At 37.9% G+C, this 925058-nt stretch overlaps 9 protein-coding genes, 1 long non-coding RNA gene and 2 pseudogenes across 27 annotated transcripts; 5 read left to right on the forward strand and 7 right to left on the reverse strand.

The window, feature by feature from the left end:
* Positions 1-3937: 3937 nt before the first annotated feature.
* ERBIN (erbb2 interacting protein) lies at positions 3938-133253 on the reverse strand. Of its 8 annotated transcripts, none has more exons than XM_027520286.1 (27): positions 132858-133253; positions 87217-87264; positions 80051-80248; positions 76430-76547; positions 65843-65921; positions 63326-63415; positions 61146-61202; positions 56420-56483; positions 54225-54299; positions 52279-52423; positions 50924-50996; positions 50488-50617; positions 50063-50178; positions 48535-48604; positions 38654-38753; positions 34899-35020; positions 33107-33280; positions 31864-32049; positions 28264-28378; positions 25466-25649; positions 22227-23772; positions 18170-18313; positions 15498-15617; positions 12924-13052; positions 11750-11842; positions 11187-11261; positions 3938-6026 (listed from the first exon to the last, which is right to left on the reverse strand). In XM_027520286.1, the coding sequence occupies exons 3-27, from the start codon at positions 80237-80239 to the stop codon at positions 5919-5921; spliced, it is 4302 nt and encodes a 1433-aa protein (XP_027376087.1). In that variant the 5' UTR covers positions 80240-80248; positions 87217-87264; positions 132858-133253; the 3' UTR covers positions 3938-5918. The 8 variants fall into 8 exon arrangements, with proteins under 8 accessions (XP_027376087.1, XP_027376086.1, XP_027376089.1 ...); XM_027520285.1 differs by having other exon boundaries at positions 12924-13133; positions 132858-133252; XM_027520288.1 differs by lacking the exon at positions 18170-18313 and having other exon boundaries at positions 12924-13133; positions 132858-133252.
* Positions 133254-227218: 93965 nt separating this feature from the next.
* On the reverse strand, positions 227219-325446 carry NLN (neurolysin). The gene is made up of 12 exons (XM_027519946.1): positions 325384-325446; positions 276440-276790; positions 274111-274218; positions 272570-272672; positions 271561-271721; positions 267255-267390; positions 264607-264973; positions 255304-255505; positions 242970-243156; positions 242317-242445; positions 240998-241134; positions 227219-229140 (listed from the first exon to the last, which is right to left on the reverse strand). Exons 1-12 carry the CDS (start codon positions 325444-325446, stop codon positions 229006-229008), a joined length of 2079 nt encoding a protein of 692 aa, XP_027375747.1. The 3' UTR covers positions 227219-229005.
* Positions 325447-326456: 1010 nt separating this feature from the next.
* SGTB (small glutamine rich tetratricopeptide repeat containing beta) lies at positions 326457-375189 on the forward strand. 2 transcript variants are annotated; one of them, XM_027520600.1, is made up of 11 exons: positions 326457-326658; positions 327816-327935; positions 335510-335613; positions 338593-338662; positions 343034-343133; positions 363812-363916; positions 368678-368816; positions 368912-368974; positions 369651-369688; positions 370545-370628; positions 371668-375189. In XM_027520600.1, exons 2-11 carry the CDS (start codon positions 327836-327838, stop codon positions 371777-371779), a joined length of 915 nt encoding a protein of 304 aa, XP_027376401.1. In that variant the 5' UTR covers positions 326457-326658; positions 327816-327835; the 3' UTR covers positions 371780-375189. The 2 variants fall into 2 exon arrangements, with proteins under 2 accessions (XP_027376401.1, XP_027376402.1); XM_027520601.1 differs by having other exon boundaries at positions 326482-326658; positions 368678-368804; positions 371668-374084.
* LOC113879270 lies at positions 345941-346774 on the reverse strand (annotated as a pseudogene).
* A 54-nt stretch (positions 375190-375243) lies between the features above and the next one.
* On the reverse strand, positions 375244-410903 carry TRAPPC13 (trafficking protein particle complex 13). 6 transcript variants are annotated; one of them, XM_027520594.1, is made up of 13 exons: positions 410531-410898; positions 400700-400768; positions 400045-400144; positions 398329-398413; positions 393746-393873; positions 390731-390803; positions 388567-388611; positions 385044-385061; positions 383075-383208; positions 381649-381847; positions 380396-380496; positions 376788-376938; positions 375244-376662 (listed from the first exon to the last, which is right to left on the reverse strand). In XM_027520594.1, the coding sequence occupies exons 1-13, from the start codon at positions 410574-410576 to the stop codon at positions 376555-376557; spliced, it is 1257 nt and encodes a 418-aa protein (XP_027376395.1). In that variant the 5' UTR covers positions 410577-410898; the 3' UTR covers positions 375244-376554. The 6 variants fall into 6 exon arrangements, with proteins under 6 accessions (XP_027376395.1, XP_027376397.1, XP_027376398.1 ...); XM_027520595.1 differs by having other exon boundaries at positions 376403-376662; positions 376788-376935; positions 410531-410842; XM_027520596.1 differs by lacking the exon at positions 385044-385061 and having other exon boundaries at positions 410531-410868.
* LOC113879269 (shieldin complex subunit 3-like) lies at positions 405399-410617 on the reverse strand. The gene is made up of 2 exons (XM_027520602.1): positions 410531-410617; positions 405399-406881 (listed from the first exon to the last, which is right to left on the reverse strand). The coding sequence occupies exon 2, from the start codon at positions 406760-406762 to the stop codon at positions 406004-406006; it is 759 nt and encodes a 252-aa protein (XP_027376403.1). The 5' UTR covers positions 406763-406881; positions 410531-410617; the 3' UTR covers positions 405399-406003.
* Positions 410904-411251: 348 nt separating the features above from the next.
* On the forward strand, positions 411252-447513 carry TRIM23 (tripartite motif containing 23). Of its 3 annotated transcripts, XM_027520593.1 has the most exons (12): positions 411292-411403; positions 417594-417756; positions 422475-422596; positions 424661-424939; positions 425498-425680; positions 426483-426597; positions 428524-428739; positions 435291-435425; positions 439791-439920; positions 440427-440537; positions 441799-441923; positions 444938-447513. In XM_027520593.1, the coding sequence occupies exons 7-12, from the start codon at positions 428608-428610 to the stop codon at positions 445115-445117; spliced, it is 813 nt and encodes a 270-aa protein (XP_027376394.1). In that variant the 5' UTR covers positions 411292-411403; positions 417594-417756; positions 422475-422596; positions 424661-424939; positions 425498-425680; positions 426483-426597; positions 428524-428607; the 3' UTR covers positions 445118-447513. The 3 variants fall into 3 exon arrangements, with proteins under 3 accessions (XP_027376392.1, XP_027376393.1, XP_027376394.1); XM_027520591.1 differs by lacking the exon at positions 426483-426597 and having other exon boundaries at positions 411252-411403; XM_027520592.1 differs by lacking the exon at positions 426483-426597 and having other exon boundaries at positions 411277-411403; positions 425498-426444.
* Positions 447514-449535: 2022 nt separating this feature from the next.
* Positions 449536-471683, reverse strand: PPWD1 (peptidylprolyl isomerase domain and WD repeat containing 1). 2 transcript variants are annotated; one of them, XM_027520429.1, is made up of 11 exons: positions 471467-471683; positions 468184-468286; positions 466145-466245; positions 465883-466003; positions 462240-462687; positions 458004-458194; positions 456979-457168; positions 453844-454025; positions 452569-452650; positions 451441-451623; positions 449536-449837 (listed from the first exon to the last, which is right to left on the reverse strand). In XM_027520429.1, exons 1-11 carry the CDS (start codon positions 471654-471656, stop codon positions 449694-449696), a joined length of 1935 nt encoding a protein of 644 aa, XP_027376230.1. In that variant the 5' UTR covers positions 471657-471683; the 3' UTR covers positions 449536-449693. The 2 variants fall into 2 exon arrangements, with proteins under 2 accessions (XP_027376230.1, XP_027376231.1); XM_027520430.1 differs by lacking the exon at positions 471467-471683 and having other exon boundaries at positions 465883-465929; positions 466223-466245; positions 468184-468235.
* A 92-nt stretch (positions 471684-471775) lies between these two features.
* CENPK (centromere protein K) lies at positions 471776-527696 on the forward strand. 2 transcript variants are annotated; one of them, XM_027520433.1, is made up of 11 exons: positions 471776-471871; positions 481401-481553; positions 483892-483948; positions 488674-488746; positions 492760-492806; positions 498007-498089; positions 498187-498285; positions 498619-498745; positions 504352-504405; positions 514116-514161; positions 527618-527696. In XM_027520433.1, the coding sequence occupies exons 2-11, from the start codon at positions 481437-481439 to the stop codon at positions 527620-527622; spliced, it is 708 nt and encodes a 235-aa protein (XP_027376234.1). In that variant the 5' UTR covers positions 471776-471871; positions 481401-481436; the 3' UTR covers positions 527623-527696. The 2 variants fall into 2 exon arrangements, with proteins under 2 accessions (XP_027376234.1, XP_027376233.1); XM_027520432.1 differs by lacking the exons at positions 514116-514161; positions 527618-527696 and adding an exon at positions 507730-508600.
* Positions 527697-527870: 174 nt separating this feature from the next.
* On the forward strand, positions 527871-805934 carry ADAMTS6 (ADAM metallopeptidase with thrombospondin type 1 motif 6). The gene is made up of 24 exons (XM_027520428.1): positions 527871-527990; positions 530785-531149; positions 544449-544617; positions 551064-551275; positions 551710-551793; positions 552297-552442; positions 632087-632130; positions 636219-636324; positions 658419-658565; positions 667372-667513; positions 690089-690196; positions 701293-701438; positions 703546-703609; positions 722741-722843; positions 729141-729274; positions 730873-730996; positions 731501-731581; positions 743054-743217; positions 743635-743773; positions 763248-763377; positions 773138-773342; positions 782684-782860; positions 785756-785912; positions 802777-805934. Exons 1-24 carry the CDS (start codon positions 527894-527896, stop codon positions 802884-802886), a joined length of 3354 nt encoding a protein of 1117 aa, XP_027376229.1. The 5' UTR covers positions 527871-527893; the 3' UTR covers positions 802887-805934.
* A 16434-nt stretch (positions 805935-822368) lies between these two features.
* LOC113879168 lies at positions 822369-825832 on the forward strand. The gene is made up of 2 exons (XR_003507221.1): positions 822369-822506; positions 824145-825832. It is a non-coding gene; the product is annotated as an uncharacterized LOC113879168 (long non-coding RNA).
* A 45940-nt stretch (positions 825833-871772) lies between these two features.
* On the reverse strand, positions 871773-871921 carry LOC113879286 (annotated as a pseudogene).
* Between the last annotated feature and the right edge of the window lie 53137 nt (positions 871922-925058).

The raw sequence follows: 925058 nt of genomic DNA on the forward strand, positions 1-925058 counted from the left end.
TCTTTAACATTTTGGAACTTTGCATGGTGTCCTTTATACCTGCTCTGAATGTCATGAAGATGTATTTAGAAGTGTATTCAAGTTACAGTTTTTGTTGAGTTATGAATGGACCAAATTTGATCTGCGGACCTATGTTGTGCTTCAGAACTTGGAAACTTTTGAATAATTTCAAGTGAGAATGATTTCTCATTCTGTATCTATCGCCTCTCTTTCCTATTGGATCCAAGTTGGAGCATGAAGACTTCTCATCTCACATCACACTATTTAATTATTTTGCCTCCTATTCTATGGGATCCAAATCTAGACGGGGTGATTTGCTCTTTAGATGTATACTTCCTACTTCTCAGCACAACTGTTGAATTTGTGGTAAATTCTACTTTACATATAAAGATATTTAAATGTTCCTAAGCTTGTTTTGTAAATTCAACATACTCACTTACCCATCAGAAGACACTGCTTTCAAATATTTTCTTTGCTTTCTTCACGATGTTGTTTTTCAATTGTTTGCTAACTATTGTTGTCATCATAGTATCTGACTGCAATAAGTGAATAACCTTCTCAAAATACCCACACTGATGGTGGGTGACGGGGACATTAAACTGCCACTTCAAAATGACCGCACTTGTTTCTTTCTAATCTATGCACCCACACTTGCTGCTGCTGTCCTGAGTCAGACATCTCCTGCACACTGCTTGCCATAAAAATGGTTGTTATCCTAAACAGTCTCATGATACAGCACCCAATCGTTACAAGAAATCTTTCACTGTCCTTCTCTACTTTTTAGGTTTCCTTGAAGTCAAATTCACCTTCCGTGGTAGTCTTCTGTCCCTATCTGTCCTAGGTCTTCCAACAACTCTTCAAAGTTTATCTGTCCACTGCACTCCTGTTTCCCCAAACTTTGGAAATTTAAATACCTTCACCTATCAGAGTATTAATAATGTTTGTGACTTCTAGGGGTGTGCATGGGAGGGGAAGCAAAAGCATGAATCAATATGCAACCTTGAACAATTTCCTTTGGGAGATAAACGTGCACATGGTTCTAGGGGAAACCAACGCTCTTTTGAAGGATGATCCTAATGTGAAAGAAATGTTTTATCATCCATTCCAGGATGGCATTAGTTCTGAGCATTAGGTTTTGCCCTTCATGAAGAAGGGGAGCCCTACAATTATCCATCCTAAAAACTCATGCTCCACATACTAATTTTTCTTTGACTTTAATTTTTATTTGATTTCTTCACTTTAGTTTATTTTTCTTAGTGTTCTGTCAAGGAAATTAGTTGGGATGAACACGTAAAAAGATTCTTCTAAAGCTCTTTCTTGGAGGAACAAAATTGGTTTGATTAGATTTAAGGAAGGTAGTTAGTGGAAAACTATTTGTCAACAATCTTCTTCATAGAAAATAAAAATAGCTCTATTAAGTCACAGGGTGGTGGGGAAGAAAGCATAATTTTATAGCTTATACTTTTTAATTCACCAGTGATACATGAGCTTCTCATACTTCATTCTGAAATTATACTGAGGACGGTTTTAGAAGTTATATTGGCCAGATGAAAGCCCACGAGATATTGTAATTGTCCCTCCTTGTTTTAATTGAAGTGGGAATGGTATCAGTAATACCATTTTTCAGCCTCTTTCTTAAGACTCCCACAGAAAGGTTCAGGAGTACCTTAATCGTTCTCTAAAATAAAACCTGAGTAGATTCTACTGAGGTATTTTTCCCAAATAAACTTTCACAGTTGAGAATTCTGCTTAAATTTTAGGACTGTACCTTTTTGAAAGTGAAAGCATTAATCAGTCATGTCTAACTCTTTGTGACCCTATGGACTGTAGCATGTTAGGCTCCTCTTGTCCATGGAATTCTCCAGGCAAGAATACTGGAGTGCGTAGTCATTCCCTTCTCCAGGGGATCGTCCCAACCCAGAGACCAAACGCAGGTCTCCCATGTTGCAGGCAGATTCTTTACCATCTGAGCCACCAGTGAACATTTTTGGGGACTATAAATTTTAATTTTGCAAACTGCTTCACAAAGAGAATGCAAAGTCCTAAAAAGAAGATAGCATTCTCTTACACATTTTCTAAAGCTATAAATGACTGTGCTTGCTATCCCCTGGGCTTAAAATTTCTGCAGAGGTAAAGAAACTATAGCTTTAGATGTTAAGATGGTCAACTTTGTCTAAATTCTCTTTTAGAATCAAAGGGATTACCTAAAGGTTTGAGCTGGCTGTTTATATAATCTAGTGTATCTTTTAAAAGTAGTTTCTTGTTCTCTGTACATCATCAACTATGTGTATTTATTAATGCTTTTGACAAAACAAAATTAATTTTAACTTTAATCTCTTTCATAAGAAATCTATTTATTATACATTAGATAAGGATAGCTAATAAGAACTTCAAATAATGAAAAAAAAATCTTTTCAAATAGATATGACTGATTGATCACCAACCTTGAACTAAGTAAAAAACACTCCAGTTCTACCTACGGCTTCCTTCAGAAGTTAACAACAGTAAGGTAAATCTGTATTTCCTTCAAACCCAGGGATACATGGGACTAAATGGTTAAAGAAAATAGCTGTCTTTTTATGACAATTTTTCTCACCCTGAAATTTCTAAATTACACTTTAAATAGCATTAGTTTATTTATCTATTCACTGTGCTATTTCTAACAATCTAGATGTATAACAAAAGTTATAGGATTTTCTTTTAAGCACAGCAAATATCTAAAACTTTACTTCTGTTCATGGTGATGTTTGTGTTTGAAGAATTTTTCAAGTATATATACAACTTTAAGTCCAAAGAGATAAGAAAAATATTTACAAAATAAGTATGTAGGGAATTTTAGAATTTCATGGACTCAGAGGAACCAATGATTCTTTAATCAGCATAAAACTGTAGTTTGTGTAAACAATTCTATTATGGACATATAATAATTTTTAATTGTTTCAAATTTTAGGGTGGTCAATTTTAAACACTCTTACTAAAAATAAGATAGTTTTGGTTTTAATGACTTGCTACATAATACTTATTAAAAATAAGTATGTCAATTATGGGCATGGGCTTTAACTACAAATTACTCATCCTATTTCTTCAGAAGATTTAAATTTTTACTTTTATTCAAATATTTAAATTTTATCACTATCAAAACAGAAATTCTAATGAAGCGTTATTATTTAATTCTAATTTTCCAGTAGTTTAGAAAAAACTTTGGCTATCCATTTAAGTATAAAACTATTTTCAGTTTTTTATATGTCATGTTACTTATCTTGGTAACAAACTTTCTTCTTTGACTTAGTGTTATGAGAACATTAAAAAAATTTTTTTAATTAACTAGAATACTAGTGCATATAATACTTGTTGCACTTGTAATATTTCAGTATAATATACAGAGAACTAACTGAAGTTTGATCACTGATAAATCAATTGTTCTTTGTGGTCTATTTCCCTTTCCAAAATCATAGCCTGTGTATCTGATTCAAGGTAAAGAAGTAAAAAAATATCATAATTATACTTATTTTTATGAAAAGCACAAGTCGCTCAGCTGGGTCCAACTCTTTGCAGCCCCATGGACCACACAGTCCATGGAATTCTCCAGGCCAGAATACTGGAGTGGGTAGCCAGTCCCTTCTCCAGGGGATCTTTCCAATCCAAGGATCGAACCCAGGTCTACCAAATTGCTGGCAGATTCTTTACCAGCTGAGCCACCAGGGAAGTCCAAGAATACTAGAGTCGGTAGCCTGTCCCTTCTCCAGTGGATCTTCCCAACCCAGGAATTGAACTGGGGTCTCTTGCATTGCAGGCAGATTCTTTACCAGCTGAGTTACCAGGAAACAGAATAAGACTGTGAAAAATCGACTGAAACCAAAACAAGATGGGAATAATTTTAGAATGCCAAAATTAGTATTTTAAAATAAACTATGAATAAAGGGGACACCGAGGCTTGTCTTAAAGAAGCTGTTTGTCATTTTTTTAGAGATTACAACACACATACAATAAATGAATTTTATCAAAATACAGCACATTTTTCTACTATATTCATAAAAATCAATTCCTATGCAAATAGTACTGAAAATCAACTAAAATGAGTTAAAATTTACAAAGAGCTGTTAAAGGGTTTCAATCAATATTATTAAAACTATACAGTACAATAATCAATTGATAACATCTTGAAAGAAGTGCAGTATTGGAGTTCACATCTTTTAAAAAGTACTGCCTATTTACGATGACTAGCAAGAAACAAACGAATTCAACTCACTTTTGCAAAAATAATGTAGATTACTATTTTTGCTAGTCCTATAAAAGACTTTACCTTCAAACAAGGTTGAAGAACAAAGCATAACAGATTAAAAATTCCAAAATTATATTCTTAGTAATTAAAAATGGATTGTAATAACTGAATATTGCTCTAAAGAAAGGCTCCAGACTAGCCTCGACTAAAACAGTTCTTGGTCTTCTATGGCACTTTTTTCTGGTCCAAATAACTATGCGTTAATTCTCACCATTGCATGTTATCCACATTTTATTTGATTACATAGAACAAAAAGAAATAAAAGTAATGGTCTGAACAAAATTCATAAACTCTATCAAATATTTGTTACACTTAACGAGGAACAAAGGCAGTTGGTGGTAAAACACTATTACACATACATTTAGAAACCCTTTAAAGACTCTGAAGTGTTGAGTTCACATTTAATGTTACCTGTAGGAACAGCCCTTTTTTTGAACACCATTACACACTGGTAGGCCTCAGGGGCCCACCCCTTTGCTCTCAATTCTCCACAGCAGTTCTCTATCACTATGCCAGTTTCACAGACTCGCTTTGGTTTCCTAGCTCCATGCACACTCTTTCCTTCTACTTTACCAAGGCAATGTGAGGCCAAACAACATCAAGAGGCCTTCCAAAATCTTCTCACATTTTCTGTTACAGCAACACAATCTCAAAACTGGCCATTTTAGTTTCATTTGTTGCTTAAAGTAAAAATTATAAATTAACTTTAAAATGGAGTACTAATTATAAAACAGATTGCAAGTACCACCATTTGCAAAAAAAAAAAAAAAAAATCAAGAGATTTCTGCAACACAGAAAATGTATGGACCAAAAATAAAGAAAGAAAGAGAATGCATGGACATGCATCTACAGTAGAGTTAAAAATTTCCTTTGACTAAAAAATTGAAAATTGATTCACTAGTAGCAACTGTATAGTCAAAGGCTATGACAAGAACAAATCCTATAGAGCTCATAAAACACAATTTATTGTCTTTTTTCTTTAAAAAGACATCACATTTTATTGCATTATTCTATTAATAAGAACACATTAACAACTGTTTTTGCATTCTTTGCTTCCAGATTTTTAAAGAAAATCACTGTTTTAATCTGGCCTTGGAAAGGGAACCCACCTCGCCACCTTCACCTACTCACTCTTCAGTTCAATATGCACATTGCAAAAGCCAACACTTCGAATCTCTTGCCCACATTAAAAGAAAAGTTTCAGCAGAAAAACATTAATACAAGTTGAATAAAAATAAGGGCATAAAAGCTATGAGATAGACAGCTCTGCCATCTGTCTCTGGGCTACAATCAAGGCTAACTAGAGCCTTGCACAGAGTTCAATCATGAGTATGAAATCCAAAAATAAACCTACACTCTATACAAAAACAACATACATCTGTTTTTGTAGCCTTGATTGCTATGTTTAAAAACCTAACGAGAAGTTTTATATGGTATGAATTCAATAGTCTCCCCCATATACTGTACAGTGGTTCTTTCCCTCTAATCACAAGTTCCATTATTTCATTAATGTACAAATTTGAACATAATATTTTTGAGTTCTTCTTTATATATAAAAATAGTCAAAATATTAATTTCCCCTGCAAGTATCTTCCAATAAATCTTGCTCTCTCTCTGTTTTTTAAGTCCACGGCTCTTATGAGGAAACCTCTCTTAAGATGATGAGTTCTACTGTGTTCTGGAAAGTTTTTAGCAAGGACACTGCTTGTCCATGTTCAATATTGATAAAACTGTAGCCGTTAGCCTAGAAGAGAGAAGAAAAAGACTTAAAATTTTTTTTCATAATAATTTGTGTTTGCACATTTAAATTCCTGCCAGATAGTCCACAAATCTGGCAGAAAATAAGAATCATTTTGGCAATTTAAAACAACATCTACACTCCTGGGCTCCACCCCATCTCTATGGAAATAAAAGCTCAAAAGGCAGGACCGAGGAACCTGGATCTTGTCCACTTTTCCAGATGATTCTTATGTAGCAATCCTGATATTAGACAGCACTTGTCTAAGACATAGTATCAGACATAGCGTTGAGTGTATACACTACGGTGAAACTGAGGTTGCCAAGTTACAAGGGTGGTAGAAGAGGCACAATAAAGGACAGAAGTGGCATGGATCTAACGGAAGCAGAAGCTATTAAGAAGAGGTGGCAAGAATACACAGAAGAACTATACAAAAAAGATCTTTACGACCCAGATAATCACGATGGTGTGATCACCAACCTATAGCCTGACATTCTGGAATGTGAAGTCAAGTGGGCTTTGGGAAGCATCACTACGAACAAAACTAGTGGAGGTGATGGAATTCCAGATGAACTATTTCAAATCCTAAAAGATGATGCTGTGAAAGAGCTGCACTCAATATGCCAGCAAATTTGGACAACTCAGCAGTGGCCACAGGACTGGAAAAGTTATTTTTATTCCAATCCCAAAGAAAGGTAATGCCAAAGAATGCTCAAACTGCCACACAATTGCACTCATCTCACACACTAGTGAAGTAATGCTCAAAATTCTCCAAGCCAGGCTTCAACAGTACGTGAACTGTGAACTTCCAGATGTTCAAGCTGGATTTAGAAAAGGCAGAGGAATCAGAGGTCAAATTGCCAAAATCTGCTGGATCATAGAAAAAGCAGGAGAGTTACAGGACAATATCTACTTTTGCTTCACTGACTATGCCAAAGCCTTTGATTGTGTGGACCACAACAAACTCTGGAAAAATCTTCAAGAGATGGGAATACCAGGCCACCTGACCTGCCTCTTGAGAAATCTGTATGCAGGTCAGGAAGCAACAGTTAGAACTAGACACGGAACAACAGACCAGTTCCAAACAGGGAAAGGAGTATGTTAAGGCTGTATACCGTCACCCTGCTTATTTAAACTTATATGCAAAGCACATCATGAGAAACGCTGGGCTGGATGAAGCACAAGCTGGAATCAAGATTGCCGGGAGAAATATCAATGACCTCAGACATGCAGATGACACCACCCTTATGGCAGAAAACGAAGACGAACTAAAGAGCCTCTTGATGAAAGTGAAAGAGGAGACTGAAAAAGCTGGCTTAAAACTCAACATTCACCAGGTGGTCAACACCGAAATCAGACTGATTATATTCTTTGCAGCCAAAGATGGAGAAGCTCTATATAGTCAGCAAAAACAAGACCGGGAGCTGACTGTGGCTCAGATCATGAACTCCGTATTGCCAAATTCAGACTTAAATTGAAGAAAGTAGGGAAAACCACTAGACCATTCAGGTATGATCGAAATCAAATCCCTTATGATTATACAGTGGAAGTGAGAAATAGATTTAAGGGACTAGATCTGACAAGAGTGTTTGATGAACTATGGACAGAGGTTCATGATATTGTACAGGAGGCAGTGATCAAGATCATCCTCAAGAAAAAGAAAAGCAAAAAGGCAAAATGATTGTCTGAGGAGGCCTTACAAAGAGCTGGGAAAAGAAGAGAAGCGAAAGGCAAAGGAGAAAAGTAAAGATATACCCATTTGAATGCAGAGTTCCAAAGAATAGCAAGGAAAGATAAGAAAGCCTTCCTCATTGATCAGTGCAAAGAAATAGAGGAAAACAACAGAATGGGACAGACTAGAGATCTCTTCAAGAAAATTAGAGATACCAAGCGAACATTTCATGCAAAGATGGGCTCAATAAAGCACAGAAATGGTAAGGATCTAATAGAAGCAGAAGATATTAAGATGTGGCAAGAATGCACAGAACTGTACAAAAAAGATCTTCACAACGCAGATAATCACAATGGTGTGATCACTCACCTAGAGACAGACATCCTGAAACGTGAAGTCAAGTGAGCCTTGCTGCTGCTGCTGCTGCTAAGTCACTTCAGTCGTGTCCAACTCTGTGCGACCCCAGAGTCAGCAGCCCACCAGGCTTCCCCGTCCCTGGGATTCTCCAGGCAAGAACACTGGAGTGGGTTGCCATTTCCTTCTCCAATGCATGAAAAGCGAAAAGTGAAAGTGAAAGTGAAGTCGTGTCCGACTCTAGCGACCCCATGGACTGCAGCCTACCATGCTCCTCTGTCCATGGGATTTTCCAGGCAAAAGTACTGGAGTGGGGTGCCATTGCCTTCTCCACAAGTGAGCCTTAGGAAACTACAAACAAAGCTAGTGGAGGTGATGGAATTCCAGTTGAGCTCTTTCAAATCCTAAAAGATGATGCTGTGAAAGTGCTGCACTCTATATGCCAGCAAATTTGGAAAACTCAGCAGTGGCCACAGGACTGGAAAAGGTCAGTTTTCATTCCAATCCGAAAGAAAGGCAATGCCAAAGTGCTCAAATGCTCAAACTACTGCACAATTACATTCATCTCACATGCTAGTAAATAATGCTCAAAATTCTCAAAGCCAGGCTTCAGAAATACATGAATTGTGAATTTCCAGATGTTGAAGCTGGATTTAGAAAAGGCAGAGGAACCAGAGATCAAATTGTCAACATCCGCTGGATCATGGAAAAAACAAGAGAATTCCAGAAAAACATATATTTCTGCTTTATTCACTATGCCAAAGCCTTTGACTGTTTGGATCACAATAAACTGTGGAAAATTCTTCAAGAGATGGGAATACCAGACCACCTGATCTGCCTCTTGAGAAATCTGTATGCAGGTCAGGAAGCAACAGAACTGGACATGGAACAACAGACTGGTTCCAAATAGGATAAGGAGTATGTCAAGGCTGTATACTGTCGCCCTGCTCATTTAACTTATATGCAGAGTACATCATGAGAAAGCTGGGCTGGATGAAGCACAAGCTGGAATCAAGATTGCCGGGAGAAATATCAATAACCTCCGATATGCAGATGATACCCCCCTTATGGCAGAAAGTGAAGAGGAACTAAAGAGCCTCTTGATGGAAGTAAAAGAATAGAGTGAAAAAGTTGGCTTAAAGCTCAACATTCAGAAAACTAAGACCATGGCATCTGGTCCCATCACTTCATGGGAAATAGATGGGAAAACAGTGGAAATAGTGGCAGATTTTATTTTTTGGGGCTCCAGATGGTAGAGATGCAGCCATCACTGCAGTTGGTGACTGTAGCCATGAAATTAAAAGACGCTTACTCCTTGGAAGGAATGTTATGACCAACCTAGACAGCACATTAAAAAGCAGAGACACTACTTTGCCAACAAAGGTCCGTCTAGTCAAGGCATTGGTTTTTCCAGTAGTTATGTATGGATGTGAGAGTTGGACTATAAAGAAAGCTGAACACCAAAGAACTGATGCTTTTGAACTGTGGTGTTGGAGAAGACTCTTGAGAGTCCCTTGGACTGCAAGGAGATCACACCAGTCCATCCTAAAGGAGATCAGTCTTGAGTGTTCATTGGAAGGACTGATGTTGAAGCTGAAACTCCAATACTTTGGCCACCTGATGCGAAGAATTGACTCACTTGAAAAGACCCTGATGTTGGGAAATGTTGAAGGCAGGAGGATAAGGGGATAACAGTGAATGAGATGATTGGATGGCATCTCTGACGCAATGGACGTTGAGTTTGAGTAAACTCCGGGAGTTCATAATGGACAGGGAGGCTTGATGTGCTGCAGTCCATGGGGTTACAGAGTCACAGACAACTGAGTGACTGAACTGAACAGAAGATTATGGCATCTGGTTCCATCACTTCATGGCAAATAGATGGGGAAACAGTGGAACCAGTGACAGACTTTATTTTCTTGGGCTCCAAAATACTGCAGATGGTGACTGCAGCTTGAAATTCAAAGACACTTACTCCTTGGAAGAAAAGTTATGACCAACCTAGACAGTATTAAAAAACAGAGACATTACTTTGCCACCAAAGGTCTGTCTAATCAAAGCTACTGGTTTTCCAGTGGTCATGTATGGATGTGAGAGTTGGACTATAAAGAAAGCTGAACGCCGAAGAATTGATGCTTTTTGAAGTGTGGTGTTGGAGAAGACTCTTGAGAGACCCTTGGACTGCAAGGAGATCCAACCAGTCAATCCTAAAGGAAATCAGTCCTAAATATTCTTTGGAAGGACTGATGCTGAAGCTGAAACCCAATACTCTGGCCACCTGATTTGAAGAACTGACACATTTGAAAAGACCCTGGTGCTGGGAAAAGTTGAAGGCAGGAGAAGGGGACAACAGAGGATGAGATGTTTGGATGGCATCACTGATCAATGGACATGAGTCTGAGTAAACTCCAGGAGTTAGTGATTGACAGGGAGGCCTGGCGTGCTGCAGTCCATGGGGTCTCGAAGAGTCAGACATGACTGACTGAACTGACTGAACTGAGAAGAGGTTGAGGTCCAGTCTTCCCACTTGCCTAGGAGCCATCAAAGCAAGAACACTATACTTCTTGTGATAGGTTAAACATTTAATGAGGTCTTACTGTACACCAGATACACAGTTCTAAATGCCTCTCAATACTTCTTAAATTAAATCTTTTAATTCTCATAACCCACAAAAGGGATTCTTTCTCATCTTATTTTAGAACAAGCAAACATTCATAACTTGCGCAACTTGTTCGTGCCATTAATGGTTGGATGGCATCACCGACTCAATGGACATGAGTGTGAGCAAGCTCCAGGAGATGGTGAAGGACAGGGAAGCCTGTTGTGCTGCAGTCTATGGATTCCCAAAGAGTCTGACACGACTGAACTACAACATTCATAAACTTAATCAAAAGGCTAGGAAATATTTCAAAACTGCTAAGGTGTATTTAAAATGATTAGTATGATTTTCCAAGGTATAAGGCAGAAGTATTTTAAGCTATGAAAGCACTAGGGAGCAGCCTATGAAAAATGCCTCTGTTCAATCACAAATATCTAAAGATAACTTCATAAAATGCTTACTTTCTACTCTGGCATTTGATGAGTTCAGATATTATAAAGAAAAAAAAAAAGAATATAATGAGAGATGTGTCTTAAGTTACCTGAATAATTTTATCACCTGGCTGCAGTAATTTTGATGCTGGTCCTTCAGGCTGTACCCTTGTTACAAATATACCCTTTAATAACAACAAAAAAGATAATTATTTATTGGAAAGAAGTATGCATAAAAAGAAGAGTAACAAGGAGCAATCTTTTTTATAGTATGCAAATATTTGAATTGTGGTACAAGGTTTCTCCCTGTCTTCTCCAATACTGTGATAATGCTATGTTATTTGTGCTTCTGGTGATTCTTACAGTAGTACAGTGATTTTTTGTTAAAGTGATAAAAAAAAAGTACATATATAGATGTGTAGAAAAGTATTAACAATTAAAATGTCACTTCAAAATATAAAGAAGATTAATATTTTGGAGTTAAATTTGTATTCCTCAAACAATTAATTTGTATTGATCACACTTCAAAACTAAAAGCTGAACAGGGAAATCATATGGTGACATCTATCTAGATTTAAATAAATATCTGTTAGATTTTTACTTATGCATAAAAGGCATTAATTTAGTGAATAAAAATTAATGGGCATTTCAAGGATATATAAACAAAACTCACATCGTCATCAGGTCTGAATGGGTTTCCTCTTCCCCCAACCCCTCCTGATATGCTAAATCCAAGTTCTGGATCCTTTTCAACTCTTACTCGAATCTGAGTTAACACAAAAATAAACTTATTGCTGTATCAGGAAAAGTTACAATGATATTCATATGGTAAATTAAGTTCAAGAAAACATATATATGTAGGAATTCACCAAAAATAAATATTTGGGCAGATGAAATGAAACTACAATGTGAAATAATATGTTAATGAGTTAGTGAGTTAAAGGCACAGCTAAGATTATAAAGCATAGCTCCTAAATCAATCTATTGCTATCTTATGAGGATTATGCAACCAATTAATGTTGACTTTATATATTTTGGACATCACAGACTCTAATGACATAGAGCATACACACAAAACATGTACTTTATTATCAATTTCCATTTGCAAACATCTAAATTACACAATATTTCTGACTATGTTTCATAAGACATATAAAAGATCCCTGGGTGGTTGTTAGGAGGCTAACTTCTTTCCTGAATCTGTTTATACCCTTCAAAGGAGCTAGGATTGATGATCAATTAGTATTATTTTTTACAACCAAGCTATAGAAAAAGAGGCAAGAGCTAAATTTTGTTGTAAAACACTCTTTCTCCAGAAACTAAAACAAAATGAATGACACATTTCTCTAAGTTTCTAATGATATTATTTTATTAATAAACTATCAAAATACATGAATATATGACTGTTGACTTTGAAAGCAGTTTCTAAGATTTAATTCTCAAAGCTCTTTGGAGACTATAGTCCAGTTTCAGAAACCAAGTATCAAATAACAATCAGCAGATATAATACACCTTTAAAGTTTAAAGGTCTACTATTTATATTCCTGAAGAACATTTGATTATTGGAACATCATCAACCAGTTTGGAAAAACAACCACCTTAGGGAAAATAAATCATGCCGTCAACGCTATATCCCATGTCAATTTATCAGAATGGGCGGGGGAATCATACAGTCAAGTTAAACCACAAAGTTTAATACCTTATAAACTTAACATGAAACCAAACTATTAAACAAAATGGTAAAAACTATGTTAAAATTCTATATGGATTTATTGCTATAATTAAATAGCCTATAAAATACATTAAAAGCTTAGTCTCATAATCCAAACAGTCTTGATCATTCTTACCTCTTGCCTTGCCAGTTCATGGCCTTGTCTAGGAGAACAATGGGGCTGTGTGTATGGAGGCTGGTGGGCCACTTTCAGCATCAAGTAATCAATTAGTTGTTCTCTAGAGGGATGCCTTGCCACAGATGCCTGAGGAAGGGGGTGATGTATTTGACTATAATTTGCCTGAGGCCTGAGAGGCTGGCCCATCTGTCCATTACTCAAAGGCATCTAAGAAAAACATGAAGTGTCTTAAAATGACTAATAATAATGTCTTATAACAAATATTTGGATTTTCTTCTTGGAGCATTACAAAAGCACTTGAGTTTAACATTCTAAATCACATTATCATGCCATGTATGCCATTTTTTGTTCTGATTTTACACTTTTAAAAGGAAAAGAAAAACCCTGTTAATGTCTTAATTCTAAGTCTGCCTGATGCTTGCTGATAGATTCACTCTTTTAAAGCTTCAAATTAATCACATCTACATTTAAAATTGTTTGCTTTTCTGTAACCGTAACCCAGTGTTAAAATGATAAAACAGTATGCCAAAATTTTAGAATTTAAGTAAGCCCATTAAAAGGGAATCTTTTCCTATACTTAGTCTCTCACATATACTCAAAAGATGCATTTGCTGTTTTTTTGTGGTAGAATTTTTTCATAATCTGAGTATATTCTTCTACTTCTATTCTTTCCTTTCCAGAATTAAAAAGCCAATCCAGCAATGCAATAGAAAACCGATTTATTCCTTTTGTGTGTGTGTGTGTGTCTCAAGTTATGAAATTTTAAACTCTCTAAATACTAATTCCATAGAGCGTGAGCCACAAAAGTTAAACCTTGACATTTTACTTTTCACAGACTAAACAAAAAAGTCCAGATTATTTTGTTGCTGTTAAAGAATTATCTTTGTTTTAAAGACTCTTGTCTTTTAGACTTAAAAATAATCTTTGTGGAAATGTGATAATAGCTTATTCTGTTAGTGTAAGGAATCTATCCGAAAAAAAAAGGTTATATTTACATTATAAATATATGCATATAAAGAGATTTTTGTGTAGAAGAGAAAATAAATACATTTAAGCTATTCAATCATTTAAAACTTCACTGTTAACTATTAACCCATAAGGAAATTACAGAAAAACTGCGAGGGAAATTATCTGAGTCCTGTTTCCCTAAAATTGCCCCAAGTAGAAAAGTTTGGGAAAAGATTAAGACAACAATTTCACAACTATTTATCTTATGTGCATCTTGCTGAGGAACACAAAGTTTGGTTTTGGTGAAGAATATTTTTACTTAAACAGAAAGTTCTCTTTTTCACTGTATTATACTTGAGAACTTGGTAAAATATGAAGTCTGGGTATTTTATGACAGGGCACAAAGATAACCCTCTATCACAAATCTTATATTGGTTAGAGAGGAGAAAGAAGTGCTGTATTCTCTGTTTTTTAAACTGTGCTTGTTTACCACATGGTCACTAGACCTGAAGCAATTAATCTGTCCAGGAGCACTTAAATACTGTGTGTGTGTGTTCAGTTGTATTTGCCTCTTTGCAACCTCACATACTATAGCCCTCCAGGCTCCTCTGTCCATGAGATTGCAGCTATTTTTTTATGCACACTCTGTAGATAGCACTTGCTTTTCTCCATGCTAATACAATTTACTCCTATGGGCAGATTCAATACCTTTCTCCTAGGGAGAATACTCTAGACAATAACTGCTTCTGACTCATTCTTAAGACTCCCTGACACATAGAACTCAGGCATACTTGACATTCTACATCAGTGTTAAACACTGCCAAGGAACATACTAAACTGTGATTAGCAGATTACTCGGGAGAATAAAACACATAAAACAAACTCGGTAACCAAAACTACAAAATGGATATTAAAAAGCAACTGGATAGGAGAGCTCAATTAAAAGAAAAGCAACCAAAAAGGGTAAAATAAATAAATATGTGCAAACTTAAATGGCTGGGTTCCTACTCTCAAGGACAATGCCAAAGTTTATATAATATATAACTGTGCTTCACAATTATATCTGGTTATACTAGGGATATAGGCTTAGTTAAGATAAAAGAACAACTGAGGAAAATACTAAAGAAAAGAATTACGTATCCAGCACTGGAGACAAAAAAGTACTCTCTAAATGAGTGACGCTTTAGTTTAAAAGTAATAAGACTACAACCATCATCTATTCTATCATATATAAAAGTCTTTCAAGGTGACTTCCAGTTGCATTAGAAGTATTATCTGTTAAAACGCCTTCACCATCCAATGACGAGCTTAAGACAGGTTCATGTTTAACTCTCCAAACAGTTTACTATCAGGAATGCCCAAAAGCCTTTGATTCAAAAGACAAGATGATACTACAGAAATCCAACATTAACAAAATGATTCTTCAGTGTGGACAAAATCATGGAATAAACTAACAGCAGAGTGAAATTTTATATATTATTTCTCAATTATTAAAAAAAAAACTTACTAATCAAGAGGGAAAGGTCCTCACAAAAGCATTTTCACTGTTAAAGCATATTTCTAGTTCAAAAGCTGTAAAACACAGTAAGCTCACAGATACTACTTCATTCCCTGAGCACCTACTTTCATCAGGCTGTCTGGAAGAACATCTTTGTGACTAAGTGTAGCTGATGGGTAGTTCTGCTGTCCTGAAATGAATATATCATCTTGACAAGGATCTCCTGGACAAGATGTCTGGGGATGCTTCAAATGAGGGGGAAATAAAAAATAAACAAATAATGATCTTTAAGATGTGAAACCAAAACAGTGATGACACTTAAGAGGAGATACTGATAGACAATGGAAAGATGAAGAACTTAATCAAACATTACCATCATAACTGCACCTTTACAAGGGCTGTTAACTAGATTTATCGTGGTAATCACTGTACAATACATACATGCATCAAACCATCATCATGTATACCTTGAACTAACACAAGGTTATATGTCAGTTATATCTCTAAAACTGGAAAAAAATTAGTACTTTTAACAGTCTTTCAAAGTTACGTGGCAAAATGTTTATTCTTATAATGTGTAAAAAGTACACCTGAATATATAGTTAAGATATTCATGATGCTTTTATGATTTTATTTACAGTAATACCTAGCTTTTAACATTTGCAGCAGTAAGTTTAGTTATTAATCCAAATTAAGACGCCCAAATTTTAAGAGCAGCTAAAATATATGTACTCCTGTTGAGTACAGAAAAAAGTTTTAGTTAAAAAGAAAAAAATTAACTGCTGTTCTTTTAACAGCATAGTATCATGCAGGATTTACTTCTTAATGATGAGCAATATCAATAAATATACAGTCTTACGTGTCTATTTTTCACTTTAATTTAATTCTAAACACACAAAGCTATATTTTAGAAAACTAAACAGATTCTGATAAATAGCAGTATTGTTACCTTTAAAAAAGTGTTATGGCTGTCAACACAGATATGCAAACTTCTACAAAAGGCGTTATGTAAAAACCCAAACAAACTTTCTGGCCAACTCAATATATCAGCATTTTGAAAAATAATGTGAAATCTACTTCATTATTATATGCCACAGGATACATACGAATCTAAGTGTTTGTAATTTAGTCTTAGGAACCATATCTGTGACAAAGCTATCATGTGCAGTCTGTTACTAGTTCAAATTATGGCTTAGTGGGTTTTTGTTTGTTTTTTGTTGTTTTGTTTTTCTTTTGGCTGTGCTGTACAGCATGTGGATCTTAGTTCCCTGGAGTCTTAACCACAGGACCACCAGGGAAGTCCTGGCTTAGTATTTTTAGATGTAGTTTGATCTGATTTTGCGTATTTATACAGTGAATACTTTATTTGCCTTTTCTATTTTTGAGATGTGTTTTCAGAAATGTGTAATCATCAACTTAACTCACAGCTTGAAGTTTAAACTCAAGTGTGAATGTACAACTATATCTTTAAATGAACAAGTACATTATGGATAGAAAGTTAAAGTGCAACAGACTCAAAGACTCTGAATTTAATAATAACAAGCAAAAGATATTACTGATCAAGAATTTGTAAAAAACAATTGCTCTAGATGACTATAAAGATTATCCCTGAGTTAATAACCCCATGGCTTCAGCTGCAAAGAGCACCAGAAATGCAGGGCTTACTAGCCATCATCTCCTCTCTCCCTGTTTCAAGCTGCTAAGTTACAAAATGATTGCTGCCACTAACATGTAACACAGAAACCAAGTGGCAGCAGGTGACAGAGGACAGCAAGCTGAGTGAGGTGCAGGCAGAGCAAAGTGAACCCAGGATACTGCCCCTATCCGAGAAAACAACAGACTAAAGCCAGGAGTGTATGAAAAAGTAGTAGGGGACTGGGGGTGGTGAGAATGGGGACGCTCAAGTAAAAAGCAAAGGACCCAGAAGCAGGGTCAGTATGGAAATAAAACTGTGTGGGAGAGAGTAAGCATTACAAAGGGAGAAAGGTCTTTTCAGGATGGAAGAAGGGCAGAGGAAGTATTTACTCAGAGGTCATGCTACCACCTCAAGTTGTTATGGAAAGACATATAAAGTTTTATAACAGCCAGAGTTGTTCTGTTCTTTCTCCTTTTCTGTCCTTCTTATCTGCTACCCTTAACTTTCATTAAGAATAAACCTTCCTTCTTCCCACAATGATTAGGTGGGTGTTAATGGATTTGGGTTTTGCCTTTTCACTGGTACTTATTGCAACTTCTCCAGCCTCACATTTAATCATATTCTGCAAATTATGATTAAACTTAGTTCCAGGTATTTATTTGCCAACTCTCAGTCACTAAAGTGAAAATTATTCTTTCCTACAACCCCTCTAGGTATTATGCATGGCACAGCATTAAAACGCTGAGTTAGGGAAAGCAAGCTAATTTTAAGAGAGCGCTGCAAAGAAAAAGAATTTTTAAAAAACCTCTTCAACTCCTATTGCTCACCCCTTTTTACATAAATAAGAGCTGACTACACCTTTAGTTATGACCACAGAAACTTAAGAGGTAAAGCCTAAATCAGCTTTGCAGAGCTTTACAACTAAGCCATGGAAGAACTGGGAGGTAATCAAGGTATTTATTAACCCACAGTACAGATTTATTTTCTAGAACTGTTAAACATTATTGACCCAGGGATTTTTGCAGAAACTAATGCCAGTGGCAGGTGATTTGTTATGTAAGTGGATATTCAAACACTCTGGTCAACAACACTTGGGTAACATGAAATGTGGGCTTCTTTCTCATTTATGTACTGAAGTACTGATCTACTGCAGGTACTCACTCGAAAAGTGTGCCCACCAGAACCTCTTCCGTCTGCAACACTCAAGGCGAGACTGCCCTGGCTGCCATGCAGATCCCTAGAGCTGCCATAGTGAAAGTTGCTTACAGCAGTAAAATTGGAATTAAAGGACCTTGACAGCATGCTCTGAATAAAGAGGGGATAGATTTAACAGAGATTAGTGTAGCATGCAAAATTCACAAGACACGTTATACACATAGACATATATAAGTAACCCCCAGATCACGCAGGAATACCATGCAACACTGAATTTTCAGAGACACTGAAAGAAATTGGAACTATTTACCATATATTTACATGAAAACATATATGTATACACACATAAATTATATGTAAACCCAACCATTTACATGTTTAAACACCAAAAAAGAAAGTGCAAACATACAGCTGCTCTTAGGCTATTATGTTCTACTCCTAACCTATCTTATTAGAAGTTCATCAGAAAATAGGAATTGATGTCACATCCAGATGTATTTGTATGTATATGGTTACACACAGAACACAAACTAATTTCTTTGTAAAGACAAACTTTACCAACACTCAGTTATTTCTAAGTCAAAATGGTTTTATAGAAAGAATGCTTCATTCTATAGAAATTGTCTTAAGTAAATACATAATAAAGCACAAAATGTATTTGCAAAAAAATACTTGGCTCTTGTAATTTCTAATAAAAATTACCTTCCACACTTAAAAAATGTCTTAAAGCAAAGTTTAACACACACACAGACTTTTAGGGTATAATATTTAAAAGGCTCCTCCTACTGCTCTGCAATTATCAGGAAAAAAATTCCAATAAATCTAGAAAATGTACATGTAAAACTCTTTTCCCATTCAAATAGATATTAAAGGTGATTGTATTTTTTGAAGTCAGTAGTGGCTCTGCTGTTTAACCTTCAAGAAGCCTTCAAGTTTCACTGACAGACGCCTTCCATGACTGAGTTTATATAAATGCCTAATCACCAATCCCAGAGTTGCCTGAACAATGTACTTCAATAAAAGCACTGCCTGATTCTCCCTGTTCTTGCTTGGTTATTCCCAGAGTTCACTACTGTACTTTCACATGTGGATGCTTTCAGTCATGTCCCTAAACACTGAAGGTCTGATTGTCAAACCAAGAGAAACCTCATTTTGAACATGGCTTCTTAGTAAGAAATACACAAATGCTTGTTATGGCCATAATAAAGGAAGAAAGGAAGAATTTACTTTCTCCAGATTATGAAGTTGATCTCTTATACAAAGAAGCAATATGACATTTCAGAATGAAAAGAATCTATAAAACTACACGAACAAATTTAGGTGTTTTGTGAATTCTAAAGTAAAGACCAAGGGAAAAGCTGAATAGGCCAGGCTCGTACTTTCTCAAAGCATTTCACAAAGAATAAGGATTTGGCAGAGGCAAGTCATAGGTTCCCCAAACATCTGATTAAAAAGTAAAAATAAATTATACACATAATCGCACACAGAAACATGAAAAAAACACACGTTCGTGCATTATAACTCAGTTTTACATGTTAACTTGAGTGGTCTGATTAACTCTCTTTAATAATATGTTAATCTTGGAACAAAGTCTTTGCTGTCATCTTTGAACATATATGAGGTTTTTGTAAATATTTCACTGAGTAAGAAGGCTAAAAGTTTGGAATAGGTCTGACTTTGAATTTAGGCCTGTAGAGAGAGACGCCCACATAAAACTGCACCCTATCAAAACAGATCAACACATTGTGCAACGTTCAATTAAGTGCTGAACGTATGTCCTGGACGTTGTTTGCTACATGTTAATAGTTGTATAACAGCAAGTAAAAATGGAAATTATCATGTTGTTAATCATATGGAGTGCTTCTTATCAGTTTTTAATATAATAAGGAATACTGACAAATATTGACATTAGAAATAATTTTACAAATTTTTATTCCTTTGCACTATCTGTTGATAAGTTTAACTCAGTCAGTCTTGAGGTTTCTGAGGTAAGATCTATTTTCTATGTTTGTGTTCCAGGTACAGTTTTTGGGGAAGTTGGGAAGGAGGGGTTACTACTTAAAAAAGCCAAGTGAGCTTCAATAACTAATTGCTTTCTGTTTTACTATTAAACTCCCAGCTGGGCAGAGCAGCACCTTTTCCTCTTGAGGTAGGGCAGGCATTGTGAAATCCCCTGAGAAAAATTTTCAAATGCCCACCGTGCCATTAGAATTATGTTTAAGGAAGAGAGGGGGGGATGCAGAGGAACAAATAGAGATCTCCCATCACCATCCACCATTTTCAGCCAATGCTTTCAAGTCTGGGGTCTAAATTATGTTGCCCTGTGTCCTCTAAAGCTTTTTCCTAATTTCAATGAGTTAATTCTCATCTCTAAATTACCAGTGGGCAAACTGGGAAACAATTGCCATGTATTCTCCAAGCAATCATACAGTAAATTCTAAACATAAAAAGCAGAAAAGTACAAGAACAATGAGATGGCTAATCCTTGCTTCCTAATTACTAAAGTCCAGACAAATCTCTGACAGGAAAATAGTGGAGAATAGCCATCTGAGATGTCAACTAACAACAACATTAAGATAACCAAACTCATCTAGTCCTCCAAATCTGCTATTCCTCATCAATATCTAGTTAATGGCATTCCCCAAAAATCAATTCCCCAAAAAACAATTATTCAAGGTACCAACCTCAAGTGTAATCCATTTTCCTCAATGAATGATTACAGGAATATTCCCATCAGAGAAAACCCTTATAAAGTCTATCCCAGAACTGCCTCTTGAATTTATTTTGTCTCAATTCCACTGATACATTTCTCATTCTACTTATTCTCAGGACTGTAAGACAGTCTCATAACTCAATCAACTTAACTATAACTATAGCTTCTTCCTCCGCAAATCCAGTTACACACCATCACCAGAAGTTTATTTATAAAACAGCTATGTTACTCCTTTACTTAAGAAACTTCCAAATTCCTCAGATAAAGTACACAAATTCAAGAGCCTCAACAGAATGTACAGAATTACAGCTGAAACAAAATGGATATATGACAATGAAGCTGCCTAATGCTATAGATGCTCAGCTATTTAAAGCTACAGAATTTAAAAGAGCTAATTATTAGAAACAAAGGTTCAATGTGAATTGATATAAGGTATTAATCCTAATTTTAGGCATTGATTTCCAAACATTTTGACTTCAAGAATTTACTGAGGTTCTATACACTAGCTCCTATTAAAATATCTTATATCAATAAACAAAGCTGAAATAATTCTTGAGTAAAATCCGCTGAGAGATATGAAGCTGAATCTTGCAGAATGAATATGCCATATATATTTGGGCCACAGAACTGTCCTAATATATCAGTTTTAAGGTTAATTTTTTTTTTAAACATTTCTCTCTTTTCAAAAGAGTAATATCTACATATAAAGTTACAAAAGCTCATCTACATGAGCTTAAGTTACTTAACAACAATCTCCTAACTATATTAGAGCCACAGACACCTGAGTTCAAACAGGCCAGAAATGCAATATAGGAGAGTCAATAGTAAATGCCATGCCAGAAGCCATCTGAGTCAGTGACAGTGTTAGTTATACAACATGAACTGGGAAAAAAAATCTTAGGGGAAAGATATACATTTATAATACATTTCTTGTTATTCTGTTAACTATATAGTGAATTGCTGTTTTTATACACATATTTACATAATTAATTATTAATAGATGAGCAGGAAGTCAGGAAATACTGAACAGAGGTAAACATGTATATACATGTATTATTTGTAGTATGTGCGGCGCAATCTAAGATACACAAAAGAATGTAAGCCCATTAGAAAACATTAAGGAGTAACAGGAAAGAAGTTCCTATCACTATCGCAACTATTTTGAGCCTGGGTCTCAACTTGGACCTCTAATCTCACTACCAAGGAAAAACTTCTAGAATATAATAAGTATGTATTCAATAATTCAGAGTATCTTATTTCATCTTGCTTAAAAAACAAAGTACGCCAAAAATTTTAAAGGAAAATTAGTAAATTCATGAAGAGGCAAATGAAAAATTCATGTTTAATTACCTTTTCTAATTTTTTGGCCTCAATGTGTCGTAGTACTTGTTCTCGCCAATCATGAGGAACTTTACTTTTTCCCGGAGGATCTAGTAACGAATGCTCAGAACCAACCCTTGTATTTGGTCTTTTTGAAGGACTAGTCCGTGAGTAACTGAAGTCACTAACTGACATAGTTCTCTCTGGTATCTCACTAACAGAGGGTCGAGCACTCTGAGGCCTTGAGGCATGTGGACCATCAACGCTGTAGGTTCGTGCAGAAAGAGGTCTCTGTGATCCTGACATCATTGGAGGAGTTCGTCCCACTGAATGTAATTCTCTGTATGACAAATAATCTCCTTCAGGAACTTGGGTCCGCCTCGTGGAACCTGGCTCACCAAGATTTACAGAGGCTGCTGAGGACACACTGCTCTGTCGCTGAATTGTAGTTCGAGTTGCTCCAGGAATGAGTCGGTCATTTGGTGAGATGGCCCACATGTCCCCATGTCTTCCTGGACCAAGTCTCTGGTGTAAATGATACCCAGTATTAGCTCGAACATTGTTATGATTAGAGAAATTCATATTGGCAGAATGTTTAGCGTAACTGTGACTTTCTGTACTCTCTGATCTAGGAAAGCGCTGTGAGGGAAAACTGACAGGATCTACTTGGGGATTTTGTTTGGAGTGCCACAAAGTGTCCTTGACTGCAGCACTGCCACTGTACTGAATATTATACTGCGGAGGACCATACATCTGAGGCACAGACTGGGGGCCACTTGTTGTGGGACCTCTTATGTGTGGTTCTTCAGGATTGTGATTTGAATCAAACTTGAAAATTGCCTTTGCACCCGATATTAAATCAGAAGATGAAGAAGAACCAGTAAATACTTGCAATGGTTGATCATATAAAAGTGTAGCTGACTTGCTCCTGACTATATTTTTTCCATCAATAGTAGATGTTACTTTAGCTGTGGCACTTGGCTGCTGAGGTCCATTATCACTCAGAATGTCATAGATTTTTAGCCCTCCAGTTTCCATATTAGTTATGCTATGAGATTTCACAACAGGTCCAATTGGCCCACTTTTCTGAGGGGAGAGGTCTTCAGTGCTTTTGGAATGACCCACATCAACAGAAGAATCAGTGTCATGTGGCTCGGTCCTCCTAGGAGACTGGGGAGTTTCCTCAGAATGTCCATTTACCTTATTTATGCATTCAACATTAGGAAACTTGTTTCCATTTTCCAAGTGCTCAGCTTCTCCTTTAGCATTATTGCTTAAAAAGCCCATTCCAAGCGCTGTATCTTGTGTCTTTGATCTTTCCACTATCTCTGGTTGAAATGTATCATTAGTTACAAGTTTATTTAGATTCATATTGATATGGTCTAATTTGTGAGATTCATCAGATGTGGCTGTTGAGTCAACACCTTTTTCAATAAGAACTAACCTCTCTTCAATATTCAAATCATACTCAGGTAAGTTAAAATCTTTTTTATCAGGAACTTTGATTTTTTCCTCTGTTGAATGATTTAAAATATCTCCATTTTGTAAAAGACTGTTAAAATTTTCATCTTCTTGCCTAAAAGAAAGATAATTTTATCACAAACATCATAAAGCCCAGTTTTTAGTCATGGGGAATATTAACAACAAGCTACTGTGTAAATACACAGAGATAAGAGTGTTGATGGGAGTCACAGATAAAAGACATTTAGTATCAAGCATGTAATTTTAAAATACTATTGTAACAGTCAAATAATAAGAGATTTATATTAAATAGAGACAAGTAAAACATACTAATCAAAGTGCAGATAAGATTAATTATTGCCACTACCATAATCACTGTAACACAATACAGTTTAATAGAGCTAAACAATGAAGAAAAATGTGCATATTTTATAATGAAATAATTCCCTTCTACTGCTGCACCTTTGCATGAATGTTCTAAAATACGAAATGCTTGAAAGATAGGTACATACATGGAGATAAGAGCAGTAAGTTGAATAGCTGAGTAAGAGCACAGAATATTTTTATGAATAATTCAAAACCTCACAATATTGATCAATTATATTAAGTATTATTAGATCCAAATATATATAAGGAAATTATACAAAGAACTAAACAATCACTCAAAGATCTACAAAGTATGAAGATCAAAAAGAAACTAAATATAATTATTTTCTTAAGTGACTACATTGTGTTTAGCAAATATTTATAAAACATGCCATTCCAAAATTATAGAAGATATTTTATTTCTATTTGATAATAATAAAACCTATTTGTATTCTTTTGTGTAAATATGTAAGTTACATTTCAACAAATATTTTTTAATACTGACCTTCTGATTAGATAACAGAAAATATTATTAGAAATACAACCAAAGAAGGTATGGCTATATCCCTTTCTTAGCCTTTATTTCATTACAAAACACATGATTTAGAAAATACTTAACTACTTGCCAACTATATCAAATTTTACTTTTCAACAAATTAACCATTATTTTAACATCCAAGAGGTTATAAAAGTAATATTTTACCACACAAGATTTTAGCCTCAAATTCAGAGGAAGGGTGTAAGTGATTAATCTTAAATATAACTACATAAGAGTTAAAACTCAATGTGAGACATAAAATTCATCTTCCTTTTAAAGTAATGCAAATCAATATATAGAAAAATCTGACTTAAATATACCCAGAATTTAAGTACTCTATAACTCTAAAATTCAGTTAATAATATCCATACAATAAGGTTTGGATTCAGCAGTAATCCAAATCCTTCTATCAAGCATAACCCTTTAACTTGAATTATTCTAAACAGGCTATATTAAAAAACATTATAAAACTGTTCAACCTTTTAATGAAGAGAATTAGAATATATTTTAAGTCTTTTCATTTAAAAGACTAAGATGAAAATGTATGTGCTGTGCTCTGCTTAGTCACTCAGTCTTGTCCAACTCTTTGCAACCTCATGGACTGTAGCCCGCCAGGCTCCTCCATTCATGGACAATCCCCAGGCAACAATACTGAAGTGGGTTGCCATGCCCTCTACCAGCCGATCTTCCCAATCCAGGGAAATGTATAAAAGCTAAGCAATTAGTAAATAAACTGGGGAAGAAATTATATACTGTCTGAACCACTTCTATAATATTAATTTGTAAAGTCTTTTATGTTTTAATAATATATATTTAATAATATAATATAAATAGTATATATTTATTTGCCTTGCCATCTCTATGTATTATACAAATAAATTATCTCGTTAAGATGGTCACAAACCTGATTTTGGAATTAATACCAATATGTGTTTGTTTCACTGGAGAGCAGAGTGAGGTATCTTGACTGCTATCAGTATTAAGAGAAACTGAATCAGACATCCGAGATGGAGAAGAACAGTTGCTGTTATTCTGATTGCTATTGTGTGTGACTTCATCTGATAAAGAATCTGTATCCTTTGTATCATCTGTAAGAAAAAAAATAAAGCTACTGATAAAGCCACATAGAATTTCCAGTAATGAAAAATGGCATTTATATTGTCTTGGCTCAATATATAAGATAAGGAATTATATGGATAGAAGATAACCAGAGGCTCACCTCAGAAAATTCAGTCCTAATACATACAAAGATTCAAGAATTTAAAAACAGTGATACCTTCAGTTAGTTTTTAGTGATACCTATAGTTTCTTTTTTAAATATGAACAACGATAGAGTTACCCAGAATCTGATTTAAACTACTGACACAAATGTTATTACATAATGTTTTTAAGGCCATTTTAGGCCGTTTTAGTGAATATTGTTTTCCATGAATTTAGTTTTAAAAAGTTGTAATAGTAAGAAATATATACTATAGTTCATAATCTCAATAAACTTATTATCTGGGGTATAAATGATTTCATACATGTATGGAATTGTTTTTACCTATTCTGATAATAAAAATGAGCAGCATAGTTAACCAAAAAAGAAACACCACACAAATCCAGAAATTTTCCCAAGGTCAGCTTTCCCCTTTCTAATATCATTTCAAAGAACTATATATGAATAGTAAATTCTCAATATGTGAGATGGTTTTGCAACAACTATATAAACAAACAGAAAATATTCATATTCCACTTTAGGCAGGTAGTAATAAAAAGTACCATTTTTTAAAAGTAGTGATAAGAAGATAGTAACTTAGTATGTTTACAACCCTATAGGCATGGTAGCACATGGGTCTCTATAACTTCTGCTTTAAGGTGTTTGGGTCTGAGAATCTGAATTTTGAATATACTGTTAAACTACATGGCACTTAAGTTCTCTCCTATTTACATTCTCCTACTTCTTTCTCCTCTTGATGAAAGTGAAAGAGGAGAGTGAAAAAGCTGGCGTAAAGCTCAACATTCAGAAAACGAAGATCACGGTACCTGGTCCCATCACTTCATGGGAAATAAATGGGGAAACACTGGAAATAGTGTCAGACTTTATTTTTGGGGGGCTCCAAAATCACTACAGATGGTGACTGCAACCATGAAATTAAAAGACGCTTACTCCTTGGAAGGAAAGTTATGACTAACCTAGATAGCATATTGAAAAGCAGAGACATTACTTTGCCAACAAGGTCCGTCTAGTCAAGGCTATGGTTTTTCCTGTGGTCATGTATGGATGTGAGAGTTGGACTGTGAAGAAAGCTGAGCGCCAAAGAATTGATGGTTTTGAAGTGTGGTGTTGGAGAAGACTCTTGAGAGTCCCTTGGACTGCAAGGAGATCCAACCAGTCCATCCTAAAGGAGACCAGTCCTGGGTGTTTGTTGGAAGGACTGATGCTGAGGCTGAAACTCCAATACTTTGGCCACCTCATGCGAACAGCTGACTAATATTGGAAAAGACCCTGATGCTGGGAAAGATTGAGGGCAGGAGGAGAAGGGGATGACAGAGGATGAGATGGCTGGATGGCATCACCGACTCGATGGACGTGAGTCTGGGTGAACTCTGGGAGCTGGTGATGGACAGGGAGGCCTGGAGTGCTGTGATTCATGGGGTCGCAAAGAGTCGGACACGACTGAGCGACTGAACTGAACTGAACTGACTTCCTTCTCATGGGATAACTGTGACAATTAGATAATAATATGTAAACTATTTAGCATAGTAACAATTAGTAACAAATATCACTACCATTATTATGAAACCCCAAGCTATCCTTTAAAGGGCCACCTTGCCAGTAAGTTTCATCAATGACATAAAGGTACAGACTGGATAAATCTTTGGTGGAGATAATGTAGACATTTTCAGACATTTGGTGGAGAAGAGTGAGGGAAGGATAAAAGGAAGGGATAGCTACTCTCCGAGTTGTCTTTCATTTCTGAGAGTCTGAGATTCTATGTTCGATAGAGGTGAGGGGGTATATTAAAAAAAAAAAGTTCCTTAACAGATAAATAACAACAAGCATCTGTTATACATAAGGTACTTTGCTAGATCTGAGTACACTAACCCAATATATTTGAAATTCTCAAAATCTTTCATTAGCTAAATTGTATGTCTAGTTAGATGTATGCGTGCTAAATCACTTCAGTCATGTCTGACTCTTTGCAGCCCAATGGACTTGTAGCCCGCCAGACTCCTCTGTCCATGGGATTCCCCAGACAAAAATACTGGAGTGGGTTGCTGTGTCCTCCTCTAGAGGATCTTCTCGACCCAGGGATCAAATCCACATCTCTTATGTCTCCTGCCTTGCCAGGTGGGTTCTTAACCACTAGCACCATCTGGGAAGCCCAGTTAGATGTATACACATGGAAAAAATTAAGGAGCTCAAAGATCATACAGCAAACAAGTGGTAGAGATGGAATCATAATCCAGGCTTATCTGCCTAAAAAATCCATGTCATGTTAGTAAACTTGCATGAAGGAAGGAAGAGATCCACCAAGATTTTTCTTTAAAAACGAGAGATAAGGAATAGACCCTTTACAAAGACATGTTTTAAAAATTGCTTCTGAAAAGTATTTTAAATAACATAGTAAAATTTAGTGAAAATTTATTTGAAAAAAAAATTTATAAATTTTATTCAGTCCATTTCTGTTCCTAGAGAGCTATCTTTTGACATCTAACCTTTTTTGTTACTACTAAGTGCTACCACTTTGGGCTGGTTAATAGAGGTTTCAATTAATGGTGGTCGCATCTCTGCCATTTTCATCTCTTCATCAGAAGAAAGTTCTTCAGATTCCTAATTTGGAGAAAAAAGAGAAAAATATTAACAAAAATAAATTTTGGTTTCTTTAAATGAATAAATATTAAGTTATATGAACTTCAAAGAGAAAATACTTGACACAGGCATAAAAGCTTTTTACGGTAACTGAATAAAACTAGTATGTGACTTAAATTTTTCAAGACATGGCAATAAAACTATGGAAATTATTAACACTACACCAAAGTGTCTAAGGTATAATTTTCTGTGTGGTCCTTAATTCAACTGTATTAATGATTAGTATGTACCTGGTACTATTATCAAGTGCCAGAGAAACAAAAATGAGTAAAACACAATCCCTGCTGGTGAAAAACTAGTGAAAATGCTAGTTTTAGCATTTGTTAGAGCAGTTTAGTGAAAATGCTCTAACAAAAAGTGTATTCCTAGTTCTTAAATTTATTCCTTCAAGGATCACCAGGTTCCAAGGAATCAGAAGGACTGAGATGCTCTTCCACCAAGATAAATTAATGGCAATTTCTGTCCAATTTGAAGACAGAATCTTTTATTACACTCCATGATTTTTTTCTCTGATATTTGGCAATTGTCCCATGCAATTTACCACTGAGTGCTGTTAGCACATACAAAGAGACTCTGCGGTCAACAAGTATTAATAGAAAGATTTTAACATTGTATATAATAGACATAAAATCAGATCTTCTGCAGTTTATTTTTAGCTAATATAATGAAAATAAATAAAAGGTCTTAAAACAGTATTCTATTAAAAATACTAAGATTTCTAAGTGCTTTAAGTGTCATAATAAAATATGAACTGAAATCAGAAAACTATTTCAATAAAAAGGCCAGATAATAAATATTTTATACTTTGCAAGCCACACATTCTGTTTCAACCAACCAATTCTCCTGCTCTGGCATAAAAGTAGCCACAGACAATATGTAAGCAAATTACCATGGCTGTGTGCCAGTGAAACTAAATGTCATCTAATTTTTCATATTTCACAAAATATGCTTTTTCTTTTGACCTTTATTCAATGTTCAATAATGTAAAGCTGTTCTTAGCTTGCAAGCCATATGAAAATAGGCAGTGGGCCAGCTTGGGGCAACAGGCCATAGTCTGCCAACCCTGTTCCAGACTCTACTACAATGGATTTAGACTGCTAAGTAGTTAAGGGTGAGAAATGTAAATTGGGTTTAGTCTTCAAGGGTAAGTTAAGAGGTAAATAGCATTCTGAGTAGAGGGAAACATGGAAATAAGAAAATGTATGGCAAGTCAGCTCCATGAAGCTGAAATTTAGGAAAAGGGGCAGGAGAAACAGAAAAGGCAGACTGGATTGCATAGTAAAAGGTTATGCTCTGAGTATGAACTCAATTAAGTACATGCTTAAAGTACATTACTGAAAGTACAATTACTGAAAGTACATTACTGAAAGTTGCCAAGCTAGAAACTCACAAGGCAGATTATCTTTTAAAATAATAACTCTGATATTAAAGGTTTATAGAAAGAGAGACTGGCAGAAAGAAAACTGGGTATAGCAATAGTCTTGAACAAAAAAGACTACACCTGTCCTGCAATGGCAGTAATAGCTAGTACAGAAAAAAAAAAGAACTGGGCAGAAATTTTATTATCATTAACAGAACTTGACTGGTACAATGAATACAAACAATGAGATAATAGGATGAGGAGGTTTGTCTCAGCCTTTTGATATCTGCAGCATCTAAACTGCTGACCAGACCTTCTTCTCCATGAGACTATATTATACCTGGGCTTCTGCGAACTCTAGTCTCCTAAACCTCCCACCACCTTTCTGTTTCCTTTGCTCATGTCAATTAATTTTCCTGCAGTTTGCTCATATTCTTTCCTTTCTTACTCTTTCCCCCATAGCTACTGCATTTTTTTCCCCAATGATTATGTTTATTTTAATTAAAACTTTTTATTTATTTTGACCATGCCCCACAGCATGTGGGGTCTTAGTTCCGCAACCAATGAGCAAACCTGTGTCCCTTGAATTGGAAGCATGGAGTCTTAACCACTAGGCCACCAGGGAAGTTACAATGATTATGTTTAATGTAGATAATTCCGCTAAAAAATGTTCAGTGGCTCCCCAAAGACTATAGTATAGAACATTAAGTCCAGATTTCTCAGCATAGCTATCAGGAAACAATCTACTCTACTAATTTTATTTCATTAACTATATCCCCTGATACATTTGGTCAGATGGTCTGACCAATGCTCTTTCCTACATTTTCTAAAGGCGGTTCTTTTGCTCTCATATTCTTTTCACATTTCATTCAATTCTCCTATTTCTATTAACTGAAATACTTCAAAATACAAGTTAAACGTTTCCTTCACCTCAAAGCATCTGTGGTTCTTTATAGCCAGAAAATACCTCTTTCTAAATTTCTATAAAACTTAATACCTCCAGCAGTTTATGAGGCGAATGTAGAATGGTGCAATCACTTTTGGAAAACTGGCAGTTTCTCAAACAGTTAAACATAGAGTTACCATACAATCTAGCAAATCAACTCTAGAAGAAAGAGGATGTATTTTCTTTGGGTATAAACTATACCCAAGAGAAAAGAAAATATATATCCACACAAAAACTTGTATACAAATATTCAAAGGAACCTCACTCATCATTAGAGACAAAATGTGGAAATAACTCAAATGTTCATAATGGACAATGACAATGAAATATACAGACATTAAAAAAAAATGGATGAAGTACTGACCCGTGCTACAATATGAATAATCTTGATGATATTGTGTTAAATGAAACAAAGACTACAAACTGTATGATTACATTTATATGAAATGCCAAGAACAGACAAATCTAGAGGCGAAGACTACTAGTTGCTCAGGACTGGGGAGGAGGATATAGACATTGTAGGGAGACAACTAAGAAGTACGGGCTTTCTTTTAGGGTAATCAAAATGTTCCAAAAGTGTTTGTGGTGAGGATTGCACAACTTTCAGTACACTAAAAGCCACTGAACTGCACCCTTTATTTAAATGAGTGAGTTGTATAGTATATGAGTCACACCTCAATAAAGCTGCTTTAAAAAAAAAAAAAAAAAAAAAAGCTTTTATTGATCCAAGGGAAAAATCTCTTTTAAAAGTCTCAGATATTCAAGGAAAAAAAAAAAACTTTACAATCAATGATAAACGCCTAAATAAGTCAAATAACTGACTTATTATTTGGTAAACCAACAGCAACTTTTTCATTTTTAAGTTACTGAGATTAAAGCAATTGCTATTATAAATTTTACAGAATTAGAACTGCCACAATCTAATTTAAATAGTAAAAATTTTTATAACCTCTGTACTCCAATGTTGAAGCTTAAGTGATAAATGAGTGGTAAACAAATACGATGAAATTTCTCAATGGCAAAACTGTATTAGTGTATTTTCTGCTATTGGTATCAGGTTTCCCCTACCTTTAGTTAGCAACAATGAAATGTTAAATTCTTATCATTTAACATTACTCCAGAATAATCATAAAGCCATACCTCAAAAACATCATCATGATTAACAATATGCTTCAAGTTCTCAGAGGCTTTCACATTTGCAGTCACTGGCAGATTTCCAGAACTGACCTCAGCTTCAGGTTCACTGGTCTTCTGTACAGAGTTTCCTATCATATACTTTTCTCTTTCATCAGCTTTGCTTCTTACTGGAGTGATACTTTCAGAAGTCTAAGCAAAAGAAAAGATAAAAGAACTCACATTCTTTACACCTATTACTGTATTAAAGTTCAGATGAAAATTTAAAAGTATATTCCTATTATGGGTAAACTGAAGAAGTTTTAAACACGGAAATCTGTAGCACTGAGAGAGAAAACGCTCACTGTGGAAACAGGCAGTCACAAAGGTCCATAAGCCACATTAAACTTGACAATTTAGCTAAGGTTCCATTTCATCCTAGAAGGTGCAAAGCTGCTATTTATGAGTGAGTCACTTGGCATGTGCAAACTCAGGAAGGTTCGATTTTTTCCTGCTCTTTGTGGAACAAATAGAAACTTCAGTGACAGGATAAAACTTCTGTTTCTGTGATACAGATGCAGAGGGAAAGTTCATTAAAGGAACACACAATTTAGGGATCTGTGTAGGTTTCGGAAACATCCTAGGGAAACGTCAATGATCTGTCACAGTAATTACATTTAAAATGAAAACTGGGTAGAATGGATCAATATTACCAGGGGAAAAAGCATTCCTATAACCATGAACTTTCTGACATTCATTATCTTATTCTTTGTTCAGGCAATGTTAGTTCAAAAGCTATGCTGACACTCTCCTGCCCATCTGGACAGTCTGTAACCACAACTGAAGTGGTAATAATAGCATTTCAGTTTGCTCACTATGATAGCTTTTAGTTCAGGTATGTGAAAACTCTGGTCACCTGATGTGAAGAGCCAAGTCACTGGAAAAGACCCTGATGCTGGGAAAGATTGAGGGTAGGAGGAGATAGGGGCAGCAGAGGATGAGATGGTTAGATAGCATCACTGACTCAATGGACATGAGTCTGAGCAAACTCTGGGAGATAGTGAAGGACACGGAAGCCTGGCATGCTGCCATCCATGGGGATGCAAACAGTTGGAGATGACTGAACAACAACAACAATCTGAGAATACTCCCTAAGTCTGGGAGTGTATTTTGGTGTATACAAAAAGGATCATTGTATCAATTATCATTTAAAAATTTTAAAGAACTGGAAATAGACTTTAGTCAATGTTTTTAAATTGAGCTTTCTAACCTTCACACCCACATCATTATTTACAACTTGCTGATCTTCATGTGGTTTCAAATCTTTTCCAGAGTCTTCATTAGTCTCTTCATCTTTTAATCTATGTACAATGGTTTGAACAGTTTTGACCATATTCTTAAGCTCATCCGGATATGGTGTTGGATATCTCTTCAAATTTCCCTCCTACAGAAATAAAATAAGTGATAAATTAAATTATCTCACAATTCAAAATACAGGTATTTCTTTAAAAAAACGTTTATTGGAGTATAGTTGATTTACAATGTTGTGTTATTTTCTGCTGTAGAGCTAACTGAATCAGCTACGCCTATACACAGATGGACTCTTTTTCAGGTTTCCCATATAGGCCATTACAGAGTATTGAGTAGAGGTCCCTCTCTATACAGAAGGTTCCTATTAGTTATCTACAGATAAATATTTCTAACACCAATCTCAAAATTTAATCTATAGTCCATCTTAATTATACTACATACCTAGCTCATAACGTAACTGTGAAGACAGATGATAGGCCTTTGAAAGCATTTTAGATCAATAAATGTATGGTTTTATTGATAGTAAAAAAAAAAAAAACTTCACAGTTACAGATTTCAATGTTTTAAAAGCTTTTTTTAGTAGACTTAAATATATTCCATTTGGAGATATATGGTATGGATATTGCCAACACTGCACTTGGCTTTGAAACAGATACATGTTTTCCAGCTAGATAATTATGCAAACAGACATAAAATTCCTACATTATGATGACTTATGTGCCAGAAACCAAACAACTCTAAGATCAGCCTAATCATCATTTTCTAGAATTCAGCCAGCTTTATTATACAAGGGAAAAATAATCACGTCCGTAACTAACTTGGAAATGTGTATTTGCTACTTCTATTACTACAACACAGTCTCATAAAGAAACAAAATGTTCCCCTCAAAGAGTTGTTCATCCCTTTAATATATAAATAAATAATTAAAGAAAGGAAAGGGGGAAACAATAATCTGTTTTGCTCTTTTATTTATGTACACTATGAAATTTGTTTTTTATTCACACTATTTTATATTATTCTCAAATACTTTCACATCATAAATGTAGTGGATCAATAAAATTTCAAGCGCCTTGAGGGTAAGGAATGAAACAAATACTTCTTTGTATCTCTGAAAGTAGCACAGATGAGCTATATGCTGCTGCTGAGTCACTTCAGTCGTGTCTGACTCTGTGCGACTCCATAGATGGCAGCCCACCAGGATGCCCGGTCCCTGGGATTCTCCAGGCAAGAACACTGGAGTGGGTTGCCATTTCCTTCTCCAATGCATGAAAGTGAAAAGTGAAAGTGAAGTCGCTCAGTCGTGTCCGACCCTCAGCGACCCCATGGACTGCAGCCCTCCAGGCTCCTCCATCCATGGGATTTTCCAGGCAAGAGTACTGGAGTGGGGTGCCACTGCCTTCTCTGAAAATAGCACAGATGAGCTATATAGTACCTAATAAATGCAGGCTTCCCAGGTGGTGCTAGTGGTAAAGAGCCCGCCTGCCAATGCAGGATACAGTAGGAGACACAGGGTTGAGAGGATCCCTGGAGGAGGGGTCCCCTGGAGGTGGGGTCCCCTGGAGGAGGGATCCCCCTGGCAACCCACTCCAGGATTCTTGCTGGGAGGATCCCATGGACAGAGGAGCCTGGTAGGCTTATGGTCCACGGGGTCGCAAAGAGTCAGACAGGACTGAAACGATTTAGCATACATGCAACTTATTTAAAATTTAAGAGACCTGTTTAAAATTTGAAGGAAAAAAGAACAGACTCACTCTGGGAGGTGCCTCCCTTTCATCTTTGTCTTCATCACATTCAAACGCCACTTGAGCTCGCTGTTTTCTCTGTTCCTCCCACAATGAAGGATTAAAACTTTCATTATCTGATATAAACATAACTAGAGAAAAACAGAAACAAACAAAACCCCACTATATTTTACTATAATTATGAAAAACTGTTACTTGCTCATAATTTTATAAGATGTTCATTATAATAAATCAAGACTGTCGATGTCAGCAGCTATAAATGCTACACTAACAACTAGGCTGTATTTCTAACATTTCTTCACAACAGCAATCACACATCTTTTCTTTCTTAAAGCTGATTTGTCTTGTTTTTTTATGAGAAAGATTTCTGAAGAGAATACAATATAATTAGCACATTATAGATACGTAATTGTGTGTAGTTCCCTACAAAAAATAACACGGTAATACACAAATCATTTCATTCAAGTTTTGGCATTCAGAAATCTTAATTCCAATATTGTTTATTATGTACTAGAGGAAGGGAGTTAACACAAAAAAATGGAAATATTTTGGTAAAAAATGACTACCCTGATGGCCCCTACTTGCATTAAACATTATACATAGTTTGACTATGTAAACAAAGTGATTGCAAGATATTCTTTATATCAAAACTAAGGAAAATTTAAAATTTAACAAACTCAACACTTACATATCCTGCCTGCTATCTGATACAATATTAAATACTTAACAGCTGTCAAAGTTTTTTGCTTCCTCTTAGGCAACGAAAACAAAAGGTAAGGCTTAAAAAATCGATCCATTTGACCAACAGATTAATATATATCATTATACATTAATCCATTGCACAAATCCATTTAATTGCACAAAGTCATTATGGATTAATATATATCACCTTAAAGAAGTTTGTGCAATTAAAAAAAAAATCACAACTTATTTTCTGCCCATTAAAAGAAAACAAAAGAGATTAAAAGCAACTTTTTAGTTAATAGAAAAACAGATAATCCAAATACAGTCAGTTTGATTATTTCCACAAAACCGGCATAATTATCATTTATTTTTAGTCCTTCTTTTGGGCTTCCTACCCTTCTTTAAGCTCATATCCACAGGAAAAATACCATGAAACCAAATACTAACAACAGGAATAAAACTTTATTTACCTTTTTATTTGTTTTAATTACTCAGTTCAAAATTTTTTACTTGCTTTATGTTGTTGCTTAATATTAAATGAATTACAGTGTTTGTTTGTGCAACGAGGTTCAAATTCCTGGGAAGCCTTCCTGACATACTTTTTGTGGTATACTCGGAAAAGCAAGCAGAGCCAAGCAGTTTCCAACAAAGTCTACTTCCAGGATTGAGAGAGAGGATTTCCCCTCCCATCTTAGGGTTGTTCTGCTACCAGAAGCATTCTTGAAGAGAATCTAATAAAACACTACAGATGTGTGACTTTGTGCAATTCCCTACAAAAAGTAACATGGTAATTATATAAATATTTCATTCAAGGTTTGGCACTCAGAACTTGTCTTCCTAATTCCAATACTGTTCGTTATGTACTAGAGGTGAGGATGAGGGTTAAGACTCCCAATCCTCAGCCCAGCCCAAAGATCTCTAAGAGTTTTAGATTATATCAAAGCAATTTTACATCAGAATTTTTTCAGAACCCCAAGGAAAGTAACTTTTACCATTCCTCTCACTACTGTCAACTTCTGGTCACCTATACTTTCTACCCTTTAGTATAAATCTCACATCTTTTGAGATTCAGGGCATCAGGCAGTAACATTACTTTTTCTGCATTTTAGAGGCCACTAGATCTGATCACACTGGCATATTCATTCGGGATTCTAGCATTTGCATAGCATGTTTCTCTCTACCTATATGTCATAAGTGAAAGTCACTCGGTTGTGTCTGACTCTTTGCAATCCCATGGACTATACACAGTCCATGGAATTCTCTAGGCCAGAATACTGGAGTGGGTAGCCTTTCCCTTCTCCAGGGGATCTTCCCAACCCAGGGATTGAACCCAGGTTTCCCACACTGCAGGCAGATTCTTTACCAAATAAGGCACCAGGGAAGCCCAAGAATACTGGAGTGGGTAGCCTATCCCTTCTCCAGCAATTTTCCTGACCCAGGAATCGATCCGGGGTCTCCTGCATTGCAGGCGGATTCTTTACCAACTGAGCTATCAGGAAAGCCCTATCTACCTAAGACCTGCCAAAATCCTGAATGATGACAAATGTGTGATGACCCCAATAACACAATACAATACAATTTCATAATTTCTTGATGTCCTCTATTTCAGTGTCCATTTGCATCTCACCCATGTGATTCAAAATCATGGTACTCCTCAAGACCTTAGCTTGTGTAATACCTGACCACTCCATTTGTCCTTCTAAATCATTCACTTATTATTGCTGGTAAGTGTTGAGTTCCTTAACCTCATTTCCTTTCCTTCCTGTAAAAGAATTCTTTTACTCCCTTCTCTATTTACCTTAGATTTCATGACATATTATTTGTACCACTCTCATCTTTTTTCCCCCTTTCCTTAAGTCATACCTACCCAGTAAATCCTGTAACATGGTATTTCAATCACCTACCTTCTGAGCCTTGGAATTCAACCAGAGAAAAATGATATAACCTTGTGGTTTAGAACCACTACAAATTTATGGTATTCCTTACTCTTTGTTCCATCTTCAACACTGCTCAGGAATTCATTCCAAGTCAGCCTGCTCTCCCACACAAAATCACCACCACTTACCTCAAATGCCCTTCCCCCAACCTTTTCAGGCAATTTTCTCTTTGACTTCACTGAGAAAGTAAATATAATAAAAACCCTCAGACTGATGCTGCTCCCCAATATCCTGTTAGTTATAAATTCATTGTTATATGGATCCATTCTTTCCGTTTTTCCTGTTTAAGACTGATTCCTCTAACCAGGCTCAAGATACCACACCTTCTCTTTCAAATTTACCCATCATTATCCCCCTGTCACATCATGAGCTTCTTGAAATTAAGTATTTAAGATCTTAAATACTTAGATCTGGGACTTCTCTGGCGATCCAGTTGTTACAAGACTCTGTGCTTGCAATGCACAGGACATGGGTTCAATACCTGGTTGGGGAACAAACACCCCACATGCCTCAAGCAGCAGCCAGGGGTGGGGCAGAGATCTTAAATACTTAGATCTAACACAATTCCTGGCACATGTGTGGTAATAAAAATAGAATGAATTAAATGTGAAGTGTCTACTCTCAAAGTATGAAAAATTCCACCTTAAGCACATTATGTTTTCTGACTTATTTCTCAGACACTGTGATAAAGGAAAATGCTTCTCTTTCAGTTAAAAAGAAATTCAGCTGCCTGACCATTCAAAATGTAGTTTCTGATTCAGTACTGTGAGTATACTAGTTATAGTGCTCTCATTATACCCATAGTGAAATACTTTACACATGAACTCTAAGGGAACTCAGAATATTATGAACTTATCTCATACTTTTCTGTTGAAGTCTCCCCACACTAAAATGCATCTAACAAAATCAAAGGATCATTTAAGGAAACATGGTATAGATATACCTCTAAATTCAACTATATATAACTCTGAGATGCTGCCTTATTTTCCCATTTTCAGAGAACTTCATTAACCAATTCTCTAAATTTTCTTCAAACTAGTAAAAGTCTTTGAGACTTAAAATTCAATTCACATCTTTGCTACACTTTATCAGTTATTAGTTTTTTTTTTTTTTTTTAAAGAAAAGAGATTGTTAAATTCCTACCATCCTCAGTTCTTGGCTGCTGAGGGAACATGTAGTTAGTAAGCACCATTTTCTGGGTCTCTGAATCAGTCTCTTTTTGAAGAGGTATCAGGGGTTTGGACTAGGAAAAGAAAATAAATATTTAATTTTCAATAATCCTATAACAAATACATGTTGAGCAATACTTCTGAATAAGTACTCATCATTTTTTCTAGGTTACAAAAAATTTTAATATACATAATAAAACTTTAAACATTGATTTGAAACCTTTTACAAAACTAAAAAATAAAATTTAGCTTTTAATACAAAGCAAACTCATACTGTATTGCAATTATCACTATCAATAGTTTTAAAAGTTCTCATATATTAAGTACATTACATATATCCACAGTCCAATAATTACTTATCACAGTGATTTTAATAACACCAAAAACTAAGCCTCTTCATTTTATGTTATTTTGCCCCTACTAGCATTCCCCTTGGAGAAGATGCTTTTGCAGAAACGAGTTAAGAGGTTTAGTCTAGTTATTTGCAGGTTTATTTTAGCTGAAAACAGAGTACAAACAGTAGGCTGTAACCTTTTCTATTCTCTCTTATCCCTGTGTCTCCTTTCTCCATTGATTCAACACCAAATTACTCACGGGCAGAGCTAGAAACTCCAATTATTTCAGATCTCATTTTTCCTTACGACTTTCCCCCTAACTAGTTATTAAGTGTTCTCAATTTACTTCTTAAAATAACTAATATTTTTGCCAGCCTATTGACCTAACATTCTACCAATCTAAGCCTTGGCTAACTCCAGACAAGCAGGAACAATCCAATTCTCCCCTCAACCTGCCACTCCACCAATTAAGTCTTTGGACTTACTCTTGTGAAAACTGTGCCACTAGCTAATGTCATCCTATAATCTTACTTCCATTCAGTTATTTCCTCTGTGCCCCTATCCTTGTTTCACAGTAAAGATACTGCCCTGTGTCTCAAACATCATCAGTGAGAACTTTCTTGGCCTTCTCAGATAATAGCAATGGTAGACGTACTCCCTTCCCAAAGACAGCACTGCCCTATAGCCTTTTCAGATACAAGTTGCTGCTTCTCCCACACTGCATAAATCCTAGTTCAGTAGGTGGAGATAGTTTACAAATGCTACAAGATCATTACTTCTCTTTCAAGTATAAACACCCCTTCTTTTGAGAAAGATTAAGCCCTGCTTCACTCAAGCTCCTTTCCTAATATATGTCTCTCAATGACCTTCTAGTAGTATCCAACTTCTTCTGACTCTTTTATGCCAAATCCTTCAATAGTAATGTGTAATTCTATAGATATAAAAATGACACAGCCATACTGTTAGCCCAATGATTTCTCAGTAGATGAGAAGTGGGTTGGAAGAAGCAAAGAAATCTACTTAGGTGGAAATATCAAAATTATCTGGGAGGGACTTCCCTGGTGGCCATGTAGTTAGGATGTTGGGCTTTCACTGCTATGGTTCAATCCCAGGTTGGAGAACTGAGATCATGCAAGCTGTGTGGCATGGCAAAAAAAAAAAGAACACAACTAAATTTAATTACACAGGTAGTTACATAAAAGACAAAGTTAAAAAAAATTATCTGGGATGGGAATTCTCCAGCAGTCCAGTGGTCAGGGTTCTGGGTTTGATCCTTGGTTGGGGAATATCACATGTTATGTGATGTGACTAAATAAATAAATAAATTTTTAAAGGTAAAATTTATGTTAAAAAATTATCTGAGAGGCTTCTAAAAAACTAATCACACTCCTAAAAAAGTTCAAAATTAACTGTGGCAACGGTTGTACAATTCTATGAATATATTAAAACCTCAGAATTATGCACTTTAGGTGAGCTGTACAGTACGTGATTTTTATTTCAATAAATGCACTATAAGAAAACAAATCATCTTTTATTGAGAGCAGACAGAAAGAGATTGAGAACTATTTATTCCCTAAATACTTAACTCTCCATTCCCTAAATACTTAACTCCAATGATCTATTTCCAATTATCCAGTTATCCAGTTATATCCTTCTACTCCTTTGTCGTAATTTCTCTAATATAGCCTGTTAAATGTTCCTGCTCTGAAATCTAAAATTACTTGTTCAACAAGTATTTTCTAAGTGCCTCCTATATGCAAAGCACTATGACAGGCACTAGGTATAGAGTGGTGAGCAAACCGTCTTTACTGATTCTGTAGAGCTTACAGTATATGAGAGGAGGGACAGAGACAACAAAATAAACTACAATACAATGTAAGAGCTAGGTAGAGAGGGTACAGGGTGCTAAGAAAACACAAAGAAGGAGGTATTTGCTTACCAATCTTGAGTGATGAGGAAAGCATTCCTGAAAGAAAGCTCTCCTCGATGAGGATGAATAGACGTTAACAGGTAAGAAGAAGAAGGAAGAATGCTCCAGGAGCACAGAACTCATTTGGGGAAATGAGAATAAAGATGTGAGGGGAGGAGATAAAACTAGACAATAACAAGACTCAAAGATCAGTTGAGTTATAGTGTGGTTCTGAATGAACTAGGGTGATAGAAGATTAGGCGCTGTGGCAACACTGGAGGAAGAGACCTCTCAGGAAGCTATCTCAATGATTAAGTCAACACTCTCCAACAGAAATATAATATGAGATAAAAAATGAGAACCATAGATAATTTACAGTGTTCTGGTAGCCACGTTTCTAAAAAGAGATTAAATTAATTTTGACAATGTATTTAATCTAAACTTATTCAAAATACTGTCATTTTAATGTGTAATCAATAATAAAAATTGTGATTGATTTTACACTCTGTTCATACTAAGTGTAGAAAATTTAATGTGTATTTTACACTGATAGCACATCTCAATTTGGACTAGTCACAATGACTATTGTTTTGGACAGTGCAGGTCTAACCGAAAGATGATGGTGGACTCTATTTAAGGGAAGGAGGAGCAGGGATAAAGCAAAGCACAGAAACATCTGATATATTAATATTTAATGGTTAAGCCTAGACAGTTTGGTGATTCACTGCACTGAAGTATAGGGAGAATCAGTAGTTAAAAATTACATTCTCAGATCTCTGTCTCCAGCAAGTACTTTTTACTGACCTAGGGAACCCTGGAAAAGAAAAAGATCTGAAGCAGAAGATGAAATGTTCAGTTTTAGGTTGCTTGAATTTGAGACATCTAAGGCGCAGTGTTAAGCAGCGAGTGTGAAGTTAAGGAAAGAGAACTGGGCTGAAGACAATTATTAAAAATAATGATGATATAGTCAGTAACTGGTAACTGTAGCTCAAATGGTAAAGAATCTGCCTGCAATGCAGGAGACCTGGGTTCGATCCCTGGGCTGGGAAGATCCTTTGGAGAAGGGAATGGCTACCTACTCCAGTGTTCTTGCCTGGAGAATCCCATGGACAGAGGAGCCTGGTGGGCTACTGTCCGTGGGATCACAGAGTCAAACACGACAGAGCCACTAACACTACTAAGAGAGTCAGTAACTGGTATAGAGAAAGTAAATAAACCAGAGCCTAGAGCACCATGAGGGGCTTCAACATAAAAGATACTGGCAGAAAAAAATTCCTGAAAAGGAAACTAAGGAGTGCTCAGTCAAAAGACAACCAGCAGAGCATGTAACACAGACTTCATGCAGACTCCTCATTTCATTGCTCCTACCTACTTGCTCATCAATCCCACCAAGACTGTCCCTCTCTTCAACTTTCAACTTTATCACTATCATTCTTTCCTGTCTTGGCTTCTCTTTCCATACCTCACCTTATCTCTTTATAACCAATTTCCTGCCAATTACCAAGACCTCCTTGTTGCATTGGCCTTCTCTTGCACCTGGGTTGACAAAGTACAACCCAGAATTATTCCAACTGCATGCTTTCTCTATATCACACGGTTGAGCACATTCGTATTAACAAGGTTGTGGTAAAAACTTTAAGACTCCCAATGCTGCTTGAAAATTCTTCCACACTTCCTAAATTGAATTTTGAAGAAGACAGTATCTTTGAAAACAATTTTTAATGAAAATAGGATTCAAGAACTGCTAAGAGTTTGGAAAATGTTACAGTCTAAGAATTTTACCACGTACATTTTTAGCCCTTCCTCTCACAAACTTCACACCCAAGATCCCTTCAAGAATGTACGAATACTTGCCAGAGCTTTTGATTCCATCAGCTTCCACTCCAGTTATCCATCACTCTCTAATATCCTTAATCCCAATCTCCATAGAGCCTCTTTCCAACAACTAATAAACATGCTCTCTTACCTTGCCCCTAGTTACCAATTTCTTTCTGTTCTATTCCTTTTCTTTCTTATCCAACCTTCTTAAAAGACTAATCAATAACCATAGATTTCCATTCAGTCATTTATTTATTCCTTAAACTACTTCAATCTGGTATTTGACATATACTTCTAAAACTGCATTAGCTATAGCCAAGGTAAGTTGGCAAGATAGGTATGACTTGCCAAAATATAACTGATGTTTTTCAGACTTCATTTGAACTAACCTCTCATTAGCATTTATCCCGTTGCAACTCCTTTCTTCAGGCCAGCTGTTTCATCCTTATCTTAAAAAACACTGTCATATAGTTCTCTTTCTACTTCTATAGCCACTACTTCAAAGCCTAGTAACCTGTTTGCCACTTAAATGTTAGTATTCCACAGGATTAATCCATCCCTAACATTAAAAAGAGAAAGAAACGGCAACCCACTCCAGTATTTTTGCCTGGAGAATCCCAGGGACAGAGGAGCCTGGTGGACTGCCGTCTATGGGGTCTCACAGAGTCGGACACGACTGAAGTGACTTAGCAGCAGCAGCAACATTAAAAAAATAATTTGACAACAATCCCCTTTGAGAAAATAATAAAAAGCTATGAAACCACTCCCAAGAAAAAGTGATTAAGATGATGGGCTGATATCTCTTCTTATGCTACAAGTCTTCTATAAATCTTACAAATAAAAGGAATAAATATATAGCAGTACTGTGAAAAAAGAAATTAGGTCTTCAAGAGCAATTTTAAGAAATCCTTGGAGGTTAAAAATCAAAAGAATGGAGAAACCAAGAGCACAGAAACCTTAGTTTAAAACAAGGTGGTGGTCATGGTAGTGGTTCAAGGTCACTCGAATTGTTCTGAGTGTCAACTCAATATACCAAAGGTACTTCAAACCCAATAAACCTAACTAGAACTTAATACCTTTATATAAACATATTTCCTTCTCTTGTGGTTCTCCGTTATGGAATCAGTATCCACCTAGTCACTCAGGGTATACCTCTGAGGCTGATGTTTGCCTTTACTCCTTTTCTTCTCACATACATGCATTTTCCACACATTCTATTGATGTGATGTTTAAAGTTATGTCCTAAATACAGTCTTTTCACTGGCTCTGTCATCACCGCTTTACTTCAGCCAACATTTTCTGTTGACCTGAGTATGGCAATGGCCTTCAGTAGGCCTTCCCACTGGCATAACCCCTGCTAAATCCATCTTCCATAATGCAGACCCCAAAGCCTTTCTAATAGATCCATCTGACCATGCCACTTGCCTGCCTGTATGTTACACAGGTTCCTTATCTCCTATAGTAGGGCTGCCGTGTATCCCAGGATCACTTCTCTTAAACTGATTACATATATGAATAATTGATTTTAACTATAATGATCAAACATTCAATTTGCCTGGGACATTCCTATTTTTACACTTACTATTCATTCTGACAATTATCATAGAGGACCTTTTCACTATCAAGTGTCCTAGTAAAGCCAATAAATTACACTGAACCTAAGCACAACAATTTTCCTCTGAGCCTAAATATGGCTTTAGAATCCTTTTAAAAATTATAATTTATCAAAGTTGACACGTAAAATTTAAAAAATCTGTTTGTCATCCTTGATACATAATGCAAGTTCCTTTGTATGGCATATAAGATCCTCCATGACCTGGTCTGTGTCTACCTCTGGGGCCTCATGTCCAACTCTTCCACCTTACAGGTTATGCTCTAGTCATAAAACCACTTGTAGAGACACTGATCACACTGCTTTACTAATAAGTGCTTAGGCTGCTGATATCCCTTCTAACCAGAACACTCTTCCTCTTTCGTCGTTTAATACTATTACTCTCTTGAGAAGATTTATTCCTCTTTTAGGCACAGCAGGCATTTCCTCCTCTGGGAAACTGGCCTTTATATCCCCAAGTGACATGCCCCTTCTCTGATCCTGAAGCCTATCAAGTCTTTTACCATACTGTATTAAAACAATTTTCTTAATACCCTTATTTGGCCCATCTTAGTTTGCCTGGCACAGAGTAGTTGTTCAATAAATGGTTCCTGAATAAGAATGACAAAATGAATGAGGGATGAATGATCAACTGTTTTGTTTGGACCTTCTAGAGACTTATGACGGAGAAGGCAATGGCACCCCACTCCAGTACTCTTGCCTGGAAAATCCCATGGATGGAGGAGCCTGGAAGGCTGCAGTCCATGGGGTCGCTGAGGTCGGACACAACTGAGCAACTTCACTTTCACGCATTGGGGACGGAAATGGCAACCCACTCCAGTGTTCTTGCCTGGAGAATCCCAGGGACGGGGGAGCCTGGTGGGTTGCTGTCTATGGGGTCGCACAGAGTCGGACACGACTGAAGCAACTTAGCAGCAGCAGCAGCAGCAGAGACTTATGAAAGATTATGTTACTGCATGTACTGCCTATAGGTTTATTTTCTTCATGGTCAGTGAAATGTCCAGAAGCAATTTATTTTCATAATTTATAATCAAACAACTTTCACATATTTTTCTCCCCTACATTTCAACCTCTTACATGGAAATGACTACCTCATACTGTAAGGGAGGTTTTATAGCCACATCACATATGTTTTACTATTTATTACTTTGCTAGACTAAGGAAAACAAAGCCCCATATCATAATTTTAAAAGTAATTTACAAATGAGGTGCAAGAAGAGGTGAATGAGAGAACACTGTACACACGCTATGCGATTAATTTCACCTTAATAAGTCATCTGGCACAATTCATCCATAGCAGTTCTAATATACTAACAGTTCAGAGTCCTCAAGACCAAGAGCCATGTCTCATTCATATTGTTGTAATAGGTACTTGAGCCAGAGCCCAGCAGATGTTTAAACATTTTGTGAGTCCAGCAGCTAAACTTCATATCAGACTTAAAATGTAAATATTCAAGTAAAAGAGATATACATATATACACACACATGTATATATACATGAACTGACACATTTAATAGATGTAGTAATCACTTGTGTTCAAGTTCTAATGAAAACAAAAGTATCATTTTAATACTTCTTTTTCTAATTCATAGAACAAATAGATATACAGACTGATTCATAAATGTGGAGCAATATCAACTTAAGGTTTTTAAGATATTATTAAGAATTGGGGGAAAGGGTTTCTTAGTTAGGAAGTTTAGAGAATTCTGAAATATAGACAAGAGGGTTTCTTTACTATGGGAACACATCAGGGTTGCTAACATAATCCAAAAGAGGGATATAACATGTCTCCCAAGCAAATTTGATGATGGAATTTAGGACTATCATATGAGACTTGTGTATCTAAGCCTTCCATGGGAAAACACAGCTTTAGATAAATCATAAAGTATTGCTCAGACACTAAGCATTAACTTATTAAATGGATCAGTAAATTTTATATTCTGTTTTGTTTAAAAACATTTACTAGTAAGAAATACTTGAGAATAGATACAGAAAAAATGGTTTCCTCATAATTACAGATGAGGTAGTCCTTATTCTTTTCTTTTTGTTGAGGACCTACAATCCATTATTATGGTGACATTATACAGGAGATTTCTTATCCATTAAAACAAGCTTAACAACAGTCTACACAATGAAACTTAGCTAGGCTACTAAGATATGTTCATTGCCCCAGCCTTCTTTCTTTCCATGCACTATAATACACTTAAATCAAACTTTAACCCTCACCATTCCACTAAAACTATTACTCTTCAACATCAATAACTACATCTATCTTAATAAACCCAATGGCCAATTAGCAGTCCTCATATACCTAATTCATCAAAAACACCTGACTTAGTTCATCTTTCCTGAAGTACTTTCTTCATATGTCTCTCTAGATAACACATTCTCTTGTTGGCTGCTGCTTTTTATTTTCTTTCTGGGATCCCTTTTCATTCCTGAGTTCAATGTTTGACCTTCTTCTCTATCTTTTCTAGTAACTGAATGTACTTCCATGGTATAAAATTCCCTTTGCACAATGCTGACTCCCAAATTTTATCTCCAGCCAATATCTGAGTTGCAATTATAGATACTCAACTAATGACTTGACGTTCATAAAATCAAACTATTAACTTTATCCCCAAACTTACTCCTCTCCCATCTTTCCTATCTCAGAAAATGGCAACTCCAATATTGTACTTCCTGAGGTTAAAAACCTAAAAGTCATACTTGTTTCAGTTCTTTCTCTGAAGTTCCATATTTAGTCCATCAGTAGTCCCTGTGGCGATAGCTTTCTTAAAAATGCATCCCAAATCGAAGCTCTCCTCACAATCTCCACTCCTATCGTATTAGGTGAAATCCAGCAACATGTCCTTCTAAACTAACTGCAACAGCTTTCTTACTTAACTTTTGCTTCCAATACAGAATATCCCACCCTCACCCTCAGCACCCACAGTCCATTCTTCACAAAGCAGCCAGAATGATCTTTTAAAAATGTAAATCATATCTCATTATTTCCTGGAATGAAATACTTCAACAGATTTCTTTCTGCTGCTGCTGCTGCTAAGTCGCTTCAGTCATGTCCGACTCTGTGCGACCCCAGAGATGGCAGCCCACCAGGCTCCCCCGTCCCTGGGATTCTCCAGGCAAGAACATTGGAGTGGGTTGCCATTTCCTTCTCCAATGCATAAAAGTGAAAAGTGAAAGTGAAGTCGCTCAGTCGTGTCTGATTCCTAGCGACCACATGGACTGCAGCCTACCAGGCTCCTCCGTCCATGGGATTTTCCAGGCAAGAGTACTGGAGTGGTTTGCCATTGCCTTCTCCAATATTTCTTTCTACCTCAGAGTAAAACCCCAAGGGATTAGCATGGCCTACAAGGTCCTAGGTGATCTACTCTCAGTTTTCCTCTCCGGATCTAATTGTGTATGTTTTCTCCCTTGCTTATTACATTCCAGTCCTCTGGGCTTTCATCTGTTCCTCAGTCACGCTGAGCTCATTCCAATACTGGGATCTTTATTCTTAGTATTCTTTAAATGCACCCCTCACCCAACTCACATCATGGCTCGCTCTTAATTTCATTTGAGAAACCGCTCTACTGTTCCCTTCTTCAGACAGGTATTTCCTAAATCACTCAATTTAAAATAGTATATTTACTCCAACCCTGCTACTGTTCCGATGCCTAGCAAACTCTTTCTCTGTAGTTCTGAAACATTATTACTTAGTTATTAATTTATCTCAGGTGTCTCCCATGAGAATGTGAACTCAATGAGAACCTAAGAAGATTCTATCTGCTTCATCAGTCTAACTGGCTCCCAGAGTCGTTCACATCCTACTATAAGCTTTTAATAAATGTCTGCCAAAGAAAATTTCAAGGAACAACTCTTAATTCCTTAGAAATACCTCTCTAAGGTTTGTCAAAGTGTTTGATTAGAAACATAATTTAAATTATCAAATGTATACAAATATAAACCACAGAGAGTCTCTATGAAAACATTAAAAACTTAGGGAAGATTTTGTCCTAATGTATTCTTTTACAAATTTAGGAAAAGTCAGGCCAAAAAGGACTTCATGAATCTACACATATTTCACAAAAATGATCTGTATCTGTATGTTTTTACATGTGTATCAGATTAGAACTACTCTTAAATAGTCCTAAATAAATTAGAATGCATAATCAATTTACAAAATCAGAATGCCTACCTGATTATCTGAGAGCCACATAGCAGTCAATTGCTGTAGCTTTGTAAAGCTAAAGGGCAAATTTTTTAATCTGTGGGAAAAAAATGCAAACGAAAATTAAACTTTAAAAATGAGAAATGTTAAAATGAGAACTGGATCTAATGGTCTTCTAAATAATGTTATGTTATTGCATATGAAAATAGGAGAAAAATATTTAATTCAGGAGAAAATCAATTATAGGTCTTTGAACAGGACATAAGACATAATACTATCCAGTTTATAAGAATTAATTTTAAAAATACAAATCTTCTGTTGAATCAATTTGGTTGGGGGGAAAAGTGGATAATTTAATAACCTCAAAAAAATTACCTAGGGAAATCTAGCAACTATCCATACTTTAATGCAAAGGCAAGGACAAATTAAACAAACAATATTTCATAAAATTGCTTTGGATGTTTTATTTGCTAGAGAGAACAAATTGTTATAGGAACCACTCTTAATAAGAGTTTGTTGTTATAAATATTGTACTCTTTTTATTTCTCTGTGAGCCAGCACTTTCATACTCAAGACTATTTTAACATTATAATGAGTGAAAATTAAGTAACAGAGATACTTAGTACAATGCTAACTTGAAACAGGACCCTATTTAAAACAAAATGACTATTTAAATTTTCCATCTTATGTTTATTCTTCTATGCCTAATTTCAAAGGAACCTAGGGAATCTAGGTCTCTGAAACTCAAGGTGTTGGAACTTAGGGCTCTAGTTTTAGGGTATAAAGTATGAGCTGAAAGAATTTAATTTTAAAAGGGATTTAGTTTGAAACCACACTGCATAGCTATAATTAACAATTTAAAAGGAGGAAGGTGTGAACAGTCTGAATACCCTAGTCAGAAAACCAAATTTACACTAAAAGCTCTATTTTATAAGCAATGTGAATCACCTTAAATCTGAGTCTTAATTTTTTTCCCTCCATAAAATGGGAATACCTGTTTTATTATTAGGATTATTTTGAATACTTTTAAGATACAACAAAAACAAAATGTAAAAATGCTCTACAAATATTCTTTTATCACTATTAGTCTCTTTACACCAGAAAAAATTATAGACATTTGTTCTTAACCATTGCTTCAGTTTAGCATCCCTAGTGATCTATTTGCTTTGTACCTTGGCTGTGTTGTCCAAATTATTTGAGTGGGTGTCTAATCACACGTCTGCCCAGATTAATACAAGGAGTAGGTAAGATTAAAAGCTGCTTTGTTCAACAGCTGTATTAGAGCAAAAATCTGACTTTAGGAATAAAAATGGCTATCATAAGAAGATAATTAAGACTATACAGCAAAAGTCAACATAAAATAAACCAAAACAACCACTGTATCATAATTAATATCAGGTAAAATTATTCTTTCAAATAAAAATTCTACACAAAACCCAAGACTATATATGCAAAGAAAAACATGTATTAGATTTTCTATCACATATAATGGAACTTTAATTTCATCCAATAGATGTCTTCTATAAGCCAAATGGTGAATTACACTGTTACAAACCTATTGTCACTCAAATTGATGACTTTTAATTTTTGCATATCACCCATTTCCTCTGGAAGTGTCTCAAGTTTATTAGAATGGAGAAATAGCACAGTTATATTTTTCCAACTTCCAATCTGAAAGAGAAACAGAATTATGGATTAAAACTTTAGCCTACTGCTTAATAAATGTAACTGAAGTATCATTTTCAAAAGTAATAAAAATACTCTTCTCATGTATAAAAGTAATTACATTTTTCCTTTTCAATTATTAACTTTCACATATGAACAAAAGTATTAGCAAATCAATATAACTAATTATTATCCAGAAAATACATAACTTAGTTACATAATTATCTCTGAAAGAAACTAAAGAAAACCACACTGGACACCTATAATTAATAATTAGAAAAAATAAAAATTCAAAATAAAATTTAAATACAGTACCTCTGGGGGTAACTGTTGTAAGTAATTATGATCCGCAGCAAAGGTTCTTATATTAGTAAGCTGCCCAATAGATGAAGGCAAAGCTTCAAGTTCATTGAAGCTACAATCCAGTTCTTCTATTGATACTAATCTTTAATTAAAAAAGAAAACACATAATTTAACAAAAAATTTCCTGTATATAATCCAAAACTCAAGAACATATGACCATTTGAACTTGACTTTAACAAACCTAGAAAAAAATCTATTTCTACTAAGCTAAAGTTCACCTGTAGAAAAACTGGCCTATCTTGATTATAAATAAATCCAACCTGCAGCCAATTGCTTATTTAAATGTTTTTAGAATCTCCTATTGACGTTAATAATTATCTGAAAAATTATATAGGATGCTGAACTGAAAGAAAAATCTTCTAGTTCTTTTAATACACAAAAATCTTACCCTCCTATAGAGTCTGGTAGATACATTAACTGATTTTCATCTATTTTAAGAGTTGTTACATTCTTCAATGAACCTATTAAGGGAAGAAATAATAAACAATTTTTCATCTTGAACTAGAAGTCAATCAACAGTCAAGTGAGCACATATTACATTTGACATGTATCATAAAGAACTTTTAAAAAGCCAAGCTATCTCATAGAGACACCACCCCAACCCTACCATCTCTCCATGCCCTTACCCTGTATTTACAAGTTTCACATACATATTACCTCTTAACATTAGTATATATTTATCCATTTAGGCCTCACTAAAATGTAAGCTTCATAAGAGTATGTCCTTTTTGTCTCCTTTGCTCACTGTTGTAGCCATGCTCCTTGAAGCAATTCTGTGCCATCACAGTGAAGATACACAGCACAAACTTATGGTATCAAAGGATTAAAGAAGTGGTAGTCCAAAGGTAGTTTTTTCCTAAGAGTATAACAAGCTATTCTACATACTGTAAGTATACTAAATACTAAAACAATAAAAATGAGGTTTAATTTAAAATAAAAAGCATTGGAAAAATTATAGGAGAATTTGCAAAACACAACCTGAGCTATAACAATTATGTAATTCAATTGAAAAATATGTAAAAATATTTCTGATTTTTATATTCAAACATCATGGAGATGCCAATATGTAAGTTTTGGGGTTTTGATAAGATAATTCAACTCCCTTGATGCACCACCAGATAAGTAACTATATAAATACAGTTGACCCTTGAACAACACAGGTTTGAAGTGTATGGATCCACTTACATGTATGTGAACTTTTCAATTTACTACTAGAGTACTGCATGACCCACAGTTGGTTGAATACACAGAGGCAGAACCATGGATAGGGAGGAAATAAATGTGAATACAAAAGTACATCTATAAATTATATGAGATTTTCCCACTGCAGAAGGTTGGCCCCCTAACCACCATCATTGCTGAAGGGTCAACCGTATAATTTTCAAAGGATTTTGCTCATACAGCTGTCTTCTTGTAAGTCTAAAATGAAGTTAAGATAGGAAAAAGTTACTAGGTAAGGGCCATGATCAAGAGTTAAAGCGAATTTGGGTAATCTTTTAAAGGATTCAAACTTTATTACAGTGACAAAAATGACATTTCCTTAAAGAAAAACAGTAATGTCAACAAAAGAGTAAACTGAGTAACTGATCACAACAGGAAAAATTCAAATAGGATCTGTGACTTCAGAAACTATCTTATAAATAAAATTTGATATACGGAAGCTTTGAATCAAGCAATGGCAATAAGTTTCTCAGATTGTATACTAGCAAATTTTAATCACATGAATTAGAAATCAGTACAAACCAATAGTCTCCGGCAGTTGTTGAAGTGAATTGCTTGATAACAGGAGATCTTGAAGGTTTTCACATCCTGAAATTCCTTCTTCAACCATCTCAATATTATTTTTAGAAATATCCAAATATGTGAGCTGTTTCAAACTACCAATAAACTGTAAGTTTAAAAAAAAGGAAATTTAAGGACTCTGTCAATAGCAGTTTGTGAAAAGTTTAGATAAGAAACTTAGTCACAAATTATAATTTATAATTAAATGTTTATATGATAGGTTCATAATTTTTAATGCCATTAGTGATACAATCAGTAAAAGCTAAAAGCTCCTACTATTTTAGCCTAGCAGAGTGACAAGTACATAATTTTCTTTGGGAATTTAGCTGCCCATCATTTGCAAGGGAGTTAGTACATATGGGGATTCATATGGCTTTAGGTCTGAGAATAAACACAATGTCAGCTGCTAAGAAACTACATGGAAAATAGCCTATTTCAACAATTCCCTGGGCAAAATGAAACAGGATACAAAGTCAACTGCAACCCCTGGGAAGGACATACTCCATGACATTAGAAAGAGACTTAAAGTTGACCCTTGAACAACACAGAATTTCACAGACCCATTTACACATGGATTTTTTTCAACAGTAAATACTACAGTACTTCATTGTAGTTGGTTCAATCTGTGGATGCAGAACATCAGACCCTGAGGACGAATCCTTGTTACGAAGGAATTTCAAATAGGGAAAGCTGACTATAAATTACACAGATTTTTTCCACTGTGTAAAGGGTTGGTGCTCCTAATCCCTGAGTTGTACACAAGTCAACTGTGTTTTACAAAAATTTATTATAGAAATATAAAAATTTTAATCAAGAAATGTGTTGACAAACCGAATCGAAAAATGCGTGGAAGATTTAAATAGACATTCCTCCAAAGAAGTCATACAGATGGTTATAAGGCATATGAAAAGATGCTTGACATCATTAATTATCAGAGAAATGAAAATGAAAATTACAATGAGGTATCACTTCACATATAGTCAGAATGGCCATCATTAAAAATCTATAAATAAAAAATCTATATATAATATATGCTGGAAAAGGCATGGAAAAAAGGGAGACCTCATACACTGCTGATGGAAATGTAAATTGGTACAACCATTATGGAGAACACTAAGGAGGTTCCTTCAAAAACTAAATATAGAACTACAATATGATCCAGCAATCCCACTCCTGGGCATATATCTGGAGAAAACCACAATTCAAAAAGATACATACACCCCAAACTTTACTGCACTATTTACGATGGCCAAGACATGGAAGCAACCTAAATGTCTACCGACAGAGCAATGGATAAAGACGTTGTACATATATACAATGGAATATTACTCAGCAATCAAAAAGAAATAATGTCATTTGCAGCAACGTGGGTGAACCTAGATATTGTCACAATGAGTGAAGTAAGTTAGACAGAGAAAGACATGTATCATATGATATCACTAGTATGTGGTATCTAAAAAAAAGGATGGTACTAATGAGCCTATTTACAGAACAGAAATAGAGTTACACATGTAGAAAACAAACTTATGGTTACCGGGGGAAAGGGGTCAAGGGATAAATCTGGAGATGTGGATTGACATATACACACTACTATATATAAAACATGTAACTAATAAGGACCTACTGTATAGCACAGGCAACTCTACTCAATAATGATCTATGTGGGAAATGAGTCTAAAAAAGAGTGGATATATGAATATGTATAACTGATTCACTTTACTGTACACCTAAAACACAACATTGTTAAAAAAAAAAAGTATTGACAATAAAAAAATGTAATTTGCTTCTATTTAACAGTATTAAGAATAATCATTTTAAACTCATTAAACGTACTTAAAAAGTATAATTCGTAAAAATGCAAAGGACAGACAGCAATAAGCAAAGTCTTTAAAATTTGATATACACACCCCTGGAATAAAAGTCAGTCTATTACCATCCATCCAAAATTCTTTCAATCCACTTAGCTGCTCAAGTACTTCAGGCTGTTTAAATGGAAGTGGAGGAGGAGATACATTAATTTATTTGAATATATTTATTTGGCAAAAGAAGCTCCCCTGGGTATTTCTAATAATAACTTTCAGTTTTAAAGACATTTTTTTAAATTACGAGGGGGAAAAAAGCAGAGCCAAAACTCAAGTCTTTCCACTGTGTTATAGTTATTACACAAATATTACTAAAGACATTCCATAATAGCAGATTGTATAAATTAAGCTTTTGATTACATAACAGGTTAAAGTATTTACACAATTAATAAGATCCATTACTTTCAAGAATACAATAAAAGTATACTCTCAATCATTATCCACAAAAAGATGTAGAATTTTAGGAAATCTTAAAGAAAAGCTATTCCCTGATGACTAAGAGGGAGGAAAAAAGAAGGCAAGCTACATCTTAAAAACCCAATCCTAAGGAAAAGTATGTAAACCAAGGCATAACAAACCTACTGTGTTATTTTAAGCTTCTAGTAATTACATAGAATACTGTTTTGTGTTGAGGACCAAAAAATTAAAGTGACTTAATGGACTTGGTATTCAGGCAAAATTTACCCTTAGGTTATTCACCCTTGGAGGCTCTTCTGAATGAATCCTTTAAAGATATTTCCATTAACCCACAAACCTGTGTCCAATCATTGACATTATGATGGCATTGAGGTGTCATCATATCTCATCACTATAACACGAGTAACACATACAAGGCATGTCACTCAGATTTACTATTAACATATAAGTAAGAATTCTAGGTGTAACTTGGATTAAAAAAGTCTTTTTGTGCTTTGCATGTGTATGCTCAGTTGTATCTGACTCTTTGCGACCCTATGGACTGTAGCCTGCCACGCTCCTCTGTCCATGGGTTTCCCGGGCAAGAATACTGGAGTGGGTTGCCATTTACTTCTCCAGGGGATGTTCCCACCCCAGGAATTGAACTCGCGTCTCCGGCACTGGCAGATTCTTTACTACTGAGCCACCTAGGAAGCCCCTTTTGTGCATTACCTGTTACAACTGTAAAGTAATTTTTTTTAAAATGTGTAATACTGGAAGAAGGAAATGGTCCAAAATTTAATGATTTTGAATTCTGCTCTGATTTATAAAATTAACAGCAATTTAGAAACTTAAAATAGTTAATATGGCAATAGATTCATACATGTAAAGACAAATACTGAGAAAATATGTAACAGATAATTTACGAAGCACAGAATATGCATTTTTTTAAAAAGAGTAAAACATCTACAAAACACAGTAAGATTCATCATATACCAGCTTCAATTAAAATACAGAATATGAAAGACTATTTTAGAAAAAATATGAGATACCCAAAACCACCATGCTCCTCCAGTGACTTCAGCTGAAAAGCTATTTAGTGAGCTAATACAATTTCCACAGGACAATTATGCAGCAACAGTGCTGAGAAACTCTTGTTTGTGACTATCACTTGAAACTTGCAACAATTAAAAAAAAAAAAGACTTGTAAACACAGTGTAAAAATTTCAATGATGATTTTTCAAGTTAAGGAGCTTCTCTTCAAAAAACAAATATCTAGCTTATTATCTGAGTTCTCTTGGAGCAATGACTGAAGACAACAAATTGCTTATATTCTTTTCGATTCAGCATCATACTACTTTGAAAACAAAGCAAAAACGCAATCCAGAGGTCTCATTACCAACTCGAAAATAACAGCTGTTTCATTCAATGTTTTTTCTTTTAGCTATTAAGTAAAATTATAGAGAAGTATGCTACTACTGAATAAATTCCTAAGCAATATTCCCATGAAGTTATTTTTGACTCAAGTTATTTTCCTGATGCATTCTAGTCTGATGAAAGCTTTTCCCTTATAATCTTTCAGAATTTCTACTTTCTGTGCCCAAAACTATTAATTACCTTTTCCATGGGCTTCTCATTAATTTTACATTTTTACCCTCACTCCTATTAGATGTTATCTGTTCAATTATCCTGTCAAAAATTTTTATATCTTGTCTCTCCAAAATATGTGTGTATCTTTATCTGATTTTATACTTTAAAAATGCAAAGAAATAAATACCTTAATTTTCACATTTTTTCTTGATCAAATGAATGACTTACGGATAGTAAGGTTGGTGAGAACTTACCACTTCTGTGAATTCATTACTTCCCAAGTCCAGTCTTTCCAGCTGGGTCAGTCTATTCATTGTTCTATGCACAATGGAGTAATAAGGTATTAAGTATACAAAAAAAAAAAAAATTAAAAGGAAACTTGTAAAATATTCTTATGTATTACTTAATAACATATAGACTTTCAAATGTTGACAAAACAAAAATAATGATTTTCTAAGAAACAAGTCACATTTAATTTCTAAATAAAAATGAAATAAGTTATTAATTATTCTCTGATTTTGGCTTCTCTCCAGGTTATTTCTATTCTTTTTTATTTTACTTTTTGGCCATGCCACACAGTATGTGGGATCTTAGTTCCCCAACCAGAGATTGAGCCTGCGCCCCCTGTATTGGACGTGTGGAGTCTTAAAACACTGAGCCATCAGGGAAATCCCAGGTTATTTATATTCTTAAGATGTAATTGCAGTAATTACACAGACCAGAATACCAGTAATTCACTTTGCATTTTTTGTCTTTTTCACAGAATAACTTCTTAGATGGTATAAATCAACTAATGATTAGATTGTTAGGTAGCTTCATATTAATTACTACCATTTTTCAAGACTGATGGTGTATTTGTAAAAAACTTTAAGATAATTAACTGAAAATTCCAAGAACAGTAAATATTACATTGTTCTCCACACTTTCAAATTAAATTCAATACAATTCACAACAACGTTTTGCATGAATCAAAAATATAATTAGGAGACTGTATTTATTTTAAATTAAAGCTACAATATACCATTTTTAAACTTTCAACTCAATACCAACAGTTCTCTGCCATTACAGAAACTTGAATATACAAACTGATTTCATGATGAAATAAACTAAGTTGTATTTTATATTCCTTCAATAAAGGCGCTTCTTAAAGTGAACTATTAATTAATTCAAATATATTTATACTCTAAAATTATTATTTTTAGAAAAACCTATTATTTAATAGATTGCTACCAGGTACCCAGATAAGGAACTACATTAAATTAAAAAAAAATCGGAGGGCACACCATCCCACGTGGCCTGGGGGAGGTTCCCCAACTAGTGACTGAACCCTGAACACAGCAGTAAAAGTGCTGAATCCTAACCAACAGACCACACTAGAGAACTCCTTAGGAACTATATTAAATCTTTTTTGCATATGGCAAAATAGAATCATCATATCATCAATATTATCAACGTGTTAACTGGAAAATTAACATCATTAAAAACCAAGAGGCTCCTTAAATTATGACATAAGAACACATATTATTTCTATCTTCTCTTGACATTCAACAAATTAGTAATAGAAAGTAAAATAAAATCAGCTTAAATCTCCCTGGTTTTTTAGTGAAAAAAAAAGCATATAATAATTGTAAAGTAATTTATTATGTTGTGCATGTGTGCTAAGTCGCTTCAGTCGTGTCCCACTCTGTGCGACCCCATGGACTGCAGCCCACCAGGCTCCTCTGTCCATGGGATTCTCCAGGCAAGAATATTGGAATGGGTTGCCATTTCCTTCTTCAGGGTATCTTCCCGGCCCAGGGATCGAACCTGGGTCTCTTATGTCTACCTGCATGGCAGGCAGGTTCTTTACCACTAGCGCCACCTGGGAAGCCCAATTATTATGTTACTCACCTAATATTACAGAAAGCTAATTTTCCCAAACCCTTTCATTTTAAATATGCCATTTCATCAACACTCCTTTAATTTAATTCATCTCCCAGTACCAATTTTTCTCAAAGTTGCTTTAACTTTGATTCTCTGAGTGCCTATTTTCAGGTTCTATGAAATATAAAAATTTGACTTCCTTTACTCATATCTGTCTTTGTCCAGAAAACCTGTAATTCAGTTCCAATTTGCTTTACTACAAAGTGAAAAGGTGTTTCCAGGATCTTTCTCAAGAAAGATTAGATACTAATTCCTACATCCATAATACTACACCAGGTTCATATGTGAGAAAGGTAAAGAGAGCTGTGAGGAGGGAGTAAGACTGAAAAAAGAAAATATGGTCTTATTTTTCTTAATTCAATATTGTTATATGATAACACAGAAAATTCACATGTAGCAATTCACTTTATATCAACAAGGGTAATTTTTATTTTTTTAAGGGTATAAAAACCTTTACACTGGAAAACTCAATTATAAACAACATCCTTAAAAATCTAAGTTTTAAAACTCATTTAGGAAAACATAAATGACAGATATGTAATAAAAAAGATGAAATACATTGTAAAATTTTAAAAGCATCTCCATCTCAACTTGCTGTAGCTAACATGGGCATATTTGGTCCTACTTCATTTAAGATCCAGCTTCCTACTTCAAGGAGAAAGTAAAAGCAACCATCCCTCAAATTTCCTTCTGCTTATCTCTAAACTTTCTTCGTATTTAACTCATTTTTACCTTCTCTTCTCCTGTCTCAGAGGGGAAATATACATCATTTGTGTTTTTGGTACTGGGCCCTCCAGGATTAACATGGTATTAAATTTCACTGAACTATATATTTAAAATAGCTTTTTCACTGTTCAAATCTTTGATCATAAAAAGATCTACTCACATAACCTGATGCACATGACTTTCCTGACACATAAAACCATGGCCTCTTTTTAATCTGTGAGGCCTCAAATATTGTAATCATGTCTTTAAAAAAGCAATAAAGAATTACATTTGCAAATACATGAGAGAGTCCAATCTGAGGTTAAAATTAAAATATAAGGAGATAAAATAAGTGAATTACCTATGATATCAAAGACACCATATTAACTGCAGGCTTAGCTATTTCAGTAAACAATTTATACCCAGATTATTCAAATCTCTTAACAGTCAAATTCTGAGCTAAGGATTCATCAATGCCAATACCAAATCTCCAAAAAGTCAAACCTTTTTGAATTTTAATGAGGATAATTCTCATTTTAATTTATACTAACAACTAACAACATACACTGTAATCATCTCAGTCTTTTGGGAATCAAAACCATGTGCGCTTCTTGCCCTCAGAGATTTATACTCACGGGCTGGAGTGGGGAAGAAGAAGGACCAAGTACATGTGCACATGAGAATATGCTAGCCAGGTAGAAAGAGAGGAAAATGTATTTTAAAAATTAGACTAATGTGGTAAATATCTTAACTGATATAAATAAGATGCTACAAAAGTTGAGTACACAGAACAACGAAATCCTGGAAAATGGGAGATGCTTCTATCAAGAGGTGACAACACTTGACAAATAAATTGCAACAGGAGACTGGGAAGTTTTCTGTAAGGGTCAGATATTTTAAGCTCTGCATATAGTCTCTGTCACAGCTACTTGACTCTACCACAGTAGAGCAAAAGCAGCTATAAACAACATGTGAGTGACTGAATGAATGCGACTCTAATGAAATTTATTTAGGAAAAAATAGGCACTGGGCCAAACTTAACCAGTCTGTAGTTTGCCACTGCCTAAACTATAAAATGGAGAAGGAAATGGCAACCCACTCCAGTACTCTTGCCTGGAAAATCCCACGGACAGAGGAGCCTGGTTGGCTGCAGTCCATAGGGTCGCAAAGAGTCAAAGAGTCGGGCACGACTGAGCAACTTCACTTTCACTTTTCACTTTCGTGCACTGGAGAAGGAAATGGCAACCCACTCCAATGTTCTTGCCTGGAGAATCCCAGGGACAGGGGAGCCTGGTGGGCTTCCGTCTATGGGGTCACACAGAGTCGGACAAGACTGAAGTGACTTAGCAGCAAACTATAAAAGTGGTCGTGTATGGATGTGAGAGTTGGACTGTGAAGAAGGCTGAGCGCTGAAGAATTGATGCTTTTGAACTGTGGTGTTGGAGAAGACTCTTGAGAGTCCCTTGGACTGCAAGGAGATCCAACCAGTCCATTCTGAAGGAGATCAGCCCTGGGATTTCTTTGGAAGGAATGAAGCTGAAACTCCAGTACTTTGGCCACTTCATGCAAAGAGCTGACTCATTGGAAAAGACTCTGATGCTGGGAGGGATTGGGGGCAGGAGGAGAAGAGAACGACAGAGGATGAGATGGCTGGATGGCATCAGTGACTCAATGGACCTGAGTCTGAGTGAACTCCGGGAGTTGGTGATGGACAGGGAGGCCTGGCATGCTGCAATTCATGGGGTCGCAAAGAGTTGGACACAACTGAGAGACTGAACTGAACTGAACTGAAACTATAAAAACACAGTAGTGAATCAGGATGTTTTAAGACATATCTTCAATAAAGGATGTAGACCAGTGCATTTTGAGTCTGTAGATCTATTTTCATTTTATTTTTTGCTCTTGGACTGTCATCTCCTCCTGATGTTAGCTTACCAGTAGGGGGCCTTCCATTCCATTTCTAATTTACAACTGACTAAAACCATACAAGTTCTGAGAACTAGAGTTAATCAGACTTCACATAGAAGACTTTATGGATCTCTTTAAGGAGTACTAAGAAAGAACTCTAGTATAGAAATGGGGACCTTTATTTGGGACTCAGGTGAGCTTTACATACTTATTATTTTGACTTTTGTTGCATAAGACTGAGTTCTAGAAAGCTATGAAATCACTAAGAAATACTGAGAGATGTATAGATTGTTATATTGAACACCACTAATTAAAATACAATGACCACAAATGTAAGTCTTTTAAAATAATTTGTACTCATATTTTAGATAATAGAGAATTAATATTTCTCTAAGAATTTAAAATGCCAAACTAAATTTTGGAAAAGATAACACCTTTACTTACTTTGGCAACATTTTCAACTGGTTTTCTCTAAGTTCTAATATTTGGAGTTTAGTTAATCTGCAAAATAAATAAAATAAATCAAGCATCTATGACAAAGATGAAGAATTTAATTAATGAATTAATGTCATCCTCTAAAGATTTAAAGCAACCAATATTCATTGTGTAATTACAATGTGTAGAATTTAGTGTTAAAAATTACACAAAAATACAAAGACAGAAAATACTATTTTTGCTCCTCAGAATTAATGGGGGAGAAGCTGCAATAAATATTTCTAAACATAGCCAAAGTAACTGTCCCCTAATGTCAATCCTAATAAACTTTGTGCATTTTAATGAAATCCTCCCCCAAATTATTAGTCATTAGTAGATTAGAGAACAATAATTTAAGTCTATAGTTTAGGTCTGAGAGAGAAAAATAAAGAAACAAAACAGGACATGGATAGGGAGAAATCCTCTGGCACTTCAGTGATGCACGTTCCAATAAAATTAGAGGATAAATGAGCAGAAGAACTGGTCCAGAAGTGCTTGCTAATGCTGCAAGTGGCAACCATATTAAAATATACAACATATCAGGTCAGCAGGGTGTATACTTTAAACTTACAGAGTGTTACATGCCAAATATATTTCAATTTAAAAAAGTGGTCCAAATGCCAGACACAGAAATCTAACAAGTACATGAAATGTATGTATGTATACACATATGTGTATGTGTATGCCAGCATACACATATGTGTATGTGTATATATGTGTGTACATAGATCCATATATATGTGTATGTATATAAAAATATAAAGCATTATAATGTGGGTCCCACAGTTCACTGGGCTACAACAATGCCCCAAATTCTTTTTACTTTATTCAAGTACAATTAACAAATAACATTTTGTTGGTTTCAGGTATATAACATAATGATTTGATGTCTGTATATACATCGTTGAACATGGCATCAGAAGATGGAGTAACCACTTGAGCTAAAGTTAACCCACAGTTAACCCTTGAAAAACATGGGTTTCAACTGTGTGAATCCACTCATATACAGATTTTTTTCCCAACAGTAAATACTATGGTACCACACAATCTGTGGTTGGTTGAATCTAATGGATTTGGAACCCTGGATACTAAGGAACTATAGCTGTGGAGGGCCAACTGTAAATTATATGCAGAGTTCTACGGTGTTGGGAGGATCGGCACCCCTAACCCCTGCATTGTTCCAGGGTCAACTACATTGTGAAATGGTTACCAAAACAAGTCTAGTTAACATTTGTCACTATACTTAATTATATAAAAAAAAAAATGTTTCTTCTTAAGATGACTTTTAAGATGTATTCTCTGAAGAAACTTTCAAATACACAATATAGTATGGTTAATGATAATCACCAGGACTTTGCATCCCCATGATTTATTTTATAAACTGGAGGTTTGTATCATTTGACTACCTTCACTCATTCTGCCCATCTCTACCCACCACTCCACTTCTGGCAAACACCAATCTTTTCTCTGTATTTATGAGGTTGGGGTTTCGGTGGTTATTTTAGATTTCACATCTAAGTGAGACCATATGATATATCTCTCTTTAAGAAGAAAAAAGAACATTGCCATATTAACACATATTTGGATAGCACTTTCTCTAGTAATTAATTTGAACACAATAATAATTTAATACCTACTGTTCATTTACTGATTCATCTTTTCATTAGAAAAATTACTCAGGGAATATAATACAGCAAGAAGCACAAATTTAAGGAGGGAGCAACGGGCTGGATCCCAGAAACACATTTTTCTTTTCTCTAGAACTTCGATTCCAGTGAAGAAGACAGATAAACCAGTAATTAGATCATTTTAAAAATATGTAAGTGCTGAGAATAAAGCATTCTATCTCAAATATACAAAAATTATTCCAATTTAAACTCCTTATTTTTATGTACTTTAAAACCAAGTCTTAAACTACTTTTTTCTTTTAAACTTTCACTGCTTATTTTTATTTGGGAAAATAAATTTAAAGTCAAAATAACAAGTGCTGAAGAAACTATAAAAACTACAATGATTGGAAATAATTACAAAAGAAGAGCCCACGAAACTGTAATTAACAGTATTGCTAAAGCAACCTGTAGTCTGGTAAACTTTGCAAAAGTTTTGTTAACAGCTAACAAGAGAAGGTTTTAGAAGAAACTATAACTTACCTGCCAAAATTAGCTGGCAAGAACTCAAGGAAAGCATCATTCAGATATAACTGGGTTAAGTTTAACAGCTGAGAAAATCCATCAGGAAGCCTATATAAAATAAACCAGGATTTAAATTTAATTCATATGCAGAATTTTAGCTATTAAAATCTAAGAAACAGTCTAACCAACACATGTTCTTAACAGATAACAGCTATCTCTTTTATGAGTGATCCTCAAATTGAGATTTACCTTTTATAATAACTTACAGCTTCAATGTTTGTTTCTTTATCATTTTGTAAAAAGGAAGTAAAGCAGTATTTGTCTCAGTAAGATAAAATCTGCACATAACAGTCAACTATGAATGAACCTCAACACAGAGAAATGTATTTAGGACATGACTATGACATCACCAGGCACTCTTGAAACTCACCTTATCTAACATAAATTGAAAGGACTAGATAAAGAATTCTAAACTTTGACAGTATTGACTTTTGTTGTTGTTGCTTAGTTGCTAAGTCGTGTTCAATTCTTGTAATCCCATGGACTGCAGCCCGCCAGGCTCCTCTGTCCATGGGATTTTCCCAGGCAAGAAAACTGGAATGAGCTGCTATATCCATCTCCAGGGGATCTTCCCCACCCAGGGACTGAACCTGCAACTCCCACACTGGCAGGTGAATTCTTTACCACTGAGCTGCCTGGTAAGCCAGCTGACTTTTGCTGCTGCTGCTAAGTCGCTTCAGTTGTGTCGGACTCTGTACGACCCCATAGATGGCAGCCCAGCAGGCTCCCCCGTCCCTGGGATTCTCCAGGCAAGAACACTGGAGTGGGTTGCCATTTCCTTCTCCAATGCATGAAAATGAAGTTGCTCAGTCGTGTCTGACCCTCAGCGACCCCATGGACTGCAGCCTTCCAGGCTCCTCCGTCCATGGGATTTGCCAGGCAAGAGTACTGGAGTAGGGTGCCATTGCCTTCTCCAGCTGACTTTTAGGGCCGGATAGTTTTGTGTTGCCAGGAGGCTGTCTTCTGCATTAGCACCTTAGCCTCTAAATCACCTGAAGCTAGCACTTTCCACCACCGTAAGTTGTGTAAACCTCTAAATCGCTTGAAGCTAGCTAGCACTGCCCACCACAAGTTGTGTAAACCAAAAAATGTCTTCAGAATTTACCAAATGACTGTTAACAGCAAAACTGTCCCCATTTGAGAACTACTGGTTTCAATTATTTTCCATTTCAATATGTGGTCCCTAAATAATCAAATAAAGATCATATAATTTTATAATGACCAAATGAGAACTAATATTAATAGCTGAATGACATTTAGGGTCATATAAGAACCTATAAATAACTTTGCTTTTATTTCCTCTGGCTAACAAAATAAATTACAGATCTAGAACTTGATGCTAGAATAGTATTTTCAGGTAAAGGTAAAACATCATCTTTACATGTTTGCCTTTACATGTTTGTCTATGTTTGGAAAAACCTTTTAAGTTTGTACATACAAACCTTGAAGTTGTGAGCTTTCAAAGATGTGAACATGCATCTGCAGGTTCAAACCTAAGAGTTCACGTGTCTGGAATACACTGTCATAAGCATGCGTCCTCTACAACTGGTATGGTTCTGTGTACTTTACTGAAGAGTATGATATTTAGTACAGAAGTAGTATGGTATCTTTATTTCAAGCCCAGGATGTGCAGAAGCAAGCATAAAAGCAGCAGTGACGGAGCTGGTAGGACTGTATTTTTCTAGGTACTATACTGTAAGATTAAAAATGTTATCTGTATATTTTGTTTGTTTTTTATGTATTTATGTGTGGAAAGTATTATAAACCTATTACAGTATAGTACTGTATAGTTGATTGTGTTAATTGGGTATCTAGGCTAACTTATGAATAAACTAGCCTTATGAATGTGCTCTCAGAAGCAACTCGTTCATATGTAGGGGATTTACTGTAATTATGAGAAAGCTGGTTTCAACTTTCATTTTAGCTATACTAAGCTATGCTTTACAATATTCATCTTTTGCTTTGTCATTCTATTTTTTCAAAATTTAACAGCTCTGTTACTAGGAAAGCATTCTGCTTCAAGCCATTATGATCACAAAAGAATATGTGTGACCTTTGGTATATAATACAACCAATCACCTAGCTTTTTCCTTTTTTGTTTTTAGCTTTTTCCTTTTCAGTTTCTCTTATTTTCAAAATTTTGAGTGTGCCACACATTGGATGTGCAAGTGAAGACATTCTTATATTGCACAAGTAACACTGAGCTAAGGAGGCCTAGATCCTAGTCTCATTTTTGACATTAACTAACCATAGGACTTGGAGAACACCACTTGCATTATCTGTATGGATGTCAAATTTACCTTTGTAATATACGAGGTTGGGAAGAGTATTAAAAAGGCTCCTTTTTAATCTAAAACTAAAATTTTGTATAGATTTAAGACTGATATTAACTGTTGATTAAAATGTAGAAAGTAGTGTTCTACTTTATCATAGTTGCTTTATTGACATACTATAATTCAACAGAGAAGAACTTACTTGGAAATAGGATTTACACTGGCCTCCACAACTGTCAAAACTTTACAATTTTTTATATTTTCTGGAAACTCTTGTATTCCTAGAAAATGAACAAATAATCATTAACTGTAAAGAATCTATTAATTACAAAGGAGAAAATCATAACAATATTAATAATTAATGTACACTTTACAGATTCAAAATTTATCAACAGAGTAGAATCTCGATAAACTGGCAACACCAATGTCAACCAAACAGAATCACCTCCACAACAATTTCTCTCTTCTGTTTCGCCTCTTTATGACTACTGCTCATTATCAGACATGACTAAGAAACTGAACAACAAACTATCTCGTTTAGTTTTACCCTCCTTTCCTTCTCGCTGTTCATCAGAAAATCAGTGCCTTCTCTGTGTGGTGTTAGGGACACAAAATTCAGAATAATCAGCATTCTTTCTGTGTTTTCACATAAAAAGAGGCACTACTTTAAAAAAATTTTCATTGGAGTATAGTTGATTTATAATGTGTTAATTTCTGCCGTACAATAAAAGTGAATCAGTTAAACATATACATATATTCATTTTTTAAAGACTCTTTTCCTATATAGGTCATTACAGAATATTAAGAAGAGTTCCTTGTGCTATACAGGAGGTCCTTATGGTCCTTATTATTTATCAAATTTTTATATAGTAGTGTATAAAAGAGGCATTACTTTTTAAATCCTGGGTTCCAGATTGAGCTGGCCTCCAATACATATAGGGTAACAAAGCTGAAGGCAAAGCTGAAGATAGAAGAGGTATGATAGAGAATATGCATCAGATATGCCAATGGACATGCCTGAGGCAGTTATACATCAATACTTCTGCAAAATACAACACGAACGTGACAAGTCAAATTATGATAGAAGTTTCTAGGCACTTAATCTTACCTCAACTTGTCTCAGCAAAAATATAGCAACAATAGTTGAGTTAGCAACAATCCACAGACCAACTTTAAGTAGTACTGTTGTAATCCAGACTAGAGGAATGCAAATTAATAACTTAAAAAAAGAATGTTCCCAAAATTCTATTAATAGAAAACTCATTCCTTCACTAACACATGATTACTCCAAAGGGCTGACACTGGAGGATCACTTAAGGCTCTGTCAACCTCATGAATGTACTATTCTAAGCAAGTTTATTACAGAGCCAACCACAGAATTTCAGATGATGAAAAATGAAATGATACAAAATCATCAACTGGCAAATACTACAGCAATAACTGATCAGTCAAAACTTAGCAATGGATGCTAAAATTAGTGGGTAAAAGAATGAAGAAAAACAATATATCGATATCGTTTCAAAGCTTCTCCCCCAAAACACATATTTTTTAAGAGGGGAAAGAGTAAAGAACTCTCACAGGCACCAACCACTTCAACGATTTAAAAGGCAGCAGTTACCAGTATCATCACAGAGCAACTCATCTTCAGATGCACTGAGAAGGGGCGCAACACCTATGTCACATTCCTTCCCCAGACACCAACCTGAATTTAACCATCAGCAAATATCAAACAAATCCACATGAAGAGCAGTCCTATAGAACTGGCCAGTAATCATCAAAACTATCCAGGTTAAAAAAGTTAAAGAAAAACTGAATAACCACCCAGATAAGAGGAGACCAAAGAGAACTGCCTATGGTCAACATCTAAACCTACTACTACCATCACTACTACACACAGACATGCAGGCACACAAACGGAAGACAGCTGAGTAAGACTGGGAGGCCATACCATTATCAGTCAATATCACTGCTGTTCTATATAACTGCAATTATTACCAATGGGGGAAACTAGGTGGTAAGTACAAGAGTACCAATTTGTACTGTTTCTTAAAAATGCATGTAACTCTACAATCATCTCAATAACAACTTCAAAAATCTGGGCTCAATGGTTAAGGAAAGATTTTTATCATTGTTGTTGTTATTAAAAGTCAATTTCCCTAAAAGTTTCAAGATGGTTCATTTTAAAGAACTTTTGCTAGAATTTACAGAGTTCATGTAAAGATTCAAATCAGAAAATGTTAACACTGATGGATATCTAACAATATTAAGGAATTACTGTTAGCTGTCTTTCTATAAATTGTGGTTAATAGTAGAGTGGCTTCATCTTGAAATATTTATGTATGAGAGAGATTGTTTGGCAAAGTATGAGGTATACATGTAACATACTGATTGGTATATTACAGTTCTGGTTGATAGGCACATCAGGTTTACTGTATTATTCTCTACTTAGATAACAAGATTTTTAAAAAATGACTTTAAAACAGCTATGGTACTTAAAGGGAAAAAATGAACAAAATGATGGGGAGGAAAAGGTTAAATGTAAGAAATGGAAACTTTACAAATGATAAAAACAATACATCTAAATGAAAAAACCACAGGATAGGATTTAAAGAAGATTAGTCACTGCAGGAGAAAATGTCAATGAGACAGAACACACAGTAACAGAAACTAGCCATTATGAAACACAGAGGGCAAAAAGTAAAGAAACCCAGTGATACCTGGGACAATGCAGGCAGATTAACGTATTTATCTTTAGAAGTACTTGTTGTGTGAGGGGAGAATCTTTGCCTCTCTTGTGCACTACTGGAATAGGACATGGTACATAGTTATCAGTGTCACTCAATAGCTTCCAAATTCTTTACCAGGGTGGCAATACCAATTTTCATACTATAATACCTATTCATATCTTGTCAACTTTTGATGATATCTTTACTTTTTCCCAATAAACACTTTCTGAGAGGGTTGAACCTCACAGATATAAACAAGACATTAACTAAAACTAGATACTTTACTGATCTTTCCTAGAAAGTGAAAGTGAAAGTCTCTCAGTCATGTTCGACTCTTTGCGACCCCATGGACTATGCAGTCCCTGGAATTCTCCAGCCCAAAATATTGGAGGGGGTAGCCTTTCCCTTCTCCAAGGGATCTTCCCAACCCAGGGATCAAACCCAGGTTTGATCAAATCCCAGGTCTCCTGCATTACAGGTGGATTCTTTACCAGCTGAGCCACAAGGGAGACCCAAGAATACTGGAGTGGGTAGTCTATCCCTTCTCCATTCGATCTGCCTGACCCAGGAATCGAATCAGGGTCTCCTGCATTGCAGGCAGATTCTTTGCCAACTGAGCTATTTTCCTAGAGATGAACACATTTTCACATTTATTGATCTATCTAAACTTAAGTATAGCTGACTTACTGTATTACATCTTAGGTGGACAGAATAGTGATTCAGTATTTTTTTTACAGATTATACTCCATTAAAAGTTATTACAAGATAAAGGCTATAATTCCCTGTAATATAAAATATACCCTTGATGCTTATCTGTTTTATACATGTGTGTGCCACGCTACGTCACTTCAGTCATGTCCGACTCTGTGCAACCCTATCCACTACAGCCTGCCAGGCTCCTGTGTCCATGGGATTCTCCAGGCAAGAATACTGGAGTATGTTGCCATGCCCTCCTCCAGGGAACCTTACTAACGCAGGCACTGAACCTACATCTCTTATGTCTCCTGAAAGGGCAGGCAGGTTCTTTACCACTAGCACCACCACACAGTAGATTATATTTCTTACTCTCATGCCCCTAATTGGTCCCTCTCCCCTCCATGGAGGAAAATCAATCGCCCTGACTTCAGACTATACTACACAGCTACGTTAATAAAAACAGTATGGTATTGGCACAAAAACAGAAATACAGATCAATGGAACAGTACAGGAAGTCCAGAAATAAACCCACAGACCTATGATCAATTCATCTACAACAAAAGAGGTGAGAATAAACAATCGAGAAAAGACAGTCTCTTCAATAAACAGCTCTGGGAAAACTGTACAGCTACATGTAAAATAATGAAATTAGAACATTCTCTAACACCATACACAAAAATAAATTCAAAATGGATTAAAGATCTAAATGTAAGACCAAACTATAAAACTCCCAGAGGAAAACATAGGCAAAACTCTCTCCAACATAAATCACAGCAGGATCCTCTATGGCCCACCTCCCAGAGTAATGGAAATAAAAGCAAAAATAAACAAATGGGACCTAATTAAAAGCTTTTGCACAACAAAGGAAACTATAAACAAAGTGAAAAGACAGCCTTCAGAATGGGAGAAAATAATAGCAAATGAAGCAACTGACAAAGAATTAATCTCTAAAATACACAAGCAACTCCTACAGCTCAATTCCAGAAAAATAAACGACCCAATCAAAAAATGGGCCAAATAACTAAACAGATATTTCTCCAAAGAAGACATACAGATGGCTAACAAACGCATGAAAAGATGCTCAACATCACTCATTATCAGAGAAATGCAAATCAAAACCACTATGAGGTACCATCTCACGCCAATCAGAATGGCTGCGATCCAAAAGTCTACAAGCAAGAAATGCTGGAGAGAGTGTGGAGAAAAGGGAACCCTCTTACACTGTTGGTGGGAATGCAAACTAGTACAGCCACTATGGAGAACAGTGTGGAGATTCCTTAAAAAAACTGGTAATAGAACTGCCATAGGACTCAGCAATCCCACTGCTGGGCATATACACTGAGGAAACCAGAATTGAAAGAGACACGTGTACCCCAATGTTCATCGCAGCACTGTTTATAATAGCCAGGACATGGAAGCAACCTAGATGTCCATTGGCAGACGAACGGATAAGAAAGCTGTGGTACATATACACAATAGAATATTACTCAGCCATTAAAAAAAATACGTCTGAATCAGTTCTAATGAGGTGGATGAAACTGGAGCCTATTATACAGAGTGAAGTAAGTCAGAAATAAAAACACCAATACAGTATACTAACACATATATACGGAGTTCAGAAAGATGATAAGGATAACCCTATATGCAAGACAGCAAAAGAGACATAGAACAGTCTTTTGGACTCTGTGGGAGAGGGCAAGGGATGATCTGAGAGAACAGCATTGAAACATGTATATTATCATATGTGAAACAGCTCGCCAGTCCAGGTTTAATGCATGAGACAGGGTGCTCAGGGCTGGTGCAGTGGGATGACACAGAGGGATGGGATGGGAAGGGAGGTGGAAGGGGGGTTCAGGATGCGGAACACATAAATCCATGGCTGATTCATGTCAATGTATGGCAAAAAACACTACAATACTGTAAAGTAAATAGCTTCCAATTAAAATAAATTTTTAAAAAACATAAAAAAATAAAAATAAAATGCAAGTCAGATTATGCTCTGAATGACCTGACTCAAACCCTTCCAAGTGATTCCACTTGAATGAGAGTAAATGTCAAAGCTACGGCTCTACATTGTCTTTTTGCTCCAAATCCCTACCTTTCTGACCTCTATTCCTATCACTCCCATCTTGCTCACTATGTTTTAGCTACTATAGTCTTCTGTTTCTCATACATGCCATGGACACTCTCACCTTACAAACTGTACACTGGCTGTTTCTTCTTTCTGGTACATTCTTACCTTAGATATCTGCATCACTAACTTCCTCACTTCCACCAAATCCTTGTTCTCACTTTCTCAATGAGGCCTAAGCTCAATGCTTGTGTTAGCTTGTCTCCAAAGACGGCTCTTTCATCCTCATAGATAAAGTATGCATAACCTGAATTTTATCATGAATTACTTAATTCTTTAGCAATTTCAACTACCTGTTCCTTTTTCATTCTCACTTGACTTCAACAGTATTCTTTCTTTGTCATATACTCTTGTCATAAAAATTTGACTCTGTGGCTGAAATTTAATAAAATGAAGATACTATTAAACATGGCTATCCTGCTCAGATTAATCTATTTTGGTTATACATTAGAGTTCTCTTTTTACTGCTGAGAAAGAGAAAATACCTCCTGAAATCTAATCGAAGAACTAGCCTGGTACCATCAGCTAGTCCTTGGTCTTTCTATGAACAAGATGCAATCAAAGGGAGACCTTGGTATTTCCCTGTTGAACTAAGCAATTTCACATAATACCAATATTAAAGGAGGCCACTCTTTAACCACAAGAGATCAAGACAAAAGTGTATTTGTAATCACAACTTAACAAAGACAAAATGTGAATCTTGTCCAAGCCATCCCTTCTTCTAACGTGTGACTGCTGCTGCTTTAGTGCTTATAGCTTTAGCTTTGCTCTAATCTGCCCTCCCTATAGATAACATTTATTAATATTCTCAGTCACAGAATTATACTTCTTGACAGCATTGCATCCATAGCAAACGCTCATATTCTTAAATCCTCTTCCAATCATCAAGTACAAGCCCAAATCCTGTAATAGTCTTTTAGCACCCGCTGCGACTCGCCTTCCATCCCCATGGCTCAATCACAGGTAATCCTGGGGATCTTTGTTTGGAGGGCATCAATATCCCTCCAATGACCCAAATGTACAATGTAAGTTAATAGTGGTTCTTTACTGTTTCTGTGTTTTAAAGACTATGGTAACAAATAGTACAGAATGTAACACTGATTTCCAGTCAAGAGTCTGAACCAGAAACTGCAAACTTAAATGACTATACTGGCTAGGGGATAACAGATGTATGGTTAGCACCAGGTCAGTGACTGTACACCCCACTTATGGTCTACATTAACAACACACTTAGCAGTGACCAGTGATCACCAGACTACGTTTTTTAAGTTCCATGTCAGTTTAACACATGATTTTTCTTCTTTCGTTATCTTAAATAATCTGATTTATTAAAACAGCTGAATTTAAGCAACATTAACTATTAAGCAAATCAACAACTTTAGAAATTTTAAAACAGAAAAAAGTAAGTGACTTCCCCAGTAATCAATAATCCCTTGTAATCAATATAACTTCTTTGAACTTAAAAGTGAAGAGCCTTTTCCAGTACTTTGTCCCCAATCATCAGATTTTCTCAGATTCAAGGAACTGCTTCCTGTTTTGACCCATAAACGTTCAACCCATTCTTTCTGAATGTTTTGACTCAGTTTTAAAAAGGCATAATTAACCTCTCCAGCATTCCCGTATCAGACAGAAAGATCTGAACTACTCTTTCTGGTTTCTCTGCATTAAAATTCCTAGTTTCTATTCAGTGTGCTTTTATAGAGAGAACTGATAGCTAGATAGTCTTCGTTTCTTTTCTCCCTCCATCAGCTTTCTCTATCAACCCCTTCTGCAAATTATTTTAATCATCATCTCTAATAGTCTGCTCAAGAAAACAGGCCAGGACTTCGCTGGCAGTCTAGTGGCTAAGAATTCATCTTGCTATGCAGGAGATGTGGGGGTTCAACCCCTTAGGGAACTAAGATCCCACATGCTACACAGTGCAGCAAAAAAGAAAAAAAAAAAAAAAAAGAAGCCACATGAACACAATGGATGTTAAATGTTAATTTCTCTAACACCAGTTGCTATTTGCAGTGACTTGGCATAGTAGCCTGGTGAGATTTTCCTTTCTTTAAAAAGCTAACAATACCAAAACTTTAGACAAGAAAAAGGACAAATTAACACTCGTAAATTAAGACTTTAGTTTTATTATCAAATGATAAAAAGTGAATTCCTTACAAAATGAAGACAAATATCAACACCTTAAATTTATATACTTCCTGTATACACACTGGTCCACAATGTGGTTAGCAGTCTCATGAGGCAGAACGGGAAGTGGTAATATTGATGAAAGTATGTATAGTCTAACTGAGAATGAGATTAATTTCCAAATATAGCAACATGGCAAATAAAGAAATAATGATCAGAATACAATTCAATTTTTCTCTTTCTAAACAAATGTTTTAATCACTAAGCCATATTACTTGCCAGTGAGAAACACTGGAAGAAATATTAGAATATCAGAAACTAAGAAAATATGAAAGTAAAGAATCCTAAAACAAGTGCTTTTAAATAAATACAGCTTGCTGAAACACTAATAAAGCATGCCACAATGTTTCCTGCCTCCTTCCAAGCAGGGGTCATATAGATAGTAAACATGAAAAAAATATGTTATATTAAGATAGAATATCATTAGATTGAACTGATAAAAACACCTAAAAGGATAAGAATACTAGAACTTGGATACAAGATTAAAGAATCTTATGCAACATTTAACATAATGAGATGTTGTAACAGAGAAAATATTTAGGGGTATGCTGCTGCTGCTAAATCGCTTCAGTCGTGTCCGACTCTGTGCGACCCCATAGATGGCAGCCCACTAGGCTCCCCTGTCCCTGGGATTCTCCAGGCAAGAACACTGGAGTATATTTAGGGGTAATTCAATTTTCTCATTCAGAATAAAAGATGAAACTCATCCATCTCTAACATAATGGCCATCTTAATACTAAATAAAAGTAATTCCAAAATTTGATAAACACTGCTTTCATTTAACGTGCTATCCTTTCTTTTAAGCAAGCTGTTAACTTAAATGTACAAATAATGAAACTCAAAATTCTCATAATCAACCACATCATGCTGTAATATGTGTAATATATTCCTGTTTTCAATAATGTAGACTTGGAGTTCTCTGGTGGCCTAGTGGTTAGGATTCTGGGCTTTCACTGCTGTGGCCTGGGTTCAGTCTGTAGTCAGAAAACTGATATCCCACAAGCCATAAGGCACAGCCAAAAAGTAATAATAATGTAGACTCGTATAAGCATATACTTGAGGCTTACACAAGTTAATTAAAATACTCTCAACTCTATAAAAGTAAAATGGGTTAATTACATCAGTCGTAATGATGACTATTAGATTAGGAATTAGAAGTACTAGAATTTTTGTCAGTCAAGGAATGGTTCTGACATAATCATAGTTTCTTGTCTCTCTTCACTTACTTTGTTCATCATCAATGAAATGCAGTTGCATTTAGACATAAGTTTAAGACTAAGAAGAGAAGAAAACAAATAAAAGGCAAGGGACTGATTCTGCCATTTAAAAAATAGATGCGATCACATAGAAAGACAAGAAAAGAATAGACAAAATCAGCTTAATTTTTAATGAAATAAATTGTAAGATTTTACTGATAACAATAACTAATGCCATTCTCTTTCAGAGAAGAATACTTAAGTGCTTATCCTAAATCTTTTGGTCACATAGAAATTCTAACTCTTCAAAAAACACTCACAAGCTGACAGAATTGTACAAAGCAGGTTTTCAATAATCCACAAAGAACTGCTGAAGCTAGAATGAAAAAAAAAGAAACACTACAGTCCAATGGGTTGTCATAACTCAAACACGTTATTCTTTGCATGAAAGTCTAAGATACTGATTGAATGATGTTGTAGGGCGTAACTGCACAATTCTCAAGTTTAGAGAAGTCTGGAATTACTGCATTTTCAGGAGGAGAATAAAGCATGTACATTATTGAGCCAAGGAACAGTTTCATACTATGAAGACTATTAACATTGGTTACTAGCCTTTGTGTATGTGATTTTACCCTTAACACCAAAAAGTAGAAGAGATAACCCTTCAGAGTGGAAGGTTACACTTAATGACTTCTAATGTCACAGTTCCAAATTTCTACAATGCTACTTAACTGTCAGTGTATGTACAGCTACAATGGTAATGGATCAAGTTCATTTTCTTTGGAATTTACACAATACTTGCCACTCTATTAAGCATGAGGAATGGAGACAAATTTCAAACTGCCCTTGAAGAAGCTGAGGAAATTAATTAACCTAAAATAAAATCATGAGAAGAAAACTCTTAACAACTAAAAGTCAGCTGATCTGAACTCTACAAAAACAACATCACAAAAAGATGGACAAGCTGGTTTTAAAAGATCAAAGAGACACAACTGAAAGCTACATGTGATCTTTAACTTGGTGTAGGTTGGGCAAATAGCTAAAAAGGGCATTACTAGGCAACAGGGGAAAATATGGTGTCAAATTTCTTGAGTGATAATGATATTGTGGTTATGTATAAGGATTTCCTTGGTCTTGGGAAATGCTTATTCTAATATTATTCCAATATATTGTAATATGCTCACTCTAAAATTTTTAAGTGTTACTTCTCTCTCACTTCAAGGTAAGGAATTAACAATTTGGAACATCTCTTCCACACTTTAATGTTCAAACTAAGCACACAAAACCAAGACAATGTACCCCAAGAGAACAGTGACTATGTCCTTTTACTTTTCATCATTAATTTGTAATCCAAGCTCCTAATAAAGTATTTGGCACAGAGTAGTCTCTCAATAAGTATTTGCTGATGTTCAATTCATTAATGTAGCACAACTTTTTTTTAAACTTTAACATTACACTGTAAATATTTTACGTCAGTATCATTAGGAGCTACATTACAGTCCATGCTTACAGATGATTCAAAATGTGTTATTAACAATCGACATTACAGCTACTTGTTACTAGTTTCTCATCATCACAAACATGGCAGTAAATATATATATGAAAAAAGATTTAAGGACACAGATGTGCATGCACATATCCACAGCATTTCAATTAAAGCTATTTAAAAATGTTTATACTTATTCTTCATTTTGCTTTAAATTCTCATAGATTTATACATATATATAAAAAAACTAATATAACAGACTGCAATCTGACTTTTAAAATTCTTTTTTATCTGGTAAAATACAAAAGAAATTTTATTTATTTAACATGTTCCCCAAGCACAAAAATTTAGAAAGAAAGAATCTTACCATTCTTGCTGACATCCAGTTCCCTGAGATTGATGAGATTTGCAATAGATGCTGGTAATGCTGTTAAATCATTATCTGGCAAACTCAGTTTGTGTAGAGACTGACAGTTAAAAAGTTGCTGTTGAAACAAGGTAGAGAAGGATGTTGATTATTCCTTCAGTTTCCTTAAATATTTCATTTATTAACCGTTAGAAAGACAAATATTATTAACATCATTAAAACTGAATGAATTATACCTACACACATACCAGAGAAGACCTCTTATTATTTTATGCTATTATATATTTGAATACAATTGGACTACTCAGAATGATTTATATCCTCACACTTCTACCCTGGGCAAAATGCACTTAACAAAATCTAGCATATGGTGTATTTTCTGTTAGGGTCATAAGAAATAAGTGGCTGCTAAATCTAGTAAACTAAAAGGGCTTCCCCAATGGCTCAGATGGTAAAGAATCTGCTTGCAATTCAGGAGACCCAGGTTCAATCCCTGGGTCAGGAAGATTCCCTGGAGAAGGGAATGGCTACCCACTCCAGTATTATTGACTGGAGAGCTGCATGGACAGAGGAGCCTGGTGGGCTATGGTCCATGGGATAGCAAAGAGTCAGACACAACTGAGCAACTAACCCTTTCACTTTCACTTTGGATCTTATGTTTCAAGTATCCTTATTCCAAAATGTAAGTTTATAAGCTGAATTTATATAAATTCAAATATGTAAAATTGGTTTTAAATTAATTAAAATATAGAACTCTGATTTGAGAGAAAAATAAAATAAGGGAGCAAACATACTGTTATGCTAAAATCACAATAATGAAAATGGGACTTAAATATATTTAACCAAAGGCAGTAAGTACCAGAGAAGGTAATGGCAACCCACTCCAGTACTCTTGCCTGTGCCTGCAAAATCCCATGGACGAAGGAGCCTGGTAGGCTACAGTCCATGGGATCTCGAAGAGTCGTACGCGACTGAGCGACCTCACTTTCACTTTTCACTTTCATGCACTGGAGAAGGAAATGGCAACCCACTCCAGTACTCTTGCCCGGAGAATCCCAGGGATGGGAGCCTGGTGGGCCACCATCTATGGGGTCGCACAGAGTCGGACACGACTGATGTGACTTAGCAGCAGCAGCAGCAGCAGTAAGTACATGGGCTACTTCTAAGCTTCATATTAAAAAAAAAAAAAAAAAAAAAACCTTTGCAGAGTACAGAGGATTTTTAGGTACTGAAAATACTATGTTTGATTGCATAATGATGAATACATGTCATTATATGCATTGTGCTATCCACAGACTGCACTACACCAAGAGCAAACCATAATGTCAACTATGGACTTTGGGTGATTATGATTTTTCAACACAGGTTCATCAGTTCTAAGTACTATGGTGGTTTAATCACTCTGGTACCAAAGCGGGGATGCTGGTAACGGTGGAAGCCATGCATGTGTGGGGACAGGTTACATATTTGGTAAATCTATGTGCATGTGTTAGTCACCTAGTCATGTCTAACTCTTTGTGACCCCACGGACTGTAGCTGGCCAGGCTCCTCTGTCCATGGAATTCTCCAGGCAAGAATACTAGTGGGTTGCCATTCCCTTCTCCAGAAGATATTCCCAATGACCCAAGGATTGAACCTGGGTCTCCTGCACTGCACACAGATTCGTTACCATCTGAGCCATTATGTGGCCTTGGGAAATCTCTATACTTGCCTCTTAGTTTTGCTGTTGATCTAGAATTGCTTTAAAAAGTAAAATCTTTAGGAAAAAACAAAACTGTGTGCAGGATGGCACTGAATAAATCCTATTTAAGGAGAGCATTCTTCCAAAAATGGAAAATTGCTAGGCATGATAAGTGATTCAGTTATTTGCACTATCATAGCATCCCTCTCTCTTTTCAACACAGTTCCCAAAATGAGACCTCACTGGTGGTGATTAGAAAATGGGACTAATTTTGGTCTTCCATTTTCTCTAGGAGACCTAGCTAAGGAAGATAAATTCCCTGCTGAAAAATAACACGCAAGCAAACAGTCAATTACAAAGCACCCTATCACAACCTAGGGAAGAAATTCATGATCACGCAACCCACAACTTCTAATATTTTATCCACAGCTATATAAAGATTTCTTTATAAGACAATCTCAGATGGTGCTGGCTTTCAGAATGATTTTACTACTATACTAGCCACCCAAACAGCAACTCTTTCAAAACAATGCTGCCATCCGGGATATATATAAATACACACATAAATCTAAAACAAATATTTTATGTTATAATAGATACAGGCAACATTCCCTATTTTTTACTCTATGATAGTTAGGGTTACCAAATAAAATACAGGATGCCTGGTTAAACTTGAAGTTCAGATAAACAATAATTTTTTTAGTGAGAGAGGTGTCCTATACACTGCATGAAACACACTTACACTAAAAAATTACTATTTATTTGAAATTTGTAATTTAATTGGATGTCTTATATTTTTTGTCTTCTAAATCTGCCAGTCCAAATAAGAGTTTATTTTTTGGAAATGCCCCATATATTAAATTGATTTTTATGAGCCACTAATGAGTCTACACCCACAGCTTAAAAAACACTGTTGTTTGGGTGGTAAAACTATTGCAACTTTCTCTGCAAAAATAAGAAACTGAGTAGGGGATGAAGTCAGGTTAGAATTTAAGGGAAAAAAAGAAGTAACAACTAAAATATCTTAGCAAGCAAGTTGTTAATGGGAGAGGATGTTTCATGGCAACAAACCAACTTTCTCCTGCTAGTTGTTCCTATATTTCAGAAACATTAGGTCCTCCAAAGCCCTTCCAAACAAAACTGAAATGGGGAAAACAGAATAGTACCTCTGCAAAGCTGTTAAAAAAACAAAATTCTGATGTGATAACTAAAAGGACAATTTATCCTCAATTACTAGATCAAAAACTCATGAAAACTAGAAAAACATTAATTTCAATTCTTTGTCTAGGTAAATCTGTTGGCTGCAGAAACTATAGAGTCTTATTATCTACTTTGGGCTTCCCTGGTAGCTCAGCTGGTAAAGAATCCGCCTGCAATGTAGGAAACTCCAGTTCAATTCCTGGGTCGGGAAGATCCCCTGGAGAAGGGAACTGCTACCCACTCCAGTATTCTTGGGCTTCCCTGGTGGCTCATTTGGTAAAGAATCCGCCTGCAATGCAGGAGACCTGGGTTCGATCCCTGGGTTGGAATGATCCCTGGAGAAGGGAACTGCTACCCACTCCAGTATTCTGGCCTTGAGAATTTCATGGATTGTATAGTCCATGAGGTCCCAAAGAGCTGGACATGACTGAGTGACTTTCACTTCACTTTACTATCTACCTTAGTGGCTCTAACAAGCCTGGAATTAAATATAAAATTTTAAATTATTTGCATAAATAAGCCATTAACTTGAAAAGATAAAGCAATTAACTTCAAGAGATAAAGGTTAAAAATTCAATTTAAAAAACCTGAATTGTGTTACGTATTCTAAAGATGAAATTAAACCAAAACAGGGGCAATAATATATACATATGTATCAGCATTATGGCAACACTAGGAATATCATATTTCTAGGCATAAAAATAACCAAAGGCAATTCTTGAAAGATCAGATTAACATACCTTTGGAAGCTCTTCAATCTGATTAGCATCTAAGTAGAGCTCCTCCAAAGTTTTCTCAAAAGTAAAAATCTCTTTGGGAACCTGTTCCAAACTGCAATGAGAATAATCAAGAGTAGTGACAGTCTCCTCTTCTCCTCGAAGACAACGACATGGTACCAACCGCACAAATAAACTTCGTTTTGTAGTCATTTTTAGACACTGAAATATGCAAACAAAAATAAGTTTAGTAAAAGCATTATAACAATTTTTCAAAACAAACTATTCCAGTTCAATTCTCAGAGTTTATACCTCACAGATAAATATTCCCTTCTGTAAACACACTCAACAGAATGCATTTACACTGCTTTCCTATCAAATTTTTTATATTTGTCGTTGTTGTTCAGTCACTAAGTCCTATCTGATTCTTTGTGATCCCATGGACTATAGGATGCCAGGCTCTCCTGTCCTTCACCATCTCCTGGAGTTTACTCAGAACCATTCATGTCCATTGAGTCAGTGATGCTATCCGCACATCTCAACCTCTGCCGCCCCCTTCTCCTTCTGCCCAGCAACAGGGTCTTTCCCAGTGAGCTGGGTCTTTCCCAGTGAGCTGGCTCTTTGCATCAAGTGACCAAAGTATTGGAGCTTCAGCTTCAGCATCAGTCCTTCCAATGAATACTCAGGGCTGATTTCCTGTAGGATTGACTGGTTTGATCTTGCAGTCCAGGAGACTCTCAAGAGTATTCTCCAACATCACACTTCAAAAGCATCAATTCTTCAGTGCTCAGTTTTCTTTATGGTCCAATTCTCACATGACCACTGGAAAAACCATAGCTTTGACTGTCCACGCCTTTGTTGGCAAAGTGATGTCTCTGCTTTTTAATATGCTGTTTAGGTTGGTCACAGCTTTCCGTCCAAGGAGCAAGCGTCTTTTTCATGGTTACAGTCACTGTCCACAGTGAATCTGGAACTCAAGGAAAAAAATGTCTGTCACTGCTTCCACATTTCCCCCTTCTATTTGTCATGAAGTGATGGGACCGGATACCATGATCTTAGCTTTTTTAATGTTGAAGTTTTAAGCCAGCTTTTTCACTCTCTTCTCTCACATTCATCAAGAGGCTCTTTAGTTTCTCTTCACTCTCTGCCATTACGATGGTATTATTTGCATACGATGAGGTTGTTGATATTTCTCCCGGCAATCGAGCTTGATATTCTAGCTTGATATTCATCCAGCCCAGCATTTTGCATAATGTACTCTGCAGAGAAGTTAAATAAGCAGGGTAACAATATATAGTCTTGTCTCACTACTTTCCCAATTTTGAACCAGTCTGTTGTTCCATGTCCGGTTCTAGCTATTGCTTCTTGACCTGCATACAGGTTTCTCAGGAGGCAGGTAAGGTAGTCTGGTATTTTCATCTCTTTAAGAATTTTCCACAGTTTGCTGTGATTCACAGTCAAAGGCTTTAGCATAGTCAATAAAGCAGAAATAGATGTTTTTCTGGAATTTCCTTGCTTTCTCTATGATCCAATGAATGTTGACAATTTGATCTCTGGTTCCTCTGCCTTTTCTAAATTCAGCTTGTACATCTGGAAGCTCTTAGTTCACGTACTGCTGCTGAGGCCTAGCTTGAAGGACTTAGAGCATAATCTTCCTAGCATGTGAAATGGGCACAATTACACTGTAATTTGAATGTTGTTTGGGATTGGAATGAAAACATATTTTCCAGTCTGGTGGCCCCTGCTGAGTTTTCCAAACTTGCTGACATATTGAGTGCAGCACTTTAACATCATCATCTTTTAGGATTTGAAATAACTCAGCTGGAATTCCATCCCCTCCATTATCTTTATTCGTAGTAATGCTTTTTAAGGCCCATTTCACTTCACACTCAAATTTATAGTGAATTTAAAAATAAACTCAAGCACTTTTGTACTTCACAAAATGATCCTAAAAGTAACCATTTGTTGTTGTTGTTTGTTCAGTTGCACAGTTGTGTCCGAATGTTTTCAATCCCGTGGACTGCAGTACACCAGGCCTCCCTGTCCATCACCACCTCCTGGAGCTTACTCAAACTCATGTCCATTGAGTTGGTGATGCCATCCAACCATCTCATCCTCTGTCGTTTTCTCCTCCATCAATCTTTCCCAGCATCAGGATCTTTTCTAATGAGTTGGCTCTTCACATCATGTGGCCAAAGTATTGAAGCTTCAGTTTCACCATCAGTCCCTCTAATGAATATTCAGGGTTGATTTCCTTTAGGATTGACTGGTTTGATCTCTGTGCTGTCCAAAGGACTCTCAAGAGTCTTCTCCAACACCACAGTTCAAAGTAACCATTTATATGCTTCTAAAAGAACCATTTCAGAATGACACCTCCCTTATGGCAGAAAGCCAAGAAGAACTGAGGAGCCTCTTGATGAAAGTGAAAGAGGAGAGTAAAAAAGCTGGCTTAAAACTCAACATTCAGAAAACTAAGATCATGGCATCCGATCCCATCATTTCATGACAAACAGATGGGGAAACAATGGAAACAGTGAGAGACTTTATTTTCTTGGGCTCCAAAATCACTGAAGATGGTGACTGCAGCCATGAAATTAAAAGACGCTTGCTCCTTGGAAGAAAAGTTATGACAAACATAGACAGCATATTAAAAAGCAAAGACATTACTGTGCTGACAAAGGTCCGTCTAGTCAAAGCTATGGTTTTTCCAGTAGTCACGTATGGATGTGAGAGTTGGACCATAAAGAAAGCTGAGCACTGAAGAATTGATGCTTTTGAACTGTGGTGTTGGAGAAGACTCTTGAGAGTCCCTTGGACTGCAAGGTCATCCAATCAGTCAATCCTAAAGGGAATCAACCCTGAATATTCATTGGCAGGACTGATGCTGAAGATGAAACTCCAATACTTCGGCCACCTTGGAAGAACTGACTCATTGGAAAAGATGCTGTTGCTGGGAAAGATTGAAGGCAGGAGGAGAAGGGATGACAGAGGATGATGGTTGGATGGCATCACTGACTTGATGGACATGAGTTTAAGCAAGCTCCGGGAGTTGGCGATGGACAGGGAAGCCTGGAGTGCTGCTGTCCATGGGATCGCAAAGAGTCGGACAGGACGGAGCTACTGAACTGAACTGAAAAGAACTAGGCTTTATAAGTCTGCTCATCAACAAGAAAAACCCTAATATAACAAAGAAATTTATTTAACTTCTGATTAAGAGCTGCTTCTTAATTAAGAACTTGACTATATGCAATTCTGAGTAGAAAAGTGGGAGTGCAAAGGTATTTTCAGGTCTCCCTAACCAGCCATTTAACTTTCCTGTAACTCTCCCACATCAGAATTCCTATCTATGCGAAGTATATTTTGTTTCAATTAATGCTGTTCTTTTAATTTTTCTGAAGTGTACAGATTTTATATTTGCTTAAGGTTACACACTAGAGAAGAAACTTGCTTCAATAAAGTGCTGCTGCTGCTGCTAAGTCGCTTAAGTCGTGTCCGACTCTGTGCAACTCCATAGACGGCAGCCCACCAGTGCAGACTTCATTTCAATCTAACTGGGGGAAAGATTCAATTCTGAATTAGTGAAAATTTTCAAGGCTAGTTTTATTAAGAACACATACATACATACAGAGGTTAATTCCAACTAGGAGGTTAACATTAATTTACTAAAAGAAAAAGCCCATCTCAATAAAATAAGAATGACTTCTAATTAATGTTATCAATTCTTTGCAAAATAATAATAAATTCTTGCCCTAGGCAGAAGACTCCATTAAAGTATTAGATTACTTCTACCCAGAGCCAAGACTAGGTTAAAGCCAGTGAGGCAAATGCCTCAGACACAGTAAAACCCTTCAGTAATCAAACTAAGTATTTTAATGCAACATTTTTGTAAAAAATCAAACTCTTGGAAAAATAATTCATTAATCCACGGTTAATTTAAAAGTAAAGACAGAATCAGTATGACTAATTTTTCTCTTTTGCCTCAGGCTCCAACATGAATCTGCAAGGCATTGATTCTAACTCTTCAAATTATATCATATTCTTAAAGTGTTTGACAGTAAGGGTTAAGTATTTCCCTAGCAAGTAAAGAAAAAAAAATCTGACTATTCTTACTTAATCACCATGTGCACCAGGCACTGTGCTAAATTCTTCATATAAACTATATGTTTATTCTCATTTCATCCTCATGTATCTTAAGGCATGTACTATTATCATCCCCATTTTCCATAAAGAAACTGATTCTGTACTCATACTGCACTATACTATTTCTCAATATATTAGGATATACTCATCTCAGAAATCAAACATCAATTGGTCTTTACTACATACTTCTCCTTTAGGGTTTATAGAGACAAACAACTGATGGGAGTTCAGGACAAAATACGGTACTCAGGGAATACTTAGTATCTTAACCTAAAGGAATTTGAGAAAATAGCAGAAGCAGGAAGGTCACTCTGATCTCTGTGCCTTTCCCCCCGAAACAGGTCATAAAAATGTTTCTGTTAAAGGGGTCTTCTTTATACTAGAAGGTATCTCTAAAGATGAAGGGAGAGAAATTCTAATGAACAGGGCCTGCTAAATCTCCCCGTTTACTACATTTACTCTTTGACCTATTGTATTTCTACACAACAGTCCACTTTATCAAACATCACATAAAAATACTTGTTTAACTGTTTCTTTGGGTCTTCCTTTCCTTACAAAGGCTCCCTGTGTCCTTTAAAACTTACATTAAACAAATGAATACATTTTTCTCCTGTTAATCTGTCTTTGTCAGTTAAATTTTCAGACCCAGCCAGGAACCCTAACAGGGGGAAGGGAAAATTTTTCCTTCCTTACACTAATAATGTCAAACATCAAATGTTTCTATCTAAAATTTCTGTGTCATGGGGATGTAATGTACAGCATGGTGACTACAGCTAATAATACTGTACTGCATATCTGCAAGTTGCTAAGACAGTAGATTGAAAGCTCTCATCACACACACACACAAATTGCTTCTATGTATGGTGATGGATGGTTGCTAGACATATTATAAGGATCATTTTCCAACATATGCTAAGTCGCTTCAGTTGTGGCCGACTCTGTGCGACCCCATAGACGGCAGCCCACCAGGCTCCCCCGTCCCTGGGATTCTCCAGGCAAGAACACTGGAGTGGGTTGCCATTTCCTTCTCCAGTGCATGAAAGTGAAAAGCCAAAGTGAAGTCGCTCAATAGCGTCAGACCCTCAGCGACCCCATGGACTGCAGCCTATCAGGCTCCTCCATCCATGGAATTTTCCAGGCAAGAGTAGTGGAGTGGGGTGCCATTGCCTTCTTTGTCCAACATATACAAATACTAATCATTATGTCATATACTTCAAACTAATGTAATGTTATATATAAACTATACCTCAATAAAAAAAAAGTTACTTTGTCAATAAAGTTTACTGAATATCCTTCAGTTCAGTTCAGTTCAGTCACTCAGTCCTGTCCAACTCTTTGCGACCCCATGAATCACACCACGCCAGGCCTCCCTGTCCATCACAAACTCCCGGAGTTCACTCAGACTCATGTCCATCGAGTCGGTGATGCCATCCAGCCATCTCATCCTCTGTCGTCCCCTTCTCCTCCTGCCCCCAATCCCTCCCAGCATCAGTCTTTTCCAATAAGTCAACTCTTCGCATGAGGTGGCCAAAGTACTGGAGTTTCAGCTTTAGCATCATTCCTTCCAAAGAACATCCAGGGCTGATCTTGCAGTCCAAGGGACTCTCAAGAGTTTTCTCCCACACCACAGTTTTATGAAGGTGCATTTTACTCAGAAAAAGCAGTTTTATTGACCTAATAAGAATTTAATCATTAAAGGGGAATTTAGCTTATACTTGTATGTTTAATGAGATAATGAAAAAAAGATTCTAAAAATGAATATACACTTTCTTTTTCAACTGATAATGACTTAGGGGGGACATTTAAGAAAAGTGGGGAAAAAACTATCTGCTTTGTCCAATATGGTAGACAGAGTGGCATTTTAACCTGAAAATTCAAGTTAAATCAAATGAAATTTTAAATCTAGTTTCTTAGTCACACTGACTATATTGTAAATGCTCAATACTCACAGGTGGCTAATGGATACCATACTGAATAAAAAAAGATAAGGAACATTTCTATTACTGTAGAGACAGCACTAATATAATACTTCAAACTATTACTCTGGTTCATATTATAACTACTATATGCTTATACTTATATATCATAGTATTCAATAATTTGCAAAATATGTCCTAAAAAAATCCATTTTCCAGAAATCATAATGGATGTGAAAGCGTAACTCCCAGCTGAGAATAATGGAACATGACACACTGTTACCAAATACAATGATTTAAGAGTGGGGGATTTCCCTGGTGGTCCAGTGCTTAAGACTCCACACTCCTTATAAAGACAGCATGGCTTCAATCCCTGGTCTGGAAATTAAGATCTCCTGTGCTACACAGAGTGGTCAGTAAAAAAGAAGAGTATATTTATTTTAGTATATTATTTAGTATATTAAATCGTATGTGCAGGGCACTTGAGGTAGAAGGCAATTTACAGGGCAGAATAATTGCTAATGGAAGTAAAATGACCTCTAAGACGTTTCTGTAGTCCTAATAATACTGCAGAACTTCTCAGAAAAGAATGTGAATTCAGAAAAAAAAAACTAGATACTTAGCTTTAGGAAACCACAAAGAGTTTATATTTCAAATGAAAACTTTGAGAATTAAAAAACAAAACAAAACAGAACTTCCTGTGGACAGAGGCAGTGAAAAGGACAATTGAGACCTCAGAATAAATTCAGTGGTCCTTGAACAAATACAAAAATGGATCCTAATTTAGCAGACTAAAACTGCTAATTGATAAGAAAGGAGGGGGACCTTAATTATTGACGTCAGAGGAGGAAAGCACCACATGAGAGAGAAATGAGTAACCAAATTCAAAGAGATCCTCCCTTATACAATACTGCAAGGAAGTAAAGCACAGGGAGAAAGACTGACTTGATCTGAACAGGAAGTGATCCACATGGGGACTGTTCATTAAACTTTTAGTGCTGTGATTTAAGAGCCACTTTATAAATCAGGCTTAAAATGGCAGATACAAAAACAGTGGAGGAAGAGGCGCCAACCAAATAAAAGGCATAGTAATAATGCAAACACTTTCTAACAAAAGAAATTAAAACTACTTACCACTGGGTTGAATTTATCTCCCTGATGTTTCTTAATTGAGCCAACATTCTATGAAAACAAAAAAAAGAAACAAAATTAACAATAAAAATAATCTTTATGATTTTAAGGAACATCTCTTCCAATTTCTTATTTATCCCAAAATCTAAATTAAAATCCTGTATAATTCAGTCACATAAACTCACACACACAAAATTGCTAATTTCTCAATAGTAACTGGATTTATTGTTCATAATATTTTTAGACTATTGAGAGCCCTCACCTATATTAACAGATACCACTCTACCTACCATTAAAATCCCATTTATTTGAGCTTACTGGGAAACAATAAAAGTTTTCCCAAGCAAATACACTCTAATCACCAATTATACTTAAAATTTAGTAGTTTTTGGTGGTTCTTTGTGGCAAACACTGTTAACTGCTTATCAGTCTTTTCCCTCTTTTCAGAAGTTTCTTTTATTCAAGGTGGTAATGGACCTAGCTAAATACCCACTTTTAGCTTTCCAAGAAGGGTGGACAAGTGACAGATGACACAGTTAAGCTCAATGACACGTACTTAGAAGTCTACTTTGGGGGTAGAATGGTAGTGGATTCTGGAAAAACATCTGTTTCCTTATCTAGGGACGGGTGTGAACATGATGACTATGAATCAACAAGCATGAGGATTAAAAGCCTACCAATAAGGCTGATAAAATAGAAAGACAAAGCAAGCTGGGGTCTCTTAACAGCACTGCTGAGCAGCTGAGCCAATGCCAACCACAGAAATACCTGGATTTCTTGATGTGTAAGAAAATGAAATCCTCTATTTGCTTAAACCATTGCTAGGTTTTCTGTACCTGAAAACAACACATTCCAAAACAGGACAGCCCCAAACCCAAAACAGCAGCATTAATTAAAAGTACATACATCATGAATAATCTTTTTCTGAAAAGCTCAGTGATATTAATAAATACGTGTTTCAGAATTTTAAAGGGTCACTCTAAATATATTAGACTATTTGTCCTTATAAAAAATTGTTTAGGACTGCTGAGTTAACTTTCTCCACAAATTCTACACATAGCACATACCACAAAAAACACCTCTGTGTATATCAAGCAAAGATGGCCACTTATTTTGTCACGCAACATACTCCTACAAACATGGTAGTCTGATAAAATGGGACTAACAACGAATTGAGATGGAATATGGCTACAGAAGGAGGTTAGTGAGAAGAAAAGTTTGTGTTTAGAGACTTGAGTTTGAAATACCTGAAAGCTGTCCTAGTGGGATCTTATGTAGACAGTTGCATGAATATCCAGAGATGTGGAAAGAAATCCAAACTGAGACTATAAATTTGGAAGTTATCTGTTTAGAGATATTTAAAGTAATGAAATTAGGGACTTCCTTGGTGGTGCAATGTTAAGAATCTGCCTTTCAATGCAGGGGACAGAGATTCAATCCCTGGTCAGGGAACTAAGATCCCACATGCCACTGAGCAACTAAGCCCACATGCTCTGGGACCCACAGATCCTGAGTGCTGCAACTAAGACCTGACACAGCCAAATAACTAAATAAATATTAAAAAATTAACAAAGTTATAAATTACATGAAAGAATCAAGGGCATCAACGTGGATAGAAGAGTACAAGTTCAAAAAGAAAGGAATGAAGGAAGAAAACAAATTCAATGGTTGAGCCCTGAGATACTATAAAAATAGAGGTCATAAAGAAGAGAAGAGAACCAGCAAAGGACACTGAAAAGAGGCAGTGAGTCAAGAGAAAGCACCCCTCATTCACCCAAAGTATATTCTAAAAGCTAAATGGAAAAAATTATTTCAAGGAGGAAGTTATCAACTATGTTAGTAAGAACTTTAATTGCCACTGTTTAATAAGGTAAAGGTCACTGATTATCTTACTGAGGAGTAATAGAGACAAAATGCTGTTTGTAGGGGATTCAAGAAATAGGAGAAGGATAACATCATAGCAAATATAGACAACCCAGGTAGTTCAGTTATTAAGGACACTGAAAAATACAGGAAGAGTGAGAATAGATGGCAAGTCAAGACTCACAATAGTGGATGTGTAGGGAATAATCTAGTAAGAGAAAGATACATTTTTATAAACAGATTTGGAAAACCATTCATAGACCATCCCAACAAAGTTTCCAGCCAGTTGAAAGAAAAAAGTTGCTCATGGACCCAAAAAAAACCTTGGGTGCCATGGTACACCTTAGGGTTATTTTTCAAAACTACAGATTACTGTAGCTTCTCCCTTAGAGATTCAGATTTAGAAGAGTAGCTATAATTCAAGATTCTTTATCATAAAGAAAATGATGTGATTCTTTTCCCCCCTAACAGTTTCAACAATAATCCACAGTCGTATATCTATATTCAAATTACCATCTTTTCCCCTTCCCATTCTTTTTTGATAAACTCTCATTTGGGAAATATTTGTAACTGAAAAGTGAAATCACTGTAAAAGTTTTAAAAAATATAGTATGTATACTTCCCTATGGATCTGAAGAGATCACAAGTTATACTTGGCTAGATTTAAGAGAAATCTTATGTTGGAATGATCTTTTTAAATAAGAGTTCAGAAGTTAAAATGCACAACAAAGGCTCCTCAGGCATGCCCATAGCTATCAGATGATGTTTAGTTGTTCTGAAAGATTTTAGTTTAATTATGGCTATCATATTTACTAATCTGTATTTGATACAACCTGTGCTTACTTCTGAGGAACTTTATGAACATTATTAACCCATTACCTATAAGTACATGCTAGTAAACAATGAAAATAGTTATATGTAAAAGAACAAGAATAAAAAGGTAAGAAACTTATGTAATGAAAAAAACAAATACTGTAAAGGAGCACTTGATCCTGAAGGATAAAAATAATTATATGTATAAAATGTGCTATGCCTTACAGCACATACAGCAAGAGGTGAGGAAAGAAGGCTGATGAAATAGCTACATGTCTCTTAAGGTCAGCATTGCTGTCTGACCCCTGCTCAGTTCAGTTCAGTTCAGTCACTCAGTCGTGTCCGACTCTTTGCGACCCCATGAATCACAGCATGCCAGGCCTCCCTGTCCATCACCAACTCCTGGAGTTTACACACACTCATGTCCATCGAGTCAGTGATGCCATCCAGCCATCTCATCCTCTGTCATCCCCTTCTCCTCCTGCCCTCAATCCCTCCCAGCATCAGGGTCTTTTCCAATGAGTCAACTCTTCTCATCAGGTGGCAGAGTATTGGAGTTTCAGCTTCAGCATCAGTCCTTCCAATGAACACACAGGACTGATCTCCTTCAGAATGGACTGGTTGGATCTCTTTGAAGTCCAGGGGACTCTCAAGAGTCTTCTCCAACACCACAGTTCAAAAGCATCAATTCTTCGGCGCTCAGCCTTCTTCACAGTCCAACTCTCACATCCATACATGACCACAGGAAAAACCATAGCCTTGACTAGACGGACTTTTGTTGGCAAAGTAATGTCTCTGCTTTTGAATTATGCTATCTAGGTTGGTCATAACTTTCCTTCCAAGGAGTAAGCGTCTTTTAATTTCATGGCTGCAAACATCATCTGAAGTGATTTTGGAGCCCCCCAAAATAAAGTCTGACACTGTTTCCACTGTTTCCCATCTATTTCCCATGAAGTGATGGGACCAGATGCCATGACCTTAGTTTTCTGAATGCTGATAGAAAGTTTCGTCAATGCCAGCAACGTTAACCAAACAAACTTTTATATCAAACAATGGTTACATATATATGTTAAAAAAACTTAAGGTCGAATAAAGCAATTGACATACATATTGAAGTTATAAGGAGTTCCCACAGCTGCAGAAATTTCCACTTTTGTATTTTTACATAATTTACATAATAAAATAGACCTTTAAAGTATAGGTTGGCAAATGCATACATCCATATAACCAACAGCAATCAAGATATAAAATCTTTCCTCACCCAAGAAAAATTCCTATGTGCCACTTTCCAGTCAATACCCTCACCAAGACAACCTGTCCTAGATAAGAGTGCTATGACATTTGTGTGCAAGTATTAATGAGAATGTAGGCTTCAGTTCTTGCAGGTAAATAAAGGGGAGTGAAATTGCTAGATCACAGTTCATAAAGAAAGCTAAGTGTCAAAGAACTGATGCTTTTGAACTGTGGTGTTGGAAAAGACTCTTGAGAATCCCTTGGACTGCAACCAGTCAATCCTAAAGGAAATCAACCCTGAATATTCATTGGAAGGACTGACACTAAAGCTGAAGTTCCAATACTTTGGCCACCTGATGTGAAGAACTGACTCTGGAAAAGACCCTGATGCTGGGAAAGATTGAAGGCAGGAGGAGTAGGGGATGGCAGAGGATCAGATGGTTGGATGGCATCACCGACTTGATGGACATGACTTTGAGCAAGCTCCAGGAGTTGGTGATGGACAGGGAAGCCTGGCATGCTACGGTCCATGGGGTCGCAAAGAGTGGGATACAACTGAGTGACTGAACTGAACTGAGTCTACAGGCATGTTTAATTTTATTCTTAAAAAATAAACAAATCATTTTAGAAAGTAGTTTTACCACTTACCACTCCCAGAGTTCCAATTAAATTTTCACCAACACTTGATATTCTCAGTCTTTCTTAATCTATGTAGTAGGTGAAGATCAGTATCTCACTGTATTTTTGTTTTGCATTTCTCTAATTACAAAATGGCATAGCAGAGCCTTATCTGTATTTGGACCTTGGTTAGATGATAAAGATACTGGACTCAAGTCTGACATGACACTCTAGTGAGAAGAGTGATAAGATTTTGTATATGGGAAGAATGCATATTATTGTGCAAGCAGATACACTATATAAGAAAATAATTCTCCATGAGCATCTCACATTTCTGCATAGCCTGGGTTCTCTGAACAATGTCATTTACAGCCAATTTAAGATGTTTATATAAGGATACATTCCAGATAATAACATTTAGCAACACTGAGGCAGTTCAATGTCTTCTCTCCAGAGATCGTTGTTCACTGTTTAGTCGCTAAATCATGGCCAACACTTTGTGACCCTGTGGACTGCAGTACACCAGCACACCTTCCCTGTCCTTCACCGTCTCCTGGAGTTTGCCCAAATTCATGTCCATTGAGTTGGTGATGCTATCTAATCATCTCATCCCCTGCCGCCAGAGAAGATTTGTTTAAATTCCAGAGTAAAGGTAAGGTTTCTCTCTCTCACTCTCCTGAGGACAGGACAAGTCATGAGTGGTCCTATGTGTGGTCAGGTTTCCCAATTCAGGGTTCCCTTCTTCAGTGCACACTACTACCTGTGCAGATCCAATCTGACCTTCACTGTGAAGCCCTATGAAGATTCAGGCTCAAGTAACCAACACAAGTACTGCCCTGGTGGCTGCTTGCTTTCCAGGGAGTAATAAACCCTTTGTCTCTGGTTTGTGTTTTCTGGCAAGTTAACACAGTACCTTGTAAATAGGGTAAAATCCCAGACCTCTGACCTGAGATTTAACCACTATGAATCAAGAAACAGGGCCACAATGCCTTTCACCACCAAGATTAAGAGATCCAGAGTCTATTCCCCACTGCTTGAAATTGGGCTGACTGGAGGAGGAGATGGCAACCCACTCCAGTATTTCTGCCTGGGAAATCCCATGGACAGAGGAGCCTTGGCAGGCTACAGCCCCATGGGGTCACAAGAGAGTTAGAAGTGACTTGGTGACTAAACAACAATGACTTGCTTATGTCAACTCAGTGTGGCAGAAGTTAAGCAAACAACAGTGCCTCTGCCTCCAGAAGATTTACTACTACTGCTTTACCTTCCTTGAATGCAGCCCTGAGGACATGATGCCATAAAGAAGCCAGGGATAAAAGACCACATGCTGATTCACAAGTTCAAGAGTTATATAAATTGCTCTAAACATTAAGTTTACCAATTATACTGATTTTTTTCCAATGAGAAAATTTTACAATTTGTTCATTTACATGGGACATTTTCCATTTCGCTCATTTTCTCTATATTTTCTGCCTTTTTATTTGTTTTGAATTTGTCTTTTTCTCTTAGGCTAAAACTTATTAAGTAATGATTCTAATATTTTCTTCTTCTTCAAGATTTAAAGCTATGAATTCTGAAGTTCACTTCATAAATGTTGATATGTTGTCTTTCCATTTGTTTAAAATGTTCATTTTCCATTTGATTTATTCTTTTAACCATGAGTTATTCAGAATCACCTTAATTTTAAAACATTCAGACTGGGAATTCTCTAAGAGTTCAGTGGTTAGGACTCTGAGCTTCCACTGCCAAGTGCCTGGGGTTCAATCCCTGGCCAGGAAACTAAGATCCCACAAGCTTCATGGTATGGCTAAAAAAAAACAAAAAACACCACCATTCAGGGATCTCCTAATTCCATTACTTCATGGCAAATAGATGGGGAAACAATGGAAAAAATGAGAGACAATTTTGGGGGGCTTCAAAATCACCACAGATGGTGACTGCAGCCATGAAATTAAGAGACTCTTCTTGCTCCCTGGAAGAAAAGCTATGACCGACCTAGACAGAATATTAAAAAGCAGAGCTATTGCTTTGCCAACAAAGGTCTGTCAAGTTAAAGCTATGGTTTTTCCAGTAGTCATGTATGGATATGAGAGCTGGACTATAAAGAAAAAGAAAGCTGAGTGCCAAAGAATTGATGCTTTTGAACTATGCCACTGGAGAAGACTCTTGAGAGTCACTTGGACAGCAAGGAGATCAAACCAGTCAATCCTAAAGGAAGTCAGTCCTGAATATTCTTTGGACGGACTGATGGTGAAGCTGAAAACACCAATACTTTGGCCACTTGATGCAAAGAACTGACTCTTTGGAAAAGACCCTGAAAGAAAGACTGAAGCCGTGAGGAGAAGGGGACAACAGAGGATGAGATGGTTGGACAGCATCACCGACTTCATTGACATGAGTTTGAGTAAGCTCCAAGAGTTGGTGATGGACATGGAGGCCTGGCGTGCTGCAGTCCATGGGGTCACAAAGAGTTGGACAGAACTGAGCAACTGAACTGAATTCTCATTTGTTATTGATTTCTAACTTAATTTCACTGTAGACAAAGAAAATATTATAATTTCAAGTCTTCCACAGTATGTTGAAGTTCTGACATCCTCACATGAGATCTACCTTGGTGTTTCATATATATTTAAATGTCACATTCTGCATCTCTTGGGCTTAGTATTCAAAAAATGTCATGTGAAACTGATTGACAGTGGTGTTCAAATCTTCCATACCCTTCCTAATTTATGGTTTCTTTTTCTACTAATTACTGAAAAGTACTGAAATCTCTAAGTATAAATGTCCATTTCTCCTTTTATTTCTATCAAATTTTATTTCATGTATTCTGAATATTTTGTAAATATACATTTAGGGTTCTTATATCTTCTTGATAAATGGATCCTTTTATCATTATAAAATGTCCTTTTACTCTAATAATCCTTAAAGTATATTTTGCTATAACAACTTTCTTTTGATAAGTGTTAGTATACCTTTTCCCACTATTGCTTTTAACCAAATTTGTTTTTAAATTGCCCATTTGTACAAAGCATATAGTTGGTTCTTGCTATTTTATCCAACCTGACCATTTCTATGTTTCAATGCTTGGCTTAGACCATTTGTATTTAATATAATTACTTGTATAATTTAAGTTTATTGCATTACTATTTATTTTTAACTTGTTCTTTGTTCCTGTTTTCCTGCCTCCAAATATATTTATTTCCCTATATAATCTCATTGTGCGGACTTTTAAGTCATACACACACAACACAAGTATTTTGGCTGCTCTAGGAATGTACAGCACATATTCTTAATTCATCATAGTCCACCTTCAAATAATATTATACTATTCTAATTACATACATAATTTTATATATAACAAATGCAAAAGAGTATAATGTGTTTGTTTATACTCTCATGTTTCATGCTATGGTCATAAACTTTACTTCCATATATTATAAATCCCAGGGCTTCCCAGGTGGTGCGGGGGTAAAGAATGTGCCTGCCAACACGGGAGGTGTCGAGTAGGAAATGGCAACCGACTCCAGTATTGCTGCCTGGAAAATTTCATGTCAGATAAGTCTGTCAGGTCACTTGGACAGCAAGGAGATCAAACCAGTCAATCCTAAACGAAGTCAGTCCTGAATATTCTTTGGAAGGACTGATGGTGACGCAGTGCATGGGGTCTCAAAGAGTTGGAAACACCTGAGTGTGCACGCATGCACACACACACACACACACACACACACACACATTCACTGTCACTTATATAAATTTAAAGACCAGAAAACAGACTTCTGTATTTATTCACACACTCACCATTTCTTATGGTCTATTTCTTATAACAGATTTGCTATCAAGGCCATTTGAGCAGTGTTTTTAAAGATACTGCATTTTTTAGTTCTAGAATATGCATTTGGTATTTTTCCAAAGTTTCCATCACTCTCCTGAAATACTCAATCCCTCACATGCTATCCTGCTTTAAAATAACTGTCTCCTAACTCACTGACTCCTAACTCTGGGTCATCTAAGAAGTCTGTTCACTGTTTTCTCTTAATTATATAATCATATTTTCCTGTTTTATGTTTCATATTTTTTCATAGTATTCTAAATCCTTTTTATGAGGGTTGAGAAATGAGCGTAAAACTGTTAAGTTTTCTTTATTTCTCAGAGAATTATGCTCTTCCCTCAGTTAGGATGTATGCATGCATGCTCAATCAGTCGCTCAGTCATGTCAGACTCTTTATAACCCCATGGACTGCAGCCCGCCACGCTCCTCTGCCCATGGAATTTTCCAGGCAAGAATGCTAGAGTGCCTTGCCATTTCCTACCCTTGTGTCTCCTGTATTGGCAGGCAGATTCTTTACCATTGAGCTACATGGGAAACCCCTAGTTAGAATGAGTCACGGATAATTCAGATTTCTAGCAGATTCAATTTGAGCTGAAACTGGCTGCAGCTTTCAGTTCTGCAGCTTTCAGACTGCAGCTTCAGTTGCTCAGTCGTGTCTGATTCTTTGCAACCCATGGACTGCAGCACACCAGGCTTCCCAGTCCATCACCAACTCCCAGAGCTCACTCACTCAAAATCAACTCACTCAAAATCATGTCCATTGAGTTGGTGATACCATCCAACCATCTCATCCTCTATCGTCCCCTTCTCCTCCTGCCTTCAATCAGAGTGAATTTTTCTGTGATCAATTCAATCCCCAACTTCTCATCCTCAACCACAGTCATATCTTTTTGATCTTGTCAAAATCTGAGATAGGAAGAAATTGGGCTACAGTTCTGCATATTCTGGGTTTGGTTTACCTTTAGATTCAACTCCAGCAGTGTCCCATAATTCAAGAACCATTAGAATTTGCAGAACTATACATTTCTTTAGGTTTTTCAACCCCTCCTGTACTCCTCTTTAAGCAAAATTCAAGGTAGATAAAATTATTAGGCTCAATGATTTAATTTTGCTTTGGGGCTTTGTCAGATACCCACCCTTTCCCCAAAAGCCCACAGTGTCTCTTGAAGATTGGATGATTTATCTTCAGCCCTTCAGTCTTTCCATTTAGTGCTGCATCCTATACTGAAACCAGGCTGGGAAGCTGCCACACTCTTGACTCACCTATAAGAAGTTCATGTATCTCTGGAAATCAGTTCACCAAGGCTTCCTTGATTCCACTGATTTTTTGCTACCTCTAATTTTTTTTAATGCGATTTTTGTTTTTCTTATTCTCACCAGGGGACCAGAAAGTTTTTGTGCGCTCCCATATGCTAACTCGCATGCACTTTCATGGGGTCGCAAAGACTCAGACCAAGAGACTGAACAACAAACACGCTAACTAGAAGCAGGAAAGGAGATGCCCAGTGTAGATACATAGTTCTGTTTATAGATAAGACACTCCCATGGAAGAGATTCAGTCTGTTTCACCCTTCTGTGAAACAAATTTGGTAAAGGTAGAAGAAAAATCTTCAAAATTCTCCTCTATCTCAGTTTAGAAGGAATTACAATTTACAAAACAGAAAGAGGGCCTAATTATTCTTACAAAAAGATCTTCATTCCACAATTAGAAATAAGACTACAAATGCAAACATCCCAGACAGAATTGATTTATTTAACTCTGAAAACCTAACATCAGATCATTTTAAAATCAGAGGGAGGAAGTAGAGGGAGGTTTTAGTATGGCTCAGAACCAAACTTAGAGAAGGTGAAAACTGTGCCAAAAATAGGAATACTGAAGGTCTGTGAGGAGATTTCAACTTTTTGTAACACACAGTTGGTTCTTTCAACAACAGGTCAATAAAAGCTGTGCACAGAGACACTGTAGAAATATGCACCACAAACATATTCACAATGATGTTGCACTTAATGTAATAAATTAAATCTTGGCATTATTTCAAACCTAGAAGTACTTTCTCATATAGCCTTGACCAGATTCTAAACTATTCCCAAACACAATCCTGTGGCAGGACTAACTTCCTTGTACGTATTCCCTTATTTCTCTTTACTTCCTGGTATTCATCTCTATGCCAGAGTAAATCCCAATCTTCTTAGATTCTGCTAATGACTTATAACAATTTCCTTTGCAGACTCTTGACACATGGTTTGTAAGTCTTGACGGGTACAGAACAAGATGGTCAAATAAACCAAAGAGAATGTTAATTCTCTAACATATCCTAAGAATCAACTGATTTTGACCACACACAGCAATATGAGACACTGAGTAGGTGTATTTTCCCTCTCATCTTAAAAAGGATCTCTTCTGAAGGTATCTCTCCAGTTATCAACCCATTTCTCTGCTCTCCTTTACAACAAAATTCCAAACAAGTTGTCTATACACACTCTAACCAACTATTTCATCAATTTTTCTCAAACTCACTGGAATCACACTTTTGTCCCCCATCACTTCAATGGAAACTGTTCTTCCTAGGTCATTAATGGCCTCAGTTCAGTTCAGTTGCTCAGTCATGTCCAACTCTTTGCAACCCCATGAACTGCAGCACACCAGGCCTCCCTGTCCATCACCAACTCCCAGAGTCCATCCAAACCCATGTCCATTGAGTTGGTGATGCCATCCAACCATCTCATCCTCTGTCATTCCCTTCTCCTCCTGCCCTAAATCTTTCCCAGCATCAGGGTCTTTTCCAATGAGTCAGCTCTTCGCATGAGGTGGCCAAAGTTTTGGGAGTTTCAGCTTCAGCATCAGTCTTTCCAATGAATACCCAGGACTGATCTCCTTTAGGATGGACTGGTTGGATCTCCTTGCAGTCCAAGGGACTCTCAAGAGTCTTCTCCAACACCACACTTCAAAAGCATCAATTCTTTGGCACTCAGCTTTCTTTAGAGTCTAACTCTCACATCCATACATGGCCACTGAAAAAACCATAGCCTTGACTAGATGGACCTTTGTTGGCAAAGTAATGGCTCTGCTTTTGAATATGCTATCTAGGTTGGTCATAACACTCCTTCTAAGGAGTAAGCGTCTTTTAATTTCATGGCTGCAGTCACCATCTGCAGTGATTTTGGAGCCCCAAAAAATAAAGTCTGACACTGTTTCCACTGTTTCCCCATCTATTTCCCATGAAGCGATCAGACCAGATGCCATGATCTTTGTTTTCTGAATGTTGAGCTTTAAGCCAATTTTTGCACTCTCCTCTTTCACTTTCATCAAGAGGCTCTTTAGTTCTTCTTCACTTTCTGCCAGAAGGGTGGTGTCATCTGCATATCTGAAGTTACTGATATTTCTCCCGGCAATCTTGATTCCAGCTTGTGCTTCCTCCAGCCCAGCATTTCTCATGATGTACTCTGCATATAAGTTAAATAAGCAGGGTAACAATGTACAGCCTTGACGTACTCTTTTTCCTATTTGGAACCAGTCTGTTGTTCCATGTACAGTTCTAACTGTTGCTTCCTGACCTGCATACAGGTTTCTCAAGAGGCAGGTAAGGTGGTCTGGTATTCCCATCTGTTTCTGAATTTTCCACAGTTTATTGTGATCCACACAGTCAAAGGCTTTGGCACAGTCAATAAAGCAGAAATAGATGTTTTTCTGTAGATGTGTTTATTGTTTTGTCTGTGCAATAAACATTAATGGCTTACCTATTGCCAAATCCAACAGACAACTCTAAGCTCCTCTCTCCCTTGACTTAGTAGTAGCATTACTTCCCACTACTTCAGGTATTTTCTTCACTTAGCTTCCAAGACATGACATCCTCCTGATTTTGTTCCTACACCACTGGCCACATCACAGTATCCTTTGATAATTACTCCACTTTATATCAACGTCAACACATTAGAGTGATGAAGAATGCAGATATTCACCCTCTTCTCTATCTATACTCACGCTCTTGTTGATGATCCAGTTTCAAATGTTGAAATATTACCAAGTCTTTCAATACTAAGCACTCTAATGATACCTGTCTTAGTTTGGGTTCTCTCAAAAACAAAGGTTAAGATAAGGATTTGAATGCAGATAGTCCATCTAAGAAACGACCTAAACAGCAGTTAGAGTATGTGATGGGGAGGAAAAGCCAATATAAGAAACGGTATATTACTGAAGTCATCCCTAACCTAGGGATAACTGGGGTTCATTCTCTTTAAATTCTGAGAAGTACATGGGGGTCTCAAAATTGTCTGTCCATAAGATGAGAGGCAAGCTGTTATACATCTGCTCCTGTTTCCTACTGGTTAAGCACTGCTTCTATGGGCGTTAACTTTCCCAAACTACTAGCTCTTGCTTGCTTTCTGGTCCAGCTGGCCTCCCACAGCACAGAAATCACTGTTGTTCACATTCACTAAAAATACAAACAACAAAACTTAACAATGAGCAAAGGATTTGAAGAAACATGTCTCCAAAGATATGTTAATGGCCAATATGCACGTAGAAAGATGATCCACACCCTTAGTTATTAGGGAAACAGAAATTAAAACCGCAAAGAGGTTAAAATTTTACACCAACTAGGGATAGCTTAATAAAAAAGCCAGGTATCAGGACCGATGTGGAGAAATTAAAACCCTCATACATCACTGATGTAAATGTAAATTACTGCAGTCACTTCTGAAAAACAATTTGGCAATTCTTCCAAAAAGTTAAACATAGTTACCATATAACCCAGCAATTCTATTCCTGGGTATTTAATCAAGAGGACTGAAAACATCTGCTTTCAGAAAACCTTGTAACTAATGTTCATAACAGCATTATCCATGAAAGAAAGAAAGAAGTCGCTCAGTCGTGTCCGACTCTTTGCGACCCCATGGACTGCAGCCTACCAGGCTCCTCTGTCCATGGGATTTTTATCCATAGTGGACAAAAAAGGGGAAATAATCTAATACACATAAGCAATGAATGGATAAGCAAAATGTTTTATATTCATACAATGAAATATGTATTATTCAGCTATTATATAAAGAGATGAACTACTGATACATGATACAACATGGATGAACCTTGGAAACATTATGCCAGGGTAAAGAAGCCAGATACAAAAGGCCATATATTTTATAATACCATTTTTATGAACTGTTCAAACAGGCAAATTAATAGAAACAGAAAGCAGATTTGTGGTTCCAGGGTCTAGGGGCAAAGGAAAACGGGAGTGACTGCTAACATGTATGGGGCTTGGGGCAGTGATGAGATTTTTTGGAATTACATGATGATGGCTGTAGGACCTTGCAAATGTACTAAAAATTACTGGAGTGTACACTTTATAAACAGGTAAACTTTATCATTTATTATTTGGGCTTCCCCAGTGGCTCAGACGGTCAAGAATCTGCCTGCAGTGTGGGAGACCTAGGTTTGATCCCTGGGTCTGAAACGGATCTTTCTTTCCACAGAAATTTATTTTCCTACCTTCCTTCTCCCTTTAAAAACTTAAGTTACTTCTGTGCAACCCCCTAACCGAATCCCAATTTATAACTTTACTGAGTCAAAGCTTTGCTCAGTACTTTTACCTTACTACTGACTCCTCTTTTCCACCTAATACTTCACTATGCTAATTACTTCTCTGGTTCTTTAAGTGGTGTTTTAAATAAGGTGAATCGCTCAGTCGTGTCTGACTCTTTGCGACCCCATGGACTGTAGTCTACTACGCTCCTCCGTCCATGGGATTTTCCAGGCAAGAGTCCTCGAGTGGGTTGCCATTTCCTTCACCAGAGGATTTACCTGACCCAGGGATCGAACCCAAGTCTCCCGCACTGTAGGCAGACACTTTACTGTCTGAGCCACCAGGGAAGTCCATTTTAAATAAAGCTGTCTATAAATAAAATGCTTTTGTGCAATGTGTACACTGCCCTAGAAACAGAGTCAAATCTGTTGAAAAGCGTGACCTGATTTGTGAATCCTGGCACACAAGTGCCACAGTGCTTGAAAGTCCACCATTAGTTATTTATTATATTTTGGACTTTCTCCAAACAATCTCTATTAGAATGCAACCTACTTAGTGAAGACAAGGCCCTAACTTCTTAAGGTAATTTCTTTATATTCTTTCTTAAGTTCAAGAGAAAAGAAGCTTTAGAGAAGGAACCATGAGCAAAGAGCAGAAAAAGATAGAAATCAGCAAATACACACACCTATAAACACACGAGGCCAGAATGAAATCATTATTTTTCTGTAAAGCTAATGTGTTTAACTTAGCCTGATTATTATTATAACCACCACAAACCTTTCAAAGAAAATCAGATCAGTCTTAACACCTTGTAACAGAGGATTTTAAGTTTAATTATTAATATGGTGGCACTAGTGGTAAAGAATCTGCCTGCCAATGCAGGAGACCTAAGGTCTTACTTACTTTTGAAAGTACTGTGCTACCTATACCTAAATCCTCTTGGGCTTATCTAATATATAATGTGTGAAATTAGCCTTAGGTTTTCAAACATTACTTTTGAAAATACTGTTTTGTTTTGTCTTTTAAATATTTGTTTATTTGGCTGTACCAGGTCTTAGCTGCAGCATGTGGCATCTTTTTCGACCAGGGATGGAACCTGGGACCCCCTGCACTGGGAGTGCAGAGTCTCAGCCACTGGACAACCAGGCAAGTTCTGAAAATACTGTTTTAAGTAACAAACTTCTTTAAAATTTTCTGTAGAAAAGAAAGTGGGAAAATATTGTTAGAACAGCTAAGGACTACCAGGTGCTTTGTGCCAAGTTCATTCACATACTGAACTCTGACATCCCTCCAAATTAGGTATTATATACACATTTAAATATAAACAAAGGTTACAGGACAAATAAGAGGCAAATCTGAAAGCTCCAAGTGTAATCGTGTTCCATTTCATCAATGATTCTCAATGAATGTAAGGACACCTTCGGTCCAAAACTGTCAAGGACAGACATAAGAATCACACTTTCAATATTCTTAAGAAAATACTTACAGGCATATGAGTTTGGGAGTCTTTTGCAATAAAACCCCATGGCCTAAGGGTAGAAACAATTCTAAAATTTCAATAGAAATATTCTCTATCAAAATGGATGATGGAAGAAATGTCACAGCAGACGCCAGTCGAATAACCTCACAGTTCACAATGACCCTTCCTTTCTCTAAAAAAAGGCAACCACAAATCCATAAAATATTACCTTCATGCAATTTAAATAATATGGCCCTTAAGGTGATACAAAGGCACCAGTCTTGTCAACAAATGGTACCAGAACGATCAATCACATGCAAAGGAGTGAACCTCAACACAGACCTTAGAACTGTCACAAAAATTAACCCCAAATGGATCACAGGCCTAAATGTAAAATATGAAACTATAAAACTCCTAGAAGATAACATAGAAGAAAACCTATATGACCACCTAGGGTATGGTGATGATTTTTTTCAAGACAACATCAGAGGCACAATCCATGAAAGAAATAATTGATAAGGTGGACTTCCTTAAAATTACAAATCTGCTCTGCAAAAGACAATGTGAAGAGAATGAATGACAAGCAAAACACTGGCAGAAAATAGAGCTAATCCTTCATATTCACAGTTTCTGTACTCTGAGATTCAACCAACCTTGGATATTTGAAAAAAGAAAAGTCCAGAAAATTTCAAAAAGCAAAACCTGAATTTGCCACAAGTTGGCAACAATTTACATTACATTTACATTGTACTTACTACTATTTACACAGTTTTTACATTGTATTAGGCTTATAAGTAACCCAAGATGATTTAAAGTATACAGGGAGGATATGCCATGGTTACATGCAAATACTGTGCTATTTTACATAAGCGACCTTCATATTTTGGTATCTTGGGGCAAGGGAGGGTTCTGGAACCAAGCCACAGCATATGTGAGTGGGAGGACTGTATTTGCAAAAGACACACCTGATAAAGGACTGTCATCCAAAATACACAAAGAACTCTGAAAATCAAACAGAGAAAACAAACAACCCGATTAAAAATTGCCAAAGATCCTAACATTCTCACATCACCAAAGAAGATATACAGATGAAAAATAAGCATATGAAAAGATGCTCCACATCATAAGTCATCACGGAAATACAAATTAAAACGAGAAACCACTGTAAACCTATTTAGAATAGCCAAAATCTGCAACACTGACAATACCAAATGCTGGTGAGGATGTGAAACTCTCATTCAATACTGGTGGAAGTGAAAAACAGTACAGCCATTGTAGAAGAGTGTGGTAGTTTCTTATGAAACTTAACATACTCTTACCATACAGTGCAGCAATCATGCTCTTTGGTATTTATCCAAAGGTACTGGAATCTTATGACCACAAAGAAAAAAAAAACCTGCACAGAGACGCTTATAGCAGCTTTCTTCGTAACTGCCACCACTTGAAAGCAACCAAGATGTCCTTCAACAGGTGAATGGTACACAAAGACAATGGATTATTCAGAGGTTAAGAAGAAATGTTCTATCAAGCCATGGAGGAACCTTAAGAGGTGTACTGCAAAGAACTCTGAAAAGACCATACACATACATGTGATTCCAAACACATGATATTCCAGAAAAGGGAAAACTACGGAGACAGTAAATAAATTAGAGGTTTCCAAGGATGGGGCATGGGAGACGGATGAAAAGGCAGAACACAGAGGATTTTTAGGGCAGTGAAACTACCCTGCATAGTACCATACTGATGAATATATGCCATTATGCTGCTGCTGCTGCTGCTGCTAAGTCGCTTCAGTCGTGTCCGACTCTGTGCGACCCCATAGATGGCAGCCCACCAGGCTCCCCCGTCCCTGGGATTCTCCAGGCAAGAACACTGGAGTGGGTTGCCATTTCCTTCTCCAACGCATGAAAGTGAAAAGTGAAAGTGAAGTCGCTCAGTCGTGTCCAACTCTTTGTGACCCCGTGGACTGCAGCCTACCGGGCTCCTCTGTCCATGGGATTTTCCAGGCAAGAGTACTGGAGTGGGGTGCCATTGCCTTCTCCATATGCCATTATACATTTGACCAAATGCCTAGAATGCACGATACACGAACAGTGAACTCAGATGTAAATTAAGAACTGTGGGTGATAATTATGTGTCACTGTAGGTTCACTAACCATAACAAAGTACCACGCTGGTGGGGGATGGTGATAATAGGGGAGGTTATGCAAGTGTGGGAACATGGAGTACATAGGAAATCTCTGCACCTTATGCTCAATTTGGCTGTGAACATAAAACTGCTCTTAAAAAAAAAAGTCTATCTTAAAAAAGAACAACTAGTCCTGATGTTTTACTTACTATGGAAAAAAGAATGGAAATACATTAACTAGAACAATTACAATCTCCGTCAGTGGTCCTCATTCCAACATGCAACCACTTAAATACCACCCAACTCTCAGTTCAGTCGCTCAGTCGTGTCTGACTCTTTGTGACCCCATGGACTGCAGCATGCCAGGCCTCCCTGTCCATCACCAACTCCTGGAGCTTACCCAAACTCATGTCCAGCAAGTTGGTGATGCCATCCAACCATCTCATCCTCTGTTGTCCCCTTCTCCCGCCTTCAATCTTTCTCAGCATCAGGGTCTTTTCCAATAAGTCAATTTTTTGTATCAGGTGGTCAAAGAATTGGGAGTTTCCACTTCAGCATCAGTCCTTCCAATGAATATTCAGGACTGATTTCCTTTAGGATGGACTGGTTGGGTCTCTTTGCAGTCCAAGGGATTCTCAAGAGTCTTCTCCAATACCACAGTTGAAAAGTATCAATTCTTCGGCGCTCAGCTTTCTTCACCGTCTAACTCTCACATCCATACATGACTACTGGAAAAACCATAGCCTTGACTAGATGGACCTTTGTTGCAAAAGTAGTATCTCTGCTTTTTAATATTCTGTCTAGGTTGGTCACAGCTTTTCTTCCAAGGAGCACGTGCCTTTTAATTTCATGGCTGCAGTCAACATCTGTAGTGATTTTGGAGCCCCCAAAAATAAAGTCTTTCACTGTTTCCATTGTTTACCCATCTATTTGCAATGAAACGATGGGATCAGATGCCATGATTTTAGTTTTCTGAATGTTGAGTTTTAAGCCAACTCTTGCTCTCTCCTCTTTCACTTTCATCAACAGGCTCTTTAGTTCTTCCCTTCCTGCCATAAGGGTGGTGTCATCTGCATATCTGAGGTTATCGCTATTTCTCCCAGCAATTTTTTTTAACCATAGTGTTTTCTTTTTTAATCAATTTATTTTTTATTGAAGGATAATTGCTTTACAGAATTTTACTGTTTTCTGTCAAACCTCAAAATGAATCAGCCATCAGTTCAGTTCAGTTACTCAGTCGTGTCCAGCTCTTTGCAATCCCATGAACCGCAGCACGCCAGGCCTCCCTGTCCATCACCAACTCTGTGGTCCACTCAAACCCATGTCCATTGAGTCGGTGATGCCATCCAACCATCTCATACTCTGTCGTCCCCTTCTCTCCCTGCCCTCAATCTTTCCCAGCATCAGGGTGTTTTCAAATAAGTCAGCTCTTCACATGAGATGGCCAAAGTACTGGAGTTTCAGCTTCAACATCAGTCCTTCCAGTGAACACCCAGGACTGATCTCCTTTAGGATGGACTGGATCTCCTTGCAGTCCAAGGGACTCTCAAGAGTCTTCTCCAACATCACAGTTCAAAAGCATCAATTCCCATAGGTATACATATATTCCCCTCCCTTTTGAAACTCCCTCCCACCTCCCTCCGCATCTCACCCCTCCAGGTTGAAACACAGCCCGTTTTAGTTTCCTGAGCCTTACAGCAAATTCCCATTGGCTATGTATTTTACATATGGTAATCTAAGTTTCCATGTTACTCTTTCCATACATCTCACCCTCTCCTCCTCTCTCCCCATGTCCATAAGTCTATTTTCTATGTCTGTTTCTCCATTGCTGCCCTGTAAGTAAATTCTTCAGGATGAGTTCTCTAGATTCTGTATATATGTATTAGAATATGGTATTTATCTTTCTCTTTCTGACTCACTTCACTCTAAGAGGTTCTAGGTTCATCCCCCTCATTACAACTGACTCAAATGTGTTCCTTTTTACGGCTGAGTGATATTCCATTGTGTATATTTCCCACAACTTCTTTATCCATTCATCTGTTGATGGACATCTAGGTTTCTTCCATGTTCTAGCTATTGTAAATAGTGCAATGAACAATGGGATACATGTATCTCCTTCAATTTTGGTTTCCTCAGGGTATATGCCTAGGAGTGGGATTGCTGGGTCATATGGTGGTTTTATTTCTAGTTTTTTAAGGAATTTCCATATTGTCTTCCATAGTGGCTATATCAATTTAGATTCCACCAACAGTGCAAGAGTGTTCCCTTTTCTCTACACCCTTTCCAGCATTTATTCTATGTAGACTTTTTGATGAGGGCCATTCTGACTGATGTGAGGTGTTATCTCATTGTAGTTTTGATTTGCCTAATGAGTGGAAACAGTGTCAGACTTTATTTTGGGGGGCTCAAAAATCACTGCAGATGGTGACTGCAGCCATGAAATTAAAAGACGCTTACTCCTTGGAAGGAAAGTTATGACCAACCTAGATAGCATATTCAAAAGCAGAGACATTACTTTGCCAACAAAGGTCCGTCTAGTCAAGGCTATGGTTTTTCCTGTGGTCGTGTATGGATGTGAGAGTTGGACTGTGAAGAAAGCTGAGCACCGAAGAATTGATGCTTTTGAACTGTGATGCTGGAGAGGACTCTTGAGTCCCTTGGACTGCAAGGAGATCTAACCAATCCATCCTAAAGGAGATCAGTCCTGGGTGTTCATTGGAAGGACTGATGCTGAAGCTGAAACTCCAATACTTTGGCCATCTCATGCGAAGAGCCGACTCATTGGAAAAGACCCTGATGCCGGGAGGGATTGGGGGCAGGAGGAGAAGGGGACGACAGAGAATGAGATGGCTGGATGGCATCACCAACTTGATGGACATGAGTCTGAGTGAACTCTGGGCGTTGGTGATGGACAGGGAGGCGTGGCATGCTGCGATTCACTGGGTCGCAAAGAGTCGGATACGACTGGGCAACTAAACTGAACTGAACTGAATAATGAGCGATGTATCCCAGCAATCTTGATTCCAGCTTGTGCTTCATCCAGCCCAGCATTTCACATGAGGTACTCCACATATAAGTTAAATAAGTGGGTGACAACATATAGCCTTGACTTACACCTTTCCTGATTTGGAAACAGTCTGTTGTTCCACATCCAGTTCTAACTGTTGCTTCTTGACCTGCATACAGATTTCTCAGGAAGCAGGTCAGGTGGTCCCATCTCTTTAAGAACGTTCCACACTTTGTTGTGATCCACAGTCAAAGGTTTTAGTGTAGTCAATAAAGCCATCATAGTAATGCCACCTGACTCTAAGTCACCTCTTTCAACTACCTGAAAAATCTGTCCCTTTTTTAAAGACAACTCAAACAAACAAGACACCATGCTGCCCCAAATCTGACATTCCCTGAGACTATAAGGATTTTTTTTTTTTTACAGTAGACACGTGATTGTTTATACTCAGGAATCTTGAAAATCCGTTAGTCAAAATCATCTGTACCATACTGTTTGGTATTTTAGTGGTTTCAGTAAAGCACCTGCATTAGATGCCAGTAACAGCTCTAAACCTGCCTCCTGAGGAAACTACAAGCTTTATAATAGCAAGTACCCCTTGTAAAGAAGGAACACTGGCCAGTCAGATATAAATGCTTACCAACTTTCTTAATCTGACAATAAACATACCACTTTCTCAATGATTTCGGAAGCTAAATAAATAAGAATATAGAATTCTGATATACCATTCATCAGAAAGAAAAATCCTGAAATTGTCTGCTACTCAACCAGCAAAACTACAAATTAGAACAATGATGGTAAGAAGAGTATAAGAAATACTGTCTGCACCTATGTATATTTTGACCTTATCAAATAAGAGTAGCAAAAATATACGTATGTATAAATACATATGTATGTATATGCTCTGTGTGTTTGTGTACATATGCACACATAAAATCTTGAAGCACATTAGCCCACTCTCATATATGATCCATCTTTACTAAGATTTTTTGGTATATTATCCTATTTTTATTAAAATATATATTTAATAAAAGAGTCTGAGAGCTATAGAATATGTGCTATTAAATTACTGTCAATGATACTGTACAGTCATTGCTCAATAGCTCTTACTCAAGAGAATTCACATTTTAAAAATCATTTAGAATTTAAATTTAATGCAAAGAAAATCTTCCAATCATCTGGATAATTTGTGATGTGTTGGGTTGTGATAGGCTGGCCAGAAGTTGCCTTTGGTTTTTTCCCATAAGATGGCTCTCGTAGTGCTTAGTTGTCTAAAACTTCATTCAAAACAACTTTATTAAGACTGTATTGTGACAGCTGTCACAGCAGTGTACATTTTTTAAAAAAAACTTATCAACTTGGTGAATTTTTTGTATAGCCATTTTAATATTGAAGATGGAATGGGAAAAAGCAATATTTCAGCATATTATGCTTTATTATTTCAAGAAAGGTAAAAACACAAGTGAAATGCAAAAAAAAATAAAAGATTTGTGAAATGTATGGAGAAGGTGCTGTTACTGACTATACAAGTCACAAGTGTTTTGCCAAATTTCTTGGGAGATTTCTCACTGGACAATTCTCCATGGTTGGGTAGGCGAGCTGAAGTTAATAGTGATCAAATTGAGAGATTAACTGAGAACAATCAACGTTATACCATGCAGGGAGATAACCAACACACTCAAAATATCCATATCAAGCACTGAAAATCATTTGCACCAGCTTGATTATGTTACTCACTTTGATGGTTGGGTTCCATGTAAGGGAAGTGGAAAAGACCTTCTTGACTGTGTTTCCACATGCGATTCTCTAGTGAAACGTAATGAAAACTCTCCATTAACAAAAAAAACAAAAAACCGTGATGGATGATGAAAAGTGGGCACAATAATGTGGACTGCAAAAGATCATGGGAAAAATGAAATGAACCACCAACAACCACACCAAAGGCCAGTTTTCATTCAAAGATGATGATGTATAGTGGGATTGGAAGGGAGTCCTTTATTATGAGTTCCTTCTAGAAAACCAATTAAGTCCAACAAGTACTGCTTTCAATTAGATCAACTGAAGGCAGTATGTGATGAAAGCATCCAGGAGTAGTCAACAGAAAACACATAATATTCCATTACCATACTGCAAGACCTTTGATTTGACAACCAGGCAAAAACTGTTACACCTTGGCTGGAAGTTCTGATTCATCCGCCATATTCACCAGACATTGCACCTTCAGATATGCATTTACTTTGGTCTTTACAAAATTCTCTTAATGGAATAAATTTCAATTCCCAGAAGACTCTAAAATTTGACACCTGGAAGCGTTCTTTGCTCAAAATGATAAAAAGTTTTGGGAAGAAGGAATTATAAAGTTGTCTGAAAAATGGGAGAATGTAGAACAAAATGCTGAATATATTATTCAATAAAGTTCTTGATGAAAATGAACAATGTATCTTTTATTTATACTTAAAACACCAAAAGTTTTTTTGCCAATCCAATATTTATTTAGGATAATGAGAACCTTGGCTCCCAGGAAGCTTAGCTAAACCTGATGTTCTATCACAGCTAAATTACCTAAAAGTTATATAAGGTATATATAACTCACTCCTTTCTTTGTATCTGATTTTTTTATTTCTATTAACTAGTATTCACATGCTATTAAAAGTCACCTCAAATCTTATTTTTAAGAAGAAACAGTAAAAAAAGAAAAACGAAAAGAAAGGTTAAACTAAACAGACAGGGATCTTAATAAATAATTATATCATACAGTGAAAAAAATAAAAGAAAAAATGTTAAGGCTGCCTTTGAATTATCATTTGACAAGATCCCCAAACAGATCCACAAAATGCTAGAAAGTCACAAAGAAAACTAACGGCCTACGTACAGAAGCTGATGACGTAACAATCAGGCCAAAGAATGCCTATGTGCTCAGCTCACTTGTTTACCAGATCAAAGGCAGGGCTACTTACAGACTAGGAAAGTAGGACCTCAAATATCTGTTCTTTGTCCTCTCCTGAGCTTACAACAGTTCTTATTCTTAGCACAAAGTAGATGCTCATGTGTGTAGTTATATCTAATATCTGAAGCTAGAAGAAAATATAATCTAGACTTTATATTATCGACCAAAAATCTACCTCAAATTCTTGCTCCTACATGGTGAGCAGACTCTATAGGAGAAGCAGTATAGTGCAGACAAAAACTGTACGCCATAAAGTGATACATTGGAACCTTTTCACCTTGTATACAATTCAAAGAATAAACACTATTCTGAAGAAAGGGCTCAATACTATTTTATAATCCAATGCATGGCATAAGACAGTAACTTAAAAAGTAGAACTTTGTTTTGTCTTTTTAAGGTATGATGAGTAGGGCTAAATTAATTTATCAAGTATATGCTGAGAATCTATTATGTCTTAAATAGTATGCTATGAAAATAACAGATGGAAACACTATAAAATCCAATCAGTGATACACTACACCAGAGTCACATAAAAGAAAATTATACAATCATTAAAATGGTGTCTTTTTATGCAGAAATGGAAAACAACTCATAATTAAAAGAGAACAAAGTTAGGAACAATTTTTTTTTTTAAACGGAAAGTATAACATATACACAGGCTTAAGAACAGACTAGAAACACACACATAAAAATATTAGCAGTAATTATCTCTGCGGTGAAACTGCATATGATTTTTATTATCTATTTCATACCTCTCCTTATGTCACACACATATATTCCCAAGCAATTCAAGAGAGGAAGAATACAGCCTTTTCAAGAGATGGTGCTATAGCAGTTAGACACCAAGAGGCCAAAAAAATATCCTTGACTTAAATCTCATACCTTATAAAAAAAAAAACTGAGTCAAAATGGATTACAGATTTAAATGTAAAATGATAAACCTTTCAGAAAAACACATGAGAAAATTTTCAGAATATAAGGATAGGCAAAGTGTATTAAGCACAAACTATAAAGAGTGATAAATTGGACCTCGTGAAACTAAAACCTGCTCTGCAAAAGGCTTGGTTATAAAAAAAAAGAAAAGACAAGCTATAGAAAGGGGGAAAAAATATTTGCAAACCACATATTAAGAAAGGATCAGTTCTAGAATTATAAAGAACTCTCAAAATTCAACAGTAAAAAAAAAAAAAAAAACCCAATTAGTAAGTGGACAAAAATCATGGACACTGCACTGAAGAAATACACAGATGATGAATAATCACACGGAAAATATTCAACATCATTTGCTATTAGGCTAAAAGTAAGATATGATGAGATACCACTATGTACCAAAAAAGAATGGCTAAGACAAAAACAGTAAGAAAGGAAGAAACAGTAACACCATCAAATACTGGTTTTAAAAAAAGTGGAAAAAAATTGGATCTCTCATACACTGCTGGTGAGAATAATGCAAACCAGTATGGCCACTCTGGAAAACACGCTGACAGCTTCTTATAAAATTAAAACAACACATTAATTACACTTTTTGACATTTATCCCAGAAAATGAGAACTTACCTTCACAGAAAAAACCATACACGAATACTCATAGCAACTTTATTCATAATAGCCCAAAACTGGAAACAACCTAGATGTCCTTCAACATGAAATGGTTAAACAAACTGGTAGTGCTTTCAAACTGAGGTGCTGAGAGTCTTCTCTCAAGAGAAAGAGAAGGACGCAAGGACATCAAACCAGTCAATCCTGAAGGAAATCAACCTTGAATATTCATTGGAAGGACAGATGCTGAAGCTTCAATACTTTGGCCACCTGATGCGAAGAACCCACTCACTGGAAAAGACACTGATGCTGAGAAAGACTGAGGACAGGAGGAGAAAGGGATGACACAGGATGAGATGGTTGGACGGCATCACTGACTCAATGGACATGAGTTTGAACAAACTCTGGGAGACAGTAAAGGACAAAGAAGCCTGGCGTGCTACAGTCCATGGGGTCGCAAAGAATCGTTCAAGACTGAACAACTGATCAACAACAGGGCATCCATACTGTGGAATACCACTCAGCAATAAAAATCAATGAGTTGTTGCTATAAGCAACAAGTCTGATGAATTCTCCAGGGAATTAGGCAATCAGCCAATCCCAAAAGTTACATATGATTCCACTTACACAGTTTTGAAAAGACAAAAATGGAGGGAGAGGAATGGGAGGAGGAAGTCATAGTAATAATAAAAGGGTGACAACAACAGGGATTCCTGTGACAATGGATCTATTTTGTATCCTATCAATTTCAAAATCCTAGTTGTGATACCATAGTTATAAATTCTTGAAGATACTGTCTCAAGGGGAAAATCTCACTATATTATTTTGTAAAACTGCAGGTGAATTTACAATTATTTCAAAATAAAAGGCTTAATTCAAAGAGAAACCTGAAATGCACTATCTATAAACTAGGGGAAGAGAGAAGAATGCTAGCATTTTTACTTTGATTTTAAAAAGAGACAATTTAGTTAAGCAAACCAAAATATCCAAAAATAAATAGAAAACAATACAAAACAGTCCATGTTATTTAAGCTAAACCCTTGTTAAATGTTACAAATCCAAACTACACTCTCGAAAGAAAAAATGGGGCAAAACTTCCCAACACTGGATTTGGCAATGAGTTACTGGCTATGACACCAAAAGCGGAGGCAATAAAGAAAAAACCAGACAACTGGATTTCACAAAAGTTAAAAAAATGTTTGTGCCTCAAGCCACTATCAACAGAAAAAAAAGGCAACAAAATGAGACAAAGTATCTGCAAATCATGCATCTGGATAAGGGATTAACATCCAGAATACAGAGCACTCAAAGTTCAACAGAACAACATGATTCAAAAATGGACAAAGACATTTCTCCGAAGAAAACATAAATAAGCATTTGGAACTATGTTCAATATTGCTGTCATTAAGGAAATGTAAATCAAAAAGATGAGATACCATCTTCACACACATTAGGATGGCTACTATCCAAAAAATAAAACAGAAAGTAAGTGCTGACAAGGATGAACTGAAATTAAACCTCTTATTAGACCACTTGGGCTCTGCTGGCTGAAATGTAAAATAGTACAGCCAACTGTGTAAAATATGGCAGTTCATCAAAAAACTAAAAATGAAATTATTATATGTTTCAACAATTCTGTTTCTGGGTATACACCCAGAAGAACTGAAAGCAGGGTCTCTCAGGAGCGGGTGGGGTTAGTGAGTAGGAAGGATTTAGTTTGGGGCAATCTAATGCACAGCGCTGTGACTGATTATAACTGACAAACACTACATACTTGAAAATTGCTAAGAGTGGGTCTTAAATACACAAAAAGGAAAAAGTAATTACATGAGGTGATGGAGGTATTAGCTAACTCCAAGATGGTAGTCATATTGCAATATATGTGTATCAAATCAAAACGCTTACATGTTAACTATATCTCACTAAAGCTGAGGAAGGGACAGGGAAGATGAGAACTGAAAGAAGGCAAAAATAAACATTTGGCAAATTTTTTAAAAATAGTGTTCTTCTAAAGTGACTATTTCAGAACACATCTAGGAAAATTCTGATATAAGGGAAAGCCACAGAGTCAGGGAACCTGGATTCTTTTTTTTTTTTTTTGGTGCCAAGTAGTCTGTGGGATCTTAGTTTCCTAACCCGGGGCTGAACCTGGGCGCACACCGAAAGCACCACTGGACTGCCAGGGATTTCCCTAGATTTATTTTTTGAATCTCATTATTATGTCAGTTATAAACTACATGACCTCTAGGATTTTATCCCCCTCTTTGGACCAAAAGTTTCCTCTTCTGTTAAAGATAAAAGAATGGTTACTTAGATTAGACTATTAGTAAGCAATGGCACCCCACTCCAGTACTCTTGACTGAAAAATCCCATGGACGGAGGAGCCTGGTAGGCTGCAGTCCATGGGGTCGCTACGAGTCGGACATGACTGAGCAACTTCACTTTCAGTTTTCACTTTGGTGCACTGGAGAAGGAAATGGCAACCCACTCCAGTGTTCTTGCCTGGAGAATCCCAGGGACGAGGGAGCCTGGTGGGCTGCCGTGCACAGAGTCGGACACGACTGAAGCGACTTAGCAGAAGCAGCAAGCCACTTTCAGTGATAAAATCCACTGAATCTAAGGAAAATATCACCATTCTGGGGACATCTTTTATTTACACCAAATTACCTATTCAGTTCAGTTCAGTCACTCAGTTGTGTCTGACTCTTTGCCACCCCATGAATTGCAGCACCCCAAGCCTCCCTGTCTATCACCAACTCCCAGAGTTCACTCAGACTCACATCCATCGAGTCAGTGATGCCATCCAGCCATCTCATCCTCTGTCATCCCCTTCTCCTCCAGCCCCCAATCCCTCCCAGCATCAGAGTCTTTTCCACTGAGTCAACTCTTCACATGAGGTGGCCAAAGTACTGGAGTTTCAGCTTCAGCATCATTCCCTCCAAAGAAATCCCAGGGCTGATCTCCTTCAGAATGGACTGGTTGGATCTCCTTGCAGTCCAAGGGACTCTCAAGAGTCTTCTCCAACACCACACTTCAAAAGCATCAATTCTTCAGCGCTCAGCCTTCTTCACAGTCCAACTCTCACATCCATACACGACCACTGGAAAAACCAAAGCCTTGACTAGCCGGACCTTTGTTGGCAAAGTAATGTCTCTGCTTTTGAATATGCTGTCTAGGTTGGTCATAACTTTCCTTCCAAGGAATAAGGGTCTTTTAATTTCATGGCTGCAGTCACCATCTGCAGTGATTTTGGAGCCCAGAAAAATAAAGTCTGACACTGTTTCCAGTTTCCCCATCTATTTCCCATGAAGTGATGGGACCGGATGCCATGATCTTCATTTTCTGAATGTTGAGTTTTAAGCCAACTTTTTCACTCTCCACTTTCACTTTCATCAAGAGGCTTAGTTCCTCTTCACTTTCTGCCATAAGGATGGTGTCATCGGCATATCTGAGGTTATTGATATTTCTCCCGGCAATCTTGATTCCAGCTTGTGTTTCTTCCAGTCCAGTGTTTCTCATGATGTACTCGGCATATAAGTTAAATAAGCAGGGTGACAATATACAGCCTTGACGAACTCCTCTTCCTATTTGGAACCAGTCTGTTGCTCATGTCCAGTTCTAACTGTTGCTTCCTGACCTGCATACAGATTTCTTAAGAGGCAGGTCAGGTGGTCTTGTATTCCTATCTCTTTCAGAATTTTCCACATTAGATCAAGGTCACTGATACACAAAACTAACAAAAATAAACCCAACAGCAAGGGTCCCCAACCCCTGGGCATGACTGGTACTGGTCTGTGGCCCATTAAGAATCAGGCCACCCAGCACGAGGTGAGCTGCAGGCTGCTCCCCATCACTCCAATTATCACATGAGCTCTGCCTCCTATCAGATCAGTGGCAGCCTTAGATTCTCACAGGACCACAAACCCTACTCTAAACTATGCGTTCAAGGGGTCTATGTTGCATGCTCCTTTTGAGGAGCCAATGCCTGATGATCTGAGGTGGAGTTGAGGTGGAGGTGAGTCACTGTGGGGAGCACCTGCAAATATGGATTATCATCAGCAGAGAGGTTTGACTGCACAGAGACCATAATAAATCAATTGCTTGCAGACTCCTACCAAAATCTTATCCACGAATGGCAAGTCATAACTGAGCTGCATCTGGTGGCAGACTTTATAGTGGCAAGTAAGTTGACGTACTTCAATTATACAGCTACATCTGGTGGCAAGCTTTAAGTCAGAATCCAACACTTACTTTAGTCCACATGTGGCCTGCCAATTATTTACCATTTCTGTCCATGCCTCTCTCCTGCACTGCATACTTATCTCAGTCACAGTTTCTGTAAGCCCACAAGCTAACTCTAGCCAAAATGAGCAAAACACAAACAAAGCTTCTTTGAAAAGAAGGAAAGATCTGATGATGAGACAGCAAAAGACTCTAAGACTGCCAACAAAAAGAAAGTTGGAAAATACCAAGAGTCCTACTTAATTGTGGGTTCACTGCAACAGGTGATTCACATTCTCCAAGCCTCTTTGACTAATATGTGGTGACCAGCTATCCAACAAAGCCATGAAACCTTCAAAACTGCTTTGCCACATGGAGACCAAGCACTCTACATTAAAAGACAAGCCTTTGGAATTTTTCAAAAGTAAAAAATTACGAAGAACTTCTCAAAATAAAGAAACATGAACATGATGAACAGAAGCAATTACTGAAGTCCACCACTTCATTACTTGCGTCTACACTGAGAGCATCATTCTTACTGCCTAACCACCTTATCAAAGCAAAGAAGCTTTTACTATTAGCGAAGAGAACTTTTTAGGAGAGGCTGCAATTCAAAAGGTGGCATGCGTTCCTCTTTTGGCTAGCACCGTTAACTAGATGAACTGATGAAATAGCAGGGGATGCTGAGGCACAACTGTTAGAGAGGATTAATGAGTCACTGTAGTAAGCAATCCAGGTTGACAAGGCAACAACACTTGTTTCTGTGAGCTGTATTTTCAGGAGGATGTGCACGAGGATATGTTATATGCACTTTTGTTGCCAACACCACCACAGTTGCAGTCTTTGAATGATTAGATATCATGAAAACTGAATAGGTCATTCTGTGTCAGCATATGCACAGACTGACCAGCTGCCATGACTAGACAGTTACTCAGGTCAAAGACGTAGCTTCAGAATGAGAGTCTATGCACTGTGTCATCCATAAAGAAATGCTGGCTAGCCAAAAAATGTCACCTGAACTTAACATTTTGCAAGATGTGATTAAAATTGTCAACCACCTTAAAGTATATGCCCTTAACTCACGTCTGTTCATGCAGCTCTGAGAGGACATGGATGCAGGGCACACACATCTTCTCTTATACACAGAAGTGAAACGGCATTCTAAAGGTGGCTCACTGGCCAGAGCTTCTAAATTACGAGAGCCACTCCAGAGATTTGTTTTAGAAAAACAGTCACCACTGCAGCACATTTCAGTGACACAAAATGGGTCGCAAAACTTGCTTGTGTGACATTTTCAACCTGCTCAATGAACTCTATCTGTCACTTTAGGGAGAACAACTGTGTTCCAGTTGGCAGACAAAGTGGCTGTACTCAAAGCTAAACTAGAATTATCGGGCGATGAGTGGACATTGGGATTTTTCACGTTTCAAACATTAGTAGAGATTGTGAAAGAGACTGAGCCTGGGCCTTCTTTCTCCCAAGCCATGTTATCACCTATGTCAGCTTTCAAAAGAGTTTGACCATTACTTCTCAACCACAACCCCAATACTGGAAAAGAATGGATCCACAACCCATTTGTGAATGAGTCAGGTGAACTTACTTTGTCCAAGCTAGAAAAGATCAACTGCTGGAGACCGCAAACAACAGTGGTCCTAAAAGTATGCTGCTGCTGCGAAGTCGCTTCAGTCGTGTCCGACTCTGTGCGACCCCACAGACGACAGCCCACCCGGCTCCCCCGTCCCTGGGATTCTCCAGGCAAGAATACTGGAGTGGGTTGCCATTTCCTTCTCCAATGCATGACAGTGAAAAGTGAAAGGGAAGTGGCTCAGTCGTCTGACTCTTCGCGACCCCATGGACTGCAGCCTACCAGGCTCCTCTGTCCATGGGATTCTCCAGGTAAGAGTACTGGAGTGGGGTGCCATTGCCTTCTCCCCTAAAAGTATGAGACGACTTCAAATCTCCATCCACTCTAAAGTCAAGGCAGAATACCTTAGATTTCCACAAAAGCACAGAAAAGCCTGCTTCCACTTTCAACATCCTATCTTTGTGAAGCAGGGTTTTCTGCAGTGAAGCAACCACAACAAGATTACAGAGTAGACTGGACAAAGACTGGACACACTTTTGTTTCACTGTCTCCCATCACCCCCAGATGGGACCGTCTAGTTGCAGTAAAACAACTTCAGGGATCCCAATGACTCTGCATTATGGTGACTTGTATAATAATTTCATTATATAGCATAACTTAATAGTAATAGAAATGAAGTGCACGATAAATGTGATGCCTTGAATCACCCTGAAACCACCCTGCCCCGGCCTCCAGTCTATAGAAAAATTGTGTTCCACGAAACTGGTCCCTGGTGCCAAAAAGGTTGGGGGCTGCTGCCCTAGGGTGCAGTAAGCAGTGGCAAAGATCTCTTGGGAAACATTTACTATGTGTATAAACTACAAAGCTGGAGTTTAATATTACAATCAAATAAAGGACCAAAATAACTATCATTAAAAGATATACATAATTACTACTGTGCATCACAGTAACATACTAAGAGTTCAAGGGAAATGTTTGTAAGTAGTAGCATTTTTCTCAGAAATAAATCAAAAAGCAGTCAAGGAAAAACAATATTCAAGAAGCCATTCTCATACCACTGAAGTTACTGTCAACAGGCAGTTAAAGGGCAGAACAGTGATAGAAGGAACCAACTTCTACTAATCAACCTCAAGAGTTTAGCAAGTTTTCTTGTTCCCTTTCCCATTCACTCAGTCAGACAATGCTAGAGGAAGAAAGTGTAGTATGATTAAATGGAAACTCCTGGGCAATAATAAAAATCCCCCTTTCGAAGATTAATCAGACTGTTATCCTAATCTTGGAGGATGATCTCAAGCAATGAAAGAAAACAAGGGAAGAATTTTTCAGTTAAAAAAGACAGGTTATTAAATACTTGTGAGTATCCATATTAACTTATGAAACATGAGAATATACAATTTAATAATTTATTATTCAATTTTTTAAAAGGTGCTATTACTGGTTCATTTATAATTATATACCTAGAAGATCCAAGCATACCATCTAAAAACGTATTAGTGATTTTTTAAAGTCTTCAGTAGAATGCAGTAGGTAATAAACATGAGAAATCAATCTCCTCCTTCTATTTAAGTATCCAGATAAGAATACAATTAAAGAAATAGCCCCATTCACAGCAACAGCAGCTCTCACCTTCCCCTCCATTAAGTTTTTTGGAAATAAGCTTAACAACAAAAACCAACATAATTCCTCACAGTATTACACATACTAAAAAAAAAAAAAAAAAAAACAAACCACTGGATATAACAAGAAGAAAATCGTAAAATCAACTGAAGAGCATAAAGTGTTAAATAAATGGAAAATTTACTTTCCTAGAAAGAGCTATGCTATTCTAATGGTATCAATTACTTCTTAAACTAATGTATAAATTCAAGCATTCTCAATCAAGATGAACACAAGAAGTATTTTTAGAACTTAATGATTCAAGTCCACCTGGCAAATTTTTTCAAAAGTAGAGTAATAAACTGACACTTCCAGATATTAAGAATATTATAATGGGGGAGGGGAGAATCAAGATAGCATAATATTAAAAAATAAAAAAGAAAACCTTGTTAAAGATTAAGTGTATTTGGGAATTTACTATTGATAAAGATAGAATTTTTAGAAGTAAAAAGATGATTTATTCAACAAATGGTGTTTCACCTGGTTAGAAATGTGGAGAGAATCAATCTCGATAATTACTTCACTCCTTAAGCCAAAGTAAGAAAACAAGTTATTATTTTTATAATCCTGGCATTAATCCTTCCTAGAATACCATTAAACCCAAAAATGCATAAAAACTGACAAACTTGACTATATTAAAATTTAAACTACTATATAGCAAACAACACAACCAAAGTATATAAGCAACAAATCAACTAAATTCATGTACAACACAAATGACATACAAATATGTAATATTTCTAAAATAATTTTTACATTTAACTTGGCAGTCACAATCAGTAAGTAGCAATCTGACTCCGAAGCCTAAATTATATATAAGCCATACTACACTGCCTGTCTCAGATTTATACAAATATTTTAGGATAGCTAATATTCAATTTGTTCAAGAATACTTATCATGAGGTACTCTCATATACTATTGGTGAAGTATCAGTTCAGTTCAGTTCAGTCACTCAGTCGTATCCGACTCTTTGTGACCCCATGAATCGCAGCATGCCAGGCCTCCCTGTCCATCACCAACTCCCAGAGTTCACTCAGACTCACGTCCATTGAGTCAGTGATGCCATCCAGCCATCTCATCCTCTGTCATCCCCTTCTCCTCCTGCCCCCAATCCCTCCCAGCATCAGAGTCTTTTCCAATGAATCAACTCTTCGCATGAGGTGGTCAAAGTACTGGAGTTTCAGCTTTAGCATCATTCCTTCCAAAGAAATCCCAGGGCTGATCTCCTTCAGAATGGACTGGTTGGATCTCCTTGCAGTCCAAGGGACTCTCAATAGTCTTCTCCAACACCACAGTTCAAAAGCATCAATTCTTCGGCGCTCAGCCTTCTTCACAGTCCAACTCTCGCATCCATACATGACCACAGGAAAAACCATAGCCTTGACTAGACGAACCTTTGTTGGCAAGGTAATGTCTCTGCTTTTGAATATGCTATCTAGGTTGGTCCTAACATTCCTTCCAAGGAGTAAGCGTCTTTTAATTTCATGGCTGCAGTCAGCATCTGCAGTGATTTTGGAGCCCCCAAAAATAAAGTCTGACACTGTTTCCACTGTTTCCCCATCTATCTGCCATGAAGTGATGGGACCAGATGCCGTGATCTTCATTTTCTGAATGTTGAGATTTAAGCCAACTTTTTCACTCTCCTCTTTCACTTTCATCAAGAGGCTTTTTAGTTCCTCTTCACTTTCTGCCATAAGGATGGTGTCATCTGCATCTGAGGTTATTGATATTTCTCCTTGCAATCTTGATTCCAGCTTGTGTTTCTTCCAGTCCAGCGTTTCTCATGATGTACTCTGCATATAAGTTAAATAAGCAGGGTGACAATATACAGCCTTGATGTGCTCCTTTTCCTATTTGGAACCAGTCTGTTGTTCATGTCCAGTTCTAACTCTTGCTTCCTGACCTGCATACAGATTTCTCAAGAGGCAGGTCAGGTGAAGTATAAACGGATACAAACTCTTCAGAGAGAATCTATCAATCAATTTCAACTATACATACAGCAAATGCACTTTTGGTATTTATCCACCAAAAAAAAAAAATCTATATGACAGTGTAAAAACTTACATACAAGGAATACAAGAATAGGGGCTTCTCTGAGGGCTCAGGGGTAAAGAATCTACCTGCCAATGCAGGAGACATGGGTTCAATCCCGGATCTCAGAAGATCCCACATGCTGCGGAACCACTAAGCCCATGTGCCCCAACTACTGAGCCGGTGCTCTGAAGGCCAGGAGCAGCAAATACTGAGCCCATGTGCTGCAAGTACTGAAGCTTGTGTGCCTAGAGCCTATGCTCCACAATAAGGAAAGCCACCACACTGAGAAGCCCATGCACCTCAATTAGAGAGTAGTCCCTGCTTGCCTCAACCACAGAAAAGCCTGCGCAATGACGAAGACCCAGGACAGCCAAAAGTAAGTGTAATTATTTTTAAAAAGAGTATAAGAATAAACCTATATTTTGTACAGCACTGTCATGAATATAAAATAAAATTCATATTTATGCCAAGAAAAATTTAAACATAAACATTTTCTCTACCCTTTAGTCTCTGTACGTTGTGTATCCTCATTTTGCATTTTGACCAAACCTCCCCTATCAACAGGCATACCTGCTCAACCATAAACAGCAACATTCTCCTGGATGCCCAGTGGTTAAGAATCAGCCTGACAATGCAGGTTTGATTCCTGGTCCAGGAAGATTCCACATGCCACGGGGCAACTAAACCCATGGGCTGCAACTACTGAAGCCTGCGAGCCCGAGAGACTGTGCTGGCAACCAGACAAGCCACCGCCACGAGCAGCCTGTGCACTGCAACCAGAGAGCAGCCTCCACTCACCACAATTAGAGAAAGCCCATGCACAGCAATGAAGGCCCAGCGTAGCCAAAAAAACCACCATTCTCCCAACAACAGGACAACTCAAAGGGTAATATTCCTTCTTGATCTTATAAAGGGTCACATGACCCACCACGATGGTGCTTAACTTTGGATTATGTAAACTGCCAATAATACTTCATTTAATGTACAGCCCGCTGTCTCAAAAAAGCTTATATAAACCATGTGTTGACTTCTAATGGGCGGGACAGTTCTCAGAGCTTTCTGAGATGCTCTTTCTGGGTTATAGTCCTTAAATTTGGCACGAATAAAATTTTCCAATTCTTAGACCAACTGATTAATTTTTCATCGACATGTGTAACAACCTAGAAATATTAATGCTAATTAACGTATACATACATACCTACTATAATCTCTTACATTGAAATATTTCATCTTCCATTTTTATCTAAAGATACTTAAACATGTACATATATGTACACTTACATGTTAGAATACATATAGAAGTCTCCAGAAGAACACACAACACACTGGGAATCTCTGGGAGATAGAAGTATATGGAATTTTCATCTTCTATATTATAAATTTCTGTATTTTATAAACAATAAAAAAAAATTAAGGTAACTGTTTTAGTGCTTTACCTAACAAAAGTCTCTCACTGCTTGTACCTTGTCCAGCCCTCCAAGCCTGAAAGTGCTAATTGCTCGGTTGTGTCCAACTCTTTTGAGACCTCACGGACTGTAGTCCACCAGGCTCCTCTATGGAATTTTCCAGGCATGAATACTGGAATGGGCTGTCATTTCCTTCTCCAGGGATCTTCCTGACCCAGGGATCAAACCTGGGTCTCCTGCATTGCAGGTAGATTCGTTACCATCTGAGCCACTAGGGAAGCCCTACCCTGAAGTATTTCACTCTACACATACCTAAAAGACAGAACTGATAGAAATGGTACTCATTTCGGTAATCAAGTTCAAAGAGATAAAGAAGACAGACTCCCAGACTGTTTCTGGTTTAGGAACAGTTTTCAAAAGAAAGAGCAGACAGGACATTATGTTGCTATCAGGTATCTCTGATGGGTTGAACTGCATCTGCTATACACACGCTAATATTCTGCAGTTAGCCCCAGGACAATCAACTAAATCTTTTGAAGTCTCCAGAAATTAACAGGGCACCCAAAGAATCCATTTGTTGCTGCCAGGATTCTTATCTTTTCCTAGAAGACTGAGAATAAATCTATTCTAGTCACAAAATAATATCCCAATATACCTCTAAAATCACTTCCATAATCTTCAGAGATGGGGCAAGTCAAACTAAGTTATTCTAGACTAGGTGACAGCCTTGGTAAGGAGATTCATTTTGAGATTACAGGTTTCTTGTGTTAGCCCTAATACAAATGACACAACTTTCTCTCACCCCACCGCACAGGATTCTAGAATCGGTCTACTGGTCTACAGATTGAAATTCCAAGGACACAATTATCAAGAAGGTAAGGTAAGGTAAGTCCAAACTTTGGAATTATGTAAAAATAAAACTTTCATATGGAAAAACACAGTTGCACCAAAATCACTGCATTCATACTAAAATCAAGCCCCAACATTATCTCCACAAGTAACCTATTCAATCTACACTATAAAAGTACTGATTCATTCCATCCCCCTTTCATACAGTAACCTGGAATTACTATGGAATGAAATATTTTGCCCAAGTGTATTTTACAATGTGCTACATTTTAGAATTTTATCCCTTTATAAATACTTCAAAAATTAACTGAACTACAGGGCCTTGTAGCTAAAAATGTCTGTCTTATCAAATGCTTACCTCATCTCACTCACCAAAAAAAAAAGTACAGAAACAAAACTAGTTCTCACTAGCAGAGAAAGGTTACAAATATGGAAAGGGAAAACACTAGAGTGAACTCTGCGGTGCTAGACTAGAATTGGCAGTATCATTGTGAAATCATTCTGTATTTACAGAAATATATATATGAATGTCTGTGCACATAAAAATATTCCCTAGTTCTATACACTAAGAAGGCCAGGAGCAGCAACACCCCAAGAGCAGCAAGTACAAGAAGTGCCCTGATTTTGGCTTCTAAGTACCACTTTCCACCAAAAATAACTGAAGCAGCAGGTTAGAAGGTAAGTCTGGAACAGCATATTGCGCTAGATACAAAAAAAGTGCTCAAAGAAGGAAGAAAGAAAATAAAAGTTAAGTCAAAAAGAAAATAAACCAGCTGGAAGGGGTTCTCACCAGCAAAATCAACAATTTGAGCATCACAATAAATGATAATGGATTATAAATCAGTGAATATAACAGGTAATCATGAATAGACAGATGTAAATAAATAAATTAAAAATCTGATGAGGAACAAAATATTTACATAGTTTCAATACTCAGTCCCAAAATATTTAATAATTACAAATGAGATATTTGGCAAAACTAATACAATTATGTAAAGTTTAAAAATAAAATAAAATTTAAAAAAAAATCAAATACATTAAATTAAAAAAAAATAAAAATAAAAATAATTACAAATGAAGAAGGAGTACCTTGACATAGATGTCTAGCAGTTACAATCTTAGTTACATAACCAATTCCTATCAGTAATGGGACAACTGAAACTGCTTGCCACCTAATAAGATACAAGAATCCAAAATCACTTCCATGATAATCCTGCCATGAAACTCTAATCAAAATCTAATTAAATGTCAGAAAAAATGCAAATTAAGGTTTATTTTTAAAAAAGATCTATAATCTTTAAAGTATCAAATCCCCTGAAAGTAAAGATCAATTAAAATTGTTCCAGATTAAAGAAGACTAAAGAATATAACTAAATGTAATGTATGATTACATTATATGTATGTATGATTCTAAACTGGATACTTTTAATCTAAAAGACATTAGAGTGACTTGTCAAATTGAGATGTTAGTAATGGATTATTAACTTCCTAATTTTGATAGTTATGATGTTATTATGTAGGAGAATGCCCTTATTTGTAGGAAATAAGCATTAAAGTATTTAGAGGTGATGAGGCATCAGGTAGACAGGAACAAAAAAGTCATTTGCACTATGCTTCCAACTTTTCTGTGTATCTGTCATTGTTCCAAATTTTAAAATATGAAAAAAATTACCAAAAAAATCCCTGGATAGGAGGGTGGTTGGGGGAGAATGGAAACATGTACACGTATGGCTGAGTCTCTTCCCTGTTCACCTAAACTACAACCACACTGCTTATCAGCTGTACTCCAACATAAAATAAAAAGTTTCAAGTATGGAGGAAAAAAATAAAGAAAATGCTTTCCAAGAGTCTGCCAATTCCCAAAGCATGGACAGCAATAAACAAACTTATTTCTCACTGGCAAAAATATGTTGATTGCAATGGTTCCTATTTTGATTAATAAAGACGTGTTTAAAATTTTTTAAAAGCTTAAAAATGTCTATCAGTTCAGTCGCTCAGTTGTGTCCGACTCTTTGCAACCCCACGAATTGCAGCACGCCAGGCCTCCCTGTCCATCACCAACTCCCAGAGTTCACTCAAACTCATATCCATCGAGTCGGTGATGCCATCCAGCCATCTCATCCTCTGTCGTCCCCTTCTCCTCCTGCCCCCAATCCCTCCCAGCATCAGGGTCTTTTCCAATGAGTCAACTCTTCGCATGAGGTGGCCAAAGTACTGGAGTTTCAGCTTTAGAATCAGTCCTTCCAATGAATACCCAGGACTGATCACCTTTAGGATGGACTGGCTGGATCTCCTTGCAGTCCAAGGGACTCTCAAGAGTCTTCTCCAACACCACAGTTCAAAAGCATCAATTCTTCGGCACTCAGCTTTCTTCACAGTCCAACTCTCACGTCTATACATGACCACAGGAAAAACCATAGCCTTGACTAGATGGACCTTTGTTGGCAAAGTAAAAACCTAAGAGCGGTACATCTTCAGAAAAGAACAGAAAGGAATTTGCACAAAAGAAAAAGTGGATTGGGACATGGAGTTGGTGGGAGGGTAGGGTAGACAACAAGCACATTTGAAGAACCAGATACACAAAACAAGCATAAAGTGGGATCTCCAAAAAGGGTAAGTTTTTCTTAGCAAGAAGAATTGGGAGAAGTGTGTCCTGGGCAGTGAGCCAGGTAATAAAACCATAGTAGAACAGCTGCATGGCTAAGGCCTCCAGCCATGGAGCTCTCTCTATACTGTGGGTTTACGACACTTGGACAGTTTAACTGTGAAAATAGGGGAATATAATTTCCCAAGGGACAGGAAATACGTGTAAGAGGACAAGCTACCCTAAGGAGAAACCCATTAGCTAACCAGACCAAAGACAGAAGAACAGGGACTCACTTGGCCTGGGGAAATACTTAAATGACCAATACAGTATAGACTGCACCGTAATATAAAACTTTGAAAAATCTAACATCTGAGGAAAGACCAAAAGCATGATATAAATTCCAAGCACAATAGGAACAAACTTCCTATTTTTTAATAGAGCAAAAACAAGATAATGTAAAAGTAATATATATCTTGACTGGGTTCAATCCCTGGGTCAGGAAGATCCCCTGGCAGAGGAAACGGCAACCCACTCTAGTACTCTTGCCTGGAAAATTCCAAGGACAGAGGAGCCTTGCAGGCTACAGTCCATGGGGTCACAAAGAGACCGACACAGATGAGTGCGCGCGCGCGTGCGCGCACACACACACAATATACGTAGCAGCGATTCAAATACATGTCGACCAAAAATAAACTAAAAAATAAAAATCAATTCCTATTTAAAAAAAAAAAAGGCAAGAGTTCTTAGAAACTCTACTTTTCTTCCCCAAAAGTAATGTAATAATTAAAAAGAACTGAAGACCAAATTAATGAACTAAACAATCACGCCAGAGGAGTCTCCCAGAATGGGGGGATGGGGAAACATCAAATAACAAGAGCTCCACAGTCCCAACATCCACCTAAGTTCTCAAAGTGTGAGCAATGGGCCAGGGAAGTCCTGAGACACTTTCAAGGAATTTTCAAGGTCTAAACTATTTCATCCTAATATTAAAATATCATTTACCCTTTCCCACTATACTGACACAATGGTAGGTAAAATCTCTAGTACCTTAGCACACAGGCAGTGAAATTAAGCTAGACTAGCAGCATTATATACTCACAGATTTCTTTTCAAACACTCAAGGATATCTTTAATGAAGCAATAAAAAAATAACTTTTTCGGCATGGATCAAATTTGGACCATCAGCAGTAAAAGCATGGAGTCCTAACCACTGGACTGCCACAGAATTTCCCCTCCAAAAAAAATACTAATTTTATTCTCAACTCTTCAATATATGTCTTCTTCATATTCTGTAGAGAATTGGCAATCTTGAGGAAAAGGACTTAGACTTATAAAGTAAACTAGCCTTTTTTTTTTTTTTAAATGGAACAACATTTTGACCTTAAAGAGAATGAGAAACTATGGTTATACAGATTTAAGAATTTGGCAGACATTTTCTCAAAAATAAACCAAGTAAGCCTGTAACTTCAAGGGGAAAACACTGACAGTATTTGTTACCAATGATTAGTATTTGAGCTTCCAAGTGAAAATTCAGAATTGTGGAAAACTTGTATCTGCCACCCTGAGCTTGACAGCTTCATATTAATGAGATCACTTGTGACATTAACAAGTTTTCTGATTTTATTACTGCAAAATGAAATGTGTCAACTTTTGGGGAAAAATGTACTAACTCAACGAACCAATATTTCCCAAACAACCAATACATGGTGTTACAAAATCGTAAACAGGTAAAAGATTCATTCTAAGTGCAAGCTACACCATGGACTTTCAGGAAACAAGAAATGGAAATTCATTAACATGATTTCAGATTCAACACTGCAGGTTGAACCAACTACCACTTGCCAAGTTTTGGCTAAAATATCTCTCCCTTTTCCAACCATATGTCTGTATGATACTGGATTTTCTTCATATACTTCAACCAAAACGGTATACTGCAAGATTGAATGCTGAAGCAGATATGAGAATCAAACTGTTTTCTATTCAACCAGACACAAGAGCCTTACAAATACATAATAATGCCACTATTTGTTTTGGGAAACAGTTATATTTTTGTTAAAAGTGTTACACTAACACACAATGGTTTATTTAATTTGTTAAACTCTGTAATACAGGAAATAAAATAAATATAACCCATGTAAACTAAAGCTCTGTGCGGTTCTCAGCAAATTTTAAGAGTAAAGGAATCCTAAGAATAAAAAGTTTGAAAACAGCTGCTTTAGGGCTAATTACTATTACTTGTAATTTTACTATGCTATAATTGAGTGAATCCTCCTAACGACAAATAAAATGTATACAGCACTCTAGGCAAGCTGAGATTATTTAAATTTTTTTTTATACAATTTTTAAAGGTTACTTTCCATTTAGTTATTACAAAACATAGGCTATATTCCTTGCAATGTGAGACTACTCTGTTTTCTAAGTTAATCTTTTTTCCACTTTTCTATTCTCTCATTGTAGCATAGTCCCTAGCTTCATGATGTTGTCAATGTGCTTTCTCACCTCTTCTAGTACATGAAAGGCAAGAAACAGCTCAGTATAATCAAAAACAAATGCGCTGTGAATAAGGATGCCCCTAGGAATGAAGCCCCCAGATTTTATTACATCTATTTTGATTACTTAAATATCTTTGTTATTTTCAATTTTTTATACCACATTCTACAAGTAAATAATCTCCAGATAAGTAGAATCTTCTTTTATTAACTTAATTTTTAGATATTCTATTCTTTTTTTTTCTATACACTGTCAATTATAAAGCCTGGCATGGCATTCATCCAATGGTACCTGGAAAAATTTGAAGTGAGAAGAATAAAGTAAGTGACAGAATTTCATGCTATTTCATAACAAGATAAAAGAAGGCAATTTCAAAAATGTAGACACTGACAAATATGACACCTAATCTGAGAAGAAGGAAAGGAATAGAGAAGGGAGATACAGTAGTATAAGCTTTAGTGCTCTAAGAGGCCAAAAGCATAATAAAGCAAGAAGGTAAAGGGGGTTAATTAACGTAAGAATACCTAATAACATGATATTATCTTAACAGAGGTAATTTTAGGGATATTGAAGAGAAAAAAGAAATGAAGAAACAAAGTAAAATTAAAATATACTGAGGAGTATTAGGTTAAATATTGGCATGTAAATTGAGTGGGAATGAAAAGGGATGTTGAAAGTTCAGTGGAACTGACCAAATAAATGTCTTCTACTCATCTTTTAAACAATTTTTGAAGCGGTCAGCATAAACTGGTAAAGTTCAGAAATGGGAGACGAGCAAAGTATAATTAAAAAAACAGAAGCTGAACATGGAGTGAATAGGGGAAGTAAATGAAGCTAACTATAAAAATAGGAAGATAAAGGAATTACAGAAGAATGCTGAGTAAAGCTAGATTTCTCCTTTACAATTAGGAAACAAGACAGAAAAAATTAAAAGTTAAATCTGATGGGCGTACTACCATTCAAGTGATTACAGGCACAAAGAAATAAAAAATAATAGGGAGTAAAATTACAGAAAAAGTGGAAAGCAGAAATGTTGAGCTTATTTCCTTAGACAATTCGAAAGTAGGTATTATAGAGCATAATTCACACACAGATTTTTTCGTGGTAAATAGTGTGCATTCAAAAACTGAATAATTTCTTATGAAGAACTAAACACAGGTACAATATATGTTATCAGGAAAGGAAAAGAGAAAGGCTTCTTTAGGAATTTATAACATATGTGTTCCCCGCCCCCCAAAAAAACACGACCTGATAGAGAAATGGATGAGCAAGGGTAAGAGTCAAAATAAAAATGCAGTCAACAAAGTCTGTTTAAAGACAATCTAGATAAGTAGCAATTACAAAAGGAAAAATTACTTTCCTACCCACCATTACTAAAATCTGCATTAGCCCAAATACTTAATAAACACTGCCATAATCTATTTCTAAACCAAAAACAACTTAAACTCTAAACTGTGTCATCTATAAGCAATTATTTAAAATAAATGGCCAAATATGCACCTAATGTTCTGAAATTTTCATGTCTGTCTTATAGTAAGGTGTTGTTTCTACCAAGAGCTCAATACCAATATCACTAAAATAGCTGAATTTTAGAGATTTACCAACAATACATAATGAAATATCACTAATTATAGTTACCACTTTATTAAGAAAAAACATGCAATAAAAAATTTGCTTTCTATATCTAAACCTCTGTAAGCTTTTTAGACATGAAAAATTTGCAATAGCTTGTTCTCAAACAATAGGCAGACTTCATAATATAATATTTGAATCAATTAGTTGAAAGATTAAGTTTATCAACATGGAAAACTCTTGAGTGCCTTCAATAAACAGTGCCACTCACTGTGCATTTTGTACAGACACCTTGGAAGTACTCTAGACTTGCCAATTTAATCAAGAAAACTCTTAGATTATTAAGAATATCCAAATTTTGAAGCCATTTTAAAATATTTTAATTATCATTTTTTAATCTTTTTAAACCACTGTCACATTTTAAACAAGATTTTGAAAAATATAGTTTGATAATATATTAAAACCTAAAATTCCTTTAAGTTAATTCAATACCAAACTCAGTCTGCATTTAAACATACTATTGGTCCCCCAAGGGAAAAAGAAAAATCAAGAACTATATCTAAAAACAGGGATTTAAGTAGGTATTTTCCAGGGCTATAACTCTTTCTATAAGTAAAATTTACTAATGCAGAGAAACATTTTTGCAAAGTGATAGCTCTCTATAAAAGACTTGCTCTATTATGGCTTTGTTGCTCTGAAGCCAAGTATAAACCATATAAGGAGACTGAAGTTCAATGCCATTTATTTTGTTCCCCTCTTTCAGATGCCCAAGAATAACCTCTTTCGTTGCCTAATGATATGTTCCAAAATCATAAAGTAGATCAGTTAACTACTTTAAATTTCCTGATAAAGTTACTTTGACTTAACAGGAATTACCTGATGGTTCACAAATCTTAGCAACAATTTTAAAAAATTTTAAAGGCGTTCTAGAGATTAAGCTTTAGGGAAAAATTCAAAACAGAGGTGAAAGATTCCCATTTTGAAATGTATTTGTGAAATAATTTGATCCAGTCCTTTATGACCTAACTTTTCTCTCCTTTGAACTAAAGAAAGCCAACTATTCTTTCCTGAGGTAGCATGGGCAATTAAACATCCGTTTATATTTAAGATATGCCTACCAACCAAATACCATACTTATTTAATATTTATTCAAAAGCATAGTATAATCTTTCACCTCCCTTTACCACAAAAGTACAAACGGAAAAAAACCAACCTTAAAAAGACACATTAAAACACCACTGAAGAAACCGTTTTGTGTTTGCTGCGACCAAAACTGGTTTGATCTATAAAGACTACCGATTGGTTCAGAAGTGTTTGTATTTATGACTGACTGGTGGAATGTCTCCCATGCTTCAATAACCCCTGCCCCACCGTAGATACTCATCAGCTCTTAGGCGGCCAAAACATTCGGGCCAACACAAAAATGTAAATACTGTACTATTCCAAAAGCACAGATGTTTATCACAATCACTGTGATGCCCATGAAAATTGTTGTAAGCGTTTTACTTTCCTTCCTCTGTGTCCTCTTCTGAATTGCACCTAAGTCCCAACAAACCAAACTATTTCACAGGTGTTTACGTGTGTTTTTAATTGTTAACACTCTTTATCGACAATACTTCCTCCCTCCTTTTTCTTTCTACTCGCAGTTAACAAGAAAAATCTAGCCGACCGTTGTTTTCAATTGATTAACCAAATATGATCAAGTTCTAAATGTCTGAAAGGAACAAGTTATTGAAGAAATCTACTTATTACCCACCTAGAAAAACGACTAAGAATGGCAAAGGTTTCTGTTTCATAAAACTCAATGAAATATATCCATAAAGACTGCTACTAAAAACAAATCTATATAGATACAATTAAACGCGAAGGCCAACTAATCGGTAACAGTATAAACAAATGTGGCAGCCATCTCAGCAGCAGCAAATCGCTCCCCGCAGGGACCTAACTTTCTTCCAAAACAAAAGTTGCCAGGTTCACAAACTTAATGAATCAGAAATATACACAGTGTATATGTTCCAGGAATCTAAGACTTCTGGACCTTGTGCCAAACAAAGGCACTCTTCCTTCGGATTGCTTAAAACTTTTCGTCCCACCTCATTCTTACAACCTCTTCTAAAATAACCAAAGAGGGAGTAACATCTTACTACTCAGCACCTAAAACACTTTCCCGTTCGACATGAGAAAAGAATTTAGGGGAACTTGAGAAAAAAACGAAAAACACTAAAGTTTCCTCTCTTTTCTGGCCCGGGAGCTTTGTGGCTCGTAGACACTTCTCGTGAAATTTACCTTTCGGTCGGGCAGTGTCTCAAGGCAGCTTTTTCAAGGCTTCGCCTGACATGATTTCCTTCCCTTCATTAGTCACTTCGGATCCAGCCCAATTTCTCTCTCCGGTGAGAGCGGATGTGGAGTGGCCTCCCGCAGTAGGAAGAGTAGGTGGCTTTGGTGGGGGCTGGGACGCGCGGGCTGGTTTCCCGGTCTCGAGTTTTGCAGGAGTTTCCCAGCCCCAACTAGGATCCCCGCCGAAAAAAAAACTTTTCACTCGTGACACGGCCCGGAATTACCGTGCGAAACTCACTTCCTGCCTTGGCGAACAGCAGGATCCAGCTCGGTCCAGGGGAACCCGGAAAACCAGCTCCACGCGCGCCGGGGAGGGCGAGGGGAGGGGGCGTCCGCCCCGAGCCTGGGACTCCGGGCGACCCGCGCGCCCCGATACCCGACGGCGGCCGAACCCGGCCGGCGGGGGCGAAGACGTCGCCGCGGCGCTGGGAGAGCCGCGGTCGCGCTAGGCCGCCACCTCCTCCTCGCCGCCGCCCCCGGAGCCGGGCGGCGGGGTTATTGTCTCGATAGAGCCTGCCGCGCCCTTCGCCTGCGCCGCCGCCGCCGCGGCCGCCCCGAGCCGGAGCCGAGGGGCCGGGCTGGCTCGATGGCGGCCCCCTCCCCGGGCCGTCCGTCGGGCTGTCCGTCCTTCCGTCCGTCCCTCCCCGCCTTCCCTCCTCGCCCTCAAGCCCTCTTCTCCTCCTCCTCCCGTTTTCCCGCCGCCGTCCCCTCGCGCCCCTCCTCGTTCTTCTTCCCAGGCGGCGGTGGCTCCCCCGGGAAGCGCAAAGGCTGAGGGCAGGCGGCTGCTTCGTCTCCTCAGGAGCTCGCGGGGCCGCGGCAGGGGCCGAGGCTGCGTCCCGCGCCGCCGCGCCACATTCACTCGAGCGAGAGACTGCGAGGGGCGGGGAGGGGAGGGAGGGAGCGGAGAGAAAGGAGGAGGAAGGGGGCTGGGGCGCCGGGGAGTCACTGCCTCACAGGCCGCGGCGGCAACAGCGCCACCGCCCCGGCGGCGAGGGGGGAAGAGCAGCGCGCGGCGGCGGCTCCGCGGCGGGGGCGGGGCGGCCTCCCGCGGGCTTCGCCCCAACCGCCAACAGCCAGGCTGGAGGCCGGCGCGAGCCAGTCACCGCGCGCGGGGGCGGTGCGGGCCGACGTCGGCGGCTGGGGGCGGCGGGCCGGGGACCGGGGGGCGGGGCTGGTGGCGGCCGGGGGTTCGCTGGTGAGGCCCGCTGCAGCCCAGGCCCCAGAGGCCTGCCTGCCGCTCCCCGGCTCCTCAGGGTGGGGGACTCCGACGAAGTGGAGCCCGGCTTGCCCGGTGCCTAGCTTGGGAGACCGAGAGTCTCCAGGCCTCCGCCACCCCGGCCGATTGAGTTTCTTTGTACGACAGTGATCGGTTCAAGTCCAACCCCGATTTCAAGGCTGCAGGTATCTCTTTCAACTGCAGCACTCCAACTTCCTCTAATGGCACGCTCGGTTTGCAGGAAACCACAGCGGCAGCTCGGAGAAGCTTCCCACGCCGGCCCTTGCTCCGAGCTTGCTCGCTCAGCAACGCAGCTCCTCCGAGTCTCAGCCTCACACGGGTGGGGAGACAAAGCTAGCCCTGGGAGGGGGAAAATGGCCCTCGAAATTGCCTCAAGATAATGCCTTTGTTAGAGGAAATATTGGATACACTCCGATACGCGACGTAGGCTTCCAACCCTGGAGGTTTCGGTGGTGCAGTCGTTGAATTTCGCTGGCTCTAGTGATTCAGCCTGGCAGCGTTTGCGTTTATTGCGGAGAGAGCTGCTTAGGCATTCTATCAACACATATGGCATAAAACGCCTCAACCATAACATTGCACAGTTTTTGCAGTTACTGCCTTACATATGTTAACAGACAAGACGGCCTTGTTTTACCCCGAGAAGGAACGCAATAGATACGAAACAAACCATTCCCCGCCCCCAGTCTCTGCTGTACTTAACAGCGTACAAGGATGGTAATTAGTCTAACTCTGTGTCCCTGAAGTCATTGCTTCAGTTCTTCCTTCTGTGTTCCAGAGATAATTATTTATAACCAAGTTTGAATAAAGAGCTGTATGCCCTACAGATGATTTTGGCTTGGATCCAAAGGAAGGAGTTGATGAAGTCCATCAAAGAATTATTTACCAAAGTGAGGTATACTCTAGTGACAAACACTTGAAATAACCTGGGAGACGTTCAAGACATTCTATGAGGGTGGGGAGCTATTAACTACTTAAGGACTGCAAGAATTAACAGACCTAGGGCTTTAGCCTAAGAGCAGAAGTAGAAGGTTCACAGATAGTGCCAAAGTGTTCGGGCTTATTCAGTGCTGAACTGAAGGTAAAAGCATTAAACTGGAAGTTAGGAAGAGAAACGGCAGCCGGGTATACTAGTAATACCAAGCTAGTTATCCATTTTGGCCATTGTATAAAAGTAAGCGTATTATATAAGCTAATTTTAATCATCACAGGAAAAATCTCCTACCCCACTTTCAAAAACTGCTTTGAGTTTGCCCAGACTGTGGTAGAGCTCTCTCTCCTAAAGCAAGCCAGGATGGAGAGTCTCCCAGATCAGAGCGAGACCGGATGGCTTCTGGGATTCGAGTGTTGCATCTGGTCTGAGGTTGGTTCAAGACTCCTTTGAATGTGGCCTCATAGATTCAGGTAGACCTAACTTCCCCTTCCTGGTCCCAATCCTCAACCTAAATAAAGAGGACCAGACCAGTCTGTGGGCTAGAACCTGCCCTGTCCCCCTAGCCTCTTTTTTTTTTTTTAACCTTAGACTCCTACTGGTTCCAATAGGTTCCAATCTGGACCTATCTGGGTGATTACTATGAGGCTTAGAAAAGTACCTATAACCCAAAACCCCTTCTCCAATTCACCTGAAGTTTTGCCACTAGAGTTTAATCCCTTTGAGTCGTTTATTTCTCTAGCACAAAGACATAATCCGGGGGAAAGGTAATATTTTAAGCCTTATTAGTCATTTATACCAATTCATCAGATTGTTTCCCCAAAGCAGCTTTTGATGGAAGGGAATATAGAGATAGCATATGCTGATGCTGAGTAGACAGGAGAGGGAAATGTGGTTTCATTCTTTGGGGCCATCCACAGAGAGTAGAGTGGTAGAGACAATAAAGTGCCCCCCTCCCAAATGATTGTTAAATAAGTCCTACTTACTCATACTGCTAGAATGAGCCCCAAAACACCGGCCTTAACAGAATGGAAGCCAGGACGCACTTATCGATGTCACCCATTTGGGGCAGTTCCCTAGCAGTCCAGTAATTAGCATTTGGCACTTGCACTGCAGGGATCTGAGTTCCATCCCTGGTGGGGGAACTAAGATCCCACAAACCATGTGGTACAGACAAATTAAAAAAAAAAAAAAACCAATTTTGACATATTTAATAGCCCCTTTGCAAAGTTTCTTCAGCAGAAATTCACACAGAAAGGTGAAAAGACAGTCTTATGATCAGGGTACTCAATAATCAAAAATAATGATTCATCTTTATTATTCATCAATGACTACTTAGTTCTAACTCATATAAGCAGCACATACAGATAGAGCTAAATCTTCCATTTGTTCTTTTTATACAAGGCATTTCTGTTCTGTGCTATACAGATTAGTTTGTTTTGAAAATCCTACTATAGTTGACCTAAGATGGACTTAACATTTCAATTTATGCTTAAAAGGAGAACTTAAACCCCACTTTAAATAAGAGTGCCTGTGACTCGGTAATAATTAACTGAACTCCAGGACCGCCTTAGAGAGTAAACTAATAAATATTTGTTGATAGTATAGCTCAATCTTCCCCATTGTGATTCTCTAAATAATTCTCTGTGAAAGCAGGAATTCCTTCTTAGAGATTCCTCTTCCCAATGGCTGGGCTCAGGAAAGGTCTATTAGAGATAAGCCACCTATCTGAAGGACAGCTGTAAGACCTTAAATCTTCCAGGGAATGCACATAGCCTGCATGTGGTGGCCGGGTAGGGGTTTGGGGGAGATGCAGAGAGCCTACCCACTGTTTTAAAAAGAATTCCCCTGTCATTTCCCCCATGCCTGGCCAGCAGCTGTGCAAAAGCACTGTGGGCACAAAGTTAGCAGAAGGTGAGGAAAAGTTTAGGGTGCTCGTTCTTCTTTTCTCCTGTTCTCAACAACTGTAAATAATTGGTTACCTAAAAACCAAAGTTTTTATCATAGCAGTTTCGGGAAAAATTAATTTTTGAGCTAGAATGGTGTTATACTTGGGGAAAAAAATGTCTAGAAGCTTTAGATGAAGTAGATCAAAATGCATTATAACATGTATTTTTAGTAGGAACTGACTTTCCTATTTTCACTTCCATCTTAGTGCCTAGATAGAGGGGGCAAGAGGTTAAGGTGGCAAGCGTGTGAGAAAGGACTTTGGGCTCAAAAGAGGAAGTACATACAGGAAGCAAAATTAAGGATTTTATAATATACAGGGAATGGAATCATCCCTCCAATAGCATATTTCTTTCTTTCACACCTATTTTCAATAATATTTTATGAATCACAGGGAAGTCTGCCTCAACTTATGAAAAGGTTTTGAAGTATTCCCCCCAATATGTGCTTGATAATTTTTTTCTATCTTATACATTTGGTAGCCTATTTTTTCAGACATCTAAATTTTCAGATGTCTTATGAAATTTTTAAAAGTATGGAGAAAATAAATGGTGCATGGTGATTATTCTTGTGACCTCTGAAACAAGACTGCTTGAATTAAGAATGGCTACTGTATAACCTTGGCCAAGTTACTGAATATCTATAAACATAAGCTTGAGCTCCCTCATCTCTAGAATGGGGACTATAATACTAACTGTCTCATAGACTATTGGAAGGACTATGTAAGACAGTGCTCATAAATTGCTAGGCAGACTCAAATGTGTTAGGTGTTATTAGTAGTGCAATAAAAATGCACTGATAATATTTACCATGCTGCCCCCACTTCTAAGGTGACCATACAGTGTATCATCCAACAAAGAACACTTTTGAGAGTGAAAACAGACAATAATAATTACACGGGGACAAGAAATGTAAAACCAGGACTGTTCTGGGCCAACTGAGGCAAATAGTCACCTTAATAATTTCCAACTTTATTACCATATTCTGATACACTTCCCCTCTCAGGTCTTCCCTGATATGAATCACAATCTGTTTTAATTATATCACAATATGCACACTTCTTTCTAAATGCTAACAGTGTAAGTGTTAACGGTGTCAACAAAAGAAAAGATTAACTACTGCTGCTTATTGTCCTTCCATGCAGGCTTTCACTTAGTATTTCCTTTGGGTAATGAAATTGCTGTTCTCCTGCTCCTTTAAGGCCACTTATAACTTTACATTTTTTTCTATGCATGTGTGCATGCTGTTGCTTCAGTCGTGTCTGACTCTTTGCAACCCCATGGACTGTAGCCTGCCAGGCTCCTCTGTACATCCTCCAGGCAAGAATACTGGAGTGGGTTGCCATTTCCTACTCCAGGGGATCTTTCCCACCCAGGAATCAAAGCTCTGTCTCCTGCTACTCCTACATTGCAGGCAGATTCCTTACCGCTGAGCCACTGGGGAAGCCCTTTTTTTCTATAGTACTTAAAAAAAAACTGTTTAACATCAAATATGCCAAAAAAAAAAATAGCCAGTACATGGGTATTAAGTATAACTTGAGATGTAGGATAAGGCTAAATGCCCTGCTCTGAAATGCCAACTGTGTTTCATAAAACCTTGTTTTCATTTGTTTTTCAGTTAAGCAGCAAATTATTCCTATATCAAAGTAAAATATCATCTCTCTTTGTTGATGATGGCCATATAATCAGAATACTGAATAAATCTCACCTAAATCTAGCTTAATCAGTATTTGGAAAATAATGTATCTCAATTGAATTTTCTATAATAATTCTGAATATACTTTAACATACTTTCTTCCTTTGGAAAGAAATTTATTTTCTGGGAATTGACTGCAACTATCCTTCAAAAATGCTGATCTGGATAGCATATTTTAAAATGTTTCTTCTCTGTTTTCCTTGTCCAATCTCTGTTTTTATGCCATTAAATTTATGTCAACCGTCAGATCATAGAGTATTCTAGTGCTCTTAGTTTTTAATTACTTTTAATTTTCTTGTTCTTCCATTTTTTCCTTTAAAACAGATGCTATATTTCTCTTCCTTCTATCTTGGGGAACCTCCCTTTGAGGGTTTTTGTTTTCCTATATAAAACTTTATATAGTACATTTTTCATATTTCCTGCTATACCACATACCAAACTACTAATAAAAATGTCATTTCTTTTTAAAAGGTTTGCACTTTTTTATGAAGAAGTAAATATATTGAGAAGAAATAGCCTTCAAATATTTTATAATTTTCAATGTAATTTTTCTTTTTCATTCTTGACATTTTCTTTCATTTACCTGATTTCTAGCCACCCTTAGTCATAGACAACTGATATTTCTATTTTGTCTTCCTGAATAATGAAACCTAGACTATAGATTCTTTCTTGTCAATATTGTCATCTTTCAGAAAAGTTCTGGCAGAGGCGTTAGCATTTACTAGCTGGTGACCTTGGAAAAATCATTTAATCATGTGCATATCAATGGATCTATCAAATGGAAAATAAAGCTCTGTCTTATCTACCTCATAGGGTTACTGTGGGCACCAAATGAGATGATGGACTTGAAAGCGTACTATATAAACAAAAGCTGTTTTTTTCTCTTACATCTATAGTGCTACATTTCATCGTTATCATCAAATAAAATATCATAAGCCATATTCAGTGTCCATTGACTTAGTAGCTCTATGATATGCATATTTTAGATTACATATTAAATGCAGTGTCTATTCTCTATAAAAAGTTCACCTGCAATGCAGGAGACACAGGAGATGCAAGTTCAATCCTTCGGTCAAGAAGATCCTCTGGAGAAGGAAACAGCAACCCACTCCAGTGTTCTTGCCTGAAAAATCCCGTGGACAGAGGAGCCTGGCAGGCTACAGTACAAAGGGTCACAAAAAGTCAGACATGACTGAGCGACTAAACACACATTCTCTTTAAAAGTCTATATCGTGTAAGAGCAGGTAGATATAAACTCATCAAATTTTATATAAAAATTTAAGACATTAATTCGGATGCCAAAAATTCAGTTTTAATAGTTTAAACACTGGCTAGATTTTACACTATGAAAATGTCGCTAGACAAATTAGAAGTGATAGTTTCAGGGAGAATGTTTGGCCTACTTAAAGAAAATAAGCTTTTGAAACTTTAGAATCTAAGAACTTTCAGTAGTGTTTGAATATGCAGGAAGTAGACCTTAGAACTGCACTCATCTCACACACTAGTAAAGTAATGCTCAAAATTCTCCAAGCCAGGCTTCAGCAATACGTGAACCATGAACTTCCAGTTGTTCAAGCTGATTTTAGAAAAGGCAGAGCAACCAGAGACCAAATTGCCAACATCCGCTGGATCATCAAAGAAGCAAGAGAGTTCCAGAAAAACATCTATTTCTGCTTTATTGACTATGCCAAAGCCTTTGACTGTGTGGATCACAATAAACTGTGGAAATCTGAAAGAGACAGGAATACCAGACCACCTGACCTGCCTCTTAAGAAATCTGTATGCAGGTCAGGAAGCAACAGTTAGAACTGGACATGAACAACAGACTGGTTCCAAATAGGAAAAGGAGCACATCAAGGCTGTATATTGTCACCCTGCTTATTTAACTTCTATGCAGAGTACATCATGAGAAATGCTGGGCTGGAAGAAGCACAAGCTGGAATCAAGATTGCTGGGAGAAATATCAGTAACCTCAGATATGCAGATGACACCACCCTTATGGCAGAAAGTGAAGAGGAACTAAAAAGCCTCTTGATGAAGGTGAAAGAGGAGAGTGAAAAAGTTGACTTAAAACTCAACATTCAGGAAATGAAGATCATGGCATCTGGTCCCATCACTTCATGGGAAATAGACGGGGAAACAGTGGAAACAGTGTCAGACTTTATTTTTTTGGACTCCGAAATCACTGCAGATGGTGACTGCAGCCATGAAATTAAAAGACACTTACTTCTTGGAAGAAAAGTTATGACCAACCTAGATAGCATATTCAAAAGCAGAGACATTACTTTGCCAACAAAGGTCCATCTAGTCAAGGCTATGGTTTTTCCAGTGGTCATGTATGGATGTGAGAGGTGGACTGTGAAGAAAGCTGAGCGCCAAAGAATTGATGCTTTTGAACTGTGGTATTGGAGAAGACTCTTGCGAGTCCTTTGGACTGCAAGGAGATCCAACCAGTCCATTCTGAAGGAGATCAGCCCCAGGTGTACTTTGGAAGGAACGATGCTAAAGCTGAAACTCCAGTACTTTGGCCACCTCATGCGAAGAGTTGACTCATTGGAAAAGTCTCTGATGCTGGGAGGGATTGGGGGCAGGAGGAGAAGGGGACGACAGAGGATGAGATGGCTGGATGGCATCACTGACTCGATGGATGTGAGTCTGAGTGAACTCCGGGAGTTGGTGATGGACAGGGAGGCCTGGTGTGCTGTGATTCATGGGGTCGCAAAGAGTCGGACACGACTGAGCGACTGAACTGAACTGAACTGAGATCTTAGAAGGCAATGGCACCCCACTCCAGTACTCTTGCCTGGAAAATCCCATGGACGGAGGAGCCTGGTGGGCTGCAGTCCATGGGGTCACTAAGAGTCCGACACGACTGAGCAACTTCACTTTCACTTTTCGCTTTCATGCATTGGAGAAGGAAATGGCAACCCACTCCAGTGTTCTTGCCTGGAGAATCCCAGGGACGGGGGAGCCTGGTGGGCTGCCGTCTATGGGGTCTCGAAGAGTCGGTCACAACTGAAGTGACTTAGCAGCAGCAGCAGCAGCAGCAGCAGAACCATAATTAGAGCCCGGTTCTCTTCCTGCCAGTATGTGTTTAGTGTGTATCACTTTGGCAGCACATAGAAACTGCAACATGAAAAGACACAGTAAACAAAGTTAAAAGACAAATGGCAGTTTGAGAGAAAATATATACATAAGAAAGAATAACTAATATCCATAATATGTAAAGAGTTCTTACAATTCTAGAAGAAGGTAACAATCCAATATAGAAGTATTTACAAAATATATAAACCCACCAATACACATACACACAAAATACAAAAAGGAATAAACTTTTGAAACATGTAAGGGCCCTGAAAAGCAGGTGAAGAGAAACTCCAATTAAAAACCAGCATAACTGAAACCCTAGCTAGGTCTTGCTGTTGTTACTGTAGTTGGGGTGATAGCTCATTTTCAGTGAGCTAAAGGAACTCCAGTTTGATGCATCAAAGGGTGCTCCTGTGACCTTGACCTTGAACCAATCTGCTGCTGCTGCTGCTAAGTCGCTTCAGTGGTGTCCGACTCTGTGTGACCCCGTAGACGGCAGCCCACCAGGCTCCCCCATCCCTGGGATTCTCCAGGCAAGAACAGTGGAGTGGGTTGCCATTTCCTTCTCCAATGCGTGAAAGTGAAAAGTGAAAGGGAAGTCGCTCAGTCGTGTCTGACTCTTAGCGACCCCATGGACTGCAGCACACCAGGCTCCTCTGTCCATGGGGTTTTCCAGGCAAGAGTACTGGAGTGGGGTGCCATTGCCTTCTAATGACAAGTAAATGGGCATTAAACTCAGTGAAACATGGTCCCAGAAGCTAGACACAATATTTCTGGCATCCCTGTCCATGAACGTGTGCAGAGAAGCCCAGCATCACCACACCAAAAGGGTCAGGCCTCGGGTCACACTCGCAAGCCCCTCTTGCAGCATATTCCCCTAGGCCAGACCACCAGACTTCTGGATATGTATCTGCCACAGTTTGCCAAATTTCAAAGATTATATACTTTAGAAGCCATGGATTTTAAGATTTTAGTTTCTGCAAATACGGGCTGAACATGGTGAAAGTGAAGTCGCTCAGTCGTGTCCGACTCTTTGCGACCCCATGGACTGCAGCACACCAGGCTCCTCTGTCCAAGGGATTCTCCAGGCAAGAATACTGGAGTGGGTTGCCATTTCCTTCTCCAAGGGATCTTCCTGACCCAGGGATTGAACTCAGGTCTCCCACATTGCAGGCAGATGCTTTAACCTCTGAGCCACCAGGGAACATGGTGAGATGGTAGCAAATTGTCCTAGCAAATTGAAAGTGCTGTTTGGGTGAGTGGTAATAAATTAGAAGCTTGGGATTAACAGGCTTCCCAGGTGGCTCAAGTGGTAAAGAATCTGTCTGCAATGCAGGAGACGCAGGAGACGTGAGTTTGTTCACTGGGTCAGGAAGATCCCCTGGAGGAGGAAATGGCAACCCATTCCAGTATTCTTGCCTGAAATATCCCATGGACAGAGGAGCCTGGTGGACTGCAGTCCATAGGGTTGCAAAGAGCTGGACATGACTGAGCACACACACATACACACACAAACACACGGGATTAACATATACACACCGCTATGTATAAAACAGATAATCAACAAGGACCTCATGCAGAGCACAAGGAACTATACTCAGTATCTTGTAATAAGCTATAATGGAAAAGAATTTGAAAAGGGAAAAAGAATATATGTGCATATCCATATCCGAATTACTTTGCTGTTCATCTGAAACTAACACAATATTGTAAGTCAACTATACTTCAATTAAAAAAAAAATTCAAATGCTGTTTGTGTAGTGAGTTTAAGGCCCTGAAAGAAATTAATCCCCAGTTCCCCTAGGTCCCTGGAATACGGTTCTGTTGGGGCTGGAGAACCCTGTGAAGGATCAAGGGCAAAAATAGCACAGGAGAGAGGAAAGGAACAAAAGGAAGCCTCTCTTCTGCTCTGTAAGGGGGACTCTCAACCATTCACACTTCTTGAACTTGCTTCCTGCCAACAATTATAAAGACAAGTAATAGAGACAAAATATGGAATCAGGTAGGAGTAATTGAGAAAAAAGTAGGCTTAAAATAATTTCTTAAAAAAGACTGATGCAGGGGCTTCCCTGGTGGCTCAGTGGTAAAGAATCTGTCTGCCAATGCAGGAGATTTGGGTTCCATCCCTGGTCCCGGAAGATCCCACATGCTGCTGAGCAACTAAGCCCGTGCACCAACTCCTGAGCCTGTGTTCTAGAGCCCGGGAGCTGTAACCACTGAGTGCACGTTTGACAACAAGAGAAACCCCTGCAATGAGAAGCCTGCACATTGCAACTAGATGTAGCCCCCGCTCGCCACAACTAAAGAAAAGCTTAAGTAATGAAGACCCAGCACAGCCATAAATAAATAGATAATTTAAAAAAAAAGACAAATGCACACCTAAAACTAGGAATACTAGGAATAAGTAAAATATTTTTAAAAGATTGAAATGTTTGTATGAAACACAACAGATTAAGGGAGAAGAAAAATGAGAGTTAAAAACCACTAGAAAGAACAAGTAGAGAAAAAAAATTTTGTTTAAACTCTCCTAAAAGCCAGAAAATCAGATTCATTTCAATATATTATATATGGGGGGGGGTAGTTAAAAAAAGATCACACGGATAGTAAGAGAAGTGTGGATAAACTAAAATAGAGTCTAGGGAATCCCTGGCGGTCCAGGATTCTGAGCTTCCACTGCAGGGGGCAGGGCTTCAATCCCTGGTGGTGGAAATAAGATCCCACAAGCAATCCACTGGTGTGGCCAAAAGAATTAAAAAAAAAAAAAACTATAATATATCCCTTTATCTGTCTATCAATCAACAGTTGTGAATTGGTTAAAAAAGAACAAAAACTTATAGAGACCATTCCGTTTCTGAGTGAGTCTGATATTCCCAGGAAATGGGGTCCTACCGCACCAGGAGCGCCCCGGGTAGAAAAGTCCTGGAACCAAGGGATACTCTGAAACTGCCTTGGGACACCTGGAGGCTTATGGCTCCCAAGTGTCCTTCTCAGCTACTTGTGGAAGCAAGTACAGTGTCATCCGTGGTTCCACATCTGTGGGTAGGGAGAACTGACTCTCCTGTGCCATTTTATATAAGGGACTTGAGCATCCGCAGATTTGAGTATCTGCAGGCAGCCTGGAACCAACCACCCCCGCCTCCCGCTCCTGGCAGACACCGAGGGGTGACTATTACTGACTCCTACAGCTGGTCCAGGCAGCACAGCCTGGCCTCCGAAACCTTCTCCCAAGCTCTCCACTCCCTCCTCTTCTTGAATACACCCTTATCAGAATAATAAATTATGTATCTAGTTAGTAGATAACCTTATGCAAGATAACATAGGAAGTTGTAGAGCTGGAATATGAACCCTGCAATCTGAGACTAAAGTGTTAAGTGCCAACTATTCAGTTCTATGCAGTACTGTAAGTACTTTTAATACCTGTACCAATAGATTTTCCACATCATATAAAAGCCAACATTTTCACTTTTAGTCATGGGGGATTTTTTTTCTCTTGTAATTCACAACCTTCTGTAAAATAAAAACAAAAGCAGCTTTAATTTCATCTCGAAATACTTCCTGTTTCTTTGTCTTCCTCTTCCTCTGCTCCTTTAAAACAAAAGTTGGTCTCTTGCTTTTCTTCTCTTCTTTCTCTTATAAAGGCAATGTGTACGTATTGCTGAAAAGCATACAAAATAAGTGGAAAATATCCTATCAAGTACAGACTACTAGAAATAAGAACCTGATAATGGTGTTATTCAACTGCCTGGGTATAACTCTGGAGGCTACTGCTGCTGCTGCTGCTAAGTCGCTTCAGTCATGTCCGACTGTGTGCAACCCCATAGACGGCAGCCCAACAGGCTCCCCCGTCCCTGGGATTCCCCAGGCAAGAATACTGGAGTGGGTTGCCGTTTCCTTCTCCAATGCATGAAAATGAAAAGTGAAAGTGAAGTGGCCCAGTTGTGTCCGACCCTTAGCAACCCATGGACTGCAGCCTACCAGGCTCCTCCATCCATGGGATTTGCCAAGTGGGTTGTCATTGCCTTCTCCACTCTAAAGGCTAGGTGATTTCAAAGACTTTTCTCCAGAACATAATGCTCATTATTTTGTAGCATCAATAAATGAGTGTGCTAGACCCATAACTAGAGTTGTCACACATTCTTTATTTGTGAGACTGAGTTAAAAATGAGCCATTCCAATTTGATACTACAGTAATTTACCTTGATGTGTTTATCAGACTGTGTTTTCTCTTGACCTCATCTATAATTATTCCATCTCATATTACCAAAAACATTTGCATTGGAATCTTACTGATAATCATTCTTTACATATGTCTAATGGAATAAAACAAAGAGTAAGCATGGCTTCAATATTGATATGCTAAGTGGTGTCCAGCATCTTGGTGTTCTCTTTTTCGGCAGTGTATATATGACTCATTGATGCTTCTGATTCAGTAGTAGAGAAGATAGTTTAAAAATCATTATCAATGTAAATTTTCATCTACAGACTCTACCTTTTACTTTCTCACATCACTTCATTTAAAGTCTTTTGTGTTGAAAAGTTCGTAATAGTCCTAAAAGAAGGTATTATGTGTTTCATCTGTTGTTCCAAAAGAAGCGAAAAACTAGACTATTAACCCGCTGTGTAATCCCTGCACAGTCTACAAGGCTTTTCAGTGGGAAGCCAGGCTCTGCCAAGAGTAGGGAGGATTGCAGTTTAAACATTACAGGGTCAAGTTCAACATTTGTTCCATTCACAGAACTCCCACTGACATCAATGAGCGTTTTGTGCAGAGTAGAATTTCTGCCTCAGTTAAATGATTTCTGTAGTGCTTTCTATTTTGCCAGAACATATCCTACAAAGAATGTAATAAAGAAAATATATGTAGCACTCCTCCTTTTTTTTTTTAGGTCTACCCTTTATTTCAATAAAATGTCATCTACAAAAATGCATTTTTCTCATAGAACATGATTTAAAAGGTAAATAAGACATTTTGGAGAGAATGAGAGACTTTTAGATCATTTTAAACTCATCTGCTTGCAATTATATATATACATGTATATATATGTACATGGGCTTCCCTGGTGGCTCAGTGATAAAGAATCTGCTTGCAACGTAGGAGCTGCAGGAGACTTGGGTTCGATCCCTAAAGCAGGAAGATAGCGCGGAGGAGGGCATGGCAACTCACTCCAGTATTCTGACCTGGAGAATCCCATGGATAGAGGAGCCTGGTGGGCTACAGTTCATAGGGTCACAAACAGTTGGACACAACTGAAGTGACTTAGCATGCATGCTGCTGCTGCTGCTAAGTCGCTTCAGTCGTGTCCGACTCTGTGCGACCCCAGAGACAGCAGCCCACCAGGCTCCTCTGTCCATGGAATTCTCCAGGCAAGAACACTGGAGTGGGTTGCCATTTCCTCCTCCAATGCATGAAAGTGAAAAGTCAAAGTGAAGTCGCTCAGTTGTGTCTGACACATATAGGTATATACATATATATATAGAGAGAGAGTTTTGCGTGCAATATAAAAATCACAACTGAATTCAGTCAGAAGGCTTTGACCCTCTGAAATTTTATGCCGTATGATACATCATTGATTGGAAGCATGGAGTTCTTAAACTTATCAGACCAAGATATGTGGAACTAAATATCAATTACACAAATATTTCTAGGTAAATAAAATTGTCTAAATAGGAAAAGTGAAGGCATTGAATTTTATATAATGGTTGAAAGGCTAGGCAGTCTATATCAATGAAGAGTATGAACACACAATGTAATTGTTAAGTAAAACAGTAATGTCAATGAAAATTAACAAAGTATTTTAATAAATGTATAGTCATAACTTACAATTAGCCCATTTCTTATGTGACTTATAATTTTAAAGGCACTTTAAGGGGAAAGAAAATATTAGAATATTAAATTTTAAGGGAAAGAGAATATTAGATTTTCTTTCCTTGCATAGCTATAAAAATTATCTGTATTACTTCTATCAATTTGGGAAATTGTACATTAATTTATATTATGAATGAATTTCATAATAATTTAAAGTCATCTTTGACTTTTAAAATTTAAAAAGAAAATCTGAAGCTTCTTATAGACACAGAAATCTGGCATATGTTTTGCTTAATGTTCAGAAATATTTTAAAACAGACTGCATTCCAAACATCATTAGTATTCTATAAAAAGCGTGGGCGTGACACATTCATACTTCGCATAAGGGAGATGCTCCTATTTTTCTGTAGCTTGGGAAAGTTTATAAAAAGGCAATCAGGGAAAGGAGAAAACTGATAAAAAGTAAAAACAAAATGGAAAAGAAAATAGGCACTCTGGCCTGTGCAACAGCTCACTTCTTGTTATCTCCAACTATCACCCAACTGCAACATTTTAGAATGAATTTTAGTTTCTACACAGGTTCCATTTCTCCTACAAACTGTAAGAATGACAAGCCTTTCAGAGAATCACGAGGTCACCCCAACTATAACTTATTGATGGTATGCTCACCATTAAGAAATTCAGTAAAAACTTCCAAGTAATTTAAACATGTATCAGATGTGACCGGCATCTGTGGACCCAGTAGTGGGCTGAACATTTCACGTGTGGTACCTCATAAGGTAATTTAAAAGATACCAAGTTATGAAGTTTTAAGATTACTCTGACAGCTATATGGGAATTTCAGAAGGAATCAGTTGTTCCATGGTCTCAGGAATCAGAAAAAGTCCCTATTTATGAATAACCATGATAAAGAGACTGTCAATTCTTTTGTGGTCTTTTGCTTTGAGGACTGTTCACCAGATGTGTGGGATGATGTGGCAGTTTTTAAATGCGTCTACAAATTCTTTGACATTCCTCTCACCAAAAAATGCAATCTATGAACTTTCTCCTTAAAAATGGGCTAGCTTTTTCTTCTGCTTCAACCACTGGAATACAGAGGAAATGACACTCCTGAGACTTCCCAGGTGAGGGCGTAAAAGGAAGTGTGCTTCCACGGTGCTCACTGAAATACTGGCTTTTGAAAACATCAGCTACCAAGTAAATACTCTATCTGCCCTCACACTTAATGAAGTGTGAGAAAGGTCAAATTCGCCTACATGGAGAGACCGCATGGAGAGGCCCTATGGTGACATATAGGAATTGAGAAAGAGGGAGAGCTGCCTGGCCAGTCTCTAGCTATTCCAGCCTCTCTTACTACTCTGCCCTGCACTGCCCCTGTCTCCCACCCCAATTCTGGTGCAGTTCCAGCCATCAACACATGAGAAACTGTAGAGCCAGGACTGCCCAGACAGCTCTTCCCAAACTTCCGACTCAGAGGATGATATATTACATAGCAACAGTAACCAAAACATATAAAAACTTTTTAGTTAAAAACTTTGGCCGGGGGTATTGAAAATTTTCAAATACATTCTAGAGGTCATATAATGAACTTTCATGTATAATTACCCAGATTCAACACATTAAAATTTTTCCCACACTTGCTTCACTTGTTCTCCCCATTTTTTCCTTTGCTGAAATATTTTAAACTTAATCACAGATATTGTGTCATGTCAAGTGTCATATGATGCTTCAGTGTGTGTGCGCGTGTGTTCAGTTACCCCGTTGTATCCAGCTCTTTGCAGACACATGGACTGTGGCCCAGCAGGCTTCTCTGTCCATGGGATTTCCCAGGCAAGAATACTGGAGTGAGTAGTTATTTCCTCCTCCAGGGGATCTTCCCAACCCAGGATCAAACCCGCTTCTCCAGCGTCTCCTGCATTGCAAGTGGATTCTTTTAGCACTGAGCCATTGGGGAAGCCTGATGCTTCAGTAAGAATATCTTTAAAAACAGACATTTTCTTACATAACCAATATGTCATTATCATACTTAACAAAATTAACAATAATTTTCTGGGATCATTTAAAATCTAGAGCATAATCAAATGTGATGATTGCCTCAAAAACATGATTTTACATGATTTCTTAGAATAATGATACAAATAATGTCTACACACAGTGTTTGGTTGCTGTGCCTCTTTGCCTCTTTTTGTCTAAACAGTCACTCCCACTCCTCCCCTTTCCCTTCTGCCATTAACTAGTTGCAGAAATTAGATAAGCAGTCTCAGGAATGTTTGTTTCCTTGCAGCGTCATTTAACTGGCTCCTTTATCCCCTGTAGTCCTATAAATGAAAGTTAGATCAAAGACTGATTAGATTCTGAGTCAATTTTTTGCCCTCCACAGGGATACTTGATAAGTATTGTATTGTTAGCAATGTATCACTTCAGGAGGCATGCAATATCTGGTTGTTCCACCTTTTTTACTCTTGGCCATGCCACCAGGCTTATGGAATCTTAGTTCCCTGACCAAGGATCAAACCTGTGCCTCCTACAATGGAAGCATAGCATTCTAACCACTGGATCACCAGGGAATTCTCTGGTTGTTTCACTTTTAGTGATGCTAAGATTGATCCCAGCTGAGCTATTAAAAATCCTAAAAGATGATGCTGTTAAAATGCTGTACTCAATATGTCAGTAAATTTGGAAAACTCAGCAGTGGACACAGAACAGGTAAAGGTCAGTTTTCATTCCAGTCCCAAAGAATAACAATGCCAAAGAATGCCCAAACTACTGTATAATTGTGCTCATTTCACATGCTAGCAAGGCAATGCTCAAAAGCCTTCAAGATAGGCTTCAACAATACATGAACCCAGAACTTCCTGATGTACAACCTGGATTTAGAAAAGGCAGAGGAACCAGAGATCAAATTGCCGACATTCGTTGGAACATAGAAGAAGCAAGGGGATTTCAAAAAAACATCTGTTTCTGCTTCATTCACTCTGCTAAAGCCTTTAACTGGGATACAAGACCACCTTACCTGCCTCCTGATAAACCTCTTTGCAGGTCAAGAAGTAACAGAACTGAATATGGAACAATGGATTGGTTCAAAATTGAGAAAGGAGTACAACAAGGCTGTATTGTCACCCTGCTTATTTAACTTCTATGCAGAGTACATCATGAGAAATGCCAGACTGGACGAAGTAAAAGCTGGAATGAAGATTGCCAGGAGAAATATCAGCAACCTCAGATGTGCAGATTATACCATTCTAAGGTAGAAAGCGAAGAGGAACTAAAGAGCCTTTTGATGAGGGTGAAAGAGGAATGAAAAGCTGGCTTAAAACTCAACATTCAAAAAACTAAGATCATGGCATCTGGTCCCATCACTTCATGGGAAATAGATGGGGAAACAGTGGAAACAGTGTCAGACTTTATTTTGGGGGGCTCAAAAATCACTAGGGATGGTGACTGCAGCCATGAAATTAAAAGACGCTTACTCCTTGGGAGGAAAGTTATGACCAACCTAGATAGCATATTCAAAAGCAGAGACATTACTTTGCCAACAAAGGTCCGTCTAGTCAAGGCTATGGTTTTTCCAGTGGTCATGTATGGATGTGAGAGTTGGACTGTGAAGAAAGCTGAGCACCTAAGAATTGATGCTTTTGAACTGTGGTGTTGGAGAAGACTCTTGAGTCCCTTGGACTGCAAGGAGATCCACCCAGTCCATTCTAAAGGAGATCAGCCCTGGGTGTTCTTTGGAAGGAATGATGCTAAAGCTGAAACTCCAGTACTTTGGCCACCTCATGCGAAGAGTTGACTCAATGGAAAAGACTCTGATGCTGGGAGGGATTTGGGGCAGGAGGAGAAGAGGACGACAGAGGATGAGATGGCTGGATGGCATCACCGACTCGATGGATGTGATCATCATCATTTTGAGTGAACTCTGGGAGTTGGTGATGGACAGGGAGGCCTGGCGTGCTGCGATTCATGGGGTCACAAAGAGTCGGACACGACTGAGCGACTGAACTGAACTGATAGTATATTTTAAATAGTTTCAATATAATAATAACAATTTTGCATCTAACAAGTAAATGCATAATGCAGTTTGTGTTTTCTTTGTACCTTTATTTGTTCTTAGAACATGTTCTGTTAAGGTATACTGTTGAAATAATTATTTTTCTTGTATCTTTTTAGTTGTTACTTTGTGTTACTGATTTGATATTGAGTTTATTTGTTTTGATTCATTAATTTACTTCATGTGAGTTTGGTTTGTTTATTTCAGTCTGTTTTTAATTTTTATAGATCGATTTAAATTTTCTTTTTCAAATATGTTAAATATTTATGTACATTACATGGCTAAACTATATAACAAGATACTTTCAGAGAAGTAATTTCATTTCTTTTCCCACCACCCTGTTCATTCCTTTTTGAGATAATCATTATTAGGTAGGGTTTGAATGTTAGGTTTTTAAAAGATTTTCATTTATTTACTTGCTTTGAAACACTAGGAGAGATGGCAATTAGACTTCAGGCTGATTTACTACAGGAATTCTTAGGATCACAACAGCTGTAGATTGAGGAATAATTAGTCTCTAAATGAAGCAGTCTTCATAAAAACAAGTCATTTTTGCCTTTGTCTCATTGCTTCCCTGTCAGTCTTTTTTGAAGTGGAAAAGTAATTCTCTGCTTCTCTTCTCAGTGGTCATTTGCCCCAGGTGCTGTGTATCATGAAGCCAAAAGATTTTTTTTAATGGTTAGAAAATAGAATTCATAATAGCATTCCATTATATATATGCTTGCAAGAGGAAAATTTGTGATATGATATAGTAAAATATTAATGTTATGTGTTTGTGAAGAATGAAATTTCCAATGATTTTTTTCATTTTTACCTATATTTCCTAACTTTCTATAGTGATGACATACATACACAGTATGTATGTATGTATGGTTAGTTAGTATATATGTATGTATGGTTAGTTAGAATGTATGTATGTATGTATGGTTAGTATGAGATGGTTGGATGGCATCACCGATTCAATGGACATGAGTTTGGGTAAACTCCGGGAGTTGGTGATGAACAGGGAGGCCTGGCGTGCTGCAGTTCAGGGGGTCGCAAAGAGTCAGACATGACTGAGTGACTGAACTGAACTGAACATACACAGTAGTAAAGAAAATGTGATTACCATTATATAAAATATTTTAAAAATCACTTTAAAATGAATACATAAATTATTGCCATTGTTGTGTTAGTCACTCAGTTGTGTCTGACTCTTTTAGCCCACCAGGCTCCTCTGTCCATGGAATTCTCCAGGCAAGAATACTGGAGTGGGTAGGCATTCCATTCTCCAGGGGATCCTCGAGACACAGGGATCTTACTTGAGTTTCCTGCATTGCAGGTGGATTCTTTACTGTCTGAGCCACTAGGGAATCCCCAAATTATTGTCATCAGTATAGAATTTTTGTTTTGGATGATGAAACATTTCTATAAATGGATTGTGGTGATGGTTGCACAACATTGTGAATGTAATTAATGTCAGTGAATTGTAATCTTAAAAATAGTTAAAATAGGAAGTTTTATGTATATTTTACTACAATAAATAAATAAATGGGGTAAAAAAAATATTACTCCAGATTATCTCTAGTCATTAAGTTAAACTTACTAAATACCATGATCTTATCATACTTATGTTCTGTTAACAGGTATCCAAAGCATGATTACTTGCTTGGTATCTAGGAGAAATAAATATAAACTAATACTAAGGGACTGAATAGGATTTTATACACAATAAGTCATTTAATATTCTCAAAAGTCCCTGAGATAGTACCGTTATTGTCTCCATTTTGAATGTGAAGTTAAGGCTCAGAAAGCTGAAGTCATTTATAAAAGATCACTCAGATAGTAAGTAACAAAATCAAGGCTTGATCCAAGGTCTATTTGACACCCAATCACTGCCCTTCATACCACGTGATAACAGTTTGACTCTACTAGCTCTGCATTGCCATATGGAACTTACAACACAGCATCTCTGTGGTTATAAAAAGTCTTTCAAAACTTTCCAGCTATAAGTTTACTTAAGAAGTCTCCCACGTTTACTTTATTAAGCTTTTGTGTTTCTGCTATGTTTAAAATTGGTTAATTGAGCTTTCATGGAAATCATTGCCGTGATTATAATTATTTTTATAGTCATGTCAAATAATGATAATCATGGTACACTTACTCTATTTCTGTTAGAGAAAATGTCGACAAGAAGGTACAATTTAGGATTCTGAACACATTTTTTCCAAGGTGGAGTCAGCAGTTTTCTGGAAATGTTGGAGAAAAAAAATCACGTCATTATTTTTCTATACCCAGTACCTTCTGCGTCTCCAGGGTCTAGGGAGAGGACCAGGGTTCAGGTTAGGCCTGAGTTTAAGAAACATAGCGCGGATGGACCTGGAGATTACTAAGAAAAGAAAATCAGAAGGATAAATACCATACGATATCACTTGTATGTGAAATCTAAAATGTGACACCAATGAACATATCTATGAAACAAAACAGATTTATAGACATAGAGATTAGATTTGTGGTTGCCAAGTGGGAGGTGGGATGGGAGAGGGAAGGACTGGAAGTTTGGAATTAGCAGATACAAACTTTTATATATAGGATGGATAAACAACAAGGTCCTATTTAGCACATGGAACTCTATTACAATATCCTGTGATAAAACTTAATGGAAAACAATATGAAAAACATATTAACATATGTATAACTGAGTCACTTTGCTGTACAGCAGAAACAAAACATTTTAAATCAACTATATATACATCAATAAATTAAACAAACAAACAAAGTCAACTCACATATTCTCCTTCCAACTTAGAAGCTTAAATTGAGGTTTGTTAGCATATTCCCAGGGCAACACGCTGGCTCTAAAACCTACTCCCTACTTCTTGCTCCTACTCCAAAATCATCAGGTGTGAGTTCCGGTTAAGAGTTTGTAAAATGTGGGCCCCCTCTTTTTTTTTTTTTTTTCCAGGCATGGCTTAGTGCTCCTGAGATGGGGATTCAATGAGTCGGGAAGATCCCCTGGAATAGGAAATAGCTACCTACTCCAGTATTCTTTCCTGGAACATCCCATAGACAGAGGAGCCTGGTGGGCTGCAGTCCATATGGTCACAAAGAGTTGGACATGACTGAGCACACACACCACCTCAAGAATCCTAGAACCAATCCCTTCCTTTAGATGGCGTTATAAATGTCAAATCTGAACCAGTCCTGCGGGGACTATTAATAGCAGCACATTTCTTTGGGACTTTTCACTGACCTTGAGACACTGAAGACTCAACTTTGCAATGCAGTAAGCTACTTAGGGTTTGAAGTGCAAACAGCCACAAATGAAAAAAAATGTCTCTACAAGGAGCCCGCTTATACTTTTACATTGTATTGACTTAATTTTCCCAAATAAAATTTGATGTATTCATTTAAAAGAAGAAATGCTCTTTCTAGAACCGTTGAGATAAATGTCAATTTAAGAGCACTACAAGCTCACTTCTGAAAGAAATGTGAAAAGTCATTAAAAATTATTCAATATTAACAACACTTTTAGAAGGAGGATGAGAAGGTTAGGTTCATTTCAGGAATTTGTCCAGTCATGCAGAACTGAAGTCTGAGCATGCAAGAAACTCAGTTAATCGGGTCAAAAGAGGAAGGAGACTGAAACAGGTCTTTGGGGGTGTAGAACGAACACATAAAAATTGGATGAGTGTTCAGAAACCAAAATATCCAATAATTGAACTTTTTGAAGTCCAAAAGACTTAATGTTGAGAATATTTTCCACACTCTTGGTTAAGGCTCTATGAAATGTTCACATGAATTTCCACTGCCCATAAATATGCCTCAGCCATCGTGCAAATGCCCAGCATTAGACATTCTCATTTGAAAAGAAGGGGTATCTCCCACTAAAAGGTGTGCACAAGGAATGATGAACATATAGTCAGTATTCATTTTCCTTGTTCATAGAGGAAAGCAATGGAATAGAGAATCGAACACAGAGGATAACTCCTGTTACTCATACTTCAGTTTGACATGTATTTGTTAATTGTAATCACTTCCCTATTTTATCCTTATTTATCAGAATTTCTCAGCTTTAAGGCTATTGACCTTTTGAAACTGATAATTCTTTATGGGTACTCTGTGCATTATATGATATTAGCAGCATCCCTGGCTTCTATCACCAGATGTTAGCTGTGACAACCAAAAATGTCCCCCAGGGGGACAAAGTCAGTCCCAATTAAAAAGCACTGATTTACAGCAATATCAAAATTAGTGTGTTATTTCTGCTGGCACATACTAGCAAGATGGGAGGGAGAGTGACCTAAGAGACTACAACAAGAAGCTGGCCCAGGAAAAAGAAAATTTATTGCCGTTAATTTGCAGTGGAGACAACAAGTAATTTACAGAAATTAAATATAGGGCTGGGACCAACTTATTAGAACCAAGGTTCTCAACTGGTACACAGTGAGTTATTAAGGTTGATATAAATACCAGACATAGTTACAATCACCATCCTGCCACCAGACCCCAGCTACTGAAGATCAAATCAGTATTCCTTTTATAGAACGGAATGACTTGATACACATTGTGCAATGAGAGCTTGCTTGTTTTTCGTTCATTGACAGCTGGTCTACCAGAAAGGCTGCCAGATGCTTTGGTCATGCAACCAAATCTCAAAAAGCAGATTGGGCCTGAGAAGATGCATTGATGACGAGAAAGGATTTTTAAAAAGAAGCGATCATCACATCTAACTTAAACATAAATTGGGTGGTATTGCTGACTTATTTAGGCAAAATATGGTTTAGTCTTCTTTACATTTCTTGAATATATTTTGTGGAAAAACATCTTATTTCGATCTGAAAGTCTTAAGCAGGGTGGTATACGAATCAGTACTCTAAAGACCTGTACCACAAAATATAGGCTAAACCTCCCATGGCTCCTTTCAGTCACGACCTCCTCCAAGGATACTACTGGACTGATTTCCATCCTACAGATAACTTTTGCCTGTTTTTATGCTCTAAGTGGAAAAATTTAATGGGTGTTATTTTGTGTCTGGGGCTTCCCAAGACACTAGTGGTAATGAACCCATCTGCCAATGCAAGAGTTGTAAGAGACGAGAGTTTGATCCCTGGGTTGGGAGATCACCTGGAGAAGGGCATGGCAACCCACTCCAGTATTCTTGGCTGGAGAATCCCATGGACAGAGGAGCCTGGCTGCCTACAGCCCAGAGTGTCGCGAAGAATCAGATATGACTGAAGTGACTTAGCATGCATGCACACTTTGTGTCTGGCTTCTCTCACTCAACATTATTTTGTGAAATTCATCCAAGTTGTTGTGCGTAACTGTAATTTGTTATTTTCATTGTTATGTATTATTTCAATGAGTTAATATATCTCAATTAATTTCTCTACTGTTCAGTTGTTTCAAGTTTAAGGCTATTAAAAACAATGATTCTCTGAACACAACACAGGCTAGAAAATACACATTCTTTAGGAGAATACATATGTTAATGCATTTCTTCTCGTTCTTCCATTAATCACACTGACTGGTCCTAAACTCTGTTATGTGTAAAACATTTAACAAAATGTTGTATAGATGTGGACTGGGAAAATGTTTACTCAGTTGTATTTATATCAGATCCAGCAATCATACTCTTTGCATGTTCAGTAACAGATTTCTATCTACTTACCCACCTAGAGAAAAAGTTGAGGTTAAGAGATATGTCTTACCATATCAAGAGGTTGATCCTTGAATTTAAGTGTGAATTAATGAAGACCTCTGGAAAGGGCATCTATTGCACACCTAACAGTACCTGGTGCAAGGAAAGTGCACATTTGTTGAATGTATGAGTAAATTAATGGATGGATGGCAAAACGGAACAAAGTCAGTACCATTAGTAAGAAATAAATGTTATTTAAGAAAATAATATTAGCAACGTAAAGTATTTTGCCCAAGAAAGAGAGCCAGATAATGGATGAGCTGAGTTCTGAGTTCAGGCTGTTTAATTTCAAAGCACTTTACTTCTAAACCAGGTAGAATGATTAGAAAAGAAATGCTAATAAGGATGAATATAATTTCCTGAATTTAAGAGGAAAAAGAAATTGCAAAACTGCAGGATTGTGTACTGCTGATAGCCACAGTTCATACAAGAGACCTGAGAGCTTTGGCTGACCACAATCTCGGCTGAGCCCGTTGTGTGATGTACTACTAAAAAGTGACCACCATCTGAGGCTACATTAATCAACGTAGAATATCTTGCTTGAAGTAGTAAAAGTCCTGTTCAAACCAGCTCAGCACCTTTCATTTTTCACTCCCTGACCAATGTCTTGGACAGGATGTTGTAAAAAAGATTCAGCTCCTTGTCCCTGTGTTTCTGTGTTTTATTGTCACTGGAAACCTATAGGGTTCACTTCATACAGACAAGAAGTGAACAGATTAAGGACCTCCCATTTAACCATTCAGAATTACTAATCTTTTATTTCAGGTCCAATTCTCGCCCTCTGACTATTCCCCTTCCTTGACATTTTGGATTGTCTCTTACTTCTGTTCATACTTACATGGGAAGTGGCCATTGAATGTCTGATTGTAACTCAGAGACACAAGCCAGCAAGGTTCACTCCCACAGCCAACCTAAAAATCCTGGCCTGGATCCAGCCCTGGGTACTACTAGTGAGGAAAGGGGATTTACTCTGTGATGGAACATTGTATTTGGTTATGGGAGTCCTGCTAGGCCAGATATTGATAAGCAAAAATATAAGATAATCAAGACGATGAATTATCTAGAAACACCTGAACACAACTGATCTCAGCCGAAAGACTAAAAAAGAATGTATTATCCAAGAAAAAGGTGAAGAAACTAGAAGAGTTTTACCTGGACGTGAATAGGCAATAATGTGTGTGGGGCATGACTGTGGGCTGCACGTGAACAGCTGTTATACAGAAAAAGGAATTATTCATTCTGTAAAGAAGACATGCAAATGCGTGGAAACTTGTAGGGGGCACTTTGGGTTACTGAGAGGAAGAACTCAACCATTAGGAGGTATCTATTGCAGTGGTGTTTACACACTGAAGAGAAGGTACTCTTCAAAAAATTCAGAGTTCTTGGACTTGAGAAGAAAACGGAGCAAAAATACAACAAAGATAAGGAATCCACAATATCCATGAGTCACTTTAAATGATCTCCAAAGGTTGGGGTGCTTTAGGGTCAATTTCTTGAAAGAGTTTTTTTTTTTTTGTAAGTACTTTGAAGAAAAGAACAGAGATGATTTTGGGGGAAAAAATGGCAGACTGTTTCACACAACACGGCTGGGGTTGAGAGAAGAGAATATTGGGTGTAGTGAGGGGTCCTCTGTTTGACTAGACTTGAACAAGAAGTGTACAGAATAGTGAAAGAATAGGAAATTCGAGACAGTGGCAGGACAACTGATAAGTATGTCTTATTCTAGCTCTCAAGGTATTTATGAAACATTTTAGGTCATAGACTCCTAAAAGCTCCTAAACATTTATTTAAATGTAAAATAAGATCTGCTTATCTGGAAAAGAATTATATTGTTGTCAAAAATATACTGATATGTTATGAAAATTTCACATATCATTGAATAATTTGCCAAAAATTTTATGAGGATATTCATAGACCTGAAATTTCTAAAGAAAATACTAAACATCAAGATACTATGCTATAATATATGTCTCTTTATGTACAACATATCTTTGGGAAAAGATACAAGAAATTAGTAGTAATTGCCTAGGAGGGAGACCTAAAGGGCAGGTGTTGGGGTGGAAAAGAGAATTTTCATTTTATACCTTTTGAAACTACTTGAAATTCTATAACATGTGTATGCATTACTTACTCAAAATTATTAATAAAATGGTAATCTTTTATTCCTGTTTAAATCAATATCAAAAGTTTGAAAGGCTGTATATACATCTTCCCATCCATCTGACTGTTTTAATTTCCCTCCTTTCCCACATAATTTGGATCCTGTTTTAACATGTTCCTTTTGACAAGGCTTTTCTGGTGGCTCAGATGGTAAAGCATCTGCCTGTAATGCAGGAGATGCGAGTTTGACCCCTGGGTTGGGAAGATCTCCTGGAGAAGGGAATGGCAACTCACTCAGTATTCTTATTTAAAAAAAGAAAAAAAACAACTTTTTTTTCAGATCATTTATTAGGCTGTGCTGGGTTTTACTTGTGGCATGTGGGATCTAGTTCCCCAACCAGGGATCGAACCCACGCCCCCTGCCGCGTGGGGAGTGCAGAGCCCTAGCCACTGGACCACGAGGGAAGTCCCCACTCCAGTATTCTTGCCTGGAGATTTCCACAGACAGAGGAGCCTGGTGGGGTCACAGAGTCAGGCACGACTGAGTGACTAACAATGTAAATGAAGACCTCTCAATGTGTCCAGTTTTCTCCATTCCCATTGCGACTACCTTAACCTGGGGTATCAGATAACCTCTCGTGGTTACCTCCCCAGACTCCTCAATGGTCTACCTTCAGTCTCCTTTCTCTCCAATTTATTCTCCACGTTGTGGCCAGTGATGTAATCATGTCACCATTGTCCTTAGGAAGAAGTCCAGACCCAAGTCTTTCAGGATGCATGTCCTACCTCTTCATCATCATCTCTTGCCACCCTCACTTCTGTGCTCCAATCTTCCTATCCTTGGCCCTCTCTTTCTCCTGGAAGGGTCTGTTATACCATTTTGCCTGGCTTATTCCTATTCTTGAGCTCCTATAGATATCACCTCCCCTGGAAAGCCTCTCAACCCCCAAACTCTGGGCTGAGAAGCCCTCCCAGGTATCTCCAGAGTCCTCTGTACTTCCTTTCGTTGTCTATTTTTCATTACCCTGGACTTATTTTACTTTTCTTGTTTCCCACACAAGACTATCACCTCCATGAAGACAGGGGCTGTATGCTTGTGCTCACAGTTATACCCCCAGACCTTAGCACAAATCTCAGAATGGATAAACACTTAAGTCAATTAGAGGACTATTCGGGAGAGAGGAACTATTCTTTCTTATGTGTAGAAAAATAAGATTGTCATATTTGGTAACGGAGATTTGCCTGACAGGAACATCAGATAAGAGGGATCTTATCAGTTTAATTTATTAAATTGTGTTAATATAGTTTTGTTCATGAATATTGTCTTTGGTGAATTCCTGGAAGGAAAGCATTAGAATGCTTCCTCCCTGCTGAGAATAGATTTGTGTCCAGGACATGTATTAATAAGGCTGGCTCTGCTGTTAGAGAATTCTATGGTATAAGAATACCTGGACATCTAATTGTATTTGATTAGAACTTCATGAAATTTTCCTGAAATTACCTTTTACTCTCCACCATTCTTTTTCTTTCTTTTGAAAAAAAAATTTTTTACAGTAGGTCCTTATTATTTATTTTAAATTTAGCAGTGTGTTCATGTCAAGCCCAAACTCCCAGTCTAGCCCTGCCCATCACTCTTTTTCTTACAGTTCCTACTTCTCCCCAAAATACTCCAAAATAAACTTTTTCCAATTTATCATATTTTGTCCTAATATGAGCACATACTTTTACCTCTGAATAAAATAGTTGAAACTCAATTCCTATAAAATCATAAGTTTGTAGTTTCTCAATTTTAAGATGACAAAGATTATCTTTTCTTTACAAGGCAGAAGCAAACATGAAAATATAATAGCCAACAATTTGAAAACATCATAATTTTGGATACATTATAATATGGAAGAAGCTGTGTCTTAAGTACATGCATACACACAAAAACATGCATTTGTTTGAAGGAAAAAAAATGAAAGAAAATACTGTAAAATGTTAATGTTGCTGGGATGTGGAATTATGATTAATTTTTCTTTTCTTCTTTCACTTTTCCCCAGTGTTTCTACAAGAGGGAGGGCTATATTTTTTATATCATCAACAAAAATTAATAATCTTTAAAAAGTAAGTATGTTGTGGGGCTTCCCTTGTAGCTCAGTGGTTAGGCATCTGCCTGACAACGCAGGAGACACGTGTTTGGACCCTGATCCGGGAAGATCCCATATACCATGGAGTAGCTAAGCCTGTGAGCCACAACAGCTGAGCCTGTGCTCTAGAGCCCTGGAGGTGCAACTTCTGAGCCCACGCACTAAATTACTGAAGCCCGCGCACCTAGAGCTGGTGTTCTGCAACAAGAGAAGCCACCGCAATGAGAAGCCCGTGCATTGCAACTAGGAAATATCCCCCCCACCCCCCGCCTCCCAACTAGAGAAAACTGAGGCGGCACAGCCATAAATAAACACATTTTTAAAAAAATATGCTGTATTGAACACATTTTTGCTTCTCTGCTAGATGCTTGCAGTCTCTGAGTTCTCAATTTATGAAATGCGTCAACACATTCTTGTCTTAACTTTGGGGCCCATCCTCTATCTCTTTGAGCCTAGTATTAATGACTCCGCTTCTAGTCTTTGCACAATATCGCCAGTCTTCCTTCCAGATGAAATTCCATAGAAACCTTTGGAAGGCTATATTCCTTAGGAATATATAGAGGCTATATTCCTTTTGTTTTCACCTGTCCTTATGTGTTTTCGTATAATCAGAAAATGAATTAGCGTCTCTGACATAACTGCCCTTTCTAACACAAATAGAACATTACAGAAATCACTTTCCGAGAGTCGGCAGATGGTACTAGATTTGGTGACTAATTAAATTTATTTGTTAATGGTGGGAAACTTGCTTAGGGGGTGTTCAGTAAATGTTCTTTCCTTGTCAGGCTCATGGTGCCCGAGAAAAAACAAAACGACCCAAGAATAGATTTTTCCTTATGTTTCTTTTGTCTGTAACATTTCTTGTGCAAACAAAATTCTCCAGATCTTATGGATCCCTTTTCTTTATAAACACATAGACAAGCATCTTGGAAAATGGCACTTTGAGTAAAGCTAAGTTAACTTCAGTTCTTGACAGTTTTGCCTCAGAGCTGCCTTACTGGTTCAGAGGAGCACTTAATTCCCTGAAGGGACAGGACAGAGGTTATACCTTGGGGAGAAAGAGCCAATACAATCAACATTCGAACATCTCAAAGCACTTTTAGAAAAGCTAATTAAGTAGAAGAAACATGGACTCCCTCCTTTAGTAATGTATCGTATGATGTATGAGGAGTTGCTTAGTTGTGTCCATCTCTGCGACCCCATGGACTGTAGCCCACCATGCTCCTCTGAACATGGGATTCTCTAGGCAAGAATACCGGAGTGGTTAGCCATTTGTTTCTCCAGGGAATCTTCCTGACCCAGGGATCGAACTCAAGTCTCTCACGTTGCAGGCAGATTCTTTACCATCTGAGCCACCAGAGAAGCCCCAATTAGTAGTATGTATGTGTGTGCCAGTCGCTCAGTCGTGTCCAACTCTGCGACCCCATGGAGTATAACCCACCAGGCTCCTCTGTCCAAGGGATTCTCCAGGCAAGAGTACTGGAGTGGGTTGCCATATAGAGCTCTTCAAAAAGAAAAAACTGTTTTTTTGTTGTTTAATGATTTTTTAAAAATTTTATTGAAGTATAGTTGATTTACAATGTTATATCAATTTCTTCTATACAACAAAGTGACTCAGCTAATCATATATATTTACTCTTTTTCATGTTATTCTCCATTATGGTTTGTCACATGATAGTGAATATAGTCCCCAGTGCTATACAGACGGACTTTGTTGTTTATCCATCCTGTATATAATTGTTGGCATCTGCTAATCTCAAACTCCACTCCTTTCCTCCCCCACCTCCCACTCCCTTGGCAACCACTAGGCTGTTATCTACGTCTTTAAGTCTGATTCTGTTTTGTATATATTTTCATTTGTATCCTATTTTAGATTCCACATATAAGTGATATAATATGGTATTTGTCTTTCTCTTTCTGACTTACTTCATTTAGTAGGATAATCTTTAGTTCCACCCATGTTGCTGCAAATGGCATTATTTCATTCTTTTTGATGGCCAACATTCCACTTTATATATATATACACACATATATGTATATATATACACACACACCACATCTTCTTCTTTATCCATTCACCTGTCAATGCATATTTAGGCTGAACATAGGGGTGTATGTGTCTTTTTGAAGTGCACTTTTATTGATTTCTTTTATTGAGGTATAATTGACATATAATATTGTATAAGTTTCTGATGTACAACAGAGAGATTCATAATTTTTAAACATTATACTCCATTTATAGTTATCATAAAATATTGGCTATATTCTCTGTGCAAGAAAATATTCTTACCTACTTGCCACATGGTCATTTTATACTTGCTGAATCTTGGGTACTTAGCCTTGAACTTAAAAGACTGTAAATTCTGATAGCAATAATGGTACACTGCTTCAGTGTTGTCTTTTTGATAACACATTTATATTGTTAGCCATTTTCATGAAAGAGAGTGGTATTTAAAAAATTAACCAGTTCCTTTTTCCAACATGCCTCCATGAAGAACAGTAACTCTTATCCACTTCAATGGCTCCAGCCACCATCTCTATGCCAGGGGCTCCTGATCTACATCTCTTCTAAGCCCAAGATGACCAACTGCTGGCTAGACATCTCAATTTGGATATGCCAACACACCTCACACACCAGATTATAAAATTTTCATAATCTGGTCCCCACTTATGTCTGAGCTTCATCCCTTCTTACCTCTCCTCCTCTCAGGCCTTGCTATATAGCTAGTGGGTTTCTTTTTCGCTGGCTCTATACTTTCCTGGTCTTTGTATATACTACACTTGCCACTTGGAACACTCTGGCTCTTCTGTATCATCTAATATTGGTTATCAACTACACTCAGTCTCAGAGCTTGGTGTAAGTGCCATGTTCCCCAGGAAGCCTTTTTAGTATTACACCCCTCTAGACTTAGTCTAGGGGGGTGTAATGGCACCCCACTCCAGTACTCTTGCCTGGAAAATCCCATGGATGGAGGAGCCTGGTAGGCTGCAGTCCATGGGGTCACTACAAATCGGACAGGACTGAGTGACTTCACCTTCACTTTTCACTTTCATGCATTGGAGAAGGAAATGTCAACCCACTCCAGTGTTCTTGCCTGGAGAATCCCAGGGATGGGGGAGCCTGGTGGGCTGCCCTCTATGGGGTCGAACAGAGTCGGACACGACTGAAGTGACTTAGCAGCAGCAGCAGCAGCAGACTTAGTCAGGGGCCCCTTCTTACTCCTGACGCTCCATACTTACTCCATACTTACATATATATATATTTTTTTACTTCTCTGTGTTCCCCTACTAGATTTTTAGCCCTCTAAGGACAAATACAGTATCTTTTACCTTTTTATTTCTTGTAAAGTGATCTTGTCTTACAAAGAAACCAGTAAAGTTCTGCAACCAGTAAGATCTCAATTAACATTTGCTGTTAAAGTATTGCACTCAATATGCCAGCAAACTTGGAAAACTCAGCAATGGCCACAGGATTGGAAAAGGTCAGTTTTCATTCTAATCCCAAAGAAGGGCAATGCCAAAGAATGCTCAAACTACTGTACAATTGCACTCATCTCACATGGTAGCAAAGTAATGCTCAAAATTCTCCAAGTGAGGTTTCAATAGTACATGAACTGAGAACTTCCAGATGTTCAAGCTGGTTTTAGAAAAGGCAGAGAAACCAGAGATCAAATTGCCAACATCTGTTGGATCATAGAAAAAGCAAGAGAGTTCCAGAAAAACATCTACTTCTGCTTTGTTGACTATGCCAAAGCCTTAACAGTTTCCCTGGATCACAACAAACTATGGAAAAGAGATGGAAATACCAGACCACTTTACCTGTCTCCTGAGAAATCTGTATGCAGGTCAAGAAGCAACAGTTAGAACTGGACATGGAACAATGGACTGGTTCCAAATTTGGAAAGGAGTACGTCAAGGCTGTATATTGTTACACTGTTTATTTAACGTCTATGCAGAGTACCTCATGGGAAATGCTGGGCTGGATGAAGCACAAGCTGGAATCAAGACTGCCAGGAGAAATACCAATAACCTCAGATATGCAGATGACATCACCCTTATGGCAGAAAGTGAAGAAGAACTAAAGAGTCTCTTGATGAAAGTGAAAGAGGAGAATGAAAAAGCTGGCTTAGAACTCAACATTCAAAAAACAAAGATCGTGGCATCCGGTCCCATCACTTCATGGCAGATAGATGGGGAAACAGTGGAAACATTGACAGACTTTATTTTCTTGGGCTCCAAAATCACTGAAGATGGTGACTGCAGCCATGAAATTAAAAGATGCTTGCTTCTTGGAAGAAAAGCTATGACCAACATAGACAGTGTATTTTACTTTACTGACAAAGGTCCGTCTAGTCAAAGCTATGGTTTTTTCAATAGTCATGTATGCATGTGAGAGTTGGACCATACACAAAGCTGAGTGCCAAAGAAATGATGCTTTTGAACTGTGGTGTTGGAGAAGACTCTTGAGAGTCCCTTGGACTCCAAGGAGCTCCAACCAGTCAATCCTAAAGGAAATCAGTCCTGAGTATTCATTGCAAGGACTCATGCTGAAGCTGAAACTCCCAATACTTTGGCCATCTGATGTGAAGAACTGACTCACTGGGAAAGACCCTGATGCTGGGAAAGATTGAAGGCAGGAGAAGGGGACAACAGAGGACAAGATGGTTGGATGGCATCACCGACTCGATGGACGTGAGTATGAGCAAGCTCTGGGAGTTGGTGATGGACAGGGAGGCCTGGCGTGCTGCAGTCCATGGGGTCGCAAAGAGTCAGACACGACTGAGCGACTGAACTGAACTGAGCTGAACATTTGTTGAGCTAATGAATAAAGTAGGAGTAACAGTTTCCCTGGCTACTAGAACATTTGTAAATAAAGCTTGTCATGGAGAAGGAAATGGCAACCCACTCCAGTATCCTTGCCTGGAAAATCTCATGGACAGAGGAGCCTGGTGGGCTGCAGTCCATGGGGTCACAAAGGGTCAGGCACGACTGAGCAACTACACACTTACTCCGACTACTTACATTAGCAAGTAAACCTTCAGACGTAGTCCAGATTGGGGAAAATCAGGACTCTGACTTTTGATGGAGGGCCTAATCTAGATTAAGTTCCCGTATCAGTCTGAAACATGTTACTTTCCCTTAATTCCTGATTCTGACAGAAGAAACTTCATCTTTAAAATGACTTAGTAACTAGGTAAAGTGAGTTTCCTAATGTTCTCTTCTTTGGAGCATTCTTCTAGGGATTAGATGGTTTCAACCTTAGATTCCACAAAAACAGATAGGTCAGAAGAGATAAAGATTACTGGTAGAGAACAATGCAGTGACTGAGTTGTTGAATGCACAGATTGAATAGTTAGAATATTTTTACAGGAACATATCAGAAACAGAGGTGAAGAAGAGACAATGCCCCTACTGAATAAAAGAGAAGGGTCAGATGACAAACACATAAATCAATAAAATAAAATCAGAAATGATCAATGCTATGATGTCTGAGTATGGCGATGTGCTAGGAGGTAGGGGTGGGAAGTGGCTGCTGACAATAAGGGGTCAGCTAAGGCCTCTGAACTAAGGTGACATCTGAACTGAGAACTGAATGGTGAAAAGAAGATGGGCATGTAAAGAAAGGAAGGAAGAATAATCCTGTTGGAAGGAATAGCAAGTAAAAGGCTGAATCTGCAAGTTCAAGGGACAGAAGAAAGAACAATGGGAACAAGGGGGATAGGTACAGATGAGAGCAAGGAGGTGGCAGGGGCTGGCTATGTAAGGCCTATGGCCAGTGCCAGGGAGTTTGGGTTTAATCATCAGCGCTCCGGGAAGACAATGGAGGGTTCTCACATGTAATTGACTTTACCTAAATATCCTTCAACTTATAGACTGAGGAGGAAGGAGTTAAAAGTGGGAAAAAAAGACAAAGGTTTTTAACTTCTTTTCCTTAAATTAAAACCATTCATCTGTGCTTTGCAGCATTTCAATACTCACAATGAATTGCTGACTTATTAAAATGCATTTATTATACATTTTATTTCCTTAATTGAAGGAAACTTAAAAACATCCCCTGCATTAGTGAGTCTAGCCAAAGAATCAATATTCCCCGCACACTTTTATTTTTTCACTGTTCCTACCCAATGGGAGATTAGAAAGTAATTTTGTTTAAGAACTAAAGTTAATTACAAATTTTAACCTATTCTGCTCCCAGGTGGTTATCACAATTAACATCAGAATTTATAACAATCACATCCAACCAGAACTCAGGTTTTAAAACCTTTCACTCTAGACCTTTAGGTGAACATCTGAAATCTTGCAAATCTTCTCTGTTTAATTACAATTTATACAGCCTTTCTAGTGAAACTGTGAGGTTTAAAAGTGAATTGAATCTGAGTGCAATTAAAGTTATTTGGACAGCATTCCTTGCTAGGAAATGTTATCAACACAGCGTTTGTTGATGATTATAAAACTTGATTTGTTATCTATAATTTAGAAACTTTGTATGGTTCTGTCAAAATAAAAATGTAATATACTGATGTACTGAAAAAATGTTTTTTTTCCTGAGGAGCTCAAAGCACTTCACTGGTGTTTTCTCATTAGTCCTCATCATTTCCCCAAGGTAGGTAGATGGAAAGTGTTACGCACATTCAAAAATGGGGGAACAAGGCCAAGAGAAATGAATGAACATGCCCAAGGTCATAGAATACGTCAGAGGCATGGGAGGGATGAATCTCAGGTCTTCTAATTCCCAGGGATCTGGCATTTTGTAATGTAGGGCAAGGTACCAAACCAGTTGTTCGGTTTGGTACATTTACATTTCCACGTATACAATTATAGCGAACTAATAATAAGACATCTGTTCTGGGATATATCTCTATATTTGTTTGGTGTTTACACTGGCAAGGACTGAGTTATTTTTAAATGACTACATTTGAGGGATCTTAAAAAATGCAGTAAGATTAAAATATTTATTTCATATACTGCATGTGGGCTGTCTGCTAGGAACCTATCTGGTTATATGATCGTTATCATTTTGCTGAAGACTGCATTTGTTGCCTGCTATTTAAGGACTTAGAGATATAAAAATATACACATACACACAAATTTCATTGTATCATTTTCTCATGGAATGCTTTTCCTCCATAATAGAATATTTGGAACTTGCGAGCTCCTGGAAAAAATTAAAGTTGTCTAAGCTTAGGTTTTCAGTTTTCAAAGTTTATATGCTCTTTCATATTAGTATATATTCATACTTTGTCTTTTTCTCTCTCTTCCACATCTGAACCTTTATTGTAAAAAAGTTCCAAACACAGAGAAGCATAGCAATATAGTACAATAAACCTCCATTTACACCTTGATTACAGTTATATGTAATTATAATTATAAAAACTTTGTGATCTTTTTTGTGTCTGCCAAACTTTCATAAAGTAAGTCTCACTCCTGTGTGCTTTACCTATGAAACTCTAAAAATAAAAGTTTAAAATCATAATCATAACCAAAAACTTAAAAATTGCACCTTCATATTATCTAAAATCCATTCCTTAATAAAATTCCCAGACACGTGGCATTTGTTTATTGTTCTAGCTGTTCCTCTTTATCTTCATCCATTGCTGTTAACTACAGTGGGCCCTCCATATCTGTGGGTTCTGCATTCTTGGATTTAACCATGGATCAAGATTATCTAGGAAAAAAATCCAGAAAGTTCCAGAAAGCAAAACTTGAATTTTCCATGCACTGGCAACTATTTTCATAGCATTTACAACTATTCACATAGCATTTGTCTTGGCCTTGGTATTTACCTTGCGCTAGAAATGAATTAAACTATACAGGAGGATATAAGTTGGTTATATGCTAATTCTTTACTATATTATATAAGGGATTTGAGCTTTCTTAAATTTTGGTGTCTGCAGGGATCTTTGAACCAATCCCCTGAAGATACCAAGAGACTGTAATTTCAGAAATGAGTTAAGTTGCTGTGAAGAATATTGCACATTCTGAAATTATGTGTTTGCTCCTTTGTGATATTATTCAACTTATTTCTCTGTCTCCCATATTTCCTAACTTGTAGAGCTTTGTTTATATCCAACTTCGATAAAAAAAGTGTTGCTGCACGAACACGACATGGGAGATACTGGGAGTCTTCTATTACGTCATACGAGGAGGCCCACAATGTCTGATTGTTCCACTCTTAATAATGCCTCTTAAGATTACTAAAGGGTTCATGCGGTGACAGCCTGATTCCTCCGTGGTAAAGTTCTCCATCAGCTTTTCAACTAATGGTAGTAACCACAGATGATCTTTGCCTGAACTAGTTTTTCATGGGTTTCAAATAATTATTTCTTATTATTCCTTCTACATTTATTAATAGAAATTCCTCTGTGAAGAAGAACCTTTCTTCATCAACTAAGCCTACTGCTGCTGCAGCTAAGTCGCTTCAGTCGTGTCCGACTCTGTGCAACCCATAGATGGCAGCCCACCAGGCTTCCCCGTCCCTGGGATTCTCCAGGCAAGAACACTGGAGTGGGTTGCCATTTCCTTCTCCAATGCATGAAAGTGAAAAGTGAAAGTGAAGTCGCTCAGTCGTGTCCGACTCTGTGCGACCCCATGGACAGCAGCCTACCAGGCTCCTCCATCCATGGGATTCTCCAGGCAAGAGTACTAGAGTGGGGTGCCATTGCCTTCTCCAACTAAGCCTACTGGGTTAAAGAAAATTAATTCTTAATTTTTTCTTTTTTTTATAAGCGATTGGTATCCTAGATACATTCATTGGTGTCCAACTAGGTTAAATTTCAATGAAGCGCATTCATGATTTTTCTTGATGCTGAAATTCATGCACTGAATTTTTATTTCTAACAACAGCAAATAGTGAAAGAGAATAATACAGGTGGAATAGTAGGGGATATCAGTGAAACAGCACATAGACCTCTGTCTCTAGTACAAAGTATTTCACCATTTCAACTGAACCTTTTCTTTTGCTTTCTTGGGCTTTCTTCAACTTAGGGGTATGAATGGGATATAGAAACCAAAGAGGAGAGAAAAACAGAAAAAAAAGTCAGGTAGAAACAAGAGGGGGAGTATTGTGATTAATGGTCCAAAACCAAGACAAAAGAAATACAATTAAACAAGCATTTCAGAAAATACTTCTATACTACCCAGGATCTCTTGAAGGAAATAAACAGCTACAGAAAGTTCTTTATACCTCTGTTCAAGGCATATATAATGAGCTTTATCAGTATTTTGCTTTAATAATTATAGAATTAATTGGTGAAAGTAGCTAAAATGGGGAGATGCTGATCATCAAGACTTCTGACAATGGCGAAATCTTTCATTTTATACATCAAAACAAGATTACTAGGGAGACTATCCTTATAAATCCATGAGCCAAGGTGGATTGTACTTTTGGTTTCCCCATGAGCGACAGGGTTTGTAGGATCCTGACATTAAAAGGGAACATGGTCCTGTTTATGCAACCACCACAGGCCTAACTGGTTAGATAACTTCTTTCTAATAAACAACCTTTTATTCTACAAGAATATATTTTTTATTGTAAGTGTCACAGATAGTTTTATCTTTTGTTCAAGTACAAAATGAGATGGGAGACTAGTTTTCAGAAATGAAATTTATAACATTTTAATAGTTTTAATATTAGAGATATTTACATAATATGAGATATCTACAAAAACATAAAAGGTAAGGTTGATTCACAGTATTTTTTGAATGGCCAAAAAATTCAGGTTGAAAATCTTCCCTCAGAATAAGAACACCCCCATTCCCATGGGATAGTTCTGCTGGAAGTTTTCACCGAAGGGCCAGGTCCCTAGTCCCCCCCCCCCCCCCAAAAAAAAAAGAATAAGAACACTTGGTTTTTCACTCACCTTCCTGTAATGGATATTAATCTAAGGTGTAATACTTTTGTCTGCCCTGCCAAGTTACACATTCTTAAAATCAAATACAGTTTGACATTCCTCAAAGATAAACAACATTAGGGACAAAGGTTTTAGAATATTTGAAGACAAAGTAGAAGTAGTAAATTACTGACCTTTTATACAGAACAGGCTTAAACAGTGTTTTTTCTAAAAACAGTTGAAAAGAATCTTGACATCAATTTTGCTATCCTGACACTCAATTCTGCTATTCTAGCCCTGGTGGAGAAAGTTATCCAAAGGTTTGTTGTTGTTGTTCAGTCACTAAGTCATGTCCAGCTCTTTGCGACCCCATGGACTGCAGCGCACTAGGCTTCTGCGTCCTTCACTATCTCCTGGAGTTTGCTCAAACTCATATCCATTGAGTCAGTGACACTATCCAATCATCTCATCCTCTGTCACCCACATCCTCGCTTCCTGCCCTCAAACTTTCCCAGCATCAGGATCTTTTCCAATGAGTCGGCTCTTTGCATTAGGTGGTCAAAGTATTAGAGCTAATTAGAGCTTCAGCATCAATCCTTCCAAAGAATATTCAGGGTTGATTTCCTTTAGGATTGATTGGTTTGATCTCCCTGCTATCCAAGTCTTCTCAAGCACAATTCGAAAGTATCCAAAGGTTAGACTGGGAAAGTTTGAATAATGAGTTTCCAGAGGTTAAAGTGGAAATAATTGATTTGGGGTGTCTTTGCCAACAAAGGTCCGTCTAGTCAAGGCTATGGTTTTTCCAGTGGTCATGTATGGATGTGAGAGTTGGACTGTGAAGAAAGCTGAGCACAAAGAATTGATGCTTTTGAACTGTGGTGTTGGAGAAGACTCTTGAGAGTCCCTTGGGCTGCAAGGAGATCCAACCAGTCCATTCTGAAGGAGATCAGCCCTGGGATTTCTTTGGAGGGAATGATGCTGAAGCTGAAACTGCAGTTCTTTGGCCACCTCATGTGAAAAGTTGACTCATTGGAAAAGACTCTGATGCTGGGAGGGATTGGGGGCAGGAGGAGAAGGGGACGACAGAGGATGAGATGGCTGGATGGCATCACCGACTCTATGGATGTGAGTTTGAGTGACCTCTGGGAGTTGGTGATGGACAGGGAGGCCTGGTGTGCTGCAATTCATGGGGTCGAAAAGAGTCAGACACCACTGAGCAAATGAATTGAACTGAACTGACAGTATTTCTCATCCATACATAATGGACAGATGAGAATGGGCATGAATGTAAAGATCTTTGTACCACACATTAATGCCCACTGGGGACAATTCACCATGCAAGAGATTCTAAGCAACCAAAGAGATAAGATGCTTTGCTGGTTGATGTCAGTCTGTCTACTTCATCTGCCAAACCAGTGCTGATGTAACGGGCACATGAACACAGAGTCATGGGGGAACCCAATCTCATGGGCTGCCACTTGCCAGATCTGATCTAAGTGTCACTGACAAATGGGCAACATGTCAGCAACAGAAGCCAACAGGGTCACCAGGGCAAGACTATCCCCAAAGAGACCGAAGAGCCACTCAGTGAGAAGTTGAATACGTTGGGCCCCTTCTACTCAATATTTTCCTGTTAATAAGAGGCAAATATTCTGGATATATGTTAACTTTTCCTACTTACACAGCCTCTGTCAGCATAACTCTCCAAGAGTTTCTGGAGCGTTTGCTCCACCAACACGAGATCCCCCGTAACAGTTGTGAGATCAGGGGAACCCACTTACAGCAAAGGAAATGCGAGAGTAGGCCCATGACCATGGAATTCTCCAAACTACTTGTCACTTACAACACCAACCAGAAGGTGCTGACCAGAAAGAGAATTGGAATGGTTTGTAAAGATATGCTTGAGTGCCAATTCAGAGTCAACACTTTATAAGAGAGGGGCATTTTCCTCCAGGGTTCAACATCTCTACTAGGAAAATTCATGGCACTGGGAACCAAGGAATCAAAGCAGGAATGACCCTAGTCACCATCACTCACAATAACCCACCTAGGGAATTCATGCTGTTCAGTCTCATTACATTTGGCTCTGCAGGGTCAGAGCTTCTGATCCCCAAAGGAGGAACAGTTCCCCTAGGAAACACAGTGAGAGTCCCATTGAACCAGACAGAGGCTATGCCTGAGCATTTTAAGCTCCTTGTGCAGAGAGACCAGCAAGTAAGAAGAAGAGTCCCTATTTAGGAAGCGTAATGAACACTGGAGACCTACTCCAGTATTCTTGCCTGGAGAATCCCATGCACTGTAGCCTGCTAGGCTTCTCTGCCCACGGGGTCGCAAGTGTTGGACATAACTTAGCGACTAAACCACCAATTAACTCTGATGGTCAAGAGGAGACAAGGCCGCTCCTATACAACCAGGGCATGGAGGAACATATTGTGGAGCTTAGGTGATCTCCTTGAGCACCTCTTGTTATACTCTCACCAAAGTATGATGAAAATAGACGAGAGAAGTATCCTTAGCCAGAGAAGGGCGTAGAGATGAAGGTCTCACTCTCCTCAGGAATGAGAACTGGATCATGCCACCATGAAAGTCACCCAAACCATCAGAGATGCTAGCTGAGATCCAGGGTTTTCTATAAAGGTTAGTGGAGGAGAAATTAAAATAAAATATCAGCGACAGGACCAAGACCAGTCTTAGCAGCAAGGGGTATTGTTTGTTCCACCAGCTTTCCCCTTTTAAGGGAGAGAGGCCCACTGGACACACAGGATGCGGTGGATCCAAGTAGCACAAGGGGTAGTCTGGGCATGCAACCGTCAGATCTTGTAGGGGTTGTGTCGGCTGCAGAGATCCACTTTCCCCCATCCTTCTGGGGTACCCGTATCCAGTAACTGATGGAGGGGAGATCAAGGCCTGGCTAATGTGGCCCAGTGTGGGACAACTTGGGGAAATGGTTTCTGCTCCAGAGCTCCCCAAGGAATGGGCTAAAGCTGCCAGACTTGCATCACAGCTTGACCTTCCCTCTGTGCCCAGTCTTCCTTTCTCTCTGCTAGTGAACATCCCTAGCACTAAGCTCTGTCCCAGAGTGCACCTCCCAGTGTTCCCAAACTGTGAATACTGGTTATAGGGAATCCTGCTTTCTTGAGTCTTCCTCGGTCTACAAACCTCTTTTTACTTTTTAAAAAATATTTATTTTTATTTATTTGGTTGTGCTGGGTCTTAGTTGCAGCATGCACGATCTTCAGTCTCCGCTGCAGGATGCAGAATCCTTAGCTGCGGCATGTGAACTCTTAGGTGCAACACGTGGAATCTAGTTCCCTGACCAGCAATCAAACCCAAGCCCCCTGCGTTGGGAGAGTGGAGTCTTAGCCACTGGACCACCAGGGAAGTCCCTGCCAACTTCTTTTTTTTTTTAATTTATTTATTTATCTGGCTGTGCCAGGCCTTAGTTTTGGCATGTGCAATCTAGTTCCCTGACCAGGGATCGAACTTGGGCCCCCTGCATTGGGAGCTCGGAATCTTACCACTGGACCATCAGAGAAGCCCCTGCCAACTTCTTTTGCTAGTTGTGTCCACGTGTGTCCATAGATGGCCCAGGCAGAGTTGGCCCTTGGCCTCTCTGAGTCACCATAGCTCTGAGTTTATTCGTTTCACTATAGCACTCACTACGTCGTACTGAATTGTCAATTATGTCAGCATGTCAGTCTGCCTCTCCAGACTGTCAGTCTCCCTCTTGAAACCAAGGATCCTTTCCTCACTAACCTTTGTCTTCCCAGTGCCCAGCGCATAATCAGCTCTCAGACAATGTGGCTGAATAGTAATGAATGAAGGGAAGAGCCTTATCGTTCAACAAGGCTTTTATTTCACTCCTTCTGGGAGTCCTAAGCTCTTTATGAAACAGTGACCAAAAAAAAAAAAAAAAAAAATTCATTAGAACATCCTGTCTATTTGATTCTGTGTCAAGGAAAGTTATACTGAATTTATTTTCCCTTCGTGTTGGGTATGAATCAAGTGACAAATGGCTACTGGCAGCAGAGCAGCCATAGATTTTCCAAGCCAGGGTAAAGGGTAAATGAGCTCTGTCTGCTCCTCTGGTCCATGTCCTGGAAGTCTCTGCATTTCTGCTGACACAAGAAGCTGTCTTGTACTGAGAAGCTGATTTTTCACCAAGTACACGGCTAGGTCAGGAGTCAGACAGGAAAGACAGTCCTATTCTAGGAAGGCTAATGAGGAAGACAGATGAATAAATATTGTACAACTTGGGTGTAGATTAGCCAAGTTCTTCTTAAATCACCTGTGACAACATCAGTACCAGAATGAAAGTGAAACATGAAGGTTTCTTCAAAATGAAATAAAAAAAGCCAACAATAACTAGAGTTCCATTGGAGACACACACATACCCACAACCATCCCCCACCTCCTCAACACATATACATTTTTCTCCATAAGTAAGTAGCTAAGGAGTCACCTTTCCAGAAGAAATAGTTGTAGAAAAGGTTGGTTACTTACTGGGAAAAGAAATTCAATGAAGAAGTGACAATGAGGGATTTGTGCAACAGAAGCTCTAGGAAGATTGAACCAAAGATGAACTAAAGGCTGAATAGAAGATGCCAGAAGGCCTCTGTTCTTTTTTTCTCTGCTCCACTTTGAGGGGGATGTGCAATCAGGGGATAGATAGAGAAAAGACTGGAATCGTAGTTCCATCTTATAAAATGAGAAGCTATCAAAATAGTTTTATCTAACAGTGTTTAAATGCATAGGATAGGAGGAATAAAAAGCTTTTTACCAGGATCTGAATTAATTACTTACGCATGGAGAAAGAACAAAGTGGCAGAAAGCTAATGCATCTTCTGGAAAACTAGCACAAGAGCTGACATCAAGATAATAAATTTTTTGCTAAATTAGTGTGCTGCCTTTTGTCCACAATAAGGATGCTATGCACCACTCCCCTTCAGTAGGACTTGCTTTTGGATGAATAATAGGGGATTTTATCTAAGTCAGTTATCCTGTTTGATTTCTTGGTCAGGAATGAGAACAGTAAATAGGTTAGGAATTAGCAGGATCTATAGTTAGACATTCACAGAAAATCACATGCTCTGGGGAGAACCATGAGCATGTGTCACATTCAGAGGAATGCAATAAGGGAAGATAAGTGAAACAGTCTAATCAAGGCAAGATGGAAAATGTGCTTACCATCCATGCACCTTCTCCAACACTCCAGGAAAATCACTATCAAGCCTTGGTCCTAAAGTCTACATTGGAACCACAAGTCCTACAGCTGGGTAAATGGTGGGGAGCCAGAGACCACTTCTCTTCTGACCTAAAGTCTTACCCTGAAAGCATGCTCTCTCCTCTGGTTTCAGAGATGAATCTTGGTTTCACCACCCCAGTGGGGAAATGAGCCAAGGGGAGATAAGCCCAAGGAAAATTAACCGATTAAAATAATATAGACTAACAACATGGATCTCAACAGACATACAGTGAGCAAGAGAAGCCAGACATAAAAAGAGCATATTGTGTGACTCCATTTATATCAAGTTCAAGAACAGCAGAACTAACATACGGTGATAAAAGTCAGAATAGCAGTCATCTCTGAGTCCAGGCCGGTGGGGGTGTTAGACACTGCCTGGGAAGGAATTCAGGACATCCTTCTGGGGTGTGGGAAGGATTCCACATCTTGATCTGCGTAGGGATTACCTGGGTGTCTCCAATATGCAAAAACTCATTAAACCAAGCATTTAAACTTGTATGCTTTATGTATGCATGCATGCGTGTTTGGTCATTCAGTCATGTCTGACTCTTTGTGACCCTATGTACTGTAGCCTACCAGGTTCCTCTGTTCATGGGATTCTCCAGGCAGGAATGCTGGAGTGGGTTGCCATTTCCTTCTCTAGGGTTCTTCCTGACTTAAGGATCAAACCTATTCTTGGTGGATTCTTTATCACTGTGCCATACTTTATGTATGTGTTGTGCTGTGCTTAGTTGCTCAGTCATGTCCAGCTCTTTGCGACCCCATGGACTGTAGCCATGGGGATTCTCCTGGCAAGAATACCGGAGTGGGTTGCCATGCCCTCTTCCAGGGGATCTTCCTGGCCCAGGAATCCAACTGGGGTCTCCTGCATTGCAGACAGATTCTTTACCAGCTGAGCTACCAGAGAAGCCCCTTATATATGAGACACTTCAAAAAGAAGTAGAAAAAGAATCTACTTATTTTTAACCCCATTTCTTTTATACACACACACACACACACACACATGTACACTCATAGCACACAAGTTATACAGCCCAAACACCCTGGCCAGATTATGTCTGCACTCCTCTTCCTCAGGCAACAGTGTAGGGAGCGGCAATCTTGTCTTTGCCACCGTGTCTGGTGCCAGGGATGCAGCGGCACATAAGACAGTCCCAGGCAAGGGGGCTGGGTATAGACGGAACTCCATTTCCTGAAATTTGGGAGTGAGAGGGGCATATCTGGAGCCCAAAAGCAAAGGGTTATCTACAGAGACAAGACTAGGTACTTATAGAGACTAAAGAGACTTGGCCACAAAAAGCTAGACCAGAGTTCTTTCTTGCCTGGAAGTTGCCAGAACAAAAAAGGATCAGAAACAGCAATAATTTTTGTGGAATACCATGAAGCTAATTGGCCAGGTTCTGTGATTCCCCTGGTCTAAAAACAGAATTAGCTCCAGAATCTTCAGTGGAATTAGACTACAGCTAAGAATTGTTCTGTGGCCCCATTTTTATGAAAGGAGCCAGAGTAGTCATTAGAAATACCATCTGCAGCCACAGAGACCAAAGCAAACTAACTCTCACCAAGGGATTAACCTGAAACCCTAGACCCATTACATTGTATTTTAATCAAGTGTCTTCCAAAGAGGTAATAGGCACTCAAAACAAAAGCAATATTGAACCTTTTTAGGATCTGAGACTTTGTTCATTACCTTCATAGCTTTTAGCTTTGAGAAAAACATGTGTCACTGGCATAGGAGGGCTGGATGGACCCTCACGGCAATCGGTAGACACATGAATGTAAGCAAGGCTTGTCTCAGATCAGACATAGATGCTATTATAACCAGAAGGACAGAGTGGCTCTCATTTAAGTGCAGTCATTTAAGGACAACGTTAACCATTTTAGCAAGCAGAGAGAACAATGCTGTCGGAAACAGCAGCTGCCTCAGAGACCACACTACTCAGCAGAGACCAGCACCAAACTGGGCAAGCAAATAGAAGTCCAGTAATTAATTTAGAAATTACCCCAAGCTACCTACTGGTCTTATTCGTCAATGCCATTTATTGGGAAGCATTTTTCTTTTTAGCCTGTCCAAGAGTACCTGTTTATGAAGGTGAAAATACTTTGCCTAGGGACGCCAGGAACTGCTGCTGGATTTCCCTTCCTGAAATACCGTTTCCAGGAAGTTCCTCCTCTGCTCACAATTGTTCAAGGCTCATCTTTCTGACATATCAAGTCTGCATCGTTTTAAATGTTTTTTGGGATACTCCATTTCCGGCCTTATTCTCTGTAGCAATATTCTAACTGCTTACTTGACTCCTCTGCTTTGGCCAGTGTTTAGAAAGCCTTTGCTGTTGCCATTTCCTCACTTGGACCAACCTCTCGGCTTCCTTCTCACTCACCCGTTCAACCCCTGAGCAGGCTGCAGAACCCACTGCTAGGTTCCCCTTCTATGGACGTGCAACTATTCTTGATTCAATCAGCATTCATTGAATTCATCAAATCTCTCAGCCCTTAGCCTTCCCAGACAAGTTAACCCTTCATTTTATGGGAACAATCTTTGGGTTTTGTTCTTGTTTGAGGTAGTCTTTTCCAGGACCTGAGAAACCCCATATGGCTATCTCTTTCCGCTAAGAAAAACCCTGTAGTAAAATTTTGTGGAAGAGTTTCTCTAGAGTATATACCTAGGAATGGAATAAATTGTAAAGCATATGCAACTGCAGCTTTATCAATTAACTTCAAACGATTTTATAAAATACTGGTATAAATGTACATCCTACCAGGGAAGTAGAGATTTTGTGTGGAAAGTTTCTTAGGGAGTACTCTTAGGATCAGCACGTGTGGAAGGGAAAGGAATGAGGTGGGATAGGATAGAGGGAGAAGCTGGACTGTGATACAATCTCAAGAAAAGCCTCAGCTCACCAGGCAAGGAACTGGAAAGCTGAGACGCTTCAGAGTTGACCCATTTGGACTAGAGGGCCAGATCTTTATAATCCCACTTGATCAGGGAGAGTACATAACTCAGAGCAAGACAAGTTTTTTTAGCTGTTTTATGACATTTTATCATAATGTGTAGTTTTGTTTCCGGGCTCTCCAGGCTGTTCCACTGGTCTGTAATTTGTCTATCTACCAACACCGTGTTGTCATAATAGTATTCCTGCACTGTAGCTACAAGTCAATTTTATGAGAATATTCTTAATATATTGAGTCTTTCTACCTAAGAAGATGGTTTATCTCTCTGGATATTGAAATCTTCCTTAATGTCGCTCAGTAAGTTTATAATCACCTCTGTACAGGTATTTTATAATTTTTACTGCTATTGTGAATGGTGTTTTGCAACAGCTTGCTGCTGGTGTTTACAAATACAACATATTTTGATTTTTCTCTAGCAATCTTACTAAATTATTTTATTAATTCTAATAACTTTCCTGTAGATTCTTTTTAGTATTCTAGTAATGAAATCTATCTATTCCATATTGTCAAACTGACAATATGTTTCAATAATAATTCATTATAATAGTGCATGTTTAGTCATTCAGTTGTGTTGACTCTTTGCGACCCCATGGACTGTAGCCCACAAGGCTCCTCTGCCCATAGGATTCTCCAGGCAAGAATACTGGAGTGGGTTGCCATTTCCTCCTCCAGGGGATCTACCTGACCCAGGGATTGACCCCGAATCTCCTTGTCCCCTTCATCACAGTTAGATTCTTTATCAACTGTTCTGTCAGGAAAGCCCATTATAATACAAAAATACCTAAAAAAAAAACACCTGATTATTTTCATCCTCCCTTGCCATACTCCATATTCTTCATCTTCTTGAGTTTCCAGCCTTCTGTGCTTGTCTCCCTGTTTATTCACTATGTGTACCAGTAGGCAGGGGTAGGTCTGTGGGTTGTTGGCCTTTACTGGAATAGACTATAACAAACATTATTCTGCAAACTTTTTTTTTAACCCACCAATTAAGAGTTTCCCTAACTCTGCCTTTTTTCCTAGTATATACATTTTACATAAATTATCTCAAATCCTATATGCTGGCTGGGGTTTTGGTTTCCTGATTATTTTATTGGTTGGTTGGAGTACCTCACTTCTTAAAGAAACAAAAAAATGATTGTGAATAATCAGCAGACCAACTATGAAGACTTTGACTCTCAATCAAAAGGTTGCTGAACTAGTTACAAATGTTAAGTTTCAAGTTATTTTTTCAATTTTTATTGGAGTGTAGCAGATTTACAATGGTGTGTTAGTGTCAAGTGTACAGCAAAGTGAATCAGTTTTAATGATATATATACCCACCCACATGTGTGTGTGTGTATTCACAGTCCATATATACAGTCCAGACTACAGTCCATGGGGTCACAAAGGGCTGGACATGACTGAAGCGACTCTTTTTTAGATTCAATTCCCATTTAGATTATTACAGAGTATTGAGCAGAGTTCCCTGTGCTATATAGTAGGTCCTCTTTAGTTATCCATTTTATATATGTGTGTGTTAGTCACTCAGTCGTGTCTGACTCTTTGAGACCCCATGGACTGTAGTCTGCCAGGCTCCTCTGTCCTTGAGATTCTCTAGGCAAGAATACTGGAGTGGGCTGCCATTCCCTTCTCCAGGGGATCTTTCTGACCCAGGAATTGAACCCAGGTCTCTTGAATTACAGGCAGGTCCTTCACCATCTGAGCCACCGGGGAAGCCCCCTTTTACATATAGCAGTGTGTAAACGTCAATCCCAATTTCCCAATTTATCCCTCTCCTCAAGTTAAAGAATCCACTTGCCAAGATAGGAGATGCAGGAGATGTGGGTTTGATCGGTGGGTTGGAAAGATCCCCTGGAGTAGGAAATGGAAACTCACTCCAGTATTGTTGCCTGGAAAATTCCATGGACAGGGAAGCCTGGAAGGCTACAGTCCATGAGGTCGCAAAGAGTCATACACGACTTGAGCACACACACATACATGTCCAAGACTGAAGTTTAAACAAAATATTTAAGGCTTCTTTGTATCCTTTTTCCACAGTTTGATTGACTTTCTAGATTACTGGACACAATTGGAGTTACACACTGCTGAGGGACAAAGTCCGTTTAACTATAAAGTACTGAGCAAACACACAAACCAAATAAGAAGCCGTGCTCAGAAAAATATTTTTTAGGCCTCCAAAGAGAAAATAACAATCTGACTTTATTTGCTCTAGGCTAATGTACTGTATCAGGTGACTCCAGTTGTTTCAATGGCACTGTGCCGCGCCACGCAGATCATATCTGTCCGGTGGGATTAAGTGGGAACAGAAACTGTTCCAATCAAGCTGCCAGTACCTTGACTGAAATTTGAAGGCTGTAATCTAGCAGTGATTTTGAAGTGGACAATGTGAGGAACTAAACATAGCAAGACTTGGTCATTCCTGCTGTGTCTCTGCACTAGAGCATTCTATTTCTATGACAGTGTATAAAGTCCCATTATGTTAAAATTCTAGAACACATGGAGCCTTCTGCAGAAGCACAATGTGCTATCTGCCAACAAGAGACTAAATAAACCAAATTCATCTGGTGTTTTCTGTAAATAATTCACTAGTATTGTCTAGCATCTTGTGTGTATTGACTATGTTTGTGAAAATAGAGTTCAAAGAATGATCTATCTCTATTTTCTGTGATTTCACTGAAGAAAGAATATATTGTTTTATTTGTATATTTCATCTCAGTAATGTTTTACTGTGATAATTCCATGTTACCATGTTATTCTTGGTGCCTTGAAGTCATAGTATTTTCCAAACTAAGAGATTTATTTCTTTGAAGGTTAGAAGGTTATGTATATTTCATAATCTTCTTTGTCACTATTAACAGTAAATATGAAGTGTGTTTCATATGGAGCTCTACTACACAGAGTTTGGAGAAGGAAGCTAGTATACATGATATGCAGTTTCTGCCATCCGGGATTTGACCATCTAGATGGAGAGAGGACATGTCAGTAGATGAAAAAAAGATAATCATAATGACAGTTTTTGAACTATGAATTACTATGTTCTGGTGTTGTCTTAAGAACTTTTCATAATTATCATAATCCTCACAATAATCTAATATAATGGGTAGTATGTACCCATGTTACAAATGAGAAAACTAAACAGAAACTTGGCTGTGAAGATCCATTTGTTCATTCAATAACAATTTTGTTGAGTATCAGATATTGCATAATATAGGAATTCATAGGAGGGGGAGTTCTACTTGATCTGAGCTTCATTTTCAGTTGGATTTTAGTGAATGGAGAGTAAGAGCGAGAGAGCATTCCAAGCAAAGAAAGGGGCACTCCCAAAGGTTGAAAACATGAATGCCAGTTTGGTGAGAATAGCTGGGCTTAAGTGAGTATAAGCAGGAGAGGGAAGGTGAAACTCAATTCTACCCACAAACTTTCTTAAAGATTGGCAAAAGTGGTTCGGAGACAAATTGTTGAGTGTTTATAAAGCTAAGGAGTTTAGACTTATTTTACAGAAAATGGTGAGTCATAAATGATTTAACACGTTTAAATTATTTAAATTATGATAAACATGTACATTAAAACAAACTTAAGCAATACAGAAGTGTAGAAAGAAGAGGCATAAGTTCTCCTCCCTCGCATCAGACCATAATTTTACTTATCAGAAATAATCACTGTTACTAGTTAGGGTATTACCTTCCAACCTTTAAAAATTAATAAAAATGTAGATTTACTTTGAACATTAGTGGATTACACTATACACACTTTTTGGTTACTTGCTTTTTTTTTTCACTGAGTAATATATCATGAATACTTTTGCATGTTAATACATGCCATGAAGACCTTTGTACACCTTCAAGCTTTTCAAAACTTGGATGCAGTTAAATGAAAAAAAATCTAGAAAATATACATTAACATAGCCAATGTTGTGATAAATATCTTTAATTATCTTCTTACACTTACCAATTTACTCCTTTAGGCTAAATTCCTAAAAGTGGAATTGCTGAATATACTCATATTAAAACTTGATATAAAGTTTCAAATTTTCTTCTGAGGAAATTGTATCAATTCATGCTTTCAAAAAAGATGTTTAAATGCTTTTTTTCTCTGTACCTTCACCAATACCAGATCTTATCAACAAAGAAACTTTTTGAGTTAGAATGTGACATGATCATAGCTGTGGTATGTGAAGTAGCTGGCTAATTCTAGATCATTCTTTGTAATGCATGATTCATTGTCTATTTAAAGTCTTAAAGCCAACAACTGGGTAATCAGACACTAAGGAAATAAAGGTTTCTCGTGTATTAGGAAGGTGACTAAACAGAACAAATCTCACCTGGCAGAAAACTAATCTTATTGCTTTAGGTCAATGGTTCTCAAACCTTGGTGCACATATAAATCATCTAGACAGCTTTAAAAACTATCAATGTCTGAGTCCCATGCCCCAAATTCTCATTTTAATTGGTCTGAGCCTGAGATTTCTTTTCTAAAGCCCTCTTACATGATTCTAATGTGAATCACAATCAAGAATTCCTACTTTAACTGACAAGGGCATAATCTCCAAAATATATGAAAGGCTCATTCAACTCAGTAACAAAGAACAACCCAATCAGAATATGGGCAGAAGACCTAAATAGACATTTCTCTAAAGAAATACAAATGGCCAATAAGCACATGAAAAGTTGCTCAACATTGCTAGTTATTCAGTTCAGTTCAGTTCAGTCGCTCAGTCGTGTCCGACTCTTTGGGACCCCATGAATCGCAGCACGCCAGGCCTCCCTGTCCATCACCAACTCCCGGAGTTCACTCAGACTCACATCCATCGAGTCAGTGATGCCATCCAGCCATCTCATCCTCTGTCGTCCCCTTCTCTTCCTGCCCTCATCCCTCCCAGCATCAGAGTCTTTTCCAATGAGTCAACTCTTTGCATGAGGTGGCCAAAGTACCGGAGTTTCAGCTTTAGCATCATTCTTTCCAAAGAAATCCCAGGGCTGATCTCCTTCAGAATGGACTGGCTAGTTATTAGAGAAACTCAAATCAAAACTACAATGAGGTACTACCTCTCACTGTTCAGAATGGCTATCCTTGGTGGGATGGCATGGGAGGTGGGAAGGAGGGTAAAGAGGGAAGGGACATATGTATACCTATGGCTGATTCATATTGATGTGTGGCAGAAACCAACACAATATTGTAAAGCAATTATCCATCAGTTAAAAATAAATAAAATATATTTTTAAAAAACCTCTACAAATAACAAATGCTAGAGAGGATATGGAGAAAAGGGAACCCTCTTGCACTATTGGTGGGAATGTAAATTAGTGTAACCACTCTGGCAAACAGTATGGAAGTACCTCAAAAAACTAAAACTAAAGTTGCCATATGATCCAGCAATCCCACTCCCGGGAATATATCTGGACAAAACTATAATCCAAAAAGATACATGCACCTTATGTTCATAGCAGCACTATTCACGATAGTCGTGACGGGGAGACAACCTGAATGTCACTGACAGATGAATGGATAAAGAAGATGTGGTCCATACGCAGGAGGGAAGGCCACTCTGCCCAAAAAGAAAAAACTAGCGTCATCTGCAGCAACATGCATGGACCCAGAGATTATCATCCTAAGTGAAGTAAGCCAGAAGGAGAAAGACAAACACCATGTGACATCACTTACATGTGGAATCTGAAATATGACACAAACGAACCTAACTGTGAATCAGAAACAGACTCACAGAGACAGAGAACAGGCTTGTGGTTGCTAAGGCGAGAGGGCTGGGGAAGGGACAGACTGCGAGTTTGGGGTTAGGAGATGTAAGCCATTATATAGAAAATGGATAAACAACAAGGTCCTATCGTATAGCACAGAGGACTATATTCAATATACTATGATAAACCATGATGGGGAGGAATATTTTTTAAATGTATATATTTTTATGTATAACTGAATCACTTTGCAGTACAGCAGAAATTGACACAACATTGTATGTAAATCAACTATACTTCAAAAACAAAACCCCAAAACCCAGACCAAACCAACAGAAAAACTTAGCTCAAATAAGAATATCTATGTCACTGTGGAGGAGAAAGAGTTCCTGCTTTAAATGTTAATTTTTAAAAGCTCCTGAACTCCATGCCCATCCATCTCATAAAGATGCCTGAGGTAGCTTGCTTTTCTGAGGCTCCTTGAAAGCATGATATGGATTCTATGTTTGGGGGATGTCTCACTAGTGTTATAGTACTAGTCTGAAAGAATTTTTACTTCTTTTCTTGGCAAAGACACTGGATTGTATTCCAGGGCTTAATTTCACTTCTATACCTTAAACCACAAAGACAAAGAAACATAAGTATTCATGGACTTGAGTCAAACAGTAGGTAAGCCTGAAGTGAATTAAATAGAGGCCTGGTAAGTCTGCAGAAAACAAATAAAATAAACATCATTCTTAGAACATTCTCTGGAAGATGAAATGTGCAAGTTAGAGCAGCTTTGGCCTGGCTGATACACAGAGAAGGCAGGATTTACATGAGGCAGTATTAGCAGAATAATGACTAACCCAGTCCAGTGGAGAATTGTTCTTCAGTTATTTCAGTTGCATGAGGTCTAATTTCTCCCGTCTTAGTAAAACATAATCTTTAAACATATTCATTGTGATTAATAATACTGGAAGGAAAATCCCATAATACTTTGAGGGATGAATGTCTCCTCACTTTGCTGACCAGGGGAATGAGTCATTCACTTCCCATAGACCTTGGGATATTTTAGTGTTCCATGTCAGCCAGCACTGCCAAGCTGCAGCTGACACTTTAAAGTGAACTTCTGCCTTTCAGAGATGAAAACTGAGCTTTCAATATTGGTGTTCTGAGTTTCACATTTACCTGGGTTGCTAATTTTCTAGGTATGATGAAAAGCAGGTTGCTGATAAATGGCAACAGAACATCAGGTCTGGGGTTGGTTTCCTGACATTTCACTGGACACAGGATGGCTCGACCCAAGGTGTGAAGGCAAACCAGAACTTTGGGGTGGAAACCAGTTGTAAGGGGGTGAATCTGCAGTGTTTGCCAACTTCTGTGGTGTAAATACTCCCATTGTGGCTAATTTTAGGCTGCTGCTGCTGCTAAGTCGCTTCAGTGTGTCCGACTCTGTGCGACCCCATAGACGGCAGCTCAGCAGGCTCCCCCATCCCTGGGATTCTCCCGGCAAGAACACTGGAGTGGGTTGCCATTTCCTTCTCCAATGCACGAAAGTGAAAAGTGAAAGTGAAGTCGCTCAGTCGTGTCTGACCCTTAGCGACCCCATGGACTGTAGCCTATCAGGCTCCTCTGTCCATGGGATTTTCCAGGCAAGAGTACTGGAGTGGGGTGCCATTGCCTTCTCCGCTACCAAGTTGTAAAATTCTGCACTCAAACTGCTGAATATTTAACAATTGTCTCTCTTCAGCTGCTCAAGCCTGCTACTGGTTCTACCTCGTTAAAAACTAACAGTCTTGGTTTTCTGGTGGGTAATTATAGATTGACAGCTAAAATATAGTATAGTTATTAGATTTGAGATTGTTTGTTGTTCAAAACTCAGCCTAAGCGAGCAGCAAAGCTCAGTACCCACCTAGATCACAAGTTTCACAGCATCTGCTTCCAAAGACTCTAAGAGTCTAGCAGTGTGAAAGCTCAGTCATTAGCACTTTGGAATATTTTATTTATAAGAGTATAAGAGTTACAGTCTAAGGACTCCCCTAGTGGTCCAGTGGTTAAGACTCTGCTTCCAGAGCTGGGGTTCTGGTTCAATCCCTAGTCAGGGAACAAAGATCACACATCTGAGGGTTGGGGGTCAGAAAGTAAAAAAAAAAAAAGAAGAGGAAGAATTATAGTCTAAACCAAAATAGTTATTTTGGGCTGGCACCATGAGATGGATTGAAAATTAAAAGATATTTAACATAATAACTAAATCAATTTTCTCAACAGTAATGAGAAAGTTGCCACATGCTTGACCATGCTCCACCTTTTCTCATGAGATTTAAATGCCCAGTTAGGAGTGAGTAGCTCTTCCAGACTCCATTTTATTTGACCCAAATAAGAGTGGTAATCTCCTTGGAAGAAAGGGCTCCTCTGTTTCTCCTGTGAAAGTCTATGTCCATCAAATGGATGGCTTCTAGACTAGATACAAGAGCCACTGGTTGACATGGATTCTGTTTGGAAAAGGAGTCAGTCCCATGTTTTCCTAGAAAATGATCATTTTTATACACACATGTGTAGGAGGTAGTCATTATTTTTATTTAGTACTGTTCCCTTAAAAATATCAGAAATGAATATGTAAAACATGTCAGTCAATAACTTTGAAGTAATTACACAGATATTCTTTCTATATCACCATGTCATTAAACTCACTTATGCTATTAACATACAAAATAATAATAATACATTGCATGTGCAAAGACATTAAGAGCAATCTGGAGTCTGAACAGATGTTAATTTGTATCCTCACTTGCATCCTCAATTTGTAAATCAGTACCCACATTTGTGGGCTTCCACAGGTAGCTCAGCGGTAAAGAATCTGACTGCAATGCAGGAGACCCGAGTTCCATCCCTGGGTCAGGAAGATCCCCCAGAGAAGGAAATGGCAACCCACTCCAGTATACTTGCCTGGAAAACCCCATAGAGAGAGGAGCCTGGTGGGCTACAGTCCATGGAGTCACAAAAGGGTCAGACACGACTTAGTGACTAAACAACAGCATGTTTCGTACACTGCTCAGCCAAGCAAGTTATTGTATCCTAAGAATTCCAAAGAACTTTATTCTAACAACACATCTTGGCTTTACACATCAGGTATGCATATCAGCTTTGCAGGCAACTATCAACTTTCATCCTTGTTTGTAAAATAAAAATAAAAATAGTAACTACTTCATGGGATTATTGTGAGGATTAAATGAGATAATGTAAATGAAGCACTTAACATAGGTTTAATGTTTAGTAGACGCACAATAATCAAGAAATTATTATTTTTATATAGTTATTCTTCTGACCTTTTGCAAAGTTCATTAATTAACCCAATGTTACACGATCTTTTACAATAGTTTCATGCTAAGTATGTAATGTAAGCATTATGATCAGTTCAGTTCAGTTCAGTCGCTCAGTCATGTCCGACTCTTTGCGACCCCATGAATCGCAGCACCCCAGGCCTCCCTGTCCATCACCAACTCCTGGAGTTCACTCAGACTCACATCCCTTGAGTCAGTGATGCCATCCAGCCATCTTATCCTCTGTCGTCCCCTTCTCCTCCTGCCCCCAATCCCTCCCAGCATCAGAGTCTTTTCCAATGAGCCAACTCTTCGCATGGGGTGGCCAAAGTACTGGAGTTTCAGCTTTAGCATCATTCTTTCCAAAGAACACCCAGGGTTGATCTCCTTCAGAATGGACTGGTTGGATCTCCTTGCAGTCCAAGGGACTTTCAAGGGTCTTCTCCAACACCACAGTTCAAAAGCATCATAGCCCCTTTTAAAGATAAGAAATTGAATTAAGAATTTTCTTAGCAGCTACATGGCAGAGTTTGGGTGTGTTTTTCATTGTGTTATTTATAATAAATAGATCAAAACTGATATTCTAGTCAGAAGATTTTTTTCATTCATGAACAGGGTAAATATTGCTAGCTACTGATTTGGGCAACACTATTACACCTTGAAAACAACCACAGACTTATTAGTAGCAGCAGCAGAAACTATTTCCAAGTGTTTTCTGTGTACCAAGCACTGTGTTAAGCACTTTATATGTTCCATCCTTTTTGAACTTTAGAACAACCCTCTATGGTAGGTTTTATATTCCCTTCACAGATAATCACAAGAGCTAGCATTTATGACCACTTGGTCTGTGACAGATACTGTGCCAAGTATTTTATATCCATTAATCTCATTTATGACTTAGTGACTAAACAACAACAAAAACTTCATTTTACCCAACCCAACAAACTTCTGAGACAGGGAGCCACTATTGTTATTAGTATTGTAGTTTGTCAATAAAGATAATAAATAGACAAATTTGCTGTTAGAATTTTAGAGCAGGAAACTTTTTATGAGACATCATCTCTGTGTATTATAGAGTTTAAAGGTCCTGCCAGAATTATCTTGCTAGACCCAGTTCCATTAAAAATAATCATTGAGGTAGAGATAGGAAAGAAACAGTTGTTGGTTAAAATTATGTTTCAAGCGTGTTTGCACATTCGTTTGATACAATCCCCCCTCCCAGAGTTGTAAATTAAAAGACAGTTTGTGGAAAACTTGAATTTGGGGGAGTCATTGTATTAGTCACGCCCTATCCAGTTTGAGTAGAAATAAATTCAGTTTGGCAACTGCACTCTGAAGAATAAACTATTCTTAACACCTGGTAACACTTTATAGCCTGTCTGAAGATAAAAACGGTGATGGGGTCAAAGAAGGATGTTATTTCAGGGCATGTGTTGCTAATAATAAAGCAGTCTCTTTGCAGGAAGTATACACAGACAGCTCACAAAAACAGGAAAGTCACTCAGGAACCTGCTATAAAACTCCTGGTCTAAACTCGTGAAACTGCCCTAAAGTCACAAGGAAGAGGTACCCCGCATTAGAAGTCAAAGAGAGGAACACAGTTTTTCTCATACTATAACCTCAACAACACTGTGTTTTCAATCCTGTGAAGACTGATCTAGACAGATGAAGGAATAGACCCTTCGACACCAAACCCCTAAGCATGCACACACCCATCATTTTTCAGATAAAGAAACTAAGACCCCAGTTGGATATGATGGACATCTAGTGTTTTCTTCTACCCAGAATCAATTTCCCCTTCTGGTAATAATCCACCCCATGGAATTTTCTTTGGTGCACCTCCTTGACTCATGATCTTTGGGTTTGGAGAGGGGTGATCACACCCCTAGTTCCAGGGGTGGACACAGAGCAGGGGTGGACAAACGGGGTGATACCAGAGCATGCAGGGACAGCACAAGGCAGAATCTGACCTGATTTAACACAGAGGTTAAAGTAAACCCCAGACCACACAGGTGATGCCAAAGCTAGGACTGTACCCCAAGGCCAATGCTCTTTTCATATTATGATACCACATAACTTATACAAGTTAAAAAAAATCTTACTAACTTAAAAAAACTGTTGTAGGTTCCATTTCAGTGCTAATAAGCCTAGCTGTCTCAGGGACTACGCTACTTCCTGTTTATATATTAGTTAACTGCAACTGTACCCACATTTTCTTCTGTTTCCTTAAAGAGAGTAACACTTTATACCAGGTTAAGGAGAGGACAATTATAATTTACTTTATATTCAATTTCCTCTAAGGCCTTTAAAATATTATCTTATGCCACTAGGATACCACTATATATTTTATTCTATTAATGATTACAGTATGGTTTATAGTTATGTCAAAAGGGGGCTAGGAAAGAAATTGATAGAATATAGTATTTCATGATGTTTGCAGTGGTTGCACTGAAGTGACTAGGTTATAATACCCCTCATGCCTTAATTTTTCCATTTTGGGGTAAAATTATATTTCAGAAATAAATAAGCTTATTTTTTCTAATAATCTAATTATTCTAAGGTCAATTATGTGTGCTTCAAATTATTTTTTACTCTCTTACAGCTGTTTCTATTTTGACCATTAATCTCCTCCTTAATTCTGCTGGGAGAAAAAGATATGAGAATCAAATTAGACAATAATCTGCCTATCCTGGATGGAATTTTCCTATGAACATCCATGTGAAAGTGTGGCTGGATCAGAGCTGGTGCAACAGGGCTCCCAGGAAATCAGTGAACATCGAAGAGAAGGTTTAGAAATTACCCAAATCAGTTTTAATTAACTATATCAATATGGTTTGTCATTACTTCAGGAAAATTAAAATCAGCATCTCTGAAAATCATATTTGGGAGTCACACACAAAATGTCTGAGCTGAATTCCTTATTTTCCCCTTTCCAAAACAGTTGTATACTCAATACACCCATATCTCTCAATTCTTCCTTACCACCCACCTTTACTAGTAATCAAGTCTTAACATGTTTTTGTCACCATTCTCATACTGTGAAATGGCAACCCCACTCCAGTACTTTTGCCTGGAAAATCCCATGGATAAAGGAGTCTGGTGGGCTACTGTCCATGGGGTTGTAAGAATCAGACATGACTTAGGGACTAAACCACCATAACAAGTGATGTTTGGACTATCATTTCATAGTCAGCAGTCTCCTCTTCCTCCCTTTAATCCTCCACAAAGATCTTTAAAATCACAAATCCAATTCTTCCATCCCCCTGTCCCATCTCCCTCCACTCAAAATCATTCCCTGGTTCCTTATTTTCTTCAGGATAACACCCATACTTCTTAGAACGGCATTCAAAGCCTTTTAGGATCCGGCATATAGTCACCATTTCAGCATCCTCTGTCGGCAGCCCCTGAACATTGCCTGACTTCACCTCAGTCAGTCCACCGAGCTACCTGAATTATCTAGCTGCAGATTTATAGTCCACTCTGAACAAATTACTGCCTGAAATACCTTGACCATTTTTTCTGGGGTTGATTAATTCACAGTTGTTGACCAAAGAGTTAGTATGGTGTTGTGGTTTTGGTGTAACTGCTAAGTCACTTCAGTCGTGTCCGACTCTCTGCGACCCCATAGATGGCAGCCCACCAGGCTCTGCCGTCCCTGGGATTCTCCAGGCAAGAACACTGGAGTTGGTTGCCATTTTTTGGTGTAAACAGGAGACTATATATATATATATATATATATATGTTTCTATACACAAAGTGTATTTCTGGAGGAATACACAATAAACTGGTAATATTGGTTGCCTCTGGAAAAGAGAACTTTGAAACTGAGATAGGGATGGGAGAGATAATTTTCACTGGATAATCTTTTGTGCCTTTTCAATTTTTTTGCTATTTAAACACACCAACAATTTGACTAAAGCTGAAGATATGTCCACTCTGTGACCAAGCAATTCCACTCCTTACTATATGCCCAAGAGAAATGAATGCATATGTCCACCAAAAAATATGTATAGGGATATTCATGGCCACTTTTTTCATAATAGACAAAAACTGAAAACAACCTCAATGAGAGAAAGCATATTTAAGCTAAAGTATATTTATTTAATGAAATAACCACATAGCAATAAAGAGAACAAACTATGATATAATCCTTCAGGGACAGAGTGTTGAGCTAAAAGATCCAACATAAAAAAGTAAATAATGAATGATTCTAGTTATTTCAAGTTCAAAGACAGGCAAAACTAATCAATTGTAATAGAAACCAGAAAAGTGATTACCTCAGGCAAAGGTGGGGCATAGGGAGCTAGGTAAAAAATAACTGAGCTCTACACTGTAGATTAGCATATTTTATACTGTATATTGATAACATTTTCAAAGTTTTAAAAAAGCATAAGTATACATAAACAATTTGAAAAAAGTAAATAAAATAATTTAAAAAAAAATCTCACCCAAATGTCAAATGAATTCTCCCTTTGCCTTGATAAAAGTCAATGCAACTTCCATGCTGCTGCTGCTGCTAAGTCACCTCAGTCGTGTCCGACCCTGTGCGACCCCATAGACGGCAGCCCTCCAGGCTCCCCTGTCCCTGGGATTCTCCAGGCAAGAACATTGGAGTGGGTTGCCATTTCCTTCTCCAATGCATGAAAGTGAAAAGTGAAAGTGAAGTCGCTCAGTCGTGTCTGACCCAACTCTTCACGACCCCATGGACTGCAGCCTACCAGGCTCCTCCATCCATGGGATTTTCCAGGCAAGAGTTCTGCAGTGGGGTGCCACAACTTCCATAGTGGGGGTCAATTTAAGCGAAAACAAAAAAAAGAATAGGGAAAAGAGTAAAAATTTCTTCAAACTAAGAGAAAAGAGAAAGGTTTGAAGCAATAATTGATTTTAAGAATAAAATTTTGATTGTGTGCTGTGCTTAGTCCCTCAATCATGTCCGACTCTTTGCAACCCAATGGCTTCCCTGGTGGCTCAGGCAGTAAAGAATCTGCTTGAAATGCAAGAGACCTAGGTTCGATCCCTGGGTTGGGAAGATCCCCTGGAGGAAAGCGAGGCAACCCACTCCAGTATTCTTGCCTGGAGAATCCCTGTGGACAGAGGAGCCTGGCGGGCTACAGTCCACGGGGTCTCAAAGAGTCAGACACCACTGAGGGACTCAGCAGAGCCAGCACAGACTCCTCTCTCCATGGGGATTCTCCAGGCAACAATACTGGAGTGGGTTGCCATTCCCTCCTCCAGGGGATCTTCCCAACACAGGATCAAACCCAGGTCTCCTTAATTGCAAGCTGATTCTTTACCAGCTGAACTACCAGGGGAGCAATTGTAAAACAAACAAAAAGACTCCAGAATTTTCTCTGATGACCGTATGGCCTCAAAGTCTATAACAGAATGCTTCAGCCCACCAGGGGCAAAAGGTTCTTTTACAAATTTATTAAGCAGCTTTTATAAACATAAGCGATATGATTCAATTTAGACTGGCATTTTATCAGGAAATGCCATGGTAACTCAGAGTGAAGAGTTCAATTTAAGGGAAAGTGGAAGCTAGAAATGGAAGTGACAGGGGCAATACTGAGTAAATAAGGTTTATCTGGTCTGCCGAGAGGCAGAACAGCGGTGATCTCTGTAGGTAAAAGGACAGAAGAACCAGGTAGATAAGACAAAGGGAAAGAAGCAAGGAAGAGATAGATCTCTAGGCATTCTAAATATTTACAAAGGAATTTTAAAAGGTATGTGAAGCTGTAAAAGAGGCTGCTTTAGAATATTTCAGGTGGGCTCAAGAATAAGAGATGGGAGGGGGAGAGTCTCCCAAAGTGAAAGCAACATTGCTGCTTTTTTAAGAGTCTTTTTCAGTTCAGGAGAGGCAGTAAGGTGCCCAGAGAAGGTGTTTAGGTCAGCCTCCCCCTGCCAAGATTTAATAATCTGAACATCTAATTTGTCAGGTTTTTTTCTCCTTTAATAAGGATTTTTTTTTTTTTTTTTTTAATTAAAAAGAGCCTCAGACTTCCCTGGTGGTACAGTGTATAAGAATCTGCCCGCCAATGCAAGGGACACAGGTTTGATCCCTGGTCTGGGAAGATTCCACATGCTTTGGAGCAACTAAGGCCACGGGCAAGCCACAACCACTGAACCTGCTCTCTAGAGCCTTCGAGCCACAACTACTGAAGCTGGAGTGCCACACCTATTGGAGCCCATGCACCTAGAGCCTGTGCTCCCCAACAATGAGAAGCCAACACAATGCAAGAAAGAGAAGACCCCACTTACCTCAATTAGAGAAAAGCCCACGCACAGCAATCAGGACCCAGTGCAGCCAATAAATAAAAAGCCTCATTGTCATATATTTAGAAAATACAAAAAAATTTTAAGGAGAAACCAAAAATTACTCAAGAGATGATCACTGTAACATTTCAGTGTGGGACAATTTCTAATTGGCAGAGAGATGCAAAAAAAGAGCAGACTGGAGGTCCTCCTGCCCTAGGAACCCAGATGAGTTTATTACTGGAGCTTTGTCACTGTTATTTTACTGGTGCATTTTTTCACTAGAAGCTTTGTGAGGGCAGAGATTTTTGTCTGTGTTGTTCATGGCTGTAGCCTGGTGCCTCACACTCCAGAAATATTTGTCGAATTAGATATTTTTTTCCACATTTACTTATGAAGAGTAGCTGCTACTTATTTTTTCCCCTTAATTATTAAAGCAGTTAAAATCCTTTTCATGTTCTGTCATGACTTTATCAGAACAAGCCAGTTATTAAATGAAAATGTCTTTTGAAGTTTAGGAAAATGTAAGCAAAACTTCATTATTCATATTAATATCACATTACATTTCTTCTGTGATGCCTTAACGTGCACTCTCCCTGAATACTCATGAAACAATTCCTTCTGTTCCTTAGGTTAATCTATTGCCCACAAAACTTATTAAAAACCAATTTAACATTTGGGGCTTTGTCGCTGCATTTTTCTTGAAAACCAGGGTTTCTTTTCCAAAATTTGAGTTGGAATATTATATTCCAAACCCTCCTCCCATATTTAGGACTTGTCTTTGAAGAGTGAAAAATGATGGCGAAGATGATGCTTAGAAGTCTAGTAAAGGATGTTAAGAATATTGAATATTCTTGTAGGAAAAGTTTTTAGAGAGGGCAGATGGAATTACTCAAGTTTGAAATGTAGCCAGAATTCTGTAGTCAACATTCCCTCGCTTGGAATTAAAATGAGACCCTTGCAATTTTTCATAATAAGAGGTAGGCAGGGCCTTTCAACCATTCCAAGGCAACCAAGGTCTCCAGAGGCTACAGTGCAGTTATTTTGGGGAAAAAAATGCTACATAGTTAAGCAAAAGGGGGTTTTATTGGTTCACATAACTGGGAAGACTGAAGGAGGAACTAAACTGGACTCTGGGTACAGGGGCTTTCATAACGTCAGGGTTCTCTCAACTTCCATGTGATCAAGTCTAGGAGACCCATGGTCTTGCTTGGATCATGTACTCTATGCTGGATCATTGATGCTGTTGTTGTTCAGTTAAGTCCTGTCCAACTCTTTGCAACCCCATGGACTGTAGCATGCCAGGCTTCCCTGTCCTTAACTCTCTCCCAGAGTTTGCTCAAATTTATGTCCACTGAATCAGTGATGCTATCTAACCACCTCATTCTCTGTCACCTCTTCTACCTTCAACCTTTCCCAGCATCAGGGTCTTTTCCAATGAGTCTTCTCTTCACATCAGGTGGCCAAAGTATGGAGCTTCAGTTTCGGGATCAGTCCTTGCAATGAATATTCAGGGTTGATTGCCTTTAGCACTGACTGGTTAGATCTCCTTGCAGTCCAAGGAACTCTCAAGAGTCTTCTGCAACACCACAATTTGAAAGCGTCAATTTTTTTGGTGCTCAGCTTACTTTATGGTTCAACTCTTGCACCCATACATGACTACTGGAAAAACCTTAGCTTTGAATATATGGACCTTTGTTGCAAAAGTAATGTCTTTTTTTTTTTTTTTTAATATTCTGTCTAAGTTTGTCTAGGTTTGAGTAAACTCTAGGAGTTGGTGATGGACAGGGAGGCCTTGCGTGCTGCTGTCCATAGGGTCACAAAGAGTCAAACACGACTGAGCGACTAAACTGCACTGAACTAGGTTTGTCAAAGCTTTCCCTCCAAGGAGCAAGTATCTTTTGATTTCATGGTTGCAGTCACTGTCTGCAGTGATTTTTGGACCCCAAGAAAGCAAAGTCTGTCATTGTTTCCATTTTTCCCCCAACTATTTGCCATGAAGTGATGGGACCAAATGTCATGATCTTAGTTTTTTGAATGTTGAGTTTTAAGCCAGCTTTTTCATTCTCCTCTTCCACCTTCATGAAGATGCTCTTTAGTTCCTCTTCACTCTCTGCCTTTAAAGTGATATCATCTGCATGTCTGAGGTTTTGATATTTTTCCCCACAATCTTGATTCCAGCTTGTGATTCATCCAGCTCAGCATTTTGCATGCTGTACTCTGCATATAAGCTAAATAAACAAGGTGACAATATTGCAGCCTTGATGTATTCCTTTCCCAATAGTGAACCAGTCAGTTGTTCCATGTCAGGTTCTAACTGTTGCTTCGTGACCACATACAGATTTCTCAGGAGACAGGTAAGGTGGTCTGGTATTTCCATCTCTTCAGGAATTTTCCATCATTTTTTGTAGTCCATGTAGTCAAAGGCTTTATCATATTCAATGAAGCAGAAGTAAATGTTTTTCTGAAACTCCCTTGCTTTCTCTGTAATCCATTGAATGTTGACAATTTGATCTCTTGTTCCTCTGCCCTTTCTAAATTCAGCTTGTACATCTCAAAGTTTTCGGTTCATGTACTGCTAAAGCCTAGCTTGAAGGATTTTGAGCATAACCTTGGTACCATGGGAAATGAGCCCAACTGTACTGTGGTTTGAACATTCTTTGGTACTGTCCTTAGGAACTGGAATGAAAACTGACCTTTTCCAGTCCTGTGGCCACTGCTGAGTTTTCCTGATTTGCTGGCATATTGACTACAGCATTTTAACAGCATCATCTTTCAGGATTTGAAATAGCTCATCTGGAATTCCATCACCTCCACTGGCTTTGTGGATCACTGATGGTAACCAAAAAATAACATACTTGAATTGGCAGGGCATGGGTAAAGCCTGGGCTGGACACCCTTCCATATAAGGAACCAAGTGGGATCCACTTCACTCAAACCAAATGAAGAAGTGGATTCACCACAAGGGATGTTCTGTTACCATATGCAGTGGCCAAGAGTATTGTGACAGTGTTGAAATCACCTAAGCCCCTTGCTCTTGGAACACTATCTCCTCATACACACACCCACTCACCTTTGTGTTGCAGGGAACGTTTTACGGCAAAGAACCCTTACCCACGTGACTTAGACAGGACTCAGGACCCCCTTGTCTACCTCTGACAAGGCCAGACACAGACTCTCTAACTTCCTATTCTTTGTCTCAAACTGATTAGCTAAGCTGTTAGTTCCCAGCTAAGCTGGGCAAAATACCTGCTAACTCAACTTGAATAGACTTTAGTCAAGTTTATCTTCTTCTCCTTGAACTTGGTCCCAGAACTCCACCTACCACTGAGCATGAGAACAGGGAATAACCCTTCCTTAACTGCCCCCTCTGACAATCAGCTGATCTCTGGGGAAAAATCCCTGACCTACTAACTGTCTGATAACTCCATCTACAATCCCAGTCTCCCACACCTGATTCTTTCCATCCTCATTTACTCCTTGCACAGGGAACTCTGCTCAGTGCTCTGTGGTGACCTATATGGGAGGGAAATCCAAAAAAGAGGGTATATTGGTATAGCTGATTCACTTTGCTTACAGAAGAAATTAACACAACATTAGTAAAGCAACTACAATTAAAAAGAAACCAAAAAGGACCGATCAGAGAGACCTTTGAGATGATTGCAGACCTGACAGCCTATGATCAAAGTACTCTCCCTACTGCAATAGTCCTCCACCCCGTGTTGCAATAATCCTTTTGAATAAAGTCTCTCCTCACCTCAGTTCATACTTGTGCTTTATTTGACACGGGCCAGACAAAAGAAGGAGACACGGGAGATGTGGGTTTGATCCCTGGGTTGGGAAGATCCCCTGGAAGAGAAGGAAATCGCAACCCACTCCAGTATTGTTACCTGAAAAAACCTCAGGGACAAAGGAGCCTGGTGGGCTACAGTCCATGGGGTCACAGAGCAGCAGACACGACTGGGTTACCATTTCCTTCTCCGTTATTATTTAATCCTAAAAAGGATGGTAAAGTTAACACGTGCTACAGTATGGATGAACCTTGAGGACATTATGCTGAGTGAAATGAGCCAGTTACAAAAGGACAATACTATATGATTCCACTTATCTGAGCTATCTAGAGTAACCCGGTTAACAGAAACAGAAAGTATAATGGTGGGTTGTCTGAGCTTGGAGAAGGCGGAAATGAGGAGCTGTTGATTAATGGGTAGAGAATTTCAGTTCTAAGAGACAAAATAATTTCTGGAGACTGCACAACAATGTAAATATAATTAAAAGTCACTCAGAAATGGTTAAGATGAAAAATTTTGTTATGGACTTTTTTATCACAATAAATTTTTTAAAAAGTCAGCTTCATTACTAATAAAGCTAGTCGGAGTATGTGACATAGATCTGTGTAGTTATATGGGCTCACTAATACTTCATTGAATTAAAATAGATTTCCTTAAACATCAGGCCTTTTCAAAGGACGTGGCTTACTGTAGTAAGCTTATCACAAAGTCCTCAAGGACAGGTCACTCTGTAAGAAAGAAGGACTGAGTAACACAATAATTCCTTCCCTTAGTTTTACCAAAGAAAGTGTTTTATTTTCCCTCAAGGAGCAAGAGAGTAAAGGGGGAGAGGCCCAAGGGGCTGTCTTGGGGAATAGATAAATGTGAAAGTGAAAGTCGCTCAGTCAGTCAAATTGTTTGTGACCTCATGGACTGTAGTCCATGGATTTCTCCAGGCCAGAATACCTTCTTCCAGGGATCTCCCCAAACCAGGGATCAAACCCAGGTATCCTACACTGCAGGTAGATTCTTTACCAGCTCAGCCATCAGGGAAGCCCAGATAGATCTGCTGCTACTGCTAAGTCACTTCAGTCATGTCCGACTCTGTGTGACCCCATAGATGGCAGCCCACCAGGCTCCCCTGTCCCTGGGATTCTTCAGACAAGAACACTGGAGTGGGTTGCCATTTCCTTCTCCAATGCATGAAAATGAAAAGTGAAAGTGAAGTCGCTCATTCGTCTCTGACTCTTAGCGACCCCATGGACTGCAGCCCACCAGGCTCCTCCGCCCATGGGATTTTCCAGGCAAGAGTACTGGAGTGGGGTGCCATTGCCTTCTCCGAGATAGATCTGAGTGGGACACAAATTCACTCCTAACCAGTACAATGCAGGAAAAATACAGTAGAATAGAGACTAGGAGGGAATATACAAAACTGTAACGTTTTTGTAGTTTTGTTACTACGATAACAGAATTTGGAATGATCTTTTTCTTTTCTCAAAACAGTATAATTGGTATGGCTTTAAAAAAAATTAATTTAGTTTTTATTGAAGGATAATTGCTTTACAGGATTTTGCTGTTCTATGTCAAACCTCAACATGAATCAGCCATAGGTATACATGGTATGCCTTTTAAAAAAAAAAACAAACATAATTTGCTAACATCTAGAGTATCACATTTATAATTATCTAATACACTCAATTTATTAAGTGGCTGAAAAGGAAAAAATAAAAGGGATTATTAATATACAGTTTGCATTTTATAATTATCTTAACTATTTTCTGGCTTTTTATCATGTCATATTCAATAAAGCTGTCAGTGAAGCTGAACAATTTCAAAATGCTTTTAATTGATATTCATGCCAAAACAAGAGGACAATTTTACATAGTAAAGCATTCATCTGACTTGTATGTTTTCATTTGAAAAAGACCCTCCCTTGGGCACCAAAACTTCAAGGTCAGACATAAGTAAGTTCAATATATTTGACTGGATACATATTTATTTAAATGTATAATCCAAATCACTAGAGTACTGAGGCATCCCCCTCTTTTCAACATCTCTCTGGAGAAGGCTGAACAGATTTCATATTTCTAGGTTATCAGATGAGGAAACAGCATATCATGTTATGTGCTTGAGATCTTATATTCAGGATGTGAAATAGCTGAATTCAAAGCTCTATCCTTTTTTTGTGTGCTTTCTCAAAGAGAGCATGTTTAAATATATATTCCTCTCTCCTTAATTTGTGGTGAAAGGGCTATCTTAAAATGTTGCAGTTGTTTACAATCAGATTTTAAAGAGAAAAATTTATTCACATTGAGTATAAATTATGCCTCAACTTACAATTTTTAAAATCATAAAACCAGGTTAGGAGAAAATTCCCCTGTAGTAATTTCCATCAAATGAGTACATTCAGAATAGGCTATAGTATGACACTTTGGATAGTATAAAAACACTTCACATCTTTTAAAGAAAGATGGATACTGTTACATAGAAAAAAATGTATCTCCTCTATCAACCCAAAGCACATTTGGTTTGAGTAATTTCTACATCCTCAGAGACATTCTCTAAGGAATCAATCCACTTAGGAAATTACTTCCTAGAACTTATACTAAAAAATGAGAGGGCTTATCTATCACATTTGCTTTGAGGGGAAAATGGTGTGCTTCAGATAAAAGAGTAGAGTGACCAAAATACTTCCCATCTGTCAACTTTATATTCCTCTCATTTAGTTTCACATCATGCACGTTGGCAAGATTCGCAGGAGAAAAATAGACAAGAACAAATTTTTACCATTGTTGAAAGTATGCCAGTTTGGCAAGAGTGTGGAACAACGGGCATTCTCAGACACAGTCAGAACGTCAGCTAGTTCAGCCTTTCTGGAAGGTAGACTGGCAATGTACAGGCTACCAAAATTTTAAATATGCATATCCTTTGGCCCAGAAATTCAACTTCTGGGAATTTATCCCAAGTGAACAAACTGGACAAAGATGCAAGACCTACATAAAAGGTTTTCATAAAGCACTGTTCACAACAATGATGAGTTAGGAGCCATCTAAATCTCTTCTCACTGGTGGACTGATTAAATACTTTATGATACATCTATTCAATGGAGAACTTTGTAGTGCGTTAGAATAATATGAATATCTGTGTGTATTGTTAAGGAAAAGTTATACAATAGAGTTGTAATCTGTGTTGTAAAAAAATGTTCCACATGCTTAGGATAAAATCTGGAAGGATATATACACCAAAGTATGCTTTTATCTCTGAGTTGTGGGGTTTTGAGCAATTATTACTTTTTTATTCCTTTGGTTTTTTGAGAAGTTTTCTGAAACGACACCTTGAGCATGTGTCACTTATTTAGTCATACAATATACATGTTCTGGCTTGCAAAAAAAATTAAAACACGTCAACTTAATTGTTTTTCAGGAGAAAATATTTGCAACTCATATCTGAAAAGAAATTAATATCTACAATACATTAAAAAACTCCTACAATTCAACAACAAAAAAATCCCCAAATCACCCAATTTAAAAATGGGTGAAGAACCTAAATAGACATTTCCTCAAATAAGATGTATATAAACGGACAATAAGTACATGAAGAGATGCTCAACATCACTACTTGTTAGGGAAACGCAAATCAAACCCACAGTGAGGTATCACTTCACACCCGTTAAGATGGCCATTACTAACAACCAAACAAAATATCAAGTGTGGGTAAGGATGTGGAGAAATTGGAATCCTGCATGACTGATGGGAAATGCTGCTCTGGGAAACAATACGGTAGTTAAAAAAAAAAAAAGACGCATGAAATTAACACATGATCTAGCAATTCCATTTCTGGATGTATAACCAAAAGAACTGAAACCAGGAACCTGGGCAAATTTTCACCCATTAAAGTTCATAGGAGTATTACTCACAATAGATAAAAGGTGAAAACAATCCAAATGTCCATCAACAAAATGAATGGATAAATGAAACGTGGTATAGTTATACTATGGGATATTATTCAGCTTTAAAAAGGAAGGAAATTCTTATACATGCTATGACATGGATGACATTTGAGGACATTATGCTAAGTAAAATAAGCCAGACACTAAAAAATACATACTGTATGATCTCACTTAAATGAGTTACAGAAAGTGGTTAAATCCTTAGAGTCAGAAGTAGGGTGGTAGCTGCCAGGGGCTGAGGGAGGGCAGAATGAGGAGTTGCTGTTTAGTTTGTACAGTGGGGACAGTTGCCCAACAATGTGAATATACTGAACACATTGGACTGTTTACTTAAAAATCGCTCCAGTGCTGAAGTTTATGTTCTATATTATTTCACCACAACTTAGAAAGAAGGGAACTATATTCAATATTTTGTAATAACCTATAAGGGAAAAGAATCTGAAAAAGAATATATATATATATATATATATATATATATATATATATATATAGTTGTTCTTGTTCATTTGCTCAGTCATGTCTGACTCTTTGTGACCACACATACCAGAGCACAGTAGGCTTCCCTGTCCTTCACTATCTCTAGGAGTTTGCTCAAACTTGTGTCCATTGAGTCAAAGATGCCACCCAACCGTCTCATCCTCTGTCACCCCCTTTTCTTCATCCCCTCAATCTTTCCCAGTATCCAGGTCTTTTCTAATGAGTCAGTTCTTCGCATCAGGTGGCCAAAGTATTGTAAGTTTCAGCTTCAGCATCAGTCCTTCCAATGAATATTCAGGGTTGATTTCCTTTAGGATAGACTGGTTTGATCTTCTTGCTGTCCAAGAGACTCTCGAGCATTTTTTTCAATACCACAGTTTGAAAGCATCGATTCTTCAGTGCTCAGCCTTCTTTATAGTCCATCTCTCACATCCATACATGACTACTGGGAAAACCATAGCTTTGACAATATGCACCTTTATCAGCAAAGTGATGTCTCTGCTTTCTAATATGCTGTCCAGGTTTGTCATAGCTTTTCTTGCAAAGAGCAAGCGTCTTTCAATTTCATTGCTGCAGTCACCATCCACAGTGATTCTGGAGCCCAAGAAAATAGAGTCTATCACTGTTTCCATTTTTTCCCCTTCTATTTGCCATGAAGTGATGGGATGGGGTGTCATGATCTTTGTTTTTTGAATGCTGAGTTTTAAGCCAGGTTTTTCACTCTCCTCTTTCACCTTCATCAAGATGCTCTCTTGATGAAGAGAAGTTCCTTTTCACTCTCTGCCGTTAGAATGGTGTCATCTGCATTTCTGAGATTACTGATATTTCTCCTGGCAATCTTAATTCCAGCTTGGGATTCATCCACCCTGGCATTTCACATGATGTACTCTGAATTTAAGTTAAATAAGCAGGGTGACAATATACAGCCTTTATGTACTCCTTTCTCAATTTTGAATCAGTCCGTGGTTCCATGTCCAGTTCTAAATGTTGTTTCTTGACCTGCATACAGGTTTCTATGTACATACCTATATACAGTTATACACATATATTCATATGTTTATATATAACTGAATCACTGTGCTATATACCTGAAACACAATATTGTAAATCAACCATACTTCAAAAAAAAAAAAAAAGGAAAAAACTCAGGACTTCCTCCATGGTCCAGTGGTTGAGAATCCACCTTGCAATGCAGGGGACACCAGCTTGATCCCTGGTCTGGGAAGATGTCACATGCCTCAGAGCAACTGAGCCTGTGCTCTGGAGCCTGCGAGTCATAACTACTGAGCCCACGTGCTGTAATTGCTGAAAGCTCCCGCATCCTGAAACCCACGAGCTGCAACAAGAAAGGCGATAAGCCCGTGCACCACAACTGGAGAGCGGCCCCTGCTTTCTGAAACTAGAGAAAAGCCCGCATGCAGCAATGAAGACTCAGCGCAGCCAAAAATAATGAACAAATATTTTTAAAAGTTGTTTTCTACATAGAGGTATTTATTTCTATCATGACTAAGGAAGATCTAACTCGTCAGAAAAGTATCTATAGACTTTAAAAACAGAAAACATATTCCTTTCGATTCATATTCCCTTTCACACTGGCCTACATTGGAAGACATGTGACATTAATCCAAATCAATAGGAACTGAGTTAATCCTCTTTATTTGCCTCAATCCAATTAGGTTTATTTATATGTGACCCTTATTTTTCCAGACTGCACCAGATATACCTGAAAGACGAGGAGAGACTGTGGGGTAATGACAGGCAGAGATGTATTCCAATTATGTCAGCTCTTGCAGCCCACCCGATGTAGTCCGTCTTGTAAGTGATTACAACTCTTGGAGTTCTCAGAATCTGACGTGGGGCTTCCTACATTTTGCTGAGCCTGACTCAGAGGTTCTCAATTTGATCCAGTTCTTCCCTGTGTGAAGGCAGACTCCAGATGAGTGGCCTGTTGATTATTCTTGTCCCCTTTTCTCCTGAACATGGTCCCTGCCCCTAAGAACTTAGAAGGCAATTTCAAGTTGAAATATAGGCATTCCTAAATTCCTTCTACCTTTTGCAGTTTCTTTTGTATGTTGGGGGCGTTCTGACCAATACAAGTCATACTAACCATCTTTAAATTCTCTGGGGCCTCAGGATCTATATCTGTATGTTGCCTATACGCTTATACCTATCCTGTAGGCTTTAAAAACCCTTTCTAGAAATTCTGAAGAATCCTCATTCTGTTACTGCTATACCTCCTGTGCTTTATTAAGGCTTCTTTATTTTGGCATCCCTTTTCGCAATCCTGCAAGAATGCAATTTTGATAATGCTCAAGGTTTGGCCTATCCCCAGCATTCACATCTCAATGAGGATCAGCTGTCGTATAGCTCCGCTTGCTGCAGCTCCCATGGGGTTGCCAGGGGTTTCTGAACATAGCCAATCTGCCTCCTCCTGGCTTTATCCAGCACTATTCTACATTCTTCTGAAGTGAGGGTATTTAATAAATTTTAAAAATCTGCCCAGGTCCAGTTGTGGGTTGCAAAAATCAATGAAAAAAGATTTTCCATTCTCTTTGAATCATCTCTAAAAGTTAGCATAGTGGTCTCCTAATTAAATAAACCTGACATTGAAAAGGGCACGTGGGACCCAGATCGACCCTATTGGCCTCCCGGTCTCAGCATTCACTCCCCCACTGGGGACTTGCCTGAATGGATATTGTGCTCCATGAGCTTGGGTAACTCCCTGACCATATGGAGTGCCCTGGTGGGTATAAGAGAAGGAGACCATTTCTGTTTTTCTGAGCCTCAGATCCTGAGGTGGGAGTAGGAGGGGAGCCTGAGGCTGTGGCTTAGGCGCTGCAGTCAAGGAGCAGCAGCACAATCGCCATCGCATGGGGGTGCAGGAGGAGTGGTCTGAGTGTTTGAATGAACCACAAGCCCTCTTTCTTCTCACTAGAATCAAGCACAACAGGAAAACAACTCAATCTTCTCTGCACAGGTTTATTCTGACACAGCAACATAAAAGACTGTTCACAATGTATTTCATCCCATTTTTCTTCCCTTTATGAAATAAATCTAGTTGCAAAAGTTGTATTGTAATTTATGGATCCATTTTCAGGCTATTTTCCTCCGGAGTCTCAATGGTATGCAGGGTTAACAAAAAATACCATCATTTTCTTTTCTATGGGCTTGTAGCTGAAAGCCATTCAGTTCTGGAGAAGGAAGCCTAGAGGGCTACAAGAGAGAACTGAATTAACTTTTCCCATTTTGAAAGGGTTTGCTTATAGGTGGATGATGCAAAGCAATCTCTCTATAGGTCCTTGCTACTGACATCAAGAAGTTCAATCACCAGCAGCCCATTCTTAGCAATTAAGACAATCAGAAATAGATGGACATAGACAAATGAGACTGAAAACGAAACAAAACAAAACACAAATAAGACCCAAAACCAAAGCCCGGGGGTCTCTAACCCAAGTATGGAATATCTTGGCGGGGTAACCTTTTATATTTTCTGCCATACATACCAAAATCCCACCAGATGGTACTCAGTTGGAGGATCAGTGGTTCTATCTAGTATGAGCTCCGCTCAAACTAGACACAGCTGACTTCAAGTTCTTGGAAAACAGCAACTTCTTATATCTCATTGCTTAGGTTATGTGCCCTAGGAGGTTATGTGCCATGTTAGGAGGACATGCAAATCGTAAAATGACCTTGATTACTGAAAGCAGGTGAAATAGAGTTGTCTAATCATTACCCACAGTTTCAACGCTCCCATTCTCACTGATATTTGAGTTTACGGAATTTAGCATATACTTAAAATTAGCTTCTATGATTAAGTACTATGGGTTATTCAGCAAAATAGCCAGTTGAAAAATAATCTAATTTCTGAAAATAAAGTCACAAAGTTAGGTGTGTACACACACAGAGAATTTTCAGTCTCATCATTGGAAAACTGGGTCCTACTTGCTTCTGGATAAGGCCTTATTCTCTATGATTGCGCCATTCATGGTTAACTGAAATTGGTCTTTTATAGTGTTTGCCATGAAAATTGGAAGCTTGGTGCTTTGCTGTGGCTGCATGGAACTGGTAAGGTGAGAAAGGTTTAAGATCTGCCTGTCATGGTTGAACAGAAAAATGGACCTGGCTGCAAAAATTGACTCCAGAAGCTTAGGCAGCTGGGACAGGGAAAGCTACTTGTGCCATGTCCAAAGGACACAGTCATGTTAATTCCAGATGTGGTGACCACTGGCTTCCTGATAAAGGAGGCTGAGTACAGTAGTAGGAAATTCAGATGGTACTCACTACTCAGGATTTAGACTAAAGGGTGAAACAGTGGAAAGGGTTAGAAGGATAGGGAAGGGCTTAAGTCTGGTATAGTTTGGGTACAGTGATCAACACAAAGCCCGTCATAGGCATGGAGAGGGAAGAGATGGTAATATATCCATAATCACTCATGTAGACACCCTAAGTCCAGCTAACAATATGAATACCCAGGGAATAATTAGCCCCAGAAATTATCATTAGAACACTAACAGTTGGAAGAATTCACATTCTTTCAGCACTCCTGCATGCTTTTTGTAAATCACACACAAACTTTCTCTCTCTCTCTTTCTCTCTCTCTCTCTCTCTCTCTCTCACACACACACACACACACACACAGGCAAAGAGAGATTTATTGCAAGGAACTGGTTTATGTAACTTGGGGGGCTATGTAGGCAAGTCTGGAATCCGCAGAGCAGACCATCAGAAAGGGTAGGCTAGAAACTCTCAGGAAGGAGTTCACACTTTAGTCCACTGGCAGAATTTCTTCTCTTTCAGAAAAATTCAGTTTTGTCCTTAGGCCTTTCAACTGATTGGATCACAGGGATCACATCACTACACCCAGATTATGGAGTATAATCCTTCCTTAAAGCCCACTGATTGAGTCAATCATATCTACAAAATATCTTCATAACAACACCTAGATTAGTATTTGATTTAAAAATTAGGCATAGCCTAGCCAAGTTGACAAATAAAATTGGACCATTACACCAGTTAAATATCATTAAGTAGCTGTCAAGTGTCTGATTTTTGATTTGGATCTGAGCCTCTGAAAGGTAGTGACTGTGGGGTTTTTTTGTGTGTGTTATACTATGTCTTCCAGAGGGGAACAAATACATTTTAATCATCTATATGATTAATGTTCCTAAGATCTTAAAAGTGTGGGAGAGACGGAACCATAGATGTATTGCATACCTCAGAGATGTATAAATCTGAAAACAACTGAGACTAAGCTTCCTGGTTGAGAACTCAGTGGGGCCAGTTGTGGAAACTAGGTGGGGCAGAGATGATGGGATGTAGCATAATTTCTTAAAAAGATGACAGACTTTGGAATCAGACACACCAGACATACTTTGAGTTATAGCTTTACTACTTTGCAAATACCGAGACCTTAAGCAAATCGCTGTCAGTTCAGTTGCTCAGTCTTGTCCGACTCTGCGACCCCATGGACAGCAGCACACCAGGCTTCCCCGTCCATCACCAACTCCCGGCACTTGCTCAAACTCATGTCCATTGAGTCGGTGATGCCATCCAACCATCGCATCCTCTGTCGTCCCCTTCTCTGCTGCCTTCAATCTTTCCCAGCGTGAAGGTCTTTTCCAATGAGTCAGTTCTTCTCATCGGGTGTCCAAAGTATTGGAACTTCAGCATCAGTCCTTCCAATGGATGTTCAGGACTTCCTTTGGGATTGACTGGTTTTAAAAAATTGCTAGTTTTAAAAGATTCCCTTTATTAAGGTATAGTTTACATGTAGTAGTAATGTACCTATTTAAGTGTATATGTCAATGAGTTTTAACAAATTTCTACACCTGCATAATCATATCCATAATTCTAATATACTTATGTAGAAATATACATATTTCTACACTTGCATAATCTATATACATAATGTAGAACAAGTTGCTTGTGTTCCTTCCCAATCAAATCCTCCTACTCACTGATCTGCTTTCTGTCCCTATTTATTAAAGTATTCATTTTATTGAGCACCCATTATGTGTAGGTGTTGGTGCTGGGATATAGTAGTGAATAAAACAGAAAAAAATGGCTGCCATTATGTAGAGGGAAACAAAAAGCAAACTAAGTATGTAAAAAGTGTATGGTAGGTCACATGATGGTAACTTCTACAGAATTATGGGAAGTAATTGCAGAGAGTCAGAGTGCAGGGGACACATGTGGCTGTTTTCAAAGGGCAGTCAGGGATCACATCACTACTGTTTTTTTCAGCTTGAGATGGATTTGGTTTTCTTCTTACAAAAACAAATAAATGAATACATTGGCTTGAATGTTCTTTTCTCTCTCGCAATTTCCCCCTTCCAAAAAAGCAATCACGGTGAGAACCCTTAAGATGGAAAGGCAGAGAGTGTGTCACTGGGACCCACATTAAAGGGAAAAGATGCTCCACACACAAGAGGTCAGAGAAGGGCCCTGAGGGTGGCACGGCTTGTACAGTCTCGGCCGCTGTGAGGGGAAGAATCCTTCTTCAGCATGGACTGGACATAAGGTGTGCTGGAACAATGATCTGATGGAAGTGAGGCGTGAGTAATGTGGATATTAAGACCAAAATGTTCCAGGTAGAGAGAACAGCAAGGGCAATGCCCCAGAGGTGAGTGTTGTTGGAATGTTTGAGAAACTGCAAAGAATCCAGTATGGTTGGAATGAAGGGACCGAGACAGATAACAGAAAAGATAAGAGAAGAAAAGGGGTCCAGGTATGAGATGGTTTTGTAGTCTACTGTGAAAACTTTGATGCTTAATCTTAGTGTAAAAAGGAGCCACTGCAGAGTTTTAAGAAAAGTTGTGACATTATTTGATATATTTAAAAAGATCACTCTGACTGCTGTGTTGGAATTGACTGTAGGGGTGAAGTTCATAATTAACATAAAGTACCTGATAGCTTTATCAGAGTACATCATGAGAAACGCTGGACTGGAAGAAGCACAAGCTGGAATCAAGATTGCCGGGAGAAATCTCCATAACCTCAGATATGCAGATGACACCACCCTTATGGTAGAAAGTGAAGAGGAACTAAAAAGCCTCTTGAAAGTAAAAGAGGAGAGTGAAAAAGTTGGCTTATAGTTCAACATTCAGAAAATGAAGATCATGGCATCTGGTCCCATCACTTCATGGGAAATAGATGGGGAAACAGTGGAAACAGTGTCAGACTTTATTTTTTTGGGCTCCAAAATTACTGCAGATGGTGATTGCAGCCATGAAATTAAAAGACACTTATTCCTTGGAAGGAAAGTTATGACCAACCTAGATAGCATATTCAAAAGCAGAGACATTACTTTGCCAACAAAGGTTCATCTAGTCAAGGCTATGGTTTTTCCAGTGGTCATGTATGGATGTGAGAGTTGGACTGTGAAGAAGGCTGAGTGCCGAAGAATTGATGCTTTTTATTTTTTTTTATTTTTAAACTTTACATAATTGTATTAGTTTTGCCAAATATCAAAATGAATCCATCACAGGTATACACGTGCTCCACATCCTGAACCCTCCTCCCTCCTCCCTCCCCATACCATCCCTCTGGGTTGTCCCAGTGAATTGATGCTTTTGAACTGTGGTGTTGGAGAAGACTCTTGAGAGTCCCTTGGACTGCAAGGAGATCCAACCAGTCCATTCTGAAGGAGATCAGCCCTGGGATTTCTTTGGAAGGAATGATGCTAAAGCTGAAACTCTAGTACTTTGGCCACCTCATGTGAAGAGTTGACTCATTGGAAAAGACTCTGATGCTGGGAGGGATTGGGGGCAGGAGGAGAAGGGGACGACAGAGGATGAGATGGCTGGATGGCATCACTGACTCGATGGATGTGAGTCTGGGTGAACTCTGGGAGTTGGTGATGGACAGGGAGGCCTGGCGTGCTGCGATTCATGGGGTTGCAAAGAGTCGAACATGACTGAGTGACTGAACTGAACTGACCTGACCTGATAGCTAGTAAATGTTCAAAAAAATTTTATCTATTTGGAGGTTACTGATTTCCTAATACAAATGATACTGTGACCTCTCTTTTTTTATTTGTTTTTGTATAGTGCAAATATGGATTCATTTATTTACTCACCAAGTATGAATATAGTAAGTGCTGAGTAATAAAAGTTGAGGTATGAAAGATAAGATTGCTGCAAATTCATAGAAAGTAGAATGGTACCAGGGATGGTGGAAGGAGAAAATGAAAAGTAGTTGTTTAATGGGTGGAGAGTTTCAGTTTTGCAAGATGAAAAAGTTCTGTACATCTATTGCACAACAATATGAGTATACTTTACTGAATTGTTAATTAAGACCAGTAAAAAAAAGAACATATGGCCCTGTGTATATAATGATGTATTTAGGTGTCTGCTGCCTGTCCAGACTCTACTCACTTATAAGCAATATCCCAAAGAATATGAAAAAGTCTTACCTCTTTTATCCCCTAGGATGTAGAACTGGCTATACAGTTTTAAAAATAATGCTATTTTTTTCTTTCTGTCTTTCTAAAAAAAAGTGCACATATGTGTAAGTGACGTACATGTACGTGTACGTACATATACGGGCCTCCCAGGTGGCACTAGTGGTAAAGAACACAGTGGAACACAGTGAAAGTCACTCAGTCCTGTCTGACTCCTGGCGACCCCATGGACTATACAGTCCACGGAATTCTCCAGGCCAGAATGCTGGAATACTATACAGTCCACAGAATTCTCCAGGCCAGGATACTGTAGTAGCTACGTAGCAATCCCCTTCTCCAGGGGATCTTCCCAACCCAGCGATTGAACCCAGGTCTCTCACATTGCAGGCAGACTCTTTACCAGCTGAGCCACAAGGGAAGCCCAGTGGGGAAGAACCTGCCCCCCGTGCAGGAGATGAAAAAGACTCCAGTTAAACCCATGGATTGGGAAGATCCCCTGGAGGAGGGTATAGCGACCTACTCCAGTCTTCTTGCCTGGAAAATCCCACAGACAGAGGAGCCTGGAGGGCTACAGTTCATGGGGTCGCAAAGAGCTGGACATGACTGAAGCGACTAAGCATACACACACACATACATATACACACACATATACATATACATACACACATATGCTCCTGTACATGAATGTGTACATATGTGTACATTCCGTATTAAACAGAGAAGTGTCTAGTAACTTATCCAGCATCCAAGTAATAATATGCAATTTTTGGTGACTTTTGTTACATTTTGTACTTTTCTGTATTGTTTGAATTTTTTGAATTTATAGGAATATGATTTTTTTAATAGTAAATTTATTTTAAAAATTAAAACTACCACAGTGCAGCAATAGAGTTCTGCTGTATGAACTGATGAATGTGAAGAGCCTGGAACATGTCTGGAACATAGTAAGTGCTAAGTAACTATTGGCTGCTATTCTGTTTGTTGCTATGTGGCAGGTCCTGATCTAAGTTTGTTACAGGTATTTTCTCCCTTAACCCTTACAGTTACTATACATACTGAGACACAGATAGGTTATGACAAAGATCACATAGTTTTTAAGCAAGGAGACCATATTTTATAGACAACTGTCTTTTAAATCCTTTAACATAAATAGCTATTGTACTTGTGTAAAAACTCATTGCTGAAGATGTTCTCAACTGATACTGTAAAAGTGTAACTATTTTATATGATATAAAAGAGTGATGTGTAAATTCTCATAAAGTTTCTGGAAGTATCTGTCAAGTTAAAATAAGTTGAATAGTTATATATTCTCAGACATACATAATTCTTATAGTGAACAAATAATTTGTACCTTACACTTCTTAGCAAAGTTATTTTTTCTTTTCCATTATGTTTTATAACAGGATATTATTGTGCTATACAATAGGACTCTGTTATCCATTGTACATATAACAGTGTATATCTGCTAATTCCAAACTCCCAATTCGTCTCTCCTCCACTCCCCTCGCCCTTGGCAACCACAGGTCTCTGAGTTTGTCTCTGTTGTGTAGATAAATTCATTTTGTCTTATTTTAGATTACATGTATAAGTGATATCATATGGTGTTTATCTTCTCCCTTCTGACTAACTTTGCTTAGTGTCATAATCTCTAGGTCCATCCATGTAGCTGCAAGTGGCATTATTTCATTCTTTTTTATGCATAACAAAATCATTATTGATACTACCAGTTTGTCCTTGAACAATAATTTATAGTTTACAAAGCACATTCACGTCCTCATCTTGATCTCCAAAACCACTGCGTGAAGTAGGAGGGCAGGGCAGGCATTAATATCCCTGCTCACAGTTGAGGAAGCTGAATCATATATGTGTGCTTCATTCAGGAACAATGTCTTTGGCCACAAGTAACAAAAACCCAACTCTAACTGGTTTACACAACACAGAAATAGATTGACTCGCTTACTTGGATGCCCAGAGGTGAGGTATTCTTCCGGGTTGACATAATCTAGCTGCACTGACTCTGTTCACTTTAGCTCTCTTGGTTCTGTTCTTTACTCAGTGTTGGTAGTTTTCAGCTTGATAGGTAGGTGGCTGGTACAGTTCTGGGTCTCAAATCTATATACAACAGTGACAGAGGAAAAGCCCCTTTCTTTCTGTAGCTTTATCCTGAGAAGTAGGGAAGTGTCCTTGGAGGTCCTTAGTAAAGTTCTCCTTACTTTTTATTGGTGCAGATTAATTTATATAACCATCTCCAAATCAGTTATTGGCAAGAGTCTTGTGATAACCCTTAGATAAATCAAGATACTTGATGAAAATCTGGGCTGTGTTAAGAAGAAGGAGAAAGGGGGCTGCTGATGAATATGGTTCAAGCACTACAACCTGGGAAGGAGCAGTAAGGGATCTAACCCAACTCCTGTAGATTAAGTCTTGGGGCCAAGGCTACCACTGAGGCCAAGATGGCAGGACTCAGGCGTGCTAACTCCCATGCTTTTCATATAACAACCTCAACTGTTTCAGATTTTTATTAGAGTAGGGTGCTCATTTTGGGCTTTTATGGAGGCAAGGGACATTCTTAAACAAAAAGTTTGACTGTGGGAATTCTATATGAATGAGTTTGCAAAACCGAAGTTGGATGGACTGGCAGAAATTTGCTTTGAAAGCTACATTCTTACAAATTCTGCATAAGTATTATTTTTTATTTATAAAATATTTCAAGCAATAAACAACAAAACTTTGAAAATCTTATATCACACAATATTTGCACTGAATTTTTTAAGAAAAAATTGCACTTACAGTTGAAGTTCCCTGAATATGTTTTGCAGATCCCCTTCTCCTTTATACTTTACCACAGGAAAACACAGTTCTGAATTTATGTTTGAATTTGTGTTTGAAACACAGTTATGAATTTGGTTTCCATTTTCATGTGGATTTTTTTTTTTAACCTAAAATTTTTTTTTTATTTTGGCCTGCCATGTGGCATGTGGTTCTTAGTTCCCCTACCAGGGCTTGAATCCTCACCCCCTGCAGTGGGAGCACGGAATCTTAACCAATGTACAACTAGGGAAATCCCCACATGGGTGTTTTATGCTTTTCTACTAAGAATAGATCCAAGATACATAGTATTGGTTTGAATATGTATATAAATAAAGTTTTATATATATACACATATGTATATATATTTGGTACCCCCAAACATATCCTTCTGCAATGACACTTTTTGCTCAACATTGCTCTTGTATTACATATATATTGATATATATAGTTTAGCTCACTCATCCTAAATGCAATATAGTCCATTGTTCAAATATACACAATGCATTATTCACTCTTATGTAGATGGATATTTTGGTGATTTTCGCTGTTACACAATTCCCAACAAAGATATTGTGAATGCTCCAGAAGACCCTCATGGTACACATGCTGGAGAGTTTCTGGTGGCACATATGTTGGAGTGGAATTACTGGATGTGTGCAACTTCAATCTTAATAGATAGTGTCAGGTTGCTGCCAGTCTGATGGTGTGAATGGAAATAATTTCTTTTTTCTGTGATATTTCATATGCATTTAAAACTCATCAGTTTCTAACATTTAATCCCATTTTCCATATTGGAAATTTGTTTTCTTTATCATGGGCAATTGTAAAGGCTATTATGAATCTCTTCATTTTGTTATATAAGTTACCCTGTTTTGTCCTTTGAAATATATTTTATTGCTTATTGGACATAAAGAAATGACAGTGAGAGAAAAGAAATAAACACACAAATTCAGACACTTGTCTGTTTCTCTCCACACTGTTATTTGAGACAGATAATTTTTTCTTGATAATTTCCTGCTCACTTGACTAAGTGTATAATGTGATCAGACTTTTTGTATTTTGTATGGGGAATGGAAAATAGCCCCCTTTCTCACTGGAAAAATCCCAAGATCAGAAGATTTAAGAAGAGCATTGATAATAAATTAGTTTGATTCATATTTGGCAATCATGTCTGGTAGAATGCTTGAACTTGCACCTGGAGTGTGGCAGTGACTGTACTGAATGATGTCGCTTTAGCACCTTGAAGCATCACTATTTTTATACATTGTCTACCTTGGCGATTCAGCTGCTCTTGGAGACGCTCACAGCAAGCTCCCTGAAGAGTTTCCCTGTGTTGGGGGGACGAAGTAACATCAATAAATCAAAATTTACCCTGTATTGCATTGGCCTATGAGATAGAAAGGCAACACAATAAACAAACATGAGATCATATTTCCATTTTGGTTGAGCACAAGGGGAACATTTAATCCTGAGCAGAATGAGAGAGAGACAGGAGGGAACAAATGCACACTGACTGAGAATGGATTGTTTTCTCTTGCAGTTTGCTTTGCAAAATCCAGTTGGGAAAGGAATAAACATTTACTTCTCTCATTTTTCTATACTTACCTTTAAAGTGTCTTAGCATCAAAGGAAACTCCCAACCTGAAACTGTATTTTCTGTCCTCAAAGAATGTGGTGTGAGTGAGAAAGTGTAGGACAGGGTGGAGGGGCAGAACGAGTTTTGTGGGCACAAAGAAGTGTTCAAGATCAAAGTCAGGATAAAAATGATAATTTCCAATTTTTGTATGTTGATTCTAGGTTCCTAGAGGATGGAGCAATACCGTTTTCCCCCTTTTATTATTGATTAGGCTGTTTAGGAATGTTATAAACTTTTGTTAAGTTTGCCAAACAGCTCCTATTATGCTTCCTCTAGAGTCTCAAGGTGACAGCTAGGTTTCTCTGGCACGCGCAGTAAAGGTCACCTTTGGTAATGTTCCATTAAAACATGAGTACAAAACTTTGACTACATAGCAGGTAATAAGGAAGTATCTAGGAGTTTCCTTCTAATTTCATACCTTTTATTATGAAAGCTTAGCAAGACCTGAAAAAATTCTGGAAGTGGTTAGGTATCTGCTATATTGTTTTTGAAAAGTAAAACTTCTCCTACACCTCTTGAATTAAAGTAATCATTTGTTAATCAAGTAGGTCCTTGAAAGACAACATTTTCTTCTCTTGAATGTTAGTTCTGCTCCCCCTCTGTTTCCCAAAATTGCCCCAGTTCGTAGACAGCCCTTCGAGCTGTCGAGTTCTCAGCCCTCCATTCTAGCCTGACCTCTCAGCGTTCACCTTCTGATAGACACATTTAAACTTCAGTGTCTGCAGCAACCACTGTCATTACCCTCTCGAATATCGTAAACCTCAATGCTCCTAAAGTAACATTTCTGTCTCACTCTCTCCTGGGTACTAGAACTCGTCCAGCTGATGGATTAATGACCTTAAACTGGGAGAGGCTGTGTGTTCAGGGTGAGACGTGTACCTGGACCCATGACTCATTTTCTAATGTAGTGACTTCATTTCTTTTATCCCAGAGGAATGCAGCAGGCACATTGACATTTGTCTCCTGGCACCATAGACAACAGTGTGTTGTTGAACTAACACGCCCTGCCTGGATTCTGATAGGGCTCGGAGAAACTGACCAGGTAGTCAGAGCAACTAATAAGATTGTTATAGACTTGAACACAATTGCACACCACCCTTATAACACAGGTTATTTTTAACTAGGGAAAAGTTAAACTAGGGCTTAAAAAGTTTAACCAGGGCTTAGCAATTTCCCCCACCCCCTTCATCCGAATTTCAGCAGATAAAGGTCAACCAGGTAGCTGTCTGGCTTTCCTAGAACAACTTTATAATCTTATTTAAAATTTAGTTGATGAGTTATGAAAGAAGCCAAAGCTTTATGCGCTGTCACAGATTCTGTACAGCCATCGAGGGAACTTCCCCAATCAGGGCCCCACTCCCTAAAGGAGGCAATATACTGGGGTGCATAAAGGCTTGATGAAGTGTGAGAAATTTCTCTCTTGCCACCTGATCCCAGTTGGAAATTCACTGGCTCGCTGTGCTGCTGACAGAACAAAACAGAGGATAATAGCCTCTGGCTGAAGATTTTATAATTGAAGCTGAGACAGAGTGGGCCATGTGCATGTTTAGAACAGTGATTGCATTGTGAATTATAACAGAAGTCCCACTTGTCAGTCACACAAACATTTAAGACCACAGAAAGGCATCTGATTTGAGACAGGGGATGACAAAATGGATCTTTTGGTTTTCTCTACTTTGCCCAGAATACAAAGGGACTGATGACGGCTTTGTTCTGGGATAAAGTCTTACATTCCTTTGGGGACCTACCCTAGAGAAAGAAAATTCCTGTCTGGACTCACTCCTTCCATTTTCTAAAAGAAGTAACCTTTAGTCCTCATCAGCAATGGACAAAGAAAGCAATATAAATGATGTCACGCCAGATATTTTGCTTTGTTTGCTGATCACTTTTCCTCATTTATCTCTAGTGACTGCCTCAATGTTAAACAATTGTTGTAAACATTATGAAACATGGCTACTTGACGATATATCTCAACAATATTAACATGTCTCTACCCTCTGAACCAGGAATTAGACTTTTAAGAATTTAAGAGCTAAACTAACGGATGTGGAAAATTACATATTTACAGAGATAATCCTGGAAGCATTGTTTGTAACGTCCAAACAGTGAAAATGACCGAAAAGTTCATAGTCAGGGAAATGATTAAACAAATGAATGTACATTTACACAAGGAAATGAGTGTAAGTTGAAAGTCCAGTTCCAGTCCTCCTCGTGAACCTGAAACTCTGATGCTGTTATAGTCATTCATTGATCTAATGCTTAATTAGTTGTCATCATATAAGGAGGTTACAAATATTGATGAAGGACTGAAGAGTTGGGTGCTTTTCCTTTGGCTTCTATTGGTAGTAAACGAACATTAACAACACTCATGGAAGAAGGAAGGAAGGAATCTTGACTACTTTTGGACCTTCTGTAAATAGCTCAAAGGTCATCTTAGCCTGTCTTCTAGATTTATAGGCTGTACCACTGCCTCTTTGGCATATAATATTTATCAGGTCAAGAAAAATCCCACACCATTCCTCTAATGGCTAGAGGTTTGATCACAATATGTAAAAATAGTTAAAGTGAACATTTTCATCCATTGCTTATGAGTCCTTTAGACACAGAGTCTTAAAAACTCCTGGGTTTAACAGATAGTCACTCAGTTGTGTCTGACTCTTTGTGACCCCAGAGTTGTGTCTGACTCTTTGTGACCCCAGGGACTGTAGCCCACCAGGCTCCTCTGTCCATGAAATTCTCCAGGCAAGAATACTGGAGTGGGTTGCCATTTCCTACTCCAGGGGATCTTCCAGACCCAGGGATCAAGCCTGGATCTCCTGCATTGCAGGCAGTTTCTTTACTGTCTGAACCACCCAAGGTGAGAACACCATTTAATCCCACTGGTGACAGGCTGAAAAGAGAAAGTCAATCATTATGTTAGAAAGAAGTTTCTGGTGGTAGGTGGCATTGTTGTTCAGTAGTTAAGTCATGACCAACTCTTTTTGCAACCCCATATACTGTAGCCACCAGACTTCTGTCCATGGGATTTCCCAGGCAAGAATACTGGATGGTTGCCATTTCCTTCTTCAGGGGATTTTCCCCACCAGGGATCAAACCTGTGTCTTCTGCTTTGGCAGGCAGTTCTTTACCACGGATCCACCTGGGATTTTGTGGCACAAGGGTCTAACTGTACAATGGAATCAACCAGAGTTGGAGAAAAACAGCAGAAAGGCTTTTAAACAGATCTTTCTTTTATAATTTCTCAACATGTGATGAACTTAACTGCTGTCCTCATACATTGTGAGCAAATTGAGTTCAAGGTTGTCTGTCATTTTTGTATCCTCAGTACCAGGCACAGCACCTGATACATAATGGGTACTTTGTAGCCTTCAAATTGAATTATAAAAACAAAAGTCTGAAAAAAAGTTAAGATAGTAGTTCTTAAAATTTTCTGATTACTGGTAGGGACACTTCCACCAGAAAGTCTGCACTTATTCATGTATACAAAAATGTCAACATGATTTTAGGGCAGTTGTGGACATGTGTTCTCCTCCTCGTTTTGTAGATCTTCTAGTGAACTGGGGATTCTAGATTAAGATATCCTGAGGTTTAGAACATAATCTAAAATGGAGGAAGTGGAGGAATCTTCATAAACGTTCTCCACTCCCTAAGTTTTCTTTTTTCAAAAAGCATGTTTCTCCCGTCTACTTCACACAGAAAATCTTCAGGACACTATGGAAAAGGGCCTTTTCTTGTGGAAGATGTAAAAAAATTGATCTATGTCATTTTAGATTAATTTATAAATTAGATATTATATTTAGATATCTAGATATAAATTAGATAATTTATAAATTAGATATCTAATTAATATCTAATAGTAGAAAAAATGCTATAAGGATTTATAGCAAAAAGTAATCTCAAAGAAGATGTTTTTATTTAACAAGTGTTTATGGACTATTCCCTATGAATCAAGAACTGTGGAAGACAGAGATAGAAACAAGGACTCAAAGAGATGGCAATGAGGTGAAGTGCATGCATAATAAGCTTGAGTATTTGAGTTAGATTTTTGCCTCTTTGTATGTTTGATGAAGACAGCGGTGGGCGGAACGGACAGAGAGCAACTGTTAACTCTCTAAAGGAAGAAAAATAACTTTTATTCATTCTGTAAGAGGCTTTGGCTTTCTTACGGTCATATACGGCTCTTAACCTCCCATTCTCAGTTAACAGATTACCCACCAGGAAACAATAATGTCTAGATAAACATGGGCTGATCATGAATGAGGAGGAAGACAATGCTTCAACTATATCCCTCCAGTATAATGGAGCTGCAGTTATCTAAATGCCATTTCTAAGATCCAGCATTGTAAACGTTTCTTTCATCTGAGTGATGTTTTTCTGATGATTATTTGTTGCATCTTAAACTTTATGGAGGAGACCTCAAAGTTGATCTGGCATGACTCTCTACTCAAAGGAGCAATTCTCTCTTTAACAGTCTTGGTAAGCACAGGATTTGTTTGAACACTCATTAACAGCAGTAGCATAATGTATTTGTAGTCAACAACAATCATTAGAAACTCATTCCTCATACTGAACTAAAGTCTCATGAAAATTTTCAACTATTTCTCTAAAGCTTTGGCTTCTGAAGCAATGAAGAGTAACCTTATTCTCTCTTCCATACCCTTCAAGTATTTGTAAACAGGTATCACTTGTATGTGTGAATTCAACTCCAGACTGAACTTCCCTAATTCTTTTACGTATTCTTCTTGAGAAGTCAAATCATCACCCTCCTGTTATTTATCCTTCCAAATGCTGTAATAGGCACCCCAAATCTGCTTAAAATGTGACACCTTGATTGGAACGCGATATTCTAACCGTGACTGATCTTAACATGTTGGAGTACAGTGGGACTATTCTTTTGACCTGGACACATCCTTCCATCGACACACTTTTACAAAGCTTTAGTTCTCGCCTCCTGTTCCCTCCCCAGGTGTGCAGGACTGTGGGCTTATACTGGGATTTGGTCACATAAAAATTCCAGGACATTTTCTCCTGAGTATACCACTATCAAGTCAAGTTTGACATAGGCATGAAATGTGCCCAAATTTATCTTAAATTTGTCTCGGCAGTGAAACAGCTCTAAATCTTAATAATATCATCGTATTTAACCACTCTAGCTCTGTTATCTGTAAATTTGATTGTACCTTTTATAGAATACAGAAGCTTCCCTAGTGGCTCAGATGGTAAAGAGTCTGCCTGGAGTGCAGGATATTCAGGTTCAATCCCTGGGTCGGGAAGATCCCCTGGAGAAAGAAATGGCAACCCACTCCAGTATTCTTGGCTGGAAAATCCCATGGATAGAGGAGCCTTGCTGGCTACAGTCCGTGGGATCACACAGAGTTAGACTCGACTGAACAACTTCACTTTTCAATAGAATATAGAATACTTTCTATAGAATTCCTCATGTCTTCATCCAAAATTTCCCTCAGTTCAGTTCAGCTCAGTTGCTCAGTTGTGTCCAACTCTTTGAGACCCCCATGGACTGCAGCACACTAGGCCTCCCTGTCCATTACCAACTTCTGGAGCTTGCTCAAACTCATGTCCATTGAGTCGGTGATGCTATCCAACCATCTCATCCTGTTGTCCCCTTCTCCTGCGTTCAATCTGTCCCAGCATCACGGTCTTTTCAAATGAATCAGTTCTCCACATCAGGTGGCCAAAGTATTGGAGTTTCAGCTTCAGCATCAGTCCTTCCAATGAATAATCAGGACTGATTTCCTTTAGGATGGACTGGTTGGATCTCCTTGCAGTCCAAGGGACTCTCAAGAGTCTTCTTCAACACCACAGTTCAAAAGCATCAATTCTTTGGCACTCAGCTTTCTTTATAGTCCAACTCTCTCACATCCATACAAGACTACTGAAAAAACCATAGCCTTGATTAGATGGACCTTTGTTGGCAAAGTAATGTCTCTGTTTTTTGACATGCTGTCTAGGTTGGTCATAACTTTTCTTCCAAGGAGCAAGTGTCTTTGAATTTCATGGCTGCAGTCATCATCTGCTGTGATTTTGGAGCCTAAAAAGATAAGGTCTGTCAATGTTTCCATTGTTTCCCCATTCATTTGCCATGATTTCCCTCAATGTAACATAAATTATTATTCAACTCATTCAGTTTGTTTCAATAGCTAGGAATCCACCTGGTTAACAATTATCCTGTCATATCCTCCATTTTAGCCTTAAAGACTTCAATAAACGTGTCAAGTATCTTGTTGGATTCAAGGAACACGCACCTTTAAAACATTCTAAGCCATACAGTTTCTCTGACAACAAATGCTAATGACATTTTATCATGGCAGTAAAATTTTAGGTGAGCCTTTAAGCTCTATGAAATAAGCAGCTAGAATGTCAACTCATATGGGCAGGAACAAAATAGCTTGTAATTTTCCCTTTTCCTTTTTCTTGTGCACACACAGTGGACCTGATGCATTGGGCCTATATTTTATCAGGAAGGGAAACTACAGGGTGAATGCAGTGAAATAAACACTCAAGAATCAGTCATTGGAGTGAGTGTTTGAAGGGCTGTTGTGTTCATTACCCCTACTTTTCCAAAAAAGTTTTTCTACAATATATCCATTAATATAGTTATTGTGGCTCAGTTAACAAAGAATCTGCCTGCAATGCAGGAGACCTGCCTGAGTGCAGGAGACCCGGGTTCAATCCCTGGGGGGAGAAGATCCCTTGGAAAAGGATATGGCAACCCACTCTAGCATTCTTGTCTGAGAAATCCCATGGACAGAGGAGCCTGGATGGGCTACAGTCCATGGGGTCACAAGAGTCAGACACTACTGAGCGATTAAACCACCACTGTGGGTATGTTGGAAGAGGCTACATTAACCTGGGATTTAGATTATATAACCTTTACTTTGATACAGTCAGTACTAGATAAACACTTAGGTGGATTTGTTTCTAGTGGAAATTTCTCCTTTAAAAATAATCTGATCACTCGCCTTCTGAGATGGCCTACATCCATTCTTGAGATATCAAGAAGCTGAGCTTCACCAGGTCCTAAACACAGGGCTCCCTTCCCAGCCCCCACCCGTGGATGTGATGTACGCTCTGGCTCTGTCCTGCTGTCTGTCCTTCCTCATCCTTCTCTTGTCCCTGGCCATCCCTCGGGCATCTACATCAGTGATGCTTCCAACATCAGTTCAGTTCAGTTTAGTCCCTCAGTCATGTCCGACTCTTTGCAACCCCATGAATTGCAGCACGCCAGGCCTCCCTGTCCATCACCAATTCCGGTAGTTCACTCAAACTCATGTCCATCAAGTCAGTGATGCCATCCAGCCATCTCATCCTCTGTCGTCCCCTTCTCCTCCAGCCCTCAATCTTTCCCAACATCAGGGTCTTTTCCAATGAGTCAGCTCTTCGCATCAGGTGGCCAAAGTATTGGAGTTTCAGCTTCAGCATCAGTCCTTCCAATACTCAGGACTGATTTCCTTTAGGGTAGACTGGTTGGATCTCCTTGCAGTCCAAGGGACTCTTAAGAGTTTTCTCCAACACCACAGTTCAAAAGTATTAATTCTCCTGGGCTGAGTTTTCTTTATAGTCCAACTCTCACATCCATACATGACTACTGAAAAAATCATAGCCTTGACTAGATGGACCTTTGTTGGCAAAGTAATGTCTCTGCTTTTTAATGTGCTGTCTAGGTTGGTCATAACTTTCCTTCCAAGGAGTAAGCATCTTTTAATTTCATGGCTGCAATCACCATCTGCAATGATTTTGGAGCCCAGAAAAATAAAGTCAGCCACTGTTTCCACTGTTTCCCCATCTATTTGCCATGAAGTGATGGGACCAGATGCCATGATCTTAGTTTTCTGAATGTTAAGCGTTAAGCCAACTTTTTCACTCTCATCTTTCACTTTCATCAAGAGACTTTTTAGTTCCTCTTCACTTTCTGCCAGAAGGGTGGTGTCATCTGCATATCTTACTTTATTGATATTTCTCCCGGCAATCTTGATTCCAGCTTGTGCTTCTTCCAGCCCAGCATTTCTCATGATGTACTCTGCATATAAGTTAAATAAGCAGGGTGATAATATACAGCCTTGATGTACTCCTTTTCCTATTTGGAACCAGTCTGTTGTTCCATGTCCAGTTCTAACTGTTGCTTCCTGACCTGCATACAGGTTTCTCAAGAGGCAGGTCAGGTGGTCTGATATTCCCATCTCTTTTAGAATTTTTCACAGTGTATTGTGATCCACACAGTCAAAGGCTTTTGCATAGTCAGTAAAGCAGAAATAGATGTTTTTCTGGAACTCTCTTGCTTTCTCGATGATCCAACAGATGTTGGCCATTTGATCTCTGGTTCCTCTGCCTTTTCTAAAACCAGCTTGAACACCTGGAAGTTCACAGTTCACGTATTGCTGAAGCCTGGTTTGGAGAATTTTGAGCGTTACTTTACTAGTGTGTGAGATGAGTGCAATTGTTGCATAGTTTGAGCAATCTTTGGCATTGCCTTTCTTTGGGATTGGAATGAAAACTGACCTTTTCCAGTCCTGTGGCCCTGCTGAGTTTTCCAAATTTGCTGACATATTGAATGCAGCACATTAACAGCATCATCTTTTAGGATTTGAAATAGCTCAACTGGAACTCCATCACCTCCACTAGCTTTGTTCATAGTGATGCTTTCTAAGGCCCACTTGACTTCACATTCCAGGAAGTCTGGCTCCTGGTGAGTGATCACACTATCGTGATTATCTGGGTCATGAAGATCTTTTTTGTACAGTTCTTCTGTGTAGTCTTGCCACCTATTCTTAATATCTTCTGCTTCTGTTAGGTCCATACCATTTCTGTCCTCTATTGAGCCCATCTTTGCATGAAATGTTCCCTTGGTATCTCTAATTTTCTTGAAGAGATCTCTAGCCTTTCCCATTTTATTGTTTTCCTCTCTTTCTTTGCACTAATCACTAAAGAAGGCTTTCTTATCACTCCTTGCTATTCTTTGGAACTCTGCATTCAAATGGGTATATCTTTCCTTTTCTCCTTTGCTTTTCACTTCTCTTCTTTCACAGCCTCCTGTAAGGCCTTTGTAAGGCCTCCTCAGACAGCCATTTTGCTTTTTTGCATTTCTTTTTCTTGGGGATGGTCTTGTTCCCTGTCTCCTATAGAATGTCACGAACCTCATTCCATAGTTCATCAGGCACTCTGTCTATCAGATCTAGTCCCTTAAATCTATTTGTTTCTTCCACTGTATAATGGTAAGGGATTTGATTTAGGTCATACCTGAATGGTCTAGTGGTTTTCCCTACTTTCATCACATGCTTCTATAACTTGAGAACCAATGTCTCCTGCATCCGGAGCCACAATGAGGGCCTATGAGCCACCACCTGCTACTTGCAGAACCCTCAGCCTATGAGAGAGGTGCTTTTTCATACAAAACAATGGAACCACACCTGTGAGCTACAACCAGTGAAGCCGGGCTCCTGGGCATGCAAGCTGGTCCTAGGACATTCTCCAGAAGCTCAGAAATTGACCGCAGTGGATGTCATGAAACTGATGGTGATGTGCTACGAAGGCAGGGAGTGCAGAATGATGACCCAGGATATCAAGCCCTTCGATTACATTCCTCTGATTCTGCCCCACTCCCTCCAAGTCGTCCACATAGAGACCCACAGGTGAAACACAACCTGGACCGTCTCCCGGGTATCCCACTACATTCAAAATGACATGGAGTTCAAGGTCCGGTTAAGGTGCGAGGACCACATCTAGGAGGACGCCCTGCTGCTGACGCTCAGGCACAACCAGGGATGGATCTCCCTGGAGAATCTCACTCCAGACAGAATATGAGCTTCAGGTGTGGGCCAAGCCCCAGCTAGGCAGCCGTGAGGTTTGGAGCAACTTGAGCCAGCCCCTGGAGAAGGCAATGCCAACCCACTCCAGTGTTCTTGCCTGGAATAATCCCATGGATAGAGGAGCCTGGTAGCAGTCCATGGGGTCGCGAAGAGTCGGACACGACTGAGCGACTTCACTTTCACTTTTCACTTTCATGCATTGGAGAAGAAAATGGCAACTCACTCCAGTGTTCTTGCCTGGAGAATCCCAGGGACGGGGGAGCCTGGTGGGCTGCCATCTATGGGTCGCACAGAGTCGGACACGACTGAAGCGACTTAGCAGCAGCAGCATACATATGTATATGTATATAATTTTTTTCTATTCTTTCCAATATGTTTATCATGGGATATTGAATATGGTTCTCTGTGCTGTATAGCAGGACCTTGTTGTTTATCCATTCTGTATAGAAGAGTTGACATCTGCTAACCCCCATCTCCCACTCTGTCCCCCCCGAACCTCTATCCTCCCACCCCTGGCAGCCACCAGCCTGTTCTCTATACCCATGATTCTGTTTCATAGATAGACTCGCTTGCATTATACTTTAGATTTCACAACCTAAAAGTGATTAAGTGATATTATTCCCTTGGACTGCAAGGAGATCCAATCAGTCCATCCTAAAGGAGATCAGTCCTGGGTGTTCACTGGAAGGACTGATGTTGAAGCTGAAACTCCAATATTTTGGCCACCTGATGCGAAGAGTTGACTCATTTGAAAAGACTCTGATGCTGGGAAAGGTTGAAGGCAGGAGGAGAAGGGGATGACAGAGGATGAGATGGTTGGATAGCATCACCAACTCAATGGACATGAGTTTGCGTAAACTCTGGGAGCTGGTGATGGACAGGGAGGCCTGGAGTGCTGTGGTCCATGGGGTTGCAAAGAGTTGGACACGATTGAGTGACTGAATTGAATTGAACTGATATTATTTGGTATTTGTCTTTCTCTTCTTGACTTATTTTGCTTAGTATAATAATCTCTAGCTGCATTCATGCTGATGCAAATGGCATTATTTTTTCTTATTTATAGCTGAATAGTATTCCTGTGCACCCCACTCCAGTACTTTTGCCTGGAAAATCCCATGGACGGAGGAGCCTGGTAGGCTGCAGTCCATGGGGTCTCGAAGAGTTGGACACGACTGAGCGACTTCATTTTCACTTTCATGCATTGGAGAAGGAAACGGCAACCTACTCCAGTGTTCTTGCCTGGAGAATCCCAGGGACGGGGGAGCCTGGTGGGCTGCCGTCTATGGGGTCGCACAGAGTCGGACACGACTGAAGTGACTTAGCAGCAGCAGCAGCAGTATTTCTGTGTGTGTGTGACATCTTCTTTTCCCATTCATCTGTTGGTAGACATTATGTTCTTTGATAGATTTTAAATACCAGATGTGAACCCTAAATAAAAAGAATACCACAGTACTTCCATTTTCTTATACATTTCAGTTTTAACATTAAAGTATAAAAAAAATGTGAATTCATTCTCTTGGATAATAATGTAATTTTATTGTGTGTAGAATATTAGTTTTTCCACATGAAATAAGATTTAAAATGATAAAAGTTATTGTTGTTAAGGAGACACACTGGGCAATAGAAAAAGCTGAAGAGAGTTTTTGCTTGAAACTGGAAAACACAACAGTCTGGGGAAAAAAAAGATATGAAAAAAGTACCATACGTTGCTAAGACCAAAAAAAAAAAAGAACCAAAACAAAACAAAAACAACAGCTTTAAGGACCGGAGATGATGACACGGGATGAATATGGGGGCGAGAGGGCCAGGCAATTGTCTCAGAAGGGAGGCTGGGATTTCCTGTGATGTTTAGGGTATTTTGCTTGACAATAATAATCTGAATTTTCTTCTGTGTCACTACAGCTCTTGATTTTTCCTGCTGTCTATAATTTGACTATGCAGCATAATATCTTTTTATTTAGCACAAAGTCCATTTGGATTAGAGAATGGAAAGGTTCTAATTTTGTCCCTGGCCGGCAGAGTCATACCTCAGTACATACTGGGAAACAATTAGAAGTCCTATGCAGATGCATACATTCCAAGTTAGTTTTTAATTAAAAAAATTTTTTTATTATCCTATTTTGCTTTCCTCATTGAGTAGACTCCTAGAGGAAAAGTAAGTATATAAGTTTCCTGGTTTGCAAATTCGAATTTAGGCCCACAGGAAAGAGAGCTAAAGAGCTCCAAAGGCTCGCTTAAAATCACCAGATGAAACAAGTCGCAGAGGGGCCTCCTCCCCATGGCTGGGCTGAAGCACACGTAACACTGGAGCGGCCGTCCTCACAGACTCCTGCGCAGAATCCACTCACTTCCGGGGGCTTCTGGACTTTTTATGCTTCAGTTCAGCTCTCTTCCTGCAGCACTTGAGACAGGCCTTTGTGACAATTTACCTGCCACTTCAGGTGAGGAGCAGAGTAAAGGAGGCAAAGACCTTGCTGTTTACTAGAAACCCGAGAAGGGAAAAATAATCTTAGATTTGCTTAGTGTTCTAACTGGTAAACATGACAATCTTATATGCTGAAGTGGAAATGAACCTCTAAGCCAAGATCTCAAATACTCTAACATGAGATTAAAACTCGTAATATATATACATTAGGCCATTTCAGCTAAAACTCATTTTTTGGTACTCTCTGACTGGACATCAGACAGGAAAGACTAAACCAATTTGAAGAACATTAATCAAGTGTGGCGGAAAGCTGGAAATCATGAGGCCTGAAATACAAAGATACATGCATTACTGAGGCATAGTCCCCTGGCCCGGAGGTATGCAGGCAAAGAGGTCACATTTTACTGGGAGACAGAGAGTTAAAGTGGATGCAAGGCTCTGAGAGAATATTTATCAGAGGAACGTGATGATTCATTTATCAGCTGAGAAATCCCAAGTATAAAACTTCGAGATATAAGAAGGATCAAAGTAGATAATGTGTATGATTCAATTAAAAAATTCTTAGCCCTCTTACATTATATTATCTAGATTATAATTGTAAAAAAATCAAATTGGATTCATATGAAACTTTTATAAAAAGAAATCACATCCATTTTTATGAAAGTTTATAGTACAATTATTTTCTAACACATCTTTTCTTAAGTCACAGTATTTAGAATTCCATTTACATCTGTATAATTTTTCAAATTAAAAAACAAAAGGAAGTTAATAGAAATCTACATTTTCATCTGCAAAACTCCCTTCAGTTTCCAGGCCAGTAACACGTGGTAATGTCGCTTGTCCTCCAGACATGGATGGCTCCCAAAGAGCCCCAGTTCACGGAGCAGGCAGGCCTCGGCTCATTAGAAACGCTTTTTGGTTTGGCTCACGTGTCAAGAAATTTTGGAGCATGTCCATGCCGTCCAGAGATCCCCCAGGTTTCAGGATCAGGTTTCTGTATTTCATTCCAACCTAATAAAATAAAGCATGCCTAATAATTCATGGTTATAGCAATTTTCCAAATCTCTAGATGCAAAAGAGAGGAAAAAAAGGGACTTTAGCTTTACTCTGGATGTTCTCCTTCCCCTAGACTACAGCTTTGTAGTATTTATTTACTTTGGTAGCTAAGAGATCTGGAGCTTAGACCTCCGGTCTTCCACACTTCCCTTTATTACTGTCTTGTCTCCTTAGATCCTCAGCAGCATGCTGACAATATGAGCAAACAGACAAACAAAAAATAGCCAAATGGAAGCTTGAACAGTCTTCTATTTGCTACCCCATCTAAAATATGATTTCGAAAGAGTTAGCAAAACAGGAGTTCAATTAGGCTACAAACAGGGATTGTGTGTACCTGGAAACAGTAGCCCAGCTGCTGCTGTCAAAACAGTTTCTGCTATATCTTTATGAAGGCCTCATAAAAAAAACTCTTCTTCCTTATGGGTGGGGGTAAGGCCACAACCCATGTCCCGTGGTGGAAGGTAGATACTTTTGTGGGCTCAACACGAGGAAGGAGGACCTTTGTAAATTTGCTGGGGACAAGGTCTAGAAGTTTAAAGCATACAACAGTTCCTCTGCCTTTATTTACACAAATACACAAGCAGATAAAGTGAAAGAAAACAACTGAAATTCAGTATCGGCATTATTCAATATTTTCACTTCCTTTTCACTGTCCTTTTGAAAGGCAAGACAATTCAATGAAGCTTAAGTCTAAATCTACCTATAAAATAGTTCAGGGTTAATTTGCAAATTTATATCCATTAAATCATTTGAACAGCTACTAATAGCCTCCCTGAGTACATAAATAGCTTGAGAATTTCCAGAAACAAAAGTAACCTCATTTTTGACTTATGACAATGATTCTGCTTGGTACAACCATCAGAGATGTCTAGTCAAACTGTTAAAGAAAATAAAATGTTGATGAAGGAAATCTACCAAGTTAGATACAAAACTACTTAAAGTCCTACAAGGGTCACACACACAAAAAACAACTTTTCAGGTTTTGATTATAAACAGAAATCATCTGAAACTTATTAATGATCTATAAGCACACAGCTAACCTCATAGATGAGTCTTAATCAGGAGTAAACAATTAGTGAAATGAAGTTACTTTCCATAAACTCTAGAGAGCACTGTCCAGTAGAAATATAATGTGAGCCACATGTATAACTTAAAAATTTCTAGAAATCATGTTTAAAAAGAGAAGAAAATAGGTAAAATTAATTTTAATATTTTATTTAAACCAGGAGGTCTATAATATTATCCTTTCAACAAGTATCAATTATTCGGATTTATTTTTTGTGGTATGTCTTCAAAATCTAGTGTGTTTTTTACATTTACAGCAGATCTCAATTCTTCAATAGCACCTGGCCACATTTCAAGAGCTCAGTAGCTACCTGTGGCTACTCTACAGGTCTGAGGCCTAGAATGTAAGAGATCAACACGAGAGGGGCTTGTTGAACAATGTTCTAGTATGACACTGAAGAAGCGGTAGCAACCTTGATGCCTTATTTACAGGTTTTGAATAAATTCTCTTAAAAAGGAGGCACCTGCAATCACTGATAACGGACTTCCTGAAAACCCTGGTAGTGACAGGTTAGAGCTAGGTTTAATTTTCTTGAGAAAGAAAAAAAAAAGATGTGTCATTTCTTGTTTGTTCTGGAGCAATTAATTACTGTTTCAATAGTGATCTAGATCCTAAAACATGAGTGTAACTAACTAAACCTTACCTAATCCACTGATTTAACACTGGTAAAATTTAGAGACGTTGGGCAATGAAAGAAAGGGAAGGGGTAAGCTGTACTGGGCTCAAGATCTCTGATCTGCTACTTTTTAGAATAATAAAGTCTGTAATAAGAATAGCCATCATTCGCATTTTAGGTTCTAGATCACTATTAAAACAGTAATTAATTGCTGCAACCAAGCATGAAATGACATATCTTTTAAACTGTCATTACCAGGATTTTCAGGAAGTCCATTATTAGTGATTACAGGCCCCTCCTTTTTAAGAAAATTTATTCAAAACTTATAAATAAGGCCAGAAGGTTTCTACCACTTCTTCAGTGTCATACTAGAACACTGTCTAACAAGCCCCTCTAAGGGTCACCTGATGTTCTAGGCCCCATACCTATAGAGTAGCCAACAACACAAGGCAACTCTGCACATGGACATCACCAGATGGTTAATAGTGAAATCAGACTGATTATATTCTTTGTAGCCAAAGATGGAGAAGCTCTATACAGTCAGCTAAAACAAGACTGGGAGCTGACTGTGGCTCAGATCATGAACTCCTTATTGCAAAATTCAGATGTAAATTGAAGAACGTAGGGAAAACCACTAGGCCATTCAGGTATGACCTAAATCAAATCCCTTATGATTATACAGTGGAAGTGAAATAGGTTCATGGGACTAGATCTGATAAACAGAGTGCCTGAAGAACTATGGACGGAGGTTCATAACACTATACAAGAGGCAGTGATCAAAACCATCCCCAAGAAACAGAAATGCAAAAAGGCAAAATGGTTGTCTGAAGAGGCCTTCCACATAGCTGAGGAAAGAAGAGAAGCAAAAGGCAAAGGAGAAAAGGAAAGATATACCCATCTGAATGCAGAGCTCCAGAGAATAGCAAGGAGAGATAAGAGAGCCTTTTAAAGTGAACGAGGCAAAGAAATAGAGGAAAACAATAGAATGGGAAAGACTAGAGATCTCTTCAAGAAAATAAAAGATACCAAAGGAACATTTCATGCAAATAAAGGACAGAAATGGTATGGACCTAACAGAAAGAGAAGATATTAGGAAAATGTGGGAAAAATACACAGAAGAACTATACAAAAAAGATCTTAACGAACTGGATAACCATGATGGTGCGATCACACACCTAGAGCCAGCCTCCTGGTGTGAGGTCAAGTGGGCCTTGGAAGCATCAGTACAAACAAAGCTAGTGGAAGTGATGGAATTCCAGCTGAACTAATTCAAACCCTAAAAGACGATGACGTTAAACTACTGCACTCAATATGCCAGCAAATTGGGAAAACTCAGCAGTTGCCACAAGACTGGAAAAGGTCAGTTTTCATTGCCCCAACCAAGGGCAATGCCAAAGAATCTTTAAACTACCACAAGTGCATTCATTTCACATGCTAGCAAAGTAATGCTCAAAATCCTTCAAGCTAGGCATCAAAAGTATGTGAACCGATAATTTTCAGATGTACAAGTTGGATTTAGAAAAGGCAGAGGAACCAGAGATCAAATTGCCAACATCCGTTGGATTAAGAAAAAGCTAGAGAATTCCAGAAAAACATCTACTTCTGCTTCTTTGACTATGATAAAGCCTTTGACTGTGCAGATCACAACAAACTGTGTAAAATTCTTAGAGATAGGAAAACCAGATCACCTTACCTGCCTCCTGGGAAACCTGTATGCAAGTCAAGAAGTAACAGTTAGAACTGGACATGGAACAACAGACTGGTTCCAAATTGGGAAAGGAGTAGGTCAAGCCTGTGTATTGTCACCCTGCTTATTTAACGTCTATGCAGAGTACACCATGCGAAATGCTGGGCTGGATGAAGCACAAGCTGGAATCAAGACTATTATATTATATTAATAACCTCAGATATGCAGATGATACCACACTTATAGAAGAAAGCAAAGAGGAATTAAAGAGCTTCTTAATGAAGGTGAAATAGGAGAATGAAAAAAACAACATTCAAAAAACAAGGATCATGGCATCCGATCCCATCACTTCATGGCAAATAGATGGGGAAACAATGCAAATGGTGACAGACTATTTTCTTGGGCTCCAAAATCACTTCAGATGGTGACTGCAATCATGAAATTAAAAGATGTTTGCTCCTTGGAAGAAAAGAAATGATCAACCTAGACAGTGTATTAAAAAGGAGAGACATTACTTTGCCTATAAATGCCTGTATGGTCAAAGCTATGGTTTTCCAGTAGTCATGTACAGATGTGAGAGCTGAAAAATAAAAAAGGCTGAGTACCAAAGAATTGATGCCTTTGAACTGTGGTACTAGAGAAGACTCCTGAGAGTCCCCTGGACAGCAAAGAGATCAAACCAATCAATCCTAAAGGAAATCAACCCTGAATATTCACTGGAAGAACTGATGATGAAGCTGAAGCTCCAAAACTTTGGCCACCTGATGCGAGGAACTGACTCACTGGAAAAGAACCAGATGCTGGGAAAGACTGAAGGCAGGAGGAGAAGGGAACGACAGAGGATGAGGTGGTTGGATGGCATCACCAACTCAAAGGATGTGAGTCTGAGCAAACTCTGGGAGACAGTGAAGGACAGGGAAGCCTGGTGTGCTGCAGTCCATGGGGTCACAAAGCGTTGGACACAACTGAGCAACTGAACAACAGCAAATCAGTAGGTGGGGTGGTGTGGGGGAAGGAAGGGCTGTTCTCCCTGGGTGAAGCAGTATAGGAACTTAGAAAATGTTAATTAAATTGATCTGAACATAAAAATAATTTAAGCCATTTATTATGGAAAAATTTTCAATACATACTAATAGTTGAGACCAGAGTACAGTCAACCCTCTTGAACCTATCATGCAGCCTCAATTATTAGTATTTACCTGCAGAAATTCTTCATGCTCAAGATCTGAGAGTCTTTTAAAAAGGCGTATTTTATTGCACAACTATAGGAAAAATAATGAAAATTTGAAGTTAAAAAAATCGCCAAAATGTGGACATCTGCCAGAATATTCTCGTTTTGCACCGAGAACTGTAACTATGGACAGTGAAGAACAGCGAGGTTTAGAGGGGCTGCGCGCTGCTCTGAAGAGCCGGTTCTCATCTCCCTTGCTGGTAAAGTCACTGTACAGCTGGGCACTGTTTATAGTCTCACAGTACGTGGCTCAGAACAGCACAGGTCCTCCCCTGCTTACAGCTCCACACAACTTGATTCAATTTCCTGAATTACAGAGCAATGGTCTCTTAATAGTTTCATTTCCCTGGCAATGAAGTTTGGAGAAGAGTTTAAGAGTCATTTTGGTAATAGGATCTTGCTTTTCTTTAAAAAAAACAAAACAAAACAAAACAAAAAAACAGTTAAGTGAATTTGTGTGTTAGGAAGGTATTGGTTCCCTGGGTGAGAGAAGGCTGTCTGGGAGACAAATGCTACAGGTGGACAGAGTCTGTGGTGTGAGTGGTTGTCCTCTGTTTATATAATGGAGGAACCATAACTGTGAGCAAAGCAGGAAGAGAAACTCTAAGACAACCACTAGAAACGTCCATGCTTGAAAACCCCTGCAGGAGGGTCTGTATAGAGTAAGCGCTCCTGTTAGTCATTCAGGGAAGGGAAAATTATCATCGGTCACACCTCTGTGGTTTTGCTTCTGGAAGGTTAACATGTATCTTTTGGCAACTGTGTAAATCCTCTGTAATACTGATGGTTTCTTTCTTTTTTAAAAAATATGTTCAGATTTCTTTATTTTTGTCTGCTCCCCACAGCATGCAGGATCTTAGTTTCCCAAGCAGGGATCGAACCTGTGTCCCCTGCAGTAGAAGCACAGAGTCTTAACCACTGGACCACCAGGCAAATCCTCAACACTGATGTTTTTTAAAGCAAGATCAGGAATTTGGAATCAGGCCCAGGTTAAAATCTTGGCTTCATCCTCAGCTATGTGGCCTTGGGCCTTAGTTCCCTTATCTGTAAGGTGGGAATATGCCTACCTCCCTCAGTATATGAGGAATCTGAGTGATGGTTTTAGCACCTTTCCTGCTCCCTAGAATCCTTCCTGCTAGATCGTGGTATTCAACAAACCTGAGTCGTCATCTACATCTCCTTTCATTTTCTTTCTCATACTATCCCTAAGTTCAGTTACTCATATATAGTCAGGGAAACAGATGTGTTCCTGTTTCAGCATTTCCTTAAAATTAGTTCTGTCTCCTAATAAAGCTAGAAAAAAGCACAAGAGACTTCATTTCCACTATTAGTATAAAATACTATACTAAGTATACTAGTATTCTATAGTGTATACTTAGTATACAACAGTATACTAAGTGGACTTCCCAGGTGATGCAGTGGTAAAGAATCTGCCTGCCAATGCAGGAGACACAAGAGAGGGGTTTCAATTCCTGGGTCAGGAAGGCCCCTTGGAGTAGGAAATGGGAATTCATTCCAGTATTCTTACTCGAAAAATTCCATGGACAGAGGAGCCTGGGGGGTTACAGTCCATGGGGTCACAAAGAGTCAGACATGACTGAGTCTGACTCAGGAATACTAAGTAGGAGAGACAAGGCACTTACTTTATGCAATAATCTTGAATTAGCTGCTCAACCATGTCTGACTCTTTGTGACCCCGTGGACTGTGGCCTGCCAGGCTCCTCTGTCCATGGAATTCTCCAGACAAGAATACTGGAGTGGGAAGCTATTCCCTTCTCCAGGGGATCTTCCTGACCCAAGGATGGAACCCGGATCTCCTTCATTGTAGGCAGATTCTTTACCATCTGAGCCACCAAGGGAAGCCCTTATGTGTGTGTTAGTCGCTCAGTTGTGTCCGACTCCTTGTGACCCCATGGACTGTAGCCCGCCAGGTTCCTCTGTCCGTGGGATTCTCCAGGCAAGAATACTGCAGTGGGTTGCCATGCCCTTTCCCTTTCTTTGAGTACTCATAATTATCTGAGTGAAGGACACCCATCGTTTACGAGAACACATAAATGGGAAGCAGTCTGGGTCTCGTGCCACCTCTGGCTTCTCTGCAGGAGCACACGCAAGCTCCCCCGGCCTTCCAACCCTCCCTTCCTCCTGCTTCCTGTGACTGTGTCTAGGCAGTAGAGCCCGGTGTCCCCTCCTGCTCTGAGTAGCAGGCATCAGGCAGACAGCATCTGCCCAAGGACAAGCGATGACAGCCAGGCGCCTAACAGGCTCACCAGTCCGCTTTACACTGGATATTGAAACCTGTCCTTCCATAGCTCATCTGTATACTTCTTCCCCACAGCACTTCCTTTGTTATCTATGAGTGAGGGTGCGGAGGTTATGAGTGGGAAAAAGAATACCTTTGACGACAAACAGGAAGGAGGGAGAAGGTGAAAGACTGGTGTTGCTAGTCAGAGAGAACAGCGTCGGAATCGCCCCTTGACTCCAAGAGGTCATCAGGAAAACTTCAGCGAAGTTTCAATTTGTGAGGAGGGATGAGTAAATATTTATGGGGAGGGAGGAGATCTGGAGAAAAAAAGGGCAGCCTGGCCAGTCCCGTGTATTAGGGGAACAGATGAGAGGAAGCAGGTCGGGGAGCTGCCAGTTGGGTCCAGCAATGTAAGTATTTCGGTACAGAGGATGAACACCAAGATGAATAAAACAGTTCCTATTACAAAAGCCTCATAATCCAGAAGGTGAGATAAAGAAATAGACAATTAGCAAGGCAGATTACTAGAGTTCTAACAGAAACACAAAGAAGGGCTGGAGGAACACAAAAAGGAAGAAAAACTGCTTCCAGCTGGTTGGAATTCAAGGCTTAGAAGGTCTGGCGTTGTAAATATTCAAGAAGTAGGTTGGACATCAACCCCATTTCCTTCCTTTTTCCCTTAAATCAGGCAGAATTTAATGCTGTTAGAAAAAGTTGAAGTGTAAGAAAAATTAGCTTTGGGGTGGTAGGTCAGAGAAGCTGAAATTTAATCCATTTGTAAGGCCCATCAGGAGAGGAAATTTCATGTTCTCTCTTAGCAACGCATTTAAGCAGAAATTGGGCCTAGGCCCTGGAATCCTTAGTTTTATAATACACTTTATCACGTAATTTTCCTCTTTAGTTTTTTAGCTGTATCACACGGCATGTGGGATCTCAGTTCCCATCTGATCAGGGACCAAATCTGTGCCCCCTGCAGTGGAAGCATGGAGTCTTAACCACTGGACCACCAGGCAAGTCCCCGTCACGTAATTCTTCTTCCTGTTTAGCCAAGATTCTTTATATGTTTCTCTGTCCATTATTGTATGTAAGATCTAGGTGCTTCCTTATGGCACTGTGGACAGTTATACTTCACTATCTTTGACTTTCTCAGTATTCATTTCTGCATGTGATACTTGGCTGTAATCTTCTTCACTAATGGAAAAAAACAAAGCTTAGCAATTACTCTAAATGCAGAAGAGGAGGAACATAATTCTAGCTTAACAATGTAATTGCCTTTGAATCTGCATGTCTATTACTTTTTAGGAAATTTTCCCACAATGAAGTTGCATTATAAAAAGAAATGGCCCTTGTTAAAATGCCCTCATTCTTTCAACCCTACGATTAGCTGCTGGATTTTGAAACCACGTTTCGGAACCTTAAAGGGATCCTGAAAGAGCTCCTAGAGTTTGCTGGGAAACTGTTACTCCCAAGTAGCTCCCTTCCATAGTTATTTAAGAGATGAGTTGAAAAAGTAAAAGCTAAAGATACTGTTATATTTAACAAACTATACAGTTAAGATGAAGATCATAGAAAATTAGAGATAAAACCAGAGGTAGCGAACTTTCAGGCTATTTCAGCTAAGGAGCCAGTTCTAAACCTTTGATAGAGGCTATCAAACAACAGTACTATAAAATATTTTGCTGCTAACACGTAGGGCACAGAAGACTGCAGGCTTATATTCGACCCCTCCTACTACTGTTTTCCCAGTAAGTTGCACACTTTCTGCGGTTCTGCTTGTTGAAATCTAAAATGGTTCTCAGACCCCAGGCTTTGCAGGATGCTAAGAGGTTACAGAGGTGAGGCCTGGAGATGTTCTTCTGTTGATACTAATGACCATGAACAATAATGTCAACAATACGTGATCTTTCAGCTCCCAGCCTCTCTAGAGCTTGGGGACTAAGAAAAGCAGGTACTGACTCCTTGAAGCATTTCTCAAAATGCTCCAAATATATGTACTGGGGAGGGTGAGGGGTCTTGAGACAACAGGACTGTATGATATATTGTGCCTGCTCTGATTCCCACAGCTTCAAATTCAGTACTTCTTCATAACACAAAAATTCTTTCCCTTCAATGACATAGTTGTAATAATGACAGAAGCTTCTGTAGAACAGGATTGTTATTCCAAAGTGTTAGTTTTTAAATAAATGGATATCTGAATTGAAGAGTGTGAGGGTGCGTGCAGTGGATTCTTCTTGGCCTCTGGAGCCGGACTCACTATTGCTGTGACAGCAGAGGAGCAGGAAACGACATGATGTTCCAGAGTATTTAACAGGAAGGAGAAAAGAAGGGATTAAGGCCAACTTCCTGGCATAAGACGAGTAATAATACATTGCACAGCGGAATCTAGAATTTCAGTCCAACTTAAAACAGGTTTTGACACCACAAGGCAACTCCAGGTTGTATGGGATCTTGCTTCCTCCACGTTCAACCCTGCCCTTTTGTCTGAATTAAGAGCAGTCAGGCTGCCTGCCAAGCAGTGAAGCCTGAGAAGAAAGGAGGCACACAGACGCATGATGGCAGGGATCCCTCCTGCCGGAACTGCGAGTTCCTTGGGATCCACTGGAATCAGTACTTTGGCTGTTACTGTGACAGCTGGAAGAGGAGAGGAGGCAGTGGAGGCTCCTGAAGGTGTGGTCAAGTGAGTGGAGCAGAGATGAAAGAGGTGATGTAGTACTTGCGCCAGGAAGCCTCGCCAATGACTTAGGAGCCAGTGGAGGTCACAATTGTACGCTTACATACCTGGACCTTGTGTCTCTTTAAACACGGTTTTCTGATTTCTACAATAATCCATGCTCTATGTAAAAATAAGGAAAGCTCTACAGAAAGTACAGGAAAATACTGAACAATCATAAACTTACCAAAGATAATAACTGACAATATTTTGATGTACTTTTTTCTAAATGCATATTTTAAAATCAGAATTCACATTCTATGGTACAAAATAGTTTATAACCTGATCTTGTTATTCTGTAAGATAATTATATTAAACATTCCAGACACAAGAAAAAGCTTATTGAGACTGTTTATTCCATGCCCAAGTTCACTCTTCTGTTCAGAGGATGGAAAGATCACTTCTGGTTTCAGTGATCTGGAAGACTTCATAAATGAGTGGCCGTTTGAATAGGGCCTTTATGAACGGCAGAGTTCTGGAGAGGCACAGACAAGGAAGGCATAGATTTTAGGTGGAAGAAGTAGAATGAATAAATTTGTGAAGGAGGAAAGACCCAAGGGAATACAGAAATCTGGCTGCCAGGCTGAGAGTTCTGGGAAGTACAGACGGGATCTGTTTGCTTAGCTAAGGGCTGTGACAAAGACAGGAATACCGAGAAGCAGGAATAAAACAAGACAAAAGGTAGATGAGGGCCTTTGAGAGTTGGCGACTGGATCATCAGTGGTTACTCTGGAGGGCAGGGTAACAACTTTCCAATTCAGTTGGTGGAGGCAAAAGCCTGGAAGCAGAGGTGTGCAGAAACTGTTTCTTACACCAAGACAGTAGGCTGTGAAAGCAAGAACGACTGAGTGGTAGCACTGAGATTATCAGTCAGTGGTAAGTTTTTTTCCTGAGATGGTAAACCAGTGAGTCTTAGTATCACAGACCCATCTTCTGAGACTGGAGGGAAGAAGTTAAATATTGAAGATGAAGGTACTCACTTTCAATGCTCTTAATGTCCTTAGTAGTGAGGACAGAGCATCTGCTGAAAGGGAGACAGGTGGTGGGGACCCCAATTAGGGAAGTGAGCAGGACTGTGAAGTTACACTGGGGGTCCAGACACCTGGACTCTGCAGCGGGGCATCATATGGAGCCTCAGGATATTCTGCAGAAGGGGAATCTGAACCCCAAGGGTACCATCTCTAAATGAGATGGTAGAGGAATCCAGGGCTGGACACTGGCTGAAGGTCATGCAGAAGTCAGGGTATTTATGAGAACAAGCCAGTGACTGATTGTTCTTTAAGTGGAGTTGCCAGGGGATGGAAGGAGACTTGCAGGGACCTAATAGCCTGGGTAGGATGGATGGACGATGAAGGGATTGGAAAGGCTAGGGAATAGGATGTAGGTACTCTGGAGGTGGTGTGTTGGGAGTGAAAGCTGGCGAGAAGGGATGGTGGTCTACATCACACCTGTTATTCAGTGCTCATGTGTAAGGTAGTATGCAATCCAGAAACACAAAGTTTTGAGAATAAGTCAGTTGAAATACACACAGAGAATCTGATTTTGACACTTTGCTCTTCTAATTTCTGCATCAAACAGAATGAAAAACACACTGGAATATTATCAGGCCTGGAAATAACCTGACAGCTGAGTCTTCAACAAGAACGGAGACAGAGGGACTGTAACTCAGGAAGGTTTGGCTGGCAGCCACCTGGCAGTCAAGTCGCTGCAAACGGGAAGGAACGGCTCAGGTTAATGAGGCAGCTTAAATTACTCAAAGGCATTTAGGTTACAAACTCTGTGTTGTAGGTGGCGTGTACCAATCACAGAAAAAAGGCTGACTTCCACAGAAAATGTATAATGAAAGTATGTAGAGTGTATCAAAATGTAGGCAGATCATTTATATCAGGAAGGAGTTTACTTTCTTTCCCAACCTATAAAACGAAAACACTGTACAGCACATGTCAAAACTAGCAGCTATAAATGCTCAGATGCATAAACAAAGCTTTGAATTTTAATTATGCAATATAATGGAATGCTAGTAAGCAAGAAAATACAGTAGGCTTTTTTCCCCCAAACTTACAGAATTAATCACCTACAGAAAGCAAATGTATGATGTGTGATGATGTGAGAAGATGCTAGACTTTTAAAGTTAAAAGTTGTTCCCAGATCTCTTACTCTCAAAATCTAGGTGTAAAAAATATTTTACACTAGGAGTTAAGGGGGACAGGACAAGTACAGAAGTAATAAAAGGAGGGAAAAAAAAAACACAATACAATACCTCAGGATTCATTATCCCTTCTTTTTTAAAACAGCTGTAAAACATGTCCATGGAAAACACTTCACTCCAAAGATATCCATAATATTGGCCATCATACCCCCCAGCCAAATGTCCAAAAGTTGCTGGCATATTTGTGCCTTTAAAAAAAAGATACATTTCAAACAATGTGATGTCAGATGTTAAATACCAGGTTCTCAGCTAGCTACGGCTTCCCTATGGGGAGTCCAGCTGTGGGAGGGGACAGTGCCAGGTCCTTGATCTAGTCACCTCTGGCACTCCCAGGGCTTATGGGTGTCCTTGGCCAAGATGTTTACAAACTTCTCTCCTATGACAGCTCCACCTCAGAGCTGGTTTCGGCCCTACGCTCTGGAATGCCTAACGATAGTTTCAGAGGCTTCGTCCACACCCAACAGACAACTCAGTCCTTTCTTGTCCCTTAGACACATATGTCTCTTATATATATTCTAATAATATTGAGCCTTCTCTTTGTCACACCCATTTATATCTGAAATGGGTCAGAATGGTACTTGAGGTTCATAATTACTGAAAAAGAACTCTTTACCTGAAAAGCTATAAAAAGGTCTTGCCAATTCAATCTACCTCCAGGGCTACTTTACAGAAAGGATTCTGTCAAAGAGGCCTGAGGCCCAAAGTTGCTGTTCATGTACTAGATCACAAAAGGAAGAGAGGGGCCTGGGCCTTTATTATCACTAGAAATGTGACTGACTCCATTAGACAACAGTTTCTTTGATTGAAAAAAGTCACCTTTCCAGCTGTGTTTACATGCACAGCTACATGGTTGCTTGAAGTCAATAAATACAAATGTAACGTGTTTGTCTGACCATCTCTCACCCACTCACACGATTCTCATAAATCATATCAGGTTAGAGAGTCAAACTGCCTGAACTGACCTCGGAAGCAGAATCAGACACAAGGTAGAAGTTTGTGCCCTTCTCTAAATGTCCCTCCTGCCAGTGTCTGACTGCAATCCTACAGAAGTCTCAGGGCACACAGGGAGGGCGGGGCCAGGCCATGTTGCCAAACTGAATGGCTTTCTCTGCTCTGGGTGGAGGCCAATTGCTCACGCCTGATTACACTAAAATGCTGCAGAGCTGGAGCCGCCTTCCCTTCAAGCACATTTGGATAGGATAACTCATAAGGACAAAAGTATGCTTATCTGAAAGTCATGGCCTGGTTTCAGAAATCAGAAATAAATTACATTAGGTACTCTGCCTGACACCCTCTGCCTTCTCTAGCAGTGTGAAGTATGCCCTGTGCTTCCCAGGAAGGAGGAGCCTGCGATAAGTATACGTACATACCTGGAGTGGCTGCAACACCTAAGATTTCTGTGCAGTATTTGGCATATTCACTTGCAGCATCCAGCGCAGTGTTGGTGTGGAGAGACTGATCAACTTTGCTCAAAACAATCTGGCGTAAGGTCAGGAGACCTAATAACATAAGAATGTTTGTGCATGTTTGGGAGAAGAGAGAACTACATGTTCTAATATCACAAGATCAGAGATTTCATAAACGGATTCTAACAGTGTTCATTATAAGGTCGGAGCAAGACACCTCATTCTATTTAAGATTTAAAAGGAGATGCATCTTTTTTTCTTGGATAGAATTCCAGTGTTCAGTATTCCAACATGCTTAGTGGCTTTCCCACCTCATGTTAACACTCTGGGGTGCTATCATTACAAAAGAGGAAATAAGTTCTATAGAAGAAGATGCCAGCAGGCCCCTTGCCTTCTGGGATGGCCTACACTCTGTCTGTGGAGTGTGTTTTTCTCTCGGCTTTTCTCACTTTCTGACATGACCCTAGGCCCCGGAGCCGCTCTTGCTTTTTCAAACGGTCCACATTCTGTCTATGGAAACTGTATTTCTCTAAATAAATCCACTTCTTACCTAAAAAAGATGCCACCAATTCTCCATGAAGCAATTCTAATTTATTTTCTAAAATGGTAAGTCATACCTGTGTTGACTAGTCTAGAAGCAACAAGCTTTTCAAGCAGATCATCTGTAATAGGGCTTCCATGTCTATAATGCTTCGACAGCCTTCGGAGGGAATCAGCGTCCCACACCCAGTTCTCAAGCATTTGTGATGGCACCTCTACGAAGTCAGTTTCCACGTTTGTTCCGCTGAATCGTGCAAAGTCGGTCTAGAAAGTAAACATAAAAATCTTTTTTAAAAAGCAGTGAATGAAAATTACATATATGATGATTTATAATCGACTCACTAAAACTTAAGTTAGAATCAAGAGTCAACTGCCTCTTTGAATGAAGGTTAAGATAACCTCAAATTTAAATGAAAGTAAAACAAGTAGCCAAGCAGCCTGAAAAACAGTCCCCAAATATCTACATTAAAATAATATTTCATTCTTCTGAATCACAGACACACTTGAAATAATCATCTGGAAATCATAACTGAAAAAAATTAGTTTAAGTTAAAAGAAACCTTAAGCTTTGAAAGTAAAAATATTTTAAAAGAATTTCCCAGGAACATCCCTGGTAGTCCAGTCATTTAGGACTCAATGCTTTTACCACCAAGGGCGAAGGTTTAATCTCTGGTTGGGGAAACAAAGATTATGCAAACTGAGCAGTGTGGCCAGAAAAAAAAGCGTTTCCCATTAAAACTGAAGAGATTCATAATCTAAGACAATCTCTCCCTAGTTCCCCTTGCTTTTTGCATATTTTTGTTTACTCAGTACACGCCTTTCTGGAGTATTTATCAATCTAACTACTCAAGTTTTCATCAAAATCACTTAAGGAGTGAAATTACAACATTATAGACTGATATCCCTTTCAGGTGTATGATATCTTGTGCTTTAAGCTTTAAACAAGTGTTTCTAAAACAACCATATTGTAGAAAGCCCGAGCTGTAGCTCTCAGATTGGGTAGAAGACGTTACCTTAAAACAAGAAGCCTCTACAGTAGGAGTTAGCATTGTATAATAATTGGTAAGTGAGGTGAGTTTAATGTAGCTATAAGAAAAGAGAAACAAAGGATATACTCAGAAGTTAAAGTACCCCTTGTAAAAATAAAGGACTTATTCTGAGTTAAGTGTTAAAAAAAAAAGTTTTCTTTAAAAAAGGAAAGTTTAGTAAATTGTTGAATCAGATGTCAGGAAAGCTCTTAACCAGAAAGATGGGAATTCACTAGACAGGCTGGTGTTTTTCAGCCTTGACATCATCCAGAGAACTCACGTAAAATTGCTGTTGGCAGAGGAATACTTAGCATTTACCCAGCTGGGTCAGCTGCAGAATGGGGGTGATTCTGCTGCCTTCCCCTGAACGTCTGTCCTGCTTCCCTCTTTAGATGCTTCGCATCCCAGTCTTCTCTCCCTGACTTCATCATCCCCAGGGCTCTAAATGGAAGGAAGGGAGAGGATGGGGCGTCACCAGTGGAGGAGGCAGCAGATGGGCCATTCTGCTTTTGGCCCAGGGCAGAGGCACAGATGTCAATGCCATCTCACATTCGGCCTCCCTCTCTTTATGCAAAAAAATGTTTTGCTTGACTTCCTATTATGGCTGTGCTGATTCTAGATATGAAGAGCCACAAATACTGACGTGCCAAGGGAAACTAAACTCACTGGGCGATGGAACTGGGTAACCTCTGTGTGAGGACATTCTAGTAAAAATTCTTACAGGGAAAAAGTCAAGGGCTCTAGAAAAACTGAATGTGTTTGCCTCTTTCTTGTATATAATCTTCTAAAAATAACTACAGCCTACACTATAGAGAAAATAATTGTATACAATAATTATAATAGCCAACATCTATTGAGACTTTACTATGTTAGGTATTTTGCTAGGTTTTTTCATGGATTATCTGATTTAACTTCCAAAACGATTGTATAATAATCGCAATCTCCATTTATGGGATGAGGAAATTGAGGCATACTGAGATTAATGGTAGAACCTGGATATTAAATCAGGTGGTCTGAGTCAGAACCCCAACTTCAATCATGGATACTATAATACCTCTCTCTGTTACAGAAAAAAAAGTTAAATTTATGATTTTACAAAATGGTGAAATCATTTTGGATCTAGTCTTATATCAAACTTGCCTTTATGTGAAGAGTAAAAGTGAAGTGTTAGTGTACTTGCTTAAAAACCTGATTTCCTCTAAGTACTGGAAGATTTTCCAAAGATCAAACGTGACATTGAAGTGTAAAGGCCAGCCTTTGTAACCATCTATCCTGGATTTGGGATTCTGTAATACTAACCGCATAACTTTCTAAAGATGGTATCTATACCTGCAAAATAAGTACTAACAGAAAATTAGGACAAAATTACACCATCAACTATTACTATACAGTATTTTGACTAAAAAATAAATAAATTTTGTACAGCCTGCATGTGTGAACATTTTTTGGTTAGTATTTGCTGGGGAGAGGGCAAATCCACCCCAAACAACAATAAAATGTATGTGTTAGTGGCAGTGCTCCAGAATGCAGAAAAACATGAACAAATGAGTAAGTCATGAGTTAAAATTGAAGAGAAGTAACACTAGCTCCGTCACGCAGAGTAGAAAAGAGAGGGCTTATTCTCTCTGAAGCCATCCTGTAGCTGGGGAAAGACCACAGCCCATGAATGAACAGATCAACAATGTCTTCTAAAGAACAAAAGGAAATGTTTGCTAGGAGTAAAAGCTAAAAATAACTCTACTGCTTACTAATTTCCTGAAAGTCATGCCGTTTCTCTGTGTGCCCTTTGGGCAAGATCATTTAAATATTTTTCAAATGAGGAGGACAAAGAACTTATAACATTCAAAAGCTCAATTTCCCTACAAATAGCTAAATTTGAAAAGGAAAGGAATCCACAGTCAGTCACTGTGTCCATTCACAAAGAAACCGTGGGTAAGCCTAAGGAATCGGCAGCCTGACGGGGGCCTGGTGAGCAAAACAGCCTGGCTTTGAATGATATCACTTTCTGATGACCAACAAATGTCACTCCCACCCTAGTTTTCAACTATGAGTTCCAAAGAGCCCAAGAAGTGTTTTCTAGTTTTCAACACGAATAATTCAATGGTGTTGAATATAGATCTCAGGAGCCTTATTGCTACAGGAAATACTTTGACAATAAAAGCCTAGAAAACAACATAAACTTAGATTCCTGTTTGGTTAGAAGTTTTTGAGGGGAAGAAAGCTGTCTAAAACTATGAGATGCTACAGACAGTCGTTTCTCAATGGATATAACACAGTGAGACCTGGAGCAAAATGATATAAACTAAAGCTCAACAAGTTACGTGAACCTTTGTTATATTTAAGGACCAAATCTTATATAGGCTATTATTCTAATTAAGAGACTCACTTGTTGTTTTTAGCATTTACAACTAAAGTGTTATTTTCATGAAAGCAAATCTCAACTCAAAAAAAAAGGCAGTTGCTGAAATCAATAGGTGTACTCTGTTTAGGGAAAAGAACAGGGCTCAGGAGAGTGGACTCTGGCTGTCTGAGGTGATCCCCTAATGATTTCCTAGCAGTCAGTCCATGTCCTGACCTGTCTGATCCAACCCTAAATCCAGGGATGATGAAGTTTAAGAAATAAGGCATTAAAAAAAGAAAAGTACCACTGTCTCCTAGGCTTTTCCATAAACAGAGGGTTAAAGGTCATACTTTTAACTTTGCATATACCTAGCAATCATTGGCAATAATAATAGTAATAAAGAGAACCTGAATAACATGTTGTTAACTTTCACAACAGCCTTACCGTTCCCCCCGTCAGTATTACCATCATCATTTAAGACATATAAAACAACACATTGTCTACAGAAGTCTTTTTTTTGGCTGTGTTGTGCAGCTTGTGAGATCTTAGTTCCCTGACTGGGGATAGAGCTCAGGTCCCAGCAGTGAGAGCGCCAAGTACTAACCACTGCACCACCAGGAAATTCCCTACAGAAGTCCTGAATACTGCAACTTAAATTCACATGTTTATCCTCAAACTGGCTATGTCTTCCTGACTACTATTTCTTTTACATAAAGTACTTCTTTGGTGGCACTAGTGGTAAAGGATCTGCCTGCCAATGGAGGAGACATGGGTTCGATCCCTGGGTTGGGATGAACCTCTGGAGAAGGGAATGGCTACCCACTCCAATATTCTTGCTTGGAAAATTCCATGGATAGAGGAGCCTGGTGAGCCACAGTCCACGGGGTCTCAAAGAGTCGGACATGACTGAGCGGCTGAGCACTCCACTCCATTCAAACTCAAATGCTGAGAACAACCTTATATGTATGAATCCCTTATTAACAACTGTACCTCCAAAATCCAGCACATGCTCAGAAACTTGTGGATAGTCAATTAATCTTTGTGAAATAAATGAAGGTGTGAGGAGAACTCAAATGCTGAGAACAACCTTATATGTATGAATCCCTTATTAACAACTGTACCTCCAAAATCCAGCACATGCTCAGAAACTTGTGGATAGTCAATTAATCTTTGTGAAATAAATGAAGGTGTGAGGAGACTGTTTCTGTAGGAAGCCCAAGCCGTAAACAACCCTAAGAGATTTCTCTTGGTCTTATACTTGACCTGACCTCTTAGCTCCCAACCCAACATCATCTCTCTACTTTGTCTTCTCTCAATACTCAATCAGTAAATCAGTATATAATTTATATCATTTTACTTAATAATATTCTGATTTTAATTTTTTAATTCTTACATTTCATACCCTCACACTTTAGGCATTCCAGTATCTTTTGAATCCCATTCTATCGTATCTAGTACAACATGTCAGACCCAATAGATAACTGTTTCTAAGGAGTCAATAAAACATTTCTCTTTTATTTATTTTTCACATTTCTCTTTTAAACATATTTTTCTAATTATTTTTCAGAAATCACACACAGAAAACACAGTAAGGAAATAAAAAGAAATAAGTCTCCAAAGAAAATAGACGATGTTGTATGGCATCTCCTTTGGTTCATGACTTCAGCATTTATTCTATGTACATATGTCTATGTGCTCATATATGTATAAACACACAAATATTCAAATAACAAAAATGGATCCTGAAAGAAATTGCTTCCAACACTGACATTGGAAACTATAACAGGCTGCAGCATTGGGAGCAGGGAGCAGAGGCTACAAGGTTGTTGATAGGTGTTCAGTGGACTTCAGGACTGAGACCTAAAAGGTCAACTTACACAAAGGGAAATGTGGAACTACATAATCTCATCATTCCACACACATTTACAGGAGATTGATTTAGATGGAATTCGATAGAAGAAACTCAGAAAGAAGTCCATCCAACAGGAATCCATGCCTGGGAGCCCAAATTCAGACCCCATGACATAATGCTGTCTCCATCACAAGGATGGGGGTGCAAAGAATAGTTACAAGCAATCAAATAGAGGGGTAAGGAGCAGGGTGGTTAGATCCGGGGTGAACATTTAACTTTCCTAAGTCTTAGTTTTTTTCCACTTGAAAATGGGGGCAATACAGCCCATTCCAGTATTCTTGCCTGGAAAAATCCCTGGACAGAGAAGCCTGGTAGACTGCAATCCATGGGGTTACATGACTGAGCACGCATGCATGATGGGGGTGGAGGGAGGTGGGTTGGTAGCAATAAACTAGTAGAACCAAAAAAAAAAAAAAGAAAGAAAATGGGGGCAATAAGAGTATAGTAATAGAAGTAGACTGGTCAACCCACTTCTGAGCACACTGTATGTATAAAATTAAAGAATGAATGTAAGGCACTGACTACAATGTCTGGCACATGGTCAGTTCTCAGTAAATCTTGGCTGCCATCATTCTTCCTGGCCTGCCCAGTATAGTCTTGGCTGGTCTGATCAAGCCTCTCCTTAGCTTCCTCCAAGTACCTATTCCTTGGTGTTAATGCTGAAGATAAATGGACCCAGATTTCCTTTCCACCTCTGCCAATACTCTAAATTGCTCAAACTGGGGAACTCCCTGCTGGTCCAGTGGTTAAGACTCTACCCTCTCACTGCCAAGGGCCTGGGTTCAATCCCTGGTCAGGGAACTAAGATCCTGAAAGCTGTACGGCACAACCAAAAAAAAAAGATACTTTTAAAAAACAAATAAATGAATAAACAAAGTGCTCATTCTGCTCTAGCTCTAGGAATCAAACTTCTAAGTAGGCAGGAATCATTAAAACAAAACAAAAATACAAATGCGATGGTTTCCAATCACCTTCCATAGATCTTCACCCAATACCCATGGAGGGTAGGCATTTGTGAACTCTCTTAAATCTGAAGTGACAGTGCTTTTCTTCATGGCAATCTTTATAACCTTCTTAAATTATGACCTGTGCGCTACTTATTGATTTCAAAAGAGTTGAATTATATATAAGCATAGTTACAAGAACACTTCTGATATGTATGGCACTTTATTCTTTTCCAAGTACCTTTTCACACATTATTTAATCACATCAGCACTCCAGGGAAGTATATATGAGAACTGTTGTTGTTCCCATTTTATGAGTAAGAAAAAAAGAGACGGCTCAAGGAGGTTGAAAGTGAAAATTGCTTAGTTGTGTCTGACTCTTTGTGACCCCATGGACTATACAGTCCATGGAATTCTCCAGGCCAGAATAATGGAGTGAGTAACCTTTCCCTTCTCCAGGGGATGTTCCCAACCCAGGGATCGAACGCAGGTCTCCCGCATTGCAGGTGGATTCTTTACCAGCTGAGCCACAAGGGAAGCCCAAGAATATTGGAGTGGGTTGCCTGAAAAACGTGCCAAAAGTCAAACAGCCAGGCCCACAAATACATGAATGATTTTTTAATCCAGTACTCTTTTTATAACACTAGGGTGCTTCCTAACTGATATAGACCATGTTTATTTAAAATAGTGTGTAATCCAAAATATTTAAAGCAGAAAAAATATTAGTTTTTAGATGAAGTTGACAGATTATTTGAAATGTGAAGTTTTTCTTTCACTTTAATAAGGCTTTATTGGATTCTTATGTGTTGCTTTAAAATAATGATCTCTAACAGTCCAAAATTCACTATTGCTCTTAATGCACAACCAATACAGACAGCACAATGGAAGCTGTTAAGAAGCATTAATCTCTTCTACAGAAGTTCAAAAGGCCAGCAATTACTGACAGCCCAAACCACAATAAAGCCATGAAACAGGAACAGATACTAGAGATGCCACCTCCTGACTGCTATTGTCAAAATTATCTACCCTGTAGTGTAAACACAAAGACATGAGTGAAACTCATCTCCTGAATGATGAGATAGTAGACACCTTGAACTAGTTCATCTACATGTTTGAAAACTGGATGTTCCTGCTGACCTATTTAAATATTACTATGACAAGCTCTAGCAAGCTCTTTTGGTCATCAAACTTGCAAACTGCCAGCCTGGAGAACTGAAACATTTGGCTGCCATATCTTAAAAACAATCTACTGAATATATATGGCAAATTAATAAATTCACTATATATTTCTCAGATAAGTCAGAAGTATTACTGCACATAGAAACTATTATACTCCTTTTTCATTTCCATCTATTTTAGGTCGGTACAAAAGGTTTTAAAATCATTATAAAGCTGCAAATATGTGGATCTCTGTCTGTGATTTTTAAGACAAAAGCAATGATCACTGGTTTCAAATACATTACTTTAAAAGATCTTAACATATTATAGGACATTTGAAAGGATTAACAAACAAGAGATTTTTCAAAGAAAATCTCATTAGGAGATGACCGAACAAGGGATTGTACTAATACACTATTCATCTGTATGACACATTTTATGTTCATGAAGGAGGTTAGGCAAAGTCTTTGAATATAGTCTACTGTTTCAAGAGATATCATTCACCATCAGTATATCAGTATATATACTGATTCATATATATTTATTGTTGTTCAGTTGCTAAGTTGTGTCTGACTCTTTGCGACTCCATGGACGGCAGAATACCAAGCTCCTCCGTCCTCCTCTACCTCTGAGAGTTTGCTCAAATACATGTCCATTGAGTCAATGATGCTATCTAACTATTTCATCCTCTGCCGCCCCCTCCTCCTTTTGCCTTCAATCTTTCTCAGCATCAGAGTCTTTTCCAATGAGTCGGCTATTTACCAATTCATATATAGATAGATAGTTGTCACATATAATTATATACATGCATACATAGTTCATTCATATATATGTATGTATATATATGAACGGAGAAGGCGATGGCACCCCACTCCAGTGTTCTTGCCTGGAGAATCCCAGGGATGGGGGAGCCTGGTGGGCTGCCGTCTGTGGGGTCACACAGAGTCGGACATGACTGAAGTGACTTAGCATAGCATATATATGAAACATACACATATTTCATTCATCAGTATATATATACATACTGATTCATATATATTCATAAGCATGTTGAGTCGCATATATAATTATATATTTATATATAGCTCACCCATAGACGTGTATATATATTTCAGTCATGAGTCACAGAACTTTAAAATGAAATAGAATCAAGAAATTTATTTTCCAGTACTAAAGTGGGTATTTCAAAGGATCAAAATTAACATAAGAAACAGTGAGAATAACAGAGTAGTAGAGAACTGCTTTGTGAATATATGATAAGCATATGATATTAAGGTTAAATGAGGGTCGTGTTTCAAAATAAGAGCATGCATCAAAAGCACAGAAAACCCTATTTGACAATCAGTATTATTTTAATAAATGTGATTAAGACACCAAACGACTTCCTCATGAGATCATTAGCTGATAATTAACATCCAAACAAAGGAGGAAATAGTTGTTAGCTTGGAATTCAGTATGACCTAGGCTTTAGGGGGTTAGCAGACCTTTGAAATTCCATTTAAAAATTTGGTTGCGTAAATTTATGTCTATTTTTCTTGAAGAGATTTCTATAGCTTAAATCAGATTTTCATAGGTTCTCAGATCCAAAGAAGATCTACTGTTTATCTAGGTACAAGTACATACCTGGATCTTAGATAATCTAAGTCACATAAGTCTGAAATTAAGAAAAATATTTGACTTTTCCAAATTATTCATAAAAATGTTTTAGAAAAATGGAATCTAGTTTTATTCTACTTAAAGGAAATGCTGGTCATAGAATGGACACTGATGGAAAATAAATATTTCAGGAACCCTATTGCTGTGAAAATAGACTTTAACATTATCTAAGGAAAAAATTTATGTTATTCTGAAAGCTTTATTTTCTTTGGATTAAATAGAGAGTAGAAATGGCTGTATTAGTATAGCAGGATTTATTTATCTGAATAGATTCATATCCTATTCCCCTCTGCTTTTTAAAAATAGAACATGGAAGTACCAGGAAGTAAAGACAAAATGTTGAAAGAACTAAATAGTTTTTTTTTTTTTTCTTTTAACAAAAGTGATAGTAGTTTTCTCGAAAAGAATGGGTACATTTTTGATTATTACAATGATTAGGGGCTACTCTGGAGAAGGAAATGGCAACCCACTCCAGTATTCTTGCCTGGAGAATCCCAGGGACAGAGGAGCCTGGTGGGCTGCTGTTTATGGGGTCGCACAGAGTTGGACATGACTGAGATGATTCAGCAGCAGCAGCAGTAGGGGCTACTCTAGGTGTGGGATGCTGAATGTCCAGCATTGAACTGCCATCAGGACAACGTGCTATTTATAAGCTACCCAATCTATGGTATTGTGCTATATTAATAGCACTCTTAAGACAAGTGGCTATACTACTCTTGGTCTTGAATTGACAAAACCACTTACATATCAGTCTGCAGTTTTTGCTGCAAGGTTCAGGTTTATTCACATGTAACCTGAATTCTGAAAGAGATGGGAATACCAGAGCACCTGACCTGCTTCTTGAGCAACCTATATGCAGGTCAGGAAGCAACAGTTAGAACTGGACATGGAACAACAGACTGGTTCCAAATAGGAAAAGGAGTACGTCAAGGCTGTATATTGTCACCCTGCTTATTTAACTTCTATGCAGAGTACATCATGAGAAACGCTGGGCTGGAAGAAGCATAAGCTGGAATCAAGACTGCCGGGAGAAATCTCAATAACCTCAGATATGCAGATGACACCACCCTTATGGCAGAAAGTGAAGAGGAACTAAAAAGCCTCTTGATGAAATTGAAAGAGGAGAGTAAAAAAGTTGGCTTAAAGCTCAACATTCAGAAAACGAAGATTATGGCATCTGATCCCATCAGTTTATGGGAAATACATGGGGAAACAGTGTCAGACTTTATTTTTGGGGGGCTCCAAAATCACTGCAGATGGTGACTGCAGCTGTGAAATTAAAATACGCTTACTCCTTGGAAGGAAAGTTATGACCAACCTAGATAGCATATTCAAAAGGAGAGACATTACTTTGCCAACAAGGTCCGTCTAGTCAAGGCTATGGTTTTTCCAGTGGTCATGTATGGATGTGAGAGTTGGACTGTGAAGGAAGCTGAGCACCGAAGAATTGATCCTTTTGAACTGTGGTGTTGGAGAAGACTCTTGAGAGTCCCTTGGACTGCAAGGAGATCCAACCAGTCCATTCTGAAGGAGATCAGCCCTGGGATTCCTTTGGAGGGAATGATGCTGAAGCTGAAACTCCAGTACTTTGGCCATCTCCTGCGAAGAGTTGACTCATTGGAAAAGACTCTGATGCTGGAAGGGATTGGGGGCAGGGGGAGAAGGGGACAACGGAGGATGAGATGGCTGGATGGCATCACTGACTCGATGGACGTGAGTCTGAGTGAACTCCAGGAGTTGGTGATGGACAGGGAGGCCTGGCGTGCTGCGATTCATGGGATCGCAAAGAGTCGGACATGACTGAGCAACTGAACTGAACTGAACTGAACCTGAATTCTTCATTATGTCATTCTACACAACCATGCCTAGGACTTGAAAAACATAAACAAAATGTTTTCTTTTATGTTCAGTGAGGATATTAAGGAGTTTTCCTGATGGCTCAGTGGGTAAAGAATCTGCCTTCAATGCAGGAGACACAGGAGACAGGGTTCGATCCTTGTTTGATCTAGGTAGTGAAGATCCCCTGGAGAAGGAAATGGCAACCAACTCTGGTAGTTTTGCCTGAAAATCCCATGGAAAGAAGAGCCTGGCGGGCCCATAATTTGAAAAATATAAAGAAAATGCCTTTGTTTATGTTTAGTGAGGATATTACCTAGATTTGAAAAAAAAAATCTGTACAGAAAAGACCGTTTGGGTAAAACTGGAAAAATCCAAGTAAAGTGTTGAGTTTAGTTAGAAGTACCATAAATTAGCTTCCTAGTTTTGGCAAATGTACTGTAAGATGTTAATAGTAAGGGCAACAAGGTGAGGAGCTCTATCTTTGCAATTTTTCTGTAAATCTAAAACTATTCTAATAAAGAGGTTATTTCTAAAAAGTTCACCTTTAGAGATGGATGGAGATTTACAATTTGGAAAACTGTCCCTCCACCCTCCATTTATGTAAATATCAATTTAAAAAACTGTTAAGTTGAACAACTGGACTAGATGTTTTCAGGTCAGTAGTGGTTAAATATTAGCAAGTTCACATGGTTCATCCTAGAACAGTCTGGGCCTAGTTTACTGGACTGTGTTATGAAGTTGAGAATAAATATACTTTCCATTTTTAGAAATAAAGAGAAATTAGTTGTAATCTATTGCACACATACATCTCTTTCTTGGTAAATTCCCCCCATGGTTATACCATGTTATCTGTGATTTTCATTGACGCCTAGTAAAGGATGGTCTAAGAAATTATTTATTATTTAAAAAGGAGTATAAAGTCTGGATGACTGAAAACCATTGAACTAAACAAAGCATTAATAAGCATAAGAGACAGATTACAGCACAGTTTATCTCTGAAGCTTACACCAAATTCCTCTGAGGAAAAGATTTAAAAGGGAAAAACAAATATTTGACACCCTTCCTTAACAATAGTTTTCTTTCTTTTACAGTCTGGGGCTTCCAGGTGGCTCAGTGGTAAAGAATCCACCTGATAATGCAGGAAACACAGGAGACGCAGGGTTTGAACCTGGGTCGGGAAGATCCCCTGGAGAAGGAAATGGCAAGGAAAACTCCACAGACAAAGCCTGGCAGGCTGCAGTCCACAGGGCCACAAGAGTCTGACATGACTGAGCACACATGCACTCACGCCATAGGATGGTATTCAGTGAAGTTCCTTCATCAGTGGATTGATCTTGGAGTAAAAATATGTTGTGAAAGAGGACACAATAAGAAAACTTTGTGGTTTTGTAGAAGCCCTATGACATTTTTGAACACGTTCAGCTTCTGAGAAAAACATGCTAAGAAACATGTTGAGAAATCTGACATCAGTGGGAAGAAAATTCTGGAAAAGCAATTAATAGGTTTACCATTAAAGAAAAAAAAATCACTCACCTGTGCACAAATCTGATGCATGACATGACCGAATTCATGGAAGTAAGTCCTCACCTCATCGTGTCTCAGGAGAGAGGGACGACCTGCTAATGGCTGTGAGAAGTTCACCACGAGGGCGGCCACGGACATCATGCGGCTCCCGTCTGGCAGGAGGCATCCAGGCTGGAGACCAAAGCAGGCTGCGTGGTTGTACTTCCCTTCCCTGAGGGACCAGAAGCACAACTGGTGAGACACAGACACTCTTCTGTAGCAACAGCATTGGCTTGGCCTCTCTCACTCACTGGATAACGGAAGATGCTTTGAAACATTTAACTCACCTTTCATGAAGTAGGTCAGCGTTCTGTCAAAATGAAACAATGAAAATTAAAAAAAAAAAAAACCCACAAAAACCCCACTATCACTTGATATGAGGTGTATTTCCAAGGTTTCTAGTCCACTCTAAAGGAGATCAGCCCTGGGATTTCTTTGGAAGGAATGATGCTAAAGCTGAAACTCCAGTACTTTGGCCACCTCATGCGAAGAGTTGACTCATTGGAAAAGACTCTGATGCTGGGAGGGATTAGGGGCAGGAGGAGAAGGGGACGACAGATGATGAGATGGCTGGATGGCCATCCAGACTCGATGGATGTGAGTCTGAGTGAACTCTGGGAGTTGGTGATGGACAGGGAGGCCTGGGGTGCTGCGATTCATGGGGTCGCAAAGAGTTGGACACGACTGAGAGACTGAACTGAACTGAACTTGTGTTGAAATCTTAATGTAAGAATTAATATATACCTCAAATAGGGTATAGTTGAATGTCCAATTTATTTTAACCAGCTCCTGCTTTTTGACTTCAAAGATGGAATCATTAAACACTAAATAGTGTTGAGGCAAATATGAGATACAGAGTTTGACTTACTAGGCACTTTTTCCTTAAAATTAAAATTGATTAAAAAAAACTGATAAAAACTAAAATCCAGAGAGTAAAGTTGTTCTTTTATTCAATAAGGGGAGAATCAGTACTCATAATTAAATGAGCTCCTTTTATAAACCAGAGAGGCCTTTTTGGAAACAGAATGGTTTTAGTTAGCCTGGGAAAATAAGCATAAATTATACTATAAAGTCATCTATGCTAGGACAATGTGATATCTGTGATGGTCTCTCCAGAAGCTAAGGGCTGTTAGACTTTATTGTAGGAATAGGTTTCCTCCTCTTTTCTTTGCTCAGAGCACTAAAATACATTTAAGTTTAGTTTGATGTTTTGATTTGTAAATCTTTTACTGTATTATTATTTCTTGATGACTCAACTGTTTTTTACCTGCTGAAGTTATTCAGGTAAAACAAAAACAAACCAGTCTTTTTACAGCTTCCCATTAAGAAACGGCTTGATTAAGAATCAAGCTGAACAGGGCATTGATCCTATTCTTACAGCAACATGATGGACAATCTGCAAATCACAGCTTTTCTTCAAAGTGAAAGTTGAGTTGCTCAGTTGTGTCTGACTGTTTGTGATCCCGTAGACTGTAGCACACCAAGCTCCTCTGTCCATGGGATTCTCCAGGCAAGAATACTGGAGTGGGTTGTCATTTCCTTCTCCAGTGGATCTTCCCGATCCAGGGATCAAACCCAGGTCTCCCGCATTGCAGGCAGGTGCTTTAACCTCTGAGCCACCAGGGAAGCCCATCATAAATTGAAAGTTGAAGTGCAATCTACAATCTAAGACAGATGCCTCCAAGGATAGAGAGAAAGGAAGCAAGCACTTTTTTTTTTGGCTTGTGTGTATGTGTGTTTTTTTAACCTGCAGACACCAGTAAGAGAATTTTTAACAAATTGATAAAGATTGATGGTGGACCAGCAAAAGTAGGGAACCACTAGGAGTTATTACACAAGGGAAATTTTGCATCCATTTGTAAGGTTTTCTCCACAGATCTTACTGGGTACACACAAAAAAGTCAGGGGCAGGATGAGAGCCCTGAGAAAGAATCAGTGCTGATGCAGGCCTGGGGGAAGGGAGCCCTGCCCAGGTCTGTTTCATCTCTCTCCTAGAGAACACGAGCCTGGACCTTAAAGGCAAAAAACACCGTTGCCTTAAGAGCACTGGAAAACCTCACTGCTAGTGGGGGATGGCAACAGAAAAGCAAACAAACAAACAAAAAAACTCTACTCTGAAGGTGGGTCAGGAAAACATCCTTGGCCCAGACCTACAGCTGAGGATGGGGCAGATTCACTGAACAGGCCCACTCCTAACACCCAGGGACTCAGAGCCTTCCTAAGACTGACCTTTAATCTGAACAACAGAAATGACACTCCCCTAACAAGGCTAATAGGAATCTAGTAATAAATAATAGCAGTCTACTACAAGGAGAGGAACAAAGCATGAAAAGAGACCTCTTTAAAGCACAGAACAAATGGACACACTCACATTGAGCGGGGAACAGAGACTAATAAAAAACTGGCAAATAAGCTCTCATTCTAAACACATACAGGAATCTGAGCTGAAGCTTTGGGTTCACTGAGGTTAACCATAGCAATAACAAGGCCCAAATCCAGCTCAAGTACTAAATAGAATGAATCAGACACTCACATGAATGGTCCAGCAAGTATGTGCCCACTGCTAGGCATAAAGACTGTCTTAGTCTTGACTGTTTTATATAAGATGTCTGACTTTAAAAAATAATTGTAAGGCATATGAAGACACATGGAAAAAACACAATGTCAAGAGGCAAAAAGACCAAGAAAAAGAGATTCAGATGACAAAAATGTTGGTGCTATTAGAGTATTTAAAATAAATTGTTAAATGTTAAACATTCTTGAGGAAAAGATAGACAGTTTGCACAGTCAGATGGATAATTTTGGAAGAGAGCTGGAAACTATGAGAATACAATGAAAATGCTAGACGTGAAAAGCACAGTAATAAGGATGAAGAATGCCTGTGATAGTCTCATCGATGGACTTCTTACAGCCAAGCAAAGAATCACTGAACCCAAAGATAGGTCAAGAGAAATTACCTAACATACACACACACACACAGAACAGAGAATCAAGATTTACAGGGCAATATCAAATGACCTACTAAATATGTAACTGGAATTTCAGAAGGAGAATAGAGGACAGAAGAAATATTTGAAGAATAGCTGAGAATTTTCCAAAATTAGGGGACTTCCTGGCAGTTCAGTGGTTAGGGCTCCATGCTTTCACTGCCAAGGGCTTGGGTTCAATTCCTGGCTGGGGAACTGAGAGCCTGCAAGCTGCGCAGTGCAGGCCAAAAAATCCAAACAAAACAAAAGAATAGCTGAAAATTTTCCAAAATTAATGACACTAAGTCACAAATCCAATAAGTTCAGAGAACACCAAGGAAGACAAACACAAAACAAAGAACTAGAAAAAAAATTATCCCATATTCCTAAGTGTACAGAACTGCTAAAAATGATGAACAAAGAGAAAATCTTGAAGGCGGTCAGAGGAAAAGAACACATTGCATGTTACAGCCATCTCTTGTCTGAAACTATGCAAGCCAGAAGACAATGGAATGCCATCTTTAAAGTGCTAAAAGAAAATACCTGTAAACTCAGAATATTACTACAGATAATAAGGAACATTATATAATGATAAATGGGACAGTTCTCTAAGTAGATGTAACAATTCTAAATATGTATATATCTAAAAGCAGAACTTCAAAATATACTAAGCAATTCAATATCCCATGATAAACTATAATAGAAAAGAAAGCACACATATAAAGAATATATCTATATATCTATATATAATTGAATCACATTGTTGCAGCAGAAATTAACACAGCATTGTAAATCAACTATACTTCAATTTAAAAAAATACACAAAGCAAAAACTGATAGAACTGAAAGAAGAAATAGACAAATCATTTAGAGGCTTCCTTTCTCAGAAATTAATTGAACAGGCCGAGAGAAAATCAGCTGAGATACAAAAAACCTGAACAACATTATCGTTTATCTTCACCTGACATTTATAGAACCCTCAACTCAACAACAGAAAACAATACTTGAGTACACATGGAATATTCACCAAGACTAATTATACGCTGGACATAAATCAAAACCGTTTAAAAGAACTGAAAAGATATAAAGTACACTCTCCAACAATAACAGAACCAAACTAGAAATAGCAGAAGGCTATCTGGAAAATATCCAAATATTTGGAAATTAAAAATATACTTCTATAAATATAGACAACTTCTTTTTGACAAAAGGGCAAAGGCTATATAACAGAGCCCAGACAATTTTTTTCAACAAATGGTGCTGGAACACCTAGACATCCACATGCAAAAAAATGAGTCTAGACACAGACCTTACACCCTTCACAAAAAATAACTCAAAAAATGGATCACAGACCTAAATGTAAAATGCAAAACTATGAAATTCCTAGAATACAACACAGAAGGAAATCTAGATGACCCTGGGTTTGGCAATGACTTTTTAGATACACCAAAGGCACAATCCATAAAAGAAAAAGAACTTAATAAGCTGGATTTCATTGCAATGAAAATTTTCTGCTCTGAGAAAAACACTGTAAAGAAAATGGTAAGACAGGTCATAGGCTAGGAGGAAATATTTACAAAAGAGACATTTGATAAAAGACTGTTATCAAAAATATACAAAGAACTCTTAAAACTCATCAATAAGAAAATAAACAATATGATTAAAAAACATACCAAAGACCTTAACAAACACCCCATCAAAGGAGATAGAGATGATAATTAAGTATATGAAAAGTTGTTCCACATCATATGTCATCAGGGAAATGCAAACTAAAACAAGATACCACTACACACCTATTAAAATGACCAAAATCCAGAAAACCAACACCACCAAATGCTACCAGGATGTAGAACAATAGAAACTCTCATTCACAGCTGGTGGTAATGCACACTAGTACATCCATTCTGGCAGACAGTTTGGTAGTTTCTTACAAAACCAAACATACTCTTACCAAACAATATAGAAACTGCGCTCTTTGGTATCTACCCAGAGGGACTGAAAGTGTATGTCCACACAAAAACCTGCACAAGGATGCTTAGATTAGAATTAGAAAGTCACTCAGTCATGTCCGACTGTTTGAGACCCCATGGACCATATAGTCCACGGGATTCTCCAGGCCAGAATACTGGAGTGGGTAGCTGTTCCCTTCTCTAGGGGATCTTCCTAACCCAGAGATCGAACCCAGGTCTCCCATATTGCAGCCAGATTCTTTACCAGCTGAGCCATCAGTGAAGCCTAAGAATGCTGGAGTGGGTAGCCTATCCCTTCTCCAGCAGATCTTCCTGACCCAGGAATTGAACCGGGGTCTCCTGCATTGCAGGTGGATTCTTTCCCCACTGAGCCACCAGGGAAGCCCCTTATGTCACAAGGATGCTTATGACAGCTTCGTTCATAATTGCGAAAACTTGGAAGCAATCAAGATGCCGTTTAGTAGATGAATGAATAAACTGTGGCACATCCAGACAATGAAATATTATTTAGTGCTAAAAAGAAAAGAAATGAGCTATTAAGTCATGAAACACATGGAGGAACCTGAAATGCATAATGTTAAATGAAAGACGCCATATGATTCCATCTGTATGATATTCCTGGCAACCCACTCCATTATTCTTGCCTGGAAAATGTCATGGACAGAGGAGCTTGATGGACTACTGTCCATGGGTTTGCAAAAATCAGACACTAATGAGTGACTAAGCACATATGACATTATTTCAGAAAAGGCAAAACTTTGGAGAAAGTAAAAAGAGCAGTAGCTTCCAGGGACTGGTGTGGCAGGAGAAGAAATGGATACATAGAGCACAGAGGATTTTTAAGGCAGTGAAACTGCGCTGTATGATGCTCTAATGGTTTATAGACATTATATGTTTTTTCAAATCCAAAGAAAGTATAACATCAAGAGTGAACCCAAATATAATTTAGGTGATAATGATGTGTCAATGTAGGTTAATCAGTTGTTAGCAGATGTACCACTCTGGTGGGGGATGTTGATAATGGGGGAACTGTACATGTGTCGGGGCAGGGAATATATGGGAAATGTCTGTCCTTTCTGGTCAGTTTTGTTGTGAATCTAGAAGGGCACTAAAAGATAAAGTCTATTTGAAATAAATAAGTAGAAATAAATCAACAACAACAACAAGAACTTGGTCAAGCCTGAGCTAGGAGTGAGCAGGGCAATGGGAAGGGAAGGCAGACAGAGAAGGGGAGAGGAAGGAAGAGAACCCACGGACAAATACACCAGAAACCGTGCACTGAATTTCATAACATTTTCAGCCAGCTAGTCTCTGGATGTTCAAAGGGCACATCAGTGGTTCTACAATGATTTCATGTAGTTAGACTGAGTTGTTTAAACAGGTAAACAGATCTATAAATGTTATTTTTAACAGGGGAAAATGAACTAAAGTAATCTGGAAAGTATTTATCCTGGTATATTTTATATCTCTTGGTTCATTATGAAAAGCCATAAAGACTGCTACCAATTTAAAAATCAGTGCCACTGAGGGGCTTTTAATCTTTCCTTTTAAAAAATAAACTTGATTTACTTAATTTCAGAGGTTTCCTTACTCCGAGATGACATCTTTACATTTTGTTTATAAAAGGATGGTGATTTAAAAAGATGCCATTACCTGGCAATCTTTACATTGGAACTATTTGAGTTTTTGTTTCTTCTATTGTTTGAGAATCTCAGGGTTTGATGAATTAAAATTGATATGTGATTTTAAAAAGAAGGAAACTGGTCTTTCCTTTCCTACTACAAATATCCTCTTTTTTGAGTCATGTAGACAAAGAAAACAAGAAGCAAGCATGTCAGTTGACAGAAAGTGACTATTAACTAGGTCATTACCCTCACGAAACATCACTCTCTGGTCCCCATACGAGTGCTGGTAGCGATAACCAGATCTCTGAGTACAGAAGACAGCAGTTATATCTTGGCAAAGGAACAGCAGGATGGGGCAGTGAGAACTGCTATCTTTGACCACGGAAAGAGAATCGAGGCACAGTTATATCGAGGCTCCAATGTTGAAGGGTTTCCCCTGAAAGAATTCTTGGCCTCAAACTATATCCTGACATTATTCATTATTCAGACTTATCCACTTCTGGCATGGGTTTATCTTTAGATCATACCAGAAGTGAAAGAAAGTCCATAAAGCAGTGGGATAAGACAACTCTGCCTCCTATCTGGCTGATGGAGTTATCCAGAACCTTCTTGAAGTCACCCCAAGTCAGAAGATTATGAACTTGTATGTGTTGCTGATCTAAAGTGATGCTATTATTTACTATGGTCTAGTTAGTAAAATTGCAACAGGGTGGCTTTTGTTGCAGAAAACAGCCCACAGAGAGTAACCTAAATCCTTTTATATCTGATGAAATACAGTTACTACATGCTATAGAGATAAAAATATTCTTAATTCTTGCCATTGATTGAATAATTGAATGTACAGAACAGTCCTGAAAAGGGAACATCATTCCTGTATTACAGAGGTGGATATAGAGACCCACAAAGGTTATTTCACTCAAGCACTGCAGCTCAAGTTTGAATGATTGCCAAGATCTTGCTATTCCTTAATACTGTGCTGCCTTTCAGCCAGACTGAAGGGAGTGGTCACAGATTTAAGAGTATTGGCAGACAGAGTACCTGAATAATAAACATTCTTAATTTTAAATTAAGAAATGCAGAGACTTCCCTGTCAGTCCAGTGATTAGGACTCTGTGCTTCCACTATCAAGGGCCTGGGTTTGATCTGTGGTCAGAGAAAACATCTACTTTTGCTTTATTGACTATGCCAAAGCCTTTGACTGTGTGGATCACAACAAAATGTGGAAAATTCTTCAAGAGATGGGAATACCAGACCACTTGACCTGCCTCCTAAGAAATCTGTATGCAGATCAAGAAGCAACAGTTAGAACTGGACATGGAACAACAGACTGGTTCCAAATAACAAAAGGAGTATGTCAAGGCTGTATATTGTTACCCTGCTTATTTAACTTATATGCAGAGAACATCATGTGAAATGCCGGGCTGGATGAAGCACAACCTGGAATCAAGATTGCCAGGAGAAATATCAATAACTTCAGATATACAGATGACACCATCCTTATGGCAGAAAACGAAGAAGAACTAAAGAGCCTCTTGATGAAAATGAAAGAGGAGAGTGGAAAAGTTGGCTTAAAACTCAACATTCAGAAAACTAAGATCATGGCATCTGTTCCCATCACTTTGAGGCAAATAGATGGGGAATCAATGGAAACAGTGACAGACTTTATTTTCTTAGGCTCCAAAATCACTGTAGATGGTGACTGTAGCCATGAAATTAAAAGACACTTGCTCCTTGGAAGAAAAACTATGACAAAACTAGACAGCATAAGCAGAGACACTACTTTACCAACAAAGGTCTGTCTAGTCAAAGCTATGGTTTTTCCAGTAGTCATGTATGGATGTGAGAGTTGGACTACAAAGGAAGCTGAGCACTGAAGAATTGATGCTTTTGAACTGTTGTGTTGGAGAAGACTCTGGAAAGTCCCTTGGACTGCAAGGAGATCCAGTCAATTCTAAAGGAAATCAGTCCTGAATATTCATTGGAAGGACTGATGCTGAAGCTGAAGCTCCAATCCTTTGGCCACCTGATGCGAAGAGCCAACTCATTGGAAAAGACTTTGATGCTGGGAAAGATTGAAGGTAGGAGGAAAAGGGGATGACAGAGGATGAGATGGTTGGATGGCATCACCGACATGACGGACATGAGTCTGAGTAGGCTCTGGGAGTTGGTGATGGACAGGGAAGCCTGGCGTGCTGCAGTCCATGGCATCGCAAAGAGTGTCAGACACGACTGAGCGACTGAACTGAACTGAACAGAGAACTAAGATCCCGCAAGCCATGTGGCACAGTGAAAAAACAAAAACCAGAGTCTAATTATAAAAGTAAATAAGTAACTTAAGAAACGCAGCACACAAACTAGATGATCATGATGGTGATGATGAAAGCTCACACCTATCAAGCACTTGTGTTCTGAGCAGTCTTCTAAAATCTTTGCATGTGATTAACCATTTCAGTCCTAACAACGATACAAAGCAGGTATGATTGGTATTCCCATCCCATTCCCATAGGACCCATAATATATATAAGGAAACTGAGGCAGAGAAAAATTAAGTAACTTGCCTAGTAAGTGATGGAGCTAGACATTCTGGCTTCAGAGCCCACATTTTTAATCCCTTTACTAGGAATCACATATGAGAGTTATAAAAGACAAGAGTCTCAATCTGGGTAGGAGATGAATCTCTAAGGTCCCTTTCACCACTGTGATCCTCAGTACCTTGGATAGAGGTCCAAGTAGAACTGTCCTAATACTTCTCCTGTAGCTTTATCCTTCACAGTGTAAAGTGTAACACTTTTATTCCAAACGTGAGCATCTGTCACTTGCTCAAAGGAAAGTCCCAACAACTCCTGGTAGATGTTCAGTAAGCCTTCAGTGACCACTTCAATTGGGAAGTATTCCTTGAGGGTCTCCTGGTCTACAGAGTACTTGAGTTCTTCGGTCTGAGTCATGTAGTAGTGGAGATCCCAGGCATTGATCTTCCCATCGTATTCAAAACCTCTCTCTTCACATTCCTTTTTCTTCAAGTTCAAAATGAACTCTCGTTCCGCTTCACCCAAGGGTTTTAATTTCTGGCTTAAATCATCTGTGAGGAAGAGGGGAAAGTTAGCAATCCATCGCTCTCGGGAGCAGGCATGAGCATACACAGCAGCAGTAGTTCAGCATGGTGCTTCCTCCTCTGTGACAATAAATCAGCAGGAAGGAAGGAGAGGGAAAAAGAGGGAGGGAGAGAGGAAAGCAGGCTTTATTATGACAGCACCGCTGTTCTCTTCAGGGTAATTTATTTTATGGCTCCCTGTTCTTTTTTTTTCCTTTGGGCACCACCCAAATCAGGCCACAACTTCCTCACAGTATCAACAAAGCTGAAATTTATCTCACAGAACTCAACGAAGTGATAGTGAAACTGAATTACTCTTCATGTACATGATTATTTTTCAGTGAGGTTAGGCTCCTCTGTTCTTTTCCATGTGCCCAGCTGTGTCAACTCTGTGTGACCCCATGGACTGTAGCCTGCAAGGCTCCTCTGTCTATGGAATTTTCTAGGAAAGAATATTGAAGTGGGTTGCCATGTCCTACTCCAGGGGATCTTCCCGACCCAGGGATCGAACCTGACTCTCTTGTGTCTCCTGCACTGCTGGCTCCTCAGAGCTAGGGAAGACAAATCAGATGTGACTTATGATCAGAATCATCAGAATCAGATCTCAATTCCTTTGACAGCCATGGATTCAGTTAATAACTACTCCATTCCTATGAAGAAGGTCTATTTGGACACAGTATTTCTACTTTTTAGGTGGACAGTGCAATTTAATATGTGGTCGGTTTTTGACTATTTCACTGTATTTAGCTAAAGCAGTATGCTTTTATTGTGTGTTTGGTCTCCACAATTCGTTACATATGTAAGGTAAAAAATGCTGGCTCTGTAAGGGACGTTGATGTCTGGGAAGCATACCCATAAAGAGGTGAATGCAGAGGCTCGAGGAGGGCTGTGAGGTGAAAAGAGGAAACTCATGGAAGATACAGAGAGATGTCGTTCTGATTAGGCCTGTGAGAGAACAGGTAAGTATAGGTAGCAAGAGGACAATTCAGATAGGAATATGCCAATTTTAAAAAAGAGGGGAAACTGCTTTCAAAAATTAAGTTAATTAAGGAAAATGTTCAGTATGTGCAGTCACCACTAAGGGAAACATTCTCGCCAAACCTGTTAACTCCCCAAGCCATTTTCTTGCATAAAATACATCAGAACTTATGGCAATTACCAGTTCACATTTCTATATTTTCCACTCAGCGGAAAATTCATTGAGAAAAGAACCTCGTCTTAGTCTTTTCTATCGTCCAACCATTAGGGGCAGTTATTTTATAAATGTCTCATGAATGAATAACATAATAATGAATAGCTACCATTTATGGCACAGCTGCTACATGTTATATACGATGCCAGCATATACATTAGTAATTCAAGGTATTGCCATTGAGAACAGAGAGGTCTGAATTTCAGGCTGAATGCTGATCTTGATGCATTATTCATCGTCTCCAAATTAACTAAGCTAATAAAATTATACACTAGTAGTTAGAAGTAAATAAAGCCTGAATGGGGTCAATGAGAAAGTTAAAAAATAAATCATACTCTGGTAAACTGACTAGAGACGATAAAAACAAAAATTAGTATCTTTACAATGGTTATGTTATTCAACCATTTTCACTAAAACGAAAGAGAATATCAGAGTGCCTGCCGGAATAGTGACACTGAGATTAAGAGGAGTAAGTACGACAGAGTACCAGAGACGAAATGTCAAGGACATAAGAACTGTGGTTTTAAAAAGACAAATGAAAAAGTGACTTTAAATGAATGTGAAGACAGTTACTAAATAACAGGTTTTGATGCCTATTCTTATATTCTTTTATATATTAACAAGTGGCTTCTGGAACATAAAATATTCTTGTTCCTGTATGTTGTACTTATCATTTTTGTCCTCTTTGTCAGCTTATTTCACACAAATTCATCAGCAGCCATGCTGTAACTAACAAACACCTACTGACACTGAGCAAAGCCAAACGCTAATCTCCTTGTAGGTCTCTACGTATCTTGTTAGGAATTAACACAGAAATCCCCATCAAGATACAGAGAGAATGAAGCAAGGACAAGGACTATAACCGAAATACAAACAATGAGCAACCCTTAGAACTAAGTACAGTATCTAATGCATAACAGGTGATCAATACATTTCTCTTGCATGAGTGAAAAATAATATTCTCAAGGGCATGTTAGGTTTTGAGGCCCTCTGTCAAGCTAGTGCCATGCAGCAAAACAGTCATTAAAAAAAAAAAAAAAAGAATAGCAACACATGAGAAATTAAGAAAAGACTAACCGAGAAAGGCTGTTACATGCCTCGTACTCTTGGCAGTGTTCATCTCAAGGACAAAGTCAGCGTGTGTGCTATAGCCGAGCAGTCTGGCTACTTCGGCCCGCAGTGGGAGTAGCTGCTGCAGGATTACAGTGTTCTCCTAGTAATAAACAACAATAAGAAAAACCAAAATAAAGGTTAATAATTAACTGGATCCAAAGCACTAAAAAGAAGAGCTATTACATTACTTTCAGGTTGGTAAGACTCTCAAATATTTTTAGACATCTCAACTAGTAAGTTATTCCATTTCAGTGTTATAGACTTTTTTTGGATTCATGATCCAGTTTTATTTCTGAAATTATAATTGATTTTTTTAAATCTCAGGAGATAGCAATGAGGGTCCTAACAAAATTTTAGGTACTGTTAAATTTATTTCCCTTTAAAAAAAGGGAAATAATAAGCATTGATGATGATGTAGAAAATCTGGAACCTTTGTATATTGCTAATGAAAATGGCAAAGCTGCTATAAAAAACAGTATTATGATTTTTCAAAAAATTAAACAAAGAATTCCAATATGATTCAGTGATTCCACTTCTGGGTATACATCCCAAAGAAATGGAAACAGAGACTCAGATATTTGTATACCTGTGTTCACTGTGGCATTATCCATAATAGCCAAATGGCAGAAGCATCCTAAATGTCCATCAATGGCTGAATGGATAAAAAAAATGTAGTGCATATTACATATTATTCAGCCTTAAAAGGGAAAGAAATTTTGACACATGACAAATTATGGATAGATCTAGAAGACATTGTGCTATGTGAAGTAAGTTAGTCACAAAAGGATAATTACTGTATGAGTCTACTTATATGCAGTTCCTAGAGCAGTTAAATTTATAGAGACTGGGAGTCAAATGATGTATGCCAGGGGCTTGGTGGGTGGGGAGAGAGGGAAGTTTATGTTCAATGGGTATAGAGTTTCAGTCGGGAAAGATGAAAAAGTTCTGGAGATACATGGTGATGTATAACCATGTATACATATATATATGGTTATATACATAACCATGATAACAATATGAATATACTTAATGCCACAGAACTCTATGCTTAAAAATGGTTTTGGGATTTTCTCAAATTATTACACACATTTTAAACATTTTATTTGTATTAAAATGCAAATAGTGATACTGCTTTATTGTTTCCTTAACAATAAAGGGAAAAATAATCTCCCAGAGAAAGTAAAGAAATGTTGAGGTCAAAGAAAAATTGCTATTAAATCATCAAATTATTTATACACATGCTTCTAAGGAAGATCACACTACCAAAATCTGGCTCCACCATTTACTAGTTGTCAAAATGTTGCCAAGTCCCTCAATCTTCCTAAGCCTCAGTTTTCTCATCTGGAAGACGTACATAATAAAAGCAGCTACATTATAGAGTGATCATGAAGATTCACGTGAGAATATAAGTAAAGCACAGAGAAAAACGCCTGGTACAAGAGCAAACACCACATAATTATGCATTATAATTATTATCATTTTAAAACTAGAATGGAAACATGGATATAAGAAACACATAAGTTCTAAAGTTACCTAGTTTGAATCTCTTTCACCTTTTCCAGTCTCCTTAGACTGCCAATTTTCCCCCAATATCTATTCCCCTGTTCTTCCTCTTAATAGTAGAGTTCTCTGAGCTTTTGCTGGGTACACGGTCATCTGCCTCCCTTTCCCAGCCCCTCTTAAAACTAGCTGTGGCCACGTGATATACAATGGGACAACAGAACATAAACGAGGTGATGAGTGAAATTTCTGGGTCATTATAGATCTCTGTCTTGCTAGCTGTGGACTGAAAGTGAGAACAGTGACCTTGGAGCCACATACCAAGGACAGCAGAGCTATCTTCCAGTTCCGGACCACTCACCTCTGTGCTGTTAGTTGCAAGAGATATAAACCTTAAAAAAAAATGTAGTAAAATACACCCAACACAAAATATACCATTTTAGCCAATTTTTCAAGTGTACAATTCATGGCACCAATTACATTTATACTGTAGTGCAACCATTACCACTGTTTCTAAGACATTTCTAAACAGAAACTTGTTAACAATAATTTCCCAGTCTCCCTGGCCCCTGGTATCCACTAATCCTTTCTGAAGAAAAATAATTTTTATCTTATTTGAGTCACTGTGCTTTCAGTTGACTTTGTACATTGGTTTAACCTGTACCCTAACACCCACAGAGACTAAACACAGGAATAGAGTGCTGCTATAAGAGAAATGAAGAACCTACAGGAATGGAAGGTGAGGACACAGATGTAGGAAGCTGGTAATACTCAGTATACCATAGATAACATTTGTTAAAAAATTGTTGCTCACCATAACTTGGAAGGCAAGCCAGTCACCTATCAAGTCTTAGCTCTGAGGGGATTGTTTGGGAAAACTAAGAATGTTGGTATATGTTTGTTGGTATGTGCTGCTTTTGGAAAGATTATACAAGAGAGATGAGCTCAAGTGAGAACTGGTCAGTTTGCAAAGATGGAGAGAAAAGAGTTCTGCTAAGAGAATTGTGCCCGTGGCCCCTGATCTGAGGCATTAGATGACTGGAAAGGCAGTTGTTCTGTCCTCCTGACACCAGTAGAGAAGACTGACGCTCAGCGCTCCTGAACTATGATTAGCGTTGAGGGTGCTGCCTTCCTCCTCACGTCTATGGTGTCAGAAGGCCCTGAAGCAGACGCTGTTAAAGTGAGGACCAGAGGGTGGGCACCATACAGAGGTCCACATATGAAAAAAATTTGGCAGGTTTGGATATTATTTTAACACAAATCTGGTTGTGAGCAAACAGAAAAGAAACCTATTAAGTTTCTGAGGGCATTTTATTACCAAAGATAAGTAAGCCTGGCCTACCAAAATACCCCTCAGACTTCAAACTGGCATCAGTAGGAATGTATACCAGTAGCTGTCTAGGATACGGTCATGGAGGATAATGGACAAGAAAGAATTCCCTGCAGGCAAAACCAGGGGCCACCGCATACAACTGCTAAAGGAATTCTTGCTAGAAAGGAGACCCAAGTAAGTCCAACGGGCGATCTCGGGAAACTTCACAGAGCTCGGAATCCCTACGGTTTCTGCCAGACTGCTCCTGAGAATTGGTATGGGCCTGCTATGTTTCCCATGCTTTCCTTTTTCAAATGGGAGTCTTTAGTGTGGTTTTCCGTTCCTGTTCTACCACTGGGGGTGTGTGTGTGTTGGAGGTGAGCGGGCCAGGCAAGTGTTCCACCCTTTCACAGGTGGCCATGTCACGAGAAGCTCTAATTGGGGAGGACTATGTGCTGCTCCGGAGAAGGCAATGGCACCCCACTCCAGTACTCTTGCCTGGAAAATCCCATGGACAGAGGAGCCTGGTAGGCTGCAGTCCATGGGGTCACTGAGGGTCGGACACACTTCACTTTCACTTTTCACTTTCATGCATTGGAGAAGGAAATGGCAACCCACTCCAGTGTTCTTGCCTGGAGAATCCCAGGGATGGGGGAGTCTGGTGGGCTGCTGTCTATGGGGTTGCACAGAGTCGGACACGACTGAAGTGACTTAGCAGCAGCATGTGCTGCTCAGAGATTCTGGTCTTTGAGCTAAAGGCAGTTAACTGGTTGGGATCTGACATATGGTCGATAGCTTCTGTGTGGGGGGAAAGAAAAAGGGTACTCATGATTATTTGGATAGCCAGAGAGGCAGACTATGGTGGAGCTGGCTAGCTGACTCTTAGAATTCATTTCTAATTCTTCCTCTTTTCCTTTCAGTAATAGAGTGCCCTTAGCTGACCAAATGGCTATCAACTGAAGATTCTATTTCCCAGCCTCCCCTGCAGTTGGATACAGTTGTATGATGGAATTTAGGTCTATGGAATGTGAATAGAGTTGACATATGTCATTTCCAGGTCTTCTTCTTAAAGATGATTGCTCTGTATTTTATTTTCCCACTTCCCAACAGGCTTGAAAATGGTGACAAACTCGCCTTAGAAGTCACTTACTGAAGAGAGTTATTCCACCAGCCCTGGACTGTTGACTTGGAAGAAGAATACGACCATTGGTTTCTCTAACCCATTCAATCTGCATTAGAACAGCTGAACCTATGGCCGCACTAAGAAGGTTGCCAAAAAACAAGCCAAAAGCTAAGTCTTGTAAGTCTGAGGATTTAGGAGGCATGACCTTCACAGAAACACGTTTACATGGAGAAATCGGAATCCACTTCTGAGCTAACTTCAACACTGGCGAACAGAGCAAACCCTTTTCTTAACATCTTCTGTAAAAACAAAAGAAAGGCAAACATTTATAATACCTCTTTGCATCTTGTATTAAAAGCCATTTCCATCTTCCTTCTGGTTTCAGGTACACAACATTTCTTCATGACAGGAAAATAGTGTGGATATTTTAAAGTAATTTTATACTTGTCACCATCTGTCTTTTCTAAACTGTTAATGAAATCATCAGGAAGAGCACCTGCAAAAAATCATTTTCTCACACATCAATTTTTCCACTCATGATTGGTTTATTTAGCACTGGCATGGTGCCTTTAAGAAGCTCCAGGGATTTTGGTGGAGTAATTGAAATTCAAGTAAAATAATGACAATCCTTATAATATTGCTTTGATGTTACTGGAATGGGGTGGTGGTTAGAGGTCAGGTGGCCTGGGAGATGGTAATTCAAAATACGACCAGGCCTCAATGCACTTGTACAGATGGCATTTTGATGAGGAACAGGCAAAATTAAGCTCCCCTCACCCTGCCCCCCGTGCAAATCCATAACAAATAAGAAAAGGCTAGTTTAAATTACAGGGGCTTCCCTGGTGCCTCAGTGATAAAGAATCCGCCTGCCAATGCAGGAGATGTGGGTTTGATTCCTGGGTTGGGGAGATCCACTGGAGAAGGAAATGGCAACCCACTCTAGTATTCTTGCCTGGGAAATCCTATGGACAGAGCAGCCTGGTAGGCTATAGTACGTGGAGTTGCAAAAGACTCAGACACGACTCAGCAACTAAACGCCAGTTGAAGTTACAATGTAGAGGGTACTGTGAGGCAAAAAATTTTCAAAGCACCAAAGGCTATTAAACACCAGCATGAGTTGTCAAGCAAGATTATAAAATTTCTTCTAGACTGTCTCTACAAACGTATATATTCTTATAAGCCTAAAAGTGAGGTGTGGTTTGCTTGTGCTTTTTCTACAAGGGGTGGTGGGTTCTTCAGAAGATACACTTTTTAAAGAATTCTTTTAACTTTGATTTGATAAATTGTGGGGTGACATTATTTGTCTAAATTATAGACTTCTTTAAAAAAACAACAAAGGTTTACCAAGTTCAGCCTTGGAAAATACAAGGAAGGTATCATCCTCATTGAGGTTTTTGTTAAAGTCAATACATAGCTCACTCATTCTCTTCTTCATTGCTTTAATTTCCTGAAACAAAGATACAAATACAGGATGGTAACAATAAAATGCAACATTCATTCTTATCTCCATCAGTCAAGGAAGCTTCACTTTTATATGAAGACTAGGTTCTGTACCCAACTCTCTCTACTTTCTTAGAGATGTGCTTGATAACACAGTTTTCTGCAATTTTCTACATTGTGTCCATGAGAACCTGTATGCAATATGTACAGAAAGGGAATCCTGGTAATGTGTTAGAAATCAGGCATAAATTTGTAAGAACTAAATATATTTAGGAGGTATAGTGAAAGCAGAGTCTGGACACGGTACATAGACAGTAAGTAGCTGCTGAGTAAATGAATCAATCTGGTAGCCTATTGATAATGAACACTTTTAATTTTTTCCAATACAAAATTTTAATTTAGTAAATCAGTATTGGGTACTGAAGTAAATGAAGCGGTAAGAACCGAGTAATTAATTCCATGGTTCCTTAGGAAAACAGGCTATGTTTTTAGTTTTATACAGCATTTGCAAATAAAGGTGATTTATGGGCCCTAACATTTGTTTAAGAAGTACTAGATGAGGGGGAAAAAAGTACTAGGTGGGAGATCAAAGAAAGCAATAGGAGGGAAATCACAAGAAAACACATGAGAGAATTTATTAACCTGTCCCACTCTTCTAAAAATTCTAGATTATAAAACTTACATAGACCACACAATTTCTCAAAGCGTGCTTCTCACAGGTAGCATCAACATCACCTGGGAACTTGTTAGAAATGCCCACTCTGGAGACCCACACCATACCTGCTGAAGAACAAGCTCTCAAGAGGCGGGGTCCTGTATAATCAGAGCTTTAACAAGCCCTCTGGGTGATTCGGAGGCACACTAAATTTGAGACTGCTGACTTAACACATACTGTGCAGTGTCGTCCTGTCTTGAAGAATGAGTTAATTCTGTAGCTGAGCTTCTGAACCTGGAAGATCTCATTGGGTATTAGGCAAAGGAGAACGTTTGAGAAGCTAATCTCTCCATTTTTAAGGTCCGTATATTACTCATAGAGGGTTTCATTCCAAAATGCTGGTTTTAAAACTTTCCGTCATAAGGATTTTATTACCAGTGCCCTATCTCTGTATGCATAAAGGAATGCAGTACAAGTTGACTATTAAGATCTGAACTAGCTATCAGAGGATGTACAGCGGAATGGGGGGAGATAAACCCGGCACACACAAAACAAATAAAATCCACACAGAATTAAAGAACAATTAACTTATCAGCTGTTTGACAGTCAACACGAGGTTAATAGGAGTTGTGGAATTTAAAATTATTGGCTACCAAATACATTGTAAATTGATTTGTACTATAAGTTATTTCCCACGTTACAAACACTTGTTTCCCAATTTCCTGTCTTTTCATTGTATTTTTTAAAATTTATTCTTTTATTTTCTAATAAGAAAAAGAAACAAACTCACATTTTGTACTTGTTCTGGAAGATGGAGCCCATTCCTTTTGCCCATTTTAACTGATTTTTCCAAGTATCGTCTGGCTTCAGGCTTTATCTTTTCCAGATCACAGGTTTCCTGAAATTAAACAGTGTGACAACCTCTTTCATTTCTGTTACAACAATGCATGGCTAAATTATAAACTACGAGGCCAAAGTGAAATTTATTCATCATCTCTGGTGGGCTGTGAAAGCACACAGGTGATTATGAGGCAACCCTTTTGGAAAACCTAAGTTCTTTTATGCTTTAGTGAGCTTCTGCTCATTTAAAACAGAAAAAATGAAATAGAAAGCTAACCAGAATTTCCCTGCCTTTCATCAGAATCAAGTGTGCTGTACCACTTGAAAAATGTGATAATAGGAATATTTGCATAATCTCATTCTGAGCGTTCTTTATGACTGAGTGGTCTTTTTCACAAAACATCTTTCTTATCACAAAGCATCTGGATTTAATTTTCTATCATTTGTTAACCTGGTTCCACTTGAGAGGCAAGAACAGAAATAATGGGCAAATTCCACAGAAATGGAAGGTAGGACTCTTTTGCCAACATACCAAACAGGGACAGCTGGATACAGCACCAGCAAAAGGCTCCAGAGCTTCAAAAATGCCTTTCTATTGCTCGGCAAGAAAGATCAAGGGACCACGACAAGCTGCATATGAACAAGTATCTGGGGGAAATGAGCTAGCATATCACAAAGAGGAGGAGAGCTAGACAAATCCTGTGAACCTGCATGCAGCAATGCACACAACACTCAGTAAAAAGCACCAAGGGCCTGGAGAAAGAGCAGAAAACTCCCCTGGCCACAGCCAGGTAATAAACACACCACATGTTTCTTTAAAACAGGTGGCAGAATATACATGGCACATCTGGGTGGCTGGTTAGTTTCTGGTCCCTGGGAGGAAAGAGGCTCCAGACAGATTCGGCAGGTGCAAAGGCTCCAGTGTGGCTGAGAGCTGATGAGGGACTTCGGCCTGTAGAGCCTTAGCACCCTCTCAGCTTCCGAGACCGAAGAGGGCTGCATTTGCTTTCCCTGCAGACTTGGGCTGTTCCCCTCAAGCTTTGTATCTTCGCACCTAATCACGTCTTGAAAATGCTCAGCTTTAGAGCTTGCGTGTTAGACTGTTGGTAAAGAGTTCTTGCTGCAACACGTCTGCAATTTCTTACATTCTGTTGCAGCAGGTAAACAGAGTTGTACTCCAACTGAGGGTATGATTGCGGGTGGCCAAAAAGTTCGTTCAGGTTTTCCTGCGAGATGGTATGAATCCAATCCAATCTAATACTTAATACAGCGATTTGTATCTCACTTTACCTACCAAAAAGTACTTTGTGCCATTGTACTAAAGTACTTATTGTGCATACATTACTCACAGTTTCCTCTGAGTTTATTCTCAGTGGAGGCAGAACAGTTAGACTTCTTTTTCCACAATAATCCTTTCTGTGTCCCTGGAGAATTTCTGAGCATGTTGGCATGAGTGGAGGTGGAACCCTCTCAACTGGTATTGGTACACACTGGGATGCCAGCAGCAGGTGGCTCAGGGGCAAGACACCCGGAACGGCTAGGGAGATAGCTGAGCTGGGGGCTGATTCCCTCAGAGACGGCCAGTAGTTCAAATTACAGTGTTCATACGGATTTTTGATGAACGTGGGCTGGCTGAGGCTGGCTTTAACAGCGCCAGGAAGTCTGTCCTGAGATGTGGGGCATGGCAACAAGAGTCCCCAGACAGGATGACACTACAGGTTCTAAGGCTGGGGAGAATCTAGGCGGTAGCTGTGTGCAGTGGAAGAGAGGAAAAAACAATCCCTGGTGAGAAGGGCCTGGCAAGGGCCAGGTACACTGTGAAGAACCCAAGGGGGAGGCTGAGATCCAGGGCAGAGGGCCTTCCCATCTGGGCAGTGGCCAAGACAGAAGCGAGGCACAGAGCTGGGCAGCCACGTGGCTTCTCAGGTTCCTGGCATTCACCTGGTCACAGGTGGCCCTGAGCTTAGGACAGAGGCTCATCAGAGGCCTCACCAGCGGACGTAAGCAGAATTCTTCCTCTCCTCCTATGCTTGATCAGCAGGTGCCCTCACACTCAGAGGGCTGGACTGGACATATCTGGTGGTTGCAGGGTGCTGTCTCAGAGAGCCTGGAAGGGCACTTGGCACAGTAAACTCAAAACTCCAGGTCTAAATTAGGTAACTGCTTATTCTCCCCAAATAGGTAACCCACGTGTCAACAGGATGTTCTGAGAAAAATCAGTTCTGAATTAGGTATAATCAAAAATGACCAAACTACACGTACTGAAATATTTGACTTACCACAAAAACGACATTTAACAAAAGTCTGATTCGATTATAACCAGACACCCTTTGCCTTTCAGACTCGAGGTCCTGGGAAATTTCCGGACATCTCTGGTAGGAGTAAAGCACGTCTAAAATGTGCTTTGAAAGCACATTCCTGTCCCAAAGCTGATCATAAGAATATTCTCCCTTATAATCTCCAGGCAAGGTCAGAACTACTGCCCAAGGATTTTCTAAGAGGGAATCAGCCAACACTTCTAGACGGCTCTGATCCAATTGTATCTTCCTTCCTGAAAAAGAATTTAATCTCCTTGAACTTGAACCAGGTCTCAGGCCTCTTTGGTGTGGGCAGGCAGGGGCTAAAGTTCTCTGAAGCCATTTTCAAATTTATATAATCTGACAGCAGGAGATCTTGCTTTATTATTTAAAAACTTTTTTATTTTATACAGGAGTATAGCCAATTAACAATGTTGTAATAGTTTCAGGTGGTCAGCAAAGGGAGTCAGTCATACATACACATGTATCCATTCTCAGGGGATCTTATTTTAAACTCTGTGGTAACAAGATTTAGTTTTCCCCAATGTCCTCCTGTAACTAAGAACTTTTATATACAAGTATGAGCACATAAACACATATACTCTTACATGTACACTTTTGAGCTTCCTTGGTGGCTCTGTGGTAAAGAATCTGCCTGCCAATGTAGGAGACACGGGTTTGATCCCTTGGTCAGGAAGATCTCCTGGAAAAGGAAATGAAAACCCACTCCAGTATTCTTGCCTGTGAAATCCCACGGACAGAGGAGCTGGGTGGGCTACAGTCCATGGGGTTGCAAAAGAGTCAGATAAGACTTAACTAAATAACAAAAGACTCACTTCACAGATAAGAAAACTGAGGTTAAATGACTTCCTCAATATACCACAGCTGATTAGCTGTAAAAGTGGGGATAGAAATAAATTCTTCTGTATTTGCAATGCCTTTCCCTTTCTTCTGCTTCTCATTTTGGTTTCTTTTTTCAATCACTTTTACTTGCTGTATTGGGGAAGCAATGGAAACAGTGAGAGACTTTATTTATATGGGCTCCAAAATCACTGGAGATCGTGATTGCAGCCATGAAATTAAAGGACACTTGCTCCTTGGAAGGGAAGCTATGACCAACCTAGACAGCATATTAAAAAGGAGAGACTAATGTCTCTTTTGCCAACAAAGATCTGTATGTCAAAAGTCAAAGCTGTGGTTTTTCCAGTAGTCATGTATGGATGAGAAAGTTGGACCATAAAGAAAGCTGAGTGCCAAAGACTTGATGCTTTTGAACTGTGGTGTTGGAGAAGACTCTTGAGAGTCCCTTGGACTGCAAGGAGCTCCAACCAGTCCATCCTAAAGGAAATCAGTCCTAAATATTCATTGGAAGGACTGATGCTGAAGCTGAAGCTCCAGTTCTTTGGCTACCTGATACAAAGAACTGACTCATTGGAAAAGACCCTGATGCTGGGAAAGATTGAAGGCAGGAGGAGAAGGGGACAACAGAGATGGTTAGATGGCATCACAGACTGATGGACATGAGTTTGAGCAAGCTCCGGAAGTTGGTGACGGACAGGGAAGCCTGGCATATTGCAGTCCATGGGTCGCAAAGAGGTCGCTCGGACAGGATGGAGCCACTGAACTGAACTGGTACTTCCTGTCAGGTTTTTGTGCTACTGTGGGGAGGAGGGCGTTCTCAGGCCGCTGCCTGCACTCTGGACAGGAGGGCTGCAGAAAGGCCTGCTTGCAGACTCCTATACGCTGTCACAAGAGTCTGCTTTTGTGTAGGCCACAGGGAGAGTGAGAAACCGCACTACATGAGAACACATTTAGACTGGGAGCTCCAGTTAAGGTCAGGCACTAGGGAGACAAGACAGACTATCTCCTTGAAGTGCTTTAAGTCCCACAGAGGAAGAAAAGATACATTAGCAAACTGTTAATCTGCAGTGAGTGAAAAGAGAGGGGAGTACTTGGGAAGCACAAGAGGACATTGGGCTGACGTGGAAACTAAGGCAAGGAAGTTGATGCTTTATATTGGATCTATTGACTTTTAAGCGTCTGACAAAGGTACAAGTTTCAATAGTATTATGACCAATGACTAGACTTGTACATTTCAAAATCAAGAAGGCATGGTAAGCAGAGGGAATTACCATTGCCATGTTGAATTTTGGGCTGAGTTTTTCCTCTTTAGTATGTGTGCTCTTTTATTTTATTTTTTTTAAATCATGGTTTTTAGATACTGGTTCTTGTATTTTAATTTGGAACCAAGTTTCCACAGCTGGTAGATCACATAATGCTTAAAAACATATACTTAATCCCGTGACCTATTCATTTACACTGTAACATTAAAACTTTCCTGTTGAAATCATTAATTGTCCAAAATGAACTGGCAAGATCAAGCCCACAGCTCTGAAAAAAATATAAATAATATTACAATAGATAATTGCATTTCTCAACTTAGCTTGCATAATTCACTTAATTGCACTAAAGAATTCTTTTCTTGTACTTCTTACTCAGCAGGCCACTATAATAAAATGTTATACACCTAGAGACATTGCACATTTTTCTCACCAATGTGGCTTTTTTTGATCTCTGCAGGCTTCTTAGCCAATGACTGAGAAGCCTTTGTCAGGACAGGGAAACACTAGGACTTGAGACCATAGTCGCTGGCTTTTGATATTTGGACATTTTGTAGCTAAAGGGATGTGTTCATCTTTTTTTTCTTCTGATCGATATAAGGATACATTAAATGTTATATTTCAATGTAATATCTGAACTTTACAAATGACTATAACTACATATATATATTATGCTGCTGCTGCTAAGTCACTTCAGTCATGTCTGACTCTGTGCAACCCCATAGACGGCAGCCCACCAGGCTCCCCTGTCCCTGGGATTCTCCAGGCAAGAACACTGGAGTGGGTTGCCATTTCCTTCTCCAATGCATGAAAGTGAAAAGTGAAAGTGAAGTTGCTCAGTTGTGTCTGACCCTCAGTGACCCATGGACTGCAGCCTACCAGGCTCCTCCGTCCATGGGATTTTCCAGGATAGAGTACTGGAGTGGGTTGCCATTGCCTTCTCCGATATATATTTTGAAAACAAATTAAATCCATCCTTAAACTTATGAAACAGAATATTAAAACACTGTTGCCTTTATCTATGTAATAGGTAACCACTCCCTTGAATTTTGTGTGAAATATTTTCTTCTAGTTTTACCACTTACATTTACATTGTTTGGATCTGCCCCAGTGGCTCAGCAGTAAAGAATCTTCCTGCAGTGCTGGAGACTTGGGTTTGATTCCTGGGTCAGGAAGATCCCCTTGAGAAGGAAATGGCAACCCACTCCAGTATTCTTGCCTGGGAAATCCCATGGATAGAGGAGCCTGGCAGGCTACAGTCCATGGGGTCACAAAAGTGTCAGACATGACTTAGGGACTACACACTAAAATCCCACTAAATACATTGTTTACTTTTGCTCCTTTTGGCCTTTTAAAATGATACCTTTTTGTATGCAGTGCTATGTAGTTTCTTTTTTTCACTTGTTGTTACTATGATTTTCCTCTGCCTAAAGGCAGAGGAACCAGAGATCAAATTGCCAACATCTGCTGGATCATCAAAAAAGCAAGAGAGTTCCAGAAAAACATCTATTTCTGCTTTATTGACTATGCCAAAGCCTTTGACTGTGTGGACCACAGCAAACTCTGGAAAATTCTTAAAGAGATGGGAATACCAGACCACCTGACCTGCCTCCTGAGGAATCTGTATGCAGGTCAGGAAGCAACAGTTAGGAAGGTCAGGAAGCAACAGTTAGAACTGGACATGGAACAACAGACTGGTTCCAAAAAGGAAAAGGAGTATGTCAAGGCTGTATATTGTCACCCAGCTTATTTAACTTATATGCAGAGTACATCATGAGAAACGCTGGGCTACATGAAGCACAAGCTGGAATCAAGACTGCCGGGAGAAATATCAATAACCTCAGATACGCAGATGACACCTCCCTTATGGCTGAAAATAAAAAACTAAAGAGCCTCTTGATGAAAGTGAAAGAGGAGAGTGAAAAAGTTGGTTTAAAACTCAACATTCAGAAAACTCAGATCATGGCATCCGGTCCCATCACTTCATGGGAAATAAATGGGGAAACAGTGGCAGACTTTATTTTCTTGGGCTCCAAAATCACTCCAGATGGTGACTGCAGCCATGAAATTAAAAGACACTTGCTTCTTGGAAGAAAGTTATAACTAACCTAGGCAGCATATTGAAAAGCACAGCCATTACTTATCAACAAAGGTCTGTCTAGTCAAGGTTATGGTTTTTCTAGTAGTCATGTATGGATGTGAGAGTTGGACTATAAAGAAAGCTGAGCACTGAAGAACTGATGCTTTTGAACTGTGGTGTTGTAGAAGACTCTTGAGAGTCCCTTGGACTGCAAGGAGATCCAACCAGTCCATCCTAAAGGAAATCAGTCCTGAATATTCATTGGAAGGACTGATGGTGAAGCCGAAACTCCAATACTTTGGCCACCTGATTTGAAGAACTGATCCATTTGAAAAGACCCTGATGTTGGGAAAGATTGAAGGCGGGAGGAGAAGGGGATGACAGAGGATGAGATGGTTGGATGCCATCACTGACTTGATGGACATGAGTTTGAGTAAACTCCAAGAGTTGGTGATGGACAGGAAGGCCTGATGTGCTGCAGTCCATGAGGTCACAAAGAGTCAGACACGACTGAGTGACTGAACTGACTGAAATGAAGATTTAGTCATGCTGTTGCATGTTGCTGTAGTTTATTTTCTTCACTACTACAAAACATTCTATTGTAAATATATTACAGTGTATTGACCCATTTTCCTTTTGATGGAAATCTGAGTTGTTTCAATGTTTTGCTATTATAGATAATGTTATGAATACATGTTCAATTTCACCTGTGGACAAATGCAAACATATTTTTAGGTAAATGCTGAAGTGGGGGTGGGGTGGGTGTGCTACGTTTAGAGAATATAAGATCCAACTTCATAGGATTAGATTTTTTCTGAATTAGTTATTACTATTATTTTAAAATCAATTTACACATGTACTAGCAGTGCACGAATATTCCATTGATTCCTATCTGCAGAGATACTTGGCACTGTCAGACTTTCATTTTTGTCAATCAGTCAGTGAAGAATCTTACTGCAGTCTTTATTTGAACTTCCCTGACTTAATTAGGTTAAACATCTTTTTCATGTTTAATTGCCATTTGTGTTTTATCTGAACTACCTTTCATGTCATCTGCTCATTTTTCTATTGTGATGCTTGTCTTTTTAAGTGATTAAAGTATTACTTTATATATCCTAGGTACTAATGCTTTGCTAGTTTCACGTTTTGCAAATTTCTTTTTTTAGTATTTGAGTTTTTTTTTTTTTTGTATTAGTGTCTTTTCACTTTATTAATAGAAGTTCTTTATTTTAATGTAGTCATGTTTATCAGACTTACAGTTAGCACTTTTGGTGTCTTTTTTTAAGAAATACTTCCTGGCTCAGATGTCATGAAGGTTTACTTCTATATAAACTGCCAGAAAGCTTTAAAGTTTAGCTTTTTAAGACTTTAATCCATTAGAGATTGTTTTTCATTTGGTTGTGAGGAAGCCAATACGATATTTTTTGCCCCACATGGACAGCCCATGTCCTTGCATCAATTACTGAAGGCTTGTTTTTTTAATTTGTCACCATTTCTCACTTCAGTTTGAGGAACATTTACTAAATATTTACTGTACTTTGTACCAGGCACTCTGCCAAAGATGCAAAATAAAATCAAATGTGACACCTTTTTCCCTTGAGGGCTTTAACATAAAGTCTACATGACTTCTGGCAAGTATTTACCAACCACTTCCATGACTTGGAGAAGGAATGGCAACCCACGCCAGTATTCTTGCCTGGGAAATCCCATGGAAGAGGAGTCTGGTGGGCTACAGTCCATGGGATCGCAGAGTCGGACATGACTGAAAGACTAACACTTTCACTTTTTTTCCATGACTCTTGGAAAGTTAGGGCTTCCCTAGTGGCTCAGACAGTAAAGCGTCTGTCTGCAATGCAGGAGACCCAGGTTCGATACCTGGGTTGGGAAGATCCCATGGAGAAGGAAATGGCAGCCCACTCCAGTATTCTTGCCTGGAAAATCCCATGGACCGAAGAGCCTGGTAGGTTACCGTTCATGGGGTCGCAAAGAGTCGGACACGACCTGAGCGACTTCACTTTCACTTGGAAAGTTACCATTTCTGAGCCTTAGTTTCTCTACTTATAAAAGGGATACTTCACAAGATTGGGATGAGAGTTAAACTAGATAACTCTATTGCTGTATAACTGTAAAGCAGCATCACTAGCCACGCCTGGGAAGGAAGTAGAAAGACGGGTTAGTCTCATGCCCTACTACGATTTCATCCATCCATTTAGTCAACAACTTGCTTATTTTAAAGGTTGTGAATCAGATGATATTCCCTAGGCTGTAATGTGGTGTCCCTTGAATCTGGGAGATTGTCGTGACTAGTCAGTCAACATGGTGTTGCAGAAGTGATGCTATGTGACTTCTGAGACAGGTCATAAAATGCAATGCAGCTTCTGTGTAGAACATGCTGTAACATCCGTGTTGAAGCCCTCAGTCTCCAGGAAAAGAAGTCCTACTGCCTGATGCTGCCATGCTGGGAGGAAGTCCAAATTAGTCCACAGAAAGACGCTACATGGAAGTGCCCTGAGGGGATAAGAAAATAGAGACATCTGGCTGGTCTACCTGCTCCAGTCACCACGGCCTGAAATCACACGCAAGACTCCAAGCCAGAGCTGCTCAACTGACACTTTCCTGAATTCCTGACCTATACAAACTATGAGAGAAGATAAAATGACTTACTATTTTCAGTCACTAAGTTTTAGAGTTACATGTTGTACATCCACAGATAACTAGAATGCCTACTGGGCACACAGTTTGCATTAAGGAACTGTGAAAAAAAGTAATTTCATGCTTCTATGCATCAATTTTAAGTGAAAATTAACAGGAGCTAAAATAACGTTTTATATCTAGCTAAGATAATACATTTGATTATTGGCTACATTGGGGGCCAATGTAGAGATTATTATTTAGATCACCCTTGTTCAGGTAGAGCAAGCCCGAAATTGATGACTCTACATAAATTTAAAATCCTATCACTCAGTCTAATGAAAGCTTTATGTATTGTATCATGGTTGCTCTATTTTTACTTAGAGGAAAGTTAAAGGAAAAATTAAACAGAAGATTTAGATACATCTAACTTTGTTAGGTATGAATGGTGTGAGATTTACCATCTATTCAAGCATCCAACTCTAGCAAAGAGCTGAAACTGATAGTTCTAGATTTTTAAAAATACCAACTGAAAAATATTACTATTTGTCAAGGTAGGTATTTAAATTCACCAAATAAAGTCCAGTACATAAACAAGCACAATAGTTATTTAGTGGGATCAGAGGCCAATACATACAATATAAAAGTTTAACAAAGAAATCTAAAGGGACAAACCTCCCAGATTTGATATTTATAAGAAATCAGAGGTGGTGGAAAAGTAACAAAACAGTAGACTCAATTAATAACATTAAGATTGCAATACCTTTTTGAAGCTAGAAAATCCCAAATGAGAACTCACAAGTCAGGATAAAAAAACACTTAATCAAAGAAAAACTAGAAATATTAGGGAAAATTTCTATGGCACATATATAATATCCAGATAGAAAAAAATTAGATTATTCTGGGATGAGATAAAAAATCGGAAACTATAAGGGCCATGATTTGAATTGTATAGAATAACACTGGAGTCAAAAGTTGAAACGAGGACAATTTAGTAAAAAATAGTCATAGAGTTATTTTATGCTATTTTTAAAGTGCCAAAGATGAACAATTATGAGTCAGCATAGATGAACACAAATTAAGGGTGAAAAAATGTCTGACATGAAAAAATAGCACATATGTCTTACATGTCTAAATAAATTTTTGATTACACATGCCACAGTGAATTACAAATAAAACATTTGAAATAAAACAGCTTTTTATTTCAATTCTTGTCATAATTTGCTAAAAAGAAAACAATCTTAGAGATTTTGCTATGCAACATGCAAAATTAACAAAAATGCCTAGGATTGTAAAACCTTGGTTGTTTTCCAAACAAATTGCTGAGAACCATGAAAATAAAAAATTCAAAGCAAAGAAATGATGAAAATGCTAGGAAGCAAATCAACATTGGTGATGAAAAGAGTCAAAACACTCCAAGGCAGACCCACCTAGAGATTTCATAATCCATAATTTCTGTGAGTCTGAGAAATGTAAGAATGACAGAGAAGAATGTCTCCGGCATGCAGAATCAAACAGTAAGTCATCAGGTTTACAGCCAAAACCACATGATTATTTATAGACAACTCAACTCCATTTGAGCTTGCAATTTTTTTAAAATTCAAAGAATATTTTTCATTAAACTATTAAAATCCATGATAGTTAAAAAGTTTTAGATTTATAGATGTACACTCTTTTATTATACTTGGTCTTAAAAATTTTAAATGAATATATTAGTAGCTCAACATAAACCTAAGTGGCATAATATAACACTACGCTGTGCCCTCTATTATAATAATTAAGACACAAATCTAGGCACATTCAAATACTTTTTATCATTGGTCAAAGGCTTTTATGTTTTTATTGTTGTTTTTTTTTTTTCCTCTTAAAGGAATTATAAGATCATTTACCTTTAAATGAACAATTCTCAGAAAAGATATCTTGTCTCATGCTCATCTCAATATCAAAACGAGAAAGTCTTTTGTCTGCTTCTTTACTTGCAGCTCGTACTTCTTTGTCAGCAGGAGACGTGCTGGGGAAAGTCTAGCATGGGTTCGTTCCACTGTTAATAGAGGAAAAAAACCACAAGGACTCATCAAGTTGGTATTAAGAAAAATACCTCATACACGATGATGACACGGATTATCCCAATAGGGTGGAAAAGGCATATGAAATTGCCTGCTGAGAAAGCTCTGCTGAATGGGGATCAACTCCCTTTATTTGACTAACTACAGCCGCATCAGATCTTTTTTATTGAAGATTTTAAGTTCAAGGCTTGTCGCAAAATTTAGTGGTCATTAATCAGAGTGGAAAAAAAAAAGTCACTGAGTCATGATTCTGTGTGAGCGCATGGACTGTAGCCCAAACAGACTCCTCTGTCTGTGGAATTCAGGCAAGAATACTGGAGTGGGTAGTCATTCCCTTCTCCAGGGTATCTTTCTGACCAGGGATGGAACCCTGTATTGCACGCAGATTCTTACCGTCTAAACCCACCAGGGAGAAGAGGGTGGTAGAAGGTGAGAGGTTAGATAGCATCACCAACTCAATGCATATGAATTCGAGCAAACTCCAGGAGATAGTGAAGGACAGGGAAGCCTGTTGTGCTGCAGTCCATGGTCGCAAAGAGTAAGAAACGACTTAGTGACTGAACAAAATGGGAGTGGAAGAAGCTGGTAGTAAATGGCAGAAACTGAGATAGAACGCAGAGGGAAGAGAAAGCAGTCAAGTCCCTGTGTCATGGTAGGATACAGGGTAGGGAGCTCTTGGTATGGGTAAGAGAGATGATTTGGTCACTGGGGCTGCTTAAGATTTTGGGACAACCTTCCAAACTTCCAGAATTCATACAAATGTTTATGATATTCAGTTATAGCCTATGTTCTTAGACGCCCAGTTACCACCCAGCCAAGATTGTTTAGGCATAAATTATCCTACAAAATTCTTTGAGATAACTAGCATGATTCTTCTTCCTTATAATTCAAAGGGTCTAATAGTTATTTGGGGGTTTCCAGGTTGGGCAGTGGTTAAAGAGTCCGCCAGCAATGCAGGAGATGCAAGAGGTGGGTTCGATCCCTGGGTCAAGAAGATCCCCTGGAGCAGGAAATGGCAACTTTTTCCAGTATTCTTGTCTGGAAAATTCCAGGGACAGAGGAGACTGGTGGGCTGCAGTCCATGGGGCTGCAAAGAGTCGGACATAACTGAACACACAATAGTTAGATTATAAAAATAATATATTTTAAGTGTAGGAAATATGGAAAATAGAGAAAAGTATAAAGAGTAAATTAAAATCAACTTACAAACTTAGTACCCAAGACCATGGACATTATTAAAATTTGTTTTCTTTCTCTGTCCCTTTTAATGTTACTAAATACTACTCCTAAACATGATTTTAATGCCTGCATACTGTTACAGAGGGTGAATATACCATAATTTATTAAGCTATTCTACTAGTTGACACTTAGCAGTTGTTTCCAAGCTTCTGCTATGATAGATACCTGTTTATACATTAATTTATACATGATTTTTCCTATATCTGATTATTTCTTAGATTATACCTAAATGGGGAATTAATTATCGGGCTAGGGTATGCACTTGTTAGGGCTTCCCTGATAGCTCAGTTGGTAAAGAATCTGCTTGCAATGCAGGAGACCCCAGTTCAATTCCTGGGTCAGGAAGATCCACTGGAGAAGGGATAGGCTACCCACTCCAGTATTCTTGGGCTTCCTTTGTGGCTCAGCTGGTAAAGAATCTGCCTGCATGTCTTAAAAAGTTTTGATAGATATTGTTCTCACAGAACGCAGCTGTAACAAGAGTGTATGTTTTATAGCACCTCAGGCACATAGTAAAATTTTTTACCTTAGGTAATATAATTCTAAGCAATTATGACCATTAATCATTAAGCAATTACAAATCATTATGTAAAATCAATGTCTTGTAAATTGGAAAATGAATTGTTGATCGGGAAGCATAAAATGTTTATGATGCCACAAAATGAAATATTGATATGTTTTTTGCATCCTACTCACCTATATATTTCACTTCTATGTCTGCGAGTGCCTGCAAACAGTTCTCGTAAGTACCTCCTTAATGTAAGCATTCCAATAGCATCGTACACCTGTTTGGTCTGCGAGATGAGCTCCTCAGTTCTTGTTTTGATTTGCCTGGGTGAAAGATCCCATCTTAAAACTTCCTACCAGCTGCATATAGGAAGAATTGCCTGAAGGGGAGACATCTCTTCTCTTCGCTAAAGTCATTCTGAATAAAATTCTGGAACCACCAACTCTAAAAGAACAGAAAAGGATAAAATTAGGCACTTTTTGGTCCAAAGTCAACAGACAAATGTGTATTATTTAATTAATTTTAAATTAGAAAGAACTTTTTTACTCAAATTGAGCAAATTTCTTTCCGGTGAATACATACTCATGAAACTAAAATGCTCTTGTATTTACTTGTTTTCTTGACTAGTTACAGAGTTAATGGAATTTGGACTTCCCAAACACTGGAATTACTTATGTAACTAAATCAGAGAAATAAAGTTAGGTGTCAAAGATATATTATTGATAATTGTCCTTTATAAATTAAACAGTAATCTTTCTTATGTTAATGTTTACATTTTTCTCTTGCTAATATTTACCTACTATGTATGTAAATTCAATATTTTTGATATTCAGGAAGGATTTCAAAATTATTTTTATATTGACAATTAAAATGTATTACTAAAATTTCATGTTAATCACTATGTTGACTTGAATTTATGACTTAAAAATAAAACCTGGTATGGTATTATCCTAAAGTAAAGGGGAAAAAATTAAAATTATACCAATCCTTAACCCCTTAAAATACTGAACTAAAAATTGATGGCATAGTTTGCATATATAGTTATATATATGCGAATTCTAGAGCTTTAAATTAAAATATTATAATAGCTAACATTTATTGTGTTTAGGTACTGTACTGAATGCTTTCAGTTAAAACTCACAATAACCCTATGAAGTAGATATTGTGGTTATTTTTCTTTAGCCAAGGGGGTCACTAAAACACAGAAAAGTTAACTAACTTGCCCAAGGTCACACAGCTGGCGATACAGTGAGAGCTAGGATTAAAAACCAAGAAGTAGAGAGCAGGAACCTACTCTCTTAACTAGAATACTCAACTTAATTCCTATTATCTTACAAGACCCTAAAACGACCTTATGATGTGGGCAAGACAATATTCCCCTTTAACGATGATGCAATTGAGGCTCAGAAAGGCTAAGTGACTGCTTTAATGTCGTTTGTTCAACAAATACTTACAAGCATGCGCTATGTCTACTCCTTGTTACAGGCACCAAAGACACACAGGCAATTGACTGGGACCCTCCTATTTATAACATCATATAATTTATAATACAGGGAAGACAAATCGATTAATAGGCAATTGTGCTACACTGAGATGAGTTTTATAGGGTAAACAGGGAGAACTCTGAAATATACACAGAAGGAGCTTTCTCTAGAAAGATTTTCTAAAAGGAAACATAAAGCAAGCCAAGATCTGAACAATGTATAGAAGTTATCCAAAGGTAAAGACTGTAAGGAATGAAAAATCTGAAAAGCTTAAGTACGGACTCGAGAATGAAGAGCCTGGGAATCACTTAAGAGGCTCAAGACCTACTCTAAGGGTCATGACAAAGTCACTGAAGGGTTTCAATCAGGTGAGAGACGAGAAAGGTATGTGTTTTAAAACTAATCACTCAAATTATAATGAGTTGGAAATGTTTAGAAAAGAGGGCTCATTCCAGAGGAAAGCTGTGATGGGAACTGGGGCACAATATTATGGAATACTCACTAGGAAATGGGGAACTGGAGTGACTTAGAAGATATTCAGGAAATAAAATCACTATGACTTGGTACTGACGTATTTTAGGAAGAGGTGAGGTGGTGTCTAACCTTCTCTCTTGGAACTACAGGGACAGACAGAGGCACCATTGCTAAACTAGGGAAGTTAGACAAAGGAGGAGGCTCTCTGGTGGGACACAGAGACATTCAGTTTTGGATGTGCCAAGTCTGAAGCGGCGGTGGTGCAAGTCAGCAAAATTCACCACTGTTGAATGTAACTGGAGTGACATGGGTGTTGAGCTGGCCCAGGGGAATCTGCGGAGGGAGAACAGACCACCGGACTCTAACTCCAGTCTAATCATTGAAGCGGAAGGAAAGAGAATCAAGTAGGAAGGGTTCAAGGAATTGTGAAAAGTGAACACTGAAAAAGGGAGGAGTGAAGGACAGTGTGATGTATGAATTTCAAGAAGACAGAAAGTCTCTGTCGAATTCAGCAATAGGAATGTCACGGATGACTCTGGCAAGAGCAGTGTCAGCCAGGTGGTAGGGGTGGAAGTCAGATTACTATGCCTGAGGGTATGGAGGTGAAGAACCGGAGAAGAGTGCACCTCAGCAACTCTCCACGGAGCTGGCTGTGAGAACAAGGAGACTGAGGGGTTGTAAGGGGCTGAGACACAGAAAGGTACATTATTAACAGAGGAGAAGCCTTAGCCGTCTGACCCCTTAACCATCTCTCCTAATAACTGAGGTCTCCTACGTGAAACATACTGGTTGACGGTTATACTTCAAGACTGGCAGACTATTTTCCAATGTATTTCCACATTTCTCCTTCAACCAGCTGAGTTGTATATTCACCAAGAGTCAAGTTTATTTGTTACAAAACTGTTGATACTTATTATACTCATTTTCATGTAACTGAAGTATTTAACTGATTAAATGTGTGCCAAAAGAATGATCTGTTGTTTAGGTCAATACCTTGGGAATACTTTAAACAGGACAGTTACTAAAAGGCCAACCAAAAAACTACTGTTAGAGAAGATTTAAAACAGAATTACAAAGATTCAGCAGGTTTCTTAACTTAGATTACTTATGTGTGTCTGGAGTGTTCTTGCTTCACTTTAAAGAGACTGAAACTGGAAATGAAAATAATGCATTTTTGGGTAGAGTTTACTCAAGGACAGTGAGGAATGCGGATCAAGTGATTCACATTTAACAAAAAGGCCTTGCTCTTAACATAAAAATATTTTAAAATACTCATTTATGTTCTGTTTGAATATATTATTTGAACAATTTGTCATTTTTAATGATTCCGTGTGAAACCAGTTTTTTAAATTACTTATTAAATGACATCTGGGTTTGGTTTGGGAAGATCCCGTGGAGAAGGGAATGGCAACCCACTCCAGTATTCTTGCCTGGAGAATCCCATGGACAGAGAAGAGCCTGGTGGGCTACAGTTCATGGGGTCACAAAGAGCTGGACACGACTGAGATGGTGACTGCAGCCATTAAATTAAAAGACGCTTGCTCCTTGGAAGGAAAGTTATGACCAACCTAGATAGCATATTCAAAAGCAGAGACGTTACTTTGCCAACAAAGGTCCATCTAGTCAAGGCTATGGTTTTTCCAGTGGTCGTGTATGGATGTGAGAGTTGGACTGTGAAGAAGGCTGAGCGCTGAAGAATTGATGCTTTTGAACTGTGGTGTTGGAGAAGACTCTTGAGAGTCCCTTGGACTGCAAGGAGATCCAACCAGTCCATTCTGAAGGAGATTAGCCCTGGGATTTCTTTGGAAGGAATGATGCTAAAGCTGAAACTCCAGTACTTTGGCCACCTCATGCGAAGAGTTGACTCATTGGAAAAGACTCTGATGCTGGGAGGGATGAGGGCAGGAAGAGAAGGGGACGACAGAGGATGAGATGGCTGGATGGCATCACTGACTCGATGGACGTGAGTCTGAGTGAACTCCGGGAGTTGGTGATGGACAGGGAGGCCTGGCGTGCTGCCATTCCTGGGGTCGCAAAGAGTCGGACACGACTGAGCGACTGATCTGATCTGATCTGAGCGGCTTTCACGTACTCACTCACTATTAAATGACATACGAAAGTGGAACTTCCCTGGCGGTCCCATGGGTAAGACTGTACCTCCACTGCAAGGAGCATGGGTTTAATCCCTGGTTGGGGAACTAAGATCCCACGTGCTGCATGGCTGGCCAAAAAAAAGGGGACATATGGAGCAAGGTGCTAATGGAGGTAGGAAGAAGTGGCATATGTCCCTGGGCAGAGCAAATTGTATGAGATAGGAAGAGAGACTGTAATTTCAGCAAAATCAATGAAACAGGTAACAATGTAACAAGTAGTTAAGTTCAGATCAGTTGCTCAGTCGTGTCTGACTCTTTGCGACCCCATGAATCGCAGCACCCCAGGCCTCCCTGTCCATCACCAACTCCCGGAGTTCACTCAGACTCACATCCATCGAGTCAGTGATGCCATCCAGCCATCTCATCCTCTGTTGTCCCCTTCTCCTCCTGCCCCCAATCCCTCCCAGCATCAGAGTCTTTTCCAATGAATCAACTCTTCTCATGAGGTGGTCAAAGTACTGGAGTTTCAGCTTTAGCATCATTCCTTCCAAAGAAATCCCAGGGCTAATATCCTTCAGAATGGACTGGTTGGATCTCCTTGCAGTCCAAGGGACTCTCAAGAGTCTTCTCCAACACCACAGTTCAAAAGCATCAATTCTTCAGCGCTCAGCCTGCTTCACAGTCCAACTCTCACATCCATACATGACCACTGGAAAAACCATAGCCTTGACTAGACGAACCTTTGTTGGCAAGGTAATGTCTCTGCTTTTGAATATGCTATCTAGGTTGGTCCTAACTTTCCTTCCAAGGAGTAAGCGTCTTTTAATTTCATGGCTGCAGTCAGCATCTGCAGTGGTTTTGGAGCCCCCAAAATAAAGTCTGACACTATTTCCACTGTTTCCCCATCTATTTCCCATGAAGTGATGGGACCAGATGCCGTGATCTTAGTTTTCTGAATGTTGAGCTTTAAGCCAACTTTTTCACTCTCCTCTTTCACTTTCATCAAGAGGCTTTTTAGTTCCTCTTCACTTTCTGCCAGAAGGGTGGTGTCATCTGCATCTGAGGTTATTGATATTTCTCCCGGCAATCTTGATTCCAGCCTGTGCTTCCTCCAGCCCAGCGTTTCTCATGACGTACTCTGCATATAAATTAAATAAGCAGGGTGACAATATACAGCCTTGACGTACTCCTTTTCCTATTTGGAACCAGTCTGTTGTTCCATGTCCAGTTCTAACTGTTGCTTCCTGACCTGCATACAGATTTCTCAAGAGGCAGGTCAGCTGGTCTGGTATTCCCATCTCTTGAAGAATTTTCCACAATTTATTGTGATCCACACAGTCAAAAGGCTTTGGCATAGTCAATGAAGCAGAAATAGATGTTTTTCTGGAACTCTCTTGCTTTTTCCATGATCCAGCGGATGTTGGCAATTTGATCTCTGGTTCCTCTGCCTTTTCTAAAACCAGCTTGAACATCAGGAAGTTCACAGTTCACGTATTGCTGAAGCCTGGCTTGGAGAATTTTGAGCATTACTTTACTAGCATGTGAGATGAGTGCAATTGTGTGGTAGTTTGAGCATTCTTTGGCATTGCCTTTCTTTGGGATTGGAATGAAAACAGCTTTTTCAGTCCTGTGGCCACTGCTGAGTTTTCCAAATTTGCTCTAGTAAAAACAATAGATGTCTGAATTTAAGAAACCAAAGATTAACCCTGATAAGAACCAGGATATTTTCCTGGAAGTGGATGGCTGATATAAATGAGTTGAAGAGTGCAGAGAACCGATAGCCCAGTACTGGACAGACGGTCTTCGGGAACACTGGAGTCAGCAGTCTGATGGCTGGGCCTGGGAGCAGAAAAGAAGACTGAACCAGAAATTAAAATCATCAAAGAACTGGGGGGACCAGCCTGGTGGGTGGGAGAGGACATCATAAGCAGGGTACTGTGAGCCTCAAAGGCATTTTTATGCCGTGGTGAAGAGGTACTGGCCTGTGAGCAGAGCTGGAAGATATCAACCTTTCCTCCTTACTTTGTGATATGCCATGTAGAAGAAAGAGGGATATGCGGAAATACTTTCCTCAGAGCTGAATGGATTACAATAAAGGTTAGGAGGAGAAAAGAGGATCCAGAGAAAATGAAAAAATGGAGGAGTCTGTTTCCCATGGGACAAGGGCTCTGGCAATAACAAAGGATGAGTCCAAGTACGACCAATAGCTAAGCATGTGTTTTTTTTTGTCCAGCTATTCACCTCTTCCCCTATGTGATCATATACATGCTTTCTTCCCAGGGCCCATGCATCCCCGACCCTCAGCACTGCTGTGAGAGAAAGGGGTCTCATTCCTCCTGAGTCTAACTGAGCAGGCTGTTGTCCTTGACCACAGCTGGCATCCATCTTAGAGAATGAGTGGAACCTGACTTAAATGATGAAATAAACACTGCGACTAGAAGAATAAAGGAAGGAAACCAAATATTTACTGACATCACTGATCCCTTAGATCAACTAATTCTGAAGCCTGACCTAGAGCTAGACTTTCCAGTTATGCGAGTCTACTGTTGAAAGCCAGTTTGAATGTGGTTTTATGCTATTTGCCTCAAACAGGATCCTGGCTGAAAAGGGAATGAAAACTGATAAAGAAATGAGCAGAGAAAAAAACAAGAAATGAGCAGAGAAAAAAACAAGATATACAGAGGTCAGAGTATAAGACCTTCCAAGCCCAGAGGGTCTCCCAGGCTTGGTGGTGGCCTAAAATAACAAGAGATGTGAAATGTAGTGTGTTGGCTGAAAATTTCCAAAATACATATTCCCACAATCCCTCATGGATACACAGAACTGAGGCCTTGAAGGAGCGAGCCATGGCCCTGATTGGTTGGACTTCCAAGGAAGCTGCAGGACAGATGAAGAGGCTGGCCATGGGATCACTGAGGTAAGGAATAGTAAGAGGGACAGTGATGAGTAAAACGTAAGATTTCTACATCCCAATGCCCTGCTCCTTTCACCACTCGTCTTAGTACAAACCAACTACTACTGGACACGCTTCATTAACGTTAAATAGCTTTAAAAGAAAATTGTGTCAAACATCTCACCGATATGATGACTTCCTCTGGTTTTCATTCGTTTCCTAACATTTATCGAAAGATGGAGTGTTTGGTCACAGCACACCTGATCTTAACTTGGTTAAACTGATGAAGATGTCAGCAGCTCTGTCTTGGCTGAATGGCTGTACCCATGATCACCCCTGTATGGCTTCCATGGCAACTAACAAGAAGCTACTTTAAAGTGCAATGATTTCCTAAATGTAGATGTGGTAAGAAGAAAGGAACAGAAGTTAGAGATCATGATTTCATGGTCAACAGAACACATGAAAATTTTAATTTTATACCTTCTTTTCTTACCGTCTGGGATTCTGTCGTAGTTCCATTCAGGATTTATAATTCTTGTTACTGAAGAAAAGGGATGGAGACAGAAGGATTCCCTAATACTTCTAACTAAAACATTCTGATCTATTGAGAATTTTTTTCCCTTCATTGTCTCTGCTCTCTCTCGTCCACTGTTTTTTCGCTGAGTATCCCTTCTTTGCTCCTTTATTATGATTTCAATCTCATTCAGTGCTTTGGATGCTGGTACCTTGATCCCTTCCCTTCAGTGTCTCCGCAGCCCCGGGGAACTGCACCTGGGGAGGAAACCAGTGTGCCCGCCGTCATTCTAGCAACTGCGCTTGTACCCTTGAGGATCTACTGAGGATTTTTTATTGACTTTTTGCAACTGAGAGCTACAAAATTTGAAAGCAGGCAACACACCGTGATCTTGTCTTTCCCTACAGGAGTTATTACATGCAGTTATGTGAACACGAAAATCTAGATTAAATCCAAGATTCCCACAGTCTAATTAAACTCTAGCTTTCCCGCCTGCTCTCCACAAACTCCCAGGCTATTATTTCAGTCCCAACCACATCTTCATTTTCTCCTCTGTCTTTGAAGCACTTTCAACACACAGCTCTGAATTTCTAACCAAGAAATAATATAAAATACCATAATAGAATTGACAGGAAGATGCATTTACTGGGACTCTGGTCTCCTGTGTCCAAACACCAAATATTTAGGTGAAGAAAGCAAGCGGCACAGATTTTGACTGAGATTACCAGGCTTAAGAGTTTTGTTTTGACAAATGAGCGTGCCATTGTTACTGTGAGTTAATAATTGTCTGAAAAATTTAGGAAAATATTTTATGGAATGTATTTTCCGAAATGTTCTGATTGGGACTTCCCTGGTGGTCCAGAGGTTAAGAATCCACCTGTCAATGCAGGGAACACGGGTCCCATCCCTGGTCCAGGAAGATCCCACGTGCCACAGAGCAACTAAGTCCTCACACCACAGCTAGAGAGAAAGGTCCATGCACTGTGAAGAAAGATTGCGTGTGTTGCAACTAAGACCCAACAGAGCCAAAAATGAAGAAATATTTTAAAGAAAGAAATATTCTAATTTACTGGGTTCATTTTCTTTTGAAGCAAAAAGGCCTCCACGTCCTTCCACAGGGTGTCTTTGACTGTGTCAGTTCATACAGATCTGAGCTTGTATCACCTTTTAGCTGTGGCATCTATTTTAGACACAGAACTAACTGTCATCTACTTGTTCAATTGGCTGGTGTTGTATGCCAAATCAGACTAGGACTCTTCTAGCACAATAACCATTGTACTCATCTGGTGTCACAACCCTAGCATCTTGCTGAGCACACTGTAGATGCTTTATGTGTTTGAGACAAGATGGTACCGACACGGCTGAAACATCATCACAACACTATCTCCCTTCATTATCACAAATAAACATCCATACAGGAACGTGTGTTTTATTAGGGCCAGGACTAGTGTGAAACTCCATGACGTAAAATGTCACAACTTCCACAGAATTTATATTTAATCCATGCTCCCATCCTTTTCCTATAGTGTTCTAGTTAACAGTTTGCATGGCATTTCCTGAAATTTGTCCCAATTCTTTAAAATACTTGGCAAATATTCCCAGTATTTACTTTGGAATTAATGTTTCTCTTCAAGCTATGAGGGCTGCATTTCACCAACCTCTCAAATGGAATTTCTGTGTCTCTTTTAGTTAGTTCCTTCTCTGGTTATTTTGTCAGAACCATGCCTTTTCAGTCTTGATTCCCACTAGTCACAAAGTTGTCTTTTTCAGCCATTGATCTAACTAAATCACCCCCGCCTTACAACTTAGAAGCCACAGCTCAAGGCCAGGCTCCTTTCAGCAGAGCATACGGGACTCCTTAATTTTGGATTTCATCAATGCCAAATCCCAGCCGTGGAACTCCTCAAGGATCGCCTGTTCCTTTAGGCACCTAGCGTTCTTCTACCTTGAAGCCTCGAGCCAGGCAGCACGTTGTCCCTTACATCTATCCTTTCTAACACAGTAGCCACATGTGGTTATTTAAAGTAAACAAAATAAAAACGTAGTTCTTTACTTGCACTAGGCACATTGCAAATGCTCAGTAGCCACCATGGCAAGTGGCAACCATACTGAACAGACAGAGTATATCACCATCAGAGCAGAAAGGTCTAAACGACAGTGCTGCGCTAGGTGATCTCCTTTCAGGAATGAGAGTATGCCTGTATCCTCCTGTTGGTATCCTTTCTCTTTTCGACTCGTAAAGCAGTTCCCTGGTGTCTTCTTTGGAGCGAAGAAAGAACAGAGACAGTGAGGGAAGGAGGAGTCATTTACCGAGCAGTTTCTATGTGTCCGACTCTTTGCGACACCATGGACTGTATGGTTCATGAAATTCTCCTGCCAGAATACTGGAGTGGGTAGCCTCTCCCTCCTCCAGGGGATCTTCCCAACCCAGGGATTGAACCCAGGTCTTCCACATTGCAGGCAGATTCCAGCTTCCCCAGTGGCTCAGCTGGTAAAGAATCCACCTGCAATGCAGGAGACCTGGGTTCGATCCCTGGGTTGGGAAAATCCCCTGGAGAAGGGAAAGGCTACCCACTCCAGTATTCTGGCCTGGAGAATTCCATGGACTGTATAGTTCATGGGGTCGCAAAGAGTCGGACACAACTGAGTGACTTTCACTTCCTATGTGTCAGGCAATGTTAAAAACACTTATTTAATCCTAACAACATTCTGAGAAATACATCTGAGGAAGCACTATTTTGAAGAGCATCAGTGCAGTAAAAAAGACTTTATAGTTCTTTCCACAAGAAGCAGGCAGGGCCAAAAGACACCAACAATACAATTAAAATATAAAAAACACTTCTTATGAGATTGTTTGTGTATGTGTTACTCACACAGTTGTGTCCAACTCTTTGTGTCCCCATGGACTGTAGCCCACCAGTCTCCTCTGTTCATGGAATTCTCCAGGCAAGAATACTGGAATAGGTTGCCATTTCCTTCTCCAGGGGATCTTCTAGACCCAGGGATTGAACCCAGGTCTTCTGCATTGACAGGAGGGTTATTTACCACTGAGCCACCAGAGAAGACCTTAGACCCATATATCTAATACCTGCTGGTTCACTCCACTTGGATGTCAATGGTCACCTCGAATCCAATTATGTCTAAAATTAAAGAGACCAATCTTCCTTAGGTCCCAGAACCAAACTTGTCTTCCTCTTGTACTCCTAACTAGTAAAAGGGGTATACTCAATGAAGATCACCAGTGTGCATTCAGTTGCCCAAGTCCAAAACCTCAGACTCTACAGATGTCTTCTGATCTACTTTTCAGACTCTCTGCAGATAATCTTAAAAGGTAAGTCTGATCATGGTGCTCCTTCAGTGGCATGGTTCAGGATCAAGTTCTGACTCCACAGGCTTCAGGATCAAGTTCAAGCTGCTTAGCGTACAAGGACCCCTGGATCTGTCCCCTTTCCATGGCTTCCTTAACCGTCTTTCTGCCCTTAAATCTCTGCTCCAGGCCTAAGTAACTACTTTCACATGTCCTGAAATTGTTAGGCTCTCTTCAGGCCTCTGCAGTGTTTTCCCTCTGCTTGGAACAAATTTCTTCTTCCTTACCTGAGAAACAACACCTCTTCCACATCTCATTTATCTTTCAGAACTCGGTTCAGACTTCTTCTCAGGAAGGCTTCTTTGATCACCTCCAGCTGTTTTAGAAATTCCTTCTCTGTGCTCTTAATCTATTCTACATGTCCAGTGAACAAAAGCACTCATCACACTGGAGACTACTCACCTACACATCCAGCTCTGTCGTCCATAGACTGAGCAGAGACTGGGTTCTAGTGATATTTGTAGACCCCGAACCTATCATAGTTTGTGGTACATGTACATTTTAACTGTGACAAAAACCCAAAATTTTTCTCTTAAAGTTATTTGGTTAGTATTTTCCTTCTATCTACATGTTTAATATAAAAGTAGTTCCATCCGAGAGTGTTTAACTTCCATGGAGCATTATACAGGTCCCTATTTTGCATGTAGGGGATATAGACCAGATAGAAGGGCTTCCCAGGTGGTATGAGTGGGAAAGAACCACCTGCCAGTGCAGGAGACACAAGAAATGCAGGTTTGATCCCTGAATTGGGAAGATCCTCTGGAGGAGGGCATGGCAACCAACTCCAGTATTCTTGCCTGGAGAATCCCATGGACAGAAGAACCCGGTAGGCTACAGTTTCATGGGGTTGCTAAGTGTTGGACATGACTGAAGTGACTTAGTGTGCACACACTCATGTAGACTAGACAGAATGGCAAACATTTGATACTCAAGTATCCTGAATACTGCTAATAATTTTTCTTCTGAATGAACTGTTGCCACTGGGGAATCAGATTCAGGAGTAGTATTCACCAGCTAGTTATTGAGCCTCCCAGTTTGCATACTTACATCAGGATTGCCAGAAGAAAACATCAACAACCTCATATATGTAGATGATACCATTTTAATGGCTGTAAGCAAAGACAAACTAAAGAGCCTCTTGATGAAGGTGAAAGACGAGAGTAAAAAAGCTGGCTTGAAACTCAACATTCTAAAAACTAAGATCATGGCATCTGATCCATCACTTCATAGAAGGGGAAAAACTGGAAGCAGTGAGAGACTTTATTTTGTTGGGCTCCAAAATCACGATGGACAATGACTGCAGCCATGAAAGACCCTTGCTCTTTGGAATGAAAGCTATGACAAACCTAGACAGCATATTATAAAGCAGACACATCACTCTGCCAACCAAGGTCTGTATAGTCAAAGTTATGGTTTTTCCAGTAGTCACATATGGATGTGAGAGTTGGACCATAAAGAAGGCTGAGTGCTCAAGAATTGATGCTTTCAAACTATGGTGCTGGTGAAAACTCTTTAGAGTCCCTTGGACAGCAAGAAGATCAAACCAGTCAATCCTCAAGGAAATCAACCCTGAATATTCATTCGAAGGGCTAAAGCTCCAATACTGTGGCCACCTGACGCAAAGAGCTGACTCATTGGAAAAGATCCTGATGATGGGAAAGACTGAAGACAAAACGAGAAAGGAGCAGCAGAGGTTGAGATGTTTAGACAGCATCACTGACTCAATGGACATGAGTCCGAGCAAACTCTGGGAGATAGTGAAGGACAGGGAAGCCTGGCGTGCTACAGTCTGTGGGGTTGGAAGGAGTCAGACATGACTTAGCGACTGAACAACAACAATAGCCCCTAATGAAGTTAAGCATCTGGTATTTGAGCCACTAGTGTTCCAGACAACAGCTTTTTCATTTGCAGACCTTTTAATTTGACTTAGGATCAAATTGTTTTATGAACAGAATGTTCTGGAATTAAATGCCTTAGAATAAGTCAACTTTAAAAGCAAACAGAGAATCACATTCTTGGCCAAGATCGTTTCTTCTGATGTTTTTTAGTGGAATTAATGTCCAGAAAGACCATTCCAGCTTGGTTTTTAAGTTTACAAAAAATATAATTACAATACAAAAAATGGCACTTATATCTCTACTTAGTCCCACTTTCTTTCTCTGAATTTTAAAGAAAGATGTGTCCCCTAACCCATGGTCTTCAGCTTTTGAGTCCTGTAATTTTCTCATGTTCTGACTACACTGCCTTGTTTATCACTGATTCTTCTATCAAAAGCACTCTGGCAATGTCGCTTTTCTGCTTTCCTAGTCCTTCAATTTTTCTGACCATTTCTTCTTAGTCTCTTTTGCTGGCTTCTCTTCCTGTAACCATTCAAAATAGTTGGGTGTTTTCCCATGAGTCCATCCAGATGTCAAGATGGGGCTCCAGACCCATATATATCTCAAATGCGACACGTTCAAAACTTGATCTTTCTCCTGGATTCTCAGCCTCAGTTTACCACTCTTCACCTATGCTCCTAAGCTAGCAACTGGTCACACATGTAAATGATGAGCATCATCATCACCCCTAATATTTAGTGAAAGTCTATTAATATGCCAGGCACTATACCAAGAACTTACATGCATTTTCTTATTCAATCCTCCCAACCAGCCAAGAGGTAGGCATTATTAATACAATTTTCCTGGGCAGAGAGAAATAGCATGCTCAAGGTCATACAGCTGGTATGGAGCTGGAATTTAAACCCTAATTACAAAGCCCATATTCTTAACTACCATGCTATATTCATGTTGCACCTGAATCTTAGAAAAAAAAAATCAGATTTGTCACCATCTGCATCTTCCTGATTTTTCCACCCTGATTGTAATGAGGAGAGAAGGTAGGCAGCTAAAGCATATACACTGACATCACTTGTCTGATCTCTCTGTACCACTCTCTGAAGGGCTGCTGCCAGGACTGTGGAAGGGTGCTCCACTTCAGCTTTCATCCATCTCTGAGAAACAGACCAAGCAGGCATGAGCACCTTTTTGTTACCTATGTCTAAAGAACTGTTGTTGTTGTTCTGTCGCCCAGTCACGTCAGACTCTTTGTGACCCCATGTACTGAAGCATGCCGGGCCTCCCTGTCCCTCATCATCTCCCAGAGTTTGCCCAAGTTCAAGTTCATTGCATTGGTGATACCATCCAGCCATCTCATCCTCTGATGCCCTCTTCTCCTTCTGCCTTCAACCTTTCCCAGCATCAGGGACTTTTCCAATGACTTGTCTGTTTGCATCAGATGACAAAAATACTGGAGCTTCACCTTCAGCATCAGTCCTTCCAGTGAATATTCGGGGTTGATCTCCCTTAAGACTGACTGGTTTGATCTCCTTGCTGTCTACGGTACTTTCAGGAGTCCTCCAGCACCACAGTTTGAAGGCAACAAAAGAGTAAAACAACTCAAACTGGGACAAGCTGATGGTGACACTTTGCACTCAGGCCTCACTTTTTCCAGAGTCCTTTGATTATTCTTAGGTAAGCAAGTGTACCACTTGATGAAGTGTATGCCTAGGAAGTTCCAAATGCTTTCTTAAGGTACTCAGGCAAACCAATAATATACATTTCTTGTAAACAAGGCTCAGCTGAGGCATCCTATGCAACGAGTGCTAGTTCTTTATTGCCTGGTGATTTCTCAGGTAAAAATACTGATTTGTTACCATCCTCTGTGATTATGCCTCCATTGCAGATTATATCTCCCACTCTCAAAAGGGCTCGTTACAAAGGGCTTTCCCATGAAATAAATTAGTTGATTCGCTCATTCCTTTAGTAAATACTGAGATTATGAAGATGAATAAGATCACAGTTTCTGCCTTTCAGCTTACAGACTTGTGAAGAAGAGACACAGAGATAGATGAGAACATCAGGCAGCAAATTTTATACAAATAAAGTGATGGGGAAATTTGTAAGACAGAACAAGTAACTCTACCTTGGGGAGATTCTTATATTTCTAAGCATGCACACACACAACCGTAGAACTTGGTTTTCCTCTTTCTTTTATATTCTTTGTATAAAATACTTTATTATTATTATTAGCTGTCAGTAAACAGCTAATAGAATTTATACAGAATAGCTTGTGCTCAGTCGCTTCAGTCGTGTCTGACTCTTTGTGATCTGATAGACTGTAGCTCAACAAGCTTCTCTGTCCATGGGATTTTCCAGGCAAGAATACTGGAGTGGGCTGCCATATCCTCCTCCAGGGGATCTTCCCATTCCAGGGATCAAACCAGTGTCTCCTGCATTGCCAGTGGATTCTTTACCACTGAGCCTCTGGGGAAACCCCTAGAATAGCTTACTTTTATTTTTATTTTGATTAGTATTTGTGGAAGGTCTTCTAAGTATATTCTAGGAAATGTTACTCACAGTAGTTACTTATAACTTCTAAATCCTAAGTTTAATGTTTTAGGGTCTATATGTCAACTGCATCTGTAAAATCTGAATTGAAAATTTTAAAAATAAATGATACTTCTCCTGAAGAGTGTTTTGGTCTTTTTTTTTTTTTTTTAGTTCTGTTAGGAAAAAAGCACAAGTTTATAAATTAAGCTCCTCTACAGTACCTAGTACTTGGTAAATATTCATTGAATGAATTAAAATCTGTGTGAATACTGAATGCCAGCCATAGGTTAGTTGGAAATCCACTAGGATGGCTGAGTGATCTGTTCTTCCCAGGCCAGGCCAAGAATGAAGACAACATCTTTCTCATTCGACTAGAAAGTAAGCTCTTTGAGAATGAAGACCGTATCTTAGTTGTCTTTTTACTTTTCGGCAACTGCGGAAGAATGTATCGGCACACAGCATATATGTTGCAACTGTTAAATCAAGTATAAGAAAGCAATAAAAAAAATCTAAATTAGCCTGCCTTAGAATGATTAGTAAATTCAGCCCCAACACTAAGTAAATACGGTGATAAAGCAATCAAGAGAAAGAGCTAGGATAATAAAGTTGCTGAAGAAAAGTAATTAAAATAAGGGATGTATCATAAAGATACTTTGAGTCATGGACAGATTATCTACAGGACATGCCAGTATACTTAGAAAGCAGTCTTATGATTCAACTGCTCTTGCTTCCACCTGCTGGCATAGGAAAGTAATTTTTAGATTGGGCAGAATATGTTAAGCAGCTCTAGAAAGAAACTGTATGAAAAGTTTGAACTTTCAAAGTACTCTTGAAAAGGTAACACTACACGTCCCATAAACAGCCATTTACAAAAAGGTACACTATGAACTCAGCTACAAACATACTGAATACAGAGCAGAATTATCCTAAAAATGGAGATATTCCAGTGGTCTTTATTCTGAGTACTTCTAGTAGCTGATAAAGTCAAAAGCATTATTCATTTTCTCTCATTATGTCATCCCATTTTTATATTCACAAACATAGCACTTAAATTTGATGACTGAAGTGACCAGGGAAACAATAATGGTTCAATCTCCGTCTTACACAGTGAAAACATACTATTTGGAAACAGCACCACATATAATCTCAGTGTGTACAATTTCCTCTATCAACAAGGGTTAAGAGTAGACCCAGTTATATTATATGAAGGCTCCCCTGGGAATGAAGGACCCACTTTCAACTCTTTCTTAAAATGTTAGGGACCCATTTAAAAAAAATGAAAAAAGGTAATTTTATTTTAGATTTTGGAATGTAATGGAAGTAAGTTCTTGTTTCCAAATTTCATTGCAAATAAATGAAAAAAGGACTCTTCAAAGTCATCTTTTCCAAGAAACAGGAATAAAAATGAAAAAACGTTTGAAAGAAATGGCTTAAGGTCTTATGAAGCACTGTGATACTAGAGATGTTTGTAATATTTCTACTTTTAATAAACACAACTTTAAGAAAAGGTTCCTATCACTCAGTTTATACAGGATGAAATAGAAAAGTGGCAGATTCTGAAAAATAAGAAAAAGAATAGAATAATAGTCAAATTGACTTTCTTCTAGTTTTGTGTGTAGGACAGTGGTTTCCTCATTATAAATTTTAAATAAAGTTATTATAAATGGACACTCAAAGACTTCTTTTCTTAAATCTTTTAATTGGCTTAAGAAAAGCCACCTGAGACTGTGAAGCATCTAGAATAGAGTGCTGTGTCACAAATGAAATCAAGACTTCTTCAATAATTCATTAGTAAAGGGTCTACCACATACAAGGAAAACCACAACTCAAAAAGACATTCCATCTTTATTTTTCTCTAGGAGGATGAATAAATTGCTTCTGGCACATTTTATTGGTGTTTGGGGCATACTTTTCAGAATTGAAATCCTTAATAAATTACTCAGCAGAGAGATTTCTCTCCTCAGTACATTATTTAATACTTAGTCTTTTTTTGGGGTCATCTACGCATGGGTTTTGTTGAGTGAACAATGATGTCTAAATCCTCTTCCTAGGCCTGGGTAATAACTAGCTTGCTTTTCTTTTTAAAGACTGGTTCAACCACAAATGAGTGTTCATTATTTTCACATGTGACAATGGTATTGTGGTTATATATTTTTGAAAAAAATTTATCTCAGAGCTATATGAAATACTTACTATTAAAGTGACAGTGGGCATATGTTTCAAAATAATTGGAGGAGGAAGAGGTACATGAAAAGAGTTTGGCCATGAGCTGACATTTAAAATTTTTTTTAATTGGAGGATAATTGTTTTACAATGTTGTGCTGGTTTCTGCTGTACAACATGAATCAGCTATAAGTGTACATATATCCCCTCCCTCTTAGACCTCCCTCCCACCCCTTCAGGTCATCTCAGAACACCAAGCTGAGTTCCCTGTGTTATATAGCAGCTTCCCAATACCGATCTATTTTGCACATGGTAGTATATATATTTCAATGCCACTCTCAATTTACCCCCTTCTTCTTCCCCCACTGTGTCCACAAGTACGTTCTCTACGTCTGTGTCTGTATTCCTGCCCTGCAAATGGGTTCATCACTACCATTTCTCTATCTAGATTCTACATACAATGAGCTGACAATTTTAAAGCTAGCCTAATTTCATGACTTTTAGTTATGACTGAAAATTTACACACTAAAAAGTAAAAAAAAAAAAAAATAGCTCTAGTTGCTATTCTAAACTCAGACACGTGATTTGAAAAACATGATAACTTAACATTTAAAAACCCACACAAGCTGAGATTAAAAGGGATAATAAAAGGAGTAAACCCCGAGAGAAAATTAAAGCACACATAAGAAGAAACTAGAGGGACTTCCCAGGTGGCACAATGGTAAAGAGTCTGCCTGCCAATGTGGGAGATGCAAGAAATGCAGCTATAATGCTTGGGTGGGGAAGATTCCCTGGAGAAGGAAATGCCAACCCGCTTCAGTATTCTTGCTTGGACAATTCCATGGACAGAGGAACTTGGTGGGATATAGAGGGTCCCATGGGACCACAGAGGGTCAGACAGGACTGAGTGCACATACACTCACGCAAGAAGAAACTAGAGCACAAAATATATTTGACCAGTAAATAAAGATTCATAAATTCACAGTTGGAAGGGGCCTAAAAAATCAGGTGGTTTAAATTCTTGAATTCAGAACAAAGCTCAGTGATATGAAGTCAGAAGTAATCACTGCAGATACAGTGAATGTTACATTATAAATGGATTATTAGAGAAGCTTCAAAGGGATACCACTTTCTAGTGTATCTACAACTTCAGGCTGACAACCTGGAGCACGAGTATTAAGACGGCTGGCTTGCTACATCATCAAATTAATGAATAAGCCTCTAGTTGCTGTTTGGCCACTACCATCAATAAAAACTACAACGTCAAACGTTTACACAGCAGTTGCTGCTTTACATATATGAACTTATTTAATCTTTGAACAACACTGTGACAGAGATTCTATTATCTTCATCTTTAGAAATGAAACTGAGGCACAGAGAGGTCAAATCACTTATCTAAGATCACTCATCCAAGGTAACTCCAGTGTCAATGCTGTTAAATACATATCAGCAATCACACCAACCACTCCGGCAATTTGGCCATTCTCTTCAAGTTACCCATAGTTTTTAACCTAATACTCATTACTTTTCTTGATATCCCCCTGTCCTAATTGAGATAGGCAGAGACACAGTCAGAGGACAGGGGCCACGTGGCTCTGTGTTGGCCCACGCCATGTTCCAATTATCCCGCTGGTCTGGTCCTTCTTCTAGGGGGAACTCAAATGTCATTTACTTTTGTGAACTTGAAAGTTGCTCAGTTGTGTCTGACTCGTTCCAACCCTGTGGACTATGCAGTCCACGGAATTCTCCAGGCCAGAATACTGGAGTGGGTAGACTTTCCCTTCTCCAGGGGATCTTCCCAACCCTTTAAAGCTACTCTTTAAAGCAGAGAAGCGAGTTTCCTCACCAATAAAATATAAAAATATATTTTACATTTTATAAAATATAAAAAAAATGTTCTTAAAACATTTCCTAACAAAGATAAAAGATGAATTGCCAACCTTAGGTTCTTGAGACTTGGAAGTCACACTGAAAGCAAAGGAAAGCACCTACTTGAATATAATATAAAGTCATTTATGTACTTATGAAGCCTCTAATTGTATCCATGCACGGTGCTGTTTTTTTAATCCATTATCTCATTTAGTCATTATTCTACAGACGAAGAAACCAAGGCAGAGAAAGGTTGAGTTAGTCCTACCAGAGTCACACAGCAAAGTAAGCAGCAGATCTGGGATGTGAACCAAGTAATCTCATTCTAGATTCTGAAATCTTAACCATCAATATTTACTAAGCTGCCTCATTTGACCTATATTATTTTGTGTAAGCCAAACTGCTGCTTACTGATAGAATAATAGAGTTTCAGAACTGGAGGTCACCTAGACTCAATCTTTCTACAGCAGCCCCACAAGCCTTGGTGAAATGAGGGTGAGGGGAGAGAGAGAGTCTAAGATGACCATGTTGGTTTTGCCTGGATGTGAGTGATAGCTAGAGAGTTTGGGAAAAGTAGAGTTTCTTTCCTTTTCTTTTTTTGGGGGAGAGTGAGAAGGTTGGGGATGTGGGAGGTTCACTGACATTCAATTTTAGACATCCTAAGTTAGTAATGTGGGTGAGATATCCATATAGAGATGTGGGGTATGCATTTGAGCTCAGGGGAAAGTGACCACAGAGCTAGCTGCTGAAGATAAAACATGAAGAAGGCCTCAAGGACCTTACTGGCTAATCTGGCAGAAAAACATATTAGAATGAATGTAGCATATATTCATTGATCAGATGTGTATCAGGCACAGATAACAACAATATAGTAAAAAGCAAATTATAGAATTACATACAAGATGGACAGAAAACCAATACTCAACTCAGACTGGGGAATCAGAGTAAGCTTCTTGGGGAGGGGGCATGAGTAGGAATTATCCAGAAAAGGATGGGAAGGCGTGTGTGAAGAAACATAGAATAGAGAATAGAGCAAGCCTAGAATAGAGAATAGGATCAGCAAAGGCCCATTTTCAATCACTGGTTTAGCATACTACAAGAATTACAATCCATCTAGAAGTTAGAAATGGGAATTAGAAATGAGGTGGAGAGGCTGATAGGCAAGATTCCATGGGTTTATTTATGTCATACTGGAGACCTCAAACTTTGTATCCAACGCAATGGGAAGCCTTGAGTGGGAAGGTAAGATCTTTTTTTATTTTTTATTAAAGTATAGTTGATTTGCAATTATGTGTTAGTTTCTGGTATATAGTAACATTATTCAGTTGCATATATATTCTTTTTCATTATGGTGTATTACAGAATATTGAAGATATTAATAGTTCCCTATGCTATACAACAGGATCTTGTTGGTTATCCATTCTACATAAGAGCTTGCATCTGCTGACCCCACACTCCCATTCCTTCCCTCTCCCAAGCCCCTCCCTCTTGGCAATCACAAGTGTGTTCTCCATGTCTGCGAGTGTGTCTCTGTTTTGTTCATTTGTGTCATATTCTAGATTTCACATATAAGTGATACCATTGGGATTTGTCTCTTTCTGACTGACTTCACTTAGTATGAAGGTTGGACCTTCATCCATGTAGCTGCATATGGCATTATTTCATTCTTTTTATGGCTGAGGAATGTTCCACCGTATATATGTAACACATCTTTTTTTAAATCCGTTCATCTGTTGATGGACATTTATAGATGAATGGATAAAAAAAGATGTGTACATACACAAAAAGATGTGTATATACAATGGAATTATCACTCAGGTTGTTTCCATGTCTTGGTTATTGTAAACAGTGCTGCTATGAGCACAAGTGTGCATGTGTAAGACCTATATTTTAGCTAGGTACTCTATCAGCTGTGGGAACTGTGAAAGGTCCATTTTAGGAGGCAAAGGACAACCAGTTAGGAGGCGTCAATCCAGATAAACAACTAAGTTAAAGTGGTAGTAGCAGTAGAGACGGGAACAGTGGGTTCAGGAAATATCCAAGAGGTAAACCTGGCAGGACTTTGTGAAAGACAGGATGTTACAGTTCCTAGTTTAGGTGGGTTTGGTGGGGACAGTAGCAAACGAACATAGCAAATGTATCCTTGAAAGCAGAAAATACAAGGTCAGGTTTGGGGAAACATAACTAGGTAAGCTTCAGAAATGTTGATTCTTAAGGGCCTATGAGATACGCCAGGGTGTTAAACCGTGGTGATCTGGCAATTGGAAATACGAACCTAAAGGCAAGGAGAGGAGTTCAGGTGGGAGACACAGCTACAGATGTCTTCAGATGTACAAATCTTCGAATGGACTGGGACCTCTCAGGACACTATGTAGATAAGAACACTGGGGAAGTCTGGAAAATGTAGGGTAAGGAAAAGTGCATACCTAGTGGGTTGAGGGAATGTTTCAGATGGAAGTGTGTGTGGGAGAGACTCCAGCATGTATGTCTGCTCAAGGAAAGGTGTCCGAAAAGAGATTTACAGCAGAGAAAAACTAGAGTTTGAGAGGCAAGTGTCAGGAAAATAAAGCTTGAAAGAAATTTGAAGAATGTTCATAACAGAATAAAATTAGGAATTTGTTTCTCTCCAAATCAAGAAAGAATGTGTGGCCAACGGTGTGAATATTACATGGAGACTGAGCAAGGCAGGACTGAAAAGTCTGCACTGCACTTGGCAACTAACACCCCAGACCTAGAGTGTCATCTGATTAGCAGTTCCTTCCTCTCTTGTTCTTCGGCAGCCACATCAAGCGGCTGATTCACACTGAAACTGAAAAACAAGTCAAGGTTCTAAGTTTTTCCCATGGGCTGCTCTTACATCATCCTGTTCTCATACAGGTGATGTGTTTAGCTTACATATAAGATTTCATCTTGGGATACTATTAAGATTCTCCTCTTTAGAATGGTGTCCCCGGGAGTGGAGATCCTCAGGAATTCTAAGTTTTCACTACTAAGGTTTCACTGGTAGGTCTTTATATCCTGTTCCCAGTCACTGATAAAGCATCTGTAACTTTCAATATCCATGAATATACACAGCCCTTGAATTACAATGGCTAGATTTAAGATTTTTTGACTTATGATGGTGTGAAAAGCATTCCATAGAAACCATTCTTCAAACTATGAATATTTACCTTTTCTCAGGCTAGTGCTACACGGATGATACTCTGTCATGGAGCTGGGCAGTAGGCTGCAGCCTCCAGTCAGCCATGTGATCATAAGTGTAAACAACCGGTACACTTACAATCATTCTATACCCACACATTTCTGTTTCTCACCTTCAGTATTCAGTAAATTACACGAGACATTCAACACTTGATTATAAAATAGGCTTGTGCTAATGTAAGTGCTCTGAGAATGTTTAAGGTAGGCTAGGATGACGTGACAATGTTTGGTAGATTAGGTGTATTAAAAGGATTCTGACTTTTCAACTTACTATGCATTCATCACGACGTGACCCTGCCATGAGATGAAGAAGATCATAGTCAGTTCTTAATTATCCAGGTCCTTAGAACTACTTTTTTCTACCTTGAATGGCAGGGAGAAAATTATAAGTTACTATGTACCCATGGTATCAACCACTGTGCCAGATGCTCTCATCTACATTAGTTCCTGCACGCCTTACAAAAATTATGAGAGGTAGTAAATGTTATCTTTATTTTAGGACTGAAGAAACTGAGGCTTTGTGAGATTATTTAAGCATCTAAAACCAGGTCAGCCTCCAAAGTCATGCTGTTTGCACATTCTCTTTTCTCTCTTTTTTTTTTTTTTTGAGGGGTGTAAATCTCTATACACTGAACTTTGTTCTTTTTCCAGCTTTACTGAGCTATAATTCCCATATAACACAGTATAAGTTTAAGGTGTAGCAACATTCTTTTTCTTGGAGTCATTTCATTAGTTTTTAGCATGTTTGCCTTGGATACTCAACTTACTTCCATGTGCCTGTTCCTAAATTCTGGCAGATAGTCTTAGGGGAAGGGAACTCCCTCTCCCGGGCTCCCTATGTCCAGGTCCTACCTTCAAGGACCAATTATGACTTTGCCACTTTCTTTTATCCTGAAAGAAATCTCTCCTTCCAATGAACTCCCATATCAACTTCTCTATTACTCTCCAGGGCACTTATCACCCTCTATCTTGGATTCTAATTATTTATGTATGTGCCTTATCACCCTTACTAGCCTGTATTGCCTTGGCCTTTTCAGTTCAGTTTGGTTCAGTCACTCAGCTGTGTCTGACTCTTTGCCACCCCATGGACTGCAGCATGCCAGGCCTCCAGGTCCATCACGAACTCCTGGAGTTTACTCAAGCTCATGTCCATTGAGTCGATGATGACATCCAGCCATCTCATCCTCTGTCGTCCCCTTCTCCTCCCACCTTCAGTCTTTCCCAGAATCAGGGTCTTTTCAAATAAGTCAGTTCTTCAAATCAGGTGGCAAAATTATTGGAGTTTCAGCTTCAGCATCAGTCCTTCCAATGAATATTCAGGACTGATCTCCTTTAGGATGGACTGGTTGGATCTCCTTGCAGTCCAAGGGACTCTCAAGAGTCTTCTCCAACACCACAGTTCAAAAGTATCAATTCTTTGGCGCTCAGCTTTCTTTATGGTCCAACTCTCACATCCACACATGACCACTGGAAAAACCATAGCCTTGACTATACGGACCTTTGTTGGCAAAGTAATGTCTCTGCTTTTTAATATGCTGTCTAGGTTGATCATAACTTGGCCTTTTAAGAAAGATCAGAATAAGAAATAGCCCATAAAAATCTACTTATACACATATATAATACATATACTATGTAAGTATTCACTGCATTTACACAATTTCCCCTATATCATGCACATTTCACCACATGAAAATTGTATCTCACAAACAGTACCAGGAAAAACTCTGTTCCTGATCATTTTTAATGATATGTTTGTTTTCCCTTTGTCTTTATTGCCAGAAAGCTCACATTACAATTCTGAACCCAGTTAGAAGAACTAGACTGATCCTAATGTTTAATTTTTTTTTGCCTAGTATTCTTTTCCCTTTATGAATCTTAAGGTGTATTTTTTAGGCAAGCGATCATGAATTAAATATGATAAAGAGAGGGGTACATAGTAAATTTGAACAAGCAAATACAATCTAAGTCCATTGCAAATAGAACCTAAGTTTGTTACATCTACATTCCTCGTGGTATGTAGCACAGTTCAGTTCAGTTGCTCAGTCGTGTCTGACTCTTTGCGACCCCATGAATCCCAGCACGCCAGGCCTCCCTGTCCCTCACCAACTCCCAGAGTTCACCCAGACTCACGTCCATTGAGTCAGTGATGCCATCCAGCCATCTCATCCTCTGTCATTCCCTTTTCCTCCTGCCCCCAATCCCTCCCAGCATCAGAGTCTTTTCCAATGAGTCAACTCTTCACATGAGGTGGCCAAAATACTGGAGTTTCAGCTTTAGCATCATTCCTTCCAAAGAAATCCCAGGGCTGATCTCCTTCAGAATGGACTGGTTGGATCTCCTTGCAGTCCAAAGGACTCTCAAGAGTCTTCTCCAACATTACAGTTCAAAAGCATCAATTCTTCGGCGCTCAGCCTTCTTCACAGTCCAACTCTCACATCCATACATGACCACTGGAAAAACCATAGCCTTGACTAGACGAACCTTTATTGGCAAGGTAATGTCTCTGCTTTTGAATATGCTATCTAGGTTGGTCATAACTTTTCTTCCAAGGAGTAAGCATCTTTTAATTTCATGGTTGCAGTCACCATCTGCAGTGATTGTGGAGCCCAGAAAAATAAAGTCTGACACTGTTTCCACTGTTTCCCCATCTATTTCTCATGAAGTGATGGGACCGGATGCCATGATCTTCGTTTTCTGAATGTTGAGCTTTAAGCCAACTATTTCACTCTCCACTTTCACTTTCATCAAGAGGCTTTTGAGTTCCTCTTCACTTTCTGCCATAAGGGTGGTGTCATCTGCATATCTGAGGTTATTGATATTTCTCCCAGCAATCTTTTTTTTTTTTTTTTCTGGCTGAACCAGTTTTTTTTTTTTTTTTAATTTTTAAACTTTACAATATTGTATTAGTTTTGCCAAATATCGAAATGAATCCGCCACAGGTTTACCCGCGTTCCCCATCCTGAACCCACCTCTCTCCTCCCTCTCCTACCCTCCCTCTGGGTCGTCCCAGTGCACCAGCCCCAAGCATCCAGTACCGTGCATCGAACCTGGACTGGCGACTTATTTCATACATGATATTATACATGTTTCAATGCTATTCTCCCAAATCTCCCCACCCTCTCCCTCTCCCACAGAGTCCATAAGACTGATCTATACATCGGTGTCTCTTTTGCTGTCTCGTACACAGGGTTATTGTTACCATCTTCCTAAATTCCATATATATGTGTTAGTATACTGTATTGGTGTTTTTCTTTCTGGCTTACTTCACTCTGTATAATAGGTTCCAGTTTCATCCATCTCATTAGAACTGATTCAAATGTATTCTTTTTAATGGCTGAGTAATGCTGCATTGTGTATATGTACCATAGCTTTCTTATCCATTCATCTGCTGATGGGCATCTAGGCTGCTTCCATGTCCCGGCTATTATAAACAGTGCTGTGATGAACATTGGGGTACACATGTCTCTTTCCCTTCTGGTTTCCTCAGTGTGTATGCCCAGCAGTGGGATTGCTGGATCATAAGGCAGTTCTATTTCCAGTTTTTAAAGGAATCTCCACACTGTTCTCCATAGTGGCTGTACTAGTTTGCATTCCCACCAACAGTGTAAGAGAGTTCCCTTTTCTCCACACTCTCTCCAGCATTTATTGCTTGTCGACTTTTGGATCGCAGCCATTCTGACTGGCGTGAAATGGTACCTCATAGTGGTTTTGATTTGCATTTCTCTGATAATGAGTGATGTTGAGCATCTTTTCATGTGTTTGTTAGCCATCTGTATGTCTTCTTTGGAGAAATGTCTATTTAGTTCTTTGGCCCATTTTTTTGATTGGGTCATTTATTTTTCTGGAATTGAGCTGTAGGAGTTGCTTGTATATTTTTGAGATTAGTTGTTTGTCCGTTGCTTCATTTGCTATTATTTTTTCCCATTCTGAAGGCTGCCTTTTCACCTTGCTAATAGTTTCCTTTGTTGTACAGAAGCTTTTAAGTTTAATTAGGTCCCATTTGTTTATTTTTGCTTTTATTTCCAATATTCTGGGAGGTGGGTCATAGAGGATCCTGCTGTGATGTATGTCGGAGAGTGTTTTGCCTATGTTCTCCTCTAGGAGTTTTATAGTTTCTGGTCTTACGTTGAGATCTTTAATCCATTTTGAGTTTATTTCTCCCAGCAATCTTGATTCCAGCTTGTGCTTCTTCCAGTCCAGCGTTTCTCATGACGTACTCTGCATATAAGTTAAATAAGCAGGTGACAATATACAGCCTTGACGTACTCCTTTTCCTATTTGGAACCAGTCTGGTTTTCCATGTCCAGTTCTAACTGTTGCTTCCTGACCTGCATACAGATTTCTCAAGAGGCAGGTCAGGTGGTCTGGTATTCCCATCTCTTTCAGAATTTCCCACAGTTGATTGTGATCCACAGAGTCAAAGGCTTTGGCATAGTCAATAAAGCAGAAATAGATGTTTTTCTGGAACTCTCTTGCCTTTTCCATGATCCAGTGGATGTTGGCAATTTGATCTCTGGTTCCTCTGCCTTTTCTAAAACCAGCTTGAACAGCAGGAAGTTCACGGTTCACATATTGCTGAAGCCTGGCTTGGAGAATTTTGAGCATTACTTTACTAGCGTGTGAGATGAGTGCAATTGTGTGGTAGTTTTAGCATTCTTTGGCATTGCCTTTCTTTGGGATTGGAATGAAAACTGACCTTTTCCAGTCCTGAGGCCACTGCGGAGTTCTCCAGATTTGCTGGCATATTGACTGCAGCACTTCCACAGCATCATCTTTCAGGATTTGGAATAGCTCAAATGGAATTCCATCACCTCCACTAGCTTAGTTTGTAGTGATGCTGTCTAAAGCCCACTTGACTTCACATTCCAGGATGTCTGGCTCTAGGTCAGTGATCACACCATCGTGATTATCTGGGTTGTGAAGATCTTTTTTGTACAGTTCTTCTGTGTATTCTTGCCACCTCTTCTTGATATCTTCTGCTTCTGTTAGGTCCATACCATTTCTGTCCTTTATTGAGCCCATCTTTGCATGAAATGTTCCCTTGGTATCTCTAATTTTCTTGAAGAGATCTCTAGTCTTTTCCATTCTGTTGTTTTCCTCTATTTTCTTTCCATTGATTGCTGAGGAAGCCTTTCTTATGTCTCCTTGCTATTCTTTGGAACTCTGCATTCAGATGCTTATGGCATATAGTAACTGCATTCAGTTAATATTTGTGGCAAGAGGGAATGAAGTTTTAAAAGTTATATATAGGTTTCAATCGACCACATTCTACTATGTGTCTCTTCTGTAACTTTATAATTTTTCAATGTCATTAAAAACATTTTTGATGAGCTGCTAAACCCCTTACTGAGTAGCCTTGGGTCGTTTTTGCTGTTCCAAGAAGGTCTGTTCTGTTCTTACTTCCCTTCGGCTACGTCTGTGCAGTTATGGGAGTAGAGCATTGGGTGCACAGGGTCTAGACCAGTAGAGCAGGAACGAGACGGGTTCCGGGATATGAATCCACATCATGTCTTCTCTGCATTCTTCTGGGTACTTATTCCACCAGCTAGGGCAAGCTGCATGTTATTACCTACTTGGTCTGAACAACAAGTAAGTATTTTGGCTTTTCTCAGGATTATGCTCTGCTTACTGTCATGAGTTTCCCCAGGCCCAAGCAGCTCCCAGGTCATACAAGTCCAGAGAGTCTGGCTTCCCTGCCCTGGGCCAGTCCAGACCCACATAGGAGAAGTTCACTTTCTGTTCCTTCTCAGGTAGGTTGCTTCTGATCCAGTACTTCAGAGCCTGGCTCTGTCTTCAACTTCTTCCACATCCAGGTTGACATATGTAGAATAAGCTTTGCTATTAATGTATTAATGTATATTAACATATATTGTGTGCTCAGTCACTCAGCGGTGTCTGATTCTTTGTGACCCTATGAACTATAGCCCACCAGGCTCCTCCATTCATGGGATTTTCCAGGAAAGAATACTGGAGTGGGTTGCCATTTCTTCCTCCAGGGGATCTTCCTAGCCCAGGGACCAAACCTGTTTCTCCCGCATCTCCTGTACTGGCAGGCAGATTCTCTACCATTAAGCCACCTGGGAAGCCCATATTAATATATATGCTGCTGCTGCTAAGTCACTTCAGTCGTGTCCGACTCCGTGTGATCCCATGCACCGTAGCCCACCAGGCTCCCCTGTCCTTGGGATTCTCTAGGCGAGAACACTGGAGTGGGCTGCCATTTCCTTCTCCAATATTTATTCCTTAATTAGACTATTACTGTACAGATCCACCAACTGGGTTTGTAAGGCACCAAGTCACTATTTGAATGTCCCCTGTGGTGACAAGGGAATATGACAAAGATCATCTCTTTTAATGTGTAGCTTCTTTTCTGCCTCATAGTCAACTGGTATACACTCAACATTCCTATGAGTCTGTTGGTCAGGTTAGCTTCCTGCTGCATATTACTCTACACTGTAATTTTTTATTACATAACTAGATAATAGAAATTTCCTCTGGAAACTTTTTTTTTTTGCATAAGGAAATTCACAATGAGCTATTTCATAAAGAGTTTGAAATATTTACTTTCTAGTGGAAGTTATAACTGTCATTGTCCATATAAAAATGCCAAATCTAGGCCTATATTTCTTAGGTATCAGGAATGAATGCTGAATTTTAAGTCATTATCACTGATGACATATTTTCATCCATCCATTCACTAAATATATTTTTTTAAGCAACTACTCTGGGAACACCATGAATTCTCTGGCTAAAACCCTGAGTAGAAGCCAGGAGAGCTAAGTCATGGTCAGACTGTATAGGGCTTTATAAACCATATGAATGAGGTTTGATTTTATCTTAAGATTCATGGCAATCAAAAGAAGAATTTTAAGAGTGTGATGCACCACATTCGCATTTCATAAAGATCTTGGTTTACTTATATACTTACTTATATACATAAGGAAAGTATATAAGCAGGAAGCAAAAACTGTGGCTAAGACTGATGATGAAGATTTGGATTATAGTGGTGACACCTCAAATAAAGAAGAGAAAGAATTTGAAGACTTGGGAGTTGATAGGAAAGTTAGAGGAAAAAAGGCGAGGAACAAGTCTTTTGACTTGGGTAACTGGTGACAGTCATTGAGACAGAGGATCCTCCAAAGGGAGGATTTATAGGAATGTTGTAAATATAGTTTAGGATAAGGTGGCATTGAGATTAAATAATAACATAACAGATACTCAATAAATATTTGTAAAATGAAAAAATGACTGTATATGAGACCTCCAAAAGAGCTGTCCAATTTGTAGTTGGAATCTAATATCATTCATCTTCTCTTTTACTTAAATAGTTAAGAGTTACTTTATGTTGCGCCTTGGCAGAAAATTCCTATTAGGATCTGAATGCTGTATAAATGTATAATTTTCAGTGTTAGAATGTAAGATCTGACAATGGAGCTTTATAGTATATATGTCATCCATTGCGGCAAGCAGGTGTTACCTGGAGGCTATGATTATTTCAGTCCCCATAGCTCTGCCTACAATGTGAGGCAGAAAAAGAATTTTCTCTTGGTCTTCATGACAAATAAGATTAGATATCAAAGATACCAGCTACATGTAGAAAGAAATATGAGACTATCCTTTTGAATGCTAAGCAGGAGGTATAGAAAATCTCAGAGTAGGTGGAAAAGGACAGTGTCTTTGAAAGTAAGCTATGGTAGATCTGAAACTCATGTTTAGTAAGCTGGCCTTTCTCTTATAATTACTATAGTTTCTGTGTTGATTTCCTTTTTGGTCCACTTAATAATTAGAAAAAAGTCTTTCCAAAAAAAAATGTCAGTCTTCATGACAGAGAAAGGGTTTAACTGTGAAAAATAAAACATAAGAGTACTATAAGAAATGTAGGTGACCTAAAAAACTTACAGTCTTGGAGTAGGACAGGGCTTTCTAGGCATGAGACCAAGGCAGAAGTCATAAAGGAAAAAAGACTGATATGTCTTATTACAGTAAAAATGTAAACTTCTATAGGGCAAAAAAGCAATAACAATCCACCCCAAAATTCAAAGACAAAAAAACTGCGACATCTAGAAGGGCTCTTACAAATTAATAATCTCAATTTAAAACCCCCAAAATACAACTAGGCAACTTACAAATATAAAAATAATATTTAATATTTATTGAGCTTTTGTGTGCCAATGTGGTAGACTAATTGCTAAAATGGCCCCATCCCTCTACATATTTATGCCTTCCTATAATTTGAATCTGCTGTTCCCTCCCATTAAAAGTCAGGATCTGTTTTCCCATTTCTTGAATCTGAGATGGCCTCATGACTTTCTTTGGCCAGTCCAGTAACTGTGGCAGCTGACAGAATTCCAGTTCTAAGCCTAGGCCTCAGGAGGTCTTCAAAGCCTTTGACTGTATGGATCACAATAAACTGTGGAAAATTATGAAAGAGACAGGAATACCAGACCACCCAACCTGCCTCTTGAGAAATCTGTATGCAAGTCAGGAAGCAATAGTTAGAACTGGACATGGAACAACAGACTGGTTCCAAATAGGAAAAGGAGTACGTCAAGGCTGTATATTGTCACCCTGCTTATTACATGTGGAGTACATCATGAGAAACTCTGGGCTGGAGGAAGCACAAGCTGGAATCAAGATTGCTGGGAGAAATATCAATAATCTCAGATATGCAGATGACACCACCCTTTATGGCAGAAAGTGAAGAGGAACTAAAGAGCCTCTTGATGAAAGTAAAAGAGGAGAGTGAAAAAGTTGGCTTAAAGCTCAAAATCCAGAAAACGAAGATCATGGCATCCGGTCCCATCACTTCATGGCAAATACATGGGGAAACAGTGGAAACAGTGTCAGACTTCCTTTTTTTGGGCTCCAAAATCACTGCAGATGGTGACTGCAGCCATGAAATTAAAAGACGCTCACTCCTTGGAAGGAAAGCTATGACCAATCTAGACAGCACATTAAAAAGCAGAGACATTACTTTGTCAATAAAGGTCCGTTTAGTCAAGGCTATGGTTTTTCCTGTGGTCATGTATGGATGTGAGAGTTGGACTGTGAAGAAAGCTGAGCACTGAAGAATTGATGCTTTTGAACTGTGGTGTTGGAGAAGACTTTTGAGAGTCCCTTGGACTGCAAGGAGATCCAACCAGTCCATCCTAAAGGAGATCAGTCCTGGGTGTTCATTGGAAGGACTGATGTTGAAGCTGAAACTCCAATACTTTGGCCACCTGATACGAAGATCTGACTCATTGGAAAGGACCCTGATGCTGGGAAAGATTGAGGGCAGGAGGAGACGGGGAGGACAGAGGTTAAGATGGTTGGATGGCATCACCGACTCGATGGACATGGGTTTGGATGGACTCCGGGAGTTGGCGATGGACAGGGAGGCCTGGTGTGCTGCGGTTCATGCGGTCGCAAAGAGTCAGACACAACTGAGTGACTGAACTGAACTGAACTGGTGCTCATGGAAGCCTACCCTGACATGACAGCAAGCCAGTTAGCCTCCTGGAGGATGAGAGATAATGTGGCAGAGAGCCAAGTGGCCTCAGCTTTGGCCACCCTAGATCCCCAAACATGTTAGAGAGCTCGGCCAAGATCAGCAGAACTGCCTACACAACCCATGGCTGACTCGAGGTGCAGAATGAGCCCAGTCAGGGCCAGAAAAACTGCCCAACAAACATATAGATTTGTCAGAAAAGGAAAGATTTATCCTTGTACTCCACTGAGATTTAATTTGTTATATGCATTATTGGGGCCATAGTAATGGATTTAGCCGGACAATGCTCAAAGCGCTCTACATGTATTATCTCTCAATCTAAAAAGGTGATGTGAGTTAACAGAAAATAGATGCATATTGTTCTCTGGCCCTGGTTCCTGACACAGAGCTCCTAAAACACTTGTAAATCCCTAAGCTGCTAAGAGCTTCTTTTGTTCTAATATTCCATCTCTGACCCTGGTTCCTGATACAAGGCTCCTGAAGCCCTGGAGTCTTTTGTTCTGATGAGGGGACTCTGGGTGGGCTCTGGGATGAGCCTTGGTCACTAGAAAGACCAAGCCATGATTTAAAGCTTAGAATTTTCAGCTCCAGCCCCCATTCTCTTGAGAAGGGAGAAGGAGTGAAAAATGGAGTTAGTGATTGATCAGCCTACCTGAAGAAGATGCCATAAAACCCCTTCGGAGAGCTTCCACAAGTGAACACACTCACACCCGGAGGGGAACACACCCAAACTCCAAAGGGATGGAACCTCTTGTGCTTGGGAGACCTTGCTCTATGCATCTCCTTCTCTAGTTGCTCATCTGTATTCTGAAAATATCCTTTCATAAAGTGGTAAATGTGTTTTCCTGAATTCTGTGAAATGCTATAGCGAATTAATAAACCCCAAGGAGAAGGTTGCGGGAACCTCAGATTTACAGCCCATGGGTCAGAAGAAGAGGTGACAAATGGACGTGCAGCTACCTTCTGAGGAGGGTGGGAGCAGTCTTGTGGGACTGAGAACTTGAGCTGTGGAATCTGATGCCATCTCCAGGTAGAAAGGGGCAGAACTGAGTTAAATTACTGGATACCTAGTTGGTATAAGAGAATTGCTTGTTGTGGTAAAACACCTCCACACACATCGTGACCAGAAATGTTGGGAGTGAACTGTTCTGTGTGAGTAGTAAAGGAGACTCTCAGCAGAAGGGAGAACTAGGTCTTCTAGTCCAGGTGAGGACAATTTCCCCCTCTTGTCTCATCCCCCACCCTCCTATCTGAAATGTATTCCATTCTAGTCACAATGGCCTCCTTACTTTTCAAACATAATATTTGAGACACAAAATCACCTTCTCAGTGAGCCCTTTTCAGTCATCTCTGTAATTTTGGGGTGCCCTGTTTCTGGCTTTACTCTTGCTCTTTAAGAAAAAAAAAATTTATTTATTTATTTATTCATTCATTCATTGTTGCACATCGGCTTTCTCTGGTCGTGGCCAGCGAGGGCTACCCTTTGTTGCAGTGTGCAGGCTTCTCACTGCAGTGGCTTCTGGCTTCTCTTGTGGAGCACAGGCTCTAGAGCGTGGGCTCAGCAGTTGTGGCACACGGGCTTAGTTGCTCCATGGCACGAGGGCTCTTTCCGGACCAGGGATTGAACCCATGTCCCCTGCATTGGCAGGCAGACTCCCAAGCACTGGACCACCAGGGAAGTCCCTACTCTTGTTCTTGGCACAATTCCCCATCTAACACACTCTGTATTTTCCTTAGTAGTCTCTTCTGCAAAGGTAAGCTCCATGAACACAAGGTATTTTGTGTTCATTGTTGTATCCTTAGACTGGAATCCTATCTGGCACATATTAGATGCTCAGTAAATATGTGGTGAGTGAAGAAACCAGCCAATCAATTCCCAATTAAGAGATGAGGAAATAAACACAGAGAAGTTAAGCAACTTTGCCTGAGATCACAGTGCTAGTGAGTGGCAGAGCCAGCATACAAATCGAAGCAAACTGGCTCCAGATTACTATAGCCTGTATAATCTAGTCTAGAATGCCTGGCCATAGGCATTTCTAATGCAGAGGCTTATGGATATATTGTACAATATGTACTCAATAAACACCAATTTCTTTGGTTCTTCAGATTTTAATCTAGGTGCTTCTCCCTATGGAAGCTCTGTGTGTTGTGCATTAGTTGCTCAGTCATGTCCGACTCTCTGCAACCCCACGGACTGCCAGGCTCCTCTGTCCATGAGATTCTCCAGGCAGGAATACTGGAGTGGGTTGCCATTTCCTTCTCCAGGAAGTTCTGTGCTTTGTCTTAACCAAAGAGGTGACCGAACAAAAACAACAAAGATCAAAATAAATCTTCCAACTTTAAAAAATCCATTTCTATAAATAATCTCAGTCTAGCCTTTCGTAATTGTTAACTACTAACCTTTCCTTTTATTAGTCAATTTTTCTTTTTCTAGCACCATTGCTCTAAAAATTTGCTGCTAAGTCGCTTCAGTCATGTCTGACTCTGTGCGACCCCATAGACAGCAGCCCACGAGGCTCCCCCATCCCTGGGATTCTCCAGGCAAGAACACTGGAGTGGGTTGCCATTTCCTTCTCTAAAAATTTGGGGCATATATATACTGGATTTGGGGGGAGAACCTCAATTTTATTTAATTATAGTCAGATACATAAATATTGTTTAAGTTATGGATGGCTGTAATTTAATTTGTTTGACTTTCTAAGATTTCCCATATGAATAAATTCTCACATCAGAAAGCAAACAACTTTTATAATGTTTCCACTTATCAAATTGGTAAGGATAAAAAATACTAAAATGCTCAGTGTTAGTAAAGGTGTAGGAAACAAACATTGCACATTCTGCTGATAAAAGCATACTTTGGTAGAAATATTTTGGAGGAGAATATGTAGCAAGCAACAAAAGCCTGAAGGATATGTATACCGTTTGATGTTCAAATTCCATCATTAAGAACTCTGGCTATGGAAATAATTAAGGACTTAAAAATTTGATAGCTAGAATGTTGATCTTAGCACTTTTACTCATAGTAGAAAGTTGGAAATAGTTGGTATGTCCAAAAAATAGGGTTTAGTGGATTACCAAACCTCCCACAAATGAACTACATTATAGGTATTTGTATTATGGAATGATGTTTATATTACAGAAAGATTATAGAATAAGTATTATATAATCTCATATTTGTAAAAATATGTCTCTCTACAAAAAATATTTTAGAAGCTATTAATGACTTCTTCTGGATAGGTGAATTGTGTATATTTTCTTTTGCTTATCAATAGATGATTAGGTTAGATAGCATCACCGACTCAACAGACCTGATTTAAACAAACTCCAGGAGATGGTGAAGGACAGGGGAGCCTGGTATGCTACAAAGAGTCAGATATGACTTAGTGACTGAACAACAACTACTACAGGGAATATGTGTTGCTATCATAATTTTACAAATCAAGGTTCTTTAACGGAAAGATGAAATTAGCGCTGTCATAGCTATAATTTGGACTAAGCACTGTTGAATCATTTCTCTCATTTCTCTGACCATCCCAACCATCCCTTACTTTATAATATACATCAGATTTTGCGTGGCTCACATGCTCTGTCTGCAATCTGGCCTCCATTAGGGGAAATTCTCCTGGTTTAACTGCAATGACAACAAGAGCTGAAAGAAATCTTAGACATCATTTTACCTACTCCTTTTCATTTTACAAAATAAGAAATTCAAGAGAAATCCGAGAACTTGGGTGATTTAATTAAGGTCACAAGGTTAGATGAACAGCAACTACAATTCAATCTCCAGATTCCCAGTCTACTTATTCCCAAGAAATTGGCTAAATACCCCAATCAATGATCCTGGCTGCCACGCTGGCTTCGGGAAGGGGGTCTATAGTAACTCTGCCTTCAGGAAAACCCAAAAGATATCATAAGCCAGTTACCTAGTTACTCATGTAACACTAAAATGAATTCCCAAGTGTCAGAGGGAACAGGAAGATGATCAGGAGTACACAGAGGGCCTTCCATGTGGTCAAGTACTTACTCTTTAAGGAAGATACAGGTTTTGAAACAGAGATTCTGTTACTAAGTCTTTCTTAAGAGCCTGGGGTTGATGACTACTGGATCATTATAGAGTACACTGATTAACTGCAATATAGAAGGTGATGGCACCCCACTCCAGTACTCTTGCCTGGCAAATCCCATGGGCGGAGGAGCCTGGTAGGCTGCAGGTCATGGGGTCACTAAGAGTCGGACACGACTGAGCGACTTCACTTTCACTTTTCACTTTCATGCATTGGAGAAGGAAATGGCAACTCACTCCAGTGTTCTTGCCTGGAGAATCCCAGGGACGGGGGAGCCTGATGGGCTGCCCTCTATGGGGTCGCACAGAGTCGGACACGACTGAAGCGACTTAGCAGCAGCAGCAGCATGCCCTTGAGTAACAAAAACATTGATATATTCATGGTAGATTGGTAACTCCTAAAAAAGTAACAACTGTATGGTTTTTTATGTTTATTTCCTTCCACGCATAAACAAAGAATCTGGATAACACGTATCAGTAGTTCTCAAAATGTGGTCTGCATTCCTGGATGAGCATATGGGCAGTAGTTCTGGAGACCATTTTAAGAAGTACATGAGGTTGATAGAATTTCATAAAAATACTAAGACATTATCTACCTTTTTCACTTGGTTGACATCTGCACTGATGGTGAAAAGCAATGGTAGATAAAACTCTAGGCACCTTAGAACACTAGAAAGATATGTGTAACACAGTGAGCCACAATTTTCCAAATGATAAGTGTCTGATATTACAAAATCATGCATAGGTTAAAGATTCATTCAAATTGTAAGACAGACCCATGGATTTTAATGTAACAGTAAAAAAAGTACATTGATAGTTTCATGTTTCACATTGTAACCATCCTACCACTTGTCAAACTCTGATGTAATATCAAAGAATATCCATGATTATCTAAAAAAGTCTATTAAAATACTTCTCTTTTTACAACTACATATGATGGGTGGGATTTTCTCAATTTTCTTAAACCAAAAAAACCAGTACAACAGAAAAAATGTGGAAGGAAGCAGATGTAAGAATCCAGCTATCTTCTATTAAGTCATACATTTGTTTTGCAAAAGTACAAAACAGTGCCACTCCTAGGATGGTTCTTTTTTTTTTAAAAAAGCAAAACAGAAAATAAGTGTTGATGAAGATGCGAAGAAACTAGAACTCTTATGCTTTGCCAAAGGAGTGTAAAATGGTATAGCTGCTGTGGAAAATAGTACGCTGGTTCCTCAAAAATTAAACATAAAATTACCATATGATTCAGTAATCCCCCTTCTAGGCACACATTCTGGAGAACTGAAAGTAGACACTGTACAGATGTGTGCACACCAACGATCACGGCAGCATTATTCCAAATAGCCGAAAAGTAGAAACAACCCAATGTCCATGGATGGACAACTGGACAAATAAAACGTGGTATATCCGTACTACAGAATGTATTCTGCCTTAAAAAAGGATATTCTGACACATGCTACGACATGGATGAAGGTTAAAGACACATTGCTGAGAGAAATAAGCCAGTCCCAGAAGAACACATATTCTAAGATTCCACTAGTATGAAGAACCTAAAATAGTCACATTCAAAGAGGGAGAGAGAATAGTGATTACCAGAGACTGGAAGAGGGGATAATGAAAAGTTATTGTTTAATCCCCATGCAGAGTTTCAGTTTGGAATAATAAAAAAGTTCTGGAGATGAACAGTGGCGATGGTTACATAACAATGTGAATGCACTCAATGCCCCTGAATTATGCACCTAAAGATGATTAAAATGGTAAATTTTATCTATATTTTACCACACACACACACACAAACCCAAGGAAAAAAATCCATAATGTCACCCTTCTCACTGATTTTTTTAGGAACATTTTGGAAAATGGTCATTTTTCATTAAAAATCTTAGGCATGTAACAAATGTAATACTGTTTAAAAAGAAACAAATAAATACTTTTAAATCTCCCTGGTTTCATTTCTAATACAGTAAAGATGGAAAGATATAACCCATATAAACAGAAGTTCTTAGGTCCTCAGTAATTTTTGAGTGGTAAAGAGATCCTGAGACTAAAAAGTTTGAGAATTACTGTCTTATATGAAATTTATTCTTTCTTCTTACACCTGTATTACATTTCCTCATTTGCTGGTATAGCTTAATTTGACAGCTCTACCACCTACAGCCTGCAGACTAAAAGGACAGATTGAAATATGGCCAAAATAATCACATGAACTCTTTATGTTTATTTTATGGTTCCCAATGCACCAAAACTATAAAGACTCATCAGCATGAGTGGCAACGTACAACAGAAAACTGTTAAAAAGCTTACATGCTGATTGCTACGTTCTAAAGTGGTTTTATAAGGATCTACCTTTTTCTGTTGGTTCTTCATTCGGATTTTCAGTTGAAAGCTAGATTTGGGAATGCGGGTGATAATCTCATTGTTTCTGAAAATCACTCCATCCGTCGCAGCGGGGAAAAGAATTTCATTCTCTCACTCACCATCTTGCTACTAGTCTATTGCAGAGGGGTGTGGTTAGGCGCTAAGTAATCTATCCAAAACAGCGCTGAAGCTGCCCCAAACCGTGTCCAAGCAATCTTTTCCTCCATTTTGGGCCATGTCAAGTAGCCCCGGCAAGAAGCACAATGTGTTATACGGAAGAAGTAAATGAAAAGGAAATTAGAAAGCATGGACAGAAATAAGCAGCAAAATTATAGCGATTCCATTCTGCGTGGATGTTAAACGATCTGTGTGCCAACGATGCACACGAGGAGTAAATGAGAATTGTTATCTGAGTCTACAGCTGCCCTCACTTTTAACGACAGGTCTGCAGTTCCGGATGGGGGTCAAAGTCCAACGATTTTATTCCCATCATCTTTCTGCACTCCTTCGGGCCGGGCCTCTGACCAGTCTGACTGCTTGCAGTCAAGGCAGTCCCAAACAAAGGGAAAGGAAAGGTGGCCCCACGTTCCCGCGCCAGGTGTCCCTTGGGGTAGACCAAGAGGGCGATGGGGAGGGAAGGTTCCAGGAGCGTCGTAGGGGTGCCGCTGGGAAAGGCTGGGCCCGGGGCGCCTGGCACTGACCAGGCAGAAGACCCCCGCCCACGGTCAAGGTTAGCCCGCGCACGGGAGGTACCTGTGGAGGCCTCGCACAGCCAAAAGACACTGAACGATCATGGGAGAGCCGGGAGGCGAAGGGCTGCGGGCGCGTTGTCCTCCGGTCTGGGGGTGAGGGTGGCCGGGCGCCGGGAAGCGGTGCAGTGGCCTAGCGCAGGAGGCAACCGTGGCTGCGGCTGCCAGCTGGGCCTGAACCCTCCCACGTGCGGCAGCCCCACGCTGGCGCCCAATTCAGCCCCGCCCCGGCTCCGCCCCATGCGTCTCGCACCGCCCCGGGGGCGGTTCTGGCTAGACGGCGGCCCGGAGCCAAGCGCAGCGAAAGGTGGGCTGAGGGGCGGCGGCGGTCTGGGAGCCGGGGAAGTTTGGGCCACCTCTGGCGGCGGTGCTGCGCTCCCGAGCCAGGCTGAAGCCCGGAGAACCAGGGGGCAGGCGGACACACTTACGGACGCCCTCGGGCCGCTGCCACCGTTTCGCATCCTCTTCCCTGGTAAGGGGCTTCTGTGTGGGAAGGGTGCGTCTCCCGTCGCCCCAGTCCGGGCCTGCACGGCTCACCCGCAGCAATCGCTGTTGAGGCTAAGGCGAGGCCTGGGTAACGAAGGGAGGGAGAAGGAGGTCGATGTGCTCCGGGGAGAGGAATGGGGGCTCCGGGGAGAGGAATGGGGAGAAGCCTGGAGGAGGTTGGACTTCATTTTGCCTCGCGTCCCCTCTCCCCCTCCCCATTCTTTTTGCACCCTTCTGCCCTGGGTCCTTATTTAGGATTTGTAATCCCGTGGCCTATAAGCTGGGCTCTCTTTTAAAATAAGCACCGAGTAGTAAACGTCCTCGCGGTGGGTACCACACCCTGGCTTTGAATTAGGGAACCTGGGGAACAGATGGATGATGCGATTTAGTGGAAATAAGCCATTAATGCCATCTGGCCCTGCGCCACTGTTTGGATGCGATAGTATTCCATGTGAATGAACATGACCCGGAGCTTCCAGTCTGTCCACGAGAGCACAGCTACTGCAGAGAGCATTGGTCGGCTTGTAGTATCCATCGACTCGGGCAATAATTATCTGACATGTCTGTTGATTGAATAGAAATGCCATTTTTATTAAAAATGACCCTCAATGGTTGAACAACCTTTCACTAATAAATTTCCTCATCCGGTAACTGTCTCCACCTACAAAAGTAGGTGGACTGTAAATTATGCATTCATTTGAAAAAAAAATCTCATGAAATAAAGGAAGATGCCCTGGGTGGATCAGCTTCTGAGTCAGCAGTATGAAATCTCCCTCAAAATAGTACTAAAGCCTTTTGGGGATTTCTGTATCTGTACCCCTATGCTTATCTAGATACCTACCATATAAACTGTTAAGATATAGTGAGCTGTTCAGTGAGAATCTAAGCTTATGTTGTACATGTTTTGAGAAAAAATTTACTTTTGCAAGTTTTAACATAACCTAATATTCCTAGGTGTAAATGAAAATGTCATACATTACCATATCAATATTTTGTGCTCTCTTGACTTTAAAAGAAAGGAGTGAAAGTAATACAGGCTTTTGCTTTTTACCTTTAGTGTAATTTATGACCTTTGTGATTTATAATCTTCTTCACTGCTTCTTTAAAATTACTTAGTTCAGTGTTTTCCTTTTTCTTATCAAGGAAAAGTTTAAGCTTTAAACATGTCATCCATCAAGCACCTAGTTTATGCAGTTATTCGTTTCTTACGGGAACAAAGTCAGATGGATGCTTATACCTCAGATGAGCAAGAAAGTTTGGAAGGTAGGCACCTGTTCTCTGTGTTCATTTGTGTTATGATTATAAAGACTAAAAATACTATAAGTCTGACTTTATGATCTGTTGTTTCAAAATCAGAATATCTTGATTTTTCAAGAAGAGAGACCTTATGGTGTAATGTTTTTATCCTCTGAGGCTTTTTTTTTTTTTCTAGTTAACAACAAGATAAGAGGACTTTTGTTTCTTTATTGAACAACTATTATGTGTCAGAACTATGCTATTCATCTTATAGAGAAATTTTTATCCATGGTAACTGTTAAGTTCGTTATTATCCCCATTCAACAGAGAAGTAAGTGAAACACGATAGATTAATCTAACACAGCTAATATGTGACAAAGCTGAGATTTAAATCCTGGTTCTTACTCTGAAGATCCTCTCTTTTAATAGAAAAGCATCCAGTTTAGAATCAATATCTGAAAACACCTTAGTCATTATTAAAGTACTATGCAAAAGTCTAATAACTATTAATCTCTGATAACTTCCTACTGGGGGACTTGAAATAAGAGGATATCACCCTTGTTTTATGTTAGCTTTAAATATTAGATTTGGTAATCTGTAAAGTTGAGCAGGACTTGGACGATATCACATGTTTCCTTGACACCATCTTTCTGCTTCATGCTTATGCATTAGAAAATTTAAATTCAGTATAACTGTAAGAAGATAGAATTCTGCAGATGGGTTCGTGGAGGTTCAGTGAGCCAGCTTCCTTGTGGCCTAAAGACTTAATTATTTCAATAAGATAGTGCATTGGGGAGAATTTAATACATAACAGTACAATTTGAATTTTCCATCTTGAGCTGTTTCTCCTATAAAGAGGGACACATCTATTAATTTCAACAAGTACTTCCCCTGTGAATATGCTTTAGGAAGTGGGGATGAAAATTGAGCATTTGCTCTAAATCTGCTTGCAGTCTGGTGAGATAATCTTTCCAGGTGGCAGTGAGAGGAGCTTGTGACTCGCAGTTGGAGATTGCAATCAGTCCATTAAGGTCTTTTTGTCCTCCTTGGTTGTTAGACCATGTGAAGATAAAGGCGACTGGTTATCTAAGGAAAATGTTGTTTATAGTTCCTCTGTAGCAAACAGATAATGGAATCATTTAATTAAAGATGTTTGTTTTCTCATCAAAGGCAGTATAATACTTTTAAGGGCCTGAAAGAAAATTTAAAAAAAAAAGTAAATTTTTTTTAAAACCAAGATGTTGTGTCCTATTTTGAGGATAGTATTCAGCCAAAAATATGTGTCTTCAGCTGTGTGTTATATATGGCAGTCAGAAATGGTGCCAATTGTTTTTGACCGACCCCTATTTTTGACTCAGTGAGTCTAATTTAATTGAACATAAAATCATGTGCTAATGTCTGCCCACCTTCTAGGCATTTAAAAAAGCTCTCGGAGAGGAGCCTGAGTTCTCATAGTAGCTTTACCACTACAGGGAAGCTAGTGTATTATCATCAGCTTTGAACTTTGTCATCTGATTGTGTCACCCAGTCCTGTTAATTGTCATCTGCTGACATCTGCTTCGTGTTTTGACTGTTGTGGCTCCTGCTCACTGCCTCTCTAACACTATCCTGTCTTGATTCTTGACGATTGTAATACATTCATTCATAATGCTTCCAGTTCTCTCCCACTAAGTTCCTTGACCTTCTCTACTTCAGTGATCTCACCACTCACTTGCTTGGTCATAACCTAGACCAGTGGTTCTCAGTTTGGTGTGATTGTATAGTATCTAGAGAGCTTGGGGTGATTTTGTAGTATCTAGAGATATTTTGCGGAGAAGGCGATGGCACCCCACTCCAGTACTCTTGCCTGGAAAATCCCATGGGCGGAGGTGCCTGGTAGGCTGCAGTCCATGGGGTCGCGAAGAGTTGGACACGACTGAAGCGACTTAGCAGCAGCAGCAGAGATATTTTGATTGATATGATGGGAGTGGGGCTGGTACTACTGACATCTAGTTGGTAACGGTCACAAATAAAGATACCACAGATGCTCAAGATGGACCCTAACAATAAAGAGTTGTCTAGTCTAAAATATCAGTTGCCAAGGTTGAGAAACTCTTCCCTAGGCCATGTTGTTGTTATTCTCCATAAACTCTGTCTTAAACATTTCACTTCCACTGCCTGTTTTTCCAACTCACTCACAGAATTCATACTCCATCAGTTCTTTGACCCTACCAATACCTCCACGCTGTTGATCCCTTATCTTTCCACACCCCTCTTCTTCTTTTTTTTTGCTTTATTTTTTTATTGGAATATAATTGCTTTACAATGTTGTGTTAATTTCTGCTGTACAGCAATGTGAGTCAGCCATATGTATATATATATCTCCACTCTCTCTTGAGCCTCCCTCCCACCCCCACCCCCGCCATCTAGGTCATCACAGAGCACTGAGCTGAGCTCCCTGTGCTATATAGGTTCTTACTAGCTATTTATTTTACACATGGTAGTGTGTATATTGGAGAAGGCACTGACAACCCACTCTGGTACTCTTGCCTGGAGAATCCCATGGACAGAGGAGCCTGGTGGGTTGCAGTCCATGGGGTCGCGAAGAGTCGGACACGACTGAGCGACTTCACCTTCACTTTTCACTTTCATGCATTGGAGAAGGAAATGGCAACCCACTCCAGTGTTCTTGCCTAGAGAATCCCAGGGACAGGGGAGCCTGGTGGGCTGCCGTCTATGGGGTCACACAGAGTCAGACACGACTGAGGCGACTCAGCAGCAGCAGCAGCAGTGTGTGTATGTCACTGCTACTCTCTCAGTTTGTTCCAACTTCTCCTTCTCCACCCCAGGTCACAAGTCCATTCTCTATATCTATGTCTCTGTTCCTGCCCTGCAAATAGGTTCATCAGTAACATTTTTTCTAGATTTCATATATGTGTGTTAATGTACAATATTTGTTTTTCTCTTTCTGACTTACTTCACTCCCCCAGCTTAAAGTCCATGGTTGATCATTATAATCACGCTGGTGTATATGGTTCCCTTTCTTGCAAAACCCTACCTTGTTTAAATCCAACCCTCCACCTACTCCATGCCCCTATCTCTGTGACTGTGTATAGATGGGATGACGCACAACCTTACTGACTAGTCCTACTTTGAATTCATGACCACAAGCCTCAAGTGAACCTTTAATGCTGCCCTCTGTTCCAAGTGCATTCACATTTGTGCTCTCCTAGATGACCACTTTAACACTTTTTCATGCCTTCTCAAAACTGCAAATCTTCTCCCTTGTACTCATTTTTTGTTGATGTCCTTGCTTCTTATTCCATCAAGAAATTGAAGTAATAAGAACATTCCATAGACTCCCTCTGCTCCGTCTACCTGCCACCCGCATTGATACACACATACTCTGTCTGCCTATTACCATATACTGTGGAGTAAATATTTGTGTTGAGACCTAATGCCCAGTGTGATGGTATTAAGTGGGCTCCTCGTGACTGGGGTTAGTGCCGCCAGAGAATTCCCTCACTCTTTCTACCATGTAAGGGCAAAGGAAGAAGGTGCTGTCTGTGAACCAGGAAGCAGGTCCTCACCAGACATCGAATCTCCTGGCATCTTGATCTTGAACGTCCCAATCTCCAGACCTTCTGTCACAGAAGCCCAGGACACCACAGATGAACTATCCATTGTCCTTTCTAAATGAAACCCCTCTACCTGCAGACCTGATCTCATCCTGTCTGTCCCACTCCAGGCTCTCACTGTAGTTATTTTACCCTCCTTGACTTACATGAGCAAATTTTCAGTCTCTTCTAGATCATTTCCATCAGAATATAAACTTTCTCCCTTCTTAAAAAATCAAAACCAGTAACTAATTACTCTTGGCATACTACTACCCACCCCTTTCCCCACTGAACTAGTGCCTACGTTTTTTGTCTCCCTTTTGCTGGAAAAACTTTTGAAAGAATTGTCTGTACTTGCTTTCTGCAATTCCTCTCCTGTCCTTTCTTAAACTCACCTCAGATAGGCCTTTGCCTCCATCTGTCCACTCATACGGTTCTCATCAATGTCGTCAGTGATTTCTGTGGTATGTAGTTCAAGTGGTCAGTTTTCAGTCTTCATCTCCCTTAGCAGTCTCTGATAAAATTGATGATGGCTCCCTCATTCCCTCTCCCTCCTTATGCTTTATTCTCTTGGCTTCCAGGATACCTCATACTCTTCTTGGTGTTCTTCTGATCTCATTGTATGCTCTTTTTCTGTCTCCTTTGCTGATTCTTCTTCTTTCCCCTGACCTGGAATATACTAGTATACCAGTATATGGAATATACTGGTAGCTCAGCTGGTAAAGAATCTGCCTGCAATGCAGGAGACCCTGGTTTGATCCTGGGTTGGGAAGATCCCCTGGAGAAGGAATAGGCTACCCATTCCAGTATCCTTGGTCTTCCCTGGTGGCTCAGCTGGTAAAGAATCGGGCTGCAGTGCGGGAGACCTGGGTTTGATCCCTGGATATATCCAGGGCCCAGTGCTTGATCTTCTTCTCTTCATTATCTGCACTCACTTTGCTGGTGTTATAGTTCAGCCTCTTGGCTTTAAGTATCCTTTTTTAATATGTTGATATCTGTCAAATGTATACCCTCAGCCCAGACCTTTCTTCTGAACTCCAGGCTTCTACATCCAGCTGCCTACTAGCTATCTTCATTTGTATGTCTAACAGGCATCTCAAGTTGAATATTTCCAAAACTGAACTCCTCCCACCCAAAATCTGTTTTATTTCACAACTTCCCTAACTCAGTTCCCTAATTCCATCTTTTCAGTTGCTTAGGCTAAAAGTTTTCTTATCATTGTGAACTCTTCTCTCTTAGACGCTGCATCTAATTATTCAGTAAATCCTGTTGGCTGTCCCTTCCAAATATATCTTGACATTTTCCCACCTCCACCAATATTACCTATGGATAGAACTAAGTACTTATTTACAGTGATGGCCTCTAACTAGTCTCTCTGCTTCTATATTTGCTGCTTCATTGACTCTTCTTAATGCAGCCACCAGTGATCCTTTAAAACAGACTATGTCAGATCTATGTCAGTTCGTAGACTCCTTCTCTTTCTCACTTGGCTTTAGTCAAATTAGCTTTCTCACTCTGAATGCACCAAATCCTCTTTCCTAAAGGCTTTTGCAGGGACTTCTCTGGTGGTACAGTGGTTAAGACTTTACCTTCCACTGCAGGGGGTGTGGGTTGATCCCGGATTTGGAAGCTGGGATCCCCACATATCTCGGGGCCAAAAAACCAAAACATAAAATGGAAGCAATGTTGTAACTAATTCAACAAAGACTTTAAAATGGTCCATATCAAATAAATAAATAAAGACTTTTGTTACATCTGTTTTCTCTGCCTAGCATGTTCTTCCCCTGGATAATGGTAATATCCCCATCTCCAGGTCCTCTTTTCTGAATGAGGCCTTCGCTGAGCACTCCATTAAACCTGGAGCCCACTTCCCTCCTCTGCCTTCTGCATTCCCATCCTTTTTGCCCTGCTCTACTTTTTTATCGTTTTTTGTTTACAGTCTTTTTCTCCATGTCCCAGTAGAATGACAGCCCTGAGAGGTCAGGAGTTTTTTCTGTTCACTGTTATATAAAAAGGGCCTGAGACATGATAGGTGCTCAATAAATATTTGCTGAATTGAACTGATGAATGAAATCCAGTGATCCTGGGCATCCTAGTTAGTCTGTATCTTAATTTCTAATAGGTGGAGTTCTTTTCCCCTTCATCTAATAGATGTGTCAAAAGAATTAGAAGTGGTGATGGCAGGTGTTTGGCATATGGAAGCTTTAGTATAAGGTGCTTTATAGATGGGATGTGGTATCATTGAATAGAATTCTTTGCTTGTCCTTATCATCATCAGTCTCAGACTCTTACTGTTTGGTGTAAGAGTGGAGCAAACTTGTATACAGAGTCTCTCTAGATTTTTATGATTTATTCCTGAAAGGAGGACCATATGTAATAATTCCTGTTTCATAAATGAGAATCGAGGTAAAAGTGAGATAAATCGTTGTACCCAGGTTATTAGATTTTTATTTTCTGGATTAATAATGATGAGAGTCCTGAGTTCCAAGGCTGTGGTGGCTTTTTTTTTTTTACTAAACCATATGTCTCTCTAAATATGTGTTAGTGTTGAACACTAAACATTTTGGCAGCAAATTTACTTATTAAAACAACTGTGCTTACTTTAATGTGGAATCTAAAACAGTCAAATGCGTAAAAATAGAGGGCACGGTGGTGGTTGCCAGTGCTGGGGTATGAGCAAATGGGGAAGTAATGGTCAAAGGGTACAGTGTTTCAGCTATACTAAATAAATACGTTCTGGAGATCTATTCAGCAGAGGGCTAACTGGATTGTACTTAAAATTTGGTAAGAGAGTCAGCCATAAAAAGGAACAACTTTGAGTCACTTCTAGTGAGGTGGATGAACCCTGTTGTACAGAGTGAAGTAAGTCAGAAAGAGGAAAACAAATGTTGCATATATATGGAGCCTAGAGAATTGGTACTGATGAATCTATTTGCAGGGCAGGAATAGAGACACAGACATGAACAGACTTGTGGACACAGCAGAGGAAGGAGAGGGTGGGACAAATTGAGAGAGTAGCATTGAAACATGTATATTTCCATATGTAAAATAGACAGCTAGTGGAAAGTTGCTATATAACACAGGGAGCTCAACCTGGTGCTCTGTGACAATATACGGGGGTGGGCTGGGATCGGGGGTGGGAGGGAGGTTCCAGAGGGAGGGGACATGTGAATGCTTTTGGCTGATTCATGTTGTTGTGTGGCAAAAACCAACACAATATTGTAAATCAATTATCTTCTAATTAGAAATAAATTTTAAAAATTTGATAAGAGGGTAGATCTTGTGTTAAGTGTTCTTAACACACACAAACACACCAGTAAAGGGGACAAGCTCATTAAAATGTGCACTTTCTTATATGTCAATCATGCTTCAGTAGAGTGGTTTAAAAACAAACAGTTGTGTTTGTCCGCCTCCTTCTATTAAGGGTAAGCTTCATCATGTGGGTTGTGATTTTTGTGCTAACTGTTGTATCTCTGCCACCTTATAAGAGCACCTTGCACATAGCAGGTGCTTGGTAAATTTGCATACCTGAATGAGTTTTTAAAAGCCAAACTATCTTCACCTAAGTAAGTACATCAGGATAATATTTAGCAGTTCCTACATGCCAGAGACTATGTCTCTTACTATTTTTAATCAGATTGAGAATTCTATTTTTCACATTAAAAAATAGTTTTTTTAAGTTTTATTTAAGATATTGGTAATGGGGAATATGTTGTTAATGACTTGCTTTAAAAAGAATATGATGTAATACACATATTGAGAAATTATATTCTAGGTAACATTCTTCTTAAAGTGAAGAAAAAGAAGCCAAGTTGTCTTCCCTCAGTAGCTGGTTTATAAACAGAAATCTCTATGCAGCTGAACCGTTTAGTTTTCCTTATGTTCTGTGATCAAAATGCTGAATTACCACAGATTGCAGAGTGCAGATTTCTACCAGAAAAAAAAAAAAAAAAGTTTCTTTTTTTAGATTGCTAATTTTTTTTCACTATTAAAATTTATTTCAAGTTGCAATTCAGTGTTTGGAGACAGTTTTTAAAATCAGTGCAGAAGACACACATCTCGCAGTTTCACAGCCTTTGACAGAAATGTTCACAAATTCCTTCTGTAAGGTAAGCGTGCATCCTTTTCTCATCAGTATGGGATTATCTAAGTGTGACTACAGTATTATGTTGGATTGTTAATATTTGAGGGGCCAGGCTTAGGTAACTAACTTCTTCCTGGGTATAAATAAGATAGTTGGTCCACATGGATATGATTTGGGACCTAAAAATGTAACTTTTAATGTGCATTAGATTTTCATGTTAGTAACTCTACTCATCGTCTCACCTTCTTTTATATTTAATGATATATCTTAATTGACTTCTTAAGTCTTTTATAGTATTTGGGTGTTTTTAAATTTCTGACATCTGAATTAATGTTCCCCTAAAATGTGAAATACAAATTAAAAATAAAAATCTTAATGTTTAGGAAGAAACTGTATAAAAGAGGCATCATCATTTTGAGACAGATTTTTTAGCAAATTTGGCCATTAATGGGGCTCTTTAAACAGGGAAAGGGTCTGTGGTCAGTGTGCAAAGCCAAGACTGAAATCCAAGGATGCCGATCCCTGCTCCCTGGGACTGTTTACATGCTCTCTGGTTTCTGACCTTTTCAGGAAATATGGATGAAAAGATTGAAAAACCTTAAGGTTGGTGAGTTTAGGGCCCCAGCAGGACCTCCCATGTGATTTTTCATTACATTTTGGTGCCACGTGAATCTCATTTAGTATTCTCACTGTGTATTCAAGCTTCAGTACAGATTGAGGAACTCAGGAGAGGAGCTGAAACATTCAGGGTATCTTCAGCCTGGCAGGGACATTGCTGAGAATACCACACACACTGTTTGTAGAATTCACTGGGAAGAGGTCCTTAGAGTTGCATTGAAAATGGTGATTTGGCAGTAAGCTGCTTCCTCCTTTTATACTTGGAAAAAGGATAATACAGTTACACATTAATTCATCAAATAGATGAATTCCAATCATCTGAGAAGATGTAAGGAGCTAGTGGCATGTCTCTGTGGTGCTTTTCTTCTCTTTGGTTTCTGTGGTTCTTTCGCTGTCTGGGCTCACGGCCTCTTCTGGGAGCCCTATTTCAGAGGCTGGGCATGGCAGCGGCAGGGCTGACCTTTACTCCAACGTGCAGAAGAGGCTTGTGCTTGAGACAGAGCTTGGATTTGCTCACTCTTTTTGCTCCTGTCATCACTGAAGAGATGTACTGAAGAGATCAAAACTATTTTTCTTCCCAGGAAACTCAGATTGATTTTTACATTCTGTTTGAATAGAGCTTTTTTTTTTTTCTATTTCTGATTGGATTTACTTGTAAAAATTTGTTGCTTACTATTTTAAATATATAGTTTCTTAAAACCGGCTCCATAGTATATCTACATGGGGTTATTTGTGGTATCAGTCCTTTCACAGTCCTATTAACAGGTGTGACTTCCTTGTGTAGGTGTCTGTTAGCAGGGTGTGGCAGAGAAAGTCTAAAACTTCTTTGAAGCAGCAGCAAGACTGTTACAATTAGAGAAATCACTGCGGTTCCAATTGTACTTGGTTGTTATGTTGGACAGTTTATTTTTAGGATACTGCTTTCCTCCCCAATTAAGTTTATATACTAAATGGATTCTTTCCTTCTATATAAAGTAGATAATACGTGTCCTCACATTGTTTACTGCTCAAATGTTTTCATGAATATGAGAATTAATTTTCAAAGTTGTGGAACTGTGGCAATTTCATTAATATCATTCAGAAGGATTTAGAAGACAGAATGGACTATAACCCATTTTTCAATATGCCATTTTTTGACCCCCCAGAGTCACTTTTTCACACATAAACTGCCTAGGCTTGTTAGGAGATCTGAAATGGAAGGAACTCTAAAAGCAAGTACTGCAGGGCAACAATGCATCTTTGAACTACACTTACATCCTGAGGAGCTGAAACAGTCAATTTTAAGTAGTGATCTCTACTTATTAATGTTCCTATTTGATTCTGTACTTTTTTATGTTAAAACTTTACTTAGAAAAACTGATTGATAAAGATTAAAAAAAATAAGAACAACTTATATACCTTATAGTGATTTTGTACCTGTGAAGATTTGTGTATAATTAACAAAGTGTATTTCTAGTGTTAAGTTTATTGCCATTTTAGTCAAAACAAAGGTAATGGTGAATGTATTTTAAATATGAATCATAGGTATATTGACTCCAAATTATGCCTTTTTGAAAATTATAAACATTTATTAACTTCAGAGTCAAGTTTAAAAACAACACAATTTAAAAAGAATCTTTCAAAAATGGAAAAATACATTGTGTTTCCATTACCACTCAAGACATTTCTAAATTTTTATTTAGTTTTCATAAGCACTTTGGTTTGAACGTTATTATTGCAAAAGAGGTTTGAGGATGATAGTAGGTGCTAAAAGCAGGAATCTTATACTGTTTTTTATCTTATGAGGATTTTATGACCATTGTTTTAAAAAGTTTAAACAGTATGGAATGATGTAAAGAAGAGACTGAAAAATCTTACTTCCAAATATTCCTACTGTTAACTTTTTGTGTGTACCTTACTGTTGTTTGATTTTCAGCCAGCATGTGTATGAATATTTGTGTATATATTTAAATAACAGGATCATATTATAAATGTTTTATTGGTACCTGTGAATTTGATTTAGTAGGTTTTCTCTTAGAATATTAGCACTATGTTTCTGAATTTTCACTAAACAATCCCTTGAACATATTTTTATTACTATTCTTTGTATATCAATTCCATTCTTTGTTCATGAAGTAGGATTTCTAGATATAGTGAAAGCAAGTAAAAAAAATTAATTCATAGTTCACTTTTTTTCTGGAAAAATTCCACATATTCATTTTTCTAATAAACATATGTGAGGGGAGTTTTCCCCTATTTCTTGTTAACACTGTTAGTTAGATGATAGATTTCATGACATGAAATTATAGTTGATGTACTAAATAATGGTTAAGTCATAATTACTGTAACTTATAGTTCTCTGGGATGACTCTATGAATGAAATGCATTGTATTTTATTTAATTGCAGAATGACATTCTGCCTCTCTCAAACTCAGTGCCTGAAGATATGGGAAAAGCTGACCAGTTGAAAGATGAAGGTAAATGTTTCATAGAAAAATTATTTATTTAGTAAAAGTTTCTGCAGTGCTAGGGAAAGTGACTATGAACTGGTCAGATTCTGGTTTATACTGCCAAGACCGGATTGTCATACGTCCTTGTGGCATTTGTGAAACAGAAGTGAATGTGATAGGGAAGAAGCCTGGAAATACAGATAGCTTGTGAACGATACAAGTATGGCTTGTTTCAAGAGAAGCAGATCTGTTGTGAGGAAAACTAGCAAAACAAATCACTTAAGGGGTGATTCTTGTACCTGCGTTTGCTATGTGTACTCTAGGATCCCAAATTCTTTATGCTAAATAAAAGACATGAAAATGGTTTTCAGTATTGTTTTTAACTCTCCTGTATTTAGTGTTTTTGAATTCTTTGACATGTGTTAATGTATGTATATGGCACTTAAGAGTTTATTAGCTAGCATGTTTGATTACTGTGTTATTAAAGTTTCTAATAGTGGCTATAGAAAGCTTCAACGTGAAAGTGTTAGTTCCTCAGTCATATTTGACTCTTTGTCACCCCATGGATTGTAGCCTGCCAGGCTCCTTTGTCCATGGAATTCTCCAGGCAAGAATACTGGAGTGGGTAACCACTTCCTTCTCCAGAGGATCTTCCTGACCCAGGGATTGAACCAGTGTTTCCCACATTGCAGGCAGATTCTTAACCATCTGAGCCACGAGGGAAGCTATTGAAGCATACTTGATTTTTATAAATAAGTCAGCATTGAGACTCTGGGTTCAATTTTTCCATCATGGTCAGTTATGTTAAGCTATAGAGGCAAGCCTGGTCAGGCCTATAAGATTTCTAGTAAGGAGCTATAGGGCAGAGTCCTGATCTTCACCAGTGAATGAGAGTCGGAAAAGACCCTGCGCAATGGGCAGAGAGTTATTAGGGAATTTGTGATGTTCAGAAGCTGTACAAAAATGTTTTTATTTTCTGGTCTTTTTTTTTTTTTTTTTAGTTCATACTCTGAATAGGACAGTTGAGTTTTTGTTTAAAAAATCAGTTGGTGTCTAAAAAGTAGATACGAAAAAGAATATGCTTTTCCCATTTTTCAAGCATGGTTCTCTCTATTAGGTCTATAAATTACACTAAATCAGTGTTTTTAATCAGAGAAGGCAATGGCACCCACTCCAGTACTCCTGCCTGGAACATCCCATGGATGGAGGAGCCTGGTAGGCTGCAGTCCATGGGGTCGCTGAGGGTCGGACACGACTTGAGCGACTTCACTTTCACTTTTCACTTTCATGCATTGGAGAAGGAAATGGCAACCCACTCCAGTGTTCTTGCCTGGAAAATCCCAGGGACAGGGGAGCCTAGTGGGCTGCCGTCTATGGGGTCACACAGAGTCGGACACGACTGAAGTGACTTAGCAGTAGCAGTAGCAGTGTTTTTAATGGCTGCATAAGTGTTCCATGATACTGTGTGACCATGATTTACTTACCTAGACAGATAATTTTTTTAATCCTAAGTAACACTGTCTTTGTATCTTTGTTTATATTTAATTTCACTATTGTGTGATTATCTTCTTTGGATTACATTAGAAAGTGCTGTGTTCAGTTTTCAATTTTTTATTTTCTCTAAGAAATCTTATTACTACAGTGACTTAAAATTTTAGAATTAGGACTTTCATAAATTACCCATAGAATAAAGTAATAGATCCTCATTGCTGTTTGAATTACAGTGTTCCCCAATGACTGAATTTAAACTATCTAGATACAAATGCATTTTCATATATTATTCTAATTGAAGCAATTTAATCTAATTTTTTTTCCTTCCACTTAGACTTTTGTAGTGTGTGAAATCCTCGGTGATGTATAATATTATATGCTTCGCTAAACATTTTGCTTTTGCAGCTCTCTTGCTTTAGCTCTAGTACTAAATGGCAAACTGAAGTTTTATTTTTTGTCCCTCACATTTACTCCATCTGCATGGCAGAACACTGGGAGGCTGCATTTCCTTGAGTTTGTTTTGATAGAATGAATGTTAGTAAGTTGAGGGTTGGAAGGAGCTGCAGAGTGAGGCTTATTTACCATAGCAGCATGGGTGGACTGAATTACTTAACTGGTTTCACCTCTAACCAAAAGCTCCTATCCTTTGCTTTTCCCTAGGACATGTCACATCTAAGACACGTTACCTCTAAAGTTAAAGCAGCTGTCATACAGATTTTGCTATTCATGTGAAAACAGATGACTGTGGTAGATGGTCAAGCATAGTTATTCCAGGCTGCATGTTATACTTACCTGTGTTAATCAAGGTTTCTAGCTAGCTAGTACCTTCCCAGAAGGTTGTTTTCAAATATTTTTGTGTGCTTTGCTTCTGAAAAGCTGCAAAAAGATCAGACAAAACCAGTAAGTGTTCATTGCTGTCATTCCCTGCCTTGTTATAGAAGTAAAGACATATCTCAAAGGGCTGTCTTGAGGAATAAAGGAGACAGGAGAGCACTGTGTCTAAGTGTGCTGTGCAGTGCCTAGTTATAGGCATCTTCACAAATATCTGTGTCCTGAGTTTTTGTATATTGAATATTTTTTGACTTGAATCTTTTTATCGTTAATATCACTATCTGTCTATATAGGTATATAGATACATTTTAGTATCTATACACTTGATGTGGCTTATGGGAAAAGACATACTATAGGTTTTAATACAACCCAAGATAGGTCATGCCAAGACACAAAGATCCAAAAGAAAATCCACAAAACCCAGAAAATTTAAATCTTTTACACAGAACAAGCTAATCTATTTAAGTACTGAGTAGTTAAAGTACTAATGTTGTTAATTTCTTACTATCATGAAAACTATGTAATCCTTTTCTCTTCCTTAAAGGCTTTATACTCATTTCTTATGGAAGGTGGGATTTAAATTAATTTTTTGACTTTTAAAGAAAAGCTTTAATGAGCTGTAATTAACATACCACATGATACACTGTGACATGTATGAATTCATTGGTTCTAGTAGATTAACAGAGTTGTGTAGCCATCACCACAACTAAAGAACATTTTTCTCATCCCGAAGAGAAATCAGGTAGAAATCACTTTATATCCATTTAGCAATCATTCTTTATATCCATTTCCGCTTCTAAATTTGCAGTAACTTTTGTATGATTTTAGATGTCTTTCCTTTAATCTTCCTGTTCTCTGCAAATTTACATTCTTCTCCCATTAAGTATGTAATGATCTGTTAAAAAAAAAAAAGGCTAATAGGAGAGCTTCTAGTTTAGAGATAACTGGAAGAAATAATAGAGGCTTTTGTTATATAAATTGTTCCTTCTAATCCCAGTGTTTTAAAAATTTCCATTTTTGAGCATTGGTTATTATAAGTGAGCATACCGCTTTTTTTCTGTTTAATGGAGTACAGAAGATAGCCACAGGTAATCCCTTATTTTGCTGAGCAGTTATTAACGTAGCTAAATTGTTGCCAGATGTATCTGCAGATGCCCTTCCTGAAGATCAGTATCCTGTGGGTTTAGCTGTGGTATCTGAAATGCTGTCTTTCTAGAAATTAATCTCCCGTAATCCTCTTTAAAAAAGAATCTATCTCTGGAAAGGATACATAAAAAAAATATTATCTGCCAATAACATATTGACACAGTTAGTTTTTCTAGCTTACCCCCACAGCATGTTTGGAGGGCTTGCTCATTAGCAGGTATATGTTTTGACAGGGAAGGAATGGAGAACCAGGTCCAGACTGAGATAGAGATTGTAGAGGGTGGTCCACCTGGAAGAGGGTTGGGCAGCTCTAAAAGGGAAGAGGGAGATGAAGATAAGGAAAGTGAGAAGAGATTAGATTTTGCCAAGAGATAATCATTACTGTAGCATTTACTCATTTACTGAAGTCTGGTTTTATAAGATATTCAAACATTAATATTTTTGAAAGACTCTGCACTTCAAAATCATTCAAACACATTGAAGGCTAAGGAGTATCAGCTCTGCTGCTGCTGCTAAGTCCCTTCAGTCGTGTCCGACTCTGTGTGACCCCATAGACGGCAGCCCACTAGGCTCCGCTGTCCCTGGGATTCTCCAGGCAAGAACAGTGGAGTGGGTTGCCATTTCCTCCTCCAATGCATGAAAGTGAAAAGTGAAAGTGAAGTCGCTCAGTCATGTCCGACCCCATGGACTGCAGCCCACCAGGCTCCTCCATCCATGGGATTTTCCAGGCAAGAGTACTGGAGTGGGTTGTCATTGCCTTCTCCGAATCAGCTCTACAGTACTATATAAAATTTATCTCCAGTGTGACTGAAAAATCATGTTATTGTCCTTCGTATTACTGTAATTTTTTATGATTAAAATTTATCTTCCAGACTTTACATTTTTTCCTGTATCTTGCACTTACTGTGCCTGTTGATTACTTTGTTTTAGGCAATAATCACATGAAAGAAGAAAATTATGCTGCTGCAGTGGATTGTTACACACAGGCGATAGAATTGGATTCAAATAATGCAGTTTATTATTGTAACAGGTAAACTAGCATGATTGCGGCAGGTTTACAGTTCCTAAACATTTACATTAATACCTCTGAAGGAGTCTTTTATAGCTCTGTAAAATTTGTTTCTTTAGAAAACTTTGAAAGTTTAGAAACGTATAAAGAAGGGAGAAAATAAACTCATGAATTTACCACTTACAGGCAACTGCTGTTACTAATAACCTGTTGGCATATGTTGTTTGATGTAAGTGTAATCAATTTCAGGTTCATCTTTTATTCACTGGGCATATCACAAACATGTCCTTAGTTTATTTAAATTCTTCATAAACATTATTTAAATAGATATGAATTTGTCTCCTATTACTTCCTAATCTTTTTTATATTTCCAGTACTTTTCATTGTGGCTGGCAAACGAACAGGACTATTTTTTAATAAATGGATGAATGTACCTTACTTTGCTTAACTCTTGACCTACTGATGGACATTGAAGTTGTCCATTTTTTCCCAATACTATACAGCTGCAATGAACATCTTTATTTCTAAAATTATTTTCTGGACTTAAGATTTTCTAGACTTTGGATCTATCCTTGGAAATGTACTCAGTTGGTCTAACAGTATATAAAAGTATGGAAAATGTTAAAAAATTTGTTGATGCTAATTTCAAAATTATTTCAGCTTCTTTGAAAATATTTGAAAATTCTTTTCCTCCCCTAGGATATATGAATGTATCTGTTTTTACCACACCCTTATCAGTGCTGTGTATTTGAATTAGTATTTATTATTACTAATTTAATATTACTCTTGTTTTAAGAGTGTTGTCATTTACATTTTATTACTGGTGAGGCTGGACATTTTTCAAATGTTGGCCATTTGTGGGATCCCCACCTCTAAATTATCTATTTGTATCTGTGGCAGGCTTCAGGCTGTTTGACCTCAGATTTGTTTCTTTCCTTCCCTGTTCTTTCCTTTTTCACAAGGGTTTGACCACTATGGTCTGCATTTCCTAGGTGCCTTTCACACCTCTGTGTTCAGTCATGCAGGTACTGGCAGGAAATGGAGAGCAGAAGGAAGGGAGAAGGGAAAAAGAAGTCCCCTCTTTTTCCATCAGGGTCTTCATCCAGCAGAGGCTGCTTCTCTTCCTGTCTCCTGCTCCCACCTAAGATATCTGCTATGGTCCCAGCTTGTGCCAGGTGACATTAGGTTTTGGGCTGTGCACTCTGTTCTGTCTTAGGGATGGTAGTGGCTTTCTGCTGTTGCTAATCTCTGGATTCCTGCACAACATCCTGTTAGGTATCTCAGCTCTTCTATTAGCTATGTAATGAATTCCCTGCACTAAATTATTCTGTGTTAGATACTAAAATTCCAATAGAACTTTCTGCAGTGATGGAAATGTTCTGTATCTGCATTGTCCAGTAGAGTAGCCACTAATTGCAGTAGATGTTGAGCACTGGGAATGTGGCTAGTGCAATAGAGAAACTAAAATTTTAATGGTTGATTAATTTAAGACCAAGAGTCGGACACGACTGAGTGACTGAACTGAACTGAACTGAATTTAAGATGAGTTTAAATTAATTTAAATTTAAATAGGCATATGTGACTGGTAGTTTGCCTTTTGTTGTCTGGGCTTCCCTGGTGGCTCAGATGGTAAAAGAATCTGCCTGCAATGCAGAAGAACCAGATTCGAACCCTGAATTTAATTCAGATGACCATTATATCTACTACTGTGGGCAAGAATCCTTGAGAAGAAATGGAGTAGCCCTCACAGTCAACAAAAGAGTCCAAAATGCAGTTCTTGGGTGCAGTCTCAAAAACAACAGAATGATCATGGCTCATTTCCAAGGCAAACTATTCAACATCAAAGTAATCCAAGTCTATGACCCAACCACTAATGCTGAAGAAGCTGAAGTTGAACAGTTCTGTGAAGACTGACAAGACCTTCTAGAAGTAACACCAAAAAAAAAAAGATGTCCTTTCATCATAGGGGGCTGGGGTGCAAAAGTAAGAAGTCAAGAGATACCTGGAGTAATAGGCAACTTTGGTCTTGGAGTACAAAATGAAGCAGGGCAAAGACTAACAGAATTTTGCCAAGAGAACACACTGGTCATAGCAAACACCCTCTTCCAAAAACACAAGAGACAGCTCTACACATGGTCAATACCAAAGGGTCAGTACCAAAATCAGATTGATTATATTTGTAGCCGAAGATGGAGAAGTTCTATACAGTCAGCCAAAACAAGACCTGGAGCTGGCTGTGGCTCAGTTCATGAGCTCCTTGTTGCGAAATTCAGACTTAAATTGAAGATAGTATGGAAAACCACTAGGCCTTTCAGGTATGACCTAAATCAAATCCCTTATGATTATACAGTGGAGGTGACAAATAGATTCAAGGGATTATATCTGATACACAGAGTGCCTAAAGAACTACGAACAGAGGTTCATAACATTGTACAGGAGGGGGTAACCAAAACCATCCATAAGAAGAAGAAATGCAAGAAGGCAAAGTGGCTGTCTGAGGAGGCCTTACAAATAGCTGAAAAAAGAAGTGAAAGGCAAAGGAGAAAGGGAAAAACATACCCAACTGAAAGCAGAGTTCCAGAGAATAGCAAGGAGAGATGAGAAGCCTTCTTAAGTTAACAATGCAAAGAACAATGCTTTTCCTCATTCTAGAGGAAAGCAATAGAATGAGAAGGACTAGAGATCTATTCAAGAAAATTGGAGATATCAAGGGAACATTTCATGCAAAGATGGGCACAATAAAGGACAGAAATGGCAAGGACCTAACAGAAACAAACATATTAAGAAGAGGTGGCAAGAATACACAGAAGAACTATACTAAAAAGTTCTTTTTTTTTTTTTTGATGTCTGATCTTATTTATTTGTTACTCTTAGAACATCTCATTTTTGACTGGACTCAGAAGTAGAAGCTCTCAGAGAGGACAGCCTCCGTCTCTTGGCAATCTGTTCCTGCCGTTTTTCTTTGGCCTCCTTCATTCTCTTGGCCAAAAGTTTAGCATATTCTGCAGCCTCTTCTTTATTTTTCTTAGTATCTGTTTCTTCAGAGCAATACGCGGGCGTTTGTGCTGCAGAACTCATGGAGTCACAAGACGCTGAATCTTGGGTGCTTTAGTCCTAGGTTTCTTACCGTCTTTGTTTAGCGGCTTTTGCACAACATATTGGCAGACATCATCCTCTTTAGAGAGATTGAGAAGTTTGCGGATTCTGCTGGCTCTTTTGGGACCCAGGCGACGAGGCACTGTAGTATCAGTGAGTCCAGGAATATCCTTCTCCCCTTTTTTCACGATGACCAAATTGAGAACACTCAGACTGGCATCCACAGTGCAACCCCGTACAGATTTGCGCTTTCGCTCTCCAGTCCTCCTTGGTCTGTAACAGGAATGCCCCTTACTCAGTAGCAGGCGAACTCGGCCATGGGTCAACACACCCTGCTTCATGGGGAAACCGTGCTTGTTGTTCCCACCACTGATTCGGACCACATAACCCTTCCATTCTCCACCCAGAGCATCAACAAGCAACTTCTGTGGCCATATGCTTCTCGTAGAAGGTACGAAGTTTTCGTTCATCATCTACTTCAATGAGCTTCTGGCAGCCAGTGGCCGGGAAAGAGATGTTCAGCTTCATTCTGAAGCAGCCGACAGCCTCCGAGGTGCCAAGAAAAAAAGAGCTAAAAAGTTCTTAATGACCCAGATAACCACGATGGTGTGGTCACTCACCTAGAGCCAGACATCCTGAAATGTGAAGTCAAGCATTACTATGAACAAAGCTAGTGGAGGTGATAGAATTCCAGTTGAGCTATTTCAAATCCTAAAAGATGATGCTGTGAAAGTGTTGCACTCAGAATACCAGCAAATATGGAAAACTCAGCTGTGGCCACAGGACTGGAAAAGGTCAGTTTTCATTCCAATCCCAAAGAAGGGCAATGCCAAAGAATGTGCAAACTGCTGTACAGTTGCACTTATTTCACATGCTAGCAAGGTTATGCTCAAAATCCTATAAGCTAGGCTTCAGCAGTATGTTAACCCAGAGTTTCCAGATGTTCAATCTGGATTTAGAAAAGGCAGAGGAACCAGAGATCAAATTGCCAACATCAATTGGAACATAGAAAAAGCAAGGGAATTCCAGAAAAACATCTGCTTCATTCGTATGCTAAAGCTTTTGCACGAATCACAACAAACTGTGGAAAATTCTTCAAGGGATGGGAGTACCAGACCACCTTACTTGTCTCCTGAGAAACCTGTATGTGGGTCAAGAAGCAGCAGTTAGAACCAGACATGAAACAACAGACTGGCTCAAAACTGGAAAATGAGTATGTCAAGGCTGTATATTGTCACCCTGCTTATTTAACTTGTATGCAGAGTACATCCTGAGAAAAGCCAGTCTGCATGAATTACAGGCTGGGATCAAGATTGCTGGGAGAAATATCAATAACCTCAGATATGCAAATGACACCACTCTAATGGCAGAAAGCAGAGAGGAATTAAAGAGTCTCTTGATGAGGGTAAAAAAAGAGTGTTTAAAAGCTGACTTAAAACTCAACATTCAAAAAATTAAGATCATGGCACATCCGTTCCCATCACTTCATGGCAAGTAGATGGGGAAAAAGTGAAAACAGTGGCAAATTTTATTTTCTTGGGCTCAAAAAACACTGCAGACAGTGACTGCAGCCATGAAATTAAAGGATACTTGCTCCTTGGAAGAAAGGCTATGACAAACCTAGTCAGGATATTAAAAAGCAGAGACATCACTTTGCCAACAAAGGTCCGATTATCAAAGCAACTATTGGTTTTCCAGTAGTCGTGTACAGATGTGAGAATTGGAGTATAAAGAAGGCTAACACCAAAGAATTGATGCTTTCCAATTGTGGTGCTGGAGAAGACTCCTGGGACAAACCATTCCATCCTAAAGGAAATCAACCCTGAATATTCACTGGCAGGACTGATGCTGAAGCTGAAGCTCCAGTACTTTGGCCACCTGATATGAAGAGCCGACTCATTGGACAAGACCTTGATGCAGGGAAAGATTGGAGGCAAAAGGAGAAGTAGGCAGCAGATGGTTAGATAGCATCACCAATGGTCATGAATTTGAGCAAACTCTGGAAAATAGTGAAAGTCAGGGAAGCCTGACATTCCGTAGTCCATGGGGTCGCAGAGTCGTTCACGGCCCAGTGACTGGACAACAGCAACAGCAACACTGTGACTTCTGGCTGCCGTATTGGACACTGTAGCTGTGTATTAAGGCTGAACCTCTGTATCCTAATTGCGTAGCTTATTGTTTGCCTTTTAATGTTTTTCATGTGTGAAAGTTTTAAATATTTATATAGTTCAGTTCAGTCGCTCAGTCGTGTCCGACTCTTTGCGACCCCATGAACCGCAGCACACCAGGCCTCCCTGTCCATCACCAACTCCCAGAGTTCACCCAAACCCACGTCCATCGAGCTGGTGATGTCATCCAGCCATCTCACCCTCTGTCATCCCCTTCTTCTCCTGCCTTCAATCTTTCCCAGCATCAGGGTCTTTTCCAATGAGTCAGCTCTTCACATGAGGTGGCCAAAGTACTGGAGTTTCAGCTTCAACATTAGTCCTTCCAATGAACACCCAGAACTAATCTCCTTTAGGATGGACTGCTTGGATCTTAGGATGGACTGGTTGGATCTCCTCACAGTCCAAGGGACTCTCAAGAGTCTTCTCCAGCACCACAGTTCAAAAGCATCGATTCTTTGGCACTCAGCTTTCTTTATAATCCAATTCTCACATCCATACATGACCACTGGAAACATATTTGTTTTTCTTTTCTTTTGTATTTTATTACAGTGTTTTTAGGCTGACAGCTCTGTTTACAGACTTGGCAGATAACTTGTAGTTTCTTATTTTTCCTTTACATTTAAATTTTATCATGCCAAGTCTATTTTGGTTACTGGTATAACCATTTGAATCAATCTGAAGCTTTTCATGACTGAGATGTATAAAAATTACCTTTTATTATCTAAATATTGGACTTGAAAGCAATCTTTATGTTAATTTGGTCCAATCTTTCATTGAGGTTTTTTTTTTAATCATACTTAGGGTATTCATAGTCTTCTGAGATGTCTATTCTCCCCTACCTTTTCTTTTGTGGTTATGTCTGTTGGGAAATTCTTCCTTGTTGATGCTGATTTTGTTTTCCCTGTAGCTTCTGTAGCTTCTCTCAGTTGACTTTATTTTTATTCTAATGGCGGTTAAAGAATAACTGATTCTTCTTTTTCATGACAGTACCCTTACATTTTTGAACTTTGTTACTATCCTCATTTGAGTTCTTTTCTCCACATCAAATGTTCACAGCTTCCTCAATTTTACCTCACATAGCTCACTTTAAATCCTGTACTTCTGCTCTAAATTTTTCCAGTTTACCTGTATCTATTACTCTGTACTTCCCAGAAGTTAACATATCTGGCATTGGCTTGAGTAAAACAGTCTTCTAGGGTTCTCATTTAATCTACCTCTATAAAACCCTATATATTAGTGTTTTGTAGCATTCTTTACTAAATTTATATTTTGCTTTTGGCTTATTGAATCCTGTCCTCCTTTTTCACACACTCTATCCTGCCACTTAGTTGTATGTTCATTTGACTGGTTCTTGCCCAACACCTGCTGTGCACCAGTGTTGTCTCAGGAGATAAAGTTGGTTGTTTGGACTCAAATACAGGATCTTATATTTTATCCCTATAGAATTTTATCTCGTTCTAGTCTTCTATTTATATGTTCCTTAATCGTTTGGGATAATTTGTAATGTATTTGCTTTTGGTCCTAGCTTCATGTCACCCACAAATTTGAGAAGAGCACCATATATTACATTGTATGAGTTACAGAGCCAGCTAGGGGAGCAGCCATGGGGAAGTAGTTAAGAACCGGGGTTCTAACCCACAATCTTTGAATTCTACTTTCTGGCTCTTCCACTTACATGTATGTGACCTTGAGCAAATTACCCTAACATCTTAGTTTCCCCATTGGTAAAATTGTGGATAATAGTATTTATCTTATCATATTGTTGTAGAGATTAAATAGTTAGTACATATGAAGTGCTAGAATAGTGTCTAGTAAAGAGTGTTGTACACAGCAATAGCTATTATCATTATTGTTTATGTAATCTGGGGGTTTGCTTTAATCAGAATATGAAGAGAGATCCAAATTTATTGGGATCCAAATATCTTGTCAGTTATTTTTCTCTGAGTTACCAGTCTGGTAGTAATCCTGTTAAAATAGAAAAGAAATGATGTTAGTCTTATAGGACTTGTTCTGAATTAATCTAGTGGGTTTTTTTCCATTTTGGGGGATCTCAAACATTTTTAGTGAAGACATATGAAATTGAAAGTTTATAGTGAATATGCATATGTCCAACCAAGATTTTGCCACTAATTTTTTAGTTTACTTGCTATATCCCATTTATTCATCTATTTGTGCCTCTCTTATTTTTGATAGGAGAAGGCAATGGCACCCCACTCCAGTACTCTTGCCTGGAAAATCCCATGGATGGAGGAGCCTGGTAGGCTGTAGTCCATGGGGTCACTGAGGGTGGGACACGACTGAGCGACTTCACTTTCACTTTTCACTTTCACACACTGGAGAAGGAAATGGCAACCCATTCCAGTGTTCTTGCCTGGAGAATCCCAGGGACGGGGGAGCCTGGTGGGCTGCTGTCTGTGGGGTCACACAGAGTCGGACACGACTGAAGTGACTTAGCAATAGCAATAGCAATATTTTTGATACATTTCAAGGTAAACTGCAGCTATTGGTATACTTTCCCCTTAAATATTTTAGTATGCATATCATTAAGTAGAGTTCAGTATTTTACATTCTTTTCTTTTGAGGTAAAATTTACACGCAATAAAAAGCACAGATCTTAACTGTATGTTCACTGAGTATCGACAAGTGCATACACCTATATAACTCCACATCCCTGTCACAATAGTGAAAATTGCCACCAGCCCAGAAAGTTCCACCTTCCCTTCAGAGTCAGGTGCCTAAAACACTCACTGGAGAAAACTATTGTTTTTCCATAGACAATATTTGTCTCTGTTAGAATCTCATAAAAAAGGAATCATACCATACATATCCTTGTGTATGAGACTTTTTTGGATCAAATAATGGTTTTGGCATTCAGCCTGATTGTTGCGTGGTTCTTTCTTTTTAACTACTGAGTATTGGTTCTTTGACTGCATCACAGTTTGTCTAGGCATTTTCCTATTCATAGGCACCTGGGCCACCTTAATTGTTGTTGTTTTTGTGTTGTCCAACATTTATAGTTGTTACCTTTGGGAGAGTTGGATCCATAAGGAATTTCATCTGGCCATACTGAAAGCCTACATTTTCTCTCTCCACAAAAAATTGCTTTACTGACCTGTTCTAATAATTCAGGTCAGAAAAATAGAAAATCCAAATAATTTGTGGAGAATTAATTCTGCAAACTCTGCTCTTATTTGAATTTTATTCTTTGTAATCAGATGACTGGACAGGTTTTCATTTAGCATATGAAATCTTCAAATAAATACATTTAATACTGTCACAGAACGTTGTGACCAGATATAAATGTTAACGGAAAATAGGTTATTTATAGAGCTCAGTAAGGCATATACTCTTAACCATAAATATGATGAATTGGAGGCAAAATAAATTATTTTTAATGAGATTACCATTTGTTAATAGTCGTATATTCACTAGTTCTGTAATAGGAGAAATTCTTGACAATTCCCATCTTGTATTTCATTTAATTATTGTTAAATTGAAATGAATAATTATGCTTCTTTTTTTGCATTTGAGTAGTATCTTCTTCCTTGAGAAGTTCAGTAATAGTGTATGAAATTTAATATTAAATAATTAGAAAACTTTATTTGTATTTTTATTACAAATATGAAAGCTTTAGGATTTTTTTAGACTCTGGTGGCTATAAATATCTCAGTAGCTTGTAGTCTTGCCAACTACTTCTTGCCATTTTTCTCAGCCAGCTGGCTGCCAGAAGTTCGAAGTTCAGAATAGCAGATCTAAATCTTTTGATACTCATTTTCACAGTTCATTATTAATCAAAATATTGTTTACATGTTAAACTTGCTAGAATGAACCAAAGTTTACTTTTTAATAAGTGATTTTTTATATGTTAGAAAACGATCATTTGGTAAATTTCTTAAGCATGTCTTTGTTTTCTAGACTTAATTGTCTATTTGGGGCCTTTTAAGATTCTATTGATGCTTAAGGCTCAGCTCGGATACCAGGAAAACATGAATCCTTTCTTGAAAACTTATGATTTAGTTTTACTTTTTTGTCTATGTTCCTTGCACTTACCATGATGTATAACACTTACATAAGTTTACCATATATGTTCTGCCTTGTAATTATATGCATAGATGCATGTTCAGTCGCTTCAGTTGTGTCCAGCTCTTTGCGATCCTATGGACTGTAGCCCACAAGGCCCCTCTGTCCATGGTATTCTCCAGGCAAGAATAATGGCGTGGATTGCCATGCTCTCCTCCAGAGGACTTTCCCAGCCCAGGGATCGAACTAGCATCTCCTCTGTCTCCTGCATTGCAGGCGGATTCTTTACCACTGAGCCACCAGGGACGCCCCAATTATATGCATGCGTGTTTACTTCAGCTGAGGGGCAGATATTGTATCTTGTATCTATCTGTATTCCCTATAGTACTCAGCGCTGTACCTCACCAGAGTGTAGCCAGTTTTTGTCGGATGCATGGAAGACATAGAAGAAATATAAGGAATTTCCAGTGATGTTGTAGTGACCAGACACTTACATTAACACTTGTATACATAAAACAGCAAATGATTTACAGGTCTAAAACATTTCCAAGTACTTTATAATATGAAATGGTATTTCATATGAAAATGGCTAGTTTTCTGTTTTCCATCCCTGAAGAGTACAGATCTTTCTCAACTTGTGATATCATATCCCAATAAACTTGGAAATGTCGTACGTTGAAGATGCATTTAATACACCTAATTTACTGACCCATTTTAGCCTGGCCTACCTTAAACATGCTCATAACACTTGTATCAGTCTCACAGTTGGGTAGACTCATCTAAGACAAAGCCTATTTTATAGTAAAAGTGTTGAATGTTGTGTGATTTATTGAATACTGTACTGAAAGTGAAAAGTAGAATGGCTGCATGGGTACAGAATGGTTGTAAGTTTATCAGCTGTTTACCCTCATGATCACAGGCTTGACTGGGAGCTGAAGCTCGCTGTCACTGCCTAGGGTCACCAGGGAGTTTCATATCACATATCACTAGCCCAGGAAAGGATCAAAATTCAGAATTTGAAGTATGGCTTCTACTGTATGGGTATTGCTTTTGCCCCATTGTAAAGTCAAAAATTGTAATTTAAACCATGGTAAGTCAGGGGCCATCTGTATTCTTACAGGTCTTTTTGTTTGTACAGCCTCAGGGCTAAGTACATTACCTTACCCAGAGTCGTGTCATGTTTTGGGGATGGATACCTGGTTGAATGACTGAAGCAATAAATGAAATTAAAATACTGGTAAAGAAAAGGAGCATGACGGAAAAAAATTATCGGGAAGGCCTCTCACGTGATGGGAATTTGAGTTGAAGGTGGATTTGATGAACAGGTAGAACAAAGGTAAACAGAGGAGAGGGGAATGTATTTTATGTCAGAGAGCATAATTTAACAGGAAAATTAGAAAGCATCAGGTTGTTGTACCAAGGAACGCTTAGAGACAGCATGAGCTCCCAGAAAGATGGAAACGGAGACCACATTGTTACACGTTTTGTTTTCTTCCACCTCCGTAAGCAGCATGTAGTCATTAGGTTCCCTGGGACTTGGAATTAAAAATATCAGGAAGGAGAAGGAGCATGATGGAGAAAATTTATCTGGAAGGCCTCTCACTTGATGGGAATTTGAGTTGAAGGTGGATTTGATGGTTTGTTGAACTTGGAGTTGAATCTCAGTTAAGCCTTGGAGAAGGAAATGGCAACCCACTCCAGTATTCTTGCCTAGAGAATCCTGTGGATGGAGGAGCCTGGTGGGCTGCTGTCCATAGGGTCGCACAGAGTCGGACACGACTGGAGCGACTTAGCAGCAGCAGCAGCTTTGTGACCTTGGGTAGCCTTACTAAACTGTTTTGAGCCTCAATATCCTCACTTGTAAAATAGAGGTGATACTAACCATTTCATAGAGTAGTTGTAAGGAGTAAATATATACACACACATACATATATAGTTATAGGCTTTCAATATTTGTTTCTTCCAAAAACAGTGTAATTTCTAGCTGTAGGTAGAATACTACAGAATAGGTTTTTGCTATAACGTGTATATATATATATATATATAAATATATAATATACAGTATGTGAAATGTTAGATACCTGTAAATTTTTTTCTGCCTATTTTTTCCTATAAAAGAGCACAAGTTATATTCATGCTCTTGCTCTAACAAGGTAATGAAAGTGAGCGTGTCTGAAAACGTGATGATGCCAGCTGCTTTGTTCTGCTGGAGTTTCTTTAGTTATGCCCTGATAATCAGACAGCAGGTCCAGAGAGAGCAGACCACATTGTTATTCAGTTCAGACACTGATGTGTTTGGCTGCATCTCACAGAAGATTCAAATATAGCCTGATTTCTGTTTCCTTTCCTAGTTGCAGATTCAGACACCTCTCTTCTTTCTTTGGTGAACTGCACAAATCTTTGATCTCAGCTTGCAGTTTGTGATCTAAAGCTCAAGCTATCAGGATTAAAAACAGTCACACCCTTTCTTTCTGCCCATTCTTTCTTTCTGGGTCTGATTCTCTGTGCTTTATTCCCTGTTACCAGTATCTGAAGGTAAGTATCAGGGAATCTTCCTCTTTGTTTTCTTTTATGATATGTCTCCAAAGTAGCTCATTCGCTCCTTCCTTCATTTGCATCCAGAGTCTTAACTTTTGCTGAACTAGTACACTAATAACTGCAGTTGTCTTCCCATTTCCATTCTCTACTCCAGTCTTCTGCCAAAAGGATTGTTCTAAAATATGAAATTAATCATCCAACTCTTGCTTTGTGTTCACTAGTTCCAAATTACCAACATGATCAAATTTGAGCTTCTCTGAATGACACTTCAGATCTTTTATAGTATAGGCTCTCTCTTTTCTTTTATTATCCTCACTTTTCTTACCCCATCCTTCTTCTTTATTCTCTATGCACATGTAATGTGAAATTTACTGACCTCCTAAAAATGCTATGTTGGGATATCTCTGCATGCTTTTATGTGCTCCTTCCTCTGCATAGACTATTTCCTGCCTTATGTAGTTGGTCAAATGCTAGTCATCCTTCAAGACCCTGTTAGATGTTGCATATTTTGGGAAGATTTTTCTTAGTTTCTTCTCTCCTCAACCTCCCCTTCTTTGCCATGGCCTATGGAGTGGTGCTGTCCAATATGGTAGCTCCTAGCCACATTTGGCTATTCAAATATAAATTAATTACAATTAGTAAAATAAAATATACAGTTCCTTAATTGCACTAATATGTTAGAATGTTCTTTAGTCATACGTGGCTAGGGACTTCTGTATTGGGCAGCACTTGTCTATTACAGAAAGTTCTATCAGACAGAAAGAACTTGTCTATTACAGAAAGTTCTGTTAGACCGCTCTGCCTAGGGTTAACCATACCTTACTCTATGTTACCTCTTCTCTTGATATTTCCTCTGTTGCATTTACTGTATTGTTTATTTATTTACATATCTATTTCCCTATTAGAGAGCAAATGTTTAGAGGGCAAAGATATATCCTCTTCATTTCTGTATATTTGATTTTGAGCTGTGTTAACGTATTGTAGGTATACATCAAAATTTTGAGTTGAATTGATTCAGTGAATTTTAGAAGGCAGAATTGCTTCTAGTTGAAGACTTCTAATGGTGAGACAGTCACATGGCAGCATATTGCATATATATTCATAAAAAAATTTATTATATATAGTATTTTTATTTATTAATTTAGGTAAATGAATGTAAACCAATTTAAACTTACTTCTAGTTAATGAACATCTGTATATATCTACCCTAGACAACAGTAGCTAACGTTTTGCCGTGTTTCCTTCCTCTCTCTTTCTTTGTCTTTTTTTCTCTATAGATGTATGTACACACACAGAAATTTCTTGCTGATCATAAATTCTTCAGTTGTATTTCCTAAGAATAAGATATACTCTGTATAACTGTCATGTCATTCACATGTAAGAAAATTAGCATAAATATTGAAATTTCTTCAGTTGTTCCCCAAATACCATCTATAGCTATGTTTTTGATTCAGATCCAATCAAGAATTAGGCATTGCTTTTTTTTTAATGTCACTTCAGTCTCTTTTAATCCGGAAAGTATCCCTGTCTTTTTTGATTGTGTTTCATGACAGTTTTTTTTCAAGGAGTTAAGCCAGTGATCTTACAGAATGTGCCATGTTCTCGATATGTGTGATTGCTTCCTCATGATTAAATTTAGCTCACATTTTGACATCAAGCCTACATAAATAATTATGTATACCATTTATTATATTATATTAGGAGGCCCATAATTTCAAACAGCCCTGTTGATAGTGATTCTGAGTTTGATATCTTAAAGTGGTGACTACCATGCCTTTCTATTACTCTTTTTTTTAAAAAATTTTGACTGTGCCGGATCTTAGCTGTGGCATGTGGGATCTAGTTCCTTGACCAGGGATCAAACATGGGTGCCCTGCATTGAAAGTGCAGAGTCTTAGCCACTTGACTACCAGAGAATTACCTCTATTACTCTTTTATAATTAAAAATATGGGGTGCTTCCTCAAGATAGCTGAGTACAGAGACTCTGAACTCACCTCCTCCCAGTGGCATACGAAAATTAGAACTACTAACAGAGCGAATATATAAGAGGATGACCTGAAGATTAGCAGAAAAGATATAAAGTAAAGATATAAAGAAGGAGGGGTGGAAATGTGGTATAGGCAGGATCTACAATCCTAGGTCAGTGACCCACAAGCAGGAAAGATACTGTAATTGCAGAGGTCCTCCACAAGGAGTGAGGGGTCCAAGTCCCACCTTGGGCTGCTCAGCCCAGAGGTCCTGCACAAGCAAGGTGAGTCACCGGAAAGTCCGGCTTTGAAAACTAGCAAGGATTACATTCAGGAGAGCCGGAGCACTCTAGGAAACAGAGGCTCTACTTTTAATGGGTGCAGGTAAAATCTAACAGTCTCCAAGTCCCAGTGCAGAGGCTGTAGTTTGAAGGGAGCTGGGTTAGATCCACTTGAATGATCTTGAAGAGCCTCTCAAAACTGAACTAGGTAGAAGTAGAAAATATGAACAGACCAATTACTAGCAATGGAATTGAATCAATAATTAAACAGCAACAACAAAACACCTCCCGACAAACAAAAGCCCAGGACCAGGTGACTTTTCAGGTGAGTTTTCATTCCAATCCCAAAGAAAGGCAATGCCAAAGAATGCTCAAACTACCGCACAATTGCACTCATCTCACACACTAGTTAAGTAATGCTCAAAATTCTCCAAGCCAGGCTTCAGCAATATGTGAACCGTGAACTTCCTGATGTTCAAGCTGGTTTTAGAAAAGGCAGGGGAACCAGCAATCAAATTGCCAACATCCACTGGATCATGGAAAAAGCAAGAGTTCCAAAAAAACATCTATTTCTGCTTCATTGACTATGCCAAAGCCTTTGACTGTGTGGATCACAATAAACTGTGGGAAATTCTGAAAGAGATGGGAATACCAGATCACCTGATCTGCCTCTTGAGAAACCTGTATGCAGGTCAGGAAGCAACAGTTAGAACTGGACATGGAACAACAGACTGGTTCCAGATAGGAAAAGGAGTTCGTCAAGGCTACATATTGTCACCCTGTTTATTTAACTTATATGCAGAGTACATCATGAGAAATGCTGGACTGGAAGAAACACAAGCTGGAATCAGGATTGCCGGAAGAAATCTCAATAACCTCAGATATGCAGATGACACCACCCTTATGGCAGAAAGTGAAGAGGAACTCAAAAGCCTCTTGATGAAAGTGAAAGTGGAGAGTGAAAAAGTTGGCTTAAAGCTCAACATTCAGAAAACGAAGATCATGGCATCTGGTCCCATCACTTCATGAGAAATAGATGGGGAAACAGTGGAAACAGTGTCAGACTTTATTTTTCTGGGCTCCAAAATCACTACAGATGGTGACTGCAGCCATGAAATTAAAAGACGTTTACTCCTTAGAAGGAAAGTTATGACCAACCTAGATAGCATATTCAAAAGCAGAGACATTCCTTTGCCAACAAAGGTTCGTCTAGTCAAGGCTATGGTTTTTCCAGTGGTCATGTATGGATGTGAGAGTTGGACTGTGAAGAAGGCCGAGCGCCGAAGAATTGATGCTTTTGAACTGTGGTGTTGGAGAAGACTCTTGTGAGTCCCTTGGACTGCAAGGAGATCCAGCCAGTCCATTCTGAAGGAGATCAGCCCTGGGATTTCTTTGGAAGGAATGATGCTAAAGCTGAAACTCCGATACTTTGGCCACCTCATGTGAAGAGTTGATTCATTGGAAAAGACTGATGCTGGGAGGGGTTGGGGGCAAGAGGAAAAGGGGACGACAGAGGATGAGATGGCTGGATGGCATCACTGACTCGATGGATGTGAGTCTGAGTGAACTCCGGGAGTTGGTGATGGACAGGGAGGCCTGGCGTGCTGCGATTCATGGGGTCGCAGAGAGTCGGACACGACTGAGTGACTGATCTGATCTGATAAAATATTTAAAGAAGAGTTGACACCTATCCTCAAAAATTTGAACAGGAAGAAATACCTCTGAACTTATTCTATGAGGCCAGCATCGCCGTGATACCAAAACCAGACAAAGATGCTATAGAAAAAGAAAATTATAGAGCAGTCTCATTGATGATATTAAACACAGCACAGCACACCACTGATGAACATCAGATCAGATCAGATCAGTCGCTCAGTCGTGTCCGACTCTTTGCGACCCCATGAATCACAGCACGCCAGGCCTCCCTGTCTATCACCAACTCCCGGAGTTCACTCAGACTCAGGTCCATCGAGTCAGTGATGCCATCCAGCCATCTCATCCTTTGTCGTCCCCTTTTCCTCCTGCCCCCAATCCCTCCCAGCATCAGAGTCTTTTCCAATGAGTCAACTCTTCACATGAGGTGGCCAAAATACTGGAGTTTCAGCTTTAGCATCATTCCTTCCAAAGAAATCCCAGGGCTGATCTTCAGAATGGACTGGCTGGATCTCCTTGCAGTCTAAGGGACTCTCAAGAGTCTTCTCCAACACCACACTTCAAAAGCATCAATTCTTTGGTGCTCAGCCTTCTTCACAGTCCAACTCTCACATCCATACATGACCACAGGAAAAACCATAACCTTGACTAGACGGACCTTTGTTGGCAAAGTAATGTCTCTGCTTTTGAATATGCTATCTAGGTTGGTCATAACTTTCCTTCCAAGGAGTAAGTGTCTTTTAATTTCATGGCTGCAGTTACCATCTGTAGTGATTTTGGAGCCCAGAAAAATAAAGTCTGACACTGTTTCCACTGTTTCCCCGTCTATTTTTCATGAAGTGATGGGACCGGATGCCATGATCTTCGTTTTCTGAATGTTGAGCTTTAAGCCAACTTTTTCACTTTCCTCTTTCACTTTCATCAAGAGGCTTTTGAGTTCCTCTTCACTTTCTGCCATAAGGGTGGTGTCATCTGCATATCTGAGGTTATTGAGATTTCTCCCGGCAGTCTTGATTCCAGCTTGTGTTTCTTCCAGTCCAGCATTTCTCATGATGTACTCTGCATATAAGTTAAATAAACAGGGTGACAATATATAGCCTTGGTGAACTCCTTTTCCTATCTGGAACCAGTCTGTTGTTCCATGTCCAGTTCTAACTGTTGCTTCCTGACCTGCATACAAATTTCTCAAGAGGCAGATCAGGTGGTCTGGTATTCCCATCTCTTTCAGAATTTCCCACAGATTATTGTGATCCACACAGTCAAAGGCTTTGGCATAGTCAATAAAGCAGAAATAGATGTTAGATGCAAAAATTCTCAGCAAAATATTAGCTATTTGAATTCAGCAATACATTAATAGAATCATACATCACAATCAAGTGGGATTTATCCCAGTGCAAGGATGGTTAAATATTTGCAAATCAATCAATGTGATATACCACTGAAGATAAAACTCAACAAATTGAAGAATAAAAGTCATATGGCCATCTCAACAGATGCAGAAAGAGCTTTTGACAAAATTCAACATCCATTTATGATAAAAGCTTTGAACAAAGTGCGTATAGAGGGAACGTACCTCAACATAATTAAGGCCATCTGTGGCAAACCCATAGCTAGCATCATCTTCAATGGTGAAAAGCTGAAAGCATTTCTTCTAAAATCAGGAACAAGACAGGACCTGTTTATCTTACCACTTTTATTCAACATAGTTTTGGAAGTCCTAGTTAGAGCAATCAGTCAAGAAAAGGAAATAATGGAAATCTGAATTGGAAAATAACAAGTAACACTGTTAGTGTTTACAGATGACATGATACTGTCAAGACACCACTAAAATCTACTGTAACTAATGAATTCATTAAAGTTGCAGAATATAAAATTAATATATAGGAATTGGTTGCTTTTCTATACACTACAGACAGACTAATAAAAAGAGAAATTAAGAAAACAATCCCATTTACAGTTGCATAAAAAAAAAGTAAAGTAAAGAAGCCACCTGCAATGCAGGAGACCCAGGTTCAAGAAGATCCCCTGGAGAAAGGAATAGCAACCCACTCCAGTATTTTTCCCTGAAGAATCCCATGGACAGAGGAGCCTAATAGGCTATAGTTCACAGGGTCGCAAAGAGTCAGACACAACTGAAGTGACTTAGCATGCAAAAAAGAATAAAATACTTAGGAATATTTCTATAAAGAAGAGTTTTCTTTCCTTTCCACCTTTTTCAGCTTCTCTCTTCCTTTGTCTCCCCCCCCCCCATAAAAAATCCACTATTCAATGTGTTCTAATAAATTACCTACTTATCATTTTGACCCTTAAATTATCCTATATTTGTCTAGTGGGAGCCTTTTAAACTCGTTGTCCTTTTGTATACCTTCATTTATTTTTGAACACTTTCTTGCTTTCTGGAAGAACAAAGTATTCCAGAAATGCCTTGTACTGTCTCTGCCCTTAAACCTGGGCTAAACTATTTCTGCAAGGAACTTCTTTTAGTGGAAAATCATATTTAGAAACCAAGATCTGATTGCAAGGCATGATAGCTTCTACTGAAATGTTACTGCTTCAGGTCCTTTCAAAGGACAGAGCTAGAAAATAATTTTTTTGGAAAAGTTATCATTTTATCCAGATGTTCTCAGTTCACATCTAGTGTCACAGAGATTTTCCTTACCTTCTCTCATTTTGTATTTGTATCTCTCTCCAGAAGAGCGCTCTGCTTTCCAACAGCACCAGTGTATTTACTGATAAGCTCTATTCTTCAACTGGTATTGGGTTTCCCAGGTGGTTCTGTGGTAAAGAATCTGCCTGCCAATGCAGGAGATGCAGGAGACGTAGGTTCCATCCCTGGGTCAGAAAGATCCCCTGGAGGAGGAAATGGCAACCTACTGCATTCTAGTATTCTTGCCTAGAAAGTCCCATGGGCAGAGGAGCCTGGCGGGCTACGGTCCATGTGTTGCAAAGAGCTGGACACGACTGAGCGACTGAGCACACACATGCTGTCAACATGCTCTAGCAGGCTTGCCAAGGAAACTTGAGAATTTCTTTTCAGTTTACCTTTTGTTCTTAGAATGCATCTTACTAAGGCCGTATACTCAGAATACTGTGTTTGAGTTACTTGAATTCTTGCTTTTGATACAGAGTTAGGGTTATTTGTTTCTGTTTTATTCTGTTTGAAGGTTTACTTTTTCATCCTCTTTGAAGTGTCATTCTCATTTCTCTCCCATCTACCCCATTGCCAAGCATCCTCTAGGAGACGAGCATGAGGCTTTTAATATATGTCTGACTTCTGAGTCATGTAAACATTTTTCGTAAAATTAAACTAAAAAAGAATGTTAATAAATGATGACTTTGTAGCCTTAATAATGTCCTTTGCATTATGTCTATTATTAAGCTTCTGTAACAGCTTTCTTTTGCTTGGTTTTTAGTTCACCTCATTGTCTTTTTCTATCCCTTTAACTTCAATTTGTGTGTGCTTATTTTGTAAGTGACATGTATACAGTTTGAGAAATTGATGTTTAGGCAATTTTGTCATTACTTACATATTTGAATTTTTTCTGCTAGCTTATATTTTGTTTTGTTCTCCTTCGCCCTGTTTTCTCTTTTGCTTTCTATTATATTGATTGTTATTTCTACTTGATTTTTTCTAATCATTTGGAAGTGATAGCATCCTATATCTCTTCTTTTAATTTTTTTTTTAAACAGCGGCAGGTTTTTTTTTTTTTTTCAATTTTTATTAATTTATTTTTGGCTGTGCCGGGCCTTCATTACTGCGAGGGCTTTTCTCTAACTGGGGAGAGCAGGGGCTAATCTTCAGCTGTGGTGCAGGAGCTTCTCATGCAGCTTCAGTAGTTGTGGCTCTGGGGCTCTAGAGCTCAGGCTCAGAAGTTGTGGTGCACGGGTTTAGTTTTCCGTGGCATGTGGGATCTTCCTGGACCAGGGATTGAACTTGCATCTCCTGCACTGGCAGGCAAATTCTTTACCACTGAGCCATCAGGGAAGCCCTTAATGGTCATTTTTAATGGACATTCTTGTCATCATGTTAGTTTTGCAGTGAGTATTCAGTCAGATGAACTCATACTGCTTTTTTACATGAACCACCAAAACAGGTTTGTTGAATCCTCTACTTTCATATTTATATTTTTTAACTCAAGCGAACAAGACTATGTTTATTTTTTCAAATTTTATAATCTTAGTTTGAGAAGTAGTCTCATTCATGAACAAAGGTTGATGGAAATCTGAACTCATCACAGCCTTTCTTTTATAGTCTGCTAGCCCTCAGCCTCCCTTCCCCACCAGAATATAATTATGATTACTGTTCTGTCCGTTATGTCTAGAAAAGGACATATGCATTAGCTTGCCCTTGACAGATAGATTAGTTGAGTGAATAAAGTAGAAATACTTAGTCTGGAGGAGAAGACATGGGGTAATGGTTGGGACGGAAGGTAGGAGACATTATGGAACCGTTCAGTCGAAAGGACTTGCAGTCCTTAATCGCTCTGAGATTCTATGCTAAGTAGATTGAATACATGGCCATACTCAATTTACAGTCAGATTTAGGCACATAGATTAAGTTTCATTTTTCATCTTTGACTTGTAGATGATCTTAACCTTATGTGCTCATTTAACAGCACAACACTCTGGGTGGCCATTCATAGCCATCACTCTGTATGCCTCCCAAGTAATCCCAGGTGTCCTGGTGTTTTCAGTTTTCTGTTTGGGCAAATTAGAAAGCAGGTGAACCAGTTGTAGGGTTCTCGTATTTTATCTTAGAATAGCAAAGCAAACTGGGGGAAGCAAAGTACATATTTTCTCTGAATTTTGTTTCTGAATTTTCACTTGATTATAGAATTATCTTAGTTTGGTGTAGATATTTACTGGGAGTGATACGCAAATTGGGACAAGGAAAATATAATTTTATTAGCGCCTGGAAATCTAAATTAGTGCCTTGAATGCTTCTTATAATAAAAATCTCTTCTCTTTTTCTTAGGGCTGCTGCTCAGAGTAAATTAGGTCACTACACAGACGCAATAAAGGATTGTGAAAAAGCAATAGCGATTGATTCCAAGTACAGCAAGGCCTATGGGAGAATGGGGTAAGTTTTGGGAGAATGTTCAAAGTACTACCAAGTAGTATCAGACATGCTGTTCTGAATGGCTTGGTTTTGAATTTCCTGCTTCATATTGCACCCTCTGGACTAATAAGATAAATATAACATTGAGGGAGGAAATGATTGCAATTCTGTCTTGGAAGGGAGATGATTGGTGTATGATGAATGGGTGGTTGTTGGAGAAAACCATAACAACCATACTGAGTAGACCTACTTCGCATTCAAGGCTACAAATCTCAAGCACACAGTATTTTGGCAGCTAATCCTACTACACTTCTAAATTCACCTTACCCCTCTGAGTTGACTGTTTGATACATAACTCTTTTCAAATTTCCACTGCATTTTCCATGGTCCTCTGAACCTTTTACTAAACTGATAAAATAGATGCATTTAGAAAAAAATTCATCTTCTTACTTGCAAATCCACCAATTTACCCACATGTGTATTTGCACAGATAGCCTTTTTTCCTATTCAGATGGAAGGGGTCTTATCTAAGACTGATGCTGTAGATCTCTCATGCTGTAGATCTCATGCCTGTGTACCAAGAACTTTACATTTGTAATCCTCTCCTGCATCTTCTACAAAACCAGTTTTCCCATCTCTAACAGTGGTAATGACTACATATGAAAAGATCGTAAAAAATCATCTGGTAGAACCATCGTACCCAGCTACATCATTCTTCTGTTCCTCTTTCTCTGCTGCTGCTGCTAAGTCGCTTCTGTCGTGTCCGATTCTGTGCGACCCCATAGACGGCGGCCCACCAGGCTCCCCCATCCCTGGGATTCTCCAGGCAGGAACAGTGGAGTGGGTTGCCATTTCCTTCTCCAGTGCATGAAAGTGGAAAGTGAAAGTGAAGTCGCTCAGTCGTATCCGACTCTCAGCGACCCCATGGACTGCAGCCCACCAGGCTCCTCCGTCCATGGATTTTCCAGGCAGAGCCCCTCATAGTTGTCTGTACTTGCTGTCTGGTCTTCATCATCTCTTACTCTTTCAGCTCACTCCAGTAGCACATTTATCTGTATCACTCTGTTGAGAACTCTATTCAAGGTCACCAGTTGTCCATATTTTTCCAAGGTCAGTATTCAGTTCTGTAGTCTCATCCTACCCCATCTTTTAGTATGTGGCATGATTAACTTTTTTTTTTCCTGCACTGCACAGCTTGTGGGATCTTAGTTTGCCCACCAGGGATTGAACCCAGGCCAAGGCAGTGAAAATGTTTAGCCCTAACCACTGGTTAACCAGGGAATTCCCAGGATTAACTTCTTTTTGAAATACTTCATTCTCTAGGCCTCTGGGACACCATGCTTCCTGGTTTTCCTTCTCCTTCACGGATGTTCTAAACGTCGCTAATACTGGTTCTTCCTCCTCTGCCACCTCTAAATAATGATACGCTGCGGGGCTCTTTCCTCTGCTGCTGCTTTCTGTCTACATTTTGTCTCTGATTTCATCCTGTCCCATGTTTTTAAATTTCATGTGTTGTCAATACTCTGTATTAATGGCCTCAGTATGCTTTGTGGGCATCTGCAGAATGGCGAAAATCTTCAGTCACCTGATGTACAAGATCTCAGTTGAGGTCAGATAAGGCAGTGGTCAATCTTTTTTGTTTCAGCTCTCATGCTGTAAAATGAGTGTTCTTTCCCCAGTCTATTCAGTGCTATATTTTTTGCATTTTTGGGTGTTTATTTACAGTGGCTGCCCAAAGACAGGCTGAAGTGTTGTCTAGTGTTTCTGTGTGCAAGGAGGCTGTAAAGTGCCTCACCAAGAAAATGCCTGAGTTAGATAAGCTTTGTTCAGGCATGAGTTAGTACAATTGACTGTGAATCAATTAGATAAGGTTTCTTTAAACAGAAACACATGTAAAAACAAGTTGTGTATTGATTGGTTGATGAAAATGTTGTGACCAGAGGCTCACAGGAACAAAACATTATATTTCCCCTAGGAGCAGTTGTTCAGTGTTTGCTAATTTAGTGTTTGCAGTGTCCTTGTAGCACATAATTACTATAGATAATGAAAATCAACTGTATATGTTTATGGAACTCTTAAGTTATATGTCTAAACTCCATACTCACATAATCAGCTCTTTTTCATCTCCACCTAGATTTTTAATAAGCATTTAAACTTAACATGTCCCAAACAGAACTCCTGTTCCCTTAAATCCTTCTCCTCTCAGTAAATATACTGTCATTCTACCTACCCTGAACTTCATTCAAAAGCCTAGGAATCATCCTTCACTCCTATTATACCTGACACATCTAACCCATCAGGACGTCCTACCAGTTCTAGTTTCCACATGTTTTTTGAATTCAAGCGTTGACTGCTCTCTTGTTTACAATCTAGTCCAAATTACCATCTCTTATCTAGGCTACTGCAGTAGCCTTCTATCTCATTTCCCTGCCTTCACTCTGCTCTCTTCACCCATGTTGATCCTCTGCAGAGAAGCCAGAGTGAGCTTTTTAAAGCATAAATCAAATTATGTCATTCTGTTGCGACCAGGATAAAATCCAGACTCCACACTGTGGCCCCATACTGCTCCATGACATCACCTCTTCCCGCACTTTGTTCTCTGTGCTCCCGCCCCAGCCTTTGTCCTCTTCCTTAAGCATGCTAAACTTGCAGCATTCTCAGGGCCGTGGTGTTCATTGCTGCTTCTATTTAAAATGTTGCTCCTCTAATTTGCTTATGACTGCTTTTCTTCTCATTGCTTAGTGCCCCTATTCATTCTCTTTAATATTATGTTTTTTTTATTTGCATGTTTATTGCTTGTCCTCCCCGATAGAATAAAATTTTCTCAAACCCAAGAACTTTACCTTTTTCACTGAGGAGTCTAAAATAGTGCCTGGTACATAGTATGACTCCAATAAACATGTATTGACTTAATTAATTGAGGATTGTGATAAAGTATCTCTCGTGATTGGGAGAAAACTAATTAGGTTCTGAGATTTTTCTCTGTGATTAGGCATTATATTTTATCTAGATCAGAAGTCTATGAGGTAAGTGAGTCAAGAAAGAATTGGAGGTAGTTTGTTAAAAAATAAACTTAGAAAAAATAAAACTTTCAATGCTGTCTCCATATACACCATTAGTTTTTAGTTCTGAAATAATTTTCCAGTAAGTAAATCCTAACTAGGTAGAGGAAAACATTAAATTTAGTAACTTACTCTTTGACCTGTGCCTGGGATACTGTGTGTTATTTGAGGCATAAGGATTGACAGTTTTATCTATTTAAAAACTAACATGTCTTATTCAAGAGTAATTAGCTGACACCTCACAGCTTACTTTTTTTTACTTTTTATGGTAGAGTGATATTTATTGTGGTTCAGTGTCTCTGTTAAGAAGGAAGAAAGTGGGCCGTAGTGAAGGACAAATTTAGTTTGGAGTTCTTAAAGCAGTTTTAGCATCATGGAGTTACATGACCACAGAACTGTTAGTCAGCTCACATTTTTATGGAGCTTAATCATTCATAAAACAAATTAGTTCACATAGTAAGCTTAAAAATGGAAGGGTATATAAGATTCATTTCTAATCATTAAGTTTTTAAAAAATTTATTTTCAGTTGAAGGATGATTGCTTTCCAGTGTTGTGCTGGTTTCTGTCACACATCAACATGGATCAGCCATAGGTATACATGTATCCCCTCCCTCTGGAACCTCCCTCCCATCTCCCAGCCCATCCAGTCTTCTCGATTGTCATGGAGCCCTGCTTTGGGTTCCCTGAGTCATACAGCAGACTCCCACTGGCTGGCTGTTTCGCGTATGGTGGTGTGTGTGTTTCCACGCCACTCTCTCCATCCGTCCCACCCTCCGCTCCCCCAACCCTGCCATCTTCACAAGTCTGCTCTCTAGGCCTGTGTCTCCACTGCTCCTCTGCAGATAGGTTCATAAGTACCATCTTTGTAGATTCCTTATATATGTGTGAATATATCTGTTTTTCTGACTTACATCACTCTAATAATTTCTTTTTAAAAAATAATTATTTTTATTGACGTACAGTTGAGTCAGACATGACTTAGCAACTAAACAGTAATAGTTGATTTACAACATTGTGTTAGTTTCAGGCGTACAGCAAAGTGATTCAGTTATACGTACGTAAATATTTATTTTTTGTTGTTGCTGTATTTTGGTTTTTTGTTTTGGCCATGCCACACAGCTTGCAGGATCTTAGTTCCCTGACCAGGGATTGAACCCAGGGCCCTCAGCAGTGAAACCACTTGACCACTAGGGGATTCCTCATATTTATCTACTTTTTTTTCAGTTTGTTTTCCCTTTCTAATCATTAAGTTCTTGATTCATGTAGGACAACCGAGGCTGGCACCAAGCAGAATGGAGAGAATCCAAACTTACAGAATCTTGGAGTTAAAAGGAAGTGATATTCCTGTGAACCATACTATAGTTGATTCTTGAACAATGTGGGTGTTAGGAGTACTGACCCTCTGCATTCAAGAATGTGTGTGTAACTTACAGTCAGCCGTTGTATCCACACTTCCTCCGTATCTATGGTTCCTCTGTGTCTGCAGATTTAACCAACCTCAGATTGTATAGTACTGTAGTATTTACTGTTGCAAAAAATTCACATATAAGTGGATTTTTGCTATTCAGATCCATGCTGTTCAGGGATCAACTGTACAATGAATAAATAAAGTGTAATCTGGATTCAAACTGAATACCAAGATAGACTTTTGATGACATTTGTGGTGTCCTAATGTTCTTCAGTCATACAGCTTATACTCTCAAAATGCATTCTTTTCAGGCTGGCCCTCACTGCCATGAATAAATTTCAAGAAGCAGTTACAAGTTATCAGAAGGCATTAGATCTTGACCCTGAAAATGATTCCTATAAATCAAATCTGAAAATAGCAGAACAGAAGTTAAGAGAGGTATCTAGTCCTGTAAGTTACTAATGACAAATAAGTGAAATATGTTATCATTCACAATTATCAAATTGTAGTGTTTAGAGTAATTCTCAGATGTAATTGTTTTACAGACAGGAACTGGACTGAGCTTTGACATGGCTAGCTTAATAAATAATCCAGCCTTCATTAGTATGGTGAGTATATTTCCTTTTCTGCTTTGCTGGCTCTATTTCCCATTAGAACTATATAGTTCCAAAGTTTTAGAAACAAGTAAGAGAGCTTTTGCGATGGCAGTGGTAGCAGTGGTGGTATGATGTTATCACTGAGGTTTTTAACCTACTCATGTACTGTTTTGTGAAAAAACCATGGATGAACTTCAGGAAGCCCATGATTCCTTGCAACTGTAGATGAAACTTTGTATACATATGGATATATGCATTTTTCTAGGGAGAGAATCGTATTTTTATGAGATTGGCAAAGGGATCTTCAAATCTACAGAAGGCTAAAATCTACCCTCTTAGGTGAAAGTAACCCTAGGAAGGTATCTAGTATTTGAAGTCTGAGGATTTTGGCTATTGTGGTTTCCTAAGCTCTTTTGGCTTTATTTGTCTGATCAATAGGAGGAAGTAAACTGCTGCCAGTATCCTTAGTGTTTGTAATCTCTTTATTGTGAAATGTATTGTTAATACCATTTTTCCTAGTACCTCTTTTTTACATTCCCACTCACTTTGTATAGCACACCAAAACTCTGTAAAATGTTAGTATATACATGATCTAGCTTCTCTCTGCTTGAAAAAAAAAAACTTCAAAACCAAAAAGATCTCTAAATATTAACTGCCTTTGATGAGAAATACCATGTTTCAATTCCAGGCAGCAAGTTTAATGCAGAATCCTCAAGTTCAACAGCTGTAAGTATACAGAAAGAGTATATTACATTTCTTCTTTCCACTTGTCAGGCTCCTAATTTGAGCACATTAGCTCCAAAATGATAACCTAAATGTCAGTCAATTGGAACTTAAAGTCACAGTCATTTGGCCTACCCAATGTGGGTATATCTACCTGCTTTCCTTGGCTGGTATTCTGCCTGTTAAAAATATATGCTAATTCATTGAAAAAGACACATGTACCCCAATGTCTGTTGCAGCACTATTTACAATAGCTAGGACATGGAAGCAACGTAGATGTCCATCGACATATGAATGGATGAAGAAGCTGTGGTACATATACAATGGAATATTAGTCAGGCATAAAAAGGATGCATTTGAGTCATTTCTAATGTTGTGGATGTACGTGGAGCGTGTTATACACAGGGAAGTTAGAAAGAGGAAAAAACCAAATGTTGTGTATTAACATGTATATACGGAATCTAGAGAAATGGTACTGATGAACCTGTTCGCAGGGGAGCAAGAGAGGCAGACACAGAGAAGAGGCTTGTGCACACAGTGGAAGAGAGAGAGAGTGGGATGAACGGAGGGAACAGCACGGGAACATAAACATTCCCATATGTAAAATAGATAGCCAGTGGGAATTTGCTGTATGATGCAAGGAGCTCAAACTCGGGTGCTCTGTGACAACCTGGAGAGATGGGATGGGGTGGGAGATGGAGGGAGGTTCAGGAGGGAGGGGACATACATATACCCATGGCTGGTTTCATGTTGATGTATGGCAGAAGCCAACACAACATTGTAAAGCAATTATCCGCCAATTAAAAATATTAAAAAAAAAGAATATATGCCAATTTGATTTATCTCTTGTCTACTCTAGAATGTCAGGAATGATGACAAATGCTATTGGGGGGCCTGCTGCTGGTGTTGGGGGCCTAACTGACCTGTCTAGCCTCATCCAAGCGTAAGTTTTATTTAAAATAGAAATAGTCAAAAAAACAAAAAAGGTATTTTATGTTTTACAGTTTGAGTACTTTATGTTTTACCATTTGTCTCTAAGGTAAGGGGACCAAGGCTTTCTTTTTAAATTTTTATCTTTTACTGTTAGTTATCAGTGACCTCATTAGTTATTAAATTTAAAAGTGGTTCATAAATTGAAATTTTCTGCCTGAAAGGCAGGAGTCCAGAAGATTGGATCCAAGAAAAACTAGATGACAAATATCTACTTAATGAGTTTTATGTACACATATGTATTTAAAAATCATATATTGCATAGGATTTCGGATACTTTAATTCAAACTTCTGCAGTACATGTCATTGCTACAGGAACTCATTATATCTTCTCTTTACTTGAACACATTACCTCTACCTCCATCCAAGTTGCTTAGGCTACTGTGCTTTTTGAATCTGTGTGATGCTGTTACTGGAAATGTTAGTGACAAATATAATTTTTTGTTTGTGATCCACTTGCAATATGGCATTTTTAGAGTGATCTTTAAGTGGCATGATTTTAGTGATACCTAACACTTGCAATTGGGAGGTACACACTCAGTAGCTTGGATTAAATCTCTGCCTTTCAAAAACTCAGTTCTGTTAGGTAACTTCATAAGCATTCCCAAATAGGTGTGACACCTGCCATATGAGAGACTGACTTGATTACAAGAACAATTTACCTTGTATTATATTTGCACACATATAATAAAAAGCATATTCTTTTTAGGCCTTTGCTTATCTGTGGTTAAGCACTGGGTGGGGGAGGGGTGGATTTCACTCAATTCAGGAACTCACTTGTTAGCTTGGGTGTTTGATTTCTCATAAAGAACACTGCACTGTATTAATGGTATATGGAGGTGCTGGTACACTTGCAGATAAGTTGAATCTAAAACTTGTTTTTATAGAAAAAGTTTCCTTGGGTAGTATCCACATTGTTTGCAGTTCTTTTTGTGTTGGTATTGTGTGGTTGGAAATTCCCTAATTCATACTACTTTGCCTCTTTACTACAGGGGACAGCAGTTTGCTCAGCAGATACAGCAGCAGAATCCTGAACTCATAGAGCAACTTAGAAATCACATCCGGAGCAGGTCATTCAGCAGCAGCGCTGAAGAACATTCCTGACTTGACTGGGGCCCCTCACCCAGAATGCAGTTGGTGATGGCTCTCAAGTGTCTGCTGTAGATAGTGGCCAAAACAAAAACAAATCTAAAAAATAAATCTGTCTAGACAATAGGTTTATCACAAACAGATAACATAACATGATTATGTTATGTTGACTTGACCATAACATGATTCCTTTGTAAGCAGGTGATCAGTAGCCTTGTTAAGTGCCAGTATAGCACTTAACTGGACATGGTTCCATTTTCAAATCTTCATTGTATTTGTATACTAGACTTAATAGCAGAGTATATTTATTGAACAGTAGGGCTGTTTACTGGTGAGTTCTCTAGCACCAAATTCCCATAAGCAAACTTTTTTGAAAGGGGAGATAACTAAGAGGAAAGGATTCTCATGCTGATTTAGGAGAAATATACTTGCCACTGAGTAGCATCTTTGGAGAGAAGAAATTCGTTTCTGGGTTTAGCTTTGATAGTGCTATCAGTAGTGAAGATATGACAGAGGGGCCAGTACTGTCTTTAATGCTGCTTATTTTGTTGGGTGACAAAAATCTTAAGAGATGGTGGAAAGCAGTATTCGGTGTTGTTTAGAAAAGAAAAAGATAGATGCTGTGAATGTATAGAAAGTGAATGTAGGGTGCTCAGGTTTTTTGCATAGGTCTTAACTAATCTTGCCTACAGTTTGGTATAGATAACATTAGCATGGCCACTTATGCTAAGTACATAATAAAATACATTTAGAAATCCTTAATAATATTGGTTACGTCAGTTGTATAACTATTCAATTTCACTAGCACAATTTTTCTAGTGACCTTACCATGGAAACTTTCAAATATATCTACATTTAAATAAGCCAATAGCTTGGCCCTTAAGGATTTCCTAAGTGGCATTTAATTATGTGCCTGCAGACACTGATTTTTTAAACTCGTAATTATTTGATGGGTTACAAAAAGTATCTGTTATTAACACTTCTTGTTCATGTTCATCCTCTGCTGTAATTTGGCTTGGCATGTCACTTTTATGCTTCTTAATTTGATGCAGCTTAAACAGGGGACTTGAAATATTGTACTGAAATTAGAATACATATTAGTTAGTGAAGAGAAGTGGCATTAAGTGTTGGAATGGCTTTAACTAGAGTGATGGATGAGACTGTTCTAATTCCAGCTGGAATTTCTTTGGTTTGTTAATTATAAAATTGGTAAAGCTGGTGGACACATAATGAATTTCACAAGTGTTGTGAAAGAAAACTGAAACAGTAATACAAAATTAAATCAGTAATACTGATGACTGATTTAATTTTGTATTACTATAACTCTTTATCTCAAAAGGCTATTTGGTATCTTAAAATTTAAAAACCAACTTTCCCTTCTTTCCCTTTGTTGGATTAGAACAGTTCGTTTCACTATAATGAATAATTTCACCTTGGAATTTGTTAAAAATCCAGATTCAGGGGCATACTTTTCAACTTTATCAGGTCCTGTAATAAGGTCTGGGAATCACCATTCCACATAGCACACAAAGTGGTTCTGATGTAGGTCCCAAGGGCTCAATTTAAAAGCAACACTAGGTTAGAGATTTCTCCTCTTTTAGGTCAGCAAATATCTAAAATGCCTGGGCTCAGGATACAAGGAAGAGCTACATGAACCTACAGTTCTTTTCCAGAGAAAAGTAGGACTTAAGTCTAAGATAAGCCTTCTGAATTGTCTCCTATATTGCACTTAAATCAACTTGGGTGGTGATCTAGTGGTTAAGACGCCATACTTCCAAAGATTCTACCAGCCTACGGCGAGGGAAAAAAAAAAAAAGTCAATTCTTGCTGGTGTTGCATAAGAAAAGGTTCCTAGCATAATTATCTTGAATGCATTACAGATGCTTTCAAATTGGTAAAACTGGTAAGCCTCTGAGTAGGGAAATAGAATATTAATCAACAGTATCAGAAGCAAAAGAAGGGATATCACTGCAGACCATGTAGACATTAAAAAGATAATTAGAAAATACTGTGATCAACTGTAGGTCCACATCCATGAAACAGATAAATTCTTTATAAGATACAAACTACCATAACTCACTGAAGAAATAAGGTACCTCCAGAAAAGAAAACCACAGGCCCAATTTCAATGGTGAATTCTACCAAACACTTAATATTAAATCTACACAATTTCTTCCAGCAGAAGAGGAAACACTTCCCAACTTCATTTTATTTTGCCAACTTTGATCCAAAATCAAAGACATTATAAGCAAAACTACTTTAAAACAATGTCTTTACTAATATCTGTAGTTAAAGTAGCCGTTCTTTTTACATGAAGTAATGTGAATTGGTGTATTTCTTCCATTTCATTTTTCTAGTTTGTTTCTTTTCTAATGTATCTCCCATAACACATCTAGATAATCTATCCACTTACCTGGATTTCCATTCTATTCAAGCCACTTTTGCTTTTTAAGTACTTTCATCACTTTGAAATTACTCCATTGCACGCTATTTCAAGAAGGTTTTGTGTAGCTGTATTATGTTAGCTACTCTTAAAATTATAAAGAATGCTCCAAATGTTATTTTGCTTGTCTGAAACAAGAGGGCGTTAAAGTAAATCTTTATATACATTCTACTTAGGAATGATTGGTTTCCATTAACCACTTTTCATTATAGTAGCTGTAACTGTTATGATGCTATGTAAAATTTTTTATTGTTGTTCATTCGCTAAGTTGTGTCTGACTCTTTGTGAACCCATGGACTGTAACACGCCAGGTTCCTCTGTCCTTCACTGTCTCCTGGAGTTTGCTCAACTTCATGTCCATTGAGTTGGTGATGCTATCTAACCATCTCATCCTTTGCTGCCCCCTTCGCCTTTTGCCTTCAATCTTTCCCAGCATCAGGGTCTTTTCCATTGTAAATGTAAAATTTACAATGTCCTTTGTATGCAAATGACATTTCTACTTAATGTACCAAATTGGTTATCTAATTTTTATAATATGGTTTAAACAGATCCTTTCTAAGATGACATTATGTAACCTTTACTTAACGAAGGAACAATATGTGTCTAGGTTATTGCTTATAAAAAAAGGAGGCTTTGTAACTAAGTCAAATTATATAGCAGAATCCCAAGTGACCATCATGTCACTTTTAAAATTTGAATGGAGTGAAACAGAAGGTTCAGTCATGAGAAGACACCTTGAAAGCTACTGAAGTATCCAGTGCAGGGCTATAAAGTCTTATTTCATCATTTAATCAATTGTACTCATTTTGGAGAAAAGACTGTCTTTGGACAAAGACAATTTTACACTGCTTGCACTTTATTTTGCACGGACGTTTCATTAATTACCTCTTCAATTTAAGGGCAAATCTCATTCAGAATACAGCTTTCATTTTGGACCAAACAATTTGTCATGGCAATAAATAATTAAGCATTTAAGAAAAAACAATTTTTGTATTTGACTTAATGCATTTACATTTAAGCAGTTATATACACACGCTTGAATTTCAACTTAAGTTTTTATTTAACAGCATTAGTTTTTGTTTCAAAGTATTGAAACTTTTATTACATCCATGTTGCAAAGTTGTTTATAGTCTTAATTTCCTCACTGTTTTGTATATGACGTAAGTAAATTAATGTGATTACATGCAGAAACAGTTTTGTAATAATAATACATGATGTAGAGTTCAAAATCAAGTATCAGAAGCTGGAAATCCTTTAAGTATGCCTTAAAAAAAAGTGGTTTATTTTTCAATGGGAAAAAACAGGACTTTCTTGGCTTAGAATTAGAAAATGATCAGGCTTCTTAGCTTAGAGTTATCTGAGTAATTGACAGTTTAAGAAATAAAACCAATTCTTATCTGCTTTTAGTAACTGAAAGTTAAACATTTCTGTTTGTATGCACACAAAAATACAGATGTCAATATGATAATTTTGAAAACAACTAGAAAAATTCATACCGTTAGCAAATACAAGATTATATGAGGACCACCACAGTTGTTTTAAACTTTTTTTGTTGACTGAGGAAAAAGCTGGTGTTAACGAAAATACTCCTAAATAAAGTAAGATGAGAATTCTCAAGTTTTAAAAAACAACTGTATCTTCTAGATTGAGGTCAGCAAACTGTGGCCTGCAGGTCAAGTCCGGCCAGCTGCTTGTTTTTGCAAATGCTGTGGTACAATTTTTGCCTAAAGTGAAAGTTGCTCGGTTGTTTCTGACCCTTTGCAACCCCATGGACTATAGCCTACCAGGCCCCTCTGTCCACTGAATTCTCCAGGAAAGAATACGGGAGTGGGTAGCCATTCCCTTCTCCAGGGGATCTTCCTGCCCAGGGATTGAACCTGGGTCGCCTCCACTGCAGGCAGATTCTTTACTGTCTGAGTCACTAGAGCCTACTGGCTGCTTTTGTATTACAACCGCAGAGTAGTTTCAGCAGAAACCTCGGGGCCTGCAAGGTCTAACATATGCAGTACCTGGCCCTTTACATGAAAAGTTTACTGACCATTGTTCAAGATACCTGCTAGGGACACATGGCCTCAAATGTAGAGCTTTTGGGGAATAAAGTCCAATCGTCATTTAAAGTGAAACAAAATCACATGTGCAGAAAATATACAAATGTTCATTTGGAATATAACTCACAAGATAAAATCAGTAGATGGTTCTTTTCAAAACAAATATTTAATATTTTAACTTTTATAGGAAAGAAATTTAAATAACATACTTATTTTTACTGTTGATCATTTTACAAAGGTGACAAAAATACAGAAAATTCTGGGCAACTCAATGAAAAGTGTAACATTGGACATTTTCTTCAACTTTCCACTTTAATGGCCGAAGATACCACACAGACTTGTGCGATGTCATCGTATTCATATGTTCTCTTTAAGAATGTGTCTGTTAGTCTTAAGCCGGAGACGCTCTATTGAGAGAAAAACACAGACCCAAGTTTTCATTCATTGGTAATGACCAGAGAAAGAATGGATATAATAAATGACTATGGGTTAATAGCCCCTAAATACTGAAATTACTGAAGAGATAGCATACTTGCAGTCCTTGTACTGAAGACAGTAGTGTGAGGGCAAGGCAGAGAGAGGAACTTGGATGGAGCTTTCCAAGTTGTCTTCCTGAAATGCCACACCAGTGGATAGAATTGGTATTGCACATTTCCAAAACAAGATCCATTGTTCTTTCACTGCTGGAGGAATCAGAAAAATAGGAATAAATCTTGTTCCTTTCACAAAGGGATACCGCAATATTTCTAAATCACACTTTGAAAACAAGATCCATCGTTCTTTCACTGCTGGAGGAATCAGAAAAACAGGAATAAATCTTGTTCTTTTCACAAAGGGGATACTGCAATGTTTCTAAATCACTATTGCCAGTGAATTTCTTTTCATGTATCCAGCTGCAAACCAGGAACAGAAATGAAAATCTATCATATCGTTTTTATTTCACTTAGAATCAGGAAAATCAAAGGACACGGTTTTGTTCTGGAGTTTACAGTGGCACTGAGACTAATCTGCCTGTCTGGATGGAGGCCTTCTGGTTCTGTATTGAACACTGGCTCCCTGATGCTGATCTGTTAAAAAGAGTTTTGCCATTTCTCTGGGAGACTTCCAGATATCTGTGTCTAATCTTGTTGCTATGCATCCTTCCTGTTTCTGTTAGATACTCTGTAGGAAACAGAATCGGAGAAGGCAATGGCACCCCACTCCAGTACTCTTGCCTGGAAAATCCCATGGATGGAGGAGCCTGGAGGGCTGCAGTCCATGGGATTGCTGAGGGTCGGACACAACTGAGCGACTTCACTTTCACTTTTCACTTTCATGCACTGGAGAAGGAAATGGCAACCCACTCCAGTGTTCTTGCCTGGAGAGTCCCAGGGACGGGGGAGCCTGGTGGGCTGCCGTCTATGGGGTCGCACAGAGTTGGGTACGACGGACGTGACTTAGCATAGCATAGGAAAGAGAATGAAAAACTGAGGCTGGTCCAGTGCTTTTTCTATTTAATCTACGTTCCTTTACCATGCAGTGTGTGCTCAGTCGCTTCAGTTGTGTCCGACTCTTTGTGACCCTATAGACTGTAGCCTGCCAAGCTTCTCTGTCCATGGGATTCTCCAGGCAAAAATACTGGAGTGGGTTGCTGTGCCCTCCTCCAGGAGATCTTCCTGACATAGGGATCAAACCTGTGTCTCCTGCACTGCAGGCAGATTCTTTACCCACTGAGGCACCTTGGAAGCCCTTACCACGCAGATAACATAGCAAATGACGGGCAAGATTTACAAGTAAAACTATTCAGGTATTCACTTGACATGAAAAAGACTACTTCTCCTTATAATTTATACCACCAGTTCAATTAAACTTGTTAAGTTAAAAAAACACTTTTAGTGAAAGTATGTGCATTGTTCTTAAAACCAAAAGTTTCATAATGAAAAATGGTCTGCTACTCTACCACCATGCTTGACTTACTTTCAACTCTTTCAACTCTTTTTCTCTCCTTAGTTGGCTCCACATTTTAAAATACTCATTTAAAATTTAAATTTAAACTTGAACTTTAGATGTATTGATTTAACGATACTTAGCTTTTATGTGTCTCTGTCTCCCTGCTAAAATTTGAAATGTTCAGTGTGCACCACAGCCCAGTTTAGGTGCAATGCATGACTTTCCTCATTACATTCCACAAAGATCCAGTAAGAGCAGATCCCAGGTATGTGTCTGTGTGTGTTGTGGGTTGGTAGTAATCCCATTTTTATAGATGAAGAAACTGAAGATCTAAGAAATAAATGCTTTTTAGAAAACTTTTTTGAATTACCAAAAGGTAAAGTGAATACTCAAACTGTTATTTCTTTATTTGTTACAGCATTTTGTCATTTGGTGAATAACTGATTTTTTATAACTCAAAAAACACAAAACAAATAATCCAAAAGCAGACCCATAAAGGGTACATGTAGCACAAACTCTTTATCCTGTGTGTGTTTTTTACTGAGCTCCTATGATGTGGCAGGCACTGCACTTATAATGCTGGTAAGACATGATCTCTTCCCTTAAATTATTTGCAATCCAATACAGAAGAGACTAGTGATTAACTATAGAAATATATCAGTATCACAAAAAAACTATATTACAATTTGCTATGATTATGTGTGAGAAGGTCTAGGAAGCATCACAGGGTAAGTACGTATTTTGTAATTTTGAAGGATAAATGCTTATCTTCCTAATACCATAAAGTTGTAAAGGGATATAGAATTAAAAAGGATTATACATTCAGACTATGATGATTTGGATTCATTACTGTGATATCAAAATGCCCCAATGGCAACCCACTCCAGTATTCTTGCCTGGAGAATCCCATGGACAGAAGAGCCTGGCGGGCTAAGGTCCATAGGGCTGCAAAGAGCCAGATACAACTGAAACGACTTAGCGTGAACGCACCAAATAGTACTACAAGGAGCAGCAGTGATAGGACTGGGATTTAATCCTAGGTTTTTCTGGCCTCAAAACCCTATGCTCTTTGCTTCCCAATAGCTAGATTATACTCTATTATCAAAGTCCTGTTTTCCAGTCTATGGCTATCCCTTATATTAAATTCATAAGTACTTTTTAGTTTCTTAATACTAAAGATACGGCTCAGGTATAAATATGGCTCAGAAAAATCTATCTTATTACAGTAAATCTATAATGTATTATTCCGTAAGAACCTACTAGTTCATGTTTAGTAATCTGAAGTATGAAAGGAGTGTAAACAATGAAATGAACACGGACCTTGAAGTCAAATACACTGGTTTCAAACTCTGATCCCATCTTTTCTAGCTCTCTGAGACTGAATAAGCCACAAGCTCTGAGTTAGCTTGCTCTTGCAAAGAATGTGAATAATTAATACCTACCTCACAGGTACAGAAATAAATAGGGTAGGACCTAATAGGGTAGGACCTCTAATATATGTAATGTTAGCTACCAGATGAAGAACTTTATAGTATTCAATGGCAATATCAGAGAAGACTACGTGGCAAGAGGAAACTTACAAGAAGATAGCATATTTAAAAGAAAGCTGTGGTACATACACACTATGGAGTATTACTCAGCCATTAAAAAGAATACATTTGAATCAGTTCTAATGAGATGTTTGAAACTGGAGCCTATTATACAGAGTGAAGTAAGCCAGAAAGAAAAACACCAATACAGTATACTAACGCATATATATGGAATTTAGAAAGATGGTAACGAAAACCCTGTATGTGAGATAGCAAAAGAGACACAGATGTATAGAACAGTCTTTTGGACTTTGTGGGAGAGGGAGGCGGGGATGATTAGGGAGAATGGCATTAAAACATGTATAATATCATATAAGAAGTGAATCACCAGTCCAGGTTTGATACAGGAAGCTTGGGGCTGGTGCACTGGGATGACCCAGAGGGATGGTATGGGGAGGGAGGTGGGAGGGGGGTTCAGCATGGGGAACACGTGTACACCCGTGGCGGATGCATGTTGATGTATGGCAAAACCAATACAATATTGTAAAGTAAAAAAAAAACAAAAAACCATTTGGCAACTCAAAAAAATAATAATAAAACAATGTGCTTGTAAAAAAAAAAAGCTTTAAGAAGTCTCTTAGGTAAAAATGAAAGGATATCCATCCACAAATATTGGCATTACCTGCAGTTTGTTATTTTACAAGTAATATGAAAAGGTTCTTCAAGGTTTACAGTATCTGGGATTGCCTCCAAAGACAACCTAACATCTCCATAACCTGGAGCCTATGAGAAAAGAAATATAGTTAATATACATCTATTATATCTATTATAAAAACCTTTCCATTTTAAAAGAGTACCACAGTCCTACTGTTATCCATTCTAACTTCTTTTGCTGCTACTATTGAAAAATAGCACTAGAGACTCTGACTGTTTTTGTTATAATTACTCCATGTTTAGTAAAGTTGAAATGAGTCTCATAGGCAAATAGTAAAGCAATTTCAGGGAGTCTGATCTAAGGGGAAGCTGTTCCAAAGATACTTACTGTAGCTTAAAGAAACATAACTCTGCATAGGTGAGGTTATTGCCTAAACAGGTAGAGGAAGACACTGAAATAAATGGAAGACACTGAAGAAGCAAATCATGTCTGTTCTACAAGATTCACTGATATGGACAGACAGTAGAATCAAAATGCCATGACAGCATGATAGCTAATGGCTATGTTTTAAACTAGGCCCAGTGGTAATCTCTTTTTTCAATTTTTACCTCAAATAGTAAAAGTAAATTTTAGAACGTATCTCAGCAGGTAATATTCAGTATAAATAGAGGATTCTGTAGCATATTTTCACTAGCACAAGAAAAAGAAGGCTGGTCGCTATCCATACTCTCAGAGTAGAAATTAGATAAAGTATCCAACCAGTGTTTACAAGATAATTTGAGTGGGACTCACATGAGTTTCAGATAACTGACATTTTAAACATCTTTAAAAAAAGAATGAACTGAGTAGGTAAATACAGTATAAATCCAAGAGTTCCAAAACATTGCAAAAAGAAAGAGATAACTCTAATATAGTGGAAGTCAGATAACAATGAGCATGAAAAAAAATGAAGAAAAAAAAACAAACAATGAGCATGAATTACCATATGAGGAAACAACTGATATATAGTTATTTTAATTTGTTTGGTAAAGTAAAAAAGTTCTTTACATGGTAGAAAGCCATGTACGATGGATAAATTAACATCTGAACATTTCCTATTCATATCAATACCAATTTTCTACCTAGGTATCAGTGAAATTATTTGTCTTTTATTCTCTGGTAATATTAATGCCTTTTATAGTGCTCTGATTTTAGTGACAGACCTAGGGGAATTTAACTTGTTCTAACTATCTGAATCTCCAACATGCCAAAACCCCCTTCAGTGTTTTCTCTAGACTCACCATTCTTTGAAGTTGGCTGGTCTGTAATCTTCCCCTTTCACCTAGATTTGTTTTCCATACTATATCCAATTTTCCAATTACCGTTACTCCCTTAATGATGCCTGCTTTTTCTGCAAACTCCTTCTTGGGTTTTAGGCAGTATAAGTACTGGCGTGTATCCATCGGCTGCAAATATGCTCTTGACCCAAATGTAGTTACACTGAGGGGTGAAGACAGAGATGGAAAAATTCTCTAGAATCTTTTAAAAGAAAAACCATGGCTGTGATGGTTCCTTTGGATAGGACCTGAATGATCTACCATCCAAAGATCTAGAATACAACAGGTCAGTGGTTTCAATACAAATGAAAAGAACTTGAACTGAGAGGACTTATTTTTCTTTAATTTTTTTCAGTTGATAGGAAAATCTTCAGATTCTTTATAATAGAATGCAATATATTATCTAAAGTATTGGACGTATATCAGTTAACTGAAAAAATGCAATAGAAATCAGAACCTTCAGTATCTTGTCCCTTTTCTCTAAAATTATGAACAAAAATAAACAAACATACCCTAAACTAAGGAATCATTTTCAAATGAATAAAAGGATCAGGCAAAGAGGGGAAAAATATTGTTTTCCTCTGTGGGGGTATGAGAGGCTACACACTTTACTGTATTCTAACATAATAAAAGTAAAATTTCCATTCTTGATTAATAAAATCAGGTATTTCTCCAGCTATTACCTTCTTATATATATTAATGTTGATCTTACATTTATTTATTCTTTTTATAAATTACTCATAGATGTGTATTTCATTTTTGTAAAAAATTAAATCATCTATTCCTATGCTCGCTCCTTTTGATGTTGAGGGAATACACCATCTTGAAACTTACTGTTCACTCTAACTTTTCCATCGTTCCTTCCCATGTCTCAATTCTATCATTTGCAGAATAAAGGATGAAATGTTCCATATTTATCTGAGTTACTATGAAAATTGAAAGAATAAGTGCTCCAGGTACAAATGGTAAAGATCTTATTTTTATGTGAAGGGAGAGCTGATGGACCATGAGAGAATTTAAGGGCAGTGAAATTATTTTAAAAGGTAAAGTCATGATGGCTATGTCATTACATTTGTCAAAACTCATAGAATGCACAACACAGAAAGTGAACACGAATGTAAACTGGATTTTAGTTAATAGTAAGTTATCAATACTGATTCGCTGATTGTAAAAAATGCACCAAGTTAAAATATAAACAGTATGGGGCCCTGTAAGTGGGGAGGGCGCATGAGAACGCTGCACTTTCTGATAAATTTTTCTATAAATTTAAAAATTCTCTTCTAAAATAAAGTCTGTTAATTAAAAAAATCATAAATCACCCAAGAGTAACAATGATAGAAAAGTTCATGTCTTTTAAAATAAAAACAAATAGTTCACAATTCATATTTACCATTCTCCAGCTTGGTTGACTGAATTTAATTCTGCTACATTGTACATTATAGATGGCTCCAATGAAACTTTCTCCATAAACATAGGTGAGGTTGTAATATTCTGAATCTGGGCTTCAAGAAATACTTCATCAGTCTGAAAAAAAAAATCCACCAAAGTATGATGGTGTTTAAAGTATTTACCTCAACAACAATATCTAATTTATTTGAAGAAAAAACATTAACCATAAATGTGATTAGTTCATGCCTGCAAATCAAAGTTATCATAATTAATGCAAGAAAAGAAATCTTTATCCTAACATAATTAACAGGGGCAAAGTCAAGTGTTAGTCAACTGATAAGTTATCAAACAATGGATGGGGGATAACTATAATATTTTTTTGAATTGACATCCAAAAATGTTTAACTGGAATTTCATTCACATATATCTTAAAATTTCTGGTAAGTTATTCAAATGTGAAAATGCAATCTAGGATAATGAATACACCTGTGCACTTAGCATTTCAGAAATGTGTTAAGATAATTAGGTCTTTGTTATACTATTTCAGCATAATTTAACTTAATTTTCATTATTATTTCAAATTAGATAGTATAGTGAATAATCTATTTTATAATCTTATAGGATTTAACTTTATAAAGCAATTATTTTAGTGTTCATTAGTGATTCCCCAGTTTATTGTTAAGTGTATATTCAGGGCAAAAAAAAAAGTGAGTTATACTTGAAATCTTTGAGTTTTTAAATCAAAAGGTACTTTGTAGTCTTACTGACAGATACAGCAGTATTTCAGTCATGGGGTAATTACATATGTACTTTTACATAATTTTTAAAATTCCCTAATTATGCTAAACATTCTTTTATGCTATTTTGTTATTTTGGGGGGTATATAATCGCAGGATAACAGACAACTTGCCTCTTTTTTGATACAAACATATATAAAATGGTATACTAAGGATATTCTAGAATTACTTTATTCAAAAAGTTTCATAGTAATATATATACAGAAATAAAATAAACTATGACCAAAAAATGTTGGCACTTGGCTTTTTTAACACTAAATCCATAAAAATGGAAATTATTTGCAAATTATAATGATGGAATTATAATTTAATATATTATTATTTTGTCCTGGGTACATGTGCCCTAATAAAATAGAAATACAATGATTTATCAGTTTAAAAGAAAGTACACATTCAACAGCATTTTATTTTTTCTCAAAAAAACAAAAAGTAAATATATCCCATCAATCCATTGCTTAAAAAAAATAACCATAGACCCACATTTCAAATTTAAAAATTCAATTTCTGCATAAGTTTAGAAGAGCTTAGATAAAATGAAAGGAAAAACAAGCAGCATAATGGAAAATTAAGTTAGTTTGAACAGTTAGTATAAAGTTACTTGACACTTAAAAAATTAAGAATTCAGTGCTAAGACAGTTTTTATTGTGTATATAATTTATAAGCAAATGTTGCTTATATTAGAAATTTGAAAATATGATTTTAACCAACTTGGGAAAATTTAATTTTCTTCAGTTTACTGTTAAAGGGCCATCTTTACCTGACCCAGAATTAAGACTAAAACCACTGTGCATTTGAAGATGAATTTCAACTACACAGTTCATTCAAAGATGTGAAGGATCACAGGATATTTTATGTTAAGACGTTGAAAATTCGAAGGCTATTTAAACAAGGCTAACAAGGCCTCTTTTAAAAAATACTACAGAAAACACACTAATATAAGAATATAATTGTTTCAATATGACAATTTAGTCTTTGACGTATACTTTCTCATATAATAAGACAATCAATATAATATAAAAAGTACAAATTATATACATATTTTCAAAGTCACATAAGTATATTCACAACTAACTTTGTTTTTCCACTATGTTTTGTATGGAGAGATTAATTAGGCAAAGTCAAAAAGTGGTAAGTAAGAAAAGCATATAAATTTATAATAAAAAATCAAATTACCACAGAACTGAGGTCACTCTAATGGAAAAATAAAAAGAAAAATTAGAAAAATCAGATTAAATGTTAAAGGAAAAGAATAACTTTAAAATTAAATGCATTTCTGCATTTTTTAAATTTACTAAACAAGACAGCATTAGTAAAACAAGGACGTAAACAGAAAGTAACACAAAGAAATATGACAAATCATTTTTCTAAAAAGGTGAAAATGCTAAGGTTAAATGAATAGAAAGAACACTGCAGGTGAACACTTAAACAGGAGCAAATACTCAAGGGCATACTTTAGGGGAGAGAGGCATATCCCGTGCCTTTATAATTCTTTAAATTCTTACCACTTTGTAATTCTTCATAGATTACTTAGGATGGGTATACAAATATCTGCCACATTCAGGACAGATACTATATAGCTTCTTCTAAATTTATCTAATAATGGGATGTTACACTTCAGGGAATGCTGAACTAGACCACTTCAAACAATTGAGAGTTAACAGATTTCATAGTTCGTCTTCTTTTCATATATATATATATATATATATATAGCTAAAGTTGGAGAAGGCAATGGCACCCTATTCCAGTACTCTTGCCTGGAAAATCCCAAGGATGGAGGAGCCTGGTAGGCTGCAGTACATGGGGTTGCTAAGAGTTGGACACGACTGAGCAACTTCACATTCATTTTTCACTTTCATGCATTGGAGAAGGAAATGGCAACCCACTCCAGTTGGGTTGCCTGGAGAATCCCAGGGACGGGGGAGCCTGGTGGGCTGCCGTCTATGGGGTCGCACAGAGTTGGACACAACTGAAGCGACTTAGCAGCAGCAGCTAAAGTTGCTTATTTCCCATGGGCCATCTCAAATGTCAGCTCTTTCATCAAACATCAAGCTGGAAATCATTTTTCACCTATGTTCCCAGAGTATAAGTACACTTCATGATCAGGGTGGGTGGGGGTGCTTACACTGTGATATCAAGTCATATCAAGTGCTAAGTCACTTCAGTCATGTCCGACTCTTTGTGACCCCATGGATTGTAGCCCACCAGGCTCCTCTGTCCATGAGATTTTCCAGGCAAGAATACTGGAATGGGTTGCCATTTCCTTCTCCAGGGGATCTTCCCTGCCCAGGTGATTGAACCTGGGCCTCCCGTACTGCAGGCAAACTCTACCGCCTGAGCCACCAGGGAAGCACTGTTATGTCTCCTCCACTAAATCTAAGTGCTATGAGGATAGGGAAGATTTCAGTTTATATTTATTTCTCTTCAGTACCTTGCATAGAGCACTATACTCAGCAGGTAACCAAAGGTTTGAAGCCTAGCTTCTTATATCATTTTTTTTCCCTAGCAAAGCTTTCTTAAACTTGTTTTCCTTTTGGTAATTCACATAGTATTTTTAGATGCAGCATAAAAAAACATGTTTGCGACAAATGTGGGGCTAACAATAGTTGTCAGGTAAGGTCTATGGAATAGTGTAATAAACTATTGAAACTAGTATGCTTAACTAACTCCCAAATTTCCTAGTTGGGGTTAAAAGAATCTGCTTTATGCCACAGGCAGGACAGTATTAGTTTGCCTAATAGGTAATACCTAATGTATTAGAAAGATCCTAAATGCTATTTGCTCACTCCTCATTTTTAAAGAAATGTCACTTTCAAAATTCAGAATTTTATGAAAATTTTTTAGCTGAAGTTTGTTGGCAAAGTCTACATTAAAGATCATGTCTATATGTAATGTTAATTGAAAAAGCAAAATTGTTACTATGATTGTAAGAACAGAATATTATATACAAATGAGTAAAGACTGAAAGAGAAAACTGGTTAATGAAGAACCAATTACTTTTTTGCTGTGGTAAACTTGTGGGTTTCTTCCTTTTTTCTTGGGGAGTATGTTACTTTTATGTTATTTATGAAATTATTAGCAATTAAAAAAATTTGCAATTCACCCTTAATATTGGTGTGATGAAACTACTTGACAAGTACCCTCATGTACCACCATATTTCAACAAAGGAAACTTAAAATAGTTTAGTATGTGCTTTCCTAGGAGTCAGTTACAGGAAAAAAAAGACCCACCTACATATTTGTTTTTAATTTTCCAAACTATTTTTTCTAATAGAATAGTTACCAATCTCCCCTCATACTATGAATGAAATCTTTTCCAGCGAAATAATAAATTAAGACTATTTAAGTACATATATTACTAATAACAAAAAAAGGTAGAACAAATATGTATTATCCCAATTCTCCTATCCCTCCCCACAAAGAAACATCAACTCTTTAAACATCTAATAATCTCCTTGATGAGACTGAATCCTGCCATCAAATAGTGATATGTATACTCTTCACTACATACTCAATGTTCCACTTGCACCTCTGCTTGGAATGCCTTCACTGCTCTGACACTACATTTCCAGCACCTATTCCTTCTGGACTCTGAGGCAGTTCTCTTTCTTTACCATGAAGCTTTCTTAGACTACTCCAGAATCTCATTCCCAGAGTTCCTGTAGCACATTTTTTTGTACCAGTCTTTCTAGTCTCACTATATACTATACTAGTGACTTTTTTATTTTATGCACTTTTTTCTTTTCTCCTGATAGGTTTTTACTTCAGGGTTAGGTTCCTTATCTTAGATGTTTTGGTATGCCCAGCTGTAGCACAAACTTTATAGTGAATAAAAACTCTGAGATGCTGATGGTAAAAATAATATTATCAAATTTGACATGTGACTACAAATTTCTTATCACCTGGTTTTGGAGTAACAGACATAATTTGCATTTCAAAATGCTATATTTGAATATCTCTGAGTTTATCATTATGATCTGAAACACATGACTTTTCGGGAGTAAGAGGCCCAATAGGAAATCTGTTTTTTCTGGAATTCTAGATACCAGGATAAAATAGAATTTTGTAAAAGAAATTCAAGAATTAAACCTTTTCCTTATAACAAATTATATTCTATATCTTTTGTTAGAACAGAAGATAATCTTCTATTCTAAAAGTTACTCTTTTCTATATTTTTGCCAAATTTGTTTCTCCTAAGGAGAAATTCAAATCATTCACTAAACTTAGCAATCTCACACTGACTTTTCAGGACAAAGAATTTAATGTATTGAGTTCTACTTAATATTTTTCTATATAAATATTAAATATTTTTTGCAGGTTTAGATCTACTACTTCAATTTTTGCAATATCACAACAACATTTATAAATATTTAACAGATTGCTAATGTTTTTAGACAGGAACAACAACTATTAAATGGAAGCATAGGGTCATCATTTAATGAAAGGAGGTGAAAGCCTCAAAGTTAATGAGAATAATAATCAAGGCATATTGATTCCATGTAAATTGAAAACAGCAGATTAAAAGAGATCTGCAGTGAAATTAATCACTTGTGATTTAACTTTATGCTCATTTTTCACAAGTAATTTGTAGTCATATCAGCAATTTACTCTGATATGAAAAGAAATATAATACATGAGAATTTTAGTCAGATAAGATCTTAATGTTGAACATGAAATCCCATTAGGTGCTCACACTTACCTCTGCATTGTAAAATTTGGTTTTCACATCCAATGGTTTGAGAACCTAGTTGAATAAAGCATACCAATCAAAGAAGATTATTATCATTTGGCCATTTGTTTATTTATTTTTAATTAAATTTATTTATTTTAATTGGAGGTTAATTACTTTACAATATTGTATTGGTTTTGCCATACATCAACATGAATCCGTCATGGGTGTACACATGCTCCCCATCCTGAACCCCCCTCCATCCTTCCTCCCCGTACCATCCCTCTGGGTCATCCCAGTGCACCAGCCCCAAGCATCCTGTATCCTACATCGAACCTAGACTGGTGATTTGTTTCTTATATGATATTATACATGTTTCAATGCCATTATCCCAAATCATCCCACCCTCTCCCTCTCCCATAGAGTCCAAAAGACTGTTCTATACATCTGTGTCTCTTTTGCTGTCTCGCATACAGGGTTATCATTACCATATTTCTAAATTCCATATATAAGCATTAGTATACTGTATTGGTGTTTTTCTTTCTGGCTTACTAGAGACAATCTCTTTAATAAGTGGTGCTGGGAAAACTGGTCAACCACTTGCAAAAGAATGAAACTAGAACACTTTCTAACACCATACACCAAAATAAACTCAAAATGGATTAAAGATCTAAACTTAAGACCAGAAACTATAAAATTCCTAGAGGAGAACATAGGCAAAACACTCTCCGACATAAATCACAGCAGGATCCTCTAAGACCCACCACCCAGAATATTGGAAATAAAAGCAAAAATAAACAAATGGGACCTAATTAAAATTAAAAGCTTCTGCACAACAAAGGAAACTATAAGCAAGGTGAAAAGACAGCCTTCAGAATGGGAGAAAATAGTAGCAAATGAAGCAACTGACAAACAACTAATCTCAAAAATATACAAGCAACTCCTTGCAGCTCAATTCCAGAAAAATAAACGACCCAATCAAAAAATGGGCCAAAGAACTAAATAGACATTTCCCAAAGAAGACATACAGATGGCTAACACATGAAAAGATGCTCAACATCACTCATTATCAGAGAAATGCAAATCAAAACCACAATGAGGTACCATTTCACGCCAGTCAGAATGGCTGTGATCCAAAAGTCTACAAGCAATAAATGCTGGAGAGGGTGTGGAGAAAAGGGAACCCTCTTACACTGCTGGTTGGCCATTTATTTTGCTTATTTTTTTTAAATCTTGGGTTTATGCTTGTCAAAGGCATTTTCCAATTTTAATTGTAATAGACTTTTCAAATGGATATGCAATATTCTTGTAAAAACAAAAACAAACAAAAACAATCCCAAAGGCATTTTAAAAGAAGCTACCATAATTTCTTTACTGGGTGACAATTACATGAGTTATATGGATTTACACTTCACAGTATTTTGTTAAACTGAACACATATATGTTTGTGTATTTTTCTCTACATATTTCACTAAGTATATTTATCAAAATAAACAATCAAACCTTTTATTTTCTTTTAAAAGACATGCAAAATCTTAAACAGATGAGTGATAACAAAAGCAATAACAACAAAGCAATAATAATTTTTTTCTTCCTATCGATAGTACTTTTTCTTCCACGTACAGAGGAGTAAAAAATATATATAGTGTCATATCTAAATCTACATAACTGTATATGGTCATCTCATTTCCCTATCCATACACACAGATGCGTTAAAACAGTGGTTTTAAATTATTCTTTGATTATGGACTTTGAAAACTGTGTATTAATAAAAACTTCTAACTGCAATTTCAGTGACTCATGATTTCTCTGAAGGAAGCTTGGTCCACTTAACCCAAATCAATAATCCTTCATTTAAATATTTCTTTAGAAATCTGATATTATTGACACTTATTTTGTCTGGACTTTATAGTCATTTTATCCATCTTCTGGATTCTTGCATGTTTTGTCAAGGCATGAAAACCAAACAATTTTTTTTAAAAATAAAAACATTATACTGCCAATGATAATTTCTGTTTTTATTTAACTTAGTCTGACTTTAGATTGCTAGTAACATGACAAATTCAAAAACATTAAGAGTATTTGCTTTATTTGGAGTCTGTTTTTATTGCAGATAAATAGCTGTAATTTCCTGGGGGCTGAGGTGGTAGGGGGAAGGCACCTAAACACCATTTCCCACCATCAGATTTGATACCTGAAACTTGAAGAATTTTCTAAAATACATTTTTTCTCCACTCTGAGTCGTGTAACTCACTGCACACACCAAGCTGAAACAGAAAGATGTCTTAATGATTTCTGAATCTTTTCAATTTTGTTTTTTAATACCTAATCTACTACATTTCAACTCTATCAACAAATTTGAAAATATACCAATGATGTGAAAGTGTAGTCAAATGAGCCTAGAGCAGGAAAAAAAGTTTCAGTAGATATAGATATATTTCCATGAACAAGAAAGCTATGATTAGTAAAATAAGATATACCATTTTTAAAGACAGAGTCAGAAACTTTTTCTTCAAAAAGTGAAGCATGATCCAAAATAAACACCAGGATAACTAAACAGTTGAATATTAAAAATAAGTTCACATAAACTAGAAGAAAATAACAAATTAAAAAAAAAAATTCCAAGATGAGGAAAGGCTTTTTAATATAAATCCAATGGAAAGGATGACCTCTACAAATTTACAAACTGGATAAATCAAAGACACTAAAACAAAATTTAAAAAAGGACAACATATTGGGATAAAAGGCTTCTAACAATATCAAGCTTTGTAGGCATAACATTAGTATCTCACTCAAAATAGGAGAAAAGAATATAAATCACAGTACCATGATATACTAACAAAAATATGAAAATGTTCACCCTTACAAGTAGTTGAAAAAACAAATTACAAATTACAATAATGAGGTAAGATTTTTCCCCATCTTAAGATCTGGCAAAAATTCCTTCCAAGAAATAACAGGGTTGTTGAGGGTTTAGAGAAACTGAATCTCTTTATACTGCTACTGGTTATAAAAATTGAGAAAACAATCCTTCAGGAAAGGAGTCTTAAAAATGCTTATATGCTCCTATAGTAAACCCATTTCAAGTAATCTATCACAGGAAATATTAAGGTGTTCATCACTGTGTTATTTATAACTGAACAAGTGGAAAGTTTAACATCAGAGTAAACAAATTACAGTACATGGTCCAACTGTGTAGATAAAATCATTTTAAGAATCTTTTCAAAGAATACTGACTCAAGTGGGAAAATGTTCTTGGTGCATTAAAAAAGATAAAGCCATGGGGTAATTTTATCACAATTTTACAAAATATTATTTATTTATACATATCTGTTATATATACACATAAAAAGACTGAAGTATACCAATATCTTAATAGTGGTTATGCTAGGAGGTGACATTATAGGTAATTTAATTTCTTTTTTATATTTGTACCTGGTACTAAACTAGGTGCTAGGGATTTAGAGTTGATCAAAACTCAACACCTGCTCTCCTAGTATTCACGGTTGGAAACAAAGTACAGATTTTGAAGCTAGATTTGAGCTCCATGCCATTATTTACTGGCTATTTAATTCTACAAAAGTCTCATTTTCTGTAAAATGGGGATTTTACACATTTATTATCATTTCAATAAACTCAATTTCAACAAATATTGACCACTATTTCTCTGCTAAATTCTGAGGATACAGCCAACTTTGTGGAATTCATACTTTAATGGGAACAGCAGGCACTCAGTGAATAATTTCAAGTACAAAAGACATAGAAAAATATTTGAAGAAGTAAAATTAAACTAAACAAAATGACATAGGCATTCCTTTATAAGAGAAGAATACATTTCAAGTTGTGGAGGAATTCAGAGGTAAAACAGTCCAATATAACCGCAGTGTAAAGTGGGAGCGAAGTATGATGAAAGGTGGAACGAGACTATTTGTTAAGGATTAGGTATGGAGAGCTCTGCAAAAACTATATAAAGTCAGAATTTCCTAAGGGTAATGGGAGATCACTGAAGTGTTAGGTGACTTATTCAAGACCACATAGTTAAATAAATGATTGAGCTAACATCTGAATTCCAGAAAATCTGACACCAAAGCTTATACCAACCACAGAATATGTATTAGTGTTAGTTGCTCAGTCATGTCTAACTTTATGGGATCCCATGGATTGCCTCCTCTGCTCATGAGATTCTCCAGGCAAGCAAACTGGAGTGAGTTGTCACTCTCTTCTCCAGAGGATCTTTCAGACCCAGGAATCGAACCTGGGTCTCCTGCATTGCAGGCAGACTCTTTACGATCTGAGCCACCAAGGAAGCCCAGAATATACATTAAAAAGTGCCTAAACAGAGGCACTTTTATAATAAATATTATTATATTATAAAATAAATATATATTTATTATATATATAATTATATATAAAATATATAAATAAATTATAATTATAATAAATATATAAATTTATATATATATAAATAAAAATTATTATTTTATTATTAAATGATAGATAATATTATATGTACTTCTTTAAGACAAGAAAGAGAAACAGAAATGGTGATGTAAGAAGAGATGAAGAGAAGCTACTGAGAGATAATTAACAAGAATAGGACTTTGAGAATCAACTATATGTGGGAGTGGTAAGGCAGATAGAGAAATCTAAAATTACTTTAGGTGGCTCTGAATTGTTCATTTTTGCCTCTCAGACAAAGAAAAACAGAGCATTCACATTCAAATACCTACACAGGCCAGGGATACAGAATTTGACATTTCTTTTTCCTCTCATAGTTTGTTTTATTTTGGTTCTCTACTTTTGAACTCTCAGGATAGAGTGTATTTATATAGTTAAACCCAGAACTGAAAAGCTGTGAATTTAAAAATAAATGTTATTAACATCAGTTGTTAGCATTTCAAAAGAATAAACATACTGTAAAAGTATTTTTAGAGTACCACCTGGGTTTTAAAGGTTTGCAGCATGGATTTTTATTTTTCAGTCAGACTGCAGATGCAAAAATAAAACTAGAGATAAATGAACATTTTTTTCCCCTTACACAATAAACATTTTGTTTAAAGTCTGTTTCTGGCAAACATGTAAACATGGCACATAAAACTCCTTCTGAAGTAATTTTTCAGGCTTGATAATGAGTGGAAATAAAGCAAAAATTTCAGATAAAGGCTGTTATAAGTAAAAGCCTTTGACATGTAGTAAAACTAATTCTTACATGTGTGTTCCAATTTCCTTTACTTCATGGTGTATGACATCATCAATACAACAATCGGGTTTAAGTTCAGCCACTGCAGCATTAGAGGCTGAAAGATTCAAACGCTGAGAACTTGTCTGAAGATCAGCCTTGAAAGAAAGAGAGAATAAAATACAAGTGAACTTGGTTACCTACAGGTTGTGGGTGAGTATGGGTAGAAGGAATAGGGGAACAGGAGCAAGCAAGGCAGTAGGGATGAAAGGAGAGTGACACTTCTCTGTACACATCTCTCTGTAGAGATGTCACATTTCTCTGATGCTTAGAAAAGAGTAATGGTTCATACAAACGCACATCTGAAAATAAATAAATCAGCCATGAAGTAGGGGGAATCCAAAATGGAATCCATACAGCATCGAATGAACCTAACTACTGCAAATGAACACAACCATACCAAGGGCAAAGGAAAAGTAAGAACCAATTTACGTTTGGCAAACAAAAGCTAAAAACAAAAAGAATGGCATACAAATGTTTTACTCTTGAACATCTGCTTTTTGGCAAGGGTACAGATTAGCAATTTTAAAACTTCTATGTGTATACCAGGATTAAACAAAAAACATATACATTATGGGTAGCAAGAGACAGGTTTCTGACCTTTGGGGACAAAAAAGTACAAATAAGAAAAGTGAGAAGGCTACAATGAAACCTTTGGTACTGGACTGGAATTTGGGGCATCCATATGAACCTATGGTTTTAAAATTTATATATAGACAGATGGATATTACAGAAACATATACAGATGTGTACACGTGTTAGTATATAGCACTAAAAGGTAAACAATCATTCAAAACAACATTAGAAGTCAGAAACCAACTGATTTGCAGAAGTAGAGATCAACATTAAAGTCATCAACTAAGAAAGAACCAGTTTCTCTAACTTAGCAACCTGCCCCCACTAAGTTACTTTCTACCACATTCCCTGCTAATTTCTTTTGTAACATTTATTACCACCTGTAATTACCTTATGATTTTTTGCCCACCTGTTTCTTTCCATCTCCCCTACCAAAAATGGTCTATTGAGAAGGCAATGGCATCCCACTCCAGTACTCTTGCCTGGCAAATCCCATGGATGGAGGAGCCTGGTAGGCTGCAGTCCATGGGGTCGCTAAGAGTTGGACACGACTGAGCGACTTCACTTTCACTTTTTACTTTCATGCATCGGAGGAAGAAATGGCAACCCACTCCAGTGTTCTTGCCTGGAGAATCCCAGGGACGGGGGAGCCTGATGGGCTGCAGTCTGTGGGGGTCGCACAGAGTCGGACACGACTGGCGCGACTTAGCAGCAGCAGCAGCATTGAAGTAGGAACCTCTTGTGTTCTCTTCTTCACTGCTATAACATGGTGCCTGGCACACAGTAAGTAATTAATAAAGGTTTGTCAAATAATGAAATTATGATAAAACTTCAAGGCAAGTGTCAAGAAAAATACAGATAAAGCAAAGATCACATTAAGTCACAGGGAGTGGAAGCGGTTTTGCCTGTAAGAGCTAAGACTTTTAAAAAGATTTTGTTTAAAAAAATTCAGTTTTTAGCAGTAAATTCTAACCTAACATTCTTAATGCAGGCACTTCAAAGTGGATATTTATTAGTGCCCTCTCTTTTGTTATTATATTCAGTTACTAAACAGTAGTAGTAGCTCACACTGGGCCCCTACCATGCGCAAGGCCCTGTTCTAAGCACTTTACTCACCTGATGCCTGCGACAAGCTTCAACAGTACAGGAACTGAGACCTTTCAGATGTACAAGCTGGATTCAGAAATGGCGGAGGAAACAGAGATCAAATCGCCAACATCCGTTGGACATAGAAACAGCAAGGGAATTCCAGAAAAATATTTACTAAGGCTTCACTGACTATACTAAAGCCTTGACCATGTGGATCACAACAAACTGTGGAAAATTCTTAAAGAGATGGGAATACCAGACCACCTGATCTGTGTCCTGAGAAATCTATATGCATGTCAAGAAGCATAAGTTAGAACTAGACATGGAACAACAGACTGGTTCAAAATTGGGAAAGGAGTACATCAAGGGTGTATATTGTCACCCTGTTTATTTAACTTATATGCAGAGTACATCATGTGAAATGCCAGGCTAGAGCAATCACAAGCTGGAATCAAGATTGCTGTGAGAAACATCAACAATATGAGATATGCAGATGATACTATCCTAATGGGAGAAAGTGAAGAGAAACTAAAGAGCCTCTTGCTTAAGGTGAAAGAAGAGAGTGAAAAAGCTGGCTTAAAAATCAACATTCTAAAAACTAAGATCATGGCATCTGGTCCCATTACTTCATGGCAAATAGATGGGGAAAAGGGGAAAAAGTTGCAGATTTTATTTTCTTGGGCTCCAAAATCACTGCAGATGGTGACTATAGCCATGGAATTAAAAAGATGCTTACTTCTTGGAAGAAAAGCTATGACAAACCTAGACAGAGTATTAAAAAAGCAGAGACATCACTTTGTCGACAAAGGTCTGTACAGTCAAAGCTATGGTTTTTCTAGTAGTCATGTACAGATGTGAGAGTTGGACCATGAAGGCGGCTGAATGCAGAAGAATTGATGCTTTCAAGCTGTGGTACTGGAAAAGACTCTTGAGAGTCCCTTGGACAGCAAGATCAAACCAATCAATCCTTAAGGAAATGAACCCTGAATATTCATTTTGGAAGAACTGATGGTTGAAGCTGAAGCACCAACACTTTGGCCTGATGCAAAGAGCTGACTCACTAGAAAAGACCCTGCTGCTGGGAAAGATCGTGGGCAGGAGGAGAAGGTGGCGACAGAGAATGAGATGTTTGGATCCCATCACTGAATCAACGGACATGAGTTTGAGCAAATTCCAAGAGGGAGGGAAGGACACGGAAGTCTGGCATCCTGCAGTCCATGGGTTGCAAATAGTGGGACACGACTTAGTGACTGAATAAATCCTGAAGCAGGTAATTGTACCATCCCTGTTTTACATACAAGTGAGAGAACACAGAAAGAACAACTCTCCATAGGTTATACAACTAATAAGCAACGAAACTAAAATTCAAAATTCTTTAACATTTTAGACATTAGAGAAGGAGGAGGGGAAGAAAAGAAAACAGTCAAACCCATGGGCTTTCTGTCCAGTTTGTTTCCCTATGTGTTACCTGTTAAACATCAATCATAACTACAGTATGTATTATATATATAGCTAAACACTTATACCTTTTTCCTTTTTCATGTTATAACTGCTGCACTTAACATTTACTTCCTAATTACCACCAGGACTTTTCCAGGAATTGGAGATAAAGCAGTGAAAAAAAGAGACCAAAATCTCTGTCCCTATGGAATTTAAATGTTTTGGGAAGATAATACAGAGTAAAAGAGGGATGGCTGGCTGGCTTGAGGAAGGGGAATACAATTACAGGGTAGGTTTCATGCTCCAAATTGGTTTTTGGATGAGCAGGATTTAAAAAGGGATGTCTTCTCTTCTTCACCACTGTAACACAGAGCCTGGCACACAGTAGGCAATTAATAAATGTTTGTCAAATAATGAAATCAATGAAATTGTGATAAAACTTCAAAGCAAATGTCAAGAAAAATACAGAGAAAGCAAAGATCACATTAAGTCATGAGGAGTGGCAGTGGTTTTGTCTGTAAGAACTAAAACTTTTAAAAAGATTTTATTTAAAAAAGAAATCAGTTAACAAGCTTTCTGCAGTAAATTCTAACCTAATATTTCCTAACGCAAAGACTTCAAAGTAGGATATTTATTAGTATTGTCTCATTTGTTATTATAAATGCCACGTGAATACAGATTTGACAATGAATTTTTTTCTTTTTCAAGCTCTTTTTCTTTGTGAATATATCCAAGGTGTTTAAATGAGCTAGCATATTCTATCTCTTGATTCTCAAAACTGTAAGAATCTTCTAACTGGCTTATTTCCTACAAACCATCCCATACAATGCTTTTGTGTTAGCCTTCCAACACGAACCTCTGCTCAAAATTCTCCACTGATTGCACACTGTCTTAAAATAACCTCAGACTTAGTCTGGCTTTCAAGATGCTCACTTACTGTGTGGTTACTACCTATCTATACAACCTTACTTGCTTTTACTAAGTGAATTCTGTTCACTGCTACAAGAACACACTACATATTCCTATGTTCCTGCTTCCAATCGCCACGCCCCTCTTTCGTCTTTCCTTCTAAACCCTGCCATTCTTTCAAGACCTTTCTGTGTTCCCTCTCCTTCAACAGCCCTTCCTGAATGATGCAATCCCCAGTGATGATCTCTCCTCTGAAATTCAGCCTTTATTGTGTTAATCATAAATCATTAACAGAAATTTAAGTGCTATTTACCTTTGGTATATTTTCTCATCCAAGCTATCACAAACTTTGAGGATAAGGAACAATGATTCTGTTCAAAGCATATCTTATAACTTAGGGTGTTCAATTAATACTTGCTAATAATAACAATTAAAAAGTCAGTATCGAACATGTATTTTAATGAAGTCTCAAAACATTAAGAATAGAAATTATAAAGTAAAAAAAAAAAAAAATTATCCCCGAAAAGAATGCCACTTACTTTAACCAATATATCTTTTACAACTTGATTGCTATCATTATGGACACTGATATAACTGGAAAAGGTCTCTCCCAAAAATATATTCCTGTGAAATAAAATAAATTTTTAGACAGAAATCCATTCAAGTTTTATCACAAATATTCTATTTATGCACCATTGAGAATATCAAATAGAGAAGTTACTAAAGGATAGTAATCCCTTCATGGATTACAGCCTTGTCATGGCAGAGTGGCTTCCGTAACTCAGGTGAAATACTATTTCAGTATTTCTTTGTTTACACTAGGCTGCTCACTCATTATCTAGTGCAATTCAAAATACAGATTTAATCTATAAAGCATGCTATATAACTTGACCCTCAACTACTGGCAAAACTAACAGCCCTCCTAAAAATAAGTCATTGAAATCAGATCCACGTTAAAAGTCTTAATAAGGAGGCTACAAAAGGCAATATTTGAAATAACTTATGCCCTGAATCTAGAAGGGATCAAGTTATTGATTTCAGAGTATTTTTACCAATTTATTTTACTTTTCTAACTTATTCTAATCAAAATGACTAGTGGCATTACTTTATAAGTAGTGGCTCAGTCATGTCCTACTCTTTGCGACCCCATGGCCTACACAGTCCATGGAATTCTCCAGGCCAAAATATTGGAGTGGGTAGTTGTTCCCTTCTCCAGGGGATCTTCCCAATCCAGGGATCAAACCCAGGTCTCCAGCATTGTAGGTGGATACTTTACCAGCTGAGCCACCAGGGAAGCCCAAGAGTACTGGAGTGGATAGCCTATCCCTTCTTAGCGGATCTTTCCGACCCAGGAATTGAACAGGGGTCTCCTGCATTGCAGGCAGATTCTTTACCAGCTGAGCTACCAGGGAAGCCTAGTATATATTATATATAATGCATATTAACATATAAATGTATGTAGGTTTATATAAATATATTTTAATATGAACATTTTTTACATGAATATATTTCTAAGCTCTCAAGACACTAATCAATGACCACATTCTATAAACCTTTAAAAATTATCTTGGTTGCAAACAGAGTGGGACCAGGGGCTTTTACCTCAGTAATAATCTAGAATAAGAGAATAACTAAGAGCAAGAGAGGAATAAAACATTTAGAGTTCCTAATAAGCTGACAAGTCCAATAACTTATGATGGTAAAGGGCTGTGAAGGTGAAGAAAAGAGCTGATTCTGAAAGACGCTGAGACTGAATCCTTTAAAATAAAGGAATACACAGGCATTTAAAAAGATCTATAGGCTTGTCTGCTGGCTCAGTTGGTAAAGAATCTGCCTGCAATGTAGGAGATGCAGGCTTGATCCCTGGGTAGGGAAGATATCCTGGAGAAGGAAATGGCAACCCACTCCAATATTTTGCATGGAAAATCCTATGGACAGAGGAGCCTGGAGCCACAGTCCATGGGGTCACAAAGAATTAGACATGACTTAGCAACTAAACCACAACCACCAAAGAAGAAAGTTAAAATTCTACCACCCTAGGAACCACTATTAACACTTGGTATGCATTTATTTAAACAACAACAACAACAACAACAACAACCAGAATCAAAGAGTACAATTTCTGTTAAATTTTTTTTTTCAACCACTTAAATGTATCATGAGCATTTTTCCATCCTATAGTTATCTTTTGAAAACATGATCTGTAATGGCTTCAGAGTGCTATTGTGTTTCAAACGTGAGCATACGATTCTTACCCAAAATTCTGTGGTAAGGTCAACATTTCTCCCAACATTAAAATTTCTGCACCATTTACAGTTGAAGGATCATCTCTCATAAGTTGGTTAAAGAGATCTCCTGTAGAAAGAGAAAAACATCAAATTCTAACATTGATCTTGTAAATAACTTTTATTTATGTGAAGAAATAGTTTTGAGAGATATTTAAAAAAAATAATCTCAGAGCAAAAATTATATTTTAAAAAAATCTAATTTCTAATCTTCATTACAACAATGCACACCAAAAAATTCTGTTTCTACAGAAAATGAACACTTTAGGGACAAAGGAAAATGTAGGTCATGAGATATAAAATATAGAAGCTCCAATAATTTTTAATAAAGGGAATGCTAACATACATTGATGGAACATGTGAGGATAAACAAAATTTTAATAGTATTATTACAAGGAATGTGTTTTTACTAAAACTAAAAGTCTCTGTTGCCATGGGATATCAATAGTGTCTTGATTTATAGATTATGAGTGAGACTTACTGCTCAGATGGCCATATTTACATGTACAAAAACAAACAATGAAGGATACAGCAAATAGTTAGTGTAAGATTGGCAAGGCTAGGCTTATCCCCAAGGTAATACAACTCTTTCCTAGGTACAAGAAGAATAAAGCATGTGTCATACCAGGTAAGTCTTTCTCTTCACATGTTACTGGAATATTGGTGAATAAAGTAGGTTTGGTCAACCGCATTACTGTCATTTAGAAAAGTAGGGAAAAAAAGAAAGAAGATATTAATATTTTATGCCAGTGTTCCCAAGTTCAATGTATGAGGTTAATCAATTTTATACTACGGTAAAATATAATCTAAATATGACCTAAATTAGTATAATATTAAGTATTTCCCAAGAATACTATACAGCAATAATTTACTAAAAATGTTAATATGTAACAATAAGAATTTTATATATGACAAAGAGAACAATTTTGCTTTTACTTACAATCCAAGGAATTATAAAAATCATACACAAATGTAATATGTCTCATTATACAAAAAGTAGAAAATAAAATTTGAAAACTTAAGGTATAGTAGCAGATTAGACTTTAAAAAGATCTTGAGTAACTTCATTGTAAACAATACCAACAAATTATTATTAACCAATATTAGTCTGACAGGGGAAAAAAGTTAGGATGTGCTATTTTGAATATGAAACAATGCTTTTATGCAAAAAGGATTTTTGTAAACTTTATCCATGTGTTATAATCATGGATCACTGAAGTTCAGTAAGTAGCCCTTTAAGTAATATTAATTCTCCGTAAACATTATGAAAATACCAGTAAATGTGTAGGTTTATAGAATTCCAACCAAAACTAGTTAGTATTTGTTCATGGAAAATGACAAAATGTATCTAAAGTTTATCTAGAAAAACAAAAATAAGCTATAGAAATTCATAGGAAACAATGAGAAAAAACTGGACATAACAGACAGCAAAACATGTAAGTCAATAATCAACTAATAGGCTTATTAATATAAAACCATACAGATATGTTAGAGAATTTTAAGAAGCCAAACCAATCAACACTATAAGGTATTAGGAAACTGGCTCACTATCTGGGAAAAATGAAATTTAGTTTATCTTTCAAATATCAAATACTTTATGTATCAAATAATAGACAAAAATTAAGTAATAGAGAACCAGAAAAACTGAAAATTTATTACACCTAATCTAGCAAGAATAGGACATTCTAATTAAAAAATCTTTTTCAATTATTTCCAAAGATTGACTTTTCACCACATCAAAATAAAGACAAACATATAGAAGTAAAAATCATACAAACTCTATTACAGAAAATGAATCCTAGAACTTTTATTAAAATGTTCATTCAAATCTAAAACCCAAAACTTTAATGACGTAGGAGCTTCCCTGGTGGCTCAGTGGTAAAGAATTCACCTGCCAATGCAGGAAACATCGGTTCAATCCCTGATCTGGGAAGATCCCATATTCCACGAGCAACTAAGCCTGTGTGCCACAACCACTGAGCCTGTGCTCGACAGAACTGAAGCCGCCACTACTGAAGCCTCTGCACGCCTCTCATAGCACCTTATATTTATCACAAAATATGTTTATTCACTTCTTAGTTTATAGCACTCCTATTCAAACTCCTTGTAGTTTAAGCTCTTATGTATCATGTTCAGTTTTGTAGCCTTGCCACTTGAGACAGGTTCCGGCAGAATTAGCACCTCATCCTAATCCTCAAGTGTGGTATTTTTGAAGATTTAACTTTCATGAACTGAGGCCATTAAACGATGTTATAGTGAATAGATGGCTGCTGAGATAGTCAAAAAAAGCTAACCTTAAAATTTCTAAAGTCACTTGTGTAGTTGATATTTACTGAACATTTACTAGTGCCAGACTTTATGCTAAATACAAGTACTGACACAGTTAATTCTCAAAACTATAAGGTTGAAATTATCATTACCCTCCTCATTATCCTCTAATGATAATAGATAATTATCATTATCTATTATAACAGATAAGGATGGTGCCTTGAGAAGGTAATTTATATATAAAAGATTATAAAGCAGATAGATGCCAGAACTAGACTCTGATGACTTCATTCTGCTCAAAAATAATTTTCCCTATTATTTATTATAAGCCCAGGGTCGTAAACCTGGAATGTCAAGCTTTATTAGAAACATCTCATGGGAATTCAAAGTCCATCTCTCTCTCAGAACATTAACCAGTTGCACATCAGTGACGTGGAAAAGAAGTGAATGGGGAAGTGTTTCAAACCTCTTTCACTCTTACTTTTAACTAGGAAAACAGAGTAAAACCTTAAGAGGATACAGGCATTTGATTTACACTTGATTGTGAAATTCAGATTTCACCTAAAATTTTGTAAAAAAAAAAAAAAAAAACTTTTTAAAGTCTTCAATAAATTAAAATATTAAAAAAGGTAGGCTTGATGTTATTAATTAATGAATGAGGCTAGTTCAACTTGCACATACATTTATCTTGGCCAGAACATTAAAAAAAATTATGTCGAATCCTTAAGAGTTCTTACCATATTTAGTTTTACCTGTCTAGTTCCTTAAGGCATTCAATTTTGTGAACTGTGGAATAATCTGGGATATTTTGAGCAGATTAAATAAGTGAATCATTATGCAGGAACTCATCTGAGAAATTCATGTGATGCCCTTCACATCTGTTTTCTTGGAATGGATTAACATTTATAACATTGACAGAGAAAAATAAAATTATGGTATTGTTGCCTCTTTCCTAGAGTAAATGCTTTGGGATTCTCCGGGCCAGAATACTGGAGTGGGTAGCCACTCCCTTCTCCAAGGGATTTTCCCAACCCAGGAATCGAACCAGGGTCTCCTGCATTGTAGGTGGATTCTTTACCAGCTGAGCTACCAGGGAAGCCCTAAATGCTTTGGCATTTCACCAAATGCCCTCAGATTCACCTTCCTGTACATGTTTTTTTTTTCCCTCAATTTATTCACATTGATGACTTAACAGTGGAACCTACAAATATTGCTGAGCCCTACTATTAGTGCTAGAATCATCAGTCGTAAGGTTTTAAATACTCTTAAGAAGGCTTCAAAGATGTGGCAGTGGACTCTCAATTCTTTAAGTACTGTCTAGGAAGATGAGACATGAATTGCTTCTTCCTTTAAGATCATGACACTATTTGCAGTAAAATTCATTTTCCCAGTTCTGATTCACCTTTTCATTGTTTCTAAAGGGGAAGAAAGCCATTTATATAGAGTAAATTAGAGAAATTTACATCTGCCACATATGAAGACAAAGAAGCTCTTTTTAATGTGATTCTTGAATTAAAGAGCTGCTCATAAGAAGCTCATAAGAAAATATTCCTAAGAATATTTTCAGTTCTGTGTATCGTCATTTTAAAATAAGAATGTATTAGAAAAGAAACACTGTGGGCTATGTAAGTGACCCTGTCTTATGATTACTTAACTTTTAACCCTTGATTAACAACCTAATGCTGTGTAAGACCTGAACAACAACAAAAAAATTGTTTATGATTGCCTGCTTTTGAACTGTGGTGTTGGAGAAGACTCTTGAGAGTCCCTTGGACTGCAAGGAGATCCAACCAGTCCATCCTAAAGGAGATCAGTCCTGGGTGTTCATTGGAAGGACTGATGCTGAAGATGAAACTCCAATACTTTGGCCACCTTATGTGAAGAGTTGACTCATTGGAAAAGACCCTGATGCTGGAGGGATTAGGGCAGGAGAAGGGGATGACAGAGGATGAGATGGCTGGATGGCATCACCAACTCGATGGACATGAGTTTGAGTGAACTCCGGGAGTTGGTGATGGACAGGGAGGCCTGTCGTGTTGCGATTTATGGGGTCTCAAAGAGTCGACACAACTGGCTGAACTGAACTGAACTGAACAACATTGTTGCTGTTGTTTAGACAGTAGGTCAGGTCCGGCCCTTTTGTGACTCCATGGACTGTAGCCCACCAGGCTCCTCTAACCATGGGATTTCCCAGGCAAGAATACTAGAGTGCGTTGCCATTTCCTTCTCCAGGGGATCTTCCCCACCCAGGGATCAAACCCTGTTCTCCTGACTGAAGGCAGTTTCTCTCCCACTGAGCCACCTGCAAAGTTCACTGGTAAAAATGAATAATTTCTGACTTTTCACCAGCAGTTTTGACTGCAAAGATGACTAATGAATGAAAGAGGAAGTAATTACTGAAGAAGTTATCTTGGAAACTCCCTCTATACCTGGTGATTTTTTTAATTAAAGATTTTTGGAAGCATTCATGTACATGGTGATTATTTTCTACAGAGCAGTCTCATTTGAGACAATAAAAAAGGTGCTAATAGTTGAAAACAAAAACGTATTTGAACAGCGTGAAACCTAATTAGAAAAGATAACCTCTTCAGGTAAAAACTGGTAGACTCCTCAGGTTTTAAGGAGCCTCAAGAGGAATGGGTTATGAGAAACCCTCCAAAGGGCACATTCATCTTGCCAGGCACTGTGCCACAAGGCAAGCATGTTTTTGCCTTCCTAATGAATATAGTCTTACTGATTTTTTTACGGATAGTTTAAATATTAATAATAGTGTCTCTATGTTAGCTCTGAGGGCAGGGTCCACATTTGTCCCTTCTCCACTTTACTCTAGCACCTATTTCATGGTAGGCATTCAAATTTGTTAAATGTACTTTCTAACAAAACTTTTATTATATAACAACTTTGGACATTTTTATAAAATGATGTGTAAACCCATTAACATTTTGCTATGGGAAACCCACAGTGAATCCAAGAACCAGAGAACTAGTGATTAGCATTACCAATATCAGACTGAATTATCTGTATTAAACAAAGAATAAATCGATCTCTTATCCATATTTGATACTTCACTTCAAAAAATGTTTATTGCCTTAAAGATATATTACGGTCTTAGACAAATTATACATTTTGTACTTCTGTTTCAAAACAACAAATAAGCTATCGTCTATTACATATCTTTGGTCATAATAAGCAGAATATGGGCTGGTCTTTCAATTTGAATTACATTATGTCACATGAGTATCATTCCCAACAGAATTGGTTTTAGTTTTATTAAAAAAAAATCATTACACTTCAGGTGAGTTAAGAAAAAATCCTGTATAATTAGATTCTGTGAATTTATCAAAATCCAAACTATTCACTATAATTCACAGGAATATCTAATAGAACTAGTGGAAAAGCAGTAACACAACAAAAAGAGTAGAACATTTTACCTTTAAATTCAGTTTGAGTAATAATCCATCACAATTCATTTAAAGGAAAGCTGCTCAAAGCAGAACCCAGAAAGTTCCTGACTTAATTGGAAAACCTAGGAATGCACCTGATATTTACTTCTGGGACACAAATTGTATACATAACCACACACTTAAAAACTTATTCATCTGTTTCACTTATTACTCAGTTCATTCAGAATATTCTTTTTTTTGACAATCACTGTAATTCATTACATACTAAAAATAACACCATATTTATGCACAAATAAATTAATTTTCCCAGTAAGAGCTAATCTTCCTTTAAGAAGATTCCCCACATATTCACAGTACATAATATCACAGAACACCCATATCTGGCCTAAATGTCTCTGAATTGTAGCATTACAAGATGGAAGTTCGTTGTTCCTGATAATTCGATTGAGTTTTGCCCAAATGTCTTCCAGAGTCTGGTTGTTACAAATAGTGTGTTCTATTGTCCATCTTGCTCTATAAAATGAGTGCAAATTTAGTGCCTTTAGATTATCTTGCAGTTTTTTAGACAAAGGAGAAACATTTTCAGTACAGTTACTGCTGGGAAGTGATGATACACTCCAAGACCTTTTTTTGTGCCGTTTTTCTTTTTCTGCATGTTTCTCCAGACTTTCAGAATTAGCCTGTTCATTCAGCGTGTGTGATTGGATTAAGTGCTTCTTTCTTTTCAAATTAGGCTGAAACTCCAACAGATCTACTGTGCAATCATAACTCTGTGATTTAATACTACATTCTGAAATGGCTAAGTACTGTCTCACATCTTCAGCTGCCTCTTCAGAAATCCCAGGCGGTGACCTTTTAGGTTTGAGTGGAAGTCTGGACTCATCACGTGGAAACCAAGGAATAAATCTCAATAGCGGACGTGTAGGAAAGTCTTGAATTGCTTTCTCTGCAATTTTTGGCAGTTGTGTGGGATCACTCTCATATGGTCGATAATGTAATATTACTTCTGTAGTCATTCTGCAGTAATCCTTCTATTCTTAATGAAGAGAAAATTTCTTAGCTGAGCTCCTCAGAGCTAGAATGTAATTTATAATTACAAGACTCTCTCTCTTTCCAAATCAGAGGTAAACAGGACCTAAAGTAGAAGTATTACAAAGAATAAGATATGGTAGGGAGAGCCTATATACAGATAGGCAGGGAAAAAAAGAAAAAAAACAAACCAATTCTAATATGATATTTATCAGAGTGCTACTGATAAATGTGAATGCAGTCCACAAAACTGGAAGTCCTTTCTCTCAAGAAAATAAGGAATCTGGATTACATACCCTTAACATCCTTTTAGCCTAAAAGTTCTAACAATCAACATATTTAACTGAACAGATGTAACAGATTTGGAAGTACTGATATTAACATATTAATATATAATCAACACTATAGCAAAAACAAAAAGTAAATTAAGATTTTTAAAATACTTGAGTCATATGAGGAGAAGGCAATGGCACCCCACTCCAGTACTACTGCCTGGAAAATCCCACGGAGGAGAAGCCTGGTAGGCTGCAGTCCATGGGGTCGCTAAGAGTCGCACACGACTGAGCGACCACGACTGAGCGACTTCACTTTCACTTTTCACTTTCATGCTTTGGAGAAGGAAATGGCAACCCACTCCAGTGTTCTTGCCTGGAGAATCCCATGGACAGGGGAGCCTGGCGGGCTGCCGTCTATGGGGTCACACAGAGTTGGACACGACTGAAGCGACTTAGCAGCAGCAGCAGCAGAGTCATATGAAGATAATGAACAAAAATGCAATAGTACTTAAAAATCTGAGATGTGAATTGAGGACAATGAAAATCACTGTAATTTTTAATCTACCTTGAAGAAAATGGATCCTCTCATACTTTAAAATTACATGAATTCTACCAAATATAATACTTAAATGATTTTATTTCATTCTCAGAAGTAAACACTTGAAGTGCAAATGAAAACATGAAAATGGTTTAACCTTTTATTTTAATCAGACTAGGTAGGAACTGGTTTCATGACAAAGTCTCATCTATATAATTGGGGCATTTAAGCAGTGTCAAAACCTTAGTAGCTTGGCTCCTGAATTCCAATTGGGAGGATGAACAAGAAGGCTAGAGCTTTACTTTTTTCCTCTTAGAACACAGAAGTCTTCAAGTTACACCAAATTAAGTCATCAAAAGTAAGTGCCAGTACACAACACACAGGTTCAATAATGCAGCAAGAATACTGGAGGGGGTTGCCATTTCCTCCTCCAGGGAATCTTCCCCACCCAGGAACTGAACCCAGGTCTCTTGCATTGCAGGCAGACTCTTTACTGACTGAGCTATGAGGGAAGCCCTAGCACAGCCATAAATAAATAAAATTTTAAAAACAAACAAAAAAGAGGTTGAATCATTTCTTCCAAAAATCATCAGAGAACTACTTGATGACGTTCTCCCGTTGCCACGATGACTGTGAGTGGAGGCTCCATGTCATGATGTCACAACACTCATTTGACCAATGTTCTGAAAAGTCAAAAGTAACCAATCTCATAATGATTCTTTTCTCTACTGTTAATGTTCACTAACAGATTTGACAACTGTTAAATTCAAAATGACTGTGATTCTTAACATCCATTTTCAACATGGTTCTAAATATAGATAGCATATTCTTTTATTACTTAATAATGCTTTTAGTTTTTCTTCTTTCCATTTTTACATTTCAAGATATGACATTGAGAATTCTTTCACTGTTGTCTGAACTTACTCAGTGTTGTATTCCAGGGACACTGAAGTTGTGAGAATGCCTTAATATTTTACATATTAAACTGATATATTTGGCATTCAATGATTAGAACTTGTGAAAATTCTTGGATAAATAGGACAATGGAGAAAATGGGTCCAAAGAGCTTTAAGAAAGCTGAAACTGACGTGACTTTCAAATAACTTGTCCTTTTAGGTTGCCAAAATACTCCTTCCCAGGAACCTTCTGTTTTTGAAAATAAAAAATACCTGGGAAAGACCACTGTAGCAGCCTGAAAAGACAATGGCAGTTAGCCTCCACATCACTGGAATTTATCCTTGAATGTGTATAAAATGACATCTAGTAGCTAACAGAACTTCTCCAAATTTCCATCAAAATACTAAGGGAATAGGAGCATTTGAAAATGCTCTTTTCTTCATTTGGAGACAACACGGAGTCTTGGAAAGATGAAGGCCCTATGTTGAAATACCACCTCAATCACTTACTAGCTTTGTGATCTGGAAAAAGTTTAACTGAGAGTTAAGCAATATAGTACTTTGGCCACCTCATGCGAAGAGTTGACTCACTGAAAAGACTCTGATGCTGGGAGGGATTAGGGGCAGGAGCAGAAGGGGACGACAGAGGATGAGATGGCTGGATGGCATCATTGACTCGATGGACGTGAGTCTTAGTGAACTCCGGGAGCTGGTGATGGACAGGGAGGCCTGGCGTGCTGCGATTCATGGGGTCGCGGAGAGTCGGACACGACTGAGCGACTGAACTGAACTGAAGCAATATATATTCTACATATCTGATATACTGAGCTAAAAAACGTGACAATCTCTCTTCTTTCTTTCTTTCAGAAATAAGCCATTTTAGTCCAGGCCATTTGCTCAGGCTAAGCTCACATGTCTTACTGCTATTAGTTAACATTTCAAATTCTTAGTTCCATAGTCAGAGACAGTTCTGATAACCCCAACTATCAGTACATGCTTTTCGTATAAATGAAACCGGTGAGCTTCTGGAATGTCTGATGCTTACAGCATAAGTTAGGGGGTAAGAATCCCTCAAAATGAATACCACAAGAAAGGTTAAATGCAGTTCAGCTGAATTCACATGTCTACCAAGCATCTTCTCAGTTCAGTCCAAGAAGATAATGGTAACCACAAAGTAGTGCGCCCAAGAAATAAGTGCATATGTGGTAGTAGAAAACAGATAAAATAAAGCTAAAGGCATTCCAAATAAAAGATCTCAGAGAACAATCTAAGATCTCAGGAATTTTGGAGAAAGTATACCCTGCTGGTTCTCTTAAATAATAATCCAATCAAATCATCAAACTTACTCAAAACTGTATGCTGTATACAGAAAATGAAAATTGATACGAATTTTCCCATACACAATACTCTGAAGTAAACTGCAGTGAGTTTTAACAAACCTAAATTATATGTTGTAGTACTACGCATTTCTAAATGCTTGGCACAATACTAGTCTAATTTCACAGGTAAAGCTGAAGCCTGGTAAATTTGTCACTGCCGAATGAAGAGACGAGACAGGAGGAAAAACCACTTTAGATTAATCATCTCGGTTCACAAAGGGCTCTCCCCGGGTAGAGTGGGAACTTCAGCATCTGCGGCTAAAATCTGTTTGGTGGCTTCAGCAACATTTACCAGGTATCTATTTCATTCCAAGTGGAGGAGGAAATGGCAACCCACTCCAGGATTCTTGCCTGGAAAATCCCATGGATAAAGAGCCTGGCGGGCTATAGTCTATGGAGTTGCAAAGAGTCGGACATGACTGGCTGACTGAGCACGCATATTCCATCCAGTCGCAGGGAGGAGAGGGGGTCTCAAACCTAAAAAGCGAAGAAGAAAATAGCTTCCTCTCGCTCCACGGCAAGAAACTGAACAGGAGGGCGAGCACTGACTGTTTAAGAAGGACGAGGTCTACATCCCAGGGGTCATGTCTACGTACCAAAAGCTGCAAGAACTAGTGAGAAAAGGGGAGAACACAGTGTAGAGAGAACCGGGTTCGCAAAAATTTACCTTTCAGGGCCAGCAGGTGCTCCTGCTTGGGGGGATTCACCTCCATTTTGACCGGCACTTTGAACCCACTGCCTACGGAGGCTGAAGAGGTTCACTTAGCTCGGAAGAAAACAGAAAGCGCACGTTCCGGAAGACAGGGCATCACATTCCCAATCGTTTGTTCTCTGCCGGTGGTACCTTAAATTCTCTTCTTACCACGTCCTTTAGCGACTCAATGGCTTCTTTTTACCAAAGCCATCTCTTGCCTCTTAGCGACTTATACATAAAATACTTCTCTATTTTCCAGCCACAATCACAAACCGCGACTTCAAGAAATCACTCCTCGGAGACAATACAGGCCCTGCAAATACCTTCATCGCTCAGTAAATGCTGTAGATGGGGCATGCTGGGATTTGTAGTTCAAAAGCCGCATGGCATGCAGGGAGATGCAGTCCCCTTTCGTCCAGTCCATTTTCCAAATGGGGAGAAAAGGTCGTAAGTGGAGCAAGAATTTCACCCCAAAACCTTACTTCTGTTTTAGCCCCTTATTTTTTGCTTTAATTTTACTCCTCCCATCAATCTGATGGAAGTCTGAGGGAGAAAATCTCCAGACTCTTCAATAAAAATAACAAAGCTCCCACTCGCAAGCCTGTGCTGGCGTGAAGAGGTGCGAGGAAGCCGCCTCCGCGACGCCCGGCGTCGTAGTGCGCCTGTGCGCCAGCGGCAAGCGCCGAGGCTTCTGGGTAGGTGGCTTTACCCCGCCCCTCATGTGAAGGCCTTCTCGGCTGCTTCAGTGGCGAGGCTCCTTCTAGGATGGCTGCTCTGGTTGTAAACAAGCCTGGAGCGGGACTAGACAGTGGTCGTCAGGGCAGCCGGGGGACGGCCGTGGTGAAGGTGAGGGACCTTGCGTGCTCTGTTCTCCGCCATCGGCCTCCCTTCGGTTCATCCCGGAGATCTGGCTTTTTTTTGGGCGGGTTGCGCGGACTCGGGTCCCTCTCGGCTTTACAAGCCTATGCTTCCCCTCCGGATCTTTATCCCTGCAGGCCTGAGGTTACCGGGTCTCCTGGTCATTCTAGTCCTTTGTAGTCGCCAACGGGGACTTTTGTGAAAAGGAGCCTATGGGCCTGTGAGAGTGACCTGGGCTGATCTTTCCCCAGGCCTTCTGTTTTTAGCTAAACCCAGCAGACATTAATAAGCTTATTTTTATGAAATTGATCCATTATAATTGACAGATACTATTTTAGATATTTCACCTCTTCAATATCTATTTATAAAGTAATTGTTGATTCTAGTTTTACAAGTGAGGAAACTCAGGTTTCGGTTAACACTGTAGCTGAGCCAGAGTTGACTGCTCTAAAGTATTCTTTTCGTTACTGCACTACATCTTTTTAATCAGACCTCTGTTATTGGTTGACCTGCCCTCTCCTCTTTTGCTAGTACGGGTGTTCAACAACCCCGTTAATGCTCGGGAATATGAATTACCCTATGTTTGAAGTTTCAAATTCTGCCATGTTTAAATGCTCCAAAATGGGTTTACCAAAAATTCAGCTGAAATAACTGTAGAATCCACTTTTCCGTATATAGATAGATCTGGAAGGGAGAACTGATCTTAATAACCTTCAGAATCCCCTGTAATCTCGGATAGTGGTTGGTAATTCTTATTCCTGGCTACATATTACTGAGGACTTAAAAAAAAACAACACACAAACGATTTAATCCCCCAGTTACGCTTAAGTTGATATCAGTATATTTTTTTGCATTCCCAGAATGCTTTTAATGTGCAACTAGGGTTCAAAACCGTTGGAGGAGATATCTGAAATTCTTTTAAGATCTTGAGTAATAGGCACCTGTGGTTTTTCATCTAATGTTGGTTTCACATGACAACGAATGATACATTTTTGCCTTCAACTGTGTTATCAATCAGTATTGGTGGTTGTTGATTCGTCTTTAAATATTAATAAAGTTATTTTGAAGATACATAGCATGTCTGAGATGTGAAGGTGCCCTCATTATTTGGCTTGTATGGTTGAGATTTTATTTATTGAATTGTGCTTTTTCTAAGTAGAGAATACCTGAAGATTATTTTGTGAAATAACTTGAAATAAGAAGTAATAGGAATGTATGTTACTACTGTCTCTGCTTTTGTTACCTTGTTTGTCTTAAAATCTGAAAAATATGCCAAAACCTGATGTAACTCCAGTTTATTAAAGCATAGAGTTTGGTAAATTAGAGGCTCTTTTTGTTAATTTTCATTTTTATATGTAAACGTGACTGAGGTGTGCAGTAGGATAGTCCTTTTTGGCAAGATCCTCATGCTATAATTTGTAACATAAATTACAAATTAAATTAAAAAAAAATCTCATGGCCATTGTTATAGATGAAAGTAAGAAGTGTTTATTGGAAGGTAAAAGTTGAAGTATATAATGCTAATGTTTGCATATATAAAATGACTTCCTGCTTTATGAACGAGTTGATATTGATAGTTTTCTTGTTAGGAAAAACAGACAGAAATTGGATATAAAATTATTTATGTTCACAAAAGAATAGTGAGCTGCCTTCAGTTCAGTTCAGTTCAGTCGCTCAGTCGTGTCTGACTGTTTGCGACCCCATGAATCGCAGCACGCCAGGCCTCCCTGTCCATCACCAACTCCTGGAGTTTACCCAAACTCACGTCCATTGAGTTGGTGATGCCATCCAACCATCTCATCCTCTGTTGTTCCCTTCTCCTCCTGCCCCCAATCCCTCCCAGCATCAGAGTCTTTTCCAATGAGTCAACTCTTTGCATGAGTGGCCAAAGTATTGGAGTTTCAGCTTCAACATCAGTCCTTCCAATGAACACCCAGGACTGATCTCCTTTAGGATGGACTGGTTGGATCTCCTTACAGTTCAAGGGATTCTCAAGAGTCTTCTCCAACACCACAGTTCAAAAGCATCAATTCTTTGGCGCTCAGCCTTCTTCACAGTCCAACTCTCACATCTGTACATGACCACAGGAAAAACCATAGCCTTGACTAGACAAACCTTTGTTGGCAAAGTAATGTCTCTGCTTTTGAATTATGCTATCTAGGTTGGTCATAACTTTCCTTCCAAGGAGTAAGCGTCTTTTAATTTCATGGCTGCAATCACCATCTGCAGTGATTTGGAGCCCAGAAAAATAAAGTCTGACACTGTTTCCACTGTTTCCCCATCTATTTCCCATGAAGGGACCAGATGCCATGATCTTTGTTTTCTGAATGTTGAGCTTTCAGCCAACTTTTTCACTCCCATCTTTGACTTTCATCAAGAGGCTTTTTAGTTCCTCTTCACTTTCTGCCATAAGGGTGGTGTCATCTGCATATCTGAGGTTATTGATATTTCTCCAGGCTGTCTTGATTCTTGTGTTTCTTCCAGTCCAGCGTTTTTCATGATGTACTCTGCACATAAGTTAAATAAGCAGAGTGACAATATACAGCCTTGACGTACTCCTTTTCCTATTTGGAACCAGTCTGTTGTTCCATGTCCAGTTCTAACTGTTGCTTCCTGACCTTAGTCCTTTGAAAATATGGCCTTCTTTATTAAAATTTAATTTACATGTGGTAAGTTTGAAGCCCTCTTTGGCATATTGTGAAGTTTGTAAAACTAAGAGCTTTTTTCCTATCTAGAACTTAATTTCTTATGCTGTTAGCCACAATTCCTATTCATAAATACTGAAGAAAAAAATTTCTTACTCTATTATTTACTGAGATGATGCAAAATAGTCTAGTAACTTGGTTTACTAGAATTTTTACTAAAATTCAATGGAATTTTGCTAGTGCTTTTTGAAAAAAAACTATGGTAGTAACATGAATAATGATGCTGTTAAAGATACAGGATCTGAATGAAAAAAGTAAAATTTTAATTTGGTTCTTTGGAGTTTTGTCATCTATAATGGTAATATATTATGGTGTCTCTATAGTGAGAACATTTATTTAAAATGTTGCACTTACTTTGTAATATCTAATTTCTATTGTGAATATCTTTTCTGTAATTTGATATGGAAGATTTTTTTCTTTTGTTCTTTTTAAGTGAAGATATTTAACTGATGCTTTTTTACTGACTTTTAAAAAAAATGCAGGATAATATGAAGTATATTGTATATATGTGTGTAAATGTACATATATATATGATTTATGTGTAGTTATTCCCCAGCTGTTTCCATTCTTCAAAGAGAACTACAGTTCCAATGTAATGTTTCCTGTGTATCATGCCAGAAAGAAAGTAGGCTTGTAAAACAATATATATATAAATATATATAAAGGAGAGTGAAAAAGTTGGCTTAAAGCTCATCATTTAGAAAAATAATATCATGGCATCTGGTCCCATCACTTCATGGCAAGTAGATGGGGAAACAGTGGAAACAGTGTCAGACTTTATTTTTCTGAGCTCCAACCAGTCCGTTCTAAAGGAGATCAGTCCTGGGTGTTTTTTGGAAGGAATGATGCTAACGCTGAAACTGCAATACTTTGGCCACCTCATGTGAAGAGTTGACTCATTGGAAAAGACTCTGATGCTGGGAGGGATTGGGGGCAGGAAGAGAAGGGGATGACAGAGGATGAGATGGCTGGATGGCATTACCGACTTGATGGACGTGAGTTTGAGTGAACTCTGGGAGTTGGTGATGGACAGGGAGGCCTGGCGTGCTGCAGTTCATGGGGTTGCAAAGAATTGGACATGACTGAGGGACTGAACTACTAATATTCTCTTTAGCTCCCCAAAGATATATACTTGCAAAACAGTGTATGTAAAAATATATGCCTCCTTTATATCTTCTCCATTATGCAAAAGTTAAATATTCTATATGTCATTTTTCACTTTGCTTTATTGATACGGAATCTTACTGTGTATACATAAAAAGTTTCCTGACTCTTCCTCCCTAGATTGCATGTGTGCATATGTGCTCAGTCATGTCTGACCCTTTGTGACCCTGTGGACTGGAGCCTGTCAGGCTCCTCCTCCATGGGTTTCTCCAGGCAAGAATACTAGGGTGGGTTGCTGTTTCCTCCTCCAGGGGATCTTTCCAACCCAGGAATCAAACCTCCTCTCCTTCATCTCCTGCATTGCAAGTGGATTCTTTACTCATGAGCCATCTGGGAATTAACCCACTAGACTGCATAGTTTTGCAGTACATGAATATTGCTTAATTTATTTTCTGTGTATATTTACTTTGTTTCTAATATTTTGCTAATGCAAAAGATGCTTGAAGGGATAATATATAGATATTCTTATACATATGTGATACACTTAGAGGATAAATTCCTGAAAGTAGAATTATTAAGCTATTCACATTGTTGGTAGGTCAAATTGCCTTCCATGGGGGCTATATCAGTCAATAAACAGTTCACAGCAACCAGCAGTTTATCTACTCTCCCACACTTTCATCAGTAGAAAGTGTTATCAGCTTTTTAAAATATAATCCGAAAAAAGTATATTGATATAGCTTCAACTGATTTCAAAATGCTTTGAGTGAGATTGGACATCTTTTCATATAATTAAAGATCTGTTTTCATTGCCTTTTCTGTGAACTATGTGTTACATTTAAGCTTCTTTTGGACCATACTGGGATGCAAGCCAGTCATAAATTATCAGTTTATTTTCAGTGAAAAACATTAACATTTCATGTGCTGACTCCAACTTGATTGTAGAGTTAATATTAAAGTTTTACTGGATTAAGTCTGATTTTCACTCTGGGTTTTCAGTGTGTGGTTTTTTATTTAACCTTGTAGTATGTATTTGTTGGGGGGTGGTGGTTAGCTGAACTGTTTTAAAATTTTTATTTTGTTGGACTTTATTAACCTAAGCACATAGGTGCTTGGTATTTGGAATACCTTGTTCCTGAAGGCTTTGGTCTAACAGGGTAAGGCAGGCTGGAAAGGCAATTAAAGTATTAAAAGTGTTTTGGGTATTGAGATCAACACTTATCCATGGAACATGGGAAGCCTAAGGATAGTGTGTTCACTTAGGAATTTGTTAGTTTATTAATGTTAAAAAAGAATCCCTAGGAAAATGTCTCTTTAGCTGTTTCTTCAGTGTTAACGTAAAGAAAGAGGCAAAAACAGTTTGGTGTGTGCTGTGAACTGCAGGTTATTTGATACAGTTTGAGAATAGAATTTGAAAGAAGAGAAGCAGTAGAACAGGAGCCATACTGCGGCAGGTCACAGATGGTGGTTCTGGAATTTGGGTTACAATCAAACAGTTCAGTGTAGGTATGTTTAAAAAAATTATTAAATTGTGGAAAACTTCAAATATATAAGAAATAACCTTCATTGATATAAACATAGTTTGTTGGCTAATTATAAAACAAACTCATGGGCTGAAGAATTAGAATATGCCAATTCTTGTCACCCTTCTTTCTTTTTAATTGAAGTATGCCTTTTTTTTTTTTTTTTACTTGAAGTATAGTTGATTAGTCATCTTTCCTATGACTGACTCCGTGTACTTTCACAAGTCAGGTACCTGTGATTGGAACTAGATAAACAACAAGCTCTCTAACCCAGGGGCATTATTATTAATTGAGAACATGGAATTGAAATGTAAGTCTAACTGCATTCTTACCTTTACATTGTATGATGTAAATGTATGTTAGAAGATACTTGAAAATTACTTATATTCTTGTCTTAACAACTTCTTTATCATTTACCAGGTAAGTTGTCATTCTAGCACATTTATCAAATTATTTTTGTCCAAATTAATGATGGGTGTTCTGAGGGTTAGTTAATTGCAGAGAAATTGTTTATGAACCCAGCTTCAGTAGAGTTATATACTGTTAGGTATTCACAAATAACGAATCATGTCATAATTTTCAAAACTTAAGATGTTAACTTACAACATTGTTTTGGTCCTTGACACTTATCCTTCCAAGGAGATTTCACGGTGATGTAATTTTTGTGAGATCTGTCAGATGAAGTGATAAAAGATGATTTAAGATTTTACACCTAGACAGTTTTTTTTCATGGAGGAATAAAGTAACAAGATCGATTCATTAAATAAGATCAGACTTTTTTTTTAGCCTAAAATATTTATGCTTTAAAGTCATTTAAGGAGCACATATGTTCTTTCCAATTATTAGGTGCTGGAATGTGGAGTTTGTGAAGATGTCTTTTCTTTGCAAGGAGACAAAGTGCCTCGCCTTCTGCTTTGTGGTCATACAGTCTGCCATGACTGTCTCACTCGGCTGCCTCTTCATGGAAGAGCAATCCGTTGCCCTTTTGATCGGCAAGTAACAGAACTAGGTAGGAAAAAAAAATACATATAAAATTGTTCTTGTAATACAAATGTCATGGTAGACAGTTTCTTTTTGTTTGATTTTAAAAATTATAAAATTCTGGGAGTTCCCTGGCAGTCCAGTGGTTAGGACTCTGTGCTTCTGCTGCAGGACGAATGGGATCTTTTCCTGATCGGAAAACATGCCAAGGTGTGGCCAAAAAAATAAAAAGAAACAAAATTCCAAGGAGGTTTCATTTTCTTTTAAAAGCAGTAGTCCTGAAGCTATAAACTAGCCCATTCTTAGGGACTAACTTTATTTCATCTTTTAGGATTTTTATATTCAGTACTTATAGATCAATAGTTTTAAGACACCTGAGAAAGATATGCTAATCTTTTCCACTTTCCTGTAAAACAGGGTTTACCTTAGACATGAATAGCCATTAAGGAAAATACAGTTAAGTACTTGGAGTTTCAACATGGTATTTATTGATATCAAAGACAGAAGAATTTTTAGCATTTGATAACTACTAACTATTCTTGTTCTCTGTTAAAATGTGTTTAAAGGTCTGGTGGATTTTTTTCAGTTTTTTGCATACTTTTCAGACTTTGCTTTATAGTTTTCAAAATGAGTTATTACTATTGGATACCAGATTTGGAAATGACATTTATTAACATTTGAACAGTTATCTTACAACCATAAATTCTGTGTTTATTCTTTTTAATGGTGGAATTTTCTCCAAAATTAATAGTTTAAGGTTGTCATTTATTTTTAGTTTAGTAGTACTGTTTAAGACTGTTCAGACTATATATCATGTGGAACACATTTGAAATTAAACCACCAGGAAAACAAGCATGAGTACCCAGATTTTTAGACCAGAAAGCTTTAAAATGCTAAGAAACATTGTTGTAAAATGTTTTCTTATAAGGGTAGGATAGAATGGGTTTTTTAAGATTTTGGTAGTCTTTGATTTAACTAAGTAGTATGCTCATTTGCCAGAAAGCTAATATAAGACAGTGTTAGCATTATTATGGATAGCATTAACTTACCATTACTCAAGAAATAATAAGGTTCGGGGGGAGATGTCTTTATTTTTACATTGTTTTTATTGTCCTTTTATTCTGTAATTTATATATATCATACCATCTTCTTTATATAAAACTGTATAGAAGTAGTAATACTTTGTGAATGTAAGATGGACCCTTTCTTCCTTTTGAAGGGCACTGTATCTTCTCTACATAAATACCACAGTGTGGGTTGTTACTACCCTCACTGTGATAACCTAGGAATTCGTGACAGGTAATGGTTAGTGATATCCTAGCTGAAATCAATCAAACCAGTAATTTTGCCTTGAATATAGGTTGTAATTTCTATGTTCTTGTTCAGTGATTAAGTCATGTCCAGTTCTTTGTGACCCCATGGACTGCAGCACACCAGGCTTCCTTGTCTTTCACTATCTCCTAGAGTTTGCTCAAACTAATGCCCATTGAGTTGGTGATGCCATCCAATCATCTCATCCTCTGTTGAGGATCTATCTCATCCTCCTCTTCATCTTATCTCATCTTTTTCTGCCTCCGCTCAATCTTTCCCAGCATCAGGGTCTTTTCTGGTGAGTTGGCTATTCACTTCAGCTGGACAAACTACTGGGGCTTTGGTTTCAGCATCAATCCTTCCAGTGAATATTCAGGGTTGATTTCCTTTAGGATTGACTGGTTTAATCTCCTTGCTGTCCAATGGACTCTCGAGAGTCTTCTCCAGCACCACAGTTTGAAAGCATTAGTTCTTTAGCGCTCAGCCTTCTTTATGGTCCAGCTCTCACATCTGAAAAACCATAGCTTTAACTGTATGAACCTTTGCGGGCAAAGTGATGTCTCTGCTTTTTGATACACTGTATAGGTTCATCATCGCTTTTCTTCCAAGGAGCCACTGTCTTTTAATTTCATGGCTGCAGTCATTGTCTGCAGTGATTTTGGAGCCTGAGAAAATAAAATATGTCACTGTTTCCTTTTTTCTCCATCTGTATGCCATGAAGTGATGGGACCGGATGCCATTATCTTAGTTTTTTGAATGTAGAGTTTAAGCTAGTGTTTTCTCTCTCCTCTTTCACCCTCAAGAGGCTCTTTAGTTCCTTCTCGTTTTCTGCCATTAGAATGTTGTCATCCACATATCTGAGGTTGTTAATATTTCTCCCAGCAATCTTGATCCCAGCTTGTGATTCATCTAGCCTGGCATTTTGCATGTTGTGTGGTAATTACTATACCTTTTAGCTTAGAATTTTACTCTAATTCGAGCCTATGGAATATGTGTTAATGACTCTTGATATAGTTTGATGTCATTATTTTTAAATTTGTGTTTAAAATCTATTATAGAAATTATATATATATATATAAATTGCAGAAAACTTGGAAAATCTATTAAAAAATATAACAAAATCATTTGTATTTCCTGCTTATAAAATCAAGTTACTGTTTTTTTTTTCTTTTCCATTATGACTTATTACAGGATATTGAATAGAGTTCTCTGTGCTATACAGTAGGACCTTGTCATTTATCCATTCTATATATAATAGTTTACACCTACTAATCCCAAACTCCCAACCCATCCCTCCCTTCTACCACCCCAGTCCCCATGAACTGCTGTTAATATGAAAGAATCAAAATTAGAATTCTTCTTTAGTATCAGTAATTGTTTATCATAGTTATTAGTACTGGTTAGTATTATTTGTGGTTCTTCTCTTCTTTCCTCATGGTAAAATTATACCTCCCTGCTCTCTTATGATTAGGTAGGCAGAGCTGTGTGATTTTCCTGTAACTAGTGAAATTATGAGTAGAAGTGAAGAGTTAACTTCCAGGTAGAAGCTGTTAAGGATAGATTTATGATAGTTTGTAGTAAATTGTTTTCTCTGCTATAGTGAGGTGATACAGGTGGTTGGAGCCTCAGTGGCCTGTGTCCTTGATCATGGACAGTAGGGAACAGAATCTCTCTTGTCTTCACCAACCCCTGAGATGTTATATGAGCAAAAAGCAAATCTTTGTTGTTTTAAGTCATTGAGATGTTGATTTATTTTGATAGTCACAGAAAGATTAAGTGATACCTTAGGCAGTTGATAGATACTGTTTAAATACTACTAGGAGTTTATGAGGAGAAGGCGATGGCACCCTACTCCAGTACTCTTGTCCGTGGAGAAGCCCAGGGACGGGGGAGCCTGGTGGGCTGCCGTCTGTGGGGTCGCACAGAGTCGGACACGACTGAAGCGACTTAGCCCCAGCAGCAGCAGGAGTTTATGTGTTTGTGTTTAATATATAATTAAAGTATTTGGATACTGTCAAGATAATATTTTTAAATAAAAGACTTAGTGTACTTCTTAATCTTTTATAAACAAAGTGGATAGAACTCAGTTTGATGTAGAATGTGTGTGAAAAATTAAATCCGTTGAGAAAGCCTTGCTAGGATGGCAAGACAGGGGGAAATGCTGGGTAGGGGCTGCATAAAGATACTTGGGAAGGGAGGTCACAGAAATCAGACAGGAGGGTAAAGATATTTAGCCTAGTTAAAAAAATTTTGGGGGGGAACCATAACTAGAAATGGCTTTTTTCCTTACCTTTTCTTCCAACTTTCCTTCTTCCTTTCTTTTTTCTTCCTTCCCTTCCTCCCTTAGTAAAGAGGGGCCAAGAAGGACGGAAGCCTTGTAACCATTGACTTCATTATTCTTTTGTTTTTCAATGAGTGTGTATTAGATGGCAGCTTTGTGTTAGATGGTATTTGTTGTATAGAAGCTCCGCGTAACAGATACTCCTTCTAATTTCCAGAGGATCTATCTTTTATTTATAGTCTTAGGAAGAGTTTGTGTTGTGTGTGCTCATGTGTGTGGCCACGTATGCATGCACGTATGTTTGTTCGCGTGGCCTTTTATGGTCAGTTCTGGGGAAAAGAGGCATTGGTCCTCACTCACATGCGCCCTAAAGTCTTACCTACCAAAAAGGGAGTATCGTCAGACTTTAGTGTGAAACTCTGTGTATGTATGTGAGAAGGAGTTTATGTATTTATTGATTGCCCTTAGGGTTCTAGGTTAGATGAGATATGGGGAAAATGTCTGTAGCTGCTCTAGTTCCAGTTTAGAGATGGATTTATTTTAGGTTAACTGTATCTTTCATACTGTGGTTTTCTAACATGCATCATATTTTATGACCATATTTGTGGTCATAAAATCAGTTTAATTGTCTGTGAATAAGATTTTTTAAAAAGAAATAGGATAAAACCAATCAGTGTGTTGCACACTGTGAGGGTGAATTTTGGTTTGTAAATCTTCTGTTTCAGTGGTGTGTGTGTGTGTGTGTGTGTGTGTCTTATACTGGGTTGCAATGTAAAATGTATTTCTTACTGTAGGTTGCTGTTAAAAATATTTAAAGCACTTGTTTTAGTATATACACTAAAAGTCAGTGAGGAAATAGGATTTATAAATTATATTGAAGTTAAATTATAGAAAAAGAAAAAAAAATAAATTATAGAAAAAGAATAAGAGTTTTAAAAAATGTTTCTACTTAGAGTGCTAAGGAGTTCTGTGTTTTAAAGAGAATATTTAATATTGCTGTTATAGCATTAACAGGAAATGGAGAAATTTTGAATTTTCAAAATGTAAACATTATTAATGATTGAACTGTGAGACATTGAAATTACTATCAGGATATGGGGTAAAATAAATAATATTCCATTTTGTTATATTTAGTTTATATGTTTATATTCTAGGAGATTCAGGTGTCTGGGGATTGAAAAAAAATTTTGCTTTATTGGAGCTGTTGGAAAGACTACAGAATGGACATAGTGGTCAGTATGGAGCTGCAGAAGAAGCCATTGGGATATCTGGAGAGGTATCGATTGAACTGTTGAAATATTTGTTGTGACCATGAATTTTTTTTTTAATTTAAAATATTTGCCATTATATGCACAATGTTACCTCACTTACCCTATAAAGTAGGGTTCCAGAGACACAACTTGTCATTACATTATAGTTCTGAAGTCACCAGAATCCCCAGCTGAACAAAAGCAAAACTGAAGCTTGAATTCTCTGAAAATACTATACGCAAACTATATTTTTGGTATGAACTTGTTTCCTTATCATCATTAGTTCTACATAAGGGTAAAGTGAAAGAGTAAGATTATGGGTGAACACAAAGGCTATGTAGCCTACTTTAAAGCAGAGGATGCAAAAGTAATCATTCAACAGTTAAAGCGCAGAGAAAGAGAGAGGAACTCCATGAAAGGGACCTTTTAGCGTAGAGACGAAATGCCTTACAGGTAGCCATAGCTCCTGAGGGAATTACTATTAAATATCCTCATGAAAAGTTAAATTGTATGTAGATGTGCTCTCTTTATCCAGACAGGTTGGTGTCCAATAATTATTAGAAAGAAGGCCATTAACACAAGTTAAAATACATTTTGAGGATAAAATTTGTCTACATAACTCATAGACTGTTCTGAATATAGGAATAGTTGTTTAGTAAATAGTTAATAATTTTGACGAACACCTTGAAAACCACATATTTAGTATCAAGGAAAATGTCAGATTGACTTTTTACTTATCTTTTATTTAAACATGATTTCCTATATAAAGTGAATCAGTGAAAGTAATCTCAAACTGAAGCACTGTTTTCTAAAAATTTTGCAGTTCTTTTCCATGATTTATCTTTTACCTTTATTTTGAAAGATATCGAGGATTATCTAACGTTGATCCTACAAATTTGTCAGCTCTAGAAAGCAGAAGACATGACTTTTTAATTTTATACATATGCATTTTTCATAGTTGCAAACAAAATTGTTTAACTTTGGGTTCATTTTTTATTTACTGTGATACTGAATGATACCATTGATATATTTTCTAATTTTTATTTCTGCAGAAATTTATACCAAATCTTTTCCTTTCCAGTTATGGCCTTTTAGTATTCAGAAAAAGTTTTCGAAGCATTCTTGATTATCTGTCATGTGAAATTGACCACTCAGAATGCTTTTTACTAATTCATAAAAATAATAAACATTTATAAGGTTACATGTAACATAGGGTTTTATTTTATTTCTTTCTTAAATTTAATGATTTTCAACCAGAATAGTGCAGTGGACTCAACTATGGAGTCTTAGAAAAAATACACAGCCTGGACTTCATCTACACCTATTGAGCAATGAGTATTTCTCAGGTTGGAGTCCAAGCATCTATGTTTTTAAAAGCTTCACTTGGTTATCTAAATAATAAGATTTGTGCTTCTCTTTTCCTATACATTATGCTGACAAGTATATTTAAAGCAGGGGGGAGTATTTACTATCAGTTCTTTCAGTCTTAAAAAAAACAGACTTCTATTCTCTGTTGTTCGTTTCTTGTGTGTAAAGTGAGGGGTTTTTGCAGTAGATAACTTTGCACTGACAGTGAATCTAAAACAATGGTTGTATTTTTGGCCTCAAATTCATAGCATATTTTGATGATCAGTTTTGGAAATAGCTTTCACTTACCTATAGAAGTGAGTAGTGAATGACCTTTGTATTTAATGATCAGTTTATTTTTATATATACAAAGATTATGGGCTTTTATATTTCAAAATTTGGCATGTTATAATGATTGGGGTTTAGTTAAAAAAATTTTTTTAATCAAATTACAGTTACTTTATAATATGTTCGTTTCAAGCATACATCAACATGGTTTGGTTATACACACACACACATTCTTTTTCAGATTCTTTTCCATTATAAATTGTTATAAGATACTGAGTATAGTTCCCTGTGTTGTACAGTTCCCTTGTTATTTTCCTATTTTATATATAGTAGTTTGTAATTTATTTCTCCTCCCTCTCCCTTGGTATCTGCTTTGGTAACGGTAAGTTTGTTTTCTGGGTCTCAGTCAGTTTCTGTTTAATAAAGTTTTACTACATTACTTTTTTGTTTATCAGAGCATCATTCGTTGTGATGAAGATGAAGCTCATGTTGCATCTGTCTATTGCACTGTATGTGCAACTCACTTGTGCTCAGAATGTTCCCAAGTTACTCATTCTACGAAGACACTAGCAAAGCACAGGAGAGTGCCTCTAGCTGATAAACCTCATGAGAAGACCATGTGCTCTCAGCATCAAGTGCATGCCATTGAGTTTGTTTGCTTGGAAGATGGCTGTCAAACTAGCCCGCTCATGTGTTGTGTCTGCAAAGAATATGGGAAACACCAAGGTCACAAGGTATGAGTATAGTTAAAGTTGATAACTGTGCCTGCTTTGCCAGCCTACTGTTTATTTTCACTGACTTGGTTCTTTATACTAAAAGTAGAAACTGAAGAAGAGCTAAATGATAAATGAGTTGAGCTTGGTAGCATGAAAGGAAAAGAGAGGTTTATAATGACTTATCAAAAATTTCGGAGTCCTCATGATTCATTCTTTATTGAAAGTGGCTTTCCAGCAGGAAACAAAAAGTCCTTTTCTTTCTGTGCATGTTTTTGTAAAGCACTGGATTGTATTGATAATATATCAGTTGATGAACTAATGCTTATGATCAAATTTTAGAGATTTCTTGGTTTCTTAGCAGTATATGAAATTCCAAATTTTAAATTATTTCTTTGAAGGATCAATAATTTTGGAATGAAGGCAAATTAGTATTTCTTAATGCTGTGATTTTGTAAATATGTTATAAAACCCACTTGCAGCTAATGCTTTTTTTATTAATAGGAGCCAGTTAAATAGCATTTTATATCATTAGTCAATACTATGAGTTCTTTTCTATAATTATGTTGCATCTTATAGCATTCAGTATTGGAACCAGAAGCTAACCAGATCCGAGCATCAATTTTAGATATGGCTCATTGCATACGGACCTTCACTGAGGAAATTTCAGATTATTCCAGAAAATTAGTTGGAATCGTTCAGCACATTGAAGGAGGAGAACAAATAGTCGAAGATGGAATTGGAATGGCCCACACAGAACATGTATGGATTTTTTTCCTCCTTATCCTTTTTTCCCTCTTACTTTTTCACCTTATAGGATTTATTGAGCAATTCCATTGTATGAGTACTGCATTAGTCAGTGGAAATAAGTTTTTTGAAAAGTCTCTGTCTTTAAGGAAATTTATTATCCATCGTGAAGAGTTTCAAGTGTGGTAACTGTTTACTTTGTGGGGGAAATGCAGGATGCCCTGGCAGTGTGCATATAAACAGCATTAACTTAGGTAAGTCTTGGAAGGCTTTCTAGAAGATGTGATGTCTAAACTGAGATTTAAGGGAATTTAGTCAGGGAGAAGAGTAAGATGGGGAGAGAGTTGTTCCAGAGAGGGAAGCATATGTTAAAATACCTGGAAGTGAGACTTGGACATATTGTAGAAACTTAACTAAGTTCACTGTGGTTGAAGCTTTGAGTATTGGGGTGGCAGATGGTAAGAAAAGATGTTGGAAAATTAAGGGCCAAATTGTGCAACATCTTGTTAGCTATGTTAAAGAGTTTGGACTTTTATCTCACAGGCAGTGATGAGCCATTGAAGAATTGTCATAGGAATAACTTAATCAGATTTGCATTAAGAAAGGTTGCTGTTTAATATAAAAAATGAATTGGAGGAACAACAAGATTGGAAGCAAGGAGACGACCTCTTGTGAGGTTGCTGAAATTATCTACTTGAGAATTGTTTGTGCCCCATAATACTGCAGTATTGAGGATGGAGAGAAGCACATGGCTTTGAGATGTTAAAGAAGTAGAATAGGTAGGTCATAGTGATTGATTGATAATATTGATTGATAGGTAACTTGGAGGGTCAAGCATGATGCCTAGGTTTCCACCTTGCCCAGCCTGGCGGATGGTTGTGCTCTAAACGGGGAGGAAGAAGAATTTGGGAGGGGATGATGAGACCAAGGTGGTAAGTTTAATTTGGATGTTGAATTTGTTATGTCTGTGAAATAAATGGAAATACCCCCCCCAACCAACCCCCAGTAAGGTGCAGAGTAAGTGGGTATTAGGAGGTGAGTGTGTCTAACTTCTAAGAGTTTGGCTATGAAGAGAAGGAAGGAACTTAGGCAGTAGTGGTAGTTGCTTTTAAAAATTGAATTGTAGAGGAGAAGCATTTGAGCCTCCCAGGTGGCACTAGTGGTAAAAACCTGCTTGCTAGTGCAGGAGTCTTAAGAGATGTGGGCTCAATCCCTGGGTCAGGAAGATCCCCTGGAAGAGGGCATGGCAACCCACTCCATTATTCTTGCCTGGAGAACTCCATGGACAGAGGAGCCTGGAAAGCTACAGTCCATACAGTCACAAAGAGTCGGACATAACTGAAGCGACTTAGCACACATGCATAGAGAAGAAAGGGATATTTTCAGACAGGAATATAAAACACAGGGACAGACAAAGTATAGTGGGTTTTTTTGGTAATCAAAATTAAAGCCAAGTCATTGGGAATAATGGCTAGAATAATGCTCTGTCAAACGTAGCCAGTAGCCTCATGTGGCTATTTAAGTTTAAATTATTTATCAATCCCAAGTAATAAAAAATTTACTTCCCCAGTCTCACTAGCTACATTTGAAGTACATTTTATATGTGTGTAGCTAGTGGCTACCATATTGGGCAGCACAGATATAGAACATGTCTGTCACCACATAAAATTCTATTGGATCTTGTTGTACTATGATGGAAATATTTATGCCCTCAATAAATATTTATTGAACATATCTCAAGTGCTAAACACTATTCTAGCTAAGGAGACAGCACTCTACAAGTCAAAAATACCACCTATGCAGAGTTTGCGTTCTGTTGTGGGAAGAGAGACAATATACAAGTAAAATATGGCGGAAGTATTTTATTAGCTGCTTTGGAGAAAAATCCAGAGAAGGTGGTATTTTGGACAGGCTCCCTGAGAAGAGGCATTGAGCAAAGACCTAAAGGAGGTGAGAAAAGGGAACCATGCTACTATTGGGGGAAAGAACATTCTAGATCAAGTACAGAGGCCCTGCAGTTGGAGTGTGCTTTGTTTTCTTAAGAAACTTCGAGGAGGCTCAGTGTAGCTAAAACAGAATGATTAATGGAAAGCATAGCTGGAATTGATGTCAGAAAGGGCCTTATAGGCACTTGCTTTACTTTATTTCAGGAACGCTTTTCTTCAAAATGTTCATGTGGTTCCCTCTCCTACCTCCTTCAGGTCTCAGCTCAGATGGCTCTTTCTCAGGGATTCTGTCATTGAACATCCCATATAAAGGATTTTGGCGTTTACTCTGTGTGGGAAACCACGGGAGTGTTTTGAGCATAGTAATAATTAACATTCTGACTTAACATTTAAAATGATCAGTCTGGCTTCTGGATGGAGCATACGTTATAGGGAGCAGGGGTAGATCTAGTGAACCAAGTTAGAAGGCTATTACAATAATTAAGTGAGAGATGATAATGGCTTTGATTAGGTTGGTAGAGGTAGAGATGGTGAGGCATGATCAGATTCTAGATATATTTTGAAGTCACCAGAATTCAGTAAGAAATTAGTTGAGAGATAAAAAAGAGAAGTGTTAAGGGTGACTCCAGTTTTTTTAGCTTGAACAACCTGGAAGTTGTAGTTGCCATTTATTGAGATGGAGAAAACTAGGTTTGCGGCTGAGGGAGACTGTAGGTTAGGTATTCCTTGTTTTTTTGAAATGTCATTTACACGGTTGGATATCCAAAGGCTGTATTTAAGGGGAAAAGTCCTGTGTGGAGATATACATTTTGGGATTTTTAAGGTTATAGATGGTATTGAAATTTTCATTATTTCACATAAAAAATCTTTTTTAAGGTTACAGTTGTTGAAAACTTATTTTTATTGCCCAAGGTACCAGGTACTGCAGAGAATGCCCGATCGTGTGTCCGAGCTTATTTTTCTGATCTGCATGAAACTCTGTGTCGTCAAGAAGAAATGGCTCTAAGTGTTGTTGATGCTCATGTTCGAGAAAAATTGATTTGGCTTAGGCAGCAACAAGAAGATATGACTATTTTGTTATCTCAGGTTTCAACAGCCTGTCTCCATTGTGAAAAGACTTTGCAACAGGTACATGGTTTAAAACATGGTTAGGACATAGTTTAAGAAGGAGAATTTGTAAGCTTAATCAAATCATTACCAGAAGTACATACTAGTTATTAATTTAATAAATAGTTTTATATTATTACTCTATGTTATTGTGGGCTTTAATGTGGGCTGTGCTTAGGACATGATCTCTAACCTCGAATTGCTCCAGTCAATCATATCAATGCCCTTTCTTTTTTGTGTCCTCCCCACCGTAAAACCATAGGTTCTAGAACCTCTTTAACTTCTTGTCATTCTTTATTCATCCCAAGCCCTTTAACCCTTTTTTGCCAAATGTATATACTATTCTTTCTGCTTGGTGGGCTTATGTCTCCCTTTTTTAATATTGGAAATCCTTCTTCAAATTTTTACTGTTGTTTGAAGTTCCTTTTCCTTGCTCTTTTTTGTTCATTGGTTTTTGGTGGGGGGAGGTGGGGAGTGCATCCGTAGCATGAACTACCCATCTCTGCTCTAAGTTATTGGTTCTTTTGTGTCACAGAAAATCCATGTTTTTTTTGATGCATGAGGTATCATAAGCAATTTGTTACCCATATTGCAGATAATATGCTTTTAAAATGATTTAGATTTAAGATTATTCTAACAAAAATATCAGTCTTTCTCATTACTGTTTTGGATCTGTCTTCATAAATGTGCAATTTAAGACTAATTGTTGCCCTAGGAATCCTAATATGCTGCAGACACTCTCATTTTTTGATATATTGCTTATGATTGTGTTGATACAAATCATTAGAGAGCTAAACTTTCTACCATTGTAAAGCTTTTTCTCTTAAAAATCTGATAGGCTAGGCTGTAACCACATCAGTCTTGCGTCCTTTAGTCCTTGTCACATTGAATTGTAGTAATTGATGTTTTTGCCATTTATTAAGTTGTCTTCTTTATCCAGTCCTATTCTGACCTCTGCTTTGTGATGCTGAGATTGGAACGCTGAAAACCTGCTCTGCCAGCTGGTTCCATGTTATTTTATGCTTTGCCAGTAGGGGGCAGTAGAGGGAGGCTGAAAGGCGGACTGGTTTCCTGTGGGTTCCCGATTGCTTGGGGTTCATGTCAATGTCACTGCTCACACGAGGAGACAGCTTTCCTTAGAGATCTGAGTTTCAGCTCCATGGTATCCCTCCTATAAGTGTCTAAGTTTTAATAATTCTAGCATCTCTCCTTTATTCCCCCAGCCCTGAGAGTGGTAGCTATTTCTTACAGTTGTTTCCTGCATGAGACCTCCGAGCTCTTTTTACACTTTCAGTTGCCTTGTTAATAACTACACCTAGTTAACAGTTCTTGGTATTAGTTTTTCTGTTCACATGATTGTTGGGGTTTTTGTCTCCTGATTGGAGTCTAATGATACATTATGCACATTTGTCCTTCTGAATGTTGGCTGAATGCATCTTTGTATCTAAATTCTTTGTATCTGATTAGAAAGAGCTTAATAAACACTTGTTTAGCTCAAGCTACACAGCAAAATTGGAAACGGAGCATGTCCTAAATCATACTTGTGACTACTTTAAAATATTTTTATATTTATTCAGTTAAAAGTATGCTCATGGCTACTGAAATATTTGGAAGTATTTTAGAGTTTCTGAAGCATTTTGTCAGTGACTGATAAATGTTAATGACATGGTATTATCTCACTGTTTTAATGCAAATGAAATTGGAGCCTTGGATTCATTCTTCATATGGACTTATTAGTTTTATTCTGATTTATGGCCACAGAACCCTAATCTCAGCCAGTAGTCTTAAAAGTTCCTGCCGCAGAGATACCTGAACGAGGAATGGATGGAATAGCACATATTTATTACCAATTTTGAGGATAAAATTTAATCATCCCTCCCTTCCAAAACAATTGATGCATCGTCTAAGTTCAAGGCGTGATGCTGCTTGGTTAGGATTTATTTATGAGTCAGACATTTTTTTGTGTGCCTGCTATGTGCCACGTAAATTCTAGGTACATGGAATACATCAATAAGCAAAATAGGCCAAAAGCCATAATCTTGTGGAGTTAGCAACTTAGCAAGAGACAGACAATAAACCATAACCATTTCTAATAAGTAAATTATATAGTATGTTAAAAAGTGATTAAGAGCTAAGGGAAAAAGAAAAAATGTGAAGATATAGCACATTGCATTTTGAAATAGGGTAAGCATCATTGATGAACTATGGAGTGAGGTTCGTGACATTATACAGGAGACAGGGATCAAGACCATCCCCATGGAAAAGAAATGCAAAAAAGCGAAATGGCTGTCTGGGGAGGCCTTACAAATAGCTGTGAAAAGAAGAGAAGCGAAAAGCAAAGGAGAAAAGGAAAGATATAAGCATCTGAATGCAGAGTTCCAAAGAATAGCAAGAAGAGATAAGAAAGCCTTCTTCAGCGATCTGTGCAAAGAAATAGAGGAAAACAACAGAATGGGAAAGACTAGAGATCTCTTCAAGGATATTAGAGATACCAAGGGAACATTTCATGCAAAGATGGGCTCGATAAAGGACAGAAATGGTATGGACCTAACAGAAGCAGAAGATATCAAGAAGAGGTGGCAAGAATACACAGAAGAACTGTACAAAAAAAGTACTGTACAAAAAAAGATCTTCATGTCCCAGATAATCACGATGGTGTGATCACTGACCTAGAGCCAGACATCCTGGAATGTGAAGTCAAGTGGGCCTTAGAAAGCATCACTACGAACAAAGCTAGTGGAAGTGATGGAATTCCAGTTGAGCTATTTCAAGTCCTTAAAATTGATGGTGTGAAAGTGCTGCACTCAATATGCCAGCAAATTTGGAAAACTGAGCAGTGGCCACAGGACTGGAAAAGGTCAGTTTTCATTCCAATCCCAAAGAAAGGCAATGCCAAAGAATGCTCAAACTACTGTACAATTGCACTCATCTCACATGCTAGTAAAGTCATGCTCAAAATTCTCCAAGCCAGGCTTCAGCAATATGTGAACCGTGAACTTCCTGATGTTCAAGCTGGTTTTAGAAAAGGCAGAGGAACCAGAGATCAAATTGCCAACATCCTCTGGATCATGGAAAAAGCAAGAGTGTTCCAGAAAAACATCTATTTCTGCTTTATTGACTATGCCAAAGCCTTTGACTGTGTGGATCACAATCAACGGTGGGAAATTCTGAAAGAGATGGGAATACCAGACCACCTGACCTGCCTCTTGAGAAATCTGTATGCAGGTCAGGAAGCAACAGTTAGAACTGGACATGGAATAACAGACTGGTTCCAAATAGGGAAAGTAGTACGTCAAGGCTGTATATTGTCACCCTGCTTATTTAACTTCTATGCAGAGTACATCATGAGAAATGCTGGACTGGAAGAAACACAAGCTGGAATCAAGATTGCTGGGAGAAATACCAATAACCTCAGATATGCAGATGACACCACTCTTATGGCAGAAAGTGAAGAGGAACTAAAAAGCCTCTTGGTGAAAGTGAAAGTGGAGAGTGAAAAAGTTGGCTTAAAGCTTAACATTCAGAAAACGAAGATCATGGCATCCGGTCCCATCACTTCATGGGAAATAGATGGGGAAACAGTGGAAACAGTGTCAGACTTTATTTTTTTTGGCTCCAGAATCACTGCAGATGGTGACTGCAGCCATGAAATTAAAAGATGTTTACTCCTTGGAAGGAAAGTTATGACCAACCTAGATAGCATATTCAAAAGCAGAGACATTACTTTGCCAACAAAGGTCCGTCTGGTCAAGGCTATGGTTTTTCCTGTGGTCATGTGTAGATATGAGAGTTGGACTGTGAAGAAGGCTGAGCGCCGAAGAATTGATGCTTTTGAACTGTGGTGTTGGAGAAGACTCTTGAGGGTCCCTTGGATTGCAAGGAGATCCAGCCAGTCCCTTCTGAAGGAGATCAGCCCTGGGATTTCTTTGGAAGGAATGATGCTAAAGCTGAAACTCCAGTACTTTGGCCACCTCATGTGAAGAGTTGACTCATTGGAAAAGACTCTGATGCTGGGAGGGATTGGGGGCAGGAGGAGAAGGGGACGACAGAGGATGAGATGGCTGGATGGCATCACTGACTTGATGGATGTGAGTTTGAGTGAACTCCGGGAGTTGGTGATGGACAGGGAGGTCTGGTGTGCTGCGATTCATGGGGTCGCAAAGAATCGGGCATGACTGAGCGACTGAACTGAACTGAACTGAACTGAAGCATCATTGAGAGAAGGTGAGATTTACTCAGACTCAAATGGGAAGAAGGTGAAGGGAACTATCTCTTCTTAATGAAGAAGATTTCAGTTGAGGAAATGGTTAGTGCAAAAACCCTAAGGTGACATGCCTTGTGTATTTGAGGAACAGCAAAAGAGGGCAGTATGGCCGTAATGGATAGTAATAAGTGATGGAGAGAGTAATAGGAGCTGAAATGCGAGGAAATCGGGAATTATATATAAGGAGAGCCTTTGGGCCGTTGGAAGAACTTGAACTTTTACTAATTGAATTGGAGAAGCCATTGTGAGGTTTTGAGCACAAGAATGATTTAATCTTACTTGAAAGGATCTGGCTGATATGACAAATGGCAAAGAGAAGGAAGGAGTTCAATAGTTAGGGACTATTGTGGCATTCCAAGTGAGAGAGAATAGTAGCTTGGATAGTAGGGGCTAGAAGTACCCAGATTTTGGGTATCTAGTAGGATTTGTTAACAAGTACATGTGAGAATGAGGAAGGAGAAGACAAGAAGGACTTCAAATTTTTTTTCTGGGGATTGGAACAACCAGATTGCTATCACCTCATATGAATATGGCTTCCCTCGTAGCTCAGTTAGTAAAGAATCCACCTGCAATGCGGGAGACCCCAGTTTGATTCCTGGGTTTGGAAGATCCCCTGGAGAAGGGATAGGCTGCCCACTCGTGTTCTTGGGCTTTCCGACTCAAGGGAAGCCCTTGAGTCAGCTGTTCTTGGCTCAGGTATAAAGAATCCACCTGCAATGCAGGAGACCTGGGTTCGATCCCTGGGTTTGGAAGATCCCCTGGAAAAGGGGGAGGGTACCCACTCCAGTATTCTGGCCTGGAGAAGTCCATGGACTGCATAGTCCATGGGGTCACAAAGAGTCGGACACTACTGAGCAACTTTCACTTTCTTTCTTTTCATACGAATATACAGTAGTGAGCAAAAACTGACAATGCTATTTCTTTCATGGAGCTTATATATTGTTGGAAAATCTGTATCTTATGAAGAATACATTGGCATATGTATAGAATATTTCTGGAATAATATTTAATCAACAGGAAGGAAAGAGCCTGGGACTCGAGAGTGAGACAGAGACATCACAGTTTGACCTTTAGTCCTTTGTTTTTGGAACCAATTTGTGTATATCTTTCATTATTGTGAAAAACTTTTATAGGAGTACTATACAAACACATAGAACTATGTGCATATGCATTCAACTTGCTGCATTTTAGGACTGGACATTGCTATGTAACCAGCATCCAGATCCAGTAACAGGGCATTACCAGGACCCCAGAAGCCCCTCAGACTCTCTTCTAGTAACTACCTGCCTTTCCTCCTAAGGATGAACCACTATCCTGATTTCTAATGTATACTTTGTTTTTGCCTGTTTTGGTAATTAATAAAAGTGGGCAATTATTATTATTACCCACTTTTATAATAACAATTCTTATTACAATTATTGTATATAATAATTATATATATAATTATTATTAATATTAATACATTATCAATAATATATACAATATTATTGTATAATAATACTTATTACAATTATTATTGTATATAATTATCTATACAATTATTAATATTATTACAATATTAATATATACAATATTATTGTATAATAATAATTCTTATTACAATTTTATTGTAATTAATACAATTAGAACTCTTCATGTCATGTCTACTCTTATTTCATGTGAAATTCATTTTGTCAAAATGTAATTGTAGTTCATTTTTATTGTGATAGTGTTGCATTTGTGAGTATAAAATTATTTATCTATTCTTATGCTGATGGGCTCTTAAATTATTTATTAATGTCTGACTATTGTTATCTTAGTCAGATTTACACATAAATTAACTTTTTTGTTGTTAAATGTCCAACTCTTGCGACCCCATGAATTACAGCATGCCAAGATCCTCTGTCCTCCACTGTCTCCCGGAGTTTGCTCAGATTCGTGTCTGTTGAGTCAGTGATGCTGTCTAACCATCTCATCCTCTGCTGTCCTCTTCTCCTTTTGCATTCAGTCTTTCCCAGCATCAGGGCCTTTTCCTGTGAGTTAACTTTTTGCATCAGGTGGCCCAAGTATTGGAGCTTCAGCTTCAGCATGAGTCCTTCCAGTGAATATTCACAGTTGATTTCATTTAGGATTGATTGGTTTGATCTGTTTTCAGTCCAAGGGGCTGTAAAGAGTCTTCTCCTCGAGCACCACAATTCAAAAGCATCGAGTCTTCAGCAGCTAACTTTGAATACTATACTGTTAAATGAGCTTTTCTTGAGTTTTAGTGATATCTCTTTTCCTCGTTTCTTTAAAAGGTTTATAAGAAATATCATCTTCTCCTTTCTAGGATGATTGTAGAGTTGTCTTGGCAAAACAAGAAATTACAAGGTTACTGGAAACATTGCAAAAGCAGCAGCAGCAGTTTACAGAAATTGCAGATCACATTCAGTTGGATGCCAGCATCCCTGTCACTTTTACAAAGGTAATGCATTCTGTACTTCATTTTTAGGTGTGTTTTTGAACACATAATTGTTCACAATTAAATCATAATTGTTTTACCTTCCATGGTAATTAGCTTGAAGAGACAACTAAGAAATTAATGAACCATAGGATTAAAAAAGAAAACTTTATCAGTGGAAAATAGAAGGTGGTGTAATGAATCTTCCTGTACTCATCACCACCTACTTGAACAGTTAAAAACTTTTTATTTCACCTACACTTCTCCCAGTCTCTTTCTACCTACAGTCTCCCAGGTTATTTTGAAACAAATCTCAACATATTTCATCCCAACATCAAATAATTTTTAAAACACGATCAAAATACCATTACCACACCTAAGAAATTAAATACATCTTTAATATTACCCACTATCAAATTAGTATTCAAATTTCCTAGATTGTTAAATAAATTTTTTTAGGTCTGAGACTGTATTTGGCATTTTTTGATATGTTTTGGTCTCTTTTCAAATGGATACCCCTAATTTCAAAAGGTACATGTGTTTCATTTTGCTTTTTTTGAGTGCCTTTAAAATTGTTTTTAATCTTGTTTTATAATTATGTGAAGCATTCACATGGTCTGGAGTCATATCTACAAAGCAAAGTGCATTCAGTGAAGTCTAACTTAAATTCCTGACCCCTCCATCCTTTTCTTCCCTTCTCCATAGAAACCTATTAAGAATTTTTCTTAGTTTTTTCATCATTTAAAAAAATAAGAGAAATATGTTTGCATGTACGCTCCAGCCATTTAAAGGTAGAGTACTGTACTCACTTCTCCACCTTGCATTTTAATTTGAGGGTACATCCTAAAGGTCACTCCTTAGCACTATATAGTGACCTTTTTCATTCCCTTTTACATCTACAAGGTACTTGATTGTGAGTATGTCCATTTTTTTATTCTGGTAAAAAACAAAATTTTTTACCATCTTAACCATTTTTTAAGTGTATAGTTCAGTATTGTTAAGTATATTCACATTGTGTGAAACATTTTCAGAAATTTTTCATCTTGAAAAACTTAAACTATACCTTATAAACGACCACTCCCCTATTCCCTGCTTCTCCTCATATGCTGGTATCCAGTGTTCTACTTTCTGTTGCTTTAAATTTGAGTACTCTAAATTTAGTGTATACGTGGATAGTATTTGTCTTTTTGTGATTGGGTTTATTTAACTTAGTTTTATGTCCTCAGAGTTCACCTATGATGTAGTATATGACAGAATATCCTTTTAAGTCTAAATATTTCATTGTTTGTATATGCCACATTTTGTGTATACATTCATCTATCAGTGGATATTTGGGTTACTTTACCTCTTGGTTACTGTGAAGAGTGCTGCTGTGAACATGATTGTATAGACATCTCTTTCAGGCTTTGTTTCCAATTCTTTTGGATAAATACCAGAAATGGGACTAATGGTTCATATAGTAGTTCTGTTTTTAATTTTCTGAGGAAATGTCATACTCTTTGCTTAGTATTGCATCACATGATCTAAATCCCACCAAAAGTGCATGAGGATTCCAGTTTCTCCACATTTTCACTTATTCTTATCTGTTTTGTTTTTGATAGTAGCCATCCTGATTGGTGTAAAGTGATATCTTATTGTGGTATTGATTTGCATTTCTCTGATGATCAGTGATGTTAAGCATCTTTTCATGTGCTTCTTGATCAGTTCTGTGGAGAATTTTTTACAAGTCCTTTTGCCTGTTTTTCTGTTTCTATCTGACTTTTTGTTGTTGAGTTGTAGGAGTCCTTTATATATTCCGTATATGAATCCATTATCAGACACATGATTTGCAAGTATCTTCTCCCATAGTTTTCTTCTTCACTCTATTGATTGTGTCCTCTGATTCACAAAAGCTTTTAACATTGATCTAGTCCCATTTATCTATTTTTGCTTCTGTTGATTGTTTTTTATGTCATATCCAAGAAAATCATTGCTAAATCCAATGTCATGAAGCTTTTCTGCTGTTCTATGAGTTTTATAGCTTTGGTTCTCATGTTTAGGGCTTTACTCTACTTATTTATAATCCAGATATTTAGAATTATTATATATTCTTTATAAACCTTCCATTTTTCCATTATATAATGAACTTGTCTCTGACAGTTTCTGACTTAAAAATCTATTTTGTCTGATACTAGGATAGCCAGCCCTGCTTTCTTTTGGGTATGATTTGCATCCCAAAGAAATTAGCATTTTTACCATCCTTTCACTTTCAAACGTATGTTTCCTTAGATATAAAGTGAACCTCTTTTGTAAACAGAATATTTTTAGATCTTGGTTTTTCACCCATTAGGTCACACTATGTCTTTTGAGTGGAGAGTTAAGTCTATTTATATTTAAAGTAATTATTGTTAGGTGACCCTTACTATTGTCATTTTGTTCATTTTCTGCCTAACTTGATACTTTTTTTTGTTTTACCTTTCCTCTTTCATTGCCTTTTATGTTTTATTGATTTTTTTTTTTTAGTGTCATGGTTTGAGTTCCTTCTCATTTCCTTTTGTTTATATTCTATAGATTTTTGTGTGTGTGTTTAAAGTTACCGTTACAATTACATAAAATATCTTAGTTGTAACATTCTGTTTTAAATTGATAACAATTTAACTTCAACTGCATACAAAAATTCTATTTCTCCACAGCTCCACCCCCTGTACTTTATGTTATTGATGTCACAAATTATATCTTTATATACTATACACTTATTAGCATAGGCTTATAGTTTCTTTTAATGTGTTTGTTATTTCATTTCCATGAAGAATTAAATTTATTCACCCAAATTATAATAATGCAGGTTACTATTTGTCCCTGTAGTTATTGTTACCATTTTAGATTTTCATATGACTTCATATTGCTGACAACCTTTCATTTCAGTTTGAAGGACTCCTTTAGCTTTTCTTTTTGAGCAGGTCTAGTGATAATGACTTCCTCAGCTTTTGTTTTTCTAGGAAAATCTTGATTTTTTTTTCCCATCATTTTTGAAGGACAGTTTTGCTGTATATAGCATTCCTAGTTGAAGCCTTTTTCTTTCAACACTTTGACTATATCATCCCATTCCTTCTGGCCTGCAGTGTTTTTGCTGAGAAATTTGTTGATAGTCTTATGGAAGCTCCCTTTCTGTGATTAGTCATTTCTTCTTGTTGCTTTCAAGATTATCTGTTTTTGAATTTTGACAGTTGGGTTATAATGTATCTTAATGTGGGTCTCTTTGCATTTATCCTAGTTGGAATGCATTGAGCTAGGATTTTTATGTCCATTTCTTTCCTCAGATTAGGAAGTTTTCAGCCATTATATCTTCAAGTAAGATCTCTTTGCCCCTTTATTTCTGTATTCTCCTTCTGAGACTCCCAGTCCGATGTGTCTCTTAGGGTCTTTTCACTTTTCTTCATTGTTGTTTTCTCTCCCAAATCCATGAGTCCAAATTACCCATGTTTTAAAAATTAATTCTTGCAAAAATCCTATGTAAGTTTGGTCTATTTAAAAAAATTAATTGAAGGATAATTGCTTTGCAATATTGTATTGGTTTATTCCATATATCAACATGAATCACTCATAGGTATGCATGTGTCCCCTCCCTCTTGAACTTCCTTTCCACATTGCTACCCCATCCCACCCCTCTAGGACTTTAGTCTATTTTTAATGCCCATTTTATACATGGGTGAAGTGAGGCAGAGCAGTCATGCAGCTAGAAATTGAACAAGTATGTTCATTGCAGTATTATTTATAATATAAAAAAATCAGAGATGATCAAATATTTGTCAATGAGGATTGGTCAAATGGTAAATGGAATATAATAAAGCAATTGAAAGAAAAAAAGTAGTTTTATATGTTTGAAATGAAAGGATTCCGTAAGGTACTATTGAGTGTAAAAAGTGAGTTGCAGTGTGTATTTTTTTTTTAAGTGTGTCTGCCTTGTGTATGTCAACCAGTGTATGATGCACAGGAAGATGTCTGGAGGGATACATGTGAAATTGTTAACAGTGAATATTTATAGGAAGTAAGCATCACTTTTTATTTTTAATTAATATATTTAGCACAGCATGAAAAATCTTATTTAAAGAAGATTCAGTTGAGCTAGAAAATCTGGGAAAAATAAGTGTGTGTGTGTGTATTTTTTAGCTTACATAGTATGTAATAAGTTTTATTAAGCCAAGATTTAATAAAGCAGTGAGGATACATTTCCTCTTTGTAAATATCAGAATCAGGGTATTTTAATATGGGAATAGAACTGATTTTAATGGATTGAGGAATGAGTAGGAGACAAAGTAATTAACAAAGGTATTTTATAAATAAAAGTGTAAGTGCTAGTACTTTTACTCCATATCAAAATTAAAAGATTTATTTTTAAAAAAATTTTAGGACAATAGAGTTCACATTGGACCCAAAATGGAAATTCGAGTTGTTACATTAGGATTAGATGGTGCTGGAAAAACTACTATTTTGTTTAAATTAAAACAGGATGAGTTCATGCAGCCTATTCCAACAATTGGTAAGTATGCGTATTGCTTTTACCTTAGTGAATATTTTATAGGAAAAAACCCTAACTTACAGATGAGTTCTCAGGGCCTTACTTTATGCCCGTCTGATGTGGAGATTGGCTGTAAGACATTAGCATTTCAGAGGAAAAATGCGAGGTTCAGTGACTGTGGGATTGAAATGTGGATTGAGGGGGGATAGTAAGAAATAATAGAATATTGGTGGGACAGTTGGAAGGAATAAAATATTGATGACTCTGGCTGAAAATTAGGGATGAGGAGGTGGTAGTGTTGCAGAGCTGGTACTCAGCTGTCAAGGTCTTAAGGACTCTACTGGATTAGAGGGCTAGCCCTGGTTAAAAGTATACATTTCCCCCTGTATGTTTATTACAAGTGGAGTTGGTTAGATAGTACTGTATGAAGATGATTTGTAAGTCACAGGTACAAATGGGGTTGCCTGTTTTTGGCGTGTCACTCATAAGTCAGTATTAAAGTAAGTTTGTTTTTTTTTTTTTAACAGGTTTTAATGTGGAAACGGTAGAATATAAAAATCTAAAGTTCACCATTTGGGATGTAGGTGGAAAACACAAATTAAGACCATTGTGGAAACATTATTACCTTAATACTCAAGGTAAGAGTATAAAAATTACATCTTAATTTTTCAAATTTTTAGAATATCAGTCCAGTTTTCAGTGCATTTATTTAGCTAATAAAGCTGATATTTTAGCGTTGATTAAATACATGACCATATTATTACATATTGGTAGCACACCCTACACTATTAAGAAAATTAAGCTAGATAGACTGGGATATATACTCTGATATATTTCATGAAAAACCATAACTTAATATTTATCTTATACATGTAAGCAATTAAGGGTACTTTCCTCTTGGTATTCTTAACAAAGAGTATTATTAGTGTTCATATGAGTATAATCATTGGGAATACTGTGGTATAGGGTAGAATTTGTGGTGTATAGTTCTGTTGCTGTATTCAATTCAATTCAACTCAACATTTATCCCATTATAATCTCTCAATAGCTCTACTCCTTTACTTCCATTCACAATTAGTTATCAGCAGCAGAAGAACCCATAGTGGTTTGATTTTAACCAAACTGTGTTATGTGACATACATTCCACTTAGCATTTATTCACATAAATGAATTGTACATTTTGTCTCCTATACCCCAGCATAAAGCTTATGTTCATACTCTCTGTCCATATATCATCCTGTTTTCCACCTAGAAGAAAGACGAGATAATTTTTACTTTGAAATTTTTGATATTAGGTTAGTATGAGCCAGTGATTAAGGGGAAGAAATGGAATTTTGAACATGAGGAATGGTTGAAAGCCTAGGATGTTTAGCTGCCATTAGATAACTGGAAAGATTTCAAAAGACAGTTAATTCAGTAGATATTCATGAAGTTTCTGCTGTGTATTTTGAGAAAAATTATGGAAAGTGCTGTGCCGGGCACCTAAAGAGAATACCTTGGAGAGATAAAGTTGGTGATTTATTTATTTTTAAAAGACTATCTTTTGGTAAAGGAAGTAGAGTAATCAAAGTAAAGTAATCAAAGAAGTAGCATCAGTACGTAGATCATGAGAGGTACATTTTCATTCATTAAGAGAAAAATATTAAATGATATGCAAAGCAATATGTGTTTGATAGTGCAAATGTTGTAAATCCTGTTATAGATGGGGAAAAAATAGACCACAAGTTAGGTGAACTGCTTGAGATCATATCATTAATTATTGCCGGGTGCTCCTATAATAGGCAGCCTTCCTGTGAAAATAATGATGGTAGACTCACCATAATATAACATTAAAATATTTAGCCCACTTACTGAAATTAAACAAGTGACTAAATGTATATTTTTGTTTTTTTTTGATAGCTGTTGTATTTGTTGTTGATAGCAGTCATAGAGACAGAGTTAGTGAAGCACACAGTGAACTTGCAAAGTTGTTAACAGAAAAAGAACTCCGAGATGCTTTACTCCTGATTTTTGCTAACAAACAGGTAATACATTTGTATTTCAGAATATTTATTTTAGCATTCCTCATTATAAGGTAACTGTTAAGATTTTGAGAGAAATAACTCAGTAGATAAAAAGTTTCTGCTGTATTTTGAATGCAGTCTATATGGAAGGTGCCATACTTGGTACCTTGGAGTATACAGAAAGAAATAAGGTAGAAACTCATATGTATTTAGGTTTGCATGTTAAGTGTTTATTTCTAATACTGACTGCTAAGTGCAGATTAATAAGAAGACGGCTAAGTGACTTCAGTGATATTAATATAAAGTATTATGGAAAATTATAGAGTAGTTCTAAAGGTTGTATTCTCTAAGATTTATAAAAAGTAGGATTTGAATTGAAATTATAGATAATACTTTGAGTTAGTATGTGAAGGGAAGAACACTACAGACAGAAAAAATAAAAACATGAGTATTTTTAGAGAGCATCATGGAGACCAGTATGCCAGCAAATTTGAAAAATTCAGCAGTGGCCACAGGACTGGAAAGGTCAGTTTTCATTCCAGTCCCAAAGAAAGGTTATGCCAAAGAATGGTCAAACTACTGTATGGTTGCACTCATTTCACAGGCTAGCAAGGTAATGCTCAAAATCCTTCAGGCCAGGCTTCAACAGGACGTGAATCGAGAACTTCCACATGTACAAGTAGGATTTAGAAAAGGCAGAGGAACCAGAGATCAAATTGCCAACATCCATTTGATCATAGAAAAAAGCAAAAGAATTCCAGAAAAATATCTACTTCTGCTTCACTGACTATGCTAAAGCCTTTGCTGTGTGAATCACAGCAAACTGTGAAAATTCTTAAAGAGCTGGGAATACCAGACCACCTTACCTGTCTCCTGAGAAACCTGTATCAGGACAAGAAGCGACAGTTAGAACTAGACAGGGAACAACAGACTGGTTCCAGATTGAGAAAGGAGTACGCCAAGCTGTATGTTGTTGTCACATCATGCGAAACGCCAGGCTGGATGACTCACAAACTGGAATCAAGGTTGATGGGAGAAATATCAACAACCTCAGATATGCAGATGACACCACTCTAATGGCAGAAAGCAAAGAGGAACTAAAGAGCTTTTGATGAGGGTGAAAGAGAAGAGTGAAAAAGCTGGTTTAAAACTCAACATTCAAAAAACTGAGAACATCACTTCATGGCAAATAGGGAAAAACAGGAAGACAAAATAGACAGGAAACAGTGACAAATTTTATTTTCTTGGGCTCCAGAATTACTGCGGACAATAACTGCAGCCACAAAATTAAAAGATGCTTGCTCCTTGGAAGAAAAGCTATGAAAATCTAGATGACTTATTAAGAAGCAGGGATAGCACTTTCCTAACAAAGGTCCATCTAGTCAGAGCTATGATTTTTTCAGTGCTGCTGCTGCTGCTAAGTCGCTTCAGTCGTGTCCAACTCTGTGCGACCCCATAGATGGCAGCCCACCAGGCTCCCCTGTCCCTGGGATTCTCCAGGCAAGAACACTGGAGTGGGTTGCCATGTACAGATGTGAAAGTTGGACCATAAAGAATGCTGAGCGCTGAAGAACTGATACTTTCGAACTGTGGCAGCTGAAGATTCTTTACAGCTTCTAGGAGGATAAGAATGCTTTTTTTTAGTGCAATAAAGTGGCTTAGATGTCATACGCAGGAAGAGTTGGATAGACAGTAAGGATTTTCCCCTTAATTTGAAAAAAAGGCAAGCTATTAAGAACTGAAATACTTCACATTATGATTAAAGATATGCAAATAAGGCAGAGTGAAATACCATTTTCCACTTATCATCTTGTTAAAGATGAAAATGTTTGATAATCCTCAGGCATGGATATACTGCTGGTGTGGTTATTAATGTGAGATTTTCTTGGAGGGCAATATGGCAGTACTTTGTCAAAGGTTTAGATGCATATACCCTTTTACCCTGTAAATCTCTAGTAGTGTATTCTGTAGACAGGTATCCTAAGGTTGTCTTAGAGATAATTTTGCAAGTGTATGTATTTAAAAATATGTTTACTTCCATGTGTATGTATATGTAATAGCACATAAGCACATATTTTCAGTTTAAATATTCAGTATAAGACTGGTTAAGAAAATTATGTTACACCTACAGTAGAATGCAATACAGAAGTTAAAAATACTGGTGGAAATTTTTTTCTGCTTGTTCTAATAATGGAAATGTATCTTTATTTTCAATATATGTATTAAGAAAAAAAACTAGAGTGTGTACTGTTCATTTACATGAGTGTGCATGGAAGTTTTCTGGAAAAATATGAAAGCAGTTGTTACTGTTGGTTGCTTCTGGGAAGAAGGGTATTCAGGGCTGTTTGGAGAGTTTTTTGTTGTTGTTGGCCTTGCTGCACATCTTGCAGGATCTTAGTTCCCTGACTAGGGACTGAACCTGGGTCCCTGGCAGTGAAAGCATTGAGTCCTAACCACTGGACGGTCAGAGAATTCCCTGGGAGAGTTTAATAAACTCTTTATAAACCCTACGTAAGAGCCATTTCTTACAATATACCTGTATTAATTTCCTTTTAAGTAGATGCCTTATAATGACATGGGCAGTATCTTCAGTATCTTTCATTCAGGGGGCACAGCCTTCATTGATTTCATTGCAAGACTATTGCCTGGTGGTCCAGTGGTTAAGAATCTGGCTTGCAGTGCAGGGGATGCTGGTTTGATCCCTGGGTGGGGAACTAAGATCCCCCATGCTGTGGAGCAGCTGAAACTGTGTGCCACAGCTAGAGTCCATGTGCTACAACGAAGGATCCCACGTGACACAGTGACGATCCTGTGAGCTCATGCAGCCAAATATTTTTTTTACAAGACTGTTCTTACAAACTGTTATAACCAAAACAATTCTTTTTCTATTCTCATTAATCTTTGAATAATTACTGAAAGTTGAATTTAGGCTTCTGTTAAAATGATACCAGCAGAATTGTATATAACAATAATTACAAAAATGCTAATTTTCATAGACTTATGAAAATTTTTTTTTATGTGTATATATCTTTTAGGATGTTGCTGGAGCTCTGTCAGTAGACGAAATCACTGAGCTTCTTAGTCTCCATAAATTGTGCTGTGGCCGAAGCTGGTATATTCAGGGCTGTGATGCTCGAAGTGGTATGGGACTGTATGAAGGACTGGACTGGCTCTCACGCCAACTTGTGGCTGCTGGGGTGTTGGACGTTGCCTGATTTTAGATGTAGCAGTTGTTTAAAGTTTTGTGGTTAAGAGTTATTTTGCACATAATATGATGTAAGAAATTCTACATCTGAAAGATAGTTAATTTACAATGTATATATTAATATAAAAGGAATCTTGGATTGGGAATTGAGTACAATATTGCTTTTAAAAACCAGTAAAATATAAATAGCTGATTGAGCAGATTAAATTGGATTAAACAGGGACTTACTGGGTATACATTTTTTAGACATACATTTGTTAAGTTTTTCAGATTACATGTGTACACACAGATAATCTAGCACACACACATGCACGTTCTACTTACTGTAGGTACTACTGTTATGAAAAACTGGGATCCACTAGTATTCGATCCAGCATTGGGAAGTAAGTAGTCGCAGTGAAAAAGCAGGTGAAGGTTTATTCACTCAAAGGAAGAATAGCCAACCAAGTGTCTAATGAACCAGCGGTTTCATTGAACCTTTTTATGAAGCAAGTGGAGCATGGCTTTCTTAATGTGCCTTTTGACTGGATTTTGGCAGTATTCAGTAGCAAAAAAGGCAGTGACTTAATGAAATAAAATCCGAACTGCATCTTTGGGTAATAGGATTAATGTTCAGTATAACAGACATCTTTAATGCTAAGAACTATAAGCTAGAGAAGATTAATATTTTATACAGTATTTTATTAAAGCTCTCTTAAAGCCTTTTGTATAAAACCCAGTGAGTTAGAATGAAATGTAATCCTACCAGGCCTGAAGTCAGATCAGTACTACACTGAAGAACAATTAATAAAAAAACTGTGAAAGTCAGTTATATTCTAGTTGATCTGCACTTATGAAAAGACTGATTTGCAGAGCTGTACCTGGATATATTATTTCCAAGGTCAGAGTTCTAAATTCGTCCTTCTATTTTTCAATATAATGTACCTAGTAGTGTTTTCTAAAAATAATATTGCATCTTAAGGAGAATGACTATAGGTAAAATGTAGTAAGTTACATACAGAAGCCAGTGTTGGTCTTACATAAAAGGTAGAGATCTAAGTAGAAATTACCTCTACCTCAAGAGAAGTTATTTAAGCAGTGGAAGTGATTACTTTAAAATGTCTTCCCAAAATAAGTGCATTTATTTAAACAATAAAATGTGATCAACGATTTTCATGACAAGGCCTTAAGAGGTTGTTTGAGAGAAACATGTCTACAAAAGGAAAAGAAGAAATGTGAAAAAAATTTATATCACATTTATTACAGGTCTGTGAGTAAAAAATTTAAAGTGTGTGCTCTTTACTGTTTTTCTTTTTTTAAGGAAACTCCCTTATTATGGCAGTCTAATTTTATATTTAAAAATACCTAGATTGGGTTTTATAGTTTTTTTTTTTTAATGCTCTTTATACTTTAGATGAAGTGCTTCCCAGGGGGCTCTTTGATAAAGATTCTACATGCCATCGTAGGAGACACGGGTTCAGTCCCTGGGTTGGGAAGATCCCCTGGAGATGGGAATGGCAGCCCACTCCAGTATTCTTGCCTGGAGAATCCCATGGACAAAGGAGCCTGGTGGGCTACTGTCCATGGGGTCACAAAGAGTCAGGCACGACTGAGCACATACTTTAGGATGAAGTTAAATCCTTATGATGGCTGATGACAAGATGTGACTTCTGGGTGGCACTGTTTTGGTTCAGTCTCTTCAAATATATTTCGTTTAAAACAATAAAACTTTTAGAAAACAAAGCATTAAAAAAAAGGCTGTCAGTTATGGGCAGTGTGTAAATAAGTAAATAATATTTCATCCTTTATTTTTCAAGTAAAAGGTCATGCTGTTACAAGTGTAGTTTGTGCATATAATACTTCTGAATTAAATTAATATTTGATTGCAGTAACTGTGAAAAATAAAGTGTTACATTTGCCTGTGAGCCCTTGAACTGTTTTGTCTACTAGGTAATTCAAAAACAGTCTAACACTAATGTGTAAACATGCTTTCTTCTGTAAATTTATTTTACCCGTTTTGCTTGACTTTTAAATCACATTCCTACGTATGTCTACAACACAATTTAAAAATTGTGCTTAGACCTGATTGTGTCTAGTAGTAGTATTTTATTATTTTTTTAAAAAGTTTTTTTCAGGCTCTTATTTTCTATCTCTGGCTGTACTTTCACTAATTATTAGCAAGACTGCGCTAGTTCCCTCTGGGAAATGTCACACTTCAGAGGTTTTAAATAGTCTACTTGGATTTGCCTCCTGGCACTGAATTTCTGTATTAAGCTAAATACTATTGTATAGTTTATGTAAAGCAGGTTTTTCAAGTGTATAGTCTTGGTCTGTAATTCTGGAATGCTTTATAATCACCACAAGCCATTATTTGCATTATATAAATCATCAGTATGGATAGCAATAAAATGTTAAGATCACTTTAAAGAAATCCTATCATCTTTCTAAAAATTCTTGAATCATCCTGAATCATCTGTATAGTAGTATTGCTAGTAACCAATTAAAGTATTTGTGCTGTGGTTAAGAGAAACAAAACAAATTGGGATAGGGATTGACTTGAATGTCAAATTGAGATAGTTTATTAAAAATTTAGAAATGTTATTATTTGCAACTTAAGTCACATTTAAATGTGTATTAAAACTGTAGTGTTTTTTAAAGGAGAGCTAAAATTCTGCACTGACTAAAGTGAAATAGTTGCTTTTAAAATTTTAAATTTAACTTGTTTCACACAGAATATCATATTTTAAATAGCTGTTTTCAGAGAAGGCCTTGGAAAACCTCATTATATCCTGAGCTAATATTGCTAAAGAAAGACTTTTTATGTAACACTGAGATACTTCTCAATTTGCAAGGTGGTAATAAGGAAGAAAATAGCTATACTTTTCCCTATAAAGAGTAATAAATGAAAAGGACTAGTGAGTATCAGTATCTTGCTAATAGTTTAAAACATGCTTTAAAATAGACGTGTGGCAATGTATGTTTTTTGGGTCTACTGATTATGGTAAATTTGTGACATGGAATGGAAAAATTGATTAATCAAACATGATTTCCTCTCAAAGCAAAAATAATTGAATTTTGGGGAGGATGAGGCATCACCACCACCACTTGGTGGCAGTTATTACCCGAAATTTAGGATTAAGCTTTTATGAATGAATTGACAGATAAGTCTAAACACCAAAAATTAGGGAAAAAAAGTAAATGTCATAGTGAAAAGTGTTATTTTGTATCCTGGTTTTAGTAAAGGAGGACACAACATTACAGTTAAGGCATGTTCTTCCATCAGTTTGTGGTACAAAATGGGTAAAGGAAATATTCCTGCTGATCAGTAGAAGGAAAAGTATAGACTTAGATATAAAGCATGAGAATGTGAATTTCCTAAACAGGTCTGTTGAACATGTTCCTCCTGTAAGTTCTTAAAAGAGTTTGTTTGGAAAGTAGAAGCAGTGATTCTGAATAGTTATGAAGTAATTTATGAGGGTGAATGAAGAAATCAGTTTAAGACTTAAACTCATATTGCTCTAATTTCTACTAATCTCTTCCTTGTTAAGCAGATATTAACATTTTTACTCAATATATAGTTTTTTTGATGATATATTTTGTAAAATGAGATATTATAACCTAAAGACAAAAATTGTTTAGCTACATTAGAAAAACGATGTGAATAGTAAATGAACTATTATACAAAACCATGGACTCAGGTATTCATTTATTCTTATTATTTGAATAATATTTCATAATTATTCAGGAATTTAACACTTTTGACCAGAGGAACTTCCTATTTATTGAAGTTTTGCTTACCACTTACTTAGACTCTTGAGAGTCCCTTGGACTGCAAGGAGATCAAACCTGTTAGTCCTAAAGGAAATCAGTACTGAATATTCATTAGAAGGACTGATGCTGAAGCTGAAGCTCCAATCCTTTGGCCACCTGATGCGAAGAACTGACTCATTGGAAAAGACCCCGATGCCGGGAAAGATTGAAGGCAGGAGGAGAAGGGGACGACAGAGGATGAGATGGTTGAATGGTATCACCAACTCGATGGACATGAGTTTGAGCAATCTCCAGGAGTTCGTGCTGGACAGGGAAGCCTGCCGCGCTGCAGTCCATGGGATCGGAAAGAGTTGGACACAACTGAGCGACTGAACTGACTGAGTGCTCAAAACTATTTGGCTTGAAAGACAAACCTTGTAAAAAAGGAAATGGTACATCACCAAAGTTGCCCTTTATTAAGAGCTAAGAAAACATGTTTCTTAAAAGAAACATTTGAGGGCAGACTATTTGGCATATTTTTAAAAAGCTGAGGAACAAATGCATACCATTCTCATTATTTAATATGGTTTTTAAGACTCTTGAGAAATTATGTATAAAGAGTGCTATTTGCCTGAGTTTTAGTCCATTTGAGTTTATCACCTCTTATGATGAGAAATACTGCAAGAAAACTCAAAGGCAGAGCTTTTAAAAAATAGCCTTTAATGAAAAATACACAAATACTGAATTCCTGAAACATGATTTGTACATTCAGCAAATCTTGAGCTTCCTTATGTAAAATAATCCTGTGTTTAATGTATGTGTATTTTTATTTATACAGACAATGAGACAGATCTATTTTACTTGACAGTAATATTTATGATGCTGACATCTTCATAGGGCTTATCTGTTTTGGGATTGACTTTGACGTTGGAGATCCTTTGTACGACTTCCATTCCTTTAGTCACTCGTCCAAACACTGTGTGCTTATTATCAAGCCAAGGCTGTATTGGAGGACAAATAGAAAATCTTGGTAAATCCTAAATTCTTAAATCACACCCACTGGATGAGCAAATTAAAAAGAATTAAACTTTGGCTTCATTTAAAAATATAATTAAGATTATTTTCACTTAGCTTTTAAGAGTAGTTTCCATGTCATAATAAAAATAAAAAAGCATAGTTAAATATTTAATATCTGCATCTTTTAGATCAAAGGGAGCTGGGAGATGTTTGCTAAAGCTAAGTTTCTTTGCAGTAACGTTACCTGCTCAAGAAGCAGTCTGGAATACTTTAGGCAGCATGTGCTCTGGCATCAGAGATAGGAGTTCAGACTCTGGCTTTGCTACTTACTTGACCTTTGGCAAGTTCATCAGGTCTCACTGTTTCCTCATCTATTTTTTTAAAACTAGCTTCCCTGGTGGCTCAGAAGGTAAAGAATCTGCCTGCAATGCAGGAGACTGAGGCTTGATCCCTGAGTGGGGAAGATCCCCTGGAGAAGGAAATGGCAACCCACTCCAGTATTCCTGCCTGGAGATTCCCATGGATAGAGGAGCCTGATGGGCTACAGTCCATGGGTTGCAAAGAGTTGGACATGACTGAGGGACTAACACTTTCACTTTCATAATGATACTAGAAGTATTGTGAATATTACATGAGATCATGTACCTGGAAGACAGACAGTAGTTATAAATTGTTTTCTTTATTTAATTCTAAAAAATAAAAGTTTTTGTAATTTTGTAGAACTGCATAGCAGCAGAGCTAGATATTCTTACATGTATTTCATCAAAGCTACAGTGTCATTGATTAAAAAGAAACTTTGGCGTCATTTTAAAATATAATTTAAAAGATATATTTTCACTTAGAAGCTTTTAAGAGTCGTTCCATGTTATAATAAAAAATAAAAAAGCTGAATGTTTAATATCTCCATCTTTTAGATCAATGGGAGCTGGAAAATGCATTCTGATTTCAGAGATAGAAAAATGTGGGAAAAACTGTATTAAAATCAGGAATTCTTATACTCTCATCCTACTATTCTAAAGATGAGGAAACAAGCCCAGAGGTAGAATAATTTGTTTTGGATTGTCCAACAAATAGTGCAAAGCTGACTTAAACTCAGCTTTATTACAAACTCAGCTTTGTATTTATTATAAATAAGTTATTTAATTTATTATTATTTATTGGCCTGAATTACAAAAGTACTGATTATAAAGTGAAGTCTTGTTAGGTAATTTTACATTTTCCTTTCTAAATTGTTTTCATTTTTATATCCTAGAATATATAAATAATAGAGAATAATAAAGCTCTCTTTTCCACTGAATTCACTCTCTTAGATCAAAGCCCATGAATCTTTGGCTTAAATTCACCTGGAAAATGCCTCCAGGTGGCTCAAGTAGAAAAGAAACTGCCTGTCAATGCAGGAGAGATAAGAGACATGGGTTCGATCCCTGAGTTGGGACGATCCCCTGGAGGAAGCATGGCAACTCACTCCAGTACTCTTGACTGGAGAATCCCATGGACAGAGGAGCCTGGCAGGCTATAGTCCTATAGCTGCAAAGAGTCGAACATGACTGAAGCGACTTGGCACACACACATGCATGTTCTACTTACTGTTGGTACTACTGTTATGAAAAACTGGGATCCATTAGTATTCGATCCAGCATTGGCCATGCTGAGTGTATATGGTCTGTCATGTCGTAACGTTGAATGAAATTCATCTTCAAATTCTCCTCCCCATATACTTTCTCCTCCCATACCAGTACCTGTTGGATCTCCTGTCTGAATCATGAAGCCCTTAACAGAAAGTAGACAAAGTAGTATTACACATATTACATATATGTATGCTTTGGAGTCGTATATTTGTCAAGAGTTCTTTATATTCAATAAAATCTTAATATGTCATTCTATAAACTGGTTTTAAAGTAAACCCTTGGTTATACTTTAGATTATGTATTTTCATTGCATAACTGCCACCTTATCTCGATGATGGAAACAAAAATGTAAAGGTCTTTCCATTTATAGACAGGCACTATCTCACTCAGTAACTAAAGCCAATTAATAGTGTAGATATGTTTTAGGATCTTGTTTAATGTGTTAGGTCTTACATAATTGGCCCACTCTTTTCTCTCCCCTTTCCCTAGACACTCTGAATGTCCTAGTCAGTCACTTCACTAATTCCTTCAGAACTCTGAAATCTAATTTTTCCTTCTGATATTTCTTCTGCCATTTCTGACCTGCCAGTAATCAAGAACTACCTCACTGCTCCTTACATTTCATGGAATGTCGCTCAACAAAATCCTGGGCTGAATTCATTCTGTTCATCAGGTATTAGTGGTAGTTTTCACAGATAAAAGTGGCAACATAGCTCTTCTAATACTTAATCTTCTAGATCTAGACCTTATCTAGCTACTAGAAACAGGTTACCTTGGCTACTGATTTTATCTCAGCAAGACCCTTTACTCATTACCTGATCCTTCGTTTTAACTGCTGACAAAAGACTGCTGCAGTGTTTCTAAAAAGGCTACCCTGCTAGCTACCTTTTTAGAAAATCAAGGATACCTGTTCCTATCCTTGATTTTATATCTGATTTTCATGATCACCCATTATTCTTTTGACTTCCATAGTCCATTTTTCCTATTCCTAATAAATTGCTAAGTGTGAATGAGATTCCTTAGGTTCTAAACCTCGTTATACAATAACATACTTTTCCTTAAATCATATAAAATTTGCATAACTTACCTTAATTATGCGGTGAAATGTGTGTCCATTATAATAACCATTTCTGCTGTGAACACAGAAATTTTCCACGGTCTTAGGGCACCTAGTGAGATATATATTAAAAATATGAAAATTTAATGGAGCATCTTCGGAAAGTTTTCTTTGTAGTTTGGCTTCCCAATGGTATTTTCAGAATCTTCTGAATGTTTCAGGACAGTCTTTTTTTCCATAATTTCTTCTGATCTCAGCAGAAGCAAGAGTTGACAGGGTATATAGGCAGTAGCCTGTTCTTATAGTTTATATAATACACCATCTTTCTATCACAACTGCTTATTTTACTTGAATTTGAGAGTATTTAGGTTCCAAAGTCATTTAGTATTTTTAAAAAATATAACCATAGCACCATAACCCATTGTATATAGTTCCTGGGAAAGGTAATTTTCTTATAAAAACAATGTTATAGTATGGTGACATTTCCTGACCAAGGACTTATTCACTGCTATGACAGCTACTAAATTTAATAAACTTTAAATGATAGTCACACACTCAGATACGCTTTCTAAATAATATTAACTAATCTCATGAGATGATTTAATACTGTATATTATCATATAATAGCTCCCAATGCTGAGAATGGCAGAGAGAATCAAGAGAATCTTGTACCAACCACATCAGGGAATAGGCTTAGTGGATGCATGGGTTCTGAATACTTAAAATGAGATAGTCCAAGTGTCTAGAATTGCCTAGTTTTTTGTCTGGTGTCAAGATATGGTAAAATATTGGACATAAAACATTCATATCAAAATAACAAAGTACTTTTAAATCAAGGCACTGTACAAGATGTCTTCTTTTGGATCAAGAATAACCAGTCGTATTGCATTGTATTTGGTATTGTTTGTGCATTCTGCAAACTCAAATGTCAGGAAGGAAAAGTAATTATCCACCCCTTAAAGATTTGAGAGGAAAGCCAGTTATAACAAGTGAGCCACAAAACCTATAGTTGGCATGTGTAGTGGATGGTAGCGGTAATATACATTTGTGTGTCAATCTATAGTTTACATTTAGCACTGTCATATCTACTATTTGTCATAATAATAAACCTGTGAAATATGTTTATGTATATATAAAATTTTCACATTTCCTAATGTAACAATTATCAGAGAGCTTAGGAAAGATGCTTTATCTAACAGTTCAATTTTTCAAAATATCTTAAGTCAAAATAACAAGAAGTTGCAGTTTCTTCAAATATATACATTTACACTGGTATTTATTTATGACAACAGAAACAGTACATACTCAACAGGAAAGAGTTTGATGTGAATGTCTCCCATGCTTGTGTGGATAATGGCACTATCTGACACTCGTTTAGGTCCCTCAGCTTGAGTAGCTGCCATGACTTCTTCTTTAGAAGGTTTCTCATTAAAAACATCTCGGTCAGAATCTGCACTTTTTGTATCTTCTGGTTCTCGTTTAGTAAACTCAAGGAGGAAAATAAAAAGTGAGTAAATCAATTAAATTTTTCATCTGGTTAAAGTTTATGAACAAGAAAATTGCATTTCTAATGAAGTATTTGAGGAAACTAAGAATTTACATCAGAATAAATGCTTATTTATGGAATTGCTTCCAATCATAGGACGTGCAAGGCAGCTAAATTTCTACATTTGCCTAATGAGAAAATTCATATGATGAAGACGAATGATTTCAAATGGAATTTAATTTCTTTTTTGGTGAAATTTTTTGAGTACCCATTTAAAAACAGGCAGTTTTGAGGTAGCTCTCTGCTCTGCCTTCTAGTATGTCCTACCTAACCTGCCATCTATTGCTTACTTTTCACTATTTAGATTGCCTGAATTTGAACTATAGTTTGCCACTTAACTAGTTACATGACTTTGGGGAAGTAAATTCATTACTTTCATTTCCTTACTCATAAAAGAGGATGATAATAAAAACTACCTCAAAATGACACCTGATATGAAGATTAAATGAAGGATATAAAGTGTTTAGAGATAGTGCCTGACACATAAGGCAATATATACATATTAATAATTGTTATTACTGTGAACAGGACCTGGTGCTGGCAGGATGAGGATTCAAAGATCAATCAGCAGTGGACCTTGACCTCCTCTTTTGTTTTTTTTTGACGGAGTCCCATCTGATCTATCTAAACCTTGAAGCTTGGAAGAAAGGATGTATAGTACATTTTGAGTGAAGCAGAAATCTCAGGATCCTCAAGGTCTACAGAGAATTGAGAAAAAACTTTCAGTTGTAAAATTCTGGACTTCTAAAGGCCTATTTCTTTTATTTGACTCTCAGTAAGCAGAAATCTGGAGAAGGCGATGGCACCCCACTCCAGTACTCTTGCCTGGAAAATCCCATGGATGGAGGAGCCCTGTAGGCTGCAGTACATGTGGTTGCTCAGAGTCGGACACGACCCACTCCAGTATTCTTGCCTGGAGAATCCCAGGGACAGGGGAGCCTGGTGGGCTGCTGTCTACGGGGTCGCACAGAGTCGGACACGACTGAAGCGACTTAGCAGCAGCAGCAGCAACAAGCAGAAATCTTCTCTCCCTAAGAAAGGTGGATATTAACTGAGCTCCAGAAAGGTAAATCTAGTGCCCAGACTCTGTTTTGCCTAACGTCAGTCCTTGGTCTACTTGGATCGATTCCAGACTAAGAATCAACTAAGCCAGGTTGTCACTGCTTTAGCATATTATTCTCCAGTTACCAAAGAATGACATGTCTGTTTCACTACTTAATTATATGAATTTTTAAAATTATCTTGATTTAGTTCACATATAGAACTATTAAAGTTCAAATTTAATACAATTTTACTTTTATTTTATGGTACTGGATTTGCAAAAAGGGATATAACATTTGCATATATGAATACCATTTTAGTTTTATTTAAGAATATGTACATCTAATAATCCATGAAAATGTTAGCAGTATAAATACTCAGTGAGTGACTTAATTTTTTATTTTTCTATTTCTTCAGAGCTTCTAAGGAACGTGTGGTTTAATCAACAAACATAAACTCTGGGGAAAGACAATTTTTAAATAAAATGGATGGAAAATTAAATTTAGTGTATATTAAGAATTATCTTTTATGATTTTTTTTTACCTTCAAAACAGTTAAATTATAGGTAATAACAAGAAAAAGTATTTTTCTTTAACATATATATTAATAAATCTTCAGCAGTGAATTTGAAAGTTTACAAGCAAAATTCTTATCTTAAAAGAATATATCCATTTTAGGCTAAAAGCTTGGCTGGAGTAGATAAACTGCTATTTCCCACATTTACCAAATGCTGATAACCTTTAGAGCATCACAGCTGTTTGTAAATTGTCAGATGAATGAATGAGTATCCTATAATGGGTCAGACAATTCACCAAACTCTGGAGTTTGGTATGTGAAGAAAACATAGTGCTCTGTATTTATGGATTTTATATTATCTTGAGGAAGAGAGGACAGTGTCAGGGACCCCTCCCCACCCCCCCAAAATCACTAAATTATTCCAAAAAGTGTGACATGTACACATGCAGGCACACCTATTCCAGACTTGATGTCAGGAGAGGGCTTCCAAGTTGGGATCTGAAATATGAAGAGGAACTGGGGAGAGGTTTGTGGCTGACAGAAGGAATAACCTGTGCAAACACCATCAAGTAAAAATAACATCAAGTCCTGCAAATGGGATCAAGTTCAGTATAGCCAATGAACTAAAAATGAAGAAAGATAAACTAGGAGAGTGGTTAATATATTAGACAGCTGGGGAGTCATTTAAGGATTTTAGGCAAAAAAATAATCACACCTGGGTTTTGGAAAGTCTCTAAGCATGAAAGACAGATACAGACGCAGAGGTCTCTACACTTTAGATTTTTCTGCTTGACTGAACAAAATTAGAACAGTGTTACTCCTAGATAGCTTAGTAGTTTGATTTTGAGCCCAATCATACTTAACATGCAAAGTACTTTTAATTTTTCAGAAAAAAAATATCTCTCAGGAATGTACACCACAGTAGCATCATTACAATGGAATCAAAAGGTGAAAAAAGATTTGTATCTAGAGAAGGAAATGTGCAAGTCATGTTGAAGAGTAAAAGATGAATAATACTAAAACAGAAGAATTTTTAAAAGTCCACAGGAAAATCAATTTTGGATGCAATTGTTACCACAGCCACTTACTTCCTATTGTCTTAGACAGCACAAGTTGTAGAAGCTAGGTTGAAAACTTGTTCAAAACCGGATATAAAACAGTACAGAAATACTTAAACAAACCCTAGTTAAAGATTCTACAATACTAATGTTATAAGATGGAGTTGTTTAGAAAGTCTATTATGGCCAACATTCTCTTCAGTTGAAAGCACAAGTTAAAAAAATAAAACTCCAATCAAACTGGAAGAAACATCTCTTGGTATTGATACTTCCACATACCATATAAAATCTATTCTTTTTGAAGGATGTACAGACTATTGTTGGGTCAGCTTGAATATTCTGAAGAACGGGGTTTTCAGAAGCTTTCATTTCTATAGTAGTTGCAGCACGATGTTTTTTGGCTATTCCCTGGAACAAAGCCAATTGCATCACTCTAATATTTTCTTGCTTGCCTAAGATCCGCACACACCTGGAAAATACATATAATAAAATTATCAGGATTAACTCCAATTATACCAACTTTGCAGATAAAAGCTAGGAATCAACTCTCTTTTATTTTTGTACAAAATAACCAGTAAAAGGTTTTTAAAAAGTATTTTTCTGCCTCTCCCACTCCCCCAAAAAAGTTATTTTAAATTGGTAGGTATTTATAATTTTCAGATTAAAAAAAATAATTCAGTTAAACAGTTTTAACCTATCCCTATCGTTTTAATCTTTCTTCAAGCCTTCAAAGATTCTGTATTGCCAAGAACTACAATATAAATTTGTTTATATGTGAAAATGTACAGTACAAGACTTTTTTCCTTTAAATATACTTTAAGTTCTTTTCATTTACATTCAGTGATAGTATCTGATTATAGCAATTTTGTTCTAAGACCAAATGGGCTGTTTGCACAAAAGGCTTATTGTGGTTTCATGCATTTTAACTTCTGATTTTATGTCTAGCAGGATGTAATGCTGAATTCTGTGGTTAAAATATTTGGCAACATTTAACATGAAACGGGCTAATTTAAATCAATAAGCAAAAGACAGACTGAAACTTGTTAAAAAAAAAACAACAACAACTTGAAACTATGCATATCTTTCTTCCATTTCTTTAACAAACATGAGTGGAAACTTTTTACATAAGATTATAAACAACCAAAAGACCACAGAAAAATCCAGTCAAAACATTTGGTTAAGTTTAGACATCTGGGACCATTCCACTTGTCTTGGAACAAACAAAACTCCCATTGTTTCCCCAAAGGAGGAAATGGTCCTTTAGAAGTAAATTTTTTAAAAGCATATGTGATATTAAAGCTTACCGGTTTGTTTCTACGTTTATAACTTTAATGCCCAGCATTGTTCCATACAGCACGAAGTGTCCAGTTTCATCAAAAACTATATTAATTAATCTTACTGCATCCACCTTCTCCAATTCACGTTCTACAGCCATCCGTCGACCAAATTCCATGTCTGGTAGCTGTTGCCTCATCTGCTGCAGTTCAGTAAACATCTAGGAAACAAACCGTTATTAACAAAAATAATGTTACATGATAAAGGGAAGGAGAATTTAAATAAAAGCAGAGTGTCCATTAATAGCCACTGACAGTTTATGTGCTTATACATCTTCTTAAGGAGTACTCTATAAACACTACAAGCAGGAATTGCATTAGAAAATTCAATCATAAAAATAGTATTTATACTAACTGGTTATTCTAATTAAAAAAAATAAGAGTTAATATAACTACTGCTTTTTCTGCAGAAACAATATATATGCTGCATTTTATATGCCACAGACAGCACTTTCCAATATAAACCATATATGTAATTTTAAATTTTTTAGTAGCTATGTTAAATGAAATAAAAATGAACATGAAATTAATCTTTTATTCAACCCAATGTATCTAAAATATTATCAAAAGACATTAAGCAAAATCAATAATACTAAAAAGCAACATAAAGACATTAAAATATTAAGCAATATTTAAAAATTGAGATTTTTTTTCCTTCTTATAGTAAGTCTTTGAAGTCCAGTGTGTATTTTATACTTTTAGTCCAGCTCAACTTGGACTAGTCACATGCCAAGTATTCAGCAACCCTATGTGGCTAGTGGCTATTAAGCCGCACAATGCAGATATGGACTGTGAGACCGTGTTCCAGGATCATGGACCTGCCATTTAACAAGCACTTGATCTTATTTTGTATGATTTCACTAATTTATAACAATTTCATATTTCAGAAAATGTTTCAAGTTGTTTTGGAGCATCACTATGTATTTAATTATCATTAGGTAAATGTAATTTAGGATGGATGAATTTTATGAGTGCCCTTTAGTTTGGGTATTTGGTTTACTTTTCTTTAGATATTTAATACACAACTTTCAAGATAAGGGTCATATCTTAGTTACTATGTACAGTCACACTACCAGCCTCCCCAAAGATGTGATCTTTACATTCAGTTTCCCCAACATTTAGGGCATAAAACTGCAGAAATCAAAAGTGGCTCTCTATAGTGAATGAAAAAAGGTCAGTCAGGCTTATGTCCCATCTACTACTTTTTAATCATGCTTGCATTAATAAAATCTCTGGTTTTTCTAGATGTGGAAAGAACAACAATATACGTAACTCCAGAAATGAAAAGGAGATATACATGTTAGGGAACAACATTAGGGTTTCTTGTTGCCAGTCTCTGAACTATTATTGCTTTACTCATTTGCCAGAAATAGCCTAGATGCTAGACTACATTTTTGTAGTATGGGAGCCTTGATTATTTTGCTAGAAAGAAGATTCATTTTCGAGAAATAAAGTTTATAGATGGTCATCTGCCCATGTAAAAGTAATAAATGCTAATCTAACCTTTTAAGCACATTAGTATCTTTAAAAAAATTATTTTAATTGGAGAATAATTACTTTACAATATTGTGGTGGTTTTTGTCATATATTGACATCAATCAGCCACAGGTGTACATGTGTCCCCCCTATCCTGAACCCCCTCTCCCACCTTCCCATCCCATCCCTCTGGGTTGTCCCAGAGCACCAGCTTTGAGTGCCTTGCTTCATGCATCAAACTTGGACTGGTTATCTATTTCACATTTGGTAATATACATGTTTCAATGCTATTCTCTCAAATCATCCCACCCTTGCCTTCTCCCTCATAGTTCAAGTCTATTCTTTACATCTGTGTCTCTTCTGCTGCCTTGCATATGGGATCATTGTTACCGTCTTTCTAAATTCCATATATATGCATTAATACACTGTATTGATGGTTTTTTTTTACAATATTCTTTAATATTGCATCTCTTTAATAGCTGCATCTCTTATCATCTATCTCATCATCTCTGTATGGCCAATATGCAGTACTCCTGATTAATAAAATACCAAAAGATACAACTTCACACCATCCAATTAAATTTGTCTATTAAACTAGGACTCTTAACTAGTTAGAACCCTTAACATGGAACTATGAGATACCAGTCATTAACTAACTAGTCACTAGCATTATTACTAAATTAATTGTCATTTGCACCCCCTTTTTTGGGCAAACTCCCTCATCCTGAATCTCAACTTCTGTCCTATACTTTGCTACTGATCTTACCACAATAATCCTATAATTTCAACAAATATTAAAGACAACAATGAAATAGAGTGAATTCAACAGCTCAGAGTATATGTGTTAAATGATTTGTATCCAGAGAATAGATTTGTTTTCTTAAGGAATCTAGGAATAGTTGCAAATTGTGAAGAGTTTTAAAATTATAGTTAAGTTGAAGCCACCATTAAAGAAAACATCACAAGGTTTCTCCTTTTCCCAAAAGCATAATGGAAAGTGATATTTTTCCAATAAGAAAATGAGTTATGAGGATAATTTGACTAGCATACAACCTTCCATTTTGTTTGGATTCATATTCTTTCAGGCAGCTAATTCACCCAACTTATTACCACATCGCTAATAAGGTGACAGCATTTTTGAAGTACTTAATGCAAGGAATCTATTATAAACTGGTAGCTACAAAGACTGTAGAATTGACACTGTTGTACAATAAACACTATTGTTACAAAGATTTGACCCACAGACTTTTGGAATATTCAACATAGCCATAGCAGTTAGAGAACCACAAGACGGAAACATGATGAGACTCAAATATCCACAAAACCAATTATCTTTGCATGGATAAAAACTCATTCTAGAGCTACATGCTCTAATAAATACTTCTTTTCTTCCCCCTGTTTTTTGGCTATGCCAAAAGGCATTCAGGATCTTCATTCTCCAACCAGGGATTGAACCCATGTCCCCCTGCAATGGAAGTGCTGTGTCTTAAACACTGGACCACTAGCAAAGTCCCAATAAATTCTTGTTAACAGTTTTGTGTCAGGTATCATTCTTAGTGCTGGAGATTCAATCACAAGCAAAACATACAGGACCATAAATGACACACAGTTTAATCTACTGGGGGGAGGGGTGATACACATTAATCAAATAATAAGACCAAATGTTCTAAAAGAAAATAAATAGTGATACACTACCACATTAAAAAAAGACTGGAAGAATAGTGGAAGATCACTGGGGAAATGATTCTTTGAGATTTGAAGGATGAGTTCAATAGGTAAGGGGAGGAATAAGGATTAATGGGACTAGGGGTCACTCCAAGCAGGAGGGACAGCATATGCAAAGGCGCTGTGGTGGGAGACGTAGTCAAGAAACTGAAAGAAGGCCTGACTGGGTACAGCAGAGGCAGGGAGGGAGGTGAATTACAGCAGGTTGAAGTGGAAGGGAGGGGTACAATATGGTAGGCCATGATTTTGGTCTCCCTCCTAAAAACAACAGGTAGTCACTGAAAGAGTCAAAGGATGACATGATAAGATAATGTGTTTTGAAAAGATTCCTCTGGGTGGAGCATGGAGAACAGTTCAGGAAGAAGTTAGAATAGATATAGGGAGTAGGTCATGCAATAGGCCAGGCAACAGATTATGAGCTATGGTAGTCACAGCTGTGCTAAAAGGAAATGTATGTATTTAAAGTATATGTAGAAAGTAAAATTGATAGGACTCATGATGAATTAAATAGATGGGTAAGGAAAAACAGTTAAAGATGACTCAGATTTCTGGCTTGTGCTAGCAGATACATATTGGTGCCATTCATGAAGACAGCAAAAATAAAAAAATAAAAGGATAGGGCCAGGTCTGTTTATAATAGAAGGCTGGAGAAATAAATTTTTAAGTAGTCATATAGAAGGCAGGAGTGAAAAGAATGAGAAGAGAAGGAAGCCTAGCATGGGTTTTGAGGATCTCAAAAGAATGTGCTTTCAAACAACAAAACTACAAAAACAGCCACGTAAGTGTAAGAAAAACTGGCTCAGAAAATATCACATCATAAACCTATAGAAGAGAGTTTTAAAGAGTAAAAATGCAAGACAGCAGACAAACAGTATCTTTAATGTGATAAGTAAATTAATCATCAATCTAAATGTCCATGTCCAGAAAAAAAATCTTTTAAGAAATAGCACAAACTAAAGACATTTTCAGAAAAGTAAAATATGATCAAATTTATATGGCACTTACACTTAGTGATTCATCAAAAACTCTCATGAGTTTTCCAGTTAAGAATCTGAAAATTCTAACTTTTCTGTCAGAACCAATAGTGGCTAATTTCTTCCCATCAGGTGAAAAACATATGCTGGTTGGATAGGCCTTGCACTTGGCAAATTCATATAAATCTGTGTCAGTTTTATATTCCCAGTTCACATTTTTGGGGAATTTATACTCATAAGGAGGACCGGTCCAGTATTCAATCATTCCAGATTTGTCAGAAGACACTACTGCTTTGTAAACAGGGTTTAGCCGTATCTGAGTAAGAGGTGATGTATGGAGTTTGTCAAAGATATGCAGTGGCTGGTTATCTCCTCGACCATCATAAATGAAAATTTTTCCTGTACTTTTCTCAGAAGCAGCAACTGAAGATATGGCATCCCCCGGGCAATAGATCCACTCACACTGTCCAGGGAAATACCTAAAATAGTAAAGAATTGAGGGGGATAAGAAGAGGCCAAAGCAAGTCATAAGCATCCTTACTCATTCCCATCACCAAAAAACGTCCCCGCCAGCGATTCAGCCAGTTTTAGATTCTTTGATCAAACGTAGCAGCAAGATACAGAACAGGGAAGAATAGGAAAAGTTACTAATTTTTCTCCTTCTGATCTCATAAATGAATGATAATAACTTCTGAGGACTGATCAAACCACAGGAAGAGAACTCACACAGCAAGTATTTACAAGCAAACTGAAACAGACCTGGTTCTTAAAATATTCTGAGGCTTTTTTTTTTTTGGATCTCGATGTCTCTGTCTATGTATGTGCTATTCTAAGTCACTTCAGTAGTGTCCGACTGTTTGGGACCCAATGGACTGTAGCGTGCCAGGCTCCTCTGTCCATGGGATTCTCCAGGCAAGAATACTGGAGTTGGCTGCCATGCCCAGGTCCTCCAGGGGATCTCCCCTACCCAGGGATCGGACATGCATCTCTTATGTCTCCTGCATTGGCAGGCAGGTTCTTTACCATTAGCTCCACCTGGGAAGCCCCTGTCTATATATACCTTACTTTTAAATAGGTTAGCGTGTTAGTATACTTTACAAATCCACTCTTGAAATATTTAAGGTCAAAATATTTTAGTCATGGCTTTGCTCAAAAGAAAAATGTTCAGATATCACTCTCTCATTATCAGTAGCTTGATCTTAATACTATGAGCTTTGAACACGTTACCTGATAAAGTGTAAAAGAATTGGACAAATGTAAGGCAATGGCACCCCACTCCAGTACTCTTGTCTGGAAAATCCCGGGGACGGAGGAGCCTGGAAGGCTACAGTCCATGGGGTCGCTGGGAGTCGGGACACGACTGAGTGACTTCACTTTCACTTTTCACTTTCATGCATTGGAGAAGGAAATGGCAACCCACTCCAGTGTTCTTGCCTGGAGAATCCAAGGGACGGGGGAGCCTGGTGGGCTGCCGTCTATGGGGTCGCACAGAGTCGGACACGACTTAAGTGACTTAGTAGTAGTAGTAATCAACATACTAAACTTATATATTCAATTGTGTGTTTTCTCCTTCAAAATCATCAGTCTGAGAAGTTACAGTTACTCCAATGACAGAGCTGATGCTTAAAACTTTTTGAGGACTCTCAGAATTTCTATAAAATCTTAAAAGACACAGGCATAGCTTGGAGATGTTGCAGGTTTGGTTCCAGATCACAAAAATTGAAAATTGCAATAATGTGAGCCATATGGATTTTCTTTGGTTTCCCAGTGCACAATAAAAGTTTGTTTACACTACCTGTATTTCTATTGAAGTGTGCAATCACATTATGTCTAAAAAATTACATGTATATATACATATCTTAATTTAAAAATACTTTATTGCTTAAAAAATGCTAATTATCATGTGAGGCTTCAGCCAGTTGTAATCTTTTGTAACAGTAACATCAAAGATCACTGATCACTATAACAAATATAATAATAATGAAAAATGAAATATGAGAATTACTAAATGTGAAATGATAACAGAAACTGAGCAAATGCCGTTGGAAAAATTGGTGAGTACAGACTTGCTCCATCCAGGGTTGCCACAAACTTGTTATTTGTCCAAAAAAAAAACCAAAAAAACAAAACACAGTGTGTGCAAAGTGCAATAAAACAAGATATGCCTGTTCTCTTTCAATACCCTGAAAGATGGCAAATGTTCAATATATATTTGATTAAAAAAACAAACAGCTAAAGTCTGGGGGAAACAAAGCTGGGAATATGACATATCAATAGGTATTTCTTTTTTCTATTTTTTTTTAAATTTTATTTTATTTTTAAACTTTACATAATTGTATTAGTTTTGCCAAATATCAAAGTGAATCTGCCACAGGTATACATGTGTTCCCCATCCTGAACCCTCCTCCCTCCTCCCTCCCCATACCATCCTTCTGGGTCGTCCCAGTGCACTAGCCCCAAGCATCCAGTATGGTGCATCGAACCTGGACTGGCATCTCGTTTCATACATGATATTTTACATGTATTTCTATTTGTAGTCAAAAAATAAGTTCTTATCATAAATAATGAGACTGACTTCTTTTAGTGGTTCATAAACTGGTTTTGAAGCAAATTCCCAAAAAGTACTGTCACATACTGAATTGTGTAGTTCTAATCCCTACCTCCCTCCAATTCACACGGTGAAGCCCTCATCCCCAAAGTTACTGTATCTGGAGAAAGGCTTTTAAAGAGGTAATTAAAGAGGTGAGAAAGGTGGGGCCCTAATCCAACAGGCCTTGGCCTTCTTAGAAGTGGAAGAGCAAAATATTCCCCTCTTTCCCCTGTACTTAACGAGGACAAAGTGTGAAACCCGGAAGAGTCCTCACCAGAAAACACACACTATTGGAACATTGATTTTGGACTTTCCACCTCCAAAAGTTTTGTACTTTCCAGTCTCCTCATTGGAAAAGACTCAGATGCTGGGAAAGGTTGAAGGCAGGAGGAGAAGGGGACAACAGAGGAGAGATAGTTGGATGGCATCACTGACTCGGTGGACATGAGTTTGAGTGGGCTCCGGGAGTTGGTGATGGATAGGGAAGCCTGGCGTGCTGCAGTCAATGGGGTCGCAAAGAGTTGGACACAACTGAGCAACTGAACTGAACTGAACCTCCGGAAGTGTGAGAAAATATATTTCTGTTGCTTAAGCTACACATCCCATGGTATTCAGTTTAATTTCGTTACTGTACAGTCTAACCACATAGTTTGGGTATCAATATACTTTAAAGTTTAAAATCACCAAGAATTCCAAAAATGCGCGTAAGCCTTATAAAAACACAATGCTATATTACTGAAATAAGCATTACTAGGAAGTTAATTTAAATGCCAGTAAATCAGACATGATGGATGCTCATTAAATTATTAAGTAGTGTAAAATGGATATAATTAATCCTTGTTATGGTGCTACTTGGACATTTCTGTTGTAATTAATGACAAAACTCACAGCAGAAGCCCACAAACAACATCCTAACAAAGATTCATAATACTTAATTTTCCCAAACAAAATCTAAAGGCACATTTTTAATGGAATGGTAATATATTCTGTTTAGAAATACCTATGAAATGGTGAAGTTTAGTTCAAGAATTCTTTCATTAGGTTAAAAATATATATATATAAACACACTTTAAAAAAGACTCACCCAAGCTTCAGCATATTGATCATGTCAAAGTTCACTACATCAAACACCTTCATTGCTTTATCATCACCCACGGAACAGAATAAAGCTCCCTCAGAGCTAACCGCAATACTTTCAATAACTCCTATTTAAAGAAACCAAATCAAAACATTCTAGTAAACATAAAAGAAATGGATATAATTAACAGGAAACAAAAATTTTAAAAGAAACTTTAATCAATACAGTTGAAATGAGAGCCAAAAAACAAAAGAAGTGAAATTCTTACCTAGGTGACTACGGAAATGTTTAACAAATTCAATTCCCTCTTCTATTTTTTTCCAGAATTTAACATGTCCATCGTGACTAGCAGTAATAATAAAGTCTGTCCTGCATAAAAAATTGTAGAAGTTACTTTCTAAAACAGATGCAAAAAATCACTTTGTGCCCCAAAGCCAAATATTTACTGAGAATCTTGGACTCTTAAATAACAGATTACAAAAAAAATCTTCCTTTATACATACCACTGTATCACTGTATTAGGGTAGACATAACATTGCAAAATTTGAAGCTCTTTTCTGGATATCATAACAGCTACTGCTGCACTAATCTTATTTATTTTTTACTGGTGTATAATTGCTGTATGCCAGTTGTGTTGTGTTAGTTTCTGCTGTACAGCAAAGTGAATTAGGTATATGTAAACATGTTCAATATATCCCCTCTTTGTCACCACAGAGCACTAAAAAGTTCCGTGCTGCACTAATTTTAAATTTAAGAGCTAGGATCAGGATTGAGGTAATCTTGACATTAAAAAAGTCTCACAAGGAATCACTAGATCATAGAGTCCTTTAATGCTAAAATTACCCCACAGGCAGTCTTCTCACAGGGAAAATGTACTACCTTTCAGAAGGTGATAAATAATTAAATCCCAAGATACTACTCACATATAAAGCAAAACTCAATGTAAGTTTGTTTCAGATATTATCCAAGGTATTTTGGTTAAGTACCAACATTTTGTACAGTATAGCCTCTCATCAGTTATATAAAAATAGAAACCATTTGTTGAAAGCTATTAAATGTTGAGTACTCTACATACATTATCTTAGTTATAACCATCTTTACAACAACTCTATAAGGTGAATATTTTTCACCATCTTTTTAAAAAATAGGAAATAGTTTAAAAATTTTAAATGTATTTGCCCCAGGTCTGTAGCTGGAGAAGAGCATTCAATATTGGGTTTGCCTAACTTTAAAACACTAGGTTTCTATAAAATCTTCAAAAATCTTTCCATTATAGTCTGCTGCCTTAGGTTAAACAAAGAAACCTGGAGTGATAGAAAGCTAGTCCTATATGCTGACTTATTAACTGACAACTTTCTACTAGGAAAAGAGCTAAGATTTGGTCAAAATTATCCCATATAAGGAATATAAAGATATTTAAATCTTTTAATTGTCTCCAAGAGATCAAGAATAAACTGATCCAAACAGCAAAGTAAATCATCTACTTCTTTCCATACTCACTGCCAATATCATCTCAGCCACCATCCTAATTCATCTATGATTACTGTATTAGCCTCCTAATTGCTTTCTCTGTATCCATTCTTGCTGTGTTTGAATCCATTCATTTCACCACAACCACAGTGATCTTGAAGTCTACACACACACAGACACATGTATACACATATGTGATGTTATTCTCCCAATCAGGTTCAAAATCTATACAAGAAATAGAACACTGTGGGATTTCTTGCCTTTTTTTCTCCAGCCTCAACTACCACTTAAACCCCTCTAAACCTGTTTCCTTATCTAGAAAATGTAGATGGATACTTAAGACTGTTAAGATAAATGGGACAATTAATGAAAAAGCCTTGATACAGGACCTAGACATAATATGAGCTCAACAAAGAGCAGAGTATTACTATTCCTTCTACAAAACCCTATTCAGGTATTTTAAAGATTCTCTGACATTTCCAGAATGTCTTGGATCTCATCATTTTCCCTATTTGTACTGAAAAGGCCAGCTACCAATTACTCCCAAATTAACTAATATACTCTCCTTCACGGAAGCTCTGACACTACCTGGATTATCCCCTATTGGCATCTGTCTCCAAAACACATGTACACAAACTAGGGAATTTGGTCTTAGAGAATGCATCTTTGTATGATAGAGGAAAGAGCATGTAGGTCTTTATTTAACAAATTATTTCAAAACCTATGGAATGAAATAGAAATCCTCAATATCCTAAAGCTACTTCTACAATTCACCTCAAAACTGAAGTATTTAAAAAAAACAATAAACTTTTCAGAAAAAAATACAGACAGACTTACTTGGTGCACACCACATGGGTGATAACATCTCTATGCATGTAACTGCGCTCATACATGGATGCACTGGGGAGATTATCAAGATAGACTTTTTCAAACTCTAGAACTAAGGGAAAAAAATAAAGAAAAATATTTTTAACAACTGGAACTAGATAATATTTTGTATTTCCTTTTAGATTTTAATTTCTCTCAATTCACACGTAATGAAAAAATATCCAGTGTCTGTTATGTCAGTTGTAACTTATTATTTCATAGTACTGAATAGCACCGTTGTTTATTTGGTCATGAATCATTCTCAGGTTTTATACATATGCTTAACTGTGTCCCAGAACTTAAGAATTGAGTGGCTCTGGCTTAATATACAAGTTCCATTAAAAGAGAAAAACCGTAAGTTTCATGAAAATATTGCAACCAACTTTCCAACCATATAGATCCAATTATTACTGCTAATTTAAATAAGTAGTAAGAGGTAAGAGGCCATCCAGAACATCTCAGTTTATCTTGAAGGCAATGATCCTCTTTGAAGTCACTGATACTAGGTTTGAGTAAATGTAATAAATGCTTAGATTTCTGGAGCTGAGAAAATCCTAGAGAATGTCCAGTTGAGTGCTTCTCAAACTTTTTCCAAGGGCAAAACATTTTTAAGAGTGGTAATCTGAGGAAATATTTCATGATATGAGCTATAAAAAATTTTACTAGTAAAAAAATGACATACCTAAAAACAACCCAATGATGGCCAAACATGCCCATAAAAAGTTCGTAAATTAAGCATGATCGTTTCATGGTTTTTCATCACTGCTATTTAGCAAGCTAAAAGTTGTGTCCAACAGATTATGTCTCTCTTCATTTTCAGTTAACAGAACTTCCATTTTTATATGGGAATATTAACATCCAGCTATAGTATCTTCTTCACCTTCTCTGCAGTTAGGAGTGACTAAGTACCAATGAAATAAAAGTGGAAGTGTTGTGTAACAGTCAAGAAATCTCCCTTAAGAGTTGTGCCGTTCTTTCTTTGCCCCATCTGACAGTTTAAAACTTGGAGATAACCATCAAGGACATAACCATCAAGGACAAACATGAGGTCCATATCCTAGTGATGTTGGGGCACTAAACTAGGAAGGAAGAACCTTTGGAGCCTCCATACCAATCCCAGACTGTCTACTTTAGGACTTTTATCTTTATTGTCATTTTGGATTTTTTTTTTATTTATTGTCATTTGGATTTTTCTGTAATATACAGCTAAATTTAATCCTGATGGATATTCCTTTTGCTGTTAGTTCACTTGTTGAACAGATATTTACTGAGAACAAACTAGGTTCCAAGGAACATGGACACGAAGAGTTAACACTGTCTTGAGAAAACCATCATTGATTGGTAGAGCCATATAGTATATGATATATATAGAGAGAGCGCCATATAAGGTAGAGCCATATAACCATTTATAGTATCTTTCTGAAAATGTGTACAAAAGCCCAATGTCCAAAGAACATGTTAAAGGGGATGGTTTCATTTCTACTAAGTTTTAAACCCTATCCTTTTAGATAAAATCTTCAGTGACATTTTCTAACATTTCATACATGTTTTTGAATTTCAACTTCTTCTTTAAACTGAATACACTACTGATTAATTTGAATAAGCATCTGTCTCAACTGTATTGTTTATAAGCTCTTTGTTTCCTAACGCTAATATCAGCACCTTGATATTTTTGGACTTTTCCATTTCCACTCATTTCCACAAAAAGGGACCTGATATCTAGTGCAAGAAAATAATTGTGAACATACACATAGTAATATTCATTCATTCAATACTTACTGAGTACCTGCTATATGGAAAGCACTGTACCCAGCACTGGAGCAAAATAGGCATGGTCTTTGCTCTTATATGCTTACAGTCTTAACAGTGAAGAGAAACATTCATCAGACAATCACATGAATAAACATACAATTTTAAAATGTAGCAAGTGCAATGAGGAAACAATTGCTATGGAAACATTTAACTTAAAAGACTTAGCAGTAAAAAAGGTAATTGCACTTTAAGGGTGTTAAGGAACAATATTCAAAAAAGTAGCTTCTTCAAAATTTGGATACATAAAATTTTGCTGTATCTGTATCCAAATTGTATTCAAAATTTAGAACCATAAAAATGTCACTCTGATAAATACATCTCATACTTATGATCAATGTGCTTTAGAAACTCAGCCCAGACTGGAAAAGTCATAGGTTTTCCAGAGAAGGTAATAGCTGAGCTAAAGGTTGAACGACAGTAGGTTAAGTGAAGTGGGTGAGGAAAATTATTCCACCTTGTGACACCCACGTAGACATTCGCAGTTGTAAAAGGGCATGCCCCATTCTCTAGTGTTATATAGTATGGCTTGGACAAAGAGTAAGGAGGATCAAAGATTTGGGAGAGGAAGTAATGGAAATGTGCTGAAGGAGGAATCAAATCAAGGGCCTTACATGCTATACTAGGGAGTTTGGACATTGTTCTAAAAATAATGAGAAATCACTTAAAATTTTTAAGTTGGAAGAGTAATTAAAGATTTGAGCTTTCAGAAAGATCACATTTTAATGGTCTTATACGTTTAAGGAAAACATTCCAAAGAACCTGAAAAATAAGAAAATTTAATGTGACCCTTTTACCAACATCTCCCCCCTTTTTTGGACCACCCTTTTTATTTGATAAAATTTTGTCACTATTACACGCTAGTCGCAAAATGCTTCCGGCCATGATATCTCAAGAGTATGGTGTGAAAACCACAGATCTTGGTTTTTGGATGAAAAACTTGTAATCCAGGAAAGTTTTGTAATTGTCAGAAAACTCATTAGTGGTGGACTCAGGAATTAAATTATCCTTATCTATTCCTTAAGACTCTAAATAGGCACCACCTTCCCGGGTGGCCAAATACACTACCACCACTCTTCAACTAAAAACCTGAAATAGAAACGGTTTTCTTTCCCACATCTGCTAAACGGGGTTATTAAGACTTCCAACCTCATACGGCAGCTGTACGGATTAAATGAGCGGTGCCAAACACGTAAGTAATGGCAAGTTAGCTTTAGCCTCTATTGTAACAAACCAGAGATTGTTAGATACTATTAAAAAGACGCTTTACTCTGTCCAAATCACTATTTCGGAGTAGAGAACGGCCAGAAGTGAGAACACGACCCTCTGTTCCGACGACACAAATCCCCACAATCACACACCCTCCGTTTTGGGGTCTGGTTTGAACTCTCCCACTCGGGGGACACAGTATTTCGTCTCGCCCTGTGCCTGTCTCTGTAGCTACCTTTCCTCTTCTTCGCCAATGTTGCCTCTACAGGTAAAGGCCCAACCCAGCGCTCTTCATTTTCTTCTTCGTTCTCTTGAGGCACTGCCACTACCGGCTCTCGAGCGCTGAGTTCCGTTTTTTCCGGTTCCTCCGGGTCCCGGCGCCTTCTTCTTCTCAGCTGTGAATCACTACCACACTCGGCCGCCATGTTGTTCCGAACCGTCAGAAAGTGCGCGACACTCACAGCTCGGCTACCAATCCCGAAGCCGCAGCGCGGCCTTCTCGTCAGCGGCCGAGCATGTTCCAGGATTGGCTGGAATGGGTGGAAGCAGATCCAATCAGCAATCAGCGCGCGCGGGTTCTGGGCCGTAGAGCCACATCTGGAGTAGGCTGAGGCGATCTGAGGTCTGTGGTGCGGAGGAGGTAAGCGTTTGGCCGGGAGAGCGTCTTAACGGGTGAAACTTACTCCCGCGGTTGACAACTCCTAGGATATGGAGCTGCAGACCCCTATGGTGGGATCCTTACCTCCGAGAAACTGGATACCTGTCGTCCCACCAGGCCTGAGTCTCGTTCTTCTCCGGCTCTAGAATCCCACCGGTTAGGAGAGAAAGACATAGGGGTGGGGAATTTGAAAGAACGAGTTAACTGTCGGGCCTCCCTTGAGATTTGCCAAACCTCTTTTTTCCTGAGCTTCTTGATTCTTTCACACACAGTCTGAAGAAGATAATGAGCGCTTGTTACTGTTGGGGTTGAGCGGTGGGGCTGGGGAGTGGGGAGGGAGGGACTGGGCAGAAATCCAGTCACGCCTAAGTGGCCCAGGCCTTCTGGTCTAGGTTTCCATCTCTTAGTGGATTTCTGGACTTAAGCTCTCTTATTTGAAAAGAATTTTTTTTATTGTGGTTAAAAAAAAAACATATATACAAAATTTACCATAAAAATTGAGATATAATTGAGGTATATTAGTTTCAGGTGTACAGTGTAATGATTTAATGTTTGTATGTTGTATGTATTGGGAAATGATCACCACAGTAAGTCTAACATCCATTACTATACATAGTTACAAAATGTTTTTTACCCCCTGTGGTGAGAATTTTTAAGTCTTCTCTTAGCAACTTTCATATATGTTTTCATATAGTATTATTTTCTGTAGTCACCACGCTGTACATTATATTCCCATGACTTACTTATTTTGTAACTAAGTTTGTGCCTTTCAACCCTCTCCACCCATTTGCGTGCCCACCCCTGCCCATCTTTGGCAACCACCAATCTGGGTGTTTTTTTTTTTTTTTTAATCTGTGAGCTTGTCTTTTTTATTATTATTTTTAGATACCACATGTAAGTGAGATCATATGGTATGTCTTTCTCTGACCGACTTATTTCACATTGCATAATGCTCTCAAGGTCCATTGGTGTTGCCAGTGAGGAGATTTCATTCTTCTTTATGGCTGAATAAAATGTACTTATATATGTCTGTCTATTTTGTATTGGATTATCTTTATTCATCAGTCGGTACACATTTAGGTTGTCCTTGCTGTTGTAAGTCATGCTGCCATGAACATAAGGCTGCATATATATTTTTAAATTAATGTTTTCGTTTTGTTTGGATAAACACCCAGAAGTGGAATTGCTGGATCATATGGTAGTTCTGTCTTTACCTTTTTGAAGAACCTTTATAATATTTCCCATAGTGGCCACACCAATTTATGTTTTCACCAACAGTGAACAAGGAAATTCCTTTTTCCCCACATCCTGGCCAACACTGGTTTCATAATTGCCACTCTAACATCTCATTGTGTTTTTTTTTTAATTAATTAATTTATTTTAATTGGAGGCTAATTACTTTATTGTAGTGGTTTTTGCCATACATCAACGTGAATCAGCCACAGGCGCACATGTGTTCCCCATCCAGAACCCCCCTCCCAGCTCCCTCCCCATCCCATCCCCCAGGGTCATCCCAGGGCACCAGCCCTGAGCACCCTGTCTCATGCATCAAACTTAGACCTGCGATCTGCTTCACTTATGATAATATACATGTTTCAACGCTACCCTCTCAAATCATCCCACCCTCACCTTCTCCCACAGAGTCCAAAAGACTGTTCTTTATAGGGTCATAGTTACCATCTTTCTAAATTGCACATATATGCGTTAGTATACTGTATTGGTGTTTTTCTTTCTGACTTACTTCACTCTGTATAATAGGCTCCAGTTTCATCCACCTCATTAGAACTGATTCAAATGCATTATTTTTAATGGCTGAGTAATATTCCATTGTGTATATGTACCACAGCTTTCTTATCCATTCGTCTGCCGATGGGCATCTAGGTTGCTTCCATGGCCTGGCTATTGTAAACAGTGCTGCAATGAACATTGGGGTACACGTGTCTCTTTCAATTCTGGTTTCCTCAGTGTGTATGCCCAGCAGTGGGATTGCGGGCTCATATGGCAATTCTATTTCCAGTTTTTTAAGGAATCTCCACACTGTTCTTCATGTGGCTGTACTAGTTTGCATTCCCACCAAGGCTGTAAGAGGGTTCCTTTTTCTGCTCACCCTCTCCAGCATTTATTGTTTGTAGACTTTTTGATAGCAGCCATTCTGACTGGTGTGAGATGGTACCTCATTGTGGTTTTGATTTGCATTTACTTGATAATGTTTAGTACTTTTTCATGTAACTGTTGGTCATCTGTATGTCTTCTTTGGAACATTTTCATTTTTAAGTCATATTACTTTTTGGTATTGACTTGTCTGAGTTTTTCATGTATTTTGGATAGTAACCACATATCAGATATATGATTTGCAAATATTTTCCCCCATTCAGTTAGTAGTTGCCTTTTCATTCTGTTAATGGTTTCCTTTGCTGTGCAGAGGCTTTATAGTTTAATATAGTCCTACTTGTATATTTTTGTTTTTTACCAAACTCCCCAAATCACCAAGACCGATGACAAGAAAGTTGCCACTTATGTCTTCTTCTAGGAGTCTTAGAGTTTTAAGTCTTACATTCGAGTCTTTTAACCATTTGGAGTTAATTTTTGGGTATGGTTTCATTCTTTTGTGTGTGGCTGTCCAGATTTTCCAACACCATTATTGAGAAGACTCTCCCTGTCATATATTCTTGGCTCATTTGTCATAAAATTAATTGACCTTATATGTGTGGGTTTACCTCAGGGCTCTTTATTCTGTTTTGTTGACCTATGTGTAAAATTTGCCATCTTAATCTTTTTTATCCAATAAATCAGATCAGATCAGTCGCTCAGTCGTGTCCGACTCTTTGCGACCCCATGAATCACAGCATGCCAGGCCTCCCTGTCCATCACCAACTCCCGGAGTTCACCCAGACTCACGTCCATTGAGTCAGTGATGCCATCCAGCCATCTCATCCTCTGTCGTCCCCTTCTCCACTTGCCCCCAATCCCTCCCAGCATCAGAGTCTTTTCCAATGAGTCAACTCTTCACATGAGGTGGCCAAAGTACTGGAGTTTCAGCTTTAGCATCATTCCTTCCAAAGAAATCCCAGGGCTGATCTCCTTTAGGATGGACTGGTTGGATCTCCGTGCAGTCCAAGGGACTCTCAAGAGTCTTCTCCAACACCACAGTTCAAAAGCATCAATTCTTTGGCGCTCAGCTTTCTTCACAGTCCAACTCTCACATCCATACATGACCACAGGAAAAACCATAGCCTTGACTAGACGGACCTTTGTTGGCAAAGTAATGTCTCTGCTTTTGCATATGCTATCTAGGTAGGTCATAACTTTCCTTCCAAGGAGTAAGCGTCTTTTAATTTCATGGCTGCAGTCACCATCTGTAGTGATTTTGGAGCCCAGAAAAATAAAGTCTGACACTGTTTCCACTGTTTCCCCATCTATTTCCCATGAAGTGGTGGGAACAGATGCCATGATCTTTGTTTTCTGAATGTTGAGCTTTAAACCAACTTTTTCACTCTCCACTTTCACTTTCATCAAGAGGCTTTTTAGTTCCTCTTCACTTTCTGCCATAAGGGTGGTGTCATCTGCATATCTGAGGTTATTGATATTTCTCCCGGCAATCTTGATTCCAGTTTGTGTTTCTTCCAGTCCAGCGTTTCTCATGATGTACTCTGCATGTAAGTTAAATAAGCAGGGTGACAATATACAGCTTTGATGAACTCCTTTTCCTATTTGGAACCAGTCTGTTGTTCCATGTCCAGTTCTAACTGTTGCTTCCTGACCTGCATACAAATTTGTCAAGAGGCAGGTCAGGTGGTCTGGTATTCCCATCTCTTTCAGAATTTTCCACAGTTTATTCTTGTCAAATGGTCTCCCTAAAACACTTCCTCCAGAAGCCCACTCAGAAGGCATCTTGTTGCCTGTTTCAAACCAGATAAATTGCTTCTTTGCTTTTGCTTTGTCGTAGACCCCAGATGGGCTTTCCTGGTAGCTCAGCAGTAAAGAATCCACCTGTAATGAAGGAGTCACAGTAGACATGGGTTTGATTCCTGGGTGGGAGAAGATCCCCTGGAGGAGGGCATGGCAGCCCACTCCAGTATTCTTGGCTGGAGAATCCCATGGACAGAGGAGCCTGGCAGACTACAGTCCAAAGGGTTGCAAAGAGTCAGGCACGACTGAGGCAACTTAGCACGCACACACGCACAGACCCGAAATACAGTGAGGTAACTGCCCATAGGAAATACTTGTTAAAGGTTCCCCTCGCCCCTAAATTTTAAATTCCCCCTGACTTCCCCGGTGGCTCAGTGGTAAAGAGTTTACCTGCCAATGCAGGAGATGTGGGTTCCATCCCTGGGTGGGGAAGATACCCTGGAGAAGGAAATGGCAACCCATTCCAGTATTCTTGCCTGGGAAATCCCACAGCTAGAGGAGCCTGGTGGGCTACAGTCCATGGGGTCGCAAAAGAGTTGGACAGGGCATAGTGACTAAACAACAGCAACAGCAAATTTTAAAGGCTCCCATTATTTGACATGTCCTAACTAGAAATTCTCATTTCTTCTCTGCCTTCTGATCTAATCACACCAGTTTCTTCTGTGTCTCACAAATTTTTCATGTTCATACTTGGTCTAATCTTGCTTTTAATTCTTTGAGAGAGTATCTCTATAGCAAATCTAACCTTCATCTTTACAGTTTCTCATAATCGTTGTCATTCTAGGGAGCTAGCACTGTGTACTGAGCACTGTACTAAGCCATTTGTTCTTCTCAGTAGATTTCTCTGATCTTCGATATAGTTAATTCTGAAAGCACTTGCAGTCTTTATTGTATAATTTACTACCTTATAGCACTTGCAACTACCTGGAGAAATTTCAGATATTTAGTTGTCCATTTATTTATATTGTCTCTCTTCATTGAAAATGTATGCTGCATGAGGACAGACTTCATCTACACAGTTAGAACCACAGTGTCTGACAAATGGCCCACATTAAGATAATGTGTCAGATAAATAAATATAGCTTAGAATTACATGGGTACTTCCTATTAATTTATTTCATGTATATTATTCTTCCAATGATAGTATGAGGTTCTTTAATATTAAATCTTGGTTTTAGATTTTTTAAGTTTGTATGGCATAGTATCTCTAAATATAGCACTACTGTTCTTCAGTAAGTGACTCCAGATTGTAATACTGAGGACTTCAAAATATCTGAGGACGTGTTCTCTTTATAGAAAGGTAGATTTAAGGGTATATGTTTGGGGAATGATAAATTTAAACCCTTGTGTTAGTCACTCAGTCGTGTCCGACTCTTTGCGACCCATGGACTGTAGCCCACCAGGCTCCTCGGTCCATGGAATTCCTCAGGCAAGAATACTAGAGTGAATTGCCATTTCCTTCTCCAAAATTTAAATCCTTAAGTATTCTTATTTATTTGTTACATTGAGTTGTACATTCAGCTAGCTTGTTGAATATCTATACATATACATGCATGCAGAATTTTACATTAATTTTTCTCACTGATAATGTATTTTATTGGCTAGTATTCTGCAAGATGGGGAAGGATCAATTTGCACTTAATTTCTAAATTAAGGTATATTTAAAACATATATAATGTTTGATTTTTTGCTTAAAAATTTTCTAAAATTGTTAATGACTGTTTATAGCTTTGTGAACTTAACTATCTTTTGTGTATAGCAAGGAAGATTTTTAGTGTAAACACATTTGGATATGGCATAAATTGTTTAACCAACCTTCTACCAGTTAACATTCATTTTGTTAATGTTAGTAGCCAATACTGATACAATTCTTTATATGCCAGGGACATTTCTAAGAACTTTGCATATATTAACTCAGTTAATTGTCATAACAATCCTATAAAGTAAGTAATACCGTCTTCGTTTTACAGATTAGGAAACTGAGGCATCGGCAATGTAAGCGACTTGCCGAAGGTCATCAGGCTTGTAAATTCTGAAGCGAGAATTTAAACCAGGACAGTCTAATTGGAGAGTTCACTCACATGAGTGTTATTATTGATAATGTTGCAGAAAGCATACCAATGTAGACTTATGCAAATATATCTGTAGGATTATTCCTGGGAGTAGAATTTCTGATTCAAAAGATAAATACATTTAAAGTTGTAATGGATATTGCTACTATCCTACAAAGGGATTGATCTTCAGACAATGCATGCCTGTTGTTTTACACTCTTGCCAATATTGTTTTTTTTAAATTAATTTTTCATTATTGCTTGTCTGAATGAAAAAATAATTTTAATTTGCATTTTTATGACATGGGTAAGGATAATGCATTTTTCTATATAAAATGTAATTCTTTTTTTTTTAATTCCTCATTTGTTTTCTTTACTCATTTCTATTTTAGTGTTTTTATTGTTTGCCTTCTTATTGCAAAATAAATACAGATACGAAAAACCTCACACAAAATAAATATAAAATTTATAAATTATTATAAGATGAATACCCTTATTACAATGCAGATCAAGAAATGAAATGTTGGTAATCATTGCAGAAGTCTCTCCATTTGGCTCATCTCAATCACAGCCTCCCATCTTCTTTTACCTCCTCTTTCTCACTATCCAAAAGTAATTAATATCCTGACTTTTATAGTGGTCATTTTTAAAATTTTTTCTGATTTGTTGTTACTTTTTTCTATTAATTTGTGAGCATTCATTATTCATTAAGAAATTAGTTCTTGGATGCCAAGTATATTACAAATTTCTTTATTAAGTTTTTGGGTTTTAACTTTTAACTTTTTAATGATATCTTTGTCCATTCAGAATTCTAAAAATTTTATATAGTGATTTTACTTAGTTTTGTCTAGAAAGGCCTTTCCTCATCTAAGATCTAAAAAAATATTTTTTCCCTGTTCTTTATGGTTTGGATTTTTTGAGGGATGGAGGAGTACTATAAAGATTGAGGCATATATCTGTGCTCATTTTTCCTCACAAAAATTGCACATTTGTTAAAAAGAATGAGGAAAGTGTGTATGGGCCAAAATATATCTGGAAAAAAAAGCAATATATATCATAGGTCCCTGAATGTGTGACTCTGGAAAGGTTTTGTGTTCCACTGTTCAGTTGCCTATCTATGTGCTAATTGAACACTATCATAATTAATATAATTTTTTAAAAATAAGTTTGACAACTGGTAAAACAAGTCTTCCCGTCTTAATCTTTGTGAGGATCTTGACTGTATTGACCATCTGCACTTCCATATAAATTTTAGAATTAGCTTGTCAGATGCCACAAAAAGAAATGAAAACTTTTGAAATTTTGAAATAATATTGAATAGATCAACTTGGAAAGAATTTTATATCCTTAAAACATTGAGTCCTCCAATCTGTGACATAACTTTACGTATCTTTAAAACTCTCTATTGATAAATAATAGATCTTCCAAATCACCTGGCCTCTCTATTTCTTGACCTCCTTTCCTCCAGTGATTATATTCTCTACCTTAGCTTAGCTACTCACTCCTCTGGTCATACTAATTTAGACTTTGTCTTTCTTTCATTTTGTCTCTGTTTTTACCTGTCCTGCTACACTATAGACGAAAACGCACAAACACGTTCTACTTTCACTTTAAATTCATGCCTACTAACTTCAAGTGGGCTTTAATGTTACCCAGTTATCCTACTATTTCACCCTCTTCCACTCTTTTATATATGTATTTTATATATTTTTTTCCCTTTCTTAAATCTCCACTGCATTTTTCCCATCTTCTTTCATAGCTGATGACCTTAGTTACCACTTCACTAATGAAAGAGAAGCAATCCAGACAGAACTTACATAAGCTTACATATTTATTCATCTTCCTGTATCTTTGCCCCTAATATTCTGCCTACCTTTCCATTAAAATGGATGAACTGCATGTACATCTGTCTTAAGCCAATCCCTCTACTTGTGCATTAGATCTTTTTTTTTATATTATTATTATTTTATCTATTTATTCTGTACATTAGATCTAGTTATTCTTTTTTCCTCTCCTTTCTCTTTTGCATTAGAATGTTTGCTTCTCTTACTATGTCATATAAAGATGCTATATTTCATCCTACTTTAAAAAAAATTATAACTTTCTTGACCTTGTATCTTACTGCAGCTGGGACCTCGTTTCTTCCCTTTAGAGAAAAAATTCTTAAAAGTGTTTTATATACTGGATATGTTCAATTCTTTGCCTGCTGTCTCTTGAATCTACTTCAGTCAGGCTTTCACTTCCATGATTCTCTTGAAGCTACTTTTATGAAGGTTAACAGTGACCTCCATTTTTGTTATTTACTTCAATGAAATTGTGTGACACATTATTCCAAAACTTATGTAATAGGGGCCGGGCAGGTGCACAACTGTTAGGGCGTGGCCATTAGCACGGTGCTTAGAAGTTGTGCTCCAACACTGGTCAGTCTTTCAGTGGTCTTCACAACAGAAAGTGCAGTGAAGTGGATCTTGGGCTTCTCTGCGGCTTCTCTCCAGCTTCTCCAGGCCCTCCGGTTTCAGGCTGGTGGGTGAGCTGAGGGGCCAGAGTACAGGCTAAGGGCTGTGTCCTGTAGAGATATAGAGCCCTCACCTTGAAGCATCAGGGAACATATCCCCTATCCCCGCCTCTGTGATCAAATGACCTTGGCAGTATCCATGGGTCACAGTGTGTGGGACCTGGCCCTAATTTGGGTGGACTGAGGGCAGGCTGGGTCTTGGGCACCTTGTTCCCTCAGTGATAATGACTGGGCAGAGTCTGGGAACCTGGCCCTGAGGGCCCTACCAGCTGAGAGCTGTCTCTTCAGCCAGGCCCGGGCACTGGCTGGAAGACCCAGGCTGAGTGCTGGATGGCTGCTCCCAGGCAAGGGAAATCGCTCATGTAGAGACCCCCCTTCTCTTAGCCTGGACCTTGGGGGGCAAAAGTTGAGCTTTGGGACTTTTCCCTCTCTTGTCAGAACAGGGAATAACATTTGCTTTGGTGGCGGTTTATAGAGACATCAACCTGTGACCTGACCTCAAGAACCAAGGACCTCTGACCTCATCTTGTTTTCTCTGCCTTACTCTGCTCTAATCACAGTGGCTTCTTTACTGCTTTAGGACACAGCAGTCATGTTACTTCCCCAGGACCTTTGTACTTACAGTTCCCCCTGCCTAGAGCCTCTTCTCCTAAATATCCATGTGTCTTACTTCCTTCTGTCTTTCGTATTTTTGCTAAGTTGTCTCATTGACCTTACATGACCACCTTGTGAAAAATGATGTTGCCCCTGTCTGAGCACTCCATATGTTTCTTCCTTGTCTTGCTTTTCTTCATAGTTCTTTAAACTGTTTGATATATAACACATATGTATAGTTAATCTTTTATTTTATTTATAGTTTATTTATATTTGTTTTAATCTTTTGAGTTTATATTGTTTTCCTCAAGTGAAATGTAACCTCCTTGGTTGGAGGAATATTTGCCTGTTTTCTTCACTGTTACATCTTTAGCTTCTAGGTGAGTATCTGGCAGGTAGTGGGTATCAATGAATATTGTTAAATGAATATTTTTTACTTTAGTTTTTCTTAACAAGGTTAACAAAAATCATAAGGCACATGTCATTGAATCAGCAAGATCTAGATCCAGATAGTACTACAGATGTGGAAGATGTTGCTGATGCTGAAGAAGAACTTGTTAAAAAATGTGAAGAAATGTGGAAAGATATGGAAGAAGTAAGTATCAAGACATAAAAGTGATATACTAATTAATTACTGTGAGGTTGAATTCCATTTCAGTAATAGATGTAAGAAAGAATTACACTGATTTCTGAAAGCAGTTATGCACATGTGCAGTTGTGTCGGACTCTCTGTGACCCTATGGACTGTAGCCATATGTGACCCTATGGACCGTAGCCATATGTGACCCTATGGACCTGCCAGGCTCCTCTGTCCATGAGATTTTCCAGGCAAGAATACTGGAGTGGGTTGCCATGCCCTCCTCCACGGGATCTTCATGACCCAGGGATCAAACCTGCATCTCCTGTGTCTTCTGGATTGGCAGGCGGATTCTTTACTGCTGAGCCACCAGGGAACCCTGAAAGCCATTATATTATATGATAAATACTTACATATTTTTTAGATTTATAAGCATTCATTTTAGAAATTTTATACTAGGTGAGCTGTAGAAAGAGAAGAAATTAGCAGTCCCTGTCCTCAAGGAGATTATCATCTAATTCAGGCAATCACAAATTATAATATGGTGGTAAAGTTTAAAGACTACACTTAAAAGGAGTACTAAGCCTAGCCCGAAGGTATCAAAGGTAGCTTTCTTAAAGAGGAAATAATACTGAATTCATTTCAAAAGGATAAATAGGAGTTAGCCTGTGAAAGTGGGAGAGGTATACAAAGTAGAAAGAACAAAATACATAAATGTTGGGAGAATTTAGAGAACTCTTAGTAGAATAGTATGACATTTAAATTAGGAGAAGAAGGATTTGTAGAGTGAGACTGGAGAGGTAATTAGGGGCAAGACATGAAGGATTTTGTTGAATGAATATTATGGGGAACTATTAAAGGATTATAAACATGAAGTGGCATTATGAGATACCTTGTTTGAGGAAATAACTCTGGTAGTTTTGAAGAGGATGGAATGTAGAAAAATGAGACTACAGAAAGAAAGAAAGAATATTCAGGAGGCTCTAGTAGTGGTCCTGTAAGAAGTACTAAAGCCAGATGTCATTGCAATAGAAGAATGGATTTAAGAGATACTAAGAAGATTGGACTAAAAGGACCTGGAGGTTAATTGTTGTGAAATGGTTATGGGGAATTACAGATAGTTTTAGGAGAAGGCAATGGCACCCCACTCCAGTACTCTTGCCTGGAAAATCTCATGGGCGGAGGAGCCTGGTAGGCTGCAGTCCATAGGGTCGCTAAGAGTTGGACATGATTGAGTGACTTCACTTTCACTTTTCACTTTCATGCATTGGAGAAGGAAATGGCAACCCACTCCAGTGTTCTTGCCTGGAGAGTCCCAGGGACGGGGGAGCCTGGTGGGCTGCCGTCTATGGGGTCGCACAGAGTTGGACACGACTGAAGTGACTTAGCAGTTAGATTACTAGCTTGGGCCATTGAGTGGTTAGTGGTTTTATTTTCCAAGACAGAGAATATAAAGAGTAAGAACACTTTATACTTAATGGGGTTTGAGTGAAAATATGAATTAATTTAGAAAATTTGATTGAATTATATGTACATTTTCTGAGTTAATGAGATAGAATCACTCTGGTGCACTATAGTATGCTGGTAAAAATTTGTTATACTCAAAATTGTGTAATATATGATACAGGCCATAGACATTTTTTTACATCTTATTCCCAGTAAAATTTTACATTAAGGCAGGTTAATGGTTTTTTTATTTTTTCCTTTTTAAAAAAATTATTATTTTTTGAACATATATCCTTGGTACTCTGTGATTACTGAAATTTTAAGATACTCTGTGTTGCTTTTGAAATATTTTCAATATAGAATTTTGAATTTAAAAAATAACAAAAAAATTTTTATGGAAAAGTATTGCAACTAGAAATAAGCACAATTAACATTTAAGTTGCCCATATTTTTACTTAGATATAATCACTATTAACAATTGTGAATTCTTTTTCAATAGCATAGTAGCAATGTCTGCTGATGATTTTATTTTCATATGATTTTAACTGTCTTCTTACCTTTTTTGTTATCTTTCTGTACTGCTTTCCTCCTTGTTCTATTATTTCCCATTTTTCCATTATTTACTTTCTAATTCACCCTAGCTATTAGTTTTTATTTTTCTTATGCTCATTTTTTCATTCTGTGTTGAGTCAAGAGTCCACTTGTACTTTTGTTGTGTTCATGTTGGGACCTGTTTGGCTTCCTTCTTGATCCTCTTGCTTAGGAAGTAAGGATTTTAAAGATTGTTCTCATACATAAGATATTTGTATATTGTTTTAGAGGAATATTACATTGGTATAAAAGGATAGAGGAAAGAAATTGTCTATGGTATATAGTGTGTGATTTGTTTTTCTTTTCTTTTTAAATCAAGTGTCAAAACAAATTATCACTTACTGGAACTGAGACGCTCACTGATTCAAATGCTCAGGTATGATTCCTTTTGTTCTTCCTAAAAGTAGAATACATTGTGTTTTAGGTACAAAATGTGTTTGTATTTATGCCAAGTATAACATTTTTGTTACTACCTATATTCTTAATGATTTGGAAAGTTTTCTCCTCTTTCTGATTTAAGAGAAATATTCTAAAAACTTTTTGAATAATCTGTTATAAGTAAATTCTTTATTATTTATGTTTTAACAACTACACGTGCATTCAGCACAGAGTGAATTGCTCATTGGCTGCTATCGTGATACCTTGTTAAAAATTAGAACAAAGACTGTCCTATGTTGTGTTAGGTGCAGTAGCCACAGTTATTTACTTTCTGTGTGGAATTTTGACTAATTTTACCCTAAGCTTCATAAAAGGATTAAACTATTCATCTGAATAATCAAAGACCTGTAGAATTAGCTTAGAAATATACCAGTGGTTCAGTGCAACAGGTTAAGAATTTAAAGTGTGACAGAGATGACAGCACAATCTTTGGGAAAGAGATGAATTAGTTAATAAATAATAGTGGTACAACTAGATATTCATCTGGAGAAAATAAAATTGGACTTCTGTCTTTTATTGTAGAAACATAAGTTTTAGATGAATTGCTATGAAAACCTAAGAAAAGCTGGAGACTGTGCAGTCTTGGTAGAGACAGAAGAAAATGGCTTGGCTAATAATAGAAATCTAGACATGGTAAAAGAATTTAGATGCATTTGACCATATAAAAAGCTAAAAATGTTTTTAAAATAAAAATTCTAAGAACAGAGTTAAATATGCAAATAATTCCAATGAAAGTTCTCCAGAAATACTGGGAGCATGTCAAAAGACATTGGAACCTATTGAAGGCACTCAGCTGTCCATATTTGGTATCATGTGAGCATCAAAAAAAATAATGGCTTCAGTTGATTATAACAATATGAAAACATTAAAATCTATGAGCATAATACTCCTCAGTGATAAATGAGAATGAATGAGAAAGAGACAAGAAAAATGCTTATTTGTCACTTTGAAAAGTGCCTATTATAGCAGAGCTTTGAAAACTGGTCATAAAAAATTAAATCATCTTTTGTAAAAGGTTTGTATCCATCAATAAGTAAATAATGTTCTTTTGTACAGGGTAAAACTGAATATTATATTTGGGAAATCATTGTACAATAAATAAATTATCTGGTTTCCTTGGGAAACATGATTCTTTTTTTGTAGAAATTGAGACCTTCTGAATCAGAATCACTAGTGATGAAGCCTGTAAGATTCCTGAATGATTTTCGGGCAATAAGCCAAACATCAGTTTTGAGGGAAGTGCTCAGGTAGTGGTAAATAATCAGTATCCTGAGATAGTCAGTAATAGCATTATCCAAAGAATCCACAAAATGTCTTTTCCTATTGTGTTGGGGGTCTCCCACATTCCTCCCAGGTTTGATGCTGCTGCTAAGTTGCTGCAGTCATGTCCGACTCTGTGTGACCGCATAGACGGCAGCCCACCAGGCTCCCCTGTCCCTGGGATTCTCCAGGCAAGAACACTGGAGTGGGTTGCCATTTCCTTCTCCAATGCATGAAAGTGAAAAGTGAAAGTGATGTTGCTCAGTCGTGTCCGACTCATAGCGACCCCATGGACTGCAGCCTACCAGGCTCCTCCATCCATGAGATTTTCCAGGCAAGAGTACTGGAGTGGGGTGCCATTGCCTTCTCCGGCAGATTTGATGGTTCTCTACAGTTATTCAGAGGACTCAATCTATAGTCATCATATTCATCACTGAGATTTATTGCATTGAAATGATACAGAATAAAATTAGCAAAGGGAAAAGAAACATGGGTTGAAGTCTAGAGGAAACCAGGCATGAGCTTTCAGGACCCTTTCCCAGTGGAGTCACAAAAGACATACTTAATTACCCCATTGAGTTGTGAAGAGTGTGAAACATTGTCTACCAGGGAAGCTTATTGGAGACTCAGAGTCCAAAGTTTTTTGTGGGAGGTAGTTACATAGGCACCCTTTTGCCTGTCAGTTATCAAAACACCAGACTCTTAGGAGGAAAGCAGGTGTTCAGTATAAATTGTATTTTCTCACAGTTTAGGCACAGAGAGCCACTCTTATCAGATTGGTGGGAACCTACTTAAGATCCAGGTTCCTAGATGCCAGGGGCCAACCTTGCAAGCAGGCTTTTAAGGATAATTTCAAGCTTGCTTAGTTTATTCTTTTCAGCATATCTATTCATTTCAAAAACTTCAATATTAAAGCTCAGTCCATTTTCTAAAGGAAGAAATTAGATTTTTAAATGGGAAAACGGTAGGATTTCTCAAATTTAAAAAAAATCACTTTAGAAATACTACTCTTTTCTTTGTTAGAAAGGGTTTAATTTTATAGCAGTATCAGATGTAATTTGTGTATTTGCCTTAGCTGAGCTTTAAAAGGTAAGAGCTGAGTTTTATCAGTATGCTGCTGCTGCTGCTAAGTCGCTTCAGTCGTGTCCGACTCTGTGCGACCCCATAGACGGCAGCCCACCAGGCTTCCCCATCCCTGGGATTCTCCAGGCAAGAACAGTGGAGTGGGTTGCCATTTCCTTCTCCAGTGCATGAAAGTGAAAAGTGAAAGGGAAGTCGCTCAGTTGTGTCCAACTCTTAGCGACCCCATGGACTGCAGCCTACCAGACTCCTCCATCCATGGGATTTTCCAGGCAGGAGTACTGGAGTGGGGTGCCATTGCCTTCTCTGTTTATCAGTATAGTATGAGGTTAAATTATATTTTTTAATAGGTTAAAAAATGAGTGTCAGTAATTTTATGTATTTTGATCTAATATGTTCAGGAAAAGTGATATAGAGTCCTTATCATTTTGATAGTTTTGCCTAGTTTAAACTCTACTTTTTAAGAATTTGTTATCCTTTTATAGTTATAATAATAATTAGCATTTATAGTGACTTTATAGTTCTCAAAATCTTTTTTACATTCTTGTTTAATTATCTCTAAGAAAATTATGTTAAACTCTTCTTTGGCAAAAAATTTGTAATACCTGTAGATGCATTTTATATAATTAAGGAAATATTTCAAAGAGAGTAGGTTTTTCCGTCTGACTATTCAACAGCCAATGTTATGATCCAGGGTAGGGTCTTTAAGCTTCCCGATCTGTATTTTAAAGATTGATTAAACAAGAGTGCTTGAGGGACTTACCTGGTGGCGCAGTGATTGGAATCTGCCTGCCAATGCACGGGCTATGGATTTGATCTGTGGTCTGATCTGTGGGTCCAGAACTAAAATCCCACCTGCTGGAGTGCAACTAGACCCTTGCACTGCAGCTACTGAAGTTAGCGCACTCTAAAGCCCGTGCTCTGCAACAAGAGAAGTTCCTGGTCCCTGCAACTAGAGAAAGCCCAAGCTCAGCAACAAAGAGCCCATGTACCACGGCAAAGACAAAGCACAGCCAAAAATAAATACATAAATTTTAATTATAAAAAAAAGAGTACTTGGTAACTTTTAAATATAGTTATTACAGGAATACTTATTGCTTGCCTTTTAAAAAATATTTATTTACTTAATTTTTATCTTTGTGTTGGGTCTTCTGCTGTGTGAGGGTTTTTCTCTAGTTGTACAGAGCAGGGGCTGCTCTTTAGTTGTGATATGTGGGCTTCTTGTTATGGTGGCTTCTCTTACTGTGGAGCATGGGCTCTAGGCACACAGGCTTCAGTAGCAGTGGCTTGAGAGCTCTAGAGCACAGGCTCAGGAGTTGTGACACATGGGCTTAGTTGTTCTGTGGCATGTGGGATTTTCCTTCACCAGGGTTTAAACCAGCATTCCATACATTGCAAGGCAGAGTCTTAACCACTGGACCACCAGGGAGGCCTCCCTATTGCATTTTTGAAATGTAAGTTTTTGATCTATTTGACTACCTATAAAAATTATGTAGAAGAGATAAAAATGTTCTAAAATTTAAGCATGTGTTAGTCACTCAGTTGCGTCTGACTCTTTGCAACCCCATGGACTTTAGTCCACCAGGCTCCTATGTCCATGGTGCTTCCCAGGCAAAAATACTGGAGTGGGTTGCCATTTCCTTCTCCAGAAATTTAAGCATACATACATGTTAATTTTATGGTCTAATTTGGTAACAGATTTATCACATAGATTTGTAATTTATCAAGATTAAAATGATTGGAATCACCTAATATCAGAAACATTTATTCTAATTTATTTTTGGCTAAAGGGATATACAGTTTACAAACTTTGGTATAGTAAAACTTTTTTTGTGTGTGTATGTGTGATTTGTGGAATAAGTCTCATTTTATAATTATTTTTTATATATGTATTTAAACTATAACTGCTCAGTTAAACTAGTTGCAGTTTTTCTAAAAGTACATAGAAAGGGGAAAAAAGAGCATCTTTCAAGCAAATTTGTCCCAAAAAATTGGCAAGAAATAGCATTTTTTTTTAAAGAATATTACTTCAGAGAATAAACTTAATGTACTTAGGTTCTTTTAGGTTGAATAGTGAAATTAGAAATGATCATTTTTAGGACTGTATTGCTGCTATAATGACAATTTATAGTCTATAATTAATGTAATTTAAAGGAAAATTATGTTGGGAGTGATAATTTTTTATAGTTTAGATGGCTGTTACATTAGCCATTTTATGGACTTGTATTAAAGTATTAAGACTGTTTACACATTCATCTATGAATAGATATGAATATTCCATAGGAAATAACTTTGTTTTATTCTCTTCTTTTTTTTAAAATAGCTGTCATTATTAATTATGCAAGTGAAATGTTTGACTGCTGAACTTAGTCAGTGGCAAAAAGAAACTCCTGAAAGTAAGATTCTTATTTTTAGATTTGTATTTTTATAAATTAATGTTGAATTAATTTAATGATCACGAGAAGAATTCAAGATGTATTTAACTTTCTTGAAATTGGTCTAAATTCCATTGCTATAAGGAAGTCACCTTATTTTTCTTTTTTTACACACAGAATTTCATACTTCTTTATTATTATAGATGAGGATGTCTGCCTCACATTAGAATATAGTAATCTTGATTACAGAGACTTTATTATAGCCATCACTTTATCCTCATAGACACTATTTTATATGCTCAGTAGAAACTGTATTGTTTCCTAATGAATTAAACTTAAATAGTGGAAGAGAGAAATTATTTTAGATACTTGCATTAAAAGCTGCATACATTTTATGTTGCCTTTTGATTTGTCCAACGGTATTTTCGCCTTTAGTTGAGAAACAGAAAATTACTTAAAAATCTGTGGTTATAATACCCAGCTAGGAGATATTTTTCAGTTATTAAAGGTTGCATTCTTTTAAGTGGTATGTATGTCTGTATTCAATCTTCTATATGGATTGTACTCTCTTTTTTCGTTTAGGTCTCCCTTCTGCTTTCTTCTACCTCTCTGTCTCCTCTTTCTTAGTTTCCTCTCCATTTTCTTCCAGTTATCAGGATTCTTTTTTCTCATTCTCTTCCTAAACAATTTTATCTGCATTCTTGTTTTAAACTGTTAGGTTGATGCAAAAGTAATAGCAGTTTTGCAATGTTGAACTTTGCCATTTAATATTTGAATATAATCTTAAATAAATGTGGTTATATTATACATTGAATGTGCATTTCTAGCTTTATGGTTTTTTTGCTAATGACATTACTTGCTGTTTATTTTATATTTATTTTAGACTAGGGAAATGGTGTTAGACAAAAAGGAAATTCGAGTGATTTTTCTTATATGAGTTCAGAATGGTGATGAAGCAGCAGAGATAACTTGCAGCATCAACAATGCATTTTTCTCAGGAACTGCTAATAAACATATAGTGCAGTGGTGGTTCAAGAAGTTTAGCAAAGGAGATGAGAGCCTTGAAGATGAGGAGTACATGGCTGGCCATCAGAAGTTGACAACTAGCTGAAAGGATCATTGAAGCTGATCCTCTTACAACTACACAAGAAGTTGTGGAAGAACTCAATGTTGGCCATTCTATGGTTGTTCAGTATTTGAAGCAAATTGAAAAGGTGAAAAAGCTCGTTAAGTGAGTACCTTGTCAGTTGACTGAAAGTCAAAAAAAATCATCGTTTTAAGTGTTTTCTTACTGTACTCAACTACAATGAACCATTTCTCAATCGGATTGTGACGTGTAATGAAAAGTTGATTTTATATGACAGCCAGTGATGACCAGCTCAGTGGTTGGACCAACAAGAAGCTCCAAAGCACTTTCCAAAGCCAAATTTGCCCCGAGAAAAGGTCATGGTCACTGGTGGTCTGCTGCTGGTCTAATCCACTACAGCTTTCTGAATCCTAGTGAAACTATTACATCTGAGAAGTATGCTCAGCAAATTGATGAGATGCACTGAAAACTGAAGCACCTGCAACTGGCATTGATCAACAGAAAGGGCCCAATTCTTCTCCATAACAACACCTAACTGCACAGCATACAACCAGTGCTTCCAAAATGTTTGGAAGTTATGATGTTTTGCTGCATCCTCCATATTCACCTGATTTCTTGCCAACGGACTACCACTTCTTCAAGCATCTTGACAACTTTTGCAGGGAAAACGCTTCCACAACCAGCAGGAGGCAGAAAATGCTTTCCAAGAGTTTGTCAAATCCCGAAGTCCAGATTTTTATGCTACAGGAATAAACTAACTTCTCATTGGCAAAAATGTATTGATTATAATGGTTCCTATTTTGATTAATAAAGATATGTTTGAGCCTAGTTATAATGATTTAAAATTCACGATCTGAAACTGCATTTATGTTTGCACCAACCTAGTATGTTCATGCCAGTGTCCACCATTGTTTTATGTCTTCTCTACCATCTAGTAGTCTTTTTAATTCCAGCACCTCTGATATGTATGTATGTACAATTATGATTTTAATTTATATTCAACCGTGTATCTTGTTGCCTCCTCCAGCATTATATTGGGCATCTCAAAGACCACGTATACTCTGCTATTAAAATGTTGGTGTTCAGTGCTTTTTGCTTCTTACTCTATTTCAACATTATATTTTTCTGCTCCTATTTTAATGTGTTATGTCTGTATTAATGACTTCTATATTGGTTTGTTAGTACTGCCATAACAAAGTAGCATGACTGAGTTGCTTAAACAACAGAAGCTTTTTTCCCCCCCTCACAGTTCTGGAGGATAGAAGTCCAAGATCAAGGTGTTGGCAGGGTTGGTTTATTCTGAGCCTCTCTTCTTGGCTAGTAGACTGCCTACCATCTTCTTCCTGTGTCTTCACATGGTCACCCATCTGTGTTCTAATCTGTTTGTATAAGAAAGCCATTCATAATGGAGTAGGGTCTACCCTGTTGACCTCATTTTAACTTAATTATGGTCCAGCCCCAATACAGTCATGTTTGAGGTACTGGAACTTAGGACGTCAAATTATGAATTTTGGTGGAGTGGGAATGGATGGAAGGATAGGGAGAGGACACAAAATTTCCACAGCTTTCATGTCTGTGTATCCAAAGCAGACTTCTCTGTAACATCACACTTGTATATCTTTCTACCTTCCAGACGTCTTATAATCTTACATAAAGACCTTGTACTGCCAGCACTGAACACACTGACTGGTTGGTCAAATACCCACCTTGCTTAAGGTTGTGAATCCCATAGACTGCCACACTGGAAAGATTTTAAAAATCTTTATATTCTTAGAGCCTGCCATATTGGTTGAAATGATTGTTTGAATATGAAGTGCTACTTTTGGTCACACTTGTCAAAAGGGAGATTTTTAAACTTTTTATTCTTAGAATCCTTTTCATTGTATAGCTATCCCAGGGCTGCCTATAATTAGTCCTATATAGTTCTACAGGGCTTATGAATTACATATCTCTTTTCTGTTAGAAAACCCTCTAGCATGGAAGAAAGCTTAGAAAGTTTCCAGTAGTATACCATTTGAGAAATTTTAGTAGCACTTTATTAGGAAAAATAAATTTAGTATAAGAACTGAACTTTTGTAAATATAAGGATTTGATTTTTAATTTATATTCATCAGACTGGCAGAATTTTTAGAAGAGTTTATAATATTTTTGCTGTTTCTTAGTCATTGCTTCCAGAAAATTAAAAAAAAGAATCTAGCATCCTATTTTAAAATTCAAAATACACATTTTCTTCTGTGAAATTCACTTTCTTGGGAATCTATCCCACAGAAATGAAAGAATCAGTGTATAAGGACATAAATAAAAGAATGTTTCCTGCATCATTGTTTTTTGAGGCTAAACTCTAGACACGAAGTTAGTGCTCAATCGGTAGTGAAATTGCTCAACACATTTGATGAATTTACCCTGTGGAATATGCATTGATTTAAAATTATGAATTTGACTTACTCCAGATGAATGAAACCCACACAGGATTTCCATATGGGTTTTGTTGAGTGAAAATAAGAGTAATGTGTATGATATGATCTCATTCTTGTAAAACCGGGAATGACAAAATTAATAACCCTTTTTTTGTATATGTACAAATATGCATAGACTGTATACATTGGATCTGTGTTTGTATGCATAGAATCATTTAACCACAGAGAAATATTTAAGAAACACACTGTAGCATATTAATTTTGTTTTTGATGGATTGGGAAAATAAAATAAGAAAAAAAAGCACTGAAAACAAAATGTGAAAATATCACATTTGTCTAATGTGATATATAATTTGGCTATATATATAAAGGTGTTAAAAATGTTTATAAAAACTGTACACATCTCATAAACATTCTATTGTATATAAATGAAAAGGGAAAGCAGTATCTTAGAAACTACAAAATCAAATTCTTGATTTTTGAGAAATAACTAAGCATATGTATAATTTTTGTTTGTTTTGTTCCTGTAGTGATTCCCCTGAATGAAGAAATTCTGGTAACGTTAGGAAAAGAAGAGGTAAGTCACTGAATGAATTTGTAGTGACCCAAAATACCTTATGACAAGAAGTGTTTTGGATAAGTTCATGCCATAGTGAATGAGATGAAACCACTTTAAAATTGTATTAATTATGTTTTATTGAATAGGATTCTTCAGATTTTTTGAATTTTGAATTAAATATATAAACTTTACTCTTGTATTTAATTTTTGTTGATTAAACTTCATAATAAATGCTAAAAGTTTACATATAACTAAATAATTATACATATATATCTGTCCTTAAAACTTAACATAAAGGTCAATAAAGATGTTTTTTAAAGCCTCAGTTTATTAGATCAAAGTTTAGGAGATAAGACAGAAGCAAATAAGAATTTTAAACAAAGTTGTAGAACATTGAAATAAATATCTATATTCTTACAGACAGACTCTGCCCAATAGAACTGAAGAAAGGCTTTGGATTTGAAGGAACCTGGTACTTGAAAATTCAGAGTTCAACTGTAGAGCTTAAAATAAGATTTCTTTAAAGTAAGAATAGACCACTAGGCCTTCTCTCTCTCTCTCTTGCAATCAAGTGGATAACTTTCACCCACACACCTGAAAACTGGAGGCATGTTATATGGAGACATTAAACTATTGAGGCTTTGACCCTAGCACACCAGGTTTAATAAGGTTGGTGTGAGGTCAAAAGTCAGAAAGTTCAAGTTAACATTTTTATACTGTGGTGGAAGTACAGCTCCTTCTCTTGATCTATCTATAGGGGTCCTTTGTTGTTGTTAAGTTGCCAAGTTGTGTCCCAGTCTTTGCAACCTCATGAACTGTACCATGCCAGGCTTTCCTGTTCTTCACTATCTCCCTGAGTTTGCTCAAACTCATGTCCTTTGAATCAGTGATGCCATCCAACCGTCTCATCCTCTGTCTCCCCTGTTCCTCTCGTCCTCAATCTTTCCCAGCATCAGGGTCTTTTCCATTGAGTTGGCTCTTCACATCAGGTGGCCAAAGTACTGGAGCTTCAGCTTCAGCATCAGTCCTTCCAATGACTATTCAGGGTTGATTTCCTTTAGGGGTCCTAAAGTATGGTATAAAAGTAGCCTCAAACTGGAGTTAAAATAATCTCTGGAAAATATAAATGGCCCTAGAAAAAAGGTCTATAATTATTCATACAGGGGGGTTCCCAGTGGAAAGCAGGATGGATGTTCATCAAAAAGTAATTTATGAATGGAGTTTGTTTTTGAGCTTTAAATGTGAATTACCAAATTTCACTCAATATAGTGTTGGAGGTCCAAGACTCAGCAATCACTCAAGACAAGAAATAGAAGGAATCCAAACTGGAAAAGAAGAAGTAAAACTATCACTGTAGATGACATGATATTATACATGGAAAATCCTAAAGACACTACTAGAAAACTACTATAACACTTCAGTGTATTTGGTTAAGTTTCAGGATACAAAATTAATAGAAAGAAACATATTACATTTCTCTACACTAACAAGGAACTAATGTAGACATGTAAGGCAGTCCAGAAAGAAACCCACACATTTTTGGTCATTTAATGTACAACAAAGGAGGCAAGAATTTACAATGGAGAAAAGACAGTTTCTTCAGTGAGTGGTGCTGGGAAAACTGGACATCCGTACATAAAATAAGACTAGAACATTCTCTAGCACCACATACAAAGTAAACTCAAAACAGAAAAGACAGACCAGAAGAGTAAGACAGAAAAGTAAGACCAGAAACCGGGTAGAACACTCTGACATAAATCATACCAATGTGTTTTTAGCTTTGTCTCCTAAGGTAAAGGACATAAAAGCAACAGTAAACAAATAAGACCTTATTAAATTTAAAAGCTTTTGTACAGCAAAAGAAAACTTCCAACAAAATGAAAAGACAACCTACTGAATGGGAGAATACATTAGCAAATGCTATGACTGATAAGGGGTTAATATCCAACTTATATAAATGACTTAAGTCAACGTAAAAAAAAGCTAGGACTTCCATAGCAGTCCAATGATTAAGACTCTGCATTTCCGCTGCAGGGGGCCTGAATTTAATCCCTGGTCGGGGAACTAAGATCCTGAATGCCTCATGGTAATACCCCCCCAAAAAGCAAAAAAACAAGCTGATTAAAATGATAATACCTCACGCTTGTCAGTATGACTATTGTCAAAAAGAATACAAATAACAAATGGTGAGGACATGGAGAAAGGGAACCCTCAAACACCGTTGGAAACATAAATTGGTGTATCCTCTGTGGAAAACAGTATGGCAGTTTCTCAAAAAACTCAAAGTAGACTACCATATTACCCAGCAACTCCACTCCTGGATATATATCTGAATAAAACAAAAATACGAATTCAGAAAGATACATGCACCTCATTGTTCATCAGTTCAGTCACTCAGTCATGTCCGACTCTTAGTGACCCATGGATTACAGCACGCCAGGTCTCCCTGTCCATCACCAAATCCCGGAGCTGACTCAAACTCATGTCCATCGACTCAGTGATGCCATCCAACCATCTCATTCTCTGCTGTCCCCTTCTCCTCCTGCCTTCAGTCTTTCCCAGCATCAGGATCTTTTCCAGAGAGTCAGTTCTTCGCATCAGGTGGCCAAAGTATTGGAGTTTCAGCTTCAGCATCAGTCCTTCCAATGAATATTCAGGACTGATTTCCTTTAGGATGGACTGGTTGGATCTCCTTGCAGTCCAAGGGACTCTCAAGAGTCTTTTCCAACACCACAGTTCAAAACCATCAATTCTTCGATGCCCAGTCTTGTTTATGGTCCAACTCTCACATCTATACGTGACTACTGGAAAAACCATAGCTTTAACTAGATGGACCTTTGTTGGCAAAGTAATGTCTTTTCTTTTTAATATACTATCTAGATTGATCATAGCTTTTCTTCCAAGGAGCAAGTGTCTTTTAATTGCATGGGTGCAGTCACCATCTGCAGTGATTTTGGAGCCCAAGAAAATAAAGTCTGTCACTGTTCCATTGTTTCCCTATTTGCCATGAAGTGATGGGACCAGATGCCATGATCTTAGTTTTCTGAATGTTAGGCTTTAAGCCAACTTTTTCACTCTCCTCTTTCACTTTCATCAAGAGGCTCTTTAGTTCTTTGCTTTCTGCCATTAAGGGTGGTGTCATCTGCATATCTGAGGTTATTGATATTTCTCCCGGCAATCTTGATTCCAGCTTGTGCTTCATCCAGCCTGGTGTTTCGCATGATGTACTCTGCATATAAGTTAAATAAGCAGGGTGACAATATACAGCCTTGACCACTCCTTTCCTGATTTAGAACCAGTCTGTTGTTCCATGTCCAGTTCTAACTGTTGCTTCTTGACCTGTATACAGATTTCTCAGGAGGCAGGTAAGGTAATCTGGTATTCCCACCTCTTAAAAATTTTTCATAGTTTGTTATCCACATAGCAAAGGCTTTGGCATAATCAGTAAAACAGAAGTAGATGTTTTTCTGGAACTCTGTTGCTTTTTTGATGATCTAGATGTTCAAGCTAGATTTAGAGAGAGAGCTTTCTTTTTTCCTAATACAGGCTTTTATGGTGTAAATTCTTATCTGAATACTTCTTTTGCTTTATTCCAGAAAGTTTAATCTTGCTTTTATTTTCAAATAGTTCATCATAATTTCTTACTTTTCTGAGGATTGTGTTTTTGACCCATGGATTATGTGCATCTTTATTTGTATTTTTAGTATCCAAATTTTCACATTTTTTTAAATAAATTTTTTTATTTTTAAGTCCATTATTGGACCATATTTGATGTGCTATCAGTGTTGTCTATATCATACCTAAAAATGCCATCTCTGCTCCTCATTTCTGTACTCTTGCTTTGACCTATTTTTATTGTATTTATCCCTCTCCGGAGTTTCAAGTTTGTTTTCTTCGTGTGGATTCCCTTCTTTGTAATCTGTTCACTTTTGCATCCCTGACTCCTTCAACAGTGCCTGGTGTTACAACTGATCAAGAAATATTTGTTGAATGAGTGATTCTCATCTGCGTCTGTTTAGTATAGTTTCCTTAGAAAAGAGACCTACCTAATATGCCTGGTTACTGAAAATTTTCCACTGAATTGCCTTTCAGTATGAAATTACAATTTATTGCTCAAAACCTCTTATATCTTTTAATTTAACAGTGAAATATTACATAGAACTGAGTTCAGTTCAGTTGCTCAGTCGTGTCCGACTCTTTGCGACCCCATGAACCACAGCATGCCAGGCTTCCCTGTCCATCACCAACTCCCGGAGTACATCCAAACCCATGTCCATTGAGTTGGTGATGCCATCCAACCATCTCATCCTCTGTCTTCCCCTTCTCCTCCTGCCCTCAATCTTTCCCAGCATCAGGGTCTTTTCAAATGTGTCATCTCTTTGCATCAGGTGTCCAAAGTATTGGAGTTTCAGCTTCAACATCAGTCCTACCAATGAACACCCTAGTTCAGTTCAGTTCAGTCGCTCAGTCGTGTCCGACTCTTTGTGACCCCATGAACTGAAGCACGCCAGGCCTCCCTGTCCATCACCAACTCCCAGAGTTCACTGAGACTCACGTCCATTGAGTCAGTGATACCATCCAGCCATCTCATCCTCTGTCGTCCTCTTCTCCTCCTGCCCCTAATCCCTCCCAGCATCGGAGTCTTTTCCAGTGAGTCAACTCTTCGCATGAGGTGGCCAAAGGACTGGAGTTTCAGCTTTAGTATCATTCCTTCCAAAGAACACCCAGGATTGATCTCCTTTAGGATGGACTGGTTGGATCTCCTTGCAGTCCAAGGGACTCTCAAGAGTCTTCTCCAACACCACAGTTCAAAATCATCAATTCTTCTGCGCTCAGCTTTCTTCACAGTCCGACTCTCACATCCATACATGACCACTGGAAAAACCATAGCCTTGACTAGACAGACCTTTGTTGGCAAAGTAATATCTCTGCTTTTCAATATGCTATCTAGAAAAAAAAAAAAAATGCTATCTAGGTTGGTCATAACTTTCCTTCCAAGGAGTAAGTGTCTTTTAATTTCATGGCTGCAGTCACCATCTGCAGTGAGTTTAGAGCCCAATAAAGGGATATATTTCCCTTTCAAAGACTTTTTTGCTAGCCTTTTTTTGCCATTGGTTTCTGAATGTATATCCTAGTATGTAAATTTCACTATTGTTCAGAGATATAACTATCTACAAGATTAAAGATTAAACAATTAATTTTAATTATTTTGTTCTAGTTCCAAAAATTGAGAAATGATCTTGAATTGGTGCTATCTACTATTCAGTCAAATAATGAAAAATTAAAGGAAGACTTAGAAAGGTATATTTATATTATAATTACCATTAGTCTTTTATATGTATTGAATTAGCATTAATGTTTTATTTGACTATTGTTTGTTTTTTTTTCACATTCAAAGGGAGCAAAAATGGTTGGATGAACAGCAACAGATATTGGAATCTCTTAATGTGCTACAAAATGAATTGAAACAGCAGGTTGTGACATTTTCTGAATCAAGGTATTGATTTTGTGTTCTAGGCTTTCAAAATAGGAGAAATTATTTCCTTTTTTATGTTATATGAAATGCATAGATGAAAAGTGGGTGAATTTTACCAGAAATTGTCTTACCCTGACCTTTACTAATTGTTAAAAGTTATATAATCTTTTATTAATAATTTGACTTTTAGTTTTCCTATGTTAAATAGACTATTTATCTCATAAAGCTAGTTATTTGATTTGAGCAATAAAGTTTGAACAGAGTGTTTGATTAATTTTATGAGTAATCAATTCTTTATACCTAAAGTATTTTATCAACAATTTAATTCTCTTAATTAAAATAAAATCTTTCTAGAATTTTTAATGAGCTGAAAACAAAAATGCGTGATATAAAAGAATTTAAGGAGAAACTCTTGGTTACCTTGGGTGAGTTTCTCGAAGACCATTTTCCTCTGCCTGATAGAAACGTTAAAAAGAAAAAGGTAAGTTGTAGAGAAGACATTCTTGTAGATATTCAGATATGAAATTGTTGTTGTAGGTTCAAATGTAAATTTTCTGATGAATTTTCTTGTTTAATATGCACTTCAAAGATATAAGTTTGCATCTCTTGTGGCTCAGACGGTAAAGCATCTGTCTGCGATGTGGGAGACCTGGGTTCGATACCTGGGTTGGGAAGATCCCCTGGAGAAGGAAATGGCAACCGACTCCAGTACTCTTGCCTGGAAAATCCCATGGATGGAGAAGTCTAGTAGGCTACACTCCACGGGATCACAAAGAATCAGACACGACTGAGTGACTTCATTTTCTTTCTTTTTTTTCTTTTCAAAGATATAAACAAATAGGTACATGTACAAAAGTATTCCATCATCACATTATGGTATTTATTGAAAAATTAGAAGGAATCTAGTTATTCAATAAACTAGAAATAAATATAGTTTTTTATATTGTATTCATATAGTGGAGAAAATGGAGCTTTTAAAAATAATGTATTGAACACTATCAAAGGAATTGATGAAAGGCTCACAAATTTTTGTTAGAGGATAAAGCAAAGATGATTAAATTGTATACCAAAAAGTCTAATTGGTACCAAAAAATGTAATAGTGCTTTATGCCTGGGGCTAAGATTGTAAATGAGACTTGTTTTTGTTTTCATTTTCATTATTTTCCAAGTTTTCTATAATAAACATATGTAACTTAAAATCAGAAGATACCTATACCTATGAGGTAAGTTATTGATTATTTTAATAGTAGTTATGATGAAATAAACCTTTTTCACAAAAGCAAATAAATATTTCATTGGGTGACAGAAAGTTGGAAACAAGCACTTTAATTCATTTTTAAAAAGCAAAATAGGGTATAAATAATAAGAACTTGTGGGCATAGGATAGGCATTGAAACTGGATCCAGAATGATCTTTCTAAAACTGTACATATTTAATAATTTATTTAATCAAATATTTAAAAATACACATATTTTAATTTTTTAATTTAAAACTTTTTTTTTTTTTCCAATTTTGATGCCACCCTCTGGGATAAGGTCTATAAACTCCTTAGAGTAATGAATTTGTCTTCTGGACTTTGTCTGTCTCTGTGGCCTTCTTTCCATCTTTACCCATCTCTTGCATGAGTCCATTCATCCATGCTATTGGAGCAGATGTACAGTTTGACCTGTCACTTTTTTGTGCCTTATACATGCTATTTCCTCTGGTTACAAAAGAGTTCCTATCTGAGGAAGATAGTAAATTCCTTCTTAAAGCAACTCAAACATCATCTTTTGTATGAGGCATTAAATGAAGTTTAGGTGTCATCTTATTAGCATTTATTACATGATTTTGTAGTAACAATTTATGTCTCTCTCTTCACCTACCATGCTCTATGAGCTGCTTGCTTTGTTTAATTCATATTAGTATTTGTACTGTCTTTTATACCTATTGTAGTACCTCAGTTCATATTTCTTGAGTGACTGTGCACATGGCTAGGGAAAGGAGAAAGTTTTGTTTTCTTACAATCTGTGTTTATTTATTCTTCTCTTTCTTCTTTGTAATTATCAGTAGGCTTTACATTTGTTATGGAATATTTTTCTGATCCTGTTATTATGTATACCCATTAGTCATTTCTGAAATTTTGATAGCCTTCTGTTAACCATTTCTGTTAATTTAGGATCCCTTACGTCTTAATGATCATAATCTTAAAATAACTCAGTGATTTATTTCCTGATTCTAGTCTCCCTTTTTTAACTGTTTTTTGTTTTTTTTTAACCTTTTAAGGTTCTCCACTAGTAGAACCAGAGATTTGAGATATTCTTAAAGGAAGCATTCATTACCAGAAGCTATCATGAATTTGTTAAGTCATATTGGATAAGCTCAGTTTTTTTAAATGAAGTATATGAACTACTGATACATATTATAGAATGATAGATTACTTTCTCTGTCAAGCTAGAAAAATGGATGTATTAGTGGGCTCAAGCTGCTATAACAAAATACCAAAGATTAGGTGGCTTAAACAAAAGAAATTACTTTTCTCACAGTTTTGGCGGCCAAAAGTCCAAAGTGCCATCAGTTTATTTAAAATAAGTAAATTGTATTATTTATTTTAACTTTCCCAGTTTTATTGCATTTATATTTTGTTCTATACCATCATTCATGTATGCATTTAGTCTTTATTGTACATTGTTAGATTCCATTCTTATCATATTTTACCTTTCATTTTTGAGTTTTTAAGTTTAATCCATTATTTGCTATGATGGATATCTTTAACAAGTAATTTGTTCAAGAAGAATTCCTGGCTGTTTTATTTTTGACATTTTAACTGCTGACATTGTTTGCTTTATAATTAGAGGCTTATCTTTGGCAGAGATTTTAAAAAATCACAAGACTTTGTAGTGGGTTTCTCCATTTTTCTTAGATGGAAGTGTGCTGTGGAGAAGTTGAGGCCAGCCTGCAGATGTTTTCTGGCATGACTACTTGCCTGAAAGATTCTTTATGTCTGACCTTCAGTAGCTTAATGAGGATATGTCACCATGTTGATGATTCAATATCAGTTTTGCTTTGATGATATATTGTTTTGGGGGAAGATTTAGGTCACATGTCATTTCATGGAAATTTTTTTATTTTATACTGCTTTTGTTGTTCAGTCACTAGGTAATGTCCGACTCTTTGTGACCTCATCTTCTCTGTCCTTTACTATCTCCCTGAGTTTGCTTAGACTCATCCATTGAGTCAGTGATGCCATCCAACCACCTCATCCTCTGTCACCACCTCCTCCTCCTCTTGCTCTCAAGTTTTCCCAGTATCAGTGTCTTTCCCAAAGAGTCGGCTCTTCACATCAGGTGGCCAAAGTATTGGAGCTTCAGCTTCAGCATCAGTCCTTCTAATGCATATTCAGGGTTAATTTCCCTTAGGATTAACTGGTTTTATTTCTTTGCTGTCCTAGGGACTCTCAAGGATCTTCTCCAGCACCACAGTTCGAAAGCATAAATTCTTTGGTGCTCAGACTTCTTTATGGTCCCACTCTCACATCCATGCATGGCTACTAGAAAAATCATAGCTTTGACTATATGGATCTTTGTCAGCAAAGTGATGTCTCTCTTTTTAATATGCTGTCTAGGTTTGTCATAGTTTTTCCTCCAAGACGCAAGCATCTTTTAATTTCATGGCTGCAGTCACCATCTGCAGTGATTTTGGAGCCCAAGAAAATGAAATCTGTCACTGTTTCCAGTTTTCTCCCATTTATATGCCATGAAGTGATGGGACCAGATCCTGCGATCTTCATTTTTTGAATGTTGGGTTTTAAGCCAGCCTTTTCACTCTGCTCTTTCACATTCATCAGGAGATTCTTTAGTTTGTCTTCACTTTCTGCCATTAAAGTGGTATCCTCTGTATAACTGAGTTTGTTGATACTTCTCCCCGCAATCTTGATTCCATCTTGTGAATCTTCTAGCCCAATATTTAGCATGATGTACTTACTCTGCATATAAATTAAATATGCAGGGTGACAGTTTACAGCCTTGATGTATTCCTTTCCCAGTAACGTTGAACCAGTCCGCTGTTCTAACTATTGCTTCTTGTCCTGCACACAGGTTTCTTAGACCCAGGTAAGGTGATCTGGCATTTCCATCTTTTTAAGAGTTTTCTACAGTTTGTTGTGATCCACACAGTCAAAGGCTTTCATGTAGTTAGTGAAGCAGAAATAAATATTTTTTTAAATTCCTTGCTTTTTCCATGATCCAGTAGATCTTTGCAATTTGTTCTCTATTTCCTCTGTCTTTTCTAAATCTATCTTATACATCTGGAAGTTCTCGGTTCACATACTGCTGAAGTCTAGCTTGAAGGATTTTGAGCGTCATCTTACTAGTATGTGAAATGAGAGTAGTTGTAATTTGAACGTTCTTTGGCATTGCCATTCTTTGGGATTGAAATGAAAACTTATCTTTTCTAGTCCTGTGGCCACCACTGAATTTTCCAAATTTGCTGGCATATTGGGTGCAGCACTTTCATAGCATCATCTTTAGGATCTGAAATAGCTCAGCTAGAATCCCATCATCTCCACTAGCTTTATTCATAGTAATGCTTCCTAAGGCTCATTAGACTTCACATTCCAGGATGTCTGACTCTAAGTGAGTGACCACACCATTGTGGTTAGGTAGGTCATTAAGACCTTTTTTGTAAAGTTCTGTGTATTCTTGCCACCTCTTTTTAATCTCTTCTGTTTCCTTTAGGTCCTTGCCATTTCTGTACTTTATTATATGTTGTTATATTGCCTTTATTATATAATTATATTGCCATTTTTGTCCTTTATTATATGCTTATCATATCTTGATATTTAAACATTTTTTATTTCCTTTTATTATAATTTTTCTCTGCATTTTCTTTGATTGTCTCAAACTTTTATATTTTTATCTGTGCCTAGCTGCTTCTTTATCAGTTTGGTAATTGTATATGCTTTCATCACTAGTGAATCATATGTTGCTTTTTACCTCTCTTCCATTTAGTAAGGTATTAAGGGGACAGGAGATGATGATCTCCAGCTTTACCATCTTTATTCAGTAATCACATTTGTTTTTATCAGGATTATTTTACTATTTCTTTTATATATTTATATTTCTATAAGACCTTATAAGGACTCTGTGGTAATCTTTGCCTGTTGTCAGGAAAGTACTGGATTTCACTATAGTAGGAAATATAGTTAATTGAATTTGTGAACTCAAAAGCTCCTGATTTTACTTAGTATTGTCTTGGAAGATTTCCCATAGAACCTTATCCTATTGAACATTTTTAGCAGTAATTTGGATAAAGAGGTAGAGAATATAGTCATCAAAGTTTATAAATGATATGAAACTGAAGAGGATTAGAGAGTAAATTTATTGGATGACAAAATTAAAACTGAATTTTTTAATTGCCATGATAAAATAAGATAGTCTAAATAAAATAGAACAGTATTTAGTGGTGGAACATAGAATATCTTTCTTGGGTTTAAAACATTAAAAGAATAAAGGATACATATCTTAGCTATATACAATGAAACTCTAGAATGGAACTGGAATGAGATCTGTTCTCTGTCATTCCAGGAAAAAAAGAACTAGTGAGTTGAGTTAATATTAGGAACCATCATGAACTGTGAAAAGATGAGCAAATCTCCCCAGGAAGCAAGTTTTCTGTCCTGAAACTGTATCAGTACAGTTTGAAATGTCATTTGCTTGGATATTTCTATTGGGGAGGTTCAAAAATTAGATTTACACTTATATGAGTATATATAATGTGTGTAATATACTTTACCCATTATATATTTATAGATAGGTAGGTAGATAGTCTGAATTGTATGTTTTAGTAATTACGAAAGATTTCCCTGTCTTAGAGGTTGTTTCAGCTGTATTTTTATGAACCTTAATGTTTAGTACAACAGGTTGTTTTCTTTCAGAATTCTTTTAAAGTCATCTCATTTTAAATGTTTGGTTTTAGTATATCTTGTATCATTGCAATTGAGAGATATTAATTTAAAAGATTAAAAAAATTTTTTTAATAAATAGTCTAATAGCCTGCCATTGTCAGAACTGAAATTTAAATTCCTTATTATTCACACTTTCCTCAAAGAAAAACGTTCAAGAATCAACTGCACAGCTGATAACACTGCATGAAATGTTAGAGGTAAGTGTTTTGTGTAGTTGTTTTGTCTTGAAGATTTGTCTGATTAGTGATTTATGGACAATTATACACAAACTTGGGGCTTCCCAGGTGGCTCAGTTGTAAAGAATCCAGCTGCCAATGAAGGAGATGAGTGTTTGATCCTTGAACAGGGAAGATCCCCTGGAGGAGTAAATGGCAACCCTCTCCAGTATTCTTGCCTGAAAAATTCCAATAGACAGAGGAGCCTGACCGGCCACAGTGTATGGGGATCGCAAAGAGTTGGATGCAACTGAGTGACTAAGTACAGGCACATACTCAGGTTTGAAAAAGAAAAAAATGCTGCTTTAGTTTTTAAGGTATACACCCAATTTTATTACATATATTAATTTATCTTTAGTATAAAATTAGTTTCTATTTTTTGTGTAGTAAGAAAGAATATTTTTTAAGAGAAGATGAAACTAAAATCTTACCCTTAATTCCAGATTATTACTTTAAGAAAATTTTTATGATGTCATTTAGTATCTATACAGTGAAACCCTTTGCTTTTATGTAATCTATACATGCTTTCTCTGCCTGACATTTACTTTTTTTTTTTTAACTAATATCTTTGACCCTTAAAAAAAGTTTTTGAACTTTGGCCAAGTTATCAACTTTATTAAATACTTTAGATCTTGATTTGACAACCTATTACAAGTTGGGTGAACAGGAAGATAGATGGTCTATGAATAGCTGTTCAACAATTAATGTGGCTTTTTAAAATGAGTGATAAGTTTAGAATAAAGTGATTTCAGAAAAGTTGCTTCATAGTAATTTTATGAAAAGTCTTTATCTAGTTAAAGTCTTCATTTATCTAGCTAAGTGTTTTTGAATACTAAAGTCTTTCTCTAGCTAAGTGGTTTTGGTACCTCTACCTTCCTGTTCACCCAGTTTGCAATAGGTTGTCATATCAAGATCTAAAGTATTTAATATAGTTGATAATTTGGCCAAAGTTCAAAAACTTTTTTTAAGGGTTAAAGATATTTGTGAAAATAAAAGTAAATGTCAGGCAGAGAAAGCATGTACCTTTGATACCTCAGGATATCTTAATATAGAATATTATTACTTTGAAAAGCAAAATACAAATATTTTTTAGATTATAATTTGAATCTTTTGGCATATTCCAATTTACTTCCAATTTATACTGAAACTAAAACTACCATTTCTCATGGATGACTTGACTTTTTAAGATAAAGATTGTCATATATGTGGCAAATATTGACAGTTAACTCGGAAATACATGTGTAATTTTTGAATAGTGTACTATGAGATATACCATATAAAGCTTAAATTTAGGAACCATTACACACCAAGGCTTGTATTATCAATGATAATTGTAAACTAAATTTATACTGCCATTCAATGAAAAGTAAAATAACATATACATATTCACTTTAAAGTAGAATTTTTAACATTTAATTATTTCTGGCATTTACTAGGATTTTGATTGATATTATTTTATATAGCAATGAAAAGTAAGATTTTAAATTATGTTAAAATGTGAGCAATTGCTCTGAAATGGGAATAATATCTTATTCTCTTATGATCATACATAAAAGAAATGAGACCAACAGCTTTTTTCTCCAGGATGTGGTTCTTGAAATAATTAAAGTTAGAGAATTCCCTGGTGGCCTGGTGGTTAGCATTCTGGGTTTTCACTGCCATAGTCCATATTCAGTCCCTGGTTGAGGAACTGAGATTCTGCACTGTCACAGCCAAAAAAAAAAAAAAAAAGAATTAGCTAAAATTTATGACAGGTGAAATTTTACTTTAAGAATTGGAATGTTAAAAAACAAGAATAGAGGTGTTGATATTATCATGAAATGTGATTGAGATGAGAACTTAATAGTTTAATTATATTTCTATGACACTTTTACTGTTGTTAGCTGTTAAGTCATGTCCGACTCTTCTATGACCCCATGGACTATAGCCCACCAGGCTCCTTTGTACATGGGATTTTCTAGCAGGAATACTGGAGTGGGTTGCCATTTTCTTCCTGAACCAGGGATCGAACCCACGTCTCCTGCATTGCAGACATATTCTTTACTGCTATGGTATAAATTTTATTTTTCCTTTTCTGTGTTTCTTAAAATAATATCTTTAAAACTTTGGCATGGCAGTTTGAAGATATGGATTCTAATCCATTATCTTTTACTAATTATGTACCCCTTGAGGAATCTTTTAACCCTTATGAATCCTGGTTTTGTAATTTTTGAAGGCACTTTGTGGGAGCTGAGGAGGTAGAGTAATAATTGATACATATTTAACATTTTTCATTATATCTCATAGAACATTAATGTTCAAATATTTAATGTGTGTTTCTTACAAAACTTTTCTAATGCCCTGAATCTGGGAAAGATGTGTCATTCCTAGTGCATATTAGCATCTTTCTTGAGCTTATTTAACCACAGGACCCTGTTACTCCATGAGCATTGCTGCTGCTGCTGCTGCTAAGTCGCTTCAGTCCTGTCCGACTCTGTGCGACCCCATAGATGGCAGCCCACCAGGCTCCCCCGTCCCTGGGATTCTCCAGGCAAGAACACTGGAGTGGGTTGCCATTTCCTTCTCCGATGCATGAAAGTGAAAAGTCAAAGTGAAGTTGCTCAGTCGTATCCGACTCTTAGCGACCCCATGGACTGCAGCCTACCAGGCTCCTCCATCCATGGGATTTTCTAAGCAAGAGTCCTGGAGTGGGGTGCCATTGCCTTCTCCGAGAGCATTGCTAGGGAGACCAATTTCATGGAATGTAGTTCAAGAAATGTTAGTCTTATATAATTTACTACAGGTATTGAAAATTTCTCAATATCCTTAGTGAAGAGATCAAAGTGTTTAAGATAATTTGAAGGAAATAATGATGATAGAATTTTTGTTTTGAAGGTTTATCAGATGAATAAGTGGCTTTGAGTGGAGGGGGAAGGTTGGTGTTTTCTCTTTCCCTGAAATATTAAGACATGTATGCAATTTTTTGAACTTTGTTTTTTAATTTGAAGAAATGGTTATAACCAAATTTCTAACATAAATTATTCATCTTGAGAGAAGTGGGAGAATTGTAAATGCTTTTTAACAAGTTTTTAGGAAATGTTTTAAAAATTCAGGTGCAAAGATTCATTTTAAAGCTATTTCCATTCAGTAATATTTGTAGTTTTTTTAAAAAGAAAATCAGCTATTTAATACATAGAAATTATGATTAAACAATTATTCAAAGAAAAGAGATCAACATTCTTTGGTTAAAAAAAAAAACTGTTTTAATATATCTGTATCAATTTTTTTTTCCAAGTAAGATATATCTTAAATGATGTTTTTTCCTAGATTCTTTTAAATAGATTATTTGGTGTTCCACATGACCCATATGTCAAAATTAGTGATTCTTTTTGGCCACCTTATATTGAACTGCTCCTGCGTAATGGAATTGCCTTGAGACATCCAGAAGATCCAACCCGAATAAGATTAGAAGCCTTCCATCAGTAAAAAGATGGTGTTTTTTTCACACAGTACATAAAGAATCTTGTCATTCAAGGATAATGGAAACACTGAGAATTACTTGGATAAAGAACGTTATTTGCTAATCAAAGCACATGATATAGTCCATTTTCCTTTCATGCTTAAAATGACTCATGCTGCCATCTACTATTCATTTAAAAACGATAGCTTCATAGTCAGTCAGTGCTTTTGTGTTTTCAACTGAGTTGACAAGAATGTAAGTAAAAAACATTCTAGACTTAATCATTATAATACTGTAAATATACCTTCTGCACTATTCTTTGGAAACTTTTTTGTTAACTATATTCCTAATGTTTTTCTTTTAAAATATATGCCAGTTTATTTTATACATTTTGAGTTCTATTTGGTGCTTACATCCTTTAAATTTATAAATTATGGTGAAAGGCCATAATTTGCTGGAGATTAAAAAACTGACTTAGTATCTTAATGTATACTGTAGCATAATTTTTAAGTATATAGTACATCTATTCATGTATACTACAATATTTCTAGGTTTGTTAAAAATTGGAATATTAAAAAATAATGAATAAAGGTAGAATAAAAGTATTTTAATGTGTATTATAAGTGATATATATATTAAACCTTTCTTGATTCTGTTAATTATTACTAATGATATTGTGTTCATAAAATTTTGTTAATCCTCTGTGACTTTTCTATAAATAAAATTCTCATTTAAAATTCTCTAGCTTTTTTGGGGGTGTGGCATGATATTTTAATAAATAGACTTTATCATAGGTAGATAAGTGACATATAATTAAGCTACATATAAGGTAAACTAGAGAATTCCAAACATTTTTTGTATAATTAGTTTTCAGAGTGGACTTGGTATATATTTTTATTTTTGAAATTGATTTCTACTGTATTGTATTATTCAAGTTTCTTATTTACCTTGAATACTAAATCTCTCTTAAAACAGGCAAAAACTTACAAGTATACTGTGTCCCTTTTGTAGAAAATACAAATACTGTTATATTTTAGAAAACTTGTAAGTTCTTTCTCAGGAAGATGACATACAAAAATACCTTCCTAGAATACTCTAGTTGAGATTCAAAGGAATGAGCAACTTACTATTCCTTGAAATTACTAGAAAAAGGAAAAATGGTGCTGGTAATATAAGTTTGACAGTATTTCTACAAAGCAGATAATACTGTTGTCTGTGAACTTCTCTGTGTTGCAAATTACAGAAATAAATAGATAAAAGCAGTAAACAATTTGATTATTTATTTGATAGGTCTTGATTTCACATTAAGTGGGATGTTTTTACTACAGCATTTTTTGCAATATTTTTTTATATAATTTAATTTATTTATTACTTTTGGCTGTACTGAGTCTTCATTGCTGTGCAGACTTTTCTCTAGTTGCAGCAAGGGAGGGCTACTCTCTGGTTGCGGCACAGGCTTCTCATTGTGGTGGCTTCTTTTTTTGCCGAGCATGGGCTCTAGGGTGCATGGGCTTGTGTAAAGTTTTAAAGAAAACTATGATGATTGCATCCTACTTTTTAATTTGCTAACCCAGCCTTCTTATATAGCACAGTTTTTTGCCCACTTTTCATCTCAATCATAAACAAAGTAAATTACAGTAGAATTAGTCTTGATTTGTACCCCATCTAAGCTTACAGGCCTTGAAGGGTTTTTTTTGTTGTTGTTGTTTTTTTGTGTGTGTGTGGTTTTGAGTATACTGGAGAAAATGTTTCAGTTTTTGAGAACCTGTATGTAGGGGCCATCACTATGGATCCCAGGAACATTAAGAGGGTAATGAGTATTATGAATAACTGTTCTCATAAATGTTATAAATTAGATGAACTGGACCAATTTTATGAAAGACACAACCTACTAAAATTCACACAAGGAAAAATCGCCACTTTGCATAAACCTATATATATTAAAGAAATTGAGTCAGTAATTATTAAACTTTCAAAACAGTAAACATCAGACCCAGATGGTTTCACTGGTGAATTCTGTCAAATATTTGAGACAAAAATGATGACAATTCTGTACAATCTGTTCCAAAAAATAGAAGCTTATTCTTTCTATGAGGCTGGCATTACCCTAATACTAAAACCAGACATTACATTATCCTAACACTAAAACCAAAGACTTTTTAAGAAAGGGCAACTACAGGTATCTATTATGAACACAGGCACAAATTTCCTCAACAAAATAATCAAATTCAACAATATATTAAAAGAATTATGCATCCAGCCAAGTGGTATTTATTCCAAATATTCAAGACTGGTTCAACATTCAAATGTCAATCAATGTAACCCATATATTATCAAAATAGAAAATAGAAAAATCATGATGACAACAATAGGTTATTAAAAAGCTATATGACAAAATTGAATACCTATTCATGATGAAAGCTCTCAGCAAGCTAGAAATAGAAACTTCCTTAGCTTGATAAAGAACATCCACAATCTTGTACATTATTACTTATTCTTTAAAAAAAATTATAGAAAACACAGCTAACATGCTTAATGGTGAGAAACCAGATGTTTCTCTAAGATCAGGAACAAGGCAAGAATATGTCCTCTCAACAGTGTTGTTCAGCATTGTACTGGAAGTTGGATAAATTTATATGGAAAGACAAAAGACCCAGAATATCTGCCATAATAAAGAAGAAGAACAATGTGGAAGAACTGACAGCAACCTTAAGACTCATTGTAAATCTGTAGTAACCAATATTGTGAAGTTGGTGCAAAATCAGATAACAGATCACTGCAACAGAATAGAGAGCTCAGAAGTAGACCCATACAAATATGATCAGCTAATCTTTGACAAAGAGGAAAGGCAATCCAATGGAGAAAGCTCTGTCTTTTTCAACAAATGGTGATAGAACTGTACATGCACATGCAAAGGAAGAAAACTGGGCACTGCTGTAGTGATGTTACACCTTTAAATTAACTCAAAATGAATCATAGACCTAAATATAAAATGCACAACTACAAAACTTCTAGAAAATAATATAAGATAAAATCTAGTATGACTTTGAATTTGGTGAAGACTTCTTAAAAAATTGATAAACTGGATTTTATTAAAATTAAAACTTTTTCTGTTAAAAACAAAGTGGAAAAAAAACAAACAGATTAGGAAAAAATGTTTGCAGAACACATATATCAAAAAGATAAAAGAGAACTCACCAAAATACAGAAAACTCAACAATAAGAACAAACATCCCAATTAAAAAGAGGGCAAAATGTCTAAACTGACACCTGTCCAAACAAGATAAACAGATAGCAAGTAAGCAGATGAAAAGATTTCCACATTGTGTGTCATCAAGAAAATGCAAACTGAAAAACAATGAGATATCACTAAACACCCATCAGAATGACCAAATACTGACTGTGGAGCAACAGGAACTCATTTATTGCTGGTGGGAATGCAAAATACAGTCATTTGGAAAAAAATGTACTAAGCATACTCTTAATATACAATCCCACCAATTATGCTTCTTGGTATTTACCCAAAAGAGTTGAAAACTTACGTTCACACAAAATCTTGTACACCATTGAGTGTAGCAGCCTTTTTCATGAATGTCAAAAATTGGAAGCAATCCAGATGTTCTTCAATAATTGAATGGACAAATCATGGGACAGTGGATTACAATGGATTATTCAGATATGAAAAGAAATGAACTATCAAGCCACAAAAAAGGATGAAGGAAACTTAAATGCATATTCCTAAGTGAAAGAAGTCAATCTGAAAAGCCTACATACTGTATGATTCCCGCTGTATGATATTCTGGAAAAGGCAAAAATATGAAGACAGTTGAAAGATGATTGTGGTTTTAGGTGATTGGTAGTGGGTAGGGCAGGAGGGGTGGGATAAATAAGTGGATTACAAAGGATTTTCAGGGCAGTGAAACTTCTTTATGATAACTATCGGTGGATATTTAACATTATGCATTTATTAAAACCCATAGAACTATACAAAAAATGAATCCTGATATAAACTATGGACTTTAGTTAATAATAATGTATCAATATTAATTCTTCAGTTTTAACAAGTATAACACCAAATATAAGATGTTAATGATAGTGGAAACTATGGGCAAAGAAAAGGAAGTATATGGAAACTGAGGAATTGGAGAAAGTTTTTTCTTACTAATTAAAAAAACATGAAGAAATGGTTTGTGGTGTTCTGGTTGATGTTATTACATCTGCATGAAACATCTAGGACTCTTCAGCCGTTTTGTAACCATTTGGAGAGCTGCTATGGAAGAATCTGGCATATTTAGTGTGGCAGTATATCAAAAAAGTAACAAATCCTGATGTTATTGAACCAGGTAATTGACCATAGAGCTGTGGTACTAGGGAGCATGATTTACAAGTAAATACATTTTCCTTCTGAGGCAGATTTTTTTGTTGTTGTTTTTTGAAACTGAAGAATTCTACCAATGTAACCAAACCATCAAATGGAACTTTAACTTGCTGAAATTAATTTTATTAAACAGTCTGACAAAGACTTTAAAATGTATTTTTAGGTTGCTGGGAGAAATTAATTTTTTCCATTTAAAAAGGGCTAGACATTGTAATACAAAATAGGAACAAATGAAACAACATTTGGTTATAAATAGGAATTAATTGTATGTCCCATATATGATTAAATATAATGACTTAAATACAAATTCTACAAATAGGATAAACTCTTGATTGGATAGCGTTACAGATTGATTTAGTTAATTGAAAGATAATTTGAAGAATTCATCCAGAAAAATTAAAAAAATTATGAAGAGCGGTTAAAGAACAAATTGGGGCAATTCAACATAGAATTTCCTGTTGGAAAGAATAGCAGGAATGATAGTTAAGCAATATTTGAAAAGATAATAGCTGAAAACTTTTCTGCAGAACTGAAAGCCTCAGAAAAATGTACACTGAATGTACACTGTGCAGGATAAACCACACTGTGAAACAGTTTCATAAAGCTGTAAAATATCAAAGAGAAAGAATTTTCAAAGATACTAAAGAGAAAAGATAGTTTACAAAGACAAAAACAGCAATTATTCATTTGCAAAAATAGAAAGACTGAGGGGGTCTCTGTATGGTTTCTTTATAAGAACACTCATCCCGTTTATGAGTGTTTTATCCTCATGACCTAAGCATCTCCCCAAAGCCCCACCTCCTAATACAGTCACATCAGGCATTAGGATTTCCAGAAGTTGGGAGCAATCAACTGAATTGAATGTTGCTGGGAGTTCAAGTGAGAACTAAGAAATTGACCACAAAATTTGTCTACATGTATGTCCAAAAAAATAATTATTTAGACTGCACTGACTTCTCTTGTTTGAAGCCCAAAGTACTTATTAAATTATGTAACTTATTGCAGTCCATCTGTAACTTAATTGAGGGGAAGAACTTTGCCTTTTATTTTTATACTCTTTTGCTCTCTGCTCAGTGTGGAAGAGTAGGCAGTTGTTATCGGCATATCAGGGTCTTTGCTGTTGTTGTTCAGTTGCAAAGTCATGTTGGACTCTGCAACCCCATGAACTGCAGCACACCAGGCTTCCCTGTCCTTCACCATCTCCTAGAGTTTGGTCAGACTCATGTCCATTGAGTCAGTGATGCTATCCAACCATCTCATCCTCTGTCATCCCCTTCTCTTGCCCCCAGTCTTTCCCAGCATCAAGGCTTTTGCTGTTAGCTCAGTGATATTCTTTGACTTTTTCTTCTCCTTTCTGAATGATAGATATTTGTATAATACAGTTAAAAGTAATTGGTTATACACACACTTTTCTTAGCAAGTTAAAAAAAAAAAAAGTCCTGTAATTGATCTCATACTCTATGAGTTAAAGAAAGAAAGGTTAAAGTGAAATTATTTTTTGTCACTATCTGTAGTAAAAAGTTTTGGATATAAAGACTGAAATTAAGAAGTAAAACACAATACATGAATTTTAGTGAGCTTTGCTCACCCGTAATGTATCATTATATTGCTGATTGCAAATTTAAAATATTTTTGAAATTGCCAGGTAAATGCTAACAACAAATCACAGTAATCTTTTTTCCTTTTTTATAAAGTTGCAAATTTTTTCAAGTATACAGAGATTAAAATTAATACATACCCATGTGCACTCAATACCCTGAATTGGTGTATGTTAACATTTTGTGATAATTCAAATTGTTTTGTTTTTCAAACAATTTTATAGATTTAGCTGATGCTCACTTTGTGCTCCTTAATTCCATCCTCTTTCTCTCCTAGGTAAGTATGATCCCTGAGATACTATGTTCTTCCTCTGCGTACTTTGGTAAGTTTGAGATATAAATTTAGTGTTAAAAATATTTATAATTAAAGCTTTATATACATATAGTCATATATCTACATCCTATCCCAATTTGAATCATAATGTATCCATAATTGCAGCATTTCAACTTAATGTTATGTAATTTATCCATGTTGATGTGTGTGGATTTAGTCCATCATTTAACTGCTATATAATACTACAATGTAGAAATAGATTACAACTTTTTTTCCCCTATGATAGCGATTTTGGTTATTTCCATTTATTCACTGCTACAAATAATGTTCCCTTACTTATTAATGTGGATGCTCATCTGCAAGAATTTCTTAAGGTTATGTATTTAAAACTGAAATGGCTGGGTCAAAAATGCACATCTTCTGGATTAGACATTGCCAAATTTGCTCTTTGTGGTGTTTGCACTTAATTTACACTTCCATCAACAATATATTAGATGTCACCTTACACCAATCAGAATGACCATCATGAAAAAGTCTACAAACAATAAATGCTAGAGTGTTGAGAAAAGGGAACCCTCCTACAACTGTTGGTGAGAATGTAAATTAGTACAGCCACTATGGAGAACAGCCTGGAAGTTCCTTAAAACTCTAAAAATAGAGCTACCATATATCCTGCAGTCCCACTCCTGGGCATATATCTGAAGAAAATTATAATTCAGAAGGAATCACACACCCCATTGTTTATTGCAGCACTATTTGCAATATTTAAGACACAGAAGCAAGCTAAATGTTTATTGACAGATGAATGGATAAAGAAAATGTGTGTGTGTATATATATATAAATACATATATACAATGGAATACTACTCAACCATTAAAAAGAATGAGATAATGCCATTTGTAGTAACATGGATGGACTTGGAGATTATTATACTAAGTGAAGTTAGATGAAGGCAAATAGCATACAGTATCATTTATATGTGGAATCTGAAAAAAGAGATGCAAATGAACTTATTTATAAAACAAACAAACTCAGACATAGAGAATGAACTTATGTTTATCAAGGGGGAAGTGTAAAGGGGAGGGATAGATTGGGAGTTTGGGATTGACATATATACACTGCTACTTAAAACAGATAACCAACAAGGATGAACTGTGTAGCATTAGGAACTCTTCTCAATATTCTGTAATAACCTAAATGGGAATAGAACTTGAAAAAAGAATAGATACATGTACATGTATAACTGAATTACCTGGAATTAACATGACATTGTTACTCAATGGTACTCTAGTATAAAATAAAACATTTTTAAAAATAATAAATAATTTTTAAAAAAGATTAAAAAAACCCCAAATATTACATGTCCAGTTTGCCCAGTCCTCCCAAACACTTGATGTTATCAAACTGTAACATTTTTGCCAATCTGATGAAAGAAACATTTTCATTTCTATGATTACTAGCAAGATTGAACATTTCATTACTCATTTATCTGTCCTCAGGTTTTTTTCTCCTGCTACTTTTCTGTTTATACCATTAAAAATTTTTTTGACCTTTCCCTTATAGATTGGTGAGAGTTCTTTCAATATTCTTGATATTTATTATGCTTCAGTTATATTGTTATAATTTTTCTCTCACTTTCTGGTTTATGCTTTTTTTAATGTTTTTAAATTTTTCATTAATAAGTTTAAACTTACCAATCTTTTCCTTTATGCTTTGAGCTTTTGCACATTACCTAAGAAATCCTATAATAGTCTTTCAAAGATTAGAAGATATTTATTTTAACTAAGTCAAATTTAAATCCAGTCCTATTGAAAGAATAAAATGTTTTGTATAGAAAGTGTATGGAATCCGGTTTTAATGTCTGTGAGGTAAATTTAAAACTAATAATTTCAAACAAACATAAAATCAGAATTCTTCATTTTTTTCTGAAAATACAAGAAAACACTGTAACTATAAGACATGGCTTGATTTTTAACTAAAAAAATTAAAGTTAATTTATATGCTAATATATTAATAAACTACCTTACAATTTTTATTACCCTTAAAATTCCGTTGGTCCCTCTTCTCTGACTCTCAATCTCTTCTATCTTTGTTTTTCAGTCTCTGAAAAAATAAACACATGTGTGCAGGAAAATATATTTATATATATGTGTGTGTGTACAAGTTTCTTCCTCTCCCATATTTCTATTCATTTCATCTTTGATTTCCTGAAAGTGTCCATTCATTTACATTTAATTATATTTTAAAAACTTATAGCAAAGATATTTTTAGGTAGGGAAATTGCTATCAATTCCACTTTGCCCATAATCTTTATTTCTTTTTAAAAATTTTTAATTAAAAAAATTTTTTAAATTAATTATTTACTATTATTTTTTAAAGCCAAGGTGTCTCCCACTGAGAAATGAGTGTGTTGTATACACTCTTTTTATATTCCTTTCCACTATGGTTTATCACAGAATATTGAATATAGTTCCCTGTTCTATGTAGTATGACCTTGTTGTTTATCCATTCTACATATAATAGTTTGCATTTGCCAAATTCCAAACTCCCATTCCATCTCTCCCCTACCCCGATTCCTCCGTCATTTTAAAATGAAACAGTGAAAAGAGAAAGAAAGCTGGAGTGAAAACTTAGGGTCCAAGAGGAGAGGATTGTTCATTATAAGAATCTTAAAGAATTTCTGTTGCAACTTAAATTCATTCAGGGTTTGATTTAAATTTGTTACATATAATTCAACTAAAAAATAATGTCTGGGTACTGCACTAAAACATTTCCATGCTAATGGAAGTGGTATGTGTAGTATTAGGAGGGCAAAATATTAATATAGTGTTTACATTTCAAGATAAGGAATGCATGTGCGCTTAGTCGAGTCCAGCTCTTTGGGACTTATGGGCTGTAGCCTCCCAGGCTTCTCTGTCCATGGGATTCTCTAGGCAAGAATACTAGAGTCTGTAGCTATTCTACTCTCCAGAGGATCTTCCTGACCCAGGGATTGAACCTGGGTCTCCTTGCATTGCAGGCAAATTCTTTACCAGCCTAGCCACCAGGGAAGCCTGATAAGAAATGAGGAGGAACCAATAGATTAAAAGAGTTACATGGTTACATGGGTAGCTTCTTTTTGTGAAAATACATTAGGATAACACTTTCATCAAGATATATTTATGTACTTTTCTTTATGAATATTCTACTTCATTAAAAAGTTCTTTAAAAAGGAGACATAAGAGATCAACCTAATGCAATGTATAGATTTGATTCCAATAAGTTTTTTAAGCCTTTATTTGCAATTGAGGAAATCTAGTACTTAATGAAATGAAGGGATTGTTGTTTTAAGTCAATAGTGTAGTAGTGGCTATTTTTTTAGTCCTTATATTTTAGAAATACAGTAAATATTTAATGAATGAAATGAGATGTTATCTGAGTTTGGCTTTAAGGTAATCCAGTGGGATAGAACCAGTAATAGGAAAAGTGGACATGATGTCATACTTGTTAAAACTGGATAATGGATACATTGGGATTCATTGTACTATTTTTCTGCTTTTGAATGTGTTTGAATTTTCTGTCATGCAGTGAAAACGGACACACACACACAGAGTTAAACTGAGAATTCATCATTTCTTATGCTGATTATTTTTTACCCTTATTCTTGCTATTTTTCTTAAGTCTTTTGGAGGATAGGATGGGAATCTCTTGGAAATTTTTCATTACTCTGTTTAGACGCAGGATGGCACTCTTTGAATAAGTAATTAGCCAAAGTCCACTTCTCATTGAATAAGCTCCTTTACAGTACTGCTGTTTCCTAAGGCAGTTTGTCTTAGGTGAGAGTAAAAACTTTTCAGTCAGCTTATAGACATGATTACTACTCATACCTTAACTTTAAATTTTCTCTGCTGGCTGTGTCTACTACCAGGTTTTGATAAATTAAGGATACGTTTCAACTACTATTTCAGAGGTGGTTTGATGCAAAGCCAGCTCTGTGCCCACTCTTATTTTTAGTATTTACAGTTATTGCTAAGAGATTAGCCAACTTGTATTCAGTTCAGTAACTCAGTCGTGTCCAACTCTTTGTGACCCCGTGGACTGCCAACTTGTATATTTTAATGTAAATATCTATCTATATCTATATATCTCCATATGAATCATCTTTATTTAAAACTGTCAGTTCCAACCTCAGGTCATGTTTCTACATTTTAATGGAATTGAGCCAGATAAAACTGATTAAGGTCAAGATGCAAACTATTGACTGTGGACAGATGCTTTCCCCTTTCAGTCCTCAAAGAAGAATAGAAATAACTGTATTCTTGGATGTTCTCAGTCTGATTCATGCCTTCTTTAGCCAACTATTCATGTATTCACCAGAAGTATTACACCTACTACCTCCGGTGTAGGAAGAAAAAAAAAAAATCAAATGAGCAATAGTGTTAACAGAAGCTTGAAACTTAAGAGCTGGTATTCAGAAACGCCCTCCTCCCTATCCCCTTCCCTCCGGTCCAATTCCCCTTTCTGGTTCTGGCCATCGGAAATTGACTTGGCATTAACAGCGAACTGGAATTTCGAGGCGTCAATTCCCAGCCTCCCCCCTCACCCCCCCCCGCCGTCCGTCCCACCCCCCCCCCCGCCCCCCCGCACTCCCCACCCCTCGGAAACTCTTAAACCTCTCTCTACCCTCCTCTCAACGGTAGAGACAGATAAATGATACAGCAGATTACACCGCTGAAAGGCAACATTTGTCCTGAGCTATTTTCACATTTTTTCCTGTTTCCGATTTGTGTGCCAGACTTTGTTTGCTTTCTTAGGACATGGAAAACATATTTGGGCATTGCACTCACAGTTTAATGCCAGTGGCTTTTCCCCAGCAAATGAAAGTGAAAGTGCTACGTTGTAGCCTTGTTTTATCCTTAAAGTGGGGACTGGCAGCTGGTGTGTATGGAGTTGGTGGGGGAGGGGTTGGATTGGGAAACTTGAAGAACCAGTTTTCAGGTTTTGTTTGTTTATCTTGAGATAACAGGAGGGTATCTGCCCCCTCCCCCGACTCTGGGGTCTGACTTGGGATTTATTTTCGTTGGGGCAGTCATTGAAGTTTCATTCAATATACTGTCTTAAAAATATATATATACTTGTAGCTTTCCCCGGTTGCACTTTAAAACACCATCCAGTCTCACCCTCATCTGGAAATAATGCAAGCTTCTCTCTCTTCCCCCGCTCTCTCTCCTCCCCCACTTTTTTTTTTTTTTTCTTTTAAAGCCCCACATAACCTGAAGTCAGTAATCAGATGGAAAATGTGCTGGTCTTAGTTTATTTTAGTCTACTTTCCCTTTTGTTGGCAATTTTGCTTGTTGAGGTATATTAAGGGGGAGAAAAAGCTCACACACAGGCATTTTGTGCACTTGTAGCTACGGAGTCTTGAAATCTGCCAAGATGTTTGATTGATGTTTACTATAGTTTCCTCAGAGACACTGTTTATGTGAAACTTTTAACATTGTTGTGTGGACTTTAAAAAAAATACACGAAGAAGGGTACCAGAGATCTTAACAGTGACATTAGTTCACCTAGCCATTCATCCTCCCTCCCCCTTGCCTTTTCCAAGAAACTACTAATCACAAACCAAGCTAGAATTTCTAAAAGAAGTTAGAGGAAGAGGAGGAAACGAGGCGGAGTGGGGAAGGGGATTGAGGTTAGAAGGGCCAGAATTTCTCATTCACAGGGTGGAAAAGTTGACATTGTCTAAACCCTTCTGAATGGCTGGTAGTTGGTTACCCCGATTGTACCTCTACCTCCCCTCCCCCTCCACGTGACGACCCAGGACACATGCGCACCCGACGCAGCCCGGCACATCTGCAGACTGACGTCAGTGTGCTCTGCCTCTGAGGAAAAGCTGCCAAAATTTTCTACTGCTGCAATTCAAGTTGGCTGGGGGCCGGTAGTGAGATCTAGGGCTACTTCAACAAAACTTTGCTGCCCTTCCTGCTCTTCTTGTCTTCTTTTCTCCTGATACCTTTTGATGCTCTTCACATGTTATTTGCATAGCAAAGGCACTAAGCTGTCCAGGAAGAGAGGGCACCACTTCCACCCCCAATAAGTCTTTTTTTTTTTCTTCCTTCCTTTCTTTTTTTTTTCTTTCCTTTTTTTTTTTTTTTTTTGGAGGGAGGGGGTGCGGGAGAGAAAGGGGGTTTGCAAAGGCAGCATCTCAGGATGATAGCCTGGATGTATTGAAGGCATCTTTTTTTCTGCCAAATCGGAAAGTCCGTTCTCTAAAGCCCGGGTTAGCCAGACTATAGGGTTTTATTCTGGCTGCAGAATAACTAACTCACTGCTGTGGCTTTGCAAAGGGGGGCAGAAAAAAAAGAGGAGAGGGAGTACGTGAGTCGTCCAGTGCAATCTCTATTGTTTGAAACTTACTTTTTATCAGAATTTGAAGATGAAAACGGTAAGGAAGAGTTCACAATATTCAATGAAACCGTTTTTTTTTTTTAAATTAAAACTTGTGCTTTGCTTGTCTTCCGAATAACGCGTAGAAAACTTTTTTTCTGTGTGTGTTTTTTTTTTTTTTTCTTTTTCTTCTTTTTTTTTTTTTTTAATGGCAATGAGTGAGCTTGACTGAACTCATTTTACAGATAGAAATCTTTTAACTCCAGACTAGTCGGGGGTTGGAGAATTCTGGGTCTTGCAAATATTTTATGATGCAAAAAGAAATATATGTTTATTATACAAATAGACATGTTTTGTGAAGTATGACTTGATTATGATTTTTGTGGTCTTTAATCACCAAATAGTAATTGGGAAAGCAATAATGATGTGATTTTAATCTGATTTTCAGTTCTTAAAAAAAGACCTGCATTTTACAGTTTCAAGTCAGTGTCTTTAGTCAGACAAGTGCATATTTTATGCCTGGGCTCAGAGGGCAGAATTAATGTGCTAGCTATAGTCCCGATGCTCTAGATATGTTAAGCTCTTAATAGGCTAATCAAAGAGATGGAAACGTGTGTTTTTGATTTACTTTTGGCCACTTGGGACATGGTAGGCTCATAACCCTCTGGAGCCTTGAATATCGGGATATGTCCGTGTATATGGTATATGGGATCAAAGTTCAGAGACTGGAGAGGAGACTGTGCTTCAGGGGTTATTGGAAAGCTGCCTTCAGATAATGTTTACTATAATTCCTGTCTTTGGTAATTTCTTTCCTTGTTGTAGTGGAAGCAAAGAGAGGGAGAGAGTGAGAAAGCGCACTCAGAGGGAACAAGAGAGTGAGTTTCTTACTCTTGTTTTTATTTGAGCTGCCGGTGCAACGCGTTTGGGCCAAATGCCAACTGTCTGGGTCACACGCGTTTTATCCAAATAGATTTAGCGCTGCTGTCTGGAAATGGGCTGCTGAATGTTAACTTTAGGATCAACTCAACCAGGGCAGCTCAGACTGTTACCCTCTGTCTGGGTGAAGAGGGGTGGGGGTGGGGGGGTTCGGGGGGGGGGGGGGGGGCGAGTGTGTGCAGAATGACGGAGGAAAGGGGAAACTGAACTATTGCTTGGAACTTTTAAAAACACACTGGAGTGTGATTTTCAACATACTCTTTTATGTTCAAATTTCTTGGACAATTTTTTTTTTCTTTCCTTTTTTAGGTTATGTTGATTAGACTGAAACTTAGATGTGTGAATGACAGCTCTCAAAATTCATGACAGGAAAATAAACTTAACATAAGACTGATGTAGTTGAAAGGAAATTGAGAAAATTAATTTTGGAGATAATTGTTTTCCTGTGTTTCACTGAAGTGGTAGCTGCAGTTCCAGTTTATATTAATTTAGTGTTTATATGTGATCATTGGTATTTTAGATTTTTGAAGAATAGCTATAGAGGCAAATAAGCTGATTTCAAACAAATCAACTTCATTCAGTTTCTTACAAATGGCAGCAAATGAAATCTGTGTTGTGGTATTAATATTTTTGTGATTTTCAAGGGCAAAACTCTCTAACCTCAAGACTTGAAATACTTTAATACTTTTCATGTCTGAGCCATTGCATGTAAGATTAATTCTTACTCTTGTCTATTCTTACTACTTCCTTTTCATTTCCTTAGCAACCATTAGTAGCTGCTGGTGCTTTGGGATGGTCCTCTATGCCAAATCTTATGCTGTGTGTGACTTTTCTGAGAGAATAAAGAGAGCTAACATATTAAGAGAGTTGATAGCACATTCTCTGGAACATTTCTGGGGCGAAGAGTAAAAGGTGGAAGAAGTGGATAGCTCTCTTGGTTCTACCAAAGGATTATCAACATTTTGAGCTAATGTCAAGAGAAAAAGGTGTTTCTGTTTTTCAGGAGAGAAGTTATAATACAGATAACGTATTTAACTTACCATCTGGAAAAACAGTTGGGCACTACGTGTAATTTGGGGCTTATTTTTATAAAATAATATTGTGTATTTTTGCTTTTGGCTCGTTTGCTTTTCTTGTTAGGTAAGTTTTAAGTCTCCTTAACTACACCTTTCCTTGGAAAGCAGTCTCACAGAATTTATAAATGACCTGTAAACTTTTGTATTTCAAGCCTTAGCGTATAATGGTGGTGGTTTTATTGCTAAGTTGTGTCTGACTCTTGCGACCCCATGGACTGCAGCCCTCCAGGCTCCTCTGTCCATGGGATTTCCCAGGCAAGAATACTGTAGTGAGTTGACATTTCCTTTGCCAGGGATCATCCCAACCCAGGGATCGAATCCGTGTCTCCTGCATTGCAGGTGCATTCTTTACTAATTGAGTCACCAGGGTAGCTAAATATTTGTTGAATGAATAATTGGAAAATGAAATGAGAAGTTAATTTTCACATATAAAAATTTAAGTACCTGAAGGAAGTGTAGTATTATTGCTTCCTCAGTGAAGACAAAATCAGCTTTAAAAAAATAATCAGAATTAAGATGAATGAAAGAAGTCATGAAGGATGTTATACGTGTTCTTTAGCTCCATAATGATAGTTCTCGAGAGAAATTATTACCTTGGCTACTCCTAGATCATTTGAATCGGAAGTACAGATGATAGAGGAAGAAAACAAGTAAGTACCCTTCAACCAGGGTGGACTACTGAGGAAATCAGTAAAGTTTAAGTGTTTTAAAATTATTTCTACTTAGTGTCACTTTGATCAATGGAAGCAGGTAAATGATCCCTTAACTCTACTGATTGGTGCATTTTTCTTAGGGGAAAAAGTCTATGTAAAATCAATGTAAAATGGAAGTTTTGATTCTGTTTTCAAATTTAAAGTAGTTTAAGTCCAGTTATCATGACCTAAATTCTTTACTGTTCACTCTAGTAGATAACATGACCTAGTTGATTCCATCATCATATCCAACTGTTCCACATTCTTAATGGATGGAGGAACATGAAACTCCTTGAAGGCAGGCCTTTGAAAAATGAGGAGTCAGATATTGAGGAGAAGGGGACTAACATTTATTTAACTATTAAAGTGAAGCATGTTGGCACTTTACATCATGTATAATCTAATCTCTCAGCAAGTCTTTGTAAGGTAGATATCATAATCATGTTTTTATAGATGAGGAAACATCTATTATAGTTAAGTAACTCGCAGTCAAAACAGGATTCAAAACCTTTTGTATATTCCACAGCATAATGCTTCTGCTTTCCAATGTAAGGACATTATGCTTTTTGGATAATTATGTACTATTTTAATATTAATCTGAATTCTGGAAACTATATCTGGAAAAATTAGTACCTATACATATTTGCTTATGATGTCCAGATTAAATTCTCCAGTAGGTGTCAGAAAGTAAGTTCAGCTGTTCATTTTTATTGTTTGGTGACTAAGAGTGGTTAGATATATTAGTTGTTGTTGACTTTAATTGAACTTAAGCCCACTCATTTACTTATTATTAAATTTCTTCACTGGCACTGGAAGCTTGAAAAATGTGAGGAGGGGAGGAAGGAATGAGAATGGAGAAAGAGAGTGAAATTTATTGAGTGCCTATGTGCCAGATACTGTAGCCAGTGGTAGAACCAGGACTATCGCACTGGTTTGTTTATCTTAAAAACTTCTGCTCTTTCTATTATGCACCAATGTTCTTTTTTTAATACAAGTTCTTAAATCAAATGTTAGTGTACTTTTGGGCAGGTAGTTCATACTACTTTTTCTCTGGATATTATATTTGCTTACTTAACTTGGGCACTTATAAGATAGTGGTAGTAATGGTAAAAGTAGAGGTTAAAAAACTGTGAAGAGCAGGAAATTTCTCAAGGGGAAAAAACAGTTGTTTCCTAAACATGGCTCATTATAAGTTTGTCAGTTTTAGAGCCTAGGAAAATAGGAAAAAAAGGATAAATATGATTCACTACAAATCTATCATCACTTACTAGAAATTAACTCAAATATGTTTATTATATGTTCCTCTTTAAAGGAAGATTAAAGTATATGAGGGACATACTTAATGTCAGATATTTTAATGCCCAGCACTCAAGTAATCTGAAGAAAGAACAATGAAGAGTAAATGTTCATGAAGCAACAGTTAAGCAGTTGGAGACAGTACATAAATAGGCTGGGAATCAAGATAACTGCATTAGTTTCTTTACTGTTGGAGCTTGTACAACATAGGTTTGAGCTGCAAGTCCACATATACATGAAATTTTTTTTTTTTCAGTAATAATACTATAGCACTACACTATCCTTGATTAGTTGAGTCTATTAGGAGAAGCCACATACGTAGAGGGCCGCCTGTGGTTTATAATTTACATTTTTGCAGAAACTGGATACTGCCCACTCACACATAATTCAAGGGTCAGTTGTGCTGTTATTGAATGATAGTGTGATTTAATCTCTTTATAGATTTTTGCCTGAGAAATAATATATAGTGCCTGTTGTTTTGCCTAAATGACTATAGAAGAAATTTTGAGATAAAACAGTTATTGTGTATCAAGTTGCTTAAAATTTCACATTAATTAACATCACTTATGAATATTTAGCTTGATACTGGTCATATGCAATTACTATTGAATATTTAAGTTAGAGTAATTGAAAATGGAAATGTGATATAATAGAAAGAATTTAGACTTTAAAGCCAGATAATCTTATATATGACTCTCTACCCTGCTGTTTTCAAGTTATGTGGCCACTATGAGCTTCAACTTCTTTATCTGTAAATTAGCAGCTCTATTAGTTATCAGTTGGTGCAAAAATTATCACCATAAACTTAGCAGCTTACAGAATACACATTTATTAACAGTATCTGTGAGTCAGGAGCCTGGGCATGGCTTACTCTGTCTTGTGCTTCAGAGTCTCTCAAGAGGCTGTAGTTAAAAGTGTATGAAACGAGATGCCAGTCCAGGTTCAATGCACGATACTGGATGCTTGGGGCTAGTGCACTGGGATGACCCAGAGGGATGGTATGGGGAGGGAGGAGGGAGGAGGGTTCAGGATGGGGAGCACATGTATACCTGTGATGGATTCATTTTGATATTTGGCAAAACTAATACAATTATGTAAAGTTAAAAAAAAAAAAGTGTTGGTAAGGACTAAGGGAACCACAGAGCACTTGAGTGGGGAGGGATATGCTTATAAGCTCACATATTCAAGGTTTAGTTCCTTGCAAGCTATAGCATCGGGGGCTGCATTTCCTAACTAGTGGTTATCTGAAGGCTGCTCTCAGTTCCTTGCCATGTGAGCCTATCCATATGGCAGCTTGTTTCGTCAAAGTCCAGTAAGGGAGTCTACCGTTAACATGGAAGTCAGAATCTTTTGTAATCTAATCATGGAAGTGACATCCTCTCACCCTTGAGGTATTATATTAGTTAGGATCAAATTACTCCAAGGAAGGAGGTTACAGAATGGCAGGGGTATTAGGATTCAGGATCACTGGGGCCATTCCTCACACAGGGGCAATAATACCTGCTTTATAAGATTGTAATGAATATTAAAAGGAGTAACATAATTTAAAGTTCTCTTTGTTTTAGACCTGACCTTAAACTACCTTTCTAGATATTACCTGTCTTCTGCATAGGAACAAAACTTAATATCATTACTAATAGTATTTTCCATTTTTTCTTGCCATCTATACTTTGTGGAATCTGTTTCTTTAATTTGTAATGATTGCCCCCAGAAACTTGACTTGTCAAATTCTGTTCATCTTCCAGGGTGTATCTCAAATGTTATTTTTTTTCATAACCTTTTCTTCACCTATCTTTCTTTGACTCAGAAGTCATCCCCTTCATCTGATCTCTTATAAATGCCTTTGTAAGCTTATTATGGCATATGTCAGTCTGTATTGAATTTTTTCTTTTTCCTTAGATTATGATCGCCTAAAGGGCAAAGACTGTGTCTTAATCTTTTCTTATCTCCATGTGGTTATAGCATCATTTTTAAAACACATAAGACAACAGTTGTTGATTGGTTAAATTAGTTTTCAAGATTTATCAATTTAATAATTTGTAGACACAGACTTAAGAAACTTGAAATGATTGTGGGTTTTTTATACATTGTAATAACCAATATTTCTAGCACTATAGGGAATGAAGTATTCCAAATAAGTTAATTTTACAGTTAAGCTTTTGAATATCAGATATTTAGCTGTAACACCGTCATATACACAACATGAACTATTAAGCTATATAAGGACCATTTCTCTCTACCTTCAATGTATTACTTTGGGTTTCTAAAGCTACTTTTTGGTTTTTCCTCTTTTTTTGGTTAACTTTTGTTGCTTTTACTGAGCTACTTTTTAGTCCTTTTTTTGTTTCCTTATTTTAAAGTGCTGTGTGCTGGAAAATCAGGTAGCCAAATAGGCCAGTGTTCTGTATAAAATGTGAAATCATGGCCTCTGAGTGAAATTGTAAGTCAGAAGAAAAGTACATGAGATAGGACATGAAATCTGTTGTGTTACCTGAACTGAATTTTTAAAAATTCTTTTCAGAAAATGAATTACTTTTCTTTATAGTTATATTCTAGATAAATTGTCTCATATGTGTTGCTTTATGAGTCAAAAGATTTCCAGATAAATCAAGGGTTACAGTAAATGTGGTTCAGCTTTTCAGAAGTTTAATCTATGCTACTGTCTGAGTTTTCACAAATAGCTGCTTAATACCACTGTGTATTTATAGATCTACTCTCTAAGAAAAAAATGACAGGTAACAAATCAAACTCTAGATAGAGGTGTACTAAATGTTAGAGAATACAGTCACATATGTTTATCACTTTCATAAAATGAACTTTGTGAAGTCAGCCTGGTTTTTATCAAAAGATTAGTCACTATACCCATACATTGTTATTTTCAAAGTTTTAAGAAGAGAATTTTTATGATCCTCTTTAGGTTCCTTCTTTGATTATCAGGTAGCTTTGGTATTATCCTTCTAAACATTTAGGTTTCCAATTCGGTACTTAGTCTTGTGAATGTTTATTTACACTATGAAGGACAACAATGGTCTGATTTAATTATGTAATTTTGTAGTATATGTCCTTTGGCAAGCATTCTGCAATATAGATCTGTCCATTCAGAATGTTTTTCAATTAACTTAATTTTTTTTTTTCTAGGTTAAAAAATGGCCATACTTTAGTGACTGTTCAGCCTAATGCTCTGCTTATGAAAATTTCCATCATTATTTTTTTCATTTTGGATTGAGAAAATGAATCCAAATATAGAAGAAAGTACCAGATGTTGGGGGAAAATACCTGCTAAATAGTGGAACGTCTAATAACTAATCTGCAAGAAGTTGTAAAGAAATAAAATTGTTATGCTTCGATTTTGGTATGGTATTGACTCTCTAGAACATAGGTAGCCCTCTAAAAAATCATCCAGTTTTCTAAATTATGGAAATTTTGTGGAAGACGTTTACCTGGATTTTGAGCCTCATCATGGCTTCATCGGAATTTCATAGTGACTACAGGCTTTCATACAGTTCTCAAGGTAGGATTCCTGCTTTTGAAACTGACAAAAAAATATTGCTATTAATCTTACAAGGAAAGATTCTGAATATTTAGTTGAACGAACATTTTCTTTCAGATGTGTAATGGTAGGAGCAGAGACCTACTGTGTCAATTCAGTGCTAGTTCATAAATGTTAATGACTATAATAGACTTTTAACTTGTCCTACTAGTATTTAACATCTAGTGCATTTTAGAGTTGACTGGTCTTCCTCAGAAGACCCTAGCCTCTTCTTCTGATTCTTAACTTTACTAATACACTCACTGTCAGGGTTTACAATAAAGATCATGTTCAAAAGGAATCCAAAGGTTATTGCTATAGAAGAATAAGAAACCAGACAAATTCTGACGTAAGATCCTTGTGGACCCTTAATATAAAAATGTGTTTCCAAACTTAAGAATTCTGATCTAAGGACTAGAAGCTAGATAAAAGAATTAGAAGTTCAACTTGTCAAGTTCTAATCCATGTGTGAAACTTGCTGAGTCATGTCCAACTCTTTGCGACCCCATGAACTATACAGTCCAGGGAATTCTCTAGGCCAGGATACTGGAGTGGGTAGCCTTTCCCTTCTCCAGGGGATCTTCCCAACCCAGGGATCAAAGCCAGGTCTCCCGCATTGCAGGTGGATTCTTTACCAACTGAACCACAGATCAGATCAGTCGCTCAGTCATGTCCGACTCTTTGCGACCCCCTGAATCGCAGCATACCAGGCCACCCTGTCCATCACCAACTCCCGGAGTTCACTCAGACTCACGTCCATCGAGTCAGTGATGCCATCCAGCCATCTCATCCTCTGTCGTCCCCTTCTCCTCCTGCCCCCAATCCCTCCCAGCCTCAGTCTTTTCCAATGAGTCAACTCTTTGCATGAGGTGGCCAAAGTACTGGAGTTTCAGCTTTAGCATCATTCCTTCCAAAGAAATCCCAGGGCTGATCTTCAGAATGGACTGGTTGGATCTCCTTGCAGTCCAAGGGACTCTCAAGAGTCTTCTCCAACACCATAGTTCAAAAGCATCAGTTCTTCGGTGCTCAGCTCTCTTCACAGTCCAACTCTCACATCCATATATGACCACAGGAAAAACCATAGCCTTGACTAGACGAACCTTTGTTGGCAAAGTAATGTCTCAGCTTTTCAATATGCTATCTAGGTTGGTCCACAAGGGGAGCCCATAATTTTAGTCCATAAAATTGAACTTTTTGTCATAGAAAAGATGTTACCAGAGGTCCTAGGAATGAAGATCATTTTGTTTTCCACAGACCAGTCCAATTCTTAAAGAGTTATTGGAAGCATACCTTTTTGAATTCTGCTCCCATGAATGTATAGTAGCAGATCTTTTTTTTTTTCTGTCCTGATAAGCCAGATTTTCAGGACCATTATGGATTGATGTATATATCTAAGAAGTCCATATGTACAAAATGTGCCTCTCAAATCAACAAAGCCATAGCATTTAATATAAACTGTTATTTATAATTGAAATAAGTATTATTTTTAAATTTTTTTCCATTTGGTCATGGTTTCATGGGAGTTTATATTTGTGGGTGAACTTCATATTTAGACAGTGAAGCAGTGTGCAGACATTTGGTTCTGCCTTAGTGATAAACTTAGCTAAAGGACGATATGGTTAAGAAGGTAAATTGGTAATATTTAGTGCATCTAAGTGAGGAAAATGTATTTAATAGTCTTCTGAATTTTTTATCGATCTGATAATTTTTAAACAACTGTACTGTAATAAACATACCATATAATCACCCATTTAAAGTGTACAATTCATTGGTTTATAGTTACTCAGTTGTACAACCATCATAACAATCAAATTTAGAACATTTTATCAACCCCAAAAGAAACTGAACTCATTAATGGTCACTCCCCACTTCCCTCCAAACCACCTTATCCCCAGTCCTAGGCAACCTCTGGTCTATTTTTTGTCCATAGAGGTTTGCCTATTCTGTGTGACTGGTTCTTTTCACTTAGCCTATTGTTTTTATAGTATTAGATAATGAACTTTGATTATGAAGGCTGTTATGAAGATTCATTCATGTCATAACATGTTTCAGTATTCCTTTTTATTGTACAATAATTTGTTGCATAAATACATCACATATTATTCATCATTCATTCATTTATCAATTGATAGACATTTGGGTTATTTACCCCTTTTAGTTATTATGAATAATGCTGCTATGAACATTTTTGTGCAAGTTTTTGTGTGGATGTATGTTTTCATTTCTCTTGTAAAAATACCTGAGAGTGAAATTGCTGGGTCAGATGCTAGTTCTATGTTTAACTTTTTGAGGAACTGCTAGGCTGTTTTCCAAAGTGGTTGCTGTATTTTACCTTGTGACTGATAATTAAAAAAAAAAAAAAAAGTTCAACAAGGCTGTAGAGATTCTGTGTAAACTCTTTTGGGTAACTTTCACAACATTTTATCTGAATGAAATTCTGTTGTTTTAAATATGTGTACTTTTACCAATATTCTTATGTACTATAGAATTTAGCTCTTAGAATTCATGTTTTCAGAATTAAATTTAAAAAAAAAGCCTTTCAAAAAACTTTAAAATACTTTTTAAAGGAATGGAATATTTGGAATTTAATTCATCTTGAGATTTTAAACTTTTGCTCTTTCATTTTTGCTTAATATAACATGTTTTCCCTAACTTCATATAAAATAATGCATAGTTTTAAGGAATATAGTTGCTTATACTGCTACTTCTTTGATCTGTTAAATTTTCTTTTCTTCCATGTGTTTTTTCTGGATTTTCTGCCTTGTGATTACAAAAGAGGAATTCCTGACTTATCTAGAACACTACCAGCTAACTATTCCAATAAGAGTTGATCAAAATGGAGCTTTTCTCAGCTTTACTGTGAAAAATGATAAACACTCCAGGAGAAGACGGAGTATGGACCCTATTGATCCACAACAGGCAGTATCTAAGTTATTTTTTAAACTTTCAGCCTATGGCAAGCACTTTCACCTAAACTTGACTCTCAACACAGATTTTGTGTCCAAACATTTTACAGTAGAATATTGGGGAAAAGATGGACCCCAGTGGAAGCATGATTTTTTAGACAACTGTCATTACACAGGATACTTGCAAGATCAACGTAGTACAACTAAAGTGGCTTTAAGCAATTGTGTTGGGTTGGTAAGTAGCTGTTATAATTTTAAATTTCTGATGGGGAAATAAATTCACAATATAAATGTCTTTTCTCAGGTTAATAATATACACACATATATTTATATGGTTTATCTAGGAAAGGAAACATTCTAAAATTTTTGTTATTTCTATTGCCTTTGCTTTTGATAATCTTTTTCATGTTTGCATTGAACTTTCAAAGTAGGAACAATTTTTTAAACCCCATATTATTAGTAGAGGAGTGGATGAAACCTCTCATTTCCTTTTAGAGTTAAATTTTTCTGATCAAATACTATATGCTTAATGCATAGACAAAACTCAGTCTTTGATGAGGAACTTAAGGGTATTGTGTGTATGTATGTGTTTGTATTACGCAGGAAACCATGACACTGATTACCTCTTTAAGTTTCTTTCATGTCTTTCTCTGGTAATCAACATAACTTAAAATTACTCATGACCTACTTAGGTTTATAAGTCCTTGAAGCAAAATCTTATATATCAATCAATGTCTCTTTAGAAAATATTTTTTCCTACATTTATCTGATAATTGATGATAAATCTTATTTTACCCTGAAACTGGATTTCAAGAGTATAGGTTCTATGCTGGGCATTTGAGTCCATTCTAGTCTAATGGTAAATACACAGTTCAAGGCTGCACATAGTAATGGTTGTAGAACGAAGCACATTCTTCCATTTCTACTTCCTGTATTTCACACTTCATCTACTGCTTTTCATGCCAGTGTAGATGTTCTGTTAAAGCTTTATTGGTTTAAAAGAGTATAGACATTTTGATGCTCAACTCACATTTTCAGAAACTGTTTTTCTTCCTTACTCTATCACATCCATATCCTCAATCTTATTTCAGTATAAAAAAGTATATGGAGTTGAGTTTAGATAGGTTCTAAATTTCAAAGAAGTATTAAGAACCACATAGTTGAGAAAAATTTTTGCTATGGGTATATATAAGAATTTGCTCAAATGTCAATTTTCTGTAATGTTAATAAGTCAAAATGATTACTAAGATTTTGATATTTGGATTATTTCCTATGCTGCTGCTGCTAAGTCACTTCAGTCGTGCCTGACTCCGTACGACTCCATAGACGGCAGCCCACCAGGCTCCCCCGTCCCTGGGATTCTTCAGGCAAGAACACTGGAGTGGGTTGCCCTTTCCTTCTCCAATGCATGAAAGTGAAAAGTGAAAGTGAAGTCGCTCAGTCGTGTCTGACTCTTCACGACCCCATGGACTGCAGCCTTCCAGGCTCCTCCGTCCATGGGATTTTCCAGGCAAGAGTACTGGAGTGGGGTGCCACTGCCTTATAATATAGACATATTGAATACATTCATCACTAGTTTCTTTGTCTCTAAGCAGTTTTAAACTTTATATACAAAAGAGAGTTCTCTTTTTGAATAAATTATCCAAACTAATTATTTTTAAACTTATGACATTTGCTGTTAAGTATGATAGAAAATACTGTTCCTAGTCATTAACCAAGCTCTTTAAATTTGGCATTAATTATGCCATTGATAATTTTAACACGGTGGTCAAATGAACAGATCTGAGATTTAGAAAAAAAGCTAATTCCATTGTGAAGCTGAAGGAAGAGGAGTGATTGGAGATATGAAGATGAGTTAGATCTTATAGGAGATAATGAAAGTCTATACCAAGACCATGGCACTGGGAATGGAGCAGATAGAATAAATTTGAACCTCATTTTGGTGAGAAAACTTATAGGATTTGTGTCTTATTGGTTTTTCTTCCCTAGCATACATTAAGTAGTGGATATTTAATAATATTTTAAAAAATTGAAATATCATTGAACTGGCTGTGAAATGGAGGAGAGAAAGTAATTGAAGATGATTGAGATTTCACATTTGGACGAGGCTGTATATGAATTTTACTAATAGAGAAAAGTCATGGTAGTGGAATTTTAAAGGAAATGGATTTTAAAGGAAGATGAAGATAGTGATTTTGATATAGTAAATGTGAAGAATCTGAAGGAATAAAGGTTAAAGATTCTAGTTGGCTTTTGGAAAATATAGCTTTGAAATTTAGAAAAGAATTTTATTCTGGAAACAAATAATTTGAGAATTGCTGATATAAGTGATTACTGATGGAATGGTGAAAGATGTTGTTAAGGCAAAGGTGAGAAGAAGGTTATAAATGGAATCTGTACTTAAGGGAGTAGCAGAGTGTCACTCATCTGTTTTTCATCCTCATTGAAACTTTCTGTGTCTCTTGTTCTCTTTTTTCCTATTCATTAGCACCTGTTTTGGGCTTCCCTTGTGGCTCAGCTGGTAAAGAATCCACCTGCAGTGCGGGAGACCTGGGTTTGACCCCTAGGTTCCGAAGATCCTCTGGAGAAGGGAAAGGATACCCACTCCAGTATTCTGCCCTGGAGAATTCCATGGACTGTAGGGGTCATAAAGAGTTGGACCTGACTGAGCGACTTTCACTTTCACTTTCAGCACCTGTTTTGCTTCCTGTTGAAACTGTGTGGTGTTGATTCACTTTGATTTCTTGATTTAGGGTTGGTCTACCAGGTTTATAACTGAAGTTTCCATTTCGCTTTGACAACTAATAAGGAATTTGTGAGCAGATCCTATGTAAATATCCTTCCTCATCACACTTTTATTTGCCAGTTTTAGTAATCCTCACATTTATTCTTATTTTATGTCATGTTATTTTTTAAAATGTGTCCAACTCTGTGACCCCGTAGACTGTAGCCTGCCAGGCTTCCTCTGTCCATGGAATTCTCCAGGCAAAAATCCTGAAGTGGGTAGCCATTATCTTCTCCAGGGGATCTTCCCAACCCAGAGACTGAACCTGAGTCTCCTTCATTGCAGGTGGATTCTTTACCATCTGACCCAGCAGGGAAGCCCTATATCACATTACATTTTTAATCAAATGGAATATATAAATAAGTTTTTCTAAAATCCCATTTTTCTAAGGTCCTTTTTAACCAATTTTGTTTTTAATTGTTCTATATAAAAATAGTTTTCAATGTAGAGATCATTGGTGCTTTCTAATCATATTTCCTTACCCATAATTTCAATTTTACACTGCTTATACCACTCATCCATTTCCTTAGCCTTTGTATCTATTGCTTGGAATATATTCCATTCTTCTTTGGAGGCATTTTTCTTGGAGTATATGGGTTAATCAATTTCTTGAGCTAGTAATAGCTCAAGATCTTGGGGTTTCTTTTTTCCTAGGTTAGTTCCACATTTTCTTTTTGTTTACAGAATTTGCATACTTGTTTTGTTGGAGAACATTGTTAAGTAATTACCTCAGAAAAGGTGCCTGAGAAGTAAAATTTCTGTCTTTGCATGTTTCAAAGTGACTTTATGTTGCCCTCTTGTTTGGTTAATAATTTAGCTAGATATAGAAGTCTAGGTTCAAAAATAATTTTCCTTTAGGACCATGGATGTTGGAATTGGGAAAAGGAAATATGGGGTATCAAAATTATCTCTATGGTTTTATATCTTAGGAAAAGATTTAAAGGTCTAAGCTGATTTATTTTTCAGTTCAGTTCAGTTACTCAGTCGTGTCCGACTCTTTTCGACCCCATGAATCGCAGCACGCCAGGCCTCCCTGTCCATCACCAACTCCCGGAGTTCACCCAGACTCACGTCCATCGAGTCAGTGATGCCATCCAGCCATCTCATCCTCTGTCGTCCTCTTCTCCTCCTGCCCCCAATCCCTCCCAGCATCAGAGTCTTTTCCAATGAGTCAGCTCTTCGCATGAAGTGGCCAAAGTACTGGAGTTTCAGCCTCAGCATCAGTCCTTCCAAAGAACATCCAGGATCTCCTTTAGGATGGAATGGTTGGATCTCCTTGCAGTCCAAGGAACTCTCAAGAGTCTTCTCCAGCACCACAGTTCAAAAGCATCAATTCTTCGGCACTCAGCTTTCTTCACAGTCCAACTCTCACACCCATACATGACCACTGGAAAAACCATAGCTTTGACTAGACAGACCTTTGTTGGCAAAGTAATATCTCTACTTTTTAATATGCTGTCTAGGTTGGTCATAACTTTCCTTCCAAGGAGTAAGCATCTTTTAATTTCATGGCTGCAATCACCATCTGCAGTGATTTTGGAGCCCCCAAAAATAAAGTCTGACACTGTTTCCACTGTTTCTCCATCTATTTCCCATGAAGTGATGGGACCAGATGGCATGATCTTAGCTTTCTGAATGTTGAGCTTTAAACCAACTTTTTCACTCTCCTCTTGCACTTTCATCAAGAGGCTTTTTAGTTCCTCTTCACTTTCTCCCACAAGGGTGGTTTCATCTGCATATCTGAGGTTATTGATATTTCTCCTGGCAATCTTGATTCTAGCTTGTGCTTCCTCCAGCCCAGCATTTCTCATGATGTACTCTGCATATAAGTTAAATAGGCAGGGTGACAATATACAGTCTTGACGTACTCCTTTTCCTATTTAGAACCAGTCTGTTGTTCCATGTCCTGTTCTAACTGTTGCTTCCTGACCTGCATACAGATTTCTCAAGAGGCAGGTCAGGTGGTCTGGTATTCCCATCTCTTTCAGAATTTCCCACAGTTTATTGTGATCCACACAGTCAAAGGCTTTGGCATAGTCACTAAAGCAGAAATAGATGTTTTTCTGGAACTCTCTTGCTTTTTTGATGATCCAGCAGATGTTGGCAATTTGATCTCTGGTTCCTCTGCCTTTTCTAAATCCAGATTGAACATCAGGAAGTTCACGGTTCACGTATTGCTGAAGCCTGGCTTGGAGAATTTTTGAGCATTACTTTGCTTGTGTGTGAGATGAGTGCAATTGTGCAGTAGTTTGAGCATTCTTTGGCATTGCCTTTCTTTGGGATTGGAATGAAAACTGACCTTTTCCATCCTGTGGCCACTGCTGAGTTTTCCAAAATTGCTGGCATACTGAGTGCAGCACTTTCACAGCATCATCTTTCAGGATTTGAAATAGCTCAACGGGAATTCCATTACCTCCACTAACTTTGTTTGTAGTGATGCTTTCTAAGGCCCACTTGACTTCACATTCCAGGATGTCTGGCTCTAGGTGAGTGATCACACCATCGTGATTATCTTGGTTGTGCAGCTCTTTTTTGTACAGTTCTTCTGTGTATTCTTGCCACCTCTTCTTAATATCTTCTGCTTCTGTTAGGTCCATACCATTTCTGTCCTCTATCGAGCCCATCTTTGCATGAAATATTCTCTTGGTATCTCTAATTTTCTTGAAGAGATCTCTAGTCTTTCCCATTCTGTTGTTTTCCTCTATTTCTTTGCATTGATTGCTGAGGAAGGCTTTCTTATCTCTCCTTGCTATTCTTTGGAACTCTGCATTCAAATGGGAATATCTTTCCTTTTGTCCTTTGCTTTTCACTTCTCTTCTTTTCATAGCTATTTCTAAGGCCTCCTCAGACAGCCATTTTGCTTTTTTTGCATTGTTTTCCATGGGGATGGTCTTGATCCCTGTCTCCTGTACCGTGTCACGAACCCCCGTCCATAGTTCATCAGGCACTCTGTCTATCAGATCTAGTTCCTTAAATCTGTTTCTCACTTCCACTTATAATCATAAGGGATTTGATTTAGGTCATACCTGAGTGGCCTAATTGTTTTCCCTACTTTCTTCAATTTCACTCTGAATTTGGCAATATGGAGTTCATGATCTGAGCCACAGTCAGCTCCCGGTCTTGGTTTTGCTGACTGTATAGAGCTTCTCCATCTTTGGCTGCAAAGAATATAATCAATCTGATTTCAGTGTTGACCATCTGTTGATGTCCATGTGTAGAGTCTTCTCTTGTGTTGTTGGAAGAGGGTGTTTGCTATGACCAGTGTGTTCTCTTGGCAAAACTATATTAGCCTTTGCCCTGCTTCATTCTATACTCCAAGGCCAAATTTGCCTGTTACTCCAGGTGTTTCTTGACTTCCTACTTTTGCATTGCTAATGCTGCTAAGTCACTTCAGTCATGTCCGACTCTGTGCAACCCCTTTAGACAGCAGCTCACCAGGCTCCTCTGTCCCTGGGATTCTCCAGGCAAGAACACTGGAGTGGGTTGCCATTTCCTTCTCCAATGCATAAAAGGGAAAAGTGAAAGTGAAGTCGCTCAGTTGTGTCGGACCTTTAGCGACCCCATGGACTGCAGCCTACCAGGCTCCTCTGTCTGTCGGATTTTCCAGGCGAGAGTACTGGAGTGGGGTGCCGTTGCCTTTTCCGTTTTGCATTGCAGTCCCCTATAATGAAAAGGACATCTTTTTTGTGTGTTATTTCTAAAAGGTGTTGTAGGTCTTCATAGAACCGTTCAATTTCAGCTTCTTCAGCATTACTGGTTGGGGCATAGGCTTGGATCACCATGATATTGAATGGTTTGCCTTGGAAATGAACAGAGATCATTCTGTCATTTTTGAGATTGCATCCAAGTACTGCATTTCGGACTCTTTGGTTGACCATGATGGCTACTCCATTTCTTCTAAGGTATTCCTTCCCACATAGTTAGAAAAGACCAACAACCCCATTAGACTTTCTGTTCATTTAGTTATGTTCACAACTGCCTGTCTACATTTTTCAATATTAATTCGTCCATTCGTCAAATGATTATAAGTACTTATCATGTATGAGGCACTGTTCTAGGTGATAGGAGTACAACAGTGAGCAAAACAAGACTCCATATAATCATATAGCTTGCATTCTAGTGGAGGAGATGCACAATTAAGTAAATAAGAATCATAGTATGTTGGATAGTGATAAGTTCTAAGGTAGAAAAATTATTTACTAAAGACCTTAAAAGGAGTAGGAAAAGGAATGATGACATCTGAAGGATAAGATTTCCAGGTGGAGATCTTCAAATACAAAAGTCTGATTTGAGAGTGTTTGAGGAACACCAAGATTACCATGGCTAGACCTAAGTGAGAGAGAGCAAGATTAATGGAAGGTGAAGTTAGAAAGAGAACTGGGGGCAGATGTTAGGTTTTAGAGAACACAGTAAGGAAAGAATCAGTGATGATTCCAAGCTTGGGGCCTGAGCAACTAGAATATATTAATGCTGTGCTATGCTATGCTGTCACTTCAGTCGTGTCCAACTCTGTGTGACCCCATAGACGGCAGCCCACCAGGCTCCCCCGTCCCTGGGATTCTCCAGGCAAGAACACTGGAGTGGGTTGCCATTTCCTTCTCCAGTGCATGAAAGTGAAAAGTGAAAGTGAAGTTGCTCAGTCGTGTCCGACTCTTAGCGACCCCATGGATTGCAGCCTAACAGGCTCCTCTGTCCATGGAATTTTCCAAGCAAGAGTACTGGAGTGGGTGCCATTGCCTTCTCAGGAATATATTAATAGCAGCCAGCAATGAGATGAGAAAGATGTAGGTATTAATTGAGATGGAAAGGCTGTAGTAGTAGTAGGTTGGGGGATTTTATATATCATAATTTCACATGTTGAACTTGAGATACTATATAGGATGCTAGATATACAAGCCTGGAGTTCAGGAGAGAGATGGGAGTTGTGAACTTATTTTGGGAGTCATCTGTCTGTCTATATGTCTGTATCTGTATCTGTCTTTATATATGGCATTTAAAGCCAGGAGGTAATATGAACTTGCTTTGAGAGAGTATATATAGAATAAATTAGAAGTCTAAGGATTGAGCCTTTGGGTGCTCCAATAGGTTAGGGAGATCAGAAAGATGTGGAGGGGACATCTAAGAACAGTGGAGCAAGAAACCTGAAGAAAAACCAGGAAAATATCCTGGAAGCTAATAGAGGGAAGTATTTAAAGGGAAAAATGCTGCTGAGTCAAAATAAGACTAAAGACCAATAATTGAATTTATCAATGGCTTCTCTCCTAGATCTCCCTCCAGAGGGATTCAGGGCACATACACAAATACAAATATTAAGAACCAATGATATAAGATATATTGAAGTCAACAATTATTCAGGAATGGTATTGCAGTGAGTGACAATGATCCAGAAGCTAAGGTCTTTGAGGGGTGATGAAAGTGACTTTGGGTCAGTAGTTGGCAGCTACTACTTGCAGAGGGAAAAGGTGATGGTATGGGATTTGAAGGGTATGGAATTTTTTTTTTTTTTTTGAGAACAGGGAGATAATTGCTTAGAAATGGCATTGAGTACAAGAAATCTTAATCCTCCCTCCAGGTCCAATAGGAGGCATGTAGGAGAGAAAGTAGCCACCATTCCAGAAGATTACAGGGACGGAAAAATGTTATTTAGGGAGATTCAGGCTTTTGTTTGAACATGATGAAATGAACATTCACAGATGAGGCAGAGGGTGTATATCAATTATATGTAATTGACCTTGAGTTTGAGAGGATATAGTCAGTGTTTTAAATGGTGAAGGGGGAAGTAGAAGATGAGATCACAAAATGTAATGTACCTAACCATACGGGGAATGGAATCCAGAGAATGAGTCTTGGGGTTTTTGGAGGGACTGGCATGTCAGGGAAAGGAGGACTCCATCATCTGACCTACAGCAGATGATCCTTTCCCCTTACCCTCCCTCTATCCACAGAGCTCCTTCTCAGATACTCTGTGTATGCTTCTGTCCTGTTGTCTCTGCATTTGCCATTCCCACTGTCTGGCTCTTTCCTAAGCTATCTGGCATACTCCTTCACTTTATTCGGGTTTCTGTTCAGATATCACCTTACAGAGGATGTTCCTGACCATCTGAAATAGTTTGTACAATTCTCTCTGTCCTCTGATTACTTTCTGTCCTCTTACTGCTTTATTTCTCTTCTTGACATATCTTGCTACCTGATTCATCATTTATTTATACAATGAATAAACAACTTTTTTTCTAGTTTTTCCCTAAAGAATATAAGCTTCATGAAAGGGCAAAACTCTTTTTTCATTTTTGTACTCCTACCATCTAGAATAGTACCTGTCATGTGATAGGCTCTCAAAGCATACTTTTTAAATAAATAGATGAAGTTAGAAGCAACCCTCAGAGACTAATGGAATTATAATATGGTGACTAAGAGTTCAGCTTCCAAAGATAGTTGAGTGAATTTGTTACTGAACTTTGCTCAATATAATTTTCTTATCTGCCAAATAGTAGTACATACTTTATAGAGATTAAGATTAAATGGGATAATGTGTATAAACAGTTTACAGACTACCTAACACATCAGATCTCTGGATTTTCTTCCAGGACCTTTACCTTCTTGAAATTAGAGATTTTATTTACCGGGTTTCTGACTATTTTTCTCCAGCAGCCTGAGTTTCTTGTTTTTGACATCTGCCCACAGTCTAGCACCTACTGTAGACCCTGCTTCCTCCACTTCATGCTTATCAAAATATCTTATATAAGCCCTCCCTTCTGCATGCACCCTCTTTTCTTCAGGAGACTTGCTCAGTTTGTTATTGCTTTGTTAATCTTCTTGGTAAAGTAATTCATAATCAGATATTAGGGTTTGTTAGTAGCCTACTCTATTATCCTGTCAGTTGTTATTATTTACCTGCTAAGTTGTGTCTGACTCTTTTGCAACCCCATGGGCTATAGAGGGCCAATCTCCTCTATTCATGAGATTTCTCAAGTAAGAATACTGGAGTTGGTTGCCATTTCCTTCTTCATGAGTTCTTCCTAACCCAAGGATTGAGCCCACATCTCTTACATTGGTAGGCAGATTTTTTACCACTGAGCCACCAGCGAAGCATTCCTGTCAGTATTTCTATTTAATTTAGGGATTGATATCCTTAAGTAAAGCCAACAATAGTGAAAATAATGTGAAGTGACTAGGCTGCTTTTTTGTTTTTTTTGCATTCTTTTTTTTATTGTTGTTCAGTCACAAGTTGTATCTGACTCTTGGTGACCCCTGTGGTTTGCAGCATACCAGGCTCCCCTGTCCTTCACTATTTCTTGAAGTTTGGTCAAATTCCTATCCATTGAGTCAGTGATGCTATCTAACCATCTCATTCTCTGCTACCCCCTTTTCCTTCTGCCCTCAATCTTTCCCAGCATCAGAGTGTTTCCAATGAGTAGGCTCTTCATATCAGGTGGCCAAAGTATTAGCTCTTCAGCTTCAGCCTCAGTCCTTCCAATGAATATTCATGGTTGATTTCCTTTAGGATTGACTGGTTTTATTTCCTCACAGTCCAAAGGACTCTCAAGAGTCTTCTCAAGCACAATTTGAAAGCATCAGATCTTTGGCACTAAACCTTATTTATATTCCAACTCTCACATCCATACATGACTACTGGTAAAACCATAGCTTTGATTGTATGGACCTTTGTCGGCAAAGTGATATCTCTGTTTTTAATATGCTGTCTACGTTTGTCATAGCTTTCCTTCCAAGGAACAAGTGCCTTTTAATTTCATGACTGCAGTCACTATCCACAGTGATTTTGGAGCCCAAGAAAATAAAATCTGTTGCTGTTTCCACTATTCCCCTTCTATTTGCCATGAAGTGATGTGACTGGATGCCATGATGTTAGTTTTTTGAATGTTGAGTTTTAAGTTAGCTTTTTCACTTGCCTCTCCTCTTTCATCCTCATTGAGAGGCTCTTTAGTTCATCTTCACTCTCCGCCATTACTGTGGTATCATCTGCATATCTGACGTTGTTGATATTTTTCCTGGCAATCTTGATTCCAGCTTGTGAGTCTGGAATGCTGTATTCTGCGTAGAAGTTAAAGAAGCAGGGTGACAATATACAACCTTGATGTACTCGTTTCCCTATTTGGAACCAGTCCGTTGTTCCATGTCTGGTAATAACTGTTGCTTCTTGACCTGCATACAGATTTCTTAGAAGACGGGTAAGATAGTCCGGTATTCCTATCTCTTTAAGAATTTCCACAGTTTGTTGTGATCCACACAATTAAAAGCTTCAGTGTAGTCGATAAAGCAGAAGTAGATGTTTTTCTGGAATTCCCTTGTGTTCTCAATGATCTAACAAATGTTGCCAATTTAATCTTTGGTTTCTCTGTCTTTTCTAAACCCAGTTTGTACATCTGGAAGTTCTTAGTTCACATGCTCCTAAAGCCTAGCTTGAAGGATTTTGAGCATAACCTTGCTAGCATGTAAAATGAGTACAGTTGTATGATAGTTTGAACATTCTTTGTCATTGCCTTTTTTTGGGACTGGAATGAAAACTGAGCATTTCCAGTTCTGTGGCCACTGCTGAGTTTTCCAGATTTGCTGGGATATTGAGTGAAGCATTTTAACAGCATCATCTTTTAGGATTTGAAATAGCTCAGCTGGAATCCCATCACCTTACTAGCTTTGTTTGTAGTAACGCTTCTTAAGGCCCATTTAACTTCACACTCCAGGTTGTCTGGCTCTAGGTGAGTGACCACATACCATCATAATTATCTGGGTCATTAAGACCTTTTTTTGTTATTCTGTGTATTCTTGCCATCTCTTCTTAGCCTGTTCTGCTTCTGTTAGGTCCTTACCATTTCTGTCCTTATCATGCCCATCCTTGCATGAAATGCTCCCTTGTTGTCTCCAGGTTTTTTGAAGAGATATCTAGTCTCTCTCATTCTGTTTTCCTCTGTTTTTTTGCACTGTTCATTTAAGAAGGCCTTCTTATCTCTCCTTGCTCTTCTCTGAAACTACATTCAGTTGGGTATATCATTCCCTTTCTCACTTGCTCTTTTCTTCTCTTCTTTAACTCATTTCTTTTAGCTCATTTCATGTAGGTGACAGCCAACTTCATCTATTAATTAGAGTATCTCTGATTATGTCTCATTTTTCTCTTCAAACATGTGGTACTTAGCATGAATTTCCCTAAACAGAATCATAGAGGTTTAGATTCAAAGGGATCTTAGAGATTATCTGCACCAGAGGTTTTTAGTTTTTTTCTTTTTCTTTTTAAAGCAGCAAAATTCTTTTCTCAAATGAAATGTTATGTGAAAATATATAGATTAATAAAAGCGCAGCTGATTCTTAAGCCTAGCAATCCAAGCCATGTAGGTCTACCTTTGTTGTCTGTGGCAATCTCCTGAAGGCACTTCCATGGAACCCTTAGGGCTCCCTAGAGTGCTGTTTTAAAAGCACTAATTTACAGCAACCCTTTCATTTTTCCAGCTGAGGAAATATGCTCAGAGTTTGTGTTTTATCCAAAGTTACAGGGTAAATTAGTTGGATTAAGAATAGTCCTTACATGTTCCATTCTTAGGAAAACACTGTTAGACAAAGCTGGAAGTTCTTATTTCTGATGCAGATAACTTACTATCTCATTTCTTTTAATCAGCTATTTTTTTAATATATAGATGACATATGGAACACTTTCTTTGCCTGTAACTTATACAAGAAACCCTTTTCCAGAGTTTAAGAGATGGGGATTGGACAGATAAGAAGTGGCCCAATCTCTGTTTAAGAGAGCAAATAGTATGCTTGGGAAAAGACAACATGGAGTTGAAAAGTTAAAAATTGATTCAATACTTGAGATGTAGCAATGCAGTGTTGAATTAATTAAACATAAATGATACCAATAGCAAGCTCTCTCGGAGTTCAGAAGAGCATGAAGCTACTCCATTTGGGCTCAAAGATGTTTTAAAGCTCCTTCACTTACCTCTGTCTAATATTGGACAGGTTCTTAACCTCTGAACCTAGTACTTCATCTGCAAAATGGAGATGTATGGCATGTATATGAATTAAGGACATATATATTGGTGTAACATAGAGCTTTAAATGTGAGAAGTGTATCACAATACAAGTTTATTTCTCCCGTATATGTGTCTAGACTGGACAGCTTTCCATGAGGTCACTTAGGGACCCAAGTTCTTTTTTGGCTTCTACTTTTCCTAGGTTTTCTCTGAGAGAGTGGAGAATTCCAGTGGAGACACCCTTAGGGGCTTGGCCTGAAAGTTGTATGTGCTCTGCCTATTTTCTGTTGGTCACAATTCGACTATAAAGCTGTACCTAAGCACATATGATTTAGTTAAGTTGTGTGCACAATTTGGAAAGTAAATAAGTCTTAATGAACATATAGACCTGGAGAAGGAAATGACAACTCACACCACTATTCTTGCCTGGAAAATCCCATGGGCAGAGGAGCCTGGCAGGCTATAGTCCATGGGGTTGTAAAGAGTCAGACACAACTGAGTGACTGAGCATGCACCACACGAACATACAGAGATCTCTACTACCTCACATTGTTATTGGGAAGATTGGAGGGAATAATTTATTTTTTATGCTTAGTACAAGGCAAAGCATGTAAAGGTATTTAAGCATCTTTTTTAAAGAATAGCAAAATTCATGTGTTTTAGCCTCCTTTTTGGAGAGGTATCACCTTATTTTTGACTCTTGGCAATAGTAGTAATTAATATTTAAAATGATTCTTCTTGTTAAATTCTTTGCTTCTCTTTCTTTTAGCATGGTGTTATTGCTACAGAAGATGAAGAATATTTTATTGAACCATTAAAGAATACCACAGAGGATTCCAAACATTTTAGTTATGAAAATGGCCATCCTCATGTCATTTACAAAAAGTCTACCCTTCAGCAAAGGCATCTATATGATCACTCCCATTGTGGGGTCTCGGGTGAGTGTGTGGCTTTTAGAAAGTATACTCTTGTATTGCCACTTTCTTTTGGCATATATGGTAAGATTAATAATAAAAAATAAATAGGAATTTGAGTAATTAGAATTATAATATCCAGAGTCTACTTAAAAGATGTCACCTGTCAATAATTTCAAGTCAATTTTGGAAGCTCTTTAAGAAGTCTGTAAAATACAAGTCTGTGTAAAAGTTGGTATTTTTTTTTCTCTGAAAGTGTTAGTTGCTCAGTCATGTCCATCTCTTTGCAACCCCATGGACTATATAGCCCATCAGGCTTCTCTGTCCATGGAATTCTCCAGGTAAGAGAACTGGGGTGCGTAGCCATTCCCTTCTCTAGGGGATCTTCCTGATTCAGGGATTAAAGCCTGGGTCTCTTGCATTGCAGGCAGATTCTTAACCATCTGAGCCACTAGAGAAACCTATTTCTTTGAAGGGGAAACCTTATTTTTTCCAGATAATAGTTACAGCTTTCATACACAGGTATTCTGTAGTACTCTTTGCTGTCTGGTTTGCCTGATATAAGAATCTAAACACTTGAATAAAACTTGAAGAGACTTAACGGTAGTATTCAAAGATAATGTTAGTTCAGGTAATATGGAGATACATAAGAGAGACAACAAACCTAGACTTCACTGGTCAAAAAAGGCTTCATGGAGGAAATGAATTTTAAGCTGAGGGAGTAATGGGTAGAGTGTTCTATATAAAAGGAATAACATTTACAAAGGTTCTGAACCGAAAGAGAAGACATCACATTCCTGAAACTGACAGTTGATGTAACTGGATATTAGAATATGGATTGGAGAGAAGGGGTGAGATTCATAGTGGTTTGGGGTGAGTGGTTGTGAGAGGTGAAACTGTAAGAAGTGGCCTGGTCACAAAGGGCTTGTAAACTTTGTTGAAGAGTTTGTTTATCTTAAGTGTAGTGCTATCCCACTGAAAGGTTCAGTGAAAATCAGATGATTAGATTTGGGTTTTAAAAAGCTTACTCTGGCAGCCTTATGGAGACTGAATTGGGCAGAAGAGAAAGATTAGAGGTAAGGAGTTAGGAGGCTGTTTAGTCTAAAGATTAGGAACTTAGAGAAATAGAGGATATAGTATAATATAGTAGAAAGAACACGGGCTGTGGCATATTTGTGGACAAATTATCCAACCTTCTGAGTACTCCTCTCAGCAAACATTAGTTACTCAGTCCAGTGGCAGCAGCCATCATTATTACTGGGATGACCTTTGAGACACTATATTAAAAAAAAAAGTAGATTTATTCCATGTGGTTCTGGTAGCTAGAAGTAGGAGCAGAGTATTTCAGAGACAGCTTTCAGCTTAAAACAAAGAAGAGTTCACCAACCAGTAAATTTAGTAAAATGTGGAATGTGTTCAACAGGTAGATTTGTAAAAGTGGAATAGTTTACCTTGTGAATTAGTGAATGTATAACCCTGTTTCTTCTCTGTATCCTTCATAGGCTCTTTTTCTTCTGTTTCAAGTACAAGTTTTCTTTGGAGTTCTTTCCTCAGCTTACTGTTCTCATTCTCCATGCTCTCTTCCTGAGTGATTTCTGAGGCTTTTAATTGTGGGAGATTCTTACTGGTGAAGAATAATTGGTCCTAAAAAAGATCACTTAAAGTGAATCTACCTGAGAGATGAAATAGAACATCATAGTAAATAATTTTAAAAAGTTTGATTTGTCTTTGGATTGAATAATGAAACTAAACAGTATGGAAATCGTTTATTTATCTTATAGTTAACAAAATTTAGGCTAGAAGTGACAACCTTATATAAATTCTTTAAAAAGCAGGATTCAAATATTTAGCTGTTTATTGTGATATAATTTTCCCACCATTTTTTCCTTAACATGACATTCTCCACATCATGATTGTAAAGATAACCTTTGCAAAAACATTTAAAGATTTCATATTCTGAAAAGTATCTCTTAACTTTTTGAGATTCAAATTATCGACTTTTACAGTGCCTATTTTGTTACTAATTGGTGTTTACCAGGAAGATTCTTATTTTTCAATGGTTTAGACATGAATCAGGCAATTCTATTTTTATCACCGTCATAAAATTCTGTCCTCTTGTAAGAAGATTTTTATATTGTATAATCTCTTTCCCTAGATTACGGAAATTGTTTCCTAAATGGTCTTTGCTTTTAATGCATCCTTTCATTAGCCATTTCTGCTACCTCTAACACTGGTCCATTTAGTTTGAACCCTCATTATCTCTTGCTTAGACCATTGTAATTTCCATCTAGTCTTCCTATCTCCAGGTTTGTCCATTTCTGTCTTTTGTCAGGTTGTCTCCTAATTCTGGCTTACACACCTTCCCACTGGCATCCCAGTAGTGGGAGTATAGTAGTACTAGTAGTTCCCTAAATTCCATGAATATATCACTAGATATTATTAGGGAAAAAAGAATTTTATATTTAATAAGTTTGAGAAATGTCTGGTTAAGAACTACTGATTTTAATTTTGATACTATGGTATAGTTCAGTATAGTAAAGTGAGATATGCATTTACAGGTATACACTGCCTGTTATCAGGAACTCAAGTTTATATTAATATATATAAAAACTGTTGACAGTGGGTGTATTTACCTCAAATTAAAATACGAATTTTCCCATTATAGTTAGATTTACTGTTGATTAAAAAACTTCTGATGGAGCTCAAAAGGAGCTCAGAGTGGCCCTGCTCCCTGCACTTTGTCACCATGTCTCACCAAATTTAGAAATCAAGGACTTTCTGCTCACAGCCAGGTGAAGGGACACCAGATCTGTCAAGATCAAGAAAAATAAGGATAATGCAAAGTTTAAAGTTCGATGTAGCAGATACCTTTATACCTTCATCTTCACAGACAAAGAGAAAGCGAAGAAGCAGTCCTTGCCCCTAGGTTTGACAGTGAAGGAGCTAAAATGAACCACACACATTAATTTGAACTGTATTAAATTTTTAAAAATTAAAAAGGAAACTTTTTATGAAAGAAATGTCTGTTCTTTGTAGAAATTTTAGAAAATACAGCATGAAAAGAAAAAAAAAGAAGTTGCTGTTTTACCACTACCCAGAGATAACTGAATGTTCTTATAATCTATTCATACAGACATGTCTTTATACCTGCATTATCTACTTATATATAATATTAAATAAATATTCATCTGGCATACATGCACAAGACTATTCTCAGTGCTGGGATGCAGCAACAAATAAAGCAGAAAAAGTTCGTACTTCCTGGAACCTTACATTCTAGTGAGGAGAGTGTTACTCAGTTGTGTCCGACTCTTTGCCACTCTGTGGACTGTAGCGCACCAGGCTCTTTGTCCATGTAATTCTCCAGGCAAGAATACTGGAGTGGGTTGCCATTTCCTTCTCCAGAGGATCTCCTCCACCCAGGATTCAAAGCTAGGTCTCCTGTATTGCAGGCAGATTCTTTACCATCTGAGCCACCAGGGAAACCCAGTGAGGACAGACAGTTACTAAACAAGCATTTAAATAAACAAATAACTACATGGCCAACCATCAAGAAGTAGTGAGTAATGAAAAATAAAGCAGATCAATGAGATAATTTTGCATGGCTGTATATATTAAAAATGTTTAATATTGATCAAAAACTTAAAATTCTATTTTAGATGACGAAGAGATCTATGTATTTGGCTTTGGGGGTAAAGTTCTTCATTGTGCAATATACGTTTGTGGAAGAATGTTTTTTTTAACATTCTATACTCAATCCAAGATTAAACTGAGCAAGCCACATGTAATGAGTATCATTTGAAAAACTACTTATCTCTGTTTTGAAACAAAACAAGTCAGTTGTGTATTCTACTTCACATTAAAAAGGATGTTAATTACAGATCATTAAACTTAATGTTAAGCAGTCAATTGACAATTGTAAAATGTAGATAATGTTTTGTAATGATCTAATCACATGGGAGACACTTTAATCTTTAAATTTTACTCAGAATACATGCATGTTTATTACATGTATTTATCAGACTACAAATCTTTTGAGTATAAGGATTACATTTTTTCATTTATGAACATCGATCAAGGACATTATGAATATATATTACTGATGGAGCAGTAGCCAAGCAAACTTAACATTTAAAAATCCTAAAAGCTGAAAGCTGTGAAAATGATAATAACAACAGTTACCTTATACTAAACGCTATAAAATGAGAAACACTATTGCTAATGTTTATTTCGCCTAATTATGTCTAATTCTTTATATAATACTTTAAATAAAAATAAGGAGAAATTGAATGAGAAGTGAAAATGATAAAAATAATGGAAGTTCTGTCCTGTATTTAGACCTTTAAGCTGTCCAGCCAGAGGAAGAAGAAAACTAAGCATGATTTGAATGTATGAGTGGTTTCATGATCATAAAAGACTGAGCAAGAGAAATTGGAAGTAATATTAATGCAGAAAATATTTTGGCTGTCTCATATCGATATTACCACAAACCCAGTGGCTTAAGCAATATACATTTATTATCTTGCATTTTCTGTGGACCAGAAGTTTGTGTATGGATAGGTTATTTATTTAGCCTCAACCAGGGCTGGGTTCTCATCCAGAGTTTTTACTGGGGAAGAATTCACTTCCTCACTCCCATAGTTATTGGCAGCATTCAGTTCCTTGCTGTTATAAGACTGAAAGCTTTAGTTTTGGCTTGTTGTCTGCCAGAGTCCACCTGCAGTGCCTCAGCGTGTACAGTTTACCAACTTGGTTGGTTCCTTCCTGTAAGTCAGCACAGGAACAACTGTAGTAAGAGAGATGCTACAATATTTTATAATATAGCTATGTAGGCATACACATGTTTCTGTTAGAAGCTAGTCACAGTTCCAGCTCATACTCAAGGAAGGAGAGGAGGACACAGGAGGTTATGGGAACTACCTTAAGAGTGTCTGCCACGATGGACATAGAGGAATACTTACTGACTGTCTTGGGGATATGCTGTTGAATTGAGAAGTAGAATGTTTCTGTCTTTCTTGACCTTTTGACCTAGGAATAGACACTCATTTAATTTATTTGAGTTTCAGAGTATTTGACTGATGCTTCCTGTGGTTATTTCTCTTATTTCTTAAAATTTATAACTTCTCTCAACGTCCCTTTGAAAAAGGGAAAAGCTGAAAACAGAGAGTAATGCCGCTACTTTTTATCAAGTAAATTATATAGAGTACTCTAATTTTTCCTCACTGAATTTTTGAATAAGTGATGGTTAGAAGGATTTCCTGTTCAGTCTGACGATCGAAAAGTGGGGCATATAGGTACTTCCCTGGTGGTCCAGCTGTTAAGAATCTGCGTTTCTAAAGCAGGGGACACAGGTTTAATCCCTGGTCGGGGAACTAAGATTTCACATGCTGTGAGGCAACTAAAGCCTCAGTGAAGACCCAGCACAGCCAAAATAATAAAAAAAAAGAATGAATCTATAGTTAAAAGTTTTCCCTTAAAAAAAAAAGAAAATGTGTACAATGGATCTGTACTTGCTCAAGTTTACTAAATGAAGATGAATATAAGTTAGGCAAATGTTTACAAATGCCATAGTACTGAAAAGTTTCCTCTGTGCTGAAGGACCAAATATCTAGAAATCAAAAGAAAAGCTACAATCCACACTGAAATCTGGTTTAAAGTGAGTGATGCTGGAATCATTGTCTTTCAACTCTGATTCTAATCCCATTTACCTCTAGAGTTTGGAAAAGGAATTTATTGGATACTTTGTCAGGATAAAGAGTTCTAGACTGTGAAACTAAATGGAAAAGATAATTCATATCTTTTTAGAACTGAGATTTCTAGAGCGTTTGTTGTTGTTGTTCAGTCAGTAAGTCATGTCTGACTCTTTGCAACCCCATGAACTGCAGCACACCAGGCTTCCCTGTCCTTCACTGTCTCCCTGAGTTTGCTCAAACTCATGTCCATTGAGTCAGGGTCTTTATCTAGAGCAGTAAAATTGCTCTAATAAAATAGTTTAATAAAAGCATCTTATTTTAAAATAAATTCTTGCAAAGCATTTTAGAAATAGATTTTTGCAATATTAATATTCTTCATCAGAAGTGTCTTAGGCTGTTCAGAAAGTTAATGCTTAATAGTTGCTTTTTAAACAACTTGAAATGACGGTTTAAAGTATAGATTTTAAATTTAAAAGTATTATGACATAATCATTCACTGGAAAAATGTGAACTGATTATTTGAAGATTCCTTTTTTAAAGTTAACTATTAGATTTATTTTGTTCAACAGTTTAATGTTATTAATTTTTTCAGGTAAGATTATTTTGAAAAATTTGAAGAGTTTAATTTTTTCATTACTGCATTTCCTCATCCCCTTCCCTCACTTTGAAAAATCTTAATATGTTAGAGAGTTTGAGAAGCATGTCTGCATGAAAGTAGGTTAATAAGTAGGTTAAATTAGTTAACCTATGTGAACTATGTAATTGTTTTTATTGTAGACCTCCTAAGAAGTGGCAAACCTTGGTGGTTGAATGACACATCTGCTTTTCCTTCTTCACTACCAATTAATGGCACACATATCCACCAGAGACAGAAGAGATCAGTAAGCATTGAGCGGTTTGTGGAGACACTAGTAGTGGCAGACAAAATGATGGTGGGCTACCATGGCCGCAAAGACATTGAACATTACATTTTGAGTGTGATGAATATTGTAAGTTTGATCCCTCTATATAATTTTTTAACTTAATAATTTGTTGTGATTTTTGACTAAGGTCATGGATTTTTATTGCGAAATAATTTTGAGAACTAGCTCATCGAAAGTTAGAATTGATCTATTAGTGTTTCAGTTCTATGGAAGATAAATTTGAAGGTTACTTTATTGTTCATTTAGATTGACTCACCCTCTTAATTACTATGTTGTAGTTCATCTTTAGAAGAAAATTTTTCTTAAAGTAGATTTGTATAACAAACCTTTTACTAAGATATCTTGAGGGTAGAATTCTAAGTGACATGAGATAAAAGAATACCTTTTTATACACACAGTGGTTAATTTGATGAAAAATTGTTCTACCACTCTAAAAAATTGAACAATCACTTTGTGATTTTTGTCTGACTTTGTGTCTTTTCTTATTTTCTGGAGGTCAGGTTGCCAAACTTTACCGTGATTCCAGCCTAGGAAACGTTGTGAATATTATAGTGGCACGTTTAATTGTTCTCACAGAAGATCAGGTAAGAATGAGTTAGTTTATAAGTCTAAAACTCTTAACAGAGTGTAGACATATTAAAAAGTATACTTTATTATTGCTACTCTTAGAAAGTTCTAGCTGAATATGACTTACAGCTCTAAGCACTTAATATTTTAAGCAAATTTGAAATAGTTTACAAGAGTATACCTCTTATGTACAAGATGTATATATGTGTGTGTGAGCTATATGTTTCAGTATAAAGATGAGCATTTGCATGGCAGACCTTATAAGAGTGGTTTTGGTTGGTTTTGTAGGCTGATAATCACATATATTCACATTATCTTTAAAGTTGAAACTGGAAAGAATAGCTGTTCAATAATACATTAAATTAATTCTAGGCCAGATATGACAGAGATGAAAATTGGCAAGAGGTTATTCCTAGAAACCACTATGTCTAATTATAGTCCCACTTTAGTCTTCAAAAGTTTTAACAACTGACCTTAGTAATTTGTTTGGAACATTTCTGGTATGCATGTTGTATTGCAGCCAAACTTGGAGATAAACCACCATGCAGACAAGTCCCTCGATAGCTTCTGTAAATGGCAGAAATCCATTCTCTCCCACCAAAGTGATGGAAACACCATTCCAGAAAATGGGATTGCCCACCACGATAATGCAGTTCTTATTACTAGGTATGGTTTGTTGAAAGTATTTTACCTTTGATTGTTGTGTTTGATATTGTAACTATATTTGGTTCTGTCTAAAGCCTCATTCAGGTAATGAGTGTAGAGAAAGCAAAATGGTGGCTTTATTATTTACCACTGAGAAAGAATATATTACACTGTTATTGTGTTTGCATTAAATGAACCAAATAAGAGAAAAGAAAAGATTTAGAGTTGACTTAGAAATTTAGTAAATATCTTTCTTCTATTAAGGTCTGTTCATAAAGTTTAACTGGAAACGCATACATATTTTGTTAATTGAACAAAATACTTGCTAAAGCAAAATTGAAAAGTATGAGAAAAATCTGTCTTAAACATAAAAGTGGGTCATTACTCTTGTTTATAAAATATACTAATTATTCTTACCTCCAGATTGTTAAAAGGGAAGACATCAGTAGTTACGCACTATATTTAGATGAATCCTTATTTAATTGAACATTTTAATTAAGAGATACATAAAGAAGCATATTTGCTATACTGTATGTTGAGTTGCTTGTCTTTCAGGCAGAATTATTACTTGATGATAATGAATTCATATATTTCTTTCCAGTTTTATAAACCTATATTCAGATCCACGTTATTGCTTAGTCTTCAACAAAAATTCTGTGAAGTAGATATTGTTATTATTTTTCTCATGTAAGAAACAAGGAAACCAGTTCAAAATATTTAAGTAAAAGAGAAGGGCTCAAGTCCAGGATCCTATCTTTGTTTATACTTGGCTGTCTGTCTTAGTTTTGTAATACTTTGATTATGGTTGGTTAGAACCATACTTAAATCAACTAAAGATGCTTTTCTTTGATCTCTTATTAGTATTTAAAAATGAAAACAAAACAAGTTATAACAAATAGACAAATAAGCAAAATGGAAGCATTATTCTATCTTGGCAAGTGAATTACTTTTTTTTTTTTAATTTGCAAGGCTGTATTTAACATAAACATCATCTGTGGTATGTCCACAGACTCCACATTAGACTCTCTAGGTGGGTGGTAAGAAGTATGTAGGATCAGAACTGTGAGGCCCAGTATGATAATGTGACTTTGCTGCTGCTGCTAAGTCACTTCAGTCATGTCCAACTCTGTGCGACCCCACAGACGGCAGCCTACCAGGCTCCCCAGTCCTTGGGATTCTCCAGGCAAGAACACTGGAGTGGGTTGCCATTTCCTTCTCTAATGCATGAAAGTGAAAAGTGAAAGTGAAGTCGCTCAGTCGTATCCGACTCTTAGCTACCCCATGGACTGCAGCCTACCAGGCTCCTCCATCCATGGGATTTTCCAGGCAAGAGTACTGGAGTGGGGTGCCATTGCCTTCTCTGACTTTAGTTTTTTGAAAAATATGCCTGTTAATAGAGTTGTCAAGTTTCTGATTTCACCTTTTTTTATGCTTACAATTGACTTCATCTACCTCACATTGTAAACCAAAAAATTCTTTTATGATATGCTTGCTGAATAAAACCAACATTTTAAAGTTCTTTGTTCATATATGTTGACTCATCAGGCTGATAAATTCTTCAATTCTTCAGAGTCTTATGGTCTGGTATGATTCCCAAATATATTTGAAGAGTTAAAAATATACTAGGAATTGTGCAAATATATAAACTTTTATATAAAGGTATATATGATATGATTAGTTTCTATGAAATCACTAGAGGAGGAATATATCTATGTTTAGCAGAATGATCACAGATACTTGCATTGGTATCTGTACTCATAGTACTTATATTTATAAAATGCTACCTCTCCCCAAAAAGCTCCTGATGATTCATATTTTTGTTATTGTATCTGTGCTGGGTTTTCAGCATTTTGAAAAATCTATTTATTTATTTACTTGACTGTGCCACACTGCATGGCTTGCAGGATCTTAGTTCCCCTACCAGAGGGTTGAACCTTGGCCCCTCCACAGTGAAAGGACAAAGTCCTAACCACTGAACTGCCAAGGAATTCTTGGATTTTTAACTTTTCCATCAAATGACAGGAGTTATACTAAGAGTGCAAAATTATAAGTGTTCAAGTAGGAAAATACATCTGGGCAGTTAGCCACCCTATCTTTACACTGGCTACAGCATTCAACTGTGTGATTTATTACTCTGAATTGGCCCAGATATTTTTGCGATCCTCTGCAGAACTCTTCTTTGCTTCTATAAGCTACTTTGAGTGCCTGTTTGATGTCTGAGATTTGAACACAAAATTTTCTTTTAAAATTTTCCTCCTAATGTTCAAAAAGCACTAAAAATGATCTCAGGACTTTAAAGGTCAATACTACAAAGAATTCATATATCATATCATTTTAGATGGATTTCATAATGGAGGTTAGGAAAATGCCCTTTAGGACTGCATAGAATACCTTTTTGATTTGTTACTAAGGTCTCAAAATAACTTTCACCTTAATTAAAAATCTGTAATTATCTTTATTAGGGCCACAGAGTGGCTTATATAAATGAGTTTCTGAATATTATTTAGGTTTTTATTGGTTGGAAGTTTTACCAATTCTTGACTCTTTCTTGTATATTTTTGATTTGTGAAATTGAATATATGTTTATATCATAGTACCACTTTTATTAAAAGTAATTATGACACTTCCATAGATGATTTTATATTAACTTTGAAAATTGCTTCATGTAACTCATTTGTTGACATGTTCAAGATTGTGATTCCACCATTTGGAGGTAAGATCGTGATTTATGCTTGCTCGAAATATCAGCTCACTAGGGAGAATGTATAATGTGTTCATCGAGAATTCAATTTTGTTCTAGGGATTTAAATGTTTTAATCAGAAAAACATTTGGAACCTAGTTATACAGGTATAATAGTTACTTTTGGAAAAAAGTATAAAAACTAAAAATGTTATCTCCTCTTATCAAATGATATTTTACTGATATAAATTTAAAGCAAGGCACTGTACAAAGCTCTCAGACTACCATAAGCAGACAGAAAAAAATTGAAAAATGAAATTTTGTTGTTTTATCTGGTATCAGCAGTATTGAATTAATTAGATGGCTGGATGGCATCACCGACTCAATGGACGTGAGTCTGAGTGAACTTTGGGAGTTGGTGATGGACAGGGAGGCCTGGTGTGCTGCAAATTCATGGGATTGCAAAGAGTTGGACACCAGTGAGCCACTGAACTGAACTGAACTGAAAGAGCATATTAAAAATGATTAATATGTACATATATTTTAAAATGTTCATATACATTTTTGTGTGTGTAAGCATATGTGTATATATAATATATAGTGAAAGTTGTTATACCTCAACTAGCTTTAGCTAACATTTTTTAAAAAAAAACTGAAGCTGAGAATTCCTTGGCTGTCTAGTGGTTAGCGGGGCTTCCCGATAATACTAGTGATAAAGAACCTGCCTGCCAATGTAGGAGACGCAGGAGATGCGGGTTTGATCCATGGGTTGGGAAGATCCCCTGGAGGAGGGCATGGCAACCCACTCCAGTATTGTTGCCTAGAGAATATCATGTATAGATCACAAATTGTCAAACATGACTGAAGCAACTTAGCATGCGTGCACCAGTGGTTAGGTTTTGGTCTTTTCACTGCCAGGGCCTTGGTTCAATCCCTTGTGAAAGAACTAAGATTCCACAAGCCGTGAAGCATGTCCAAAAAGGAACAAGAAAAATTTAGGTATAATTGACAAGCAAAATTACGTATATCTAAAGTGTACAATGTGGTGATTTGACATACATATACATTATGAGCTGATATATATATTTGTGGATATATATATATATCTCCATTGTTGAAAGTGAGATATTAAAATTCCTACTAGTATTGCATTGCTGCCTATTTCTACCTTCTGATCTTCCAATATTTGCTTAATATGTTAAGGTCCTCTGATTTTGGAGTACGTATATATTTCCAGTTAAATGCTCTTGATGAATTGATCCCTTTATCATTATATCATGACCTTCTTTGTCTCTTTTTTAGCTTCTGACTTAAAAAGTGTTTTGTCTGAGTTTATCTTTTCTCTTTACATGAAATATCTTTTATATGTTTTTTCTTCCCTTCGCTTTCAGTCTGTAGGTATCCTTAAAGCTAAATCATTTCTAGCTCTGGAGAAGGCCCAGCAGTGTAGTCTTCATGCAGCTTCATCAGTTGAGGTTAGCATTGGTGAAGATTGCAGGAGTCCCCAATGGTCAAGACCCCTGCAGCAGCAACAAAGGCTGCTGGAGACCAGCTGATCTCTTTTTCTCTCACAGGGCATATCATTGTGCAAGGGATTCCTCTTGGTACTGGGTCTGGCTTGGAAGAGCCTACACCAGTGCTGGTGTCTGATGTGTGGGCACCTGTGGACCAGTCATAGAGCTGGGGACTGGAAAGATAGTGCTTGCAGAGTGACAGCGGCTCTGGGGTTGGTGTGCTGGCTATACCACAACAGCAGTGATATAGAGTTGTAGATGTGTGTGAATTAGCCATGTAGATGGAGTCTGAAGCATGGCACTTAGAGAGCAGTGATGGCATTTGGGTCCAGGTGCTGGCTAGCTGGAAGTGACAGTGCCTCCAAGTCTTAAGATGTGGTCATATGTGCACCAGTGGCAGACCTGGAGTCTGGTGCATGGGTACCACAAAGTGGCCCTAGATCCAGGTCTGGCATATGGGAACAAGGAGAGCAACTAGACGCTGTAGTGTCTGGGATATGCTCAGGGTCGGGGAGAGCTGGAAGTTCTTTTCCCAGGCCAGAATAATAGTGACTCTTACTTGGGGTAAGCACAGTGACATCTCCTTCCCCAAGATCTGTGACAGCAATAACTTAATTACTTGGATGGTAAAAACTGCCAGTCTCTTCGAGAGCAGCTGTTGTGAGGGCTCTTCAGTCTTGTGGCTGATAGTTTCCACCTTTCCTCTTTGTTCCTAGTTGCCTTTAGACGTCTTCAGTAAGCTGATCTCCCCAGTGATCCTTTCTATGCTGCTGCTGTTGCTGCTAAGTCGCTTCAGTCATATCCGACTCTGTGTGACCACATAGACGGCAGCCCACCAGGCTCCCCTGTCCCTGGGAATCTCCAGGCAAGAACACTGGAGTGGGTTGCCATTTCCTTCTCCAATGCATGAAAGTGAAAAGTGAAAGTGAACTCGCTCAGTTATGTCCAACTCTTGGTGACCCCATGGACTGCAGCCTACCAGGCTCCTCTGTCCATGGGATTTTCCAGGCAGTAGTACTGGAGTGGGGTGCCATTGCCTTCTCCCCTTTCTATGCAGTTACCCTTTATTTTTTGCCCTATTAATGTTACTGTGAAGGTGAAAGAAAGTGAAGTCGCTCAGTCGGGTCCGACTCTTTGCGACCCCGCGGACTGTAGCCTATCAGGCTTCTCTGTCCATGGGATTTTCCAGGCAAGAGTGCTGGAGTGGATTGCCATTTCCTTCTCCAGGGGATCTTCCCAACCCAGGAATCTAACCTGGGTCTCCCACATTGCAGGCAGATGCTTTACTGTCTGAGCCACCATCAAGACATGTTACTATAGTTTCTTAATTGGACTTAGACTCAAGCCCTTTCAGGACCATTTTCATTTGTGGATTGCTATCTAATTGTTTTCTGTTGGGTGATGAAGGTTGATATTTCCTACTTCACCATCTTGCTGATATTACTCTCCTTGCTTTATTCAATCTTAATATTATGCCCCATCAAAGAGCAGTTTCATGTCACTTTCTGAACTGATATACTTGCATTGATTACTTCTCTATGGTATATCAACTACCTGACATTTTAGTTTTGAATACCAGAGTTAGTGCCATCATGTATAAATTTGTCAAAATATAACCATGTGGTGCTTTTTTGAATAATGGTAGATTATTGAAACTTACCTTCCATTTTTGTGATCTGTTTTTAGTTAAAATAGTAGTAACTTAAATAGCTTGCTTCTGTAGGCTAGATCTGTTTGGATTATCTGACAGTTATTAGTGCTCATCTAAATCAACCTGATGTTTATTAACTCTTTCAAAATAATTGAGTATGACATGATATAATTAGTTCAAGAAGTGATTAATAGTTTGCGCCTGATACTCTAGAAACAGAATTTAAGAAGATAACATAGAACTGTGTGTACACTTAAAATGTTACACTTGCTACAAAAATTTTAGATAATCCTTATTGGTATCAAAAAATTGTTAATTAATGTTATTTAGGAGTAAAACTCTACAATTTGACAAATTTTTAAAAAATTATTTATATTTCTACATGAAGTCAGGAAATATCCACCATAAATTTAAAGTCAAGTCAATTTTTAAATTTATCTTGAGTCAAAGACATGCAAGAAATCTGTTTATAGTCTGAAAATAAGTAGAAAATTTAGTGACATAAGTGTACTTGCATCATTGTTTTGGGCAAATTAACATGACTAATGCATATATTTCATAGTTTTCTCCCCTAAACATGCATCAGAATCATATTTTGCATCTGTAAGATATTATATAACGGTATATATTTTGAATAGGTATTATAATCTAAGTACTTCCCTTTTGGTAACGGCTTTATTGAAATAGTACTTCATAGACCATATAGTTTACCCATTTAAAGTATATGATTCAGTAGTCTTAGTATATTCACAGGGTTGTACAACCATCACATAATTTTAGAACATTTTCCCCATTCCCTTCATCCTCCCCACCCAAGCTCCAGCCTGAGGCAAGTGGTAATTTACTTCAGCTTTGTTTATTATAAACTTTTCATATAAAGGGAATCATACAGTGTATAGTATAGATGGTGACTGCAGCTATGAAATTAAAAGATGCTTGCTCCTAGGAAGAAAAGTTATGACCAACCTAGACAGCATATTAAAAAGCAGAGAGATTACTTTGCCAACAAAGGTCCGCTATGGTTTTCTAGTAGTCATGTATGGTTGTGAGAGTTGGACTATAAAGAAAGCTGGGTGCTGAAGAATTGATGTGTTTGAATTGTGCTGTTGGAGAAGACTCTTGAGAGTCCCTTGAACTGCAAGGAGATCCAACCGGTCCATCCTAAAGGAAATTAGTCCTGAATATTCATTTGAAGGACTGATGCTGAAGCTGAAGCTCCAATCCATTGGCCACCTGATTAGAAGAACTGACTCATTGGAAAAGACCCTGATGCTGGGAAAGATTGAAGGCAGGAAAAGAAGGGGACAACAGGATGAGATCGTTGGATAGCATCACTGACTCAACGGACATGAGTTTGAACAAGCTCCGGGAGTTGGTGATGGACAGGGAGGCTAGATGTACTGCAGTCCGTGGAGTCACAAAGAGTTGGACACTACTGAGTGACTGAACTGAACTGACAGTGTATAGTCTTTTGTGACTGGCATAAATAAAACTTTCATAGTACACATAGAGTGGACATTTGATACACAGACATTAACATTTGGGGTGGAAATTCTGTGGGTTAGCTATGGAGCCCACATGTTTAATATTCACTATTTTAAATTACCATTGTTAGCGTGAGGAGAATGCAGTGCTAGTACTTGGCCTATTTTTAAACTAGCATAATAAGCCTAGTCATACCATTCAGTATTTTTGCTTTTTAAAATAAATAACCACAGTTACTGGAATCCACCTGCCAAAGCAGGAGACGCAGGTTTGAAAATTGGGTTGGGAAGATCACCTGGAGTAGGAAGTGGCAACCCACTTCAGTATTCTTGCCTGGAAAATTCCATGGACTGAGGAGCCTGGCAGGCTACAGTTCATGGGGTTGCAAAGTGTTGGACACAGCTGAGCGACTGAATAACTCTTTTACTTTGCATAGTGTTTTCAAGGTTCATCTGATAGTAGCACACACCAGGACTTTTTTCCTATTATCTTAAATTCTTGGAAAATTCAAGGTACAGCTCTTTTAAAAGTGTCTCTGTCAATAGGCTTTTCTTCAAAATATATACTTTCTTTTCAATTTTTCATTAATGAAAGGCACATGATATATAAATACTACTCAAAGTACAGATGCAAAAATTATACACCAAGTGACATAATTTAGTCTTTAATTAAAATCAGCATATTTATCCTCTTAAGGGATCATGACTATTTGCTTTGATGCTGCTGGGTTTTAAAGGGATTAGAATTTCCAGAGTCAACTAATGTTTTCAGGTGGGAGATTAAAAATAGCTATAAAATGGTTTCTTGCTAAAACTTGGCCTGTAGCATACAGGTTTAAATAAATTAAAAAAAAAATTAAAGACTTTGAGAATTATATATCGACTTTTTGATTATATATTAAAAACAGAGGAAAGGGAAATTAAATGTGGTACCTTAATATTTATTTGGTATTCATTTATGGATTTTTTAATCCTTAAGGAAATGCCAGTTAAATTTTTTATGAAGTATTGTTAAGCTTTTAAGAATATGCCGTGTTTACAGGCAAAAAAGGAATCTTGATTTCAGGTTGTGGGTATATTGATTTTTTTATTTTGACATTTGAAGTATATGTTATTCTCTTACCACCCTGGCTCTACCACTCTTAGCTGTCCTGCCGCCTACCTTTCTTCTTCCTTTTTCAGGTTTTGTTTGTTTTTTTTTGGTCTTTTTCTTTTTTTCTTTATCCCTGGCTTGTTTGTCCCTTATGTTGATGTATTTACCTAGGTTCAGTTTCCATTCGATTTGAGGATTATGACACACTTGTGTGACCCTAATTTTTGTGCAATCTGGGACACTTTAAGAGTAAAAGAGGGTACCATTGACAGTTTCGGCCAAATAATAGGCACAAACTAGTACCAGGTAAACAAGATTATGGTCATCCCAGACGTTATGTATGTTTGCTTGTTAAACTTTGGTTAAAAAATGAAAATAAGAAGATACTTTTTCTTCAGTCCATGAAGATTAAATAACATGCAATTTAGTAAATTGTCTTTGTATACATCTTGCCTAAAACTGTGTTTTATTTATAATGGGCATCACTAAATAGTTAAATCTAAGAAGGATATGTTATAATCAACACTTTAATAGTAAGTACATTTTTATGTTGTTTGTATGGATGTATTTATGCACTTTTTTATTGTGTGCCAAATACTTGGTGCTTTACAGAATTATATTTAATCATTTAAACTTCTCAATAACTGCATGAGATAGGTTCTATCATTATCTCTATTTTATAGATGAGGAAGCTGAGGCATGGAGAAGTTAAATGATTGGCAAGCTCACACATTAGTTAGAAGACCCAGAAGTAAACCAGGTAGTTTGGTTCCAGAGTACTTTTAGAGGAATTACAAGGGTATTCAACAAAAATTAATATGGAGATACTTTACTAATATTGGTGCCCGTGGTAGGCAGTCTTCTAAGATGGTCCCCAGCTATCTCTGCCTCCTGATGTTCATAACTTTGTGCAATCAGCTTCTCTTGGATTTGAGCTGGACCTTGTGATATCTTAATAATGAGACTTCTTCCCACTTATAGCCAGGGTATATTTCTCCATTTCTTTAGGTCTTTAATTTCTCAAGAATGTTTTGTGGTTTTCAGTGTTTTCACACCTCTTGTCCTTTTTTGATGTTATTGTAAATGATACTGTTTTTTAAAATCCACTTATTGTTCGTCACCAGTATATTCACTTTCACTTTCAGTATATTAAAATGCAGTTGATTTTTGTAACCATGCTAAGTTTATTGCTTTAAGTGAAAGTTGCTCAGTCATGTCCGACTCTTTGCAACCCCATAGACTAGACAGTCCATGGAATTCTCCAGGCCAGAATACTGGAGTGGGTAGCCATTCCCTTCTCCAGAGAATCTTTCCAACCCAGGGATCGAACCCAGGTCTCCAGCATTGCAGGCAGATTCTTTACCAGCTGAGCCACAAGGGAAGCCCTTATTACTTTAAGTAGCTTGGTTCTTTTTTTTTTTTTAAGATTCCAGTGGTATTTTCTACAAATATGATAATGATTTTTGAGATTAGAGATATTTTTACTTTTCTCTTAATCATGAAAGATTATTTTTTTATTGCCTGCTTCACTGACTGTCCTCTCCAGTACAGTGTGGAATAAAGCTGGCTGTATTGCAGTGCCAGTTGTCTTGCTGTATCTCATTGTGTGCACTGTCGCTGAACCTATGGTAGGCAAGGCGTGATCTGAGAGACTTGAAGAAAATTCGAGGAGCTGTAGGAACTGCAGACACGTTTATTCTCTTCTGGCTGACACAGCAGCCATAACAGTGTTCTCTCCTGGCTGACAGAGCAGCCATATCAGTCAGTAGACAGGCTGTCTTCTCTTGTTGCTGACCCAGTGGACACAGTCGTGATGCAGCAGTAATGCTGCCGCTTTTTAGGTAGAGCCCATATAACAGAAGTAGCCTGTGTCCGAGGGAGTACCTTGTGAGGCTTATGCTCAGTGCTATAAATGGTCTCAGCTGTTACATAGTCATTATTTACAAAACATGGAGCGTGAGAGCCTAAACATGCCATCTTGGCTAGTTTGCTGTCTCCCCACAGTGGCAAAAGCAGACATCATTGTCTTGTTCCTTCCTGATCTTAGTGGGAAAGTTTTTCATCTTTCATTATTGTGATGTTAGTTGTAGGGTTATTGTAAATGCCCTTCAGTCAGGCTAGCAAAGTTCTCTTCTATACCTACTTCTCTGAGAGTTTTTATCAGGAATGGATATTGGATTTTGTTAAATGCCTTTTCTGCATCTATTGAGATGATTATATATATGATTTTTCATTCTTTAGCTTAATACAGTGAATTGCACTGATTGGTTTAGAACATTATATCAACTTAAGTTTCTGAGATAAGCCCAATTTGGTTGTGATGTATGTTATTTTTTTAGTATACCATTAGATAAGATTTACCAAAATTTTATTTATAGTTTTTTGCATCTATATGCAAAATGGGCTTCCCACGTGGTATGACAGATGGGCTTCCCAAGTGGCTCAGTGGTAAAACAGCAACCCATTCTAGTATTCTTGCCTGAAGAATCCCATGGACAGAGGAGCCTGCCGGGTTATAGTCCATAGTGTTGCAAAGAGTTGGACACAACTGAAGTGACTTTGCACGCACACATGCATGTTTGAGGGATATTGTCCTGTAGTGTTTGTTAATAATGTCTTTATCTGGTTTTGGTATTAAGAGGGTAATGTTGACCTCGCAGTGTGAGTTAGAGAACATTGTTTCCTTTTCAATTTTCTGGAAAAAACTCACACAGAATCAATATTGTTTCGCTGTAAATGTTTTATAGAATTCACAAATGAAGCTCTCTGGTCCTGGAATTTTCTTTGTGGGGTAATTTTTAGCTACCAATTCAAATCTTTCAGAGATATAGGGCTTTTAAAAAATGCACATATATTTGTTTATTTATTTACTTGGCTGCATCTGTTCTTAGTTGCAACACATGGGAATCTTTTCTTTGAGGCATTTGAGCTCTTAGTCCCCTGACTAAGGATCAAGCCTTTGTCCCCTGCATTGGAAGGTGGATTCTTAACCACTGAAGCACCAGAGACGTCCCTGAGATGTGGGGCTATTAAGACTATCTTATTCAATGTGGTTTGGTAGTTTCAGTCTTTCAGGAAATATATTTCATCTAAATTTAGAATGTATTGACAAAATTCTTCATAATGTTTTCATATTATCCTTTTAAGTAGCTGGTACCTTGTAGGAAGGCATAGTAATAATTTGGAGCTGTTACTAACTGTACGTTAGATACAATCAGGTTTTGAGAAGAAAAAGAATTAGCTTCTATTTTCTTTACATAATGGATGATACTGTAGAAATTTAAACAGAAAAGTGACATGAGCAAATTCAAAATATGTCCCTGGAAAGGGTATGAGGATAGATTGTGTGTGTGTGTGTGTGTGTGTGAGTGAGAGAGAGAGAGAGAGAGAGAGAGAGAGAGAGAGAGAGAGACTTAAGTGCTAATATATGCAAAGCAGTGAAAAATGGGTAGAAAAAAAATTCAATGCCTCTTTTCTCTCTAGTTTAGAAAGGCTTTTTAGAACCATTTGAATTAGCATTTCACTTTCCTTTTTCTTGTTATCCTGAAGAATTGGATGCCAGGCAAAAATCTTGAGTTTTGGTGTTAGAAGATGAGGACTTCTTGATGAGTGATGTAAAAGGGTAAAGGAGAAAGAGAAAAAGGAGATTTGGGGCTTAAAAAGGGGAAAACTCCACTTGAAGTTTACGATGGGTTCTTCGTCTTTTTTGGTAATTTTACACTGGATTCTTTTGGGACAATATTTACTAAATTCGCCTTATCTTTCTTATCCACTCCCCCCAAAGTTATCAAAAATCAGCATCCCTATAAGTGATATCTTTCTCATTTCATAAATTCTCAGCACCTTAATAATAGGCCTATGTTAAAGAAATATTGATAGAAATAATTCTGAAAAGTTTTTCTAGAATAAGAAAAAGTGTTTATGTCTTTTACCAGTTTCTCTCACAGTCGCTTCTCAGCTTACATTTACATTTAGTGATCTTATTTTTTTTTTTTTTTCATGATTTTAAGTACCATCTATAGGGTTAAGTATGTCTATACAGTTTTAAGCACCACTTATATTTAAATATACATTGTCAGCTGGATCCCTCCCCTAAACTCTGTATTTTTTTTTTTTATCAAGTTGCATAGTTAACATCTCCATGTGTCTCAAACTAAACCAGATTCCCAGTCTTTCCTTTAAACCTGCTCTTTCTGCAGCTTTTCTTTTTTCAGGTTGTCCCTGGATTGCAATTATAGTATTTTTTCCTGTCATAAAAAGTGAATGAGGGTCCAATTAGGGAACTAATATTGAGAAATTATAACTTGATACTGGGAAATTAATATATATTTAGCTATTACAGAATTTTCAGGCATTTCCTCTATTTCCTTGCTTTAAATTGATATTTTTTGTTTGCTAATCTCTCATATCTTTGTTCCTGCCTCCTCATAGTTTATGTATGTCATGAGCTATATTAGCAAAATGTACAAACTTAAAAACACTATTAAGAGGAAAGAAGATGAATTATGGTTCTTGTCAAGGTAAATGATGTATTCAGGGGATCCTGCCAACCAGTCCGTTTTTCTGAAGTTTTGGGTTTAAATTCTGAATGAGTTTAGGGGCCTAAAAGAAACACTTGAAATAATACAGTAACTTTTCAAAAGTTTCTTCAAAAAATAAACTTTTCCATTTTACTAATGACAAAGGGTAATTGAGAAAGCAAAACCTAAGAAGAGATGTTTATTGGGCTCTATAGGGCTGCAATGGAAAAAGAAATAAACAATTTAAAAATAATCTTGAAGTGTAAAGAAATTGTTATCTCTTCTAAGAAATATCTTAAAGCTGCTTTTATTCATTCACTAAGACATTCTACAACATTAACATATATTCAGCATTTATGGAGTGTTTACTGTGCGTAAATTATTGGGATCACAGTGACTGAGATAAAAATCTGGTCACAGCTTATATTCTACAGAGGGAAATAGATTATAAATAAGTAAACAAAGAAATGCATGTGATATATATATATAAACTATGAAAAGTCTCTTTAATAAGGTGACTTGATTTAAAAATTCTGAAGGATGAAGCCTGCTGGAGGAGGAAATGACAAGGGCATATATATGTTTTAGGCAAAGGAAACAGCACATGCAAATAATAAACACTAGCAAGTAAAAGAAGTGGTAAAGAGTTTAGCTTCTATGAGAATATTTGCTATAGGTACAAGCACACTCACTCTTTTCTCACTTATTTGTGCTTTGTCTTTCCATGAGCACCCTTAGCTGTCTGTTTATATTGAAAAAATGCTAATTGGGAACCTTATTTACATTGGGTAGGGCTTGTTGAGGAGGGCTTCCATAAAGTGAGTTCCATAAGGTGAGTTCAAGTTGTTTGACTTTTTTTGTGTGTGGGAGCAAAAGTGTCAGTGTTTTGGGGGCTTTTCCCTGAGATCATTCCTTTTCTCCAGAAAATAACCAAGAGTTTCCTGCCCATTTGCACATGTTCTGAAAGCAAGATGGGTGAGGGGGTGGAAAGGTTCCATGTACGCACATTCTTATTTTTTTAGCCTTACACTTTACCTTTGCCCTCCACTGAGTAAAATATGCTTGAAACTGAGCTTCTCTATTTTTGTTTCTTCAGGTAACAAAACTAGAGGTTAGGACTATTTTCTACACTTGTAGAAATACCTAATTTTTTGTGTACAGATTTTTGTACCAGTCCCAGTTTTCAACCTCTTGTCTCAGTCCTTTCAGAGGTGGTTAATTTTTTTGTTTGTTTTCTTTGGTAGTTGCCACATGCTGGCTCTCCATTGTGTCACAGGGGTTTAGTTGCCCTGAGGCATGTGGGATCTTAGTTCCCACACCAGGGATTGAACCCATGTCCCCTGCATTGCAAGGTGGATTCTTAAACACTGGATCACCAAGGAAGTCCCAGAGATGGTTAATTTTTAATTTTCCACTTCCTTTTTGCAAAGATAATGTATTTAAATATTTCAGAAATACAGAACAAATATTGATAATGATAGCTGATGTTAGCTATCATAATAATTGCTTTCCTAGTGGCTTCGCTGGTAAAGAATCCACCTGCAGTGTGGGAGACCTGGGTTTGATCCCTGGGTTGGGAAGATCCCATGGAGAAGGGAACAGTTACCCACTAAAGTATTCTGGCCTGGAGACTGTATAGTCCATGGGGTTGTAAACAGTGAAACATGACTGAGCAACTTTCACTTCACTTCAAGTGATATTGATAATGAAGTATATGGAATAGATCAAATTTGTTAACTTTGAGATAAGTTAATATTAAGTATAGTTTTGTGACCTCATGGAAACTATCATTGAGTAAACAGTTATTAAAATGTCTACTTTCTTTAAATACTGCCTATAAAATCAAACATGATTGGAGTGCATAGTTTGTAGTATTTTATAATTTTGTTTATAAAATCTTGATTATTTAAATAGAATTATTGTGTATTTTTTCTATGTCAGATGTATTATTAGCCTTCCATTTATTGACTTTTTTAAAAAAACACATCGAATTTAATGATTTAATTTTAATTTTGTCTTGTTACTTAGGGTTGGTTAATTCTGATTATTCATTCAGTAAATAATGATGGTAAATAATAATATGTATATAATAAATTTATTTTTATTCCTCACTGATTCTGTTCCTTCCAATGACAATTTTTAACTTCCTCAATTTTTTTCTTAAGTACTTGGTTATAATACTTCTCTAGTTAGAAAGAAAGCTTTGATTTCCTACTGTTCCTGCAAAGATCAATTCAGAATAGACTGAGCATCCCTTTGGATTTCTGCCAGGTAAACTCTAGAAAATCATCAGGATTGCTAGTAAAGTACTTTGGTGTGTAAGTAACATGGTCCTTAGGAAAGTTCAAATATGTAAAATAAGTTAATAATTTTCAGAAAAAAACAAGTAACTTTATCTACAATGAAGATTCAGTTCTGTTCAGTTCATTCATTCAGTTGTGTCTGACTCTTTGCGACCTCTTGTACAGCAGCACGCCAGGCTTCCCTCTCCATCACCAGCTCCCGGGACTTGCTCAAACTCTTGTCCATCAAGTTGGTGATGCCATCGAACCATCTCATCCTCTGTTGTCCCCTTCTCTTCCTGCCTCAGTCTTTCCCAGCATTGGGATCTTTTCTAATGAGTCAGTTCTTCACATCCGGTAGCCAAAATTTGGGAGCTTCAGCTTCAGCATCAGTCCTTCCAATGAATATTCAGGACTGATTTCCTTTAGGACGGACTGGTGTGATCTTGCAGTCCAAGGGACTCCCAAGAGTCTTCTCCAATAGCACAGTTCAAAAGCATCAGTTTTTCAGCGCTCAGCTTTCTTTACGGTCCAACATCTATCCACTACTACTGGAAAAACCATAGCTTTGACTAGACGGACCTTGGTAGGCAAAGTAATGTCTGCTTTTTAATACACTGTCTAGGTTTGTCATAGCTTTTCTTCCAAGGAGCAAGCATCTATTAATTTCATGGCTGCAGTCACCATCTATAGTGATTTTGGAGCCCAAGAAAATAAAGTATGTCACTGTTTCCATTGTTTCCCCTTCTTTTTGCTGTTAGTGATGTGACCGGATGCCATGATCTTAGTTTTTCGAGTGTTGAGTTTAAAGCGAGCTTTTTTACTCTCCTCTTTGACTTTCACCCAGTGTGGGTACAGCATGTAAATTACTGAGCCATTTCAGTACTTATTGAGCAAGTACTCCTTGAAGCCCTTTGTTTCTCTCTGGCTTTCTTCCTTTGGCATGTAAGTACTTTTACTTTTTCATAGAGTTTGTAGAATGATAACGATTATATTCTTGATGCTGAATGTTTATTTAATGAAAGTGACTAAAAATAGTAACACTTACTGTGTGCTTAGTAAACCTTTTGTCAATTTTAAAAAATATGAACAACATGAGAGTTGCAAGTTATGTTTTATTTGGGGCTAAATTAGGACTGTAGTCTAGAAGACATCTCCTCAGATACTTTGAGAACCTGCTCCAAAGAGGCAGGGGGCACGATCAGTATATATATGCTTTTAGTGAAATGGAAATACGTGAAATCAAGCACGTATTTTTCCAAAAACTTTCTGCTAGTCTCGTGAAATTTTTTGCTAGTCACGAGGAATAGTCATCACCATGAAGGATTTTAGTGCTTTTCCAGATTGAGGACATATAAAAGTTGGGCTCATAAAACTGCTCCTGAAAATATGTAACTATCTGAAGACCTGTCTTCCACCCATACTCGCCTACCCCTAAGTACAGAGTGCTCATTTCTGCTCTTACCCTGCACTTCTTTCAGGGAATGGTGGAAGTCAGCAACTGCAGCAGCACATGATGTAATCCTTGTAAAGGTGGATGGCAAGTGCCCATGGGAAATGCCAATTTGTAGTTGACACTGTCTATAGGAAATAGTCGGTCAGTCATGAACAACTCTTTGGGACCAGTGGGAATAAAGACAATAAAATGACTTTCAAATCATGATTTTTGAACTTCTGAAGTACACTTTTTATATTACAATTCCTTTTTATAAATAATTCCTTTTTCCCTTAAATTTTATTTATTTATTGACTCTTCATCTTTGTTGCTGCATGGGCTTTATCTAGTTTGCCGAGTGGGAGCTGCTCTTCATTGCAAGGCGCAGGTTACTCATTACAGTGGCTTCTCTTGTTGAGGAGCATGGGCTCTAGGGCACGTGGGCTTCGGTAGTTGTGATGCATGAGCTTTGTTGCCTCACGCAAGTGGGATCTTACCAGACCAGGGGTCAAACTCATTTCTCCTGCATTGGGAGGCAGATTCTTAACCACTGGACCACCAGGGAAGTCCCTCCTTTTTCATAAATAATTTCTTAGAGCAAGAGAAGTTTGTAATAAATTTTCATGTGTTAACTTAATTGTGATTAGAATTTTGACTAGTTATATTTTCTTATTTTCAAAACTTACCATTTTTACCCTAGGAGTATAGCTTTAAGTTAAAGAAAAAAATTTTTTTTCAAATATTGTTCTGAGTCATATTGGCATTTTGACTTACACCTGCATTTAGCTGTATTTGGCTATCTATATACTTTTAATTTAAACTTTGGTGTTTTTTTTGTGTGTGTACTAAATACATATTTGTGCTGTCAATAAGCTCTCTTTTCTATTGAGCCCCTGAAGTTCCCCTTCTGTCCCATCTGATCTCCTTGCTGGTTAAGAAACTTCCCCAGATGCAGGAACCTTTTCTTACCTTCAGTGCTATGCCAGGGGAGCAAGTTCTGTCCTACTTCCTCCCCTCTTCTTCCCTTCTTCTTTCTTTCATTCTACTCAGTTATGTGGGGATCTTTTTAGTCCTTTTAAGTGTCTGAGGCCCTCTGCTAGTGTTCCGCAGGTGCTCTGTGAGAATTATTTGATTTGTAGATGTTTTCTTGATGTGTGTGTAGGGAAGTGAACTCTATGTCCTCCTACTCCTCTGCCATATTAGAAAATTTTCTCTTCCTCATCCTCATTATAAACCTACTTTGAGTTTTTGGCTAGTTCATCCCATTTCTCTCCTGACAGGATCACACAACATTAGAGCTGAACATCAGGAAAAATGGGGCCAAGCTTATTGTGCAGATCACAGATACTTCCAAACAGATTCTGAACAAATTTTAGCAGATGTTATGGGGAAAATGTGACTTTTAAAACTTTTGGTTTACATAAGTGATTTTATGACTGCGATGATAAAGAGTGGGCACTGATATGAAGACGTTTTGAGAATTCATATAATGTTGCATGTTGGCTCTTAAATTACTTTTTAAAGATTTATTTATAAATCGGCATTACAAATGTGTTGAATCCTAGTAAGGGCTCTGCTGGAGCTTCAGAAATTACTAAGAAACAGAGCTTACAGAGCAAGGCCCATATATAGTGGGAATCAGATTTAAAATTTAAATTTAAAATTTGAATCCCAGATTTAGCACTGGGAATCAGAGCTAAAAAAGACACTGGGCACTTAAGATAGAAAGGAGGATAAAGAACAGTTGGACAGTTTTACGTTGATGAGTTTTTAGTATCATCACATTTGTGGGAGAATGAGGGTAATAATGAGGGAGACAAGTCAGAGACCCTGAGAAATTTATGTGGAAGAATTTTGTGAGGATTCGTGGGACTGACTGGATGGATGGACTCTTGGAGATGATATTAGGATGAGGAGACCAGAAAGAAAGAGTTACATTGGATGAAAGATTGGTAATGAATTTCTAAAATGCTTTTTTATCTTATAGAAAATGAATTGATAACCACTGTTCTATGTCTGATATTAAATCTTGGTTAAAACAGTCTTAAGAGTTTGGTTTAAGAGAATATAAAAGTCAAAAGAGGTTATCAGAAATTTAAATCTAAAATGCCAATTTACAGGTATTAAAAGCAAATAACAGCTTTCCTTTTCAGACGGTAGAGTCTGACTGCAGTGCAGGAGACTCGGGTTTGATTCTTGCGTTCGGAAGAGCCTTGTGGAGAAGGGAATGGCAGCCCACTCCAGTATTCTTGCCTGGAGAATTCCATGGACAGAGGAGCCTGGTGAGATACAGTCCATGGGGTCGCAAAGAGTTGGGCACAACTGAGTGACTAACACTTTAACTTCACTTTCAAAAGCAACTAAGATAATTGTTTTTAATATTAAAGACCAGTTACCAATAACTACATTTTAGTAGGATTTTATCCAAAGTTTACTGTATTACTGTTAGGAAAATTGGAGAACCTAAACAGAATTTTAACTTTAATTCATTAACTCATGTGACTTCTTTGATGCTTATTTAGAGGAAATTTGTTTTTTTTAAATAATAACCTATTGATATTGTATCCTATAATTTTTCTTCCTTACTGTTCAGTTGTAATCTTTTGTTCTTTAAATAATATTGAAATTTTACACTAGAATTCAATTAAGAATTGGGTAAAATATTCAATACACATTTCTTCAGAGAAGATATGCAAATGGCCGACAAACACATGAAAAGATGTTCAGCATCATTGATCATTAGGGAAAAGCAAATCAAACTACAATTAGAAAGGACTTCACCCCACTAGGATGATTATAATCAAAATGATAGAATAACAAGTTTTGGTGATAGTGTGGAGAAATTGGAACCTTCTTGTATTGATGATATAGATGCACAGTGGTACAGTCATTTTGGAATACAGTTTGAATTTGTTGGAAAAAAAACAATGTGGCAGTTATTCAAAAGTTAAATGTAGAATTACTGTATGATTCAGTAATTCCATTCCTAGGCATAAATCTAAGAGAATTGAAAATTTAATGTCCAAGTTCAGTTCAGTTCAGTTTAGTCGCTCAGTCGTGTCTCACTCTTTGTGACCCCATGAATCGCAGCATGCCAGGCCTCCCTGTCCGTCACCATCTCCTGGAATTCACTCAAACTCAGGTCTATCTAGTTGGTGATGCCATCCAGCCATCTCATCCTCTGTCGTCCCCTTTTCCTCCTGCCCTCAATCCCTCCCAGCATCAGAGTCTTTTCCAATGAGTCAGCTCTTCGCATGAGGTGGCCAAAGTACTGGAGTTTCAGCTTTAGCATCATTCCTTCCAAAGAACACCAAGGGCTTGTCCACTATTACTAATAACATTATTCATAATAGTCAAAAAGAGGATCAGTTCAGTTCAGTTGCTCAGTCGTGTCCAGCTCTTTGCGACCCCATGAATTGCAGCACGCCAGGCCTCCCTGCCAATCAACAACTCCCGGAGTTCACTCAAACTCATGTCCATCGAGTCATTGATTCCATCCAGCCATCTCATCCTCTGTCGTCCCTTCTCCTCCTGCCCCCAATCCCTCCCAACGTCAGGGTCTTTTCCAATGAGTCAGCTCTTCGCATGAGGTGGCCAATGTACTGGAGTTTCAACTTTAGCATCAGTCCTTCCAAAGAACACCCAGGAGTGATCTCCTTTAGAATGGACTGGTTAGATCTCCTTGCAGTCCAAGGGACTCTCAAGAGTCTTCAACACCGCAGTTCAAAAGCATCGATTCTTTGGCGCTCAGCCTTCTTCACAGTCCAACTTTCGCATCCATACATGACCACAGGAAAAACCATAGCCTTGACTACATGGACCTTTGTTGGCAAAGTAATGTCTCTGCTTTTGAATATGCTGTCTAAGTTGGGCATAACTTTCCTTCCAAGGAGTAAGCGTCTTTTAATTTCATGGCTGCAGTCACCATCTGCAGTGATTTTGGAGCCCAGAAAAATAAAGTCTGACACTGTTTCCACTGTTTCCCCATCTATTTCCCATGAAGTGATGGGACCGGATGCCATGATCTTCGTTTTCTGAATGTTGAGCTTTAAGCCAACTTTTTCACTCTGCACTTTCACTTTCATCAAGAGGCTTTTTAGTTCCTCTTCACTTTCTGCCATAAGGGTGGTGTCATCTGCATATCTGAGGTTATTGATATTTCTCCCAGCAATCTTTATTCCAGCTTGTGTTTCTTCCAGCCCAGCGTTTCTCATGATGTACTCTGCATATAAGTTAAATAAATAGTTTCATGGTGCAGTATTAATGAACATTGAAGGCATTATATTATGTGAAAGAAGTCAAATAGAAAGACTCTGTGTGTGTGTGTGTGTGTGTGTGTGTGTGTGTGTGTGTGCATATGCATACATACATATATATATATGGTTCCATTTATATGAAATGTCCAGAATAAAAGAAAATAGAGAAACAAATCATAGATTAGGTATTGCTTAGGGCTAAGAAGAAATGCAGAGTGACTGCTCATGGGTACAAAGTTTCTTTTGCTATGATGATGAAAATATTCTGGACCATTTTGTGTATACAGTAAAATGACTGCATTGTACACTTTTTTAAAAAATTCATTTTAACTAGAGTTTAATTGCTGTACAGTATTGTGGTGGTTTTGGCCATACATTGACATGAATCAGCCATGGGTGTACACATGTCCCCCAGTCCTGAAACCCCCTCCCATCTCCCTCCCCATCCCATCCCTCTGTGTTGTCCCAGTGCACTGGCTTTGAGTGCTCAGCTTTATGCATCAAACTTGGACTGGTCATCTGTTTCACATATGGTAATATACATGTTTCAATGCTCTTCTCTCAAATCATCCCACCCTCACCTTCTCCCACAGAGTCCAAAATTCTGTTCTTCACATCTGTGTCTCCTTTGCTGTCTTACATACAGGTTCATTATTACCATCTGTCTACATTCCATATATATGCATTAATATACTGTATTGCTGGGTTTTTTTCTGACTTCACTCTGTATCATAGGCTCCAGTTTTATCCACCTCATTAGAACTTACTCAAATGTATTCTTTCTTATAGCTGAATAACATTCCATTGTGTATATGTACCACAACTTTCTTATCCATTTGTCTGCCAGTGGGCATCTAGGTTGCTTCCATGTACAAGCTATTGTAAACAGTGCTGCAGTGAACATTGGGATACACGTGTCTCTTTCAATCCTGGTTTTCTCAGTGTGTATGCCCAGTAGTGGGATTGCCTCGGTCATATGGCAGTTCTATTTCCAGTTTTTTAAGCAATCTCCACACTTTTCTCCATAGTGGCTGTACTAGTTTGCATTCCCACCAACAGTGTAAGAGGGTTCCCTTTTCTCCACACCCTCTCCAGCATTTATTGTTTGTAGACTTTTGATAGCAGCCATTCTGACCGGCATGAGATGGTACCTTATTGTGGTTCTGGTTTGCATTCTCTGATAATGAGTGATGTTGAGCATCTTTTCATGTGTTTGTTAGCCATCTGTATGTCTTTGGAGAAATGCCTGTTTAGTTTTTTGGCCCATTTTTTGATTGGGTTTTTTATTTTTCTGGTATTGAGCTGCGTGAGCTGCTTGTATATTTTGGAGATTAATTCTTTGTCAGTTGTTTTGTTTGCTTTTATTTAAGGCTGCCTTTTCACCTTGCTTACAGTTTCCTTAGTTGTGCAAAAGCTTTTACGTTTAATTAGGTCACATTTGTTTATTTTTGCTTTTATTTCCATTACTCTGGGAGGTGGGTCACAGAGTATCTTGCTGTGATTTATGTCAGAGAGTGTTCTGCCGATGTTTTCCTCTAGGAGTTTTATAGTTTCTGATCTTACATCTAGATCTTTAATCCATTTTGAGTTTATTTTTGTGTATGGTGTTAGAAAGTGTTCTTGTTTCATTCTTTTACAGGTGGTTGACCAGTTTTCCGAGCACCACTTTTTAAAGAGATTGTCTTTTCTCCATTGTGTATTTTTGCCTCCTTTGTCAAAGATAAGTTGTCCATAGGTGTGTGGAATTATCTCTGGGCTTTCTGTTTTGTTCATTGATCTATATTTCTGTCTTTGTGTCAGAATCATACTGTCTTGATGACTGTAGCTTTGTTGTATAGTCTGAAGTCAGGTGGTTGATTCCTCCAGTTCCATTATTCTTTATTAAGATTGCTTTGGCTATTTGAGGTTTTTTGTGTTTCCATATAAATTGTGAAATTATTTGTTCTAGTCCTGTGAAAAATACTGCTGGTAGCTTGATAGGAATTGCATTGAATCTCTAGATTGCCTTGGGTGGTATACTCATTTTCACTATATTGATTCTTCCCATCTGTGAACATGTTATATTTCTCCATCCAACTGTGTCATCTTTGATTTCTTTCATCAGTGGTTTATAGTTTTCTATATATAGGTCTTTTGTTTCTTTAGGTAAATTTATTCCTAAATATTTTATTATTTTCATTGCAATGGTGAATGAGATTGTTTCCTTAATTTCTCTTTCTGTTTTCTCATTGTCAGTGTACAGGAATGCAAGAGATTTCTTTGTATTAATTTTACATGCTGCAACTTACCATATTCATTGATTAGCTCTAGTATTTTTCTGATGGTGTCTTTTCTATGTAGAGCATCATGTCATCTGCAAACTGAGAGTTTTACTTCTTCTTTTCCAATCTGGATTCCTTTTTCTTTTTCTTCTCTGATTGCTGTGGTTAGGACTTCCAAAAGTATGTTGAATAGTAGTGGTGAGAGTGGGCACCCTTGTCTTGTTCTTGATTTTAGGGGCTGCTACTGCTGCTAAGTCGCGTCAGTCGTGTCTGACTCTGTGCGACCCCATAGACGGCAGCCCAACAGGCTCCTCTGACCCTGGGATTCTCCAGGCAAGAATACTGGAGTGGGTTGCCATTTCCTTCTCCAGTGCATGAAAGTGAAAAGTGAAAGTGAAGTCACTTAGTCGTGTCCGACTCTTCGCGACCCCATGGACTCTAGCCTACCAGGCTCCTCCATCCATGGGATTCTCCAGGCAAGAGTACTGGAGTGGAGTGCCATTGCCTTCTCCAGATTTTATGGGAAATGCTTTCAATTATTCCCCATTGAGGATAATATTTCCTGTGGGTTTGTCATAGATGGCTTTTATTATGTTGAGGTATGTTCTTTCTGTGTCTGCTTTCTGGAGGGTTTTTGTCATAAATGGGTGTTAAATTTTGTCTAAGGCTTTCTCTGCATCTATTGAGACAATCATATGGCTTTTATCTTCCAATTTGTTAATATGGTATATCACATTGATTGATCTGCACATATTGAAGAATCCTTGCATCCCTGGGCTTTATAGCCCATTTGGTCATGATGTATGATCTTTTTAATATGTTGTTGGGTTCTGTTTAGTAGAATTTTGTTGAGGATTTTAGCATCTATGTTCATCAGTTATATTGGCCTATAGTTTTCTTTTTCTGTGGCATCTTTGCCTGGTGTTAGTATTAGGGTGATGGTGGCTTCATAGAATGAGTTTGGGAGTTTACCATCTTCTGCAATTTTCTGGAAGAGTTGGGGTAGGATAGGTGTTAACTCTTCTCTAAATTTTTGATAGAATTCACCTGTGAAGTGAATTCACATCTGGTCCTGGGCTTTTGTTTGTTGGAAGATTTCTTATTACAGTTTTGATTTCTGTGCTTCTGATGGGTCTTTTAAGATTTTCTACTTCTTCCTGGTTCAGTTTTGGAAGGTTATACTTTTCTAAGAATTTGTCCATTTTTTTCCAAGTTGTCCATTCTGTTGGCATTTAGTTGCTGATAGTAGTCTCATGATCCTTTGTATTTCTATGTTGTCTATTGTGATTTCTCCAGTTTCATTTCTAATTTTATTGATTTAATTCTTCTCCCTTTTTTTCTTGATGAGTCTGGCTAATGGTTTTTCTAGTTTATTTATGTTCTCAAAGAACCAGCTTTTAGTTTTGTTGATTTTTGCTATAGTTTCCTTCATTTCTTTTTCATTTGTTTCTGCTTTGATTTTTATGATTTTTTTTCCTTCTACTAACTTTGGCAATAGATGGGGAAACAGTGGAAACAGTGGCTGACTTTATTGTTCTGGGCTCCAAAATCACTGCAGATGGTGATTGCAGCCATGAAATTAAAAGAGGCTTACTCCTTGGAAGGAAAGTTGTGACCAACCTAGACAGCATATTAAAAAGCAGAGACATTACTTTGTCAACAAAGGTCTGTCTAGTCAAGGCTATGGTTTTTCCAGTAGTCATGTATGGATGTGAGAGTTGGACTATAAAGAAAGCAGAGTGCCAAAGAATTGATGCTTTTGAACCGTGGTGTTGGAGAAGACTCTTGAGAGTCCCTTGGACTGCAAGGAGATCTAACCAGTCCATCCTAAAGGAGATCAGTCCTGGGTGTTCAATGGAGGGACTGATGTTGAAGCTGAAACTCCAGTACTTTGGCTACCTGATGGGAAGAGCTGACTCATTTGAAAAGACCCTGATGCTGGGAAAGATTGAGGACAGGAGGAAAAGTGGACAACAGAGGATGAGATGGTTGGATGGCATCACTGATTCAAGAGACATGGGTTTGAGTGGACTCTGGGAGTTGGTGATGGACAGGGAGGCCTGGCATGCTGCGGTTCATGGGGTTGCCAAGAGTCAGACGTGACTGGGTGACTGAACTGAACTGAACTTTGGGGTTCTTCATTTCTTCTTTTTCTAGTTGATTTAGGTGTAAAGTTAGGTTATTTATTTGATGTTTCTCTTGTTTCTGGAGGTAAGCTTGTATTGCTATGAACCTTCCTCTTGGCACTGCTTTTATTGCATTCCATAGGTTTTGGGTTGTTGTTTTCATTTTCATATGTTTCTATGCATATTTTGATTTCCTTTTTGATTTCTTCCATGATCTGTTGGTTATTCAGAAGCATGTTGTTTAGCCTCCATATGTTTGTATTTTTAATTTTTTTTTTCCTATAACTGACATCTAATCTTACCACATTGTGATCAGAAAAGATGCTTAAAATGATTTCAATTTTTTTTGAATTTACCAAAGCTAGATTTATGGCCCAGGATGTGATCTATCCTGGAGAATGTTCTGTGTACACTTGAGAAATAGGTGAAATTCATTGTTTTGGGGTGAAATGCCCTATAGATATCAGTTAGGTCTAATTGGTCCATTGTATCATTTAAAGCTTGTGTTTTCTTGCTAATTTTCTGTTTAGTTGATCTAACCATAGGTGTGAGTGGGGTATTTAAGTCTTGCATTATTATTGTGTTACTGTTAATTTCCCCTCTCATACTTGTTAGCATTTACCTTATATTGAGTTGCTTCTATGTCGGGTGCATATATATGTATAGTTGTTATCTTCTACTTGATTTGATCCTTTGATCATTATGTAGTGTCCTTCTTTGTCTCTTCTCATGGTCTTCATTTTAAAGTCTTTTATCTGATATTAGTATTGCTACTCCTGCTTTCTTTTGGTCACCATTTGCATGAAATATCTTTCTCCAGCCCTTCACTGTCAGTCTATATGTGTTCCTTCGTTTGAGGTGGGTCTCTTGTAGACAGCATATATAGGGGTCAAGTTTCTTTAGAGAAACCATTGTCATGTGAGAGGATGTCCTGCTGAGTCTGCTTATAGTTGTAGCCAGGGATTCTTTAAGAAGATATAGTGGCCTGTTTTTAGGTTTTATAAGGTCATTTTCAGAGGGTACAAATTGATCAAAACTACAAGTTCTTCCTTGGATACTACAGAGAAGTAAATACAGCTCTGTGAACTTTGATCTTATTTAATATGTAGATTAAGGCTGTTTATTAGCAAACGACAAAGCACGTTATAGGGGTTCCCAAGTGGCACTAGTGGTAAAGAACCCACGTACCAATGCAGGAGATGTAAGAGAAGCGGGTTCAATCCCTGAGTTGGGAAGATCCCCTGGAGGAGGGCATGGCAACCCACTTCAGTATTCCTGCCTGGAGATTCCTGTGGACAGAGGAGCCTGGCAGACTACGTATGGTCCATAGGGTTGCAAAGAGTCAGATATGACCAAAGTGACTTAACACACACAAGCAAGTTAGAAAGATTTGGGAAAAGTTGGTATTCATAAAATTAAGTAATACAAAAGAAAGTACTAAGATACACATGATTAGGGACTTGTATTTTAACATTAAACAGTTTCCAGCTGCATATAGCTGAATTTTCAGAAAACATTATATCAGTGTTATTTTGAATAGTTTTCAGTAAGTTCATTGTTGTTTTCAATTACATTGTTTAGTTTTGTTATTTGATACCAAGTATATGTTTTGCATGAACAGTCTTTTCTTTTGTTTTTTTTATATGTAATATCCCAATAATTTAGCTATCATATCTCAATATGAATCATCTATAACTTTATTACTAAAGCAGATACATATATAAATTACCCTCTATTTGAAATTTATTTGTGTAGGCATATAGTATTGGTGACATGTGCTATGAATGTGTAACATGAAAATAGGTTACAACACATACTATCATGATAAGAGTAATAAAATTATTGCTTTAAAATATTTAAAGGGCATTATTATACAATATGAAATTATGTGTATATGGTTAAAGTTAATGTATGTATGTGTGCTTGCACAAAAACATGCTTATACATGACTTTACAATCATAATTCACTCCACCAAGGACTAACTATTGATAATTGAGACTCTGCATTTGTGTTTGTCACTGTACTCTTAAAATATAACTTCTTGGTTCTAAAAGCTTTTAGTTTTTGATAATTGTATTTTCACCTTTGAAGGTATATATTCTTCCAGAATATATATCACATGATAATCATTTGTTAAATTAAAGATCTCCCTTGCTTTCCTGTGTGTCCTTGGACAGATTATTTCTTTGTGCTTAATTTTCTCACCTATAAAGTAGGGATTGTAATAATCACCTACCTCTCTGAGTGATTATGATGATTAAATATTTCTTGTATTTTAGAGCAGTGCCTGGTATAAATTAGCACTCAATAAATGACAGCTATTATTAATATTTAGCACCCTACTGAGATTATTTGACTTAGTAGGAGACTTACAAATAGAATATATTGTAGAGGAGCTCTAATTCCCTACTTCCCTACCCTTAAGGGCATAGTAATGTGATCTACATGAGAACCTACAACTTCTAGCTTGTGACAGCCTTTAAGAAATACATAATATCTTCCAAGGCTTCTGTGCACTGTAGTTTTAATATCCATGTTTATTTTAATAATAAATGTTTTCTTTTAACTTTTAAGTTGTTTTTTTCTTTCCCCAGTGTACCCCTATCTTTGAATAAAATTGAATGAGCAGGAAGAGGCACCATATTTAGCTTATGACTTTGCTTACTTTATGGCAACCTGCCAAGCTCCTCTCATTACTCATACTCCAATACGAGAAGTAACAGGGACTAGATAGATGTGAGGAGGACAGATTGGTAGCAAAAGCTAGGAGGTAGTTGGAATAGGAATAAATGCTTATGAAAGAAATAGTAGAATTGTTAGAGTTATTTATACAAATTTAACTTTTAAATATACTTTTTTCCATTTAAGTTGTCTTACCTCAAGATGCAAGTGACAAAATATCACAGATTGGGAGGCTTAAAATACAGGAATTTATCTCTCACAGGAGGCTGAGAAGTTCCAAGATCAAGGTGACAGTCAGTTCTGTTCCCTGATTTTGCTCTGCCTTGCAGACAGCCACTATTCTGCTGTACCCTAATGGGGGAAAAGGAAGAGGGAGTGAGAGAGAGAGAGAGAGAGGTGGTCTCTTCTTTTTCTTTTGAGGACACTAATCTCATCATGGAGACCCATCCTCATGACATCAACTAAATCTAATTGCCTTTTAAGGCTTATATTGGACGTTAGGGCTTCAACATATAAATTTTGGGGGAGGACAACAAATATTCAATCTACAACATAAGAAAAAGAATGCTAGCAACTTATTATCTCTAACTTGTATCCATAATTTATTTGACTTAATGAATTATGCATGGATCAACAAACTGTTACATGATTGAATTTGTTTGTAATAATAATTTATATAAGAATAAATGTTATTTTTTATAGTTTATTTTAATGGTTACCAACAATGTCCAGGACTTGAGCATTTATGACATGGCCAAGTTTGTCAGTGGGACTCCCAAGTTTCTCTTTTTGATGCCCTTTCTCACTCTTTCCTTGCTCTTACTGCTACCTGGGACTATATGTATATTTTTAAGAAATAATATGATAAGTTCAACCAAATGAAGTTGTAAGCAGTCCTCTGAAATTACAAATACTATGCTTTCTCTTCTTCAAGTATGTAATTTTCATAGAGGCCAAAGCATTTAAGTAACCTACGTGTTTATATTAAAAACGAAGTCAAATATAGTTTCTTAATTCATTGATTTATTAATAGCAATACTAAAATGTGAAATTTTATTCTAATTTTTTTAGGATTTATTGTATCACATCTGGATATAATAGACAACCTGGATGAAGATTCATAAACAGTGGTTTTAAATTGGGATAAAGTGTAATATTCATTAATTTATTTTTTTCGAGCTGTTATGTACCATGCATTCTAAGAGCTGAAGTACAGTGATGAGCAAACAAAATTCCTCCTGTCTTTGGGAGAGCTTGCATTTAAATTGGGGACACAGGTGAAAAGCAAGGTAAATAAATACAGAATAAATTGCTAGTTCTAAATGTGTGAAGACATTATAGAGTCAAGAAAGTCACAGTATATGTTTATGTATGTGTGTAGAAATTGCTATTTTATATTATGTGGTCAGGAGGCTTCTCTGAAGGTGAAATTTAATTTTAGAGACTCAGTCGAAGTGATAGAGTAAGCCAGGTAGATATTAGGAGATAGTAGGAGAAAGGCACCTGGTCAAATGGATCAGGGAGAATAAAGGCCTTGAGGCAGGAGCAAGTTAAACATATCCAAGGGAAAATCTAGGGACCAGTGTGGCAGGAGTTGAGTAAATGATAGGAATAGAGAGAGGTAGAAGGTAAGATCAGAGAGGTTCAGGGACTAGATCACTTATAAGTGAGAGAGAAAAGCACTGCAAAATAATTTTGACTTCTAGGTGGATGCTGCTGCTGCTGCTGCTAAGTTACTTCAGTCGTGTCCAACTCTGTGCAACCCCATAGATAGCAGCCCACCAGACTCCACCGTCCCTGGGATTCTCCAGGCAAGAACACTGGAGTGGGTTGCCATTTCCTTCAATGCATGAAAGTGAAAAGTGAAAGTGAAGTCGCTTAGTCATGTCCAACTCTTCACAACCCCATGGACTGGAGCCTACTAGGCTCCTCCATCTGTGGGATTTTCCAGGCAAGAGTACTGGAGTGGGTCACCATTGCCTTTTCTGTCTAGGTGGATAACATACTCTATAAAGAACAAGGGTGAAAGTCGAGTTACCAATTAAAAGTTATTCAGCACTTCCAATAAGACATGATAGGAGCTTGAACCAGTATTTTGTCAATGGAATCACATTCTAAATATATGCTTAGAAGGCAGAGTTAATAGAATTATGCCAGTGTATTGTATACGGGCCAGTGGCGTTAGATAAAGAGAGGAGTAAATGAAAGCTCCAACGTTTTAGGCTGACTAAGAGATTGAATGGAATTTTTTTTTTTAAGAAGAGTTGGGGAAGGTTTTTGGAGGAAAACCAAGAGTTCTTGGTCTTGCTAATTTTAAGATGCTTATTTATATCAGTTCAGTTCAGTCACTCAGTCATGTCCAACTCTTTGCAGCCCCATGGACTGCAGCATGCCAGGCCTCCTTGTCCATCACCAACTCCCAGAGTTTACTCAAACTTATGTCCATTGAGTTGATGATGCCATGCAACCATCTCCTCCTCTGTCTTCCCCTTCTCCTCCTGTGTTCAGTCTTTCCCAGCATCAGAGTCTTTTCAAATGAGTCAGTTCTTCAGGTGGCCAAAGTATTGGAGTTTTGAAGAACTGACTTAGGGGCTTATTTATATAGCCAAGAGAAAATATTAAGATACACAAGTCTTGGTTTTAATAGGCAAAATAGCACTGTAGTTAAACATTTGAGAATATTGTCAGGAGTTAAACAACAAAACAAAACTAAAGTTAAATTTCAAGAATGGTTGTGGTACATCAAAAAAAAGCATCCCTTAGAATTTAAGGAAGAATGATGTCCCATTCATCATAGATATATTCTATTTATATAAAATTCACAGCTTTCTGCTCTGAAATCTCTAATTGTTGAAGAGGAAGTTGGAGAGCTGAAAAAAGAAACAGAAGCAAGGTTGACAGTATGAACCAGATGGGTTAGGTCAGGAGTGACCAGGGGATAAACTGGGTGGCCGTAGATAGGAAACGTCTGCTCCAATCAGATAGTAGTGTAGTTTTCTTCCTTATCTCAAATCAAGACATTTTAAGTCCTGTAAATTTTATCATAATGTTTCTTTTTCTGAACTTAAATGTTTTACTTAGATAAAACTTATCTCATTCCAGTTCTTGGCAAGAATTTTTAAAAGATTGTATGCATGCATAAAAATGGGCACAGAAACTAGAAATGACATCATCTCAACTGTTTTTATATATTTTCCCAAAAAAGGAGGGAGGGACAAAATGTTTTTAGAGGTCTAGTTTACTTCCTTGAGATAGTAGTTTACCTTATTATCTTTTTTTCTATGTAAATTTTCTAGAGGGAAATAATCAGGTTAAACTCTCTTGGCATATTACCTTGACTGTATTTATTACTTATTTTTTTAGGCACTGAAGTGCCATTCTAATGATTAAGCCAGTGCATTGTGGCCTGTGGTGGGCTAACATGACAAGTATGTAACTTGAAACCAGAGATGTGTCTGTTGTAATAGTACAGCTTATTGTTTAACTATCAAAGTATAAGGAATTTTTTTGGTATATATTTTCAATGTTGCAAAAGGGACTAGGGATTTACAGTAGAACTACAGAAGCTTTAAAATATTAACAGCCCATTAAGTACAGGATATGGTTCATAAGGTTTAATGGGAAGTTGTTAAAAGGAGATGGAACTATTCCAATGGTGAGGGAGGAGTGGTTAGTAGGGCAAAGAATAAAAAAAACTTTGTTTTTTTCCTATAAATAATCCATGTTTGGGTACACTGAACAAAAACAACAATAGCAACAAATATCTTCCATCCTGATAAGCAGTACTTGGAGTTCTGGGAGATTTCCATTTGGTCCATATGTTAATCTTCCTTTTTGGAGGATCTCCAGCAATGTTGTGTTAAAAAAATTTCCTGTGGATTTGAGATGCTTGGCATTCATTAAATCAAAACTTTGGACTTTGAAATAGCACCTACTTTGTTTAACATTTAAAACATTATAAGGCTCCTGAGACTGTTACTTGGAATAGCCTTTGGTGATTATCCAGAGAATAATAAAAAAAAAAAAAGTAAGTTTTTCTGGGGAGGGTTTTTTAAAGCAAAAAGAGTATAACATTTAAGAGCATAATTTTTAATATACACCTGAGTCTTCATTTTTTGGTGAGTGGCACATTTCCAGCATATACCACATGGTGCTCCATGCATGTAGTTATGTCTTGAATCCCAGGTCAGGCTAGCAGATCAAATCTTCTACTTGTTTGAATTAAAAACATTTCCCACCCTTCAGCTCTTCAATTCTAAGCAACCTGTCTATCTTCTCTGAGTCTCAGTTTTTTCACTATGAGGCTCTGCTACTTCACAGGATTATTTATAAGATCAAATGAAATCATGTGCACGAAAGCACTTTGTAAATTATTATTTACAAAGTGTATATATAATATTAGTATATTAGAGTAGGTAAATCAGAAGCTAAGTCTCTGGAACTTTGGTGATAGATCCAGTTATTGGAATCATAACTCTGTTTAATGCTGCTGCTAACTCTTTCTAGCAGACCAAAGTTAGCTTTACCACTTATTCTTCATGATTTTTTTTTTTTTTTTTTTGCTTAGATCAACATTACTGAATGAACTTTGAGGAAAACTGAGAGCCCTGTGGACACTTGAATGAGAATTATAATAAACATTCAGCATGATTTTCATACCTTCAATTCTTTACCTGACATTTCTTTTCAGACCAGTCCATGGTGTTACTCACTATTCACTGTCCAGAATGCTAACATGTTATGTTGCATAACATCACCCTAAAACTTAGTGGCTTAAAGCAGCTGTCATTTTTATTATTGCTCATGGATTCTCTGGGTCAGAATTTGAGAAGCGTTCAGCTGGGCAGTGGTTGCTCGTTCTCTAATGCATTTGCAGGTAGACTGCAGCCAGAGTTGATAAAGGCAGTTGATGCAGCTGAAGCCTGACTGGACATCTTTGTCTCTTCGTGTAGTTTTTCCTTGTGATCTCTTGGGAGTTTCTCACAGCACGCTGACTTTAGGGCAGCCAGCCTGCTCACAAGAGGATCCAAAAGATAGTGTCCTAAGCGAAACAGGAGGAAGTGTGATGCCTTTTATGACCTCACCTCTGAGGTCACAAACCTGCTGAGATTCCAGAGGAAGAAACATATCTCACCTCTTGAGAGGAGTGTAAAAATCACAGGTGCATTAGAGATGTTATTATGACCATCTTTGGGAAAAATAATCTGCCATGTGAATGATGACTGATCCTATTATTTCTATATAGCTCTTGCCACCTGTATATCCTGACTTCTCAGGAACCACAATATTGAATGACTTAGTTTAATTTTTTTTGTAATTACACAAATTTCCTGCTACATATGAATAAGGAAAAAACAAAAACTAAGTAACAGTAATAAGACTACTCTCCTAAAACACTCTTAAATCTAAATTATGCGTCATTTTGGAAAGATTATTGACAGAGCTAATGGCAAAAACCCTCAATTTTATTTGGAGTCATATTTATTAAAAGTGTGCTAATATTAGTTTGGAAGAAGTGAAGTGAAGTCGCTCAGTCGTGTCTGACTCTTTACAACCCCATGGACAGTAGCCTACCAGGCTCCGCCGTCCATAGGATTTTCCAGGCAAGAATACTGGAGTGGGCTGCCATTTCCTTCTTCAGGGGATCTTCCCAACCCAGGGATCAAACCCGGGTCTCCTGCATTGTAGACAGACACTTTACCATCTGAGCCACCAGGGAAGCCCTTAGTTTGGAAAGCACATGTTAAAAGTATGCATTGTCATTGGCTTGCATTGAAACTCCAGACACTTTTATTGGGGAGAACAGTTTGTGCTATGATAGATAGTGATGATGTTTTATTCTTATTTCCTTTGACACCTTCTGTGCATGTTATCATATTTGTTACTTTATACTATGTTATAGTTATATGCATATCATCTTCAGAATATGTTGTCATCTCTTTATAAGTAAAATTAATTGCTGATTTATCACTGTGTAGGTACTTGATAAACATTTGTTGAATTTGATAATCTGTACTTTCAGGGAGTTGACAGGAAGAGCTTCTGGGATAGAGATGAACATCCTGATTCCTCTACAACCAGTGGCTAGTGCCCATAGGTAGTGACAGTTATTCAGTATTAAAGAACATTAGTTATTAGCCCATTTCTGGTATTGAAACCCCCCTGGTGGTTTAGACGATAGTCTGCCTCCCTGCAATGTGGGAGACTTGGGTTCTATCCCTGGGTCTGGAAGATCCCCGGAAGAAGGAAATGGCAAACCACTCCATTTTTCTTGCTTGAAAAATCCCATGGACGGAGAAACCTGGCAGGCTACAGTCCATGGGTTTGCAGAGAGTCAGATACAACTGAGCAATTAACATTTTCACTTTCTGTTTCAGAGATTAATCGAGTAGTTTACCCACACTAAATTAATCTCATACCTACTCTATTCTGTTTCTTCCCCGCCCCAGATTTATTGTGATATAAGTGACCTATAGCATTGTGTAAGTTTAGGGTGTACAATGCAATAATCTGATATGTATATATTATAGAATGATTACCACAATAAAGTTGGCTAACATCCATCAGTTCGCATAGTTACCTTTTTTGTTTTTCTTTTTGTGAAGAGAACTTTCAGGATCTACTTTCTTAGTAACTTTCAGGTTTACAGTAAAGTTTTGTTACCATAAATAGAAGAGAAAGAGAGGCTCTTGTTTATAATAGAATGCTACAGGCTAATTGTAAATACCATGATCTGAGTTTGAAAATCATCACAGTAAAGAGAGATCAGGGAAGGATCATGTATGGATGATAAATCTAGGGCAAAATTTTGATGAGAAGCTGGATGTTTGATTGACTTCAAGTGTGAGTCTACTTCAGTTCAGTTCAGTCACTCAGTCGTGTCCAACTCTTTGTAACCCCATGAATTGCAGCACTACAGGCCTTCCTGTCCATCACCAACTCCCGGAGTTCACTCAAACTCACGTCCATCGAGTCGGTGATGCCATCCAGCCATCTCATCCTCTGTCGTCCCCTTTTCCTCCTGCCCCCAATCCCTCCCAGCATCAGAGTCTTTTCCAATGAGTCAACTCTTCTCATGAGGTGGCCAAAGTACTGGAGTTTCAGCTTTAGCATCATTCCTTCCAAAGAACACCCAGAGCTGATCTCCTTTAGAATGGACTGGTTAGATCTCCTTGCAGTCCAAGGGACTCTCAAGAGTCCTCCAACACCACAGTTCAAAAGCATCAATTCTTCGGTGCTCAGCTCTTTTCACAGTCCAATTCTCACATCCATACATGACCACTGGAAAAACCATAGCTTTGACTAAACGGACCTTTGTTAGCAAAGTAATGCCTCTGCTTTTGAATATGCTGTCTAGGTTGGTCATAACTTCCCTTCCAAGGAGTAAGCGTCTTTTAATTTCACAGCTGCAGTAACCATCTGCAGTGATTTGGGAGCCCAAAAAGATAAAGTCTGATACTGTTTCCACTGTTTCCTCATCTATTTCCCATGAAGTGATGGGACCGGATCCCATGATCTTCGTTTTCTGAATGTTGAACTTTAAGCCAGCTTTTTCACTCTCCTCTTTCACTTTCATCAAGAGGCTTTTTAGTAGGCTGCAATTAGAAAAATATCCATAATATGTGTGGAGAAATCATGTAACAACTTGACCATGTGACTAAAATTTACAGAGTGAATGAAGGACAGTTAGACCTGGTATGTCTCCAGCTGTGACATTCTGGTCAAGGATGCTTAATTTCATCCTAATCACATCAGACAAATGCAAACTGAGAAATGTTTTATTTAAAGAAAGGAGTGAGTACTGTGTCCTTTAAAAATGTCAATGTCAAATAGACAAAGACTGTGGAAATGTTCAGAGATGGAAGAAACATGACAACTAAATATAATACCTAACCCTAAGCTGTTTCTAGTACTGGAGGAGAGAAAAATAAATATCATAAACAGCATTATTAAGTCAACTAACAATTAGAATATTAGATACAAATAGGTTTATCAATATATAATGTATACAGTTTATAATTTTTGTGGTTAGATAAGAGAGTATCCATAAGTAGATTTCTTAGGAAATACCCACTGAAATTTTAGGGGTAAAGGACCATGGTGTATGTAACTTACCATTAAATACTTCAAACAATATTTTATATATGTGTATAGAGAGCGTGGTGCATAATAAAGCAAATAGGGTAGAAGGTTTAACAGTAGAGGAGTCTGGATATATGTGTTTGATGTACTCCTTTTGTTTTGGCGGCTTTGTGTAAATTTGAAATTTTCAATTAAGATTTGTTTTTTTTTTTTTTTTAAGGAACAGAAAACCTAGCTGACGTTAGAATTAAAAGATAAAATAAAGCAAAACTAAATAATTTCATTTAATAAGCTAGTAGGAGATCCATTACTTTGAGACATTTGAAACTATATCTCAAATATATTAAAGAGATTATTTCATGAAGGTATCAAAGTGAACAACATGATGGAATTTTTTCTTCTGTCTATGGTTCTTTCTGTGATTTTGGCAAGTGGTATAATCAAAGGTGTGAGAAAAGATCAAAGAAAAAGTGAGCTTGGTAATGTCCTAACTTTTTTCTATTATTTTGAGGTATTCAAATGTGTAAGTAAGAAAAAGAAGCTCAAACTATTATCCTTTCTTCTAGAATTGTAGAATTAGAGAACAGTATGTATTATTTTCTGTGACCTGAATGACTATGAATTTATGCTGTTACTTATGAAAGTAGTTGCTTGCCAATCTGTGCTACCGTATTAACCATTCCTTTGCTTGTATCTTGCTTTGAAAGCTCCCTTTGCTTCTGTTCTGCAGCCCTGTAATTAATCTACCCTAATTTTCTCCAGTTTACTGAAATCTCTGGCAGCCTACTCTATCAGTCCCTTTCTTACTTATTTTCCTCTTGTCTTTGACCCAGTGATAAACTTCCTTTTATGAACTAGTCAGGAGGAATTCTGACCAACTGAAGCAGTTTTAAAATGCTTGACTAGGTAAGTCACAACACCAGGTGATATCTCTCACTGCATTAGACCTGGAGACCTGGTCTGTGATGAAATTTGTCATATCTATGGCTTTGTTAATTTTAATATGCTTATATCAAATTCTTTTGGAAAGATGTTATAATTAAATGAATAAAACTAGTTTGTTTTCAGTGACTTTCTATTTCTGCTTTCAGGATTGTTAGGGCTAGAGTTACTTTGTAACCTGTTAGGCCCTAATTGCTGCTGCTTCTAAGAAATTGTATGAGTCTAAGCTTTGAGAATTCCCTTGAATACCTGACATCCTATTCTTTTCGTTGAACCAAAGGCATACATATCTAATTTTTCAAGAATGACCATTAAAGGTGACTTTTTTTTTCACTTGAAGCTATGACAATTATGACAATTTTGGGGGACAGTGTGATCCAGAACACAAATGCCAAAGCAGCACTGACACTACATACTGATACTTTAAGATGTTCATTCACTTTACATGCTTATTTTTAATTTTTTAATCATACTTGTGTTTATTTTTTGATAAAATAATGAACCCAATTGGGTAATGAACCCAATCATGCTTGGGTTCATTATTTTAAAAGATTGTCCTCAAAATGAAAATCTAAAACAAAAACAATTATCAGTAAATCTGTGACCAGAAGGAGTTTATATACTCTCAGGATGAGAGACACTACATTATCAGATTTAATCATTACTAAAACCCTAGGTTGATAGTATTTTTTACCATTTTATAGATGAGATTGAGGTTCAGAGAAGTTAAATAACTTGCTTTAAATCACATCATAGAAAGTAGATTTAGGAGAACCCTTAGATGCAACAAACTACAGAAGGGTGGTAGTAGAGGAGTGATAAGGGTTGGATTGCATATTATACTTACTGTATATACTTGCATATTATGCTTGCTTACTATACCAGTCTTACAATATTTATTGTACAATTTCTACCATTTATTTTCTTCTTTGCTCTCCTACCTTATGTAAGTATTCTTAGGCAAAAGAATGTGGTGTTAAATATTGTTTCAATTCTCTGAATAGTCTTATATATGGCAGCATATGATAAACTATACTGTTTTCTTGGACAGAAGATTTACCAACAAACCTCACTGAAAATTTTCAGGGTAACTCATGAATTTAATCCACACGAGATGCACATCAAAAAACTTATTAATAATGATCTCCTTCATTATAACCTTCTGAGATCATAAATATCACTTCTATAAAACTGCTGATGATTGCATGCTTGGAAATTAAGAAATTTGTTCATGCTGTCCAGTGCCCTGTTCCATCACTCAGATATCAGGTTGGCTTGACTTAACCGTGAATCTGAAGTTTACAGTGACCTTACTGACAACCTGTCAGACACTTTAAAACCTTTGATTTAAAAGGTACACTGTCACCATATATAAAGTATAAAATTCTTGTCCTGTGCTGGAGATAGAATTATAAAGTTTGAAAAATGTGTTACTGAACATCTATTCATAATAGTTTAATGACTAAGGAATGAAGTCTTTAGTTAATCTATGAGTTACATTTTTATCTCTTATGAATATGCTTTAGATGACGAGACTATGACTATGCTTTTTGTGGTTTAGGGTAATTGCATATATATGTATATATATATGCAGCTCATTTTATAGCTTTCACACTAAAATTCAGACTAATAGCATAGGTTTTGTTTCTTAACACTGATAATTTTTTTTTAATCAATAGATCACCTATGCTGAGATCAATAAATGTCAGTTATCATACATACTGCCCCATATTTTGAACCAAAGAGTAACTCTACTGAAGGAAGAACTTCAGGTATCATGGAAGGACAACATGAGATAATTTTTAAATTGTACAGTTTCCAAATGACTAACATAGAAGCCAGCTTGCATTATTGTTCTCCCTTCCATAACAAATCCAATGAAATCATCTTTGTTTCTCACTAATCATTTTATATTCATCAAGACCTAAAAGGTAATAGTCATTGCTTGTTAAGATGTTAATTAAAGAAGCTAATAGCGATGTTTATTAAGCTATTGTGTAAATCACCCTCATGTCCCCTGTGTTTGATAGTATAAATTGGTTTAAGATTACCAAAAGGCATTTTATCTATATGAATTAATGGCATTAACATTTATACATCTTTAGATCATCAAGTGCATTTCTTGGAATCCCTTTTAAGGATGTAAACAGATATGTCATTAAAGATTTGTGAAAAACAGATATTCATTACCATATTATTTATATAGAAGAAAATTGGATGCAACTTAAAAATCAAGTAAAGGAGGATGTTTAAGTGTAAAATTTCAAATGTACACAAAATAGAGTAGATGTACTCATTACCTATTGTTTAAAAATGAGATATTTTCAATCCCCAGGCAAAATGTAATAGTATATAGGTTAAAATTTAATTAGAAGAAACATATCTAAAGATGTAGCCAAGACACCAATGCTGTAATTTTTGTAGCGTACCCATGACTCTGGTAAATTATAGCTTAATTAGTAAATTACAGAGCCTCTATTGTGAAAATACTCAAATATCAGACTAGAGGAGTTCTGATAAAATAAAATCTGGTCACCATAAACAGCTTCTCTTTTCTCTGACCATAGAGGTCATCACTGCCCCATAATTCTTAGTGCTTCCTCCATGCTCAGCCAGAATGAGTAGTGGTAAATTTTAAGGACCACATTGAAACTTAAATGCGCAGTCTTATACTCTGAGATATTTTTCATACTACACTATTCTTTTTGATAATTTTTAAATTCCTACAACGACTCCTTCTCAGCTATAGAACTGGATGTATTTGCCCTTTTGTTTGCAAAATATTCAATACTTGGGTATAATATCATGCCATAATAAATATGAATAACAAGCATCCTTCTGTCCTGATGCTTTTAAAATTTATTGGGAATCAGAATTAGTTTTGACAAATTATTGATCTTTATTTGGAAAAAATTGTTCATAAAATATAAATACTATAAGAAATAATAAAAATGTGAGTAACAATAAATACAGTAAAATGATAGTAATAGATTTTTTTTTTACTACGTAATACTATGAACTAGTCCTACTAAGCACTTTATGTATATTTAATGGAGTTTTTAAAGAGGATTCACATGTTGGTAAGAATTGAAGAAAACAGTATGTTTGAAATGGATTGTCTGAATGAGGAGACCTTGAAAGTAGGAGGATGCCAATTCAGAGACTGATGAAACAAATCTGACTCAATGGATTAAACTGAATTAGGGTCATCTTGAAAGAAAGGTTGATGGATGTGAAAAGAATAAGTCAATAATTAAAGAGGTCTGGGAGCATAGAAGAAATTTATAAGAGAAAATACTTTGTTTTATATTTGATGGAATAGTTAGACATCTAATTTGAAATATCCATTTGTCATATGCTATGTGGGTTGGATTGCATCCCCCTAAAAAAAACATGTTTAAATCTTAACCTCTAGTACCCCAGTGACCTTACTTGGAAATAGGGTCATTGCAAATGTCATTATTTAAGATGAATTCTTGTGGGAATAACATGGGCCCTTGATCCAAGGAAGAGAAGAGACAAAGAGATAGAGATACATAGGGAGAAAATGGCCATGTGATGATGGAGTCAGATATTGGAGTGAGGTATATATATACAAGGCAAGGAGCCCCATGCATCACAAATACCAGAAGCTAGAAAAGGCGAAGAATGGTTGTCTCCTGTAGATTTCAGAGGGAGTGTGGCCCTGCTCACACTTTGATTTCAAACTTCTATTCTCCAAAAATATGAGGCAATAAATTTCTGTTGTCTTAAGCCACGGAGTTTGCAGTACTCTGGTATGGCAGCCACAGGAAACTAATACAGATGCTGATGCTATTCTTTGATTTTTTTTAATTAATTAATTTATTTGGCTGCACTGGGTCTTAGGTGTGGCACATGGGATCTAGTGCCCTGACCAGGAATTAAACCCAGCCCCCTGCATTGGGAGCACAGAGTCTTAGCCACTGAACCACAAGGGTCATCCCTGATTCTTCTTTTTAACAATTCCTTTCCCCTAACTTCCTCCTTGGGAAAAATGTACAAAAACACAAATAAGTAAATGGAGTCAAAATTAGAAAGAACAGTTTGTTAACTTTTAAAAATAATCTGTTCATTTATTAGTATTTTATTCACTTAATATAATCATTCTTAAACGGGATTTTAATGTGGGCCAAGTCATCTTGGTGGGTTGTGCAGGAATACGTCATTAGGGTATGTGCATATGCTTTTAGGGAATAAAGGTACTAAGTCTTTCTAGCTTATTTGGCAATCTAAAATCCCATTACCTTCATTTTCAAGGATATCAGATGTCAGAATAAAGTGGAAATATAGCCATATGAAGTGGGGAGAATATGGGTATCATGAAATAAAGAGAGAGAGTGTGAGTCACAGAGCATGTCGGTAATGGCATATGCTCAGGTGCTTTGAGGACTTGATGTAATAAAAGAAAAGGGAGAGAGTAGTAAATGCTTGTCCTTGTCACTCTCTCTGAAGAGGTCCTGTGTATTAGTGCTATTGTCTTAACTGACAAATTCAATTTCTTAATGATTGAAATAATATAAAGGTTGTATCTAATTTTATAGACATTGTTCCCTTTCCCCTTGATCTGCTTTTTTGACTTGGTTTCTGATATATATGTCTTCCAAGCAGGAATACCTTCTTTTTATTTTCTTTGTTACATTTTGGAGATTGTTCAGTTAGGCTACCAAATAACTGAAGTAATTTGGAGAGTAAAACTTTTAAGTGCATGTGAACATTTGCTTTTTTGGAACTCCTCATGCCTAAGCCACAGTTTTTTATTTTTTTAGTGAAAATATAGACTTTGATGTTCGTTGACCTTGGAACATAAGTTCCTTTTCCCAGTGGGTATACACTGTCCATTTGGTTGCCATTCAAAACTTTACCATTAAACATATTGGTAAGGAGCAGTATTTCCCTCAGTTCTGTTATCAACTGTGAAATCTGATTGACCATAGACTTTTGCTGGTTTAGATGATTTCTAGAATTGTTATCTTGTTATAGAATTAATCAAGAAAAAATATGCCTGTGTGGAAAATTTATGCTTAAAGGTAACCAGATAGCTCATATTTGTATTCGTGTTAATAATATTCTTAATATAGTACTTGAAAATGAAAATGAAGTTGCTCAGTCATGTCCGACTCTTTGCGACCCCATGGACACCAGGCTCCTCCATCCATGGGATTTTCTAGGCAAGAGTACTGGAGTGGGTTTCCTTTTCCTTCTCCAGGGAACTTCCCAAGCCAGGGATCTAACCCAGGTCTCCTGCATTGTAGACAGACACTTTACCATCTGAGCCACCAGGGAAATCAATATAGTACTTAATATCCTTATTCAGCTACAATAATTTAATTAAATACTAAAATATTTTTATATTCATTCTTAATAAAATGTTATAAAGCTATTTAAGTGAGTCCTTAATTTTTTTTAATGTATTAGTTATTTTCTTTAAAATCTGAGTTGGCTGTAATCATAGTTCGAATTTGCTTTGTTCAAATTTTAGTGTTTATTTCATTTTTTTAAACTGAAGCATAGCAGTGATTAGTGGCTTTTGGCAGGGGGCGGAGGGTATAAGCATTCAGATCTTCTTGTCATTCCCTACAAAGAATGAGACTTCTGCCTGCATCTCATTGTCTAGAATTGTGCTACATTTCTAAAAGTATTTGTTTTCTAATTTCTACAATAGAGGAATGCAAAGGAAAGAGGCGTTGAAATAGCTATTGAGCGACAACATGAAGCAATTAGTGATAAACCATTCAAGACTAGTAAATTTCAGGCTAATTGAGCTGGTCTTTGCATTCTGAAAGCAGATATCCTTTGAATAATATCAGGATCCAACAGAATTGTTACAGATGAAATGATGGCTGAAATAAGCAAAAGAAGTTTCTTCTCTTTTACATAGATTGATTTCTGATAACCGTATTTGGTACAGGGAAATTAGAAGGAAGAGGCAAAACAGACATACTATGACTAACTTGAAAAGTTAAGTGACTTTAAGTCTTATCTTCATTGAATGTTTCCTTTCAGTGCTGTATATTGTATTCTTACGATTTAGTTATTTTAAGTTTGTACCCCTTAATCCCTTTCACCTCTTTCATATACTCCACCACTGGTAACCACCTGTTTGTACTCCATATATGAGTCTGTTTTGGCTTTGTTTATTTTTTAAATTGCACATAAAGTCAAGTCATAAAGTATTTGTTTTTTCCTATCTGGCTTATTTCACTTAGCATGTGTATGTGTGTTCTTGCTCAGTCATTTCAGTTGTATCTGACCGTTTGTGACCCTATGGACTATAGCCAACCAGGCTTCTTTGTCCATGAGATTCTTAAGGCAAGAATACTGAAGTGGCTTGCTATGCCCTCCTCCAGGGATCTTCCTGACAGGGAAGATCCTGACTTCCTTTGCAGGGGTCAAACCCATGTCTCCTGCATTGCAAGTGGATTCTTTACTCACTGAGTCACCTGGGAAGCCCTAATTTAGTATAATATCCTCTAAATGTGTTCACCTGACCTGCCTCTTGAGAAACCTATATGCAGGTCAGGAAGCAACAGTTAGAACTGGACATGGAACAACAGACTGGTTCCAAATAGGAAAAGGAGTACATCAAAGTTGTATGTTGTCACCCTGCTTATTTAATTTATATGCAGAGTACGTCATGAGAAACGCTGGGCTGGAGGAAGCACAAGCTGGAATCAAGATTGCAGGGAGAAATATCAAAAACCTCAGATATGCAGATGACACCACCTTTATGGCAGAAAGTGAAGAAGAGCTAAAGAGCCTCTTGTTGAAATAGAAAGAGGAGAGTGAAAAAGTTGGCTTAAAGCTCAACATTCAGAAAACTAAGATCATGGCATCCAACCCCTATCACTTCATGGCAAACGATGGGGAAACAGTGGAAACAGTGTCAGACTTTATTTTTCTGGGCTCCAAAATCACTGCAGATGGTGACTGCAGCCATCAAATTAAAAGCCACTTGGAAGGAAAGTTATGACCAACCTAGACAGCATATTAAAAAGTAGAGGCATTACTTTGTCAACAAATGTCCATCTAGTCAAGGCTATGGTTTTTCCAGTAGTCATGTATGGATGTGAGAGTTGGACTATAATGCAGAAGAATTGATGCTTTTGAACTGTGGTGTTGGAGAAGACTCTTGAGAGTCCCTTGGACTGCAAGGAGATCCAACCAGTCCATCCTAAAGGAGATCAGTCCTGGGTGTTCATTGGAGGGACTGATGTTGAAGCTGAAACTCCAATACTGTGGCCACCTGATGCAAAGCGCTGACTCATTTGAAAAGACCCTGATGCTGGGAAAGATTGAGGGCAGGAAGAGAAGGGGACAACAGAGGATGAGATGGTTGGATGGCATCACCAACTCAAGGGACATAGGTTTGGGTGGACTCCAGGAGTTGGTGATGGACAGGGAGGCCTGGCATGTTGTAGTTCATGGGGTCACAAAGAGCTGGACTTGACTGAGTGACTGAACTGACTGAATTGTTATCCTGCTGGTGGCCTATCTCACTAGTAGGTGCAGACAGATTCCAGGGTCTCTGACTGCAACCCCTGGGGGTCTGGAGTTAGTGTCAACCTGCTGATGAGCAGAGCCATGGCCTAGAGCATCCTGCAGATGCCTTCTCACAGGTGGGGACAGGCTGGTCCTGGGGCTAGTGCTGGGCTACAGTTGAGTGGAGTTACGTTCCAGGGAGTCTAGCTGCAGATTCCTGGAAGTCCTGGAGTTGGTCCATGGATGGGTCAGGCCTATCTTCTTAAATTTACTGAGACTTGTTTTGTGGACTAATGTGTGATCTATCCTGGAGAATGTTCTGTGTTCTTGAAAAGAATTTATAATCTACTGTTTTGGACTGCAATATTCTATATGTATTTATTAATTTAATCAGGTATAGCATGTCATTAAAAGCCTACGTTTCAATGATTAATTTTCTTTCTGAATAATCTAGCCATTAAGGTAAGTAAGATCTTGAAGTCCCCTACTGCTATACTATTGTATTAGTGTTGATATCTCCTTTTATGTCTGTTAATATTTGCTTTGTGTATTTAGGTGCTCCATATTGGGTACACAGATATTTACAAGTGTTATATTTTCTTGTATTGATCCCTTTACCATTATGTAATGTTCTTCTCCATCTCTGTCTTACAGTCTTTGTTTTAAAGTCTATTTTGTCTAAAATTTATATTGCTACCCCAACTTTCTTTTCATTTCCATTTGCATGGAATGTCTTTTTCTATCCCTTCATGTTGAGTCTGTCTGTGTCTTTAGATCTGAAGTGAGTCTCTTGTAGCCACCATATAAATGGATCTGGTTTTTTTTTCTCCACTCAGTCACCTTATATCTTTTGATTGGAGCATTTAGCCCATTTATATTTAAAGTATTTTGGACATAATGTACTTATTGGCATTTTGTTATTTGGTTTCTGTTTTTTTTTTTTTTTTTGTAGTTCTCTATTCCTTTCTTTGTTTTTTCCCCTTGTGATTTGATGACTTTCTTTAGTGTTAAGTTTGTATTCCTTTTTCTTAAGTTTTTTGTGTATCTGCATAGGTTTTTGGTTTGTGGTTATTGAGAGATTCATCTACAACAATCTAGGTAAATAGTAGTTTTAATTGATGGTTCCTTAAGTTTGTGTACATTCTAAAAGCACTACATTTTAATCCTCCCCAACATTTTACATTTTGAACATCATATTGTACATCTTTTATTTTATGTATCACTTACGTAATTATTTTAGATATAGATACCTTTGCTATTTTTATCTTTTAATCTTCATATTAGCTTTGTAAGTGGTTGATCCCCTACCTTTAGTATATGTTTGCCTTTACCAGTAGTACTTTTTTTTTTTTTTACTTTCATAATTTTCTTGTTTCGATTCCATTTCATTCTTTTCTTTTCCGTTTAAAGAAGTCCCGTTATCTTGTATGGGCTGGCTTAGTGATGATGAACTCCTTTAGCTTTTGTTTGTCTGGAAGCTCTTTATCTCTTCCTAAATTCTGTATGATAATCTTGCTGGGTAGAGTATTCTTTGTTATACGTTTTTTCCTTTTAGTACTTTGAATATATATTGCCAGTCCTTTCTGGCGTGTAAAATTTCTGCTGAAAAATCAGTTAACAGTCTTACAGAATTCTCTTGTATATAGCTAGCTGTTTTCTTCCTACAGCTTTTATGATTCTCTAACTTTTGGCATTTAAAAAAATATTTATTGATTGATTGGCTTCAAGTCATACTTGAGGCACTTGCAGCATATGGGCTTAGTTGCCTTGTAGCCTGTGGGATATTATTTCCCCAACCAGGGATTAAACCCATGTCCCCTGCATTACAAGGTGGATTCTTCACTTTTGCACTACCAGTGAAGTCCCCATCTTTTGGCATTTTAATTATAATATGTCTTGGTGTGAGTTTTTTCAGTTCATCTTGTTTGTACTTTTGGTACTTCCTTGACCTGGATGTCTGCTCCCTTTACTAAGTTAGAAGAATTTCCAGCCATTATTGTTTCAGGTTGGGTTTCTGTCCTTTTTTCTCTCCCTTCAACTTCTGGGACCTCTATGGTGCAAATGTTAGTATGCTTGATGTTATACAAGAGGTCGTTAAATGGTCTTCATTAAATAATTTGTTTTTTTTTTTTTTTGCTGTTGACATTGGGTGATATTCATTACTCAGTTTTCGGATCACTAATCAAATGTTTCTGCATCCTCTAATCTACTGTTGATTCCCTCTTGTTTATTTTTGATTTCCCTTATTGTATTCTTCAGTTCTGATTATTTCTCTTTTATATTTTCTACCTCTTTTTTAATTACTCAGAGTTCATCCATTCTTCCTCCAAGTTTGTTGAACATCTTAATGACTGTTATCTTTGAACTCAGGTTAATTGCTTATCTTCATTTCATTTAGTTCTTTTTCTGAGGTTTTGTTGTGCTCTTTTGTTGAAAAGTATTCTTTTGTTTCATTTTCCCTAACTGTTCTTATATGTGTAGCAGGTATATTAGCTACAATGAATGACGTTATGTTGGAGAAGGAAATGGCACCCCACTCCAGTAGTCTTGCCTGGAAAATCCCATGGATGGAGGAGCCTGGTAGCCTATAGTCCATGGGGTCCCAAGGAGTCAGACACGACTGAGCAACTTCAGTTCACTCACTTCACACTTTATCACTGGAGAAGGAAATGGCAACCCACTCCAGTACTCTTGCCTGGAGAATCCCATGGACAGAAGAGCCTGGCAGGCCATGGTCCATGGGGTTGCAGAGAGTCGGACATGACTGAAGTGACTAAGCACATGTAGTGGATATCCTGTGGGACCCAGTGACAAAATGCCTCATGGTCACCAGAGCCAGGTCCTCTCAAGTGATATCCCCTATGTAATTGGACTGTGACTGCTGCAGGTGGGCTGGTAGTTGTGACTGCCCACTTGAAGTGGGAGATACTTTTGAGGTGCCAGTGCTGGCCACTGATGCCCATGGGTGGGGTAGTTTGGGGGCCATTTTATAGGGACATCAGTGCTGGCTGTCTATCAGATCTATAGACAGAGTGCTGAAGAACTATGGATGGAGATTTGTAACATTGTAACAACAAACATTGTTATAGGAGGCAGGGATCAAGTCCATCCCCAAGGAAAAGAAATGCAAAAAGGCAAAATGGTTGTTTGAGGAGGTCTTACAAATAGCTGTGAATAGAAGAAAAGCTAAAGACAAAGGAGAAAAGGAAAGATATACCCATTTGAATGCAGAGTTCCAAAGAATAGCAAGGAGAGATAAGAAAGCATTCCTCAGCCATCAGTGCAGAGAAATAGAGGAAAACAATAGAATGGGAAAGTCTAGAGATTTCTTCAAGAAAATTGGAGATACCAAGGGAACATTTCATGCAATGATGGGCTCAATAAAGAATAGAAATGGTATGGACCTAACAGAAGCAGAAGATATTAAGAAGAGGTGGCAAGAATACACAGAAGAACGGTACAAAAAAGATCTTCACGACCCAGATAATCACAATGGTGTGATCACTCACCTAGAGCCAGACATCCTGGAATGTGAAGTCAAGTGGGCCTTAGAAAGCATCACTACAAACAAAGCTAATGGAGGTGATGGAATTCCAGTTGAGCTATTTCAAATCCTGAAAGATGATGCTGTGAAAGTGCTGCACTCAATATGCCAGCAAATTTGGAAAACTCAGCAATGGCCACAGGACTGGAAAAGGTCAGTTTTCATTCCAATCCCAAAGAAGAGCAATGCCAAAGAACGCTCAAACTACTGCACAATTGCACTCATCTCACACACTAGCAAAGTAATGCTCAAAATTCTCCAAGCCAGGCTTCAACAGTACATGAAGCATGAACTTGCAGATGTTCAATCTGGATTTAGAAAAGGCAGAGGAACCAGAGATCAAATTGCCAACATCCATTGGATCATCGAAAAAGCAAGAGAGTTTTAGAAAAACATCTACTTCTGCTTTATTGACTATGCCAAAGCCTTTGACTGTGTGGATCACAGCAAACTCTGGAAAATTCTTCAAGAGATGGGTATACCAGACCACCTGACCTGCCTCTTGAGAAATCTGTATGCAGATCAGGAAGTAACAGAACTGGACATGGAACAACAGACTGGTTCCAAATTGGGAAAGGAGTATGTCAAGGCTGTATATTGTCACCCTGCTTATTTAACTTATGTGCAGAGGACATCATGAGAAACACTGGGCTGGATGAAGCACAAGCTGGAATCAAGATTGCCAGGAGAAATATCAATAACCTCATATATGCAGATGACACCATCCTTATGACAGAAAGCAAAGAAGAACTAAAGAGTCTCTTGATGAAAGTGAAAGAGGAGAGTGAAGAAGTTGGCTTAGAACTCAACATTCAGAAAACTAAGATCATGGCATCTGGTCCCATCCCTTCATGGCAAATAGATAGGGAAACAATGGAAACAGTGAGAGTCTTAGGTTTCTTGGGCTCCAAAATCACAGCAGATAGTGACTGCAGCCATGAAATTAAAAGCTGCTTGCTCCTTGGAAGAAAAGTTATGACCAACCTAGACAGCATATTAAAAAGCAGAGACATTACTTTGCCAACAAAGGTCCGTCTAGTCAAAGCTATGGTTTTTCCAGTAGTCACGTATGGATGTGAGAGTTGGACTGTAAAGAAAGCTGATCGCTGAAGAACTGATGCTTTTGAACTGTGATGTTGGAGAAGAGTCTTAAGAGTCCCTTGGACTACAAGGAGATTCAACCAGTCAATCTGAAAGGAAATCAGTCCTGAATTTTCATTGGAAGGACTGATGCTGAAGCTGAAGCTCTAACCCTTTGGCCACCTGATGTGAAGAATTGACTCTTTGGAAAAGACCCTGATGCTGGGAATGATTGAAGGTGGGAGGAGAAAGGGACGACAGAGGATGAGATGTTTGGATGGCATCACCAAATCAATGGACATGAGTTTGGGTAAACTCCAGGAATTGGTGGTGGACAGGGAGGCCTGACATGCTGCAGTCTGTGGGGTCACAAAGAGTCGGACATGACTGAGCGACTTAACTGACTGACTGATAGTGCTGGCTGAGGTGGCCTACCAGGTAGAACGAGGCAGGGACAACTTTAGAGGTATTGGGTTTGGTGTTTTTGGCAGGGCTGATTCTGGAGTGCTAGAGTGGGGCATTAACTCATGTTCACTGTGTTAGCTAGGTTGATAGTGAGTGACAGAAATGATGCCTGCCATCTCAGGACCTACTAGGAGGAAGAAGAGTGAAAAAAGAAAAAATACTACCTACCTGTGCTTAATCCACAGAGTTCCACCAGATCCCTGCCTCTCTGGCACATGTCCTAAAATGAATTTCCTTCTTGTATGAACCATATGCTCTTCAAGCTGTTGCCCCTGTGCTGTGAGTTTGTGCATGATCCCTTCAAGAGTTGATTTTCCGTTTCCCACAGCTCTCTGACTCTCCAGGACATTAGCCCCACTGGTTTCAAAGCCAGGTTTATGAGGACTCCTCTTCGTTATGCAGGTCCCCCAGGCTGGGGAGCCTGATGTACAACTCAGACCACTCATTCCTCAGAGGCAACTTTTATAGTTGTGACATCCCTCCTCCTTGTGGGTTGCCACACTAGGAGTGTAAATTCTAATTGGACAGTGTCTCTGCCCTTCTTAGTTGTCTTGATGTGGTCATTTCTTTATATCCTTCTTTGTGGAAAATCTTTTCTGTTAGTCTTTAATTTGCTCTCAGAGATAGTTGTCTTTTATGTAGTTATAGTTTTGGTGTGTCTGTGGGAGGAGGTAAATTCAAGATCTCCTTACTCCATACCCTTGTGATTACTTAAAAAAAAAAAAAAAGCAACCATGAATTAAGAAAAAAGAATTTTGTGCAGTAGGATGTGATATAGTATGATCATAAGTAGAATTTTATGTGATTGGTTATATGTGTAGTCTTGTTTGATTTATATATGTAATCTTGTTTGATTTATCTACAGTAGTTGCAGGTTGGTTGCCTGGAAGCAGGATCAACCTGCTAGATGTTGTTAGTGAGAACTTTTGGGATTTACACCAATGGGTAAAGGGAAGGAAGCAGAATTGGGCTGAAGGAGAAGTAGGGCTGTGCTGCTTCAATCAGAACAATAGCCTTAGCCAATCTTACAGGGAGGCAGTTCAGAGCTGATGTAGGGTGAAGTAAGTGGGCTGAATCTGTGTTCCCCTACATCGATAAGTCATTTGATGCAAGCTGACACCAAGAGGTGGTGTAATCTTGAACAAAGTGATCTGTAGAAGTGAGAGTAATTCTTGGAGAGGACTGACAGTTCAGGGCTAATAGCCATTTGCAGAATAAATTCTTCTAATTTAACATTGTAATCATGGGGAAATGAGATTTAACTTACAAATTTTTTTTTTTTACATTACAGTTTTTAGGAATATTACCCATGCTAAGTGCAAAATCTACAGATATATGTACTTTTTAAGATTGAAGTAGAATTGATTTGCAGTGTTGTGCCAGTTTTACTGATATGTGCTTTTATTTAAGGCTCTTGAACTATTAAAAAGTGACTTATTCTGAGAAACAGGGTTTTTTTTTTTTTTTAATTAGTATGAACTTCATTTTAGTCTCCCCTGCCTTCAGAAATGATAATTGTATTAAATCACATTTGTAATATCATTCTGCATATATTGAATACTAAGTAAGAATAGTGGCTTGTTTTTCAATTTTTTTAGTTTTAAATTTAATTTACTCGTGGGAATATTCATTTTAGTGCATTTCCATAATTATTTCTGTAGTATTTTTAAGAATTATGCTTGACATCATTCTCTTTTCCTGCCTCATAAATTAACTGGCCTGTATTAAAGGAATCCCTTCTTTAATGCTTCCCATTCTTTTTCTTGGAATGGAAGCTTAGAAAAGAGAGAATCTGTCTTGGTTGTTATCTGTACCTTCCTTGCCTCTTGGTTAAACTGCTATAATTTATTTTCTTTTGGACTTTCCCTGAAAATCATCCAGAAGCTACAGTATTTATAGAACAGAGCAGCTTACTACTGAACCTAGTAGGGGGTAGAGGGTGGGGATAGCTTGTATTGACTACAAGAACAGCAATAAGATGAATTGAATTTAGATTTCACAGATTTTACACTTAGAATAACCTGGACTTTAAGTCTGTGACCAGTTTGTGAGAACATGGGATCAGTAAAATAATAATTTTATGAACATGGATTTTTATAACAAGACACACTAGTTATGAGAGTCTTACACATCTTAAATAACAAGGTTACACTTTTTGGAGTGTAAATCCACAAGGCCAAAAATGATTTAAGTTAGCTTCCTTTGGCTTTCTGCTTCTTGTACTCCGGGATTCAAATAAGATTGGTAGATTTTGGCTGACTTTCTGTATTAAGTATTTTCTTCTTCCTTCTCTCACTCTTTCTTCTTTCTCTTTGGCAATTTGAAGACACAATCAGAATGGAAGTTATAGAGATGCTATTTTTTTAGGCCTGCCAAACTTTTTACCATTACCATTAGCAAAAAATTTGGACTAACTGATGTAGGGTTCTCTGAATAATAATTCTCAACTTCTGCCTTTATGTAGCATGAAAAGTTATGTATCCCTTTGTTCCTTAGGAGGTTGCATTTATGAAGTTAGTTCATTTTTTCAGGTTAGTTTCCAGAAATCTGATGAAATAAATAGTCTGGTTTAAACTTGGAGAAAATGGATTTTTGGTTTTTCAGTTTAGTTGATGACTCTGTGCCTATGGTATTAAAAGAGATGTTTCTCGTTTCATGTGATGACTGTGAAGTCCAAAAGTAGAACTAGATGTTTGTCTACTAGCATTTGCTTATATAGGAATGCTTATTCCCTGAAACTATAGATACAGTAAATCTCTAAAGTGCTAAAAAGTCTGTACATAAGTAAAGCAATTAGCAGGTAAAAAACACTGTTGTGTATGATAATCTAGTAATTGTTATTCTACTAGAAAGAGTGACAATGCTTGCTTCTTTAATTCGATTTGAGCTGCTGCTGCTGCTACTGCTGCTAAGTTGCTTCAGTCGTGCCCGACTCTGTGCGACCCCATAGATGGCAGCCCACCAGGCTCCCCCGTCCCTGGGATTCTCCAGGCAAGAACACTAGAGTGGGTTGCCATTTCCTTCTCCAATGCATGAAAGTGAAAAGTGAAAGTGAAATCGCTCAGTCGTGTCCGACTCTTAGCAACCCCATGGACTGCAGCCCACCAGGCCCCTCCATCCATGGGATTTTCCAGGCAAGAGTACTGAAGTGGGGTGCCATTGCTTTCTCTGTCGATTTGAGCTAGTTTTACATAAAAAATGACCCATCCAAGAGACCCTAAATACAGTATGTGCTGTACATATATACGCTCAGTCACTCAGTCCTGTCCAACTCTTTGAGACTCCATGGACCCATGGAGAATACCGCCCTTTAGAGAATACTGAAGTAGGTTGCCATCTTCCTCCAGGGTTCTTCTGGACCCAGGTATCAAACCCGCATCTCCTGCATTAATAGGCAGATTCTTTTACCACTGAGTCAGTTGGGAAGCCCTAGTACTTAGAACAAATAGACTCTTGGAAATTCTGTTCCAAATAGTTTATTTAACATTGCTATATTCAAATAATATTGAGAAGACTTTAAAAGTTTTTTTAAAGTATGGTTGATTTACAGTGTTCCAGTTCATTTCAGTTCATTCGCTCAGTTGTGTCCAACTCTTTGTGACCTCATGGACTGCAGCATGCCAGGCTTCCCTGTCCATCACCAACTCCCAGAGCTTACTCAAACTCATGTCCATCAAGTTGGTGATGCCACCAACCATCTCATCCTCTGTCATCCCCTTCTCTTCCCACCTTCCATCTTTCACAGCATCAAGATCTTTTCCAAAGAGTCAGTTCTTCACATCAGGTGGCCAAAGGATTGGAGCTTCAGCTTCATCATCAGTCCTTCCAATGAATATTCAGGACTGATTTCCTTTAGGATGGACCGTTGGATCTCCTTGCAGTCCAAGAGACTCTCAAGAGTCTTCTCCAACACTGCAGTTCAAAAGCATAAGTTTTTCAGCTCTCAGCTTTCTTTATAGTCCAACTCTCACATCCATACGTGACTACTGGAAAAACCATAGCTTTGACTAGACGGACCTTTATTGGCAAAGTAATGTCTCTGCTTTTTAATATGCTGTCTAGTTTGGTCATAACTTTTCTTCCAAGGAGCAAGCATCTTTTAATTTCATGGCTGCAGTCACCATCTGCCTTGATTTTGGCACGCAAGAAAATTAAGACTCTCACTGTTTCCATTGTTTCCCCATCTATTTGCCACGAAGTGATGGGGCTGGATGCCATGATCTTAGTTTTCAGAATGTTGAGTTTTAAGCCAACTTTTTCACTCTCCTCTTTCCATGAGAGTTCCAGGTATACAGCAAAGTGATTCAGTTACACATAATCTCTAGGAGCATTCATGTTGCTGCAAATGGCATTATTTCATTCTTTTTTAAAAAATTATTTATTTTTAATTGGAGAATAATTGTTTTGCAATATTATGTTGGTTTCCGCCATACATCAACATGAATCACCCATATGTATGCATATGTTCCATCCCTCTTGAAGCTCCCTCCCACCTCCCATCCATTCCACCCCTCTAGGTTGTCACAGAGCACCAGGTTGAGCTCCCTGTGTTATACAGCAAATTCCCATTAGCTATCTGTTTTGCATATGGCAATGTATGTGTTTCAATGCCTCTCAGTTCATCCCACCCTCTCTAGTCCCTGATGTGTCTATAAGTGTTCTTTTCATCTGAGTGTCTATTCCTGTTGTGAAAATAGGTTCCTTAGTACTGTATTTCTAGATCCCATCTATATGAGTTAACGTACATTTGTTTTTATCACTTACTTCACTCTGCATAACAGGTACATCCACCTCACTACAACTGACTCAAATTCATTCCTTTTAATGGCTTAGTGAGATTCCATTGTTTATATGTACCACAACTTTATACATTCTCCTCTTGATGGATATCTAGGTTGCTTCTATGTCCTGACTATTGTAAATAATGCTTCAATTAACGTTAGGATACATGTGTTTTGTTATAGCTTTCTCAGGGTATTTGCCCAGTAGTGGGATTGCATCATGTGGTATTTTATTCCTAGTTTTTATTTATTTATTTATTTATTTTTTATTCCTAGTTTTTAAAGAAATATCCATAGTCCATAGTGGCTGTATCAGTTTATATCCCACCAGCAGTACCAGTCCTTCTAATGAATATTCAGGGTTGATTTCCTTTAGGATTGACAGATTTGATCTCCTTACAGTCCAAGGGACTGTCAGGAATCTTTTCCAGCTGTACAATTCAAAAGCATCGATTCTTTGGCAGTCAGCCTTCTTTATGATCCAACTCTCACATCCATAGATGACTACTGGAAAAACCATAGCTTTGCCTATTCAGACCTTTGTTGGCACAGTGCTGTCTCTGCTTTTTAATACACTGTCTAAGTTTGTCATAGCTTTCCTTCCAAAGAGCAAGTGTTTTTTAATTTCATGGCTGTTGTCACTGTCCACAGTGATCTTGGAGCCCAAGATAATAAAATGTGTCACTGTTTCCACTTTTTCCCCATGAAGTTATGGGACCAGATGGCATGATCTTAGTTTTGTTATAAGAGATGTAGGTCTTTATGAGGCTCCCAAGAAGTATAAAGTGATAAGGTGGTCTAATCTAGGCAGCATATCTAAGGTGAATAGATTATATCAAAATAAAACAGGATTTCATAATCAGGAGCTTAGCAGGGAGTCAAAAAAGCTTTTGCAATGATGGTAATACCAGGGCTGAGTTTCGAAATTCCAAGGAGCATACTCATTCATATTGTATTCTCTTTGAATGTTATCCTGTGGAGTTGTGCAACATGGCAGTACTCCATGATGTACTAGGAATACTAAAAGACAGTAGTTTTTTGGTGAGGATGCTCTGAAGACTGAGGTCTTTTATTCTGGCTAACTCTGATAATCAGTAAATCATTTTCCCAGACAGAATCCTTTGATCTTAAAAGACTGAGGTCAGCTCTCACAGCTGCAGCTTCTCCAGGGAAAAATAGTCCTTGTACTTTGCCAAAAGACTTTCATATCAATATTTGAGGAGAAAGAACCATGTCCTATAGTTAAATAGAGAATATGTATGCCCCTTCCAAACACAGAGCGGTTGACTTTTTAGATGGTGAACTGTTTGTCAAAGTGACAAGAGTTCAGAACACCAGAATCTTTCCCATATATTTGTGTGATGTTTGCACTTCAGTTTTTCAAAGTAGATTGTGAAGGTAACTCTCAATTAGCTCTGAGAACTTTGTTATGGCTTAGATCAACTTGAAGTATCCTGAGATGATTTTTAAATGATTCATAATTAGATACAAGCTTTTTGTGATGTTAACATTTCTATTTGGCACAGAAAATTAGGATAGTTGATGATTTATTTTGATTTGAAATTATAAATCTCAAAGATAATTTTCTTACCAGGAACTCTGTGTGGTTTGGCAGGTGGCTGCCCATAAAGATTATTTAAAAGTCTCATACCTTTAATTGAATACTTTACACAGCATAAAAGTGCACTAATCAATGCTTCTGAAAATTATTTGCATTTAGTGGATAATTTAGATTTGATGAACGGATTCAATAATAGTAAAGTGAACTTAAATGCATTTTCAAGATGCAGAAATATGCATTGCCAAAAGAATAATAAATACTGGTCTGAAATGAATTAACAAAATTGTATCTTATGTCAGAAAGTATCATTTTGGAGGAAAAATTTAATTTTTAGAAACTCATGTTAATGCTAAAATTTTCTTTTGCTTTCCTAATGCTAACTTTAAAATTTACCAAAATACCATTTTTTGCTGTCTGGGCATAAAGGATATGTAATTTTGCTACCATAAAAGAAGTTGAAGTTCTTGCTACAACCTTTTTGGCATTGATTACTATCTTTGTATCTTATATTGACTTACAAGTAGGAAAACTGGGAAACCAGTAACTGAAGCACTTTAAGTGCTTCTTCTATTTGAATTGCCTATTACATCAGTAGCATGCTAGAGTATTCTCTATTTCTTTCTTCAAAAAGATGGAGTATTTGGTATTTTATTTATATGAGAATTATATTTTTTCCATGCACTGGGAACTTCCCAGATGGCGCAGTTGGTAGAGAATCCTCCTGCTAATCCAGGAGATGCAAGAGATGCAGCTTTGATCCCTGGGTCAGGAAGACCTCCTGGAGTAGGAAATGGCACCCACTCCAGTATCTTGTCTGTAGAATTCCATGGACTGAGAAGCCTGGTGGACTACAGTCCATGGAACCACAAAGAGTCAGACATTACTGAGCGACAGAACACATACGCGTGCATGTATGTATCCATGGATTAATATGTATTCATAAAACTAGGCTACAATAAATACTTGTATGAGAATTACTTTGAATATAATTTAATACCTGATGCATCAGAAATCTTGATAGGCTCCTGCATTGTTTTGGGTATATCTGGAATTTTAGGTATTATATAAAATTATGGGAAAATGCTAGTTGTTTTAATTTTACCTGCTGGATTTTTGATAACTGGTATTTGTTCTGTATTCCTCTGCATTCTGTGATGTCATATTTTTGGAAAGAAATTATTTTTATTCAGTGATATTTAAAATACTCCTTTTATAAAAAGTTTTCTACTGAAACAGGATAATTATCTTTGGTTTTAAAATCACATTTATGAATGACTTATTTCCTGGAGTGAAATGTGTAGACTGGGCTTTGTCTCTTCCTCAACTTGTTTCTTCCTCAACTGAAGGCAAATCTCCTCTGAATTGAAGAAAAAGTTAGCTAGAGAAAAATAAAATATGTGATTAGAAGAACTGAGTCCAGTAATTCCTGGTATTATGGTAACTTTCTTATGAAACATGTGGGATACTCTTCAAGCTCTGTTTTCTATTGTTGAATTAATATAAATGTCCACAGAATATGATTTGAATAGTGTTTCCTTTTCTAGATTTATAATTTGATCTTTTGAGAAACAGCCTTAGAAAAGTAAAAAAAAAAAAAAGAAAAGAAAAGTACTTAGTCTTGGAAAATATTTTGGAGAATAAATAATATTCATTGACAGAATTCTCTCTGGGTTAAAAAAAACACAAAATGAAGTTACCTTTTATTAATTTTGATTCACTAGTTTATTATATTCATTAAGTACTTTTCTGTGCATATAGAATATTTCATCTGGCTCTCCTGGCAGGATACTATGAACTTGAGAGAGCCAGTATGAGAAAGTTATGGCACAGTGAGGTGACTTGTCAAGGGAATATAACTAGATGCTGGTAGCACCCGGAGAAGGCAATGGCACCCCACTCCAGTACTCTTGCCTGGAAAATCCCACGGACAGAGGAGCCTGGTGGGCTGCCGTCTATGGGGTCGCACAGAGTCGGACACGACTGAAGCAACTTAGCAGCAGCAGCAGCTGGTAGCACCAGAACTAGAACTCAGATCTTCTGACAGGCTAACTTCTTGTTCTCTTTAGCCAATCACAGTCTCCTTTTATAGCCTATTGATCACTGTGTTCTAAAGTTTTACCATTATAAAAATTCACTCTTTCAAATATCTATCAGAATGATTCCTTCAGGTACACTACCATTAGTTCATATAAAGTAGGTTTTTTGAGTGATAAATACAAAATTACCATGGTAAAAGTAATTTTTGCTCAAAAAGATAGAGAATGGAAATAAGGTGATGCATTTGGTTAAGGCGCCAATTTCTAGCACAACCAACGTAGATCTTTATCCTGGCATGAAATTGGTGGCACCTCCTAGTCCCTCATGGATGTTTTTCCACATCAGACAAAACCACTGGATGGTTTTGTGCAGTCTGGCAGGATTGTTAGTTGCAGTGGTGTAGAAACGGAAACAATTTGGGAGTTGTAGGTTGAAACTGAGGTGCCTAGTTCTATGAAGTGGTATTGGTACTGAACTTTGAGTACTAAATTTGTGTATATATTTAAAACAATTTTTTTTTAAGGTAGATGGCAGTGGTGGCTATTTGAGTGTCTTTGGAATACTGAGGCATTCAACATAATTGTACATCTTATAAAGAAGAATTTTGGAGCAGGATGGCTTATAAATTCACTGCAAATTTGGAATCCAAACAAAACTAGTTTCATGTTTGTATAAACTATTTTAAGCCATCTTGCTCTTACTGAAATTTTTTTTCCTCTAGTCTATAGTTTTTGTGTCTAAACTAGCTTCTAGTTTTCACTATGGGATTCATATTCATGGATCTGATGAATCACTACTAGATGGTCCCAAAGGAGGTTGATGCTATGCTATCTGGTTACATACTTTATAGTCTTTATTTGCAAGTTGTTTGTGAGGATTCATAGTTTTCACTAAGTTCTTAGAAGAGCTTACATCATAGAGAGGATATGATCAATACCTTCCAAAAGCTTACTTTAAAGGAATATGAGGCCAGCATGGCTAACTACTAAAAAATATGAAACATTTAATAAAAGAGACACAGCATTAAGGTTGTATTTTAACAGCTTCTGTAGATAAAATGGCTTCCCTTGTGGCTCAGTTGGTAAAGAATCCACCTGCAATGCAGGATACCTGGGTTCGATCCCTTGGTTGGGAAGATCCCCTGGAGAAGGGAAAGGCTACCCACTCCAGTATTCTGGCCTAGAGAATTCCATGGACTGTATAGTTAAATTTGGAATTCTTTTGATGACATACTGTCTTTCTCCTCTTAATTCTCTTTAACTCTGGGACAAAGGACTATTCAAAGTGCATTGTTACAGTAATTTCTCAATGTGTGAATGAAATAGCAAAAATGGTTTTGAATTACAAATATGATAGTGCCATATCTTTCTCTGTCTGACTTATTTCACTTAGCACAATACTCTTCAAGTCCTTCCATGCTGTTGCATATGGCAACATTTAATTCTTTTTATGGCTGAATAGTATTCCATTGTGTGTGTGTGTGTGTGTGTGTGTGTGTGTGTGTGTGTGTGTGTGTGTGTAGCACATATATAATACATTTCCTTCATCCATTCATCTGTTAATGGACACTTAGGTTACTTTCATATTTTGGCTATTGTAAATAATGCTGCTGTGAATGTTGGGGTGCATATATCTTTTCAAATTAGTATTTTTGTTTATCTTGGATATATATCCAGGAGTGAAATTGCTGGGTCATATGGGAGCTGTCTAGTTTTTGAGAAACCTCCCTGCTGAGGTTGCACCTCTTACAGAGGCTTCACCAATTTACATTCCCACCAATAGAGTATGAGGATTGCTTTTTCTCCACATCCTCATGGGCATTTATTGTTTTTGTTCTTTATGACAATAGCCTCTCTGACAGGTGTGAGGTGATATCTCATTATACTTTTGATTTTCATGTTACTGATGATTAGTGATGTTGAGTATCTTTTCATGTACTTGTTTGTCATCTCCATTTCCTCTTTGGGAAGATGTCTGTTCAGGTCTTCTGCCCATTTTTTGATCAGGTGGTTCATTTTTTGATGTTGAGTTGCATAAGCTGTTTATGTATATTCGACAGTAACTCCTTATCAGTCATATCATTTGCAAATATTTTCTCCCAGTCAGTAGATTGTCTTTTTGTTTTCTCAATGGTTTCCTTTGCTATACAAGAGCTTTTAAGTTTAATTAGGTCCTGTTTGCTAATTTTTTATTTCCTTTGGGTCAAAAAGATATTGTGATGATTTATGTCAAGTAGTGTTCTGCCTGTGTTTCTCTCTAGGAGTTTTATGGTTTCCAGTCCATTTTGAGTTTATTTTTATATTTGGTGTTAGAGAATGTTCTAATTTCACTCATTTGCATGTAGCTGCCCAGTTTTGCAGCATCACTTACTGAAGCAACTGCCTTTTCTCTGTTGGATATTCTTGCCTCCTTTATTGTAGTTTAATTGACTATAAATATGTAGCTCACAGAGTAGTTTTATACATAGTTTTGAGTGCAATAAATTCTGTTAATTATTATTTAATTATCTGACACTCTTCTTTACTTTCATTGCTACCATACTCAACAGCAAACTCCATGCCAAACCAGGTTAGTTCCTTCCAATCTGCACTAGAGGCTATTTCATTATTAATTTTATCATTCCTGAAAAATGTATGTTATCTTCATTTAAAACTGAAAGCTAAATAAAAGTGTGTTCAGATATGGAAGGAAAGCAGAGGTAGGAAGCTGAACACCTTTATTTTTCATTCTCCAAAACACACAATTTTACCATACCCTTAAAATTTCAGGGAGCAGCTGCATCAATATTTGGAACTTAAAATCTAATAAATTCCAATTTCCCAGCAAAATAGAATTTGAGCAAAGTGATAAAGGTTAGTATGGTATCATTGGCTTGGATTAATCAGAAGAGACATACACAGGGGGCATCCTTGGCGGGGATGAAAAAATATATGAAGAAAAGATATTAAATAATAAACAGGGAAAAGTGCAAAATGCATTCTCTCAGACAAGAACTGAAAAGCATAGCTCTTTGGGGCTAGCCAGCTGTCCTCTGGATCTTGAGAGGTAGGATGCTGTTGTTTGGCTCTTGCTTTCACACTGCATGTCTTCCATTATTATAGACTCTGCTTTTGAGATAAACAATAGGGAAAGAATAGCACTCTTCATCTGACATAGTTGTGGAAAGGTTCACTGACACACCACAATCAAGAACAGGATGTAGTTCTCCTATTTGCCTAGATCAGAGCTTTTTTGAGAACACTAGTTAGAAAGAGATCTACAAAAATGTTTTATTTTCAAGATAAAATATTTGTAACTGAGATTATTTCAGTGAATTATTATTGAAATGGGCCTTGCTTTAATTTTTTGTGATTTATTTTTCTGGCTATCAAGCTTGCAAAATAAATATATTGATGAATTGGAAGTATGAAATATATTGACAAAATCTGAAAAAAGGTATATCCATTTTTAATTATTTAAATGTAAGCTAAATGTAAGCTAAAAATATGTCTACTAAAAGTAGGAGCTCTGGTATTAAAAAAAAATCTCATATTACATGAATGGTTTCTTAGCATCACTTTGTTGTCTGAAGGTGTGTGTGTTTGAACTAGGATTTAGAAATGTGATGATGAGATTAGGGGATGGAAGAGAGCAACTTTAAAAAAGAAAGAAACTGACTTAAAATATATAGTTTAATGTTATGACAGCATATTACTCCAGACATATTTATGAAATACTCTCATACCCGAAGAGTATGTAGTGTTAGTATCATTAAAATGTTCATAGACCTATTTGAAACTGATAGTTTTATTGAAATATCCTTGTGGCCATGCATTGGAGATGGTGTTTGATTTCCTTGTTTACTCATTTCCCTTGGATCGAGTAAACCCAGTTCTGTTTATCCAGGGTGGCTTTGTTTTATGTCTCAAGTAGTTATTAATTTTAAACCTATGTGGCTTGGTGCCAGGCTAAAGAAGGATTTAGAGAAGTCATTTGATTTCAATGAGTAAAATACTATCTTTACTTTGGTTAAACCTTTTTTTCTTGGTTCATTGATGCCAAATGTGAATGTCACAGTTCAGTTGCCCTTTTGCCATAATTGGTGAGAGTAGAATCATATCCTATACAGCATAAGTTCATAATGGAAGTTGAAACTTTGAGTAAAGACACATTTTTGAACTATCTTGGTATTTTGAAGTTATTATGCAATCTAGAATTTTGCTCTTTGTCTCTGAAAAATGATCCACCTTTGATTATTGCCTTTTCTTTGTATAGTTTTTACATAACATTATCATTATACCTTTTAACTATTTATGCAGTGATTCATTTTCATGTTATATTCATATTCACATCAGTATCATTGTTTTGTGACAGAACATTACCACATTACGTTGTGACACACCTTTTGGGTTATGATGAATCTACAAAAGTGGCCATTAGGACTTTTGCTCAGAAAAATTTTTAGTCTTGGAAGCAATATAAGGGGCAAAGAACAAGAGGAAAATACTAGAAGATATACTAGATTTGGCAAAAAAAAACAGCAAGAGCACTTTGGGGATTTCAAGTTTGATTTATACATCTTCTAAAAAAAAAAAGCTGACTACTTTTACAGTGCTCACGAGACTAAAAGAATAGTGGTTTTGGAAGAAAGGCGAAGTATTCTTTAAATTGGCAGATAGAAAAAATTTACCAGCCAAGCAGGCCTTCATACTTGCCACAGAACCTTTCCTGACACTTCATTTATCTTAACTGCATTAGGGCTAATAATTTTTTAGTTTGGCAACTTCCAAGGAAACCTTGTTGAATATTCAGAATAAATTTCAAGGTGGTTCCTAGCTTGCTATTAGTTACATTATAATTTTAAAAATATCGTCTTTCAATGGATGCTTTGTGAATTCAGTTAAGAGGGAATCTGCAGAAAGTAAAATATTGTTAATTGCTTGATAATCTTCAGTAAAAGAGTTATTGTTATTTTTAGATTATACAGTTTTTACTGATGTGAAATTTGGAATTTGTGATTAAGTTTTAATAAAGAGATGAAAAATGTTTACACCAAAGTAATGTATTACTGTGGTACTAAATAATTGTCTTTTGTCCCAGTCCTTCTCAGCTGTTACTTCTGAGAGTTAGTGCTCTGTCTATAAAAAATATGATTTTTATGATAGCTTTTTGATTTGTCAATTTTATATATTCTCTTTTATTTGCTTCTTTTATGGATAATAACTTCATTGATTTAAACCACTGACTTTATTCCCATCTTCCTAATATAATCATTTTAAATTTAAACAATAAATTAACCTTTGTTTCTTGTTTATAACTGAAAAGTTAAATGTCTTTTGCTTTTGCACTTTGTAGAAGACAATATTTGTGCTCATTTTATATTTTTAAAAGTTGTGTGGAACAACTGTGTTCAGATAGAGCATAGAACACTATGATTATTTTTGTTCATGGCATTTATGTACTAATCTTTGTTTTTCATCTCTTAAGTACATTTACTCTTCAACAGTATTTAATATGGAGAAGGCAGTGGCAACCCACTCCATTACTCTTGCCTGGAAAATCCCATGGGCAGAGGAGGCTGGTAGGCTACAGTCCATGGGGTCGCAAAGAGTCGGACACGACTGAGCGACTTCACTTTCACTTTTCACTTTCATGCATTGGAGAAGGAAATGGAATCCTATTCCAATATTCTTGCCTGGCGGATCCCAGGGACAGGGTAGCCTGGTGGGCTGCCGTCTATGGGGTTACACAGAGTCGGACACGACTGCAGCGACTTAGCTTCAGCAACAGCTGCTGCTGCTGCTAAGTCACTTCAGTCGTGTCTGACTCTGTGCGACCCCATAGATGGCAGCCCACCAGGCTACCCTGTCCCTGGGATTCTCCAGGCAAGAACACTGGAGTGGGTTGCCATTTCCTTCTCCAATGGATGATAGCAGTGTTTAATATATAATTCATGTCTGTGTGATAGCAATAGGTGATTTGGTGAATTTTATCTGGCTATGTATACTTCCATTGTAATAAATTCCTACCCAGTGGAAACCAGGTCAGTTTAATTTTCTTGGTATTTTATCTGGTATAGCTCTATGTATAATAAGGTCATTATGAAAGTGTTGTGGTTTTTTTGTATATATTAGTAAACTTATTCAAACAAATCTTGTTCTGTTAATGACAGAATGGAAGGCCTGCCTAGTAGAGAGCAAGGAAACCCAAATAGTTATAATGTATTGTGATCCTGAAAGCTTTTTATTGTTTTCTGCAAAAGGAACTATAGGGAAAACTATATTGGAAAAATTTTAACATAGCTCTTTGAGACCTTTGGAAATTATGAAAGCATTTTGGTCCATCATATATTCTACCCTCTAGCTCCTGAGATGGACAGTTTAAGGCTGGGACCTGAAGGTGATGGAGCAAATTTGACAAGATCTCTGTGATCATACTTTTTAAGAGGATGAATTCTGGCATTCCTTTTTTTTTTTTTAAGACCACCTCATCCCCTCTTACAGACATATAATGATTACTTATTTTAATATTCTTGATAAAATATTAGAAGTTGAAATTGGAGAGAAATATGGCAAGAGACGTCAATACCTTACTATATCAGAGTTAGAAAGTAGTGTTAGACTAAAATAATTTAGTAAATTGGAATATAGATTAGAAACTAGGATAATGAAATAATGTAGGGGACAGATATAAAGCAATGTGGTTAGAGATGAAAAATATCATGAACTCCTAGGGATAAGTAACTGAATTTAAGTAAAGTTAAAAGGCCCCTCAGTAGTAAAGAAATAATAAGGTTATTATGGGTCAACAATTATGGGTTAACATTATGTAATGTTGTGGTTAGAGCAAGCACATTATAAGGTCATATAAATAAGAATCAAAAATGTGGGAAACTTGAGATTATTTCCCCATTGTACTTGCCATGGTCAGAACTTTTTGAGAGCATTGTTTCTGGTTCTGGGCTCTACCACTAAAGAAGGACATGGAGAACTTGGAGGAAGTTCAGAGGAGGACCACAAAGATAATTAAAGGGTTGAAAAAGAAACCTAAAAGAAAAATTTTAAAGTAGCAGGGATTTTTATTATTCCAGAGATGACTTAGAGGTATTTAATTTATGCATTAAAGTATGGAGAACAGATTGTCTCGATCTTCACTGAAGGTCAAACAAGAAATCAATTTAAACTGTGTCATGAAGGGTTTAGATTAGATATGAGGAAAATTATACAGATTGAATGATATATAATAAGTGAGTATGGTATATGTGAAACCTTTTGGAACACTATAGATCCTTATTGATTACATCAAAGGGCATTTGAGGCATTTATGATCACAGTAGCTCATTAGGTAAGCCTGCATTTTTTTGTTTTTTGTTTTTTTGTTTTTTTTCCCTAAGGAAAGTTAACAGTTAATTCTGACTTATGATCAATCTTTTGGAAAATGTTTCTAATTGACTTGATAGAGGTAATATAATTCAAGTTATAATCAATTCTGTTAATAACAGTGTAGTATATAACGTTCTGTTAAATCAGAATAGTCAATATGACCTCTTTGCCCACTCTCTTTAACTAGACCATGCTTTCTAAAGACAAATGACAGCTGTGCATTGGTTTTATTGTGAATATCAATAAAAGAGAGGAATGATTAGTTTATCTTTGCAAATCAACTACTATACTACTGACAGAACTAGACTATTGGTTGCTGTGGCTAGATATAAAAGACCCGCATACTAACAACAGAAAAATTCTTCTCCCTATTGAGCAGTGCTTTACATGTATATTATGCTTTTCCTTTTTTGCTTTAAATAGCTTCTTTGGTTTTGAGGTTTTTGAGGAAAAAGACAAAATAAGCTATGTACTTTAAGGCAGAGAGCTCTTGTGGTCTACCATGTTCCATAAAACCAAAAAGATGCTACAGTAAAAATATAGAAAGAAAAAAACATTTTAGATGTAGTAAGTATGTAAAGTTATTTGTATAAAGTGTCCTTATATTATAAATAATACAAAATGGACATGCATTTTTCATTGTTTATAAAGCATTTTCATTCTAAATTGATATAAAAAGTAATTTTTTCTTAGTACTAAAGGAAGCTGTATTTTTTTTTACAGGCAGCTAATTAATTTTCTAACCAAAGAGAAATTTTATTTTTTAGAAAACCAACTTTTTTTTTTCATTCAGCAATCTTATCCTTTTTTGTTCTAGGTGCTATAATGATTTTAAATATTTTAGTATTGAAAGTATATGATGTGAGGGACTTCCCCAGTGGTCCAGTGGCAAAGACTGTGCACTCCTACTACTGGGGGTGTATATTCAGCACTAGTTGTGGAACTAAGATCCCACATATCACATAGCAAGAAAAAAAGTGAAAGAAAGAAATGATGTGTTTGTTCATGAAAATGCAAGTTCAGTTCAGTCATTCAGTTGTGTCCGACTCTTTGCGACCCCATGAACCACAGCACGCCAGGCCTCCCTGTCCATCAGAACTCCCGGAGTTCATCCAAATCCATGTCCATTGAGTCAGTGATGCCAGCCAACCAGCTCATCCTCTGTCATCCCCTTCTCCTCCTACCCTCAATCTTTCCCAGCATCAGGGTCTTTTCAAATGAGTCAGCTCTTCGCATGAGGTGGCCAAAGTATTGGAGTGTTTCAGCTTCAACATCAGTCCTTCCAGCAAACACCCAGGACTGATCTCCTTTAGGATGGACTGGTTGGATCTCCTTACAACTGCAAGAGAATATTGAAATTTGTATTTACTTTCTAAAGAAGAAAGTATATATCTCAGGCTGGCATTTATTAATTAGATGAATTTAGATACTCTAGAACCTGGTGCTTAACCTTGGAGATTTAAAAAGCTGATTTTTGTCAGCATTCAATTCCACTTTTAAAGATTTACTCACAATTAACCAAACTTTTGAAACTGATCTATATAAAATAAAAATGCCCCATTTAGTATTAATTTACAGTAACAAATATGACTGACTGGACTAAACTGTACAAGTTAACATGGCATTTTTCTTCCTTGTTGCTAAAATCACATGAAAAGCTTAATCATAATCTGAGCACCATTTAATAATTTTGCAGTGATAAATATAAATATCCCAAGGATAAAAAATCCATTAAATTTTCATCACTATTGTCTTTTGTTGTCTTTCTCTCTCTCTTTTTTTTGGAGGGGTACAATGATGGGCAGATTTTATTATAATTCCTAAATACTGATGACAGTATTTGGGAATAAAATGAAGTTTATAGAAGTAATTATGGTGTAAAGCAGCAATGTAAAACATAAGAATGCTGTAATAATTAGATAAGGAATAGATCACATCAGGCATAATATAGGATGAGATATTTGAAATGAGCTTAAAGTATCTCTAGAATTACACTATATAAATGGGAGAGAATATTGCATCATCAGAGTATGGGTTACAGGAAAATTGAGGGCCTTTTAAAAAATATTTTTAAACTTATTTTGTAGTGAACTATAGCCAATTAACAATATTGTGATAGTGAACAGTGAAGGGACTCAGCCATATGCTTATATTTATCCATTCTCCCCCAAACTCTTGTCCTATCCAGACTGCCACATAACACTGAGCCGAGTTCCATGTGCTATGCAGTAGGTCCTTGTGGTTATCCATTGTAAATATAGCAGTGTGTACATGTCCATACAAAACTCTCCAACTGTCCCTGCCCGCATCCTTCCCCCAGCAAGCATAAATTCATCCTCTAAGTCTGTGGGTCTCTTTCTGTTTTGTAAGTTCATTTGTATCATTTCTTTTTAGATTCCACATATGAGAAATGTCATATGATATTTCTCCTTCTCTATCTGATTTGCTTCACTCTGTATGACAATCTCTAGGTCCATCCATGTTGCTGCAATTGGCATTATCTCATTCTTTTTAATGGCTGATTAGTAGTCCATTGTATATATGTACCACATCTTCTTTACCCATTCCTCTGTGGAGGGACATTTAGCTTGCTTCCATGTCTTGGCTATTGTAAACAGTGCTGCCATGAACATTGGGGTGCATATATTCTTTTGGATCATGTTTTTCTCTGGATATATGGCCAGGAATGGGATTTCAGAGTCATATGGTAGCTCTAATTTTAGTTTTTTAAGAAACCTCCATATTGTTCTCCATAATGGCTATAGTAATTTACATTCCTATCACTTTTTAGACAGTGGTGAATATCATGTCAAATTTAGCTAAAACAAAAGACGTATGTAGGGAGAAGTAAAAGGTAGTTGTAGAAAGGTAAATTGAGATTTTTGAGGGTCTTGAACTCCAAGCTAAAGTGTTTAGATTTTTTGGAGACAATTGAGTTTTTGAGTGGGAGAATGGTATGAGCAGAGCTAAGCTTTAGGTATTATAATAATAATAATATATTAGGTAGAGTTGGATAAAAGATATTTGCATTCACCCCAACAAGAGATACATAGCATATAAATTAAGGAGTTAAGAGTAGAGTTGAAACTCAAAGGAAGAATATAGCTAACTTGAGAAAACGTTATCCACTTCTTATTGAAAAATAAAGGAAAAGTAGAACACAATAATAACTAAAATGACTAAAGTTGAGTCCAATAAATTGTTCTCCACTGATGTAAAAGAGTGAAAAGATTTGCTCTTTTTGGTGATGCCTGATTAATCTTTTGCTGATCTTAGAAAAGCTTCTAAGCTTCTTCAGATGAGAAATTTGTTAGTCTTGTCCATGTTTTTCCCTACCCCAACACATGGTAAATACTCAGTAAATATTTGTTCAAAAACTGAGTTAATTTTATAAATTTATGAGAGAATCTTTTAGTAGATAATTTTTTAAATGAATCAAACTTATTCCATTATCTAGGCATTGCTATGGTAAATGTACCTTTAAAAAAATTCTGCTTCCCTGACAAACACACAAGAACTTCATTATTTAACTTTGTTTTAGCACCTTAAAATAACTTTCGCCTCATTAACTAGTGCCAAGGGCATTGGGAAATATGCTTGCAGAAGCATAAACTGACAAATGAATAAAATTTCTCTTTGATTTTCTTTCTAAATAGTGATATATTATTTACCATGAATAAATTGTTTCTATATTTCTACACGTTCACAAAAATGGGATATTTTTCTAGAGGACATTAATTCTATAAACACTAAATACCTATTATGTGCCAGGCCTTTTGCTGGGTACTGGGATACAGTAGTGAGCAAACAGTCTAGTCTCTAATCTCAAAAAAATTGCAATTTAGTGGGAAGACATACATATCAAAATACCCGTCTGATGGAAAGGAAAAGGTATGGAAAGATATGAAGGAAAAATTTAGGCAGTTCCACAGGTACTGATTAGGGAAAACTCGTCTAGTCAGGGGAGACTTCCTTGAGGAACTGCATTACTAGGAATTTGAAAGATTAGTAAGAGTAACCCAGCAAAGAGAGTAAGGTTGGTTGAAAAGTGTTTCAAATAGAGGGAAGAGCAAGATCAGAGTTCGTGAAATGGGGGAAAATATGATATGTTCAGGAAACCAAAAGAAGACAAGTACAACTTGATTGTAGAGAGGGGACAGAGGTAGACCTAGGGTTTTGAGGTGAGCAAGGATGAGATCATTACAATATGAATGATAATCCTTAAATGTGTTTCTTTTCTAGGATTTTAATATGAAAAAAAATATCAGATAAATGTGCCAAAACATAGTGGTGTTCATTGCAGTTAAGTTTATATCAGCGAAAACTTAGGAACCATTTATATTTTCAATGATAGAAAATTGTTTAAATAAATTTTGTTACAGTAGAATTTGATAAAGTCATTAAAATGATGTGCATATTTCTTTACTAACATAAAAATATGCTCAAAATATATTGTTAACTACCAGACAGAATGCAAACAATGCAATATACTGATTTTTGTGAATGAGTAGAAATATAGAAGCAATTTATTCATGGAAAATTATATATCATGATTTAATGACAAAACAATCAAGGAGAAAATTTGTTAGTTAACCAGGAGATGTAGAAAGATTGAAATGCTATTGAGGATAGACCTGAAGGGCCAAAATGATAATCTTTTGAATTGAGGCTACTGGTTATTGTAAAGTAATGAAAATCCTGTGTTGGTAGGCCTTTTATAACTTACATATGAAAGTTTCAATCTTGTCAGGTTGATCAACATTTTGCTATAATAGTTTGGAGACTGTTTTGCAAAATCATTGTTTGCTAACTATCTTTATGCTTCCCAATAGAAAAATCCTAGTAGACTGAATGGAAAATTCATATTATAATGTGAATAACTAGAGTTGTGTTTTACAGCTTAAAGGTAAATCTTTATTTCATTCCATGAGCAAAAACATGGGTAACCTCTGACATAAGACAGGAATTAGTAGCTAAATATGTCTAATATTTATTAAACAAATGACAATCTTTGAGGACTAATATATAAGGTATTCACATAATAATAATTATGTCCCTTTATCAAATAATATACATATGGTTGTCTTGCATTTTAGGAGTTCAAAAATATTAGCAAGTAACTTTTCCAAGATAATTAAGGTCGTTTGGATACAGAGATAAGTATTATAAAACATGTAACTTGGGGAAAAATATAACTTATGAAGTGAAGTTCACAAATTGAATCAAATTTGCTGTTTAAAGTAGTGTTGTGGACTGAATGTGGTCCCCTAAAATACATATTTCATCATCTTAACCCCCAGGGTTATAGTATTAGGAGGTAAGACCTTTAGGAAGTAATTAGATTAGATGAGGTTTTGAGGGTAGAGCCCCCATGATGAAATTGGTGCCCTTATAAGATGGCAATACCAGAGTCCCCCCTCTCTCTCTGCCATGTCCAGATATAGTAAAGAGGTGGCTGTCTGCGAGTTGGTAAGAGGTCCTTCACCAGACCTAGGATCTGCAAGCCCCTTGATCTTGGACTTGCTAGCTCCAGAAATATGAGAAATAAATATTTGTTGATAAAGCCACTCAGTCTCTGGTATTTTCTTACATAGCCCAAGCTGACTAATTCAGCAGTTGGCACTGAGAAGTGGGGTAGGTTTAAAACTGGGTAGTGTGTAAAGACTGAAAAAGTTTTAAGGTGCCTGTTAGAAGAAGCTTAGTTGCTATGAAGGGGCTTTTAAAGGTGATTCTGGTGAGAGGTCATAAAAGGAGGAGAGTTAGTTACAGAGAAAGCTTCAGTGTTCTTAGAATATATACAATCGTGAGCAGAATGTTGATAAAAATATGGATGGAAAGACCATTTTGGTGATGTCTCTGTCAGAAGTGAGGGTTATTGGACAATGGAGAAAAGGTGAATCTTACTGAAACTTGTCATAAAGTGGCAAAAAAGCTTGGCCAAATTATGTTTGTGTTCTAGTGTTTTGTAGAAGGTAGAACTTGTGAGAAAAGAAATTGGATATTTAGCTGAGAAGATTTCTAAGCAAAGCATTGAAGGAGTGCCTTAGTTGCTCCTGATTGCTTAAAATAAAATATAAGAAGAGAGACATGAAGAAGGAATTATTAAACAGAAAAGAATCTGGACTTCAAGATTTGGAAAATCCTCATCCTGTCCAAATTGCAAAAAGTGAGGAAATGTGTTCAAAGAGAACACTAAGTGTGTGGCTGACTGAACCATTTGACAAGGAGAGTAGTGTGGTTATGAGCTACAGACCTCTTCAGCCATCTAAACAGTCAGGAATAGAAATGGGATTATACTAGGAAAAAATTGCCAGCTGGGACAAAAGGAAACAGAAAATAAATAGGATGGAATGAAAGAAAGCTGTGAATGTGAATTATCCTTCAAGAAAAGGGAAGACCTTAAAGACAATTCAGAGACCAGCAGGGCTACTACTCCCACCACAGGCCCAGACTGTGCAGCCTGGGAAGCAAGACTGGCTTTACCTGGTTTCAAAGGCCAAGGCTTTGCCCTGCAGAGCTGCATGGGAGGGCTCTCACAGAAAGCTGAGTGGGTGAAGCCAAGTGGGCAACACTCTGCCAAGCTGAAGGGGTGAGGCCACCTCAGGAAGCCATGGGATGATACCACCACCCCAGTGGTTCTAGAAGGGAGAACAGCATATCAGAGAGCATTATCCTCAAGCCTTAAGGTCTAATAGCATTTGCTTGCTACATTTTAGACTTACTAGGGACCCATCACCCCCTTCTTCATTCTAATTTCTACCTTTTGGAAGAAGAACATCTATTCTATGCCTGTCCCTCCATTTGGAAACACATAACTTTTCTGATTTCAAAAGTTCACAACTAAAAAGGAATTTTGCCTCAGGATGAATTATGCCTAGAGTCTTACCCGTATCTGATTTAGCCGATACTTAGGTAAGACTCTGGACTTTAAAGTTGATACTGGAAGGCATTAGACTTTTGAGGTTGCTGTGATAGAATGAACATATTTGGACATGAGAAGGACATAAATTTGGGGGATAGGAGTGAAATGTTATGGACTGAATGTATATCCCCCCTGGAGTGCTGTAGTCCATGTCCATGGGGTCGCAGAGTCAGACACAACTGAGCCACCGAACCACACCCCCCATTCCAGTGTTTAAGTCCTAATCCCCAGTATGATGATATTTGAAGGTGGAGTCTTTGTGAAGTAATTAGGTTTAGTTGAGATCATGAGGTCATTAGTGCCCTTATTAGAAGAGGAAGAGACACAGAGCTCTCTGTCTCTTCATGAGAGCAAGCACCAATGAAAGGTCCTGTGCACACAGTGTGTACAAGCTAGAAAGCGGGCTCTCACCAGACAGTGAATCTGCAGCCACCTTGACCTTGGAATTCCCAGGTTCTCAAATATATTAGATTAAAATAATTTTTCTCATTTTATTACAATTGTTTTAGAACTGAGGCCATTTTTTTATAATGAGCCTTAGAACATGAAAAGAAAGCTGAAAAGTGCTGTGTCACCATCACTTGGCTTTTGCCACCACATCTAAGAGAACAAAATGAGACAGCACAGTACATAGGACATTCTGTTTGGAAGTTAGTCTGTGATTTGGTATTAAACAAATGAGTCTCAAGGTTTAGATTTTGATTCATTTCACTTTCAAAAGTAAATCACTGGAAGGAATGCTTCTTTGCAATGATTGTTTCACTTGCATAAGAATGGAAAGTAGTTTTTGAAGAAAGTTCTGAAGAACCCACCCAGGTATTACATCATTGTAAGCTAGTGCTATATTGTACAGATCTTAAAATGGAGCTTCATGGTATGTTTTGGTCAGTTTCCTCTGATAGCCCTGTCTAGCCAAAGTGATTAGGAGATTAAACAGTTTAAAGTATCCACAGCAGAAAAGTATACCAGTGTTATAGTAACAGATATTTAGCTAACTCTGGTTTTGATCTTGGTCAGTCAATTCACCCTGATGAGTTGAGGGTAAGGAAATGACAATGTATGCATTCATCTACTCATTCAAAAAGATCCCTGATTTCCTTTTAGGTATCTGGCTTTATCTAGAATCCTTTTGATCACTTTTCTTAGCTCTTTTTCACCTGTCCTGATTGAGCCCTTTATTATTCTTTCATGAAAAGAAAACAAAGAAAAAAGTACCATAGTGAAAAAGTGCGATTTTTCTATTTAAATTCAGTATCTGGAAAATCTTTTCTCATTGTATTTCAACTTTTCTCTCACAACTTAGGACTTCAGTGTATTTCTTAGCCTAGCCTGTAGTTTAGACAAAGGCCCAAGTTTGGGGACTCCTGCCATATTTGGATTGGTCAAGATTAATTAGAGATTGATAAGGGTGCTGAGAGTATTATTTTTGTGTTACTTTATCACCCCTTCCTTCCATCAGCCAGGAATTTTTATTGTCAGACTGACCTAAGCTAATATGATCAAGCATATCTGTACAGGTGAGTGTATGGTGTCAACTGTAATGAAGGGAAGTTTTAGATCAAATTTCATTAAGCATACAAATATTTATAAAGTAAGCAAGGAGTAAAAAACTAGGTCATACTCCTTGTGTTATATGTTGGATGACATTTCAGCTGTTGTTTTGGTACTCTTTGTGTGAAAAAAACGAATTGCATGTGTGCATGAACATATTTTAGGGGCAGAATTCTATTACTCTTAGAGTTGTCAGTTAGCACTGTAATACTCAAACCACTGAGTGGACACACAAGACAAATCTTAGAATCTTTACCCTAGTGTATAGCCTGCAAAATTTGCTGAATTATTGTAAGTGTTCATGAAGAGTAGTAGAGTACTTCTGTGATCTTTCGGCCAATCTACAGATCTGGAGCATCATTAATTTTTTTTTTTCCAATGAAAAACACATTTTCAGCATTTGTTGTTGCTTTTCAGTTGCTAAGTCATGTCCGACTCATTGTGACCTCATGAACTGTAGCATGCCAGGCTTCTGTCTCCATCACTATGTCCATGAATTTCCTCAGATTCATGTCCATTGAATCAGTGATGTCGTCCAGCCCTTTCTCCTCTTGCCCTCAGTTTTTCGCAGCATCAGGGTCTATTCCAGTGAGTCAGCTCTTTGCATCAAGTGGCCAGAGTAGTGGAGCTTCAGTTTCAGCATCAGTCCTTCCAATGGATATTCAGGGTTTATTTCCTTTAGGATTGACTGGTTTGATCTCCTTACAGTCCAGGGGACCCTCAAGAGTCTTCTCCAGCACCACAGTTTGAAAGCGTCAGTTCTTTGGCTCTCAGCCTTCTTTATGGTCCAACTATCACATCCATATGTGACTACTGGAAAAACCATAGCTTTGACTATATGGACCTTTGTCAGCAAAGTGATGTCTCTGCTTTTTAAAACACTGTCCAGGTTTCTTTAAAAAAAATTTTTTTTTTTAATTGAAGGATAATTGCTTTAAAGAATTTTGTTGTTTTCTGTCAAAGATCAACATCAATCAGCCATAGATATACATATGTCCCCTCGCTCCCATTTCCATCTTTATCTCATCAATACAAAACCCCTGTTTGAGTTCCCTGTGTCATACAACAAATTCCCATTGGCTATCTGTTTTGCATATGGTAATGTAAGTTTCCATGTTACTATCTCCATACATTTCACCAGTATCTAGGTTTGACATAGCTATTCTTTCAAGGAGCAAGTGTCTTTTAATTTTATGCCTGCAGTCACCATCTGCATTGATTCTGGAGCCCAAGAAAATGAAATCTGACACTGTTTCCACATTTTCCTGATCTATTTGCCATGATGTAATAGGACTGGATGCCATGATCTTAGTGTTTTGAATGTTGAGTTTTTAGCCAGCTTTTCCACTCTCCTCTTTCACTTTCATTAAAAGGCTTTTAGTTCCTCTTCACTTTCTGCCATTAAAGTAGTATCATCTGCATATCTGAGGTTATTGATATTTTTCCTGGCAATCTTGATTCCAGCTTGTGATTCATCTAGCCCAGCATTTCAAATAAGGTACTCTGGATATAAGTTAAATAAGCAGGATGACAATATACAGCCTTGATATACTCCTTCCCCAATTTTGAACCTGTTCATTGTTCCATGTCTGGTTCTACCTGTTACTTTTTGTCCTACATACAGGTTTCTAAGGAGGCAGGTAACATGTATTAAATATTAATTAGGCTAGTTATCAGTTATCTCTTGTGTTGATAATCAGAGGCCCGTATAGCCAAAATGCTTTCTGATTAAATCTTGGCTAAACAAAAACTTGTTAGGCTTCCCTGGTGTCTCAGACAGTAAAGAAATCTGCCTGCAGTGAGGGATACCCAGGTTCAATCCTTGGGTCAGGCAGATCTTTGGAGAAGAGAGTGGCAACCCACTCCACTGTTCTTGCCTGTAATTTCCATGGACTGAGGAGCCTAAAGGGCTACAGTCCATGGGGTTGCAAAGCGTCAGACATGACTGAGCGACTAACAGTGAGGGAGGATGTAATAGAGTATACATTGCCTGGATAGTTCAGTCGTTGGAGCATCAGACTTTTAATCTGAGGGTCCAGGGTTCATGTCCCTGTTCGGGTGCTAAGGCTTCATTTTTTTTTTTTTTTTTTTTTAGGAGACTTTCCTGTAGCTCAAACGGTAAAGAATCTGCCTGTAAGGCAGAAGACCAGAGTTTGATCCCTGGGTTGGAAAGTTCCTCTGGAGAAGGGAATGGCAATCCACTCTAGTATTCTTGCCTGGAGAATTCCATGGACAGGGCTACAGACTGTGCGGTTGCAAAGAGTTGGACACGACTGAGCAACAAACACGCACATAGTAAAAAGAGTAAAAATCATTATATTCTCCCCACTCTATTACCTCCCACTCTCAGATACCCACCATTTACCTTCCACACTTATCTGTATGCAAACTTAATCTGTATACACATTCATATAAACATACTTAAAAATATTTCCTATTGTGCAAACTTATTTTAAGTTTCTTTTGCTTATAGGAAAAAAAAAATCTGTTTGGCATTCAGAGTATTTAATAATGTTTCCTTCCCACAACAACTCCCCAAATTCGTATTCTGATATTTTACCCTATACTTTGGGTGTTTCAGTCTCTCTGAATTTTTCATGGTTCCCTGCACATGCCATGCTGCTGCTGCTGCTGCTGCTAAGTCGCTTCAGTCGTGTCTGACTCTTTGCGACCCCATAGATGGCAGCCCACCAGGCTCCCCCGTCCCTGAGATTCTCCAGGCAAGAACACTGGAGTGGGTTGCCATTTCCTTCTCCAATGCGTGAAAGTGAAAAGTGAAAGTGAAGTCGCTCAGTCGTGTCCGACCCTCAGCGACCCCATGGACTGCAGCCTTCCAGGCTCCTCTGTTCATGGGATTTTCTAGGCAAGAGTACTGGAGTGGGGTGCCATTGCCTTCTCCGTGCATATGCCATACCCTTTCCAAACTCTGCCTTTTTGACTATTTTGTTATCTACCTAGAATGCATTTACTTTTCTATTTTATCTGGCTAGATCTTTGAAATCCATTTCGGATGTTATGTTCTATATGCATCCGTTTCCTAGTTTTCTATTATGGAATCATTCCTTCATCTGTATTTCCACAGTATTTTGTTTATAACTTGATTGTGACAATAATCTTAATTATAATAGCTAGCAAGTATTAGCTCTATTATGTGTAAGTTTAGCTCTTTAACATTTATTTAATCATCTTTTAGCATTTTGTAGCTTATCTGCTTATGTGTCTTTTCCCAAATAAACTATACCTTCCTTGTTCATCTTTAGGTTCAAGTATATAGCACTATACCTGGGCACATGATAGGTACTCAGTACATCTGTATATAAAAGAATGAATGTAAAAATGTTGCTTTTAGTACTTGATATTATAGGTGAAGCATAGGTCATAATTGTTCTCTGTGAGTATAGAACAGAGAAGGATAGAGTATGAATTGAATGAAGAACCCAATAAGAAATGATGTCTTTTCTCTATAGAATGGCTTATAGAAAAATTCTATAGAGATACTAAAGGACTGGAGAAAGCTGAAGAAAATGCAAATAGAAATATCTTAGTCTAGGATGCTTTAGTTTTTATTATTGGTGTCTTTAGCCTTTGTGTAAGTATTTTTGCAGTCATGACAGAAGGAAATAATATTCATCAAGTGTAATATAAAGGGTATAGGCAAAATGAGGGCAAGAAAAGAAGATAAGAAAGGACTGCTAAGAGGTGGAAATATAAGTTGTGTTTGTCTGTGGTTTTCAAATTTTTTGCTCAATTTGATCCCTAAAATAATTTTGAGAAATGATGTACCACTTTGCAAATTTTAAATCTAAAATACTTTTAATTGCAAGTTTAAGTAGCTACAGAGACTATAGCTAAAAACATATATTGTGTAAATGCTTCAAGTAAATTTTTTCAAAACTTTGGAGGTGCCTACTTCATTGTCATGAAAAAATGTCTACATAAAATCTAACTGGCTACATCATTCCTAGCTTCCAAATTACTTAGCTAAATCAGACTTTGGTGTCTTTATTTTTTAGATCAAATCAGCCTGTTAATACACTCCATGACAACCATCTCAATTCTGAATTCTAATTATGAAATAGATAGATTTACTTATAAACAGTCAGATAGACTGACAGACACAGGATCTTCCCAGGATGAAGCAAGCATCATCCTCTTCAGTTTTTCTTGCTTTTCACATAAAGGATTATCTTCTAGGACCAATGCATTCTTGAATTATCCACTTGCATTATGCTCTGGAGACTTTTATCCCCAGGGGAACAATGCATGGTGACAAGGTTTGGGATGGGTGAGAAGTATGCTTTCTTTTTTTTTATAAAGTAGAGACAGGCTGATTATGAAAAGTGAAAGAGGGACAGAATATTGGTGACTTGCAGATGCATTTTCAGCAAATCAACTTTAGGTAGGGGTACAAATGGAAATTAATGATTTGGAAATAGGCTCCGTTTAATAGGTAATGCATTTGTATTTGCATTACCAATGAGAGGTCTGTTTATGTTATGTTGAAGATTGCTGGTTTGGGTGGTGTCTATGTGATGTCATAGGCATTACACATATAATCACAAGATAAATTGATTGTGACACCCAGAATATATATTCAAGAGTGTACTAGATACTGGTATCTATCTTATATTTAGGAGTGTACCAGATGCTGCAATCCTGTGGTTTACTAATTACAGGAAAAGAGAGGGCGTGAATGTGTGAATGGTCAGAAGATAAAGTTATGCAAGAGAAGAAATCCCTTTTCTCAAATATAAAGTCATCGAGATCAAGATTTTGAAATTAAAAAGTAGGCAAAAGGAATCTTCAGGGATTTTAATGAAATAAGCAACAGTATAATATTTGTTTCTTGAAAATACATTTTGATCTGATGAACAAGAATGAGATTGATTATTAACCCCTTCTTCAAGTGATATGGACTAACCATTTATATACAATAAAAAAAAAAAAAAAAAACTTTTCCAACGTAGATTTTCCTGGAGTTGGTGAAAGTTTATTCTTTTTTCCAAAAAAGCTTTTCCTTTCTAGTATAAATTGTAGGCAAACAAAAATGTTCAGTCTTTTTAACTTTGTTTTTTATTTTCACTTTAGTAGTTTGAATACTTTTGATTTTAGAGATTAGATTAAAAAGGTATTATAAAAGTACTTAAATGTTTGAATCAATATTGATTTAGCATTCTAAATGTAATATACATTAAAATATGGAGTGTTATGGATTCCATTTTTTATACTGAGTTTTAATGTAGTACAGCATTGGAATAAGTGACCAACATTAGGAAAGCTTTCTTTTGAGCAATTTTTTTAGTTCTTTGATATACAACTAGGAAAACTATATGATATCAATTTTATTCCCATTGTTGTTTTGCCCTATTTTTTTTTTAAACAAGAACCTGTGTTAGAGTTGAAGGAATTCCAAATATTGCTTATAGCTCAGAAGTATAAAATACCGTCTGTGGCTATAATAAAAAAAAATGTTCCAGCAGGTCCAAAAGATATTGGGAATAAAAAGCCACCCGTTTGCTTTTTGTAGAAGCAGTAGCATTCTGCAGACAAGCTATTCTAGCTTCAAAACAGTATGGTAGATGGTTTTATGGAACTTGCAATTACAGAAATCCACTTTAACCTTTCTTTCTTACTGGCAGGTGTCCCATTGGCTTGCAGCCAGGGGCTGTGAGTGTAGTACAGCCGGCGTGTCCCCCAGAGTGCTGAAAATGCCGACACTCCAGCTGGCTGCTTATAATTGCACTGATTGTGGTCTGACAACCAAAGCTCCATGAAAGAAATGTGATGAATATACAAAACATTTAAAAAATTTGATCAGATTACAAATTTCATTTCTCTTTTTTCTCCTCTATAGATATGATATCTGCACTTATAAAAATAAGCCCTGTGGAACACTGGGTAAGTTTTTTTATAAAGGGAGGATAGTTCAGATTGTCTTTTTGGTCCAATAGTTTTACTTTTTAATCATTATTAATTTGGTAATTTTCGTTTCTGGCACATCTGAAATTATTCCTATAAAGTATTAAACCTGACCTTTGTGGATATGTCACTGATTAGGAAACAAGTAGAATGATGATTAAAAACAAATTAGAAGGTGTTTCAAAATCATCACACAGTAATACTAAATCAAAAGTTACCACTCATTTTCATATAATCCATCTCTGTAATGTATTTTCCAAAAATACTGAGAGTTTGAGGGCAAATTAAAGCACCTTCAAATCTCAGGAAAGGAAAGGAAAAAGAAACTTGGGAGATACTTCATGCAGAGACATTAAGAACAGTACTTCTTTTGGTCCAAATTTGTGGAAAGATTGTGTCCTCATAAATTAAGATATTATTGGAAAATTTTATTATCTGTACAGAAAAAAAATCCAATTTTGTAAAATATTACAGCCAGACTTGGAGAGAGAGCAGAATTATCTTCCTTGTTCTTCCTAAATATCACATTTTAAAGGCAGTTCTATACTAGTCTACAATTTAAAAAATTATGCATTGTTGCAGAGCGTAACTTCATAGTGGTTAAATGTTAACTGCAAATACAAATGAGGGAAAATTGTAGCTTTCAAGTCAACTAAATTGTTAAGCAACTAGAATTATTTTAAGTAAAAAAGGAGCCTTTTTTATGTTTTTTTTTTCCCCTAGTGTCATAGTGACTTTTTACAGACCTAGAAGTTAAGCAACTGAAGGTGAATTCTCTAGATTCTCTGACAAGTCTCACTTTTCTTATCTGTAAAGGAATAGTTATAAATCTGTTCCTATGCACTTCATGAGAATTTTGAGAAGATCAAATTTAAAGTAGAGGTGGGAGAAAAGGTATTAACCCCACTTCCTGAGGAGGTCAGTTGAATACCCCTTTAGAAATTAAAATTTCTCTTGATGATTTTACCTGCCTTCCCAGGCTTCTCCTTCACCATTTCCCTCAAGCCATTTCCCTCAGGATTTATGGTGAAAGAAGAAATCCCAGTTTGCCAATGACAGGTATTATGGTGGAGAAGTTTGCTAGTTAAAATCATAACAGAGAAAGAGCTTTTTTCTGAGAAAGTTCACATCAGAAAGGTTTTCTTCATAGTGTTTTATGTTAACAAGACCAACAATAATCCGAAGGAAAGGAACCTGAGCTAAAAACCAACCACTGGCTTTGACAGTTTTAGTGCATTACCTTTTACAGTTTATTTAGCTCTTTGTTCTTCAATTTCCTTATCTATGAAGTTAAGAGTAATATCTGCCCTTATGCTGCAAGGATATTGTTAAAGTCACTTAAGGAAATATAAGGGTGTTTACTGTAGAAATGAACTGGTATTATTTAATGTAGAAATTATCTATACAGTTTAACTTATTCCCTCCATTATTGTGCAAATTCTATAAGCCTTTATTAAGTGCTTAATCAGTTTTAGGTACAGTATCCACTAAGTCCCAAAGAGGATACCAGCTACAGCTTGTATTCTGTAGCATGTATATTTTGAGGAAATAAATATGTATAGCTATATTTATATGTAGGTCTGTACATAGTCTATTTTGCTTTTTAAAAGCAGTTTATTTATACTTGAGATACATTCTTCATTGGGACATAAATAGTAACACTGCCTAATGCTTTGGTATATTTTAATGTCTAGAATCAATATATTAATACTTGGGTACATGTCAATGTATTTTCAATCATATAAATTATATTTTTCAAATTATAAACTATTATGAATTATTTTTATACTATCTCTTATGCTGAAAACTGAATGAACTGCATTATATATACATGTGTTGAATTTAATATATGGCGAATATGTTATCAGCACAGTTGATCAGATTTTTTTCTTTTTGAGTGGTCTTTTTAGTAACTTTCATATTGGTTTTATGCCAATTCTTGAATATTGTCTTGCTTAGTACTGCTGGTGACTAATTGTGACATGGCTAAGTAGATTTAAGCAGGCAAACTGGCCATCAAACTGAGGAAATCTAAATGACCTGATGATAATCAAACCCTTATTAACACAATCACACATAAAAACTGACAGCTTCAATTTTACAAGAATAGAAAAAATGGTGGGGAGTTGTAAAAAATATATTAGCATCTAAATTCTTTATTTTAGTTAAGATATACCTTGTATTTTCAATAAATCGTAGTTATTTCCCAGAACTGTTCTTTCTTAGATTATTCTTTTAGTAGAGCTAACAATTTTATAGCAGATGCAGAAGTAAATCTGTGCTTGCAAATACACCTTGGGGAGTCATTTAGAATTCTCAATTAAAAATAGGGCTATATGGCACATACCAAACAAGAACAACAATAACAACAAAAAGATAACCTATTGAATAATATATTTGGGAAATATAAATAATGTTAATTTAGCAATAAATATTAGCAGTTTTTTTAAACCAGATTTCATAAAGCTCAAAAGAGCAACAATATTCAAATAGAGTGGCTTTATTTTTCCCATATTATGGGTCATATTGAACCAGTAGCTTAAAAAAGATAATGGACTGCAAAGTTTTTTGTATTTTCCCTCCCTCTCTTTTTCTCTCTGTGGAGTTTAGAAGTAATAGTCATTAAATTTTTTTGATTAACCAAAAAAAAAACAATAAGGTCATCTTGCCCAACTAATCTCTCTTTTTACTTCCTCTTCTTTAAGTCCCAAGACTTCTAGTTGAATGGAAGAGCAGAACAAAGGTATCACTATTAACTCTGTGAAACAGAAATTACCTCCTTCCCCAATTCCTGCCTACCCCCCAACATAAAACAGTAAAAAAAGCAGTCTTTTAGCAAATCCAATACTAACCTCAACTTTGTTCCAATATGGTAGTAAGTGTTGATATTTCATATTAATGGATACAATAGAAATGCAATTTTAGAATTTTCTTGTCAATAAGAATATGAATTGGATAGCTTTTACTGTTCCAAATTAGTGCAACTGGGATATTGTTCCTAGCACAGAACATTGTTTATTGCATTCAGTAAATATTAATTGAATTAGATTGAAATCACTTTTCATGGGAAGATAATTATTCATACCTGGGTGATGATAGTAGACTCCTAATATATGAAATATTTTTTTTTACTCTTTCTTCACTTTATTCTACATATATGTGTTAAGTATGACTTGGCATCTATTTCCTTATAACACATGAAATTTTATCTTTCACACAAATATTTTTTTTTTCTCAGCACTGTTTTAAAGTTATGGACTAATCACAGAACATGGTATTCATTTGAAAATAAATATTAAAATTTTTACATAGTAAAATTCCCAAGAGAAGAATGCCTTCAGTAACATAACATTTCACCAGAATCAGTGAATTAACACCATAGTTTTTGCTTTATTACTAAAACTCTACTTCATTTAGGGGAGTGAGAGAGGAGAGAACCACACTGAGTGTGTGAATGACTTTCTGTCCATTAAAATACTTAAAGAAATTGTTGCATCACTTGCAGGACTAATTTCAGAAAATTTTTAAAAAAATGCAAAAACCTCGCATCTTTAACAGTTCTTTTTTCTGTTTTGAATCATTCATTTATGTTTTTATAAAAATGTCATTTTAAAAAACCGTTTGGGATTCCCTTTTTCTGGTAACTAAAAAGTTGCTTGTATATTTTTATGAACCCACTAAACTTAAACAGATCTCTTTAGAAAAATAATGTGGATATATTTTGCTTTCTACAGCCTGAAGAATGTTAAAATAGAAATGCTTTCTTGAATTCCCTCTTCTGGCTCAAGTTACTAGGTGGTCCCAAGTTACCAGAAGTAAAATTTATAAATCTAACCCCTAGTCTAGACATTTTCCAGCACTGACTGCAGTTCAAAAAATATTAATGTCTAGCCGGCAAAGTGAAACTCCCCCCAGTGATTTTGCAAATGACTAGAAAGTTAACCTTTTGCCAACTGCTCCTTCTGTGCATGGAGGTTATTAAAAAGAATCCAGGCATTTATAAGTATGGGCTTTTTAAGACTGAAACACCTTGGCTTGACCCTTTGTGTCTCCTTCTGTTTATTCAGGCTTGGCCTCTGTGGCTGGAATGTGTGAGCCTGAAAGGAGCTGCAGCATTAATGAAGACATTGGCCTGGGTTCAGCTTTTACCATTGCACATGAGATTGGTCACAAGTGAGTGAGTTTAAGAAAATCAAAATAAATTTTAGAGCTCCACTTTTTTGAGCAATTCATAAATAACTACTGTGTGAAATGCCCGTACTCAACCATATTTTATGCCTTTTTGTCTGATTTCAATAGAGAGTGTTATCATTTAAGGTTTGGGGATAAATCATCTTAAGAATTGGAGACTTGTTAAATAGTCTCTCTGATTCAGTGATTAGTGTCCTCAGAGTAGTGAATGCAGTACACTTAAGTTTTTTTTATATACGTTTGAAACAATTTAGCTTTACCATGATCCACTCAACACCCAATTTCTCACAGTCAAATTGTTTAAATGATCTTTCATTTCCTAAAGTGACAATACATATATATTTAAAAATCATGATTGACATCATTACCATAAAGTGAACTTTGATTTTTCACTGTTCATACATCTATGAGTATGGCCTTTTCTAAGTTTGTGTAATTACTGCTGTGCAATTTGCATTTTCAGGTGTACTTGTGTGTCAGTAAAAAACAAAACCCTGATATTAGAGGAGTAGTGAGATATCATTCTCACTACTTTTTAGGAGGATCTGGAATTTTTAATATTTGTTTTCAATAAATCTGCGCCAAAAACTATCCTATGACTTTCCCCTCCCCCAACCCACCACCCAGTTGCAATAAAACCCTTACTTTATTTCAAGCAACAGGCAACAGTAAATGTAAAAGCTTGCTGATGTGGAGGAAGAGAAGTTTGAATGCTTTAAAAGGATAGTCAAACATTTTAAACTAAAAGAAGCAGGCTATTTGCAAGAACTTCTGATGTTGTTTGTATGCCTTAAATTTTTTACAGTCTGCTTTTTTTGGTAGAAAAATGGATGGGGGAAAAGAACAAACAAAATGAATGTTTATTGTATACTTGCCTCAGAGGTCATTCCTGAGATAAATCTGTAATTCATTTTTTTTTTCCGTAAGTGAAGAGTAAAATTGGGTCAGTCTCCTGCATTACTTTGAAAGTTGCAATTAAAATTTTACCACATTGGTATTGATTTATGTGTGAATTCAAGTAACCAACAAGTTTCAAACCTGACTTAATTCAGACACAAGGAAAGTCAGTATTACACTTTTAATGAAGCCCTAAAAATATTGGTATTCTAGTTTCCATTGCAATAAACAGCAGGGAAACAAAAGGGAAGAGCCCTCTTAACCAGGCAGTTTATCTTGAACTCACTTAAAAATCTGACTTATTAATGACTGTCATAATCTTATGCAACCAGACTGAATTTAATAGGGTCTTTTAGGTTCAATTAACTTGAAAGGTTAGGACAAGTAACATGCAGCAGATGAATAATGTGTCAATGAGGGCACTATTACCTCATGCAACCACAAGTTAGTCAATGTCAACATATGCATTACAAGCCCCGTTCTTATATGCACTTAAATAGGCAAGGTGAGGGTTTATCTCTTTTGTATTTTTTATTAGATTCTAACTGAGCTACTATAAGCTTATTAGATTTTTTTGTTGACCTTATGGATAATTCCTTGTAATTCTTCCTAAGATGAATGGTTTGTACCTTATGTAGAAGAAATGTAAAAGAGAAGTAGAATATACCTCTTAAGATGTATGTGCCTTGGAGTAAGTATTTCGCAGCTAATTCTTGTTTGATAACGTGAGGGAAAATTGGGGGGAAATCCACAAAATGCTTTTCCGTGTTGATTCCTATATCTCTATCCCCTTATCCCTTTATCTTCAGACAACTAGTTAGGATGTGCTAAACATACCCCCTATTCATGGATGAAAATTCTTTTACTTGCTTCTAAGATCGTAGGGTTGAACTTTAAGGAATTTAGCAAGTCAACTCTGGTACAACTCATGTCATTCTTAAAATAAAGTGCTGAAACAAAATAATATGTTAAATATATCAGGAACTTTTCAGAGTATAATGTGCTCTATATAGAGTATAAGACAAAAGTTTTTATCATTTTTATCATTTAGTAAGGTAAATGTTAGTGATTATGAAAAATCTTTGACCATGAATTAGTGAGAAGTGCCTCTACTGTGTTACTAGACTGTGAATATTTTGTACTAATTTTTAGGCTGAGTATTAATAGAATATGGTTTTGCACCCAGGGTATACTTATGTACTGGAGAAGGAAATGACAACCCACTCCAGTATTCTTGCCTGAAAATCCCATGGACAGAGGAGCCTGTTGACACTACAGTCCATGGGGTCACAAAAAATCGGACATGACCGACCACACACACATACTTATATGGGGATGGTATATTTTAAACAGCAGTGGATAGCTAAGACTAGACCATGTTCATTCCCGTATGCAAGCAAAAAATCAGCTTCTTTGTCAAATGAAAAACTGATCTGTATGCTTTATTTAAATATGTCTGGCTTTAACACAGGCCACAAGCTATCAACACTTAATGAAACCTTAGAGAAAACAGTCTTATTTGATTTTTTTTTTTTTTATTAATTATGTAACTGCCATAGGCTTGGAGAAGGCAATGGCACCCCACTCCAGTACTCTTGCCTGGAAAATCCCATGGACGGAGGAGCCTGGAAGGCTGCAGTCCATGGGGTCGCTGAGGGTTGGACAGGACTGAGCAGCTTCACTTTCACTTTTCACTTTCATGCCTTGGAGGAGGAAATGGCAACCCACTCCAGTACTCTTGCCTGGAGAATCCCAGGGACAGGGGAGCCTGGTGGTCTACCGTCTATGGGGTCACACAGAGTCGGACACGACTGAAGCGACTTAGCAGCATAGGCTTTAGAAATTGAAAAAAATTATGTTGAAGAGAATTCACAAGAATTCAACCAGGCATGTATATATTGAGAAAGCTATATAATATATTGTACAAACACAGATAATCTTAAATAGAAATCTTTTAAGAAATCAATATTTTTTAGAGATATATGTTGAAGTGTATGTAATTCAAGTAGCAGGACATCTGAGATTTGCTTGTTAACAGAAGAAGAAAAGAGAAAGATGAAACAAAAATAATAACATTTTGAATTTTGTAATCTTAATGATATGTGGCTGGGATGACAGTTCATTATGCTACTCTACTATTATATATGTCTGATTTTTTTCACAAAAAATGAACAGGTTTTGCAATCATAAAACTTTTAGATTTGACTTAACTCATTTATTAATTAATAGCAATTGAGTGAACTATAATTCTAATTTTGGAAGAATTGTTGAAAGTTGTATTGAAAGCTGCAGGGATATATAAGTCTTGCTTTTGGAAATCAGTATCAATATTTGGTCTCCAGCAGAGATATACTTTTTAAAGAAGATTGGTTAGGAGATGCATTTTTTTAAAGAAGGAAAAATGTAGCAAGACTTCAGGATAAAACTGTAAATTTTTGTAAACAAAAACTTTTGTTAGGAAGCTGTTATTATTGTTCTCTTTATTCAAACTTCCCCTCTCCTGCTGCAAATACCTACATATCTTTAATTTTATTTTTTTAATAATTTTATTTATTTATTTTGACTATGCTGGGTTTTTGTTGCTGCATGCGGGCTTTTTCTCTAGTTGTGGTGAGTAAGGGCTACTCTCTAGTTGTGCTTGGGTCTCTCATCGCAGTGGCTTCTCTTGTTGCAGATCTTAAGTTCTCGGGCTCACGGGCTTCAGTAATTGTGGCGTGCAGGCTCAGTAGTGGCAGCCTCTGGACTCTAGAGCACAGGCTCAATAGTTGTGGTACACGGGCTTCATTGCTCTGTGGCATGTGAGATCTTCCCTGACCAGGGATCGAACCTGTGTCTCCTGCATTGCCAGGTAGATTCTTTACCAATGAGCCACCATGGAAACCCCCTAAATATCTTTAAATGTTTTTTCTTTTTTTGGTGGATATATAATACATGGAGACTTTATTTTTTCTTTATGTATATATATATATATATATATATTTTTACTTTTTATTTCATATTGGAGTATACTTGATTAAAAATGTTATGATAGTTTCAGGTGTACAGCAAAGTGATTGAGTTATACATATACATATGACTATTCTTTTTCAAATTCTTTTCCAGTTTAGGTTGTTACATAATGAGCTCAATTCCCTGTGCTACACAGTAGGTCTTTGTTGGTTATCCATTTTAAATGTAGCAATGTGTACAAGTGTTGTGTTTTCTTGATAGAAGGCTAATAATAAACATACACTAAGGTAGTTGGTACTTGAATGCCTTTGTCTAATTTTGGTATCAAAATAGTGTTAGTCTTATAAAATGAGTTAAGTATTCTGTTTTTTCAAAGTGTTTGCTTTCCCATAAGTAAGTTTTAAAATGGTTAGGTATAATTTGTATACAATAAATATGCATCCATTTTGTGTACAGTTTGATGAATTTTGACAAATGTATATAACCGTGTACCCATCACCGCAATCATGATATCAACATGAATATTACCTGAGAAAAGTCCCTCTGCTCCCTTTTACAGTCAGTCTCCACACTCTTACAGCTTTTCTTGGGCCCGGACAACCACAGATCTAATTTCTATCTTTATAGATTAAACTTGTCTTTCCTATAGTTTCCTGTAGTTTTAAGTAGACTCATGTAGTGGGTACCTGTTTGTGACTAGCTTTCTTCCCTCAGCACAGGTTTTGAGATTCATTTCATGTTGTTGTATATATAGATAGTTCTTTTTTTTGTGAAGAATATTCCATATCATAATAGCATACATCACATTTTAGGCTATTTCTCGTCTGGAGCTATTTTAAATAGATTTGGTGTATAAGAATGTGTATGGACATAATGGTTTCATTTCTCTTGGGTAGTCCTGCTAGTAGAATGGTATATGTTAGTTTCACTTTATAATAAACAAACTCTAATTCAAAATGGCTATTTTGCATTCCTGCTAGCAATCTATGGGAGTTCCAGTTACTTCAGATCCTTGCTGACATTTATTATTATGTCTTTTTGATTTACCCATTACACATTTTAGTGGTATCTCATTGTGGCTTTAATTAGTTAATTATCTATTTTCTGATAAATAGTGATGATAAACATCTTTTCATGTGCATATTTGTTATTTATTATCTTCTGAAATGGCTACTCAAATTCTTTTCCCATTTGGAAAAAAAAAAAAAAAACTGAGGTGTTTCTTATTGAGCTGCAAGAATTCTCAATATGTTCTGGATAAAAGTCTTTATCATATATATGCAATGTGAATATTTTCTCCAAGTCTTTTGCTTGTCATTCATTTTTTAATAATGTCTTGTGAAAAGTAGAATTTTAAAATTTTGATGAAATCTTATTTATATTTTTTGTATGGTTTGTGTTTTTGTGTCCTAAGAAATCTTTGTCTACTTCAAGATTGTGAAGATTTTCTTCAATATTTTTGTCTCAGTTTTATACTTTTAGCTTTTATATTAAGATCTATAATGTACTTTGAGTTAACTTTTTTTGTATAATGTGAAGTAAGGGTTGAAATTCCACTTCTTCCTCATATGAAGATCCAGTTATTTCAGTTCAATTTGTGAAAAAAATGTTGGTTTGTAGCTTTCTTTTAATTTCTTTGACTAGTTGTGGTATCAGAATGAAGTTAGTCTTATAAACTGAATTAAGAAGTGTTCTGTTTTCTAGAAGAGTTTGTGTACATGTTTGATATTATTTCATTTTTAATGTTTAATAGACTTTATCAATGAAGCCATCTGAGCCTGGAATTTCATTTGTAGGACTATTATTAATTTTTAATTTTTAAATTAGATGTGAGATAACATATTTATTTAAATCTTTGAGTCTTTTTTTGGGGGGGTTAACTTTGTCTTTCAACATATTTGACTATTTCAGCAAAATTACCAATTTTGTTTTACAGTTATTCTTATTATTGTCTCTTTTAATGTCTATAATATAAATAATGACATTTCATCATTTACTCTTGATATTTGTAATTTGTGTTTTCTCCTTTTTTTCCAGCTTTATTGAGATATAATTGACATATAACATTGTATAAGTTTAAGGTGTACAGCGTGGTGATTTGATACACATATATATTACGAAATGATTACCATGATAAGGTTAGTTAACAGATCCAGCACATCATATAATTGCTTCTTTGTGTGGGTATGGTGAGAATATTTAAGACTGATTCTGTTAGCAAGTTTCAAGTATACAATACAGTGCTTACATGCGTGCTAAGTTGCTTCAGTCGTGTCCAACTCTGTGCGATCCTATCTGTGGACTGTAGCCCATCAGGCTCCTCTGTCCATGGAAGTCTCCATGCCTCCTCCAGGAGATCTTCCCAACACAAAGATCAAACCTGTGTTTCCTGCATCTCCTGCATTGCAGGCAGATTCTTTACTGCTGAGCCACAAGGGAAGCCCATACAATACAGTTTTATTAACTATAGTCAGCCATGCTTTCCTGAGACCCCCAGAACTTATTCATCTCATAACTGGAAGTTTGTACACTTTGAACAACATCTTCCCATTTCTCCCAGACCCCAATCCCCTGACAATCACCAGTCTACTCTATATGAGTTCAGCTTTTTTAGATTCCACATATATCATGAGATCAAACAGTATTTGTCTTTATCTGACTTATTTCACTTATCATAATGCCCCAAGTTTCATCCATGTTGCAAATATTTTCTTCCTTTCATAGAGTCCCTTTTATTTTGTTGATTGTTTCTTTTGCTGTACAGAAGGGAATGGCAGAATTTCCTTTTTAATGACTGAATAATATTCCACTGTGTGAGAGGGGATGTGTATCACATTTCCTTTATCCATTCATTCATTGGTGGATACTTGGTATGCTTTCATATGGCTATTGTGAGTAATACTCCAATGAAGATGAGAGTTTAGGTATCTATTTGCAATAGTGATTTTATTTCTTTTGACTACATATCCAGAAGTGGGATGGCTGGATCATATGATAGTTCTGTTTTCAATTTTTTTGAGAAAACTTAATACTATTCTCCATAGTGGCTATACCAGTTTACATTCTCACCAACAGTGCGAAGTAGTTCCCTTTTCTCCACATCCTTGCCAGTACTTGTAATCTCTTGTTAGCCATTCTAACAGATGTAAAATTATATCTCATTGTGGTTTTGATTTTCCCAGGTGATTAGTGATGTGAGCATCTTTTCAAGTACTTGTTGGCCCTGTGTATGTCTCTTCTTTGGATCCAGTTGATAGTGCTGTTCAGGTCAACTGTATCCTTACTGATTTTTTATTCCTGTTTGATCTATCAATTGTTGGGAAAGGGATGTTTAAGTCTCCAATTATAGTGATGGATTTGTGTGTTTCCCTATACTTTTGTATCAGTTGGGACTCAAATTGTATCAGTTTTGACTCAAATGTTTGACACTATTGTTAAATGCATACATTCTTGTTAAGTTTTTTGTCTCCTTAGAGAAATGATCTCTAAATTATTATTTAATATTTTTATCCTGAGAATTTCTCCTTTCTGAAGTGTTCTTTGTCTAAAATTAATATAGCTGCCCCAGTTTTCTCTTGATTCATGTGAGCAAGGTTTTTGTGTATGTCCATCCCTTTAGCTTCACTGGGTCTTTATATTTATAGTGGATTTCTTAAATTCAGTATATAATTGGTTCTTATATCTTTATTCATCGTGATAGTTTCTCTCTTTTAATTGATGTATTTAAACCATTTATATTTAAAGTGATTATCAGTATAGTTGAATTAATATCTACTATTTTTGTAACTTTTCTCTTCGTTGCAGTTTGTTTCTTTTCCTTATCTTTTTCTCCTTTCTCTGGTTTTAATTGAGCATTTTACATGGTTTCAATTTAACTCTTCTCATAGCTTATCAATTATGGTTCCTTTAAAAATTTTAATGGTTTCTCTTGAGTTTTAGCATAAAAATTTTATATAAAATTTATATATATATTTATTTTTAATTAATTAATTTATTTAATTTTCCTTTTCCCTGAAGCACTTCTTTTAACATTTCTTTCAGTACAGGTCTACTGATAATAGCTTCCTTCAGTTTTTGTTTGAGAAAGTATTTATCCTTCAGAGCTTTTGAAGAATAATTTTACTGGATATAGAATTTGCATGATGTCTGATGAAAAATCGCTGCTATTCTTATCCTTGTACTCTACAAGATACTTCTTTTAAGATTTTGTGTCTTTTGTCTTCTTCAATTTGAGTCAATATAAGTAGATATCGATTTTTTAAAAATATTTATCCTGTTTGATAGTCTTTGAACTTCCTGAGTCTGTTGTTGGTATCAGCTCATTTTGGAAAATGCTTGGTCATTACTTCAAACATTTATTCGACTGTAGTCTTTCTTTATTCTATTTCTGGTATTTACATTACATACATGTAATACCTTCAGATATTGTTCCAGAGTTCATGGATGTTTTATTCTGTTTTGGGGGGGGGCATCTTTTTCATTCTTTTTTCTCTCTGTATTTCAATTTTGGCAGGTTCTATTGAGCTGTCATCAGGCTCACTGATTATTTCCTCAGTTAGTCTGGTCTACTTATGAGATCATCAAAGGAATTCTACATGTCTATTACACTGGTTTTGGTTTCTAGATTTTCTTTTGATTTTTTTTTTTTAGAGTTTCATCTTTCTGCCTGTTACCTATCTTTTCTTCTATATTGGCTACTTTTTTCATTAGAGCCCTTAAATATTAATTATAATTATCTTTAATTCCCATTCTGTTAGTTCCAAAATTTGTATAATATCTGAGTCTAGTTTTGATGATTATTTTTTCCATTTTGACTGTGTTTCAGCATGACTTGCCATTGTTTATTTAAAGCCAGACATGATGTATTGGGTAATAGGGACTGAGGTAAATAGTACTTTAATGTGAGGTAATAGGCATTCTGTCAATAATTGTTAATGAATGAATGAATGATTGAATGATAAATGTTCATATTACAAGGTCTAACTCTAAAATGAATGTTGTGGTTCCTTTAAGGTTTTACACCCTTTGGGAAAAGCAATGAACTTATTTTTTTTCTAACATGGAAATATTTTTTTCAATGGAAGATGACAAACATTTTACTCTGTCAGTTGATTAAACTCTAGAGCTGTATGGTGCCATTGTTATTTACCTAAACTAGTAATACCATGTATGGTATAATATACCTGTTTCTTCCTATTTGTATTAGATTTTATAAATCTACTATAAAATTTTTATATATTTCAAATTAGAACATATTGCTATTATTATTAAAATACTACTCCATAACTGTCAGGGCTAGGAAGAAGCCAAAATTATGTTAACTGCCTGTCTACATATGCATACATGCACATATGTACACATACATATATATATATATATGTATGTGTTATATATATTAATACAATATGTATTTTAATATATAGGCCGTCACATATGCAGACATACTCCCAATAATAGCTAAAACAATGATAGTAACATTAAGATTTTTTAAGAAAAGTTCTTATAATTCTAACAAATTTAATTATTTCAATAATTAAGTCTTTGCTATGACATGCAGTAATACAAAAAGTAGGTAAAACCAATCAGGTAATTACTGAATTAAATGTCTAGAATTACAGGACGGAATAGTGTTATATAAATATTAAACCTACTGAAGTAGAATTCAGTCACTGTCAACTTTAAGAACTTTGATAAGGCACTCTTTTCATTTTGCAAGAAAAACAAAGAATGAATTTGTAGGCAGACACGATTGTACTAATCGGTTGACATAAATTTCAGCTGCCATAAACGAATTCAGTTACATTTCGCTCATAGTACATGGAAGATTATAACAACAGAGGTTTCCTTGTTTCAGCTGCCTTCCCTATCTTTGCCATGGTTTTCTGTCTTCCCTACCTTTCACTGCACATGCACACAAACAAATGCACGTACATGGACACACCTTGCCCCAGATCTTAGTATGTCTCAGATAGCTTGTTTCCTCTGACCCCTAGCTTCTTTGCAGTTAATGACAGGAAAAGAGTGTGAAGTAGAAGTAGAAAAGATGTAAATGCATTATAGTGATATCATTGGCTTTAGAAATCTAACTTTCAACTCAGAAATGTTTATACTAAATGTGAACATTGCTTTCTACACATGTGGAAAAGAGTCTAGGTCCTAGATTCTTTTAGGTACCTTGCTTGTTAAATATCTTCCTAAATAAGTTCAGAATCTTGAGTTCACTTAGTTTAGTAAATTGTATATAAAGCCCAAAAGTAGAAGTGAATTCCAAACTCTGTTTTAGAAAACACATGAACAAATGGTAATAGCTATCCTAGTGGGTAGCTGTTAAATCTAAAAATGTTTGCCAGATGTGGGTAGAGAAGTTTCTGAATACATCCCTTAAATTTCATCTTTGCTTTTTTATAACAAGTGATTCGTAGCCAAGATCAGTTATGACTAAGAACAGATCAAAGAGAATAAATGGAAAATAATTGTAAAGAAAGATGTCCCTTTGTGCCTTTGTATTTTTCTGCTACAATGAGAAGATGTAGTTTTGAGATTTTATAATTGTCACAATTTAGACTATAATTATTTCATCACTTTCTGAAGAGAAATTTAATCATATTGAAAATGTTAGGAAACTATTCTTTTTGTAGTTGTAAATGTGTTATATTTTTGAAGAACTGAGTAGTCATCTACTTATTTTAGTGGAGAATTTATATTTAATAAAATGAAAAGCAGAGTTTAAAGTACCATGGTTTTCTAAAAAGAACAATGATGTTAATATATTAGCAACATGGCAAAATTAACTGCTTAGACAAAAAATTGAATTAAGCATTTTAAGATTTTCCTTAGCTATATAGATTTTCTGTTAGGTTTGAAAACATCTGTTTTGATTTTTAGAAGAAATCCTGACAATGCGTATTAAATTTTTACTCAGCAGTCTGTATTTACGCTTTTTCATTTTTACAAATCTTCCAAAAGAACCAGTATTAATTGTGTACCAGAATCAAAAGTAAATTGTTATTTTGTGTTACAAGAGATGCATGTTTGATCCCTGGGTTGAGAAGATGCCCTGGAGTAGGAAATGGCAGCCTGCCAGTAGGAATGGCAGCCTCCAATATTCTTGCCTAGAAAATTCCATGGACAGAGGAGTCTGGTGGGCTAGAGTCTGTAGGGTCACAAAAAATCAGACAGGATTGAGCGCATGCGCACACACACACACACGTTGTATTACTTTTGCACTGTTAAATGGTCATATAATATATGGTGAAATGACATAAAATGTAACCACAAATGAGCTGCCTTGTATATATCTTAAAACATAAGACATTCTTTCCTAAGATATATCTCTTTGTATCTGTCTATCATAGAAAGGGGAAGTTTAAATATAGTTTCAAATGAAAAAATATCATTTGCATAGAAAACTATGTACTTACATTTGAGAAAAGCATGTATAACAATAGATTAATATGTACGATAGACTCCTCAGTTACAGAAACTTAATGAGTAACCTTTATTGCATATCTCTTGGTCTCTATATAGCAATCACCTTGTCTCTGACGGATGATGCCATTTATTTTGACCTGAAACCTGCCCTCTAGCCCATTTATTACTGCTTATATGATAGTACGTACTTTCAGTATATTATTCACCATCAAGGGATGTATAAATGTATGATACTTCACAAATTATGTCTGTTATGGTTCACAGTTGATCAGTATGTACTCTCTCATTGATGTACAATTTATTTGATTCCAGAGATTTACTGAGCAGCTGCTATATTTACCAAATATATAATGTATTATGGATACATTGATAATGAAAACAGTCTTCTCTTTTGAAGGAACATGTCTTTTTATCACTGTCTCTTTTCCTCTTTTCCTTGGTCAGTTTTCCAACTCTCGATTGTGTCAAGAACATCTTCTAACTCCCTCTTTTTTTTGTATTCTTTTTTTCTTTCATGATAATACTAAGACTTTTTTTTTTGTTTCCTCTGATTGTACAAAAACAGTGTTGAGTATGTACTGGCACTTTAGCTTGAATCTAGGCAACCATACTAATAGTCATTGTATTTGTTACCATCACTCCAGTTTCACTTAAAAATATCTTTGATGAAGCAGAAGAATTATTAATTTTATTAAATCATGACCCTTAAGTGCATGTCTTTTAACAAATCATCTGTTTCACAAAATGGGAAGTATGTAAACCTCCTTTTGCTTCATGTCTTGGTCTGTTGGTTGTTGTAATGAAAAGCGCTTGTGCAGTTGTTTGAGATGAACTAGCTGCTTTTTCCTGGAACACAATTTTTATTTAAAAGAACAAATGAAAAACTATGGGTGGTTAGCGGAAATTCACTTGAAAAATGAACAAAAGAGCTTACTATTCAAGGAAAACAACCAATCCTGTTTATTGCCAATGATAAAATTTGAACATTTTTGAGCGAAAATTCAAATTTAATAAAAGTTCTGTCACTGTGAGCCTGACAGCTTCCTAATACTTAAAGACTTTTCCAGTGCGATTGGTGATAATTGATGAAACAGGATACAAAGAGATCATTGATAACGGTTTCAGAATCTGCATTGCAACTAAACTTTTTAAGAAATTTCTAGTTGTCAAGTTTTATTGTAGAATCAAAAAACACTACCATTATCTGAAAGGACTAATGAAAATACTCTTTCCTTTTCTAACTATATGTTAATGTAAGGCCAAATTTTCATCATATACTTCACCAAACCAAAAGACTACAATAGATTGAATGAAGAATCAAATATGTGAATCCAGTTGTCTTCTAATAAGCCAAATACTAAAGAGATTAACAAAAATATAATTAAAAAATGCTATTATTCTCTGTGACATTCTTCTGTTTTAGAAGATTTTTAAAATTAAAGTGGTTATTTATGTTAGCATGTATTGAGTTATTAATGAATCTAATCATTTAATTATTAAAATGAATTAATAACTTTAAAATTTTTCTCAGTTTTAATTTTTATTATAATAAATATCACTACACACAACCTCATAAACAAAAGGTCTTTGGGGTCATTGATAATTTTAAGAGTGTAAAGGATACCAAAAATTTAAGAAGCTGTTGTAGAGATATTCTTACATATGTGACCAGGATATTTAAGAATCCTCATAGCAGCATTGTCCATAGTAGCCCCATATCAGGAACTACAGCAAATTCTTCATCACTGAATGGATAATTAAATGGTGTATTTACAGTGGAAATCTATATAGCAGTGAAAATGAATGGTGTGTGTAGCTAGACAGCTCAGCCGAGATGATGCTTTCTAACAGATTGTTGAATAAAAGAAGCAAGTTATAAAAGAATATGTGCACTGTGATTCCACTTGTATAGATTTCAAAGCCAGGCAAAGTTAACATATATTGTTTAGAGTTGCATAGGGAATGATTACCCCAGAAGTCAGGATAGTGGTTCTCTCTCAGGGTAAAAAGAAGGATATAACTGTTAAGGTGAGTACAGGAGACAAGTTCTTATTATTCTGAAAATGTGTGTTTCTTAAATTCGGTGGAGATATCATGGATGTTTGCTTTATAATTTATGTATAATGTATGTTTTATTCCCTCATATCATATATTATGAACATAAGAGAATAAAATTAACTTCTCCAGAAAAATAAAACAACAAACAAGAAAATATGATTAAGAAATATGATAAGGGAGTTAATCTGACTGGTGACTAATTTCACATGCGTTGTATATATTGCCTGCTATAAAACTCAGAGTCAATAAACCATCACACCTTTACATTATTTTTAAACAAAGCTGAAGTTTATCTTGAAGCAGTTGTTATAAGAATAATTCATAAGACCTCTGTTTCTTGCGGTCTTATTCAAAATGACTTTATACTCAGTTTGGCTGGATGCAAGACTTTTCCTAGGCACTTTTCCTATTGTGCGCTTGTGTTAAATGTCACCATGGAGAAATCTGAGGTTAATCTGATTATTTTACTATTACAGGTAATTTGATCTTTTGCCCTGTGTTGCCCCAAATATATTTCATTTTTGATGTCCAGTAATTTTACTAGGATGTGATGTAGTGTGGATGCACCTGTGTCAGTTTTTCCTAGGATGTAGAATAATTCACATTTGATGAGATTTGAGCCATTTTTATTTCTTGAAAGTTTTCTTGTACTTTTAAATCACTTTTCTTAGTGTTTATTATTTTGATTCTTCTCTTTGGGAATAATAGTGATACATGTATTGGATTCTTTTACTTTGATCCTTTTAAACTCTGCTCTTTTTACTTCTGTGAGGAATATTTTTAGCAGTTGCCTGTTTTTCTTTTTGCTACCTCAGCATGGCCTTTTTCTTGTAATAGTTTTATTCTCCCCCTCCTCCATTTATTCCCTCTGACAGTTCATGTTTTCATCTCTTGTCTTACCATATCTTCCCTGATTACTTGTATCTCTATGTTGAATTCTTATTTTTCTGAAATGATGGCTTTGTTAAGTTTGGGTTCATATGTGTCCAATTTTTATCTTTTCTGTAGCAATATTTTTTTCTGCCAGATGTCCTTCATCTTCTCTTTGTACTTGCCTATTCTTTTTTTTCTTTTAAATATTTAATATATTTGTAGACACACTTCTTTTTTCCTTTTGAACCACACATCTTTGAATGAGTTTGATTTTTCTGGATGAACTACTTGTAGAAGGTTATGTTGCAGAGGGACCAGAGCTACTTTGTCAACAGAAATGTATTAATGATATACAGTGTTGCACGACTGAAATTCTTTAACCCTGTATTTTTTTTTTTTTTTGATAACTACTGGCAAGATAGAATCTCTCTTTCACCTTTTCTCACTGATAGACTGATTCCTACAAATATGGTTTGACTTACTCCCCAGTCAGCCCCATCTACTCTTCTGACAACTAGAATAAGGGTGTATATTCCAACAGTTTGCACCCTTATTCCAGCTGTTTATAAGAAAGTATTGTTGGTTCTGTCCCTCAGGTTGTTGCACTTAACTTTGGAGAACATGCTCTACTCGTTTTAGCTTAGATCAATTATTACTGTCCCCTCTGTGTGTCTTTCTTCATTGCTGTTTGATTTTTCTGTCTTTAGTCATCCTTCCACATACATTATGTCATGGTGGTTTATGGTTTTACAAGTTTTCTACTTTTCATTGAATGTGGAGTTTATGTTTCTTTTTTCCCATTTTTTTATTGCTTTTGAGTGATATATTAGAGGAAAAGGGAAAACTTTTTACTCGCAGTGTAGAAATAAGTGTCCTTTAAACTTTTGAGATACAATCAGAAGTACTAAGATATGAGAAAGGAAATTCCTAGTCTTTCATTTGTATCGCCTGGGGGAGGTTGAGCTGAAAATGTTCATCAAACAATTTATTTCCTGGGAAAGAAAGGAAGCAAAAAGCCTACTTTTTTTAAATAGATTTTGTACTTAATTTTCTGAAAAGTTAAGAATAATAATTTTGGAGTACTTTGGTTTCAGGATTACTTGTCAGTTCAGTCACTCAGTCATGTCCAACTCTTTGCGACCCCATGAATCGCAGCACACCAGGCCTCCCTGTCCATCACCATCTCCCGGAGTTCACTCAAACTCACGTCCGTTGAGTCGGTGATGCCATCCAGCCATCTCATCCTCTGTCGTCCCCTTTTCCTCCTGCCCCCAATCCCTCCCAGCATCAAGATTACTTAGCTTAGCTTTCCATAATTGGCTATGCTATCCTTGTTATTAGTCACTAAGTCGTGTGACTCTTTGCAACCCTATGGCCTGTAGCCCACCAGCCTCCTCTGTCTGTGGAATTTCCTAGGCAAGAACACTGGAGTGGGTTTCTGTTTCCTAACGATGTTATCCTAATCAAGTACAAGCCTCTATCATTGGATTGGCGATTTGTTTTTGCCTTACTTATCAGCCAGTAAGTTAGCTTATTACTGTTGTATGGATGCTAGCAAAAGGCATGAGTTTCTGGATCAGGCACTTAAGCACAGCAAGTAGTATAAGCATTAGCATATTTATTTTGTTTCCTTTTGGAAGGAACCCAAAATCACACATGGGCAGCACAGTATGGCCTCAGATAAATGCCACACAAGTAGTGGGTTTATATCAAAACTGAGAAACAGTGAGCTTGGGGAATCTAATACTTTTATGTGAGCTAAGTTGCTTCAGTCATGTCCAACTCTTTGCAACCCTATGGACTGTAGCCAGGCTCCTCTGTCCTTGGGATTCTCCAGGCAAGAAAATACTGGAGTAGGTTGCCATTTCTTTCTCCAGGGGATCTTCCCAACCCAGGGATTAAACCTGAGTCTCTTGTCTCCTACACTGGCAGACAGGTTCTTTACCACTAGGGCCACCTGGGAAGCCCAATACTTTTATGACAAGTAATAAGTAAACCTGCTATTTGTCCAGGGAGATGTAACCTCATTTCTCAAAGTTATTCTGAGGAATGTCCTGGGGCCTGGGTTAAGAACAAGCCTTGCAGACTTATCATACTCAACAAAATGTGGGAAATTACAAGAGCGTCTCTCTCATTTCTCTCTCTCTACCTCTATGTGTCTTTATCTCTCTCTGTCAAACAAATGACAATCATTACCTAATCTGAAGTATTTTATTAAACACATAAAACCAACCATGATAATGTTCTCTTCCTATCACTATTCTTTCAGTGGAGTGGGCACCAGATTCACTAACTCTCCTTTTTTTTTTTTTTTTAAATTATTATTTACCTCAAGAACACGGAGCTGAGTTTATTTTATATCTATTTATCTATCTTTCCTTAGATCTTGGCACATCATCATTATCAGTCCCAGCAAGAACCCTTCTTGTTTTAATATGTGTTGTGCTTAGTTACTCAGTTGTATCCAACTCTTTGCAACCCCATGGACTATAGCCTACCAGGCTCCTCTGTCCATGGGGATTCTAGGCAGGAATACTGAAGTGGGTTGCCATGCCCTCCTCTAGGGCATCTTTCCAACCCAGGAATCGAACCCATGTCTCTCACATTGCAGCTGGATTCTTAACCATCTGAGCCACGAAGGAAGCCCAAGAATACTGAAATGAGTAGCCTATCCTTTCTCCAGGGGAACTTCCCAACCCAGGAATCGAACTGGGGTCTCCTGTATTGCAGGCAGATTCTTTATCAGCTGAGCTACCAGGGAAGCCCTGTTTTAATATATGTAAATGTGTATTTCCGTATTCCCGTTTTCATTCCCATTTCTTCCCTCTTTCCTTTAATAAATTTGATACCTATATTTGGGCTCCCCAGGTGGCACTAGTGGTAAAGAACACCTCCCAGTGCAGGAAGCATAAAGGATGAGGGTTGGATCCCTGGGTCGGGAAGATACCCTGGAGAATGGAATGGCAACCTGCTCCAGTATTGTTGCCTGGAGAATCCCCATGGACAGAAGAGCCTGGTAGACTACGGTCCATGGGATCACAAACAGTCAGACATGACTGAAGTGACTTAGCATATTTGAAATCATCTGTATCCTTGCAAAATATTGCAGATTGTTTTATATATGTCTGTTTATTTTTTAACTTTTTAAGTTTGAAATGTTTGCAAAGTTATGGAGAAAATGATATAGTAGAAAGAGTTCCCATATGTCCTTGAGTCATATTTTTTAATTATTAATATTTTGCAACATTTCTTTCTCTTTTTGTATATGTACGTGTATTTTTTTCTGTACTATCTGAAAATAAGTTGAAGACATGCCCCTATCGCTAAATATTTCAGTACCTTTCCTAAGAAGAAAAAACAATCTCTTACATAACCACAGTATGATTATCAAGTTAGTTTTAACATTTATACACTATTATTATCTGATATGTAATCCATATTCAAATTTCCTCAGTTGTCTCAGCAGTGCTTTTTTTAACCTTTCCCTCTTCCAGTCTAGTTTCTGTTGCATTTGCTCATGTCTCTTTAGTCTTTAACTCTCTGAACAGTTCCTTGGCCTTTCTTTGTTATTTGATAATATGTATGTAATTTTTGTTTGTATGATATACTGGTATAGACCTTGTTCCTTTGCTCAATTTTTCAGTGTTTCTAAGATCCACCTATATTTATGTGTAGACATCTATCTTGTTTGTTACTTCCAACTTCTGCTTAGTTTTCAGTTTACTTATCCATTCCCCAGTGACAAGCACCTATATTGTCTTCAACTCCTTGCTATTGTAAATAGTTCTGTCACTAACATCCTCATACATGTTCCTTTTAGGAATATTTCTGGAATATCTCTCTAAGAATAGAATTGCTGGGTCTTAATGTTTCTTCTATTTAATCAAAGTACTGCTGAATTGCCCTATGGAACAGCTGCCCTACCACACTTTAACTGTTCTATACTAAGATCTCAGTTTCTCTATACCATTGCAATATTTAGTCCTAGGTAACATTCTCATTTTTGCTAATATAATGGTTTAAAGTTTGCTCTCATTATTTTCTCTAATTACTAATGAATTTCATTTCTTTTGCCAAACTCCTCATTGATAGAGTTTCTTCAGGAAGGAACTTTTCTGTAATACACACACACATACACACACCACAGGCGCTTGCACACACACACACACACACACACACACACACACTCCAGCCTGGTCAATGTACTAGAGGGATATTTTGAAGCTGATGTCATGAATGGCAATTGTAAAGTCCCATTTCACTTTGTGTCACTGTCAGTAAACCAGTTGACATTAGTCATATCATTTCTCGGATTTCTTACATTTTAAATATAATTTGTAAAAGTATACATTCTCCTAGACAACTGAAACCAAGATCCTTAAGACAGCTATCTGCACCTGACCCTGAAACTATGAAGACTGTGTAGAAATAGAATTTAAGATTTACTTCTTCAGATACTTGAATTCATCAATTTTCAAATCTTTTCCCTTATTTACTTCTGAATTTTTAAAAACTATGTACCCTATTGGTTATTTTTCAGTGGGTGTCCAAAATTTGTTATGTCTAACTAATTGCAAAGGATAGAATTTCTAGAGTACTGCAAAAATTACTATGTAAAAAGTTAAAACCTCCTTAAATATACCTGATTGAATCTAAATGCCATAGCAATTTGGTAACTATCATTGTGCATTTTGAAAATACACTAATAGGTTCTTCTGGTTTTTGTTTCTTATTCTTACAATGTTGTATTGGTTTCTGTCATATAGCAACATGCATTAGCCATAGTTATACATACATCCTCTCCCTCCCTGGCCTTCCTCCCCTCCCTCCATCACATCCCTCCAGGTCATCATGGAGCACCAGACTGGGCTCCCTGTGCTGCACAACAACTTCTCACAGGCCATCCATCTTACACCTGATAGTGTGCATATGTTGATGCCACTTTCCCCATTCCTCTCACACTCCCTGTCCCCGACTGTGTCCACAAGGCCATTCTCTACATCTGTGTCTCCATTCCTTCCCTGCAAATCGGTTCAACAGTGCCATTTTCTAGATTTCATATATATGCATTAATATACTATTTGTGTTTTTCTCTTTCTGACTTACTTTATTTAACAGGCTCTAGGTTCATCCACTTCACTAGAACTTACTCAAAGTCATTCTTTTTTATGGCTAAGAAATATTCTATTGTGTATGTGTACCACAGCTTCTTTATCCATTTGGTTCTTCTTTTATAGTCAAATTTACATCTTTTTTTCCCCTTCGTTAGCTCAGCATTTCTGCTGCTCCTTTCCCTCCCAGTATATCATTCCTAATGCATATTTTAATATTTCTTAATATTTTTTAAAAACATGTTTTTATGCTTAAAAGTATTTCAATTATATAAAATATCTCTACAACAAAAAATTTAAGTTACAATTACATTTTTAAAATTTCCTGTGATCATAAAAAATCTTTTTTCTGGATTATGTGTTCATTACATTACAATTATTAATAACTGATTAGAAGAATATGTATATATTATGAATTTTAATAAATAGTTAAATATAAAAATAAAGTTTATCTTAGAAAATATATCTTTATTAGACTTGATCTTAGCCAAAAGACCAAGAAGTAATAGAAGATGTATCTTTCAATGTATATTTTCAATTACTGTATTTACCTCTGTACTGTTAGAGTAAGACAGGATTTCAGCACCAATTCAGCTTTTTTATTTTTTTTTCTATAGATGTGAATGTTGATAAAATTGGATCACATAAGTAGTTGAGATGAAGAGATTTTATTATAGAAATATCAGTCAGTTCTTTAAACTTCTTTTGAATTATTTGTTAACACATAAACTTGGGGCTCTATCATCAAAATTTTTAACAACCCATCAGCTGTTAATTTGATTATATCGTCCTATAAACTTGATGAAAGCAAGAAACTACATATGTTACTCAATCACTGAAATCATTCTTCTTAGTCCTGACACTGTTTCTAATTGTCTCTTTCCTTGACACCCATGTTTTTATACCCTGAGGCAATGAACTATTACAAAATTATGATGACTGAAAGGTAAATTTTTCTGTTGTAAGGTGGGAGAAATATGATTTCAAAAGAAACTTTGCTTTCATAGAAAAGAATAAATAAGAAATTATGGAATCTTTAAAAAATTATTTTCTTAAGCCATCTGTGCCTGCATATACCTATCTTAACATAACTCAGGGATTTGTATGCTGCTGCTGCTAAACAGAAATGATATTTTTAAAGCTGTCATTATTCCAAAAAAAATCATATAGCATCAACCTTTGTGAGAAATATGGAGTATTAAGTTTATTGAATTATAAATTTACAGTAAGGAACTTTTTAATGTAAATCAATAGCTATAAATTTATATATGTTTTGACAAAATGTATATCTAATTCAACAAACAGTATACTCCATCATTATGTTCCTGGAAGAGGTTGGCTTGAGTGTGTTGATGTCAAACCCAAGACTAAGTATTAATATTCTTGGAAGGTTATTTGGTGGTTTAATTTAGGGCTCTCTATAATTCTGTTCTTTTGCTTACGTTAGTCCCTACACCTGAATAATTAGTTCCTCCTCCCTCGTCCCACCATATCTGTCTTAATGATAGCTCTTTTATATTATATTTGTGAATTCACCTTCCCATACATGTCTCAAATCTAATCCCTCTTCTCTGTCCCATGCCCTCATTCAGACCTACCTCATTTCTCAATTGGTTATCATCTTTTATCTGTGTTCCCTGGCTCCATTCTCTTTCCATTCCATTGTCTCCACCACAGAATTACTATAATAATTTTTCTAAAATTTGGATCAATTCCATATTCTCCTGCTTAGAAATTTTCAGTTGCTCTTACTGACAAATCTTTAAAGTCTGTGCACTTCCTAAAGTGTTGATACTTTCTTACATTTATTAGCTTGAGACTATCTGTTCTCAACTACTTTTCCAAATTTTTCTCCAGCAACTATTCTTAATTGTTTCTTACTTGTGTCACACAAATTACTTATTTCCTTGAACAGATATAATGGTGCACTTACTAGAATGTCACAGTGGACACAACAAGGATATTTTTTAGTGATTTCACCTAAACTTCTGGCTACTTGTGATGAAAGACTTAACTTTATTCATATGCAGTGATCCTTTACAGAAAAATTTTATAATTTATCATTGAGATATGTTTTTAGATCACAGTGATAGCACTCAGCATGGCTATTGGACACAGGAAAAAAATGGCAAAGTAAAGCTTTAAAAAATCAGAGAGGCCATGGTAAAGAATAGACTATATTCATAATCCTTAAATGTATCAAGATTTTTCAAAAGGTGGTTTGAAAGCACATACACACACAAACATAAAATACAAAATGTATTGAATTCTCCTTTATACATATTAATAAGAAAAAGAGTTTTTATGTTTGGCCTATAACGTAAAACTCTATGGATAATAACTATCTTTTTATAATTCCGTTTTGGACTCAGCATTATGAAATAGCTTGAACTCTAGCAGGTATTAGGTAGGTTCTACTAACAATTTCAACACTTAGTAACTGTATGATTTTTATGGGTCAATTATACATCCACTGTCTGTTCAAGGAGAGACTATATCATATGAGATAACATTTGAGAGTATATTATAAATTTAAACAGATTTAAAAACACATTGTATCATTGAATTATTCCTTAATCTCTTTACATTAATCCTATATTTCCTTAGAGAATCTAGTCTATCTTGATAGAAGCCATATGTTGATAGGGCTAATAAATGATCCAATAAGGAAAAAAAAACATATTGAGGGTTTGTTTTATTTATTTTTTTCTAATTTTTTTCTTTTATGTTTCTTATGTTTCTTCCTTGTCAAAACAGTTTTGGTATGAACCATGATGGAATTGGAAATTCTTGTGGGACAAAAGGTCATGAAGCAGCAAAACTTATGGCAGCTCACATTACTGCAAATACCAATCCCTTTTCCTGGTCTGCCTGCAGTCGAGACTATATCACCAGCTTTCTAGAGTAAGTAATCCTCTGGAGAGTGATGATGAATTGCTCCAGAAGTAAGCCATTGATAGAAGCCTAATATGTAGTGCTTCAAACTGCATAATGAGTAACTTTTATAGGTCCCAGTGATACTTCAGACTGTTCCCCAAATACTTTAATATATCACTCTGGCAAATTTTTAATTTTTTCTTTGTACTCAAATAGAACACAGACTAAATTAGGGGGACACAAACAGATTAAGGAACTGGAGTAAGACTGTAAAAGGGGTTGATGATATGAGTTAGAAATGTTAAACAAATGGGAAGGAATGTCAGAAAGAATTTAGATTTACATAATTTAGTAATGCATAATCCAAGCCTTAATCCAGTGATTACATATTTCATTTTGTTGGTTAAAAAAAAAACAACTGAGTTCTGTAGAAATGCCAAAGTATCTAATAGTAACAAACAACAACAACAAAAAACCAAACACCCAGGAAATGAAAATAAGAAAATGAAAATTTGTCTTTGAAAATGTATTAAATGACTCATCTTTTCTCCAGTTTGAGAACTCCTTTGCTGGTCCTTTAACGTATATTCTAAGAGTCCAGTTATTTAAATTTGAAGACTATAAATTAGGTGTAACTATGTTGAGGAAAGCAGATGTTTTTCCATATTTCACCTGCATAGAACTTTAAGATTAGCCTTTGGAAACTGTTAGACTTAGGTCTCACTCTCTAACAGTGTGACCTTGGTCATTCATGTTTGTTACTTAAACTTCTAATATTCAGTGACTTCATTTATTGAATAAATTTAGGTAATGATACACATATCATCAAGTTGTTATGTAAATAATTATGCATAACACTATAATGTATATAAAGCACTTAATAGACATTCATGATGTGGTATATTAAATAATATCGAGGTTTTAAGCACTGTTTTTCTATCACTACCTTTAACTGTTTTCTGCCATTTTTTTCTGAGGAGGAGTGGTTAAGTATTCTGAAAAAGTTGGTCATACACAAAGTATAGGAGAGCAACAGAAATTTTTTGTTTAAAGTTCACCTTAACATGATCATAGTGTAACATTTTAGAAATTTGGAGGGAGACCTGGGTTTGATCCCTGGATCGGGAAGATCACCTAGGGAAGGGAATGGCTATCCACTCCAGTATTCTTACCTGGAAAATTCCATGGACAGAGGAGCCTGGCAAGCTACAGTCCATGGGTTGCAAAGAGTTAGACACAACTGAGTGACCAACATTTTCTTTTAACACTATGTAGGGTAACATTACTTATTAAGATTTTGGTTCATATCTGCTAAGAACCAGATTATATTCTTAAAACTTATAATTGCATATTTTTAAAAGCCCCAGACAAGAGATTTTATTAATAAATTACCGAGAGCAATGCTTTGCTCAAAGATCAAAAGACAAGTGTTTAAAATGGACTCTTTTGAATTAATGTGATAATGAAATTGAAGGAATTGGAAGTATTTTTAGAAGGTAGCTCTTCTGAATAGCTATACTATAACCTAACAATTTTTAATCTTTGTAATAGATAAATTATATTACTTGCCTTGTGCCAAAACTTGGTGAAGGAGCACAGAAAATTTGACATCTTTTTGTAGTTTTTTAACACAAAGCACTAGCAATATCATTTTCTGAGATGTTTTAATAAGACCATATAACCTAAATTTTAAGCACTGTTGAAGATCTACTCTGTCTAGAAATCAAGCCAGATCTGGAAACTCTCCCTTGACTTGGCTCACGTTTTTATAATGGAATCTTAGTGTCTATCTCCAGAAAGACAAAGTGTATGAATGCTCAGTATTCCTGTGCATTTTTGCATTTCCTCTGCTTGTTTTTTGTTTTTTTTTTCCTTCCCCAAGTACATCATTTCTCATTCCTCTGTCTTGTTTCTGTTGTACAGCCCATTTGCTAGGAATATCTCTTTATACTAAATACAAGGACTGGTTTTGATCTCTTGCCAGACCCTGTGTAGTTAAAACTGTATTAAGGCTGTTAAAACATTCCAAAAGGGAATCCCTAAATTGCTGATAAAATACAGTTAAGAAATCACCACTGGTTTGAGGAGAGATGTAAAATTATTGCTAGTTGCAATAAATCATTCCACTGAATTAATTGAAAGAATTAATCCAAAAACCATTATGTAAGCCTTATTACCTCTTTGCATTTTCTATGTGTAAGCATAATTAGTGTTGACAGGGTTCTAGTGGGTTTATTATCCTGTATTTTATAAAAATATTTCTGTTGCATCCTCATGGGAATGCTCACAAAGTTAAAGGCATTAGTAAAAGATAGTTGTGAAAGACAATGGGTAGGGATTTGGGGAGAAGTTGGCATCTCTTCCGCCTCTCTTTAACAGTAAACTAAACAACTCTGATTGTAATCTGACCAAGCAATGAAGGTTTTTTAAACACAAGGCCCTTTAAAAAGGTCAGTTCACTGGAGCACAAAGATACAATAGTAACTTTCTTGAATTTCTTTGTTCCTCTTTATTAATGCAGGGGACTTAATTGCTTTAACAGCTTTGTGTGATATTTTTAAAAATCCAGTGATATTTTGATTAGGGATTGAGGTTACATTTATGTTTTATAGTTGGCTCAAAAAGACTCATAACATTTTATTTTAGTTTCTCTTCTCAAGAAAAAGAAATCTTGAAAGATGAATTGTTTAGGAATTGCAGCCCTGCCAACAGAATGCATACTTTTCTCTACTTAGTGACTATATAGGCCAAAGATGATGGTGGATTTTAACAATAAGCTTTCTATGATTTATAGAGATTCACTATTCACTATGTTCAACTGAAAGCAATTCCATGGCCTTTAAATGCCAATAGAGTAAAAAAGTCTCTCGTGTCATTCTGAAACACTAGGTGCTATTGATCAATCAGGAGATGGTGTTTACCAACTCCCAATATTTTTTTTCAGATTTCTTAAACTCGGTGATTCAATAAGTGGTTCATGAATCGCCCAGAAGCCGTCCTGATTAAATAATAAAGAACCCATTACCGTTAAAATGGACGTGTTATGCCAGCTTCTGATGTTTTCGACGACGGCTTTGCAGGTAGTGTCCTTCCTATCTGCCTGCGGGACTTATTTATTTATTTATTCATTTATTTATTTATTTAGAAACTAGAGAAGATGAACCTGGTATTATGGCTCACATTCATTGATGTCTATGGGCTAATTTACCAGGCAGTAGAAGGCAGCCAGAAGTAATTGAGGCCAGTTTTTCATACATTTTCCACCACTTAGTGGTAGTACAGAGTAATTTCCTATAGTCCTCAAAAATCCTGGGGCCTCTGTGAATCAACTCTTGCTCTATTTAAATTAAAGTCTGTTATATTGTTTGAACTGTCAGAGATCCGTAGCAAAATTTCCTACAGTTCCAAATTAAATATTTTCACAGAAAAGATGGAAGCTGAAAAAAAGAGAAGCAATATTATGGTTGAAGATGAACTAGAAAGAAAGGTAGAGCTGCAAGAGAAGTGATATAAGATGAACAGGACAAGTAAGGCACTTAACAATTCTTCTAGAGCAATTACTTTTGAATGTCACTATCAGTAGTCTATTAGACAGAAAACAACTTTTATAGATGGGACCTCTTTTTTATGTGGAGCCAAAAAACAGCTTAGCAAAACAAATTTCTCCTCCTTCCATTTATCTGACATATTTTGGGGACTTCACTCTAACCCATAAATATCTTTGATAAGTCATAATTACATATGGAGAAAAAGAGCATAACTTAGTAAACATGATTAGCATAGTGTTTGCATATTGGAAGCCTCAAGTTCAGTTGTATTCAAGTATCCTAGTCCTATAGAGGGCAAGAGATAAAGGTCTTAGAGTAATTCATTTTAAAGGTAATATATTGTTAGTTTTGTGAAGATTGGTAGAGCAGTTTATGAAAATGTAGTAGGTAAGACACTTGACTTGCCATAGATGAGACACCTAATTCATTTTTGCTTAATTTACGTGTGTTAGCACAACTTTATAGGAAAAGGTAGATGTTATATTATCTGTTAACTTTTTGTTGTTGTTGTTAAGAAACTGTTAAGATATAATCAGGGTTATATTGAAAGATCTATTTCTTAGATTAACCCACTATTATAGGCTGAAGATCTGTACTTTATAGTGTAATTGTTTAACTGAAAAATAAATCTAAAATTACAATTATGTTTTCATGTGTTCTGGAAACAAAGCCAAAACACCATATTTCACATAAGAATCTGTACATTTTAATTGAAGACACAAATCTGGTTCATGTTCCTATATTCAAAGCTAATTTTTGAACTCTGTAAATAAGACTTCTCTAAATTAGAAGTGGAATACATAAAATATGACTTTGCTCTCATTCTGTAAGGATTTCTGGAACTGTAAATATACTTTGATTTACTAAGAGTTTCATAATTAGGGAAAAAGCATGTTCTCAAACTAATACATATTTTTTGCCTTGTCTTAGAAGCATAAACAAAAGTGGAGTGTATTAGTTCAATAATTACCTATATTGCTATAGATATTAACCAGGATTAGACTTTTAGTTGTGAAATATGTGCTGCTAGGGAACTAATCATACTTCTGCTTTTATGGAGTATACAGTTTTGCTCAGGACAAGTATATCTTGTCCCAAGCAATAGTAAGTTGTAATAACATCTTATAGGTGGAACATACAATGTTCTTCATTTCATTTATTAGTGAGTGAGGTTTATGTTTTCTGAATGAAAAAATTCACATATGACACTAGGGCACAAGCTCGTTATGCTTAAAAGTGGCATTTTATGAGAAAATTCAAGAAAATTTATATATAATATTACTACTATTAATTTTAAAATAGCATAAATAACAGGCTCAGTATCATAAGAATATATGATTATATTGATTAATTGTAAGCTTAGATTAGTAAAAATTACTCATAGCTTCTTTTTGTTAAAACAACTATAAAATATATGTAATTAACTCATATCTAATATTTTTAAGAAAATCATTTATACCAGAAGACAATACAAAATGATTTATGTCAGCATAATTTGCAATTTCTAGAAATTAGAAATAATTTAAACACTTGTTAATAGAAGTGACATAGTCTTAAATGGAATATCGAAGAACAATATAAATGAATAGCTTACAATTGCACAGCTCAACATGGATGTGTCTCACATTCATAGTATTGAGCAGAAGGATAAATTCATAAAAGAAAACCTACAAAATGACTCCTTTTATGTAGAATTCAAGAACTGTCAGATGAATAAATTGAGAGATGAATAATTACTGACAACACCAAAGAAATTATTATTTTAAAAATCAGGCAAAAATAATTATTTTAAAAATCATTAATTGCATCCTCTTCCCTGTAGATTCAGATTTTATACCTTTTATTTATTTGGAGAATGAAAATGTAATATGTGGGCATTAGAAATTTGAATTACACAGAAAAAAATCATTAATTCTTTGGGAGACAAAGAGAGTTGTGATTGAGCACTTGGAAATTTCCTAAGGGGACAAAAACAAAGAAAACACTTCTTAGAGTTAAATGTACATCTCTCAGGTTCATGTCCTCTATCTTCTTTCTATACTTATATCTGTGATATTTCATAATGGCAATTGATGGCACAGAGGCATGAAAATATCCAGAATAATTATCTTCTAAGGGCTTCCCTGGTGGCTCAGGGCTAAAGAATTTGTCTGCCAGTGCAAGAGATGCAGGCACAATCCCTGGGAAAGATCCCTGGAAGAAGGAAATGGCAACCCACTCCAGTAATCTTGCCTGTGAAATCCAGTGGACAGAGGAGCCTGGCAGGCTGCAGGGTCTCTTAAGAGTCAGACACAGCTTGAGCGACTAAAGAGTTAATTAATACCTACTGTTTATAGGTTTAACTTACTTGAAAATAACCAAAAAGTAACAGACAGATTTTAGTAACATCATGTAAAAACTGTTTTTGTAGCTTAACCCTAAGTTAAGAATTAAAGTATGAAGACTATCTTACCCCTCAAATACTTCAGTCAAGGTTTTACTGTATATAATATTTATCATTACTAGAAGGAAAATATGTGGTACATTTTCTACCCAAAATGTAGAAATAGTTTAAATCAAGCTTGCAGATATCCTACACTTGCTATCCTAGAGCCAATACTAGTAGGTAAAACACTAAACTTGCAAGCATTGATATTTTGTACAACTATAGCCAAATCCATTTTAAAAGATTTTTGTTGATGCTGTATTCCTAAATACATGTTTATTATTTAAAAGTCTGTTATTTTTTTCACTTGTATTTTATATGGTGTTTCTTCTACAAAAAAAAAAAAAATATATATATATATATATATAGGAAAGAGATGACACATGTCTAGATGACTAACTAGACCACATCAATACAAAGCAATTGAAACACAAATCACTTTTGGGGTAGACTTTCTCAGAAAGATTTTCCCACAGGGGACCACACTACATGGCATTCTTCATTGTCTGGAGGCTCCTGTAACAGTCATCTGATTTGGTAGTTTTTAAAGAATGCCAACCAGGATTGAAAGTGAAAAGAAAAAGTGAAAGTCACTCAGTCGTGTCCGACTGTTTGTGACCTCATGGACTCCAGGTAGGAATACTGGAGTGGGTAGCCTTTCCCTTCTCCAGGGGATCTTTCCAACCCAGGGATTGAACCGGGGTTTCCTGCAGGCGGATTCTTTACCAGCTGAGCTACTAGGAAAGCCCACCAACCATGATTTGTAGACCATTAATACCTGGGAACAAGAACTTTAAATGAAGTAATTATTGTTTCTTCCTAGGTTAATCCAGTTCTGTTAGCTATCAGGAAAGAATTTTTTTCCACGTTTTATTTTTTTCCTCAGGTTATCCTGTTTGTAAATGTTTGGGGGGTCCACATACTTCTTTCTCTTAAGTTTTTAGGTTAATTAAAAATAATTATGTATACTATTTTTTTAATGGATTTTGAGTTGGTGCCACTTAAGTGAATATATCTTATACTTTCCTTGTTATGCTATTGGCAAATATTTAATATCTGTAGGATCCTGTACTTAAGTCAGTGTTTAAAAATTTTCCATTAATTTATATAGAACTTAGCTTGATATTTTATTTTTATTACATATTTAGCTCCTTTCAGAGAGACTTTTATAGTTTGTTGTAGATAGAGATGAAATTTATATTTTAGGAAAAAATTAGGAAATAAAACTACTAATGGAATTACCTCATAAATTCTTCTTTTGTTATACTTTCACATTGACCTCTTTATCATTAACCTTAATATAAATTTTGAATTTACTAGTAGAATTTTATTTGGCTAAAATTTGCATACTCATGTGAAGCTATTTTATATAATAAAAAGAACTTACTATTTTTAAAATTCATCTGGAAATGGTCTTTCTTAGTGTATGTCAATTTCTAAAAGCATTGTGAACAGAAAATAAAAAGCATTCTGTCATAAAATATGGATAGCTGGGTGAAAAAATTTCTCTATTAGTTAGACACCTAGAGCAGTGACAAATGAAACGATTATAATAGCCAATAATAACATCTATCTATTTGGTACTACATTTAATATTCCATCTAAATATCATTATTGTTTAAAAATTAATCAAAAAAGCAAAACAAAACAAAAATTAACCAAGAGGCATAAATGAAAGAAAAAGGGGTCTTTGAATCTATCACCTTATGAATAGCATGGTTCAGTTTTTGGGAGTTATTTATTTGCTTCTATGCAAATATATATTAGTATATAACATTTACTTTCACATTATAAGAATGATAAAATTTGAAGTGAATATGAAGTTTATTATTATGCATGTTTTTTTCTTGCTTACCTATAAATGAAAATTTGTACTGTCCTAAATAATAGTTGAGGAACTTCTACTTGTAAAATTATTTTCCTTTGGCAAAGTGGATGGAAAAGATTTGGAAAAAAAAACAGAAGTGCTGGCACAATTGACAGGAATGTTGGAAAAAATTTTTAAATGTTGGCATAGGAATTCTTTAAAAATTCTAACTTATTCACATGTGAAATGAAAGTAAAAAAGCATCTGTCCTATTTTATGCACACTGACTAAATAAAAAGAACAATTATATTTAGCAAAGTATAAAGCTCTTTAAACTAAGATATTCTGTCTGACTTTTGGCGATCTTTATGTTATTTGTTCCACTGAATTAAATATTATGTTTGAATGAAGCATACTTTGAAAAGCAGAAATTATAGAGAAGAGAACATTCTCTTTTCCAATTCTGATGATCCTAGATGAAATATGAAATTTTTGAGAGACTAAACACTTTTAATATACTTGAGAAGAGAACTTTGGATCTTGGCCTCATCTGTCATTCAGCCCATTTGTTATTGAAATATTTCAAGAACCTTTGGACATGTTTTACCACACCATCTATTTGTTCTACCCAAGGTGGAAGTATATAGATTAGGTCTTTAAGGATCACAACCAGTTTTTTCCCCATATTTTGTTTTTGATTCCACTACCAGATATGGTTATGTTTTCACTGAAAACAAACAAGAAACTTAGAGCAGTATGAAATTGTTTTGATTCCTCCAGAAATTAGTTTAAATCAGTGTTTAAAGGCCAACCTGACATTTTTAAATTATTTTGTAAGATGTTTTTATTGCATCTTAGTTCTGGAAAAAACTATTGGAACTCTTATTCAAGTTTTAATAAAGCTATTCTATTTTGCCATGATTATATATTAGTAGAATATATTGTTTTTCATGCATCAATTATTAAAATAAATAACTCAATACATGGTTTCATGACTGAGATTGAAATAGTCCACAGTGTACCTAATCTCCTTTGATCCTTTATGTTGAACAGTTCAGGCCGTGGTACTTGCCTTGATAATGAGCCTCCCAAGCGTGACTTTCTTTATCCAGCTGTGGCCCCAGGTCAGGTGTATGATGCTGATGAACAATGCCGTTTCCAGTATGGAGCAACATCTCGACAATGTAAATATGGGGTAAGAAGTCTTAATCCTTCTGTTTAGTCATATATGTTTTTTTTTTCATGATGCAATTGTTAAGATGGAATTTTGATGAATGTAATTTCTCTGGTATCAGTATTAACACAAGTACGGCCTTTGACATTGCTCCTTTTCTGAAATCATTTGTATAATATTTATTCTAAATGTTTGAATAATCCTTTAATTAAATAAATTTCAAATGTCTTGAGAAGGATGCAGATAAAATTTAAATATTTTCCAGTGTATTTCTTTTTTAAGTTCTGAGTTTATAATGCCAACTTCTGTCTTTAAAATGTTATGATTTTGAAACCTCCCCCACTTCCCACCTTTTCTGATACTGTAATAACTGGGTTAAGGACACTTTGACTTTGACTCAGAGTTTTAACTTATACTTTTAGTATTGAGTCATTGCAAGTTGCCCACATTCTAACACAGTAACTGAGTGGGGACAAAATGACATTAGGCTTAATAGAGAAACAAGGAAAATTGCTATGGGAAAATAATGGAGGCATCATGGTTTACTCTTCTTCTCTGAGCATCATGGTTTACTCTTCTTGTCTGTCTAAAAAAGTTTCAGGATCTACCTCAGAAGATGTTAAAAAATAATTCTTTTTAAATTTTCATAGAGAAAGATTTCAGTGTCTAATAGCGGAGACATTCATATTAGATACACAATGTAAACATGTTGAATGAAAGAATAGGATTTTTAAATGATGAATTGTATGTCAAAAAATTTTGAAAGTAAGTTTAAGGCCTTGGTTCCAATTTTTTGTAAACAGTGTGTTTAAAATCCCTTAAAAAAATAATAACAATAAAAGGTAGTTAAGACTAAATGGAGGGGTGTGGTCTGTGACCCGGCTCGTCAAGTTGCAGTGGCGCGGAGAAGTCTGCAAAACAAGAGGCGGAGGATTAAAAAAAAAAAAAGAAAAAAAAAAAAAAAAGACTAAATGATACACATATTGTACTGTACCAGTTATTCTTCTTGGGTGCAGTACAAAGGAAAGTGATTTTTTAAATAACCTTTGAGTGACAAGTATATTATTATTCCTAGGAGGCTTTGGCAGCACATTTTGTGCATTAGATTTAAAGATTGTGTGCAACTATCTAAAGATCTAGAGTCTTAAGTAAAACTTTGTCTCTCTATAAAGAATCTTTACTTCTATTCTTGTTGCTGTATGTTTTCAGTTACTTTTTTCCCTTGATTGTTTTTTCCCTCAGAAAAAGCCAAACTTTTGATCACAATCTTTGTATATACTTGTAGCTTCAGTCAGTTCAGTTCAGTTGAGTCGCTCAGTCATGTCCGACTCTTTGCGACCCCATGAATCACAACGTGCCAGGCCTCCCTGTCCATCACCAACTCCCGGAGTTCACTCAAATTCATGTCCATCGAGTCGGTGATGCCATCCAGCCATCTCGTCCTCTGTCATCCCCTTTTTCTCCTGCCCCCAATCCCTCCCAGCATCAGAGTCTTTTCCAATGAGTCAACTCTTCGCATGAGGTGGCCAAAGTATTGGAGTTTCAGCTTTAGCATGAGTCCTTCCAATGAACACCCAGGACTGATCTCCTTTAGAATGGACTGGTTGGATCTCCTTGCAGTCCAAGGGACTCTCAAGAGTCTTCTCCAACACCACAGTTCAAAAGCATCAATTCTTTGGCGCTCAGCTTTCTCACAGTCCAACTCTCACATCCGTACATGACCACTGGAAAAACCATAGCCTTGACTAGACGGACCTTTGTTGGCAAAGTAATGTCTCTGCTTTTGAATATGCTATCTAGGTTGGTCATAACTTTCCTTCCAAGGGAAAAACAAACCAGCCCTAATTTAGATGGCTATCTGAGTATAGCATCCTGAGATAAATGCCAAACACAAACACTGGAGGTTCAAAAAAGGCACTCTGTCCTTTTGGTGAGGAGATACTTATAGTGTTGAAGCATCAAGAAATGTTTCATCAAGAAATCTTTCAACTAGCAGGTCTATAATGATGTCAGGGAAGATTTTAAACAAAGATCTACAGACTGACCCAGAACGTAGCAGTGGTGAGCTTTCCATCTCTTTCATTTTTGTCATCATGCGGTCATTGTAGAGATTATCAGTAATTGCATCTGTAGTTATGAAAAATCTTGTCTGAATTCTTTCTAAATAGGTTGATTAATATACATTTGAATACTTTTGGTAATTTACCAGTGGAGCAGAATAGATATGCAGAAATGAAACCATGCATATATGAGCACCTGATTTTCAATCAAGGTGACAAGAGTACACAATGGAGAAAGGATCAATTCAGTTCAGTCACTCAGTCGTGTCTGACTCTTTGCGACCCCATGGACTGCAGCATGCCAGACCTCCCTGTCCATCACCAACTCACGGAGGTTACTCAAACTCATGTCCATTGAGTTGGTGATGCCATCAAACCATCTCATCCTCTGTCGTCCCCTTCTCCTCCCACCTTCAATCTTTCCCAGCATCAGGATCTTTCCAAATGAGTCAGTTCTTCGCATCAGGTGGCCAAAGTATTGGAGTTTCAGCTTCAACATCAGTCCTTCCAATGAATATTCAGGACTGATTTCCTTTAGGATGGGCTAATTGGATCTCCTTGCAGTCCAAGGGACTTTTAAGGGTCTTCTCCAACAGTACAGTTCAAAAGCATCAATTCTTCGGTGCTCAGGTTTCTTTATAGTCCAACTCTCAATCCATACATGTCTACTAGAAAAACCATAGCCTTGACTAGACGGACCTTTGTTGGCAAAGTAATGTCTCTGCTTTTGAATATGCTGTCTAGGTTGTTCATAACTTTTCTTCCAAGGAGTAAGCTTTTAATTTCATGGCTGCAGTCACCATCTGCAATGATTTTGGAGCCCCCCAAAATAAAATCTTCCACTATTTCCCCATCTATTTGCCACAAAGTGATGGGATGAGATGCCATGATCTTAGTTTTCTGAATGTTGAGTTTTAAGCCAACTTCTTCACTCTCCTCTTTCACTTTCATCAAGAGGCTATTAAGTTCTTCTTCAATTTCTGCCATAAGGGTGGTGTCATCTGCATATCAGAGGTTATTGATATTTCTCCCGGCAATCTTGACTCCAACTTGTGCTTCATCTAGCCCAGCGTTTCTCATAATATACTCTGCATATAATTTAAATAAGCAGAGTGCCTTGTATATTGTCACGGATGTAGCATCATCAACAAATGCAGCATCATCTTTCAGAATTTGAAATAGTTCAACTGGAATTGCATCGCCTCCACTAGCTTTGTTCATAGTGATGCTTCCTAAGGCCCACTTGACTTCACATTCCAGGATGTCTGGCTCTAGGTCAGTGATCACACCATTGTGATTATTGGGGTCATGAAGATCTTTGTTGTACAGTTCTTCTGTGTATTCTTGCCACCTGTTCTTAATATCTTCTGCTTCTGTTAGGTCCATACCATTTCTGTCCTTTATTGAGTCCATCTTTGCATGAAAAGTCCCCTTGATATCTCTAATTTTCTTTACGAGATCTCTAGTCTGTTCTGTTCTATTGTTTCCCTCTATTTCTTTGCACTGATCTCTGAGGAAGGCTTTCTTATCTCTCCTTGCTATTCTTTGGAACTCTGCATTCAAATGGGTATATCTTTCCTTTTCTCCTTTGCTTTTTGCTTCTCTTCTTTTCACAGCTATTTGTAAGGCCTCCTCAGACAGCCATTTTGCTTTCTTGCATTTCTTTTTCTTAGAGATGGTCTTGATCCCTGTCTCCTGTACCATGTCCCAACCTCCGTCCATAGTTCATCAGGCACTCTATCAGAACTAGTTCCTTAAATCTATTTCTCCCTTCCACTGCATAATCATAAGGGATTTGATTTAGGTCATACCTGAATGGTCTAATGGTTTCGCCTACTTTCTTCAGTTTCAGTCTGAATTTGGCAATAAGGAGTTCATGATCTGAGCCACAATCAGCTGCCGGTCTTGTTTTGGCTGACTGTATAGAGCTTCTCCATATTTGGCTGCAAAGAATATAATCAATCTGATTTCGGTGTTGACCATCGATTGATGTCCATTTGTAGAGTCTTCTCTTGTGTTGTTAGAAGAGGATGTTTGCTATGACCAGTGCGTTCTTTTGGCAAAACTCTATTAGCCTTTGCCCTGCTTCATTCTGTACTCCAAGGCCAAATTTGCCTGTTACTCCATGTGTTTCTTGACTTCCTACTTTTTCATTGCAGTCCCCTGTAATGAAAAGGACATATTTTTTGGGTGTTAATTCTAGAAAGTCTTGTAGGTCTTTGTAGAACCATTCAATTTCAGCTTCTTCAGCATTACTAGTCAGGGCATAGACTTGGATTACTGTGATATTGAATGGTTTGCCTTGGAAACGAACAGAGATCATTCTGTTGCTTTTGAGATTGCATCCAAGTACTGCAATTCAGACTCTTTTGTTGACCATGATGGCTACTCTATTCCTTCTAAGGGATTCCTACCCACAGTAGTAGATATAATGGTCATCTGAGTTAAATTCATCCTTTCCAGTCCATTTTAGTTCGCGGATTCCTAAAATGTTGATGTTTACTCTTGCCGTCTCCTATTTGACCTACTTCCAATTTGCCTTGATTCATGGATGTAACAGTCCAGGTTCCTAAGCAGTATTGCTCTTTACAGCATTGGATCTTGCTTCCATCACCAGTCACATCCACAACTGGATGTTGTTTTTGCTTTGGCTCTGTCTCTTCATTCTTTCTGGAGTTATATCTCCACTGATCTCCAGTACCATATTGGGCACCTACCAGCCTGGAGAGTTCATTTTTCAGTGTCCTATCTTTTGTCTTTTCATACTGTTCATGGGATTTCAAGGCAAGAATACTGAAGTGGTTTGCCATTCCCTTCTCCAGTGGACCACATTTTGTCAGAACTCTCCACCATGACCCTACATGACATGGCTCATAGTTTCATTGAGTTAGACAACAATGTGGTCCATCTGATTAGATCATTAGTTTTCTGTGATTGTGGTTTTCAGACTGTCTGCCCTCTAATGGAGAAGAATAAGAGGTTTATGGAAGCTTCCTGATGGGAGAGACTGACTGAGGGAGAAACTGGGTCTTGTTCTGATGGGGGGGGCCATGCTTAGTAAATCTTTAATCCAATTTTCTGTTGATGGGTGGAGCTGAGTCAGGAGAAAGGACAGTCTCTTCAATAAAATGCTCTGGAAAAACTGAACAACCACATTCAGAAGAATAAAACTGCACCCTTAGCGTACACCATATTGCAAAAATTAACTCAAAGTGGATTAAAGACTGAAATGTAAGACTGGAAACTATAAAATTCCTAGAAGAACATATAGGAGAAAAGCTTCTTGATCTGTTCTTGGCAGTGGTTTCTTGATATGAAAAGTACAGGCAACAAAAGTAACTATAGATGAGTGGGAGTACATCAAAATTAAAGGCTCCGTACAGCAAACCAGTCAACAAAATGAAAAGCCAGTTTATGGAATGTGCAGAAATTATTTGCAAACCATATATCTGATGAACGTATAATGTCCACAGTATATAAGGAACTCTTATAGTTTTAGCAAAAAAAGCAAATGATCCGGTTTAAAAATCAACAAAGGAACTAAATAGACATTTCTCAAAAAAAGACATACAAATGAACAATTATATGAAAGGGTGCTAATCCTCACTAATCATCAGGAAAATGCAAATCAAAAGAGCAATGAGATATCACCTTACACCTGTTAGGATGGTTATTATTAAAAAAATGATAATTAGTGTTCACAAAAATGTGGAAAAAAGAGAATTCTTTTTTTTTTTTTCTGTATAAAATTTAAAGAGGTGCTCTGCATTTATCTCATTAAATACAATCATTTTCCATATTGTTTTTATACACGGTGAGAATGTAAATTTGTTCAGCCACTGTGGAAAACAATATGGAGCTTTCTCAAACAATTATAAATAAGACTGCCATATGATCTAGGAATCCTACTCCTGGGTATATATCCAGAGGAACTGAAATCAGGATCTATAAGAAGGTATGTTCTCTCATATTTATTGCAACATTTTTCAAAATAGCTCAGACGTGGAAGCAACCTAAATGTTCATTGATCACCAAGAGATTTTACTCAGCCACTTTTTACAGTGAACATCAGCTAATTTGTCCTTGAAGATTTCAAAAAGCTAGAGTATGACAAGATACTTTTCATTTACCTTTCACACGGTAGACATTCAATACATATTTCCCTTTCCTCTATGAATATCTATGTCATCTATGATACCATCCTATATAACTGATATGTTAGTGGTACTTTAGGAGAATCTGAGCCATCTGTACTTTGGGGAGTATGTTAACATACTCTAAGCATCACATTTTGACTAAATTTCATCCTTCAATCTCAGCTCACATGCAGTTTCTCTGCAGACAGGCCTTCAGTCTGATCCATCTATATGCAGTCTTCTCCCAGTTACTTACATTTATGCTCCCAGTTAAAGCATAAAGGAAATTGTGCTTTTTATTTCCTTCATAGCACTTACCACGGAGAAGGCAATGGCACCCCACTCCAGTACTCTTGCTTGGAAAATCCCATGGACGGAGGAGCCTGGTAGGCTGCAGTCCATGGGGTCTCTAAGAGTCGGACACGACTGAGCGACTTCACTTTCACTTCTCCCTTTCATGCATTGGAGAAGGAAATGGCAACCCACTCCAGTGTTCTTGCCTGGAGAATCCCAGGGACGGGGGAGCCTGGTGGGCTGCCGTCTATGGGGTCACACAGAATCGGACACGACTGAAGCGACTTAGCAGCAGCAGCAGCACTTACCACAGTCCATAATCATTTTACTTATTTGATTACCTGTTAGCTAGTTAAATGTAATCTTCTAAGTAAGGCCTGTCCTAACAACCTTATCTGAAACTGCACACACACATATACATACACAAACACACGTCATGTAATTTTCCCTGACTTTTTTTTCTTATTATTTGTTACTGATACTTTCTAACATACTGTATATTTTGTTCATTTTGCTTCTGCCTGCCTGTTTGCTGATGGCTGTTTATAAAGCGAATAGCATGTCTGCCTCATAATAGGAGCTCAGAAAATATTTGGTAAATAAATAAGTGAGAAGAATTATCTGGTAAAGAGAGGAGAGAAGACTCTTGTGAAGACCCTGAGGCTGTGTATTTGAAGAGCTGAGAGAAGGCCAGTGCGACTGATGCTCTCAAAGCAGCCATCATGTACATGAGGCAAGAAAAGAATAGGATACAAATCAGACTTACAGGCTTTGTTAAGAATTCTAGGTTTTTGTCTTAAGAGCAATAGAAAACAAAAGATTTTTAATGAATGAGAACAGGAGAACTTATTGATGTGCAGAGGATCACGAAATTTCGAAAGCACATTATCTTAGGAAATAAATATAATTTAATATAGGACAGTATAAATTATTTTTATCAACATGTTAATGTCTTTATATTTTTAATTATTTCTTTTAATTGGAGGCTAATTACTTTACAGTATTGTAGTAATTAATGTCTTTAAGAAGCCTTCCATCACGCTGTGTCTGCCTGAAATATAGCTCTTTGTAGTAAGGGTAACCTGCTAGAGATAAGATATTAGAGTTATTTAATCAAGGTATTATCCCCATGGAGTATACTTAAAACTGACCTATTTTGTCTCTTAGACTCAGTTTTTAATGTTTTCATGTTACTCTCTTTTGTTTATTATTTTATCACTCTGAGTTAGCTAAGGTTCAAGTCATTTTTGCTTTCTCATTGAGAATCATTTAACTAAAAATACTTTATTAGTCTTTTTTGGGTACTTTTGACTACCTCCATAATTTTTTAAAGAGATTCAGATAACTTGAGAGGATAATAGTGAAATACTTAGAAGTACATATAAGGGAAGTTTAAAGAAATTGAGTTTGAGTAGCCTGTAAAAAAGAAAGCTAAATGTTGGCTTCAAAATCACTTTCAGGCTTTGGAGCATTTATTATAGTTTGATTGCTGGTAACAAATTGTTCTCCTTCCCCACCAAGAGCATAAAAAAGCACAGTTGCCTTAATTTTTATAGCTGGAAGGTTGTTGATTAGGTAGTAGGAAGAATTTCAAGTTATTAAATACTGGAATTTTGTACTGAGGGAAATTGTAGAATCACTTTCCTTGAGGATTTTAAGGTGACATAAATATTCTACAATATGGTTTGATATGGGCTTAGGGAATAAAAGACATGTAATTGTTTTAACACCTCAATATTCTTTTGGAGTACAAACATATGTACTTATCAGGCATATACTTGACAAGAAGTTGATTTAATTTTTATTTTTACTCAAATTTCAAGCCAAAAATCATAGGTTTATAATCATTTGTATTCTTGGAGATCAGTAGTTTCTACTCTGGGCTTCCTAAAGAATCAGCCTGTGATGCAGGAGACCCAGGTTTGATCCCTGGGTTGAGAAGATCCCCTGGAAAAGGAAATGGCAACCCACTCCAGTATTCTTGCCTGGAGAATCCCATGGACAGGGGACTGTGGCAGGCTACAGTCCATGGGGTCTCAAAGAGTCATACACAACTGAGCGACTAACACTTTTCACTTGCTTCTTAGAAGTATTTTTTAAACCATTTAATAATTTTTAATCCCTTTAGATTGATAGTTATTTAATCCAAATTTCTAGGCTAGTTTTTTGTTTATATGTATGTGTGTGTGTTTAATGTATATATATATATATATATATATAATACACATATAACTATATATATATGTACATATATGGCTTTTTTTTTAACCTTTTTAAGATCTCTTGCACTTAAATTACACACATAACAGGATTAATCTATTTAAAGCTGAAATACGGGTGCATTATTCTCTTTCTTCAAATGGCTACTAAACACCTGGAGCCAGGCCACAGGGTCACCATATGTTGGTTTTCAATTTTCCTTTGGGTGATACAATGATAAGTAACCTTTCTAATCAGCGATGCTCCTTCTTGACCTCTTTAGTGGTATGCTTTCCCCCTTGGCCATTAGGATCCGTTATTGCAAACAGCTGTTGAGAAATGTTACCAATAGGATAATGAGGACAAAGAGAATGTTTCATATCCAGAACCAGGGACCCAAGATGTTATACCCTTAGGATTTCACAAGGGCAGAAAATTTGTGTATGTCTCTTAATTGATCTTTAGAGTTGTTTAAGAAATTAAAAACAAAAACCATCTAGCAGTAAAAAGGTTATTTTCTCTTCTTATACTGTTTTAATTTCTTAATGATATAATAATTATGAAATGGTATTGTGTTTTTATAATATCCCTTTCCCCTGTTGGAGAAGGAAATGGCAACCTACGTCAGTACTCTTGCCTGGAAAATTCCATGGGCTACAATCCACAGGGTCACAAAGAGTTGGGCATGACTGAGTGACTTCACTTTCACTTTCCCCCATGTCAGCTGCTAATTTTAATTTTCTCAGGTAAATCAAAGAGCCTTTCTTCCCCCCTTTTTTTTAGCATCATTTAACAGCTATAGTTACTTGAAAAGGATGGAAACACTAAGAAAGCTAATCCTAATGTCTTTGACTATAAAAAAAACCAATTATTCTATTCTGATCAAAGGAGCCCAAGTTCAGTCCTTTACAAAGTTATTTTCTTGATATCAGCTAAATTATTTTTCATTAGATGATTACTTTAAAACTCTACTCTATGTATTTTTAATTATGATTTATACTTGCTAATATTTTTATTGTTATTAATATTTGCAAACTTCCTTCATTTGAAAAATCAAATGGAATAGAAATCTTGGAGTTGATATTAAAATTTTAGATAAGTTTTGAAGAGTATTTTAACAGTATCTTTAATTACATTAGAGATGTACACTCTAATGTACATGATGATGTTACATTCTAATGTATAAGTTGATGCCTAAGCTCATGCTTTGAAAGTGAATGGGTTAGTCACTCAATTGTGTCCAACTCTGTGCGACCCTATCTATGGACTGTAGTCTACCAAGCTCTGGTCCATGAGATTCTCCAGGCAAGAATACTGGAGTGGGTTGCCCTTCTCTTCTCCAGGGGTGTCTTCCCAACCCAGGAATTGAGCCCATGTCTCCCACATTGCAGGCAAATTCTTTACCATCTGAGCCACCAGGGAAGCTCTCAAGCTCATGTATTGAATGAATATATTATGAATTAGTACGTAATATTTTTAATATAAATTTATTTATTTTAATTGGAGGCTGATTAATATTAAGTTGAGGTATCTTCCTTTAAAATACAGATAAAGTATAGGATTATGATTATGTCAATAAAGGACATTATGAATATTGAGTGGGGTTTTGTATGATGTTGTTGTTGTAAGTAAACCTTTACTAATCAGCCTTAATTGACCAGTGACTTTATTCAGTTTTGATACACTTAAAAGAAACTGAAAAGTAGCTTAATTGTGTGGAGATGTTTTAGGCATTGATATTAGACAACTGATTGAAATCTAGGTTTAGGTAGAATTGAAGCAATTGCTAAGTCTTTCTGAGCTTATGTTTCTCACACTTTCTAATAGATTGTCATGATGAAATGAGATACAGATATGAAGATGCCTAGCACAGTAGTTGCCAGTATACCGTGAGAAAGTAATTAGTTTCTTTTTTCATGCCTACAACATTGCTGCTAAGAAGTTATTTAGTGTATTCTGCAGTATCTCCAATGATTAGGAAATTATGATTGTTCAGGTCTGACTTTTCGAAGATTTTTCTGTACATTAAACAGATCTGCATAGTCCCCAGGTTTTTTAAAAAATCTTTTTTCCCAGTTTTATTGAAACATAATTGGCATAGATCACTGTATAAGTTTACAGTGTACAGCATGATGATTTAATTTACATATGTCGTGAAATAATGACTATAGTATGTTTTAGCTAGCATCTATCATCTCATATGGGTGTCCCCGGTGACTCAGCATTAAAGAATCTGCAATGCAGAAGACTGAGGAGATGTAGGTTCGATTCCTTTGTCAAGAAGATACCCTGGAGGAGGGCATGGCAAGCCACTCCAGTATTCTTGCCTGGAGAATCCCATGGACAGAGGAGCCCAGTGGGCTACAGTCTACAGGGTTGCAAAGATTTAGACGTGACTGAAATGACTTGAGTATGCATGCACGCATCATCTCATATGGGCTTCCCAGATGGCTCACTGGTAAAGAATCCTCCAGCCAATGCAGGAGACATGGGCTTGACCCCTGGTTTGGAAAATCCCCTGGAGAATGAAATGACAACCCATTCCAGTTTTCTTGCCTGGGAAATCCCATGGACAGAGGAGCCTGGCAGGCTCTAGTACATGTGGTCACAAAAGAATTAGACACAACTTAGTGGCTAAAATAATCATCTCCTATAGATAAAATGAAAAGAAAAAAAATTGTTCCCTTGTGATGAGAACTTTTAGAATCTACTCTTTTTTTTAAGTTGTTTTTTTTTTTTTTTAAATGTGGACCATTTTTAAAGTCTTTATGGACTTTGTAACAGTATTGCTTCTGTTGTTTATGTTCTGCTTTTGGGGCCCATGAGGCATGTGGGATCTTAGCTTCTCCACCAAGGATCAAATCTGTACCCCCTGTATTGGAAATTGAATTCTTAACCACCAGGAAAGTTCCTTAGGATCTACTCTTTTAACAAATTTCCTGTGTACCTTCTACCTTTTATCCATTAGTTGAACTGATTTCTAAGTCAACATGCATATTTTATCTCCAATCCTGTATGTAACTTTTTTTTAAGTCATGTTTCAAAAACATTATTTAGAGTAAACAATCACTCCTTCAGGTACAGAAACATAAAATAGTAGATAAGTAAAACTAACAAAGGGCTTCTCAGGTTGCTAAACAACCCGCCTGCCAATGCAGTAGATGCAATTTGAGATGTGATTTGATCCCTGGGTCAGGAAGATCCCTTGGAGGAGGACATGAGAACCCACTCCAGTATACTTGCCTGGAGAATCCCATGGACAGAGTTGCCTGGCTGGCTGTGATTCATAGTGTTGTAAAGAATCAGACACGACTGAAGCGACTTAACATGCATGCACACAAAACTAACAAAATATAACTAAATATCATTTTTTTAGCTTCAGCATGTACTTCTCCAATGAGGAGAGGCACAGGTAAAATTGATATATTGTGGGATGATGCCAGTATAATGCATAAATCTTGTTTCTTCACTTAGATTGTTTCTAAGTGCATTAATGGTGTGAAACAATCAGGCAAGTTTCTTACAAAGAGAAAAATCTGTAGCAGTAATGTTAGATTCTTAGAAACATTTGAAATTCCTATAGAATGGCCTCTTTACTGGACATAGATAACGTGGTAGCTTGATTTCCAAAACTAAGATGATGAACTCATTAGGGCAAGTAAAGAATCTGTGAAGATATATTCATTTGTTTTATTTTTAAAACATTGATAGAAACTATATCCAGAAGACACTTAGTAATTTTTATGACTCTGATTTCTGTTGGAGGTAAAAACCTACATCTCTAAAAAGGAAGTATCACAATCCACAGACTTTAAGCCTACAAAAGATCAACTGATGTGGAAAATATGGAAAGACATTAAGAGACATGAGTTAGAATAAGAAGGTCCAATGTAAGTTGAATAGGAAGTTCTAGGAGAAAGAATGGAGAAGAGGTATATTAAAAGATTTAATGACTAAACTAGTAATTTTTATGAAACAAAGAAATATATAAAACCTCAAAGCATAGATAAATAAAAAGAACACATACAGTGTTGAAACTGCTCTGAAGCAAAGACAAAGAGAACTCTTGAAAGCAACTAGAAAGACTCTATCACAAAGAAGCAGCAATTAGACTGACAAGTGATTTTTCATCAGCCTCTGTAAAGTCCAGGTGTCAATGAACTTAATATCTTCAAATGCAGGAGTAAGATAAGCAGCGCCTAGGACTCTATATTTGACTAAAATATTATTTTTGAAATGAAACTAAAAGATATTTTCAGACAAATAAGAATGAGTCCCTTGCTATTTTCGGGTTCACTTCAGTCACTCAGTCATGTCTGACTCTTTGCGACCCCATGAACCACAGCACGCCAGGCCTCGCTGTCCATCACCAACTCCCGAAGTCCACCCAAACCCATGTCCATTGAGTCAGTGATGCCATCCAACCATCTCATCTTCTGTCATCGCCTTCTCCTGCCCTCAATCTTTCCCAGCATCAGGATCTTTTCCAATGAGTCAGCTCTTCGCATCAGGTGGCCACAGTATTGGAGTTTCAGCTTCAGCATCAGTCCTTCCAATGAACACCCAGGACTGATCTCCTTTAAATGGACTGGTTGGATCTCCTTGCAGTCCAAGGGACTCTCAAGAGTCTTCTCCAACACCACAGTTCAAAAGCATCAATTCTTCAGCACTCAGCTTTCTTTATAGTCCAACTCTCACATCCATACATGACCACTGGCAAAACCATAGCCTTGGCTAGACAGACCTTTGTTGACAAAGAGAATCTCTGCTTTTTAATATGCTGTCTAGATTGGTCATAACTTTCCTTCCAAGGAGTAAGTGTCTTTTAATTTCATGGCTGCAATCACTATCTGCAGTGATTTTGGAACCCAAAAAAAATAAAGTCAGCCACTGTTTCCCCATCTATTTGCCATGAAGTGATGGGGCTGGATGCATGATCTTAGTTTTCTGAATGTTGAGCTTTAAGCCAACTTTTTCACTCTCCTCTTTCACTTTCATCAAGAGGTTCTTTAGTTCTTCCTCACTTTCTGCCATAAGGGTGGTGTCATCTGCATATATGAGGTTATTGATATTTCTCCCAGCAATCTTGATTCCAGCTTGTGCTTCCTCCACCCCAACGTTTCTCATGATGTACTCTGCATATAAATTAAATAAGCAGGGTGACAGTATACAGCCTTGACATATTCCTTTTCCTATTTGGAACCAGTCTGTTGTTCCATGTCCAGTTCTAACTGTTGCTTCCTGACCTGCATACAGGTTTGTTAAGAGGCAGGTCAGGTGATCTGGTAGTCCCATCACTTTCAGAATTTTCCACAGTTTATTATGATCCACACAGTCAAAGGCTTTGGCATAGTCAATAAAGCAGAAAGAGATGTTTTTCTGGAACTCTTTTGCTTTTTCAGTGATCCAGCGGATGTTGGCAATTTGATCTCTGGTTCCTCTGCCTTTTCTAAAACCAGCTTGAACATCTGGAAGTTCACAGTTCACATATTGCTGAAGCCTGGTTTGGAGAATTTTGAGCATTACTTTACTAGCATGTGAGATGAGTGCAATTGTGTGGTAGTTTGAGCATTCTTTGGCATTGCTCTTCTTTGGGATTGGAATGAAAACTGACCTTTTCCAGTCCTGTGGCCACTGCTGAGTTTTCCAAATTTGCTGGCATACTGAGTGCAGCACTTTCACAGCATCATCTTTCAGGATTTGAAAGAGCTCAACTGGAATTCCATCACCTCCACTAGCTTTGTTCATAGTGGTGCTTCCTAAGTCCCACTTGACCTCACATTCCAGGATGTATGGCTCTAGGTGAGTGATCACACCATTGTGATTATGTGGTCGTGAAGATGTTTTTTGTACAGTTCTTCTGTGTATTCTTGACACCTCTTCTTAATATCTTCTGCTTCTGTTAGGTCCATACCATTTCTGTCCTTTATCGAGCCCATCTTTGCATGAAATGTTCCCTTGGTATCTCTAATTTTCTTGAAGAGATCTCTAGTCTTTCCCATTCTATTGTTTTCCTCTATTTTTTGCACTGATCGCTGAGGAATGCTTTCTTATCTCTCCTTGCTATTCTTTGGAACTCTGCATTCAAATGGGTATATCTTTCCTTTTCTCCTTTGCTTTTTGCTTCTCTTCTTTTCACAGCTATTTGTAGGGCCGCCTCAGCCATTTTGCTTTCTTGCATTTATTTTTCTTGGGGATGGTCTTGATCCTTGTCTCCTGTACAATGTCCTGAACCTCCGTCCATGGTTCATCAGGTGCTCTGTAAATTTGATCTAGTCCCTTAAACCTATTTCTCACTTCTGCTGTATAGTCATAAAGGATTTGATTTAGGTCATATCTGAATGATCTAGTGGTTTTCCCCACTTTCTTCAATTTCAGTCTGAATTTGGCAATAAGGATTCATGATCTGAGCCACAGTCAGCTCCTCGTCTTGTTTTTGCTGACTGTATAGAGCTTCTCCATCTTGGGGTGCAAAGAATATAATCAATCTGATTTCGGTGTTGATAATATGGTGATGTCCATGTGTAGTGTCTTCTCTTGTGTTGTTGGAAGAGGGTGTTTGCTATGATCAGTGCATTCTCTTGGCAGAACTCTATTAGCATTTGCCCTGCTTCATTCTGTACTCTAAGGCCAAATTTGCCTATTACTCCAAATGTTTCTTGACTTCCTACTTTTTCATTGTAGATACCTATAATGAAAAGGACATATTTTTTGGCTGTTATATCTAGAAGGTCTTGTAGGTCTTCATAAAACCGTTCAATTTCAGCTTCTTCAGCATTACTGGTTGGGGCATAGATTTGGATTACCGTGCTATTGAATGGTTTGCAAACTTGGAAATGAACAGAGATCATTCTGTCATTTTTGATATTGCATCCAAGTACTGCATTTCAGACTCTTGTTGTCTATAATGGCTACTCCATTTCTTCTAAGAGATTCCTGCCCACAGTAGTAGATATAATGATCAACTGAGTTAATTTCACCCATTCCAGTAGATCTTAGTTTGCTGATTCCTAGAATGTCGATGTTCACTCTTGCCATCTCCTATTTGACCACTTCCAACTTGCTATTTTAACTACTAAAGAATGTATGCTGGAAGAAAGAAGTTGAATTCAGAAGGTAGTAGTGGGCTGTAAGAAACAATTGGTTATTAAAGGCATTGGTAAACACAGAGCTATATCTAAACACACATTTGCTTAATGAGGGGGGGTCACAAACTTAGATTTTGGATGTTAGGAAAAATTTTCTCCAAAAATTAACACACCAACATAGGGGTGCTAACTCTCACATTTCCCTAGTAGGAACATTTTTATAAAGATTTCCATAAGCATACATACCTTGCACTGAGAAATTTTACAGTCTTTTGTGAAACTTAGAAAGTAAAAACAGTAAAATTTAATAAATAAGGACAGTTCATTAAAATTAAAAATTAGTGAAAAATCTAACCATATTGATAGCATTCTTCTAATTTCTTTCTAGAATATTAAAGACTTTATCACAGAGCATTACCAATTCATGGCAGTTGGGTTACATGTCTAATTTTATCCTACCTTCTTCTGTTTCTCATAAATTCTAAGTGATAGTATTATTTTTTCATAACACTAACTATATTACCTGGTTAATCGTGGATGCTCAACAAAATTCTTGAATGAATGGGAAATAAACTGTTACTTGTTTTACCATGCAATTCTCCTAACTGGTTAAATGTTGATCCTATGAGGTTAGAAATATCATTTCCAATTTTCAGTGTAATATAACAGAAATTTCCCTTAATGGAGATTGTTGAGGACTTTTCTCTCCTTTAATTTCAAGGGCAAACATTAAGACCCAAGTTTCTCATAGAGAGCCTTCTCAAATGAATTATAGGTTTACTGAAGGGAATTGATTGCTGTAAGAAATAGGCAATTATTTATTAGTTCATAGAGGTTGTGAAACTAATCTTAAAAAAATCTTAACTTATCCTATGAAGAATAATGCATATGTGAAAGAGAACTCTGTTCTTCTAAAGCTAGGCTGGTGGGTAATCAAAAAACAGTCATCAGTGCCTCACACTTACTGTACTATGTTGTTCATTGTTCAGTCACCCAGCCGTGTTCTATACTCTGTCACCTTATATATTGTATTTAGGGAAATTAACCCACCTACTATGATTGTTATACAATTTCTCCAAGAGTAAAAATGTTTCAGTATTCATTTAATTTAATTAGAGGTTGGGACCTACCTTTTGCTGCTTATTCAGCAATTGATATACATATGCAATTGGAACTGATATTCATATGTAAATATATTAACCATGGTGTAGGATTCAGTTTAAAGAAAAAAGGGTATTTCTCAAAGTGTGAACTTGTTCTCAAATTCTTCCAGAAAATGTACCTCTTGCTCTCTCAGTAAGAAATAAAATTTCCTTTTTTTTTTTTTGTCTTCCAAGACAGTATTTTTTATCTTGGTGTTCTTAATTCGGATTTCAAAGTCTTTCTTATTCAGGCTGATATTTTAGATGAGAAGTCTATTTGAAAACTCTGCAGAGTCTCCTCCAAGACTAGTTTAACATCTTGAGAGTTTCCCCATACGTGGATTTCTTGTCCCATACTTTAAACAGCAATATGTGAGAAGTTAATACCTAGCAGATTCAAATTCCCAGGAGCCCACTAAAATAATAAATTCTTTTTTTAAGAGTGGGAATCAAACTTTCAAAATGTGTTATTCCCTGAAGCATATGAGTGCTTTATCAGAGGACTCTATTGTAGAATCTTGAGATTACATTTTTGGAAAGAATATCTTAAGCAGTTGCCATTTTAAGGTAGAGGTTTTCAAGAAACTTTTGGAAAATATCAATAGAGTTTCTATAACTTGACTAAATAGTGTGTTTTCCTAATAGATACTATGAATATTGTCCTTTACAATGATAGGATTTTCTTTGCATAGTTCTGTCTAAAGAAACTTTAGGCTTCTTTTCTTCTGTCTAAAGTAAGATTTAGACCTAATGAAAATGTTAGTCAGTTACTCTTTGTAATCCCAGGGACTATAGCCTGCCAGACTCCTCTATCCATGGAATTCTCCAAGCAAGAATACTGCAGTGGGTAGCTATTCCCTTCTCCAAGGGATCTTCCCAACCCAGGGATCGAATCCAAGTAGATTCTTTACTGCAGGAAGATTCTTTACTGTCTGAGCCACCAGAGAAGCTCTTATACCTAATTAAAATAATAAAATATTGAGAGTATGGTCAAGAATTACAACATTGTTAGTAATTTCTCAATCATTATCCTAACAATGCTTTTCTGTTTTTGTGAATATATTTATCTTTGAATATGAGTATTTTTGATATATGATATAATATTTTAAGAGTGTAGAATATTAATCCTATTGCTTTTAAATAAACTAGGAGAATATGTTTAGGAACATATAGTAAAAAACCATCTCCTGTAGAAAAGGAAGAATAAATTAGTACAAATAGCTTTCTCTTTAAACAGAAACTGAAACTTTGAAAGAAAGAGGAATTTGTAATATGTTGGATTGTAGGACAGGAAAGTTTTATCTTTATATTATGATCCACAGCACATGTTTTTCTTTTCTGGGGTTTTAACTTTCTTCTGGCTCAATAATTCTCCACATGGGATTTAAAGTAGATAAATTAGGTATAATAGATGAGTTTTTTAGAGTATTTTAAAAGTCTAATATAAATTTTGTTTCTTTCTCTGCCTGGTGGAGTGAAACACCTTAAAGAGGGGCCCCGGAAAATCCTTCCTTTTTGCTGTGTTCTGTGGGGCATCTCTGTTTGTAGCAGTGATTAACTAGTGAATTCATTATGTTACTATTGTATTTCTGAATTGTGTTTATGTGGCAAAAATTATTTTTAAAAAGTTTTAATTAAGATACAGTTGACAAATAGCATAATATTAGTTTCAGGTGTACAACATAATGATTCAATATTTGTGCATATTGCAAAATTATCGTGACAATAAATATAGTTAATATATATCACCATAAACAGTTATAATTTTTTTTCTTGTGATATGTGGCATAAGTTTGTACATTTATGCTTTGAGAATAAAAGAGCAGTTGGGGAATAATAGCAATAGAATTGAATGTTGCATATAAATGTATCTGTACACGCCAGATTAATATGTTCTTATTGCAAATTTATATATTATAGATATTGTTTCCAGTTTAAATTGAAAACTTTTAATGTCACTAATGATGCTAGTTTGTTGTTGTTCAGTTGCTCAGTCGTGTCTGACTCTTTTGCAACTCCATGGATTGCAGCATGCTAGGCTTCCTTGTCCTTCACCATCTCCCGGAATTTGCTAAAACTCGTGTCCGTTGATTCAGAAATGCCATCCAACCATCTGATCTTCTGTTGTCCATTCTCCTCCTGCCTTGAGTCTTTCCCAGCATCAGGATCTTTTCCAATGAGTTGGCTGTATGTATCAGGTAGCCTAACTGTTGGAGATTCAGCATCAGCCATTCCAATTAATATTCAGGGTTGATTCCTTTGGATTGACTGGTTTGATCTCCTGGCTGTCCAAGGCACTCTTAAGAGTCTTCTCCAACACCACAGTTCAAAGGTATCAATTCTTTGGCACTCTCCCTTTTTTATTGTCCAGCTCTCACATCCGTACATGCCTGCTGGAAAAACGATAGCTTTGACTATACGAATCTTTGTAGGCAAACTAATGTCTTTGCCTTTTAATACACTATCTAGGTTTATCCCAGCTTTTCTTCCAAGGAGCAACCATCTTTTAATTTCATGGCTGCAGTCACCGTCCACAGTGATTTTGGAGCCCAAGAAAATAAAGTCCGCCGCTGTTTCCACTGTTACCCCATCTTTTTGCCTTGAAGTGATGAGACCAGATGCCATGATCTTCATGTTTTGAATGTTGAGTTTTAAGCTAGCTTTTTCACTCTCCTCTTTCATCTTCGTCAAGAGGCTCTTTAGTTCCTCTTTGCTTTCTGCCGTATGGGTGGTGTCATCTGCATATCTGAGGTTATTGATGTTTCTACTGGCAATCTTGAATCCAGCTTGTGCTTCATCCAACTTGGCATTTCACATGATTACTCTGCATATAAGTTAAACTAGTAGGGTGACAGTAGATAGCCTTGACATACTCCTTTCCCAATTTGAAACCAGTCCATTGTTCATGTCCAGTTCTATTGCTTCTTGACCTGCATACCGGTTTCTCAGGAGGCAGGTCAGGTGGTCTGGTATTCCCATCTCTTTAAGAATTTTCCACAGTTTGTTGTGATCCACAAAGTCAAAGGCTTTAGCATAATCAATGAAACAGAAGTAGATGTTTTTCTAGAATTCTCTAGCTCTTTCTGTGATCCAACACATATTGGCAATTTGATCTCTGATTCCTCTGCCTTTTGTAAACCCATCTTGAATGTCTGGAAGTTCTTGGTTCACGTATTTTGAAGCCTAGTGTGGAGGATTATGAGCATTACTTTGTTAGTGTGTGAAATGAGTGCAATTATGCAATAGTTTGAACATTCTTTGGTGTTGCTCTTCTTTGGAATTGGAATGAAAACTGACCTTTTCCAGTCCTGTGGCCACTGCTGAGTTTTCCAAATTTGATGGCATATTGAGTGTAGCACTTCAACAGCATCATCTTTTAGATTTAAAATAGCTCAGCTGGAATTGCATCACCTCCACTAGCTTTGTTTGTAATGATGCTTCCTAAGGCCCTCTTGACTTCACATTCCAGGATGTCTAGCTCTAGGTGAGTGATCATACCATCGTGATTTTCTGGGTCATTAATATCTTTTCGGTATAGTTCTTGTGTGTATTCTTGCCCCCTCTTCTTAATATCTTCTATTTCTGTTAGGTCCATACTGTCTCTGTCCTTTATTGTTCCTATCTTTGCGTGGACTGTTCCATTAGTATTCTCTAATTTTCTTGAAGAGATCTCTAGTCTTTCCCATTCTATTATATTCCTTTATTTCTTTGCATCATTCACTTAAAAACACTTTCTTATCTCTCCTTAGTGTTCTCTGGAACTCCGCATTCAGATGGGTATATGTTTCCCTTTCTCCTTTGCTTTTCACTTCTCTTCTTTTCTCAGTTATTTGTAAGGCCTCTTTAGACAACCATTTTGCCTTTTTTGCATTTCTTTTCTTAGGGATGCTTTTGAACACTGCCTCCTGCTAGTTGGTGAGCATATATTAAAAATACCTAAAATTTTGCAGTATTTTCTCCAAAGTAATCTTTTTTGGCCATTCTGTTCAAACACTTTATTTTGGTATATGTTGGACAGCTTATTTTAAAATCTGATAGATTAATATGTGCATGCATGCTCAGCCACTTTAGTTGTGTCTGACTCTTTGCAACTCCATAGACTGTAGCCTTCCAGGCTCCTCTGTCCATGGGATTCTGCAGTCAAGAATACTAGAGTGGGTTGCCATGCCCTTCTCCAGGAGATCTTCCTGGCCCAAGGATTGAACCCGTAGCTCCCATGTCTCCTGCATTGCAGGCAGATTCTTTACCCACTGAGCCACCTCGGATGTGTGAACAAAATGAGATATTTTAAATTGCCAGCATTACAGTTAAATGTAATTCTCCTGTGCTGCAGTGGGGTAGTGAGAAGTCATAATCAAGAAGACAGAACAGCTCCAAATAACATCTGAAATATATCAGTTATGGAAATGGCACATAAATAGCAGCATTTGTTCAAAACCAAATTTCCCTTCCATGAAAGTGGGCTACATTGATGAACTGCAAATAACATTGCTAGATTGTTCTTTGGGGATATAATAATTTTAGAAATCACTCCCTGTACATTCCCATAGTCTCTCTTTTAAAAAAAAATACTCTTTATTAGACTATTTCATTAGGTCTAGGAAATTACCTACTCGGCGACTCTATTAGTTCTAAAGTTTGTGCTATCGTATGTTTTGGGGAGTCATAAACATATGTGTCCTTTCCACATATTCTTTCCTTCTCACTACTCTCTAGTAATAGAATTTGTGTAAGTTATTTTAAAAAGTCTGATTAAAATGAAGATATACTTAAAAACAAAGATATACTTTATCTATTGAAAAAAGAATTATGAAGACAATATTAAAAATTAATCTGTGATTTTTCCTTCTGGCTTACTTCACTCTGTATAATAGGCTCCAGTTTCATCCACCTCATTAGAACTGATTTAAATGTATTCTTTTTAATGGCTGAGTAATACTCCATTGTATATATGTACCACAGCTTTCTTATCCATTCATCTGCTGATGGACATCTAGGTTGCTTCCGTGTCCTGGCTATTATAAACAGTGCTGCGATGAACATTGGGGTACACGTGTCTCTTTCCCTTCTGGTTTCCTCAGTATGTATGCCCAGCAGTGGGATTGCTGGATAACGCATATATATGGAATTTAGAAAGATGATAACAATAACCCTGTGTACGAGACAGCAAAAGTGACGCTGATGTATGGAACAGTCTTATGGACTCTGTGGGAGAGGGAGAGGGTGGGAAGATTTGGGAGAATGGCATTGAAACATGTAAAATATCATGTATGAAACGAGATGCCAGTCCAGGTTCAATGAACGATACTGGATGCTTGGGGCTGGTGCACTGGGACAACCTGGAGGGATGGTATGGGGAGGGAGGAGGGAGGAGGGTTCAGGAGGGGGAGCACATGTATACCTGTGATGGATTCATTTTGATGTTTGGCAAAACTAATACAATTATGTAAAGTTTAAAAATAAAATAAAATTAAAAAAATAATAAAAATTAATCTGTGAAACGGGTAACCTACCTTCCAAAAGGACCTCCTCTAAAATCCTCATCTCTGATGCTTCAATACCAGCAAGAGACAAGTAATGCTTAATATGGCTTATATACTGTGGGTATTTTTTATGGACAAGTGGATATGATTTTAGTCTCTACTTCTGATCAACTTGCTTTTGCCTTCTTTCCTAGGAAGTGTGTAGAGAGCTCTGGTGTCTCAGCAAAAGCAACCGCTGTGTCACCAACAGTATTCCCGCAGCTGAGGGAACACTCTGTCAAACTGGGAATATTGAAAAGGGGGTAAGCTCAAAAGATTCATTAGCTTTTAACATGTAGACAAAACTGACAAATTTCTGGTTTTGATATTCAGCCACTAGAAAATCATGCGTACTAATTAAAATGTGCTTGAGAAGATAGTAATTTTCTAGCCTAATGAATTATCTTGATATCTGTAAATATGCATTGTTCAGGAAAGTATAGTGAGTATTTTCTGAGTCAAGTTCATCTTTCTATATGTATACATTTGAGCTGTATGGGCACAAAAAAAGCCCAACAGCAGTCTTATTTAATAGAGTCTATTTTGTCATATGGATGTTTTTTTTGCAACAATTTCCAAGAAAATTATGTGATCCTAAAAGATATTTTATAACTATAGTCTAATGAGTCATTTTAAAATTGTAATATGAAAGATCTAACAGTAGAAGAATAATTTATTGAGCATAGAAATTATTGCTGAATAATTTTTAGTATCATCGTCCTAGTTTTCAAAAACCATAATTATTAGGAATTGTTTAAACAGATAAAAATATTTTAGGCTATTCTTGAAATTCTTTAGGAATTGCTATGTATATGATTCTAAAATTTATTGCTATGGACTGAGTTTACAACAGTAACTACACTGTCATCTGTTCTCAGTTCTGACTTCTTCCATGTTAGTTGGGCTAGTTTCAACAAAGATTATAGTGAAATTCAGCTTGCAATCTGACGTTTAAATGAAAAGAATGAAAGCTTTTGGGCAGCTCACAGTTTATTAATCCTTGCTGATGGCTTCATTCAGGACCCATGTCCAAGTGCCATGTTGATGGTTTTTCCATGCTGAGTTTGAAAATGTTGGTAAATTATGCTAAGTGTATAAATTGATAGGGTCATTTTTTAAAGATTAAGAATCTTTTTGTGAAACTTTTGTAAGTAGCCAATAAAAATACAGAGACCTTCACACACTACCAAAAATTCTTTCTGTTTTTTCATAGATGTAATAGAAATATTAGGAACCACATTCTTGAAACAACAGTCTAGGTTTATTCTGGAACCAACAATTCTTGTCAATGACAAGTAGCAATTTATATCGATCTGTACTTAGAAGAAATAACACAACAGTAAAGGGAAAGTCACAGTGAGAATCTGTTTCTTTATTTGCCATTGATTGATTATTATTCTTGTGATCTACACCAGCAGCTCACTTTTTCTATTTGCCTGTAATAATACTATCACTAGACCTGATATCTCTTTTTATTTTACTTTAATTTTTAACCCAAAGCATGAAGAACTCATTCTTTTAAACACTTAAGAGCTCTCCTGAAAGCATCTGTAAATTATATGATCACTCTAATTAGGTAAATCACAAGTAGTGGCTATCTGAAAACCCAACACAGTCATCTTTATGGTAAACACAGTTAATATCTCATAATTTGTGCTTAACAGCAGGGTCTGAAATATCATATTTTAAAGCTTATGTGCATATAATTGATAGAGATGTCATTTACATATGCATTACATTTTTGAAGGCTACTTAGAAAATGTTCTAAATAATGTCAAAGCTAACAATATTGAATTTAAATTTAGATTAGCAAATAGAAGGGAAATATAATTATTTCTAAGCATAAGTAAGAATAAGCACAGGCAAGAGAAAGTAAATAAAATGGGGCAAAAATGTATTTGATTTCTAAAGATTCACTTTCTTAATCTAGGCTAATGGTTGTCAACTTTTTAATTGTTAAATACTTTGTTCAAATGCATTCTACATAATTCTGTTATGTACATTTGAAAACAATGGAAATGCTTAGGTTAAAAGAACCCCTTGCCTGCCTCCTTACCCTCTCCTTAGAATCTTCTCAGCTTCCAGCAGACTTTGGCACAACAACTTGCACTCTGTTAAAGTCTATTTAAGAACTTGTAAGTGTTAGCAAACTTTGCCTACCAAGAGGTCATTAATATTCACAACATTAGAGTGCAGTTTCGTAAAGTCAATACTTTGGATTTCATCATCTCAAATTAATATGTAAAACAAATCTTAGCCGTTCTTCCAAAGTCATGGAAGTTTTATAGATAGAATAGCCTTAGGATATTTTTCAATGAATGAATGAAAAAAAACAAATAAACATAAAAACTCTTAGAAAGGACAGAGTGCTAGGAGAAGACTCTCAAAATATCCTTATCATTAATTTTGAATTTATGAAAAAACTTTGAAGGCTAGATCAACTTACATTTTTTTCCAACTTACATTTTTAAGGGAGAAAAGTACAAAGAACTATTCATGTGAGCTGAATTTATTTTATTTTTCACTTACTGCATTTGCCTTGTTATCTGTTTATGAATTTTTATTGTTGTTGTTCTCAAGCTACTTTTTTCCTTAAGAGAGAAGCATGGTGCTATTAACAAATGCAGATTTTCCTCTGAAAGCTATACCTGTTTGGGTATTAGGGCTTCCCAGGTGGCACTAGAGGTAAAGAACCCACCTGCCAGTGCAGGAGACAGAGACAAAGGTTCAAAATCCCTGGGTTGGAAGGATCCCTTGGAGGAGGACATAGCAACCCACTCTAGCATCCTTGCCTGGAGAATGGCTCCTGAGCATAGAGCAGCCTGGTAGGCTGCAGTCCATAGGGTTGCAGAGTTGGACAGGACTGAAGTGACTGGGCATGCATACACATTTGGATAGTAAATAAGAGCCCAGAATTTAATTCAAACCAAAATAGCCTTGCAAACAGTAACAAAATTAAAGCAAAGTTTTCAGTTGGTCTGATCAGCTTTGTGTATCCAGTCTGTATTTGTGCCATCTGTAAATAGTTGACATTATCAGTAATAATGATTATAAATGATAATGAATAGTTTTATACTTACAGTGTGCCAAGCACATATTTGTTCTGTTTACTATTGACAAAAATCTTCTACAGTGGGTACTGTTTTAATTCCATTTTACAGATGAAGAAAGAAAGACTTGAAAGCCTAAGATTACATAGCAATTGAATAGTAAAGCTGAGATTCTAGCCCAGGTCTTTCTGATTCCAAAGTTGAAAACTGTCCCTCTCTACTGCCTATAATTATACTTTACCTTCAAATGGGAAATGATGTGGAATAAAAGGCAAATTTTCACTGTCATAGGAATGCTGAGTCACTGAGCCTGAAATGGTTTAACAATATGTTTTACCCTTTATTAATAAGTGGATTTTTCATTTATTTACTTGTAACAGTTTGTTATCTCTGGAATCACAATAAAAAGGCCCCTGGACAGAACATTGAGCTAAATATATATGGTAGTTGGCAAAATAGTGAATTGGCAAAATAATGAATCATTTTAAAGTGAGAGCAAATCTATTTTTACATATTTCATAGAGATAGAGTGAGAATGAAATGAGATACTATCTTGGTGAGCTTTTTTTTGGCTTCCTCAGAGGAATGGTGCTAATATACGTTACGAGAACATCATCATTACTTTTCATCATTATGTGCCAACCTTAGATGGTGGTGGGCAGAAAATTATTTGCCAGACTGTCTTAACTGGTAGTAATGAGCATCACAGACTGTAAGCATGAGTTTGTGTGTCTCAGAAGCATGAATGGTATATCCACAACCTCTGATCTTAATTCTGAATTTCAAAACTACTCTCAGCAGAAGGAACAAGAAGGAACCTATATCCTGTCTAGCCAGCAGGATAAAACCAAAGCTGCTCATAGTTTTTTAAATAAATCTTTTTTTTTTTTTTAAGTCTGGGGGAGGGGAGAAATATGGCTCAAGTGATAGCATAGACATATCCAGAGTACTGGATCCACAATGATCTCGTCAAACTCTGGCTGCAAAAGATACGGGATCTTTGCCCGGGGGCACAGTTCCACAAATGTTCCATGTAAGTATGGGAACTGTTCCATGCACATTTAGCAGATGGAGTAAGAAATATGGCCAAAAAATTAAAAACTGATCTTTGCGTGAGTCCTGGGGGGTCTGACATCGCTATTACAGCCATTGGATGTTTGCCTGAATAAGCCATTCAAGGGCTGAATAAGAACCATATGGTTTGAATGGATGTGCTCTGGGACAGTAGCATTAACCAAAGGAGGAAATTTGATGAGCCCAGACAGTGCACTGGTACTGTATGTCCATGGGTCACACTACTACAAATCAGTCAGTATAACTTGCAGTAAAAGAGTTTTCGTTAGACATGCCATCAGCAATAGCCCTTTGGATAGAACTCGGAGGGATGCCATATTTGATGAGATAGTAAACAAAGATCTGTAGTATAAAAATTCTGATAGTAGTGTTGGCATTGTTACTAAACAGGATATTAAGGATAATCAAAACCCAGCTCTTGTAAGCTCTGATGGTGACCACAAAGAACATTTCATATACTTGGTTTATTGCCAAAAGATTAATTTAATGATTCTACAAGACCCAATTAGAGACACAGTCCAGAATTTAGGCTTACATATACATGACATTGATTCCTAATATTTTTGCATGGTAAACATAAGACTAGATTAGAATTATTACATGTCCTTTTAAAGCACTGTCTATATAATAGGACATTTGCAGCCTTAGATCTTCATTCTCTTAGAGTAGAATTTAATATGTTTTGACTGTGTCCCAAACTATAAACACAGGAAGTGAAGAAAGAATAACTTTTCCAATTGCTCTAGAAATTTGAATAGTATGGGATGACAGGTTCTGATTTAGAATTTGGGCTGAAATAAACTTTAGCATTCCCACACCTGCACAGCGAAAGATAAGCCTTCTAATAACACTGTGCTCCAACTCTAAGCTTTTCTGATTTGGGAAGAATGTTCTATATTGAATCACCAATATCACATCCTTTAAAATCTTAGGATTTCCTTAGAATTATCTTATTCCAGATGCTGACTAGACCCAGTGCTGGCTATGGTACAAGATCTACCATAATTACATCCTAAAATATGTCTAGTTTAAAAAAATTATTTTAAAATACTGTGTGTATACTTATTTTGAATTTTACTTTGTAGAATTCTGACAAATTTTCAAAGTTAGATTGTTTGATTTATAATATTAATAAAATTCAGTGGCTTAACAGAAAGAAATGTTTAATGATGAATAAATGTTTCTTAAGAAAAATTTTAAAGCCTCACTGGAATATATCATCTTTCTAGATAGTTTTAAAGACATATTTCTTTTATTTAGAAGGAATGTGAAAAGCAAGAATGAGCAATACGAGATTTTATGTTTGGAATGTGATAGTTTCACTTCTTTCACCTTTCTGAATCTGGTTAAACACACCTGAATTAGTGAAAAGAAGGCCAAATTTATCTACTTTCTCTAGATAGTTTAGGCTAAAGTAATATGACTGATATTTAGAATAGTACAAAATCACTAGATTGGATATAACCCTTGAGAATAAAAATTAAAAACTAGTTTCCCTCTGAATATTTAACTTTTCTAGTTTAAGAAATGAAGTAAAATTCTATGCCTGTGGAAATAGAACTTTTACAGTTTTGGCATCTTCAGGTTAAAAAAGAATAAAAATAGAAAATACAAAACTCAGAATTCTCACCTTTACTGTGCTTATAGAATTTGTATACTTAAAGTTTATTTGGTGTAAACTAATTATATTAATTATGACTTCTATTTAATCTTAGTACAGGTTGATTAATATCATCATCTAGAAAATTAGCTCAAATAACTTGATCCACGTGAAGTTCCTTATAGGTTTCTTAAAAAACTTATTAAGTTAAATGAGTTTCTTCTCTTAAAATCATGTACTACATTAAGATACATAATACTACCAGAAGGAGAGGTAGCAAAAATTCCAGAGATCCTTTCCTATAAACACAAGGTTGAGAGGAAAGTAAACATGCACAAAAGAACATTTTGCCAGAGAGCAAAGTTAAACAAGTCATTTGATAGATTTTTAACTTCTTTGAAGGTATGTCTGTATAGAACTAATTTCTGTGAGTGAGTGAGTGAAGTCGCTCAGTCGTGTCCGACTCTTTGCGACCCCGTGGACTGTAGCCCACCAGGCTCCTCCGTCCATGGGATTCTCCAGGCAAGAATACTGGAGTGGGTTGCCATTTCCTTCTCCAGGGGATCTTCCCAGCCCAGGGATCGAACCCAGGTCTCCCGCATTGCAGGCAGACGCTTTAACCTCTGAGCCACCAGGGAAGCCCTTTCTGTAGTCATCCTAATCCAAACCATATTATAATCAAAAACTTGAATTAGACCCCACTTTGTAGTTAGGGAAACTAAAGAAAAGAAACAAAGGACTTGCTTTGGACCAAAGAAGGATGTTGCTAAAATGAGAACTGAAATTTGTAACAGGCTACACACAGACTTCCGTGGTGGGCTTCCCTGGTGGCTCAGATGGTAAAGAATCCGCCTGCAATATGAGAGACCTGGGTTTGATCCCTGTGTTGAGAAGATCTCCTGGAGGAGGCATGGCAACCCACTCCAGTATTCCTACCTGGACAATCCCCGTGGACAGATGAGCCAAGAAAATGTTTGGGCTTCCCTGGTGGGATCAGAAAGTAAAGAATCTGCCTGCAATGTGGGAGACCTGGGTTCGATCCCTCAGTTGGGAAGATTCGCGGAAGAAGGGAATAGCTATTCACTCCAGTAATTCAGGCCTGGAGAATTCCATGGGGTCACAAAGAATCGGACATGACTGAGCAACTTTGAGCTTCCCTGGTAGCTGGGCTTCCCTGGTAGCTTAGCTGTTAAAGAATCCTCCTGCAATGCAGGAGACCCTGGTGGTATTTCTGGGTCAGGAATTTTCCCTGGTGAAGGGATAGACTACCCACCCCAGTATTCTTGGGCTTCCCTGGTGGCTCAGATGGTAAAGAATGCACCTGCAATGCAGGAGACGTGGGTTCAATCCCTGGGATTGATCCCCTGGAGATCCCCTGGAGGAGGGCATGGCAACCCACTCCAGTATTCTTGCCATGGAGAATCCCCATGGACAGAGGAGACTGGTGGGCTACAGTCCATGGGGTAGCAAAGAATCTGACATGACTGAGCGACTAAAATCAACACACTGACTGAAGACTAAGTTGTGAATTAATTATTAAACTAGACACTAGTCTCTTGTCAACTGCTAAATGGCTGATACTTACATTATTATTATGAATTCTTCATTCTTTGCCCATTAATTTATGTTATTTAACTTTATGATATAATTGTCTATTATGTTATGACTCTGTAGAATAGATATAATCAATAGCATGAATTTTCATGATAAAGGGTTTTAGCAAAACACTTACAGAATACTGCTGTGTATATATTAATTAATGGTAAGAACTGAGCAACATTTTACAAACTGAATATTTGTATTTATCTTGTACCTTAAGTGTACATTTTAAGAGGAAAACAGGAGAATTTATGTGATTTCTTTCCCCGTGCTGTATTTTGTGTGCATCTAAAAAACATGTAAAACAGTATTATTTAATACTTTAGAACCTACATCTTTCAGTGTTTTGTGGCCTTCACAATTTCATGCCCTAAAAAATGCACAAAGTGGAATGTTTTCCTGTACTAATTATAAGAATATTCAAGGAGGTATGAAAAAACATGTATATGTATATATATATATACTTGCAGCTAATTGAATTTTTAAAAAATCTCTACTGTTATTTTGTATTTTATGTAGTAAAAACAGTTCAATAAAATATATTAGCATATTCTTTAATGTCTTCGGATATATAGTCCTACACTTCCAATTGATTTTTCCCTACATTTTTTATATGTATTTGGACAGCAAATCCTTTTTTCTCAGTAAGTGATCTTGGGCAAGTCAGCCTTCTTAAGATCTAGTTGCCTCATATAAAAAAACGAAGTGCTTAGACCACATAAATTCTAAAATCTCTTTGAGCTTTAAGTGCAGCTCTGTGATTATATAAGATAAATGTAAAATCAAATTTTATTCTTATTTGAAATCAGTAATGCTAAGTTTCTGACTTAAAAAATACGCAAATTTTAATATTTGGAATTTTTAAGTGTTCAGTCAGTTCAGTCACTCTGTCATGTCCGACTCTTTGTGACCCCATGGACTACAGTACGCCAGACTTCCCTGTCCATCACGAACTCCCGGAGCTTACTCAAGCTCATGTCTATTGAGTTGGTGATGTCATCCACCCATCTCATCCTCTTTCGTCCCCTTCTCCTCCCACCTTCAATCAGTCCCAGCATCAAGGTCTTTTCAAATGAGTCAAGTTATTCACATCAGGTGGCCAAAATATTGGGGTTTCAGCTTCAGCATCAGTCCTTCCAAACTGCAGGGGGGAAGAACAGTAATTGCTGGTTAATACTACATTACTCAGTTACTCTCATAGGAAAATAGATGGTGCATAAATATTGTTACACGTAGCTACTTGCAATAACATTTGTAATACCAAAAATGTAAAACCAGAGGATATTTGGTTCACTGTTCTTTTTATATAGATGTTCTTTTTATATATATGATTTTTATATAGATGAAGATCTGACACAATTGATATACCATTATACCAACTGGTTGGTCTTCAAGATCACTTAGGTAAATCATATGCTGGCACCTTGAACATTCTCCCTCTCACATGTACATAATTAGCAGCCCTGCTTCCAGAGTCGGTACTGTATTATCGGTTCAGCCAACTACCTCTGCTTCATCATTTTAGACAGATGGTTTTTTTCTCTTCATAATACCTTTTAATTGCCCAAAACTCTTTTATCTTTTTTAAGGCACTACTTTAACATTTATTCAATTTAGGATCAGAATGTTTGGCCTTACATAGTCAACCAAATTTTAACTTCCTCTTGCCTAATTTTTTGCGGACAAATGATAATTCCTTTGCAGTTTTCTTAAAAAGTCTTTATGTTATTACAATTACTGAAACATTCTCTGAATGCCAACTACCAAAGACGCAAAGATGAATTTGACTTTCTTTACTCTCCAGTATCTCCAGTTCCTTCTTAACATATAGTAACCAAAATGGGACACAGAATTCAATAATTTAACTAATGTATTCATTCAACAATGTTTTGTTAAATATCCACTGGGCACTATTCTAGACATTCAGCATTTTCAGTTAGAACATTTTGTGATGATAGGAATGTTCTGTATCCACTCTGTCAAGTATCATAGCCACTAGACACATGTGGCTATGGAGTCCTAGAAGGGGTCTCAGGAACTGAATTTTCAATTTTAATTAATTTAAATTTGAATAGCCACATGAGGCTCTTAAGGCTTTTGTATACCAAAGAGAGGAAACAATAAAAGTAATAAAAAAAATATTTTGAAAAATAAGTTATTGCTGTTAGTGGCTAAGTCGTGTCTGACTCTTTGCAACTCCATGGACTGTAGCATGCCACGCTTCCCTGTCCTTCACTATCTCCCGGATTTTGCTCAAGTTCATGTCCATTGAATCAGTGATGCTGTCTAACCCATCTCATCTTCTGCCATGGGTAATTTAAATGAGTGGTAAAGGGGACTAAAACAGGAAGATGTAATCTCTGTACATGCTGGAGTAGGAGGAGGGGAGGGCGGCAGGGATAGTGAGGTACAGCCACTTCATAATAAGAGTGGTCAAGGAAAGATGGCCCCCCTCTTTGAATGACATTTGATCTGAGACCAAATGATGAGAAGACTACAATAGAAGGAATCAGAAGAGTATTTCTAGGAGGACCAGCAAATCCAAGTACCCTGAGCAGAGAACAAGTTTAGTGTATTGCGGAACAGAAAGAAAGCCAGTGTGTGTCTGAAGCATTCTGTACCAGAAAGAGAATGAGGCTGGAGAGGGAGGCAGGGGCTAGGTCACAAAGGTCACTGTTGACCATAGGGGAAGAGGAAACCATTACAGTCTTTTGAGGAAAACAGTAACATGATACCACAGTATGTTTTAAAAGAGCTCTCTGATAGATAGAACAAAGTAAGGCAGGGGGCCCAGGTAACAAGCTATTCCATTTGCCAGTTTGGTCTAGAGTGATAGCAGTACAAATGGTGAAAGTGAAATAATTCTGGATATATAGAATTAATATAATAAATTGATTACTTTTAAAATATGACATGTCATAAACCCTTTACATTTTAATATAAAGTTGAATTTTTATTTAACAATCTAACATTGCTGACAGTTACTCAACTCTGATAATATTCACTATTGTTATTCATCATATAAACAAAGAACTTTCATAACATCAGCATGCTGCTTAGTCACTTAGTCGTGTCCAACTCTTTGTGACCCGATGAACAGTAGCCCACCAGGCTCCTCTGTCCATGGGATTCTCTAGGCAAGAATACTGGAGTGGGTTGCCATTTCCTTCTCCAGGCATCATCGTGGTTCATCAAATTTTGATAATTCAGAAAAATGCGCTAATAAAAGCCTTGCGTAGTGCTTGGCTTTTTTAAAAACGGCTTTCATTTTTACCATATTCTGCAAATAAGATTTATCACGTTAGAGTTATGAGCTGATTATGTGATGTCTGCATCTCGATAAATTATTCCTGGCTTTCTACTTATGTGCACTATGTGTGGTTTATTGCAGAGAGTAAAGCTGAGAAGAATTCCAATACACATGTTCATGTAAGGGCTATACACATGGCTAGTCAGTGTATATAAGGGTTTTTTTGTACCCTGTCCCTAGTGTCTTGGCATTACTTTTATTATGTCTGCAGTACTCATGTAGATGAAATGCCACAACACATTCTTTTACTATTGTAGCCTCAATCGGCCTTTTTTTTTTTTTTAAGAGAAAGCAATTACCATCATAAAAATTCCTTACTGGGGAACTTTCCATATTGCGTTATCATTCCATGAGTCTAATAATAGTGGAATATAAAGAAAAAAATGTTATAATACTAAAATATCTAAAAAAGGCTTTTGAGGTCTCTATAATGAGAAAACACCAAAAGTCTGGAGGAGGAGAAAGAAGGAAAAAAAGAAGTAAAGTCAAGTTTTTTAGATGCCTGGTATTTGTTAGAGATTTATAAATCATTGCTTAGCTAATTTGCAAATCACATGCACCTTTACTAATGTCTAAACACAGTTAAAGAACTCTCAGTCTGTTATCTATGGGGAGAATGCTAATGCCTGTAATTGGTCATTGCCTGACCCTTATGTATTTTTATTTCTATCCTGGTAGCCCTGTCTGCCTAAAAGCTAATTCTGTGTTTTCTGTGAAATCTTGCAGTGGTGTTATCAGGGAGATTGTGTTCCTTTTGGCACTTGGCCCCAGAGCATAGATGGGGGCTGGGGTCCCTGGTCACTATGGGGAGAGTGCAGCAGGACCTGCGGGGGAGGCGTCTCCTCATCCCTAAGACACTGTGACAGTCCAGCGTAAGTAGCTAAAGTAAGCCGGAGCCAACAAAAAGACACAGTTGGAAATGATTCAAAGCTGTGGTTTCACATGTTATCTGTAAAAACGTTTCTCCAGTGAGCCAAGTGCTTTCTTCAGAACAAGCAATAGGCACAGGAAAGTGGAGGAGCCTTGTTAGACAGACTTTCTTTTTCTTCTTTTCACCTTACTATGTAACTAAAAAGAAAAGAAAAGCATTGTGTATCTATCCCAGGTACAGCCAGACTTTTCATCTAGTAATAATCAGATAGATTTCCTCCTCCAAAAACTACTGAATTATGGATGAAACCAGGTCTGGTCTTAGCTACATTACCATTATTCCCAGGAAACCTAAGGTCTTTTCACATGTCACATAAAATTATTACTGCTACATTAGTATTAAAAAGACCAATGAGAGCACTTCAAGGGTTGAAATGCCTTGATTCGCATCACAAATCACAATGAAAAGAATACTGCCCATGTGTTAAAATAGTTTCCATTCACATGCCCCCATTAATCATCTTCCGGAACTGCCACCACTTTTCTCCTCATGACTGTTTTATGCAGGTCAGACTGCTCCTCTCCCACCACTCTTTCTCTAGCCAGAGTCCTCCTGGCATAAAGCCAGCCCATCCTTATTCCTTGCTAAGCTGTATTGCTTCTCCCTCCCACCAGTGCCCATTACAGGTGGATGATTTCTCTACTTGGTCTTTTGTGTCCTACCAGAGACTAAACTGCTCCTTAGCTGCTTCATGTCAAGTGCTCCCATTTTTGTCTAGAACTCAGGTTAAGGACCTTCTTTGTTGACAATTATTTGGTGCAAAATGATGTTACAATATCACCTCTGCTTTTTCCCCCTGCTGGGGTAAAAAAATGGTCTATTTTAATTTTTTCCTATTTTAACTTGGTAACCCTGTCTTTGGTTCCTCCCTCTAAATGTGTCTTCTTCTTTCTTCTTTTTCAGTTTGAAATTGTTTCCCTTTGTATTACTTCTGTTTTTTCATTCTGTTAAACAGAGCTCACTGTCACCCACTCATAAACAGCAGTGCCACCACTATTCCCACTGCCTTGTTTTTCTCTGACCAACCCATTTCTCCCATCCTGGCTCAGGCTGGGCCATTTTTTTCCCTTGTTTGAAGTCAGCATTCACTGGCATTCAAAATATATTCAAAGTGTAACTCTAATTATCTCATTTGTAATTAATATCAATGAGATAATTGATAATGTAATAAATTGATAATAGTTACCAGTGAACCAAAATTATACTTGAGACTTGATCTTTTTAAAACAAGTACAGAATAATTAAGTTCAGCTCCAAGCTACTGTAATTTAATAACCAAAAGTGTAAAACCCTATGGTAATAAATAATATACCAAAATACTTAAGAGAATGACTTGGACCACTTTTGAAACAACAAGTTAGTTTTTTCCATTCAAATATTACATGCCAAAATAATAGCATATGACTTTCTCTAATGTTAAATACTCCAGAAATTAATTTATGTAAAACAAGTATTTAACACCCTAATTGAATGTACTGTAAAGTATCTATATAATACAAGCCTATCTGATGTTTAGATTTAATTCTTTTAAACTTTATGTAATATTTGAAATGAGATAGAAATTTATTTCTGCATTATATACTCTGAACTGAAGCTATTTCCAGAAAGTTATTTAGTGTCTTCTCCTTATTCCTAGTCTATAAAAACAAACTTTCCACTTCCTACTTGATAAACATACAGTATCAGATTATGTGTTTTGTTGAATATGATTAAAATGGCTTTTCATTATAAATGATTTTTAAACTCATTGTGTTGAACTGAATACCTGTTTACTATGTTAATTAGAAAGTACATTGATTTAATCACATTTTCTTAAGAATGTATGTATCATCACAATTAATAGCCTTATAAAATTACTCATAGTAAATTGTCTTAATTTTTAACAACCATAATCATGATTGCTATCACCATGATTATTATTTTAATAACTAATAAAATGACAAATCTTTTATTTTCTTAAATGTCAATATGTTTTCATCAAACAATTTATGTACTCTTTATGTGGTTGGATATATTATATTCACGTGTTAAACAAAATGTGTTTTCAGACCTTCAGGAGGTGGAAAATATTGCCTTGGGGAAAGGAAACGGTATCGCTCCTGCAACACAGATGTAAGTAAAACCAAATTCTGCTATGAAAAGTTAGCTTACATTTCCCCTAGAGCAGGGAAACTTTTTAAACTGTGAGCTAGTTTGATCAGAAATCCATGTGTGTGAGGGTCACATGAATTTTTGAAATTGGATGGGACCAGCCTTTCAGGCCCATCAATTCCATCGACAAGAGTCAGAGGAAGCTCCAGCACTAGGAACAAATATGCTGTCCTGAAAAGGAATCAAGACAGAGACACACACACCCTGAACTTCCTAGCCCGTCATTACTCACAACCTTGCCACCATTATCTTTCTTGAGTTCAAGAAATAAGGATTAATCTTATTATGGCCTTTATTCCATTTTATGTTTGCCACTTCAAGAAGTCCCAGACTTCCACATCATTCCTCATATCTTTCCATTCAATTCCATAAATCTTTGCATATCCCTGCTGTTTCCTATCCCTTCCCAACCACTGAAACTCTTCTGTGCCCCCAGAAACTCGTGATTCATCATCGGCACAATCCCTTATATCTTGAAGTCTCTGAATTTTCTTTCCTTTTACCTTATTGTTCTAATGGAAACTGGCTTTCCTCTGAAGATACTGCTTCCTTTGCAGGCCTCTAAAGTTAAGGACTTGTGTTTTCTCCCCTAGCCCATGAATGACTGGGCCTGGAAGTGAATTGACTGTCTTCTTTATATCTTATTGCTACTGCTACTGCTAAGTCACTTCAGTCGTGTCCAACTCTGTGAGACCCCATAGACGGCAGCCCACCAGGCTCCCCCGTCCCTGGGATTCTCCAGGCAAGAACACTGGAGTGGGTTGCCATTTCCTTCTCCAATGCAGGAAAGTGAAAAGTGAAAGTGAAGTCGCTCAGTCATGTCCGACTCTTAGCGACCCCATGAACTACAGCCTACCAGGCTCCTCCGTCCATGGGATTTTCCAGGCAAGAGTACTGGAGTGGGGTGCCATTGTCTTCTCCGTTATATCTTACTAGTGTGTGTTAATTGCTCGGTCGTGTCCAACTCTCTGTGACCCTATGGACTGTAGCCCACTAGGCTCCTCTGTCCATGGGATTCTCCAGGCAAGAAAACGGGAGTGGGTTTCCATTTCCTGCTCCAGAGGATCTTCCCCACCCAGGGATCGAACCTGCGTCTGTTGTATCTCCTGCATTGCAGGTGGATTCTTTCCCACTGTGCCACCAGGGAAGTCCATACCCAGACATTATATCTTATTACTCCTTCCTTTCTCCCATCTAAAAACCACAGCTTTTAATTTGTTATCATATCATAAGACTATTACCCACATTCCCACACTATTCCTCATTCATATGCTCTTCTGTGTTTCCTGTGTCTCCTGCATTGCAAGTGGATTCTTTACCACTGAACCATCAGGGAAGTTGTCCCCTATCTTTCCCTGGATTATTCTAAATAGCTTTTTCAGTGAGTTTCCTGATATTACTCTTGCTCCCTACAGTGCTCAATATAAGAGGCAGAGTTTCAGTGTATTTTACTCAACACTTTTCAGTGGCTCTCTGTTTTACTTAAATCCAAACTCATACAGAGGTCTGCAAGGCCTGCACAGTCTGGCCTTCTGTTACTTCTCTGAACTCATCTTTTACTGTTTTCCTCTTTATTCACCCTGCTGCAGGCACACGGTCTCCCTCCTTGTATATGCCAGGCATGCTCCCACCTTAGGGCTTTTGCACTGGCTGTTCTCTTTGCCTTTTATACTCTTCCAACCCAGATATCTACATCACCAACTCCCTTACCTCACCTTTACTCAACTGATCATCTTCTCAGTGAGGCCTAATCTGAATACTGAATTTAAAATTGCAACCCTCCCTTCTCCCTACAACCCTGGGATTCCTAATCTTCCTTACCCTACTCTATTTCTCCTCATATTGTTGCTAACACACTCTTATTTATAGCTTATGATATTTAGTTCTATTAATTTATTTTTAATAATACATGTAGCTTCAACTTAATAATTAGATGTAGCTTCAATTACAATGATTGTATTAAATTTCCAGCATTAATTAACAAGTAATTGAGTGCCTACTTTTATCAGACAGTGCTAGAGTGAGAGAGTCTATGCCTTCAAGGATTTTATCATTTCTTAGGAAGTCACAGAAAATCACAAGGCAGGGTGACAAGTGATATGATAGAATAAGTATGGAATACTATAAAAACATGTGGAATTGGCACATAGCCTAATTAGGGAGTTAAGGATTTCTTCCTATAGGAAGCTAAATACCTGAAGGGCAAATTGGAAAAGAAAAGAAGGAAGAGACATTGAGAGCTTTCTAGGCACAAATAAAATTAAGTGCAGGTTAAAATTTAGTCTCAGATTTATGCTTTAGATGAAAATGGGTTAGAGAAAGGTGAGACTACAACATAACAGCAAACAAATCAAGAAAATTTGAGGATACTGGTGAGCCATGCATGGTACACTAGGGAATGACAATGGAGCCTATAAAGAGGGCAAGCAAGGAGAAAATTAGATAGCTAACTTTGAAAAATCCATAAAAATTAAAGAACCAGGGTTGCAGGATAAACAGGGTAAAAGAGATAGGAAGTCAGGGGATCCAAGAATGGAATGTATTAATATTTGAATTTAAGATGTGAGAAGTGAGACTGTTCTCATTGAGGTCAGATCTAGAGTGTGGTCATGAGAGTGCATGCTCAATGTTGAATGGAGGTCAAGGAGTTCAAGGACTGTTAAGGGTAGGGAGTTTGGGGAGTCTTCTATGTGGGTGACATTAGGACTTGGAGCATATAGTGAAACTGTGAAGTAGGTATGAAGCTCTTTAACCAATGACAGGAAATGGTCATCATGAGGTTAGTAAAAATCAATGATGAAACCAAATAGTGATTTGGATGAATAACATAAATCTCGGGAAATAGAGGTTTTATGCGTGAGAAGAAGGGAGTCCTACTGTATATTAGACTGTGTTAGGTAGGAGTGTGAAAGCCAAACCCACCTCTCAATCCCCATCTATTTCTGTTATATAGTTGTAGAGGTGGGCCCACATTTTGGGCCTAATAACACAAGTGCTATATAATATGAATAATGTATGGTAGGTAATAAAAAAACAGATAAAGACACACCAGACACACATGCCAAGCTTGTTTCATTTTACCCATATTTTATATGCTCAGATTTTTTATAAAGCTTACTATTGGTCACTTGACATTTCTTTTAGTATCTTTGTCTTCTGGTTCAGCTTTCAGCAAATGTTAAGGAAATATATTTAACAAACACACTCACACATATATATATATATATATATCATGGATATGCAAATAATGTTTTTTAATTAACCTTGTCTCTACTAGTTCAGAATTTGAGACAATTAAATTACCACACCAAAATTTATTTTCATGCTATCCAAGTTAATAAAGCTATCTGAGCATAAATTGTACAAGCTGGAGCCTTTTAAAATTTAATCTAATACATGAAAATTTAAACTTTCTAGACACATAATCTAGCCCAGCACTGTCCAAGAGAATGTTCCTCAATGATGGAAATATTCTATATATGCACTGTCCAATGCATAGTCAAATTAGCTGTTGAGCACTTGAAATTCATCTAGTGCAACAGAAGAACAGAATCTTTAAGTTTAATTAATTTAATTTAAATAGCCACATGTGGCTAGTGACAGCTGTATTGGACAGCACAAAGCTAGTCTAGCTTTGCAGTAGAAAACTAATTATTATAAAGAAGATTGTATTTGTTATTCCCAAATTTCTAATTTATCCTTCTCCCTTCTTCTTTTGCTAACCTTAAGTTTTTTTTTCTATGTCTGTTGAGTCTATTTTTGTTTTGAAGGACCTACTGTATAGAACAGAAGATTATATTCAATATCTTGTAATAACCTATAATGAAAAAGAATCTGAAGTATGTATACAGATATATATAACTGAGTCACTTTGCTCTATAGCTAAAGCATTGTAAATATAATATTAAAAAAAAAACAATAAAAAAGACTATAAATAGTATGTATAAAATTCTTTAATCAAATCAATCTTAGTTCATTTTAGAAACAAATGTGAAACTTCTGTTTTTGGTAATGACATTACTGTGACAGAAAAATTTTTTTAGATTGCTGAATAAGATTTTTTTTTAACATTTTAAAATCAGCAAAGAGCTGACCAGATAGTAAGGAAAATATCCTAAGGTCATATTTTTTTAAAGGAAACTGAAAAGCATCAAAAAGGGAGCAACGGAACAACTAAGGTACTTTTCCCTGACAATATTCAGAGGAAGAGAACAGATAAAGTACTCCCATGTGTCTGTCTTAAGTATATGACAAGTTTTTACCAAAGCTTCTTCCCTGCTTCTTCAGCAGACTTCCTTCATGTTTTGTTGGTCAAGACGCCACATGCCCACCCTTAACCCAGTCACAAGCAAAAGGAACGATATTACCATACTGGTTTCAGCTAATCCAGATAAGTCCTTAAAATGGGGTTAGAGTCATCTTCTCTGAGAAGTAGATTCCTGAGAAAAAATTAGAATTCTGTTTAGAAAAGAGACAGGAGCCAGAGATCAAATAACAAACATTCACAGGATCATAGAGAAAGGGAATTCCAGAAAAACATCTGCTTCTTCTTCATTGACTACACTAAAGCCTTTGACTGTGTGGACCATAACAAACTGTGAAAACTCTTTAAGAGATGATAATACGAGACCATCTTACTTGTCTCCTGAGAAACCTGTATGTGGGTCAAGAACAACAGTTAGAACCAAACATGGAATGACTGACTGGTTCAAAATTGAGAAAGGAGTACAACAAAGCTGCATATTGTCATCCTGTCTATTTAACTTATATGCAGAGCACCTTATGCTGAATGCCAGGCTGGTTGAGTTACAAGCTGGAGTCAAAATTGCCAGGAAAAATATCAACAACCTCAGATATGCAGATGATACCACTTTAATGGCAGAAAGTGAAGAGGAACTAAAGAGCCTCTTGATGAAGGTGAAAGAGAGGAGTGAAAAAGCTGGCTTAAAACTCAATATTAAAAAAACTAAGATCCTGGCATCCAGTCCCATCACTTCATGGCAAATAGAAGGAGAAAAGGTGGAAGCAGTGACAGATTTCCTCTTCTTGGGCTCTAAAATCACTGTGGATGGTGACTGTAGCCATGAACTTAGAAGATGGTTGCTTCTTGGAAGGAAAACTCTGACAAACCTAGACAGTGTATTAAAAAGTAAAGGCATCACTTTGCCAACAAAAGTCCGTATACTCAAGGCTATGGTCTTTCCCTGGTGGCTTAGTGGTATAGAATCTGTCTGCCAAGCAGGAAACTCAAGTTTGATCCCTGATTCGGGAAGATCTCCTGGAGAAGGAAATGGCACTATACTTGCCTGGGAAATCCCATGGGCAGAGGAGCCTGGAGGGGTACAGTTCCTGGAATCGCAAAAGAGTTAGACATGACTTAGCGACTAAACAATAATGGTCTTTCCAGTAGTCATGTACAGATAAGAGAGTTGGACCATAAAGAAGGTTGAATGCCAAAGAATTGATGCTTTCAAACTGTGGTGCTGGAGAAGAGTCTTGAGAATCCCTTCAATAGCAAGAGATCAAACCAGTCAAGCTTAAAGGAAATCAACCCTGAACATGCATTAGAAGGATTGATGTGAAGCTGAAGCTCCAATACTTTGGCCATCTGATGCAAAGAGCTGACTCATCAGAAAAGACCCTGATGCTGCAAAAGACTGAAGACAGAAAGAGAAGAGGACAACAGAGGACGAGATGGTTGGATGGCATCACCAATTCAATGAATATGAACCTGGGCAAACTCTGGGAGATGGTGAAGGACAGGGAAGCTTGGCATGCTGCAGTCCATGGGGTCTCAAGGAGCCAGACATGACTTGGTGACTGAACAACAAGCAAGCAAAAAAAGTAGGGACTGATAGATGTTGAGTATACCTCAGATTCTGCATTAGAGCTCATTTAGTTTCTATCTTTCAGCAACAAAAGTAGTAGCAGCAGTAACAGGACTTGTACCAATAGCAATACCAGTAGTACCAGCAGCAACAGTAGTAGTAATAGTTATAGCTGCTGCTAACATTTATTGAGCACTTTCTACATACTAGACCTATTATTTTAACTATATTTTCTGTACTCACCACTCCTCAGTGGTGAGTTGACTTGTAGGATAATTTTAATTTCCATTTGTTCAATAGAAATCTAGAAAAACTATGCTATAAGCTTGTATTATAGTCTGTGTTTTTACAGCCTTGTTTCTACAACACAAATTCGTTCATAAGTGATTTATTTTGTGCCACTAAGAAATACAGCAAAATACATTACTGAAGTCAAAATACATTTTGATTTTATACAGCTGAATAGCAAATGAAACTATGAAAGTATGATAACACATTTATAAGAGACTTGGAAAATTTAGAACAAGGTTGTGTATATTTCTACTATATATCAAACTTATTTTTTAAGTAGATAAATTAAGACTTTTTTAGTTGGAGTTTCAATATCAAACTCTCAAAAATTAATAAGATGAATAATACAGAAAAGTGGAAGGGCATAGTAGACCTTAAAAACATCATGAACCAATTCAACATAATTAAGATTTATATAATTTTCTTGCAACAGTAGGATACAAGTTATATTCAGGTTCCCATAGACACTAAACTAGGAGACATTGGAACACATCCAGGGACATAAAACAAGGTGCAAAAATTTCATTGTCTAAAGGTATTGAAATCATACAGAATCTGTTCTCTTATCACTGTAGAAGTATGTTAGAAGTCAATATCAAAAGATATTTGAAAATAACCCACATATTTTCAAGTGTAATGTGACATTTAACAAGAGAGATCTTTGACTTAGCCATTGAAAGCCACAATAAAGTTAGAAGACTGAAAAAACACAGATGGTGGTTGCAGAGAAGAAAACATTTAAGGGAGAAATTAATATCAAAATGAGAAATTAATATCAAAGATACCTTAAAAGCCCCATGTATTTAAAAAAATTAAATGTTCACTTTTAAATGATGAGTATGTCTAAGAATCTATTAATATAGCAAGGAATATTAGAAAATATTTGTAATGGAATAAAAATGAGAAGAGAATTTACCAGAATTTGTTGCATGCAGCTGAAGCTGCTTAATGCAACTAAATACAACATGGAATCTTGAATAAAGTATGAAAACAAATAATGGCCACTACCATAACATTTTGTGAAATTGAAACAAAATTTGCACGTTAGTTAATAATACTGTATGACATTAATTTCCTGGTTGTTTTTTTTTTTTACAACAGTATTTCTTTATATTCTTAGAACTGGATTAGAAGTTTCCAGCCTCATTCAAATTTTCTTTTAAAGATCACTAAGATAGTAAACTTTCTAGTCCTTTAACAGTAATATTAGATGCCAGAATACATGAAACTGTATCAAACTTTTGAGTGAATATAAATTAGAAATTAAGCATTCTTTTCATACTAAGTCAAACAAGTGGAATCAAAATGTTATAAATTTTTTAGCTAGGCAAAAGTTCATAGGTTTTCTAATATATATATATATCATATTATACATACTATTTATATATATGTGTGTGTACAAAAGCTTTTCTACTACTCTTGATGAAGGCTTGAGAAAGAACAACAAAAAGAGATACAAAAATTGGAAAACATAAACTAAATGAAAGGAGAGTACTGAATATGAAATAGAATAAGTGAAACAAACTAGATAAAATCCTCATATAGTCCAGTTGTTTTTAAACATGGATGCTCATTAGAAACGCATCTGGAACTCTGGAGAAAAAAAGCAATACCTGGACATTTGTATTTTTCAAAAATTTCAAGATAATTCTGATATGCATCAGGATTTTTAAAAAGTGATTACCAGTTTTCCTATTAAATGGTAGTTTTAGTGATATAGAATTATATTATTTTCTGTTGACCAATCATAATACAATGTTATTAAGTGGATAATAGTTAAATAATCACAGTACTAAAAGACGTTTATCAGTTTTCACAATCAATAGTCAGACAGAAAAGATAATTACAGTTGCAAGCTATAATGGAAACATGATTAACCTAACAGTGTAAAATGATTACATACAATTTGGGGGTTTAAGTAGAGTGATGTGGTAAGTGGAAGTACATACATGCACATGTTTCATCCACCCAGCCAGCCTATGTCTTTTGTTGGTACTTTTAATCCATTTATATTTAAGATAATTATTGATATGTATGAGCTTATTACGATTTTGTTAATTTTCTTGTGTTTATTTTGTGTAGGTCTTTTACTTCTCTCATGTTTCTTGAAAGAGGCAACTTATAAATTGCCTCAGACAGAGAATCTCAGTCTGTAAGATTTTTAAATAAAGCGAGCTGTAAAATTGGTCTGACCACTCTCAGCAGCAGCATGACCAGCCTACAGGCCAAAGCTATCACACAATAGACTCTGAGGCTGGCTGTCTGCATCAGGGTGTATTAGACGTGTAGTATGTTCCCTGTATTAGGAACCTCTGGCTTCTAGACAAGGATTCTTTCTATGATATTCACATCATGGTTTCTAGGACAGAATAGCAGGTAAAGACAAGAGCTGTGGCAGGAACAATGAATATGCTTCTTGGCTTGAAGCTACTGAGAAACTAAGGGATTGAACCCAGGTCTCCCACATTGCAGGCGGATTCTTTACCAGCTGAGCCACAAGGGAAGCCCTCGAAGGCATCTATTAAAGGCAAGATAATTAGATGAAGTTTGGTCTCATCATTAAACAGGAACTTCAAGAGAATATTTGCAATCATAAACTAATCTAATAGACGTGGTCTTATGGAACTTGGGTTTGGAGAGCAGAGCTTTATTGAAGCTGTGATGCTGAGGGTTCGTTGGTTGAGGACAGTTGCCCTCTTTGAACTTAAATGATTGATAAGGTCCTTGACAGTGTTTATAAATGAGCACAGGTAGGAGCTAACATGATTATCCAGTAGTGCCATTATGAGAAATAAAGATCCAGATATATACTCAGTCTTCTAAAAGTGTTTACTCAAGTACTGCTCAAAAAATACTTTATTTTGTGTATGAAATCTCCTTTTGATTGGCATAAAAGAATATTGAGTTATGCAGGCATTTCTGCTTTCCTGAGAAACTTTTCACTGCAGTCACTTAAAACTATTATGTAAAATGTTCTAAGAGGGTAAAAATTGGTGTACATAGTATTTTAAGTAGAAGAATTTATACATCAGTGTGTTAAATACTCAAACTTGATTTTTGTCATGGGTAAAAAATATACCTACATTAAGGTTATAAGCCAAACTTTATATCAAAGCCTAAAGAGGAAATATTAGCTACAATACAAAGAACTTTTCTACATTTCTAAAAAGAGCATTCTGGTATTGTTAGCTATTTTCCAGAAAATCTTTAAGTTTTTCTTTCCATACTATTTGTGATTTGCCTGTCTGCTTTGAAAATGTGACTAGGATAGAACTTCTGGTGAAAAACCTAAGCTCCACCTTGGTTAGGATGAAATCATATTATTTTACATCTTAAGCATCTCATTTCCTCCTTTATTTTATGCATCAAAACTATAAAAAATTATGGAGACAAAGGATTTTCCAGTTCACCTGTGGTCTGTTCTAAAATTTAAGCATAGGTTATGTAGTACATGGGTATTTTTTTCAGTAAGCTTTGCTAGAGGTGCATGCTGTCTGCAGTTCTTTACTTCCATTCATTGCTTAAGGTCAGTTAAATGGTGTTATTGCCTTGGTGATACACAGGAAAAGTATAGCCTATATTCAGAGGTAAGACTATAGTGAAAGAAGAATTGACTTAAATTTAATCCTGGTTGCTGCTATTTTACCCTGGCAAGATACCTAACATCACTAAATTTTGAAGGAACACCTGTATAAATAGAGTATATCAAACTTGCAGGTCTGTTTGAGAATTAAAAGAAGTAACACTTTAATTAGGCTTTCCAGGTGGCTCAGTGGTAAAGAATCCACCGGCCAATGCAGGAGACACAGGAGAAGACAGTTTGGTCCCTGGGTTGTGAATATCCCCTGGAGTAGAAAATAGCAACCCACTCCATTATTCTCACCTGGAAAATTCCATGGATAGAACAGCCTGGCAGGCTGCAGTCCATGGGGTTCCAAAGAGTCATGTGCAACTGAGCACAAACACTTTAAAACATCTAGTGCTATTCCTAGTACTTAATCTGTACTCAATCAGTGCAGCTATTACCGTATACATTTATGCTTTAGAGATTACAAAGTACTTTTGTATATTTTAAAAAGTACTCATTAAATCTTCAAATCACTTTTATAAAGGGAAAGACAGGGTTGGTTTTTTGTTTTGTTTTGTTTTTCTGACCTTGCTGGGTGGCATGTGGGATCTTAGTTCCACCAACCAGGGAACCTGTGCCCCCTGCATTGGAAGCACAGTCTTAACCACTAAACTGCCTAGAAAAGTGCCTTGTTTGTTTGTTTTTTTAATATTTTTAAATGAGGAACTAAAGCTTAGCAATAGGCTAGTGCCGTGGAAAGGATTCAATAAGGCATAGAATTTCCGGATGCTGCTCTAACCTTCTTAAAAAAGATGGAGCCTTTGGGAGGTGGGTGTGGCAAAGTAAGCTCTGAGTTTAGTCACCTTTGACATTGTCTTACTGCCAGTCTAACCTTAACCTGCAGCAGAACCAGATAGCTGAGAAAATTATGAAACTACAGACCTTACCCCCAGGGAAAGGTATGGGGTAAGTGATGACAAAGTACAGAGTTGATCTATTAACTAACAGTGTTGTAACTGTGTCCCAAGTTATAATTAGAAAGCAAATATGTATCAACCACATTATTCTTATAAGTACACTTCAATACACTTATAAAAGTTTACTTTCATGTATACGTATGTATGTATGTGTCTATATATATATATAAGATGCCAAAAAATAGAAGAAGCAGTGCCATTAACCTTTAGGTTAGTATGAATTTTATATTGTTATCTTGTTTTGAGAAATAAAGACTAGCTTTAAGCATAGAAAAAAACTTGCTTATTTTGTTCTTTAAAGAGACATTTCTAAAATCACACAGTAAAAATTTGATTCTTAACATTTTTAAAGGCTTAGAGAAAAGGGCCTGGAGAAGGCAATGGCACCCTACTCTAGTACTCTTGCCTGGAAAATCCCATGGACAGAGGAGCCTGGTGCGCTGCAGTCCATGGAGTCACTAGGAGTCGGACACGACTGAGCAACTTCACTTTCACTTTTCACTTTCATGCATTGGAGAAGGAAATGGCAACCCACTCCAGTGTTCTTGCCTGGAGAATCCCAGGGATGGGGGAGCCTGGTGGGCTGCCATCTATGGGGTAGCACAGAGTCGGACACCACTGATGCGACTTAGCAGCAGCAGCAGCAGCAGAGAAAAGGGTCATGCTATGGATAGAAAACATTTAAATAAAATACAGGCTATACAAGGCATATAAAAACAGCTTTAATTTTGAAAACTTGTATAAGAGACTATAATATCAAACATGAGATTGAGATTTAAATTTTTCTAGACAATGTAGGATTATCAGACTTTTGTTTCTTCAAAAGTAAAAGTATAGTGAAATTGCTCCCATAAAACTAGGAACTATTTGGGAGAGAAAAGATGAGAAGTTTACATTTAAACTGAGATTGATATTCCAGTGTTCCTCGCAGCACTTTTTACAATAGCCAGGACATGGAAGCAACATAGATGTCCATCGGCAGATGAATGGATAAGAAAGCTGTGTAATATTCCACACAATGGAATATTACTCAGCTATTAAAAATAATGCATTTGAATCAGTTTTAATGAGGTGGATGAAACTGGAGCCTATTATACAGAGCGAAGTAAGTCAGAAAGAAAAACACCAGTACAGTATATTAACGCATATATATGGAATTGAGAAAGATGGCAATGATGACCCTATATGTGAGACAGCGAAAGAGACACAGATGTAAAGAAGAGACTTTTGGACTCTGAGGGAGAAGGCGAGGGTGGGATGATTTGAGAGAATAGCATTGAAACATGTATATTACCATATGTGAAACAGATCGCCAGTCCAGGTTCGATGCATGAGACAGGGTGCTCAGGGCTGGTGCACTGGGATGACCCAGAGGGATGGGATGGGGAGGGAGGTGGAAGGGAGGTTCAGGGTGGGGAACACATGTACACCCATGGCTGATTCATGTGAATGTATGGCAAAAACCACCACAATATTGTAAAGTAATTAGCCTCCAATTAAAGAAACAACTGGGGTTGAAATGATTCATTACATATATTGAACACTAAATTTAACCTTGGAAATGCCTTTGTGAATTTTTTAATGAGATAATAAAACAGTTTCAGATAATTAAGAAATCAGTAATTTTGTTTGGAACTTATAAGAGAGGCATGTGGTATCGTGAATGAACAAAATATGTCCCTTTTCACAATCCCATGTCAAGTACATCCCTTGCTAAGCAAAGCAAGGGTCAGAATCCAACCTCCACTTCTGCTTCTTCAAATAATAGGGTATTAAGTGGCTAAAAATATGTTTCTATCGTGGAGAGAAAGAACATTAAATTTGGGCAATGTATAAAGTTGGTCTAGTGTAATAGTGAAGAAATACGAGTGCATTTGGGATGCATGTAAGAAAGAAAGAAAAAACAGAGGGTAGAAAAGAGAAAAGGCCAACAAAATGCTCATTTTGCTGTTTTTCCCGAGGCTGTAGGAATCCTCCTGTCTTCCTAGCCTTCCCATTTCTTTTAGGAAAAAAAAGAGGAAAGGGAAAAGTAGGGGGAGAGGACCAAGTTTTTATTCTCAGCTTGCTTCTCTTTATGACCCATAAGACAGAGGAAGTAAAGAGTCTCTTGTTGAGGGTGAAAGAGGAGAGTGGAAAAGCTGGCTTAAAACTCTGTGTTCAAAATCATGGCATCCAGTCCCATCACTTCATGGCAAATAGGTGGGGAAAAAAGTGGAAACAGTGACAGATCATATTTTCTTGGGCTCCAAAATCACTGCAGCTGCTGAATGGAGCCATGAAAATAAAAGACACTTGCTTCTTGGAAGAAAAGTTATGACAAACCTAGACAGTGTATTAAAAAACAAAGATATCACTTTGCTGACAAAGGTCTGTATAGTCAAAGCTGTGGTTTTTCCAGTAATCATGTATAGATGTGAGAGCTGGAAGGCTGAGCGCCAAATAATTTATGCCTTCGAACTGTGATGCTGGAGAAGACTCTTGAGAGTCCCTTGGACAGCAAGTCAGTCAATCCTAAAGGAAATCAGTCCTGAATATTCACTGGAAGGGCTGATGCTGAAGCTGAAGCTCCAGTACTCTGGCCACCTTATGCAAAGAGCCAACTCATTGGAAAAGACCCTGATGCTGGAAAAGACTGAGGGCAAGAGAAGAGGGCAACAGAGCATGAGACGGTTGGATGGCATCACTGACTCAATGGACATGAGTTTGAGCAAACTCCGGGAGATGGTGAAGGACAGGGAAGCCTGGCGTGCTGCTGTCCATGGGGTCACAAAGAGTCAGACACAAGTGAGTGATTGAACAACAACAAGAAACTTAATTCAGTATTTGCAGAATTTTCCTCATTTGCAAACATATTGGGATGTATTGCTCTTGAAGGTAAGGGCATTTGGGGTGTATTTTGCAAACGAAAAAAAGAAGGCACAAAGAGATCCCAGGACTTTCCAAGGTCACCTTATTTTTTGAAATAAAATGAAGATTTCAACTCTAGTAATAGAAAAGCCCCAGGACAGTTTGTCAGCGAAAGCTGAGATTTCTTTTTGTAGCAATTTTATGCCCCAATGAATTAGTCTTTTTCTTTTTTTAGATTTATCTACCAATAAAAAGTATTGTGAAGGGAGATTCTTGCAATCTGTCAACATGATTGGAAGCCTAAGATAGTCCATAGAATGTGCTAGCATACACATTTCTCTAAAAAAAAAAAAGTGATGAAAAAGATGCTAATATTAAGGTTTTTTGTATATTTGAAAATACTAAGATCAAAAGACATTACTTTGCCAACAAAGGTCCGTCTAGTCAAGGCTTTGGTTTTTCCAGTGGTCATGTACGGATGTGAGAGTTGGACTGTGAAGAAGGCTGAGCGCCGAAGAATTGATGCTTTTGAACTGTGGTGTTGGAGAAGACTCTTGAGAGTCCCTTGGACTGCAAGGAAATCCAACCAGTCCATTCTAAAGGAGATCAGCCCTGGGATTTCTTTGGAAGAAATGATGCTAAAGCTGAAACTCCAGTACTTTGGGCCACCTCTTGTGAAGAGTTCACTCATTGGAAAAGACTCTGATGTTGGGAGGGATTGAGGGCAGGAGGAGAAGGGGATGACAGAGGATGAGATGGCTGGATGGCATCACTGACTCGATGGACATGAGTTTGAGTGAACTCTGGGCGTTGGTGATGGACAGGGAGGCCTGGCGTGCTGCGATTCATGGGGTCGCAAAGAGTCAGACACGACTGAGCGACTAAACTGAACTGAACTGAACTGAAGATCAAAAGATACCGAGACCTGCAGTGTTGTTTTCTAGATTTATGTGGGGCCCTGCTGGTTGCTTTTTAGAAGGAGAGGATGCTTGATTAGTGTTAACACTAAGAAGCTGAAAACCTGTCAAGCTTTACATAAAAAATGTGTTGCCTATGCCTATTTCCTGTTACAGTTTTGACATAGTGTCAGCATTTATTATACTTAAGTAATTTAAAAAACATTGCTCCCTAAACTCGTCACTATTCTTAAACAAAACAAAAATATATTTTATGGAATTTTTCCTTAAGAAATTACTCTTTGATCTTTCTCATTCTTTGCAGCCAGAATATACAACTCCTCATAAGCTTATTTCTAATCAACACAGATTCAGAGCATCCACTGAAGGAAAAAGTTAAATTAAAATATAACACTAGCTGATATATTCTAGAAACAGAAAGGTATGGAATCAAGTCCCCAAGTCTGCTGCAGTTTCCAATTTATGAGACCTTCCATCTTCCATGTTATTTTGTGAATTTCCCAAACAGATTCCTGCCTCAGACCCTTTGCATTTAATGTTTCCTGGAACACTCTTTTAAAGATATGTACATAAGTCATGTCCTCAATTTTTTAACTCTGCTTCAGTGCCACCTTATCAGAGATGATTTTTCTTAGTCTACCATTTAAAACAACTTCCCCCAACCTCCACCTAACTACCATCTTAGTACCCTGCATTATTTTTCTTCTTTCTCATCTCCAACTGACTATAGTAAGCTCCGTGAAAGCAGGGACCTAATCTGTTTTGTGTATTGTATTATCTCCAGAGCCTAGATCATATGTGATACATAAAATATTTTTTTATATATTTGCTGAATATAAAAAAAGACCCTTAAGGTCAGTTCTTGGTGCCTGGTTTTAAAAGTACTAATGATAATTTATTATGTCCCCATAAGAAAGCCATCAAGGTCCAGATACCTTTCCATTAGGGATTAGATTTGTTCAGAAGAAAGGCGCAAGATCAATGGATTATGGGAAAACAGATTTTGGCTGAAAGAAAGAACTGGATAATAATTGTGGTCATCTGAAGAGTATTTTATGTATCTTTCTGTAGATTATACATAATGTATGACCCCTATGGGGATAATTGTACAGGAAGTTTAAGCATTTTATGCAAATTATATTATAATCTGACATCAGTTCTTTAAAGTGTATGATTCTGTGTTGACTCAAAAATTAATAGGTGAGTTTGGTTCTTCTGCACAATGCTGACATACAGATGTATCTATATGATAACATCCTGAATCAGGGGTTGGCAAATTGTGCCTGCTGGGTCAAATTTAAACCATCGCCTCTTTTTGTAAATAAGATTTTAGTGGAACACAGCCCTATCATTTACATATGGTCTGTCTTCTTTAATAAGTGTAATGGCACATTTGAGTAGTTGTAACAGCTTATTATATAGGCTCCCCAAGTGGTGCTGGTGGTAAAGAACCTGCCTGCCAATGCAAGAGAAGAGATGTGAGTTCAGTCCCTGGGTCAGGAAGATTCCCTGGAGGAGGAAATGACAACCCACTCCAGTATTCTTGCCTGGAGAATCCCAGGGACAGGGGAGCCTGGTGGGCTGCTGTCTGTGGGGTCGCACAGAGTTGGACATGACTAAAGCAACTTAACAGCAGCAACAGAGCTAAAAACCTATGTTGTTATTGTAGCATTTACAGAGTCCAGTGGAAGTCCCCACTCAGATGAAGGAAGTATCTTTGCTCATTGAAACTATTACTAAGCAGACTAATAACATATAATTTATTCAGTTGTAAATTGGGATTATTAATTATAACTACCTCAAGAGTGGTGAGAGAGCTTATAATAGATCTAAAGACCTCTGAACAGTGTGCCATGGAATAGGTACTTACTGAATGCTTAGAAAAACGTAAGTATGTGTTGTTATTGCTAATATTTTTATTATGCTGACCTTGGGAGTGGTTATCACAAGAAAAGAATAGGTCAGAAATCTAATAAAATGTTATCCAAGTATGTCATTAAACTAATATTCTTCTTTTGGACTTTTTACTTCTCTGCTGTTTAGGATAATAATTACAAGATGGTCAAGAATAGGATTTTTGTTTTGTTTTGTTTTGTTTTTTGAAGTGAGTGTCCCTGAACTTCGTTTATTTCAGGGCTTTTTTTTTTTAACCAATTTTTATCTATGAAATGTTAACTTGTATGCTTCTATACAGTTCCTTGCTTTCATCCAGGATGACCTTTATCCAACTATTCCCAAAATTGACCTTTTCTTTTCTTTCCCCATGTCTTTACTTGGCTTAATTCTTTTTTTTTAATATTTATTTTTATTTTATTTATTTATTTGGTCATGCTGGGTCGGTCTCAGTTGTGGCACACAGGATCTTTTATTGCAGCGTATGAGATCTAGTTCCCTGAACCTGGCCCCCCTGCATTGGGAGCATGGAGTCTTAGCCATTGGACAACAGAGAAGTCCTGGCTTCATTCTTAATAGAAGTCTGTTTTCTTTCTTAACCAGCTCAATTCCTATAATATTTTAATATTTTATAATGTTATAAAGAATAAGTATGTATGACACTTTTATTATAATTCTTGTGATACACTCAAGATTTTCTTCCTCAACAAATATTTCCCTGATTCATTTGATACGTCGATCTTTCACCTATATATAACACTTGTAGACAACTTATAATGTGCTGTCATATACTTATTGCCTCAGATAGGATTGTGGTTTTTCAATTTTTGTATTTTACTCCAAATAGATTGAAAGACATGCCTGGATGAAGTTTTAGGTGGTTGGTGCTTTGCAAATACTTAAATATTGTGTGAAAACTTGTATTTCAAATTACTTGTGTTTTTTAAAATTGAGGATATTTTTTTTAAAACTAGTCTTGCTGCATACAAAGCCACTGATAACCTTGGTCATTTTCTGGGGTTTCCTGAAAATGTCTTGTAAGGAGAAGCATTTCTTTATTCCAAAAATTAGCACATCATGAAACAAAAGATGGTGGAAGCATATCTTTCTAGTGTGATGCATTACATAGCCTATGTGAATAGTTCTTTTTCATTTTTTTAAAGGGCAAATATGAAGGATAATTTGATAAGTAAAACCATTGGATTTAGCATTGCAGTGTCATATTTTAATGTGCAGAAAATATCTTAAAATGCAAGGCTCATAACAGAATGTAGACTTGCTGCCACTATTTTCAGAATCTTAGGCTTTAAACTTGATATGATAGAAATTCAAACCTTAGTTCAGTTCAGTTCAGTCGCTCAGTGGTGTCCGATTCTTTGCGACCCCATGAACCTCAGCACGCCAGGCCTCCCTGTCCATCACCAACTCCCAGAGTCCACCCAAACCCATGTCCATCGAGTCGGTGATGCCATCCAGCCATCTCATCCTCTGTCATCCCCTTCTCCTCCTGCCCCCAATCCCTCCCTGCATCAGGGTCTTTTCCAATGAGTCAACTCTTCGCATATAGCAAGTAATGATGACCTTGCACATGTTTGCACATTGTAGCCTTATTATTTTTGTACTTGATTTAAAGGACATTTGCAATGTACTGATCTCAGGAAACTGTATCAAATAAATGTAGAGATCTAAGGGAGGGTAGTAAAATGTCCTCAAAATCATCTCTCAGAATGTAACTAACATATTTGTTCACAGTTGAGAATTTTATCTAATGACTTGTTTTGTTCTGTCATGTTTAAGGGAAATATTTTCTCCATCCCTGTTTCAAAAGCAATATATACTTGGCTTTTTAGATGCTACTAGTACAGAACTCTAAAAGATAAGTCAAATTAGGTCATATTTCCTCAACACTATGAGAAGTTATATTTTTAATTCTTTGTGAACTTTAGGATGGCCCTAAATAATGTGGAATTTGGAATCTAGACCTAGCTAGATTGGCAAGATTTATTCTCTAAAAAACTTAGGTAGAAAAAGCATTCCAATCTTTTAAAAACAAATAATCCTCTCTTCACTCTCTCAACATCCTTCTCTTCTCTAACAACCAACACATGTACGTGTTTTGAAAATTTAGTATTTTATTTTCCGTGATGTTAATAGATTAAATGTAAATCTTAATAAGTCCAAATTCCTTGATTTAAAGGTGTTTAGACTTGAGGCCTAGGATTTTGCCCAGTTCATTCCACATCTCAAAATATGGTTTTTGTCAGGACTAGACAGTAAACAGCTATAGTAGTTGGGATCCAAACCACAATTAATAGTGCTGAATGTCATGTTACAAACCTGCCTCTTGATTTCTTAAAAGAAAGAGCTGGGAGTAGTTGTGGCAGCTGGACCTCAAATACTGTTACCAAAAAGGATTTTGTGTTTTAGTGTCTTCACCTAGTTTTTATGCCTGTTTATAAGGAGACGCCTAACGGATTGATTGCAAAGTGGACTGTGACATGCATCTGAATGTGAAGTTATATGGGAACTGTCTCACACTTAACTTTGTTTTAATTACTTCAGTTATTTCTTCCGTGGCTAAGATTACAAATCAGACACTTCAGTTGGAATACTGGTTGTAAAACAGTAAAGCAAATGCCAGAATTATAGCCCAAAAATAAGGGAGTGAGCTAATGTGTTGGGAGTTCAGACATTTTTAATTTTAGGGGCATTGTCCCTTGGTTTTGGTATTTTTCAACAATCATGCTATTTATTATTTTATTTTATTTTAGCCATGTCCTTTGGGGGCCCGAGATTTTCGAGAGAAACAGTGTGCAGACTTTGACAATATGCCTTTCCGTGGGAAGTATTATAACTGGAAACCCTATACTGGAGGTAATGTATAACCTGGCAGAGTTTTCATTATGCTTGAGAGCTTTGCAAATATAAGAGAATATATAAATACATACAAACATACCCATACATTCATATACAGACTAGTAAAAATTAATGTTTACAAATCAAAGCAGGAAAATGCTCTAGTACTAAAAAGGTCTCCTGTTTTTATTAGTAGTTTCCCTGTAGTATAGTTAATACGTTAGTACAAATGATCAGAAATCATTTTTTAAAACCTAATTCTATTTAGGTACAGAGTTCCTAGAAATGTTGTAAATCCAAATAATATTTCTGAATTCTTCAGACTTCCTTGAGGTGTATAGACATTATAATAATTTATAATATCAAATATTTGGAATTAGCACCCTGATATGAATCAGCTCAAAGAAGCTAAGAAAATGTGTTTCTCTCTTGGCCAAAGGCCAAAGATCTTTCCACGGCTGATTATTGTTCTTTTTTAGGGAAACATTTTTTGCTCTAATTTAGGCAAGCATCAGATGCTAATTGCTCAGTAAGCACAAGTTTTCTTATGCTCCCAAAACACAAACTAAAATTTGTTCAAATTTTCTCTTAGAAAAATAAAATGTACTCTTAAAAACAACTGTTATTTATTGTTTTTCTAACATCTTACTTTTTTTTTCTCTTGGCTATACCATGCAGCTAGGGGATCTTAGTTCCTCAAGCAGGGATTGAACCCAGGCCCCGGTAGTGGAAATGTTGAGTCCTAACCACTAGACCACCAGGGAATTCTCTCAACATTTTACTCTGAAAACTGTCCAACACAGAGCAATGTTAAAATAATTTTGCAGTGATAACTGTATACCCACCACAATTCTATCATTAATATTTTAATATACTTATTACATGTCTAGTTATCTCTTTATCCATTCATTAATTTATTCTGTTTTTCAGGTGCATTTCAAAGTAAATTGTAGTCACCAGTATACTTTCCTCTCTAAATACTTCAGTATGCATAAGATTATCTGCAGTTCAATGTTTATTTTTCTTTTGAAGGAAGATTATGTACACTGTACACAGATCTTAACCTACCTAACTGTACTTTGCTTGAGTTTTGACAAACACATGCACCTATAAAACCTTACTGAGTTACAGAACATTACCAATGCCTCCAAAATTCTCATAGTCCTCATCCTTCTTATTCAGCATCTGGCTCCACCGTAAGAGGCAACCAGTTCTGATTTTTTTTTTCCTATCAGTTAGTTTTGTCTGTTACAGAACTTTGGGTAAATAAAATCATGCCATATTTACTCTCATGTAAGTCTTCTCTAAGCCTGATGTTTTTGAGATCCATCCATATCACTGCAAATGTAATTAGTTCATTCTTTTTTATTTCTGAGCAGTGTTCCATTGTGCTAACCAGTTTGTTTTTCCATTCTGCTATTGATGGAAACCTGTATTGTTTCTAGTTTTCAACTGTTATCAATAAGCTGCTATAAACATTCATGTATGTCTTTTTATGGGCATAGTTTTCATTTTCCTTAGGTAAATACTTAAGGGTGGGATTGCTAAGCCATAGGATAGCTGTGAGTTTAGTTTTAAAAGAAACTTCCAGATGTTTTTCCAAAGTATTGTACCAAGCACACTCCTGCCACCAATGTATGAGAGTTCTGTTTGCTCTTCATCCTTGCCAACATTTGGTGTTTGCAGTCTTCTTCTTGTGGGTCTATATTGTTGTCTCAGTTAAGTTTTAATTTGCGTTTTCTGATTATTGAATGTGTTGAACACATTTTCATGTGCTTATTGAGCATTTCTGTTTGTTCTCTTATAAAATGTTTGTTCGAATCCTTTGCTTATTTTTAGATTGGTTATTTATCTTTTATTTTCAAGCGGTTCATTTATAAATTTTATAAGTATTTTCTCATAGCTTATGAGAAGATATTTCTTTACTTTTACTTTACTTTTCACTATGTTTTAAATGATACTTTGGATGAATATAAGATTTTAAGTTTGATGACTTCTAATTTTTCAGCTTTTAAATATTTTATAGTCATTGTGTTCTCTGTCCTATCTTAGAAATCTTTGCCTTTCTTAACTCAGGAAGATATTTTCTTATGTTTTCTTTTAAAAGCCTTATGGTTTTGGTCTTTAGATCTACACTCTAAAAATAATTTGAAGGTATGATATGTATTTGTAGTATATATTTACAGACTCTATTTTGTTTCATTGATGTCTTTGTCAGCCCTATCCTGGTGCCATACTGACTGAATTACTTTAACTGTATAGTCTTGGACATAGGTAGTATAAGCTCCTCCTACTTGGATCTTTTTTTCAAGAGCTCTTTGGGTATTCTCTTTTGCATTTCCACATAAATTTTAGTGTCAGTTGTTAATTTTTACAGAAGAACATGTTGGACTTACGGTTGTTGTCCTGTTGAATCTATGCATCAATTGAGGAAGAACTACTATGCTGTCGAGTTTTCCAGTTTATGAACATGGTGTGTCTCTCCATGTTTTGCTTAACTTCTCCCAGCTGTGCTTTATATTTATAGTTTTAGGTTTAAGGTCATGCACATTGTCTGTTAAATCTTTTCCTGAGCAATTTATGGTTTTGACAATATTGTAAATAAAGATTTAAAAGTTTTCATTTTCAATAGTTTGCTCTAATATATACAAATGAGATTGATTATTATATATTAACTTACACATTCCATGACCCTTAGTTGTTTTGTAGATTGTTAAGAATTTTCTTGGTAAATTAGTCATGCTATCTGGAGATAGGTACTATTTTTTTTTCCAATCTTTTTACCTTTTTATTTCCTTCCCTTAATTAACTGACTTGGCCCTTCAGCAAAGTTTGTGCATGTGTCAATTATATGTGTTTTCTTCTTTATTCTGTTTATAGAGTGAGTTAGTTGATAGATTTTGTAATGCCAAACCAACATTTGCTTTTCACATTAAACCCCAGGTGTTGATGACCTTTTTATGTTATTGGGCTTGATAGCTTATATTTAATTAAGGATGTTTACATCTATCTTCATAAGGAATATTTATTTGTAAATTTTTTCTTCTAATGGTTTTGACAAGTTTTAGTTTCAGTTAATCTGGCTTCCAGAAATAGAATTCTTATTTACTTTGAAAGAGTTCATAGGGTTGACAATATTTCCTCCTTAGAACAGATTTTACTAATTAAACCATCTAGGCTCAGTATTTTCTTTGTGAAAAGAATTTTTTTTTTATTATAAACTCAACTCCATTAATAGATACAGAGTTATTCACATTTTTTATTTTTATGTCAGATTTTGAGTTTGTCTTTAAGAAATTTATGTTACTTCCATGTTGTCCAATTTATTGGCAGAAAACTATCATAACATTCTCTTATTACCCTGTTTAATATCTGTAGAATCTGTAGTGATATATACTATTGTACTTCTGATATTGATAATATGTATCTTCTCTCTTTTTCTTGATCAGTCTTGCTTGAAGTTTATCAATTTTATTACTCTTTTCAAAGAAAAAAGCTTTTATCCTTTTTTCTAATTAGTTTTTTGCTCTTATTATTATTTTGGTTGAGGGGTTTATTTTGCTATCTTGCATTCCCCAAATTCTATATGTTTTTATTTCCTTCAGTTAAAAATATTTTCTTATTTAAATTGTAATTTCTTCTTTGGCCCATGTATTACTTAAAGCTATTTTATTTTTATTTCTAAATAATTTAAAATTTTCTTGATTTTTTGGTTATTGATTTATAATTTATTTATATTATGATCAGTAATAGTCTACATGATTTAAATTTTTAAAATTAGTTAAATTTTTTTTTATGATACAGCTTCTTGTCCAGTTTGATGTATGTTCTATGTATACTTGAAAAGGATATATTTTCTCCAGTTGTTGGCTATTGTGTTCTATATGATCATCATGTCAAGTTGACATAATATTTTTCAGGTCTTTTATATAATCTTTATGATTTTCTTCTGCTCTGGTTTTTAAATTAGTTCCTGAGAGAAGTGTCTTAAAATCTTCAAGTATTTTATGGCTTTTCTTTTTATATGTGGTTGAAGTTTTTGCTTCATGTATTTTGAATTGCTTTTATTAGGTACCTATACATTTGGGATTGTTTTGTCTTACTGTAGAAGTAAGTCTCTGAAATAGTTCACAGATTTAATCACTAGCATCTTGATAATTGTGTGCTTAGTAACTTAACCCTAAATTCATAATGAGCTTTAAATGAAGGTAACTGATAATGTGACCTTCCCATTCAGTCATCTTAAATCCCTTCTTGAAATAGTAACATTACCTCTTCTAAAAACCTATTGTAGGGAGGAAGCTGAACATATCTTCAACAATAAAAGAAGAATAAATTTATTCGTATTATTATCATATAGCATAATGGGCTAAGGAATATACCATAGCATTTATATGTCCTGCCTATCAAATACTACCTTACATAATTAATACTAAAATTGTATAAATAAAAGATTCAGGTTCTCTTTTTAAAACCTGATGCATAAAAGCTGCATTAAATTCCAAAGCATTACAATAAGGAGATGGGGGAAGAACTATATTGGGTAGTAATGAAAAAAAAATTCCCAGTAAGATCTGTGGAAATTTAGAGCAATTTTATTCACAAGAATCTTATAAAAATAAATATAATACCTTGATTATCAGTTCAGGAAGAAAATATTTTATTTATTACTTGTTATTTCTGTGCTTAGTACAGCAAAATGTATCATTAACCTAAGCTGAATAATAACATTATAAGTTATAAAGAAGTTCTATAGCCTGTAGACACTGAAAATGGAAGGAAACATGGAATTCAGCCAGAAGTTGTAAACTGGCCATTCAGGAACCGTTTTTACTTATATACATATTTTAAACTCCACAGTATTTTTGAAAACTTTAAATAAGTTGCCAAGAAGAGTTTATAGTTTTAAAACTATAGGTTTTTATCTTCTCTTGAAAAAACTAGGTTTTTATCTTCTCTTGAAAAAACAGAATGTCTGGCAATATTGGGCCATCTTCTTACATGACAAACGTCAACTGTAACAGTGATCTCCTTTAATGGATTGTTCTCTCTCATTGTCTCCACCACTCAGTTGGCTTTTCTTTTACTTCACCCTGTAGAGACCTCGATTCTACCTTTACTAAGACCTAGGCATATCATCTTCCTGCCTAATTTTCTTGTTTAGAAGTAGTCTTTTTTTATTTCAAAGATAAATTTTAGAAGATCATTATAATAAGACCAAAGCAAGAGTTCAAACGAAAGCATTTTAAAATAATTATGTATGTATTAATAGCTTTTTTATGTGCAGTTTTGAATAAAAGTAAATTCACATTTATTGCTGCTTTTCCAGTGTACTGAGAAGTTATGATATGCACTCTGCTTATTTTTTAAATTGCTGCTATTTATATCTGTTTTTACCTCTTTCACATCAACCTTGAAAAATACATACAACCATTGAAATACAGATTTCAGTGACAAAAGAAAAATGCTCGAGTTACTATATGCATTTATTCATAATATAAAATTAGATTTTTAATTAAAGTTTATTTTTAAGTTTTTATTCAGTTTATTTAAGCTAAAATACATATGATGCTATGCAATATTTCTTCAATTTATTGATCTCATAGAATTATTCAAATTTAATATATTTTTATCTTTGATTTGTTAATCTCATAAGAATTTATCTCCATTCTAAAGCCATATTCATGGAATATATTTATTTATTTTTATGTTTTTATTTTTTACTTTTTGGCAGCACCAGGTGGCATGTGGGATCTTAGTCCCCCAACTTAACCCACGCCCCCTGCAGTGGAAGCGTGGAGTCTTAACCTCCAGCTGTGAGGAAAGTCCCTGATATGTTTAAAGCAGGTCTAAGTTTAACTTTACAACTACCATATCTCTGCTTGAAGTACCAGTTTTTGTATCATATTCAGTAACAAGTGATATCATTTGCATAAATTCGTATTTGTCTTACGAGATCATTCTCAAGGTCTTCTTAAACTTTTTTTTTAGTTTTTAAAAATTGCTTTTATTCCCTTCATTTCTTTTCAATATTCAGTTACCTCCACTATGATCCCTTTTGACCTAAAATACATTGAAAATATATATATGGGAAATACCTGAAGTTTTAAAACCGTAATATTACTCAGCAGATCCTCCGTCAAGTTGCACAAGCAATACAAATAAACATGAAATTTTACCAAAGAAGGCGATAGAACAGAGAGTGATGTCTATATCAATCATAAATTTGCCGTGGATAATATTGAATCACTGTTCCTTAGGAGAAACACTCCATTTACTTTTCTTCTACTCTCTCTCCATTTATTACTCTTCCAGGTGGGGTAAAACCTTGTGCATTGAACTGCTTGGCTGAAGGTTACAATTTCTACACTGAACGTTCCCCTGCGGTGATTGATGGGACTCAGTGCAATGCGGATTCACTGGATATCTGTATCAATGGAGAATGCAAGGTTGCTCAGATTTTGAATCTCACTCCATTTTGCTGGGGTTTTTGAGGCTGTTGTCTCTTTTTCTCAGATAGTAGCTCCTAATTAATACTATGCTAATTTTTAATAAAGAGAGCTGCATTTTGGACTCATTTGATTTTCTATAAGAAATGTACACAGTTAAAGGTAGAATTATCCATTCACAAGCACCTTGCAAATGTGATTTATTCTGATGTTTTAGTTATACTTATAGAAATTGCTAGAGCTATGAAAATATTTTAGAATTTAATTTTCATTATTCTTATGTTCTGTTTATAAACAAGATGATAGCAAAAGAGAGGGAATGAGGATTCAATTCTTATTTGTATGGCTACTATGTGTTCTCAATGAAAGATTATTTGATGTATTTCATAGCAAAATATTTCCTCAAAATGTAAAATAGCTATGCTGTTCTCATTTTGTCTTCTTTTGAAGCGTTTATAGTGATTTTCATTATAGAATTAGTGTTACCTTTTTAAAGCGTTTACTTCAGAGAATTAGCCAGACCAGTCAGTTGGAAATTGCAGGAGCAAATCCATGGTGTTTTCCTAGAACTGTGTATGAATCTTATCGTAAGAAAAGCCACAAAAGCCACTGTTCTCTTAACTTTTTTCCTTGTCTGCTTTTGTTTTACCTTAAAGAGAAGCATAAACTGAATGCCAGAAACTGAGAAAGAAAAGATTTAAAAACAAACAAAGAAAAAACCACTGTCTACTTTAATCTTATAATTTCTTGCAAATTCTGTCCTTATTAACTTGCCTCCAAATGTATCTTATGTATCAGATGATTCAGTGTGTGTGTGTTTTCATGTATTTACTTGAAGAAAAACTTGTTTCTGGGATAGTATAAAAATGTTTTTCAGATAAAAAAGACCCAGGCACAGGTTATATTCAGAGACTACATGCCTAGTACTAATGGCTAAAAGACAAGTTACAAATAAAGTGCCAAAATATGCCAAAAATATAGATACAAACTGTATTTCTATGATTAAATGCAGAACAGAAAGGTAGACTTTCAGGTTCTAAAATTACATGTTTACATCTCCTTTTTCTTTATGATAATTTTATTCAGCTGATGGAAACAGGTATTCACTTTTAGGGATTTATCCAGGCATCAATTCCACAACTAGTCTTTGACACTAATACTAACAATTGGATATCCTAAAGGGTCAGTGGTTTAGAAAGAGCAAACCATAATGCTTAGCGAAGACTCTTGTTGTTATCATTCATGTTGTATAGGACCATATGCCATTTTTTTCTTAGTTAATTGAGGTTATAAATAAGAGCCCATTGCCAACAAATTATAATATTTTAAGAATTGAAGCATGGTATCTATAAATGAAGAAGAAATCTAGTCTAGAAATGTAGGTATACATTCCTGGGGAATCAGAATATTTTTCTTTCAAACTATATGTTGAGAAATGTTAGCTAGAATTACCAGAGAATAAAGGTAGAAGTGGTTCACATTTCCTGTTTAGATTTCCTTTACTGGAAAAGCAAGTAGATAAGTAAGTTGTATTCATTTGATTAGTGGGTCCAAGAGTTCCTCTTTTTGACACACTGAATATTCTTCTCTGTTTTCAGCATGTAGGTTGTGATAATATTTTGGGATCCGATGCTAGGGAAGATAGATGTCGAGTCTGTGGAGGGGATGGAAGCACATGTGATGCCATTGAAGGGTTCTTCAATGATTCGTTGCCCAGAGGAGGTGAGTGTGTAGAAAGAACTCTTCCTCACACCTCTGGTGTACTTGAAATAGACAAATTACTTGATTTCCCCCTTATTTTAAAAATTTCTTTATTTAAGTAGACAGTTATTTCTCCCCAAATTGCTTTCAATCTTTTAAATATTAAATGTGGCTTCAGATTAGTTATTTTAAGGAAATACTATTCCATTTCTACTTGGCTTCATTTAGTAATGTTTCTTTAAGATGGGAATTCCCGTAGAGCCTGTGTTGAAGGGAAAAAAAAAAAGCATGAACCAATATTATATGTTTTGAGGATTTAAAGATATTTTGAGATGACTTAGAGAAAAATAACACTCTAGATGTATTCATGAACACAAAGGGGAATTTACTCATTACTTATAATTTATAAAGTGTATAGAAAGAATGGAAGAATAAGGAAACTTAACTGCTGAATGGTTACTAAACACTCATTTTCTGATGAAAGCTCCAGATGCTGCTTAGTACTGGTAATCTTCTGTGTTCCAGGCTACATGGAAGTAGTGCAGATACCAAGAGGCTCTGTTCACATTGAAGTCAAAGAAGTTGCCATGTCAAAGAACTATATTGGTAAGTAGCACATTTTGCTAGATTTTAAATATTAATGAGGAAAAGCAGCACAGTATCAGGAAAGAAAAGACATACTGCTTTGAGGTAGAACACGTTGACGTTAAAAAAGAAGTTCCACATGAAATAACTAAACAAAAAATTAGCAGTTTACACCTTACTCTCTATGGGTGGTTTGATTTTTAAAAAATATTTTGCATAAAATAAAATGCATTCTTTGTAAGTGTATAGTTCAAAGAGTGTACAATTATATGTGTGTGTGTGTCTGTGTATCCGTATAAATACTACAACCAAAATATAGGACATTTATATGACTCCAGAACATTCTTTCCTTATCCTTTGCAGTCAAGTCTCCCCAGCCTTAGCCTCAGAAAACATTGATCTCTTTTCTGACATATTATTATTATTCTGACATTATTATATTACCTTTCTTTATTCTGGAATTTCATATTCACATAAATAGGATCATAACAATATATACTTTTACATCTGGCTTTTCTCATTCATAACAAATGATTTTGAGATTCATCTATATTGCTGAGTGTGTTCGAAGTTCATTCCTTTTTTATTGCCAAATAGTATTCCATTGTATGAATATACCCTCATTTATTTATCCACTCATTTGTTGATGGATATTTGGGTCTTTGCTGTCTTTGACTATTATGAATAAAACTTCTTTGCAACATTCACAGACAAGCTATGTATGGACACATATTTTCATTTCTCCTGGATAAAAAGCCTAAGAGTGAAATATCTGGTCATGTGATAAATATATGTTTAAACTTTTAAGAGGGCTTCCCTGGTGGCTTGGCAGTAAAGAATGTGCCTGCCTGTGGAGGAGACATGAGTTCAATCCCTGGATCTGGAATATCCCCTGGAAAAGGAAATGGCAATCCACTCTAGTATTTTTGCCTGGAAAATCCCATTCTCAGAGGAGCCTGGCATGCTATAATGAGGTCACAAAAGAATTGGACATGACTTAGTGACTAAACAAAAACAAACAAGAAAACCTTATAAGAAATTGATTGAATTAACTGTTTTAAAAGTGATTGTATCGTTTATATTCCCACCAGGAATGTAAAAGAGTTCCAATTGTTCTACGTCCTTATTAATTCTTGGCATTGTCAGTCTTTTTAACTGTACCCATAGAGAGATTTTTTGTGTGTGAAGTACCTAAACAAATATTATGCCTATTTACTTTTTTTTAATTTATAAAGTTGTAAGTTATTTATAAATACTAGTTATAAATCCCTGCTCAAGTATATGTTTTATGAATATTTTCTTCTAGTCTGTAGCTTGTTCTTAATTGTATCTTTTAATTTTGATGATATATAATGTGTAAATTTTTTTATGGTTTGTGCCTTCACATCTTACCTTAAAATTTTTTCCTACCCTAAGGTTGCAAAGACTGTCTTCAGTGTGTCTTAAATAAATTATGAGTTTAGCTTTTACATTTAGATATTTGGTCCATTTTGAATCTTTATGTAAGGTATGAAATAAGGATTGAGGTTCAATTATTTTCACATACATATTCAATTGCTATAGCACATTTATTTAAGACAGTTGTTTCCACCTTCAACTACCTTGACATTTTTGTGAGAGGTCAATCTCACATAAATGTATGGGTCTGTTGATGTTCCCTCCCCTTAAACCAAAACCACGTTGTATGGATTAATAGAGATTTCCATTAAGTCTTGAAAATAAGCATTAGGTCTTCAAATTTGTTCTTTCTCAAAATTATTCTTGCTTCTCTAGGTCCCTTACATTTCTATATACTTTTTTGAATCAACTTGTTAATTTCTACAAAATGAGATTATTTGGAATCTATAGATCAATTTGGGGAGAATTGACATCTTAAAAATATTGTCTTCCACACATGTAGCCCGATATTCATTACAGCACCATTTACAATAGCCAGGACATGGAAGCAACCTAGATGTCCATCAACAGATGAATGGATAAAGTTGTGGTACATATACACAGTGGAATAGTATTCAGCCATAATAAGAAATGAATTTGAGTCAGTTCTAGTGAGGTGGATGAACCGAAAGCTTGTTATACAGAGTGAAGTAAGAAAGAGTAAAACAAATATCATATATTAATGCATGTATATAGAATCTTTAGAAAACTGGTACTAATGAACCTATTTGTAGGGCAACAATAGAAATGCAGACATAGAGAACAGACTTATGGACACAGTGGAGGAAGGAGAGGATGGGACAAATTGAGAGGGTAGCATTGAAACATACACCTTACCATATGTAAAATAGATAGCCAGTGGGAATTTGCTGTATGATGCAGGAAGCTCAACCCAGTGCTCCTTGTCAACCTAGAGGAGTGGTATGGGGTGGGAGGTAGGAGGGAAGTTCAAGGAGAGGACATATGTGTACCTATGATTCATTCATGTTGATGGTGGAAACCAACACAGCATTGTAAAGCAATTATCCTCCAATTATAAATAAACTGTGAAGCCTGGTGTTTTCTGTGTAGGAAGTTTTAATGAAAAATTCAGTTTTTGTAATAGCTATAAAGTTGTTGAATTTATTGGCATAATGCTTTGTATAATATTACCTAATTAGCCTCTTTGAATGCCTGTAGGATCCATAGTGATGGCTCTTCTCTCATTCTTCACACTGGTGATTGGTATCTTCTTCTTTTTAATCATTCTAGTATTATGTATTATTCCATAAATCATTTAGTATTCTGTAAATGTCAATTAGATTAAATTGATTAGTAGTTTTTATTAATTTTATTGTCTTTTCAAAGAACTGGCTTTTGATTTAAATGACTTTCCTATTATTTCTCCATTTTCCATCACATTGATTCCCATTCTTCTCTTTATTATTTCCTTTTTGTGACTCACTTTGTGTTTAATTTGTTATTTTTCTAGCTTATCAAGATAAAAACTTCGATTATTGATTTTTAAAGTCTGTTTTCTACTCTAAAATAAGTAGTTTGCACTGAAAATTTCCCTCTAAGCACTGCTTTAACTTCATCCCATATACTTTTGATATGTTGTTTTCTCATTAACACTCAGTTTAAAATATTTTCTTATTTACCATAAATCATGTCTTAAAAGGCATTATTCATTTTCTAAATATTTGGGGGGACTCCAGATGTCATTACTGATTTTTATTTTAATTCTATTATGGACAGATAAGATACTTTGTATGATTTTAGTTCTTTTGTTGAGGTTTGTTTTCTGCCCCAGAGCATAGTCTCTTTTAGGGAATAGTCCATGTGCACTTGAGAAGAATGTGTATTATAGTGGTATTGGGTTTAGTATTCCATAAAGGTCAATTAGATTAAATTGGTTGATAGTTTTGTTGAAGTCTTGTATATTTTTATTTATTTTCTGCCTGTTTGTTTTAGCAAATACTGAAAGATTCATGTTGAAATGTCCAACTAGAATTGTGGATTTGTTTATTTCTCCCATTAGTTTGTAAGGTTTTGCTGCATTTATTTTCAAACTTTGTTAGGTGTGTAGACATTCAAGATTGTTAGATTTTATTGATGTATTGAATATTTTATCATTATCCTATATTCTTCTTTATTTCTGATGGTATTCTTTGACCCACATCTATTTTGACTGGTACTAATCTCGCAACCCAGATTTCTTCTATTAGTGCTTGCATAGTAAATTCTTTTCTGTTCATTCACTTTTCATATGTAGGTGTTTATGAACTTTAAATATGTTTCTTCTAGGCAACATGTTGTTTGATTCTCATTTCTTATGGTGTCTAACAATCTTTGCTTTTCCAAATACAATCTCTAAATGTGGGGGCTTGACAAACTTTTTCTGTAATGGGCCACATGGAAACTATTTTCACCTTTACAGGACATGAAGACTTTATCTCAGTTAGCTATGTCTAAATCATTTGTATTTAGTACGATTATTAAAATCATTGGATTTAAGTCCGTCATTGTGCTGTTTTTCTATTCTGTCCATGTATTTTTCCCTTTATTCTCCTTTTATGTTTTCTGTTTTATCAAATGTTTTATGGTATTCCAAGTAATGGACTTCTCTGGTAGCTTAGACAGTAAAGAATCTGCCTGCAATGCAGGAGACCTAAGTTCAGTTCCTGGGTTGGGAGGATCTCCTGGAGAAGGGAATGGCTGCCCACTCCAGTTTTCTTGCCTGGAAAATCCCATTGACAGAAGAGTCTGGCAGGCTACAGTTCATGGGCTCACAAAGAGTCGGACACAGCTGAGCAACTAAGCACACACACACACAATGACTTATTAGCTATATTGCTTTGTTCTACTTAAATAGTAGTTGCTCTAGAATTTACAAAATGCATCTTTATCACAATATACCTTCAAATAATATTACAACATTTATGTATGATACAAGACTCTTACAACAGATTACTTCCATTGTATTCTTCCATCCTTTGTGTTTTTTAAAAGTACATTTTACTTCTTCATGTGTTATAAACACAATGCATTGTTATTATTTTTTTCTAAAGAGTCACTTACCCTTTAAAAAATTTTTAAAATAAGAATTATTTTCTGTTTACCTACAAATTTACTATATCTGTCATACTTTCTTTCTTTGTGTTGACCTGAGCATCCATCTATTATATATATATATATTTTTTTAAATAAGAATTATTTTCTGTTTACCTACAAATTTATTATATCTGTCATTCTTTCTTTGTGTTGACCTGAGCATTCATCTATTTTATATGTATATGTATATATATATATATATATATATATCTTCCAGGTTGTTTCATTAGATTTGTTTTCCCTTAAAGTTCTTGAGTATATTTATGATAGTTGTTTGAAAGTTATTTTCTACTAATTCTAGAATTTCTATCATTTCTGAGTCTCTTGCTTTTACTTGGCTTTCTTGGTTTAGACCATATTTTCATCCTCCTTGCCATTTGTAGTTTTTCATTAGATGTTGTACATTGTGAATATTTTCTTACTGAGAGTGTGGCTTTTTTTATTGTTGTTGTTTTTTTTCCCTTTGGAGTGTTAAGTAACTTGTAGATGAGCTTGATCTTTTTGAGGCATGTTTTTGAGTGTTGTTGAGATGAGTCCAGAGTAGCCTTTATTCCCACTCCAGTACTCTTGCCTGGAAAATCTCATGTATGGAGGAGCCTGGTAGGCTGCAGTCCATGGGGTCGCTAAGAGTCAGGCACGACTAAGCTACTTCACTTTCATGCATTGGAGAAGGAAATGGCAACCCACTCCAGTATTCTTGCCTGGAGAATCCCAGGGACAGAGGAGCCTGGTGGGCTGCCATCTGTGGGGTCGCACGGAGTCGGACACGACTGAAGCGATTTAGCAGCAGCAGCAGCCTTTATTCCAGGGTTGCTCAGCCCCACTAAAAAGGCATTATTCTCTGATGAATGTCCTATTGCTTGAAACTTCTGAATTCTTGCTCTAGAAATTTTTCTGCTTATGATTATCTAGTATTGGGGTGGGACAGTCTGGCCTCATGGAATTTTATCCTGTGTATATAGAGAGTACTATTCAGTAACAAATTCCCTCCTTTTACTCTAATTTTCTGGTTCTGCAAATTCCAGCTATTTTAGCCTTCCTAGTTTCTGATCTTTGTCTCCTAACTCAGTGAGACCACCATGTTCTGCTTTGGTTCTCCTGGTCTACACTGACAGAAAGTGCCTCCAGGCAGAAAGCTAGGGAAATTATATGACTCACTTTGTGTTCCTTTTTGCATGTCACAGCTCTTCACCATCCTGACCAGTGTCTAAAAACAGCTGCTTCATATATTTCATGAGTTTTCTAGTTGTTTATAAATGGAGGGCAAGCCCAATCCCAGTTATTTCTCATATAAAAAAATGGAAATTCTGTTTATTTGATATTTGATTCCTTGAGATGGATTTAGACTCTATTATGGCCCTTATGAGTTCTTGCTCCCCTTAAAATATCACCTCTTTTTCCTTAAATCTTTTAAAAATAAGACTATATCTAGAATGCATCTTTAGATAGAATATCAATATCATCAGACTCTTCCTTTCTTTGTTTAAGAAGACTTTTTTATTTTTACAGCATAATTTTAGATTCCTTTGTGCAACAGCAAGAATCAAAACAAAAATAAGATTTCTAACATCAAATGTTTTACCTTTGATAATTCTCAGTCCATAATGCCACATCCTCCTCCCTTAGCAAATTTTTGTTCAGGCCTTTAAATGTTTGGTGTTGCTCTGAAATACATGATGACACTAGCAAATGTGGTTTAGGATTCCTTAACTGAGTAGATAGGAAAATTGAAAAGTGAGAGCTTAAATTGAAGGAGAATTCAAAGATGCTAGATGTCTTGTTTTTATTTTTGTTTTCACTGTTTTGTATTGTGCAGATTCAGGTATACTTATATTTGTTGTTAATCGCTCAGTCATGTCTGACTGTTTGCAACCCCATGTACTGCAACATGCCAGGCTTTCCTGTCCTTCACTATCTCCTGGAGTTTGCTCAAACTCATGTCCATCAAGTTGGTAATGCCATCCAAACATTTCATCCTCTGTCACCCCCTTCTCCACCTGCCCTCAATCTTTCCTGGCATCTGGGTCTTTTCCAATGTGTCAGCTCTTTGTGGTCAAAGTATTGGCTCTTCAGCTTCGGCATCAGTCCTTCCAATGAATATTAACAGTTGATTTATTTTAGGATTGACTGGTTTCATATCCTTGCTGTCCAATGACTCTGAAGAGTCTTCTCCAGCACCACATTTCAAAAGCATCAATTCTTCAGCGCTCAGACTTCTTTATGGCCCAGCTATTATATCCATGCATGACTATTGGAAAAACCATAGCTTTCACTAGATGGACTTTGTGGACAAAGTGATGTCTCTGCTTTTTAATATGCTGTCTAGGTTTGTCATAGCTTTTCTTCCAAGGAGTAAGCGTCTTTAATTTCATGGCTGCAGTGATTTTGGAACCCAAGAAAGTAAAGTCTGTCGCTGTTTCCATTGTTTCTCCGTCTATTTGCCATGAAGTGATGGGACGAGATGGCATGATCTTAGTTTTTTGAATGCTGAGTTTTAAGCCACCTTTTTCACTCTTCTCTTTCACTTTCATCAAGAGGTTCTTTAGTTCCTCTTCACTTTCTGCCATTAAGGTGGTGTCACTTGCATATCTGATGTTATTGATATTTCTCTCAGCAATCTTGATTCCAGCTGTGCTTCATCCACCCCAGCATTTCTTATGATGTACTCTGCATACAAGTTAAATAAGCAGGGTGACAGTGTACAGCCTTGATGAACTCCTTTCCCAATTTGGAACCAACCTGTTGTTTCATGTCTGCTTCTAACTGTTGCTTCTTGACCTGCATACAGGTTTCTCAGGAACCTGGTCAGGTGGTCTGGTATTCCCATCTCTTGAAGAATTTTCCACAGTTTGTTGTTATCCACACAGTCAAGGGCTTTAGCAAAGTCAGTGAAGTAGAAGTAGATGTTTATATGGAATTCTGTTGCTTTTTCTATGATCCAAGGGATGTTGGCAATTTGATCTCTGGTGCTCTGCCTTTTCTAAATCTGACTTGTACATCTGGAAGTTCTCGGATCACATTCTTTGAAGCCTAGTTTGAAGGATTTTGAGCATTACCTTGCCAGCATGTGAAATGAGCACAGTTGTATGGCAGTTTGAACTTTCTTTGGCAATGCCCTTCTTTGGGATTGCAATGAAAACTGACCTTTTCCAGTCCTGTGGCCACTGCTGAGTTTTCCAAATTTTGCTGCCATATTGAGTATAGCACTTTTACAGCATCATCTTTTAGGATTTGAATTAGCTCTGATGAAATGCCATCACCTCTTCTAGCTTTGTTCATAGTGATGCTTCCTAGGCTCACTTGAATTCACATTCATAGGATGTCTGTCTCTAGGCAAGTGATCACACCATTGTGGTTATCTGGGTCATTAAGACCTTCTTTGTGTAATTGTTCTATGTATTCTTGCTACGTCTTCTTAATCTCTTCTACTTTGTTCAGTTCTGTTCAGTCACTAGTTGTGTCCGACTCTTTGCAACCCCATGGACTGCAGCATGACAGGCTTCCCTGTCCATCACCAACTCCCGGAGTTTTCTCAAGCTCATGTCCATTGAGTCAGTGATGCCATCCAACCATCTCATCCTCTGTTGTCCCCTTCTCCTCCCACCTTCAATCTTTCCCAGCATCAGAGTGTTTTCAAATGAGTCAGTTCTTTGCATCAGGTGGCCAAAGTATAAGAGTTTCAGCTTCAACATCAGTCCTTCCAATGAATATTGAGGACTGATTTCCCTTAGGATGGACTGGGACTTGCAGTCCAAGGGACTCTCAAGAGTCTTCTCCAACACCAAAGTTCAAAAGCATCAATTCTTCAGTGCTCAGCTTTCTTTATAGTCCAACTCTCACATCCATACATGACTACTGGAAAAACCATAGCTTTGACTAGACGGACCTTTGTTGGCAAAGTAAAGCTGTCTTGGTTGGTCATAACTTCTTCCAAGGAGTAAGCGTCTTTTAATTTCATGGCTGCAGTCACTATCTGCAGTGATGATTTTGGAGCCCCCCCAAATAAAGTCTGTCACTGTTTCCACTGTTTTCCCATCTATTTGCCATGAAGTGATGGGACCAGATGCCATGATCTTAGTTTTTTGAATGTTGAGTTTTAAGCCAACTTTTTCACTCTCCTCTTTCACTTTCATCAAGAGGCTCTTTAGATCTTCTTCTTCTTCTGCCATAAGGGTTGTGTCATCTGCATGTCCGAGGTTATTGATATTTCTCCCAGAAATCTTGATTCCAGCTTGTGCTTCATCCAGCCCAGCGTTTCTCATGATGTACTCTGCTTATAAGTTAAATAAGCAGGGCAACAGTATACAGCCTTGACATACTCCTTTCCATATTTGGAACCAGTCTGTTGTTCCATGTTCATTTCTAACTGTTGCTTCCTGATCTGCATACAGATTTCTCAAGAGGCAGGTCAGATGGTCTGGTATTCCTATCTCTTTCAGAATTTTCCAGTTTGTTGTGATTCAGCTTTGTTAGGCCCATACAATTTATGTCCTTTATTGAGTCCATCTTTGCATGAAATGTTCCCTTGGTATCTCTTACTTTTCTTGAAGAGGTCTCTAGCCTTTCCCATTTTATTGTTTTCCTCTATTTCTTTGCATTATTCACATAAGAAAACTTTATCTATCCTTGCTATTCTTTGGAACTCTGCATTCAGTTGGGTATTTGTTTCTCTTTCTCTTTTGCGTTTTCCTTCTCTTCTTTGCTCAACTATTTGTAAGGCCTCCTCAGACAACCATTTTGCCTTCTTGCATTTCTTTTTCTTGGGGATAGTTTTGGTCATCGCCTCTTGTACATTGTTACAAACCTCCGTCCATAGTTCTTCAGGCACTCTATCTGTCAGACCTAATCCCTTAAATCTATTTGTCACTTCCACTATATAATCATAAGGGATTTGATTTAGGTCATACCTGAATGACCTAGTGATTTTCCCTATTTTCTTCAATTTAAGTCTGAATTTTGCAATAAGGAGTTCATGATCTGAGCCACAATCAGCTCCCAGTCTTGTTTTTGCTGACTGTATAGAGCTTCTCCATCTTCGGCTGCAAAAAATATAATCAATCTGATTTCAACATTGACCATCTGGTGATGTCCAAAAGTCATCTCTTGTGTTTTTGGAAGAGGGTGTTTGCTATGACCAGTGTATTCTCTTGACAAAACTCTGTTAGCCTTTGCCCTGCTTCATTTTGTCCTTATATTGCCTAGGTAATTTTGATGTTTCAAATGAGAGAGAATCACTATGAAATTTTCAAATAAAAAATTTAAATATAAGACAAATTTAAGACTAAATAATTTTTAGCTACCATGTTCCTGTCTCCAAAGTTTAGACTTTTTTTGACAGTCAAATGAATTTACAACATATTTGAAGTCAAGAAGGTACAGATATACTTTCCAGGCAGTTACGGATGAGGGAATGAAAATGATCTATACTCCTAAGGATAAGTGGTAGATTTCCAGAGTCAGAGACTCTGTACCATGACCCTTTCAGTCCTTTGGGGCTGCATGATCATCTGGCCTCATAAAGTTTTTGAATAAGTTAGCAAACTAACATAAAGATTAAGCTGACATGTTTGTCACTGTCAAAGCATGATAATTATTATCAAAATTATCACTCATTTATTTATAGAAGTTTTTATGTAGTAGTGCTGATAACCATTTTTGTATTACATATTTTAAACTTTTTTATACAGTTTTTTCCTAAGGAAGTTTAAAAAATGATGTTAATCTTTTTCTTTATACCTTCTGACGTTTTGATCATGCTTAGAAAAGCCTTTTAATGCCCTGTTATTTTTTTTTAAATATTCCCACATTTTCTCCTAGCATTTTATGACTTAACTATATTTACATTTAAATAATTACACATCTGGCATTTATTCTTTTGTCTCCCTTTCTTTAAACTTTGTTTTTATTGAAGTAAGATTCAAATAATATAGAATTCAAACATTTTAAAATGAACAACATCGTGGCATTTAATGCATTCCAAAATATTTTCATCATCCCAGAAACAACCCCATGTGCATTAAGCAGTTACTTTCCATCCCCTAGGCCCTGGCAGCCACCAATTTGCTTTTTGTCCCTATGGATATACCTATTCTGATATTTCTTGTAAATAGAAGAGTAAAATAGGTGATCTTTTCTGTCTACCTTCTTCCACTTAGTGCAGTTTTCTTTTTTTTAGTTTCATCCTCATTGAGTCATGTATAGTACTTCATTCTTTTCTATGGCTGAATTTTATTCCATTGTCTTGTATATGCCCCAGTTTGTTTATCCCGTCATTCATTGATGGACATTTGGGTTGTTTCCACCTTTGGCTATTGAGAATTACTACTATAAGCTTGTGTATACAAATATTTGAGTACTAATTTTCATTTCTTTTGGATATATACCTAGGAATGGAGTTGTGATAGCTATTCTTATATAAAGAATGAGATAAATTCAGCATTTTTTTTTTGCCTACTAGTCTTCTGCTTTAGTTCCATTTCTTGTTATCTTTCCTCTACTAATTTAGGATGCTTCCTTTGTTATACATTAACTCCCTATTGTACTTGTGTTTATTTCTTAGCTGTCCATTTTGTTCTGTTTTTCTGTCCATGTGTGTGCCAGACCACAGGTTGCCCCACCCCTGTATTTGTATAATTACTGTTTTAACATTTGGACAGGAAAATCTGCTCCTCACCCCTACTCCCATCCTTTAGTCATAATTTCCCTTGCTTGTTCCATATTTTTATTCTTTCAGATAAGCCTTTCATTCTTTTCTATCAATAACATTATAAATACTCAATATCTTCTTGACATTCATGTGGAAAATTACTATTTTAAATTGTACTTAAGAAAATGGTCAAGAATCCCATGTCTAAATGAAAATGGATATTCATTGTACACTTCAGTGCAGTTATTATTCAGTTACATTGTAGTGAATGAAGTTTCAGATTTTAGCTAAAGTGTTTTGTTTTATTTTTTTTTTAGCTTTAAAATCTGAAGGGGATGATTACTATATTAATGGTGCCTGGACTATTGACTGGCCAAGGAAATTTGATGTTGCTGGGACAGCTTTTCACTATAAGAGACCAACTGATGAACCAGAATCCTTAGAAGCTTTAGGTCCCACCTCGGAAAATCTCATTGTCATGGTAAATATGCCTTTGCCATTTCATTTCTCCTCTTTGTAATCTGGCCTTTGAGGTAGGACGGGGCAGGATTTATTATCTGAAATTAAAGTGATGAAATTAAAGTAAATAATGGTACAATGCCCAAGGGTGAAAAAATCTGTGTAAAGTTGAGACTGTGCTGTTCTTTCCATGTGACTGATCTTTTCAATTCCTGCTTGAATAATATTTGTATAACCAAACAAGGCAAATGAGAGAAATGGCTCCAAATTACCCATGAAAATGGAAGAATATTCAATATAAGTACATGTATTCTAAAAGTTGTCTTAAATTTCCCTTAAGACTTAAATTATGACATTTTCTTCTTCAAAAGAAATAATAAATATCTGAATAAAGGCTCATTGTATTTTGATTATCTTCACCAGTTGTTTTCAATGGCAGGTTCTGCTTCAGGAACAGAATTTGGGAATTAGGTATAAATTCAATGTTCCCATCACCCGGACGGGCAGTGGAGACAATGAAGTTGGCTTTACATGGAATCATCAGCCTTGGTCAGAATGCTCGGCTACTTGCGCTGGAGGTAAGACACCCACTAGGCAGCCCACCCAGAGGGCAGGATGGAAAGCAAAACATTCTGAGCTATGCTTTGTGTTTGCTAAAGAAGCTAATTGGAAACATTTCTTGCAGGTTTGCTTCAAGCTGTAATTTAGCAAAAGAAACTTTGCTTTAATTACATTATATTCCGTTTGTTTTTAACCTCATGTAATTTGTACAGATTTGTTGGTAAAATACATCTTGGCACAATGAGTGTCTCTGCTGGTGCTTCTCCCAAGACTATCTTGAAGGTGGGCTGTTTGCTTTTCGTGAACACATTCTTGGTAAAGAACATCAAGAGTTTTAAATAAGAAAATGAGTGAGAATCAGACGGCACAGATGCAACATCTTGTAATGGGGGATGAGAATGTATGTCTGTGTGCTTGTATGTTTGTGTTTGTGTGCTTGTGTGTTTCCCACAATCCTATTCAAACTCCCTTCTGCAGCCATCCAAGTTAAGGGGCTATATTCTGGGATACTACAATAATTACTGGTCTGGGTCTCTGGCTTAATGGTGTTTGCAGACCCCATGGTAGTCCCTCAGAGAGGTAGCTGCTAGGCGGTGGTTGGTGATGTGTTGGTTGTCCCATGTGCGTTTTTCATGGGTGCCTTTTCCCCACAATTTACTCTATTCCTAATCCTCCTCCCTCTAGTGGCCACCAATGCAATTCTTTACCTCTGGCTGGGAGAGCAGGACAGTTGGCTTCCTTCAAAGCCAACACCCTTGCTGCTGCATGGACTGGTGAGTAGAAGTGCTGTGCAAGCAGCATCTTCCTTCTCTCTGGAGACTAAATGCATCGCCTCCACCGTACACCTTGATCCTAATAGGCAAGAAAGCAAACGTATCCCTCAGGTCTGTGCTGGACTAGAGCACCTCACCATTCCAAAAGCAAAGGTGAAATTTTGAATAGTGATATATAGAATGGGAGAGATGGAACTAAAGTGAATCATCCCATTTTACCCCATATTCCAATTACCTATTTTTCCTTTCTAAACTACTGAGAAACACAGGCTTTACATGGACTTTATCCTACTGGTCCTGTACTCACTGAATCTCTAAATACTTCTAATTCTCAAAGCTTGAATCAGAGAAATTATTTTTCACAGATTCAGTAATTTTAAACTCATATAGAATTAAATCACGGATAAACTCCAACTTCTGGAGTAAGCACTATAGAAAAAAGAAAAACCAATGAATAATAATAATGTTTTCCTTCTGTGTGAAGTATCATGAAACATGGTTATGTGTAATCTGTGGCATATTTATAAAGATTTCTAATTCCCATCCGTTTTATGTGTGAAATGGCTGGTGATTTAGAAAATTTAAAAAACTATAGGGCATTACTACTTCTTTTAATAAAATAAAGAATATTTGAAATGAATCATTCAAGTGAATGCCATTATATTATAGTGGCATTTATACATATATCTTTCTTTGTTTCAATTAAATTCCTTTTTATTTAATCCATAAATTAACTTTCCCCTTTTCACATACCAAAAAGAAATCTTCATGATAACAGTAAATACATAATTCAGGCCCTGAGGTAAGGTGGGATAAACTTATTAAAGAAGAGTCAAAAGAATTTAAGTTTAGGAAATCTAATGGAGTTTAAATGTCGAGGTTGATTATCTCAGAGAAGAGAAGGCTGAGGGAAAGTATATTAGTTTCTTCAAGTATGTGACAGAATGTTGAATGGGAAATTCTTAGTACCTATTCATCTTTGTACTGACAATTGCTATATTTGGGGATGGTTTAGATACAGTCTTGTCTGAGGCCAAGGAGGGATTAAGTAAATTCTCAATGTTCCTTCTAACTCTGATTCTTTTGTTCAGAAAGGAGATAGTCCAACAAAAAAAGGGGACTTAATTTAGGAGAGAAACTATGATTTTATTAAAGTAAAGAAATATGAAAAATCTGAATGTGTGTTATTCTTTTCCATGACCCTAGTATTGAGAAATCATAATAGAAGATAGACTTCTTGTGCTAGGAGATAAAACAAAAGAAAAACGAGGAGGAAGCAAAACCATTGGAAAGAGAATTTTCTCCTTGTTATTTGTACTTTTCTCTTGTCTTGTGGAGCTACCATCCTAGATATTTGAGGTGGTTCTGGAAACTAAAATTCTGCTCAGTTATGAGTGACAAGCCTTTAAAAGGCCATTGCCTTCTTTGGAAGAGAGATGTACAGTGTCTGAAAATTGGCAGGCATAGTGTGATGAGCTGTTATTTCTTGGTAAGTAGTTTGCAAAGTGTGGTCACCAGACCAGCAGTATCAGTGTTACCTGAGAATTTATAAGAAATGCTAATTTGGGACCCATCTCAGACCTACCAAATAGCATCTCTCTGGATGGGGCCTCAAACTCTGTTTTAACAAGTTCTCTGAGTGATTCTGATACTCACTCAAATTTCAGTACCACTGGTCCTAGTTCACAGAGAATCTGAAACCTAGCGCTCTAGACACATAGAATTCACATCCTCATCACTGAAGTCTATGCATCTCACTAGATTCATTTTGCATCTAAAACAATTCCTGGAACATACTAGGAACTCAGGAAATGTTTATAGTAAGTGAATGAGCAAAAGGAGTGAATTACTTTTGGAAATTTTATATTTATGTTATTCTTTCCAGGGGGGAAAATTAGAGTTTAGAATTGCTATTTTTCTTGTAAGGTGGAGCAAAGCAATTGCTAGAGAAAGACAGTATAATTTTGATTATAGTCTTTTGTTTGAATAGGTTGAAAATATTTCCTAGAATATAGAGTACAGATATCAATTATTAGAGTTATTCTTCCTACACATAACCCCACTTTTAACCCTAGGTTCTTTAAATATTGGAGGCTTAGGATTGAGGGGAGGAAAATCCATTATGGCTCCAGGAATCTTGATCAAAGAAAGAACCAGAGTCATATGCTCAGTGATGGTAAATGGAACTTCATCTGTAGTTAAGGAGTCTTTCAGGGAAAGTCATTTCTTCTCAGTTTCACTCAGAAGCTAAAGATGAATACTAAACATGAATTTTTAATTGGGATACTCTATGCTCATCTTTACAAGATGGTGCTAGGTATCTTGAGACTGCCAAAACTTTTTAAAATGTAAAACAAAGGAACAGGAATGATCTCAAAGACCTTTTTATTGCAATCTCGTGACTCGTCAGTGTTCTCACCTATGCTGTCCTGCATATGTCTAATTAATAGCAAGACCTTTGGACTTTGAGTTTGGGAGCAATGTTGGTATTTTTTCTTATGAAATCTTTCAAGATAAGAAGTTTTGAGACTGTTTTTCTGTTGCTTAGCAGACACAATGACAAATCTAAGACTGCAGGAAACATTACTGGTGATTCAGTCCAAGAAATGGTCTTTTCTCTGAGTCAGTGGTGACACACTTCCTTAGCCTGAATAAAAACATTGAGATGCTGTGGGGTGTTGTCTTCAGGATAAATGTGATTTTTAAGATACAGTTGTGACTCTTCCTCTCTGAGAGAATTAAAACTTGACTATTTTCTGAACCATTGTTATTCCCACTATTGTGGGAATTCCTTATCCAAAGTATTGTATACTCTGTAATTAATCTGACTTCTAAACTTATATACTACTATTGTATTCATGATTAATGTGTTAATTGATAAAGCTTGGCCACGTAGTGAGAATTGTACTATTTTAAAATACAAAACTTTAGGAGTTTTTTAAGTAGCAATTTATGATGGTATGCCTTTTCTATGATTTTTAAACATTTAAATAATAAATAACATTTCTTATTTAAATATTTGCTCAGACGGTAAAGAATCCGCCTGTAATGCAAGAGACCTGGGTTCCATCCCTGGATTGGGAAGATCCCCTGGAAGAGGGCATGGCAACCCACTCCAGTATTCTTGCCTGAAGAATCCCCATAGACAGAGGAGCCTGGTGGGCTGCAGTCCATGGGGTCACAAAGAGTCAGATACGACTGAGCCACTAAGCACACACAATAAATAATATATATTATCTTTTGGTTTTAGTTGTATATACTCTCTTTTTACTGATGTTTGGGTAGATGTATGGTTTTCAAGTTGTAGCATGCATCAGAATCACCTGGAAGGCTTGTTCAAACAAGATTGCTGGATTCTGCCTCCAGTTTCTGATTTGGTAGGCCTGAGGCAGACTCCGAGAATTTGCATTTCTAACAAATTTTCAACTGATGCTGGTAATACTAGCATCCGCTGGTATCAGTGAACCATACTTTAAGAAATCATACTTCAAGAAACATTGGGCTAGATGCTTAGATTTTATAAAGTAAATTATTAAAACAAACTGATAAATCTTTTAGATAATCATATTATAGTTGTAATCACATTACAGCTAATCTTTTTAATGATAAATGGTTCTAGCTCATCTATGTAATAACAAATAAAATTTTACAGTTTTATGAAACATTTTTTGGTGCCCTGTTTCATTTGCTCATTCTAAATAGCACCAGGAGATAGGCATTGCTATTGTTATTCTTCTTTTACAGGTAAAACTCAAGTAACTTGCTGAAATCAAGACTTCAAACTAGTGATTTTCTAAATGTAGAAATTTTCTAAATTTCTCTTATAATAAAAATGGTCCTTTACCTTGAACAGAGCTTTTTCGTCAGTTGACATTGTCAGTAGAGCAACAGGCCTACCTTTGCATGAAATGTTCCCTTGGTGTCTCTTAATTTCCAATTCTATTATTTTCCTCTATTTTTCTGCATTATTCACTGAATAAGGCTTTCTTACCTCTCCTTGTTATTCTTTGGAACTCTGCATTCAATTGGGTATATGTTTCACTTTCTCCTTTGACTTTTACTTCTCCTCTTTTCTCAGCTATTTATAAGGCCTCCTCAGACAACCATCTTGCCTTCTTGCATTTCTTTTTCTTGGGGATAGTTTTGGTCACCGCCTGTTGTACAATGTTATGAACCTCCGTCCATAGCTCTTCAGGCACTCTGTCTATTAGATCTAATCCCTTGCATCTATTTGCCATTTCCAGTGTATAATCATAAGGGATCGATTTGGGTCATACCTGAATGACCTAGTGGTTTTCCCTATTTTCTTCAATTTAAGTCTAAATTTTGCAATAAGGAGTCAATGATCTGAGCCACAATCAGCTCCCAGTCTTGTTTTTGCTGACCATATAGAGCTTCTCCATCTTCATCTGCAAAGAATATAATCAATCTTATTTCAACATTGACCGTCTGATGATGTCCATGTATAGAGTCATCTTTCATGTTGTTGGAAGAGGGTGTTTGCTATGACCAGTGTATTCTCTTGATAAAACTCTGTCAGCCTTTACCCTGCTTCATTTTGCCCTCCAAACGGGCCAAACAGGCCAAATTTGCCTGTTACTCCTGGTATCTCTTGACTTCCTACTTTTGAGTTCCAATCCCCTATGATGAAAAGGACATCTTTTTTTGGTGTTAGTTCTAGAAGGTCTTGTAGGTCTTCATAGAACCATTCAACTTCAGCTTCTTTGGCATTAGTGGTTGGGGCATAGACTTGGATGACTGTGATGTTAAATGGTTTACTTTGGAAATGACCAGAGATAATTCTGTCATTTTTGAGACTGCACCCAAGTACTGCATTTCAGACTCTTTTGTTGACTGTGAGGACTATTCCATTTTCTTCTAAGGGATTCTTGTGTACAGTAGTGAATACAGTGGTCATCTGAATTAAACTTGCCCATTCCTGTCCATTTTAGTTCACTGATTCCTAAAATGTTGATGTTCATTCTTGCCATCTGTTTGACCACATTCAATTTACCTTGATTCATGGACCTAACATTCCAAGTTCCAATGCAATTTTGTTCTTTACAGCATTGGACTTCATTTTTATCACCAGACTTGATATTGTTTCCACTTTGGCCCAACCTCTTCATTCTTTCTGAAGCTATTTCTCCACTCTTCTCCAGTAGCATATTGAATACCTACCAACCTGGAGAGCTCATCTTCCAGTGTCATATCTTTTCACCTTTTCATACTATTCATGTGGTTCCCGAGACAAGAATACTGAAGTGATTTGCCATTCCCTCCTCCAGTGGACTGCGTTTTGTCAGAACCCTCCACCATGACCTGTCTTTGGTGGCCCTGCACAGCATGGCTCATAGTTTCATTGAGTTAGACAAGGCTGTGATCCATGTGAGCATTTTGGTTAGTTTTCTGTATTGTGGTTTTCGTTCTGGAGGCTGACTCATTGGAAAAGACCCTGATGCTGGGAAGGATTGAGGGCAGGAGGAGAAGGAGGTAACAGAGGATGAGATGGTTGGATGGCATCACTGACTCAATGGACATGAGTTTGAGCAAACTCCAGGAGACAGTGAAGGACAGAAAAGTCTGGCTGCTACAGTCCATGGGGGTCACAAAGAGTCAGACATGACTTAGTGACTAAACAACAGTAGAGCAACGTGATATATTCCCCACTAATAATTTCTCCTTTACTAGCTTGAAATTTCATTTTTTCAAATGTTTTTCCTAAAGCAGTGATTCTCAGCTTTGACTGTTCATTGGAATCACTTAGGGAGCTTTAAACAACTTTGACACTCGGTCCTGCCCCTAGATATTCCTATCTAATTGTTTAGGAATATTGCCTGGGCATCAGATTTTTAAAAGCTCTATTGGTAAGTCTAATGTGTAGCCATGGTTAAGTACTGCCTTTGAGGCTGATTGAAGGTTTAGTTAGTCTTCAAACTGCATTCAGATGCAAACACCTCTCGAAGCATTACTCATATCTCTGTTACTAATTGGCTAGTAGTTGAATGCAAAGGTTAATGAGCTTTTGGTATAAGTATCTGGGGTGGAAAAGTAGCTAGAGGCGTCAGAGAAGGGAATGAAAAGAGTGGTAGAATACTAATTAATTTCGCAATTTTGTTTAGTGTGGTCATTGTCCTTGGACTTTTCTTTAGAAAGCTTATTGTAGTTTATTTACATGCTTACTTCTTTACCTAATAAATCATTTATAAGCCTCTAAATAATGCTTTTAAAACTGACTGAAATTGTGTTAAATATCTTATTTTGGCCTTTTGGCTAACTAAGATCAAGTGAAATTATACTAAATAGATTTTCCAAAACCCTTTTTTCTCATTTCAAGTTTCTGTGGTACTTAGGGAGCTAAAATGAATAAGTGATATATATACTCAACCAACTTTAATTTAGACACACAAGTCAGAATATGAGGCCCTTGTTTTAACATTTATGAAAAACTGATAACAAACTTTTTTTTTCTCTTTGTGACTAAAAGTTCTAATCAGAGAAGGCCTTTTATTGTTTTAGGAAATTGTTGTTTTTGTTAGGGAATGAATTTTTGCAAAATGCAGCAGTATTCACAATAATTTCCTCCCCTATCTTTCTAGATGTACTCTCATTTCCCACTATTCAAACCAGTCCCTTTACACCTCACCCCCCGAGTTCTCCTCTTATTTAATACAACCCTTAGACTTTAAAGCTTCCCTGCTTGCAGTGCGGGAGACCCGGTTTGATCCCTGGGTCAGGTAGTCCCCCTGGAGGAGGAAATGACAACCTGCTCCAGTATTCTTGCCTGGGAAATCCCATGGACAGAGGAGCATAGTGGTCTACAGTCCGTGGGTCACAAAGAGTCAGACAGGACTGAGAAACTAACAAAGACTTTAAAGCAAAGCATTCCAAAACCAATTAACAGAGTTGATGCTGTACTGTTGTACCTGTTCTGTTACAAAAGAAATCTTAAGGATGCTTTAGTTGTGCCAAGAAAGGTCAGCAATACATATGTATTTTAATGTATTAGTTTTACATTTCAGAGAAGGCAATGGCACCCCACTCCAGTACTCTTGCCTGGAAAATCCCATGGATGGAGGAGCCTCGTGGGCTGCAGTCCATGCGGTCGCTAGGAGTCGGAATGACTGAGCGACTTCACTTTCACTTTTCACTTTCATGCATTGGAGAAGGAAACAGCAACCCACTCCAGTGTTCTTGCCTGGAGAATCCCAGGGACGGGGGAGCCTGGTGGGCTGCCGTCTGTGGGGTCGCACAGAGTCGGACACCACTGATGCGACTTAGCAGCAGCAGCAGTTTTACATTTATACTCTAAATACACAGTCTTTGTCCTGCAATCAGGTCTATTGACACTTCTGATTACTTTCTCCAAATTGTTTTGTCTAGGCTTTTCAATTTCTTTCTCTTTGTATTGAAGTACAAAAATTATATACCAGTTTGGTCAGGTTTCTGCTGACAAAGGCATCTCTCTGCTAGCCATTCATTACTTAGCAGCTCAGGGGAAAAAAAGAAAAAGATAAGCTAAAGCTATGCTTAGATGGAGGACTGGAAGAGGGAGACAGATTTATGTTTAGAGGCAATTTTGATTTTGTTTGATGATCAAAGAGCACAGGTTTTTCTTATACAATGGAGTGTTTAAGGAGTGTTTCTGATCAGTTGTCTTTGACTATTTAAAATGTTATCAGTTTTCCTTTTACATTTACATAGTCTGTTTAATTTTATTATATATTTGATGCCTAAATTTTATATAGATGCTTATTTTACTTGTTATTCTTTTTCCTCCCTGGATATCATCTTAAGCTTAATGTGTGTGTGTGTGTATGTGTGAATAGCATATAAATTTTAAAAAGAAATTCTATGTTTTTCCTCTTTCTAAGACAGATTTTTTTATTTTACTCTGTGGTTTTACCTGGCTCACCTAGATTCTTGTATGTATTGGAACTGGTTTCTACTTTTTAAGATTTTTAAGATGCTTTACATAGTTTCCAGTTACTAGTTTGTATTTTCCTGATTTAGGGTCATATTTTTCACACCGCACTGTGGTTCCCCAGGACTCTACAGCACACTCACAGAGGCACTACTGAATATTGTACATTTTCAATGCAAACACAATGACATGGGTCATACACTACACAGATTATTACTTTTGAGTTGTTTGGACCTAACTATTTAATAAGTGAAGCTCTTATTTTTTTCTTCCTGGGAGAGCTGTGAAAAAATTACTGGGACACTAATGGTGCTGTGAACCAAGAAAATTTGAGAACTCTTGGTTTAAACTAAAATGAGTATCAGTAAAGTTGAACAAAAATTAGTCACCTCACTTCCTTTCAGTAGATGGTGAATTTTATTTCATAAGAGGAAAAAAATGTATAAAAACTCCTTATTCAGGGTCTTAGTGATGTTCAGTTTAAAAATGGAGACTCGTATGCACTTTCATTAAGAAACTAGAGATTTTGAATAGTATGTAATTTTCTCCTTCATATCTATATTATTTCTTCTGACGTGCCCTGCTTGAACATGTTTCCTTCCTCTGTTTCTGCTAGTTCAGTTTCAAGTGATTAAAACAAAAGAAAAGAAAGGAAGAAAGGGAAAAGGAAAAAAAAAAAACAAAACTATATATTTAAAAGAGCCCCAGTAGCAAATTCTTCTTTGCAATTTACTACCTAACAAGTTTATGTAATAATATACACTATTCTATTTACTAATAATAGACTTTTCAGATTGCTTTAGTGAATCTTTCATGCAGATTACCTGGTCCCTTTAGAAAGTTAGATATTTCTACGTTGTTTCTGTAGAAGCACTTAATGTTATGTATTTTATTGTTTTCAAGAATAATGCAACACAACCATAATTGTGCACTTAAAAATAAAATAAATCCATTCTAAAATAACAATTTTGAAAAGTAATTATTAGAAAAATATAATGCAGTCCTTATGCCAGTATAATATCTGGCTGAAAGAGACCAGCTCTCAAAGGACTAGATAAAACAGAGGCAAATGCTTTATATATTCACAGATGTCCTTTTAATTTCTTTGCTGATTCTGTTAGTGATGTTAAATATGCCTAAGATATTTAACATCACTAATAATGGTCATTTGACATTATTAGTGAACTAACAATATGCTTCATACAAACAAGGGTTTTGAAACTTGACTTTTATAGACCTAGTAAATAATTGGAGAAGGAAATGGCAACCCACACCAGTGTTCTTACCTGGAGAATCCCAGGGACAGCGGAGCCTGGTGGGCTGGTGTCTATGGGGTCGCACAGAGTCGGACACGACTGAAGCGACTTAGCAGCAGTAGCAGCAGCAGCAAAGATAATAATGACTAACACTTGTATTGCAGCTTATAAATGATGCATACACTGTAACTTGGAAACAAACTCAAAGTGGATGGGGTCCTAGAATGAAACAGAGGAAAACAAAATTCAATTATTTTTCGAGTTTCAAGATAGACTTGACTGGAATGAAGTGTGAAAGACATTAATAAGTCAATAATTGTTTTCTTCCCTTTGCTTTAGAAATTACCATTCATAAGTTACTTTCAGAGTTAAGTAAAAGATAAGAGATGGAAATTTTAGTTTGAATAATTAAAAGCATATTAGTCATTGTCATTTCTTTCCCTTTGAAGAAATATAGTTATATAATTAGTTTTTAAGAAAAATCCCCTATAAAAGATATTTTCTGTTTAAGGTTGTATTGTGTTCTGTTTGAAACTACGAGGGTCCTGTTACATTTGGTTCCTTTATATACCAAACTTAGACATAAAGCACATCACTGTGATACTTTTAATGACACAAGGCCTTTGTAAAAAGTGACTTGAGTTTACAAGGAATTAAAGATTTGCATGAGCTTTGTTCGTTATTCCCTAATTTTCGCTTTGCTCTTTGAAAACTAAATTATTTGTTAGACTAGACAATAGTCTGTCATTGTACTGACTGTAGCATTACCCTAGTCACTCTTTCTCATCATCCCCTTCTTTCAATTAACTTTCAGTGTTGAGAAGGAAGTGTACACTTTAACATATGGGGTTAGTTGTACCAGGCTCATAGCTGGGCACTTGTGAATATCACAGCTCCTAAAAGCCTATGCTATGTAGAGGAGAGTGAAAAAGCTGGCTTAAAACTCAGAGTTCAAAAAATGAAGATCATGGCACTCAGCCTCATCACTTCATGGCAAATAGATGGGGAAACAATGGAAATAGTGACAGACTTTATTTTCTTGGGCTCCAAAATCACTGTAGATGATGACTGCAGCCATGAAATTCAAAGATGCTTGCTCCTTGGAAGAAAAGCTATGACAAGCCTAGACAGCATATTAAAAAGCAGAGACATCACTTTGCCGACCAAGGTCTGTCTAGTCAAAGCTATGGTTTTTTCGTTAGTCATGTATGGATGTGAGAGTTGGACCGTAAAGAAGCCTGAGCACTGAAGAATCAATGCTTTTGAATTGTGGTGTTGGAGAAGACTCTTAAGAGTCCCTTGGACTGCAAGATCAAACCAGTCAACCCTAAAGGAAATCAATCCTGAATATTCACTGGAGGGACTGATGCTGAGGCTGAAGTTCCAATACTTAGGTCAGCTGATGCAAAGAGCTGACTCATTGGAAAAGACCCTGATGCTGGGAAAGACTGAAGCAGAAGGAGAAGGGGACGACAGAGAACAAGATTTTTAGATGGCATCACCAACTTGATGGACATGAGTTTCAGCAAGCTCCAGGAGTTGGTGATGGATAGGGAAGCCTGGTGTGCTGCATGCAGTCCATGGGGTCTCAAAGAGCTGTACATCACTGAGCAAATGAGCAACAAATGTTGCCATCGACTGCACTTAGCTCAGTTCTCATGTAACATGCCCTTCACAGGAGTATTCTGCTAGGTAAACTCATACTCTTGGCTGATTCACAGTTCTGAAAGCTAATATGTTTTTTCTTTTATTTCTCTATTTCTATTTATAATTTTCCTTATATGGCTTCCTCTATGGAATATACATTCTAAAAAATTCTTTGAATTCTACTCTGTATTTTCAATATAATTTAAGCTTTCTAACTTCTTGTAAAAAATCTTGCATATGCAAGTTTAGTTTTAGAATCTGACATTTTTTACTGTTTACCCTTGCATACTGTGGCTTGCGTTTTCTCTAATGTTAAGATTTATAACTGAGGGAAAGAAGTCTCTGCTAACCTAAAATATTCCTCCTAATGCTGTTTTCCTTCCTCTTTCATTTTGTTTCTATTGCTTTAGAGATTGTGTTCTTCCTTAACATAAATAGGGCCTGCATATATATTTACTCACTGAAAAACTTGGGTAGGGCTGAAAGCAATGTTTGAGTGCATTCCTGTTGTATTAATGATCTGTGTATCAAGGGTCATGTTTGACTTCACAGAAATTTTGTCCCGAATCTCATTTTTGACCGTCATAACATTATGCATGTTTACAAGGTATTATGAATAAAATACTTTTGGGAAAAAAATAAAGCTTCTTATAATGATAAGCATTATCACAATTTTATAGTATTTTATGATATTACTACTCCCATTTTTTTATGTAAACAAAATTAAGATTTTATTTTAAAAACATACAGCTTGTTTATGATTGTGTCCTTGTTATAATTTAAATCTGAAATATTTGCTCTTTGGTTCCAAGAAAAGGATTTTACATATAATTAAAGAAAAGCTTTTTTATTTGGTAAATAAGTAAAAGAAGCTCAAAATCATCTTATACTCTAGCATCATTCCTCTAAGATTTTTAATGAAATACCCAAAACAATAAACTCCTACTAAAGTTCATGGAAATACCTTTTTAGTATAATATGCGTTAATTCTTTATATTAAGAAACTTGCCTCTCATAAAGTCTTTTATTTCTAGTGTTCTGCCTCTTGACATGTCTGACTCCTTTGATACATACCTCACACTGCTAAGAACTGAGACATTTAAACAACTCAAAACCAAATGGAATCTATCAAATGCTGTTCTCCAGACTTATATTCTGTAGAATACAGGGGAAAAGCAGACACAGAAGGGGGAAAAATGGAAAATTGAATTGGGGGGGAAAAAAAGAAAAGCCAACTTTCATAGAATTTTGGATCTGAAAGAAACATTAGAAATCATTTAATTTTTTTAATCTCATTATACAAAGGAGAATAAAAACTTGCCGTAGATCATTTACCTACACTGCTAGAACTCAAAAAAAGGTGGTAACTAAACATGGCAGAAATTGGACTGAGAAAAAAATATCATAAAAAGATAAAGTGAAAGGAGATAACCACATAGACATTTGGCTATGAGAATTCTTAAGATCCACGAATATCAAAGAAAAAGGAATCAGACAGCAGCTTAACAAAATGAGAGGACTATAAAATTAACAATATTAGGTCTGAAAAGGCATGATCTTATTAGATAAGGTAGCTTCCATAATATAATGGTAATTGCCTTATCCTCTCCCTTCCTTATTAACGTAATCTCATTGAAGTCAAGTCTGTCTCACTCATTTTCCCCCTTATAGAATATCCATGACTTAGACTTAGTAGGAATTCAATGAGTTAAGTTAGATTCTTTCCATGGAAGAGATTACTGTTAATTTGTAATGAGTAGTAGGAATTCCCTCTAAGGATAATATGATTTCCAATAAACACAGTATTTGTATGCTCCACCTTATCTATCACTAAACACAGTTGCTCTAGAAAAATAAATATTTTTAGAGCCTCATTTTCCTTTTCTTAATCCTGCTTTCTTAGGATGTTTAATTTTCCTCAAGACAGAAGGGAAGACACTGGAAAGAGAGAGAAAGGAAACCTTTGGAAGATAAAAAAACTAGCATGAGGCTTTTCAGAAGAAGGAAGCAATTGGGTGGAGCTGATTGGTACCCTGATGCCAGCTGTTAGATCCAAGGCAGATGGGCTTTGCTCTGCCCTACAAATGCTTATGTCTGGCCAATAATCACAGCACAGCAACCAGATTCCAGCTGTGAAAGGCAGAGCAGAGAGACATTTTTTTTTTTCCTGGCACTTGTTGCTCTCTGGATGCTATCTGCACTAAAGATTTAGATTAAATTAATATTGTTGGCCATATGTTCTGTATACTGTGGTTATATAGTGTTGTCTTGGTTGCTAGCTACTTTGGATGCTGTGGTTAAGCAAATTGTTGCCTTAGCCACCAACCACATTTTTACTATAAGCTCTGACTTACTAACCTCCCCCCTCTTCTTCAGAAAAACTATTTCCTGGGTAAATACGATGTGCTTTGCCACTAGATTAAATTATCTAAGTGTTGATTAGCCCATCAATCCTAAAGTTGCACTTTTTCTCTTATACTCACATGTAGTTATAGACTACACACTTACCAAATGAATGGTCTAGAACTGAAATGCTGGTTCTTATGAGTAGATTTGAGAAGACCTAAAATATCTTTCTCTTGCCCTTAACGTCTCTTCCATCCTTCTTAGTTTAATACATGTCATTCTTTTAAATGAAATTCAAGTGGTAATTTGATGACAAAATGATGAATTGCCCTGTTCAGTTCAGTTCAGTATCTCAGTCATGTCTGACTCTTTGCAACCCCATGTACTGCAGCACACCAGGCTTCCCTGTCCATTACCAACTCCCAGAGCTTGCTCAAACTCATGTCCATCGAGTCGGCGATGCCATCCAACCATCTCATTCTCTGTCATCCCCTTCTCCCCTGCCTTCAATCTTTCCCAGCATCAGGGTCTTTCCAATGAGTCAGTTCTTTGCATCAGGTAGCCAAAGGATTGGAGCTTCAGCTTCATCATCAGTCCTTTCAATGAATATTAGGGATTGATTTCCTTTAGGATTGACTGGTTTGATCTTGCAGTCCAAGGGACTCTCAAGAGTCTTCTCCAACACCACAGTTCAAAAATATCAATTTTTTGGCGCTCAGCTTTCTTTATGGTCCAACTCTCACATCCATACGTGACTACTGAAAAAACCATACCTTTGACTAGACAGATCTTTGTCAGCAAAATAATATCTCTTGCTTTTTAATACGCTGTCTAGGTTGGTCATAGCTTTTCTTTCAAGGAGCAAGCGTCTTTTAATTTCATGGCTGCCTCACCATCTACAGTGATTTTGGAGCCCAAGAAAATAAAGTCTGTGACTATTGCCATTGTTTCCCTATCTATTTGCCTTGAAGTAATGGGACCGGATGCCAGATCTTAGTTTATTGATCATGGCATTTGAAAACAATGCCCTGAGAAAAGCAATAAATTGCTAAATATTTTTACACATGTATGTATAAAGTGATTTAATTATCTGAAAGAAGAGAGATGGGACATAAGAACTCTGAGCAGCTTATAAGAGGGATAAAAGAGGGACTGAAAAGGATGCAAGAAATGAAAAGGAGGAAAGTTCTCTAAAGTGTTCACTCAGGGTTGGCCCTATGACTGCAACTGCTGAGCAAAAGACCCTGTATTCTTGAACCATCACCATTTCCTAGAATAAGCACAGAAGATGAAGGATCCATCCAGGACTTCTTGCTCATTTTCCTATGGTATATGCTATTTCAAAATACTAAATGCCATTTCTTCATGTGTACCTTGAGCAGTGATTCAAGCTATGTACTCCTTCCTCCTATTGGACAACATAACTTTTGATAGGCACGTAGATCATCTGTAACCTTTAACTATTGGCAGAAATGAAATAAAAGATCTGTCAAATTTAAGCTTCCAAGCTAAAAATAAAGGTTATGTTTCTGTGTTAAGAAGCATGTTTGCTGTTCTGTAGCTCAAATGGTAAAGAATCTTCCTTCAACGCAGGACACCCAGGTTTGATTCCTGGGTCAGGAAGATCCTCTGGTGAAGGGAATGGCAATCCACTCCAGTATTCTTGCCTGGAGAATGAACAGAGGAGGCTGGAGGGCTACAATCTATGGAATTGCAGAGTCGGACACGACTGAGCAACTAACACTACTACTACTACTAATCAAAATGATAAACAAAGTAAAAGACTCTAAACAGGATACACTCATTTTAGAGTTTAGAGTAAATGTATATTGGTAGTGATATCTTTGTACTTAAATTTAGTAATATGAAAGCAGCAAAGTTTTTTTGTTTTTACAAGGAAGAGGAATTGCATTTAAAAACAGAATTAGGTATAGAATTTGCATGCCTGTAACTTCAGGTGTTTAAGAATAAAATATAATTAGTGCAGTTTTAAGTCTGACCAATTAAATTCTGCTGAACATCTGAATATCTCCAGAGGATATGGGCACTAAACCACCAGAACTTTATTTTTGATTAGGCATATACTGACTGATCATACAGATATTTTATGTTTTGGGTTATAAACTATACGTCTTCAGATTTGAAAGCATAGTGGTTTTGTGTAACCGGATGTAATTATTCCCAAAAAGGTTTAAATCAATTTCTTAGCAATGTTTTACAGATTACTTTGAAAGAAGCTATGTACAAGAGGGTTAATCATATAAAAAGATTCTAAACTCAATCATTTCTCTTGTTGACTTAGTTTAGATTATTTCCAGTTGATTTAAATTTTCTAATGCTAAAAGCTGCATTTTCCTTAATCCATAAGTATGTATTGAAAAATCCATTCAGTTAAGTGCATTGCCTTAGAGAGTTACTCGGTTGCTACTGACTTAAAAAGAAAAAAAATCTAAACCTACCAAGTGTGGGGGGTATAAGTTGGAAGATTTGTGCTGTTGAAGGAAGATAGTTCAGCATTTTAGGAAGATTTGAAATAGATTACTGGTATAGTCAGTTCTTGACTGTGAAATACCACACTGTCTAATGTGGCATTTTAGAAGAAAATTAATAAAAGATGAATGCAAGGAAAATGTATCTTTGTAAAACAGTTATTTCAGCTGCTTATTCAAGAACTTTAATTTTTGCTTCATAAAAAATAGCTTTCTGAAATTATGAAACTGAAATGCACCCCTAAATATTCTAAATTCTAGTTGTTAAGAAACTAGACATGAGAAAATTAAGTCAATTTGTAATTCTTCACACTTAGCTCAGTATCGCATAAAGAAGTACAGTGCCTTGTATTCAGTAATTATTCTCCATTGAATGAATGAATGGATGAGTGAAAGAATGAATGACCCACTAACCATGTTTAGCTGGCATTTTTAGTTTGTGTACTATTAATTTTAACTACTGGATCCCATCAAAGAATAAAATAGCCTTAAAAATAAAGATCCAAAGCAAAGATATGAGATTGTGGATAATTTTTATTTTGCTCTTTCTGGTTTTGTGTATTTTCCAAATTTTTGACAATTAATGTTATGTAGCTGAATTTTTTTCAAGATCATACATGGATAGAATTTATCTTAAAATCAAGTGTAAATCTTACCTCTAATAACTAGTATCTCATCTGTGATTCAAATTGCAGAGGCCTTGCTTTTATAATTAAGGCTACTTTTAAAAACTAATATCATTATAACCAAACAACATTTCTAAGATTTTTTAAGGAAGTAGAATTTTATCTTAACCTGTAGAAACTGAATTGATATTTCTGCCACTGATATCAAGCCATATCAGTCCCATTTTGTAGTGTTGAAAATGTTTATCCTCCCTCAATAAACATAAAATTAAATTAAAATTAAAAGCTTATGCTTTTCTGAAAAACACCCAAGGTACTAGATTGAATGACAACTTTCTTATTGTAAGTATAATCGTATTTTTTTAAATTATTAAACATATTTATAAAAATTAATTTAAGTTGTAAGTCCTTCGTGTAAGTGGATATTTTGAGTCTCCCCACTTCAAGTATAATCATATTTGAATGACTTTTTAAAAATAACCATGCTAACCTATAAAAACAATTCCCTGCTCTTCCTGATAGGAACAAAGTATTGAAGCCGGGCGGATATATATTCTGAGCCATTGTGGCATTTGGTAGTTGAATCCGATGACTAATAATAGAGATTTTTGTCTAGGTGAATCACATGGACTTAGTTATCTGCCCACTGGGATGACACAATGAGGAGCTATCTGGTAAATATTGTGGAACATCTGTGAATGGGTCAAAGATATGCCTAATGTGAATCATTCTTCCCTCAAAAATCTTAAGTTTAATAGTAAAAAAATTCCAAACTGTTGTTGCATAAACTGAGATGTTTGGCCTCTTCAATGGGTTGGGAAGGAATGAATACAACACATACTCTGAGACATTTTGCCAGTAAGTTGTTTGGCTGTGCTTTAAAGCTCTAAATTTAGGAAAACCAAGAAACTTGTTGAAGATGATTAGTGAGAACCACTGCAAGTAATCAAATACATCTTCTTTAACTGCTCACCACCATTATGGAGACTATGGGACTTAATTGTTTTCCCTATCAGGGAAATAGATTTCCTATCTTCAAATTCAAAGGGCTTAGTTAAAAGTGTGCAAAGCCTGATAGCTGTGGCACTCCCATCTGCAGAGGTCTCATGCATGTAAGGGAGCTTGAGGAAGTATTTAGTGCATACCTCTTTAGGTGACAGTTTCCTTCATTGAATGGTCCTGTTTCACATTGATTTCTCTAATCTGGGGTCAAACTCTTTTCTTTAGAGCACTGTAGAAGCAACTGAGAAAAAAAGAAAAACTGAAAGTTTATGTAGGTTTAGCCTGGTATGAAGCTGTAGTTTCCTGGATACTGCTAATGCTGCTTTTACAACTGGTTCTGGGTAATTTAGCCTACCTGGTTAGAGAAATGAGGTGGGTGGTTAGTGGGGGTAGCTTAGTTTGTGCTTTTATTTTTAGTTCTGGGAGTAAGCTACTACCCACATAAGATCTGAAATATTTAGCATTGTCTTGTAGATTGACTTTTCTCTGAGACTTTGACAAACCTTATCTTTGCTTCTTTTGATTCTTCCCCACTGAAGAGAAAATGAATCTGCACCAAGTCTATTTCCAGGCATGCTTACAAATAAGAGTGTGTTTGTGTGTGTCCTTGTATTTTGTGAAATGTGAGCAAGTTGTGGTGGATATCTTTGCCAAAAATAATGAACATATTTAGAATTTTACAACTTTTATGAGAACATTTTTAGCTGTGGCAAACAAGTTATATAGACCAATATTTAAGGATGAAAAGTATTCTGTAAGTTAATATTTGATGGAATATGTATATATCTGTTTGATGATGGTGTGATCAACAAGGCCAACTCTACAAAAGCAAACCGATTACTTAATGGGTTGCAGTTCAAAGAGGCTCACTGCTGTCTTTAAATTCTAGACTTTGTGGACTTTCAGAGAAATAAACCTTTTTTAAATGGAAGGGAGAAAAATGAAATGTGTGAATGTTATGTGTTCCTAACAGAGACTAAATTGATTGGATTTGTCCTACAAAATATTAAAATGTAAATTTGTCCCTAATGTTTTGTTTTTAAATAGATCTACAACCATTGTTTTGCATTGAAATGTATATTCATACACTTTATCTAATGATATTTTGGGAAAATAAAGTTTCTTTTTTTAAAGGAAAGCATGAAGAAGAATATACATATGGATATACCAATTGTTTAAAATTACCAATAGTTTCTTTTCTGAACTTGAAAACAGTTATGTTTCTAAGTATGAGAACAGTGATTTTGCCTAAATTTGCAATATAATGACCAAGACTTCTCTCCTTTTTAGAGAAGCAGTCAAGTATTCTGGAACAGATAAGACAGCATGGATCCAGTGAGGTTGATTCCCCACAGAGGAAAGCTATGCATACCTAACTTACTGGAAGGTAAACTACTCTTCAATTAATGATGTCCTCCTTTTCTCAAGGTGTCCAAAGACAGGAGGTGGTCTGTAAAAGGTTGGATGACAACTCCATTGTCCAGAACAATTACTGTGACCCTGATAGTAAGCCACCTGAAAATCAAAGAACCTGCAACACTGAGCCCTGCCCACCTGAGTAAGTAAGAGAAGTGAGAAATATTTTCAAGTGCAAAGAGAAAAACATTAGATATTCTTATCTGGAAACATACATTCATATGATATTCATAAATTAAGCTAAGAAAATCAAGTAAAACATCACAGAGGGTAGGATTTTTATTTCTATTTATTCACAAAATTTAGTAAGTAACCCCTTTAGAGCAGGGGTTTAATCTACTGATTAATCTACTGTCCGACTCTTTGCGACCCCATGAATTGCAGCATGCCAGCCTTCCTGTCCATCACCAACTCCCAGAGTTCACTCAAACCCATGTCCATTGAGTCGGACAGTAGATTAATCAGTAGATTAATCCTGGCATAGTGCTGGCAGTTGTCATATTTCCTTAATTCTAAAGCACATATCCTTCGCATTTTAACATCTCTGAAATTAGATTCATTTTGCAGTTGATGGTGTCTTAAAATAATAATCAGCATTATTTTTGTTTAATGGTATATAAAATAGTGATATCTTAGATTCATTAAACTATAAAAGATTGGCATGCAATCCTATCTTTTCTAGATATTTATCTTAAAGGCTTAAAGACTTTTTTAGTTGTTTAGAAATATTCAGTAATGGAATATCAGTGCTTTAATTTGCTGACCCGGTTTTAAATTCTGTCATCCTAAAGCATCTTGTCTTCTAAGTGTTGAGCACAGGCATAGAAGTGTACTTCAGGCCCTTTCCATTGATTAATGTAGCAATTACAACTCACTATAAAGGGAGGCAGAAGAAGAGAGCCCATCCATCTTAATGATGACTTTTAAAAAATTCAAAAATATGAGACATGCTATCAGTGGCCACACTCTATAATATGAAAGAAAGGTTTTTTGATTGAGCAAAAGGCAATAATTATGTGCAAAAAGACAAAGATAATGATTTAATCCTTGTCTTGAATGGAAGACAGAACATGTATGGAAAGCATTTCATTCTTGTTTGAAAAATCAGAGTAACCATTATCCCAAGGTTAGCTAATTATTCCCAACATGAAATTGATTTAAAAAAAAAAAAAGAAAGTAGGCAAAGGAATTTATGTATTCCAGGCTCTCTAGAACTGGAAAGGGAAATTCTATAACAAAGTAATTCTTTCTCTAAAAGTAAGAGTCACAAAAATCTGAGACTTAAAATGGATAAAGAATTCTGGCCCCTTGAGAGTCCCTTGGACTGCAAGGAGGTCCAACCAGTCCATCCTAAAGGAGATCAGTCCTAGGTGTTCAAGGAAGGACTGATGCTAAAGCTGAAACTCCAATACTTTGGCCACCTCATGTGAAGAGTTGACTCATTGGAAAAGACCCTGATGCTGGGAGGGATTGGGGGCAGGAGGAGGAGGGGACGACAGAGGATGAGATGGTTAGATGGCATCACCGACTCAATGGACATGGGTTTGAGTGAACTCTGGGAGTTGGTGATGGACAGGGAGGCTGGCATGCTGCAATTCATGGGGTCGCAAAGAGTCGGACACGACTGAGCAACTGAACTGAACTGAACTGAATATGGTTTAAAAAAAAGTCTATGGCATAGACAGAAAGCAAAGAAGAACTAAAGAGCCTCTTGATGAAGGTGAAAGAGGAGAGTGAAAAAGCTGGCTTAAAATTCAACATTCAATCTTTCTCTATGTTGTTTCCTATTTTATTTATTTTTAATTTAATTTTAATTTTTTTCATTTATATGTTTTTATTTTTTTAATTAATTTATTTTATTTGGAGGCTAATTACTTTACAGTATTGCAGTGGGTTTTACCATACACTGACATGACATACATGTCATGGTTTTTGCCATATCTGTGACATAATACCAGAGAAGGCAACGGCACCCCACTCCAGTACTCTTGCCAGGAAAATCCCATGGACGGAGGAGCCTAGTGGGCTGCAGTCCATGGGGCCACTAAGAGTCGGACACGACTGAAGCAACTTAGCAGCAGCAGCATGACATAACACATAGAAAATTTTGTAAATAAATAAATAAAATCTGTTTTTAAGAGCACTACACATTGCTCATTTTTTGAAAAAACAAACAAACAACATTCAAAAAATGAAGATCATCACATCTAGTCCCATCACTTCATGGTAAATAGATGGAGAAACAATGGAAACAGTGACAGACTTTATTTTCTTGGGCTCCAAAATCACTGTAGATGGTGATTGCAGTCACAAAATTAAAAGGCACTTGCTCCTTGGAAGAAAAGGTATGACAAACCTGAACAGCATATTAAAAAGCAGAGACATTGCTCTGCCAACAAAGGACCATCTAGTCAGAGCTATGGTTTTTCCAGTAGTCACGTATGGATGTAAGAATTGGACCATAAAGAAGGCTGAGCATCGAAGAATTGATGTTTTTGTACTGTGGTGTTGGAAAGAATTGAGAGTCCCTTGGACTTCAAGGAGATCAAGCCAGTGTTAGGAAATCAGTCCTGAAGATTCATTGGAAGGACTGATGCTGAAGCTGAAACTCCAATACTTTGGCCACCTGATGTGAAGAGCCAACTCTTTAGAAAAGACCCTGATGCTGGGAAAGATCGAAGGCAGGAGGAGCAGAGGATAACAGAGGACAAGATGGTTAGATGGCATCACTAATTCAATGGACATTAGTTTGAGCAAGCACCTGAAGAAGGACATCGAAGCCTGGCATGCTGCAGTCCATGGGGTTGCAAAGACTCAGACATGACCGGGTGACTAAACAACAGCAACAAAATATGGTTAGATCAAGATATATTTGTTGATATTTGTTCCAAAATAATAATACCTTCTGAACTTTCAATATCCAAAGTCAGTGTCTGCCTGAATGTTTCAATCTTTAAGGGATATACACACCCCTAGTCTCTGGAAAAGTTTCAGTTTAGTTCAGTTCAGTCACTCAGTCGTGTCCGACTCTTTGCGACCCCATGAAAAGTTTAGTGGCTGCCAAATAAGGAGCACACAGAATCTAGGGTGATAGAAGTTTTTATTCTAAGACTTTTGAAATTTCATGTCTCTTCTTTTTCAAATGTGATCACTATGTAACTAACACCTTAAAATCCAGACATGGGAAAGTATAGAAATACAACCTATGGTATATATTACAAAGACAAGATATTTAATTATTTTTTTATTTTCCTTTCTTCTGCTAATTATTTTTGTAAATTTGTCTCAACAGAAACTGAAAAGCTATATAAAACAAAGTGATGCTCAAAATGCACAAGCTGTTTTTTGACATTTCTAAAGACCTAAGTGTATTTCCGTATAATTGTGAGCCTCAACCTAGTTACTTCCCCAGCACTCAGTACTTTTAAGTGTTATGTTTATCATGATCAGCCATTTAAGGCATTTGAATGGGCGTGGTCACACTTGTTCTATTTGGGCCTCAGCTTTTTCATTTAATTTCAAATGCATGCTATTCAAGCATCCTTTGAGATTTCAGTGGTTGGTCATTTCACCCAGTATATTACATGCTTGTATATTACATTGGAGTCTTTTTTTAAACACTTTAAGGATAATTGACATATTGGAATTAACCTAAACAATTAAAGTTGTTTTGTATTTCCCTTTCTTTTGTAGTTCTGAAATAAAAAGTTACTTCTTAACTTTTTTGTTGTTTGGAGGTAAGAAAATGGAATTTGAAAAAGAAAAATCAGTTTTCTTTATTGAAAAGAACTAATATACATATTTAAAATATTCTTTATTAGTGTAGTTTTTCTTGTTCCTTTTTAATTTTTTCCTTATTTCTTTGAATTCAGACTATGAAAAGAATTTTTTAAATTTAACTTATTTTTTTACACCCCAATACAAAATGAATAAGGAAATCTTAATAAACTATCCAGAATGGTTATCATATGTAATAAGATTCCCATTACATTGGTATTATAGAGATAAGGCTCACTGAAAGACTACTGAATTCAAAAAGACTTTAAATGAATGTGGGAGAAAGAAGTTTTTTCAAATGACAATGTGACAATCGTGTTTGGTTTTTTTAATACATATTAAAACATAAAATTTCTTAAATACAGATAAATACAAAGAAGAAAATTTAAAAAACACTTAATACTTGTAAGATCATAGTTAATATTTTTCATCTTTTTCAATGTCTACATCGGCACATGTATGTAACAAAGTGGTATTATATTATTTGGACTTCCTTGGTGGCTCAGTGGTAAAAAAATACACCTGCCAATGCAGGAAATGTGGGTTCAGTCCACGGATTGGGAAGACCCACTGGAGAAAGAAGAGGCAACCCACTCTGCTATTCTTGCCTGAGAAATCCTATGAACAGCGGACTCTGGCAGGCTACATACAGTCCATGGGGTTGCAAAAGGGTCGGACACGACTTAGCAACTAAACAACAGTTATTTATGATGTCTTATAGTCAGGTCTCAGCATATTGAACATTATATTGTTCTGAACATTAAACACCGTCTACAACATTTAGTAGATATGTCATGTTTATTTGAACTGACTTTCCACTGTAGAACAATCTTCTCTGGGCCCTAGCTTTTGATCCCTTTCTATTCCACAGCATTAACCATTTTTGCTTCTAAAATTTCTAGTGTAAACGGACTTATGTTTAACCCTCTGGGACACATTGTCAGATTACTCTCTAGAAAGAATGTATAAAAGTGTATTCTCACTGATAGTATGTACATAAGACTGTTGTTTCCCTAACCTGAACAACACTTGGTAATATTATTTTTAAAACAATCTTTAACTATTGAAAGGGGGAAAAAAAAAACCTTGATATCTAATTGGTGTTTTATTTTTTGTACTTCTACAATTGCTGATGCAGCTAAACATTTAAAAATTATGTTCAGTGGTCATTTCTTTTTTGTTTTTCCTCTTCATGGCCTGTGCCATTTTTCTATCAAAGTGCTTATCATTTTGTTATTGTTTTGTCTGAAGTCTTAATTAAGATTATTAACTCTTTTGCAAATTTTTTTTCTAGTTTGTTATGATCTAGTTTTACTTATAAAAGCTTTTTGTAAAATACTATATAGGAAAACTAACTTTTATTTCTTTCATTGGTATAATGTTAAGAAGGCCTTACCCACTTTATGCTTATGCTTTCAAAGTCTTTTTTTTTTTTTTTATGTAAACTCTAATCTATCTGAAATATATTTGCCGGCTTTGAGGAAAGGACCTATATTTATTTTCAGATATTACTGTTTTCCCAATACCATTAATTTATAATCCTAAATGATATTTTTTAATCAGAAACTATCTTTTCAAATAATAAAATATTTTAAATGTCCTTTAGTCATATTGGAGACTTTATAAGTAGAGAATGGAAAAAAAGAGGGCAATAAGATTTGTCCTTATATTACGTAAAGGAAATGACAGGGACTAGGAAGAATAGACAAAAGAGGCATTGATAAAGAAATACTGATAACCGTGTTTATTTGAGAGACTTTAAAAAGCCAAAGGAAGTCTTGCTAGGAAAAAGTAATGTGGTCAGAGGAGCAACTCTTTTGTGAGAATGAAAATAATAGTCAAGGTGGTGAGGTGACTAGAGAGAGAGAAAAAAAAACAAGAATTCTAGAGGCATTGAATGAAAATAGTGGGATTCATGACATAGGCAGAAGTCATTAGGAAAAGGAAAAGGGAGGAGTTGATATCAAAGAGCATGACTGATAGGAAGTTGGTGCCTCAGCATAGGAAAAGGAAGTAATGCTGAGTTAGAATCCAAAATGAAAGGCCAAGCGTTCAGTTTTGACCATGCTGTCTTTTAATAGCAAAAAGATTTCTGTATATGACCTCATGTGAAGAATCTTTAAATACTGAACATAATTCCTGTATGTAACTTTGATTTTTAAATTGGTGAAAATCAGAGAGGTGAAAGCAATAGAATACAATAAATGGTGCTGTACTGTACTTCGTCCTGTCCGACTCTTTACAACCCCATGTACTGTAGCCTGCCAGGCTCCCCTGTTCATGGGGATTTTCCAGGCAAGAATACTGGCATGGGTTGCCATGCCTTCCTCCAGGGGACCTTCCCAACCCAGTGATCAAACTCAGGTCTCTCATATTGCAGCGGATTCCTTATCGAGCCACCAGGGAAGCCCTATAAAAAATAACTATAGTACAAGGCAAAATATGTTAAGTATGATAAGAGTTATAAGCAAAAGGAGTCAGACGGGAGAGAGATTTTTACCCAGGGGCAAGTTTTTCTTTAACAGTATCTTTTTATTTTGAGTCATTGTACCTCACTCCCATGTACAACTATACTCTGTTATAAGTTTAGGAAAAGATCATCAGATTCCTGTATAAAACTCCAAAATGTCAGACCTGCGAGGGATCCTAGAAGTCAACTCCCATCATCTCATTCCCTTCCTCCAGTATTATTGTTTGTCCTCTTAATGTACAGATACTGTAGATTGGATTACACAGGCTATATCAAGTCACTCTTATTTCAGACACTCAAAAATGAATCCCACTAACTGTACAGCTTCTTCATCCTGGTGAGAATGAAGACAATTTTATTGTAGGTTCTTCAGCTCAAAAAGAAATAGCCCCAGTATTATGCAGATTATAATGATTCAGCAGTTGATAATCTCTGAGAATTTTCATGCTCATATTTTACCACTGAATCTAGAGAATGAAAAAAGAGAAATAGGGAGAATGTCATCAGAGGGTCAAATACTTGGAAAATGATGGAGGAAGCAGTCTGTCTTAAACTGGACAGAAGAGTGGTGAAACTGGGACTAGTAGCTACAGTGGTAAAATTGCAAAACTACTTAAATATCTGGATGGTGATTTAATCCTTTAGCGAGACATGGGAAGGGATGATTTGCTGAGCAATAAAGATACAACAGGGAGGGACTGAGTGTAAAGCCTGAAATCAAAGTTAAAGTCAGAAGGGAAATAGGAGGGTAGATAATGTTTTTACTTTCATACATTTCTAGTTAAATGCTAGAATGATACATCTAAGCTAAGAGATCAGTTCAGTTCAGTTTAGTCACTCAGTCGTGTCCGACTCTTTGTGATCCCATGAATCGGAGCACGCCAGGCCTCCCTGTCTGTCACCAACTCCCGGAGTTCACTGAGACTCACGTCCATCGAGTCAGTGATGCCATCCAGCCATCTCATCCTCTGTCCTCCCCTTCTCCTCCTGCCCCCAATCCCTCCCAGCATCAGAGTCTTTTCCAATGAGTCCACTCTTCGCATGAGGTGGCCAAAGTACTGGAGTTTCAGCTTTAGCATCATTCCTTCCAAAGAAATCCCAGGGCTGATCTCCTTCAGAATGGACTGGTTGGATCTCTTTGCAGTCCAAGGGACTCTCAAGAGTCTTCTCTGATGGTTGGCAGTAAAAGAGAGGATGAAGAATAAAAAGGCAGAGGTGGCCCTGGCCTTGTGAGCAAAAATAACAGCAACACCTCCTGAATCATCGCTGTTACTCTGGGCACCTGTGTTTAATTTGAAGGCCTCCATCCTTCTTACATTATGAGACCTAATGAGATCATGGCTGGAGGTGGTATGACTGAACTTTTTGTGGCTGAGTTATACACATTACTGTTTTATCCCCTAATCTTGGTGATGAAATCATTGTTTCGAATTGAATCAGAGTTTCACTATGGCTGGCATGCAAGTTATTATTCTCAGTACACATTTTCCTCTTTACCAAAAATGGTACTAACAACTTAGGATCCTACTCATCTGTGGAAAACAAAATGGAAAGACTATGAAAATCACTTTATATCTTCTCTGGAAAATGACTTAGAAAAAAGATGTTAACGTCAGATTTCTAAAATTCCAGATTAAATTGTCACTCTTTAAGTAAATTTTAGATTGAAAAATTATAAATTTTTGACAAAATATATTTTAAGTTTGGGAAAGTGGTTAATTATGATATTTCTAAATGCTGGTTTCCCCCTGTCAGTAAAGATAATAAAAATAATAATGAACAAAGGCCATTGTGGCTTATTTGGCTGAGTGTAGGCTCAAATTTAGGATACTAGTACTCTGACTTCACTAAGGTATTATCTTCCACATACAAAACTGGCACAAATGAATTAAGCTCATGGAAAGAGGTGACATTTGTTCTTAACTTTTATACTCTTCTCTCTGGTTAGTCTCCTACCCAAGAGCGTGAGCATCTCTGTTTAGGATGTATGCATGATTTATAAGCATGGAATGAAGAAAATGTCTTTTGACCTCATGTTTGTGGTTTAGATTCTACTATTTGTTAGAAATGTTGAATTGTTGGAAGTGAAATTCAGTGGATAACAGTGGATGCGGGATCTAGTTCTAGCTCCATCATTGCACTTATCATGATTTTGGAAAACTGTTTTCATAACACAATGTCTTACTTTCTTCTATAAAACAAAGCACAGTGCCTTGAGCATAGTAGGCATTCAGCATATATTCATGACATTAAATACAATAATGTATCAGTCAGGACTCTGGCAAAACTAGCACAACTTCAACTTTGGCTAGCTTCTGCACTGAAGAGAATTTAGTGGTTTATATTAACAAAGCCGAGGGAAGTATAAAAGTGGACCTAGCTTCAGGAATGGCTGGAATCAAGCACTCAAATAGTTTCAAGACTCTAGCTCCTCCTCTGCATTCTTTCAAATCAGTTAATTCCACTTGACACGGAATATGGCCATCATCAGCTCTTATATCTTTATATACCCTTGTGACCAGAAAGGAAAGTATTCCTTTTGCTTACGTTAGATGTAAAAATTCTAAAGCTGAATCCTTCTTGGTTTGGTTGGGATCATGATTTGTACCCTTGGACCAATTAATGTGCCCAAAAAAGTGAGTCCTGCAGAAATATGACACAGACACAAACATACACCTGAAATTGCATATATGAAAGTTCATTGATGACTCTAGGTGTGGTATACCTACGGATATGAGATATGTTCTTTTATTAAGACATTTCTGTTTCTTCCCACATCAGCTCTGTAGAAGCTCTTTTTAGGAGTAAAGGAGGTCAAAGCAAGGGATCTCCATGTTTTCACAGACCTGGCTCAGGACTCTACTCCTACTGCAGAGTCTTCAGCACTCCCATGTCTTCTGAATGGATACCTGGGCCATCTCTGCCCTTAGAAGGACAGTAAAGACTTCTGTCTTATGCAGAGCGTGATGTACATTTCTGGGAATCAGGAAACAAATCCCTTGCTCCTGCAGGGTGGTTTATCACCAAACACTCAATTGAGGGAGAACCTCTCTCAATATAATAATAAAAATGGCTTCTGTGTCTTGCTTCTTTTGTGTCAGATGTTGTTAGAAGCTCCTGAGACCCTGTGACTAGCATATCTTCTCTTGGTTATGTTTAGGGTGATAGCTTTAATTTGGCCATAATGAAGTATCTATATCACAAAAACTGGCAAATGCAATGGATGAGGACTCTCCCTCCCACGAGGAGCCAGTTTTTAACATTTACCAGCATGTGACTTGAAGCTTCATATGTTACCTTGCTTAGTCCTCATGAGAATCTCATGATTGGTATTGTTATCCTCATTTTAGAAGTTAATTTTTAAAAAATGGAGAAAAAGAAGTTTAAAAACACATAATGGATTGCTTGTTTGAACCTGTTTGCCTGTTGCAAAGCCCATGCAGTATACTCTAGAAAGCAGCTAACAGTGATTTATCTTTTCCTTATGTATATGGAAGCAGTTCTTCTGTTTGTCATTTGTCACATCAACAAACACTGAAATGTTAGCTCTTCTGGGAAGAGGAGGTAGTCCACTGATATAGTGCCTTCACTCTGCTGAAATCTCTGGCTGCACTGAGGGAATGCTTTTCTGTGTTTCTTTCACTTCTTGCTGCAGGTGGTTCATTGGGGACTGGTTGGAATGTAGCAAGACTTGTGATGGTGGGATGCGCACAAGGGCAGTACTCTGCATCAGGAAGATTGGACCTTCTGAGGAGGAGACACTGGACTACAGTGGTTGTTTAACACACCGGCCTATTGAAAAAGAGCCCTGCAACAACCAGTCGTGTCCACCTCAGTGGGTGGCTTTGGACTGGTCAGAAGTAAGGAAATCTGAGGCTGTATGTTTTGAGATGTCTTAACTATCAATACCAAAGCATTTAATATTAAGGACACCTGAGCGTGTGAGCATCTTAGAACTTAACAAGTAAGGACTGCATAACAGTGAATTTGGCCATGTTATATTTTTTTGCTGCTTGCCAGGAACTAAAGGTTTTGGGGGTCAGGAAACTCAATGAGAAACTAGTAATCAATTTGATTAAAAACAAGCCTGAAGTGAATTTGAGAGACTACTATAGTGAGTTAAGGTATATTTGTGTATATATATATATACATATATATATACCTTCTGTATATTTTTCTCTTTTTTTTTCCTTTTTCTTTGCTATTATTGAGCAGCATTTATAGGCTCAAAATAAGTGATATGTTTATCTTTTTTTCAAAGTAATGTTCAAGCCTAACTAACTCTTACGTATGAATTTGTTAATTGATTATCACATGTTATATATCTATATATATTCTAATTGCTTCTGTGGAAGAAATATGGAGTTGAGGGTTATAACATATCAAAAAGTCAAATTCAGATTTTATTATTACCTCCACTTACATGATTAATGAAGAAGATCTGACTAAGATAATATTTTTCTGGCATACATGTAAAAAGTCAAATATAATCCCAAACCCTCAGAGAAATAGTCTTATGAAAAATGAGGTAAGAGGTAGAGTTAATTGACTCTTCATTCTGCATGAGACATACACATATACATATTGTACCATTCTCTACTTTTCCTAAAGAGGAACTGAATCTTTCTCAAGTGTTGTTTAGTGTTAGAAAGAATGAGTATCTGGCTATATAACTAAAGATCATTTTTCTAAGTTAGCAAAACAGGATGCATTTCCTGCTGGAAACATAGTGGTACTTGCTTTAGGTATTTCCTGTAGACCTCATAAGTTTGTGAAAAAAATAAACAAAAATAATTAAACATTGTTCTTTAGGAACCTATGGATGTTAACTTTTCTCCCTGTGAATCTTACTACTTGAGTAGCCTTATTTTGCTAGAGGGCTGGGGTTGAAAGAGAGACTGTGTTTAAGATGGTACATGGAAATGGAGATTCTGACCAGTTGTGGTTATCTGTGGAATCTTTGGGAGACGTTGGGAGTGTTCTCCCAAGTTTCCTGGCCACAGTCCAGCTTCAGTAATTATATTCTGCCTAACTTTTATTTGTGTTTCAATCAAATGTAGAGATATTCCTGGTATTATTCACTCAGTGGTTATGGAAAAGGTATGAACTCTTCTGTTACCTACAGTGGGTGGATTAACTCCTAAATTCATTTGGAAGATAAAATCCATTGATAAAGAAGAGACATTTTATGGAATTGTACATGTTAGTAGTTGTTTTACTTGCAAGTCAGTGCCCAAAACCCTTGTAGAAATTCATAAATAGTTGTCAATAATGATGGCAACATTGTTACTGGAAAATCATAATGGGAGACCCAATGATTGGCTGCAATGTTTGAAGGGTTTTAGGCCAACTCAATAAGTATAATTGGGTGCTTTCTAACCTTATTGGGATAGGGACTAAGGAGAATTCAAAAGAATCTCATAAACTTGGGAAAATAAGGAATATCTATGAAACAACTAGAGAATAACATAAGACTATGTTTAACACAATGATGGATTGTAGAAGTGATACAGAAATTCAGAAGCTAAGGTCAGAATAGCCTGGAATAGAATCAGAAGGCTTTTTAGTTGATGAGAGTTGAACTGAATATTGTAGGAGTGTAAAATTTGAAGAAGCGAAGAGAACTGAGAAACTGGAGAAGTATTCCTGATAAGAGAAACAACTGAACAAAAATACAAAGAATATGTGGTGAAAGTAGGGTGGGAGGAAAGGATTTGTTTTAAAGAATAAATGGAAGATAAGATTGAAAAAGTAGTGATAGGTTAAAGGCTTGAATACAGAACTTTATACCACATCATTCTTCTGCAAAAAGTAGAGAAAAACAGACAAGTTCAAAAACTAGAAAAAAACTTCTGCCAATCACTAAAACAGCAAAACCTTCTCATGTGCAGACTCACTTCACATTGGTCTCTGCACCTACATTTTTCTTTGTTATTATATTTTTATTTTAACATAAAACAGCAAATATTATCACCTTAAAAAATAGATTGTGTAAACTACTGCATATTTCCATTTCAAATACCATTTTAAGATTTTCTTCCTAATTCAACCTCATGTAGGTTGTAATTACCCTACTCTTAGCATTTCGATTCTCATCTCTCCAGTCTTATAAGTGACTTGCTCAAATGGTTCTATGAGGCTGTTAGGCACTCCTGGAAACTGCCTGAAGAAATATATGTAAGTGAAGGGGACTTCTAATCACATGTCTGCTATCTCTTTAAGATGGCTGAGTCAAAGCCTAGGGTAGAGAAGTAGAGCCAAGGGCATGGAGTACACATGTTGGGACTATCACCGCCCCACCCACCCCCACCCCCTCCAAAAAAAATTAGTGGGCTATTGTCTCTCTACAGGCAATGCAGGAAAACTATTCTGGGGTAAGCATGAGTCAGGAAATCCTGCCATTACCATCTCAAAGATTCTAGTTAACATCATCAATATCATCATGTTGATCTCTTGTTCTGGAGGAGAGATGATTTTTGCCCCATTCAGTCTCTCCTGTGTATTTTCCAAAGGAGAAGGTGTACTCTCACTCTTCCACTTCCCTTTACCACAAAACCTACTCTTCTCTAGATGAATTAAAAATAAGTAAAAGTAAATAACAGTAAGTGAAAAAATGTTTGAGTAGCTATGGAGAACAAAGTGAGAACAAGGAGCCTGATCTTCCCAGAGGAATGTAACATCTCCCACTAATGAAAAGAGGGGGTCCCAGCAGAAGAGCAGGCAGTGTTCAGTCTCTTTCACTTTACTTTTGCAAAGATAATTTCACACAATATCTTTCTGACACACCCATGAAAACTTTCCTGCTCTTTCTGCCCCCTTCCCACTTCCAACTATCAGCTGTCTGAGCTCTGTTAATCACAAGGGTGAGGTTCAACTGGTGAAAACATGTTGCAGTAAGAGGAATGTACCCTCTGACCTTTTTCTTTCTTTGCCGGCTGCTCTCACATAAAATTTCCATTGTTGCAAAGCCAGGAACTATTTTCCCCATCAGTGAATCCCACCCCATGCTTATGGCGGAAAAAAAAAAAAAAAAAATTCAGCCAAATTACCTTCGTGGAAAATGACTTTTCTGCAGTCTTTTGTGGAACTAATGAAGCTATGGCTTTCCCATTTCCTACAATCTAGCCTCACTCCTGGGATCACCCATGCTATGTTGGACTTAAATGGCTTTCTGTTTTTGCCCTCTCTTGGCGTGTTTCTCTGAAAGCATTGCTGTGTGCTGTGGATGGGCTCCAGCAATCCTTAGCCATTCTTTTGATGTATAAGAATGGTTTCTTTTGACTCCCACAGAGTACCCATTGAAAAAGGTCTGTTTCTTGTACTTATTCTTCCACAAGTGGATGACTGGCATCATACTCAATTGACTTTATGGGGTTTACATTTAGGTAGCATTACTTAAGAAGGATGGGGGTGGGGGGAAATCTACCTCCAAGTCATTCTTTGTTTTAGTAGATACTTGTGCTATCACGGTGTTTACTCCTAGGTTCTACTCTGGTGCCATAACTAAGTAAATTAAACCCACTTATCCAGAGAGAATTCAGTCTAATGCCCAAATGTTAATGTTTCTATCCTTTATAAGTGAGAGCCAAATTATTTTCCCTGTTGTGGTTTCAAAATTTTTTCTGCAAAATGTGTTTTTGCTTCTTAATCGTAAAATGTTAAACTGAAGTACGAATGTATCTCTCGTAAAAATCACCATCTATATTCAACTGAGATGAGAACAAAAAATAAATGGTCTGATCAGATTTTAAATAATTGTGAGATTCTGAATATATGAATAAAAGAAGAAAGATATTTATCTGCAATAAGGAGAAATAGTGAGAAATAAGTTTACTAAAGAATCATTCTCCACTGAATTACCTTCCGTCCAGCTATTATAAGAATGAATTGAATGGATTTTGATATTTATAACTAGACTTTAGTCTAAAAAATTACTTTATTACTGAACTAAGTATTCAGTTTCTAATTATTTCTAATGAATTTTACTGCATACTCAAAAAATGTGCAAAAATATGCCCTTTACATGAGTATAGACTAATATTGTCTCTAAAAAATGCTCTGAATCATTCATGATTAATTTACTGCCTACTAATCATATGCATAATCATGGTTACTCTTGATTTTCTAGGATTTCTTATTTTGGGGGGTAACTAAATAAAACTGAGGCTGTCAGATAGATAAACATCTTTATTCATCAGAAGACTAGAGAGGAGAAGATGAAATGTAGCTTAAAGAAAGAAGAGGCAGAAAGTAAAAATAAAAACAAGCTGAGGGATGTCTCTGCTTGAGCATCGCTGACATAAGATCAGAAGAATTTGCAGGATGAAGCCCTACTTAAATCTAAGCTAGTCTAAGTGACATCCTTGTGCCTTTATTATTTTTTACAAGCAATTTTTAAACACTTAATTTTATAATCACCCTCTAGAAGAGTTGAGATTATGACTATAGACATGTAATATTCATGGCTAGATCTTCAGGGCTTGGGGCCATTGTATTCATTGAATCTTAATGTAGTTCTCAGTCATTCACTATTTTGAGAATCCAATTGATTATCTCTTTATTTCCAGTGCTATAGGATAGAATATCTATGGCTTATTTAGTGGAGCTTGGGCTATAATTCTCTAAAATTATTTCTTGTCTCAATAGAAGATGTTGTATGTTAAGCTTTGCATATAACTTCACATTGTCCCACAGAGGATTTGTACATTTATCTTTCAGATCGTTATCTTTTTCAAAACTGCCATGTGAATTTATCTGCACTACTCAATACTTCAGCTTCCCACTAGTAAAATGAGTGTGAAAACAGCACTTTGTGAGGTTTCTGTGAAGATTAGATAGATTATGGTATGCAAAGGGCTTAGAACACTTAATAAATTTCAGTGTTGCTTTCTCGCTTTATTCTTCTCCCTATTGTCATCGATCTCATTTGTTTCGTTTTGTCTTTGGTTCCCTGGGGGCTTCTCAGACACAAATGAAAGAATCGTCTGTCTTTGCATTGTCTGCTTCCCCTAATTGTAAACAGGACTTTGGCACAGGCTCTTATGGAAGACTGCTAGATATCACTACAGTGTTCAAATAAGAGCAGAAGCTTCTTGCTACTGTAAAAAGATATTAGAATAAACAAGAGACTTATGTCCCAGGCTTTAATTAACTTTAGTTTTTAATTGAAATATCATTGATAACAGTTTTGTGCAGATCTCTGCTATACAGCTGAGTGACTTAGTTATACCCATATAGACATTCTTTTATCTGAGGCTTTAATATATATACATATGCTTTTAAAATATGAAGAGAGAGAAAGTCTTGAGTACATTTTTCAATAAATTTTCCCAATATAGAAAATTAATCATAGCCTCAAAATATTGACTGAACACTAAACTGAATACTAAATACGAATCGGAATTCCTGATATATCCTATATGTCTCTGCTCTTATCCCTAAAGTCTGAAGTACCCCTCTGTCCTTTTGTACTTCACCTCATTTATTTTTATAATAATTAATACTCATGTATTCATGAGACTTTGTTTCTATGAATGCTAAGAGCTAAAGTATGGATTAGACCGGAAGCCTTAGAATTTAGTTCCAGCTCTACAATTTGCTATCTGTTTAACCTCAATTAAGTTGTTTAAGCTTCCTGTAAAAGGCTCAAAAATATATATGAGAATAATGTATTGAACGTATTTTGTGAACTGTGAAACTCTAGTGGAATATAAAGCAGTAGGATTATCATTATCAATAATAATATTAAACATTAAGAGAGTGACAGAAATTCTCTAAGGCTGTGTCTTCTAATACTGATAAATGGTAGAAGAAACTTGTGTGAAGTCAAGAGGACCAAACACAAGTGGGGCAAGCTCAAGAGACTCAAATCAGGGTTCTATTCATTCTACAGAATGCATGATTGCAAGATAGTGTTGCGTGTCTTAGTTTCTTGACATATAAAGTAACACGGTTGTGGTGAGGATTAAATGAGATAATATATACAAAGTTCATGATGTAGGGTCTGACATCCAGGAAACACTCAGTAGGTGTTAACATTAGGTCTGCCATTTAATCGCTGCATGTCTTTGTACCAACCACTTACCCTAAGGTTGTTTCTTCCTTTTAAACATAATTGTCATCTCACAGGATTTTTGTGAGAACTTTATGAATTACAGCACTTAGCACAGCACTTGATGCCTATCCCTTCTCCATTGGATCTTCCCAACCCAGAAATTGAACCAGGGTCTCCTGCATTGCAATCAAATTCTTTACCAGCTGAGCTACTAGGGAAGCCATTAATATCGAGAGTATTTATTAAATGGTGGCTGCTATCATAATTACCGTTATTAATAGCAGCAGTAGTCATAGGAGTAAGTCTCCCCATGTGGCTCAGTGGTAAAGAAACCGCCTGCCAATGCAGGAGATGAAGGAGACTCAGGTTTGAACCCTGCGGCAGGAGGATTCCCTTGGAGTAGGAAATGGCAACCCACTCCAGTAATCTTGCCTGAAAACTTCCATGGACAGAAGAGCCTGGCAGGCTGCAGTCCATGAGGTTACAAAGAGTCTGACACAACTGAACACACACACACACACACACACACACAGTCATAGTAGTAGCAGCAGCAGCATTAGCTTTATGCCTATTGAAGTGAATCTGGAAAGGTAAGCAGAGCCTTCCTATCAGTGTATAGTAAGCATATTTAAAGAGTTTGAGTTTATGTCTTGAAGACCACTGTATGATTTTTTAAAAAATCAAAATAGAACATAATCAGATATGTCCTTTAGAGAGTGGATTGAAGTAAGACAAGAGCAAGAAACAGGAGACCTGTTAGAAAGTCATTGCAATTTTACATGCAAGAAGTGATGTTTGTTGGTAGGAGGGTTAGTGGCAATGGAGACAGACAGAAATCAACAAATGTGAAAGAGGTTTAGGACTTCGGTTAATAGAACCTAGTGATTGATTATATGGGTAGAATGAAGCTGCAGCTGGACAGAAGGATGTTGACTTGGCTGTAAAACATAACAACAGGGATCAGGAATTTCTCTCTTGACCTCTAAATCCCTAACTAAAGCCTTTTCTGGAACCATATTGGAAAAAACTGGATGTTATTCTCCTTCAACTGTATCTTAATTAAATGTTTTCTAAGTTAGAGGAAATGCACTCTGTTACTACATTCATTGTGATGAAGAGTGTTTGTGGGTCCTTGATTTACACATGAAAAATTTGTATTATTTTTCTTTCTCTCTATGACATGTCACCAGTTCAAGATTGCCCCTGACAAAGCCACTCAGGAGAGTGTACATTGTTCCTTAAGACATTCTCATCCCACAGCTAGTAGGTCTTGATTTACCTAAAAATAAATCAAAACCATTATCTTTGCAAATATATTTATATTTTGAAGATATTTCCAAATATCTTTATTGAGTGCATTCTCAAAGTCCTCTGTTGGATCCTGAGGATAGATAGGGTGAGGTTGTATATGAAGATGAAGCAGAGATGAAATTATTTTAAGCTTATAGTCTGATAGGAATGAGAGGATATATGAATTCATAATCATAAAATAGGCAGATGATGACTAGGGGCACAAGAATTTATATATTCTTACATTCTCTGTAATGTTACTTATTCTTATGTTCACATGTCTATCTCCTGCATTAAAACCGTGAGCTCCTTCATTGACTTATTCATTCTTAGATCTCCTCTCCCCCTACAGTCTACACTACACTATAGTCTAGTGTAGTTCCTGTGGGAAATTTGGTAGTAGTTTTTGAATGAAAGATGTAGAAACAGGGCTTCAAAATATTGTGGGTAAGGGTCTCACTTCACTGAGAAGTATAGATTTTAAGGAAAGGTTCAGATGTTCAGGGGGAAAAGCTGGAGGACTTCAGTCAGCCACCACATTGAGTAGGTAACTCCTGAACAGTAACTCTAGAGCACTCCAATTAACTTCAAAAAGAGGTAAATAATAGACTTTGTGACAGGAAGAAGGATCTTTTCCTCAGTGTGAAGAGCTTACTGGTCCAACTAAAGAATCGTCAAATTCCTTATGTTTAACTGATGGACAAGGAAGAATCCAGAGATTCTCTGTGCAATAAATCTTTACCTGTGATCATGTATTCTTAGCTACCGCATACTAAGAGTACATTTGGCCTGCTATATCTCTGGGTTCCACATCCACAGATTCAACCAACAGAAGATCAAAAATATTTGGGAAAAAAATTCCAGAAAGTTCCAAAAAGTAAAACGTGAATTTGCTCCACTGGTACCTATTTGCATAGTGTTTATATTGTATTAGGTATCATAAGTAATTTAAAGATGATCTAAAGTTCACAGGAGGATGTGTGTAGGTTATATGCAAATACTGTCATTTTATACAAGGGACTTGATCATCAACAGGTTTTGGTGTCCTCCACGGTCCTGAAATTGTCCCCTGCTGATACTGAGGGCCACCTGTACACATCTAAATCAAACCTTAGCTTGCTTCACAAAGGTAATTTCTCATGGCCTACTAGTACCCATAAGAATTTTTTTCAGAAGACTACACCTCAGTTCAGTTCAGTCACTCAGTTGTGTCCAACTCTTTGCAACCTCATGGACTGCAGCACACCAGGCCTCCCTGTCCATCACCAACCCAAACCCATGTCCATTGAGTCAGTGATGCCATCCAACCATTTCATCCTCTGTTGTCCCCTTCTCCTCCCACCTTCAGTCTTTCCCAGCATCAGGATCTTTTCCAGTGAGTCAGTTCTTCACATCAAGTGGCCAGAGTATTGGAGTTTCAGCTTCAACATCATTCCTTCCAGTGAATACTCAGGACTGATCTCCTTTAGGATGGACTGGTTGGTCCTCCTTGCAGTCCAGGGGACTATCAAAAGAAACCAAGGATTCCGCATTCCAAAAACCAATATTATCTTACCACAACTGAATATGGCCAAGGATAGGGAAGAGTCAAAAGGAATAAACCTACACACAATAAAAGAAGATAAGCTGCCAAGAAAAGCAAACTCTGGATTTAGCTCTTACAGACCTTAGGGCAAAAGATAGAAGTTCTTCTATTCAAAAACTTAAGGAACTTTCATATCTGTTGAGACTTTGCTTAAGATTTAGTACATGTGTATGTTGTTTACTCAAATACACATTTAGTTGGAGAAAGATTTTCCTCAAATCTTTCTCTATGTTTAGACTATCGTTATTCATTAGTATTTGTTTTATTTACAGTGCACTCCCAAATGTGGTCCAGGATTCAAGCATCGGATTGTTCTGTGCAAGAGCAGTGACCTTTCTAAAACATTCCCAGCAACACAGTGTTCCGAGGAGAGCAAACCCCCTGTCCGCATCCGCTGCAGTTTGGGCCGCTGCCCTCCTCCTCGCTGGGTGACAGGAGACTGGGGCCAGGTAAGGCAGTTGGACTATGGGCCCCTGCTGAAGCAGCACCTTGAGACACTTGAGGTTCCTGATTGGGTCATTATAGGGGCTCATGAAATGAGTAGCAACACACAGACCTAGGGATGAGATGGGAATGTGAAAAGTGCACAGGCGGCAGCAGTCACATGCAGACACTGAGCCATGTTTCTCCCACAGCTACACACTTCCCACATTCACCTACTTCTTGGATTCTAACATTTTAACTTAAAGAGAAACAATCTAGATGATCAGAGATTTGAACAGGCTACCAGAACTTTGGCTTCTGTTGCCAACTCTCTCAACTATTTCAAGAACAAATCAGTTAACACCATTTTCTTAATTTTCACACTAAGAAAATAAATCCTCTTAACCTCACAGAAAACATGTAAGGATATTAATTAGGTTTTATCTTTTTTTATTTTTTAATGGCTGCACTGGGTCTTCATTGCTGTGAGCAGCCTTTCTTTAGTTGGGGTGAGCAGGCACTACTCTTCATTTTGGTGCAAGGGCTTCTCACTGCTGTGGCTTCTCTCGTTGCAGAGCATAGGCTCCAGGCACGAAGGCTTCAGTAGTTGTAGCACTCGGGCTCAGTAGTTGTGGCACACGAGCTTAGTTGCTCCACAGCATGTGGGATCTTCCTGGACCAGGAATCGAACCCATGTCCTCTGTACTGGCAGGCAGAGTCCTATCCACTGTACTACCAGGGAAGTCCCTGTATTTTTATATTGATTGGATTCATTTATATTTTATCTTCCAATTCCTATTTTCTTCTTTCTCAGTTTTAAATTATGTTATCTTGCTTAAGGTCCCCTTAAATCCTTTGAAAGCAAATTGATATATTTGAATAGAAGGCAAATTAAATATTGTTCTTTTGAAAGTTGAAAAGGAAACCTATTTAGGTTATATTAAAAAATAATGCTCCAGAAAGTAAATTTCTAGTGAATCAATGCCCTTTTCCTGTGGTTTTACAATTAACTTTGTAGCTAGTTATTTTCTAATATCTGAGAGCTCAGGTAAATCATAGTGGCATATAACTACACCAGCATGATTTTATCTGTGCTCTGGGCCTTCCATTACTTAGTAGGAATGGCATTTCATAGAATTACCAAAACTGTGGCCAAAATGCATTATTGCTAGAGTGTAGCTATATCTACAGACCTCTTTGGGGAGTGGGCAAAGATTTTCAGTCTCCATTAAGGCAAATAAATATTCTTGGTCTGTGCTCAGCCTTGTGGGGAAATAAAAGAAGTATGACCATAAAATAATTAACATTTGCATTTGTCTAACAAGTAGTTAATAATGTTCTTTCACATAATGATATTTAGTTTAATTTACAAAGTGCTCAACTGGAATATACATCATAAGCTTAAGTAAGAATCAAATGCAGTTAAGTGTTTATCTGTAGACATGTGATAGTTTCACAATTTATAATTGATATTCTGCTATTAAAGAATCAGTGCAGACATACTCTTTTGATTTTTATTTAAATTAGATAGGAATTTCCTTTCTTATATATTCTTTGTTGCAATGTACTGTTACATAAAGGTCATGTAGAAGTTTTTTCATGTTAATAATTTCACCAACAAATCCGTTTGAGATTATTCTTTTAAATGTTGTCAAGTCCTTTTCTTCTCCTCTCTATTTTCTATTCAGTTTCCTAAAATTGAAATTAACCAGTGAAAATACCTTTCAAAGATGCTTTATTACATCTTTATGGTGCATTTATTCATCATTCTGTATTTAGAAAGTTAAAAATAAAAGTATCTGCGAATATCCTGGCAAGTCCTATAAGTGCCTTGAGAGTTTTTGCAAATTAATCCAGCAGGGCCTTGGTCTATTTACCTTGTAAATATCACCATCACCTGTCTTTGCACAAGTAGCTCCTCATCTCCTTGATCCCAAATCTCACAGGCTTTCCAGTATTCTGAGTGGTAGGCCCCGAAAATAGACCACAGCTTCACTCTTCAGCCAGGATAGCTGATCAGGCCCAGAGAGCACTTCAGTTCTAAAGTAATTGAATCCTGGGTAGATGAAGAAGGAAAGGGAGACATGCTAACTGGCTACCTACAGACCTCTTCTCAGATTTGTCTCAGATCTGCATACTTTACAAAACTCAAGGTACTTATTTAATGTCTTTTTTTTTTTCAAACTGGTCTCATCACCAGGGCCCTCAATGGTCACTGCTGTTAGACTGAACTAATATTTTAATCAGATTCAGAGCACTCCAGTAGACCACTGAGTTGTCTTCCCACAAGTCTTTAATAAATAGGGAGCAATAGAATCTCTGACTATTTTACTTCCTCACAGGTATTTTCTCATTATACTCTTGTTTAACTTCACTGGCACTGATTGGCACTGTTGGAATCACAGCCCAAGAAATCTCCATCCGTTGTCTTCTGGAAACTATATTACTTCTATATTCTAGGGTAATGACACGATCCTTGAGTTTCCAAACCAATGCTGTAATAGAATGATTTAATCATATACCTCCCCAAGATTAACTACATATGGGCTTTATTTTTTTTTTTTTTCAACTGTTAAAGGAATATTTACTGATGGTTGACTGTACAAGGTGTGGGGGGAGTGAAATACAGGGTTTTTTTTCCCTATTCCATTTGTTTGAGGGACACCTTCATGATTTGGGGATCTCTGACCCCTAGTTTGTGGGGAGACCATTGGATTCAGTTCAATTCAGTTCAGTCTGACTGTTTAGAGCATCTCCATCTTTGGCTGCAAAGAATATAATCAATCTGATTTCAGTATTGACCGAAATACATATGGGCTTTAAAAGCTAATATGTATAGTATTTGAAATGACATAGTATCTATTTTGTCTCCTGAAAATTGTTGAGAACAGCATTTTGTCTCTCCTTGTCTTTTGGTTTAGTGTTCTGCTCAGTGTGGCCTTGGACAGCAAATGCGGACTGTGCAATGTCTTTCCTACACTGGACAGGCATCAAGTGACTGTCCAGAAACTAGTCGACCTCCATCAATGCAGCAGTGTGAAAGCAAATGTGACAGTACCCCCATTTCCAGTACTGAAGGTAAGTTCCCCAGGACCTCCAGTACAGATGGTGAGGGGACTGTAGTCTCAGTGATTCAACTGTATTGATTTACAGGGTTCAAAGAGCCCCATAAAACCACTGTTGTAGTGTGTTTGCATATAGCATTTGTGAAAGCTACACATGTACTGGATATATAATCAGGAAACCTAAGTTGTGTTTTTTTTCCAGACTCTCCCACTATCTGTATGACCTTATTAAGTCACTTAACATTTCTGGAGCTGAGTTTACTTATCTTTACAATGAAAGACTGGAATGGAGATAATCTCTAAAGTTCTGTCCAACATAGCATTTTATGTTTGACTTGTGATTTCTAATGAACCAAGCTTGAAAGTAAAAACTTCTGTTTCTTTTTGGCTATAACAATGGATTTCTGCTATTGGAAAGGTTAAAATCCATGCTTGTTATAGATATAATGAAAGCATATGTTTGGAACTTCTTAGGTTTCAAATACTAATTTTCTCATTGAAGAAAAATAAAAGAATGTTATTGTATAGCTGTTTATATAGGAGGACAATGTCTTCAGACTCTGAAAATTTTCTGTTACATATGGGGAAGTCTCTGTATTAACAGCAGATACCCATCCAAATTCTGAAATTTCTTATATTGTATTTAAATGAATGTACTTTGTTTATTCAATCAAGCATCCATTTGAAATCTCCTGAATGCTACTATGTGCAAGGCAGTATCACAGAAACTGGAGAGTACAGAGACAACTGTGGCATAGTCAGGAAGTTCAGACTGTCGTCTCATATATAAACATCTGAAGCCATGAATTTTAATTATGTAAGAAACCCAGCTATAGGACTCTACTTAAAAAAACAAAAAGATAAAGAGCTATGCTGACTATAATTTGTTAATACTTATCAAATGAAAATGATATGGTAATCTATTAAAAAGAGATTGTACCTTTTGATAAAATCTATCTAGTTTGAGGGACATTTTTTAATCTTATTTTTCAATATTTCCATGAGGAATTTCATTTTAGGAAGAGCAAGCATCTTGCATGACAAGATGCAGAAAACTTGCATCTTTGCAAGTGGCCCATTTCTTATCTGAGCAGTATGAAATGTGAAAGTGTTAGTCACTCAGTCATGTCCGACTCTGTGACCTCATGGACTGTAGCCCTCCAGGCTCCTCTGTCCATGGAAGTATCTAGGCAAGGATACCGGAGTGGGGTGCCATTTCCTTCTCCAGGGGATCTTCCCAACCCAGGGATCAAACCCGGGTCTTCTGCATTCCGGGCAGATTCTTTACCATCTGAGCCACTCAGAACCTCCCTAGTGGCTCAATACAGTGTACTTACTGTATAGTTTACTGTTTCGAAGAAGTATAGCTGTACCCTATGTTAATTAAAAATCACAATTTTAATTTGCAGAATCTCTGGCTGTAATACCATCTCCTTTTTTCCCTTTGGTAAGGGATGTTCTATAAATCTAGCTTTCCTTCTCTTGAGAAGGGCTCAAAAATCTATGACAAACAGAAGTACTTTTCATAGCAAAACTATTTTCCTTAAATAATATGAAATTTAAAGATTTATTTAAGCCTTGCAGCAAACAAGTCTTCATCTATTGTAAATTATTGGCAATCAATCAGTTCATGTGGGTTTGGGAGTCTGTTTTTCAGAGTTGAAAGATAAAATATTAAGGTGGAAGAGAGGATATATCTATCACAGTAAAGTATGTTGGGTATTATGTTAGGCCCTTTATATTTATTATCCATTATATATATCTCATGTACATAAATATCTATGTGTATTATATAATCATGATAACAACCTTTTGAGAGTTGGTATTACTGATGAAGAAACTAAGGCACAGAGAGAGTAACTTACCCACATTACAAAAGAATCACGATTTGAACAAAGATTTGGAAGGGCCCTAGGGCATATCATTTTCAACTACATTTGTATGCTGTTTGTAATTTACTTGTAAAATCAAGAATTTTAACATGAAAACAGAGCTTCTGATTATGAAGTACAGAGACTTCTGGCATGACTGTCAAAGGATTCAGTTCAGTTCAGTTCAGTTCAGTTGCTCAGTCGTGTCCGACTCTTTGCGACCCCATGAATCACAGCACGCCAGGCCTCCCTGTCCCATCACCAACTTCCAGAATTCACTGAGACTCATGTCCCTCGAGTCAGTGATGCCATCCAGCCATCTCATCCTCTGTCGTCCCCTTCTCCTCCTGCCCCCAATCCCTCCCAGCATCAGAGTCTTTTCCAGTGAGTCAACTCTTCGCATGAGGAGGCCAAAGTACTGGAGTTTCAGCTTCAGCATCAAAGGATTAAGGCTTAATAATTGTTGAAAGACCTGGCTTTTTGACATGCCCACAATAATGTATGTTGAAGTTATATTTATAACTTTATTTTAGACAATTTTAGTAATTTCTCCAAACAGTTCTCTACAGTGGATAATTATCATACATAAACTTTGCAGCTGGAGATGTAAAGCTGTTTTTATAGTGAGCGGAATATCTTTTGCAACCGTACTTATTTCTGCCTTAAAAAGATTCTCTTAAAATGGATAGGTTTAATCCAATATTTCTTGGATTGTTTGGAAAAATACTTCATAGTTATTTCTGTCTGGCCAAATTACCTTTTGATCATCATAATCTGAAGTATGCAGTTAGGACAATATCTTTAGCCTTCTCAGTAAAGGAAGAAACTTTTAGGAAATTATTAATCCTGCAAAGTATGACTAATCTTCAAATTGTTATTCCCTAAAGCTGTTGACTCATTTAAGACAGGATAAAATTAGAATTAAAGTAGAAATAATATAGCTGTTGTAACTTGTTTTGTGTTCTCCTTAGCTTCCCAATAGCATATATATTGAGTATATTAAAATGTCTGAAACTATCTGTTCATTACATAAGAAGCTACTTATTGAATGCTTGCTGTGGCCAGCCTCTGCCATTTATTATGGAAATTCAAATACTCTTGTAAGTTCATAGTCTTACAGGGAAGATACTTCTTTAAAAAAAAAAAAAAAGCAAGATGGAATGTGTTATGTGGAGCCATTTACACAAATGCTAAGAGTGCTCACGTAAGTGGCTGATAACTTTAATGTTTGGATCAAGGCAAGCTTCATAGACTTAAATGGTCTGTGACCCAGTTGTAATCTGTAGTTGGAAAAATACAGATGTAACAGTTGATTTAAGTCATAACTTATCATCCATAGAGATATGAAATGGGCAGATAATATGGATTTCAAAAGAGAAAAGGCTCTTACATGAAAGTAATGTGAGCGTGAACTGATACAGTTTCTGGAAATCAGATAAGGAGAGAGGACGTAGCTCTTACAAAGGGGAAACTGGGAGGAAGGTCCAATTGTGGGGGAAGGTTAACCAGGTCAAGTTCTGGTTAACGCAGGAGGTAAAAGAGGACTGCTTTTTTCTACCAGAGTCAGGTTCCCTTGTTTCTTGGAAAAGAGGACTACTGAGAAGCTAGTTCATCTCTACTCCAAGCAAGACAGAGTAGGACTGAGGAAGATCTCTTGGGAACTAAAAGACCATCTTTCATTGGGATCTCTATGGGTGACATGAACCACTGATAGAATCTTGATTATTATTTCAACTACTGAAGTTTAGGAGATGGTTCTCCTTCTGTTATCTTATTTTAAAATAATAAAAACTTTCAAACATACAGCAAAGTTGAAAGAAGTTTATAATGAACATCCACCATCTAGATTCTACCATTAACATTTTACTGAACTTGCCTTATCACATAGAAATCTATCTGTCCATTTGTTAAGTGATGGTGTTTAAATAATGTGCTTTCCATTCATCCAACCAATAAATTCATTTAATTTGCAAACATGCCTACCATGTGCCAGCCACTGAGACTACAAAAGATTCCTCTCCTCAAAGGAAGCACAGTTTAGTAGGGGTGACAGCATGCAAACAAATAGTTTTCACCATATGGCCAGTACATGGACATCACCAGATGGTCAACACCAAAATCAGATTGATTATATTCTTTGCAGCCAAAGATGGAGAAGCTCTATACAGTCAGCAAAAACAAGACCAGGAGCTAACTGTGGCTCAGACCATGAACTCCATATTGCCAAATTCAGAGTGAAATTGAAGAAAGTAGGGAAAACCACTAGACCATTCAGGTATGACCTAAATCAAATCCCTTATGATTATACAGTGGAAGTGAGAAATAGATTAAGGGACTAGATCTGATAGATAAGAGTGCCTGATGAACTATGGAATGAGGTTCGTGACATTGTACAGGAGACAGGGATCAAGACCATTCCCATAGAAAAGAAATGCAAAAAAGCAAAATGGCTGTCTGGGGAGGCCTTACAAATAGCTGTGAAAAGAAGAGAAGCGAAAAGCAAAGGAGAAAAGGAAAGATATAAGCATCTGAATGCAGAGTTCCAAAGAATAGCAAGAAGAGATAAGAAAGCCTTCCTCAGCAATCAATGCAAAGAAATAGAGGAAAACAACAGAATGGGAAAGACTAGCGATCTCTTCAAGAAAATTAGAGATACCAAGAGTATATTTCATGCAAAGATGGGCTCGATAAAGGACAGAAATGGTATGGACCTAAAAGAAGCAGAAGATATTAAGAAGAGATGGCAAGAATACAAAAAAGATCTTCACGACCCAGATAATCACGATGTTGTGATCACTGACCTAGAGCCAGACATCCTGGAATGTGAAGTCAAGTGGGCCTTAGAAAGCATCAGTACGAACAAAGCTAGTGGAGGTGATGGAATTCCAGTTGAGCTATTCCAAATCCTGAAAGATGATGCTGTGAAAGTGCTGCACTCAATATGCCAGCAAATTTGAAAAACTCAGCAGTGGCCACAGGACTGGAAAAGGTCAGTTTTCATTCCAATCCCAAAGAAAGGCAATGCCAAAGAATGCTCAAACTACCACACAATTGCACTCATCTCACATGCTAGTAAAGTAATGCTCAAAATTCTCCAAGCCAGGCTTCAGCAGTATGTGAACCATGAACTTCCTGATGTTCAAGCTGGTTTTAGAAAAGGCAGAGGAACCAGAGATCAAATTGCCAACATCCGCTGGATCATGGAAAAAGCAAGAGAGTTCCAGAAAAACATCTATTTCTGCTTTCTTGACTATGCCAAAGCCTTTGACTGTGTGGATCACAATCAACTGTGGAAAATTCTGAAAGAGATGGGAATACCAGACCACCTGATCTGCCTCTTGAGAAATCTGTATGCAGGTCAGGAAGCAACAGTTAGAACTGGACATGGAACAACAGACTGGTTCCAAACAGGAAACGAGTTCGTCAAGGCTGTATATTGTCACCCTGTTTATTTAACTTATATGCAGAGTACATCATGAGAAACGCTGGACTGGAAGAAACACAAGCTGGAATCAAGATTGCCAGGAGAAATATCAATAACCTCAGATATGCAGATGACACCACCCTTATGGCAGAAAGTAAAGAGGAACTCAAAAGCCTCTTGATGAAAGTGAAAGTGGAGAGTGAATAAGTTGGCTTAAAGCTCAACATTCAGAAAACGAAGATCATGGCATACGGTCCCACCACTTCATGGGAAATAGATGGGGAAACAGTGGAAACAGTGTCAGACTTTATTTTTCTGGGCTCCAAAATCACTACAGATGGTGACTGCAGCCATGAAATTAAAAGACGCTTACTCCTTGGAAGGAAAGTTATGACCAACCTAGATAGCATATTCAAAAGCAGAGACATTACTTTGCCAACAAAGGTCTGTCTAGTCAAGGCTATGGTTTTTCCTGTGGTCATGTATGGATGTGAGAGTTGGACTGTGAAAAATGCTGAGCGCCGAAGAATCGATGCTTTTGAACTGTGGTGTTGGAGAAGACTCTTGAGAGTCCCTTGGACTGCAAGGAGATCCAACCAGTCCATTCTGAAGGAGATCAGCCCTGGGATTTCTTTGGAAGGAATGATGCTAAAGCTGAAACTCCAGTACTTTGGCCACCTCATGCGAAGAGTTGACTCATTGGAAAAGACTCTGATGCTGAGAGGGATTGGGGGCAGGAGGAGAAGGGGACGACAGAGGATGAGATGGCTGGATGGCATCAGTGACTCGATGGACGTGAGTCTGAGTGAACTCCAGGAGTTGGTGATGGACAGGGAGGCCTGGCATGCTGCAATTCGTGGGGTCGCAAAGAGTCGGACATGACTGAGCGACTGATCTGATCTGATAATAGGAGTAGACAGAAGCTCCCATGAGTACACAGAGGAAGGGGGTATCAGCAGAAGCACCACTGGGCAGGGCACTGAAAGGTGGAATAGTTGGCTGAGAAGATGTTGAGATGCTGGGCATTCCTAGCAGAAGATGAGTGTGTGCAGTCACAGCTGTGGAGTCACACATAGTTCAGTATGGCTGCAGAGGGAGGCAGATGAGCAGGCAGTGGAGATGAGGCTGCAAAGAAAGAGACAGGGACTTGGTTTGGGGGGTTCCTGGATGCAGTGGAAGGAAGGTAAGACTCTATCAGTTCTGGGAACAAGTGAAGGAAGTTGGGGAGTGACATACTTAGGCTGGCAGGTGTATAAAGGGGCAGAGGGAAGATAGTGTTGTGTGGGAGAAGAGTTACAAAGTTGTGCTAAGAATCCAGGCTAGAGATGATGGAGGCTTGAACTCAAGCAGATATGGTAAGGATCAAAAAGAGGGCAATGGTGACAATCTAGAAGGCTGGAATGGTGAGGGAGATGGGAGGGAGGTTCAGGAGGGATAGGACATGTGTGTACCTATGGCTGATTCTTGATGTATAACAGAAGACCACAAAATTCTGTAAAGCAATTATCCTTCAATTTAAAAAAGTGGCAAAAAAAGAGGGTAATGAATTGAAGGAAAAAAAGACAAAATAGAAAGGAGAAGAAAAAGACCCTGGTGAACCAGTGGACATAGGAATGAGAATATGTTGTAGAAGTATTACATATGACTCTCAAGTGTCAGATTAGGGAACTGAATACTATTAATCATGGTAAGGAATTTAGGCATCTACATGGAAATTAAGCACATTAGTCCCCTAAAACCATAATAAAATAATGGAATTTGAATAAAGTTTTAAAAAATAAACAATGGAGAGAGATTAAAGAAATGGAGGAAGGTTAAGGCAACAAAGGATAGTAATAGAAAGAGAATCAGAAGTGGAACATCAAAATATTAAAAGTAAATGGTGAGAGGGAGCTAGGAGGAAGAAGAAGGAAGATACAATTTGCCTTAACATCTGCTTTAACTTTTTATTCCTAAAAACCTTCGGCTAAGAGTAAAGGCATTATAGGCCTGATTTTGACAGACTGCCACTGATGAGGGTAACACTACATTGCTGCTAAGAGTGAATTATAGACACACTGGGTATCACTGCATTTGAAATACTACTCAGAGTACTTTTTTTAAGTGCATCTGGCAGCTGAGACTAGCCTACTCGAGCTCACCTGAAATTCTATCCCAAATGCCATTTTATTCATCTTTATACAGTTTCAGATTCCCTTGTAGTTTATATGGTGAGTCTTTTCAGCTTCTCAGTTGCACAAAGTACTCTGTCATCTAGTATATATTACTGCCAGGTAATGATTCATGGTGTGGAAAGGTGAGCAGGAAAGGTGTAGTTAGTGTACATTGGTTTACCAGACCAGGCTGTCTAACGGTGCCTTTGGCGGGTCTCAGTCTCCCTTAAGTAAATGACTCTGAGCTGCCTGAGCAGCTCCAGCAATCTCCTGAGATCCATGGAACAAAACAGCTACTGAATTTGGCTTTTAAGGTGGCATCTGATATATTAAAATCAGTGAAAGGAATGAATGGTGAAGGTCATTTGGACTTTGAGTTCAAGCAGGTGAGGAAGACCAGACATTTTTGTTGCCATTTTAAAGAGCTCATAATCCACCATAACATTCAGGGTCACATTCCTGCTGTCTAGTTTGGAGGGAACCCTGGATTTGTATTGGCTCAAAGCACCTCAAGTTGACTGTGGGTGGCATCCAGAGAATAAGACTGGATAAGAAGAAACCAAGAAATAAAGAGAGAAAGAAATGGCTTAGTCCATGGTAAGGTGGACTCAAAATGAAGTCCCATAGTTGATATTACCTTGCTTTACTTAGTAAAAGTCAGTGGACTGTTCCCACTGCAATGAGTGCTATCAAATTCCCAAGCAAAACATGTTATTTCATCCTTTTCCAGTTTGAATATGTAAAATACTAAGGACTCAAGTATAGTTTTGGAGAAGGCAATGGCACCCCACTCCAACACTCTTGCCTGGAAAATCCCATGGACAGAGGAGCCTGGAAGGCTGCAGTCCATGGGGTCGCTAAGAGTCGGACAGGACTGAGTGACTTCACTTTCACTTTTCACTTTCATGCATTGGAGAAGGAAATGGCAACCCACTCCAGTGTTCTTGCCTGGAGAATCCCAGGGACGGGGGAGCCTGGTGGGCTGTCGTCTATGGGGTCGCACAGAGTCAGACACGACTGAAGTGACTTAGCGGCAGCAGCAAGTATAGTTTCATCAGGAAAAGTATTCTGATTTCATATCCCCTACCCCTAACTCCGTCACCATACATGTACATGCATAGCCTTTGCCTTTCTCTTCTCACCAGGCTCTACATCTCCATGGGCTCTTTGACAAAAGTACAGCTGATTTTACTTTTGTAATCCAAAGGATAGACCCTTAGATGAGAATCATAGCTCTGCTTATTGTGTTCTTCCTCTGAATTTCATAAAGAACTTACAGGCACAGAGAATATGCATTCTCCAGAGAAAAATCCTGAATGGTCCAACTTGGTCATGGAAGGATATGTCATATGTATCCCAACTCCTCCAGTCATAGAATTTAAGCCTGATTTAGGCAGGCTTGGCAGTGTTTTATGAAATAAATATAGGAACACTGCATTTCAGGAGTTGCTCTTATACTCCTTGGGTTAAGTCAAGCCATCAAAGTCATAATGAATCTCAATCCTTTTGCATCCTAAATTCATAAGCTTATGTTCAGTGTGACTAGTTCAAAATCATATCTTTTAGTTCAGAATTTTGAAAGATTAATGTAAAGTACCTGGGGAAAAACTGTTGGCACATCAATGATGAGTAAATTCATGTGTTGCCTATGAAACAGGTTGTCTAATTTTATTGTTCAAATCTACCAGAACCCAGATTACCAGTGAGACCCACTCCAGCATACCTGGAATGTTACTTAAGATTCTAATAGTGGGTCTAATTCATATCATAAGGCCTAGAAGCTGGCTTTCAGCCCTTGATATATCCCCACGTCTCTCTGAGAAGAAATAGTCCATAAATTGTCCCTCCAGAAATCTCATCTTTGGTAAAGTGAAACTTTATTTTTGGGCAGGGAGGTGAGAGGAGATGTAAAAAAAGGAGAGACTAGTTAGGTTCACAAAATATGTCCCAGAAACCACACTATAAGGACCTCTCACCCTTCTAATAGCTTCAGAAGAAAAAAGATAAAAGTGTTTTCTCATTCTCCTCCCCAGAGAGTGCTTAGCTGGTACATGAAGATAGTAGAATAAAAATATCAGACTCTGTCATCTTAAAATCTTTGACCTGCTAGCTCAGATTCCACTGCTTTAAAAGCAGTAGATAAAAGTATCTGCATGAAGAAAACATGAGAGTAAAAACCAGACTTTCAAAGTAGATCGACTACAAAGAGATTATATTACAAAAAGATTCTGCCTAAAAAAAAGGATTCCTTTCAGTAGCTTTCCTAGTATAATTGTTTATGTGCAGATTGTGTATTACTTGGGTATCAATTCAGTTCAGTCGCTCAGTCGTGTCCGACTCTTTGCGACCCCATGAATCGCAGCACGCCAGGCCTCCCTGTCCATCACCAACTCCCGGAGTTCACCCAGATTCACGTCCATCGAGTCAGTGATGCCATCCAACCATCTCATCCTCTGTCGTCCCCTTCTCCTCCTGCCCCCAATCCCTCCCAGCATCAGAGTCTTTTCCAATGAGTCAACTCTTCGAATGAGGTGGCCAAAGTACTGGAGTTTCGGCTTTAGCATCATTCCTTCCAAAGAAATCCCAGGGCTGATCTCCTTCAGAATGGACTGGTTGGATCTCCTTGCAGTCCAAGGGACTCTCAAGAGTCTTCTCCAACACCACAGTTCAAAAGCATCAATTCTTCAGCGCTCAGCCTTCTTCACAGTCCAACTCTCACATCCATACATGACCACAGGAAAAACCATAGCCTTGACTAGACGAACCTTTGTTGGCAAAGTAATGTCTCTGCTTTTGAATATGCTGTCTAGGTTGGGCGTAACTTTCCTTCCAAGGAGTAAGCGTCTTTTAATTTCATGGCTGCAGTCACCATCTGTAGTGATTTTGGAGCCCCAAAAAATAAAGTCTGACACTGTTTCCACTGTTTCCCCATCTATTTCCCATGAAGTGATGGGACCAGATGCCATGATCTTCGTTTTCTGAATGTTGAGCTTTAAGCCAACTTTTTCACTCTCCACTTTCACTTTCATCAAGAGGCTTTGTAGTTCCTCTTCACTTTAGAGAAACCAATTTTTAGATATTTTAAATATTAGCTAGAAATCAATGCTAACTGAGGATCATTCAGAAATCCAGTCCAAACATATCTGTCATTGTTTATTTAAAAATATTTACCCCTTCTCTTGGATGGCAGAGCAGATCTCCTAATAATGATGTCCCCAAAGATTGACTTATCAGAGTTATCAGCCAAAAATAAGTATTGACAGGCAGAAACTCTTTTGCATTAAGATGAAAAGAATGCTGCCAAAATAGAGTGGTTCTGGAATCAGACAAACCTGAGTTCTGGTCCCCCTTCTTAGACCAACCAGCTTTGTGACACAGAATGAGTTTCATATGTAGCCTTTTTGATCCTCAGATTTTCCATCTGTGTAAAGCTGACATTTTATTTACTTAAAATGATTGTTGTTGTTTAGTCGCTAAGTCATTTCTGACCCTTTTGCAACCCCATGGACTGTAGTCCACCAAGCTCCTTTGTACATGGGATTTGCCAGGCAAGAATACTGGAGTGGATTACCATTTCTTGCTCCAGGGGATCTTCCCGACCCAGGGACTGAACCCACATCTCCTGAATTGGCAGGTGGATTTTTTACCACTGACCCATCACTGATGCCCACTTAAAATGATTAAATATATATAAATATGTAAAACTGCCTAAGTCAATACCTGGCGTAAAGGAAGCACTTGATAAACTATTTTTAATGTTATCATTACTAGATTAATCTCTCATAGACTTAAAAGGCAAAGAATGAAAGACTGGTCATTGGTTGATCTTCTTTGATGAGCAGGTTTTCACCTCTCTGAAGACCAGTTCTTCCAGTGTAGGTAGTCCCTAGGCATCACTATGAAAAAGCTGGTGGAGGTGATGGGATTCCAGCTGAGCTATGTCAAATGCTAAAAGATGATGCTGTGAAAGTGCTGCACTCAATATGCCAGCAAATTTGGAAAACTCAGCAATGGCCACAGGACTGGAAAAGGTCAGTTTTCATTCCAATCCTAAAGCAAGGCAATGCCAAAGAATATTCAAACTACCACACAATTACATTCATCTTGTCCACTAGCAAGGTAATGCTCAAAATTCTCCAAGCAAGACTTCAACAGTATGTGAACTGAGAACTTCCAGATGTTCAAGTTGGATTTAGAAAAGGCAGAGGAACCAGAAATCAAATTGCCAACATCCGTTGGATCACAGAAAAAGCAAGAAAACTCCAGAAAAAAACATCTGCTTTATTGACTACACCAAAGCCTTTGACTGTGTGGATCACAATAAACTGTGGAAAATGCTTCAATAGATGGGAATACCAGACCACCTTACCTGCCTCCTTAGAAATCTGTATGCAGGTCAAGAAGCAACAGTTAGAACCAGACATGGAACAACAGATTGGTTCCAAATTGAGAAAGGAGTATGTCAAAGCTGTATATTGTTACCCTGCTTATTTAATTTACATGAAGAGTACATCATACAAAATGCCAGGCTGGATGAAGCACAAGCTGGAATCAAGATTGCCGGGAGAAATAGCAATAACCTCAGATATGCAGATGACACCACCCTTATGGCAGAAAGTGAAGAGGAACTAAAGAGCCTCCTGATGAAAGTGAAAGAGGAAAGTGAAGAAGCTGGCTTAAAACTCAGCATTCAAAAACGAAGATCATCACATCTCATCCCATCACTTCACGGCAAATAGATGGGGAAACAGTGCAAACAGTGACAGACTTATCTTCTTGGGCTCCAAAATCACTGTAGATGGTGACTGCACCCATAAAATTAAAAGATGCTTGCTCCTGGAAGAAAAGCTACAACAAGCCTCAGTCCAGTTCAGTTCAGTCACTCAGTCATGTCCGACTCTTTGCGACCCCATGAATTGCAGCACCCCAGGCCTCCCTGTCCATCACCAACTCGCAGAGTTCACTCCAACTCACGTCCATTGAGTCGGTGATACAAAAAGCGTAGACATTACTTTGCTGACAAAGGTCCGTCTAGTCAAAGCCATGGTTTTTCCAGTAGTCATGTATGGATGTGAGAGTTGGACTGTGAAGAAGGCTGAGCACCGAAGAATTGATGCTTTTGAACTGTGGTGTTGGAGAAGCGTCTTGAGAGTCCCTTGGACTGCAAGGAGCTCCAACCAGTCAATCTTAAAGGAAATCAGTCCTAAATATTCATTGGAAGGACTGATGCTGAAGCTGAAGCTTCAATACTTAGGCCACCTGATGTGAAGAACTGACTCATTGAAAAATACCCTGATACTAGGAAAGTTTGAAGGCAGGAGGAGAAGGGGATGATAGAGGATGAGATGGTTGGATGGCATCACCGACTCGATGGACATGAGTTTGAGCAAGCTCTGAGAGTTGGTGATAGACAGGGGAGCATGGTGTACTGCAGTACATGGAGTCACAAAGAGTTGGACACAACTGAGCGAGTGAACTGAACTGAACTGAAGCAATCTCTAGCAGGTAAAACCATAACATAGCAATAGAATCTCCCTCAGGGCCCCTTCTTCATGGGAGCTCCCTGCACTCCATCAATATTGAGTGTCCTTCCATAGCCCAGGAATCACCATTTAATATCTCATCAAGGCCCATTATCTGCTTGGCAGTCTTCAACCCTGGTACTTACCCCAGATCTCTCCTCACCTCATCATAATTTACCTGCTCTCTCTTAAAATCTTATTGTTAATTTACTTATGTATGCCAGTGAAGAGCCTATATATTTTTCACAGGAATCCCAGAGAAACAATACAGGATGGTTGTTCTCAAATGTGTTATTGGTAGCAGTAATGCAAGCTGATAAACTGAGTGCTCACTCTTGTGCCAAGTCACACATGTGCTGTAGATGTTACCTCATACGAGCTTCACAACATCCTATGAGCTTCATTTCACAGATGAAGAAACTGAGGTTTAGAGAGACGAAGTCACTTGGCCAAGGACAAACAAATACTGGGAAGAGGCAGTGCCCGAATTCACCCCTGGATCTGCCACTCTCACCAGTGATACTCTCAGATCCTGGAACGTCCCTGCCTCCCTAAGCTTGATCCTACCCCTAGGACCCAAATGAATTCCTGCTTTCAATCACGTTACTTGGAATCAGGTTATTGAGAACTAACTTAGAAGAGGCGTTGGGAAGTTCAGAGGGAGACACCCTGGCAGTGGGCCTTCAGGCTGCCCCTAGACTAGACACCGCTCCGGCCGAAGGGCCATGCTGGGACCTTTGTGTGTGAAAGAGGCTTCTCATTTCTAGCCCCTACCTAAGGAGCTGAATCCTGAATATTTTATTTGTAATGGCCTGAATGGGTGGCTGGGGGGGTGGTTGGAGGAAGAAACAATTTATGAATATTTTGTTTTATTCATTATCTACTATTGAATCAAATTCTAAAGTCTAAATCTAAAAGAAAAATCTGTAAATTTTCTTGTGTTTTGCTCATCTCAGAATTTTCCTGGTTCAGAAACTCTTCAACAATGGAGTAATGAACCTCCCAATAAAGTTACACCTCAGGAAATATTCTTCTTTGTCTTCAAACTGACTTGTGTCTGTAGGACAGCATTTTCTAAGTAGTAATCTAAGTATTGCATCCTTGTTGAGAAATTCAGAGCACAACGTACTTGTCATCAGGTGGTAAAAGGTAATGATAACTAACAGTAGTAATAGTAATTCAGTATTTTACACTCACTGAGAGCCAATAACCATTCTATGCACTGTGCTAGGCAGAATCATTGGATATACATGCTACATGTGGGAATGGAAACAGTCATCTTTCCTATTCACAAGTGAGGATGCCTAACCTCTTGAAGGCACAGAGAGGTTAGGAAATTTGTTCTGAGTCATAAAGTTTGTAAATAGAAAGCTGGTCTTAAATCCAAGTAGTCTGACTACTAATTTTATTTCCTTGTACTGTAAAAGAGCCAGTCCTCCTCTATCCATTTATAAACTAAATCATTTTTATATTTTGGCAAAGAAGATGAAAGCCAAAGTTTATTTGGAACTTAAAGCAGTCCCACCAAAACCCTGTTATAGTGTGTGAGAGTAATGGTCTCCATTGGAAGGCTGCCCCATTAGGATGGTGTTTTGAAATTAAAGATGAGTGATATTGTATCAGCTTTCCTCATCCTTTCAGTTCAGTTCAGTTGCTCTTTGCAACTCTTTGCAACCCCATGGACTGCAGCACACCAGTCCTCCCTGTCCATCCCCAACTCTTGGAGTTCACTCAAACTCATGTCCATTGAGTCAGTGATGCCATCCAGTCATCTCATCGTCTGTCATCCCCTTCTCCTACCACCTTCAATCTTTCCCAGCATCAGGATCTTTTCAAATGAGTCAGCTCTTTGCATCAGGTGGCCAATGTTTTGGATTTTCAGCTTCAGCATCAATCCTTCCAATGAATATTCAGGATTGATTTCCTTTAGGATGGACTGATTGGATCTCCTTGCAGTCCAAGGGACTCTCAAGAAGCTTTTCTAACACCATAGTTCAAAAGCATCAATTCTTCGGCACTCAGCTTTCTTTATAGTCCAACTCTCACATCCATACATGACCACTGGAAAAACCATAGCCTTGACTAGATGGACCTTTGTTGGCAAAGTAATGTCTCTGCTTTTTAATATGCTGTCTAGGTTGCCTCATCCTTTATGCTTAGCTTTTCTCATCATTTTAATAACTTCACTATCTGGATAATACATTCCTCTAGGTAACACTGAACAACCTTTTTTGTACAACACAAAACAAAAATATTCTTTTTTATGAAAAATATACAACACAAAAATATCCTTAGTCTAAACTTTCTGGTTACTTTTCACTGATCATGACAGAGAAGAAGAAAAATAACAAATGACCTCCAAATTAAAATATATGGAGATACTTTCACCTCAAATTCAAACTTGATTCACCAAATATCTGATTTTTTCAGTGCAAAGTTTAAAGAAATTTTTAATGTCTCTCCTACCTTTTTTCAGCCAAAACTTAAATTCATTGAGAATCTTAGTATAGAAATTTTCTATTCAAATTTCTAACAGTTATTCTCTTTGAAAATCAAAACTCAAGGGAGTTCTATGGTGGCAGAGCTTATGCTTTCAGAAGATTAAAGGTTACAGTTTAAAATGTTAAGTCTTTCACTGAAAAAGCCTTGAAAGTGAGATCAATAAAATTGTTACCTTCTTAATAATAATGACTAGAAATTTTTCCATTTCTTTGCATTTGATTTTCCATGTTTATCATATGGCTTATGTACCATGCATATGATCTCTTGAACCTTAGTGGATTTATGAAGCCAAAGAAAAAAACAGGCAAATAAAGAAACAACAACTCTGTTCTGTTACACTGAACACTTCCCAGTGTTCTGCCTGATTCTAATTACCTTAATTTACCCAGGATGCTTCAGTATAACCACCTGGAAAAATGAGGGTGGAACTTTGATTCTGGGAGGCATATGGAAATTTAATTACTAGATTTACAAAGTATTTTAAAACCCCCAGATAAAATTGACCAGAAGACTGGAGAAGAATATCCTCATTAGCAGTAGTGGGGTTATATGGAATGGTGGGGATTTCTGAGACTCAAAAGCCTGTGTCTATTTTTCTACACTGGCCCCTCAGCCCCATCTTCTACAACCAGCCTCAAGAGGAAGTGGAGAAAGAATCATTTATTCACCTCTGGCTGGAAGAACTGCAGATTTCAACTGTGGCAGTTCTAGCACTGAGGAGAAAACACACATAGGAAAAAAGAAGGCCATGTCTCACTTCCAAATTAAAAAAAGACATTTCTACATGTTTCCATAACCCACAGACTGCTGCCATTTGAGGCCAACCCCCTCCAAGTTTTCCTCTTTGTCTAGTGTAGTTGCTAAGTCTAGGCCACTGTCAGCAGTCCTTTTCACTCACCCAGGACCATCCCCACACCCCACAGATGCAGAGATTCTCTGGAGACATGTGTACTCTGGTATCAAACAATGCAACTCATGTTTGATTTTGGATAACCTTGCACTGCTGAATAAAATAACCCTTGAGAAAGAAGCAATAAAAGCTCTGTAAGAAAAATGACTCATGTTTCCAAGCTGTCTAAAGTGATCACTTATCCCAACAAATGGTAATTCTTTCAAGACACAGTGGGCATGCACCATACTTATAAAAGTCTGGGAGGAAAGCCTTGCAAATCATTTTTTTTAAAATTCGTGTTAAAATGTATCAAAAGAATATTTCTGGTAGGGTGTACCAGACAGGGTATGCTTGAAAACAAAAACCACATGGATGTGAAAGCCAAGGTGCATTGGCCCAGGGAGGCAGCGGGGTTGGGTAGGGGTGGGGTCTCTGCAGAACATCCAAGCTCATTGTTTATGTACTTGTTTATGTGCCTCTAATTGTTTTCCCTTTTCTCCCCCCACTGGTTAGAGTGCAAAGATGTGAACAAAGTGGCTTATTGCCCACTGGTGCTGAAGTTCAAGTTCTGTAGTCGAGCATACTTCAGACAGATGTGTTGTAAGACCTGCCAAGGACACTGACCCACGGAAAGCCAGAGAGAGCGCCTTGTCATTTCATCGTGGAAATGTATCCATCACAGAGAGCCACCCAGAGGAAGAGGATTGATGTCCTTGCAAATGCATTACCCTGTGGAAAACGTAACCACTGGTCAGCCCTAGCTGACAGGATTTCAATATTATTTTAACTTCTGTGAAGTGGGATTTATTGATCCAAAGTGCTGGACACGGTAGTAGGAGGGAATGCCAGATTGGAGAGATCCAAACAACGCAGGGAGACTTGCTTACTGTGGAACCTTTGTGTTCTTTCGAGTAAATCCAATAGCCTGTTTACCTCCTTGGACCATTAAGATAATTTTTATTATGGACTTAGCAATGACACTGAATCCATTTGTGTTTAAAACTGTTTAAAATGTAGCTGTTTTGACTTGGTCAACTATGGAAGTAAAGAAGATTCAGAAATCTTAAGTCATAGCTTAAAAATATTTACTATACTTTATCTCACTCCAACAGCACCACAATTTAAATTCTAAAATGGGCTTTGAACTGTAATTTAAGGCGGAATTATAAATCAGAAGTAATGAAAGTTTGTATTATTTTTCTTCATTCCACTTAATTTCCTTAGGAATAATCCCCCTGTTCTGAACACTGCTGTGAGCCATATATAAACTATATTAAACTGAACAACAATGAAGGACTTAGTTTAAAGCAGTGCATCAGTTACTGCAGCTGTGCAAGTCTATAAATTCACTGCTTAAAGACTGTGGCCAACTTGCCATTGTGCAAGTGAAGCTGAGATTTCCATTAAAACTTTAAGAGAAAAACATTTCAATTTCATGCAGAAGCAGACCTGGGGTATGGTAGAGACTGAAGTTCCAGGCCTTTTGCTGCCAGCACACAGGCTGCCTCAGTTCTTATTTGAGTCACCCCAACTCACTCATGTTTACATCCTCTCCAGCCACAGAACGGCTTCTGCCCTGTTGGATCGTTGCATATGCATGCTGAGCTTGCTGAGATGATACCATGCAAAAGACAGACTGGCTCGGTGACAACCAGGCAGACCCTTTTGCTGACAATTACGATGAGTTCCAGATGTCCCTTCTTTGATATGGCAGAAGGGCATTTATTTATATGAGAGCAAGTGTGTGTGTGTATGTGTGTGTGTGTGTGCAGGCGCTTTTGAGTGTGTGGGTAGGTGAGTGTGCTTGCACATAGATGTGCTATTTCTGTGAGTTCTAAGGTAGGCAAGGGACAATAACCAAAGAAGAAAAACTCATGAAGACTAGAGATCATAAAGCATCATTTAAATAGTCACCTAACCAAGGATTTTGTATTTTTTATGGATACTCTGAATGGCAATTAAATGTGAAATCCAATTTCTTGGGTAGCTCAAACTCTAGAATCAAATCTACCTAAATTAAATTGACTAGCTCACATTTTCCCTGTCCACAAGTTTCACATCACGCTCGTCAAAAAGATTTGACAGTGAGATTTTTTAAGAAGAGAAACAAAAAGAGGGTACTTGCTTTATGAATATGTTGTACTTGAACACTTGCAGCAGGATCTTGACGAATGTGTTTTGTGTCCAAAACACGACTGCACCATGCGACACCAACACCTCAAACTCAAACCAAATGGCTACTTTGCAAGATACTACTTGCGGTTAAAGAGTGTGTTTGACTTAAATCATCACTGTGCTCTGAAACAACCTGCCGGGTGTATCACATACGCCATGACCTAAGAGTGGCTGATTAGGTTTTTCAGAAAGGAAGAGAAACTCATATTCTTCAAAAACCAAACTAGATGTCAGGTTTGCTGTGGACAGTCAGCCTGGGACGTTTGTTGCTCTGCATGTTCAGTCATGGTCATCTGTGTCTCCTCGCCTGCTTTCTCTCAACACCGCAGCTCACATCCCTGAGTTTCCAGAGAGAGCTATTGACAGTGGGCGAGAGTGGCCAGTGCGTCTATCTCTGCTGCCTTGAAGACAGCCCAAGTGCCACCTCAGCCATTCAGTGAAGGGCAGACAGCCCACAAGCACTGACTTCCTTTGGTCCCTTGCAAAGAGCAGTTAACTCGGTGCTAATGTGCCTGGTGAAATAAACTAAACCAACAAAGGATAGGTGGTTTCTGTGGCACCTTTTAGACATAGGTTTGCTGTCAGGATCTGCTTTTTCCAACGTAAATACCAGCTTATGTTTTTATTTCAAGAAGATTTCTTACATTACTGACTAGAGGCTCCTTTCCCCCTCACCCAGGAACTAACATTGTGAGGGCCATAACCCTGGGCCCCGGCAGCACCCCAACTGGTGCTAGAAAGGAGGGTAGCCATGTTCCTCTGGGGGTTGTGCAGCGGCAAGGCCAGGGGGCAGAGAGCACCTGGAAACAGCATCAGATTACTTTCTGGAAAGATCCAAACACAGAATATATACAATAGGACTAAACTTTCAATTGGTCTCGAATTTATACCTGACTGAGAAAGTCTTATTCCATATCACATCACAACATTACTGCTGCTCTCTCATCCATCACATGGCTGCATGATGCCCTATTCCTAAATATTAACAATAGGATTGTCTGTGGAGGCTGAGCCACCCTGGCAGGCCCTCCAAAAGGAGTGAGCTATGTAGGCTACTCAGAGAAGCCTAAGGAAACTGGTACCCCATGACTGAGAGAAGTATCTGCCACTGCAGAGACCCGCCAAAAAAGGCAAGGTAAGCGTAGCCAACTGACTCCCTGAACAGTCCATTTCATTAGGAATTTTATTATTTGAGTGAATGTCACATAGGTATCCTTAATAATACAGAATGAAATTACCTTTGTATTATTGTGATTAGTTGTTGCTTATTTTATATTCAGTATTAATGTGGTACACTGTTACTTTTTTTTTTGCTTTGTAAATTATATTCTAATTTATTGCCATGTTTCCTAACACTTGTTCTACATTCAGTCTCCTGCTTGTAATGAAAATGAAAAAGTCATTGTAACACTTGATGGAGTGAAATTCCACACCAGGCACAGATTTTTTTAACATAGATAATTTAGTAAAAATAAAAATTCAGCTTGTAAGAATGATTCAGATGGAAGTTGTCTATTCCCTGAAAAGATGGTGTTAAACTCACAGTAGAACTCTCTCCCTTGCAATACCATACTGCAGTGAAAGTGAAATGGAAGTGTTAGTCACATCTGACTCTTTGCAACCTTATGGACTGTAGCCTGCCAGGCTCCTCTGTCCATGGGATTCTCTAGGCGAGAATGCTGGAGTGGGTAGCCATTCCCTTCTCCAGGGGATTTTCCCAACCCAGGAGCCAAACCCAGGTCTCCTGAACTGCAGACAGTTTCTTTACCGTCTGTCACCAAGGAAGCCCCTACATCGTCTAAATTTTCCAGGAAGTGTCTGGACTGAGATAACTTGTTGCATTCTTTTTTCTTTTTTTGGCCACACCGTGAAGAATGCAGGATCTTAGTTCCCTGACCAAGGATCAAACCCACACCCCCAACAGTGGAAGCGCAGATTCTCAACTGCTGGACTGCCAGGGAAGTCCCACTTGTTGCCTTCTTATTACCCTTCTCAGAGATTACATCTACTTGTATGTCAGTAACATCTAAATGCAAGGCCTCAGTTATTTCTGGTGGGGCTGTATCCCCAGATGCCACCAGCCAGCTGTTCTAAGGCCAGAAGGGAAGTCAGACTGGCCACTGCCACGTAACTTGAGTCACACGGCCCAAAACTCTTTTGCCCTCTCCTTTTTGCCTTCCATGTAAGCTCTTTAGTATAGACACAAGGTATTTCATTGTAGAAAGGGTGCTGAACAAAGAATTCATGCTTGAAGGGTTTTTCTATTCATATTCGACTAGGAACAAAGAACAAGATGAGCATTCTTTGCCACCTTCAGACATTTCCTCTTAGGCTGAGCCGCTTTGCTGAACTGAGGGACCCTATCATATGGAAAGGCAACAGTTCATATGAAGCTTAGCAGCTAATAAGTTATCCCTCCTGCATGCTTAGCTGTTTCAGTACTTTGATAATGACAACTTCATCAATTACGTTAAAAAATGTGCATTGTCCAAAACATGTTTGTGCTTTAATCCACTCACTCCCATATCCCTCCCCCACACATTCAATTATATACATTAGAAGGAATCAAGAAAGGTGATTAGATAGTTCTGGGGGGTGCTTTTCAAGGTCATCTTAGGAGCCAAAAACGGTGAAGTATTATGAATGCTCAGTTAAGAAGACCCTGGCACCAACTATTTCAGCCTCCCACTGCATTTGCAAAGGGTAGTTCTGCTGCTATGGGTCAGGGAGGGGGAACACCAACCAAGAAATAAGTCCTGCTTTAGCTTTGATTCCTCAAGATTCAAATCTGTCTTTTCATCTACAGTTGTTTTCAAGCTTCTGTTTAAATGTTTCTCTCCCAGTGAAATACCTAACTGTCACTATCTTGCCTAGGGCACTGACCCCAAGGACAGTCCGACTTTCTAAAGATTTTGCCACTGCTGGAGGAGCAGTAGGACCCTTCAACCTTATGCTCCAAGAGGCCAGGTGACTTTTTTTTCAAGTAAATTAGGAAGAAAGTTGGATATTGACCTTGGTAACGAAAATACGTGAATTTGTGTGGCAAGGGTAAGATTCATTACTTTTAAAAGAAGGGAAAAGAAATGTAATTCAGGGGGGAAAAAAAAAAAGTCATAGCCCAGAAGGACTGGAAAATTCTAAATAAGTGGTCACAGAAAAGAGATCACTCACTGAATAAAGAAAAGTGACAGATTATTTTTGCCATTCTGTCTTGTTCATATCATCAGAATGTGTGGACTAAACTGACACATGGTTTTAAAAAAAGCAGCTGTTCACAATGGTTTTGTGCCTTAGACGTCAAAACCTCAGGCTGGAACTTAAAAGGAAAACGGTCTTTTCTCCCGTTTCTTTCTCAGAGGGTTATTTCTAGCCTCGTTCATCCCTCATTTCATCCGCAGATGATATCTGAGGCCGGAAATGGAACAGTGGTTTGAGGGCTGGCTCTGCTCTGTGAAGCAAACCAAGGTTATGCCCATATTGTCTCTTGGTCAGTGGCTTTCCTTAGCACACTGAAAGCCTTGAACTCTATAGGTGCTTCTTAAATTTTTGGCTTGAACACCTTACCTCACCAAGAAGCTTCACATGAAAAGGGGCAAGGCCTCCTAGAACTCAGAGTGCTTCTTCAGATCAATGGCTCAAAAAGTTGGTGGCATCCACCAGCCCAAGACTGATGTCATTCTTGGGAGGCCTGCTCTGTGGCCCTGGCAAGGGCAGTTGTGGATAGCAGGCTACTGCATGGGCTCACAGAGCAGCAATTATAAGATGACGCTCCTGAAATCCCAAGCAAATATGGCCACAGGAAGTTCGATTCCAGGCCAGGTGTGCCCACTATGTCTGGAGATTGGCATTAACCATGGGCATTCATTTATATCAGTGTTTGCTGAGGCCCTATTGTGACCAGCTTCTGTGCTAGACACTTAGCATATGCTGTCCCGTGGAATATTCTCTTAACAAACCTGTGAGGACAATACTGTCGATCCCCATTTACAGATGCCAAAACTGAGGCTCAGAGAGGTTGAATAAGTTATGAATAGTCACAGGCCAGTGAGGAAATACTTCTTTGGCATATAGAAGGGAGCTGCCTGGCCCACCTCTGGGACAAGGAAGCTGGGAAGGAAGCTCCTCTACCAAAGAGAAAACAACCTGGCTAGAGGCGATGAGGTCCTACTTCCTGGGAAGCAGTGGGCCCAAGGCCATGGGAGGGGCCTGAGGGGTCACCGAAGGGTAAACTTGGGGCTCCTGTCTGGTAGGTGGTGGTGTTCACTCTGAAAATTCCTATGTCTGGTGACAAAATTACAGGTGGGGACCAGAAGTGGTTTCCGAGCATGTGGTTAGAGTTCGTGGGAAGAGGAGGAGAAGGAAGGTCAAAGACACTGGAGGATGTGGCAGCAGCCAAGCAACACGAAGGCTGTCACCGCTCCTGAAACGTCCTGTTTGGAACCACGGAGCCTGTCCCTGCCTGACAGCCCCCCACGCCATTTCCAGACATGCCAGATGGCCTTGCTGACCTGCATCCACTCAGTTGGAGCAGAATGAGTCCCGTGTTGGCTTTGGGGTAAGTTCTGAAGAAGGAAGGTGGGATTCTCTGTGTTTCAGTCAGAGCAGTACCATAGGGACTGGAAAGCCCAGGCCATGGGGCTGCTGCCAGAAAGCACATTCTTTGACCTTCTGTGGTGGGTCCACAGAGTGGAACCAGGTGTTCTTTCAGCCCATGCCAGAATGCATTGGCTGTCCGACTGGCCACCTGCCTCCACCCCACCGACAGGGCTTTTGGCTGGCCCTCTACCAAACAGCTGTGCTGGGAGCCACAGGTGGCCGCCCACGCTTGTGCCCAGGCCAGCAGCTGCATTGGCCTGACTCAGCCTGGCAAGATGGACCTCATGCACCTATGCCCTCCACCCCAGCTCCTCCCCAAACCAGGTCACTCAACAGGCTGCAGAGAAGGAAAACCAAAGTGTACATGCACTAAGGAATTGCTTTTGTGTTCCAAAGGCAAGCAAAAAGCATGCTGTTCTCTTCCCCTTCTTTCAGTATCATCAACTTTGGTATTTTATTTTTAACCATTCAAATCCAATATAAATGAATCAACATTTAGTTCCTGTTTGTTGCTTATGTTGTTGTTAGAATAAAAAAACCTCCTGATGCTTTGTATCTATACAAATATAAAGGCAAAGGAGGATGACGTCCAAGTTAAAAGAGATAATGTGTACTTATTATCTAGATAGTAGTAAGAATGGCTTGATATTTTTAAAAAAACACTCCCAGAAGTGACTAAAATGTGAGTTTGAATTAAAATGGGTAGGGGAAAAACAGTTCTCACAGCTGACCTAAATGCAATAAAGACGAATTTAAGAGCTTTAAACTTTGAAACAGAGAAAAAGTACAGTTGAGAAATTAAATACATTTTATTTTGAGATTTAAAAGGGGAAGTGTATGTTGAAATTATGAAACAAGATAATAACCTGGAGCGGACACATTTAGCTTTCAGGATTTTCTGAATGTAGGCTGGGTCAGGAAGATGTTATTATTTACTGTGCCAGGAGCCAAGTCCCCTCCAGTGTGGGAAGCTCCTGCTGAAGGGAAGGAGGAGAGGCCCCACTGTTTCATTTTTTCCCATATTTAATCTCAACTGCAGAAACTACATGTACCAGCTATCTCCTATGTCTGGCTTTTAAAATCAATACTTTAGAACTTAACTCTCCAAATGAGTGCTGTTCCCTTCCATGTAATCACTGGAGATCACTCTGTACTCATCCTAAGAGCAAAATCATCACTCAAAGCTGTCTTAAAATTGCTTGTTTAGACTATCTCCCCGAGTAAGATGGATTTGATTTTCACAAAATTTCAAAACCAGATCTGATGAGTAATTTGCATATAATCATTTTGGCTACAAATATCTTCTGTCTTACAAATTGACCCCAGGTGATACCACAAAAACAACTCCAAATACGCTTTGAGCAAGTGACTTTTTTGAAGGATTTCACTCATTTGGATGCAAAAGTGCTGGTGTTTTGTCTAAAAATTATTGGCATTACTTTATAATCCAATTTAAGACTGATATAATACATGCTTTTGCTAAATATCCCTATTTCTACTTCTAAAATTAGCTGAAACCTGGACCACCTAACCTGATGTGTTATCTGTTAGGGAGAAGAAAGATCTCTGACCTCTTAGAACTGAGTCAACTCTTAAATACAGGAAGCAGAACCACTTCTCAGACCCTGGAGGTTAGCACACAGCTGTCCTTTCAGGATTCCCTTCCAGAGGGCTAATTAACCAAGGTCTATCAGCACCGCTAGCAAAGCTGCCGCCAAGTGCGCAAGACTTGGTGCTCTGCTTCCTCACCATTGGGAAATGCCACAAGTTTACACAACTGTCTGTGTGTTGCATTCCTGCAGCTCAAGTCATTTCCCATTTTCTTAAATGATAATTCCAAAATGAGCCTTGTCCTCTGAAGTGAATTGGCTCCATGTGGGGCTGACAAGCCAGCACTGAGTGTCTTCTCCCTTAGTCTGCCTCTCTCCTAGAGTTTTCAAGGAAGTTGTTAATGATGTGTAAACAGATACTCAAACATATGGGGTCGACTGCTACTGTAAGGAATTCCAAGTGGTCTTTTGAAGAAGATAGTTACTCCCTTACTTATTTAACTTTGAAGTGTGAATTTTTACCATGAGTTTTTTTTTTTTTTACATATAAAACAGATACCCATGTAAATATCAAGACACAAACCAAAAAAATTTTTTCCCAAGATTTTTGCTGTAACGTGCCTTAAAATTCGCAATTTTTGTATCTTCCTTCCCACCCTCCCCCACCCCCACCAAAGTCTGGAAAATTCCATGGACAGAGGAGCCTGGTGGGTCGCAAAGAGTCGAACATGACTGAGCACACAACACTCCACTCCCCACCCCCAAAGAGCCAGATCATTTTAAATTCATACCCTGTCTTTCCAAACAGCTTCAAAAAGTCTCCTTGGGTGGCCAGGAATTCTTGTTCCTCAAAATTAGTGGTGACAGCTATGGTCAGGGACACTTTTGGAGTCCACTGTCACTCCAAATCAAAAAGAAAACTTCACTTTAAACCTGTTTACAGTCTCCCCTCCCCCCCCCCCAACAGTCTAACAAATGGATCTTTTTCATCCACTTCATAGTAATTAAGTTGCTGATAATTGCCTAGGAGAAAAGCTCTGATAAGACGATGGGATCCCTTCAAGAAGTGTATGAAGAAAATAATAAGTGATAGTGTATTTATTTAATGTAATATGTTGTATAAGAATAAGGGGTGCTGAGAAATTAGAACTGTTTCCCGCATTGTTGAAGATATTTGATTTTTTTTTTTTTTTGCTTTAGGCAAGAAAGTATCAACTTTATTTTGTTTTAATTTATTTTGGAAATTTTCATGCATATGCAAAGAGCAGAGAGACTTGTTTAACTACTCAGCCTTCTTCACCCAAGTTCTGGCAGTTATCAACACATGACCAGCCTTTTTTCCATCTACACTCCTCTACTGTGGATTATTTAAGCAAAATTATTTCATCATTAAATATTTTAGAATGTGGCCCTAAAAGATAAAGACTTTGAAAAGAGACCACACTACTATTTTATAAACACTTACATTTTCATTGTGAAATTGCATTTGCTCTTTTTAAAACTGTTGTCCTCAAACTTAAGAAAGTAAAAAAATTGTATATGCCACTTAATGAGCACCTACTGTATGCTCTATATCCGGTCAGGTCATATTAGAAGGGGTTTTCTGTCCATTATCTTATCATAATATTGATTTTATCTAAGAGGAAACTGAGGCTGAGAGAGGTTAAGAGACTCATCCACTGGCATGTTGTGCCCAGCTGGACTGTAGAAAACCAGGATTTATGAGAAAACAATTCTACTGCCAGTGCCTATCCTTTCTTTGTTGCAAATCACATTTAGGAAGAGGAACATCCAACATCCCTCTCTGCTTGTTGATCCCAGAAGAGTGGTCCCAAAACAAGTAACTCATGGAGAAAAACAATTCCCTTCCTCTGGCCCTTCCGGACCATGGGTGCTTCCAGCCTAAGTTTTGTAAGACAGTGTTGCCTTCCTGTAACTGTCTTGCTGCAAATGATTTCAGCCATATTTTTCTTTACAATCAGCGAGTCAATAGCTCCCCTAGTTAATGAAACTTCTCTCAAATTCCAACTCCACTGCAAAATTTCTGACTGTAACCATACGTAATTAATTGTAGCAAGTTCAACTGTGTCGTTAAAAGTTATCTGTAGGGAAGTGTTGTGACGTTTGCAAATAGCTTTCAAAGAATTGATTTTTTAAAATGGGGCAGGTGTAGAGAGAGAACAACAAACAAATATAGCAAATGTTAATAATTGGTAAATATAGGTGATGGGTAAACGGGAAGAATGTTCATCCCCACAGAATGTGTGGGCATGTATTGCATGTGTATACATGTATATGTGTGTTCACATGCATGTGTGTGTGTGTGTGTGTGTGTATGTTTAGAGAGAGGAAGAAGGAGTGAGCAATGGCTTATTGATATCTCAGTCAAAAAAAAGAAAGCTTAGTGAATTAGTCTTTCCTATCCTTTTTCATCTTTATAAGCAGGAAACCAAGTGAAAAGCAGGACTTGGAATCACAAGTCTTTCATGTAAGGAGTAGCCAGAGAGGAAAGCAACTGGGCTAAAACCCAATTCTGAGTCTTTGTCCAAAAATGAGTTTTTCTCAAGTTGGAGCAGTGGTTCCCAGACTTTCAGATTTCATGGACCACTAAAATTTCAAACTACTTTGAAGACAGATGTAGAGTGGCTAACTTTTTGCTCTGCCAAGCAAAGACATTTTTCTAAAATCTATCCTTTCTAAGAGAGAGTACATTTGAACACTAAAAACATGGAAGTTAACTATCTTATTCTTATTTTTCCGTTTAACCTCCTTTTCAACTAAGAAGGCTTTTAACTGCATGTATACAACACTAATAGCTGGATTTCTCTGGTGGCTCAAACAGTAAAGAATCTGCCTGCAATACAGGAAACCTGGGTTCAATCCTTGGATTGGGAAGATCCCCTGGAGTAGGAAATGACAACCCAGTCCTGTATTCTTGCCTGGAGAATCCCCATGGATGGAGGAGCCTGGTGGACTGCAGTCCATGGGGTCACAAAGAGTCGGACACAATTGAGAGACTAAACACAACACACGAACAACACTAAGGGCTTCCCTGGTGGCTCAGTTGGTAAAGAATCTGCCTGCAATGCAGGAGACTTGGGTTTGATCCCTGGGTCAGGAAGATCCCCTGGAGAAGGAAATGACAACCCACTCTAGTATTCTTGCCTGGGAGATCATATGGAAGAGGAGCCTAGCAGTCCATGGGGTCTCAAGAGTCAGGCACGACTTAGTGACTCAACCACCCCTACCACTTACAACACTAAACAAGTGACTGGAACACTAAGGGCAGTGCAGTTCCAGTTCCAGACAGAAGCCCATTGTTCCACAGGGTCCTGGAGGAACCCTGGAGGTCCCTCTGCCTGTCTCCACATGCCTGTGGCTTCCCTCATGTGCAGGATGGCCATCGCAGTTCCAGGGGTGCATGCAGAAGAGTCAACTGCTCGCAGAGGGCACTGTCATGGAGACAGAGTGCTCCCAGAAGCTGTAGCACATGGACCCTGAGAACACAGAGGCTGGTACTAAGCCTCACTCTATGTTCCAGCTCCAAAAAGGCCGAGATGAAAATCCGCAGTGTCTCTGCTACTGGTGCCTAGGATCCACTGTTTGTAGGGGACTAGGGACAATATCACATATCTGAAAGCCTCCTCGGGGGCAGAAGCCTGGTGTTTGGGAGCTCTTCACTTAGAGCTTCCCATGCTGAGGCCTGTAGCACCTGCTGAGCATATATCCACAGTCTAAGAAATGCTTTCCTTAGTTTCATCCAAGCTGAGAGCAGAGATTTATGTAAATAATGCTCAAAATCTTCCTGCATTTCAAGGGAGCCTGGAGAAACCTGGCCAAATGATATCATAGCTCTGCTGAGAAAAGCTTGAATCATCTCCCATCATTTCACCCCCAATTGACTGTGAACAACTACTCATCTTTATTAACTGCCTTATTGAATTATTCATGAAAGCAAAAATATTCAGACCCACAGAACTGGTCTTCCTCTGCTACATAAAGGAAATTGTAACAGCTCCTAGTGAGAGTTGTTAGTGTAATTAAAATGAACGTTTTACTCTCTTGACAAGCTATGGAAAATGTGATAACCCACAGATAATTTTAAAACAGCATCTTAGCTTGGAGCTCCAATCTTTTTTGAGACATGTACTGAAATTGTGTAAAAGAGAAATTGCAATTTTAGCAAAAACTAAAAAAATAGATTTCCAGGATTAAATGACAGAATAAAGTCATAATATAGAATCTGTCTTCCCTCAATCCAATAAAATAAACAAGAGAGTTTTTTAAAAGACTAAAAACATCACCAACAACAAGCCAACAATAGAGGCGGAATAATTTTCTGCTGTCTGTATTGAAAAACAGTGGTTGAAGGGAAGTCTTGTGCAATCCACACAGTTCCATGCAACTCCTACCTTTGAACCTACCCATCATAACTGGTACTCAGAAAAGAAGGTGAGTCAACAAAATCCTAAAAATTCTTACTGATATTCTCCGACATGGGAAGAACCAGTTTGAGGGACTGAATCGGTGGCTCTAGGAAAAACAGACCTAAGCCGTCAACAGCAGAAATTTCTGCTTACCACAAACTTCAGAGATAAGGACGGCCGCAGTCTATGGACATTCCTCAAAAAATTCAACCTAGAATTACCATATTTTCCAGCAGTTTCACATCTGGGTAGATAACCAAAAAGACTGAAAGCAGAGACTCGAGACATTTGTACAGCCATATTTGTGGTGGCATTATTCACAGCAGTCAAAAGCTGGAAACAACCCAAGTGTCCATTGACAGATAAACAAAATGTGATATATACAATGGAATATTATCAGCCTTAAAAAGGAAGGAAATTGTGATGCCTGCTACAATATGGATGAGACTTGGGGACATTATGGTAAAGAAAACAAGGCAGTCACAAAAAAACACATACTGTGTGAAGGTACCTAGAGGAGTCAACCTCATAGAGACAGAAAGTAGAACAGTGGTTGCCAGGGACTGTGGGGAGGGGAGGGAAGAGTTATATTTCATTTGAATTCTTGTTGAAGAAAATGAAAAAGTTCTGGAGATGGATGATGGTGATGGCAGTACACGATGTACATGTGCTTATGCTAAGGAATTGTGTTCATTAAAAAAAGTGTCAGTTGCTCATTGTGCTCTGAGTGACCCCATGGACTATAGCCCACCAGGTTCCTCTGTCCATGGGATTTTCCAGGCAAGAATACTGGATTGGTTGCCATTCCCTTTTCAAGGGGATCTTCCCGAGCCAGGGATCAAATCCCAGTCTCCTGCATTGCAGGCTGATTCTTTACTGTCTGAGCCACCAGGGGATTACCTTCCATTAAAAAGACAATTGTAAATTTTATGTTGTGTATATTGAATCACAATTTTAAAAAGAAAGTCTATGAGGATTTGCTGTCTCTGTCACCCTGCTTATTTAACTTATATGCAGAGTACATCATGAGAAACGCTGGGCTGGAAGAAGCACAAGCTGGAATCAAGATTGCTCGGAGAAATATCAATAACCTCAGATATGCAGGTGACACCACCCTTATGGCAGAAAGTGAAGAGGAACTAAAAAGCCTCTTGATGAAAGTGAAAGTGGAGAGTGAAAAAGTTGGCTTAAAGCTCAACATTCAGAAAATGAAGATCATGGCATCCGGTCCCATCACTTCATGGGAAATAGATGGGGAAACAGTGGAAACAGTGTCAGACTTTATTTTTTGGGGCTCTAAAATCACTGCAGATGGTGACTGCAGCCATGAAATTAAGACGCTTACTCCTTGGAAGGAAAGTTATGACCAACCTAGATAGCATATTGAAAAGCAGAGACATTACTTTGCCAACAAAGGTCCGTCTACTCAAGGCTATGGTTTTTCCAGTGGTCATGTATGGATGTGAGAGTTGGACTGTGAAGAAGGCTGAGTGCTGAAAAATTGATGCTTTTGAACTGTGGTGTTGGAGAAGACTCTTGAGAGTCCCTTGGACTGCCAGGAGATCCAACCAGTCCATTCTGAAGGAGATCAGCCCTGGGATTTCTTTGGAAGGAATGATGCTAAAGCTGAAACTCCAGTACTTTGGCCACCTCATGCGAAGATTGACTCATTGGAAAAGACTCTGATGCTGGGAGGGATTGGGGGCAGGAGGAGAAGGGGACGACAGAGGATGAGATGGCTGGATGGCATCACTGACTCGATGGACATGAGTCTGAGTGAACTCCGGGAGTTGGTGATGGACAGGGAGGCCTGGCGTGCTGGGATTCATGGGGTCGCAAAGAGTCAGACACAACTGAGCGACTGAACTGAACTGAAAGTGAAGAGGAACTAAAGGGCCTCTTGATGAAAGTGAAAGAGGAAGAAAGTTGGCTTAAAACTCAACATTCAAAAATGGTCCCATCACTTTATGGCAAATAGATGGGAAAACAATGGAAACAGTGACACTTTATTTTCTTGGGCTCCAAAATCACTGCAGATGGTGACTGCAGCCATGAAATTAAAAGACACTTGCTCCTTGGAAGAAAAGCTATGACCAACCTAGACAGCATATTAAAAAACAGAGACATCACTTTTCTGACAAAGGTCCATCTAGTCAAAGCTATGGTTTTTCCAGTAGTCATGTATGGATGTGAGAGTTGGACCATGAAGAAAGCTAAGCGCCAAAGAATTTTGACTTTCAAAAGCCAAAGATGCTTTTGAACTGTGGTGTTGGAGAAGACTCTTGAGAGTCCTTTGGACTGCAAGGAGATCCACTCAGTCCATCCTAAAGGAAATCAGTCCTGACTATTGATTGGAAGGACTGATGCTGAAGCTGAAGCTCCAATACTTTGGTCACCTGATACGAAGAACTGACTCATTGGAAAAGACCCTGATGCTGGGAAAGATTGAAGGCAGGAGGAGAAGGGGACAACAGAGAATGAGATGGTTGGATGGCATCACCGACTCAATGGACATGAGTTTGAGTAAGGTCTGGGAGTTAGTGATGGACAGGTAAGCCTCGTGTGCTGCAGTCCATGGGGTCTCAAAGAGTCAGACATAACTGAGTGATTGACCTGAACTGAAAGCACTGTGGAGATTTTGGGAAAAGACCCTCAAGCCCACAGGATGGGGATATACTAGCTACATAAGTGGGTCATGTTATAGGGCTGTGGTGGGATATATTGTTCTTCCCAGCTGCTCCTTTACTTTCTCATCCTTGCCCTTTGCCCTGTGACTTGAGGTGGCCCCTGCTGCAGAATAAAGTCTATTCCCTGTCCTGTTGACTTTGGGCTTGGCCATACGACTTTCTGTGTTTAGTCAATGGCATGTGAGCAAATGTGACATACTCTGTGTCCTGGCCATTTGTGGTTGGCTCTTTCTTTTTACTTTCTGCCATGAGACTGACTTGTCTGAAACAGCACCACTTAGGTGGTTTCTATTCTGAATGTTCATCTGAGTACACTGGAAGCACACATCCCCACTAAGATATAAGGAGAAAACGTTGACATATGACCCCCTTCCTGTGCCATCTCTTCTCTCCATAACACTCTTCCTCCCATCCCCCTAGGGGCATGCTTCCTGAAAACAGTGCCCCAGATAGAATGTTCTTTTTCTGCCACATGCCTGGCTGCCCAATCTTGTGAGCCAGGTCCAGCTGAAGATGACTATTCTGAGATTCCGTTGTGAAATCTTTCTCCAAATTTATCTAGAGAAATGAAAACAGCCCATCCTTATGAGCTCATGGGAAAATCTTGGCACTCTTGCCAGAGCATCAGAAAGGAAAGGCCATTGCTTCAGACAGACAGGGATGTCCAGACCTGGAGTGAAGGGAATGCTCCTCATCATAGCCCCATTCCTCAACTTCCTTCCACAGCTCATATAAATATACCCTCATGGTTCTGGGTTTTCTTCTTTTTTCCAATATTCAGAATTTCTCTCCTATTTGAGATGTATAAGCTGTTAAATCCAAGGCAGATCTTTTCTTTACCGATCTAACGCTACAGGAATTCTTGCCTGTTCCCTCAGTGTCTGCCCAAAATAGGTACAGTTATGAGAGCAGCTCCTGCCCACAAAGTGTGGGCTTCTATCCCCTGGGCTGCAGGGCAGACAGAGAGGGTTTTTAGCTAAGAAGGTTTGTGGCAGAAGCCTGGATGCACACACTTGCCAGACAGAAAATAGCCCAAGATGATGATCTCAACTGAGTCTTGATTGCTGCTAATTTCTAGTTACTGTCCTGAACACAGAGTTAGAAACAGTCTGTGCTCAGAAAGTTCGCTGTCTAAGTTGCCAGTGGTGGGCCCTGTGCATGAGACTGGTCAATAAATATCATTTGATGAGCCAGAGGTCTTTCGTGGGGGACAAACTGGCTCCCTGAAGAGTTCACGCTCTCAGTCCAAGAGGAGAGAAATGGGATTCCGCCAGAAGTCAAAGTCTAGCCTGTTTGAGAAGTAGTTACAAAATGATAGATGATCCTGCCTGTTTATAAGCGGGGAGCGTTTCTGCCACAGGGCTCAGGTACTTCTGAACACAGCTCCTGCCCCTGCCCAGAGGCCTCAGGAAGCTTCAAGGGACAGAATCGTCCCCATTTTTGAGAAGGAGAAGTGGAGTTATGGAGATGTGAGTCAGCTTTTCCATGGCTGTATCGTACAAATAGCCCCAGAGTCAGTTTCCTGCCTCCCAGCCAAAAGAGGCATTTTTGAGACCTCTTGCCTCCTTCTCAGGAGTATTCCTGATACAATGTCAAATATCCAAAAGGTTCTACAGCCCAACATAGTTTGGCTTTGAATCCAAGTTGGCAACGGTTGGTGATGTGAAATGGAGACCTTTCCCCAAAGAGGCAGGAGTGAGCATGACCCAGGCTGGGTCCTCTGCTGGAGGGAAGCAGATGGACACCAGACACCTCTGCTTCCCTGCTGTGTGGCCCCACAGGTGACAGATGGGACAGAGTCGCCTGCCAATCCTCAGATCACCATCTGAGGTAGTTGGCAAAGAACAGACTCCACACCTGGCTGGTCCAGGTGAGACCTTTCATAATGAGCATGTGGCTGTAAGTGCCTCCGTTCAACTAGTCTGGGGCAGTCTGAAATGTCTAGAACCAACTTGAAACAACAGGAAAACTAAACAGCTTCCCCACAGGCATAGATGCCAAGTTGATCACCAGCAAAGGGAAAAATCAATACACTGAGTTATCCTGAAAAATGAAATGGAAGCCAACTAGTTTCACCAAAGAAGCAGGACCCTTAGTTCTTAAAAAGAAAAGAAAAGAAAAATTCACCAGACACCACCAAAAAGAATAAAATGCAAAGCCAGGAGGTACCAGTCAGTAGAGACTTGGCATGTTGAACATGGTGGACCAGCTGTCCAAGATGATAAGATTGCTGTTGACGGGTATAGGCCTCCAGGGAGATGGGCTTTGGATGGTGTTGCCATGGCCCGATCACAGTTGTTTACATCTGTTCCTTACTAAAACAGCATTGTACTCCAAGCCCCATGCCTCAGGAACTAGCTGCTGCCCCTTTGGAAGCACAGACAGCCCTTCCTTGAGAAGAATCCTCCAGGCACAGGTCACCTAGAGGGCACTGGGGGACACTGGGGCAGAGGAAGCATTAGTGAGGGGGCAGAAGAGCTGTCTTCCTCCCCTGCCTCTGTCACCCGTCTGATGTTGCTGCTTCAGTTTCCTGTATACTTCCCTACCCCATGTGTTGATACGAGGCTGCAAGGACATCTTGCACGTAAGATGCCAGGTCTTGAGGTTGTTGGTGTCCCAGGACTCTTCTACCACCACAGTGGGCTTGTAAATCTCAAGGGGATCCTGTGTCATCATTTTAGTCACAGGTAGGGGCTTGGACTGCCACTCCCCCCTTAATTCTTAGAGTGTAAGTGTATCTTTGAGTATTCCTGTGGATTGTTGCTTCCATTGGATATTTGCCAACTAGCATGTACCCTGTTCCCAGACATGTTTGCTAGAATCTAGTATTCACTCTACTCCAAGCAAAGATACTGAAGGTTCTGGCAAGGCTTAGAAACCTGCTCCCAAGAATCAGTCCTGCAGAAGATTGTTTGACAACTTGTGAGAATCAGCATGACTATCTCTTCGTTAGAGGAAGGAACCGAGAAGCTGTGACTAAAAATGGAGATGGAGCACTTAATGAGATAAAAAGATTTAGATGACCACAGTGAATACATGAAAACAAATAAATTCATGGAAGTTGTGAGTTGAAAGCAGACTGTGAAGGAGGACTAGATGTGATGCATTATGGGGTGCCTGTTCAACCCACTCTGAGAAGGGGCCCCTCATCCATCAGAGCCGTACCTGTTATACGCGTTCCTGCTGCCTTGACCAGAGCTGATGAGGTGGGTCCTTGGGGTGGATAGGCTTCCCTGGTGGCTCAGATGGTAAAGCAATGCGGGAAACCCGAGTTCAATTCCTGGGTTGGGAAGATCCCCTAGAGAAGGAAATGGCAATCCACTCCAGCACTCTTGCCTGGAAAATCCCATGGACGGAGAAGCCTGATAGGCTACAATCCATGGGGTTGCAAAGAGTCGGACACGACTGAGTGACTTCACTTTCATGAATCCCATGGACAGAGAAGCCGGATAGGCTACAATCCATGGGGTCGCAAAGAGTCAGACACGACCTACAATCCATGGGGTCGCAAAGAGTCAGACACGACTGAGTGACTTCACTTTCACTTTCACTTTTGGGGTGGATAGGCTGATGGAGTTTCCCTGAAAATGTGGAGTTGGAATTTAAGAATGTGGTCAGTCTCTGGCTATGACTGGACCTGCAGATGTATAAACTTCTTCTCTGTGAAGCAGACATCTTCTGCCGTGCACATGGTGATATTGGAAAGCTGACCTATCTAGAGCAGAGAAGAAGCAGACACACAGCGATAAACAGAGGTGAGAGTCCATATAGCCCTAGGAGAGAGAAGTTGCCTTAGTTCCTGATCGCCACCCAGTCCCTTGTGAAAGCAGCTCCTTCCTGCTATTTCATGAGACACTTCTCAATCCTTATACCATGCCCTCCTTTTATCACTTTTATTAGATTGAGCTCATTTCTATTACTTGTAATTCTATAATATAATTGTACAATGTAATCATTAGGAATTCAAGAATCTTTGCTGATCAATTGAAGAAGACAAGACTTCATTCTACTACAATCAATGGGTTCTATGCATAGTCAGTAAATCCGTAGCTCCTCGAACCATCACTTAGACAAAATGTTGAAATGTATTCTTCACATAACAGCCACTCAGTGAATGGTTCTTGAATTACAAGTCAGGATAGGACTAAGTCATGCGTAGGCCACTATTGTATTTTAGTAAAGGAGAGGAAGACAATGAGGAAAAATTGCTAATAACTCTTACTAATCATCATGACAATTGAATGATCTGTTGCTTGGGAAGTGATTCCTGGGGCTTCCTTCTCCTCTGAGTAGTTTATTTTCAGAATATGTCTGTATATTCTGGCACCTCATGGTGTTTAGACAGTACAGGAAAGGTAATATTTATGAAGTCTTCTTTTATGTATGGTAACTACAGACAGATGGATCTATACTTCAAAATACTTCCAAGATGTTTCCCAAATGCATATAATTATTAGACAAATGCTAGGAAGAAAACTTAGACATTTCCTTTCCAGTGATAGATACAGGGCTTCTCGCCACCTGATGTGAAGAACTGACTCGTTGGAAAAGACCCTGATGCTGGGAAAGATTGAAGGCGGGAGGAGAAGGGGACGACAGAGGAGGAGACGGTTGAATGGCTCAATGGACGTGAGTTTGAGCAAGCTCCAGGAGTTGGTGATGGACAGGGAAGCCTGGCATGCTGCAGTCCATGGGGTTGCAAAGAGTTGGACACGACTGAGCTGAACTGAACTGAACTGAACCCTCTTGCTGGAGATTGTGTTGAGGACCAAAGAGGGACAGACATGAACAAACTAGAAGATGAACAGGTAACTCACCTTATGAGGGGACTTTGCATTAAGCAATGAGGTCTTGGGCTGTAGAATACTTGGCATGGAGAAGAATTCTTAGTCTTCACACCTGTCTTTAAATATTTTGATGACTTTCAAATTGGAGAGAAATTAGATTTGTCTAGGGCTATTCCAAAGGAGGAAACTACAGGGACATATTTTTCATCCCCCCAAAAGTGCTCTATCATCCCAGTATTAGGCAGCTGGTATGGCTTCACTACTCCTTCTGCTGATAGCAGCTGCTGTGCTTGGCCTCACGGCCATTCATGGAATCCTATGACTTGGCCTTACCTGTTTATTTGATATATGTGAATCAGGAACTTCCTTTCTATTGGTATCTTTGCTTGTTAAAGTTGCTGTAATAACACACCACAGGCTGGGTGGCTTATAAGCAACAGAGATTTATTTCTCAGAGTTCTGAAGACTGGGAAGTCCAAGATCAAGGTGTCAGCATTTTGCATTTTGGTGAGAACCCTCTTCTTATTCATAGTCAGAACTTCTTGTTGTGTGCAAGAAGCAAGGGAGCTCTCTGGGATTCCTTTTTTAAGAGCACTAATCCTGGACTTCCCTGATGGCCCAGTGGTTAAGAAACCAGGGCTTGGGTTCAGTCCCTGGTCCAGGAAGATCCCACACATGGCATGGGGCAACCAAGCCCATGCGCCACAACTCCTGAGCCTGCCTGCTCTAGATCCCCTGCTCTGCAACAAAAGAAGCCATCACAGTGAGAAGCCCAGGCACTGGAACTAGAGAGCAGCCCCTGCTCACCACACTAGAGAAAAGCCCATACAGCAACAAAGACCCAGCACAACCAAAATCTTTTTAAAAAGCACTAATCTCATTCGTGAGGCTCCACCTTCATGACCTAAGTGCCTCCCAAAGGCCTCAGTCCCCTCCAGTACCATCATCTTTGGGATTAGGATTTCAACATATGAATTTGGGGGCACAAACATTCAGACTGTAGCAATTGGGTTCATGCTACAAGCAACCGAGAGAGTCCTGCCCATGACCTGTAAGGGCTGCCTGACAAGCAGCAGTTAGTTCCCACAACGAGACAGGTCCTCAGAAAGGCTAGAAGCACCTTCAAGGGGACATTGGGGGAAGTGAAGAGTCAAGATGTCCTCTGCACTGTGATCCCTCCAGCTTCCTGATCACTGAATAATGATAAAAGTCTTTCACAGATTTATTCACTGCCAAGTGAAAAATAACACATGGTCCATGGCACATAAAAAATAAAAAGACAGGAAAATGCTGAGATAAATTAATATTATACTCATGCACAATTTAAATGTACTACTCAGCTCATTTTTTAAAATATCTACCTCTCTTCCTGGCCTGTAAGTTCCTTGAGGACAGGGTTCATGTCTTTCTGGGGTTTGGAAGTTTTGTTTTTTTCTGTAACCCAGGACCTGAAGCAAACATTTTTTAAAGAATTGAATATAGGTGGATATTTGTTTCTTTTTAATAGTTTTCAGCTTTTACAGGAAATGACTTACTTGAATGTAGGGATTTACTTCCAGGAAATCCAGTATACTGGCATGTATACTATCTTAGCCTGGGGTACTATAACGAAATACCATAGAATGAGTGGCTTAAATAACAGATATTTATTTCTCACAGGTCTGGAGGCTGGGAAGTCCAAGGTCAAGGTGCTGATCACTTCCGTTCCTGCTGAGGGCCCTGTGCTTGGCTTATGGACAGCTACCTTCTCGTCTGTGTGATCATTAGCAGAGAGACAGCTCCAGTGTCTCCTTCTCTTCTTACAATGACACACTAATCATATCGTGGAGGCCGCATTCTCATGACCTCATCTAAACCTAATTACCTCTCAAAGTCCCCACTACCGAACATCATTTTACTAGGGTTAGGGCTTTGACGTATACATTTTGGGTGAAAACAAACATTCTGTCCATGACATACATTTATTAGGAAAAGAAACTCTCCTTAGTCTCACTCAAGGTCCAGACTTCCTCTTGAAAGAAGAGATACTCCTTAAGGCTGTGCACTGGGTTAAGTTCTGACCTCCTACTTCCCCAAGGGCAGCCTGCCATATTGGAGTTTTTGAAGCAGGCTTTTTCATATCCTGGGGTGGGACTGGGCCTTGTGGCAGATTGTCCTGCTGCTGTGAGACTATATTAGTGTCAGATTTCTTACCTTACCCGGACTGGACAAGACTTGGAAGCTTCCCTCTGGACATCAGTCTTGACAAAATTAGCCCCACCCAACTCCAAACAGAAGGCACCACAACTCCTCCATAATCTGACCCAGGGCAGCAGAAACTGTTAGAATGTGTAAGCAAGATTTCTTGGGGCCATCATCGTTCCCCTCTGACCCCAACTGCCTACCCTCATGGCCTCTCAGATCACCACTGGACAGGGGCCTCAGCTCCCCCTTCCATAAACAGGTGCCAATCACCATCCAATAGCAGCCATTGGATGTGGGAATCTGAACATATTGAAGCACTGGGGAAATTTAAGTTGTAATTTTTTTTTTTTTAATAGAGTACAGGCCTTTATAGGGTGAAGGTGACCAGACAGAACTGTGATCCCTGTTCTTGGAGAGAAAGAAAACTTAAAAATCATTTAATTATGACTTTGGGGCTTAATATTAACAAGCTCAAAAGTTTTCCAACACCCTTCCACAAAGCCTCTCAGCCTCCAAATGATTTCAGCTGCTCCAAGACAATCCACTCTGTGTCTGGGGCATCAATTTGATTTACAGAGCATTTCAAAATATTTATATATTTTTTAGGGTTTCCATCACGGCCTCAGCCAGTAACCTGCTGTGTTTGAAAATGTCTGGGCAGTAATTGTCATTGTTTGCAACAGCTATTTTGGACTCCGGCGAGTGCTGTGGCATTTTGTAGAATCTAGGAATGCAATTACCAAAATTGTATACATAATCCAAGTGACCTCCTGGCTTCAGAAGCTCAACCCCTAGGAAAAAAAGGATAACAACAGCAAAACGTTTGTTTAATTTTTCTTCTGTAGTTGGTCAGTGGTAGGTGGATTATATTGTGGCCAATTTGGCAAAAAGATGATTAGTGTAACAATTCCTTATAAGTACAAAACAATGTTGAATGAAACATACAAGAAAGAATATGACATGGATGGCAGGCTCTTGTGACCCACTTTCTTACCTATGTGTTTGTGGAGGAAACTGAGGGGGCATCTGGGTCCTGTAATGACTCATTCCTCATGATGCAAGAGATTGCTTTTACCAATTAAAAGTGTGTACTTTAGAAAAAAGTTGCTAACTGTGAAGAAGTTTATGTAAAACAACAATAACAAAAATTTGTTTGAGAAAGAGACCATTTTGGAGTCACTAAATGAATTTACAAGTTGCCCCCAGTGTCATTAGGGATTTAGGTTTCTTGAATCTTATCAGCTTCTGATAGTCTCAGATCATTCTCAAATTATTTTCTCCTCTCCTGTTGTTTCTCTGCTTTCAGATACTCTCTGGAAACTGCACTGTGAAAGCCCTTCCTTAGAGTGAAGCAGAGTTGTCAGACCTAGATAAGGAATTGATAAGCATGATCTCTTGATTTCCAAACAGATCCATGGTTTGGGTAACTCTTTTGCTAGGATTACAGAATTGCCAAGAACAGCCTGCAAACTTCCAGTCTTCCCTTAAGGAAAAAAACAATAATTTGTCACAGAGAAATACCCAGGGTCGTTTTGCTACCACCTTTCAGGCCTACGCAACAGGTCCCCACTCCTGTCCACAGCCATACTTGGTGTCTGTGGATGTGGACCCCGTGAGTTTCAAGCCCTTGCCAGAGCGTTCTCTCAGATCCAGATCCAGTGCTGGGCTTCTGCTTGATAGTGGTCTTGCTTTCCAGCTTGTTCACAAGGCACTATCCTAACAAAACTGGCCATAAGCAGGTCTTCTGAACCCTTGTGAGGGCCTACACCTCCCTGATGTGACTCAAGACCAAAGAAATGGGACCCGGCTGACTCTGGGCCTTCTCACTGTTTGGGGTTCATTTTTATTTATTCTACATCTTTACCAACCCCTTCACTTCATCTACTGTTTCCTCACTCCTGTGTGGAATTACACTGAGTAAAGAACACCCTCCAATCCTCACATCCTCCAAAACCACACATTTGTTCTGGAGTGCTGCTCTAAACCCAGGCTGGGCTCCCCACCCTTCTAGGGGAGCTGCACACCAGCGCACCAGGAGCATGCACAGCTTGTCTCTGCAGAAACTCACTGCCAGTGAGTCTTTGTTTGGGAAAGAGCCCCGTCAAGATGGGCTAATAACTCCCAGTCGGGCTGGGTACTGCAGGACTGTGTGCAGACAGCTGTCAGCCATGGTTACGGAGGAGGCAGCCGGCCCAGAGAGGCTGGGGAGGGGTCCTGAGCCCAGACTCGGGAGGGTCTCCAGTCGTGGTCATAACAATTATCTCCAAAGCGTCTGCCACCTAAAGAGGTGACCTCATGCACAGTCTCTTGATAAATCATCCAGAAAGCTCCAGCGGGAAGTTGTCCTCCCGGATGATGTCCAGTTTTTTTTCTTTTTCTTTTCAGATTATGCACATGACCAAGATAAAATATCTCTGTGGCTACCGTTTACATAAATTATATGGCTCTGAAATGCCAATTTCGTATCCAGACCGGCAAATCTTTCAGCCAAAGGAGCTTTTATAATGTAAGCTTTACTAGGTACTTCCTCCTGCTTTCATGTTTTCTCAGTTACCCCGGTTTGTCTTTTATTACTGTAAGCATGGCTTTTGATGAAAGGAAATGAAAGCATTGGCATTTTTGTTCATTCATTCATTCATTTAAAAGGAGACCGATGCTTTTGTGATGTAAAGATGTTCCCTGGGAAGCAATGACAGCTCTGCTGGAAGAGCAGATTTAACAACAAATACATTATTCTTGCGGAATTTTTCCTTGTGCCAGGAAAGCGAAGTGCTGTGAGCTTCCTGGGGGAACACTGTCCCGTCCCTGCGAATTCTAGGCAGTGGAAAGGGCTGCATACCCTTTAGTGTTCACTGCGATCCTCAGCTAGAACGGCCTCACCACGAGCAAGCAAATTAACCCTTTGATGTGTCTCTACTCTGTTAAAGTCCAGATACCAGGAGGTAATGGGGAGGCTATAAGTCTGTCTTCCATCATGTGTGCCTGAGTCTGAATGAAGTATTTGAGAGCAGATTTTGACAGATGGGGCTTCCCTGGTGTCTCAGACAGTAAAGCATCTGCCTGCAATGCGGGAGACCTGGGTTTGATCCCTGGGATGGGAAGATCCCCTGGAGGAGGGCATGGCAACCCACTCCAGTACACTTGAAGAGCTTCCCTGATAGCTCAGTTGGTAAAGAATCCGCCTGCAATGCAGGAGACCCTGGTTCAATTCCTGAGTCAGGAAGATCCCCTGGAGATGGCTACCCACTCCAGTATTCTTGGGCTTCCCTTGTGGCTCAGCTAGTAAAGAATCCGCCTGCAATGTGGGAGACCTGGATTTGATCCCTGTGTTGGGAAGATCCCCTGGAGAAGAGAAAGGCTACCCATTCCAGTATTCTGGCCTGGAGAATTCCATGGACTCTGTAGTCCATGGTCACAAAGAGTCGGACATGACTGAGTGACTTTCACTTTTGGCAGATGGGAACACAGAATGTTAGAGTCTAAAGAATCTTTGTGTGTGTGTGCACACTCAGTTGTGTCCAACTCTTTGCGATCCCATAGACTGTAGCATGCCAGCCTCCTCTTTCCATGGAATTTTCCAGGCAAGAATACTGGAGTAGGTTGCCATTCCTTCTCCAGGATATCTTCCCAACCCAAGGATGGAATCTATGTTTCTTGCATCTCCTGTTTTGGCAGGCAGATTCTTTACCACTAGCACCACCAAGGAAGCACAGGAATCTTCAGAGGAGATTAAACCCGATCTCCTAGTCCTACATTCTGCCTTATAAGTTGTTCTGGACAACGCTAGCCTGTCTATGGGACAGGTCTGAAGGAGAACGGAATTCTATTTCTGTTGTTTGGAACAAAATACAAGACATTCTTTTTTTCTACCTAAATGCCTCCACATATTTGAGGATAACCACTGTGTTTCCATTCAGTCTTCTTGGTTTCTGTTCCGTCAATCTCTCTTCATATGGTATGATTTCCAGACCTTTCATGTCCTAACTACCACCCACTGAACCAACTTCAGTGGATCAGTGTTTTTAAAATGTGGTGCCCAGAACTGGATACGGTATTCCAGGTGCTCTGTGGATCACATTCTGTGCTCCAGACAATCCAGTTCTTTTCTCAGAGCCCACTTTCTTGTTGCACTCAAAGCCAACTTTCTTCCTCATGAGCTGGTATCAAGCTGCGTCACCCCCAACCTGTACTTATTCTTAACATAAAATTTATATTTGTCTATATTGAGCATTTCTGCTCGATGCTTCCAGTCTTGGTTGTATCTTGATCCTGCCATCTTTGTACTTGCTAACCTACTTAGTTTTGTGCCAAAATAAAATGTGACAAATAGGTCTCCTATTATTGTTTATCAAAATCATGGCTAATAAATAATATTACATAAGATATGGACAATGCCTGCGATTTGTGGCATGCCACTAAAAACCTCCCTGTAGATAGAAATCGATTCACCAAATGGCATTTTTGGATTCTATTCTTATTTCCTTTCTACCATGACTAATTTGTCTTGTATCTCAATTAGCCCAGTGCCTGGCACTGTGTAACTTAACTGTTGACTGAATGAATGACATCCACCATATTTTTCCACTCAGTGCACAAGAACGGACACTTTGTGTATGTATATGTCTGCATTGTCTTCCCAGATCTATTAATGTGATAAGCCATGTAAAAGGAAATGAGTTTGTTTACAATAACTAATTCAGGGCTGTATTCTTTTCCAACCAGGCATAGCATACCTGCCACAGCTGGGAGCTCAACCTTCTTTGGAGTTTGTCTATTCTTCTGATTAAAACCCGGTCCTAAGTTTTCTCTGCCATCCTGAAGGATCTGGGAGCCTTTTTTGTGTGACACTTGGGAGGCCCTTTGCTTTCTTACTTCACTTGCTATTGCCTGTTTTTTGCTTTCAGCCTTTTATTATCTTTTCTTAGTGATGTAGGGCTTAGCAATACCCATTCAGTTTCACTGACTTCACACTTACTGTTTGCCTCATATACCTCAAAAGCCTGACACTTTGCCCCAGTTCATGTAATTTCTTTCTACTACTATAATAATTCACCAATGAAGCTCTAACAGTTGGACCTCCACCTTGTGCTGGGGGATATCTGTGCTCTACCTACCACCAAACAGGCTATAAATGGTCCAGCTCTAAAACCCAATCTTACCATCTGTGCTCCCAGACTACTCCTGGTACCAACTTCTCTAGGAAGCAGGGTCAGATAAAACTTACCATGCAGGATGTTTATTAGAAGTACCCTTGCCTAGAATATACAATGGATTAAAGACAATCTCTTTAACAAGTGGTGCTGGGAAAACTGGTCAACCACTTGTAAAAGAATGAAACTAGAACACTTTCTAACACCATACACAAAAATAAACTCAAAATGGATTAAAGATCTAAACGTAAGACCAGAAACTATAAAACTCCTAGAGGAGAACGTAGGCAAAACACTCTCCGACATACATCACAGCAGGATCCTCTATGACCCACCTCCCAGAATATTGGAAATAAAAGCAAAAATAAACAAATGGGACCTAATTAAACTTAAAAGCTTCTGCACAACAAAGGAAACTATTAGCAAGGTGAAAAGACAGCCTTCAGAATGGGAGAAAATAATAGCAAATGAAGCAACTGACAAACAACTAATCTCAAAAATATACAAGTAACTCCTGCAGCTCAATTCCAGAAAAATAAATGACCCAATCAAAAAATGGGCCAAAGAACTAAATAGACATTTCTCCAAAGAAGACATACAGATGGCTAACAAACACATGAAAAGATGCTCAACATCACTCATTATCAGAGAAATGCAAATCAAAACCACAATGAAGTACCATTTCATGCCAGTCAGAATGGCTGTGATCCAAAAGTCTATAAGCAATAAATGCTGGAGAGGGTGTGGAGAAAGGGGAACCCTCTTACACTGTTGTAGGAATGCAAACTAGTACACCCACTATGGAGAACAGTGTGGAGATTCCTTAAAAAACTGGAAATAGAACTGCCTTATGACCCAGGAATCCCACTGCTGGGCATACACATTGAGGAAACCAGAATTGAAAGAGACACATGTACCCCAATGTTCATCGCAGCACTGTTTATAATAGCCAGGACATGGAAGCAACCTAGATGCCCATCAGCAGATGAATGGATAAGAAAGCTGTGGTACATATACACAATGCAGCATTACTCAGCCATTAAAAAGAATACATTTGAATCAGTTCTAATGAGGTGGATGAAACTGGAGCCTATTATACAAAGTGAAGTAAGCCAGAAAGAAAAACTTATACTAACGCATATACATGGAATTTAGAAGGGTGGTAATGACAACCCTGTATGCGAGACAGCAAAAGAGACACAGATGTATAGGACAGTCTTTTGGACTCTGTGGGAGAGGGAGAGGGTGGGATGATTTGGGAGAATGGCATTGAAACATGTATAATATCATATAAGAAATGAATCGCCAGTCCAGGTTCAATGCAGGATACAGGATGCTTGGGGCTGGTGCATGACCCAGAGGGATGGTACAGGGAGGGAGGTGGGAGGGGGGTTCAGGATGGGGAACACGTGTACACCTGTGGCAGATTATGTTGATGTATGGCAAAACCAATACAATATTGTAAAGTAATTGGCCCCCAATTAATATAAATAAATTTAAATTAAAAAAAAAGTACCCTTGCCTGGAACACCTGAATATGACCCCCAGATGCATTCACTGTGTTATCAAGGTTCAATAAAGAAACAGTAATGCATTTGAACTCTGGAGGAAAAACTGGCCTTATTCAAGTTTCTAACAGGCAATGACTTTGGGTCCTGGCATAGCATCTTCTTGAGGAAATGTTAAGGGGCATTTTGACTTCATGTGAATTTCATATCATTTATCTTATTCCCATGCAATTCTGCTCCACTGGGCTGCACAGTTTCCCTGGAATCTCTGACTCACTTGCCTCCGCCTGTTGTCTCTAATTTCACATCATTCCCAAGGGTGGAAAGCAAACATGAGTGCACTGACACAAAAACGGAGGGGAAACTTGCCTACGTCACAATTTTGTCCATATTTGGAGGTGAATAAGCCACAGAGTGTTCTCACTTCTCACCATACCTTCACTGATATATTTATTCATTCAACAAACATTTTTGACTGTCTGCCACACTGGGACTCAAACGTAAAATGCCATGGGCCCCGCTTCTAAGTTACTCTCCCATAGGACAGACAGAAATAAACCAAATAATGTATTTAGTGATAAGATGTGTGTGTGCAATAACAGAGGTACAGAAAGCAGCATGGCATAAAGAACCTGAGCATAGACCTCGGAGCCGTGAGACTTGAGTTTGAGTTTGAATCCTGACGCTGGAAATGTATTAAGTGTGAAGACTTGGACAAGTCAGTTAACCTTTCTTTACCTCAGTTCCCAGTTTCTTTATTGGACATAATAATCCACATAGACTAATGGTTAGTAGCAGAGAAACTAGTATATAGTATATATGTGATACATTATTATCATTATCATTATCTTCCTTCCCATCATGGAAGGAAGACTACTCTAAACCTGCTTAAGAAAGTTAGGGTAAGCTTCCCAGAGCTCAGTTGTCTTAAGCTGGCCAAGCTGACATAGGAGAAAGCACATTCTAGGCAGAGGAAACTACATATGCCAAGGTGCATAGGCATGAAAGATAATGTGAGTATCACAAACAATATTTTTATGTATTTATTTTGGCTGTGCTGAGTCTTCCTTGCTGCACACGGGCTTTCATTGCTGCACATGTCGTGGCGAGCAGGGGCTCCTCTTCGTTGTGGTGCACGGGCTTCTCACTGTGGTGGCTTCTCTTGCTACCAAGCAGGGATCTAGGGGGCACGGCCTTCAGTAGATGTGGTGCACGGGATTAGTTGACCCATGGCATTTGGTACCTTCCTGGACCAGGGATCGAACCCATGTCCCCTGCATGGGCAGGTGGATTCTTAATCGCTAGACCACCAGGGAAGCCCCCAGGAACAATACTGAGATAGAAGGGGCAGACAGTGAAAGGAGAAGGGTCAGCTTTGGCCAGATCGTAAAAGAGAGGAACTCTATCTTGGGTAGATCATATAAGAATTTTAAGAGGAGCAACACAATTGGCTTTGCACTTTTCTAAAGACAACTCTGGGTACAATGTCAAGAATACATGGAAATGAATTAAGGCAGTTAATCAATGCGACCAGTTGGGAGGCTATCACCTCTACTAAGCAGAGTTAGCATAGCCAGAGAGTAGAAGGGATAACAGATAAGCTTTGTTGATTGAGTGCATATTGGGAAAGAGGGAAGGAGGAGTCAGAAAGTGACTCTCAGGCATCTAGATTGTTTTCCTAGGAGGATATGGACCACAGAAAGTGGACCAGTTTAGGATGCAGTTGGAAATACACATCTGAAACCAAGGGAGAAAGTCTAGAAATACATTTGAAAGCCATCAAAGACTAGGTGGTAGCTGGTATTATTAATTCACCATGATCACCACTGTTCACTCTCTCTCTCTGGAAAAGCTGACATAGACTTACTCTCAGGCACTTATCGACTAGTGGGGAAAGGTAAAACATTTAATAAATAATTTTTGTAAGAACTGTGATGGGTAGTGTTATGATCAAGGAAATAACAAAATCAGTTCAGTTCAGTTCCATTCAGTTGCTTAGTCGTGTCCGACTCTGCGATCCCATGTATCGCAGCACACCAGGCCTCTCTGTCCATCACCATTTCCCGGAGTTCACTCAAACTCACCTCCATCGAGTCAGGTGATGCCATCCAGCCATCTCATCCTCTGTCATCCCTTTTTCCTCCTGCCCCCAATCCCTCCCAGCATCAGAGTCTTTTCCAATGAGTCAATGGTTGGATCTCCTTGCTGGCCAAGAGACTCTCAAGAGTCTCCTCCAACACCACAGTTCAAAAGCATCAATTCTTCAGCGCTCAGCTTTCTTCACAGTCCAACTCTCACATCCATACATGACCACTGGAAAAACCATAGCCTTGACTAGACAGACCTTTGTTGGCAAAGTAATGTCTCTGCTTTTCAATATGCTATCTAGGTTGGTCATAACTTTGCTTCCAAGGAGTAAGTATCTTTTAATTTCATGGCTGCAATCACCATCTGCAGTGATTCTGGAGCCCCCCAAAATAAAGTCTAACACTGTTTCCATTGTTTCCCCATCTATTTCCCATGTAGTGATGACACCAGATGCCATGATCTTCGTTTTCTGAATGTTGAGCTTTAAGCCAACTTTTTCACTCTTCTCTTTCACTCTCATCAAGAGGCTTTTTAGTTCCTCTTAACTTTCTGCCATAAGGGTGGTGTCATCTGCATATGTGAGGTTACTGATATTTCTCCCGGCAATCTTGATTCCAGCTTGTGCTTCTTCCAGGCCAGGGTTTCTCATGATGTACTCTGCATATAAGGTAAATAAGCAGGGTGACAATATACAGCCTTGATGTACTCCTTTTCCTATTTGGAATCAGTCTGTTGTTCCATGTCCAGTTCTAACTGTTGCTTCCTGACCTGCATACAGATTTCTCAAGAGGCAGATCAGGTGGTCTGGTATTCCCATCTCTTTCAGAATTTTCCACAGTTTATTGTGGTCCACACAGTCAAAGGCTTTGGCATAGTCAATAAAGCAGAAATAGATGTTTTTCTGGAACTCTTTTGCTTTTTCCATGATCCAGCAGATGTTGGCAATTTGATCTCTGGTTCCTCTGCCTTTTCTAAAACCAACTTGAACATCTGGAAGTTCACGGTTCATGTATTGCTGAAGCCTGGCTTGGAGAATTTTGAGCATTACTTTACTAGCATGTGAGATGAGTGCAATTGTGTGATAGTTTGAGCATTCTTTGGCATTGCCTTTCTTTGGGATTGGAATGAAAACTGACCTTTTCCAGTCCTGTGGCCACTGCTGAGTTTTCCAAATTTGCTGGCATATTGAGTGCAGCACTTTCACAGCATCATCTTTCAGGATTTGGAATAGCTCAACTGGAATTCCATCACCTCCACTAGCTTTGTTCGTAGTGATGCTTTCTATGGCCCACTTGACTTCACATTCCAGGATGTCTGGCTCTAGGTGAGTGATCATACCATCATGATTATCTTGGGCATGAAGATCTTTTTTGCACAGTTCTTCTGTGTATTCTTGCCATCTCTTCTTAATATCTTCTGCTTCTGTTAGGTCCATACCATTTCTGTCCTTTATTGTGCCCATCTTTGCATGAAATGTTCCCTTGGTATCTCTAATTTTCTCGAAGAGATCCGTAGTCTTTCCCGTTCTGTTGTTTTCCTCTATTTCTTTGCATTGATCGCTGAGGAAGGCTTGCTTATCTCTTCTTGCTGTTCTTTGGAACTCTGCATTCAGATGCTTATATCTTTCCTTTTCTCCTTTGCTTTTCACTTCTCTTCTTTTCTCAGCTATTTGTAAGGCCTCCCAAGACAGCCATTTTGCTTTTTTGCATTTCTTTTCCATGGGGATGGTCTTGATCCCTGTCTCCTGTACAATGTCAAGAACCTCATTCCATAGTTCATCAGGCACTCTATCAGATCTAGTCCCTTAATCTATTTCTCACTTCCACTGTATAATCATAAGGGATTTGATTTAGGTTATACCTGAATGGTCTATTCAAAAGCAGAGACATTACTTTGCCAACAAAGGTCCGTCTAGTCAAGGCTATGGTTTTTCCTGTGGTCATGTATGGATGTGAGAGTTGGACTGTGAAGAAAGCTGAGGCACTGAAGAATTGATGCTTTTGAACTGTAGTGTTGGAGAAGACTCTTGAGGGTCCCTTGGACTGCAAGGAGATCCAACCAGTCCATTCTGAAGGAGATCAGCCCTGGGATTTCTTTGGAAGGAATGATGCTAAAGCTGAAACTCCAGTACTTTGGCCACCTTATGCGAAGAGTTGACTCATTGGAAAAGACTCTGATGCTGGGAGGGATTGGGGGCAGGAGGAGAAGGGGACGACAGAGGATGAGATGGCTGGATGGCATCAGTGACTCGATGGACGTGAGTCTGGGTGAACTCCGGGAGTTGGTGATGCACAGGGAGGCCTGGCGTGCTGCGATTCACGGGGTCGTAAAGAGTCGGACACGACTGAGCGACTGAATTGAACTGAACTGACTGAATGGTCTAGTGGTTTTCCCTACTTTCTTCAATTTAAGTCTGAATTTGGCAATAAGTAGCTCATGATCTGAGCCACAGTCAGCTCCCAGTCTTGTTTTTGTTGACTATATACAGCTTCTCCATCTTTGGCTGCAAAGAATATAATCAATCTCATTTCGGTGTTGACCATCTGGTGATGCCCATGTGTAGAGTCTTCTCTTGTGTTGTTTGAAGAGGGTGTTTGCTATGACCAGTGCGTTCTCTTGGCAAAACTCTATTAGCCTTTGCTCTGCTTCATTCTGTATTCCAAGGCCAAATTTGCCTGTTACTCCAGGTGTTTCTTGACTTCCTACTTTTGCATTCCAGTCCCCTATAATGAAAAGGACATCTTTTTTGGGTGTTAGTTCTAAAATGTCTTGTAGGTCTTCATAGAACCATTCAACCTCAGCTTCTTCAGTGTTACTGGTTGGGGCATAGACTCGGATTACTGTGATATTGAATGGTTTGCCTTGGAAATGAACAGAGATCATTCTGTCCTTTTTGAGATTGCATCCAAGTACTGCATTTCAGACTTTTTTGTTGACCATGATGGCTACTCCATATCTTCTAAGGGATTCCTGCCCACAGTAGTAGATATAATGGTCATCTGAGTTCAATTCACCCATTCCAGTCCATTTTAGTTCGCTGATTCCTAGAATGTCTACATTCACTCTTGCCATCTCTTGTTTGACCACTTCCAATTTGCCTTGATTCATGGACCTGACATTACAGATTCCTATGCAATATTGCTCTTTACAGCATCGGACCTTGCTTCTATCACCAGTCACATCCACAGCTGGGTATTCTTTTTGCTTTGGCTCCATCCCTTCATTGTTTCTGGAGTTATTTCTCCACTGACCTCCAGTAGCATATTGGGCACCTACCGACCTGGGGAGTTCCTCTTTCGGTATCCTATCATTTTGCCTTTTCATACTGTTCATGGGGTTCTCAAGGCAAGAATACTGAAGTGGTTTGCCATTCCCTTCTCCAGTGGACCACATTCTGTCAGACCTCTCCACCATGACCTGCCCATCTTGGGTGGTCCCACACAGCATGACTTAGTTTCATTGAGTTAGACAAGGCTGTGGTCCTAGTGTGATTAGATTGGCTAGTTTTCTGTGAGTATGGTTTCAGCGTGTCTGCCCTCTGATGCCTTCTTGCAACACCTACCGTCTTACTTGGGTTTCTCTTACCTTGGACGTGGGGTATCTCTTCACGGCTGCTCCAGCAAAGCGCAGCCACCGCTCCTTACCTTGGATGAGGGGTATCTCCTCATCGCCGCCCCTCCTGACCTTGAACATGGAGTGGCTCCTTAGAGCTTCCCAGGTAGCTTAGACGATAAAGAACCTGCCAATGCAGAGACTTGGGTTCAGTTCCTGGGTTGAGAAGAACCCCTGGATAAGGGAATGGCAACCCACTTCAGTATTCTTGCCTGGAGAATCCCATGGACATAGGAGCCTGGGGTCGCAGAGAGTCGGACACGACTGAGGGACTAACACAAACACCAGTTTAGAGTTTAGAGTCTCTCTGACAAAGTGGCATTTTACACTTTGACTTTAAGGATGAGTCAATATTAGGAGAGAAGAGCAATTCAAGCAGAATGGATTCTACATCAGGGTACATAGCATGTGACAGAAGTAAGCAAGAGCAAGGGGGCACAGGGCCTGGTAAGCCTTGACAAGGAATTTAGACTTTTAAGTCAGGAGTGTCTTGATCAGGCTTGAGTTCTAGAAAATTCATGGTGGCTGCACTGAAAGAGTGACACAGAAAGGAGTGAAACTATTTGTAAAATTCAGTGGGAAGGCTTTTAGTGGCCTGGGTGAGACTGATGGTGATACGCACAGAATGAGAAGAATTATGCCAGATTTGATTTTTTTTTTTTTTTTAATATTAATAGGAACTCTCAAAGAGACAGAAATGACCTCTAAGAAGCTCTGTTAAAGGTGGGGAATTTTTTGGCTCCTGTAACCAAATCATGGAAATGCAAGGAAGCCGCTGGCCCTGCCACAGCTGGTTTGGGGAATGGCATCCTGCCATCTCTTTCTATTTTTATTCTTATCTCTGGAAGTTAGCTGTTCACTCTTTCAGGCCTGGTTACATGACCTGTTGGTGGCTCTGAAATCATGTCTTTGCAGTGTCTGATGAAACCAAGGAGTCCTGCTCTCTGTGATTCAGAACAGCTTCAAAATGTAGGGGCCCAGGAAAACCTGTTATTGGCCAGGCTTGGATCATATGCTTACACCTGGGTTCATCTCTGGATGCAACGGGAGAAGTACTGTGTCTAAGGGATGTGCTCTCATCAGTGGTTAAGGAGGTAAGTACTATCACCAGATAAGTAAAGCGGAGTTTGGGGCAGTCCTGGGCAGACACAAAGGCATGGCAGAATAAACTGAACTTGATGACTGATTGAGATGATTGATTGATTGTGGAGGAGGGGCAGGAAATGAGCCTAGGAGGGCACTTGGGAGTTTTCATTTGGGGTGATAGGGAGATTTCTAGTTGGGGGCATTCTCTTAAAAAGAGTAGAAGCAGGTTTGAAGTAGAAGACGTTGAGTTCAGATCTGTACCTGGGGCATGTTGAAGAGCACATGGAACCTCCAACTTGAGATATCCAATAAGAAGCCTGGTGCGCAGGAGAAGCAACTGAGCTGGACACAGACTTGTGAATTATTAGTGTTGAGAGAGTCCTTGCAGCCCCAAGGTTGGAAGTGATCTTCCAGGGAGAATGCAGAGCGAGAAAAGAAGTGGCTGAGAAGGAGTTCCGGGGAGCACCCGCATCTGAAAGTCAGAAATAAGAGAGAGTTTTTTCCTGGAGTGGTAGGAAGGAGGAAAGCAGGACAGGACCCTAGTGTTATGTGAATTCTGGTTCACCATGGAGGGAAGAGCTGTCAAAGAAGGATCAAAAAGCTGGTGGCAAAGGATGAGAGAGAAGATACACATTCCAGTTCATGATGTCTCCAGTATTACATGAACCTATTAGCTGACAAAGCAAGGAGTTTGTCACAGCTGCCAAAATGGGATCTGGGAAAGAGGGAGAGGGAAGAGCACTGGGATCGATCAGGGTAGCCAGAGGAAGCAGGGTTTAAGTAGATTCTAAATACTGAGTAAGATTTCAATAGCTGGACAATGGGAGTCGGGGGAGGAATTCCAGGTTGGGCGATTTCATAAACAAAGGAGGAAACGCAGCAGGAAGCTTCAGGAGATATGCTTAACGTTGAGAACTGATGAGAAGTCATTTTAGGAGGGTGCGCTCAGGCCAGTGGGAGAGGGCCTTGAATGCCAAGCTAAGACATCCAATAATCAATTCTAGTTAGTAGGGAACCTCCAAAGATTTTGACTATGCCCTAAAAGAAATTGTCTTGTGTTATTATTTTTTCCCTTTCACAGCGTCTCTGTCAGACCAGCCCCTGTTACATGCACTTATTTCTCTCCTATCACGTTGTTCCTCCCCTTGTTGACTTTTTTTCAAGAACATTCGGTGTGACTGACACTTCTTGAGTGTCAGAGTTGATCTGGACCTATTCAGAAGCTTTCTCCAACAGGTAGTTCAGTTTTCTTTTCCTCCATCCTATTACTTCCAGTTACATCCCTCAGGGACTATGTGAAACAATTCCATGTTCTCCTCATGTTTATGTTCTGAGGATGCTTATAGAGTTTCCACATTCCCTCTGCTTTGAGCTTAGCCAAGGTATACATGTTTAATTCTTTTAATCTCTCCCCCTAAGTCACTCCCTCTGGCCTCTTAATCATCCTAATTGCTCTTCTCTGAATGGCAGCCAAGTCAGTGTGTGCCTCTTCCCTGTGAGGCCGTGAGGAACATACTATTCCACGTGTGGCCTCACTAGACCCATTTATTACCTCCCAGTTTCGTCATCTGATGGTTGGGCATGTGAGGCTGTACTGCTCCTGCCCTGCTCGCTTCCCACAGCGCACCCTGGCCTGGGTAAATCCCTTATCTCGACAGGTTCTCTTTCATTTCCAGGTGGCCTGTTCCAGAGCTTGGAACCTGTGTTTGTTCTCCCCCAAGCTCCCATCCCTGCGGGCTTCTTCCCTGGGAAGGTGGCCTGGGACCAGGCCAAGGATCTATGGAAAATTGCAGCTAAGCTTGCATAAGTAAACCTTGGAAGAGGGGAGGCTAAGGAATGCCCAGAATGGAAGGATGCTGTGGCCTGCCCTGAGCTTTCCAGCCTGCCGAGCTATGAGCCTTCAAGAAGGTGCGACTTGAAGCAGCTTCTCTGTTTCCAATTATTCTTTTTATCTCTGCTCTGGCCCCTCTTGTTACCTAAGTGTTTTCATAGCTCTCAGCCATTTCTGTTTAGCTTTGGGAGGATAAATGTGAAACCAAACAAATTATAAATATCCTGTTTCAAGATGTGTTATCACTCTGTGACTAGAATCCCCCAGAAGCCTGAGTCTTTTGAAAGCTCTAGTCTTTTTTTTTTTTTTCAAGCCTTGGGAAAAAATCCTCTGCCCCTCTAAGGATGTGGTGGCAGAGGTTAAACTGCCTTTGAGAAAGTCAAATGTTTGGATTTCAGTGAAGGTTGACATGGAAACCCACCTGAGGCTTCCTCAGGCTTCTCGGGAGGAAATAAAACCCGAGATGGACGTTCTTGTTACAAGAGGAAGAGCAGCTTCGTGGGGAAGCAGGTGGGGACCCCCATGTGATGGGGAGTTGGAATTGAAAGCCAGAGAGGGCACAAGGGGTGCGTGTGTGGGAGCCGGGAGCTGGCCGTCCTGGGACTTGTCAGGGCTGTGACTGGAAAGTTGATTTTTATTTTATTTTGTGAAGCCCTTCCTGTGAACAGCTTGATAAACAGCAGCGGCCGCAGGAGCCATCCGCGAGCCCCCGGGGATGGCGACTGGGGGCGCCCTCTTTTGTGGCCCCACTGCCCCTCCCACACCTGTCTCGCCTCCTGACTGGTGGCTGCAAATCCTAGTGAAGCGTCTCTCGCACCTCAGGGTTAATTGCTTCAATCATGTCTGCATGTCGTAGGTTGAAAATCTACGTGAAAACCACAGTGGAAAAAAAGGTGGTTTTTTTTTTTTTTTACTTTTTGATTTTCAGGATTTGTTTGGCTTTAGGGGATACTGGGGCGAGGACGAGGAGAGTCGAAGGGGAGAGGAGGAAAAAGAACACGTGTGAGAGGAGCTTGCAGGAAGAGGAAAGGGCATACCCTGCTGGCTATCTCCTTTTCTTTGATTCCTCTCCCACTGCCCACTGCTGGCCAGGGGAACCAGGGGGACCAGGGATGCCAGGCTCATGGGATGGACTAGCCCTTGCCCTCTAGGAGTCTTAGACTCTCCACTTTGGGTACTTGTAGCTACCCTAGAAATCTTGAGAACCTTTCTCTTAGGGATTTTGAGGGCCTCATCCTTCTACGGCTCCTGTCTCCTGCAAGTCTGGGTTATCTGTTCAGTGGAGGGTTGTGAGGATGCCCAGTTCAAGTTGAACCTCAGATCAACAGGGCCTATATTGTATATGTCACATACAATAGTTTTTGTCTGTTTTGCTAAATCTAGCAATGCTAACTCCATGTGTATCTATGGTTCTTCTGGTTCAATTCCTGTCCAGATAGCAATTCTTTAAAACAGGAAGGGAGCATGCAATCACCAGGCCAGCCGTCAGGCACAACTTCCTGTCCTCCCCTCTGTCCTCACCCCACCACCACCCGCCCCGCCTCCCCCAGATTCGTGCAAGTTCATCTTTGGGCTAAACCTTCAGGTGTTTTCTGGGACAGTCAATGGAGAGAGTCGAGGTAGGAGAAAAGATCGAAGGAGCAGTAATTTAGGTCACCTCAGTCAGCGTTGCTTATAAGTACTGTTTTCTCATTTATTGGAGGCATTTGCAAGATGTGCTGTGAACATGAGAGTTAAATAGTAATCAGCTTTTGTAAGCAGCAACTCTAACTGGGGTTTACATTTGGGATTAATAGTAAACTCCCCAGGCCTTACTGACTGAAGAATGTAGTTGCCCAAATAAACAATATTTTCAATCAGGAGTCAGAACCAATCCTCAGAGCACACAGCCTCTTCCTAGCAAGGAGCATTTCCCAACTCTGAAGTAATTTGTAATGTGCTAGGAAAACATTTTCAAAAAATGGATATCTTCGATGCCATAAAAGGGAAAACAGTTCTCTCTTTTGAAGTAATAAATACCATTTGTAGCAGAATTCTTTCAGTTTGTATTTCTCAATTATTTCTTGATAATGCTAGGCTTAGTGTGCCCAAGTGGTGCCTACTGCCCAGTAAGGAAGAGTCTAATGGAACACTGTGGGTCTGGGGTTTACTGTCCTCTAAATGTTACACATTCTTCTTGGGACATAAAACTAAGAATGCCTCCCAGTTATTGGATTCCTGTCAGCTTCATGGGGCTGGCCATTCAGACACTGAGGGGAAGGCGCCTCAGACAGTGGAGTTGTGTTACACAGTCTTCCAGCAGCAGTGACTGTTCCTTCAGCCTCCCCAACCAAAAGGGTAGGATGAACTATCCACATTTCCTGAGGAATCCCAACTTTGCAGCTCACTGCCTTCCTCCACTTCCCATCCTGACCCGGACATCACACGCTGGATTTCAGAGATACTGTACTTCGACTAGAAACATGAATGTGCCGAGAAGCACAGAAAATATGTTGTTGTTCTACTGGGAGGTCTCAGACGGCTCCAGGAGGACTCTCTTGAAAAGGCACCAGCTCCCGGCCAACTCCAAAAGTACTGCTCACTCTGCCCCCTGGTGCCTGTGTGTGCGGCTCCTTCAGTAAAGAATTCCGTCCTCCCCACTTCAGGTGATGCTGTGAGGAGCTCTGCAGGATCCTACCTCCCAGGGGCCCAGGGGATGTTTCTCACTCTGTGTGTCCTGTGCTGAAGGCGTGGGGAAACCAAAGACTTGGATTCCTTGCCAATTCATTCCTTCAACAAATATTTATTGGTTTCCTTCTGTGTCCACATCACTCTTCACCAAGCTGTCAAGGGAGGCAGGCTTGTGGATAAATGTAGGGTTCTGAATCATCCTGGGGTGTGGTGAGGGGTGGGCGGGTGGCAAGGAGCAGGGTAGTTTGTGGGAGTTTAGCAACAGTAATGCTGCTGTGTGCCTAGTGTCCCAGACTGTGCCTGGCACCAAACAGACGCTCAGAAAATATTTGTTGCATCTATTTGAAGATGAAATACTCTGGGTATCTAAGTTTTTTGCTTCCCCTAAACTAACTCCTCTTTTCATCTCAGTAACTGTCTCTTATCAGTACTACCTTAGTTAAAAGTGTGTACTAAGCAAAGCAGTTTTTTTGTTTGTTTGTTTTTTCCTTAGATGGTTAATAAGTTGGTATCGTATCAGACTCATCCTGATCTTGGATCGTGTCTGCCCAGTGGGGAATGAGTCCTCAGCCAGAGGCATTGTGGGTGATGGGCTGAGCATGCGCTGACCCAGGGACCTGGGTGGCTCATCTGAAGGAATCCCTTATGTGAGCTTCTTTGTGGAGAGGCCGTATCTCGCTGAGATCCAGCATATGTTTTGGGTCAGGATGGGAAGGAGAGGAAATTAGTTAGCTAGAAAACTGGCTAACTTGTGTGTGCTAAGTTCGCTTCAGGAACGTCTGACTCTTTGCAACCCCATGGACTGTAGCTCCTCTGTCCATGGGATTCCCCAGGCAAGAATACCGGAGTGGGTTGCCATTTTCTCCTGCAGCGGATCTTCCTGACCCAGGGATCAAACTGGAGTCTCTTAGGTCTTCTGCACTGTCAGGTGGGTTATTTACCACTAGCACCACCTGAACTTCCCTGGGGAGTCCCTGCTAATTAACGCAATGGATGTATCCAGCCCGTGGCAATATGCAGGTGCTTTAGGTTTGCTTGAGTAAAGTGGGTGGGCCTCTCCTCAGTGTTTGGCTTGTCAGAATGTTCTGGGAGAAGTCTATTAAATCCATGTGACTGGTTGCTCACCCTGTATGAAATTTTCAGTTTGCCCAAGGGCTGACATGTGAAATAATCCTACTGACTTTTCAAGCAATTAAATATTTTTCAAGCAATTAGACGTTGGAGTCTAGAATGTTCCATAGCACTCAATGTGTGTGTGTGGAGGTGGTGTGGGGGGGGGGGTGTTGGGGGGGAGAGGGCTCTGCCGCTCCCTGGTGGGAGCTTGTGGTGCAGTTGAGGAATCACAGCTAACACACAGAACCACCAAGCCCTGTGTTAAGGAAGAGTAGAGAAGGCAAAGAAAGGCATCGGTCTTAGGAGCTGGAGAGAGTTGGAAGGCGAGGAGGGACTTGAGCTGGCATTGTCACCGGCAAAGCCTATTAACAATTCCTGGGAAATATAAAAAGGAATCTGAGTAATGAAATAAGGTCTAAACTTAAAAAAAAAAAATCCTTTGTGCTGAGTCTGGTTTCACTTGCTCACAGGAGGCCACATGCAGAGGCCTCGCACCCAGCCCTTTAGACCAGAGTTTCTGGTGGCAGATAGCTGTTTCCTATAACTCAGTTCTGGCCAGGCCTGTGCCGAAGCGCTGAGCACAACGCTCAAGTAAAGATGGCGGCGGTGGCAGCAGGCAGTGTGCAGGGGAGTGCTCAGCCCGGCTCTCTGGAAGCTGAGCAGCGCACTTGTGCCAGCCTCGCGAGAACTCCGCCCCCTCTGGCGAGATCCCTATAAGGCAGCCGGGCCCACAACCCGTGGGATGAGCTTGTGCTCTAGAGCCCGAGCTTCTGGCTGTCCATTCCCTGATATAAGAAAGGTTTCCTTTGCGTCTGCACCGGACTAGTTCTCGCTGGCCTGAGATACCCGGCAGGAGGTGTCTTGTTGGGGTCCAACTGAAAAGGGTCAGTAATGGTAGGAGCAGGCCAGGCAGTGGGCTAAGAGAGCTGAGTAGTGGGATCCCATCGTCCTCACAGCAGCTCCGTGGTGGTGTACCATTGTCGCCCTCTTTTGCACGTGAGAAGCCAGCCGTATGGAAGTTAAGTAACTTGCTCCTTGTCACTCAGCGAGTGGAGGTGAAAAACAGTTGTGCAGAAGGTAAGGGTGGGTGAAATTGTAGGTTAGTGAAAAAAACACCATTTCCTCTCCCCCTTCTCTCTTTACAGCGCAGATAATAATAACCACCTTTCAGGATTGTTTGGTGGGATAAATGAGAGGGTTTGTGAATGTTCTGAGCTGCATGTGCTCAGTGGGAAGTCAGACCGCATTAGGGAAAGGGAGGCGAGGACAGACATGGCATGGAGGGAACTCTGACATGACTAATGGCAGCCATGGGAAATGAATTTGGAAAGGAAAAGGGCTCTGGTTCATAGAGGGCTTGCAACCTGAGAGAGGGTGGGGATTGATGTGGCCTAGATACTTTCATAAAAGGGATTGTTCTCTTCTTGTTTTTAAAATAGTACATACTCATGAATATTTTGGAGGAAAAAACCCAGGAAAGTATAAAGATGAAAATAAAATAATTCTACTACCCAGAGATACCCACTTAGAGCCTTTTTTGCATTATCTAACTTTGATCCTAACTTTGTGAAAGGTGTTATAAACTAGGAAATTAAGATATTAAAGTTATGAAATACTGTTTTTATGCATGATATGTACATAGATACAGTATTCTTTATGGTTATACTGTAAAATAAGTCCTGCTTTTTTCAATTTGTTGTGAACATTTTCCTCATCACTAGATTTTTTTTTTTTAATTTTTAAGGCTATAGAATATGGATAATAAGGTAGAACCATGATATACCTAACAGTTTCTCTGTTGTTGTCTATTTGTTTCCAACTTTTCACTATTAGAAATAGCACTGTGATGGATATCCTTATACAAAAGCTTTAATTGCATTAAAAATTATTTATTTAGGCTGAATTCCTAGAAACAGAGACATTAGGTCAAAGAGTATAAGTGTTTTTAAGATTCTTGATTCATATTGCCAAATGGCTTTCAAGAAAGGTTGAATTCATTTATACTCTCATCAGCACTGTATGAGAGTTTCCATTTTATGGGCCTTTCATTTTATGGAAACTTTGCCAACAATGAGGTCCTTTTTTTTTTTTTTAACTTTGTCAATTTCAAAGAAAAAATGGTATCTTGTTTCAGTTTGTATTTCTTGATTATGAGTGAGGTACAATTTTTTCCTAATTTATTGGTCATTTGTATTTGTTCTTTTGTGAGTTTTTTCTTTGTTTTCTTAATCATTATTCTAAAACAGCCCTTTTCAATAAAGACCTAACGTGAGCCATGTATGTAATTTAAAATATTCTAGTATCAACATTAAACAAGTAAAAAGAAACAGGTAAAATAATTTTAATGAAAAGTTATTTTAATAATAGAATTTATTTAGCCGAATATACCCCAAATATTATCATTTTAACACTGACACTAGCCTTGTTTCAAGTCTTCTTGTGGTTAGTGGCTACCCTATTGGACAGTGCAGATTTAGAACAATTAGACACAACTAGCATAGAATGTTAGTATTTCTGATATTTATTTATGCTGCTAAGTCACGTCAGTCGTGTCTGACTCTGTGTGACCCCATAGACGGCAGCCCACCAGGCTCCGCTGTCCCTGGGATTCTCCAGGCAAGAACACTGGAGTGGGTTGCCATTTCCTTCTCCAGTTTATTTATGAGACTTTCATAAATTCAGAATATTACCTTTTGTCTGTTGTACCTGTTATAACTTTTTCTAGTATGTCATTTGCCATTGTTTTTGGATTACGTATTTTAAAATTACATAGACAAATCTTTCATTTCTGTCTTCTGTTGTTTCTTCCATTGTTTTTAGATTTACCTATTCTCAGATCAGCTAATTTTTCACCTAGAGTTTTAATGGTTTAATTTTTAATGTAATTCTTTAATTCCAGAATTCATTGCATTTATTTTTAGTCTACCTGACTTATCAAAAAGGTCACTCTAGTTTTATGTCTGTTGACTTCTTATAATATTTTATTGAATTTTATTAGACTTGGCTAGGTTTTCATTGTGGTGTGCAGGCTTTCCTTTGGTAAGAGGGAGGTACTCTCTACTTGAGGCACTCGGGTTTCTCATTGCAGTGGCTTCTCTTGTTGCAGAACATGGACTCTAGGGCTCTCAGGATTCATTAGTTGTGGTGCTTTGGGTTAGTTGCCCCGACATATGTGGAATCTGCCCAGACCAGGGATTGAACCCATGTCCCCTGCATTGGCAGGCAGACTCCAATCACTGGATCACCAGGGAAGTCCTCCTTGTAATTTTTAATTGTTTCTATCTTATGTATTTTGATGCTTTGTTACTTAGTAGCAGATCCCAATCATTGATCTTTATAAAGGAATATGATATTCCATGTCCTTTCTAATGTCTTTTCTTAACTTTCCATTGTTTGAAATTAATATTGTCATGCCTGGATTTGGTGTCTGCATTTGCTTAAGAAATCATTGCCCAACCTTCAATTTTTAGCTTTTCAATTTTATTTTGCACAAATGTGTGTGTGTGTACTCAGTCATGTCCGACTCTGAAACCCCATGGACTATAGCCCACCAAGCTCCTCTGTCCATGGGATTTTTCCAGGCAAGAATACTGGAGTGGGTTGCCATTTCCTTCTCTAGGGGATCTTCCCGACCTAGAGATTGAACCCATGTCTTTTGTATCTCCTGCACTGACAGGCAAATTCTTGACCACTGTTGCCATCTGGGAAGTTTTGTGGGAAAGGGGATGAAGAATAAGGGGTAAAGAGAATACACCAGTTATCTCTTAAAGATGCATGAGCACCTTTGTCTTAAAGGCCACTGGTGAGAACTTCATTCATGGGGATACCTAGGTGAAGAGTAGGTGATGGTTCCTTTCTTGGAAGCCATCATCCGGGTATAGATTCTTACCAGAGAAGAAGAAAGAATTGATTTGGGGGCAGGGGCAGGGGGGCGGTGGCAATGAGAAGTTTCTGCCACACCAATAGTAGGGTTGTCTCTGCCTCCATCTGGTCTGAAGCACTTTGGATCATGGGAGGCATGTTCACCACAGCCATTATTCTATATCCCACCTTGTTGTAGGCTGGGAGCAGTAGACCTAGAAGGACATAGTAGGGGATACACTTAGGATAGTTTTGAGGATACAAGGGGAATGTAATGTGCTATTCCAAAAAGCAGTACAGTGACAGCTGCCTGATTTTCTAAAGTACATTTCAGAATGTCATGCAGGAAGTGGGAAAGAAACATGTCTTTGCCTTCTTTCAGACTGTGGTTCGTTCAATTTTAAGTGGCAAAAATTTGTCACCTTCTATTTTTTGTTGTTTTTTAGTCACTCAGTCGTGTCCAACTCTTTTGCAACTCATGGACTGTAGCCCACCAGGCACCTCTGTCCATGGGATTTCCCAGGCAGGAATACTGGAGTGGGTTGCCATTTCCTTCTCCAGGGGATCTTTCTGACCCAGGGATCAAATCTGTATCTCCTGCATTGTCAGGAGGATTCTTTACCACTGAGCCACCAGGGAAGCCCTTGTCACCTTCTATAGAATTTCTCAATTCAGTTGGTAAGTAGTAGATCATCCTTGCATACTTTAGAAATTTGCAAACTTTAGATTGACAATCTCGGTTTTAGTTTTCCTTGTATGTATGTATGTATATGTATGTCTTTCATACATATCCAAGCGTTAGGAATTGTTAATCAAACATCACATGTTTTTTTCTCCTGTGTTAATAATTCATTTTTGACCAGAAGTTGAGATCATGAAAGCCATGCTTCAGAAGGATGCCTGACTTTACAAAAGATGTTTGGAAGAGATTGAGCTTGGCGGCATGTACACAGGCTAGGAGTCAAGGGCGGCAGTCTTACACTGGGGCATTGAGACCCTTGATAGGATAGGGCCATGAGGGATGGAGCAGAAAGTGTGTGTCCACGAGCAATTCCTCTCAAAGGAAACACTGAGTCTTTGTAAAAGACTGGACACAACTGATAAAGAGAAAAGAGTTGACTTAATTTTTTTGTTTGGGTTGACAGAAATTCTGTGTGAAATCAGAAAATCTCACAAAAGTATGAGCGGATTGGAAATCTGACTTATCGGAAGATGTTGTTTTAATTTGGGATATGCTCAATTTGAGAGGGAAGCAGTCCATACAGGGAAGAAACTGAAGATTAGCATGTTCAACAGCCATTCACTCTCCCTTCCAGGGGTCCTCTATCACAAGGTATAGAAAGATAACCAAACATACCTGTTTCTCTCGGTCTTCTGAAGAGATTGGCTATATGCATGTGACTTAGATCCCACAATTAACTGCACCTTGTGAGGTTAAATTGCAGAATTGAGTACACACAGGCTTGGGGAAGAGGTTACCTTTGAGCTTGGGTCCGTAATTATGTGCTGAGAGTAATGAAGTGGTAGGAGGATGGCTATTCAATGAGAGGAAGAAGAGTGTATTGGTCAAATATGCAGGGATCGTGTTAAGGAGATGCTCTGAAAAGCATAAAAGGATTGATTAGATGCAATTGTGGGGCTCCTTGAGGCTAAAAGGCATGAAACTGTAAGAGCCGAATCAATTGAATTTTGTATCTTTTTTTTCCGTTGGGACCCAAAGCAGTGCCTGGTGGAGTAACATGATCTGTATTTGCTACTACTGCATTGTTACTGTTATTTTAAGTATTTTTTAAACAAGAAGTCTTTTTAAAAAGATTCTATGTGTTTATTATTGGCTGGGCTGGGTCTTCATTGCTATGCAGCCTTTTCTCTGGTTGTGGTGAGCAGGGGCTACTCTGTTGCGGTGCATGGGCTTCTCCTTGCCGCGACTTCTCTTGTGGAGCGACTTCTCTTGTGGAGCGTAGGCTCTAGGGCATACAGGCTCCAGTAGTTGTGGCTCCCGGGCTCTAGAGCACAAGCTCGAAAGTTGTGGCACATGGGCTTAGTTCTGCGGCCTGTGGGATCTTCCTGAATCAGGGATCGAACCCGTGTCTCCTGCACTGGCAGTCAGAGTCTTTACTACTGAGCCACCAGGAAAGCACCCCCCCCCCGCCCCCGCCACTTATTACTTTTGATAATGTGACCTTCAGCAACTTGCTTAGAGTTTCTCAATTTTAGCTTCCTCCTTTGTAAGAGGAAGATCTTCTTACATGTGTAACAGAGTTTGCTAGGATTGAAGCACCCTCCAAAGTGAGTATGCAATTACAGTTCCCTGCCCCTGTCAATCAGATAACAGGCTGGGCAATTAAGATACAAAGCACATTATGACAAAATCCCTGCCCTCAGGAGCTCACATTCTACTGGGGGAAACAGAGAGGAAAATGATGATGGCAGTACAAATAAAGTCTGTGATAAAAGTATCCAGCAGGTTCATCTATTTTGTAGGACTGGGAATTGCAGAGGAAATCAGGCGGGATTCTCAGAGGAGGGCAGAATTTGCTCTGGGTCAGAAGGGTGAGTGCAAATGTAAGACAGAGAAAGCAGGGCAAGTGGGCAAGTCATTTCTAGCTGATAGAACAACATGAGGCCACAGATTAAGAGATTTCATACCACAGCGGTGGCACAGTGGTATGAAAACTCTCTGCCAGCCCGGGGAAGAACTAGTATGGTGTTGAGGTTGCCAGGGAGGAGAGGTAATCACGATCAACCCACTCATTGGTTCTGGGACTGGCTCTGTCAGTTGACACCTTCCTTTTTCATATCTTCATAATTCGTCTCCCTTGACAGCCTCTCCTTGGTTGAAACCTGTACACTCATGTTTCCTCAGGTCTGAAATAATTTTCCTTGTTTGCTGTTTCCTCAATCTACTGTCCTGTATCTCTCTTTTCCTTTCATTCCTGGCCTCCTTTTCTGCCTTTACAACTCATTACTCAAGGCCATGTGCTCTGCATTCTCTGTTGATTCCTGTCCTGAGGGGTTCTTACAGATCACCATGGCCCCTTGGTGGCCAGAATTTGTTGCCTTCTTTTTTATTTCCTTTTAATTTTCTTCTGTGATGTTTAGCCTTTTGCCATCTCTTCCAGAGTTTCTGTCTCACTGTCCCCTCAGATCCTGCTGCGTCTTCTGTCGCCTTTGTCAGGACTCTTTTACTGCCCAACCCTAAAGTTTGGGGTTTCATAGCATTCTTTCTTACAATCAACAAGTCTCTCTGAGTAATGTCATCCACTCTTGAGGTTTCCATTGCCTCTCCTAATTATTCTCGTGATTTCCACTGGTTATCTGTGGAAATCACTTAACCTGTGGCCTCTGCCTCTGTCCTGGGGTTCCAACTCATATTCCCTATCTCCTATTAAGGACTCCACGTCTCTGCCCCTCAGGCACCTCTGAGTGAATATATCCCTAATCAAGTTTCCTGTCCTCTCCAACAATCCTGTTTCCTGCATGTCCCACTTTCATTTCACAGTCCAAATGGGAATCCCGGGAGTGGTCCTTACTCTCTTCTCTTTCTCTCTCTAGTCTATCCAATCTGTCAACAAATCCTTTTATTTCTACTTTCTACACACCTCATGAGTTTATCCTCTCCTCTGTGTCTTCCTGTTACTGTCAAAGCTCTTATCCTTGTTCAACTTGAGCAGCTTCCTTTCACTGCACTCATATTCATCCTTGAATATCTTTCAGAGTGATCATTCCAAAGTTCATTCATTCCTACAGTGAATGATTTAAATCATGCTGCATTATTTAAAGTAATCATGCCCTTATTTAAAGTAATTATTTTTTTTATCACCCAAAATAGTAGTTCCCAATCCTTTTTGCATGGTTTTTTTTTTTTCCATGTCAAAAACCATCATGGATGCCCCCATGATAGCTATACTCTTTTCACCTGTTAATTGAGAGATTACCTAAATTAAAAGCTACTTTGAATTCAGCAACAGTTTACAATTTATTACAGGGAGGGAGGTGGGAGTGGGGTTCAGGATGGGGAACACGTGTACACCTGTGGCAGATTCATGTTGATGTATGGCAAAACCAATACAATATTGTAAAGTAATCAGCCTCCAATTAAAATAAATAAATTTAAATTTAAAAAAACTTGGAAAAAAATAAAGCATCGACATAAATTGACCAATAATATCTATCCAGAAACATAAGATACATTCAATCTGTAGACAATGAATTCTTGACTTCTTGCCATGACTACTTACCACCAGTCAAGAACCACTGCCTTGAAGATGACATCCACATTAATTAGTGAGCTGTATAACCTACTTTAAACTGTTTCCAGTTACATCTCCAGTGATTTTGCTGTGCTTGACTTCTTGGCCCACTACAGCCACACAAGCTGCTCTAGTTCCTTCCCCTTCTCACTCATCACCATTCCCAGAAATGCCCTTGCGTCCTTTTCTTTGCCTTGCCTTATCCCATAAGACTTTTTGCTCTTTCGTGTAACTCGTAATATTTCTTATGTCATCTCTAGTGCAGCACTTACTGTATTGTACTGGGGTGATTTTTGACATTTGTCTCCCTCACCAGATTCTGGGCTCCTAGGAGGTCCTATTCACCTTTGTATCCTGGGTCCCTAGCAGAGTGCCTGGTGAATAGTAGGTGCTCACGTGGTGGAGGTGGGTTCATAGTGACTATTAGGATATCTTTCACAGCCTTAGAAGAGCAGTTTCCTGGCAGAAGCAAAGCAAAATAGCCCTGCCCTGAGTGCCCAGGTCCTTCCTTGTAATTGCTGCTCTATACAGAAACAGATAATCCTCTCACACTCAGCTGAAACGCTGTAGAAAGTCGCAGCTGGAAGGAACTGCAGCTCTCATTCAGTGTGACCCCTTCATTTTGTACATCAGGAAATCGCAGGAGTCTTTCCTTGTCTAGATCCAGCAACACAGTTTTCAGCTTTCTCCATATTCAGGTTCTTGATTCATTTTCTTTGGCTCCTGACTTGTCCACAGTCCTCCTAGTTTGTTGGAGTAAGTTCTTCATTTACGAAAGGTTTAAAAATCGTTTTAGTCCCTGACTTTCAAGTCGTCAAATGGCTACAACTCATAGATAATTTACGCTTTAAAATGGTTTGGACACATAGGGAGCACAGCTCAGAGCTCCGTGATGACCTCGAGAAGTGGGCAGGGGCAGTGGGAGGGAGGTGGAAGAGGAAGGGGATATGTGTATGTATATAGCTGATTCATGTTGTACAGTGAAAACTAGCACAAAATTGTAAAGCGATTATCCTCCAACTTAAAAAAAAAATTGGTTTAGACATGTCACCCTTCTTGGCCAGATCTTTTACCCGGCAGTATCTAAGGAGGAACCAAATTGGCAGATTTGAATCCTAACTTCATTTACTTCTCTTGCCCAGGCTTTGGTGACAGTACGAATGGGCAGCAAAATGCCAAATGCAAGTGGCCAGAGGAAGAGCAGCAACCTGGACATTCAACTTCTGGAAAAATGAAAATTCACTAGAGTCTCCTCTCATTTCAGAGAGCAGAAGCTGCCTGGTTTCTAAACTTGGAAGTTCTGAGTCTCAAATGCCAGGTATCAGGTAAGAGATGGGTGTTTCTGTGGCAACTCAGAGTTTTGTGTAAGGGGAATGGTTTTTATGGAGCTGTGAAGTATGTAGATTGGGTAGAATATGGGGGAAATTTGCCTTTGGCAAGATGCTAAACCTCTGCAGTATCTTCAGGGCACAGCGTATAACATGGAAAAAATGGAGCCCTCTTCTGTTGCATCCAACTGCATGGTCACTTTGAGAACAGTAAAGTAGTAGTCATTCTCGAAGTGTGTGCAAGGAAAATTAGCAAAAGGAAGTCACAACCTAGGATTTCTGAAGAGCCTGCCTCAGATTATTGCCTCTCCACAGAGGGAAAACCTGGGCCTCCCTCTGAATTTAAACGAGGTATTACTGCTAACCATTAAAAATGAAAATCCTCCTTCATCCAGTAGCCTGTAGGTGTGTAGGCATCCTTACCAATCAGTGTTCCATCTTTTGGCAAGTAAATATGACCTGAAATCATCTATTTATACTTTATACAGAATTCCTAACTCCAAGGGATAAAAGTTGTCAGGCTCCAAAATTCAAGTCTAAAGAAGTTAGAATCCTGATTGTTTACAAAGCTTGCCATCAAATGGAGCTGGTGTTAATTAACTCTGGCATCCCTAAATTCAACTTTGCATATTCAATGGTTGCTATGAAAAGCTGGGTCTGAATAACAAATGCACAGACGGCACCATTAAGCAGAGAGCAGGCATCACATAGTTTTCCTTGGGTTGCTTCTGTTACCAATCAAGCTTGTAGACGTGAGGCTAGAGGGTTTCTGACAGTAAGTTCCACAAAAAGATGCTGTTCATTTATTTTGGCAGTGGGCTGTACTATACTAAGAAGGCAGCTGTACGTGGCAGAGCCCAGCTTTATAACTCAAAATTTGTCCTTCCTTCACAGTTGCAGGACATTGGGTTATGGCATTTTAGAGGGAGATGGAACGGATATAGGGCTGCATTGAGAAACAGCAGTTAAAATGCTATGCCTCATAAAATCCCTTATGTGCAGTACAATGTTTTTAGTTATTAAATGAGCATAATTCAAAGGGCAATTTACTTTTCATCATTTGTACTATTGTATATTCCTACCATATTTGTCACTTTTATTTCTTTGCAGACAATTTTCAACTTGTGCAGTTCGATAGTAGCTCATGGATATATTTAAATCCCAAAGACAAGAGGGTTTACATTGATATTTTAGCAATTATAGTGAGCATTTTCCAAGTTCTACAAAAGCCGTATTTAAATTGAATGTTTCTGGATGTAAAACAAGCCAGCAATACAATAGCTGTAAAGTGGGCCTTTATTTTTCAGCTGATACTTTTCTGGACAACACAATGGTGAGGTCACGCTGAGGGGGTTCCAAGGCACACAGAGAAACACCTATATATATAGCCGAGGAGCAGACTGACCTGTGGTGAGCGTGGTTTTGTCTGAGCTCATGTGACAAAACAGTTCCCAGATGCTCTAATGACAGGCACATTGTCTTCCTTTCGGCTCTTGGCAGGATGCTCACTGTAAACCGAGAATGGAGTTTAGCACCTGAGAACAGGCTTCTAAGCAGGCTTGGGGGGTGAGAAGGAAAGAAGAAGATAACAAAGTGCTCCATCTTTTTCCTTGGCGTAAAGAGTACACAGTCTGTTTTTGTTTCCTCTGTCAATTACCAGGCAAATATCTGTCTTTGCATATGCTCAAATCAACTGTTTTATCAATGCTTCCAGGGTAAAATAACCGCAAACACCCAGGGCCATATTGTTTATCATATATTGCTGTCTTTGCATATATGCTAGAGTTTACTAACTCCAATTCACCCCATTGCATCCATATAAATTCACAGTAGTATCTGCATTGTTTGATGTTAGAATAGAGATTTGGGTTTGGAACTGAGATCTATCCATAAAACTTTTTTTGTAATTCTTCTTTCTCTGATTATTTCCATTTAATCTACTCTGCTTTAAGCCAGACACTCCTAAAATAGTCTGTACCTTGAACAGACTGGGCATTGTTGGGGTTGCGTGCTCGTAGTTCCACGGAAACCATGTCCATGAGTCAGAAAGCAAACACCAGGCCTGTTGTATCGATACCATGATGTGTGCTGCTAATGTAACACCTAACACGTGTGAACTGGCCAAGAGTTTCCCTGCAGGATGTAGGGAGGGCTGGAGCTAATTGGAAGCATAACGCATGACTGTTTGGGGAACGTAAAGTCATGCCATCTCAGAGGCAGGCCTTTTCTTATGCTTCTCAGTGGGGCTCCTCTTTTCTTACTAGTGCTCGTGGGACTTTCCTGGCTGTCCAGGGGTTAAGACTTCATGCTTCCAATGGAGGGGATGCAAGTTCAATCCTTGGTTGGGGAACCAAGATCGCATGTGCCACAGGGTGAGGCCAAAAGGTTAAAAAAAAAAAAAAAAAAAAAAGATAGTGCTCAGGGTTTTAAGGTAGTGAGTGGAAGACTAGAGGCCTTTTGCTTCCTGTACATCAATCACTTTGCACCTCAGACCTTAGAGTGTGTTTGTTTATAAGAGGGCAGGCCACACAAGCCTTGCTTCTGAATTCTTGGAGAGTTCTCAAGTCAGCTAACTGCAAGAGCCCAATTAATCAGACTCTATGGTGGAAAGAGGTGAGAATAAAAACTCAAATGTCTCAAGTGATTAAGCAAGATAGATTGCATATCTGTTGTTTTCCATGGCTTCATGGGTCAGCTTTAAGCCAGGGGTCAGCAAACTATCATCTGTACCCTGATATCATGCAGCCCACAAACTAAAAATGATATTTTATATTTTTAAAGTGCTGTTAGGAAAAAAACACTAAAAGCAAATAATATGGAATAGAGAGTGTATGTGGCCCACAAAATCTAAAATATTTATTATCTGGACTTTTACAGAAAAAGTGTCTAAGCTAGGAGGGTGTAATCATGAGAAATTTCTCATTTTTAGCTGCTATGTCATTTCTCTTTGTCCCTTAAGTTGTCTGTGTTGTTTGTCAGCTTAGGACAGGACTTTGGCTCAAGGACCCTATGAGAACCAGGTGCAGTTTGGGAGCTTTCTGCATCACTCTGAGGCTTGCCTTACCACAGTCCAAGGCCGCCATACCTTGTGTTCAGCAGGTAAGTGGATGCAGAACCAAGGGCTTACAAAGAATGAGACTGAATGTGGACTAGAGCAATGCTCTCTAACTTCCCAGCCATGAAGGGACTCCCAGAGCAGCCTTGCCTCCCAGCGAGCACACGTGTTTATCAAATCGTCTGAGCCATTTGATACTTGGGTGTTTTTCTTCCAATACCCTTCTTTAAGAGCTGGCTCACCTCCAAGGTTTGGGGAAGATAAGATTCTAAGTTGATTCCTAAAGTTTCTGGTGAGATAGAGACTGCCTTTCATTCCAGGTTCTTCCTCTTTACTCTTTGATCTGAATCCCAGAAGGGTCATGAGTGTTTCTCCTGCTGCAACTTTGTCTGAATATTGCCAGGAAGCTCTGCTGCTGTATTTGTAGGTTGATTACCGGGGATTGGGGGTAGAGAGGGGGAGCATCCTTTGTCTTGCATTCTCATTGGACCAAACTCTTTTCTTGAAGGAACACAAGTCCCAAGTCTAACATGCTCCCCCTGAGGTAGGTATTTCCCACATAAGCAGACTAAGCAACAAACCCAGGGCTGACATCACCATTTCCTCATGACTCTCATTTCCCCCACTCTTCATCCTATTTGAATTTGCCCCAGCTCAGGCCCTCCTCATCTCTCACAGAGACCAATGTAGTGACCTCTTCACTGGTGACTTGACTCCAGAGGCCAGCTCAGTCTACTCTGCATCCTGCTTCCAGGGAGCTGGAAACCGGGCCACAGCACTGAAGGTTGGAGCCCTCCATTTGGGTCTCCATTGCCTACAGAATGAAAAGTTCAATTCTGTTGCAGCATTTTTAGACCTACCTAGTTTTCTAGTAAATCTGCCTCCTTCCTTCCCTCACCTTCCATTTGCTCTTATCCTTCAACTGTGGTTACTGAGAGGTGTGATTCCTTAAGCCTTTACTAACTTTGGTTCTACCACCTGAGATGCCCAGCTTGTTTCACTAATACCTAATCATTTTCAAGTTGAAGGGTCAAAGGTCATGCTAAGGATTACGTTTTGTCCCCCCAAAACATGTTGAAGTCCTAATCCCAGTCCCTTATTTCGAAATAGAGTTTTGCAGATGGTCAAGTTACGATGTGGTCACTAGAGTGAGCCCTAATGCAAAATGACTGGTGTCCTTATAAAAAGACTAAATTTGGTTTTAGATAGACTTGCTGAGAGGAAAGACCAGGTGAAGACACAGAAGAACACCGTCTACAAGCCAGGGGATGACAAAGGCCACCAGAAGCCAGGAGAAAGGCATGGAACTGATTCTCCTTTAGCCCTCAGAAGGCACCAAGACTAGTGACACTTTGATCTTGGATTTCTTTGCAGCCAAAAGTGGAGAAGCTCTATACAGTCAGCAAAAACAAGACTGAGAGCTGACTGTGGCTCAGGTCATAAACTCCTTATTGCCAAATTCAGACTTAAATTGAAGAAAGTAGGGAAAACCACTAGACTATTCAAGTATGACCTAAATCAAATCCTTTACTATTATACAGTGGAAGTGAGAAATAGACTTAAGGGACTAGATCTGATAGACAGAGTGCCTGATGAACTATGGACAGAGGTTTGTGACATTGCACAGGAAACAGAACAAGACCATCCCCAAGAAAAAGAACTGCAAAAGCAGCATGGCTGTCTGAGGAGGCCTTACAAATAGCTGTGAAAAGAAGAGAAGCGAAAAGCAAAGGAGAAAAGGAAAGATACACCCATTTGAATGCAGAGTTCCAAAGAATAGCAAGGAGAGATAAGAAAGCCCTCCTCAGAGATCAGTGCAAAGAAATAGAGGAAAACAATAGAATGAGGAAAACTAGAGATCTCCTCAAGAAAATTAGAGATACCAAGGAAACATTTCATGCAAAGATGGGCTCAATAAAGGACAGAAATGGTATGGACCTAACAGAAGCAGAAGATATTAAGAGGTGGCAAGAATACACAGAAGAACTGTACAAAAAAGATCTTCATGACCCAGATAATCACGATGGTGTGATCGTTCACCTAGAGCCAGACATCCTGGAATGTGAAGTCAAGTGGGCCTTAGGAAGCATCACTACGAACAAAGCTAGTCGAGGTGATAGAATTCCAGTTGAGCTATTTCAAATCCTAAAAGATGATGCTGTGAAAGTTCTGCACTCAATATGCCAGCGAATTTGGAAAACTCAGCAGAGGCCACCTGGAAAAGGTCAGTTTTCATTCCAATCCCAAAGAAAGGCAATGCCAAAGAATGCTCAAACTACCACACAACTGCACTCATCTCACATGCTAGTAAAGAAATGCTCAAAATTCTCCAAGCCAGGCTTCAACAATATGTGAACCATGAACTTCCAGATGTTCAAGCTGGTTTTAGAAGAGGCAGAGGAACCAGAGATCAAATTGCCAACATCCGCTGGATCATCGAAAAAGCAAGTGAGTTCCAGAAAAACATCTCTTTCTGCTTTATTGACTATGCCAAAGCCTTTGACTGTGTGGATCACAGTAAACTGTGGAAAATTCCTAAAGAGATGGGAATAGCAGACCACCTTACCTGCCTCTTGAGAAACCTATATGCAGGTTAGGAAGCAACAGTTAGAACTGGACATGGAACAACAGACTGATTCCAAATAGGAAAAGGAGAACATCAAGGCTGTATATTGTCACCCTACTTATTTAACTTATATGCAGAGTACATCATAGTAAAAGCTGGGCTGGATGAAGCACAAGCTGGGATCAAGATTACTGGGAGAAATATCAATAACCTCAGTTATGCAGATGATACCACTCTTCTGGCAGAAAGTGAAGAACTAAAGAGCCTCTGAAAGTGAAAGAAAAGAGTGAAAAAGTTGGCTTAAAGCTTTCAGAAAACTAAGATCATGGCATCCAGTCCCATCACTTCATGGCAAATAGATGGGGAAACAGAGGAAACAGTGGCAGACTTTATTTTTGGGGGCTCCAGAATCACTGCAGATGGTGACTGCAGCCATGAAATTAAAAGATGTTTACTCCTTGGAAGGAAAGTTTTGATGCACCTAGACAGCATATTAAAAAGCAGAGACATTACTTTGTCAACAAAGGTCCATCTAGTCAAGGCTTTGGTTTTTCTGGTAGTCATGTATGGATGTGAGAGCTGGACTATAAAGAAAGCTGAGCACTGAAGAATTGATGCTTTTGAACTGTGGTGTTGGAGAAGACTCTTGAGAGTCCCTTGGATTGCATGGAGGTCCAACCAGTCCATCCTAAAGGAAATCAGTCCTGAACATTCATTGGAAGGAATGATGCTTAAGTTGAAACTCCGATACTTTGGCCACCTGATGTGAAGAGCTGACCCATTAGAAAAGACCCTGATGCTGGGAAAGTTTGAAGGCGGGAGAAGAAGGGGACAACAGGGGATGAGATGGTTGGATGGCATCACTGTCTCAATGGACATGAGTTTGAGTGAACTCCAGGAGCTGATGATGGACAGGGAGGCCTGGCATGCTGCAGTCCACGGGATCGCAAAGTGTTGGACACGACTGAGTGACTGAACTGAACTACAATGTTTTGTTAGGTTAAGGTGTACAGCAAAGTGATTCAGTTATACTTTTGTGTATATTTTCAGATTCTTTTCCATTATAGGTTATAATAAGTCATTGCATATAGTTCTCTGTGCTATATAGTAGGTCCTTATTGATTAGCTATCTTATATACAGTAGTGTGTGTCTGTTAATCCCAAACTCCTAATTTATCTCCAGCCGCCTCTATTCCCTCTCATAACCATCAGTTTGTTTTCCATGTCTGTGAGTCTGTTTCTGTTTTATAAATGTGTGTTTATATCATTTTTTAAGATTTCACATGTAAGTGGTATCATATGATATTGTCTTTCTCTGACTTGCATAATAATCTTTAGGTCTATCCATGTTGCTGAAAACGGCATTATATCATTCTTATGGCTGAATAATATTCCATTGTATGTATATACCACATCGTTTTTTCCCATTCATCAGTCCCTGGACACTTAGGTGGCTTCTGTGTCTTGGCTATTGTAAGTGCTGTTGTGAACACTGGGGTGCATGTGTCTTTAGAGTTTTTTCCAGGTATACACCCAGGAGTGGGATTGCGGGGTAATATGGTAGCTCTATTTTTAGTTTTTTAAAGAATCTCCACACTCTTTTCCATAGTGGCTACAACAATTTACATTCCCACCAACAGTGTAGGAAGATTCCTTTCTTTCCACACCCTCTCCAGCATTTATTATTTGTAAACTTCTTCATGATGACCATTGTGACTGATGTGAGGTAATACTTCATTGTAGTTTTGATTTACATCACTGTAATAATTAGTGATGTTGAGCATCTTTTCATGTATCTGTTGACCAACTGTATGTCTTCTTTCAAAAAAATGTGTACTTAGGTCTTCTGCCCATTTTTTATTGTTTTTTTTTTGTTGTTGTTTTTATATATATATTTTAAACTTTTTATATTTTGGAAATTAATCCCTTATCTGTAGCATTGTTTGCCAATATTTTCTCCCAGTCTGTAGGTTGTCTTTTCATTTTGTTTGTGGTTTCCTTTGCTGTGCAAAAGCTTTTAATTAGGTCCCATTTAAAGCACTACTTTTAAAGTTATAATGTACATACAAATCACCTTGTAACCTTGTTAAAATGCAGATTCTGATTCGTTAGGCCCAAATTGGGGCCTCACATACTGAATTTCTTTTTTTTTTCATTAAGTGAAAGAGGTTTATTTAGGGAGATAAACACTCCAGAGACTAAGTGTGGGCGATCTCAGAAAGTGAGAGGGGCCAGGGCACGGTGTTGTCAGTTTTTTTAGGGGGTGGGTAGTTTCATAAGCTAATGAGTGGGAAGAGTATTCCAGCTATTTTGGGGAAGAGACAGAGATTTCCAGGAACTTGGGCCACTGCCCAGTTTTGGGCCTTTTATGGTCAGCTTTGGAACTGTCACCTGTGGGTGGGTTGTGGGGGCTTGCTCATGTAGTGTGAAAGTGTATTAAGGCTCAAGGTTCAGTGGAAATCAGTCATCCGCCATCTTGGACCTAGTTGGTTCTAACCAGTGTGCGTTGTGTCCTCAATGGCTGTAATTCTTTAAAGGTTGTGCCCTGCCCCTTTCCCTTCCGTTTCATTCCCCACTTAGAAATTTTACTCCCATAATCTTTTGAGAAGCAGAGAGGGATAGTCTGTTTTCTGTAGCTGTTTCAGGGCTAAATAGGGGCATCAACTCTGCCCTGTTAGGAAGTAAAAATCTTTCGATGCCTGATCTGGGGGTCCCAAGGGTAGGACAGCCTCTTGTTTTAGGTAGGTTTGTGCTGGAATTCCTGCGCAGACATCATCTTAATGCGGAACTGTTGTAACTGCTTCCGTAGTCTTTCTATAAATCTTCCTGAAGATAAAGCATTTTTGTAACACCATCAGAGTACAATAATAATTGTCTATGAATGACAAAAGACTGAAAAGGTACGTTTAGACATCTGATTACAGTGTAATTGATATAGAAGCTTGGTTACTGTTGTGACATACAACTTTTTAAGATAACAACTATAACTATAGCATTATACCAGGACTTATCCAAATTTTAGAAACTTTATATAATTTTTAGAATGTCTGTATTAATAACATTCATCTATATAGTATATCTTAAGTCAGTTTATTGCTCGTGTAGTAATGGGCTTTTTGTAATTTAATATACCAAATAATATTAGTTAAACATTTCTCTCTGAGATGCCCTCTAAAGCATCCCAAAGTTAGCTGGAAGTCAAAAGAATGTTAATTAAAATTTGGTATTCGGGAAGTTTGTCAAAAAACTTTGAAATACTTGGTCAAATAAGATCATTGGTCACAGTGAGACAATACTTATTTCTTAACCAAAGTTAAAACAGACCAAGATACTGAATTTCTAGCAAGCTCCCAGGAGATACCAATGTTGCTGGCCCACAGGCTACACTTTGAGTGCCAGGACTTTAGGGTGCTTGTTTATATGTCTGTAAATGACGCTGTAATGTGCCTGAGGGCTAAATCTTTGAATACCCAGTGCAGTTCTGGGGGCTTGACAGGCACATAATATATGCTAGTTGAATGATTGATGAATGAATGAATGAACCTATGTTAGAGGATCATAGTGAAGTGAAACTTGCTTAGTCATGTCCAACTCTTTGCAACCCCGTGGACTGTGCAGTCCATGGAATTCTCCAGGCCAGAATACTGGAGTGGGTAGCTGTTCACTTCTCCAGGGGATCTTTCTAACCCAGGAATCAAACCCAGGTCTCCTGCATTGCAGGCGGATTCTTTACCAGCTAAGCCACAAGGGAAGCCTATACCTTGGTATTGAAGGGTCATTCCCAAGATATGTTGGGCGTGTAATAATTGCACTGCCAACTATCTCATAGCTTTCCATACCCTTCAGCATTTTTATTCATTTAAAACTCATCTTGGAGAGGAAAAGAAGCTCTAATCCCAGTTGAGGAAAAACATTCTGGAATGCCACACTGTTGGTAGGGAGGTATATCACTCTTCTTTCAACTGTATTTGAGTCAACTCATTAACACCAGCTGACAGAAGCTTCCCCTCCTCCGTCCTTTTGCTGCAGCTCCTCTCTTCAGATCACTGCGAAGAAACTGGTCACCAAGAGCTCAGGGACAGGCAGCAAATGTACACGACTAATCTCATAGTAGGGGTCTAGCACTGTACACTCAAAACAAGTCACTGGCATAGGTATTAGTATCCCTATTTATAGACAGAGAGTTGAGGCTTGGAGAAGTAGTTTGTCCAAAGCTATTAAATTAGTGGGCGATAGAGCCAGGGGTCAAACAGATTTAACACAAAGTCTGTGTTTTTTTTTTTCTTTCATCACACTGTGAAAAAGAGATCTAACTGGCTACACAGGTATTTTTCAAAAGGTATGTAGGTCTTGCTTTCAAAATCAAAAATAATTCACATTAGCTGTGAAGAAAAGGTTACCAAGATTTCTTATTGTACGCTTTCTGTTGAGTAGAAAACAATATTCATTTGGCCTTAGACAGTCTTAAGTAATTTAAACTTAATGCTATTATCTTTTATGGTATTACTTCCATGTAAAATCATTTCTAAAGACTAAAAAGATAAATTCTGATCTCAATCAGGTTGAATTATTGTAAATTCCTAATGAATTTCTAATGAATAGGGTATAACTTTATTATGTGTGTATGTATATAAAATAACATATATCTTTAAACAGATAAAGAGTCATCTCAGTGACATTTTGACATTTCACAATTTAAGGTTTTCCTGTACCTTTGGGAAGCAGTTTTTAAAAGCTGAAAGGGAATTTTATTTTTATCTACTTATCAAATTAAATGCTATAGTTTTTCCTTTAGAAAACTGAGAAGAGAACAAAGGAAGAACAAGGGAAGATGAAGATTAGAGGGGAAATTGGCCAAAATTAGGTGTGATGTGTGTAGGCAAAGGGGGCCAGAGGATGGGCCCTGCTCTGATTGACTGGAATGTCTGGGCGAGAGTCAAGGAAAGGCACGGCCCCTGGAGGCAGCCTAGTCCTTATTTTTACAGACAAATGACCCTTAGGGTCTTCTTAAAAAATAGCATTTGAAAAGTCAGTGTGGTTTATCTAAGAAGAATTTCCTACCAGCAAATTAGTTCTTTTAAAAATGCAAACTATAAGGTTCGAGTTCTAGACTGGGTTTTTCATTCCAAATAGCTTTTGAATAAGGAGATTCACTACAAACTAAAAGTATGTTCATCTCAAATAATGCAACAAATTTGAGTTCTAGCAGGATTTCCTGATTTAACAGAAGTGTTCCATAACAAATTAAAATTGTAATCTTAACAAAAACAAGGAAACCAGACTTTATATGTCTTTTCTTACCTTTTATTCTTTTGAAATAACAGCAGTTTTTTTCTTGTTTCTAAAAGTTTTTATGATTTAATGAAATAGACTAATATGTTGGAGTTTAGAACTAAACGCCAGGCAAACATGCAGTTTAAAGACATTCGCAGCTTGCTCGCCAGAAACTCATCTGTTGGGCAAAAACCTTCATAGAGTAATTCTGAGTATAATTAACTTTGGTTTTCATTGGTCATATAGAAAAATTAAGGGCCATTTCTTTGGCCATAATAGTACTATCCAAAAAATAAAAAGAAAGATAAAAGGGATATAAAAAGGACATTTTAATAAAATGTATGTTTACACAGTCTAAACAGATTTTTAAAGAAACATAACTGCCTAAGTACAAATTAAATATTCCCCTAAACTTCAGTTTTTAACCACTATTTTACCAACATTATTTTTTATTATTATTTTGGTTTAAGGAAAAAGCTATTTCCACACAGTGCATCAAAGGGCACGAAAGTCTCTACCAGTAATCTTCTTTAAGCTGTCTGCTCATGCACATCAAAAGGTTTTAACTATTTATTTGTGCCCCAGTCAGAGAGATGGCCTTCTTTTCGTGCTCTAGACCACTCTCTAACTATGGGAAGGAAATATGCATTTTACTAGGGAAAATGCAAATTGTATTTGCCTGTACCCACAGTACTTGCATCTTTCCTTTACAAATTGAAAAATTCTAAATCAATCAGAAACCAAGGAGGAAAAGAAAGAGGAAAATCAAGATGTTGGCAAGACTCCCTCCAGCTTGTGAAAACTCTTTAATGGCTTTTTTTCTAAGTAGGAAAGATTTCTCAAGAAAAGTCTCTCAGTAAAACACACACACACAAAGCAAAACCAAAAACACTTCCTTTTCTGTCTGTATCATTGAAACTCAAGTTTGTATACAAATTAATTTGAATTGAATTGCCAAGCCTCTTGTTGTTTTCAAAACTGCATCTCAGAAAAGCTTAGACCTTTTTCGGAGCATTAAAAAAAAAAAAAAAAGCCAGTATAGAGAAAAGCAGTATTATCACAGAGTCCATTTCGCAGGTGAACAATGAGGACAATTTGTTAGAGACAAGAATTAAGAGTGGTTCTAAGGCCCAACTACAAAAATGCCCCAATGCAATTATTCAGGTCACTCACATGATTGCTTTCAGGGTACTCCATATCTGATTATCCATAGCCAGGATAAATGAATGGACATGGTTCATTGACATTGTATGTTTTGGTTACCTACTTTTTCATCCATTTGAAAAAAATAAACATTCTGTATATGTGCCAAACTTGTGTTTCATTATGAGAAATGAACTTTAAATGCTTTTTGGCCAAGGGGAAATATTTTTGGCCTCAATATCATGTCAGGCATTTCTTTTTTCCCTCAAGCCCGTAAGACCTTGGTGGACTTCTACTTCTTGGAATCCAGGTCTTTTGTGTGTGTGTGTGTACTGTTTTTAAATACATGCCGAGACATTTAAGTAAATATTTTTAAATAAATTTGATTCTTTATTTTAAACAATCTTAATTTCCCTCTCAAAATTGTGGTTATGGGTGAGAGACTCATGGTCTCACTGTTCAGTGATCCAACTTTCCAATTACTCAGACCGCACCTCAAGAAAACCCAGTGTCTTCCCTCAAGAGAGGCTGCTCCCACAAATTCTAAGGTCCTTATTGATCTTCCTTCAACAGTGAGTTGACAGATATTTCATGTGGTGTCAGAGTGGGCAGCCTCTTTTCCTTCCACCTTCACGGACCTCACCCGTGTTTGCTGTAGGAATGGATTTTGTCTTTCTGAGAGAATCCTGTTCATTGGAATTGGGTGTTCTGTTAGTTTTTTGTGGTAAGGAAAAAGCATTTCAACAATTCCCTACCCTTTTGCTGGAAAATATGTCTCACCCTGGCCCTTATCTTCTTTTTGTGTAGAGTGGGGTAAAGAAATGATTTATCCTCTCAACTGCATGTTCTGCATTGTCTCGCTGACTTCCCTTCCAGGCTCTCCATGGGATTTGAGAATTTATATTTCCTTGCTTTTGTTTGCTGATTGTATAAAGGATTTTTATCTTCTCGTTTCACGTTAAGTCTCACAAGCTAGGATTTCCTTTCTTTAGTAACACTTTGTCCCCTAAGCATTTTTAAACTTTTTTTTTTCTGGAGTTTGTTCACACTCTATTTCACTCTTATTCTGTTTCTTGTATACTCTGAGGCCATTGCTTTTCAGCTTTATCTGTTGTCTTTTTCTTTCCTTTATTTTCCTGGAATGGCAAACTACTGCCTCTCACTCTCCTGTCTTTCTTTCACTATTCTTTAAAATGACCTGAAAGGTGAAGTCCAGTATCCACTCCATGGGCTTCTATTTTTTGCTTCTAAATGCACCATCAATCAGAACTTACATCCATACTGAATAGCCGTTCTCAATTTAGAACCACCTATTGTCATTCACCTAAGTGTCATTTGTCCTTGGGGTGTAAGTTTAGCTCTACACAGGTGAAATGGAATATACACCAGAGGGAGCAAAAGAACAAAGACCGTCATTCTCCCACCTACCTAATCACTAGCAGACAAGGACTTACAGCAGATAGTTTGGGCCTAGGACTTAGAGTGTTTCACACCAGGGGGTGTGTGTGTGTGTGTGTGTGTGAGAGAGGGAGAGAGTAACGTATATCAATTTCTGTAAGAATAAAAAAATTAATGAATCTCATAAAGACAAAAGAAATAACATTGCAAGTTAAATTCAATTTGTATAAAATAATTACAACAGAAGGTATATTTATAAGATATTTTCCAAGCTGCAATTGATGGCTCACGTTTTGTTTTTTTTTTTTTTGTGGCTCACATATTTTTTTTGATTGCTTACATTTTTGAAGATAATATTCTGTATGATAAAATTCCAAGTCAGTGAAATTGGAATGTGCCTCAGAATTTGCTATAGGGAAATCTGGCTTGTATTTAGTTAATTCAATTGTTTTGAAGTTTTCCTCTTAATACTTTAAAAATGTTTAACTGATAAGTAGTAGCATTAGTTTGATTCAGGTTTATAAGGTATAAAGTAAAAGACTAGTAAGTTACGTGGTTTAAGGCAGCAATGAAAAAAACCTGGCTCTAAAAATTTCACATATTAGCAAAAGCAGCGAAAAGGAATCAAATCATCAGCCTTTTCAAACATTACCTCTACTGTCTTAGAGGATCAGCAGCAGCAGGAGAAAAATCACAGCCCTAAGATGTGTAGGATTTCATCTTATGAGATGACTCCTGGTGTGCAGTTAGAAAAGATCAGAAAGAGCTAACTAAAAAGCAAGAGTTTTAAAAAGCACAGCAAACATTTGCCTGACTTCCTCTCTCCCCTGTTAAAAAATTGCTAGCTTTCATGGTTGTGTCAAACATTTTTTAATGCATATACTATTGAGGTCTTATATCACAACGTAAATACACCTATAACAAATATGCAAGAGGATTTTTAGGAAAGTGAAATTAAACGGTTGTGTATGAGACTGTAACGGTAGACACATGTCACTCATTATACTTTTGTCCAAACCCGTAGGATGTACAAGAGCAGGAGTGAACCCTAGTGTAAACCATGGTCTTCCGGTGACTGTGATGTGTCGGTGTAGGTTCAGTTGTAGTGGTGGAGTGTGTTGGCAGTAGGTGAGGCTGTGCGTGTGTGGGGACAGCGAGTATATGGGAAGTGTCTGTACTTCCTCTCAACTTAGCTGTGACCCTAAACTGCTCTAAAAATCAGCTGAAACGATGTACACGTCAGAGACCTCCCCTGTCCCCCGCCCCCCTCTCCAGGCATTCAGTTCAGCTTTTCACATGCTCTGGAGTAACAGAGAAGGCACGTAACTAGCCTCCGGACATTCCTGTATCTAATATGGCCACAGAATTTATCAACTACATAAAGCATTTTGGGAGTGAAGGGACCACTATTAATAATTGTGTAGAGACAACAGGTACCTGAGACTATTCTAGAAAAGCAGGATGTATGATTACCTAATATTCCCCAGTTTACCAGCATTATTAGACTATGAAAGTAATGTGGCAACATGATGGAAAACTTGAAAATGAGGGGGAAATACATAATCTCAGTATCCTAAAAGAACCATTCAGTTAATTTTGGATTTGCTTCCAATGTTTTCCCTATTATTTTTTTTTTTTTTACAATTGCAATCCTAATATGTATACGATTTTGTATCCTGTGTTTTTCTCTTCAGTTCAGTTCAGTCGCTCAGTCGTGTCCAACTCTGCAACCCCATGAATCGCAGCACGCCAGGCCTCCCTGTCCATCACCAACTCCCGGAGTTCACTCAGACTCACGTCCATCGAGTCGGTGATGCCATCCAGCCATCTCATCCTCTGTCGTCCCCTTCTCCTCCTGCCCCCAATCCCTCCCAGCATCAGAGTCTTTTCCAATGAGTCAACTCTTCACATGAGGTGGCCAAAGTACTGGAGTTTCAGCTTTAGCATCATTCCTTCCAAAGAACACTCAGGGCTGATCTCCTTTAGAATGGACTGGTTGGATCTCCTTGCAGTCCAAGGGACTCTCAAGAGTCTTCTCCAACACCACAGTTCAAAACCATCAATTCTTCGGCGCTCAGCTTTCTTCACAGTCCAACTCTCACATCCATACCTCACTTAGTGTATGTCATAAACGCTTCTTCACATTGCTTGTTTTTGAAATCATTTTAACATCCATTTCAGTATTCCATGGAGGAGGTGTACCTACCTATCATTTATTTAGTCATATACATGTTTGATTTTTTTTTTTTAAGTTACATATAACGGAGAAGGCAATGGCACCCCACTCCAGTACTCTTGCCTGGAAAATCCCATGGGCGGAGGAGCCTGGTAGGCTGCAGTCCATGGGGTCGCCAAGAGTCGGACATGACTGAGTGATTTCACTTTCACTTTTCACTTTCATGCATTGGAGAAGGAAATGGCAACCCACTCCAGTGTTCTTGCCTGGAGAATCCCAGGGATGAGGGAGCCTGGTGGGCTTCTGTCTATGGGGTCACACAGAGTCTGACACGACTGAAGTGACTTAGCAGCAGGCTTAGCAGTACATATAAAGTAAGCCCCTTGCTACTCAAAGTGTGGCCTGATAAGCTGGATATCACCTGAGAGCTTGTTAGAAATGCAGAGATGAGAGCCCCACTCAAACCTACCAGGTCTACTACATCTGCCCTTTAAGAAAACCTCTAAGAGATGCATATCAAAGTTTGAGAAGCTCTGAGTTTGTCTGCTTATAAATAATGCTGCTGTGAACATTTTCATGCACATGCATTTCCCCTGCTCATGGATAGTTTAGTTGTATCCAATTCCCAGAAATGAGATTATAAATTAAAAAGCCTTACAGATTTTTATGATTGCCAGAATTAGGGGAGAGTGCTTTAAGAGGCAGAGGGGTGGGTTTAACTGAGCACTATAACCTGAAGATTGGTCCAGTTAGTTCCTCTGCTGGGTGGTGGACTATGATTGACCCATTGGGACCTCTGGTGTTAAAAGTTGTACAGCGTAAAGAACAAGCCTCATATTCCCATCTGAAGGCAGAACCAGAGAGGAAAATAACTTTCTATTGCATCTTCCTGCCCCACAGACCCACAGAGCTCCTTGCAGTGCCCATCAGATTTCAAGACTGACAAATCCTAAATATTCCAATTAGAGGCCAGAAACCTCCTTAAGTTTCATGTCTAGGGAATTCATTCCTGACTTTCTCTGAGTCATGAAGAGAAATGCTTCTTTTGGGGGCCTTCAGAGTCACCTCCCAGCCACAGTAATTCTAGCTCTGCTCTGGCATCCATAGCCAAAGGGTCACTGTGCTGCTTCCTTGATGACTCCTAAGCCTTTCTTCCTCCCCGGGAGCTGCTGGTATTTTCTTTTGCAGATCATCTCAGCCCTTTGGGGGCCTGTAACTACAGTGTTTAGGCCATCCCTCTTGGGTTCCTACACACCATCCAGACTTTGCTCACCACTGCTTTCCTGTCTGACCTGCGTTTGTACCCCAGAATCTCTAGTTTTTCAGCTGGCCTCTGGGTCGCTGTTTTTCTTGGGGCAGTGTCACATTCTGAGGTTTATGATGTGCTTTCCTGATAGTGATACTGTCCAGATCCTCAGTTTGCTTCTTTGTGTTCTTAAGCCTGCCCATCAAAACTGCCACACCTCAGGCCTGCTTATCGGTGTGGACGTCTGGAACAGAGTCTGGCAACTTCATCCTGGTGGCTCACCTTCCTTTAAGGATGGTTTCAAGGGTACATCTGGATTTCTCTTAAGATAACTGGGATTCAATGTCCATCCTGATGGACTTAACTAGATCACTGACCTGCAATTACTATTTCTTCTGAAGACATTTTCCTCACTTAAGTTGCTTTCCCTTTCCCATCAGTGACAGAGCTTAACGTTATTTCAGAGAGAAATGGAAGGGTGGTTTCTGTGACCTATTCTTTATGGGATTAAACCTGTAATTCCTACTTTATGTAATCATCTTTGGTGTTCAAGCATGGTACTATAATTGGCATCATTTGGAACTGTTTGTGTACGTGTGTGCGTGTGTGTGTAAGGAAAAGAGAGAGAAATGTTGAGAATCTAACTGACCTTTACTGTAGTTCATTTTGCTCTGAGATAGGCCAAGTAGATTAACTTGTCCCCAAGATGACTACCATCCCTTCATTCCTGGAGGGAAAAACTGTGCTCACGCTGAGCACTAGAATTCACGCCTCCACGTATTTGAGTCTGGGCTAATCTGTGAATGCTGTGACCTGCAGAATAAGTGAAGTTCGTTCACAAGAAGGCGTATAGCTTTTGACTGGCTCTCTTGCAATGCTCACTTGAGCGGGGAATCAGTTATGATATGAGAAATCTGACTTCCCCAGGGCTGCCATGCCATGAGGAAGCCCAAGGTAGTCACGTGGACAGAGATATGACCAAGAAGCCCACAGTTATCTCAGCTCATTTGTCACACATGTGAATGAAAAAACCTTTAACTTAAGACTCCTGGCCTCTGCCTCCATTCTGCTAAAATTATATGAGGGACCCCATATAAGAAAAACACCCAGCTGAGTCTTTAAAGGCTCAGAATCATGAAAGATAATAGTAAATATTTGTTGTCATCTACTAAGTTTTGGGGTTTTTTGGGGGGCGGAAATAAATAGCTACAATACCAAGTATCTATTTTTGTCAGGAAATATCTCAGATCCAGGGTAGTAAGACAACTGAATCTGTTATTATGCCACAGGGTTTGAAGTTCTGCTTCAACTTGTCTTTAAAAGCTACAGCATGCTGAATTAGCCTGGAGTGGGTAAAGTGTTATGGCTACCTTAATTTGTTATCCAGATGTGGCTTAGATGTGCTCCAGAGCTGGGTGATGAAGGATGTCGATTCAGTGCTGATGGACTAGCTGTGTTCAAGGACTTTATTCTTGGAGAGGCTGACATTATGAATATTAACTATAGTATGAAAACAGGCAATAGTCATAGAAATTTAGAGGAAGAAGGAGCCATGGGTATAGAAATTGCTAGTCTATTCATGCATTTTTTAGATTAAGTGAACAGAGGTGCACAAAGGTAAAATGTCTTGCCCAGACCAGAGAACTGGTTGGTTTTCATGTTAACATAAGAATTCCGGTCTCCTGATCCAGAATCAGCTCCTTTTACTGTATCACTCTGTCTTCTGGTTTATAAAGAAACACTGAGGAAATCAGTATGCTATGCGGCTTTGTCTTCCCTTCCATTTATTGTGTATGTCCTATGTGCTATTGATCTGTTTTCAATTAGCAATAATTAGCAATAATCGCGCCTTGGATAAACCTCATTGGCTTCGATACTGCCACTGCACAAAGCTACCGATCTATATAATGGGACTTAAAAGGACCTTATATAATCGTTAGGAGAGTTAAAGGAGACAGAGTATGGAAATTATCTGGCACCTACTGTGTGCTCAGTAAATGGTGAGAATCCTCTTCAAGAGCCTAGTGAGACAAGTTCTTGGGATAACCATCTCAAGGGCCTTTAAACTGAAAGAATTTTCCCTCACAAACAATACCCTAGGTATGAGAAATTCATCCCTGGGGAGGAAAACAGAAGGGAATTCAGCATCCACCCAAGTTCTAACCCAGACAAGGAGACATTTAAACGACCTGTGAGAAAAGAAAGGAGCTGGATGGGGATAATTAGCAGGAGCGCATGGAATAACTCACCATCCTGTGAGAGCTGAGTCAGCTCTGGACACAGGACTGAGCAGGGAGCGGGCCTGGATGTCTGGAGTTCTTTCTGTCAACTTTTTATAAAAATAAGTACCTCGAGCTGTCTGTCTGTCTGCTGAGGAGACGATCCATCACCCGGTCTGTGAAAGCGGCTTTCCTTGGGCCCATCTCTCCAGACTTCTGTTGTGGTTACTTGTCTCACTGTGGTTATCCCCACGTCTGCTTCTCTGTCTCCCTCATATCGCATGTGCTGGGTATGTGTGTAAAACTCTTTATGTGGAGTCTGGGAATGGTTTTTAATACATTCAGAGCAACAAGCCAGAACCTCCACCTTTAATACCTGCTTCTGCCATTTCTCATCAGTGGGGCTGTGAGCACATGTGGGGAGCAGCCGCCTGAAACGGATCAGGGCCTCACTGCGCAAGGAGAAGCAGATGGAGGAAAAGGGAGCTATTGTGTTGAACACCTGTCCGGCAATAGAGACCAGAAAAAAAAGAGGGTTCGTAGCAGCTCTGAGGAATAGTGGACAGAGCCCGGATTGTGGACACAGTAACCGAGGATGCCACAGGTTAACTCTCATAGCGATTTCAGGTGATGAGCAGGAAAAAGTATTCTCACTAGTTTTCTTGCTCGCCTCATGGCAAGGTGAAATTGTTTCAGAGCTGTTGGCAGATGCCTTTGGAGCTAGACTGATGGCTTCAAATTCCAGGTCTGCTGCTGGTTGGCTTTATGGTTTGTGGTAAGCTATTTAACTTCTTTGAGCTACAATTTCCTCACCCAAAAAAACCCAGGGTTGATGATTATGCCTGCTTTATAGGCACGTTGTAAAGAAGATTACATTGAAATAGTGTAAGGAAAGTGCCTATCACTGCCCTGAAATATTATACATGCTCCATGAATTATAGCCATTATTATATTGATAATGATTTTCAAAATAAGTAGGGGAAATATTAGGGAAATGCAAATTAAAATCATAATGAGGTATCATCTCATGCCAGTCAGAATGGCCATCATCAAAAAGTCTACAAACAAATTCTGGAGAGGATGTGAAGAAAAGAGAACCCTCTTACCCTGTTGGTAGGAGTGCAAACTGGTGTAGCCACTATGGAGAACAGTGTGGATATACCTTAAAAAACTGGGAATAGAACTGCCATACAACCCAGAAATCCCACTACTGGGCATACACCCCGAGGAAACTAGAATTCAAAGAGACACATGTACCCCAATGTTCATTGCAGCACTATTTATAACAGCTAGGACATGGAAGCAACTTAGACGGCCATTGGCAGGTGAATGGATTAGGAAGCTGTGGTACATATACACAATGGAATATTACTCAGCTATAAAAAGGAACACATTTAAGTCAGTTCCAACGAGGTGGATGAAACTGAAGCCTATTATACATAGTGAAGTAAGTCAGAAAGAGAAAGACAAATACTGTATATAAATGCGTATATATGGAATTTAGAATTTATCGACTATCCTACATGCAGTGCAGCAAAGGAGACAGATGTAAAGAACAGATTTTTGGACTCAGTGGGAGAAGGCAACAGTGGGATGTTTTGAGAGAATAGCACTGAAACATATATATTACCATATGCAAAATAGGTGACCAGTGCAAGTTAGATACATGAAACAGGGCAGTCAAAGCCAGTAATCTGGGACAATCTAGAGGGATAGGGTGGGGAGGGAGGTGGGAGAGGCATTCAGGATAGGGGGCACATGTATTCTTGTGGCTGATTTATACTGATGTATGGCAAAAAACCATCACAATATTGTAAAGTAATTATCCTCCAATTAATTAAAAAAAAAAGTGGGAGAAGTGCTGTAAAGTGAAGAAAATTAGCTTACTCATTTGTACTAAATCTTCAACCTAACACTCAAAGCATCACTTAACCTCTCTGAACCTAGTTTTCTTTTTTTTAATTTTATTTGTTTTCAGCTGTGCTGGGTCTTCACTGCTTCTTGGGCTTTTCTCTGCGGCAAGCGGGGGCTGCTCTCTAGTTGAGGTATGAGCGTTTCTCATTACAGTGGCTTTTCTTGGTGCAGAACACGGGCTCTAGGGCGAGAGGGCTTCAGTAGTTGTGGCACATGGACTCAATAGTTGGAGCTCCTGGGCTCTGGAGCATAGGCTTGGTAGTCGTGGGGCATGGTCTTAATTGTTCTGCAGCATGTGGGATCTTCCTGGATCAGGGACCGAACCTGTGTTTCCTGCATTGGCAAGCAGATTCTTTACCACTGAGTCACCAGGGAAGCCCCTCCCTTTTAAATGAGGATCATTTTGCTTGACCCATTCACATATTTGGTGAATCTTAATCTTAGGTCTAGTTGGACTTCCTTTTCACTTCCTTTTCTCTTCAACATCAGAATGTCTAGCTCCAGAAGAAGTGAGGGACCACATGATTTTAATCCAGGGGTCAGGATTGGTCTGAATCTGTTCATAAGACAACACTCGGTTGTGTCCAACTCTTTGTGACCCCATGGACTGTATAGCTGTAGCCTGCCAGGCTCCTCTGTCCACGGGGATTCTCCAGGCAAGAATACTGGAGTGGGTTGCCATTCCCTTCTCCAGGGGATCTTCCCAACCCAGGGATCTAACCCTGGTCTCCCACATTGCAGGCATCATTACCGTGAGCCACCAGCGAAGCCCCCAATCTTAGGTCCAGTCAGACTTCCTTTTCTCTTCAACATCGAGATGTCTAGCTCCAGAAGACATGAAGGGACCATAGGATTTTAATCCAGGGGTCAGAATTGGTCTGAATCTGTTTATAAGACAAATTGAGGGTGGGTTTTTTTTTTTTTTTTTTTTCTGATGGGAGATGGTTAGAGCTCCTCCTCAAAAGGACATATTGTAAACATTCGCTACTATTGTTTATGCTTTTAAAATGTTAATGTTCTGTATAAAGACTAAAAAAGGAACTTCTAGAAATGGCAACCCACTCCACTGTTCTTGCCTGGAGAATCCCAGGGACGGGGGAGCCTGGTGGGCTGTAGTCTATGGGGTCGCACAGAGTCGGACACGACTGAAGCGACTTAGCAGCAGTCCTACTGTGTTTTGCTAACAGTTTTGTAATAAGTATGATAGTGAATTGTGTTTATAGACTCAGCTAATAATAAAAAAAAAGAGAGAGAGAAAAAAAACATTTGAGTACCTGCTGTGTGCAGGCGTGTCACAGTTCTCCTCTAAGTAAGGACTATTGCATTCCTATTTTACCGAGAGGAAATCTGAGACTTTGAGAGGTTAAGTCCTTGTTGAAGTCCCTGCTGGCAATGGATCGATTCTGGGTTTGGATGCAGATCTGATTCCAGAGCTCTTGTTCTGTCCAGTCCACTTTACTGCCTCCCTATGCAGCTGGATTTGCTGGACTTTGATGTGGACCCAGTAGAAACAGCCTTGCAGTTTTCTGAGGCTCTTGAAATCCTACGAAGGATGCGTGCTCTCATCTTAGGCATGGCTTGCTGCTTCCGCTGCTGGGTGCAGATGATAGAAACTCTCTGTGCATATGTCAGTTATTTCAAGACGCTGAGTGTGAAACTTTTAATCAAGTCTTTCAGAGGAAGGCCCCATCTGGAAACAGTTATCCAGATGTTATAAACCACTTCGGCCAGCAGTTGCCAGACTGCTGTCCAGGTGATGAGTGGAGGACCCCCCTCCATATGTGGAAGATGTTCCGCAGGGACTGAGAGCTGGGAAGTTTGTAACTACTGGGCTTCGTTCTCCCCTGGAATGGCTGTCAGGGCCTTGTGTCCTCAAGACCGAGGGTGTCCTGATGACTCCCAGAAATTTCTGTGCTGAAGAGTAAATGTCCCCATTTCCTCATGATCCCCAGCTGCTGCTGCTAAGTCGCTTCAGTCGTGTCCAACTCTGTGCGACCCCATAGACTGCAGCCCACCAGGCTCCCCGTCCCTGGGATTCTCCAGGCAAGAACACTGGAGTGGGTTGCCATTTGCTTCTCCAATGCATGAAAGTGAAAAGTGAAAATGAAGTCGCTCAGTCGTGCCTGTCTCTTCGCGACCCCATGCACTGCAGCCCACCAGGCTCCTCCGTCCATGGGATTTTCCAGGCAAGAGTACTGGAGTAGGGTGCCATTGCCTTCTCCGCATGATCCCCAGCACCTACCCTGAAAGTGGGGTAGGGGAGTAGTCTGTGCAACTGCAATGCTATGGGCACCTGCCCTCTGCAGCTCCAGTTTGGGACTTTGTTTATGGATGGTTTTCTATTCCCCCAGGCCTCTACAGAGAAAGCGCTGAGTCCCAGAGCTGCCTAACAGAGAAAAACTGCAGAATTACAGAGTTATTACCACTGGGAGACAGAGGCATGGAGCAGATCCTCTGTCTGGATCCTACATATAAGGTCCAGGTTTTTAATGAACTAGAATCGCCGTCTGGAAGTGGGAGGGCTCCCTATGATTCACACAGCTCTGTGTGACAAAAATGACACAGCTTCTAATCACACTTTATGCTTTGTTTTGTATCACGTCGCCTTTTGGTTTTGATCTCAAAGTTCATTGCTGCTATTGTCAACTGAAGCCGTGCTGCTCATAAGCAATATGACATCAGGCAGAAAGGGTGGAAAGCTTAGATGTGAAAATTAGACTGTCTGCATTCACATCTGTTGCCTTCTTCCTGTGTGACCAGGGATGAGTTGACCTTAATCTCTCTGAGCTTCTGTTTCCCCTTGGAAAATGACAACATGACAGTACAGTGGTGTCACACGCCATAGGTCTGCTGCGAAGGTTTCTGTGGTGGCTCAGGTGGTGAAGACTCTTCCTGTAATGTAGGAGACCGGGGTTAGATCCTTGGGTTGGGAAGATCCGCTGGAGAAGGGAATGGCAACTCACTTTAGTATTCTTGCCTAGAGAATTCCCCAGATGGAGAAGCCTGGTGGGCTACAGTCCATGGGGTCACAAAGAGTTGGACATGACTGAGCGACTCACACTTTCATTTTACAGGGCTGCTGTGAGTATCGGAGGAGATGATGCATGTAAAGCACTTAGTACAATGTAAATACCCAATGGACCTCATGATTGTGGGGATGGCTGCTGATGACCATTGTTCTAAGAAAACTTGATGTCTTCCTGTTAGCTAGAAGGTGTTGGGATCATTTGTATTTAAACTCAATTGGCTAGTGATGTGGGGCTTCCGAGGTGGCGCTAGTGGTAAAGAACCCACCTGTCAAGGCAGGAGACATAAGAGACGTGGGTTCGATCTCTGGGTCAACCTCCAGGAAGACCCTCTGGAGGAGATCATGGCAACCCACTCCAGTATTCTTACCTGGAGAATCCCCATGGACAGAGGAGCCTAATGGGCTACAGTCCATAGAGTCACAAAGAGGACACAGCTGAAGTGACTTAGCACGCGTTGGGTCAGAGAAGGCAAAGGCTAACTGGGAGGGATGAGATCCAGCTGATGCCATTTACATTCACACTAGCAGACTGGATTTGTAATCAGGCCCAGCCAGCTTGATTGAAAATCAGCCTCTCCACAGGAATGTCACACATGCAAATGAGGATTTTGATGGTCTCTTGTAAAACAACCTTCAGTTTAGTCTGCGTAGCCCTGCCATTTGAGAGCCAAAGTCCCCAAGGTGGGCCAAACACTGCATAATTGCTCTAGTCTGATCCTAGCCTCGGGAACCACAGAGGCAAGTTTTCTACCTTCCAGTCGCTGAGAATGCTGTCAGCATTGCTACTGAGTGAGCAAGCCCTGTGGTTATTTCGGAGCAGAGGGAGCCAGGCAACACGCAGGCTGGAAAACAAAAAGTGAACCCTCACTAGCCCCCTCTGTTTAGTAATATGTTCTAGCAAAAATGTAAGTTGAACCTTTGAGGATGAGAAACCGTGGTCTGTAAAACCAGTAGGACCCTTTCAAGGTCTGCTCATTTAGAAACTTTTCTTGATACATTCAGTGTTTTGGAGTAGGATATATGCTTGTAATTATTCACTTACTCCCTGAAAACCTTTATTTATTTTTAGTGTTTTTTTTTTCAGATGAGTAAAATAGTAGAACTCTTGAATCTATTTAAGTATAATTTTGCTTTGTTTTATCCAGTACATCTGGATTAATTTAGCCCCAGGCAAAGATCCATTCGCATCAAACAAACAAACTATAGCTTTCAAACCATATTTTTCACTAAAAATTTCCACCTTCAAGCAAATGTTATTTACATAGTTTGATACAGAGAGGACTCATTCACACTCTGACTTCTTGAATGATACCTTTGTGTTTACTTCTTTCTTCTTCTCCCTCAAACGTTGGTCTATCCCAAGAGTCTCTTGTTGATCCTCTTCCCCAGTCTTATGATGCTCCTGCCCACAGAGATCTTAGTCACCCCTCTTGCTTTGCTTGTTACCTTTGTTCAGGTACTACCCAAACAGTGACACTAAGAAAAAATTAGAATGATTTTCAGATGTGTCAAGTTCAAATACAAAAGTCTCAGCAGAAGCATACACAGACACTCTTAGGAAAAGGCTTTTTCTCTTGCCTATAATTATGTCTTGAAAAAGCTCCTGTTTTAATAAATCATGGGTCATATCTATTTGCCAGAGAGGCTGATGAAGCAGGTCTATTTTTCTAACAACTTTTTTCGCCTAGCCTGTGGGGTCTCCCATTTCATGCTTCTGTTTATCCAAGTTTTATTTACAATATCCTAAATAAATCTTTGTGCTCTGGGATCACGTGGACGTGAAGACGGTTTCAGGGGTTACCCGTGAGTGTTGTAATGTTACGAACCATATGGCAACACTTTACTGTTGAGGACACAGGGATCTCACTGTGTGAGACTGAAGTCAGGCTTCTCGCTCTTGACTTAAGGAAAGCGATTCAGACAGAGAACCAGATGGAATCTTATGCAGACCCCATCCAAACCACCACTGGGCTAGGAACAGTGAAAACTGCCCGTGCTCTCCCTTCTTTGCTTGGATGAGGACAAGTAGGAAGCAAATTACTTCCATAATAAAAGTGTAAATAAAAATTCTTACTGTCTAAATGTTCCCAAGTCTTACCTGCCTGCAGGTATAAATGAAATCACATCAGTGTTACTTCCCTAGCCTCCTCCTAAAACCCGACCCACAAAATTTTGGGGTGTCTCCAGGACTGTCTTGCATGGGTGAATATTTTGATATTATTCCATCTGGATATAGACTTGGTATATATTGCTTTGTTATTCCCTTTTTTATTTAGTGTACTGTGAATTTTCTCCTACGAGGGGCTATTTTCTATAAACTGATTTTTAAATGATTTCTTCATTTTTAAGTCTTTTTTAATTTTTTTGACTGGGCTGGGTCTTCATTGCTGTGCGGGCTTTCTCTAGTTGCGGTGAGCAGGGGCTCCGCTCTAGTTACGGTGCAAGGGCTTCTCATTGTGGTGTCTGCTCTTGCTGTGGAGCATGGGCTCTAGGGTGCTGGGGCCTCAGTAGCTGCAACTTCCTGACTCTAGAGCACAGGCTCAACAGTTGTGGTGCACGGGCTTAGGTTCTCTGCAACATGTGGGATCTTCTCAGATTAGGGATTGAACCTGTGTTTCCTGCATTGGCAAGCAGATTTTTTTTTTTTTTTTTTTTTACCACTGGGCCTCCAGGGAAGCCCTAACATGACTCTTTTCTTAATTTATTTTTTTATTGATGTATAGTTGACTTACAATGTGCTAATTCTAATGTATAGCAAACTGACTCAGTCATACACATGTTGTTCAGTTGCCGAGTCATATCCGACTCTTCGCAGCCCCATAGTCTGCAGCACACCAGGCTTTCCTGTCCCTCACCATCTCCCAGAGTTTGCCCAATTGAATCAGTGATGCCATCCAACCATCTCATTCTCTGTCACCCTCTTCTCCTTCTACCTTCAATCTTTCAGCATCAAGATCTTTTCCATGAGTCAGCTCTTCAGATCAGGTGGCCAAAATTTCGGAGCTTCAGCATCAGCCCTTCCAATGAATATTCAGGGTCAATTTCCTTTAGGATTGACTGGTTTGATCTCCTTGCAGTCCAAGGGATTCTCAAGAGTCTTCTCTAGCACCACAGTTGAAAGCATCAATTCTTCGGTGCTCCGCTTTCTTTATTGTCCAGCTCTCATGTCTGTACATGACACACATACATTCTTTTTCATGTTCTTTTCCATTATGGTTTATCCCAGGATATGGACTATAGTTCCCTGTGCTATACAGTAGGACCTTGTTGTCTATCCATTCTATACGTAATAGTTTGCATCTGCCAACTCCAAACTCCCCGTCTGTCCTTCCCCCACCTGCCTGTCCCTCGGCAACCACAGTGTTCTCCATGCCTGTGGGTCTGTTTCTGTTTGTTGACACGTTCATCTGTGCCATGTTTTGGTTTCCATATATAAGTGGTATCACGATATGTGTCTTTGTCTGCCTTACTTCACTTAGTATGGTAATCTCTAGGTCCATCCGTGTTGCTGCAGATGATGTTATTTCTTTTTTATGGCGGAGTGGTATTTTATTGTTTGTATGTACCGTGTTTTCTTTATCCATTCATCTGTTGATGGACATTTAGATTGTTTCCTTATCTTGGCTATTGTGAATAGTGCTGCTCAGAACATAGGGGTGCATGTATCTTTTTTTTTTTTAACTGTAGTATAATTGCTTTACTACGTTCTGTTAGTTTCTGTTGTACAACAAATTGAATCAGCTATATGTATACATATATTGGGGGCTTCCCTGATAGCTCAGTTGGTAGAGAATCCAGCTGCAATGCAGGAGACCCTGGTTCAATTCCTGGGTCGGGAAGATCCGCTGGAGAAGGCATAGGCTACCCACTCCAGTATTCTTGGGCTTCTCTTGTGGCTCAGCTGGTAAAGAATCCGCCTGCAATGTGGGAGGCCTGGGTTCAATCCCTGGATTAGGAAGATCCCCTGGAGAAGGGAAAGGCTACCCACTCCAGTATTCTGGCCCAGAGAATTCCATGGACTGTATAGTCCATGGGGTCACAAAGAGTTGGACACGGCTGAGGGACTTTAACTTTTACTTTCACTATTGAATTCCTCCCACTCCCCTACCGCACTCATCTAGGTCATCACAGAGCACCGAGCTGAGCTCCCTGTGCCCTACAGCAGCTGTCCACTAGCTTTCTGTCTTACACATGGAAGTATATTTAAGTCAAACCTAATCTCCCAGTTCACCTCCTCCTCCTTACCCCGCTGCCCCATGTCCACACATCTGTTTTCTACATCTGCATCTCAGTTCCTGCCCTGGAACTAGGTTCATCTGTACCATTTTTCTAGATTTCACATACATGCATTAATATACAAAATTTGTTTTTGTCTTTCTGACTTCAGTCTGTATGACAGACTCTAGGTCCATTCATCTCTCTACAAATGACTCAGTTCTGTTCCTTTTTATGGCTGAGTAATATTCTATTATATATATGTACCACATCTTCTTTATTCCTCTATTGATAAACATTTAAGTCACTTCCATGTTCTGGCTATTGTAAATAGTGCTTCAGTGAACATTGGGATACATGTGTCTTTTTAAATTATGGTTTTCTCAGGATATATCCCAGTAGTGGGATCACTGGGTCATATGGTAGTTCTATTTTTAGCTTTTAAAAGAACTTCCAGACTGTTCTGTATAGGGGCTGCACTAATTTACACTTGTACCAACAGTGTAGGGGAGTTCTCTTTGGTCTACATCTTCTCCAGCATGTATCATTTGTGGACTTTCTGATGATGGCCATTCTGACTTGTGTGAAATGATACTTCGTTGTAGTTTTGATTTGTATTTCTCTAATAATTTGCATTGATGAGCATATTTTCATGTGCCTATTGGCCATTTGTATGTCATCTTTGGAGAAATGTCTATATAGGTCTTCTGCCCATTTTTTGACTGGGTTATTTGTTTTTGTTGTTGATTTGTACAGACTGGTTGTCCTTGGTGGTCGTGTTGTTTGAAAATTTTTTCTTCCATTCCATAGGTTGTCTTTTTGTTTTGTTTATGTTTTCCTTTTCTATGCAAAGGCTTGTAAATTTGATTAGACCCACTTGTTTATTTTTTTTTTTATTTTTATTGCCTGGGTAACTGATCTAAGAAAGTACTGGTATGATTTTATGTCAGAGAATGTTTTGCCTATGAGTTCTTCTAGGAGTTTTATGATGTCTTGTCTTATATTTAAGTCTTTAAGCCATTTTGAGTTTGTTTTTGTGTATGACGTGAGGGTGTGTTCTAACTTCATTGATTTACATGGAGCTGTCCAACTTTCCCGGCACTACTTGCTAAAGAGACTATCTTTTTCACATTTTATATTCTTGGCACCTTGTCAAAGATTAATTAACTCTAAGTGTGTAGATTTATTTTGGAGCTCTCTTTTCTGTTTCATTGATACATATGGCGGTTTTTTATGCCAATACCACACTCTTTTGATTACTGTAGTTTTGTAGTATTGTCTGAAGTGTGTGAGGGTTGTGTCTCCTGCTTTGTATTACATTTTTAATGATTATATAGTATTCCATCGTATGGATAATTTGTTTAACCAGTCCTCGATTGTTGTACATTTACTACCAATCATAAAATAATTCTGTGATGATTGTCTTTGCATGAGTGTCTTTATATTCACATCTTTGCACACATCTCTTAAATGCTGTCCTAAAATGAATTCTGGGCATGGAGTTGCTTGGTCAAGGCTATAGTCATCATAAAGGGTTAATTCTATTATTATTAATAAATCATAATGATATAAAATCCTGTTAAACATTGGGCCAATGGGAGGCAATTACTCTGGAGACAGTGCTTGAAAACAATAATGCAACATGTAAATTCTCTAAAAAAACGCATATTAAGAAACAAGAACCAGTCCAAGTTGATCAATACAAAGGAAAATTTTGAATTTTTAAACTCCTTTATAATCTGACATTTTTGTTCCTAAAATTTAAATTAGATACAGTATTTTTACATAAGAGTAGTAAACATCTCTTTAAAGGACAATAATGTTTAAATTGTTTATTAGTGATATTTTTCATCAATAAATCATGCAAATCTGGACAGATATTTTCACTTTATGTGAAGAAAGCTCAGCATCCTAACATTTGCCAACTCTCTACGAGAGAGATTTTCAAGTTCCTGAGGTCCCCAAGGGATTAAGTGGAATGCATGACTTGTATCCTTAACTAGATTTTAAGAGAAAGGAGTTGTCACCAATATATTTTGCCCAAATGTCTTATTAAAGACACCACCAAGAATGGAGCTTGGAAGCAAGGGAGGCCCAGACACTGCTGGCAGCTCCGACGCTCTGTACTTTAATAACTCATTGGCAACAGGATGAAGTAGTTTATGTTCCAGACTTTGCCTCCTGGTATCTAGATTTTTATAGGTGTTTTGACTGAGGTGTAGAGGAGGCATTTTTTTGGCCGCTGATTTCTATTCCAGATTGTGGGATGTGAATAATTTGGTAAATTAACATCAATGGGTTAGACTGTTCTTTGTTACCAAATGCCCCTGGGCTGCCTGTTCCACTGGATGGTCACATTAATTTGCAACCACAGGAGGATGGCTGCTGGGCAAACACGCCCAAGTTAAATTTCCTTTTGCAGGCTTTCCCCCTAGTTTGGATATCCAGGTAGCCACTGAAGCAGCTCTCTCTTGTGCATTCATAATTCTGCCTAAGCCTAGGGCTTCCAAAACTAATATCAGGGAGGAAAGATCCAAACCTTACTGCTTTTGTGGCTTTTTTTTTTTTCCTGGGGCCAGCTTTCGGCCATGATTCCAATGATCAGTCTGTACTTCTAGTTATATACTAAATGCATAAACTGTGTGTGCTACAAATGATGTTTTTCTAGCCTGTCCGTATAGCCTATTAAACCAGAGTTGGCAGTTTTCCACCTCTTAGGAGAAGCATTTGGCATAAATAATATTGTCATTTGGGAAGACTAGACATGGTCTGAAGAAGTGACCTTGTATAAATATTGTCTGAGGTATGACTGAGGCTAAATTATATGACAGGGAGCTAGTATAGTCTGGGCTCTGGGCCCTCCTGGTAATGAAGTTGCTTCTTGTAGTAATGGAACCATTTGAATTGAAAATGCAATCAAATACATCAGAGGCTATTAAAACACAGGAACCAGGCTATTTATGAACTCCCAGGCTCCAAGGATGGCAAAGGGTGCTGGCATTTCTTTGTCGTTCAAACAGCTTTATCTCTTGAAGGGACAAGATGTCCTAGAAAGTGCCTTTGTCCTTGCCTTGGAACTTCCCTCAGTGCTGAGACTCCTGAGCATGCCAGATGTCTGTTGGTCCTCCACCCGTGTGTGGGGTGAGCTTTGGGCACTGCGCACGGTGTTGCTAGCTATTTGTGGGTGACCTGGTATGTCAGCACAACACAGCCCCCCAAGGCAGTTACTTTGCATTCTGCATGCAGCATCCTACTTTAGGATTTTGTTCTTCTTTCCTGACCTGTGTTACTCTGCCTCTTAATTATACAGAATTCCCTTTCTCTTCCTTCTGTTAATTGATTTGCCAGATCTGTCTTTCAAAGGTATGATTTTATTTTCATCAGTCCATCAATTTATCCATTCATTCAACAAATATTTATTGAGTGCCAACTGGGTGTCAAACACTTTGCTCTCTGCTATAACAAGATTTATGGTCTAATGAGGGAGAGACATATTTGACAAAGAATTCCAGTACTGAATAGACAATTATAAATTGGTGAGCATTTCTGTAGGAAAGATTCTTTGATAGTACCTATAAAACAAAGGGGGCTTCCCAGGTGGCTTAGTGGGTAAAGAATCTGCCTGCAATGCAGGAGACTCGATATGTGGCTCTGACCTCTGGGTTAAGATCCCCTGGAGGAGGTAATGGCAGTATTGGAGTACTCTTGGCAGCCAAATCCCATGGACAGAGGAACCTAATGGGCCACAATCCATGGGGTCGTGAAGAGTTGGACATGACTGAGTGAACACACACCTCAATTGGACAGAGTAGTTGGGGAGGCTCCTCTGAAGAAGTGACGATTAGGTTGTGTGAGTATGTGTAAGTATAAGTCTCAACTAGGCAAAAAACAGGGCTGGGGAGCGGGAGCAGGTTGGGCTGAGGAGTGTTTTCCAGAGTAGCAGGCCATGGTGAGGGGAGCATGGTGCCCTGGGATGAATGGAGAGAGGTTACTGTGGCTGGAACAGAAGAGCGAGGGCCACAGGAGGAGGGATATGTAAGCTGTGTTTAGAATTGTGATCTCTGTCTACTGGGAGTGAGAAGCCATTGAGGAGCCTTTGAACAGGCTGTGATTTGACTGGATTTGCATTTCAAAAAGACCACTTGGGCTTCAGTGGGGGGAATTAATTGGCATTAATTAATTAGATCTCAGGAAGGAGAGATCATAGTGAATGCAGGCTTTAGCAGTGGAGATGAAAAACAGACAGGTTTGAGCATTGTCTATGTGGGAAAACAGGGTTTGATGATAGATTGGACTCAAGGGAAAGGGATCATCCAGTATGACTGAGGCTCCAATTTGTGCTGCTGGATCAGTTGAGCCCCACTTATGTGTGAAGGATCACTGAAAAGGAGAACAGAAATCATGAGCAGAGGTAGCCTTGAATTGGACAAAACTCGATGGTTTTCAAGGAATAGCACGGGGGAGAGCAGTAGGAGATGAGATCAGAGGTGTGATTGGAGAAGGCATATGATATAGGTCACCAGGAAAGGATTTTACCTTTCGACGGGATGAAGATGGGATGCTATCAATATGGGATGGCTATTGGAGGGTTTTGAGCAGAGGCATTACATGATCTGATTTAGGTTTTTGAAAGATTTTTTCTATATGGAGAAAAGACTCTAGGAAGACAAGACTAACATCAAGGAGATCAGGTGGGTGACAATTACAGTCATCCAAGTAGAAGGTGGGGTGGTGATGACTTACTTCAGGGCAATAGCTGAGATGGTGGTGAGAAATGAACCTGGACAGATTTTTAATACAGAGTCTTCGTCACTCAAATACGTTCCACTCTTTGCAACCCCATGCACTGTAGCCTCTGTCCATGGAATTCTCCAGACAAGAATACTAGAGTAGGTAGCCATTGCCTACTCCAGAGTATCTTCCTGACCCAGGGGTTGAACTGGGGTCTCCCACATTGGTAGGTGGATTCTCTACCATCTGAGCCACCAGGCAACCAACAGCGTTTTCTGATGGATTAGATGTAGTGAGCAAGAAAAGGAGGGAAGGATGACACCAAGATTTTTTGTCTTGAGCTGTTAAAAAGATGGATTGCCATTCACTAAGATATAAAAGACTACTGGAGATTAAGGAGTTTGATTTTGAATATTAGGTTTGAGATCCTTACTAGATAATCAATTTGAAAGCATGAATAGACTGACATACAGGTTAAAGTTTAAAGAGGAGAACTAAAGTAAACATACAAATTTGGTTATATTTGGGGTATAGATAGATGATACTCACACCAGTGAGAAAGGACAAGTTCACCAAAGGAATTACGATAGAGAATAGGAACAGTATGTTTAGAGGCTGAGCGTGAAGAGGGCAATTCTAGTCAGTAATCAAGGTTGATATCAGCAGTAATAAAACATAGCAATATCACCTACCCCTTGATATGATGTGCTGAGAAGAGTATGACATTACTTCTGTGGCATTTTTGCCAAAAAATACATAATCTCAATCTAACTGTGAGAAAACATCAGGCAAATCCAAACTGAGAGACGTTCTACAAAATAACTGCCCAGTGCTCATCAAAAATAAGGGACGAGTGATTGAGAAGCTGTCACAGATTAAAGGAAACTAACAAATAACAACTAAATACAATGTGTGGTCCCAAATCCTGGGACAGAAAAAAAGATGTTAATAGGAAAACTGTTAAAATTCAAATATAGACTGTGGTTTAGTTAGCAGTATTGTACCGATGTTATTTTCCTGGTTTTGATCATTAGACTGTGGTTACGTAAGATGTTAACATTAGGGAAGCTGGTTTAGAGAAATGGAGGAACTTTCTGTTTTATTTTTGCAAGTTGTCTGTAAAAGTATTCCACAAAAAAAAAAAAAAAAATTTTAAAGAAAATAAAGTTCATGACTTTCAGGCACATACCCCCAAGGATGTGGTTGCCCTCACATCCAGTCTAGAGATGCCTGAGAAGTAGGCAGGGCCATCCTGCAGCATCTTCAGACCATGTTAAAGGGTTTGATTTTCCTCTAAGAGCCAGTGAAGGATTAGGCTGGGAATGTGGAGGAAGATGGGAAACTAGACATGTTTGTTTTAGGCAAAAAGAGACAAGAAAACAGAATAAATACTGGGTTAGGCCCAGATTCAAGCAAACACCCAGTTACTCTCAATTATTCATCCTGTTCTCCAAACAGAATTGACCATGAGTTAGTTCATGACTCACAAGGGTGTTAGCACATTGTAACGTCTGGCTGGGAAGATTGCTCAAATCCCAAAGGATTATCCTTGAGGAGCCTCGCATCCTCAGTCCTGTTTTCTCCTGGCACTCTTACAGTCCAAGCAGAACTGTGGAGGGGATCTGAAGCTTGAAGGCCTGAGAGGTGAACTGTGTGCGCATTACATCTGGTGCTGTCTGTGTGGAATCATTCCAGAACAAGGACCGCAGCTGGACTGAGATACCAGCCTGCAGAGAGTGAGGAAATGACCCTCTGGAAATGAGGGGACAGACTCCTGTGCCCTTCTCAGCCAGCGCTGGTGTGGGAGGGTTTGTGGCAAAGCGGGGTAGGGTGTGTTTCATCACATCAGAGTCCCCAGGGGGGTTGCAGAGCAGTTGGAGACGGTGACTGGGAAGTGCTAATTATAAAATTATATATTAAACATTAGCCAAGGGGAAATTGTAAAAGTGGCTTATATAGAAGACAGAGGGTTCCCTGAAGCTGGAGAGTTCATGCCTCTGCCCAAAGAAGGGGTGAACTGTGGAGAAAAGATGTTCCATTTAACTCCTTGCTGTCCTATGGGGCAAGGGCTGAGAATCTAGAGAATCCCTGGGGTCTAGGGTCTGATCACCCCTTCCCCACCCTCCCACCAGCAACCCTCTCTCTTTTCTTGGCCTGGGAGGAAACTATCAGCCTCCAAGTCTGCTCTCTGAAACTCTGAAATCATGCAGTCTAACACCTTAAGCCTCCAGTCCTACAAAATGTTATTTTTAACAGTTGCATCCTTACTTTGTGCTAGAATCTTTATGTAATTGTTTCTAATCCTTTCAACAACCCTTTACAGTAGTTATTATCACCTCCATTTTCTGAGGGCCATTCTTGGTGAGGACACAGAGGCTTAGCTTCTCTTAAGTGCATGGCTGAGTCAGGATTTGAACCCAGGTCTGTCTCCCCAGTATTGAATGAGCTCAGGATGCCAGGAGTGAGGAACCCTCCGGGAAGGGCCATGCCTGGCACTGACCATCACCCCCAGTGGCCCAACTTCATAAGCATACACCATGTGCTGGATTTCAGGAAATTTCACTGGGGATGTGGAATCAGCAGCCCGTGACTCATCAGGCTGAATTCAGGGGAGGCTGCCTGGTGGGACTGCTGCAGCCCGTTTCCAGGACCCAAGGTCTGGGCAGAGTGAAGAGGAGGGGCATAAAGAGTTGTGACCAGCACACCTGCGCTCCTGATGTTGAAAAATCACTGAGGATGTCAGTGTTGGCCTGCAGCTACATTTCTGGCTTAAACTTTGGGTGGCTTTACTAAGCCTTGAAAGTGGAAAGAACACATCATATTGAGAGTCAGACAGTGAGTGAGGTCCAGGGTGCTAGCTGACCCGTTGCCATGGACTTGACCCGTGAAGAGGAGCAGAGAAGCGTTTTCATTAGCATCAAAGTCTGTCATGTGCTCCGGGCAACCTACAGAGGGAAGGGTAGCCGGGCCTCAGCCCCACTCCCGGGATGCAGAATCATAGAGACGCCCAGGCCCACATAGACACTGTAACGACCTACCACGTTGATTAAATAGATCTGCCGTGAACTATTTTTAAAAGTGCAAGCAATGGGGCAAGAGCATTTTGCATGTTGGAAACATTTAAGAAGTTAGCATTCCCCAGAAAAAATAAAGGAAGGAAAAAAGAAAAGTCAGTTCTCATGGTAGGTGTTGAGAAAAGGGAGTTAAGAAGGACTCCGTCACACTATTAGGTCATAACACTGCTATTTTCTTGTTTTACCTCCACTGTTGCCCTTCTGTACTGCATTCCCTTTTGTTCTCTGGCTTTTCTGCATCATCCCTCTCCCCGGGTTATCTCCTGCCATTTTCCTCTCCCTGCTTCCCAGCACTTGAGTAGCTCCTACATGTCCTTCACAGTGCGGCTCAGTTTCTTTCTGGGATGTCTTCCCTGCCCACCTGAGCTTAGGTAGGAGCCATTCCTGTGCATCCTGTGGATTCTTCTAGCCAAACACTCATCACTTTGTTTTGTTAGCTCCTCCAAAGCAGGGACTGAATCACTGTTCCTGGCTCTTTGTGTGCTAGGCTTCAGGGATATGTAAGAACCAGAAAGTAAGAACATCCAGCTTTAGACTAGACACGAATGTCCCACTGGCTCCTTCCGTGGTTTCCTTGTCCCTTCAACCATCTTTGATTCTTCTTTTCTCCACTTCCTTTATTCAATCACCCACAAAGTCCTGTCCATTTAAATAACAGTAAAATGAAGCTCTTAATATATGTTCAGTTCAGTTCAGTTGCTCAGTTGTGTCCAACTCTTTGAGACCCCATGGACTGCGGCACGCCAGGCCTCCCTGTCCATTACCAACTCCCGGAGCTTACTCAAACTCATGTCCATCAAGTTGGTGATATCATCCAGCCATCTCATCCTCTGTCGTCCCCTTCTCCTCCCTCCTTTGATTTTTCCCAGCATCAGGGTCTTTTCCAGTGAGTCAGTTCTTCACATCAGGTGGCTAAAGTATTGGAGTTTCAGCTTTAGCATCAGTCCTTCCAGTGAATATTCAGGACTGATTTCCTTTAGGATGGACTGGTTGGATCTCCTTGTTAGGTTGTCACAACTACTCTACATGTGCTGTCATCAAGCTTCACAACTTGGTAAGGTGGATGCTGTCATATTCTGGCTTTACAGACGAGGAAATTGAGGCAAAAGAGATTAGACAATTTGCCTGAAGTCATACAGACAATACGTGATAGAAGTAGGATTGGAACCCAGGCCGTCTGGCTTCAAAGCCCTAAATATTAAATGTGTCTCAGTCCTCAGAGGCCACCATGGTGTCATTTCCCCCACCCTGCATTCCCTATAACACTCCATTCCCTATAATGCAGCCAGAGCAATTGTTCTAAATGAGCTCTCTTTAAAACCCTCCCTAACTCTGTTTCCCTCCAGACCAAGTCCAGACTTCTTAGGGCAATAGGCAAGACCCTTCCCCCAGGTGCCCTTACCCACCTTCCAGACTTTTCTCATGCTGCTCCTCACTTCAGCTCCCAAGCCCAGGATATTTTGTGCATGGAACACCATGGCCGCCTCCTCTCTTTGCCTGGCTAATCCCCTCTTGCCCTCAGATCTCTGCTTAGACATTACTTCTCCCAGAAGCACTCCTTGACCCCTTGACTCATTAGTGCTGCCACAGTATCCACTGCTCACCCCTTTGTAGCAACTGTCGTACCTTCAGAAAGTCTGCTCCATCCCTCGATCTCCTTCACCAGCTGTAAGCTGCGTAAATGCAAATATAGGCTCTTGTTTTTGGTGACTCCACCAGGAATAGCACAGTATTCAATAAACATTTGTTAAAATGAAGGAATTAAGGGATGGCCTTTTAAAGAGATATTTATTTAGGCTGTGCCTGGTCTTAGTTGTGGCATGTGGAATCTTTAGTTGCGGCATATGGGGTCTTAAAAAATTTTTTTTCTGATGTGGACCATTTTTAAAGTGTTTTATTGAATTTGTTGCAATACTGCTTCTGCTTTATGTTTTGATTTTTTGGCCTTGAGGCATGTGAGATCTTAGTTCCCCAGCCAGGCATAGAACCCACACCCCCTGCACTGGAAGGCAGAGTCTTAACCACTCCATCATCGGGGAAGTTCTGGCATGCAGGATCTTTCAGCTGCAGCAGGCAGGATCTTGATTTATGGCATAAAGGATTTTTAATTGCATCATGTGTGACCTTTTAGTTGCAATATGCAGGATCTTCAGTTGAGGCATGTGGGATCTAGTTCCCTGACGGGAGATTAAACTCTGGTCTCCTGCATTGGGAGCATGGAATTCTTAGCCACTGGATCACCAGGAAAGTACCTAAGGGATGACTTCTAAGCTGAAGTTCTGACCTTGGCTGCTTCTGTAAGCATTCCTACACCTGACTCTTCCTACCTTACATAATAGACAGAATTACCAGATTCATGAGTGAAGATGGTATTAAAGGGCAGCAGACATGGAGTAGGGGACTGCTAAGGGAGGCAGACACTCTCCCCATGAGGCAGTATCAACTTCTACTTCCCAGGGGAGACAGAAGACTTCCTGGGACCTTTTGCTTGAGAGTCTGTGGGTTTAAATTATATCTCCTGCACCTGTCCATAGCCAGAGGGCTATGTGAGAGGCCACACTACCTGTGGCTCCTTCTAGGTGTCAGCACTGCTCACGTGGTGGCTTTTGGACTTGGCTATAGCTTTATCAAACTTCACTTTGCTACTGCTAAGTCACTACAGTCGTGTCCGACTCTGTGTGACCCCATAGATGGAAGCCCACCAGGCTCCCCCGTCCCTGGGATTCTCCAGGCAAGAACACTGGAGTGGGTTGCCATTTCCTTCTCCAGTGCGTGAAAGTGAAAAGTGAAAGGGAAGTCACTCAGTCGTGCCAGACTCTTAGCGACCCCATGGACTGCAGCCTACCAGGCTCCTCCATCCATGGGATTTTCCAGGCAAGAGTACTGGAGTGGGGTGCCATTGCCTTCTCTGAGTATCTGGGTTTTAGTTTCTGGCAGTATAGCAGATTAGATACACTGAATGACACTTCCAACTGAACCAACTAAAATGAAAGAAGGAAAAAAAAAGTGCCTTTAAAAAACAAAAACATGTTGTTTAAGTGTTGAAAATAAAGAATCTGTGATTCCCAAAAGGAAAGGAACAGCAGTCACTGGAGTCACTGAGAAATGAGGTATTTTTCACCCTGAGGTTTTCTGGGCAGCCAGCAAATTTCTACTTTGATGGATATGTCAGACTCAAGAAGTTGGAGATAACTCCCAGTGCTTGCTCAGCATGGAGATTGAGTAAGACACCCTGGCACGAACTGCCACAGAGAGAAATCAGTGCACTGACCTGGTTACTGGGTGGAGGGATTAAACAGCTCCTCCCCCTGAATTATGTAACCATAACTGAGCCCTCATAAGGGTCTATCAGCCTGAATTCATACTCCTTCAGGGTCAAAACAACTTTAAGTAAAGTATTCAACTTCAAATAGTACCAGATTACTGCTCCCAGGAGACTTGCAGAAGCAATTTGAATCTTCTGAAAAGGAACTCACCTTCAACCCTAGACTTAAAGAATTTTTTCAGATAAAGTTACAAGGAAAATGAGCAACTCACAATAAAACCAAACTCCCAAAACACACTAGAAAAATAGAACACTATGAATGAGGGAGAAAAAAAGAGACAGCAGAAACAAAACTTCAATTATAAAAAAATTTTCTAGATAAAAAGATGGATGGCATTGTGAACAACTTTATACCAATAAATTTGAAAACTTAGATGAAATGGATTGGGTCCTACAAAAACATAATGGAAAAACTGACTCAAAAAGTAGAAAATCTGAATAGTTCTACTACAATAGTTTTAAAAAATGAATTAGTAATTTAAAATCTTTCCACATACAAAAACAAAACAAAACAAAGAGCTGCCAGGCACATATGACTCAGAAAAAGGCATTTAATAAAATTTAAAATTTATTCATGATTAAAAAACAAAAAGGTTTACCTAATTTGGAAAACGGTATCCATTAAAATCTCTACAGAATACATTATAATTTTTAAGGAAATATTGAAAGCATTCTACATAAGATCCAGGAGAAAAAAGGGAGACTGAATAGCTATTCAGTATTTTGCTAGAAAGGCATTCAAAACAGCATATCATTTACAAAAAGCAATGCATTTAAAAAATAATAATAATTTATGGAAACACCAAAATACATGTGATGAATAAATCTAAGAAGAAAATGTGAAAGTGCTTAGTGGAGAAAATTACAGAACTTTATTAGGAAAAAGATACAGTAAGTTAGTCACTCATTTGTGTCCAACTCTTTGCAAACCATGGACTGCAGCATGCCAGGCCTCCCTGTCTGTCACCAACTCGGAGCTAGCTCAAACTCATGTCCATTGAGTCAGTGATGCCATCCAAAAATCTCGTCCTCTGTAATCCCCTTCTTCTCCCACCTTCAATCTTTCCCAGCATCAGGGTCTTTTCAAATGAGTCAGTTCTTCCTATCAGGTGGCCAAAGTATTGGCATTTCAGCTTCAGCATCAGTCTTTCCAATGAAAATTCAGGGTTGATTTCCTTTAGGATTGACTGGTTTGACCACCTTGCAGTCCAAGGGACTCTCAAGAGTCTTTTCCAGTATCACAGTTCAAAACTATCAAATCCTCGAAACTCAGCTTTCTTGGGCTTCCCTTGTGGCTCAGCTGGTAAAGAATCCTCCTGCAATGCACGAGACCTGGGTTTGATCCCTGGGTTGGGAAGATATCCTGGAGAAGGGAAAGGTTCAGTTCAGTTCAGTTGCTCAGTCATGTCCGACTCTTTGCGACACCATGAATCGCAGCATGCCAGGCCTCCCTGTCCATCACCAACACCTGGAGTTCACCCAGACTCACGTCCATCGAGTCACTGATGCCATCCAGCCATCTCATCCTCTGTCGTCCCCTTCTCCTCCTGCCCCCAATCCCTCCCAGCATCAGAGTCTTTTCCAATGAGTCAACTCTTCGCATGAGGTGGCCAAAGTACTGGAGTTTCAGCTTTAGCATCAGTCCTTCCAGTGAATATTCAGGACTGATTTCCTTCAGAATGGACTGATTGGATCTCCTTGCAGTCCAAGGGACTCTCAAGAGTCTTCTCCAACACCAGAGTTCAAAGGCATCAATTCTTCGGCGCTCAGCATTCTTCACAGTCCAACTCTCACATCCATACATGACCACAGGAAAAACCATAGCCTTGACTAGATGGACCTTTGTTGGCAAAGTAATGTCTCTGCTTTTGAATATGCTATTAGGTTGGTCATAACTTTCCTTCCAAGGAGTAAGCGTCTTTTAATTTCATGGCTGCAGTCACCATCTGCAGTGATTTTAGAGCCTCCCAAAATAAAGTCTGGCACTGTTTCCACTGTTTCCCCATCTATTTGCCATGAAGTGATGGGACCAGATGCCATGATCTTTGTTTTCTGAATGTTGAGCTTTAAACCAACTTTTTCACTCTCCTCTTTCACTTTCATCAAGAGGCTTTTAGTTCTTCTTCACTTTCTGCATAAGGGTGGTATCATCTGCAAATCTGAGGTTATTGATATTTCTCCCGGCAATCTGAATTCCAGCTTGTGCTTCTTCCAGCCCAGCGTTTCTCATGATGTACTCTGCATATAAGTTAAATAAGCAGGGTGACAATATACAGCCTTGACGTGCTCTTTTTCCTATTTGGAACCAGTCTGTTGTTCCATGTCCAGTTCTAACTGTTGCTTCCTGACCTACATACAGATTTCTCAAGAGGCAGGTCAGGTGGTCTGGTATTCCCATCTCTTTCAGAATTTTCCACAGTTTATTGTGATCCACGCAGTCAAAGGCTTTGGCATACTAAAGGTTACCCACTCCAGTATTCTGGCCTAGAGAATTCCATGGACTGTATAGTCCATGGGGTCACAAAGAGTCCGACACGACTGAGCAACTTTCACTTTCTCACATCCATACATGACTACTGGAAAAACCATATCTTTAACTGAATGTACCTTATTGGCAAAATGATATCTCTGCTTTTTAATATGCTGTCTAGGTTCAGTCTGAGGAGGCCTTTCAAATAGCTGTGAAAAGAAGAGAAGTGAAAAGCAAAGGAGAAAAGGAAAGATATACCCATTTGAATGCAGAGTTCCAAAGAATAGCAAGGAGAGATAAGAAAGCCTTCCTCAGCGATCAATGCAAAGAAATAGAAGAAAACAATATAATGGGAAAGACTAGAGATCTCTTCAAGAAAATTAGAGATACCAAGGGAATATTTCATGCAAAGATGGGCTCAATAAAGGACAGAAATGGTATGGACCTAACAGAAGCAGAAGATATTAAGATGAGGTGGCAAGAATACACAGAAGAACTGTACAAAAAGATCTTCACGACCCAGATAATCACGAAGGTGTGATCACTCCCACTCACCTAGAGCCGGACATCCTGGAATGTGAAGTCAGGTGGGCCTTAGGAAGCATCACTATGAACAAAGCTAGTGGAGGCGATGGAATTCCAGTTGAGCTATTTCAAATTCTAAAAGATGATGCTGTGAAAGTGCTACACTCAATATGTCAGCAAGTTTGGAAAACTCAGCAGTGGCCACAGGACTAGAAAAGGTCAGTTTTCATTCCAGTCCCAAAGAAAGGCACATTGAGATGGCTGGATGGCATCACTGACACAAGGGACATGGGTTTGGGTGGACTCCACGAGTTGGTGATCGACAGGAAGGCCTGCAGTACTAGGGTTCATGGGGTCGCAAAGATTCGGACATGACTGAGCGACTGAACTGAACTCAGTCATTCAGTCATGTCCAACTCTTTGCAACCCCATGGACTGCAGCATGCCAGGCCTCCCTGTGCATCACCAACTCCCAGAGCTTGCTCAAACTCATGTCCATTGAGTCGGTGATGCCATCCAACCATCTGATCCTCTGTCGTCCCTTTCTCCTCCTGCCCTCAATCTTTCCCATAATCAAGGTCTTTTCCAATAAGTTGGCTCTTCGTATCAGGTGGCCAAAGTATTGGAGTTTCAGCTTTAGCATCAGTCCTTCCAATAAATATTCAGGACTGATTTCCTTTAGGATCGACTGGTTAGACTCCTTGGAATCCAAGGGACTCTTAAGAGTCTTCTCCAACACCACATTTCAAGAGCATCAGTTCTTGGGCACTCAGCTTTCTTTATAGTCCAGCTCTCACATCCCTACATGACTACTCGAAAAACCATAGCTTTGACATAGTGACATAGCTTTGACTTGGTGGATAAAGTAATGTCTCTGTTTTTTAATATGCAGTCTAGGTTTGTTATAGCTTTTCTTCCAATGAGAAAGCTTCTTTTAATTTCTTGGTTGCATTACCATCTGCAGTGATTTTGGAGCCCAAGAAAATAAAGTCTGTCACTGATTCCACTGTTTCCCCATCTATTTGCCATGAAGTGATGGGACCAGATGCCATGATCTTAGTTTCCTGAATGTTGAGATTTAAGCCAACTTTTTCACTCTCCTCTTTCACTTTATCAAGAGGCTCTTTAGTTCTTCTTTACTTTCTGCCATAAAGGTGGTATCATCTGAATATATGAGGTTATTAATATTTCTCCCAGCAGTCTTGATTCCAGCACGTGCTTCATGCAGTCCATCATTTCTCATGATGTTCTCTGCATATAAGTTAAATAAGCAGGGTGACAATATACAGCCTTGACATACTCCTTTCCCTATTTGGAATCAGTCTGCTTTTCCATGTCCGGTTCTAACTGTTGGTTCTTGACCTTCATACAGATTTCTCAGGAGGCAGGTAAGGTGGTCTGCTATTCCCATCTCTTTAAGAATTTTCCACAGTTTGTTATGATCCACACAGTCAAAGGCTCTGGCATAATTAGTAAAGCAGAAGTAAGTGTTTTTCTGGTATTCTCTTGCTTTTTAAATGATCCATCAGATGTTGGCAATTGATCTCTGATTCCTCTGCCTTTTCTAAATCCAGCTTAAACATCTGGAAGTTCACGGTTCACGTACTATTGAAGCCTGGCTTGGAGAATTTTGAGCATTAATTTACTAGCGTGTGAGATGAGTGCAATTGTGTGGTAGTTTGAACATTCTTTGGCATTGCCTTTCTTTGGGATTGGAATGTAAATTGACCTTTTCCAGTCCTGTGGCCACTGCTGAGTTTTCCAAATTTGCTGGCATATTAAGTGCAACACTTTCACAGCATCATCTTTTAGGATTGAAGTAGCTCAACTGGAATTCCATCGCCTCCACTAGGTTTGTTTGTAGTGATGCTTTCTAAGGCCCCCTTGACTTCGCACTCCAGGATGTCTGCCTCTAGGTGAGTGATCATACCTTTGTGACTATCTGGGTCATTAAGATCTTTCTTGTACAGTTCTTCTGTATATTCTTGCCACCTCTTCTTAATACCTTCTGCTTCTGTTAGGTCCATACCATTTCTGTCCTTTATTGTGGCCACCTTTGCATGAAGTGTTCCCTTGGTACCTCTGAGTTTCTTGAAGAGATCTCTAGTCTTTCCCATTCTATTGTTTTCCTCTCTTTCTGTGAGTTGGTTGCTGAGGAAGGCTTTCTTATCTCTCCTTGCTGTTCTTTGGAACTCTGCATTCAAATGGGTATATCTTTCCGTTTCTCCTTTGCCTTTCACTTCTCTTCTTTTCACAGCTGTTTGTAAGGCCTCCTGAGACAACCATTTTACCTTTTTGCATTTCTTTTTCTTGAGGATGGTCTTTATCAGTGCCTCCTGTAATGTCACAAACTTCCATCTATAGTTCTTCAGGCACTCTGTCAGATCTTATCCCTTGAATCTATTTTTCATTTCCACTGTATAATCATAAAGGATTTGATTTAGGTCATACCTGAATGTTCTAGTGGTTTTGAATTTTGTAATAAGGAATTCATCATCTGAGCCATAGTCAGCTCCTGGTCTTATTTTTGATGACTGTACAGAGCTTCTCCATCTTCAGCTACAAAGAATAAAATCATCCTGATTTCAGTGTTGACCATCTGGTGATGTCCATGTGTAGATTCTTCTCTTGTGTTGTTGTAAGACAGTGTTTGCTATGACCAGTGCATTCTCTTGGCAAAATTTTGTTAGCCTTTGCCCTGCTTCATTTTCTACTCCAAGGCCAAATTTGCCTGTTATTCCAGGTATCTTTTGACTTCTTACTTTTGCATTCCAGTCCCCCATAATGAAAAGGACATCTCTTTGGGGTGTTAGTTCTAGAAGGTCTTGTAGGTCTTCATAGAACTGTTCAACTTAAGCTTCTGTAGGATTACTGTTTGGGGCATAGACTTGGATTACTGTGATATTGAATGGTTTGCCCTGGAAACAAACAGAGATCATTTTGTCATTTTTGAGATTGCATCCAAATACTGCATTTCAGACTCTTTTGTTGACCATGATGGCTACTCCATTTCTTCTAAGGGATTCTTGCCCACAGTAGTAGATATAATGGTCATCTGAGTTAAATTCACCCATTTCAGTCTATTTTAGTTCGCTGATTCCTAATATGTCGATGTTCACTTTTGCCATTTCCTTTTGACCACTTCCAATTTACCTTGATTCATGGACTTAACATTCCAGGTTCCTACTGAAGACATCTAAGACATCTCATCTTTCCCGTTCTATTGTTTTCCTCTGTTTCTTTGCATTGATCACTTAGGAAGGCTTTATTATGTCTTCTTGCTATCCTTTGGAACTCTGCATTCAGAAGGATATATTTTTCCTTTTCTCCTTTGCCTTTCACTTCTCTTCTTTTCTCAGCTATTTTTAAGGCCTCCTCAGACAACCATTTTGCCTTTTTGCACTTCTTGTTGGGGACGGTTTTGATCACCGCCTCTTGTATAACGTCACAAACCTCTGTCCATAGTTCTTCAGGCACTCTGTCTATCAGATCTAATCCCTTGATCTATTTTCACTTCTACTGTATAATCGTGAGGATTTGATTTAGGTCATACCTGAATGACCTAGTGGTTTTCCCTACTTTGTTCAGTTTAAGTCTAAATTTGACAATAAGGAACCTATGATCTGAGCCACAGTCAGCTCCCAGTCTTGTTTTTGCTGACTGTACAGAGCTTCTCCATCTTTAGCTGCAAGGAATATAATCAATTTGATTTCAATATTGACCATCTGGTGATGTCCATGTGTTAGAAGACGGTGTTTCGTGTGACCAGTGCATTCTCTCGGCAAAACTCTGTTGGCTTTTGCCTTGCTTCATTTTGTACTCTAAGGCCAAACTTGCTTGTTAAACCAGGTATCTCTTGACTCTGTACTTTTGCATTCCAATCCCCTATGGTGAAAAGGACATCTTTTTTTGGTGTTAGTTCTAGAAGGTCCTATAAGTCATCATAGAATTCATTCAACTTCAGATTCTTCAGCATTAGTGGCTGGGGCATAGACTTGGATTACTGTGGTACTAAAAATGGTTTGTCTTGGAAACAAACTAAGATCATTCTGTCATTTTTGAGATTGCACCCAAGTACTGCATTTTGGACTCTTGTTGACTGTGAGGGTTACTCCATTTCTTCTAAGGGATTCTTGTCCACAGTAGTAGATATAATGGTCATCTGAGTTAAATTCACCCATTCTGGTCCATTTTAGTTCACTGATCCCTAAAATGTCAGTGTTTACTCTTGCCATCTCCTATTTGACCACTTCTAATTTACCTTGATTCATGGACCTGTCTCTGTCTCTCCATTCTTTCTGGAGTTATTTCTCTGTTCTTCTCCAGTAGGATATTGGGCACCCACTGACCTGGGGAGTTCATCGTTCAGTGTCATATCTTTTTACCTTTTAATACTTTTCATGGGGTTCTCAAGGCAAAAATGGTTTGCCATTCCCTTCTCCAGAAGACCATGTTTTGTCAGAACTCTCCACCATGACCCATCCATCTTGGGTGGCCCTACATGACGTGGCTCATAGTTTCATTGAGTTAGACAAGGCTGTGGTCCATGCGATCAGTTTGGTTAGTTCTTTGTGATTATGGTTTCCATTCTGTCTGCCCTCTGATGGATAAGAATAAGAGACTTGTGGAAGCTTCCTCATGGGAGGGACTAGCTGTGGGAGAATTTAGGTCTTGCTCTGATGGGTGGGACTGTGCTAAGTAAATCTTTAATCCAATTTTCTGTTGATGGGTAGGGCTGTGTTCCCTCCCTGTAGTTTGGCCTAAGTAATGGCTACCTCCTTCAAAAGGAAAGAGGTTAAAAAGATCTAAATATATGATCCAAGAAAAAGAAATGCAAAAAGGCAAAATGATTGTCTGAGGAGGCCTTACAAATAGCTATGAAAAGAAGAGAAGTGAAAGGCAAAGGAGAAACAGGAAGATATACCCATTTGAATGCAGAGTTCCAAAGAATAGCAAGGAGAGAGAAGAAAGCCTTCCTCAGTGATCAATGCACAGAAGGAGAGGAAAACAAAGAATGAGAAAGACTAGAGATCTCTTCAAGAAACTGAAAGGTACTAAGGGAACACTTCATGCACAGGAGGCCACAATAAAGGACAGAAATGGTATGGACCTAACAGAAGCAGAAGGTATTAAGAAGAGGTGGCAAGAATATACAGAAGAACTGTACAAGAAAGATCTTAATGACCCAGATAGTCACAAAGGTATGATCACTCACCTAGAGGCAGACATCCTGGAGTGTGAAGTCAAGTGGGCCTTAGGAAGCATCACTACAAACAAAACTAGTGGAGGTGCTAGAATTCCAGTTGAACTATTTCATATCCTAAAAGATGATGCTGTGAAAGTGTTGCACTCAATATGTCAGCAAATTTGGAAAACTCAGCAGTGGCCACAGGACTGGAAAAGGTCAATTTACATTCCAATGCCAAAGAATGCTCAAACTACCACACAATTGCACTCATCTCACACGCTAGCAAAGTAATGCTCAAAATTCTCCAAGCCAGGCTTCAACAGTATGTGAACCGTGAACTTCCAGATGTTTAAGCTGGATTTAGAAAAGGCAGAGGAACCAGAAATCAATTGTCAACATCTGCTGGATCATCTAAAAAGCAAGAGAATACCAGGAAAAGATCTACTTCTGCTTTACTAATTACATCAGAACCTTTGACTGTGTGGATCATAACAAACTGTGGAAAATTCCTAAGAGATGGGAATAGCAGACCACCTTACCTGCCTCCTGAGAAATCTGTATGCAGGTCAGGAAGCAACAGTTAGAACTGGACATGGAACAACAGACTGGTTCCAAATTGGGAAAGGAGTATGTCAAGGGTGTATATTGTCACCCTGCGTATTTAACTTACATGCAGAGTACATCATGAGAAACTCTGGACTGGAGGGATCAGGAGTTGGAATCAAGATTGCCAGGAGAAATATCAATAACGTCAGATATGCAGATGATACCACCCTTATGGCAGAAAGTAAAGAAGAACTAAAGAGCCTCTTGATGAAAGTGAAAGAGGAGAGTGAAAAAGTTGGCTTAAAACTCAACATTCAGAAAACTAAGATCATGGCATCTGGTCCCATCACTTCATGGCAAATAGATGGGGAAACAGTGGAAACAGTGTCAGACTTTATTTTTGGGGGCTCCAAAATCACTGCAAATGGTGACTGCAGCCTTGAAATTAAAAGATGCTTGCTCCTAGGAAGAAAAGTTAATGACGAACCTAGACAGCATATTACAAAGAAGAGACATTACTTTGCCAACAAAGGCCCATCTACTCAAAGCTTTGGTTTTTCCAGTGGTCATGTATGGATGTGAGAGTTGGATTATAAAGAAAGCTGAGCACCGAAGAATTGATGCTTTTGAACTGTGGTGTTGGAGAAGACTCTTGAGAGTCTCTTGGACAGCAAGGAGATCCAACCAGTCAATCCTAAAGGAAATCAGTCCTGAATATTCACTGTAAGGACTGATGCTGAAGCTGAAACTCCAATACTTTGGTCACCTGATGTGAAGAACTGATTCGTTTGAAAAGACCCTGATGCTAGGAAAGATTGAAGGCTGGAGGAGATGGGGACAATAGAGGATGAGATGGTTGGATGGCATCACCGACTCAATGGACATGAGTTTGAGTAAACTCCAGGAGTTGGTGATTTGACAGGGAGGCCTGGTGTGCTGCAGTCCATGGTATCCCAAAGAGTCGGACCCTACTGAGCGACTGAACTAAACTGAACTGAAATAAATGAAGCCATATAGCAAATTTTTCAGTAGGAATTTACAGTAGCTCACAAATCAATAAATACAGAGATTCAGTAGAATTCCAGTCAATATTCTCTCAGAGGTATTCCTGGAACTTGATGGAATGATACTAGAATTTTTATGGAGGTACAAAGGCCTAGAATAGCCAGTATTCTCTGGAAGAAGACCGCTAGGAAACTTGCCCTGCCAGATCTGCTAAAGCTATGGGAATTAGATCAGTGTGATATTTATACAGGAACAGATAAAACAGGCCAGTGGAACAGAAGCGAGGGCTCCAAACACACATGGACACGTGGACACTTGAAAGAAGACAAAGGGGCCGTGGTGGATGCATGAAGTTGACAAATGGTATTGGGACAGTTGGTTATCCACGTGGAAGAACCTGAAATCAGATCCGAACTTAACCTGCACACAAACATCAAGTTCAAATGGAATACAGACTTAAATATGAAAGGCAAGTGTATAAAGGTTTTAGAAGGCAAATTAGGAGAATATCTTTATGGTATTCTAAGGGTAAAGGAGGGTTTTCTAAGCCAAAATATGAAGACATAAACCATAATGAAAAATTGAAAAATTCAATTTGGTTAAATATCTTTCAAAAGACACCAAATAAGGAGTAAAAAGAGGTAATAAAGATGAAAAAGGTATTTCAGCGCATAAAATAAAATACCAAAAAGGACTATCATCCAGACTATATTGAAGTGTACTATCAATAAGAAAAAGACAGCATGGCCCAATAGAGAAAAGAACGAAAATAGGCACTTCACAAGACAGCCTCAAATTCACTAGTGTTCATCCTTTTCTAACAATCAAGGAAATATATATTAATATTATAATTTCCTACTCATTGGATGGGTGAAAATTTTAATTCTGATAAATGCAGATGGCAAGTGCATGGAATAATGAGCCCTCTAATCCACTGTAACTTGGAATAATGTAATTATGCAGAATATAACTTGGTGTAAACATTTTACAAACACTTTGGCATTACCTAGTAAAGCTAAAATGTGCATATCCGGAACCTATTCCTTATACTTCTGAGTATGTAACCTAGAGAAACTCTGCTATGTATGTTAAAGACATGTAGAAGGATGTCCTATAGGCTTCCCTGGTGGCTCGGGGGTAAAGAATCCGCTTGCCAATGCAGGAGGTACAGGTTCGATCCCTGGGTTGGGAAGATGCCCTAGAGAAGGCAATGGCAACCCACTCCAGTATTCTTATCTGGGAAATCCCATGGATAGAAGAGCATGACAGGCTTAGTGACTAAACAACACAAAAAGAGACGAATATCCTAGCAGCATTGTTCCAGATAGCTCTGACTGGTGACTTTCTGAATGTCCATAAAGAGTAAAATAGATTATGGCTTATTTGCTGCTAAGTCACTTCAGTCGTGTCCGACATTGTGTGACCCCATAGACGGCATCTCACCAGGCTCCCCTGTCCCTGGGATTCTCCAGGCAAGAACACTGGAGTGGGTTGCCATTTCCTTCTCCAACACATGAAAGTGAAAAGTGAAAGTGAAGTCTCTCAGTCGTGTCCGACTCTTAGTGATCCCATGGACTGTAGCCCACCAGGCTCCTCCATCCATGGGATTTTCCAGGCAAGAGTACTGGAGTGGGCTGCCATTGCCTTCTCCAATGGCTTATTTATACAGTGGGAAAAACACAGCAGAGAAAACGATTGAACTACTATAACATGGACGATTCTCAAAAACAGAGTGATGATAAAAAATATAACAAAGCATGAAAAATGTAGCAAAATAATCTAAGACTACAAATGGGATGATTCCATTTATGTAAAAAAACAAAAACTGGCAAAACCAAGTATTATACTCTAAGCGATGCATACACAGTTGGCAAATTATAAAGAAAAGCAACAGGGAGAGAAGGCAGGGCAACTGGAGAGAGGTCCACAGAAGCCCTAGGATACTTGATAATGTTCTGTTTCTTATTCTGGGCAGTGTCACCATTATTTTAAACATTTACAGATGACATTTATTCATTTATCTGTGGTACATCCTGCAATTAAATAAAAACTCTACTCTGTGGTATATGGCAAAGATTAAAAAGATTAAATGGCCCACGACACACTCATGGTGCCAGGCATAAAAGTGATCAATATAATACGTATGTAAATTTTTTTAAAAAATGAATAAAATCATTCTTCCCTGAGCCTTGGCAAGGGTGGGGCCGGACGGCACAGAGGAGTCGGCCGTGGACAGCAGGGCCCCAAGTGAGCATGCAGAGCCTGGACATCGGCTGGAGCCCATCCAGTCCCTGAGGAGTCTGCCAAGTGAGGCAGGCAGACGCATTCCAGAGGATGGCATGTTTACAACCTCTTGGCCCAACACCACTGTCATAAAAGCAGCCAGCTAAAATGCCGTTCTTCTTATCTACAAATGAGCCCCAGGACATTATACCCTTCCTGGAAGAAAATACTGTTTTCTAAGAGAAGATGACCTGAAGTCTCTACAGCTTCTCTCCACCCACCAGCCCTGCAGAGAATCACAAGGAGTAATGTGACCACCTGGCGATGCTTTTCTACCTCACCATGGGTGTATGTGTGTGTGTTAGTTGCTCAGTCCTGTCTGACTCTTTGCTACCCCATGGACTGTAGCCCAGCAGGCTCCTCTATCCATGGGTTTCTCCAGGCAAGAATACCAGAGTGGGTTGCCATTCCCTTCTCCAGGGAATCTTCCTGACACGGGGATCGAACCTGCATCTCCTGCATTGCAGGCAGATTCTTTACTGTCTGAGCCATCAGGGAAGGGAATCTCAGACACACTGGCTGAAGGCCAGGCCTCACTGTGGGCCCTCCAGGTCTTCTAACCAACGTTCAGTGAGCATTGATAACGTCAGGACACTTTGCTGGATGCATGGTATTACGGGTTGAATTGTGTCCCCTTGAATGTTTGCAGTTCTAACTCCAGTCCCTGTGAATGCAACCTTATTTGAAAATAGGGTCTTCGCATGTGATCAAGTTAAGATGAAGTCATGAGGGAGGGCGCTAATCCAAAGTGACTGGCTCCTTATAAAAGGGAAATTTGGACACAGAAAGACCAGTTACACAGGGAGAACGCCATGTGGAAATTAGTGTTCGGCTGCTACAAGCCAAGAGGCTACCAGAAGCTAGGAGAGAGCCTGGAGCAGATCCTTCCTTCATGCCTTCAGTGGGGCGTAGCCCTGCCCAGACCTTAAGCTCAGACTTCTAGCCTCCAGAACTGTGAGACAATATGTTTCTGTTGTTTAAGCCACCCAATTTGTGGTACAATATTTTGGTAACCTCAGGCTGTGCTGTGCTTAGTTGCTCAGTCGTGTCTGACTCTTTGCGACCCCAGGGACTGTAGCCTGCCAGGCTCCCCTGTCCGTGGGGATTCTCCAGGCAAGAATACTGAAGTGGGTTGCCATGCCCTCCTCCAGGGGATCTTCCCAACCCAGGGATCGAGCTTGGGTCTCCCACACTGCAGGTGGATTCTTTACTGCCTGAGCCACCAGGGAAGCACCAGGAAACTAATACAAATGGGCAGATGGGCAGACATGAAGATGAAAAGGATAGGACTTCCTGCCCTCACGGAGCTCACTGTCTCCAAGGGCATGGGAAGAAACAGTTGTGTTTCAAGCCAAATGAAGTACATAAAGTAACGAAAAAGCAAGGACACTGTTCTGCTTGTGCAAGCTGGAGAGTAATGCCAACTGTAGAATGCAAGGTGAAGCTTCACACTTTGATTTGTGTCTTCTTTTCCCCACATTTTCATTTATTCACAGGGAGCTGTCAATTATATTAATCAAAAGTATAAGCTTTGGAATCACAAGTTCAAATTTCGCTCACTTAGTTTTTAGTGACGTGACCCTGGGAAGGTTATTTGTTGTTGTCATTCGGTCACTAAGTTGTGTCTGCCTCTCTGCAGTCTCGTGGCCTGCGGCACGCCAGGCCTCCCTGTCCTTCACCCTGTCCTTCACTACCTCCTGGAGTTTGCTCAGACTCACGTCCGATGAGTTGGTAACGCTATCTAACCATTTCACCATTTCTGTCGCCCCCTTCTCCTTTTTATATCTTCATTAAGGCTCTTTTTTCCCCAGTCTGTAAAATGAGGATAATCATACTTAAATCATAGAGTCATTATCTTTATTAAATGAACAGTATATTGGAATCTATATATGCGTATATCATATATCTATAATATGTATAAATATTTTAGTTACAGTGCTTGACACACAGGAAGTGGCATAAATGGAGTTGATTGTCTGCAGCAGAGGCATCAGCAGTTCTATTTATCCACAAAACTTATTGTGTCTGCTATGAGTCAGTCAACATGTTAGGGATACAAAAGTAAGGCAGTTGTTCCTGCCTTCAAGGAGTTCACAGTCAAGCTCCTTCCTGTCACGGAGACAAATGTGGAAGCAAACAATTACAAAATAATAGAATAAGTAGTGGTAGAGGTAGATGTCAAGGGAGAACCAAATCTGGGGTGTCTCAATGAGGGATCAGGGTAGAGGCAAAGAGGTGATGCTTGAGATGGGCTTTGAAGGATGAGTAAGAGTGTGTTGAGGAGAAGGCCATTCCAAGGAGCAGGAAGGAGTGTGTACAAAGAAGCAGAAGCAGGGAAGAATGGGCAACCACGTTTGGAGAAGGGCAAATTGTTTGGTACAATGGAAGCACAGGAGCCTGGAGGTGATCGTGGAAAGATGGGCAGGGCCATGTTACAAAAGCTGTCTATGCCAGTCAAAGGAGTTTGGACTTACATCTCTAGGCAGTGAGAGCTTTTGAGAGACTTTTTGTTTTTTAGTAATGGATGCTAAGTAAGGGTAAGCTTTTAGACATGGTCCTCTAGCATTAGTGAGAAGGTGAGAAAAGAGGCAGGGGAAACCAGTTAGGAGGTGATCATATTAGTCAAGACCACAAACTATGAAGACTAGCACTGAGTCAGCAGTGGTGGGTGGGCTCGGGGAATGAGAGACAGTGTGAGCTGACGTCTGTGATGCCTTGTGGCTGCCCTTCATTTTTTAAACACTCTTCCAATGCTTCGGGAATTTCCCAGGAAGCCTTCCTGACAGATGAGGAACAGGCATGTGATCTAGGCTTTGTGCATTAGTACCTGATTTTAAAAAAGAGGGACATGAAGAAAGAGATAACAGGGAACACGTTCTGCAGAGGAGCGTGGGGGCCACTGGGTTTTGAGAGACAGTGGTCCTAGCTATAATTCCCCACTCTGGAGTTTGTTGTGATCTTTGGGGCCTGGGTCAGCGGGGACAGGTTTCCTCTGGACGGCTTGGCAGGGTGATTTGGGCATTGCTCTTGTCTGCGAATCTGCCAAGTTGGGCCTTCAGCCCTCCTGAAGATGCTGTGTGCTACCTGATGGTTTAGTAAGTGCTTTTTGATTTTTCTTAAAGCAGCTAGAGTGGATTCTGTTGTTTGTGACCAAGAACACAATCTGATACCAGTAGAAATGATGGGATTTGGTGATAGACTGGGGGATGAGAGAAAGGGTGAAAACTAGAATGACACCCAGAATTCTGTCTTGAGGGCCTAGATGAATAGTAGTGCTGTCAGTTATGCTTGGGAATGACCGGGGACGAATGGAAGGAATAGTGAGCTCAGTCTCCATGCTGAGTTTGAATTTCCTTTTGGACTTGTGGGTCATGCACAGCAAGTTACATGGATCTGAGTATCAGTGAGAAAGTCTAAAAACAAATTGTGGACTGGTTGTTGTTGTTCAGTCACTCTGTTGTGTCCGACTCTTTGTGACCCCATGGACTGTAGCAGCCAGGCTTCCCTGTCCTTCACTATCTCCTGGAGTTTGCTCAAACTCATGTCCATTGAGTTGGTGATGTCGTCCAACCACCTCATCCTCTGTCGTCCCCTTCTCCTCCTGCCCTCAGTCCTTCCCAGCATCCGGGTCTTTTCCAATGAGTCAGTTCTTCACATCAGGTGGCCAAAGTATTGGAACTTCAGCTTCACCAAATCAGTCCTTCTTTATGGTCCAACACTCACATCCATACATGACTACTGGAAAAACTATAGCTTTAACTATACAGACTTTCGTTGGCAAAGTGATGTCTCTGCTTTTTAATATGCTGTCTTGGTTTGTCATAGCTTTTCTTCTAAAGAGCAAGCATCTTTTAATTTCATGGCTGCATTACCATCTTCAGTGATTTTGGAGTCCAAGAAAATAAAGTCTGTCACTGTTTCTATTGTTTCCCCATCTATTTGCCATGAACGGATGGGACCAGATGCCATGATCTTAGTTTTTTGAAAGTTGAGTTTAAAGGCAGCTTTTTCACTCTCCTCTTTCACCTTCATCAAGAGGCTGTTTCTTCTTGTTTTCTGCCATTGGGGTGGTGCTATGTGCATATATGAGGTTGTTGGTATTTCTCCTGGCAATCTTTATATTCATTCAATAAATTAATATAAATTGAACACTTACAATCTAGCAGGCGCTGGGGAAACACTTGTGAATAAGACAATTATGAAAGTTAGTCACAGAGTCGGATCCAACTCTGTGATCCCACAGACTGTAGCCTGACCCGCTCCTCTGTCCATGGAATTCTCCAGGCAAGAGTACTGGAGGGGATTGCCATTTCCTTCTCCAGGGGATCTTCCTGACCCAGGGATTGAACCTGGATCTCCTGCAGATCCAGGTTCTGCAGGAGAGAATCTCCTAAGGTAGATTCTTTACCAACTGAGCCACTAGGGAAACAAGACCATTATAAAATTTATAATCTAATAGGATAAATAAAAATAAGTAAACAAGTAAATATAAAATACGATTTTGGAGTGACAAATGTTCACAAAGAAAAATAGAGCAAAGCAAAGTGGTAAAGAATGATGGTTGGAGGTGGGGTTGGAACAGCTCTTTCAGAAAGGGTGTCCAGGAAGTTGTCTCTGAGGAGGTGCCATTAAAAGGAATTAGGGAGTAGGTCCTACAAAGGTTCGAAGACAAGGAGAAGCAATCTGAATGAAGCAGTGCAAAGGGAAGATAAGCATGGTGTGTTTTAGGGACAGCAAGAAGGACCATGTGAGCAGAGGAAATGAGCAAGAATAGAGGGATAGAGATTGCTCTTGGAGAGGTGGTCAGGGACTAGTCATATGGAGTTTACATTGTTGACCATGTTGAGGGATTTGTATCTTATTCTAAGTTTGATGAGAAGCCATTAGAGAGTTCTGAGCAGGGAGTGAAATGATGTCACTTAAGCTTTTAATGACCACTGCTGCCATTTGGAGTAGTCTTCAGGAAACAAGGGCCAAAGAGGGTAGGTCAGATGCAAGGCGAATGCAGGAATCCAGGCAGAATATGATGGCAGCTTAGACTCAAGAGGTGATGAGAATGACAGGGTGATGAAAAATGTTTGGATGCTGGATATCTTTAGAAAGTACAACCGATGGGACTTGCCAGTGGAATTGCTGTGGATATTAGGGAGAGAGAGATCTCGAATGACTCTCATGTTTTTGGCTTAAGGAATTAGGTGACCAGTGGTATGATTTAACAAGGTGGATGAGAGCCAGTTTGGGGAGCAATGGTGTAAATCAAGTATTTCATTTTGGACTTAAGTTGGAGACGTCTATTAGATATCAAAATGGAAAAGTTTGGGGCAAGAATGATCGATTTGGAAGTCATCATCTCAGAGACAGTATTTAGCCATCTCCCTTCCCTCTCTCCCCCATAAATCTCTTGCCAAATCCCCCCTGAAACCTTGAGGGAAGCCTCCTGTTGTGGGTGAGTTATGGGAGGAACCTTCATCGTTCCTCTCTGGCATAAGTCTTTTCCCAGGAGGTCTGTGCTGAGTCTACCACAAGTAAAATGTAGAAAATAGGAAAAACAGAAAACCAAGGCAAGAAATTTTAAAGAAAAGTACATTGCATTGTGTTGTTTCTGTTGTTCAGTCGCTGAGTCATGTCTGACTCTTTGCAACCCCACGGATTGCAGCACGCCAGGCACCTCTATCCACCTCTATCTCCTGGAGTCTGCTCAAATTTATGTTCATTGAGTCCATGATTCTATCTAACCATCTCATCCTCTGCCTCCCCCTTCTCCTGTTGCCTGCAGTCTTTTCCAGCATCAGGGTCTTTTCCAATGAGTTGCCTCTTTGAGTCGGGTGACCAAAGTATTAGAGCTTTAGCATCAATCCTTCCAATGAATATTCATGGTTGACTTCCTTTAGGATTGACTGGTTTGATCATTACATTGCATTATGAGTTTTACATTTTTAAGTTGAGTGAATACATAATATATGTGTGCTACATGTTTTAAGCTTTAATCCTCTGTAAGGTAGCAACTGTTTTGTTTTGTGACTTCTTGAGAAGCAGCTTGGAGAAGTGGTTAAGATCACTGGCCTTGGAATCCCACTTCTTGTTCCAATTTAGAATGCATAATCTTGGTTTTGGTCTATAATCCCAATCTTGGTCTAGTTTGGATCCTTTCATATCCTTATCTATAACATGGAGATTATAATAGAACTACAGATTTGGGGCTATTGTGGAGGTTAAATGACTCTGTAAAGCCCTTGGAGCGGTGCCCATGTTGAATGCACTCAGTAACAACTCAGTTCAGTTCAGTTCAGTCGCTCAGTCGTGTCCAACTCTTTGCGACCCCATGAATCCCAGCACACCAGGCCTCCCTGTCCATCACCATCTCCCGGAGTTCACCCAAACCCGTGTCCACTGAGTTGGTGATGCCATCCAACCATCTCATCCTCTTTTCCTCTTGCCTTCAATCTTTCCCAGCATCAGGGTCTTTTCCAATGAGTCAGCTCTTTGCATCAGGTGGCCAAAGTATTGGAGGTTTCAGCTTCAGCATCAGTCCTTCCAATGAACACCCAGGATTGGTCTCCTTTAGGATGGACTGGTTGGATCTCCTTGCAGTCCAAGGGACTCTCAAGAGTCTTCTCCAACACCACAGTTCAAAAGCATCAATTCTTCTGTGCTCAGCTTTCTTTATAACCCAACTCTCACATCCATACATGACCACTGGAAAAACCATAGCCTTGACTAGATGGACATTTGTTGGCAAAGTAATGTTTCTGCTTTTTAAATTGCTGTCTAGGTTGGTAACCACTAACTGTTAGTATTATGTGTTTTGTAGGAATGTAGGCCTGCTGTGAACCCCATGTAGGAAATGCTCAAGCACAGGCTAAAATACTCCTACTGTTAAAATGTTGTAAGGGAATACAGTGCTGGAACATGAGGGGACAAGGGTGTCTGGATCTAACATCATCTTAAATTATTTTCCATTCTATGAAATAATTCCTGTGCTGCCTGGGAGCATAATATGTGACCCTGAGGACAAAGAATGAGGCTGGTGAACCGGGAGCTTCTCAGGGCCCTTTCAGTGCCACTGCCTTTCTTGAGATGCTGGTCCTCATCTCAGGTGCCAGATGGCTGGTTGTGCTGCCTGCTTATGTAGGTTCCCTGCTTCTCCATTCCTCCTATTTAGTCAAGTCCCTTTGCCACATAACCCCTTTCTCTATCAGCTTGAGAGATAACCCATCTTGATTCTTCAGGTGAGTCTTTGATAGCTAACTGGCCGTAAGGATGCATCTTTCATCTTTCCTTCCAGGCAATATTTAGCATTTTAGCAAATACTGCTATGATGAGGTTGCACAGGTGAATGAGATGGGCACACCAAGCCAGGGAGGGGATGGTAGAGCCCACAGTGGACAGTGTAGTGGGATTTGGACAAGTCCCTATGGTCCATCCTGCGGGAGTCCTTAGAAGAGTTATTCTAGAACGGATTGAATTCATCTAAACTCTAAGCTCTGAAGAATAGAAAATGAAGTTTGTATACCCAGTGGGTTTCACTATGCCTGTAGCAGTGGGACTCTAATTTCTCTGGAGAGAATGGATAAGACCTTTCAGGCTAGTAACAAGGATAATAAAACTCTTTTGCAGCTATGTTTGAGTGCTGTGCTGCTGTTCTGAGACAGGCACCATATACCTGTGCTTGTCTCAGAAAACCCAGGTCAGTATACGTGGTTTGCATTTTCTAAAACAGAACACGATAGAAGCTAACCATAACAGTGCCTCCCGCAGGTGGTTCCCTCCAGACGCAGCCGGACAGGACAATACTCTGCTCTGCCTCTCCCTCACTGAGGCTGTGAGAGGGCTGGTCCGTGTCTCAGTGTGGAATGGTGTGAGGACTCGCACTAGGGGAAATGTCACCACTTTGAGTCTTTGTGTAAGTAAGTGAGCAGCCAAGAAAAAGCTCCCATCCTCTGTCTGAAAGGACTTGACAGCCAAGTGTGATGAATGGTTCCTGACCAGATCCTGAGTCAGGAATAAAAAACTGTCAGAGAGATTTTTCAACTATTGAAGAAAGTTGAATATGGATTGTATGTTAATTAGATCCTTACTATTTAGAGTCTGGGCACTGACCAGCCGTGGCAGCACCTGGAAGCGTGTTAGAACGCAGCGTCAACCTCAGGTTGTCTGTATGCACATTAAAGGTTGAGAAGCATTCTATTAGAATATTAGATGATACTATTAAATCAGTTTAACACTTCTTTTTAAGAAGTTCTTTATTTTTAATTTTTAATTGAAGCATAATTAATTTTCAACGTTGTGTTAGTTTCAAGTGTACAGCAAGGTGATTAAGTTATGCATATATTATTTTTCAGATGATTTTCCACCGTAGGTTAGTATAAGACATGGAGTATTGTCTCCTGTACTATGCAGTAGGCCTTGGCACTTACCTGTTGTATGTAAGTAGTAGTACGTGGGAGCCTGGTGGGCTGCCGTCTATGGGGTCGCATAGAGTCGGACACGACTGAAGCGACTTAGCAGCCTCAGCAGTAGTATGTATATGTTAGTCCCAAACTTCTAATTTATGCCCCCCTCATCCCCTTTTGGAACCATAAGTTTGTTTTCTATGTCTGTGAATCTATTTCTGTTTTGAAAATAAGTACATTGGTATTAGTTTTTTAGACTCCACAGATAAGTAGTATCATATGATATTTGTCTTTCTCTGACTGACTTCACTCAGCATGACACTCTCTAGGTCCATCCCTGTTGCTGCAGATGGCATTATTTCATTCTTTTTTATGGCTGAGTAGTATTACGTTTCTTGGTTGTGGTATTACTACGTCAGGGGAGTGCTTCTGTGTGTGTGGAGGGGAGGAGCATCTGGGTCATCCAAGTAGCATTCAGAGGCATGTCCGCAACCCAGACCAAAGATGAAGCCCTCAAGGGAACTGGATCCTAGACTCTTGTGAGGCACCGTGGCTTGTTCTGCTAGAGCCGTTTAGAGTCTTTTACTAGATGGGATAGCCCAGACATGGAGATGGGTACTACACAGAGGAGAGAAGAAAGATGGAGGCAGGCTACCCCCATGGGAAGAAATTCCAACCGCAGAAGTGCTTGGGGATTCATTCCCAGTGTGTGACAAGGCAACGAGGTTAGGAGTTTGGGTGTGTCCCCTTAACTCAGTGGAGAATTTTTCCCCTGTGTTGGATGACACAGCTGAAAATTCCTTCCTTCATATGTTATAATTCCCTTTGGTTTTCCCCAACCCTTTTCTGAGGTCTGACAACACCCGTACAGTGCTGTGCATCAATGCCCGGGGAGAAGAGACCTGACTTGTGTTCACAGCCCTCATTGGAGGACTTTGCAGAGGGAGCAGTGTCCTTCCAGGGGGTGGGGGTCCCAGGGTTCCGGGCTGCATTTTTCAGAAGGGGAGGTGAGCTGCTGCCAGCTCCTGGGTCTCAGTTAAGTATCTCTGTCTCCTCCGCAGGTCTGAATTTTGTATTCAAGATTATTAACTTGGAGACCTTTTCTGTACTTGCCAAATCACATAAGGGAAGTGGTGAGGATGGACCTCCCCCAAGCCCCATATGTCTGTAGCTGTAGAGGATTTGATTCATGCTGGGCGTTTATTTCAAATAAAGACTAGCACAAATGGAAAAGATCTGAGAAACTGCCTCCTCCCATTGTTTCCAAATTCCACTCAGGTTTGGAACTTTTTTGAATAATTTTCATTTTGAAACTTGAAAAGGTAGAAGAATCCAGCCTCCTTCTGCTCGTAGGAGACATAGATAAGCATCTCCCACAAAGGTACACGATTATGTTACCCTTCTGGAATCCTGGTAGCCAATTCAAGTTGTTTTTGAAGCACAATGCTACCCATGAGGCCTAAACTAAAAGAACCAGACATTCCAGATTGACTCAAATAATTCCATTTTTTAAATGTAATGTTCTGGCACCTCTGTGATTTCCATATTTGTTCCAGTTTTCATCACACCCTGTGATATTGAATGGCAAGATCAAGAACAAAATGCCTCTTTGAATGCCTCAGCTGCCTTCCTACCTTGTGGCTGTCAGGTGTAGAGTACAGTTTGTCAGGAGTTAGAGGAAAGCAAAGTTTAGAATTTATTTCTCTTTGAGAATTTAGAGAACTGAGAATTTAGTTTTCTTTCAACAAATACAAAAAAGGTAAAATTTGTTATGTGGTTGTATGGGGAGGGAAAATCTCATTAGAAAATAAAAAACAAAGGAAGGAAATCCTCAATAGAAACTATGGATCTTTGATGACTTTTTCATTTCTGCATGATTTGAGATTTAGAAGAGCCAAGCTGAAACCTATTTTGTTCCTCACTCTATCTTATAATTCGAGGGGAAAATGACATTAGTAACTATTGGACCATATTATTCTCCAGTACCCAGTAATTTAGCTTTGCAGGCAAGTCACCATGCACATCACCCCAGGTAGGAAGGTTAAGTCTGTTTCATTTCCTTTGGAACTGTTGGTAAACATTCAGAGCTCAGAACTGGGCTGTCCATGCTATGGTCCATGCAGCATGGCTGTGTTGTCTCTGACTCCACAGAACGAGAGTTTATGCGCTTGAATTGGAGAGCAGCTCTCCTGTGCTATGTCTAGTCCAGTCTGTGTAGGCCAGGCTTTATCAGTTTTGGGTACTCTGTGTGATAATCACTCCTTGCCAAACACACTTGTCTGAATTATTCCATGAAACAACTTGATAAATGGGGTTATCAAGACCATTAAGTCTTGAAGAACTTAAATTAGTACCAGATGACTCTCTTTCCAGTTAAAAAATGAATTTAAACAAAATCTGAATGTAAACATATTTTTAACTCAGTTCTATTTCCACCACTGAAGCACATTCTGGCAGTAAGCACTGTATCTATTTTTTTGGCATTTACGACTTTTGTGCTTGTTGGAAACAAACAAGATCTCAGGTGCCTATATCTATTTTTTACATTTATGACTCTTTTGTGTTTGTTGGAAATGAACACGTTCTTGATTTTTTTATCTGTAAAATAATAACAGCTGCTTCATAAGGATTTTAAGATGATTAAGATAGTAGACAAAGTGATTTCACAGTATGAGGTACATAGTGAATATTTAATAAATTTAATTCCTTTAGTTCATGGTACATGTATAAGGACTATCTGAAAATAGAGAGTTCCTAGGAAATTATTTCACAAGGTGAAATGGCAAAAAGTGAAAAAGCAATTACCTTAGGGCACATCTTGCTAAGGAGGCACAAAATAAATCAAGATATCCTCACAGTTCAAAGCTGTGGCATTTTTTTTTTTTAATTGAAGTTTGGTTGATTTACAATATTGTGTTTGTTTTGGATATACACCAAATGATTCAGTCATACATACATATATATTTCACTTTATTTTCCATTATAGGTTCTTATAAGATACTGAATATAGTTCCCTGCTCTATACAGTAAACTCTGTTGCTTATCAGTTTTTTGTATAGTAGATGATATCTGTTAATGCCATGCTTCTAATTTTATCTCTCTCCCCATTTTCCCCCTTGTTAACCATAAGTTTGTTTTCTGCGTCTATGAGTCTGTTTCTGATTGATATATAGATAAATATTATATGATGTAACTTATCTGTGGAATCTAAAGAATAATCCAGAAGCTATGGCATCTTGATGCTGAGATGCTGAGTGTAGTTTCTGGGGAAGGAGCTTGGCAGGGCCACTTCTCACCACTTGAGCTGGGTGCTACTTCTATCAGTCTCTGCAAGTCAGACACTGAAGTGTATTTTTGCTTTTCACTTTTTTTCATAAAAGCAAAAAAATCCTCCTCAGATTTCTTTTAGCAAAAACAGGTACTAACTTAGGCCTTTTGTAAAAGTGAAATGATGTAAAGTCAAGTTTTGAAAAGTGGGTAAGACCTGCGTAATATCCATTGGTTTTCAAATTAACATTTGTCTTTCATTGTAAAATAATGAGCTTTTTAAAAAATTCATTTATTTTATTTATTTTTGGGTCTCGTTGCTGCACACGGGCTTCCTCTGGGTGTGGCAAGCAAGGGCTACACTGAGTTGCGGTGTATGGGTTTCTCGTTGTGGTGGCTTCTCTTGTTGCTGAGATGGGCTCTAGAATGTATGGGCCTCAGTAGTCGTGGGGCACGGGCTCAGTTTTCCTGTGGCATGTGGGATCTTCCCAGACCAGGGATCAAACCTGTGTCCCCTGCACTGGCAGGTGGATTCTTAACCACTAGACCACCAGGGAGGCCCAATAATGAGTTTTAATGGCAATCAAGAGCTAATATCTTGTGCATTAGTTAAGTTTTAAAATTGAAGGCTGTTCCCGATCTGCTTTTAAAGCCCTCTGCTTCTCTGGTCCTATTCCACACCACTTCTTTCCTGCCTCCAACTCACCAGTCTGACAGAACCATGCACTAGTCCTGATACATTGCACAGCTTCTTTTCCACCTTTACTGAGATAAACTGGCATGTAGCATTGTGTAGGTTTCGAGTGTATAATATGTTGACTTGCTCACTTATATATTGCAAAAATGCTTACCACCACAGCCTTGGGTAGGGTGTGACACTTGCATCACGTCCTAAATGACCATTTCTTCTTTGCAGTGAGAACATGTAAGATTCACTCTCTTAGGAACCTTAAAGGTGTAATACAGTATCATTAAATATAATCACCGTGCTATGCATTCGATCCTTGAAACTTAATGACTTTACAACTAGAAGTTTGAACTCTTTGACCAACATTTCCCTCTCTCCTACCACCCTATGCCTCTGGTAACCACTATTCTATTCTGTTTCTTTGAGTCTGAGTTTTAGAGTTCACACATATGTAATAATCATATAGCATTTGTCTTTATCTGGCTTATTCTGACTTAATTTCATTTAGTATACTGCATTCAGGATCCATCCATGTTGCCATAAAGGATGGATCTTGAACGCAGTATGCTAAATGAATCCATTCTTCTTGTGATTGAATTATATATATACATACACATCTTCATATCCATTCATCTGTTGATGGACACAGGTTATTTCCATATCTTGACTGTTGATTGTAAAATTTCTTTTTGCTTAATTTATTTAATTTTTACTTTTTTTGGCCACATGGCTTGGCTTGATTCAAACTAGGAATTGAATCTGTACCCTCTGCATTGGAAGCACAGAGTCTTAACCACTGGACTGCCAGGGAAGCCCCTGACTCCAACCCCATAGTTGCTTATATCATTTTTCACCTGTCAGTTAACTTCTTCCCTAGTTTCCTTGATATGATCCTATTCTTCCTTTAAAGTAATCACATCTTTTCTTCTACAAAGTCATCTCTGATTTCCTTAGTACAAAAATAATCTCTTCCTTCTAGTCATTCTCATGGCATTGCATATTTTTAAAATAAAAATTTAAACATAGAATAGGATTAGATTTACAGAAAAGTTGTGAGCACCGTGTAGAGAATTCCGTATTCCTCGTAGCTAGTGTCCCTTAATGTTTACACCCTACATTACTGTGGTACATTTGCCACAACTAATTAGCAGCATTGGTATATATACTGAGCACTTGCATCTATATTGTAACTGACTCATAACTGTGAACTCCTTGAAGTCAGGCCCCGTGGCCATGAACTGTTCCATTTCTGTAATACGTACTGAGTCTGTTTCCCGCTGAGCACTGTGTGAGCACCAGAACAATACGCGGCAAATGAAAGCAGAGCTGTCCTCGTTCCTTTACTTGCCTACCTCAACCAAAGCCCTCGGTTTGTCTGTTTATTTAAATCAACTTTTTGTTGGGGTAGAACATCCATGCCGAAAAACGCGATCATAAATTACAGAGCTCACTGGATTTCCACAAGCGAACACACTCATGTAATTCACCCACGTCTTCAAATAGAATATTTCCAGCACATTTTCTTTCCTCAGAAGTCCCCCGGTATACCCCTTCTGGTAACTGCTGCTTTCCATTTTTATGTCTGATATTGCCCTCAGTTTTATTTTAACAATGGATTCACAATCACAGTATCTTGGTATAACCCACTTTTATATTATCATATCCATGCAAAGTGGCTTGAATCTATCTATTGAAAAATTAACTGCTTGATTAAAGGAAGTACAATGAAGTAGCTTTCCCAACAGCCAAACAATGTCCATTGTCTTTGCAGTTTATATAGTTTCTGCATCAAGGTCCAGCTTATGGTTGGAAGTACCCACTCTGGCTGAAGGACAATTCCAGGCTGACAACATCAGTCAGGCCAGTGTAGGAAGTAGGACATAAACCATTTTGGTTTCTGTTCCCTTAGAAACACATGGAACAAAATAGAGTTTGCCAAATGGAAATATACAAAACCACCGGGGAAATAAATGTTATTTTTAAGCTTCTAAGAGGCTATCACAAATAACTGGGAGGAGAGTGGAAAGAATTCAAAACGCAGGTGACCTTTTAACAGGCAGAACACAGCAGGGTCAGTAAGTGCCTAGAGAATGTTGTGACTTGGAGAAAGATTCTGAGAGCCCAGGCCAAGAGGGACTGACCTCACTGGACATGATGAGAAGTAACTGTGAAGGAGCTGGCTTTTCCCTAGTCCTGTGAGAGCCAGACAGCAAAAAGGAAACCATCCTCCAGAAATGGAAGCTTTGAAAACCGCTGGCTACTAAAAGAGGACCAGATTTTGAGATCTGGGAGCTGGTGGGTTTGCTGCTGGAAGGCAGGTCTGGAGTGTTGCCCTCCAGAAAGCTGGTTCTCCTCTCCTCTCAGAGCAAGCACCATGGTGGCGGGTCTTAATGCTGCCAGTTGGTCAGTCTAGCTCTCCTCTCAGAGATAGCATTGAGGAAGCGGACTGCACTGGAGGCAGAGCTCTCGCATAAAGGGAAAGCATCCCCAGACCAAGCAAAGAGGGAGAGGGGAAAGCCAGGGCTGCTCCTGGCTTTCCCCTGGGTCACAGGCAGTCATGACCAGGCACGGCTGGGACCTGCAGTGTTCTGGTCCTCACACAACTAGTAGGGTGGTGTGCCCATTCACTAACTAGACTCACAAGTGACACAGTGCATAAAACCTGGGAGCAAAGGCCCCGGGAGGCTGAATTTACTCCCCAGCTGCCTTTGTCCCACTGTCTCCTTCTCCTATCACGACTTGCAGGCAAGGTGACTTGCAGGAGGTAAAATAGAAGTAGGCTCATGCAGGAGCCCACAGAGAAGTTTTGGATGGCTCATGGCTTCTGCTTATCCCAGCTATCTGGAATCTTACAAAAACATTACACCAGTCTCTCATAAAATGGAGCAGGGACTTTCCAGAGGGCAGATGACAGCAGGGCAGTAAATGCAAGTGGTGATTTTCTCCCTTCACTTAGACCAGCTCTCCCACCTTTTTTCTCTGATTTTATTATTATTTTTTTAATAGAAAGAGACAAGAAGAGTTTTCCCAAATAATACATTGGAGCTTGTGACCAACAGAATTAAAATAGATCATTTAATAACTGTTCTAAAAATAATCAAAAGATCCTGCTCCTTGAAAGAAAAGTTATGACAAACCTAGACAGCGTATTAAAAAGCAGAGACATCACTTTGCAAACAAAGGTCTGTATAGTCAAAGCTGTGGTTTTTCCAGTAGTCATGTATGGATGTGAAAGTTGGACCTTAAAGAAGGCTGAGCACCGAAGAATTGACGTTTTCAAACTGTGGTGTTGCAGAAGACTCTTGAGAGTCCACTGGACAGCAAGGAGATCAAACCCGTCCATCTTAAAGGAAATCAGCCCTCAATATTCATTGGAAGGACTGATCAGTTCAGTTCAGTTCAGTCGCTCAGTTGTGTCTGACTCTTTGCAACCCCATGAATCGCAGCACGCCAGGCCTCCCTGTCCATCACCATCTCCCGGAGTTCACCCAGACTCACGTCCATCGAGTCGGTGATGACATCCAGCCATCTCATCCTCTGTTGTCCCCTTCTCCTCCTGCCCCTAATCCCTCCCAGCATCAAAGTCTTTTCCAATGAGTCAACTCTTCGCATGAGGTGGCCAAAGTATTGGAGTTTCAGCTTTAGCATCATTCCTTCCAAAGAAATCCCAGGGCTGATCTCCTTCAGAATGGACTGGGTGGATCTCCTTGCAGTCCAAGGGACTCTCAAGAGTCTTCTCCAACACCACAGTTCAAAAGCATCAATTCTTCGGCGCTCAGCTTTCTTCACAGTCCAACTCTCACATCCATACATGACCACTGGAAAAACCATAGCCTTGATTAGATGGACCTTTGTTGGCAAAGTAATGTCTCTGCTTTTGAATATGCTATCTAGGTTGGTCATAACTTTCCTTCCAAGGAGTAAGCGTCTTTTAATTTCATGGCTGCAGTCACCATCTGCAGTGATTTTGGAGCCCCCCCAAATAAAGTCTGGCACTGTTTCCACTGTTTCCCCATCTATTTGCCGTGAAGTGATGGGACCAGATGCCATGACCTTAGTTTTCTGAATGTTGAGCTTTAAGCCAAGTTTTTCACTCTCCTCTTACACCTTCATCAAGAGGCTTTTTAGTTCCTCTTTACTTTCTGCCATAAGGGTGGTGTCTTCTGCATATTTGAGGTTACTAATATTTCTCCTGGCAATTCTGATTCCAGCTTGTGCTTCATCCATCCCAGTGTTTCTCAGGATGTACTCTGCATATAAGTTAAATAAGCAGGGTGACAATATACAGCCTTGACATACTCCTTTTCCTATTTGGAACCAGTCTGTTGTTCCATGTCCAGTTCTAACTGTTGCTTCCTGACCTGCATACAGATTTCTCAAGAGGCAGGTCAGGTGGTCTGGTATTCCCATCTCTTTCAGAATTTCCCACAGTTTATTGTGATCCACACAGTCAAAGGCTTTGGCATAGTCAATAAGGCAGAAATAGATGTTTTTCTGGAACTCTCTTGCTTTTTTGATGATCCAGCGGATGTTGGCAATTTGGTCTCTGGTTCCTCTGCCTTTTCTAAAACCAGCTTGAACATTTGGAAGTTCATGGCTCACGTATTACTGAAGCCTGGCTTGGAGAATTTTGAGCATTGTGCTAAGACTCTAATACTTTGGCCACCTGATGTGAAGAGCTGACTCACTGGAAAAGATGCTGATGCTGGGAAAGACTGAAGGCGGGAGGAGAAGGGTGTGACAGAGGGTGAGATAGTTGGATGGCATCACTGACTCAGTGGACATAACTCTGAGCAAACTCTGGGAGATAGTGAAGGACAGGGAAGCCTGGCATGCTGCAGTCCACGGGGTCACAAAGAGTCAGACAGGAATTAGCGACTGAACAACAAAAAATAATTAACCCCTTATCTCCACAGGGAGTTTTCCCCATAGTTACCAGATTACTACCTTCTTGACCTCTCTTTCTCAGCGGAGTGGAGGCTGCATCCTCTTCTGTTGCCAGCCTCCATCTCCATTGCAAAGCCCTGTGACCTCTCACTTCACAGACACAGAAAGCTCATCCTGCAGCCAGCCCTCACCCTGGTTCCCCACCCTCAGCAATATGGAAAAGGGCGGATGTTTTCAAGTTCTCTCTCTCTTTAATATGTACTGGATGAAATTCTTAGTTTGGGTTTGTATGTTTCACCAAAAACCAATGCCAGGCAGACATGAGAGGCTGCAGAGGTGGTCTGCCTGTTACCTGGATTCCAGTAAAAGATGGAGGCATCCTGCTGGTGGTTTAGTCACTCAGTTGTGTCCGACTCTTGTGACCCCACGGACATCCCACGCCCATGGGATTCTCCAGGCAAGAATACTGGAGTGGGTTGGCATTGCCTTCTCTAGGGGACCTTCCCGACCCAGGGATTGAACCCGGGTGTCCTTCACTGCAGGCAGATACTTTACCAACTGAGCTATGAGGGAAGCCCCATCCTAGATGTCCATAAATAGAAATAATATTTTCGTATCTGAGAGTACATCCATTAAGGAGGTTCTAAAGGAGCTTTACAGAAATGTTGGCTAATCCAAGCACATGGGATGTATCTGCTCCCACATTAAGTTAAAAGATTCAAAATTATTTCCTTGTAACACGACTGCAGCTGGGCAGTGTTTAACACCTGAAAATCTATTGCAAAGAAAGACAAAAAAGGCTGGAAAGAAACGCATCAAAATGAACAGTGATGAAGCCCGCAGGGTGAAGCGTTGCCTGATTACCTTTTCTCTATAATTTTTCAGCCTTTGAAATGAGCATGTCCTACTTTTATAACTATGAAAAGAAGCACAGAAAGGCTTGAACTTTGCATTTAACCAGTGGGCCAAAGCAATAAAGAGCAGAGGCTCCGTGGCGGGGCACCCAGCGCTCCTCCGGGCCGCAGGGCGGAGTTGGCTACCACCGTCGGGGCGGGGCGGGGTCCCGGGACCGCCTCTGGGGCTCAGGACCCCGCTCTGCGCCGGAGCCTTCAGAGGGGAGCCTGTTTTATCTCTGCGCACCTATGACGTCACCCTAGGAAAACCAGAAAGCGCCGATTAATCACGAAGTCAGGACTAATCCCTGAAAGGAATTCGGGTCGGGGTGAGATGAGAGGGTGCCCCAGACGGCGATGTCAGACACGGCCCGCGGGGGCCGCCGTCCGGACAGCCACGCCCCCTCCCCCCCCCCCCCCCCCCCCGCCCCGCGGCAGGCTACGGCGCATGCGCAACAGCCTGCAGGTCGCTGGCCGGCCACCTGCTCCCTCCAGCCAGGCAGGTTTGCTCTGTACTAAGACAGTGCTTGACCATCACCAGGTGCTGAGACAATGGTTTGGCCACCATCTGCAGTAGTATCAGAGCCCCAAAGCGTAAATTAAATCCTGGACCGTAACTGGAATTCACTTGGAGAGAGAGGCTTTTATTTTTCAAGTATAGGGTTTTATAGCTACCTGCTTTAATGAGATCTGTATTAGAGTTCCATATTACTCATGACTTTATTTTTATTAAAATTGTTTTAACGATTTCCAACCATTGTTAGCCCAATCCGTTAGCCAGTTGCTGGAGGATGGCCGGGCTCTAGGATCCAGAGTTAGGGTGCAGGCCTGTGTTCCCCAGGAGCCCTTGCGGGGAGCCACCGCAGCAAAAACAGAATGGGCACCTAGCAGCATTTCATGGAACAGGGCTGCCGATGCCTGGAGAGGCTTGCTAAGGGATGGTGAACCTTGGATCCTGACTGTTTTCCTTGGAGATGGTCCTCACACTGGTCTTGCTGAAAAGCTATGTCCTCTGGGAGAAAAAGTGATCAAAGGATTCTAGGGGTTCTGAGATGTCAGTAAAGACATCAGATAGTGAAATATGTCGTTCTTATGAATGGCTTTGTAAAATCTTCTGAAAAGAATTCTGGGTGAGGTGACACACTCTTTTCAGGTCAGTCAAGCAAAGGGCTTGATGCATTTTAAGTGGGAAGCTACTGGACTCTGCTCAGGAAGCAGTGCTGGGAATAGTGCCCAGGAGCACAGGGAATGAGGGACACCTCCCTTTGCCTTCACAGCGTCTCATCTCACAGCAGACTCTTCCATGAACTTTCCTTGTGGGCAGTCTTGAAGGAGCTCCCGCTGGAGTCCCTGCAGCTCAGCGCCCCAGCTCCTACACCCTGTGTGTGTTGTCTAGTTTATCAGGCGCAGGTTAAACTGTGAGCCATACTATGAACCACACCAGTGAGCAGGGTGTAGGCAAGTACCTGGAACTTGGGGATGAGTGGAGATAGAGTTGGAGTTGGGGTCCACATGAGCAGCACTGGTACTCCTAGAAAATGCCCGTAAGTGCAGACTGCCCTGCTGATTTGTTTTAATCACGTCAGGACTTGACACGATCTGTTTTCTTCCTTCCTTCCTTCTTCCTCTCTCTCTCCCTCCCTCCCTCTCTCCCTCCCTCCCTCTCACTCACACACACTCTCTTTCTCATTCACACACGCACTCCCTCACACACACTCATACACTCACACACACACTTTCTTACACACACACATACTCTTATTCACTGTCTCACACACACTCTGTCTCTCTCACACACTGTTTCATGCACATACACTCTCTCACTCATTCTCTCACACACAGTCTCTTTCTCACACACTCTCTCCCACACACACTTTGTCTCTTTCTCACTCACACACACACTTTCTCTTTCTCACACCCACTCACACTGTCTGTTTCTCACTCACACAGGCACTCTGTCTCTCACACACATTCTCTCATTCACACACACTCTCTCACAACAGAGGTCTCTCTAGGCTTGCTTTATGAACTTCACCAGCACGCTCAGTGCTGCATCACATTAGATTGCCTTGGCAGGGAGACGGGTGTTTATCTGCTTTTGATCACTGTTGGAGTCTCAGGCCTTTAAATCTTTTGAACTTAGATCCATTGTTCCACACTGGCTGCTACTGATTCTACAACCCCAGTGCTTTCTTGATTATATTTCTTTGGCTAAAAGGTGATGCCTTTTCTGCCTCTTGGACCCAAGGGGCTGGGGATGTGGAGGAGGGTTCCTAAGCCATAATCAGTAGCTTGAGTCCCTGTGACCTGTTTGGAGCTTATAGTCAACATCTAACTGGGTTCAGGAGAAGTAGCAGTGGGTTTATGCAGCTCAGGAGAG

This window comes from Bos indicus x Bos taurus, chromosome 20 (assembly GCF_003369695.1).
Source record: "Bos indicus x Bos taurus breed Angus x Brahman F1 hybrid chromosome 20, Bos_hybrid_MaternalHap_v2.0, whole genome shotgun sequence".
NCBI lineage: Eukaryota > Metazoa > Chordata > Mammalia > Artiodactyla > Bovidae > Bos > Bos indicus x Bos taurus.

Bases quoted from the DNA above. Each gene is read 5' to 3' on its own strand.
- TRIM23 (XM_027520591.1), top strand. From the start codon at position 411,323: ATGGCTGCTCTGGTTGTAAACAAGCCTGGAGCGGGACTAGACAGTGGT. The intron at 411,404-417,593 runs GTGAGGGACCTT...TCCAATTATTAG, and splicing joins GGGGGACGGCCGTGGTGAAG to GTGCTGGAATGTGGAGTTTG. The intron at 435,426-439,790 runs GTAATGCATTCT...AAAAAATTTTAG, and splicing joins TCCCTGTCACTTTTACAAAG to GACAATAGAGTTCACATTGG.
- NLN (XM_027519946.1), bottom strand. From the start codon at position 325,446: ATGAAGAACCAACAGAAAAAGGTAGATCCTTATAAAACCACTTTAGAA. The intron at 276,791-325,383 runs GTAAGCTTTTTA...AAATGGCTTCAG, and splicing joins TAGAACGTAGCAATCAGCAT to AGAACTTTAGCCCCTGCCTG. The intron at 243,157-255,303 runs GTGAGTGATTTT...TTTACTTTCTAG, and splicing joins TGCATCAGATTTGTGCACAG to ACCGACTTTGCACGATTCAG.
- CENPK (XM_027520432.1), top strand. From the start codon at position 481,437: ATGTCATTGAATCAGCAAGATCTAGATCCAGATAGTACTACAGATGTG. The intron at 483,949-488,673 runs GTATGATTCCTT...TTTTTAAAATAG, and splicing joins TCACTGATTCAAATGCTCAG to CTGTCATTATTAATTATGCA. The intron at 492,807-498,006 runs GTAAGTCACTGA...ATTTTGTTCTAG, and splicing joins TAACGTTAGGAAAAGAAGAG to TTCCAAAAATTGAGAAATGA.
- SGTB (XM_027520600.1), top strand. From the start codon at position 327,836: ATGTCATCCATCAAGCACCTAGTTTATGCAGTTATTCGTTTCTTACGG. The intron at 343,134-363,811 runs GTAAACTAGCAT...TCTTTTTCTTAG, and splicing joins GCAGTTTATTATTGTAACAG to GGCTGCTGCTCAGAGTAAAT. The intron at 370,629-371,667 runs GTAAGTTTTATT...TCTTTACTACAG, and splicing joins CTGTCTAGCCTCATCCAAGC to GGGACAGCAGTTTGCTCAGC.
- ERBIN (XM_027520285.1), bottom strand. From the start codon at position 80,239: ATGACTACAAAACGAAGTTTATTTGTGCGGTTGGTACCATGTCGTTGT. The intron at 63,416-65,842 runs GTAAGTTCTTCT...TATTTTATATAG, and splicing joins AGTGTAAATCCTATTTCCAA to GCTTCCTGATGGATTTTCTC. The intron at 13,134-15,497 runs GTAGGTGCTCAG...TGTTTTTCTTAG, and splicing joins TTCCAGACAGCCTGATGAAA to ATGCCTTTGAGTAATGGACA.
- TRAPPC13 (XM_027520594.1), bottom strand. From the start codon at position 410,576: ATGGAGGTGAATCCCCCCAAGCAGGAGCACCTGCTGGCCCTGAAAG. The intron at 398,414-400,044 runs GTAAGAATCGTA...TTTATTTCACAG, and splicing joins ACCTTACCACAGAATTTTGG to GAATATATTTTTGGGAGAGA. The intron at 393,874-398,328 runs GTAAGTGGCATT...CTTTCTTTCAAG, and splicing joins TAAAAGATATATTGGTTAAA to GCTGATCTTCAGACAAGTTC.
- ADAMTS6 (XM_027520428.1), top strand. From the start codon at position 527,894: ATGGAAATTTTGTGGAAGACGTTTACCTGGATTTTGAGCCTCATCATG. The intron at 531,150-544,448 runs GTAAGTAGCTGT...TCTTTCTTTTAG, and splicing joins TAAGCAATTGTGTTGGGTTG to CATGGTGTTATTGCTACAGA. The intron at 690,197-701,292 runs GTAAGCTCAAAA...GAAATCTTGCAG, and splicing joins CTGGGAATATTGAAAAGGGG to TGGTGTTATCAGGGAGATTG.
- PPWD1 (XM_027520429.1), bottom strand. From the start codon at position 471,656: ATGGCGGCCGAGTGTGGTAGTGATTCACAGCTGAGAAGAAGAAGGCGC. The intron at 452,651-453,843 runs GTATGTACTGTT...ATATCTCACTAG, and splicing joins ATCAAACTCTTTCCTGTTGA to GTGCCCTAAGACCGTGGAAA. The intron at 449,838-451,440 runs GTAAGTAGAACA...CCTCCAATACAG, and splicing joins TCATAACAGTAGTACCAACA to CCTTGGCTTGATAATAAGCA.
- LOC113879269 (XM_027520602.1), bottom strand. From the start codon at position 406,762: ATGACTACAGAAGTAATATTACATTATCGACCATATGAGAGTGATCCC.